At 44.7% G+C, this 1,153,433-nt stretch overlaps 10 protein-coding genes, 3 long non-coding RNA genes and 1 pseudogene across 51 annotated transcripts; 7 read left to right on the top strand and 7 right to left on the bottom strand.

Moving 5' to 3' along the window:
* Positions 1-14,104: 14,104 nt before the first annotated feature.
* LOC309830151 lies at positions 14,105-22,762 on the bottom strand. The gene is made up of 3 exons (XR_014297456.1): positions 22,577-22,762; positions 19,722-19,858; positions 14,105-14,245 (listed from the first exon to the last, which is right to left on the bottom strand). It is a non-coding gene; the product is annotated as an uncharacterized lncRNA (long non-coding RNA).
* Positions 22,763-71,971: 49,209 nt separating this feature from the next.
* Positions 71,972-104,561, top strand: IQSEC3 (IQ motif and Sec7 domain ArfGEF 3; the record flags this gene model as incomplete). The annotated part of the gene is made up of 11 exons (XM_082666516.1): positions 71,972-73,056; positions 75,221-75,382; positions 90,158-90,280; positions 90,717-90,883; positions 94,886-95,025; positions 96,128-96,253; positions 98,055-98,154; positions 98,286-98,447; positions 101,967-102,059; positions 104,355-104,404; positions 104,487-104,561. The coding sequence occupies 11 exons, from the start codon at positions 71,972-71,974 to the stop codon at positions 104,559-104,561; spliced, it is 2,283 nt and encodes a 760-aa protein (XP_082522642.1).
* An 18,140-nt stretch (positions 104,562-122,701) lies between these two features.
* Positions 122,702-144,326, bottom strand: SLC6A12 (solute carrier family 6 member 12). 3 transcript variants are annotated; one of them, XM_082666598.1, is made up of 17 exons: positions 143,883-144,016; positions 142,114-142,197; positions 140,219-140,394; positions 139,687-139,964; positions 136,120-136,254; positions 134,450-134,590; positions 133,616-133,703; positions 132,490-132,622; positions 130,970-131,104; positions 129,572-129,675; positions 129,208-129,332; positions 128,716-128,828; positions 128,164-128,301; positions 127,296-127,398; positions 125,492-125,592; positions 124,887-125,057; positions 122,702-123,708 (listed from the first exon to the last, which is right to left on the bottom strand). In XM_082666598.1, the coding sequence occupies exons 4-17, from the start codon at positions 139,907-139,909 to the stop codon at positions 123,565-123,567; spliced, it is 1,854 nt and encodes a 617-aa protein (XP_082522724.1). In that variant the 5' UTR covers positions 139,910-139,964; positions 140,219-140,394; positions 142,114-142,197; positions 143,883-144,016; the 3' UTR covers positions 122,702-123,564. The 3 variants fall into 3 exon arrangements, with proteins under 3 accessions (XP_082522724.1, XP_082522726.1, XP_082522725.1); XM_082666600.1 differs by lacking the exons at positions 140,219-140,394; positions 143,883-144,016 and adding an exon at positions 144,279-144,326; XM_082666599.1 differs by lacking the exon at positions 140,219-140,394.
* Positions 144,327-149,454: 5,128 nt separating this feature from the next.
* On the bottom strand, positions 149,455-178,141 carry SLC6A13 (solute carrier family 6 member 13). The gene is made up of 14 exons (XM_082666601.1): positions 178,000-178,141; positions 169,981-170,115; positions 166,969-167,109; positions 163,395-163,479; positions 162,668-162,800; positions 161,694-161,828; positions 155,691-155,794; positions 154,748-154,872; positions 153,093-153,205; positions 152,725-152,862; positions 151,945-152,047; positions 151,365-151,465; positions 150,135-150,305; positions 149,455-149,831 (listed from the first exon to the last, which is right to left on the bottom strand). The coding sequence occupies exons 1-14, from the start codon at positions 178,112-178,114 to the stop codon at positions 149,724-149,726; spliced, it is 1,707 nt and encodes a 568-aa protein (XP_082522727.1). The 5' UTR covers positions 178,115-178,141; the 3' UTR covers positions 149,455-149,723.
* Positions 178,142-204,842: 26,701 nt separating this feature from the next.
* KDM5A (lysine demethylase 5A) lies at positions 204,843-283,537 on the bottom strand. Its single transcript, XM_082665375.1, has 28 exons — positions 282,995-283,537; positions 280,435-280,512; positions 279,206-279,328; positions 271,522-271,692; positions 269,430-269,564; positions 263,091-263,196; positions 261,830-261,921; positions 261,060-261,218; positions 259,514-259,633; positions 258,651-258,809; positions 252,849-253,030; positions 251,239-251,401; positions 250,018-250,137; positions 246,472-246,666; positions 239,517-239,698; positions 239,005-239,129; positions 238,414-238,564; positions 236,975-237,089; positions 234,491-234,846; positions 230,755-230,893; positions 227,941-228,120; positions 226,242-226,403; positions 224,036-224,587; positions 223,506-223,649; positions 216,724-216,883; positions 215,638-215,858; positions 213,354-213,761; positions 204,843-206,137 (listed from the first exon to the last, which is right to left on the bottom strand). Exons 1-28 carry the CDS (start codon positions 283,157-283,159, stop codon positions 205,931-205,933), a joined length of 5,070 nt encoding a protein of 1,689 aa, XP_082521501.1. The 5' UTR covers positions 283,160-283,537; the 3' UTR covers positions 204,843-205,930.
* A 7,842-nt stretch (positions 283,538-291,379) lies between these two features.
* Positions 291,380-317,874, top strand: CCDC77 (coiled-coil domain containing 77). The gene is made up of 12 exons (XM_082666747.1): positions 291,380-291,437; positions 294,415-294,467; positions 296,079-296,322; positions 299,342-299,484; positions 306,710-306,806; positions 307,701-307,773; positions 309,574-309,665; positions 310,601-310,749; positions 314,115-314,331; positions 315,570-315,695; positions 315,794-315,946; positions 316,830-317,874. The coding sequence occupies exons 2-12, from the start codon at positions 294,430-294,432 to the stop codon at positions 316,974-316,976; spliced, it is 1,479 nt and encodes a 492-aa protein (XP_082522873.1). The 5' UTR covers positions 291,380-291,437; positions 294,415-294,429; the 3' UTR covers positions 316,977-317,874.
* Positions 317,875-333,517: 15,643 nt separating this feature from the next.
* B4GALNT3 (beta-1,4-N-acetyl-galactosaminyltransferase 3) lies at positions 333,518-424,065 on the top strand (the record flags this gene model as incomplete). 2 transcript variants are annotated; one of them, XM_082666435.1, is made up of 20 exons in its annotated part: positions 333,518-333,686; positions 402,341-402,444; positions 403,392-403,469; positions 410,326-410,421; positions 410,810-410,900; positions 411,271-411,371; positions 411,824-411,891; positions 412,942-413,020; positions 413,139-413,205; positions 414,740-414,883; positions 415,661-415,770; positions 416,484-416,584; positions 416,809-416,870; positions 417,389-418,184; positions 419,532-419,851; positions 420,552-420,705; positions 420,923-420,995; positions 421,358-421,511; positions 422,080-422,206; positions 423,878-424,065. In XM_082666435.1, 20 exons carry the CDS (start codon positions 333,518-333,520, stop codon positions 423,984-423,986), a joined length of 3,003 nt encoding a protein of 1,000 aa, XP_082522561.1. In that variant the 3' UTR covers positions 423,987-424,065. The 2 variants fall into 2 exon arrangements, with proteins under 2 accessions (XP_082522561.1, XP_082522560.1); XM_082666434.1 differs by having other exon boundaries at positions 417,386-418,184.
* Positions 424,066-427,839: 3,774 nt separating this feature from the next.
* Positions 427,840-428,770, bottom strand: NINJ2 (ninjurin 2; the record flags this gene model as incomplete). The annotated part of the gene is made up of 2 exons (XM_082666305.1): positions 428,539-428,770; positions 427,840-428,006 (listed from the first exon to the last, which is right to left on the bottom strand). Exons 1-2 carry the CDS (start codon positions 428,690-428,692, stop codon positions 427,840-427,842), a joined length of 321 nt encoding a protein of 106 aa, XP_082522431.1. The 5' UTR covers positions 428,693-428,770.
* A 2,529-nt stretch (positions 428,771-431,299) lies between these two features.
* Positions 431,300-546,016, top strand: LOC309829963. Of its 2 annotated transcripts, XR_014297447.1 has the most exons (8): positions 431,300-431,568; positions 432,151-432,228; positions 436,443-436,494; positions 487,226-487,362; positions 539,960-540,128; positions 540,787-540,852; positions 540,940-541,053; positions 545,754-546,016. It is a non-coding gene; the product is annotated as an uncharacterized lncRNA (long non-coding RNA). The 2 variants fall into 2 exon arrangements; XR_014297446.1 differs by lacking the exon at positions 540,787-540,852.
* Positions 546,017-561,369: 15,353 nt separating this feature from the next.
* Positions 561,370-697,303, top strand: WNK1 (WNK lysine deficient protein kinase 1). Of its 28 annotated transcripts, none has more exons than XM_082665248.1 (31): positions 561,373-562,205; positions 623,432-623,604; positions 630,131-630,351; positions 632,555-632,712; positions 649,159-649,247; positions 651,158-651,377; positions 652,736-653,069; positions 653,837-654,024; positions 662,072-662,155; positions 668,765-668,914; positions 670,241-670,328; positions 670,497-670,681; positions 671,415-671,693; positions 672,381-672,478; positions 672,588-672,750; positions 673,156-673,272; positions 673,598-673,771; positions 673,974-674,028; positions 674,163-674,285; positions 674,800-676,229; positions 677,367-677,450; positions 679,067-679,150; positions 679,703-679,763; positions 683,214-683,287; positions 684,492-685,123; positions 685,704-685,903; positions 687,297-687,491; positions 688,364-688,435; positions 690,927-690,968; positions 693,786-693,973; positions 694,395-697,303. In XM_082665248.1, exons 1-31 carry the CDS (start codon positions 561,441-561,443, stop codon positions 694,710-694,712), a joined length of 7,044 nt encoding a protein of 2,347 aa, XP_082521374.1. In that variant the 5' UTR covers positions 561,373-561,440; the 3' UTR covers positions 694,713-697,303. The 28 variants fall into 28 exon arrangements, with proteins under 28 accessions (XP_082521387.1, XP_082521374.1, XP_082521373.1 ...); XM_082665247.1 differs by having other exon boundaries at positions 670,494-670,681; XM_082665250.1 differs by lacking the exon at positions 668,765-668,914.
* Positions 697,304-698,453: 1,150 nt separating this feature from the next.
* RAD52 (RAD52 homolog, DNA repair protein) lies at positions 698,454-728,773 on the bottom strand. 6 transcript variants are annotated; one of them, XM_082665280.1, is made up of 13 exons: positions 728,641-728,719; positions 715,131-715,281; positions 714,702-714,800; positions 713,519-713,620; positions 712,601-712,694; positions 712,291-712,418; positions 710,658-710,776; positions 709,728-709,803; positions 701,494-701,717; positions 701,210-701,355; positions 699,745-699,816; positions 699,185-699,400; positions 698,454-698,737 (listed from the first exon to the last, which is right to left on the bottom strand). In XM_082665280.1, exons 3-13 carry the CDS (start codon positions 714,780-714,782, stop codon positions 698,676-698,678), a joined length of 1,320 nt encoding a protein of 439 aa, XP_082521406.1. In that variant the 5' UTR covers positions 714,783-714,800; positions 715,131-715,281; positions 728,641-728,719; the 3' UTR covers positions 698,454-698,675. The 6 variants fall into 6 exon arrangements, with proteins under 6 accessions (XP_082521406.1, XP_082521407.1, XP_082521405.1 ...); XM_082665281.1 differs by lacking the exon at positions 715,131-715,281 and adding an exon at positions 719,091-719,383 and having other exon boundaries at positions 728,637-728,701; XM_082665279.1 differs by lacking the exon at positions 715,131-715,281 and having other exon boundaries at positions 728,641-728,773.
* Positions 728,774-746,632: 17,859 nt separating this feature from the next.
* LOC309829409 lies at positions 746,633-756,302 on the bottom strand. Its single transcript, XR_014297405.1, has 3 exons — positions 756,035-756,302; positions 749,341-749,483; positions 746,633-747,839 (listed from the first exon to the last, which is right to left on the bottom strand). It is a non-coding gene; the product is annotated as an uncharacterized lncRNA (long non-coding RNA).
* Positions 756,303-756,668: 366 nt separating this feature from the next.
* Positions 756,669-1,150,777, top strand: ERC1 (ELKS/RAB6-interacting/CAST family member 1). 2 transcript variants are annotated; one of them, XM_082665274.1, is made up of 19 exons: positions 756,669-756,774; positions 790,377-791,201; positions 843,292-843,708; positions 853,852-853,926; positions 859,370-859,525; positions 860,758-860,841; positions 864,301-864,468; positions 877,809-877,976; positions 904,517-904,654; positions 905,915-906,055; positions 907,001-907,141; positions 913,098-913,291; positions 928,904-929,039; positions 947,820-947,951; positions 972,911-973,071; positions 1,063,581-1,063,725; positions 1,091,455-1,091,553; positions 1,117,248-1,117,436; positions 1,145,252-1,150,777. In XM_082665274.1, exons 2-19 carry the CDS (start codon positions 790,533-790,535, stop codon positions 1,145,387-1,145,389), a joined length of 3,351 nt encoding a protein of 1,116 aa, XP_082521400.1. In that variant the 5' UTR covers positions 756,669-756,774; positions 790,377-790,532; the 3' UTR covers positions 1,145,390-1,150,777. The 2 variants fall into 2 exon arrangements, with proteins under 2 accessions (XP_082521400.1, XP_082521401.1); XM_082665275.1 differs by lacking the exon at positions 947,820-947,951.
* On the top strand, positions 1,028,673-1,032,681 carry LOC309829331 (small ribosomal subunit protein uS13-like; annotated as a pseudogene). Its single transcript has 2 exons — positions 1,028,673-1,028,683; positions 1,032,192-1,032,681. The product of its transcript is annotated as a small ribosomal subunit protein uS13-like (transcript).
* Positions 1,150,778-1,153,433: the final 2,656 nt, after the last annotated feature.

Genomic DNA, 1,153,433 nt, shown 5'->3' with positions numbered 1-1,153,433 from the left:
CCTCCCTCCTCTATCACCTTGGAGATGCAACATAAATGTCAGAGGGGCACCCCTGCCTGGAATTGCCTGTCTGGGGAGAGATGCTTCCTCTCATGTTTCAGAGTGAGAGTGAGAGAGGAGGGGAGAGGGGGCGGAGAAAGGCTGATGGGTCTCCAGACTCGCCTGTCAATTAATCACTGCATTTTGCATGTACAGCATGTAACACCTTGTAGCCTGTGCTCTTAAGACCTGGCCTCTGTGTGAATTAAGCTTCACAGCTCACTGCCTTCACACACCTCCTCCCCACCTTTCAGCCTCCACCCTTACTCCAAGAGACCCAAAGTTGCTACTTCATCTGCACAGGACCTCTGGGAGTCAGCCTGGAGGGAACGGGGAGGAGAGCAGCTCAGCCGAGGTTAGACCTGCTGGCTGTTGGGTGATGCTGATTCCTTGTCTCTGGCTTTGACTTGGGTCCACAGCTCGGCTCGTGCAGAAAGATATTTGAGCATTGCAAAGGCCAGGAGACAGGAGACCTCAGCTCAAGATCTGGCTTTGTTCTACAGCACTCCATCGTGTGACCCTTCTCTAGGTCTCTGTCAAATGAGAAAATGAACTAGATAAGTGGTCTACAAGCAGTGTTCCCAGAACCTCCAATGTCTCAAGAATTACATTGGTTGGAGGAAGGGAGAGTCTCCCCACCTTCAGTCATTGATCATCATCACCATCATCATCACCATCATCACCACCACCATCATCAACACCACCATCACCACCACCATTATCATCACCACCATCACCACCACCACCATCATCACCACCACCACCACCATCACCACCACCACCATTATCATCACTACCATCACCACCACCACCATCATCACCATCACCACCACCACCATCATCACCATCAACACCACCACCACCATCACCACCACTGCCATCATCACCATCAACACCACCACCACCATCACCACCACCATCACCACCATCAACACCACCATCACCACCACCACCACCACCATTATCATCACTACCATCACCACCACCACCATCATCACCATCAACACCACCACCACCATCACCACCATCATCACCATCATCAACACCACCATCACCACCACCACCACCACCATTATCATCACCACCATCACCACCACCACCATCATCACCATCATCAACACCACCACCACCATCATCACCATCACCACCACCACCACCATCACCACCACCACCACCATCATCACCATCATCAACACCACCATCACCACCACCACCACCATATCATCATCATCACCATCATCATGGCAGACACTCACTGCTCCAGGGGTTATCTTAAGGCTTTAGATGCAGTAACTCACTTAGTAGTCACAATATTCCTATAAGATGGGTTTTAACCATTACGCCCATCTTCAGATGAGGAAGCTGAGGAGCTGAACGGTTAAGTGACTCGCTCCAGGTTGCACAGCTAGTAAGTGGCGGAGCAAGGACTTAAACCTTGTAGCCTGGCTCTACAGTACACCTGCGCAACCACACCACTCCCATGTCATCTAACTACCCGCCTCTCCATTCATCCACCCATCCGAGTTCCACGCAAGAGTCTATTGGATAAAGAAGAATTCTTCTGAAAAATTATTAAAAATGATAAAGAGGTGAAAACTACTAAATATTGTCATTCAAAATGGAGAAGCCCCAGGGGGTGGTGTGCTAGGATTGCTTCCCACTTCCTGGGTCATTCTCAGAGCAGCTTCTGTGGGTGGGGCGGGGGGGTGGTGAGGAAAAGTTGGCAGCAATCAGAAAAAGAGAATATTTCAAAACAATTTGTCAAATGTTACACCCACAGCTTCTGTGGAGACGATGCCATGTGAGAAAGTCAGGCAGTTTCGCTGTGGCTTCCTCCCTCCTCCCTCTCCCTCATCTCTCCCTATTCCTGGAAAGGCAGAGCTGCAAGGGGTTAAAAGGGATTGGCTGGTATAATGAGACTTCAGAGGGCTGAACTTGACCCATGGGAGAAAGGTCAAGGGAGGCAGATCACAGCTCAACGTAAGTAGCATCTTCCTAGCCATGCTGTCATCCTGAAATTAGACAACATCTTGTGATGCAGGGACTTGCTTGTCCTGGGAAATCTGGGGCAGAGCCTGGTGACTAGGGACGACACAGTGGGATGCTTGCATTTTGGGGGGAGGGTGTCCTCAGGTAGGTGAGCGCCCAGGCCGTTCTTTCTCCTGGATCCAGTGATTCCACCTCCACCCCGACTCCACAGCGGGACTCCTGAGGTCTGGAGAAAAGCAGACCTTGGCCCCAGCTCACAGGCTTGTCAGGGGCAAAGAGGAAGGATTTGAACCAGTAACCAGGGTTCTCAGACCTGTGGCTCCAGCTGAAACTTCTCAAATGTTCTCAGTGACACCGCACAGCACTCCCTCAAAGGAGGAGGACAGTTCTCTCCATGCCCTTCTCACTCCAGGGCTTTCTGGAGCATCTCTATGCATCTGCTGTGGAGGCTTATGACCCTCTCCAAATTCAAGGCAGGCCTTTTGTTGGGGCTGGAGATGGGGGGACAATGGCGGAGGGGGGTTCCCACCCTCAGCTGGGCCCACAGGTTCTGTTTGGATCTGGACTTCCTCCTAAAACAACGTATTCACCACTTGCCTGTTCACACAGGACATTCACAGATGTGAGCTCAGGGGATACCGCTACTGACCCCTTCACAGATGGAGGTGGGGATGCGCAGAGACAGTGACCATGACTCCGGGGAAACCTGTACTGCTCCTACTCCGGAAGCAGGCAGCGTGCACTCTACAGCAGGTACCGTGTAACCACAGCACCTGCATGAGGTTCACCGTACGGGTGAAGGAACGCAGACTCAGAGAACGTGAGTAATTTCCCCAAGGTCTTATGGGTGGAAAGGGCAGAGTGAGGGTTCAAACCCACAACTGCCTTTTCCAGAATCCATGTTCTTTTTCCATTCCTAAAACCAGAGGAGCCCCAAGGAAATGGTATCTTGGAAGAATGAGTGTGCAGCTCTCTTCAAGCCAGAAAGCCTGGGATGCCTTCGGAATGGCCCGGAACCTGGCAGGACTGGCCTGATCCATTGGGGGGCAATTAGGGTGACTAGAGCTTCCCCAGCTCAAACCCCAACTGCAGGATGACCTCGGAGGCTCCTTCTGAGGCCCATGCCATGAACCGCACACCCTCAACTGAACTACACTCTGTGAGACACAGAAATGCCAGCTCCTGGGCTGCATTTGAAAGAAGCCCTGTCTGAGGAGACCCAGGGCAGCCCGGCCTGAGGGGGGTCTCAGGCTCTGGTACCTACTAGCCTTGGGAAAGCCACATTATTCCCGTGTGCCCCTGCACCCTTTTCTGTAAAATCAGGTTAATACAGGTACTCCATGGGCTTTCTGTGAGGACTAAATGGCACTGTGTATCTGTGAAAGTGCTTTGTACATGGTATAGCATTACTATATTTATTTCTGTATTATATAAGCTTTATTAAAATAAAGCTGATTTTATTGGACACGTGCTCTGTGCCAGACATGGCTCTAAGTGCTTTGACGCTTCACCTCACTTAAGCACACATACAGGTATAAGGTCATTGCTGACCATCCCCTAAAGTATTCTCTCTATGTCCTATCAGGATGTCCGAATATGTGGTGCAGAGGAAAAGGAATAGGGGCTTAGAATAGGAGACCTGGGTTCCAGTCCTGGTTCTGCCATCATTGGCTGTGTAACGTCAGGAAAGCCACTCACCCTCTCTGAGCCTCACTTGCCACATCTGAAACATGTACTTGTCTTGCTAACCACTCGCTGAGAATCAAATAAAATGAATACGTGTGATTGCACATCTTACGCACTATTTATCCTTACAATATTCTTACAACCTATGATGGGGATTCAGTTATTATGCCCATTTTACAGTTAAGAAAACCCAGGCCCAGAGAGTGAAATACAAATTCTGGCTAGGACTATCGTCACGGTTATTATATAATAAGGCAAACACCTGTGAAAACAGACCCAAAAGGTCAATGGAAGTGGCTGTGTTTGCTTCACTTCCCTGTAGGCTGATAGCCTGATTTATTTCCAGTCCTGGCAACGAAATACACGAGAAGCATGTGTGAGCCCGAGTTCTGGTTTGCATGGAGCCCAGAGGCAGAGGGTTGGACGAAATGCTCCCGAATGCCCCCTCTAGTTGTCTGGCATCCATTGAACCTCGTGGGCCGGAGCAGACACCGCCACCGTTTCTTCCCCAGCCCCACCTGCCCATCTGGCGAGCTGTCCAGTCAGAGCTATGTGTGAAATCTGTGGGTCTTCTGTGCTGAAGTGAGAGGATTCCCACCCCACTCATCCCCCACCGTGCGAGGCATCGTGTGGACAGAGGTGGCAGCACCTTCTGATCTTGTCAGGTTGCTGAGGGAGAAGAAAGGCACAAATTCACACCCTGGGCCAGAAAAACTGAATCCCTTGCTGTCCATTGGGCATCAAAGCCCTCATCAGTATTCCTTCTGCTCTTACCAAGTTATCCTAGAATTATAATTTTACCAACATATATGTCATAGCTAAGAAGGAAGTCTTAAAACCCCACCTCCTTCAGGAAGTCTTCCTGAACTGATCTCAATGCTGAAACATTTTATTGTTGATTATGCATACATGTAGAAAAGTACACACACACAAAATTTAACCAAGTGTTCTACCATGTCATTTTAAAAGAGACATCGGAGGGACTTCCCTGGAGGTCCATGGTTAAGACTCTGCGCTTCCACTGCAGGGGGTGTGGGTTCAATCCCTGGTCTGGGAGCTAAGATCCCACATGCTGCACGGCATGGCCAAAAAATAAAACAATCAGTAAGAAAACAAAAGAGACATCGGAGGCTCAGGGGGTAAAGTGCCATTTCCTGTGGCTGGATTCCTCCCTAAGACTAAGCATAACGGCGCACTGTCCTCTCTCTCACCGCTCCCAACCACCACCTGATTCTTCCATTGAACACATATCACTGCAATATTGGCCCAAGGCCCTGGGATGAGGGCAGATCGGGTGTGGGGTGGGTGCCCAGATTTATAAGACGCTAATTCTTGCCCTGGAGGAGTCTGCAGTCTAGGAGGAGAAGACAGCTACACGAATAACCAGGTAACAGAGAGAGTGGTTAAGGTCAGAGAGAGAGAGACGTCAAGGTGCTATGAGAATCCAAAGAAAGAAGAGAGGATGCAAGATGCTCACGGTGTAAGGGGTCTTTATACTGGATCTTGATGGGATGGGATCTGGACACGCAGGGATTCAGAGTGAGGAAGAGCCCTTTACACAGAATAGAAAATACCAGGAAGATGGACTTCCCTGGCAGTCCAGTGGTTAGGACTCCGTGCTTTCACTGCCAACAGGTTCCAATGCCTGGTCGGGGAACTAAGGTTCCAATGTCTGGTCGGGGAACTAAGATCCTGCAAGCCGCATGGTGTGGCAAAAAAAAAAAAAAAAAAAAGTGTCCTGAAAGTGGAATAGTAATCTCTTCCCAGCCATCCTCAGAGGGTGGATTGAGGATGACATGATAACGAACATGAAGGTGTCTTGGGAACTGGAAAGGCATTCCCTTTATTGCTCTCCAGCCCAGGAGCTCTCCACGTTAAGGTGCATCAGAATCACCTGAGGTGCTCATTAAACATGTAGTTTTTGGCTTCCGGCCATAAAAAATTGGCCAGAAGCCAAGAACTGGGACTGCATTTGCCCTTCTATCGGCGGCTAGAAAATTGTTATATTCCAGTATACACATACATTTAAAAACCAATATTCAGACATTGGAAAACTAGCTGCACAAGGGCTATGGTTCCTGAGAAAAGGAATGCAAACTACATGAGCCCTGATCGCCCTGGCTTGCCACCCGGGAGATTGCTATGCAGGGAGGGGGACCACAGCAGAGCACGACAATCTCTCTGAGTTCAGGTCACAGACACTGGAGCTTGGGGAGGCTCAGGTGGCCGGAATTTACAGGGCAGAGTTAGAGAAGAAGGAGTCACGCGAAGAAAGAGCTCCAGGAATCCGCAGAGAGCCCCCTTGAGTCTGTTGCTAAACACTGAACTGTACACATCCAGGGTAAAACTCTACAAGACTCAGCAAATAATGACGGGGTTTAAGCTGAACAATTCTCAGGGCTCACACAGGCTGGAAGAGATTAGAGCTCTGACCAGCCAGACTGAAGAGACCTTGATGGTGTTCAATCAGATGACAGAGTGATCGCACCATAGCAGTAGGGATAGATTAGCCCTAGAATAATGATTACTCTAGACTGGCCCTTCAAAAAAGCCTGAAAAGTAGTCTTGAAAGGACCAAGTGGATCCACAGGTAACTTAACTACTTGCAAAAACAAAGCGCAACACTCTTTAAAGGAAAACAACAAAATCCAGCAGTCGACAAAGTCACATTCACAATGTCCAGCATAGCATAAAACAATTACTAGATATGTGAAGAAGCAGGAAAGTGAGACCCAAACTAGGAGAAAAACATAATGAGGTGAGAAATGTAAGATATAAACAAGAACTAAGTGGCACTTCTAGGGGTAAAACTCTCCTCACAAAGCTCAGAGGGAAAGAAAGACTGGGGAAAAAAAAATAGAGACTCAGTGACTTGTGGAATAATATCAATCGGTTTGGATAGTTTCTGTTGCTATATCTTTAAGTTTATTGATTTTTAAAATTCTGTAGTGTTTATCTGCTTTAATCCCATCCAGTAAAACTTTCATTTTAGATACTGTATTTTCACCACTAAATGCTATCTATAAGAAAAAAGACTTTAAATTTAAAGACACAGATAAATTTAAAGGATGGGAAAAATGTAACGTGCTGTATTAGTTTTCTGGGGCTGCCATAACAAATGATCACAAATGTTGTGGTTTAAGCCATTCAAATGTATTATCTTACAGCTCTGTAAGTTAGAAATCCAACATGGGTCTCACTGGGCTAAAATCAAGGCATTGGCAGGGCTGCATTCCTTTCTGAAAGCTCTAGGGGAAAATCAGTTACTCTGCCTTTTCTAGAGATGACCCACATTCCTTTGCTTATGGCCTCTTCCTCCATCTTCAAAGCAAATAAAGTAGGTCTAGTTCTTCTCACATCACACTACCCTGACCATTCTTTTGTTGTCATGTCTCCATGTGCCTACAGCCAGGAAAGGTTCTCTGCCTTTAAGGAATCAGGTGGTTAGATTTGGCACACCTGGATAATCCATGACAATCTTCCCACCTCAGGGTCTTAATTTCAATGGCATCTGCAAAGTCCCTTTTGCCATGTCAGGTAATATATTCATAGGTTCCCAGGGGTAGGATATGAACATTTTGGGGAGCTATTAGTCTGCCTATCACACATGCAAACATTAACAATGAGAAAGCTGGAGTGGCTACCAGACACTTGCACATGAAACGTTCATCAAAACAGGCTGTAGACTGGACCATATAAAAGGCCCAGAAGTTTCAATAAATGTAAAAAAGATTGAACTCACACAGAGTATGCTCTCTGACCACAAAGGAATTAAATTAGAAATCGGGAATAGAAAGATTTGGAAGTAACAAGGGAAATTACAAAATATTTTGCACTGAGTGAAAATGAAAACAAAATTTGTGGGATGCAGCAAAAACAGTGCTGGGTGGGAACTTTAGAGCTTTGAGTGCTTATATTAAAAAAGAAGAAAGGTCCAAAGTCAATAATCAAACCTTCTGGGACTTCCCTGGTGGCACAGTGGTTAAGAATCCGCCCACCAATGCAGGGGACACGGGTTCGAGCCCTGGTCCAGGAAGATCCCACGTGCCGCGGAGCAACTAAGCCCGTGCGCCACAACTACTGAGCCCGCATGCCACAACTACTGAAGCCCACGCGCCTAGATCCCGTGCTCCGCAACGAGAAACCACTGCAGTGAGAAGCCCATGCACCACAACGAAGAGTAGCTCCCTCTAGCGGCAACTAGAGAAAGCCTGTGTGCAGCCATGAAGACCCAACACAGCCAAAAATAAATAAATATATAAAATTTAAAAAAGATTTTTAAAACAGGCTAATAGGAAAGTATTATAAACAACTTCATGCCAATAAGTTTGACTCTTCAGATGAAATGGACACATTCTTAAAAGACACTTATATCTACTTCCTATTGCTGCTGTTTACCACAAAGATGATGACTTTTATTTTTGTCCGCGCCACACGCCTTGCAGGATCTTAGTTCCCCAGGGACTGAACCCAGGCCCACAGCAGTGAAAGTGCCAAATGCTAACCACTAGACCACCAGGGAATTCCCCCATTTAAAACAACACAAATTCACCGTCCACCTTAGAGTTCCGGAAGCCAGAAATCCAAAATGCATCTCACCTCGCTAAAGCCAAGGTATTGGCAGGACTGCGTTCCTTCTGGAGGCTCTGGAGGAGAATGTGTTTCCCTCCCTTTCCCAGCTTCTGCATTCCTTGCCCTCTGGCTTCCAGACAGCAATTGCCTCACTGTGACCTCTGCTTCTGTTGTCACATCTCCTCTCTGACACTCTTGCTTCCCTCTTACAAAGACCCTTGTGATTACACTGGACCCATCAGATCATCCAGAATAATCTTCCCAATTCAAGATCCTTCACTTTACCGCATACTTAAGGTTGCTTTTGCCATATAAGTTAACATAGTCACAGGTTTTGGCGACTAAGACAAAGGCATCCTGGGAGGTCATTCTGCCTACCAGAGATACAAATGGCCAAAATGGATACACAAAGAGAGAGAATGTTGAATAGCCCCATATCTACTAAAGATCTTCCCACAAAGAAGCCTCCAGGCTGGGATGGCTTCAGTGGTGAATTATGTCAAACAATTAAGGAAGAAATGGAATTTGACTCATCATACCAAACACAAAAATTAACCTGAAACGGATCATAGGCCTAAACATAAAAGCATAAACAATAAAACTTCTAGAAGAACACACAGAATATGTTTTTGGCCTTGGGACAGGCAAAGAATTTTTGATAGGACACAAAAAGCATGAACTATAAAAGAAAGTAAAAAATTTTTCCTTCATCAAAATAAAAACCTCATCAAAAGACAATGTTAAGAAAAAAAAAGGTAAGCCACAGACTGGAGAAAATATTTGCAGTGCATACATCTGGCCAAGACTACTTTCCATAATAAATAAAGAACTCTTACAACTCAAAAATAAGGCAAACAATTCACTAGAAACAGTGGGTGAGGAAGATAATGGCCAAATGGCCAAAAGCACATGAGAAGATACTCGACAGCATCACTCAATAGGGAAATACTTACTAAAGCCATATTAATATACTCCTGATTGATAAAGTAAAAAAAAAAAAGGCTAAAAATACCAAGCATTAGCAAGGATGCAAAACATCTGAACCTCTCACATACTGCTGGTCAGAATAAAAAATTGTACAACCACTTTGGAAAACAATCTGACAGTTTCTTATTAAGTTAAATATATATATATATATATATATATATATATTTAGTATATGACTTGGCAACTCCAATTCTAGATTTTTCCTTCTGATAAGACACATGTAACATAAAACATGAAACATATGAAAACATATGTCTACACAAAAACTTGTCCTTTAATGATCATAGCAGCTTTTTTCAAGATAACCAAAACCTGGAAACAACTAAAATGTCCATTAATAGGTGAGTAGAAAAATTATGGTTTACCCATACCATAGAAGACTACTCAGAAATAAAAAGGAACAAACTATTGATACCTATAAGAGAATAGATGAACCTCAAAAATATTATGCTGTGGGAAAAAAAAGAAGACACACAAGAGTATATACTCTATGATTGCCATTTACATGAAATTCTAGAACAGGCAAAACTAATCTGTCTTGACAGGAAGCAGATCAGTGGTTGACTGGGGATGAGGATGACGGCAACGGACTGCAAAGGGGCATGAGGTAGTAACCTCATTTTTTGCAGTGATGGAAATTTTGATTAGAAGGTGTAATATATTTGTCAAAATTCATTGAACCGTGCACTCAAAGTGGGTATGTATTATTACATGTGAGTTGTAACCCAATAAAGTTTTTTTCAAATGAAACAAAAAAAGTTAAAAATATGAAAACACTTGGGCCCCATTCCAAGCGATTCCAACACAGCAGGACTAATACGGGGCCCAGAAATCTGCGTTTTAAACCAGCTCCATAGAGAATTATGCTGCAGGCTGTTTTGCTTATAGAAACGGTATTGGTTTCTATGAACACCCAACTCATATTTAGACAACAAATCAACTAGGCAAGCAAAGAAAATTCAGAAGAAAAGTGTTTGAGTTTTTGTGGGCCCTCATCCCACCGCTCAACCTCCATTCCTCAGCTGGAATACTGGTCACTACCAAAGCATCCGCCTGGAAGCTGGCTCAGCTGTGGCTAAGCTCCCTTCACGCATTCTTTACAAAAGGAAGTCTGCGAGGAAAATGGATGGGAGGAAAGCACAGTAAAAACGCAAGTGCAGAGAAACCAATATATTTATTTGCAGAGCACAGATCCTTTCCTATAATGTCATTCAAGTCTGGCACCAGACGGGCTTGGCTGGCCCAGCTCACGGGACACGTGGTACCAACAGATATGCCTACTCTGGGGGGGAACAGCAGGTCCATAGGGAGGCTGGTGGCCCACCTCGGTGCAAGATACAACAGTACAACAGATATGCTAAGGGTACTCATAGCCCAGAGGAAAGGGTCATTTTTTTGCCAGATTGGATTGAACGGAGGTGCTCTATTTCCATTCCTTAGTCTTTTCCTGCTGCCTGACATATCTCCCCTGTCTTCCTCTGTTCTACTTGTTGAAACACTTCGCATCCCTCAAGGCCCAGCTTGAATAACACCTCCGCCTTATCAGATCACCATAGTCAAACACAACTTCCCACTCCCCCCAACTCCTGCGGCACTTGGCTTGAAGAGCCCTTACAGAAATTTTGATTGGTATTTTAGATATTCATGTGTGTGCTGTATCTACTAGGCTGTAATCTTGATTATAGAAACTATAACTTATGGTCCATGCTAGGGCTAAACTACATAGTTCCTAGTACGTTACTTGGCACTTAGTGTGTGTTTTATGTACGTGTATTGTAGAAAGTAATGAATGATTCAGTCCATGCGGATTCCTATCTCTGAGCTTTTGCTTATGCTCTTCCCCCTTTCTAGAAAATCCTTCCCACTTCAAGTGTTATTCCCTCCAAGGAGCCTTCCCAAATCCCCAAGCTGTTGGGCTCCTATAGCGCTCTGGGCAATCTCTATCTTATCACTTACAACAACCACCTTCTATTGAAATTAAATATTTATTACCTGTTTCTCCTACTTAATCAGAAGCGTCAAGAAGCCAAAGAGTCCGTCCTAGTCATCCTTATCTTACCACCACCTAGCACAGTGTTCGGTGTAGTATGCATTTCATAAATATTTTTCAAACAGAATGCTCTCTTAAGAAGTTTCTGGAAGCATTAGCCCTGTGACACAGAGGGCCCGGTTTATTTAGTCTGTGTTCCCATTAGAGTGGCCCAAACTGTCCTGAGGTCTCATTCCCAGACAAAATCCAGCGGAAACAGCCTTCCCACCCGAACTTTCTCCTTGGCTGGAGGGGTAGGACCGGATGTTCTCTGGGGTCCCTTACTGTCCTCTGATCCCCCCGATCCAGGGAAGCCCCCAGCAGAACAGACCGCCGAGCGTGTGGCCTCTCCTCACAAGGTCTTTAAGGTGGACCCTCGTCCTCTGGGATGACTGGACATAGGAAAAAGAACCCGTGACCTTTCAGACCACTTCTCTCTCCTTTCACCACCTTTCCTTTCTGCGCTTCCTCGTTCTCCCAGCCGCTCTCCTCCTCCTCTTTCCGCATCTGCTTCTGCTCTCCTACCGGTCCCACCGCACTCTCCCCGTGCCGCTGCTTCCGCCTGGCCGGCTTTCCCTTTCTCGCCAGTTGCCGCTCATCCATCCCGGGTCCCTTCGTTTATCCTGCTCCTCCGCCAGCCCTGCAGGAAGCCGAGACTCCTCACGAAGCTTAGAGGTGGGAGGTGGAGGGGAGGGGTGGGCCCTGGCGCCGCGGTCCCGCCCCTTGTGCGTGTGTGAATGTCTGTGTGGCGGTGACGCGGCGCCGGCGGAGAGCGAGGCGAGCGGATCGCCGGGGCTGCTCGGCTCCTGCGCGCCCTCGCGCTCCCCGCCGCCCGCCCAGGCGCAGGCAGGGCGCAGGCGGCGGCGGGCGGCATGGAGAGCTTGCTGGAGAACCCGGTGCGCGCCGTGCTCTACCTCAAGGAGCTCACGGCCATCGTGCAGAACCAGCAGAGCCTCATCCACACGCAGCGCCAGCGCATCGACGAGCTGGAGCGGCGGCTGGACGAGCTAAGCGCCGAGAACCGCAGCCTGTGGGAGCACCAGCAGCTGCTGCAAGCCGTGCCTCCGCCCGGGCTCGTCCCCCCGTCACCAGCCCCGCTGCCGGCCACCCCGGCCACCGCCGCCTCCGGGGCCCAGGAACAGCTCCGGGACCACGGACAGCTCCCGCCCACCACGCCCGAGAAGCCCCCGCTTCAGCACCACGGACAGCTCCTGGCGCAGCCCCAGCCGGGCCCCAGCGGCAGGGCTCACGCATCCCAGCCGCCCCACCACCACCCGGCGGGGCCAGGGGCCGTCGCCGACAAGGAGAAGGAGCGTCCCCCGAGCTGTTGCGCCGCTGCTGGAACCCTCCTTCAGCACAAATCCCCCGCCGCCCTCGGCAAGGGCGTCCTGAGCAGGAGACCCGAGTGAGTGGGGAAGGCGGCACGGGGACCAACGTGCCGGGAGGAAGGGAAGCAAACGGGCGTGAGGAGGGGACAAGGGGGAAGTGGGGTGCACCCGAGACTGAAGGACTAGGGCCTTCAGTGTGCTTGCGGGGAGAAGTGTGTCAAGGAGGCTTGGGGGAAAGGAGGGAATGAGATCAGTGTCTGAGAGGGCTTGGGAGGTGTTGGAGCAAACGGGAGTATCCCAACCATCACTGGGGGCAAAGGAGGAAAGAAATGAGGGTTATTGGAAACTGGCAGATTTTAAAGGGGACAAGACTGGGGGGCAGATTAAACTGAAGGAAAGAGAACAGTTAAAGAATCTTTTCAAGTTAGGAAAAATCTGGATGGGAGTTTGGGTAGTAAAATTATTCGAATGGAGAGTGAGCTATGAAAAAGACAGAGGCTTGGCAAAGAGACGTGTTGAGAGCTTTGAAAAGGGCAGGGTCCAGGAACAGCAGACCTGGGGTCTGAGGGGATTCAGAAGGCAGAGCACAAGGCTGAGAGGCAGGATGATGTGAGAAGGCGGGGGGCTGGAGACAGAGGAAGAGGAAGGGTGGGAGAAAGCGTTTCCCAGAGGAACGAGGTGGCTGTTTAAGTGATGCAGTGGGAGTCCAAGCCAGCAGTGGCTCATTTGGACACGCTTACTCTGCTCTGACCTGAGTGGGCACCTTTCTTCTGAATGCCCACAGACCCAGAGGGGTGCAAGGTAACAACCCACCAGGGCCATAGAGGGTCCCTTTATAGTGTCCGGATTCAGTCTGGTTACAGCTTTTTCCTCTGACTCAAGGAGGATTTCTGTGCTGGGTGTTAGCAATCGTGGAAAGGGGATAATGATGAGAGAGACAGTTGGCTTGCGGAGATGGTATTTGGGTGGAATTCCTGTTTAAATCTCTGTTGTGGCTGGTGACTGCAAACCTTGCTTCCCCTTGGTTATTTGGTGATGACTGGAATCCCATGTTAGGTCCAGAGAGAAATATGCTCATTAGCCCCTGATGAGAAACTCTAGGACTTCAAGCTCTTTCTTTATGCCCAATGTCCATGAACTAGAGATATGGGGAGAAGAGATGAAAGAGGATTGGAATATTCTCTCCTCTGTATTGGGAAGGCTGTGACCAAGTCAGCTTCCTTTCTCTCATTAGACAGGTGATAGAAGAACACCTCACGGGAAATCAGAACCTAGTCAGCGCCTGCCCCTGACGATGGGGATGCTAAGGGAGTTGGGGGAGGGGGTGGGAAGGGTGGAGAGCCAAGAATCATCTTCAGCAGCCTTGGCGTGCTTTAGTCTAAGGCTACTTGTGAAGACTTGATGTAGACTCATTTTCTCCTCGCATCTACTGCAGAGTTAGACAAGTTGGGTCAGGACACAGGGTAGATTTGACCAGAACTTCGGGTCCTTAGGCAGAAGATCCAGGATGATCTCGTAGCATTTGATGCAAGTCCCAAGAAGATGTGGTTTTCCTTCCTACCTTCCTCAATGGCCCATTTGCCCTTCCTTCAGTTTAATGGTTTTCTTTCCTTATCTGGCAGAAAAAGCAGAAAGTCAGTTTTCCCTCAGTGCCCATGGCTCAGTAAGAGGCAAAAGGCAAAAAAAAAAAAAAAAAAAAAAAGGAAAAAAAATCCAAGATATTATGTGGCTTTTTCCCCAAATACGGGCAGCTATTCCATTCCATTTCCCGGGGGTAGCCACGGCTTCGTGGGAATTGTGCTTCTTCACCTGATTCCGCTCCTCACGCCCTTTGGTGTCTCCCTCCTCCTCCACCACGTCCCCACATTCTTCGCATCCCTTCAGGGGACTGTGTGGGCAAGACCGGTTGAGGAAAGATCATTTTTCTTGGATAAGGACTTTGCTGTGGCCCCCAAGGTGGCTTAAAGAGCCCAAACTCTCCTGCTCAGGTGCTCTTGCTGGGAATCCAGGGATTTTAGGAATCACCTGGATTCCTACCCATCCTCACATGTCAAAACTGGAGAGAAACCGTCATGTCCTCATCTTTCCTTCTCCCTTGTCCTGCTTTTGCTTCCCAAGGGAGCAGAACAAAAATAAGTAGTTAAGATGGTGGAAGAGAGTGGAAGTTTTGGAAATCTTTCACGCGGGAAGTTGTGCCAGGCACCAAGAGGTTAAACCCAGCAGTAACTCCTTCCTTTCTCCAGATCCTCCAGCTTTTCCCCCCTGCTCCCCAAGCCCGGACACCCAGAGACTTAGGGAGCTCAGACACGCATGCCTCCTCACTCTTCCTGCAGCTCCCTCCCCACTCGCATGGGAAATCATGAACATCAAGACGGATTGAATGCCCTTTGGACCACCCATTTCTTCCCACTGTTTTGCTTAACTTCAGTCCAAGTTCCCCCCCCCCAGAATCTCAGGAAGGAATCATCTTTGCTGACTAGGTGTTTAGCCCCACCCTGCTCTCCACCCACGACCCCAATTTTGCACGTCTTGTCCTCCTCTGCCCAGCCTCTCAGTGGTGTAGGGCTAGATGCAGGCGGCCGGCAGGGGCACCTCTCCATGGATCGGGTGACATGGGGAGAGGGAGAGCTGAGCCAGCAGCCCTCTCCCTGGGGCCTCTCCTGGGGATCTCCCTGATGAATCAGTTCTCTACTGGGCATGCTGACGTAGGAGGAAGAGCCAGCGGAGGGGGTCCCTGGGTCATAATTTTGCTGAAATCCGTTCTCATTTCTTACTTCCCCTTCTCTGGACTCATCAGGTTGAGAATGCAGCTCTGGTGAGGTTGCCGAGGGGTGGGTGAGGGTTACCAGGGGCCAGGCAGCGTGAGATGCCTCACCGCACGGCTTATCTCTTAGCCCCAGAACTCATCTTCCTCCCCAAATCCAGGAGAGGCAGGAGCCCTGGGGACCCTGGGGCTGGGAAATAATAGATTGTTTAGCTGTCATCAGATCTGCATTAACAGGCAACCTGGCCTCTCTCCCTCCTTCAGCTGAGGGAGCTACTGAAGGTGATGGCCTTGGACGTCGGGCCAAGGAAGCAACAACACGGGTGTGGGTGAGCTCAAAGGCATGACGGAAGAACAACACCCGAGGGGTTAAAATTCTTTCTCTGCTGCTTCCTGGCTCTCGCTAAACTCCAGCCCCCACTGCCTTTGCCTCTTAATGAGAGCAGCAATCTAGCTTCCTCCTCTTTATTTCTTCAATCAAGGCTCACAGCATCTACAGAATTGATTATCCCTTTCCTGGCTGGAGCCAGAGCCTCAGCTTGACCTGGCAAAATTCCCCTCCGCGTCGTGGAAGCACACGACCTGACCTGAAGCTCCTGGCTTCAGTGTGGCCACAACTTCTCTGTCTGAGCACATGTTGGTCCACCCACCCGGCCGTGCATTTAGAGCCAGTGGATCCCAGTGTCTGCCCAAGTCCCCAAGCCCACAGGCAGAGGATTACCAGAGGGTGGCAAAGATTCTTGCCTTATAATTCAAATTCAGCACCTACCCTGGGCTCCCTACCTCCAAGGCACCATGAAGTCCGAATAGCTCCCGTGTTCTCCTCTTCCTCCCTTGTCTTTCTTTACAGCCTTCCTCTTCCTCCCTACTTTCCCCCTTCTCCTTTTTCTTCCTTTGCTCTTACCCTCCTTCCCTCCCCTCAAATATGTTCCCTCTCCTGTATTTTCTTCCTTCCATCCTTTGCTTCCATTTAAGCTGCGTAGGGAAGTCTCCTCCTCTCTGCTCCCATCCTAAGCATAAACTGAATCTTGAGTCATCTTTTGAGCACCACGGTCTCATGCTACCTGGAGGCCGGGGCACGGCTGGAAGACCACTGGACGTGCTTTTTAGCCTGTTGTCTGAGATGCTGATTGGAGCCGGCATCTCTGCTCCTACTGAGTCAGGGTTGTCTGCCTGGAGGTGGCAGACAGCCAAGACTGGCCCCTCCTGGGAGCTATTAAGAGAGCATGACGGTCTGTCTGTCAGTCAACTCTACTGTATCAAGCGTCTGGTCCGTTCAAAATCCTGCACTCTGTGCTGCAAAAAGACAGGAAAGATGCCGACAGTCCTTGCTCAACACACTCGAGACACAGATCTAGAAACATCTAAATAAGTGGAAGCAGACTGCAGGTGCCCAGAGCCATCCTCTATCAGAACAGAATGGGGTTAAGAGGGTGAGCATACAAAGCATGTTCAGAGCCCAGAGAGAAGGTTTCCTTGGTTGGCGTCAAGGGCTTATGTCAAGAATAGCGAGAACCAAGGAGAGCTGGAAGGGGGACGGAGCCGGGAGGAGCCGATCCACAGAGATGTCTGTGCTACGCACGCTCACCATCCCACCCTCTGACCTACAGCCCCTCCCCCCATCATCCCTCCCCTGACCAGGCTAAACCCATCAACGTGGGACAGAGATCTGGTGCCGGGGTCCTTTCTGCCTTGCGGCCAAAAGCCCTTCTTGCTGAGGAAGCAACGTTACTGCCTGGCTCCCCGGCCTGCCTGTCCTCCTTCTCTTTCCTGTCTCAGCGAGGAGAGAACTTCGGGCTGCTCACCTGGAAAAGGGGGCCGAATGAAGGCTCACTGAGAGGAGGGCGTGGGTGTCTTCTGCTCACTCAGCAGCTGGTACGGAGCAGGCACTGGTGACGATCTGCTGTCCCCTGCCTCTCCGAGGGCCTGGACCAGCGTTCTTCCCTCCCTCTCATCCAAAAAGAGACCAGTCACCCCAGCCTCAGGAAAACCTGACGGCCTCCCTGCTGCTCAGCAGCCCGTGTGCCTCACTCCCCAGCCACCTCCTTCCTAGCGGAGCCCTTCCTGGGCCCACACAGGCAGCACCAGAGGCCTTTGCACAGGCATTTGGCGCGTCTTCCTCTTGGCCTGAAAGCCAGTGGGAGGAGCAGCAGTTGGTCCTGCTGATTCAGCAAATATCTATGCGGCCTGAGTTTCAAAGATCACTTATGAAAAACGGCAGATGGGGGTCAGGTCTGGTGGGGGGAGAGTGAATGAAAGGGAGGGTGACATGAAAAAGTGGGGAGAGCCAGGACAAGCAGCTAGACCCTGGTCTGGAAAGAGGCCTGGATCTTGGATTGAAATCCCACGTAAGGGGTTTCTTAGTAAGAGGTCCTGGGGATGCTTTCATTGCATCTGGCAGATCCCCAAATGCAAGGCCATCTGGCAGGATCTCCGAGGCTTGGGCCACTGCAGCGCCTTCCTCCTCTGCTTCTAAAGCACAAAGCGCGGGTTCCCACACGGGCTGCTAAGGGTTTTGTTTTCACGCAGGAATGGAGTGGTCCTCTCCATTTCAGGCAATGAGGGCATTAAGCAGCAGAAAGGGGCAGGAGTAGAGCGAGGGAGAACTTAGGCTGTTCAGGCCAAGAGGAACTTAAGGAAACCACAGAATCACAGAATTTTCAAGATCTAGGTGGTTCAGAACATGGGCTTTGGAGGTAGGCATACCTGGGTATGAATCCTGCTCTACCACCTACCAGCTGGGACACCTTACATTCATGGTGTACCTTCTTTGAGCTGTGGTTTTTTCATTTATCATATGAAGAACAATATCTACTTTAAAGGGATGTTTTAAACTTTTTTTTTTTTTTTTTTTTTTACTGTTTCAGGCACAAAGTAAGTGCTCAATATATTGTAACATTTCTATGGATAAAGAAACCAGGGCCCAAGGCTCATCCAGAGTTAGACCATAGCTATCGAGGAGAACACAGGTTCAGCATTCCTTCAGGAATTCTTCCAGGCCACCTATCTAGAGTGACCTTTCCTCAACCACTCCCCTACCTCTGGACAGCGTGCACCCAAGCTATTCCAGATATGTGAACGGGCGCTTGCCTTCAAATGCAGCTAGGCAGGATCACCGCCCCTTAGTGATCTATAACGAGGTCTCACAACTGTAGAGCTGGGAAATGCTTCCTTAAGCCCAACCTAAATTTCTTCGGTTGCATTTTCAGATTGTTTGCACTTCTCTTAAGGACACTGAAGGGATCTGAGTTACCACCCAACACCCCGTGGGGATGAGAATGACCTCATCCATTTTCTAAATGGGGAAACTACAGTCTCATCTAGTACGCAGACGTGACAAGGACAAAAGTGGAGAGTGGGGGACTGGAGTCTGAACCAGGAGATTGCCTCCCATTTGCTGGAATGAGAGCTAAATCCATGGCTCCAAATTCTTCCATCCCGGGAATGGAAAGGACAAGGTAGAACCGCACTTTGCAGGACTCCGAGGTCAGAAAGTGAGACAGAACAGCAGGGAGGGGCCGGGAAAAGGGGAGGCCTGACCCGACGTGGGGTTCTGGTGGAGGCTGGGGGGGAGGGTGGCTGGAAGAGGACTCTGATTTTCCTGGTCAAGCCCAGAGGGTAAAGGAGTTTCTTCTCGTAAGGGCTCTGTTAGATGAAATACCTTCTAGAAAACACAAAACAAACGGAAAAGAAAGGGTGGCAAGGTGGTCGTGGCTGTGTGTGTGTGTGTGTGTGTGTGTGTGTGTGTGTGTGTGTGTGTGTGTGTGTGTGTGTGTGTGTGTGTGTGCGTGCTGAGACACGGCGTGGGGCAAAGGCTGTCGTGCTGTTGCTGTTTGGAATATCCCATCTGGAGGGTTATGTAACTCTGTGATGTTAATGCCTGGGCTGTGCTGAGCGCTCCCTTTCCTTGCCAGCTGGGGCCCGGGCTCTGTGGACAGGGGGCCTGCAGGCCTGTCCAAGTCCAGAGATGTGCCCCCCTGCCCCACACCCTCACGCTGTACGGTGGCAGGTCATTTCCTCCGGGCCACAGCTGCAGGGGCTGGAGGGCCTTAGGAGCTGGACCAGGGTCCCCCAGCCCCTCTGGGGAGTCAGGGGAATGTCAGAGCTGGAAAGGTCCTGTTAGGTCATTTGGACCGAACTTCTCATTTGGCAAACGAGAAAACTATGGCCCAAGACAGAAGTGACTAGTGCTTCCAAACTGGTTAGTGGCCGAACTAGGTATAGAACTCAGCTTCTCTAAACTCTTCATCCAGTACTCTCGTCAATATAGTGGGGGAACAAGAGGACCAGTCAAGACTGCTCCGTGGGTGTGCGTGGCCAAACTTACCGCGAGTTATGGGGGCTTCAGGCATTCCACGGGGGTCTCGCTGCCTTCCAGAATATCTCGCCTATGCCAGCAATTCTACACGTAGAGATTCCTTTGGGTACTTCAAGGTTATCCCCCTTGTTAAAATGCAAATTCTCCTAGGACAGGAGAAAAACCAACACATTTATTAGATTTATTAGACATTATTAGACTATTAGACTGTTGCACTTCAGCATGAGAGAGTTCATCTGAGCAGTTTCTGAAGGGCGGGTTTGATAAGGGAGGAGGATGCCTGGCGGCCAGGGCAGCAGGCTTATAAGGCATTGAAGGGCTCATGGGGGACGCTGTTGACAGTCTAAACGGTCTTCACCTCCACTGTATTTTGCAGAGAATTAGCACTGCCTTGCCTGGGCCTGGTAAGCAAAGGGCAGGGACCCAGGGCACTCACTCCCACACTGGCTTGTCTTGAAAAAGTAATTATCTGGGCTGGAGAAGGAATACTTCCCCAAGGAGCTTCATGTGTAAAAGTCATAACGCAGGAATTTAAGGAGCATCCTGGTGCTTGGTAAGCACTTTTGATCCTTTCTAGGCTCTTAAAATAATTTTTTTTTTTTTTTTTTTTTTTTGTGGTACGCGGGCCTCTCACTGTTGTGGCCTCTCCCGCTGAGGAACACAGGCTCCGGACGCGCAGGCTCAGCGGCCATGGCTCATGGGCCCAGCCGCTCCGCGGCATGTGGGATCTTCCTGGACCGGGGCACGAACCCGTGTCCCCTGCATCGGCAGGCGGACTCTCAACCACTGCGCCACCAGGGAAGCCCTTAAAATAATTTTTTGGGTGGCAACATTTCACACAGCTCTATTGGGGTTTGTCATGGTGGGGATGAACAGCATGGGGGATGGAGGCCAACTCAACACCCAGTAGGTGTGTGATGAGTAATGCTGGAAGGAATAAACTCTCAGTGCGTAGGGCACAGGCAGGCCCATCCACGCTTGAGTGGAGGGAGCGGGTATGGAGTCAGGGCCGAAGAAGGTCTCAGCTGGAGGGAGTCCCACCAGGGGGTGGGCTGTGCTCTGGCCCACGAGCACAGTTTCTGCAGCTGAGCACCTGGGAAATGCTGGATCAGAGGCTTAGCTCTTAAGGCCATCTGGGGAGTGAGGGGGACCTGGGTGCCCATTGCAGCTAACAGATCCCACCTCAATTCTACCGGTGAGCATGGAGAGCCCTCCTCCCGCTCTGCCCCCAGCCTCTGCCCAGTCCAGTCTTTACCCTGGGGAGCGGCATTAAGAATGAAGCATGAGGGACCTCCCTGGCGGTCCAGTGGTTAAGACTCCGCACTTCCACTGCAGGAGGTGCAGGTTAGATCCCTGGCTGGGGAACGAAGATCCCGCCACGGCCAAACAAAAGAATGAAGCATGAGAAAGCCCTTGGAGTGTTTCACCTCAGACACCCACACACACGGCCTGTCAGCAGGTTGAACCAGAAATGGAAAATGGACCTATGAGGATGGGAGGGAGAGGAAGCCGGAATCACGGCCATGTCTCCAGGTAGAAAGAGACAAAGGAGAGCTGGATTCTGGGGTCCCACTCTGGCCTGGGAGAAGCAACAGGAAGCAGCAGCAGGCTCCAGGCCTCTCCTCTTTCTCTGCCAGGCAGTGGCGTCAGCTCTGGTCAGGGAGACGTTAGGACCCTGCCGGGAGGCGACTACATGTGAGTCCAGCGTGGCTGCGTTTGTGGGACTGAGGGGGTGCGTCTGAGTGTGGGTGAGCGTTTTCCTGACTTGGGCTGGGGGACAGGGGTGAGGATCCCACCACACAGCACAGGCCTTCTCCCTGTCTCCCCACCCCCGGGGCTCATCTCCCTGTCAGGACTCTGGGTTCCTTCTCCTTTTCTCTGCGTGCTTGTTTCTCTCTTCTGGCCAGCCAGTTCCTCCCGTCTGTAAAGTGGGGCGAGTCTACAGTGCCCCCATGCCCCATTTTCTACCCCTCACTCTGCCTCGAGCGTGAAGGAGACCTGGCCTCTGGAGACTGTGAGCTCCTGGGAAAAAGGCTGCCCGGACGGTGGGCGGCGTAGGGGCGAGACATCTGGGGGTCTGGTGACGCATTTTGTTTGGAAGGTCAGGTACCAGCAGCAGCAAGATGCATGCCTAGCTGCAGCGTGATCTTCCCTGCACCCGACTTGGCCTAGCTGTGGCCAGGGACTGGCGCCCATGACCTCTCTGGGCTGGACAAGTCAGGTCAAACCAGCTGTCCCCCTGCCTCCAGTCAGGAATGCACTCCCCATCCCAGCAGAGAGGCAAGGGAATTCCACCATTTCTTCTGTGATAAATGATTCCAAACGACCACAATTTTCATTCAACACATCAATCCAACACAATGATTATTTAAAACAGCAACAGCAACAGAACTCTGCAGAGCAGTTGGGAATCTCTTGCCTATGTCTAGTTTCAGCGTTTCCAGTGCACAGTCTGGTCTTTACAGACGGAGATGCCCTGGTGCTTCCAAACCGGCTGGTTGGGCATCTTGGACATTCCTGGAGCTACTCAACTCATAAGAGCCCGTGGGTGAGGGCCAAAGGGAATTCCAGAGGCAGGTGAAGGCACCGTGCTGCACAGCACTGGATCGGGGTGGGGAGGGAGCCCAGAAGCTAGACTGAGGCCAGAAGCCAGGACTCCCGAGCTCCGATTGCTGTGCCCACCCTCACAGACCCCAAGTGTGAGCTTGCAGCAAACCGCTCCCCCGTCCCTGGACCTCGGTGTCCCCTCTGCCCAAAGGGGACAATCAGTCTTTGCCCGCCTTTGGGCCCCTCTCTGTCCTCAGTTCACTGAGTCTGTGGCAAAGCAGGGCTGTTCAGAGGCTGCTGCAGCAGAAAGCACTTACCTTAGATGGGCAAAGTGACTTCCAAATGGTAAGAGCCTTAGGAAGGGAGCTCAGAATCCACTCTCCATTTCGAGAAAACAAAGGAGACAGACCCTGGGGCCGGGTGTAGGGCGGCCAGGCCCCGCAGGTCGGGGAGGGCGGGGTGAATTCTGCGGGGGCTTCCCGCTCCAGCCCCCCAGGAATTTCCACGGGGCCCCCTCTGGACATTGGCGCATCAACAGCTGGAGGGGAGCGCAAAGGATGCAGCCCCCTCCTCCCCCCGACTCGCCGGGAGCCTGGGGAAGCCCTTCCGCGGGCGGCGCATCCCATGGGCTCCGCGGGGGCGGACCCAACGAGCCGGGCTCGCGGCTGCGTGGGCGGCCTGGCGAGCGGCGGGCGGGCGGGCGGCGCGGGATTTACCCGCCCACGCGCCCCTCGGCGCTTCCCAGCGGGGGCGGCAGAGTGAGACCCACCCCCGCGCCCGGAAGCCGCGCGCCCGGCGCCCATCCCGGCGTGGCGGCTGCTGAGTCACGCGCCCGGGAAGCGCGGCCGCTGCCCCCCCATCCCCCACTGCGCGCCCGGGCCCCGTGGGAGTGGGGAGGGGCGCGTCTCGCGGGTCCGCTGCTCCCCTCCCCCCACCCCCGCGGCCCTCCCCCCTAGCCTGGCGAGCCGCCCGCCCACGTAGCCTGGGAGCATCCCAGCCGCGTGCCTCCCGGGGGAGGAGCTTCCGGGCTGCGACCCCGCCCCACACCCGACAGGCCGGGCCGCTGCCCGAGGGTGCGGGCGCTGCGGGCGGGACGTGCGCTCCTGTCCCGGCCTCCGTGGATGGCTGGGGGGAGGGCCATCGCCTTGCTGGGGGAAGCCGCGGGGGCGGCTGAGAGGTTCGGGATCAGGGTGGTGTCACGGAGGTCCAGTTCCACCTCCCTAGCCTTCCTTGTACCCGAGTCACCTTGGCCAGAGAATCCCAGCTCCGTCTTAGCCCACCATATCTATATTTGTATTTTGTACAAGTACAAATCTTCGAGTTCTGGCCCAGCCTGTGATAACCATAGTAGCTCAGAAGGTGACCTGGGGTTTGAACCCTGATTCGGTCGTGTACTAACTGTGATCCTCAGCAGTGACAGCCTTGGCTTCCTTGTCTGTAAACTGGCGGTAGGATTAGTGATAACCTCCCAGGACCGCTGTGAAAATTCAGAGTTGATGCCAATACAGCACTGAGCAAACCAGGCGCAGTGGGAACTCGAAGGACAGCAGTTATTTGGGGACCCCTCTGGCAGGAACTGGGCCAGAAAGTGATTTTTGAAGGTGGAGGCTTCCCGAGGGCTCCAAACAGGGCTCCTCCTTCCCTCCCTGACAGCCTCTCAAATATTTGAAGACAGTCATTCCCCCTCCCTGGCCTCCTGGACCGCTCCCTCCAGCCGCCTCCTTTTCTTTCTCCTTTTCTTTCCGGTGAGCACACTGACGCCTACACTTTCTGCTCCACGTGGGTCTGGGGGTGTCTCTGCCCACCTGGTCACTGGCTTCTAGCTCCCAGAACACAGCACCTGGAGACAGCCCTGTGGCCCGGGAGGTGTGGCCCAGCCAGCGTGGGGGCAAGGAGAGTCCCTACCTCCCCTCCCCTCCCCTCCCCTCCCCCTCCCTTCCCCTCCCCTCCCCTCCCCCCCTCCCCCTCCCCTCCCCTCCCCTCCCCTCCCCCTCCCCTCCCCTCCCCTCCCCCTCCCCCTCCCCTCCCCCCTCCCCCTCCCCTGCCCCTCCCACCAGCATTGCAGGTTCTGGACCCTGCCTGGCTCTGGATGGCACCTAGGAACCGACTGGCTTTCTCGACCCCGGGCCACACAGATGGGACCTGGCAAACGAGGTCAATGAAAGTCCCTGGGCTCTTTCTGCTGTCTTCCGCTTCTGGCCACCTGTACTTCTGCAAGTGGCTTTCATTTTAACACCCAAAGAGCTGAACTTTTCACATGGCTCCGTTGGTTTTCATTTTGTTAATCCGGTTGTGTTCTTTTTAAAAGTTAATTTACTCTTTTCAAACAGGTAATACTTCGACATAGTCCAAATTTTGAAAGATGCAAGTGTTTTCAGTGAAAAGTGTCTCCCTGCCCTTGTTTCCCATCCACTCACCCACAACCCTACCCCCATCCGCTGTCCCCAGCAACTACTGTTAGAAATTTCTTGGGCATCCTTCCAGGGGTAGTCTATGTATATTCAAGCAAATATACATATATATATATACTTGTTTAGATATGTGTATGTTCCTTTTTACACAAATGGTAGTATACTATATGCCACTCTGCATCGTGTTTCCCCCCCCCCAATAATAATCTATCCTGGTGATCCTTCCATATTCAGTATAAAAAGAGCTGTCTCATTCCTTTCAATAGCTGTAAAGTATTCCATTGTGTGGCTGTCCTTTCTTCTCTTCTGCTGAGCGTGTAGAAGGCAAGCTCTGGGTAGCCTGCCTCTGTGTAATCATTTGGGGTGGGCTTTTCTGAGGGTGGGGTGGGTGGTGGATGGGTAGGCAGACATTACCCAGGGGCTCCATTTGAACTTGGCCCTCCAGCTCCATTGGCGCGGACCTGCTGCTGGAGCCCCCTACAGACATTGGTAAATCGTGGTAGAAGTAAGGTTAAGGGAGCGGGCTTCCCTGCCTGAAAACGCCTCACCACCCTTCCAACTTGGAAGAGTTGTCTGCGGTCCTCAGGGCTGGGGGAGCTCCAGGATATTATAATCTGGTTCAAAATGAGCTGAAAGTGAGTCCGACAGCCCCACCTCCTTCAGGAAGTCTTCCTTAACTGATCTAATAAACAGAGTTTCTCATCGCCTCTTCCCCTACTTCCCACCCCGGGCTGAGCACACTCCAGTTCTTGCTAATGATGAAGTTACTTCTTCATTCCTGTGGCTTAAAAGTGCTTGTTTTCTTCTCTCCATAAGCATATGCTTACGGCATCTGTATTCTTTCTTTCACTTAACAAATATTTATCGATTATCTGCTGTGTGCAGTTACTGTGCCAGGTACCAGGGTACAGCAGTGAGCAAAAATCCCCACATCCCTTCAGGAAGCTTATAGACAAAAAATAAACTAGATTAAGAATGAAAACAGAGTACGTCTGATGGGATAAGTGCTCTGAGGAGAAATAAAACAGAGCAAGGGGGCCTGGGAATAAAGGGATTTGCAATTTCAGACAGGGTGCCCTGGGCAGGCCTCCTGGAGAGCTAAGAGAGCACCTGAGAGATGCCCTGGAGGAGGGGTTCTGTGCCAGCTGGGGGAGGACCTTTCCTGGCGAGGCGGGCGCAGCACAGAGGTGAGTGAGGGAGCCTGTCTAGTTGTTCAGGTAAGACAGGGGCAGAGCGAGCGCAGGGAGAGTGGTCTGAGGTGAGTCAGAGACTTTGGTGGGGTGGAGGGAGGCTGGGAGCGTGCAGGGCTGCAGCAGATCCTGTAAGAGGTTCTCACCTGGTATTTCCAAATCCACCGGGCAGTGTTTGGAAGCGCGTGGGGACGTTTTAGCTGTCGCAGTGGCTGGCAGGGTTAAGGGGGGCGAAGCATTGCTCTGCTGGCATTTAGTGGGCAAAGGCCACAGCGAACGCCCTCTAGTGCTCAGGACCATTCCCACAAGGAAGAGTCTTCCTGCCCCAATGCCAGCGTTTCTTGTTGAGAAGCACTGATAGGGCCTTGGAACCTATGGTGAAGAGTTTGGCTTCCACATTAAGAAAAACTGGAAGCCAGTGGACGGTTTTAAGCAGAGAATGCTTCAAAGGGACCTCGGCTGCTGGGTTGAGAATAGACTTGAGGAAGAAGAAAGCCAGCCGGCAGCAGGGAGATAAGGTAGGAAGTGGTTGCGGAGTCCAGGTACGAGACGGAAGTAGCTTGGACGAGAGGCCGTGGTAGCAAGTGGGGATAAGCAGTGAAACCAGCAGGACTTCCTGCGGGGTTAATGTGGGTATGAGAGGAACAGGAGTAGAGGATGAGTCCAAGAGTTTGCACTGAAGTTACTGGAAGGATGAGACGGGGACATCTGAGGGGGTAGCGTTTTAGCCACGCTAAGTTGGGGATGCCTGTTGTGAGATGCGCACTGGAGAGGGCTGGCAGGTCTTTGGATGGACTGGAGATAAAAATTTGGGAGGGCTTTTAAACCCTCAAGGCTGGATGACACCACCAATGAGTGAGGAGAGAAGACCACAGAGGGCTGGTACGGAGCCTTGGAGCACGCCGGTGTCAAGAGGTGGGGATGGGAGCAGAGAAAGAGTGTCCAGAGGGAGCAGCAGGCAGCTGGAGAACCACGTGGTGTCCCAGCGAAGAGGGGTCTCAGTGAGGACGGTGCAGCAGTCACCTCCTGGAGAGGGTGAGCAGGGAGGAGAGTCCATCGTGCAGCACGGAGGTCATCGGTGACCCTGAAAAGCACAGCTTGGGTAGAGCAAGGGGCAGGGTGGAAGCTTGATTGGTGTGGGTTTAAGAGAGAAGGGAAAAGAGATTTAGACAAATCAACCCCGGGTAAAGTGTGGACCTTGACTAGGTCCTAATTCAAGTGAAGCAACTGTAAAAAGACATGTTTAAGGCCATCGGGGAAATTTGAACACAGATATTGGAAGTATTGTTACTTCAGTTAGCTATAATAATGATACTGTGATATCTTTTCAAAGTTCTTACCTGTTTAGAGATACATTCTGGGTGAAATGGTAGTATTTCTGGGGTACACTTTAAAATACTCCAGCAAAAAAGATGGGGGTAGAAGACTGGCAAAAATGTATGTTTGAAATTTCTGTAAAAGGAAGTTTAGAAGGTGACAGAATGGGAGGGGCTGCAGAAAGTGAGTATAGAAAACTCTTCGGTGAATTTTGCTAGAATGAAGAGTAAAGAAATGGGGTGGTTCCTGGAGGGGGAAGAGGGTTCAAGACAGAAGATTGTTCTTGAAGGTGGGAGCAACGGTGGCATGTTTGTCTCAGCCAACTGCGGGGACTGGCCGTCCACAGGAAAGGCCCCACACTGGACGCTGCAGGGAGACTAAGGAACACGGCCTCACTGCCTGGAGGAAAGTAATACTAATTTAATGAAAGCTAATTTTTTATCTTGCACTCACTGTGGCCTGGGCATTGTGTTATGTGCCTGACAAACTTTATCTCAATATGTCTCAATAACTTCTTTTTTTTTTTAAATTTTATTGGAGTATAGTTGCTTTACAATGTTGTGTTAGTTTCTGCTGTACAGCAAAGTGAAACAGTTCTACGTATACATATATCCCCTCTTTTTTGGATTTCCTTCCCATTTAGGTCACCACAGAGCACTGAGTGGAGTTCCCTGTGCTCTCCAGTAGGTTCTCATTAGTTATCTGTTTTATACATAGTATCAATAGATATATGTCAATCCCAATCTCCCAGTTCATCCCACCCTGCCCCTTTCTCCCCTTGGTATCCATGTGTTTGTTCTCTATGTCTGTGTCTCTATTTCTGCTTTGTAAATAAGATCGTCTATACCAATTTTTCAGATTCCACATACACGTGTTAATATACGATATTTGTTTTTCTCTTTCTGACTTACTTCACTCTGTATGACACTCTGTCTCAATAACTTCTACACCTGGGGAGTGAGGCACAAGAGGGTCAGGAACTGCCGCCTCCCTCCACCTCGTTCAAGCAACCACCGTGAGGCAGCGTCCAGATTCAAACCCAGGGGTGTGATTCTGGGGTCATTGCTCTCAGCCTCTCTCCTCCTGCAGACGATTGCAGGAACGATTGCAGGAACATGCATTCAAACGGCCTCTGCCCTGGAGACTGTCATTCAGGAGGAGGTTAGGGGAAGGAGGGCAGCCAAGTCTACTCTAAAGGAAGCTCTCAGGATTCCGATGCAGCTCCCCACTCAAGAGCCATCCGAATAGATCAGCCTGAATCGGCCAGCTGGGGGCTGGGGAAATAATGAAAATGTGTCGAGATGATGAGCTGAGTCCTATCTGTACATCCATTTAACAAGTAGCTATTGAGCACCTACTGCATGTCAGGCTCTGCTGTAGGTGCTGGGGAGTCACAGCGAACGAGTCAAAGACTCGGCCATCATGGAGCTCACATTCGAGAGAAGAAGACAGATGGTAAACCAGAAAAGTGACTCCGGGATATATACACTCATGAGGACTCTAAGGAAGAATAAGGGGCTGACTGGGAGGAGGGAGCTTGATAGGCAAGACCTCACTTAGGCGGTGACATCTGAGCAGAAAAATAAAGTGAAGGACAGAGTCGTGGGAAGACCTGAGGGAAAAACATTCTGTGCAAATGCCCTGGGGCTGGAAGAAACACGTGTTCAAAGAACAGGAGGGAAAGGTGGAGGGAGAGAAAGAGAGAGAGAGAGAGGGTTGGAGGGGTCCTCCAGAGGGGTTTGTGGGGTGGAAGTTGTTTGGGTGGCGGTTTTGAGCAGGGAGCAACGTGATCCACCCCTGCAGGAAAGTCAGGGGGCTCAAGGGGCAGAAAAGGGAGAGCAGCTTGCAGAGAGAGCCCCGCAGTGCAGCCCGCAACCCGCAATCTTCACTCATTTATTCAGTCTTTCTTTCAACATCCACGTACTAATTTCTGCCATGCGCTAGGCATTTATGTACGTCTTCTAATCTCGTTTTCTCCGTACAATCCTAATGGGAAGGTATTATTATCCCCATTTCACAGATGTGATAAGTGAGGTCCAGAAAGGTGAAGGTGACCCACCGAGGTCACACAGCTACAGTGGTGTCTTCAAGATTCACACACAAGCTTTAGCCTCGTACACCCTGACGTAGCTATCCCTGCCCTAGGGGAGTCCCCTGCGTTGGGGACGTGCCTCCCAAGTCAAGGCCTGATTGGGAACTTGGCTCAGTGCTCAGGGACCCAGAGGCTGGTGGCTCCACGTGACACACCCATGCGACAGTTGTTCGTGCTGCTGAGCTTAGCCTTTGGCCCACTCACCTCTGTCTTGCCGTGAGGACTGGGCTAGAGGACAGGCAGAGTGTCACCCACGTGTAGCCATGGATGGATGATTTGCAAGTCCCCATAGGACATCGTATCCCTCCATGGCCCACGTGGTCAGGAGGGTTCAAGGAGGGTTCACATAAGGGATGAAACATTCCTGGTCTCAGTCCTCTGTGTGTGTGTGTGTGTGTGTGTGTGTGTCTGTGCACGTGCGTGCATGTGCGTGCGCGCATCTGCACCCGCAGGGTTGCATGTGAAAATATGTATATGTGCGTGTGTGTGTCTACACAACGAAGAGTGAGTGCATGTGCCTCCGTCACATGTGTGTGCAGGATTGTGCGTGCATAGGTTTGGGGTGTCCACAGCCACACCAGTGGGGAGGCAGGGATCGAATGCTGCTGTTCCCAAACCTACAGCTTGCGGGCTCTTCGGGAAGCGAGCTACCCCTGCAGTTGGAGAAGGGGCCTTGTGGACTCCGCCCCAGAGCACCCGTGGCTTCCTGGCTGCTCCGTGGGGCGCACTCGTAGGATGAGAGGAACTTGGCTTACTGTCCACCCCTAAACAGCTGTGTGACCTTGGGAAAACCAGACCACTTCTCTGTTCCTTACCTGCAAATGGGAATAACTAGATCTGACCCATATACAAAGATTAAAAGATGTGTGAGAAGATGCTGTATAAACGGTGAGGTGGTGGATGGAAGGGAAGAGACGGCAGCCTCATGTGTCCAGCATGGTGCCAAGTGTGATAAGGAACACACTGGCCACAAAAGCGAAAAGAAACAAGTGGGAGGCTATCAAACTAAAAACCTTCTGCACAGCATGGAAACCATCAACAAAATGAAAAGGCAACATTCCGAATGGGAGAAAATATTGGCAAATCATATACTGGTAAGAGGTTAATATTCAAAATACGTAAAGAACTCATACAACCCAATAGCAAAAAGTAAACAATCTGATTAAAAAATGGGCAGAAGGGACTTCCCTGGTGGTCCAGTGGTAAAGAATTCGCCTTCCAGTGCAGGGGATGCGGGTTTGACCCCTGGTCGGCGAACTAAGATCCCACATGCTGCGGGGCAACTAAGCCTGCCTGACACAACTACTGAGCTCACATGCCTCAACTAGAGAGGCTGCATGCCGCAAACTACAGAGCCCACGTACTGTGGAACCCGTGCGCCACAACTAGAGAGAAGCCCGCACACCGCGACGAAGAGCCCACACTCCACAACGATAAAATGATCCCGCGTGCCTCAACGAAGGTCCAGGGTGCCACAGCTAAGACCCGACGCACCAAAAGAAAAAAAAAAAAAAGGCAGAAGACCTGAATAGACATTTTTCCAAAGAAGACAGACTGACCAATAGACACATGAGAAGATGCCCAACATCACTGATCATCAGGGAAATGAAAATCAAAACCACAATGAGATGCCACCTCACACCTGTTAAAATGACCTTCATCAAAAGGGCAAGAAATAAGTGCTGGTGAGGGTGTGGAGAAAAGGGGACCCTCTTGCACTGTTGGTGGGAAGGTAAACTGGTGCAGCCACTATGGAGAACAGTGCGGAGGTTCCTCAGAAAATTAAAGATACAGCTACCATATGATTGAGTAATTCCACTTTGGAGTATTTAGTCAAAGGAAGCGAAAGCAGGATCTGGAAGAGATATCTGCCCTCCCATGTTCATTGCAGCACTGTTTACAATAGCCAAGTTATGGAAACAACCTAAATGTCCATCAATGGGTGAATGGATAAAGAAGATGTGAGATATATATATTCCACACAGTGGAATATTATTCAGCCACGAGAAAGAAGGAAATCCTGCCTTTTGTGGCAACATGGACAGACTTGAGGGCATTATGCTAACGAAATAAGTCAGACAGAGAAAGACAATACTGCATGGTATTACTTGTATGTGACTCTTAAAAAGAAAAAAAGTCAAACTCATAGAAACAGAATGTAGAAAAGTGGTTGCCAGGGACGGGGGGTGGGATGGGAGAAATAGTGAGAGGCTGGTGAAAGGGTACAAACTTTCAGCTGTGAGATGAATAAGGTCTGAGGAGCCGATGTAAGGCATAGTTAATAACGTTGTGTTGCATAATTGAAAAAAAAAAAAAAGAAGACTGCACTAGACCCAGGCAGACTCTGCCCTCAGCCCAGCAAACATTGAACAAGTAATCAGTGGCCAGCCCGGTGCATGGGATGGGGATGCAGATACCCAAGATGTGGAGTTTGCCGTTTGATTGGGAAATAGAGCATCTCGTTCAAGAATGGAGCGACCTCTAGTTACTAGGACGGTGGGCTGTGAGCTGAACATCTTCTCGTTTAGCTAACTCTAAAGGCACTCAGGCTTCCTGTTCGGTCCACCGCATGCCCCAGCCTCTGCTGTGGCAGCAGTATACCCTGGGGCTGGGCCCAGGCCTCTGCCTTACCTGTGAAATGGGGGGCAGCATCTCTGCCTCTCCAGTCCGTCGTGTTGTGTGTGTGGCCGTGGGTTCCTGGCAGGCAGTGTGGACATGATGCGTAGACAGGCAGGCAGGCCGTTGTGGAGTGTCCGCTGTCTTCTGGGCTCCACGGCGACTCTGAGTGCGGAGGAGACGGTTTTCCTGTTGGGGATGGGATGCCTTGATGCCCTCTTCAGGAAGCGTGAAAAGGAGATGGGGCTGCTCTTTGCAGTTTGAATTGGGTGGAAACTTTGCAAAACCCGCACAGGAGTGAGTCCAAGCCGCTTCCTCTCTCTCCGCAGAGGCCCCTCGTCTGTGCCGTGTAAGGGCCGTGAGAGTGTCCACCTGGCAGGGGTACTGGGTGTGGAAAAGCTGTGGTCATTCCACTGAAATCAGATTCAGAGACTGGTCTCTCCCTGAAGCGCTTACAGTCTAGTGAGGAGGGAGAAACCCACAGTCCCCAGGTGAGAGCTGTTATGAACCAGCCCAAGACCTGGCGCCTGAAAAGCACCCCGGGTCCGGAAGCAGCAACAGCATCTGTGTGCGCAGAAATCTCTTGCCGGGGCGGCTCTCCTGCGCGTGGCGGTGGTTGGCCGGGCCTGACTGCCCCGGAAAGCTCACTTTCAGGGTGCTCACGAGCACTGCCTGGCCGGCTGCTGTTGGCGCTGGCCCCGTTCCTCTCCATGGATTCCTCCCCGCAGGGTTCCTTCGATCACCACGAAAACCACCGGGCAGACCACTTCCCTGGAAGCCAGCGGCTGGGGTGTTTCAAGAAGGAAGGTTGGGCTGGGAAAAGTTGAGTCAATGAGGAACTGAGAAGGTCCCGCTGGATTGGCAACCAGATCTCTGGGGGACTCCCTGGGGGGCTCCCTGGGGAAAGCTCTGCTAGGGCTCCGGGGAGGAAGCGCGTCCCAGCTGGTTGGCAGAAGATCAAGGTGAAAGGAAGCACCTGCAAGCAGACAGCTCTTCCTGGGAGGCAGTAGAAGATGGGGGGGAGGCAGTTGTAGGGAAAAATAGTGTTTCTGTGATGAGAGATTTGATGAGCAAAAGCCTGTGCCAATGACAGCATTGAAGACCAGCGGGGGAGGAGAGGGCCTGATGACGGGGCTTGGAGAGGAGGGAGCACCCCTCTCCTGAGATGGAAGGGAGAGAGGCAAGGGTGGCAGAGGGGGACATTAATAACAGCTGACACAGGGACTTCACTCCCAATGCAGGGGGCCTGGGTTCGATCCCTGGTCAGGGAACTAGATCCCGAAACTAAGAGTCCACATGCCACAACTAAAAAGGATCCTGCATGCCGCAGCTAAGAACCGGCACAACCAAAATAAATAAATTTTTTTTTTTTTTTTGGTACGCGGGCCTCTCACTGTTGTGGCCTCTCCTGTTGCAGAGCACAGGCTCCGGATGCGCAGGCTCAGCGGCCATGGCTCACGGGCCCAGCCGCTCTGCGGCATGTGGGATCCTCCCGGACCAGGGCACGAACCCGCATCCCCTGCATCGGCAGGCGGACTCTCAACCACTGCACCACCAGGGAAGCCCATAAATATTTTTAAAAAAGGAAAAAAAACCAGCTGACACTTATTAAGCACTTATTGTGTGCCAAGTTCTATTGTAAGTGCTTTGCGTGTCTTAACTCGTTTCACCCTCAAAACGCTTTAGAGAAGTTCTATTGTTAACCCCATTTATAGATGAGGAAACCAAGGCAAGGCTGTACCGAGGAGTTAGGCAGGATGACGCAAGGAGTCTTACTCCAGGAAGTGAGAAAAGGAGGGCCGGGGTGGGCCACCGCTGGGAGGGCGGCCAGCAGCTCCTCTCAAGACCACTGCAATGATCGGAGAGATAGAGCAGCCTTAGTAATCGCAGGAGGAGGGCTTTTGCTTAGAAGAATACTTTCCCAGTTGTTGCTTTTTTTATAAATTTATTTATTTTTGGCTGCATTGGGTCTTTGTTGCCGCGCGTGGGCTTTCTCTAGTTGCCGTGAGCGGGGGCTACTCTTTGTTGTGGTGCGCGGGCTTCTCATCGCGGTGGCTTCCGTTGTTGCTAAGCCTGGGCTCTAGGCGCATGGGCTTCAGTAGTTGTGGCTCGTGGGCTCAGTAGTTGTGGCTTGCGGGCTTAGTGGCTCCGCGGCATGTGGGATCTTCCCGGACCAGGGCTCAAACCCGTGTCCCCTGCATCGGCAGGCGGATTCTTAACCACTGCACCACCACGGAAGTCCCTCCCAGTTGTTCTTTAAAACAAGGAAACTTATTCCCCCAGCCCCCAAATCAAACCCAATGGGCGTCTCTAACACATAATCTGACCAAATCAGAGCTGCCCTGGTTGAAGTGGAAGGTCCATGCCCTGCCTTCTCCACTTGCCTCCTGACCTCAGGGGGGGTCCTGGGGCAGCCGGGGGTGCCCTGAGTTTCCTCAGGGCACAGGAGAGAAGCACAGCGTTTCCGTAAGACCAGACTTGTTCATATGAACGTTCAAAGAGCCAGCAGCGTGTTTTCAGGGGAAACCTCTCTGAAAAGGAGAGGCAGGCAGTTCTTTTCCCAGTCTCTGTGACCCCTATTCCTTGGCGGCGGAGTTGTGGACTAGATGACCTTTAGAGCTCCCCCAGAGGAGACTGAGCAGAGAAGGAAGGAGAAGCAAAGCCTGGTGAGAGGGAGGCCCATGCGAGCTTTCAGCCTTGCTCGGGGCACTGGAGCCCGAGGGCCTACCAGACCAGGGTGACATTTCTGTAGCTTTTTGCCCCTGGCTGCTGGGACATCCGTCATCACCTGCCTTATTAAGACCTTTCCAAAGCTTTCTGAGGAGGACTGTGCAGTTGCCCACGGCACCAAGGAGCAAGGGAAGTCCACCCCTTCCTCTGTGCCCCGGGGGCCTGCAGGAGGAGTGGGGGGCCGGGAGGAGGGAGGGGGGATGGTGCCTGGTAGGTCTCTGATGGCAGCAGAGCTGGGGCTGCGGAGCCCCTCGTTGGCTCACACCGGTATCAGTAATAGTCATTATAAGATTGTGCATCTGTGCAGGGCTTATTAGGTTTCTCCCAAGGCAGTTTCACATTCAAAGTCTTACCAAATCCCCATAACTCAGTGAGATAAATAGGACATGGATAAGAGCCTTGTTTAGGGTGACTTGACCTTCCCCAGGGCCAGCGGCGTGGAGAGGGGGCTGGGTCTCCAACGCCAGCTCCACACTGTTGCTACTGCCTTCCCGGAACCCTCAGCCCCAGGCCCGGGGCCAGCATTTCCCCAGCTCTCCCACCCCACCCCCAACTTTCTCATTGTCCTGCTTTCTGGCCCCCTGGACTCCTTTGGCTCAGTTACGAGCCATCTGGTCTCTGAAAATCCGAGCTAGCAGTTGAAGGGAAGGAAAGGAAAAAGCTGGTGTTTTTTCCTGCTGCTTGGAGGGGGTTAATAATTAGGTGATCGGGGGCAATGGGAGGAGGGAAGTTAGAAATTATTCTCAAGACTCTTGATGAAGTATCAAGAAGTGAGAAGGGGGAGAAAATATTTTGGTCTTACAAAAATCAGCCATATTGGGCTTCCCTGGTGGCGCGGTGCTTGAGAGTCCGCCTGCCGATGCAGGGGACATGGGTTCGTGCCCCGGTCCGGGAAGATCCCACATGCCGCGGAGCGGCTGGGCCCGTGAGCCATGTCCGCTGAGCCTGCACGTCCGGAGCCTGTGCTCCGCAACGGGAGAGGCCACAACAGTGAGAGGCCCGTGTACCGCAAAAAAAAAAAAAAAAATCAGCCATATTAAGGTGCAATTACACACTAAAATTCTTCCATTTTAAGCGTGTAGTTTGATGATTTTTGTCAAACGTCTATAGTTGTGTAGCTACTTCTCAAGCTATGGAACATTTCCATCACCCCGATGACCCCTCGCTCCGTTTTCACTTTAATGTCTCCCCTCCCGTATCACTGAAACTGATCTGCCTTCTGTCACTATTGTTGTGCCTTTTCTAGAGTCTCTACAATGGGATCATACATTGTGCGGATTTTCGTATCCTTCACTTAATATAAGGCTTTTTTGAAATTCATCCACGTTGGTACATACATGAGTAAGCCGTTCCTTTTCGTTGCTGAGCAGTATTCCATTGTATGGCTACACTACAACTTGTTTATCCATGGGTGTTTAGGGGTGCTGGGTTTTTTTTTTTAACATGAATCTTTAATTTTTTTGTAATAAGTGCCTCTACGTGACTAGTGATATCACTAGTATATTTTCTTTGGTGAAGTATCTGTTCAAATCTTTTGTGCATTTTCCTATAAAGCTGTTCATCTTTTAATTATGAGTTGAAAGAATTGTTCATTTTTCTTAACAGTATCTTTCAAAGAGAAAATTTCTTTTTATTTTGATGAAGTCTAATTCATCAACTTTTTTCTTTTATGGTTTGTGTTTTTGTGTCATATCTAGGAAATCTCTGTGTCCTCTAAGTCGCGGATTTTCTCCTATGTTTTCTTTGAGAAGTTTTATACTTTTGTCTGTTACTTCAGGTGTATGATCTATTTTGTATTAATTTTTATATATGGTGCAAGTTATGAATTGAAGTCCATTTTTTGCATGTGGATATTCAATTGTTTCAGCGCCATCTGTTAAAAAAATTAGTATCCCTCATTGAATTATCTTGGTACTTTTACCACAAATCAATTTACCAAGAATCAACTGATATTTGAATCTATTTCTAGCGTCTCTGTTCAGTTCAGTCCATCTGTATGTCTCTCCTTATGCCAACATCAAATTCTCTTAATTTGGGCAAGTCTTGAAAGCACACAGTGTATGTCCTATAACTTGTTCTTGTTTCTCAGAGTTGTTGTGACCATTCAACGTCTCCCACCCCCCATGAATAGGAGTGACTTCTGAGAAAATAAGGTCATCTTTTCCTCCTATTACCATGTTTAGATAGAGAAGGCTTCCTGGAGGAGGTGATAAAGTTAAGAAAAGGGGGAGGTGGGAGGAGCCCAGTCTCCAGGCTCTACCGGCACTGGTGACGGTGGCACCAGGACGGGTCGGGGCGATGAAGGTGCCGGGAATGACTTTATGATTTCTCCCTTTTCCTGAAGCTCAAGACAGCTCCGTCGGAGAGGTTCCCTGGCTGTTTCCTTCCAGAGGCTGGGGGTTAGAGCTGCTGTCTTCAGCCTGGTGAAGGGGAGGGGGGCCTCCTTCAAAGCTGTGCCACAGGGGTCCTGGCTTTTCCTCCTCAGTTCTCCTGCTGGGCGTCCCCTCCCGCATCCTCCGCCACTTCACCCACCGCATCACCGCACGTCTCATCAGTTCCTCTCAACTACTCGGCTGTGTGGATGGCCAAGCAGTGGAATCCTGAGTCTCAAACTAGAGACGCGGGAAATTGTAGGTGCACAGCCTCCCGTGGCTCGGAGCCTGGCCTGGCTACAACCTCATTAGCTCCTGGCAGCTCTGGGTGTTTCTTCCCCCTCCAGCCAGCTGGCCTCTGAGGTCTCTGCCCTTCCCCAGGCAGCACCACCACTCTCTTCTCCGCTTCCTGGCTCTTTCAGAGTAAGAAACAGGGTCCTCTTCCAGAGGAACCCCAGCTCCTCCTCTTCCTTCAGGTCCACGCTGACTCCTTGGAAGACCCTTAACCCCCATCTTGCTCGGGTGATGCCCTGAAATGCCCCGATGGCCCGCTCCTCTCATCCCCTGAGAACTCCATGCTCCTTCCCAGCCCAGCGTGGCAGCAAGACCAGGGACAAGCCACACACTCAAACCCTCATTCTGGGTCCGGACCGCCCCGCTCTAGGGTCAGCACATCCACCCACAATCCAGCCACCCCATCAACACTCATCGACTTGGGCCACCTGGGGCATTCTGGGTCCGGACTGCCCCGCTCTAGGGTCAGCACGTCCACCCACAAGCCAGCCACCCCATCATCACTCATCGACTTGGGCCACCTGGGGCCGCTAAAGCCAGGGAGGACTGAGTTCTGCCTAAAGTCAGGGGCCCTGGGATCACGAACCCGGGAAATAAGCTTTCAGCCTGGATACCGTACGCCTCCCTCCTTTGGAATTCCAAGAGCCCAGGACCCAGAATGGGTTGTGCTCTTTTTTCAGAGGGGCCCCCTTCCATTGCCAACGTGCTGGGGCCGCTCAGTTCCAGATCTCCGAGGGCCACCGCCTTGGGCTGCGAACTGCACAGACTGCGAGGTGAACGATGCAGCGTGGCAGCTCCGGGAAAGCCCCTCCCGGGCTCCTGCCCTGGGCCGGGTTGGGGGCTGTAGGATTCCAAGGTTCCTGGTGCACCTTGAAGGGTCCCCCTCACCCCAAAGCGCAGCGGTTGCCCTGAGGCCTGTGAGCACGGGCTTTCCTCCTTCCTTTACCTCCCCAGCAGCAAGGGGAGACAGGCCCGCCTCTAGGTCCTCCACCTAAATGCCCAGCATCTTCGGGATTCGCTCCACCTGCGGAGCCTGTTTCCACCACAATGAAATGGGGATGCAGCGATGTTGCAGGTTGCCATCTGCCCTGTTTGATGAATTAGGTACCAAGGGCAGAGGTCTGAGAAGCAAGTTCTGAGAGCAGCAGGTTCTTGCTACGTGGAGGGGACGTTTTCTGCCTCTCGGTGCTCACAAAATGCAGCACCTGCTGACTTCAGGCATTCAGAGAGCACCCTTCGTGGAAGAAAAATTCTTCCTTTCTTTCTGGCATTTGAGCTGATGAAATTAAAGCCTGGGTCAGAAAAGTGAATGAATAAAACGTTCGCTCGTATGACCCTTACCTTTATGATGTGTTTGTGCATTCACGTTGTATCTGCTCGCCTAAACACCCTGCCAAGTGAAGGATTTACTGTTATCCTACTGGTGAGAAAACTGAGGCTTCGGGAGATAAAGGACTTGACGAACCTACACAGGGGTTGTGATCCGCTTGTGGAGGGCTGGTGAACCCAGCACAGATCCCAGCACCTTACTGGGGCTGGGTTGGGGACAAGGCCTCAGGCCAGCTGTCCTGGGTTCTGTGGACAGGCCCCCCGCCTCACATCTGCACAGGCTGTGATGGGTGGTGCCGCCCCGGGGACCCTGTCTCGTCCCTCCTGTCCCCCACTTCCCTTCTCAGCCTCTGGTGCCTGGTGGTCTGGTGTCTCTGGTATGAGGGCAGTGCTCCCAGGGAAGGCGGGAAGAGAGGGAGGCAGAGAGGAGGGGCTGTGACCTGCAGGCCAGGGATTCAGGGATCAGCTCAAGCGCGATGGCAGGACAGGCCTCGGACTCGGGCAGCGATGGACAAACAAGGCGACGATCCCCCGCCCGTGTTCTCATTACGGCTGGAGAAAGTTCCAGCTTCAGTCAAACAGGAACTTCATCGTTGGTCGATGTGGCTGCTCTCCTGGCGGGTGGACTCCCTGAGGCGTGGGATGCTTGTTTGCACGCTCATGCACTGGGTACCAGCAGTGTGTACCCGGCACTGGGCTAAGCAGCAGGGACCCCCGTCCAGGGCGTGGGGCCTGGACGTGAGTGTCCACTGGCCATAAACCTTACAAAGTAGAATAATGGACACAATCCTTGAAACCTGCCTGCCTGGGCTTTAGGCTCTCCTGCTAACTAGCTGTGTGACCTTGGACAAGTCACTTACATCCTCTGAGCGTTGGTTTTCTCATTTGTATAAAAGAGGCTGATAACACAGACCATAACGAGTTGTCATGAGAAACGAGGCATGTGTTGAACGCCTGAGAGTTCACCTGTGGTTCACAGACTCCCCCGGCCTCCGCTTCCTCATCTGGAGACTGAGGAGGAAGTTTTGTTGGATGCTGTTTTGCGAGTTTTAACAAAGTGACACATGGAAGGTGCTTAGAACAGTACATGCCACATAGTAAACACTATGAAGTGCTGAAATATGATTATTAGTATCTTGCGGCCCCGATTTTGTCTTCTATCGTCTGTCTGTTTATCCGTCTATCCATCCATCCATCTATCTATCTATATCTATCCATCCATCCATCCATCCGTCCATCTATATTTATCTAGCCGTCCATCCATCCGTCCATCTATATCTATCTAGCCGTCCATCCATCCGTCCATCTATATTTATCTAGCCGTCCATCCATCCGTCCATCTATATCTATCCATCCATCCATCCATCCGTCCATCTATATCTATCTAGCCGTCCATCCATCCGTCCATCTATATTTATCTATCCATCCATCCATCCATCCATCTATATTTATCTAGCCGTCCATCCATCCGTCCATCTATATCTATCTAGCCGTCCATCCATCCGTCCATCTATATTTATCTAGCCGTCCATCCATCCGTCCATCTATATCTATCCATCCATCCATCCATCCGTCCATCTATATCTATCTAGCCGTCCATCCATCCGTCCATCTATATCTATCCATCCATCCATCCATCCGTCCATCTATATTTATCCATCCATCCATCCATCCGTCCATCTATATTTATCTAGCCATCCATCCATCTATCTATCTATATCTATCTAGCCATCCATCCATCCGTCCATCTATATTTATCCATCCATCCATCCATCCGTCCATCTATATCTATCTAGCCGTCCATCCATCCGTCCATCTATATTTATCCATCCATCCATCCATCCATCCGTCCATCTATATCTATCTAGCCGTCCATCCATCCGTCCATCTATATCTATCTAGCCGTCCATCCATCCGTCCATCTATATCTATCTAGCCGTCCATCCATCCGTCCATCTATATCTATCTAGCCGTCCATCCATCCGTCCATCTCTATCTATCTAGCCGTCCATCCATCCGTCCATCTCTATCTATCCATCTCTAGCCCTTACTTGTACTTTACTAGCTTTCCCACTAACATCCTCTTTTTGTCCCAGGATCCCCCCAAGTGCACCACATGGCGGTTAGTTATCACGTCTCAGTTTTCTCTGGTCTGTGACAGTTTCTGTCTCTTTGTGGATTTCAAGACCGTGACAGTTTTGAGGAGGACTGGTCAGATATTTTGTAGAATGTCCTCGATTTGGGTCTGTCTGACGCTCTCCCACGTTTGGAATGGGTTATAGGTTTGGGGGAAGGATACCACAGAGGTGACGTGCCTTCCCATCACTTCTCCACTTTTTTCTTCCAATTTTGTCTCTAATGAGAATCAATTCTTGGGGTTCCTCTGTGTGGGTTCTCCTCTGAGGTGGAGGGAAGGGAGGTCTGGGGCTGACTTAAGCTAAGACCTGCCCAGATGAGGCACTTGGATGGTGACCTCGGGCAGGGCAGGGGGCCAGGGTGGTTAGAGGTGGGTAGCATGAAATTAATCCCAGAAGGAGGCGCCCAAGGGGGTGTCTATTGGGAAGCCCCTGGCCCAGGCTGAGAAGGCCCATGGGCAGGAGGTGGATAGAGAAGAAACAGGGGAGGGGCTGAAGGCAAACTCCTCCTCCCAGCTGGACTGTCCTTAGGGACCCCATCAGTAGGAACCCCAAAAGAGACTGCGACCCCCAGTACACTGCCAGCCCGAGCCTGAGGTGTGGAAGGACTTGGAGGTTTATGTCTCCCATTGCACATGCCAATGCATCCGCGTCTGGAGACCTGGGAGGACCACGTGGAACCTGCCTCAATGCTGCTCAGGGGAGCGGCTCCCAGCCCTGGGAGGTTGATCAGAACAGAGCCCTTTCGGGTCTGACTTTCTCTGACTTCATGATGGTGACTGCGTGCCAAAGGGGAGAAGGCAGGAGGTCAGCATAACTTTATCCAAAAGTAATTTCAGGGGAGTTCCCTGGCGGTCGGTGGTTAGGACTCGGTGCTCTCACTGCCATGGCCCGGGTTCAATCCCTGAGTGGGGGACTAAGATTCCACGAGTCGCACAGCACAGCCAAAAAAACAAAAACAAAACAACAACAACAAAAATAATTTCAGCGTTAAGTCTCAAGGTGGCTCAAGACAGGTATTAGAATCCCAGCCTCGCAGCAACGGAAGGACCTTGGAAATTGTGTAGTCGAATGGCTCTCAATTCTGGCTGCCCTTAGAAAATCACCTGGGAGCTTAGAAAATGTCCTGCTGCCCCTGACCCTGGCCAGCCCAAGTGAATCCGTAATTTAAAAAATCTCCTGGAGAGATTAGTAAGCAGCTGGGGCTGGGAACCGCTCCCGTGGTTCATTAGTAAATAAGCTGAAATGCAGGACAGGTGAACCAGGTATCACAACGCCAGCCACCTGTCGCGGTGGCCCCAGAGCCCGGATCTCCACCTTCCGGTCAGTTTTTTCACCCACGTCGGACAAATCTCTCATCAAGCCGTCAACCCTAAGCCCTCTACGGGTGTTTTGCATATGATCAGCTTACAAATGTTCACTGCATGCAATTCTGTGCATCTTGGATGAACAGATCTAGTTCTGCCTCGCTGGTTGGACCTTAGTGGGGGAAAGGGTTATAGAGGGCTAACCATGATCATGACAAAAGATACAGTCAAATAAATGTTATGTCACATGGAGGAGCCTACGGCAGGGATCGGGGCGCAGAAGTAGAAGAGGTCAGGGGCTGCAAACAGGAGGCAGTGTTTGCGTTGACTCCGTGCTGCACGTTCTCCCCTGGGTAGTGTTTGGGACCTTGGTGTTACCCAGGGGCAAGGTGTTGAGGCAGGAGCACCTTGGGTCAGAGGGCGCTGACCTTCTTCCTCTGCTCTGCCCTCAGGAATGAGACCGTGCTGCACCAGTTCTGCTGCCCAGCCGCCGACGCCGAGCAGAAGCCCGCCTGCTCTGACCTGGCCTCCCAAAGGTGGGAATAATCGCTGGACGGTCCTCCCTTCCCCACCCCCACTGTCCTTCCCCCTCCAAGCAGAGCGCACACCAGGGCCCTACTTGGCCTCTTCCTCCCGAGTCTTGTGGGATTTTTGTTTGTTTTTAGCTCCTCCCTCATATTTCCACCTCTCCGTCCTTCCTCTGGACCCCAGATGAGCAGTTCCCAATTTTTAGGTCATGATACCCTGCTGTGCAAATCCCAAACCTACGCTCCTTCCCACTAACCAGCCTGTAAAAAGTTCACCTTTTTAAACGTCAGGGAAAATTAGCTTGATTATATCTATACGTCTCACGTGGCACCCGAAGGTGCCCCACCAATAATAGTACCCATCCTGCCTCTCATATCCAAGATTTGCATTTTTCTCTCTAATCTTTCTCCTTCCACAAAGGAGCCAAGGTAACTTCGATTTGAAGGTTTATCATACTGCGCTGGGTTTGCCGACCACCTGGGAAGGGAGGGGGCCCACTGAGAAGTCAGGTCTGGAGTCCCGTCCCAGGCTCTCTTCCCTGCCCTGCTCTGCATCGTTCGCTGGCCCTCTCTTTTCCCCGCAGGCTCTCTCCATCGCTTTCGTTCTTCCCCTCCCCTCCATCGTCCACCGCCTCTGACCCTCCGCCTCTCCTCCTCCCCTGCGTCAGTGTCCTCTCCCCCCGGCTCGACCTGGAGCTGCCCCCTCTGTACTGGTCACACTTTGTCCTCTTCTCTTTCCCCCAAGTTTTCCATCTCAGTTCAGTGCATTTCTCTTTTCTTTCCTTGTTTTTACTTCCCCGGGGGTCAGGATACTCGGATTCCAGCCTGAAACGCACCCCATCTGCAGTCTCCTCTTGTTGGAATGAACTTGGGCAAGTTCCTGGATTCCCCTGGACCCCACCTTCCCCGTCTGTACGATGAAGGGGCTGGTCTATGTAGGGAACAGCATGACTTCTCATCTCACCGAGGCTTCTGGGCTGCTCAGGGCCTGGACAGGCTTTAGGACCTGTCTCATGGGAGGGCAGCAGAAGGTTCAGAGCCGCGAGCACCCTGGCCCAGACCTGCTGCACTAAGGGCTGCCTCCAGGTTGAAGCCTCAGTGATTCCATGATCCCTTCATTCCTTGGGAAGTAACTGGGCAGTCATCAGAGATGGCAGCCGGTGGGCTTGGGGATGGAAAACCTCCCCCGAAAGGTGTTACTGCTTGTTTTCCCTCAAAGGGAGTCCGAGCGGGCTGGGAGAGGCAGGACCCTGGGGAGGCAATGGTGGGAGTTGAGCCATAATAAGGGGCCCACCCTGGGGATCCAGGACTGCAGGAGGCACGACCACACCGGGGGACAGAGACGAGGGGAGGCCAGAGCTGTGCCGATGCCCAAAGGTCTCGGGGCCGAGCTCTGTGCCCAGGACCTAAGGAGAGTGAGGCCACCTGGATCTCGAGGGGCTCCCCATCCAGGGGGCATGCGATGCCCCCAAGTTGAAAATGGCCCTCCTGGAAACTGGAAGGAAGAAGAGAAACGGGAGAAAGAGATGGTGGGAGAGGAAAGGAAAGGGGGCAGAGAGTGAGTGGCCCAGAGTGATGGACAGCAAGGAGGGAGGGTGATGGACAGCAAGGAGGGTGATGGACAGCAAGGCCACCTCCCTCCTCTGTACCTGGCCGACAGCAAGGAGGGTGATGGACAGCAAGGAGGGAGATGGACAGCAAGGAGTGGGAGGGCCTAGCTCCATCCCCTGGGCGGTCACTCTCAGACACAGGAGAGGCTTCTTCCTAGACATGTACTCCTTGGCAGGGAGGAGCTGTCTGCTCTGTCTCCTGCCCAGCAGGCCACCTCAGTCCCGTCCACCTCCATTGCTGCCACCCAAGCACCGGCATCAGGTGAGGGTGGATAACAGGGCGCCCCCAAGATGCTCGTGCCCGGCAGGCGCTGGGGACGGAAATCCTCCCTTGGGTCTCCCACGCCCCTTCCTCTCTCTCCCGCTCACCCCTCCGTCTTTTTCTCCAACTGCCTGGCCTCCTACCCCGAAGCCCTGAGTCCTGGTCGGAGGCGGTGGGAGGACCTGGTACGGGAGACAGAGGCGGTATACTGGGGCGGGGCGGGGTGCTGCCCCTTCATGGGGGCCGGGCGCCAGGGGAGCAGGCTTCTTATACATCTATTATCAGTTTCCCATGGTGGGGCAGTGATGCTGGGAGGGAAGGTGGGAGGTGGGAGATTCTCTTGGTCCCCGAGGGCCTGTGACACTGCCCACTGCCGCCCTCCGTCTACACGGTCCAGATCCTCGATCGCTGTCTGCTTCTGTTCCCAGTTATCCCAAGTCGTCCCATCTGTCTGGCCTGTAGTTTCCTGGAGTGTGTTTCTGTCTGTTTGTCTGTCCGTCTGTCTGATGTCAGCATCTCAGCTTCTCTGGGAGGAGCCCCCTGGGTGCCTTCAGACGTCCAGTAGTCTGCGTGTCAGTCAGTCTGTCTGTTCTTGGCTTCCTGGGGGAATTCCACCCCCAGATACGTTTTCTCCCATCAGACTCCCAACATCCCTGTTCCCAGCCTTATCCGTGACCTTCCCAGCCCCTCCCTTCCCTTTGACCAGGCATCCCCGCCCCCAGAGAGCATACCCAATCCCTCCCCCACCCTGCCCCCGAGTCACTCTAAGGAGGTGCCCAGGTCAGAGGCCTTGTGTGCTGTGAGAGCACACGGGTTCCCACCGGCTCAGCAGGGCCCCGGCCGAGACGGCCTCCTCTGGGGTTTCCAGGGATAAGCCAGGTGGTCTCTACAGGGGGCCCAGTAAGGACTCCACGCCATCAGTCAGAGCTCAGGGTCAGGGTCTTTGGTGTGTGAGAGCAGGGCTGGCCACCTCCCTCCTCTGTACCTGGCCAACAGTGACCCAGGTCAGCAGAGCCTGAGGTGCCACGCCCTCCCTGTCCCCACCCAAGCTGTGGGGCTGAGCGAGAGTCCCCTTCCTGAGCCGCTGGCCTCATCCCCGGCGAGTGGCGGCCCATCACCCCTAGCGCCTCTGATCAGACGCACAGAGACCAGCTGCTGCAGCCTGAGGAAAACCCTCGGCCAAGGGAGACCTGGGGGTCCAGGAGAGACCCTTGCCCCTCCCAAAGCCCCAGTCCTCGGGGTGTGTGTGTGGGAGGGGCTAGGACGGCCTTCCCCAGCTACCCAAAGGGCAGCCCTGGGGGATGGGGTCAGGAGAAACTCTGTCTTGGGACACGGAGCCTGGGGGGAGCGAGGGATGGGCACAGTGGGCCAGGGGACGGGGTGCAGTGGCGTGGTTATGGGGTTGGCGAGGTCTCTGAGGCTGGACCACCCGTGCATCGCCCCAGGCACACAATTCATGCTCCCCCCACCCCCCCCCACCCCCCCGCTGCCACTAATGACAGGGCTTTATTCCGGGCCACTGAATAGGCCAGTAATCACAGCCCTGCTTTCCATCCATGGGCTCTCCTCCCTCTGGGGCTCTCAGTGACGTCAGGAACAGTGACCCTGGAGCTGGCCGCTGCGTCCTGCATCTAGAGAAATAGTGGCCCATTTGTCTCCGTGGGTGGCAGTGGGGCCCGAGAGGAGGAAGGCTCGCTTCTGTTAGAGTAATGACAGGAGGTGGCGGGGGAGGAGGGGTCAGGAGGGGGCCACTGGGCAGGAAACAGAACCACCCCCAGCCCTGGGGAGAGGGAGGGTCTGGGGGGGCACGCTGCGTGTTGGATCCTTCCGCTAGGATGGAAGAGGCCTAATATTACGGAACATGCCGGGGCCGTGTCACTAAGCACTCAGTACTTTATCTCGCTTCATTCCGTGTGACAGCGCTGTGGCCATTTGCAGATAAGGACTGGACGGTGGAGAGAAGTTTGGGGTCTTGACAGAGGGACCCCTGCCAGCTAGTTTTGGAGCCGGAAGGTCAGCCCAGGCAGAACTCCGACGGGCAGCCGCTTTCCACGGAGCTGCCGCTAGGATTTTCTTTAGGAGCATAGGAGCAATGCTTCCAGCCATTCCATTTGATCCTAAATAACATCTATTTTCTCTGATTATAAGTTATGCTGCTCGTTGCTGGAAATGTGGTAAATGTAGAAGTATAAAGAAGAAACTAAAAACGGAAGGCGGTCATATAGAGTGAGCCGCCGCTAATACAGTAGTGTGCAACCTGCCAACCAGCCAGGCCGGGGGCCCTGCTTGGGGCCCCTGAGGAGGGGACACCCAGCCAGGAGCGGTGTTGCAGGGAGAGCCCTGCGTCAGCAACCACCGCATCTTGTCTCCCCACAGCGGCCGGAGGCCTGATCAATGGACCAGCCAGAATTTACTCAGGGATCACAGAGCAATTAAATTCTCAAATCGATACAGTTTAGGCTTCAAACAGCTGGGCTCGGGGGCCACTGAGTCCTTTCCGGCTGCATTAGTCGCATCCAGGCTCCAAGGCTGCTGGGAACCCTGCCCCACCCCCCGAGGAAGTGGGGGGGGTCATTCTGGGGCTGCAGAACTGCATGCTCTTCCCCAGAGAAGCACAGAAAGGCCTCAGCTTCCCTCGTGGCCCTGGGTGGAGGCAGCGCAGGGGTGGACGCAGGCCCACCCGGCCTGCCCGGCCACCAATCTCTGGGGTCCTCGCATCTTCACGTGAGGAGGGCCACGGGCAGCAGAAAGGCCAGGGGGGAGCTGTCCCATCTCCGAGGAGACCAGAGATTCTTTTCCAGAGGTCTTTGCAGGGGTTGGGGTCCTGCACCCTGAGCCAGGGCTGTGAAGACCCCCAGAGTGCGCTGCCCTGGAGTGGAGCCCAGGAGGGAGCCCTGGGGGTTGAGGACCTCCGTCCATGGTGGGCGCGGCAGACTGCCTTCAGCGCAGAGCAGCGGGCGTGGGGAGGGGCTGCTCCTCCATCTTTGCGCTTTGTGAGCAGATGTGCCCCCTGTCCTCTGAGGGTCCCCGTGTCGTCACAGCAGAGTCCAGCCCGGCTGGCTCCATACCAGAGGGTGACCTCAACGGAGGTGGCAGAGGAATTTGGTCCTGGAGCCAGGGAAGTCTGTCCCCTGTCACTTTACCCCTCTGTGCTCTTTGCCTCACCTGTGTCTTCCCTGCCAGACCCTGGAGACACAGAAGACAAAACAGATGCTGTCTGGGTGGGGACGTCCCCCTAACTCAACGGACAGCAGGAAAGCTCTGTCCTGAGCTGCTGTCTGCCGTTCTGCTCTGTGGGACGTGGGACTCATGTCTGGAACGATCTCCTGTGTGCCTTTCCTCCCAGGCCTGGCCATCCTCCGAGGTGGTCTCTCCCAGGACCTAGGTGGTCACCAGAGGTACTCAGGAAACGCACCTGCCCAGGGGGCGGTGCCTGGGCCGCCATGTGAGCCAGGCCAGGCTGGGCCCGCCTCCAGACAGCCCGCTTCCCGTCAGTCAGCAGCATGTTTGGAGCAGGTTAGAGAATCCCTCCTCCCTCGGTGTTTCTATTACGTGTCCCTGCACCCGCCAAAGGGAAGGAGAATGCTAGCTGCCATGTGCTGAGCGCTTGCTGTGTACCATAGACACGGGTATTATTTAATTCTCACTGAAAACTCATAAAATGTTGTTATTCCATGTTACACACACGGAAGCTGGGGCTCAGAGGTGATGAATGACTTGTCCACGGGCCGTAAACCCGGAAAACGGCACAGCTGGGACTTGAACCGCGTCTGTTACGGCTTCTATCACCGGAGACAAAAGAAGGGAGGGGTTCGCTGGTGCAGGAAGTGAGGTGTGGCCGCCACCCTGCACAGCCCCTCCCGGAGAACCTGGCTCTTGGTCCAGGGACCGAGCAGTCGGGGCCTTTCCCTGCCACGCCCCTCCCAGCAGGAGACTCAGGCAGCCTTAGGTAACTACATCAGCACAACCGGACCGAACAGAGAAATGACCAAGAGAATATTTTTAGAGGAGAAAAGCTCTAGGCTTTATTATTTAAAGAAATAAACATGGGAGTTCCCTGGTGGTTTAGTGGTTAGGATTCTGGGCTCTCACTGCCGTGGCCCGGGTTCAGTCCCTGGTCGGGGAACTGAGATCCCACAAAAAGAGAGAGAGAGAGAGAGAAATAAACATAACCAAGATAATACTTCCAGAATAACAAAATGAAAGCTATCACAAGGATTGGTGTTTATTAACGCAGAGCGTTGTCCAGTTTGGGGGGAAACAAGTTCTCGTTCCATTTGCTGAAAGCTTCTTGCTTGAATCTTTTGGATACTCTCGTTTCATTCCCAGAAAGCGTGGCCTCTCTTCGCAGGCCTAGAGACTCTTCTAACCTCACTGCTTCCTGTGCTGTCTTGTTTTCTCCTCTGAAAGGTCACCTTTACCTGTTCATTTATCTTGTAACCGGTAGCACAACTATGAAAATGACATAATTCCAATAAGCATTTCTGATGGATGACAGAAAGAGTTTTAAATGCATTTCCTCAGACCCCCAATGAGGAAATAGTCTATCGCAGGAGGGATTGCATGAGATCAGGCATTCTTCAAGAATTTACTGCCTTTGAGAGGCATTGGAATGGTTTAAGAAAGGAGATTTTTAGAGATAACTTTTGTGACGATTAAAAAACAAAACAAAACAGGAAAGACAGCTGTTGGTGAAGGAAGACGTGTTTTTCTGTCTGGAGCCAGGAGAAGTGTGGCGGAGCACAGAGAAGGGGTCCACGGACTTGGAACCACAGGCCGTCAAGGCGGCAGAGGACCAGGAAGCCTTGGCCCTTTACTGCTCAGACAGGAGACCCAGGAGAGGAAGTGCCTCACCCCAGGTCTCCCGCTGGTGATGCTGGGGTCACGCGGAACAGGGAGGGCTCAGGCCACCCGACAGCGCTGGTGCCCCCCCCCCCCCCCCCGCCGCTGCTCTAGGCCTCAGTGGCCTCAGCTATCACATGGGTGGTGGCCGGTCTAATCCCCCCAGTGATTCTATAGGACGGCAAGGAGCTGCCCTGGCCGGATGAGGCATCCACATCTGGCCAAGGGACCAGGAGCGTTTGCAAAGCAGGATGAAGCAAAGTGCTGTGACCTGAACAGGAGCGCCTGGGCGGAGGCTCGTGGGGAGGAAGCAATGGAACCTGAGTCAGAGGAGGGCTGGGAGGGTGGCTGGCCACGGGATTTCTTTCTCCATTTCACTTACTGTGAAAACACAAAAGGCAGTTTTAAAGGAGACCAGCCTCACCCCACAAGCATGATCCCACTGCCCTCGCATGACCACCTGTCTCGTTTCCATCCCCGTTGCCTCCCCAGGGCGCGGCCTGGGAGCTGGACTGGGCCCCCGGCAACAAGGAAGCGTTGGGTGGCAAGCCAGCCTCAGCCTCAGCTCACTGTATGCAGCGTCCGCCAGGTGACAGGCTCCTTCCCACCCTCCACTCCACCGATCCTCCCCACAAACCTTCAAAGTCACGAGGGCGAGAATCCCTGCGTCCAGTTGTCAGCCGAGGAAATGCTCAGGGAAGAGCAGCAACTTGCTCAGGTTCTGGAGGTGAAGACAGAGCCCGTACAGACAGAGGAGTGGCGGGGCGCCTCTTTCTTGTCACTGTTTGACGGGCCTGGGGCCCCCTCATCCTGCCCCCCACCCCCCGCAGGCTGGCGGGAACTGGTGTGGGCACCGGGCTCTAAGTCTAGGCTGTAGCCTTGCAGGTTTGGAGAATCAATTAGGTGTCCCTGTGGTTCTTGGATTCCAGGGGGACTGACTCACCAGAAACAAATTCATGAGAGACTGATGTATCACATTAGTATGAATTTACTAATTCGTAACAAGAAACGATTCTGGTAAACAGGAGACTCTTAATTACTGACCAACGAAGAACTCTGCAATACAAGGGAATACAGAGAATTTCCTTTCTTCTCTGAGGGCGGAGAGATGAGCACCAGATTCTGTGGATTCCCTTCTAGGTCGGAAAGGAGGAGGGTGACGAGGTGGGATAGGAGTGCCTGGGCTGGAAGGTGAGCTCAGGAAGCCTTCAAGGAAGCACGAGGATGCAGCGCAGCTGAGAGCATGGACAGAGTAACTCACATCCAGGTTCAAGTTCTGGCTTGGCTGCTTACAAACTCTGTGACCTTGGTGCAGTTACTGAAGCTTTCGAATCCGCGATTTTCTTATCTGTCCAATGGGGACAACAGGGTGATTGCGAGGATTCAACAACATGACGTGTGCAGAGGTGTCTGGTATATAGTAGGCACTCAATAAATGCTAGCTGCTTTAAAGCTGGATTTTTCAAGAGCACAGAGGGAAACATCAGTTAAGATCCAGGAGTCCCAGGAGAAGGGGTCTAGAAACTCAGGTGTGACCGAGAAATACTTAGAAAGAGTGGGCCGACTCCTTCAGGGGATGGGGTCCCAGCAGGAGCCCCTAGTATGGTAAGCAGGAGGGGACCCACTACCCTGCAACTTGCTCAGGGTCGTTGAGCTGTGCCCTTCAGGGAGAGGGTCCAGTCCCTCCTTTGGACAGCAGGCGATGGCATGGGGGAGGGGGCCGCTTTCAGATGTTTCTACTCAAGCCTAGCCTGTGACACACAGAGTTGGCTGGAGAGAGAACGAGAGCGAGAAGCAGGGCGGGGTGGGGGGGGGTGACTCAAGAACTGAGGGACCAATTTGGGGAAGAGATCAAAGAAGCTAAGAGCCCCGATGAATGACAGTCAAGCAGGGCCAACAGGCCTGGAGAGGAGATTTTCTAGACGTCAGGGCCGGGGAGGAAATCATTTAACCCAGCACTGGGCTGTCACAGGGCAGCGAGGATGCGATTAAGGGCAGAGACATTTTATCAGGAACACCTTCTAGCCAGACGACAGCTTGGCTTCCTCTTAAGAGGAGGAGACAGTTTAGCCCCCGCAGGGAAAGGTTTATGGCCTGGCACTGACCACTGCCCTGCCTGGAAGGGGTGGCTCCCCGTGCTGGGAGCTCTGGAGCTTCTCCCCAAAGCCATTGTGTCCTGCATTGCTGGCCCTTCCTCCCAAACACTTTTGGAGATGACCCGTGAAACCCACAGGCATGTGCGAAATTGCCTGGCCATTCTGATACTGTGAGCTTGGAGTGGTTTCTACTGAAGCAAGAAAGATTGAAGCTAGACATTAGGAAGGACTTCCAGGAGGAAAGGTGAAGATAAGGAAGGTGACCATAAAGAAACAGGCAAGGAATCTTGCTCCATAGTAACCTGGCAGATGTCTAGAGCAATGTCCTACCCGGCTGGTGATTCTGCCATTTCCATCTCTTGTGTCACAAGACTCCTGGTTTTTGGCAAGCACACACCTGACTGACACAGGCACCTGTAGGCCATCAGAGACCTTTCCCCCGATGTGGGGTGGAATGCGAGGAGGTGGGAGGATAGCCTTCCCTGAAAATGGCTCAGGACCAAGGAAACGTAGGAAACATCTCTGCTGGGTGAGGTAGGGCTGGTTTGGGTGGACCTGGAGGAGGGAAATGGAGAGATGTGGTCTCATGCCCCGCCTCTGGGATGGGCTGTCCACACATGGTTTGTGTGGGCCACCGTCATAGGGCTGTTGGAGGGATCCAAGAAGGACCAGATGAGGTCTTCGCTCTCCGGGGAGAGCACAGCAGCCCAGAAGCCAGGGAAGCACAACAGGCCCAGATTAGGGGAGGAAACCTGCATTTACCGAGCATCAGATAGGTGCCGAGGCTTTATGGTCATTGTTTTATTAACTCTCCCAGCAACATAGGTATCCCCACCTTACACAGGACGAAACGAGCTCAGCGGAGTTAAGGAACTAGCCCAGCTCCACACAGCTAGTGAGAGGTGGGATTTTAACCACAGCCGTCTGTCTGGTTCTTTTATTTTTTTATATAAATTAATTATTAAAAATTAAATTATTATTACAAATTTATTTATTTTTGGCTGTGTTGGGTCTTCGTTGCTGTGCACGGGCTTTCTCTAGTTGCATCAAGCTGGGGCTACTCTTAATTGCGGCGTGCGGGCTTCTCATTGCGGTGGCTTCTCTTGTTGCGGAGCACGGGCTGTAGGCATGCGGGCTTCAGTAGTTGCAGCACGTGGGCTCAGTAGTTGTGGCTCACAGGCTCAGTAGTTGTGGCTCGCAGGCTCTAGAGTGCAGGCTCAGTAGTTGTGGCGCACGGGCTTGGTTGCTCCGTGGCACGTGGGATCTTCCCAGGCCAGGGCTCGAACCCGTGTCTCCCGCATTGGCAGGTGGATTCGTAACCACTGCACCACCAGGGAAGCCGGTGCTTTTGCTTTTTATCTTACTTGACAAAATAACATGTTGTAAATCCTGAAAAGGAAAACGATGGTTGCTACTTATATAGGGCTGAGAGCATCTCATATACATTACTGCTGCAATCCTTTCCTAGAGAGGAAAGTAAGGCCCAAGGAGGTTAGGAGACTTGCCCAAGGCCACACGCAGGTGCATGGCAGAGCCTGGCCGCCTGGCGCTGGGTCTGCGTTTGTAACTTCTACCGTGCTGTGCTGACACCGCCTCGCGCGCTCCCTCCTCTCAGAGACCCCAAAGGCACTCACACCCTTGACCTGGCTGCCAGCGGCTCACAGGCTGATGCTTCTTCCGAGTCCATCTCTGCCAGCCTCACCTGGCATTTCCATGGGCTATTTCTGCATGGCTCCGGACGGTCCCCATGGTGCCTTTGGAAATCGTTACCCATCTGGCCACACGGGGCCAGAAGCAGGGTTCCTTAGGGAGCAAGTCCATTATCTCACTCGAAAGCCCTCCTTGCTGCAGGAACGGGCACAGCCTGGCTGCGTCAGAGCCCTGCCATCTTTCCAGTCCGGCCTGGAGCTGGGGGCTGGGGGCCGTCCCCCGGGAGGGCCTCCTGCCCCTTCCTGGGCTCTGCTAGACCCTGAGAGCTCCCGAGCCGCCCCCGCCAGCACGAGGCGCACTTGGCAGTGCCCCTGCCCAGCAGCCAGTGCTGCTTATGCAACATGACAGGAGGAGATTCGCCCCTAAGGAGAAGCTGGGGACGATAAACACAGATCCAGGGCAGGCATTCCTCCGAGGAGAGAAGGAGGAACCCGCGGGTACGGATGGGCTGTTTCCTGAGCTGGGTGAAGCAAAGGTTTTTCTCTGAACCTCGCGTGCACGTTATTCGTATTTGCATGTATCAGATAGTTCATAATAAAAGGAAAACGTGGACGACAAGCCAGAGCTCACTAGCTGTAACCATTCAGTGCAGCTGTGAGGTGACCGTGGGGTATGTCAGGGACAGATTACAGGCCACACTTCTGCAGCTGCAGCCTCAGGGTGGGTGAGATGGGAATGTGGGCAGACACGGGAGGTGAGAAAGCCCGAGGCGTATTCAGGGGCTCAGAGGGGCATGCACTTGGGAGCTGTGTGCGGTGTGTCAGGCAGCGAGCGGGGCGGGCGTCCTTACAGCCTGATTTTGCTTCCAGATCCACGTCTACTGGGAGGAAAACAAACGCTCAAAAATATTAGGCTTCCAGGGGCAATAAGATGGCGTTAGTCCGTGTGGCCCAGCTTGTGAGTCTGTGAGGGAGGCGTCCTGAGGAAGCTTCTAGGTGAGGCCTCCCTGGTGCTGGCGTCCCGCCGAGGAGTGGGCTACGCAGGGGCTGCTTCCACGTTGGACTCTGGGGCCCCACCGTGACTGGGCCTGGGTCTGGGGAGGGCACAGGCCCGGAGGAGGAGTGTGATGCCTTCAGCAAGAAACCCCCCCAGACAAAGCAACCCAGCCAGCACCTTCTGGAGCAGCCGTTTAGTCAAAGCCTGGAGTCTCCCAGGAGCCGCCGGTACAGACAATAACTCACTCTCTCGGGGCCTTGGGATGTGTCACAGCCAATGAAGGCAGGGCGGCCTCCGCAAGCGGACAGCAGGGAAGACACGGCCGCCCTCCTCCAGGGCATCCTACCGTGAACTGTGGCGTCCAGCTTGGATAACGCGGGGTCAGGGAGGCGGCGAGGATTCTGTTGTGGCCCTGCGTGTGGTGTGAACAGGAAGGTGCAGGGCGGCCGGCATCTCCTAGCCTGTGCTTGGAATGGGCGGCGAGTGAATTTGTTCCTTACGCTGGCCCTCTGTTCACTGCAACCTCTCCCCAGTAGCATCTGGGACACCCAAGGACACTTGACTCCCCTTGCTTGGCCTTTATTCTGACCACCTGAGATCACTTTATCGATTCAGGAGAGGGAGAGACAGGAGTGTTTTAGTAAAGGCTGAAAAATCTTGAGATGTGAGGCTTTTTGTTAGCTTTTGTCTGGAAAATGCCTAGTTTCTTTGTCCCAGAAGCGCTTTAAGAAAGGCTGGCAGAGACCGAGATAATCTAGTGCAATTGGTCAGGCCCTCTGGGGGAATCTTCTAGCCCAAGGAGTCCTCCAGCCTTCAAAACACTCCTGGCTGCGTCTCTGGTAATTGCTGCTCCGGCCTTTGCAGGGAGGGGAAAGCGGCCCTGCCTCCCCGCCCATCACCCGCACCAACCAGCCGCAGGGGCTGGGCCTCCAGGCTCCTCCTCCTGCCTTTCTCTGCCTTCGTGCCAGGACCTGGGGGCCCCCTCCCCTGAAGTCTTCCCCTCCCCAGGCATAGCACCCCCCTCCCTGGCCCTCACAGGCTCTGCAGTAGCTCCTGTCCCCTCAGCTCCTGGCACCGGGAAGGGTCTGCCTGGGAGCCCGGGGAGGACACCTCTGCCGGGACCAGCTCCCTGCCGGGGGCTGCACAGCTGCCCTTCCTTCTCCCTCATCCTTCCTAGGGACGGATGTTCCACGGTGGCCAGCACACCAGCCTAGGAGGTCACTTCGTCTTCCTCACTCTCTTGGAAAGGAGATATTCACACCCCCATTTCGCAAATGAGAAAACCGAGGTGCAGAAAAGTGAAGTGTTTCGCTCGAAATCACCTGACTAGTGAGTCGTAGGACCAGGGGCTCCCTCCACTCAAGCTCTCTTACCCGTGAGCGAGGGTCCGTCGGTTTTGAGGGAGCAGTGCCGGTGTCTGAAAGCCCTCATGTTTCCTCTGGATGACCAGAGCTGCCTGCAGCGCTTGGCGCAGCTCTCAGCATATGGACAAAATCCATGATCATCCCTCCAGGAGAGCGTCTTCAGCCCGATCCGCGGAGTCTGTAAAGCCTCTGAAAGTGGAGGTAAAGCTTGGCGTGTATGAAATCACATGCATTTTCTGGGAAGAGAGTCCAGAGTCTTTATCAAAGACATCCGGAGCCCAGAAAGGCTTTGCAGGTCTGGGGGCAGGGAGACCAGGGTAATCCTGGCTGACAAGGAAAAGGAAGGAAAAAGAAAAGCTGGGTCTCCATCGCTGACTGGTGCCTCTGGGAAGGAGATTCTGAGTTCAGGGTGCTGGACGCTTGCTGGAGGGTGTTTGGGATCAACACCCATGGAAGGGAGGGCAGGAGCACGGCGTGGGGCAGAGAGAGAAGTCAACCCGTGTTGCAGGTCCACCAGGAGCCTCGGCTAATCCCACGGGGGCTCTGGAGGGAGAGTGACCTAGCCAACCCATGTTGGGTCATACGGCTGAGCCTTTATGTCCCCTCTTTGTCAGCTGTTGGATGCAGATAGCCCTGGGGAGGATTTGACTTTGGCCCAGTAGCTCACTGCAGTTCCTGAAGGAACTGGGGTGGGGGGCAGCTGACAGATGAAGGCCATCTTCAACAGCACCTCCAGAGCTGGGCAAGCAGTCCTTGAAGCAGGGTCTGGGTGGTACACCACCAAGCTCACCGCAGTATCTCTGCCCTTGGGAAAGTGTAAAAGGTCAAATGCCATCCACCCATCCATTCCTCCCTCCCTCCCTCCATCCCTCCACCCATCCATTCATCCATCCACCCATCCATTCCTCCCTCCCTCCCTCCCTCCATCCACCCATCCCTCCATCCATCCACCCATCCATTCCTCCCTCCCTCCCTCCATCCCTCCACCCATCCCTCCATCCATCCACCCATCCATTCCTCCCTCCCTCCCTCCCTCCCTCCACCCATCCATTCCTCCCTCCCTCCCTCCATCCCTCCACCCATCCATTCACCCATCCACCCATCCATTCCTCCCTCCCTCCCTCCATCCATCCGCCCATCCATTCACCCATCCACCCATCCATTCCTCCCTCCCTCCCTCCTTCCATCCACCCATCCATTCATCCATCCACCCATCCATTCCTCCCTCCCTCCCTCCATCCGCCCATCCATTCATCCATCCACCCATCCATTCCTCCCTCCCTCCCTCCATCCATCTGCCCATCCATTCACCCATCCACCCATCCATTCCTCCCTCCCTCCCTCCTTCCATCCACCCATCCATTCATCCATCCACCCATCCATTCCTCCCTCCCTCCCTCCCTCCCTCCCTCCCTCCACCCATCCATTCATCCATCCACCCATCCATTCCTCCCTCCCTCCCTCCATCCACCCACCCATCCCTCCATCCATTTAACATTTATTAAACATGACTTAAAAGCCAGCCCACTGTGATAAGCACCTGTGACAAAAAGGTGTACATAGCACCGTCTGGTGGAAGACAGAGACATATCAATGAATACTTAGGGCACAAGGTGGTCATCGCTAAAACAGAGGCAAGTGCCAAAGATTACTGGAGCATATTGTGGGGTGGACTCTTCCTGGGGCAATGAGTGAGTCCTGAAAGAGTTGACAAGGCAGAGAAAGAATGGATGGGAGGGTTAGGGGCATGAGGCCTTTCAGGCGGGAGGAAATCACGGGAGAGGCATGGTGGTCTGAGGGTGTGTGGCAGATCTGGGGAGAGTTTCAGCGTGGACAGAGTGGCTAGGTCACTCCTGGAGATGAGGCTGGAAAAGGAGATTGGGGTGAGATCATGACCGCTCTTGAGTACCACACGGACATGAGTGGAACAATGAACTGTATCCGGCATTACTGGAAGGTCACTGCTGGGTTTTGAGCAGAGGATTGGCGTTAACACATCGCATTTTAGGAAGTCAATTCTGATAGCAGAGATGAGAGACAGGCTGGGTGGTCACTGGAACCTCAGGGGAGTCCTATATGTGCCAGGACCAGGCTTGCTCAGCGGGTACCTGGAATCCCACTGCGCACAAGCCAGTGTCCCACATGAGTGACCCTCCCCTGATGATGCTGAGTTTCAACACAGATCATTCTGGTCCTGTGTGCATGTAGTATCCTCTGAGAAACTGCTTGTTCCTCCAAGTTCTCAAAGACTTTCATTTCCCATACTCACGCCGTGTTCTCATGCGTGGCATAACCTCCGTGGATGGCCTAGGCCCCTGTACGTGTATCAGCCTAATGTCATGTGGGTGTAACCAAAGCCTTCTAAGAACCTCTCATTCTGATGACACCCACGTTCTACTTTTCCTTTTTCAAATGGGTGCCCCAACCCAGGCAAGACTCTTGTGACTAGCATCTCCCATATGTCAGCAGCGACCTTAAGCTGCCCCAGGCTAGGGGACTACCATTCAAGGAGTCTGTTTCTGCAGCTGGAGATGAAGCCCAGGACAGCGAAGTTCATCAGGATTCCTCTCCAGAAGCTCAAGCCAGGGGCTTAAAAGAAGCTCTGCTTGTCACAGAGTTAATCCCATTCACATGATTCCTGTCCACGCGCCAGGCTGCCTGAAATTGGACCCACTAGGGATGCCGGCTTTATGATGTGAGGTCAGCCTGGCAAATTCTGGAAACTTAAGGGACACAGCTGGTGTCTTGGGAGGAGTGATGCTCTGGGCACTGGAACAATGGACTTCCAGTTCCGTAAGAGACTGTGGATTGAGAGAGATGGTCCTTCCAGCTATGACACCCTGGGCTGAAGATCTGAGCTTTCCCTGTGCCCGAAGCACAAATCCATACCACCAGCACTGGACAGACGTCCACCTCGGGCGCGCCCCACACCGTGGTGGGCCCCACCAGGGCGTGAATACACACAGGTTCCTCAGAGGCCACGGATCCCATGACTTGGTAACTCCCAAGACCAAGGCTCTTCATCGTGTTCTTTCTCCAGTGGGTGGAGAACAGTGGTGGGAGCCAGTCCATCTTCACTTCTCTCCCTAAAGACCCTGGGAGTTAGTCGGGGGTCTGGGAAAGGCCACGCGGAACGAGGAAAAACCCTATTATTTCAATTTTGTGAAGGTTGACAGGAAGGCTAACTATTGAGAACCTCTTCCACTTAGGAATGCTCCGTGCTATTTTTCTGGGCATTCTTGTGGGACTCCATGCTATAGGGTTTCAGCTCAGAATACAACCACCATTGCTATCAACTACCGTGTGCCAGGCAGTGTACTGGGGCTGTGCCAGCTGTCTTTATTCCTCACAGCAACGTTGTAAAGGCATTACAAGGATGCCTGTTTTGCAGATGAAGAAATAGAGCCACAAGGAGATTATGTAATTTGCCCAAGGCCACATCATAAGTAGCAGAACCAGGATTCTAACCCAGGTCTGCCTTCCATATTCTTTGTCCTCCACTGACAAGCCTAAACCTTGCCATATTGATGACAGTAGTCTTGGGTTTCCATCACCACCTCCTACCACACAAGTCTGTGGAGTATTAGAAGGAAGGACGACAAGGATGGGCTCCCCTTTCCAAAACTTTTCATCCTATACCTTGGGGGGCACAGTCTCTCAGGTCCTTGTGCACATAGGTGGGCAAAGACAGAGTTGGTTCCACCAGCCAGAGAGCCTGGAACCTTGGGGCTGGTGGGCCTTGGTGGTCTGGCCTCAGCACTGGAATCCAAGCTCCCAGAACGTCCAAGCTGGAGGGTCCCTGGAGATGAGTAAGCTCCTGCGAGGTGGCAGGTAAAGACACTGACTCAGGAGGACGCGAGCTACCCGAAGCCGCAGCGCTAGTTAGAACGCTGTGTGTGTGTGTGAGTGTGTGTGTGTGTGAGTGTGCGTGCACGTGCACGTGCACATGCTGGAGATGACAGTGGGGGCCTCCTGTCTCCCAGACCCTACGGACGAGCTCAGGTGAGAAGGCCTTGGAGCCGTCGTCCATATCCAGAGTGGTGGCCCACGAAAAAGGTTATTTTAAAAATGTGTTTTGTTTTAACGTAAGTAGTGTCTTTGGGACCAGGTGACCGCAAGAAGTGTCAACAGGAGAGTGGCGGATGAGACACAAAAGAGCAGGAAGCCAATGTAGGTTCATTAATGATCAGGTCACTGCTTTGGGCAACTGGGGTTCAATCCCATGGGGCACGTCTGGGAGACGGTGTGAAACGTGTCTCAGAGCTGTCCTGCCCCAGAGACAAGGACGCTGGGGTATTTGTCCACCAGCCTCCACTATCATTGGTGGAGCACTGCTACTGAGGGGCACCAACTCCTTAGAACCTCTCGCCAAGCATCCTCCAGCAGCACAAAGAGAGCAAAGGGCTATCTTTAAAGGTGTTTGGTCTCTAAAGAGTCTTGAAAACCTTTTAGGGTTAAGAAGCCTTGGGCATCAGTACCAAGGACAGTGCAGAGAAGAGATGGGCGAGACCCAATGCTGTCCCCAGGAGGCAAGCTGTGCTGGGAGTGGGAAAGGGCTACTTCCATAGGCTCTGCGGGAAGAATGGCCATGTCCTATCACAAGAGGAGCTGAAGTTAGATCTTAAAAAGAACTTCCTGGTGATACTAGTGAAAAAGCCACGTACTTAGAGCTCATCCAACTCTACAGCTTGATTGATGGCCACAGAAGAAATGACCAAGCAAAATGCAGTGGCAAGGAGCTTGAGGCTGCTCGTCGCTAGGGCTGGCCAGTGAGCTCTTCTTTATCTATGTTTGGTGGGGTGCGGGGGAGTGCTGGGGAGGACAGAAGAAGTTGAATGAAGAGAGGATTCTTCACTCCACCCTTGCTTATTCTAGCACCAGGAGGCTCCAAAGTTTGGGTGGAAACAAGAGCTTGAAGAGGTCCCTTCTCTGGCACGATTGGGGGCATCTTACGTGGGACAAAGCCGTGGAAGAAATAAGCCCTAAGGTTGACTGGCCCTCAACCAGAGCCAGCCCACCTCCCTGGGCCCCCACTCCTCATATGCGAAAAAGGGAGATGGGAAGGATGAACTAGATAACCTTAGAGACTCTGTCCACTGCTGAGGCCATGCCAGTAGCCTTGGGTTCTCTTCAATTCATCCTTCAACAAGTGTTTATGGAGCCTTCGTTGTTTGCTCAGCACTAACTGGGGAGAAGGGATTCACATAGAATACAAGCGCCGGCCTCTGGTGGGGGCGGGGAAGGGAGATGGGGGAAATAAGAGTCAAGGTTTACGGAGCATTTAGTCTGTGCCGGGCACGGTGCTAAACACCTCACATACGCTGACTCCCTTACGCCTTGCATGAGCCCGTAGGGCAGGTACTAGTGCCTCCTCTATACTGATGAGGAAACCAGGGGTCAGGGAAAAAGCCGCTTGACCAAAGCCACACAGTAGTGGGGCTGCCCTGGAGCCCACACCGTGAGCCGAGATGCTTCTCCTCTGTGAAGGAGGCGGTGACTCTCTGCTGTTCTAGCAGATGGAGCCTGAAAGCTGGAAACACCGGAACGTCTTCATGCAGGAGATGGCTCAGCACTGGGCCTTGGGGACGGGCAGAATTCAGAGGCTGGCCGGGGAGGGGAGCAACCTGAGTGTAGCAGCCCCCCGGGCAGCCAGAGTGTCGTCTTGGAGGAGGCGGGTGGGCAACAGCTATGGCAAGCCTGCTGCTGGCTCCACAGGAAGAGAGTAGGGGCTGGGGAAGAACAGATACTTCATAACCCAAGCCAGGATTATAAGCACCACTCCTCCCCCAGCCCCTTTGGGCAGTCTACAGAGGGAGCTGGCTCAGCGAGGATCAGCTTCCTCCCAGCTACTTCAGCCACTGGCCAGAAAGCCAGGCCATTGGTAATTACGGTAGTTAACACACATAGAGCAGGGACCAGGGGCCAGGCCATGGGTAATTACGGTAGTTAACACACATAGAGCAGGGACCATGGGCCAGGCACGGCTTTAAGAACTTTAACTAGCTTAAGCCTTCCAGCATCCTTATGAGGTAGGCACTAGTATTATTCCTGCCTTATAGATGGGGAAACAGAGGAAACGTGAGGTTACGTAACCTGCTCAGGGCCCCAGAGACAGTAAGAGGCAGGGCCCAGCCTGGAACTCAGGTAGTTTACCCTTAAGCACCTGCTCTACCGATTCTAAGCAGGTTCCTGAGCTGCGGCCAGTGCCAGCCACTCCCTCCCTCTGCCCCCCGGGGACCCTCCACAAGTTCAGGCTCTCCTCCAGGGCTGGGGCCCTTCCCTAATGGGGACCGCAGGAGGCCCCCACCAGCCCCTCCGCTGGTGAGGCCCGTCGCTGCCAGAGGGCCCCAGCCCCCCTCCCCCGCACTCACATGCACCCCGCCCCTACCCCCAACCGAGCACAGTTGCCTTTCGTTCACAGTGACGGCTCCTGCGCCCAGGCCGGTGCGGGCACGGAGGACTCCGTGGCGGCGGCGGCGGCGGCGGCGGCCGGCAGACCCAGTGCCCACGCCCCGAAGGCTCAAGCCCAGGAGCTGCAGGAGGAGGAGAAGCGGCCGGGGGCGGGGGGCGCCTCCCCGCGGGCCGGCCTCCACTGCGCGGCCTCCCCAAGCAGGCAGCAGCCTGTCCCGGCAGCTGCGCTCTGCGCCCGCGCCCCTGCCGCCTCCGATTACGAACTCTCCCTTGACCTAAAGAATAAACAGGTACCCAGGGCCTCCGAGGGGGGTGGGAAGGGTGGTGGAGGGCCCTGTCTCGGGCGCTGTCCAGGATACCAGGGATGCCCCTGTCTAGGCCGCCTCTGCTGCAGGCAGACCTCTTTGCTTCTAGTTCTCCCAAACTGGACCAAGTGACTGCCCTTCCCTGCAGCCCAGTTCCTCAGGCAACCAGCCTTCCATGGCAGGGGTCACCCTTGTAATGCCAGGCCCACAGGCAGCATGTTCAGGGCTCTGCCCCTCTTACCACTGCAGGAAGACCAGCTGCTGACACAATTCCCACCCCAGAAGAGACGGCCCAGCTTACCTGCCCACCCAAGGGGCCAGCCCCCTGCTCAGCACACACAGGCTCACATGAGGTTTGAAGACGGTGGTCTCCTCCAGGTAGACTGAGGCGTCCCAAGATCAGCCCAGACTGGGGGAGTTCAAAGACCCCCTTATTGGAGAACAAATTGCACTGAGGAGTTCTGAGCCTCCAGCTTCCATTCTGCGAAGCAGGAGGAGAGAAAGTAGTCAGTCCCTGGGTCCCAGCTGCACCCTCCAAAATGATAACGGCATGGCTTGTATGCGTGGGAAATTAAGAGACCTGAAGGAAGATCTGTGTGTGTGTGCGCGAACGCATTTAGAGAAAGAAGTTATGACTTAATATTGCTAAGAAAGAGCATTGAGCGTGGAGCACAGATGTGGGATCCAATCCTTGTTCTTATTCTAGTTCCTCTGTGACTTGGGAAAATGCCAGTTAAGCATTCTGGGCTTTGGTTTCCTCATCAGCAAAATTGGGAATTAGATCTTGAATCATCTCTGAGGTCCCTTCTAGCTCTAAAAGGTGTAGGTTCTAAAGAACCATGCTTTAACCCAACGGACTGTGAGTTTTCGAAGCGAAGCTAATAGAAAAGTCACTAAGACTGAGTCAAGCCCAACCAGTCTTTTCTTCCTTTCAGCATAGATGTGGGGCTATTATCCAAGGTCAGGGGCTGCAGGCGGTGCACCAGGTTTCAGTAAAGTATTTGACAAAATCTCCCGTGATATCTACGTGGACAGGATAGGAAGTGGGTTAGTTGACAATATAGTCGGGTGGGCTGTTCTCAAACGGAATTGTCAAAAAACACTGATTTTTCTATCAGTGCCAATGCCAGGGTCATTGAGTGGGGCACTGTCCTTGGTCCTGCCCCGGTCAACCATTTCAAAAAAGGACTGATGCAAAGCTGAAAGGGAAAAGCTAATACCTTGATGACAGAATCCCAGATTTGAAAAAAAGAAAAGAACTCATTAGGAAATATTGTTTAAGTGGAAAAAAATCAGATGAAAGAGGGAAAAATCTAAAGTTCTGTTCTTAGCTTTGAAAATCCCACAGCACTACTATAAGATGAGCAGGCTTGGTCGTGGGTGAGAGGCCTTCGGGATTCAGTTGACTATAAGCTCAAGATGCGTCAATAGCCCATGAAGCAGTTGCCAATGATATGGGTCCAGCAGCCTTCACAGATGGGTGGATAAAACCCCCCGTGTAAGGGGGCAGCTGCCTGGAGCCCCACACTAGTTACTGGTCAGGCTGTCTGGTTCTAGGGGTTTCATTTAAGAGGGAAAAAGAGAATCTTGAGGTTCTAAGGTTCTTCTAAGAAAGAAAACAACTGGCTGGGGTCATACAGGGAAACTGTAGACATGAAAACCAGTTTTAGACATGGAAGAGCTGAATGTGAATTGGCTGGATTAGATTATTTTCTATCATTCCAGGTAAAAATAGTGGTACTAATGCATGAAACTTGTAGGAGAGGAAGGGGTTTGTTTTTAGCTCCGTTAACAATTAGAGCTGTTAAAAATGTAGACTGTCCCGCTTCTGAGGTAGAGAAGGCCCATGCCGGGGCTGGGAGGCAGTCCATCTGGAACCGCATGCTGTGATGTGGGCGGTCAGCTGGCACAGATGAGAACGTCCTCTCAGTTCCACTCGGCTCCGCCCCTTGAGGACAGAGACCATGTCCTATTCATCCCATCCCCTGGCATCCAGCAGAGTGCCTCGGGCAGAGTAAGAGCTCAGCGAGTGAATATTTTTTGAATAACTGCGATGCGTAAAGCAATGAGGGAGTGGGGTACCAAAAAGAAAAAAAACATGGTCCCTACCTGCTCCCCAAAGAGAATACAGTTCAATTTAAGGAGTATCCTGTTAGTAACACCAAAGGAAACTGGTGCTTCTGCTTGGGCAGGGAATTAGTTTAATTCTAACTGATTAGTGGGATAGGGAGCGTTGTGCAGGGTTCTGACGGGCACTGTGGACCTTTCTCATGCTGGGCATAATTCTAGTAGATACAGAGGGCACGCATGTGATTTCCAAATTCAAGTTCTCTAGGGAGTTTGTGTCCTATTCTCTGCGCCTGTCGGGTAGCACCCACTGGAGCCCATCTGGGATGTCCAAACTGCATAGGTCTCTGTGTTGTCCAAGCCCGGCGGCCGTGGAGCTGTGTTCACAGCATCCAGGCCCCGCTCCTGAGTCAGGGTCCTGGGTGGCAGCCGCTCTCTGTCTGGAGAGCAGATCTCCTGGACCCCAAGCCTCAGGGTCCAGCCTCACCATGGGGTGCCTCTCAAGGCGAGAAGTGGTGGCCATGTTTCCAGGTCACCGTCCCTCTCTGGGCCTCAGTTTGCTCACTTGTGTCTGAGGCTCTGTCCCGCTCTGAAGGTGAGAGCGCTACCGCGGGCGTGAGGGCTGCAGTGGACCAGCCTGCCGAGGGTGGCGGTGAAGGCAAGATGCGCCAGGGTGCTGCTCTGCTCCGTGGTCTCAGTTCGGGGACGGCGGTGCACAGCTGCTGTGCTGGGCCCCGTGCGAGGCCTGGGGCACCGCGATGCACAAGACGCAGTCCTGGGTCTCAGGGAGCTCCGGTGCCAGTGGTGGGCGCTGACACAGGACGGCACAGGCGACACTAACAGCACTGCAGCACTTTCTGTGCGCCATCTCCCCCCCCCCCCATCTGCACAATGTCCCCGCGGCCTGAGACTCTCACTGTCCCCATCTTAGGAATGAGAAGACCGAGGCTTAGTGATGTTAAGTGACTTGCCTAAGGACACATTCCTAGGTATGCACCCCGGTGCAACCAGAACAGACCCCACAGTCCACGATTTTAACCCAGCGCCCTCCCCATCTGCTGCCACCGCGGTGAAGGGGTAGGTTCTGCGGAAGCGGTGTGCAGGGCACTGCGGGATCCTGGCACAGGGCAAGTAGCCCGACCAGGGTTCAGAGCAGGCTTCCTGGAGCAGCCCCACCCGAGGGAGTATCTGGCTCAGGGAGCAGCTGAGCCGTGGCTCTTCCCCAGAGCCCCTACCTGGCTGCATCGGGAGAGGGTCCCAGGGCAGCCCTGCTCCCCAGCAGGCCTCTGTGCCCCTTGCCATGCTGAACACTTTCTGTGTTTTGGACGGTGGGCAGGGAGGTGGGCACACAGAGAAGAACAACCCTGCTCAGTGCAGGCCACCTGTCCTGCGGGCTCCTCTCTCCTCCCCAGACTCTGCCCGGGAGCCTCAGGTGAGGTGTGAGGTTCGCCTCGCCAAGGTCTGCAGACTCACACCACGTACTGCGTTAATCTTCTTAACTGAGAAATCCTGGCGCACGTGGGACCCGTCCCCGCCCCCTCACCCGGGCCTGGTGCCCCAACGTCTCTCAGAGGCCCCGTCGGGCTCAGCCATGCAGCCGCTTGGAAGAGGGAACCTGTTCTGATGAACACTGAAGGCTCGTTAGCGAGACAGCCGCCAGCCCCGCCCACTGCCTCCCCAGCAGGAGCCGAGGGATGGCTCTCCTGGGAGGAGGGAGGCCACAGTTACCCAGGACTCACGGGTATTCGAGAGAAGTGGGCGGAGCTGCTCCTTGGCCGGTGGCCCCAGGGACCCCTCCCTCCCACGAGCTGGTCCCTCAGCTCTCTGGCCTGGCCCTGCTAAGAACAGGGTCAGGGAGGTGAGAGGGGCCTGGCTGGGGCGGATGGAGCTGACCCGAGGAACCACCGATTCCCCAAGGCCTGTGACCATGGGGGGAGGGGAATGCACATGGGGGGCGGGGCCGGTGGTACAGCCTTTGGCTCCAAGCCCAGACCCAGAAGACAGCCTGGACTGCATTTCCCCTGGTGCAGAGGAGAGAGTTCAGTTTAGTTCACGACCGCAAACATTGATTAAGCCCCAAACACGGGTCTGGCTCAGCGCTGGGCACGGGGGACGCAGAGGCGGATTACGCTGTGCCGCCTGTGACGCACCGTCTGGGGTGCTGAGATGCGAAGGAAGCGGTGGGGACACTGGGGGCAGCAGGCACGAGGCCAGGATGAGTGGCAGCCAGCTGTGTTAGACGATGGGGACAAACGGTGACGATCCCTCAGCTGAATTCAGAGACCGTCCTGAGCTGTGGCTTCGGGCCAGGCTCTGGGCTGAGGCCGTCCGTGCACCAGACGATGCGAAGGCCACATCCGGGGCCTCCAATAACTTACGCTTAATGGAGTCTTGGGGAGGGGAGAGGGGAGGGAAGCCTAAGTTAGATGAATACCACCAAGATTAGCAGGGGAAACTGAGTGTCAAAGAGAAGCACGAAACAACCTTCTGGGGGGGGGGCGTGGTTCAGGGCAGGGAGACCCCGTTCTGGTTGGGGGAACTGGGAGGCTTCGTGGAGGAGGCACATTTGAAGAAAGGGGAAAGGGCATGAGAGTGGGAGGTGAGGCTGGGGCGGACAAAGCCGGCTTCGGGGAGGCTGAGCGGGGAGATCCGCGGAGCAGGCAAGCCTAGTTGGGGGAGGGGGGGAGCAGGAGGCGGGGCTGGCGCGTGACTGTGGACTCCGCGTAGTAGGAGGGGCTGGGGGGGTAGGCGGGGCCGGGCTGCTCAGCGCCAGACCCCCAGGAGATGGTGTTTACACTTGTTTAGGGCAATGGTCTCAAGCGCCGAAGTCCTGTGTTTACACCCGCTCTCTGAGGATACTGATCAGGGGAATATAGAGCAAGGTGGATGGGGGGTTGCCAGAGCGGTCCAAATGGGGGGTCCAGGAGAGCCCCACGTGGTGACAGTCTGGTGGAAAGTTCAGGATGACTGCGAAAGGCGTGGAGGGGGCGCTATAGGACTTTCAGCCTGACAAATGCAGAGGATAAGGCAAAGGCCGACCCAGGGACAAAAGCGAGGTCCCCAAACTGGATGACCTTGTAGCCAGGGTGCTGTTAGGTGAATAAGGACGTCATCCAGAGCTGGTTTGGGTGAGCCGGGGCAGACGATGGGCTCTTGGAAATGTAGGTCTAGGATGGAGTCCAGGGATGGAGAGTTGGGAGTCCCAGAATCATCACTGTCAGCATCAAACTGCTACCAGTTATTGAGCACCTACTGTGTGTCAGGTGCTACGGGAAATAATTTAATTCTCACAACAAGCTACAGAGTCAGCAGGATTAGCTTCATTTAACAGATAAGAAAACTGAGGTTCAGAGACGTTAAGAAACTTGCCCAAGGTCAACCATCAGGGAAGAGGCAGATCTGGGCCCGGGTATTTCCCCTGTGGGCTTGCTCATCCACCTGTCAGAGTGAATGGAAGACGAGTTTCTCAGACAAGAGGTGAGAAGACATTAGCCCGCGGGACACCTTTAGAGTCGCCACGAAGGCTCTGCATGAGCTAGTTCTCCTTTCATCAGCTGTTAGTTATCAGCTACCAGGGGGCTGCTCTAAAGACTTCCAACATAGAAGTCAAGGAAGACGTCCAGAAATGCACAGGAAAATCATTAAAATGTGTCTGGAGAATGGAAGAGAGCACGCATATGACTCGTAACTAGCACAGTTAGGGACCTTGCGGTCAGAATATAGGCTCAAGGAGCTGTATGGAGACAGGAAATCCAAGACAGACTGGGTCATGAGAGCGGAGGACAAAGTTTCAAGGTGATAAAGTATCAAAGCTGCAGAAAGGATGGGGAGGAAGGCTGAGGATGGGATTTAGTGATTGAAGGTCATCAGTACCTTCCTGAGAGTCATTTCATTAGTCTGGTGGTAGCAGGAGGCAGCTGCAAGCAGTCAGGGCACACGGGGCGGGCCAGTGGTTCGGCATGTGCTCACGGACCGGGGCGGGCCAGTGGTTTGGCACGTGCTCACGGACCGGGGCGGGCCAGTGGTTCGGCACGTGCTCACGGACCGGGGTGGGCCAGTGGTTCGGCATGTGCTCACGGACCGGGGCGGGCCAGTGGTTCGGCATGTGCTCACGGACCGGGGCGGGCCAGTGGTTCGGCACGTGCTCACGGACTGAGGCAGAGCGGGCAGACTGGTCCTCCTATAGGTTTGGTGGAAAAATACAGAGATTGGGCTAGTGGCCCAGAGCAGGGGAGTCAAGCAGGGTCATGTTTCAGCCTGGGACATTAAGGAGGGTCTGTAGGCTGGTGGAAAGGAGTCAAAACCAGGGTAGAGGCTGGAAATGCAAGTAGGAGAGACTAGGGGATGAAGTAAACTTACAAAGGAGGCCAGAGAGGGTGAAATCATCAGCCCGGGAGAGAAAAGTTACGGTCAGATTAGGAAGGTTTTAAGTTATTCAATAAATATTCATTGAAGATCTACTATGTACTCTAAGCACTGGGGATAGAGCAGTGAGCATGGCAGGCAAAGCCTACCTTCATGCGGCTCACAGTCCAGTGGAGGACCCGATGCAACAGACTCAGGAATTTAAAATCTGCTTTTCTTCTCTCCTTGGGTGAAGCGTGGACACTGGCTGGTAGAAGTCTCCTCAGTTATCTCAGCCAGCCTGTGCCTCTAGGTGGGATGACACCATGCCAGGGGGTGGACCTTTCACCATTCTGGAAACACTTCAGGCAATGGGATTTCATACCTTCCCTCTATTGCCAGTAGCATCTCATAATCTGAAGAGAAGCTCTTGGGCCAGGGGTTTCCCTAGACCTATGAGCAGGCCAGGGAGGAAGGAGATGTGAATTCCTGTCTGGGGTCAGCTGCTCATGGTGCTTGGGGAGGGGTAAATGGGAGGTGGAACTGGCAAGAAGGAGGCAGGTGAGCAGTCAGTTCCCCTCCCTCCCTACTCTTCCCCTTGGAGGACTTTCCTGCCAAGGCCGATTCTGGGCCTCAGGAGCTACCATGCTCTCTTCCTTCTGGTGTGATTTCTGCAGAAGCAGGAGGAGAAGGCATCAGAGGCAGATACCTGTGTTTCTCTGGGGCCCCTGGGTACATGAGGCCATACCTAGATAAAAGCCCACAGGCAACTGTCCAGTTGGTATGGCAGGCAGCATTCTAAGAGGGCCCCAGAGATGCCTGATCCCGGTGGACATGCCTATATAATCCCCTCCCCTGGAGTGTGGGCGGGACTAGTGTATATGATGGGTGTCACCACTACGATTAAGTTACCAATCAGTTGACATTGAGTTAGTCAAAAGGGAGGTCATCCCGGGTGGCCTGAATGAATCAGGTGGACCCTTTACAGGCAGTGAGGCCTCACACAGAGGCTCTCTTGTTGGCCTTGAAGGAGTAAACGACCACGCTGTGAAGGGGACCAGGTGGCAGAGAACAGCTTCTGGTAATTGAGGCCTCAGTCTTAAATCTCCGGGAGCTGAAATCTGCCAACAGGAGTGAGCTTGAAAGAGGACCCCGACCCGCAGATGGGCCTGCAGTCCTAGCTGACACCTTGATTCCAGCCTGGTGAGAACCCAGCTGAGCTGTGCCCAGACTGCTGGCCTCCAGAACTGCGAGGAAATAAACGGTGTTGTTTTAAGCGGCTACCTTTGTGGTAATTTGTTCTGCAGCAGGAGATAACTAACACACTTGGCATGCTTTAGAAGAGCGCCTTGGATGTCCCTGCAACACCAGGGCCGTGAGTCCCAGGAGAGCTTCCTGCCTCCTGCTTAAGGCCTTGCACCTTGTGAACTGCAAGTGCTTCTGGGAGGAGTCCTATAGGAAGACTCAGTGGCCTTCTAAACCTTAATATGAATACGTTTTCCAAGTCTCTTCAGAGGGAAGCATTGGATGTGGGGAGAGAGGCAGCATAATGCCACTAGGCTTGGGGATGGGAAAGGGCATTGGATGGTGAGACAGGAAGAGCCCAGGACACACACTGAGGAGGTCCCGTTTACCTGGGCTTGTCCCTGGGCATTGGGATTGTATCTATGAGGTCTCCTGGGCTAGGAGGGTGTCTCTGCTGGTCCAGCTGTGGGGCACCCACAGGGAAGGGACAGAGGGGGCTGCCAGGGTAGTTGGGAAGTAGTCACTCCAGCTGCAGTCCCTGGGGGAGCGGGAAGCGCGGTGAAGTGTTTCTTGCATTGGGGGATGAAATTTGGCCTTTGTATCTGTACCCCTCCCCCATGATCCTGGGGGAGGATGGAGGAGTGACGTTGTTCTTGCCTTGAGTATTAATTTCAGCCACCTGTCCCGATTCTTAGTGCAGGAAGGCTGCTCTGTGTAAGTGGAGTGTACGGCTGGGAATACATAGTTTCAGGGCCCAGGAATACGTTCTCCCTTCCCAGGCTTCCCTAAGGACTATGGAACCCACCACAGTGCTACCATTTTGTCCATCCCCTTCACACAGGCTTTGTCTGTTATTTAAGTGCAAAAATCTCTAGGAAGGAGCACTGCTAACTGTTACTGGTCATTCACACCTCGGGGGAATGTCTTTCTAGTCCTTTCCTGAGAGGTTTTTGATTAGAGAGAAAAAGTGAGAGCTTAGCAACCCAAGGAGGAGAAAAGACCACAGATGGGGGACAGAGCTGAGAGGAGGGGAGGAAGGGCCTTGAAGGCAGACTGGCCAGTGCCAGAAGTTTTCCTGTGTTCACATCTGCCCAGATGAGGCAGTGCCGTCCCCACCCCGGGCCCTGCCAACCAGCCCCACCAAGCCCTGCCCTGGTTGTAACAGCTCCCATTGCTGGAAACAGAGGTGACTGGAATTGTGGAGCAGGGTAGCCTGGAGGGACTCCCCTTATTGAAACATCCATCCATCATCCATCTGTCTTTTTATGAAATTCACATTTATTGAGCTCTACCCTGTGCCAGTCCTTGGGCCGGATGCTGGGAACACAGAGATGATCCAACCCCAGTCCCAACCCTTATGAGGCTCCCAGGAACAGGAAACTACCCCAATGCATGACACGAATGCTGAGAAAGAAAGCAGGTGTACAGGAGTAGCAGCGATGTTTTTTAGCCTTTCTATTTAATTTTCAATTTTCTATTATTTAAAATACACACAAGGGCTTCCCTGGTGGCGCAGTGCTTGAGGGTCCGCCTGCCGATGCAGGGGACATGGGTTCGTGCCCCGGTCCGGGAAGATCCCACAGGCCGCGGAGCGGCTGGGCCCGTGAGCCATGGCCGCTGGGCCTGCGCGTCTGGAGCCTGTGCTCCGCGGCGGGAGAGGCCACGGCAGTGAGAGCCCCGCGTACAGCAAAACAAAACAAAACAAAACAAAAAACCCCCACAAAAGTAGAAAGAATAGTGTAATAAACTCCCATTTAACCACCACCCAGCCCTAACAAGTTTTATTAATAATTTCACCTAGCCCTCCCACTTCTTTTGATGGAGTATTTTAATACAAATTCAGGATGTCATGCATTTCAGCCATGAACTCCACCGTATGCATCTCTGATACGAACATTTGGAAATAACCGCCCCCTACCATTCGCACCTCGTCCGTCCCCTGCCCCTGGCATCACCAATCCCGGAATCCAGTCCTACATCCCACACCTCTGGGAGCCCTGGCATCTCAGGCCATGGCGTGCTAGGGTTTTCAGACATGAGCCCCTCAGTGCCCCGAAGCTGTGCCTTCCCGCGCCCCCGCCGAAGTTTAGCAGCTCAACCCCCTGCCCCAGTCGACAGCCGCCGCCACCGTCTTTCTCAAGGACTGTCACACCCCTTCCCTAACTGCGCTCGCGCCTCTTTGTCTTCGCTGCAGATTGAAATGCTAGAACACAAGTACGGGGGCCACCTGGTGTCCCGGCGCGCCGCTTGCACCATCCAAACCGCCTTCCGCCAGTACCAGCTCAGCAAGAACTTCGAAAAGATCCGCAACTCTCTCCTGGAGAGCCGCCTGCCGCGGCGCATCTCCCTGCGCAAGGCGCGCGCGCCCACGGCCGAGAGCCTGGCGGCCGAGAGGGCGCTCCTGGAGGGCTGCGGCCTCTCGGGGCTGCCGCTGGCGCGCTCGCCCTCCCTGCCTCCCACCATCGCGGGCACACTCACCGAACTGGAGGACTCCTTCACCGAGCAGGTGCAGTCCCTGGCCAAGTCCATCGACGACGCCCTCAGCACCTGGAGCCTCAAGACCGTGTGCTCCCTGCAGGAGAGCGGCGCTTACCAGGTCCACAGGGCCCTGCGCGCGGGCACGGGGCCGCCGGGCCTGGAGACCGAGGCGCGGGAGCCCGAGGGCGCCCACTCGGGGGACTGGGCCGAGCCCACCGAGCCCGCCGGCCCGCCCCAGGGCCACGGCAGCACCCTCATGATGGCCTTCCGGGACGTCACCGTGCAGATCGCCAGCCGGAACATCTCCGTCTCCTCCTCCACGGCTCTGTCCGTGGCCAACTGCCTGGGTGCGCCGACGGCCTCAGCCCCTGCAGAGTCCGCGGCGGGCAAGGCCGAGAAGGACGAGGCCGGCGGGCAGGAGGCCCTGGAGGGCCCCAGCGCCGGCCAGGAGGACGTGCCCGCCGAGGGCGCGAGCGTAGAGGCGGGTGCCGACGGGGCCCTGCGCGCCAGCCCGCCGGGGGCCGCGGTGCCGGCGGCGGAGGAGGAGGAAGACGGAGAGGAGGAGGCCGAGGAGGCGGGGAAGGGGGCGGAGGCCGAGGCCGGAGACAGCTCGGAGCAGCTGAGCAGCAGCAGCGCGTCCACCAAATCGGCAGCGTCGGCCTCGGCCTCCAAGGAGGCCCTGCAGGCCATGATCCTGAGCCTGCCGCGCTACCACTGCGAGAACCCGGCCAGCTGCAAGTCTCCCACGCTCTCCACCGACACCCTGCGCAAGCGGCTCTACCGCATCGGCCTCAACCTCTTCAACATGTAAGTTCCAGGAGGTGCGGGGCAGGGGCTGCACTTACGGGTGAGCAGCGGGCCCGGGAATGGACCGAATCGTCCCAGGGTCCTCCCAGATGGCCTCTGGGCCACGCCTGATCCTTGAGATAGTGTGGGAATACTCATTTTATTTTTATTTATTTATTTATTTTTGCGGTACACGGGCCTCTCACTGTTGTGGCCTCTCCCGTTGTGGAGCAGAGGCTCCGGACGCGCAGGCTCAGCGGCCATGGCTCACGGGCAAAGCCGCTCTGCGGCACGTGGGATCTTCCCGGACCGGGGCACGAACCCACGTCCCCTGCATCAGCAGGCGGACTCTCAACCACTGCGCCACCAGGGAAGCCCCTCATTTTATTTTTAATTGATAAGAATTTATGTTAAAGATTAGGGTTAAAACACCTCAAACCTATGCTTTAACCACTAGTACTGCTAGATGAAGCTAGGCTTTGAAAAGTGAGAAAATTTCAGAGAAAATGCACTATTAAGTAAATAATAGTACAAGTAGTATAAGGCTTGGGCAGAAAGCATTCGGGTAGGACATGAAGTTAAGAAAACAGGGAGTATCAATCTCATGGGGTTGATGACACGGAGAGAAGAGGCAGTGACCAAAGCAGGAAAGGGTGGGGGGAGCAGAGACCTGGCGCAAGGAATGGGGGTGCGGGGGGCGGATAGGAGGGGAGTGTCAAGCAAGCAGAGGTGAAGCAGAAGAGAACAGGGGCGTGGGAGCGGAGAAATGAACAACCACCATAGCTCAGAGCCCCCAGCCAGAACTTCCTTGCAACCAAGAGGTATACAGCTGGTGGCAAGCAGAGGAAACACACCTGCCCGTCCTGTGGAGATTTCAAGTACATGAGGCACTCGTCTCCACCCTCCACTCACCCCTTCCTTCATAGCCCTGAGGCGGGAAACACGGCGTCCCTCCTGCCTAATCAATGAGGACTGAGCAGAAACCATTCACCTGTGTGTTCATTTACTCATTCAGAAGTTATGTTTGGAGTGCTTGGCACGGAAACCACGAAGATGAGGAAGACACATCCGCCGGTCTCAAGCGGCTTCTATTCTAGGGGGAATAGCTACCGTTCATAGCGCACCTGACGTAAAACACTTGCAGATTCCCTAACAAGTTCTAGAGAGAGCATCATTGTGCCATTTTACAGACCAGGAAACAGGCTCACACAGGTGAGCTGAGCCCTGTGAAACAGCTAGTAAGCGGCAGAGCTGGGTGAAGTCAGACCTGTGTGACTCCCATCACTCCTTCGTGTACCTCAGGCTGCCACCCTGGTGAGCACGGCCCTACCCTCGCTTCTGCACACACACACGTACCTGGATCCCACAAGACAGTGGTTCTCAAATTATCTATAGTGAAGGACCAGTTTGGGTTTTTATCCAATATGTTGTGGGCTGACACTTCTGTAAAATACAATTAAAATGAGTTGCTAGAAAAACAGTCACATGCTTGGTTGTCCTGCAAATGTCAACGTGCTATAAAAGGGTCTAAAGGCTTAGCCTCTATTTCTGTACTTATCTTCTCCTGGACCGGTAAGCTTCAGCTCAGGGAGCAGCATGGATTTGCAGACCAAGCTGGGAGCACATGGGCCTTAAGACACAGCACTCACACCCACACCCACACACAGACTCAAGCCTGGGAAGTCAACCCTGAAGAGCAGGGTCTTTCTTGTGTCTGCCACACACAGGGAAGAGGGGTGTGGTAGGAGATCCCACCTCCATTTCCCAGTCTCCTCTGCCCTCCCGGTTCGAGCGTGGGTCCTGAGTGTAGACAGCAGGATACAGGTGGGAGGAAGGGCTGGGGGATCTCAGGGTCAGATCCAGTGGGACTGAGGCAGGAAGACGGAAGGGACACCTCTCCACCTGCTCTGGAATCTACTTGGCCAGACCTCCCCAGTCCCGCACCATCTTCACTCCTGTGCAGGGAGGTTCAGGAGAACGTGGCGAGAGGGGCTTTTTAAGGGGAGCCCCTCTGCAGTGGAAGGAATGCTGACATTTCCTGGGAATTCTGCCCAAGGACCTCCAGGCACTTTTGTGGGTTCCCTAGGCAGGAAGAAAGGGAGGAAAGGCGTCATGGGGAGACTTGCCTCACTCTCTACCCCTCCTCCCCTCCCCACCCCTCCTCCCCTCCCCACCCCACCCCCAGAAACCCGGACAAGGGCATCCAGTTCCTGATCTCTCGAGGCTTCATCCCCGACACCCCCATCGGAGTGGCCCATTTCCTGCTCCAGCGTAAGGGCCTGAGCCGCCAGATGATCGGAGAGTTCCTGGGCAACAGCAAGAAGCAGTTCAACCGCGACGTGCTCGAGTGAGTGCCCCGCTCGGGCTCCTCCCCGCCCTCCTGGCCCACCCTCCCGGATCTCCTGGGCGGCCTGGGACCTCAGCGGGGGAAGGCCACGGGGAGGACAGGACCTCTAAAGTCTGGGTGGATTCCCAGAAGTCCTGGCTCCAGTCCTGGTGGCTTCCTGATTGGTCCAGGAGCCAGCATCCCCATGGTCCTTAGCCAATCACCTGCCTCCCCTCCAGTCATTAGGCCGCTTACTGAGCCAAGGTGCTCCTCCGCGTAGGCATTGTAGGCGCTGTGGATGGGGACGCGGCTGGCGCTGGGGACGCGCGCGGCTGGGGCTGGCACAGAAATGGTCAAGGGAGACCAAAAGGCATGTGAGTGAACCTGAAAAAAGAAGGCCGTCAGCTCTGGGGCCATCTCCGCCTGGGGGACCGGCCCTTCAGCACCCTCTCCTGCCACCCGTCCAGCCCCCAGCCCCTGAGTGTCCGCTTTATATCGTGGGGGAAACATGAGGCAGAAAAAGAAGGGGTTAGACTGAGGGGTTTTAGAGCCAGAAAGTACTATGATTCCATAAAGGTAGACTGAGCACCAAGGTTGAAGTCCAGGAGGTGGGGGATTTGGCGGTGAGGGGGCCGCTTTTGCTATAGCGCCCTGCTTCTTGGGTGTGGCGCTGTGGATAGGTAGGCGAGCCCCAGGGCAAGGGGAGCATTCCCTGGGGTGGAGGGGCAGGGCCTTGGAGCCCCCTCTCCTCTGGCAGAGAGGGGGCGAGGCTCCGTGAAGTCTGCTCTGCACCGTCTCTCCCCACGCCTCTCCCGATGCCCCTCTTCTCTTCTGCTGGGCCCCCGCCCCACGCTCACTTCCTTCTCGAAGGTCACCATTCTGTAAGGAGCCCTCCCCACTTCTCTCCCCACCCCCTTCTCCTTGGGTACAGTCTGCAGGAGTCCTGGGAGAACCTCGTCCTTTTGTACTTGCTCTTGAAGCAGCCAGGGCTACAGAGGGCTGGGGGCTCCTGCTTCAGGGCGTAGAAGCGCGGAGTCCCTGTCAGTGTCCCCTGGGTGGGACTCAGACACCTGGCTTCTCTATATGGAGCCGCCCCGCTGCTGTGTCTGCTCTCCCGGCCTGCATTTCCGTGCCTGCAGGTGGGAGGGGCTGGGTTAGGAGGGGAGATCTGCTGTGCTCGGGAATCCCTGTCACATTCCTAAATTCATGACGGGATAGCTGTTACCTGAGTGCAGTCAGAAGAGAGGGGGCTTGGACCCATTCAAGGGACCGTGAAATCCCTGATGGCCCTTAGCTGACAGAAGCCAGCTCCTGCCTCTGACTCTTGGTGGCTTTGGGCAATCAGCTGCTCCCCCCAGAGCTGGTGTTCTGAGTGCCTAAACCCCTAAATGGACAGCATTTCTCTACCTTCCCCCTCTCCCTCTGGCTCCCCTTCCCCATCACACCACCCCTGCTGTGTGGGTGCCCCGAGGGGATGTCTTGAGGAAATGGCAGAAGAGGAGAAAGATCAAGTATTCCGTCTCCTTCCTTTCCTGTTTTCCTCTATCTGGTTCATCTGTCCAGCATGAACTTTTCATTTGCCTTTGTCCCGTTTCCACTGGCGAAGGAGTACAGTTGCTGCGCCCGATGGCTTCATTCCTTCCTGCTGCCCCACACCCCCTGGGTGACCCGGCTTTGTCCGTCTGCTCTGGGGCAGGGGTGACTGCTTCACTCCCAGGCCCTGACTGCCTCGTCTGTTCTCTTCTGCCTTTCCAGACCCCATGTGGCCTGGCCCCGGAATCCTGACCTGCTAGGCCCCTGTTGATCTGTAGCTCTGGGAACACACGGTGTTTCTGCAGCCCGGGGTGTGCTGAGCAGCACAATGGAGGCTAATTTCCACATCCTGCCTGGGCGATCGTGTGGGCTGGAGATGCAGACCGGCCGCTGCCGCCTGTGCCGAGAGGGGAGGTGGGCTGGGGTCTAGGGCTCGCGGCTGAGTGGGCTCAGGCTTGGATGAGAAGGCAGTGTGGGGGCAGGAGAGGTGGCTGGACCCGAGAGTCCGGCTCTGGCCCCTGCTCTGCTCCTGACACGCTCTGGAGCGTTTGCAAGTCACTTCTCCAGGCTTCCTCATCTGCAAAGAGAGAGGGTTGAGCTATGTGATCTCAGAGGTCCCTCCAGAGCCAGTGAATGTATCGTCTTTCCTAATCCTTAGTGCGTTTGTAGCACCCTGGCGTCATGCAAAATCATTTGCCCTGAACAAGCTTTGTCATCCTGCCAGAGCTGCCCAGAGCAGCCCTCAGGCTCCAGGACGAGGCTGGGGTGCCAGCGTTCACGGGGGAACGAGATGGCCATTCACCACTCATTCAGCAAATATTGAGTGCCTACTGTATGCTGGGAATAGGGCTGCACTGGGCATCCCATGTGTGTACGTGTCGGGGCGGGGTGCGCGGGGAGAGGAACAGGCCTGGCTCGTGGCCTCAGGGAAGTTATAGACCCAGGGCTCAACGGGGAGAGATGCGAGGAGGAACGTGGAAAGAGAGTGAGGGGCCCTCGAGCCTCCAGTGGGCACTGTGGGCTTAGGGGGCGTCGAGTACAGAGCTGAGCCCCAATTCTGCCACAGTGAACGCCTCAGTCCCTCGTGCTGTGTTCTGCAGCCGTGCAGGCCCTGGGCTCTGAGGCCCCAGCGGACGGCCTGCGCGTGGCAGCTCCACGGAAAGGAGCCCTCCTCCCCCAGGTCTGCAGCGCGCCGACGGCCTGGTCTGTCTGCTGCGAGGTGCCTGGAGAGGATGAAGAAGCAGGAAGAGACAGGCACTGGCAGGGCAGCAAGACGCTGGGGTTTTTGGTATCTCCCTGCCACTCAAGCCAGCTCTCTCGGAACCTTTCAGGATCCACTGCCTCTTCCTAACTCCCACCAGAGAAAACACACAGTGACAGTCACCCAGTGCCGTGTGTCCAGGCCGGGAAGGCTTCACTGGGATTCTGCACGCGCCCCCGCCCCTGCCGTTGACATTCAGCCTGTCGTATCCATTCTGTACAAAGCTGTTTGCTGAATAAAAGACATAAATCACCCATCCCCTTGGAGACCGAGACAGCCCAAGCCACCGCTCTCTCCATGATGCAGCCAGATGGGAAGGGGAGAGGCTGAAAGTCTCTGGGAGGGGAAGGGATGGGGCCCTCCCCCCACTCCTGGGCCTGGGGGGACAGGAAGAGCGGAGGAGCTGGGCCAAGCAGAATCTGTCCCAGCCACTGATTCGCCTCTGAGCATCACAGATGCGGTGATGACATTTGCCTCCGGGGTCAGGCCCTCGGTGCTCTGGGAAGCTGACCCTCCATCCCTTTGTGTCCTGGTTCCATGGATGCCCCATTCCAAGGAAGAATGTATCCAACCAGGCTTTATCAAATAATAATATGAGGCATTCTGAGCTCAAAGGGCCATGTCCATTCCAGTGTTGACCTGGGAAGGTGTTGTGTTTTGGTCGTTGGCATTTGTTTTTTTGTTTTTTTTAGGAGAAACCAGCCTCAATTTCCTCATTTGTCAAATGGGGATAATAGACCCAGTCATAGGAATTAACTTTTTTTAAGTGCATATAAAGTGCTTAACTCAGTGCTTGAGGCTTAGTACATTCTTTTAAAATGTCAGCTATTTCTATTATTATTTCTCCCACTTAAAAGCACAGGGCATTAGACCCCTCCCGCCTCTCCTTCCCCTCGGCTCCCTCCCCCAACACAGGGAAACCTCCCACTCCTCAGGGCTGGTCTGAGACAGAGTTCCGGGGAAGGGAGGGGACCACCTCGAGCTTGGAGGAAGTCCTCCCCTGGTGCTGAGGGGGAAGGGCAGTGGGAGACAAAGGGCAGCGGAGATCAGGATTCTCTGGGGCTGCGAGCGTCTCGCTCTGTTTTCACGTGGCTGGGAAATTTGCCTCTGCTCCATTTCCTTTCTGAAATGCACGCTTCAGGAGGTTTGAAGGCCAGCGGATGGGGAAACGTTGTGTGCTGGCTGTGAGCAGTCTCTTTCCCGTCCCGGGTGATCTTCACACCCGCGGAGGGCATCTGTCGTGTTTCCAAGGAAACGCAGGAAGGGCAGCTTTGGGGTTGAGTAGCCAGAAGAAAGTTTCCCCGGGCGTTCCTTCTCTCACTGTGTCTGCCCCGTTCTTTGTTAGATATTAGAGTCTGACGTTGTAGTCGGATTTCATCATTTCATTTCCATGGAAATGTTCTGGCCAGAGTGCAGCAGATTGGCTCTTCTTAGGGGACATTGAGAAATGAAGACAGATTGTCTGTCAAACTCCGCCGGCTGGAAGGCTCTGGCCTCACCTCGCTAGGAAGGAATGGTTTGAGCAGGTCCTGCGTGTCGTCTGTGTGTAGCCTCGGAAGGGTTGCCTTGCTCCTGAGGAGATCCACGGGGCAGGGGAGAGCGGGCTGGGGCCCAGGCCCACTCTGACGGGTCTGGAGAGAGGCTGAGGCAGGCAGGGATAGAAGACTTTGGGGGCTATTTCCACTGTTCTGAAAACTTGATGCTGCCGCCCACTCAGAGGAATGGAAGGAGGGGGTCTCTTCTAACTGTGGTGTCTTTGGGTTTTATGACCTTGACCCCTCACCTCTCCAGTGCCCTTTCCCCTATCCCCACCACCGCGCGCGCGCACACACACACACACACACACATGCGCGCGTGCTCACACACACAGAGATGAGAGATTCTACGTAACAGGAGAGAGTCACTGGCATTTAAAAGAATCATTTGCTCCTGTATGTGGAGATCTTGGAACCCCAGAGTGGGGTGAAAAACTCCAGAGTTGAGACTCTCTTGGCTTCGTCACAGCTGCATAGAAATTGGACTTTTACACAAAAATGAACATACCCACCACCCATTCCCCTCCTGAGTACCCAGGGCCCGGCTCTGGAGAGGTCTCTCTGGATCCTGTGTGATGTTCAGGTGTGGCTGAGACTGGCCGCTCTTTGCCGTGGGACTTCCTGGGAGTCACTCCCCGCGGGTTTCTCAGGAGGGCCATCTGTGAGCGAGCAGGCAGCTCACACACATCCAGCGTGTATCGTGTGCCAGCAGGAACGGTTCTAAGAGCCTTACGTGCAAAGCCGCATACCATCTTGCCAGCAGCGCTGTGAGGCCAGTGCTGGGAGTCTGCACCAAATAAAGGAAACAGAGGAACAGAGCGGGTGGGGCGCTTGCCACAGTCCAGGGCTGAGCAGCGGCTGAGACCTGAAGCCTGGCAGAGAGGTCCATAACCTGAGCCCTAAACGCCACACCATCCTACCTTGTGCCTCATCCCGACAGATGTGTGTCTGAATGCCTTTACAGTGCTTGTCAGAGCCCAGCTGCGAATCGTGGTGCTGAGAAATGCTCTAGACGGTCAGCTAGTCCAGCTCTCTCATTCTACCCGGCCAGGGACTGAGGCCCAGAGAGAAGAAATGGCTAGTGCCCAGGCCAGGGGCAGGGTAACTGAACTGAACCAGATGCTATCCCATCCCTGACTCACCTTTATTTGCTGGGCCCCAACCCTCTCATCTGGGAAGAAAACAGAGCTGAGAAACTGATCCACAAATCTGCATTGATCTGAGCTACCTCAGTTTCCTCTCTCTGATAGATGTATGTTTTAAACAGTTGACGGGTCTGATGATGAAATTTCAGGCGAGTTCACTGGCGATGAAGGAAAGAGTCTTCACACCTGCGCTAGAGGGATCTACAGATCTACTCACGGGGCACGTGAGCTCCGATTCGGTCCCTAATGGGAACACTCGTTTCTTTTTTTCTTAATATATATTTTTTAATTGAAGTATGTTGATTTACAATATTGTGCCAATCTCTGCGGTACAGCACAGTGACTCAGTTATACACATGTAGACTTTCTTTTTTTAATATTCTTTTCCATTATGGTTTGTTGCAGGATATTGAGTATAGTTCCCTGTGCAAGGTGCATTAGGACCTTGTTTATCCATTCTAAATGTAATAATTTGCATCTACCAACCTCAAACTCCCAAACCATCCCTCTCCCTCCCCCGCCTTGGCAACCACAAGTCTGGAGAACCTCATTTCTTTCTTTCTTTTTTTTTTTTTTTTGCGGTATGTGGGCCTCTCACCGTTGTGGCCTCTCCCGTTGCGGAGCACAGGCTCCGGACGTGCAGGCTCAGTGGCCATGGCTCACGGGCCCAGCCGCTCCACGGCATGTGGGATCTTCCCGGACCGGGGCACGAACCCGCGTCCCTTGCATCAGCAGGCGGACTCTCAACCACTGCGCCACCAGGGAAGCCCTGGAGAACCTCATTTCTTAAGCTCTGTTATAAACTGGGAGCTTTACATACATTGTCTCTTCTAAAACCCATACCACCCCACCCCACCCGCCCACTGGACGTTTTAGGTGTTAGCTCCATTCTAGAGATGGGGAAAATGAGGCACAGTGAGGCTGAGTGACTTGAACTGAAGACCTATATGGTGGAGACAAGATTCAAACCCAAGGGTGCCTGACACCAAAGGCCTGACTTCTTCCCGTCCTACCCCTGTCACTGGCACAGAGCGTGGGTCTCAAAGCCTGGTCCCCCAAACAGGAGCAGCGCCCAGGAGCTCGTTAGCAACGTCGATCCTCGGACTCCAGCCCAGACGCCTGGATTCAGAAACCCTGGAGTGGTGCCTAGCTCCGTGCAGTTGATCAGCCAGCTGGGTGGTTCTGGTGCGCCCTCAGGTTTGAGAACCACGGGCGAACAGGGGGCTGCCGGGCCCAGCAGAAGGGTAGTAGCCTCCGCGTCCACACGGACTCCCGATGTGTGGGGGCGGTTTCAAGGTGCACCAGCCACCATCCCTTCTGAGGACTTCAAACAAGATTTTCTTTGTCCCCGTGTTGTCACCAGGGACTCTGGCAGGTCCTCCTGCTCTAGTTTCTTGGCCACGTTGCACTCTTCCAGAAAGCCTCGACCTTCGTCTGGCTCGTTATGAGTTCCGACTAACAAAAATAACTCCCTAGCGGGTGGGGACATTTTTAATTGAATCGGATGAGACAAGAACGGCAGAAGTAACACCCGGGTTCCTCCAGCTCGTGGCGGTGGGCAGCTTCGTTTTCCATCCTAATCCTGAAAGCTGGCCCCGGCTCCGCCTGGAGCAGAGACCCACATGGGCACCGCACACACCTCTTCCCGGCCTTGGCCTGTACCTCACCTTCCAGGTCTTTGCTGTCTCTTCCAGACAATTAAAAATCCCTGCTGCTATCACTACCTATTTTCAGCTCCCAACCAGTTCCTTTGTCTGCCAGACACTGTCTTGCTATCGTTAAAAAAAAAAATAGTGGCAATGACGAAATTCATTTCGATCACAGTTGTATGCACCGCTTCTTCTCCCTGCAACACAGACTGACGCCACACACGGATGTGTTACCGAGCAACTTCCTGCAAGGTTGTACCTGTTTATACAGATGCGGGGAACAGCTGTGCTTGCGCTTCCCCAGCCCTTGGGAGGGACTTGCCACAGAAACCCACAGAAAGGAGAAGCCCCCCACCCCAGCAAGAGCACCTCCGCTCTCACCCCCAGTCAGCGGCCCCTCCGAGGCAGGTGCAGACAGCACGTCGGGAGCTGCCTCTCAGGGCCAGGTCGCCGGGTTCGCAGCACTCACTGGCCTGCGTCGTTGGCTGAAGGAAATGGGAAACGCGTGCACTCCAGGCCGTCTCGCTGCCCGTGGTCTGGAGTCCACGGGGCCCTTCCCTCGGCAGCCGTGTCCAGGGGTCAGGTCCAGCTGATCAGGGCCACCAGGCAGAGCTTCCAAAGGCGCCGGCCGCAGGGCTCCTTCCCCAGCTGACCGTGTGCTCACAGCCCCGTTCACTCTTGAGTTTGGTCTGTCACTCACTCATTCATCCACCCCAGGAATGTTTACTGAGTTTATACATACGCCAGGGATGCAGAGACCGACTCCAGGCGTCGGGGAGCGCGTGGCACGGTGGGAGGACAGGCAGATGCTCGGGTGACACGGGAGACACAGCAGAGGCACCGCGGAGGTCAAGGAAGATTCCAGAGAGATGGAAGGCAGACCTGGAGGTTGGGGGTGGGCGGCAGGAAGGAAGAGCAGTGTGTGCAAACCTGGGGCCGTGGGAGAGCCAGGCTGCAGGGCTGGAGTCAGAACGTGGAAGGGGCAGGAGATTCTGGGAGCAACCAGGGCCGTGCTTTGCTGGGGAGCTCAGGCTTCATATGAGGGGTGTGGGAAACCTCGAAAAAGTATAAGCAGAGGAGTGAGTGACGGGGCCAAATGGTCATCCTAGAAGTGTTGTTCCGGAAGATGGTTTGGAGGCAGGGAGGCTGGTTCGGAGGCTATTGAAGGACCGGTTGTGGCGCTTACCCTCAGCAGAGGCTGCAGGGAGGGTAGAGGCGGGTGGAGCCCAGAGGCAGCGAGAGGCAGCAGGGCCTGGTGACTGGGGTGGGCGGAGAACAGAGGTGGCCGGTCACAGCGAACAGCCTCCTGGGCTGCTGAGGATTCAGAACACTAGGTCTTTGTGTGTGAATATGTCTTTGCCACAGGCCCACCGGAGTAATCTGTACAGATTATACCAAATAAACACATATATATTTTTAGCTTTGAGGGGAGAGCGATGCTGGGTGTGGTGACATTTCATCTGAAGAATTCCTCAAACTAGACATTATCAAATATTTACTCAGAGCAAGTTAAAATATTAAATAAAACATAAAATATGTCCACCCTGACTTTCCTGCGAGAGATGCCAGCACAACCTGTGGCCTTGTGAAGATTGCCCAAGGACTGACCTTTGCACTCAGCAGCCCTCATCCACGCTTAGTAGCACCATTACTTAAGGGGGTCTCTTGTGAACACTGTAGGTTAACAACAACAACAACAAAAATTAACTAGTTAGTGACTAATGGTAAAATAATAAGGGTGAACTCACGGCTACACTTAAGAGTTGTAGTGCGCGGTGGCATTCAGAGCCATAGGAATGGGTGAGGCCCCTAGGAAGAGGTTGTAAAGTGGGGGAAGGGACCTGGTGGGCAGCCCTGAGTTAGAGGCCAGGGGGAGGAGGGCCTGCGATGGAGGAGGGGTGCCTCCGGAGAGGAGAGAGTCAACCTAGGGGAGGGCAATGGGATGGAAATAAGAGAGAGGAGTGTTCCAAGGAGGGAGTCTTTAACTGCGTTGACTCTGCCAGGAGGCCGGTGTGATGAGGACAGACGTTGGCGCCACTGGACTTGGCAACATGGCGGCCATTGGTGGCCTTGACAAGAGTTTTAATGGAATGCTGGGGTAGATGCTTGGCTGGAGCGGGTTGAAAAGTGAATGGGATTGAGCAGGTGGAAATAGCATGAGTAGGGATGACTTCTAGAAGTTTGGCTCCAAAGAGGAGTAGAGGGACTTTCCCAGTGGTGCAGTGGCTGAGAATCCACCTGCCAATGCAGGAGACACAGGTTCAAGCCCTGGTCCAGGAAGATCCCACATGCCGCGGAGCAACTAATCCCGTGCGCCACAACTACTGAGGCTGCGCTCTAGAGCCCGCGAGCCGCAACTACTGAAGTCCACGCGCCTAGAGCCTGTGCTCTGTAACAAGAGAAGCCACTGCAATGAGAAGCCCGTGCACCGCAACAAAGAGTAGCCCCCGCTAGCCTCAACTAGAGAAAGCCCGTGCGCAGAAACGAAGACCCAACGCAGCCAAAAATAAATAAATAAATAAATAAATATTTTAAAAAAGAGGCGTAGAGAAAAGAATTAGTGACTACAGAGCAAAGAAGGGTTGAGGCTGGGTTTTAATTTGTAAAATAGAAAAGGCAAGACTTTGGGTGCTAATGACGATGATTGAGTAGATACTAAACTGATATGAAAGAACATCTCCAACTTCACGTGTCCAAAACTGAAGTCTCGATCTCTCCAGCATGTATGTCCACCCATCTCAAAACCTAGTACCACCAGGCCCCCAGGTGTTCATGCCCGAGCTCTGAGACTCACCGCGGCTCCTTTTCCCTACCGCCCACATTCCTTCCATCACCTTGTCCCATCAGTTCTCCCTCCAGGATGTCTCTCAGATTCTGAGCTGGCCTGGTCTGTTCAGGTCTGTTCAGGTCCATTCAATTTGTTCCACCTTAGCCAAGGCTCGTCGTCTCTAGCCTGAACCTCTGTAGGTGCATCCTGATGGCCCCCTGCTTCTCTCTTGCTCCTGCCCTTCCTTTTTCATTCATTCTCGCCCAACACCAGAGAAATCATCTTAAAACAAACTGGATCTTATCATGTCTCCCCCACCCCTCCCCCTCCCTTAATCAGATCCTACTCATCTTTTAGGTCTCTGCTCAAATGTCACATCCCCAAAGAGGCGTTTCTGGACACACCAATAAAAAGTACATCTCCTTTGTCCCCTCACAAAACCCTGTCTTTTCCCTACACAGAACTTGTCACGATTATAATGAAATAATTATTATTATTAATTTATTTTTTTAATAAGATTTTTTTTTTAGATGTTGGTAGGAGTTTATTAATTAATTTATTTATTTTTGCTGTGTTGGGTCTTCGTTTCTGTGCGAGGGCTTCCTCTAGTTGTGGCAAGTGGGGGCCGCTCTTCATCGCGGTGCGTGGGCCTCTTACTATCGCGGCCTCTCGTTGTGTAGCACAGGCTCCAGACGCGCAGGCTCAGCGGCCATGGCTCACGGGCCTAGTTGCTCCGCGGCATGTGGGATCTTCCCAGACCAGGGCTCGAACCCGTGTCCCCTGCATTAGCAGGCAGATTCTCAACCACTGCGCCACCAGGGAAGCCCAAAATAATTATTTTTGACTCTGCGCTTAATGCCTGTCTCTCTCACTGGGACAGGATCTGTGTTTGTGTTGTTTGCCACTTATTCCAGGTCCCTAGCACAGTGCTGCATATGCAGAGGTGCTCAATGCATGCGGGGGGGGTGGGGGGTGGGGGGGGAGGGGGAGGGCAGGTTAGCTACTGGGGGTCAGAGAAAGCCCCAGGAGGCAGAAGGTAGGGGGTCAGGGGTTTGGTCCGCTGCTGTGGGCTCCGTGTCCCAGGCCAGCTCAGAAACTGCAGGGTGGCCACATGGCCTCATGTGACTGCTGACAGTGGAGTGGCCTTCACCCGTGACTCTGTGATGTGTCCAACTGCCCCTCCTTGGGCCCTCACAGGTCCCACCAGGCATCTGGGTGAGAGAGCAGCCCCCCGCGAGAGATGCATTAGCAACAGCCCCCGGGACGGAACATGCCAGGAGTGCGATGTGTGCAGTGCCCCCTGCAAGGTCAGCTCTCTCGTGAGCTTTGGTTTCCTCATACAGTAAAAAATAACAGGATGATGCTTAATATCCCACCGGACTGAGGAGATGAAGTCATTGCCCGCTTAGTGAAGCACTGAAAAAAATACTCAGTGAAGGAGGTGCAGAGGGAGCTGCCCACTGGCGTAGATTGGGGAGGGTCTCCCTAGCAGAGGGAACACCAAGCAAGCCCCTTTGCAGTCTCAGTTTTACCTTCTGTAAAATAGGGAGATTATACACCAGAAACGACCACCCAGAAACGTGTGATTTTTTTCACCTTAAAGGTGATCAGAGAGGAGAGGGCTGTTGGCTGTGCTGGTGGAGGTGGCAGAGGATCTGGAGAACTGCCAGAAGTCTGCTCCCAGCAGGATTTCAGGGTGATGAAGAAGAAGACGGACAGGAGGGGAGGTTTTAGGTGCAAGTGATCTGCAGAACACGGGAAGAACGGGAGACGGGGAGAGGAGAGGAGAGAGAGCCAAGGTCAGGTGCAGGCTGGCACCTTAGGGAGGGAAAGGAGAGCCACGCTGTGCAGAGGGGCGAGGACCGTGGGGAGTGATTCCTGGATGACGGAGCCCCCGTTACAAGGTGAGGGTCCACCAGGGCATGGCCTCGGCCCGGCCACCTGCCCCAGGAGGGCACTGGTTCCCTGGGAGGCGGGGAGAAGCAGCCAGTCGTGTGAGCTGTATTCCAAAGCCAGCCAGAAACGACGCTGCCCTCGCCTGCTGCCTGCAAGCATCCGCGGAGCCTCCAGAGGCTGCCTGTGGGCCGGCTCTGGGTCTGGGTCCTCATCAGAGAATGTCACAGTGGGGCAAGGGGTCACCTGGCCCAACCCCCAGCTCTACAGACAGGAAACGACTTGCAGGCAGTAGTGTCTTTCCGCCTCTCAAGACAGCTTCTGGGAGTTTTGCAGAAAACGTCTAGATTTTTTCTCAAAGATCTGACAACCCCAGACCACCTGCCCATCAAACAGTGATGCCTGTGGTGGCAACTGCAGGGAGCAAGGCAGGAAATCAGTGTGTGTGTGTGCGTGTGCGCGCCTGCGCGCGCATACGTGTGTGTATGCGCGCATACGTGTGTGTATGCGCACGTGCCGTGGAGAAGGGGTGGGGCTGTCTGTCTCTCCCTCCCGCGCTCCCTCCCTCACCACCCCACCACAAAAGCAGCCCCTGAGAGCCGAGAGGACACGCGTGCTCCCGTGAGCTCCCAGGCTCTCATTTTAAAAGCATCCCCCCGACCTTGCGCTCGGCTCAGCCATTCGTTTTCAGTTTCTGAGGATCGGCTGGCGAGTTTGAGGGATGCTGGTTCCCAGGCACTGCTCTCAATCGTCTAGTTGGTAAATCCGGGGTAGGGCCGGGGCCCTGCATTTTAACCGGCTGCCTGAAGGCTCTGCCATGGGGTCCTGCAAGAGGTGGGCTGTAGGGCCTCCCCAGCCCCTGGCACAGGTGTCCGCCCGCAGAGGCCTGCACAGCCCGCGCCGTGGGTGGTGTAGCCTGCTGCCTGCTCTGCGGGCTGGCGTTTCCATCCAGCTGAGTCTCCTGCCCTGGCCCTTGACTCTCCGGCTTGTTACTGGAGCGGCCAGCAGCAGTCACCGGAGTGAAGGGCTGGAAAGCCGGCCGCCGTGCTTGGCTGGGCACGTCTGCCAGCTCCCGGCTGCTCTGCGGCCACCTCCCGCCGCTTCCCTCGGTGCCCATCGTGGGGTCCGCCCTGGTCCAGAGCATGGGGGACAGTCCATGGACAGAGGTTCTGGGAGGGACACCACTGAGGGCCACAGGGTGCCGGGACCGTGGGGTTCAGAGTCGTGCAGGGGGGCCAGGTCGGGGGTGGGATGGATGGACTGACAGGGGCAAGTCCTGGACCCCAGACCGGGGGGACCAGGGCCGTTCTGGGGTCCTCCGGGCAGCCGGCCTGTGTGTCAGGGGTGGCCAGGCTGGGGCCCGTTGCCTGGGCCTGGGCCTTGCAGGAGTCGGCGGGGCCCGAGGACGAGAGGCTGCAGTGTGGCTGCCCGCTGCTGCACACCAGGCCTGCCCCGCCCAGCCGGCCGAGCCTCGTCCCCCTCGTCTGCTCTGCCTTCTCCCTTCTGTCTGGTTTCCCTCTTTCTCCTCTTGTCTCTGTTTTACTCTTGCTCTCTGTCTCTGTCTCTCCCTCCGTGTCTCTCTCACTTGACTCTCTACCCCCGTATCTTTCGCTGTCTCTGTGTCTCTGGCTCCCTCCCCGGCTCCCGCTCATGGCCCTCCTGCCGCACCGGTTCGCCCCCTCCGACCGGCATCCTGTCTGGCTCAGTCATGCTCGATGCGTCCCTCCTGGCCTGGCTGGGCTGGGCTGGGGGACACGCAGCTGTGGACCCTGTGATGCTGCCCTGAGTTCACCTTCCCTCACCTGGGGATGGCCCAGGGAAGAGGTGACAGGAGCTGCCCTCTCGCCTGCTGGACCTGCTGTCTGTCTCAGGTGCCGAGACGCAGCCCATTCCCATCCTTGGGCCAAGTCCTTGCCTCCCATCTCCCAGTCCCTGCCCCACCCTCTACTAAGGCCGCCAAGCCTGAGAGAAGCCCGGGCTTTACCAAGCTGAGTGTGGCTCCCAGCCTGCAGACAGCCGTCTGCCCTGTCCTGGGGGATCCCCCAAGAGGAGTGGGGGGAGGCGGGGCCGCCGACCACCAGGGCCCTGACTGCCGCCACGGGGGCTCCTTGCTTTCTCCTAAAAACTGACAGCAGAGCCAGGGTCAAGCGGGGCCCCCAAGTCTCCCAGGCCGCAGGCAGCCCCAGAGCTGATCACGGAGGAGTTGGGGCCTGCTCAGGGTGGGACAGGTGGGCAGTGGTGTCCAGGGCTGTGACGCTGGTGGCGTCCACCACGGGCTGTGGGAACAGAGAAAGGGCAGGGTGGGGCAGGTGTACGATGACCAGGACAGAGGAGCGCAGTGCAGCGCGTGGGTGCAGAAGGCGACATGTCCGCTGCCCGGGGGGGGCTGTGGCCCTCAGGGGCACGGGGCCCGCTGCTCACGGCGCTGGAAGCGGTGCTCCCCGGGGAGGGGAAGCGTGGATACGCCGGCGGCTGGGAGGGCCTCAGGAGGGAGGCCCAGGAGTCTGCAGACGCTCCGACCTGGGAGGGTGCTGGTGTAAGAGGAGGTTCCCAAACGGGGCGGAACCAGGGAGAAAGGCCCCGAGAGGCCTTGGAGAGGACAGAAGAGAAAGCACTGTTCACCGTTTGAACCCCTGACTCTGGGCACCCTGGGGCTGAGAGGAAAGGACCTGCTTTCGGAGGCAGCAGGCTCAGCCTCCTGGCCCTGGGGCCTCGGACAGCTGGCTGCAGCCCCGGACCCCAGGGTCCGGAGGTGGGAGGGAGGCCCTCAGGCGGTCCCTCGCAGGGCCGTCGGGTGGGAGGAGGTGTAACGAGGGTCCTCGCGGGCGGTGGAAGGAGACCCTGGGGGTGGGTAGGGTAAGTCCCCCCTTGTTGGTCACAGACACCAAGTCCCCCCTCCCCACCAGGGTGGGGCTTCCAGCCGGCGGGTGGCCCAGCCCTCCTCCCAGCTCTGGTGGGTGGAGCGAGGTTCGGGGCCCCCGCCCCTCACGACCCCCTCCCCTCCCGGCCTCAGCTGCGTGGTGGACGAGATGGACTTCTCTGCCATGGAGCTGGACGAGGCCCTGCGCAAGTTCCAGGCGCACATCCGCGTGCAGGGCGAGGCCCAGAAGGTGGAACGGCTCATAGAGACCTTCAGGTGGGACTCTTCCCCAGCCCCACTCCCCTCGCACACACCCGGGACTTGGGCGGGGGAGAAGTAGAGTGGCTGTAAGCCTGGGGGCCAGGAGTCCCTGGAGGGCCGGGAGGGAAGTAAAGATGCGGGACAGACCCCTCGGGCTCTCCCTGCAGTCACCTCACCGTCCCCATCGACCAGCACATCTTTCCTGAGTGTCTGTGTGAGGCTGGAACGGGGCCGGGAGTGGGGTTCCGGGGGTCTCTGGGTGTGTGACAGCTGCCCCGTCCCCTCGGAGGGGATGGGGACCGAGGTATGGGGCAGACGGCAGTCAGCGGCAGGAGGGGGAGCCTCCCTGGGCTTAAGCCCTCGGAGGGCTGGACACGTTCCCAGGTCCCCCCGTCGCTGGAGCTCAGGGAGGGTGTGGGCCCTCAGCACCCTCACGTGTCTCCCCGCACAGCCAGCGCTACTGCATGTGCAACCCCGAGGTGGTGCGGCAGTTCCACAACCCGGACACCGTCTTCATCCTGGCCTTCGCCGTCATCCTCCTCAACACCGACATGTATAGCCCCAACATTAAGCCCGACCGGAAGATGATGCTGGAGGACTTCATCCGAAACCTGCGAGGTAGAGGGGCGGCGGCGGGAGGAGCGGGGACGCTGCCTGGGTCGTTCCAGGAGCCTCAGCCCCGATGCTAGGTCGTCACCCCGGTGGCCAAGGGCACTGCATGCCGCTCTCTGGGCCCGGTCTCGCCGAGCGGCCCTGGGGAAGTTGCTAGCATGCCAGGCATCGGGGGAGTTTCCAGGAGCTGCTGCCACTGTCCTGCGGCAAGCGGCAAGGGCCCCTGGGCGATGCCCCTTGCCCTCTGTGGAACGTCGTCCATTGGGTGACCTCCGGGCCCCAGGCACCACGGCTGCTGTCTGGGTGGTACTGGCCCTTTCGTGCTCCACGACTTAGGAGAGAAGAGCCGTGAGCAGGGCCTTGAGATAAGCTTTATGGCGTTTACCAGCCAAGTCGTCTCCTAACTGACGTGTGTTGGATTCAGGTTTCCTGGGTTTCATCGCTTCCTCGTTTTTAGTTCACTTCCAGGGAAAAGGTACACTGGAGACAAACTTTTTAAGAGTTTGCATGTCTGGATGTGTCTTTTTCTATCCTCAGTCTTGATTGAAACTTTGGCTGGGAGCAGAATTCCCGGTTGGAAACACTGAACTCAGAATTTGGGAGGCATTGCTCCGTTGATTTTTAGGTGTCAGTGCTGCCACTGTTACAATCCCTGACCTCTTGCTTATGTTTTTTTCACTCTCCCTGAACATTTTTAGGTTCCTCTGTTTGTCTTTTGTGTTCTGAATTTTCACCATGATGTGCCCTGTTATGGTCCTCCTTTCATCCATTGTGCTGGGTACTGCGTTCTTCCTGTTAGTCTAGAAACACATGCCTCTGATTGTGGGAACTTTTTTTTTTTTTCATAGAAAGGAAAGATGCTTTATTCAGAAAAGCCGGCAATCTGGGGAGAAGGTGGACTTCTGTCCAGAGACCAACTCTGAAGATTCTGCTCAACCATGACAATTTTTAAAGGGAAAAAGGGGAAACGATCTCAGTTAATCATTAAAGCAGGAGGTCAGATTCTTTGTCGTTCTTCCATTGCATGCAGACCTGCTGACTTCTCCTGATTTTCCTTGGGACGCTGTGTTGCTCAGGCGGTCTGTCTGCAATTGGATTCTTTGACCCACGTGGTCCGCCTGTGCCCTCGGGGTCCACCTGCAAATTTACTAAGGCGGACCTAGGGGTAGAGAGTTAGTCATTCTTTAACTGCTTAATCCTTCATTCTTACTCCTTCTAACCCAGGAAAGGGATCAACAGGTTAAGAGCAAGGCATTTTGTACATTTAGTAAAGCAGAAATCAGGGACTAGATTGAATGTGGCTTAGTGATCTCATCTTTAGGATGAAGGTCTGAGGAATACAGGGATGAACAAACAGAAGAGGGGCAAAGGAGCTGCTTACAGTTTCATCATCTATGTAAGTCAAATCATTGAGCTGTATACCTTAAACTTACACAGTACTGTATATCAATTATATAGCAATAAAACTGGAAGAAACAGAAAAGAAAATCCGTTGGTACTTTCAGCTGTATCCAGTTGTTGGTTAACTCACAGATAGACCTGATGATTTAATATTCACAAAATATTTAACCTCAAATAGTAATTGCAGATCACATTATTTGTACAGACTCCTTGGCGTCCCTACTGGTAAAGTTTTAAAAATTCTGTAAAGTGTAAAGGTTCTGCCCCATCTGGCAACTGCCTGGACATCGTCGCATACGCTCATATTATTTTGGAAAACTGCGTACATATACTCCAATATACAATATCTCTAATTAGAATTTATCTTCAGGTGGGAACTCCTCTTAAATATTGTATCTGATCGTTTTCCCTCTCCATTTTCCATACTCTCCTCTGGAACTCCTAGTATTCAGGTGGTAGAACTCCCAGTTTGAGCCTCTGATCGTCAGAGCTCTCTATCTGCCATCTTCTCTTTTGACTTTCCTGAAGATGTCGCTCAGCTTTATCTTTCAAATCTCCTACTAAGTTTTCGTTTCTGCTATCTTATTTTTCACTTTCAATAACTCTTTTTTGCTAAGTGCTCCTCTTCTATAGCATTTTGTTCCTGTTTTGTAGATGCAGTATCTTCTTACGCATCTCTGAAGGTATGATGTTTTTTCTGATGAAACCTGGTTGTCCGTCCAGATTTAACAGTGAGCCACTAACAGGCTGATTAAAACTCTGAGCGTGTATGGGGCTGCTGACTGATGGACATGCTCACAGCAAGATTTAGTTGAGCTGTTTCACTGGGAGACCTGACTGCAGATTCTTTAGATATTTTCTCTTGTGCTGGTTGCTTCTTCAAACGAGAAATGTCCAGTCTGTTGCGCAGAGGGTATGAGTCTGTCTGCCAGTATTCCGAGATCTTTGTGGGAAATGGGTTGAGAGGGTCTCCTAATACGTAGATATCATCTCCATCCCCCAGTTTTCAGCACAGACTCCCACCCTTGGCTGGGCTTGGGGTCCCCCAGCCCAGAGTTCCTGGTTCATCCCTTCCAGAGGATGAAGCCTCCATCAGAAGACTGGGGTGGAGGAAGGGGCGGGGATGTCTAACTGCCTTTTAAACTGATTTTCAACCGGCTTTCCTGTTTCGAGCCCAACCTCACCTCCACCTCCAGGGGCTGCACCAACTCCAGAGCGCTTGGTGCTTCTGAGCCTCCTAACCTCTCTGCTGGCTTCTGTGTCTTCTTTCCCAGGTTTGCTGATCCATGTACTCATTCACCCACTTCCAGGTACCCTGGTGCCACTGCCTCTTCCCCCGTCTCTGCCTTTAAAAAAAAAAAATTCCCTTTTCTAGGGCATTCAGAAGGAGCAGAGGGGGTGCAACCTGCCGTCTTTACCTGGGAGCCCCGTGTGCTCAGTCCCTGGCCTGCTCTTTCTTGCCCCCAGCCTGGCTTCTTCCAGGCCCCTGGGTGCCCGACTTTCAGAACCAAACTCAGATGTGGGAGAAACAGAGTCAATACAGAGGGCCGCTCACAGAAGGTGTAATGTCCTCTCGGCACTTAGGAAAACTCCTTGGAGAGCACTTGCCCAAGATGTTTTATTTTATTTTTATTTATTTATTTTTTGCGGTACGCGGGCCTCTCACTGTTGTGGCCTCTCCCATTGCGGAGCACAGGCTCCGGACGCGCAGGCTCAGCGGCCATGGCTCACGGGCCCAGCCGCTCCGTGGTATGTGGGATCTTCCCAGACCGGGGCATGAACCCGTGTCCCCTGCATTGGCGGGCGGACTCTCAACCACTGCGCCACCAGGGAAGCCCAAGATGTTTTATTTTTAATTTTTCCCTCTTAAAAAAAAGGAGTGTATAATCATTAAAGAAAGATTTAGAAAAAGTAGAAAGAAGACTTTTTTTTTTTATTGCCTCTGTTTCTACCTTCTGGGGAAAGTTGTTTTCGTGTTGGTATATTTCCTGCTGGTATTTCTTGCTACCAGAGTCTGAAGGTCACTGTGAAGTGCGAGATGGGTGGCGGTCTCCTCACAGCACCACCACGGGGGCTTCCCTCCTCTCCTTCACTTAATGTCTCACTACCCACCCACCACCGCCACCCCGTGCTCCCAGCGAGGGGAGAATCTTGTCACCACTCAACAACTAATCGCTGAGCTCCATGCTCCCTACCGGAGGGGAGGGGAGGGCCTGAAGACCGACACAGCGATGCTTGGCGATGCTCCTGGCGGGGCTGGGGTGGAGGTTGTTAAGACGGGAGAACCGGGGGAGCAAAGGCAGGACCACGGAGGCCGCGTTCAGAGATGGGGAAGGAGGCCTGGGAGGGGGGAGCGGAAGCTCTGGCTATGGAACAGCAGGAGGGGGCGCTGGGGGCATGTGCTGGGCCCTAGTGTAGTAGCTCCGGTGCCTGGTGAAGGAGTTCATCCCTACTTTAGCGGGTATGGGGAGCCAGCCACTGAAGGCTTCGGAGCGGGGACAGGACAGAATCAAGGCCATTCTTCGGGAGCGGCAGTCAGGTAGGGGGCGCCCCCTCTCTGGCTCCAGGCCCCTGACACCCCTCCCCTTCCCCGTTCCATGGCCGTAGGTGTGGATGACGGGGCTGACATCCCCAGGGAGCTGGTGGTCGGCATCTACGAAAGGATTCAGCAGAAGGAGCTCAAGTCGAACGAGGACCACGTCACGTATGTCACCAAGGTGGAGAAGTCCATCGTGGGCATGAAGACAGTAAGTGCCCACCACAGAGCGGCGCTCCCTGCGGGGCATCATCTCCCCTCCCGGGGCCGCAGAGGCCCTGTCTCCATCTCCTTCCCTTTCCTTCTTCCTGGCATCCCTCCGCATCTTTCAGAAACGTGTTCCCCTTCTTCGCTCACTTGTAGTTACTGTATCCAGTGCCTCCGTGTGCTCTGCGGGGCACCCTCTTCCTTCCACCTGCCCGATTTCCTCATCGCTCCCTGCGACCGGCTCCTGCGGCGGGAGAGATTGGAGTGAAATACTGAGAAAGGCTGCCGGGTGCTCTAGGGTCGAAGCATCTGGATGGCCAGATGGGGAGGTTTGGGGTGGTACGGGTGCTGGACATCCTGGATGGTCCTACTGAGTAGGAGGCAGGAGATGGGCTAGAGCAGGCTCTAGACGTGGGTTCTCAAGTCCTTGGGGTGGCCCCTGAGTTGTAGCCCGTGGGGCAGTTTGCAGCGTTTACCAAGTTTGCAATGATTTTTAAGGGAGCATCCTCTGTAGACGGCAGCAGGGGCTCTGTATACTGTAGACATAAAGGTCCTGGCCTCCATCGCCCTAACCCTAACCTCCCCAAATTCTTGGCTCAGGGAGCAGTTTGGGGACCTCGTCTGAGGCTCTGTGCTGGACGCTTCCGCCCAGTCGTGCGGGGCTGGCCTTTTCTGGCTGGAGCCTGCTGTGCTGAGGTCAGAGCCTCTGTCAGGTTTGCGGACGCCCCCTGAGGGGGCTGTTTCACACACAGGAGCAGATTTGCGGTGTCCCCGGGACCCCTCCCTCTTGCACACTGGTGCTTGGGTGTGCAGCAGAGGAGAGGCACAGCCCGAAGGCCTCGGAGGGACGGAGCGCACAGCCCGAAGGCTCTTTTCGATTTCTTTTCCCTGCCTTTTATCTGCTCACTGCGTCCAGCACTGTGAAGCCCTCTGGCCCAGCCCTGCTCCCTAAGGAGGCTGAGGAAGGGGAGAGAGCCCGGGGGAGGAAAGAGGGAGGTCAGGGCCAACCTGGGCCTGCATCTGCTCTTCTGCAAAGTGGGCGGTGGGGGCAGGAGGGCTGCGACCTCGGCGGCTCCCCCGGCTGTGAGCACTGTGCCCCGGCCCAGGTGCTGTCAGAGCCCCATCGCCGCCTGGTCTGCTGCAGCCGGCTCTTCGAGGTGACGGATGTGAACAAGCTGCAGAAGCAGGCCGCACACCAGAGGGAAGTGTTCCTCTTCAACGACCTGCTGGTGGTGAGTGGGGACCCCCAGAGGCCCCGAGGGCACCCTGCCCCCCAGGATGCCACGATGCTGCATACCCAGTGGCTGATTTTCCATGTGGGTGTGAGGCAGCGCAGGCAGATACGATCCTTCCTCCTTTGTTAGTTATGAAGCCGAGGCACAGAGAGGTTCATGGTTCCCGGGTCCTGGTGCGAATGGATTAGGTCCCAGAGCCTCTGCATCCCCCTCATTGTGGGGAACCTGGGGCTGGAGGGTACAGGGCTGCACATCCGTCCCACAGCCTGGGAAGTGCAGGAGGCCTGAGGGGGCCCACACTGTCCCTGGGCCCAGGGGGGATGCTGGTGTGCGTGTGGGCGTGTGTGTGTGTGTGGGCGTGTGTGTGTGTGCGCACGTGCACGTCTGTGGGGTGCTCGGCCTTTGCTCTTTGAACACAGGTATCCATATAACAAATATTTAATGAGTACCAACTATGTCCCAGGCAGTGTTCTAAGTGCTGGGAAGCAGAGTGAACAGGGTCTGGCTTCCGTCTTTTCCTCAAACCCCATACCTTCTCCATCCACAAGTCATAATGGCACTACCTCGAAAATTGTCCCAAATCCAACGCTCCCCGCCTGAGGTCCACCTCCGCGGAGTAAGCATCGCCAGCTCCCAGACCTCACCTCCCTCCACGCCTCTCCTCTGCCGCCCGCCCCCTGCCCCACCAGCTGCCTCCCCAGGCCAACTCGGGGCTCCGTCCGTCTCAGGCCTTAATCTTGTGGCTCCATCGTCTGCTTGAAAAGCTCCCCAGACCTTGCACGACCCCCTGCCTCTCCTCATTCGGTGCAGATGCTCTCCCCCCACCTCACAGGTGGCCTGCCCACCCACCGCCTTGTCCTGACCCTACTTCTTCTTCAAAACACCTACCAGTTTCTGCAGTTACCCTATGTATCCGTGTCTCCACGTTGCTTTTTGGCTTACTATGCGACGGTGGATTGATCCATTGATTGATTTGTGGACCCTGAGGGTCCTCCTCCCCGGAGGGAGGCACCCTGAGGCCGGGCTCCCCCGTCCTCTCCTGTGTCTCAGGGCCCAGCTCAGAAGGTGCTGAAGAAACATTTGTACACCAAGCAACTGCCACCTCAGCTTGCGTTTCAGGAGACAAGGGAGGTAGAAAATAATTAAGAAGACAAACAAGATGATATCAGACCGGCGGAAGGTGCCATGAAGACGACAAAGCCGGGTGATAGGTTGGAGTAGCTGGTGCTAAGGTGGATCTTGTTTTCCTCTTCTTTTGTTTTTGTTTGTTGTAAAGGCTGGTCAGGGAAGGAATCTCTAAGGAGGCAGCATTTGAGTTAAGATCTAAGTAATGAGAGTAACCCAACCACGCAAGAAGCTGCAGGGCGAGTTGTGGAAGGAAATAGCAGGTGCAAAGGCCCTGTGGTAGGACTGAGCCTGCCCCGTTCAAGCTACAGAAAGGGCAGCACGGACTGAACACAAAGCCAGAGTAAGGCAGGGACCAGACTAGGTGGGGCTTACAAACCAGGGCACGAAGCGTGGACTGGCCTCTAAGTGCTGTGGGAATGGCCACTGGAGCATTTTGTGCAGTGAAGACTGTATTTTGATACTGTGTCTGTACATATGTATGTGTGTGTACACGTGTGTATATGTGTGTGAATGTATCCTAAGTGCGTAAGTGGGCATGTGTGTGCATGTCTCTTTTTGGGTGTTTACTTGTGTTCACAACAGCCCTGGGTGTTCACTCATCCAGGTGTGTAAGGCACGTTTATACACATGCACACCTGTCAGTGCACGGCTGTTCCCCTGTCTTGGACAGATTCTCAAACTCTGCCCCAAGAAGAAGAGCTCCTCCACGTATACCTTCTGCAAGTCCGTGGGCCTCCTGGGCATGCAGTTCCACCTCTTTGAGAACGAGTGTAAGTCTCGGTCACCCGTGGATGTGGCAGAGGACGGGGGGTGCAGGGGAGGGGGAGGGGCAGGCGCTCCAGAGGCCCCCTCCTCACCTGCAGCTGCTCACGGCCTGTGGGGCCTGGGGTCTGGTTTCCAGATTACTCTCACGGCATCACACTGGTGACCCCGCTCTCGGGCTCCGAGAAGAAGCAGGTGCTGCACTTCTGCGCCCTGGGTTTGGACGAAATGCGGAAGTTTGTGGAGGACCTGAAGGAGTCCATTGCGGAGGTGACGGAGCTGGAGCAGATCCGGATAGAGTGTAAGGACGCGGTGACCCCAGAGCCTCCGTGCGGCTGGGCTCCGGTCAGCGGGAGCAGGGTTGCTTGCAGACAGACACTCCCTGCACCCCTGTGGAGGGTGTGTGGGCGAGCCAGGCCCCTCCTGCCCTCCAGAGCCCTCCCTGCCTCAGCCCCACGGCACCATCATGGCTGATGGACACCTCACAGCTAAGGCGAGGTACCTGAGCGTGTACACATGCGTGTGCACATGTAGCCAGGCCGTGGGGCGGCGTGTGGGCCCCTCGGAACGGAGAACTCTACTGGGTTTGACCAGGACCAGCGAGCCAGCCGGCCCTAAAGGCGGGCTTGCAAACCGAGGAGGTCCGGGCCTGGAGCACTTCTTCCCACCCAACCTCCCTGGCAGCCTCCTCCCCTGACCCAGTCCAGATTCACACGTCACACCCGGTTGTTTCATGGTTTTCATCTCTTCTAACCTAGAATAGCCCCCCACTTAATTTTTTCATAACGTCATCTCCTTGAAGAGTCCAGTCTGGCTTTCTGACTGTCCCTCATCTTGGAGTTGTCTTTCTGGCCTCCAAGGAGAGCCTCGGTTCCCGATTTCTCCCGTTCAGGTACTGTAGACAATCTCTGCGCCTCTTCATCTGTCCCGGTGGTTTACTGGTCACCTCTTGGTTCAAGAAAAGAGCAGTGACGCCCTGTGGTCTCTGCCCACCTGCAAGCTTTCCTGGTGAAGTACTGCAGTGGCTTCAAAGAGCCTTTACAGGAAAATTAAGTAAGAATGGATTCAGAAACTAAAACAGAAAATAAAGACAGACTCCAGGTCTGCCTTACATGGCCACTTAGTTGAAAAGTATTTCTAAATTGGTATAAAGCCCTTGGGCAGGAGGAAAGGCGGTGGGAGTTTCTGAGCACGGGCCGACGCGCCAGGGCGGTGCTATTTCATCAGCATCTTTGGCGCACCTACTGTGTGTCAGGTGGTTTGTTGAAGTGTTCACGGGGAGGCTGCAAGGCAGGTGTTGGCCCCCACTTCACGGATGGGACTCAGAGCGGTTAAGGGATGCGTCTAAGGTGCATGTTAGAAGCGGAGGATCTGGCCGTTGCAGTGACGTCTGATTCTAAGGTTCATGTACTTTCCACCCTGAATATGAGAGGGCAGCTTCTGTTATAATTTCCTAAGGAAACAACGAAATCAGGTTAAAACAAAAACTCACCAGGGACTTCCCTGGTGGCGCAGTGGTTGAGAATCCACCTGTCAATGCAGGGGACACGGGTTCGAACCCTGGTCTGGAAGGATCCCACATGCTGAGGAGCAACTAAGCCCGTGCGCCACAACTACTGAGGCTACGCTCTAGAGCCCGCGAGCCACAACTACTGAAGCTCGCATGCCTAGAGCCCGTGCTCTGCAACAAGAGAAGCCACCGCAATGAGAAGCCCGTGCACTGCAACGAAGAGTAGCCCCCGTTCGCCGCAACTAGAGGAAGCCTGCGCGCAGCAACGAAGACCCAATGCAGCCAAAAATAAATAAATTAAATTAAAAAAAAACCACCTCACCAGACCAGACTGTGAAACTAACTCAGTATCACCTGGTACAGGGAGGGTGTAAATTCCCCTTCTGCTCTCCGTTGGCGATGTGAGTTCAGGGGTGTAACAGACAGACTCTTTTCAATGCCACCTTTGCTGTTGATCTAGAACATTCTCAGAGACACACCCTCTTGTCAGTATGTCCTAGATGGGTCCGCAGAGCCGCGGAGCACAGAGCCCATGGGTGGGCACCAGCATGGCTGCCAGAAGTCCCTTTCCCCATCAGCCTGGGAGCAGCACGTCCTGCCCCTCCAAGTACTAAGGAGGAGATGTCGCCAAGATCCGTGTGCTGAGGGCAGAAGAGCAGGGACCAGGCTCATGTCTGGAGAGAAAGGGAAGAAAGCTGAGGAAAGAGGAAGGGCTGCTCAGAGAGGCAGCGAAAAAGGAAGTAGAAAACAGGAAAAAGTAGCCACAGCTCCCGTTTCTCGAGCACCTACTACGTGCCCACACTGGGCTGAATGCCGAGCCTATTGTATGAACTGTTGCTACATCTTTCCAGGAGGTGAGAATTATTATCTTCATGTTGCAAATAAGGAAACTGAGTCTAACAGAACTTCAGGAAGTTGTCCAAATTCACGCAGTCATTGACAGGACAAGACTGGCACCCAGGTTCCTCGGATGCCCTGCTTGTAATTACAGCGCTAACTTCTCCAAAGCCAAGACAGCCCCTCTGGGGAGAGAGAGCCACTCTCACTTCAGTAAAAATATTGAGTATTGCTTGATGGTGTGACTCGGGCAATCGGCACAAATGGTTCTGGTTTGGGGTTTGCAGGCCGGTGCCCCCAGATTACAGACGACTAGACAGGCAGAAAATGGGACCCACGAGAGTAGCTTTAATACAAGGAACTTGAGTGATGTCTCCTGGAAAAGAGGAACGGAGGAGAGATTTAATAACGGCTGTCAAATCTCCGAGGAGGGTAACTGGCCGTTCTCCAGCACCACCGAGAAAAGACAGAAGGAACAGGTTTACGGTCTAGAGAGAGGAGTTAAAGCCGAGTAGCCAGACAGACCTCTGCCGGGGCCCCTGGGCGACTGGGGCCTCCTCCTCGGGGGAGCTCAACCAGCTGGCTGGACGGCACCAGCGGTGCTGAGGCTGCTACACCACGTGAGCCTTTGATGTCGTCACAGGAGCTGATATTTACTGAGCCCTGCAGCATCCAGGCCTTGTTCTAAGTGCCTTAATGTCTTTCCTCCTGTGATCCTCTTTTTTTTTTTAATACATTTATTTATTTATCTTTTATTTTTGTCTGCGTTGTGTCTTCGTTGCTGCGCATGGGCTTTCTTCTAGTTGCGGCGAGCGGGGGCTACTCTTCGTTGCGGCGCACGAGCTTCTCATTGCGGAGCACAGGCTCTCAGCACGCAGGCTTCAGTAGTTGCAGCATACGGGCTCAGTAGTTGTGGCGCATGGGCTCAGTTGCTCCGTGGCATGTGGGATCTTCCCGGACCAGGGCTCGAACCCTGTCCCCTGCATCAGCAAGCAGATTCTCAACCACTGTGCCACCAGGGAAGTCCCCTCCTGTGATGCTCTTAATGACACTCTGAAGTGGACACTGCAGTCCTCTTAAAGGAGGCACAGAGAGGATAAGTAACCTGCCTGAAGCCACACAGCCAGGCAGCATCAGAGCCAGGATGCAGCCCCAGGCTGTCGCCTCCCTCTTATCAACCTCTTGCACCTCCTCTCTGGCTGCCAGAACAGGCGCTGCCAGCCCCGGCACTGAGGCTGACGTGGCGTGGCTGCCGCGTGTTTGGGAGCCCCTCGTCCTCCTCCTGCCCTTGTCTCACGTCTCCTCCCCCCTCTGTGTGCTGGAGGTCGGTCCTCCTCCTGCCCTTGTCTCACGTCTCCTCTCCCCTCTGTGTGCTGGAGGTCGGTCCTCCTCCTGCCCTTGTCTCACGTCTCCTCCCCCCTGTGTGCTGGAGGTCAGGGTTTCTGTCCATTCACGAGCCTCTCGGTTCCCCAGGGGAGCTGGAGAAGCAGCAAGGAACGAAGACCCTCTCGTTCAAGGCCGGGGGAGCCCAGGGGGAGCCACGGTCGAAGCAGGGATCGCCCACAGGTGAGCTCCAGACCTGCGGCCCTGGTCCACGTGCAGGCCACTCAGCGACCCTGGCCTTGGGGTCCTGGGGATTCGGGTGAGGGAAAGGCTCGGTTCCGTGGCCTCATCTGCTGGGTCTTTGGCAGTGAGACTGAGGAGGAAGGTGAGAGAGAAACGTGTCCACTTAGAAAGGTCACTGTTCCCCCGGAGGCATCAGGCTCAGGGCCCCAGTGCCCACCTGTTCCCTCCGCACACCGGGGGTTAGGGCTGTGGGAAAGGGAAGCCACGTGAGGAAAAAGTGCCGTGTCTGTGGCTGGGAGCAGGTGAGAAGGCAGGTGGCCAGAAGGGTCTGGAAATCTTGATCTGCCCCATCAAGACCTTCCCCTAATGAGCCAACATCACTCTCTAATCCCAGGCCCGAGTCAGCACCCCGAAACCCAGATGAACCCTCAAACCCAATTTCTCAAATGATTTCTTCAAGTTGAATTTTCACTCCAGAGAAGTCAAGCCAGCTTCAGATTTTGTATCACCTTTGGCCACGTTCTCTAGACCCGCTCCCACTGCCCCCTCCTACCTTCCCCCCTCCCCCCAACCTGCAGGGAGACAGGAAGAGTTGTCTCCACCCCTCACCGCCCCACCCCTGCTCCATCTGCCCCAAACAGAAAAGAATTAGGAGAGGTGGCATGAGAATTAAATCCCATCCCAGCAAACCCCAGCGAACCATCCAGAGCTGTTCACTAATTAATTCAGTCGTTTATTCCTACATTTAATGAACACTTACTGAGTGCCTGCTGTGCGCCTCGTGCTAAGCCCTGGAAAGCCAGGGTCCCAGCAAGACATCAGCTTGCGCTGAGACACTCCAGTGGGCTCCATGCTGGTTCCAAACCCCCGTTACGGCCGTGGCGCCGAGATGCTGTATCAGCATCACAGGACTGGTCACGCCAGCTGGCAGAGGAGATTTGTTTTCCAAGCAAGACTCGGGGCTCTTTTAGCTCATGGAGACCCTCGCTGTGGTGTCTCCTCGGTGTATGGGTCTGACCTGCCACCATGTGTTCGTAATTCTCCACCTGCCCTGGTTTTCAGCTGGCCCTTCATTTCTTTCTTTCCTTTCTTTCTTTTCTTTCTTTCTTCCTTCCTTTCTTTTTCTTTCTTCCTTTCCTCCTTCCTTCCTTCTTTCTTTCCTTCTTTCCTTCTTCCTTCCTTTCTTTATAAATTTATATTATTTATTTATTTTGGGCTGCGTTGGGTCTTCTTGCTGCATGCGGGCTTTCTCTAGTTGCAGCAAGCGGGGGCTACTCTTTGCTGCGGTGCGCGGGCTTCTCATTGCGGTGGCTTCTCTTGTTGCGGAGCACGGGCTCTAGGCGCGTGGGCTTCAGTAGTTGTGGCACACGGGCTTAGTTGCTCCGTGGCATGTGGGATCTTCCTGGACCAGGGCTCGAACCCGTGTCCCCTGCATTGGCAGGCGGATTCTTAACCGCTACACCACCAAGGAAGTCCTGGCCCTTTATTTCTACAAGGTCAGAGTACACGCTTGTTTTCACAGCTGTGTAATAGAGTCAAACCTCAGCTGTGATTGATTCCCGGACACCCTGCCCCACTCCACTCTCTGCAGCCCAGCCTGCCTCTTTGGGAAGCTGCAGCCCCCGGCCAGGCCCTGATGTGTATCTCCGGGGCCTTGTCCATCAGTTCCCTCCCCAGCTTCCTCTTGTGCTACAGAAAGCAGAGGGATGTGCACAGCAAGGGAACTAGCACCCTCCCCAGGGGTGTGAGAAATCAGAGGGGCCCCGGCCGAGGGCTCTGGAGTGCCTGCTGGGGGTAGGGGTGGGAGTCAGGGGTGACTGAGCCAGAAGAAATCATCACGCTGTCCCCGGGTGTCTGCAGGGCCCCTGGTGCTGTGCCAGGCCCATCAGGAGGCCCTGGTAGCCGTCAGAGCCATTAGCAGCTCTTCGTGCCAGGCCCTGCCCTGCGGCTCGTGCATGTGAACCCTCACCGCTCAGCTAAGGAGCAGGAACAGGAAAGGAACGCGGCCCCTCCCTCTCGAAGCCTGTGCCACAGACACAGAGGAGCCCCCTTTTGCTCTGGGAACCGAGAACCAAGGCCTCCTCACAACCAACCTGCACAGTCCGTATGGGGCGCTCTGACTATGGGTAAAGGAGACTCCACAATACCCAGCAGGGAAAAACGTCAGAGACCTTCTAGTCCATGAGGGCCCAGAGAGGTGTAGCATCTTGCCCTGTCTCCGGGGCGGCGGAGACAGGGCTTTGTGCGGGGACGGGGCCAGGTGGAGAGTGAGCCCTGTGCTCTTTGCATTCAAAGCCAAAAGGGAAGCGGCACCGGCAGAGAAGGCGGCGGAGAGCACGGCGGAGGTGAGTGGAGGCCTGGTTGCCCAGGTGAGTGAGTCTGTGCCCCCTGCCCTCCTCTCACTGTCTCTGTTGTTTCTCTTCTCAGGTTTTAATCAATGCCTCCCCAGCCCGACTCACCATTTTACCAATTTCAAGAGATACAATTAAAAGTTACTGCTAGCATGGGTAATACCACTCTTCCAGCACCTAATCAAGCCACAGTGCCCCCTCCCATTCCCCAGCCCGCCCTCCCCGCCGAGCCCCCCAGGCCGAGCTCCCACACTAATGCGTGCAGATAAAGTCCCCAATGCCCCCATCGCATCCCTCCCGCAGTCCCCCGAATCTGCCGCCCCACACACTGCCGTGGTCCTGATGCTCCCGTTATCAGAGACCAAGGTTCCCTCCTCCACATCTTGCCAGCCTCTATAGCAGGGAGCTTGGCCCCTTCGAGAATCACCCCTTAGGTCTGTTGCCCGAGTGAGCACGGCGGGGCAGACCCTGCCCTCCTGGATGCCTCTGGGGAAAGTGGAGGCGGCTGGGAGGGTACAGTTTCCTCCCAGAACAGCTGGTCCATCTGGAAAGCTGGCCACGGGGTGGGATGTGCAGGAGGAGGTGAGGCGAGGTGGGGGTGGGGTTGTCTTAGGGCTTCTCCTGGAGCAGGGCGGGTGGCTGCTGCATCTGAAGACTGTCCACGTTGGAGGGAGGGGACTGGAGAAGTAGCAGCAGCAGCTGGTGCCCGCCAGGCCCCCGGCGGCCACCTGGGACGGGGCATGCAGTTGCCCCACAGGCCTGCTGGGCCCCAGCCCTCCCCACTGGCTCCCCTCGGACCCTGGTGAGCCCCTCACTCCTTTCTGCCAGGCCTCCAGGGACCCTCACTGCTCACACAGACCCTCACTCCAAGCTGGAGGAGCCCCAACTTCGGGCTCTGAGGGAGGAGCCCTGCCCCCAGCCTAAGCTTGGGGAAGCCCCAGGACACCCCAGAAAACCGCAGCTTCTCCCCCCCCGCCCCACACCTGTGTCTGGAGGAGGCACCTTCGCACGGAGGAGCTTCCTGCCCCAGCAGCTGACAAGCCCCCAGGGTGGGTATTCCATCCCCTGCCCCTCCTCTGCCCATCATGCTGCAGCTGCCCGTTCTTCAGCCTTGCAGATAAACACACGAGGTTACCAGCCCTTCCCTTCGGTTTGTTCTACCAGCCCTGCCTGTGGCTTAGCACCGCCTGCCCAGGGAGGGCCGCGATCTGGGGACCATTATCCCCTCCTCCCTGGCCCAGAGGGCCACGTGGCTATCTGCAAGGCTGCCAGCCCGGCTAGTCCCGGGGCTCTGACAGCCTCTGCTCCCCTGCACAGAGGCGGCCTCACCGCCGGCCTCGGCTGGACCCTGCGCTCCCGCGTCCTCCACCCGCTCTGTCCTTGCCTGGCCGCCCGCCGGCAGGCCCTTCTCCAGCCTGTCCGAGCTGTCAGGCCTGCCACCCATGTTCCAGCTTCTCTCCCTCTCTCTCCCTCTTCTTTCATCAGCAGGGAGGTGGGAAGGGGGTCAGAATGAGGGAATGTTTTGCTGTCACTTCCTGTTTTTCACTTACTGACCGGAGGGAGGTGCAGACAGTGGAGGGGGAGGGGGGAAGGGGAGGCAAAGAGGAGGTGCAGGGTGAGGCCAGGGCTGCGGCCACAGCGGGGCTCGGAGGGTCTGGACTGGGGCGGCCAGGCGTTTGCCTGGGGAAGGGCAGCTGTAAGGTCTGGGGGCGGAGAGCAGAAGGCCTGCCCCGCTGTCTCAGGCCACTTTCTCCCAGGGAATAGCTCAGAAGACAAGCAGGTGGGGAATGGAGCCGCACCCACCCATCCCCAGCAGCAGTGGACAGAGGCCTTCTGTCCCAGTGAGGACCACAGAGGGCTCCCCGAGAGGGAGGTGGACGCAGCCCTGCTCTCGGCCCAGCCCAGGGCTTGGCAGGGCACTGAGGGGCTCCGGGGCTCCTTTGATTGACTGGGAGGTGGGGGAAGCTCAGGCTTAGAACACACTGCTGAGGCTGGAGGCTGAGAATGGAGAGTAGAGCCTGCAGCCTGCGGAGCTTGGCGGTGGGGGCCTGTGAAAACCCAAGGGCAGAGGAACGGGGCTGGAGAGCCGAGCAGCCCACCAGGGCAGTGCCTGGACCCAGGAGGGGGCGTTCCTGAAACTGCACCTTTTGCCAGTAAATAGGGTCAGGCTTAGGGCTCTGAGATGGTTTAGGGCAGGGCCCTCCTGGTCTAGACCTGGCCATAGGATCCCCTCCCCTGCAGCCTCGGTTTCCGCCCCCCGTGCACTGAGCAGCGGGCCTGGGTCATGGTACCCAAGGGCATCCTCAGAGAGAAGGGTCTCAGCCACTCCCTGAAGGGTCCAGGTGTCGGAAGGGGATCGTGTGTCGTACCTACAGGCTGGTGAGCTGGAGGGATGAGGAATTAAACCCCTCTCCTTCCAGAATCCTATTTCTTCCACCTCCCCTGCTAGCAAGAGGAGGCCAGGCTAGTTCCCAGTGCCTTCCATGGGCCACCCCCTCATGCCCCGCCCAAGGGGGAAAGATTAGAGCCCTTTCTGGGTTCCCCCTCCTGCAGCGGGACGTATTTCTCCAGGGCCCAGGTTGGGCCAGAAGGGCAGCTGGGGACCTGGCTCTGGCCCTGGCCGCTCTCGAATGTGTGGGCACAGCCCTGGGGAGTCTGGGAGGATGGGGCAGGTCCACACCACCCCTCGGGGTCCCTGGCATTCCAGGGTCTGGACACCTTTGTGATTCACAGTGATGAGAAGGCCTCCCTTAAAAAGCTGGTGGGAGGGTTAGGGGCTTGCAAAGCTCCAAGCCACCTGACTCCGGACCCTGTCCCCATGTCCGCCACACACCCCTGGGAGGCAGGGCACAGGCAGATACCCCTGCTTTCCCAGCTCGAGGTTGGTGGGAAGGCGGGTGGGCGCCCACCTGGGGCCCAGGGCCACCCAGCAGGACCTGAGTCCATCGGTCCAGCCGCCCATCCCACAGAAGGAGCCAGGCCGCTCAGGCCGGGTAGAGCACAGCGTCTCTGGACTCCACCCAGGCTCAGCGCCTCTGCCTGCCAGCTGGGTGCCCTCTGGGTGGCGGAGAGATGGGCAGCGGGCCGAGGTGAGGGCTGCGAGCCCCTGGTGGGCACAGGGGCCGGGGAAGGGGGGAAGGGAGGCCCAGGGTGGCCAGTCCTAGCAGCTGGGACTTAGTCTTGTAACATTTCACGCTTCTCTGGCTGTTTCTAAACTAGGTGTCAATTCACAACAGGCTTCAAACGTCCCAGCACTACTCCGGGCTGGGGGCCGCGAGGGGAGCGCCAGTGCCAGACCTGCAGCCTAGCCCCTCGAGGGAGCGGGCCCCTCTGCTGCCACCACCGCCGCCCACAGCCCCCGGGACCCTGGTGCAGTGCCAGCAGATTGTCAAGGTCATCGTCCTGGACCAGCCCTGCTTGGCCCGCATGGAGCCCCTGCTGAGCCAGGCCCTATCCTGCTACACCGCGTCCTCCTCCACGGCCCTGGGCAGCCCGGGCTCCCCCGTCAAGGCGGCCCACCAGCCGCCCCTGCCCCCCGCCCCGCCCCCCTACAACCACCCGCACCAGTTCTGCCCGCCTGGCTCCCTGCTGCACCGGCGCCTGGTGTAGACTCGGCAACCCCCCTACGCTGCTGTCCCGGGGGGCTGCGTCGGGGCCCCCGCTGCCCCTTCACCCGCTGCTCCCCACGCCTGGTGCGCTGCCTTCCTGGCCACTCACCACTGTCGTTTCAGAGAGAGAATCCCAGTCCCTGGCACCTGGTTTGCTTGGCCCAAGCTTCCCTTGCTCAGTTGAGCGACCCTCCCCCAAAATCTGCAGACACCCCCTCACTCTCCTGGGGCCCAACACAGCCAGGCACAGCCAGGCCTCCTCTCCCCCCACCATTACTCCGGCCACTTGGAACAGGGACTGAGGGCCTCTCCGGCTTCCAGGCCAAGTCGGCCAGGCGTGAGGGCTGGGTGGCCAGCACCCAAGCCTTAGAAGGTGGTCTGGCTCACCGCCCCAGCGCTGGGTGCCACGCTGGGTGGTGGACAGTCGGCCCTGGGTCCCTGCAGCGGCCAGGTCCGGGGGAGGCATGAGGAGGGGGCTTTCTCTGCTGGCCCCCGCCCCGCCAAGCCCGGCAGTCTGCGCCCAGGGATGTTGGCTGTCCTGGCCACAGACTCCCCTCCTCCCAGGGCCTCTCCTGCTTTCTCAGGGGCTGGGGTGCTGCCTGCCCAGGGCTGCCGAGACTTCAGGAGAGCCCTGGGAAAGGGGGGATGGGAGGGGGCACCCATCTCAGCTCTCTCTTGGTCAGTTCAACAGAGCCAGGGAATCAAGTCACGTATCTGCAAAATGCACCTTTTAAAGAGTTTCTTGTTCTCTAGCCCCAAGTCATGCCCAGCCAGTGCGCCCAGGGCATAAACACATACATAGGAGATCCAGGTATCGGAGCAGAAACGGGGAGGGGCAGGGGTGGGCCCAGGGGTGAAGGCAGCCAGCAGAGGCAGGATTCCGGCCCAGGGCCAGGCACCCTCCTGAATGACTTCCGTGGCCTCCACGAGGGACGTGGACGCAGAAGTGGGCGAGAGCGGCAGGTGCTCCAGAGGCCTGGCATGTCCCCTGCTGCCGTCCCAAACTAGCCCTTTAAGCCCCGCCCCCGCCACACCCCAGAAGGCAGCAGGCCCGCCTGCAGCAGCGGGGAAGAGTCCCTACACCTTCAAAATAGCCAAGGAGAGCCAAGAGGGCTCGCGGCCCAACCCAGAGCCCAGCAGGATCAGAGCCAACTTCTGTGCAGCCCCACAGGGCTCAGGCAGCCCCGCCTCAAAGATCCTGGGGTGGGTACCCTTCCAGGGACTGTCGGTCCCGAGCCAGGCCAGACCCTCCTCTGGTCCTGAGCCGACAGCTCACTGCTGTCCTTCGTTAAGGTCCCCTCCCTCTCGGAGCCCAGGTCCAAGACATCCCGAGAGGTGGAGGTGAATACTGATCTAGAGTGCATTTGCTTCTCCCCAACCCCTACCCCACAGCCCAGCTGCGGGCCCCCGGGCCACTAGGAGCCGGACTCCCCTGCTCTCAGAGATCCTAGGTGACCTAGTTGCGTGTGTCTGTGTGTGATCGCCAGGCATCACTATGCTGTCCCCTAGCGAGTGTATTCTGGCCCTGTCTCCGTCAGCCGGGTGTCCATAACGTGTGACCGCTTGCTGTCTCCTCCCCCCCCGCCCCGCCCCCGTCCTTGTTGTCCCAGCCCCTCTCCTGTGTCTTTTCTGTCACACGGTCGCTCCAATCACAGCCTTTCAGGGCAGAGCAGCTGACTGATGGGGCGCATGGTTCACACACCCGGTGCCCGAGGCCTGGGCGGCAGGGGTGTGGGTTCAGAAGAAGAGGAGTTACGAGTGGCTGGATATGTTTATGGGGTGGGAGCCATGGGGGTACAGTCCCAGCTCCCGGGCCCCTTGTCACCTGCTCACCCGGTGCCCCCCTCCCACTCTGCTGACGCCCAGACTTTCCAGATTGGGACCTGCAGGCGCCTCAGGGCTGGCACGTCCGTGGAGCATCTCCCTGGGGGCCCAGATGCTCCGGTATCTCTGTGCCCTCCCCTGGGTAGGGGCTCCCCGCCGGCCCCGGTCGCTGCGGTGGCTGCCTTGGGCCCCACCAGCGGCACTGGGCGTCCTGGCCGAGGAAGCACGCCAGCCTGTGGTCAGCAGCGTGTGCAGCGAATTCTGAGCGGCGAGGGGCTTGAATGCCCGAAGGCCTGGGGCAGGGTGCGGCGGGGCCGACTCACAGTCGGGGAAGCAAGGGTTCCCGGCCTCGGTGACTCCCCTCCCCTGACCAGCCAGCAGGCTGACGTTGGGACCCGTCTGCGTGCCTGTCCCCAGAGCTGAGCCCCCAGACAGCTGTGACAAGCCTCGTGTCCTCCCCGTGGCTGCGGCCACGTCAGGGCCTCCATCCTCCCGGAGGGCCCAGCTGGAAATGCTCTCGGGCCGCCCGCTCACCCCCAGGCCAGGGGAACCGTGGGGTGCTGACTGGGCTCCCAGACACAGCCTCCTGGGCACACGCGCAAGGACCCCAAGGTAGACCCGCGATATCGACACTCGAGGCCTTACTTTGGGGACCGGGCCCCCTCCCGGTTTTATCTATTTAGCCCCAACTCCAGAATCAGGAGCAGGAGGTGAAACTAGCTCTCCCACCCGCGTTGGGGCCAGCCCACTCCAGAGCTGGAGCATGTCCTGGAAGCCTGGCTGCCTACGTGCAAAGGCACCTACGCGATCAGCCCCAGGCCCCTGGCCCCCGCCCCACCTGTCCCCCCAACCGCCTGCCAGACGTCTCTCTTTGCCAATAGGTTTCCCCGATAACCGTCGGTCCGTCTGTCCCCGTGTCCTGCTGTACATACATCCTTGCCGCACCCCTCCCCCTGCACACACCCTTCCCGCCCCCCGTCAGAGAGCAGCCTCTCTAGGGAAAGAAAGGCAGGGCGGCTGCACCCAGCAACTAATCCAAATGGCAAATATTTTGTAACAAAATAGCCCAGAGGTATTTTATCTGTTCAATTCATAGAGTTTTAGAGATTATATTGAAATATGTCACTTGAGCAAACTGTGTCGGTTCTGTTTCTTTCATTCTCCAAGAGGGGGCTGCACCTCAGATCACATCTTGGCGGCATCGCAAGGGCCCAGGGCAGCAGCTACGCCTCCTCTGGCCACAGGGGTGTCACCCCTTCCATGCTACCCTGTGACACGGTTAGGGAACCCCTTCCTAAACAAATGGGGCTAGGTGCCAAGAGCCATCTGATGGGCGGGCAGGCCAGAGAGTGACCCCCACCAACACACACACACACACACACACACACACACACACACACACACACACACACACGAGGAAGCACCACGACGGCCAACGTGCACCCCAGCAGAGTGGGAGTCCAGCGGGCTAGGACTCCATCTGCCCCGCTCGGCTTTCCATGACAGAGGCTGAGGGTATGCTGGGTGGCAGGGTCCTACTGACCACATTTGGTCATCAGCCTCGGGTGATGTTCACCAGATGTCAGCTCTGAAGCCCGACCTTCTGATCACACGGTCTGGCTTGAGAAGCCCCAGGGTATACCCTCCCTGAAGTGGAGGGGAACAGGCCCAGGTGAAAGGATTGGCGGAACATTGTTGGGAAAAGTCACAGAGCCACAGAGTGGAGTGGAGCAAACATTTATGGAGCCCGAGGTGTGCCGGGTCCCCTGCTGGAGCTGGAAGGGATGCCAAGATCCTACAGAGGCGTGGGTGACTGTGATGCAGGAGAGAAGACTGAGATCCGGGCTGGAGAGAGGCGCAGGGTGCTTGGCCGGCACTCACACCACGTGCAAGGCGCAGATCAGGCTCCACGGCAGGGGCCTGCCCCAGAGTCATGTCTCCTGGCAGCAGGGAGAGGAGAAGCCTTGCAGCAAAGCTGAGGCACCGAGGGAGAGAATCAACTGGGCGGGATGGCTGGTCCGGGGACACCTGCAAAAAGGGTGTCCAGCTCTCCTGGTGACCAGACCTCTGAACAGAAATCCAGACAGCACCCCAGGCTGGGCCCCATTACCCCATTAAAGTGAAAAGGAACATGACCTCACCCTCCTTCCAAGAAACGGGAAATTCCAGGAGAAGCCTGGAGCTGGCTTTGACCTGTCCCATCCTGAGAACTTTCTGACCCAGGAAGCTGAGGCCTGGTCCCTCGAGAGCACCCCTGAGGGGACCCGGCTCAGCCCAAGCCTGGGAGAGGGCCTAGGGCCAAATGGGACTGCTGCTGTCTGTGTGGGGACATGGGGCATGGACATGGGAAGGGGCACCGTTCTCCAAGTCTTCTGGCCTCGAGGCCATCTAGGAGGAGGGGCCAGCCCTCCGGTAGAAAGGCAGACAGCCTCTGGTGCCCCAGGCCCTCTGGGTCCACCCGCCATACGGATGGAGAGCTATGGTCAGTGCCTCTTTCTTGTAGTGACCCTTTAGACGGGGGAACCTCAGACTCATCAGCCACTGACTTAGAATGCTTCCAACAAGGGGGCCCAGGCTTCACAGGTTTCTGGCTGAGAGCAATGGGTCAGAAGATGCCAGCGCTAGAAGAGGGAAAATCCAACAAGCTTAGCAACATCTGGTGCTTGGCACGCGCCCGGCACTGGTCCAGGGGTGGGGGATGCGCGGTGATGGGCTGAGCAAAGTGCCTGCTCTCCAGGGGCTCATGTTGGGTGGCGCCGTCCAAAATACACAAATGGACCAATCTTCTCACACAGTGGATGGTGGTGCGATAGAGGTGATGGGCGGGGCTGGTTAGAGCAAACAGTCAAGGAAAGCCTCTGTGAGGCAGCAAATTCAACAAGGTCAAGGTTGGGTCTGGGGGCAGGTGAGCAGCTCAGAGACCACCTCTAGGTGTGGAATGAGGCAGAAACCAGGACAGTCTGCCATATATTTCCTGATATATAAATATACTTACTTACTAAATCTTAAATGCATTTTAAAACCACCTGGACTTCCCTGGTGGTCCAGTGGTTGAGACTTCGCCTTCCAGTACAGGGGGTGTGGGTTCAATCCCTGGTCGGGGAGCTAAGATCCCATATGCCTCGTGGCCAAAAAACCAAAAAACATGAAACAGAAGCAATATTGTAACAAATTCAATAAAGACTTTAAAAATGGTCCACATCAAAAAAAAAAAAAAAAACTTGAAAAAAAAATAAATAAAACCACCTTAACTGAGGAAATGATAAAATGGGCCTCTCCTAGGAAACCCAGGACAGACGGTCACCGGGCTCTCGGGAAAGGAAGGGAGGGTGAGCGGACGGTCGGGCGGCCCCAGCAGGCTGGGTGGCGGCAGCAACGCGAAGGGCCCGCGGCAGTAGAGGGCCCGGGAGACCAGCCCAGCAGCAAGGAAGGCTGCCCCGGCAGCCGGCAGCTGCGGCCCAGAGCGGCTTCTGCCAGAAGGATCCCAGCCCCGGCCTGCCTGGCCTGCAGGCCGCGCTGTCCACCTATTCCCAAGTGGACTCACAGACTCCCGCTGGCCATCCAGAAAAATAACAGGATGGACTCCGTGGCCTATCAGCCCCTGGTCCTGGGGTTGACGGCCTTTCTCATCTCAGCATGAACTAGGTGAGGCCTTCGTAGGTTGACTCTCCTACAGCAGGGCTGGCAGACACACCCCTTTCCCCGCCTTCACAGACGCGGCTGACTGATCACTGCTTTCCAGGAGTCACCACCAATCACCGTACGTGGACACCCAGGATGGAATTAACGCTGACCCACCTCGAGGGAAGGCATTTGGATGGGGCTGGTTTAGAGCGGGAGGTGCAGGCTAGGCCTGGCTGAGACTCCGGGGAGAGAGGCCCTTGGAGGAATCACCCAGGGCCGCTCACGCAGGCCCATCGTTCTCTGACCGCTCGTGGACGCGGCTCTGCAGGGACGTCAGCTCTGTCCCTGGCTCCCCACCGCCCTGACCCTCGGGCTGCTTCCTTTTAGGGCTCCACATGGCCCTGGCAACCCGGCAGCTGCCTGACAGCGGGTCCCCTCACTTGCTCCACCCACCTCCCGCCTGCTCCATCTCCTTGGACCCCAGAGCGAGCCACTGAGAAGAACACGGCCACTGGGCCAGATGCCGACTGGGACGCCAGGGGGAGCCCCCTATCCCAGGGCAAAGCCTGGCCTGGAGAGGCCCCAGCCAGCACTGCTGGCCTTGGGAGAGACCCTTCCCGAGGCAAGTGGCCTGGAATTGCAGGCTGCGTTCTCATCTGCTCCCCTCCCCTTCCCAGGAAGGCCTCCGGGCCCAGTATCAGCCCCAGGCCCCAGCCTGGAGTCAGAATTGGTCCCGCCAGGAAAATTCCATTCCGGAGGAGGCCAAAGAATGAGGGATGGGAACTCTCTCCTCACCCCCTCCTCCCCTCTCCCCTGCAGGTCTGGTGGCTTCTTTCCCTAGAGAACCAGGCGCCCTCACCCCACTAGCCAGCCCCTAGCACCTCAGTGCTTCCTGCTCCCATGACCCTAAAACCTCAGGGCAAACTCTGGAAAAACTGTGGGAACTGGCCACAGGCAAGGAGAGCACCAGGGGAGCTGGCTCATGTTCCCACATTCCCAAAGCCCCTGGACAGACCTGCTGCCCTCCCAGGAACACCCAGTCCTTCCTCCTCCCAAGACAGCTGGGTAGGAAGCAGCCTCCCTCCCCCACAGGGAGTCACAGAGTCCCGAATGTCAGACCTGGAGGCAAACAGGTTATGAGTCAGGCTGGGATGGGGGACGTGGGACCCTTCACTGCAGTGCTTGCACCTGGACAAACGTCTGCTCTCTTCGAGCAACAGAATACAAAGAAACTATAAGGAACTAAACTAACTGGGTGCCTGCACAGTTGGGGCAAATCATGAACAATAAGATACAAAAAGGCCAAAACCCACCTGCCACGATCCCTGCACACAGCACCACCAGGGGGGTGGGCAGACCCCCTAAGCCACGCCTCCGGCAGATCCACCCATCCATCCATACCCTCCCCCCAGTTAAGGGGCCAGCTTCCCCTACTCCCCCCTACCCCCGCCGAGGGAAGCTGTCACTTGTTTTCAGCTCATGCTGCTGCAGCATGAGCCCCAATAAAGCCTTGCCTGAATTTGCTGTCTGGCCTCTTAACAATTTCTATTGATTAAAGAATCCAAGAACCCAGGTCGGCGGTAACAACCTAGCTGCTTCCTTTTACGGATAAGGGGACTGTTTAGGAACCATAATTCAAAAAGACACATGCAGGGCTTCCCTGGTGGTGCAGTGGTGAAGAATCCGCCTCCCAATACAGGGGACACAGGTTAGAGCCCTGGTCCAGGAAGATCCCACATGCCGCGGAGCAACTAAGTCCGTGCACCACAACTACTGAGCCTGCGCTCTAGAGCCCGCGAGCCACAACTACTGAGCCCATGTGCCACAACTGCTGAGCCCGTGAGCCACAACTACTAAAGCCTGCGCGCCTAGAGCCCCTGCTCCACAAGAGAAGCCACCGCAATGAGAAGTCTGCGCACCGCAACAAAGAGTAGCCCCTGCTCGCCACAACTAGAGAAAGCCCGTGCGCAGCAATGAAGACCCAACGCAGCCAAAAATAAATTGAATAAAATTTTTAAAATCCCACAGTACTAAAAAAAAAACCAAAAGAACCCCCCCACACACAGAAAAAGACACATGCGCCCCAATGCTCACTGCAGCACTGTTTACAATAGCCAGGTCATGGAAACAACCTAAATGCCCATCGACAGATGAATGGATAAAGAAGATGTGGTCCATATATACAATGGAGTATTACTCAGCCATAAAAAAGAACGAAATTGGGTCATTTATAGAGATGTAGATGGATCAAGAGACTGTCATACAGAGTGAAGTAAGTCAGAAAGGGAAAAATACGGTATATTAACGCATATATGTGGAATCTAGAAAAATGGTACAGATGAACCTATTTGTAGAGCAGGAATAGAGATGCAGATGTAGAGAATGGACACAGCGGGGGAAGGGGAGGGTGGGACAAATTGGGAGATTAGGTTTGACATAAATACACTACCGTGTGTAAAACAGTGGGCACCTGCTGTATAGCACCGGTAGCTCAGCTTAGTGCTCTGTGGTGACCTAGATGGGTGGGATGGGCGGCGGGGAGGTGGGAGGGAGGTCCAAGAGGGAGGGGATATATGTATACCTACAGTTGATTCACTTCACTGTACAGCAGAAACTAACATACCACTGTAAAGCAATTATACTCCAATAAAAAAATTAATTTTAAAAAAGTTACAAAAAGGACAACAGGATAATCGCAAAGTAAGCAAAAGGAAGGAAGGAAATAATAAAAACAAGAGCAGAAATAATGAAACAGAAAATACATATACGATAAAAAGGCTTAACAAAGCCAAAATTTAGTTCTAGGTCATGACTAATAAAATTGACAAACCTCTGGTAAGACGATCATGAGAGAGTCGGCCCAGAGAAAAGACTTGAGGGTGAAGAAGTGGGACTGTTGTCCCACAGAGATTTTCTTATGAATAGAGACAATACTACAAATAAACTATAAACTCTGACAGTAAGTTTGAAAACCTTCACAGAATGAACATTATTCTAGAAAATATCTCACCAAAACTCGTTCAGGAACAAGTAGAACATCGGAGATGGATAACCCTTAAAGAAATTTGAATATGTAGTTTAAAATCTATTTACCATCCTCCCTAAAAAGCAGCACCAGGCCAGATGATTTTTTAAATAAATTTATTTATTTATTTACTTTTGGCTGTGTTGGGTCTTCGTTGCTGTGCGCGGGCTTTCTCTAGTTGTGGCGAGTGGGGGGCTTCTCTTCGTTGCAGTGCGCAGGCATCCCATTGCGGTGGCTTCTCTTGTTGCGGAGCACCAGCTCTAGGTGCGCGGGCTTCCGTAGTTGTGGCACGTGGGCTCAGTAGTTGTGGCTCGTGGGCTCTAGAGCGCTGGCTCAGTAGTCGTGGTGCACAGGTTTAGTTGCTCCGCAGCATGTGGGATCTTCCCGGACCAGGGCTCGAACCCGTATCCCCTGCATTGGCAGGTGGATTCTTAACCACTGTGCCATCAGGGAAGCCCCAGGACAGATGATTTTATAAAATTCTACTATACATTCAAGGAACAGACAGTTCTGATGTCTTGTTAACTCTTTCAGAGAAGAGAAAAAGAAGAGAAAATTCCCAAATGCCTTTTTATGAGTCTAGTGTAACCTTAAAAACAAAAACTAAACCAGACAAAGACAATATGAGAAAGGAAAACTCTAGGCCACTCTTGCTTGTGAGCATAAATGCCAAATTCTGAACAAAATATTAACAAACTGAATCTAGCATTGAATTACAAAACTACCATACACAATGACCAAATTAAGGTTTGTCCCAGGAATTAAAAGATGGTTAAATGTTTTAAAAATCCATCAATATCATTCACCACATTAAAGACTAAAGGATAAAAACAATATGATCCTCTCAAAAGATGTAGAAAAAGCAATCGCTAAAAATCAACACTTATTCTTGATTTTTTTAAAAAAACAGCAACCTTGGAAGAAAACTTCATAGCCAAATAAATAGTATCTATCAAAAATCTACAACAACGATCCTACTCAGTGGTGCAACGTTAGAATTCCTTTCAAACTGGGAAAGAGGCAAGGACGCCTGCTACCACCACTTCTAGTTACCAAGTGAAGGAAGACGAGAAAAAAAAATGAAAGCAGTGAGGATCGGAGAAATAAAGTATCAGTATTTCCTGACAGTCTGATTATCTATGTAAAAACCCTACAGCATCAAGAGGGGGAGATTTAGAATTAATTCAGAGGAAAAGCCTGCAGCTGGTGAGGGGCCCTTCCTCCTCTGGCCCACTGGCCTGCTCTAGCCACCCTCTGTCCCTGTCCCCACCCTCCTCCTGGAGCCTCCTCAGGACGACAGACCCAGATCCAAATGCACTGCTGAGGCTGGACCGGCCACCTGCACTTGCGCCTGCAGCTGGGAGTCTATGTCTTGCTGGGAGGGGCTCGTCCACTGCTGGTGACTGTGGATCGTGGGAGTTCTGGCCTCAGGGCCAGGCCCTTTCGGTGAGACGGTGTGGGCAGCAAAGCCTCAGAATGCGGCTGCGTCAGGAGTTCGGCTGGATTCTTGCTACAGCAGTGGGGTTGGGCACTGACCCTGCGGAGGGACCCCTGCCATCGAGGGCTCCCCTCTCTCTCTGTGGCATCACCTGGCAATTCTGTGCTCACCTCCTGGACCCCTTGCATGACAGTAGGGCCCTTCAGACCACAAGAGCGAGTGACCTGGCCGTGCTGGCTGGCAGTCCGATTGGAAGCAGAAAGTACTAGAATGCAGGGCCCCGGGGCCTGGGCACCAGCCGGCCTCAGCCGCACTGTCTTCCTGATGGGTGATTAACAAGCTTTTCACCCCTGTCGGGTCCAGTCAGCTCTTGTCACTTCGCTGAGCAGCTAACCCTGCAGGGAAGCCAGGCACACTGGGTCGTCAGGGAGTGGGCATGTGAGGCTGAGGGCAGCAGGCCCTCACCGGCCCCAGAGCAGACAGAACAGGGCAAGGCCAGGGTCAGGGAGGGCTCTGTGTGGTTCAGGAGTGGTGAGGTTGTAGAGGAAGACAAAGGACTCAGGCAGGAAGAACAGCAGCAAGGCTGCCCCTTCCCAGACCCTCAAAGAGGGTGCTTCATGTAGCCGGGGAAGCCGGGAGGCTGTATCAGCTATCGAAGCTGTCTAACAAGTTACTCCAAAACTCAGTGGCTAAAACAACAATACGGTTCACTCTCTCTCACTTGGGTCAGGAATTCAGGACCCACCTGGCAGGGCGTTTCCGGCTCAGGGGCCCCTCATGAGGTCGCAGCCTTTGTCGGCCAGGCCCATAGTCGTCGGCGGGCTCGCTGGGGCTGCGGGACCCACTTCCACATGGCTCACTCACTGGCGGATCCTCGGGGGTGGCTCCGTGGGGGCCTCTCTATTGGGCGGCTTGAGTGTCCACACAGCATGGCAACTGGCTTTTCCCAGGGTGAGTGATTGGAGAGATCAAGGTGGATGCCTCAGTGGCTTCTAGACCCACTGCAGAAGTCACCCACCTGCAGTCCATCCACATCCCTGAGGGTCACCGGGCCGTCTTGGAGGCTGGCTACCAGGCCTGAGGGGCCAGCAGGTGGAGGGGCTGCAACGTTTCCCAGGGAGCTCCTTCTGCACCCCTGGCCACTGGAGGATGAGGTGCAGGCCTTTCCAGGGAGCTGAGCTCTAGCCCTGTGATTATGCGATTATATTTCCCCACACCTCTCTCCTCCAGGCCTCCTAGTCTGTGTCACGCTGCCTCCCCGCTGCCCCGCCGAGATGTGATCCCGTTCCTTTCTCCTGCCCCCAATCCCATTCCCAAGCCCAGTCCCCTCACCTCGGCAGCTGAGGCCCTACAAGGCTCACAGGCTGAACGGCCTGCATTCTCCCTCCCTGACTGGGGGGAGGGGAGGTCCTGACCTGAGGCCCAAGAGCCTGCATCCCTGGGCAGCACGGACACAGAGCGGGAGGGCACAGCTGATGTTTCTGTCCCCAGGGGGGCAGAGCAGCATGAGGCCCCGACCAGAAGTTAAGGGTCTGCCGCAAGGTGGCCTGGACCTGGAGGGTGGTTTGGGGAGCTGGAGGGGGAGCCCAGGCCATTCCTCTCTCGTGGCGCTCTGTGTGGAGTGGGTGGGAAAAGCTGTGAAAGGGCGATGGCAGGCTGGGTAGGGGGGCAATTTGCCCTGGTCAGGTGCCCTTCCGGCCTCACACACACAGACCACAACCTTGCAAATGCAGAGTGCACTTACGAAGGGTTAGGGGCCCCAGTCTCAGCAGAGCTCAAGGCCCTCCTCAGCTCCCAGAGCTCTCCCAGCCCGGGGGCAGGGGGTGCGGGGCCGAGCACACCTGAGCTCACTCCTGCACAGCACAACCCGCACTTGGACAGAGGGAGGGGCTCTCAGCTGAGACAGGAGGGGAGAGTCCAAGCCCAGCCAGCACCAAGGCTCAGCCTCGGCAAGGCGGACATACGGGAGGACCGAGGTGAGCGCAGGGGACACCATCGGTGGCCCTGGAGAGCCAGCTCGGCAGGAAGCCCAGCCTGGGGAGGATGTGGGTGGTGGCGGATTCCCAGGAGGAGCTCCAGGCACCAGGAAAGCGGGGACACAGAGAGGAGGAGCGCCTGTCAGGTAAAGATGCGCCTGCCTAAAATCAGGGAGAAGGGGGATGATTACTGAGCACGTCTGGATGGACTGATGGGGTCAGAGACAGAGGTGACCCCAATCTGCAGAAAGTCCAGCCGAGTTCTTCTGGGCTTTGGCGTCCACTCTGCCATGGCGCGGGGTTGGGGTTGGGGGGTGGGGCTCTGTGGCCTGACACTTCAGATCTAGTTTGTAAATAAACTTAGCCAGCACCCTTCTTTGGGAAAGGGAAGGGCCTGGTGGGAGGGGGACTGACCCGGGATTAATAAACAGCATGAAAGGGTCTACTGAATGGGAGTCCACACGTGAACAAGCTGGGGTTGGTGGCTGTCTGACAACTACCCGCTTCCGAGGCACCGGGGCTCCGGAGACCGCTGGCTTGTGCTTCCCGCTTCTGCTCAAGCAAGGTTTCTGGGTTGTTCCACCAGGGCACGGGTTACGAATGTGTGAGAAGGTTGGATAAGGGTAATGGGGAGTGGTGGAGCCTGTGGCTAAATGGACAGGGCCTAAGGCATTTACTTTAGATTTTTTTTTAAATGCCGCACTGGCCAAACAAATCACAGCTGCCCGCTCAGGCCATCAGTTTAAAACTCAGCGCCAGAGATGAGACGAAAACACCCGAAGTTATAAGCTGCACTTGCTCCGTATGCACACGAGCATGTACACGCACGCGTGCGCGCGCGCACACACACACACCCTCACACCCCTGAATCAGTGCTCTGGGCACTTTAAAGAGTTGAAACAGTTGCTCCCTGCCCATGCCATGGACCTGATACGAGTGGGTTCCCATGAGCTGTGCAGTGGCCTGAAGTCCCTTCCCTTGCTCTGTTCCCTCCAGCCCACACCCACCCATCCTGACGCCTTTGGACTCACGGGTCAGAGGCTGTACTGAGTGCCAGGACAGGAAAGCAGTCAGAGGGAGGGATGTTACAGACACAGGCCTTCAGCAGTCCCCATGCCAGAGCAGAGAGGCTGTGAGTGTAAAGTGGGGATCAGGGCCGCTGAGAGAGCAGGTGAATTATGGGGGGGGGGCTGTGAACAGTGTTCAGAGACATGAGGCCCGGGGCCCAGCGAGCTGGAGAGAGCCTGTGCGCCACCCACGCACAGAGCTGCCCAACTGCCTGTAGCAGGCGACGTGGCGCCCTGGCTGCTCGGCACGCAGCACTCGGGGCAGGTGGCCGGTGGCCGAGAAGCCTGCTGGCCCTCACCCCACGTCCCTGGCAGCTGGGCTGCCCCAAAGGCAGCCGACTCTCTTGGGCACACCCGTCGGGGCCACGGGGAGGGGGTGTAGGAAGCTTTCATTTCCGGAGGTGACAGCTTGCACGCGGAGGGGGAAACGCTCAGTCTGTCCATCTGTCCAGCGAGGGCATTGGGGAAGGGGCTCAGGAGGTGGGAGGCAGGGCTGGGGAGGCGGCACTGTTCCCTTATGCCACTAGGCGGCAGCAGAGGGCACCATGCCTGCCCCACTCAGGTCCCCAGTTTGGTAAATGAGGGCGATCTGGCTGGGGCAGACTTCCTCTCCATCCCCTTCTGCTGGACCTCCTTCTTTACCCACTGACTCGCCAATAAAAGTGAGTACCAGGGACTTCCCTGGTGGCGTGGTGGTTAAGAATCCGCCTGCCAATGCAGGGGACACGGGTTCGAGCCCTGGTCCGGGAAGATCCCACATGCTGCGGAGCAACTAAGCCCGTGTGCCACAACTACTGAGCCTGCGAGCCACAACAACTGAGCCCACGCGCCACAACTACTGAAGCCCGCGCGCCTAGAGCCTGTGCTCTGCAACAAGAGAAGCCACCGCAGTGAGAAGCCCACGCACCGCAACGAAGAGTAGCCCCTGCTCGCCACAACTGGAGAAAGCCCACACGCAGCAACGAAGTCCCAACGCAGCCAAAAATGAACAAATAAGTAAATAATAAATTAAAAAAAAAAAAAAGTGAGTACCAGTGCGCGAGCAGTCCGAGGCAGAAGGGAATGTCCAGAACCCAGGGGTCTGAACGTCTGCTTGTGCCCAGGGTGCCAGCATCCCTATTCTCACAAGCTGAGAAGCCCTTGCAGATCTGGGCAAAGGATGGCGGATGATCTGAGGATGCCTGGGGCTGTCAGGCTGGAGCTCACCCTGGCTGGACCACAGATTTTTCCTCCAGTCACCAGGCAGTGATTTTTCCTACCTTCGCATCACTGCAGGCGGTGGCCCTTCTTCCAGACCCCAGGTTCTCCCCAGGACACTGTCCAGAAGTGGCCTACCCCCCACAGACCCCCCCCCCACCTTGCCGTTGGAACACAAGACCACAGAGCCTCCTCCAGGAAGCCTTCCCCAGCCAGGGAAGGGTCTGGCGCCGTTTGGCAGGGGCCTGGGGAGAGAAGCACCCCACACCTCTCTCCGTGGGAGTCAGGGGGTGGCTCTCCCAGATGCCCAGGCAAACCCTGAGGGAGGGGAAGTGGAAAGTGGGACGAAGACCAAAGTCCAGGGAGGAAATCCGGTCAGAGGGGTATGGGCTAGTGGAGGAGCTGCCAGGGTAGGGCTGCCAGTCTGGGTGGGCTGCTCACATCCCCCCCCGCCCGAGGGGGACTCTCTCCCTCCCACCCCAAGAACCACAATGAACAGAAAGGAGGCTGGCACACACGGCAGGTGACCCACGGGTGCTTGTTAACAAGGCAGGAGGGGGCAGTGGGAGGGACACCGGCCTGAGAGCAGGACACCCGGCTTTAGTCGTGTCTCTGGCCCTGAGGAGCTTCTTGAACTTGAAAAATCATTTTGTCCCTTGGGTTCCTCAGTTTCCTCATCCATGAAGTCGGGGTCGGGAGCTGCCGGGGGCACTGTCTCTGGAGGGCATCAGCTGGGACAGAACGTGCGGCCGACTAGCCATGTCTGTCCTGGGTGCAGGCCCACGGTCGTGCCTATTTGCCAAGTGTGGGGGCCCTCCTGAGCCCCCACCACCCCAATGCTCTGTGCGTTAAGGACACCGCTGCAAGGCGGGCGTGGAACTAGGGCTGGAGCTGGGGACACCTTGTGACACCGCCTCCGGGAAAATGCAAGACAACGGTGGCCGTTTCTCTGGTTCCTTCCCGCGAGCTCCAGGACACTAAGCCAGGTGAGGAAGCCCTCCAGTGGAGCGTCAGGACCCAGCGTGGGGTGTTCAGTTGTCACATGCAACATGGCGTGTATCTCTAGGGGCGCTACCCTCCCCAGGCACAGAGATCCTAAGTGCTAAGAGGAAGCCTCCCTACAGTGGGTGATCCGCTGTTGCACACTGCAGTTGTTCTAACCAGACGGTGGGCTCCGGAAAGACCACCTCCTTCACAGATAAGACGGGGTGTTCCAACAGGCAAGGCAGGCTCCGGCGGCACCCTCTCTAGCCCACCGGGAGGGGATGCCCACGGACATCACAGAGCTTCTCGGCAGGGCTGCAGGAGGGGGCAGAGGTGAAGGCTGTCCGCCGGGGGCACGGGGGCCCTGACCCAGCTTCCTGGCTCAGTAGTCACCTGGTTTCCAGCCACATCCTACAAGTGCGTCTCCTTCTCCCCGGCCATGAGACCCGCCTTCGTTGGGGAGGGCCCGCAGTCCTGGCTGCTGCCACCGTCCAGACACAGGTGTCGCTTGGGCTGTGGCAGGCTGGGGTCAGGGGTGACGAGCTGCCGCAGGCGCTGCGGGGAGAAGAGGAGTCAGTGGTGCTGGTGGCAAGAGAGGCAAAGACGTGTCCTCGTGTCTGTGTCCCCAGGGCCCAGCACACAGCTCAGCGTGAGTGAGTGAAAGGGCACAGAGCTTGAGAAGCGAGAAGAGGCAGTAACGTGTGACTGAGCGTGTGAACCGCCTGGCTCCCGTCCTGGCTCTGTTACTGACGCCTGCGCGGTCGTAGGCACCCCACTGAACCACACTGTGACTCGTCTGTAAGGTGACAGTACGCACCTCAGAGAACAGTGCCCGGCACAGGGTTAAGTGATCAGCGAGCGTCTATTTTGTTCTTGTTACTGTTCTTACTGCTGCTATTATCACACGCTCAGTAAGTGTCTATCATTGCTCCTCCTAGTAGCAGTCCTACGATTACCGCTGTTACTGGTGCCACCTCCTTCTTGCTTTGAATGCAGACGTGATAACTGGAATCAGGACAACCTTCTTGTGACCATGCGGTGATAAGCATGATGATGAAAAGACAACATGCCCAGGATGGAAGTCCAGGAATAGAGGAAGCGTCTGGTCCCTAACGGCCTCTTTAAGCAGCTGGACCAAACGCCAGGAGCCCCCGTCTCTGGTCCTCTTCATATGTAAGAAGAAACCAAGCCCGTTTGCTTATTGCACGTTGGGTTTTCTGTGACTTGTGGGCGAGACAGATTTCCACAAATGTAATGTCTTTGTGGGACACTGGCTCTATCCCTTCCAGGAAGACATGTCCCAAAGCCTAAACAGGGAGCCTTTTGCATATGGTTCACAGGTAGGGCTGAGAGGAGGAGAGAAGCCGGGAGCCTGTGTGGATGAACCATGGCTGCTGGTCCCAGTTTCCAAGAGCAGGAATCTGTGCTCTATGACCCTCTGCGTCTGGCACCTTGTGTTCTTATTTGTGACTTACTTTCCCCCTTAACCCCTTGACAGCTGCCCTTGGTCAACCTGCCCAGATGATCTGCTGGAGGTCAGATGCTGAAGGTCTAGGACTCTAGGACTCTTGAACATTTCTGAAAATGAAGCCCTTCTTCAAAGGTCCTTCTCCTTAAAATTCCCTTAGACCGAAGGGCAGCCCGGCACTCAGAGCTGGCCCGGCCGTGGTGTCCTGCCCAGAGTCCAGCCCCTTCGGTGCCCTCCTTTGATGCGCCACTTCCCCAGCCCCTACCTTCCTGAAGGAACCCTGGGTCTTCAGGAGGGCGACGACGACGAAGAGTGGGACGCAGCTCATGGAGGAGCCAGCCAGGAGCCAGCCGATGAAGTAGCCCCAGGCCGGGTACACGTAGACGTTGTTGTATCTGAGAGGTGTGTACTTGCTCAAGGAGAAGAGGAAAGTGGCCTAGAAAGACAGCGGGAGGACGCAGATGCAGGAGGAGCCCGGGAAACCCTCTCCTCGGGACGGAGCAGTTAAACACCAACACACTGGCGCCTCTAGAGATGGAGAGCAGAGGCTCCCTCTACAAGTGCGTCACAGACCGCGGGCTCAGAGGCAGGGAGGGGAGACCAACAGCTGGGAAATCACGCAGGCAGACAGACAGACGGAGGTGCGAGGGAGGGAGGGATGGAGCAGGAACTAGACCAGATGGTAGTGCTGGTAAAGCAAAGAGACGGGTGAGAAAAGGGGGGCGGGGAACCAGCACATAAGAGGGCACGAAGCAGCCCCTGCAGGTAACTGCGCAGGCGCAGGAGGGAAGGAGCCCCAGAACTCTGCCCGTGCCCCGAGATGGCTAGAGGCAGGAGGAGATGGGGGTGGTGGTGCTGGAGGGCACATACCAGGCAAAGGCCCGGGGTCAGGAAGAGCCAGGAGATCTTCACTAGGGGCCACGGCCGGTAGCCAATCATGTCCTCCACGTTGTCATAGAAACGGTCGGCCCCTGACCAGGTGGGTGGGGGGAGAATGTGAGGACAGGAAGGGGACGGCGGGTGGGCTCGGGGAAGGACTCACCTGCTTCCTCCGCCTCCCCGCACCGTGGTGGGGAACCTGGATCTGGACGCGTGAGTGACACTGGAGGCGGGGAGGCGGCCACCAACCGAGAGCCCCTAACCTCCCAGTGTCTCTCTGCTCTCAGGTCTGCGGATGAAGACCCCAGTCCTAACACAGAGGAGGGTGTGAGCCCAAACGGGGCTCAGCGGCTATACACATGCTTATTGCGTCGCAGAGGTGAACTCGGCTTCAAATAAAAATAGCAAAACACCAAGGGAGCCGATGATGCTCGAGCCCAGCGCTGAGCCCTGTAGGGTGGGGGCGGCACCTGCACCCCAGACTCCAGGGGGCCCCTCTGTGCTCCCAGTGAAGCACAGAAGGGGGCTGGGCTGTGGCCATGGAAACACTGCCTCCCGCACTTGGTTTCATGTCCTTAGGTTTCCACATTTGCTCCACCTTCTAAGAAGTAAAGAGCCACTGACTGGGAAAGGCCTGGGAGCCCTCTAGCCACCCCCTCACCACCACAAAAGGAACACTGCGAAATGCCACCGTTAGACAGCCGACCCTTTGGCTTCTTAACCTCCCCCCAGGTGAAAAGCAGATACCGCTGCTGTAGGTGTGACATATTATCAGCCGTTTACACCTCGCTGTGATCGAGTTTGTCAGATCCTCTCTGAGAACAAGTGTCGAAAAGCAGTGGGGAAATCAGAGCGAAAAGGTAGGAGACACGTGGGGTGGGAAGGACGCCAACGAGGAAGGCCTAGGGTAGCAAGATAAAACCCTTCCTATTCGGGGCTCGTCCTGAGGCCCTGCTGCATGGCACCCACGCACCCTCTCTGCCCTGAGCTTTGGCACACTGACAATCCGTTCCCCCAGCTGGTGCGGTGAGCCAGAGGGACCTGCGGCATGATGACGGCTCCTCCACCTGCCTGCTGTGTGAGCACAGGCAAGGGACCCAACCTCTCTGAGCCTCGGTTTCCCCTGTGAAGGGCTGTGGTGCAGATTACGAGACAGCACTCGGCACTCGGCAGTGCAGTGCTCGGAACATAAAGGCTTCTCCTCTAACCTCACCCCAGGCCGCCGCCGCCGTCATCAGGAACGATAACAGCCTGGATACCATGTGGTCAGCACCGCTGGCTGACTTCCTCCGTGCCGAGGGGGCGGGGCTGTTGGTGGGAGTCAGTGGAAGCCAGAATTCACCAAAGTATCAGAAAGAAATGCACGACCACCACAACAGAAAAGGCTACGTCAAAAACACGGGGATGAGCTTCCTGTCCATGGAAGTGTTCAAGCAAAGCCTGGGTGATGACTTTGAAAGCGCATGTGGGAATCTCTGAAGGATCAGACTAAGTGGCCCTGGAGGTCCCTTTTGACTAGGATTCCCACGGGAGAAGGCCTCCAACAGCCTCTGCATCCAGAAAGCTGTGCACGGTTATTTATAATCATTCTCACTCTTCAAAGAACTCCGTGGTCATTAGCCCAGCTCCACTGCCGTAATGAGAAACACCTGGGTTCCCAGCAACGGCTAAACTCCTCAAGTAAAAAGGACCAGGACAGCAGCACAAAGACCCGCAGAGACCGGCGGGCCCGTCCTCACCCTGGGCACATCCTGCCCTTCGCATGGCCCCAAGCCTCCCCCACCCACCCACTTACCGTACACCCAGCCGATGCAGATCACTTCAAACACGGAAAGGAACAGCAGGCACGTGCCACTGCAGGCGTAATAATCAAACAGCTGGAAGATGTACATCCCGCCCTGTGGGGCAAGAGGCAGAGTGAGACCTCGGCCGGGGGGCAGGGGACATGCCCCAGCCCACACGAGATGACAGGAGCCCATCTGGGAGGCCACCCTGCCCGGTCCAGGGAATTCATCCCTTGCAGCCAAAAAGAGTTTGCCCCGCCTGTCCCTGACTCCCAGCCTCCCTGCCCTCATCTGACAACATCTCTGACATCTGCGAGGACCCCGGGGACTGTGGTGCACATACACTGCGCTGTCTATCCAGCATCCCACCTTCCGGAAGTTGCCGAGTTACGGCCACCTCACTCTGAGTGTGCGCCCCTCCCTGCTCCAGGCCTAAAGAAGAGCAATGGCCAATTCTCAGGGAAAGAGCCCTATCCCCCCAGGGGTTGGCTGGTGGCAGAAGGGAACCCTGAAGCTGCCCAGAGCTGTCTGTAACATCCCAGGAGGGAAATCTGCCCAAGAATGACATCACCAGAGGAAAGGGAAGCCAGGAGATAGAGGGGAGCATCCCTGAGGATGCCATTGGAGCTGCTGGATCCAACCGTGCCTGAAACCGAACATCTCTAGACTTTTCTGTTTCCTAACCAAAAAAATTCACCTTCCTGCTTAAGCCAGCTTGTTTGATTTCTGTCACCTGAAACCAAAGGAGAGGGAACCAACACAGGAAGTTTCCGCCATGTGGTCCCTCCAACCTCGCAGTGAAGGGCCGGGCAGGCGAGGGGAATGTGGCTCTGAGGGTGTCAGGGGGTCGCCAGCCTGCAGGCCGCCCCCGCCACTCACCTCGGTGACCAGGAAGAGCCCGATCAGGTAGCACAGGACCACGATGGCAAGGATCAGGAGCTCCCGCCGCCCGCTCTTCCGGAGCTGCCTGGGGAACATGTCCACGGAGGCTGTCACCAGGCACTCCACACAGACAAACTGTGGGCCGGAGGAGGCTGGTAAGAGGGGCCGCTGCCTCCTCGCTCCCCAACCCCACGCTGGCCCACAGAGTGCATGGGGCCAGAACCGGGGTGAGGCCAACCCTGCCTCAGCCTCGTCTCCACCACGGAAGGTGCCAGCCGCGAGGGTTGGCTGGGCGGGGCTGGGTGGCCCGAAGGTTTGGGAGGGCGCGTCCACATCTGCGCGCGGAAGGGTCGGGCCTGGGGGAGCAAAGCAGGTGGCCCCTCCCGGAAAAGGAGGCCGGGCGTCCCCCGACCAGCCTCAAGGACAGGCCCCGGATGCCGGGGCCAGGGCTGGGAAGTCCGGTCGGGGGCCAGCGAGGTCGGGGAGGTTATGGCGGCGGACGCAGAAGCTAGTAAGGGGGTCGCAGGGCGGGCGGGGGCGGGGGCGAACCTGGCTGTCCAGCCCGAGGAAGATGAGCATGATGAAGAAGAGGCAGGACCACAGCTGGGACAGGGGCATCATGCTCACAGCCTTGGGGAAGGCAATGAAGGCCAGACCGGGGCCTGCCGGGTACAGACGCCATCAGGAGCCCGCCCCGGTGTTCGCGCGCATGTGCGCGCGCCTGCGTGCGTGCCTGCGTGCGTGCGTCTGCGTGCGTGCGTGCGTGCCTGCGTGTGCGCGCGCCTGCGTACGTGCGTGCGCTGGTTCCCGAGGGCCGGCTGGCTCTTCTACTGCTCTGGGGAGCACGCTTTCCACTCGTGCGTCCGTCCTCCCACCCGTCCCCGTCTCCCTCCTCCCTCCCCTGGTTTTGGGGTTCTTCTCTGTGCCTAGCACGGCCGCCTGATGTTGAAAGGTTCCTACAGTACGCAGCTTCTGGGACCCCTGGCCTCCTGTCCCCTGCCCCTCCTTCTCCCCGGCCCCAGGCAGCAAAGCAGCGCCCACCTGACTCGGCCACCTCAGAGATGGGCACCCCCTGCTCCTGGGACATGAAGCCCAGGATGGAGAAGACCACAAACCCGGCCACGAAGCTGGTGGCGCTGTTCAGGAAGCAGAGGGCGATGCTGTCCCTGCAGAAAATGGGAAGGAAAAGGGAGAAAGAAACCCATCGTGGGGGGGACATCCAAAGACGGTGAGCGGTAAAGAGGACAGAGGAAAGGAGGTGGGGGAAAGGAGCCCAAGACCAGGTACCAGAAGGTGAAGAGAAGAAAGGGAGGGAGAAAGACCAGGTCTGGAAAGGGGACCACAGCTTCGGGCCCCTGCTCACAACGGAGGAAGGCCCCCTCCCAGGACCTGGCGCCCCGCTCACCTGTAGCAGTTGTTGTGGTACTTGTTGTAGCTGCCCAGGGCCGTCAGGCACCCCTGGCAGATGGCGAAGGAGAAGAAGATCTGGGTGCCTGCGTCCATCCACACCTGCAGGAGACCCCGAGGAAGCGGTGGGAAGATGGGGGGAGCCCGCCAGGGCCTGGAGCAGTGACCGCCCCGCACCTCCACAACCAGCGGCCCCTCCGTCCCCGCAGAGCCCACGTTACAGCCTACGCCCACTAACGCATCCTCTTCCCCTGGGCACTGAGCACGCACCACGTCGGTGCGCGTGACTGTAACTTCTAGTTGGTTCACCACAGACGGTGAACCAGAGAAGGAGACCTGTCTGCAGGGCGGAGCTGAGGACCTGGCCGCCCTCAACCTGCAGGTGCCCCCAGGCAGCCATGTGGGCAGAGGCCACGGCCTTCAAATACAGAGAGAAGACACCAAGACTCCACGGGGAGGGGGGGGAGTGGGAGGGGCAAAGAATGTGCTCAGACAAGTCCAGAGGGGCAAAATGTCCAACAACGCACTAGTAAAAAAAAAAATGAAAATGGCAACATGCTACTACTTTTACCTATCAAAGGTCAAAATTAATTCTACTTCAGTCTTCATGGGCCACAGAAGGAAGGGTACCCACCAACACGGACGGTCAAAGTCCACAGCACACGTCAAGAGCCTTAAAAGGTGCGTGCTCCCTGACTTTAATCCCACCTCTACGTCTGACTACTGTCAGGAAATAATCAGAGATGTGGTCAGAGATTTAAACACAAGGTGTTCCTCGCAGCTGTCTGTACAATCATAAAAAAAAAAAAATACATGACCTAAATGTGCAGGAACGGGGAAGAACTGAGTAAGAGCCGACACCTGCCCTAGGTGTGGATGCCCAGAGGTCATATGTCCGGGTCTGTCCGCCCGCTGCCCACACCAGCTCTAGAGAGGTACCTGGACTTATGGGACCGCAGTACATCCTGGCTGGATGAGTGAGCGGATGGATGGGGGACGGAGGAAACATTTTGCAAATGATAAAATGACATTTACAAATGGGTTTAATAACAAGGAAGATGCTTACACTATAATTTAAGTGAAAATATATTTATCTCCATGAATAATTGTCTCAACTACGTGAAAACACACACACACACACACACACACACACACCAGATAGAAAAAAATATTGGAAGGAAATATACTAAAATGCTAACAGAGGTTATAGCTGAGTGGTGGGGTTATGAGAGGTTTTTAGTTCCTTTTTCATAATTGTCTTCTCTATTATCTACTTTTGCCTCCAGTGGGCACAGATTGCCTCTAAACAGCGAAAAGCAATCAAAGGTTTTCAAAACTCCAGATCTGGTTTGGGGCGGGAGATGCCTGGGGAAACAGTCCCCAGTGAGGTTCCTACCTGGGGGTCCTTGAGCCGAAGCAAATCTGGTTTTAGATAGTAGATGATGCCCTCGTAGGCTCCGGGCAGGGTGATGCCCCGGATCAGTAGGATGACCAGCATCAGGTAGGGGAACGTCGCTGTGAAGTAGACAACCTGCAGGGGAGAAGACCAAGGTCACCCTTCCCCAGGCAGCGCAAGCCGCCTCGGAGGAGGGGTGAGCACAGGAAACTTCCCACCCCTTCCTTTACATATTCTGGGGTGTCTGGGGCTCCCCAGCAGAGGATGAGACACACATCAGCGAGGCAAAGGGACAGGAGGAAGGACAGGGAGGGGTATGAGTTTCCACCCGTAACATTTCAAGAACTCTTTTTTTTTTTTTTTTTGCGGTACGCGGGCCTCTCACTGTTGTGGCCTCTCCCGTTGCAGAGCACAGGCTCCGGACGCGCAGGCGCAGCGGCCATGGCTCACGGGCCCAGCCGCTCCGCGGCATGTGGGATCTTCCTGGATCGGGGCACGAACCTGTGTCCCCTGCATCGGCAGGTGGACTCTCAACCACTGCGCCACCAGGGAAGCCCTCAAGAACTCTTTTTGAATCCAGATTCTGGTCTCTCTTAATCCCTTATCCCGGCTGTTCGCCCGCCCCTTGCCCCATTGAAGAGGGTGGGACTCCCCTGCCCAGGGGGAAGGTGAGCAGGTTTGTACAGTGATCAGTGGGGAAATTTAGACTGAACTTTTCCAGGCTTAAGGCTGGGGGAGCAGCATTGGCCTGAGCTCTGGGGGACGGGAGACACACGGGGGGCTCCACTCTGCCCCTTCCCCGGGAGGGCGGCACTGTCCATGTCGTTATTACTACTATTTTTATGTTATCATTATTACAACAATCCGTGGAAGGGGGAGGCTGCTTTGGGAGGGGCTAATCAGGGAAGGTGGGGCCCTGTCTGTTCCCGGGGGTAACAAGCGTGGAGCACCAATGTCAGACTCCCTGGGTTGGAAATGATGCTCCAGTGTGAACTCCGTACACACAACAGGCCACTGTGTCCACCCTCAGCCTGAGCTCCTTCAGAGGTTGGAAACCCGCCACCTCAAAGACTGTTCTGTTTGCCACTTCATCCTAGACGTGGTCTTGGTGTGTTGTTAAACGAGACAAGCACGTCGTACGAGTGTGTGATCCTGATTGTGCGATATTCACACAACACACACACATGCGTATAAAGGAAGCTAGAAGCCGACCAGCAAAACGCTGACAGGGATGAGCAGACACCCCTCCAGCCCGCTGGTGGCTCAGCTCTGACACTGGGACTTTCATGGTTCTTATTTTGCTCTGCACGTCACTTACGTAAACAGGCCTTTGAAAGTCATACCGAAAAAGAAAGCCTTCCCTTGTGTTGAGCTACACCCTGCCTTCCCGCGACGTCCCCTGTTCTCAGCAGGCCTCTCCCTTTCACTGCTTTCTCTTTCAGGTCTCCAGAGGCGTGCCATGTGTGTCCCCATGGACCCTGGGGGCCACAGAGAGTGGTCCTGGAGCCAGGACCCCTTACCTTGCCCGTGGACTTGACCCCCTTCCAGATGCAGAAGTAGCAGACGACCCAGGCAAGCAGGAGGCAGAGGGCCAGCTCCCAGCGCAGGGCCCCCAGGTCGTGGATGCCGGAGCTGATGCCCAGAACACGTCTCCTGCGGACGGGGAGACACACAACCAGGTGAGGCCGAGGGGACGGTGGCCTCCGCCATCAGGTGTCCTCATCCTCAGAGCTGACCCCATGGGTCTCAGAGTCCACGCCTCCCTGCCCCCACCCCTCCCCTGCCCCATGGCCAGCACGTTCCCACCTGTGGTCTCTAAGCCCCTGGCCATTAGACGGCCACGTAATCCCATAGATATCTGTCTAACTCATTCAGCTTTCTCTGTTGTCAGAGAGATAGAGACAGAGAGTGAGGGCAGTAAGCGTCCGAGCGAGCTCGAGCCCGTGGGGAGCAGAGACCCATACGGGCAGTTGATGAGCAGGTGCTCGGGAAGCAGACAGAGGGGCTGGATGGGCGTCAGCATCTGAAGAGTGACTGGGGTGATGGGAACACGTGTGTGCCGGGGTCGGTGGGCATGAGGGCGGCGTGGATGCCGGGAGGGCGCCCCGGGGAGAGTGTCGGTGAGTACCTGTGGGCCAAGGTAAGTGTGAGGGCAGACTTGTATAAGCGCAAGGGTGGACACGTGTGGACGCTGGGGTGCAAGTGCTCGTGTGGAGGGTGCAGGCGTGAGTGTAGAAATTTGCCAGCTCCTGTGGTGTAAATACTCCCACGTCGGCCAATTTCAAGCCACCACCAGGACATCAGGGCACACGGAGCTGGCGCAGACATTCCCAGCTCGCGCTGGCCGTCGGCCGTGGCTGTCTACGTGCAGGCGGGCGTGTGGGTGCGGGTGGGTGACTGTAAGAAGGCATGTGTGCGATGCAAGTCACGTGGACGCGCGCGTGAGTCCAGGTGGACACAGGTGGATGCGGGGCGAGCGTGAGGGTGTGGACGGTAGGTGTGGAGGGTCCCTCATCTCCTAGTGACGTGAGTGCTGGAAAGCATGCACAGAGAGGTGTACACCTGCACCCCCAGTCCCGGGCCCCAGACATCCAAATTCCCTCCGCCTGGGGCCCCCGGGAGGCGGCCTCCAGGCCGGGCACCTACTCCCAGAATTCCATGACGGGGGAGGTGAAGTTCACGGGCGGGGCCGCCGCGCCAGCTGCTGAGCGGTTCGGGAAGTCCATGCAGTGCTCTGCAGGGGACAAGAGGGGCGTCAGCAGCGGGCCAGGCGGGCAGAGGCGCCCTCACACCCCGTCCACCCCCCTCTGGCTTCGCATTCCCGGTCCCCAGAGCTTCATCTGGAGCCCCCGCTTTCCAGCATCAGGAGTCCCGGCTCGGGTGGCTCGGGTGACCAGCCCCCGTCCCTGTGCGCCTCACACTGCTCTCGTCCTGGTGAAGCTGGCTGCTCCTCTGGCCATGCTGCCAGCCACCTCTGACCCTGTCCAGACCTCAGGCCAGGCCCCCATGCCCACGTGTGCACCTCACTCCCCAGCGATGGGGGGATGGGCTCGCGGGACGGCCCCGCCGGGAGTGGTCCCCATGCAGGCCCCTTCCCGTCCTTCCGTGGTCACCCGTCGAAATCTGCCACTGTTCTGTCCGCTCGTCTGTTCCCAGCGCTTGACTGTCCCTGGTGCGGGCTGGGCCGGATCAACCGGGCCCACCGCCGGGTCTTGAAGGTCTGGCACACAGTAGGCCCGCAGTGAACACTGGCTCGGTGGGTGGACGTTGGGGGGTGTTAGCGCCTGGCAGCCGCTTGTCACCCACTGTCCCACCGGGTTGTCGGCTGTCCTGGCGGCTGGTTGGAGATCCCACACGGGGTCGGCCAGCAGAGTGGCCACCTGTGCCCGCCCAGCTCGGCTTGGGGGCTGTTCTGCCAGGAGCTCCATCACTGTTCGCCCGGCCCCAGCTGCCCCATCCCAGGGCCGACACGACAAGTACCTGTGTTCCAGGAGTGGGTGCAGGCAGTCCAGGGCAGCTCGGAGGTAAAGGAGCTGAACAGGTAGAAGAGGGCCCAGGAGAGGATGATGATGTAGTAGACGTTCAGATAGGCCTCGATGACCACAGACGCCAGGCCAATGCCTTGTGGGGGGAGGGAAGTAACAAGGGGGTCCCAGAGACCAGCGTCAGCCTGGGGGCCGCCCACCGTGCTGGAAGGACGGGGGCCACAGAGACCCCGCGGGGCTCATTCAGGGCCTGAGAGGCCCTTTACTCCTTATCTTTCTAAGTAAGAAAAGCAGGTGACAGAGCACCACCCTAGGCATTCTCCCAGTTTTATGATGTATATCTGAACGCATTTGTTTTTTCATGAGAGAATCTCCGGAAGGAGCATCGTCCAGAGGTTAACAGGTGGGTCTCTGGGTGACAGATTTCAGTTCACTTTTAAAAGTTCTTTTCTTTCTCTGGTTTTTCTAGTTTTTCTGTGACAATCAGCATCACTTGTGAAGTCGCAAGGGACGGGAGGAACAGAGGCACGAGGCCAGAGGCAGGAGGTTCCTGAGTTCGGGTCTCACTAGCCATCCGAGCCTCTGGAGGGTGGAGGGAACCCACGCGTGTGTGGGCATCAGGCAAGGACCCGGGCAGCCTCGGTGGGGCCGTGGACCCCAGGGAGCAAGCCGAGGACAGACTCCACGTGGACCACACACAGCCCACACGGACCCCCAAGGATCCGAGGAAATCGTCCCAGAGACCCCACAGGGACCCCCCAAATCACCACATGGACCCCCAAGGACCCCACAAAACCATCTGACTCCCCAAGAGGGGTAAGCACCAGGCGAGCCATGCCCCGCCGCCCAGCCCCTGGTCAGGCTCCCCGTCTGCTCAGGAGCCAGCGTGCTTCCACCACGTCCACGCCGTCCAGCGGAGGCTTGGCGGCCCCCAGACAGGCCTGTCCCGGGCCCGGCCCCTTAGGGCCTGGCGTCCGAGGCAGAGTCCTCCCTCCCCCGCAACCCTGCGAGGAGCCGCTCGGGGACCAGAAGGCCCCTGGGTTTCCCACTGGCCGCCAGGGCGCCATCAGCTGAACAGAGGGTGGAAGAGGACATCCCCACTGCTCACATCAGTGCCAGCAGAGCCCCAGAGGGAGGGCGGGGGCTGGGACCAGCTTAGTCCCTAACCCAGGACACAGCACAAACCCACGGAGACCTGCGTTAGCGAATGGCCTCATTTTCTCATCTTACGAGGGTAACGCAGACGCTCCTGGAGGGCTAGGTGAGGACGCAAACGCGTGTGACGTGCTGACGTGAGCCCTGGCACCTCATCACCGTCATCACCATGACTATACCCCGCGGAGGCGTGTCTGGGACCAGGCCACGCGCTCGCGAGCACGTTTCCTGCGAAGCTGTGAAGACTCAGCTTCAGGGTTCCTCACTGGCAAGGACTCCTCCCAAGACTCTGCACCTCATGTTGTGCCCAGTTATAATTTTGTATCGTCCTTCCTGGAGACTGCTTCCACCCAGGTTCTAGAAGCTTCGGGCCCCAGGAAGCCTGATGACACGTCCTAGCTCCTCTGCAGCCCTCAGCACAGGGTGGATGAAGGAAGCAGGGAGGGTGATGGCCGGGGGGTGGGGGGGTGGGGGGGGTGGGGGGGTGGGGTGTGGCTGGAACGCACTCACCCTGGAGGAGGGGGCAGATCTTCCTCCAGGCTGTGACGCTGCCCTGGCTGGTGTACTGGCCCAACGCCACTTCCAGAAAGAACACTGGGATGCCGCAGGTGAAGAAGAAGATGAAGTAGGGGAAGAAGAAGGCTCCTGCCGAGAAGGGGGAAGGGGGCTGAGCTGGCAGCCAACCCCTCAGCCGCCCCCCGCAGCCCCCAGGGGCCCAAGACAGCAGCTTCCTCCTGTCTGTGAGCAGGGCCCGGCGGAAAGTTTCCAGTCCGCGCCCCACCCGGCATAGGAAAGACCTTCGAAGGGAAATGAATGATAATGTAGATGGAGACCCTAATATATGCCCTACGTATTTTCTCAGTGTGCTTCACAGATCTAGTCCATTTATTCTTTTTGGAACCGAAAACGTGTTCTGTATAATTTGATATGCTTATTAAATCATCGAGTTTATTACGTTTTCGAGAGAAACCAACAAACAAAAACACCTTGGGAAAACGATTTTCCCTGTAATCGTTTTCAGAGGGCATTTCCCCTCCCTCAGGCTCTGGTCTGAACTGGGCCCCCTGCAGACAAGGCCGCTCCTCTGCTAGCCTGCTGCGGTGAGGACCGTTGCCCACATTCTCGTGCACTTGTCTACTCTGCTCCTTAGTTTAAACTTCCAGCAGAGGAACTGCTGAGTCAGAGGGCAAGAGAAATGGACCTTTTTTTTTTTTTGCTTTTTCTGTCATAAAATGTACGTAACATAACTTTTACTATTTTAACCATTTTTAAGTGTACAGCTCAGCAGCTTTCAGTTCATTCACACTGTTGTGCAACCATCACCGCCGTCCGTCTCTAGAGTTTTCTCATCCTCCCAAACTGAAACTCTGTCCCTTTCAACACTCACTCCCCTGCCCCTCCCCCAGCCCCGGCACCCACCCTTCCTCTTTCTGTCTTTACAAACTTGATCATTCTAGGCACCTCATGGAATCCTACAGTATTTATTCTTTCGTGACTGACTTATTTAGCATAATGTCTTCAAGTTTCATCCGTGTTGCAGCATGTATCAGAATTTCCTTCCTTTCCAAGGCTAAATAACTACCCAGTGTCACTATAGGTCACATTTTGTTTATCCATTCATCCACTGATGGACGTTTGGGTTGTTTCCACCTTTTCAGAATAAACTTTTTTTTTTTTTTGGCCATGCCACGAGGCATGCGGGATCTTAGTTCCCCGGCCAGGGATGGAACCTGGGCCCATGGCAGTGGAAGCGCCACAGAGTCCTAACCACTGGACCTCCAGGGAAGTCCCAGGGATGAACATTTTTAAGGTCTTTGACCGGCATTTCCAAATTGCCCTCCCAAACTCTTGTACCATCTGCCCTCCCAATAGCAACATGTGAGAGCAAAGACGGATTGGTGAGTCTGCCCAGGCCTGCTGCTGCCAACCAGCTCCGTGGTCCCAGGCAAGTGGTTGAGGTCTCTGGGCCCCTGTCCTCCTCTGTGGAACAAGGGCTCTGACGAGATCATCTTTGGTCATAGCCACCTGTATGTCCGTGACACTGCGGCCGGGGCAAGAATAAGCCACCACGTCCTCCCCCAGCGTTAGTTCTCACCCCAGCCCTGGCCTGCCTGGGAAGTCCCATTTCTATTTCTTTGGAGTCATCGGTTTAGGCAATTTGCAGTAAGAACTATAAGTTTTAAAACAGAGAGCAAGGGACTTCCCTGGTGGTCAGTGGTTAACACTTTGCCTTCCAATGCAGGGGGTGCAGGTTCGATCCCTGGTCAGGGAACTAAGATCCCACATGTGGCCAAAAAACAAAACGTAAAATAAAAGAAGCAATATTGTAACAAATTCAATAAAGACTTTTAAAAAATGGTCCTCATCAAATAAATGAATAAAAGGGGCTTCCCTGGTGGCGCGGTGGTTAAGAATCCGCCTGCCAATGCAGGGGACACGGGTTCGAGCCCTGGTCCGGGAAGATCCCACATGCCGCGGAGCAACTAAGCCCGTGTGCACCACAACTACTGAACCTGTGCTCTAGGGCCCACGAGCCACAACTACTGAGCCCACATGCTGCAACTACTGAAGCCCACGCGCCTAGAGCCCGTGCTCCGCAACGAGAGAAGCCACGCAATGAGAAGCCCGCGCACCGCAACGAAGAGTAGCCCCTGCTCGCCGCAACTAGAGAAAGCCCGCGCACGGCAACGAAGACCCAACGCAGCCGAAAATAAAATACATAAATAATTTTTTTAAAATAAATAAATAAAACAGAGAGCAAGACACGTGGTAGATGTTCACTAAATATTTGTCAAATTAAATAGAAACAGTGTTTAGAAGGATTTTCTAAACTGGTTATTTTTAAACAGGAATGTTCCTTCTTTTTTACCTTTCTGGAATGTTTCTAATATCCACATATATCATTTCCACAAGAGGAATACAGTTATTTTCAAAAGGCAAAAATGAATCTGGCCAGTCACACATAAACTCATCTAAATGAATTCTTCCATTTATGTGAAACATTCCAAATAGGTTAAATCCACAGCCACAGGAAGTAGATGAGTGGTTGCCCAGGGCTGGTGGAGAGAGGGCTCGGGGGTGACTTCTAACAGGTACAGGGCTTCTCTGGGGGTGATGGAAATTTTCTAGAATCAGTCGTGGTAATGGTTGCACGAGTCTGTGAACATACTAAAACCACTTAATTGTACACTTACAAAGGTGACTCTGATCCCTCCCCACCGTGCCCCTGCTCATTTTTACTACCAGTGCTGAAAAATATAAAATTGTTTCTTGAATTAAAAAAAAAAATCATAGGGCTTCCCTGGTGGCGCAGTGGTTGAGAGTCCGCCTGCCGATGCAGGGGACACGGGTTCGTGCCCCGGTCCGGGGGGATCCCGCGTGCCGTGGAGCGGCTGGGCCCGTGAGCCATGGCCACTGGGCCTGCGCGTCCGGAGCCCGTGCTCCACGACGGGAGAGGCCACAACAGTGAGAGGCCCGCGTATTGCAAAAAAAAAAAAAAAAAATCATAGACAAGATAATGTCATTTCTTTGATCAACATTCCTCAGTGGCTCCCATGTCACTAGAGCAGGGCCCGGAGGGACTGAGTCCCGACCTCTGGCTCCTCTCCCGCCTGTCATTGTCCCCTTGCCATCCCCTGCGTTTGGAATGTTCTTCACTTGAACTGCATCCTTGAGACTGGCTCCTTCACCTCCTTCAAGTCTGGGCTCAAAGGCCACCTCCCGGACGGACCCTTTCCTGTCCCCTCGCTTCCCATCTCACGCCCCTCCCCGCCCCTCCTCCCTGCTCTGCTTCTGGCCCGTCCGCTCCCCACCATGTGACAGACCACAGTGGACGTATCTGTCTGTGGTCTGCTGCCCTTTGCTGGAGTGTAACCCGGAGTGTGTTGTGCTTTGTATCGAGCACGGTGCCTGGCAAGGGTGGCCCAGAGTGTGAGCTGCGAGGAGCTCACCGTGAGGAAGCGTCCCCATTTCACAGCGGGGGGATGCTGGAGTCAAGCTCCCTGCCAGCCTCCCTCCACTGCCCAGGCAGGAGGTGCCCAGGTGGGCGCTGCTCTCCCCACCTCAGAGTGAACTCACCTCCCCCGTTTTTGTAGCAGAGGTAGGGAAACCTCCAGACGTTGCCCAGCCCAATAATCTCCCCGGCCACGGACAGCACGAACTCCATCTTGTTGCTCCACTGGCCCCGATCCTTCACCTGGTCCTTGCCTTCCTGGTCCAACTTCTCTCCCTCCTCAGGGACCCAGGAGACCACAGAAGGCCCATCCTTGGGGACTGCCACTTTTCTGTCGTCTGCAGCCATGGACGGGCTGGGAGGCCACAGAGGGGAGTGGGCAGGACGGCAGGAGAGGCGCGGCCTGCGGGGACAAGAAGGAATGAGCTGGGCAGCCCCAAGGACACCCGTCACCCCCGCTCTCTCCATCCTAACCTTTCATTATTGCTGGAATGCTGTCGAATAGTGTCAGACTATTGATTTTCCTCCCAAATTCTTGATATTTACACCTAAAGTTACACTTTGCTCTCACAGCTCTGAGAACAAACAGGGAGCAGTTCTTAGTTTGCCCATTTTGCAGATGGAAAAATCCAGGCCTTGACAGGTGAAGTGACTTGCCTGAGACCATTCAGGACCAGATTGGGATTGAAACCCAAGCTCGGGGACTCTTATTCCAAGTCTCTTCTGATCTTCACAGTCAGCTGCCGTCCCCGCTGGCCCTTCTGCCCGGCTGCTCAGTGTCAGTGGGTGTCACCCGCCCAGCCTCCGGCCTCCAGGCCAGAAGGGATCAAAGGCTGTCGGGGGTAACAGGAGGTCAAAGGGCAGGTGTGGCCCGGTAACTGCATGGTCTTCCCTGGGCCAGCTGTGTGCTCGTAGCTGTGCCAGCGTGATCGATTGCCTCTGGGTAAACATGGGAGCCTGCTAACTCCGGGCATCTGATTGGGAGGGCAGAGGAGGGTGGGGCACAAGGCCAGGTCGGGACAGGAGCGGCCTTCGAGGGGACCCTGGTTCTTGAACCTCTGTCCTGAGAGCAGGCGGGGTTCTGGTGGCAGAAGTGGCCACCGGAGGGACCCTCACTTGGGCGCTCACCTCCGGATCCGAGCGGTCCCCTCAAGGGAGACCCAGAAGCGACTGCTCACCACGGCAGGTCACTGCCCTTCCCACCTCCCTGCCCTGCTAAAGAGCAGCTACTCTCTGCTCTACCCTGTCCCTCTCGGGGGCTGTTTATCTGCTGCCAGGAGACAGACCGATGCGTGCTCTATCCAGAATCCTTGCTGGCCTTCCCTCCCCACACTCCGCCACCTCCACTCTTGTTTCTGCCCGGAAGACGTGCCGGGCTGCTGAAGGGTCCTCTCCCCCAGGCCCCCCGCTTCTGCCTCCAAGGGGCAGTGGGGAACCAAAGTGACCAGGAGCTACCAAGGGCTCTGCTCCTCCAAGTTTCTAGAGAAACACAAGGGATTCTTTTTATTAAAAGAAGAGTCTGTGTTTACTTGTTGGTCCTTTTAACCCAGGCAGCAGCCCAAGCCCGAGTCAGTTAGAAAGGTGTGGCAGGGCCATCCGAGGTCATGGAAATTTTTGAAGGTGACTTGGAGAGTGCAGGTTATCCCAGGAATGGGAAAGAATGTCGGGGTGAAACCCTGGTACTGGGACCTACTCGGAGGCTTCCGTGGCAAGGTCAGCCCAGGAGGGCAGGCGCGGAGAGAGGCACCCCGTGGAATCAAAGGCCTCACCCTCTGATGTAAAGGAAGGGGCGGGGGAGGAAGGGAAGGAAAGAGAGCTCCAGGTTCAGAGAGATCAGCCACACCCCAGGGGCTTTGAGAACCAAGCCTCAGGTGGAAAGAACGGGGCGGTTTGGCCCCTGGGGCACCTGAACCAACTGTGGATACTGCTACAGAATTGCGGCTGGGGGACTCTGAGGACTGACCCCTGAATCATTATCCAATGAATGAATGGACTCAGAAACATGGATGAAGAAGCATCCAACAGGAGACCCAAGGTCTGGTCCAGACCTGGCTGGTAATAGTAGAAGTTAACGGGGGACCTCCCTGGTGGTCCAGAGGTTGAGACTCCGCGCTTCCACTGCAGCGGGCACGGGTTCGATCCCTGGCTGGGGAACTAAGATCCCGCGTGCTGCACAGCACGGCCAAAAAACCCCAAACAACAACAACAACAAAAAACTTGACTCCATTTCTTGTCCAACACCTGTTCCCCTCAAGATTGAGGGGTATCAGAGAAAAGGGAGGACTGAAACAGCATACCAGCCCCTGTGTCCCTGTCCTTTGAAGTAAAAGGGTTAAAAAAAAAAAAAGAAGTTGACATTTGAGTCAGCACTGTGCTGAAAACATACACATCCTCACATGCATTATTAAGTTTCATCTTCATAAAAATATTTGAAGAATTACTATTAACTCCGTTTTATAAATGAGGAAATGAAGCCCAGAGAGATTAGGGAACAGGCCCTGACACCCCCAGGTGCTCAGTAAACCATTTTTGAATGGTTTGAACAAACTTACCAGTACAGTAACTGGGGAGCTGAGCGGCCACGTTGCTGTGTGACCTTAGGCAAATCACACCTCCTCTCTGGGCTTTAAGTCTCCCTGAAAGAGAGAATGACCCCTACTCAACTGTGGTGTTGGGAGGGCAGGGTATACGCATGAGATCCGTAAAAGACAAGGAGAGATACTGCCTTTGCTCGCCAAGCCATCGCGTAGCCCAGCTCGGGGTCCGAGCATAGGGTCACCAACGGGGTGGCCAGGAGACAAGCCTCACTGTCCCCAGACCAGAGGCAGCTGTTTCAGGGCCAAGTTGTCCTCAACAGCTGGAGGTGGGGGAGACCCACCTGGGAAAGGAGTAAATGAAGGGAAAGCCAGAGGGGAACACAGGCTGAGGAAGCAAAGTCCAGAGCCCAGGGTGGGCGCAGGATTTGGGAGAAGAGAACGCAGATGAGCTGACCTTCACGTGACAAGTTTGTTCTTTTTCAAAAAGGCTGTTGAGAGGAGCATGATTTATGGGTAAGAGTGAAAAACCGGAATGGCAGAATGAAAGCAAGAGCATGTGAAAAGGGAAGCTGGCCCAGGGCCATGGCAAGTCAAGGGGAAATAGGCTTACCTTACAGCAAGCAGGACTCAAGTTAGACTCAAGGAAGAACTTTCCAGGAGGACGTTAGACATAAAAGCTGTACTGAGCTCTCCCTTTAGGGATTAAAGGCCAAAGGAGAGCACCCCACCCTCCTGCCCCCCTCCCTGCCCCCCTCTACTGTGCCCTTCTACCCCCGGCCCGTTTGCCAGGAATGCTTAAACACAGTGTTATCCTCAGTCACGATGACTTTCAGAAGTCTCCACCGTCCCGAGGGTTCACGCCAGCTCTCTCACCTCTCCAACCCCTAGCACCAGCTGCCCTGCTGCCCATCTGCTCTGCTAAGCTGGGGCAGGATGTGGGGCAGCCTGGACCTCACCACACGCCAGTGCTCTCCAGAAGCAGAGGAAACCTTCAGGAGGCTGACAAGCCCCAAATTCACTGTTTTCAGGGTCTGGACAGGTAGGCGGAGGAGCGGACACAGGTGGAAATGCTGCTGCCCTCCACGCGCCCCCGGGGGCAGCAGCCCAGGCCCTGGATGTCCCAGCCCCACTTCAGCCCACACCCACATACCAGCTCCCCGTTCAGCACACACGCTGTTGCCGCTCCCGTCACGTCCCCTTGCACACACATACCTGTGTGCACAGCACCAAAACATGACCCCCGTTGAGTCCTTCACACCCCGTGGGCCGCCTGCACCCCCGATGCCCCCCGGGGCACAGGCCGCCCTGCCGTCTGCACCCCTGTGTGGAGCCCGCGGGGAGGCTGACGGGTCTGGCCCCTCTGCTGGCCGCTTCCTTCTCAGCTGCGGGGCGCCGTCTGTCTCCCCCTCCTCTCGCTCTCTGGCCCGGGTCGCTCCTCTCTCCCCTGCTCCCTGGAGTCAGCCCCCTCCCCGTCTCAGGACTTTCCGCCAGCCAGGCTTGTCCCTGAGCAGCTCAGATGCTGCAGAGGGTGCAAAGGAGCTGGGGTGACCCCCTTGTCCCAGGATTCCCCAACACCAGACTTCCCTCTGGCCCCGCTCACGGCATGGACACACACTGCCACCCAGTCCCCCTCCCAGGTGTCGCCCCACCCACCTACCCCGCACCCTCTGCGAGGAGCTCACCTCCTCCCGTCTGGCTCCCCGGGTCCCGCAAGCCTCGCGGCCCCAACAGAGTCCCAGGGAAGCCGCTAGGAGACCCGATCTGAAAGGGAAACTGTCCCCCACCTTCGCTCCTTCTCTGCCTCCCAGCTCAGAATCCCATCCAGTCGTGGTCCTGGGACCCCCAGACAGAAAGCGACTCTGTGTGTGTGTGTGTGTGTGTGTGTGTGTGTGTGCGCGCGCGCACACACTCGAGTGTGAGCTGGTGTACTGGGAAGTGGAGGGGCAGAGAAATACCACAGCAGCAGGAGGGACTGAGGCCAAAAGTTTGTGAGCCAGGATTACAACACCCAAGCTCAGAAAGTCAAGTCCTCTGTCCCCAGCCCCTCCCCACCTCCCTCCCGGCCAGAGCTCCCCCACGGGCGGGCGCTGTCCCAAGACGACCCCCCCAGAGCTGGGCTCGGAGACTCACGCCCCCCTCGTCTCCCCACCTTTGCCCCTTGTCCCTCCCCCCCATCTCACCGTGCCCCCTCTGGCGCTGGCTCCTTCTCCTCCGGTGGGCACAGCCCTCTCTCACCGGGGTGGTAGGATGGGCACCACCAACAGCCAGGCTGGAAGCTGAGATCTCGGGAGGGGAACTGGCCTCGCTGACGAGGGGGTGGGAGGAGGTGACTCACTGCTGGACTTTTCCACCAAGTACCTGCCCTCTGTGGTTTCAGAGCAAGGCTCTGGACCTTCACAGCCACAACCCTCTTCCTTGGGATTTTCCTAGAGAAGGTGCCAGAACACCTCAAGAACCTAGAAAGGACCCAGGTTTGCAGGTAGACAGGCCTGGGTTTGACGCCTCCTTTGTCTGTCGGCCAGACAAGCATCTGAGCCTCTGTCTACCGACCCATCAAGGGTGCGTGACAACACCTACTTCACAGAGTTGCTGGGAGGGCGAAAGGCAGTCTGGGAGACTGCTTAGCGTGTTGTCGGTGCTTCAGGGCACTTGGTGATGTTTGCTGAAGGGTCGTCTGGAAGCAGGGGCTGGGATGCTGGAGCGTCCCAGGCAGCAGTGACGATGCTCTGGGGACCTCCGGGCACTCAGCACACAGCTGGGACTTGTCTGATTGCCTGACGGCCATCAGTGGTGAACTGGTACTTGTTGAATAAATATCTGTGTCCCCACGACGTGCCCGGTGAGCTTCTCCAGAACGGGGTCCTCATCGCTGTTTCTGAGATGTCCTCGCGGTGCTCATACAGGACCGTCCGGGGCCATTCACTCAGGACAGACAGTGCCCCCTTCCGGATAATAAAGACACTTCTTCGGGCCCAGGTGGTGGGGGGAGGAGAAGCTGTGAGGAGAAAGGGAAATTTCCCTTTGCCTGTTCCTCCCCTGTGTGTCCTAGAACTTCCCCGCAGGGCTGGGGTGTGGAGCGCGGGTCTCAGTCTGTAGTTTTCCATCGAGCACCCCCCGCTCAGTGTCTCAGGCCCCTCTCAGCATCTCCCTGAGGCTCCCCGTGGAGAGCAAGCCAGGCGGGCTGGGGCGGAGAAGGGCCGTGGCCCCGGCCGAATTCTCACGGTTTCCCCTGTGCTCGGCGGGCCCGGAGTGATCGAGCTGCTGCAATGCCCTGTCCCCGTCCCCACCGTGTGTCAACTGCACAGCTCGCTGCAGAGGGGTACCAAAGTCCGTGTGATTACCTGGCCGCAGCCACTCGGAACAGAAGACCCAGCCTCTCCGGGAAGGGGCGCCAGAGGGAGGAAAACCAGGCTGGGCAGAGGGTGAATTTCCTAGCTCTGTCATTCAGTCAAAAGTGTTACTTCACGCCTACAGTATGTGGGGCTTTTCTGCGAGGACCTGGGGATACACATGTCACCTCCCCTCCACCTCACGAGAGAAGAGCTGCCGTGTTTGACCTCGCCTCCCTCTAACACCCGAACTCCCTCACTCAAGCCCACCCAACCCCGCAGCTTCAGCCCCCACTGGGCATTCAGAACAACTGGTGAACTCCTGGGGGCAGGAGACCCCATTTTACAACAGGTAGGGCTCCCTAAGTTACCTGGAAAGCCTACCTAAGACAGGCCTGTTTCCATACTGGGGAGGGCCCAGAGTCGAGATGAAATAATGAATCCGTTATCTTGCTGCAGTGAAACCCGTCGAATGTTCTCCTCACCACAGTCATCTTCTAACCCGTGCACACTTTTGGAAGTCCTGGCGTGGAAGGAACCTAGTTCCTGAGCACCTAACTCAGCCTAGGTGCTTTACATGTCACCCCATTTTGTCCTCACAAGAACCTCGAAATGTAGGAATTATTAGCCCATTTTACAGATGAGAAAACTGGGGCAACTAGAAGCTAAATGATGTGTCCTAAGGCTTCATTTACTGGTGGTAAATGAGGGAGCTGGGATTTGAAGCTGGGCCTCTTGGCTCCAAAAATCTTTGCTTGTTCCACTGCAGCAAACTGTTTCCCAGACCAGGAGTATCTAGAGGGCAGGGGTCACTTTTCATAATTCTTTGTTTCTGCCTCTAGCATTTAATATAGTGCTGGCTCAGAGTAGGCATTTGGATGGATGATGGAGGGATGGAGGGATGGAGGGATGGAAGGAAGGATGGATGGATGGATGGATGCAACTTGAGGGAAATTTTGATTTCAGTCTTCCCTCTTCTGAAAGGGCATTGCTCTCCCAGAAACAGGGGACAGACTAGGGCTTGGAAGGACTCAGGTCTTGCTTTTCTTGGACAAAACTGCTGGTGCTGAGCAGGACTCTCAGGCCACAGGATGCAGGTTCTTTTAGCTCCGCCTCTCTCCTGCCTCCTGGCAAAAATGCTTAGTTAATAAACGTGTAGCCTTTCTGGGGCCCTAGTGCAACCTGACGCCTGTGGCTGGGGAGTCCAGGGGGCAGCAAGGATGTCACTGAGCTCTTTCTGGGCTTTTCTGTTTCATTGACAGCCCAATGCAGAGGTGGGGGGAGGGTGGAATCATGGAAAATAGGATGGATTTGCTTGAAATATGTCCCCAAGGCAGCTGTCCCTACACCCTCCACTGGACTCTAACAACACAATGATGTAAATACTACTATTCCCATTTTATAGAGGAGCAAATTAAGGATCGGAGCGATGAACTTGCCCAAGGTCACAGAGCACACAGACCTAAACCAGGCCTGCCAGCCTCCGTAAAGGGGTACGCCTGGCAGACTGTGGTGTCTGGGTCTATGCACATTCATCTGAGGAGAGTGAGGCACTGTGTGTGCGCACGTGTGGATCTGAGACCTGGGTGTGATCTGAACACGGTCTGAGGTCTGAGGCTCCACGGCAGCCTGACGGGTTCAGTGCCCCCTCCGTGGCTCCCCAGTCCCCACGGGCTCCAGTCCTAACTCTCCGGGTACCGCTGCGCTCCTCTCTCCTTCCAGCTATCGCTTGACCTGAGGCTCTATGCCTGCCTCACAAGAACCTTGAAGTGTAGGAGTTGTTAGCCCATTTTACAGATGAGAAAATTCGGGTGAATAGAAGCTAAATGATGTGTCCTAAGGTCTTCTTCTCTGACAGGTGTGGCCTCTAGACAAAGGGCTCCCCTTCCTTTTCTGTCTTCTTCCTCTGGGACCTGCAGGATCTGAATCTGCCCTTCCAAGCAGAGCTCCAGTAGAGGGGACAGAAAGCAGCCCCGCCCCCACTACCCCTTTGAGGGGGCAAAGCCACGTCTGGGTATTCCTGCTGCCGTTCCCTGACGTGACCCCTGGCTTTTAGAGCAGGTCCCGATCAGCCCTCCCCCCACTGGTCTCATGACCTCACCATTGGGCTCTCACACCCGTGACCCCATCCAGCCCTACAACAAACCCGTGTGTGGGCGGGGTGCCCAGTGTTACCTCCATCTGCAAAAAAGGAAGACCTGAATTCCACCAAGAAACACAGCAGGTCCGAGGCCGCTGACGACTAGAAGCCGTGTCTCCTGACCCCGGTGCCAGCGGGTTACTTTCACACTGTATCGCACCGTCAACCAAGCTCCGAAATAGGGTTCAAACCACCGTGACTGAACTGCTCACCCCCCTCCCTGGGCCTAGCAGATCCCTGCAACTTTGCTAGGATGGAGAGAGAGACATACCTCAGCCTCAGAACAGCCTTCCCAGACCCCCAACCCTAGACCCTCAGGATCCTTCCCACGCCCACTTATTCCTTCTGAGACCTTGCTTCTCTTCCACAGCGTTTGTCATCCTTTGTCCTTCAAGAGATGTATCTGTCTTTGCTCCTCGTGAATCCTGAGCACAGCACCATGCAGTAGGTGTCCTGGAAATGTCCTCAGACGGGTGGAGATGCCAGGTGTGGGACCTCGAGGCCCACACGTTTCTCTAGCAGACTTATTTCTTCCATCTTAGGACTGCCTTGCTCCTGGCACACTGGGGGGTGCCCAGCCACTGTCCAGGAAGGAACCACCAAGGCCAACACACAGCAGGGCTGCTGTCACCGATTTTAATAAACTCTCCCAACGGCGAAGAATCAAAACCTGAAGACCTCGGTGCATTTTCCCATTAACTGACTCGTAAGAAAATCGCCCAGGAAATGCCCTGCACCTCCCAGGAACAGCTCGGGAAGAAGAGCTACATGAACAGAGGTGGGGACACAGGAAGACATGCGGGGGGAAGGGCTGCTGTGTGTCCCCGCTCCCCCGTGGGCCCCGGACACACGCGCCCGCTCCAGCTCCAGGCACCTGCCCAGAGCCAGGCTGCGGCGCACGCCTGTGGGAGCCGGGGGCGGGGGGCGGGGGCGCCAAGGCCAGACCCGCTGACCCCGACGTCGCACAGGCTCTGCCTCCCACCTGGCTCCTCTCTGGGCGCATCTGCGCGCTCAGGCCCCGCAGCCGAGCGGAGGTCCCCGCGGTGCGCCGCCATCGTGGCCGCGCCGGGGCTGCCGCATCCGCATCTATCCATGTTCCTTCCGAGCGGAGCAACGTGGTGGTCCCGAGGCAGCGGCTCCCTCTTCTGGCCCAGCCGGGTAGTGCCCTGCTCCGCCCGCGGTCCCTGCTGTCCCGCTCTCGTACCCCTGACACCAAGCCCCTGGCGGGCGCACACAGTTTGGACAGGCGAGGTCAAGGCAAGGAGACGGCAGGGGAAATCGGGCAGGAAGAAGCCCAGCCGCTCTCCTCCTCCTTCCTCCAGCGGGGGCTCAGGTGCCTCCTCCTTCTCCCCTCCATCGCCTTTTTTTTTTTTTTAATTAACTGATTTATTTATTTTTGGCTGTGTTGGGTCTTCGTTGCTGTGCACGGGCTTTCTCTAGTTGTGGCGAGCGGGGGCTACTCTTTGCTGTGGTGCACGGGCTTCTCGTTGCTGAGCACAGGCTCTAGGCGCGTGGGCTTCAGTAGCTGTGGCACGAGGGCTCAGTAGTTGTGGCTCACAGGGTCTAGAGCGCAGGCTCAGTAGTTGTGGCTCGCGGTTTCTAGAGCGCAGGCTCAGTATTTGTGGTGCACGGGCTTAGTTGCTCCGCGGCATGTGGGATCTTCCCGGACCAGGGCTCGAAGCCGTGTCCCCTGCATCGGCAGGCGGACTCTTAACCACTGCGCCACCAGGGAAGTCCCTAAAAGCCCCACTTTAAAGTGAGGAGGTGGGTAAGGCAGCAAGGCGGGGGTGGGTCGGGGCAGAAACCAAGCGGAACTGCTAGCAGCTGGTGGGAAGAACGTGGATTTAATGGAATGAAGGGCGCCAAACAGAGCTCTCCCGCCCCGCCCCCGCCTGCAGCCTCACCCCACCTCCCAAGGCCCCTCTCAAAGGGGATGCTCTTGATCCTGGCCTTTCACACCTGTCCAGCCACCCCTGGAGCAGGGAAGTTGGGGTGGGAGATGCCCAGCTCAGAGGTGGATTCCAGCATGTCCCCTCTTATCTTGTCTACCCCGGGTGGTGCGGGGCAGAGAAGCACAGCAGGGCTGCTTCTGTGCCTTCCTTCTGCAACTGTCCCCACAGCCAGGCTCACTGGCCCCTTGTCCCAGGGCCTGCCCCCTAGCAGTGAGACTCCAGTTCCGACGTCCTGGGCGTGGCCGGGGCAGAGGGTTCCGCTCGGGCCCACTGGGGCAGGTCCTCAGCTGGGCACATGAGCTGGCGAACTCTCTGCAAGCAGAGTGGAGGGGTCCGTCATGAGCCGGAGAGGGGGCAAGTCTGCCAGCGTCCCTCATCACTGCCTCCCCAGAGGTGCCAAACCTGCTCTCCAGGTGCCAACACCCTAACCACAGCAGTGTCTTGGAGGCATCCTGTCTCTTCCTGGGACTGCTCAGCACTCCCTCTGTCCCTCTGACCCCACACCAGGGTCCCTGGCCCTCCTGTGTGCCAGCTGCTACCCAGGCAGGCAGCCACCTGCCAGCAAGGGGACCCCAGCTCATCCTCTGACTGCTTTCCTCCCCACCAGCTCCCTACCTCTCTGAAAGAGCCCTTGAGGGTGCTGAGTTTGTAGCAGCTCCAGGCGGGAATGCAGATCATGGAGGAGAGAGCCAGGAGCCAGCCCAGGGCATCGCCCCACCACGGGTACAGGTACTTCTTGTTGTAGGTCAGTGGGGTGTACTTGATCAGGGAGGACAGGAAGGTGGCCTGAGGGTGAGAGGAGAAGAGACGCGGCTGGGGGAGCATGGGTCCCCCCGACCAGCTGGGCCAGTCTGCCTCCGAACTCCATCCACATCTGCTCAAAATCCACACCCCCAGGAGGTACTTCCGGGGCACCCACCCTGTCCCTCCAGGGTCCCCGTGCCCCTGGGCATCCTCAACTGGGACATGGCTCTGTGCCTGGCCGTGAGCACCTGGAGGGCAGGGGTCATGCCTGGGCCGCCCCGGCCTCATCATACTTGGCACACAGTGGGTGCTGCTGACACAGGTAAAGCCAGAGCAGCAGCGCTTAGTGGCTCAGGCCCAGACTCCGGAGCCAAGCTGCCTGGGCTTGAGCCCCAGCTCTCGGCCACCTTCCAGCTTGGGCGAACTGCTTAACCTCTGGGGCTTCCGTTTCACCTGAAAAGTGAATATAAGGGTAATTCTTACTTCGTGGGGTTCTTGTGAGGATTGACTGGGTTAAACGCGTAAAGCATTTGGTACCCGGCAGGAAGTAAGTGCTCTGGAACTGCTGCTGTTATCTCGGTGCTTATCGGTATTGTTCTCAGCAGCCCGATGCACCTGCCACATTAGACTCACACCGTGGGGTTGAGTCTGACAGCTCTGGCCCTCAGTTGATCCTTCTGTGAAACGGAAAGGAAGAATCTATCCTGCCGGCATTTTCTAGAACCCAACAGGAGGATGAATGAAACTTTTAAATGATTTTCAATGCCCACGGGTAAGTACCTTCTAGGGCTACGGCCCGTCTACCCTTCTGCTCTACCATCTCTCTCCCTTCATCTGGCTTTCCTCCCGGAGGTCATCGTTTTTTTGTTTTTTTCTTTCTTTTTTTTTTTTTGCGGTACACGGGCCTCTCACTGTCGTGGCCTCTCCCGCTGCGGAGCACAGGCCCCGGACGCGCAGGCTCAGCGGCCATGGCTCACGGGCCCAGCCACTCCGCGGCACGCGGGATCTTCCCGGACCGGGGCACGAACCCGCGTCCCCTGCATCGGCAGGTGGACTCTCAACCAGTGCGCCACCAGGGAAGCCCCCCGGAGGTTATCTTACTGTGCACACAGCCGGTGTGAGGAAGAGCCAACAGTATTTGATAAGGGGCCACGGCCTGTACCCAATCATGTCTTCAATGTTGTCATAGAAGCGCCCGGCACCTGCCACGAAGAAGAGAAGGAAGGGGGAGAAAGGACATCCTTTCGCATCCAAAGCATCAGGATGGGGACCACACCAACCAGGAAGGGCAAGGGCAGTCTGTAAAAGACATCGTGGCTGTCTTCTCCAATCCCTGCTGGGAGCAGAGCCTTCCCCGGATGGAATTCGTAGGCATAAACAGCAGTGGGAAGAACCTGGCTTAGGCAAAGGCAGGAACTTTCTGGTGATCAAGGTTGTTAAAGGCTAAAAAGCTCTGGGTAGGATGGGACACGGGCCCACCTGGGTGGCCCGGGAGCAGCCAGCACCAGGAGGGTGGACAAGGCCGCCTCTGGAGGGCTTTTCCAATGGTAGCAATGTAGGTAGGATTCTTGAGATGTTTGAGGTTGGGAGGGAGAGAAGTCTGAGGAGAAGGTGGGTGTGAGCAGTGAGGTCTCTCTTTTGTCCAAGGGCCCTGGGCAGGACCACGGGAAGAGTCACTCACCGTAGGCCCACGCCACACAGAGGGACTCAAAGATGGCCACGAACAGGAGGCACGTGCCACTGGCTGCGTAGTAGTCAAAGAGCTGAAACACGTACATACCGCCCTGCCCGGGAGGAGAGAGACAGAACTTTAGCCAGAGGAAACAGGCACCCTCGGGGCACGGAGTAGAGGTGGGGAGGGTCACAGGAGACAGAGACTAAGGGACAGTGTAGTTTGTAAGCTGTAAAGCACTCGGCAGACATGGGACAATAATAATGTTGGATTATTGTTTTTGGAAGGAAGATGCATGAGAGAGCCCTTGTTAGCTCACCCCTGAGAACACGCAGGGGGGGACCCAAAAGTCCAGGACAACGTGCATTTTGGGCAGAGGGTCAGAATAGGGGCCGCCACGGGTGTCATCAGGCTGATGAGCTCCATCCCCCTCCTCCCCTGAGACATCACTCAGAATGTCACCCACCCCAGGGCTCCCTTTCTGCCTTTGAAGTCTGTCCCTGGAACGTGGGTCAGCTGCCTGGGAACTCATGGGATCTTGCTGGAGAGGCGATTCTTCCCAGCCCAACATGTCTATACCTCTCAGCTTCCGTGGAGGCAAAGCACCCCTCCGCCACGCCCAGAGCCAGGTGCTCAGTGCTTCCTGGGGTGGGAAGGGGCCCCCGGGCCCCAAAGCCCAGAAGGCGGTGACCTGAAACTACAGCAGCCTGCCCCCCCCACCAGGTGGCAGTCACCCACCTGGGCTCTCCCCCTCGCCGGGCCCCACCTGCAAGCCGCCCAGCCCCTCACCTCTGTGAGCATGACGAGCCCGACGAGGAAGGAGGTGACAGACACCCCCAGGATGAGGACCTCCCTCCGGTTCTTCTTGCGGAATACACCGGGGTACATGTCCACCAGCGCCGTCACCAGGCTTTCCACGCACACGAACTGGACGAGAGGGCGAAGAACTGGAGGACAAGAGCCCTCACGAGAGGCTCCGTCAACCAGCTGGCACCTCGCTCCCGGGGCAGCCCTGCCAGCCTCCTGCCAGCCCAGGAGCGGACCCCCCTCCAAAGCTCCCTTTGTTCCCCAGCAGGGCATCCGCGCCTGACACTCGCCCAGCCCCCAGCCCACACACACCACCGTCCCTCGGGCTCTGAGCGGCCACCTCTCGATACCTGGCTATCCAGTCCCAGGAGGACGACCATGAAGAAGAAGCAGCAGGCCCAGAGGGGCGAGAAAGGCAGCATCACCACAGCCCGGGGGTAGGCGATGAAGGCCAGACCAGGGCCTGCGGCGGGGAGAGAGGGACACGGCCCAGTGCCACCCCAAGGTGGGCTTCCCAGTGTGGGACACGGGACAGCGGAAGCCCAGAGCTACTCCCCTGCACCGTCCCCACCCAGGAGAAGCCACCCAACCCTGACCCGGTCCCCAGTCTCCAGCGCATCGCCCACTGTTTTCTCACTGGCAGCAACAGAACCTGAAGGCTGTGAGCATTCTACGGGATATGCAAAGAGAAGAGGACGGGGTCCGTCACCTGCATTTCTGTAAGTTCTGCCTCACATCCTGAGGGCTCACTCTCCAGACCTATTGCCCCCAAACCAGAGCTGTCAAACTTACAAAGAGCTTGGGGGCCAGGCAGGCCGCGGACGCCTGTGAAGCTGCCCCAGTGTAAAAGGACGGAGCGGCGGACCTGGAGCCGTCCTGCCCCCTAAGGCAAGCGCTGTGTGGTTTCCGTAAAGTTCCAAAGAAAATACCTCCAAGACTAGACTGGGTCTGGGGCCACCGCTGGCCACCGCTGCTCCCCGAGCCTTTTCTGTCGCCCCACAGCAAGTGAGCTGGCATGAGTTTCAGAATACCCACGACACACATCCTCTCAAACACACTGCTGCCCTCAGCTGGCTCAAACGGCAGGAACAGGTCACACGCCAGTGCCGGGTCCTCGATAGGAAGCTTCGTTTGAAAGGAAGGGTATGACCGAGGGGCCCGGGACAGTGGTCAGCTCCTCCGCCCATCTCCCAGCTGCTGGGACCCGCCCCACGCACCAGCGGACACACGGCACAGAGCCTGGCACAGGGCTGTGCTTCGTAAAAGAGAAACACGATCGTTCTTAACGAGAACCAGCGATGCCAGCTTCCCCTTGCTCGGCACCCGGTGTGACGGGGGGAGCTCGTGAACCCCACGATCAAAATCATCTTGTTACAGGTGCAAGTGGGTGGTCCACAGGTGTGGGGGGCGAGCAAGGCAAACACCGGCCGCTTACCCAGACGGGGGATCCGTCTGTGATTTTATTTAAAAGCAAGAGCAGCACCGCGTGGTGGGAAGGCAGGCACTTAGAGGAGGAGACTCCACGTGCCGGGAGTTAACTTACCTCTGAGACACACGCTAAGGGGAACGAGACACGGCAGGATGCATGACAATGTATACAGCACGTTATCACTTGGTTGTTACGAGGTGTAAGAGACAGAAACAGTAATACGGACGCGTGTTTGAACGTGTACGTACAGATGTGTGTGTATTCTTTTTCTCATAAAAGCCTAAACTACTTCTGGAAGTAAAACCATGAACCTGGTAACACTGGTTGCTTCCAGGGTGAGGAGCTGGAGGCCAGGGTGCAGGGGACAGTGTTCTCTGCACACCCGTTCGCCTTTTGAAGCTGGAATTGCTGTTTAAGTCCATCCCAGGTCTCCCCAGGACGCAGCCACTGAGAGGTCACCCCCAGTGTAGGTGACAATAGGAATGCCTGCAGATCCAGGCGGGCTGGTGAAGGTTCAAACCAAGCTCACAGAGTCCCCTGTCTTAGGCCCCCCGCACCCCCCAAAACACCACCCACCTGACTCGGCCACCTCAGAGATGGGCACCCCCTGCTCCTGGGACATGAAGCCCAGGATGGAGAAGATGGCAAACCCGGCCACGAAGCTGGTGCCGCTGTTGAGGAAGCAGAGGGCGATGCAGTCCCTGCAGGCGGGGCGGGGAGGTGGGGACAGGAGGGTCAGAGGGGCAGCCAGCGCCTCAGGCCGGGACGCAGGAACCCCAGGTGACGCCGCCGGCCTGGCAGGGGCAGAGGGAACCCAAGGGGCTGGTTCTGTCCCCCCAACTCCATGGGCTCAGACTTGGACTAAACCCATGGTCATCCTGCAAGAATGAGACCCTAAGGAAGTAACAGAATCTAAACATTACCCATGGCCACACAGCTCCCCTTTCCCGTCATGCTGCCACTGTGCCTCCTGGGACACTACCCCTGTGACCCCGCGCATGCCGGTATGTTAATGGAGAGGAGAGGGGCACGGAGAACCCAAGCAACAGGTGCTCTGTACTCACCTAAATTCAATTTTGAAATGCATGATGTGATTTTGTTTAGCTAATACTAAAACTGGCTTAAATTCTCTGACGTGAGCCAGGTGGGCCCGAGGGAACCACAGGGAGGGGATTCAGTGTTTGCTGGGGCGCAGGTACGGAGCACACAGGACCAGGCCCTGTATGACGTCACTCCCGAGCTGGGTTGCTTGCACACCTGTGCCCACTGCCCTCTACATTAGCCCCAGGCTGGGCCCTGCTGGGGGTTCCCGGCCACCCATCACCGTCCCGTCCTGGGGGAAGCAATCCCTCGCCCGTGCTGCCACTGGCTCCTCTCACCACCTGGCAGCCCTGGGGGTTGGAAAATGGCGTGAAGGCAGGTGGGGCGTAGGGAAATCCACGAGCTGGTGCACCCTCCACATCTCCCCTGCTCTAGCACACCTGGAGGGACAGGCGCTCAGGCCCTGCCCCCCGCTCACCTGTAGCAGTTGTTGTGGTACTTGTTGTAGCTGCCCAGGGCCGTCAGGCACCCTAGGCAGATGGCAAAGGAGAAGAAGATCTGGGTGCCTGCGTCCATCCACACCTATGCAGGGAAAAGACGAGAAAGCTGTGCCTCAGGGGAGCCAGGCTGTCTGGGCTCCACGGACCACACAGGCCTACAGCCAAGCCAGGCACAGGATGGCAGGCCCCTGCCCTCAGCCCGCGCGGGCAGCCCCGCGGCCATGCTATTCCGATGCGCTCGGCTTCCCGGGCCCCTAGACGGAGTTTCTCGGGCACCCCCGGGATGGCACGGGCATCAGGCATTGGAGAAAGACTAAAGGACCCACGATGAAGGCCGACGAGCTGGTGCTCTAGAACCGAGTGGGGCCTGGCCCGTCTTTTCTATAATGGAAACACAGCCCAGGGCTCTACCTCCACGTCCCCCACCCCAGGTCCCCCGGCAGTGTGCCGAGATTGGAAGGATCCCAGCGACAGGCTTTGCGGGGATGCGGGTCCTTTGCGTCAGCGCCTTCACGGGCACGTAGCTTTGCCCCTTGCGCCTCAACATCCTCTGCAAAACAGGAAGAGCGAGCCCCAGGTCATGAGGCGTCAAGAGGATGGACAGAAGTCATCTGTGAAGAGCTTTGTACTCCCTGGGGGAAGATAGCTCTCCAGCTAAACATAGGGTATGGCTGTGCTTGTTATTATCTCAGCTGGCTGGCCCAGCCTGTGCATGTTATGATTTAGATTTAACAGCTAGAATAACATCCCAAAGGGAAAGAAGATCAAGGAGAACGGGACTTGCGGCGCTGCAGACCCACAGGAGGCGGGGTCCTGCGGCCACAGACCCTCCCCGGGCACCTCCTGCCTTCAGGGGACCTGAGCACCAAACCGTGGCCGCGGACATCGCCAGGCTGGTGTCCTAACACTTCTGGGTCCGCGTTTCTTGTCTCATGTCCGCCCTCCTCGTGAGCCCCCAAACAGGCCCCCGCTCTTCCACTAAAATCGGGCTCGCAGGGCCCACGGGCACCAAAGCCTCAGCTGCTTCTGTGTACAGCTCCTCGGCCCCTACCTGTTCCCTCCCCACACCCCTAACCGTCGTGACCACCCCTAACCTCCCTCCTCTCTCACCACTCAGCCCCCCAAATGCCCACTCTCCTCGGCATTGCGGTGCGTCTGAGGGAACCCGTGCCAGCCGACAGCATCAGAACGCAGACTCCTCAGCCAGCATCCCCGGGTGAGACCCTGAACTAGGCCTAGAGGAGAACCCGGAAACCTGTATTGTTTCAAAGCTTCCTGGGCGACCCTAATGACCAGTCAGATGTGGGGATCCCTGCCTTCCAGCCCCTGAGAACTGGCATCCACCCGGGCACTCGTTCCTCCTGCTCTCCCTCCACTTCTGCAGGGATGGGGACAGAGCGGGAAAGAGGGTGAGGACAGGGGGAGACTGTCTCTAACCTTCTGCCCCTCCTGCCCATGGGGACCCCCATCCCCAGGCTATGAGGGAGGCAGGAGCTGCCACCAGGGACAGGGTGTCCGGGGCAGGAAGCACAGAGGAAGACCCCAAGGGAGGAGCCAGGGCCAGCAAGGAAATAGGCAAGGTCGAAAACACCAAGGGGAGCTTCTTTAAACCTCAGGAAAAATGATCATGGGGAAAGAAGAGGGGGTCTCGGAAGCTGGAGAAAGAAAGGGCAGGAATGAAAGGAGAGAAGCTGAGGACAGGCCACAAAACTCCGAGGACGCCCCGGACCGAGGACGTGCCTCGGGGAGCCTGGTTGTTCCTTTGCAACGTCTCAAATCCTTTCCTCTTCTAAATCTGCCCCAGACTCTGCGAGGAGAGTCCTCCCAGGAAGACCCAGTGGCCTCTGGTCTGAAGGTCACTGTTCCTTTTTGTTCATTATCGCAGCCCCAAGTGCGGGTTGCTGTGGCAAGAGGTTCTAAGGTTGTACAGGAAGGATCCCACCAGGCTGGGATGGAGGGCCGGGGAGGTGTCTCCAGGCCGGTTATCCAGGACGCAGCCCCGGACCTGCCCAGCCTCGGGCCCCCGAGGCCTACTCCCCGTGCCTGGCGGGGCCCAGGCTACAGCCTGACCCGCCGTCCACGCAGGAAACTCTGTTTCCTCGGAGATGTTCCGTGGCTGCGCACGTGCAGATCCCACGGTTAGGAAGTGTTGCAGACTTGGGCTTGGGAAGCAGAAACAAGAAAAACTGTGACTTGGCAAGTCACCTCGCCCAGAGGGGGAGAGACTAAGACCGAGTTGGGAGGAGAGGTTGAGGAGAACGGAGGAAAAGGCAGCAGGAGGCCTGAGAGCTCAGAGTGCGGGGCTCAGACTGGCTGGAGGCTAGCGAGCCGGCTCCTCGCAGCTGCTCCTGGCCAGCCTGCTGGGGCGGGAGAGCCGCGGGGCCGCGGGAAGGGCCGGAGGACAGCAGGGCAAGCCATTCTCTACCCCCCACAGGCGACCTGCCACGTGCCCCGTCCGCGAGCCCTGGTTTCGGGAACAAAGCTCCAAGGTGTGTCTGGCTGGCGCAGAAGACTGCCCAACAGTACAAGCGAAAAGCGCTTCAGGGAGTGTGGGCTAAAGAGAGGTCTTGGAGGGGCGACAGAGGAAGAGAGGATTTCTAGAAGGTCCAGGAAAGATGTTTTCAACCTGAGTCCAACCCCAAGGACTATTACATTTTCTATTTTCAGGAAGGCAATCGTATGTAAGCCTGGGCTTTGGAGTCAAACTGAACTGAGTTCAGTTCCTAACTCTGTTAATAACTAGCTGTGTGATCTTAGGCAAATCACTTAACCTCTCTGAACCTCACTTTTCTCATCAGGAAAATGGGTATAATAACAAGTAAAATAACAAATGGGTATATTAAGAAATAGAATGGGTAAAATAACAAATAAAAATAATGTATGTAAAATGCCTAACACATAAAGAAATATTAGTTCCCTATCCCACTTCAGAATTAATTCTAGAATAATAAAAATCAACTCTTAAAACTAATCATTCATATTCTTTGGGAAATGTATATCATGGTGATTAAGGCAGAAGACGACTTGGGATGAAACCCAAGCTCCCCCTCCATGCTTGTTTCGTAGTTTGGGGCAAATTTCTTAACTTTTCTAAGCTCCAACTTCTTCATCTGTAAAATGAGGCTACACCTAACTCGTGGGATTAGTGTGAGGACTAAACTGTCTTGTGCTCTTAGGGAAGGGCCTAGCAGACAGTAAGCACATAATACACGTGTCAGCTATTGGCCTATTTGTCGTTGCTGTTATTTTAAAGAAGCAACTCACCTTCCAGTAATAATAAGGTCCCATAGGTTTCAATGCACGACATCAAAATGAAAAGACTCGTTCTAATCAATGGCTCCAACCTCCTTCCCTAAATAAACCCTTCCTTAGAGAGCTTAAGGTAGAGGTTTCAGGTGTTCAACAAGGACTCTCTGGACACCTCGTCCCCAGCCCCTGTCCTTATCGATCTACCAAAGTGCAGTGGAACAAAGGGTCAGGGTGAGGGAAAGAAAAAGCGCCAGGACCCAGCACACGCTGCACCAGCGGAGTCTCCCGGGGCCACTCCGCAGTGGGAAAGAGACGGCGCTGGGGGCGCCGGGTGAGGCAGCAATCCCCCAGCGCACAGCAGCCTGGCCAACGAGATAAACTCAGCAGTGTCTCCGCCTGGCTTCCGCTCCAGACGGAGAGCTTGGCCGAGAAAGGCACTCTGGTCTTTGTGCTGCAGGAATTTTGCAGCTTTCTCAAGTGCGAGGCAAATGAAGGTTGGCATTGGCACACTTCCTGGGGAGCGCCAGCTACTTCCCATTAGGGCTCTGGCGGGGGGCATCCCGCCCTGCAGAGGCTGCTCTGCTCACCGACAGAAAGGTGGGCTTCAGCAGGAGGCCAGGACCAGCCGTTAGTAAGTCTGCTCGCAAGCTCAGGACCAAGCCTGGCTCTTGGAACGTCTCCCTCCCTGGGCTCAGAGGATTCTGAAGGCATCGCTGCCTGCACAGCCTGCAGCTGCCCAGGTTGGAAGGATGGTGTCCTGGAGAGAAGCCTGAAAGAGGTCTTATTCCCTGCAGTAACCCAGACACAGAATTACGGCCTTTTAACTCTCAGAGTTGAAGGCGCTCTGGTCCACCTTCTTCATATTTGCCGGCAGCTATTACGTAGCAAACGTTACACCTAGAACATACCTGGCACAAAATGGACGCTCAATAAATCTTTGCTGAATGAATGGGCTGCGAGAGAAACAAAGACGAGCAGACAGGACCGTAAAACCTGTGGGACTTGTCACCATGCAGACCTGGATTCCAGGTGCAGGTGTGCGGATGGAAAGTTCTTTAAGCTCTCTAGGCCTTAATTTCCTGTCTATAAGATGGGGATACCTCATTGGTCAGCGGTGAGGATTAGTGAAATAATGCATGTGCCCCTCTTAACGATGCCAGGGCCATAGCGGGCGCTCAGCAGTTGTTAGCTAAAAAGCTGGTCAGGACAAACAGAGCGTCGATCACAGAAGCCATAGGTCAGTTCCAGAGACGCTGGACCCTCTCTCCCTTTCTTCTTTCATTCTACCTGCCTGTCTCCCAGCCTGATCTCCAGGAGAAGGCGGCTTGCGGCTCAGCCACCGGTTCACACTGCTGCCCCAGAACCGCAGCGGCTCCCTCCGGCGTGAGGGATCCAAGCCGAACCCACCCCCGGCCTCCGAGGCCTCGCCCAGCTCTGCTGCCCCGCAACCTCCTGCTTGCTGCCTGCCTTCCACCACGGCACTCTGGGTCCCGGCCTGCCGTTCCTTCCACGTGACCTTGGGCCCTGTCTGCTCATCTGTGCAGCGAGAAGTTTGCAGAGATGACGTTGGGGTTTTCTAGCTTCAGCAGCTGGGGTTCTACAGTTTGGCTCCAAGGCCCGACTGCAGCCCTTGGGTCCACGGGGAGACGAGGTGGCTGCCCCTGTGTCTCTATCTGTCTCAGAAACGGGGACGGGAGGGTGAGCTCCCATCCCACCGGATGTCGTGGGGAAAGAGCCCGGGCCGAGGCTGGGGAGGCTTCCGGGCTCGAGTGGTCTGCTGCTTCTGGGAGCCCTGGCAGCCGCAGGACTCAGGATGGAAGAGCTCGTAATTCATCCGGGGGTGCTGGGAGGCTTGAGAAGAGCCACCCCAAATTCTGCACAAGGGGAGCCACTGCCTTCGTGGGAACGGTCCCCGCCTCGGAGGGAGCTGGGGGGCTGTTGCCTCCTCTGTTGCCCCTCTCACCTCTCAGCAGTGACAGTGCCGCTGCCTTACTATAGAAACGTACGAAAAGCCGTTCGATTTCTGGTTTGCTCTGAGCTGGGCGTCCCTTTCAGGGGCACAGCCCTTCCAGCCCAGGAGGAGGCCCCGGGAGGTGACCTCTGTCAGGGAAGCGGGCTCAGGCCACAGCCGGGCCGGGCGGGGCTCTGGGCTGTGCTCACCCGCGGCCTCTCTACCCCCGGCCCCCTCCTGGCTTTGCTGGCCTTCAGAACGGCTGCCAAAGAGAAGACGAGACCCCGGCAGAGGCTTCTCAGTACAGGCCCTGCTGTCCAGACCCTCGTCAGCAGACAGCCCCCTCCCGGAGGGTGGACCCTGAAGGAAGGGCCGGGGGCCTCTGGACAGCACACAGGAAACTCAGCACCACCAGCCAGCTGGCCCTGGGAGGCGCTGGGGGCCGTGGCCAGGAGCGGGCCTTGTGGGCAGAGGGCGGGCCAGAGGGGCCAGTGGAGGGTCAGGAGAGAGAGAGGCTGCTCGAAATGAAAGGAGACACCCAGAGGGGATGGGAGGTAGTGGAAGGGGAGAGCCTGGGGGAAAGGCTGTTAGGATGCATTTACAGCCCCCCAGAAACACTACAAAACACCACGAGGGCCTCAGGGCCCCTGGGTTCCCTGGCAGCTGTGAACCCAGAAGGGGGAGATGCGTGGAGACACCCCCCTCAGCGTGGATGCCTGGGGTTGTCCAGGAGCAGAGATGCCCAGCTGAGCACAGGGACGGCCCCATCTGTGCGTCTTACCTGGGGGTCCCACAGACGCGTGAGGTTTGGGTACAGGTAAAACTGAATTCCTTGGGCGGCCCCAGGCAGCGTCACCCCTCGAATCAACAGGACCACCAGCATGAGGTAAGGGAAGGTGGCTGTGAAGTACACCACCTGGCCAAGGGGCAGAGGAGAAGGTAAGGAACTGGGGCAGCCAGCAGCGGGGGGACGGGGAGGGGGCAGGCGGAGGAGCCGCCAAGCCCACGGCAGAGGTCACCCCTTCTGCGCCCTCCCGCTCCCCCCGCAGCTGCTCAGCACTCAGCCTTCAGCCCTCCCCCCTCCCTCTGTCTCCCTGACACACACCCAGCAAATATCTGCTGAGTGACTGAGCGAACTTAGGCACGCTCCCAGCAAGAAGCTTAGAACAGTGGCAAGGGTCGTCAGGGACAAGAAGCTCTGTCACACATGACCCCTGTCCCCACAGAGCTCACAAGCTTAGCACAACCGGGCAGCCAGCTTAGGAGGGAAGCCTGGTCAGAGGCCGCCAGGGCAGGAGTCCAGGAGAACTCGGGATGCCCTCATGCACTCCAGGGCAACGAGTCTCCCCAGGGTCTCGGGGTGGCTGACAGTCATGTTGAGATTAATAGTCATGACGGAATTGCTTTCCCAAAGAACAGCTGTATGAAACGGGGAGCCGTGAACCGTGTTCAGTGTGCGGTGTGCCCACACGCATGGTGCATTCCAAGATCAGATTCCTCCCCACGTGTCCCTCCTGCCTCCCTCTCTCTGTCCTCTCTCTCTCTCCCCTATTCTAGTTCCCCAAATACCAGAAGGACATACCATTGAATCCAGGAAAGGCACAGAATCAAGGAAGAGAGACATGTGAACTCCTCGTGGGGTCATTCCCTCCCATCCCCGACTAGGTACAACTTGGGGAACCCCTGGGTGGCTGAGCCCCCGGGGGAGCAGGGTGGCCCAGGGAAGGGAGGGGCCTGGGGCCCTCGAACACAGACCTTGCCCGTGGACTTGACCCCCTTCCAGATGCAGAAGTAGCAGATGACCCAGGCAAGCAGGAGGCACAGGGCCAGCTCCCAGCGCAGGGCCCCCAGGTGCTGGATGCCGTCCGAGATCTTCAGGACCCGCCTCCTGGGGAGAGAAGGGTGAGTGACTGCACCTGTGCCGCCGGCCTCAGCTCGGGCAGCGGAGCCGGGCCTCCGGCTCTGGTCCGAAGGCTTGTCGGCTCCTTCACTCTGATCCGTGAGGCTCTGCTTTGCCCAGAGATGGGAGGAGACAGAGAGGAGGCAAAGACAAACTGTTCCCAGGCGGGTTTGCTCTGGCAGGCTGAGGACCAGTTTAACCCGGAGAAGGGGGTGCGAACACGTATTTTCTCAAGCGGAGGGTTAGGACGCTTTGATATGAGGAGCCATGTCTTCGGTGAACGCCAATATTTCGGGGAGGGTCAGTAGAAGCAACACACATGCAGCCGCAGGGGAGGGCGGACCCACATGGCGGGCGGGGTGGGGGGGGGGCGGGGAGCGACGCAGGCCCAGCGCGAGGAGAGCCTCGGAAGAGTCCTGCCCTAACCACAAATACAGGCACGGTGGGAAAAAGCCACTCGGGTGACGGCGCCACCAAAGGAGGAGGCAGAAACTCGTCCCCTGCAGCCCGTGGGGTCCCCAGCCCCGCGCCCGTCTATGGGACACGCCACCCACACTGCGATGGCGCAGGGGCCTCACTTACTCCCAGAACTCGATGACGGGAGAGGTGGCGTTCTCAGAGCTCACGTTCACGGAGCTGCTGGCCCTCTGGAACTCCACGCAGTGCTCTGCCGGGGGTCCAGGGCGGGGCGGGGAGCGAGAGAAACATCACTGGCCAGTATGTAACATGAGCAGAGAGTGGGGCGAAATTTCAGGAGACTGGGAAGCACGGTATCTGGGCTGAAGGTGCCTAAACAAAACAGCCTCATAATAAAACACAAAACGAAACACATAATGACCTCAACAAAGCCACTGCACCCTCTCCCACTTCTCCGGGGTGGAGCCGGGGCGGGGGTGGGTGGGTGTAGCACCTTCTCATTAAAGCGCCATCAGGCGGCCTCAGGAAAGATGCTTTGCACGCCATCAGCTTCAAACATACGAACATTTCTGGGCCACTGTCCTGTAGAGAGTGGCCTTTGAGGAACAATAAGGATGCCTTCTGGGGAAGTGATGCAGCTGAGGGCTAAGAGCACAGGTACAGATCAGAAGACTCTGGCTTGAATCCCTGCCCCCCTCCGGTTATTCGCTGTGTGGCTTTCTAACTCACTTCCGGGGTCTCTAAATGTACACGAGGGGGCTTCCCTGGTGGCGCAGTGATTGGGAGTCCGCCTGCCGATGCAGGGACATGGGTGCGATCCCCGGTCTGGGAAGATCCCACATGCCGTGGAGCAACTAAGCCCGTGCGCCACAACTAATGAGCCTGCGCTCTAGAGCCCGCGAGCCACAACTACTGAGCCCACGCACCTAGAGCCTGTGCTCTGCAACAAGAGAAGCCACCGCAATGAGAAGCCCGAGCACCGAAACGACAACCCAACGTAGCCAAAAATAAATAAATAAATAAATTTAAATAAATAAATGTACATGAGACGATCCCAGTGTAGGACTGATAAGCGGAGACTGCCCGGCACTCCATAAATAGTGGCTTTTAATTACCCGTCTACGACTAGGGACTTTTCACAGTGTTCACACTCTTCTTTACGTTTTATTAGGACAGTAATCCTGGGAAATATGAATAAAGACAGAGAGCGTTTCCCCACTGTGCACACACGAAAGCTGATCTTCTTAGAAATGGCCCGGCATCGCTTGTCTGTGATGACGTGAAGGCTGGGATCCAGCTCAGCAAATTGTGTATGTTCCACCTTCAGAAAATCTGGGATCTGACTCTTCCCGTTACAGGTATGAGCACCAGTCTGGTGCAGGTCACCACGGCTCCCGGCTCCCTGATGGGCCCAGTTTCTGCTCTTGCCTCCAGAGTCAAATCTCCAGAGAGTAGCCAGAGAGGCTTTGCTCAAACTTCAGTCATGCCATGGCTCTGTCATGTCCCAGTTCAGAAACCTCCAAAGGGTTTCCCATCACACTCAGAGAAAGAAGCCCAAACCTCATCGTCGCCTCCAAGGCCCCATTCCATCCACCCCTCTCCTACTGCCCCGCCCCCGCTCACCTGCTCCGGCCACACCTGCCCTGCTGCCCCCTGGATGCCACCCCACTTCTGCACTGCTGCTTCTCCTACCTAGTGTCTGCCTCCACACGCCCTCCTCCTTCAGAGCATGACCCAGCGTCACCTTCTTAGAGATGCCTTCCCCGATGACCCAATTTAAAATCACACCCCACCCCTAAGATTCCCAGTCTCTCTTCCCCGTTTAGTTTTCTGCACAGCAGTGCCTCTAGCATGCCACATGGGATGCACTGATTTTGTTTCTGGTCTGTCTTCTGCCGCTAGAATGAAAGCCACAAGGGTAGGAGCTCTGTTTCTGCACCTTGCATGTCCCCGGTACTTGGAACAGAGCCTGGGGTAGAGCCAGGGCTCCACACACATCTGCCGAACCACGGGATATTAGCAGAGCCCCCTCTCCTCCAAACCGAGTCACTTTCCTTGAAGCCTCAGCACAGCCAAAAGGGCTGTTCCTCTGGACAGGATGGGATGCCCTGTGCTACTCAAGACGCTAGGCTCCGAGGACTCCAGACTCACCAGGAGAAATGCCCCAAAATGTCACGGAGCCAAAGCCCTGGGTATTGAGTTTGCCTCAGAGATGCTCCCCCTGCCAAGTCAGCCGGAAGCACACAGGCCTGATGATGGCCTGAGGCCAAGCCCCCGGGCACCAGAAAGGCAGAAACTTTCTACAAGAGGAACTGCACTGAGACCTGGATAAAATCCCCATCTGAGAAGCTGGCAGGGCGGATTTTAGTGCAGAGAGAGAGAGAGAGAGAGAGAGAGAGACGAGGGAGGGAGGGAAGAAGGAAGGAAGGGAGGAAGGAAAGAAGGCGGAAGGAAGAAAAAACACATAATAAAGAAAATATTAGAATAAAACAGATTTTAAAAACTTGATTCATTCCATGAATATTTTTTGAGAGCTCATGATGCTAAGTGCAAAAGGTGTGTAGAGATGAAGACACCATTTTTGCCCTCAAGATCTTGCAACAAACAGAGGAAAAGCGGGGTGAGTGCCACAGTCAAGGGCCGGGGCCAGTGTAGGCACTAGCAGACACACTTGAGAAGAACCTAGCAGATCTTGGGGTGTCAGGGGCGGTACCTCCAAGATTTGACTTTTCACTTGACAAGTAGTGGGCCAAAGTGGTGACAAGGGAATGAAAGCCTGGAGAGACAGCATCAAATATGAGGGCGAGGGGGCCTTGAACACCAGGATAAACGTGCAAAACCACTTCCCTGGCAAGCAAATAAAAGATTCACACTCTAGCTCAGAACTGAGTAACTTATCTGAACAAGAAAAAGTTCATCATGGCACAGGTAGGGCCTCACTGACAGGCACGAGAGGTGTCTGGACATTGGGAGCAGGACAGTGTCCACCTGCGCGGTCCAGTAGGGCAGTGACCAGCCCCGTGTGGCTATTTACATTAAATTAATTTAAATTAAATAAAAACTTTAAAATTCAGGTCCTCACACGCACTAGCCATGTTTCAAGTACTCGATAGCACATGTAGCCAGTGGCTACCGTGTCAGAGTACAAAGCACATTTCATCACCACAGATGGTTCTTTTGGAAAGCACTACCCTAGAAATTTTTAATTTGTATTTTTAATTGAACATTTTCTTTCAATTCATTAGACTTAGTAGTTCTATCGCCATCGAGGCTCTTGTCTTAAAAGAAAATCACGGGAGAAAATTAATTGCTATGGTAAATTATATTGATGCCATACAAAACAGCTTATCCCTGGTTAAATCCCCATGACTTGGGAGTTGGAAAGGCCTAAAATAGTATCAGAAAGAAGACATGAAGAATAAATAAATGAGAAAATAATATATCCATATATCAAACTAACCACGTTTCAAATCAAATCCATAAAGGGCTAAACTGCACAAAAAGAAGTCAGTTCTATCTTCATAATAACATTGATTCAACACATGAATTTTTTGAAAAAGTCTGTGGTATTTTTCCTGTGATGCTGGTGGACTCTCGCTCTTATCTTTGACATAAGACCTCTGTCACCTCCTTGGCAGATTTCTAGCATGTCCCAGGTGAAGGATGGGGCCTGGGGACCAGGATATGGGGACAATCCCTCTCCTGGTCACCGCAGCAGAGCAGGTGGAGGTGACCTCACCTGTGTTCCAGTCGTGGCGGCAGCTCCCCCAGGGCAGGTCGATGGTTAAGCTGCTGAAGAGGTAGAAGAGGGCCCAGGCCAGGACGATGATGTAGTAGATGTTGAGGAGGATGACGATGGTCTGGGAGGCATAGCCGATACCTGGGCGGAGACACACGGGGCTGGGGACACGGGGCAGGTTTCTGGCTCCGCCCACCCCTGCTCAGGAGAGGGTCTGTGCTCCCCTGTGAGTGTCCTGAGACACGGGGTATGGGGTCTGGGCTCCTGGCTCGCTGCCCCCTCCCGTCGTGCAGCACCCCCAGGCCAGGCCGGGCTTCCTCCCGTCTCCTGCTGCCCTGCCCCGCTGCCTGTACACTCTCATCTGTATGCTGCAAGTTCACTGATTCTAAGCTATCTTACAAATGTGCAAGGCTAACTCCGAGATTCCAACAGCTAATGTTCCCTGGAATTCTATATTTCTGAAATGTAAAAACACGCGTTAAGGGACTTCCCTGGTGGCGCAGTGGTTAAGAATCCGCCTGCCAACGCAGGGGACACGGGTGTGAGCCCTGGTCCGGGAAGATCCCACATGCTGTGGAGCAACTAAGCCCATGCGCCACAACTACTGAGCCTACGCTCTAGAGCCCGCAAACTACAACTGAGCCCGCGAACCACAACTACTGAAGCCCACGCGCCTAGGGCCCGTGCTCCACAACAAGAGAAGCCACTGCAATGAGAAGCCCGTGCACCGCAACGAGGAGTAGTCCCCACTCGCTGCAACTAGAGAAAGCCTGCACACAGCAACGGAGACCCAATGCAACCAAAAAATAAAACTAAAAAAAAAACACGCGTTAAAAGCAGGAAGAGACAGTTCACAGAGGAGCACACACACACAGGCAATGAACATCCTCACAACACACTCATCCTCCCTAATAATCGTAGGTGTGCAAAATGAAAAATGATGAGCTACCATTCTGCACCTGCAACACTAGTGAACATGTTTACAAACGATATAACTCAGTGATTTCCAAACTTGTCCACATAGTAGTAGAATTAATTACCTGGGAATATTTTAAAAATTCCAAAGCCCAGACCAGACCCCAGACCAATTTAATAACAATCTCTGGGGGTGGGGTACAGGCCTCAGGATGTTTGGAAGGTCCTGGGGTGATTCCAGTGTGCAGACAAGTTTGGGAACCAGGGATATAACTCAGAGCTGTTAAAGATACGGAGGAAAGACGCTTACTCAAGTCTGGTGATGTGTACGTCAGCATAACACTTCCATAGAACAACTTAATAAGCATGGTCAAGGGACATCAACTTGGTTGTCCATTTGATCCAGTGATCCTAATCCTGAGAATTTATCCCAAGGAAATAACTCCAAAAACGGGGGGTAAAGGCTACCTCTACGAAGATACATGATAGCAGAATATCCATTTATCAGTGATTGAAAATAAGCAAAAAGCCCAGAACAGAGAATTGTTAAGCAAATTATGATATATCCCCTTGACGGAAGTTTATGCAATCACATGATTGTTGTGTAAAAAATGGAAAATAACACTAACTAAAAAACAGAGGGACTTCCCTGGCTGTCCAGTGATTAAGACTCCGAGCTCCCAGTGCTGGGGAGGGTTCAATCCCTGGTCGGGGAACTAAGATCCCACTTGCCACACAGCGTGGCCCAAAAAAACACAAAAATGACAGAAACTGTGTATATTTCATATTAATAGATATGTAAACTTTATATAGAGAGAAAGAAATAATGAAGTAAATCTCTCCAAACTGGAAACAACCCAAATGTTCTTCAGTGGGTGAATGGTTAAATAAACCATAGGACAACCATTGACACCATGGAATACTGCTCAGTAATGAAAAGGAATGAACTACTGATACAAGAGCAAGCTGGGTGGATCTGAAGGGCATCATGCCGAGTGAAAAAGCCAGTCTCAAAAGGTCACACACTGTATGATTCCATTTATGTAACATTCCCCAAATGACAAAATTATAGAGATAGAGAGCAAGTTAGTGGCTGTCAGAGGTTATAGGGGTGGGGAGGGGAAGGGTTAGTGTGACTATGAAGGGGCAGCAGGATGGAGATCTCCGTGGTCATGGAACAGCGGTGGTGTTTGCACGAATCAATACAAGTGATAGAATTACACAGAATTATACACACACACATACACACACACACACACACACACACACACACACAGCAAGTGCATGGAAATGGGTGCGATCTGAGTAAGGTCTGCGGATTGTACCAATGTCCATTCCCAGGTTTTGATATTGTTCTATATAAGATTTTTACCATTGAGGAAAATGAAAATGTCACTGGGTGAAATGTACACGTGACCTCTCTGGGCTACTTTTGCAACTTTCTGTGAACATATAATTGTTTCAAAATGGAATCTTAAAGAAAATCCTATATAGAGAGAAATGTTGAAATAAAACATCCTAAGTTTTAAATAGCTATTGGGTCAAGATGGTAGAATTAAAAAAATTTTTTTAACATCTTTATTGGAGTATAATTGCTTGACAATGGTATGTTAGTTTCTGCTTTATAACAAGTTAAATCAGCTATACGTATACATATATCCCCATATCTCCACTCTCTTGTGTCTCCTTCCCACCCTCCCTATCCCACCCCTCTAGGTGGTCACAAAGCACCGAGCTAATCTCCCTGTGCTATGTAAACATTTTATCTATTTATTTGGCCACGCCACGCAGCTTGTGGGATCTTAGTTCCTCCACCAGGGATTGAACCTGGGCCCCTGACAGCGAAAGCACAGAGTCCTAACCAGTGGACCGCCAGAGAATTCCAAAGATGGTAGAATTATTATTTTTTTCTCATTAAAATTCTCTTTTTAGGGAATTCCCTGGCAGTAATTCAGTCTTGGGCCCACGGTGGAAGGTTTAACATAAAGACACAGAGTCTTATCTGTATCAGCACTGCTGATACACCACCCAGTTATTCCAAACAAGGTTTATAACCACTAGTGCAGAGACTGTGGAGTCGGGCGCAGAGCTACTCACCCTCAAAGATGGGGCAGATCTTCCTCCAGGCTGTGATGCCCCCCTGGCTGGTGTACTGGCCTAGTGCTGTCTCCAGGAGAAAGACAGGAATGCCACAGGTAAAGAGGAAGATGAGGTAGGGGATGAAAAAGGCACCTGCGGGTGGGAAACAGGCTGTCCATTACGTGGCACTAGCCTCCTTGTGGTCCACGGTCATCTCCCCCCGTTACCACCCCATGCTTCCAGTCAGAATCCCGGGGATGGGGACTGTGCAAAATGGTGGGGACATCTGTCTAGACGTCTGGAACCACGGCAGAGATCAGGTGTCACCAAGTTACTTAGGACCTAGCCAGTCACTTCCTTCACTCTGAAGTTTCCATCTATACCTTCCAAGGTTTGCTCCCCATCAACTTCAGTTGCTGCCCAAATAACACATAGCTTGTGGTCATAGAAGAAGCTCACCGAGTCACAGATATCCAGGAGCATTCCCACAGCCCACAGTCTATAATTTTTGTCAAGGAAATGATTGCTCTCAATGTTAGAGAGGGGCTTTTAGCGGACTGAAATCAGATTTCCCTTAGTAATCCTCTCTGCTTCTGTTTTCACAGTCACTGCCTGAGACAAGTCTACTGATGCCAGAAATGCTGGCATTTGCTCCACCATAGACCTCTATCTGCTGGCAACTGGGCAGGGGAGTTCACAGGAGAGAGTCTCAGGGGGAGAGACGTGCACAGAGAGACCCAAGTGCCTGCAGAGCGTCCCCTATGAGCTTGAGTGCTGGTCAGCACATGCGTGTGAGGACACTACCCAAGGAGAGGAAAGAATCCCTCAAGAAGATAGAGCCTGGTGGTACTCACGCAAGGCTGGGGACATTCCAAAGACTTAAGGAAGAAATGACACCAATTCTATACAAACCCTTGCAGAAAATTTAGAAGCAATTCTTTCCAACTCATTCTACGAAGCTAGCATTACTCTGATAACAAAAGTAGATAAAGACAAGAAAAGAAAACTATAGATCAAACTTTCATGAACATAGATGCAAAATTCTAAACAAAATTTTAGATATCCAACAATATATATAAAAAAAGTAATACATAGTGGAGTTTATCCCTGGAATACAAAGTTGTTTTAACATTCAAAAAAAAATCAGTGGATCATATTAATAAATTTAAAAAGAAAAACCATATAATCATTTCAATAAATGCAGAAAAGTATTTGACCAAATCTAACAGCCATTTCTGATTAAAAAAAAAAAAACTCTCAGCAAGTGATGAATAGAAGGGAATAAAGGGCATCTACAAAACACCTACAGATAACATCATACTTAATGGTGAAAGACTGCTTAACCCCTAAGGTCGAGAGTAAGACAAGGGTGTCCAGTCTTACTATTTACCACTTCTATTCAACATTGGTTCCATCAATATTGATTCTAGTCAAGGCAAGAAGGCAATAAAAGGAATTAAAAGTTATTCCAAATAAAAGTTATTCAGATTAGAAAAGAAGAAATAAAACTGCTTTACTTGCAAATGACATGATTGCCTATGTAGAAAATCCGTTGGAATTTAAAATAGTCAGACTCATAGAATCAGAAAGTAGAATGGTGATTACCAGGGTCTGAGGAAGGGGGAAACAGGGTGATGCTGGCCAAAGGGTATAAAGTTTCAGTTTTGCAAAATGAATGAATCCTAGATATCCACTTTAACCATAGTGCCCACAGTGAACAATATTGAATTGTTTTCTTAAAATTGTGCTAAGAAGGTAAATCTTATGTTGTGTTCTTATCACACACAAAAAATTAAAATGAAAAAAAGAGGACAGAAGGAAACTTTTGGACGTGATGGATATGTTTATGACATTGATTGTGGTGATGGTTTCACAAGTATATGTTTACCTCCAAACTCATCAAGTGGCATACATTAAATGTGTACAGCTTTTTGCACATTAGTCATACCTCAATGAAGTGTATTTAAAAAGAAAAGAAAGAAAATCCTTCGGAATGTACCAAAGAGCTGCTAGAATAAATAAGTTAATTTAGTGAGGTTACAAGATATAAGATCAGCATAAAAAATCAATTGCATTTCTTCTACTAGCGCAAGCAATTATAAATTACAATTTAACAAATAATACCATTATAACAGCATCAAAGAGATGAACTATTTAGGAATAAATTTGACAAAAGATGTGTACACTCATAACTGCAAAACATTGCTGAGAGGAATGAAAGAAGACCGAAATAAATGGTGAGGCATACCATGTTCATGGGTCAGAAGACTCAATATTATTAAGATGTCAGTTCTTCCCAGATTAATCAATAGATTCACTGTAATCCCAATCAAAATCCCAGCAGACTTTTTCGTAGAAACTGACAAACGGATTCTAAAGTTCATATGAAAATGCAAAGAACCTAAAATAGCCAAATGACTTTGAAAAAGAAGAACTAAGTTTTAGGCTTACCTCTACCTTATTTTCATATTATTATAAAGATACAGTAATTAAAACAGTGTGGTTTTGGTGTCAAAATAAACAAACAGATCGACAGAACAGAATAGAGTCCAGCAACAGGGCCATGCACATTTGGACAACTGATTTTTGACAAAGGTGTAAAGGCAATTCATTGGAGAAAGGATAGTCTTTTTAATAAATGATGCTAGAACAAGTAGATATACATACACACAAAAAATGAATTTCAATCCATACCTTCATTTTATACAAATATTAACCCAAAATGGATGGTAGACCTAAGTGTGAAACCTAAAACTATAAAACTTCTAGAAGAAAATATATGAGACCTTGGGTTAAGCAAAGATTTCTTTCATGTGACATCAAAAACATGAGTCATAAAAGAATAAATTCATAAACTGCACTTCATCAGAATTTGAAACTTCTGCTTTTCAAAAGACATTGTCAAGCAAAGGAAAAATATAAGACAGAATGAGAAAAAAAATTGCAAAATGCATATCTGATAAAAGACTTGTATCCAGAATATATGAAGAAGTAGCAAAATTCAATAGTAAGAAAACAAACGACCTTTTTTTTTTTTTTTTTTTTTTGCGGTACGCGGGCCTCTCACTCTCATGGCCTCTCCCGCTGCGGAGCACAGGCTCCGGACTCCGGACGCGCAGACTCAGCAGCCATGGCTCACGGGCCCAGCCGCTCCACGGCATGTGAGATCTTCCCGGACCGGGGCACAAACCCGTGTCCCCTGCAACGGCAGGCGGACTCTCAACCACTGTGCCACCAGGGAAGCCCTATTTTTTTTAATGGTCAAAAGATTTGAACAGGTTTTCACCAAAAAAGATATGTGGGCTACAAATAAGCACATGAAATGATGTTCAACATCATTAGTCAATATAAATTTAAGTGACAATGAGGTAATGTTTGCACCAATTAGAAAAGTTAAAATTAAAAAGACAGACCAAGTATCGGTAAAGTTGTGGAAAAGCTGGCACTCAGATACGCTGCTGGCAGGAAGGTAAAAATGGTACAGCCATGTTGGAAAAGTGTTCCACAGTTTCTTAAAAAGTTAAAGGTGCCGCTATCATATAATCCCGCCATTCCACACTTCAGTGTTCCCTCAAAGGAGATGAAAGCACATGTTTATACAAAGGTTTGTACACAAAAGTTCTTAGCAGTTTCATCTGTAATAGCTAAAGCCTGGAAACAACCCAAATGTCCATCAACAGGCGAAGAGATAAATTGTAGTACATCCATATAATGGACTACTACCCAGTAATAACAAGAAAGGAACTACTGAGACATGAAAAAGATGGATGAATCTCAAAGTAATTATGCTGAGGGATAGAAGCCAAGTAAAGTATATACTGCATGATTCCATTTATAGAAAATTATAAGAAATGCAAACTACTATATAGTTTGGAAACAACCTGGAAAACTAGGCCTGGAAACGACCTAAGCGTCCCTCAACAGATGCATGGATAAAGAAAATGCTATATGTGTAATGGAATATTATCCGGCCATAAGAAAAGAAGAAATTCTGCGTTTTGCAGCCACATGGATGGACCTCGAGGGTATTAGGCTAAGTGAAATAAGTCACAGAGAGAAAGTACATACTGCACGTCCTCTCCTATGTGTGGAATTCATAGAGGCAGAGAGCAGAATGGTGATTACCAGAGGCTGGGGGTGTGAGGAATGCAGACATGTTGGTCAAACTTCGTTATAAGATAAACAATTTCTGGGGATGTAACATACAGCATGGTGGTTGCAGTGAACTATACTGTCTTATATAGTTGAAAGTTCTTAAGAGAGTAGATCTTAAGTGTTATCACCACCAAAAAAAAAGGTAATTATATGAAGGAATGAAGGTGTTAACTAACCTTACTGTGGTAATCATTTTGCAATACATACATGTATTAAATCATCATGTTCTACACCTAAACTTACTATCCATAATATATCAATAAAGCTGGAAAATAGTTATATTTTTAAAAAACAAAACAGGTTTTTGGTTGCATTGGGATGGGGTAGCAGAGGTCAGGGGTGGGAGAGAGGGAAGGAGGAAATTTGGGGGAGTGATGGATACCTTCATTATCTTGATAGTGGTGATGGTTTCAAGGGCGTGTACCTATGTCGAAACTTATCCAACTGTACACTTCAAATGTGTGCAAGTTGTTGTAAGCCAATTATACCGTCATAAAATTGCTAAAACAAAAGTTAGTGGGGAATAGGCTTCTCCAGCTCTTTGCCTCTAGTCCACGCATCCGTAATTCAGGCACTGAAGGAAACGCTTGGTGACCACAAGGGCAAAGAAATATCGTAAACAATTCAGGCACGTGAGTAGATAAATCAGCCCAAGGCTTGCTGGGCAGGAAGGGGCAATTAGGGAAGAGAGAACCCAGTAGCTGATATGAACAGTCCTGCTGGGAGCTGGAAACATCGCAGAGAGAGAGAGAGAGAAGACAGGGGGCAGGGGGGAGAGTTTTCAGCCTGGCTCAAGCCCCTCATCCCCATCTTTGTGCCACCTGCTCTTCCCCAGTGAACCGAGCCAATGTTTAACCGCACTGGGTCCAGTGGTCAGTCTGCGCCCCTCCCCCTCTGCCTCCTTGAGCTCCTGGGCAGCTGGCCAGAGGGGACAAGGTCCACACCCGCCAGGCCGAGTCACTGGCCCCAAACCGGGGAGGGAGTTAGGGACGAGATAAAGCCCAGGTGCCCACCAGGGAGTCCTGGGGCACTGCCTCTTTCCCCACCCAAGCCCCAGTCACCACCACTCAAAGATGGAGCCACTCCTGGAGACGGAGGATGGAGTCAGTTATCTGCTCCCCAAATCCCCCGTTTAGTCTCCTTGCCCAAATTCTAAAATGTCCTGGCATTTTTCCCCATGGGATGGGAGAGACCACATGCCCATCCTGGAAAGGAATCATTCTGCTGGACACCCTTCTCGATAGGAACACATTCTGTGGCGTCACCTGTAAGGCTCCAGGTGACATTTTTTTAGGACAAACTGACGATATGCCACATGAGCAGCACAGCAGTGAACATGCATGACTATTACGAGCTGTAATCAACACTGCTGGACCAATACTTGCCATTGCTTCATTAACTAAAAGTGGTGACCAGTTGTCACGTACTCATAAAACAACTGCGACTCTTACATGAAGAAAAACGCTCCTTGTTTCTCTTCGTTCTTTAGTATATCTACGGACAACCTCAGGGCAAACGGGGGCCATCTAATGCCCTTGACATTGGTGTCCCCATGCTCCCTCTCCCTGACATCCAGAGGTGGGCTTTACTTGGCTATGGCCCTTCCCTCTAAGATCCCGGCTTTGAGAGGTCCAGCTGTAGCCTCACGTGGGTCTCCAGCCCCAGGCAGCCTGGGTGTTGGGCAACTCAGTCTGCCGGTAGCCGGGGTCCAGGGAGCTGGAGGGCTTCCGGCTGAAGGCCCAGGTTCCGAAGCAGCCAGGACGTGGGTATTTGGGCAGAGCCACCAGTTATGTGAGGAAGAAGGACATCAAGGAGACTCCAAGCTTCTTAGCCTTGTAACCAGTCTGCTTCCCCCCTTAGTCCCCTGCAATCAGTTCTCAACACAGCAGCCAGACAGTGTACAAGTGTAAGATTGGCCCCTCTGCTCAAACCCCTGGCCCGCCTCCCCATCACTGGAGGGAAAGCCAGAGTCTCACAGTGGCTGACAAGCCCTGGGTGACCTGCCCCCCCAAAATGACTCCCCTCCAGTGGCTCCCCAAACACGCCAGCCAACCTCCTGCTTTAGGGCCATTAACACCTGTTTCCTCTGCCTGGAGCACTTTCCCCCTAATATCCACGTGGCCGGCTCTCACTCACCGGCAAGACTTCACTCTAACGTTCTCGGTGTGGTGGCCCGCAGCCCCCCTCCTGTGGCACTCAGGAACTTCTGATATGCTATGTAATTTTCTTGTTTACTGTGTTTATTGTTTATAAACAATAGGAGTGTAAGCCCCACAAGGACAGGGAAGGGGTCTGTTCTGTTTATAGATTATCACAACAACTCGGAATAATTCCTGGCAGGTGGTGGGTCCACAGTAAGTCACTGTCGTTGGGTGACACAGTCCGGGCTTGGTTGGCCTGACTGTCGAAAGCCATGGGGAGGGGGGTGGGCAGGTGCTCGGGGTAGACTGGCCACAAGGCCTGGACGGCAGGGAGGGCGTTTATCTAGGAGGTGGCTGAGGCGGGCGCCCCCTGCACCCGTCTCCTGATGGACGCTGATTTTAGACAGGCTTCTTGGTACCATTTTCTCAGCATCTCTGGTTTTCGACTACAGTGTTTCACCGTTTCCCTGTTCTTCTATCATATGCTTGCCTCAGCCTTTTCCCTGCTCCGGGACTCACTTCTATTAGGATTTACCAAACGTTAAAGCTGGAAGGAACCGCAGAAGATATCACTTATATTTTTAGATTGGAACTGAAATTACGCTTTGGGGACGTTTTCCTCCCTGACTTCCCCACCAAACAAACATTAATGATAATAAAGTCCCGAGTTTATCCCCCCAGCCAAGCACAAAAGTGGCTACTTACAGCTATGAAGTTCAAGGAAGGGCCCAGAAAAAAGCAGGCTGATGACACCCGTGACCCCAGCACCCTCCTGCAGAAGCTGCTCAGAACGTCCCTCTCGCCCCCAGGAGTCCAAGCCCCAATCTGAGAACCACGGGTTTAAACAAAATCACTAAAGCAGGAGGATGGGGTCAAACCAACCTAGACGGTCTCCGTCCTCCCCACCCCCTTCCCCATGTCGGCAGTGAAGGGTCCTGTCATAAGGAGGCCTCCGTCCCCTCTCGACAAAGAGACGAGAAGGTGACGAGATGAAGTGTGGGACCCGTGCTCTGGGGGGAGGGGACGAGGGGTAAAGGGGACAGAAAGGTTGAGCCTCTGGGAACACCAAAACCCGGAAAAGCGGGCCTGTCTGGGCCCCTCTACAGGCCACACGGGTCCCGGGTTTGTCCCCTTCACACTGGCAGGGGCGCCTCCCGCGTGTCCACCCGGTGGCCCTGGCTGACTCATGCCCTTCAGAGCAAACCCGGGCATCGGCCTCGGGCCCGGCCCCAGAGCCCCTCCGAGCACTTCCTCCAGCTGCTGTTGTCCATCAAGGAGAGAGAAGAGGAAGCCTGAGGCCTTGTGCCCTATCGGGGAAGAGACCGGGGTGCTGGCCTAAGGATTCCGCGGACCGTTCCGTGAGCCCCGAAACGGCTCGTGGGGACCGGCGTGCTGGAGGGCAGGCTCTTCCCGGCACGAGGTGGCCACCCTCCTGCCTCTGGTCCCCCCGAAGCACCCACGTGAGGAACCAGGGGCCGTGGACACGCTTGCTCCCGGCCTGCCTTTCCCCCGAGACACGGCCACACCTCCCTGGGCCGCACAAGCCTACACAGAGCCCCGGGGCGGAGCTCAGACGTAGGCCTCCCCTCGACAGGATGACCCCGTGTGCCCTGCCCAGGCCCTCCTCAGCCCAGTGGTTGGCACCAAGCCTGGGACCCCTCTCCCACCTCTTCGTGCCACTCCTGCTAATTCCCCAGCCACCCTCACCCAATTCCTGAGAGGCTTGGGGAAAGCGGCTCACCTCCCGACCTTCCTGCCGCGTGAGGAGCTAAGCTGGTTACCGGGTTCCAGACACGGAGCCCCAAGGCCCGGCTTAGCCCCCAGACTCCTTCTCCTGCCTGAACGACAAGCCCCATCCCTCCGCCCTCGGGCCTAAATGTCTGAACAAGCCGGCGGAGGGTCCAGGGCTGGGTCGGGACCTCCCTCCTTCCCTCGCAACGTCAGCCGAGCAAAGTCCTGCGGCTTCAGGCTGCCGGCCAGGAAGTCTTGTGGAGAGGGAACACATCAGCCCATTCCCACCCCTCTGGAAAAATACAAGTTAGCCTCCAACCCCACGGCCAATCCCCGGTTGCCACAATCCTGAAAGTAAGATTATGGGCTCAGAGCACCTGTGTGTCACCCCCTTCCCATGCTCCCTCTTCCACCCCGCATCCTGGGCTTTATCTCCCCAAAACCACTGAGACTGGCTCACACACGGAGGCCCCCACACCCCACAAAGGGGTAGGTGTGGCATTAGGGTTCCCTCCAGGCCTCGTGGCCCACAGAACTCCCACCCCCTCGGCCTGCCCCCGTGACCCACCTTGGCGTTTCCCCTCCTCTAGCGCAGGCTGCAGCCTCCCATAAAACCAGCCCTGGGAGCCCAGCCCCGCTAAGCTCTACCCACCAACGAGGGGACCTTCCGAGCCCACTGCTCGGCCAGAGCACTTCAGCACCCGGCAAATCCCTCTGGGGCTCCCCAGAGGCCCAGGAGTGCCTGAAGGAGAGTCCCCGGTGGGAAAGTGACCAGCAACAGGGGCAGCGGAGTGGCTGCAGCGCCTGGAATGGCGGAGAATGAGAGGCAGGAGAGACGCAGGAAAGAGTTAGAGTTCATGCTCCCCCCACACACATTTCAGTGGGAAAATCTTAAAGGAAGAGCCACTGGTATCAAAGGTGACACATGGGGGGACACATGTCACAGAGCAGGGGGAGGACAGGAAGTCACGGCTACGGAGTCTCGAGACCTCATGGGACAGTTGGGTGCCGACATCCTCTTCAGCATAGCTACCGTTCGTTAGGCCCTTTGCACACGTGACCTCTACGCGTTACAACAGCCTTGAAGGGCAGGTAGAACTATCTCCGTTGACAGCATTTACCTGAGCTCCCAAGGTAAGGCTTGCCTGAGATTACAGGGCGTAAGTAGCAGAGGCAGAACCCAAACTCCCATCCGTCTGGTTCCCAGCCTATACCCGTGTTTCTCTGAAGCCACAATAGGGACCCCCCAGGAAGTCACCCCTCTGTCTAGGTGTCTCTCCTGCAGTGCCCTGATGGCCTTTCCAACTCCATTATCCTCTGCGTCCATGGGACTCCCCAGAGGGCAGTAAGTGCGTGAGATGGAGACAGCCTTGGGGTGGGGGGGGCGAGGGTGACGCAGTGGGTCTCACCTCCCCCGTTTTTGTAGCAGAGGTAGGGAAACCTCCAGACGTTGCCCAGCCCGATGATCTCCCCGGCCACAGACAGCACGAACTCCATCTTGTTGTTCCAGTGCCCCCGCTGCAGGCCGCCAGCCTCCTCCGCCTTTTCCATGCCTGGGCACACTGGTTTTGTCTCTCCATTACTGGTTGTGCTCGAGACCCTGCTATCCATTCCACCTGGAAAACAAGCAGGGCGCTCCGTTACTGCTGGGAAGCCTGGAAGGAAAGCTGCCCCCTTCCTTCGCCAGGAACTTCCCGAGGGAATAGAGCCCTGGAAGAGATGAATCCTACTCCTGTCCGCAGATCCACGTCCTCCTTAGCATCTCTTGCTGGGAAAGGCTGGGTAACAGCTGCTGAGAGTATATATCCCTTTCATGTGTCAGGAAGAAAGTGTTGATCCTGAGCCACAGACACTTCTCCCCTAGAAGGTTCCTTGGGTGGGGCTTGTGGACATGGGGTGTTCATGTGCCCCAGGTTGTCGGAGTTCTCCCTTCCACCCTACAGCCAGCTTCGTCTGCATTAGCATGTGCCTCAGTTTCTCCATTCCATGTATGGGGACAGTCACAAGGATAGGAGTTGAATGTATCCTCAAAGTCACCAATTTCCCTTTTGGGAATTTACCCTAAAGAAATAATTGCGGTGGTTGGTAAAGATTCAGCACTGAGGAAGTCCACTGTTTATAACAGCCAAATATTGGAAAGTATATAAATGTTCAGAAACAGTAAATAGGTTAATAAATTAAGGCACGTACGATGGACTACTATAGAATCATGAAAAAATGTGTTACAGAAGAAAGTGTAGTGAAATGAAAAGTTGTTCACAATGTGTGAAGTGAAAAGTTAGGACATAGCACACATGACACGATTTTGCTGGGAAGATACCTTATAAAGCATTTGTATGCATGAAGATTAGGATATCCGCCAGTGGATGGGCTATAGGCATGTTTTCCTTATCTATATTTTCTACATTTTCATCGAAGAACATGTTTTATTTTGTAATAGGAAAATAAATGTCAGTATTTTTGGATCCCTGCAAGGGGGTGAGGTGAGAGTGGTTGAGCGGGACCAAGCACTCTGCGTAAGATGAGCTAACTTTTGGCCGCACATACGGCATGGGGGATCTCAGTTCCACGACCAGGGATCGAACCCGTGCCCCCGTCCCCGACTGGGAGCACAGAGTCTTAACCGCTGGACCACCAGGGAAGTCCCGAACTCTGGGCTCTTTTTCTTTTTTGGTGGTGGCCGGTGCACGACTCTATTAAGTAGAGAAGGCAACATAAAATGAATACAGAGCCGTAGTGCTGCACCCTTCCTGGCCCTTTCCTAGACTCGTACTGGGATTGAGGATGCGACTGGATGTGGCCCACGTTCAGTGAACAGCTACTGTAGACTAAGTGCTTTACATATAGTTATCTCGTTCAATCCACACAGCTCTGAGACGTGAGCAGTATTCCCTCTGCTTTGTAAGCAGGAAGCTGCGGTTCAGAGAGGCTGGGTGACACGGGTGCGGCCGTGTGGCACAGCCGGGACCTGAGCCCACGCTGCCTTGCTTGTTCACTTATCTCCCGCAGTCATACTGGCTGGTGGGTCTAGCGTAAGCATCCCCGACTGTATACGGCGGCCCCCTCTCTGGAGAAGTGGGTACACGCACTTCTTTCTACTCCCCGAGAAACGTTCGCATGAACACAATTTTCTCACAGGAGCCCCAACTGGCCACAGATTCTCCTGTGGCTCTGCCTTCCCAGCGGGGCTTCCCCGAGGGATCCAGAAAGTCAGAGGGAGGTCAGGAACATATTGCGTATTTGATAAATGAATGGGCTTCAAAGACTGTGGGTTAAGAAGGAGAAACCCAAGCAGCTGGCCCTCAGAAGCTTCCCCAGTCCTTTTGAGAAGGTCTCCTCATGTCTTGTGCAGGTTCTGGGGCTGATGGATGTCTTCCAATGATAAAGCACCATCTCCCTCACTTCTCCATTTCCCCAGACCCTAGAAGAACAGACCCCTAGGGGCCCCTGGGTCCCTTAGCCGCGCTGGGTACCAGTCCTCAGAGCAGCATCGTGCGACTGAAGGACAAGCCTGGGTTCAAATCATAGCTCTGCACCAGAGACCACACGACTTCAAGGAAGTGAATTAATTACTCTGAGCCTCAGTTTGTGCGTCTGTAAAAGCGAGGGTGACGGGATACACTTAGCCATGAAGATTAAATGAGGATATATATATATATATATATATATATATATGCACTTCATAGTATAACAGGCACTCAAATTTTTATTTTCTTTTAATCCTGTCAAAAGTTTTATGTTCTTTCAACTTTCAATCTTGTCTCAGAAAAGAGAGCCTTGATTTTCTTAGAAGTAAACCCAAATGTCTTTCCTCTCCGTCTGGTCTCTTTCTCCAAATCACATTGGCCCTTAAATCAGCGGCCACTGAAGTTCCAGAAAGTCAAGACAATAGCATATAGTCTTTGCACATGACACATAAATGTCATAGTTTCCAGGAGAGGATCCCAGAACCCTTTGGCTGTAGGTCCCGTGAATCCTACCCACCTACAGTCTGAGACCCAGAAGCAGGAGCAAAAGAGAAGAAAACAGCACCAACCTCAGCGCAGCTGCCACCAGAGGTCCTGTCAGAGGGGAGAAGAGCTGTCCAGGGGGAAAGGGAGGTGCTGCCTATTTAAAGTGTGGCTCCCACTCCTCGGGCACTTGTAATTCTAAACTTGACCCCGCCCACATTCCGCCCTCCGTCCCCTGCTCCCCCCCCCTCCGCTCCGCTCCGCACACTCAGACACACACACACACACACACACACACACAGAGACACACATAGACAGACACACACACACACACGCACGCACGCACGCACAGAGACACACATAGACAGACAGACACGCACGCACGCACACGTGCACACACGTGCACAAGCGCGCTTGCACTTACCTGCATATAGAAAAGTCTGAAGAAGTGTTCGCCGAACGGTTATTAGTGGCTACGTTTGGAGAGTGGGGTTGGGGTCAGGAGAGGAAGTAAAGCTTTTTAAGCTTTAGTATTATTTGAAGTTTTAAATAATGTGCTAGAATTGATTTTTTAAATAATTGTCTCCACCAACACAGAAAAGGAAGTGTCAAGGTTCACAGCAAAGTGAAGTCCTACCCCCATCAGGGCACAAGAGCTGACAGATGGGGAAGAGGATGGCGGAGGGTGGAGTCATCGGAGCCCCAGCCCCACCAGGGCGGATGTGCAGAGTGCGTGGAGGCTGCTCGGGCTCCAAGGCCCCGTGGTCCAGGGTCTGGGTCCTGCTCCTACCCCTTCCCAGGCTGAGGCCGTCAACAAGGTGTCCAGCTTCCAAGAGTCCTATTTTCTCACCTATAGAAAGAGGAGAAGCGAATGGACCTGGAGATGATCATACTAAGTGAAGTAAGTCAGACAGAGAAAGACAAGTACCGTAGGATATCACTTACATCCTAAATCTAAAATATGATACAAATGAACTTACCTACAAAACAGAAACAGACTCACAGACACAGAGAACAAACTTACAGTTACCAAAGGGGAAAGGGGAGAGGGAGGGATAAATTAGGAGTTTGGGATTAACAGATATACATACTATATATAAAATAGATAACCAACAAGGACCTACTGCATAGCACAGGAAGCTATACTCAATATCTTTTTTTTAAGTGTTCTTTTTTAAAAATTTTAATTAATTAATTAGGTTGCGCCGGGTCTTAGTTGCGGCAGAGGGCTCCTTAATTGTGGCACATGGGCTCCTTAGTTATGGCATGCAAACTCTTAGTTGCGGCATGCATGTGGGATCTAGTTCCCTGACCAGGGATCAAACCCAGGACCCCTGCATTGGGAGCCTGGAGTCTTAACCACTGCGCCACAAGAGAAGTCCCTCAATGTCTTGTAATAACCTATAATGGAAAAGGATCTGGAAAAGAATAGATGCATATGTGTATGTATAGCCGAATTGCTTTGCTGTATATCTGAAATATTGTAAATCAACTATACTTCAATAAAAAATAAAAATTAAAACAAAGAAAGAGGAGAATATTCCTTACCTTGCAAAGTTGTGGGAGGTTTCAGGAGATCTGAGTAAAGGGCCTAACACACAGCAAGCCCTGATTTACCCTTAAGAAAGTATTCACGGTGAGCGAGGAAGTTTCCTGAAGGGGACGGGATTGAGAGACCCCTGAGCAAAGCCGGCTCCTGCCAGACAGAAGGAATGACTCAGGGGGTATGAGGGGTGACTGAGTGGGATCGTACAGATGTGCCAGTGAGGAGGGTAAATCAGAGACTCTAAGGCAGTTTCTATCCCTCTCATCCCCCATCCCCCATCTAGGGCGCAGAAGCACATCCTGAAAACACCCAAGGAGCCTCGTGGAGATGATTATTCTTAACGTTTCTGCCGCCCCTTCCCTCTCACCACCACCATCCATCCGTCTAATTTAAGTGTGTAAAGCAATAGACAGCAAGGGTTTCCTGAGAAAGGCTGCAAACTCATGCAAAAAAGCCCATCTTCAAAAGCAATTAACTTCCATCCTTACTTATCAGCGAGCCGTACTCACTAATGACCTGGCACTTGTAATCTAAAGTCACCGGATAACTGAGGTTTACCGAGGTCTTCTGAGAAGCCGGATGCCGCGCAGCTGTTGGCGATGCTTCTCAGCCCTCCTGTGTCCTGACGCGGGGGAGCCTCTGGGATCCCAGCGTCCAGGATCAGTGGGGTAAGTCTGAGTCAGTTCTGAGTTGCTGCTCCTGTACTAGGCAACGTCTGGTTTTTCTTGTTGATCCTATTATTTTTGCATAACTGCTGCCATGTTACCATGTCGATTGCTACTTCGTTCCTCTCCAAGGCTTTATTCCTCTCCAATTTCTTTTTCTCTATAAAGCAGGAGCGATGCGGTAGGTCTTTTGCCCTGCCTAGGCTGACTAAGTTTAAAGAAGTGTGAGAACACTGATAGATGAGCGCGCACGACAGCTCCTCACAACTCCATCTGGGGTCGAGCACAAGTCCGGCAGGACAAGCCTTGTCTCCCTCGGGTCACCAGCATCTTTGGGTCTCCTGGGTGCAGGGTCCGGGAACTGGAAACAGTGCTAGAATCAGCGTTCAAGGCTCCCTTCTCAAGAGGCTGCTAAGTTTCAAGACGCACTTGAGATCGTTAGTGAGGGTGACTGGAGTCTGTCCTCCCAGAGCCGTATCTACGAAACAAGGCAGACCCTGGAGAAGCAGACTAGGAGGCCTTGGTTTCTATCAAATTGACCCTGGGTTGTTTTTGTTCTTGTTTTTGTTTGTGTGTTTGGGTTTTTTTTTTTGCGGTACACGGGCCTCTCACTGTTGTGGCCTCTCCCGCTGCGGAGCTCAGCGGCCATGGCTCACGGGCCCAGCTGCTCCACGGCATGTGGGATCTTCCTGGACCGGGGCACGAACCCACGTCCCCTGCATCGGCAGGCGGACTCTCAACCACTGCGCCACCAGGGAAGCCCGACCCTGGGTTTTTTAGATGCCAACATGCCATGATCTAGTCTCCCAACAATTTTTTGGGGTCTCTCCTAGGAGTGAAACAAGAGCAAATAAATTTTCAAAGGAGCTTGATTCGTTTCAGAAAGGATATTTCCGAGCAGCACTGGTTTCAATATTGGAATGGGTTGGCCAAGGGAGTGGCCTGTGGGGGCGGTCTTCTCCTCGGGAGATCCTGTAAATTAATGGGCATAGTTTCGTTTAACCACAGGGGTGAGGGACCTTTCTGATCCCTGTTGACCTTTTTAATCTCTTTTCAAAGATCACACCAAAAAGGAAGAAAGGAGCAAGTGGAATGAACTAAACAACAACAAATCACGGTTTGCTAAAACTGGAACAATTTGAGCAAAAAAGTGAATGACGATGGTCTTGAATTATAACCCCAAAGAATAAAATACATTCACGAGTTCACACTAACATAACTAAATAATCCATTAAATAAATAAATGGGGGAGGAAGGCCAGCCCTTCCGTACAGTGGAATTCCAACTAATAAATGCATGAAGGAAAGAGAGAGATTGAAAATCAGCCCTAGACAAATATCACCATGATAACTGTTGTAGACAAGACCCACCAATGAATGCTAAAATCAGTGGGTGAAAGTTCGAGAGGGACAGAGTTTACGCAGTTCCAAAGTATTTTCCCCAAGATATTTATTAACTACAAGGGAAGATAGGAACTTCACAGGAGAGCAAGCAGAACGCAGTAGAGGTGGCAGAAGCCACCTGAACTGAGTGACCGAGGTAACAAGACATCAGTATCCACATCCTGAACCGTGTGAGACAATTACTAAGAAGGACACAACGTTTCTGTGGCATTCTTGCCAAAAATGTACTTCACTCATGAGAAAACATAAGACAAACCCAAAGTGAGGGACATTGGGCAAAACAACTGACCACGAACTCTTCAGGACAGGGGACTAAGGGGAAATTACAGCTGAGTGCAGCGTGGGTCCTGGGTGGAGTCCTGGATGGGATGCCAGAACAGAGAGGGATGTCGACGTAAAGCGGTCTTACGTTTAGTTGAATCGTACTCTACCGGTGGTAATATCCTGACAAACGATGCAATAGTTACATGATTTGTTAACACGGGGGGAAGATGGGTGGTGGGTGTATGGAAACTCTCTGTACTATTTTTGCAACGTTTCTGTAAGTCCGGAATTAACTGAAAAGAAAACTTTTTAAAAAAGATGATGTGGTCCTGACTGTTGTCGTGCCAAGTCCTTGCCTCTGCTGTGAAAAGCTTTGATGTCACGCTCGGGAACCATGGCTGTTACTGTGATGTGTTCTCTTGTGCTGTGTTTGATTCCAGATAGGACAATTAGCCTAAAGTCTATAAGCCCAAGTCATAAATAAAACTCATGACACCGAACATTAATAACATCAATCGTCACCATGATTAATGTCTCCTGAGCACCTCTGAGGTGCCAGGCACTGTGCCCAGTGCTACGTACCCACGCATCATCCCATCTTATCCTCAGAACAAGCCTGTGAAACAGGGATCGCCACTATGACCATCTTAAAGATGAGAAAACATAGGCTTAGAGAGAATTAAATGACTTGCCGAGGGTCACGCAACTTAGAAAACGGTAGAGCCAGAGTTTGCACTCAGGCTTGTAGGATTCTGAGGTCCATTACTTCTACCTACCATGCTCCACGCTACACTTTAACCCCAGGGGGAGAAAGACAAGAATAAAGGTTAAGAAGAACAGCTCCGGCAGTGTGTTTTTTTGGCCTATGGCTGCCCCCTGGGATTAAACGTACTTTCTTAGGATAGAAGTGAATAATGAAATGACAAGAAAAATGTTGTTTTCACTGAAAACTTCATCAGATCTGAAGAATATTCTTAAAATCTAATGAGAAGACTCATTCCAATCCCAATGTGTTCTGCAATCTTCCCCCACCACTCCACCCTCCTATCGAGGGAAGGAAATCATACCTTTTCTCTTTAACTCCAGAAAATTAATTGTAGTTCTTTTCCAATTGTATCCAGTTTCTTCTGATCCTGTTACCCTGATTTCTTGCCTGATTCTCAGAGCACAGAGAGAGGAGAGTTTGCAACGTTTATGTCACGAATCCCGGCAGGAAGCTTGAGGCTGATGAACGGTTGGCCATCAGGGTAAATGGGGTCTACAAGCCCAGAGCTCTGGTGAGGGATTAGGGCCAGGGGACAGCATGTTAAGATTCATGCTTGAAAACATCAATGGTTGGGGGTCTTTTATCCTAAACATTTTTAAACACCACTGCAGGCGTTCGCGATGGGCAAGACATATGTTGATGCCTGATCACTTAGCTGATGGGTGTCTCTCGTCTCTCCCTGCTGATGACTCTTCTCAGTCCAGAGAGGGGAGGCAAAGGGGGCCATGACCACAGAGCTCTCTCCGTCCTGGTTTCCCTGAACAAAAAAACCACAGGGCCCCTTCAAACGTGCCGTGTCAGCAACCTCCAGCCAAGGCCCACCAGGAACACACCTGTGGTTTACTAGTCACAGATGAAGGGAGGATGCCCACCACGTGTGTCCGTGAGGGGCCGTCAAGGAAGGGTCTACTGTGAGATCAGTGTGTCAGGTGGCTGTGAGGAGGGATCAGGGAGCAGAGCATGGCTCTGGACTTGCACGCTATCTGGAAGCCGCACCGCCGGGCATGTGGGATCTTAGCTCCCCAGCCAGGGATCGAACCCACGGCCCATGCGTTGGAAGATGGATTCTTTACCACCGGACCTCCAGGGAAGTCCCTGGAAGCAGGGATATTTTATGATTGGATTTCTTAATGAATCTTGTCTAAAAAGCAGGAGGAATGAAGTGAAGCTAAAACCTGGAATCGGTAAGGAAGCAGCAGTCACCCACGTGAGCCAGCATGGGGTGCCGGCTCGTTTTGGGGGTTTGGACCACGTTCACGTTTCTGTCTTTGTTCCATCTTTGATCACTGACTGGGCTTCTTTTTTTCTTGATCCACCACAACCACGTGGCCTTGTCTGGTGCTGACGTGGAACCAGGCCCGGCTTCTGGCAGCACCAAGGCCTGGCTGGCAGGGCCCGACCCATCTCCAGCTGTCAGGGGCCCCTTTTCTTCCCTCAGCCACAGCGGCCATGCACTCAGAGGGCTGAGCTGAGCGGGTGGGAGGTGGTGACTCGTGGGGGAGGGGGATTCCACGTTTCTGCTCAAGGCCTTGGCCACAGGCCTTCTCTTCTCTCTTCCTGTATCCTCCAGCCTTCAGACTAAGCCCAGTGTCATCCTTCTTCACTCTTATTATTGCCTGCTGCTGAGACACACTGGGACCTGGCACCTGGGACCCTCTGCTGCAGTGCTTGCACCTGGAGAGACGTCTCCTCCAGCAACAAAGAAACTATGAGGGACTAAAAATACCTGCGTGCCTGCAGAGCTGGGGCAAATTATGGACAACACGATACAAAAAGACCAAAAAAACCCAACTGCCACTTCTGAAGGGCGAGAGCAAAAGCAGGGTACTGGGCATGCCCCCTGCTCTCAACACCAGAAAGGGGTGGGCAAAACACCTAAGCCGCCCGTCCAGCCCGACCCCTGGACACACCCCTACCTTCACCCCATATAAGGAACCAGCTCGCCTTGCCCCTACACCCCCCAGGGAGTGAGCAAGGGAACCTGTTGTTCTCACTCTCTCTGCCGCAGCAGGGGCCCCAGTAAAGCCTTGCCTGAATTTCTTGTCTGGCCTCTTGTCAATTTCTATTGACTGGGGAAGGCCAAGAACGCGCGCTGATCGGTAACACCGCTACACCCTCCGTTAAAAAAATTTTTTTAGAGTAGATGGACGTCACTGGGCCATTTTCCTCTTGATTCTTCCACAAGATTAAAATGTAAGCTTTTCGGGATCGGAAATGGCAGAGCACTGATGGGAAGTCTGGTGGAGCCTGGTTTTAGTGGCCTCGTATCAACTAGGAGGGAAGGACGGTAACAGGACAGGCTCCTTGGCGTTGCTGACGCCCCTTTTCACTAGCATCCCACCTGCTCCAGGGGTCACCTGCTTTGTTAAGGGTCCTTACGTCATGGCTGATGGCCACACACGTGGTAATCTGGTCCCACCCACCCCAGTTCCCCCTCTAGTAAAACCCTTTTCCTCGACGTACCCCGTTTGCTCCTGTCTCGCGGGCCTCCCTCCTCCAACCCCCTCCTGGCGCTTCAAGACCCAGCTCACACCCCACACCCTCCACGCAGCTCTCAGCTGCCCCCCCTCTCAGCCAGCCTTCTGTGCATTTAATTCAGCCCTTAGTCCTTCCTGTGTTGCTCTCTAACTGGTTCCATTGCGGGAGTTTGTGAACTCCTTAAGGGAGAAAGCTTAGTTTTCTCTATTCCAAGGAACACCATGGTGCTGGACACACCTACTGATTGATCCATGTCAGGCTCCCACCCCGGGGTGGGATATGCATGTGAAAACTGAGGAAGGGGGAGGCGGGGGTGAGCATGCACTTCTCCCCAGGCATCACGCAGCTCATGCCATCACACGTGCAGTGCCTTTCACAGAGCGCCTGCCGACGGAAGGGACAGCTAACCCAGGAGCACGTGATCCTTCCCTGGAAAGTGATTCCCAGCACGGACCGCAGCAAAATCACTGCAGAGCTGGAGAATTTAGAGAGAGCCGAGTGTAACTACCTATACACAGCTGTCTAGCTAGCTGGCTACGTATACATATTGTCCATAACTTATGGATAATGTATAGCCTGGGCCCAGCCTGAGAGCTTCTGAGCCAGTACCTCCAGGCTGGGGTCCAGATCCCTCGTACTTTCTGAGGTGCTGTTAATGCACAACCAGGGTTGGAGCTACTGCATCTGAAGAAGTTCCCACGTCGAAACCTGGCTCTCAGACGAGCTAAGAGTCTAGTATCCGCTGACGTCATTTGCAAGGAGGAAGGTCAGATCACACACCCCACTCCATGTCCCCCTCCCAAATCCCATGATCCTTAGCAGTTAGGAGTTTTACCGTCACCCTTAGCCTATGTTCGCAGCCGTGGCTGCCCGCTGTAATCACCGGCGAAGCATGAAAAGGTGACTGCTGCCTGGCTCCCAACCCTTAAGATTGGGAGCCAGAGCCTGAGGTGTAGCTTGGACACTGAGGTTTTTTAAGGCTCTTTGAATGACTCCACTGGGCGTGGAGTTGGAACTAAAGTCAGAAATCTCTGTAGCCTAAATCCTCTGACTGCTGTTCCCTATTTCTCATTCTGTCCTCAGGGAAGATGTACTACAGCTGGTCTTATATTTCAAACTCTTTTTGAAACCCACTCTCAGCTTTTTCCTCTCCAAGATAAATAATCACAAACCCTTTCATCTTTCCTAAGAGGCCTTATTTCTTACCCCACCCACTGTTCCCTTCTCTCTTCTCTGGACGCTCTCCAGGCGCTAAACATCCCCGTCAGGCTGCAGCATCCAGGACGTCCTCCTGACTCCCCCAAGCCGCGTCCTGCTGACGCGCTGGGCTGTGCTCGCTCCAGCGGTGGCTCTGAGTTGCTGACTCAGTTCTTGGTTTCCAGCAATGACGATTTCAGCAATTGAGGAACCCTCTGTACACACCAGCGGACTACCAGGCAGAAGTCTGAAGAAGTGACTATTGGAACAGGGCAGTGAGCTCTGCAAGGCGACCAATGTGGGGGGAAAGGCAGAAATAAAGGGCATAAATGGAAAATGAGGCAAGAGCACATTTCCGTGTGATGAAAACAGTGGATATCCTAGAGGCAGAAGCCACCATTCAGTCCTGGGTCTGACGACCTTGGGCCATCCACTCCACCCCTCAGGCCCCCCGTTTTTCACACGTGGGATAAGAGAGTGAGACTGGGTCATCTCTTGGTTTCCCTTCAGCTCTGAATCTTCCACAGCTGAGCTCAGGCTGTGATAGAAAAGAGACGGTCTGCTCATTCCGCGTCTCCCTGACCTGCCCGAAGTCTGTCTCCCAGTAACTCCAGTCATTCCAACAGTTATCACTGTCCCAGTTCTGAGAAGCAGGGAGTAAAGTCCAGACCTAGCACCACTAGAATGAGCTTCTGTAAGACAGTACACCACGCCCTCCCGGACACAGAAAAGTCTCAGAGCACTCAGGCCATTCAGCAGGTACTTGAAACATTTGAATGAACTGAAGATATTTTTCTCAGTCTCCAAGAATTAGCGCTGTAGATAATGACTACAGTAATCAGTGTTCACCTCTTCATCAACAGCTATACCCACCGAAACGCAGCACCATAGAAAGCCATCCATATTGCAGTGATGGCCACTGCTGGGCACTTCAACCTACTTTTTCCTTAGTCTTTATTGACAACCCAGGAGGACTGGCGTCATCCCTGAATTATAGGTAAGAAACCGAACTTCCGAAAGGAGAACCAAATTGCCCAAGGTTCCAAACCTACTAAGATACACAGTTAGGATTTGAGCTCAGGTCTCGCGCAGACCCTCCTGCTTCACCCAGCAGAGGCAGATATGCCGTTAACGAAAGTTAGTAAAGTTAATAAAGCTTGAGCTTTACGGCCCCTCCCTTGCATAGGGTGCCTTCCAATCCCGTGGCTAATTTTGAATTCTTAATTATGCACCATTTTGCATAAGGAGGGCCTCCACAATTGACTAAACTTCAGGTCCTAGAAAACCTAGATCTACCCCTGCACGCAGCTTCCCGAGTTCACAAAAACACCATCTTGTGTAGTAATTTCAGGCTAAGGGCATTTTTAAAACATGAATTCAAGAAGAATCGTGCTGGCTTTCTGCTCTGTGAGCGATGCTGGTACTTTAACGAAGCAACAGAGTGAGAATTCCCCTTGTACCATTTGAACGTGGGTCATTCACTACTCATTCTTTTCCCACCCTTCCTTGGTACCCATGGGATGCTTCCCCCATGACAGCTGTGGGTTTCTTTCCTGTCTCCCTGGGGCAGGCCTGCTGGAAGGAGTTTCACCCCATGGGCTCTCCACCCTGGTTTTCACAGCCCCCTTATTCTACCCCAGAGCCGGGCTAAGGACTCGGCTCTGCCCCTCCTGCCGCCTTGTTCTCACAGTCTGCTCTTTGGACCAGAGCCTGCGGCTGATGGGGACTGAGCCTCAGCTGCTTTTAGTAACCATCAAGGCACTGCCTGTCAGTCACTTGGAAAGGAATGACTTGAAAAAAGAGGAGAAAAGAGAAAGCATTCTATACCTCAATTTCTGTTACATGGGCCCAGAATTTTTCACATTTCATTCCACCTTCTTCTCTAACCCCATCAAAATGTTCTTGTTTTTGGCCGCGTTGGGTCTTCGTTGCTGCGCGCAGGCTTTCTCTAGTTGGCGAGCGGGGGCCACTCTTTGCTGTGGTGCGTGGACTTCTCATTGTGGTGGCTTCACTTGTTGCAGAGCATGGGCTCTAGGCGAGTGGGCTTCAGTAGTTGCAGAATGCGGGCTCAGCAGTTGTGGCTCGTGAGCTCTAGAGCACAGGCTCAGTAGTTGCGGCACACGGGCTTAGTTGCTCCGCGGCATGTGGGATCTTCCTGGACCAGGGCTCGAACCCGTGTCCCCTGCATTGGCAGGTGGATTCTTAACCACTGTGCCACCAGGGAAGTCCTCCCCCCCATCAAAATATTTTAACACTACTTTTTATCTAGGGTTCCCTTCATCTAGACCTTAGTTAACAGATCCCTCTTCTTTAGATTAAAACAAATTTTCCCTCTTTCCTCCCCTCTCTGCAAACCAGCGAGTGCAGATACAACTTTGGAAAAATACAGCTTAGAAAAGAAATACCTTGGAAACTGGGGATTTTGTGTGAACTCAGAACACCACCTGCTTCTCCCCCCACCCGTCCACTCACTGTCTCCATAGCCTCGATACCCCTGCACAATGGCAGCCATCTCATAAATCAGAAAAATCTTAGAAAGAGAGAACTTAGCTATTCACACATAATATTTCCCAGACACATTTTTCACACAAAGATTAGCCATCTTTGAGGAATAATTTAGATACTGGGTTGGCCACAAAGTTCATTTGGGTTTTTCCATACCATCTTATGGAAAACCCAAACAAACTTTTTGGCTAACCCAATCCTATCCTACTGGCAGCAGAAGCATGGAAAAACTGATACGAGGATGCCTGGAAATCTTAAGACTATATAATACTAAGACGTGATTTAGTACATCTATCTAGATCTAGATAGACAGGTAGATAGATAGATAGTTAGATATCCATAGATCCTAGAACAGTAGGGGACTTCCCTGGTGGTCCAGTGGTTAAGAATCTGCCTTCCAATGCAGGGGACGCAGGGTTTGGTCCCTGGTCAGGGAACTAGATCCCGCATGCCCCAACTAAGGTCCTGCATGCCGCAACTAAAAGATCCTGCACGCCTCAATGAAGATCTCACACGTGTCAACGAAGATCCCACATGTCGCAACTAAGACCCGGCACGGCCAAATACATAAATAAATATTAAATTTAAAAAAAAGAAGAAATGCAAAGCAAGCACACACAGCTAGCCCTGACACACTCTCTGTTGAGGGGAAAAGTTGCCACGGTCAAGTGAATGTACAGGAATTGCCTGTCAGTAGCAGAGATGACAGTCTTATCACCTTGGAAAGGCATTATTACTTATTAGTTTACAAACCTGGGATGAGATGCTTTCAAACTCTGAATTCTGCCTCCAGTCTCCTCTCTCGCCTTATCCTTTCTTACCACATACCAAGAAATCAATTTATTAAGCTGCCTTACCCATCCCTAGGACCTAAAAAATAGGAACTCTCAGGATGAACGGGAAAGATAAGAAGAGTCATTTCCGTGATGAGGGAATCCTCCCATTTCCGTATCTGTGAATGGAGCTCGGGAATGGAAAATAGAACAATTTTTGCTGACAGCCTCCAAAACGATGAGGCTACAGAAGAAAAAAGAAAAACGTGCAGAGAGGAAACAAATTTGCAAAGCCTCTTAATTACACATACTGTGAGTCTTATGAATTAAAAAATTCAAGGAAATCTGATTCCTTCATCCAGAATTGTGACTTAAAGATTAAAAGAACACTTTGCATAGACATTAAATGGAATATGAACAATTTGGAGTGTGTTCAGAAGAGAACTACCAGTAAGATCAGGGAACTCAGAACACTAGAAATAGACTTGATGAGATCTGGAGGTTTCTGTTTCTCTAAGAAGAGAAAATGTTTGTTCTAGTGAATGCCAAAGAGCAGTTATGATTATCCCAAATTGCGGCGGTCGTATAAACGTTCAGCCCAAGTGAAAAAAGTTACCGCTTTTCTTCTCATGAACGTGAGAGAAGCAAAGCCGCCGTACTTTTCCTTTTCATCTAACGTGAACAGTGAGCTTCGTTGCGCTTCCTTTCTCGGGCACTGCAGTGTGCATCTGATGCGTCTGGCTCACAGGGACTGTGTGAGGTAGGCAGACAGATCCTGGGGACCCCTGCCTCCTGGGGTTCACGGCTTCTGGGACCTCCTCCCCTGAAGTGTGGGCAGGGCCTGTGACTTCGAACCAGGAGAATGTGGCACAGGTGACAGGCCGTATGTGATCGCGTGTATGTGACCGTGTTATACACGACTGTGACGTCTATTTTGCTGGTCACCCCCTGCCTTGCTGGCATTGAGGAAACAAGTGGCCCCGTTGGGGAAGCGCATGAGCCCAGGAGCTGAGGATGCAGCCCACGGGACACGGAGGCCCTCAGTCCGACAGCCTACAAGGAGCTAAATGTGATAACCACCACGTGGGCTTGGAAGCGATCCCTCCCCAGCCAACATCCAACAGCACCTTGACGACAGCCCGGGAGACCCCGAAGCAGAAGTCAGAGCCCAGCCCTGACTCCCGACCCACAGAAACTGTGCGGTAATAATTGTGCTGTTTTATGCTGAGACGTTTGTGGTAATATCGTTACACAGCAACAGAGAGCCAACGCAGTGGGTACGTTGAGTGTAAACACACACACACAGAGCAGGTAGAAGTTTGGGGATGACCACATTTACACACGCGGAGACATGCTAGGTAGACGCTCAAATACTTTGAAGAGGGGCTTCCCTGGTGGTGCAGTGGTTAAGAGTCCGCCTGCCGATGCAGGGGACACGGGTTCGAGCCCCGGTCCGGGAAGATCCCACATGCCGCGGAGCGGCTCGGCCCGTGGAGCCTGTGCTCCGCAACGGGAGAGGCCACAACGGTGAGAGGCCCGCCTACCGCAAAAACAAAACAAAACAAAACAAAAACTTTGAAGAGTGAATGCAGACGCTGTAGACACCTGAGAAACGTAGCCAAGAGAGGAATAATCTAAAGAAACGTGTCATTCTTCACATCGATTAATGCAAGATGGAACAAAAATTTAGTGTAGACAATAAAACTATAAAAAGTACTAAACAAAATCGTGGAGGTATTTTTATTATCTTGTAGAAGAGAAAGTCATTCTAAGCATGTCAGGAAAATTAGGAATTATAAAATTAAAGAGGTTAAGTTTACAGCATGAGATTTAATAACGTCTATAAAGAAAAAATATAAATAAGGTTAAAAGACTAATAAGGTGGTCAAAATTTTGCAACACAAGACAAAGAAATAATGTCCTCAATATACATAACTCTTAAAAATCATTAAGATTCCATTGAATGCAAAACTATACAGCCATTAAAAACAATACAAATCTATATTTATTGTCATATACAAATGTTGACATTAAGTAAAGGAAGCAAGTTACAAAGCGGTACATTCATGTAAAGGTGTACATATCTGTAGATACGCATACCTAAATATACAAAGGGAGCTGTCTGAAAGTAACTTTGCTTAAATCTTAATGTGGTCATTTTTGGGTGGAGGATGACTTTTCATTTACTTCTTTTTTTTTAATATTTCTGAAACAAATGTTCATGTACTGTTTATTTAAAAAACAAGAAATATATTTCCCCCCCAATTTTTAGAAATATTAGCGTATTTACAAAGAAAAAAGTCTACATTTGGCAGAGAAGTTAGTCAGACAGCAAAACATCTGATAAAGAAACACCAATGTGAAAGATTCCTAAAGGAAAGTAACTTTATGCATGGGATCGACGCAGGTACTTCGCAAGCATCTGTGGAGACATCATCATCTCAGGGAGAATGCTCTAAGAGAACTTCCGTCGCTGTTAATTCATGAACCAAAGGAGAAAAAGCAGACTAGAGATGTTTTTAAATAGCCTGGGGAGAGCATGGGAGGCAATTTTGAATTTGATACTACAAGGTATAAAGGGAAAATAATAGAATGGCCCATCAACTCCCATTATCAAGTTAATGATCTTATACTAGTAATGGTTACATGTGCCGGCTAAGAGGGAGACAAAAATGTGAAAATGTGTGAAATACCCTCCTTACACACAGTTCTGAAAAAACCACTGATTCCTTATCATGCATTTAGTGCTGCGATTCTCAACCCTGGCTGCATTTTTAAAATCACCTGGAAGCTTTTTTAAAAATCCTAATGCTTGGGTCTAGAAAAGGTAAATCTATAGAAACGTAAGTAGATTCGTGGCTGCCTGGGGCTGGGGAGTGGAAACAGGGAGTGATATGAATGGGCATGAAGTTTCTTTTTGGGGTGAGGGAAACATTGTAAAGTTAGACTGGAGTGACGGTTGCACAATTCTGTAAATTTACTGAAAATCCCTGACTTGTACATAAGACAGTTTCATGGTACTATACCTCAATAAAGCTGGTCCAAAACATACTCTTGCTTGGGCTCTACTCTGAGGTACTGTGATTCAATTGGTCTGGGGCGAGAGTGGCAGGAATGGTTTTTAAAAGTTCTCCAGACGATTCAAGTGTGCCACCACGGCTGAGAACCACCAATGCAGTGATATGAAACCACTTTATAAAATGACTTGCAGGATACCACGGCCGGGTTCTCTGAGATGGAGCATATACAGAGCTTTGGACCACCCTTGGTTTCCACTGTCCATCCCCAACTCTACAACGGGACCTTGTCATGGTCATCGCGAATGCCACCGTGTTGGGGTGACTATACAGACATATGGCTCCACTTTTAGAACTGTAGCTTGAAAGCTAAAAGGATGCTCTGAATATATATGCTTAAGGTGGGTATGAAGTACGTTGGCGTTTGTTCAGATAAATCCAATGAGTTTGAATTTGAAGGCACTCAGTCACAGCACATGAGAAAGAATATTAAACGGGAAGATTGAGGATGAAGGTCGGGAAGTAGAAATAATGGCTATCCTTAAACACTGAAAGGCTACCAAACAAGGGCAGTTGAACTAGTTTTCAGATTCTCTAAAGAATCAGGATTGCCGTGGAAGGCCACAGGAGGATGGATTTCAGTTCTCTGCAAGGAAGATCTTTACAATAATCTTGTTCTAGGCATTGTGCTAATCCTGGAGATACAAATGCAGTGACTGAGTGGTTCTCCAATGCCAGCAGGCACTGCAGTCACCTGGAGGGCTTGTTCAAACGCAGGTTGTCGGCCCCGCCCCTGGAGTTTCTGACTCGGAAGGTCTGGGGTAAGGTCCAAGAATCTGCATTTCTAACAAACTCCCAGGTGATGCTGATGCTACGGATCCGGGGACCACACCTGGAGAAGCTGTAAATCTAAATGTTATCAGAGCTCCATGAAAGGCCATCTAAACCAGATTGGGAGGAGAGGAGTGATGTGAAAAGACTTCTCAGCAGAGGTTTGGGGTGTGCTGAACTTTGAAGAAAGAGAAAGTACGAAGGCACAGAGTAATGTACAGGGTGAGCGAGAGTGAAGGTACAGCGAGGAACACAGGCACAAACCAGCAGCCTCTCAAGTTATTTACTGGATGTTTATTCTACACAGGGTATTGTTCTAGGTGCTGGGTATGGAGATAAAGGGAACAAAGCCCCTGCTCTCACGGAATTTATAAACAATCATGTCGCATGCTGCAAAGTCCCATGAAGGAGCAGAACAAGCTGTTGTGAGAGAACAGGGGCCTCTGAAGAGGTGGCATTTAAGCCCGCACCTCAAAAATGAGACAGAAGCCTGGCGTGTTTAGGAAATGAAAATCCACGTGTCGGAAGTACAGCGGCTGAGAGTGTGTGGAAGCAGATGCATGTAGAAAGATAAACACGAGCAGATTCCGTAGAACAACGCACTGAACATATCAGCTCTTTAGACGGTTTATTCTGTAGAAATTTGGAAGATCAACTGGAGATCGACCAGACTAAAGACTAGTCCGAAAAAACAGGCAAGAGTGGTGAGAACTTGAAGTGATGCATCACAACAGGAACGGAAGACACGGAGATGAAGATGGGAGTGAACCTAAAGGACTTAGTGACCACCTCGTTGCTCACGGGAAGCGAGCGGTCAGCAAGGACTTAGGATGGCTTGCAGAATTCTGGCTTGGGCACCTAGCTGTGCTTTCGGTTAGGGTATAGAGAGGAACTGGTTTGGGGGTGAGAAGGTGGTAAGTTCAGGTTTTGACACAAAGAGTTTGGAGTGATTAAAACAAATACAAGTGGAAATGTTTACCAGCTGATTGAAGAGCAGAGTAAGCCAGCCTGGGCAGGTGATTTTGGTTTGGGAAACAGCTGACTTAAAGTGTTAGCTGGCGGGGGCGGGGAACGAGGGCACCCGAGAAGGAGATACAGGATGAGCCTCTGATGACACTGTTCGAAGGGTAAACAGAAAAGAAGACTAACGAGCAGCTGCAGAGAAGAAAAATTAGGAAAATGTAGTGGCCAAGAAGCCAATGGAGGTCTCTCACCAAGGGAGTGGACAAGTGTCAGATGTCATATACGAAGTGGAGTGCCCACTAGACTTGGCAACATGTGGTCAGTTATGGCCTCCGTGAGAGCAGCCTCAGTGGGATGTGGAGAGGAGGGTCCAGGTTACCGTAGATTGAGGGATCTTAAAGTGAGGTGTGGGGACAAACGGGGCTTGGCTACAAAGGAAGGACCAAGAGAGCAGGAGAGGGAGCCAAGGTCAGGAGCACGTCAGAGGGAGAGACCTGAGCTCATGCGCTGAGGGAGGGTGCGAGGTCTCTGAGGAGGTGACGTGGGATGGGACTCACGGCTCGCCCGTTTGCCTACGGTCTGTGTTGGCCAGAGGACAGACACCTGTTCTGACACAGATGTGGCTGCCGAGCCCCCCTGCTGGCTTCAGTTTCCTCCGTGTTACAGGGGAGGCCTCTGCTGAAGGAAGAGAGGTGGTGGGATGGGGACTGGACAAGAGACCAAGGTCTGAAGTGTCTTTAAGAATGGAAGGGTTAGGGAGTCCGCCTGCCGATGCAGGGGACACGGGTTTGAGCCCCGGTCCGGGAGGATCCCACATGCCGCGGAGCGGCTGGGCCCGTGAGCCACGGTCGCTGAGCCTGCGCGTCCGGAGCCTGTGCTCTGCAGCGGGAGAGGCCACAGCAGTGAGAGGCCCGCGTACCGCAAAAAAAAAAAAAAAAAGAATGTAAGGGGTTGCTGGACCTTCAGGGCTGCTGCCCTGCTCTGAGAGCCGGCCTCCTTGAGTCAGTTAGTAGAGCTACCCATCAAGGGCGTGTACTCGGCAGTATTTAGCAGCGACGACATCGGATGGCGGAACCGACCGGGGACGAGCTCCTGCAGGGCCAGAGTGACGGAGAAACAACCGACCACAAAGCTTAGTGCCAAGTAGAAAGAATGGCAGGGTTCAGTCAGGAGACTAAAGCCACCAGGGCCCGGGCGGCCTACTGGTCTCAGCAGAAAGGGGCCCAGAATGAGGAGGGCAGGGGCCGATGCTTTGGCGGGCAGGGGGCGGGGGGGGGGGGGGGCGGGCGCGCGAATTTCTCACTAAGACCAGGTAGCTACCAACTCAGGAGGAGGGAGGGGCACGGTTAGGTCTGTCGGAAAGTGTCTGATACACTCGTCTTACTGAATAGCACAGCAAGATACTGGTCTTGGGGCACACGTCAAAGTGCCTGATGAACTCCGCAAAATTCAGACCCAAGTGGAGACCACGGGTGTGCTCTAATATGAACGTTAGTGACCGAGACTTACATTTTCTAACAACAGAATATTCAGTAGAGCCTGCGCGTTCCCTCCTCAGGAGTACGGATTGGGAATTTGGACTACATGTCCAAAACCTCTCTACTATCCTCCCTTCTCAATTCCATCAAAGTTTTTGTAAGAAACATCCTTAGAAACGTCTGCCTTATCCTCCTTCAAGGAGAAGGGCTGTAACTTCAATGTCTTTGTATCCACAAGAACTAACCCACACATGGTAGGAAACAGATTCCAAAAAGGGAAGCAACAGAACGTCATACAAAGAGCTAATACCCACATCAGTGCATTCCTAAATCCAACATTCTTTCTTATGTAACCCTGAAGTCCTCACCTGGGCTTCTGAAGTTTTTGTTTGTTTTGAGGGGGTGTTGTTTTTGAACTACATTAGATTCTGAGCTCACCGCTATGTCCCTGGCAACTCATCAGAGTTCCTTACTACAAGGTTCACCAGCTGGAACCACCAAACCATCTTTAAGGCTGTCTGTGGCATCTTTATTTTGCATTAACAAAGATACATCCTGGCTCCACAGACGAGCTTAGAGAAAATCCTTGCCTAGTAAAGAAATTTCATGGGACTTCGTCACATGGAAACATTAAATCATCTTTCTGCCTACTAAAAGCAGGGCAGAAACACACTTTAAAGAGCAAATAGGTGAGAAGAGTCAAGAAATTCCAAATTGTATTGTCACAGCATACAGTCCCCGAGTGTGTTCTTCTGTACTGTTCGCTCGTCGTGTTATCTGAGACTTCCCAATGCAAGGCTGAGCTTCCCATGAAGAGATTCTGGATCTTCGATGTACTGGTATCAACCACAATGCCAAGGCCCCAAGAAATACGTGGTCTAAGCTGGGTGGATTCCACACAACTTTTAAAAAGAAAAGAATTGGGCTTCCCTGGTGGCGCAGTGGTTGAGAGTCCGCCTGCCGATGCAGGGGACACGGGTTTGCGCCCCGGTCCGGGAAGATCCCACATGCCGCAGAGCGGCTGGGTCCGTGAGCCATGGCCGCTGAGCCTGCGCGTCCGGAGCGGCGGGAGAGGCCACAGCGGTGAGAGGCCCGCGTACCACAAAAAAAAAAAAAAAGAATTTGTCAATCTTACGAAATTTCATCGTTTTTTTGTTGTTGTTGGCAAGAAAATTCCTTTCCAAGTTCAGATAACCAGTTTTTTCTTCCTCCTTCTTCCCACTTATTCTCCTCCCTAACACATATATACACAATCAAACACTTCATGTTTGAGGCCAATTTCACTGCAGGCAGAACCTTAACATTTTCAGCAATGATCTGTCCCTCACCTGCATGACCTGATAACCTTGGCAATGAGCAAAAAGGGCCATTTACTTCTCTGAAGTGTAAGGTGCAGTTTGAGCTAGTTTTAAGTACTAGGAGGCCAAAGGAAAAAGGAAGTATTTCTTCATCTTTCCTGCTTTTATCACTGGTTCGCTACAAAGGGATAAACAGCTTAAGAAATCAACGGTGGGGAAAATGTCTGTTGGCCATCGCTGGACTCTTGCTGAAAACAGAGAAACGTGAAATCTGCAGGAATCACTTCTCCTACTTCACGCTTTCTGCAAACACTATTCTCAGCAATGTAACAGGCTAATCACACCACTGGTGAAGTTATTTGAGGCCAGTTCTTTGTTTTATAGAGAGCAAATGCACATTAGAAACTGTTCTGCAACAGGTTAAAAGTGGCTCTCAGATCAATTACCAAAATCTACCTTTACTTGGTTACCACTTAGAGTTGCCACCAATGTGAATGACAGGGTAGGGGGGACCTGAGCACACACACAATTTTTAAAAATTTTTTAGGTGTAATGCAAATAACTATACCTAACATTCTTTCAGAAAACAAAAGAAATGCAAAACATGCTCAGAAAACAAGAAATCAAGTTATACTTTTCATAAGGCACCACCAAAATCCCTGGTAAATTAGAGTCCATATTATATTTAAGTGTCTCACTAACAGGTAAATAAACATGTAAGAGAATAATCAATAGGTCTTGAGGCTTACAAAAGACATTCCTGTTTAGACATCTTGGAGTATTGCAAAAGTAAGAATAAGCAGGACACATCTTTAAAAACCCGTCACATCCTTTCCCAGTGCACATCATTCGTTGCATAGTGGTGACTGGATACGATCCAGACCAAGAGAAGACTAGAATTCCAAAATATATTAATATCCATTCTTTCCTTCTCATGCTGTAAATACTAAATGCCACGGCACATCCACATCCAAAGTAATGATATGCCTTAATTAAAAGCAAACAAAAAAGTGGGATTTCAAAAGGTAAAAGGCAAACCAATTGCCGGCTTTTAAAAATTTATACTTAAGGACGTACTGCAAAAGCAACTTTTTACACACATATGAAGCTAGTTCATATGTATACCTTTACTGAACCTGGTTACGTGTGGGTCTTTGCTTAATTTTCCCACAATTTTCAAATCCCCCTTCAAATTGCCACTTTCTCCTTAAAAAGTGGATAATCCCTCCCTCTGAAAGAAGGGCTTTCTCAGTTTTCCGTTTCACCCTCCTACTTTAAGCACTGGCTGATATTCACACAAATGTACTGTAGAATTAAAATATTGCCAAGTAGGGAGTTTCTCTTATACCCACTGAATTGCATCAGAATCTAAAAATTAAGAGAAACAAACAAACTGACATTTCTTGGACGCGTGTCAAAGACAAAAGTAGAGAAGTGAAGCACAGGTGAAATCGTTCTCATCTCACAGGTCAGCCCTCGCTGGGGTTTTGATTATTCAAGTACATGGCGGGCGACCCAGGTTTCACATCTGCCGTTTCAATTATCTGAAGCGTGACTTGCAGTAGCTGTTGTTCCATGATGCCCACGTGTGAGTCAGGAAGAGCTGGGAGGCAGCAGCTCGGGAAGGAGCCTGGCCCTGCGTCTCCACACATCTCTGCAGGGTCACTACAGGCAGCGAGGCCAACCCCGGCTGGAGGGACCACAAGAGAGCTGTCGTTGCACTTGCGCGGTTCCAAGGACCTACTCTTGACCTACCAGTTTTCATCTTCCTTCCTATAACCTTTGCCAAAATGGTTTATAATGAATGTGGTGAGAAATACCTTTGAAAGAATTAACGAATAAGTTAAAGAACGAGTGGTGCAGAACTGCGACTCTGAGGAGATAGGAAGGGTAAAGAAACATTTTAAATCAAGTTTTCATATGAAATGGTACAACACCGCAGAATGGAGTTACTTTGTAAAATAAGTACTTTCCTCTAAGTGAAAAAACATCGTCATTTCTTTAACAGATGAATCTTAGTTCACTAATTACAAAATTACACATTTCTATATTTTTCTTTTCTCTTTCTTTTTTTAAACTGTCTCTCATCTGTTCTCAACCTTTGGTCTAAATGGTCAAAAGTCAGACCAAATCCTCTGTGACTTTCAAATAAATACAGAAAATCCCACAGTATCAATTAAATGATATATTTGAGTTTCAAAATGTCAGAAGATAAACAGGGAGCTATTCGTGGTTGGAGAAGATAAACAGGGAGCTATTCATGGTTGGAGACTGCCTTGCGTTTTTCTCTCAGTCAAGTATGCAGGCAAATACCTATTATGAACATAAATTATTCCCTAAACAGCCCTCTATCCATCCACCACACTCCAAGCAGCAGAGCACCTTAGCTGTCTTTCTCAGCACCTCATGCCCCTCCACTGATAGCTGAGGAATGAAGGAAAAACAAGATATTTTAAAATGTATTCCGGGCAGCCATCACTTAAGACTGCATTCAATTTTTAACCCACAAGCACTTGAAGACTTTTACAGAGAAGACCAAACGGCAAAAAACATTGTGCTTTCTTCTATAATATCAACCAGATGAAATTCTTAACTAAGTAGTAATATCTTTATGTATTGAGAGACTGGCAAAATGATAACTTATGAAACTGATTACTTAGTTACCTTGTACTTTCCATTGAAATCTTAAATCATACACACACTTGAGATGAGATTTTAAGACCCATGCACACCAACACTTATGAACCTCTTAACAGGTCAAGACACTCAAAACGTTATATGATATTAAGGAAGAAATGACTAAAAAATAGGTAGTAGAACCGTAGAGAAAGCATTTCCAGAAACTAGATTTTATAGGAAAGGTTTTGCTTTTTTTAGTAAGATGCCTTTTGAGTTAAATCTCATACCCACGCAAACTGTGACTGGACAGTACATTTCACTTCTAGTTACTAGAAGACATTTCTTTAAAAGAGATCGGGGCACAAAGGGAAGACAAGACTAAAAGCTGCTCTCTGGGCCCACCCTGCTCCCCCCTTTTAAAAGGAAAACTGATGAATTTAAGTCAAACCACAGATCTTTAAACCAAAATAAAGGGACACAGGATAGTGAAGACAAAACACCATTTTTAGTTTGTTTGGTGGGTTTTTGGGGTTTTTTGTCCCCCCCCAAAAAAAATTAGTCCCCTTCTAATAAGAGTTTCCATACAGCTTACCTAACACCTTCACAAGAACACAGAACACAACAGGAGGGAGGAGAACACAGCACCGTAGTTCCAAACTTTCACGTACAAAACAGAACTACCATCACAGATACAGTATGACCAGGTTTCCCCACAGAAAGGGACAAGTCCCAACACACAAACGAAATATAATTACCTATTTGAACAAAACCAAGATGGAAGATCTGGTCAGGCTAGGATGGAGAAGGAAGTGCTAACTCCTTGTACTACAAGGAAGGAATGGGATTCCTTTATTAAAAAGCAAGACGAGAAAGCAAGCCCCCAAATGGATTTTTGATGCTGAAACTCTGTCATAAGCTGCTGGTAACAGTGTGTGTGTGTGTGTGTGTGTGTGTGTGTGTGTGTGTGTATATATATATATATATATATATATATATATATATATATATATATTCATATATGTATATTAAAAAAGGAAAAATAATCTATTTATAGAACAGTCAGTAGTCAGAGACATTTAGAAAAAAGTAAAAACAAGTCCTTTTTTCTTTTTTTAAAAAATGGATTTACTAAAACAACTTTGTCACCCAGATGTACTCTAAGCCCACGTCCTCTGATGAAGCCACGTGCTGTGCGACAGCATCTGCCGCGGGCCACGGTCAGAAACGGCCAGTCCTGGAAACCACAGCCAGTGGGGGCCGGGCTGCAAGGCAAGAGTTGTTATTTGCTGGTCTTGCTCGGGGCCATGCCTGAAGCCTGGTGGCACCTGGTGCACTTGTGAATGAAGGGTTCCCCGAAAAGCAGGCACCGCTGTGGCTCAGTAAAACGTTCTGACTTGTCTTCTTTGCTACCGCAGAAGCCTGGATCCACGTACCTGCTCTTCTTTAAAATGCAGACCCAAGGCAGCAAGACTTCTCAAAGCCAAAAAAAGGCTCCTTGCCTTGAAATAAAATCTCTTCTTCCCAGAATCCAATCTAGTCAGACTTCTGAACTAGATGCCATCCTCCTCCTTAGGAAGATGAGGTGATCTGCCTCTCAACTGGGGTTTTCTTCTTGGTACAGACAAGCACATGGAGCTGAGGTCTACGGGCTGTGCCACCACCCATGGCCTCTAACAGGACTAACTTCAGCCCTGGCCCTCTCCTAGCTGGATGTGTAGGGCGTCAAATGCCAGGGCAGAGTGGAAGGAAACTGCTACTCTACTCCTCCCCCACTGGCCTAACTAAGGAGATCCAAGGGATCAGCACCTCTGGGTGGCGCTGGCTGCAAACCTCTAACTAGTACCAACTGGCCAGAAGCCGCGGCCTACATGCCCTGCCAGCACACCAACGCATTAATGCCAACCAGCCACCCTAGCGCTCAAATGTCTGGCCTTAATGTGACAAGCAATCTCAGAGGAGACACGAACTGAAACACTGGCTGCTGGACCAAAGCAGACACCCTCGGCACAGATGTGCTGACAGAGAACGCAGATCCCACGTCCATGCAAAGAGGAAGTCGGCTGGGAGGACTTGCTCAGAAGGCCATTCGTCTTTGGAAGCAACATTCTGAGTGGATGTAAACCACTCTACTGACTACGGTCTCTGTGTGGTCCGTTTTCCCCCATGTCCCAAGCTAACCCAGCACCTGCTAACTGGTCTCTTTAAGGTCCTCCACTGGTAGCTTGTAGCTCATTATGAAAGAAGGAGGTGCTGCTGGACCTGGGCTATCTGGCCCCTGCTTCTTTGCACAGTTTGTACAGATGTAATCTTCATTTTCAGCCATTTCTGGAGATACACCCACACAAACTTGGTGAAACCATTCATCACAGCCACCATCACATTGCACCCAGTCTACCTGTTGGAGACAAGATCAGGGAATGTTTAGGTTACATACACATTAAGCCTGGAATACAAGCAAACCAAAGAGCTTTCTTGGCTTAAATGATAGCAAATAATTGGGATGCCCAGAGATAGACAATGACTTCTTACGGGGTTATTTTTTAAAGAAAGAAGCTGGGAAGTTAATACCCCCAAATTATTTTTTCCATAATATGTCCACAAAATTAGGCCTCTTAGGTACTCCATTACCTCATAAATACCTGGGGCTCCTAGTGAGGCAGAAACATGTTTGAGAAAATCTGACAAAAAAGGAACTTCTAATAGAGCAGCCAAGTAGTTTTAGCTAATATTAACAATCTCTAGGCTCTAAGACAATGCAAGTATCAATCAAGAAGAGTACAACAATGTGAAGGCAATCCTGTGTATTAGCTTTATTTCAAAGAGATAAGCCAAAGTACTAAGAGCATTAAATACCTTTTTAGAAAAGCAGTCACATAGGCCACTTTTTAAACTAATATTTTTTATTCTTCTCTTCTTCCGTTACAAATACAACTCCCTATAAAAAGTTAGCAAATATCAGAGGTCAAATCTTACAAATTAGCCAATTAAAACAGTCAAAGACACAGGTCAACAGATCACTCTGAGGTTTCAAATTAAAGTCTGGGTAACTGACAGGTCGGTGGCAGCTCGGACCCTCCAGAGAACACTGTGATTACAGGAGGCTAGAAAAGGACTGTTGTTTGCTGACTTTAAGCCTGGGGCACACAGTTAACAGTGAGGTGAGCTGGGGCTTTCCTATTTGGCAGCTGACTGGAGTCGTTTTTACAGCTACGCCACTGCGGATTAGGACCTTTAAGATCAAAGAGCTGCTTGCCCTTCTCTCCCCAGTGCAGAAGTTGATAACTTCACTAGCAACGAAGTCACTTACAACAACGAGCTTTGCCAGAAAACAGGGCAAAGTATGGAGTATGAAGGGATCAATTAAGTACTTCAGTACAGCTTATGGGAAAGAACAGAGGAAGGAGGTTTGGGCTATAGGGAAATGAGTCTCAGGAAAAGTGAGGAGTTTTCAAAATCTGTCCGTATACTATAAAACTTATCAAAAGTGTGATACTCCTGGTTAGTAGTTTCCCGGTTTTTAGTAAAGGGTGGGAGAAATCATCTGTCAAAATAATCTTTTTGCTTTCACCGTTCCTAGAGTTCTTTTGTAAAATTTGAGGCAAGTCACTTAATCTCCCTAAGGCCCCATTTCTCCATCTGTAAAATGGAGATCAAATCTTGCTCACAGGATTATTTAGAGGATCAGGTAAAATAATGTCTGGCAAGACACCTGGTCCCCAGCCTGGGACACTGAAGGCACTTTTTAAGATCACAGTCTCCTGGCTCCACTCACTGTCCTACCTTCCACAAAACATTCTGCACCTTCAAGTAACTGCCTGCGGCACTACTTGCGTCAGAATCACCTGTTGCGTCTGTTAAACGTGTAGCTGAAACCCAGCCCAAACCCACAGACTCAGAATATCTTGGGGGACAAACCAGAATCCTGCACTGTGACCAGCTCCCAGGTGATTCTTAAATATTCTAAATTTGACCATCGCTGGCACTACGTGGTCCTGCTTTCTGTAAGTTCGGAGTGACTTAATTACTTCCTGACATAAATTGTGGTTTTGTTCTGCAATTGTTTGTGTGATATTTAGCTTCTGAAGTCTGTGCAGTGAAGAAAACAACTGATCTAAATGTCCCTGCTGTGGCAAACTGTCCTGGAGACAGAAAAGGGAGACAATGACTCAAAAATACAGATGCTACCAGCAGATGAAGATTTATAAAGTGCTAATCTGACAGGGGGTGAGCTCAGCCCAACTGTCCGGCTATTTGGAGCTGATCAGCGGAACTGGGAGAGCTGTGCTTCTCTGGGCCACCCAACCTGGAGGTGCCAACCTGGTTATGACAACCCTGAGTCAACAGGTAACTACTCCTGCCTCCAGTTATCTAACCCAGTCCAGCCCCCACCGGGTAAGAGGTTACCAATTCACCACTATTTGCTGCCGAGAAAAGCGGCCCCATGTCTTTTAGAATCTAATTGTGCACTACACGCCCTGGCTTCCGGTCTCCCAAAATCATATCTATTGCTGTCTTTCAAATAAGGAAGACAACATTTCCTTTTGTGATTTTGGCTAGAGGTCCATTCCTAAGCCCAGCTCTCCCACCATCCCAAAAAAGTATATAACTTTTCTTGAGATGCTATCCCAGCCTACCTGTTACACAACAATTTACCCTAATAATCTAGCAGGGAAAAAATAGCCCTCTTGGACTTCCCTGGTGGTGCAGTGGTTAAGAATCTGCCTGCCAATGCAGGGGACACGGGTTCAAGCCCTGGTCCGGGAAGATCCCACGTGCCGCAGAGCAAATAAGCCCGTGCGCCACAACTACTGAGCCTGCGCTCTGGAGCCCGCGAGCCGCAACTACTGAAGCCCATGCGCCACAACTACTGAAGCCCGTGCGCCTAGAGCCCGTGCTCCATAACATGAGAAGCCACCGCAATGAGAAGCCCACACACCGCAACGAAGAGTAGCCCCCGCTCGCCACAACTAGAGAAAGCCCACACGCAGCAACGAAGATCCAACGCAGCCAAAACTGAATAAATAAATTTAAAAAATTATTTTTAAAAAATAGCCCTCTTTACGAATATCTTCCTATCATGTTCATCTACTTACAATCAAAATCCAGTTCTACTTTTGTCCGGAATGTCAACTGAACCTGCAGACTATGCAGTAGACTGAACACTCAAGAACAAAGAATTTGGCTAACCGCATAGTAAGTTCTAATAGTCATTTCCCCTTTCAGTATTTCTGGGAGATATACTTATCAAATCAAAAAGAAGTAATTCCTGGAAAGCTTCACAGCAATGAGCTGTTCAGATATTAACTGATAAGACATTTAACTATAGTAAAAATAGCTTACTGGGTTTGGATTGGGGGAAATGTGTGCTTCAATGAGAAATATAATGTTAGTTTGGCATTTCATGTTTTGCTATATGGTTTCATATTTACACGTAAGAAAAAATATTTGGCACATTACATTTTTTGTTCATTTCTTAGCACATATTACTGCACTGGGAAAAAAGAAAGCCTCGTGATTTAGTGACAGTCTTAGCTTAGTTACCCACCTGAGCTCTTTTTATTTTGGCATTCAATCTCTTTTGCACCGAAGTTTCTTGCAAAAGCCAGATTTCAAAATTAAAACAATTTAATCAAGTATGACATATGTTCACAATCCCTGTGTATGTTTTTTTGGTGATCTTAACAGTAAGTAACCAACCCTCCCAGTCTGCCTAAGATTAACAGGTTTCCCAAAACACAGGAATTGCGGTGCTAAAACCAGGAAAGTCGCAGGCAAGTTGGGACAGTTGGTTACCCTATCATAACATCACCAGTTTGTGTGTGTCTCTCATTCAGGTAATCCAACCTTTGATTACCTATGCCAAAAGGAGATATGAATGATAAAGCCACTGATAACGCAAACACTTTTGCTGAGACAACTCTCCACAAAAATCTTTTAAAATCAGAGCGGCTGGGACTTCCCTGGTGGTGCAGTGGTTAAGAATATCCACCTTCCAATGCAAGGGACACGGGTTTGAGTCCTGGTCCGGGAAGATCCCACATGCCGCGGAGCAACTAAGCCCTTGTACCACAACTACTGAGCCTGCGCTCTACAGCCCGTGAGCTACAACTACTAAGCCCATGCGCCACAACTACTGAAGCCTGCACACCTAGAGCCCATGAGCCACAACTACTGAGCCCACGCGCCACAACTACTGAAGCCTGCGCGCCTAGAGCCCACGAGCCACAACTACTGAGCCCACGCGCCACAACTACTGAAGCCTGCATGCCTAGAGCCCATGTGCCACAACTACTGAAGCCCGTGCGCCTAGAGCCCACTCTCTGCAACGAGAAGCCACCGAAATGAGAAGCCCGTGCACCGCAACGAAGAGCAGCCCCCGCACCACAACGAAGAGCAGCCCCCACTCGCCACAACTAGAGAAAGCCCGTGCGCAGCAACGAACACCCAATGCAGCCAAAAATAAATAAATAAAATTTATTTATTTTTTAAAAAATCAGAGTGGCTAACGAATAGTAAAAGTGAGAGACAGAAGTTTATAAACATAGTTTCTCTTTATTTATTGTGCCAAACTTCTTAGGGAGGTAGTAATGGGTAAGGAAAAAGCCCATAGTAAGAAGGTTAAAAAAAAAGTAAAGAGAAAAAAAATCTATTTTCATAAGTAAGATTAAATATTTATTTCAATGCAGAAAAAATGTTACTTAAATATTAGCTTGAAAGAATTTGCTCCTTCAAATTAACTCGTTTTACTCTTGGTACCAATGAGATTGAATGAAAGTGGCAAAATTCACGGAGAAAAAGATTCTGAACCTTAAAACTAATTTTTTGAAAACAGTTCTTCATTGTTATTTTTAAAATTAATTTCAACTTGAATTTGATAATGATGGAAGAGATAGTTTGGGGTTTTTTTTAAACCTTTTACATTTTCTGATAATATTTTTCTTTTTTCTTTTTAAAACATCTTGAAATTGAAGCTAGGTACATTTAAGTAATCCTTCAAAGTTTTCTCAATCTGCACATTTTTAGGTAAAAATAATAGTAATTACTAGTTAGAATACATTTACCTAAATATAAATGAACCCAAGAAGTTGTGTGGGTTTTTTGCTACATGATATTTAAAGAACACAGACTTCCTTAAAAAACATTCTTTTCTTGTCATCCTTTTGCTCTGAAGATGCGTACCATGCATTAATTTGTTTTCCTTAGAGAAACACTATACTTCAAATTGAGAAAGCTGTAAAATTCTTTACCAAGTTTCTAAAGAAACACACCTTCCATTTAGTAAAACTGGTGTCAGAAACAGACTTGGAGAACCATAAAAATTGCAAAACAGAAATGATGGGCAAAATGTTTATAATCTGAAATAATTTGTTTAAAATTGAACACATTATAGAAATACATCATTCATATAAGTGTCTTTCATGTAGCTATTGACAGGTTAAGGCACACCTGCTCACCTGTGTATGTGTTCTGACAATTTTTGTACTAATCTTAACAAATTAATGTGTACAAATCTTTGTACGTTTTAAACAATAGACATTTTCTCTAAATATTCAGCTAAATCTACTTTTGCTCCATCAAAATGTAGATAACTTTCCAGACTCTTTTTTTCTTGGCCACGCCACGTGGCATGCAGGATCTTAGTTCCCCAACCAGGGACTGAACCCAGGGCCCCTGCAGTGGAAGCGCTGTGGAGTCCTAACCACTGGACTTCCAGGGGATTCCCCTTTCTAGATTTTTTTTTTTAAATACCTATAATGTTAGAAGTAAATCCCAGGGTTCATCTAAAAATAATGATCACATCTTAACACCTAAGTTGCATTTTTGGTTAACTAGTGCTTTCACATACAGATGATCTCACCTTACTCCTTGACCACGCTGAGAGGAAGCAGGACATGTGTTAACAATTTTATGGCAGATGAGAAAAAAACTGCCTGTAGCGTTTATATGCTACAGGAAAAGAACAGGGATAGTAGATGAACTGAACTGTATTTTAAATGCTGAACAGAGGAGAGGCGAGAGGTTATTAAGTGAAAAGGAGAAAAAAAGAGAAAGGTTCATGATGGATATAAACACTGTAGGAAGGATGATAGGAAAGCTTGAAAAAGAAACATATCCTGTTGCCAGTCCTCCAACTGCCATACAATTAGTTAAAGGAGGAAGAAAAGGGAGAAGGTCCTGCCAACACTAAGCTGCTAATACTTCAGACCCAAGGAGAAACTGCTAACCTGTCATCAGCCTCTTTAATAAACAGATTCAGATGAGAATAAATTCAAATGAAAGATAAAAATAATACACGCACATATAATGCATCTACCAAAATGCTTTAAAATATTTATAATATAGAAAAATACTTACGAAACTAAAGCAGATACAAAAGTGGACAGTATGACACGATATAAAACAAACTATACAGGAAAATAATTGGAAGGGAACACACTAAAATATTTACAGCTGTGGTCCTCAGAAAGCTGGACTATGGGATATAAATTTTACTATATATTCATTTTCCAAAAGTGAGTAGAAAACCTTTAATAAGTATAATTTAAATACGAGTCATTTAGTTTTGCACTGTGTTTTTGTACTTGCATCTCAGTTACCGGAGGGGTGGGGATATTAGCGGAGAGGACCTGGTCTGGGAGCCAGGGTTCTACTTTCGGTTTTGCCACTAATGAGCTCTGTGACTTTGGTCACATCATTTACCTTCACTCAGTCCTGGCTTCATCATTTGTGAAATGAAGAGGCTGGACAAGGTGACCTCTTCAAGCTCTAACAAGTATTTAACTGAGGAGGGAAGTAAGGGAATAGTGATGCAGCTGTGTTTATTCTGTTGATATATTCAAATTGAGGAGCTATAAAAATTCTAAACATCAAGTGGTATATGGAGATTATAAAATTAAAACCATGAATTTACTAATAATCTTGATGGGAACACTATAATAGATACCTTCAGCCATTTAATGAACTAGGATTTTTCATGAAGTCCATCCGTCTTTCTCAGAAGTTTATAACATCAATTATTACCTTAAGAAAGACCATCATATCCTTGCTAATATTTAGAATTCAGGGCTGACATTTCAAAAATAATACCTTTAAAGGTCTTTATTTTTTGCAAGAGATGTGAAAACAATCATATTCTATTTAGGAGAGTACACATAGGGCTGGGTGTGGATAAGACGCAGACCAAAAGGGAAGATTTAACCTCCTAGTTTTAGGTCTTCAGAACTGATCTCAATGCAATTTGCCACAGCTCTTAGGATACCGGCCCAGGACTTTTCGGGCCACTGTGGCTAACTGACAAGATGTCTAGTCCCCCGAGGCACCCTGCAGGGAAGGGACACAACTGCTCTGAGCCCTGCTGTGCCCACGCACGAGACACACCGCTCCTGGTACCACACAGCTTCTCTCTGCTCGGTCAGGACGATCACCACGTATACGATTTCTAAAACACAACATTTCTTCTACTAAGAGCCTCATAACTGAAAATGTTTCTAGAAACTGAATTAAACATGTGACGTCACAAGGCCAAACAGACCATCATTACCTCAAACCCAGGTGTGCCCGGCCGCTGCTCCACGTCCCCGCGCATACTTGGCGGGTACAGCTAGACTCACCTTGTCCTTGCAGGGCCTCTGGCAGTTCTGGGCGGCACACACAGCGTTCTCGTCGTCAGACTCCTCTGCTCCTGACCAGTCATATTTGGAGGGGATGTCCAGCACCTTCTTCTCTCTCTTCTTCTCCGAGCTCTCCTTCACAAGTTCAACTTTGGCTGCAGCAGCCTTCTCCTTCTTTTTCTTCCTCTCTTCTTCTTTTGCTAGTTTCTTGGCCAGTTTGTTCAGCTCTTTTGATTTTTCCGCACTTAATTTTAATTTCTTCTTTTTAGGTTTATCCATTTTCTTTAGCTCCTTGGACTTCTGTTTTCCTTCGCCAAAAAGCTGTTCTTTTTCTAGCTTCCGTTTCCGTTTCTTCTCTGAAGAGTCCTTTCCTTTTATTTTTAATGGTTTCTCTTCCATGCTGTCATCCTTCATAAGTATAAAATTAGAAACAATTTTAAAGCAAGACATTTAAAAACTGTTTTATCCTCTTACATGAGGTATCAGGAATAGGCAATTTCATAGAGACAGGAAATAGAATATGAGTTACTGGGGCTGGGGGGAGGGAAATGGGATTATTTAATGGTACAGAGTTTCTGTTAGGAATAATTTTAAAGTTCTGGAAATGGATAGTGGTAATAGTTGTATAATATTATAAATGTAATTAAAACAACTGAATTGTATATTTAAAAACAGTTGAAATGATAAATTTTATGCTGTGTACATTATACCACAATAAATATTCTGAAGCTATTTTAAGAAGGCAAATATAATATTCAAAGAAGATAACAGTAGAAAATAATGCCAAGCCCTAAATAAAATATCTGACTTATTTTTAGCTTATCAGAGGGAAAAAAAAGGCAAAAAAAAAGTGTCTGCATATATTAGTATAGTCTGTAGCACCTCTACGTAACTGAGATGAAAACATACACAGAAAGCTAAATGTATACTAAATAATTATGTAATAACTCTTTGGGTCTCCATTTACCAGTACTAAAGTTCTTTATTAACTCAGTAAATCCTTGGTGGTTAAGAAGTTATCAAAACTGTCAGCAAAACACAAAATTTTATCCATGATCTCATTACAAAGGGTATGTAGTGACTTTCACAAGAAAACAGTTGCTGTCACGAAGCAAAAACACTTGCCTTTTTTTTCTCAACTGTCTAATATTGTTGCTATTTATGTGCCAAGGTAGTAAACATTAAAGATTTTAATAGTAAAAGTGTGTCCAGTAACAGAAAGAACAAGGGGTAAGGTAGAAAAAGAAATACTGAAAAACATAAGCTTGATAATTACTTAAGAAATAACACTTGAGAATTTATTTTCCCACAGATGTGATACTGGAATATCTTTGACAGGAACCTCAGAATCTGCAGATTCGTAAAGAACACTGGGTTACAAGTGTCTTAAGTCTATCACATCTTGAATAAGATATTTAACTTCTCAACACTTTGTGTTTCCTTATATGTGAAATAAAGATCAGATGAGATAACGGATGTGAAGAAAATGCTCTGCGACTGGAAAATACTATCTAAGTCAGGCACCCTCAATCTGACTTCCAAACCAAAGACAAACCACAGTGCACCAGGCGTATCCGTGTCAACTGCTGCTGACAGTGTACCTTCCGCCTCATGGAAACAGTCATGGAAAAGAATAATGAAAAGGATACTGGAGTCTAATGCCAGAGAGAGAACCCAGGTCTCTGTTTTTACTCCACGTGTGACCTCAGGCACGTTTCTCCGTCTCTGACCCTTACTTTCGTCACAGGCAGAATGAGCTAAATACTCGCCATGTCTATCCTTTCCCCCTCCCCCTCAGGACTACGGTGAGGATGAATGAGATCATGGATAGAACAACATGTACAAACTGTATAAATGAGAAACTGTGTGATTTATAATTGTATACAAGTGTGTAAATTGTATAAATGTATGTGGACTCCCCCTCCCACCCAAGCCACTTCTATTTAACCATTCCCTTGCTTCCTGTTTTCAACCACTATATTGCCCCCTGCCTAACTTTTGGGCCTTTCACCAGTGTGAGTCTGGGCTAAGGAAGTTGTTCTCAACTTGTGAATTACAGTACCTCCCTTTCTTTTCGGCAGAAATGGCCTTTTAAAAAACTGAATATTACATAAAATCTCAATAAAGAAAACCACAAAGCAGAACTACTTTGGCGTAATGAGAAAGTAGGACAATCAGAGTCCTACCCACCCAGCCACCCCTTGTGGCAATCTGTGGTACCTCCAAGGAACCTGGGCGTTCTAAGTGGTTTTAAAACCACTGTAAGTAAGCTTCAGATCCATACCTCCATGATGTGCAGGAATCTGTCTTCAGAGGGTGGGTGTGTGGCCTGCAAAATCCGCCATATGTGTTGAGTCTCATCCAGAGACACCTCCAGGAGATCTCCAATCATCATAAGTTCTTCCAGCTGGGCTTTAGCTCCAGGCGATAACTCTAGCACCGGAGGCTCCAAACTACGGGGCACCAGAGGGCTCTTCCGAGGTTGTTTCCTTGTGGTGCTAGAACCTTGCCCCCAAAATATAAGACAAAATAATGAAAACTATTGAAAAAATGTAATGTTTTGAAAGTAAATATTTAGAAGAATGGTCCCTCCTCCTCCAACATTTAATTTAGAAGTTTGGGTTCACTGCATCAGTATGAAAGTGAAAATAAAATTTTTAAAAATACAGAACAGAAAGACCTAGAATTCTAATGACCGCTCTAAAGAACTGGTTTAGAGTTAAAAAAAAAAAAAAACAGGTTCCTTATTGATTCTTTACCTTGTGACTGGAGGGGAAGGGGAATGGGAGAGAATCTCCTACCCCGCGCTCTCTCCATTTCAGAGAATACCAAACAACTAAGCATATAACTGCCCCATATGAATGATACACGCTGCTCCATAAAATCCTGAATTTCACTGTGAAGAGAGAAATACTCTCCCTTTTCCAGAGGTGTGACCTAAAGCAGTCGGACTCACTTTCACTAGGGACAAAGAAAGTGAACATAACAGAGAAATTACTTACCAAGGGATGAAAAACTAACAAAGCTTTCCAAAACCAGAATGAATATTCTTAAAAAGCAGCAAGTTCCTCAACAACCGGTGATAAACAAATAGAGGATAAATAACTACCTATCGGGGATTTGATCAAAATAAAATGGGACTAGAATGGGACCAGAGGGCCTCTAAAGTCCGTCTAATTAGGATTCAATAATGCTATGGAAATGTTCAGGTTATGACCTAATGACAGAAAAATGCTAACAGAGACTGGCTTTTCCAAAGTTGCATTTTTTCAGGTTCTATCGCATTTCACTGCCAGGGTTTGTACTGAAAGAGAGATTCAGTATGGTTTCAGGCTTCTCTTCTCCATGCCGCTACCAAGGGCCGTAATACCTTGAGAACAGCTCTTAGAAGCAGACGAATAAGCATGCTCAGCACAGAAGGAGGGTGCCGTCCACATGTGCGTGACCACCTCCTCGGACTTGATGGGAATCTCCTCATCACAAAATAGGCTGGGCTCCAGACTGCTGGAGGATTTCACACTGGCTGTGTCCTGTAGAAGAAACGAAGCAGGTATGGAGAATTGGAAACAACTTATCCTGTGACAAGAATCTAAATACAGGCTTTCACGTTAACGTTTCTAATATAACACAGTATATATATTAAAAAAACAAATAAATAAAAGATCTTAAAATTAAATATATGGTATTTAGTAAGACAGAAAATGTCCATTGGGGAAAAAAACAGAAATCACCAGAGTTTCAAGCCAAAAGGGAAAGAGTAAAGCTCAAAAGTAATCCTCAGGGCTTCCCTGGTGGCACAGTGGTTGGGAGTCCGCCTGCCGATGCAGGGGACATGGGTTCGTGCCCCGGTCCGGGAAGATCCCACATGCCGCGGAGCGGCTGGGCCCATGAGCCATGGCCGCTGAGCCTGCGCGTCCGGAGCCTGTGCTCCGCAGCGGAAGAGGCCACAACAGTGAGAGGCCCGCGTACCGCAAAAAAAAAAAAAAAAGTAATCCTCAGAGATAATAAACCTACAAGAAAATTACGATTACGTAATCAACTTTCTACAGTCTAAAACTCATAAAAACTCCTGTAGTCACAAGTTAAGGAACTTTGACCCTTTAAGAAAAATAAAATGGACTTACGAGGGGAATAAACGTCTAGATGTGACAACTTAAGGACACAAATTATTTAATCCTCTCTAAAGGTTTTTAAACCTAGATGCTTACCAACTGCTCTTAATATAATAAACAGCCTGACAGTATTCGAGCTATACAACTGTGACAAGTCTAATTAGGGCTCAGACGATCCTCCCCTGTAGTTAGGGGAGAATAACCCACAAGTACAGCTTCAACGGTCACAGTGCAATCAGGGAGACAGAAATCACAAAAAGTTCAACAAGGAGAATTTAATAAAGTGAACTCGTTAAATGTACATTAAAGTCTTGAAAAGGCAAAACAGAAACACCAAAGTAACACTAAGACAACTGCAAGAAAAGAGTTGCCATCCCTAAGGGTTGAGCTAACAGAGAAAAGAAGTGGGGTTATTAGAACCAAGAAGCTCAGAGAAGGGGCCTGCAGAGTTGGGACCCAGACCTCTGAGGAGGAAGTGCTGGTTCTGCTATCCCTAATAGAATACAATGTGGCTGGCTTCTGGAGTGTGAAAAAAACATCAACTAGAAATTGGAACCAGTTGCCACTGCCAGGGTAAAAAAACAAAAACAAAAAATCAAACAAAAGCCCCCCCAAAACGAAAAACAATTGTAGTTCAATGATGACAGGAATGGAGAATAAAACAGGGGAAGGATCAACTCCCTTCTCACTGCACAGGCCTTTTAATTTTCTCTAATGCCCTGTGCTGGCGGGGGGAGGGGGAGGGCAGCAGGCAAAGGGTTAATGTGTAGAGCAGGGGTTGGCAAACCACAGTCTTCGGGCCAACCCCAGCTGGCTGCCTAGTTTTTTGTTTGGAGCGTGAGCTAAGAATAGTTTTTACATTTTTAAAGAGTTGTTATTTAAAAAAAAAAAAAGAGGAAGGAGGAGAAGGTGTAACAGAGACCAAATATGGCTTGCAAAACCCCAAATATTTACTTTACATAATATGCCTAGAGAATATCACTACATATAATGTATGCTAACATATACATATATTATTTTACAGAAAAAGTTTACCAAGCCCTGGTGTAGAGTCCCAGACCTAGCATCACCAAGCAGAGTATAAAAGAGTAGCTTAGGAGACGAGAGACAACAGCTCAATGACTAATGCAACACCTGATTTTCTTTGTAGGGTGCATGAGAGGAAGGTCTATTGTTATCACGAGCCTATCCTTAATTAAACAGGATACTTAAAAGGTTTCATAAGATTCTGGAAGACAGTGTCACTCACTGAAAATTCAGGAACAGCACAGTTCGTGTAAGTCTTATTTCCTATTGAAGAATTTAAGTTTTAAAAGGCAACAGATAGGAGAGTACTTTAGTACTCGCCTACTGCAGTCCCCAGATGCGTCATCTCACTGACTGCAATTTTTTTTTCTAACCTTGACTCTACTCATTTCACTGTAACTCATGCAGGAAACTTTGTTAAGCTTCCAAACTAGGAAGGAAAGTGATCAGAAAATAATGATTGAGGATTTCCCTGGTGGTGCAGTGGTTAAGAATCCGTCTGCCAATGCAGGGGACACAGGTTTGAGCCCTGGTCCAGGAAGATCCCACATGCCACGGAGCAACTAAGCCCGTGCGCCACAAGTACTCAGCCTGCACTCTAGAGCCCGCACCACAACTACTGAAGCCCGTGCACCTAGAGCCCGTGCTTCGCAACGAAGAGAAGCCACCACAATGAGAAGCCCATGCACTGCAACGAAGAGTAGCCCCCGCTCGCTGCAACTAGAGAAAGTCCGCATGCAGCAACGAAGACCCAAGGCAGCCATATATAAATAGATAGATACACAGAAAATAATGATGGAAAGTAAAGATAGGTAAAGATAAATTTAAAAAAAATTACTTCCCCAGGGTGAAGTATGAAATATGAAGAAGTACTCACTGACTTTGGTAAGTTAAAGGGCATTGTTAGCCCCAGAGCAATCACTGAAAAAAATAAACAATAAAAAGGGGTATAGGTAAGAAGCCAATAAAGGAAATAAAATGAAACCTTAAAAAAATTGTCAATTAACCCAAAAGAAGGCAGGAAAAAGCAACAGAGGAACAAAAACAGAAAAAAATGAAAAATAAAGATGGTCAACTTAAATCCAACCATGTCAACAATTACATTAAATGTAAATGAACACCCCCAATTAAATGACAGAGATTGTAATACTGCCTAAAAACCAAGATTTAACTATATATTCTACAAACGCATATATATGCAGAATGACACACCAAAAAGAACCCTACCACATGTGCTGTCTACAAAAGACACATTTTAAATATAAAGACACAGATAGGCTGAAGGTAAAACAACTGATAACAGCAAGCTTAAACAAATTACTCTTCCTAAGAAGGAAAATTACAGTTCAGTTGCACTAAGGGCAAATATGCAAGAAAGGAGGAATGGCTTCTCAGTGAGAAATGTGTTTCACACACAGATCTGTCACTCCACCTTATCTGATATTAGCAGGACTAAAGTCTCAGACAAAATCTACTCTACAGTAAGTCCCCTACATACGAACGAGTTCTGTTCCGAGAGCACCTTCCTAAGTCCAACAAAGTTAGCCTAGGTACCCAACTAACACAATCGGCTATACAGTACTGTACTGTAATAGGTTTATAATACTTTTCACACAGATACATAAAAAACAAACGAACACACACAAAAAAACATTTTTAATCTTACAGTACCTTTTTAAAATACAGTACCTTGAGAAGTACAGTAGTACCAGCTTCTACACTTGCTTCTGGACATGCTGGGCTTGAAATAAAGACACTGTACTACTTTACTCTATACAGTACTATAGAGTAAAGTACACAAAAGCACAACCACTTGTAGATCCCACATGCCGCGAAGCAACTAAGCCCATGCGCGGACTTAGCTGTCATACACGTGACAATGTACGCCAGACACGTGAACAAACTTAGGTGACTGGATACGCAAATGCACGTTCACATCTTTCAAAGTTTGCAACTTGAAGGTTCGTATATAGCAGACTTTATTTCCACCAAAGCTCAAGCCACCCAAGTGTTAACAAGCATAGAGAAGAAAAAAAAAAATGAAAGAATCCAACTGCTTAACTTGCCTTTCTGTAAATTAAGAAATTACCGGTAGGGAGGGTGGGAGGGAGGGAGACGCAAGAGGGAAGACATATGGGAACATATGTTTATGTATGACTGATTCACTTTGTTATAAAGCAGAAACTAACACACCATTGTAAAGCAATTATACCCCAATAAAGATGTTAAAAAAAAAAAAAAAGAAAGAAATTACCGGGATAAAAAGAAGAACTTCCTGGGAGATAATACCTACACTATTTTATACCCTCCTTTCTGGTGTGTAATTGTACACGTATGCATTTGAAAAATATAAACTGTAATATGGACAGACAGTTCCAGTAAAGGTAAACACTATGCCTTAAAAGGAAATAATCATATGAATATCTGAAAGGTTATCCCAGACACAATCACAAGACATCTGTGACAGACTTTGTTTCATATAGATTTTCCTAACTAACGAGTTTTTTGAATTGCTTGCTCCGATTATTTTAGTGATCACAGGGTATCACATGCAAAATGAAGTCATCAAACAATGCAAAGCACACACTGTCTGTTTTAAACATTTCAATGCTACGATAACTAGGATCAATGACTGATTTTATTTTTCTTTATAATTACCTACTCTTCTTCCTAAACCGGCAGAGGTCTTCATCCTAGCAAAGACACTAAATTTGAACTATTTTAAGGATGATTTCATGGTCACAAGCAGGGGAGATCATATAAAGGGAAAAATCACCAAGCCAACTCCAAATAAACTGGCAAATAAGATTTTCATTACACAATCGGTGCTTGCGCTATAGGAAAATCCTCAAGAGTATAATTTTTTTAGTGCAAAGATACCGCCATCAAGGTAAATTTGACCTTGAATTACCATGTCTTGCCACCATTCTTCCACTGTCCTAAGCTGTCAAATACACTGCTAACATTATAAAATCCATAATCTTATCTTTCTACCCTGCAAACACCCTCTCCTCAGACTGTAAGCTAAGACCCCCATATATATTTTGCAAACAGAGGACTACTCCATACAACCGAATCAACCACTGCTCTGATCCCTAGCCCTGAAATCAGGTAATACCTGGGATGTTTTGCTTTCATAGGTTACCAATCTGCCTCCAAGCGAAATCCATCCTGTTTAGCAATTCTAGAGTGCTGGTTGATACCTAATGTGCTAGAAAGATAACCGAATTACTGAGGGCCTCTAAGCCATGGCAAACAGGCAATTCTAGTACTGGCTAACTTATGCGTGGCGTGGGCAGCATTCCCTTTCAGCTGCTCCTGGTCATTCTACCAACTTTATAAATAAAGCTGGTCATTAACCACAAGGATAACAAGGTGCTTAGGAACCTTATCATTATACTTTTAATTAATTAATTAATTAATTTCATTTTCGGCTGCGTTGGGTCTTCGTTGCTGTGCACGGGCTTTCTCTAGTTGCTGCGAGCGGGGGCTACCCTTTCTTGCCGTGCGCAGGCTTCTCATTGCAGTGGCTTCTCTCTGTTGCAGAGCACGGGCCCTGGAGTGCACAGGCTTCAGTAATTGTGGCACGTGGGCTCAGTAGCTGTGGCTCACAGGCTCTAGAGCACAGGCTCAGTAGTTCTGGCACATGGGCTTAGTTGCTCTGCAGCATGTGGGATCTTCCCAGACCAGGGCTCGAACCCGTGTCCCCTGCATTGGCAGGTGGATTCTTAACCACTGCGCCACCAGGGAAGTCACTTAGAACCTTTTTTTTTAATTTTTTTTGCGGAACGCGGGCCTCTCACTGTTGTGGTGTCTCCCGTTGCGGAGCATGGGCTCCGGACGCGCAGGCTCAGCGGCCATGGCTCACAGGCCCAGCCGCTCCGCGGCATGTGGGATCTTCCCAGACCGGGGCACGAACCTGTGTCCCCTGCATCGGCAGGCAGACTCTCAACCACTGCGCCACCAGGGAAGCCCTAGAACCTTATTTTAAATGCTAATTCAAGTTTCAACTTTTCTCGTCTTTAATTCATGTAATTTTTAAAAATTCCCTCATTAAAACATCCCCTTGATCCATTTTTATCTTGATAAAAACATTTTCCAGTGGGTAATTTACAAGCATCTATGATAGATGGTTTAACTTTATATCCTGGGAGTTCTAATGCCGATGGTATTCATGCTCTAAGAATGAGCTTACCTAGTATGCTGAAAAGACAAAGGAAAAGACACTGAACAGACTGGGAAGAGAAGGCACCCTAGTTTTTTCATACATCAGAGTACGAACTCCCCGGTTACTGGCATAGATGCTGAACAGTAGCTCAACAAAGAATAATACAAAACAGATCAAGAGATTAACTGTAAGCTGGCAGAGTGTCTGCCTAGATCATGATGTTATTACTAGACAAAAGACAAAGGTCTTGGGCATGACACAAAACAACAATAAAAGGTCAAAAGGATCCAACACAAAACCTTGCCAAAACCTTCCCTTCATCCCAGTGTGGTGTCACTATGAAAACAATCATATTGAGGGTAAATACTTTGTTCTAACTGTGACTGTAACTCCACAAATTCGAACCATGGGCCCAAGTATAACCCATCCCTGAATATGACATGCTGTCTAGCACCATTCAGATCGGAGATCAGAGAAAAAGACTCGAAGCAAAGCTAGAATGGGATTCTTAAAACTACAGAGACTTTAACAACCCAAAGGAAAAAACAATGAAATCAGCCACGAAAGTTTTCAATAACTTAAATGTATGATTTTTCTAGTCCCTCTAAGCCTCAGGGTGAGGAAAATAAATACAGATTTTAAAAAATTCCATCCTTTAAAAAAAAATTAAGTTTCATCAATCTATACAGTTTTTGGAGCACTGAAAAAATGCTATCACCATCAACTAGGATAGAGAGATGACTAGCTTTCTCTTCCACTTTCAGGCTTCAAATACCAGTGTTCAACAGCTTTTTTGAACAAACTCAGTGATCAGGTATGTGCCCACACGGCCTGCCCTGTACTTACCTTCGTGTCACAGCCATATGTCTCCCGAATGTCTTCATCAGAATCCGTCTCTTCATCATCATAGTCCACCGTTTGCCGAGGGGAAGAAGATACACTGCTCACCACCCGGTTAAAAGCAGACTGCTGGAAACTAGGCAAGTGTCCCTAAACAACAAGCAATCCCAAGATGAGCAGAGAGACACACTACAAAAACATGCGTAATTCATGTATGCTTAAGACCACCAAAACCTAACAAACCTGCAAACTGGCTAACAGAATTCAACAGTTAGTACAGATCAAATTATTTGATTATAACGCTAAGGTCCACCTGAATGATATTTCCAGGTAATACTTCACTGAAACGACCTTACGTATATACCCAAAGAAAATCCTATGGGCGTACGTGCAAAGAGGAAATTATGCGTAATATAGTTGCTAGCAACTTACTGTTATTTTCCTAATCTACTGGTAAGATAGATTTGATTTACTACTTACACACTGACAAATATTATCCCCATGAAACAGGAAAAAAAAGAAAATTCTAAACTTGCCTGTAAGTCTGGATTGGCAGCGGCTTTCTGGAGCTCTGCGCTGATGATCTTTTCAGTTTTCTCCCGAGCTGCCTGCTCCACCATCCTCTGGCTCAACACAGAGAGCTTGGCCAGGGCAGAGGACAGCTCATCTGTGGCCAGGGCTTGCCGGGCCCTGTCCTGCCAACTCATTGCACGTTCTGTCAAACACTGAAGGGCCTCTCCTTCAGGCAGCCGTACAGGCAACTTCTGAAGGGATACCAGGAGGGACAGAATGGTCTCTAGCCTAGGTCTTCGAGACCGCATACAGAGAGGGCAAAGGAACTTTACTTCTTTAGCCTGCCAGCTAGACCCTTTCTTCTGGGAACTTGACTTAGGAAGAGGAACACAGCTGTTATGAAACCAGTCTTTGCAGAGCTCACACTGGAGCATAAACCCACTCGCTGTCTTGCGGCAAATGCAAAATTTTACTTCTTCTATGCGGTCTACCATTGACATCTTGGCTAGGTTGGCTGCTCTGAGGGAATGCATGGCTTCAATCTCTTTTTGCTCCCGTTCTTTGAAAACTGCCACCTGTGTACAAAAAACATTTAAGTGAAGGGAGTCACTGCAAAATACCCCAAAAGTACCAAATCTTCAAGGCTAAGGGATCACCTCCATGTTGTAGCCTCACGGTGACAGAGCACTGTCTTTTTTTTTGGCCACACCGCACAGCATGTGGGATCTTAGTTCCCTGACCAGGGATCGAACCCGCCCCCCTGCACTGGATACACAGAGTCTTAACCACTGGACTGCCAGGGAAGTCCAAAGCATTGTCCTTTTTAAAAAACAAAAAATCAGTAATTTCTTAGAATTTGGGGCAGCATGACAGTTTCTGTGCAAACATTCCTCATCTGCAAAATTCACAAGTACTCACAATTCGCATCAGTAGAGTACTTTTTAATTCTTCTATAGGGTGCAGTAGAAAGACGGTATGCCTTGAAATCAAGCAGCCTTGGTATGAGGCCTGGCTCTTGCACTTAACAGACTCCTGATCCGGGTTACAAGTTTTCTGAATCTCAGTCTTCCGAAAAATGAGAACACTACTAACCTCTTTTTGCTGTTTTAAGGATTAAATAAGATAACGTATGGAAGTGCCTAACTTGGTGCCCGGCACAAGATAAACATTCAATCAATACTGACTCCTCACCCCCTTGTAATTCATTCTCTGGGGGAAGTTTGATACAAACCGATTTTTATTTCTTTCTAGGACTTTCCAACTTATGTAGAAGGATAACAAAGCCCGATGGCTAATCACAACAAGGTTTTACGTAACTCATTTCAGAGAAGTATATACAAACAAAATTTAATTATTATGAATACTGTCAGGGCATTTTCTTTTTAAACTCCGGTAGCTTTGAAGCCGTTCTGAAATAACTTCCAGTGCTATTTTTCTGGCGAGACTAACTTATTGGGCAGGCTCTCTAACAAGAAATTATTTCCACCGGCCTCCAAACAGGATCATTTAGGCAGAAAGAGCCATATGAACTCACTTAGTATATGCGATTCACTACTACTACATATTGCCCAAACTCATTTTATTTTCTACTTCCTCAGTCTCCTTGTAATTGTAACATATTCCTCCTACTCTCCAATAAAACCCATAATTTTAATTAGCTACAAACATCTTATTGCACACTCACTATACTACTGAATGCTGCTAAAAGAGGTAGACACTGCAAATTGCAGCTGCTGTCAGTCAGCTGGTAGAAGTCCTTTGAAAAGCACAACAGCACTAAGCACCAAATGCTCTGAAATTCTAGCCCAGTAAATCCCATTCCTAAGAGTCAAGTGCAGGAAAATGATGTGAAGAAAGGACAAGGCTATACAAAGCAGTTCACTTTGCTATTATCCATAACAGTGAACTCCTAGTAACAACAAAAATGGTCAATATCAGAAAAGTGTTCAGCAAGTTATGGATAATTTGATGGAATATTAGATGACTACTAAAATAACAATAAAGAAGAGAGATGGAAAAGACAATGTTAGGGAGAGAGAAGAGTAAACTTTTTATATTCTTTGATTCCAAATATTAAAAAAGATGTGAAATATGTATAACCATAAAGCCAAAGATAAAGTACACAAAAACAAAAATAGTTAAGAACATAAAAAACAGTGATTCTGCTAATACCGTCACAGAATTCTGTATTCACCAAGCAAATTCAAGATGCACTACATAATTTCTTACCACTGTGGCTGTATCTCTGGTTTCCTCCAATCCCTCCTCCAGATCACTCAGAGGTTCAAGGTCCAGATCCTTTTCTTTTTCTTTTTCTATTAGTTCTTTTACTTTTTTCCTTCTATTTTTTCCACTCCCATAAATACCAATGTCAGTTCGGGGACTAAGCACCTACAAAAATAAAACCAAATATGGAGCTCTGGTTTAAAAAAAAAAATCTCAAAACTGAAAATAAAATGAACCATTTACTGACCACTCACACGTCTTAGACACGTTCTTATGAACTTCATATGCATTATCTAATTCAAAACTGCCAACAAGCCTCTGATGTAGGTGGTATTATTGGCACTGTACAAACGAGGGAAACCAGAAAGGCTCAACTTGCCCACAGACACAGGGTTAGCACTAGGAAGCCAGTCCTCAAACATGAAAATATCTTACTCCAAAGTCTATGCTCTTAACTACTATGTTCAACTGTTCAATATGAAAAGGGTAATGAGTATTGAAGTTTGTGCTTCTCACTATTCACAATAGCCAAGACATGGAAGCAACCTAAGTGTCATCAACAGGAGTGGGTGAAGAAGATGTGGCACATATATACAGTGGAATATTACTCAGCCATAAAAAAGAATGAAGTAATGCCATTTGCTGCAACACAGATGGACCTAGAGATTATCATACTAAGTGAAGAAAAACAGAGAAAGACAAATATTATGATATCTATGTGGAATCTAAAAAAAATGATACAAATGAACGTATTTACAAGACAGACACAGAGTCACAAACATAGAAAACAAACCTATGGTTACCAAAGGGAAAAGATGGGGAGAGGGATAAACTAGGAGCTTGGGATTAACAGATACATACTACCTATATATAAAATAGATAAACAACAAGGTCCTACTGTATAGCACAGGGAACTATATTCAGCATCTTGTAATAAGCTATAATGGAAAAGAATCTGAAAAAGAATATATACTTGTGGGACTTCCCTGGTGGCGCACTGGTTAAGAATCTGCCTGCCAATGCAGGGGACACAGGTTTGATTCCTGGTCCGGGAAGATCCCACATGCTGCAGAGCAACTAAGCTCATGCACCACAACTACTGAGCTTGCGCTCTAGAGCCCACGAGCCACAACTACTGAGCCTGTGAGCCACAACTACTGAAGCCTGCGTGCCTAGAGCCTGTGCTCCGCAACAAGAGAAGCCACCACAATGAGAAGCCAGTGCACCACAGTGAAGAGTAGCCCCCGCTCGCCACAACTAGAGAAAAGCCCACGCACAGCAACGAAGACCCAATGCAGCCATCCATCAATCAATCAATAAATTTAGAATATATATGTATAACTGAATCACTTTGCTATACACCAGAAACTAACCCAACACTGTTAATCAACTATACTTCAATTAAAAAAGATTTTTTTTAAATTTGTGCCTCTGAGAAATAAGATCTTTCAGTGACAGAGTCCATTATAACAGCAGAGATAAGATCAGGCTGACTTCTTTTTCTAGACATAGTAGTAGATGAACTGGAAACAAGTCTGCCCAAGGCTCCAGATTACTGGTCAACATCTGATATTACCCAAAACGGAATCACCTGTGTAACCACGACCGGATAAACTGAAAACAACCCTCACCTCAGGTATTACATTAGCAACTTCTGATGAGGGTGCTGAAGTGCACACACATAAAGTAAACCGCCCCTCACCTGGAGCAGCGTGTGGCTGGAATTCTTCTTAAGAAAGGTCCTCCCAGTCCGTTCTCTCCAGGCCCGTGCTGCCGCCACTTGTGACTCCACCTGGGGCAACGCATCAAGACGCACAGGGAGAGGGCGGCCTTTGGCAGATAAGCTTTCCAGCTGCTCCAAGTAAGCATAATTGCTGCCACTCTGGAGAACAAAGGGCATCCTTACACAATTTGCAATCTCTTAGAAAGTCTGGCAATATATTGTTGGTAGACCTCACAAAGACTTTAGCGTTAATTTTTTCATTAAATATTATTCTTTGAACCTAACTGTATCAATATCTCTTGAATTAACAGAGCCTTCCAACGTCCTTTAAAAAAAGTTTGCGTAAATTCACACTGTCAGAGATTTTTGTTTTATTAATAACAAGGGACCCAGTGAGATGTAAAAACTAGTTCAAAGGACAATCTAAAAACAAACGTACATAAATGCAATTAGGAATGAGGAAAGGAATTTGCTAGTAGATGGAAACAGGTATTTAATATCATACCCATCAATGGAATCATCTTTTCTACAGTGTGGAAAATCATTTGTTCCTTACAAATTTAATTACTTTTCTACAGACTAATTCATTCACATTACTATCATTTTTAAACAACTGAGAGAGTTGTAAAATAGCTTGGTCAAAGAAAGTCTAAGGCATACACTCCTAGAATCAAATCATCCTGGATGGTTCGCTAAACGACATCCACCGTTCTACAGAAAGGACATAAGTAATCTCTTCTGCCTGTTTCAAAGTCTTTCACAATTTTTCCAACTACTACAGAGCAGTATTTTAGTTCTGGTAACCACCTCCATTTTATGTCCTACAAACACAAACAAGAATGGATATTTTCCTTCTAAGTCACAATGTTTCAATATTTCCACATAATGAAGTAAGTATTGTTTTTCGAATTTATATGGCTTTAAATTTACTAAATAACTGAATCATTACAGGAAGTGAGAGTTAACGAGTAATCCATTCCAGGGACTCGGCAAGAATATCAGAAGTAGTAGGTTGGCAGCCTGTAGACAATAATTCAGCGCGACACCTCAGAGTGCATCAATCCCCCAGCAGACAGAACACATAACCTTTCCTATAAGAAACTGTGTATATCCCCATAACATTCATCACTACTCAGAAGCTATGAAGGAAAGGCATAGTGTTTCGTGCTAAACTGACATTCCAATAGTTACTTCCCACGTATTACCTGACATATTTGCCTATATATCCATTTTAGAAGTTACAATGAAACAGAAAGACAAGAAATTTCAGTCCAATTTTTAAAAAGAATGAGAAGGTTCTAGCCGTAAGAGATATTATAATGGTATCATTATATCACTATGGTACTAGGATAAGAATAGACAAAGAAGAGAATAATTGAAAGAGAAAAGAAAGCTCAGATACAGACAGGCTCAAGAAATATATTTACTGCTACTCCCTTTCGTGCCCAACTACAGCCATCTGACTATAGAATACCTTCTGGCTAAGCCCAGACATAGACAGCCTCTCCCAGGCGACGTACCCTAAAGGGCAGCAGAAGCTGTCCACTCTCTTAGAGCTGACAAGCCAGTCCTCCCACTGAAGGGAAGCGTTTGGTGAGGAACAGTCCTCTATAATCACACAGGAAAACCATGACAGCTACCTCTACCTGCAGGCTCGGTCCTTCAATCAGAAGCAGCCAACTAAGGATTCTCAGTCATCTGCGAACAACCAACTGCCTGAAATAGGTCGAAGATGAAACAAACAGAGGAGCTGTCCTGATGAAAATAGATAATTTTAGAAAACAGAACAGAAAGAGTAGCAGTTAAGCAGGTCTCAGAAAAAGTCGACTGAAAAGAAAGTAACAGAGAAGTCATTAGAACTTGACACTTGGAATACTCTTTCTAAGGGCACCAGCTTAGGGGGAGAGGTGGCTTCCTTTTTCTTTCAGTGTAGTTCTACGATAAACAGTATTTACATACTCAATACGGTAAATGCTGCTTAACGGTTTTGTAATTCAGAAGAAAAATTATGTATTCAAGCACACTTTCATCTCTATCTAACGCTTAGCTCATTGTCTTGAACTACAGATGTATGATATATGTCTCGCCAACTAGAATACGCAATGTTGAGGTCCAGGGTTCTATCTTTACACCCTTCCCTTACGTTTCTGCTCCCAAACAACCAGAATAGTACCAAGAGTATTGTGGGGTTCAGTAAATGTTGATTTCAGTTTCTTTTTCTGCCACTTATTTTAAAAGTAGTTGGGGGACAGCAGGGCGGAGTGGGGGGAATAAATTAGGAGTTTGGAATTAACATATACACACTACTATATATAAAATAAGTAAACAACAAGGACCTACTCTATAGCATAGGCAACTATACTCAATATCTTGTACTAACCTATAATGGAAAAGAATCTGAGAAAGAATACAAATATATGTATAACTGAATCACTTTGCTGTACACTTGAAACTAGCACAACGCTGTAAATTAACTATACTACAATTAAAGAAAAAAGTAATTGGTGTACATGGCAAAAAAGTCAAAGAACACAGCAGGAAATACACTCCTACTGCTAAGCACTAACTAAATGGCTAATTCTGTCATCTTTCATAGCAGGGAGTCAACAGAAACAAGTAAAGTTTAAAAAGGTAATATACATTTTGAAATAAAAATCACATGGAAAAACAAGTGAATTTTAAGTACATAATTATTTTAGTCCAGTTATTCTATTCTAAAGAATTAAAGGCTTAAAGGATTCATCTATGAGACAGCATTACCTGAATGGTAGGACAATTCAAAAGGCTCTTTACCTGAATAGCTTCCACTTTAGTTGTCCATTCTCGAGCCTTTTGTAAGGCTTCTTTCAGGGACAACACATTGGGTAGAAAGGCTGGAATATTCTTAGCTTCATTCACGATGCTTTCTAAACTTGCCACACTGTGCCGTGGTCTTAAAAAACACAAAAATAGGGTGGATGCATGAGGAAAAGTCAAAATACTACTACCAACACTTAAATAACATTTTAGAATGTGTAATGAACTTTCATACACATGACTTCACTTAATTCTTACCATAATCCTATAAGGGAGGCAAAACAGGTATTACCTCTATTTCTATTTTACAGACAAGAAAAGTTTAAGTCAAAGTAGATTATTTTCCCCAAAGTCATTTAAAGTAGTAAATGGCACACACGAAACACTGACTCAGAATGAATCTCAGATCCCATGCTCTTTTTTTCACTACACTAAATTACTTCTACTTTAGTTCTTCACAATATCTGAAATTGTCAGAGATGCACATTAAACAGCTATGTAGAAAGCAGTAGTCTAGAAATCCATTAACGCTGACCAAGTATATTTAATTCAACTACTTTCATTAACACCTTGTTACACAAAGATGAATAAAACATAGACCTTATCCTCAACTCATCAAAATACAAGGTAAGAATGATACTTGTACTGGGAACTAAGAACAAATTACTATAGGTTCACTACCACCGGAAGCAGTGATTAATTCTGCCTGGGGGAGTTGAGAAGGGTTTTGAATTAGGCCTTAAAGAAGAAGTACAATTTGGTCAAGTGAAGGGTTAAAGGAAAAACAACAGGAATATAATGAACAAAGACATAGAGAAAAATTTAAAAATAAGTTAAAAATAAGTTTAAGATGGGGAATGGTGAGAATGGGAGGTGGGGCAGGAGTAAAAGCAAGAAGCAGGGGAACTTGGCAGGAAAGAAAGACGCAGATTGAGAGGTCTTGAGAGACATGAATTTTCCTATGTGAGCAACAGGAAGCTACTGAGCGTGGAAACAGTTTGACCATCCATGAATCCTGCTATGTGCTGGGCATTGTGCTAGGTCCTAGAGATGATGAATGCACAAGACTGACAGAGTCCTTGCCTTAGAAACTCTTTCATCTGGGGGGAGGTGATTATTAATAAAAAGTTACAATACGCTGTAAGTGCAATCCTAAAGGAAAGTAAAGATGCTATCAGAATATACAGTACGGGAACTTAACTGACTTGGCAGTGAAGGAAGAATTCCCAGAAGTGACCTCTAAGCTCGCTTACCCTTTCTGAATAGGAACTAGTCAGGAAACCTGGGACCAGACACTGGGTAGGGGTGGTGGAGGTGCGCCACAGGGGGTGGGCAGAGGGCAAGAGTGTTCCACAGGGGAATAAAATAAACATGTGCAAAGGTTCAGAGATAAGACAGAACACGGCAGGTCTGAAGAACCAGGGGGAGGAATCACTATGTTTAGAACACAGAATGCAAGAGGGAGGATGGCAAGGGGTGAGGGTAGATATTTAAGCAAAGGGCTAGATTACAGATGGCCTTATAAGTCAGGTTAAGGAAATGTGAACTTCATCCCAAGGGGAATGGGAAACAGTGAAGGGCTTTAAGCAAGGGAGTCAAACAGTCACAGCTGTATTTTAGGAAAATACTAGTTTCAGTGCGGACAATGGCTTACTGAGGGGTGAGGTCATAGACAGAACCTGGTGCTGTGATCCAAGTCATCCGTAACAACAGTCCAGAGAAAAAGAATGAAAGTGAAAAACACTGAGGAAATATCATCAGCATGACTTGGTAGCTAACTGAGTCTGACGGCAAAGAAACAGAAGGGTGGGGTCAAAGTTAATTTCCAAAGTTCTGGCTTGTTCAAATGAGTGAAAGAGGGTGTAAGTCAAAGAAAACAGGAACAAAGGGAAAGAGCATGGGAAGGAGTTAACAAGGGTAATTTTGAATATGGGGAATTTGAGGTACTGATGGGACATCCTATGGAATTATCTAACAGGCAGACGGTATCTATAAAAAAAAATCTATGTTACAGATGAGAATTTGACATTAATCAGTATAAAGGTGGTAAATGGAGACAAGAAATTAAGATGAAATTTCCAAGGAGGTGTAAAGAGTGAGAAGTGGTCTAGGCCAGAATCTTGAGGAAAGCCGTTCTGAAAGAGGCACAGAGAGATGGTCAAAGACAAAGGAGGCAGATAGCCAGAAACGAACGGTGACAGTGAACCAATGCTAAGAGATGAAGAATACAAAGTATGCGTTTCAGAAAGACAACTCAGCAGGAGCTAGAAAAGGGAGGATTCACCTTCCCACTATCCCCACCAACCCCATCAGTCCTCTCTTTACCAACTTTATTCCCTTCACGACACTATCTGAAATTCACACACTCATTCACTTATTCACCTGACTCTCCCCACTATGTCGGCTCTATTTTAGAGCAGGGACCTTGTGTCTTTTCCCTATGGCCTCCACTTAGAAACAGCACCTGGCGTGTAGTAGGTACTCCATAAATACTCACTGAATTGCAACGATCGAGGGAAAATGTAACAGTTATGAAACTAGGTCAGTGACAGTGGAGTTGAAGAAGAGAGATTCAAAAGGCATTCTGGAGGCAAAAATCACTAAAACTGGTTAAATGTAGGAAAATGGGAAAAAGAAAATTTTCAAGTATTACTAGCAATAAAATTTCACTCAGCAGACTACTGTCAGTTGTATCAGGTGTACCAAATCACGGTCCGCACTCCAACGTTATTTAACTTTTCCCATTTAATATGCTCCCACCTCCTAGAACCACCATGAATCTGAAGACATAGAGTGATCTGAATGCTTCAGATAGGAAAAGCTATAAACTTCATTATATATTCTCAGTGGCATCTGGCATCCAGCACGTGTGGAGCCTTCTCCTGGCTGAACAGAACCGTGTTGATCAAATCATCTGAGGGAAAGCCTATCAAATGCATGCAAACTACGTGACTGGCGAAGCAGTTAAGTACATGGAGACGCTGGAGTGAAGCGGAAAAGGCTTACGCTTGTGCTGTTATTTGACAGCTACATGATCTCTGTAAGCGTCCCGGCTTCCTCATCCTCACAAAGGAAATTACACACACACTAATCTTAAGTGCTGAAAAAACACTTTCATAAAGAGCATTACCGTCAAACTGATGGGCGCTGTACTTCCATCCCACCAGTCCAACGGGTGCCGATGCTAACCCCTCACGCTCTCCTGCCTGATTGCCGTATCTCCCTCTACCTTCCTGCATGAATCCCCCCTCATGTGAAGACCACTTCACTTTTGTCACCTGAGCACATCCTACACATTCCTTAAGCTTAGCTTAGGATATTTCTCTTACCTCCCCTTCCACTTCAATCCCACTCATTCTTCCAGGCTCTATGTAAGTTCTTACCTTTCTCTCAAGCGTCTCTTCTGACCACCTAGGCTAGTAATGACCTCTCCTCCTCTGAATCCCTCTAGGATTTTTCTGGACCTCTCAGTTAACAACATATTGCAACACAGCTTTATATTTCTTAGCTCCTAACTAGAGCATCAGTAATGGAAGGGCTCTTATTAAAACAAGTACTCTGCACACAGTGTGCACACAATACTTGAAACTGTCTGTAAACAGCCCAATCTGGTAACTTAGTGACCAGTCAGGGAAGGCACAAAACATTTAATTAAGACCCTCATGTTCCTCCTCCCTTTCCACTCTCTAATCTAGTTATTAAAGACGTGACAGTCCCCAACGTATGTGTTCACCTTGCCTGCAGGCAGACCTTGGCCTTTTCCTCCCATCGCTCAGAGACCGTGAGGAGCTCCTGAAGCTCAGCCATCGCTTTCTCCACCGCATGGTGGGGCGCCAACCCCACCCCAGAGTCTATCAATTTCTTCATGACATCCAAAGTGACCTGTTGTGGATCTGACAGGGTCAGTCGTACTTCGTCCAACCATCGAGCCTGCTGTAGCTCTTGCTTTAGTCGGGCTAATTCAGGTAGCTCCACGTAGAGACCAGAGCCCATATCTATCAACATCTGCAGTTTGGAAGAATCTGGGGTTTCATCCATCATGGCCTCCTGAGCACGTTCATGAAACTCTTCCACATCATCCAGTAGATTCTGAAAAGATCAAAAAATAAAAATAAAAAACAAACTTAAAAGACACAAAATGAGTATGGAATACATACAGTTCAGGCAAACTACCAAATTCTAGACTATCTAATAATCTCAGCATCATAGCACCAAACAGATATGATAAAGGCAAAAATATGTTTCTCTGTAATTACATACTCCTACTTTTAAATATGATTAATTCACTCAAAAAATATTTAATGACTGCTGACTTAGTTACAGGCACTATTCTAGGCATACAGCATTAAACAAAAATACAAAGCCTTTGTCTTCAAGGAACACGTATTTTAATGTAAGTGGCCAGACAGTGAAGACATGAATAAAATGTTTCGGTTAGTTTTTTTTTTTTTTTTTTTTTTTTTTTGCGGTACGCGGGCCTCTCACTGCTGTGGCCTCTCCCGTTGCGGAGCACAGGCTCCGGACGCGCAGGCTCAGCGGCCATGGCTCACGGGCCTAGCCGCTCCGCCGCATGTGGGATCTTCCCAGACCGGGGCACGAACCCGTGTCCCCTGCATCGGCAGGCGGACTCTCAACCACTGCGCCACCAGGGAAGCCCTCGGTTAGTTTTAAGTGCTATGAAAATCAAATGGGGCAATACAATACGATATAATACAAAAGTGATCAGAGGGAATGGGGGGGAGGGGCATATTACTTTGCAATGATGGTCACAAAAGACAGATGAGCCAAAACTAAAATGAGGAGGTAGAGGAGGAAACCGCATGGAGACCTGGAAGAGAGTAGTTCAGGCAGGGCAAATAATCACTGCAAAAGCTTTTAAAGAGGAATGAGCTTGTGTCTTGCTCCTAAGTGGCTGATGGGGAGCGAAGTGGAAGCAGGAGAAAGTAGTTAAGGAATAAGCAGAGGTCAGATTACATAGCGCCTTATAGATTAATTGCAATGAGTTTGCATTTCATTTGAATGGCTTTGGGGAACCACTGGGAGGATTTTAACCACATGGTAGTGGTATGATTTTATTCCTATTTTATTACATAATCACTCTGGCTACTGAATAAAAAATAAACTTTCGGGGACAAGAACAGAGACCAGTTAAGAAGTTGTTGCAGTAACCTAAGTGGCAGATTCCAGTGGTTCAGAGCCTAACTGAAGCAGTGGAGGTGATGACTAGTTCACTCTGGGAGACGTTTTAGAAAGAATACAATAGGAACACCTGTTTAGAGATGGAATGTGGTGCATAAGGGAAACAAAGGAATCAAGAATTTTGATTCATTAGAAGGCTTTTAAGATGTCTTTTAGTCTGCCAAAGGCAAATGCAGAGTATGCAACTGGATGTACGAGTCTGCAGAAAAGAAGAAAGGCAGAGCTGGGAATCAGCTGGACATAGGTGATATTTAACGTCACCAAAGAAGATATTAAAGAAAGGGCCAAGACTCCCAATATACTCCAAACTTAGAAGCCAAGCCAAGGAGAAATCAAAAAGCTTCCCTAAAGAGAAGGAACTGGGAATTGTGAGTCTAAGAAAAACAGAGAGTATGGTGTCAGATGCTTAGAAAAGAAAGTCTCTCAGGAAGGAAAGCATGGTCAACCAGCAAAACGCTCTTATGACATGGGCTTAAGACAACACAACTGATACTGGATTTCATGGTTGATAATCTTGGTAAAAAACATTTTAGATACACAGCCATCGCCAAATCACAAAAACACACCACAAACTATCAGAAGATTACTAACTATGCAGATTCATGTATTTGATACTTTTGAGATTTTACATATTCATTAAACCATGAGGACCCTGGTAATTTCAGAGTTCTGCATTTTTAAAAGTTCATGAACTAGTAATCACTGATACATTCAGATTCCTTTAACTAATTTTTTACATTTCAATTACATCTAAATTAAACGGAGGGTCTGGCTTAAAATTAATATAGAAAAAAATATTCTAAACTAGGCTTAGTTCCAGAATTCTAAAGGGGGAATCAAAGACTAAGAATGAAGCCAAGAGTTCTTATTGCCTACTAAAAATCCTTAAATAGCAGCACTTATTTGAGAAAAGAAACAAACAGAACAAAAAAACGAATCTCGACACACTATTCTCTTTACCCAAAACAGGAGCCCATACTACAAAGGATATTACCCAGAAAAGAATGTGATACTCCACCTTTACTTGTCGAGCTTGGCTGATGACACATGGAAGACTAAAAAGCTGTTGGACAAAGGCCTTCAACTCTTCCACTGTCAGTTTGGTCCGAGTCCTCCCACTATCTGGGCTCTGCCTGATGTGAAATAATATTGAGACGTAAGTAAGAAAAATTCACAGTCATTCCCATATCAAAGGGGTTTCTAGTCTCTTTAGAATTCTAACCCAAGAAATCCCAGAATACTAGTGTTTGAGGGATTTCACTGCAATGGTGATCACTTCCAAATTAAGTGTTCAGCTCTTCGGGTAATGACTCAAAGATTCAACTCTCCAAGTTACAGTTCCTCCAATCTCACAAGTATTAAACATTTCAAACATTTAATAAATTCCTCACAGTAAAATGTTAAGTTCACTGATAAAACTAAATCTTCTACCTCAAGAAACTTAAGATATAGAACAAAGACCTTTAAAACCTGGCTTAGGAGACTATAAACCCTCAGAAACTGATTCAAAACTATGTCAGTATGTGCATTTTTCTAAGAAAAGGGTCTTTAAGCTTTCGCCAGATCCTCCAAGGGGGTCAGTGACCCAATGACAGGTGAAGAGTCACTGATCGATGTTGCTAAGAAAAGTTCTCTGATAAAACAGAATATAAAAAAACATATAAAGTAATTAGAGACCCAATGTGAACTGCTATAGAAGAAGGCATTCAGATACAAGAAACGTGCTGGAATTACTAAGAAACAATACCACAGGGAATTAAACACACGTGAATTACATGAAATTAAGGGCACATACTTCCAGCTCTGTAACAACAGCCTCCCCGGCACCCAGGTTACTCTTTGCTGCCACCTGCCTTCAGCCTGGAGTATCGTTTATTTACAAATGCTTAGTGCACACCTACGCAGTGCTAGGCATTCTTCAAAGCACAGCAATAAGAAAAAGGATGAAAATCCCCAACATTCTATTCTAGCATACCTTCTAGTGGGGCTGGGAAAGGAAGAAGGAGATAAGATAATAGATAAGTAAATTCGTCTATCAGGAGGTGACAGGGACAGAAGAAAAACAAAGCAGGAAAGAAGAATAAAAGGCTGCAATTTTACAGGGGTTATCAGAGAAGGCCTCTCCAAGAATGCAACATCTGTAAAAGACATGAAAGAAGTGAGGGAATAAGCCACCTGGGTATCAGGGGAAGAGAACTCCAAGCAGAGCCAAGAGCAAGCATGAAGGCCTTAAGCAGGAAGACACTGGTGTGTATGAAGAACAGAGGGAGAGGGTTCAGGGTGGAGCAAGAAAGAAGGGAGAGCAGGAGACATAGTTAGGGCATTACTGGGGGAGGGAAAACACGGCCTCAAAAGACAGGGCAGGGCCTCACAGGCCAGTTAAGACTTTGCCTTTATTCTGGTCAAAACAAAACAAAACAGAAAACCACTGGAGAACTCAGCTCTTCTTAGTCTTACCTGTGCTTCTGCTTTTTGCTCAGAAGCAGCTGAGCCACAGAAGCACAGGTCTCAGCTTCTTTTACAGCATCCCTGAGTTTTCGAAAGAGATCATTTTCTGGATATTTCCTATCCTCAGCATCTTCCAGCATTACTCGTAATTCAATCAAATCTGTAAAAATAAATTAAAAGCCATATACCATGACCACAGAAAATAAAAAACCATTCACCAACCAATTAGCAGAAACACACCACAGCTGTGAAAATCTCACCAATACATAATACTTTTGCTTATGACCAGGTGCTCATTTCTAATCCTTATAGACAATTTCTCTTTCTCAATAAGCCTTTAATGTTAGTCCACTGGTAACAATGGGGTTCCCAAAAATATATGATACATCTACTGCAAGTTAGCTATTTGTCCCATTTTACATCAACTTTTTCACTTAAAAGAAGATTCTCAAACAGGAAATTAATTCTGTAGTGAACCAACCCATTAGTCTCAAATCTCATATGAAGCCTAGGATTTTTCCTTCCTGGAGGAAAACAAAACAACGCCTCTTGCAAAGTGACAACCATTTCAGTGTGTGCTTAGAAAGGAAGAAACGTAACCTTTCTTGTGGTTGAAGTTGGCAGCTAATGCTTCTGTAACACGACTGACCCAAGTGTCATACGACTGTGCCCTGACTTTCACACCATACAGCAGAGAAGGGAGGTCCTCTAATGGGTAGCGATATCTGAAAAAAAAAAAAAACACCACACAAGAAAATAAAAACTTCCAAAAACCAACAACTTTAAAATAAATTAAAATTGACATACAATCAGCTTAAGGAAAGTAAAATGGCCAGGGGAATGGGGTTTTGGTATATTACATAAAGAGAAAATCTAAGAAGCCCACAGAGTTTTAATTCAGGGAGAGACAAGGAACATGTGAAATCAACTTGATAAAACAACTAACTTTAGGTGCCAAGTTTAGGGCCAACTTTAATGGGCTGGTCCTCAAGCAAGGAGGCAAACAGACAAGAGGTTACCAGTCCAAACACAGGGAAGGGCTTTACAAAGGACAGTACTGACATTAATTTTAAAAGACGGTAACAGAAGTTTTACAAGAAGCTTCTGGATACCTAAGACATTTTTTCTGCATGGGGCAGGGGCACAGATCAGTTGGATGGTAGAGACACACAAGCCGCTCAGGATTACAGGAACACGTGAGAGCAGAGAGAAAACAGGTGGTTCTGCATGCTGAACACTGTCGCTCATCATCGGGAACAAGTTCAAACACCTCTTCTTCCGACATCAGGACGCCCTGAAATACAATTGATGTCACTACATCAAGTCTTTCCAGTCTTTCGAGCATCAGAGAACTTCAGTTGTTAAATTTTTTTCTACTCTGACAATATAAACATGGGAGGTACAATGGCACATCATCAAAATACTTTCTAAAAACACCACCAATTTTTTTTTTATGAGCAAGACTAAACCTTGGTGTCTAAGAATGCACATGTGACTGAGGAAACATTTTTAAATGCAAGAAATGATTACTACAAATGTTAAAAATCATTTTTTGAGGGAAGGAAAGGAATCTATAATTGGGAGGTACTTTGAAGATGGCTGACAGATTTTTTTTGCACAGTAAGCCAATATTTTTGTATTTACTAGTATTATTGTCTAATATGTTTTGCCCTAAAGGCCTTTTTGTATATACAATTTTTAAAGGTTACACTCTATTTATAGTTATTACAAAATATTGGCTAGCTGATAAAAGTTCTATTTCCTGACCATACTGTGATGACAACAAAGTTTACTACATAATAATTCACGAAGTTCTTGTTTGTCTTATGTGGTTTTGTTTCCTATATAAAATAAGAAAAAGATCAATCGAAAATAAAAATTACTGTCCCCAGGGACAATATACCCTTGAACCAGAAATATTAGTAATCTATAATCTAAAAATAACACTGATCAAACATATGCAAGGATAAAGAAATGTAAAATTAAACTATGCAAATCTAAATATAATCTACTTCAAAAAGGCATCGAAAAGAAAGCTAATCTTTTTTAACAAATTTTATTCTATTTTTTTTTTTGGCCGCCCTACTGCAGCTTGCAGGATCTTAGTTCCCCGACCAGGGATTGAACTCTGGGGCCTCAGCAGTGAGAGTGCGAAGTCCTATCACTGGACCACCAGGGAATTCCCAAGAAAGTTAATCTTTTCTATACAGAATGGATAAACAACAAGATCCTACTGTATAGAACAAAGAACTATATTCAATATCCTGTGATAAACCATAATGTAAAAAAGTATATATGTAAAACTGAATCACTCTGCCATATAGCAGAAATTAACAACATTGTAAATCAACTATATGTCAATAAATAAATATCAAAGTTGAAAAAAAAAGCTTATCAAATTCAGCATGCCACTTTAAGAAAGTAAAGGCACTGAAGTGCATTTTACAAAGACTTCCACTTAATAGACAAGGGGTTCCGTTTACAGTTTCTACTTACTTGAGCGAGGTACTTACACACCAGTAAATAAAGAAGTAAATCTGGCGGAAGGTAAATGCTGTGTATCATATCCCTTCCAACTTAAGAGCTTAACAAATACCAGCATATTAACAGATCAGAGACGTTTTACAGTAAAGAATTCCAGTCATTGTGCTTCCCTGGTGGCGCAGTGGTTGAGAGTCCGCCTGCCGATGCAGGGGACACGGGCTCGTGCCCCGGTCCGGGAGGATCCCACATGCCGCGGAGCGGCTGGGCCCGTGAGCCATGGCCGCTAAGCCTGCGCGTCCGGAGCCTGTGCTCCACAACGGGAGAGGCCACGACAGTGAGAGGCCCGTGTAACGCAAAAAAAAAAAAAAAGAATTCCATTCATTTTATCTTGGTTCTTTGAAAAATTCAATAAAATTGATAAGCCTCTAGCCAGGCTAACTAATAAAAGAGAACATCACAGATGCCATGGACATTAAAAGGATAATAAAGGAATACTAAGAACAACTCTATGCCCACCAATTCCTTGAAAGACACAAGCTGTCAAAACCTACACAAGAAGAAATAGACAACCTGAATAGGTCTGTATCTAGAAAGAAATTCAAACAATAATTAATAACCTCCAAAAACAGAAAGCACTGGACCCAGACAGGTTCACTGGTGAATTCTACCAAAGATTTATGGAAGAAATTATACCAATTCTCTATAATCTCTTTCAGAGGATGGAAGAAGAGGGACTATTTCTTAACTCATTCTCTGAGGCCAAGCATTACCTTAATACCAAAACCAGACAAAAACATCACAAGTAAAGAAAACTACAGGCCAATATCTCTTGTGAACACAGATGCAAAAATGCTCAATAAAATGTACGCAAATTGAATCCAACACTGTATATACACCACAATCAAGTGGGATTCACCCCAGGTATGCAACACTGGTTCAACGTTCAAAAATCAATTAAAGTAATCCTACTGATAGGCTTCAGAAGAAAAATCACTTGATCACATCAATAAATGCAGAAAAAACATTTAACAAAACCCAACTCCTATAGCTGGTAAAAACTCTCAATAAACTAGAAATAGAGTGGAACTTCTTCAACCTGATAAAGAGTATCTATTAAAAAAAACCTATAGGGCTTCCCTGGTGGCACAGTGGTTGAGAGTCCGCCTGCCGATGCAGGGGACACGGGTTCGTGCCCTGGTCTGGGAAGATCCCACATGCCGCGGAGCAGCTGGGCCCGTGAGCCATGGCCACTGAGCCTGCGCGTCTGGAGCCTGTGCTCCGCAATGGGAGAGGCCACAACAGTGAGAGGCCCGCATACCACAAAAACAAAACAAAACAAAACAAAAAAAACCTGTAGTTAACATTATATTTAACGAGAAACTTTCCCACTAACATCAGGTACAAGGCAAGGACGTCCTCTCCCATCACTCCTTTTTAACATCGTTCTGGAAGTCTTAGCTAAGCAATAAGACAAGGAAAGGAAATAAAAGGTATACAGATTGGGAAGAAAGAAACAAAACCATCTTTGTTCACAGATGACAAAATCATCTATGTAGAAAGTCTGAAAGTATCAACAAAAACACTCTTAATATAAACAATTACAGCTAGGTTACAGGATAAAGGTTAATATACAAAAGTCAATTTCTGGGCTTCCCTGGTGGCGCAGTGGTTGAGAGTCCGCCTGCCAATGCAGGGGACACGGGTTCGTGCCCCGGTCCGGGAAGATCCCATATGCTGCGGAGCGGCTGAGCCCGTGAGCCATGGCCGCTGAGCCTGCGCGTCCGGAGCCTGTGCTCCGCAACGGGAGAGGCCACAGCAGTGAGAGGCCCGTGTACCGCAAAAAAAAAAAAAAAAAAAAAAAGTCAGTTTCTTTCCTATATACCAGCAATGAACAAGTGGAATGTGAAATTAAAAACATAATGCCATTTACATTAGCACCCCTAAAAATGAAATACAGTTGATCCTTGGACAACACAGGTTTGAACTCTGTGGATCCACTTACATTCGGATTTTTTTTCAATAGTAAATACTACAGTACTGTACAGTCTGTGGTTGGCTAAATCTACAGATGCAGAACCATGTGTGCAAAAGAACAGCATATACAGAGGGCTGACCATAAATTTTTTTAAGTTATTTTATTTTATTTATTTATCTTTTGGCTGCATTGGGTCTTCATTGCTGTGCGTGGGATTTCTCTCTAGTTGTGGCAAGTGGGGGCCACTCTTTGTTGCAGTGCGTGGGCTTCTCATTGCGGTGGCTTCTCTTGTTGTGGAGCATAGGCTCTAGGCACGCAGGCTTCAGTAGCTACAGCACGTGGGCTCAGTAGTTGCAACACGCAGGCCCTAGAGTGCGCAGGCTTCAGTAGTTGTGGCTCACGGTCTCAGTAGTTGTGGCTCGCAGGCTCTTGGGTGTGCGGGCTTCGGTAGTTGTGGCATGCGGGCTCAGTAGTTGTGCCTTGCAGGCTCTAGGGTGAGCGGGCTTCAGTAGTTGTGGTGCAAAGGCTTAGTTGCTCTGTGGCATGTGGGATCTTCCCGGACGAGGGCTCAAACCCATGTCCCCGCATTGGCAGGCAGATTCTTAACCACTGCGCCACCAGGGAAGGCCCTGACTATAAATTCTATGTGGATTTTCAATTCAGTGGAGGGTTGCCACCCCTAACCCCCACATTGTTCAAGGTTTAACTGTACTAAGGTATTGAACAAAATATGTACAAGGAAGAAAACTACAAAACTAATGAATGAAATCAAAGAACTAAGTAAATGGAGAGATATTCCACGTTCACAGATAGAGAAACTCAATACTGTCAAGATGTCACTTATTCCCAACTTAAATCTGTAGATTCAGTGCAATCCCAATCAAAATTCCAGCAAGTTATTTTATGGATATTGACAAACTAATTCTAAAATTTATATAGAAAGGCAAAAGACCCATAATATCCAACTCAACACTGAAGAAGAACAAAGCTGGAGGACTGACACTACTCAACTTCAAGACTTACTATAAAAACTACAGTAGTAACCAAGACAATGTGGTGGTATTAATGAAAAAATAGACAAATAGATCAATGGAACAGAATAGAGAGCCCACAAACAGTTGAAAGATTACGTCCACACAATAACCTGCACACACATGTTTACAGCAGCTTTATTCATATTACCAAAACGTGGAGGCAATCGATGTCCTTCAGTAGGTGAATGGTTAAATAAACCACCCAGACAACGAATTATTATTCAGTGCCAAAAAGAAATGAGGTATTGAGCCATGAAAAGACACAGAAGAACCTTAAACACATATTACTAAGTGAAAGAAGGCATTCAGAAAAGGCGACATACTGTATATCAACTATATGACAATCTGGAAAAGGCAAAACTATAGATAGTGAAAAGATCAGTGTTTGCCAGGGGTCTGGGGGGCAGAGAAGATAAACAGGGAAGTGAAAATACTCTGTATGATACCTTAATGATGGATACATGTCATTATATATTCATCCAAAGCCATAAAATACACAACACTAAGAGTGAACCATAATATAAACTATGGATTTGGGGTGATTATGATGCGTCAGTGTAGGTTCATCAATTATAAAAAACGTCCCTCTCTGGTGGGGGATACAGGTAACACAGGAGGCTGTGCATGGGTGGGGCAGGGGATAAATGGGAACTCTCCGGACCTTCTCTCTCTTTGTTATAAACTTAAAACACTCTAAAAAAAAAAGTCTTGTTAAAACAAATAATAAAATACAAAAGGTTAATAAAAAAACATGATCAGGGCTTTCCTGGTGGCACAGTGGTTAAGAATCTGCCTGCCAGTGCAGGGGACACAGGTTCAAGCCCTGGCCCAGGAGGATCCCACATGCCGCGGAGCAACTAGGCCTGTGCGCCACAACTACAGAGCCTGAGCTCTAGAGCCCGCGAAACACAACTACCGAGCCCGTGTGCCACAACTACTGAGCCTGCGCTCTAGAGCCCGCAAGCCACAACTACTGAGCCCGCGTGACACAACTACTGAAGCTTGCACGCCTGGAGCCCGTGCTCCACAACAAGAGAGGCCATGACAGTGAGAAGCCCTCGCACTGCAACGAAGAGTGGCCCCTGCTCACCGCAACTGGAGAAAGCCTGCGCACAGCACCGAAGACCCAACACAGACAAAAATAAATAAATAATTTATTTAAAACAAATAAATAAATGAACATAATCAAAACAAGGCTTTAAGAATACAGGTATAAAGTGAGAATAGTAACTATCAGGCATATGTTAACATATCCCCAAAATGTAAAAAAAAAATGTTTTAAGAAGATGCATTTGCATCTTACTCTTGTTTCTTTCCCAGGTAATTCAAGTAAATAGAAAAAGAAAGCTAACCATTTAGCAAGTATTCTTATTTCTAAGTCAACTTAAATTCTTAAAAATAACCAGCATTTAAATATTTTGTAATAATAGTATTTATATCATTTCTAAAATGTATAGTTTTATATTTTCTTTTATAGATTTTTCCCCCCATTTGTGCCAATGAGCAGAGTAGTTAAATTGCATCAGCTTTACTTTTCAGATCCAAATTGCTAGTCCACTGTATTCTTCCTTAGCTTAACACTATTTTCACTGTCTTAAGACTCTTCAGGTCTAGGGCTTCCCTGGTGGTGCAGTGGTTAAGAATCTGCCTGCCAATGCAGGGGACACGGGTTCGAGCCCTGGTCCAGGAAGATCCCACATGCCACGGAGCAACTAAGCCCGTGCTCCACAATTACTGAGCCTGTGCTCTAGAGCCCGCGAGCCACAACTACTGAGCCTACGCACCTAGAGCCCGTGCTCTGCAACAAGAGAAGCCACCGCAATGAGAAGCCCATGCACCATAAGGAAGAGTAGCCACCACTCGCTGCAACTAGAGAAAGCCCGTGCACAGCAACGAAGACCCAACGCAGCCAAAAATAAATAAATTTATTTAAAAAAAAAAGAAAGAAAGAAAGTGGACTCTACGAGAGCAGGAGGAAGCATGGTACAAACCCAGCGAGGCTACCTATGTAGGGAGGGTTAGGGAAAATGGGCCTAGATGTGGCTGAAGACACAGATTTTCTCATTTACTACCCATTTCAATATGATCAATGTTTAGTTTATTCTAAGCATTCAAAATCCCAACACTGGGTTATTCGGTCCTTCTTATAGTCATTAAAAACTTAGAATGCAGGTAAACACAGATTGATTAACTCTGACAGTCTGCAATCACCAGAAACATAATTTTTATTCAATTACAAAGCTGAGAGAGAAAAAAATTTTTGAATTTTCTTGCTTAAAGAAGTAATACTATATGTAGGAGATTTTAAAAAATACATACATACCTAAGAAATTCTACCTGATAGGACTGCATTTTTAAAACTCTGGAGATGAAGACATCAAGATTCCTAAAACTTTTTCAACTTAAAGAAACCAAAACGGCAAGTACAGAAGTGGGAAATCTTCTCCAAACCAGTAATTTTTGCGTTCAACTTCTAAAGGGATCAAAGATGAAAATGGATTCTTTCCACTGGTTTAAATTTTGGTATATCCCGTGAGCAGTATCAACTACAGGAAACGTACTCAGCAAACTCACCATCTGCATAACAGACTCCCTTAACCGTGTCTCCTCTTCAGTCAGGAGAGTCAACTCCTTGCACACCATGGCGGCAAGCCCCACGTCCAAGCATTCCGGATCTGCTGCCATCTTGAAAATTAGTTCCTCGTGCGAGAAGACACAATGGCGCCTCAGCCTACGGTAATGACTGACACACTGACGGCCAATGGGCAACTGAAAACAAGATTCTCAAATTAAATTACTTGCTTATAACACATTCCAGAACAGAACCACTACTTGCCCCCCAGATCCTCTCTTTTATTATAAAGAACAGAGAATAACAACGTCCATTTGAACATAAGAGGTAACTGTAAGTATTAAACCCTTACCGCCCAGCAAGAATTTCAAAGGCCTTCCCACAGGAAATTCCCATAATGTGAGATGTTGAGCTTCTGGCCTAAGCTGATTTTCTACTCATTATGTACCTCAAGAAGTATGAGTTCCTTGATATATAAATGAGGCAGCAAACTCTTTTAGACCAGTCTAGTATGAGACCACTCTTATAGGAAAAAGAAAAAAATTTTTCAGGCTATCAAGGGATAACTGGACATATTCAGCATTGATGTTTCCACAGAACAAACAACAGATGCTACTATCAATACAAGGTAGGGAGGGAGGGAGGGGAAGAAAGCACTACTTAAGCAGTTCACATGGACTAACTTTATTTTTTATAAGGACCAAAGCAAAAGACAATTTAGATTTCAGCATCTAGAGATTATTTTTAAAACTACCAGTCTGGCCTAAAGAGAATTCAAAGTGAAACCATGAGATTATATACTTTAATTTTCCTAAGTGAAATAAATCACTAAATGATCACTGTTCATAAATCAACAGCAACACTTTTTAAGATAACTTCTGAAAATCTATCAAGCTTTAAAACAAATTGATACTAGCTATGCTACACAAACTCTCTCTCTCCAGCTTCTTTCCTTCCCTCAAGTGGAAAAACCCGGGTGTCTGAAGTTTTGGTTTGTATTTGAAAACCATAATATAAAACAGAAAAAATTAGAAAGTGGACCTTTAAGAACACCTTTTAGAGCTCGCCTCCATTCTGAGAAAGGCAGAAGGGAATCACAGGAATCAGAGTTCCAGAGTACAAGACTATCTCTGAATCAAGCATTATTTCCGGACTCTTCCGAAGAAACAATCTTTCCCAAGAAAATATATATACTGAGCCTATGATTGGCGACTATCTTGTCTAATAACAATATACAATTCTTTCATTTCTTAATTCTCAGAAATTTACTCTTTAAACATTTCTCAAATACTTAAAACAAGAGCAAGAAGAAAAACAAAACTGTAGGATTTGCAGTTTTTAATTATTATTGATACAATATACAAGGAAGCCACATAAAATACAACTGATTGTCCATTGTGGCTTATAAAAATCAGTACCATCACTTCATTCCAGATACAAAGCTGCTTTTACTTTTCATTTATATCACCCTTCTCTCACAAATATCATCTCACTTGTTTGAGGTTAAGTGAACCTTAGCATCTTTACACAGTAGGTAAAAAAAAATTAGGACCAGTGAAACTGAAAGTGCTGTCCCGGGACTTCCCTGGTGACGAAGTGGTTAAGAATCCACCTGCCAAGGCAGGGGACACGGGTTCAAGCCCTCGTCCGGGAAGATCCCACATGCCGTGGAGCAACTAAGCCCATGCACCACAACTACTGAGCCTGTGCTCTAGAGCCCGCAAGCCACGACTACTGAGCCTGTGCACCTAGAGCCCATGCTCCGCAACAAGAAGCCTGCGCACCACAACCAAGAGTAGCCCCCGCTCGCCACAACTAGAGAAAGCCTGCGTGCGGCAACAAAGACCCAACAGAGCCAAAAAAATCCACAAAAAACAAAAAAACAAGAAGTGCTGCCCGGGCTTCCCTGGTGGCACAGTGGTTGAGAGTCCGCCTGCTGATGCAGGGGACACGGGCTCGTGCCCCGGTCCGGGAAGATCCCACGTGCCGCGGAGCGGCTGGGCCCGTGAGCCATGGCCGCTGAGCCTGCGCGTCCGGAGCCTGTGCTCCGCAACGGGAGAGGCCACAACAGTGAGAGGCCCACGTACAGCAAAAAAAAAAAAAAAAAAAAAAAAAAAAAAGTGCTGCCCAAGGGACTTTCCTGGTGGTCAAGTGGTTAGGACTCCATGCTTCCACGGCAGGGGCTGCGGGTTCGATTCCTGGTTGGGGCACTAAGAGCCCACATGCCACGTGGCACAGCCAAAAAAAAAAAAGTGCTGTCCAAGATCAAACATCAATAATAGTGATCACATTAAAGGCAGAAATCATCTCTAACTCATCTCTGAATCACCTCCATTTCCCACCCTACACCTACCTAGCCAAGGAACACCTAAATCATAAATACATAATACATGTTAGCTGAGGTTTTAAAATAGAGTTCAAGTCCAAGGCAAAGTCCTAACCTCAGTCTTGCTCCTGTTGCTTTCTAACAAGAAGTTTAGAATTACTAGGTCATGTAAGATTGTTCATTATACAATTTCATTCATTAGCCAAGGAAACAATATTGTTAATCATGAAATTTAACAAATTAAGGTGCCCACAGAAAATATAAGATCCAATATTACTAAAAAATATCCCCCCAAATGTCAGGAGAGGTGACAAAAAACAGCTTCACTGAAAGAAAAATAGAGTCAAAGAGTGTATGCTAGGGCTTCCCTGGTGGCGCAGTGGTTGAGAGTCCGCCTGCTCATGCAGGGGACACGGGTTCGTGCCCCGGTCCGGGAGGATCCCACATGCCGCGGAGCGGCTGGGCCCGTGAGCCATGGCCGCTGAGCCTGTGCGTCTGGAGCCTGTGCTCCGCGACAGGAGAAGCCACAACAGTGAGAGGCCCGCGTACCACAAAAAAAAAAAAAAAAAGAGTGTATGATAGGTTTGCAGTCTTTTCCCCACCGACATGACATAAAAATAACTAATTACTTTTTGATATCTACCTCATTTAAAAGCAAAATAGCAATCAATGGCAATACCATTTACACAAAAGTGCAGCCCACAGAGATCTCAATATTATAGCTGCCCTTTAAAATAAATTTTTTTAAAAGAATATAGAAAACATAAAATAGCAGGAAGAATAAAATCACCTAATTATCAGAAGGAAAAAAATAAAGGAATATTTTAACATAAATATCAGAACTGGATATTTTAAGATAAAAATCAGAGCTAGATATTTGTAAACGTGGTACAATTAATTCTTGAAAAGATGTGGTCACCCTTCTAAAATCCAAAAGCGCTCAGAGAAAACAAAGACTAGAGGAATTACATTCTCAGAAAAAGATTCAGAAAACATCAACTGCCCATTTAAAATTCAAATAAAATGAGAAAGTAGCAAATGAGAAGTAACGAACTATAAAATCTTCCAAATAAAAACTACCTGGAACTCTGTAAATGGCAAGAGACATTCCAGTTTCCACTGAAATATCCGTGGGCCCTCCCCTCCCCAGCTAAGCAAGCACAGCAATTAAGATGCATTTTCCGGGGCTGTAGACACAACAGCTACTTGCTATCGAACAGACCCAGTCAGCAGTACAGAAGTTCACAGCCTCAGCGAAGTTGTAGCCTTGATTAAATCCAGAGTGATAGGCCCGAGGAAACGTCACAACAAACTCGCCAGCACACTGATTCGTCCTATACACCTAAATGCAAATTGGGAACAGGGTACAAAAACAAAACAGAAGAAAAACAACAAAAAAGGGAAACATTTTATGTCAATTTCAGAAGCATTTTTCAAACTTTAAAACAATAAAGCATTAACCTACACAGACCAGAAAACAGTATCAGGCTTGAAGCAGTAGTCAGTTTCACCTTCTTAAAATAGTCACTGTAAATTATAGTAATTCATGACAAGAGTTTACAGCCTAAAGAAATTTTCAAGGAGAAAATGCTGCTCTCATGAGCTACTAGTTTCCCAACCTAATAAAATTTTTACAGTTAAGAGAATTTTTCTTTTATTCCTTTCATTCCCGTGTTGTAAACAGTGGGAAAGGATGTAATTTCATCCTACTTTTGGATAATTTTTTCTGGAAACTAATTGATTAGCTCATATGTCATATGGAGAGACCCCCCAAATCAGTTTTCCTGAATCTCTTTGTTTTATGACAATACTATGTCTTCTGAAAAGTCCCAGATTCTGCATAAATTTACTCTTTAAAGACAGAGTGACATTACTACTATCACTCGATCTACTTTCTTAATAAGGTTATGATGACTACTTGACTACATGTAGCAAACATTAAATTTATACTTTATCAGGTATTCGTAGCTTAAATTTAATAATCATTTTCAAACCTAAAAGTTTAAAAGCAGAAACGGTATTCATTGTATATTTTTACTTCATTATCTCATGTGAAAAAGAGGCTATGAAATCTTTATACGAAATATGGGAATATGATCTCCACAAGGATAAGCATTAGTTATTAGAACAACCACTTAAAATACTTATACTTTGGTTAAATGGGGATAATAAAGAATATGAGATTTTTATTAAAAGCAGGATATACTGAAAACATGGCTATTCTGATAGGTTGCTATACATAAGGTAAATGTGATTCATACTTTACAACACCCCATTCTTAATCAAATAAATGTTGTTCCCTTCAGAGTATCAATTCTAATTTGGCTTGAAGATGATGTGATCTTTTATTTCCCATTACAAAACAAGCATATACTGTGACTCTAATCAAAAGCGTACATAACTTTAAATTTAAAATACTGAAGGGAGATGCAAAAAGACTCACAGGCACACCATGCTCCATTAGCACATTGGGGTTCATGATGGTGACTAACTGATGTAGGAGATCAGGCTGGGATTCAAATAACTCAGGGGCCAGCTCCCTCATCACCTCCTCCAGTTGTTCTGCAGCATGAGATGGCACACCATACCATGTCTTTGGCTCCCCCCTAGCAAAAGAAATAACTGTTTATCTAGGTAGAGCATGGTGCCAATGAGGCCAGGGTCTCTGATTCAAATCCACTAAATTATAATTAACTTTGTCTTGTTCCATGGCCATAGATTATATGCCCTGAATCCTAGCAACCATCTCAAAAATCTGTGCTATTATTCATAATAGGGGGGTAAGGCAAGAGTATATGGATAGGTAGGTACGTACTTATCACTACAGAAAAGTAATTCAAAGTATATAAACTCTTTAAGGTAGATCACTAAACAGCATCTTCAAATAGGAAAGATGCTATATGAAAAGCAAGCATTGTTCCAAAGGATACTGACATACTGCCTGATTCACAGGTCCACTGGACATTCCAATTATCCCCACAATGATCAAAGTAAAAGTCACTGCCCTTTAGAGTACTTTTACGTAACTTCATTGAGTTCAATTTTACTATCCAAGGAAATAAGCCAAGGCGAGAAATTGTTGAAACCCTGAATATAGTTCTGTCTATGAATCTTAAGACCAAACACTTGGCATCATTAATACACTAGACTTTAGTGGACTAGAGTTTTATTTATAATACTAAGTTGAACTTTAAGGAACTGGATTTAATTAGTCATGCTATCTACAGAATAGCTGAATTTCTTAACCCTCATACAATTAACCGTGCTGTCTCTACAGAAACTTACTGAGATGACTGAAAATGTTCTGCATCGATGCTGGGTAATACAGGAGCCACTAGTCACAAGTGACGATAAAGCACTTAAAATGCGGTTAGTGCAACTGAGGAAGTAAACTTTAATTTTACTTAATCTTAACTAATTTAAATAGCCACATGTGGCTAGAAGCTATCATATTACACAGTACAGCGATGAAGCAGAGAAAGAAAATCATTAGCTTTCCAATGCATAGTGTGATCTGAGCAGTATCTTTCAAATGGAGAGGAATACATCATTTGGTTAAGATGAGAATACTGGACAAGGAACTGGGTAAGTAAATAAAAGCTGTGGGTGTGAAACAAAAAAACCAGCGAAAAAATTTAATGAATACACATGTAACATAGGCATTTTTAGAGAAAATGTTATTAAAAAGGAAAAACAAAAATTTCAATTTGAAATTTTTCAAATTTCAACCTTAAATACTGAAGGTTAGTCAGATCTTAATTATATAAACTTTAAAAAATATCCTGCCTTGCATTTCAAAAGTTATACCAGAGAAATTTTCATGTGCGCTAAATGTAGCATAGTTGGGTCCGAAACTCGAGGCTCTGCTGCATGCACATACTTGAAGAGGGAAAGTGTCTGACATGTTGTACCCTGAGACCTCTACACAGCACATTATCCAACTTTGCGGTACAAAATACTTTCAAGTAAGCTCTCCCTAACACATCATCTAACACTGTTACACCTTTAGAAAGGTCACTAAGTATGTGTGCTGTTAACAAAGACTGTACATACCAGTGCAAGTAGTTGATGGAATAGCTCCAGTGATCTTCGATGTGCCAGCAAAAGGAAGAGAAGCACATTCCCACATAGAGCCATGGCACCTTCATGCCAGAGATGTCCACATTGATATGTGCAAGAACAGACTGCTCCAGAACAGGCATGTTATTCAAGTTCCAACCAGAAAGCGCATATTCCTACAAAAGGAAAAAAATGTAAATAAGAGATCAGAAATGACAAGTGCCCAACAGAAACCTCAAGGGAGTCTTCAAAAACAAAAGTAAAAATTTTATAATAATTACAATAATCTAGTCCATAGAATCTATGCTCTTTGCTCTCTACATGTAACTCATATTCCTAAATATTCAATCCTATCTCCTGTTATTTATATTTCCCTTTAATTATCTCAGATATCTCTGGTTTACTCTGAAGCATATAAGGCTTTTTATTACTCCCCACCTGCCCCCATAGCTCACCAGTAAAATACTCTAAGACTCATTTTAATAGGTCGCTATTATATTTCGACTTTATCCCCGGTAACATAACTTCCCAAAATGTTTACCACTATATTTACAGAATGGTGCCAGATACTGCGAAGACAAAACATAATAAGATACAGAATCCGGAATCTGTGGCAACACTGAAGACCAAGATGGTGCAGAAAGCACCCCCAACTCCCACAAACACATCTATTTACAACATCAAAAAAAATTTTGCTTCATAGATGAACTCAAGAGAAAAAAGAATTCGCAGTTTCCAAAAACAAAGAAAGAAAGCACAGGCAGAATGAACAGGGAAAGCTGTTGTCTGAGTTTTCACAGAGGTTTCTAACTGGACATAAGCTCCAGACATGGGTTTCAGACAGCCACCTCTGAAGCGGTATGCGGTACAGACTCAAAGTGCTATTATCCTTGTGCAGAGCAGTCCTCAAAGTGGGGTCTAAGGAACCCAAGCCTATTTCAGGGGACCTGCAAAGTCAAGCTACATTCATAATAATTCTAAGATGTTATTTGCCTTTTTCACTCTCATTCTTGCAGAAATGTAGTGTGAGTTTTCCAGAGGATATGTGATGTGATATTGCAACAGACTGAATGCAAAAACAGGTAAGAGAATCCGCCTTCTATTAGAAGGCTGATAACTGTTGAACCTGGATGCCAGGTAGGGAGGGAGGGAAGTGCATTACTATGTTTAGTTTTATACATTTGAAAGTTTCGATAATACAGAGTTAAAAATAAAACCCTCAAATTAAGAGGCTAAATAGCCAGTGACAAAGCTGAAGGGAGAATCTGTGAACCAGAAGACTGATTTGAGGAGATCATCCATAATGCGGCACAGAGATAAGGAAATTATAAAAGTGTAGCTAAGAGTTACAGAGGATAGAAGAAATTCCAACAAAGGCTTAACTAGGAATCCCAATACGGAATAATAAAGAGATATGATTCCTACCCTCAATAGGCTTTAAAAAAAAAAAAAAAGCAGTTTTCAAAAATACTACTCAATATATTTTTTAGTTGGCTGAACAAATACTGAAACTAGGTGAAGAGACCAGGCCTACATACAAACAGTTCCAAGATGAGACAATATATATTAAACTCCAAACACAGATAAACTAGTAAATTATATAGTTCTTCAGAGGACAACAAAATAGTCATCATCATGAGTCTGGATCAATAAGAAAACTTGGTGGAAAAGGAAAAACCTGGGTTGATCTTGGAAGACTAGGTAAGATTTGAAGGTAAATGACAAGAGACAGAATATCCTGGTCTGGCTGGTAAAGAGGCAGAGTGGAATGGTCATACTCAGAAAAGCAGGAAATAAGACCAGAAGAGAAGACTGGATCTTTAATCTTAAATTTCAGACTAAGAAGCTTGGATGATATCCTATATTCAAAAGGGAAATAAAACAGATTCTGAAAAGTGAAACAATATGATAAACATCTTAAATATTTTTATATTTATCTTAAAATTTTTGATTATGGAAAATTTCAAACTTAAATAGACAGAACTGCAAAATGAACTCCCCAAGACCCACCGATCTTAAAATTTTAACCGAAAGCCACGTATGAGAGAGACTGCAGAGAGTGGCAGTGCTCAGAAGAGCTACTTCAACAGAGCAAGCCTCAGACAGCCACCCTTCACAAGGCCCGCTGCGGGGCTTCCCTGGTGGCGCAGTGGTTAAGAATCCGCCTGCCAATGCAGGGGACACGGGTTCAAGCCCTGGTCCAGGAAGATCCCACATGCCGCGGAGCAACTAAGCCCGTGCACCACAACTACTGAAGCCCGCGCACCTAGAGCCTGTGCTCCCAACAAGCAAAGCCACCACAATGAGAAGCCTGCATGCCACGACGAAGGTAGCCCCCACTCGCTGCAACCAGAGAAAAGCCCACGTGCCGCAACGATGACCCAACGCAGCCAAAAATAAAAAATAAATAAATTTATTAAAAAAAAAAAAAAAAGGCCCGCTTCAAGTTCGGCCCCTGGCTGGCATCTGGAAAGCTGCACGGTAAACAGTTCGTGACACTAACACAGGGTGGCTCGCAGTGCTGCACAGTGTGGTTTATGCACGCCCGATCTCCTTCTGGGGGTCTGGAATTTTGCTATGTGTTAGGCAGAAGGTGCCTATGTCACCAGCCGCTTATAAGAACCCTGAGCTCTGGGTCTCTAATGAGCCTTCCTGGTGGGCGATGCTTCACACATGGTGTCAGTCTGATGCTGGAGTACCTAAGTGCATCCTGTGTGACTCCAGGGAGAGAGGGCTCTTGAATGCTTCCAACTGGCTACCTCCAGACTTTGACCACACATCTTGTTTTCCCTTTGCTGATTTTACTTTATATCCTTTCACTGTAATAAGTCACAGTCATGAGTTCTCAGCGAACCTGAGAAGCTCTGGGGAACCCCCAACACAAGTGATCATTATGTAAGACCACGGCAGTTATCCCAACATGACATGACAGGACGGAGACAAGGACGGTGGTAGTGGGATTGAAAAGAGGCCAATCCCACAGAAAATAATGAAAAATAAATTAACAGGATTTATTCAGTGATTTACGACACAGAGAGGATAAGATGAAAAAAATGTTTCCAAGGTTTCAAGTTCTATGCCTATTTTTATTCCTCAGAAGCCCTGTTTGCAGAGCACTTGTATTTATAAGACAAATGTATTAACTTCAGAAGTACTTTTCCACTAAACTATGATACCAGAGAAGCATGCTGTCAGATGCCAAGAAGCTAACTCATACAGAAGTTCAACATACATGCACAGTTCCTGGGGAAGAGACGGCAGGTATCTACTTTTCTAAGAGTAACTTCCAGAGAAGAGTAACAAACTGACAGAAAATATAAGTATAAAAAATACAGAGATTTTATATACACTGTCTAATTAGTCCTTAAAATCCTTTTGCATAAATGGGTTCTCTCACTCCATCTTACAACATAAAAACAGAATCCTGAGTAAAACGTTATTGCTTATGAAACAAATAGCAAATCGATGACCCAGACTAGAAAAAAGAGCTGTATCTCTGTCTCTTCATGCTATGCTGATGTCTTTAAAGCCCAAATTTTTCCACATTTTTTTTTTTTTTTTCCTGTACGCGGACCTCTCACTGTTGTGGCCTCTCCCACTGCGGAGCACAGGCTCCGGACGCGCAGGCTCAGGGGCCATGGCTCACGGGCACAGCCTCTCTGCGACATGTGGGATCCTCCCGGACCGGAGCACGAACCCGCGTCCCCTGCATCGGCAGGCAGACTCTAAACCACTGCACCACCAGGGAAGCCCTCCACGTTCTTATATAAAGGTGAATGGAGCAAAAGCAAAAACAGATGAATATTCATACAGAATTCAAACATTTAGAAGGATTAATATCTATATTGTTTACTTAGGGTTGACATTTAACCACATTTAAAGTAATCTTTAAAAACTCTGTGACCAGGCTTCCCTGGTGGCGCAGTGGTTGAGAGTCCGCCTGCCGATGCAGGGGACATGGGTTCGTGTCCCAGTCCGGGAAGATCCCACATGCCGCGGAGCGGCTGCGCCAGTGAGCCACGGCCGCCGAGCCTGCGCGTCCAGAGCCTGTGTTCCGCAACGGGAGAGGCCACAACAGTAAGAGGCCCGCGTACCACAAAAATATATATATAAAAAATAAAAAAAATTAAAAAATAAAAACTCTGTGACCTTATCTCTTAAGATTAGAAGATATAAATATCTGTTAAAGAGCAACTTAAAAATTCAAAACCAAAATGAAATTCAGAAAAAGTTAAAAGCTGTAAAACAAAGCCTCTTCCCAATAAGTAGGTAATTGCCTACCATTTGCCAATGGAAGGGTATGAAGAAACTAAGGTTGACGCATTTCTTTATACTTCTACAAAGCAGGTTTTAATTCAGTGACATTGAACATGTACACATTTCAACACTGAACTGTTCCTATAAGATATATCTGTATAGGGTTTCCCTGGTAGCACAGTGGTTAAGAATCCACCTGCCAGTGCAGGGGACACGGATTTGAGCCCTGGTCCAGGAAGATCCCACAGGCCACAGGGCAACTAAGCCCACGTGCCACAACTACTGAGCCTGTGTCCTAGAGCCCTCAAGCTGTACTACTGAGCCCAAGTGCTGCAACTACTGAAGCCCACACGCCTAGAGCCCATACTCTGCAACAAGAGAAGGCACCGCAATGAGAAGCCGGCGCACTGCAACAAAGAGTAGCCCCAGCAACCAGAAAAGCCCACGCGGAGCAACAAAGACCCAACGCAGCTAACTAGCTAGCTAGTTAGCTAGCTAGCTAGCTAGATAAATAGGCAGACAGACAGACAAATAAATAAATAAATAAGTCAACCTTCAGACTAGATTTTTAAAAAAGCAAGATTCAAGCATATGCTGCCTATAAGAGACACACACCAGATTCCAAAATACAAACAGCTTCAAAGTAAAAGAATGGAAAAGATATGCCATGTCAATGGTAGCCCTAAGAGACCTAGTGTGGCCATATTTTTAATTGTATATCCTTCTCCACTATGTAACTTTTTTTTTTGACCATGTGTTAACTCTTTTAATAGGAGATAAAACTCTCAATTACTGCCAATTACAAAGGTAAAGAAAAGGTGACAAGGACCAAAGTAAAGAGAAAAAGAAATAAATGATCATCTTAATTCAGGTTTACACACAGAGGTCATCTCCTAGGTGACAGTACTTCATTATCTGTTACAGTTTAAATGCATATTTGAAAACCTACCTGCCCAGGTGTTAAAGGAAAATTAATTGTGGATCTACCAGTAAAATGTAATTTTTTAAAAAAATCTTGTCACTTGCTAGATTTCCAAACAGAAAGAGCTAGGCAAAATCTTAACTAAAGTTAAAGTTTTAAACCAATTTAACTGGTTTTAAAATGCAAAGTTAAGGGCTTCCCTGGTGGCACAGTGGTTTAGAGTCCACCTCCCCACCTGCAAGGGACGCAGGTTCGTGCCCCGGTCCGGGGGGATCCCACATGCCGCGGAGTGGCTGGATCCGTGAGCCATGGCCGCTGAGCCTGCACGTCCGGAGCCTGTGCTCCATGATGGGAGAGGTCACAACAAGTGAGAGAGGCCCACGTATGGCCAAAAAAAAAAAAAAATATATTGATAAAATGCAAAGTTAAATAATATTTAATGGTACTTTGAATTTATTGTTTTCAAAACTGAAGATTATTTTTACTGTCCAAATTCTACATATTTAATATTTTAAATGAACGTGGTCGCTTAAGATTAAAGAAAGGCAGTTTTCTACTATGTAAAGGCTGAATCAGCTTCAGGGTAAGAAATCTGGATACTACTATGTGCTCTGCACCTCTTCTTCTGGCAGCATCTTTCTCCGACCATCCTTTACAGGAAATCCACTTCCAAAGTCTTTTGAGGAGATGTCAGCTCCATACTCTACGATAACATCTTCTTCAATGCTGCTCACCAGCCGCCAGAATTCCTTCTCCACTAGTTCTGTGGGAACCATCTACACAGGGAAAACAAAGATTACAGATTACCAACTCTCTATAACCATAACCCACTATGACATAATACACAGGCCAAGTGAACAAAAAGCCCATGAAAAAACAGAAAACCTTCTCAATTCCCAGAGCTGAAAAGACTGCAGTCCTAGCTTTTCTGACTGACGATGGGAAAAAGCTAAAGACAACTTAGATGTTCAGAAAAACATAATGAATTTGAACTGCCTTCTTCTGCAAGCTGCTTTCCAACTAAGAAGGATAAAGATGACCCAGGACATAAGGAAGGAAAAGGAAATACAAAAATCAAGGCTGAATTTTAACAGCTTTGGCAAATTATTTCGAAAGGGATTTTTTTAAAGTCCAAGATCCCCCAGGGAAAGAAGCAAACCTCATACTACAAATAACTAAACCAAAGCAGCAACTGCCGCATCCTCCGTGCCTGTCTGTAAAGGACAGCGCTCCCAGAGCACTAAAGAACAAGCGGAAGGTCGAAGTCAGTTTCTCTACAGTGCACACTGCCACGGCAGAGGGTAAAAGAAACAAAAACAGATCCCAGGCCCCTAATCTTCAGATCTGGTGTTCTATCATCTTCTTTATGCTGTCCCTGCTTTCTACAAAATAATGAAAGTTTTTAAAAAGCAACGCTAAAGCTTTGGAATCAGATAAATTTTTATACTTTCCCAAAGTGACCTTAAAGATAGATACTCACATGAACTGGCATATTGAAATAGTCAGACTTAAAATTATCTGCCATCTCTCCAAAGCTCTGAAGTGTATACTCTCGTACAGCTTGTTCAAATCCAAAGGCTTCTCTAGGTTTATTACATTCCTGGGAAGAAAAAAAATCTAAGATTAACTTACTGAAACTGAACTGAAGTACGCATTAAGGCCCTCAGGTACTACCTTCTTTGATCATTTCCCTAGGGGAAGCAAATCCAGTCAACTCTAGACCACAAAACAAGTATTAATGTGGAATCAGGAAATAATGTTCTTAAACTTCAACTGCATTTTCACACCTTCCAGTAGGAAGGTGGCAATGAGACAGCTTTGGGCTTTGGAGTTGTCATTAAGCTTTGGCACCAAGACAAACACCTGGAGGACTACCAACCTGGAATCAAGCCCAGGGATGTCTATTATCCTCAGTGGAAAAAATAAATGTTCATGGAGGGAGAAAAGGTAAAGGACAAAGGGATATTCACCGGGTTGCTAGGATAATTAGCTAGAAAAATGATTTTTTTTCATACTACCAACCACCATGACCAATTTCTTAACACAAATACTGACTTCGAGTAGGACTGAATCATCTAACCTTGAGAATAATAAATTAAAAAATAATTCAAGGGACTTCCCTGGTAGCAGAAGTGGTTAAGAATCTGCCTGCCAATACAGGGAACATGGGTTCGATCCCTGGTCCGGGAAGATCCCACATGCCACATGGCAACTAAGCCTGTGCGCCACAACTATTGAGCCTGCACTCTAGAGCCCACGAGCCACAACTGCTGAGCCCACGAGCCACAACTACTGAAGCCCGTGCGCCTAGAGCCCGTGCTCCACAACAAGAGAAGCCACCGCAATGAGAAGGCTGCACACCACAATGAAGAGTAGCCCCCGCTCGCCGCAACTAGAGAAAAGCCCACGCACAGCAACGAAGACCCAACACAGCCATAAATAAATAAATAATTCAAAGGCCATAAATATCCATCTTTGACTACATCTAGATATACCATCACTTTCCCTTCAACATCCTATCACATTTTGTTAAAATAAGTAAACAGACCAGACATTTCATGATAATGACATCATTATAATCTTTCAATAACAATTTAGTACAATCAAGTCAAAATTTAAACAAGTTAATAGATACCACCAATTTATTTGGTAGCATGAAAACTGGATGCATGAATCCTAAGTTCTAGAGCTTCATGTCTGATTTTTACTTTTTTAAAAAAAGAAAAAACAAATAACCTACAGACTTTCTTCATTTTTATTGTTTTCCAAGAATATGAATATTCTGAGCAAAGTCTGCAGCAATAAACAGAATTATCTAACCAACAGTCAGAAAAAGACTCTTTAAAAAACAAACTGCCACAGTAGAACTGTTACATTTCCAGTCACTATCACTCTTCAAAAATCCTGGCGATTTCAAACACTGAAGAACAAAGAGAGAGGAGAAGAAGCTTCACGGAGTGTGTTCACTGTGCACGCGTACGTGTGTGTTACTGTTCTTAATCCCAAAGGTAAGGTTAGGCTTATACCTCAGCGACACATTTAGGGCACCTCCAGTCTCCTTTGGGCACATCAGGTAGTGGGGGAATTAAACAAAATGTATGATAGCTGTCATCACATCCATCACACAACAGCAATTTATCTTCATTATTTCCCCGACCACAAAACATACAAACGTAAAGATCAACCTGTTAAAAAAACAAAATAAAATAAAAGTTTATTTTCTGTAATAAGCAATATTAAATTTTTACCACGAACACCTTAATTGAAACAAACAAAATAATGTACACTAAAAAGTAAACATAACTTAAATCCTTAATATTTATTTTAAATAACTGTATTTAAATACTTTGCATAAAACTTCCTAAATTTCCTCAGAGCTTCTACAAGCAAATTAATAAAAGCATATCAAGGTATGAGAATAAAGGAAGACTACAAATCTAGGGTACTTGAAAGTCAATTTATATAAATAAAATATACCACATCACCCTTTCTATACACAAATACTCTTTATTGGTAGAGGGCTGAATACCGAGCATTAATACAGCTAAGGATTTACAGTTTCACTTCATCCTCTCACTCACTCACTTACAAGGTGTAAGACTCAGGGAACAGTCTGTGTATATGGGACAAAGCAAAGTTAGTATTATATAAACCAAAGCGGCAAGTTCAGATGCACCATCAAGTCTTACAACTAAATAAACTAACTAGATAACATACTAAGATATAGCAAGGTAAAAAGTGCAAAACTAAAATAAAAATAAATCCTTTCCCTCCTGACACATCTCAGAACACTTACAAAGTTAACAGAGAGAGTTCCTTTCCGTTGTCTCATTTGCATGTTAAATGCGTCTGACCTGTTGGTAACTTTTCGTCTTCGGGAGACCTCATCTTGAAATAAAAATAGTTATATAATAATAATAGTAAAAACTAATGTTGAGAGCTTACCATGGACCAGACACTATTTTAGATTATTTAAATTAGTTAAAATCTCACAACACTATGAGGCAGATAAACTATTATCCCCCCACTGAAGATAAAGAATCTGAAGCACAGAGAAGCTAGATAACTTGACCAAAATCACACAGCCAGTCAGCGGCAGACTTGGGACTCTAGTCCAGGCAATCAAGCTCCAGAGAGCGTAACTACTAATTCTACACTTGCCCATATGTAGTACTTATCAGGGACTAATCTGGGACTAGCTTTGAGATCACTGCCAGCTAATACAATTACAAACAGAAAAAAGATAAAGTCCTTAATCTTTTAAAAGAGCAATAGTAAACATTATAATGTATCTAGAAGTCCTATCACACTGAATGCTTTGCAAGTGATGGAAGAATATTACCTGATTATCCAGAGTTCAACCCACAATCTGAATAAAGACTTAGTCATATCATAAAATGCACAGTAATCAATATGACTTGTGATTATAGCAATTCATTAAATTCTTACACAGTAAAAACATATCCAACACAATCTTTGTTAAATTGAGCTTTAAAACTAACATGCACATAGAACTGTGAAACTTGATCTCCGCATTAGCAATTTTACTCACAAGTTTCTAACATGCTAAGCTGAGAGTACTAGGCATTCTTTAAACAGGTTACTTAAATGAAGTAGCATAATATGCAAAGGCAATTAAAGAAAAATATCAAAATTATGGTTAGAATCTAAATCATTAGCTCTCCCCAGTATATTTTGATACTAAAGGTCAGAGAAATCCTCTATTTCTCTTTAAGTTTAAAAATAATAAGCTTTAGATCACCAGGTGAGAACCATTAATTTTGCAATTCTCTTATAAACTAGCCTTTAGAAACTACAATTTCTGTGTCATGTGTTAGACATGGAGGAGGAACTTTCTCTCTTCCAAAATATTACAAAAATTCAACACAATATGGCTCCTCACACCTTAAGATTATCTGCCACTAAAAAGGTGATCTGTCTAGGAACTATGCTGCCTAAGAAAATCCCAAGGCAGACTACGATCGAGTATCATATGAATCTTGTTAAAACCATATTGTTGTACCTTATTTCTTTTCGTGACCAAATAACAGATTTACCTTCTTTATCTTTTACTCCCATTGCCAAGCCCACAACCTTAGGCCCAGCCCCAAAAATCCGAAGTTTCTTCAGTTCCGTGTTTCTATTCACTTCTCCAGATTCTGACTAAAAAAAAATAAACTCACATTAGTCTAATTATTGTGATTCATAAATTTATTTTCTTACCCAAGAAAAGTCTCAAGATGCAATTCAAAATGAAGGAAAATTTTAATTTTTCTAAACCCACTTGCTGCCTCATTGCTGAAGTCACCAAAGCGCTCTGCAACACCCAGATTCCTTTCCACAAAAGAAAATCTACCTTTCATAAAAGCATAGTTGTCAATTAGGTTCTGTCCAGAGACAGACACTACTGGTAATTACTGGTGTAACAGTGGTAATAACTCGATAGAAATGCCCACTTCTAACTTGCTAATGGACACCCATCTTTGATTAGGGCAATTATGCCCATCCTAGGAGATGAATAATGACTGTCCTAAGTCAATCATGCCAATGCCATTTCTCTTTGTTGGCGATCACCTAGCTAAGGGTGGGAATGCTATCGTGTTCTAGCCAGTGAGACATAAGGAAGGTCTACTGCAAACCTCTGGGAAAGATTTTCATCTTCTATTAAAAGAGAAAGCATCTCAAAGAGTAAGTCCTTTTGACCCAACTTCCTTCCCCACTGCTACAAGATTCAGTCTGATGGAAGCACAGCGCTGGACGCTACAGCAGCCACAATGCAATTAAGAGGAGATATATGTATCACCCATACACTGAAGAAGGCCAGGCAGGAAGATGGAAAGAGCTTAGCCCTTGATGACAATGTGAAGTTGCTATACGAATCCTAGAACTACTTATCTCTGAAAATCTAATGTGGAAAATGTGTCCGCATGTGAAAACTGTGTTGTCAATGTTTAAGCTACTGTCATTTGGCATTCTAGTACTTGAGGATTAAAGCATCATGACAGACACCAGTGTTACACCTTGAATTTAGATAATCTCTGAATGCAGGGTAATAACCAAAATTTACTTAAAATATACTTAGTCGATAAGAATAAAAATAAACCAGGATAAAATAGACTACTTTATAAGTCTATGGCGACCTAACAGCAGACAGACACAGGCAGCCTGGACTACTAAAAGAGCATATAAGAACCAAACCAACCAAAATGGCTTTTCAAAACGTATCTTTAAACTCTGGTAGGCTGACTTGGTTATATTAACCTATAGTCAGTCCAATGAAAAACATTAACATTACACATTCCCTTTTTTCTTTTTTTGCAGTACACGGGTGTCTCACTGCTGTGGCCTCTCCTGCTGCGGAGCACAGGCTCCAGACACGCATGCTCAGCGGCCATGGCTCACGGGCCCAGCCGCTCCACGGCATGTGGGACCCCCCCCAGATCGGGGCACGAACCCGCGTCCCCTGCATCGGCAGGCGGACTCCCAACCACTGCGCCACCAGGGAAGCCCCTAACACTACACATTCTTTACCACTGTTAAAGTAAAGTACATAGTAATAAAAGCTAACATAGTGAGTATATAGTATATGCCATATCAAAGTATTCTAGTCAATTAATCCTTACAACCACCTTTTCAGACAGACAATAAAGTCCCCAAAAGTGGAAATAATATGACAACATTCTCTGATCTTACTGGCATAAAGCTAGAAATAACATCAAAAATCAAAAGGCCCGGGCTTCCCTGGTGGTGCAGTGGTTGAGAGTCCGCCTGCCGATGCAGGGGACGCGGGTTCGTGCCCCGGTCCGGGAGGATCCCACATGCCGCGGAGCGGCTGGGCCTGTGAGCCATGGCCGCTGAGCCTGCGCGTCCGGAGCCTGTGCTCCGCAACGGGAGAGGCCACAACAGTGAGAGGCCCGCGTACCGCAAAAAAAAACAAAAAAAAAACAAAATCAAAAGGCCCTTCCACCTGGAATTTTTTCTCTGTATATACATGTATCACATATATCATATATCAGAATCTCTGGAACAAAGGAAAGAAATAATCACAGGAAATTCTATAGTCTTAAACACAGCAATCAAAGCAAAAGAGCAGGAATAAATGAATTAAGTTCCCAACTCAAAATGCTAAGAAAACAATTACAACATAAACCAAAAGAACTTTGTGATGCTAGATTAGGACTAGAATTATCAGTATGAGCTGAAAATATAAAGTCACAATTTTTAAAAATTGATTTCCCAGCCCTGGCCACCAGAAGGGGCTACAAGCAATGGTATCCCAGTAGGAACAAGCACACCTTGTGCTCAAATCTTGGCTTCTAAATACCATTTCCCACTGAAGTGAACCAGGATTCCTTGGAGAAATGGCTGATTCCAGGTCTAAGTCACGGCAAGAAGACAATGGGATTCTTTGTGCTAGAAAGTAAGTGCTCAAAAACTGATGGAGAGGGCTTCCCTGGTGGTGCAGTGGTTAAGAATCCGCCTGCCAATGCAGGGGACACGGGTTTGAGCCCTGGTCTGGGAAGATCCCACATGCCGTGGAGCAACTAAGCCCGTGAGCCGCAACTACTGAGCCTGCGCGTCTAGAGTCTGTGCTCCGCAACGGGAGAGGCCACGGCAGTGAGAAGCCCGCACACTGCGATGAATAGTGGCCCCAGCTCGCCGCAACCAGAGAAAGCCTGCGCACAGCAACGAAGACCCAACACAGCCAAAAATAAATAAATTAATTAATTAATTAAAAAACAAAAAAAAACTGATGGAGACTTGTCAAAGAACATATGAACCTCTTGAAGGGGCTCCCGCAGGCCAAATTTGGAACAATTCGAGTATCAAAAAGGAATAAAAAGTAGTAATAGGTTATAAGACATTTATCAAAAAAGTCATGCTCTATAGTGAGACTATAAAAGGAGGAGGGACACTCAAGGTTGGTTCCATAGGTATACACATTCATCAAAATTCATCAAGCTGTACACTTAAGACATACACATTTTACTGTAGGAAAAATACTCAAGCGTGGGAGTAGAGGTTTTTAAAGAAAAATGCTAACTAATAAACGTAGAAGAAATGACAGAACCAGAAAATCACCTGGTTTGCAACCACCAACATAATTAACTGAGGCAAGGATTATCAATGAATGTTAAAACTATTGGGTAAAACAAGTTAATGGAATAATGGAAATATTGTTATTGAAAAATAATGGAAAGTTAATGGAAAACAAGTTATTCCCACAGTCTTTTTTTTTTATATTTTATTTTATTTTTTTTTTAACATCTTTATTGGAGTATAATTGCTTTACAATGGTATATTAGTTTCAGCTTCACAACAAAATGAATCAGTTATATATATACATATATTCCCATATCTCTTCCCGCATATTCCCATATCTCTTCCCGCTATTCCCACAGTCTTATAGTTTACTCTGATTACTTTTATTACAAGGAGAATAGTACATTATAATGAAGAAATGCTGGCTCAAACTTAGTGTCACCAAAAATGGGACATACTGGCATTCTAATGTATAAGTGTTAAGGGTTTGGTCATTCTTGATATAAACAAACTGCAATCTCAGCTTTCAAGGAACTCATTCTAGTGAGGTCACAGAAAAAAACAATTAAAGCAGAGTATATCAAGCGATGTGATAGAGATGGGAAAGGGAAGTAGGATAACTTTCTTAACTTCTATTTCTTGTTTGGGAAACTATTCGATGGCTGTGCTTGTCACTATCACCAAGCTAGAAAATATTTTTTAAGAAAACAGATTTAGAAAAGGTGATAATGTTTGCGACATACTGAGTTTAGCTGTGTGTGGCCACCAAGGCATACATATACACACATGCACTCAAGACCCCTGGTGAACAGGGAAGAAGCACGGATGTCATGACTTATTTAGGAGTCCTGAGAGATAGGTAGTAACAAATCACAGGGTGGAAGAGACAGCTGGGTAGAGTGAAGATAAGGAAGACTGAGAGCACTACATGCAGGGCAGAGAGAAGAGATAACAAAGATTACTGAGGAGTGGTCAGAGAGTGACCAGGGAAACGAGAAGAGAGGTGTCACAGAAGCCAAAGAAAAAGCAAATTTCAAGAAATGCAAACATGATCAGAGATGAAGTAGGTTAAGAAATGAAAAAGGGGTCTCAGCATCTGACAATTATTAACTCTGTGGTAACCTGAATAGTGTAGTTTCAAGGAAATTATTTAGCTCAAAGTCCGATTACAGGGTTTAAAAACTAAACAGATACTGAGGAAACTGAGAAAATATAGATGATTTTCCAGGGAACTTCTTCATGAAAAGAGGCAAGGAGTAAGGAACTATCTAGGAAGAGGGCTTCTGTTTTTAAAGCCGGGAAGGATGGGAGTAGAAGGATTACCCTTGGAGAAAAAGGCACACTCTGCCCACAGAGATAGGTAGAGATTAAGAATGAACACCAGATAGTTTCATGTATGGGGCAAGAGGTTGAAGTTCTACCAGAAAGCCTTTACTGTCTTTCTGAAATAGAAGACTAGGAATGAGGCAGACTGGCAACATTAATTAAGGACAAACTGCAAGGTGAAGAAATTCTTAATTGCAAATCCTCAAATGGTTCCAATATCAATCCAATATCAATCAATCTGACTACAGCAACAATTACTGCAATGGGTAAAAGTATTCTGTGTAGTCCCTATTGTTACGTAATGAATGGCAATCATTATATAATCTGATGAAAGGCAATCAGAAATAAGCAGGACTTTTTTTTCATGGTTTCAGAAGGAACATCAAGGGATTTCACCACAAGCTGGCAACTGATTAAATGGGCCCACCTGGGGCAACTCTTCAAAGTTGAGTCACCATGTCAAAGAGACTAGTCTTCAAGTATTTCAGGTCTTAAGACAGAATCTTCACTATATACCCAAAGACGATCAGAACTTCTGAGATCAACCATGGTAATAAAAATCACTTAACAACCAAACCAGAGTTTACTAATTTAAAATAGAGCTATTGGGACTTCCCTGGTGGTGCAGTGGTTAAGAATCCACCTGCCAATTCAGGGGACACGGGTTCGAGCCCTAGTCTGGGAAGATCCCATATGCCACAGAGCAGCTAAGCCAGTGTGCCACCGCTACTGAGCCTGCACTCTAGAGCCCGCGAGCCACAACTACTGAAACCCGCACACCCCAGAGCCCACACGCCGCAACTACTGAAGCCCGCATGCTCTAGGGCCTGCGTGCTGCAACTACTGAGCCCAAGTGCTGCAACTACTGAAGCCCACGCGCCTAGAGCCCGTGCTCTGCAACCACAGAAGCCACCACAACGAGAAGCCCGTGTACCACAACGAAGAGTAGCCCCTGCTCGCTGCAATTAGAGAAAGCCCGCGCACAGCAATGAAGACCCGATGCAGTCAAAAAAAATAAATAAATTTAAAAATTAAAAAAATAAAATAGAGCTATCATTTTCCAAAAATTTCCATTAAATTCACATGCCCCATTCAAGACACCTACCTTTCTGCTATCAGAGTACCTAAGAAGCTAAATTATTAATCAGGAGGTTATTTAGCAAGCATAAACTCAGAACAAGGAAAGTAGACATGGCATGAAAGAGACATATCCCCTGAGCTACAGAAAAGCAAGATGAAGTATCATTAGCCTGCCTCTACAGTGACAGGACTCCTCACAACCCCAGATCCAGTATCTCTTGTTAATAGTGAACCCACTTTCCATGTGAACCACTTCCATCCTTAAATGTGTTTAGGACCCAGAAAAGCTGCTGTCCCAGTTCACCCATATGTTAATTTAAATGGGCCACATCTCAAGAGTCCTAAGGGCACCTCACTCTCCCCAGCCTACAGATTGTCTTTACCAAAAACCTTTAGAAACACAACTTCGAGGACCACAAAGAAATGAGAATAGGAAAAAGGTGGAGGGGAAGAGGGGCAGACAAAAAGAAATTAGGGCATTTTTCTTCCGACGTATTCATCAGGCTTTAAAATTATTCCAGGTCACAAGAACACTGTAGAAATTACACTGGAATGGTTCGGAGACTAAGAAACTTACCCACTGGTTTTTAAAGGAATGATGAGTAAAGATAAAACCACTCTTTCCTATTCTTCTCACTTATACTAACCACGAAAATAAAATATACTAGAATTCATCAGCATGTCTATGAAATTGGCCCTACAGTATCCAGAGTCACTCTCTGAACCGCCACCCCTGTCATAGCTGTTCAAAATTAACAAAGAACTCTCTAAATCAAATCAGACTGAAGTTTACAATCCCTTCCTCGTTCATCTCAAAGGTATATGGAAACGCGTCTCCGAGTTTTAAAGAACGACAGCACGTGAATGACCTCCCAGAGCCAAGTAAGTGTTCTGCACAGTCAACACTCTAGAAACGCCTGTCAAAAGCGGCCCATGGAAACTGATACCTGAGACTTGACACGCCTTGTTCTCTTCGGCAGAATGTTCACTCTTGTGCCCGGCTCTGGGGGAGTTTGGACATCAGTGCCAAGAACCTCAGGCTCCACTTTTTCCTTAAGATCTAAATTAGGCATTTGTACACCCTAAAGAATTGAGAGCACAGGAAGAGGGCAGATTCACTTGTAAGAAATCAGATTTGAGAATAAGGAGAAAAATAATAAATTTCTAAAAAATCCCTAAAACTACATGAAACCAGATGACAATTCTCCCACCAAACTGATCTATAGATTCAAGACAATCCCTATCAAAATCCTAGCAGGCTTCTGTTGTAGAAATTGAGAAGTGGATCCCAAAATTTATGTGGAAATGCAAATTGTTTGGAAATTTTGAAAAAAGAACCAAGCTGGAGGACTTACACTACCAGATATCTAAACTTACTATAAAGCTATGGTACTCAAGACAGCATAGTATTGGTGTTAGGGTAAAACATACAGATCAAACAAAGAACAAAACAGACTAGAAATAAACCCACATATTTATAGTCAACTGATTCTCAACAAAGGTGCCAAGGTAAATCACCTTGGTAAGGTAAATGGGAGAAGGGTAGTCTTTTAACAAATGGTGCTGGAACAACTGGATATTCCTATACCCCCTCTCCGCTGCCCCCAAAATGAACTTATACCTTTAACTCAGACTATACACAAAAAAACGACTCAAAATGGGTCACAGACCTAAACATAAAAGCTAAAACTATAAAAAAAAAAACACCTTGGCCTTAGGTGAAGAAAAGATTTTCTTAGATATGATAACAGAAGCACAATCCATAAAAAGGGAGAAAATCAATAGATTACTCTTCAAACAGACACCATTATAAAAATGAAAAGACAAACCACAAACTAAAGGAAAATATTTATAAAATCATACATCTGATAAAGGACTTATATCCAGACTACTTAGCAAAATCTTAAAACAAGTATAAAATGACTGACAACCCAATAAAAAAAAGATTTGAGCAGACAGTTCATCAAGGAAGATATACAAATGGCTAATATACACATGAAAAGATACACAACACCATTAGTCATTAGGGAAATAAAATTAAAACCACAATGAGATACCACTACACACCCACTAGAATGGCTGTAAGCAAAAAAACTGACAATACCAAGTGTTGGCAAAGATGTGCAGAAACTGGAAGCCTCTACATTACTGGCGGGAATGTAAAATGGTTCAGCCACTTTGGAATACAGTTTGGCAGTTTCTTAAAAAGTTAAACATAAACTTACCGTATAACCCAGCAATTCCACTCCTAGGTATCTACCCAAGAGAAATGAAAACGTATGTCCACACAAAGACTAGTACATGAATATTCATAGCATTATTCATAACAGCCATAAACTGGAAACAATCCAAATGTCCATAAGTGATAAATGAATAAACAAATGTGGTATATCCGTACAATAGAGTATTATTCAGCCATAAAGAGGAATGAAGTACGAATACTAAAACATAGATGAACCTTAAAAACATTAGGCTAAGTGAAAAAAGCCATACACAAAATCATACTGTATGATTCCATGTACATGAAATTTCTAGAGAAGGCAAAACTATAGAGCCAGAAAGCAGATCAGGAGTTGTCCAGGTTTGAGGTAGAAGAACCAGCTATAAACAAACACAAAGGAATTTTGGGGGCTGATGGAAGTGCTCTAAAACTGGATGGTGATGATAGTTGCATAAATGTATAATTTACTAAAGCTTATTGACCGTGTACCTATAATGGGTGAATTCTGTAGTATGTAAATTATACCTCAATAAAGCTGTTCAAAAAAAAATACATAAAACCAAGTGGAGGAATTTTTTTAAAAGCGTAAGTCTTGCATAAGCTTACACATTTTAATAAGAAAACTTTCTTCATTCCCATTAGCCTTTATCTTGTAAACCACCAAAAACAGCTGTGATTTTTAAACTACACCTTGCTCCCCCCAAATTTCAGTACCTGGTGAAATCATAGCCAATTGCTATCTTGTTATAGTAAACAATCTAAAGTTTATGTATGGCAGAGTGGATTTATCCACCCCTAAAAAAAGTGATGCATCTCACCATAAGGCTGACACCAGACTGGAAAAGCTCATATGGGTAGAGAATTCTTTCATAATGTGACTTCAAAAGAGACCCAGTTCCTTTTCCTGGCAGATATCCCAAGCGGCTACCCACTTTAGACCATTTCTTCTCTTTGGTGACCATTTCAAAACCACCTTTGCTGGCAACAATCTGAAAAGAAAGTAAAAATTATTTAGGGAAAGAGGTAGATTCATGTATTCTGACTCTACATCTTGTCTGCTAAATGGAAAAATTATTCTGGGCCTAGATTTTATATTTCCTTTCAAGAAATATGTGACAAAATTGAAACTCATCAACATTTAAAGTATGGAAAAGAGACAATAACTTTTGGAAGTTTTAAACTCTGTTACTGGTCACTGTGCGTACCTTCAATGAACCAAGCATTCAAAAATATTTAATGAATTTATGCTTTGCACACTATGCACCTTGAGAAAATTAAATACATATATGTACTCTATATCCACGTGGAATTCAAAATATAAATAAAAATTAAAAACAGACCAAGTATAGACATGTGAATGTTATTATATAATATAAAGTGAATGTAAATCCCGATACTAGAAAATATAGCAACTAACTTACAGGATTTAACAAAAATGTCAAACAAACAGTGGATTCAGAGGATACTTTGAAAAAGAGGCTATAATTTTTCAAAAAGAGAAAGGCTTTACACAGAATATTATAAAGAAATGATGGGGAAAAATAAATTCCGGAGATGTACTAGAACATAGCACAGAATGTATTAAGGTAGGAAGTAATGGGATAAATTGGCCAATTTTTGCTGAATGCTCACATCAAACCAGCCACAGTATAGAGCAGACATGTACCCAGGCCCCCATCTTTCAGAAACTGATATGTACATCTCTCACATTCTAAAATATAGGCAGTTTTCAGTTTCACTGATGACAGAATAGAGAGTGTGATTAAGTTATTTGAATTCAAAACAATTTTCCTCTTTGAGTGTACACTACTGTATTCTACTATATCAAAAAGTTAAGAGAAAAATTAAACAGAATTACCATATGACCCAGCAATTCCACCTCTAGGGAGACAGCCAAAAGAACTGACAGCAGGGATTCAAACAGTACTTGCATACCAGTGTTCACAGGAGCATTATTCACAACAGCCAAAAGGTAGAAACAACCCAAATATCCATCAAGAGATGAACGGATAAAAAAAAATGTGGTAAAGGCGTACGTGGAATATTATTCAGCCTCAAAAATGGATGAAACTCTGATACATGTGACAACATGGATGAACCCTGAAAACATTCTGCTAAGTGAAATAACACAAACACAAAAAGATGAATATTGTATGATCCCATTTAAATGAGATAACCTAGCATAAGTGAATTCATAGAAAGTATGATAATGGTTTTACCAGGTGCTACAGGGAGGGGAAAGTTCTGGAAATGGACAGTAGTGATGGTCGTACAACACTTTGAAAATATCTAAGGCCATAAGATTGTACACTGAAAAGCAGTAAACAGTTATGTACGTTTCACCACAACTTTTTTTTAAAGGCTAAGAGCATGGACTCCAGAGCCAGATTACCAGAGTTCAAATCCCAGCTCTGCTAACTCAGTAGCTGTATGACCTTGGGTAAGTTACATAATTTGCATCTCAGACTCCTCACCATTATTAAAAGAGTAATAATAACAGTATCTATTCCTTATTATGAGGCTGCTGTGAAGACAAATTAAAACATGAAAAGCACCAGAACAGGGACTTCCCTAGTGGTGCAGTGGTTAAGACTCCACGCTCCCAATGCAGGGGGCCCGGGTTCGATTCCTGGTCGGGGAACTAGATCCCACATGCATGCCACAACTAAGAGTTCGCATGCCGCGACAAAGATTCCACGTGCAGCAACGAAGATCCCGTGTGCGGCAACTAAGACACAGCGCAGCCAAAATGAATGAATGAATGGATGGCACCGGGACACAGTAAACACTGTATCAATGTTGGCTGTATTATAAATGTCTGTGTGGGGGGCAAGTTGGGGGTTGGGGGGAGAATATACATGCTATAAATAAGTAAAGGATACGTTTTCTACTATTGTGCTTAGGATTTTATTATAGCAAAGATGAAACTATAGCCAAAGGAAAATTCTCCTCTAGTGAAGTATCTGAAAGCTTGATAGAAACACAGAAGTTCATGTGCACAGGAGTGGAACCCATCTTCAATTCTTTAGCTTTTCTTATCACATCCTCAAAGAAGCTCCCTCTTTTAATGAGAGCCAACCAGGGAAAAATCATGTAGAGAAAAAAATTTATTTTTCAGGGCTTCCCTGGTGGCGCAGTGGTTGGGAGTCCGCCTGCCGATACAGGGGACGCGGGTTCGTGCCCCGGTCCGGGAAGATCCCACATGCCGTGGAGCGGCTGGGCCCGTGAGCCATGGCCACTGAGTCTGCGCGTCCGGAGCCTGTGCTCCGCAACGGGAGAGGCCACAACAGTGAGAGGCCCGCGTACCACAAAAAAAAAAAAATTATTTTTCAAATTTTGTAGTGTAGAGGAAGACACATTAAGGGTGGCTTGGATAGAGGGCTGTCTGGAAGCAAATGCATGAGTGAGAATGCCTTTCATTCATAGCTTCCCAGGGTTTCTACTCTGTCAGCTACAGTTCTAGGTGCTGGAGATACAGCTATGAATAAAATAAAGATCTTTGCCCTGTTGGAGCTTACAGCCTAGTGGAAGACTAAACATAACATGTCAATTTTGAAGTGACAAATGCTGTGAAAAAAATTTTAAAGAGTAATTTAAAAGCCTCCCAAGTAGGAGAATGAGGGTAAATTAAAGCATCAAACAGTCACAAAAGGCCTCATTATGAAGGTGAAACTTGAGCAAAGACTTGAAGGAGGTGAAGCAGTTACCCAAGCAGATATACAGGGCAGGGAACAGCCAGAGTAAAGGCCCCATGAGGAGCCTGCCTAGCATGTTGAGGAGCAATAAGGAAACCACTGTGGCTGAAGCAAGTGGGGAGGAGCAGTAAAAGTCTAAGAGAGGAAACAGGAGCCCTCTCAGTAATCTGCGTTTCCCAACACAATTACATAATAATCTGCTTCCGTCAGTAATGATATAGCTGCACGGATCCAGTCATGCTTCCCACCCAGCTCTGACCATTTCTGGCACACAGCTGTGACAATGACAGCACCATAATCGGGGATGGCCAAGGGTAGGACAAAACTAACAAAGAAATCAAAGCCATGACTTTGGCTTCATGTTTAGACACTCTATAACAATCTAACCGGGCCTAATACTATAAAAACACACAAAACCTTAATACTTGCTTTTCTTCAGCTGAGAGATTCAAGGATTACCATGCATAATTTCAAAATATAAACCATTTATTCCAAACATTTGCCATGCACTATATCACACCACTGTCATTAGAAAAACATCACATGACCCATGCCCCCTATAAAGAAATACACGGCATGCACTTAAACTGAACACAATGAAGACAGCCCCTTAATTAAAACTTAACAAAAGAGTAATGCCACTCAAGGCCAAAATTTCAGTCCAATGAAAAACTAAGTCCAGTTAGCAAGAGACAACTTTAACAGACAAAAAACAGCAGCAGTCTTCTACTTAAAAGCTCCCTCTCAAAGCTCCACTAAAAAGGAAGGGACAAAAAGGCATACTCCCAAGAGGACAAAAAGACCAAGAGAAAAGCAGATGTAGGAATGATCATCTAGCAAGCAAAAACAAAAAAACAGACGAAAAAGCCCCAAGCACTTGCAACAGAAGAAAGCTAACAAGAAGCTTTCGCAACATAGGACCTGTAAAGGCTTAAGAAATGGAAGCAGCAGTACCTTTAAAATTAAATTTAAAAAGAACAGTGTTGACTGAAAACCTGTATAAAAGCAATCAGACCTCCCCCGGTTAGCACGCCAGGCAACCATCCCTCTCCAACAACAGCAGAAGCCTGGAGATTTATTTACTCTCAGGAGAGTTTGAAAAGAAGGGACTCTTAACCTAAGAAAGAAACAGGTAAGTAAAGTAGAGGATCGGTCTAACAGTCTCACATCCAACCAATAAGAGTTCAAAAAGAAAGAAAAAGTAAGTGGAACAAACCGTCAAAGAGTTAACACAAGAAAAGTTACAAGAACTCAAAGAGGTGAGTTCAGATTAAAAAGGCCATCAAGTGCAATCAACATATTCAATGAAAATTAACACATACCACCACATATCCACTGTGAAATCTCAAAACACTGGGAATAAAGATTAGACCCTGTGTCTTCAAGAAAAAGTCACAAGAATTAATATAGCATCATTCTTCTCAACAGCAACACTGGAAGCTAGAAGACTATGAAGTAAAGCTTTCAAAATACAATTCTGAAGTAAAATGATTTGCAGTCTAGACTCTAAACCCACCAAACTACCAATAAAGTTTAAGAGCAGAACACTTTCAGACAAGCAAAAAGTTTACATTCCATTTTTCTTCTTGCTCATCAAACTAGCAGAAGAAATGTTTTACTAAAATAGGAATAAACCAAGTAATAGGAAGACTTAAAACAAAGAGAAAGACAAAGGGAATTCCCAGAATGATAATAGCGAAAGAAGTTCTAAGCTGAGAGTTGACCTTAAAAAAAAAAAAAAAAAACTAGTCTGGACTGGAGCGGGAAAGAGAACTCCAGAGGAAGGGATCCAAGAAGGAAAGGAAACTGGCAGATTTTCTGATGGGTGAGAGCACACTGAGAGATTTATACTTCTGGAAAATCTGAAAATAAAGTTTTAATAGTCACAAGGAAAACTTACAAAATGAAGAAAGGCAACGGGACTCTTAAGTCCAAGGAAAATAAAAACTGGTAACATAATTATAGCACACTATTAACATGAGACATAATCATAGCACACCATTAAGCACAGGTACAAATAAATTTGTATTTATACAGTCACAGCAATAATTTCTGATTAATAAAAAATTGACCTAACTACACTATAAGGGAATAGGGTACCTGAAGTACATAAGAATTTAATTTTTATACCCATTGCCAATCTCTAATAGTAGGCAATCAGTACGTATATGATATTTAACACTTAAAAATGAAGAAATAGCATAATGAGCATGTTTTTTTGAAATATGGAGATCAAAATCAAACAGCTAAAAGAAATGAAAGTGATTAGCTCTAAGAAGTAGTAAAGAGAGTGGAGAGATGAAGAAGGGAGATTGCTGGTTTTTATTTTAAGCTTTATTTCTTTTTTAATGTATTACTTTGACAAAAATTTCTTTTAAAAATGGCTAGAATAAATGTTCCTTGCTGCACTGATTATAAACAGTAATTGTTAATGCAGAATTCCACTAAATTACAGACATTCCAAGTAACACTTTTTACCATCAAAAATAATAACCAGGGAGAAAGACAAAGTGACTTAATCAAAACAGGAAACAATCACATTGATAATTTAATGACTCAGGAGATTGAAAATCTGCTTCCCGCTAAAAAGTAGTGGAAATCAAAGTGTGTCAAAATCACGTCTAAGGGCTTCCCCGGTGGCGCAGTGGTTGAGAGTCTGCCTGGCGATGCAGGGAACACGGGTTCATGCCCTGGTACAGGAAGATCCCACATGCCGCGCAGCGGCTGGGCCCGTGAGCCGTGGCAGCTAAGCCTGCGCATCCGGAGCCTGTGCTCCGCAGCGGGAGAGGCCACAGCAGTGAGCGGCCCGCGTACCGCAAAAAAAGAATCCACCTGCCAATGCAGGGGACACGGGTTGGAGCCCTGGTCCGGGAAGATCCCACATGCCGCGTAGCAACTAAGCCCGCGAGCCACAACTACTGAAGCCTGCGCGCCTAGAGCCCGTGCTCCACAAGAGAAGCCACCGCAATGAGGAGCCCACGCACAACAATGAAGAGTAGCCCCCGCTTGCAGCAATCAGAGAAAAGCCCGCGCGCAGCAATGAAGACCCAATGCAGCCAAAAAAAAGAAAAGCTAGTAGTTAAGTTTTCACTGAACAGAAATGTCAAAAAAGAGAATTCTCAAAACAAATTTTTTATCCTAATGGTTTCCTACAAGACAAAAACCTATCCCTCAAATTCACTATAATTTGCCCGTTGGTATCATAGTTTTTTTGTTTGTTTGTTTTGGTACGCGGGCCTCTCACCGCAGTGACCTCTTCCCATTGCGGAGCACAGGCTCCGGACGCACAGGCTCAGCGGCCATGGCTCACAGGCCCAGCCGCTCCGCGGCATGTGGGATCCTCCCAGACCGGGGCACGAACCCGTGTCCCCTGCATCGCCAGGCAGACTCTCAACCACTGCGCCACCAGGGAAGCCCCAGTATCATAGTTTTTTTATACAACTGCATGAGATGATTTTCACAGTCCCTAATTACTGATATCATTACCTTACTGATAAAATAAGCCTAGCACTGCTATTTTAGCGTAAGACTATACTTTCCAAAATGCTTAGTACTACATAAAAGAAAAATCCTAGAGAATTCTGACCTGACATTAATTTATAAATGTACCATAAAAAATAATTTAAATATAATTATTCTAGCATCTTTTTTTTCCTTGAAAGTGGAAGCTTCCTAAAGTGAGAATAAATTTTTACTTCAAAACAGCCTATCAATCATAGCATATGAAAGGCCACAAAAATAAGTTGTTTTGGGACATCCCTGGTAGCACAGTGGTTAAGAATCTGCCTGCCAATGCAAGGTACACGGGTTCGAGCCCTGGTCCAGGAAGATTCCACATGCCACGGAGCAACTAAGCCCGTGTGCCACAACTACTGAGCCTACGCTCTAGAGCCCGTGCGCCACAACTACTGAGCCTGCGCACCACAACTACTGAAGCCTGTGCTCTAGAGCCCACAAGCCGCAACTACTGAGCCCGCCAGGTACAACTACTGAAGCCCACGCGCCTAGAGCCCATGCTCTGCAACAAGAGAAGCCACCGCAATGAGGAGCCCATGCACCGCAACGAAGAGTAGCCCCCGCTCGCCCCAACTAGAGAAAGCCCACGCGCAGCAACAAAGACCCAACGCAGCCATAAATAAATAAATACGTACATAAAAAAATACATAAAAAATAAATTGTTCTGCAAAATTCCTCAGATAATCAAGCTATCTTCATTCACAAGTCAGAGCAGTCATAGATTTTTCTTATTGTATTAACAAAATATGTTGTCAAGGTCATCGTTACAAACCCTGTTGCAGGTCAGTTAGTTTTTTTCACATTAGGGAACGTAACATTACAAAGTTAATATTCATCCTACTGGATAATGCTGCCCTCAGTTAACCACTAACACTACTTACAGGTGTTAATACAACTGGTATGTACCACACATGAGAATGCTGAGTGACATTAATCTCTTTAATATACCAAACTTTCAATTAAGAAACAGAAAAAAAGCTGACAAGCTCAATATAGGACATTGTTCATTTCATACAAAATAATATTAGGATGTCTCTGTCATTTCTTTTGCATACTGTGTAAACAGAACCTACTAATCTGAGTAGCTATTAAATATTAATCTCATAACAAACTATAAAATAGATTTTAAAAATAACTTGGAAATCTATCATTTCCATTTACTCATGCTTGCATTTCATTGTCAAACAAATCCTACATAGGAAGCGATGTTTTCCATCAAGTATATCTGAAATTCCTAATTTCATAAATTCACCAGCCCCTGCTCAATTTCTTAACAAAGTACAAGCCTCACCTTGCTTAAAGCATAGAGATCCAGAATTTTTCTCTCCACCACAGGGATCTTGAGGGTAGACCCCTGAAGCTCCCAAAATTTTGCTAGTTGATCCAAGAAGTCCAATCTCACTCTGGTCATTGCCTGAGATTATTAAAATACAGAAATGAGAGATAGGAATTAAGTTTTGGTGAAAGTAAATGAATTTTACTTAACAAAGGTACTCATTTCTTTAAAGAAATTCAGACTTCTCACTACTGCTTAGTCCAACCTTATAAGTCAATAAAAAAGAAGCAAAATACTTCTATTAAACTTTACTAAGACAAAAGTTACTCTAATATATGTGAAAAGTTCTCATATTATCAACCAAAGCAATTTTTTGTAAAAGTTAACTTTAAGCTAATCAGAAAATTTAGTAAATCGAATTATTTTTTCTAAGCATTCTAAACCTGTCATTTCATCTAGAGATAATATGCATATTTCAAGTACACCAACTCTCCACCTCACTGATATTAAGATCCTCCATCAAGTATCTTATAAGAGACTAAAGGAAAAAAAAAGGTATTAAAATCTCAAAAAATAAATGTTTTAGGAGCAGCAAGGAAAAAAAACAAACTCAGCATGACACATTAAGCCCTAACTGTCTAAGATTTCTCTTTTGTACTCTGGAAGTTTTTTACCACATTGAAGAATCTTCTGAAAATCTCAAAAACAGGAAGAACAACTATCTGAACAGATTTCAACTTAGAAATTTAAGAGACATTCAAAATGTTTAAAGGGAGATCTTAATAAATCAGATTAAGAGGCCTAGAAAAGTTTTGTTAGAGCAAAAAACCAAACAAACATACAAAAAACACCTTGAAAAACTAGGTTTTTTTAATAGAAGAATTTTTAAAACTGTTTTCCAAAAACTACAAGATACAGAATCCTCCAACATTAACAAAAGAAAAATTTATTAGAATAATTAGCACTGAAGAAAGTAGAATTTAAGAATTCCAGTTCTCTAAAGCTAAATACTGGATATTTCCACCATGAAAAACATGGCTAGAGATAGTGTCCCAAAATCCCAGTTAAGCAGAAGAAACTGTAATTACTATAAACAATTTTTTTTAATCGGAAACTTCCTTCCATTCAGTCCCAATTAACATTAATTTTGAGCCCTGGTACATGAGCTTCTTAAAGTTCTCTACCTGGAGTCCTGATATAAAGAATAGATCAGGAGACAGAAACGGTGATGTAACAACACTCACCTCAAGTTCATTCAGACGCTGGACTCTGGGAGTAAAACGGAAGCTTTTTACTTCACATGCAAATGGAGGCTGCCAATCCTAAATAGAAAAAATTTCTTCACCATATTGGTTAATAAGCAAGGAATGCACTATTCATTCCCTTAATTTAAGGGGTGAGTTGCCACAAATCATGTTGACAACAGATCAACTTACAAGTCTTCTTTAGTTAGAGACTGAAAGAATAATATTTTTTAGATAAAATAATTTATTATTACTTATCTCTAACATTCTGATACTAAGCTTATTTTATCAATTTTCTCCTCAAATCTCACAGTCCCATTATTTATATCTGACAATTACGCTTTCCCCAATTACTCAAGTGGAATGCAATAAGCTCATCTCAATACAGCATCTAGTAAACATCCAAGTTTATCAAAATAAAAAGAAAATAGAATTTGAAAGAAACAAAAAAAGGTAAAATTAAAGACCAAAAGGTAATGTTTTAAAAGTACTTATGTAATTGGACAATGTGTTTTTTCATTCATGTGGAATGTGACACAGCACTTTAAAGTCTATGTTATGTAAATGTTTTGTTCAAAGCCCAGCTTCTGGGCACCCAAATTTTTTTTTCAATATTAAAATTTTTTAAAAAATAGCAAACCCACAGAACAAGGACAATTTCCAGATTGGAGATGTGGTATAACTGAAATGAGACAGCACATTTCAAGTAGAGTTCCAGAGACCATAGTTTGATTTAGCCTAAATAGTAATCTGTTTAAAAATGTGAAAAGTAGTAAAAAATTTTTATCTTACCTTGGAAACTAAAGAAATCCACCAACATTGAAATTAAATTCTGCTTGTAAACAACATTTATTTTCAATAATAATATTGTGACACAAAGAAAAGGTATATTATTTCAACATTTTGTAAGTAACAAAAAACTATACGTATATATATATTTTTTAAACTAAAAGGAACCTTGTATAGAATTTCTAATTCATTAAAGCAACAGAATAAATGAAAATATGGTTTAGGAAAAGCCTCAGTGCTTAAGGTTTTGTCAATATCAGGTAATCTTGATAGAAAAAGAATTAAGTGAAAATAAATTTTTCATAAAAGAGTTAACTGAACTTTGGGGAGGATGCCAATACACGTACCACCACTCATCATAGCAATTATTTGTTAATCCTTTGCTTGCAACTGATAGTCTATAATCTTAATCAAATTCAATGAGCATAAGGGAAGTAGCTTACCTAAGTTTTAGAAACAAATAGATTGATCTAGATTCAAAATCTACTTTGCCATTGCCCAAGATCACACATCTGATAAGTTATTTAACTTATCCAGACTTGTCTCATCTGTAAAATGACCTTATTTACTTACTGAGGCTTCAAAGAATATTAAATGAAAACATCTGTAAATGCTACACTAACTGCTCCTCCTCCCCCCTCCATCTAAGCTCTTTTTATTCACTGTGGTAGTTTGCACACTTCTGTGCTAGTTTGCGGTGAGAGAAGCTTTTTAAAATGCAACAAGGTGTAAAAAGACTGGATTTTATTTTATTACTAGTAGACAAAAAATAAAGCAAGATATCCCTTTAAGGAGCACTAAGACATGGTTCACAAACTTTAATGTTCATTAAGAATCAGGAGAGTACTTGCTAGAAAAGCAGTTTCTAGAACTTCCATATCCCGAAACTGATTCCAGTCTGGGAATGAGGCCTAGGGATCTGCATTTTCACAAGCATCCGGTCGACCCTAGTGCAGGTGGACCAGGAACATCATTTGGAAAGCACTGGACCTAACGGGTAGAGAAAAAACCTTTGACCTTGAGCAAACCCTCAACCTCTTGGGGCACTAATCCCCGCAAAACAAAGAGTAGTATCAGCTTTCCTCACCGTAAAGACAGGATCCTAACTAACCTAGAGGCAAACCCAGTTACGTGCAATAACTGCGATTCTTATGTTTTTAAGATTTCAACGTTTTCTTCCACCTCCATTATTGACAAATTTTTTCTAAACCTCTGAATGTTTAAAATAATTGCTGCTTTTTCCTTCTCCTCCCCCGGGAAGACTTTTTTTCACTGCCGCAGTAATCAGTCTGGGGTGCTTGTTTGGGGATACCACCTCAAGGGACAACTAGAGCTCAGATTACCATTTAAGAAACCTTAGCCCTGAGATGAGGCCTGCAGATACTTAATAAATCAAGCGTCAGCAGGGCTAGGAGGAAGCAAGAGCCGACGGAACGGCAATTTTTCCTATCACACTGTAACGAGAATTATACGCGAGGGTAGGGCTGTCACGTCACGATACTTCAGTCACCTTACGGCCAAAGAAAGGCCGAAAGCCTTTGTTACCCTTGCCCACAACCCAAGAGGGGAAGAAAAGTATCAGTTCCCAAGCTCTTGGCGGACAGGCCCCGGGACACGACTCTCGCGTCCAGACGTGCCTACCGAAAACCCCAAAGAAACCAAAGCGGAAACACGGAGAAACTTAAAAGTCCAGGTGTCGAGACGCCAGTGCGAGCGAACGCGAAAGGGCAGCGGACCGGGAAGTCGAGCTAAGCCGATCAGACTCCAGTACCTTGGGCGGTCGGATTTTGCAGATGCCGGTTTTCTCCGCCAGGGGCCGGATGCGGCCGATGAAGCTGAGCGGGTCTGTGAACTCCTCCCAGCTGGGCTCAAAGACCGGGCACTCCGGAGGCGGCACGAACTCCGCCGCGTAGCCCCCCGGCCCCACGGCCGCCATGGTGGCACCGGGGGCCCACGGGGAGAAACGCTGGCTGGGGCCCAGCGATTGCGCTCACGTCCCCTGACAGGGGCCGAAGCTCATCTTCTCGGGCGAGATCCGCTCAACACACGAACCCCAAAACCGCTTCCTCCTGCGTTTGTTATTGTTTCCTTCGGGGCTTTTCCTCTCGGATCGGGGCTCACCGGAAGTCGGCGTGCGACCAAATCCCTCCGCCAACAGAAACAGGATCCCTCCGCAGCGACGTGTCGCTCCGCTACGCGACCTTCCTTCCCCCTCCCTCTCCCGGCAACGCAGGTCGCTTCTTGGCTCCTCGTGCGCCGAAGTTCCACGCTGCCGACGACTCCCAGCTGCACAGCCCGGCGGCCCAGCCGCCCCTCCTACTGGGCTGTGGGGGAAGCGGCCGGACCGAGCGGGGCGCTCTTCCGGCGCGGAGGATGCGTAATGCGCCGGGGGCAGAGGTTCTACTTCCGGCGAGCGGAGCCCGGTCCCTCTTTGTGTACAAATGGACCGGAACACAGGCGACCGGACCTCGCAGGGCTGCCTGTTTCAACCTCCGTGTCTCTCTGTTTCCAGATAACTACCTTTTCCGGCATCGCCCTTTTTTTAGTCCTTTCACCTTTGGTGTCCCTTTCGAATAATCTCGTTCGGCCACTTTAATCCGCCCCATCTCCATAGCAACAAGTTCGGGTCCAGCCCACCCTCCCGAATCTCCCCGTGGGCCGGCCTCCGCCACCATCCGGGAATTGATTTCGTCCTCCGAGAAGCAACGGCTGTTGACCTTGTTTTTCCAACCGTTGGAGCCTTTCTCAGTTTTCTGTAACAGCTACGGCAGCTGTTCTGGCCCTGCTTGTCGAACATCTCTGTGCCGGCGGGCATAGACGCTTCCTCCAAGTTGCTGAGAATGACGCAGAAAGTACTAAAGAAGAAACCGTGAAACGGTAGTTCTTGTATTATCTATTGGAAGGAAGACTTACTTCCCAGGGCTTGATCTCATGTTCCCTGTTCAATTTAAGCTTCCCCCAGGACCTAAATTGCCAGCTATGGCTAATGACTACCGAATCTGTACTTGCAGCTTGGACTCTCCCCTGAGTTACAAGCCAGTACATCTAGCTACCTACTGGACAACTACACTTTGGTAAACTCAATGTGTCTTGAACTCATAGTTCCCTACTGTTTTTTCAGTGTTTCCAGTTTCCACGGGTGACTTCATTCATCTATTCAGTTGCCTGATCCAGAAATCCAGAAATAATCCTTAACTCTTGCTCTCTCACTACCCACATACAACCCTGTGTCAAGTCTGGAGATTCTATCACCTAAAAACCTTAAATCCACCCATGTCTCCATCCAAATTATCACGATCCTAATTTAAATTCTCTCTCCCCTGGACTGTGATAACAGCTCAGTTCTTGCCCCCTGTCACATCTCTTTCCTCTCATTTATCAGGTTGCTTGGTCTAAAGTCCAGAATTCACCTCGTCACTTTTCATCTCCAAACTCAACTCCAGGGACTTCCCTGGCGGTCCAGTGGTTAAGACTCCGTGCTCGCAATGCAGGGGACATGGGTTTGATCCCTGGTCGGGGAACTAAGATCCCTGCAAGCCACATGGCAGGGCCAAAAACAAACCAAAAACCAAAACAAAAAAAACAAACTCGACAACTCCAAACTCCTTTATTGTTTGCTGTCTTACCCCCAAGCTTCCTCTCTTATGCTTCTCCATGCAGTACACAGAAACTTTTGTGGTGACTTCAATGCACCATGCTTTCTCACCGCTGAGCCTTCACAGATAATGTTTCCCCACCCCCACAGTTTCCTATATCCCTTTTCTGGCTAAATTCCTACTCATTCTTTATCAGATGAAGTTTGAAGGCAGTTTGCAGGAGAATTCCATCTTGCTTGAGGAGGCTGGCTTTTCGTTCTAGTCAAGCCTTCAACTGATTGGATGAGGCCCACCCACATTATGGAGGGCAATCTGCTATACTTAAAAGTTCATTGATTAGATGTTAATCTCATCCAAAAAAACACCCTCTGAGTTAACACATCACACCGTTAACATAAATATATTTGATGAGTAATAACAATATTTTCCAAAAGAAATTTAGTGAAAAGGGTGGCATTGGTTTACAGTTTTTGAAATTTTTAAAAAACTATTTAGCTTAGTGGCATCCAGCTAGATTCTCATATCTATTTCTGCCCTCAATCTGTTGTGATATGTTGTTTGGGTTAAAATATATGAAGAAAATCCAACACCACACATATGTGAATGGAAAAGGGACAAGTATTTTTTAAAATTTTAGCCTTTTCAAATCATTGTAATTTCTTTGAGGCTAGCAATGTGGAATCTAAAATTTTATCAATGAACCTTTTGTACTCTGTTGTATTAAAATGGTAGTCAACATTTGTCCTTGAATGGACTTTTTACCCAGTCATTTTGTAACATCATGCATTGATCATTTCAAAAATGTTGGTTCACTGAGTTATACAGATCTTCCAAATGTTGATGCATATCATATATTATTTTTTAAAAATACACACAAAAATATTACCATTGATCTTATCAAAAAATTAGGAAGCTGTCAAACTCATACTGACAGAAACAAGTTTTCCAAAATTACAATTTTTACTTGAAAAGCTCAAATATTCATTATCAACAAATACCATCCATTGTTTCCACTGAAGAGACGGGCTCACATTGTTCATCTTCAAGAAAATGTCTGTCAGAAACCTAGATCTGAATAACTATAGTTTGTCTATTAGGCCTTCTGGTGTTCCATGGAAAAAATGGCTCGTTTAGCTTGTGTTTTCCCTTGAGCAGACACTCCCACTTGGTGCAGAAGTACACCACGTGTACTTCCCATTTCATCACAGACTATTAAAAAAGACATGTATTAAAGAGTCAAGGTTTATTAAAATGAATATTTTTACTGCTTCATCTGGTATTCTTAAGTAAAGCTGGCTTTTTTTAAACCATGAGTGCATGTGATGAAGACCACTTCTACAGTGTGTTGGTGCCACTGTGATGTGTGTGTGCTACAGGACCAGCAATTTCACCCACCATTGCCTTTGCACCATTGGGGCAAATATCATTGGTGAAAAAGGAAAATAGCATCTTAGTATTAGTATGAAAATACTTTTGACTGCAAGACCTTCAGAAAGTATCTCAGGGACCAAAGGGGTCTGGGGACAAATAGGAGCCTGTAGACCACACTTTGAGAACTGCTGGTTTATCCTATAATTTGAGTTAACATAATAAAGGAGAAAGGACTGGAAAAGACCTGCTTTAAAAAGAGGAAAGAGGGACTTCCCTGGTGGCGCAGTGGTTGAGAGTCCGCCTGCTGATGCAGGGGACACGGGTTCGTGCCCCGGTCCTGGAAGATCCCACATGTCGTGGAGCAGCTAAGCCCATGCGCCACAACTACTGAGCCTGCGCTCTAGAGCCCACAAGCTACAACTACTGAAGCCCGCATGCCTAGAGCCTGTGCTCTGCAAAAGGAGAAGCCACCACAATGAGAAGCCCGCACACCGCAACGAAGACTCAACGCAGCCAATAAATAAATAAATAACTTTTTTAAAAATAGAGGAAAGAAAAGTAAATAACCTATTAGAGCAACAGTCTCAACAACAGATCTTTGATTCTTAAATATTTAAACATTTAAGTTTTTACACTGTATATGTCACTAGGTTCTTCTAAAATACAATAAAATGGGTTCCCTGACATACTTTAACATTACAAGGAATCAAGTATAATTAACAAACCCTTAAATTCATTTAGGCCAAAATAATGACAGTTCATTTTGTATCTGGTGGTCTGTGATTGAATTCAATTATGTTCAATTCAATCAACATTTCTCTTAACATTTGGTTCCCACCCAATGCTATGTTTGATCACTTACTCCAGTGCTTCTTAACGTGTGTCAGAATGGAGTCTGGGGAAGGCATGTATATGGACCTAGCAAAACCAGACTTAGTATTTAGAAAAGAGACAAAAATTGTTATTTGTACTACAAAGTAGAGAAAGTAAAAGCCAACAGAGTCAATTAATAGGAATACATATACTATATACTTAAGACACATTTTTAAGTGGGGTTTGGGAAGACAGACTCCAAGTACTTCATAGGGGACAAATTGGAATAGGAGGGAGAAATTCAATTTTTATGAACTATACAGGTTGAAAAGCTATGGCTTAAAATATCCCTTCTTCCTTTATCATGATGTTTTTTGTTTGTTTGTTTTTATTTGGCTGCTCTGGGTCCTCGCTGCCACACACGGGATCTTCGTTGTCCCATGCGAGATCTTCATTGTGGTATGCGGGATCTTTAGCTGCAGCATGCAGGATCTAGTTCCCTGACCAGGGATCGAACCCGGACCCCCTGCATTGGGAGCGTGGAGTCTTAACCCCTGGACCGCCAGGGAAGTCCCTATCATGATGTTTATAAGGAAATAAGTTGACCCTCGAACAACACAGGGATTAAGGGCACCAACCCTCCATGCAATCAAAAATCCACTATGATTTCCAGACCACTGTGTCCATGGTGCCTCAGTATCTGCAGTTTCTCCTTATCCACAATTCCACATCCATGGATTCAGCCAATCTGAGGTCATGGAGTTCTGTAGTATCTACTATTGAAAAAAAATCCATGTATAAATGGACCCATGCAGTTCAAACCTGTGCTTTTCAAGGATCAACTGTAATCATCACTTGAAATATTGCCTTAAAAAAATCTTCAGATCACGTTCCTACCAGAGCCATTAAATATGATGTAGGCCTGACACTTACAAGCGATCTCCAAATTCTTATGAACTGCTGCTGTGCAATACTGAATTAATCCCTTCCTTTATAACTTCCTTTTCTGTATCTTAATGTTTAAATGAAAGATCACTATGTTAAAAACTCTGGGGACTTCCGTGGCAGTCGAGCGCTTAAGACTCTGCACTTCCACTGCAGGGGGCATGGGTTCGATCCCTGGTTGGGAAACTTAAGATCCCACATGCCATGTGGCATGGCCAAAACAACAACAACAACAACAACTCTGATATAAATGTATTTTCTTAACCAAAGCTCCTCTATATTTGTCTTCTCTTTCTTCTCCTGGAATACTATGCTGTACTAACTGAACTTATTATTGGCTTCAACATTGCCTTAAAATTCCACAATTTTTGAAAAAAATTTAAACCTTGACATATTCTTCATATCTAATTGATAGTTTTATTTTATCTCTTCTTCAAGACAATCAATGAAAATATTTGTACCTTAACTGAAGTCGACAGAAACTACTTGCAAATTATCACTTTTTATTGTCCTCCCTTAATTAAGGCATCAACAACTACTTTCAAATCATTCATATTTAAACACTCATATTTAATCTATGGCTACCTTCCCTCAAAGTGTCCACAGCTTATGCTTTACCCAAGATATAAGTATTAGTTACTTCACTATGATTTAATTTGTATGACCTTGAATGGATTCCTAATCACCTATGCTTTTCCACTGAGCAAATAAAGGATTGCTGTAAGGCGAGGAACATCATTATCGATGAATTTAGCGTGGTGCCAGGCAATCTTCTATGTGCTGGATATGTGGGCAATGAGCAACAACAAGGAGACAAAGTATGTCTCCTCACAGAACTTAGATTCTAGCGGTGAGGAGAGACAAAATCATGAGCACTCGCAAATATATACTATTCTAGGCAGTGATGAGGTCTTTTAAAAAGTAGAGAAGGGAGGGTGTGGAGGGTGTGAAGCGGGGGATAGGGTGGTCAGAGAAGGACTCAAGATTGATGACATCCGAATAGAAGCTGTGCTATAAAATATATAATGGGGCTTCCCTGGTGGCGCAGTGGTTGAGAGTCCGCCTGCCGATGCAGCGGACGCGGGTTCGTGCCCCAGTCCAGGAAGATCCCACATGCCACGGAGCGGCTGGGCCCGCCATGGCCAGTGAGCCTGCGCGTCCGGAGCCTGTGCTCCGCAACGGGAGAGGCCACAACAGTGAGAGGCCCGCGTACCGCAAAAACAAAACAACAAAACAAACAAACAAAAAATATATATATAATGACAACTTGCTACATGAATATCAAAGGGGAAGAATAACATCCAATTAAGGAGATGGTATTTGCATTGGCCTTGGTAGAAATTTATGAAGATTCATGGAAAGGGTCAATCCAGATAGAAGAGTGTGAGCCAAAGCTGGAAAGCACATGCTACATTCAAGAAATAACTAGTTAATTATTATAATGGAGAAAGTGTGGTCAGACTGTGGCAGTGTTTGAGTGCCCTATTATTATCTGGATTTCATTCTCTACTCTGTGGGGAGTCACCAGAAGTTATGAGCAGGAGTATTGAGACAGGCTGGGACCTGGGACCTGGGACCCTTTACTGCAGTGCTTGCAGCTGAACAAACATCTTCTCCTCCAGCAACAGAGCACAAAGAAACTATAAGGAACTAAAAATAACTGCATGCATCTGTGGTTGGGCAAATTATGAACAATAAGATACAAAAAGGCCGAAACCCACCTGCCACGATCCCTGCACACAGCACCACCAGGGGGGTGGGCAGACGCCCTAAGCCACCCCTCGGGCCGATCCACCGATCCATCCATACCCTCACCCCAGTTAAGGGATCATCTCACCACCCCCGCTTCGGGGAGCCAGCAAAGACACCTGTTTACTTGTTTTCACTCCTTCCTGCTGAAGCATGAGCTCCAATAGAGCCTTGCCTGAATTTCTCTTCTGGCCTCATCAATTTATAATGACTAAAGAGTCCAAGAACCCAGGTCGGTAACAGTATGACCTATCCAGAAGTGTGCTTTAAAAAAAAAAAAAAAAAAAAAAAAGCAGCTTTTAAGGAATGGATTGGAGAAGGGAAAAAAGAACCTGAGGCAAAAACACCAGTTAGAAACCTATTGAAGTAATCCAAGTTAATGGTAATGAGACACACAATGGAAATAAATAGTAAGATATAAATTTGAGAACTAGTAGGAAGGTAAGATCACCATGATTTGTTTTTTTAAAAAATGCAGGTGCCAAAAGAGAGACAAAAGTACTGAGCCAAGGTGTCTGGGAAAATCTTGATATAACTAACAGAAAATCACAAAAGGGGAAAAAAAGCAGATTTAGAAGATGGCAAGTTCCTTTTAGACTTCCTTAGGTCTCAGACCAGTGAAGAGTCCCAGCTTTTCCATACCAGTAGTGTTACCAACCAGGGTCCTTGGATTTTTCAATCAATAGAAATTGATAAGAGGCCAGATGAGGAATTCAGGCAAGTCTTTATTGGGACTCATTCTGCAGCAGGGAGGGAGTGAAAACAAGTAACAGGTGCCCTTGCTCAACCCCGGGCCGGAAGGGTGGCTTAGGGGGTCTGCCCACCCCTCCCCGGTAGTGCTGTGTGCAGGGATCGTGGCAGGTGGGTTTTGGCCTTGTTGTATCTTCCTGTTCCTGTTTTGCCCCAACTGTGCAGGCATGCAGTTATTTTTAGTCTCTCATAGTTTCTTTGTACTCTGTTGCTGGAGAAGACGTTTGTCCAGGTGCAAGCATTGCAGTAAAGGGTCCCACATCCCAGCCTGTCTCAGTAGCTGCAGCTCTGATATTAAAGTGCCTTTCCCCCTACACCCAACTCTTCTGCAGAGATGAGATCACAATTAGCTTTTGAACTAACATATATGATTAAAGACAATTTCTCACACCTCTCAGGAAAAGGAGGGTGTGTCTGCTACCTGATAAAAACAACATTTATATACATACTCCTCTGACTGTAGAAACTGATCCACAGGTCCTGTCTTGGCTCTACACCATCAGGTCATTGAAGAAGAAACTATCTTCTTAAGACTCTTCACCTCCTTGAGATAAACTCGTATATTCCAATTCATAATAATCCTGTGATTATGCACAGCATTTCTGCATCATCTTTCATGAAAACAAAGTAGTTGAGAAAGCCTAAACTGGGAGCCCTAAAGTGCGCCAGAACTAGGGCGTCAGACCCCAAACATCAACACCACCAGTACCGGGAGGCGCTGGGTTGCTCGCGTGCCACCTCCTCCATCCAGAGAGCTGTGTGCAGAAGGAAAACTACACTTCCCGGCGACCTCTGCGGGGCAAGGCGCGCGAGGGAGGGCGGGAAGGGGCGGGCCTCTGTGTGAACAGCTTTTCTATTGGTGCGCAATCCAGAGGGCTGTGTAAACCAGTGGGCGATTGGACGGGGTCTTGCACGTTCCGTGGCGCCGCGACGCCCGGTGGTTTGACTTGTTTTTCGGTTGGGCTCTCGGCGTCTGCGGCTCTGGGCGACGTGAGTGGAGTTCCGGGTTACGGAACGGGGGTCAGGGAAGGGGTCTGGGGAGGAAAAGGCGGGTTGCGGGGAAGAAGCTGCGGGAGTAGTGCGAAGGGGAGGGGTGTGAGTCTGAGAGGGCGCGTCGGGAGGCCGGAGGGAACCGTTAGCATCTGCCGGAGGACTGGTGGGGCGGGGGAGGGCGCTGGAGGATGGGAGGCTGTGGTCACCGGGGGTCAACACGGGGCGAAATGGAGAAAAGAGTACGGAATGTGGGCCCCTGGAATTCCCTCACTCCCCGCCGGTCTTAGCCTCACTTTCCTCACTTGTAAAGTTGAGGGGTAATAAAAATACTAAACAGAGTTGTGGAGTAAAGAAAATAATAAATGTTCAAGTGCTAAGCAGATGTTAATTGTAAATAGATAAGCTATAAATATATACACCTAAACAGGGGTGTCACAGGGATGGATAGAAGCTGGATGAAACTCAGTAGTTTGTCTATAAACAAGGGTATCGTTCTTTCGGGAGATAGAACCATGTTCTCACCTACAGGGAACGTACCCCGTCGTGGGAGAGGTGATAGCCACAAAGAACTCTACTGTGTTCAGTTTTAGACAATTACAAATGGGATTCTTTTGCAGTTAGTTCATTTTTGGATGGAGAGACGCAGAGAAGAGATGGAGGAGGTAGTATTTGAGTTTTCGTGCGGAGATGGGATTTCATTAAGTGAAATTATGAGAGTGGAGGGAAGTATTGGCCCGCTGGAGGGAGGCTCATGAACAAAGGCACGGAGGCAAGGTTATCTGGAAACCAAGGGCACGTTAGGGGAGTGGAGGGAAGTAAGGTAGGAGAGGTAGGTTTGGTCCTTAAATTTAAAAAGACATGACGTTTAGGCAGAGTTTGATTTAGTGCATTAGACTCTCAGGAGCCATGGATGAATGTTACGACTTATTAGAAGATGGTCCAGGAGAGGGGCGGGTGGTAGAAGAGTTAAGCCATTGTAGTAGGGTGGGGAAGAAGATGTGGAGATCCTGAGTTAACATGGCCATTGTCCGAATATACAGGAGTTTCATACGGTTGGATGAAAGGGTCAAGAGAAGGAGTATTGAAGTGATGAATTTAAATTTTCAAGTCCAACATAGAGTATGGATACCAAGGGGGAAAGCAGGGGTGGGATGAATTGGGAGATTGGGATTGACATATATGCACTATTGATGTTATGTAAAAAGATATCTAACGAGCACGTACTGTAGAGCACAGGGAACTCTACTCAGTGCTCTGTGGTGACCTAAATGGGAAGGAAATCCAAAAAAGAGGGGATATATGTATACGTAGAGCTGATTCACTTTGCTGTACAGTAGAAACTAACACAATATTGTAAAGCAACTATAATAAAAATTTAAAAAATAAAATTTCAAGTCCAGGTGGTTTGGAAGATGCTGAATTATTAACTAAAATATGAAAAAAGGAATATGTTTGGATGACAAAGATGCTGTATTTGGTTTGGGAAGTGTTAGCTTTGAGGTGCTAAAAAATATGTGACTTGAATGATTTTTTTTTTTTTAATATTAAGGAGTTTCATAGGTCAATTTTGACTAAATCTTTGGGTTCATGACCCAGGAGTGAGCTGCTTCAGTCTGGGATTTTTTTTTTTTTTTAAGTTAAACATTTCAAGCTCCAGTGGGACATGTAGGTGAAAATGTCTGTTACATAATTGGAAATTCAAGTCAGGAGATGAAAAGAGATGTCATTTATTCATTAAACAAGTACTTGTTAGTCACTCTTTGCCAGGTAGTGTTTTAGATGATACAGGTAATCATAAAAGCAGTGGGAATAATGATGTTCCTGAAGAAATGGATAGAGGAAGTAGTAAAGAAAGTTGAAGACAGAGCCTTTTTTTTTTTTTTTTTTTTAAATTTATTTGGCTCTGCCGGGTCTTAGTTGCGACATGCGGGATCTAGTTCCCTGACGAGAGATGGAACCAGGCCCCCTGCATTGGGAGCGTGGAGTCTTAACCACTGGACCACCAGGGAAGTCCCTGAAGACAGAACCTTTTGAACCAAGGGAGTAAAATTTTCAGTGAAAACAGCAGTCACCTGCATTTATTGAGTGCTTAAATGTGTTGGACACGTGCTCAGCCCTTTTGTTCATTTAATCCTTACACCAACCTATGACATAATGCTATTATTATCCCCATTTTCTAATAAGTAACTGAAGTTTAGAGAGGTTAAGTAAAAGCTTGCCTGAGGTCACACAACTAACAGGGGACAGAACCTTGACTCAAATCCAAGTCTGTCTGATTTCAGAGCTCTCAACGACAAAGCAATATTTTAGAAGGGAGATTAACACTGTCAAATGCAGGAGTGACTTGTTGAATGGAGGAGGATGGGAAATGATAGACACAGCTCACCAAATAAAGATAATATCAATGGCTTTGTATTTATCTTAAATTTAGCATGATGGGTCCTCTACCTTAATATCCACTTAATTTCTCTTGGTTATTAGAAACTTTTCGGCATCTCCCTCTCCTATAATTTCAGCAAAAGGATTGTAAATTTGTTTTGCATGTAAATTTGTTGCAGTAAACCTTCATACTAAGGCTGTTCTTTTGTCTGCTTGTCCATTGAAAAACTAAATGCCATTCTGATTTTATTTGAAAATAATAATAAGGAAGAATGCCTTCATAGAATTTCAGGATTTGGAACTACTTTAAAGAATACTACATTCTAAAACATCACATTCTGGGGTGTCCCCTGGTGGTCCAGTGGCTAAGACTCCACCTTCCAATGCAGGGGGCACGGGTTCGTTCCCTGGTCGGGGAACTAAGATCCCACGTGCCCAGCAGTGTGGCAAAAAAAATAAATAAATAAAAAATAAAACATCACATTCTGATGCTGTCAGAAGCACATCTGATGCTGGTGGGGAGGGACCTGTCTGTACGTCCTGTACTTTTTTTCTGTTCCTGACACCTCATTTTGAGTTTTTGTGTATTTGGCAGGTGGGAAAGGACAGCATGAACTTTACCCCGACGCAATCTCCTGTCTGCAGAAAGTAAGACATTTGCTTATTTTTGAGCTGTTGAAATAAAGAATCCAGACTTCTGTCACCTTAGTACACATTGGCTTAGGAACTAGAAGAGTTTTGGATTTGGACTATATTAGACCTCATTTCTCTAATTATGTGGAATTTAGATTAAAAACTAGGACATAGTAAATGTTAACACAAGAATACAGGCATTTTATGTGGGCCTCATATGGTGCCAGTGGACCCTTGGATTATAGAGGAAACAACCAATAGACAAACACAGGGGACTTCGGACTCTGCCTCTGTGTCAACCTGCATGATGCCTCATCTTCATCCTCATTGCCACACTCTCGTTTGCAGAATCTCAGAAATACCTCTTAGTTTATCTATTAACCTATATCCCAGAGTTATAAGGCAACACCTTTTCAAAACATGAAACTAAGTACAGTAATATTTCTGTTGTGAGCTTTTGATGATTGAGAAAATATTTGTTCTTCATGCTAGCTGAAAGTGGATTTTAATGTCTTTCCTGTACGTGCTCACTTATTAAAAGTGCTGCCCATAACCTTCATTAACTACAACTCGGGGCTTCTGGTATAAAATTTCTCTACTCTGTGCTCTATTTTGTTGTTGTATAATAAATTGCAGGCAGTTAGCCAAAGTGGATTAATTCTCACATGAGGATTTCTCCACTTACGTATCATTTGTTTTCTAACTTTCATTGTTTTCAGCTTAAGTCTCTTGTTTGCTAAAAGCAAACAAACAAAAAATCCCTCTGGTCCAGCCTTTGATTAGCCTTTGATCTTGGCTGGTCTTGGTCCATGTAATTCAAGTCTTTGATGCTAGAGACTAGGGTCTGATTGGTCGTGTGGTTACTGACTAGCCTGTATTTTCTAATCCTGAATCTTTATCATGCCCTTCCTTAAAAGTTTTCCCACTTATATATCTACCCCTAAAAATAAACTGTTTCATTATGCATGTTTTAATCTTAAATGGCAATATCGTCTGTATATGCATCTACATACATTTTTGCATTTAATGTTTGGATAATTCATTCATATTCATACATGTATCTAATTCATAGTTTCTATAACTTTGAGAATATTCCACTGTATGAATATACCATAGTTTATCCACTATCCTATCAAACAGACATTGGAAGCTTTACTGTTTTTGTTATCACAAATAATGTTATTATGAACATTTTTGTATGTGTTACCTCATATGTCTGTGCAGATAAAAGAAATTGCAATTTTACTAGATTGTGCCAATTTACTGTCTATAGTTTCACCAAATTATACTCCATCAACAGCACATAAGTTCCTATTGCTGTATGTCTTATAGTATCAAATTTTTGACTGTCACTATCTGGTCTTACCTAGTTGATATTCCTTTTTTTTTTTTTAATGATTTTTTTTTACTCTCTAACTTGTATTTTGAATCCAGCCTTAAACCTTTAATACCTGGAAAGCAGTTCATAAGATTATTCACAAACCTGTAACATCAGACTTTCAAGGTTTGTGAGCACCTTAATTATAAGCACTTTAAGGACATAAACCTGATTTTTAATTTAAGAAATTGTAACATCTCATAAATGTCCAGACAGTTTCTGAACGTGTCCTTCCTAATCTCACACAGGCTGACGGCTCTCCCCAAGCAGGAGGCTGCCGGTGGCTTCAGTGGCCCCACCAGGTGGAAGGGGGTGTCTTTCTCCGATTCCGTGCAGTCAACTCCCTTGCCTTCAGTGGAAGATCGTCTGGCCGTCCTCTGCCCTTCTCAGGAGCTTCTAGAATATTACCAGAAGATGATGTCTGAGTGTGAGGCAGAAAACGAGGGCCTGTTGAAGAAGCTGGAGCTGTACAGAGAGGCCTGCGAAGGGCAGGTGAGGAGGAGCCGGTGCCCCCTCGTGCACTCTGCGTGAGCCCGTCCCTTGCTGAGAAGGCCTTTGAGTGCCAGCTGGTGTCACAGTACACTTGTCAACATCCTCTTTCTTTTTTTTAATTAATTAATTTATTTATTTTTGGTTGCGTTGGGTCTTCGTTGCAGTGCGTGGGCTTCTTATCGCGGTGGCTTCTCTTGTTGCGGAGCACAGGCTCTAGGCTCGCGGGCTTCAGTAGTTGTGGCTCGTGGGCTCAATAGTTGTGGTTCGCGGGCTCTAGAGCGCAGGCTTAGTAGTTGTGGCGCACAGGCTTAGTTGCTCCGCGGCATGTGGGATCTTCCCGGACCAGGGCTCAAACCCATGTCCCCTGCATTGGCAGGCAGATTCTTAACCACTGCGCCACCAGCAAAGTCCTCAACATCCTCTTTTGATCCCCTCCACCCCAGCTGAGCTGCCCACCGTCTGGGTGCCCCGTTGGATCACGATGCCCTAAAGTGCTCCATCTCTAAAGTCTTCACTCTTTGTCTCAGCCTCTTGTGCACCTCTGGTTCTCTCTCCCTCACACCTGACCTCGCTTTGGTGTTGCCTGCACAGCTCCTGGCTTCTCAGTGTGCTCAGGGCAGCAGGGCAGCTTCTGGCCACCGTGTCCCGCTTCTAACCCGAAGCCCATGGGCTTCTCTCCAGTAGTCTAGTCGCTGTGCTGCCTGCACGCGGCCCTGCTCATCTGCACCCCTTGCCCGGCAGAAGCCCTCCCTGTGGCTTAACCCCATCCTCGACCACCTGTGTCCTGGAGCAGGGCTTCTCAGCCTTGGCCTTACCGACGTGAGGGCTGATGATTCTTTGTTGTGAGGACCGTCCTGTGTATGCAGGATGTGTAGCAGCATCCCAGGCCTCTACTCGCTGGATACCGGTAGCCCACCCCACCCCCAAGTTGTGACAGTCCAGAATGCCCCCAGATGTTGCCAGATTTCTCCTGGGGGCATAGGCAAAACCACCCCAGTTGAGAACCACTGTCCTAGAAAGGTCACAGGTCATTACAGGATAAATTCATGGTAAACAAATCATCTGTATCCTCAGTCACCACGCAGCAGTTTTCTTACCCATCAGTGGTCGGCTCCCCGTCCCTGCACGCCTGTGCCCTGCCTTCACTGCTCCCCTCCTGCCCGCAGGCTCCCTGTCTCCTCAGGCAGCCTTGCTTCCCAGTTCACAGAGGGAACACCAGCTTCCTGCCCATCCACACACAGTCACCTGCGTCCGTATCCATCTCCTCCTCCTTACTGATCCAGGGACCACAGTGAGCTGAATGATCCAGCACTTTCTCTGCTACCCAACCCCCTTTCTTTCCTAAGAAACCCTGCTTTGCTACCTCGCCTCTTTGTGGTTTTTTTTTTTTTTTTAATTTATTTTTTGGCCATGCTGCACGGCTTTCAGGATCTCAGTTCCCCGACCAGGGATTGAACCCAGGCCATGGCGGTGAAAGCCCCAAATCTTAACTATTAGGCCATCAGGGAACTCCCCTTTGTGTTCTGTTTTTAACCTCTTGCCTGACGTTGGCTTTTCCTCCTCAGTATATGGACAGATTCAAGTCTTTCCCAACAAAAGAGAAAGGCACCCCTCTAGCTGCACCCCCACCTACTCTCAGTGGGGAGGCGCCTTCTTTCCCAGCCACCCTTCCGGAATAGTTTGACTTCCTCACCCACTCGGCGACTCCTTGACTGTGGTTGGGTCCTGTCCTCGCTGCTCCACCTGTGGACTCCAGGACCTGCTGCCAAAATTACCTCATCTCTCTGTGCCCTTTGCAGTGTTTGTCACTGTCGACGTCTCCTTTCCCAAAACTCTGCTCCCGTCTTGATTCCGGTGTCATTTTTCTTTCCCAGTGTCTGTCGCCCTCTCTGACCGGTTCTCAGTGTCCGTTGACAGCTCTCCTTCCTTAGTCTTCCCAAGTTCTTCCCGACTCCACCGTAAATGATCTCATTTTATCCCTGCATTGTAGTTCTGCCTATGGGACTGTGACATCCAGGTAACTAGTGCTGACTCGTTCTCCTCCTGAGCTCCAGGGTGGTGTGTCTGTATCTGAACGAACCTCCTTTTCCTCTCCCTGCCCATGTGTGCGCATAGACCACTGCCATTTCCCTCCATTCACCCCTGTCTCTTAACTTTTCTTTATTCTGTGCCTTCGTGACTGGTGTCATTGCCTGCAGTTCTGCCCAGCCCTCCATTCAGTCATTCGCTAAGACCCACTGATTCTGCGTCCTGAATGTCGCTCAGTCCCTTCCGGCCACCTCATCACTGCTGCTGCCGCACTATTCAAACTCCAGTTTCATCTCACCTGAGCATCTTCCACGGTCCCAGCCTCCAGCGCCACACCACCCCGGCCGCCTCTCACTTTCCACTCCAGCGATGCTGAGGTCCTCGTGGTCGGCCAAGCATTTCCGGCTCTTTGCTGGTTTGTGCTGGTTTACCACGCTCTTTCCCGAGAGCACTGCCCTCTGCTTGTCTCTAACGGCCTTCCTTTCAGGCTTCAGCTTTCTGGTGGTGGACTCTGACTTCCCCCAACAGGCTCCAGATTCTTCTCCTGCCGTACCTTCCCCCTCTACCATTTTACCGTGCGTGCTTCTCCATTAAATAATTCTTGCATTTTAATTGTTGGCATGTCTGTCTCCCCACACAATTCCTCAGCTCTGTAGGCAAGAATCATACCTTTTCATCTTTGTTTTCCGGAATTTCATAACAATGCTTCTTACCTAGAAAGCATTAAAAGTGTGACTAGAACAGGTGGATCACGTGGCGTCCTGGGTTCTCTCGTCTGTAAAAGGAACCGTGAGAGCTCTGATGTTGAATGCAAACGTCACGCTCACTTTGTAGTTTTCAACTTGTCTGTACACAGCCTGTTGTTGTCATTTGGATCCTGTATTGATGAAACCATCTGCTTTGTAATATTTCTACGTGAACTGACTCTGCCGCATCCAACGAGAGATACTCCTATGAAGCCCAGTGTGTTTTCAACTAACTTTTTCCCCAGCATAAACTTGAATGGGATTTGCAGCAAAGGGAGGAAGAGATTGCTGAGCTGCGGAAAGCTCTAAGCGACGTGCAGGTCTGCCTCTTCCAGGAGCGGGAGCATGTCTTACGCCTCTACTCAGAAAACGACCGACTGAGAATCAGGTACCAAGTGAGAGAAGGGAAATGTTGGGGGTATATTTCTAAATCAAGCTCAACAAGATACATTTCTCTGTGGTCCTTCTCTTAGGTTGCATTCCCAGGGGACAGGCTCTGAGATGGAGATTTGCCGGCACGATGGTTAGCAGGGAGGCTCTTAGGAAGAACAGCTATGAGCAGATTTGGGTTGAGGGAGAATTTGAACTGTGGTAGAGTCCACCGAGGTAACAGAGGCCTTAGCCAACCCCACAGCGGGTGGTCAGTCATTGCATGCAGGCTGCCACCAGGGAGATAAGCTCGGGAGAGGCAGCCCCCTTCAGTCAAGGGCAGCTCCCGGGTTATGGGCATCTTGGTCCTGAGGGCAGCATCTGAGCAGTGTCCCATGGCATCCACTACAGTGCACTTTTTTTTTATTGTGGTAAAATATACTTAACCTAAAATGTACCATTTTAATCATTTTTAAGTGTAGAGTTCAATATCAGTAAGTACATTCACGTCATCGTGCAGCCATACCACCATCCACCTCCAGAACTTTTTCATCATCCCAAACACTAAACCCTAACTCCCCATTTCCCCTCCCCCAGCCGCTAGTAACCACTCTTCTATTTTCTGTCTCTATGTATTTGACTATTCTAGGCCTCATATAAGTGGAATCATACGGTATTTGTCCTTTTGTGTCTGGCTTATTTCACTTAGCATAATTTTTTCAGGGTTCATCCACATTGTACAACATGTGTGTCAGAATTTCATTCCTTTTTAAGGCCAAGTGATATTCCATTGTATGTATACACCACATTTTGTTTATCCATTCATGTGTTGATGGACATTTGAGTTGTTTGAACCTTCTAGCTGTTGTGAATAACCCTGCTCTGGACATGGGTGTACAAATACCCGTTCAAGTTCCTGCTTTCAGTTCTTTTGTGTATCTATCCAGAAGTGGAATTGTTGGATCAAATGCTAATTCTGTGTTTAATTATTTGTTTTGAAGAACCAGCATACTGTTTTCCACAGTGGCTGCACCATTTTACATTCCCACCAGCAGTGCACAAGGGTTCCAGTTTCTTCTAAAGCACGCCAGCACTTGTTTTCCATTTTTTAAAAAAATTTATTTATTTATTTATTTATTTTTGGCTGTGTTGGGTCTTCGTTGCTGCACACAGGCTTTCTCTAGTTGCGGTGAACGGGGGCTACTCTTTGCTGCGGTGCGCAGGCTTCTCATTGCAGTGGCTTCTCTTGTTGCGGAGCACAGGCTCTAGGCGCGCGAACTTCAGTGGTTGTGGCTCGCAGGCTCTAGAGCGCAGGCTCAATAGTTGTGGCGCACAGACTTAGTTGCTCCATGGCATGTGGGAATCTTCCCGGACTAGGGCTTGAACCCATGTCCCCTGCATCGGCAGGCGGATTCTTAACCACTGCGCCACTAGGGAAGTCCCTGTTTTCCATTTTTTAATAATAAGCCATCCTTATGGATGTCAAGTAGTATCTCGTTATTTTGATTTGCATTGCCCTAATGATTACTGATGATGAGCATTTTTTCCATTGCTTATTGGTCGTTTGTATATTTTCTTTAGAGAAATGTCTATTTCAGTCCTTTGCCCATTTTCGAATCGAGTTGCTTTTTGCTGTTATTTAGTCTTAGGAGTTCTCTATATATTCTGGATATTAATCCCTTATCAGATAAGTGATTTGCAAGTGTTCTCTCCCATTCTGACAGTTGCCGTTTTACGCTTTTAATAGTGTTCTTTGATGCAGTAAAGTTTTTAATGTTCATAAGGTCCAATTTGTATATTTTTCCTTTTATTGCTTCTGCTTTTGGTGTCAAATCCAAGAAATCATTGCCAAATCCAATATCACTATGGTTTTTTCCTAAGAGTTTTATAGTTTTCTTTTTTTTTTAATTTATTTATTTAATTTATTTATTTATTTTTGGCTGTGTTGGGTCTTCATTGCTGCACGCGGGCTTCTCACTGTGGTGGCTTCTCTTGTTGCGGAGCACAGGCTCCAGGTGCGTGGGCTTCAGTAGTTGTGGCACATGGGCTCAGTAGTTGTGTCTCACTGGCTCTAGAGCGCAGGCTCAGTAGTTGTGGCACACGGGCTTAGCTGCTCTGCGGTGTGTGGGATCTTCCCGGACCAGGACTCGAACCCGTGTCCCCTGCAATGGCAGGCGGATTCTTAACCACTGCGCCACCAGGGAAGCCCAGAGTTTTATAGTTTTCGATCTTACATTTAGATTTTTGATCCATTTTGAGTTAATTTTTGTATATGTATTAGGTAAGGGTCCAACTTCATTCTTTTGCACGTGGATACCTAGTTTTCCCAGGACCGTTTGTTGAAAAGACTTTTTCCCCATTGAAAGTTGAAAATCATTTGACCATCTATGCAGGACTTATTTATGGTCTCTCTATTGTATTTTGTTGGTCTATTTGTCCGTCATTATGCCAGTACCACACTGTTTTGTGTGTGTATATGTGTGTGTGTTGTTTTGTTTTGGCCACATTGCATGGCATGCACGATCTTAGTTCCCTGACCAGGGATCGAACCCGTGCCCCCTGCAGTGGAAGTGCGGAGTAGTAACTGCTGGATTGCCAGGGAATTCCCTTTGTTGTTGTTTGGAGTACCACACTGTTTTGATTACTGTAGTTTTGTACTAAAGTTTTGAAATCAAGCAGTGTGAGCCCTCCAACTTTGTTCTTTTTCAAGATTATTTTGACTATTTGGAGTCCCCTGAGGTTCCATATGAATTTTAGGGTAGATTTTTCTATTTCTGTAAAAAAATTTGGGATTTTTATAGGAATTGCACTGAATCTATAGATTGCTCTGAGTCATATTGACATCTTAATGTTACATCTTCCAATCCATGGACACAGAATGTCTTCCCACTTGTTTATTCTTTCATTTCTTTCAGCAGTGTTTTCGGTGTGTAAATCTTTCCCTTCCTTGGTTAATTCCTGCATGTTTTATTCTTTTTGATGCTATTGTATATCAAATTCTTTTCTTAATTTCCTTTTCGGATTGTTGACAGTGTATAGAAATGCATGTTGAATTTGTGTTATGCTCCTTTGCTGAATTCACTTACTAGTTCCAAGAGTTTTTTGCGGAACCCTTAGGGTTTTCTATGTATAAAATCGTGTCATCTGTGAACAAAGGTAATTTTATTTCTTGCTTTCCTATTTGGGTGTCTTTTCTTTCTTTTTCTTCTCTACTTGCTCTGGCTAGGACTTCCAATACTTTGTTAAATAGAAGTTGTAAAATGGGCATCCTTGTCTTGTTCTTGGTCTTAGAAGAGAATTTTCAGTCTTTCACCATTGAGTATGATGTTAGCTGTGGATTTTTCATATGTGGCTTTTATTGTGCAGAGGTTGTTTCCTTCCATCCCTAATTTGTTGAATGTTTTTGTCACAAAAGGGTGTTGAATGTTGTCAGATGCGTTTTCTGTATCAGATGATGATCGTATGTTTTCTTCCTTCACTCTGTTAATGTGCTGTATTACTTTGATCGATTTTCATATGTTGAACCATGCTTGCTTGCATTCCAGGAATGAATTCCACTTAACATATGGTGTATAATCCTTTTAATATGCTGCTGAATACCAGTTTGCTAATATTTTGTTGAGGATTTTTATATCAATGTTCATAAGGGATATTGGTCTGTAGTAGTTCTGTAATGTTTGTCTGGCTTTGGCATCAGGGCACTGCTGGCTTCATAGGAAGTGCTAGGAAGTGTCACCTTTTCTTCAATTTTTGGAAAAGTTTGAGAATGATTGGTGTTAGTCCTTTAAATGTTTAGTTGAATTCACCACTGAAGCCGTCAGGTCGAGGGTTTTTCTTTGTTGGGAGGTTTTTGATTTACTGATTTAATCTCCTTAATAGTTTCAGCCTTGACCTCATGCCTAGCTTCCCTGGGCCATACTGAAAGCTCACCTTCCACGTCACCTGATTTATGGGTCAGAGTAATGTTCCAAAGTATGGAAAAGTTGTCTCCAGAAGCTGAGGAGTTCTTCCTGCATTATGCTTCCTTCTTGGTGGTGGTCGGTGTGAGGTGCAGGGATTTGTCCCTGCCAGTATCCTGGCAAGCCTACATCAGACTCCTAAAACTTCACTCATGTGCCTCGTAGGGTTTACCTCTGACCCTTTAGAGCTCATGTAAGGTTCTAACACACTCGCCACTTCTTGTCTATCCAGTCTGATTTAATAGGACATCTCAGTAGTGAACTGATATGATGTGTGGAATGGCCAGATCCAGGTCCTTTTGGACAAATTTGATAGAGAGCAGAAGAGTTAACGAGGTCCTAGGGAAGCCTGTAAAAGTATACTGTTGTTCCCCTCACATGAATGAGAACTGCTCTGGTCCTGTTACGAGTGGGAAGGAATACATTTGCTTAATCAGTAGCCACATGCTGTGTACCTAAAACCAAGTTAATTTGCTCTAGCAAAAATACTGCTACATCTGGCAGTCACCGGAATTGGACCTACTTGGTAGTAGCCCACTGTTACTGTGTGGTTTTGCATGAGTCATACTTGTGAATGGATGGGGATTTGATGGGGACCTCCACCCCTGCATCCTTTAGGTCTTTATTTGCCATCGTGGCTGGGGTGGGGTGGGGCAGTTTCAGAGGCTGCCACTTGCTTTAGCACAGAAACCAAGAAAGCAGTTTGGAGGCTTTGCCAGCTACCAATTATGTCCATTCCAATTATACGTTTGGAGATGGGGGAAATGACCACTGACTGGGTCTGGATCCAGTGGACCCACTTTGAGCTTGAGCTGGACCTGGACCAAAATTCCATTTATTGCATGGTTCCCAAATGCCCTAGATAATGCTCACGTCACCAGGTGTCAGCTGAGACTCTGCATCCAGCAATCCTTGAAAGGTCTGGGTATTTCCTTTCCCACAGTGTACGATTACTTGAGTAAATGGCTTAAGCCCTTGGAGGTAATGAGGGAATCATTACAATGTACACTTGCTGTGGTATCACCAGGTCTTACTTCCTGGGAGATACAGCTTCTCCTTTAGGTAACAGTCTCTGGGTCTTAAAACTAGCAGAGGTATGGAAAATGGGTCAGAGATTGTGAGTTTGTATAGAATATACAGCCCCCAGCTCCGCCCCATTTTTTTTTTTCTCTCTTGGCTGTGCTGCGCAGCATGTGGGATCTTAGTTCCCCAACCAGGGATGGAACCCATGCCCCCTGCAGTGGAAGTGCGGTGTCCTAACCACTGGACGGCCAGGGAAGTCCCCCCCGCCATCTTTAATTTTATTTAATTGTTTAAGCTATACCCTGTTGATCACTCATCTGTCTTGCTCCTAAGAACACTGTGTTCTGTAACACATCGTATCACAGGCTCTGAAATGTCATTTTAAAATTTGCTTCCTTGGTCCATTTCTGGTATCAACTGTCTTTGGTTGGGTTCCCTGGAAAACAAACTCTGCAATGGAGATTTGCTTGCAGGAGGTGTGTTGGGGAGTGCTCTCAGGAATAAACCACCTGTGAGGGAGTAAGGGAAGTCTGAGTGGGCAGAAGTTGAACTGCGATTCAGTTACAGTAGGTCTCAGTCACTGCCATGGGATTGACATATATACACTAATATGTATAAAATAGATAACTAATAAGAACCTGCTGTATAAAAAAATAAAATTCAAAAAAATTTAGAGGTAAGGTCTAGATAAATCCTATTTAATTTAATTTAGTTAATTTTTTGGAGCCTGTTGCAGATGCTGACTCCTCTCTGTTGACCTTTTCTTTTTTAAATTTATTTTTGGCTGCATTGGGTCTTCGTTGCTGCGTGTGGGCTTTTCTCTAGTTGCGGCGAGCGGGGGCTACTCTTCGTTGCGGTGCGCGGGCTTCTCATTGCGGTGGCTTCTCTTGTTGCAGAGAACGGGCTCTAGGTTCGCGAGCTCAGTAGTTGTGACTTGCAAGCTCTAGAGCGCAGGCTCAGTAGTTGTGGCGCACGGGCTCTGGGCTCGTGGGCTCAGTAGTTGTGGCTTGCAGGCTCTAGAGCGCAGGCTCAGTAGTTGTGGTGCACAGGCTTAGTTGCTCTGCGGCATGTGGGATCTTCCCGGACCAGGGCTTGAACCCGTGTCCCCTGCACTGGCAGGCGATTCTTAATCACTGCGCCACCAGGGAAGCCCTGACTTTTTTTTAATTGATGTATAGTTCATTGACAATGTTTCAGGTGTACAGAAAAGTGGTTCATTTATACATATGTATATCTATATGTATGTATGTATGTATGTACACATATACATCTATTTTTCAGATTCTTATATAAGTTATTAAAGAATACTGAGTAGAGTTCCCTGTGCTATACAGTAGGTCCTTGTTGGATATCTATTTTATATATAGTGGTGTGTATCTGTTAATCCCAAACTCCTAATTTATCCCTCCACTGCTTCCCCTTCGGTAACTGTAAGTCTGTTTTCTATGTCTATGAGTCTATTTCTGTTTTGTAAACCGTAAGTTTGTTTTCTATGTCTATAAGTCTATTTCTGTTTTGTAAATAAGTTCATTTGTATAATTTTTTTTAGATTCCACATATAAGTGATATCGTATGATATTTGTCTTTCTCTGTCTGACTCACTTCACTTAGTATGATAATCTCTAGGTCCATCCATGTTGCTGCAAATGGCATTATTTCATTATTTTTATGGCTGAGTAATATTCCATTGTGTATATGTGTGTGTGTGTGTGTGTGTGTGTGTGTGTGTGTGTGTATGTACCACATCTTTATCCATTCCTCTGTTGATGGACACTTAGGTTGCTTCCACGTCTTGGCTATTATATTCAATAAACAGTGCTGCTGTGAACACTGGGGTGCATGTATCTTTTCAAATTAGATAGTTTTCATCTTTTCTAGATATATGCCCAGGAGTGGGATTGCTGGATCATATGGTAATTCTATTTTTAGTTTTTTAAGGAACCTCCATACTGATTTCCATAGTGGCTGCACCAATTTACATTCCCACCAACAGTGTAGGAGGGTTAATCCTATTTAATTTTAACTTGAGGTTATCATTGCTTTAAAAATAAATGAGGGACTTCCCTGACAGTCCAGTGGTTAAGACTCTGCGCTTCCATTGCAGGGAGCATGGGTTTGATCTCTGGTCGGAGAACTAAAGATCCTGCATGCCAAGTGGCATCACCAAAAAAAAAAAAAGAAAAAAAAGTCAGAAGGGAGAGCCTTTAAGCAAAAATTTACTTACTCTGGACACTGTTTGCTTATTCTCTATGAGAATTGCAGGGAGCTAGAAGACAAGAAGAAGATTCAGAATCTCTTGGCTCTTGTGGGAACAGACACTGGAGAAGTGACCTATTTTTATAAGGAGCCTCCCAACAAGGTAAGTAGTCCTTTGTATAGCAGGGTGGGCATGGCTTTTACAAAATACAAGCTGGGGTCCATAATCAGAATAATTTTGGTACTTGTTAAAGAAGCTAGAAGGAGAATTAGTTATGGTAGTCTCACATTTACCTAAGTTTTCAAAGCATTTTCTCTAATTACAAAGAGCTTTGTGAGTTTTTTTCAAAAACCTTGGAAGTAACATTGTTTACCCCGTTTCACCGTTTGGAAACCTAAAGCTCAGAGGAGATGTTTTGGATGAGATTAGAGAGAACAGCAGGAGCAGACTTAGTGTGGGAACAAGTTTCAGTACTAGTTTCTTTTTAAATCTTTGTTTATACTGATGACAAAATTCATGCATGGTCTTTGTTAAAATAACACACATATTTCAGGAATCTAATATAAAAGTGGCAGTCTCCCATAATTCTGTACCCCAGAGATAAAGCTCTTTTTCCATTCATATAGAAATATTTGTGTATTTGAGATTTTCCTTTTTTCACTTCTGTAAGCAGTTCTTCAATGAGCAGTTTTTGTACATATCTATATGTGCATACTTCTGTGTTTCTGTTACTTTCCTAAAGGACCTTGTCAAAGACTGCTTTTTTTTTTTTTGGCCAATATTACCAAATAACCCTGAAGTTTTATTTTTTCATTTATATCACCAACACTGGTTTTATCCAATTTATATTCAAAACACTGGGTTTTATCCAATTTGTTACTTTGTCCACTTTGGTCTCTCATATGCATGACATCCTCATATGATTGTATCGATTTTGACCAATTTAATTTACGAATAATGTTTAATCTGCAGAACTAAAGCTAAAAAGTGAAATATTGCATTTATAAGAAGGCTATTTCTGTACCTTTTTTTTTCTCTTTTTTTTTGATTCTTCAGGTCAGCATTTTCCAAAAGACTATCCAAGCTGTAGAAGTAAGTGAACAGAATGAATCTTCAGCTTTCAGAGCAGGTACCAACCACATTATTAGAAATTCTTATTGATGCAGGATTAAAAAGCACAGTACAAATAATTAGAAACTTTTTCATACCATATAGTGATAATGAATGTTCGTAATGATGCCTCTGGAGTCTAAGGCCTTATTGAGCTGCCTTTTTTTTAAACCTTTCCATGACGTTTTAATGAAGTAGAATAAAAAATATATAATTAACATGCTTATGGTGGTAAGTCATAAAACAGATTTGGACAACTTCTGGAATCCCAGACTATTAATTAGCCTCTCTAAGCCTCAGTCTCCTTATCCTTCTCTCTCTTTTTTTAATGGAAATCCCAATTTTATTTCTTTTTCTTTTTTTTAGTTGAGATATAATTGACATATAACATTAGTTTCTAGTGTACAACATAGTAATTTGATATTTGTATATATTACAAAATGTTCACCACAGCAAGTCTAGTTAACATGCATCACTACGCATGTGGTTACAAGTTGTTTTTTTGTGTGTGATGGGAGGTTTTAAGATCTAGTCTCTTACAAAGAAAATGAAAACTTTAATTTGAAAATGTATGTGCATCCCAATGTTCACAGCAGTATTATTTATAATGGCCAAGATATGGAAGCAACCCAAGTGTTCATCAATAGATGAATGGATAAAGAAGATGTGGTGTGTATATATACACACAGTGGAATACTACTCAGCCATAAAAAGGAATGGAGTCTTGGCATTTTCAGCAACATGGATGGATTTAGAGGGCATTATGCTAAGTGAAATAAGCCAGACAGAGAAAGACAATATCATATGTTATTACTTACATGTGGAAGCTAAAAAATAAAGCAAACTAGTGAGAATAACAAAACAGAAACTGACTCACAGATACAGAGAACAAACTAGTGGTTACCAGTCGGGAGAGGGAAGGGAGGAGAGGTGAAATAGGGGTAGGGGGTTAACAGGTACCAACCACTATGTATAAAATAAATAAGCTACAAGGCTATATTGTACAGCACAGGGAATACAGCCAATACTTCATAATAACTATAAATGGAGTATAATCTGTAAAAAATTTGAATCATTGTGTTGTACACCTGAAACTAATGTAAATTAACTATACCTCAATTTAAAAAAAGAAAAAAATAAATAAGCTTCTTTTTTTTTAATGTTTATTTATTTATTTTGGCTGTGCCGGATCTTAGTTGCGGCACGCAGGGTCTTCGCTGTGGCATGTTTACTTGCGGTATGCAGGATCTTTAGTTGTGGCATGCAGGCTTCTTAGTTGTGGCATGCACTTGTGATCTAGTTCTCTGACCAGGGATTGAACCCGGTCCCCCTGCATTGGGAGCACGGCGTCTTACCCACTGGACTACCAGGGAAGTCCCTAAATAAGCTTCTTGAATTATCTAAAGAATTAAATTATGTTTAGTGCAATGTTAGTGTTGCTTATTTTTAAAATCATCTTGTCCATTGAAAATTGGGTTATACATTATAACTAAAATGTTTGGACTTAGTATTTTTATTCATTACCCTTTCTAATTAAATAAGATTTTACAAAGAAAATAGACAACTCCAAACAAAATTGAGTAGTGTATTCTTCAGAAAGATGAATATTACTATCCAGATGATATCCTAGCAGAGTTCCCTTAAGAGATTCCTCTTTGAACAATTTACCACTATAGTTATTGTACATTGTCTTTTTTCTTCCTTTCCTTCCCTTACAGATAAAGGAAACCAAACTCCTCTGCAAAGGTAATGCTGATGCTTGAATAGCAGAAAGAAAAGCTAAGTAAAGGTCTCCCCTCACTTTTATGTTCTATTTTAGATTCTAAAGGCAGCAGGAGAAAACCAGCAGTGAGACGGAAGGAGGAGAGTGCCCAGCTGCACCAGAGGGACGTGGAGACCCTCATCCTGCAGGTACAGACCACAACCATTTCTGTCCACCAGCCTGGCTCGGGCGTCACATATGCCTAGTGCCTCCTTGCCCACATGGTCCATCCAGACGCCATGTGATTGGAAGGCTGAGGTTCTTAATTTCCCAGAGTTCTGTGTTACAACCGTTACCCTGTATTCCACCATTCTAGCAGTGCTTTTCTGAACCTGCAGTTCGTTCAGCTCGTAGGCCGAGCCCTCCCAACAAAGCCATCACAGTCAGAACTCCCTCTGGAGCTGGCGCCGAGACACACAGAGCTGCAGTTGTCTGTCCCGATACACTGACCTTCAGGGATGAGTCCATTTGTCTGGTGCGTGTGTTCTAAAGTCTAGGAAAGTAGCAAGTCGTCCTCTAACCACCTGGTCTCTCTATGTCACTTGCAACCGTGATTTTTCATCTAGTTGCACTCAGTTCCTGTCCTCGTCAGGGGGCGTATTGATTTGAATGGCTGTTTCCACCTGTGGCCAGTAGCTCCATGTGGGGTTGTGGCGGCCAGCCCCAGAGAAGGAAGTTACGTTATACACATTCTGCTCTACTTGTTAAACTTAACAGTGAAGAAACGGGCCATTCTCTCTCTGTGCAACTAGGCAGTCTTAAAAGGGAGACGGTCCTAGAAGTCCAGAAAGGGAGGTGGTGAGAAGATGAGAGTCCCAGGTAGGGGAGACTGGCTTTTCCAGCTTTCCTGGTGTGATGTAGGTGTTTTGCTCGGTGTGGACGGAGTCTGTTCTTGTGTCGCCTAAGCCCACTTGTAAGACAGTGAAGAGGAGTCCAGCTGAGATTTTTCTCCTGTTTGTTGTGTTGCTGTGCTTTTGTTCGTGGGGTTTTTGTTTTTAAACTTTTCTGGAGAAAGGCTCACTTAGAGGTGAGAAGTGAGTGGGGGAGGGCAGGAGTGGACACCTCGCCCCTTTGGCCCGTCCAGGTGGAAGCGCTGCAGGCCCAGCTGGAGGAGCGGAGCAGGCTCTCGCAGGAGCAGGTGGCGGGGCTCATGGAGGAGAGGCGGATCCGCATGGAGGAAGTGCAGGCTCACCAGCAGAGGGATCGGGAGAGAGTCGCAGAGCTCACCAGAAAGTGAGTGTTCAAGAGGGCCGCACCAGTGGGTTTAAGGCGTTTGCCGCTGGTTTAGAAGGTGGCAGTCCTGTCCGTTCGCAGCACGGGGTCCCGGCGCTGAGGACGTGTCTTGTCAGACGCCCGCCTCTCTCCAGGCTCCTGGGTGCGCTGATGCTTCTCCTAAAGGGCTGGGGGGATTCCACACACTCCCTTCAACCCATTTGCGGGTTTTAGCTTGATCTTATTGTCAAGAAATGTCCTTTTCTCCACTGATGTGTTACCTGACTCAGTATAACATACCTGCACAAGAAAATGGAAACTATCTGAACCTACTGTTTTGCCCCAGACCTGCCTGCCTGTCCCCCCGCTTTCTGCAGTCTGCTTTCGTCCCCCCATTTTACTAAGTGTGCCCTCTCTGACGTCATCACTGATTTCTTAATTTCTGTGACCAGTTACCTCTGCACAGTCCCAGCTGTAATGAGTGTCTCTCTATGTGTCTGGCCCCTCTGATCACCCCCTCTTTGAAATTAGTCTCCCTTGGTTCCTGCAGCACCTGTCTTTCCCTCCTGTCTAACCCTCCTCAGCCTTCTGTCCACTTCCAGTGGCCAGAGCTGGGCTGTAAAGGCATCTTCAGGCGAATATGTTTGAACACCTCAAATTTACTGTGATTGAAACTCAACTTTCTCTTTCCCAACGAGCACCCCTCCCCCACCTCAAACCTGCTACTTCATTCTTTTCCCATTTCTTTTTTTTTGTGTGTAATTTATTTTATTTTATTTATTTTATTTTTGGCTGCGTTAGGTCTTCATTCCTGCACACGGGCTTTCTCTAGTTGTGGCGAGTGGGGCTACTCTTCGTTGCAGTGCGCGGGCTTCTCATTGCAGTGGCTTTTCTCGTTGCGGAGCACGGGCTCTAGGCGCACGGGCTTCAGTAGTTGTGGCACATGGGCTCAGTAGTTGTGGCTCACGGGCTCTAGAGCACAGGCTCAGTAGTTGTGGCACACGGGCTTAGTTGCTCCGCGGCATGTGGGATCTTCCCAGACCAGGGGTGGGACCCATGTCCCTTGCATTGGCAGGTGGATTCTTAACCACTGCACCACCAGGGAAGCCCCCCATTTAGTTTAATGCTGTCACATCCACCTAGTTTACCAAGCTGGGAACCTCAGGATGATCTTCGACTCCTGGCTCTCCTGTTCCCTAATTCCAGACCCTGTCAGGTGTGAGCCTGAGAAACCTGTCCAGTCCATTCTCTGCCCTGTTTGTCGTACCACCTTGGCCCAGGCTGTGTTCTTGTTTAAATTGTTGCAGTAACTAACTGTGCTTCCTGGCACTGGTCCCCTTGTGCTCTGCAGACTTCCTCACTGCGTGTATCTTCTGATGGAGTCCTGCTGCCTCAGCCCTTAGGAGCCTCATCCCTCAGTCTCTGCTCCTCTGTGGCTGTAGTTCACCTCATTCTTCAGTCAGACCAGTAACACCATTGTTCACAGAGCACTTGCGGTGTAGCAGGCCCCTCACTATGCAGTGCCACCCCTTCTCTGACACCTTTCCCAAGCAGAGGTACACGTCTCCTCCCCCATTTCCTGTGATGACCAGCATGACTGCGTGGTGGGCCTTTTCACCTTCTGTTATAACTGTGTCTTTGTTCCCAGGGTCTGGCTGTAGCCTCTGCCCTGCTCCGTGTGCACAACAAATAATTCTGGAAGACTTGCTGATTTAGCTTACCTTCTCCTTTCTGCATTAAACTTCCTACATTTTAAAATAGTTTTTCACGTTGCCTTCTTCGTCCTGTTGTGTTTTTTATTTGTCTTCTCAGACTTTCTTTAGTGTCTCTTCCTCCATTTTAAAGTGTGGTCACTAGAATTGGAGGTGATACTCAAGTTGAGCTCTCTGATCAGTGCAGGTAGAAGGTGCCTCCCAGCCCTCGGCAGGCTCTGCTGCTTTTAACATAGTGTCATGTTTGCATTTGGCTGGTACTTCTCCGTTTTTATTGTTGGTATTTTGTGCTTAAGCATAGCAGCTCCACTCTTTGTTGGGTTTTAATTGTTTTTAAGGGAACAATATTTTTAAATTGTCATGGTAAATTGTAACTTTATATCTGTCTTCCAGATTATTAATAACCATCCTAGTTTAGCGCCATCTGCGTATCTGAGCACACAATCAGCTCCTTCCATTAGCTCATCATCCTGAGAGTATTGAATGGCATGAAATCCAAGGCTATTAATGGCTGCCCTTTAGGTGTCACTTTCAAACCATTTGTACGCTAACAAGATCATGCTTTCCCAGTTTGTAACTGAGACCATAACATAAGATAGAATAAAATAACTTGTTGAAAGCAAGAGCAGTGCTTGTGATAACTGAATCAATTTCTCCCTCTTTATACACGTGTGCACGTACCTAAATAAGGATATATATGTGTATTTTCTGTATATAATATATATATTCCTCTGGTGACAGTTACCTTTCTGGCATTATGTTATCATTTTCCCCTTATCTCTGTACTGTGTTACTCATGAAAAGAACTACATGGATCTGACATTTGTTCAGTGGAAAACTGCAGTGGTTGCCTCACGGTATTTAATACCTTTTGCAAGCAGTTTGATCATTTGATACAGTATTTTTCTAGCTGTTGATATTAAACTAATGAGTTCTAACTCTTAGGGATATTCTTTTCTGAAGATGGAAACATCATTTGCCTTTTCCTAAATCTCAGTCAGCAGGAATCTATATTTAGTACCTGTGTGTATCCAGCAGTTGGTACTGTCCTTGATGATCTAGTGGTATCGGGGCAAAAATAAATGATAAATAAGGTTAAGCGAGTGTCAAATTACAGCGCAGGGACGTAGATTTAAAGCGATGGGGAATTTCAGAGAATGAAGAGACTGCGTGGGCTGAAGTGGCTGAGGTGCCGCCATAGAGGAAGTTGATCTCGAAAAAAGGCCAGGATTTGATGTTGGGCAGCTTACACGTGGAGCACAGCACAGAAAAAAGCAAAGCTGTTTTGACATTTTAGAACTCGTGTTAACCTTCATTCAGAACACCATGGTTTAGTTCTTTATTGTAAAGTCTGATGCCTGGGAAAAGTCCATACTTAGGCTGTGTGTAAATATTTCTATAGTCCTTCTAATCATATAACCTGAAATCAGCCCTCGGGAGAATATCTGTAATGACCAGTGTGTGAACCAGTGTAGATGCTTATACTTTGTCCAGTAACATATATAAGATTGCCAGTGAACAGATGAAGCGTGTTTTTAAAACTGCTAATAATATTTTACAGAAGTTACATATTGTACCATCTTTGAGGACCTGTGTCTTTGCTTTGTTTGGAATAACTGTGTCACATGTGCTATAGAAGCATCCTCATGTCCACATTTGTACATTCTTTCCTAGTCTCCATCACGCCAAGGAACTGCTCTACGAGAGCACCAAAGACTTCTTGCAACTCAAATTTGAAAACCAAAGTAAGGAGAAGTCCTGGATGCTTGAAAAGGATCATTTGATGTCAAAGATTAAGCAATACAGGGTGCAGTGTAAGAAGAAAGAAGATAAAAGTGGAAAAGTTTGGCCAGTTCATGAGAGCCATTACAACCAAAATGAATACATTAAGGTAGTTTCCTCTTTTACAGAATTTTTTTTTTTCTTTCTGGAATTGTTGAAAGAACTCAGAGAATTTCAAAGAACCTAATAATTGTCAAATAAGATCTATTTAGTCCGGGAAGCTGTTGTAGCAGCAACCTCAAGAAGTAGGTTTCAAAGAGTAGCTCATCATTATAGTGTTTGCACATTCAGAAAATTAAAGTATGGCTCGATCGATAAATTCATTCAACAATTACTTGTCGCAGTCCTACGCTGAGCTAGGCTCTGGGGCAGTAAACAAGCTGTTACATTCTAATGGGTGAGAAACAACAGCAACATTAACAAATAACCAAGGAAACGATGGGTTATAAAAAAGTGGTACTGGGAGTTCCCTGGTGGCCAGTGGTTAGGATTCTGGGCTCTCACTGCCATGGGCCCGGTTCAGTCCCTGGTTGGGGAACTGAGATCACACAAGCCACGTAGCGCGGCCAAAAAAACACCCCAAAAAATTTAAATTAAAAAAAAATTAAGAAGTGGTACTAAGGAATAAAACGATTGTATGAAGATTATATATTGTTGTTGGAGGTGTACTTTCATAGAGAAGCACAGGGACACCGTCTTAAGTCTGGTGTTTTTGCTGAGACCTGAAAAACGGGACTGAGCTTGCCACACAGACCTCGGGGAAGAGCATGAGGCAGAGCGAAGAGCCGGTGTGAGGGAGGAGGTCGTCGTGGGCCTGGAGGAATGAGCTCGGAGGTTGGGGGGGCGGCCCTCACGTGGGGCCTTCCCGGTCCTGCTGAGAAGACGCAGCGCTCAGCTTTTCTATGTCTTTGAAGGATTGTGTGTAAGGAAGTGACTTCTGATTTGGGTTTTTTCAAGATCATTCTGGCTGCTCAATGGAACATGCGTATTTTAAGTGTTGTTGATGTTTTTTCCTTTTTAAAGAAGAACTTCAGAAATATGTCCCAAAACATATGTTGTAATGTCTTACTTGGTACAGTTCTGAACTCCATTATCTGACTCTTCCCAGAGCCAAAAATATTTGTTTTATTTTAAAGAATTTCTACTGTGTACACTTTAGGGAAAAAGCTAAGAGATTCCTCTAGAAATAGGTTTTCAAACATTCTCCAGAGTTCCTTGCTGGAGTCTTGTTGCTTAACTCATTCTGTACTTCTAGAAATCCTTTCTTTCCTTTCTTTACCTCAGTGCTATATGAGTAGTCTGAATTCCAGAACAGAGTATTAATTTCTTTTTCCTTTTGACCTACAGTCCCTGAAGGAAAAGATAGTACAAGAGAAAAAGCTGTCCAGCATGTACCAAGAGCAGTGCATTTCCCTAGAAGAAGAACTTGCCCAAATTCGTGAGGAGGAGGGAGTGAGGAGAGAGATCTTTAAGGTGTGAAGTTCTCTGCACTCGCGACGGGGTGGGCAGTGCAGCTGGCGCGGGGATGCTCCCTCAGCTCCACAAATGCCCTCCTGTGTCCCTGTGTTTAGGATCGCACCAACAAGATGGGGAGGCGTCTACAGGTCATGACGAAACGCTACGAGGCCTTGGAGAAACGACGTGTCTTGGAAGTAGAAGGCTTTAAGACAGATATTAAGGCTCTCAAGCAAAAACTGAAAGACTTGGAGCAGATGCTCTATAAGGTAATTGATCCTGAATTACCAAGAGGGAGAAAAGAGGTGCAGGTGAGCCGACGGGCACGAGGGCCCCTCAGAGGAAAGCTGGGCCGCATCCCCACCCTTTCACTCTCACAAAAATCAGTTTAAACAGTGCATGCCGGAGGGAGGACAGAATAGACTGAAGTAATTGAATGACGGCATCATCATGCTCCCACCTAAGCTAAACTCAACAGAAATGTTCATCCCGCCCAATTCGAGAAGTAGATTCAAGGAACTGTGTCTACGGGGAATTCCCTGGCGGTCCAGAGATTTGTACTCGGCGCTTTCACTGCCAGGGCCGGGGTTCAGTACCTGGTCGGGGAACTAAGATCCACGAGCTGCGCGGCGCGGCCGAAAGGAAACAAAGCACTGTGTCTGTTTCGCAGATGGGGAAAGTGAGTAGCTGAGCTAAAAAGCAATTTTTCCTGTCAGACCTGGCTTTGTGCAGAATCTGAGTTACCCTCAGTGCCTCCTTAGAGAGGTTTAACCGGTCATGCACACACCCGGAATGATCACTGTGCCACAAGCAGGTTAATGACAGAAAAGAAGAGATGCTTTCTTTCATTGTTTGGCAAATTTACTAATAAAGTTTATATCGGTCTCTTCCTTTTACTCATTGTTAATTGCTGATTGACCTCTATCTCAAGGCTCCTTTACTATTGTGTGGGAAAGCAAAGCGTCTCATGCCTTTTGTGCCTTAATTCCACTCCGTATTTTCCTTCTTTTAGCTAGTCACTAAACTAAGGATCGAAGCTGTCCTATGTACTAAAAGACTCATAGAAAGGAGCCAACAGAGCCTGGTCTTTATGACTGGTTTCTCTCTGGCATCTGCCGTAATCATTTCTTCTTCTTCTTTTCAAATCTCTAGGCAACACTTAACACCCGGGCAAACCAGGATCTTGCCATCCTGTGTGAGGTTCGTGACAGCAACAGACGGGCACATAGAATACAAGGAGAACTGAAGAACCTCAAGTCCAAAGTATTCAGCCTGGAGAACGAACTTAGACTCTGTTGATGTTTACTTTTTAGGACTGGCACACGTCTGGAGTAGGTCTGCTTCCTGAAATGTGAGGAAAAGGTCACCTTCTCCCAGAAACCGTAGGCACAGAGTTGTCTAGGGTAGTGGTACCCATTATTATAAAGGCAAGGTAAAGATGAGCTTTTTTTGCATCCTAAGCTTTATGATTTTTTGCTGTCCTGTTAACCTTTTCTGTGTTTTTTTTTTTGGGGGGGTGGGGCTGGGGGTGTGATTTGGTCTGGATTATAATCTGAATTATTTACAGACTTTCCCACATTATTTCTCCCATTTATAATGACAGGGTTGTTTTTGTTTTTGTTTTTTTTAAGAGACAATGACAAAAAAGAAAGCTTTTGTGCTGTGAGCTTGGCTGAGTGTTAGTGGGAGGAACGCCCACCCCAGGAGATAAAGACTCTGGTCTCAGTTTGCCTTTCTCCTGGGCAGAGGGCAAAGGCTGCAAATCACAGCCTGTCAAACGCGAATCGGCCGCAGTTCTGTCAGCCCTGAGCTGTAGGGCCTGAGTTCCTTTCTGGACACCCCATCTCAGGAAGTTTCACCAGAGGGCACCAGAGGCCCTACTCTTAAGCAAAATGTTTGTCTGGGAAACGAAAGGTGCCACTTTGGTAAGCATGAGTGAAACTTCAATGATCCTTGTATGAAAATTTCAGTGTTTTACCAGTACTATGGTTCTTTTTTTTCTTTTTCGTTACGCGGGCCTCTCACTGTTGTGGCCTCTCCCGTTGCGGAGCACAGGCTCCGGACACGCAGGCTCAGCGGCCATGGCTCATGGGCCCAGCTGCTCCGCGGCATGTGGGATCTTCCCGGTCTGGGGCACGAACCTGTGTCTCCTGCATCGGCAGGCGGACTCTCAACCACTGCACCACCAGGGAAGCCCCAGTACTATGGTTTTTTAAAAATAATGTATATATTTTAATTTAACTATTTTTCAATAAAATATATATTTGAAAATCTTCTATTTGAGTTTCCTATAATCGCTTGTTAAAACCACTTTTACACTTTATTGATGACTCAGTTTACTTACCTAGTCCATGGTTTCTACAGTGCTCTACAAGTATTAAAGTTCTCCTAAATGCATCCCTTGAAATCGTCTCGTTTTGGAGGTAGCAAAGATAGTGTAAGATGACGACACTAAAACCGTATCCATCTTTTCCATCTCTGTCCTTCTTCTAGGCAAATAGCTGTGCACTTGGGGCAGAGTCGTTGTGAATGTACCTGGACAGCCTCTGGGAATTCAGTTGGTCTTGGCTTAGTATAGCATCATTCTGTTGCCCACGACGAAGGAAAGAACTCAGCGTTTCATATTTGTGTTAAGGAAAAGTGGTGATTAAACTGTCAGTAGGAGATACTGCTTTTTCTTTTTCCCCAAAGCCTATGATAGCAGATCAAGCGCCTTTCGCTGATAAACAGACGGATTCCCAGAGGGACCAGTCCTGGGCTTCAGAGGCATGTACGTCAGTGGGCGGTGCTTCCTTTTGTCCTAATAACACTTGAGGCCTTAGCTATCCATCACTGTTGCTGTTTGATGCTGGGCAAAACAAAAAGGCTTATCAAATCACAGGATTTCAGAATAAGAAGGAAGCTTAGAGATTTTATTTCATATGCGACTTAGGCCTCCCCCCACTGGGTTCAGCAGTGAGTCAATAACGTTTCTAGCACCCCGGCCTCAATTCCAGCGACGTTCGTCGGTCTTCATATTAACCACACACTAGTGTAGCCGCTCTCTAAACCTCATTGTCAGTTAAAGCTACTCCGTCACCAAGAGGCAGTAAAGAGTAGTGGGAAGAGCACAGGCTTTGGAGACTCACAGATGTAGGTTCCGTCATGCCTCTCACTAGAATTCCAGGCTCCAGTCTCTACCTAAACAATGGAGATCAAGCTACCTGCTTAAGCAGCGTGACTGAGGATTAAGAAAGAGAAAATATAGTAGCGGGAGTATGTGAAGAATTCTTACAACTCAGCGATAGAAAACAACACAGAAAGTGGCCCAGGGATCCAAATAGGCATTTCTCCAAGAAAATATACAAGTGGACAACAAGCCCATGAAAAGATGCTCAACATTAGTTACTAAAGAAGTGGAATCAACAATGAGATGCCACTTCACACCAACCAGGATGGCTAGAAAAAACAAGACAGTACTGCCAGCAAGGGTGTGGAGAGACTGGAAGCCTCACGTATTGCTGGTGGGATTGTAAAATGGTGCTGCCACTTTGGAATGCAGTCTAGCAGTTACCATAAGTTAAACACGCACCAAACGGGAAGGGATGAGGAGGGATAAATTAGGAGTTTGGGATTAACATATACACACTACTATATATAAAATAGATAACCGGGATGTCCCTGGTGGTGCAGTGGTTAAAAATCCGCCTGCCAATGCAGGGGACACAGGTTCGAGCCCTGGTCCGGGAAGATCCCACATGCCGCGGAGCAACTAAGCCCTTGCGCCACAACTACTGAGTGCGCTCTAGAGCCCACGAGCCACAACTACTCACGAGCCTGTGTGCTACAACTACTGAAGCCCGCGCGCCTAGAGCCCGTGCTCCACAACAAGAGAAGCCACCGCAATGAGAAGCCCGCACACCGCAACGAAGAGTAGCCCCCGCTCGCCGCAACTAGATAAAGCCCGCGTGCAGCAACAAAGACCCAACGCAGCCAGATATAATAAATAAATAAATTAAAAAAAAATAAAATAGGTAACCAACAAGGACCTGTATAGCACAGGGAGCTATACTCAATATCTTGTGATAACCTATAAGGGAAAAGAATCTGAAAAAAATATATACATATTCTTACATATATATGTATGTATAACTGAATCACTGTGCTGTACACCCTGAAACTAACACAACATTGTAAATCAACTATACTTCAATAAAAAATGAGTTAAACACAGAGTTACCATGTGATCCTTCACTTTGACTCCTTAGGTGTGCACCCAAGATAAATGAAAATACATATCCACAAAAACTACGAAGTTGTTCAAAGCAGCATTATTCATAGTAGCTAAAGAAAAAAAAAAGTGGAAACAACCCAAACGTCCATCCACTGGTGAACAGGTAAACAAAATGTCATTCATCCCGACAATTGAATATCGTTCAGCCCTAGAAAGGAGTGAAGGCCTGACCTGTGCTGTAGCGTGGGTGAGCCTGGAAAACATGATGCTCCGTGAAAGAAGCCACACACGAAAGGCCACATGTTTAATGATCCGTATAAATGAAACATCACAGCAGGCAAATCCATAGAAAACGAAAGTAGTTCATTCCCAAGGAGAGGGAGGAATGAGTAGTGACTGCTAATGGGTTCAGAGTTTCTTTCAGGTGATGGTTTGCAAATCTGTGGATATATTAAAAGCCACCAAATTGCATACTTTAAAAGGGTGGATTTTGGACTTCTCTGGAGGTCCAGTGGTTAGTATTCTACGCTTCCACTGCAGGAGGGCACAGGTTCGATCCCTGATTGGGGAACTAAGAGTCCGCATGCTGCGTGGTGCAGCTGAAAAAAAAAAGGTGAATTTTATGTGGGTGGTTTATCAGTTTTTTTAAGTCTGTGAAATGGCTTCGTTGTGTGCCTCGCATACAGTGGGCACTCAATTACAGTTAACTATTTTCTATATTTTGGCTTCAACTGACTTCCTATCTATTTCCCAACATTGTCATTCAGAGTCCAAGATGTATTTAATACCATTCATTCCTTCATTCAGCGTTTTATTTTTATGTGCTTTGTACATCCTAGAAATTGTGCTGGATCTTACGTTTACAGAGAACACAAAAACAGTGTTCTTGCTCCAAAGGTTGGTGGGAAGATGAGCGCTGTGGGTGCAGAGGACAGAAAGCAGAAAAGGTGGCTTAAATGAGGTAATGTTTGAGCTGAACTTAGAGGTGATTTTGGAGTCAGAGGACTGGGCATTTCAGGTGGAAAAAGAACATGTGCAGGGCTTCCCTGGTGGCGCAGTGGTTGGGAGTCCGCCTGCCGATGTGGGGGACGCGGATTCGTGCCCCGGTCAGGGAGGATCCCGCGTGCCGCGGAGCGGCTGGGCCTGTGAGCCATGGCAGCTAAGCCTGCGGGTCCGGAGCCTGTGCTCCGCAACGGGAGAGGCCACAGCGGTGAGAGGCCCGCGTACCGCAAAAAAAAAGAACATGTGCAAAGGCAGGGAGAACGGAAAGTTTGGGGAAGTGTAGGATACAGGAGACAGTCCTAGAACATGGGGCATAAGAAATGGTATGAAATTTCACTTAACAGAATAATGTAAATCTGTTACGTATTTCAAGACCTTTGCAATAATTGAAAACATTTGGTTTTGCTTAAAAATGGAAAAAAAGACCCAATAACCAAAATCAGAAGCATCCTGGCAGTCTAGTGATTAAGCATCCGCCCTTCCACTGCATGGGGCGTGGGTTCCATCCCTGGTTGGGGAACTAAGTTCATGCATGCTGCGTGGTAGGGCCAAACAAAATTTTTGTTTTTAAAGATAATAAATAAAAATAAATTTAAAAAGAAGCATAGTGTTATCAATTCATGCATGAAGAAAGAATCTGAAATGCAAACTCACTTTCTTAAAAATTAGGGGTGAGAGTAAGCATGATGCAATAATAAATCTATGAAATGTTTATTTCTTGGGAAATCTTTGTACTGTGGATCAGGATATAAGGCGCAATCACTAAACACCAGGGCTTATTGCAGTATCTGCAGGAACCAAGCAAAGGATGGTCTCTTTTTTGTTTTTAATATTTATTATTTATTTATTTGGTTGTGCCGGGTCTTAATTGCAGCCGCCGTCTCCTTAGTTGTAGCATGTGGGCTCCTTAGATTCGGCAGGCAGGCTCCTTAGTTGTGGCTCCAGAGCTCCTTAGTTGAGGCATGCAAACTCTTAGTTGCGGCATGCATGTGGGATCTAATTCCCTGACCAGGGATTGAACCCGGACCCCCAGCACCGGGAGTGCGGAGTCTTATGCACTGCGCCACCAGGAGAGTCCCAAGGATGGTCTTTAGATCTTAAGAAAAGAGCCATTGGTGTCATCTGCTTTGCTTTTTAAATTTTCTCTTTTTAGGAGTTGCTTAGGAATAAATCACTTTTTATCCATGAAATTTATGTGATTTTTCACAACATAAAATCGCCTCTGGCCATGTTATTTTTGGTCCAGTCTTATGATTCCTACTGCGTCTCCACCCACACCACACTAGGTTGGCTACCAAGATTCCCTGTAATATTTGCAACATAGCAGACTATGCTGTCACCACTCACGGTACATGAGAACAGAAGAAAGGAGATGGCTACAGCCCTGATCCAGAAGAGAAATTCACGGCCTGAGCTAGAGGGAGACATCAGGAATAGAGAGGAGGGGACAAATCTGAGGAACACTCAGGAGTAGAAAGGACATCATTTCTTTTTTTTTTTTTTCTTGCGGTATGCGGGCCTCTCACTGTTGTGGCCTCTCCCGTCGCGGAGCACAGGCTCCGGATGCGCAGGCTCAGCGGCCATGGCACACGGGCCCAGCCGCTCCGCGGCATGTGGGATCTTCCCGGACCGGGGCACAAACCCATGTCCCCTGCATCGGCAGGCGGACTCTCAACCACTGTGCCACCAGGGAAGCCCAGGACATCATTTCTTTGTGATGGATGTGAGTGTTAGGAAAGAGTTAAGGGTAGTTCTCTAACTCCAGAGTTTCTGGCTTGGAGAACCATGTGTACAGTGACACCATTAACTGAGATTTAGCAGTGGGTTTCCAGTAAATTTGAGAATAGGGATATGGAGGTCCGAAGAGAAGTTGGGATTAAAGATAGAGATGGAGACTTACTAGCATAAAGAAGATAATTGAAATCGTGGATCCAAACTATGGATGTAGGTGAGGGGGAAACCTTAATGGTCAGAGAGATGGCTGGTAAGAAAGGAACGGTCGGAATAACGAGAAAACAGTGTTCTGGAAACCTAGGGGAACGAGAACTTCAAGAAGTGAGAGGTTGGCAGCATTGTCAAACACTGCAGAAAAATAAGCTAAACTGGAGTTGCGATATTGGATTTGGTGATTTAGTAGCAGGTGAATTTAAAGCAATTCCAGTGAAGTGGAGATGGAAGTGGGCCCCTATTCGGCTGAGGAGTGAGACAAGAAGGAAGATGGGAAGTAGCTTTAGAGACGATAAGACCAAGGAAAGCAGTTTTCCTTGGTTTCAGGTTGGGGAAGACGTGATCACATTTATAGACTGAAAGGAAAAAGCCAGAGGACGGTACTGAGGACAGAGGGATGAGGGGGTGTTTGTGAAGGAAGAAGCTGCAGGAGGGTGAGAGCCGGTGCTGATGGAGGCCAATCAGAGCAGAGAAGCAGGTAACTGTGGAAAGGTGGCTGCCTCATTTTTCATATAGAAAATAAAATCAAAGCCATCCACCGAAAGTGAGATGGGGCATTGATGTGAGTGGAGCTTGAGAAGAGTGGCAAGCCAGGAAAGAGTGATGAGGGGCAGGTGGTAGAATTGTTAAGAGTAGATCTTGGCGAAGGACACGGAGCTGAGTCGACCGCCGATGGAAAAACGCCTCCGACTGTAGCAAGCCAGTCTGCTTCACGCGCCCTCCCAGCGTCCCCAGGATAAGAGCACAGACCCCCAAAAGGATCGGAATAGGCAGACCAGGCAATTCCCTGGTGGTCCAGTGGTTAGGACTCTGCACTTTCACTGTGGAGGCCTGGGTTCGATCCCTGGTTGGGGAACTAAGATCCTGCAAGCCGTGTGGCGTAGCCAAAATTTTTTAAAAATAATAAGTAAAAAATGAAGTGTTTGGACCTAGCTGCTCAAAAAAAAAAAAAAGAGGGACTTCCCTGGTGGCACAGTCGATGAGACTCTGTGCTCCCAATGCAAGGGGCCTGGGTTCGATCCCTGGTCAGGGAACTAGATCCCACATGCATGCCACAACTAAGAGTTTGCATGCCACAAATAAGGAGCCCTGGAGCCACAACTAAGGAGCCCACCTGCCACAACTAAGGAGCCTGCCTGCCACAGCTAAGACACGACACAACCAAATAAATAAATTAGTATTTTTTTAAAAGAAAGGAATAGGCAGAGCAGCAGAACAAAAGGTGGAGCTGGAGGGAGGCTTGGCTGCCAAGCGAAAGGAGAGGCTCAGCAAAGAAAGTGTTTGGAAAGGGTTTTTTTAAGTCTCGCTATGAAAACATTGCTTGATGGTTCTGAGCTGTGAAGTCTCCCCCTCCTGCACTGGCTAGTAGCCTAGTTTCAAGTTAGCCCTACAAAACGCGGGTGTGGATACAGCCTGGACTTCTGGAGAATTACTTACCTCCTAAGGTGACAACGCAGTACACCCACGTCACTGTGTATAGAAGCCTATGCGCCACAACTACTGAGCCTGCGCTCTAGAGCCCGTGCGCCACAACTACTGAAGCCTGCATGCCTAGAGCCCATGCTCCACAAGAGAAGCCACCGCAATGAGAAGCCTGCACGCTGCAGCGAAGAGTAGCCCCCTCTCGCCGCAACTAGAGAAAGCCCGCGCGCAGCAACGAAGACCCAACGCGGCCAGAAATAAGTAAATAAAATAAATAAATTAAAAAAAACACAACCGTGTTGTATTGACACAGGAACAGACCAGCCAATGGCAAGGAATATGAGGTTGAGAAATACACCCAATTTACATCGGAATTTGGGTTATAGAGGCATTTCAAGTTGGCATGCTAAATATATATTTTTTTATTTTAGACAAATATTTATTATAAAATAATATGCTTGATACGTCAGCTTACCTCTACCTACCTACCTACCTATCTATCCATTTTAGATAATTGTAGATTTGCACATGGTGGTAAGAAAGAACACAGTGATCCTATGTACAGGATCCAGTCTCCCCCCATTTCCATGTGGACATGGTTAGTCTGCAGTTTTTGCATCTCAGTAACTCCAGATTGGATCACAATGTTGGGCCTTGTGCTGGTTTTGTGACATTTTCTTCTCCTTCTGGCTCCCAATTGTCTCAGATCCACTAAGCACTTTAGTATCTAGCAACGTCCGGGCTAATTTTAAATGAGCACAATTTTGATATTGCTCTGTTGACAGTTCCAGAGTCTCTTAATTGGCCACCTCAGCTTGACATTTGAACAGTGATCATTAAATATTAAATGACCTATATGGGAAAAGAATCTAAAAGAGAGTGGATATATGTATAACTGATTCACTTTGCTGTACAGCAGAAACTAACAGAACATTGTAAATCGATTCTACTCCAATAAAAATTAGTTTAAAAAATAAATATTAAATAGAGAGATCTAAAACCTGGATGAGCCTACTGTAGTAGTGCTGTCATGCAGATTGTTGTAAGATTTCCTTTGGCCCCAAGCTCAGTGATACATCAGGATTGAACTGGTCTGTCCAGGATTCTTTTACTTAGAGCAATTGCCCACCACAGCCCTGCTTTTCTTGTGTCGCTCCCCAGGTCCAGCCAGCACCTGATAAGCTTCTGCAGAAAATAGCTCTGCTCTCTGTGGGCAAATAGCTCTGTTCTCTTTCTCACTTCATGTCAAACCAACGAACACCAACCCCCCCAAAAAACCACCTTATCAAACTCTTCTTTCTCTGTATGTTCTCTGCTTAAATCCTCTCTAATATCTTTGGGATTCTGAGTGTCACCTCGGCTCAGTCTGACCCGACCCCTCTCAAATTCATCCCTCCGCGTCTCCTTGTGGTCAAAGCTGGTCCCCAGCTTCACCTCCCAAGTGCTGGCATTTGAGATGTGCCGCCCTGTCCCCACCTGCCCCGCCCCTGCCCTCTGCCCCTTCGAGCCCTGTTCTCGTCGGACTCCCGTGTCTGCTGGGCTGGCCCGCTCCTCACCTCTGACCCCTCTTCCGTGCATCCCATCAGTGTTGGTTCCCAGGGTTCGGACAGGCTCTCTTCACAGCCCCTCCCCCCGGTGTGAGCTCAAGTTTTTCCACAACTCCAACTACTAATGGTGGGGATGTGGGATTTCTTCTGGAGGTCTCTGAAAGCAGGGGTAATTGCCCCTGAGAACAGTATGGGATTTAAGGGAAATCACACCTGGAAGAAAAATATGCCACCTAGAAAGCCAAGATCACACTGGGATTGGAAAATGGATAGCAAAGGACAGCTGAGCAAGATGAGAAAAATAATTCAGAGATGGATTGGTTGTCTCTGAGGTCACCTCCTAAATACTCTAAAGGAAAACAGAGTGTGCAACGTCCCCTGGAAAGACCTGGGATGACAGAATAAAAGGTTTTCCACGTCTCTCAGTGACCTGCACTGACAGCCCTCTTTGCACGGTAAGAGGCCTGGATGAAAAGCAGAATCTTTGTCAAGGCAGAAGAATTTTTCATCAGCTCTGAAAGCTTAGGAAGAACTCAGCAGGTCACGTTCTCCAAAAGACGGGTCCTTACGTCGAACACCCTCCCCAATGGCCCTCCGTCACCACCACCTACACGTGGTGAACGTGGGCAGAACATGAGGGGCCAGGAAAACAGAACCTGCACCGCATCCCCTGAGTCGTTTCACTGACTGTCTCGTTCCAAGTCCTTAGACGGGGCTGGTCTCCTTTCTCCGGAGCTTGGCCAGAGGAGAATGTTCTATGTTAGTCGGTCCTCCTAAACGGACTTGAAATCAGTCTCCTGCCCTCAGCACTTTAGTACTGACCTGGAAAGAGACAGGAGCCTCGGCCCCTGCTGAGAGGGTCAGACCTCGCTCTTGGCCCTGCCCTAAGCCTTCCCAGTCCGAACAAGCCTCAGTTAATGGGGTTTGCTGCCTGCAGAGGGCCTGGACAGGAGAGCGATGTTGCTGTTAACTTTCCTTCTCCAGGGCCAAGCTAAATTCCGGAGAACCACATACAGTGGGGATTTGTGTTTTCTTTTTTCCATCCCCAGTCCGGGTGGCGGCCCAGCTCAAAGAGTAGTCTGTTCTGGGGAAAAGACAGCGTCTGCCTCTCTCCCAAACCAGCCCTGATCAAATCCCAAGCAGCCGGTCCTTAGATAACACAGCTGAGAAACCTGAAACCAACAGCTCAGCTCCATCGGTGCCCAGCATCACTGTCTGGAACCTGAGTCGGGCCGCTGAGATGCTGCAGTGATTGAACGCTAAGTGGAGTGACTGGGGTTCTCGCACAAGGGTTCATAGCCTGGACCTATGAACTCAGACAAAGAAGGTTTTCAGAAAGTCTGTCTGGGGCTTGAGCACTTGAGCTGTTTTGTGGCACTCGGCACATGTCCCGGGCTTTGGGATCATTGTTCTTCCCCAGCAAAGCCATTAGGTAGGTTGACATTGCCCTGCCGATCCCTTGCCTGGGCTGCCTGCAGCGCCCCCAGCAGAGGAGTGGATTCAGTGGTATTTGAGGCAAGGGAAGGGACAGCCATGCTCCCGTTTCTGCTTTATTAGAGGAAGGCGTCCTTACATGAATGGGCTTTAAAAGAGGCGGAACCTCCTATGAGCAGGGGTAAGACCATGTTCCGTGAGTACAAAGTGTTTATGGAATGACTTCTGGGCTGGACGCTTCAGAAGCAGTACAGACTATAGAACGTAGGACAGGTGTGGTCACCGACAAGCCCTGCTGGGGACAGGAGAAGTTGTGAAGTCAGGAGTGGGAGACGTACATGAAAGAGTTTCTTTTTCCAGGATCAAAGAAGAGAGGCAGGAAATCCAGCTTCGCTCAGAGGCCTGGAGACCTACAGCCTATTCAGCAAATGCTGAGAGAACACCCTCAGCGTTGCAGGAGGTGGTACCAGAGAGCTAAGGTGTGAGAGGAAGCTGCCACCTGTGCAGCCCCCAAAGGGGAGTGTGTGTACACCTGTGTGTCTGTACTCGTGGGGACCCGGTCTGTGGGATGTGCCCTTGGAAGAAAAGTCGGGAACCCCAAGCCTTCTCTCAGAGGTACGGGCGCTGTGGACCGTGGGCCTGGAGCCACTGTAAGTCACACAGCTTCTAGACGTCATACGTTTACTCAGAACCATGGGTCGTCATCCTTAGCTTCAGTGCAAAGCTCCTCGCCAGTGCCTGTAGTAGCAGGCTGGAAGATGCAGACAGGAGAGACCATCTTCCCAGAGAAGGTGAGAGAATACCTTTCCACTGCGTTTCGTGTCAGAGAGGCAGGAGGCGGAGCTTCAGGGAGAGCTGATTTAGCTTCTGTTTGAGCAACAGTGAATGAGCCACCAAGACTGCTGTTTACCCTTTCTCCCTGTAGGTTTCCCAGCAACCAAGCAGACCTGAGTGGAGGGGAATAATTGGTATTACTCAGGTGAAAACTGCACAAGTCAAAGTTAGTTTTTCAACCTGGATAATTGTCTGTTGACTTGCTGGGGAATCCTCTTTCCTGGGGGCAGAATGCTGGAAGAGAGCTTGTGCTGGTTTGGAGGCAATCACAGTGCAGGCTGGAAAGGGAAGCCAGACCCAGCCATAGATGCCAAAAAAGCTTCAAAGCGTAGAGTTCCGGTCTGGGTCACGCCTCGAGTTTGAGGACTGCATTCGAGACTCGTTTGCCTGGGAGGGAGATGAAGTTATATGCTCTGAGTATGTGAACTGCCTGGGATCTGACCCTTCAGCACAACATCTCTACCCTCTTCCTCTGGTTCCCTTGACTCTCTGTGATGTAGTCTTGCACAGATCCTTCTACAGGGATGGTAAATATACATCTGTTTCCCAGTCCAGTATGCGAAATGACTTAGGAACACAGATGGTGGAGCTAAGGCTAGGGGCTTGGCCCGGGCTCATACAATTCTATCAGCCAGACAGAAGGACTCAACTGCATTGGACATCAGGAGAAGTAGCCAATAAGAAGCATTCAGTGAGGGTCTCCACCTTCTCCTGGGGTTGACCTCTGCAGTAGCGAACTCTGCAGAAAGATTTGTGAAAGATGGACTCATGGAAGAAAGGGACAGGAAAAAAAAAAAGCCGTCTTTAGTGAAGAGCTGCCCAGGCAGCATGAATGAGGGTGGGGAGGAGAGGATGAGAAGAACGGTCACGTGGCTGAGTGGGTTACAGACGTGCTGAGAGTGAGCTCACAGTTTCCAGGGTGACTATATTTCTCCAGGGTAGCAATATGTGCAAAGGGAGAAAAGAAAAAAGTAGCAGGTCTGAACTTCGAAAGCCTGAGTTTGAGTCCCATGTGAGATAGGGTTACCTACATCGCCTTGAGTAAGTTATTTATCGTCTCTGAGCCCATTTCCTACGTGCAAAATGGAATCAGAGAAACCTACAGCTTTGGGTATGGATGAGTTACATGAGTTGACCGTGGCCCTTGGGGATCACTTCAGCACTGTTCATTTCTCTCTCAGGATTTCTCTCAAAGGATCTCAGGCCTCTGTGTCTCCGTCGAAGACACTGGCTTAGTGATGGCCCAGAGTTCCTCGCTGATTTATCCTTGGAGTTTCCAACCAAGGTATCTCCATGAAATACATTTGAATAGCAGGGAAGCTCCCGTAGTAAAAGAGAAGAGGAGGGTGAGGCTCTGTGTGGGTTGAAAGCAATAGGGAGGGTGGGGCGGGAGAGGTAGGACTTCCTGGGTGCAATGGGAAGAGCGCCAGAGGCTTAAGGTCTGGTTCTAGTCCTGATTCCAGCACTTACTGGTCATGTGAACTTGGTGCAGGTCACCTTCAAGAAACCGAAGCTTACTTGTGAAGTCTGTCTGTAAAATGGAGACTATCTCCCCTGTTAGTCTCCTGTGATGGTGAGAAATAAAACACACGTGCTGTAAGTTCAAAGGTGCTGCATTACTCTCATTATTATCCTTTTGGCCATGCCACATGGCTTGTGGGATTTTAGTTCCTTGACCAGGGATCGAACCCAGGCCCTCGGCAGTGAGAGCACAGAGTCCTAACCACTGGGCCACCAGGGAATTCCCCAAAGGTGCTGCATTATAACGTAGATATCAGGTTTTAGGAAAGGGGAAGGGTAACACTGGGGTTACGGGATCTAGTATATTCTGACATCCCCATCGTCTAGAGTAAGAATTGCTCTGGATACAAGAGTTCTGCTCACATACCTACAGGTCAGTGGACACCCCTCCCTTTTACAAGTCAGAATTTTCTGCTCCCTGTGCTAGCCTCAGCCCATTTTAGAAAGCTTAGGTTGACTTCTCTTAGAAAGCCTCTGTAATTTGGGAGAAGAACCTTTGTGGTTTGGCTGGACTCTGACATCCTTGCCGAGCCAAAGACAGAGTCTGTCCCATCAATACGACAGGTGACATGCTGGAACTTATTTTCTCCTTTCAGGTACAGTTTGTGTGTTATGGCCCTGGGCCATTCAGGGCAGGTGCCAGGGCTGAAGTGGGAGAGTGAAAGGATGGAGAAAATCATCAGAAGTACCAGCGAGCATCCAGTTAAATTGACACGATGAGCAGACCTCGGTGGCAATATTATGCCACCAAAAATTGTCACCACAAATACCTCTGGATCTGAGGGAGGATGACAGCAAGCTCAACCGATTGAGAAAGAATCCAGATCCTTCCCTGCTGTGATGTCACTAGGAGTCGAAAAGGGATTTGGAGCAAGTGGTCTGAAATCAGGGTCTGATGTGAGGCAACCACAGCAGGAAAGAGAACAGAAGAGGGAGGGAGAGTCCCAGGAGTCTCCTGGCCTCCTCACCCCTCCCCACCCCTGTGCCCTCTCACCATAAGCACAAAAGTAACCATCTGTTCAAGGTATAAGAACAGAGGAGGAGTGAGAAAAGGAGGGCACAGGACTGAGAGGTGCAGACTGATCTCTTTCCTTTTCTGAATTTCTTTGGAATTCACTATTTGGACCAGAAACTCTACCTTTAAAGTGTCACTTTTCTTTTTTAGTGGAATGTCTTTTTCCTCAACTAGATGGCATGCTCCATGTTTTATATCTCTCCCAGTTCCCACATAATAAACACTTCAAGGGTCTGGTAGATTGAAGTCTTTTTTGCGTTACGCGGGCCTCTCACTGTTGTGGCCTCTCCCGTCGCGCAGCACAGGCTCCGGACGCAGCACAGGCTCAGCGGCCATGGCTCACGGGCCCAGCCGCTCCGCGCCATGTGGGATCTTCCCGGACCGGGGCACGAACGCGTGTCCCCTGCATCAGCAGGCGGACTCTCAACCACTGAGCCACCAGGGAAGCCCCAGAGGGCCAGTCTTTAAGGAGAGAATCGTGGGGCTGCCACCAATTTTCATACAAAGTCCTGAAAGTGATTCAGCCTAACGTCCAGGGTGGTTGCCCCCCATGAGAGAGAGAGACTCCACGTGCAGGGGCCCTGGTCACCTCCCACCTGCCTTGGCCAAGCTTGTGCCCTCTGGCTGCTCCTGTCTTGGTCTTTGGGAGAGAAAGAAGGGGTGGGAAGTGCACACAGCTGTGGTTTGGACCTTCACAGAGACATTTCCCCAGGGCTATTAGTAGAGAACTGTCCTTCAGATTCACCTTTTGCTGAATAACTACACTGAGAATTCTGGGGGACGTTCCCTCCTGGGACTACCTCCCTCCTCAAAGGGTACCAAGTGACAAATGGACGCTATGCTGCATCCTGAGGGTGCACAGTTCCCCCCCCCCTTTTTTTAAATTAATTTTTATTGGAGTAGAGTTGCTTTATAACGTTGTGTTAGTTTCTACTGTACAACAAAGTGAATCATCTATTTGTACACGTATATCCCCTCTTTTTTTGGATTTCCTTCCCATTTAGGTCACCATGGAGCATTGAGTAGAGCTTCCTGTGCTATACAGTCAGTTCTCATTAGTTATCTATTTTATACATAGTATCAATAGTGTATATAGGTCAATCCCAATCTCCCAATTCACCCCCACCCCCCACCCCGCCCGACTTCCCCCTTGGTATCCATACGTTTGTTTGTTTATTCTCTACGTCTCTATTTCTGCTTTGCAAATAAGATCATCTATGCCATTTCTCTACATTCCACGTATATGCATTAATATGCGATATTTGTTTTTCAGTTCTCACTTTTGAAGCCTCACAGGGAAGTTGGGAGACTATACTCAAACTCAAAGTGAGTGTGCACCTACCAGTAGGTGGGTACACATCAGGCTGCCAGTTGTGCCAAAGCTCCAAGGAGGATGGGGTTGCTCAGTACTGGGCGGGTCCAAGAAAGCTTCACAGACCTGAAATGGACCTTGGAGGAGGGGTCAGACCTGACCAACTGGACCAACTGGAAAGGAAAATGTGTTGGAGGCGGTGAATCAACTCATTTCAGCTGCAGCAGCTTTCGCATGGCCACGTAAAGTTGGAAAAGGTTTCGGAAGGCCTTGAATGCCAGATTCACAGTTTGCACATTAACCAGTAAGCACATTTTCGAGCAGGTGTATGGAGGCATAGAGGATTTTATGAAGACGATCTGGCGGTAGTAGAGAAGATGGGGGGTGGTGGCAGGTGGGGAGCCTGGACTTGCGGGGCTAATTAGAAAAGTTCCAATAGTCCAGTAGGGCCTATGGGATGGTTGGACATCCAGCTACAGTGGTAGCAGAGGGGAGGGGAAACCACTCAGTTATGTGAACAGCTGTGTGTCAACAGTATTTGCATGCTGTTCATGTGGCTTTAAAATGTCCGGGAATGCTTTTGACCCCCTGCTTTCTCCATAGTCTCCTGAGCATTGTCCCCAGGAGAAAAAGCAAAAAAGAAAACTGCAGTGTTCCCCGATGAATGACCTTAGGCAGTCCACTGTGTTCCTCTGGACTTTAATTCTCTCATTTAAATCAGGTAATAATGTTTTACCTGCCTGAAGGCAGAGAACTGGAATGCAGAATATCTTGATGAACTTTTTTAACTCTAGGAGTGAGTTTGTGTTTTTGTTGTCGTTTTGTTGGTTTATTTTCTGATTTGTAATTTTTCCTCAGAACCCTCCAACATCCATTCTCCCCCCGGGCTCTGTCATCCTCGTCTGGGAGCAACTACTTGGGTTCACCCCGGGGGCCGTACAACTCTCCCAGGGTCTCTTGGAGATGTGGTTGGGAGAGGAGACCGCGGCTGAATTGAGACGCCAGGGTTCCCCAGCTCCGATGTCTACTCTAAGGCAGGGGTAGGGTCGCTGCGGGCCACGAAACGCCCCAAGCCGCAGCCTCCCCAACACTACCCCCGCCCCGCGCCCCGCGTCTACAAAGCTTCGACCTCACTCGTGCTTGGGGAGCAGAGTGCAGATCATACCTGCCCCACGCACCCCCGGCTGGCGGAGGCGCCGGGTATTGACCAGCGAGGCCCGAGCGGCCGTCCCCATCCCGGCTCCGCTCGGGGGCGGGGCCCACCTGTGCCGCGGGGGCAGGGCGGGCCCGGGGGCGGGGCAGGTGGGCGGCGGGCGGAGGCGCGGGAGGGGGCGGGGCGCGGGGCGCGGGGCGGGGCGGGGCGGGGCGGGGCGGCGCACCTGGGTAGCCTCCTCGTGGGCACCCCGAGAGCGGGCGGCGAGCGAGGAGCGGTGGGGCGGCCGGCAGCAAGCCCGCGTCCGGGCGTGGGCAGGAGCCGGCGGGGCCTCGGGAGGAGCATGAGCCGGCGCCCCGCGGCGGGGCGGCCTGGTCGGGCGGCCGGGGCGCGGCGCTGAGAGCCGGCCGGGGCCGGGCCGGGGCCAGGGGCTTAGGGCCATGGGGGGCCCCCGGGCCGCGCGGCTGCTGCTGCTGCTGCGCCCGGTCAAGCTGCTGCGGAGGCGCTTCCGGCTGCTGCTGCTGCTCGCCGTGGTGTCCGTGGGGCTCTGGACTCTTTATCTGGAATTGGCGGCGTCGGCCCAGGTCGGCGGGAACCCCCTGAACCGGAGTGAGTAGCGCCGGGGCCGCGGCAGGCGCGCAGCAGGGAGGGGGCAGGGCCGGCGGCTCCCGCCTCAGGGGGGACCCACCCCCCATTTGAGACCCGGTCTCCACCTCGCTGGGTCTCCAGGTGCCGGGCGCCCCGCGGGAGGGAAGCCGGGGGAGCCTCGGGGCCACCCCTGGCCGCACTCGGCTCGCAGACCCGGTACCAGAGAAACGCGTCGACGCGGGCTGAGGTCCGTGTCTGGGGCGCCTTCGGCCGCCTCCACCAGGCCGCTCGCTCCGGTCTGCGCGACCCAAACTTTGCTACCCGCCTTCTCCGTGGCTCGCTCCGTTTGCTCCCCTGCGGCGTTTTCGGGCGGGGGTCCTTTATTTTAACGATACCGTCGTGAGCCACTCGCCTCCCCCTCTTCCCACAGGCCACTCCCCTCCCAGCCCCTTCCTCTTCCTTCAAGTCTCCCACCTCCCTCGAGCGGTCCCCTCTCCTGGTCCTGGCCACCCTCCACCCCCAGCGGGTTGTCTGCAGCCCCCCTCGGGAACCCTGCGGAATGAGCTGAACCCCCATATCCTGCTCAGGGCAGCTCAGTGGACCGGGCAGTGGGTAGATTCCTGCTTCTCTTTTTCCACGGAGCCAGAGCCACTTAAAATTTCTGTCTCAGTTTCCTCCTAGGAAAACGGTGGGGATGCTCTCTTTCTCTTTTTACTTCAACAGGCATGCCTGTCCGAGGTGGTTTTCAGTTTACACTGACAGAGTGAAGTAAAACCTCCGAAGTGTCAGGCACTGTGTCAAAGGTCGCTGCAATAGTTGGAAAAAAGAGAAACTCCCAGAACTACTAGGTGCCCTTCCCAATCCTGAAGGGGGGAGGTTTATAATTCCAGACAACGTGTGGAATTACAAACATTCCCCCTTTCAGGAAAACTAAGGGACGACGGATGGAACTCTGGTGAGAAGATGCTCTAAGTTCTTGTGTCAGCTGTTCTGCCCAAGGCTGGGTGTGGTGCTTTGCCTCCTCTTGTGGCCAAAGACAGGGAATTACTAGGGTCAGTAATTGAGCTGGTTCAGGACAGAGATGGGTATTTATGGCGGAACCTCTCACTCTGTGGCTGCTGAAATATTTCTGGCTGTGTGTTTGGAGACTGGCCTTCCATTCCTGGTTCTGACGCTAACTAGTTGGGAAATCCAGGCACAAATGGCAGCTTCTCAGGTAGAAGGAGGGAGTTGGTCCCTTTCAATGTGAACACTACGATTGTGTGATCTCCCCGCCTGAGCATTTCCAGGGTCAGGGAGCCCAGCACACCACGAGGAAGGGACTTCCCAAGTCAGGTCCACAGGTCTCAAGTAGGAAGAGCTCTTCCTTCCGAAGACCAGTCTGCCTTCCCTCAGCTCCCCAGGCCTTGCTCACTCCTCTGAAAGACAGAGCGTATCTACTCTTCCATACCACGGCCACTCAGAGGGTCCCCTGTGGAGGAGCCCAGGTGGAGTGTGGGTGGGTGGGAGGCCCCGGGAGGGATCTCCCTTCTCTCCTCCTTGGCCACCATCTTGTTTACCTGGTAGCCAGTGGAGTCCACTGCACAGATTGAAACCAGAGAGGAGAGACTTCCCTGGCGGTCCAGTGGTTAGGACTCCACGTTTCCACTGCAGGGGGCACGGGTTCCATGCGTGGTCAGGAAACTAAGATCCCGCATGCTGCGGCATGGCCACACCCAGAGAGCAGAGCAGTTGCTTTGTGACCCTGAAATGAATGGCCTCCCATCCGCCTCCCTCACCCCCCAGCACATACTTTTCCTTTACCCCAAGTGAACTTTCTCCTCAGAGACCGGAAGCAGTTTGCCATAATTATCATCTCACACCTGGCTCCCAACCTCTGTCTCCTATTGGCTGTCTCATCCTTAGCCATCAATTCCTGGGTCAGTTTCTTTTCCCTTCTAGATGCATCTTCACTTTCTGACTGGGTTTCCTTATTCTTTGTTTCCTTTTCCAAAGGGACCCTTCTCCAGAAGAATGTTCTCAGCTTCCTAGTCCAGAACTGGCTTTCCGTTTCCCTAACTGTTGTTTTTAACGGGGGCCCAAGCCTGGGCACTGATGGATCCCTCGTACCTTCTTCTCAGCCTCCTAGAGCCCTGAAGCCCACCTGCTGGCAGGGTGGCTTGTCATGCCGGGCTGTCCCATCGTACTCTACTCTTTCCTTGATTTCCTTTTGGAATGAGATTTAGACAGTGGCTGTGCTTTCTGGCTCCTGGTCCCCCGTCCTTTGTTTTTAAGAAGCTCAGACGTCGTGCATCAAAGTCCTGTCTTGTCTTATAGGTCTTACTCCCAGCCATTCCTCTGGAGGGAGAGTGGGGAAGGAGGGATTAGAAAGCACAGCGGTAAGAAGAGGGTTGCTAGCCTTCCCTCGCGTACACCCTGGCATACAGCAGCAACCGGAGCCCCAGCCTGGTTCTGCTTCCCAGCAAGCCACCCTGCCTCTCTGTAGCAGCCCCTGCCAGCTCACTGCACCACCAGCCTTCCTGTCATCTGTAAGGCCAGCCTCCGTTACCAAGAACCTTTCATTTGCCTGTCCCTGTGTGACTGCCGCCCTGATCTGGTGCTGGGAGAAATGTATGGAGAGCTGGTAGTTACAAACTCCAGGGTGGTCAAGTAATGACAGGGAGCGCGCTTCTTGCTTCTTATGGAATAACCCCGTAGTTTGAGATGCGTGATATGCAGTTTGGGCTCCATCTGTAGAAAAAGATACAACCACATTTGGAGTAACTTCAGGGAGAAGCCACCGAAACTTCATGGATAGAAGAATGGGTCCCTTGGACAAAAGAATGAGAGCTGTTTACTCACTCACGCATTTATTTATTTATTATTATTTTTTATAAATTTATTTATTCATTTATTTAGTTTTGGCTGCGTTGGGTCTTTGTTGCTGCGTGTGGGCTTTCTCTAGTTGCGGTGCGCGGGCTTCTCATTGCGGTGGCTTCTCTTGCTGCAGAGCACGGGCTCTAGGTGCGCGGGCTTCATACTCACTCATTTAAACAAATATTTGTTTAGCACGTAGCTCGAGCAGGGCATTGTGCTCGGTCACTTAGATGTGGTGATGACTCTGTTATGGTTTCTGCCTCTCACAGCTTTCCCTCTAGGAGGGGAGTTCAGGTGCGTACATGAGAATGATCATAATAGGAGACAACCGTTAAGTTTTACAGAGGTAGAACCTACACGTTGCTGTGACACTTCTGGAAATGGGACACGGCTCTTTCAGCTAATATTTCATGGAAGTGGTGACATTTCAGGAGATCTTGAGGAGTTGGTAAGACTTTAGTGGATGCAGAAAGAGAAAGCTATTCCAGGCAGAGAGGGCAGCAGAAGCCAAGACCAATAGTCAAGGACAAGTTAGTGTTTGGAAATGTTGAGCGTCTGGGTTTGGTGAAGCAGAGGGTGTGAAGGAGGATAGGGGATGGTGCCACAGTATGAAAGACTCTGAGGAACAACCTCAAAGGGTGGTATTTATTCGTAGATAAGAGAAAGCAGTCGAAAGTTTTAGAATAAGGTGGTGTTGTAGAATGGATAGGGAAATAGTAAAACTGTTTAACCATACTGTACTTTGGTATGGATGGTGGTGCTGGGATGGGGCGGAAGGTTCCTTACTGTGGCTGGCATTAGTCTTTAGCTGCTGGGTCATGGAGCTCTCCTGAGGACAGGTCAGGGCTCTAGTGGGACATTCAGAGGGCCTGGGGCAGTCACTATATACCAACACGTTCATAAGTTCCAGTATTTTGAGAACTGGCACAGGTGTACCGGTGTGTACTGGCTGAGAGCAACCCCGGGCCCAGACTATTATTATTGGAAGTTAAAGACCCCGTCCTGGCAGCTTTTAATGAGCTATACCCATTTGTTCAGACTGGATTAGCTACGTCCTGCCTGAGGGCAGAGGTCTGGACTAAAATGGTTTCTAGGTTCTTTGCTCTATAATTGACCTGCTGCTGAGACCAACTCAGTGCTGGAACCAAGCGATCACAGCTGGCCACAGAGCCAGGGCCAAATGGTGGTGCACACCGGCCTCTTTCCACATCTCACAAGGCTGGGTCTGCAATGTCCCCATTTAAGTGTCCAGTGTACCTGCTAAACCCCAAGGTGTTTCCAAGCCTGAAACTTATAACACATCTGTCCGGCTGGCCCCCGCGATTCCTAAGTGACTCCGAGTGGGCTGCGGTGGCATAGCCACAGATGTCAGGCGGGCCCTGTGGCTCCCGGGGTCGCCACAGACATTCCGATTTGGAAGGGAGACAAACCCTCCAGTGACAGAGGTAGCTCAGGGCAGAACGGTAATCTGAGACGCAGGCCAGGAGAGAGGGAAAAACAGATGAGACAGATGTGTGGGCAGAGCGGGAAGGCTGTGGCTTAGAGCTGAGCCTCAGAGCAGAGGCAAGTGTGGAGGGAAGCACAGCTGCTTTGTGGGCCCCTTGGGCCCGGGACCCTGTTGCATGTCGCCCCGGCTGGGCTGCCCCTCTTTCCCATGGAGCCTCTGGCTCCCTTTCCTCCGTCCTGCTTACCTCTCTTTATGCTGCCATTCTGGCCACCCGGCCGCTGCCTGGAACTTCAAGTCAGTAATCAATTCAGGGCAGATACTGGGCACTCAAATACCTTCTGGTTATGGACGGTAAGCTCTGAATTTCCAAGCACCTGATATTTTCACTGGCAGATACTTGGCTTATCAGTGATGGATCCAAGAATAGAACCTAGGAATTCTTGTTCCTTGTACCATAATACGTACAAACAGCGATAGCCTTTACACACAAATGCAAAGGATAAGAATTAAGCCATCACTGCTTTTCCTGTTAAAAGTGTGTTTCCTTTGGACCAGCGCCGTCTGCACCAGGACCACAGGGTGTGAGGACAGGGGCCCTCACCCAGGCTTGGCCTCTCCTTTCCTGGTCTCTCTAGTCCTTTCTGACGTGGCCGCAGAATCCCAGCAGCACAGCCGGCCCTGCTGTCCTGCTGTCACCCAGGGACCCTCGTGTGGGCTGAGGCCCCGATCTCCTGCTCGGTGGTGATTGGGCTGCCGGCGGCGCCTGTCCTGGGAGGTGTCCAGATGCCCCGCACGGTTCTGACTGCTTTGCAGCACGAGGCCTTTGAAGCAGCCACTTCTGTGCTGGCTTTAGGAGTAGCTGGCGGCGCGCTGCAGTAGTTTTCCAGGCCCCAGAGCCTGGGCTGGGCTTTATGGAGCGGAGCAGGGCAGCCGCCAGAGCAGAGTTTGCTTTGGAAGGGGGCCTGGAGGCTGTTCTTGCAGTTGGCCGCTGACTGTCTGCTTCTCTACCGAGTTGCACCGCTCTCAAATCCTACCTTTTAATTTCCACGAGCACGCTTCCTTCTGTCCGAGGATGATGAGGTCTCAGCTAGGCCAAGCATACGTCCTGAGCTTTCAGATAACCCTCCTTTGACCTTGTGATCCACAATTAATAGATTTATATGTTACCTGATATAAAAAGTACTACTGGAAGGGGTGAGAGTAGTTTGGATGGGGTATATATAAAGGGTCCCGGGCTGGATATGTTATACATTTGAGCAAAGCATGACGGATAGATTAAATTTTTACAGACCCTTAGGTTCCAACAAGCACTGCTTTCAGTGTTAGAAGTATCCATATATATTTTTTAATCTCTGTGATGTTTTAGTATGTAATTTACTTCTTATGCTAAACTTTAAAATTTTTTTACCATTGACCAACTTTTGTAGAAAATAAGCATGCAAATTGTCCATGTGGTCCCTTTTTTTTTTGTTTTACTTTTCATGGAAGTACCTTTTTTTGTTTGTTGGGTTTTTTTGTTTGGCTTGGTTTCTTTTTTTTGGCCGCCCCACGTGGCTTGTGGGATCTTAGTTCCCTGACTAGGGATCGAACCTGGGCCCCTGGCATTGAAAGCCCGGAATCCTAACCACTGGACCACCAGGAAATTCCCATGGGAGTATGTTATATGTACAGAAAAGTGCACATGTGAGGGTACAGCTTGATGAATCTCCACAAACTGAGCATACCGTTGTAACGAACACCCCGATGAAGAAACAGAACGGTACCAGCGATTCCTGTCACTACCATAAGCATAGATTAATAGAGTCTCTTTCTATACTTTATGGAAATGGAATCACACAGTATGTGATTTATTTTAAAATAATATTTCTTTATGATTATGAAAACAACACATGTTCATTATACCAGATAATGGCTGTGTATCTGGACCACAGTAACCCCTATAAAATTACCTTTTTGTGCATGAGGCACCTAGTACAACTGATCCAATAACTTAAGGAGGGGCAAGACCCAGGACCTAAGTGCTATGAGATATAGCCCTGTGACATTCTCCAAGGATGGGATTGAGAGTCATTGCTTATCCTGTGTTTGAGAACCTTCCAGAAACGTTTCTTCTGGTCTTTATTTTTTGTTCCCAGTTTTAGAGATATAATTGACATATCGAAGTGTACGACATATCGAAGTGTACGACATAATGATGTGATATTTGTATACATTGCAAAATGATCACCACAGTAAGTTTAGTTCACATCCATCATCTCACATAATTACAATTTTTTTTCTTGTGATGAGAACTTTTCTTCTGATCTTGATATTAGAACTGGCTCTGCTCTCTTGAGCAGTCCGTTTGTTTTCATTTTTATTGGCCATGTAAATTATATAACCACACAGGTTTCTCCCTTTGTGTTGGTTACTAGAAAGCTTTAGAATTCAGTTTTTGGTTCATTTGGAAAAAAGTGTAAAAGATTTTACGATTTGCACTTTGGTACCAATTTTATTCCTCTATCTTTTTCTTTCTTTCCCACAACTACTATTAGTTTATGTCATCTTATATTCTGTGGTACTTGCAAGCCGCTTTAACTTTTTCTGGACCAAATCAAGGCATAAAGAAATAATAAAAGTGCTATGGTATATATAAAAGTATGAAGAAGAAACTGACAGTCACCTATAATCCCACTACTCTGACCTAGAGATTCTTGAAAAGAAAAAATAAAGTATAGGGGCTTCCCTGGTGGCGCAGTGGTTGAGAGTCCGCCTGCCGATGCAGGGGACATGGGTTCGTGCCCCGGTCCGGGAAGATCCCACATGCCGTGGAGCGGCTGGGCCCGTGAGCCATGGCTGCTGAGCCTGCACGTCCGGAGCCTGTGCTCCGCAACGGGAGAGGCCACAGCGGTGAGAGGCCCGCGTACCGCAAAAAAAATAAAATAAAATAAAGTATAATAGCTGTGATAACCAGATGCTGGATTCTGGAAAGAATTCTAGATTAAACACCCCCCCCAAAACATGAATTATTATTTTCCTGATGTTTTTGTTTTTAGTCTATTTAGGTATTGAAAAATTGAATGACATTCAAAAATAAATTCTCACCTCCTTATGTGTGAAGTGGACATCAAAAGCTTGGAATTTACTGACATGCTGGGGCCTGAGCCACTGTCATTGGAAACAATGACATAAATGTAAGGAAAATTTAATAAAGCTTGGGGCACCCCTGACAATACTAATAAAACAACCGAGGGGACTGGCCAGGAAGGCCAGGAACCTCAAGTTTGTCCTTTGGGCTTCTAACCTCCCCCCAGGCCAGTGGGGGGACCAGGAGCCTGAAGAGCTGTGGCTTCTGGGTGTAGAAAGTCACGAACATGAGCCGTCCAGCCCCTTTACTAACAGATGAGAAAACAGGCCAGGGGAAGAGGTGTTAGCTGCCTCCTACCCATTTCTTCTCTTCTTTTAAACTGTGTTTTTGGGAATTCCCTGGTTAGGACTCGGCGCTTTCACTGCCAGGGCCCAGGTTCGATCCCTGGTTGGGGAACTAAGATCCCATAAGCCATTGCAGGTGGAATTGCGCTTTATGGCACCAAGGCCTGGGAAGAGGGCCCAAGGTGGGAAAAGGAGAAGGAAAGGTGGCGGTGGGAATAGAGGAATGATATTCCAGACAAACCATGGAGTTTATAGAGGCAGACCTGGGAGACACTGTGGGTTCAGTTCCAGACCTCCACAATAAAGGGAATATTGCAAGAGGGTCACACAAATGTTTTGGTTTCCCAGTGCATATAACAGTTATGTTTACACTATACTGTAGTCAATTAAGTGTGCAGTAGCATTATGTCTAAAAAAAAAAAATCTACATACCTTCATTCAAAAATACTTTATTGGGGGCTTCCCTGGTGGCGCAGTGATTGAGAGTCCGCCTGCCGATGCAGGGACATGGGTTCGTGCCCCGGTCCAGGAAGATCCCACATGCTTGCGTACCGCAAAAACAAACAAACAAACAAACAAACAAACAAAAAAAACTTTATTGGTCGAATTCGGGGAGAAAACAATTTATTGGTTAAAAAAATGCTAACCATCATCTGAGCCTTCAGTGAGTCATAATCTTTTTGTAATAGTAACATCATTAAAAAAAGTAAGTAACATCAACGATCACAGATCACAGATCACCATAACAAAGAGAATAATAATGAAAAAATTTGAAATAGTGTGGGAATTACCAAAATGTGACACAGAGACACGAACTGAGCAAAGGCTGTTGGAAAAATGCTGCTGATAGACTTGCTCGACACTCAACGCAGGGTTGCCACAAACCTTCAATTTGTAAAAAATCCAGTATCTGAATTGGGCGATTGGTATTGACATGTATACACTGATGTGTATAAAATTGATGACTAATAAGAACCTGCTGTATAAAAAATAAATTTAAAAAGAAACTAATACTAAACTTTCATATGGAAATATGTTAATGTAAATGTTTCAGACATTACAGGAAATTCCTAAAAATCTTAGGTATAATGGTATATGGTATAATGTTATAAGTCATAATGTTATAATGTTATAAGTTATAAGCCTGGTATAATGTTATAAGTCATAATTCTAGTTATTATTTTAAAATGCATGTTATATATTATTTTAAAATGCATGTTATAAAATGCATGTTTAAAATGCATGTTATAAGTCATAATTCTAGTTATTATTTTAAAATGCATATCTCAGAAATAACTAAATTTCTTTGTCAATTGCATTATTATGAACTTTCATCAAATCTTTAACCGTGGTCATTTTTAAGTCTTTAGTCATTTACAGACAGTTCTGGGTGTACTCTGGTGCTTTTGCAAAAATGTGCCTATAAAAGGGTTTCACCTTCAAGGAATTCATGGAAAAGACTCTGACAAGCACAGGTTTCTGATAACTGACTATACTGCCGAACTGAATGAATAAGCATTTTCTGAACTCTAATGGAAAACTGATGAGTTCATAAAAGTGCTAACAAAAGATCAAGATGAAAAAAAAAAATTAATTACATGGGACTGAGTGAACTGGTGAGGATGATTATAATTTTTGTGACTTTCTGTTTGAATAAAAAAAAATCCAATATCTGCGAAGTGCAGTAAAGCCAGGAAATTGAGTGATGTGTAGTTTTCAGTTTTTTTTTATTTTGCAAATCTTGAATGGCTGCAGAGGTGATTTATTTTAAAACTTAAGTAAGATGTTTATGGAGCATTTACTTTTTTGTGGGGGACTGAGTGGGATAAAAAGCATTCATGATCCCTGGAAAAACGTATGGAATTTAAAGACAGGGCAGGGTTCAAATCCAAGCTTTATGTCTCACCAGCTGCAGGACTTTGTATAAAGTACTTATTCCTTTTCAAGCCTCAGATGCTTCATCTGGGTAATGGGGTTATATGACCTCCCTGTGGAGCTTTTCTTATGATTCGATTCGATAAGATTTAGCTAGCCTTGCACATGTGAAGTGCCCGGTTAGATTGAACATAAGCCTAGCACATGTCAGGAGCTAGGAGAGAGTTGGCTCCCATCTCTTCCCCTTCAGAGTTTACAATCTGGTAAGAATTAGAAAAAGGCTGGCAGGCAGGAGTGTGGAGATGCATTCCTCAGCTGGCCCTCTTGCCACTGTCTCTCCAGCTTCTTGGCCCGTGACACAGCTGTGCCCGGTCCCTCTGCCGTCTCCAGGCCATCCACGCCCGCACCTGCCACCACACGCGCATTCTGCCACAAGACTCTTTTCCATCCTCCATCTTTCTGTCTGCACCCCAGACACAGATCTGCACTGATGGGGAGGGGTGGGTTAGAAGTCAAGGGTTTTGTGGAGAATGAGAGCCATTTGGCAACGGACCAGGGCACCAAAGTTCAGCAGTTGGGCAACGTAGCCTGTCACTCTACTGCGTGTCCCTGAGTATGCTCGGAGGACTTTCGGGTCTCAGAGGCAGGAACACTGGGCTTTATCTCTGTTTTAATCTAAGCTCTGAAGCTGATTTATCGCGGGTGCTTGCACAGGTCCTGTTTCTTTTGAGGGCTTCAGTTTCGCAGTCTTCCATTCAATGGGATGCTTGTTTCCGGGTCTGGTTTGGAGCCACTACCGTGTCACAAAGGGGCCACGGGGCCAGTCCATCTTTGGACTTTGGGCTCCGGTCTTTCAAGACTCAGTTGCCTGGCGGAGGGGTGGCAGTTATCCCAGCGCTTCTGGCTATTTGGCCCCCAAGGTCATCCCTGACAATGTGGCCTCCATTCAGGCAGTTGCTTCAAAGATTAAAGGCCTCTCTGCTGAGATCTTCTTACAAATCCCTTGATCCTCTCCTTTCCACCCTTCCTGCCAACCGGGGTCCAAATGGATGTGTGCAGGCCTGTTCACATGCACAGCCCCCTCGCCGGCCAGCTGATCTCTGGACCTCTCACCACCACCTCTTAGCCAAAGATTCGGGGCAGGGGGGTGCGGTGAGGACTTGGGAGGCTTCCCCAGGAGCCAGGCACAGAGTGTCGGGGTGAATTCTCAGTTCCTGGTTCTGCTTCTTTATTTCAGCTGAGCAGAGGGCTGGGAAAAGGGAGAGGCTGAGAGCCCATCTCAGGTGAAGAACTTCCAGCAACAGAAGGCAGGCAAGCTGCATAGGCACAAAGAAGGGGTAGAAAATTAGGTAGGGACCTTGAGGCAGAGGCATCTGCCCCATTTTTTCTTTGGATTCAATGACTGTATTTTTCATATCTGTAAGTTTTACTTGGCTCTACTTCAGATTTGGTTCCTTTTTAAAAATTGTTCTGTTTTTAATACTCTAAAATTAATTTTGCCTAGTATGTTATCTAGAGCTGCACCAATGTTCACATCTTCATTTTTTGACTCCTGGAGATTGCCCTTACTTTATGGAGCCCTTAGCTATGTAAATAAGTTTGTCAAATTTTATGCAGCATTTCTTAGTGTTCTGCTGTATTTCCCCAAAAGAAGAGCTCTGGCTTGAAGTTTTTTATTTTTTATTTATTTTTTAACATCTTTATTGGAGTGTAATTGCTTTACAATGGTGTGTTAGTTTCTGCTTTATAATAAAGTGAATCAGCTATACATACACACATTATGGCTTCAGTTTTTTTTTTTTTTTTTTTTTTTTTTTTGGCTTCAGTTTTTAAGACCTCCTCCAGCTCCAAGATTCTGTTGTTATTGGGGTGTGTGTGTGTGTGTGTGTGTGTGTGTGTGTGTGCATGTGCGCGCGCGCGTGCGTGTGCCTAAGCAAAGGCGGCTATTTGGAGGGGGTGTCTAGCATAAGCTAACTATAAGTTTAGGGAACTCAGATCCTGAGGGCAGAGGCTCCCACAGTGTGAAGGAGATGACATCGGACGGGTGGTTGTGACGTGATTGCAGAGTCTCGAGTGCCAGGGTGCTCGCGTTTGGACTTGGTGGAGAGCAATATAGAATTTTTTTAATTTCTTTTTTTAATTGCAGTACAGTTGATGTACAATATTATATAAGTTACAGGTGTACGATATAATGATTCACAATTTTTTTAACTTTTTATTTCATATTGGAGTATAGTTGATTAACAATGTTGTATTAGTTTCAGGTGTACAACAAAGTGATTCAGTTATACATATACATGTATCTGTTCTTTTTCCGGTTCTTTTCCCAGTTAGGTTGTTACAGAATATTGAGCAGAGTCCCCTGTGCTCCACAGTAGGTCCCTGTTGGTTATCCATTTCAAATATAGCCTTGTGTACATGTCAATCCCGAACTTCCTAACTATCCCTCCGCCCCACCTTTTCCCCTCTGGTATCTTAAGTCTGTTCTCTAAGTCTGTGAGTCTGTTGTGATTCACAGTTCTTAAAGGCTATACTCCATTCATAGTTATTATAAAATATTGACTGTATTCCCCGTGTTGTTCAATATATCATTGTAGCTGATTTTTTTTTTTTTCTTTGCGGTATGCGGGCCTCTTACCGTTGTGGCCTCTCCCGCTGCAGAGCACAGGCTCTGGACGCGCAGGCTCAGCGGCCATGGCTCATGGGCTCAGCCGCTCCGCGGCATGTGGGATCTTCCTGGACCGGGGCACGAACCCGTGTCCCCTGCATTGGCAAGCGGACTCTCAACCACTGCGCCACCGGGGAAGCCCCTGATTTTTATTATACATAGTAGTTCGTATCTGTTAACCCCCTACCCCTTTATTGCCCCTCCCCCCTTCCCTCTCCCAACAGGTAGCCACTAGGTTGTTCTCTTTATCTGGGAGTCTATTTCTTTTTTGTTATATTCACTAGTTTGTTGTATTGCAACATAGATTTTTGAAAGCAGGGATTTTATATGATGAAGGCAGTGTTTCTTATTTTCATCCACGGATTCATGCTTTAATTCTTCAGACACTTACTGGACACCTTTTTTTTCTTTTTTTTTAAAGCAGTTCTTTATTTATTTTAAAATTTATTCTATTTACTTTTTTCGGCTGCGTCGGGTCTTTAGTTGTGGCTTGCGGGGTCTTCGTTGCAGCACCTGGGCTTCTCTCTTGTTGTGGCGCACGGGCTCCAGAGAGCGTGGGCTCTGTAGTTCGCGGCACGCGGGCTCTTGTGTGAGGTGCGCCAGCTCAGTAGTTGTGGCACATGGGCTTAGTGGCTCCGCGGCATGTGGGATCCTAGTTCCCCGACCAGGGATCGAGCCCACTTCCCCTGCGTTTTAAGGCGGATTCTTTACCACTGAACCAGCAGGGAAGTCTGTGGACACCTTTTATGTCCTAGGAACAGTGATTATTGGCAGATGAAGCTGCTGGAGGTTCGTAAGATGGTTTGGCGACAGAGGCCACCTAGGTGGTCACTGCAATGACCTAAGGTATGGGCGATGAGTGCCTAGCTGAGGAGGGTGACAGGAAAGCTGAGACCTGTCAGAGAAACACATGACACTTTGGCAGTATTGTTGATGCAGAAGGTGATAGGATACTAACGTTCTGAGCTTCACACGTGGCCCTCTGGCTACGCTCTGCCGTAATCATTTAAATTAAGGGCCGCCTTGCACACCCAGTATCTCAGAAGTGGTCTCTGGGGAAGAAAGTGCCTCTGTTTCTTCTTACACTTTCCTCTGGGACCTGGATGCCATGCTGGTCCTTCAAGAGAATACATACAAAGGGACAGGAGACAGACACTCATTCACCAAATATGTAGTGAGTGTGCGTACGTGCTAGGCAGTGTTGTAGGTATTAGGGATGGAGAAGGGAACCAGACATTTCAGGGCTCTGCTGTCATGGAGCTTACATTTCATGAGGACAAGACAGGTAATGAACACTTCAACAAAGAGATGAGAATTTCAGATGGCGGTCAGGTCTTGGGAGAGAATGAAACAGGTGATGGCACAAAGTTTTTGGACAAAGGGTGGGAGAATTGAGGCCGGGAGAGTGAGGGGCTCCCGAGGGTCAGTGCCACAAGCACCCCAGGAATTCAGAGGATGGGAGCTGGCAGAGTGGGGACGGGTGGACCAGGATCAGCGCTCGTTTTCAGGAAGGGTATCTTCCTGCCACCTCCCATAGTCCTGGAGCAGTGTCCTCCTTCCCCCTCCTTCTGGGGGGATAGGGTTGGCCTCACACTCTTGGTTTCCTGCTGGGAGTACCTGAGCCAGGGGCTCTGGCCAGGGGCTCTGTCTAGGCTTGGGGAGAAGTAATACAGTAAGTCCTCTACAAACGAACAAGTTCCGTAAGTCCGATTTGTTCCTAAGTCCAACAAAGTTAGCCTAGGTACCCAACTAACACAATCGGCTATATAGTGCTGTACTGTGATAGGTTTATAATACTTTTCACACAACTAATACATAAAAACAAATAAACCCCAAAATTAAAACATGTTTAATCTTACAGTACATTCCCTTGAAAGATACAGTAGTCCAGCACGACAGCTGGCACACAGGGGCTGGCATCGAGTGAACAGGCAGGAAGGGTTACTGACTGGAGGAGGGAGAGGAGGTGGGAGATGGTAGAGCTGAAGGGTCGCCAGCAACAGGAGACGGAGGAAGCTGCAATTTCACTCACACCTGACGTTGATGGACTGCACGTTTGTTATCTTTGAAATTTCGCAACTTGAAGGTTCATACGTAGGGGACTTACTGTAACGTCTGTTTTTCCTTCATTGCAAACTTGGATCCCAAAACTGGGGTGTGGGGAGCACATCCTGTGGGCATCCCCGTTGGAATGAACCTCTGCCCCCCTCCCTCACTCTGCTTTTTTGTACTCCGTTAGGGTACTTCTCAGAGGCTGCCTTGCCTGGGTTATTTCTGTTTGTCTGTCTTCCCCCAGGAGATTGCATTTCTTGAGTGCCGGACCTGGGCACTTCCCCCTTGGTCTCCCTGGTGCAGAGATTTTTAACCTTTTGTGGCTTGTGTACCCTTGTAAGAATCTGATGAGGAAACTGGCGACCCTCTCCCCAGAAATTTGCCTCCCCCCTCATATTTTGCATAATATTCTGGGGAGGTGCACAGGCCCTTGACACCCCTCCGTGGATCCCTAGTTGAGAACTCTGCCTGAGTGCCTTGCCCGATACCTGCACATGGTAAATTCTCAGAGTTTGGTTGACTTGGGGACATCCTCCCAGTTAAATCCCTCTACCCTAGTTGCGGTGGTGGGGAGGGGAACAAAGAGCGAGGAAGCAGTCCGGCTGCTAGGAGATGCAGAGGAGCGTGTATAAACTCTGGGAGTGACTATCCAGAGAGCAGTAGCTTCACCGTCGCTTCTCGCCATGGGGAGCCGGAGCTGGGGTCTCCTGTCCCTCGGGCTGGTCTTCCTCAAACTCTTCACCGCTGCTCTGCAGGCTCATGATACCCTTCTGCCTGCCGTTCACGCCCCTGCCCATCCTGTCGGCCTCATCCCTTTCCTGAAGCCTTCCTCGTTGCTTCTGTGCCAGCTGACCTCACCCTCTCTGGAACGTCTGTTGAACTATCTGAAACTCACAGCTGATATCTTCTTTGATGCCTCCTTCGTCTGGGTTGCTCTTGTGAACTCCAGCTTAGGTTGTCAGAGAAGCCAGAGGTGGCTCCCAAGTGTCCGGTCATGGCAGTTTGCTTCACCCTCCCCACGAGCACTCATGGAATTGATAGAATTCAACACTGATAGAATTCAGCCCGCACAGCCTTCGCTGGGCCTGCATTTCCCCTGTGTGGACACTGCCAGCCCTTCTGCCTTAACTTCTGAGGTTGCTGTGGTGTCCTCCACGCCACCTGCCAGTGTCTTTACTCTTCCCTTTCTCCCTCCCTCTCTTCCCTCCCTCCCTCTCTTCCCTCCCTCCCTTCCTTCCTTCCCTCCCTCCCTCCTTTCCCTCCTAGCTTGCTCAGAAGTCAGACTACCTGAGTTGAAATCTGTGAGCAGGTGACTAAGCATCAATGTGTCCTGTTCCTTACCTATAAAATGGAATTATTAATAGTGGTACCTACCTCACTGGGTTTCATCATGACAATTAAGTGAAGTAACACATATAAAGTACTTAGAACAGTTCCTGGTACAATTCTTGTTTAATAAATGTTAGCTATTATTATTATCACTTAATCAGCTTGTAAAGCCCCTTTGTCTCTCTTTTGATGGTTTTTTGGGGGCTTTCTCTCACATATCATAAAGAATCCTAGGATAGGAATGGAGCGCAGAGATTTTAAAATTCTGAGATGGAAAATACCTGCCTTTCTTATTCCAGGTCAGTGGCAGGCATCTCCAGTAGAACATGAAATTCTCTTCCTGAGCCCAGTTGCAGACTCAGAATTTTTCTCAACACAGCTCGCCGGGCTGTCGCTACAAGTCGACTGGAGTTGCCTCTTGAAGTGCAGTGTTTGCGCAGCCTTCTGATTTTACCAGTGAAGGATTTAAGGCCGAGAGTGTTTTCAGCACCTGCCCAGGGAGCGGTGCTGGGCCCAGGACTCCCAGTGCCCACGCAGTGCTCTCACCATCCCTTTCTGTTTGCTGAGAAGCTTCCTTTTAATGTCTGAGATTCACGTGGTCCTTTTTCCCTGATGTGTACTAAGTATGCATATGACTGGTTCTTAGATCTATTTATCTTGCCAGTTACCTAGCTGAAGTTATTGCCGTTTAGCTGGGGGTGGATCTTGTGTCCAACTCAGCTGCTGTTGGGCTGATCTGTGGGTTTTCTGAAATTTCTCCAGCGACGCTCTGCATTGATAGTGCACTGATAGCTGAAGGTCACCTGCAAGGAAGTTCTTATTGATGTTGAATTCTCATATTGCAAAGGGCGGCCAAGACGTGACAGTCCTCATCCAGCAGGTCCCTTTGTCCCTTGCACCCTCCCATCCTCAAAACAGAGCCCATTCTGGGCTTCCCTGGTGGCGCAGTGGTTGAGAGTCTGCCTGCTGATGCAGGGGACATGGGTTCGTGCCCCGGTCCGGGAAGATCCCACATGCCGTGGAGCGGCTGGGCCCGTGAGGCATGGCCGCTGAGCCTGCGCGTCTGGAGCCTGTGCTCCGCAACGTGAGAGGCCACAACAGTGAGAGGGCTGCGTACCGAAAAAAAAAAAAAACAAAAAACAGAGCCCATTCTGCTAAAGAAGCATAGACCTTAAAAAAAAAAAAAAAGCGCGTGGAGTTACGATTTCCTGTCTTACCTCCTTGAGTTGAGGAGGGATGGGGAATAGCAATAGACAAAGCTGATTGATTGATTGATTGATTGATTTACTCTTTATTGGAGTATAATTGCTTACAACCACTATGGAGAACAGTATGGAGGTTCCTTACACAACTAAAAATAGAACTACCATACGACCCAGCCATCCCACTACTGGGCACATACCCTGAGAAGAACCATCATTCAAAAAGAGACGTACCACAGTGTTCACTGCGACAAAGTTGATTTTAAATCAGAAGAATCCAGGAGCACGTGAATCATGAAACCCTTTGGTAGGAAAACATGTAACAAATTCTGAAAAATGTTATCTTCTCCTTTCTTCTCTGTAGAAGGATACAAGCGGATGAGGGCTGATGTTTTCATAATCCTAGTACTAGGATTATGGAAGTCTGTAAGAGGCAATTCTTTTTGGGGGTAAAAGATGAAATGGATGACAAGTTGAAGAAAAATTGCAGGTAGACAGCAATAAGTGGGTTCAGAACGTGTTTGGAAGAGTTCGGAGAGGAGGTGGAAAAAATAATATTAAAGTTTGACTTAGCATGTTGAATAAGAATTCAATTTTGCTCTGATGCATGAAAATTAGAAAAATATTTGCATAAGTAACATGCTACAATAGTGAAGCTTTAATTTTACTACTTAGGAAATACCACCTGTCTGTTGCAGGGAAACATTTACGGAAGCAGGAGCTATTAAATTGGAAGTTGATATTTACCGCTTTGAGAAAAAGAAATGGGTATAAACTGCCCAAGGTACTTGCTCATATAAAAATTAGGGGGGGTTCGATTTCTGGGAAATGAAAATGTACTGTAATATTTTTAGGGAAACAACTATGAAATACTTTTGGCACCCCTTACAGATCCAAAGTAGTTTTCTCTTAGTTTAGCAAGATAAACATATATTGTACATAACTTGGTTTGTACAATAAATGATTACGCTTGGTATATTTAGACGTCGGGAAGCCTGAAAGGCAGAAGAAAACCCCAAAGTTGTTTCTTCTAAAACCAAGAAAAAAAAATTCTCAAGAAGGAGTTGTTTTTCTATACTTTTCTGCTCCTTTATGTCTCTGGGAAGGTTTGGAAAGTCCCAGGGCGGTGAGCACTTTCCCCAGCTGGCAGGACTTTCGTGAACCAGTCACGTGAGGGACGCATGGATGCCTGGGGAGAACAGTGGCCCTTGTTTCACGTGGAACCTTCTTCCTGGGAACTTGGACCCAGTCAGGCTGCCGGCATACTTTGGGATTAGAGGCTGCTGCCCCTTTTCCCGAAGGAAGATTAGTCATTTCCACCTGTCTGGGAGGGTGTCCTCGGCCAGAGTCTATGGGTGGGGGACCATTTGCGTGCTGAACCCTGGAATTCACGGGGAAGACAGCAGCTAGGGCTGCTCCTTTATTAGAGAGGGCAGGCAAGAGGTGCCGGCATAGACAAACCCGTGAGACCCACTGGAGGGTTCCGACTCTCAGAACAGGAGAGAGATGCGGATGGCTCAGGAGCTCAGCGGGCTGCAGTCTGTGGTCCAGGCTCTCCCCTGGGCAGCTCAGCACCTGCGCAGGGTCTTTGGGTTCACGGCTGTGCCTTAAGGGTGTCACTGTCCTATCCTGCCCAGAGCCCTCCCCTCCACCAGCTGATGGATGTTCCCTGGGCTGCCAGAGCTGGAATGGGGGAGTGGGATGTGGAATCTGGTCTTCAGCAGAAGGGGCTGCACCTGCGGGGGCCTTTGGCTGTCCACAGCCAGCCAACGAGGGAGACAGAACGAACCGTGAAGGAAACGTGGAGGAGAAGTCGTGTTGCTAAGGAAGAGATGAGCAGCAGGATCAGGTGCGGGTGAGAGGTCCCGAAGGGAGGCCTGGCGTGCTTGGCCAAGCAGCAGGAGGTCACTGGTGAGCTGGCTGATCGACTGAGGCCTGTCCTAGCAGAAGGAGGAGAGGAGAAGCCATGTTACAGAACCGGAGCATCTGGGCTTTCTTTTCAGCGCAGTGTTAGGGGAAAGGACCCTGGGCTGGAGTCAGGGGACCTGGGTTCATCTTGGTTCTGATCTGAACTGGCTTTGTGACTTTGAGCAAGTCACTTCTGCCCTGTGGGCCTCAGCTTCCTTACTTGCAAATGGAGCAGGCTGCGCTCCTTGGTCCTTGAGGTGCTCTCTGGCTCTGACATTGTTCGCAGAGGAAGCGGTGTTTGCATCAGCACTGAGGATTCTGAGCTGGAGGTGGCTGGAGAAAGATTGGAAGCGAGAAGGTGCCGGGTTCAGAGCCCCTCTCTACTCCCTTCCTAGCCGTGTGACCCTGCCTTCCCAGGCAGGCAGAAGTGGGAGTCGGGCACTGGGTCCAGCTCTTACTGGCGAGACAGTGACCGTCCCCCACCTTCCCCTCCCCCACCCACCTGGGGATGGGAGGACAGGCTCCCCAGGTGGGGTCGGTGAGGGAGGGGTGAGGCTGGATGAGCCCTGGGTAATGGGCCTGGGGGCGATGGGCTCGGAAGCCTTTGGCTGGAGAGCCTCGGTGACCTTGTGGGCATTTCACAGCCCCTGGTGACCAGGTCATCTTCCTTGTAGCCCTCCGACTCCTCTGCACTTCTGAGCAGTCCCCGCCCCGGAGCCTCCCCGCCCTGCCCCTGGGCAGCCCTCTGTGTGCTCAGCCCCCAGAGGCAGGCCTGCTGCCCGGGATCGGCCTCTTATTTTTGCAGCTCCAGCCACAGGCTTCCTGACCAGACCGTCAGAAGCTGGGGGGCTTGGAGGTGGGGGTCAGGGAGCCACGGACTCGGGCTCTGCCTCAAAAGGTGCCCCTCCTGGAGGAGATGCCCCTCCCAAAGAAGGGGGCGGGCACTTTTGGATTCTCCCTCCCAGGGTCCCTGGCTCAGGTCAGCTGACTCGGCGAGCATCCCCATGCTCTCTGTGTGATGGGAATGATGGTCCTGACCCCACAAGGCCGTGGTGGCCATTGAGGCCCTGGCACATTTAAGCTCTCAGGAGAGGGTGTGTTCCTTTCCTTGCTGGACTTCGAGCTCAGAACAGGACAGCGTGTTCCCAGAGGTGCAGACGCGGAGGAGAAGCTGAGCTTCCACACACACATGCTTCTGTACCCGGTCCCCCAGCCCGAGGCTGACCCTGCGGGGGAAGCGGGACTCTGCTCTGTGCTGTGGTCCCTGCCCCCTTGCTGTCCTGAGGCTCCCATTACCTCACCGCAGGGCCCATCTGGCAGAGGGAGCGTGGAGCTGCCTGGGTGGAGAGCAGGAGGCTAATTTTAGACCTGGGGACTCCCTGCCAACAGCTGTGGCTGCCGGGCAGTGGGGCTGGGCTGCCCGCCGGGAGCCCTGGGCCCGGCCCTCCAGGTCTGCTTTCGGGAACACATTCCTGCCTCTGTCCCAGCTGCAGGGATGGCCTGGGGGGACAAGGGTTCCTCTGCACAGGGGGTGGGACCTTGAAGCCACTGCTCTCTCCAAGTCTTCCTTTCCCCTTCTTGCATGAAGATAGCTCATTCCTCCATCTCTTTCTAGATGGCTCTGTACCCCGGAAACTACTGATAGGGTACCTCCATCGTGGGGCAGCTGGGGCAACATGGAGAGGAGACAGAATCCCCAGACTGTCCTGGGTTTATGGGCTAAATCCAGCCTCCCGCTCACCACCAAGCTAAGTCTAATATCGTTTTTCTCAACCTTTTTCCTCTTGGCACACATCAAAAATGACGGAAGAAGATATTTGCATCACATATGGAGGTAAAGAGATAAGCATATTTGTGGTTGGAGACAGCCAGCCCTAGGGTTCTGCTGCGCCGAGAACTCAAGGGGTTGGTACTGGCACCTGTGTCACCCACGCGAAGCCCGCCAGGGGGTCAGGACACACCTGTTGGAGGCTGTGACATCATTCTCCAGCATGCCAGGTCCTAGCCCCAGGAGACAGCTCCTGGGTTAATCGTAGACGTGTGCTGGAAGGGGACCCAGGGATCATGGAAACTGTCCTCACTTTTACAGATGAGGAGACTGAAGACTAGAGAAGCTTGCCCAAGGTCAAGCAGATGAGAATTAAAAAAACCAGTTGTGGGCTTCCCTGCTGGCGCAGTGGTTGGGAGTCCGCCTGCCGATGCAGGGGACACGGGTTTGTGCCCCGGTCCGGGAAGATCCCACATGCCGCGGAGCGGCTGGGCCCATGAGCCATGGCCGCTGAGCCTGCGCGTCCAGAGCCTGTGCCCCACAACGGGAGAGGCCACAACAGTGAGAGGCCCGCATACCGCAAAAAAAAAAAACCAAACAAACAAACAAACAAAAAACCAGTTGTGGTTCTAGTTCTGCTAGGACATTTCTTCATTTATCCGATATTTATTGAATACTGTAAAGTTCAATATTCTGGGGATACAAAGATTAAAAATAGTTGCTGGGACTCAATCTGTTTTTGGTGAAAAGAAAATCAAGGAAAAAACAACAACAACAAAAAGATACCATTTTTCCCACCGTCATATTGGCAAAAATGAAAGATTTTGACCTTCAAAAAAAAGATCAAGGAAGCAGTTCAGGAAGGTGTTATTTTGGGGGAGAGAGATGGGAATGAGATTGGACAGAGACACAAGGGGCTTCAAAGGAATTGATTATGTCTACTTCTTAGGCAGACTGATGGGCACACAAGTGTTATTCTTTTTTAAAAAAAAATAAGTTTATTTGTTTATTTATTTTTGGCTGAGTTGGGTCTTCGCTGCTGTGTGCGGACTTTCTCTAGTTGCCGTGAGCGGAGGCTACTCTTGGTTGTGGTGCTCGGGCTTCTCATTGCGGTGGCTTCTCTTGTTGCGGAGCACGGGCTCTAGGCGCGTGGGCTTCAGTAGTTGTGGCACGTGGGCTCAGTAGTTGTGGCTCGTGGGCTCTAGAGTGCAGGCTCGGTAGTTGTGGCGCACGGGCTTAGTTGCTCCACGGCATGTGGGGCCTTCCCGGACCAGGGCTCGAACCCGTGTCCCCTGCATTGGCAGGCGGATTCTTAACCACTGTGCCACCAGGGAAGTCCAGGTGTTATTCTTTAAACCATTCATCTGTATCCTTTTATATGTATGATATAATTCTTTTAAAAAGTAATTTTAAAAATACAGCGAGTTTACAAACTACAGAAAAATGGCCTTTGGGGGGCTTAGGTAAGCAGAAGAGAGACAGGTCAATCAGGTATTACCTGGCAGGTGAGGGGTGCTAGTGCAGAGCTATTGTGATAATAGCCCACCGTGTGTACTTTGCAAGGAGCTCATTCAATCTTCACAATGGCTCTTGGGGGGATGGGAGCCTTTACATAGATGCCACTTTACGGGTGAGGAAACTAAAGTTCAGAGAGGTTACTTACCTTGTTCAGGGTTTTGTGGCGAGTCATCTTTGCAGTCAAGTTTGAGTGTGGACACCCTAGCCATTACATGGGTTGATTTCGCAGTCAGTTGGCCTATGGGGTTGGGTGGAGGATACAAAGGCAGGAAGGTTACTTAATCTCTGTAAACGTCTATTTCCAAATCTGATAAATGGAACTCATTTTACTTGGTGATCCTTCTTGTGCAAATCATTTGAATATAAAAGCACTGTATCAGTGTGAAAGCTGACACTTATTGAGAAATAATGCTGTGTCAGCTCCTTCTCAGGTGGTACCTCCTCTGATCTCCCCTCTGCCCCACCGAGAGCACCAGGCAGTCTGCCTTCTTGCTCTCAGCATTCCTCTGTTAATAAAACTCTCTTCTCCCTGCCTTCTCCAGGGGAGCTGGCTTCAACTTTGCCATGACGTCCATTCTGGAGCTGAGATGCTAGAGGTACAAAGTCCTGTCTTTAGCCCACCCCCAGCGTGAGCGATACTGTTCTGTTGGCCCAGGCCAAGTTCTGTGGTTATCTCTGGGGAGGCACCATCACCCTCAACTGAGAAGGGGAAGACTTTGAAATCCTTAGTCTGTCCCAGTAGTTCTCAATCTGGCTGCACATTTGAATCACCTGGGGAACTTGAAGGCCTGTCCTTACCAAGACCTCACCGCAAGTCAATCAGTTAGGTTGGGGGGTGGATGAGGGCTAAGCATCAGCTTTCCAGGTGATTCTAACGAGTAGCCAAGGTAGACCACCTTAGGGCTGTGGTTTCTCTCCGCATGGGATGAGCTAAGAAATAAACGGCCATGAAGAGGAAGGGAGTACACAGCTGAGCAATGACCAGGATGCCCCTGGGCCCCAGGCTGGTCCAGGATTAGGCCAGGGAACCCTGGAAATGGGACAAGGAACAGGGAAGGAAAGACAGTGAGCAGGAAAGGAAAGAGGAGAAAAAGAAAAAAAAAAGCTTAGTGTTGGAGGATGCTAAATTACCCCCTGTGATGACCCCATACCTGTCCAACAGTACCTGTTCTGTGAGTTCAGGTCCAGTCAATGAACATTTGGTAATTCGGTGTGTGAGAGCTGCAGCAGGTACAGAGAAGTGTGAACCCCGCCCTGTTGGTATTGCAGGAGCTATGGTGTTCTTGCACAGACAGGTGTGTACATCAGAAATAGTACATCCCCTTGGCTTGTTCTCCCCAGTGCCCAGAAACCCCCTCACCTTGGGTAAAGCTTATTACTTTTTTTTTTTTTTTGCGGTTCGCGGGCCTCTCACTGTTGTGGCCTCTCCCGTTGCGGAGCACAGGCTCCGGACGCGCAGGCTCAGAGGCCATGGCTCACGGGCCCAGCCGCTCCACGGCATGTGGGATCCTCCCGGACCGGGGCACGAACCCGTGTCCCCTGCATCGGCAGGCAGACTCTCAACCACTGCGCCACCAGGGAAGCCCCAGCTTATTACTTTTGTTTAGAGTCTGTCATGTGAGGGCAGGAACCATGTCTGTTTTGGGTCTTAGTTCTGGTATTGCCCAGAACCTAGCCTTATGCCGTCTTCAAAGAAAGCCCTCAGCTGATTCCATATTTGTTTAATTGAATTTGCTTGTTTGAAATAACTAGTACAAGGTGAGTGCTAAGGGAACCTGGAGCGTGATTATGTGCTCAAGTGCCTGGTACAGGTAAGAGAAAGAAAATCTAGCTGGGGGGGGAAGGCTTTGTGGTGGAGGTGGGATTTGAACTGGGACACAAATGATGCGGAGAACTTAGATAAATGGAGGTGAGGGACGATGAAGACAGAGGGCCAGGCCAGGCTCTTCCTCACGCCCTGATGGGAGCAGAGGTGGCTGCATTCCCCAGGGAAGATGGGCAGGGAGAGGAAAGAGGTCCTTACAGTCCAAGGGTGGCTAAAATCGAGAGATGCGGAGGGAGGAGCCAGCTATGGGAAATGGCTACAGGCTCAACAGATATGTGAGAGATAGCTGAGGTGACCATTTAAGGAAATTTTGTGTCCACTTTGAGCTGGATTCTATAATATCAGGAATCAGCAAATAGGTACTCTTGTGGTGGGTGGTGCTCACAGAGGTTCCATCCAGGAGCAAGAGATGTGAAGAAACCAAGACCCAGAAATAAGTGAATAACCTCAGAGTTGGGAGTCCCAAGCCCTTGGCTGACCACGGAGAATGACGGAGAAGTGGTTCTCAGCCCCAGCTGCATGCTAGACCATCCGGGAAGCTGAATAATCCAGGCAAAGGGGTGGAGGTTATACAGGCATGTATGTTTGTCAGCACTCATACAACTGTTTACTTAAAATGGATACATTTTATTGTATATAAATTATACTCAAATATAGTTAATTTAAAAACAAAACATAGTGGAGCCGCAAGCTCGGTAGGAACCAGTGCCAGGGTAGGAAAACCTAACCTGTAATTGACAAATTGCTGGAGGCTCGGCGTGGACAAGTCTGAGAGTTGAAAACTTCAGGGGGGAGAGCTAACACATAGCACAGTGATTATGGTCAACAATACTGAATTATAAACTTCCAAGTTGCTAAGAGACTCGATCATAATTGTTCCCACCACACGTATGTGACGTGATAGAGCTGTTAGCGAACACTACGGTGGTAATCATATTGCAACATATAAATGTATGAAATCAACATGTTGTACACTTTATGTCAATTAAGTCTCAATAAAAGAAATAAAAAAAACCCCAAACTTCACGGGTGCCCAGTCATGGGGGCGGGAGGTTACACTTCTGTGTTTTTACTTCCTGGAGCTCTACCAGGTCCTCATTCAACTACAGTGAACACTGGAGGAAAATACCCATATGCTTCCGGCAGGGGGAAGGGAAAGGACCACTTTGAAATGTGCCAGAGCGCCCTAAGGAGAAGGTATTTTACCAGAGCCTGACGTACCTGGGGGAAGGGAAATACCCAACTCCAGGCCATTCTAGCCATCCTGTATTAGACCAGGAATTTAAAAATCTACGATTAATATGCTAAGAGCTTTAATGGGAAAAGTAGACCATGCAAAAGCAGATGGGTGATGTAAGGAGAAAGATCTTAATTCTAAGAAAGAATGAAAAAGAAATGCTGGAGATCAAAACCACTGTAACAGAGATGAAGGATGCCTTTGATGGGCTCATGAATAGACTGGACATGCCAAGGAAAGGATCTCTGAGCTTGAGCATGTGATGATAGAAACTTCCAAAACTGAAAAGTAAAGAGAAAAAAGACTGAGGAAAACAAAACAAAACAGAACAGGATGGACTGTCCAAGAACTGCGGGACAACTATCAATACAAAATGTGTAACATGTGCAATGGGAATACCAGAGGAGAAGAGAGGAAGGAACAGGAGAAATATTTGAAGCAATAATGACTCAGAATTTCCCCAAGTTAATGTCAAACATCAAACTACAGATCCAGGAAGCTCAGAGAATACCAAGCAAGATAAATCCCTTCCCCCCAGTCATATTCAAACTTCAGAATATCAAAGATAAAGAAAAACATCCTGAAAGAAGTTGGGGGGTGGGTGGAACGCCTCACTTGTAGAGGAGCAAAGGTAAGAATTACATCTGACATCTCAGAAACCATGCAAGCAAGAAGAGAGTGCAGTGAAGTATCTAAAGTGTTGAGAGAAAAAAAACACCAACCTAGAACTCTGTACCCTGTGAAATTATCCTTCACAAGTGAAAGAGAAATACTTTCTCAGACAAACAAAAATTGGGGGAATTTATTGCCAGTACACCTGCTTTGCAAGAAATGTTAAAAGAAGTTCTTCAGAGGGAAGGAAAACTATATAGGTGAGAAACTCATCTATATAAAGAAAGGAAGAGCATTGGAGAATGAATACATGAAAGTAAAATAAAAAAAATTTTATGTTTCACAGATAACAGTTGTTCAAAATAATAATAGCAACAATGTATTTGATTATGTATGCTTTAAACATCAGTGGGTCTAAATACACCAGTTAAAAGACAGGTTGTCACATGGATCCAAAAATAAGATGCCACCTACATTGTCTACAGGAAACCAACTTTAAGTATAAAGATACATATAGATTAAAAATAAAAGGATGGAGAAAGATATACCATGCTAACATTAATCAAAGGAAAGCAGGAATAGCTATATTTCAGACAGAGCAGATTTCAGAGCACAGAAAGTTATCAGGGATAAAGAGGGGCATTAGATACTAATACAACAGGAAGACATAACAATCCTTAATGTGTATGTGACTAATAGCAAAGCATCAAAATATGTGAGGCAAAAAATGATGGAACTGCAAGGAGAAATCGATGAATCCACTAAGATAATTGGAGACTGTAATACCCCTCTATCAGAAGTGGCTGATCCAGCAGGCAGAAGGTCAGTAAGGACATAGTTGAACTCAACAGCATCATCGGTCAACTGGGTATAATTGACTTTTATAGACTACTTCACCCAACAACACCATATCACGCATTCTTCTTAAGCTCACACTGAGTATTCACCAAGATCACTTTCTGGGCCATAAAGCACACTTTAGCAAATTTAAAAAGAGTAGAAATCATACAGTGTCTGCTTTTGGACTGCAATGGAATTAAACTAGAAATAAATAACAAAAAGATTGCTGGAAAACTTCAAAGACTTGGAGATTAAACAACATACTTCTAAATAATGAGACAAAGAAGAAATTTCAAAAATATTTTGAACTAAATGAAAGAGAAAATACCGCTTATTAAAATTTGTGGGATACAGTGAAAGCAGTGTTTAGAGGGAAATTTATAGCATTGTTTTCATGTATATATAAGAAAAGAAAAAAGATCTGAAATCAATAACCTAAGCTTCCACCCTAGGATGCTAGAAAAAGAAGAGCCAATTAACTCCAAAGTAAGCAAGGAAAGAAATTTTAAAGATTAGATCAGAAATATAAGTGAAATTGAAAATAGGAAATCAGTAGAGAAAATCTATGAAACCAAGAGCTGGTGGTTCTTTGGAAAGATCAAGAAAGTTGGTAAGCCTCTAGCCAAGCTAAGAAAAAAAGAGAAGACACAAATTACTAGTATCAGAAATGAAAGAGGGGACATCACTGTAGATTCCATGGACATTAAGATGATAAAGGAATATTATGAACAGCCCTCTGCCTACAAATTTAATAACCTAGGTGAACTGGACCAATTCTTTGAGAGATCCAGTCTGCTAAAACTTACATAGGAAGAAATGGACAATCTGAATAGCTGTATATCTATTAAACAAATTCAATAAATGATTAATAACCTTCCAAAACAGAAAGCACAAAACTCAGGTGGGCTTACTGGTGAATTCTACTAAACATTTAATGAAGAAAGTATACCAATTCTCAACAGTCTCTTTCAGAGGATAAAAGCAGAGGGAATACAGTTGACCCTTGAACAATGCAGGGGTATAATTTATAGTTGGCCCTTAATATCTACGGTTCCTCTGCATCCATGGATTCAACCAACCACAGATTATGTGGTACCGTAGTATTTACTATTGAAAAATGTCCTTGTATAAGTGGATCCACAAAGCTCAAACTAGTGGTGTGCAAGGGTTAACTTTACTTACAGTTCATTCTATGAGGACAGCATTACCCTAATACTAGAACCAGGGGGGGAAAATTACAAGCAAAGAAAACTGCAGACAATTATCTCTCATGAACATAGCTGCAAAAATCCTCAACAAAATATTAGCAAACTGGGGGCTTCCCTGGTGGCGCAGTGGTTAAGAATCCGCCTGCCAATGCAGGGGACACGGGTTCGAGCCCTGATCCGGGAAGATCCCACATGCCGCGGAGCAACTAAGCCCATGCGCCACAACTACTGAGCCTGCGCTCTAGAGCCCATGAGCCACAACTACTGAAGCCTACACACCACAGCGACAGAAGCCTGCGCGCCTAGAGCCCGTGCTCCGCAACAAGAGAAGCCACTGCAGTGAGAAGCTCGCACACCGCAATGAAGAGTAGCCCCCGCTCGCCGCAACTAGAGAAGGCCTGCGCACAGCAACAAAGACCCAACACAGACAAAAATAATAAATAAAATAAATAAATTTATTAAAAAAATAAATAAAATAAACATTTAAAAAAATATTAGCAAACTGAATCCACAGTGTATAAAAATAATTATACACCACAGTCAAGTGGAATTTATCCCAGGTATGCAAGGCTGGTTCAGTATTCAAAAATCAGTTAATGTTATCCATCATATCAACAGGCTAAAGGAGAAAAATCACATGATCTTATGGATACATACAGGAAAAACACTTGACAAAATCCAACATGCATTCATGATAAAAAGTCTCAGCAAACTAGAAATAGAGGTGAACTTCCTCAACTTGACGAAGAACATCTACAAAAACACCTGCAGCTAATATTGTACTTAATGGTAAGAAGCTCAAAGCTTTTGTCAAGTTTAGAAACAAGGCAAGAATGTCCCCTCTTACCACTGTTTTTCATTATACTGGAAGTCCTAGCTAATGCAATAAGACAAGAAAAGGAAATAAAAGTACATAGGTTGGGAAGGAAGAAACAAAACCACCTTTGTTCACAGATGATATCGTCTATGCAGAAAATCTGAAAGAATCGACAAAAAACCCTCCAAAACCCCCCAAATTCCTGGAACTAATAAGCAAGTGTAGCAAGGTTGCAGGATACAAGATGAGTATACAAAAGTTAATCTCTTTCCCACACGCCAGTAATGAACAAGGAATTTGAAATTAAAAACACATTATCACTTACATTAGAACCACCCCCCCATGAAATACTTAGGTGTTTAGTAAAATATGTACAAGAGTTATGAGGAAAACTATAAACCTCTTATGAAAGATATCAAAGAAGAACTAAATAAATGGAAAGCTATTCTAAGTTCATAGATAGGAAGACTTAATATTGTCAAGATGTCAGTTCTTCCCAACTTGATATATAGATTCAATGCACTCCCAGTCAAAAACTCAGCAAGTTATTTTATGGATATATACAGTCTGATCTAAAGTTTATATGGTGAGGCAAAAGACCCATAATAACCAACTCACCGTTGAAGGAGAGGAACAAAATTGGAGGACTGATACCACTCAACTTCGAGACTTGCTATAACTCTACAGTAGTAATCAAGACAATGTGGTATTGACACAAAAAAAAGAAAAACCAAGTAGGTCAACAGGATGGAATAGAGAGCCCAGAAACAGACCCACATTTAGTCAACTGATCTTTGACAAAGGAGCAAAGGCAGTAAAATGGAGCAAAGATTGTCTTATCAATGAATGGTGCTGGAACAACTGGACGTCCACATGCAAAAAAATGAATCTAGGGCAGACCTTACACGTTTCACAAAACTCAGCTCAAAATGGATTACAGGGGCTTCCCTGGTGGCGCAGTGGTTGAGAGTCCGCCTGCCGACGCAGGGGACACGGGTTCGTGTCCCGGTCTGGGAAGATCCCACATACTGCGGAGCGGCTGGGCCCGTGAGCCATGGCTGCTGAGCCTGCGCGTCCGGAGCCTGTGCTCTGCAACGGGAGAGGCCACAACAGTGAGAGGCCCGCGTACCGCAAAAAAAAAAAAAAACTGGATTACAAGATCTAAAACACAAAACTATAAAACTCCTGGAAGTTAACAGGAGAAAACCATCTCATGTTAGGTATAACAAGGACTTCAGATACAACGCCAAAGGCACAATCCATGAAAGAAATAATTGGTAAACTGGATTTCATTGCAGTTAAAATCTTCTACTCTGCAAAAATCAGTGTCAATAGTATGGGAACACAAGCAACAGACTGGGAGAAATATTTGCAAAAGACACACGTGATACTGTTATCCAAAATATACAAAGAACTCTTTGTCCTGTAGCACCCAGACAGCCGTTCTGCTTTTCACTTTCAGTACAGTACCCAATAAATTACATGAGATAGTCAACACTTTATAATAAAATAGGCTTTGTGTGAGGTGATTTTGCCCAACTGTAAGTTGATATAAGTGTTCTGAGCATGTTTAAGCTAGGAGGGGTTAAGCTGTGATGGTTGGTAGGTTAGGTGTATTAAACGCATTTTCGATTTATGATGTTTTCAACTTATGATGGGTTTATTGGGACAGGACCCCGTCATAAGTCGAGGAAGATCCGTGTGTGAATGGAGTCGTGCAGTAATGGGCTCGTGTCTGGTACTTTCACTAGAAATGGTTTTGAGATTTGTCCATGTTGTTGTTTGCAACAGTTTTTTTTTTTTTTTAATTGATGAGGAGTATTCCTAATTTTGGCTAAACCACAGTTGGTTTATCCATTCTTCTCTTGATGGGGATTTGGGTTCTTTCCAGTTTGGGCTGTTGTAAATAAAACTACTATAAACTTTCTTATGCAAGACTTTGTGTAGACATATACTTTTATTTCTTTTGGGTATATAAGAGTAGAATTTCTGGGTCATAGGGTAGGTATATGTTTAATTTTTGTAAGAAACTGCTGAACTGTTTTCATAGTATCTGTATCATTTTATACTCTCACTACTAAGGTATAAGCATTACAGTTGGTGTACATCCTTACAACATTTGACAATATCAGTCTTTTAATTTTAGTAATTCAAGTGGTTTTGAGGTGGTATCTCATTATGGTTTTACTTTATATTTCCTAGTGGACCAGTGAGGTTGAGGACCTTGCCGTTTGCTTTTGGCTATTCCTGTATCTTTCACGAAGTATTTAAATCTTAGGTCATTTTTTAATTGAATTGTCTTATTGACTTGTAGGAGTTCTTTTTAATATTCTGGATATGAGTCCTTTGTCAGACACGTTTTACACATTTCCCCCTCACTTTCAGGCTTTTTCTTTGTCTTTTAATGAGCAGTTTTTAGTTTTGATGAGGTCCAGTTAATTTTCTTTTTGTCTTTTATCATTAGTGCCTTTTATATCCTGTGTAATAAATCTTTTCCTATCCCAAGGTTATTAAGCTATTATCTTTTAGATATATTTTCTTCAAGAAACTTAGCTTTTGACTTTAGTTCTGTGATCCATTTTGAATTAATTTTTCTGTATGGTGACAGATATGGATTAAGTTTAATTTTTTTCCATGCAGATATCTATATGTTCTAACTCTATTTTAAAATATTTTCCTGTTTTCCTTTCCCCATTGAACTGCATTGGAATCCTTATTGAAAATCAGGTGTGTTTGTGTGTGTGTATTTCTGGACTCTTCTATTGGACTATCCAACTTTGATACCCATATCATACTGTTTTAATTGTTGTCGATTTATTGTAAGTTATGAAATCTTATAGTATAAGTCATCCAACTTTGGTCTTTTTCTTTATGATTTTCCTATTCATGGTCCTTTAGCCTTCCTACAAATTTTAGAATCAGCTCATTATGAAGTTCTAGAAAAAGTCTGCTGGGATTTTGAATGGAATGAAATTGTGAGAGAATGGACATCTTAGTAATACTGAGTCTTCCAATTAATAAAAATGTAATATTTCTCTACTTATACAGGTTTTCTTTTTTTTATGGCATCTTTCTTTCTTTTCTTCCTTCCTTCCTTCCTTTCTTTCTTCCTTTCTTTCCCTCTCTCCCTCTCTCTTTCTTTCTTTCTTTTTGGCTGTGCCACACGGATTGTGGATTTAGTTCTCTGACCAGAGATTGAACCTGGGCCCTGGCAGTGAAAACCTGGACCACAAGGGAATTCCCTGCAGGTTTTCTTTAATTTCTCTGAACAATGGTTTGTAGTTTTCGATGTCAAGTTCATGCACATCTTTCACTAAATTTATTCCAATGTGTCTGATGTTTTATGATACTCTTGTAAATATTGTATTTTAAATTTCATTTTCAATCGTTTATTGATAGTATGTAGAAAATACAATTGACTTGTATATTGACCCTGTGTCTTGCAAGCCTGCTAATTAATTCATTAATTTTTTTAAACACTTTTTAAAAATATTTATTTATTTATTTTTGGCTGTGTTGGGTCTTCGTTGCTGCACGTGGGCTTTCTCTAGTTCCATCGAGCGGGGGCTATTCTTCGTTGTGGTGCGTGGCTTCTCATTGCAGTGGCTTCTCTTGTGGAGCACGGGCTCTAGGTGCGTGGGCTTCAGTAGTTGTGGCACGTGGGCTCAGTAGTTGTGGCTCGCGGGCTCTAGAGCGCAGACTCAGTAGTTGTGGAGCACGGGCTTAGTTGCTCCGCGGCATGTGGGATCTTCCCGGACCAGGGCTCGAACCCGTGTCCCCTGCCTTGGCAGGTGGATTCTCAACCGCTGCGCCACCAGGGAAGCCCCTAATTCATTAATTTTAATAGTTTCTCAGTTGCTTTGGGTTTTCTAAGTACATAATCTTTGGATTAAGAATAAATGCAATTTTATTCATTCCTTTCCTGTCACTATGCCTTTTATTTCTTTTTCTTGCCTTACTGTGGTGGCTAGTAAGTTCAGTGTTGAAATACAATGAATGTTGTTTTGATCTTAGAGGGAGAGCTTTCAGTAATTCACCATTATATCTATCAAGAGTTTAAAAACTGTCAGTATGTCAGCCACTTTCCTTAGTAGTTCCGACCTTTATCTACGAGCTTTTAACATGGCCTCAGATATATTTTCCATCTCATTTAAATGTGAATCGTCAAGATTTGGAGGTAGTTTAAAAAATTAATAGAAGTAACAGTAGCCATCGAGGTGGGTGGTGCGTTTTCTACATCACCTGGAACTGATGGCCCAGCAGCATCAGAGTCCATGCTGGGAGGCTGACCATGCTTCTGCATCGGTCTCTCAGCCTGAGGTCTTCTCAGGGTGGTTCTCATCCTCATGGGCATAGGTCACCTTTAGAAAAGGGCCTTATTGTCCATTCTGCAAAATGTACCATCAGTCAGAGAGTTCACGTTGCAAGCTCTGGCATTTCAAGCAGTATTCACGTATTTATTTATTTATTCATTCATTCATTCAGTTTTGGCTGCGTTGGGTCTCCGTTGCTGTGCTCAGGCTTTCTCCAGTTGTGGTGAGCGGGGGCTACTCTTGATTGTGGTGCGTGGGCTTCTCATTGTGGTGGCTTCTCTTGTTGTGGAGCACGGGCTCTAGGCGTGTGGGGTTTGGTAGTTGTAGCACGCGGGCTCAGTAGTTGTGACTCACGGGCTCAGTAGTTGTGGCTCACAGGCTCTAGAGTACAGGCTCAGTAGTTGTGGCACACAGGCTTAGTTGCTCCGTGGCATGTGGGATCTTCCCAGACCAGGGCTCAAACCTGTGTCCCCTGCATTGGCAGGCGGGTTCTTATCCACGGCACCAGCAGGGAAAGCCAGTGGCCCTTTACTTAAGCTGAACTCTGCTCACTTAGCCCTTGTGAATAGTGCTGAATTTAGGAGCCAGGAGGCCAGCAGGTGAGTCCTTGGGCCCTGAGTTTCTTCCCCCTCCTCCCCACTCTGTAGCAGCACTGCAGGATGGGAAGGGACCAGCTTAACGTGCAGGTGTAACTCGTATGGCTTGGGAGAACTTCCGGAGGGATATGACTTTCCTTGTCTCAGAGACCCGTGAGTAGTACTGGAAGCTGAGGCGTTAGGACAGGGATGAAGGAAGACCCACCGATCGGCCCCTGGTCACCAGCCATGGCACTGAGCAAGTGGCACGAGCACCAAAAGCTGGAGCACACAGGGCCCCGAGGGCAGTGGTGGGAGAGTGGAAGGCAGGCTGCCTGTCTGATGATGGGGGCCTGTGTTGTTTTTTTTTTTTTTGGCTGTGCCACGAGGCATGTGGGATCTTAGTTCCCCGACCAGCGGTCAAACCCATGCACCCTGCAGTGGAAGCGCAGAATCCTAACTGCTGGACTGCCAGGAAATTCCCTGGAGTGTCTTTTCCTTGGTAACCGAGAGTTGTTAACCAGAGCATTTACAGCGTTTAGGATCAGATGTCCCTTGTTATTTTGAGAAATACTGTGAGAGTCCCACCTGGCTCCTTTGGTTAGGAGTTAGAAATCTGGGGGTGTAAAGGGAGACCTAGAGTTTGTTAGCTTCAGACTCGCATAAACAGGTGCTGGAGGATTAGTAATAACTGGTATTTGTGGAGCACTTTCTGTGCAATAGCTCATTTAAATCTTTTTCTTGGGCTTCCCTGGTGGCACAGTGGTTGGGAGTCCGCCTGCCGATGCAGGGGACACGGGTTCGTGCCCCGGTCCGGGAAGATCCCACGTGCCGCAGAGCGGCTGGGTCCGTGAGCCATGGCCGCTGAGCCTGTGTGTCCGGAGCCTGTGCTCCGCAACGGGAGAGGCCACAACAGTGAGAGGCCCGCGTACCGCAAAAAAAAAAAAAAAAAAAAAAAACTTTTTCTTTTTTTTCCACTGTTCAGTCTTTTGTCTCTTGATGTCTAAGGCCTTTTTCAAAAATTGAGATATGGTTAATGTACAATATTATATGTTTCAGGTGTACAACCTAGTGATTCACAATTTTTAAAGGTTATACTTCATTTATAGTTATTATAAAATATTAGCTATATTCCCTGTTGTACTGTACACCCTTGTAACTTATTTATTTTATACATAGTAGTTTGTACCTCTTAATCTCCTACCCCATCTTGTCCCTCCCCTCATTTAAATCTTAAAAGCCCTCTTTCAAAGTAGGTATTATTTTTCTTTTACAGATAGGTAAACTGAGGCTCAGAAGGTTTAGCACAGGCCAACTGTAACAGAGTCAGGATTTCAGTCCAGGTCTGACTTCAGAATCCATGCTCCTAGCTACCTCAGTATACTGCTCTTCTCCAGTGCTTTTGGCTTAGTGGTTCACTTAACTGGGGGAGGCTTTCCAGTTGCCCTCTTCGAGGGTCCTCATTTTCTCTGGAATCCTTGGGACTTTCTCTTTCCCGTTTGTCACCTTGACTTTCATTGTAAGCCTTCATTCAGTTGACCAGTGCACCCTTCCCCAAATGCACCATCTGAAATAAGAAACTGAAGGGTTGCCTAGACCTCAAATATGCCATAGGTGAGATGTGATGATGTCTAAGTTTGCTTCCTATTTTCAGCACTTAGGAAGTATCCATTATATTTCCAACCTGTGCTCAGGGCTTGTGTGTACAGTTGTGCAGGTTGTATACTGCACAGATGCTCCCCTTCTGGGGAGTGTGTGGGGACAAAATCTAGCATGAGCTCCACTTACCAAGTTGCGTGCCCAGAGGAAGGGCACAAAGGTACCAGGTAGGTTAAGGGTAGTCCTGAGTATGCTGGAGCAGTTCAGGGTTACGTCTTGCCCTTGGAAGGCTTTCTTCTTTCTTTATTTTTTTTTTATCGGCGTAAAATTGCTCTACAATGTTGTGTTAGTTTCTCCTGTACAGTGATGTGAATCAGCTGTATGTATACACATATCCCCTCCCTCTTGAGCCTCGCGCCCCCCGCCCCCCACCATCCCATCCATCTAGGTCGTCACAGAGCACCAAGCTGCGCTCCCTGTGCTATACGGCAGGTTCCCCTAGCTATCTGTTTTACACGTGGTAGTGTATTTATGTCAATCCTAATCTCCCAAATTGTATCCCCATGAAATGATGGAAGCAGGGGCCAGGCGGTTGTGAAGAGAAGAATTACAAGAATATCAATGCTCATGGAGGATTTATATTTTAAAAGTATGTATACATTGTTATACTTGACTGGTAGTACATATTTTGTGTTCATATATGTATCTATAAAATAAAAGCGCTTTCATGTCCTTTTCCCTCACTTGTATTCCAATACGCTTTCTTGAGGTGTGGAGAAAAGGTTGAAATTCGTTAGCTCCTTGAGAGCTGCGAAGAGCCCCAGCTATGCCCAAGGATGTGCCGTGACAGGTCACCTGTCAAGGATTATGGCAGAGAAAAGGCTGAGAGCAGTGGACCTGGAGAGCAAGTGATGGTAACTCAATCCCTTGCCCACCTCTAGTCCCTGTTTTCTCTTTTGGCATCTTCTCAGCCTTGTTCCCTTACTGACTTTATTCATTCTTCTTCTTCTTCTTTTTTTTTTTGGCTGCATCGGGTCTTAGTTTCGGCGCGCAGGGTCTTCCTTGAGGCGTGCGGGATCTTTCATTGTGGCACGTGGGCTCTTTGTTGTGGCACGTGGGCTTCTCTCTAGTTGTGGCGGGCAGGTTTTCTCTCTCCAGTTGTGGTGTGCAGGCTCCAGGGCGCATGGGCTCTGTAGTTTGCGGCACGCAGGCTCTCTAGTTGAGACACACGAGCTCAGTAGTTGTGCTGCGTGGGCTTAGTTGCCCTGTGGCATGTGGGATCCCAGTTCCCCAACCAGGGATCAAGCCCGCGTCCCCTGCATTGGAAGGTGCATTCTTTACCACTGGACCAGCAGGGACGTCCTTTCTTTCTTTTTTTTATTGAAGGGAAATTCACGTAACATTGACCTTTTAAAGTGTACAGTTCAGTGGCATTTAGTACATCCGCTGTGTTGTACGACCATCACCTCTGCCCTGTTCCAAGATGTTTTCGTCACCCCCAAAGGAGATTCCGTACCCTTCAGGCAGTCACTCTCCATTCCTCTTACCCCAACCCTGCCAGCCTCTAATCCGCTTTCTGTCTCTGGATTTACCTGCTCTGGGTATTTTGTATAAACGAATTCGTAGAGCATGTGACCGTTTATGACTGGCTTCCTTCACTTAGCATAACGGTTTTAAGATTCATCCATACGGTAGCGTGTTATTAGTACTTTGTTCCTTTCTCCGGCTGAATAATATTCCGTTGTGTGGAACAGACCACATTTTGTTTATCCATTCATCCGTTGACGGACATTTGGGTTGCTTCCACCTTTGGCTGTTGTGAATAGTGCTAAACACTGGTGCACAAATATTTGTTTTGACACCTGTTTTCAAGCCTACTGGGTGTACACCTAGGAAGGGAATTGCTGGGTCACACGGTAACTCCTCTTCCTGAGGAACGGCCTTCGTTCATTCTCTCTGAGCACTTTGTGCCATGCTTGGCCTCCCTGTCTCCATCCTTCCACCTTCACCTCGTCTGCATGCCAGGATGTAGACATCCTGTCCTTGGTGAGGCCGGCTTGCCATCTCCCTGTTGCTACTCTCTTGTGCAGTAGGACAGCCATCCTCCGCGGTGTTTGGATTTCATGCCCTAAAGCACCTCCTAGCCTGTGATCCTTAAGACCCCTCCTGGGTACAATGCCCACTGGGTTTCTTAGTCCCTGCCCTCCCCTGCCCCCCGCCTTGGATGCCCATCCCAGATTTCCGGTGCAGTGACTAAACAATAAACAGACCTGCTTCTACTCCTCTGGCCTTATGCCCCTCCCCCACCCTGGCCACTTGCCAAGTCCTCTGTGCTTGCCCCTGGGCTTATTGATACCTTAGCAGTGCCCCGCGGTTGACCCGAAGAGAGATTGTTTTTCCCTCTTCCTGATTGGTGCTGCTTCTGATGAGTATCGTGAGGTTGGCCTTTGAACGAACGAGGTGCTGCCACGTCACCCCAGCTCCCACACCCCCGTTTCCACCCAAGTCCACTTGCCACCCACAACTAGACACTTTAGACCGCAGGTCACTACAGGGCCACGCTCTGCTGGCTCTGGATGCTTCAAACCAGTGCCCTGTATTATGTGCTGGAGGGATGCTGTCAGACCCACGATGATTTTTTTTTTTTTTTTTTTGCGGCACGCGGGCCTCTCACTGTCGTGGCCTCTCCCGCTGCGGAGCACAGGCCCCGGACGCGCAGGCTCAGCGGCCATGGCTCACGGGCCCAGCCGCTCTGCAGCATGTGGGATCTTCCCGGACCGGGGCACGAACCCATGTCCCCTGCATCGGCAGGCGGACTCTCAACCACTGCGCCACCAGGGAAGCCCCCATGATGAATTTTAATGGCTGCATCTGTGGGCCCATTTAACACTGACTTCCTGATTTTAGTTGGTTCTTGATCCATTCCTTGGTCTGTGGGTTTTTTTTTCTTTTTCGTTTTTTGGATCCACACCCGTGTTGGTTTTTGATAAGCTCTCAGGAGGCAAGGATTCCCGCATGTGTGGGATCATAGGTCGGGGTAGTGGGGAGAGGCAGGAATGGCTGGGTTGGTACCTATAAGAGAAGAAAATTTCCTGATTGCAACAGCAAACTGAGGGAAAGAAAACCCAGACAGCAGAGTCGGGGAGTTTGTGTTGATAAGGCAACATTGATAACTTTGTCTTCCTGGGTGTTCCCAAGCCCATCCTTAAAAAGGCTCCTTCCAGGAGGAGCTGGACAGCCAACGGGGCATCGGCCTGTCCTGAAAAGAATCTCAGTGACCGTATCTCTTCGACGGTGGAATTGGGAAATCCAATTAAATGGCGAGTTGGCGAATCTAGGGACCTGGCAATGGAGCTTTGGTGTGGCCGGAAGACGGAAAATCTGGTGGGGGTGATCTGGGTCAGAACCCAGGGAGCCCAGCAATGTAGAAGCTGTGGACGGACCTCTTTCAGAGGCCTGGGGAGGCTTCTAGGGACTGTTGTCCCCCTTCAGGAAGCTTGAGCTGGTTGGGTGTGGCATCATGGGAGTCGCCTGTCTGGCTGTGGTCATTCTGACCTTTGTACGTTTAGCTCGGGTTTGGGGTATCAACAAGTTAAGGTCCAAGCAGGTGACTTAGGTCAAGGAAGCAGGCCCTGTATGGGTGCAGACGCACGCCGGGTGGGGTGTGATGGCCAGAGGGCAGATGTGAACCAGAAGGAACTTCTCAGCCGGCTGGGGTGGGGCCTTCCCGGCCCCCCACCCCGTGTTGCTGCTTCCGTCACACATCTTGTCCCGCCCCCCGGGAGGGATCTAGGCCTCCCTTAAGGCCGAGAGCAAAGGCCAAGGGGAGGAGGGACCCGAGCCTCTTGGGCTTCAGGATAAACCAGACGCTCAAGGCGAGGACTGGGTGTCCTTCCGGGAGGGGAGATCCGGTCCAGGCAGACGAACTTGTTTATGGGTGGTTTCGCCATCACCGCCCTTCGGGCATGGGCCCAGTTGGCCGCCTGTGCAGGCCACCTGTTGACAGCGGCCCCAGCACCCCTGAGCTCTTGGCGGGGCTCTGCCTACAGCAGCTGTTGCCAGGGCCCTTCACCTGCCCGGGGCTGGGCCTCCCCCGACGGAAGCCATCGTCACAGCCTCGCGGGGTCGGCTCCCAGTGTCGATCAGGACCGTCAGGACGTGGAAGGTGGCACAGGGGACGTGGGGTGGAGACACAGTGCAGAGGGGTCAGAGGAGGGAGGAGAGACCAGTGGGAGGAGGGAGAGGAAGGGGCAGAAAAGCCTCAGGAAGAGAGGCCATGACAGGCCAGGCAAGGAGACGTTGAAGTCTGGGAAGGTGGGGAAGAGGTGGGGAGATGCCCAGCCCCGAAGCGGACAGTGTGGCAGCTCTTCCCATCTTTTCAGGACGGGTGACATCTTTCCTTTCTGTTTAAGCAAGTTCCCGAGTAGCAACTCCTAGGCAGGTGCAGTGGCTCAACAGAGGCAAGCGGGAGGCCGAGGCCGTTTGGGGTTTGCACCCGCTGTTCCCGGCATTGCCCAGGGTGAGATCTGGGTGCCGCGGCCTGGCCCACCTCTTCTCTCTCCTGCACCCCTGTCCTCCACCTACCCAGGGCCGCACCCCGTGATCCCACGTCCCAGCGGTGCCTCCCCACTCCACCAGGGCTGTGCCTGCAGCTCACACGCCCCTCCTGCAGCTCACACGCCCCCCTGCAGCTCACACGCCCCCCCCCCGCAGCTCACACGCCCCCCCTGCAGCTCACACGCCCCCCCAGCAGCTCACACGCCCCCCCCCCCGCCCCACAAGCCCACCTTTCCCGGGAGCCCCCAACATCGCTGCCATCGGGGGTCAACTCCTCCGCGGCTCTTGCACAAAGCGTTTCTCCTGTCTGTGTCTCAGATTTCTGATCGCTGCTAACCCTCCTTGCTGTGTGGAGCCCTGAATCCATGTCTTTAAGGAACTTGGGGCTTGTCAGATGAAAGATTGTCTGAAGTCGGCTTCTGTCCTCCCCCACCGCCCCCAGCAGCCCTGCCCTCACTTCTTTACCGTCTACCATGCAGACAAGCCCTGATTATCTGGGCAGGTCCCCCCAACCTGGGGTCCGGCAGACCCCACTTCTCCAGGCCTCATCCCGCCAGCCTCGGCGGCATCCGACGCCGCTGACCACCTGTGTCCTTCTTGTTAAAATTATACAAGTAATGCATGCCCGTTGTAAAAAAAAAAAAAAAAGAAAGAAAGAAAAAAATCCAACATTGTAGACTTGAATTTAAGTAAAATATAAAAATCACTCGTCCTCCCACCTCTCCCGTATAATCATGAAACGTGTCTCAAATCTAGCCCGCTCTGTCCATCCCCTTCTCTAAGCATTTACCAGATTCACATAGTTAAGTGTCTGTTAGCTCTTATTTGAGGTCAGGGACCGTTCATCTTTATCTGTGTCTTCAGTGCTGGGCACCATGCCTAGCGTATAGTCGGCCTTTGTTAGGTGTCCTTTGAAAGAATAAGTGAATGAAGGAATGAGTGAATAATAAGAAAGTTAGACTAGCATTCAAACCTCTGCTGCTTCCTTGTTGGGTGAACCTCAATTTCTTCACCCTTAACACTGGAATAATAATTCCTGTTCTTTTCAAGTTACATACGGTGCTAGTGATGGTACCAGCACGGTGCCCGGCACGGCACGAGCCTTCAGTAAGAATCCTGTTGAATCGAATTCTAAAGTGACCCAGTTGTCCTTCTCCCTCCACAAACCTGGACCTGCTCCCCTGCTGCTGAATGCCTCCCTCCCCACCCCGTGCAGGGCCTCTGCTGCCCGCTGTTGAGAAAGGGATAAGACGCTGCCAGCTGCCCTTGGGGAGCTTATGGTTGGACTGGGGAGGTGTAGGCGAGCCCCAGACAGTGTCTCGGAAGACAGATGCTGAGGCTGAGCCAGAGTCCCAGTGTGGCGGGAGGGCAAGGGAGTGCAGGGGAGCCTGTGTGTTGATGGGGCCGGGTTGTTTGAGAAGAATGAATGAACGAATGTCAGGCCAACGTTTACAGATTCAGACAGGGTATTCCATGTAGGGGATGCATGTGACATCACCTGCTAACTCTTCCCCAGATCTTAGCTGATCCTTCTGGGTCAGGGACTCAAACTTTTTTACCATGATCCACAAAATAGTGCCCTTTGCATTGCCAGTGCACACACACTTACCCCTACAGACGGAACCGGAACCATTGAACAACACAGTACTTCCTTCAGCTCGGGGTGACTGTGATGCTTTCCTTTCATTTTTTTTTTAAAGATACTGTTTGTGTCCCACTAAGTTGATTTCATGGACCACTGATGGGTGGTGGTCCTCAACTCAAAACACACCGCCCAGCTCAGTGATTCCATGTGAGGTTTTCTTTCAGTTCCGTTCTGTTGGAGCTCTTGAGGTCGTTTTCAGCGGAAAAGACCACAGCTCAGGGAGGGTCAGAATTTGCCCAAGGATGTTTACCAACTAAATGGCAAAGCCAGGAGTCAAACACATGTCTGTGTGACTCTGTGGCCCACCGCTGGGTCGGGTCCCTTTCTCTGACACTTTGCCTGGGGGTTCTGCCAGCCCCCTTCTGGGCCACGGATCAAGGAATGTTAAACGTGGCCCACTTCTTTGTAGTCTAGGATGCTTGGCCAGGGTGACAGCTAAGCCTGCCTTGTATTATCAAGTGCCACACAGCCTAAAGCTGAGCAATAAGCCCTCTGACACCGAGATTTTAGTATCAGCCAACCCCCGCCCACTGCTAATATGCAGAGTTTGTTATAGAGAGAAGGTACAGTAAGATTAACCTGCTGCTGGGACTTCGCTGGCGGTCCAGTGGTTAAGACTTCACCTTCCAATGCAGGGGGTGCGGGTTTGATCCCAGGTTGGGGAGCTAAGTTCCCACATGCCTTGTGGCCAGAACACCAAAATATAAAACAAAAGTAATATTGGAACAAATTCAATAAAGACGTTAAAAACAGTCCACACCAAAAAATCTTTAAAAAATTAACCTGCTGCCTGTCAGCCAAAGATAACAGGATAAAACCACGTCTTCACTGCCCACAGCACTGTCCTCAGACCTCCCCCTCCTTCCTTCGGAACCCCTAACTCAGAACTCCGGGGACGGTCTCCTGTGCTACCCCAGGGAAAGAAGGAAAGCTGAAGAAAGGCAATTAGAGAGGGAGGGATGAGTTGGGAAGGAAAACCAGGAGTACAGACGGAAGATGGGCCTTGGGCCTGTAGTGTCTGAAATCCTAGCGCTGCCAGGAGGCGGTGAGTTTTATAGGGAGGAGGGGATTAAAGGGGTTGTCCGGTCACAGTTATAAAATCATGGCGGGGAGAGGGACAGGGGTCTGGGTGCCCTGTTGAGATAAGGGTGACGTGAGTGAGACCGTGGGCAGAACTGGTGTCTAGCCACGCTGGTCTGTCTCCCTCTTTGTGCCAGGCAGTGTGGGTCATTGATCGAATTATCGTGCATGCTGACGGGCTCAGGCCAGAGGAAGTGTAGACCTCGTAACAAAGACCACTGTTCCATTCGGTTTGCCTTTGAAATCTCTTTTATTTCATATTGGAAACTAACACACAGAACTTGTTTGAATTGATCTTGGTGCTTTTTCCTTCCGTGGACTTCAGAGCACTCATTATATATATAATGGGATTTTTTTTGTTTTTTTCCTTGATTCTTGTAACATTCTGGAAAGGGCAGGGGTTGTTATTCTTTGACACAGGCTAAAACAGAAAATGGCCCACCACTGAAGAGTGGCAGCATGGCTGAGTGGCAGAACCAGGATGAAATCTAGGTCTGATTTCTAGGTCCAGAGTTCTATCTGCCTTGAGTGCCAGGGCTGCCACGGCCAGGGCAGGAGGGCCTAGGCTGGGCTTACACAGAGTTACCACTTCCGAGGCTAACTCCATGCACTTCTAATCACTCCATTATTCCATGCCCACTCATCAGTTTGTACTATATTAATATAGTTCAGTACTTACTAGTTTAAGATTTGAGCCAGTTACGCGTCAGCTTAATCCTTACTGGTTTGCACTGTGTTAATTTATATCTGTTGGCGCTTTTGTAAAAGACTCAGCTTTGCCCTTTGTATCCACCACAGGGTTTAGCAGGCTTCTACACTATGTAAGCGGTGAATTAGCGAGTTATCTGGTACCTCGGCTTTGACTCTCTTCCTAGAATAAATTAACATCAAGTGAAAGGGTAAAGACAGGGATGGGTGGCCACCATGCTGACTGCCCCCCCGGGAACAGCAGTACGGCGCCAGCGTCCTTTCCAACCCTGAGAGCCCAGCCGGGGAAGGGAAGGCACATCTATCTACACTGTCTCCCCGCCCCCATCCTTTTTGGATTGGAGAGTTTCTTTGGATAAACCCCAAATCGATTAAGAACTGGCTCTTGCTGAAATTTGCCAGGGGGAGAAATTTGTCCCCATCCTTGGGTTGCGCTTTTGCGATTTCTGGCCTTTCTCACGCTTTCTCGTCCCATTTTCGGAATGTTCCCACTGGATGTGATACTGTCTCCCCGCCACACTCCATTGTCGAGTGAAGACCCTCGTTTCACGTTAACCAGGCCCAGGATTGCTATCTGCAGAGAGATAGGGCTCTGAATAGGTCTGCCTCTCAAATCTCCTGGGCATCCGGAGTTGATAGGAGTTGGGGGCGGTGTGTGGGGAGCTGGAAACAAAGCTCTTCGGGCCGCCAAGGATTTCCAGCCCTCTCCCATGAAGAGCCCTAGTTTGGGGACAAGCGGGAGGACTGCCATTTGCAACTCCACCCATCCTTTTTGTCTTCTTTCATTTGCATAGATTTGAGCCAGTTAAGCATCAGCCAGCACTCTTCTTATAAATCAGACTGTAACCCAATTTCTCTCTCATTTTTCTAACCTCTAAAACTGCAGAGGTACAGTGTACCTGTAGACTTGTCCCTGAAAAATCCTGTGCAGTTCAGAAGTTTTTTTTACGGACTGAAATATTTTAAATGTATGGGGGAGGGGGTCTTTAATATTTAAAGAGGACCCATGATGGATCTGCCAGCAACATGCAGTTTTCATTTATGTGTGTTTATCATCAAATCGCAGAAGGTGACATTTGGAATATCCTTAAATGTCATCACTTGATAGGGAAGAAAACCAAGGGTCAGAGAGGTCCCAAAGCTAGTGAGAGGACAAGGACAAAACCCCGGCCTCCTGACCCCTGCCCCAGTGCCCTTCCTATTACAGGACAGTGGAATATTAGCACAGGTTTCAAATTTTGCTTCTCCTCTATTTTTATTTCCATCTCTTTCCTTCTACTTAAAAGCTATTTTTTATTTTATTTCATTTATTTTTGGCTGCATTGGGTCTTCGTTGCGGTGTGCAGGCTTCTCATTGTGGTGGCTTCTCTTGTTGCAGAGCACAGGCTCTAGGCATGCAGGATCAGTAGTTGTGCCGCATGGGCTCAGTAGTTGTGGCTTGCGGGCTCTAGAGCACAGGCTCAGTAGTTGTGGCGCACGGGCTTAGTTGCTCAGTGACATGTGGGATCTTCCCGGACTAGGGCTCGAACCCATGTCCCCTGCATTGGCAGGTGGATTCTTTTTTTTTTTCTTTTTTTTTTCTGTACGCGGGCCTCTCACTGTTGTGGCCTCTCCCGTTGCGGAGCACAGGCTCCGGACACTCAGGCTCAGCGGCCATGGCTCACGGGCCCAGCCGCTCTGGGGCATGTGGGATCTTCCCGGACCGGGGCACGAACTCGTGTCCCCTAGCGTCGGCAGGCGGACTCTCAACCACTGCGCCACCAGGGAAGCCCAGCATCTTATTTTTATATTTCACCTGTTTAACCCAGATCTGTTATCTGTAGTTGTCCCTTGGAACACCATAGCATCTGAGCTGCCTTAAACCCTCCCTACCATCCCAAGCCCCACGTCCACTGCCTCAGCCCTGGTCTTTTCCCTCTGACCTCTCCTTTACACAGGCCCCAATAGCAGAGCTCCAGGGCCCTTCTTCCCCCGGCCAGGGATTACAAACGGACTCCTTTTAGGCCTGACCTTCTCTGCCTTGGGACTTAGACAAACCAGAGTAAGGGAAGAAAGAGACAACCCTCTGTCTCCTTCCACAAAGACCCCAGCAGGCTTCCCACACTGCAAAATAGAATAAGTCCTTTCTCAGAAAAGGATCAGGGGAGCCGATGTCCTTTCCTCCCATGCAGCCCAGGGAGGCTGACCAGACAGTGTGTAACCCACGCCGGGCAGAGGTGCCAGGCTCCGCTGGGAAAGGTGGAGACCATACTGGCTTTTCTCACCCGACCGGGAGTCTCTGCCAGGCCCCAGCTGGTGTCTGAGGCCGACACGCTCCCGGGACGCTGCCTTTCTCATCACCGCCTGCTTTCCAGCCCCTCACGGATGATGGACGACTTGTCCTGAGGCCGATGGGGGCCGAGGACAGACATCTGTACCTACTGACCTTCCCTTGATCGTTGCGTCCCCTCCTTCTAAAACTCAGACCCCATTTAGGTGGGTGGATGGGCTCGTTGAGCAAAAGGCTGACAGCCTAGAAGGACTTTGCAAAATGCAGCTGCTTAACAATAAATGAGCATTAGAGGGTGGCCGGGGACTGCTGTGTTTTAAGCAACTCTGCACTGAGAGGACAGGAGACGGGGAGGTTCCCAGGGTAGAAGCTTGGGAGGCAGCACTGAATGGGGGAGGGGAGCCCTCCTGGGGGATTTGGATGGTACTGGAAGCCAGATACGGAATAGGAGGGAAAATACCAGCTTTACTCCCAGGAGTCTTTACCCTCCCAAATGCTGATTTCATCGACCCAAATCAGGTCTCTGCTCCTGTTTGCCGGGACCTATTTTAAGAGAGTCTTATAAATATACAAAGGCGGAAATTCCTGGTTGGGGGGGGTTGGCAGGAGAGGATGTGGTTCCACTCCAGGACAGGATCTGACTCAAATCACACCTCCCTCCCGGATTCCAAGCTGTCACAGGGGGCTGCCTCAGAGGTAGTGCTTGGAAGGAGATGCTGAGAGCAGATCAGGGTGGTTCTAACTGCGGCCTCCACCGTGTGCAGGGTGGGGTGTGGAAGCAGGGAGCAAAGGGGACCCGGGGCCCGCTTGTCCACACTCCCAGGGAGCCCCTGCACTGTCCCGAGAGCGTGTCCTTGGGGGTCAGCCCTCCCGTCCCCCGCTGTCTTCCCCGGGGATGGAGACCTTGTGACAGTTGTCCCCTCCAGGACCCGGTGAATTCAGTCAGTGTTCATGGAACTGAACAGTCACGAGTCTCAGAGCCTGGAGAAATGATCCAGACCCTGCCCCTCGTTTTTAGGTAAGATGAGTGAGGAGCTCCGCCTGCTTCAGCCAGTTAGCTGCAGGGCCTCTCCACGGCCTCCAAGCCGAGCACATCTTGACAGGGATGGAGCCTCGGAAGATGGGGCAGCGAGGTGCCCTCTGTGGGGCTAAGATGTGGCAGCAAAGGGTGCTAGATACCCTCCTGGCCGTTTTGCACAAGGACAGGTTTTGGGAGAACCAGGAATTCTACGAGCCTTTACACGGATGCTGGGCTGGTGGCCTGCTGGCTGTGTAAGCAGTGGAGATAAGGCTCTTTTTGTCAGCTCTTTGAGGGATCGGTGTGGGCGTCCTAGGGAGTGAGAAAGCACAGTGGGCGGGGGCAGCAAACCGCCCCCCCATCTCAGGCATCCTCCTGCAACCTGAGAAACGCTTTGTTGGGGGTGGGGGGTGGGCGGGGGGGGGGTGCCTGGTAAAGAGAGTCTGGGCTGAGAGGGAAGCAGGCCCTTTCCAGTCCAAGTCAGACTCCTTTGTGAGCTGTTTACCCGTCTCCTGCCCAAGGGTGCAGCGTGAGTCATTTAATCTAATTGGTTTAATAAGTAAACGATCTGGGTACAAAGTAGAGGGGGTTGGGTCTGAGCGGGGTGGGGGTGGGGCCGTGCTATCGACAAACCCTACCGGGCGGCTTTGAAAGGAAACCTGTTGCCAGCTCTCTCAGGATGAGGATTACTGAACTGGAGGTGGAGATGCTCGGGAAGGCGTGGGGAGTGGGGAGCCTCAGGTGTTCGGTGGAAAGAGAAGTAGAGGCCGTGTGGGTGTATTTGCTCATTAAAGTATACAATTCAGTGGTTTCAGTATATTCACGAGGTTGTGCAACCATCACCACTATCTAATTCCAGACAATTTTCATCGTTTTCAAAAGGCACCCAGCACGGCACAGCAGTCACTCCCTGTTCCCTTCCCCCAGAGCACTGGCGGCCTCTCATCTACTTTCTGTCTCTGTGGACTGGCCTCTTGTGGACTTTCACGTAAACGGGATCGTACGATACGTGGCCTTTTGCGCTGGCTTTTACTTAGCATCGTTCGAGGCCCCTCCATTTCGGAGCCTGGATCAGCATTTCATTTCTTTTTATGGCTGAATAATAATTCCATACTGCGGATATACTACTGCATTTCGTTAGTTGTTCATCACTGATGGACATTTGGGTGGTTTCCACTTTTCAGCTTTTGTGAATAGTGCTGTGGTGTTTTTGTTTCTCCTGGTGTACACCAAGGAGTAGAATCGTGGTATCTACGTTTAACCTTTGGAGGAACTGCCAGACTGTCTTGCGAAGTGACCGCCCCGTTTTGCATTCTCCCCAGCAGCATATGAGGGTTTCCATTTGTTCCACCTCCTCGCCAGCACTTGTTGTTTTCTGTCTTTTTGATGACCACTATCCCACTGGGTGTGAAGTGATTCTGTACTTGTTTTATTATAATTTCTACCTTCTCTTGCCAATTTCTACCTTCTCTTGCCATCTTTGCCCATAGATCAGCTGTCCCATGTGGGAAAGAAATGTGTTCCAGGACACAGAGGTGAACTGTATGAGGTAAACAGCAATGTTTACAACAATTGAAAAGATGTCCATGATACTGTCGTTGAGGGAAAAAAAGAGGCAAGTTGCAGGATAATATGTATAGTGTAAGTTCATCTGTGTTTTAAAAAACACATACTTCCATCAGATTGGCAAAAATTTTAAAGACGAACCTGTGGTGCTGATGAAGTTGCCTGGAAACAGATGCTTTTAAATCACGCTGTTGACAAGGTGGATTGTTTCCAAACCATTTTGAAAAGTAATATGTCAATTACTAAAAATATATTGTACCTCGACGTCTCACTTTGAAACTTGATTGTAGAGATCATAGCAGCCACACAAGCTGGAAGCATCGTTTGGAAACAAGTGAATGGCTGTCGGTAGGAAAACAGTCTGCTAACTTGTGCTATAGCCATACCATGAAATGTTATTGCAGCTATTTTTAAAAAATGGATTATGTTTTAACCAAGAGAAATGTCTACAATGTGAGTGAGGAAAGCAAGTTCCAGAGTAATATAAATATATCTTTTAAAACAAAAAAGTTAAGAATTCTGTTAGTGTGTAAACAAGTGCAAAGGTATGGAAGTTGGCCTGACTGTTACCATTAGTTGTGGTGAGGAGAGAAAGAAGGAGCAGAGATAACCTTAAAAATCACATGCAATTGACCCTTGAACGAGGTAGGGCTTATGGTGATGACTCCCCATACAGTCGAAAATCCGAGTATAACTTATAGTCAATCCTCCGTATCAGCGGTTCCTCCATCTCTGTGGTTCCTCTGTATCTGCAGCTCCATGTCCACAGATTCAACAAACTGCAGATCATGTAATACTGTTGAACTATTATTATTACAGTAGTACGAGTACTGTATTTACTATTGACAAAAATCTAATCTAAGTGGTCCCACACACCTCAAACCCATGTGGTTCAAGGGCTGACTGTATCTCTCTGTAGTTCACCGGTTGTGATGAACACTTGGAATTTTTAGAAAACAAAAGGAACCACACAAAGAAGAGTTTGTAATCAAAGCAGAAGAGTGGGTAAGAACAGATGCTGGAACCAGAGACCTTGGGATCAAATCCTGGCTCTGCCACTTACCAGCTGTGTGGCTTTGGGAAAGTTACTTAACCTCTTTGAATTTCAGTTTCCTCATCTGTAAAATGGAGATAATGACAGTACCTACCTCAAAGGGTTTCTATGAGCATTAAATGAGATAATATTTATAAAATGTTTAGTACACTGCCTGGCACATATTAAATGCTAAATGTTTTAATCCTTGTTTTTTCTATTATTATCTCCAGTATTATTGAGCACTTACTATATACCACTCTCATTTGATCCTCATAACCAGTAACCCCGTAAGGTGTAAATCCTACTAATATCATTACTTTAGAGAAGGGAACCAAGGCTTAGAGATTGAGATCATGTAGCTAGATACCATGGCATCTGACTCTGCAGCTCTTTTTTTTTTTTTTTTTGCGGTACGCGGGCCTCTCACTGTTGTGGCCTCTCCCATTGCGAAGCACAGGCTCCGGACGCGCAGGCTCAGCGGCCATGGCTCACGGGCCCAGCCGCTCCGGGGCATGTGGGATCTTCCCGGACCGGGGCACGAACCCGTGTTCCCTGCATCGGCAGGCGGACTCTCAACCACTGCGCCACCAGGGAAGCCCTGCAGCTCTTCCTTTTAACCGCTGTGTGGAGCTGGATGGATACTCTTAACAGTGACATCATTTCCTCAACAGGTGCCTACTGTGTGCTAGGCATAATAAACAAAATAGGTATGGGGAGAAGATAGATTTTAGACACACACGCACGTAACAAGTCAAGCGGTAATAAGCGCTATTAAGAAAAGTAACGGGGACTTCCCTGACGGTCCAGTGGTAAAGGCTCCGCGCTTCCACTGTAGGGGTTGCGGGTTCGATCCCTGGTCGGGGGGCTAAGATCCTGCCAGCCGCATGGCACGGCCAAAAAAAAAAAAAAAGAAAGAAAAATAACGCAGGGTAAGAGAGGGTGGTGACTGGGGGCAGAGAGAACTGTTGTAGATGGGATGACCAGGGAAGAGAGAAACAGCCATGTCCAAGTCTAGGGGTGCGAAGACCCTGAGGTACTGCATGCCTGGTGGTGGGAGGAACAGCAAGGAAACCAGAGCAGCTGGAGTGGAACAGTGATAAGGGGACGGGAGAGGAGATCGGGGCAGAGATTTAACATGAGGGGCATCTCCAGTCGAGGGACCCTATTGTCTGTGGGACACTTTTTAAAAATTTTATTTTATTGAAGTAGTGTTGATTTACAGTGTTGTGTTAATTTCTGCTGTACAGCAAGGTGATTCAGTTATACATACATATACATTCTTTTTCATATTCTTTTCCATGATGGTTTATCCTGGGATACTGAATAGAGTTCCCTGGGCTCTACAGTAAGACCTTGTTGTTTATCCATTCTCTATATAATAGTTTGCATCTGCTCATCCCAGACTCCCAGTCCAGCCCTCCCCGACCCCCCTCCCCCTTGGCAACCACAAGTCTGCTCTCTGTGTCTGTGAGTCTGTTTCTGTTTCATAGATCAGTTCATTTGGGTCATATTTTAGATTCCACATATAAGTGACATCATATGATATTTGTCTCCGTCTGACTTACTTCACTTAGTGTAATAATCTCTAGGTCCATCCATGGTGCTGCAAATGGCATCATTTCATTCTTTTTTATGGCTGAGTCATATTCCATTGTATATATGTACCACATCTCCTTTATCCATTCCTCTGTCGATGGGCGTTTAGGTTGTTTCCATGTCTTGGCTACTATAAATAGTGCTGCTGTGAACATTGGGGTGCATGTATCTTTTCGAATTACAGTTTTGTCTGCATACATGCCCAAGAGTAGGATTGCAGGATCATACGGCAGCTCTATTTTTAGTTTTTTGAGGAACCTCCGTACCATTCTCCATAGTGGCTGCACCAGTTTACATTCTGTGGGACACTTTTGATCGTGCAAGTGTGTGCTGATAATAAGGCTGCCGGAAGAAACAGTGTGACCTGGGTCTGCCCCCAGTAAGCCTCACTCATAAGATCCGAAGGACCTTGGATTGTATTCGGAATGAGCTGGGAAGGAACTGGAGCATTTGAGCAGGAGGTTGACGTGGCCTGCATTTTGGTGGGGTCACTCTGACTGCTGAACTGTAGGGGGTGAGGGTGGAGGCACAGGGACCAGACAAGAGATGGTGGCCGGGACAAGGTGGAGGAAGTAGAGGTGTCGGAAAAAGTCAGACTTCGGGTAGCTTTTGAAGGCGCAGATGACTGGACCTGCTGATGGACTATATGTGGGGAGAGGAATCAACAATGATTCAGAGATTTCTGACCCGGCACTTGGAAGGCTGGAGTTGCCGTTACTAAAATGGGGAGCACGGGGAGCAAGCACGTTTGGCAGGAAAAATCAAGAGTTTGGTTTCAGGCCTGTTGAGTTTGAGATGCCTCTCAGATCTCCAGGCAGGGGAGTGGGTTTGTACATCGGAGATACAGATGTGAATCTCGGGGGGCGGGCAGGGGGCAGCTGGGGAAGTCGTCCACGTGCAGACGGGATACCCAGGGACCAGAGAGTGGGGGCATAGACAGGGAAGAGGATAGTCCAGACTGAGCCCCCGGGTGGGTTATCCGGCTGTGAAGGTAGGCGTAATGGGGGCATTATTAGCAAGAGAACTGAGCGGTGGCCCGGAGCGGGGGCAGTGGGGCTTGCAGGGGTCATCGCTTTCTCTTGGTGAACCTCTGCACTCTGACACTGGGGGAGGGTGGTGTTCATAGGCTACTTTCATCTTGGTAAAAACTTCTGTGTTCCACGCGGGGAGCCAAGGTGGGTGCCTGGGTGGGGCTTGGAGATGGAAACAACCCAGGTTGCCCTGTAAAAACCATGACTCCTTAGGGGCGGCGACTTACTTCCATTCCCAGGCCCAGCAACTCTACCCGCTTCCCAGAGCACCTGCCCTGGACCTCCTTCACCACAACGTCTTCCCGGACCACCAGGGTCCTCCTCTCTGAATTCCAGGGGCCTCGCTGCGCCCTGCGTGTGTGAAGCAGACTTGTGTCGTGGAAGCACAGGAGGCATCAGACCTGTGCGTGGAAGCGGAGCCCTCTGTGCGTTAGCAGCACTGGCTGAGGCTCCTCCTTCCGACCTGGGCTGGGTCCTTTGCCTCCGTTCCCCCCACCCACCCCTCCGGCCACGGCTCCGTAGCCACTGCCGTCACCGGGCTGCTGGGAGGGTCGACCTGGCAGCGGTGGGACGACTGTGAACTTTGGAGCCAGACAGGTCTAGTTTGAATCCCAGTTTGGCCACTTATGGGATCCTGAGTAAATCATGTAGGCTCTTTATAAAGTTTTATTTTTATTTATTTATTTTATTTATTTTATTTGTTTATTATTTTTGGCTGTGTTGGGTCTTCGTTGCTGCGCACGGGCTTCTCTGGTTGCGGCGAGCGGGGGCTACTCTTCGTTGTGGTATGAAACGCACCAGACGCACGCAGAAACCACTGCGGTGGTTTCTCTTGTGGAGCACGGGCTCTAGGCGCATGGACTTCAGTAGTTGTGGCACACGGGCTCAGTAGTTGTGGCTCGCAGGCTTAGTTGCTCGCGGCACGTGGGATCTTCCCAGACCAGGGCTCGAACCCGTGTCCCCTGCATTGGCAGGCAGATTCTTAACCACTGCGCCACCAGGGAAGTCCCATGTGGACTCTTTAAACCTCAGTTTTATTACTGGGAGAATGGGGAGAGAAATATTTACCTTACAGGGTTAGTGTATGTTGGAAATTAATGAATGAAAAATGCCGGACGGGGTAAACAATTGGTAAATAGCAGTTGCTACCGTGATGCTGAGGAAGCTGCCCGTTACCCCGTCTGCAGGGAGCAAACGTTGGTTTAATTCATTCAAGGATCTAATTAATCTTCCTAAGGGAAAGGGGGGGTGGTGGCGAGCTGACTCAGCTGAGGCCCTGAGAGGTTAAGGAACTTGCCAGAGCTCACACAGCTGGAAGTGACAGGGCTGGGGCTCGATTCCAGATCTTCCTGGCTCCCAAACTGGCTCTTCACGCAGAGCCGGGCAGAGCGGCTACGGGTACGTACGAGATGCTCAATAAATCCAGCTAATTGACTGCCTGCAGCTTCCGCTTTAATTCCACGGGTCTCTCTTTTTTTTTTTGAGCTTCCTTCCCACTATGAACCATTTAGTGCAGCCCTCGCAACTCTAAGAAGCTGATCCAAGAAGCCACTTCAAAATAAATAAGAGACTGTGCCTTCTTTGTGCGAAGCCTGCATCTGTTTTTGTGTGCTGGTGAGCTCTGGGGAAACCTAGCGCAGTGCTCTGCCCACTCTGGGGAATATTTGCATCTTACTCTTCAAATTGCCTACAACAGGCTCTTTGAAAGACGGAAAACATATTCCCCTAAGACCTGGGAATGCTAAACAGTTAATAGATCCCCAAGGGTCTTCTGGATTACTAGGATACCGACCGCTATCACGGGTCATTAAATATCAAAGTTTATGCTCAGGAGGCCAAAAAATAATCTAAGTTCTCAGTGCCTCACTTGTCTTCACAAGTACCCCAGAAACCATTTAGGTATCACACAGGTAAAACGAGAATTGCTCGGACCAAAGGGTTGCGATCTCAAAGGTTGATCGCAGCGCGTGGCTCGGTGGTCGTGAGCCCCACCTGTGCGCCTTTGGAGCGTGCCTGTGGGCCTGGCTCCTTCTCCAAAGCTCTCTCTTTCACTTTCTCCTATTTTGGGAAGGATCAGCGCCGTCCGTCTGTCTGCTTTCGGGCACGAGTCCTTGAGTTCCTCTTTGGTTCCTGCTGGACCTTGATTTGTTGGTTCGCTGCGGTTCTTTAAGACACATCGGGCACACATGTTCGGGTTGGGTGACCGTGTTTCTTAGCAAAGTATCCTCAGCAAAAAGCGGGTAGAGTGGAGCCTCCCCTCACCTTCCGTAGTGCTCGTGGCCATCCTGGGGACGTTTACCCTGAAAGTCTTTTTTTTTTGATTTGCCAGGGGGGCCACTTAGACATCGTTGGCTTTCTACCCTTCCACGTGTCCTTGATGTGGGGGAATTCCAAAACATACCTGGCCTCGCAGTGATTCTGTGCTGCCCCCTCTTGTATGGTTTGGGCCGGCTGTCCCTGTCCAGCATGGCCTGTGCCTCAGGGGGAGGAGAGTGCTGGGGAGATGGTGGGGGGGAGGGTGAGGGCACAGCATGGGGTACAGGGTCTTGGAATGAACTTTATCCTCTCGAGCTATTTGTGCCTCTTTGGACAGATTCCTGTTAACGCAGCTATAGACAGGCTAGATCGAGTTGCATAGATCAGTCCTGTCTGGTCATTTCACCAGTGCGTTTAGCAGATTTGGTGAGGCTAAGACAATGGCGATCTGTGAAACCGATAATTTTGTGTCAAATAAACAATGTGACTGTTTGGCCTGGGTTTCCAGGAAAGATGAACTGTTGCAGATGTGCTCTTGCCTTGGTCAGACCACATAGCCGGACTTTGGGTTCAGGGAATGTGGTCACTGACACATCAAATAACCAGTTGACTTCATCAGATTTTCACTCTCCTGTTTATTGCCCTTTTCTCTGTAGACCTAGAGCTGGTGTTTGACTCTTAGGGATGTAAAGACCATATCCTAATAGTTTAATCAGCCGTCCTAGAGGGCAGTGTTTCATGGCATTTGTGTGCGTGTGTGGTTTTTTCTTTTCGGCTGCGCCACACGCCGTGTGGGATCTTAGTTCCCCGACCAGGGATCGAACCTGTGCCCCCTGCAGTGGAAACACAGAGTCCTAACCACTGGACTGCCAAGGAAGTCCTCATTGCATTTGTGAAGCTAAGAATAGCCCGGTAGAGATTCTCTTATGGTATTTAGCTCAGTAGCGTTGGCACTAACGGAGATATTTTAACAACTACACTGTAGTCCAATGAGCAGAGTCTTATTTGTGAAGGTAGGAAACAGACATCACATCAACCGAGCTGACCATCACTGCTCCTGCCTGGCTCCTTTCCTCCCTATTCTCAACTATACTTACCTTTGTTTGTTTATTTTAAAAAGTGGTCGTTAACCCAGAGAAGAGGGTATTTGTTCCCTTCCATGTAGAGTGTTGATAGATAACCTGGCAAAGGAGTATTTAATGTGCTTGTGGATACGTCTGTATACGTGGATTAAATATTTTTTAATAAAGGTGCTTAGAGGACAAACTGTGATAAAAACAATGAAAGTTATTTCCATGAAATCATTAGTTGTTCGTTGAACGTCATTTTTTTAATGCCATAAGTTTATTTACAAGCGTATCTAGTACAGTTGGATTTGTTCCTTAAAGTAGCTTTCTTTTGAACTTGACTACAGCCACTTTTTAGATCACATGCAGTAAGTCCTTCAAGTTGTGAACTTTCAAGTTCACATACGCACTTTCGAGTTGTGAACTGTCAAAGATGCAAACGTGCGTTCGCATGTCCAGTCACGTAAGTCAGTGCACGTGTCTGGCGTACGTTGTCACGTGTGTGCATCCCCTACAAGTGGCTGTGCTTTTGTGTACTTTACTGTACGGTACTGTATAGAGTACAGTAGTACAGTGTCTTTATTTCCAGCCCAGAACCCGCGCCATCAACGTCAGGCGTGAGTGAAACTGCAGCTTCCTCCGTCTCCTGTTGCTGACGACCCTTCAGCTCTACCATCTCCCACCTCCTCTCCCTCCTCCAGGCAGTAACTCTTCCTGCCTGTTCACTCGATGGCAGCCCCCGTGTGCCAGCTGTTGTGCTGGTGCTACTGTACTTTTCAAGGTACTGTACTGTAAGATTAAACATGTTTTCTTTATTTTCTGTTTGTTTTTTATGTATTACTTGTGTGAAAAGTGTTATAGACCTATCACAGTACAGTACTATATAACTGATTGGGTTAGTTGGGTACCTAGGCTAACTCTGTTGGACTTAGGAACGTGCTCTCAGGATGGATCTTGTTCATATGTAGGGGGCTTACTGTACTGGAAAACATTCCATACAGAAGTAAGCTTGAGTAAACATTTGAGTGTTACGCATTATAATATACCAAGTTTATTTTATCTTATTTATTTAAAAAATTTTAAAATATTTATTTGGCTGCACTGGATCTTAGTTGTGGCACGAAGGATCTTTGTTGCAGCATGCGAGCTCCTTAGTTGAGGCATGTGGACTCTTCGTTGCGGCACGCGGGCTCCTTAGTCGTGGCATGTGAACTCTTAGTTGCGGCATGCGGGATCTAGTTCCCCGACCAGGAATCGTACCTGGGCCCCCTTGCGTTGGGAGCACAGAGTCTTACCCACTGCACCACCAGGGAAGTCCCCTACCCAGCTTATTTTAAATGCAGATATTGCTTTAATGGAGTTGAGTATTTTAAACTGAAGTTTCCAGTTTGTGGGTCTCCCACCCGGCGGGTATGGGATTTGATTATATTGTGAAAGTGCCCCTCCTACCATCATCTCATTGTGGCTTCTTTGTTTTCGGATATAGAACATCTCTTTTGGTAGGTTCCAGTCTTTTTTGCCGATGGTTGTTCAGCAGTTATTTGTGATGTTTTGGTGTTTTCGTGAGAGGAGGTGAGCTCGGTGGGGTCCTTCTACTCCACCATCTCGTCTCAAAGGAAACCGAACATCTTCCTACTTAAAGCTGTGGCTGAGGGGGGTCGGAGGTGCATGTGGCACAGCTCTGCGTCTGAAGGGCTCTGAGGCCTGCCTTTATACACTCACAGCTTCTACATTGAGAACTGGCTGGACCCAAACGAGCAAGCTATCAGATACCCAGAGAAACGTGTTCTCCAGGCTGCTTTAGGTCATGGCCCTTTCCTCAGTTTTAGGATCACAGACCACAAAGTGCTGTCACCGCCCCCGATCCTCGCTCCAGGCTCATCACAGGGGACAACCAGATTCGTCCTGCAGTCTGGACGGAAGATCCTGATCCGGAAGAGAGGAGACCTGGGTTCTAGTGCCAGTTCTGCCTCGAACTTGCTTTGTGACCTCAGACAGTGACCTTGGTCTTCACGCGTCAGTTTTCTTTATGTAGCATGTAGGGGGCTGCAGTGACGATTTCTCAGCTCCCCTCGACTGCAGTGCTTACATTTTTTTTTTTTTAACCAAGGTTGAAATGAATTGATGAAGTGTTTGATGAATTGATGAATTGATGACGTGTTACTTTCAAAGGCTCTGACAGATGATGGTTTTACCTCTCTTCCCAAGAACTGTGTTGTGAACATTGTGTGTCTGGATGAGTCTGGAATTTACTTTTCCTGAGGATATACTAGATAATCAACTCTCCCATCTTCCCCTTATCTTGTAAAGTCTTTTAAGTATTATAGAACCAACTCTGTATGTCTGTGTCTTTCATACTTTCAGCTATATCTGCATTTTATGTGCCCTTGCTTAAAAAAGAGGGCTCTCAGACAAGTCCCACTTTTGTTTTAGGAATAATGGTCAATTATTGAGTTCAGCTGTTTTCACACGGAAGATTCAGAAAATCCCCATGATTTCCACATGGAGGGAGGGAGCAGGCTCCCTCCCCCGACCTGTTCTTCCAGAGGAGCTGCAGGGGTCTCAGCCCCACTGCCCACAGCACGTCCCCCTTCACCACTGGAGGGACACCCGGCCCAAGCTGGGGCCACTTGGACTCTTTCCTGGGAATTTGTATTCTGAGTAGAGACACACAGATATCTGCAGCATCATTGGCCGGCTGGTGGGGCCTCCATCACTGCCCTGGTTCTTGGCCTTTCTGGAGCCTGGTTGTGTGCTTCTCGCTGATTCTGTGAGCCACGCTGTAGTCTTTCCCCAAATTGCCTTTTGTCCAAATTAGGAAGGAGGAGAGGGAAAGGAAGGAAGACAGGCAGGCAGGCCCCTGATGCTAACCGAACAAACTATCTTGAGTGAAGGGCCGGTTTTTCTACTTCTTGATTTTGGCCCCCAACCTGTGACAAGGGTGGTCTCACTACACGTTACCAGTAAGTAGCTTGCAGCCCTCATGACTCACCGTGGGAGTTCGAGACATCCAGAGTGGTTCACACCGCACTGTCCTATGTTGGTGTTACAGAAATGTCAGCTCGCATCCACAGGTTCCCAATGGTTACTCTAAGCTCCCGTACCTGTCTCCTTGAGGACGGGTAGCCCCCAGTTTGTGGACCCGTGTTGGCACTGGGCTGGAGTTCTAGGGGCCCAGGTAACTTAGCCTGTCTCAGAAGCTGGGATGTGTTGAAACTGCTCATTTCCACAGAGGCTAGTAGACTAGGACGTTGCTGTCCACGCGGAGGGCCCCACCCTGGGCACCCTCGGAAGTTCTGCTCTCCCTCTTAACGTGTTGGCTGGGAGACTCCACCCTACTCCCACCCATGGTCCACAGACTTCCTGCATCCTCAGGTGGACACGAGGTTTCCCACCATGTCTCTGCCATGAGGGCAGCAGCCTGGCCCCCCTTGGCCTATCTCTGGAAGAATGGACAAAGTTTTTAGCAGTTTAAGAGAGAGCCCCTTCCCAAAAGAAGAGAAAGCAGGGATTCGAACAGACACTTGCCCACCCATGTTCACAGCGGTGTTATTCACAGTAGCCAAAGGTAGAAACAACCCAAGTGTCCATCGACAGATGAACGGAGGAACACAATGTGGTCCGTCCATATGATGGGATATGGTTCGGCCTGGAAAAGCAAGGAAATTCTGACACATGCTACCACACGGATGAACCTTGAAAACATTAAGTGAAGGAAGCCTGACCCAAAGGCCAGATATTGTATGATTCTCCTTATCTGAGGTGTCCAGTGGTCAGATTCACAGAGACAGGAAGTAGGACGGTGGTTCTAATTCCAGCTGATTTACACAGTGTGAATGTAATGACGAGACCTAGTTCCTGCCAGCGTGGTGCTAGTGCTCAACCTCTCCTAGACTGAGTCCAGCCAGGCTCCCTGTAGCCCACTGAACCCAGCAGCCACGGGTGAGCACGGTGCTGTGATGCTCTGAGCTCCAGGCCCAGAATCAAAGGCCTCGGCTCTAGTCCGGTCTTAACGCTGACTCCCCTTTGACGGTAGACAAGTCCGTTCACTTATCTGTGGGTCTCTGTATCCCCGTCAGCAAAATGGACATGACTCTAGGATTGGGATGAAAATATAAGAGAGAGCTTGGACATGAAGGCCTTGGATGGATGGACCGTGGTGGGATGCTGTTGACTCAGGGCTGGGGGCTAGCACAGGACGCCGGCCTCCATCCTAGGTGTGGTCTCGCCCTTGAGCTTCTGCTAGTGTGATATTCTGGAGGAATGCAGCGCCCAGGTCCTCGGCTGGAGACCAGAGCTACTACCGGGCATGCCTCCCGGTCTCACGCTTGGCCCTCCTTCCCCAGGACAGGTTACGACAACCTCAGCTTGGCTTTGGCACGTCAGCTCCATCAGACCTCACCAGCTAGCGGCTGGCAGCCTTCAGATCAGATCCTTCATCTTCCTTGTTCTCAAGGCTGATGGAGAAGAGAGAAGGGTTCAGCTTGAAAGAGTACATTGTTCTCAGCGGAGACATCAGGGGAGAGAGGCCTGGGGGTTGGTGGCTCTAGGTCCCAAACCTAGTCCCTGTGTGGCCCTAGAAAACTTTCTTGGCCTCGGGGTGCCTCTCTCTTCCTGCTCTCTTTGGATTCCATTGTTTCCTCACTCAACAAACAAAAAGGTCTGTATTAGATACCTGTTAAGAAATATTTTTTTGTCTTAAAAGAGTCAGATGATGGGACTTCCCTGGCGTGGAATGAGTCAGATGCCCTGGGTTTGAGAATCCCAGCTCTATTTTCTAAGGGTTCTGAGGTCTGGAGCAGAGTGTACTCTCCGAACTGCCCAGGGCCTCAGTATTCTCATCTGTGAAATAGGAAGCATATCAGCACCACCCTAAAAGGATTGTATGAAGATTAAACTAGACCACACCTGTCCAGTGCTTAGCACACACCAGCCTGGGCAGGTGCACACGTGTTAGCTGTGATGGTCACCCTGTCATGTGCACAGGGTACCAGCCGGCCGCTGGGTGGGGCGGGTTAGTGGGTGGAGGGGGGCTTTTTAAGCAGTGCTGCTACCCTACCGGTCCCCTCTGGCATTTCACTATGGTCTCCCCACGGTCTTCGTAGTTAACTTTGCTGTCTCATGTATCCCACTTCTCCCCTTCCGTGTCTCTCGTTAGTTGGCTGGGCGACGCTCTCTTCTTTTTTAAATTTTTAAAAATAATTTTATTTATTTATTTTTGGCTGTGTTGGGTCTTCGTTGCTGCGCCCGGGCTTTTCTCTAGTTGCAGCGAGCAGGGGCTACTCTTCATTGCGGTGCGCGGGCTTCTCATTGTGGTGGCTTCTCTTTGTTGCGGAGCATGGGCTCTAGGCGCACGGTCTCAGTAGTTGCAGCTCGCGGGCTCAGTAGTTGTGGCTCATGAGCTTAGTTGTCCTGTGGCATGTGGGATCTTCCCGGACCAGGGCTCGAACCCACGTCTCCTGCATTGGCAGGTGGATTCCTAACCACTGCGCCACCAGGGAAGTCCCTCTTTCTCTTTTTTTTTTTCTCCTTTTTTAAAGGCACATTCCTAGTGGAATCTCCACTCCCCCCTCCCCCAGCCTTTTTTCCAGCGTTCAGTTTAACTGTGGAAAGTACCCCTCCCACCTCCATCCAGTCGGGAAAGAGAGTTCTGGGATCTCGGGCCTCCACTTCTCCGTCCTTCTACCTGGAAAGGCGCGGGAGCGAGAGCATGGGCTTTGACTAGCTGCTGGGCCATGGTCCGCTGTGGCTCCAAACCCCAGAGCTTCTGTGGGCTGCGTCAGGTCTTCAGGTGGGTCCTGGTGACCTTTCTGCTGGGATGACTCCAGGGCCATCTTCTGCAACCAGGGTTTTCTGCTCTCTGTGTTGCTTCTCCAGAACTCTGGGATCTTGGAGACCCATTCTCTGGTCCCAGAAAATGTTAGCAGAGCACTTTGTCTGAGGTTCCTGCAAGTCTGGAAAATCATCACAGCATCACACCATCAGCATCTGGTGAGCTCAGCGGCCTGAGGTGTGGCTGTCTGTTGCCTAAAGCAGGAATGGCTTGTGCGTGCCCTGCATGGGGCGCGGCGTGGGTCCAGAGTACATGCACGGGGCCACAGTCACGTGGATCCCTTCATTTACCACGACACCCACCCCAGGTGTGCCAGGAGTGGATGGAGCTGAATGTCTCCTTTTGTACCTTTCTCCCCATTGCAGCAGTTAGCAGAGCACTGAGTATACAACAGGCGCTCAATAAGTGGCTGGGGATTGGTTGGTTCATTGATTCATGCATTCACTCTTCCCAGCCTGCCATTGCTTACCCTTGACCGCCACTGAACTTCCTCTTTGAAAGGCTCCTGGAGGGGAAAGCGTCGCCCCACTGCTTCTCCACGTTCCGAAACTTGTCTGTGTCCCAGTCCAGCGGGATGACTGGCCAAGAGAGTCTGACCCACGGGGTCCTTTACCAGGTCCACCCGAGGATTAAAGCACCTCTTCAGTGGGCATGGACCAGTTTTAGAAATCCTGGACCCTGTTACCTCTAGATTTTCCTGAAACCATCTCATTTCATCCGGGGTCTTCGTCAAAATTCCCCACAACAGAACTGTGTTTGTGGCTCTGACTGTCCTGTCATGACCCGGATGAGTAACATGGGGCCTGAAAGGTTGTGGGGTTTGTTTTGTTCTTTGTCACGATGTCCGCCCTGTACCTGTGCTACGAGGGAGCGTGAGACAGAGCTGGACCCACACTTAGGACCCTCCTTGGGGCCCACGCTGCTCCAGACCCACGGCTGCATGGTTCACCCTTGTGTCGAGAAGGAAGAGGCTCAGAGGCCGGGGCGAGGGCAGCAGGCCTGCTCGCAGGTGCTTCTGCCCAGCTCTCCAGCTGTTCGGGGGTGTTTGGGTCTCCATGCGCCCTCTTGCTCTTATTGGGCGTATATGGGGAGGTGTTATTGGCGTTACTGGCGTTAAAGGGAGTGGGGAGCTACTCTGTGGGGTGTCGGGGAGGGATGGGCCGGTGACTAAGGGGCCTGACACCAGGTGATGAGGTGGCATAGCTGGACCAGGTTCTCAAGTCTAAGAGGCATGGAATTCAGGACACAGCGTTCACATCTTCTGTCACTTACTATCTCTGGGACTTTCAGTGAGATTTTTATCCTCTAAGCCTTAGTTTCCTATAGGGTTTTTGTACTAAATAAAATCATCTATATTTCATTTACTATAAATATAAGTATATGCCCGACACATAAACGTTAAGGTTACATTAATAATAGTTCCTCTTGCATCACGTTCTCTGGGGTGTCACGGCTGGAAAGGAAAGGCCGTGTCTTTGCTGTCAGAGATTCTGGTTTGCCTTAGAGACTCTCTCCCAGGTGACAGTCCCTGGCTTCATCCCTGACTGTGCCACCTCGGGATTCTGGTGGCATCCAGGCCCTGCTGGCGTCCAGCCATGGCAGCTTTGCTCTGCGGAGCCCACATGACTGGCTCTCGGGTGCACTCCAAGGTCAGAGCCTTGCTTTTTCATCCCAGGACTCGGTGCTGGTTCCTGGCCTTTGTGGAGCCGTGCCCGGGTGTCATGACCTCCTGTTCCCTGGACAACCTGCTGTTCTCTAGTGGGACAAGGGCTCTGTCTCTGCTCAGCTCCTCTGGGGTTCACCACCTTTCTCTCTACAGACTCTGAGCTTCTTAGCAGATCGTCTGCTAAGGATCTGCAGATCTTTGGGTCCTTTACACCTATGGAGCCTGTGGGACCAGCCCTCCTGGCTCGTCCTTGAACCCCACCTTCCTACAGCCCTTGAGGGTGCAGGCCTTCCCCTCTTGCAAAGTGCGTCTTAGGGCAGGTGGGAGCCCTTTCCAGCAGAGCCCTGCCCAAGCTGGAGATGGAGCTTCAGAAACACCACATTCATTGCACCCCCTCCCCACCATGCCTCCACTTCTCTCTTGGGCATTACTCTCAGCCCGGCCTCTCCTCTGACACCCGTCCTCCCCATCTCAGTAAGCGCAACTCCAGCCTTCCAACGGCCAGGGCAGAAATCCTGAATCATTCTTGATTCCTCTCCCCATGTCCAGTCCCTCAGCTGAAACTTCACAATCTATCCAAAATCTGTCTGAGCAGCCAGGGGCTGCCTTTGCCCCTTGTGTGAATGTCCCTGTGGACCACGTGACACATCAGCAAGAGAATCAGACCAGAGATCAGGAGAAACGAATGCAAGTTTCACATCTGCAGTGCTGTGATGGATCATAAACTAATGAGCTGCAATGGGTTAATTGCTTGTTGTGTTCCAAGCACTAAGTCCTTAACATGGATTATCTTATTCACTGTGTGACTTCACTTCTCTGTTTCCTGATCTCTAAAGAAGAGGACAACAGTTCACAGGGAGTTGGTGAGGATGCAGGGAAATAATATAGGTGAGAGTTTAAAAAAAAAAAAAAAGCAGCAAGGGGGGCTTCCCTGGTGGCGCAGTGGTTAAGAACCCGCCTGCCAATGCAGGGGACACAGGTTCGAGCCCTGGTCCGGGAAGATCCCACATGCCGCGGAGCAACTAAGACCTTGCGCCACAACTACTGAGCCCATGTGCTACAACTCCTGAGCCCATGTGCCACAACTACTGAAGCCCACGTGCCTAGAGCCCGTGCTCCACAACAAGAGAAGCCACAGCAATGAGAAGCCCGTGCACTGCAACAAAGAGTAGCCCTCACTCGCCGCAACTAGAGAAAAGCCCGCGCAGCAGTGAAGACCCAACGCAGCCAAAAATAAAATAAATTAATTTAAAAAAAAGTATCATCGGGCTTCCCTGGTGGCGCAGTGGTTGAGAGTCCGCCTGCCGATGAAGGGGACACGGGTTCGTGCCCCGGTCCGGGAAGATCCCACATGCTGCGGAGCGGCTGGGCCCGTGAGCCATGGCCGCTGAGCCTGCGCGTCTGGAGCCTGTGCTCCGCAACGGGAGAGGCCGCGACAGAGAGAGGCCCGTGTACCGCAAAAAAAAAAAAAAAAAAAAAAGTATCATCTGAAATAAAAAAAAGAAAGCACCAAGGGCTGTACTTATGCTGTATTTTCACCAAAGAGCCAAAGAGATGCTCTCCAGGCCTTTGAAGAGTCCACATAGCACAGAGGAGAGATGTTGGCAGAGTTCCGGCTGATGGTGAATTTGATAACCCAGCTTTGTGAGGGCAGAACGTGAGGCCCACGGTGGTGCTTTATCTGTCACCTGAGATCGGGGTGTCTGTCTCCTGGCACAAATGTGACACCTGTTGCAGGAGAAAGGGGCCCTGGCAGCTGGCGCTCTGGCCAGGAGCAGGAGTTCACTTACCCGAGGGCAGGTGACAAGTGTCAATAGTTAAATCAGCACATTCTTTAGCTCCTGGTTCCCCCAGGGGGCTAAGTGGGGCCAGGGTACCTCTGGCAGGGTTAACACAGCGGAAAAGCTCCACACCGTGCCTGACGCCTGCTATGCACTCAGTGAATTTTAACGGGCTTGGGAGGATAGGTGGGTGACGGGAGGGGCGCAGAGAACAGCCGGGCAGCAGAGAGGAAGTGCTGTCTGTTACCCCCACCACTGAGTCGCTGCTGCCAATGGTCGTCTTGCTTCTCTGCCCAGAGGAGAGAGGCGGCGACTGGCCGTTTCCGGTTTTTATAAAATTCTCGAGGTGCTGGGACTCACATCTTCTGACGCCCAGGTCCAAAACCCTGAACTCAGACATTGTTGGGGGACGGGGTGCTAGTTGTGTCTGACACGCACAGTATTTAGTCCTCACGGCAGGGGCAGGGGTCTTATCTCCACCAGCCAGAGAGATAAGACCGGAGAGGTTCAGTTACTTGCTCAAGCGGTTACCATTTATAATGGTGGCCATCCATGGAGAGCTTCCTGACTCCAAGCCTTCTTGTCTTTTCCACGCTGTGAAGTCTGCCAAGGGCGTTTCCTGCTCCTTGAATTGCTAAAGGCTGGGCTGTTGACTGTCTCAGCTCCAAGTAATTTCAAAGCCATCCAGACGCACCTGTGACCTGGGCAGGGCCTGGTTAGGTTTAACCCCCGACATCCCCTCCGTTCCTTGGATTTGTCCTTGTTTACTGGCAGAGCCACCTGTTACCCTCTTTTAAAGAGAAATAGAGCCAGGCACAAGTTAAAGGTGATGGACAGGTTTGATTCGGTGCTACCACAGTGTGGGAAAGAGACTGAGGTATCGAGCTGAGCTCAGTTCCAAGGCAGCCAGGGATTCACAGCCCACAAGCAGCGCGATGGGTCAGTGGATGGAGAATTGCCAGGAGGAGACATCAGGGTGGGGGCTTCTTGCTAGCCCAGCCTAGCAGCATCCTGGCTACCTGATTGGGTTCAGGTATCAAGGGTGGAGGGTTTTGTAAACAGAGTTAACAGGATTCTTCCTAAAATCTGGGCTGGGCGGGCCAAGGACAGGGCCTAAGGACCACGGCCTAGTCGAAAAGAGTGCTCAGAGGAGCCCTTCCGAAGTTTGGTCCAGGAGACAGTGTTCCTTGTCACTTCCCAGTAAATGCAAGGACACGGCATAGTGAAGACCACGGGAAGAGTCCATTGACCTTGGGGTGACCTGTTTCACTTTCCAGGTGTCAAAGAATTTGGCTGGCACTGAAAACTAGTGTGTGGGAAAGAACGTGCCTGGGAGACACGCCGGAACTCTCTCAGATGTGGCAAATTGAATTTTTTTTTTTTTTTGCGGTACACAGGCCTCTCACTGTTGGGGCCTCTCCCGTTGCGGAGCACAGGCTCCGGACGCACAGGCTCAGCGGCCATGGCGCACGGGCCCGGCCGCTCCGCGGCACGTGGGATCTTCCCAGACTGGGGCACGAACCCGTGTCCCCCGCATCGGCAGGCGGACTCTCAACCACTGTGCCACCAGGGAAGCCCGGCGAATTGAATTTTTAGGGTTATATCCTCACAACCTTGTCTACAAGTAGGTCGTTTTCAGCCACAGAGCAAAGTCAAGGAAGAGGTGACCCAGTCGTTCTGAGGCAGAAGCAAGGCAGCGCCTCCCCTCCCCTCCCACGGTACGACTCACTTGTCCCCCAGGCCCCTGAGCCTCCAGCTACTAACCCACAGTCCCCGGGGCCTGGGCAGGGATGGGGCTCCTTTGTTAGCAGTGTCTTAGACTGGTTAGCGCAGGAACACCAGGCAGGAAGGTAGGGCTGGGTCTGGGAACATTCTTTCTCTTTCTGTCTCCCTCCCTCCCTCCCCCTCACGTCACCGTCACCGCACTGGCTCCTGGATCTTCTTCGCCAGAACATCTCTCTGCGTCGAACTAGTCTGACCTGTTTCTGCCTGCCCGCTGGCCAGCCATGGAAACAGCAGAGACCTTGATGGCAGCAGGATAAACCTGCGGAAGTCCCGATAAACATAACACGAGTGGACGGTTAATGTCTGCGCAGAAACCCGGGGGCACAGATCCCCAGCGGACGCTCTGCCCCCGGGTCTCCTCCAGGTCCACACCAAACAGCATCCACAGGAGAAAATGTAGGCGGGAAGAGGAAACGCTGGCTGGTGAGGCAGACAGGCTCTCTGTTCCGATGCCCGCTTTGGAACGGCGGACTCCGTGACCTTCAGCCCTGGGCTTCTCTTTCCCCATCTGGGAAGCGGGGGTAATCAGGCCTCGCCCAGATGGGATCGTGCCTGCGAGGTGCTGAGTAAACCCTGTGGAGCACCCAGCATGCAACTGGGTAAGAAAAGCTCCCCCGCCGCGCCCCACATTCCACCCACCTTCCTGGAGGTATTCACACACACACACTGGCAAAGCGCTGATGTCCGCCTTCTGTGGGCTGTGCTCTTTCCTCTGTGTCTGGTTGGCTGGCTGTGCCGCTACTGGTGCCCGCCTGGGGGTCCTAGGATGCTTCTGCTTCCAGGCATCTCTTGGCTCACGGTGGCCAGTGGTGCCAGTCTAACTGCCGGGCAGCGCCCACGGCAGTGTCCTGGGAGCATCTTGATGAAGCTGTTGGAGAGCTTTCTGCACTTTTCCAGTGGGTTCTATCTGAACTCTTGGGTTCTAGCCTTAGCTTTGTCACTACAGTGGTCCTACCTGAGCCATGATTTCACCTTCAATGGTTCCTGTTACCCAAGGTCAACCAGGGTCTGAAAATACTAAATGGGAAATTCTAGAAATAAACAATTCATAAGCTTTCAAGTGTGTGCCGGTCTGATCGGCGTGACAAAATTTCGCGCTGTCCTGCTCCCTCTTGCCCAGGAAGTGAGGCAGCCCCTTTCTCCAGCCCCTCCCACCGTTAGTCATTTAGTAGCTGTCTCGGTACCAGATGGACTGTCCTGGCATCGCAGTGCTTGTGTTCAAGGGACCCTTATTTTACTTAACACTGTCCCCACGGTGCAACGGCGGTGATGCTGGAAATTCACATTTGCCAAAGGAAAGCCATAAGGTGCTTCTTTTGAGTGAAAAGGTGAAACTTAAAGAAAGAAAAAAAACCGTATGCTAAGGTTGCTAAGATCTACGGCAAGAGCGAATCTTTTCTCCGTGAAATTGTGAAGAAGGGAAAAGAAATTTTTGCTGTTTTTGCTGTCGCACCTCAAACTGCAGAAGCTACAGCCACAGTGAATGATAAGTGCTCCATTAAGATGGCAGAGGCATTCAGTTTGTACAATAAAATATTTTGAGAGAGACTCATTCACATAACTTTTATTACAATATATTGTTATAACTGTTCTATTTGAGTTTTAGTTAACATTATTAATCTCTCACGGTGCCTAATTTGTAAATTAAACTTAATCATAAGTATGTATAGGAAAAAACATCGTATATATGGGGTTCGGTACTACGTGTGGTTTCAAGCATCCACTGGGGGTCTTGAGTGTATCCCCTGTGGACAAGGGGGTCAACTGTGTTTGCTAAGTGACTCCAGACAGCTGGGCTTCCATTTCCTTACCTGAAATGAGGACTAGGTGGTCTTGAAGGCCCCTCCCAGCTCTTGGTGGCCTGTAATTCTGCCTTACGGTTCCACAAAGTCTCCATCCTGCCCGAGCGTCCCCCTGACCTGTGGGCAGCCCCAGCCCCCAGTGGACAGCAGTGCTGACCACTGAGCTCTGATTCTCCCCCCCAAACCCTCGGCGGCTCCTTGCCCCTCTGCGTGGCTGTGAATGCACATGCGTCTCCCTCATTCTCACTGTGGTTTGGCTGTTACCTTCCCAGGTGTGTGAAAGCCGACCGGCTCCAGGGCCTCAGGGCACAGATGTCAGCCGTCACACACAGCCTCTAGATGCATCCAGGAGGAGCTGGGCCTCAAATCTCATATCTCCAGCTGTTTATAATTCTGAAAGGCAAACGCCAAGTCCTGGCCCACGGTCTCCTGGCGCCCCCAGCTCTGGGTCCATCCAGCAGCCCAGCGACTAACGGTGGGCAGGGGGAGGGCCCCCCGTCAGATAGCCCCACCGGCTCCCTGGCTCGGGGGCAGGGAGGTTGTGAGGGGAAAGCTCAGCTCGCCACCGTGCACCCAGTTCCCCTTTTGGGCGAAATTGGCCTCGACAGGCAGCCTGTGGTGGTCACATGGCAGGACAAAGCTCCGGGTTCACCTGACCTGGTTCCTCCTCTGAATTGGGAAAGACAGCGAGTCCTAACAGGAGATGAGCTCACGCCCTCGCTCTCTGCCGTGTTGACCTTGGCCGAGGTTGTAACTGTCCCCCTACACTCCACCCCACTTCATACCCACCCCAAGACGAGGGCTCAGGAGCCACAGAAGGTACACAATTACCTCTGTTATTACGCCCTGAATCTCGCGGATTTATGAGGTCTTCAGGTCGTGCTGACCTTGTTCCTTTCTTCTTCTTTCCCTTCCTCAGGGTATGGCAGCTGGAGAGAATTGGCCAAGGCTCTGGCCAGCAGGAACATTCCGGCTGTGGATCCAAATCTCCAGTTCTACCGTCCCCAGAGGCTGGGCCTCAAGGTACGTGGCAGGGTCAGCCCGTCCTCCCTGCTGGCGCGTTAACATGGGTCCTCGGCTTCCGCTGCCCACAGAGCCTTAAGGGCATCTTCACATCCTGTGTTAGGAGAGGGCAGAGCAGAGGGAGTCCCTGGATGGCAGGCTGGCCTCATGGGCTCTCCTAGCTTTGTGGGTAGAGACGTCCGTCGTGCCTTCCCCAAAGCCTTGTCGCATAGTTCAAGATGCCCAAGTCTGAGCCGTCCAGGCATGTGGCCTCCATCAGCAGTCTGAGCTGGACCAGCACCTCTCGCCTCTTGCCGGGATGAAGACTGGGCTGGTACTTTAGTGACAGTCCCAGTGCTTGCCGCTAAGAGTCAGAGATGATGCGGTAGAGACGGCCCCTCCCTGCAAATAGCTGGGGGACAGATTTGTACTGGAGTATTTTCCCTATGGTGTTTCTTGGGCTGATGGTCCCTAGAAGCTGCTCTGGGTGGGGATTAGGGAACTTGAGGTCCAGTTCAGCCTGGAGCCCTAAGGTTGAGCCTCTGAGCCTAGAACAGACATGGATCTCCAAGGCCGGACCAGGGCCAAACTGCACCCATGGACCTGCAGGGTAGGGAGGGGGTGGGGTGTCTCCTCCAAGGAGGCCCCCACTTGTTAGGACAGATGAGTCACAGGAGAGGGAGGCAAGGTCCCTGCCCTCAGGAGAGCCTGGTCTAATTAGAAAAAATTTTTCCATATGGGAAGACTGAGAAAAGTCAGGAAAGTAGAAGCACCTCAGGGTTATCCGTTGGAGGTATATTCCTGAGGGATATAGTGTGAGCCAGAAAGGGGAGTGTCCGTAAGTCGATAAGCCTCCGACAGCAGGGCTGGGTCTCCTGAGCCTCTGCTTCCACAGGCACTTTCAAGGGGCCCCGATCCTGCTGTCACCCTCATATTCCCACCAAGTTCATTCTTCTCTGTTCTGCCAGGACCAAGACTCTGCGAGAGGTGGCGGGGGGAACAGCAGCTACCTGAAGTGGAATAAGCCGGTCCCCTGGCTGTCAGAGGTGAGGCTGCTCTTGGAGAGGGTTAAAAAACAATGTTTATAGGGAATTCCAGAGGCTCCAGAAAATTTTCTTCTAGTGGTTGTTATTAAAATTTTTCATCTAATTTGAAGAAAAAAATGAAAGGGTTCCAGGCTCATTGAATTTTCTTCCTTTAGAGAAGGAATCCTAACATTTGCAGGGGGCCTACTGGGTGCCAGGCTTTGTGCATAATCTCCTGTCAGCTTTATGACCCTATAGGATAACACAATGTCCTCATTTTATGGGTGAGGAAAGCAAAGCTGAGGAGAGCTACAGGACTTTCATGTCCGTGTTAATCCCCAGTTATAAAATTCGGCTTCCCAAACTGTCTTTCATGGACCGTTAAATCCCATAAGATATTCCAGGCAGAATGGAATCCACTGTTAAATATGGTTTCAGATCTATAGACATCCACTCCCTGGAAGTACACATTAGCACATGAAAGGCTCTGAGTTCTGCGGTTGTCTGTTTGACTTGGTTTGTTAGCTCAGCACGTACCAAACTTATTTGCCTCCAGAATTACTGTTTCCCGTGAACCATTAATATTCTATGAAACCAGTGTTCTAAGGGACATGTACTAGGAAACTCCGCTTTAGAAAATTTTTTTTTTTTTTTTGCGGTACGCGGGCCTCTCACTGTTGTGGCCCCTCCCGTTGCGGAGCACAGGCTCCGGACACGCAGGCTCAGCGGCCATGGCTCACGGGCGCAGCCGCTCCGCGGCATGTGGGATCTTCCCGGACCGGGGCACGAACCCGCGTCCCCTGCATCGGCAGGCAGACTCTCAACCACTGCGCCACCTGGGAAGCCCTAGAAAATTTTTATAGGAAGCAGTTAAACGTGTGAATGAAAGTTGTCATAAGCATCATCATACCTTTCGTTACATAGGATTTGACAGATTCTTTTTCTTTCAGTGAAGAAGCAGAGGCTCAGGGGGTTAATCGCATGCACAAGATCACCTTGAGTAAAAGCTTGTGCAGACTCCAGAGCAGCGTGGTGCTTTGGGGGTGAACATCGTAAATTTAGGTTTTGTATCATGCAACGTGTCCAAGCCTTTCCTGGCTGGGTGCTGTCAGCCAGCCCGTCATCTCGTCCATACCTGTCACAGGTTGACCTCTTCCACCTGGGTGATTTTATTTCCAGTCCACCCATTTGCCGTGGGGCGGGCGTGAAGGATGCGGTGTCATACAAAATATGATGGTAGGTTATCTACACCGTGAAATTGCCTCTGTTTAAACCCTGAGAGAGGATGGATTACAACACCGGCACACCTGTACCCGGCGATATCATCAGGTAATTAGGCCCTGCCCTGCCCCACCTGGAGATGGCATTGCGAAAACCATTGGTCCAGTGATCCAGCCTTCTGTCCTTTGAGGCCAGTTGGATTATTTATTTATTTATTTTTGGCCTCGGCTCTCGGGATCTTAGTTCCCCAGGAATCAAACCTGTGCCCCCTGCAGTGGAAACGTGGAGTCCTAACCACTGGACCGCCAGGGAAGTCCCTGGATCATTTTTCTTAATGAACCAATGATTTTGAAAGATTATAACTACATAATAATCTGCATTTATTAGTCATTAGTTTTCTTACCTTTTTTGGCCAATCAAGGATGGAGATATATACGTATATATCTCCATGACAGCAGTGACAAATAGTAAATAGTGATTAAAATAGAATTGACTTTTTAAAGAAATAGTTGATCTTTTAGTAAGTGTGTTTAGCCTTTTGGTGGTAGATGCCTGATTTCCACTGACTTTGTCCTTTTACTATTAAAAGTGGCTTATAGGGAACTCCCTGGCGGCCCAGTGGGCCCTCACTGCCGAGGGCCGGGGTGCAATCCCTGGTCGGGGAACTAAGATTCCACAAGCCACGCGGCGTGGCCAAAAGAAAACAAAAAGTGGCTTATAAAATGCTCATTACAGTCTTCATGGATCTTCAGGGAATCACTGATCCAGTCTCCTTATCTTACCGGCAAGGATAGTTAGGCCCCGAATGTTTAAATAACTAGCATATGCCGTCTCCCAGCTGCAGTGGTGCCCTCTCCTCCAGCCCGTCGTGGGGACCTCGGTTCCCCTCTCCTTACCTGTCTCCTGCCTTTTGACATACGGTTTCAGCAGGAAGTGCTCAGGTGAAGGACACATGTCATTTATTGAACATCTGCTGGTTGTCACGGCTGTCAGGTTGCACTGTTGTTGCCCCTTTCCTGGCGATGGCTCCAGAGGGGTTGACTCAGTCACTCCCCCAAGGTGGCATAGCTATTGCAGCCCTGCCCTGCCGGTGAGCACGGACAGAACACGGGAAGGCTGCCCGTGATCTCTCCCTTGACCGTCTCCCCACCCCAGCCCTTGGCCGGCAGCTCAGGATCTCTGAGGCCAGCAGTCGCTCTCAAGCGCAGCAGGCTTAGTCCACTCCCTTGTGAGACCGGGAGTGGACGGCTGGTGGGCTGGGCTTCATGGGGTAACCGCTCTCAAAGACTTGTCCCTGCCAGCCCAGATCATAAGACACTGACTAGCAAACCCCACCAATTAACAAACCTCAGTGCCGGTATATTCACTTAGCAGTCAGTATATGGTCCACTGACCAGACACTGTCTGCTGCTCAGGCCGCTACCCCCAGAAAAGCAAAATAATTATAAGAAGGAAATTTGGTGAACGCAGAATCAGATCAAAGCAAGTCAGAGTCCGTGGGTGACGTCATGCGGGCTTGGCGAGGTGGCGTCTCTCTCCTGAGAGGAGGGCTGGGACCTTGATTCCCCTTCTCAGGCTCCCCCCGCTTTTTTCTCACAGTTTCATTGAGATATAGTTCATATACCATATAATTCACCCATTTAACGTGTACAATTCAGTAGCTTTTAGTATATTCATAGAGTTGTGCATCCCTCACTTTCAATTTAGAACATTTTCCTCACCACTAAGGAACCCGCTCACCTGTTAGCCACCACCCCTTCACTGCCCCCCAGCCCCCAGCCCCCAGCAAGCACGAATCTACCGTCTCTCTAGACCTGCCTGCTCCGGACACTTCATATAAAGGGAATCGTACACTCTGTGTGGCCTTTTGTGTCTGGCTTCTCTCGCTTGGCATTAAGTTTTCGAGGTCCATCCACATAGCAGCGTGTATATCAGAACTGTGTTCATTTTTTTGCTGAATAATCTTCCACTGTGTGGATGGACCACATTTCATTATCCTCGATAGATGGGTATTTGGGTTGTTTCTTCTTTCGGCTCTTGGGAATAAAGCTGCCGTGAACGTTTGTGTACGGGTTTCAGAGCGGATCAGGCTGCCCTTTATTCAGGGCCCTGAACCACCACCAACATACACGTTGTCACCGTGGGGAGACACAAGGGACACCACAGTTCAATTACAAACCATCTGTTCCAATGGGGACAATTCCCTCCAACAGAATTTCACCAGACGGGCCTCGGGCCCTGTCCTCCCAATCTAGAGCCACCTCTTACCCTCTTGGAGCTGGGACCCCCTGGATTCCCAGTGGGAGCTCCCTCGAGGGGCAGGTGTGAACAGGAATCGAGTGGCTCGGGTGGGCTTCCCTGGTGGCGCAGTGGTTGAGAATCCGCCTGCCAATTCAGGGGACACGGGTTCAAGCCCTGATCCGGGAAGATCCCACATGCCGCAGAGCAACTAAGCCCATGCGCCACAACTACTGAGCCTGCGCTCTAGGGCCTGCGAGCCACAACTACTGAGCCCATGTGCCACAACTACTGAAGCCTGCGGCGCCTAGAGCCTGTGCTCCACAACAAGAGAAGCTACCGCAATGAGCAGCCCCTGATTACCGCAACTAGAGAAAGCCCGTGTGCAGCAATGAAGACCCAACACAGCCAAAAATAAATAAATTTATTAAAAAAGAAAAAATAGTAGCTCGGGTGCTAGAAACTCTGAACGGGAGTCCGGTGTGTAGGAACTGGTGACCTCATTGTCCTGCTGGGTGGAAGTCACGTGGTCCAGCCAGGTGTGCTGGTCTCGGGCTGGCCAAGCAGCAGCATGGTCTGTGCTCACACCCGTGCTGGGCTGCTCACCCCTCCTGGAGGTGGACCTGGCCGCCCCGCCTTCGTACCCTCTGCATTTCAGCCTCTGCAGTAGCCGGCACAGGTGGCCCGTTTGTCTGCATGTCTCTCTCCTCTGAGGAACCCTTTTCATCTTTGCGTCATCACTGGTACAGAGCAGACACTTGGTGCTTATAGGATAAATGAAGGAACATATGGTTCCAGACTTAGCTTCTCCAAGCATTTGTTCACTCAGATCATTAAGATGTGCAGGGAACCCACAGGAGGGAGCTGGAACTCTGCCTGGGGAAGTTGCAGAAGCCTAGGGAGAGAGATTTGAAAAGAACCTTGAAGGGTGAGCTGGAGTTTGCCGGGTGGGGAAGAAAGGAAAGGGCCTTCCAAGCAGGAAACAGCATCTGCAAAGGCACAGAGGCGTGTGCGCGCTGGGGTGTAGGTATGACCGGGAGTGTGGCGAGGTGAGGCTGGGAAGGCAGGGTGAGGTTTTGTCCAGAAGCCTCTGGGAACCCTCGGAGGTGTGAAGTGGCAGAGTGGCGTGATCAGATCTGTCTTTAGAAAGACAGTTCTACAGGCAGTGTGAGGAGTCAGTGGTGGGAGATGCCTCCATCCGGTTGGGAGGCTCTGTGAGCCCAGCGAGGCCTGGCAGGGACCCTGTGGTGGGTGGAAGGCAGTGGACGTGGTGGGTGAGCACCCACCAGGCTGCATCCGTACTCCCAGAAGCCCTCCCCCTTCCACAGGGTTCATTGCTGTGTGTCCTTAGGGGCTCAGTTTACCTCTCTGGGCCTCAATATTCTCACCTCTAAAATGAGAGGGTTCAGGGGACTTCCCTGGTGGTCCCGTGGTTAGGACTCTGAGCTTCCACTGCATGGGGCGCAGGTTCGATCCCTGGTCGGGGAGCTAAGATCCCGCATGCCGTGTGGCGAGGCCAAAAAATAGAAAGAAATAAAATAAAAAATAAAATGAGAGGGTTCAACAGGTATTTTCTCCACTGCTTGTAGGCAGAGGTTTCCAATCCATCTTTGGCCGTGGGCGTGTTCTGGGCGTGGGAGTAACCAGTACTCTTCCCTGGACCTTAGCTCTGCTGGACGGTGGAGAGAGGGGGCAGAGGGCCGTGCTGACAAGCCAGAGTCCCATGTCCCTGCCTGACACGAAGTCTCCAAAGCTTGGAGGGACATGGGCCCCGGGGTGGGGGTGAGGGTCACCAGTCAGGGCCTGGGGAGGAAGAAGGTGCCCACTGGTCCCTCGGGGATGGTGTCCATCCCCTCCTACAGCCTGAGGGCAGGTGGAGCGTGGCTGGGGCGCTGGCTCTGTGCTGAGTCAGGGCCTAGCCCCCGGGGATGTGGACAGTGCTCCCCCTGCCTGGGTTTCCTCTGCTGCTACCTAAGCAGGGCCCTGAGGGGCCGTGGGGGGCTAGCCCAGCTCCTTCCTCCTTCCCCTGCCCAAGCCCTTGTAGCCTCTGGCCTCCTGGCTGAGCACAGCAGCCTTCTGGGGGCGAGTCTCCCGGGAGGGGCGTGGGGAAGACAACTGAGTCTTGTAAAAGGGACTTAGGAATTTCCCCAGAAGTAGCACAATGTCCCCATTCTTTCGTTCCAAGAAGCCCTAGCCCAACCCCCACCTACCCAGCCCACATTCTCTCTCCCACCCGTCCCAGCCCCCCACTCATATTCTGGGGAGCGACGGCTGCTACCTGCGGTCCCGGGAAGAACCAAGTTGCTGAGGGGACGGGGTGACGGGCTCTCCTCATGGGGAGGGGACAGTCCTGTCAGGGGGCCCTCCCCGGCCCCTCCTCTCCCCCATCATCCCTCCCTGCGGATCTCTTGCTGAAGCCCTTCTGTCTGGGCTTCCAGTCTGGGTGTCCCTTCCTCCTCTGTCTTCCTTAAGGGCGGCTCGGATTCTGATATCTGACGGCGGGAAGGGCAGGGCCTGTTTGTGTGGCCTGATTGGGGCCCACCTCCCACAACCTGGAGATTAAGCTGGGGAGGGGTGCAGGGAGTGGGGAAGGGCTGAGATGGGGTGATCTGAAGCCCTTTGTCAGGATAATTTGGGACCTTGTCCCCACCCCCCTCCCCTCTCCAACTCCCCACCCTTCCATCCACTCAGGGTCCAGTCTGCTGCCCTTGCCCTCCCCTCCCCTCCAAGGGGGGCCCTGTGCTCCAGGCCTCCAAGCTCAGTCCCGTGCCCACCAGCCCCACAGCCGAGGAGGGGAGGCAGGTACCTCCTTGCTCCTACCTTCCCAGGGCTGCCCCGAAGGCCCAGGCGCCTGGTGGGCATCCCAGCAGAGGCCTGGGCAGCATGAGGCTCTGAGCTCCCAGGAGAGCCGTCAGAGCCCTTCTGCCGATGGGGCCCCCAGACCTCCTGCAGCTTTGCCAGCTGCTTTCCCGTGAGGGCAGCCAGTAGCACGAAGACCACGGGTGGGTGAGGTTTCGCCCAGACAGCTGTGCGGGTGTCCTCTTACGAGGCGGTAGGGGAGGGAGAGCGGGTCCGGCTGAAGCCCCAGCCTGGCACCTCCCTCCTGCCATTCTGTCCTGGCTGTTACTCCCCCTGCCTGGGGGATGCAGACCAGCCCACTTCCTGCATGGAAAGAGCCGGGAGTGTGTATATGTGCGTGTACATGCATGTGGGCGTGTGGACACGTGCAAGGACAGAAAAACAGCCCCAGGCCTCAGGGCCAGGCCACGGGGATGAGGTTCCCCAGGCAGCTGCGGGTGCCGAGGATGGGAGCGGGACTGGGTGGACCATGACCTTCAACAGTGAGGAGCGCTCGGGCCGGGCCGGGGCTGCAGGCCGGCCCCATCTCACGCTCACACCCTGTCCCTGCCCCGTGCAGTTCCGGGGCCGCGTCAACCTGCACGTGTTTGAAGACTGGTGCGGCAGCTCCATGCAGCAGCTGCGGAGGGACCTCCACTTCCCCCTGTACCCACACGTGAGTGCCTCCTCCCCCGCTGCCCTCCTGCCCCGCTCCTGGCGCTCACGCCTGCACCCCGCTTCTGTCTTCCTCACTTTCCCTTGCTTTTGTTCTGGTTCGTTTCTTTTCCTTTATCCTGTGGACCCCCTTCTAATGCCCACAGTGTCTCCCTTGTTCCCTTCCCAGGGATTTCCCTGGCAATATAATTTACCCAGGAGGCCACCACATACAGTTGTGGGGCTGTGCACTGTTGCAGGTCACCTAGATAAAGAAGCAAGTGGGAGAGGGAGGTGGGTCCGCCCGCCTCCCGCCCTCCTCGTCCTCCCGCCAGCCCTGAGCAGACCAGCCTCTTCACTTCCCTCTTCCCTCTTCCGGGTAATGGTCCCCCTCTGGTTTCCCGGCACAGATCCGCACAACCCTGAGGAAGCTGGCCGTGTCCCCCAAGTGGACCAACTATGGCCTCCGCATCTTTGGCTACCTGCACCCCTTCAGCGACGGTGAGGCCAGCCCCGGATCCCGCTCTTCCCCTTCCTGCCCGAGTTCTCAGGGTGCCCGGAACACATCGCCTGCCCTGGGTCAGCTGGACCCTGTTAGCCCACCCTCAGGGGAGGGGTGGAGTTTGGCCGTGGTGAGGCCTCACGCAGGCCCCCAGGCGGCCACTTCACGCCCTGATTTGAAGGGTCTGGAACTAGCTGGTCCCTCCCTGTAAGTCTCCATCTCCACGGGGTCTCCCAGGGTGTAGAGACCCCCACTTTACAAAGAGGGGAGCCCAGCAGCAAGCCCCCAAAGAGGACTTAGCCTGAGACATGAGAACCCGCTATGTGGAGGCCCGTCCTGCTCTCACCTGGAAACCGCCCTCATGCCCAGGGGAGATCCAGTTTGCCATCGCCGCCGATGACAACGCAGAATTCTGGCTGAGCCGTGACGACCAGGTCTCAGGCCTGCAGCTGCTGGCCAGCGTCGGCAAGGTAGGGTCCCCACGGTCCCATGGGCCCTCCCACTGCCCCCAGGAGCCAGGTCACCTGCCTCCATCAGGACAGTCTGGTGTGACAGCCAGGGAAGAGGCATGAGAAGCTGCATTCTCCCCCGCTGCCTCCCATCTTACAGAGGGATGGACTGGGTGTGGCCGGGAACAGACCCCGGGAAGACTCAGGACTGGGCCACACCCATCCTGGGTGCTCTGGTCCTGATGCTGAGGCTTCACGCGGTGGGCGCCGGCTGCTGGGGGTGGGGCGTGCGGGGAAGGGGAGTTACTTCCCGAGTGGTCCCGTGTCCCTTCCCACCCTCCCCATCTCCCCTCCTCCCTCCTCCCACTTGCCTCCTCTCTCCTTCTGCCTGTGTCCCCTCACTCGCCACTTCCCACCCTCCATACTTTGCCTTTGTGTCCGCCCTTCTCTTCCCTTGCTCCCCACACCTCCAGACTGGAAAAGAGTGGACTGCCCCTGGAGAGTTCGGGAAATTTCGGAGTCAAATGTCCAGGCCAGTGAGGTGAGTAGGGAGTGTGGTGACAGGAACGGCAGAAGCCCCAGCCTCCGTGAGGTGCCGAGAGGCCGGCTCAGGGCTGGGGCCCGGGTCCGGGGTACACTTCCCCCCCGCCGCCCCATCACAGAGGTTCAGCGAGCCAGGGCCACGTGCATTCAGGTAAACCAGGTCTTTGATTAGAGACCACCTGGCCCATCCTTCCTCACTTTACAGATGAGGAACTGAGGCCCAGAGAGGGCTGTGACTTAATGAGGGTCACACAGCTGTTCAGACGCACTCAGGACTGGAAAACAGAATGGGTCTCCTTTCTTCCCGCCCTTGCTTGCCCGTTTTCTCCATCCCTGCAGGGTCCACAGTTGGACCGCCTCTGCTCTTTCTGAGCTGCAGAAAGTTCTGAATGGCGGGGAGCCCCTGGGCAGGCTGGAGGGAAGGCCTGGAGTGGCTGGGATGGGAACCATCCCAGCCCCAGAGCGCCACCTGGTGGCCCGCGCACACTGGCACGAACACGTGTTGGCTTGAAGGTGCCGGGTGCTGGTGTTGATGGTAGTGAGACAGTACAGCTTGCACAGAGCACTGACCGTGCCAGCCCCCGAGGTCACCACTTCCCGTGTGACTCAGCACAGCAGCCGAGGATGAGGGCTCTAAAGCCAGACTGCCTGGGTCCAAACCCCAACTGCACCCTTATTACCTGGGGACTTTGGGCAAATTACCCAAATTTTCTGCACCTCAGGGTTCTTACCTGCAAACAGGGATTACGTGAGTTCATGTGTATAAAGCACTGAGCACAGTGCCTCCACATAGGAACAGCTATCTGAGGGTTAACAGGGAGCTGAGTATCCAGGGAGGTTAGTGCTGTTGTTATCCCATCTCACGGGAGGGAAGACTGAGGCCGCCCTGTCAGTAAGCGGCGATGGGGGTTCTGACCCAGATGCTCGCCAGCAGGTCCCTGGGACCAGGAGAAGGGAGGGAGGGACGGGGCGTGTGTGGCGCTGGGAGGGGGCTCAGGCGGCGTGGGGGCCTGGGAGACAGCCCCCGTTCCCTGCCCTCTCCCGCCAGCCTGTCAGCCGCCCGCAGGTACTACTTCGAGGTGCTACACAAGCAGAACGACCAGGGCACCGACCACGTGGAAGTCGCGGTGAGCCCCCGAGGTCCCCTCTGCCTCTGTGCCTGGCCGCCCCTCTGCCCAGGCCCCTGAGCTCTGTTCCAAATCAGCCACCTCCAACCTGCCGCGTCCACCCTCTCTCCTCTCCCAGTGGCGACGGAATGACCCCGGGGCCAAGTTCAGCATCATTGACTCCGCTTCCCTGTCCCTCTTCACAAGTGAGTGTCCTGCCCCAGCCTGGGGACGGGCCGAGGTGGGGCTGGCTTGGCGGGGCTGGGAGGGCTGCCTTGAACGAGGTGTGGAGGGTCCGGACCAAGGAGCAGAGCCTGAAGGGCGCTATGGTCAGAGGTCCTTAGCTCCCGGGGGGTCGGTGACCTGTGAGCGCCTTCCGGAAACTCTCCGAGCCCTCGCCCCAGAGAAACACCCGTCCGCCTCCACATGGTGTTGTCTGTATGATTTCAAGGGGATCCAGAGACCAGGACGCTCACTCCAGATGAAAAGCCTCTGAGGGAGGCCAGTCCCTATTTTGCAGATGAGCCGCCATGGTTCTCGCACGGCTGTGGCCAGAGGAGAGGAAGCGTTCTCACCTCTCTCAGGCTGCAGTCAGTGGACTCCCCGAGTATACTTGTTGCTTATGATTTCTCCCTGCCTGGAGGCCCCACTGAGAAGTCACCACCGGCTGGTGGGCCGTGTGGGCCCAGGTATAGGAGGAGCTGGCAGAGCAGAAGCCCTGGCGAGGAAGGGAAGGTGGGTCTGGAGGAGACCGGGAGACGGTGGGAAGAGCGTTTGCACGGAGGGCAGGAGGGAGAGCGGAACGGAAGGTCTGGTTCACAGGAGAGGGTGGCAGTGAGGAAGGGGCGAGAGGGGTCGGGGGAGGCTGCCGGTGACCGAAGCAGGAGGTCAGGGCAGAAGGGCCAGTTGGTGCCAGAAGAGGAAGGGAGATTGGAATCCGTAGATTGAGTGTGAACCAAAAAAAAGGAAGCCCGAGGCCAATTCAGGTAAGAAGCCAGTGAGATGGGCCAGAGGTAACCGAGCTCTTATCTGGGGCCACGGCAGACGATCTCAGGAAGCAGGGAGCAGAGACAAGCAGCCAGCCCCCGGGGCTGCTCAGATAGGGGACAAGTAGTCTTGAACACCAGACCCCCAGAGGGAGGTGAGGGGTGGGTGTTGGAAGCCTAGGGGCTCCCTGCTTGCTGGGCCTGGGCTTGTCTGCTGGAGAGGCTGAGACACAGGCCTGGGTTCACTCAGCTTTTGTGTGATCTCAGGCACGTGACTTTGCTTCCCTTTGCCCAAGTTCCTTGTCTGTAAAGTGGGAATGATGGTAATAGTACGTAAGCCCCAGCAGCTCTGAGGATTCAATGCGTCGATATTTGTAGATGCTTGGATCGGCGCCTGGCTTATTATTTAGTAAGTGCCCTTCCTGCGTTTGTCAAATAAACAGACTTCTAATGATGAATTTCCAGCAGGTAGCAGGTAACACATTTTGAGGAAGAGGTGGCTTTTTCCAACTCACACGAAACTGTGGTGTGTGCTGGCCCTGGGGCTGGTGGAGGGGGTCCAAGGGAGACCACAGGTTGTGGAGGCAGGGTTGGGGCAAGCGGGATTGAGCGCGTCACATACTGTACCAGCCTGGGGATACGGAAGCCTTCAGTCGGCCCCTTCCTGGCCCCTCCAGGGGGCAGGGGCCTGGCTTCTGGGCTGACTTTCTCTGGGAGTCACAGCTGCCCTCTGTTCTTTCCTCCCTGGGCCCAGATGAGACAGTCCTGAGGATGGATGAGGTGGGCCACATCCCGCAGACAGCAGCCAGCCATGCAGGCTCCCCAGACCCTCTTCCCACTGATGAGCAGCCCCTGGCCGACATGCTGCGGCCCGACCCTCGGGACACCCTCTATCGAGGTACGACCTCACTGCGGACTTGACCTCCGGCTGGGGGACACGCTGCCAGGTCCGCGGATGTCGAGGAGGAGGCCTCTGTGCTACCGCAATATCCCCAAATCAGAGACTCTTTTCTTTTACTTGTATGAAATATAACATGCATACAGAAAGGTACAAAAAGACAGATGTACAGCTTTGCAATTGTGCAAATCATTACAGAGCAAACATTAAAGGACAAGAAATAGAGCCAGAACCCAGGTGTGCCCTCTGCAATCACGTATATCGGTTTCTTATTGGATTCTAGCTCTTGCTGTCCAGTGAGAGAAGTACGTCCCCACTAAGGTGTAGGAGTCTTAAGCTGTCCAGAGTGTTTACATTTTAAAAGACGACAAACTGTCCCCTTCCAGCCCTGTCCTCGCCATGACAGCCGGAAGGGAATTCAGTTACTGACACTGCCCTAGGGGGAGGCTTCTTGGCCTCACAGGGAGTTTCTAAACCTGTTTTGAGACTGGCCCTGTACAGCGATCCCAGCACCGTCCTGTGCCTCGAGTCAGGCACCGCGTGCGGGCTCTCTGCCTCCAGCTGCCCCTGGAATCCGCCCCTACCCCCAAGAGTGGTGGCAGCCTCCGCTTGGTGGCCTCAGCTGCCGGGCTGGATGCTGCCACGAGTGAAAACAGAAACGTGTGGGCTTGGGGCCGCAGATCCAGCCCTCGCCCCGCAGCCTGGAGGCTTTGTGGCTGTGAGCCAGCCTGTTTCAGGCTCCCTCACTCAACCTCACTTCGCCTCCTTCTGTCCCAGTGCCACTGATCCCCAGATCCCAGCTCCGCCGCGTCCTGCCCGACTGTCCCTACAAGCCCAGCTACCTGGTGGACGGGCTTCGTCTGCAGCGCTACCAGGGACTCCGGTTTGTAAGTCTCGGGCCAGGCGGCAGGGCCAGGCGTGGGAGGGGGCTCGCTGCCCATTGCCGGGACTGCAGAGGCTGGCCCCTCCTCCCCACTCCACACGCCAGCGGGTGGGATGCCTCCTGGGGCCCAGAGAACCGGCATTTCGCTGTGCCCGGCCGGATGGGCTGCCCTGCGGGGCCGGATGGGCTGCCCTGCGGGGCCCGGAGCCGTGCGGGGAGGGCTGGCTAAGGCCTCCCATCCTCCGCCCCGAGGGTGGCGGTATTTATTAAACTTATAGACAAGGCGCTGGTGAGGTGGAGCTCCGCCTTGGAGAACCCCTAGCCCGCACGGAAGCCCCAGGGGCAGGATCCTGCTGCGCCCCTGGGTCCAGAGGTGACGGCGGGAGAGGCTGGGGGCAGCCGTGGGGCAGGGCTGAGAAGGCTTTTGGTGGCCGAGGCCTCGAGCTATGTTGAAAGGGGGCAAAAGACAGTGCAGGGAGTAACAGGGGTTGTCTCGGGACTGTGGGAGGTGGCAGGAGAGGGCAAGGCCGCAGGAGGGGCGGGGTGGAGGGGTGGCCCCGGCTGCAGCTGCGGAGAACAAGCCAGGGCAGGAGGCTGGGATGTGCACACGGGGCGCTTGACCCAGGCACGTTCAGTCCAGAGCCCAGGGGAGGGCATGTCAGGGGTGGGGTGGAATCCCGATGCTGTGTCCACAACAGCCCTGCTCTCCGCCTCCAGGTTCACCTGTCCTTTGTTTACCCCAATGACTACACCCGCCTGAGCCACATGGAGACCCATAATAAGTGCTTCTACCAGGAAAACTCCTACTACCAGGACAGGTGAGACACTGATGGGGCAGGAGCCGGGAGGGCTGCCTGGACCAGAAGGGCCACAGAGACCCTCCACCAAGGAGCCTTGGCGCTTCCTGGGTGCTTCACACAAGCACACGTGCACACACGCAGCCTCCCCCCCTGCACCCCCCGCCGGGCGTGACCTCAGGCCGCCCCTTCCGCCCCCGCCATGGCCTGCAGGGTGCCCATGCCAGCCTCCCTCACTCCTGCAGGCTCAACTTTCAGGACTACATCAAGATTGACCAGCCTCCGAAGCAGGGGCCGGAGCAGCCAGGTACAGAGTGACAGCCGAGCCGCCCTCCGCCCGCAGGAGCTTAGAATGCAAACCCCACAGCCCTTCCCCCCAGCCCCAAGGGTGGGGGGAGGAGCCCTTCTCCCCCCTCTTCCTTTCCAAGGCACATGTAGAGGACGAAGGGCCATGGGGGACGCTACCTGAACTGTCCGAGGGCCTCGCTACCCCGGCCCATCATTAGGGAAGCTCTGCTGTGCAGAAGCACTGTCTTCCTGTGGCCTCTCTCCTTGCAGTGCTGGGGACTAAGTGGGGCTGTCTGCTGGGTCCCTGCATGTGCCAGGCCCCGGCTAGTGCTTTCTGTCCTTCGTGTCACTTACTCTTGACAACCCTATGGAAGAGGGAGACCCTGGCTTTAGCTGAGGTTGAGTAACTCACCCCGGGCCCAGTGCAGGCCCCGCCAGGGACCCCCGCTGGCTCACCCACTGGTCCTCAGCCGTCTCGTGGATCTTGTTGGGGAGAGGTTGAAACCCCACGCGAGGGATGGTTGTTGTTGACAGCAGGTTCCGAGGAAGGCCTTCTAGAAGAATCCCAGTACGGAGAAGCGGCAGAGGACACCCCTGCCCCTGACGGCCAGAACGCCAGGACACCGGAGGGGAAGCAAGGGCCCCCGACGGCCCCCGGGCAGGACGCCACCAACCGCCGCCTACGAAGCCTGCGGAGGCTTCTGGCTCGGCCGCAGGGGGGCCTGGTGGTGCCCCCTCCCACGCAGAACTCCACAGCCCCCTTCCCAGCAAGGACCAGCGCCATCCCGGCCCAGCCAGCAGAGAAGAAGGCCAGGAAGCCCAACCCCGAGCCCCACCAGGCTCCACGGCATCCTGACAAGTGGCCCCCGGGACGCCCAGCAGGGCACCCGCCTCCAGTGAAGAGGCCCAGACCCGCGGGTGGCAGCCCCGGGAAGACGCTGGGGCAGTCCCAGTGGCTGAGTCAAGTTGAGTCATACATTGCAAAGCAGAGAAGGGGCGACAGGACGGAGCCTCCGGACCCCAGGAGGGCTTGGCCTAAGGAGGCGGAGGAGGTGTTGGCCGCGGCTGGCGGCCAGGAAGGACGAGCGGAGGGAGAGGACGAGGGGGAAGAAGAGGAGGAGGAGGTGAGGGAGGTGTTGGAATACCTGTCCATGTTCGACCCGGTGGTGAACTGGGACCAGACCTTCAGTGCCGGCAACCTCGACTTCCAAGCCCTGCGGACCGACTGGATTGACCTGAGCTGTAACACGTCTGGCAACCTGCTGCTTCCCGAGCAGGAGGCGCTCGAGGTCACGCGGGTCTTCTTGAAGAAGCTTAACCAGCGCAGCCGGGGGTAAGGTAAAGGGCTCTCGTGGGCTGGGCAGGGGGGGGCCCTGGCCGCAGGCGCCTGGGAGGATGAGTGCCTGTCAGGTCTCGGTCCCACCATCAGGCAAGGTCTGAGATCCCTGGGGCCTGTCCCAGGACACAGGCTGAACACTGGGAAGGCTCTCAGGGAGGGAGCTGGTAAAGAGATGGGACAGGCAAAACTGGGGCTAAAAAGACACCTTGAGACCCAGATGTGGGCTAGAAGGGCGGGGGCAGAAGGCATGGATGAATGCTCTGTTCTTTCATTCATTCATTCAACCCACCAACATTTTTCTAGTTGAGATAAAAGGCACATACCGGGCTTCCCTGGTGGCGCAGTGGTTGAGAGTCCGCCTGCCGATGCAGGGGACGCGGGTTCGTGCCCCGGTCTGGGAAGATCCCACATGCCGCGGAGCGCCTGGGCCCGTGAGCCATGGCCGCTGAGCCTGTGCGTCCGGAGCCTGAGCTCCGCAACAGGAGAGGCCACAACAGTGAGAGGCCCACGTACCGCAAAAAAAAAAAAAAAAAAAAAAAAAGGCACGTACCATTCAGCCCACCGTTCTGGAGTGTGCGATTCAGTGGTTTTTAAGTGTATTCAGGATGTTGTGCAGCCACCACCACTACGTGATTCCAGAACATTTTTATCGCTTTTATTATTTTTTTTAATTAATTAATTAATTTTATTTTTGGCTGCGTTGGGTCTATTGCTGCGCGGGCTTTCTCTAGTTGCTGCGAGCGGGGGCTACTCTTCGTTGTGGTGCATGGGCTTCTCATTGCGGTGGCTTCTCTTGTTGCGGAGCACAGGGTCTAGGCACGCGGGCTTCAGTAGTTGTGGCTCACGGGCTTAATTGCTCCATGGCATGTGGGATCTTCCCGGACCAGGGCTTGAACCCGTGTCCCCTGCATTGGCAGGCGGATTCTCAACAACTGCGCCACCAGGGAAGCCCAATAGGTGCATTTTGTTTTGTTTTGTTTTTGTGGTACGCGGGCCTCTCACTGCTGTGGCCTCTCCCGTTGCGGAGCACAGGCTCCGGACGCGCAGGCTCAGCGGCCATGGCTCACGGGCCTAGCCGCTTCGCGGCGTGTGGGATCTTCCCGGACCGGGGCACGAACCCGTGTCCCCTGCATCGGCAGGCGGACTCTCAACCAGTTGCGCCACCAGGGAGGCCCCAATAGGTGCATTTTTAAAGATGGCAGCAGTGCTCACTGGAGCAGGTAAGCATCACGCAAGCATGTTAACCAACAGCAAAGCTGGGCGAAGACCAAGGTCTCCTGACGACTGGCCTCGCTCCCACATGCGGGAAGAGTGACCCAAGCCCCGCACCCTTTCCGCCAGGAGGTACCAGCTGCGGCGCATCGTGAACGTGGAGAAGCGTCAGGACCACCTCCGTGGGGGCCGCTACCTGCTGGAGCTTGAGCTGCTGGAACGAGGCCAGCACCTGGTGCGGCTCTCGGAGTTCGTGTCCACGCGTGGCAGGCAGGGCGTCGATGCCGCTGGTGGGGAAGAGGCCGAGGCCCGGAACCTGCAAGGCCTGGTGTGGAGCCCACACGACCGCCAGAGACACGTCCTGAGTGCCCGGGCCCCGGAGCCCAAGCTGTGCTGGCCCCAGGGCTTCTCCTGGAACCACCACGCCGTGGTCCACTTCGTTGTGCCGGGTGAGCCTCCTGCCACCTGGGCGCTGTCCGCGGAGCAGGGGCCTCACGTGATCACGAGCACCCGGTCTCTGCTCCCCGATGTGATTCCACAAGAACTTGTGGGAGAGGCCACTTCGGGAAACGGGCTCACAGGAGAAAAGTAACTAGTGTGAGGTCATGTGGGCAGTCGGGGCTGCAGCTGGGAAGGACGCTGACCCATAGGCCAGCGGCTCTTCTTACTGACCCAGCATTCAGGGTTGGACGTGAAAATCAGCTTGGGCTGCTGGCCTGGGGCAGTGCGACAGGGAGGGCAGACTGGCTGGTTTTTATAGCAAGAGGGGAGCCTGTCAAGGAGTGTAGCCGTGGGGTCGGACAGAACGTGAAGGATGACCGTAAGATGGACAGCTAGAGGGTTTGAGTGTGAGAGCCCAGGAGGGTTACCAGGATGAGCTGATGACAAGCCCCAGCCCTTCCCGCAGAGCCCTCCCTGGGAGGCTCTGCGGGGGGATGGTGGTGGTGGTGGTGTGGAGGCCCCTGTAACGGTGAGCTCTCCCTCTACCCTCCGTCCCCCGCTGCTCTGCTGACCTTTCCCGTAGCCGCATTACCCTCAGCAAAAGTCTGATGGGACTCCTGAGCACGCAGGAACCGGGAGTGGAGGTGCCCTCCTTTGCGTTACCTCTGCTTCTTTCTCCCCGCCCACCCCGCCTGCCCCACCGGGCAGTAAAGAACCAGGCGCGCTGGGTGCAGCAATTCATCAGAGACATGGAGACCCTGTTCGGTGTCACCGGCGACCCGCACTTCAACATCATCATCACCGACTACAGCAGCGAGGACATGGACGTCGAGATGGCCCTGCGAAGGTCCCGGCTGCGGAGGTGAGGGTGTTCTCGCCAGGGCACAGCCTGAGCCACTTCTTCCTGAAGCCCCGCCAGCTTCCCTGATTCCCAGCCTCTAGCTTTTCCCGGAGGCCGCACCCGCCTGCCCGTAGGCCCATCCCAGGTGCACGCACCACCTCTTCTCTGCCTGCCAGCTTCCACCTAGGACTGCCACAGCCAGGTTCTGAGGCTCAGCCCCTCTCTGCTCTCCCCGCAGCTACCAGTACATGAAGCTAAGTGGGAACTTCGAACGCTCAGCCGGGCTTCAGGCTGGCGTGGACCTGGTGAAGGTAAGCTGCCTGAGAGACGTGACTAAGGCTGCTGAAGAGACGCACAGACGGCCGGCTCCTCGGGGAGGCAGGGGCGAGGACACAGGGTCCTCTCTGCTGCGCCGCGGGGCCGGTACCAGGGTGGGAGCGTTCATGCGGGGTCCTCGGAGTCCGTGAAAGGTCAGGGAGGAGTTGAGATTCCCTCTCTGATGGTGAGAACTGCGCCCTGATGCCCAGTACCCTGGAAACCCATCCAACAATTTGTTTCACGCAAGTTTGTCAGTCATTGAAATGGGAAAGAGCCTGAGGATTGCCCTAGAGAGCGGCCTGGCCTCCTCGCCGTGGTCTGTAGGGGCTGCTGACCCTCCCACCTCTGTCCCCAGGACCCGCACAGCATCATCTTCCTCTGTGACCTCCACATCCACTTCCCAGCTGGAATCATCGATACCATCCGGAAGCACTGTGTGGAGGGCAAGATGGCCTTCGCCCCCATGGTCATGAGGCTGCACTGCGGCGCCACTCCCCAGTGGCCTGAGGGTGAGCCTGTCCTGGGCTGGGGAGGGTAGGAAAGGCCTCTCTGTCTTGCTTCTTAACCCAGAGCTGGAAATATTCGTGTCTACAATGGCAGCACCCCTCCCCCACCCTCCCCTTCCGCTCCTCTGCCCGCCCCCCCGCCCCCCCCCCCCCCCCCCCCGCTGGACAGACCGCAGAGAAGTGCCCCAGGGCTGAGCTGACGCAGCCGCAGCAGCGATGAACATTTCCCGCCTCATCTTCCCCTTCTTTTGTTCATCAGACCTTTATTAAGCACTTACTATGTGCCAGACGGCGTGCTGTGTGAGGATACAAAGATGGGAGGAAGATTCCCCACCCGGAGAGGGGGCGGCGCAAGGCTGTGCCCTCGGGGGCTGCTGCCGTCAGAGCCTCCTGTAGGGCTGTCACCGGCCCTTGGTCCCTCCCTGGTAGGACTGCTGCCTCCCCTGGACCCGGAACCTTAGCTCCGGGGGCTTCCCCCCGCACATAGGCGAGGGGCTCGTGCAGATGAGAGCTTTCAGCCTTCTCTGTCCTCCTGGCCCTGGGTCAGCTCATCTGGGGCGTCTGTCCACAGGCTACTGGGAGGTGAATGGCTTTGGGCTGCTCGGCATCTACAAGTCCGACCTGGACAGGATCGGGGGCATGAACACCAAGGAGTTCCGAGACCGCTGGGGTGGAGAGGACTGGGAGCTGTTGGACAGGTGAGTGGGGAGCGAGGGCACCTGAGAGGCCTGGGGGAGGGGCCCTGGGTGGGGGCAGGGCTAGAGCCCCCCAGGCCCAGCACCACCTCTTGGGGGTCAGATTCCTTCCCTCGCCGAGACTGGATCTATCGGAGGGGATACTGCCTCTGCCTGTGTCACAGGGCGGGCGTGGTGGGTGCCTGGCAGACTGTCGGGGGGAAGAACACAGGCTCCGAGCTGTGTGGATGCGAGTGGTACTGTTGTCGGCAAGGCTCCCACCTGCCCACTCGGGAAAACACGGCTGGGGAGGAGGCTGAGCTTGTGGCGGTGGATAAGAGACCCGGCAGAGGGTCAGGAAAAGAGCCAGTGTGGACCATTAAAGGGCAACAGGTATCCAGGAGGTTCTGGGTCCCTGGAACCTGGTAGAAGGGAGTTTGGGGGAGGAGGACAGGGTCTGTGGTACGTAAAGAAGAGGCAGGACCAGCCGGCGGCAGGGAGCGGTGGGAAGAAGGGTTGCAGCAGAGAGCAGGCTGGTGGGACCCCAGGGTGAGGGGATTTCAGAGCATGTGGGTGGTAAGGAAGTGGAAGCTTAGTCTGAGATTCCTCCTTCAAGAATTTATTGCCAAGAGAAGGGAAGGGGAGGCGGATGATCCCTTGAGATTTAAGCTTGAGGGGTGGGGGCAAAGGAGGGAGAGGGGAAAAATCCAAGAGAGAAAGGGTGTAATTGCTGGAACAGTGCCCAGAGGAGGTGGACAGGCAAGGTCAGGGGCTCCGGGAGAGAGGGGACCTTGACAGGGAAGATACATTCTTCTTCCTGAGAGACAGGGCACTTCCTCACCCACCAATCACTGGGCGCCTGTACTTGGCAGGTGATTTACATCCATCACCTCCTTTATTCCTCCCCAGACCTCTGTGAGGTAGGTGTGATTGTCTCCGTTCTCCAGATGAGAAAACTGAGCCTTGGGGAGAAGTTAACAACTTGCCCCAAATCTCACAGCTATGACTGTTGGAAGCTTAACAACCTGGTCTGTTTGTTTTTTCCCTAGAGAGCAGGCAGGAGGGAAGGTGACAAAACTAAGGGAATTTAAGGTGCAAAGGAGGGAGGGTGAGGGAGCTTGTATTAGATAACGCAGCTCCCGTAAAGCTCTGTCAGTCAGACCCCAAGGTGGACAGAAGCCTAGGCTGGTGTTACCCCCACCGCTGCGAAGAGGCAGACCTCAACCAGTTCTGGACCTCCTTGCCTCCTCTGAAGCCCGAGGAGAGAGAAACGGCTCCAAATTCCAGTTATTTCCACCTGCTGGAAGCTCAGGCCTCCCAACAGGCCATGTATATGGAAAGGGGGCGGGGAGGGATGGGTGAGGTCTGCTCTGTGGCCTCCACCCTCCACCCCCGACCCCCGCCTCCATCATCACTGGTCCTCGCCTCACCCTCGCCGTACCCAGCCCATCGCTATCCTTTGTAGAGGGAGAGGCTCTGAAAGATGCCGTGCCTCATAGATCCGGAGCTGGGCTTCCAGCCCAGGCCCTTTGGCTCTCTTTGCTTGCCCCACCCGCTCCCCTGCCCCGTGGGGAGTAGCCAGAGGGTGACAGGGACAGGGCCTGGCGGAGACGTGGAAGGCAGGCTCCTCGGGGGGCCCCCCTCCCCACCCCCGCCTCTGTGCACCTGTTGCTCATCCCGCCCCTTCCCACCCAGGATCCTCCAAGCAGGCCTGGAAGTGGAGCGTCTCTCCCTCCGGAATTTCTTCCATCACTTCCATTCCAAGCGAGGCATGTGGAACCGCCGCCAGATGAAGACGCCGTAACCCCGGGGGTGGCCCGCTGGACCCACCGCTTCCGGCCCCTGCACCACGGTGGCCTGGCCAGTGCCCACTTGCTGCCGGAGGGAAGGAGGGAGGGGAGCAGGGGCCGCGCTGGGCCCGAGGGGCCTCCGAGCCGACACCCCCTGCGCCGGCAGCCGTCCTCCATGGGAGGAGGCCAAGGCCTCTCCCCACCTCTGGGCCTCCGGGGCCAGAAGATGGGAAAGAGACGGGACAGCTCCTGGAACGGGCAGCGGAACCGGCTTGAGGAAGGAAAGCCCTACCTGGGCGACACCACCCTGACCGGGAGGTGCCTTCCAGCGTCCACCCTGGGCCCCTCAGGGGGCAGTGGCCGTGGACTGGGAAGCTCTCCTATTGGACGTATTTTATTGGGGTTTTTATTTTTTTAACAGAAAACCAAAACTATACCTGTCCAGATCCAGCATTGACTGTGAGGGGGCAGAGTCGTGCATTTAGGGGGGCCCCCGCATACCTCAGACCCACAGGTGCGTCGCTCGGTCCTTGACCAACAGCTGATTGGTAACCGAGGAGCTGGCCTCACGTGGAGTCGTTCTCAGCTCTCCCGCAGGCGTGTGGCTCCAGGACACACGTATCTCTCCCAGGTGGCCACCCGACAGCTGGCCACCAATTAGGGCATTAACCTTACCCTCCAGGTGGCACTAACTCCAGACTGCCATCCTCTTCCCGGTGCCACGGGGGGTTGGGAGCCGGGGAACCGATGGGCAGGGGGCTCCTGGCCCCCTGGTGTTGGGTGAATAGGCCGTGTATCATGGGCAAGGTGGGGAAGGCAGGGACGAGAAGCCCCTTTCTGTCCCAGCGGCCTGTGAGCTGGGCCTTGGGGACCATGTGAAGCAGAGCCGGGAGAGGAGGAGAGGAGGGGTGGGATCCAGCGGGAAGGGATGAGAAGGGAAGTGGGCAGCTTGAGTCCTCACAGCCCAGCTCCCTCTTGCAGAGAGGGCCCCAGGCCGGCCCGGTGGGGAAGACGAGGAGGAAGACACCCGGAACTAGGGAACAGGGACCCGGGGGGAAGGTCTGGGGAGGTGAGGGGATCGCTCTGAACTACTTCCTCACGTGGAAGGGAGCAGGGCCGGAGGATGAAAAGTGAAGCCGTTTCAGGGAACACAGCCCTTGACCTTCGTGGTCTGGGGCACCCTCTCTGTCACCTACGATCACAGACGTATCTTGCACTAATGATCCCAGACGCCTTCATGGCTGGGGATTTTTCTACTACTGCTGCCTCTGCCGCTACTCTGCTTCACCAACGGTCATCGGACACTGCATCTCGAAGCCCAGTGTCTGTGAGGAAGGGCGTAGGGGGAGGTGCAGCAGGGCCCAGGGGGGGTGTCAGCTGGGCCCAGGCTCTGTGCTGTGGCGGAGTCCAAGTCTACTCGGGTCTACTTGGTGGGCCCCGCATTCACCAAGAGCATGAACTTGGCGTATGGGAGAATGGAGCCCCTCGAGAACCTTCTGGAGGTTGAAGAGAATCCCTGCCTCCCTCTTAAGAAATCAGGAAGGACACAGACTTTTCAATTCATAGACTGTGGTTTACGGAGGCCGTATCTGCCCTCAGGCCGTGGCTTTTTATGGTCCCTGCTCAGGCTCCGTGCCTTGGGAAAAGGGCTGTAGGGAGTAGGCGAGAGCTGCAGTTGGCTGGCTGCGGTGCCAGCTTTCTTTCTGGGGCTGCTCGTATCCCTGGGCATCGCCCTGCAAGGTCCGAAGCTACCCAGACAGCCCTCCCGCTTCAGCCCTCCTGACGACGGGAGCCCGCCCAGCCTCCCCTGCCTGACCCGTCGCCCCCCCTGCCCCAGCCAGTGCCTTGTGTTTGATGTTTGTTACCTCCACACCGCCTGCCTTAATGGAGAGGGCCTGGCATGGCCCCTACTCTGTAGGGGAATGTGTAGGGTGGGGGGAGGGAAAGCATTGAATACAGCATCTTCTCAGAAAACAGAACGCTCTTGTGTTTTCCTCTGGCCCATCAGGGTGGGAGAGGGGTGGGCCCAGGGTTCACGTCGCCGTCCTGCAGCTGTCAAGCCTCTGACGGATGTGCCAGCGACCCTCCACCCTTCACCGCCTGGGGGGTGGGGTCAACCCTCCCTGGGCTGTGGTTTACTTGAAGGGGCGTACCTGGTTCCTGTCTGAGGAGCATTTTCTGAGCGCTAGATTCATGGAGGTTGGTGGTTTCAGTTGAGAAAGGATGGTGGACACAGGATGGCTGGGTAAACAGTGGAGAGAAACTGAGGTGTGGCTTATTCTAAAAGAGCAGATAGGGACTTCCTGGGTGGTCCAGTGGTTAAGAATCCACCTTGCAACGCAGGGGACGCGGGTTCGATCCCTGGTCGGGGAACTAAGATCCCACATGCCACGGGGCAACTAAGCCCACGTGCTGCAACTAGTCAGCCCACGGGCTCTGGAGCCCGCGTGCCACAACTAGAGAGCAGCCCGCGCGCCGCAATGAAGATCCTGCGTGCCGCAGCTAAGACCCGACGCAGCCAAATAAATAAATAAAATGTTAAAATAAATAAATAAAAATAAAAGAGCAGACAATCTAAAAGTCATTTCTGTTTGAGCTGGGGATGCCCTGTTGCTGCTTTACAGGTACAAAGGTACTGTCCTAGTCATATTTGGTCTAGGCAGAGATCAAAATTAGTTTGTATTCCTTAAACTCATGCCCAAGAGAAGATGCTGCTATGAAAGCTGGGGCAGCCTGTAGTAGGTTCTCAAAAAGCACCATGCGTACACACACCAATCCAGAAATGACTCGTCTGCCACTGACGCAGCAGATGGTAATTAGCCCAAGGCACTAGGCCGGGAAATTTGACTCAGCAGGACCCAGAGGAGAGGGAATGACTTAAAAGCCTCTTCTCCCTCCGGGCTAGGGCTTGCTCCTTTGAGCCGTTTCTAGGACACGGAGAGAGCAGCCCGGGTGCTCCAGCCTCCCCAACTGAAGACGTAAAAACTGACTCACAGTGGATTTGCAGAAACCTTTATGAAGAGAAATCATTCCATCCCACAGAAAGGGAAAACAGGCCTGGAGCAGAGCGGAGGAATGGGGTGGGGTCAGAACCAAAGTCCTTAAGCTGGGCAGGCCCAGCCTTCGGTATGCATGCCTGAGGTACAGGAGATGCTGCCAGGAGGAAGGTGGGTGGTACCCCAGTCCGAGCTCAGGACACCAGGCCGAGATGAGTTCACTTAAGCTGATAAAAGGGCCCATCTTTGTTCCAGGGCCGAGGGTAGGAAGCAAGGGTATCTACGTTGCCCTTCCAGGAGCTCTCCCAGGGGCTGTGGACTGTGCCCATCAGCCTGGCAGATCAGCGGGGGAGAGAGCAGGAAGCAGTGGCCGGCCCAGAACCTGTAGGGAAGCAGAGAGATGGTGAGGAGGGCAGGTCAGACCAGTGCCTCAGGCTTAAGTGTCCCACGATTGCCCTGGCAGGCTTCTCAGGACGCAGGTACGGGTTCAGATCTGAATCTGAAGCGGGGCCTGAGGCTCTGCACTGCCGGCCAGTTCCCAGTGGTTTTGTTGACGCTGCTGGCCCGTGGACCACGATTGGAGCTGTAGGGGCTGCTGGACGGTGCCAAAGAGAAAACCCACATCTCCCTCTTCCCCCCACTAACCACAGCCTCCACCCAGCCCAGGCTGGAGAGAAGCCCAGCCTAAGAAGAGAGAGCACAAGGGGACCTTGGGGAGTCCCAAGCCAAGCTCTTCTCCAAGAGCCCGTCCCTGCCCCAGGTCTTCCCCTTTTGCTTGGCAAGGCTCTCTCTCTCCCAGCCCAAAGCCCCAGAGGTGAGAAGCGCCACCTGGGGACCTCCCATCCTCCCTCACCTGCCTTCTAGGCTGTGTTCAGAGAGGGGTCCTTGAGGTCCTGGCAGCCAGGAACCCAGTCTTATGTGCCCCGAAGGCCTTGATGAAGACGTTGATGACGACGGTGATGGAGACCAAGGTGGCGGCTGCATTGTTGAGCTGGTTTAGTCGCCACTGCTTTTCTACCTCGTTGAGGTTCAGTCGAGCTGTGGAGAAGGGGGAGTGGCAGGTAAGTGTCTGCGGGGGGGCGGTGGCCACAGCGTGGAGCTTCCCCCACCACAGCTGCTAGAGTCCAGAGACAGTCTGGTCCCTCAGAGATCAAGGGAGGTGGCAGCCATTGTGCTGAGCTGCTTTCTCCCCAACTGACCAGTGTGGGCTATCCATGTGGTACTCAATAGAGCCGGGATTTGCAAAGTTATACTGGGTCTTCTAAGGGTAGGGATGCACGCTCGCACAAGAGGCTCAAAGGCACGCTGCTATGAGTTAGTGAGCACAGTCATTCAGCAGGTATTATGGAGTGGCCACTAGATGGGATACCAGGAGGTGGGACAGGGTGCCTGCCTGCACTGTGTGGTTGTTACTTGGGCATTTGAAGGTGCACAGGGCTAACAGCAGCTTATGGCTGAGAAGGTGGCCTGTGCAAATGCAGGGTGTGACAGGGAGGCACTTAGGCTTTTCTTCCCACCGGGGGGGGGCACCCCCCCACCCCGAGGCCAACTCTAGGCCTGGGCTCCTCACCAATGACCATGAGGAGGATTCCAATGACCACCTGCAGAAGCAGAGAGATGCTGATGAGGGTGACGAGGGTGGTGTAGTGATGAGAGGACGGCCCCTGCTCCAGCACCGCTTTCAGCTGCGTGGCGTTAGACACAAAGAGGGCCACGTCCAGCATGCTCTCTGCCACGCTCTTCTCGGTGGCATAGTGGTTCAGGTTGATGGGTGGGCTCCTCCTGGGGCTGGCGTTCCCAGGCTGTAGGGGACAAAACACAGGCTTACCTGGGAGGCTCCGGAAGGAAAGTGGTTGAGAGGCTGGGAAGAGGAGTGGAGTTTTAAAGGTCTCCCCTCACCAGGTGGGAAACGAGGGCAGGTAACCCCCTTCTCGGTGCTGTGGTCTGAGAGAATAAAGAGGTGGGCTAGAAAACCCTTATGTGCGTTTGAACTTGGAAATGATGCTGTGTTGTAATTTCTATTTCATGGAGGGTCACTCTGCCTCACACCTTCACACATCGAAAGGGAGGAGCCTGGGCTGCTTGTAAACGAGCAGTCCTCATTTTATTCGCCATCTTACCTGGGCCAGGCCTGGCCTTGGGCGGCTCTTTTCCCAAGAGGAAAGCGTCTCAGCTCGGAGGCCTGGCTGGAGAAGGAAAAGGCACCTCTTCTTCCAGAACGATGCGGCCCCGAGGTGGGGTGCAGAGCTTCACAAATGGAACAGGAGCTGCCTGTGGGTCCCACCCGGCCCTCGCGGGGAGCTCTGGAGCCGCAGCCCTGCTCGGGCACACGTCTGTGTGCCCACACGCACGCACACAGCAAAACATACTGGCCAAAGGCTCTTCGTTTGTTTTTGTATTACTTTTCGGTGAGAATTTATTGAAGCATAATTTACATTTGATTTGATTTTGAAGTATTAAAACGAAGCTCTTCTTGAGCAGTCGCTCACTCTGAAAGAGAGAGTCACGATGCAGTGCCTGTGGCGTGGGCCTCTGCGCTGGACCAAGAAATTCAGACTGGATGGTGTAGGCAACCCTGCCGTCACTCAAGAGAACCTGGGTAGGTTTCAGGGAGATTCATTTAGTATATGGCGCCTGGGATGCAGCGGCTCATGAGGGCCCAGAGACAGGGAGACCCGTTGAAAGGTTATGGTCTTGATTTAGGGTCAGGCTGTCAAGGAAATGAAGGAGAATGGGGGTGAGAAAGGAGAGGAAGGGAGGTCTCGGAGATGCTACAGCCTGGGTGGGATGTCTGTTGAGCGGGCGGGTGCGCGGGTGGTTGGATGGGGCAGGTCTCAGAGAGCTCTGGTTGCCCCTTTTGGATTCTGGGCTTGTCTGGAGCTGGCTGGCCTGGTTGGTTAGGGCCAGGGATCCCAAGGCCAATACCCGACGAAGCCCACACTGTCCCTGTCGGCCCTGAGGCTACAGCCTGTGGTCCTAGCTTACCTGGTAAATCTTTGTTCTGGGTATAAAATGCCCTCACAAGGAGAATGAGTCCACGGGGCAGCCCCCGGCTCTCTCCACGACGCAGAGGCCTCTGCCGGGCACAGCTCTGAGCTGGGGCTTCTTTGCCGCTGTTCCGCCCCCCACCTCCAGTTTGCCCATAGTGACGAGCTTTGCACTTTCTCCTCCTTCCCAACCCGGCTCTAAGTCCAAGACCTGATAAACTGTGAAATTACTAAGAAAGCTTCAGGGAGAGACCCCCTTCTCTGAAAAGTTGCATAGGAACAGTGGGCGAAACCATCAATCCCAACCTCTAGGGGTGTTTCGTTGTTTTGTTTTGTTTTTGAGCATCCAGCAGAGAGGGAGTGGAGGCAGGGGTAGCAGAGGTGGGTATCACGGGCACGGGTCTTCCAGAGCCTCAGCAACAACGGCTGTTCCTAGGTTTTAACAGACCTGATGGGCGTTGGTTGTTAAGTGATCTCAGGGCCATCGCTTCACAGAGGATGTGGGTTCCCAGGAGCACAGGAGGGGACAGGCCTCATCCTCTCCTCTTTAATTTAGGGCCTGCTTTTATTTTGATTTGCGCCAGTTCAGGCTGCTTTATAACTGAGAGTGGTGGCAGGAAGCTCTCAGGGGCCCCTGTAAGTCCCCCAGGGCACCGTTCTCCCGTGTCCGCGTGGTGGCGCTCAGGGCCCGTAGGAGCAACTTTGGTACCAGCAGCGCGGCGTTGGGGGGTGTAGTGGCGAGGGATCCTCGGACAGGACAGGACTGGTGTGAAACCTGGACCCCGTGGAGGCCCGGGACGGGAGCCCGTTCACAGGTCTGCACAGGCCGGCCTAAAACCCACCAAGCGTGTCAAATGAGGGTGCAAATGATCCAGTCCTGATATTGGGGACTGCGTGGGTGGGTCACCCTGCAGGGTGGGGACTTGGTTAGAAGACAGATGGCTGGGAGACCCTGGGAGACGCTGCCTAGAAAGGGGTCGCCCCGTGGCAGTATCTTTAAAAAGCAGGAAAAGGGTTTTCTTAATCCCCCTGAGCCACTTTAGGTGCAGCCCTGCCCTGAGGCAGAGGGATGATTGAAATGACCTGAGGGCCCTCCCTTATGGCCTGAGGATTCGATTGGATGAACCCCTGAATCCTGCAGGACGCCCCACTTTCTGCCGACAGCCCGGAGCCCAGGAGCGACCCCAGGAGGAGTGGGAGTGGGGGCGGAGGGAGGCCGCCGGGCGCGCTTCTGCCTCGGGCGCTGGCCCTTTAAGGTCGGCGTCCCGGGAACAAAGGCCCGGCCTGAGAACCGGCCTGAGTCACTTCAGTTCCTCCGCCCGCGCCCTCCCCACCCGGCCCCTTCCCACCCGGGACTACCGGCGGCTCCGCGGGGTCCGCCCCTTGCGCCCGGGGGTCTGCGGAGCGCGCGGGCCTCCCCAGACCCCTGTCGTCGTCTGACTCCTCCGGGCGTGGGCCGGGGGCTGGCGGCCGGGACCCCCGGCTCTGGGCCTCCCAGTTTGGGCCTCAGTTTCCACATCCACAAACCGGGGAGATCCCTTTCTGGAGGCCGAGTGAGCGGGCTCCTCCCCAAAGCAAAGAGAACTCCGAGCCTCGTACTCTTCCCGTCTGAAGTGCGTCTTGCCGTGACCCCTGACCCTCTGTGTCTACGTCTCAGGCCCCCACCCCCGCCCTGCACTGTTCCTCCAGGAGAGCGGGGCGCCAAGCCTGAGACGAGCCCCTGCTGGAGATGCGCGCGCCCCTCAACCTGCCCACCCGCGGCAGCTGAGCGCCTAGGCAGGGCCCTGCTGATAGGAAGTCCGGGCTCCGGGGTTCTGGGCGGCAAGAGCACCTGGGTTTGGAGATGGGGTGGGATGACACCACAGACCCCTCCCCGGGTCCCCCGAGTCGCCCCCCGCCTGGCCCTGCCCCAGCACAGCCGTTTCCCTCCCTTTTCCTCGCCCTGCCCTCCGTCCCGCTCAGACTTCCCTGTTCCCGGGCTCTGGCTTGCTTGCCAAGTCCCAGCTCCCAAGGCTGGTGTGGATTCCATCCCTTGAAGTCATGGATTGCTCCATTGTTCTGCCAGACAATTATTTATCCCTTAATCCTTGCTGGCCTATATTTTTGTTTCTTGACAAAACTTGAGTTGGATGGGAAAGGAATGCCTCTTTTAAGAGAAAAGTAAACACAGTTTTATATTGTTTATTGACCCTAAGGTCCGTGGGAACACCAGCTCCAACAGATCATTCTGCCCTTTCTTGGAAACAAGATTCCAGGGATGTTCTTCCAAAGGGGTAAGTAACTGTCCTACCAAAAAGCCATGGGATCCACTGCTCAGAGTGTTTAGGACCTGGAGCCCAAGGCAGGAGTGAGGGCGCTGTGGTTGGAAGGCCCAGGGGTGGGGATCTGCCGCAGCCCAGAGGGAACGACAGAAGTCACGGCAGGTACAGATCCTACTCCTGCAACCAGCTGGCTGTGTGCCTGTTCCCACCACCAGTTTCCCTTATCTGCGAGATGAGGGAGGTGGGATAAATGATTTCTTGGCTCCCTTCCAGCCCAGAGCGATCTAGGAGCGGGGAAGCCCCCTCCTCTGCCTGTAGTCTCAGGGGCCGAGGACATGGCTTCCGAGAGGCAGAGGCCATGAGTCACTTGCCCTCGGCAGCTCCAGTGCAGGGGTGACCCTCCAGTGAGTCATTCCTGTCAGCCCTGAGAAAAGCCATATGGCAGCTTCCCCGTGTATCAGCTCAGACTCAGGGCATTAGACAAAATAGGCCCAGAGGAGCCGTGGACTGTCAGGCCCTCTGTCAAAATGCCCGACTCCCCAGAAAAACCACCTGAAAGGAGACAGTGAAGAGCCGGCCTTTGGAGGGCTGGTTTCACAGACGGGAAGGGCAGATCCCAGCCCAGGAAGAGTGAGCGATTGGTTCAGATACATGGATTTGAGGGACCTACTGTGCCGATTTGCCTGAGATCCCTGATTCTCTGTCAGGATTAAGTGTGAAAGGGTGCCCGGGTCTGTCATGCTGCAGACACACACGGGCCCCAGAACACTGGGAACGACGGCAGTTCCCAGTTACAGATTACAGACCTTGTGCCTGACACACAGCTAAACACGGGACGTAAGTCATCTTATCCAGTCCCCACACAGCCCCGTGAAGTTGGTGAGGGCATCCTTATCGTAGCTGAAAAAACAGAGCCTCAGAGAGCCTAAGTAACTTGTCCCACAGCACAGTTTTTATCCCTGTTCTCTATATGCCAGAGCCTCTAATTTTAACCCCTACTCTATGACCTCCCAGAAGTTGAAGATAGACTCCCTGCCTTCAAGGAGTTTAGGCTCTAAAGATAGACTTATGTGGCCTCAGATGAAAGAAGACCAAATGGACACTTGTCAGAGGAGGTATAACACCCCTCCTGGGGTGGCACTTATGTTGGGCTTTCCTGAATCTACAGGGGGGCTGTGTCCTGAGCCCCTGCCCCACTGCGGCAGAAAGGGCCCTACACCCATAGTCAAAAGACTTGAGTTCAAACTGGTAAGAGGTGACCCGGGCAGCTGGAAGAATAGGGTTGACAGAGAAGCTTTCATCCGGACATTTTGAATTTTGACTCATGTAAATGTTTGAACTATCTAAAAATAAATAGTAAATAAATAAATAAATAAAACAGAAACGAATATGCACCCCAAAAGGCCAGTGGTTCCTATAAAGCAGAATTTATAACTTCAGCTCACCTAGGCCTTAGCTTCTCCATGTGTGAAATGGGAATAATATGCCCTGTTTAGCCCAAAGTGCGGTTAAAAAGATCAGCGAGGTGATGTGGGTGAATGTCCTGTGAAAGCTGTGAAGCCTTAGAACGAGGATGAGGTGAGAGAGAAAACTCTCCTACGCAGGACCACACTCCCACCTGTGGGCCTAGAGGCATTTAAGTACTAGGTGCTGACTCAGCCCAACCCAGCCCACATTCCGAAGGTTTGTCTTCTCAGCAGCACCCCTGGTCTTTGAAACCCTTCTCTACCCATCCGGGAACCTGTCTCTTCACCTGTCACCTGGGGGACGCTCCCCTTCAAGCTGCTGCAGGCCCATCTCCCAGGGAGGGAAGTTCTCAGACAAGCCCACCTACACTGGGTCCCCACGGTCCCTGCTGTGCAGACCCCCCGAGCTGGCTTTCACCTGCGTCTCCAGCTGGTGTCCTGCTCCTCTGCCCTCCCTGGAGGGGCTGAGGGCTCACCCTCCTTACGGGGCCGTACCGCCTGACTCACTGTTCCCTGAAGCCCCAGCCTTCCACCTGCTCCTGCCCCCTCCAGGACTAAAGGCCTTTCTTCCCCATGCCCCCTGGGAGGCCGGCCCTCCCTTCTAGACCCTGGGCTGTGTTCGGAGCCCTCCAGGTGGCCCCTCCAGCCACCTGCTTTCCTGTGGGGGATCCATCTTCCGTATTCCTGGGTCTCCACGGTGCCAGGCTCAGTGATTTGCCCACATTGAATGCCCAGTAAACGAGCACAGCATTGAATTTTTTATATGAAAGAGTTACTTCAAAGAGTTTTTTTGAAAAAGACCAAACAATGGATCTCTGAGGGTGGGATTTCAGGCCCAAGGACTGCTGGGTGAGGAGCGTGCTGTTTGGACAGTGAATCTGTGCCCCTGGTCCAGGGAGAGCCCTTTTTCCCCGGGTATCCTGCCTCGGAACCAGTGACTCAGGCCGGCTGCTGTCACTGGTCTTCAGGCCAAAGCCTGCCAAGGCCCGGACCCCTGAGGCACTCAGCCTGCAGCGTTCCCATGCCAAGAGCAATGGGTCTCGCCCTTAAATGTCAACAGGCTCTGATCCACCGCGGATGGGGTGTCTGCGTGCTGTTCCCGTCATAACACCAAACTGGCCCAGAAATCTCCTCTGAGCCCTGGGCGCAGTCTTGCGAGGCGCCAGCCCTGCCCCAGGAGCACACGGTTGCGTGGGCCCTGGGGCAGCCCGGCCTGGCCAGGGGCCCCAGGGATTTTGATCCCCCTGTGAGTCCAGAGGTGACAGGCTTTCTCTCTGACAAAAGGGGGCCGTGGACACGCGGGAGCAGAGTGGGCAGGCAGGGTCGGGAAGGCGCGGAGCCTGTGATAGGAACCCCGTGGGGCTGCTTCCTTTTTCTTAGGTTACCTTGTCAGCCATCTGGGTCAGGGTCCAAAGTTAATTGTGGATTTGCCACATAGAAACTTCCATAGAATTGGAAAACGAGTTCTTTCCGAATTAGCACATTGCTCTGGGGCTTCCAGATCCATCCGGCACTTTGCTCTGGGCTTTGGGGTTCTCAGCAGCGTCCCGCAAGCCCGCCTGACCCATCTCTGCTCATGGTAATCCTACCCATCCTTCAGGGGCCAACAAACTGAGCTAAATACTGAGAATGCTGTATGCCAGGCATGACCCCATGAAGTTGGTTTTTTTGTTTGTTTGGGGTTTTTTTTGGCCACACTGAGAAACTTGCAGGATCTTAGTTCCCCGACCAGGAATTGAACCCAGGCCCTCAGCAGTGAAAGCCCAGAGTCCTAACCGCTGGACCGCCAGGGAATTCCTGTGAAGTGGATATTAAGAGTCCCATTTTACAAGCAAAGACATTGAGGCTCGAAGAGATTAACTGCCCAAAGTCACCAGACACTGCGGGATGGTCCCAGCTCCCAAATCCTACGCCTGAGTTCTCCCTTCTCTAGACCAGTGGTTCTCAAAGTATGGTCCCTAAAGCAGCAACTGCAGCATCACCTGGGAACTTGTTGGAAATGCAGATTCTCAGATTCTACCCTAGACCTGCTGAATCAGAAACTCGGGGTGGTACCCAGCCCTCTGTGTTTTAACAAGCCTTCAGGGGAGTCTGATGCACCTCAAGTGTGAGGGCCATTGGTCTACATTGCACTGCCACACTGAGCTCGTCACCAACGCCTCACATGCTTACCATCTTCTAAGCTCCGTGCTAGACACTTCCATCGGCTGTCACTGAGTTCTTTTAACAACACCTGTTTTACAGATGAGAAGGTCAAGGCTTAGAACAGTTCAGTACTTTTGCCTGGGATCACCCAGCTGTTGTTAGAGTTGGGATTTGAACCCAGGCAGGTTCTGGAGCCTGTGTTTTTTGTTTTTTTTCTGGCCGTGCCACACAGTATATAGGATCTTAGTTCCCCAACCAGGGATCAAACCCGAACCCTCCGCAGTGGAAGCACAGTCTTAACCACTGGACCACCAGGGAAGTTCCAAAGAGCCTGTGTCCTTAACCACTACAGTCTTTAGTCCCTGGAAGCGTAGGTCCTGAAACCCCTCAGAGGTGGACCCTGAAGGATGCAGAGGGCATCTCTCCAGACCTCCCCACTGAATGGCGAATAAAACCAATTTATTCGTTTGGCCCCAGCCGCACATGCCAGCAGCTCCCGTCCCCAGTGCCGAGTCATGCCCACCGCGTGCCTTTTTACAGGTCCTGACACGTTTATCCTTAGACCCTCTTCGTGTCTTCACTCAAACATTTACTGAGCCTTCCTTGGTTTTGTAGAACCTTAGATTTTGCGGCGGAACCTGTGTCCAGATAGGAAGCCTACACATGGGTAAGTGAAAACGACGTGGAACAATTCATCGTAAAGCAAAATACCAACATTCTACGCGACGGTGCGTGTGAGTTTTGTACGTTCCCACGAGAGGATGTGTTTGCAAAAGGCGAGCGTTACTTCCTTGGAACCTCGGGCAATTAGAATGAGAAGCAGTGAGCGTTGTGCCGACAGTCCCTGGCTTCAGTCCAGGGGAGCACACCTCATCGGGAGATCACATCTGTCACGGAGATGGGAAAAGGGAAGGTGGTGAATTTCCCACCCCACCCAGCCGTGCGCAGACCTGCCAACATCCTATGTGTTCTCCGCTCCTAGCATGTGCTGGGCAGCGAGGATACCACGATCGCCGCCTTCCCGACACCCCTGTTCGCCTAATCCCCTAAAATGACAAGGATTAGTAGAGCATCAAGTGCATAAAGGGGGAAGCATAAGGGAGATAAAAAGACCTTTTCAGTCCCACCCCAGTAGATAAGCTTTACGGAAACAAGGACTTTATCCGTCTTGCTCATGGCTGTATCCCAGAGTCCGGCACCCAGCCTGACGAGCCAACGATGGCTCTGGCACCCCTGTATTCATTCACCATGGGCTGAGGAGGGAGGACCACTGTGAGCTGTGCTCCCTGGCTGGACCTCTTACATGGAGCCCTCTGTGGGTGCAGGAAAGGGCCTGTCTTCCATAGGTGCGTCCACTCCTGACACGGCCCTCCGTGCCGCATCACAGCCTCAGCGCGTGTGCATGTGTGTGTGCATGTGTGTCCACTGTCCCTGGGGTCGGCACTGCCAGGGGCCGGGCATAGACAGGCAGGCAGAGAGGATGGGGTATGCTGTTGTTCTCACCGGAAGAAGCCCAGCTGCATCTCCGGGCGGGTGGGATCAAGATGGTGAGGCGTCCCCAGGGCACTGGGTCCCAGATAGCAAAGCCAGGTGCAAACAGCCCTCAGGGTCGGCCAGCCCTGAGTCAGATGCCCTCTCGGCCCAGAGCCTGCCTGCCAGGATTGCTGCTGCCCCCGCCGCAGCCCCAGGAGTCAGCCGCTCTCCCGCCAGGCCCAGCAGACCCCTCTTCCCGCCCCAACTCCTGCACCCTGAGAGGCAGCTCTGGTGTCGTGGGCCAGGGTCTGGGGGAGATGAAGGTCAGCAGACGGGTGGCCCTGGGCTGGGAGCCGGCTGCCATTTCTTTCCCTGGTGACCTCGGGCAGCTCCCAGAACCCCACTGCTTCCCAGCCTCCTCTTTGGCAAAACGAGAGGATGCCGGCCCCTCCTTCACTGTGAGGGGCTAGCGTGTGGTGGAAGGGCTGAGCCGCTGCCAGGCTGCCAGACCGTGAAAGCCCCAGGCCCGTTCTCAGCCAGGCCCCACGGCATCCTCTGGAATGATCCAGCCGTGATGCTGACGCTGCTGGGCAGCCCGAGCTCCAGAATGCTTCCAAAGGTACAGCCTCTCTTTCCATAGCTGCGTTTATCCAGCCCTTACCAGGTTCCAGGCCTTCTTCTAAGTGTGTTTATGCACTATCTCATTTGCTTCTCATAGACCTTAAGAGGGGAAATGCAGGTTCAGAGAGATTAAGCAACTTGCCTGAGGTCACACAGCTAGAGACAGGGGAGTCAAGATTTGAACCTGGGTCTGTCTGAGGCCAGAGCTCTCGCTCTTGACCACTATTGTTCTGTAAGCCTCTGGTCAGCTCTCGTTCTTTTGCCACCTTCGTGGAAGGCCAGGGCCCTGAGGAAATCTTTCCTCTAGTGCCTAACTCAGTATTTGGCTAGAAGTGTGAGCTCAGAAGGAGGGAGGGAGGGGGGAGGGAAAGAAGGAAGGGAGGCGGCCAGTCCTGCCCTTAGCCACCAGCCTGGACTCAGGCTGGAAGCCCCTTTCCACTGCCCAGCGTGTTGCCCAGGCAGCGAGGCAGTTGCTGGGTCACTGCTGTGCCCTCACTTTTTCTAAAAATACAAACAGACAAGACCTCCAAGGCCACCAACAGATATCCAGTTGCTCTCTAGGGTCACTGCTGTGTGGCCCGATCCTGCCACCTGACACCTGCTCCCTCTGGGCCCCTGCCTGACAGCTGACCCCGTATCCCTGTGACTGTTTACTGCCAGGCAAAGTCCAGATTTGCAGAGGTGGGAACTCTGAGCCACCGGGCCTGGCCCGGCCCCGCCCGTGCTGAGCTGGGGGACACCCAGGCAGTTTCGGGGTGTTTTCCCTGAAGCCCAGTCCGAGCAAACCCTTCTTGGCTGGGGCTCCGTTCCCATGGCCATCAGCCCCTCCGGCCCCTGTGGAGTCTGAGTAGCAGCCGGGTTCAGGGATACAGACACCAGCATCAGAGTCAGGCCCCAGCACTACCCCTAGCAGCTGTATGACCTGCGACCTCTGTTAGCCTCCTGTAAACCTGGGAATAGTAAGATTACAAAGCAGTGACAGTGTTATCCTGTTTTGAAAGGTATATATTACGTACGGAGATAAATCTCATGAGATATGGACTAAAATGTTAACAGTGTCATCTCTAGGCCCTAGGATTTGAGGTGTCCTTGTTCTCTGGGCTTTAACTGCATTTCCTAATTTTTCCTCCAGGAATATACTCAGTGAAAGAAAAAATGTTAGAACAACAACCCACAGTTGGTATTTGGAGTATTCATCTTGACTTGCAAGACAGTTTGAGGAGAAAGTTAATGAAAGCGGGTTTTAAACTTTAAAGGGCTTTGCGAGTGTCGAGGGTTCTTAATACCATTTCCTGCAGGGCATTTTGGCACTGGAACCCCAGGGGTGGGTAGGGAATAGTCCTTCCACCTCCGTACCAGGCAACCCTGGCCTCTCCTTCCTTCCTCACCAGGTCGGAAGGGGAGAGAATGATGGTCCACGTGATGCCTTGGCTAAGAACAGGCACGGCCATGTGGTGCAGTGCCCCAGCCTGCTCTGTGCATGAGTCAGCAGCATTGATTGAGCACCCACTGTGTGCACTGCCCTGCACCCTGTTCTGAGAAGATAGCTCTGTTTGCTTTCCTCAGTCAACAGACGTTTATCGAGCATCCTCTGTTTTGAGGAAGTCAGAGTACAGAGGGCACAGCCCGGGGGTGAGGAGTCTGGGATGAGTTACAGAAAGAGGTGGGTGCCTTGTGAGAGAGACAGATGAAGTGGGAAACAGGAGACCACCCACTTGGGGAGTTTGGAGGAGAATTTGTGGGCTTGTATGCCGTCTCAGCTCATCTTGAGGGACTAGAAGAGTCCTTCAGGATGTCCTTCCTCTGGAGATCAGAGTCCTGCCTTGGGAACCAGTACCCTAATGGAGAGACGGGTGAAAGTTTCAAAGTGGGTGTTCATATAATACTTGGCAGGTCCAGTACAAAATGAACCTGAGGGCCCCTAGTTCAAACTGTATTAGGAGGGACTACCCTGGTGGTCCAGTGGTTAAGACTTCACGTTCCCAATCCAGGGGGCACGGGTTTGATCCCTGGTCGAGGAACTAAGATCCTGCATCCCGCACGGCAGCGGAAAAAAAAAAAAAGAAAAAAAAGTATGAAGAATTTTAAGATGGTAATGGCATTAAACCAAGCATGGGCCCTTTCTCGGTGCTGACCCTTCTGAGCAGGCCCCTTGAAGCCAGCCCAGTCTGCTAGTAAGTGCAGGGAAAAGGTTTAAGGATTTCTGTCACCAAGAGGACCACCGCCCTTGGGAAACGCAGTGACTCTTCACTGCATCTTGGGTTAAGGTTGGCCTCCAGAGGTGAGATAACCTGCCAGATCTGGTTCTGTACTTAGCTCTTCCTGTTGGTGGCCAGTGGCATTTTCTGCCTCTCTTAAATAATGGTGCCAGAAAGGCCAGAGGCTCCTAGCTCCTTTCCCAAGTGCCAGGACTGGGGAGCAGCAAAGAACACAAACACAGATGCCTTCCATGGTGGAAGTGGCAGGAAATTCTTCTCATGGGAAATGCCGGCCTCACTTTAAGGTGTTCAGCCCCAAACCAACCGTGCACACTTCTGTTTGCCAGCAGGGCATCAGTTTCAGCCCTGTGCCCGACCCTCTTTTTTACCAAAGAGGAAACCGAGAACCAGAGAAGGCAGGGGACCCGTCCAAGGTCACATGACCAGCCAGTGCTGAAACAGGAACCCAGGTTCCTGAACTCCCACCAAGTGCCCTTCCTGCAAAGGAGCCCTACACATTGGACTGTGGGTGCCAGGCTCAGGGGCTGCCCTCCGCAGTGGTCTTCAGACCTCCAGGACTCTGCTCTCCTGAGGCAACCCCTGCCGCCCACTGGAGGACGCTGTCGGCTGGGCTCTAGCGGTGTGGAGAGGAGTTGAGGTCCGGATGCTCGCTGCCCTTTCACCCTTAATCTGAGCAGATGGTGGAATTGCCGGGGATGGAGAGGGCCCACACTAGCGTCTGAGGAAAACAAGGCCAGAAGTGCCTGCGGGCAGTTTCTAACCTGCTACCGAAACCTGTCAGGGGAGGAGGCTCAGCCCCTTCACGTGTGGGAGCTGTGTCAGGGTTAAAGGGTGCCGGAGTAGAACCCTGATCTGGGTCAACAGCAGGACTAGGAGAGTCGGGTGGAGACGCCGGCGACCAGGAAGGGGTGCAAACGTGGAGGCCTGGGTCCCTGCGAAGCTGCCCCACTTCAGGGAGCAGGGCGGAGCCCCAGGGAAAGCAGCGGCCTAACCCACAGTGAAGCCCCCAGGCAGGAACAGCTGCAGTCACCAGTTAGCAGCAGAAAGTGCCCGAGGACCTCAGATGTTTACGTCGTACAGGACAGAATGTTTGTGCATGTGTCATCGCGTAGAACTTGCACGGCCTAAGGACACAAGCTGAGGCTGCATTTTAAGGATGAGCGAATGAGCACAGAGGAGTGAAGTCACTTCCTGAAGACCATCTGACAAGTTAAGTCCTGGAACTGAGAGAGAAGCCAGATTTCCTGTCTTAGTCTCGGCTCCTTGCTCTGGCCTCTGGCTGGTCTCCACCTCACCACCTCCTTCCAGCACCACACCCCGGGCCGCGGGCAGAGGCAGCGGGAGGGTCTGGCGTGTGTCTGCAGAGTCTTGATGGGACATCCTGTCCCTGTGTTGGGAACGTCCTCTGCACCCCTCCTTGCCGCCAACCTGTGAGTCTCCTCCCATCAGGGATGCTTTCGCCCCACGAGGCCTTCAGGCCTTCAGTGACACCTTCCGCCTGATGACTAGTCTGTTCTCATGTTGGACTATGAATTCCTTTAGGGTCAGAAACTTGGCATGAGGCTGCCACTTATGGACAAGCAGAAGTGGTTTAGTTAATGAAGCAGGGGTGACCTGCCCAGGCCCACCCTTTAGACATGAAACGGCAGCTACTGTCATCTGTTTCCCAAAGCACTGTGCCTTCTACCTTCCCTGGTCCTTGCACATGTTGGAAACACAGGCAGGCCTCCCCTTTAAAACCATCCCGAATTAACTTAGAAGGAGCACAGTGGGGGAGGGCTAGGGAGGGGAGATCCATTCTGCAAATGGACTCCCCACAGACTCCTTTAAATGGCGCGCTTGGTGGCTAGTTTTCTAATCTTAGACTGAGGAAAGTCTTTCTAAGCATGATGTGAAATCCAGAACTCGTAAAGGATCAGTGAATTTGATTTTGCATAAAAATGAAAGCTATTTGAATACAAGATAGTAACAACAACAGCATATACCCCCACAGCACTTTTTTCATGCTAAGCACTGTGCCGGACCCTTTCTACACGTTTAACTCATTTCATTCTCATAAAAGCCCGTGAACCCGAGGTTCAGTAACTGAATCTTGGTCACCGAGCTGGTAAATTAGAGACCAACGAGGATTACCTAGCCGTCTGCCTTCAGATTCTGTGCCGTAGCCACTCCCCACACTGCCACACAACGTCAAATGTCAGAGGACAAAGACAAGTGAGGAAAAATTGCAACACGTAGGGCAAAGGACTGATTTCCCTGCTTTACACAGAGGTCTTTAAAGAGAACCAATAGAAAAATAGAGAATATGGACAAACGAGCACTGAAGAATAATCACAAATAGCTGTATCGTGTGTGTGTGTGTGTGTGTGTGTGTGTGTGTGTGTGTGTGTGTGTGGTGTCCTTTTAGATTGGCAAAGATTTAAGAGACATCATTCTCAGTGTTGGTGAATGTGGATAAACAAGCATTTTCACACACTTGGTAGGAACGTAAATTATTACCCAAATTTACTACAGTCTTTTTTTGAAGCACAATTTGGCAATTATCTATTAAAATTTAAAATATTCTTATCCATTTACCTAATAAGTCCACTGCTAGGAGTTTCTCCCACAGAAAATGTTCCCCAAAGTGCAAAAAGACGAGATATTCACTGCATCATTGTTGGGAATGTAAAAAAATTGGAAATGACCCAACTTCTAACGCATGACATGTTAGCTGAATAAATCAGGCTACATCCACACAATGAAATACTATGTATGTCTTTAAAAAGATTGAGGTAGGACTTCCTTGGTGGCGCAGTGGTTAAGAATCCACCTGCCAATGCAGGGGACGCGGGTTCGAGCCCTGGTCCGGGAAGATCCCACATGCCACAGAGCAACTAAGCCCAAGCTCCACAACTAGTGAGCCTGTGCTCTGGAGCCCACAAGCCACAACTACTGAGCCTGTGAGCCACAACTACTGAAGCCCATGTGCCTAGAGCCCATGCTCAGCAACAAGAGAAGCCACCACAATGAGAAGCCTGTGCACCACAACGAACAGTATACCCCGCTTGCTGCAACTAGAGAAAGCCCGTGTGCAGCAACAAAGACCCCACACAGCCAAAAATAAATAAATAAATAAACAAACAAATAAATAAATGTATTTAAAAAAAAAGTTTAAAAAGATTGAGGTAGATGTGGGATCCCATGCATAGATGTGGGAAGATATAGACAATGTAATATGAAATGTATTTAAAGGGGAAAAGTCATTATGAATATAATATGATATTTTCAATTGAAGTATGGTTGACTTACAGTGTTGTGTTAGTTTCAGGTGTACAGCAAAACGATTCAGATAAATATAGATACACACACACACATTCTTTTTCAAATTCTTTGCCATTATAGGTTATTACAAGACACTGAGTATAGTTCCTTGTGCTATACAGTAGGTCCTTGTTGTTTATCTATTTTATATATAGTAGTGTGTATATGTTAATCCCAAATTCCTAATTTATCCCTCCCCCCCTCCCTTTTGGTAATCGTAAGTTTGTTCTCGGTGTCTGTGAGTCTATTTTTCTTTTGTAAATAAGTTCGTTTGTATCATATTTTAGATTCCACCTATAAGTTATATCATATGGTATTTGTCTTTGCCTGGCTTACTTCACTTAGTGTGATAATCTCTAGGTCCATCCATGTTGCTGCAAATGGCATTATTTCATTCTTTCTATGGATGAGTAGTATTACATTGTGTGTGTGTGTGTGTGTGTGTGTGTGTGTGTCTTTACACCTATATACCACATCTTCTTTATCCAGTCATCTGTTGATGGACATTTGGGTTGCTTCCGTGTCTTGGCTATTGTAAATAGTGCTGCTATGAACATTGGGGTGCATCTATCTTCTCAAATTAGAGTTTTCCTCTTTTCTGGATATATGCCCAGGAGTGGGATTGCTGGGTCATATGGTAGCTCTATTTTTAGTTTTTTAAGGAAGCTCCATACTGTTTTCCATAGTGGCTGCACCAACTTACGTTTCCACCAGCAGTGTTGGAGGGTTCTTTTTTCTCCACATTCTCACCAACACTTGTTATTTCTTGTCTTTTTGATGATGGCCATTCTAACAGGTATGAGGTAATACCTCATTGTAGTTTTGATTTGCATTTTTCTAATAAATAGTGATGTTGAGCATCTTTTCATGTGCCTGTTGGCCACCTGTATGTCTTCTTTGGAGAAATGTCTATTTAGATCTTCTGCCCATTTTTTGATTGGGTTGTTTTTTTGATATTGGGCCGTATGAGCTGTTTATAAGATATGATCTTTTTTTTTTTTTTTTTTTTTTTTTGCGGTATGCGGGCCTCTCACTGTTGTGGTCTCTCCCGTTGCGGAGCACAGGCTCCGGACGCGCAGGCTCAGCGGCCATGGCTCACGGGCCTAGTCGCTCTGCGGCAAGTGGGATCTTCCCAGACTGGGGCACGAACCCATGTCCCCTGCATCGGCAGGCGGACTCTCAACCACTGCGCCACGAGGGAAGCCCAAGATATGATCTTTATTATTTATTTTATTTATTTTTCTGGCTGCACCAAATGGCGTGCAGAACTTCCCCTACCAGGGATCGAACCCAGGCCCCCTGCATTGGGAGCGCGGAGTCTTACCCACTGGACCACCAGGGAAGTCCAAGATATGATCTTATATTGGTAAAAACTAAGCGAAATATGCAGAGTATCTATTTTATACTACTGTGCGTTAGTGTAAGCATAGTATAAAATATGGAAGGAATTTATCTCACAGTAAGGACTTTCCCTTTCTAAATTATATATTTTCTCAATTTCAATTTTTGACAACTAACACGTCTTTTTTTTTTTGTCTGTCATGCTTTATTTTAGATGAGCACAGAGAAAATAGGTAACAACTAGGCAAGGCAACTATAGTTATTATGGAGTAAAAAGTGGTTGATGAAGAAAATGGTTGAAATAACTAACTGTAGGGTACAGTGAAGATTTGACGTAGGTGTGCTAAAAACAGTAAAATAGGAAAACCTCATTCCTTTACGATCCCAATGCCAGACACTAAATGCAAACTGTGGTCATTCCAAGTAGCTACAGGAGCTTAACCTGGTGTTGATGACTGAATCTTACTTAAAATTTCTAAATTCTGTCTTAATAAGTGTGTAAATTATTGTTGCATTTCTGCTTAAGTTTGAGTGCAAGTGAGCTCTGTGGAATCAGCGGCATTATCTCCAACACAGAACTTAGGGTCTACGCTATGAACACAGCAGGTACTCAATAAATGCTTATTACTTTGTAGACAACGTACTTTCAGGGTGGTGAATTCACTCGTTTTTCTTTTCTCTGCCTGACTATGGAGCCTCCAGTAGCTCCTCAATAAAAGGGGAAGGAGCAATAGAATACCTGCACATCCTTCTTTTATAATCAGGAAAAACATAATGAAGATTAAGAATACAATAAATAAATAGCAGAACAACACCCTCTCCTGGATATTCATTTATTCTATAAGCAGGTTCCAGGTGCCCCGGCTGAGTCCCGGGCACTGATGCTAGATGTTGGGGCTGCAGAGACTGAGGAACACAGCTCCTGCCCTCAGGGAACTTCTTCTCTACTGGCGGAGACAGATGGAAGATCTAGGGGGAGCCCTCAGGCCTGGAAGGTGCCAGGGCGGGGAGAAGCGTGTTCCAGGCTTAGTTCTCCTGGGGTGGAGGAGGAGCCAGAATCTCAGGGAGGGAGCAGCGGGCTCAAGCTCAGGACCCGAGGGGTCCTTGGGCGTGGATGCAAGATGGCAGGTTGTAGGTGAGGCAGGAGAGGTGCGGGCGTGTGGGGCAGGCTGGGCGGTCCCATAAGGTCCTCAGACTTTATCCTGGAGCCCCGGGGAACAGTGAGAAGTGATAGCCTTACATTTTATTTTTCAATTAATTAATTTGTTTTTTACTTTTGGCTGCGTTGGGTCTTCGTTGCTGCGCACAGACTCTCTCTAGTTGCGGCGAGCGGGGGCTACTGTTGGTTGCGGTGTGCCGGCTCTAGGCGCGTGGGCTTCAGTAGTTGCGGCACGCAAGCTCAGTAGTTGTGGCGCATGGGCTTAGTTACTCCGCGGCACGTGGGATCTTCCCGGACCAGGGCTCGAACCAGTGTCCCCCTGCATTGGCAGGCAGATTCTTAACCACTGCGCCACCAGGGAAGCCCTCCTTACATTTTAGAAGGATCACCACGAAGGCAGCACCAGGTTGGACGGGAGGGCAGAGTCAGGAGTCCGGGAGACAGGGCGGGGCGGCGGGAATGGGAGTGGAATGCGGGAAGCTGCTGAATGATGGAGGCGGAGGGTGTGGGAAAGGGAGGGATAAGGATGACCCCTGGGTTTCTGGTTGAACCCGCAGTCTGGAATCTCACCTGCAGCAGTGCAGCCCTATAGGATTCAGCTCATGAACGGCTTTGCAGGAGCGCGGCTCTGCAGCAGGCGAGGGGCGCCTATCTGCCTGGTGCCGAGGACAGCGGTCTAGCAGGGTCACCGCGCCGGGGCATCTCGGAGTCCCCACCACCCAGGGCAGCACCACTTCCGATCAGGCGGCGAATTGTGCGTCGCGACCCAGAGCATGGGGGAGGCGTGATGGCCCCCGGGTCCTCTGGCTCTTGCCTGGATGTCAGGGCCCCGCTCCTTCCCATGGTTTTTGTGAACCAACAGCAGAGGCAGCTTTACGTCCTGCAGGCTGATGGGGCCCCAGCCCTCAGCAAGGTCCCAGCGGCACTGCGCCTAGATTTCACAACTCCCTGCAGCGTCACCCCTCACCTCCTGCCTGCTGACAGCACTCCGCTGGGGCAGAAACGGCCCTACACGTTCACCACGCCACCCCCGCACACGTCAGCCGTGTGAGGGCTGACTCTCCTGATGCAACGGTCCCTGCTCTCTCCCAGCCGCAGCTGCAGAGAACCCCCTGCCCAGGACTGAAGGCTGGCTCATCTGCTGCCTTGGCCAGAGGGTCGGGGGCAATTCTGTTTGCAGAAGCCTCTGGAAGGGCAGCGCTTATCAGAGCTCCGTAGAGCTGGTCTTAAACCAGAGGGCGCTGGGCTGAGCCCCGAGTCCCTGGAGGGATGGTGTCTGCTGTGGACAGACGTCACGGAGGGAGCAGTCGGGCGTCACCGGGCTGGCCTCTTTCCCCAGGTCCCTCCTCGTGTCTTATCTCATGGTGCGGCTGGGCTGGGGGCGCTGCCAGGCTTCGTGGGGGCAGGGCCTGGGCGTCATGTTAACGCAAGAGCTTTCTGAGAGCCGGAACCAGCTAACGGCAGGTGCGCTCTGTGAAATAAGCTGGCAGTTTTGAGCAGAGAGACCCCCCCATTTTGGCCAAGTCACCCCTCACTCCTCCTGCTCTACTCATCCCTCCAACTGTCTAAAATCTAGGCCAGGCTGTAGCCAAAATGCATATCTTGTTTGCATTCTTGTTGCGTTCTTGCAAGAATCTATAACAGATAAAAATGTGGACTTTGAACTCAGAGTGGGGTCAGGCCTGGCTTTCCTACTTGCCCGCCTGGTGACCTTGGACAAGCTGGGTTCCCTGAGCCTTAGTTTCCTGAAGATGGGGACAAATAATTGTCCCTACCTCACTGGACTGCTGTGCAGATGAAAAGGGAAAATACATGTAAAATAGTGCAGTACCTGTGGGATCATACAGAGATGTTACTACCAATGATAATTACTATCATTGCTGGAGGTATCCAGCTTTTTGGCTTTTTTCACCATTTCTAGAAACTCTATTTTGTTAGTTTGTTAATATTTCAAGTTTATTTTGATAGTCTCTGTTCTTCCTCTGTCCTTTCAATCTTCTTCTTTATGCCTTTAAGCATGTTAGTAATTCTAAGTCTGTACAATTCCGTGTGTGTTTTACACTTAGAGCACACCTCAACTGGATATTTATATGCAAAAAGCTGAACTTGGACCCTGGTCTCACATCATATACAGAAATTAACTCAAAATAGAATATAGACCTAAATTAAAGAATTAAAACTGTAAAACACTTAGAAGAAAATATAGGAGTAAATCTTTGTGACCTTGGGTTACAAGGTGTTTTTTATAGAAACGACACCAAAAACATAAGTGATAAGAGAAAAATTAATTGGACTTCATCAAAATTAAAAACTTTTGGGAATTCCCTGGTGGTCCAGTGGTTAGGACTCTGTGCTTCCACCGCAGGGGGCATGGGTTCAATCCCTGGTCGGGGAACTAAGATCCCAAATGCCTCACAGCGTGGTCAAAATAAATAAATAAATAAATAAATGAAGCATTAAAAATTTTTTTTGTTTGTTTCAAATGACACCATCAAGAAAATGAAAAGAGAACTCATGGAATGGGAGAAAATATTTACAAATCATATATCCGATAAGGGATTAATATCCAGAATATATAAAGGACTCTTATAACCCAATAAATAAGACAAAACCCCTAATTTAAAATGGCCGTTTTCTTTAAAAGCTACATGAACAGCTGATAAGCACATGAAAAGATGCTCAACATAATTAGTCATCATAAGTTATCACTGCAAATCAATGAGACACCATTTCACACCCACTAGAATGGCTACAATAAAAATGATTGAAATACCAACCGTTGATGAGGATGTGCAGAAACCGGAGCTCACACTGCTCGTGGGAATGTAAAATGGTGGAACCACTTCGGACTGCTTGGCAGTTCTCCAAAGCCTAAACAGAGAGCTACCATATAACCCAGCAATTCCACTCCTAGATGTCCACCCAAGAGAAATGAAAACATTTGTCCACATGCAAACTTGTACACAAATGTTCATAGCAGCACTGTGTTCATAATAGCTGTAGTAGAAACAACCCAGACGTCCATCAGTCAGGGAACAGATAAATCAGATGTAGAATGTACATACAAGGGAATGTTACTTGGCCATAAAAAGGAATGGGGTTCTGATACAGGCCATGACGTGATGAACCTTGAAAACATGCTAGGTGTAAGAAGCCAGACATAAAAGACCACGTATTACATCTTTCCATTTATATGAAATGTCTGGAATAGGCAAATCTATTGAGAGAGAAAGTAGAGCAATAGTTGCCAGGGTCGGGAGGAGGGAGGAGTGAGAGGTAAGTGACAACAGGTACAGGGTTTCTTTTAGGCTAACAGAAATGTTCTAAAATTAGGTTCTGGTGCTGGTTGTACAGCTCTCTAAACTGCACACTGTAAACAGGTGAATTTGATGGCATATAAATTATATTCCAAAAATGCTGTTTAAAAAAAGTCATTACAGCCTCTCTTGCCTTCCGAGATGGCCCACACTCTGTCTACAGAGTGTGTATCTCCCTGAATAAAACTTCCTTCTCTTTAAAAACAAAAATCATTTACAGACTCCTTAGCTAATTATGAGAATCAGAACATATTATGGAATGTAGTCAAAATTGTATTAAAGGTAAATGCTGCCAGTATAAGAAATGATGGGGCTTCCCTGGTGGCGCAGTGGTTGAGAGTCCGCCTGCTGCTGCAGGGGGCGCGGGTTCGTGCCCCGGTCTGGGAAGATCCCACATGCCGCGGAGCGGCTGGGCCCGTGAGCCATGGCCTCTGAGCCTGCGCATCCGGAGCCTGTGCTCCGCAACGGGAGAGGCCACAACAGTGAGAGGCCCGTGTACCGCAAAAAAAAAAAAAAAAGAAAGAAAGAAATGATGAAAATAAGCAAACTGAAATTCACCTCAGAAAAGTTATGAAAAGAACAGTTAAACACACATAAGGAAAATAGAAAAAAAGAACAAAATTAAGATGATTCCAGAAATTTGTGACATTACAGAGCATAGTGTCAATAGATTTAGTATATAAACCTCTGAGATTGATTTTTGTTTTTTGAAAGAGGAGTATATTGGGAATTCCCTGGCGGTCCAGTGGTTAGGACTCGGCGCTTTCACTGCTGTGGCCCAGGTTCAGTCTCTGGCCGGGGAACTAAGATCCTGCAAGCTATGCAGCATGGCCAAAGAAAAAGTATAATCAACCATTCTCTGTAAGTGTAATCAAGACAAAACAAACAGAAAATACAAGTAGACAAAAGGACAATTGAGAAAGATGTTACAAATGTGGTAGGAGATGATTTTTTTAATGGAAAAAATTAGAAATCTGAGTATCTTAAATATGGCAAATCTTATCAAGATAATTTGTCAGGTTTATTGCCAGCCAGCTTGATGTAACAATTCTATCGTTCATTTGGCAACATATTAAGGCAAACACTTAGAAAAAAAGACTGAAGAGGGAAGACTTGCCCTACAAAATAACATCTATTAAATAAACAGATCCGTCCACAGATCTTAAGGAAATATCAAAACTTACCCCAGGGAAAGGGATACACTATTCATCGAATAAATTTCAAATAGCTCAAATTGCTAAAGGTAAAAAAGAAACAATAAAACCAGAAGACAAGATAATGACTCTTTAATGGGGAAGGATTTTTTCAAACCTTAAAAAAAAAAATTACCTGTGACTTCATATGGCAGAAATCACAAAGAAAAAAATTAATAGATATCAAAAGGTTAAACTTTTCTGCCACATGAAGAACTTCTTAAAAGTAAAAGGCAAATATTACAAACTTATATCCTGAACAAAGAAAGACACAACACCTATTAAGTATATCTATGATCCCAATTTTCTGAAATAAAACAAAATGGTTTACATACACAGGTAAAAAGTGGACTGCTATACACTAAAATGTTAGCAGTTAGAAGTGGTGAGCTCTTGAGTACTGTCTGGTGCTATCACCTGTGTGACCTTGGGCGAGACAGTTAACCTCTCTGTGCCTCAGTTTTCTTACAGGTGAAATGAAAATAACAATAATGCCTTCCTGATAGGGTTGCTATGAGGACTAAATGGGTTAATGCACTTAAAGGACTCCCAGCAGCGCCTGGCACATAGTAACTGCTCAATGACCCTTAGAGTTGCTACTGTTACCATATGCTCTTTTACACACGGGCTTCTTTTTTGTTGACAGGGATGCTAAGGGTTGTACCGAGAACATGGTAACACATTGACGCTGACAGACTTACCAGTTATAAGAAATGGACAAGTGAAAATAGGTCAGACACATCAGGGAATAAAGGCAGCGCACATTATTCATGTTACATAAAGTCAAGGAGATGTTCTATACATATGATGAAGTGAAAAAGTCTCCAAAAAATTGTACCTTGAGACAGAATAGGGCCAAGTGCAATTCCCACTTCTTGTCGTTGGTCAAGAAGATGTCATAGAGGAGGAAGGGGCATTTCCTAATTGGAATTACCAGCAGCCGTTAGCACTAGGAGATGGCATAGGAACTGTAGCAGGAAAAGTGGAGGGAACTCTGAATGGAAGGCGAGGATGGACTGGGGTGAGGCTGGTCTGCAGGGATGTTGGACTGTTACAGGCCCGAAGGCTTTTGCCTGGCTGCACCTCTAGTATAATATTGAACCTTCCAGCATAAGGGACCTTTTATGATCACCAATAGGGTTTTTCTTTGTGACACTGGGCTCTTTTGTTTAGGTGGGAGGTTTCTTCCAGAGACAAGTTAGTCTCTCATATATAAACACATCTCACAAGTTTCTGCAGATAAGTTTTCTGTTGAGAAACGAGCATGTTGGTAGATGGGGGGTGGGGGTAGGGAGCTTGGTGGACAGAATCCAGGTGCTGATGCTGTGTGTGAGCCCACGGCTGTGAACCCCATGTGTGTGTGGATACGTACAGATAGTACTTTCCAGTGACCTGATTCTCATGTGCCCTAGGAGGATTCCAGACTTGGCCATATCACAGGGGCTTTCACTCACTGCCCCTGGGCAGCAAGGGGCTGAATGCCAGAACTTGCGTCCACCAGGTGAATGTCTTCTCTGCTCCGTTCTGGTGGCCCTTCCCTCCTCCTGTTCCCGGGGAGGGGACCGGCGGTGGATCCAGAGAGGGGCCGAGGTGGCCTCCTCAGCTTGTCTGTGTTGCCAGCTTGGCTTGAGCCAAGTATGCGGATGGCTCAGTCCTGGCCAGAGGCAACCTTCAAAGAAGGAGCTCTCTCATGACAGCCTGGGCTTGTGAGGAACGACGGAAAGCGGGGAGACGTTTAGAAAGTGGCCATCAGTTGAGTCCAACCACTTGGTGTCATGTGAGGTGCTCCTGATATCCACCAAACTGTTAGTAGCATTATCTCTGGACAGTAGAATTCAGGGAAATTTAAATCCTTTTTAATATATGTTTCTACAATTAAAAAAATTTTTTTGGACAAGAATGTATTTCTTTTATAAGTAGAAAAAGAGAGAAATGTTAAACAGATAAAACACAAACTTAAAAAGTATTTTCTTCCCAGTTAATTTGTGAGTGGGTCTCAAAAGCCTGACCTAGTAGTTCCATTTTAGAAATTTATCCTGGGAAAATAATTAGAAATGTGTGCAAGGATTTAGCTTTAAGAATGTTCATGATGGTACTGTTGGTAATAGTGAATACCAGACGTAACTAACAATACCGGATTGGTTAAGTCATTATGCTATAATCATTACTATGGGATATTAGTATCTTTAAATGCTAGTTATTTTAAATGCTTTTATATAAGTATTACAATGACATGGGTAATGTTCGAATAATGTCATTAGGATACAAAATAGGACGTAAAGATGTGTAATTTATCATACAATGCACATAGAGCAAATACTGGGAGACTACACATGAAAGTGTTAACTGGTTGTTTCTGAGTGGTCAGATTATAGATTATTTTGATTTTGTGTTGTTTTTTGAAAAATTTCAAAGATCTATAAGAGGATGTATTACTTTGTAGTCATATTGCAAAATAAGCCTTTTAACGTTAAAAAAATTCTACTCCCCGAGTGATGAGAATAACAAAGCAGACTCCTAGAAATTAGGAGGATCGCAGCCCCTGAGAATAGGGTAGGTGTCCTAGACACAGTGCAAGCCCCCATTCCTGAGAACCGAGGCCGTGCCAGACTTTACAGCACATCTCTGACCCTCAAACCTTCTGCAAGGCAGGGACTTGCCTCTGCAGAGCTGGGCACGGCAGCCCTCTGCCCGCCTCCTTTGGCCTCTGCTGCGTGGTTTCTGAGTTGTGCGGAATGCGCCCAGAAGTGAGCTGGAGCTGGGATTCACATTTACTCCTTTGGCCCCCTCCCCAGGCTCCTGAGCAACTGGGGAGTCCTGGCTGACACCAGGCTTCAACGCTTCAGGTCTGAAATTCTCAGTGAGTCTCAGGAGGTCCTTTGAACTGGGTCCTCCGAGAGACATGCAGCGAAGGTGGACAGAGCTCTCGGGGAGATGGAGCTGGAAGCTTTAAAAAGTGGGTGGAGAGGAAAAAAGTTTTGAAATTAGATTGACGGGGGAGGGCCAGGTGGCAGAATTGCTGTAAACTTCCTTTTTTCCATTTCTGTTAGTCTTATTCTAATATTTATGTAATTATAAAAACTCAACCTTGAGTTCTCAAACGGAAAAAAATAGATGGATAGACCTTTCTCTGAACATCTCGATAATTAAAACAGCACCAAGTCCTCTAGCAGGGATAACTCTGTCCTTTGACACTGACCTAAAGGCTTATTTATTTAGCTCTCTCCTTTCTATAATTTGCTCACCATTGCCTTCACGGAATCTGGTAGAGTAGCCAGTGCATAGTGAATGCTCGATAAATATTTGTTGATTAAATGAATGAACTGGATTTGTGTCCTCATTTAAGAATGCAATGCATTCCCAGGCTGGCAAGTAGGCAGGTGCTCTTTGTATTATTTGCTATTAATAAAAAGAGATCTCTTCTTCTTCTTTTTTTTTTTTTTTTTGCGGTACGCGGGCCTCTCACTGTTGTAACCTCTCCCGTTGCGGAGCACAGGCTCCGGACACGCAGGCCCAGCGGCCATGGCTCACAGGCCCAGCCGCTCCGCGGCATGTGGGATCTTCCCGGACCGGGGCACGAACCCATGTCGCCTACATCGGCAGGCGGACTCTCAACCACTGCGCCACCAGGGAAGCCCAGATCTCTTCTTTAAAAATAAAAGAAACCGTTTCCTATGTAATAAGAGAGTGAAGTCAGGCACAGTTGATTAATTTGTCTGACTCAGTAAACACCATTTTTAGGTACATCCCCTAATGAAGCCAATAGCAATCTGGTAAAGTACCATTAGGTTAAGAACAAACGTGTGACTTTGGATTTGATCCCCTAACGTGGTGATAACTGAGAAGCCCTGTACGTGAGACGTGCTGGAGCCGCCCACGGTCAAAGCTGATGGCACTGGAAACCTGCAGTCAGACCTGGTGGGCCAGATCCGTTACAACCACTTTATGGACATACCATACGTTTCACCTATTTAGAGTGCGATTCAGTAGCTTTTAGTATGGTCACAGAGTTGTGCAGCCATCGCCACAGTCCATCTTAGAACATTTTCGTCACCCCTAAAAGAAACCCTATACCATTTCCTCCCCTCCCAACAAGGCCCCAGGCTAGGCAACCACTAAGCTACTTTCTGTCTGTATAGATTTCCCTGTTCTGGACATTTTATGTAAATGGAATCATCCAGAAGTGATCCATTGTGACTTTCACTTAGCATAATGTTTTCAAAATTCATTCACGGTGTAGCAATGCTTTATTTCTTTTTCATTCTTGAAAAATAGTCCATTGTATGGCTGTACCACGTTTTATTTATCCATTCTTCAACTGACGGACGTTTGAGTTGTTTCCACATTTTAGCTATTATGAATAACGTTGCTTTCGACAGTTGTTCATTGCGTGAATATATACACCTAAGAGTGGAATTGCTGGGTTATATGGTCTATGTTTAACTTTTTGAGGAACCGCCAGACTGTTTTCCAAAGTGGCTGCACCATTTTACATTCCCACCAGTAATACGTGTGGTCCCAGTTTCTCCACATCCTTAACAACACTTGTTATTATCTGTCTTTTTGATAATACCCTCCCAGTGAGTATAAAGTGGTATTTCATTATGGTTTAAATTTGTATTTCCCTGATGGCTAATGACGTTGAGTATCTTTTCATGTGCTGTTGTATATCTTCTTTGGGAAAATGTCTATTTAGATCCTTTGTTCATTTAAATTTTGAGTCATTTGTCTTTTTATCATAGATTGTAAAAGGTTTTTTTAATATATTCTGCATACAAGTCTCTCATCAGATATATGATCTGCAAATATTTTCTCCCAATGTATAGGTTCTCCTTTCACTTTCTTGATGGTGTCATTTGAGACACAAAAGTTTTTAATTTTCCTGAGTCCAATTTATTTTCCCCTATGTTACTTGTACTTTCAGTATCATATCTGAGAAGGCTTTGCCTCATGAAGATTTACTCTTATATTTTCTTCTAAGAGTTTTTAAAATTTAGCTCTTACATTTAGGTCTGTGATTCATTTTGAGTTAGTTTTTGTGTACGGTGTGAGGTAGCTATTCAAGTTTTTGTGTACGGTGTGAGGTAGGTGTTCAACTCCATTCTTTTGCATGTGGATATCTAGTGTCTCAGCAACACTTGCTGAAAAGACTATTCCCCCACCCACCCCCGCATCAAATTGTCTTGGCACTGTTGTTGAAGATCAGTTGATCATAGAGCTGAGGGTTTATTTCTGAACTCTCAGTTCTATTCCACTGACCCATATGTCTATCCTTAGGCCACTATCACACTTGATTACTTGATTAATGTAGCTTTGTTGTAAGTTTTGAAGTTGGGAGATGTGAGTTCTCCAAACTTGTTGGTTTTTTTTTCAAGATGGTTTTGGCTATTCTGGGTCCCTTGAAATTCTATATGAATTTTAGGATCAACTCTGCAAAGAAATCAGCTGGGACTTTGATAGGGATTTCATTAAATCTGTACATCAATGTGGGGAGTATTGCCATCTTAACAACAATATATGTATTTTTAAAAGTGTAAACTGCGAGAGCAAAGAGGATGGGAACAGAAACAGGTAGAACGAGGAGGTGTACATGGCTCTGCTGAGCAGTAGATGCTGTGTCCTGATGCCTGCAGAAAGGACGTGAGCAGTTCAGGAAGGCACTAGATTTGGAAACGGTACCAAGGCGTGTGAGAGAAGTGCAGAGCTGAGGTGGGGGATGGCCCGAAAGCCTGTTTACAGAGCAGTTCCACCCTCCAGATTCCCCTCCCCCCGCGCCCCGCCAGCCTGGTGGCAGCTCCTCCTCAAGGCAAGAGTCTAGAGAGTTGTTCCTTTCTAGAGCAGTGCTCTCAGAGTGTCGCTGTGAACTGGTTTAGGTCCACGGGCTTCGTTACTAGCCCCAGGAAGATACAGAAGTACAAAAAGTAAGAGTGTTTAGAATTTTTATAGAAATCTGAAATGGCCTCAACGTTCAGGCGTATGCTCAGTGCCTTCTTTCTGAACAGGATACGGGCCAGTTTGATGTTTGACCCCCTACTGTGGGTCCCGTGTGGTGGGTCACGTGTACTGTCATGTGCAGTAGGACTATGTGTGGGTCCTGACAGATTGGGAGATTAATAACTGGTCCTTCAGCACAGATGGCTTGAGAAGCAGGTGCTAGAGGCCGACAGGTCGGTTGTATGTGTAGTTGGGAGAGGGTTGAGGTCCCTGGCTGAAAATCTGCATTCTGCACGGTGGGCTTTTCAGCCTGCCTTCCACCCTCGTTCAAGAAAACTGTCAGCCAGGTGGATACCCTCCCCCAACACCTATCCCCAGACGCAGGTCTAGAAGATTCTCATCAGAAAAGACTTGATGACCCAGAAAGAAGACTTTTAAACACTGACACTTAGAAGTCCCCTCTGTTTGTCTACAGTGAAGTTCTTCAATGGATGAGCTACACCCATGCACAGAAAGCTTAAAATAAACTTTAAAAACTTTTGTTTTTTGAATACACTTTCTGCTAATGTGGCTCAGAATTCAAAAGAATGAAAAGGGTACAATGAAAAGGTCTATCTGTCACTACTTAGTTCCCCTTCCAGTAAACTGTTTAGTGCCTCGCCCTTTAATATAAATAGAAAGTTACATGAAAGAGACCATAAGTAAGAAACCAGAAACTCAGAGAAAAGCATGTAGAGAGAAAAAACTTCAAAAAAGGAAAATAATAATATCCCTGGAGACAGTAGAGAAGCTATTACATCAATGAAATAAGAACAGTATTCCGTTAAAAGAAGGAATAGGGACTTCCCCAGTGGTCTGGTGGTAAAGAATCCGCCTTCCAATTCAGGGGAATTCAGGTTTGATCCCTGGTCGGGGAACTAAGATCCCACATGCCATGAAGCAACTAAGCCCGCGTGCCACAACTACTGAGCTCGTGTGCCTCAGTTAGAGCCCGCATGCTGCAAACTACAGAGTCCACATGCCCTGGAGCCCACGCACCACAACTAGAGAGAGAAAAACCTGCACACCACAACTAGAGAGAAGCCCGAGCGCCATAATGAAAGATCCCGCGTGCTGCAGCAAAGATCCTGCATGCTGCAAATAAGACACGGCGCAGCCAAAGAAATAAGGAAAATAAATAAATAAATATTTTTTAAAAAGGAAAAGAAGGGCTTCCCTGGTGGCGCAGTGGTTGAGAGTCCGCCTGCCGATGCAGGGGACACGGGTTTGTGCCCCGGTCCGGGAGGATCCCCCATGCCCCAGAGCGGCTGGGCCCGTGAGCCATGGCCGCTGAGCCTGCGCATCCAGAGCCTGTGCTCCGCAATGGGAGAGGCCACCACAGTGAGAGGCCCACATATCGCAAAAAAAAAAAAAAAAAAAAAAAAAAAAAAGGGAAAGAAGAGGAATATTCCGAGAATAACAACAAAAAAAGAACTCTTGGAAATTAAAAATATGAAATAAAAATATAAATTTTTTAAACTCAACTTGAAAAGTTAGAAAAAGAGGTTTGTGAAACCTCACAGAAATTAAAACAAAGAGATAGAGATGGACAATTAGATACAGAAGATAAGAAGATTAAAGGATCCTGTCAGGAGATCCAACATCCTAATAACGGGCTCTTGACCGATTGAACAAAGAAAAGTGAGGGAAAGAAATAACCAAATAAATAATAAAAAAATTTTTTTTCTAGAGCAGGAGGACAAAAGTTTCTGGGTCATAAGGACTCGTCAAGTGCCCAGTATAATGAACGAGGAAAGACCCATCCCAGGGCACACCACCGTGAAGCTTGAGAACACTGGAGAGCAGAGAGAAGAATCTAAAACTTTTCAGACACGAGGTACAAAGGATAGAGAATGGAAATGGCATCGGTTATCACAACAGCCACTCTGGAAGCTAAAACTCTATACTTGGGCAGATTGTCAATCAAGTGTAAAGATATTTTCAGTTATGTAAGTAGCAAAAATTTTGCTTCCCTTGCTCACTTTCTTAGGAAGTTACTGGAAGATATGCACAACCAAATCAAAGAGTAGATCGAGGAAGAAGACACAGAATCCACAGGCCTGTGGGGAGTGTTGCTTGGTACTAGCCAGAACAGAGTGGACGGAAGGAAGGGACAGAGGAAGAACAAAGCCATGAAGTGGGCGGAAGGAGAAAGCAGAGTCCGGAGGCCGCGAGAGTCCTCCCGGGCCCCAGCTCTTCCCGAGGCCCGGCTTTCGTGCTGTAGCTGGCCTTGTGAGACACTCGACATCCTCGTAATAAATTCATCTTCCTGCTTAAGCAGTTCACATTGGATTTCAGTCACTTGCAACCAAAATGTTCCGCCTGATACATTTGCTCCTCAAAGAGTTAGAACCAGCAGCATCAATGTCACCTGGGAGCTTGCTAGAAATGCAGGCTTTCAGGCCTCCCCGAGACCTGTTCAGCTGAATCTGCATTTTAACAAGATTCCCAGGTGCTTATATGCACATTCACGTCAGAGAAGCACTGTCCTAATAGATCAACCTTGCGAGGTTGGGTGCCGGGTGGATTAAAGATGCTGTCTAAAATACCTGGCCGCATAGCCAGTCCTCTGCAAGGTATTCTGCAGATGATGACGGGGAGGATGCTGGTGGAGCTGGGACTGCTTTGGGGCGACCATCTTGGGAAGCATTCCTGGGACCATGGCACATGGTGCTCGGGACCAAATTACAAAGACAGGCGCACAGCAGAGAAGGCAGAGAGCATGTTTATAGCAGGAAACAGGTGACGGCTCTACTCCAGGAACCTGTCAGGTTAGTCAGGCCAGGTGTTGACGTGGGAAACCATGAGGAACACCACCTCTCAGGTGTGGCTGTGAGTGAGGGAGCCTGGGATGATGCCTGGCAGGGTGGGCTGGGGAGGGGGCTGAGGCTGAACTAGGGCCACCTTCTCAGCAGAGCGGGTGTCCTGCCCAGCACTCGGGCGCAGGTAGGGTTGGAATCGCATCCCACTCTTGGCAGGAGCAGGGCTGCCTGCACCACAGTTTTCCTGGCTCTGGTCCTCTTGGCTTTCAGCCACCTTCTTTGTGCTGAGGGTTCCGTTGACTTTCCAACGCTGAACACATTTGAAGAAAAGCTGGGATTTTAAAGATTTTTAAAGGAAAAGGAGATGTGTCTGTAGGAAGCTGGTGTCCCATCTCAGCCCTCAGGTTGTGTGGATAGAGGACGTCCTCCCAGGTCTGTACCTCCCCAGGAGTTATTGGTCACTGTTTTCTAACCGTCCACCAACTGGATGGCCCTGTACTCAGTCCTTGACCGTCTCTACGGGAGAAGCGCCCAGTCCTCCAAGAGTTTGCAGAGCCCCCAGTCCTTTAAAACACCTGTGGGAATCTCGTCCCATCTGGAAACAACCAACTCCACCATCAGCAAAAGGCTGTCCTGTGAAGGCCAACTGTAGTCACCACCTCTGTAAAGCTCTGACACTTACGAGCCTCAAACAGCCGCAGACACTTAACTACGTAAACTCTGTGCGCCAGGACTTTCCTAAGCACAGCAGCCTTGTGACCTGAAATACCATCTCAATCCCCATTTTCCAGACGAGGAAGCTGAGGCATACAGGGATGAAATGAGGTCATGTAGCTCACGCGTGGCCGAACTGGGACTCCAACCCAGGCAGTCTGGCTCCAGAGCCCCTGCTACTCAGCCTCTGTACTTGAGCCCCGGGCACCGGTGCCCTGGTGGGCAGGGATCCGCGACAGCTCTCCTGCAGACCAGTCCCTTTCCGGCCTTTATGCTGTTAGCCAACCAAGCCAGGGACAGTGCAGTGAGGGGTGGGAGCAGAGGCACTGGAGGTGAAAGATCTGAATCCAACTTGGGCGCTGCCACTTGGAGAGGAAGGGCCCTGGTGCTGATGAGCAGAGGCCCGTCCTGACCGGGGCTCTCCAGGCCTGTTGTCCCCGCTGGCCCGTGTCACCTAGGCCAGTCTCCGTCCCTTGCTGGCTTTCAGTTTCCTTGCATGTAAATGGACCAGTCGATCCCAGGGGTTCGGTCCACACGGTGCGCACGGAGGGGTCACTACACACACGGAGGTGTGTCCAGGTGCAGTGCTGAAGGGCACGGAGACCAGTGAGCACAGACCTCACCTTTGCCGGTGCTCTTCATTGTGTAAATCCTTAGATTCAACAAGACAGTTATTATCTGGGGTTTTTGTTTGTTTGTTTGTTTTGTTTTATTTTATTTTATTTTTGGCTGTGTTGGGTCTTCGTTGCTGCACACGGACTTTCTCTAGTTGCGGCGAGCGAGGGCTACTCTTCGTTGCGGTGTGCGGGCTTCCCATTGCGGTGGCTTCTCTCGTTGCGGAGCACAGGCTCTAGAGCGTGCGGGCTTCAGTAGTTGTGGCACGTGGGCTCAGTAGTTGTGGCGCACGGGCTTCGTTGCTCCATGGCATGTGGGATCTTCCCGGACCAGGGCTTGAACGCATGTCCCCTGCATTGGCAGGCAGATTCTTAACCACTGCACCACCAGGAAAGTCCCTACCTGGTTTTTTACAACGAGGGAAATGATATTTGAACGTGGAAGGTCGCTCAGATCAGTTGGAGCCTCGTAGTGTTAGGCCTCAGGTGGACCCTGGCTCGGCTCTGTGCCGCTGGCTCTCCTCCCGCCCTGGACATTGCTGTGACCGAGAGCTGCGAGGTCCACCCCAGTTCCTGCTCCTTTATCCACCCCCCGCCTCCCCCATCCCAACACCCCACAGGCACAGAACCAGTGCTGCCCAGGGACGGGCATCGGCCCCTCTGGCATCTCCTCTCTGGCCCGAAGCGCAGTGCAGGGCATGACTGCTCAGCCGCAGAACTACCCCGTGCACCGTGACTCATGACCCATCCATTCGCTGACGCCAAGCCTCTCGCCCGTCAAGTAAGTACTGGTGAGCCGGAAGCTTGTGGCTGAAGAGAAGGTCAGGCTGGCGGCCAAGAGGAGGGACAGTGGGCTTAGCCTCCCCCCCCCCCCACGGGTCCCGCCCAGCAGCCAGCACCTGCCCTGCATGCAGTAGGAGCTCCGCACAGCCTCACTGCTGGATCAGCTGCTCCCAACACAGCCGAGGGACGTGGTTGCCCGGCAGGAACACAGCATGTGGGTCCAGTGCTTGCAGGAAGAGACTTCTGCTCCCCTAGGCAAGCAGCCCACGCTGGGGCTACAAGAACCGCAGCCCTGGAAACCGCCTCTTTACAGGACCCCGTGTTATCACCCTGACTTCCGCAACCTGGCCCAAGAACGTCCTGTTCTGCACCCTGAATGAGGGGAGGGGAAGAGGCACTTCCTCACCGTGGTGTAAGAGAGCAGAACGTCTAGACATCGCTGGTGTGAACTCGGCCAGCCCATCTTCCTTGGCAGGACCCACGTTGACGGTCTTCCCGTGCTGGCCACGCTCTTCCGTGGCATAACCTCCTCCCAAAGCCACAGTCAGGAGAGACAGACACCTCCTTGAGTTCCCAGGAACCAAGGCCATATTGCCCCATGTAGGACGTCGTCCCCAGCATCTACTTGACCTCACAGGTTGTTGACCAGGTGCAGGACCACCTAGTTGGTCATCCTTTCCCCATCTCTCTCTTGCACCGTGTCCACATTACCAAGTTCTGGCCATTGAGAAGTGAGCAGCAGTGACTGTGCCCTTAAAAGGAAGGCCTGTGCCTTCCCTCCCCGTCTTTCCTTGACCTTGTGGGGAGCCATGCTCACCCGTGTGCACAAGGCAGACGTCCTTAGGGAAGAACTACAAGCACGGGGAGCCTGGGTCCCCAACACCGCGGAACCACCGTATTATCCCTGGGCTGCTTGCACTGACACCGCTACACACGGAGAGAAATAAACTATCGTCTTGCCTAAGCCTCTATTCTCTGGGGTCTGGTTACAGCAGCCAAACATGTGTCCTGACTGACACAACCCCCGTTGGGCTGTCAGGCCAGTCACAACTTCCCCTGCTCTGAGATCGCCCCCCCCCCCGCCCCCCATCCGCTCACCAGGAGGCAGCCTAGTGAGATCGTATCTACAGGATTATCACAGTGGCCCCTGCGTGCCTGGGTCCTCTGACTGAGGCTGCATGGACTCAGCCTCCCACCAGGGCAGGGCCAATCAGATTCTCTCTCCCCTGCATGTGGCAATGAGATCACTGTTGCTATGCAGCCTGTGCTGATGACTGGAACCACGATGAGGCACAGGGAAGGAAGCCGCCGGGGGCGGCAGGTGTCCTCGTTTCTGCTTCCAGTGACAGGCCCCCCGATCACGCTGCCTGTGGTTTCTGGGAACGACCCCCTGCCGCCTGTAATAAATCCCCCTCCTGGTCTTCGACGCTTCAGGTGCGTTTCTCTCCCGTAACCAGAAGCGCCAGAGTCTCCTCTGCTCCTTATAAAGATCTGGGTATCCTTGTAAAAGGGGGGCCCCCGCCTCTGCAGCCCCCCTACTCCCCTCACTCGGGATGCTTTCATCATTGCGACGCTAGACGTGTCAGAGGTGAACTAAATGGATGGATAGATTGATCGCCTGATTGGCTAGCAGACCAGTCCACGGACTGTCCAAGGGATGCTGCTGGGAGGCCTCATGGAACCGCAGGATTGGGGTGAAAGGGACAAGAGGCACCAGGCAAAGTGTGGCCACGGAGGTGGTGATGCACCCAAAGCCACGCAGTCCAGTGGCTGAGCCTGGTGGGACCCTGGCCCTGGCCCCAGGGTTCCTCCTCACACCCCCTCCCCTGCCCCCCAGGCTGGCCTGCTTTGGGTGCTCTGAGCCACCCACCTGCTGATGAGCAAACCCCACGATGGCTGTGTCTAACCTGCCGTTTCTGCGGCTCCTAGGAAAGTGCGAACAGATCCTTTTCTCTTGTTTCTGGGTCATTCTCTCTACTTCTAAATCTCACCATGTAAGAGTAAATGGCTTTTCTTCCGACGAAGGAATAATGAGTGTCTCCACTGCGTGCCACGCGGCACTTTCCAAGGCGCTGTCTCATTTAAACCTTGCAAGTTGGGGGGAGGGATAAATTGGGAGTGTGGGATTAACACATACACACCACTATATATAAAACAGATAAAAAACAAGGACCTGTACAGCACAGGGAGCTCTGCTTAGTATCTTGTAATAACCTATAAGAGCAAAGAACCTGAGAAAGAATAGATATATAAATTGGAATCTCTTTGCCGTACACCTGAAACTAACACAATGTTATATATCGGCTATACTTCAATGAAAAAAAAACCCTACAAGAACCCATCTTCCAGAAGAGGAAAATGAGGTTGAGGGAGGAGAAGCAACTCGCCTGAGATGTGCGGCTGGGGAGATGGTACCAGGGAGGGAGTCGGTGGTCTAGCGGGAATGGCGGGTCTTTGATACCGGGTCGTACTCCTCCTGAAGGCCCATCCCTTCCGTCTTTCTGCCTTTGCTTTCCAGCCTTCTCCAGGGGCACCTGCTCAGCAGAGCTGGGCTGTGGGCCCCAGGGCGGGTGGGGGGGGGAGGTGTGCCTGTGTCCGCAGGAGCCTTGGCAGGTGGCCCTGTTCTCTGGCCACGTGCTGCCCTCTCACCTCCTCCCCCAGTCCTTGCCTCTGCCCGCGTTTCCCACTCGCCCACGGCCGCCCTCCCCCTGCATCCCCAGACGTTCTGTAACACCGGGGTCCTGACCGATTCCCACCTCCCTCTTATCCTCTACTCCCTACTCCGCAGGCGCCCGAGAGCTGCCTTCTTCTGAGAGGTCGTGAGTCAGCTCGCTTTTTCCTCAGACAAGGAGACGGAGGCCTCGGACCTCAGGGCAGAGCCTGCCTGCTCTTTTCGGGCTGAGTTTGCACCCAGAGCTGAGTCTATCTCTAGCTCAGGTTCCTCGGGGCCTGAGGGCAGGACTGTGTCTTCACACGCCGGGTGGCATGCAGTGTCAGCGCCCTGAGAACAGCACAGCTCTCAGGCAAAGATGAGGAAGCTGCCTAGCTCGGCAGGCTGTGGTCCAGCCCAAGGTCTTGACCTCTCCCGCTCACATGCTCACGCCCCTGACGTTACCACAGAGGCCAAGCAGGGACCCCAGGGAGGTTCTCTGAAGAATCGGGTGAGCAGTGGTGTGAACGTGCTAAAGGTGTGTGTGTGTGTGTGTGTGCACGCACGGAGGACCCCTTTCTGGTTTCGCTGTGATGGTAGAAATGACAATCTATAGTTCTCTCTCACTTTAGTGAGTGATTCTCAAAGGAGAGATGCAGGCCCCACTAGGAAGGCACATCGGAATCTCAGGTGATAGAGTGAACGTGGGAACTTATTATGTTTATCAAAAGGAGCGTGATTTTTTAAAAGGACTGATCCTGCCCTTTCAAAAGCTATACATGTCTCCTGTTCTTTTTTCTACTTGAAGAAACCCCACTTACCCTTCAGAGCCCAGCTCAACTGGGAGCCTTCCTCAGCCCCGTAGGCTAAATTTATCCCTCTTTCTCAATCCTCCCAAAGCATCAGGTTCATCCCCCAGGACAGCGTGTACCATGGGGTAGTGCCGAGGGCTACGTGTGAGACTCAGCCCGTGGGCTGCGTGCTCCTGGAACACAGGAAATGTGCCCCACACAGTTTCCTATACCTGCTTCAATACCCACGGATAGGCAACAGCAGGCCCGGTTGATTGGTGTGGGAGTGGGAAGCACAGGGAAGGACAGGGCTGAAAGGTGAGGACTGCTCTCTGAGACATGGGGTATCCATCCTAGCGGGCCCCATCTGGGGTGAAGGGCTACAGAGAGCTCTTCTAATGAGATGGGCTAGAGGTAAACTGGTTAAAAAAGCTGATGAGGGGGCTTCCCTGGTGGCACAGTAGTTGAGAGTCCGCCTGCCGATGCAGGGGACACGAGTTCGTGCCCCGGTCAGGGAAGATCCCACATGCCGTGGAGCGGCTGGGCCCGTGAGCCATGGCCGCTGAGCCTGCGCGTCCGGAGCCTGTGCTCCGCAACGGGAGAGGCCACAACAGAGGCCCGCGTAACGCAAAAGAAAAAAAAAGCTGATGAGAATTCCTGGGACAGAGGAAGTCCTCAGGAAGGTGAAGGACTGGTTCAAGGGGATTTCTGAATGTGGAAACCCAGGACCACACCACCATCCTGAGTGGCTGCCTGGCCGAGATTGAAGCAAAGTCCTACAGACAGAATAGTTCCAGGAGCAGACCTGGACTTCTCCAGGAGTCGGGGCCAGAGGAGAGAGGCAGGAAACAGAGGCAGTGATGATGACCTGGTCATTGGGGTTAACTGTGTCACGCTGCATTGAGCAACTGGGTAGTGTACCTAGAAATTACTAACCTCTCTCTGGTTTGTGCCTCAAGATGCCTTGCATTCTGCCGATTAATTATGGGTTGCACTGCAGAGAAAAGGAATATGTGTAGGTTCGAGGGCCTGATCTAGGGAGGACCCGTGTCTGGATCCTTGAAGGTAGCAGCACAGAGTTTTCAGGGATGGAATGTCGGAAAATCATCCGTATGCGTGCTCTCTTCAGGACAGTGGAAATGTATGCTCTGGTCCAGGGCAAATGACAGCGACAGTGTTACAGTTTCACCAGGAAACCCACCCCTGCCCTGTCCCCAAATAGGAAGGAGGTCAAGGTGCCAAGATCAGGGGCCTCTTAACTATGACGTGGGCCTATCTCCCAACTTCTAAATTCGAAGCAAGACTTACGAACGGTGCAAGGAAACTGCATGGTACTCTCCTTCCTCATACCTTTAAGATTTGTCCCAAATGGCACACTCTTCCATACAGCAGCCTCTTCTTCACCTAATCCTAGAGACAAGAATCCCTAGTTACGCCAATAAAGGATTAAAAACCCCCAGACGCTTGCCGTCCACACTGAAGGTGGCAAGTCTCTGGCGCCTGCAGTGCTCAAGCTGCCTGCATTTCATGAGGAGTTTGCTCACCCCTGCTCTTGTCCTGGGTCCCCTAACCTAGGAAAGTTGTTGTTGTGAAGCCTGGCACATGCCCAGATGGCATCAGAAGGAAGATGCTAGGGACCAGCGTGTGCCCCGCACAGGCTCCTCCCTTGAAGTCAGAGCCCCGGCTGAGCTGAGAAACCATGTCTAACACCTGCTCCCCAAAACCCACTGCCCAGCATCCCTCTACCTCCAGACCTGTCTTCACGACAGCTGCTGAGGCTCGTGTCCTGGCCAAAGCACAGTTCACCTCCCCTTCCCTCCTGGGCGTGTAATGAAGGGGTGTCTGTGAAGCCCTCAAGCTCTTCAGAATGAAAGGACCAGCCTGGCCCCTGTGCTTTTTCTCCCAGGTCCCGGAGTCTCCAAGGAGGTGACTGCAGGCGGAGGCTTGCAGGGTGTCCCTGCCCGCCCACGGTGTCGGCGTGTTCTCTGTCCCCTGCTCGCACCCCGGGATGTTCTGATTTCCTCACCCCAGCTCTCTGTTGAGCCGCAGAAGTTGGGCAACTGCCTTGGGTCCTCGGAACTGACTTCTGCTTCTCAAGTTGATCTGAAGCCACTGCTGTCCAGAGGCCTCAGTCCCTACCAAGCCTGGCTGTCCCTGACGGTGGCTTCTCCTCTGGGTGCCGCGGGTCAAAGACCCCCACGTGGAGACAGCGCCGTGCTCTGGGCAAGAGTGCAGGCTCCGGGTCACCCTTCCTGAGTGTAAACCTGGCTCTGCCGTGGGCTAGCGACCTTGACCTTTAGCCCCTGTAAAACGAGGTCCCAAAGATTCCTCTCTTACAGAGATGTTGGGAGGTTTAAATGAGATAATTTTAAAGTGTTTAGCCTTGAGTAAGTACGAGCGCAGTGGTTTTCTTTTCTAAGAAATGTTGTCAATTGTAGCTCTGCAGTCACCCTATGAATTCTGGTCAGCAAGTCTTACTGGGATGACCCAGATGAGCGGCTTTTCCTGCCTGACCCAGGGCCTTTCCTGCCGCAGAGCAGTTGACTTCCTTCCTGTCCTGGGGACAGTATATAAAGTTGTAGAAGAGCTGCCCCGAGGGCACCTGACTTGCCTCTCCAGATGGTACGTGATGTGGGTATAGAGGTCTTACGTCACCTTCTTAAGGGTCACCTCGTTTTCCTTTGCCCAGTTTAGGTGGTTGTATCGTTTAACTTGGTCACCATTTTCAAAGTCTTTCTGGAGAGAAGAATTAGACTCTGCCACATTTTAGCAGGAGGCTCGGTCCCAGCGGGGCCCGGCCCATGCGAGTCCGAGAACTGGGGTGCGTGGAGGGGTCGCAGCTGGAGCTCCCTCCCTCCCTCCCTGCCTTCCTGGGGTGAGGGCAGCTTCGTGAAGGACCCAGAGCCCGAGTCCGGTCCTCTTTTCCTGTCCAGCGCTGGGCAGAGCTGCAGGGTGCGGAGAGGAGCCACACGTAGCAGCTCTTTTCTCTTTTCTGTGCCCTTCACCGGCCCAGATCCCCGCTGCCCTTCCCACTCCCTCTCTCCCCCGACAAGAACTGTCAGGAGAGAGAACAAAGCAGGCTGGAAATGGCCCCACATCCGCTTCCTCACAGCCTCCTCGGCTTTCTCTGGCTCCCGCTTGTGGGAAGGGATTGAATAAGAGCTGCCGTGTCCCTTTGCAAGAGGCCTCCAAGCTCTTGGCTCAAAACCTCCAGAGCCACACTTACGTGTTATTTGCATATAATTTATATATTAGTGAGATTGTTCCTTCAAATGCTCCACTGACCTCTCCTGTGGTAACGTAAGGATCCTTAAAAGGGTGTGTATTTGCTCCTGGCTTCCAGGAACCTGTGGTTTCTATTGGGACATTCATTCTCAGCGCTGTCATTCTGGTTGGGTAACTGAGGTAAACCCGGCCATTCATCCGGTCTATAAAATGGGAATAATAATCCCTGTCTTCTACATAGGGTTGTCATGAGGATTTTTAAATTGAGTGAGTAGCTGTAAAATCATTTCATAAACTGTAAAGAAGAGGTCAAATTTTCAGATGTTATTGTTATTAAAATTATTCAGTGAATAATAGTACTGCCATAAAAGGTAACGTTTAGACTACCAAAAGGTAACTTTTCCAAAGGTAACTAGGGGAGAACCTGACTTACTGATTCAGCATCAAACTGAGTAAAGGCCCCTGTGTCCCCGCCACCACCGCGGCCCCCAGCTTTCTAGGGTGCTGGATGGCGGCACCCTATTCTGTCGACAGGCCTATCCCAGCGCATGGGAGCTCCTAGCTGTACGATGTCGAGGCTCTGCCCTGACTGTAGTGAGGTTAAAAGTCCTGGGGCAGTCGGTGTCGGGATGGGGGTAGCAGTGGGGGAGGTGTTGAGAAGGCCGTGTTATTTTAGGGCCCTAGAACATTACTGCAGGGAGGAATCTAGTGCTCAATGGTGCCCAACCCCTCCACTTTACAGATCAAGAAACTGAGGTTCAGAGAGGTGTGTGGCTGGCTCAGGACTCCCGCAGGCCTCGGTTAGCAGTCTGGGCTGACCCAGCGAAGGTCCAGGGGACAGCACCACGGCCAGGGTCCCACTCAGTCACAGTGCCAGAGAGCTGGGCTTGGGGGAGACAGGGGTGTCGGAGCAGAAGCTGAACTGCCTCTTACCCCGAGACGTCCCGTCTCAGTCTGCAGACAAAAAGAGGCTCTCAGCCTCCCAGGGTAGCAAAAGGCAAACACACTTGGTTCACAAGAGCCCTGGAGAAGTGACAGGAGTGGAGCTGACCACGCCTTCCTCGTCTCTGCCTCTGACCCACCGCCCTGGACTCCGGAGCCGCGGAGAAACAGGTCTCACGTCTTCCAGGCAGAGCCACGGGGGCCCCACAGACAAAAGGTCCTCGGAAAGGTCAGGCTTCTTTCTGAAAAGGGGCCCTAAACAAACCCCAGCAGGCTCATGAGCCTCACGGGGAGGGGGCCCGTAGCGTCCGGAGGGAGCAGTAGCCCAAATGGTATGTCCTTCTGGAGGGAGGACAGTTGTTCTCAGGACCATTGGATTTAATTCAGCAAGTTCTTATTTGCGGGCCACGGTGTGTCCAGCCCCGAGCCGGGAGCTTGGGCCTGGGGAGACAGAATAAGTCTAAGACTTGGTCCCTGCTTTCAAGGAGCTTGCTGGGGTGTAAGACTCTCACGCATGAGTCAGAAGAGACAAAAGGCAGACGGTGTGTTTAAGGCCAAAGAGAAGATGCTTCGGAAGGAATGAAAACTCAGTGTGGAAGCACGTGGTTCTGAAGGGCTTCCTGGGGAAGGGAAGCCTTTACCTGGGCCCATTCCCTTTAGTTAGTAAGCGAGTTGGGGAGGGGGCGTCTTAGGACGGAGAGCGGCCTGAGCAGAGGTGGGAGTGAGCAGAGGAGCTGACCCTCTCCAGCCTCCTTTGTATGTGACTTTGAAAGGCTCAGCGCCTCTGCCCTCCAGGGTGGAGTATCATCCCTGGAAGGTGTGGTGAAGATACCCCCTGGCTCCTGGAAGAGAGGGGCTTCTGCATTACTGCTAAGCTGCGACTGGGTTTAGAATGATTCCCTGAGCGCCGGGGTAGCAAAATAAGTTAGTCCTAAAGTGGGACCGAGAATCCGGAGCCCAGCCAGCCTCACGTGCCGTAACTTTGCAAAGCGGTCACCAGCTCGGGGTCTGGATTTAGACTTGGCTTTGAATCCTCTCTCTGAAGCCTTCAGTGACTGTGTGACCTTGTCATTACCTCTTTAAACGTCCGTCTCCTCCTCTGTAAAGTGAAGATGATAAAGATAATACTTAACTCTGTTGTGAGGACTGAAGGAGGTGGGCTTTCCCAGCCCATTCACCCTCAGCCCATGGCGGCCATCGTCAGGGCTTTGTGGTCTAGTTTGCTGCCAAGGCCTGGCATTACATGGTTGACTCTCTTCTCTGATCGTTTCCCAGACCCCGCAAGCCCTGAGGAGTCCTTCCTTCCCTCGGGTGCCCTTCAGAGGCGTCTTAGTGCGGGGAGCAGATGTGGGAGGGGGAGCAGTCCCAGGGCTAATGGGAGACTGGGTGCCCTAAGAGCATCCCACAAAGAGCCCAGGAGATAGTTAGGGGACCTGGGTTCTGTAATGAAGCGCTTCGTTTTCTAGACCACAGTTTCCTCAAGTGTGAAGTGAAGAGCTGAAATTAGACCAGTGATTCCCACTTTGTGAGATAGGGGAGGCTCCTCAGTTACAGTAGGGGCTCCTTGACACTACATGCACACTAAGCATTGCCTCTAGACCAAAGAAATCACCTTGCAAGTAGGTGCTGTGCTGTTTTCCAAGCACACAGAGATGCGGCTGTAATTTTAAAAGCACATATCAAAAGGATTATTGAATGCCCTGTAGCTTTCTATCAGCATGTAGCTTTTCATTCACGGACACTAAAAGTACGGTGACAGTTACTTGGAGGAATCCAGAGGAGTTTTTGAAGTGTTTAAGGGGTACAAGCTTGAGGAGTTTGGCTCCTATGGGATCAGATGAAGGGCGTGCTCAGCCTTTCCTGGACTGGCTCCTATTCCGGCCTGACAAACGAGCCCCCTCCCCTCCTGGCCTCGGTCCCCTTGCACAAGGAGCAGAGAGTGGAGTAGGCGGTCCTGTGGCGGTGAAGGCAAGATGGAGGGATGGGGACAGGTGAGAAGGGTGGTGTTACTGGAGGGGAGGAGGACAGCTTTTATAAGAAAACCCCGGAAAGCCTCAGGATGCTGCCCGTTTGAAGGTCTTTTTTAAAAGGTGACCTGTCACTTCCCTGCATTTGTCATTGTTTCCCACTGCACACATGTTTGCAGCACATGGGAAATGGGAGGAGTTGGAATGTCCTACAAATTCCCCTGACACCCAGTTCCCACCTTTATCCTCTAGAAAAATGCTTTGTGTTGTTTTGTTTAACTTTTCAGGAGGTCACAGACCTATTAAGAATCTGATAAAGGTTACAGACCCTTGTTCCAGAAACACTGCAGCCACACCTACCCGTACGTGGATGATTTTCACACACAGCTTCAGCGGGTTCACCACCCCATGAATTCCCCGGGGACCCCGGGTGAGGAGATCCTGCTCTCACGTGGGTTGCTTTCAATAAGTTTACATTTACCTTCTCCTCGTTTTCCACAAATCTAAGCCCCGAAGTCCCACAAGACTTTTAATGGGACCTCGAAGCGTCCCATTTCCCAACCTGCTATTACAGGCTCCTTAAGTTTGGAAAGACATGTGAGACTCAGGCTGCGTGCTCTAAGGTGGAGCATCGCATGTGCAGGCCTCACCTGGAGGCTGGGCTCTGTGGGCAGCAGGTGCAAGGTGAATGGAGCCGAGAAAGGGGCCTGGGAACAGAAACCACCCGAGAGGCAGGACCCCTCCCCCGACAGTGCTGTTTTTATACATTTCTACCCTCGAGACTGTGGGCCTGCAGCCCTGTCATCCCAGAAATGGAAAGCTGGTCTCATCTCTGGGAAGGATCCCCAGCTCCCAGGCCCCTCCCCCACCCCAGGTGCAGCTCCCCTTTCACCTTCAGATCCTGCGTAAAGGCGCCTGTTCTGGGGCTCATCCTCCTGCCGAGACAGCCCTCTCAGCATGCTCAGTGCTGGGAGACCCCGAATGAATGAGCTCAAGTCAGGGAGCGGCTTTTCCTATCCACACAAGACATCGCTCTGAATCTAAAGGCCCAGTGGTCATTTATCAACCCAGGCCCAAGCTCGACTGGCCCAAGAACATCCATCCTTAGACTTAGTTCACATCCGTCATGTGCCCTGGGATGCGTGAGGGGGCAGGAGGTCTGGAAGGGCTCAGAGGAAAACCAACCGGTCCACCAGGGAGAGTCTAGGCTGCCGGGCTTGGCGAGGGTGCCACAGTTCACACCGGACAAGGGAGGTGCATTCCCCAAATACCAGGATGTTAGACAATATTGCAAAGAATGAAATTCATTTCTATTACAGCCTTTCCTCTCCCCCACCCTAAGCTCTAGTCCCATCCTTTTCCTGAACAATGTGCTGTGCAGATGATGCATTGTTCTCCACAGTCTCACCCTGCTGGGTTCAATTCTGTCCCAGCTTTCTAGGACCCTAAACATATACTTGTCTAGATATCTTTGCAAGTTGTGTAATGGTAGGAGCCCCTCGAAGGCAGATTAGCAGGGGAGGGCCCTACACATTCAGATCCGCCCACTGAATTATTTTATTCTTTGATTTTAAAAATTAACTTATCCAATAAATATTTATGGAGTGCTAATCAGGTTAGGATGCTAGGATATGGAAGAACATAAAGATACTAGGATACAGGAAAAAAGAAGACCAAATGAGATGTGGATTCTTCTTTCAAAGAACTAGCTGTCCACTGGAGAAAATAAAATGCATAAATAAATACATGTTTTTAAAATATATAAATAAATATACTCTAGCTTAGTAATTGTCGGTCACATAGCAAGTGACATTTCAGCAGGACCTTGAAGGGTGGGTAAGAGTTGGAGAGACCAAGATGAGGAGGAGATTCTAGGTGGAAGGAGTGGCCTGAAGGTGATCAGAAGCGGTGGTGGTGATGGCACATGGAAGAGCAAACAGTTCTATTTGGCAAGGACGCGGGGGAGGGAGCAGAAAGGAGGCGGGAGAGCCTGGATGGACCTGGCCCTGGGGACCTTGAATGTCAGGCTTAAGAGTAGTTTGGGATTTTTAGGGGGATCACTGCAGGTTTCTGAGCAAAGGAGTTCATGATGATCATAGCTGTATCTTAGAGAGGTTAATTTGGTAGTTCTGTGGAGGCTAGCTTGGAGAAAAAGTTAAAAAAAAAAAAGAGAGAAGAAGAATTAAGAGTCATCTAGAAGAGACTTCTATGCATCCTCTTCCACCAAGATGCTCTGGTCAGCTAAGCCAAAAGTGACCTTGACCTCTGTTTTCATCGGTGCTCAGTCTGAACCTCTCAAGAGAACAGCAGACTCCAAGGTCCCACAAACCTGGGCTTGAATCGCTAACTCTGCTACAAATTAACTTCTCAGAGCTTTAACCACCGTGTGTGGAGTGGGGATAATTAGATCCAGATTTGTCATAAAGATTAAATGAGATAACCTCGATTAAAACATTTATTAGCACAGATGCAAAGGATAAGCAGTTAATGAATGGTTGCTAGGATAATCATTATCACACAACTCACGTTGTAGACACGTTTGTCTAGAGCTAGAATCGTCTCCCGTATGAGACTGTAAGCTGCTGGAGTGCGGGAAGCCAGGTTTTGTGTGTGTGTCTTTGGTGCTTACATAGCTTCTTATACTAAGCAGGCGATCAATGAATATGAAAGAAATAGATAACATGATGGGTGAGTAACTAGCACGTGAGCAAGGTTTTCATTAAGCTTCAGGGAATCCGTCCCATGAATGAGGACAGATATTTTCTTGCCTGAAGTGCTCTCTGTTCTCAGACGTTCAACCCCTGTAACTTGGCAGATACGGTAAGAAATCCCGAAGATGCTGGAGGCTGGTACATCTGCGGGGGGATGAGTCTGTCCTCAAGACGGAACACTCCTGGTTCCAGGCGCTGTTTGCGTCTCCCTGGTCCTGGTAAGCATTAACCTGAAGTCACTATGGCTTCTGGGCCTGTTCCCCGTGGGCCTACGTCACATAAGGCCTCCTAAGGCCTAGCTGGATGCCTGCCTGGTCTGGGCTGGGGGCAGGCACGGGGTTAGCAAGGAGGCAGTGTGAGCTAGAAGTCGGTACAGAGCAGTGTCTGGGCCCTGGCGTCCTGGACTCCTTTCTCTGTTGCCCCAGACCTAAGGACTCGTGGGCGACCCCTTCTCCTCTGTGCTGCTCAGCCTGTTGGCCACGGCCTCCCTGGACGCTAAGCGCTCACGACCTGCACACAGCCCCACCTGCAGAGGCGGCGACTCACCAAGGGCTGCAGGGCTGTGAGGAGGGATGAGACGAGGTGCCTGCCTCTGGGGGTTTCACTCTCGTTGGACAGAGAAGGCGAAACCCAGGGCAGATACGGCACAGAGGCTAAGCGCACAGCAGCCGAGTCCAGCAGCCTTGTTCACACACCGGCTCTCTCGCGAGCTGACGCTGGGCAATCTCTAACCTACCTTTCTGCATCTTAGTTTCCTTACCTGTAAAGTAGTAATGATAGCGCTTACCTTACAGGAGGACTATCGCAGGTCAAATAGTCCACGTAAAGTTCTTAGAACAGGACCAACACACAGCGAGTACCCCTCAATTGTTTATTATTACTATTACTGAGTTAAATAATACCATCAGACCTGAAAAGCAACATATGGCAGGAAGGAGTTTTCCAGGCCATTCCTTTAGAATCTAAGCTGCTGCTGCTTCTTTTTTTTTTTTTTTTTGGGCAGTACACAGGCCTCTCACTGTTGTGGCCTCTCCCGTTGCGGAGCACAGGCTCCAGACACACAGGCTCAGCGGCCATGGCTCACGGGCCCAGCCGCTCCGTGGCATGTGGGATCTTCCCCGACTGGGGCACGAACCCGTGTCCCCTGCATCGGCAGGTGGACTCTCAACCACTGCGCCACCAGGGAAGCCCGAATCTAAGCTTCTTGATAGAAGATGACCTTTCCTTCTAGAGATGTCCCTCAACATCTCCCCGCCAGTGCCTTGCAGTCAAACGAGTGCTCGAATATTGGGGGACGTATAATTAAGTAAATTCCTAATTTCCAAATGAATGGAACAGGTAACTAGGAAACTTAGGAGAGTGAGACTGGTGGTGTGAGTTGGGCAGGCAGGGAGGGCTTCATGGAGGAGGTGAGACTGACATGGACGTGACAGATTTAGGTAGGATTTGGATGGACAAAGTAAAGCAAGGACTCTGATTGTAAAATCCCAGGGTGGACTGGGGCTTCAAGAGAGGCAGGGGCAGACTTAGGGGACATGGCTGTGGCCCTCCACACACACAACAAGGACGGCACCAGTGAGCCCGGAGCCTGGGCTCTGAGTGCGGGGCCAGGGCCGGAGGTGGAGCCAGAGTCTCTGGGGTGGATTTCGGGCCCAGTGACAGGAGCCCATCAGCTAGCTGCTCGAGAGACCCTGTCCAGAATCTCTGTCACTCGGCAAGGCCAAGTTCCTTTTATTTTTTTTTTTACTCATTTAATATTGGTCTTCATATTTTATTTTTGAATTTTATTTATTTTTTTATACAGCAGGTTCTTATTAGTCATCTATTTTATACAAAGTAGGGTATATATGTCAATCCCAATCTCCCAGTACATCTCACCACCACCCCTGGGTGCCCATACGTTTGTTCTCTACGTCTGTGTCCCTCTTTCTGACCGTAAGGCCAAGTTCTGTCAGTCCTCCAGCTCCTCTTTCACACCCTGCGCCAGACAGGGGGCCGCCCAGTGCAAGGAGGCCCGCAGACCCCTCCACAGCTCCCTCCGACCCCGGGCTGAGCTGGCGTCCCACTCGGGGTGGGGAAGTGACCCCTGGGCCGGAGCCTGTGACAGGCTTCTGTGTCACGGCCCTTTCCACGAGGGAGAGTGGGGAGCGGGTTTCTCCCTTGTTGCATATTTTCTGGGAGTCTCTCTGGGTGTCTCGGGCCCTCCCAGAGGATGGGAGCCAGGCCCTTCCTTCCCTGCGCATCTCCTCCTGGCATCACCCACACACAGTGGACACGCTTGCTGTCCACCAGGCAGAAGGACCGGCACAGCAGTTAATAGCATTTCCTCAGTTTACAGACAAAGAAAGAGAACGTGTCATTATGGTGTTGCTTATGTGCTATAGGTCAGTGCCCGTCCTACACAGCTGTCTGGTAAGGTGGGTGCCACTGGTGAGGAACTTGCCCAAGTTCACACAGCTAGTAAGCAGTTCTCACAACCAGCAACGTGGGGTTTGAACCCAGGCCGTCCAGCTCCACTGGCCGCTGTGCCAGCTGGATGGAGAAAGCACAGGTCTGCAAAGCGGGCGGTAGCTCGCCTTCCTGGTCTGTCCATGCAGCGAACCGAGGCTCGCTGACCATCTGAGTGATGGACAGGCCCTCTCGGGCCCCTCAGAGAAATTGGACCAAACTCCTCCCAGGCTCCTTCCTCGGGAGACTGAGTGCTCTGGGGCCGCCTGCCTGTGAGGCTTTAAAGAAAATGGTAAACGCCTGAAAATAGAGCTTTGAGGGAAAATGGCTCTCCAGTCACAATTATAGCCCTCTGGCCTGTACTAGCAGGAAAGCCTGTTCTAAATAGAGCAGGACGCCGACCCTTCCCTTCGTGGGCGTCCTCACTCAGGGGCTGTGCGTCTGGGCCAAGGGCCCCCTTCCGAGAGACCCCAGCTCAGCCTCTCCCCCTCCCGGGTGGGAAGCAGCCAAGCCACCCACCCACGTGAGGGCGGGTGATGGACGGGGCTCGGCTTCACGCCCGACGTTCTGGACCTGCATCTGAAAACATTTAGACATGCCTCAGCAGTCGAGCGAGGAAGGGGTTAAGCCTGGGATCTCGACGAGGAGAGGCAAGTGCAAAGGGCGTGTGGGGAGGACTGGGCCATAGCTCCCGTCTCAGGCCGCCCACCGGGCCTTGAAGCTCAGTTTCTGTTTCTAACCCAGTGCCAGGCCCTTGAGCACGGCTGTACTCACCCTAGCAATCTGGCGACGGCCGTGGGTATGTATATAACAGAGCAGGATGCTCTCGGGACAAAAGTTCTAAAAGAAACCCCAGACGGAAGGCTGGACCCCCGCCCCCGCTGGGCAGTCTCTGATGACTGGGAATGCTCTGGACATGCGTGGGCATCTGCAAATTTACTTACCTGAGAGCTGCCTCTGCCTGCTGACCCCTGGGAGCAGAAGCAGGGAGGGTGAAGACGCCTTGTATTGTGTGTGCTGTTTTCTAGTCATTCTGGTTCACAGCCCCTTTTCATGCTCCTTACCCCATCTTCAGTTAGAGGGAAGAAGAGGTGAAAAATAGAACGCCAAAGCACAAAGCTTCCTAAGACATCTTGTCTGAAACTCCTGGAAGGCTGGAATTAGGTATGAATAGGGTAGAACTCCAGATTTCTGCAACACCCCTTAGGGGGCTGAGCTTACTGTATGCCCTTTAAAATTAGAGATTCCTCACCAATTCAGAATTATACCAGAAAGGCACGCAGATTTGAAGGTAACTACATTGTGAGGAACCCCAAAGTATCTGGTAAGGATGCTCAGGTTTGGGGAAGTTCAGCTGAAATAGTAATTTGTGGGTGAAATATTAGCCAGGAATTGGCTGCAGAATCACCCACAGACTGAAGGGACGTTGGGGGTGAAGGGGAAGGATGAAGTTTGTACCAGCCTCAGGATATGGAAAAGGATTCAGTAAAGCTAGGAGTCCAGTGTGCTCAGGGTTTAAAGTCCTAACCAGCCCCAGGGTGTCTGAGGCATGATTGGTAAATAGAATCAGAGATTCCATTCAGCAAAAGCAGACAGCAAAACAAACCCCTTCTCTTTGTTTGTCCTGGTTGAAAACCAAACACGGTAGCCATCTGAGGAGATGCCAGAGCCGGCAGTATTCAGTCAGGGAGGGGAGGGTAAAAATGCAGCTATAGCCTCTGACCACAGGGGATGCCAGCCTGATGGTTCCCACGGCGTCGTCCAGCGCTGAGCTCCAGAACGTTCACCCGTGTCCCTGCATCTCTCTGATTCTAGCCCACAGGACACTTCCTGCTTAGCTTCTGTTTTCCTGTGACCCCCAGAATGTCACCCGGCAAGGCTCAACATTCCTGCCTGGGACTGAGCGGCTTGAATCCCTTGTGTGTGTCACAGACAGTTTTCAGCTGTGGTGGGAAAGCACTGAGTGAAGAGGAAGTACCAGGTCCTGATGAGGCTCAGCATCTCGGGCAGGGAGCTGGGAGGAGAGGGGAGAAACGGCGAGAAGGCTGTAAAGGTCAGCTGCAGTGTCCCCCAGTTTTCCTGCACCTTCTCAACACAGACAGATTCCAGCTGACCCACTAATAGCTTTAGAAAACTCGACCTTCTGTAAAAATGAAGAAACTAAAATTGCAGCCCTGCCTGTAGCTTGGAAGCTGTGGAAGCATGACACCATGATGAGGCAGTCTGGGGAGGGCGCCAAAGCAAAACAGAACCGGCAGTGGAAATTTTACGCCACAAAAGGTTAGTGGGCTGGGTTGAATGTGGGTAAGATCTCATAGGATCTTAGATCCAGTGCATTTTCTAACAGCAGATTTCAGTAAGAAGGGTTGTCAGTACACCTCAGTCTGGAGTTGGACTTGGGGCAGAGAGCTACTACTTTTCTTTCCAGGGAAGCCCTCATGAGAAATGAATCAATTCCTCTTCTCCAATGATCTATCCCACATCCCCTCCTGGACCAACCTACCTAAAACAGGACCCCACTCCTCCATTCAGAAAACTAATCACATCATTTAAGAACTTTTAAGGGTGACCTACTGTGTAGTCAATCAGGTACACGTTCCTTTGCCCGGTTATTTAAAAATCCTACATAATTTAGCCGCACCCCACCCATCCACTGGTGCCCTCCCACACACATCTGCTAATCTAGTCGGGCTGCCCTTCTCACTGTCCCCAGAGAGCTTACTCATTGCTGCCTTTGTGTTTCCATACCCAGTATTCTTCACTTTCAACCCTGGATCTTAATGTACTCTTCCTCTTTAACAGTCCCCTGAAGACCCCACCTTCGGAGAGTTTGCCAACCATTTCGGTTTTCACCTCTCCCATCTCCAAGTACTCATCAAGTCACACATGTGTATATACACACTTTGCCTCTCCAACTACACTGTAAGCCACCATGAATATGAATTTTATGTTACAGTGCCCCACATAAAGTGTACTCAATAAATAACTGTTGTTTCATTGCAGACCTCCTTCTCCTGTGAGTTAAAAGCTAAACACACATACTACATCAATCTCATTCGCATTGTGTAGGATTTCAAAACAACATGGCTTGAAGCATATTTGAGTCCTCTAAGTTTGGTAACAGGGGAAAAAATGTAGAGAATGTTTGTGCCTTAGTCAGTGGATGGATTCAGATAGAATAAATAGCTTGCTCAACACCAACAATTTGAAGGCTTATCTGAAAACTGGGCACCTCAAGAAGGTTGCACTTATCCTGGCTTTCAAATCCAGATCCAGGGCCTCATAACATTAAATTCCTTTGTGGTTAAGACTTTTCCCCCTCATTCTCCTTCTCTTTGAGAGAGTGGATACAAGTATTAGGAGGAGGTTGGAAGAAGCCATATACGTCTTAAAATGGAACAGGGCAGGCATACAGACCAATGGAGTAGAGAACCCAGAAATAATTGATTTCTGACAAAGGTGCCAAGACCATTCAATGGGGGAAAGGTCAGTCTTTTCAGCAAACTGGAAAAACTGGATATTCCCACATGCAAAAGAATGAAATTGGACCCTTACCTTACACCATATACAAAAATTAGCTCAGAATGGATCAAAGACCTAAACTTAAGAGCTAAAACTATAGAACTCTTAGAAGAAAACATAGAGGAAGATCCTTGTGACACTGGATGAGGCAATGATTTCTAAGATAAGACACCAAAAGCACAAACAAAAGAACAATAGATAATTTCGACTTCATCAAAATTAAAACCTTTTGTGCATTAAAGGACACTATGAAGAGAGTGAAAAGATGACCCACAGAAAGGGAGTAAAATATTCGCAAATTATATATCTGATAAGGAATTAACACCCAGAATATGAAAAGAACTTCTATAACTTAAAGAAAAACAAACAACCCGAATAAAAAATGGATAAATGACTTGAATAGACATTTCTCCAAAGAAGATATACACGTGGCCAATAAGCACATAAAAAGACGATCAACGTTATTAGTCATTGAGGAGATGCGAATCAAAACCTTAATGAGATACTACCTCTTACCTTTAGGATGACTATTATGAAAAATAAATAAATACAAAAAAAAAAAAGGGTTGGCAAGGATTGGAGAAACTGGACGCCTCATGAGAATCAGAAGCTGGTGAGAATGTAAAATGATGCAGCCACTGTGGAAAACAGTCAGGCAGCTCCTCAAAAAGATAAACAGAGGCTTCTCTGGTGGCACAGTGGTTGAGAATCTGCCTGCCAATGCAGGGGACACGGGTTCGAGCCCTGGTCTAGGAAGATCCCACATGCCGCAGAGCAACTAGGCCCGTGAGCCACAACTACTGAGCCTGCGCATCTGGAGCTTGTGCTTTGCAACAAGAGAGGCCACGACAGTGAGAGGCCCGCGCACCGCAATGAAGAGCGGCCCCCACTCGCCTCAACTAGAGAAAGCCCACGCACAGAAACGAAGACCCAACACAGCCAAAAAAAAAAAAAAAAAGATACACAGAGTCACCATATGATCCAGCAATACCACTCCCAGGTATTTACCCCAAAGGAGCGAAAGCAGGGACTCAAACAGATACTTGTGCTCCACTGTTCATATCAACAGTATACACAGTAGCCAGAAGTTGGAGACAACCCAAGTTGTCTGTCCACAGATGAGTGGATAAACAAAATGTGGTACATACAATGGAATATTATTCAGCCTTAAAAAGGAAGGAGATTCTGACCCATGCTACAACAGGGGTGAACCTTGAAAACATTATGCTGTTAAATGTCAATCACAAAAGGACAAATATCATATGATTCTACTTATATGAGGTACCTAGAATAGGCAAGTTCATAGACACGGAAGGTATTAGAATAATGGTTGCCAGGAGCTGGGGGTTCAGGATATGGGGAGTTAGTGTTTAGTGGGTGTGGAATTTCTGAGATGATGAAAACATTCTGGAAATGGATAGTGGTGATGGTTGCACCATATTATGAATGGACTTATTGCCACTGAATTGTCACTTAACATGGCTAAAATGGTAAATTTCGTGGTACAGATGTTTCACCACCATAATTTTAAGAAAAAGAAATAGAACCTACTTTCAGTCATGAGAAAACAGACAAATCCAAATTGTGGGTCATTCTCCAAAATGACTGACCTGCACTCCTCAAAAATGTCAAGATGATGCAAGGGAAAAAAACGGGAGTAGGGTCCGGTTACAGATTAAAAGAGACTTGAGAAACAAGGCGCCCAAATGCAATGACTAATCCTTGATTCTATTTCAGTTTTTTTTTAAAAAGGCGAAAAGCTATAGAGGGCATTGTACGGACAATTGGGAAAAGTGACTGTGAACTGTGTATCAGTGTTCAGTTTCTTCAGAGTAACGTGATATTGGGGCTATGCAGGAGAATACTTTTTTTTTAGAAGATCTGTGCTGAAGTATTTAGGGATGGTGTCTGCAACTTACTTCCAAATGAGGGGGAAATGTGTAACTATAGAAAGAGATAAAGTAAATATGAGAGCATTGATGAATGTAGGTGAAGGGTTTAAGAATATTCATTGCACAAGCCTTTCCACTTTTTCAAAATTAGAGGAAAAGGTGGGGTAGTCATTCAAATGACTAGGGAAACACTGACTTTCTGTGACCCTGTGACCAGACTTGGATCTGTTTGCTATACTGGGTCATCCTGTCCTACTGAACTCACTCCCCAGAGATGCTGACGTGGATGCTTTGGGAGGTGAGAATAGATGCTTCTGTCAAGAGCATCTTGGTAGGGGCCCTCCACTCCCTTCCAGGTTGCTTCTCTGCTCTCCCACGCCACCAGCTGTGACCACTTGGGGACCTACTGTGTTGCGTTCCTCTGTGTATCAAGGCATTAAGCCCCTAAGGCAGGACCCTGTCTCTCTTTTCCTATAACCCTCCCTCCCCCCAAATCCCTAACCCCATGCTTTGTATGAAGCTAAATCCATAGGAAGTACCTAGTAAATATTTTTCTGTTCATTGACTGTTGACTTTGTCCATACAGAGGCATGTGTGGAAGCATAAGTGGTCAAGGATGAGGCCGAAAGGTTTACCCTCACTAAGGTATGAAAATGTTGCTGGGTAGGGCCTCGCGGAAGGAATGTCAAGTGTGGGCTTTGACACCACCTAATTCTCTGAGGCAGCCAAGTGTTACTGATTTAGGTAGTGACTCGTGCTCAGGGCTGGGGTAAAAGAAAGACAGCCTCAGCAAATGCTTCTGAGTACTTACGCACAGAATGTCCCCAGCCGGGCCTATGTGGCAACTGCTCTCACGACCCAGTGAATTCTTCCCAAGGAAGCAGAGCCAGACGGAGGACTGAGGACCTCAAAGAAGGGAGCTCTCATTCTGGCTCCTGGAACAGAGCTGCTGTGCCTGGAGGGGTCTGCACCACCTGGGATTCAGGGAGAGCAGCACGAGCCCTCGTCAGAAGGTGGAGGGGAGGACGAGCCCCTGCAGCGCGTTAGCAGGAAGGGGCTGCCCACCCGTAGCCAGCTGCAGGAGACACCAGGCCTGCAGCATTTCACCTCCAGCTGGGACACCAGTGCTGCTGTGTCGCACTGTTGTTAAGTGAGTGCAGGCTGGTGCTTCCTGTCTTGAGTAATTTTTCAATGAGGCTGGAAGAATTAATGGGTAAATTTCCTCTCTATCCCAGCCAGGGCTTCCAGGAGGCAGGCCCTCAGCTCCACTGTTGCAGTCTGTTGTTAGTCCTATTAAATCACTAGCATGGACACAAATTCAATTTGATACTTTATTACATGCTCTCTTGTACTTGTCTCTGATTATTTAATCTAAGTCCTGAATCCCCCCCACAAAATGACAAGCCTCTTGGGGAACATGCTGTATGCTGCTTTGCCACCTGTGCTCCCTTCCACATCCTGTATGGACACAGAAAACATTAGGTACACAAGAAATATATGGGAATAGGTAAAGCGTCTATTTATATCCATATTATGTAATACTGCACAGCAGTTAAAAAGAACGAGGTGGATCCACATGTTCTGACATGGAAAGATTTCCAATTCATATTACTGTGTCCAAAAAGCATCATCAGGCATAGTATGAAACCCTTTACATAGAAAGGACTAATAGAAGAAACAAGGCCTTGGTCCAGATATGTTTATTTCCTTTCTTATATATCCCCCCAGTCACAGACATTGTTATAACTAGTGTAGAACTCAGTAACTTCCTGTATTTTCCTTTTCAGAAGGAATTGTTGATAATGTTAACTAAATAATACGTGGAAGGCAGTTAGCACAGACTTGCCATGATAATAGTCACACTCATAGAGCACTTATATGGGGCAGGCATTGCTCTTGGTGCTTTACATCAATTAATTCATTTCACCCTCATAATAGTCCTGTAAGCAACTGAGGCACAGAGAGGTTAAGTAATTTGCCTTTGGTTAGACAGCCCAGCAAGAAAATTGAAGACCCAGGATTCAAGCCCAAGCAGTCTAGCTCCAGAGCCTGTTTTCTTAACCACTGTGCTGAAGGTGTTGAAAACTGTGCCCTTTCCCACCCCTTCTCTTCCTTCCCTCAGTGATGGCACTCAGAACATGGTGTGACAATTAACTGAAAAGAAAAGAGAATCCTGGGTCCCACCCTAACCTATGGCTTTATCTGTGGATTTGAAGGTTTGAGGTATACCTGTAAGGAGCTACTGATGCCTTCTGGAAACTATGTGTGGGTTGCTACTGAGAGATCATGACCATTTGCCATGATTGTGTGTAGTCACGGGATATACATAGATTCTCCGGCAAGCGCCTCCTGAGGACGATTTTAGTCCCAACTGTGGATCCTATTAAGTAGAACCTCAACTTAGCAGACAAGGCTGATGGTTAGGGGTGTAATGGCCCCCACCTGATGGAAGGAAGGGTCGGCCTGATAACTGTTTGAGGATCGTTGGTAGGCGAAAGCTCTTGGCACCTCCAAGCCCTGAGGCATGACAACCAATGCTACCTCAAAGTGAATCGGGAGGCTCTGCCCCAGGCCCAGGCCCCCAGTAGCCTGTTGGGTGTTGGGGACTGCATTGTGTTTCGTGCTGTTTCAGGTTAAACCAGCACGCCTCAAGTTTGCCAGACCTAGCACCCCAACAACATGTACCCCCAGCTCACACATGGAATGTTTGCTGTGTGGCAGCCAGGTGCACTTGGAACCGGCACGGATGATCTCATAAAGCAGGGAAGCTGAACAGTTAGTCAGATGATTAACACGTTGTTGAGATGGAGGAGGTGTGCGTCATTTAATGAAAATATCTGGACGCTGCAGAATCAGGAGTTTCCACATTGGGGGCAGCTTAGGAACCATCTTATCCGAAGTCCGTATTTTACAAATGTGGAAACTGAAGCTTTAAAAAAGGTTAACTATAAGGGCTTTCCACCTGATAACGTGTAGTTTTTTAAAATACAGTATACCTGGAGCCATGGCACTGTGGGCTGCTCAGACCTTCCCCTCCCTGGCTCCAGGGCCTTCAACTACAGTCATCAGTTCATCTCAGGTGCCTGGTAACTTGTTCCTCCTCCCCTTTTAACCGTATTTAAAATTTTTCATTGTTCTGTTCATATTGTGTTCACTCACACGTAGAAGGAGAATCATTCCCACCCCACCCCTCTGTGGCTGTATTACCGCAGACATCTCCCACCTTCACTACCAGGTGAATGGAGGGCTGTAGGTTGGACATGGGGTAAGAAGTGACCTTCATAAATTGTCTGCATCCCCTTTGTCGAGGGATCTTAAGGCATGGGTCCTCCAGGTGGTTTTCAGGCTTTTCTCTTATGTAGTTACGTTTACAAGGTGGAATTACTTGGCGATTGGCCTGTACTATTTTTATAATAAATAATAAAAGCCAGCCATGGCCTTACTGATGTCTCATCAAAACAAAAACCCTGTCTTCCACGTGTACAATGTGTCTGATTTTCAAAGCTGTCACTTACACTTTCTCACACAGTCCTCCCCTCTCACTGACAAGAGGTTTTCCTGGGGGTGTGAGATGTGTCTACTCCGTGGGGACAAGCGGGAGAAGACCTGGGAGACTTGTCCTTCTCAAGCACTCTGCCCACTGGAGGGGGACTGCCCAGAAGCGCCCCGTGCCTTACTTTCCCCTTCTCTGGGTTCATGATGTTTATGCTTGATCTGCAGATGAGTTCCCATTGGAGAGGCTTTGGACAAATGCGGTGCCTTGTTCGTTCTCTGCAGGGTCCAGAGGCGGGAAGGGGCATGAGGATGGGAGGCGGAATGTGCCCCGAGCCTGGGTGCTTCTCACAGGAAGCCAGGAAAGAATTCCAGATCACAAGCGTTGATTAGATCCCTGTGCTAAAAAAACAGGCTCTAGGGGAAATCTTTTCTAACAATTCCCTAGAGCTGGGTTATTTCCTAGCCTGGCCCCCCAAATGTGACTCCGGGACAGAATGGGGCTGACCACAACCATTCTTCAGCATGGTCCTGGCATGGCCTCACCCGGAGGGAGGGCAGGCAGGGGTAACGAGCACAGGCAGCGAGGAGGTGAATCCCAGCGGAACCACTCCTTAACTGTGACATTCAGCAAATTAAGTTCTCTGAACTGCATGTTTTCTCTTTTGTAAATGGGGGTTAGTGATTGCCGCACTGTTGCCCTGAAAAATCAGGCAAAGAAATACGCAGAGGGCCTGCTTGACGTAAAGTAAGCGCTCGGAGAGTGGTGTCTGGGGTCACTAACGGCCTAGGGGAAGCGCAGGGAAACCCAGCAGGAAGCCAAAGACTCGGGGCAGAGAAGGAACCGAAATAGCCCCGTAGGCCCCGCCCACGGTCAGCGCGTCCGCTCCGCGAGGCGCGGCGGGAAGAGGCCCCTCTGCCCTCGGGCCGGAGCCACGGGGTGGGGAGGGGGTGTTTTGCTTCAGCAAAGGGCGAGGGCTGGCCTCGGCCTTCTGCTGGGGAAGGAAGCAATAACAGCCACGTAACAAAAGCTCAAGGCCAAACCCACCACCCGCCCAGCGCCAGAACTCCGCTTCCTCTCCGCGGGCTCAACCCAGTCAGCTGACCTCGCTTTCGCTGGGCCGGGCCCGCGGAGTGGTCCAACGGGTCTCCTCGCAGCCAATCGGCGGTGGCCGGGCTTCCTCTCAGCCAATCGGCGACGGCCAGGGCTCCTCGCAGCCAATTGGCGGCTGCCCGGCCTCCTTGCGGCCAATCAAAGGCGGCCCGGCTCCTCGCAGCCAATCGGCGGCGGCCGGCGCGCGGCCTCCTGGCTCTGCGCCGGCCGGTCTCTCGTGGCGCGTGGGGCGGGAGAGGTCGGATGCAGTGGACGTCCTGTAGATTACGTGGTAACCTCCGTGTAAGGAGTCTTCTTGTTTGTAAAGAGTGTTCTCGTTTCCACGGGGCCCTTGCCAGCGGCTGCACTGGGCCGAGTCTGTTCTGGGGCCCTCAGAGCATCCGTTAGGGGCTGCCCCGGCCCGGGAAACAGCGCCTTCTCTTCGCTCCAGAAGCAGCCACTCGCGACCCCGGCTGACCCTAGCTGACCGCCCCGTATCTTGCTCGTTGACTGGCTGTTTCGGCCGCTCAGCCCCGCAGCCTGGGCTGGGGGGTGGTCTTTGCAAGTACCTTTCGGAAGAAATGCTTGCAGCGTCACAGGTCCAGCCTACGCGGGCCCAGATGCTGCTGCAGAGCCCAGAACCCGTGAACCCTTGCCTCTGCCCTGCTGTGTTCCTGGGACTGGACCTCCTGCCTTTCACTTAATTCTTACAGGAACCCTGTGTGGGCATATCATTTTCGTCCTGCAAATGAGGAAACCAAGGTGCCCAGCGTAACAGTTCTACAACTACTGAGGGTCAGTTGGCAACGTAGCCAAAATTTCTTTTAAGTGACTGGGCTTCGTACCAGGACACCACGTAGAGTCTAGACTCAAATCCCCATGGCTCCCTTGTCTGCCTGGGGGAGCAAACAGCAAGGCCAATCGATCTAGACCTACTTAGTAGATCTTTGCTCCCTAGAGCAAGGTTTAAGCCCTTTCCAACCCCTCTCACTGTGGGAGCAGTCAGTCCACCGTTTAAATAGGAACCACACTTTGGGGGTGAATCCTGAGTTATCGGCTCTTAGATTTAAATAACACTTTCCTTGACCCAGCAAGCCGGGGTCAGCTGCCTCTGAAGCACCTCTGCATCCTTTTCTTGGTAGCCGGTGTCACACCACCTACTGCAATTACCTCTTTCCTTCTGTCTCCTGCAGATGGAGGGAGGCTGCCTGAGTGCAGGAAACGAACACGTCTTGACTAACCTCAGCATTTAGCTGGGATGCGCCCAGGATGCCAGTGTTCCCCAGGAACTCCGTGTGAAAACCACTGAACTAGAGTTTGGAAGTTAAAAGTAAGTCAAGAGGGGAAACTGCAGACAGCTATGAAAGCGTGACCTTTAATAGTCATGACAATAGTAATCAACGCGGCTGTCATTTATTGAGTGTTTATTAAGTAACAGGTATTTTCATAAGTGCTTTAGGGCAGTGCTTCTCACACTTAAACGTGCCTTTGAATCACAGGGGGATCTTGTTCCGATTCCATCCATCTGGGGGGCAGGGCTGAGATTCTGCAGTTCTAACAAGCTTCCAGGTGATGGTTCATGAATCATACTTCATGTATTAACTTATCCTCTGAAAACGTATCCTATGACGTAGGTATCGCTATTATTCCTGTTTTATTAAAACGTATTTTACACACAAGGAAACTGAGAGGTTAAGTATCTATGACCTTAGGTCAAAATAAATAAACTGCAGGGCAATGAGGGAGGGGAGAATGGTGTGAGTACTTACAGCTGTAGAAGGAGAAACAAAATTCTAGGCAGAGTAAACACTATTCACAGAAGGGATGCAGGGGAGGTGGCCCCGGGCTACCCAGAGGGCTGTTTCACCCATTAGGGCACCATGTGCATAGTGCTTATAAGCTTTCCAAAGGCCCCAAATATTTGAGGCCTAAAAAAAAATGCATTGGCACCTACATATGAAAACTGAATATTTAAATTAATCATTTCAACGTTCAAATTATTAAAAGTCCTTTCAAATTTTTATACATGAAAAAATTCACGTTTAGTGAATGATATGGGTGTATTTTAGTATATTTTATAAAAAATGGGGTAGGGCCTGCCTACTAGGCCTAAGGTCTACTAAGGATAGGAGAGGCCCTGGCCACATTGGGTCTGGATGTAATCCTGAGGGCAACTGGGAGCAGGAAAATGTTCTCTGTGGCTACAGTGAGGAGAATGGCTTGGAGGGGGGCCAGGCTGGAGGCCCAGCAGCTCGAGACCAGATAGCCGTTTACAGCCTCCAGACTGCAGGACAGCTTCTGCTGAGTGCCAAGAGGACAAACGATGGCATTATAGAGCCCAGTTATTTTTTGATTCCTCCAGCCCCAATCTGACTCAGCATTCTAAATTTACTTAAGATTTGGGGACACAGCTTTTGCCAAATCCTTTCTCATTAAGGCCAGTGATGCTACAGTCCAGGGGAGGTGTTTAAGAGCACAGGCCTTGAGTGGACATCCATGAACGTGAAGCTCAGTTCTGTTCCTAGCTGCGTGACTTTGCATAAATGATTTAACTCCTCTGAGCCTCGGATTCCTTTTCGGGCATGTTACATTCCTCGCAGAATTAAGTGAGATAAACTACGTTTACAGCGTCTCCTGCAGAGTAGGTAGTGCTTAGAAGTAGTGGCTTTTATCCTACGGGTGCCATCGTTCTGAGACCTAGTCGAGTTTTCTTTAGGAGGGAACAGAGGGTGTGGTAAATAATCTTTTCATCAGTCTCCTGAGGTAGAAATTCTTATCCCCGTTTTGCAGATGAGGAAACTGGAGCTCAGAGATGAGATACCTCAGCTCAGTGGACTAGGGGCAGACAGTGGGGAAGCTGGCATCTTGTTTGGTTTTCCCTGTGTTTGTGCGCTCTCTCCAGCAGTTGGTATCTGCTGCTCCGCCACTCCTGCGCCCCATACCTCTTCCCCTTAGTCATGGCATGACTCGGGCCTGACGGCCAGCGGCCGCCGCTGAGCACTCTCCTCCAGTGGCACCCACCTCTATCCCCCTTCTTCCCAGCCTTGCCTGACCTCCCTACCACCTTGCCCCCCGATTTTACAGCTTCTGGATTTCCCTTATTAAAGAGCTCGTCTCTGAAACTCAGAACTGCCCTGGCCCGGGATGCCTTCCAGGGTCCCTCCCTTTAAAGGGTGTAGATAAGTAGGTCACATCAGGGTGGTGGGGGAGGACGCTGACTTCTTATGGGAGGAGGAAAAAATACTGCAGGTCCCATGGAGAATGGAAAACAAAATAACAGCGCTCCCTTCTGTCCCTGTCTCTCTGTCCCTCAGCCTCTCTGCGCCCCCCCCCCGTCTTTTTTTAACATCTTTATTGGAGTATAATTGCTTTACAACGGTGTGTTAGTTTCTGCTGTATAACAAAGTGAATCAGTTATACATATACATATGTTCCCATATCTCTTCCCTCTTGCGTCTCCCTCCTTCCCACCCTCCCTATCCCACCCCTCTAGGTGGTCACAAAGCACCCAGCTGATCTCCCTGTGCTACGCGGCTGCTTCCCACTAGCTATCTACCTTACGTTTGGTAGTGTATATATGTCCACGCCACTCTCTCACTTTGTTACAGCTTACGCTTCCCCCTCCCCATATCCTCAAGATCATTCTCTAGTAGGTCTGTGTCTTTACACCCCACCCCCACCCACCCCCGTCTTGCACAGTGACAGTCCCCTGCGGGCTGCTGTTACTGGGAAATGCATGTTGGGACAGTACAGGCGATCCTGAACTCTTGGGGTCTGGGGACACCAGTGGACGCTGCACTGAACAGAAGCTTGTCTAGCCCTTGCTCTCCTCCTTCCCCCCGCCTCCTCTTCCACCTCCCCGCACACCCGCTAGGCTGCTGAAGACAAGAGATCTCAGCTTTCACCCAGAGCCTGCAGCTTCTGCTCCTTGAGCGCGGCAGCCTGGAAGCCGCCTGGGGCCGGGAAGGCCCTGGCTGTCTGTCCGGCTCACAGAGGCTGCTATGGCAACCAGAGCAATGACGGGTTTGGCAAGATCTCCTGTTTCCCCACCCTACCCCTCCCCCTCCCGAAGGCTGCTCACAGCAGGGGGTGTGGATGAGCATTAAATCACGTAGGTTGCTGGGAAAACCAGGAAGGCAGAGGCAGAGACAGGGCGTGGCACTAAAGGTCCAGCACTGCCAGCCCCGCCCTGCCCTGCTATCCACAGGGACTGAGCGCTGTTTGAATCATAACACTGGGCGGCCACATTTCTAGGAAACTGCAGCTGAAGGGGAAAGGTCCCGGCTGCGTGAAGGAGAGCAGCCTGGCTGCGTACAGATTAGGACTGAAAACGTGTTCCCCTGGCACGAGGCAAGCACACAAAACAAAGAGCAAAGCCTGAGCCTCGCACCCGGGGGTGAACTGCCCTGGTTCCTGGACGGGGGCGGTGGAAGCAGGGAGGTCACCTCGGAGAGGCCCAGGGGTTTCCCATTTTCCTGGCTGGGGCCTGGCGAGCTCCCAGCTCCGAGGCTGGCCGTCCAGGACACGGCAGCCCTTTTGTAGTGACGCGCCGGATTGCATGACCCCACCTGGCTGGTGTTTGAGAACTGCCCCCGCCCTCCCTCCTCCTGTCCCCAAGGCCCTGTGCCTTTTTTTCTCCACCCCAAGAGAAAGTGAGCACCCCCGACCCGGGCGGCCGTGCGGGGTGCCCTGTGGGAAAGTCCCACTCTTGCCCGGAGTTGCCCTCCTCGCGTAGATGCAGGGCTGGGTGACGGGAGAGAGACATCCATCTTCACCGGTGCCCTTCATCATGCTTAATCTCCCTAGTGGGGTGGGCCTGTCTAAAACACCTGTTTCCCAGGCTGCAGTAACCCCAAACCATCTCTCATCAGAGTGGGTGTAAATCCCCACAGGTATGCGGCAGGCAGGTAGCAGCAGTGACAGTGTGGGGTGCCTGCATGAAAACGAGAAGTTTGGACTTAGGAGGCTCAGAGCCTTTGTGCTCTCAGAAAGTGACTGGCAGCCCCGCCTCCCTGGCATCTGCTCCAGCCTGGGCCCTTGCTTTGCCAGCCTCCCTGCCTGACCCTGGGTGGGCTGCCTTCCTCTAGGTCTGGTGCCAGTGCTATGCCTTGGCTTATCGATCTAGCATTACCTGGGAGAGACGGGGCCAGTCTTGGAGCCTCCATACTGCCCACTGTCCCAGCATCAATCAGCCGTGTCTCAGCAGTGGTTCTGAAACTTCATGTGCATCAGAATCACCAAGGGACATGTTAAGATACAGACTGCTGGGCCCGGTGCCCAGGGTTTCTGATCCTGCAGATCTGGAGTGGGGAGTGAGAATTTGCATTTCTAACAAGCTCCCAAGGGACGGGAAGCAGCTGCACCAGGACCACATCTGAAAACCACTGAGCCAGAGCAGAGCAAAAAGAAAACCTAGATTTGAGTCCTGCCCTGTCACTCACTGCCCTGATGCGGCGCGTGGCTTCCCTGAGTTTCAGTTTCTCCTCCATTAAAGGCAGAGTCGTGGCCACGGGGTGGGTGGGAGGATTATTTGCTTCTAGTATTCGAAAGACCCTTTCACTGCGCCTGGCAAATTGCCTGGCAAACTCCTCAGTAAATACCCACATACGTGGGTGAGTCAACAGATACAGTATTTACTGAGGAGTTTGCTGTCTAGATACGCGGCCCAGTGTGGTGGCTGATTTGGACAGGTCACTTGTGAGGATTCTGAAGGCCCAATTAAACATCACACATCTCTGGACCTCAGTTTTCTTCTGAAGGCCTTAGGTCTGCTAGGTCTGCCCCTCCAGGTCCCATTTCTAAGCCCAGCTCTGGGAGGGGGTTAGGTGTTGGGAGACACAGCCACTGTTTTCATTCCTTTCCCACCTCTTTCCAGGACCTCCATCTGAGAGCCCAGGTGATTCTGCAAAGCACAGAACATCCATCACCAGAGTCATTGGTCACTTCATCCCAGAGGAGGGTGACACGGCCTTCAGGGTCCATCATGGTCTGGTTCCAACCTACCTTTATAATCACATTTCTCGCTGTCTCTCCTCCATTTACCATGTAGTCTAGACGAACTGGGTTACTCATCCTTCCCCAAATATGCCCCATGATTTTCTGCCTTTGTTCACACTGCCCTCACGACTAGAATGTCCTCTGCTGCTCAGGGTCCTGTTCGTGCTTCCGAGTTCACCCAGTGACCACCTCCTCCAAGGAGGCACCCCAGATCTTTCTGTCATCAGTCTCTCTGTCTAGCTATCACCTCTGTATCTCTATTTAATACAAGTGATTTTTACATTTTTCTGTGGGTGGTAGCTGGACATGTTATTAGAATCGTCAGGTATAGAATGTAACTCAGGGATGCAGCCCGCCACTCTCCAACTCGTGTCTGATAGTGTCCCTCTGAAGGGGCTCAGTGGTCTGCAGGCTGTCCCTGGATTTCACATTTCTGAAGTCTATTTTTGGAGCACTCTCAGATGTGAAAAACAAGAGTTGCGATACTACGTAAAACTTTTAAAAAGTGGGACAACCGCTTAAAAGGAGAAGCCTACTTACATAAAAGATTAGTCAGCTGTTTATTTCTGTGGTAATCAGAGATGGGGAATTAATACATATGTGTATATATATCCGCTATGGCGCATGGTCACAAATCTTCTCATTTGCGTATAGGCACATCTGCTTCTTTGATTTTCTTTTTTAAACTGCAGGTTTTTTTCTCTTCTAAATATAATATACGGGTTGGTAGAAAACATGTAGAGGAAATAAAAAGTAAAAATATAATAAAAGTAAGAGAAGAAAATAAGTATTTATAATCCAGAAATAACCAATATTAACATTTTGGCGTGTTTCTTGTGAATAGTTTTCCTGCACGTATTTACTCTATATGATTTTTAAAGGAAATTGGGCTAAATGTTTATATACTTCTGTATAAACATTCTGTATATATTATCACTTTTTTGAATTAAGATATAATTAGAATTTTGGTATTACTTTAAATAGTCTTCCCAAACATTGAAAAAAAATATTCCACAATATCATTCACAGATGTACCAAAATTTACTTAACCATTCCTTCAATGTTGGACACTCCATTTTTGTTATGAATAATATTTCAGTGAACATCCTCACACCTCTGAACGTGTGTCTGATTATTAGGCTGATTCTAGAAGTGGGGTTACTGGGTCATTTTTAAGTCTCTTGGTACGTACTAACAAGTTGTTTTCTGGACTTCCATCTGAAAATATTTCCCGAGCACTTTGTCTACAGCCTCCTATTCATGAGTAGTTTTTTCTCCACTCCCATTGCATTCTATCCGTCTCTCTCATGCTGTACTTCACCCCTTCCACACTGCATTTGCATTTGGTATGTACGAGTCTTAGTTATTCTAGTAGGAGACCATCTCCGACCATCTTCCTGTCTGCTTCCACATCCAGCACAGGTGGGAAAAAGGGGGCGGAGGACTGAATCTATTTAGGGGAGTCTGCAAACAGGAGACGAGCTCAGTTTGGGAAGGCGCAGGGAGGGCAGCTTGGACTCCATGCTCTGGGTCGGGGTGCAACTCTGGCTGAAGGGGAAGAAAGGGATTGTCCTCACCCCTTCATACATCCAGACTCTGGGAGCTGGGGAAGGATGGAAAACGAGTCAAGTCCAGAGCCTGGGAGAGGGGCGGGTCCCGTCGTTCCCCGGGTAGAGGCAACCTGCTTTGAGGACTGTGTCACTCTTTCTCACTCGGAACTGTCCCACTACAGCCATACCAGGCTCACAGGTCCTGACCTGGGAAAGCACCTGCAGTGTTGATTGCAGAAACTTAAATTAATGCTTTTTAGATTGGAGTTTCCCAAACTTCAGCTGTACCTTGTTCGAGATTTCAGTGTTTTATTGAAAAGAAACCAGCAGTACGCACAGACACACACACACCCGTGATTCATATCATCTGAACCATCACACTTCTGAACAGATAGGACATAAAATTGTCCAAACATTCAGGGTGTGACCACGTGAGTCGCAAGGGCTGCCTAAGGTGTTAAAGTGTATCGTGCCACTTACTTTAGTGTCATCCTAAGCAGTAAAAATTTTGAAATCACAGGTTTAATGGCTTAGTTACACTTTTTGTAATATACACTAAAACTATAACGGTAATCATGACAATAAAAGATTGTCAGGGACTTCCCTGGTGGCACAGTGGATAAGAATCCGCCTGCCAATGCAGGGGACATGGGTTCGATCCCTCGTCCGGGAAGATCCCACATGCCGCGGAACAACTAAGCCAGCGTGCTACAACTACTGACCCTGCGTGCCACAACTACTGAAGCCCACACGCCTAAAGCCCGTGCTCCGCAACAAGAGAAGCCACTACAAGGAGAAGCCCGCGCACCATAACAAAGAGTAGCCCCCGCTCGCCGCAACTAGAGAAGGCCCACCTGCAGCAACGAAGACCCAATGCAGCCAAAAATAAATTAAAAAATTAAAATCTTAAAAAAAAAAATCTTTCCAAAGAAGTTGTCAGCCATTGGTAGTACCTTTTCTACCCATCGGTGGTAATTATAGTACATCTTTGGGAAACACTGTTTTAACTAAACAGTTTATATTATAGTTAATTGTGTATATTTCCTTCACTTAATTATAAGCTTTCTAAGGTCAGGTATCATGGTTTCTTTGGTGCTTGGAGTGCTGAAGCTCAATGAATATTTTTCTTCCTTTGGTTTGGTTTGTCTTGGTGATGGGGTACTAAGCAATAAGACTTAACCTATGTACTTAACATAAGTGAAGTCTCTAAGGTCAGGATTATAAAGGGGAGAACAATATTTATATGCTAAAGAAAGTTGCCTGGTTTAAAGACTGTGCTATCATTATTTGGACTGGGGTGATCAGGATGGAAAACAGTAAATCGTTCACATTCTAGCTGTCATTCTTGGAATAAATAACACATTTACAAGTTTAAGAATTGGTCTTGGGGTTATAGAACAGAGCAACATTATTTAGCTCATATAGAAATTCAACCCACTATATTGACCTCATGAAATAAGATAACTTTTCCATACCTAGCAAGCATAGAGTGAAGTATATTGTCATTCATTGATCAGAGGACACGAGTTGAATGAATGGATAAAATGCTGAGTTACAGTAACAGAGCTTTACCACCCGTGGGAAACCATCCCCCAAACAGAGCAGGAACTATTTATTCGGTCAGTAATATCCCAGGGTCTTTATACATGTCTCTCCTCCGGATTTCACGTGGCAGCTGCCATGTGAGGAGAGGGTGAAATCATGCCACGAGGTGACAGACACCTCCGCCTGTCCTTAACCGAAGCTCACCTTCTCAGATGACTGCAGTTTCCCCAAAAGGATCCAAGACTTAATGTGATCCAGAGGGCTGGTCGGGAAGTTGTGGAAACAATGGATAACCTTCTGACCAAGTAAACAAATGACCTAAGGGAGGTGTGAGTAAGATTCCAGAATAAGAGTATATTAGGGACTTCCCTGGTGGCGCAGTGGTTAAGAATCCGCCTGCCAATGCAGGGGACACGGGTTCGATCCCTGGTCCGGGAAGATCCCAAATGCCGCGGAGCAACCAAGCCCACGTGCCACAACTACTGAGCCTGTGCTCTAGAGCCCACGAACCACAACTGCTGAGCCTGCGTGCCACAACTACTGAAGTCCACGCACCTAGAGCCCGTGCTCCACAACAAGAGAAGCCACCGCAATGAGAAGCCCACGCACCGCAACAAGGAGTAGCCCCTGCTTGCCGCAACTAGGGAAGAAGCCCACGTGCAGTAACGAAGACCCAAAGCAGCCAAAAATAAATAAATAAATTTAAAAAAAAAGTATATTAAGAGAGAGAGAATAACTCTCCTTCTAGTGAAGAAGAAAAGGGCACCCTCACGGCAGCTACCTGCCAGAGGTAGAGATGTTTTTCAAGGTCTGGCTGGTCCTTCCTCCGCAGTCCTACCGACCTCTTTCTTTCTGAACCTTTCTTCCAAGTGCAGAGTCCTTAGCCTGTAACTTAGGATTGTTTAACCCATCCGCACGTAAGAAACTTGTTCTTCAGAGACTGAAAATGAACACTACTGTTTCCTTAGCTACTCAGGATCCAGTGGAAGCAAGAACCAGACGAAGTAAAAAGAGAAAACACCCCTGGTCAGAAACTTGGGTTGGAGTCCTGACTGACGACCTTATAGTTGACCCCCTCATGGTTTCCTTAACTCCTTCATTGAACAAATATTTTCTGAGCAACTGCTGTGTACCAAGTGCAGCCCTGGACACTAGGGATCCAGCAGTAAATAAACAGAGGAGGCCCTGCTCTCCTGGAGTTTATGTCCTAATGAGAGTGATTAGGTTGAATAAGTAAGCAATAAACAAATAGCATAACTGCACCTAGTGATGGATAAGGACAAACTGGGAGGAGGTTTCCTCTGAGGGGGGGAGGGAAGGTCTCCCCGAGGCAGTGGCATTCCAGCCAAGACCTGAAAGTGTTAGAGGAGACCAGGCAAGCAAAAAAGCATTCCAGGTGGAGGGACCAGCAAATGAGATGAGACCACGTTTGAGGCTGGTTGGCAAGGAAAGCCACACTGAGATGTGGTCATACTGCATCAATGGTTTGGACACAGGTCTCCAAGCAATCCTAGAACCTCCCTGGTTTTGTCCCAGGGGTGGAGGGGCTGAGGCGGAGGCTCCCACCACCCTGCCCCACATACCCAGCAGCTCCCCTTCGATCTGAAGCATGTATGGGGTGCTGCTTAAGATTGTGCTTGAAGAACAGATTCTGTGATCAAAAATGCTTGATCTCCAGAGTCCTTCTCCATCCTTCAACTGTTCGACTCTGAAAGTTTCTCATCAACCTCTGTGGTCTCTAAATTAGGAGGGTCGACCCTGTTCAGTAGACAGAGTCAGAAAGTACTGATCCCAGCGACTTGACCCTCTCCCACCAGAACCCTCCTCTGCCTCCTGCGATGCTGGACTGGACCTTCGGGTGCCGCCACACCTGTCCCAGGGAGGGGAGCACAGGTCTCTGCTTCCTCCTGGTCAATTACCCTGACGTCCTTCCCTTGCCCTGTTCAAATGAGACGCTCTGTCCTGTGGGGAGATTTGGGGAATGGCTCCAGTTTTTTCCAACCTGTGAAATGCAGAGCTGGCCAGCTGCCCCCTCCCTAACCCCAAACTCCTATCTTTCCCCCTCTCTGCAGAACTGCCTGGCAGCCCTCAAATAAGTCCTGGGGTTTGGGGAAAAGCACCCTTTGGACTGTGAAATGGTTTTCTGGTAATACCAGCGTAATTAACTCTTTGACAGGAGGAAGCAGAGGCCAAGAGGGATTTAAACAGTACATTTCTCACATATTTCAGAACAAGCAGAGAACCAGGCAGGGAAGCAGAGACAAAGGGAATGGGCGCAAGGGGAGAATATCGAGTGACCAAAACATTCATCCTTCCTCCCCAACTTCACCTCTGCTCCCCGTCTCCACTCCCCTTTCTCCCACAGAGAACTTACTTGAAGGTCGATGATTCCGCTTTCTGGTTCCATCCTGCTGCCTTCACAGGCCAGCGTTGGTCAGACTGCATGGGCTGCCCAGGCTCTGCCATCTGGTCTCTGCTGTTTTCTCTGGGTGGGAGAGAGCTCCCGGCTGGCGAGACAGACCTGCTATCCACCCATCTGATGTGGGATGCCGTCCTGGTCTCGGCCCCTGGGGAGTGTACACGTGCATACACGTGTGTGTATGTGTGTGTGTGCCCACGTGTGCACGCTCCAGGCAGTGGCATGTGGCACATTGACAGGTGGCCTTTTGAGTTGGTGGTGACAGCATTGTTTTTACCCCAGTGGCCCCAACGCCCCTCCTGCCCCAGAGGAGCCGTCTGAGGCCACCCAGTCTGCTTTGAGCTAGAGCTTTACTAAACCCTGTGGATTTATCCTGGAAATTGAGGAACAGCCTGAGGACACCGTCTGACTTCACGCTGGTGGAACTGAGTGGGGTCTCCAGTCACCAAGGGTGGGTGGCCTCCAGCGTATTCCCAAGACTGAAGCTTAGGGATTTCTGCTCTTTCCTTTGTTCCCTCTGTCCCTAAAAGTTAAAAAAAAAAAAAATTGTAGTTTACCTAATAGACCCAAAGCATAAGCCTTATTCTACGAAGTGAGTGAACAATACATTTTTATTGACAGGTTGGTTGTCATTTTCTCCCTTGATTAGCTAGAAAGAGAGCAGAAAAAAGTTGTGCTTTCAGATTCTGTTTATGCAAATTCTGTTATGCATTTTCCCTGCTTTTAAAATAAAGCTACCAGGAATGAGTCGTTTTTTTGGAAAGGTTTTCTTTCTCTTGTTTACCTTAGAGCCGAAAACTCCTCGGGCTTGTTCCTGAAGCTGGTTTTAGACACCAGCTTGTGCATGTGTGGGCGTAAGAGGAGACATTAAGCATGTAATCCAGTTTGAAGGTGGGGGGAGAGTGGCAGAGTCACAAATGTATTCCCGCCACCCTCAAATGTGCAACAATAAAAAGGGCAATTTCTTTACTTCTACTGAATGATCTAATATGTTTATAAAAGTCCCCATCCTGCTGGACAAGTGGTGAGAGGGAGGGCTGAACTGTGATATGAGGACTATATTTCAACTTAATGTAATAAACATACTTGGAATTTTTTTTAAAGAATTATATATTTATTTAATTTTTGGCTGCGTTGGGTCTTCGTAGCTGCGCGCGGGCTTTCTCTAGTTGTGGTGAGCGGGGGCTACTCTTGGTTGCTGTGCACGGGCTTCTCATTGCGGTGGCTTCTCTTGTTGCGGAGCACGGGCTTCAGTAGTTGCAGCACATGGGCTCAGTAGTTGTGGCTCGTGGGCTCTAGAGCACAGGCTCAGCAGTTGTGGTGCACGGGCTTAGCTGCTCTGTGGCATGTGGGATCTTCCCAGACCGGGGATCGAACCCGTGTCCCCTGCATTGGCAGGCGGATTCTTAACCACCGCGCCAGCAGGGAAGTCTGAACATACTTGGATTTAATTTAAATAGTAAACAGTTCAGATAGAATACACAGTCCTTCCAGTTTCCGCCCCTCTTCCCCACAGGAGAGGGGTGTGGTTTCCAAATGCTTGGTGGTGGCCTGTCCATCTTTGCTGGTTTCTACTCTGGAGTTGTTGGCAGGGGCCAGGCGCCCCCTGGCTTGGTGACTGCTGGGGTGAGGCTGGGCCTGCTCCTGGGCCTCCTGCTGGCGTCAGTGGCTGATGGCTGTGGCCAGGATAACCCATGGTCCTTCTCTCTTTGCTCTTAGGGACATGGTGGGCTCCCTTGCTGACTCTGCCCCATCTGGGCTCTGATGGTGACTGGACCATCTGAGACCTGCTATGACTCAGATGCCCTCCCAGTGGTCCCAGCTCAGTGGTCTCCTTGCCCCCACCCCCGCCCCAAGACGATTCCCTCTGGAAACCTTCCTACCAGGCACTCAGCTCTTGGTCCTGAGTCGCTGGAGAAGGACAAGCTCAGCCCCACTTCTGGAGAAGAATTTGCGTTCCTTCCAAGATCTACTGTAACATCCATCCCCTGCATCCTCCACCACAATGCCCCTAAGTAAACAAACACTATTCTAAGCTCTTCAACACTCACTCACTCTGTTCTCAGAACAATTCTGCAAGGAAGGTAATACCATTACCCCTGTTTTACAGATGAGGAAACAGAAACACAAAGAGGTTAAATTGCCCGGGGTTGAGCCAAGATTTTAACACAGGCAATCTGGATTCAGAGTCACGCTCTTACCCATGATTTTGGCTCAGAGAGGGGAGATTGACACCCGTGTCGGAACACCTGCTTCCTCTTCCTCTGCTTTCCTTCTTCCCACAATCCTCGTAACCTAGGATCAGAAAAGGTGGGCTTTGTCTTCTCTTTCTGTTTGGTTGGGACTTGCCTTATGTGGGACTCTTTGATAATAATTCAAAAAGGAAATAAAGAAATTGAGAAAATCCTCCTTCTCAACAAAACCGGGCTATCAAAAATATCGTCTTGCTGGAAAACCGTATTTGGGATGTCAGAAGCAAAATGTCAACTATTAATTTCTCCTTGCAGTTCTATCTGTAACAATCCCAATCATCCTGTAGACAGTATGGATGCATGTGGCTAAGTGGAGGGGAAACCAGAACGTGAAAATTCAAAAGAGAAAATCACCTGAATATGTCCCCCCCCCCCGAAAACCTTATTAATAAGCACATTGGTTTTAAAAGGAAACAGCTGTAATTGGCTGTAATAATGGTTTTAGTTTGGAAGATTTTTCCTGGATTTGGACCTTTCCCCACCTCATAAGCATCATTTGGAAGTAAATAGCAAGGAGGATTTAGAAAGTGGTTTATCTTCTGTGACTCTGGACCAGGGCTCGGCAAACTTTTTCTGTAAAGGGACAGAGAACAGACATTTTTTAGCCTTTTAGGCCATCTGGTTTCTGTTGCAACTACTCAACTCTGCTATTGCAGCCTGAAAGCAGCCATAGACAATATGTAAATAAGGGACTACTGCCATGTTTCAATAAAACTTTATTTACAAAAACAGATAGGGGGGGCTTCCCTGGTGGCACAGTGGTTGAGAATCTGCCTGCTAATGCAGGGGACACGGGTTCGAGCCCTGGTCTGAGAAGATCCCACATGCCGCAGAGCAACTGGGCCCGTGAGCCACAACTGCTGAGCCTGCGCATCTGGAGCCTGTGCTCCACAACAAGAGAGGCCGCGATAGTGGGAGGCCCGCGCACCGCGATGAAGAGTGGCCCCCGCTTGCCACAACTAGAGAAAGCCCTCACACAGAAACGAAGACCCAACACAGCAAAAATAAATAATAAATAAATTAATAAACTCCTACCCCCCCCCCCAAAAAAAAAAAACCAAACAGATAGTGGGCCCAGTTTGGCCCTACAGGTCATAGTCTGCTGACTTCTGTTTCTAAACAGAAAGAGGATCCAGAGTCTTCATTATCACAGCCATGTCCAAGCTCCCAGACCAGGTCCTTTTTTTTAAAATTTATCTTATTTTTTATAAGCTTTTTTTTTAAATTGAAGGATAGTTAATTTATAATGTGTGTTAGTTTCAGGTGTACAGCAAAGTGATTTAGTTATATGTGTGTGCATGTGTGTGTGCATATATTTACATATGTGTGTGTGTGTGTATATATATATATATATGTTCTTTTTCAGATTCTTTTCCATTATAGGTTATTACAAAATATTGAATATGGTTCCCTGTGCTATACAGCAGGTGCTTGTTTATCTATTTTATATATAGTAGTGTGTATATGTCAATCCCAAACTCCTAATTTATCCCCCCTGCTCCCCCCACCCCACTATCCCCATTGGTAATCGTAAGTTTGTTTTCTATGCCAGACCACGTCTTTCAAGTCTTATTCCCACTTGAGAGGTGACAGCTGAGCTCCCACTGCAAGGCCAATATGATATAAAATAAAAAATACATGCCCTTGTGAGACACATGCATGGAAAGTTAAGCTCTAGTGGAGAGTGCTTCTGACCTTTGGCTGTAATACTGAAACTATACCTACAAGGAGGCTCTTCAGTCTGTTTCTCTTTACTGCTAGGGTGACTTCTGCAGTGGGAAGCCCAAGGGACATTTTTAGGGAAACTGCCTCTTGGGAAGTATTTTTTTTTTTAATATGCTTGAACTTATAGATAAGTAAACACTCAGAGCAACTCAGAAAGTGGTCATGGAATAGGGGGCCTACTGTGAGACCTGAGGGCTGTCTTGCTATGTAGGGGGAGCAAAGAGCTGTCGGGTCCTACAGAAGCCAGCAGTAAGAAGACCCCTTAATGCTGAATTGTGAGAGAAGCCCTGGGGTGAAAACCGGGTGACCTGGGATCCTGTGTGTGCTGAGTCACTGTAGGTTCTCAGGCACATCACTGAACCTCTCTGGGTCTTATAGTCTCCTTCGTGAAAAGTGATGCTGTCAAAAAAGATGATTCCTAAATCCCTTCAGCTCTTAAATTCTGTTTCTAATGTGTGTTTATTATTAAACACTTCTTGTGTAACAGTATAAGATCTCAGATCCAGGTCTGAATTTTAGTAAGTAAAAGTTAAGGATTTCTCAAGGAGTCTTTATGTAATTAGACAAATTTTAGGAAAAATTACCCCCATCTGTTACCTCTGCTAGTGGAGACGGGGCAGACATACAACAAACAAGATACAGAAGTGAGAATAAAAGCAAACTTCAGAACATACTTACAAACTCATTTATGCTCACTTACACATTAATTCAGCCACTTCCAAAGTCACTGCTCCAGGAATCCTAGAGCTAGGATGGATGGGAAAGGGAAACTTTTGGGGGGGATCCTTGGAGAGAGCTGCCAGTGCAGGGACTGATATGGGGCCCAGTTGGCCAAAGGGATCATTAAGAATGAGGTTGGGTGACTCTGGCACTTTCCAACAGAACATTTCCATCTTCACTGTTTGGCAAAACAGCCATTAGTCACATGGAGGAACTGAGCACGTGAAATGTGGCTAGTGTGACAGAATCTGGATTTTAAATTTTATTTAATTTCAGTATGTTTACGTTTAAATAGCCAGTAGCTACCATATTGGACAGTGAAGTTCTAACCCAAAATTCGTATATTCAGAGCACTGCTGAGCAGTGACCACCACATATTAACCATTCCCACCATGGATGTGCATTGATGGATGTTCAGTAGGCAAGGCTGATGTGACATAAATAGGAGTTCAGGGCGCACAGCTCTCATGGGAATGCCCCACGGGGCCCAGGATGCTCTTGGTAGTGGTAAGTAAAATTCCCCTGTGTTCTTTTGCATTCAGAGTAGGGGGATTTTAACTGTGACTCACCGTTCACTGAATGATTAATAACAGGGCCTCCTTGTGTTGGTATGAAACACCTCTCACCTCTGATTAAAAGGTGCCTGGCACTCTCTTGGGGGCTTAAGGGAGAGTAATAGCTGACGTCTTCTTAGTAGTAGGAGAGAGAGACTGCAAACTTTTCAAAGCAAGGGAACCTTTCTTACATGAAATCTTGTACAGATATTACTATAAAGCAGGTTAAAGTGAGGCTGCTGGGACCCTGGAGTCACATCACTCCCGTCTCACCTGTCCCACCCTCTATTTCTCAAGTTACCCTTAAGGTGCCTCCTGGGAACCCCTCGAATTCTGAGCGGGTAGCGTGGCTCGTAAGCCTCTAAGGGCCTTTGGGTGTGTCGGCGCTGGGTGATCACAAGTCACACAAAATTGTGTGGAGTTTTTCAAGTCTTGAAATGACATATTAGGGGAAAAAAAAGAACAGGAAGAAGAACATTTTAAAAGCACAGTCAAAATTATGGCCGTTTACATGGGTGACTGCTTAACACACGCAGAGACACACCACTGTGATCTACAGTAGGATGTCTCACACACACACACACACACACACACACACACACACAAACACACGCTCTATCATTATTGCTACCTGTGCAGTAGAGGTTGGGTTTTTGAAGACAGTATCTCACCCTCACCTAAGGACACAGACCTAGTTTTAACCCCTGGTCCTGCTGTTTACTAGTTGCGTGTGTGTGTGTGTGTGTGTGTGTGTGTGTGTGTGATGGACTTTATTTCATAGAGCAGCTTTAGGCTCACGGCACAGTCGAGCACATAGCGCAGAGGGTCCCTGTAGACACCCCCTCCCCCCCCCCCCGCGTGCACAGTCTCCTCCACTGTCACATTCCCGCCACAGGTGTACCTTTGTTTCAGTCAGGAAACCTACATCACATGTCACGATCACCCAAAGTCCTAGGCGTACATTAGGGTTCGCTCTTGGTGTCATACGTTCTATGGGTTTTGACTAGCTGTGTTGAGCAAGTGACTTTGCTTCCTTTCCCCTGGTAAAAAAGGGGACCACAGTGCCTGATTTATCAAGATCATTGTGAGGATGAAACTAAATCCGATCATGGACGTAAAGCAAACTACCTGCCTGGCACGGAGTGAGAAGAACTCCATAATGGAGCTAACGATAATTTTCATGTGAGGATCACCGGCGTGAGCCTGGCTGATTAACTCTCCCGAGTGCTTCCCCTGTTTTCATCTCAGCCCAGAGCCTCGAGTCTGAGCCTAGAAAATTCTGCCCAAGATGAGTTCTAAAGGTCCTTAAAGACGCTGGTCTATGAAGGTCTGGTCCTTGGAGGAAGCAGTTTGGGTTAAGCGGGATAAAGCGTGCGGACCTCCATGGGACATCCGTGGTGGCATGGTCGGGGAACAGCGCCAAACGTTCGAATTTGGATGCTCAACCAAGAGAAGCAGGAGCGGAAGAGGAAGCGCAGGAGGGGAAGCCAGAGGGCGAGGCTGGCTGCTGCTCGGGCTCTGAGCGTGAAATAAAGAAACCTCGGTGGGATTTTGTCAGAGACCTTTAATGCCGCGAACTGTGGAAAATACAAACGGGATTATCCTGCGCGTTTATACCCCCCTCCTTCCCTCTGCTCACCTCTGGATACCTTTGCAGGGGGGAGCGGGGTGGGGGGCATTCAGAGGAGCCAACTCCAGCATCCCTCCTGTTTTCCTGGTGAGCAGCCCTACTGAAAAGGCTTTGTGCTAAAGGCTCTCAGATGCTCTTCTGACAGCCAGTTCCTCCCCCGCTGTTCTCGCAGCATCTAGAGTGCGCACGGCAGTATTTACTTCACCATCTTGTGTACGACTAGTCTGGAAACACTTCGAGAACGGGACCGTGGCTTCTGCTTCTGAAGCTCCCAGAGCAGTCAGCCCGAGTGTGTGCACCCAGGGCAGTGATCCCGGGCTTCCGACAGGTCCTTCTGCAGAGGGTGGTGCTGGTGCCCAAACCAAGTCAGAGGCCCAAAGAGACTCTTGTGGAAACACTGGGTAACTCAGACCTGAGAGAGGGGTGCAGAACTAGAACCCCAGTTTCCTACTCACATGTCAGAATGTGGCCTTAGGTGAGTCATTTCCTATCTGTTATCTTGGTTTTACTCATCTGCAAAATGGGGAGAACAATTTTATAAAGGAACATGTATTCATTTTTTTTCTTGATTAAAAAAGTAATATATGTTCATTACAGAAAATGTAGAATACACAGAAGGATAAACAATAAAATAAAAATCACCCAAAGATAAACTGTTAACATTTTGGTTTATTGCTTTTCAGTCTTTTCCGTGTGTGTGTGTGTGTGTGTGTGTGTGTGTGTGTGTGTGTTTTCCCACAACCAGCTCTCTAATTTGCAGGTCCCAGTGCAAAATGAAAATGAGGAGCCCCTTGTTAAAAAATTATTACAAATTTTAAGATGGCAGCAGCACAGCATTAAACCAAGTTCGGAGCCCTTCCAAGTGCCAGGCCCCATGTGGCCACAGTCATATGCCTATGAGGCTGGCTCTTTCTAGTCCCTCCTCAAAATAATGAGATCATTTATTGAGTGCTTTCTATGTGTCAAGTGTTTCACTTAAATTAGTTCTGATTTAATTCAACTTTCCTGAAATAAATGTTCTTCTTTCCCCACCCTCTCCATTTTGCAGATAAGACAACAGGGGAGCAGAGAGTTTATACAGGCAGTAAGCAGCGGAGGCCATATTCACACCTTAGTTTTTCTGACTGCAGGCCCATGCTTTCTCCAACTATGGTACACTGCCTCTCATACTAACTTATAAATCAGTAAAAAAAAATGTTCATAAAATCGAGATTATACTACATGTAAAACCTTGCATTCTTTCCATTTTATACCGTGAGTACTTTTTTCCTAACATGTCTTAGTCAGTTCAGAATGCTGTAAGAAAATACCACAGACTGGGTAGCTTATGAACAACAGAAATTTATGGCTCCCTGTTCTGGAGGCTGGAGGTCCGAGATCAGCTGCCAGTGTGGCTGGGTGAGGGCCGTCTTCCAGGCTACAGACCTCTCTTTGTAACCTCACGTGGTAGAAGGGGCCAGGGGCCTTTGTGCTTTTATAAGAGCACTAATCCCATTCAGAAGGGCTCCATCCTTGTGAACTAATCACATTCCAAGGCCCCGCTTAATAACATTACCTTTGGGGGTTAGGATTTCAGCGTGTGAATTTGGTAGGGGACAAAGACATTCAGACCATAGACTATGTCATTAAATACAGGAGAAAATTTGGAGTGGCTGTTTGTGACAAGTAGTGAAGTTCCAGATGCACAACACTGAGAATAATTCCACTGCAAGATGATATTAAATACAAAGCATGACTGATCCAAAGCAGGAATATGTAGCCAGTGGAGACTGAACCTACATCCCCCATCTGATAAGTAGACCATAAACATCTCACTCTCCCTGCTCAGAACGTCCTCCATATTAAGGAAGATATCTTTGCGTATACTCAGTAGCCAAGAAGATATTTGTCAAATTTTACTTTCTACAGTTTGCCAAAGGAAATCAATAGGGTTTGTTTTCCAGCCACACATAAAATTATTATATTGAATATAATTTCAGCCTTCCCCTTGGAGACGCACCTACACACGCACGCACGCAGGCACACATGCTCAAATATCCCTGTAGGAGGTGTGCACTTACCTTCTCCCCCTTGGCAATCACTGAGCTACATGTAAAAAGAACCAGTTCTGAAACTAATATTAAAAACCTTACCATACACCATTCCAGACTCTGGGAAGCGTAATCTCTCTAAGTCTCAGTAGCCACATCTGTAACATGGAGCCCGTAAGAGCTCCTCCAACAGTGTAATGAGGAAAGGTCCTAATAGGTAGGCCTTTCCCAAAGCTAGGGGTTTCTAAGCCAAGAGCCAAGCTTAAGTCACTGCAAATTAGAATTTCTTTGGAGGCCTTAGTTCCTCAGTGAAAACTGCCACCATATTTGTGGTCCCAGGGATCAGGAACTGGGGGCTGGGGGGCGGGGCGGGCCTGAAGTCCTCCTATAATCACACACGCCACGATTTTTTTTTTTTTTCTGGTGAACTGTGGTTTAAAGGAAGACAGTGTACAATTAACCTTTTAGGGGAAAGAAAAATTACGAAGTGCAGCCTTAGGGGTGCGTGAGGGAAAAAACACACATGTTGTGGCAGTTGTCACTCCCTGGAGTCAACCGAACCTTGGGAAGCTGAGGCAGCTGAGTCAGGGACACCAGCCGGAGGCCAGTTTCTTCGATAACAATATCCGGTGATGTCATCCCCTCCCCCCACCCCGAAGGTGAAGCGCACTGGGGTAGACCTAGATGGCGTGGAACCCTTTGCCGGCAAGCACTCGTAACCCGATGTTGTACAAGGAGATCTAATGAGGAATAGCATCATTAGACTTTAGATAGACACAATGCACGTACAACGTGTTCTTCCCCCAAATCGCCATGTCCTGAGCGTGCCCCCTGGAAGATGGCCCCAGATCAGTCACAGAAGAAGGCGGCGACAGGCATGGATTGGTCCCCGTGTTGTGTGCACCGCTCTCTGTCGTGGGCAACCTTCCCGCCCTGCCCCCGGCTTGGAGCTGTTTTTCTCTCCGCTGTTTGCAAAAGCACGGGCACCCTTTTCTCACTAGTAATAACTCACCTGAGTTATTAAAGGGAACTTCAGCGTTAACCAAGTGCTTTCACAGACGTTGTTGCCTGTGGGGCTCATGACAGCCCTGGGCGTGACCTGCATTTCACAGGCGAGGTTGAGTGACCTACCGACGGGCAGTCAGAGCCCCGGCTCACACTTTTTGTGCACCAGGTCTCCTGGTCTTCTTTCCCTGTACCTGCTGCCTTGCTAGCCAGGCGTGAAAACCTCTTCCAGGACCCCCTTGAACTTTGCCTCCTCGCTCCATTCAGGTCCTCCCCCTCCATCACAGCACTTTTTCTCGGCACCGTCAGTCACAGCATTTGGGCCACTTCCTCCCCCATCCTGGGTGAGCCTGCAGGTTTCTAGCACTTTCACATTGACTTTGAAAAACTTACGAATGGGAAAGGCCCTTATGCTTTTCTTTGATTTCTCCCTCCACTTGAAGTGAACGCCTAATTGAGAAACTGAGAATCCTTGTAATCGCAGTGGGTTACATTTTGGTTTTGTTTCTCGTTATGATTTCTGAATTATTAATATAGTATAAGTCTATTATAGGATGCTTGGGGACTAGAGAAAAAGAAAAAAATACCATAAAAACGTCATGATCCTAATACACTGCTGCACAGAATCAACTTTAATAATGACGAGGTTTTAGGAAAAATTTGAATCTCCGCTTACTGCTATAATCACCCAGTAATTTTGCCCTTAGAATGTCTTTTAAGCTAATGTTCCCCTTTCAAGACACTGTTGACAGTGCATGAGCACAGGGCACCGTTGACTGCTCTGCCTTGGTCTGTTAGAGAGTAACCACAAATCCAGTTTCATTTAAAGGACCCGTCAGCTTATTTTAAACAGTTCTTTTGCCCATGAGGTCAGAGAAGGCCTCTGTGAAGAGGGCCTTTGGACTGGCTGATCTTCAGGTAACAGTAACTGTATGTAACAAACACAGCTGTGTCCAGATCTGGCCGTACCAAAGTTCCTTGTAATTTAGGCAAATCCAGAATACGTCCTCTGTTCAGGGAAGAGGTTACTTAGGGGTAGAAGGAATATATAAAACGCATCTGTATATTTAGTAGAACTCTTTGTAGCTTGGTTTAAAATGTCCTTGGTTTGGGTGAATACATGTATCTGTATCAAGTCATGATATGGATACATAAAATGTTAGAGATTAAAATGACTTTAAAAAAAAAAAAAAGAGGAACTTCCCTGGTGGCGCAGTGGTTAAGAATCCGCCTGCCAATGCAGGTGACACGGGTTCGATCTCTGGTCCAGGAAGATCCCACATGCCTCAGAGCAACTAAGCCCGTGTGCCACAACTACTGAGCCCGTGCACACCACAACTACTGAACCTGTGTGCTGCAACTACTGAAGCCTGTGTGCCTAGAGCCCGTGCTCCGCAGCAAGAGAAGCCAGTGCAATGAGAAGCCCGTGCACCGCAACGAAGAGTAGCCCCTGCTCACCGCAACTAGAGGAAGCCCGCGTGCAGCAACGAAAACCCAACACAGCCAAAAAAAAAAAAAAAAAAGTAATGACTTTAGTGGCAGGTGATGTGTAGGTGGAGGAGGTACCAGAATCGCCTGGAGATGGCCACATAGTAACAGATAAATCATTAGATTCAAAATGTATAACAACTACTACAAATCCACAGGAAAAACATAAACAACCCAGAAGAGAAATGGGCAAGGAATTTGAACAGTGTTGCACAGAAAAAGAAATGCAACTGCTAACTATAAAAAAATGCTCATTTCACTGGTAATCAGGGGCACATGACCTAAAACAATGAGATGCTATTTCCCACTCATGGGATTGGCCACAGTAGAATATCTGACAATGGCAAGTGTTGACATATGATCCAGCATCCCACTCCTGGGTATATACCCAGACAAAACTAGATATGCACACCCCTATGTACATAGCGGCACTATTTACAGTAGCCAAGACAAACAACCTAAATGTCCATTGACAGATAAATGGATAAAGAAGATGAGGTATATATATACAATGGAATATTACTCAGCCATAAAAAAGAATGAAATAATGCCATTTGCAGCAACATGGATGGACCTAGAGATTATCATACTAAGTGAGGTAAGTCAGAAAGAGAAAGACAAATACCATGTGATATCACGTATATGTGGAATCTATAATACAACACAAATGAACTTATCTACGAAAGAGAAACAGACTCACAGACTTAGAGAACAGACTTGTGGTTACCAAGTGGGAGGGAGATGGGGGAGGGAAAGTTTGGGGGTTTGGGATTAGCAGATGCAAACTATTATATATAGGATGGATAAACAACAAGGTCCTACTGTATAACACAGGGAACTATGATCAGTATCCTGTGATAAACCATAATGGAAAAGAATATGAAAAAGAATATATATATGTAGGGCTTCCCTGGTGGCGCAGTGGTTGAGAGTCCACCTGTCGAGGCAGGGGACACAGGTTCGTGCCCCGGTCCGGGAGGATCCCACATGCCGCGGAGCGGCTGGGCCCGTGAGCCATGGCCGCTGAGCCTGCGCGTCCGGAGCCTGTGCTCCACAACGGGAGAGGCCACAACAGTGAGAGGCCCGCACCGCAAAAAAAAATAAAATAAAATACGGCATTGTTTCTCATCATCCAAAAAAAAAAATTAAAAAAAAAATATATGTATAACTGAGTCACTTTGCTGTACAGAAGAAATTAACACAACATTGTAAATCAACTATACTTCCGTAAAATTTTCTTTAAATTAAAAAAAAATAACAAGTGTTGGTAAAGGTGTCAGAAAAAGAGAACTCATTCACATCTGATGGGAATTACAATTTTTGGAGAACAATCTGGCAATACATAGAAAAGTTGAAAATGTCCATATTTTAAAACCTTGCCATCTACTTCTATGTTATACTCTCAGCAAATTCTCATATGGGTTCTTCATATGAACCATGGTACACAGACAATTATTTGAGTGACTACTTTCTCAACTCTCCCAAGGATCGTGCATACTGCTATTATTCTAGATGCTTAGGAGGGAAGTTAATTCATTACATACAGTGGTTGCATTTTGACATTTGTCTTGTTAAACCCAGCAGAGAAAGACTGCCAGGGGATACTCCCAAACATATTTACAATACACACTACCAGTAGTTATAAAAAGTTAGAAACAGTTTGTTCATCTGTAGGGGATGGATAAATAAGTCACAGTCTATTGATGGTATGGAATTCTATGCAGCAGATTAAATAAATGAGCCAGATCGATATGACTCAGCATAAATAAATCCTGAAAACAAAATGTTCATTTAAAAAATTGTAGGATAACATAAAAGTGTGATATCATTAACAAATGTTTTGTGAAACACACAAATTGATGGTATATATTATTTATAAATGCTGATTTGCAGTAAAAATATAAAATAGGGTCTAGATATGCACCTAGTTCATGGTAGTGGCTGGCTCTGAACAGAAAGGAAACTCTATCTGGGGAGAGAAGCACAGGGGACATCGTCGGGTCTGTTCACGAATATTCTGGCTTTTCTCAAAGGCGCGGTAGGACTGTACTTCCTCACGTTCTCAGCAGGTAGGAATGGCCCTATGACTTACCTCAGCCAGAAGAATGTGAGTAGAGGTGTTACTTCTGGGTGGAAGATTTAAGAAGCATGGGGAACTATATTCAATTTACTGTGATAAACCATAATGGAAAAGAATATTAAACATATATATATATATATATATATATATAAAACTGAATCACTTTGCCATACAGCAGAAACTAACACAACATTGTAAATCAACTATACTTCAATTTAAAAAATGTAAAGAAAAAATAAAAAGAACCACATGCACAATTTACTGTGCCTTTTTCCTTTTGCTGTAGTGACTAGCGATGTTTCAGGCTACTTCTTCAGCCTGGGTCCTGGAGTGAGGACAGCGCACAGCAAAGTCCCCAAATGCCCCACAGTGAACATGAAGCGTGATCAAGAAACAGACCTTTGCTGCTTTCAGCCCCTAAGATGATGGAACTCTATGTCTGTTACGGCAGTAGAGCCTAGCCCATCCTAACTGGTACAGGGACTTCATCTTTATCTGTAATGTTTTATTCCTTCTTTTTACTTTTAAGGTCTAAAAAACATACGACTAAATGTTAACAGTTGTTCATTTTAAGTGGAGAGTACATGAATGTTATGTTACCCTCATTACTGTTAAGTCATCTGGAATGATTTTTCACAAAGCATTTGATATGCAGGTGGTAGGGAAAATGTAAAAAACGTGTATTTTGAATAAACGCGCAGATGAATTTGATAGGTTTTCCTACCTCTTCTCTGATCTAAAAGGCAATTCCTTCATTTTATAGGAGAGGAAACTGAGGCCTAGAAGTAGTAAGTATCTTGCTCTTCAGCAGAGACCAGTCTGATGCTGTAGCTTGCTTACAGGAAACAAGCTGGATTGAAAATGTCTGCATTTATTGTAAAGCCACTGTCCAGGACATTGTCCATTATATTGCACAGTAGCCCCTAAAATAAGGTCTTAGGCGAAAAAATTTTTTTAAAGAATTTAGTTCCAGGAAAATCTTTTTCTATTGTGGATAATTGGTAGGCATCCACCTTTCTTTATAACATGTTTCCCTTTCTGTTGTGGTTGCCAGAAAGCTCAGGGACAAATGTATCCTCAGTACGTATGGTGGGCTTTCTGCTTTGCTTCCTCTTACTTTCAACCATCCTGATACTTCATGGAGTGCATGTCCTTTTTCAAGCTGTCTCAAACCTCTTCAGAAAACAGAAGTGCGTAGAGCATGAATCCTCTGTCACATGACCTCCTCTTCAGGCTCTGCCTGTTGACTGTGCCCCACTTCTCCTGCAGCAAGGGAGCCCCAGCTTCAGGGGTGGAAATGCTGCTCATCTATCCTTAGCATGACCACTAAACTAAGGAAGAGCCTGACATAGCCAAGGTGACTTTCTACCCGGGATTGGTTCTCAAATTCCTCGTCAGTGTAACAAGGGGGTTCCCCTGTGGAGATATATTTTTGGGTCCACTTTATATTTCTAAAGCAGATGTTTCCACGACTGTCTCTTCCTTCCCTCCCCACACAGTATTTCATGCTAAACATCCAAATGAGAAACACAGAGTCCGGATAATTCAAAGCGCTCAGTCATATGCCTAACCTGCACATTTAAGCCAAGGGATCACCTCAGCAGTGAAAACCGGCCTTGAGCCAGGAGACAGGATACTTCACTTCTGTTTCTAGGAGTGCTGTGGTCTTTTTAAAAAAAATTAATTTAAGTTAATTAATTTTGGGGCTGCATTGGGTTTTCGTTGCACGCAGGCTTTCTCTAGCTGCGGCGAGCGGGGGCTACTCTTGGTTGCTGTGCGCGGACTTCTCATTGTGGTGGCTTCTCTTGTTGCGGAGCACGGGCTCTAGGCGCGCGGGCTTCAGTAGTTGTGGCTCACGGGGTCTAGAGCACAGGCTCAGTAGTTGTGGCACACGGGCTTAGTTGCTCCGCGGTACGTGGAATCTTCCTGAACCAGGGCTCGAACCCATGTCCCCTGCATTGGCAGGCGGATTCTTAACCACTACACCACCAGGGAAGTCCCCTTTTTAATTTTAAAAAGGACCAGATAAAGAGCTGAAATATTGCACATTAGCAAGTGTGTGACCAAGGCAAGCCGTGGAGGGAATCAGCTCCCCGGGTGTGTAATGACTTGTGCTACAGGAATGAGATGTTAGTCTCCAGGGTGGGACCAGAGGGATGCGGGAGTGGAATAACTTCAGACATGGTTATTTTTCAGCATTCCAGGAGCAGCTTGAATTTATAATGGAAAGGAATCAGATGAGTAGAATTCCTACCAGTATCCTCAACTCAGGGCCTGCTTCTAAACTAGTGCTCTGAGGAAAGCTATCTTAAGAATTGCTAAGTAGATAGGGCTGTGGTCACATCTGCAAAAGTATTCTCTGTCTTTCTGTTGGTGAATCCTAGTGCACATTGGCATGTGAAAGGTTGAAGTGCTGCAGAAAAGAAGCCGGTCTTAACTGTGTTTAATCCCGCGTTGTTCCCATTTTATTTGAGCCGGAACACTCTAACTGCTCGCTTCTGGAAGACTCGCATGACATTTCACGTCACGTGGGACGTGGTGTGCTAAGGCAGTATTGTGGCCTCTGAACCGGGGGGCCTGGGCGCTTTTGTGCGGCTCTGTCACAGAGTTGCTGATAACCAGACCAGGCCTGTTAGGGTCTTGATTCCCCCACCTGAAAAACGAGGAAGATAACGCTGGTCCACCCTCAGTAGGGATGAGTTAGACAATGCCCGTGGGGCTTTGAACACCTTAGGAACTAGATTTTATGGAAACAATGTCATTGTCTCAGCCACTGCTGCAGACAGAGCAGTGAGTCACATCATTAGATACCACAGATCTGGACCAAGCAGAGGCTGCGCGCTTAGCTTCCTACCCTGGCCACTGAGGGATCTGTATAAATTCCACACACTTCGGTAAGCAAACCCATTTCATGCTGGTGCCTGTTTCAAACCTCAGCTGAGAAGAGGAGAAAGGAAATAGGAGTGAGCAAAGCGAAGGAGTAGAGGGTACAGTACCAACAGCAATGGTAGTTAACATCCACCGCGTATGTCCTGTGTGCTAGGCATTGTGCTACACAGATGAAATACGCTATATGTAACGTTCTCCCATTTAATCCTCACCAAAATCCCGAGGAAGACACTTCATGTGACAAAATTGAAGTTTAGAGAGATTAAGTGACTTGTCCAAGGTCATGCAGGTAGTAAGCGGCAGTGCTTAACCAGGCCTGACTCCAAAACCCACATTATACTAGTGTTCCCTGAGGTGGTGCACACACAGTGATCTTAGGTGGTAAAAAATATGTTTTTTTTTTTTTTGGTAATAGTTTTTCATTTTAATATTTGTTAGAAAAAATATAATATGCATTAAAGCCTATGGTTTCATTAGTGAATATTATAGGTTAGGAGAAACAAAATTTTAAAAATACATATTTTTTAAATAGTAAGAAAATTATATTACAGGGGGTATGTGGAAATGTCAGAAATCCTAAAAGCAGTGCTGGTGACTAAAGTTGGAGAATCTCTACTTCCCAACAGAGATTAGAGGCAAAAAGCCAAGACCAGTTGGATTCACTTTAATAAGGCTTTGAGCTTGTTTCTGTCCGCAACCAAACAAAAGTGTCCTCCAGGTGCTTCAGAAAGAAGTGCATGAGAGGCAGTTAAATTGTGGGAGTGCCGAAGGCTGGCAGCAGCTGCTGTGTTTACCTGGATGGGGGTGGGCCCAAGGGAAACACCCGTGCTTGAGAGCTCTGATGCACAGAAAACCACAGCCTGACCAGCACTACCACCTACGGAGAGGGAAACAATCACTGCCTTCCAGTCCTTGGCAAGCCTCTCCCCGACCTCCCAGCCAGGGGCAGCTGCCCCATTCACCTTTCAGCTCTGGGAAGAAGGGGAGGGTCTTACTTAAGACTTCCTGGTCGCAAAGGAAACCCACTCAACTCGTTCAGGCCAAAGGGAAAAAACGGAAGAAAGGGGAGTAGAGAGGGCTGAGTGGATTTATTGGGTTTCCTACAGACCACAAAGAGCTGGAACCAGGACCCAAGATCACTGTCTGTTTCTTTGAGTGTCTTAACCTCTGCTTCTCTGAGATTCTGCTTCATTCTCTCTTTCACAGCTTCATCAGGCATGGCCATCTGGACCCTAGGTTTACATCACTGCACAATTCTAGCCTCCACAGGACACACACCAGAGTGTTAGATCTCAGTTCTAAACTGCCATTAGAGAGTCGGATTGGCCCAGCTTGAGTCAGGAGTTCCTTGCTGCCAGTACATTGTAGCCAGGGTATAACAGGCTCTTCTGAAATCCAGCACCTTCACTCTAGTTGGTATCAGGTCCTGTGAGTCCTACTAGACAAGACTTGGGTCAACTTCCATGATATTATGTCCCATATGAGCGCCATCTATCAGGCTCTTTCAGTTCAGCAAGTTGTATTTTGATATTTGGTGTTTCAAATAAAGGAGTGGATTTCCTGCATCAGTAGCAGTGTGTCTTTCATTGTACCAACTCTGGTCTCCTTGAGTTTTGAGGGTGATGGACACTCATTGGGTGATAAAGCTGGAATCATTTGGGATATAAGGAAAAAGAGTTAAGGGGCTGGGCCATCGGTAATGGTTACAGCGTACGCACTGGCACCATGCAGGGTGCTCTGGGGAGCTTCTGAGTCGTGCTGTTGATTGACATTATGATAATGGTAATGGTGACAAAGGATATTAGAAGATGGGACCTCATGTAAAGACATAATATTGATTGAGAGAAGAAGCACAGATAGAGACTTCCATGCAGTAAAAACAGAAAATGTTGAACTACGGACTCAAAGACTTGAGTTCTGGACATGGCTTTGTTCCTTAACCAGTTTAGGGACCTCAGACAAATGACTTAGCTAGTTGGGGTCCTTATCTATAAACATTGGGATAATCCTCTAAGCCAGAAATGGCTATGGTCCTATGGTCTATAATTCTTTGCTTGAAAGAGAAAGAGGATCTCGTAGTAAATGGGGTGATCTGAGTCAGGTGAGGATCAGAAAGGTCTGATTTCTCAAAGAAGATGAATTTTCAGGAGACATTTGACAGGTTTGAGGGCAGGCTTTTGGTAGAAAGGAGAAAGCAAGGTTTGGAATTATAGGGAAGGCCTGAGATAATGGCTTAGGAGTCGGAAAGAGAGATGTGATGCTAGAGAAGGATCCCTGGACCCAAATGTGATCTGGGTCAATCACCTCTCTTTTCTGGGTCTCAGCTTCCTCCAGCTCTGTTTCCTAGAGAAGGAAATTGCATGGGGAAGGAGATGGTAATAGGTGTGTCCAGCTGAAGCAGAGTCTGAGTTGAAGCATAAAAAAATTAAGGTGAGGAAGGCTGGTGAGATATCTCGAAACCTGTATTAAGGAATTTCCCTGGCTCAGAACAGGCAGTTGGTTTTTACCATTAAATTCCTGTTGGTTTTTACCAGTAAAATTCCAAGACTGCAACCCTCTCTTCCTCACTGTAAATGTGGGTTAGCCTGCTGAGTGCTAACCGAGCATAATGCGTTACCAACGCTCGGGGGCAAGGAATCAAGACTGTGGCAAACTATTTTATACGCTGGCAGCAGTAGCAGGTCTACAGGAAGGTAGTGTCACTGCAGGCAGCCAAAGAAGATCAACTGCAGTCCTAGGAGGAACCAAAAAAGGCAATTTCCAATACACAGCATTACATTCTATGAACACAGCACCTTGCTGGGCTCTATTTGATTTTAGTGATGGTGTGGCTCAGGCTAAGGGCTGGCAAGTTGCAACCTGGATTCTCCCTCAGCTCCGTCTGGGGGATTGGTGGTGGGGGAGGCGCTGGCAGTAGACTGTACTGACCCATTTTTCAAATAAAGCCCTCAAGGATCCTCGCAAGCCAACTGCAAGGAATTCCTAATGCCTTAGGCTAAAGGAGAGCAGAATGAGAAGTTGCTGGGCAGAGGCAGAAGACAGAAGGGAAATAGGAACGTAAGGAGTCCAGGGACTTACTTTTTGACTGTTGATGAAGGTAAAGGAGCTCAGTGAAACAGTCTGAGTTCTCTTTAAAGGACATCAGTGTGTTTTCCCCCCTCTAGCTACAATGAGAGCAGAGTCTCAGCTTTCCTTACAAAGAGAGAGAGAGAGAGAGAGAGAGAGAGAGAGAAGGTGGGGGGAATGGAAGGGGAGGGAGAGAGTGATGAAAATAGTAATTGTTTTCTCTGAGATAAACCCCAAGCTCTGTTCTATTCTAAAGAAAGAACACTGTCTCTCTGGGGTTTTTTCCATCACCCATCATGTTTCATTCAGGAATGAATAATGAAAGGGAGGGAAATAAAAGAATGCTAACATTTCCTGAGGGCCTCTCGTCTACTATTTCTTTTAATCTCCACATTTTCACAGATGAGGAAACCGTGAGGTCAGAGTATCTCAGTCATTTAAGGTCTCCCCGTTACAAAAGGCAGAAGTGGGATTTGACCCCAATTCTGACTTTGAAGCCCTGGCTCCTTCCACAGGGAAGGACAGTGAAGCAGGCCCACCACAGGCAAGTAGCCACCAGGGGGACCAGCTGAGTTGCATGGCTTAGAGCAGTGTCGTCAAACTTGCGGGCACAGCACAATCTCCCAGAGGGCTTTTTAAAACCCAGATTGCTGGATCCATCACCAGAGATTCTGATCCTGTAGATCTGAGTAGGGCCCGAGAATTTACATTTCTTTTATTTTTTTAAATTGAAGTGTAGTTGACTTACAATGTTGTGTCAGTTTCAGGTGTACAGCACAGTGACTCAGTTGTACATATATATATACACACACACACACGTTCTTTTTCATATTCTCTTCCATTATGGTTTATCACAGGATATTGAATACAGTTCCCTGTGCTATAGAATGGGACCTTGTTGTTTACCCATTCTATATGTAATAGTTTGCATCTGCTAGAGAATTTGCATTTCTAACAGTTCCATCCAGGGCCATGCTTTGAGAAACGCTGGCTTCGAGCTAGTACATGGCCAATAACAGAAAACCATCTCCCAATACGTGGCCCAATGACGATGGAGTTAGGGAACGTGGCACTGTCACTTCTATGCACGAAGGCTAGTGCATCCCAAAGTGTACTTGGAATAGAATTCTCCACGTTCTGAAAGCTGAAGAACCACGTTTTCTTGATTTCTGGTTAATGCAAGATTTCACCCACAAAACATTCGCATTCTCTACTTTGTACAGTTACAGGATTCTGTATTTGTGAATTTGCCTACTTGCTAAAATGTATTTGTAACCCCAGAGTCGGAGCTGGCAGGGCTTCTGAGGACATGCAGACACGCGCAGAGCTGTCCAAGCGCCCGCGTGTTCCCAGCTCTGGTGGGTGGAAGCAATGATCTCCTTCTTGGTTCTGCTCCTTTTGGAAACAAGTGTCTTATTCACTCTTAAACAAGAGGTCCACGCTGTGCCACATTTTTGCAGTTCTGTGTTTTTTGTTGGCGTTTTTGCTGTAGACAATGGCCTCCGGGCACAGTGCTGAAGTGCTGCCTCGTGGTCTTAAGTGCAGAAGCCTGCGCTGTGCCTCACAGAGAAACCAGCGCTCCCGGTGAGCGCAAGTTATGGGCTGTGGGCCCTAAGTTCAGTGGTAATGACTTCAGTCAACGAAAATGTGGCCAGAGACGTGCAGGGCCCTAACCTGCAGCGACTTCAGAGAACATACCTACCCTGGAAAGTGCAAATTCACTGCATATCTAAAGAATCCGAGGGATGGCGGTGCAGGAAAGCACCATAAAAGTTAAGAAAAACTTGAAAATTGACTCAGAGGTTACATAAGGCTTGGCAGATGCAATATATTTACATAAATTAGGCAAAACTATGTTGTTTCTCTAGTTATTGCACATGCAGAATATAGGAAGATATTAGTGCTAACGGCTACTGTGACTTCTCAGCCTCCTCCTCCTGCTTCCTTGCAGGTGATATTTTGTGTGTAACGAGTGGTCTGATGTCCCCATCTCCATGAACTCTGTCTTTGGAGAGCTGTCAGAACCGGCTGTACCGAGGCGGGGCTTCTCACATTCCGCAGCTGGGCCTCCGAGGCAGAGGGGCAGGGGCCTCACAGCTGCTGTTTATCCCACTCGTGTTGCAGCCCGAGAACAATGCGTCCTGCTGACTGAGGGAGGAGAGTAATGCTCTGTTGTTGGCGCGGTGGCTAAAGGGGGGCTCTGAGCGTGGGGATCCCTGCATGCTCTCTCCTTTCGTCTGGAGTTTTCTCAGGGGCTTAGCCGCTTTTCTAAGATGTGCTGGGAAGTCGGGGGGAAATCCAGTATCCAATACAATGCCGAACACACACACACCAGAACTCAGACCACACTTAGCCCAGCCAGAGGAGGCCCTTCTCGCAGGTTTGGGTGGACTTAGCTCTGCAGACTCCTACGATCCTGGGCGAAGCAGGAGTAAGACGTCTGGGGGAGAGGTCCAACTCACGTGCATGGGGTGGTGCAGGACTCCACTCAAGTCAGAAAAATGAAAGATCATTTGTCAGTCAGGTGTATGAAGGCGCTCTCATTTTTTTTTCTTTTGTTTTGCTTTATGTTCTAGCTTGAAATATTTTGACTTTTATACACATTGTGTATCGGTCTTGTGTCATCTTCTTAACCTGCTTCATGGCAGCATCCACGTCCTGCTACATTTGTGCTTGTAGTAGATGTGCCTACAGGGGCAGTTCCTGGGATGGGTCACTAGGGGTTGAGTGTTGAGGAGGAAGATGAAAAGTATTGGGGCGACTGGAAAGAGGAAAGGGAGTGGGAGTCACAATTTTGCTACAAGTAACATCCTTTAAATATTCAGAGAACCAACTCCCTGTCGTGTTTTTGTTTTCAAATTGTTTAATTTGTTGCCCTTTGATTTTCAGGTTCACTTGGACAGTCTTTTCCCAGGCATTTTTGTTATTTTCTCTGTGTGTCTCATTTCTCATTAGTGCTGTGCTGCCTTGTTCATTTTTTAAAATTAATTAATTAATTTTTGGCTGCATTGGGTCTTTGTTGCTGCGCGCGGGCTTTCTCTAGTTGTGGTGAGCAGGGGTTACTCTTCATTGCAGTGCACAGGCTTCTCATTGTGGTGGCCTCTGGTTGCAGAGCACGGGCTCTAGGCGCACGGGCTTCAGTAGTTGTGGCACGTAGGCTTTAGTAGTTGTGGCTGGCGGGCTCTAGAGCGCAGGCTCAGTAGTTGTGGCTCTCGGGCTTAGTTGCTCCACGGCATGTGGGATCTTCCCGGACCACGGCTCGAACCTGTGTCCCCTGCAGTGGCAGGCAGATTCTTAACCACTGCACCACCAGGGAAGTCCCTGCCTTGTTCATTTTCATTGCTCACTTTGCACCTAGCTCTCTGAATCCTCACCTTCCTTCCAGTTTACCGCAGATTCTATAGGTTCTAAAGCCCCTATCTTCTTTCAGAGCTTTCATGAAACTCCGTATATCTGTGAAAACAGTTACACATACGGTGCTTGTTATGGGTGTGACACGATGGTAAGCGCTTATATGAGACAGATTCTAGTATGACCCCTCGTCACAGGAGGAAACTAAAGCACAGGGATGTTAATAACCTGACCAAGGTCACCCAGCTGGGAAGGACAGAACCAAGGATTCCCACCCAGGTGGTCTGTGCTCTTCACCACCACACACAGACCCTCCTACTCACAGCGAATGACCTGCTTTGTACTAACACGGCCACATTTTCAAAAATGTATTTTTATTGAAGCATAGTTGATTTACAATGTTGCATTAATTTCTTCTGCACAGCAGAGTGATTCAGTTATACATATATATATTCATTCTTTTTCATATTCTTTTCCATTATGGTTTATCACAGGATATTGAACATAGTTCCCTGTGCTATACAGTAAGACCTTGTTTTTTATCCATTCTATGTATAATAGTTTTCATCTGCTAATCCCAAACTCCCAATCCTTCCCTCCTCCAACCCCTTCACTCCCTGCTTGGCAAGCACAAGTCTGTTCTCTATGTCTGTGGGTCTGTTTTATAGATAAGTTCATTTGTGTCATATTTTAGATTCCACATATAAGTGATATCACATGGTAGCATGGCCACATTCCTGCTGGTGCCTGTGGACCATGACCTTCTGTACTTCTGAAGCTTTCCTCAGTGGTCTTTCCCAGAAACTGCTGTGGTGGACATGGTGATCTGCTGCACAACTCCCCTTCAAGGATGGACGTGTGGCCCCAGCTGCTGGAATGTGGCTGACAGCTGCTGGCTCCAGAATCCGTCTCAGCTGCAAAGGGTTCCCTAGCTCAACATTGTGTCCTCCCCAAGGCAGCCCATATTCAGTGACCAAGGAGGGATAAAGACTCCGCTGTTTCAGCCCAACACGGGATTACATGATGAGCCATTCTGGAGCCTGAGCTCCCTGTGGGGCTGGGTGAGGCTGCCGTCACACCGGCCATCACGCCTGCATGGCAGCTCAACTCCTCCTTCTACTCACTCCTCCTTCCTCCTCTGCTGTGGATCCCAAAGGCACTCTCCAACAAACTGAGACTGTTACCAGAGGCCTCGGGTACTCAGAGAACTGTACCATCTTCACTCCGTAGGCTAAAATGAAAGGCAAGAGACGGGTCTAAGGAAAAGCCAAGGACAAAGAAAATATTGATGATGAATTTTAAAGATGCCAAAGATATCATCTTGCATTACTTTAATCCAGTCTCCTCCATTGATCACTTCTGGGTGACTTTGTTATCCTCTAAAACTTTTATGTAACAGTATAGCAGTTCCTAAAAAAAATTAAAAATAGAATTACCATATGATCCAGCAATCCTGCTTCTGGGTATATACCCAAAAGCAATGAAAAGGATTTATACAACCGTGTTCATAGCAGCGTTGTTCATGACAGCCAAAAGGTGGAAACAACCCAAAATCCATCAACGGATGAATAGATAAGCAAAATGTGGTGTATATGCACAATGGAATATTATTCAGCCTTAAAAAGGAAGGAGATTCTTACACATGCTACAACGTGGATGAACCTCGAAAGCGTTATGCTAAATGAAATAAGCCAGACACCAAAAGACAAATATTGCACGATTCCACTTATATGAGGCACAGACTAGTCAGATTCACAGAGACTGAAAGTTAGAGTGGTGGTACCAGGGGCTGGGTGGAGGAGGGGGAAGAGGAGTTTCTGTTTAATTGGGACAGAGTTTCAGTTTTACAAGACGAAAAGGGTTCTGGGGGTTGGTTGCACAAAAATGTGAATATACTCAACACTACTGAACTGCACACTTAAAAATGCTTAAGATGGGGCTTCCCTGGTGGCGCAGTGGTTGAGAGTCCACCTGCCGATGCAGGGGACGGGTTCGTGCCCCGGTCTGGGAAGATCCCACATGCCACGGAGCGGCTGGGCCCATAAGCCATGGCCGCTGAGCCTACGCATCCGGAGCCTGTGCTCTGCAACGGGAGAGGCCACAACAGTGAGAGGCCCGCATACCGCAAAAACAAAAAAACAAAAACAAAAACAATGCTTAAGATGGTAAATTTTATGTTTGGTGTATTTTACCACAATTGGCAAAATGTCAAAATTAAATTTCATCAAGAGAGCATTTAAGAGAACGTTTCTCAGACTTTTTCCCATGTACACAGTTCTCTGAAAATAGTCATAGATCTGATGCTGCCCAGTGTAAGCCTTTGAAAGAGAGAGCTAAATCCCCCCACAGGATACGAAAGACAAAGCCTTGAAGGATCACGGAAGAGAGCGAGCAGGAAGTTCTCAGGGGAAATAGTGCCACATGCAGGAATGCCCACCACGGTGGCTGTGAGGACAGACACTTCTTGTGTCCAACAAAGAGAGTCTGAAGGCAGAATGCGGAAGAGCGTGGAGAGAACGCCTGGATTCCTGGCCGCACACCAGCTGGAGCAGGTCGTATGCCCCGGTCAAAGGAAACTGCAAGGAAGGCCCATTTGCTGTGACTCTCGGAGGGCAGTCACAACAGCAGGTGCGAAACAGGAAGAGCAAGAACAACGGTTCTGAAGCCCATTCAGCACCTCTGGCAAAAAGTGCCTAGAAGGGCTCAAAGACTGACGTTTTAAAAGCAAAGATAGCACAGCAGGATCAATCGCAGCGGGTGGCAGAAGCTGAAGAGACACTCCTGAATCCTGGCTGCCAGGCGGGGATCTGGCCTTGGTCTTGGCTCATTGCAACAAAAGAGCATCCAAACAGAGAGGCCACGAGGAAAGCTCCACCTCGAAGGGGTTCGATTTCAGAGTGACCCTAGCCAACCGCCCAACCTGAAGCTGCTTTTCTCAAAGCGTTGTCACTACCAGGCACGGCAGCTATAGATGCCCCACTTGACACATAGGTGACAGTCACCTGTCCTGCTCATCCAGTTTGCCTTATTGCCTATTCCAGAGGCCCCTAAAAATTGTTTTATTAATTTAAGACGTTACCAGTTTGCCCTGGATGTTGCTGAAGGGGTCCCTTTGAAGAACTTTCGACGTCATTCTGTTCCTTCCTCCCTCCCTCCCTCCCTCCCTCTCTTCCTTCCTTCCTTTTGGCACTTTTTTTTTATTGTGGTAAAATACACGTAATATAAAATTGACCATTTTAACCATTTTTAATGTGTAATTCAGTGGTAATGTTGTGCAACCATCACAGTGTTGTGCAACCATCACCAATATCTGTTTCCGAAACTTGTTTGTGACCCCGTGCAGAAACTCTGTACCCACTAAACAGTAACCACACACCTCCCGCCCCAGACCTTGGTAACCTTGGATCTGCTTTCTGTCCCTATGAATGTGCCTATTCTAGGTACCTCCTATAAGCAGAATCATACGGTATTTGTTCTTTTGTGTCTGTCTTAGGTCACATAGTATAATGTCTTCAAGGTGCATCCACGTTGTAGCGTGCGTCAGAATTTCCTTCCTTTTTAGGACTGAATAATATTCCAGTGCGTGGATGGACCACTTTTTTTTTATCCATTCATCCTTGGAACTTGTGGTTGTGTCTACCTTTTGACTGTGGTGAATGATTCTTCTATGGACATGGGTGTAAAATATCTCAGTTCCTGCTTTCAATTCCTTTGGGTATATACCCAGAAGCGGAATTGCTAGATCATACGGTAATACTATGTTTAGCTTTTGAGGAACTGTCAAACTGTTTTCCATAGTGGATGCACTATTTTACATTCCCATCAGCAGTGCACTAGGGTTTCAATTTCTCCACATCCTTACCAACATTTGTCACTTGCGTTTTTTAAAAAAAATATGTATAATAGCCATTCTAATGGATGTGAAATGGTATCTCATTGTGGTCGTGATTTGCTTTTTCCTAATGACTGGTGATGTTGAGCATCTTTTTATGTGCTTATTGCCCATCTGAATATCTGCTTTGAAGAGATGTCTATGCAAGTCTTTTGCCCAGTTTTGTATTGAGTAGTGTGTTTTTTTTGGTTATTGAAATGTAGGAATTCTTTGTACATTCTGGATACTAATTCCTTATCTGATATATGATTTGCAAATATTTTCCCCCATTCTATAAGCTGTCTTTTCACTCTCTTGGTAGTATTCTTGGATGCACAAATGTTTTGAATTTTGATCAAGTCCAATTTATTTACTTTTTCTTTTCTCGCCTGTACTTTTGTTGTCAGGTGCCAAATCATTGCTGAATCCAATGTCATGAAAAATTTCCCTGTGTTTTCTTCTAAGAGCATTATAGTTTTAGTACATATGTTTAGGTCTTTCATCCATTTCAAGTTAGTTTTTGTGTATGGTGTGAAGTAAGGATCCAACTTCATGCATGTGAATGTCTAGTTTTCCCAGCACCATTTGTTGAAAAGACTATCTTTCCCCAGTCTTATTTTCTTTTATGTTTACATGTTTTTAAGTTTCCTGCTAAGATAAGGAAAGTGAGAATTACTTAAATTGTAAGCAGTATATAAACAAAATGTATTTAAGTAAATACAATAATGAAACCAGATATTATATGGAGCTATGTTAATATTACAAGTCTAAGCTTTGCCTCTTTCATGATTCCCTACTTCTTCAGCCTGAAACAATTCCATCTTGTATTGATCTCTTAACTTTCATTGCCTATATTTTTTTTCACACATTTAAAAAAATTTTATTTATTCATTTTTGGCTGCGTTGGGTCTTCGTTGCTGTGCGCGGGCCTTCTCTAGTTGCGGCGAGCAGGGGCTACTCTTCGTTGTGGTGCGCGAGCTTCTCATTGCGGTGGCTTCTCTTGTTGCGGAGCATGGGCTCTAGGTGTGTGGGCTTCAGTAGTTGTGGCACGAGGGCTCAGTAGTTGTGGCTCCTGGGCTCTAGAGCACAGGCTCAGTAGTTGTGGCACACGGGCTTAGTTGCTCCACGGCATGTGGGACCCTCCTGGACCAGGGATCGAACCCGTGTCCCCTGCATTGGCAGGCGGATTCTTAACCACTGTGCCACCAGGGAAGTCCCTTTGTATGCATTTTTAAATTGAAATGTATTTGACATTAACACTGTGTGAAGTTAAGGTGTTATAATTTTTTAAAAATTATTAATTGTCTACCTTTTGCTCCAGCCTCCCAACTTTTTTTCTCACGGACTACATAAACTTATTTTTCACAGTGTTTGGTGAGGGCTTATTTCCTAGACTACACCTTCTCTGTAGCTACACCTTCTCAGAAAATTGGTACTGGCTGTTGGCAGGAAGCCTCAGATCTTCTTAGGTTTTCTCTGTAGGGCTGCTTGAGTGTCCTCACAACATGATACTTAGCTGTCCCCAGAGGAACAGTCTAGGAGACCAAGGAAGGGGCTCCTATGATCTCTCGGTAGCTGCACAGCTCATTATGACTCTCTTAATGTCAGGTTAAGCATCTACGTTAGGCATGATTTTACATGCATCCAATGTCCTCTAATGCAGTGTCAGGCTGAGAAGTCTCACAATCTGCTGTCAGCAAGATGGAGGCCATGGAGAGCTGGTGATGCAGCTCCAGTCCAAATCTGAAGTCCTGAGACCTAGGGGAGCCAATGGTGTAAGTCCCATGGAGAAACCACCAACTTTTCTTGGGTGCAGTTCTTGTATTCTGCCCCAGAACTCAGAGACTGAGGTGAGGGATACCTGCAGAATCCACTCAGCACTCACGCACTCACAACCCAGAAGTGCAGGGGAGTCAGTTTCCTGTGGGGAGAACCTTGGCCAATGGGATCAAGAACCAGTCCTTCCCGATCTAGGGTGGATAATTCTGAGGCCATTCAACATGGCTCCTCAGAAAGTCCTAAAGAGACGGAGACTCAGTTTCCTACAACAACCCTTATGAAAACACACCTTTGTACCGGTTTTCCCTCCTTTCTCCAGTTCCATGCGATTACTGCCCACCAGCCCCCACCAGCTCCAATGCTTTTACTCAAGCCTTGGTCGCAATCCTTGCTTTCCAGGAAGAACACAGGCTAATACAGCAACCTTAGTCTTTTGATATCTCTTCTTCTTCTTTTTTTTTTTTTTTAGTCAAAGATAACAAATGATTTCTTGTGACCAGCGATATAAGATAAGAAAATAAATGTTAAGAGTCAGCAAGGAAGGATTTGGCTATGTGGTTAAGATAGAAATACTTGGTTTCTGTATTAGGCTAAGCAAAAGCAATAGCCTGAAAACAGCCACCGTTATGGAATCAGCTATTCTGAAGTCACTTCCAGTTGACCGGAAGCTGTCATCTCTCCTGCCTGTCATTATAGCTCCTCACAGCGCATTGTTTTGTGCAGGGGACGCCAGTGTGATAGCTTCTCCTGTGTAGCTGGGTTACATGCCTTTCTTTTGCTTTTTAAATCAAAGGTTTATTTACTAATTTGTTTTTAAAGTGTACAATTCAGTGGTTTCAGTATAGTCACAAAGTTGTACAATCATCCCCACCATCTCACGCCCAAACCTTTTCATCACTCCAAACAGAAACCCGTATTCACTAACCGTCACTCCCCCCCTCCTCCACGTCCCCACGGACCACTATCTGCTTTCTGTCTCTAGAAACTGGCCCATTCTGGACATTTAATATTAATGGAATCATACAATATGTGACCTTTTGTGTCTGGATTCTTTCACTTAGCATAATGGCTTCAGGGTTCATCCATGTTGTAGCCTGTGTCAGTACTTCTGAGTTCTTTCTTCCTGACACCAGCCAATTCTTTGCCACCAGCTGGGTGCCCTACAATTCAATTCAGTTTTTCCGCTAACTCCTGGAGTTAGCCCCAGACCCCACAGATTAAGGGCTCAGTCCCACAAGACTGCTCCCACTTCAGACACCAACTGCAAATGGGGTGCTCAGGCTACCCACATTTCTGCCCAGGAAACTACAAATTCAGGGGTTCCCATGACCACTCCCCCCTTAAGTTTGATAATTCGCTAGAATGACTCCGACTCACAGAACTGAGGAAAGCACTTCACTTAGAGTAACCAGTTTATTATAAAGGCTCCAGCTCAGGACCAGGCAACGGAAGAGGTGCATGGGGCCAAGCATGGTGAGGGGAGGCCCAGAGCCTGAAGGCTTCTCAGGGCACACCACCCTCCCAGCACTTTGATGTGTTCACCAACCCAGAAGCTCTCTAAGCCCCGTTATTTAGGGGGTTTTATGGAGTTTCATTACATGGTTGATTAAATCTATAGCCATTGGTGATTGAACTCAATCTCCTGCCCCTCTTCCCTCTCTGGATGTTGGGGATGGAGCTGAAAGGTCCAACTTTCTAATCATGGATTGGTCTTTCTTGCAACCAGCTCCCAACCTGAAGCCTTCTAGGGGCCCACCAAGAGTCAACTCATTAGCATAAACTCAGGTGTGGTTGAAAGGGGCTTGTTATGCATAACAAAAGACTCTCCTATTAGAAAATTCCAAGGGTTTTAGGAGCTGTGTGCCAGGAACCAGGGACAGAGACTAGATATATATTTTTCATTGTTCCATAATACTTTATTCCTTGTTATGGCTGAATAGTATTCCATTGTATGGATATACCACATTTTGTTTATCCATTCCTCAGTTGAGAGACATTTGGGTTGTTTCTACCTTTTGCCTATTGTGAATAGTACTGATGTGAACAGAACATTCATATACAAGTTTTGTGTGGACAAAACTTGGGTATATACCTAGGAGTAGAATCAAATGGTAACTCCATGTTTAACTGTTTTAGGCACTGCCAAACTGTTTCCCAAACGCTTGTATTTTTTTTAAACTTTCTATATACACTATTTAGGCTTTATCTCCCCATTAACTTTATAAACTCTTTGAAGGAAGGACCAGTGTTTTCCACTCCCTGAACCGGCCACAGTATTTATCCTAATGCCTTACACCTAGTAGGAACTCAGTAAGTATTTGTGTGTGATCATGTCATTACGACAATACGCCCTTTACCCTGGGAGTCAGTAGCAAAAACAGTCTTACTGTCAGTTGGTTGGTGGACATATATATGGCTTTCTTTGCTTCTTTGCTCTCCACACTGGAGAATTTCAGGCAGTGGTTGGTGTGTGTATGTTGTGGGAACGGACAGAGTGTGGTGATGGCAGTTGGGTGGTAGTTAAGAGGAGTGGAGTTAGAAGGAGTGGCTTCTTCTGGTCACATGCTTATACAGATCCCCAGAGAATGTTGATCGGTTCTTGTTCAAAGTGATGTGTCTAGGGCTTCCCTGGTGGCGCAGTGGTTGGGAGTCCGCCTGCCGATACGGGGGACGTGGGTTCGTGCCCCGGTCCGGGAAGATCCCACATGCCGCGGAGCGGCTGGGCCCGTGAGCCATGGCCGCAGGGCCTGCGCGTCCGGAGCCTGTGCTCCGCAACGGGAGAGGCCACAACAGTGAGAGGCCCGCGTACCGCAAAAAAAAAAAAAAAAAAAAAAACACACACACACACACAAAGTGATGTGTCTAGTTTATGCCACACTCACATTTGGAAGGGTCGTCCCTGTGCCAGCAACTCATGTCAGCTCTCCAGCCGCGCTCGTTACAGAGCCTTGCTCCAGGCATTAGTTGGGACGCTTTCATCCCCAAGTGACAGAAAACCAATTTAAACTTACTCGTGGGAAAAAAAAAAAAAAGCAGAGAAGCAGTTTCTTGGCCTATAGCCAAGTTGGTCAAGTTCTCATCTTTGGCAAGGCTGGGTCCCCCGTCATCAGATGGGTTGCTCACGTCTGCTGTCTCCCTGAGTCTGTGGACTCCGTTTTCTTCTGTCTTGTCTTTGTTCTCAGGAAGGTTCTTTCCACCTGGCAGCTCCGCCTGCTGCTCATTATCTCTCTGACATAAATGCTGGAAAGCAAGCCAGCTACCAGGTGCTCGGCTAAATTCCGTTTACCGTCGTGCTGGTGACCGTGGTGGCCTCACATCAGGCTGAAGCTTATCCTTCTCGGGGGGGAGACCTCAGACATCCATCCGAGGTCTGCTCTCCTCACCACGACTTCCTGTGGACATCCGCGTCTAGCCCCTCCACTCCTGCACCTCCTGTGTGAGAGCAAGCACCTCATCCTGTTCTTGTCAAGGACACAGGCTGAGATCAGCTGCGGAAAGGCTGGAAAACACGGCGTCTGGGGACCTGTCCTTCAAGACCTCCTGCTGCGCCTTTCCTTCTCTACGTGCACCTCTGCTGTGCTCATCAAGCCCATGGGAAGGCACCTGGTACTGCCGGGCAGTCATTCACAGAGAGGACCTTGAGAGGCTGGGGAGCGAACCCCAAGGTGTGCAGGGCGCGGGTGACGGCGTGAACCTGAGCACTGTCCTCAGCTGACCCCAGCTTTCCTGCATCTTCCCCGATACTGAGGACTGAATCCCCATCATGATCATAAAACCAGGACGTGCTCACAGCCCAGCTTGGCTCAAGGGCAAGATTTGGAAGTTCTCTGTCCCCAGTGCCTTCTGTCCCTCTGTGGCTACTGCTCCATCGCCTCCAAAACGTTTTCAGCCACGAATGGGGAGAGACGTGGAGCGGACTGGAGGCCGGCTCACTTCACACTGTCACGTTCCAGCAAAAACTCCAAATTTAAACCAAGCCAGCGTTATGAAAATATGTTTGTCAAAGTAGAAGGATATAAGATTTTAACAGTTTGTTAGCCTAAATTTTAAACTTTAAATGTTAACTCTGTAGTGTGTTTCTTTGTCTGTATTTGTGCCTTGAGCCCCGCAAACGCCAGAAACAGACCTGCCTCTCTTTTTCCTTCCCTCGCTAACTGCCGATCTGTTGTCTCAGGCCCCCTCATAGAGAAAGGGGACGGAAAGCACTAGCTCTGCCCAGTCCAGTCCTGCGTCTGCATCTGCTTGTACCTCTTGCATGGGGCAGTCACTGATGGACCCGAGCCCTAGCAGAGACAGCTTGGGAGAGAGAAGGATGCGATCGATGTATTTAACCCTCATTTGGAAAAGGCTGTTGGTGGAAAAACGAAGAAAAAAATCCTATCGGTGGGGTTGAGAACAGAAAGCCTCAGCTGCGGGAAACCAGGGCACGCTGAGCAGTGATGCCCCAGACGCAGCCGAGGGCTTACTCTGTGGGAAGAGTCACCTGGTCGGAGGAGCCCACGGAGCCCACATTCATTGTCCCATCACCCACCTCAGAGGGCGTTCATCCCGGTGACTTGAAGATGAGGAAACGGAGGTACCACTGGGTCAGGGATTACAGCATGTGAATTGTATCCCAATTTTCAAAAAGTCAAGTATCAACCTTTGGCCGGGCCCCGTGCATAACGTGCAGGGCCCAGTACAGAGTGAAGTGTGCAGCCCCTTGTTCAGATACCATGAGGAACTTGAAGGTGGTGACAGCAGGCCGCTACGCCGAGCCGGGGTCCTTCTGAGCCTCTGAGGCCACGCAGGCCACACTCCGTGAAGCCAGCCTGGCCTCGGGTTCCCGTCCCGAGTCCGGTGAGTGAACGCCTCCAGCACGTCAGTGACTCTCAAGCTGGGGACCCAAATTCCTGGGTCCCTCTGACAAAATGTTTCATGTCTTGAGGCTTTTTTCATTTATTGTCATCACTGAAGTTCGAGAAACCCTGGGCCGTCTCTCCTCTTATCAAGTCAGTCCCTGCGTGCTGGGGGCGGGGCTGTAGAGGAGCCAGGTTTTGCGCAGCCCGCAGTCTATGTAGCTTGGGGGCCCTCTTTAAGAAAAAGAACACAAAATTACAAATCGAAACCAGGCCTTGAAAGCGCCGCAGGCAGGGAGGAGCCCTGAGGCTGGAGCTTCCTGCCCCCGTGGCCCATCTCCTCTCCTCCACCACTGGAGGGCTATGTCCCTTTGCTCATGCCTGTCCCGGCCCGTGTCCTTAATCCCACCCGGCTATCACCGTCCCCGCACTCTTCTTCTCTCTCCGGGTGCCCTCCGCGACCCAAACCTCTTGGGAGGGTTAAGTCTTCACCGCGGACTGCCCCTCCGTCTGCCACCATCTCCCTCCCTTCCTGCGCCGACAAGTGGCTCGTCGGGTTCAGCGCTGGATCCGGCCCCACGTAGCCGGGACCTGTGGACTCTGCCGGTGCTTCTCCGTTGGACTCTCCGGCTAGTTCTCAGCGCTGGGAACGCTCTTTCTCAGACTGCTCCCTTTGTTCGGTGGCACCACGACTCCCCTGTGTCCCTCTTAGGTTTCTGTTCCTTTGCTCCCTTTGGGGGCCCTTGTCTTTATGGCGCATGAACTAACTGGCCCACCGGGGTCCCGTGCTCCAGCCCTCTTCTCTTTTTCGCTACACCATCTTCCTAACCCCACGTACCTCTTATGTGCTCAAAATTTTCTCTGTAGTCTAGTCCAAACCTCTCCTCTGAGCTCCGGCCTCAGAGCTGCCAGCTTGACACCTCCTTTGGGAGGGGCTATCCCAGTATGTCCAACACTGGGCTTGGGATTCCCTTCCCACCCCTCTGCTGGTTTTACTCATCCCAGTAACAGCACTTCCATGTAACCTGCTGCTCAAGTCAGAAATGTGGGAGTCATCCTTGATTCATCAGTAAATCCTACAGATCCACCCCCCATCACCACCAAAAAGCAGACCTCAAATGTATTTATTGATACTTCTCTCCATTTTCCATGCTAACACCCTCGCCGTCATGATAACTAGTCCATCGTTTCTAAATTCCAGCAAGAGCCTCATCACTGGTCATCTCACTTCCCCCATTGCTCCCTCGCAAATCTGCTTTTCTTTTTCTCTTTGTCCACACCGCACAGCTTGCGGGATCTCAGTTCCCCCACCAGGGATTGAACCCGGACCACAGCCGTGAACGCACCAAATCCTAACCACCAGACCACTAGGGAAGTCCCTCAAATCTGTTTTTCGTAAACAGCAAGAGCAGCAGTGTCCACAGAAATAGAATATGACCACGTGTGTAATCAAAATTTTTCCAGTAGCCACTTTAAACTAAAACAAAACAAAACTGGTGGAATTAATTTAAATCATACATTCTGTTAACCTAATATATTCAAAATATCATTTCAATGTGTAATCAATATAAAAATTATTAGTGAGGTACGTTACATTTTTAATGTCGTTTAAATACACCAGACCATGTATACTGTACACTCACAGTGCACCTCAGCTCTGATGTGCCGTGTTTCAAGTGCTCCGTGGCTGCATTGGCTGGTAGCTGCCACACTCATACAAGAGTCAGCGTGAGTTTGTAACGAAGCAAGTTGGATTAGGTCATCACCCGCTTAATAACTCCTCCGTGGTTGCACGGTGCACAGAGACCTGCAAGGGGATCCGCGGTCTGGCCTCATCTTGCCAACATCCTCAACATCCTCGAGGCCTTCTTCTTGTCGTTTGCTTTGCTCCAGCTGCCTCGGCCTCCCGTCAGCTCTGAGAACACACCAGATCTCCGTGTCCGCGTGTGCCATGGCTGACTCTTCTCACCCTCAAATTTCAGCTTAAATACTTTCTCCTCAGACGGGCCTTCCTTCCCCGTATCGAAGAGGGTCCATCTCCATTATCATCTGTCACAGTATTGTCTCTGTTACCTTCATAGTTCTTTTTCCAGTTTGTAACTGTATGTTTACTAGTCAGTTTATTGTGTGTCTCCCCAGGAGACCATGAGCTTCATGAAGGCGGGAGTTATCTCCAGCGCCGTATAAGATCCTGGCTCTAGTTGGCACTCAGTAAATGAATATCTGAGCACCCTCTCTCCCCTGACTGAGGGAACTAGAAAACAGATTTATTTCAGTAAAGCTATGCCTCAAATTACAATAAATGCACAATGAATAAATGCATCGTGCCCGGCAGAGCTTCCTTCCTATTAAACAAGGAAGGTTGGACTATAGGCAAAATTAGATTTGGTTTATCTTTGAAGAGATCTTAATTATTCATTCTGCAAACAAGGCAGTTTCCTTGAAAAACTAAGGGGAGCTGTGTCTCTAGGTGTCCCAGATCTCAGTCGAATGGCTCCATGAAAATGAAGCTCTTACTCTGTGAGCCAGAGCCAGGGACTCCAAAGCCTGGGTGGCTCTGGGGAGATGGGAGATGGTGGATCTCCTTGATGCCAGCCCAGAGGGATTCGTCACCGGTTCATTCATTCAGCAGATGTCTGTGAGCCTGTGAACACCTTTACAGCAGGCACTGTGCTAGGCTCTGGGACTACAGCGCTCAACCAAACAGGCGAAGATCCCTGCCTACACTCTAGTGAGGGGAGACGGATGCTAATTAAGAAACTTAAGTATGCTGTTGTTTCTGGCAAGGAAAATAAAGTCAGGAACGGGGGTGGGGAGCACAGGGCTTACAGTGTTAGGTAGGGTGACCAGAAAACACCTCCCTGAGACAGTGACATTTGCGTAAAGATCTGAAGGAGGTGCGGGACTGGCCCGTGGGGCCGTCTGAGGTGAGGGGGCTCCGGGCGCTAAGGGGACAGCGAGGAGGCCAGTGTGGCTGGAGGAGAGTGAAGAGCAGGGAGTGCAGCTGGAGGCGAGGTCACAGGCATTGGGGTGGGCGGGCGCATCACGTGGAGCCAGAAGTCGGCCACTGTGAGGACTCGGTTCTCACTCTGGGCGAGGGTGCAGGTCAGCGGAGGGCTGTGAGCACAGGAGTGACACGGTGCTGACTTGCATTTCAAAAGGATCCTCCCACACATGTGCGGAACGGGAATGCACGAAGCAAGGAAGAAAAGGGGAGAGCTAGCAGGCCTTCGCTTGGCACCCAAGCAACAACGCTGGAAACGGCCTCTTCAGAAGCGTGGCCCCGGATTCACCTTCTCCCTGCGCTATAGGCCGGGGCGCTGGCGCACGGGGCCTGGACTGTGCGCCGGTAGGGCAGGCAGGACGCTGGAGCTCGTGTGACAAGAGCAGCTGATCGCTGGTGAGGCAGCAGGAGGTCCTGGAGCAGCTTCTTTGTCGCTGGGAAGCTGACCCTCCTGGGTGTGGTCACACAGTGATGGCCGTGGCCGGGGAAGGTTGGGGAAACCAGCTACGTCTACCGTCAGCCTCTCTCAGCCTGGACAACCTTTGAGAGAGGCGCGTCTCTTTTGAATTTGCACAGATGAGATGGGGCAGAGGGGAGAACTAACATTTCTCATTGGTACAGCGTGCAGACTGTGTCAAAATGCGTTACTGATTCTAGTTTGCTCCAACCGTGAGAAAGCAAGACTTACCGTAAACAGAAGATGTAATTGTGGGGTTGAGAATTTAAGGAGCTCCAAAATGGCTCCTTTAGATAAATTTATCTCTGCTAATCGCTGTTTACCTCTGCTGCATTCTTTTACTTTTTCTGTTTTTTATTTGAATGGAAAGACGCTTTTGCCTGGTCTCAAAAAATAAGACATGTACATGGTTAAAAAGTCAAACAGTACAAAAGGGTAAACAATGCTAAGAAATGATATTGACATGTAGAGTCCCAATTATACAAACATGTGAAGTCTTCTTAAATTCATCTATATATTTGACCTCCAAAAAATGCCATCAGAACTTTTCTAGAGCTAGACAAGGCAATGCTAAAGTAAATGCTGAAAGGTAAGCGTGCAGAAATTGTGATAAAATTCTGAAAAGGAAAAATAACAGGGTAAGATTAGCCCTAGAGTATTGAAATATATTATAAAATTACCATAATTAAAAGTTTGCCAGTGGCACAGGAATTGACAGATTAGTGGTATAAGATAGTATCCAGAAATAGACCCAAATATACATGAGAAATGTGTATAAGAAAAAGGTACAGGGCTTCCCTGCTGGCGCAGTGGTTAAGAATCCGCCTGCCAAGGCAGGGGACACAGGTTCAATCCCTGGTCCGGGAAGATCCCACATGCCACAGAGCAACTAAGCCCGTGCGCCACAACTACTGAGCCTGTGCTCTAGAGCCTGTGGGCCACAACTGCTGAGCCCACGTGCCTAGAGCCCGTGCTCCACAACAAGAGAAGCCACTGCAATGAGAAGCCCGCGCACCGCAACGAAGAGTAGCCCCCGCTTGCCGCAACTAGAGAAACCCCGCGCACAGCAACAGAGACCCAATGCAGCCAAAAATAAAATAAATAAATTTTAAAAAATAAAAAAAAAGAAAAAGGTAGAATGTCAAGATTTTGGGGGTAAAATTATTAATAAATGGAGTTGAAACGTTTAACTTACTATCTAGAAAAAAATTAGATCCCTACCTCATTTCTTATACCAAAACAAATTCCAGATGGATCAAATATTTGGATGTTAAAAATAAAACCATAAAAGTAAAACAGTTGGACAATTTAGGGAAATAATCTTGGATGATGTTAGGGGCTGAATTATGTTCCCTCAAAATTCATATGTTGAAGTCCTAACCCCCAGTATCTCAGAATGTGACTGTTTTTGGAGATAGGGAAGGTAATTAAATTTAAAATAAGGTCATAGCAGTGGGCCCTAATCCGATATGACTGGTGTCCATGTAAGAAGAGATTAGGACACAGACAGGCACAGAGAGAAGACACAGGGAGAAGACAGCTGTCTAAAGCCAAGGAGAGAGGCCTCAGAAGAAACCAACCCTGACGACACCTTGATTTGGACCTCCAGCCTCCAGAACTGAGAGGAAATAAATTTCTGTTGTTTAAGCCACCCTGTCTGTGGTACTCTGTTATGGCAGGTTTTCAAGCTCATACAGGTGACTAAAACCTTTCTGAGCAAGATACGAAATTCAGAAGTCATAGAAGAAATGATTGATAAATTTGACTACATAATTTAAAATTCCTGCACAGAAATAAAAACAAATGACAATTAAAAGCCCCCCAAAATTAAAAAGACAGCACACCAGGAAAAAATATGACACCCAAAGGGCTAATTTCCTTAATTAAAAAAAAAGAGCCCTTGATTATCAGACCTTCCTTCCCTCCTTCCCTCCTTCCTTCCCTCCCTTCTTTCTTTCTTTCTCTTTCTCTTTCTTTCAATAAAAGCTGAAAATCCAAAAAACATATATACGGTATTTCCTGATGGTTTCCCGTTGAATGCTAATTTCAGTTGTAAGCGCAGTACCATCCGACACTGCGTGGGGCTCCTGGCTGAGGACCTGTAGTCTAGACGCCCACCACAGGGGGCCTTGCCTTAAGCAGGTCCGCTCAAAGTGGGCCTGCGTCCTTTTAAGCTCTCACTGCCCTTGAGAGATGCAGAATTAGGGTTTCTTCCTAGTCATCCAGAATCACACACAAGCACACTCACGCACACACACACGACTAATATTAACTCTCCAGTACGGTGCTCTCCGGAGCAGCCTTATAGAAGAAACCATTTCCCCATAAACAACACGATGCTTTCTGACCCAAGTGGGAATAGCCTTAGAGTTTTGGTGCAGAACTGTGGCAGCCACTTCCTTTGTCCTCACCTTACAAGAGGCCCATCTGCCTGGGAATCATCCTCCACAGAGCTGTCGTTGATCGATGGCTACATTGAGAGCCTGAAGAGGCTTAAAAAAACCCTTCTCTGTGCTTTAAGCCAAATCACATTCCCAGGCAGACATCTCCAGAAGGGAAAGAGGAAACGGGAGGATTTATGATCCCCAGGAACCCCCTCCCATGAGCAAGTGTGAGGTGAGGGTAGGGACAGTGTGCTGTCTGCAAGGGTGGGGAGGACGGGCTGGAAAACTTCACACTTCACGCTGTTAACTGTGGTTAATCTCGGGTAATGAGATTTGGAATGGTTTTGCTTTTCTTCTATTTAATTTTCTAAATTTTCTGCAGTGAAATTGTATTGCTTTTCTAAACAGGAGAAAGAACAATAAATGTTATAAAAACCATTTTGTATGTTAATCTTATCTTCCTAACTAGACCATATAAACTCCCTGAAACAGAGGTCACATATTTTTCTTTTCCTCCTTCTTCTTCTCCTTCTTCTCTTTCTCTCTCTCTCTCTTTTTAAAAATTTTTTTAAAAAATTTATTTATTTTATTTTATTTATTTATTTTTGGCTGCTTTGGGTCTTTGTTGCTGCACACAGGCTTTCTCTAGTTGTGGCGAGCAGGGGCTACTCTTCGTTGTGGTGCACAGGCTTCTCATTGCAGTGGCTTCTCTTGTTGCAGAGCACGGGCTCTAGGCATGCGGGCTTCCATAGTTGTGGCACGTGGGCTCAGTCGTTGTGGCTCATGGGCTTAGTTGCTCTGCGGCATGTGGGATCTTCCCGGACCAGGGCTTGAACCTGTGTCCCCTGCGTTGGCAGGAGGATTCTTAACCACTGCGCCACCAGGGAAGCCCCCCTCTCTCTCTCTTTTTGATATCCTTTCCCATACCTTTGTTCAGGTCTCATGGTGTGTGCTTTATAAACTCTTGCCAACAGTCATTAATTTGGAGTGTTTCCCAGACTAAAGTCACCTGGGCAGGAGAAACCTTGCCTGGGTCAGAATGACCCTGTGGAGCCGCCTGCAAAGCAGAACCTGTGGGTTGGACATGTGTTACCCTCTCCTGATCTCATAGGCACATCATCATCCCCACTGGGCACCCAGCCTCATGATGCTGTATTCCAGGGCTCGGTTACTTGGTGCTTTTTTTAAAAATGAAGTTTTTTTTTTTTTGCTGTGTTGGGTCTTCATTGCTGCACGTGGGCTTTCTCTAGTTGAGGCGAGCGGGGGCTACTCTTCATTGCGGTGCGCAGGCTTCTCATTGCAGTGGCTTCTCTTGTTGCAGAGCACGGGCTCTAGGCATGCAGGCTTCAGTAGTTGTGGTGTGTGGGCTCAGTAGTTGTGGCGCATGGGCTTAGTTGCTCCGCGGCATGTGGGATCTTCCTGGACCAGGGCTCGAACCCGTGTCCCCTGCATTGGCAGGTGGATTCTTAACCACTGTGCCACCAGGGAAGTCCCTTGGTGCTGTTTTAAACTTTAGATGGTACTTACTGGTTGACAAGAGGGTTGCCACTTACAGGTTTACTACTGGTCAGTGTGAATATCATCAACTTGAATGCTATTTTTTTTTTTTTTTTTTTTTTGCGGTACGCAGGCTTCTCACTGTTGTGGCCTCTCCCATTGCGGAGCACAGGCTCCGGACACGCAGGATCAGCGGCCATGGCCCACGGGCCCAGCCGCTCCGTGGCATGTGGGATCCTCCCAGACCGGGGCACGAACCCGTGTCCCCTGCATCGGCAGGCGGACTCTCAACCACTGTGCCACCAGGGAAGCCCCTTGAATGCTATTTTATGCAAGAAGTCTTCTCTGATTTCCTCACCTAGGAGTAATCTTTCCTTCCTCTAAATTTCACCATGCATGATTTCTACCATCATGGCGTCCATCACTTTCTAAATGTATGTTGTTATTTACACACACATCTTACCTCCCCTCCCGAACCATGTGTTTCCTGAATCTGGATCCTGACGGTTTTTACACAGACAATCCTATTTAAACCTCACAACTACCCACCACCCCATGACATAGGTGCTTTATCTCTACTTTACAAGTGAAAAACCTGAGGACCCAAGAGGTTAGCAATATCTAGTATAGTAGATTAATATCTAGTATCTAGTATAGTAGATCCTCAATAGGTCACGCTGCTCCTAAGTGATGGAGCCTGGATTCACACTCAAGCAGTCTGACCCGAGTCCATGCTCTTCGTTCCTGGGCCTCAGCGTCCCCCAGCCACGCTTCCTGCACATGGTAGGCAGTAACAGTGCAGTAAATACTCGTTAAATGAGTTCATTAGTCCGTTATATGCAAGGAGGTTGGTCAGCTGGTAGGAGGTTCTCCCAGTTTCTGATGCCTCCTCCGACCTACAGCATTAGGACAGTTTAGACTGTAAAGGATTTAGGAGTAAAATTAGGGATTATTGAAGGGCTAGATCTGCCTCCAGACCACTGTCAGACCAAGTCTGACCAATACGGACATAAGTTGCATTAGAATTAGCCTAGGACGCTGCTTCACAATCATACGGAAACCTAGCTAAGACTGATAACTTCCTAAAGAGGAGAGGTTACACATCTTAAAGAACTAAATTATGTAACTCTTTGAACCTTGGTGTTGTGTGTGTTTGGAGGGTGGGGGAAGAGCATATATATTGTATGTGTAATATACATACACACATATATATACATATACACACACACACACACACACATATATATTATATATCTTCCAGGTTTATTGTGAGGTTTAGTGAGATAATGTGAAGTGCCCAGCACAGTGCTTGGTACACAGTAGGAGCCCCCGCCCTTCACTCCACCCTCGTTTCCCACTTTGCAGCTAAGCCGAAAGAAGGCACAAAGCCAGAGGAAAGATGAATGGGTGACAGCTGGCAATAAGAGACATGTTGGTCAAATTCCACAGGAGAAATTGGCTGTGAATCAGAAGTGGTAAAGTCCACTTCCAAGACTCCAAAGAGCAGCTTTTATTCTTGCAAGAAAAGTTAGTCAGGAGAGGGACAAGTGAGAAGTCTCCTGGAAGAAAGAGGAGGTAGTTATTCCCAGCAGAGCGTGAAATTGGCTCTTGGGAGGCCTTCCCTGTAATAAGTGACTATTTTGCTGGGCAGGATTGGATTAGCTCAGGGGTATTTAGCAATCTATGTATCTCGCTGGGTCCTGGCACTTTACTGAGGGATAGGAAGATTAATTGCAGGCACCTGTCTGCTCGTCCCATGTAATATAACCAACACTGGAAGGTTCCTCTCATTCCAGAAACTGCTCAGCCTCCCGCCTCTGCGAAGTTTGCCCATCTGTCTGGAAAAAGGCAGTTCAGGCCATGTTTTTCCCAAGCAATAGAAAAAGCCAGTCTCAACAAAGCGAGAAGTTTGTCCTAAGAAGCTGGAAGTTTACTTAAGAGATATTTCAACAACCTATGTCTTCGGTAAGTCTCCCCTGAAACAGACTCCTAGATGGAGACATGCATGCAGGGTGTTGGGGTTATTTTGTTTTTGTGTTTGTGTTTTTTGGAGGTGGAGTGTATTCTTAGGAATGACACGTGTACGGCAGTAAGGGAAGCAGAATTGGGCAGAGGGAGGTGAACTTCGATGCTGTGGCACCAGGGGCCTCAGCTGAGCCCGTGGAGGCTGGATAACGGTGCAGAGTTGTCCCCAATAAAACGAGGTGTGGCCTCACATCCCCAGTGACCAGCCATTTGATGCTGGTGGCCCCAGGGAGGGGTGGAACCTTGGCCAAGGCAGCTCCCTCGCCAAGGGCCCTTCAGAGGGAGCTCAGCTGTGAACCACCAACAGCCAACACTGCAGCTGCTATAACCTGCCGTGCAGCTGTGAGCCACATTCAGCGTTCAAAATCTAGGGAAAATGTTGAACTGTCATGATGTCAGACATGACAGATTTCAGACGGACAACTGTCCTAGATTTCCTCTAGGAGCTGAGATTTGGGGAGGGGAGGAGAAAGGGCCATCGCGTGACTGTCAGTTTTCCGCAGTGGAGATGGGCCAGAGCCAGGCCTAGATGGCCTGATACAAGCCAGCTATGCCTGTGGCTTGACGGAAAAGTCTGTGTTTTTCTTCTCGACTGCAGAAATTAAGGAAGTAGAATAACTGGACTGCTACACCTGGAAACTTAACTCCATAGCCCAGAATCAGAGTAGGTACTCTACACGTCTTTTTGCATTGAATAGCATTTCACTGGTTTGGCGTTTCTGACTGAGGGATCCATTGGCTCTCTTTGCAGAAAGTGGGGGAATTTTTCTTGGAGTATACCTGCACCAGTATGCCCACCTTGACTTAATCGTATGGGGGTCTACAAGTCTTGTTCATAAAATGTGTCGAGCTCGAGGAAGAAAAGGTAAGAAGATGAGTTTATTAGACCTTGGCAAAACAAAACAAACAAAACGCCACAACCGAGCAAACAACCTCATCCACCTGTGGGTCCTCCGTGGCTGACACTTCACATTCCCATAGCATTTTCCTTGTATATATCACTTAGCATCTATCTTTTGTTAAAGGGCTTCTTGATTTTGTTTGTTTTTAAAGCTGTTGTTCTATCAGGTTGTAAATGCCTGGAGAGGAGGATCTCCAGACATCCTGCCTTGTTTTCTTCACAGTCAGGGATGATATTCAAGATAGTTAACACCCAGTACAGAACAGGAACCAACCAAATCAAATGGACACTGGTCTCAGCAATTTGTACAGCCATACTGGTATATACAGCTGAGTATGTTTTCTGCACATAGAAGGCTTCCAATAAACGATTGTTGGATTGAATTTCATTGGTTTGGTGTCCTGGCCCTGGCATCTAATGGCTTTCTTTCAGAATTCAGGCTACTTTTTCTTGCCAAGATATGACCATAACCATTTTTCCTCCTTGATTTAATCCTGCAAGAGTCTTTGAGTAGTTGTGAAGAACTTTGTGAGTTCTTCAAACCTGCACTGTCCAATATGGTAGACACTAGCCACATATATAAGGTTGCTAGATAAAATATAGGACACCTAGTTAAATTTGAATTTCAGATAAATAAAGAATAAATTTGTAGTGTAAATGTGTCCCATGCAATATTTGGGATATACTTAAACTACAAAATTATCTGCTGCTTATCTGAAATTAATAATTAACTGAGCATCCTATATATTTATTTGCTAAATCTGGTAACCCTACACACGTGGCTATCTAAACTTAAATTAATTGAAATGTAATAAAAAATTTAAAATTTATTTTCTCAGCCTCACTGGCCACATTTCAAGAGCTCTGTAGCCACATATGTGGCTAATGGTTCCCATCTTGAACAGCACAGATATAGAACATTTCTATCATTGCAGAAAGTTTTACTGGACACTAACTTTGCCAAGCAAACGATAGCAGGAAAGTTTTGTGTATTTTACACACAAAATATATATATATTTGGAGCCTAGAAGACCCCTTCTAACATAGCCAAGAAGCCACATTCTTCATGTTTCGGTTTGTTACTTTCACTGAATATGCAGGATATTTGTTCCAGATAAATGAGCCTGTATGAGAGAAGCAGCTCCTGCAAACCTACGTTTTTGGACGCTGTTGTCCTGCTTTTCTCCTGGGACTACCAGGAAATGTCAGCTGTCAGATCAGAGCAAATCAAAATTTAAAGAGTCCTAAATGAAAAATAAATGTGTTGTTATTTGACTTAATAGTCTCATTATTCATAGATTTTCGTAAATTGATAAGCAGATAATATTATCACCTAGAATATTTGTTTTATAACCCAAGTCTGTGATGAACCTGGTAAACACGGCATAAGTCTTCCCTCTCTTAATTAGCCTTTTGGGAGAAAACCTGTTTTGAATCACTGCCTGCAGCCCCGGGAGTCTTATAAGGAGCAAGAGTAGATTAAGCTCCGGGAGGGGCACATGCCGAGAGCTGATTTTTACATATGACTTGGTGAATCTCAAACAGAAACTGGCTAACATGCCAGATGGGACCAGCGTAAAAGTGACAAGACTACATCAATGTCAAGGGCAGGGATCTAAAGGATTTGACATATTAAACAGTTGTACACCAAAATATTATAAGAAACAAAATTAAAGACAAATGACTTAAGTTTTAAAATTTTGCTATGTGTGTGACAGAGTTGATGCCATCTGTACGTAAGAAATTCTCACAGATCAATAAGAAAAAGACAAAAGCCTCCGTAGAAAAATGACCAAATAATAGGAAAGTCACAAAATAAAAAATACAAAAGGCTAATATACCTTTAGTGTCTAGAATAGTGACTGTCACATAGCGGGCACTCAGTAAATACCCACTGTCTGAATGAATGTCTACGAAAAACATTTGATTTCAGGAATAATAAAGAACTGCAAATTAAAATAACAGTGAAATAAATTGTTTTCACCGGCCAGCTTTGTAACACTGAAAAAAAAAAAAGTACCTGGTGTTGGTAATGGTGAGGGGAAATGTACCAATTACCCACTGTGGGTGGGAGGGTAAAGTGGTATCAACTTTTCAGTGGAACAGTTGACAATATGCAAAAAGCTTTGTCTAAAACCTTTGACACAGCAATTTACAGGAAGTTATTATGAGAAAATACTTACAAATGCCCAAACCTACGTGTACAATAGTAGGGTAGGTGATATACATTTTTGATTGTTGCTTCTTGGGTCAGTCTTTTAACATACCCTAGGGCTTAGTGGTTGGTGCATAGACATGGGTTACATCCAAGTCAGGCCCCTCCTTCCACCGCATTATCCAAGTGGGAGATGGAAAAGGAGTTCTGTCTTTGTCCTTGGCATGCTGGCTGTCAGGGTGGGCTCTAGAGCTGACAGCGGCTGTGACCTCCACTGGAATGTGGCCAAAATATAGAAGTAGAAATGAGACAGACAGACAGAGGGAGAGAGAAAGAGAAAGTGTTCTGGTGAAACTTGAGTCAATAAATCCAGTCAACTTTAAGGCCAGTATACTTTCTTCCTTTCTGTGGTTTTGTGAACCAGTTAATTCTACTTTTTTGCTAAATTTAGCATGAGCTTGGACTTCCACTTCCTATCAAGATGGAGTAAAAGGGGCCAAATTTACCCACCCACCAGAAACAACTAAAAATCTAGACAAAATATTTTTTTTAAATAGCCATTTTCGAGATATTGGACATCAGGCCTGATGAAATGGGGAACAAATGAGGTAAGCCCTGTGAGTGCCCAGCCTACTGCCTTGAGAGATTTTCCAGATGGTGGCATGGAAAGGTGGAATCTGGGTAGAGCCTCGAAGATTCCCTGAGGTGAGGAGCTGAAGCTAGAGTCCAGAGAGACCAAGACAGCTAGAGTTTGCAAGACAGAATACCAGATAGGAGAGAGCTACACAGAGACAGAAAAATGACAACAACAAAAATCTAGAGATCTTCAGAGGGTCCCCCTCACCAGCACATGAATGTGAGGAAACTGTTCGAGGTCAGGGAAAGAGCCACCTGCAAGTATTACGTGAACAGTAACAAGAACTCATACAGGGCCTGAATAGTGCCTGTTCCCGCTAGCCAGATTGGAAATCTTATAATTCACAAGTCATTAGGCAAAGTACTCAGAAGGATTTTGCCTCAGTTGTGGGGCAAAATTGGCTCTCGACTAAATGCTGCCCTGGTCCTGCCTAACAAATTAAAAAAAAAAAAAAAAAAAAAAAGACTTGAAAGGATCAAATTGTTTCCAAACAACTGTGCCCCAGAACAAACTCGAGAATTGGGACTACAAAAATATCCAGCACTCAGCAAGGCAAATTCACAGTGAATGCAATCAATGAAAATTTACTGGGCTTACTGGGAAATATGACCCGTAATGAGGAAAGTAAACAAACTGACTCAGAACTGACGCAGATATTAGAATTAGCAGGCAAAGACATTAAAACAGCTATTATAACTGTTCCCTAGCTTCAGAGGCTCAAGGAAGGATTGACTACATTAAGTAGAGATGTGGAAGATATTTTTAAAAGACCCAAAATCAACTTCTAGAAATAAAAACTGTAATGTCTGAGATAATGAGTATACTGGATGGGATTAACAGCAGATTATTCACAGTGTTTTCAAAGTCCATCCATGTTGTAGCATGTGTTAGTACTTCATTCATTTTCATGCCCGAATTATATTCCATTGTATGGATATACCACAATTTATTTATCCATTCATTGGTTGATGGACATTTGAGTTGTTTCCACTTTTTGGCTATTATGAATAATGCTGCTATGAACATTCATGTACAATTTTTTGTTTGGACATATTTTATTTCTCTTGGGTATGTACTTTGGAGTGGAATTTTCCTAAGCTTTTTTATCCTCTTATCTCCATTTATCAAATATATAAATAGCATAATTCCAGCTGGATTTGCTGGAATTGCATGGTAATCCTGTGTTTAACCTTTTGAGGAAGTGCCAGACTGTTTTCCAAAGCAGCTGCACTGCTTTACATTCCTAACAACAGTGAAGTCCAGTGAATCTATTTTTTGTTGTTGTTGCTTGTGCTTTTGGTGTCATATCTAAGAAACCATAGCCTAGCTAAAGCTCACAAAGATTCACTCCTAGGTTTTCTTCTAGGTGTTTTATAGGTTTTGCCCTTACATTTGGATCTATGATTCATTTTGAGTTAATTTTTGTGTATGGTATGAAGTACGTATTCACTTTCTTTTTTTTTGTCTGTGGCTATCCAGTTGTCCCAGCACCATTTGCTGAAAAGACTATTTTTTTCCATGGAGTGGTCTTGGCATTCTTGTTGTCAACTTATCACAAATGTGAGGGATTATTTCTAGACTCTCAATTCTATTCCATTGATCTGTTTATCTGTTTATCTGTATCCCAGTACCACCTTACCTTGATTGCTGTAGCTTTGTAGTATGTTTTTGAAATCAAAAAGTGTGAGTGCTTATATTAATTCTTGATTACATTAATTGCATTAATTCTTGCTTACATTAAGCTAAAATATGTCTCCTTGTAACTTCTCCCAGTCTGCCCTTTGGAGACACCCAGTTAGTTTGTCTAGAGAATACATGTGCTTATACAGCTTTGTGTTTTAAAAATCCCAAATTCTTGGACTTCCCTGGCAGCGCAGTGGTTAAGAATCCACCTGTCAATGCAGGGGACATGGGCTCGATCCCTGGTCCGGGAAGATCCGACATGCTACGGAGCGGCTGGGCCTGTGTGCCCCAACTACTGAGCCCATGTGCCACAACTACTGAAGCCCGTGCACCTAGAGCCCGTGCTCCCCAACAGGAGAGGCCACTGCAGTGAGAGGCCAGCACACCGCAACGAAGAGTAGCCCCCGCTCGCCTCAACGAGAGAAAGCCTACACACAGCAACAAAGACCCAATGCAGCCAAAAATAAAAAAATAAATAAATAAATAAAATATATCCCAAATTCAGTGTAAGGAAAACTCTTGGATCGTCATCTGCAAATTTAGTTTCCTCTCTCAGGATTTCTGCCCTGGTTCCAGATTGCATATCTGGAACATGAAGAGAACGAAAGAGCACCCTTAGCACTCGCTATTTGCCCAGAAAGGTATACTTTCAGATAGGAAATTTCTTTCTCACCAGCAAATACGAGGGGGAAGACATCCGTAAGATCCAATGCCTTGGTCTAGCTGGACATTATACTTTGGATGTAAGAGAACCCACTGGTCTAGTTTAGTCACTGGCTGGGTGACCAGGGCCACACGCTTCCCTTTCTGTGTCTTTGTTTTCCCACCTGTTTTATCCCATCCCCCTCCCTTCCTCAGAGGGAGTGTGGGAAAATGAAAATAAGGGTACGACTATGTGAAAAGCTTTTAGTTTGAAAGATACTAGGAAAATACAGGATGCTATTAGAGTGGATCTGTCGTGAACAATAACCATTAAAGACCAATGAACACATTTTAAGAATTAAAACTACAGTAAAATAACCAGGTTGAGTACGTCATTGCATCACCTTTCAAACACAGACATGCAAACCCAGCTAGAAAACTGTTTAATCCTAAGTTAAATGTGAGCATTAGGACTGCTGGCCTCGTTTAGATTCAGTCACTCAAATTGCCACTGCGAGTTCGGCGACTACTGTCAATTTTTAACTGTGCAGTGGACTCTTGTCAGGATTAAGCAGGTCAGACTTTATTCGACACAACATTGACTGTCCCTGGTGCCTTATTTTTACCTGAAAAAAAAAATAAAGAAAGGCCTTTAAAAAAAAAAAACTCTGGTTAATAATAAATACTAAAAGATTATAGTGTGTTAGAAACTGACAGGTATCGTAATATCTAAATGGATTTATTGACCTTTAAATGGAGCTTGGCTCTCATGTCTATTTGTCACGATTTCCTACTTATTTCCTTCCCCACTTTTTCCCCATTGTCAACTCTTGTTATTCTCAGTGATCACAGGAAAAAAAAAATGTTAGTTTGAGGGACTTAACCTGCCAGTCTGTGTTGTTTTTGTCACATTATCTCTCCTCCTTTACTGAAATATCTCTCTTCTTCCTTGTTCTTTTTTAGTTAAGGTATAATTGACATACAACATTATATCAGTTTCAGGTGTCCAACGTAGTGATTTGGTATTTGTATATATTTCAAAATGATCACGGAAATAAGTCGAGTTAACATCTCTTAACTGAACTGCTTCTAATCGGGCTCATTACAGAGCCTCTAACAGTAAGAATTAAAGGCTCTAATACAAGCTTGTACCGACAAACAGAATCTCATTAAGAAGTTCGTTTTGGTCCTCCCCCCAGCTCCTCAAGAGAACGCGCTGGTGATAATATCCAGTCTAACTGTGTATTTTCTACATGTGATTACAACGCAGCAGGACTATCGGACTGCATAAAGTTTGAAGTGTTCTTCTCATGAAGTGAACTATCATTAGTATTAGTGAAGACAGAAACCAATTTTTGGAAAGGAGGAATGAATATAAAGATGAGTTAGGGCAAATTGGATGACTGGGTGAGCCACGCTGGGATGCAGAGGTAAAGAAATTGAAGCTCTATGTCCTATATTTAGTATTTAAATAATGATAATTTAAAAGATCTTTCTTAAGGGAAGTCTGTTGATGTGCTAGGCTTGGAAGAGAAGAAGGATGTCTCTGTCATAGTGGAGTCAGCTCACATTTTTACCCTTTCTCTATTCCCCACTGCACATAACTTCCACTCATAGACCTGGGGATAGCGACAGATCTTCCACAAGCATCTTGTATCTAGTAGTGAAATATTAGTAACAACTTAAAAGTCCCAACTGAAGTAGTGTTTAAATAAGTTTTAGTTCAGCCATGTGATGAAAGATTATGCTGTCACTTAAAATAATATTGTATATTTAAAAATTAGTGATAATTTTGATGGAAATATGATTATAGTGTTAGGTTAAAAAATAAAACATGAAGTAAAAAAAAGAAAGGAAGTAAAAAAAAGAAAGGAAGAAACGTACATAAAAGTAAAAGCGGGGCTTCCCCGGTGGCGCAGTGGTTGAGAATCTGCCTGCCAATGCAGGGGACACCAGTTCGAGCCCTGGTCTGGGAAGATCCCACATGCCGCGGAGCAACTGGGCCCGTGAGCCACGACTACTGAGCCTGCGCGTCTGGAGCCTGTGCTCCGCGACGAGAGGCCGCGATAGTGAGAGGCCCGCGCACCGCGATGAAGAGTGGCCCCCGCCTGCCGCAACTAGAGAAAGCCCTCGCACAGAAACGAAGACCCAACACAGCAAAAATAAATAAATAAATTACTAAAAACTCCTACCCCCAACATCTTCTTAAAAAAAAATGTAAAAGCATAGAAAAATATCGGAAGGAAATATATCAAAATGTTAATGAGGTTATCTCTCTGTGGTAGAATTATGAGTGGTTTTTACACATTATTTTTTTTTTTTTTTGCCTATCTCTATTTTGTAAATTTTCTAAAAATAAAATGTATACTCCTGGAAGAATAAAACAATGAAGGTTAGTTTTTAAAGAGTTAACAAATATAATGGTTTTCTGGCCTTTATAGAGATAAAATAATGTAATTTTTTTCTTTTTTTTTGCAGTACGCGGGCCTTTCTCACTGTTGTGGCCTCTCCCGTTGTGGAGCACAGGCTCCAGACGCGCAGGCTCAGCGGCCATGGCTCACGGGCCCAGCCGCTCCGCGGCATGTGGGATCTTCCCAGACCGGGGCATGAACCCATGTCCCCTGCATCGGCAGGCGGACTCTCAACCACTGCGCCCCCAGGGAAGCCCAAAATAATGTAACTTTTAAAGTATGTCTTTTGCTGTTCTGATGAGCAGAATTTATTATAGACCTAGTTTGTTGTGTGTGTGTATGAATGTGTGTGTGTGTGTGGTGGGGGGGTGGTGATCTTGGATACACAGAGTTAAATTTAACGTTTTAAATTAATCACATGGTTGACATCTGCTATGACCAGGGCCCCTTCCCAGGTATTGCAGAGGACACAGTTGTTATGAGGCACAGACCTTGTTTACAGAAGGCCTACATCAGATGTGGAAAAAAGGCTTAAACATGTGGAAAAGTCAATAACAATCCCCATAGGAAGCTGACAGGTTTTTCCAGAAGTCCTTACATGATGTTCCGTTCATGTAATTTGATGACCAGAAGATGCTTCTTGAGAGGACCTGTCCACTTGAAAACATCTTAGTCAGTCTTTTTTGGGATGTTGTCTGTCTTTAGGTAATAACCGTGTGTCACAGGAATCTGCAGAGGTAAGATTTTCTTCCCATTTATTAAAAAAATTGAACCAAAGTTTATTTGGCAATAAGATAGGGGCTAAGTCTCTACAAGGGCTTTAAATTTCTCTTTGGGCAGGGTTCAGCCTTTTGGGCCCCTTCTGATGACTACCTGTGACTATTTTTTCTAACCAAGGTCTAGCCCTTACGTCCTGATTCTTGGGTAGCTGATCCAGCACTGCAATCTGTCCTGGTTTGTTACAGGCAGAGATAAGCGATAAGATTCCCCAATCCTATTCTGTCATAGCTTAATACCTCTGTTGAAGCTCGGGGATATGAGCTGCAGAGATGCATGGATGGAGAGCTGACGTCAGCCTGGCAGTTGGAAAGGCCTACTGTGACAAGCTGCTCCCAAGGTGCACTAAGCTGTGAGGCAGCACCGCCTTGTCTTTCTGTAGGGAACCCCTGCGTTCCAGACCTAGATTCCGCACGCACATCCCTAACCTGGCTCTTATTAGCATCGTGACTTGTGTTAGTGTTTAGCACTCTTATTCAAGAATTAAAATCATACTGCATATAAAATGTGAAATCAGACATGCTTCCTCTCCAGTGGTCTAGAGAGTCACACAAAAGAAATTGAGAAGTATTTTAGGAGAGGGTGAAAGTAGTGGAGGGGGAAAGAAGTAATCAGTTCAGGATTTTCCTAGAGAAATTATAAAGGAACCACCAGAAGTCCCAAAGGGAGTAGGTTGAAGTAACTTGCCACTCTGACAAAGGAAAACCAACCGATTATGAATTCAGTTCAGCGAAGGGCCCGGCTCTGCTAGTCTCATCACTACAGCCCTAGATGGCCCGGGTTCCTCTTCCTTCATCACCTGCCCCGATTGTTTCCTTGTATTGTGTATAATTTTATGAGCTTTGTGATTAAGTTGGAGAAAAATGAGACTACTATTTAAGGACTCTTAGTATTGTCTTAAAATAATGTATACTTCTGTCTACTCTAGATCACTACTCAGTGTAGAACTTGGAGCTCTTTACCTAATTCTCAGCTATTCTAAGACAGCAAATTTACAATGTCTTCAATTGGTCTAAACACATACGGACATTTGGAAGATGAAATATTATTGCTGCTGTTACTGCTGTTGCTGAATACTCTTTCTAGTTACAGAGTAAATCTGACTGTGGAGATTAATTAAGCAACATATGTTCAGTAAAATCATCATCTTAAGAGTCAGAAAGTTAACACTACATATAAAATTATGAATGTTAAAGTAGCACATATAATTTTCCTTGATCATAAATGACTAATTTTGGTAGAATTATATGCCATTTTAAAAATCTGCTTTATTGCAATGTAATCTATGTACAATTAAAATTCACCCATTTAAAGTGTACTGTTCAATGAGTTTTGAATGAATACAGTCACGTAACCACAACTAAAATCAAGACAGAAAACATTTCCTTCACTCAAAATGTTCCCTCAAGGGACTTCCCTGGCGGCCCAGCAGTTAAGACTCTGTGCTTCCACTGCAGGGGGCACGGGTTCCATCCCTGGTCGGGGAGCTAAGATCCAGAATGCCCCACAGTGCAGCCAAAAAGAAAAAAAAGAAAGAAAAAAAGTTCCCTCGTGCTCCTTTGCAGTCAATCCCCATCCCTCCTCCCACCCCCCCAACCCAGGAACAGATCTGTTTCTATAATTTTGCCTTTTCTAGATTGACATATAAATGAAATCTGTACTCTTTTGTGTCTGGCTTCTTTCAGCTAGCATAATGCTCTTGAGATTCATCCATATTATTGTACATATCAGTAGTTTGTTTCTTTGTATTGTTCAGTAGCATTCCATTACATGGAAATACCACAGTTTACTTACCCATTCATTACCTTTTGACAGGTATTTGGTATAGTTCCAGTTTTTGGCTATCACAAATAAAATTACTCTGAAATGTCTTTGTGTGGACATACATTTCCATTTCTCTTGGGAAATACCTAGCAGTGGATTTGTTGGATTATATGGTAAGTGTATGTTCAACTTTATTAGAAAGTCACACTATTTTCCAAACTGGCTGTACCACTGTATTCCCATCAGCAACGTGTGATAGAACCAGGTGCTCTGCATCCTTGTCAACACTTGGTATTCTCTGTCTCCTTTAGTCATTCTAGTAAGTATGTGGTAATATTACACTGTGGTTTTAATTTTCACTACATCAATGACTAATTATGATGCAATACATCTGTTCATGTGCCTATTTGTCATCCATTTATCTTCTTTGGTAAAGTATCTGTTCAAATCTTTTGCACACTTTTTAAAAATTGCACTATTTATCTTAATGTTGAGTTGTAAGAGTTCCCTACATATTTTGTTTACAAATATTTTTCCAGATATTTGTTTTGCAATATTTATTCTGTGGCCTTTTCATTTTTATAACATTTCTTTTAAAAAACAAATTAAAAAAATTTTTATGAAGTCCAGTTTAATAATTTTTTCTTTATGTGCATTTTGTGTCCAAAAATTCTTTGCCTAACCCAAGATCACAATGATTTTCTCCTACGTTTTCTTCTGGAAGTTTTACAGTTTTAACTCTTATATTTAAGTGTATGACCCAACTCAAGTAAAGTTTTATGTACTATATGAGGAAAGGACTTGCCACCCAATTGTTCCAGCATTATTTGTTGTAAAGGCTACCCTTTCTCCTTTGAATTACCTTGGCACCTTTGTCTATTTGTATTTTGGCACTCACTATTCTGATCAGCTGATCATTTGTCAATCTTTAAGTCAGGACCACACTGTTTTGATGACTGCAGCTTTACAGTGAGTCTTGAAATCAGGTAGTATAAGTCTTTCAACTTTGTTCTTTTTCAAAATTGTTTCTGCTATATCAGGTCCTTTTATTTCTGTGTAAATTTAGAATCAGTCTGTCAATTTTTTTTTTTTTAGACTCCTCCATTATATACTGTCTTTTTTTTTTTTTTTGGCGGTATGCGGGCCTCTCACTGTTGTGGCCTCCGGACGCGCAGGCCCAGCGACCATGGCTCATGGGCCCAGCCGCTCCGCGGCATGTGGGATCTTCCTGGACCGGGGCACGAACCCGTGTCCCCTGCATCAGCAGGCAGGCTCTCAACCACTGTGCCACCAGGGAAGTCCCATTATATACTGTCTTAAAGTATTACGGTGGCTGTATTTTCCTAGTCTCTTTTACACGTAGGTATTGAAAAAATCAGAGCAGTTTTCTTTTCTTTTTTGGCTGCGTTGGGTCTTAGTTGCGGCACGCGGGGTCTTTCGTTGCGGCCATGGGCCGTTTTGTGGCATGCTGGCTTCTCTCTAGTTGTGGCGCAGGCTCCAGAGCACACGGGCTCTGTAGTTTGCAGCATGCAGGCTCTCTTGTTGAGGCACATGAGCTCAGTAGTTGTGGCGTGTGGGCTTACTTGCCCCACGGCATGTGGGATCTTAGTTCCCCACCAGGGATTGAACCTGCGTCCCCTGCATTGGAAGGCAGATTCTTTACTGCTGGACCACCAGGGAAGTCCCTGTCAATTTTCATTTTTAAAAAGTCTGCTGGGATTTTGATTGAGGTTGCATTGAATCTACAGATCAATTTTGGGAGAACTGACATCTTAACACTATTGAGTGTTCTGATCGAAAACAGGATATATCTTCCCATTTATTTGTCTTTAATTTCTCTCAGTAATATTTTGTGGCTTTTAGTATATAAATCTTGTGCATAGTTTGCTAAATTTATTCCTAAGTATAGTATGTTCTTGACACTATTTTAATTAACATTAAATTTATTTATATTTTTAAAAATAAAAATTGTATATATTTTTGATGATTTGATATATATATCCATAATGAAATTATTAGTATAGTAAAGCTAATTAACATATCATCTTCTCAGATAATTACATTTTTGGATGTGATGAGTTTGCCTGAAATCTACTCTCTTAGCATATTTTCAGTGTTCAATACAGTATTATTAGGTATAGTCATCATGCCTATAATTAGATCTCTGGACTTAATCATCCTACATAACTGCAGTTTTGTACCCTTTGACCAACATCTCCTTGTTTCCCCCACTGCCACTGTCCCCCCATTCTTATTCTTTGCTTCTATGAATTCAATCATTTTTTTTTCCCCCAGATTCCATATGTAAGTGAGATCATATAGTATTTGTCTTTCTCTGTGTGGCTTATTTCACTTAGCATAATGTTTTCAAGGTTCATCCATGTTGCCACAAATGGCAGGATTTTCTTTTACCTCATGGCTGAATAATATTCCATTTTGTACATATACCTCATCTTCTTTATCCATTCATCCATTGATGGACACTTAGGTTGCTTCCATGTCTTGGCTACTGTAAATAATGCTACTACGAACATGGGAGTGCACATATCTTTCCGAGTTAGTGTTTTCATTTCCTTCAAATAAATACCCAGAGGTAGAACTGCTGGATCATATAGTAGTTCTATTTTTACTTTCTTGAGGAACCTCCATGCTGTTTTCCATAGTGGCTGCACTAAGTGACGTTCCCACCAACAATGCACAAGGGTCCCCTTTTCTCCACATCCTTGCCAACACTTATTTCTTGTCTTTTTGGTGACAGTCATTCTAACTGGTGTGAGGTGTTATCTCACTGAGGTTTTGACTTGCATTTCCTTGATGATTAGTGACACAGCACTTTTTCATATACCTGTTGGCCATTTAGATGTCTTCTTCTGAAAAATATCTATTCAGGTCCTTTGCTCATTCTTAAATCAGGTTATTTGTTTTTTTGCTGTCGAGTTGTATGAGTTCCTTACATATTTTAGATATTAATTCCTTATCAGCTCTATGGTTTGCAAAAATTTTCTCCCATTCTGTAGGTTGCCTTTTCATTTTTTTGATTATTTTCTTTGCATTGCGGAAGCTTCTTAGTTTGATGTAGCCCCACTTGTTTATTTTTGCTTTTGTTGCTTGTGCTTTTGGTGTCATACCCAGGAAATCACTAGTTTCATTTAGTTGTTTGTATTTTCTTGTCTTTCACTGAATTTAAGAGGATTATTCTCAATTTTGGGTCGAACCGTTCATAGATCTCCGTTACTTTGGGATCAGTCATTGGAGCTCTATTATTTTCCTGTGGTGCTAGCATGTTTACTTGATTATTTGTGATCCTTGTGGCCTCGTGTTGATGTATGTACACCTGAAGAAGCAGGCACCTCTTCTAGTCTTTACAGACTGATTTCGACAGGGAAAGCCCTTCACCAGGCAGCCCATCCAGGGATTCTGGATTGCACATCTGTTGGTTATCTCCAGGCTTGCTCTGGAGCCCTTCAGCAAGCAAGTCTGGTGCCTGGGTCAACAGGTGGGCAGGCCTAGTGCCTCAGTCCATCATGGGGTGGGCCTGAAGCCTAAGTCCACTGGGTTGAGCTTGGCACTTGGATCTGTGGGGCGGGTCTGGTACCTAAGGCTGTGGTGGTAGGCTGAAGACCTGAGTCCACAGAGGCAGGCCTGGTATCTAGGACTGTAATATTAGGCATCAAGCCTGGCCCCATGGGGGCTGGCCCAGTGCTGAGGTCTGCTGGGGCAGGCTGGGGCTCTGGTTCTGCTGGAGCTTGGGGCCACAGGGGTCGGTCTGGCATTGGGGTAGGCCTGGTCCTGGGGCTTTAGTAAGCTCAAGTGTTCATTTCATTCTCTTTCTCCCACTGGGAGGGTGTCTCTCTTCACACTGGGCTGCCTGGGGTTGGGGAAGGGGTGACAGAGATAATGTGAAACTGTCTTTCCTTCCCTCCTCAATGCATCTTTTCTTACTTCTTGCTCCACCCAGGTGCTCTAATCCCCACCTGGAATCCTTAGCTCTTGTGAAGGTATTTTTGCATGCGGATATTCGTTCAAATTGATGTTTCTGTGAGGGGACAGTCACTGGAAACTTGCTGAAGTCTGAAAGCCAAGCGATATATTTAAAAATTTTTAATTTTAGATTGTCCATTGCTTGTATGTAGAAATGCAGTTGATTTTTGTATATTGACCTTGTATCCAGTGTCCTTGTTAAATCACTTCCTAGTTCTAGCAGTGCTATTTTTTTTTTGGCTATCTGTGAATAAAGGCACTTTTACTTCTTTCTTCATAGTCTGCATGCCTCTCATCTTTTATCCTCTCTTGTTACATTGAGCAGGACAGCCAGTACCGTGTTATATAAAGTAGTGGGAGTGAATATTCTTACTTGTCTGCCATCTTAGAGAGAAAGCATTTGCTTTCCACCATTTAGCATGATGTTAGCTCTAGGTTTCTTGCAGATGAACTTTATCACACTGAAAAAGTTCCCTTTTATTTATAGTCAGTGGAAGGAGTTTTTAAATAATGAATAATTGTTGAGTTTTGTCAAGTGATCTTTATGCATCTATTGAGATGATCATATGATCTTTTTGTTTGTTTGCTGATACGGCCAATCACACTGATTATTTTTGTATTAATATTATGTTTATTATTATATCTTGAGATAAACCCAACTTGAACATGATATATTATCCTTTTTAAAAAAATATCACTGGTTTTTATTTACTAAAATTTTGTTCAGGATGTTTGTATCATGTTCATGAGAGATAGTACACTGTAATTTTTTCTTTTTTTTTTTTTGGGCGGTACGCAGGCCTCTCACTGTTGTGGCCTCTCCCGTTGCGGAGCACAGGCTGAGTGGCCATGGCTCACGGGCCCAGCTGCTCTGCGGCATACGGGATCTTCCCGGACCGGGGCACGAACCCGCGCCCCCTGCATTGGCAGGCGGACTCTCAACCACTGTGTCACCAGGGAAGCCCTTTTTTCTGCCTTCTTTTGATTTAAGTATCTTTTAATGATTCAATTTTATCTCTACTATTGGCTTATTAATTATAACTTTGTTTTATAATTTTAGTGATTTAGTGTTTACTGTATATATTTTTAACTTATTATAATTTACCCTTAAATAATATTATGCCATTTCACATATAGTGTTAAGAACTTTATAATAATATTCTTCCATTACCCCATCTGTCCTTTGTGCTGTAACTGTTATCCATTTTCTTTTATATATAAAAGTAACTTATAAATTTATAAAGGTAAATTATATACAATACGTTATTATTATATTTTCTTTAAATTGATATTTATATTTTAATGTGATTTAAAAGAATGCTTTTCTATTTCCCAACAAATTTATTTTTTCCAGTGTTTCTCATTCCCTATTGAAATCCTAATTTACTAATCCATCTACTAACATTTTCTTTTCCTAAAGAACTTAAAAAACGACTTTTATTGTAGTGCAGGTCTGCTTGCAATGAATTCTTTCACCAAAAACACACCCAGGTTGGGTGGGGTGGTGGTGGTGAAACGCTCCAGCAGGTGTGTTTTGTAACAGCTTCCTAGGTAATGCTGATCACTCTCTTCTTGTGAGAACTTGTTACGGCCTGGAAGATGGTATGGATTCCCATATCATTTTGGTGGGTATTGCCCAGGCTTTTTCTCTGTGCATTTAAATACATATAGAAACATAATGTAAAAATATAACATATGATCTAATACCTATTATTCTGCAACTTGAGTTTTTTTACTATTTTTATGTGACCACATATATATTTACTTCCTGCTCTTCTACTGCTGCGTGGTGTTGTCAAAATTAAGTATACCATAGTTTATTTTCTTATCAACATACATGCAGATTGTTTCACTTTTTGGTTACAAAGCTGTAGTGGACCTTCTCATTTTTCGTGCACATGCGCAAGTATTTCTCTCAGGTAGGTACCAGAAAGGGAGACTGCTGGATCAATGGCTATGCACATTGTACATTTTAACTAAGAAACTGCCCTCAGAAAAGGTGGTACTAATTTATGTTATCATTAATAGCACGAGCTTCTCCACACCCTTGCCAACACTTGATATTATAAACCCTTAAAAATTTTGCTAATTTTTTTGAAGAAAAAATATATATCTTATTTTAGCTTGCACTTCTCTAGTTACTGGATTCCAGAATTTTTTCAGTCATTTGCATTTCCCACTGTCTCAATTGTCTTTTCCTGTCTTCTCCCCCCTTTTCTATACAGGTGTCTTTTTCTCTGTGGTTTAAGGTGTTATCTATGTATTTTGGTTATTAGCCTTTTGTTATATAGGTTCTAAGTTTTTCTGCCAGCTCATCATTTGTGCTTTATTGACCAGAATTGTCAACTTTGATAATAGTCAAATGTTTTTCTTTATGACTCTTGGATTGTTCTTTGAAGTCCTTTCCTATCCCATGTTCCCCTATATTTTAAAAATTCTTACAGCTCTTTTTAAAAAAAATAGCTCTTTAAACTGTGTGGATATTAATTTTGTAAATGGTGTGAGGTAGACATCTAACCTAATTTGTTTTTCAAACTAATAACTAATTGATCAAGCACTGTTTATTAATCTTTACCCCACTGACTTGAAACGCCGCCTTTATTGTTTATGGGATGCTCATACACACATAGAACTCTAAATACACATGTTTCCGTATTCTCTCCATTATCTATGCTTATCTCAATACCATACAGATTTAATCCTATGGTTTTCCAATTTGCTTTGGTATAGGGCAAGTCTCATCCCCCTTTATTTCATTTATAATTAAAAAAGGTTTAAAAATCTATTCTTCATTGTTTAACTGTCTGCTTCTCCCTTCTTCCTTGAGTTGCAAATAACAAGGAGGTAAAATAAGAAGTATCACAGACAAGACAAAAGAGCATGAGAAGTGAGGGAAAAGAGACGAAAAAGGAGGGATTCTCTTACGATGGTATTGTTTTTCTCTACACTGCAAGGTGCTACCCTATAAACGATGCCACATACAAAATAAAATAGATTTTGTGTATTCATCCACTGTCTAAATCAAAGGTATCTCTGGCTTTCATTGCTGGCCAGTTACCAATGGCAGGGACCGTGTAGACATAAAATGTGAATGGATGGGAACGAGAAAGAAATATGAATCAACGTGATAAAATGAATAAGGACCAAAGTGAATTAAGAACATGGTGAGAGAGAATAAAATACTTGTATTCTTAGTATGGACCTACCCACCAGGAAGTCAAATCTCTGAGCTTAGTGCATCCATGGTGTCCTGGGTTCTTTCTCCTACCTCTTGATGTCTTATATGGGTTACAGAGAGGTCAATTCTTTACTTGATAATTGAAGTGACAGAGAAAGGAAAAGAACTATTAGGGATATAATAGTAATGAGTAATAGAAAATACCATGCTAACTGCAAGTGGGTAAGTGTTGAAAAGGGAGCTGAACAAATAAGTGTCCATAGTAAAATATTCACATAAACAGTTTAAGCTTTAAATCTAACATTGTACCTGTTTTCCTGGTGAAGCTAACATAACCCAAGTAGGAAAAGCTGTCACATGGGCAAGCCTAGTGTTAAGTCAACAGTTAATTCAATTATTTACAATGAATTTAGTTGTTCCCTGCTGAAATAACATGTCAATAGGGCATGGTGGTTGTCATGGGACTTGTGTCCAATGCAGTGTGGCCAAAGGTTCATGGCCCAGTAAGCAGGGCCAGGTAGTAATAAAGGCTTTTAATGACCATTCACACAGAAATACTCTCATTTTTTTTATGGTGGCAAAACACGAACATTGTGATTTACTGATCTCCCTTTAACTCATCAATTTATAATTAGTTGTCTCATGTTTTAAAGTAGACTGCTTTTCCTAGTAAAGCAACAATTGCGCAAGTTCTGAGAAGCTGCCTCAAGAAGTACCATACAAATGTATTTTAAAGTCATTTCTCCCCTTGCTTTGCACCGAGTTTACGGTTGAGACAAACCACTTAATACATATACCATAATGATATTTGCCGTTACCATAGCAAACGAGTGAAGGGGATATTCTTTAAAACAATGGAACTCTAATATTTGAAGACTCTAGTGGCCCCTACTAAACTCGCATTTTAAAATGTTTCATAATCTTCCACCTTCATAAAACCTGACAGCCATCGGTTTTAAAGCAAACTGTTTTTGTATACCTCAAAGGGTAGCTTTTGATAAACAAAAAATTGAGAAGTAGTGTAACTATTCCACGTATCAGATGAATTGCTATGAATTGCAGAGACAAACTTCTCCAAGTGGAGCTCATGCAGCCCGTTTGGGCATTTGCTAGGAAACTAAGCGCTAAAGAATCTTACGTCCGCCTGCTTCCAACCGCTGTCCTCCCTGTGCGGCCGCACGGGCCGTGCGCTCCCGAGCGGGTGCCCAGCGGGCTCGGGGGCCCGAGACTGAGCGGAGCGCGCGCGCTCGGCGCGGTTGCGCACGTTTTAGCACTTCCCGCTCCTATCGTTGGGCTAGACTTTCAACCGCCATCTGGGTTTGGCTTCCTCCTCCGTCGGGCGCCCCCTGGTGCTCATCACCTGCACCATCTTGAGTGGCTGCGAGGAGCAAAGGTCCCGGGAGCCCAAGGATGCTTTCGAGAAAGCCGCACGTCCAAAGCCGTGGTGTCAATCACACGGGTACATGCAGGCACCTCTAGAGGAAGCTGGATGCTGTTTTACTAAGCACCAAGCAAACAGGCGGACATTAAGTTTCATCCGAGTCAACTCGGCCCTCAAGTTTGTGGTAAAAGACGCAAAGATACGTTAGACCCCGTCTCTTCTTGAATCCGCCCCCTCCCGCGCGTGCTGCGCGCTTTTTCCGGGCGGAGTTCGCTGTGACCCTTGACTGCAGTGGGGCGGCCCGTTTCTTGAGAGCCAGAATATCTGTCCTGGGCTGGAGCCGAGGATGCGGCCTTAAGTGCCATGGAAGGGAGGTTCCCTAACCTATCCAATCAATGTTATGCACAAAGTCTGTCGCCCCAGGAAAGGGGTCCAGCTCCCCCGGCTCTCTGCCCACGCCCCGGCCCCAACGCCACTCCACATTAAACAGGAACAGCAGCTCTTTTTCCATCCATGGCAACCCCAAGAGCTCGCTCTCGCCTCGGCACAGCATGGTGGGAGCCTCTCCCCTTGTCCTGCCTCCCTCTCCTTTTCTTCTCCCTTCCTTCCTAACACAATTAATGCCTAAGTCATGATTTTCCTAGCTAGCGCCCACTGAAGGATGGGGCTTAGCGACTCACGGTGACGCTCCCATCCGCCTTCCAGAAGGGGAGGTTTCAGAGAGAACTACAGCTCCCGTCAGGCATCAGCCTAAGCCATCGCAGGGCATCACGGGAGTTGTAGGCGCCTTCCTCCTCTGTCCCATTCATTCCTCAAGGCGCCAACTACAAGTCCCAGTGGGTCTCGGGGCGGGCACGCCTGCGCGAGAGCCCCGCGAGCGGGGTGGGGGGTGGGGTGCCCTGTGCAGCGGGGGGCGGGGCTCGAGCGGGCTGTGTGGAGGCTTCAGACTCCCGGCGCCATTTAGCGCCGAGTTTCGCCCGCGGACGCCGCGTTTCTGTCGCGGCGTCTCTGCACCCGTCTTCGTGACAGAAGGTGCCCAACCGGGTGACTGCCCTTCTTCTCCCGGCCCTCCTCGGCCCGGAGGAGCAGCAGGCTCGGGCCCTCCCACGCCAGCCCTCCCTCCGTCAGCCCCCGGCCCCGGCCCAGAGAGGACGGGGTCCGCCCGGCCCGGGGCGGGCGGCGAGGCCCGGGGCCGGGGGCCGCTCCTCCGCGTCGCGCGTCGGCCCCTCGCGTCGGGCGATGGGCGGCCTGTGAGGCCGTCCAGCAGGGCGGGGAGGAGGAGCGGCCACCCGCCTGGCCGCGAGCCCCGGCGCGGCCTCCCCTGCTTCCGCGCCGAGCAGCCGCCGCTCGGGGGTCCGCGCGCGCCGCCGCCTCAAGGCCCAGCCCGCCCCGTGCCGCGGCGGCGGCGGGCAGCCGGGCCGCCTCCGTCTGGACTCGGTGCGGGCCGCCGCGCCGCCCCCATGACCGCGCGCCCCCGCCGCTCCAGCCCGCCCGGCAGCCGCTTGCCGCACGATGGCTGCGGGCCGTGAGGCGCCAGCCCCCGTGCCTCCGCCCCGCCGCCGCCCCCGACCAGCGCGCCTCGAGAGCCGCAGCGGCCGCCGCAACCGGGCCCGCGGCCCCGCCTCCCGCTCGGGCCGCCGAGTCAGTGCTGAGTGAGGGGCCGTCGGCCCGCAGCCTCGCCGCCCCGGGCCGGCCCACTTCTTCTGCGAATTCGAGCCGCCCGCCTCGCTCCCGCTCCCACCATGTCTGGCGGCGCCGCCGACCAGCAGAGCAGCGCGCCGGGCTCCCTGTTCCTCTCGCCGCCGGCGCCTCCCCCCAAGAATGGCTCCAGTTCGGACTCCTCGGTGGGAGAGAAACTGGGCGCCGCGGCGGCCGACGCCGGAGCCGGCAGGACGGAGGAGTACCGGCGTCGCCGCCACACCATGGACAAGGACAGCCGGGGGGCGGCCGCGACCACCACCACCGAGCACCGCTTCTTCCGCCGCAGCGTTATCTGCGACTCCAACGCCACGGCGCTGGAGCTGCCCGGCCTCCCGCTCCCGCTGCCCCAGACGAGCGCGGCCGCGGTGGTCCCGCAACGGAGCCCCCCGGAGCCCCAGCGCGAGGAGACCCTGACCCCCGCTGCCGCCCATGTGGCCCAGCAGCCGCCCGCCGCCGCCGCCGCCGCCGCCGCCCCCGGGGAGCCGGTCGCCGCGGGCCCAGCCGCCGCCTCGGCCCCGGGCAGCGCTGGCAGAGACCGCCAGGTTGCCCAGCCCGGCCACGCGGGGAGCAAAGAGGAGCCCCCGTCGTCGAGAAGTGGCAGCGGCGGCGGCAGCGCCAAGGAACCCCAGGAGGAACGGAGCCAGCAGCAGGATGACATCGAAGAGCTGGAGACCAAGGCCGTGGGAATGTCCAATGATGGCCGCTTTCTCAAGTTTGACATCGAGATCGGCAGGGGCTCCTTTAAGACGGTCTACAAAGGTCTGGACACCGAAACCACCGTGGAGGTCGCCTGGTGTGAACTGCAGGTATGCCCCACCTACTTCTTTATTTCTCGGTGGTTTGGATCCCCGATTTGGCTCGGTTTGGCCAGTTTGCCGAGTTCGCCCTTTGCATGTCTTTCTCTGATTGTTTGCTCCGAAATGGGGGGAGCCCAGCTTTTGGAAGAGAAGCCAGAATTTGGGGCATGCACCTAGGTGTTTGGATAGGATAGGAGTTAGTATTGGTAGCCAAAGAGATGTGCTCCTAGGGAGGAGTGATGAAAGTCATCCTGATACAAACGCATTGCCTATTCGTCATTGTTTTACTCGTCTGGCAGGAAACGGAATTAGTGGGGAAGTTTTTGAGTTAGGAAAGTACAGTCTTCTTGCCTTGTGCTCCTCAGGGGGTCTGCAGTGATGAGCTGCTGGTGTGTTAGATGCGTGTTTCCGTTCCTGAGATCAGGCTGTCCTTTTAGATTAAGAACGACCTTGTTCCTGACTGACTTTCCTTTGGATATATCTTAGTTGGTGATCACACAAGCATTTAATAAACTATAAGAAAGGCTTCCTTCTCTGGATAGTTTGGGACTAGAAAGTTATAGTAAGTGGTTGATACAGTTTCACCTAATGGTGCATAAACCTTGTGATAGCTAGCAGTGATCTGACGTTGTTAATTAAAACTAGTATGTCTTCAGCCCATTCACTATACTGTGGGTGGTACAGGAGCTTATGTAAAATTGTATATGTGCTTTGAGAGTCGTAATGTCATTATCGTTGTTTTAACTTTGTTGTAAAAAGTTTTTAAGCCAGACTTTCCCAGGAGTACAAAGGAGCCACAAAGCTTCCTTTTTCACCTCTCTGGGAGGTTTTCATGGTGTAAATGAAATGATTTTCATGGTGTGTCATCCTGGTTGACAAGGATATTCTAGGTTTAAGTAGCTGGGTTTGGGCTACTTGTTGCTTGACCTGTAGCAGCTTGATTGAATGTTGTCCTCACCTGGAAGTGAACATACATAGATTATTGGAAGAAGCAGAGTTGAACTGAATGAAAAAGCCACTTACATTATACATGAAAAATGCCAGTATCCATATTCTTCTTGCCAAGAAAATGGACCAAGCTGAATTAGGGTATGAAAGTACCTGAGTGATCTGGGAATTTATCTATTATCCATGAACTAATATGTTAACACTTAACCCTTTGAATGTCACTTTCCAAATGACCAAGGCCATATCAAGTGTGAAGGGAAATTAACATGTGGAAGGAAGTAAACTTCAAAACTGACAGGTTTTTTTGGAATGTAATTTCTTAAGTTTTATAGTTAGTGATATAGAACTTCTAAGGCACTGTGAAATAAAACCTACTCAATTTTATAGTGTTTTAGAGTTGGGAAGGTGGCAGACCTTTTTTTAAAAAAAATTGTGAAACTATAACTTTATTCTGGTTGGTCAGTCATACTCAAAAACTTATGTCTGATTTCTTTTGGTTTACAGGCGGACACCTGTTTCTTTTTTGTACCTCAGGTGCTTATTGCTACTGATCCTGGATTTTATTCTTCTATAGTTTCATGTTTGAATAGGTGCTTTTTAACAGTTTTTTTTTCCCCTTAATTAGTTACCTTACTCTCTTAAGACTAGACCCAAGTAAATGTTGAGCACCTTATGGATGCAATGTGTGTGTTTTCCTTTTTTGTCACTTGGAATTTTCTGATAGTTTATTATCCTGAAACTAATGATACAGTGGGGAAGAAAACCTCAATTTGTCTAATGTCAGAATAAGAATTTTGTCTAAGCTTCTCAGTTTTTCCTAGAACTGATGACTTTTTAGATTTTTGTTCTCTACCTAGGCATGGTCATGGTTAAACGAAAGAATATCTGCTATCCTTACATATAATAATGTCGCCATATTATTTTTACGTTAGTTCAGGGTTTGGCTGGAGAACCAAATGAATCCTAGTTCATTTGTTTGGTACCCTGGTTTGGAACCTTCCATATATGTCATTTGACCCTACTTCTACAATTTTTCATTTTGGTTTTTAAAATGTGATTATCTTAGCCCCAGGATCCTTTATAGCAGTAGTTGGACAGTGTTTATGATTTTTTGGCCAGAGCTTTTGCCTAATAACCTATTCAGTAGGTTAATGTTTGGGTTTTTGTCTTTGGATCTAAACTGAAGGACAAGCCAAGGGATTACTAAATCACTGGGAAAAAAGGAAAGCTTTTTTTCACTAAATGTATATTTATTAATATGCATATTTTTCTGTAGGAGGACTGGAGAAATATTGTGTTCAGTTGTCGAGTTAAAAATCTTGTGTATTAAAACTGGAAGAGATCTTAGGTTATTCTGCCCAGCTGCTTATTTGATAAATAAAGAACCTGAAGTCATAGAGCAGGTAAATGACTTGCTTGGGTTGATAAAGAACGGAAATTAAACTGGTTGGGATTCTAATAATTTGAGAAATGTTAAAGCATTTGTAATACAGTAGATGGTTAATTAGTAAATCTCAAATGAAGCTGTTCTGTTTTGGCGTGGAAGTTACTGTCAGATTTTTGGAGAAATCCTATCCTGTAACCATGGCAAATTCCAGACTTCTGATTTGGGTGTTGATTTTATCACTTCAAATGGAGAAATAAATAGGCTTTTTGGGGTGGAGAATGGGTGAGTGTGGTATACAAGTCAAATTTGTTTCAATCAAGCTTATTTTTAGAGTCACAATATGCATAGTTACTTAGTAAAACAAATATTGACTCTTAATAAATAATATGTAGGTAATACTTTGATACCACAGGATTTTAAGAGATAACAGATCTTTTAAGATGAAAATTTCTTTACCTGGTTTTATTAGGTAGGCTGTGCTTTAATTTTACTTCTCTGTTGGCTTGGTCAGAAAATGTTATTGCTGGACTTTGCAGAATTTACGTTGCATTTTTAGGAAGGGTTCTTCTTTGCTTTTTGTTTTAAAGAAACATAGCATAGTTTGCTTGAAGAAAACATGGAAATTCAAGAATGGTTGCTCTACTCTAAGCACTTTTCTCCCCATGCTACTTCTAAATACTGAGTTCACTTGATATATTGATGAGATTGTTTCCAGACCTACCTGAAAGGAGAGGTCAAATCATAAATTTTGATTAAGCTCCAAAATACTTATAGTCTATTTTTCTCTGGCTTTTTGCAAGTTAAGACTCATATCTCATCATGAGTATATGATATTAATGTTTTATGAAAAGTTTGTCAGTGCTGCAGAAATTGGATGTGGTTCTGTGGTTAAGAAACCATAACATTTCTTTGCTATAGTTCTTAAAATAATTCATTGAACTGTATCTTCCCATTTGAACATTGAGGATTTTTCTTACCTGTATTTTTTAAATTTGTGCCACATTTCTTGTTTTTTAGGAACCTGCAGTAACTCTTAGTTTCAGGAACTGAATTTCAGGGAATAGTCTTTGGAGTTTTTCTTGTTTGTTTTTAAATTCTCCGAGTCACTGATTTTTGGAGTATGGGCAGAATTCAGGTAACTCAAGGGTAGCTGCTGTGCAAATTAAAGAATGATTGGTGACTTGTTTGAAGTAATCCTTTGTCCCTTCTAAACAGGACCGAATAGAATTAAGGACAGGATAATTTTGGGTAGGTAAGATTTAATTTAAAATATATGTAGATTTATTGCATATATTTTAAATTATTATTATGATTTATTGAAAAAGAATTACATTTAGGTTTTTTTTTTTAATGATATAGTTAGTTCTTAAGTCTTAAGAGCTTAAATGTTTTCCTTTTCTCTTATTTACCTTTAATATCACAGTTGTTTCTAGTGTAAGAACTTGGAAAGAGAGATTTTCTTTTGGGTTTTTTTTTTTTTTTTTTTTTTTTTTGCGTTACGCCGGCCTCTCACTGTTGTGGCCTCTCCCATTGCGGATCACAGGCTCCAGATGCGCAGGCTCAGTGGCCATGGCTCACGGGCCCAGCCGCTCCGCGGCATGTGGGATCTTCCCGGACCGGGGCACGAACTCGTGTCCCCTGCATCGGCAGGCGGACTCTCAACCACTGTGCCACAAGGGAAGCCCTTTTGATTTGTTTTTGATGACCATTTTTTAAATATAGATTGATTGATTGATTGATTGATGGCTGCGTTGGGTTTTCATTGCTACACATTGGCTTTCTCTGGTTGCAGTGATCGGGGACTGCTCTTTGTTTTGGTGCGGTGGCTTCTCTTGTTGCAGAGCACGGGCTCTAGGCACGTGGGCTTCAGTAGTTGTGGCTCACAGGCTCAGTAGTTGTGGTTCATGGGCTCTAGAGCACCGGCTCAGTAGTTGTGGCTCATGGGCTCTAGAGCGCAGGCTCAGTAGTTGTGGCATACGGGCTTAGCTGCTCTGTGGCATATGGGATCTTCCCAGACCAGGGCTTGAACCTGAGTCCCCTGCATTGGCAGGCAGATTCTTAACCACTGCGCCACCAGGGATGCCCAAGAGATTGTTTTTGTGTAAAACAAATTGGGAATCTTTTGTTGCCTGGTGACTCAGTTCACTCTTTGACATTTGGATGCTAGTGCAAGATCCTGGTCATTTGAAAGTCACCCTAGTTATTAATCCCTGTGGAAACGTTCATCTAAAACGGGGCTCTCATTTTCAGAAGTCATCTTAAACCTGTTATTTGTGTTTTCTGGTAACTTCTAAATTTTTTAGATAAAGCTGTAAAAACAGCAAGAGTGGTTATGTTCAAATTAAAATTTCTGAAAATGTTCATATACTAGGGAAAAATTCACTATAATTAGTTATCAGGTTTTGCTGTACCAGTTCTTTATATTTACTTATTGTTAGCATCTTGCATTTTGCTTGGTCCCGTGTTTAAAATAAGTCAATCAAGTGTGCAGGAATAGGTGAGACTTAGCATGACCTGAATTTGGAGAAGGCACTATTTTTCTGCAGTATAACACAGTGATTAAGAACTTAAAATGCCTGACTTTCAATTCAGATCCTGGCTCAGTTAATGATTGTGTAACCTTGGGTAAACTTCTGTGCTAGTTTATTATCTGTAAAATGGAATGTAATAAGAGCACTTATTTTACAGAGTTGTTGTGATGATTAAATGAATTAGTATATATAAAAAACATTTAGGACAGAGCCTGGCACATAAATATTAACTGTGATGATGCAGCATCTTTTTTAGGCTATCTTTGAGGGTACTGATGAAAATTTTGATTTGTTTACATTTATGCTTGAAAAATGTAGCAGAACTCTTACTTTGGCTACCATACTTATCGGAGAAATGTTGGAGTTGAACATGGTGTCATCAGTGTTTTCAAATTCCTTAGCTTTAGCTGTCCTCTGACTAACTTTCTAATTTCATGACCTGTCACCTTCCCAAATGGCAGCCTTTCTGAATTACTAGTTTCCCGAATTTACTAGGATCTTTCCTCTTGGGATCATTCTTATACTTTTCTTCACATTGATTAAAAATCATGTACATTCTTTGTCTACTCCACTAATCTTTGGGATTTTTTGAAGATATAAGTATCGATAGATGCTCAATATACTTTGATAAATATTAAGTTTTTTCTGTTATTAGAAATAGTTGTAGATCTCGGGGTTGTTTCATCCATATTCCTTGCCTTTCATTGGTCCACAGCAGATTTTCTAATCTTGTATTTGGAGATTGACTCTGGTATAATACAACACTGTATAACGGAAACCGACTCAAAGGCAGAAAACTTTGTTACCCAATTACCTGACCCTGAGTAAGGAACTTAATCTGTAACACTGATTTATTAGTAACATGTCTTACTGACTTCACAGGATTGTTGAGAAGCAACTGAAATACTATGTGAAGGTACTTTGAAAAATGTAAACGATGATTCTTTAAAAAAAATCCATTTGAAGGCTCTAAGTTATCATTTGTTACAAATTAATTATTTTAAACTTCTTAGTTAAAGTTGGGTTTTAGGAGCTTTTTGTTCTGTCAGTTTAGGGATTTTATTATATCTTAAGGAGGGGAATAGTTTTTCAGACTGAAGAGAAATTGCCAGAAGCTTTTCTTAAGAGTGTTTTTATTTGGAAGAGGACTATGCCTTTGACAGGTGGCAGGCTTAATTTTGTGTGTGGCTTTAAAAAGATTGGTTATTGGGCTTCCCTGATGGCGCAGTGGTTGGGAGTCCGCCTGCCGATGCAGGGGACACGGGTTCGTGCCCTGGTCTGGGAGGATCCCACATGCCGCGGAGCGGCTGGGCCCGTGGGCCATGGCCGCTGAGCCTGTGCGTCTGGAGCCTGTGCTCCGCAATGGGAGAGGCCACGGCAGTGAGGGGCCCTCGTACCGCAAAAAAAAAAAAAAAAAAAAAAGATTGGTTATTGATATGTTCTGCAGAAGAGGAGAAACTTTAGTATTTGCTTGGTTTTGTGGTTGACTTAATTGATTGTATAATGTCCACCTTAATTTGTATTAATTTAGACTTTTCAGGTGGGCGTTCATAAAGAATTTAGTTTTTGATGTTGTGACTTGAGTCTTGGCATTACAAGATTGACATATTAAATGTGCTGTGCTACATTAATTGCTTAATGATTTTTAGAAAAGAATCATCAGATAAGCTGTTTGTCACCACAAGCAAATACAGTTTTCCCTGGAATTTAAGAAATCTTAAGAAACGTAAGAGTTTAAGAATAATTTAAGAAAGTGTTTGGAAATCTACTTGGTATAATCGTCATATTCGGGTTAGTTAAGTAAAACCACTGTTTCTGTAGATGCCTTTTGTGCAGGCAGGGTTCAGCTTCTCAGTGACAGATGATCTGTGTTTTGGTCATTATGTACATGGTGAATGGTTTTGTGTTAATCAAACACTAATATATAAACCAAACAGTGAGAGGTGAAGCAAATTAGTGAATCAAATAATTATTGATGTACACATTTCCTCTATTAGTCAATAGAAGTAAACAGGTTGTTTGGGATAATGATAGGATCATCTTCATGGCTAATAGTTTTGAGCTAAATAACATGATATGCAGTCGCCCTCCATATCTGCAGGTTCCGCATCCACAGGTTCAACCAACTGTAGATAGAAAATATTCAGGAAAAAGAAATGCCAGAAAGTTCCAAAAAGCAAAAGTTGAATTTGCTGCACTTGTAGCAACTGTGTGCATAGCACTTACATCGTGTTCACAACTATTTATATTAGCATTCACATTGTGTTAGGTATTATAAATAATCTAGAGATGATTTAAAGTATACAGGAGGATGTGTATAAGTTATATGCAAACACAGCACTGTTTTATAGAAGGGACTTGAGCGTCCGTGGATTTTGGTATCCATGGGGTGGGGGTTGGAGAGCATCCCTGGAACTAGTCCCTGGTGGACACTGAGGGATGACTGTATTCATCTCTTTGTGGATATCCTTTTTACTTGGACTGGTAGATCATTGTGGATTAAGGTAAGTTTGGGAAATACAGCATATCATCTCTTTAACATGCTGAAGAGTTCCTAGACATTATCATATTTACATGCTCTTCCAACTGTCCTCACACCCTTCCCACACAAATGCTCAACTGTAGGTGGTGGAGAGAATTTTAAGCAGAGAAGTTAATTGGCAGATTTGCGTAGTAGTAATTGTGGAGAATGGATTTAAGGAGTACGAGGGATGTGTAGAGTTTAGTTTTATGTGTGGGTATGAGATTTCTAGGGCCTGAACTAGCACAGTAATAGAGGAGTGGAATCTTTAAATATTTAGTAGATAAAAATATGCAGAGTTTAGTGATTAAGTGGAGTTTGGAGGAAAAATGAAGCATGGGTAAGAGGATGGGTGGGGATAGTGATGGTTCTGTCAGCTGAGGGAGGGCATAAGAAAGGAGTTTTGTTTTTTTGAGAGGGGAAGGGGTATGAAGATGTATTCAGTTTGACATGTTGACTTTGAGATACTTGTGAAACCTCCAGGAAGTTCAGCCAGGCTGTTGGATACATTCATGAAGCTCAAATAATGGGTCTGAGGTAGAAATAGAGGCTGTTTATATTAGTCATAGCTGAAATAATGGAAGTAAATGGAATCATCTAAGGAGAGGATGTATATGAAGAGAGAAGTAGAGGAAGAGACAGGGGAGAATAATGGGCCTAGGGCAAAATGGGAATAATTGATGGATGGGCAAAGGAAAAAGGAGCCCAGGGGTTAGGCTAAGTAGAACACTAGGAGAATGGTAATATCAAGGGAATAAAATTCCAGGAAGGAATATAGCAGAGAAGTCCAATTGGCATAGTAGTAGTTGTGGATAATGGATGTTAGAAGGCATAGAAAAAAAGTGTAGAGATTAGTTTAGGCAGTTGAAGTTGTTTATTGCATTTGGCTATTAAGTCATTAACCAGCAACATTCAAGATTATCTACATGAGAGGGGAGGTTGCATAAGGGAGGAGCACATAAGTAGATGTATAAGTCTCTGCTAATATCCTAGATTTCTGGGCTGGTCACTGTCACTAAATTTCTCTATCTATAAAGCCTTAGGTGGCTATTTAAATTTAAATTAATTAAAATGAAATAAAAACTTTAAACTTAATCCTTCAGTTGTACTGGCCACATTTCAAGTGGTCAGAAGCCATGTGTGGCTACCATACTGGATGGCACATATAGAACATTTCCATCATGGCAGAAGGTTCTGTTGGAATGTGCTGTATCTAGATCGTGTGTTAAGTTGTGCTTTAAAAAAGAAATAGCTTTATTGAGATATAATTCACACCACAAAGAACATACAGAGTGGTGGTGCTTTTATAACTGAAGTGTTAAATATTTTTTAAAAATGTATTCTCTATTAATAATAAAATAGTACTTCCTTTTTTGGAAAAGATATACAAAGGATGTTATCACAAACTCACATATACATGCAGAATTAACAAAAATTAACATTATGTCACATTTGCTCCAGATATTTGGTGATCTTAACAGTTTCAGAAGAGTGGAAACTTTGCAGTGGGTTTAAAGAGTGGCGGAGGGAGGTTAAGAATTAGAGACAAAAATAGTAGGCCATTTCTTTAGACAAGTTTGAACAAATACGGGGCAAGAAAGATTAGGTAAGTAGAAGGCGTGATCAAGGATGACGTGGATAGATAGATGATCAAGGAAAGGTCTAAAAAGTTGAAGCATTGAAATATAGTATTTTGTCTGCTTTCTCTGCTTCAGTATCTATCGTAAGTGTCTGTTCTAAGCCAGTTACTGTTTTAGTTTTGGTTATTCTTTATGAATGGTTAAATTCAATCTAAAGAGTTTTCATACTTCATATGCCATTTATCAACTAGTTTCCAGAATACTCAGTCGTTGGGAGTGATGTGCTGATTCTTAAACAGTTTGTTTCTCTCCTGGCATTAATGCTACCTTTGCGTATTAGTCCTGTGATACATACTTTATTAGTGGAGCATCTAAAATGACAATCTTTGTGTGTCACTTGAGGAAACAGATCTCCATTACGAGAAAGATTCTTAATTATTATGCTGTTTCTAGGATGTGGTCAAAGTGGACTTGTTTTACAACAAAAAGCCTAAAAACTGCATATACTTTCTTCAGCCCTTGTCTTTTTTTTTAAATTTGTTTATTTTATTTATTTATTATTTTTGGCTGCGTTGGTTCTTCGTTGCTGCGCGCAGGCTGTCTCTAGTTGAGGCGAGTGGGGACTGCTCTTCGTTGCGTTGCGCGGGCTTCTCATTGCAGTGGCTTCTCTTGTTGCGGAGCACGGGCTCTAGGCACACGGGCTTCAGCAGTTGTGGCTCGCGGGCTTCAGTGGTTGTGGCTCGCGGGCTCTAAAGCGCAGGCTCAGTAGTTGTGGCACACAGGCTTACTTGCTCCACGGCATGTGGGATCTTCCTGGACCAGGGCTTGAACCCATGTCCCCTGCAATGGCAGGCGGATTCTTAACCACTGCGCCACCAGGGAAGCCCTAGCCCTTGTCTTTTTGAAGAGTGTTCCTTGCTAATTAATCTGAAAAGTATTAATAATTACTAATACTTACTTACCTAATAGGACTTTTTTTTTCTTGTGACAGGCACAGTACTATGCCCATATCATATTTTTTGTTATTTTCACAACAACAGTACAAGGCAGATATGTTCTTACTTTTTATTTGGGGAAGCTAACTCAGGTTTAATAACTTGTTTAAGATCACATGGCCTATCTGAGTCCTTGTTTTTTCCACTGCAAAATACTTCAGTTAAACCAGGAAGAAGTTTGAGTTCTAGTGGAATTCTAAGTCCTTTTGCTCTGTTTAGCAATTATAATTTGTCGTTGAGCAACATGTACCTTTTATACTTTGAGTTCATGAAATAACTCTCCACTTCAGTGGCCTTTTAGCTAGTGTACATATATAGATGCTATAAGGAGGGAGATGGCGTGTTTGTTTTATTAACTTCTTGGTGTGTCCAAGGTTTTTTAGATGCTATTTACATTGGTTATTTACATTGGATATAGAATGTTCAGTTTATTTATTTTTATTAGTTTTATTTATTTGGCCACTCAACATGCGGGATCCTAGTTCCCAGACCAGGGATGGAACCCGCGCCCCCTGCAGTGGAAGCATGAAGTCTTAACCACTGGACCACCAGGGAGGTCCCTAGAATGTTCTGTTCAGACTTAAATCTTTAAGGAGAAGGAATATTATTTCTAGTGTTCTATGTGTATCAAATTTCTACCTAATAGAGACAAATTGAATGGTTATAGTGTTAGTGGGATTTTGGTCAGTGGTCTTTAGATGACTTCTGTGTATACAGATTGTTCATATTCAAGTTTTACATTGTTAGTAATAATTAATTGGACTTACAAATTCCTAAAATTGTATCAATGCTACCTTTTACTCACCAGGAAAGCAGACTTAAGGATATTGGATCTACAATGAATAGATCAACATGTTAATTGCTATAATTTCCATAGGACTTAGTTTTATTTACTTTGGAGATTGAGGTTATAGTTTGTAGCTTTAGTTCTTTTTTTTTTTTTGTAGCTTTAGTTCTTGATACTGACAGTATGAATTGACTTTTTTCCCTGATTTTTTTTTTTTAATCTTACCTCTTTTTCCTTCTCTTCACTGTTTACTTTGACATTTTATATATACTATTGGGAAGTATTTGCCTCTCTTGTTTCTATGAACTCCAAATAGAAATCTTGTATAAATTACATAATTATGTTTTGAAATCCTCTGGAATGTTTAATTTATTCAGCATTGTTATGGAAATAAGATGTTACCTCATCTCCAGTAAGATTTCCTGGTAAGTTAAATTTTCTTCTCCAAGTAACAAGACTTTGTATTAAGTTTGGTAATACTCTTAAAGTGCATTAGTGGTATTTGCTTATATACCTACCCACCAGCACAGAATAATAAGCATATCAACCCATAGGCCTGGATTCCTGGATATTCTTTAGGCTAAAATGGTTCTTTGAAGTCAGACAATCCTATACCATTACACCAGGGGTAACCATACTTAAGGCACACAAGATGTCACCTCAAAATATGACAGATTTACAGAATATTACTGTTGTGGTTAGAGTAGCTGGGCCTCTAAGGGTTTTCAGCTTCAGCTACACACTGTGCAAATCACCCCTCCCTCTTTCATCCCCAGGCATAGGGTTAGATTTTCATTCTCCTTTATTTCAGGGTAAGTTGCGTCATTGTGTATGTATAACATGGGGGAAACTTTGCTGCCAGTGGACCTCATTCAGGGCCATTTAAGTGAATCAGAGAATTTCTAATAACAGTACACTTAAAAGGGAACGCCTTGGAGTCTTAGTTGCTTACCAGAACACTTTCTGGCCTTTTCTTGCATACTTTCTACACACTTTATCTTATTTCAGGACTATTTAATATTACTCATAGGGATAGCTTTTATCAAGTCAGAATAGAGTCTACTGTGCACCCTTTCTCTTGGTCCAGAGAATTTGCTTCAGTTACCAACTGAGAAGGTCCACTCAAGTGGTTCTTTCAGAAAAATGATGATGACTCCAAGGTACCTTGCTCTTTTTTGCCTGGACCAAAAAAAAAAAAAAAAAAAACACCAGAAATTTTTAAACATTAGACTCTCAATTTAAATATTGGTTCTGCCTAACCAAGCACTCTACTACATAGAGGTGCTAGTTTAGATTTTACTTTTCGTGAACAAACTGTGTTGCATTTGTACCAGTAGTTTCTTATGTCTCTACAGATTTTTTTTTTCTCTTGGACATAAGTGGAGAGGGGAGCGTTAGTGATATGTTGCTGGTGAGCATCTTATGGCTAAAGCATAGCTTTGATTTCTGTGCTGAGAATCTTGACTGTTTTCCATTCCTCTTATAAGGACAGAAGTGAAACTGCCATACTTCCCAATAATACCACCCTTCCAGGCTTTCATAGATCTTACTGAGTATTCACTTGGTTTGAATACCTTATTAGTTTAGTATTTTAAACATCTGTCATCCTTACCCTCTACAGTGACTAAAGATGACTTCTTTAACAACCAGTACTTAACTAAATGTTACACAATATAATTTTTTCCCTCTTCACATGATGGACAGATATAGTAATACTTTTAAAAAAAACTTTTTACTGTGAAATACATCCAGACATAGCAATTGTCCCACATCTGGCCAGAAGCTGCTTCCTGTGTCCTTTTAATTAACATGATCTTATCATTTTTTGATAATAATCTTACTTTTTGTACAAGATATTCCAGGTTCTTCTTCCTCTTTGTGCATCCCAGCAGTGGACCAGCCATTTCTCCAAGGAGCCTGGTTCCTTTTATGGTAGAACAGAATTCAGAAAATGAGATCTGGGGGTCAAGTGTGCACAAGGCTCCTGGGGCATCACTGTTTCCAGACTCTTCTAGTGAAGAGTTAGGAAATATTTATGTGTATGCATGTGTTTTTGCCTCTGTGTGTGTGTATACATCTATATCTATTGAAAACCATGAGTTCACGTTGATATCTCTAATGCTCATTCAACACAGAGTTCATTCTAGCTTTCCCCTTTTCCATATATGTACACCTCACTTCTCTGAGAGTGACAGACTTGCTTCTCATTATCCTAAATGTATGTATGAATTGGCATAGTCTAGAAATAATTTATGTGATTTTTACCCCTGATTCCTGGCAGAGCTCCTAAATGCCTTGGAAGTTCCAGAGGGATGGGAGTATCTTTTGCTCTAATGAGGTGACTCTTGACTGGCTGGCCCTTAGATGGCTTCAGGGTAGGGGCTGGTCACCAGAAAGACCCTGCCATGATTAGAGGGTTGGAGCTTTCAGCATTATTCCCGCCTCCACCTCTGTGGGAGGAGGGGAAGAGGAGCTGGAGATTGAGCTACTCACTGATGGCCAGTGATTTACGCAACCAAGCGTATGTAGTAAAACCTCCATAAAACCCCCTAATCAACAGGGTTTAGAGAGCTTCTGGGTTCATGAACACTTCAAGGTGCTAGGAGGGGGTACATCAGAGGGGAAGGGCATGGAAGCTCTGTGGCCCTCCTCCTCCTATACCTTGCCCTATGCATCTCTTCCATTTGGCTGTTCCTGAGTTCTTTGAGCCACTCTGGCAAGTTGTCAAACCTGAGGAGGGGGTCATGGAAACCCCGGATTTATTGTTCGTTGGTCAGAAGTATAGGTGGCAACCTGGGACTTGCAAGCATCTGAAGTGGAGACACTGTTGTAGGACTGAGCCCTTAATCTGCGGAGTCCATGCTTACTCCAGGTGGTTAGTGTCAGAAATGAATTGAATCCGTAGGACACCCAGTTGGGGACCAGAGAGCTGAAAAATTTGTTGGTGGCATGAAAAACACCATGCCATTGGTGTCAGGGTGTTGAGAGTACAAACAGTTCAGAGTAGCCATTCTCTTAGCTCCTCTGGGCTGGTGTCCCTCAGGCACCCTTCTCACTGCAGTGGGGCTACCATCCCTTCTCCCTCTAACATCTTCTCTGGCGGCAGTAATCTTTTTTTTTTTTTTTGAATTTTATTAAATTATTTTTTATACAGCAGGTTCTTACTAGTCATCTATTTTATACATATTAGCGTATATATGTCAATCCCAATCTCCCAGTTCATCCCACCCCCACCACTTTCCCCCCTTGGTGTCCATACATTTGTTCTCTACATCTTGGCAGCATTACTCTTTTAAAATTAATTTACTTTCTGTCTTTTTACATTCTCTCTGCTGCTGCTTTTGGGGATATGATGCAGCTTTTGTTTTTTTTTTTAAAGCCTTACAAGAAAACAGGTGACATGAACTGCCATGAATTTACTGTAAATACAAATAACTTCTATGAATCTTAGTATCAAAATTATTCATAATTAGTGTTTTCTAAGTTTTTTCTGATGGAAATTTAGCATCCAGATTAAGACACACTGTGTATAAAAAAGACACATTGGATTTTAGTATTTTTTTAAAGTTAAAATATTCCAATTAAAAAATTGATTACATGTTAAAATGATAATGTTTGGATGTATTGGGTAAATAAATATATTATTAATTTCATCTGTTTCTTTTTACTTTATTTAACGTGGCTGCCTGAAAATTTAAAATTGCATGTGTGGTTCACATTATGTTTCTGTTGGCCACCACTGACCTAGACTATTCTGTTAAAATAAAATGTTGTAAGAGAGCTGATGCTGCAGTAAATTAAGTTTACTACTTCCTTTTAAAAAATATCTTAACACCTTCCTTTTTGTGGTTTATTTCATTAGCACCCTTTGCAAACCATAATTCTTTTGCTGTCGCTGGACATAGAAATTTGGTGTTTCATTCTTTTTCTTTTTTTGTTTATTTATTTAGGCTGCCCTGGGTCTTAGTTGTGGCATGCATGCGGGATCTAGTTCCTTGACCAGGGATTGGACCCGGGCCCCCTGCATTGGGAGCCTGGAGTCTCACACACTGGACCACCAGGGAAGTACTGAAATTTGGGTTTTTTAAGTCTTTTCTTTTTGGTTTGTGGTGCTTTTAATACCTGATTATTATGAAAATTGGCATCCAGTTCTTTAAAATTTTATCTTTTGTTGTTTTCCAGCATGTCTGTATCAGAAATATTTCTTATGGTCTTATTCTTTGGGTACTTTAGTTGTTGCCAAGAGAATGTTAGAAGTCAGTTTTTTGACAAATATCTTGAAATACTTGTAAACACTTTTGTCTATTTCAAATAAACTGCTAATGCATGTTTGGATGTATATCGAACGTGTAAACTTGCTGCTTTATTTATATTCTTTGATCATTTCTGGCCACTGTGGCTCCTTAACCTGGTTGACCAATTTAGTGCCCATATTCCTGTTTTCATGATGTCGAGAAATAGTTTTCATTGATTTTTGGTGTCTTTTGCTCCTAAAAAGAGACATTATTTATAGGTCAAGAGACATTATTTATAGGTCAACAACTTATTTGCGTTATTTTCCCAAAATAGTTAATTTTTTGACTAGCTGTTCCTGTACAATAAATAAGGATGAAAAGATTACTGAAAATGTAGCTAACTGCTTTAATAAAGTTGTAAAATATTTGAGATGCCAAGACAATGCTTTTCAAACTCTTATATGGTCATTTAATGGCCCCAGAAACCTATTTTCCTTTTGTATAAGGAGCTTTTGATAGTCTTTTTTTTTTTTTTTTTTTTTCTTTTTTTGCGGTATGCGGGCCTCTTACTGTTGTGGCCTCTCCCGTTGCGGAGCACAGGCTCCGGACGCGCAGGCTCAGCGGCCACGGCGCACGGGCCCAGCCGCTCCGCGGCATGTGGGATCTTCCCAGACCAGGGCACAAACCCGTGTCCCCCGCATCGGCAGGCGGACTCTCAACCACTGCACCACCAGGGAAGCCCTTTTGATAGTCATTTTTTAGAGCTACATGTTAATTTGATTTTGACTCAATTATCTGAATTATAAGCTTCATTTATTTCTACCATAGTTTTTATAATCACACACAAAAAATATTTATAAGAAAATTTTATAAAAGTAACACATTCTCATTATAAAAATTAGTAAATTAGAGGGAAAAAGGAAATAAAAATTACCTGGAATGTATCTCTTCATCTAGAGGTAAGCATTGTTAACATAATTTCTGTGTGTTTTTCTTTTTATGGTTGTGATTATACTGTATGGTGGTACAGTTTCCCTGTTTTACTGCATAGCAAAAACATTTTCCCATTTAAAAATTTGAGGTTTTTACAGAATCCAACAACACATTAAAAGGATCATACACCATGAACAAATGGGATTTATCTTGGGGATGCAAGGATTCTTCAATATATGCAAGTCAATCAATGTGATATACCATATTAACAAATTGAAGAAGAAAAACCATATGATCATCTCAATAGATGCAGAAAAAGCTTTTGGCAAAATTCAACACCGATTTATGATAAAAAACTCCTCAGAAAGTGAGCATAGAGGGAGCCTACCTCAACATAATAAAGGCCATATATGACAAACCCACAGCAAACATCATTCTCAATGGTGAAAAACTGAAAGCATTTCCTCTAACATCAGGAACAAGACAAGGATGTCCACTCTTGCCACTATTATTCAACATAGATTTGGAAGTCCTAGCCACGGCAATCAGAGAAGAAAAAGAAACAAAAGGAATACAAATTGGAAAAGAAGAAGTAAAACTGTCACTGTTTGCAGATGACATGATACTATACATAGAGAATCCTAAAGATGCCACCAGAAAACTACTAGAGCTAATCAATGGATTTGGTAAAGTTGCAGGATACAAAATTAATGCACAGAAATCTCTTGCATTCCTATACACTAATGATGAAAAATCTGAAAGTGAAATTAAGAAAACATTCCCATTTACCATTGTGACACAAAGAATAAAATACCTAGGAATAAACCTACCTGAGGAGGTAAAAGATCTGTACTCAGAAAACTATAAGACACTGATGAAAGAAATCAATGATGACACAAACAGATGGAGAAATATACCATGTTCTTGAATTAGAAGAATCAATATTGTAAAGATGACTATACTACCCAAAGCAATCTACAGATTCAGTGCAGTCCCTGTCAAATTACCAGTGGCATTTTTTACAGAACTAGAACAAAAAATCTTAAAGTTTGTATGGAGACAAAAGACCCCGAATAGCCAAGGCAATCTTGAGGGGAAAAAACGGAGCTGGCGGAATCAGACTCGCTGACTTCAGACTATACTACAAAACGACAGTAATCAAGGCAATATGGTACTGGCACAAAAACAGAAATATAGATCAATGGAACAGGATAGAAAGTCCAGAGATAAACCCACACACCTATGGTCAACTAATCTGTGACAAAAGAGGCAAGGATATACAATGGGAAAAAGACAGTCTCTTCAATAAGTAGTGCTGGGAAAACTGGACAGCTCCATGTAAAAGAATGAAATTAGAACACTCCCTAACACCATACACAAAAATAAACTCAAAGTAGATTAGAGACCTAAATGTAAGACCAGATACTGTAAAACTCTTAGAGGAAAACATAGGAAGAGCACTCTTTGACATAAATCACAGCAAGATCCTTTTTGACCCACCTCCTAGAGTAAGGGAAAGAAAAACAAAAATAAACAAATGGGACTTAATGAAACTTAAAAGCTTTTGCAAAGCAAAGGAGACTACAAACAAGACGAAAAGACAACCCTCAGAATGGGAGAAAATATTTGCAAACGAATCAACAAAGTAACATTCTCCAATATATATAAACAGCTCATGCAGCTCAATATTAAAAAAAACAAACAACCCACTCAAAAAACGGCAGAAGACCTAAATAGAGATTTCTCCAAAGAAGACACACAGATGGCCAAGAGGCACATGAAAAGCGGCTCAGCATCACTAATTACTAGAGAAATGCAAATCAAAACTACAGTGAGGTATCACCTCACACCAGTTAGAATGAGCATCATCAGAAAATCTACAAACAACAAATGCTGGAGAGGGTGCAGAGAAAAGGGAACCCTCTTGCACTGTTGATGGGAATGTAAATTGATGCAGCCACTATGGAGAACAGTATGGAGGTTCCTTAAAAAACTAAAAATAGAATTACCATATGACCCAGCAATCCCACTACTGGGCATATACCCAGAGAAAACCGTAATTCAAAAAGACACATGTACCTCAGTGTTCATTGAAGCACTGTTTACAATAGCCAGGTCATGGAAGCAACCTAAATGCCCATCGACAGATGAATGGATAAAGAAGATGTGGTACATATATACAATGGAATATTACTCAGCCATAAAAAGGAACGAAATTGGGTCATTTGTAGAGACGTGGATGCATCTAGAGACTGTCATACAGAGTGAAGTAAGTCAGAGAAAAACAAATATCGTATATTAACGCATATACGTGGAATCTAGAAAAATGGTACAGACAAACCTGTTTGCAGGGCAGAAATAGAGACACAGATGTAGAGAACAAACATGGACACCAAGGGGGGAAAGTGGTGATGGGGTTTGAGGGGGGATGAATTGGGAGATTGGGATTGACATATGTACACTAATATGTATAAAATAGATAACTAGTAAGAACCTGCTATATAAAAAATAAATAAAATAAAATGCAAAAAATAAATTAAAAAAATTTTTGAGGTTTTTAGATCAAAACCAACAAATACTGTTTATAGTCATAATTGGTGTGTGTGTGTTAATATAGCTGTGATTATGCTATTAAGGTGGCATAATTTGCTTGACTTATCTCATAGAAAAAGGCATTTCTCATGTTAAAAATTAGAAATTTTAGATAAAGTACTAAGTATTTAGATAAAAATAAGTATTTGTGCACTGTTATAATTGGTTTTGACTTTTTGCCACTGCACATGCAGTTATGACATCAGTTTCAGGACTAACATTTTGCTCTTAAGTTAGTATGTACAACACTTGAATTCCTACTTGAGTATGTATTATTTTTTTTTAATTCTCAGTAAGAGAAAATCAGTTAGAATGTTTGGCTCACAAATGCCAACATTTACTTTCAGCTAAATCTTGGAAACTGATCATTGATGCATTTGATCACTCTGAACAGAAGTTTAAAAGTCATGGTTGGTATATTGCAAAGCTGATTAGTTTTTTCACTTTCAGCCTTTGTTGAGAGATTAGCAGAGAGTTCATTCACTGCCTCTTATGATTTTGGGCATGGTCAGAATATTTTAAATCAGTAGTTTGCTTCTAGAACAGTTACTGTGGTTGAAAAGTTTATAAAAGTTGAGTATTAGGGGCTTTGATAATGGTACATTAAAAGTTCTTTGAGGAAGTTTAGTTTTGTATATTGACTAAACTACAACGGGAAAAAAGCCTTAGTGTGCTTTTTCTACTTCCTACCCACTCCAGATAACTTAAATCTGCTTCCTTTATTTAAATTTTCAGCTAAGTGTACTCTAGAGCTGCTGTAGAACTCTACAGAGATGTTTTGAAAATATAGGAAATTCTTAATGCATTTAAAGTGGACTGCTTCCTAATTGTTTTTTTCCATTATAGAAGGTATGTAGATGCAGAGACATCTTAGAGGACAGGGAAAAATAGAAACCAAAACGACCCCTCTAAATTTCCATCACTAAAAGACAATGCTGATGTATCATTTTGGAATATTTTCCTTTTGTTTCTCCCTACCCCTCAAGGTGGGTTTTATACTTACTCAGCAAATATTTATTGAACTCCTATGTGCCAGGTACTTAGTTGGCAAATAGAGGAAAAACCCTGCCCTCATGGAACTCACGTACTACTGGAATCATAGGTATGTGTGTATGTGATCATATATATTTAGATTTTAAAAAAGGTGTTGTTTGTGCACTATTATAATTGTTTTTGTTACTTAGTACTACTGCACATGCAGTTGTGATCAGTTTCAGAACTGGCATTTTGATCTTAAGTTAGTATGTACAACACTTGAATTCCTATTTGAGTATGTATTATTTCTTTTAAATTCTCAATAAGAGAAAATCAATTAGAATGTTTGGCCCACTAATTTTACACTATGATAATTTCGTAATTCATTGTAACATAAGAGTATAAATATTTTTAACAGCTGTATGATAGTTCCTTATGTGGAAACAGCATAGTTTACCCCCAGGGTTATTATATTTTTGATTATAAATATAGTAGGCATGAGTCTTATTTTATAAGTTGTATCTATGAAATACCATATTGCTATTTTACTAAAATTAATCTGTGTTGTGTCCTCACCTAATTTAGTCGGTTGTTATTCTGCTGTATACCTCCTCCTCCCCCCAGTCCTTGGATAACTTCATATAATCCAGAACCTTATCAGAAAAGTCCTTTCTAGTCTTCTGCCTACACTGCTTGTCATTGACATGCTTGTTTATGTTAAGCCTGGAAGGTTCTTTTGAAGGCCAAGTTAGAGAGACTATTGGGTAATAGGCTCTTCTCTAGAACTTTCTAAAACAAAGTTCTTACCGTCATTGTCTCTCCATTACCTGGTCACCTCCCTATGGGGCTGAGGGTATTGATCTTGGTCTGGGTGAATCCTCTAATCCCCTTCTTTCCCTCCAGTTTCCTCCTGCTCAAACTCCTTCTCATTCCTTTCATCCCCGCTCTCTCTGGTTACTCTCTTTGGGCATGGGCTTTCTCAAACAGAAGCCAGCTGAGGGGATTGTCTTCTAGTTGCTGGTTCTAAAAATAACCCAAAAGACCCTGAGGCTAAGGACTTCAAAGGCTTGGAATAGGGGAAAGGAATTCACCTATTGCCTTGTGAACAAAACACAAATTAATACCTCTGATTTCACAGTTGAGAACTATTTTCTTAGTGGTAAATTCAGAAATGGAATTATTGTTTCTAAGAGTATGAACAAATAAGTACTGTCTACATATTGTGAGATTGTTTTCCAGAATAGATACGGTGACCCAAGTGAGAGTTCTTATTTTCACTGCCCATTTATCAATATATTATCTTAAAACTTTCTCATTGCTTTATATTTTATGTCTTCAGGACTTGTCCCCATATGCTTGATAACAAATTGTATTCCCTCTTTTGTCTTTTGATATATTTTGTCTACTTTCCAGTGCTTTTCTCTCTTAATCAATTTTCATAAATTCTTCAAATCAATATTATTAAAATTAATATTAATTAGATTTTCAGCAAATCTTTTCCAGTGCTGGGAACTGAGTGTCAACGGTACAATATTCTTTTTTTTTTTCTTCATAAGACTTATTTTTATAGAGCAGTTTTAGGTTTACAGCAAAACTTGAGAGGGAGATAGAGATTTCTCAATATACCCTTTTCCCCCACACATACATACCCTCTCCTGTTACCAACATCAGTCACCAGAATGCAGAATGGTACTTTTTTTTTTTTTTAAACCAAGGACAAACCTGCACATCATAATCACAGTTTTGGTGTTATATATTCTATGGATCTGGATGAATGTATAATTACATATTATATTATATCATACAGAGTATTTTCACTTCCTAAAAATCTTCTGTGCTCTGTCTATTCATCTCTTTCCCATCCTCACCTCTGGCAACCAGTAATCTTTTTACTGTCTTCATAGTTTTCCATTTTCCAGAAAATCATGTAGTCAGAATCATGCAGTACACGCAGCCTTTTCAGATTGGCATTTTTCACCTAGTAATATGCATGTAAGATTCCTCTGTCTTTTCATGGCTTGATAGCACATTTCTTTTTAGTGCTGAATAATATTCCATTGTTTGTATATACCAGTTTGTTTATCTATTCACCTCTAAAGGGCATCTCCGTTGCTTCCAAGTTTTGGCAGTTACGAATAAACTGCTGTGAACACCTCTATGCAGGTTTTTATGTAGATCGAAGTTTTCAACTCCTTTGGGTAAATACCAAGTAGCATGATTGCTGGATTGTATGGTAAGAAATGTTTAGTTTTGTTATGAAACTGCCAAATTGTCTTCCAAAGTACCATTTTACATTCTTACTAGTAATGAATGAGAGTTCCTGTTGCCCCACGTCCTGATCAGCATTTGTGTTGTTGGTGATCCAGGTTTTGGCCATAGGTGTGTAGTGGTATCTCATTATTTTTTTAATTTTCATTTCCCTGATGACATATGTGGGTTTTTCATGTGCTTATTTGCCAGTTGTTTATCGTCTTTGATGATGTGTCTGTTAAGTCTTTGGCCCATTTTTATATCAGATTGTTTGTTTTCTTATTGTTGAGTTTTTTAAGAGTTTGTGTATTTTGGATAACAGTTTATTTCTTGCTAATTTTTTTTTTTGTAATCTGTGGCTTTTTTCTAATTCTTTCATATTGTCTTTGATTCTGTTTTCTTCATTACTTTTTCGTTATAGTGAGTCTTCCCTCTAAAGTTGATAAGTAAGATTCTTATTTTTCTGATCTTGGTGTTAAAAAATTGTTTTGTCGTTGTGGACTTATTTATGCTATAGTATTAAGATTCAAATTTTAACTCTATATACAGAAACAGATTTTTAACGAATGTACAGCTTCTCATCAGTGTTTAAAATTTTACTTTTACAGTCACATTAGTCGTTATTCCCTCATTTCTATTTTCCTTATTAGCATTTAGAGAGTAAATTAAGACATTACTTAATGTGATGAGGTAGACGGCACATCAAGTAACACTGTTTTTTGTGACACAATGATTTTTCATTCAGTTTGCTTTAAATTTCTGTCTTATTATGACAACTTGTGTTTTCATTAGCAACTCCTTCTAGGGTCTAATGTGAAATCTGATAGAAAGTTTGAAGTGTATGTTTCTGTTTAAGGGACTTGGGAGAAGGGTGAGGATTTGGTACTGTTTATGGACCAGGCACTGTGTTTTACATACATTCTCATTTAATTCTTGTGACACAGAGATCAATCACCATTTTACACGTGAAGAGGCTGAAATTAAATGATTTGCCCAGATCACAACTAGCAAATGGTAGAGGTGGGAGTTGAGCTCAAATCATTCTTGTTTCTTTCTATTTTTTGCCTTTTCATTCTTGTTTTATGGTTTTTGTTTGTTTTTGGCCGGGCTGCGCAGCATGTGGCATCTTAGTTCCTGGACCAGGGATCAACCCCATGCCCCTTGCAGTGGAAGTGCAGAGTCTTAACCACTGGACCGCCAGGGAAGTCCCAAGTTCTTCTTTTTTTTTTTTTTTTTTTTTTTTTTGCGGTACATGGGCCTCTCACTGTTGTGGCCTTTCCCGTTGCGGAGCACAGGCTCCGGACGCGCAGGCTCAGCGGCCACGGCTCACGGGCGCAGCCGCTCCGTGGCATGTGGGATCTTCCCAGACCGGGGCACGAACCCGTGTCCCCTGCATCGGCAGGCAGACTCTCAACCACTGCGCCACCAGGGAAGCCCCCAAGTTCTTCTTTTAAAAGCCAGCATGCTTCTTTTCAAACTTTATAATTACCTAGTAGTGTACATTAAAATGAATAGTTTAGGTTGTCTGTGTGTGACCCAAAGACCAAATTGGTAATATTTCAGTTTTTAATCTGGCATTTGATGTTGTCTTAAGTACATGAAGTTAAAATTGAATCTCAGTGTGTTCTTCTTTGTATGGCATTTGTAACGGGGCTGGTGCTTTTGGAGAGAAGCTACTTGGTTTTCCAAGGACTTCTAAGAGGCAGTTAAAAAAAAAGGGATTTAGAAAGGAATATGAACTATAGAAAATTGGTCAGTAATCCTCTATTTGAGTTGTAATTGTTGACTAGAATGTTTACAAAGACCTATTCACAGAAGTAGGTGCTCATCCAGAAGAAGTTTGGTAGATAAAGGACTGGACTTCATGACCATAGTCCCTTTTATTGCTACTGTGGAATTCTCAGTTCTCTTTTTTTTTCAGTTGACACTACTGTTCTGTGATTTATTGAGAGTTATTTGCATATGTTAAACCCCTTCCATGATGTACATTGTTACTTTTGGTCACTGTTTTCATTGGATAAAATCAGTCAGTATCTGTGCTTTTCATTTACTGTTTTTAAATAGCTAAAGAGTTAGATTCTGTGTGAAATCAAGATTTTGTCATAGAGTTAGATGCTTGTGTTACTTTGGGACAAATGTAGTCTGCTAGAATTTTGACATAGAGCTAGATATGGTCTACTGTGGAACTTTTACCGAGCTGCGTAACTTCTCAAGTATTGTGATACTACGGGATGCATTCGAAGAGAGGGAAAGCAAAGCTTGCTATAAGTGTGCTATTTCTTTTTTTTTTAAATAGATCTTTATTGGAGAATAATTGCTTCACAGTGCTGTGTTAGTTTCTGTTGTACGCCAAAGTGAATCAGCCATATGCATACACATGTCCCCATATCCCCTCCCTCTGGAGCCTCTCTCCCATCCTCTCTATCCCTTCCCTCTAGGTCATCGTAAAGGACGGAGCTGATCTCCCTGTGCTATGCTGCTGCTTCCCAGTAGCTTACTATTTTACATTCGGTAGTGTATATATGTCGATGCTACTCTCACTTCGCCCCAGCTTCCCCTTCCCACCCCGTGTCCTCACGTCCATTCTCTACGTCTGTGTCTTTATTTCTGCCCTGCAACTGGGTTCATCAGTACCTTTTTTTTTTTTTTTAGATGCCATGTATATGCGTTAGCATATGGTATTTGTTTTTCTCTTTCTGACTTACTTCACTCTGTATGACAGACTCTAGGTCCATCCACCTCACGACAAATAACTCAGTTTCGTTTCTTTTTATGTTTTCTTTTGTATATATGTGACACATCTTCTTTATCCATTCATCTGTCGATGGACATTTAGGTTGCTTCCATGTCCTGGCTATTGTAAATAGTGCTGCAGTGAACATTGTGGTACGTGTCTCTTTTTGAATTATGGTTTTCTTAGGGTTTCTTTTGAAATGACAGATAGTATCAAACATTTAGTATCAAAGTTCACTGTAGTTGCTCAGTGAAACAAATATTAATATTACATGGTAGCTATTTTAAACAACAATTTACCACAGGTTCAGGAAACTTTAGAATGATTGGCATCCAAAAATTTACAATATTTTTCATCTGTCTTTGTGTCCTGTTGAGATATGGCAGAATTGTACTGTTAAAGTTAAGCTTTGAGTGGTATTTAATTTTGAATTGTAGCCACAGGGAAATGTGACTGAAACATAATTCAGAACTTTTGGCGATGGATACCTTGTTAGTGGCTATAGATGGATTTCAAGCCTCACTTCTTATTTAGTGCCCAGCTTAGAAATCTGTAAGTAGTAGTAGCTGGCTCCTGGTTTCTTAATGATTTCAAATGTAATATTTTCACCTAAGGGGAATTATCTTCCAACCTAAGTGATTTCACATCTTTGCTTATAATTAAGGCTAAATTTTGTTTAAACTGTTTACTTAACCTGTGAGAAACCAGAAGAGAGCTGTTGTCTTATAGTATTTAATATTTAGATTTTTCATACCTGTGATTATGATTTGGTGCTTGAGTTTTTAAAAAAATTTATAAAGCCATTAAAATTTGTGTAGAAATGCTAATGGTAAGATATTTTAATGAAATATAAATATAATATAAACCTAGAAAAGTTGACATATTGTGACTACTTGATTATCATACTAGGTGAGTAATTTGTTATTAATGAGTGAGTTGTGGAAATTGGAAGGAAACACTCATGGTGCTAATGTTCATTGTGATTAGGGCTTAAGATTATGAATGACTTAATAATATAGGACAGGACATATCAACTTTGCAAAGAGATTAACATAACCAAGCTATGGAAAAATGAAAGATTTTAAGAAAAAACCACTAGGAATATGTATTTTAAACTGTAGAACAAAAATGTTAAATTCTTCTTAGTAATACTGGTAGTAGTCTAGTAATAGGTATGACTTCTCCCTGGAAACATGGTGAACCCCACCACAGGGCCAGGGTGGGGTTCTAAAAATATTATTATCAAAATCACATATTGCCAGGAAGCTCAATTTTAAGAAAATCTTGGAACTGAAGGAGGAATAAACATGGGAGGAATAAGCAACTATGGGGAATGTTGTTGGAGGAATGGGAGTTTGCAGTTTTGCGTATTTTACTACTCTAAAATGGAAAATGGATTGTCTGAGGGTTTTTTTCCCTTACACATTCAGGAGGATAGCATTCTCTTCTGTTAAAACTGCCACTGATTATGTATTTCTCCTAACAGTGATGATCATATTGTCTACTCTCTCAAAAGAGTTGAATAAAATATTTATTTTTGTTATATTTTAGAAAAATGAGTGAGTGAACTTTGGCAGCTCATCTGCTGGCATGTGAGTGGTACTTGCTTTCAGATTTAGAATTCCCTGCTGGGAAAATAATCTAAGATATGTTGCTGTGAGTATATCTTTAAAATATACACATACACACATACATTTATATAAATTCCCTTTCCTTTAATCTTCTAAGAGAAAAATTCATATACAGTCTTGTGAATTGACTGGACTGGAATAAAAATACTGGTTTTTAAAAAATATCTCTTGGGCTTCCTTGGTGGCTCAGTGGTTGAGAGTCCGCCTGCCGATGCGGGGGACACGGGTTCGTGCCCCGGTCCGGGAAGATCCCACATGCCGCAGAGCGGCTGGGCCCGTGAGCCATGGCCGCTGAGCCTGCGCATCCGGAGCCTGTGCTCCGCAACGGGAGAGGCCACAGCAGTGAGAGGCCCGCGTACCGCAAAAAAAAAAAATCTCTCCCACTATACTGGAGGTTTGAGAAATAAAGAATAGCTAAGACATTTTCTTTTGTTTGGGTGTGAAGGACACCACCTCAGTCAGCTTCCATTTCCTCTTCCGTAAATTTGTTTGAAATTTCTGTGTACTACCTTGGTTTGACTACTCAGCATAAGGCTCAGAAGTCAGAAGAAATAACTTCGTATCTCGACCATTCCCAGTGTTTAGCAATTTTTTAAATCTGGAATTTTGTTGGTAATCATTAACAGTTGTTTAAGGGTGAACAATTAAAGTTCTTTATAGAAATAATTTGAGGCATCTTTTTTGGGAGTTCTTTGCAAATAATACTATGACTTTATTATGGATATTAGGAGAAAGGATATAGAAATAAACCATTGCTTGTAGAATGGAATGGTGATAATCTGCCCACCACTTGCAGTGTTTAATCTTTCTTGCTCTTTGTAGAGAGATCACCTCTCTTTAGACTTCAATCATTACATGTTTCTTTTCTTTTCTTACTGACTCAGTTATTGGTGAAAATTTGTCAGGAGATGAGAATGAAGCATTTTGCATATATACCGAGGTTTATTGTTGTGAATGAGATCACTTAAAATATTTATAATGTTTCATTCTGAGTGAGGTACACAGAGTACCAAAAAAACCCATCTGATTTAATTACATTTTGTAGCACTTTGCTTCTAAAATTTGGACAGAATATAGCTTAGGAAATTTTCATTTATATTGTGGCCCTGGCCATGCATTTTCAAAAGCAGTGTGTTGCATTCCTAAACTTGGTGTGTTGCATGCACTACTGAGCATAATGGGAAAAGAAAAGTGCCATAAAAAGCTAAGTACCAAGTAACTAGCTGGGAAAAGCTTTTAATGGGCGAGCTGGTGTGGTCATTAATCTAGTAGAAGAGTACTTGAGGAAATGGTTGCATGTTAAACTGCGATTTCTTTTGGTTATTAGAAACCAAAATAGGAAATTCAGAATTATCCCTTAAATGCTGATAATGTTTTTTAAAGTGGCTTTTTGCAGCCTAATTTAGTGCAGAGAGAATTAAAATGGAAACTTGGTTCTAATGCTAACTGTAGAAGAATGACCTTGGCTAGGTTTGTTGTCTTATTGATAAAATGAGTGATAGAATCTGTTTAAGGATCCTTTCAACTTTAGTCTGTTGCCTTAAATTTGCTTTGTGTCCTCTTGAACAATCAAAAAGGAAGATTTTTACTTTGATTCAGCCTGATTTCCCCAACACTTCTCCAGTTACTTAACATATAGTAGCTTTGCTATAGACAGACTACTTTTCAGTGGCTTTCAAACCTTTTTAACTGAGCCTCATTCTAAGAAATACATTTTACGTTACGACCTAGCACATACACATTTTAAATGACAGAAGTTTCACAGAATACTTACCTTAGTAGTGATGAGTTATGTTTTCTATTTCATTTTTTTTTTTACAAGGTGATTTACAATCTACTCTTTGAAAAACCCTCCATTTAGAGTATAAACTTGAAGCTGGGTCCTTTTTTTTTTTTTTTAACTTAACTAGTTAAATCAAGCAGTAAGTTGTTGATAAGTATTTTCCACAAGGTGAACATGTAGTGGCTATATGAATTTTAGCTCCTGCCATTGTTTGTTAACAATGTCAACAAGAACACAAGCTCTGAACATGGTGTTCATTCTCAGGAAGGAACAAATGATAATGATTTTTCGTAACAGCCGAAGTTAGGCATATGCTTAGTCTTCAATGTAGATAATTTAATGATCTGTTAGTTTTATTTCTGCTTTTTATTTCATCCCGTATTAATAGACACGATACTGGCATTAGCTATGACACAAACCGGTGGCACAAAAAATCTTCAGCACCTTTTTGGATTTGAGTTTTTAAAGGTATTTTGTAGAAAACACAGATTTAATTTTAAGGCATACATGTGCTGTTATTTTAAATAAGTTCTTTGCTTTTGTGTTCTAATCAAGAGATACATAGATATATCTATATATATATATATATGGAGAGAAAGAGATATTTAACTCAAACTTGTCAATCTTTTAGTTCTATCAGATTCCTTTATCTCCCCACAGGCCTCCCCTGCCCCCAGGTTTGAGTTCTTATGGAATTTGTAGATTACTTTTTAAATGTAAGGATTAAAATAAAGTTTTCTTGGAATAATACTTAATATTTGTGACCCTGGACCTCTCACTCCCTTAAATTTTAAGCCTTTTTCCTCATCTCAAAACTATAGTTTATGTATTTGACTGGATTATTTTAAATACATAAATAAATTTATTTAAAGAAATAATCCAAAATGCAGTATACTCACAGTACAGTGTGAAATTTTATGTAATTATAAGTCATTATCATAGTCTTTGCATATTAACTTCTGGAGGTTTTTGGCCTGAAGTGACCCTGAAAGTTCACGACCTAATTTTCATTTCATTGAGTCTTGAATTTGAATCCTGAATTCTGAGAGAAAGTTGTATAGTAGCAGTTAACATTAGCTGACTATTTAATACCATAGCTGACTATTTAATCTAGTAAGTCTATAACAGTGCCATTTACTTGTCCTATAGTACATCATTTCATTCAGTTCTCTCAGTAACCCTGCATATAGTATGTTGTCATCCCTATTTTATAGGTGAGAAAACCAAGGGAACTATTTGGTGGAATAATGTTTCTAAAATTGAGGATCCTCCTGTGGGGCTTTGTTGTAAATATATCATTGAATATATCACTATGGGGTTCCTAAGTCAATGAAATTGATTAGAATTTAGAAATCTAAGTGAAATTCAAGGAAAACAAGGTGGAAATAAAATTGTAGTGAGAGACTTCATGACTAATTAAGTAGGTTTAAAAAATTAATGCCGTGGGGCTTCCCTGGTGGCGCAGTGGTCGAGAGTCCGCCTGCCAATGCAGGGGACACGGGTTCATGCCCCGGTCTGGGAAGATCCCACATGCCGCGGAGCAGCTGGGCCCGTGAGCCATGGCCGCTGAGCCTGCGCGTCCGGAGCCTGTGCTCCGCAACGGGAGAGGCCACAACAGTGAGAGGCCCGCGTACTGCAAAAAAAAAAAAAAAAAAAAAATTCCCTAAATTAGCACTGTCCAATAGAAATATAATGAGTACCACATATGTAGTTTAAATTTTCTGGTAGCCATGTTAAAAGAAGATAAGAAAGAGGTAGAATTAATTTTAATAATATATTTTATATAACCCAGTATATCTAAATGTCATTATAACATGTAGTCTATAAAAGTTATAAAGATACTTTATGTTCCTTTTTTCTATTAAATCTTCAAAATCCAGTATATATTTTACACTTAACATATCTCAATTCACACTAGCAACATTTCTTTTTTTTTTTAACATCTTTATTGGAGTATAATTGCTTTACAATGGTGTGTTAGTTTCTGCTTTATAACAAAGTGAATCAGCTATACATATACATATATCCCTATATCTCCTCCCTCTTGCGTCTCCCTCCCACCCTGCCTACCCCACCCCTCTAGGTGGTCACAAAGCACCGAGCTGATCTCCCTGTGCTATGTGGCTGCTTCCCACTAGCTATCTGTTTTACATTTGGTAGTGTATATATGTCCATGCCACTCTCTCACTTTGTCCCAGCTTACCCTTCCCCCTCCCTGTGTCCTCAAGTCCATTCTCTACATCTGCGTCTTTATTTCTGTCCTGCCCCTAGGTTCTTCAGAACCATGTTTGGTTTTTGTTTTTTTTTAGATTACATATATATGTGTTAGCATACTGTAGTTTTCTCTTTCTGACTTACTTCACTCTGTATGACAGTCTCTAGGTCCATCCACCTCAGTACAAATAACTCAGTTTCGTTTCTTTTTATGGCTGAGTAATATTCCATTGTACATTTGTGCCATATCTTCTTTATCCAGTCATCTGTCGATGGACGCTTAGGTTGCTTCCATGTCCTGGCTATTGTAAATAGAGCCGCAGTGAACATTGTGCTACTTGGCTCTTTTTGAATTATGGTTTTCTCAGGGTATATGCCCAGTAGTGGGATTGCTGGGTCATGTGGTAGTTCTATTTTTAGTTTTTTAAGGAACATTTCTTTTTAAAAAAATTTTAATTGAAATATAGTTGATTTACAGTGTTGTTAGTTTCAGATGTACAGCAAAGTGATTCAGTTATACATATATCTATATATCTAAGTATATTCTTTTTTTACATTCTCTTCCATTATAGGTTATTACAAGATATTGATTATAGTTCCCTCCCAGCAACATTTCAAAGAAGTATTTTACTAGCCATATTTATCTAGTGGCTACCATCACTGGATAACTCAGTTTTGAGGTTTCCAATTTTTTTTATTCCTGAATCCTAAGGACCTCTTGTTAAACTGTTCTTGAGCAAACTTATCCCACCATCTCAAGAAGTTGGTAATAAAAGTTTTAGATTATGCTGTATCAGTAGTGAGGCTATGGTTGCAGGCATAGGTGAAATCTGATTCTCCTGAGTTCTCCTCAGTTTCAAGTTGAAGAAAACGTATTTATTTTAAATATTTTCATTATTAGAATATTAATACTCTCTCGGTATGCACATTTTGGAAGATCTAGAGGTGAAAAGAAAAACTACCTGTGTTACTTATGAACAATGAAATATTCAGCCATGAAAAAGAATGAAATCTTGACATTTGTGACACCATGGATGGACCTTGCAGGCATTATGCTAAATGTAATAAATAAAAGACAGAAAGTCAGATACCATATGATCTCATTTATATGTAAGGTCTTAAAAACAACAACAACAGCAGCAGAAATTGAGCTCATAGATAGAACAGATTGGTAGTTGTCAGAGTCAGGGTGGGGCGAGGGGGCGAAACAGATACAGGGGGTCAAAAGGTACTGACTTCCAGTTATAAAAAAGTAATGAGATTTAATGTACAGCATGGTGACCGTAGTTAATAATACTGCATTGCATATTTGAATATTACTAAGAGAGTAGATCTTAAAAGTTCTCATCACCAGAAAAAAAGGTTTTTGTAACTGTGTATGGTGATGGGTATTAACTAGACTTACTGTGGTGATCATTTCTCAGTATATACAATCAAATCATTATGTTGTATACCTGAAACTGATGTGGTGTTATATGCCAGTTTTAACTCACCTGAGTTTCAGCCATCCAGAAATAATACTGGTAATATTGTAGTGAATTTTCATATGCTATGTTGTGTACGTTTTTCTTATGGTTTTGTTTATTTTTGGTTTTCATGTGATTATGAGTGTCTTCATAATTCAGCTTTTAACATGAATATTTCTGTTGCAATGTTTTTATTTTGTATTATTTTTAAAATTTATTTATTTATTTTTGGCTGCATTGGGTCTTGGTTGCTGCATGCAGGCTTTCTCTAGTTGTGGTGAGCAAGGGCTACCGTTCGTTGCAATGTGCAGCTTCATATTGCGGTGGCTTCTCTTGTTGCGGAACACAGGGTCTAGGCACGCGGCTTCAGTAATTGTGGCACGCGGGCTCAGTAGTTGTGGCGCATGGGCTTAGTTGCTCCGTGGCATGTGGGATCTTCCCGGACCAGGGCTCGAACCCGTGTCCCCTGCATTGGCAGGGGGATTCTTAACCACTGCGCCACCAGGGAAGCCCAAGATGTGCTTCTTATAAACAACATTTAGGTAGATTTGTTTTGTAAGCGCCTGTCCCAAAGGTCTCTCTTAATTTAAAAAAATATATATATTTTTAATTTATTTATGTGGCTGTGCTGTGTCTTAGTTGCGGCACGCGAGATCTTTAGTTGCGGCATGCAAAGTCTTAGTCGCGGCATGTGGGATCTAGTTCCCTGACAGAGATAGAACCCGGGTCCCCTGCCTTGGGAGTGTGGAGTCTTAGCCACTGGACCACCAGGGAAGTCCCGCCAAAGGTCTCTCTTAAAATAGAGAACTTTAACTTATTCACATTTATAGTGGTAATTGATATGTTTGGAGTTGGTCTTCTTCCTGCCTTCTGTGCATTTTATTTCTGCCTTTCCTTTTTTTTTTTTTTTTTTGCGGTATGCGGGCCTCTCACTGTTGTGGCCTCTCCTGTTGCGGAGCACAGGCTCCAGACGCACAGGCTCAGCAGCCATGGCTCACGGGCCCAGCGGCTCCATGGCATGTGGGATCTTCCCAAACTGGGGCAGGAACCCGTGTCCCCTGCATCGGCAGGCGGACTCTCAACCACTGCGCCACCAGGGAAGCCACTGCCTTTCCTTTCTTTAGCCTGATTTTCTTTGATGCATTTTTATCCCTCGTGGTCTATATGTTTTATATATTTTCATTATTCAACTGATAACCCTAAAATTTGTGTTGAAATATAACATTTTAGTACTAATTTCTATTTTTTTTTAAATGATACTATTTCTCTTATTCCTTGGGTATAACGAAAAAATGCACAGCCTCTAGATCAAGACAGCTTGTGTTTGGATCTTGGCTTGGCTTTGCTACTTTTTGACTGTGACCCATTTGTGCCTCCATTTCTCCATTCTTAGAGAATAATAACAGTACATACCTCACTGGGACGTTGCTAAGTTTAAATGTGTTAATATATATAAAACACAGAACAGGGCCTGGCATATTGTAAGGACTCGATAACTGTTAGTTATTATCATTATTAGATGTCAGTTATTAACAAAAGCTTGAAACTATGTTAATTAGCATAGTTCTCGTGGGTCCCATTTGTTGATGCATACCTGGTCCTTAATCCGTATTTGCTTTCTGTATGTTTTAAGAAATTCATCTTCATGCTTTTTACAATTCCATGTTTATTATTCTGTATTGTGTGTTGGGTGCTCTCTAGTAAAGACTCACGTCTGTCTTCTGTTCAGTTGAGTTTTCTACTTTTATTTATTTTTTTATTTTGGCCACTATCTGTTATTCCCTCTCTTTCTCCCTTTATCCCCTCTTCCACCTTCTGGATAGGTTCGACCAAAAATACTAACATCTTGGATGGTGTCATGGGTATCTAAATGCTTTAATTACATAGTGTGTGTGTGTTTGTGTGTGTGTAAGTGTACTTTGGGTGTGAGAGGTAGTGTATCAGTCAGAGTTCTCCAGAGAAATAGAACTAATAGATTATTTACTGTGTGTGTTTTTCCCACACTGCCAAGCAATTCTTCAACACCAGTTGGGTGTCCCACAAATTTAACTCAATTCAGATACTGTCTACCTGACGGTAGTGTCAGGTCCCACAGGTTAAGGACTCAGTCCCACAAGACTGCTCCCATTCCAGGGTTGTTACCTTTGCTTTTCTGACCAGCTGGCTGTAAATCAGAGGTTCCAACAACCCCCTCCCCCAGTTCAATTAATCTGCCAGAGCAGTTCACAGAACTTAAGAAAACATTTTGGTTACTACATTGCTGGTTTATTATCTGGTTTATTATAAAAGGATATAACTTAGGAGCAGCCAGATGGAAGAGGTGCATAGGGCAAGGTATATGGGAAGGGGCATGGATCTTCCATGCCCTCTCCAAGCATGCCACTCTCTCCAGATCGCTACATGTTTACACACTCAGAAGCTTTGCAACCCTGTCCTTTTGGGGGCTTATGGAGGCTCTGTTATCAATACATAGGCATGATTGATTAAATCTTTGGCCACTGGTGATTAATCTTAATCTCCTGCCCCTGTCTCCTCCCCAGGAGGTCAGGGGTGGCACTGAAAGTTCCAGCCTTCTAATCACATGGGTGGTTCCCCTAGCAGTCAGCCCCCATCCTTAGGTTGCCCAAAGGCTTTCTAAACATCACTTTTTTAACATAACAAAAGACGCTTTAAAAATTACTTTGGAGGGGCTTCCCTGGTGGCCCAGTGGTTGAGAGTCTGCCTGCTGATGCAGGGACGCCGGTTCCTGCCCTGGTCCAGGAAGATCCCACATGCCGCAGAGCGCTGGGCCCATGAGCCATGGCCGCTGAGCCTGCGCGTCCGGAGCCTGTGCTCCGCAATGGGAGAGGCCACAACAGTGAGAGGCCGCGTACCGCAAAAAAAAAAAAAAAAAAAATTACTTTGGAAATTCCAAGGCTTTTAGGAGCTCTGTGCCAGGAATAGGGATGAAGACCAAATGTATATTAATATAAATCACAATATCACATATTATAGGTTTATTTCATTTCAAGGAATTAGCTTATATGATTGTTGGAGCTGGCAAGTCTGAAATCCACAGGGCAGGGCAGGCCACCAAGTTGGAAGCTCTTGGAGAACCTGGTTCTGCAGTCTTGAGGCGGAATTTCTTCTTCCTCAGGAAATACTAGTTTTGTTCTTACTACCTTTCAAATGATGGGATAAGACCCATTCACATTATTGAGGATAGTTTCCTTTACTTAAAGTTAACTGATTTTAGGTATTAAGTACGTCTACGAAATACCTTTACAGCAACACCTAGATTAGTGTTCATTTGAATAAGTGGGGACTGTAGCCAAGTCAACACATTAAACCATCATAGACGGACATATAGTTTCAGGATAGATTGTCCTTGCCCATCAGCCTCTTGAAATTAAAAAAGAAAAAAGTTACTATATGTAATACTACATGGAAATTAATAATTATCCAGATATTTAGTAAAATATAATTTTAGAGGTATACAGTGCTAACATGAGGTCAGCTTATGCATATATAGATCATACTCTAAAAGTTTATGGGTCATTTGTTGACTTTTAAGTGAAAAAGGCCTGTAATGCCAGTACTAGAAATGATTGTTCCTGGAATAGCCAGCAAAAACTGATAGCCACACATTGTCTGAAATATGTTACGTATGCAAGAGAAACCTATTTAAAAATGGAAGAGAACAACATTAAATGCTATCCATTTATCTGCTTGGTTACCAGTAACTTTAAAAGTTGTTTAGACTTTAACCTCTGTTTATCACACTTTTTGTGAAATACTTAATAGTTTAATGCTCAGATATGAAGACCACATGCTCACTTCAACTAAGGCATTAATGAAAGAGGATACCGAGCTTACATTACATCTTTGTTGGTGAAACCGGGGGGTGAAGGAAAAGGTAGGGACTGGAATAGAAATAGATTGGTAGGTGAGGCGGTAAGATTCATAAGCAGCCTATCACTACGGGAGAGGGTCCTTTTGTGTTGATGGCACCAAACAGGGCTGCCGTTTTATAATAAGAATCATAAATCGGAAAAACGATGTAGCACAAAATCCCAATGGTTTTTCATTGTAGTTATTGAGAAGCATGACAGTGTACTATATATAGACAGTTAATATTAAAGAATAAAATAAAAAGCCACAGAATGTTTTGCTATTAAAATTAAAGCATAACTTTTAACCAGGATAGTATGGTGTGGTAAATAATGCGCCCTACTAGTCAAAAAATTTAGATTCTGTCCCCAATTTTGCTACCTATATTAGCCCTTCTTTCTCTTTTCAGGGCTCAGGTTAATTGTGTCACATTTCCTGAGGTAGAAACTGTGTGGTTATATTTCAACTCTTGTTTCTTCCCATTTAATTAAACCCTACCTATTCTCTCTTTTCTGTTCTCTTTTCCCCTCTCCATTGCCTTAATTTAGGCCATCATCTCGTCCTGATGTTTTGATAATCTAGTCAGCATTCAGCTGCATCACCCCTTGCATGTACCCACCATACTACCCCACCCAATCATAAATAAAAATCTTCTGTTTCTACGCTGCCACCAGACTTGTTTTTACGAAACAAACTTGATGTTTCATGTTACTTTCCATTGCCTAAAATTGCTTTGTCCTAACATTTGGGGGTTAAGAGTGCATGTTGCGTATTGTAGATTCAGAAGAAGTCCTGCATTAAAGAAACCTGTTTAACTTAGGTTTACCAACATTTCCCAAATGCATTTGGTACTCTTTCTTGGTATGTCTTGTAATGTGTCAGAACAGTGTTCTATGTGACACCATTTCGGGAAATCATGGACTTTTACAAGATAAGTTTAAATTCCTTAGCTTGGTCAGGTTTTTGCTGCAACCGACATTTTTAGCTTCATCTCCTTCCCACCTTATACACGTACACCAGCACAGTCATTCGCGGGACACGTATTGAGGATATACTCTCAGCCCAGACGCTGCAAAGATCAAGGAGCCATTCTAAGTTGCAAATAGTCTTTATGAAAAGTCCTGTGATAGTATTTTTAGATACATCTACTTTGATAAAGTGTCTTCTGAAAACGCTGAGAGTTTTCAGGATGTTTCTGGTTGCAAGTAGCAGAAAGGCCTACTTTAGTGAATAAAGATTTATAATCTTTCATAAGAGGTAGGGCATTTCCAGGTCGGTTGATTCAGTTATGTCATCAAAGATCTCTTTGCAACTCTCAGACCAGTGCCCCTTATGGCCCCAGTCTCGAGCATCACATGCGTCCTGGCCAGTATTCAGCAGCAGAAGAAACAGTTTCTTTCTTTCTTTCTTTCTTTTTTTTTAAAAGATTTATTTAGGCTGCACTGGGTCTTAGTTGAAGCACGCAGGATCTTCGTTGCGGCATGTGGGATCTAGTTTCCCCACCAGGGATTGAACCTGGGCCCCCTGCATTGGGAGAGTGGAGTCTTACCCACTGGACCACCAGGGAAGTCCCAGAAACAGTTTCTTTCAGATTGTCTAATGTTTCACTGGCCAGAGTTGTGGTCACACGCCCATGCCTAAATCAGGTACTGGAAATGGGACCTCTGAGATTGGTTTAGGCCAACCATGATTCATTCCCTTGGACTGGAGATAGGCCTACTTTTCTTCTATCACAGGATAGATACTTGAACCAAATAAGTGAATATTGTTAGCAAGAAGAAGGGAGTTTGGGAATGGCTGGTAGACAGCAGACAATACCTGCTACTTAACTCAGTCTTGAGTGATGGGGAGGAAGTTAGAGTAGAAGGAAACCACTTTTGGATAAAGTGGTTTCTAAACTGAGTTTTGTGGATAGGGGGAGATTAGTAGGAAGACTTTCCCTTATCCTTCTAAGCTATCCTCATTGCTGCTTGTCCTTTCTTTTTTTAAGAATAGTAAACATGGGCTTCCCTGGTGGCGCAGTGGTTGAGAGTCCGCCTACCGATGCAACGGATGTGGGTTTGTGCCCTGGTCTGGGAAGATCCCACATGCTGCGGAGCGGCTAGACCCGTGAGCCATGGCCTGGAGCCTGTGCTCCGCAACGGGAGAGGGTACAACAGTGAGAGGCCCGCGTACCGCAAAAAAAAAAAAGAAAAAAAGAATAGTAAACATGTTTAACATATTTCCCTAGGAATTTGTCTTCACCTTCTATTAAAAGGAACATGTAGCAACTGGTTTAGTTGAATGAAACGTGTTCTGTGAGATAAAGGCCGTGTAGGAAACTGCTAATCACTGTTTTAAAATGACAAACATCTTTTGATGTCCCATACTTCAGTATTAACTTTTTTTTTAACTTTGGAAGATACAGTTTACAGCCTAAATGATACTTTTGTCTCTCCCTTCCCTCCCTCACTCCCCTTTCCTTCTTTCTTTTCCCTTATCTTTTCTTCCTCTCTCTCTCTCTCTCTCTCTCTCTTTCTTTTTGGAATGGAACTTAAGTACATCTTTTGGTTCTGCCTTATCTTGTCCTTCTGATTTTAGAGGTGAAGATGTAGAAGTCCAAAAAGGTTAAATGATGTGCTTGATATTATTTGGCCTGTAGAGCTAGGTTTAGAATTGGGGTTGTTTAGGGAAATGAGTTGCAGCTGTAGTGGAAAACCAAGGAAAATGTGCTGTTAAGATGCTGGAGACAATTGTCTTTGATCTTTTTAAACCCTAGAGAGCCTGATATGTTTAGAAGGGATTAAAATTGTTTCTGTTAGGGTTAGTGGGTTATTATAAATTTTGTGGATGTCATAAGTAGCACAGTATATAGTAATTAAGTGTCAAACTTGGAAAAGAAATCTAGAAATGTCAGTAATAGAATTTTACTATGTTTTAAAAAAATTATGAACATATAAAAAAGGTCTTTCTTGTATCTGAGAGAAAAAGAGACAATTACTGCATGAATAGTGAGGCCCATCTGGAAATTTTTATGTGTATATACAAAATTTTAGCAATACCAGGATGCTCATATAAATATTGGTTCTTTGTAACGCTTATGTGATAAGAACTTCTTGTACAACACAGTCCTTAATTTACCTGAAACCTAGATCTGTGCTTTTCTGTAGTTCCTGGTTTAAGTTTATATTTGGCCAAGCAAGTAAACTCTCAAGCAAGAGTTTATATTTGCTTGAGAGGGCTTCTTCTTCTTCTTTTTTTTTTTAAAAAAAGGTACATTTCATGCATAACCTGCCATAAAATGGTGAGCCATTTTAGTTTGTCAGGTATTTATTAATGATTTACTTTGTGAAAGATATTGAGGAGGGCAGATAAAAGTGTCTGTTTTTGTAGTTTATTTAGCACAGAGCATTGTACTTAAGTATATAACATTAACTATTAATATGATTGATATGTCCTTTCCTGATAATTTTCTCTCCATTTATAATTTTAAATTGGGAGAATGTTTGTTGTTTTCAGTCTTTGTATTTTTTATACATATGGCAATACATGAGTCAATTATTAGTCCAGGTTTAAATATACATCATAATATCCCATTTCGGGGCTTCAGTGAGGAATAGCAGTTTCATTCTGCTCAGGACTTTAAGCCAGACTGAGCACAACAGAAGAGAAGAATTATGGGATTTCCCATTACACGAAACTGTCTGTCTGCTTTTTCGCCACTGAGGCCTAAGGACAGGAACTTCCTTAACTATCTCGGTAATACTGAAACACTGCTACTTCCTACCCCCCAAAAGTGGGAGACTTTGTCAAGGAAGTTTTCTGGAGGAAGAAATTAGCCACATGAAGCCCAGGAGGGAAAAACGCAGGTTATAGGCTGAGGAAGAGCAAAGATCTAAAGGTCAAAGAGCTTGGTGCAAAACTATAGTAGTCTTAGTTCTAGTTAATAAAACTCTTTTTTTCTATTTTTGTAATTTTGTTACTCTTGTAAGAAAAAAACATACAAATAGGAGTACATTTACATTGTTTAATATTAAAGCTATATGTAAATGTTTACAGCAGAACCTGAAAGTTTCTTCTTGCCCCTGCCTTCCTGATTTCACTCCTTTGCCCAGAGGCAACTATTTCATATATTTTCATGTGCTTCCAGTTCTCCATGCCTTTACACAAATATATATTCACATTTATTTAATTAATTAATTTATTTATTTTTGCGATACGCGGGCCTCTCACTGCTGTGGCCTCTCCCGTTGCGGAGCACAGGCTCCGGATGCGCAGACTCAGCGGCCATGGCTCACGGGCCCAGCCGCTCTGCGGCATGTGGGATCTTCCCGGACCGGGGCACGAACCCGTGTCCCCTGCATCGGCAGGCGGACTCTCAACCACTGCGCCGCCAGGGAAGCCTCTATATTCACATTTTTTTAAAAAATTGTAAACATATTGTTCTGTGACTTGCTTTTTTATCCTTAACTTTAACTCGTGGAGGTTCTGTGGAACTCTGAGGAAAAGAGACACAGTTTGGATTCAACTGCCAGCTAAGCCATTAAAGCCTCTGTTTTCTTCATTTGTTAAGATGAGGATAATGATAGCATGTACCTTTTAGGGTTATTACAAATACTAAATGAGACTACATATGGCCTCTCTAGCATGGTAACTAGTTCTTCGTATACTAACATATAGTAGCTACTATTATTAAGAAATAAGGCCAGGACACTTCTGTATCATCCTTTTATAGCTAAGAAGTAAACTTGTAGCAGTAGAGCACAGTCAGCCCTCTACATCTAAAGAATAAAATCTCTAGGGGGTCTAGCAATGATGGCTGTTGCCAAATGGTTAAAGAGCTGTGTCATGAAGAATGAATGAGACCTTTTCTTTGTGGTTTTTAGAATCATTGTGATACCAAATTGTTAGCTGTCTATGGAAGAACTTTATAAAGCAGATCTTGCCAAAGTTGGATGACCTGAAGAGTCTATATAAAATTATGAGGGAGAATATATTATTATATTGGTCTTCCTGTCATCTATTAAAATGACACATGCACAAAAGAACTAAATAGTAAACTTAGGATAAAAATAAGGATAGTATTTCTTTGTTCAGTGGCTAGTAAACATTGGAACTAATTATTGCAAGTACAAAGAGAGGCTGATAACAGTTCTTTAAAGGATTTAGATGAGTGATAGTATGGCTTTAGAACTCTCTCCATAATCTTTTCTAAAGGAAATGGACCATTTCTTCTTACTATGTATATGGTTTGTTGTTGTTTGTTGGCACTGTCAGAGACAGAGCACTGGATTAGACAGACCATAGGTTTGACTACATATGGCAGTTTTTAAATCCATTTGATGATGGTTTGTGTTATTTTATTAACTTGCCATCTGCATTTTTTAAAAACAGCTTTGAGATAACTCACGTACCATCCAATTCACCCATTTAAAGTATAAAATCAAGTGGTTTTTAATATATTCACAGAATTGTGCAACCATCATAACAGTCAATTTTCGAACATTTTCATCACCCCCAAAAGAAACCTCTTTTCTCTCCAACCCTCCAGCTGTGGGCAACTACTAACCTACTTTCTATCTCCAGAGATTTGCCTGTTCTGGACATTTTATATAAATGAAATAATACAATATGTGGCCTTTTGTGACTGGCTTCTACTTAGCATAATGTTTTCAATCCATGTTGTATGGATGAATCAGTACTTCACGTATCAGTATGTCATTCTTTTTTATGTAATATCCATACAATGAGTAATATTTCAAAATATGCGACATTTTGTTTATCCATTCATCATTGATATTTGTATTGTTTCCACTTTTTTGGTTATTATGAATAATGTGGCTATGAACATTAATGCCACTAGTTTTTGTATGGACATATACTTTGTTTCTCTTGGGCTCATACTGAAGATTGGAATTGCTAGGTCATAAAGTAACTCAATATTGAATCTTTTGAGGAACTGTCAGTCCGTTTTCCGAAGTGGTAGCACCATTTTACATTCTTATCAGCAGTGGATTAGGGTTCCACTTTCTCTGTGTCTTTGTCAACATTTGTTCTTGTGTATCTTTTTTATTTTAGCCTTGAATGGATGTGCAAACTTCAGATCACTGGATTTTATTCAGAGTAGTAATATAAGTTTTCTTTTAACCATAAATTTAAGTTTTATAAGAAGATGGATTTTTGAGGAAACATTAGGTTAAAAGAAAAAAAGTTCCTGATATTATTGCAGCAGCCCTAATGGTGGTATGGAAATGATCAGAGTTTAAATGGTTTCAGTGGCAACTTTAGATAATCTACCTATATGCCACACGCTTAGTTATTGTCCCATCAAAGGCAGTTTCTATTTCTACTTTGTAAGATGAAGATAATACCACCCGTACCATCTTCTCTTCAATTCTACTATCCAACCTTTATTATATGTATTTTAAATTATCAAGATGAGTAATATTAACCTTCTGTCTCTGCTTTAAAAATGTCTAAAAGTGAAAATCAAGTATTTATGACCGTCCATATCTCTCTCTGAGCCATGTAGTATGGATACAGTTCCTTTTTGTACTAATGTGTACTGCTTTGTTTTTCATGTAGTTTCCAGTTGCCTTGATGTTTTTCTTAGCACATTTTCAAAGTCTTCTTTACATTGTCCTACCTGATATATTGAGTCTTCCTTTCAGAGTTTTCTATACCCCTGCTCTGGACTTGGTGCTCTCTAAGTATGCTGCACAACTGTGTGTGGCTTTTGTTTGTTTTCCTTAATGGATTGAATATGTTTCCTGAATCCCTTGTGTTCCTCTCTCTTTTTTTAAAATTTGTCAGTATAAGACAAATAGAAGAAAGTATGGTAATAAGTTTGCTAATAAGAAAGTATGCATTATGGTAAACTTCGAATTCTGGGTTTGTTTAGGATTCTGTTAATATCGTTTTTTTCTCCTTGCTACTGCTGATATTCCTCCCCACCCTCTGGATATTGTTTGGTTTTGTAAACTTACAGGAATGGGTGTCCTTTCTGTTAGTTTTGTTTTTACTTTTTCTCACCATCCATTGTGTTGGGTTGTTTGTTAATGGACCCTTGAAATGTTTCTCTGCTTTGGGGAATGTTCTAATTTCTACTCCTATTTTTCCCTGTTCTCTTTTTTCTGGGGCATATTTATTTGTATGTTGAAACTCATGTTATGACTCTGCTCCTCCCCCACCCCCACCTCCTTATCTCTGCCACCAACCCCTTATCTGCTTTTTTTTTTTTTTGGCTGGGTCTTAGTTGCGGCACATGGGATCTTCGTTGCCGCGCAGCACGTGGGATCTTATTTCCCCGACCAGGGATCAAACCCATATCCCCTGTGTTGGAAGGCGGAGTCTTAACCAGTGGACCACCAGAGAAGTCCCCCTTGTCTGCTTTTTTTTTTTTTTTTTTTTTTTGCAGCACGTGGGCCTCTCACTGTTGTGACCTCTCCCGTTGCGGAGCACAGGCTCTGGAGGCGCAGGCTCAGCGGCCAGGGCTCACGGGCCTAGCCGCTGCATGGCATGTGGGATTTTCCTGGACCGGGGCTCGAACCCGTGTCCCCTGCATCGGCAGGCGGACTCCCAACCACTGCGCCACCAGGGAAGCCCCTGTCTGCTATTTTGATTTGGCATTTATTTTTGCAAGAGTTCATTGAATTTTTATTTTGATGAGCATATCTTTAATTTCTAAGAGTTACTTCTAGTTCCCTGCCCTTTCATTTACAGTTTTACTGTTTTATAGTCACAGTATTTGTTAATGTACTCTAAAAAATTTTTTTAAAAGAAATTATGAAAATATATATTTACATGAAATGAGAGAAGAAATCACAAGTTACAAACTTAAAAGATCTAATTACCAAAAATTATCACAAAATCCAGGGGAAAAATTTTTTATTAACTATCTGACATAGTTTTAAATCCTTCCCGCCCTGCATTTTTGGCTTCATCTTCTTCGATCACCTTTTCATTTGGCAATGAATTTGTGGTATTGTATGGAGAGAGAGTAATAAAATCATTCAGCTTTTCTCTAGCATTCAGATTTCTTGCTGGGTGGCTGTCAATTTTCCTACCCAGTCACCTGCCTCCCACATGTGTGGCATGCAGTGGGGCTATAAACACAAGTTTGGAAGATCTATCCTTGTTCAAGAAAGAGCCAAAAGAAAAAAAGCATGGGTGTAAGAAGAGAATCCAGAAGAACCATGCAGGATCCAAAAGTATAAGTTAAAATGCCAACATATTCAGTAAGATACATGGAGACTTGGCTTTTGGCACGAGAGAAAGAAAATCAGTATTTTAAGAAGGGCTGGAGAAAGCAATTCAAGAAAACAAGAGCAGAATATAAAACCACGTTGAACTTGGTAAAAAAAAAAAACAAAAAACTGATGCCATGGAAAATCAAATTAGTGACAAGGAGGTTGCTTTCAGAATGCAGATGAAATAAGAAAGACAAAAATAATGAGAAGTGAATTCAGAGAAGAGAGAAAGAATTTATGGATAATTGAGATTTCTAAGAGACCAATAACTGATAGACTACAAGGCTGAGTTAAAAACAAAAAAGTTATTTGTATACAGACAGATAGAACTTACTTCATTCTAGTAAAAAACCAAGAAGAGACCCACATCTTACACAAAGAATCTAGCAAAATAATTGAACTTTAAAGATTGGGAGAAGGGCAGTTTATAAATATCCATGTAGAGAAATACTGTTACTAAAGATCTAAAATCAGACTCTTCACTCCAATATTAGATGCCAGAAGACGATGGCATGTTCTGTGTTTAAAGGAACTGGAGTATTGAAACAAGAATTAAGGCATCAAGGGCTTCCCTGGTGGCGCAGTGGTTGAGAGTCCGCCTGCCGATGCAGGGGACACGGGTTCGTTCCCTGGTCTGGGAAGATCCCACGTGCGGCGGAGCCTGTGCGTCCAGAGCCTGTGCTCCGCAACAGGAGAGGCCTCAACAGTGAGAGGCCCGCGTACCGCAAAAAAAAGGCATCAAGAATTGAAGCCATTTTATTTATAATGACTGACAATATATATGAAATTGTTAAAAATGTAAGCATGGCTGTAAGGGGAATTTATGATGAACAATCTCTGAAATCAAAAAGCAAGCAATGATCAATCTCCAGATAACTTCAGCAAGAAGTAGGTAAGGAAGGTGGTAAACACCTTCAATCATAAGGCACTCCAAAGATCCTGAGTCGAGATATAAGTTAAAGAATGTTGTTGGGCAACTAAAAGTAAGCACCGATAGAATTAAATAAGGGTATCTTCCAAACCACTGGGAGAAGAAATGAAAGGAAAATAATTCAGTCATGTGTTGGGTTGAATCATTGGTCTATATTCAGTCATTATGACTGACAAACATGACAGTTTTATTTGGTTCAGTCTTATTATATGGTTAATTGTATTCAGCATTTTTTTTTTATCCTGGAGCACACAGTCCCCACTCTCATCCCCCTTTAAGTTTCTCAAGTGCAGGTGCCTCCCCTTCTTATACTTTGGATTGTTTGTGCTTTAGCACAGTACTTAATAACCCTGTATATAATTTCAGTAAGAATTGGATTTTGCAGAGCTGACATTAGGATGAATAACATATTGGTTGATACTAGAGTTCCATTATGATTGATTATAGAGATGCCTTTAACATGTTGCTAAAGCCATGATATGAAACAAATCTGATTTTTTTTCAAATTTTTTTTTTTTTAGAAATAAAAGAAGGCAATGGTAAAAACCCTTTACTTAATTTTCAGTTACTCTTTGAATATAAGTCTGGACATGTAGGGGATTGGAACTGATCTCTCATGTCAGAGTTTAAAGATTAAGACTGAGGAATTATATTTGTTTTTAAATGAAAGTATTATGTTTCTACATAAACTAAAACTTCATTGTCAAGGTGGGTAGTAAATAAGAAGATAGTTTTAAAGCAGCAACTAATTTCTTTTTTGCCAGAAAAACTTTCAAGCCAGCTGAAGGCCAAATATAAAATGCAGTCAGATCTAACTTTTAAAGTTAGGTGGATATGTTCAATAAATAAGATCTGTCTTCCATAGTATCCATATTTTGAAAATTATGAACAAGATTTAGCTAAAAGGAAACATGCATATTCTTTTCCCTCTGATTAAGGAGCAGCTTCTAAAAGCATGCTAATTCAAAGGTTAGTTTTCTGTATTGCAAACTATAGTTAGATACATAATGCTTACTTTGAAAATCCATAGTTATTGCTACTAATTTGACAAAGGGTATGTGTTTTATTTAGTCAGGTACACTCTGTTGGGATAGGAAATTAGTTCATTTTAAAAGATCATCAGCATAAAAAAGTAAGATTTAGAAAAGGTTCAGAGGTAGTAACATTTATATAAAAATCAAGGGACTTCCCTGGCGGTCCAGTGGTTGGGACTCCGCGCCTCCAGTGCACAGGACGTGGCTTCGATCTCTGGTCAGGGAACTAAGATCCCGCATGCTGCCAAAAAAAAAAAAAAAAAAAATCAGAATATATAAAACAGTACAGTATATCATTCATGAATGTGTACATATGTTGTAAAACTATAAAAATATACATTGGCATGATAAATGCCATATTCCAGACAGTGGCTAGCTATGTAGAGGGGGAAGGAAGAACAGTATTTTTATTTCTTACAAGATAATCTAAAGCAAATATGGCAAAACATTAAGATGTGACAAGTACAGAAGGTGCATACATAGATATATGTATATTTTACATTTCTGTATTCTTTTAAAAGTTTATGTAAAGTTTTAAAATATTTACATTCCCTGTATACCCACTGATCATGTTGTTAACAGTGATTTTTTAAAAAAGAGATACATTAAAATCAATTCATTGGGTGAAATGACAGTTGGATTAGGTTATAATAATAATAATATTAATGCAAAAACTAGTCTAGTTCCTAGTTAAACTTATGAAGAGATCGGTATTGAGGTAGAATTATTTACTTGCCTTGAAAATAAGAAAATGTGAAACTTACAACTTATTTTTTTCTCTTATTTAGGGAGTTGATAAAGGTGATCAGTAGACATTATTTTTCTCTTAAGTGTAAAAGAACTATATACACTATCTCATATATTTCAACATATACATCAAGTACTTACCTAGTATAGGAAGTAGAAACATGGTTTATACTTTTTGAAGTTCTCAGTGGGCTTCTCCCCAGTAGCCATCCCCCTGCCTCTCCCCTACCTTGAATTGAATTTTGTACTTCATTTTCTTAAGTGTCAAGAACAGGGTTCCACAAAAATCCAGTAATGTTTAGACTTGTAGGGGGTTGGATATAGACAGCATCAGTTTACTAAAATGTACCATTTTGTAAGTGTATATACAGTTGTTAAGTTCGTTAACAGTGTGTTGTGCAATCATCACCACCATCTATATTCAGAACTTTTTCATCCTCCCAGACTGCGAGTCTGAACTTACTAAGTACTTACCTCCCCATTCTCCCCTCCCTCCAGCCTTTGATGACCTCTTTCCTACTTTCTGTCTCTGAATTTGCCTGTTCTAGGAATCTCATATAAGTGGAGTCATGTATTTGTCCTTTTGTGTCTGTATTGTTTCACTTAGCATAATGTCCTCATGTTTCATCCGTATTATAGCATGTATCAGAACTTCTTTTTTAAGGTAGAATAATATTCATTTTACATATTTACCAGGTTTTATTTTCCATTCATCTGCTGATGGGCAGTTGGGCTGTTTCCACCCTTTGGCCACTGTGAATACTGTTGCAATGAACATTGGTGTACAAGTTATCTGTTTTAGTCTCTGCTTCGGTTCCTTTGGGTATAAACCTAGGGGTGGAATTGCTGGGTTATATGGTAATTCTGTGTTTAGCTTTTTGAGTAAATGCCAAACTTTTCCACAGTGGCTGCACCATTTTATATTCCTACCAATAATGCACAAGGGTTCTAGTTTCTCTGTATCTTTGCTAACACTTGTTAGTCTCTAAGTTTTTTTGTTTTTGTTTTTAACAGTAGCCTCCTAATGGATTTGAAGTTCTATCTCGTTGTTAGACATGTTTTAAAGGAAAAAACATGATGACAGTTAGCGTGACTTAAATTATTAAAATATTACTTGCATAGGTAGAAGAAGACTTCAGGTAGTCTGTTCCCCTGCAGCGTAAAAACGGCCAAATGTGACTTATATTCGGGAGTGAGTATAGAGGAATAAATCGCTATGAATGGAGTATCTGACATAAAAATTATGTTCTTTGTACAATTATTTTCACAGTTTTAAAAGCTCACATGCAGTATGTTGAATCCTGAAAATAACTCTTAGCTAGTCAAGAAAGATGGTGTTTCCATTTTACAACAAGGAGAAACTTACGTCAGTTTCTTTAGTTATAGGCATGTAGAAGAAGAGATGAGTATGCCATGATAGGGTTCCCTCCTGCCTGTGGTGGGTTGTTTTGGAAAGCGTTGAAAAAGAAGGTGGATCTGAGTGGCTTTGGAATATGGATTTGATGTAATAGAGGATTTCCCAAACTTACTGGTCATAACCAGTTCTTTCTCCTGTTGATTGATTCACTAGGTAATGCCCTAGAATCCTTGGTTAACGAGCGCCCCTGAAGATTCTTGTAATTGGGAGAAATTGATTGGCTAATTTTACACTCACTATTTCAGAGCAGGGGACTTGGTGTGATTATAAAGTGTTTTGGGGGGCTTCCCTGGTGGCACAGTGGTTGAGAGTCCGCCTGCCGATGCAGGGGACGCGGGTTCGTGCCCCGGTCCGGGAGGATCCCACGTGCCGCGGAGCGGCTGGGCCCGTGAGCCATGGCCGCTGAGCCTGCGCATCCAGAGCCTGTGCTCCGCAACGGGAGAGGCCACAACAGTGAGAGGCCCGCGTACCGCAAAAAAATAAAATAAAATAAAGTGTTTTGGAGATCATCTGCATCTAAGAGATAGATTGAAGCAGGAAAAAAGTATTTAGGCAATAGTTATTTTGATAGGAGGTAGTTGTACCTTTTACTAGGTTGCAGTAATGTAAATGAGATGTGGAAAATGATGGAATTTCAGAGATTAAAAGAGATTCCAACTTTACTGCTTGGGAAGACAAAGAGAAACAGGGAAATTGAAGTGGATAAGCTGATTTGTGGAAGAAACTTTGTAGGGTTGGAGGTATATTGAGTCTTTGGTCGTAAAATGTGCAGTAGACGTCTGTAAATACTAATTTGAACTCCAGAATTAGTAAAACATTACAGTAAGATAGTCCGACCTTGGTAAGCATGAGGATATCAAGTATTTATTCTCAATATAAAACTCTGTTAGGGCAGATGTGCTTGTGCAAATCAGGCTTTCAGGGTTTTTTTTGTTTGTTTGTTGTTTTTTTCCTTACTCTTCAAATCTTACTGCTCTCTGCACTTCTGGGTTTCCTTGGAAATCTGAAATATTTATTCCATGCCCTTCAAGTGGTATGGTAAAGAGAGAGAGGTTAAGACTGAGTTGATGAGAGGGTTCTAGAAGAAAAGATAACATAGGAGTATTTAAAGTTACATGAACAGGTATGTTAAGGAGTCCTCCCTCCTTTTTTTTTCTAATTAAAAAAATTTTTTTGCGTTCTTATTTTCTTAGATGAATATTTTGTCATGCACACTGAAAAGCTAATACATTGTGTTCTTATATACTGGACTTTATTTTATTGATTTCTTTCCTGAACAAAATGAAACAAGTTTGGATATCAGGCTCTGAATTCTGTGATGAGATTTTTGCTGTTTTTGTGATGTGTGCCCACCACGTTTGCTTTCCTATGGTGGCAGATTCTTAACAGGATGCCCACTAAGTTTTTGCTTTCTTGGTCTCCCCCTTTGGCAACCCTTCATTACCCCATTCAAAAAAACTTTGGACACTGTTTTCTATATCCATTGCAGAGTAACATTTGTCTCTGAAGTGTAAAATTTTTCTTCCTGTAATAAGCAAGAATTTTTGGATCTTTGTGCCCACATTCATCTCCCCTTCTTGTCCCCTCCTTGGCCTTTTTGTTTTCTTTAGAAAGTTTAGTATAAGGTCCTACCTATAACAATTGAAATTTAGCCCTGTCAGTTAATTGCCTTTACATTCAAATGAATCTAATTTCTCTCAATAAAACCTTTTAAAATTTATGAGAATGGCTAGGGGTAGTGTTCTGAATTTTGCTGTATTATATACAATGGATATTTTAAGTCATTTAGTGAAAATAGTTTGCTGTTTTCTAATAGGACTAAATGTGTTTACATTTTTGTGGTTCAGGTGTTAAAAGTATCTGCTATATTTTTAGCATTAACATAAAACTTTCTATATGTGCCAGGCTCTAGATATTTTTGAGTTCCATTTGGTGTTTTTTTTTTTTTTTTTTTTGCGGTACGCGGGCCTCTCACTGCTGTGGCCCCTCCCGTTGCAGAGCACAGGCTCCGGACGCGCAGGCCCAGCGGCCATGGCCCACGGGCCCAGCCGCTCCGCGGCATGTGGGATCTTCCTGGACCGGGGCACGAACCCGTGTCCCCTGCATTGGCAGGCAGACTCTCAACCACTGCGCCACCAGGGAAGCCCCCATTTGGTTTTTGTGCCCCTGAAAAGAGAGGGGTGAAGAGAATCTCAGGCCCCAGATTTATATATTTGTGGCCAAGGTTTGGGGGTGAAGTACAGGATGCTTAGTGGTAGAACTGTATAAATTGGCACACATCTGGTTTGAGAAAGCACTGTAGATTTTCTTGTGTAAGTAATTATTTTTTCGTCCTGCTTTGATACAGAGAACCTTTTTATAAATAAATTTTTAAAAATGAAAATAAAGATGAGCCAGAGGAAGAAGGGATCAGTGGAGGAGGAGTTAGATAGAACAGCCAGGTTCTTTTTTGCTTTTCTTTTGATGACTTTTTTTCTGTCTTTATGAAACTGGGACTATTTCAGAATAGTTTTTAGAGGATGCTAGGGAGAAGCAAGGGACACAGTGTCATTTTTTAAATGTCCATCTACTCCCTGCCCCTGCCCCGTAATTATCATATCTGTTGACCTATTGAGGAAAATTCAAATAGACTCTCTTCCCTATGGGATAGACCCTGTTCCTCTTTAAGGGTATCAGACTGGAAGGTCATAATGAAATTTGTAGTAGGAGTTTACTCTGTAGATTTGGCTACATAAAATCCAGGTTTAATTTTCATATTGTATTTCAAAACATCTTAAAAGCCTTATTAATCTTTGTCGTTGTTGTTAACAGTTAAGAGTTTTTGCATGAGCATCATTATTCTGCTTCTATGAGTTATTTTTCCCACCTTTCCCCAGGCCTTCAGTGTCTAATTATTTGGGAGTTTTCAAGAAGAATAGGGCAAAGTATTTAGTAGATAGAAGTATTTAGAGTACAAAATCCTTTTCTGCAGTGTTTGAATTGTTACTAGACCATGTAGGCCTATGAGAGAGAGGTATGCCAGACTAAATAGTCATTTATGTGATTCCTTCTTTCAAAATACAGAATAATTTTTAAAATTTTTGGTAAATGTTAACTGGAACCCATGCTGCATTGGAAAGCAATATTTCAAACTGCTGTTCTCTCTGCCTGAAGACATGTTTTTATTTCCACATTCCAACACCCAACAATTAGTATCACTTTAAAAAATGGAATAGATGCCTAGGTCTTTGCTAAGTCAGTGTGGTGCAGAAAATGATAAGTAGGGAGGACTCCAATATTGACCTAAAATATTCTAATCAAGGAATTCCAGATACTTCTCTCCACCCATGTTGTGATATGTAGACTTACAACATGTGGTCTTAATTTAGTAGTAAAACTTTGAATATTGCTAAAAATAAAATGCAATAGAAGTTTAAATGTTAATAAGTCTAGAGGGTCAAATTTTCTGGGGGTACAGATATTAGCTAATAAAGTGAATATTTCTGGTTTAATTTAATGAAAATCAAGCTCACTGTTTCAGTTGCATAATTTATTTGGAAGGTTTGCTTCTGGGGCTGATAAAATAAGCAATAGGAAGGCATAGGATTGCTACTTCAGAAAATACCGAAATTTAGGAATAAAGAGAAGATGCCTGTAGAGGATATTTAAAATAAAATAACTTTGTACAAAGCAAGGAACCAAAGATGTAAAATTGCTGTAAGGCCATTGTACCAAATATTAACATTGTGTTTCTCACTCACCCAAGAAGAAATTGCATCAGCAAATAATCTACTGAGCACTGTTATTTGGATGGTACTGAGATGAACAATTGTTTCAGTTGTTGCTGGGCCCCCACCTCCACCCCTCAGCCTCCGGGAGCTGTGCATGTTATGGGAGGTCATGTGACAGTGATCCTTGGTTTTGTTCATTTAGCCTGTCAAAACAATTTTATGTAGGTGGAAAGAAATGAATGAAATGAATAGAGCGGGTTAGCTGCATCAGCTCTCGTTTGCACTGAAGGTAATGAATGTTGCAATTGGGATAGTATATCAAGCCCCCAGGAATATCCAGTTTGATAATGCTGGAGAGAAGGCACCAAAAAGCAGCAGTTGTGCTAATCTGTTCTAAATCTCATTTGATACTTAAAATAAAAAATAAGTTTTATCATTCTCTTCACGATAATTTAACACTTGGTAATGCATTGTCTTCACGATAATTTAACACTTGGTAATGCTTTTTTAAGTGTTGAAGTCTTTAAGTTTTGTTTTGTTTTGTTTTTTGCGGTATGCGGGCCTCTCCCGTTGCGGAGCACAGGCTCAGCAGCCAGGGCTCACGGGCCCAGCCGCTCCGTGGCATGTGGGATCTTCCCAGACCGGGGCACGAACCCGTGTCCCCTGCATCGGCAGGCGGACTCTCAACCACTGCGCCACCAGGGAAGCCCAAGTTTTAATTTTTGATACAGTTTTTTAAAGGTTACAGTACATTTACAGTTGTTACAAAATATTGGCTGTATTTCCTATGTTGTACAATACATCCTTGTAGCCTATGGTACATCCAGTAGTTTGTACCTCCCACTCCCCCATCCCCTAGATTGGCCCCCTCCTCCACTGGTAACCACTAGTGTGTTCTCTATATATCTGTGAGTCTGCTTTTTTGTTTGTATTTGACAGTTGATATAGTTTAAACAATATATACTCCTCTTATTTTACCTTCAACTATAACTTATAATTTAGTAAAGTGCCTAGTTCTTTTCAGTGATCCCTGGTTAATAGCAGAAATATCAACGTGGCTTTTCTGAAAAATGTTTTAGAAGAAATTAAATATGTTTGTCTAGTATAGTGAATGGAACATGAGCTATGAATCAAATTTTCAGTTAATTCATGGTTCTGCTTTTCATTGTGAATTGGAGGAAGATATTAAATTTCTCTGAGTCTGTTCATCTGTTAAAATAAAGTAATATTTCCTAATATCTCACAAGGGTTTTCTGAGAATGAGAACAGAAATAAAACAACCAGTTAGTGTAAATAGCAAACACCCAACAAATATTATTTTTAAAACCCCAGCTGTTCTTACAGGTATTTTTGCTTATGTTAGTTTTGATCTGGTTTACTTTGTCTTAACAAATTCTTTTGGATGCTAAAATAGTATAGTTCTCTGAGATATGAAATGATCCTAGATTTAAAAAATAGAAGGCTTATAGATAGAACAAGTTGACAGATTATTGAAAGAAGCACCAAATTATTTGTTTGGTTTTTTTCCCTACTTAGAATCTGTACTCATATTTCTTTCTTTTTTTTAAAAAAATTTATTTTTGGCTGCGTTGGGTCTTCCTTGCTGCGCATGGGCTTTCTCTAGTTGCAGCAAGCGGGGGCTACTCTTTCGTTGCAGTGCGCAGGCTTCTCATTGCCATGGCTTCTCGTTGCAGAGCACAGGCTCTAGGCGCACGGGCTTCAGTAGTTGTGGCACACGGGCTCAGTAGTTGTGGCTCACAGGCTTAGTTGCTCCGCGGCATGTGGGATCTTCCCGGACCAGGGTTCGAACCTGTGTCCCCTGCATTGTCAGGTGGATTCTTAACCACTGTGCTACCAGGGAAGTCCCTGTAGTCATATTTCTGCTGTTAAAGGTTTAAAGTGAGGTTCTCACTTTAAACAGTGGCTTTCAGGGAGGTTAAAAATCATCAGTAGCTTTCAGGGAAGTTAAAAATCTATAATAGACATATAAAATAGCCTCTGTTTACAGTATAGATGACTTCTAGGCAAAATTAGATAAAAGTTAAACATAGAATTTTAAGGTTGCCATTCAGTGTATTTATTCTTAAGAAGAAAATTGATTGTAGGTTTTTGGAAGAAGGAAGAAGTCCCTGTTTGGTCCCCCCGCCCACCTTTATTTATACTTTGCTATAAATAACTAGTTGGCAGATTTTTTTTTTTTTTTTTTTTTTTTTGTGGTACGCGGGCCTCTCACTGTTGTGTCCTCTCACGTTGCGCAGCACAGGCTCCGGACGCGCAGGCTCAGTGGCCATGGCTCATGGGCCCAGCCGCTCTGCAGCATGTGGGATCTTCCCGTGCCGGGGCACGAACCCGTATCCCCTGCATCGGCAGGCGGACTCTCAACCACTGCGCCACCAGGGAAGCCCCAGTTGGCAGATTTTTTACAATGGCTTTTAACAAATACTTTTTAAAATCAGAATGGTGGCAGCATTGACCATTGCAGGTTGGTCATAGTGTTTGAGTTGTGTTAAGTTACTGAGTCTCAGAGGCCCAATTTCAATCCTCACCTTGCTTTTAAGTCATAGGAATTTCTTCTATTCCTAGGGAAATGCTAACTACTTGTGAAAAATGTACACACACAATTTTTTTTGGAAAGTACATTCATGGATTCATTCAACACATGGCAATTGAACAATGCTAGGTTGTCAGTTGCTAAAGATAGAACACTGAAAAAGGCATTTTGTCATTGCTTTTAGAGTAAGTCTCAGTATACTACTTGTGATTAAGAGCTCTGAAAGAGGCATGTACATAGTTCATGAAACTATACATGTATATGGCAGGGGGTGATTTAACCTAGAGTGAGGGGCAGCCAAGGAAGGTATCCCCGTGGAAATGACAGATCTTTGAAGAATGGCTGGGCATTAACCAGGGAAAAAAGGTTGATGAAAGGGCATCCTGTATGGAGGGAACAGCGTGTGTGAAGGACCTGAGTTGGAAGAAGCATGACATGTCTGAGAAAGGCACATGAGAGTGACAAGAAATTAGGCTCGAAAAGTGGGCAAGGATTGCATTGTGTGGGACCTCGTTGGTCACAATGATTTTCCACCTTTATCCTAACAGGATTAGGACATACAGTACTTCACTGAGTCTAAGAGTTCAATTATGTGATACATTCTAATTTCAGAGATGTTTAAAAATGTGGAAAACAATATTTCTAAGAATTAATAAAGTACGCATACTGCAGAATTGATTAAGTTGACCTTAAAATATTCTGGTTGTATTTGGACAGAGTGGAAAAACACATTGTACAGGGAGAAGTTTAGCCGTGTGGAAACAGCTAGTAGGTTATTGCAGAAATCCAGAGGAGACCGTGATGGCTTGAAATAGGGTGGTGGTAGTAGAGACAGACAAGAGTGAATTACTTTGGTTTGAGTTTCTGCAGAAAGGGTTTACAAGCTCACTGTTATTAAGGTTTTGAGTCTCCTTGCCTCCAGTCTATCCTGCATTTCGAAGTTTGCCTTTAGCACTTTTTACAGACTCTTGTGGTCTTAAACATTTCAAGTATTGTAAAACTAGAACTCTGGGTACTTTCATGCTCATGATCTCAACCCTTAAGGTAACCTGCTGATATGGGGGCTAACACTAGCTTGTGCACACAGAATTGGGTCTTTTATGATATGCTCTCAAAGCACTCAGTTTTTTCTCTTTATAATACCTGATAAAATTAATGCCTCTGCCTCTTACATTGTAAGGTCTAGAATAGCAGGAACCTTGTCTCTAATGTTTGTCCTATCCTGTTGTCTGACACAGGGTACTCAAGCATTTGTTAAAATTTAATTAAACATATATGAATATATACATTAATCGCTAAAACTGAAATGAATGTTGCATGTTACAGAAAATAAGAGTAGTTATCAAGACAATCAGGTAGACTATATATTAAAATATAAAAATTAAATATTCACTTAATGGTAGGTAGAATATTATAATTCATTTGGCTCGTGATTACTGTCTTCTGATTGCTTTGAGAATAGCTTAACTTTTCACAATTTCTTTAAGCTTTTGTAATTCAACAGTAATGTATAAGAGTCAGCAAGTGATCTAGATTTTCCTTCATGTTTTGAATAAGGTTCCCTTAAATGAGGAACACTTAAGAATATATGGTAAACAATATTTTTTAAAAAACATATATTGGGGAACCCTATTGTCAGTAAATAGAAAACCAAACAAGCTGAAAACTCTTCCCACTGTAAAATACCAGACATTTTGAAAATTTTGATGAGAGGAACTACAGAAACCTATCCTTTTAAATGCATAGCTGAGCTTATAAGGCTGTCAGGATAATTTCCAAGGTCTAGAAACTAAGAAGAAACTAGAAACCAGAGTAGGAAAAGTGTGAATTGACACTAGGGTTCTTCTTGGGACAGTTGCCAATCTTGTTAACTAAGACGCATGGTTTTACTGTCTCCCCAAGGATAGATGAAGTCTTAAGCCCGAGCAGATATTGGAACTGAGATCCAATAAACTTGTTCCTTAAAAGGGAACAAAACCTTTAATATAAAGAGAGACTAGAGAAAATTTCAGTTTCTGAGTCAGGGAAAAGACAGTTTTTCTCAAGTCAGCTGAAAAAAGTTTACCCTGAGTATACATAATCAGGGACCTGTATTCATAAAAGTATGAGATTCAGATTTGAACGGATTACATGCAGGCATCACCGAGACTAGTAATATCCCTGCCGCACTAGGCATAAATAAACTCAGAGCCTGTCCACAGCAATACACCCACAACTGAGGATATTCCAACAGACAAATCACAGTTTAAGATAACCATATTATCCACTATTGTTAATCATGAGGGGAAACAAACCACCATGAATGAATGTCAGCAGCCAAAACACTAGGCAAAATTCGATCCCCAGTAACTCAGATAAAAGTGTTATTGAATTGAGCCCCTAAAGCACATTATTTTAAAAGAAATAAAGGATTAAAAACTAAAACCACAAAAACATCAAGATGGTATTGGAGTGAGCAGTGAATGACTGATTTGATAAAGATCCAAAAAGAGCTTCAAGAAATGAAAATGTATTGCAATTAAAAAGTAAGTAACAAGTGCCACTTTCCTCAGTCATCTGGCCCCAGATACTTCGACTTGTCCTTTGGCCCTTTGGCCGTCTCTTCTCTGGGAAAGAAATGGTTTAGGAAGATAGCCCAAGATGAAACAGCTATGGATCTGAGTCTCAGTGGACAGGGTATGTGACTTTGTGGATGGTTGCAGCTTCAGGTTAGGAGTGGGAATAAAAGTGATATTGGGCTGTGCAAGTGGGCTTTTATAGAACTTTGAGAGAAGGCAATCTTGCAGTGATGATTTGGAGATGGAAATAATTTTGGAGATGAACCCTGAGAGGGAGGAAATTCCAAGGAGGATGCTGGGAAAACTTGTCTGTTCATGAAGCAGGGATGGGGTGGAGGTTGGTGGGGATCATTGCAAATTGAGCCGCCAGTTATCATTTCTCATTCAAAACCCCATGTGTGGGGTTACCACTGAGTGGGGACAAATCCCTCCCCCAGACATTGGGCCTAGAGAAGTGGCAGGAGAATTCCTTCTCCACTGAAGTCTTTAGTTAGTGCCCAACTTTTTTTCTTTTTTCCCCCTTTTTTCCCACCTTGCTTTGTTTTTGATGCTAGCTGGGAAAGTAGGGACTGAAGTAGTGACTGAATTCCCTTTATCAGACCCTCCGGTGGGTACTTTTGGTGACAGACTGACTGCTTGACCTCGTTTTATTTTCTGTATGGATGTCCAAATACATGTCTGACTCACCAGTATACCCAGCCCTTGAAGACTTGTATGGCTAGTTGCAAGTGTCTAGTTTGTGTTCATCTCTTATTTCTGGAGCAGGGACTGAGACCTTGCCACATGTCCTTTGCATCTCTGCCTCCTTTAGACTTTAAAGTTTGATTAATTAAAACAAATTTTAAGGTAATAAGCAGGTTAGACGTGATAATAACTTGAGAGAATTCATGAACAAGAAGGTAGATCTGAGAACACTGCCCAGAAGGCAGCAGAGAGAAAGAAATGGAAAATGAGAGAGAAGTTAAAAGATATGAAGGATCGAGTAAGGTTCCACACACACACACCCTTACACATAACACATACAGACATACATAGAAAATCTTAGAAGAGAATGGAGAATGGAAGGAGGCAGTAATCAAAAAGGTAATCGTTGAGAATTTTCCTGATGCGAAGACAAATACCTGAAACTTTGGGCTTAAAAAGCACAATTAGCCCCATTATGTATAAAATAAAACTTAGATGCATGGTAGTGAATGAGCAGAGCACAATTTTCTTTTAAAGCCTTTAGAGTAACCAGAGAGAAAATACAGATAACCTACAAAGGAGGACATGTATACTGAGGGCTACAGTAGACGCCAGAGTACCATGAAACAGTATCTTGAAAGTGCTGAAAGAACACCAACCTAGAATTCTACACCCATCTAAACTATCATGCAAGAGTGATAGCAATTAAGAAAGTGAGGTATTAGCGCAGGACTAGACAGACCGTGGAATAGAGTGTAGAATCCAGAGACAGAACTGTACTTCTCTGGAAGGGATGGATTGTTCATTAAATGATATTGGGGCCATTGGCTGATACAGAACAGAAATAACAGTCAGCCCTTCTTTTACCCAACCAAATAAATTCCTCAACAATTCCCAGATGTGGCAAAGAAAACAAATTTATATTTTAAAAAGGAAAAGAAAAATATTTATGACCTTAGTGTCTGGAAAAATTACTGAAGACATAAAATCCACCTACCATAAAGTAAAAGATAGATGAATTGAAATACAGTGAAATAAAAACATCTGTAAATCAAGATATCATAAACAAGGTGAAAATACAAACCACAAATTGAGAAAAGGTATTTGTAACTCATAAAACCCAAAAAAGGATTAGCATCCATAATCCATTAAGAACTGCTACAAGTAAGATAAAGCATCAGTTCCTTGCAGAAGAGGGGTCTTAAGTAGTCTGCAAAGAAAACAAAGTTTCTCACACTTTTTAGTGACTCTGAAAATGTAAATTAAACTATAGAACATGACTTACACCCATCAAATTGACAAAAGTTAATGTCTGATAATACCAGTTGCTAGTGACCATGTACTCTAGTGGGAACCTTCATACAAAGCTGTTGGGAAACTCAGTTGGCACAGTCCCTTTGAAAAGCAATTTGTTGATACCTATGAAGACTGAAGATGCCTATTCCCTATGCACTTCTACCGCTAGCTATATATCCTAGTAGGTGTACTTCCTCTTTTTTTTGTGCCCCAGAAGGCTAGTGAAGGCTAGAAAAATGTTTTGTTTTAAGTCCATATAGTAAAATACATAGGATTATATTGGAAACAAATTATATTAAAATAGTTATCAAAACTTTAAAATTTGTGATATAGTATGCATTATTAATGTATATTAATAAGATCTACTGGAAGATCTAATAGCTATCATAATTTCAAAGTAATGCCTAGTGTGGTATTTTGAGATAATCTGCAACCACTGTTACGTGATCTGAAAATACCTAGGTCTGTTGGTGACAAATCACAGGTACTGCTGAATGCTATTAGGTACGTACATTCATTCAAGGAAATATTAAGTTTCAATTCAAGGTTAATGAAAAATAAAGATATATTTGTTTTCACACAGGTTCACAAACCTGCCTTAAAGGGGTTTATAGACTCCAAGATAAGAGCCTGCATCCTAGAGATTAACACTGCAAAACCTTTGCCATATTGTAATAGCAAAAAAAATGGGGAAGCGCCTAAAGATTGATCAGTAGGAGATTATATATAAATTGTGGTGTATTCAGTCAGTGGATAACTGCATACCAGTGATAATGAATGGAGTTACAGTAATATGGTAGATATCTTGTAATGTCTCCTTGTACCATCATGGGTGAGCTCAAACAATGTTGAGTGGAAAATAGCCACCTTCCAGATAGTACATGCTCTGTAACTTCTTTTTATGAAATCTTAACATTTCACCTAAAGTGTAAAAACCCATATGGGAATGGTATATCTGATCAGGGTAGTGGTTGTTATTCAAGGGTGAGGAGTAGTGATGGGAAAGGCCATCTAGTTACATAGGAAGGTTTAAATTATGTCTTTAATGTTTAATTATTTGACTGTATCATAGACACATTATGTTATTGTATGCCTGGCCTATTTCGTTAAAATACGTATTATGTGCTTTGATAGAGTATTACATGACAGTTTCAATTTTAATTTACAGGACAGTACAGAGTTTGTGTGTATGGGACTCTGTTAAGGGAAGAAGAGCAGATTAAGTGCTTTTGTCCAGTTATCTCAGATAAGAAGTGAATTAACTTATGAAGTGCCAGGCACTTTAAATAAATCTACCTAGTAGACTAAATTAAATTAAATCTACCTAGTAGATTATTTAATTCTTACAAGAGTCCTATGAGGTGAAGGTATACACAGTCATCCCTCAATATCCTGGGGGGTGGTGGGAATTGGTTCCAGGACCCCACCCTCCACCCCTGTGGGTGCTCAAGTCCCTTTTATAAAATGGCACAGTATTTGCATATCTTCCCATATACTTTTAAATCATCTCTAGATTACTTATAATAGCTAATACAATGTAAATGCTATGTAAATAGTAGCCAGCATGTGGGCAAACTATTCAAGTTTTGCTTTTTGGAATTTTCTGATCCCCCCCAACACACACACACACACACACACACCCCGCCCATTTTTTACTTGCAGTTGGCTGAATCTGGGTATGTGAACTCATGAATACGGAGGACTTGACTTTATTCATGAAGGAAATTTTAGTTGAAGCCAAGACAGGATTTATATTTAGATCTCACCACTTCCAAAACCCATACTTGTTCCATTATTAAATTGCATATCTCTGTCAATAGGTGACTTATTTTGGAAGTGGTAAATTAACTGCATCTAAAACGTGTACCTGAAGCACATATTAACAGTAAAAATACTAAAATAATCTCAAGCATGACTTTATTTTATTAAGTAATTGATTTATTTATTTTTTGGCTGCATTAGGTCTTCGTTGTGGTGCACGTGCTTCTCAGGGCTTCTCATTGCGGTGGCTTCTCTTGTTGCAGAACACGGGCTCCAGGTGTGCGGGCTTCAGTAGTGGTGGCCTGCGGGCTAGTAGCTGTGGCGCACAGGCTTAGTCGCTCCACAGCATATGGGATCTTCCCGGACCAGGGCTCGAACCCGTGTCCCCTGCATTGGCAGGTGGATTCTTAACCGCTACGCCACCAGGGAAATCCCTCAAGCATGACTTTATAATCAAGAGTTTTCTTAAATACACTTTAGCCTGTTCTCACACTCATATAACAGGCTGATGAAATTATTAATTATTAGTAACTTCAGTGTTAGGATGTTTTATTTCAACAGTATTGGTCATTATAATTTTGTACATGTTTAGCATCTAAGTGTAACTATGTGACTTGGTGTTTTATTATCTTAAAAGCATATTCTGTTTGTTTTTTCCTTTGTTTTTGTTTTAGGTGTACAACACAGTGATTCAGTTATACATATACATGTATCTATTCTTTTTCAAATTCTTTTCCCTTTTAGGTTATTACACAATATTGAGCAAGAGTTCCCTGTGCTGTACAGTAGGTCCTTGTTGGTTATCTGTCTTAAATATAGTAGTGTGTACATGTCAATCCCAAACTCCCAATCTTGAACTGTATTCTGTCTTGCTTTTTGATTTTAGGATCGAAAGTTAACAAAGTCTGAGAGGCAGAGATTTAAAGAAGAGGCTGAAATGTTAAAGGGTCTTCAGCATCCCAATATTGTCCGATTCTATGATTCCTGGGAATCCACAGTAAAGGGAAAGAAGTGCATCGTTTTGGTGACTGAACTTATGACATCTGGAACACTTAAAACGTAAGTTCATCAATATTGTAAAAGCTGACCAAGAAGTATGAGAGAACTTGAATTTTCTTATTTCAGGCCTTATCAGTTCTTCTGTTGTTGCCCAGTATACTAAGGAGGGAATGAATAGTTGCTCCAAATGTTAGTATATGAGCACATTTTCCTGCCCACAAGGTCCTCTGGTATATAAAGTGGTTTGATAATTATGTATTGGTAAGTATTTAAATGAGAAGTTGTTGCAGAATAAACCTAGTTGCTTTAAGTTATGGTGATTGGCATTTCTAAAATTGAGTGGCTAAGAGATCAGAAATCAAATGACAAGGTAGCCCTCTAGTGGTTAAAATGAAATTGAAGCTTATTGACAAGCTTTACCCATTTATTTTATCACCTCATATTGGGCAGTTTTTGCTACAACTATGCACATATTGTATCAAATACAAATTGTATTGTGACATTTATCACTAGATAATTTCATTTCCCAAAGCATCAGAAATTGAAGCCAAAACATCTAGACCTATCATCCCTTTCAGGAATATGGATAGGTCAAATGCAGAAATTCCCTGTATGCCTTTGGAGTCCCGTGTCTCTTAGAGTATCTATTTGTACTCAGAGAGGAAACTAGAGTAACTTCTATGGTGTAAATTTTTTGTGGAAGAATTGGATTGTGAAAAATTGTCTCTGTATTTATTCTTTATAACCTTCTGTAGTTAATGCTACTGAGCTGATTAATCTCAGATCTTTGAAACATAGTCTTGTATTTCCTGGATGTAGAAAATCCCGGATGCTCTTGGATGCTCAAAATTAACATGTTGAAAAGCCAACAGATTATTTCCCTCCTCCACATTCTAATTTTCCCATCCAACTTTTCTAATATTTATGGCAGCATCTTTATGCTAGTCGTCCACGCTTCTTGTTATTCACATGCCTGTTTCTTTTCCTAGACTGTGCTCCCTAGCACTGTGCCTGAAACTTGATAAATATTTGAATGAATTAAGGAAAATTCTGTGGTAGTAGTTGTTTGTATATCTGCATCTTGATATTCTTTTTCTGGTTTGAATACTTGGTGGGTTGTCAGTAGTCTGTCAGTAGATAGAAATAAAGTTAGTTTTTTTTTTAAGTTTTGATGAAATTCATATAACATAAAATTAACCTTTTTAAAGTGTACAGTTCAGTGACATTTATTACATTTACAATGTTGTGTAACCACATCTGTCAAGTTCGTAAACATTTTCGTCACCTTAAAAGAACACCCCATACCCATTAAGCAGTTACTCCCCATTACCCTTCCCACGTAGTATATTTTCTCTTTAATTGCACATGATCTAAGTTTCTAACCATTTTCTTTTAAGTTTAAAGTTCTTTTTTCCCCATCATTGTCTGTTTCAGTTTCTGAGCCTCAAAGCAAAAGCAGCAAGAGGTAAAGTAGAAAGCACTAGACTTAGAGTAGGAGTCTGCTCTCTGCTCTGACTTTGACCAGCTGTGATTTAGGGCAAGTAGATCCCCTTCTCTGGCCCTCAGTTCTCCATGTGTAAAATAAGTGGACTAGCTGATCTCTAGGATTTATAGATGGGCATTTTTTTTTTACTCTGGTAAAAACATATAAAATTTACCATCTTAATCATTTTAAAAAAATTTGTTTTATTTATTCTTATTTTTGGCTGTGTTGGGTCTTTGTTGCTGCGTGCGGGCTTTCTCTAGTTGTAGCGAGTGAGGGCTACTCTTCTTTGCGGTGTGCGGACTTCTCATTGCCATGGCTTCTCTTGTTGCGGAGCACCAGCTCTAGGCGCGCGGGCTTCAGTAGCTGTGGCACGCAGGCTCAGTAGTTGTGGCACACGGGCTTAGTTGCTCCGCAGCGTGTGGGATCATCCCAGACCAGGGCTCGAACCCGTGTCCCCTGCATTGGCAGGCGGATTCTTAACCACTGTGCCACCAGGGAAGCCCTTTATCATTTTTAAGTGTATAGTTTAGTTAAATATATTCATGTTGCTGTGTAACCAATCTTGAGAATTCTTCATCTTGCAAAACTAAAACCCATTAAACAATTCCCCTTTCTTCCTTTGCACCAGCCTTTGGCAACCACCAACTATTTTCTGTCTCTAAGGATTTATCTGATCAAGGTATTTCATATAAATGGAATATAAAATACATGTTTGTGTTTGGCTACTTTCACTTACCATGTTTTCAAGGTTCATGTTGTAGCATGTATCAGTACTTCATTCCTTTTTATGACTAAATAATATTTCGTGGATATACCACAATTTGTTTATCCACTCACTTATTGATAGACATTTGGGCTGTTTCCACATGAACATTTGTGTACAAGTGCTTATTTGAGTACCCGTTTTCATGCCTTTTAGATACGTATATACCTTTGAGTAGAATTGCTGAGTCATATGGTAATTCTGTGTTTAACTTTTTGAGGAACCACCAAACTGTTTTCCACAATGGCTGAACCATTTTACATTCCCACTAGCAATGAATAAGGGTTCCAATTTTTCCATATTCTTGCCAACACTTGGTTTTTTTGTTTGTTTGTTTTTGGTTTTTTAATAGTCATCTTGCTGGCTGTGACATGGTATCTCATTTGATTTGCATTTCCCTAGAGAGTAATGATGTTGAGCATCTTATCATGTGCATGTTGTACATCTTTGGAGAAATGTCTGTTCAACTCTTTGCCCACTTTGTCCATTTTTAAATTGGGTTGTTTGTCTTTTTGTTGAGTTGTAAGAGTTCTTTATATATTCTGTAAGCTAAACCCTTATCAGGTACATGATTTGTAAATATATTTTCCCATTCTATATATTCTTTTCACTCCTTAATGACGTCATGTGATGCACAAAGTTTTAAATTTTGATTAAGTCCAGTTTATCTGTTTTTTTTTCCCTAGTTGCTTGTGCCTTTAGGGTTATATCTAAGAATCCATTGCCAAAACCAAGGCCATGCAGTTTTACCCCTATTTTTTCTTCTAAGAGTTTTATAGGCTTAGCTCTTTTATTTAGATCGTTCCAGTTTTTGAGTTAACATTTGTGTATGTGTGAGGTGTGGGATCCAACTCCATTCTGTTGCATGTGGATATCCAGTTGTCCCAGCACCATTTGTTGAAGAGACTATTCTTTCCCTGTTGAATGATCTTGACACCCCTGTCAAAAATCATTTAACCATAGATGCATGGGTTTATTTCTGGACCCTCCATATTATTCCACTGTTCTATGTATCTATCCTTATGCTAGTACCACACTGTTTTAATACTACAAAACCTAGCTTTGTGATATGTTTTGAAATTGGAAAAAGTGAGTTCTCCAATTTTGTTCTTCTTTTTTGATATTGTTTTGGCTATTTGGGGCCCCTTGTAATTCCGTATGAACCTGAGGATTAGCTTTCCATTTCTGCAAAAAGTCTGCTAGAATTTTGATTGCATCTGTAGATATAATCAAATCTATCCATAGATATATCGAATCTGTGGGTCACTGTGGCTAATATTGCCATCTTCACTATATTGTTTTCCAATCCATGAACCCATCTCTCCATTTTATTTAGGTGTCCTTTAATTTCTTTCAACAGTGTTTTCTAGTTTTTGGTGTATAAATCTTTCACTTCCTTGGTTAAATTTATTCCTAAGTATTTTATTCTTTTGGATGTTGTTGCAAATGGAATTGTTTTCTTGCTTTCCTTTTCAGGTTGTTAATTGTTGGGGTGTACAACACAACTCATTTGTGCGTGTTGATCTTGTACGCTGGCAATTTTGCTGAATTCGTTTATTAACTCTAGTTGTGTGTGCATGTCTGTATGTATTCTTTAGAATTTTCTATATATAGGATCTTGTTATCTGCAAATAGAGGGAGTTTTACTTCTTCCTTTCCAATTTGGGTACCTTTCTTTTTCTTGCCTAATTAATCTGGCTAGAGTTTCTAGTACAACACTGAAGAGCAGTGGTTATTCTTGTCTTATTCCCAGTCTTAATGGGAAAGCTTTCAGTGTTTCACCACTGTAGTATAGCTGTGGGTTTTTCATAAATGCTCTTTATCATGTTGAATATATTCTCTACTATTCTTAGTTTGAGTATTTTTTTTTATCATGGGAAGGTGTTGGATTTTGTCTGATGCCTTTTCTGCATGAATTGAAATGATCATGTTGTTTTCCCCTTTGTCCTATTAATGTGATACCTCACTCGTGTAATTGAAACCGTTAAGATATAGAACATTTCCATCATCTCAATACATGCCCTTAAACCTCTTCCTAGGCAGCCCTTTCCAGGCAGCCCTTTCCTCACCCTCCAGAAGTAACTCTGTTTTTATATATATTTTTTAAACCATAAAACCAACTTTCACCATTAGTTTTCTTTAATTACCTCATATCCCACCCAAGTGAAGCAGAATTTCATTTTTTAATTTATTTTTAAGGTTTTGTATTAGTTTCTGTATTAGCTTTTTGGTTAAACTCCACTTGTGTGTGTGTGTGTGTGTGTGTGTGTGCATTTGAAATATCTTTTTTAGTGGCTGCTTTAGATACTGCATTTATATCTTTAACTTTTCACAACATGCTTGATACTGTACAATTTCATGTAAAATAAAGGAAACTTGCAAAAATATAGGCCCATGTATTTCTAGTACTTATACTTTATGCTATAATTTTCATATGTTACGTTTATTGTTTAGATCCTGTAATACAATGTTATAGATTTTCCTTTAAGTAGTCATATGTAACATAAAGATAGTAATAGGAAAATGTAGTCTTTTATATTTACCATCAGTGCTCTTCATTTTTTCCCTGAATATTTCCAGATAAAATAGCGTCAGAACTCAGTTAATCAGAAATCTCTGTCCTGTTCTTTTAACATTAGCTGGGCTGCTTGGACTCTGCTACACACACACATATTTCAGAGGTCAGCCAGAGATTTAGGCAGAGTGAATATACAGAATTTGGAGATGCCCTTCTATACCCCCCTTTTTTTTTTTTGCGGTACGCGGGCCTCTCACTGTTACGGCCTCTCTCGTTGCGGAGCACAGGCTCCGGACGCACAGGCTCAGCGGCCATGGCTCACGGGCCCAGCCGCTCTGCGGCATGTGGGATCTTCCCGGACCGGGGCACGAACCCATGTCCCCTGCATCGGCAGGCGGACTCTCAACCACTGCACCACCAGGGAAGCCCTATACCTCCTTTTTAAAAAAAAATTTATTTATCTTTTGGCTGCATTGGGTCTTCATTGCTGCACATGGGCTTTCTCTAGTTGCAGCGAGCGGGGGCTACTCTTTGTTGCGGTGCACGGACTTCTCATTGCAGCAGCTTCTTTTGTTGCGGAACACCAGCTCTAGACACTAGGGCTTCAGTAGTTACGGTGCGTGGGCTCAGTAGTTGTGGCTCACGGACTCTAGAGCACAGGCTCAGTAGTTGTGGCGCATGGGCTTAGTTGCTCGCGGCATGTGGGATCTTCCCGGACCAGGGCTTGAACTGTGTCCCCTGCATTGGCAGGCGGATTCTTAACCACTGCGCCACCAGGGAAGCCCCTGTACCTCCTTTCTGGGATTACACACCACCCCCAACCTCCAGCCCCCCGCCCTGCCTCCTTCACTCTTTAGATCTCTGCTGTCCAACAGAACTTTCTGTGGTGATGGAAATGTTCTGTAATCTGCACCATCCAAAATGGTAGCCACTTGCTACAATGCAGTTGTTGAGCACTTGAAATGTGACTAGTGCAGCTGGGAAATGAAAATTTTTTATTTTAATTAATTCATTTAAATATGAATATTCTTGGGCTTCCCTGGTGGTGCAGTGGTTGAGAGTCTGCCTGCCGATGCAGGGGACACGGGTTCGTGCCCCGGTCTGGGAGGATCCCACATGCCGCGGAGTGGCTGGGCCCGTGAGCCATGGCCGCTGAGCCTGTGCGTCCAGAGCCTGTGCTCCGCAATGGGAGAGGCCCGCATACCGAAAAAAAAAAAAAAAAGAATATTCTTATTTGTCTAGTGAATATTGTATTGGACAGACTGTCATTGTAGAAAGTTCTGTTGAATAGCATTGTTCTAGACCCTGAGGTAATCTTGAACTCTATCCTCGTATTCATTCCTCAGCCAGTAATGCTCCAGGTTTCAGTCCAGGTTTGAGCGACCCCCACAGACTAGTGCTTTCCCTTTTCCCTCGTGTGTACTCCCTTCCAGTTTATGCCTGATTTTGATTCCTCCAGAGCTTTCGAGTAGTTGTGTGTGTGTGTATTTACTAGAGTTTATAATTATATCTGCATCCAATAAGAGTTGCTTCACCATTACCAGAAGTCGAACTCTGCCTCTTAACTTTTAAATCATTTTAGCAGTGATCTAATTTTAAGGAATTTATTTTTTGTGCTTTGTTATCAGAATTTGCTTGCCAACTACTTATTATCCTATCCCCTTTAACCTTACTAAAAGTAGCACTAACCTAAGCTTACTGAATCTTAATATTCTGAACTTGATATTCCCATCTCAGATATGCTAGAATTTAATGGAATTCTTCAAAGTAATAAATGCATATCATTGATAACCTGTTTGGTGTACCTTGCCTTTTCTAGGTACCTGAAAAGGTTTAAGGTGATGAAGATCAAAGTTCTGAGAAGCTGGTGCCGTCAGATTCTTAAAGGACTTCAGTTTCTTCATACTCGAACTCCACCTATTATTCACCGGGATCTTAAGTGTGACAACATCTTTATCACTGGCCCTACAGGCTCAGTCAAGATTGGAGACCTAGGTCTGGCAACCCTGAAGCGGGCTTCTTTTGCCAAGAGTGTGATAGGTATGTTTCAGGTGTACCTTGCAGTCTCACTGGCTTTCTGACATTCCTTTTATTTAGAAACCTGACCTTGTCAGAGCTTTTATTATGTGAAATAAACCTTCAGAAATTCAGAGCTTGAACCCAGGAAGTGATGTGGAGTTCTCTATTTCTTTGCCTCTAGAATCATCTTGAAGACCATTGTTGTTTTGTAAAGTTATATGAAGAGAAGTAAGGTGAACTTTGCCTACAAAACATTATGTAATAATTGTTAACCTTACTGAGTCATTTCATTGATACTTAGTATCATATACTTACTTATATAACAGATAAAGTATGTTACTTTCCCCATAAAAGAAATTGAATTTATATATAATTTAGTTTCTGAAGAAGTCTGTTGGATAGATGTATATTCAAAAATATCTGCCTATTAAAACTTTATTTTAAAATGTGAAAATATGATGGTTCATTATCAACTTTTTTTCAACTCCTACTCTTCAGAAGATATACCTGAAACAGTTTTCAGCCTCAGTACTATTGACACTTCGGGTTGGCCAGCTCTTTGTTGTAAGGACTGACCTGTTCATTGTAAGATGATTTAGCAGCATCCCTGGTCCTACTCACTGGATGCCAGTAGCATGCCCCCTTGCCCACTTCCCCCCGGTTGTTACAACCAAAAATGTCTCTGGACATTGCTAGATGTCCCCTATAGGGCAAATCATCATTCTTGAGAATCACCGATCTATACAACATTTCTGTCCTTTCAGCCTTTAACTGTTATGTTAGAGAGTTGTAGCTGGAAAAATAATTTAATGCTGATTATTTTATAAGCTTTCACTTTCTGAGGAGGGTATGACAATTTGAAAACTTGAAATCTTCACAAACACTCTACTCTCCCCAAAGGTGATGACAATAACAACAGCAAGAAAGCCATTCTTTTTTTTTTTTTTGTGGTACGCGGGCCTCTCACTGTTACGGCCTCTCCCGTTGCGGAGCACAGGCTCCGGACGCGCAGGCTCAGCGGCCATGGCTCACGGGCCCAGCCACTCCGCAGCATGTGGGATCCTTCCGGACCGGGGCACGAACCCGTGTCCCCTGCATCGGCAGGCAGACTCTCAACCACTGCGCCACCAGGGAATCCCAAGCCATTCATTTTTAAGTGGGCTAGAATCCTATGTTTTAGTAAGAAAAACATTGAACACCAGTAATTTGCACATCCTTACAAAATAGTGTTCCTGGGAAGAGTTATTTAAAGATGAATTTCCTTTTTGCCCTCCTTATAGGAAACAGTTCTTTTATTGTCTTTGGCATCTTAATGTCTGTCCCAAGAGGGTTTTTTCTTATTTCTTTTTTTGTTTAAACCATAGTGTGCAAGCCTGTTCTTAGAAATGTCCTATAATTTGAGGTATTCGGGCTTAATTTCTTTGGAAACATTGGAAACCTGGTGTGTGGAATCATACACTCACTCTATGCTCATAATTCAGTCTGAGAACTCAAGTGCAGACCGAATTATTTGTGTGTGTGTCTGTAGGATGTGCTTCACTACACTTCTTACATCTGCAGTAGGTTTGTGTACTGCGGGGCGGGTGGTAAGTGTGTGAAGAAAAGGGCTCTGGTGAGTGGCCTTTATAGACAATTACAGTTTATTTTACCGTTTTAAAAATGTATTGAATATCTGTTTTTTACTGAAAAGCCGCCTTAAAAGTGAAACTGATCAGATGGAATGTTAATGGCAAGAGACTAGCTGTTATATGAATGTTAACCTTACAGCTACCATACAGTAGGGGGCAGACAAGGATTTTGATCTTTTTTAACCCATCATCCTATCTTACAGGTAGATGGCATTATATCTACTTTATTCCTCAGTAGTCTCTTACCTTTTCCTTCCGTTTGTTTTCAATATATCAGTTTATCTTTTATGCAAGGCTCTATTTTGACATTGTATAACACTAATCCATTTGAAACAGTAAATCAATAGACACTTGATCCTATGCCAGCTTTTATAAAGGAGTTGTAGTGTAAGATCTATAACATATTTGATGGAACAGACTAAGACGATTTCTTTCCTCTCCCCCCACCACCTACCTACCTTTCTTTCTTTTTCCTCCCTCACCTCTTACCCCCCTTCCACTTTCTTCTCTCTCACAGGTCAACCCCTCTGCTGTTGCCCTCCCCATGAATCGCAGCTTCTCCTCACACTGAGTCTGAATCATTCTTTTAATTTAAGGTACCCCAGAGTTCATGGCCCCTGAGATGTATGAAGAGAAATATGATGAATCCGTTGACGTTTATGCTTTTGGGATGTGCATGCTTGAGATGGCCACATCTGAATACCCTTACTCCGAGTGCCAAAATGCTGCACAGATCTACCGTCGAGTGACCAGTGTAAGTCTTGTCCTAACTGACTGGTGATCTTAGGCTAAGAAGCTGTATAACATCAAACCGTGCAAAAGGGAACAACACTAGAAAGCATCACATGGAGTTCACCGCTCATCTGTGTCTCGTGTCTCCTCTTCTTATAAGGACTGGTCAGATTGAGCTGTGGCCACCCAGCTCCGGGTTGACCTCATTCTAACTAATTATACCTGCAGCGATCCTATTTCCAAATAAGGTCACATTCTGAGAAACTGAGGATCAGAATTTTAACATATCTTTTGTGGGGGGGGCGGGCGGGGGACGCAGTTCAACCCGTAACAGTTCATGGGTTCATCCAACAAATATTTAAGTCTCTATTATGTTCCAGACTTCTTTCTAGATCCTAGGTATTGAATATTATAGTTAAGTAAAACACAAACCTGTCTCTCAAGAGCTTATTACTAGGCAAAGGAGAACAAACAAGTAAACCAGACAGTTACCATAGTGTATAAAAGCAGTTATTCTAGGGATAGGTATGTAACAGAAGCACATAGAAGTAGTGCCTAATTGAGTTTGGACAGGTTAGGAAAATTATGTAAATAAATAGGGAAAGACTAAGAGTTGCATGTGAAAAATCTTTGTATGTCTACAGTTTGAAAACAGGAAAAAGAAGAGACAAGGGATAAGGGAGGAAAGTGAAAGTTTAGACTATACTTGAGCACTGGGGGAACCATTGCAGCCGCTATAAGACTTGGTAGGTGTCGTAGGAATTCCCTGGCGGTCCAGTGGTTAGGACTTCGTGCCTTCACTGCCAAGGGCCTGAGTTCAATACCTGGTCGGGGAGCTAAGATCCCACAGGCCACGAGGTGCAGCCCCCGCCCCCTGTCCCCCCCAAAAAAAAGACTTGGTAGGTGTCATAAGATCAGACTTAAATTTTTAAAAGAGTTTTCTGGCTGCAGAGTGGAGGATGGATTTATGAGGAAACACTAAAAAGCTGAAAACCCAGTTAAGTGGCTATTGCACTAATCTGAAGGAATAACCGATAGACTGAAATAAGGAGTTAAAGTAGAGATGGCCAAAGTGGATGGACAAGAGATTGATTTTCTTTATGAATTTGAATTCAATTAAGCTAACGTGTTCTTTTCCACCTAATATTTATGAAAACAATAATAATGTGAAAATACCCTTTGTAAATACATATCTTCTTAAGGAGATCAAACTGAATATTAAACCTGATTAAGAGGTTAAATACATTAAATTTTAGGACTATAAAATATACAGTTTGTACGTAAAATGGTTTGTGTAATTTATTTACTAACTTACTGTCTATAACTTCTTCACTCCATCACACTCTAAACCAGGGATTAGCAAACTATGATCCATGGGCCAAATCCAGCCTCCTACCCATTTTTGTACAGCCATGAGCTAAGAATTCTTTTCACATTCCTAAATGGTTGAGGGGGAAACCAAAAGAAGAATAATATGTGATGACCTATGAAAATTATATGAAATTCAAATTTCAGTGTCCATGAAGAAAGTAATGACACAGCCACTTATTTGTTTCTGTATTATCTATGTCTGTTTTCACATATTACAGTGGCAGAGTTGAGTAATTGCAACAGGCTCTGTGGTTCAAAAATCCTAAATTATGTACTGTTTGGCTCTTAACGGAGAATGTTGCTGACTCCGATTCTAAACACATGACACCAGAAAGAGAAAAACAAATATCGTATATTAACACATATATGTGGAACCTAGAAAAATGGCACAGATGAACCGGTTTGCAGGACAGAAATAGAGACACAGATGTAGAGAGCAAACGTATGGACACCAAGGGGGGAAAGTGGCAGGGTGGGGTGGGATGAATTGGGAGATTGGGATTGACATATATACACTAATATGTATAAAATGGGCAACTAATAAGAACCTGCTGTATAAAAAAATAAATAAATTTCAAAAATTCAAGAAAAAATCAAACACATGACACCAGAACTTCTTAAAAAATTCTCCTCTGAAGAGTTCTGTAACTAATTTCTAATCTGCAAAAGTGGTGATAATGTTCTACTAGAATGCTATTAGCCTCTGTACTTGGAGTAGGCAGGAGAATCTCAGTGTGAGCAAGTAGTTACTTAAATTATTAGCTCTGATAATTTGTGGGCAGTCTTTTCTCTCTGTTAAGAGTAGAACTATCACTTTAATTCTGTGACGAAAACATAACAGGTTTTAATGTAACACCCATTTTTCACTGGCCATATTTATTCTTTCTATTGCCTAAGAATAAATAGCATCTTAAACCCAGTACTACTGCTTGAGGTGATCATTCTGGATTTTAAACACAAAGACTTATTAACAAATATCTTTTATTTACCTCCCAGCAGTACTGAATGTTTTGATAGTGAATAGACCAGAAGAATGAAGTATCCATCAGATAGCCATATATTTAAACATTCTCTACTGTCTCTCAGCCACCAGCCTCCTTTGTGGGTCTTGCAATATTTCTACTTTGAAACTTGGTAGATTTTGTTGTGAACCATCAGACAGTGCTTTGCTGTTAGAGACACTGCCTAGGCATTACCGGGTTGTCTAGTGATAGGTGTCTCTAATTAATCTTGTGAATTCAATTCCTGACTATTTCTCTAAACAAATAAAGGTTTTTACTTAAAATATCTCGAGGGATCATGGAATTTTAGTTTCTTTATGTAAAATGAAGTCTAAAAAATAACTCTACTATTTAAAGAAATAAAGTTATAAATTATATGGTAGGACTGTTTTTTTTTTTGGCTGTACGCGGGCCTCTCACTGTTGTGGCCTCTCCCGTTGCGGAGCACAGGCTCCGGACACGCAGGCCCAGCGGCCACGGGTCACGGGACCAGCCGCTTCGCGGCATGTGGGGTCTTCCCGGACCGGGTCACGAACCCACGTCCCCTGCATCAGCAGGCGAACTCTCAACCACTGCGCCACCAGGGAAGCCCTGTTTTGTTTTTTAATGCAGAATTTATGGGTGACCTGTATTAAATTTTACCTTGTTTTATACCTTACCCACCAAATATGTTTAACTGGTTAAATATAATGACTGTATAGGATGAGTAGGTGAAAAATAGTGTAAACCCTATTGATTAAATCTACTCACCGGAGGCTCAGGGCTAAAAGCAGTGTTCTTTGGCTTCAGACTGTCAGACACAGCACTGCCATAAAATCAGATAAAAGTTTATATAAGCAATAATTTGATAAAAGTAAAGAAAACAAATTAATTTGATTTTTAAGATAATGCATTTGAGATACTGTCTAATCAACAAATGAATCTTTATTTGCAAACACAAACTCCAGCTCACTTGAGAAGAAAATCCCCTTCTCAAATGAAAAAAGTGTTTGGCGTTAGTTTAATAGACCCTAGAAAGACCAATATCACTGTTTCCATAGTCTTAGTTAGTATTTACCCTTTTTTCAGTTTGTCAATGGGTTGTGTTTTTTTTCTTTTTTAAGATAAAGTTCACATACCATGAAATTCTCCATTTAAATCATTTGAAGGTGTAAAATTCAGTGGGTTTTAGTGTATTTACAGTGTTCTGCGATCGACACCACTAATGCCACTCCATCACCCCAAAAAAGAAACCGCACACCTGTTAGCAGTCACTCCACATTCCTCTTCCACCCAGCCCCTGGCAAGCACTAATCTACTTTCTGTCTTTATGGATTTGATTTGCCTGTTGTGGACATTTCATACGAATAGAATCATAAAATATGTGGCCTTTTGTGTTACACTTTGTTTCTGTGTTATGCTTTGATTTAGCGTAACCATTTTTAAGGTTTATCCATGTTTTAGCATGAATCAGTACTTCAGTCCTTTTTGTAGCTGAATAATATTGCATTGTATGAATGTAGCACATTTTTAATGTTCAACAGGTTTTAGTTCTTTCTATTTCTGTAGTTTCTTCCTCCTTTTCTCATTGTTTAAACTGTTTGAACCTATAGCCACCCTCACCTCTGGAGAGGAATTGGGAACAGGAAGGATGAAATATACAGTGTTTTAAAAGGTATTGTCCTAGAGCCCGACTTATTAAATCTTTGTTTATAGTTTTGTGTTTGTAGCATAGCATATGGCACATTGTAGGCACTCAGTGATACTTTGAAGAATAAATGATTCAATTAAAGGAATCCCAGATATAGTCAAGTTAGACACTATGTCAATTTGGGACAGTTGAGTTTACCCTGCAAAATAAGGTCACCTTAGAAATACTAAAATTATCCTACTAACGTGGAATTGAATAGTAGCAAGTAGAAACTGATACAGTTTATATATGTACATATACAATATATTTTTGTAGAATGGGAAAAGCTGTTTGGTACAACTAGAGCAGAAAACAATAACTTTAATAGAGTCAAAATTCCAGGACTAGAAAGGCATTTGAAAAAGTCATCTATTCACATGCTCTTCCATCAGTTCTCAAATCACTATTGAGATCTTTGCTGTGCAAAGTGCAGTCCCCACAACCAGCAAAATTGGCATCCTAGGACACTTGTTATTATAAAAATGTAAAATTTTGGCTGCGTCCCAGACGGATTGAGTCAAAACCAGCATTTTACAAGATCCAAAGATGATTTGTGTGTACATTAAAGTTTGAGAAGTGTGAGCTACAACAGTGATCACCTCAGGTCCCTTCCAGTTCTGTATACCTTATTTTTGGTTAAATTAAAAAAAAAAAAAGGCTAAATATTGTATATCAAGCATTATTTGAATAAATTTTTGTTCCATTGTTCATGGAACCTTTTTACTAGCAACCAAGTTGACTTAGAAATCTAACCCTATTTAATTGCATTTTTTTCTGCCTATTCAAGAGTTGCTTTTTAAAAACGCAAAATAGTAAGTCAAGCCGTGGAAAAGCTGGAATAAAAAGCTTGAGGAGTTAAGTCAGTTGGAACTTTTGGAACCCTTGGTCTCTGAGGATACTGCAGGCATTTACTTGTTCTTTGTTTTTCCTCTCAGCTGTGAAAACTGAGCTCTGTATTATCTACAGTCCGTTATTCTGTACTTCAGTTATTATATTTCTTATCTGGGAAACTCTGTCTTGGTTTCACTAACCTCCATTCCCATCTTCTGGCTTCCAGTGAAGAATAAAAAGGGCTATGTCCTTTTTTAATTTTCTGAAGTTTTTCTCATGTTTTGGGTGCTGAGATAAATGTGTGGGGAGTTTACCTTGATTATACAATGATTTATATGATTGTATAAGCATTAGTGGTGACTCTATTGAAATACACCTTGAAGTATTGTACTTTCCCTTAAGTTTGCTTTGGGTGTAAATTGAACTAATTTTTTAAAGGATATGTCAGCATTGGTCTGCCTAACGATTGCATATTTATTAAGGAAACATGTTTGGTTATCCATCGAGAGATCATCAAACTCCCTAATGCAGACTGCCCCCTGCCACTCCAGATTCCTGGTTTCCATCCCAGATCTACTATGCTCCGCCTGTTTACCAATAGTAGTCAGTGAACTGCCCCCTCCTAAACTCACAAGGCCTCCTATGGGTTTGGCACTATCTTAGAAATGGGATACAAAGAAGAGTGTTTAACAGTCTAGGATTACTTTTTCAGGTTTGAAGATCACAGAACTCTAGTCAGTTGAATCATAAACTCTAGTTCTCAGTTTCTTTTCAATTTATTTTAACGATTATTCACTTACTTAACAGCCATTAGTTAGGTGTCTTCTGTGTGCCAGGTTGAGGATACAGCAGTGAACAAGATATATGCTTCAGTGTTCTTTCACCTTCTTGTAGGGAAGGTAAACATTGAAGTAGTAAATATAATAAAGCACGTGGATTTTATAGACATAATGAGGTACAGGGTTTTGATCTCATTGAGAGAGTCAGAGACAGTATTCCTGAGAAAGTTGGTTTAAATTGAGAGCTTTATTGGCCTGTGTCAGGGATGCTAAGGCAGATCTGTATGAAGGAATGAGCCAGTAACCCCGGTCATCTGGAGCTCTTTACCAGAAATATTTCTAGGGTTTTTTTTTTTTTTTGGCTGTGTTGGGTCTTCGTTGGTGCACATGGGCTTTCTCTAGTTGTGGCGAGCAGGGGTTACTGTTTGCTGCGCTGTGCGGGCTTCTCATTGTGGTGGCTTCTTTTATTGCAGAGCATGGGCTTTAGTAGTTCCAGTGTGCAGGCTCTAGGGAGCGTGGGCTTCAGTAGTTGTGGTGCGCAGGCTCAGGAGCCGTGGCACATGGGCTTAGTTGCTCCACGGCATGTGGGATCTTCCCGGACCAGGGATCAAATCCATGTCCCCTGCATTGTCAGGCGGATTCTTAACCACTGCACCACCAGGGAAGTCCTAGGATTCTTGAAAAAAGTCATGCCAATATTGTTGCCCCTTCAGTATTTCCATCATACTCAACCTCTGTCTTATTAATATACTATAATGATAACTATATTGATATTAACTGTTGTCCCCCCCCCCCCATGAGAACTGAGCGTCTCAAGGACAGGGGTTTTTTTCCTCTGTAGACCAGTTCACTACTACATGTCTGGCCTTGCAGTGGTACAACTGCCATGTAAATAGCAGATGATAGCAGTGTAAATATTAACACATATACATCCTATGTCTCAGACATTGCATTAAACACTTTGCATTATTATGTAATTTAATTCTTCCAACAAACCTCATTGGGGGTGGTTTACTACTACTGCTGTCTACACTTTAAAATAAAAATCTGAAGCCCAGGATGGCTAGCCCATGATTACATATCTAGAAAATAACAGAGTTATTCTGTTATTCTGATTCCAGGTCCCCTGCTCATGTCAAAATTCTGTACTGAATTCATAAATGTCTAGTACAGTGTCAGTCTGTGACCTGAGGGCATTTAAACCTGTCTGTGTAAGTGCCAATGTGAAGGGGTAAATGGGTAATGTACCGGCTTAATAACTATATTCTATGGTGCACTGATAAAGAACTGTTGTGTGTCATTGTTCTGCACATGCATTTCATTCAGGTCTCAGAGAGGCCTTTCCTGCCCATCCATCTAAAACAGTCTTAGGTGTGCACACACTTTACTTCTATCCCCTATGGTTTTATTTTTCTTCATGGCTTTTATCACAGCCTAACAGTGTTTATCTAAAGCCCCAATTAGAATATAAATTCTGTGGGTTGTGGGGGTTTTATTTGAGTTGTTCTTGGCTGTTTTCCTAGTGCTTAGAGCCTGGCAGGTAATAGGCACTCAGTCAGTGTTTGCGAGATGAATACACGAATACAGAACTATAGGGAGTGAAACACAATGTTGCCTGTGGAGGAAATGGGCTCTGGAGTTGGGTCTGCTTGAGTTCAGATCCCAGCAATGTCATTTCCTAGCTGAAACCTTGGGCAAGTTAATTAACTTCTCTGAGCCTAAGCTGGTAATGAGGATTAAATGAGAAAAGTGCCTAAATCAGTTAGCAGTCAGTACTTATTAGGCATTGCCATTATTACCATTAACATCATTATGACATGCTTAGTAGTGAAATAAGTTGTCTCTTGTTCTATTCTTTTACCTAGCAACATTCAACAAATAGCAGTGTTTAAAATGTGTTTAATGAACTTAAAATAAAGCCGTTTTAAATGAGTGAAAATGAGCTCACATTTATTTATCATCTTGCTTCTTGCCAATCACCTTGCAAAGTGCTTTACATATACTATCTTATTTTAATCTTTTGTATTTTGATAAGTAGATAATACCTTCATTTTACAGGTGGGAAGACAGATTCAGAGGTTAAGCATTTTGCCCAAGGACATGAAGGAGAAATACTAATAGTAGGGTCAGAAATCAAGCATCTCTAACATAACACTAATACAAACCTTAAAATGTTTTCCTTTTCCTGTTTCTGTTTTGTAAACTTTTTTCCCTAGATTTCAAGGGAAAAGAAATTTAGGGTACGTGGGTAGCATAAGTCTAAGATTGGTGTCACAGGTTTGAGCCCCTGTTTAACAGGGTTCATGATCCCTGTTCAAAAGAGAAAAACTTATCTTGAAGTTTTCTGCCATTGGCAATGAAAAGATCCAAATAAGAGTAGTAATGTACTTAGCACAATTTTTGTCTGCTATTAAAAGAATAGAAACTATGGTAAGCAGTGGCATCAGTTTTTTATATGGAGGATAGTGCATTTGAGATTGGAGCAGTACACAAGCTTTCATGTATCCAGAGAGTAATGAGCCTTGGGGAGTCATGAGGTCAGCTAATTTCCTTGGATAGAGCTAGTTGGATTTGGTAGGGAGTTTGAAGAGGCTTGTTTTCCAATGGGATCATAAGGTATGTTCAAATTCCTGTAAACTAATGGTTCATACCAGTAAGAATCTGGCTGAATCCAGCCTCATAACAACCAAGTTAGAAATAATGGGGATTTTTAATTACTTTGTTTGTGTAATTTGACTTTGTCACTGATTCCATTAGCCTTTGGATTGCAAGGTTTGAACATTCTGTCTGGGAAAAACAGAATCAAAGCAGTTGGGGTGAAATTCCTTTTGGCTTTTATATAACAGATTGCATTTCGCCCTACTTTTTTACAGAAACAAGTGAAGCTGATTCCTAATTATAGATAGGGTTTGAAAAGTTGGGAAAAACTTCGTATTTTTTTCTTTAGCAGTTGGATTTTTTTTGTGTGTGTGATATCCCAGAGATCTAAATCCACTGGAATTAGCTGAAATGATTCCTTTATAAATTTTATTCCTACTTCCATCCAACAAATTTAAATTATACACATAAGAGAAAACTTGGTGTATCATAGGGTGTATCTTAGGAACATTTTGCATGATTTTCAAAGTCATTCTATTACTGTCCTGTGATTTGATTAATATTAAAGGGTCTTAATCAGACCATTAATCTTAAACCAAACAGTTGGGTATCATTCCCAACATTTTCGGTGCTAAAAAACAATTGTGAAATCCCTATTTCAGAATTTCACAGAAAAGCTAGTTTTACTTATCCCAACTGAATGTTGATCTATAATTCACACAGCATTAGACTACAGAATAAAAACTGATAGGATATAGAGAGATGGTTTCTGCTGTGCTTAAGTAAATTATAATAGTATTGAGTTTCTTGGTATCTTGTAAATAATTTATATGCCAGAAGATTCATACAGATACTTTGTAGTTGCCACCTTCTCTCTATGTGTGATTTGAGGTATACCTTGAAAGAAGGGTAGGACTCAGTTGACTGAAAAAGGGAGCAGTAGAAAGAATATTCTTGTGAAAATGTGCATTAAGTATTCAGTGAAAAAGTAACTAATTTGGCTGGACTTATTTGGGGGGGATAGGAGCAGAGAAGTAGGTAGAAGTTGACTTGTGAGGGCTTCTCACCCCAGATTAAGGAAATCAAAAGCACTATAATGTGGGCTAGAAGTAACACTGAACTAGACATTGTTGAATCTGGATTCTAGTTTTTGCTTTACCATTGACTAGGCCCTTACCCACTAGAATATAGGCTCTATTTGTTGTATTCTAGGTGCTGAAGGTAATGCAGTAAATCTAGTAGGTGTCTTATACATACTAGACTAGACTGGACATGACACCTTGTAGATGCCAGTGAATTAATGAATTAATTCCATCTTTGACATGGCATTAATCTCTTTGATCTACAGTTTTCTCATTTGAACAAGTTGGGACTCTAACTCAGATTCTTTCTAGATCTGTGATCCTGTGGTCATCTTGTAGGTGTGGAGAACTGTTAACCATATTTGAGTAATGTGTTGTGAGTTAAATGATGTCAGATGATTGGAAATGGTTAAATGTCAGATGATTAGATGAAGCCAGATGATTGAGCTGGCCACAATGTAAAATACAAATTGGAGAGAATAGAAACAGTGAGACCCATCTTAAATTGGTCTAAGTTTAAAGAGGTGAGGTGTTGATAATCTGGATTTTGGTGGTCACAGTTGTTATGCAGAAGAAGCAATGATTTTGAGAAGTAACAAGCCAGTAAAAATCTCATTTTGTCCAACCAGAGATCTTTGGCTTTTGGAGGGGCAGTAGGAGTACTAGCAGCAGAACTATATATGAGCTGTTTTAAACATTTCTCATTGTTTAAAGAGCTCCTAGAGAATAATAGTACTTAAATATTGTGGGAGAAGAAGCATCCAAGAAGACTAAGGTTTCTATTCTGGAAATAATGATACCGTTGAAAGAAATGGAGGAGATCCAGAGAAAGGCACTGACTTGAAGAGAAGGAAGAAGTAGAGTTTAGACATATAAACTGTTAACATGTATGTGAATGGTATTTTTATTGTATACATTGAAAACTTTTCTTTTGATATATAAAAAAAGGCTCATCTTCATAGATCTAGATATTTGTGCCTACATTATACCACTGTCCAAAAAAAGCTACCTCATTTTTGGTTTTGTTTGTTGCACAGTAAAGTTTAAAAACCTACTCATGTGTTTATGTCTGATGAACCTCTGAAGCAGGGAGCGTGGTGCCCGTTTCCTGGCTCTTCTGTTTTCATTTAGCTTAGCATAGTCCTAAGCAGCTTTGGTCAGACACTTAAGTCAGAGGCATTGGTGGACCGCATTGCTGTATTTATGAGCAATAGCTGGCATCCTACACTGCCTACTTAGTGTACTTTGTAGTGACAAATTGTGTTGAGCAAGAGATCTGTGGCAACTACTTTGAGACAGCTTGTTAGAAATAATAGTCATTTCTAGCCTTTAGAGTAGAAATAATCCTACCAAATAACTTCTAAGCCCTTATCCTCCTGTTACTGAGTAATTAAAGCCTTAGTACCCACTGTCTTGATGGGGATTCAGGCTTACCAAATTACAAGGGATAGCACTTTGTTATGTTATCCATTATAATATTGCAGTGAACAGTGCTTTTTCTACCATCTTTGTTAATGGCATGAAGAAAAACCTTTCCTTAATCACTAAAATCAAAGTAGTAGTCATTTGGCTCCATGAGATCTTCCTGGCAAATAGAAATGTCTTTAGGTAGATCTTCATATTGAGGCTTTTAATAATAGGAGGGAACGGAGAAGGATAAATTCTTATCACTTCTGGGTGATAAGAAGCTGTTCACAGCTATTTAATTTTTTTTTAACGTACCATGAGACAGTGGTAAGGCAGTTTACCTTAATGTCACCACTTTTTAAATTAGGTTAACAAGAACTATTATGCTCACTTTTCAAGTGAGTTTAAGGAATATGGCCCAGGTCACACAAACTTGGTGCATGAGAGGTTGAACTAGGAACTCATTCCCAGTATTGGGATTTCCTTGTCCAGTGTTCTTTTGGCTGTATATTCTTAGTTTACATTTTGGTCATTGAATTCGTTCCCCATTTTCTTTTAAAGCATAGTTTCAACATGATTAAGGGGAAGGGGGTGTTTAGATAAACAGATTTCTGGTGTAGGTTTTGATGTCAAGGAGGCAGAACCTGTGGACATAATGGGTGGAGCTTTGAGCAAGTAAAAAAAATCTTATTTTGCTTGTTTAGGGATCTGCTGCTGTTGGAGGAGAAGCAGGAGGAGGAGTAGCAGACGAAGTTTCCTTGCTGTTTGGCATGTAGTTTTGTTTAAAGGGCCGATCTAGAATAAGTACATTGTTGGCTCAGAGGAAACTTATGTCTGAGAGTTGGGGAAGCATGGCTAGTGTTAAACAAGAAACGAAACTTCAGCCTGATTTTGATGTCTGCCTTGCTTATGCTGTGGGCTAAGTTACTCTGTCAATTTACATCTTATATATTTCCCCCCTCATTTTCCTCTAACTATAACAAGTCTATTTTGCCTTTTCTGATGGATTTTACAAAGAGAGATTTTTGTTCAGTGTTTGTCATCGTAAATTCTCATTGCTGCTGCTGTCCTCAAAAGGATTGTGTAAATGAGGTGGGTAAGAATATCCAGTGTATACAAAAGGTATGTTGTAGCCATTTGATGATATGTGTGGAAAGTTTCAGTTAAAGTATTGAGAGTGTTTAGTTCAGAATGCTTTTTAAAATAAGTTAGTTTTGTAGTTTAGTTAACTTACACAACATTTTGTATGAGGAGGAAGGAGACTTTTCTCAATTCTGAATGGTTAGGAAAAGTTTTGCTCTTATGAAAAGGAAAATGTTACCTTAACACATTTGAAACGTAAGTTTTTAAGAAGCAAGTGCTGACACTCTTTAAGAGGTAGAAGATTGAACCAGAGAATACTATATTATGACTCACTTATATTTTTATTATGACTCACTTTTATTATTCCAGCAGATTAGTTGCAAACTATAAGTATATAGAATTGACAGAAAAACTTAGTCTGTAAGATGCATGTATGTGTTTGGGATTTTTCTTAGTTTAAATAAAGCAACATATTTTATAAACATTTTTATCAACTCTTTTTTTTAAAAAAATATCAACTCTCGGTGTGCCCTTGGAGAGTCACAATTGTTGTTATTGTTTTCTTTTTGTACTCCATTTAAGACTGCACAAGAGTCACCTTTGTTTTTTTGTTTAAGAGAATATATAATTTTATATAATCGCAGAAGTGTCTTAAATGAATGTACGTTAGCTGTTCAAGAAGTTCTTTTGTTTAATGCAGAGAAACATGTTACTGTCCCATGTCAAAACACATAATATGGCACTGCTGCCTAAAGAGAGATCCTGTGAATTACAACAGTAAGGAAGAATATTTCTAGAGCTGGCAGGTTGCTAGCTCTGGAAGGATGGAGTGACAGGGTACGTGTCTTTAACTAACTTAATTTTTCTTATATGTAAAACATTAGCCCAATTTATCTGCCTTAGCACTTTTCTGTTTTGTATTTTTGAACCTCATTCAGAATAGGTGAGCAAAACTTGGCTTCTGCTGGTCAGAACAGGACTAGAATAGGACTCTCTGGGGCTAAATCAGACAGTATAGAAAAGAGGTGACATTTGAAGGATTTTCAGACTCTAAGTTGATTATCTTTGTTGAAATACATAAATTAAAAGGAAAAAAGATGAAAATATTATCATTAAAACATTTTCTCATCATTATTTTGTTCTGTCTGGTGCTTAAATCGTGTTTTAGAATAATCTTAAACCAACTTTTTAATTTTAAAAAATTATCAATTATAAAAAAATAGAGTTCTCTTATCTCTCTTTTAATTTTTGAATTTTATTTTATTTTTTTATACAGCGGGTTCTTATTAGTTATCCATTTTATACATATTAGAGTTCTCTTATCTCTTAAGAACAAGAAGCCTCTAAGTATGATGAGTGCTGTGTATTGAAACGTGTGCTTGTTTATTTTAAGCAGCTTTCCATCATGTGTCCCAGATGCGTTTTCTGTAGGTCACTTTCAGGGTCATTGACGTTTCATGCTCATTGTTACTTTTTTTTTTTTTTTTTTGGTCATTTTTAGGATATAATCCCTAGATATTCTTGCTTCTTTGCAAATGATTCAGAATACTTCTGTTAGATATTTTGATAATTCTGGTTTCTTGATGGTTGCTGAGATTTCTTCTTGTCTTTTTCATTATCTCAGTGGGTAATGTTTTAATACCAGCTGCTGGACTGTCTCCGTTTTATTGGCTGTCTTGGCACCTGCAACATTTTTTAAGGCAGCAGTGGCATCTGAATATGTTGTGTAGCATTGGTATGGAATTTTCTGTACCTAAATCTTGGCTATATGTTGAGAAAGCAGCTTAACCTAGCAGAGTCAACATGTTATATGATGCGTAGTTGCTGGTTTTGTCATTATGACCTTATATCTCATTTGTTCAACTAGCATTTCTACTTGTAAATAGGAATTCCTGTTTGTAAAGTCATGAATGTATGTATGTCTGCATAGGTAGGATTAACAAGAGGGTTATTTTTAAGGATAACCAAGGATGAAAGCAGGTTCACTGTGGATCTTAGTGATTATTTTTCGAAGAGAATCCTTTGCTTCCTTTTAACTGTAAGCTTTATTATCTTTGGTGATGGCCTTTGAAGTCAGAGGTGTGCCTTAGGTCAGCAAACTTAATAATTCAAAGAGATGTCAACCTAGATAATCACATATGATTCTAGTTCCCATTAATATAGTTGGACAGGTATTATCCCCATTTGCTAGAGAGGGACTCTGAAGCTCAGAGCTGCTTCTGCTTGTCCAGTTCACAGTGATTTCAAGTCTTCTGTTACATCCTTTGATCTTTCCAATATGCCTATGCTAAATTGAAACAGAAGAGTCTTTTAATATAGTCAGTATAGGTGTGATTTATTAACTCAGTATGTAGAATTTTATTGCCAGAAGGCTAAACTACATTCCTCTAAAGTGTATGTGTTTATGGAAGTAGGAACATTTTTTCTAATCATAGTCTATATCCTCTTTTAACTACTTCCCTGTAACATATGGAATGTCTTTACATGCAAAGGCCAACTGTGTATTAATGTCCAATTTTAGCAAAGAACAGTCCTTCAGATAATTTTCTGCCAATAGTGAATGTTCTAAGAACTTAATATATGGTATTCTAGATTGTTTTTCCCATTATATTCATAAATAGCATCTTAAAAGTTTGCTTTTATATACTTTTACATGTTTATTGTAGAAAAACAAATATAAAACAAAATTCCCAGTGTTTCTACTACCAGAGAACTTTTAGTGAGTATCATCCTTTTTTTCCTTAAAACAGTTCCTGTTTTCTTTAGCTTTAATTTGAAATACCATACCAGCTTGCTCAGTTAAAGCATTCTTCTGCTTCAGCAGCATTATTTTTTGTTTTCACTAGAATGATTATGTGAAGACAAAGACTAGTTGGAAAACTTAGCTGGCCTTGAAAAATAAAAAGATTGAGGAAAATACAAATACTTATCTTTGTAGTCATTACTTAGAAACAAACATTTTAAATACATGGATTTTTAACTTTAGGGTCAGCCTTATTAGACAGTTTCGTGTTGTGGAAAGTTAGCCCTAGAGGGAGACTCCTCCAAATCAGGACTTTTTTAAAAAAAATGATTGATTAATTGATTGATTATTTTTGGCTGTGTTGGGTCTTTGTTGCTGTGTGCAGGCTTTCTCTAGTTGTGGCGAGTGGGGGCTACTCTTCGTTGCAGTGCGTGGGCTTCTCATTGTGGTGGCTTCTCGTTGCAGAGCACGGGCTGTAGGCGCGCGGGCTCTGTAGTTGTGGCTCGCGGGCTCTAGAGCGCAGGCTCAGTAGTTGTGGCACATGGGCTTAGTTACTCCGCAGCATGTGGGATCTTCCCGGACCAGGGCTCGAACCCGTGTCTCCTGCATTGGCAGGCCAATTCTTAACCGCTGCGCCACCAGGGAAGTCTCTTCCCCTTTTTAAATTAATTAATTGATTGATTGATTTATCTTTAGAACTTTTGAATAATGTAGTGAGTAATTGATGAGAATTATCCCACCACAACCCTAGTATTTAAAGACTTTAGAGCTAACCATTTGATATATTTCATTTCAATCTGTGAGAGATTACACACATTTCTGTGATTTATCAAATTATATCACTAATTCTAATATATATCATCACTGAGACAGTAGCTTGTTATAATTTATAATATATTCTAACTTTTCTAGTCCTGTCTCCTGTTTCCTACTCCCTGTGTGTTATGTGGTTATAGACTTACCGTGCCACTTGCACAGTATATCGGTGTTGCTACTTCAAATCAATCCATGTGGTTACTTAGATGAGGCAAGAATAGATAATGAGATGTTTTTCTCCATACCACCTCTCAGACAGGAGTAGTTTGTTATTCTTCTTTCTTATATATATTTTCCACACACTGTTGAAATTTTATTTGCAAAAAATTTACACTTTGTGAAGATTCTAAAATACTACTGTGATACTGTTTAGTATTGAATTTTCTTCGGAGATTAATTGGAGAGCTTGTCTTTCGTATGGGTCTGATGTATCACTTGTGATTTTATGTTTCATATGTACAAGACAGTTTGCTCTTCAGTTATCCAGTTATGCCAAACCAATCCAAATTCTTCTGGTTGAGGTTGTTAAGGTATAACATAGACATATAATATATAGAATACATATATATAACATATAATAATAGAATTATTATATAACATGACATATATAATATAACATATAATAATAGAATACTAGAATACTTGCCAAAATAGAATAATAGAATACTTGCCAAACTGAGCATGCGAATTCATGCCCATAAATGTTATGCTGATTAATGTGTTAGGGAACGAGGTTGAACAGAAGATCTTCTAACCAATTAGAACATTTGGCCTTCTTTTTAGCCAGTAACTTCCATTACCTGAAACACAGCAAAAGATGTTAACAACAGCCTAAATTTTTCGCTAGCCATATGAAGCCATGGAAGTGAGTGACTCCACTACCTTAACTATTCCCTATTGTTATCTCGAAGGGGCTAAATTGCCATTTCCGAGCTCTAACCCTGCATGGACTAGATCCTGCAGGCAAATCAGAAAAAGGCCAGGATGGTAAGAAGGAATCTAGTAGAACCTTAAGAGGCAAGTAAAAATAAAGTTCAAAGTCCCTGTCTTTGTTAACCTGTTTCTGTCGCTATTTTTATGATTTTCAGGGGGTGAAGCCAGCCAGTTTTGACAAAGTAGCAATTCCTGAAGTGAAGGAAATTATTGAAGGATGCATACGGCAAAACAAAGATGAAAGGTAAGTTGTCTCTTTTGACCTGGGTATTGCTTAAACAAAAACTTCAAGTGTAATAGGCTCTCAATAGAACACTCAATCTAAGGTGTATTTAATACTTTACTTGTGATTAGTTTCTCTGTTTATGTCTTGTAATATCTTTTTTTTTTCTTTTTTTTTTTTTGCGGTACACGGGCCTCTCACTGTTGTGGCCTCTCCCGTTGCGGAGCACAGGCTCCGGACGCGCAGGCTCAGCGGCCATGGCTCATGGGCCCAGCTGCTCCGCGGCATGTGGGTTCTTCCCGGACCGGGGCACAAACCCGTGTCCCCTGCATTGGCAGGTGGACTCTCAACCACTGCGCCACCAGGGAAGCCCTGTCTTGTAATATCTTTAAAAGTAGAGTTCTGTCCATTGAAGGTAGTATTCACATTTGGTATACTGAAATGTTGTAAGAATGTGGTTTGGTAGAGTTTAATTAAACCAAAACCACCTTAAACATAGCTGCTGTATTCAGTAAGAACTACTTACAGCATCAGCATGATTTGTAAAACTCAGTAGGGTTCTGTCCTTAATGCAGCAGATCTGTTCCTTAGTCCTTTACCCATTGAATTCTAAAAGATGAAATAAAACATTGGCTCTTTAAAATCAACTCAGCTATGCAGGTCTTGATTTGCTGTTACTATGCCAGAACTGAAGAAGAGCAAAATGTCAAAATTCCTTTGAGTAAAAAGAGACGACTTCACCCAGAGCTTGGGAGGAGATCTGGCTTAGTCATTTATGCTTACAGAGGACTTTTCTCAGAGGAGGGGCAAGTATCTGATCTGCCATATAGCTGATTCATCACCCGTTAGGCATGGCAAAGGTCCAGTGTCTGTTTTTGAAAAATAATCTACTTTCACCATCCCCCCTCACCCTCCAAAGAAGAAAAAGTAGACCAGGTAGTGCAGATAGAAATTGTAAATTGAGCATAATCTACCTCCTGAAGAATGCGAGTGATCAGGTACATCAGCCAAATTAAAGAATTCCATATCTTCACTTCTCCAGTCTCATATTCTTTCCACAACTTTGTTATTTGGAAGAACTTAACATCATGATCTTTAAGGCTTTTTAGTAGAAATTTAGTTGGGTTTCTATTTTCATATACACTGATTAAAAAGGAGAGTCTTTAATCTCTTTAAGAACTTTTTTTAAAAACTATAAATAAAGGAATATTTGTCTCCAGTCTTAGAGTGTGTTACTCTTGTTTCTTTACTGGATGGAACAGTTTACTAGATTACTGGTATTTTGAGACCATTTATCTAGAGAAAATTGTTCCACAATCAGACTTCTGCTTGCCTAGTACACAAGGTGTTGAACAAAGAATTGAGAGGATATATTGGAGTAAATAAAGGTTGCTGTAGTAGAAGTTAATGTACTAGAAATAAAAAGATTTTCGAGTTTTGATTCCACCATTTATGACTTTTATAACTGTGAGCAAGATTGTCAGTCTCTCTGAGGATCCATTTCCTAATAATCAGGAAATGATATTTAATTGGATGTTGGTCAAGGATCAGATGAGATCATGCATACGAGATTTTTTGTTAACTATAAGCACTATGTAAATGATTATGTGATATTTTGAAGCTATGATATTCTATGTATTACTCGCTATTATTAGTACAGTATTAACTAAGATGAGATTAGATTATTAGATTTTAAAAGTATCACTTTGAGCTCTTATTCATAAATGAGATTGTTCTGATGTTCTGTAACTTGAATAAAACTATAATCACTGTTCAAATGGAGCAATGTAGAATGAGTTACAGAATTTCCCTTGTTCTTCTTTTTGCAGTCTGTTTTCATTATTCCAATAACAATAATCAGCCATACTTGAAAAGTATCTTTTAAATCTAATGGTATTTTGTTTTTTGTTTCTTTCCCCTCTCTTTTGAAGATACTCTATCAAAGACCTTTTGAACCATGCCTTCTTCCAGGAGGAAACAGGGGTACGGGTAGAATTAGCAGAAGAAGATGATGGCGAAAAGATAGCCATTAAATTATGGCTACGTATTGAAGATATTAAGAAATTAAAGGGGAAATACAAAGACAATGAAGCTATTGAGTTTTCCTTTGACTTGGAGAGAGATGTGCCAGAAGAGGTTGCTCAAGAAATGGTAAATTAACACTAATCAGCCATTTAAAAATTGATGTAGACTTATATACATTGATACTGTTGAGCAGAAAAGCAGTTTATGAAGCAGTGTGTATGGCATATTCCACTGATATAAAATTGTGTTGATTAATGGCCCTAAAAGCTATTTTTATTTTAAGAGACATGTATAGACATAGATACGTGTATATTAGGAGATGTATATAGACATAGATACGTATAAGGATGGATGGACGGACAGACAGGCAGGCAGGCAGACAGACATACAGAAAGAGAGAGAACAAACCAGAAAGCATTCTGAAGTAATTTTGAAAGTCTGTAAGGTTGACTGACTCCTAATTAGTATAACCTATTTAGTTAGAATGACAAGGTATGTTTTCTAAATACTGATACAGTAGCCTTTGATCAGTCATCTGGATAAACCCTATAAATAGATCACACATTGTTTTTACTTCAAAGGGAGTTTTCAAGATCAATTATTAGTAGGCAGCCCTTGGTGAATCATTTTTGAAGTATGTCTAAAAGATCACTGTTCAGAAAGGAAACTCTTCACCCATCTTAGGCTTGCCATGGTGACTAAATAGCCATTTACTGTGCAAAGATACTCACAGACGGTCTCTGCTAGAATGTGTTAGAACCATTCAGTACTACTTACTTCTGAGAAGGGGTCAGGTATGAAAGAGGTACTTATTTTTAATTGTCAGGTTTTTATTTTTAACCTTCATATATTTACCACAGTTGTCTTATCTGGTTAAGTGGTTGTCTAGTGAAAGGAAGTAAAAGCAACACAGGTTAATATTAATATTAATATTGATGGTTACATGTGAGCGGGAAATAGAGTGAATATAATAGAATGAGCCTTTTGGTTTAAAAACTTTGATGTTGGGACTTCCCTGGTGGTGCAGTGGTTAAGAATCTGCCCTCCAATGCAGGGGACTCGGGTTCGATCCCTGGTCAGGGAACTAGATCCCACATGCATACCACAACTAAAGAGCACCCATGCTGCAACTAAGACCTGGTGCAACCAAGATAAATTAAATAAAAATTTAAAATAAAAATAAATAAATAAAAACTTTGGTGTTTAGGTTGGTTCCCCATTGTTTTGTTGTTATAGTTAGTGAAGGTACATGTACCCCATAAGTTTCTACAAAGATAATAGCACCTACCCCGTGAGTATCTCAGAATATGGTGGTGAAGTGCATAATGCAGACCAGTAGTTTCACAGTTTGGTTAAGACCAGTCCTTAGAGAGTTCCTTCTTCCCCTTCTTCTCTACTTTTCTCCCCAAAAGTACCTTTTTTTGTGTTTGGTTTGTTTTCTTTTGATATCCTGTTGCTTCCTAATGTACCCTTTTATCCTTCAGGTAGACTCTGGGTATGTCTGTGAAGGTGATCACAAGACCATGGCAAAAGCCATCAAAGATAGAGTGTCATTAATTAAGAGAAAGCGAGAACAGCGTCAGTTGGTGCGGGAGGAGCAAGAAAAAAGAAAGCAGGAAGAGAGCAGCCTCAAACAGCAGGGGGAGCAGCAGTCCAGTGCTTCTCAGGCAGGAGCCCAGCAGCCCCCTTCGACGTGCACTGGTGGACCTGCGGCCTCTACCACTTCAGCTTCTGTTTCCACACAAGTAGAGCCGGAGGAGCCCGAGGCAGATCAGCACCAACAGCTGCAGCACCAGCCACCTGGTGTGTCTGTGTTGTGTGAGTCCTGGGGGAAGCGCGCAGGGTTGCTAAAGAGACTCCTAGTTGACTTTTTATCTTCGCAGTCATCATTTCGCACTGACCTCTTGGTATTGAAGTAGAAATCTAATGTGTCAATAAGAAGTTTGAAATGGTTGCCATCTACCTTTCTTACGTCCATAGCTAATAGAATATGGATGGGACAGTGAGGAAATAGGATTAGGATATAAAACAATTCTACAGGTTCCAACATCTTGAAAGTTCTAATTTGTAGATCTCTACTTCTTATAATTCCTTAAAATATAATTAGTAGTGAAAAATAACAAGTTTATCTTAGCTGCTTATTTTTGAACCCACTAATCCGGTTCAGCTCTTTTAGCAAAGCTGAATAACGTATAAACTAGAAACTAATGAGACTGCTAGTTAGTATTTTCAACTACCTTCTTAATACTAAGGACCCACTGGTCTCCACAGTTAAGACTTCGGAAGCTGTCAAACTTCAGGCTGACTAATAACATTCTGTTTTATTCCCCTTGTTCTTCAGGTGGGCAAATACTGCGATAGGGAATTTTTTTTTTTTAAGACAGAACTTTTTTCTGTATGGATCCCTCATTTAAACATGGAAATCTACTTAGTAAAATTAGTATTTATTTTTTATTTAGTTCAGGTCTGTGCAAAGAAAAAAACCAATTAACCGTAAAATCAGGGGTTTGTGATGGGAAAATGTGAACCTTCTTTTCATGATTTGTCTCTTTGTCTTGTTTTTTGGCAATTTATTTCTCCTTCAGCTGACGGGACGGTTGACAGTGGTCAGGGATCTTCTGTCTTCACAGAGTCTCGAGTGAGCAGCCAACAGACAGTTTCGTATGGTTCCCAGCATGAGCAGGCACATTCCACTGGCACCCTCCCAGGGCACACAGCGTCTGTTGTCCAAGCACAGGCTCAGCCCCATGGGGTATATCCACCCTCAAGTATGGTGAGTAGCTGTGCAAGAGAGTGTAAGCCTATAATGTGTTCAGTTCAGACTCTTCTGCCAAATTAGTAACAGCATGAGTCCAGAGTAAAAAATACAAATGGCGCATTACCAAAGGAGGCAGGTTTATCACAGAGTATAATCGGAGTCATTCAGGCAGGGGAGGATACCTACATTAATGTGTGAAGACACTGTTTACAAGATTTAAACCAATCTGCGTTTGATTAAAGATAATGCTCTCTTTAGCCCTTCAGTGTTGAAACTGTTCCAAGCAGTGTAAGACGGGCACACAAGTGGTTTGGGGGCGGGGGCAAGGAGAGTTTTTCAGAAGTTACTTAAAAGAATTACTGAGTGTTTTCTGTAAGGTGTCTTAATGTATAAAACACAGGTAAGACTTTAGGCCATGATAGAATGCTGCATGTGAGTACTCTATAGTGAAGGAATGACCATTTAATTTAGCGCTTGTGTTCAGTCATCAGTTGCTGTGCGTGTTCTTGCCTTAAAGTCTGTGTTGGACGTGAGTTCCTTCCCCAGTATATGTTCATTTGCTTTTTCCCTTTATTTTGGTATCTGTTTTATGACTGATTTATTTTCAGCATCAACTTATAGAAATTATATCCTGAAATATTTTATACATTTATATCTATGCATATATACACACACATACACACATATTATTACCCATGTTTTACATTAGCCACTCTTGCTTCTCATATAGAGAATGTTCAAATAGATCATTAGATAATACCCCATTTCTTACATTGACCCTCCGTGAAGTCTTCAGAGGTGAATAAGATGCATTTTCTGCCTCAGGAAGGAACTGAGAATTACTGGTCACTGTAGGGCCCTTGTTTAGTGAGATCTTTAGGCAGATACATTGTCCCTCTTTCTCAGAAAGCTTTTAATCTGAATTCGTGGAACTCTTGCTCTTCATTAAATGAAACTCTGTCTTTTTCTGGTAAGAAAATACTTCTGCTTGTTGTGGTCTCTTATCCTACAGCTTGGAATAAAAGATGTTTGGCTAGGTCTCAAGGTGGATGGCCACAGTAACAGAAAGAAAACTTCCAATGTACTAATGTTCTAACAACCTACTTCTCTAACCTTTAAGATAAGTAGGTAGGGTAGAAGAGCTTTATACAGACTGTACAGGTGTATTTCTGTGATCTAACAAATATTATTTGTCAGCATTTCTTGTCACTTTCTACTCTTGTTGATTTCTTCTGGATCATCATAACTATAGATTTTTTTAAAACTATTTTTAATCTCTTGGCTTCCCTCATGACAGGGTTTATGAACTTTGGGTCTCTGTTTTAGAAAAGGAAATGGACTGATCATTTATGAAGATGTTAAATATTTGCGCCACAAATATAGCTACATTTGATGCTCTAAAAGCAGACTTTAATGAAATATGACAGTCTTCTTGCCTTTTAATGACAATATTCTGTGGAAGTATTATGAAGAGTTATTAAATATTGAGGATTTTTCAAAACTTTTATAATTATTCCTTTCTAATTCCAGAAAGAATTTACTGTGGCTTGCAACAGTATGTATCAATTATAAGTGGAATTAAGAATAAAAGAGAAGCAAGAGTGGGAAAAAAAGAAAATGTAATCAGTTACACAGTTCACAATATCTGAAAGGAAATAACAAATTTGCTCAGGACAGCCTTGCAGCGTTAGATTTACTGCTTTGTAGCTATATTAAAACCTTTATGTTAAGGTGCTTCAGACTTTCTAACTTTGTAAACCAAAGTTGAACCTCTGATGTGGCTGAAAAAAATTTAACGTTACTCTTTAGAGATTCACATTTCAGTTATTTTTCCATTGACTACTTTAATAAAAATACAGAATGTTTCCTGTATCTATTACGAATTATGTATAGAAAGCTAATGCTCTTCCTAGTAGGAAATGACTTTTTAACTTATAAAGATAGGCAAGTGTAATAAGTACAATACTGTGAGCCAACAACTTTTTTGTCTAATGCCTTCTAAAATAGAACTGAGAAATCTTTTATGTCTGAGGTTTCCAGAGCTCCTGCAAAGCGATCCAGGCTTAAAATCTTCTACATCTTATAATGTACGTGAAACTAATAGAATTCATTCTTGTTTAATCTTAATAAGTTTGCAGAAACTGCAAGCCACCATTCATCATTTTCCCTGTCTGTTCTGCTGCCTCAGTCAGTCAGTCATTCTTACTCGCACACTCATAACAATTAATGTTATTGCAGAATGTTTAGGAAGATACCTGGTCATTGTTGTGGTTGTTCATACGTGACCAACAGTGCAGAGACAATAGTTACGATCTGCCAACTGTGCTTTGCGGGATTCCGTCTCTCCTCAAAACATGGCTTTGTGGAATTGAGGAGGATGGAACATTTCTTTATGTCAAGTATGCCCTGTTACCATTGTACCTTTGGTTATCCTGTTTTCAGAGTGCTATGTTTTTCATGTGTGTGTTTGTTTTCTGTTTAGCCTCGTCGTGGCCGTAGCATGTCAGTTTGTGTCCCCCATCTTTCTGCTGTTCCCTCTCTGTCCCGCCTCTCTCCCAGTGCTCCTTCCACCCCACCACCAGTGCTGTCTGCACCTCCTTCTCCTTCCCTCCTTCGGACTGCCCCCGAGGACACCTCTGCCGAAAAGCTTTCTAAAGCATTGGAGAGTGTCCTGCCTATGCACTCTGCCTTTCAGCGCAAGCACCGACGCTCCAGCCTGCCTTCCCTCTTTGTCAGTACTGTATGTAACATAAACTTCCTGACAAAACTTATTACCAGTGAATACATCCAGGCATCAAGAATTTTAATACAAATTAAGTAAAGAACAGGGCTAGACTTACTAATATATTATGCTTTTACGTTACCAGTTTTTCCTATGGTTTCCCATAACTTTTTGTTATGTAAGGCTTTAAGGGGGACAAAAGCAAGGGGGTCATGAGAGAGAATGCTTCTAACACCCTTGGCATCTATCAGCGGGGAGCCATAAAATTGAGCTTTTGTTATATTCTCCTGTCCCCCACCAACGTATTTAGATCCTTGCATTTTCATATCTTAGCAAAGAATGTGTGTATTATTTAATTTTAAACTCGTTGGCTTAATAAAAGCAAATTTTCTCTTTATCAGACATTACCCAAACATGTTTTCTTCTCACTTTATTCCAAAGAGACACTAATGACAATGGATGAGTCCATTTTTTTCCAATAGTGAGTGAAGAATAATTGAAGAGGGAAAGTTGCTTTTAATTTGTTAGCTGTTTAAAATGAGGTGTCAACAAACTAAAAGCCCCCACATAATGTTCCCTCTTGGGAATTTTTTTTCTTTGAATAAGGTGGGATCTTGACTCTAATGGAACACATTAGATACGTATATAGTACATGTGATTTTCTTTGGCCCCATTACTGTCTGTGGAAGGTCTATCTTTCAGAGTTGTTTTAAACACTGTGGTACTTTGCTGCTGCTTTTCCAGATAGAGAATTTAGTTAACATTCTGATCTAGCAACCCCCAAATCTTGAGATTTTTACCTAGGAGAATGATTAACTGTATAGTGTTTTATGGCTTTGGGATACTCTTTGAATAAACAACAGTAAGATGGAGCATTCTGAGTCAAAACAGAAACCTCCTTTTAGCTGTTGTGAAGAAGTAACAGTGGAGCCATTTTGCCTATTTGATAGGGGTCTTCCCTATTGAAAGAATGAAACTGATCTACCCTTTTAAAAAAAGAGTCCGTGAAAGTGAATTATTACAGTGTGCAATTATCCTTTTCACCTGTTTTGAACACCAAATTAGTCAACACAACTAGAATCAGAAAAGTGGACATTCAATGATTTGGCATCTGTAACATGTTTCATGTAGTAAAATTAACTGCATTTGGTTCGGGGCAGACAGGGGAAAGACATGACAGTCACTGGCCAAGTGGTGTATATTTTACTGTACACCAAAAATCTCTTCTGATTTCTAGTCAGAAGACATACTGTTAGTTGATCAGAAATGAACCCTTGAAGCCTCTAACACACCAGCAGACAATAAGGCTTCAGAGTAGGAAGACTTGGTACAGTTATAAGTGAACATACAAATTGTAGGTAAATTCAGAATAATCACTTAGAAGGTTAAATTCTTCCATTTCCTTTGAGAGGGGAAAGTTGTGGAAAAGCAGCTCTTATCTAATGCAAAGAGTCCCACAGAATAATTTTATTGACCCTGGATGTATTTAATGGATTTTTACTATGCACATAATTTCCAAAAGCATTGTTATTTCTTTATTAATTATAAATTTGGTGTAACCGTTTCATAGCATTACACAGAGTTACCCAATTGTGCATGTCAATGTAATTTCACATATGAATGTATGAATTACTTGTCTTATTCATGTTGATACAGCCTCAGTCCATGGCGCATCCGTGTGGGGGGACCCCAACATACCCAGAATCACAGATATTTTTCCCAACTATTCATGAACGTCCAGTTTCTTTTTCACCACCTCCCACCTGTCCACCGAAGGTGGCCATTTCCCAGCGGCGTAAGAGCACCTCCTTCCTGGAAGCCCAAACTCACCACTTCCAACCCCTGCTGAGGACTGTTGGCCAAAATCTTCTTCCACCTGGTGGCAGCCCAACTAACTGGACACCAGAGGCTGTAGTTATGTTGGGTACTGCAGCCAGTAGAGTCACTGGAGAGCCATGTGAGATACAGGTCCAACCTATGTTTGAACCAACTCAAGTTTACAGTGACTATAGACCTGGACTAGTACTTCCGGAAGAAGCTCACTACTTTGTTCCTCAGGAAGCAGTGTATCTAGCTGGGGTACAATACCAGGCCCAGGTGGCAGAACAGTTTGAGGGCATTCCATACAACTCACCAGTCCTGTCAAGTCCTATGAGACAGACACCTGAACAGAAGCCAGGGCAAGGGGGCCCTACCTCAAGTTCTGTCTTTGAATTTCCATCCGGACAGGCTTTCGTGGTAGGACACCTCCAGAATTTAAGATTAGATTCTGGACTGAGCCCAGGATCTCCCCTCTCTAGCATTTCTGCACCTATCAGTACAGATGCTACAGGCTTGAAATTTCACCCTGTCTTTTTTCCTCATTCTGCACCTGCTGTGTTAACTCATAACAATGAGAGCAGAAGCAATTGTGTATTTGAGTTTCACGCTCGTACTCCATGCTCCTCTTCAGGAGAAGGAGGAGGAGGAGTTTTGCCTCAGCGCATTTACCGAAATCGACAGGTTGCTGTGGACTTGAATCAGGAAGAACCACCTCCTCAATCCACAGGATTACACGGCCGCCTGCAGCCTGTGACTGAAGAACAGCATGATTTCCAGGCCCCAGAACTGACCGTCTCTGTGGTAGAGCCCACCGGACAGAGCTGGCCCATAGGAAGCCCAGAATATTCCAGTGATTCCTCACAAATCACTTCTTCAGACCCCAGTGATTTTCAATCACCTCCCCCTACAGGGGGAGCAGCTGCATCTTTTGGCTCTGACGTCTCATTACCCTTTATCCGTCTGCCTCAGACAGTGTTACAAGAATCCCCACTTTTCTTCTGTTTCCCCCAAGGAGCCACATCTCCGCAGGTTTTATCTGCCTCATTTTCTTCAGGAGGATCTGCACTCCATCCACAGGTTATAGGAAAACTTCCACGGTTCTTTTACACTACCCTACTGTGCACCATTACGTTTAAGGTTTCTATCCCTCCTTTCCATTCATGAGGGTTATTGTTTAATTTTATTATGGAGTTTCTCCATTGCGGGGGGGTGATTTTAAACTACTTGTATTTAAGAGCAAAATATGAGACCGAAGCGGCCCGATTTACCAATAACATGTGTACACCCTTGGAAAAGAGAGCACACAAACTAGAATTTTAGTTACTCATCAAAATCAGCTACTTCTGTCCATATGTAGAGTGGACAGAGTTTTCAGCTATTAGTGAACACATAAATGTCGGTAAAGTTGACTGAGCATTGATTATTTACAAATATTAATGTGCAGTATTTCTTTCTCCCTAGAAACAAACATGGCTAGTTTTTAAAAAAAAATAGAGAAGATAACATTTCTTTTCCTGTAAAATGCAAAGAATGAAAAATAAGAAATCTTTTTTTTTTTTTAAGTAGTGTTAGGAATATACAGAGTTTTCATTAGTATGGAAGGATCTTAAAAGACAGAGAGGAAACATCTTAGGAATTTGTCTTAACAAATGAGGATGCCTTTTAAAAATGGCATTAGTCAGGGCTTCCCTGGTGGCGCAGTGGTTGAGAGTCTGCCTGCCGATGCAGGGGACACGAGTTCGTGCCCCGGTCCGGGAAGATCCCACATGCCGCACCGCGGCTGGGCCCGTGAGCCATGGCTGCTCAGCCTGCGCGTCCAGAGCCTCTGCTCCGCAACGGGAGAGGCCACAACAGTGAGAGGCCCGTGTACCGCAAAAAAAAAAAAAAAAAAAAGGCATTAGTCAAACAGGTCACTGTGTATCATTTGTTCAAATAAAATGTTAATCCACAAAATTGACTGATTCTAATTTTTAGCAACTAAGTTAGAATCTAGTGTGGGTGACGGGGGTTTTTTTGTTTTTGTTTTAGGGATTTGTGGTACATGTTGCAAGGTAAAGACCATTAGATACCTCAGTTCTTAGATTTTTCCTCAACAAATTTAGATTTTGTTGCTTATGAATATGAGCATATGCACACTCTTGCAAATAAAGACAAAGTGATGGACGTAATAGCATTCAAGAAGTGGAGTCAGTATTGACTATTTCATATATTATTCCTTTGATATATTTTGTCAAATGTATAAGTCTTATAAAATTTATGTAGGAGACTATGCAGTTAAATAGGAAACTTGGCAATTATATATTCAAGATATCATTTAGATGTTTTAAATATCCCACTCTTTTATAAAGAACTATATGTTCTTCTTTGACTTTCTTCCTATGTTCTTCCCCCATCAGGGGCATAAATAACCCCAAAAATATACATAAAGTATCAGTTACTTAGAGCAGTACTAAGAAGCAAAAAGATCTAGAAACTTGAACTGTGTGTACACGCGGTATGGTACGCTCACATTAACACACTGGTTGCCAGCCCATACTGTGAACGTGTATGCACTGCCAGCCTTGCTCCTTTAAACTTTCCAAAATGAAATTTCAAACATCAGGTAGTTTACAGAAAAGGTGCAGAAAGAATGTATACTCACAGTGGTTAAGATGCAGTAGAATGTGATGTTCTATCCAAGTAAGCTTCAGAGAAGCCCCTCTAAACTGAAATGAAACAGCAAAGTTGGGCCTTTTCATTTTCTTAGCTCACCTATTATCAAGTCCTGCATTCAGTTCTCACCTTCTAATTTATTTTAACTTAAGATCTCTTCTGGGTGAGGGTTTCTCAAATTCCAACCGTATGGACATTTTAGGTGAGATCGCTGTTTGCTGTGAGGGCTGCCCTGTGCATTTGTAGAGTGTTTAGCAGCATCCCTGGCCTCCCCCCACCAAGTACCAGTAGCAGTTGTGACAACCAAAACTAGCCCCAGGCACTGCCATACATCTTTGGGAAGGGGCATGGGGTTCGCAAAGTGCCCCTGGTTGAGAGCCATTGCTCTAGGTACTTGGCAGGTAATGATGATAATTATTTTTACGTTTTTGACAAAAGTCGCTATAGCACTACAAGAAATAGCAAAAGGAACCAAATAGCATTATTAAATACCCTTTTTTCTTTAATCGTTTGGATAGTTTTTTCACATTGATAGTCTTATTATTTTTCCTGATTATTTTCAATAATAATTTTATTTTGAATCTTACTATTTTGGCAAAAAATATAGCCTGAGCAGCGGGGTAGGTTAGGTTTTAACCATCAGTGGTTTTTGCATGGAATCAGAGTATGTTCTGTAATATGATCCTTCTCTAACCTTCTCTTTAAAAACATGCCCCAGTGGTCTCTCCCTACATACTTAATCAAGCGAATGTTTCATCTTGCTCAGGCAGACTCTCAGGAGCTCACATATTTATTGCAAAATCCTGACCTCTGTATAAACGTACCTTTGGGCTGCTCTAATTTTTTGTATTCACTTCTCTCCTTCAGGCACAGGGGCAGAGCCAGGGTCAGCAATCTTCAAGTAGTTTAACAGGGGTTTCATCCTCCCAACCCATACAACATTCTCAGCAGGTGAGAGCAACTCATTGCTACGTTTTATGGATTAGCAATAGCCAAAACACTGGTTTACGTCTTTCATGAATTGGATTCCTGATGTAAATGGCTTGCTAAGTTTTTTGAAAGGAAAATCTAGAGGCATAACATTTCCTGTCTTCAGTAACATTTTAGAAAATCTTTTGTTTAATGTATTTTTGAATGGTCTATTAGATTAGACATACATTGAAATTCAAAAGAATTATCTTTACTGACATACTTTATGTGCCTTCTTAAACAGATGATTCTACGCTATTTTAACAATACGGTTGACCCTTGAACAGCACAGGGGGTTAGGGGCACAGGCCTTCTGCACAGTCAGAGATATGTGCATAACTTTATAGTGGGTCCTCCCTCTCTGAAGTTACACATCGACAGCTTAAACCAATCTTGGATCGCATAGTACTGAAGTATGTATTTACTGAAAAAAATTAACATATAAGTGAACCCATGCCATTCAAACCCGTGTTATTCGAGGATCAACTGTACAAAGAATGTCATTTTTGTGTGTATGTATTTCACGATTTGTCCTTTTGTGAGCATTTTACCATTGCTTTCACTGTGCTTGACTCTAGTAATGCTCCACTCCTTTTTAATTATTTCTAATCTTTGGGGTGGGGCATCAGATTTTATGCTAAAATGAATGAAAGCCTAAGAACAACGACTTCAGGAACTTTAAAAAAATGATTTGGGGAATTTGTTCCCAAAGGTTCAGAGAACTCAAGGGATTAGTATAATGCTGATGTATTCAACAGCAAAACTGGTAATTGTAAAATTAAATATCTGTAGTGCATCACTGATATTAGTTAACAGTAGTTATTTACATGGAAATAATGCTTTGGGGGCACAATCGAATATTTATTATCTGTTTCAAATAAAATTTATAGCCACTACATGTGTCATAAAAACTTCCCAGTGAACTATTTTGTTGATAGTTCCCTATGCAGTGTGTTTTCAAACCACCAAATTCTAAATTGGCTTGTTTCTATCAGTTTTTGAAACTAAGTTTTCAGTTCTCCTTACAAATGGCCTGCTCACAGTCCAGCATGTGATCATGTGGTCGTTTGATGCTGGTTTAAGATTAGATGTTCCTTGTACAAGATTAGCTTGGTTATACAGGCAAACCTTGTTTTACTTTGCTTTGCTTTCTTGTGCTTCGTAGGTACTACATTTCTTCTTCTTTTTTTTTTTTTTTAACAAGCTGAAGATTTGTATTAACCCTGCTTCAAGCAAGTCTGTCAGCACCATTTTTCCAACAGCATTTGCTCATTTCGTGTCTCTGTGTCACGTTTTGCTAATTCCCACACTTATTTCAAACATCTTCATTACTATTATATTTGTTACGGTGATCTGTGATCAGTGATCTTTGATGTTACTACTGCAAAAGGATTATGACTTGCTGAAGGCTCAGGTGATGGTTAGCATCTATTAATAAAGCATTTTTTAAATTAAGGTACGCACATTGTCTTTTTAGTCATGATGCTGTTTCACACTTAATAGACTACAGTGAGGTATATGCACTAGGAAACAAAAAAATTCACGTGACTTGGATTATTGCAATATTCACTTTATTGCAATGATCTGAACCAAACCTGTAATATTTCCGAGATGCCTGTATATACATTTTCTCTGTGGCCAACACCTCTATCTTATAGAATAGAAGGGCTGGGAATTACACGTTTTGTCTTGCTCGTGCCCTTTCTTCCAGACAAGTATCTGAATCTATATATATTTATAGTTACGTTCAAGTAGTCACATTTTTGCCAAGCTTAACAGGTTTAATTATATTAACAACCCCTGATAAGAATACAAAATAAAAGTTACATAAAGCTGAGTGAGGACAGAAACGCTATCATGGATACAAGTCTCCTAATTCGCTTATCATTGGACACAGGCCAATACCAATAAAATGTGCAGATTTAAGTGTATGGTCTCTTTTTCCTTTTCCAAAGGAATTTGTTATGAAGCAGTGAAATAAGCCATTGAGTTTAATGGTGATGAAAGTATGCACAGTCGGGGGGCAGGGGGCAGCTCCACAAATGTCAGGTTAAAAGAATCAGGTGCTTGACTCTTCTGGGAAAAGATCTGACTAAATGGCTATCTCTACAGTACAAACAAAAATTCCCGTTTCAGTGATGCTTTTTTCAGATATTTTTATTTTGTGAGTTATTTTAAATATAGGATGAGTTAAATAGAATCATAAAATTGAGCCCTCAATCTAAATAAGTGTATGCAGTCTAGAATATTTAACTTTTCCAGGGTTGCATAGCCAATAGATAGAACTAAACATTACAAACCATAATCCAAGATTTCTACAGTAGTTTTCTTTTTTCTTCATTAAAGTTCTACGGGGATTCATGATTCTGCAAAGGTGCCCAAGGAGCTGTATTTTTTTGTTTTATCTTCTGGGGTTCCATATATAGAAAAGGAAGATTGTAAACTTTCTGTACTGTACAGTTAGAGTCTGTTTTTAGATCTGATTTTCGTTTTGCATACCGTCACGTCCCAACACCACCGTAGGAAACAATCTCTCTAATTTTACTAATGTGAGGAAAGAGATGAACTTTAGCTGAAATTTACTTTATTTCTTGTGTTTCTGAAATATACTGAATAAAGGATTGCTTCTTTTCACGTTTTTATCAAGAATCTCTTCTAGTGGTATATCGTGTCTTAATGAGGTACCAGAAATAACTTTCTCCTACCGGAAATCTGAGTATTTTGCTGCCACGAAAGGTCATGAGCTACCCTGCTTCCTTAATAATTTCATCCATAGGGCACATGTAGAGTCTGTAGGTATCTCTTACTTTTTGTTCAACTGAGGCTCATGAACATTTTTTTCAAGCACCTTTGTCCAACAGATAGTACACGGTCACAGGCTGTTTTCAAGAGGCAGTTTTATGCAAAGCATGATGCCAAGTTGCTATGCTAAACAGTACTTGTTTGGCTAAAGTGTTGATTATTAGCCAGTGTGATTGTGCAAAAATAAAAAAAACCATATACTCCTGTCCTATCCAGAGGTGCCACTTCTCTATAAATGCTTTAATGTATAACTGGCATACATGCCTCTCAATTATTCTAAGCAAGGAGTGAGGGTATATGTTTATAATAAACTGCTCGTTTTTGACAGTACACACACACACACACACACACACACAATTATTCTAAGCAAGGAGTGAGGGTATATGTTTATAAAACTGCTCATTTTTGACAGTACACACACACACACACACACACACACACACACACACACACACAACACTAATTAAACAGTTTTTTCCTAACTGAGTTCATGCTCTGAAGGACCATGTGCTAGGCACTGATGGACTACCAAGATGGATCATATAAGGCTACTTTCAGGGAGCCTGAATAATCTGGTAACAATATACGTCAACTCCTACAAAACGAGTAAGCATAATAGCTAACATATATAGTGTGCAAAGCAATCTACCTGTGTTTTTATTCAATCCTTCTATGAATCATATAAAATATAGGTACTATCATTATTTCCATTGTACAGATGGGAAAGCTGAAACGAGATCTGGAGACGCTAAGTACTTTACCCAAACTTCTAAAAGACAGAAAGAATTTAAATCCAAGTAGTCTGACTCCATGAAAGGAGGAGACTATATCTCTTCTGAGCAGGGAGGGGGATATCAGTAGGTTTATGAAAGAGCATTTGAACTGGACTCTGATTATGAGTTAGATTCAGATGAAGGATAAGGAATATTCTAGGCCCAAAGAAAAGGGCAGGGGGGCAGTATAAGCAAGGTAGAAAGCTGTGAGACAGAAACAAATAAACCTTGGGTTCAGTGTAGCTAGAATACAGATAAGTCAGGACTTTTGGTTAGGACTCCGTGCTCCCAATGCAGGGGGCACTAGTTTGATCCCTGGTCAGGGAACTAAGATCCCACATGCCACGTGGCACGGCCTAAAACAAAAAACAAATAAGTGAAGGTGTGAGTTCAGGAAAGAGCTGATTGAGTCCAAATTGTGATGTAAGCAAGGGTCTGCGTTGAAGGGGGTGCGGGAGAGAGGTAATTTTGCGCCCAAATATAAGGGGCAGGGGATTTGCTCAGATTGAACCTTTACGAAGAAGGGAGATCACCACTTAGTCAAACTCTCATCAGGCTCACATCACGGGGCTCTTACTGGTCTTTGCTTTGAACAATAACACAAAAAAATATTAATGGAATAAAGTGAAACTGTTGAGAACAAGTGTGCCTGTAAGGACCTTAAAGGGTGTATGTAGTTGGAAATGTTTATAGGCAATATCTGACAGAATTGGTTTTATATATGCCAAGACATTAAACATAGATTTTGTCCTTAGGGGAACAACTTCACTGTTCCAGTTTCATTGTTAATAACATTTAAAGATCACTTAAAGGTTACATGAATATACACCTGTAAGACAATTGCAAAAACAATAGAACTGTCCTAATACTAATAATCAAGCAGATGGTTGTCACTGCAGATTTTATCTCAAGACACAACTTAAAGAACAAGTACTATGTTATGCGCCAGAAAAGCGAGATCATTCATAGTGTAGCTTCCCTGAAGATAAAAATGCTGATGTATAATTACATGTGAAGATTTTGAATGAGGCAAGGGGAGCAACATTTCTGAATTAGTATATTTATATAAAAGACAATCTTATTTAGGTATGAAAATTAATGACTTAGATAACTGTAGATAGTTCACGGTGAATTCCTTAAAGTTTAAATATATTCAAGTTAACCAAAAAGGTTTTCTACTTTCTTGGTTCTTGTTTCTTAGTGGGAAAATGGGCAAAATTGTCTTATATTCAGAGCTGCCTTATAGTTGGATACATACGATATATCTTAGTTGCTGAAAATAAATTTTATATAATTCAGCCATTTGTTCTAATTTTTTTAAGTTAAGAATACATTATCAGAGCTAAATAAGGATAAAACAAACATGACTACTGTCACTATTACATTTCAGGATTCTTTTGATGGTTTTAATTCGTATAATAAGAAAGAAATGAGGAATAAATATCAGGAAAGTAAAAATATTATTTGCAGATTATCACCTAACAAAATCTAGGATGCTTGTTAAGGTGGGTAGATGCATAATAGATATAAAAACAAAAATAAATAAGTCTTGGGGATGCAATGCACAGCATAGTGACTGTAGTTGATAATATACTGAATTACATGTTTGCAGGCTGCTAAGGCTGCTAAAGGCTACCATTGGTTGTAGCATTATTTCAAGTAACAAAAAATTCAACCAACCAAAGTGTTCATCATTAGGATATCAGTGCCGTTGATAAATAAAATGAAAATGGCATGTCAGAGAACAGTATTTATAAAACGGGTGTGTTTTTGTTTTGTTTTTAAAAACAAAATCAACTTGTGTGTAAATGACCACTTATGCATAGAAGAAAATTCATAAAGTCGATGCACCAAACCCCTAATTGTGATTGCCTGTGGAGAAATGAGGTTGGGTATTTTCATTTAACTCTATTAATCTAATATATTGCTTAAAATTTTTATTACAAACAGGTATTGTTTTTGTATTTAAAAATTAAAAATTTGGGCTTCCCTGGTGGCGCAGTGGTTGGGAGTCTGCCTGCCGATGCAGGGGACCACGGGTTCGTGCCCCGGTCCAGGAAGATCCCACATGCCTCGGAGTGGCTGGGCCCGTGAGCCATGGCCGCTGAGCCTGCACGTCCGGAGCCTGTGCTCCGCAATGGGAGAGGCCACAACAGTGAGAGGCCCGCATACCGCAAAAAAAAAAAAAAAAATTAAAAATTTTAAATTAGTTATAGGTATTAAAGAGGCTTGAAAGTCAGCTATGAAGTTCAGATTTTTGTTAGGCTAGAGGGGGCCATTAATTTTGCAAAATTTAGTGTTTGGGTACAATTACATGCCATTTATCAAGTTTAGGTGTATTATACCAGAGTGCCTAGCACATGCTTGATTTCCAGATGACATTCCCTTTGCCGTACGTTGAGTTGAGTGATAGTGTCCTTGTTTTCAAAGAAGGAAACCTCATTTTGGCAGTAAAATGAGCAATCTCTAAGGTATCACAGCTAGTAAATGGTAAAGCTGACGTTCAAAATTCAATGCTTTTCTCCCATTTTGTAGCCGTTATCAAAGCTATTCTTTAAGCAAATTAATTACACAGTTGATGAAATATTGATAGATGAAGGGAAAGAGATTAAAGGAAGAGATTGGATTAGTTTAATATAGGACCAAAGTGAGAGCTGCTATCAAGAAATGGGAACAAAGAGGGAGGAATTTGGAGAAGAGAGGGTCTGTTTGGACATGGTGTCTGAAGGTGTTTATAAATACCTGAGCTGCTACTGGGGCAGGGAGCCTATTAGGTGAAGAACCAGTGGTGACTCAAACTTTGAAACATGGGTTAGTTCTTGGTTGTACCATCACAAATAAAGAACACCAGATGAAAAAGAAAGATGTGTAAAAAGGGGAATTGGTGAATTTGGGTTTGTGCATGTCTTGATTACTAAAATTGCCATCTTTTACAGACACTGATAGGCAAACATACTTCCTTAGAAACATGCTGTTAATGACTTGAAATAAAACTGAGTGATGGTTTTCTTCTCAGCAGCAAGGAGTGCAGCAGACAACCCCCTCTCAGCAGACAGCGCAGTATTCACTTCCCCAGATGTCAGCCTCCAGCGAGGCCATGACTGCACAGCCCACAAGTCAGCCTCAACCTCCACAGTCCTTTTCGCATGTGTCAGCAGGAAAACAGGTGAACGCTTAACTTCTAGAAAGGAGTGCCACATGACTTCTACCTTCCCTAATGGTGAAAATTGGTTATTTTCACTGCAGAAATGAAGTGAAAATTGCTTCTTTTGTGTATATGCATTGGTTAATATAAATGTGTATATACAGCAGCAGTAATCCAAAAATGTTTAACTTTTAGGTTTATCAGCCTAAAATCAGTTTGACAGGTATAGAACTGATAAAGGTGCTGTAGTAATTGAACCTATGACATTTTCTAGCATTGTCAGTTGTACCTATCATTCTAGGTTTGCAGTTAATGCTGTGTTTTCATGTAGATTTATGCATTGTTTCCTTCCTTCATTGCCTTCTGAAGTCATAAAAAACCCTTATATGGAATGATTTTTTTTCCTAAGTTATCCTTCTAGTCACTTGAAAAGTAACTCTGGGGACTTCCCTGGTGGTCCAGTGGCTAAGACTCCGTGCTCCCAATGCAGGGGGCCCAGGTTCGATCCCTGGTCAGGGAACTAGATCCCGCATGCTGCAACTAAAGATCCTGTGTGTTGCAACTAAGACCCGGCACAGCCAAATAAATAATAAATAAATATTAAAAAAAAAAAAAGAAAAGTAACCCTGTAGAAGATAAGCTCTTCTGAATGACCTTTTTTCAGCTTTAACATCGGGGCAGCTTGTGCTTGTATTGTTTTTGTCATATTTCATCACATCTGAGATACTGTCAATTGTAAAATGCACCATTATTTTATGTAACACTGAGAACTGACATACCATTAATTGTAAGATATATCTTAATGTCATAAACATTAAAATGACCAGGTGGTGGAAAGGGATGATTGCATCGTACAATCAGTGAAATATAGTAATTAGACCTACTTTTACAGGCCTGTGTTAGACTTAAGAATTGTGGAAGCACTATGGATGAGCTCTAACTCCACTGGGAAGGAAGTCCTTTGAATTTCAGTCATCACTGTAGTATCAGTTGTAGATTTAGTGACAGCAAACATACCACTGGATTATGGTATGTGAAACATATCTCAGCCAGGCTGTAAAGAAAACAACCTTTCATATGGAAGGGTTCTCTTTGTTGTTGAACGATGAAGCATGAGCAAAATTTCCTGCCACAAAAGATTTGAAACAGCAGCCAGTCTGTCAGCCTCCCTGTCTCCTGTTGTCCTCTCCCTGCTCTTATGTGGCACATTAACTTACACTAATGTATGCAAGGGTTTGGTGTTTGTTTTAATTTTCTTTCTTTTTGGCTAATACATAAGTCTTGCTTTTGGCAGCCTTGCTTTTTTTTTTTAAAGTCTGTCTGTTTTGTTTTTCTTTACCTTCCCAGCTTCCAGTTTCCCAGCCAGTACCAACTATCCAAGGCGAACCTCAGATCCCAGTTGCGACACAGCCCTCAGTCGTTCCAGTCCATTCTGGTGCTCACTTCCTCCCTGTGGGACAGCCACTCCCGCCTTCCTCACTCCCCCAGTACTCTGTTTCTCAGATCCCCTCAGCTCCTCAGCCAGCTTTCTCCCCGCTTCCTGTCACCATGGCAGCTGGCATTAATCAGCCTCTGCTTACCTTGGCTTCCTCTGCTCCAGCAGCTGCAGTCCCAGGGGGACCCGCTGTGGTCCCTAGTCAGCTTCCCACCCTCCTGCAGCCTGTGACTCAGCTGCCAAGTCAGGCTCACCCGCAGCTCCTGCAGCCAGCAGTTCAGTCCATGGGGATAGCCGCTAACCTCGGGCAGACTGCTGAGGCTCCACTCCCCTCTGGAGATGTTCTCTACCAGGTACCGTGTTGGCTGGTGAGAAGGAGGGCACCAGAGGGTTTGGTTCTAATGATAGAACATCAAGGACTTAAAAACCTAATAACTGAATATCAGAATAACTAACAATAACAAAAGTTGCTGATCTCAACCAGAGATGCTAAAATAGTAAATTCTGAGAAAGGACAGGGCGATGATGTCTGATGACTCATTCCCATTTTTCCCAAGACATCTCTTGGGAGAAAAATGGTTCTCTCAATATTCAGTGTAAGCTGATTGAAAGCTAGATATGGCTAATAATAGAATATATCAGGCTTTTTTTTATGGGAAGAGTAAATATGGGTAGCCGACATGGTATCAGTAAAAAGTTTCAGGGTTTAGATTTAGAATATTAGCAAGTCATTATATGACTGGAATGACTGATACCTTGAAGAGTTTTTGCATTCTCCTGTTTGATCGGGTAGAAAGTAGGTATTTTCTAGAAGGAATTATGTCTATTCCTCCTATTTAAATAGTCTCCAGGAGGGGAAAAAATAGCAACTTAGAAGTATAGTTGTGTACAGTCCTGTCCCCTAAATTGAAATCAGTTAACCATTTCATTTCAAGAATCTTCTTTAAATTATTAGAAAAAGATCAGGCTACTTTTCTTCACTATGTTCCCTTTTTTTTTTTTCTTTTTTTTTTCTTGCTTGTCTTGCTGTTTTACTCATTTGATGACCCAACCTGCACTAATTCCCCTTCCTCGTTTCTGTCACAGGGCTTCCCACCTCGACTGCCACCACAGTACCCAGGAGACTCAAATCTTGCTCCCTCTTCCAGCGTGGCTTCTGTGTGCATTCCTTCTACAGTCCTGTCCCCTCCCATGCCGGCAGAAGCACTGGCTGCACCAGGTTACTTTCCTACAGTGGTGCAGCCTTATGTGGAATCAAGCCTTTTGGTTCCTGTGGGCAGTATAGGAGGACAGGTTCAAGTGTCCCAGCCAGCAGTGAGTTTAGCACAAGCCCCCACTACATCCTCCCAGCAAGCAGCTCTGGAGGTAAATGGAATTCCTGCATGTTTATGTCTAAACTATATGTATAATGGGATAAAAATGACAAAGGAGAAATACAGTTTCCCCTGGTTTAGAATGCACTTGGAAACTATTGCGAACTAACTTCTGAATGACTTCTTCTTGCAGCCGAGTGAAATGCCAGTGTGGGGCCTTGTTGCCACTGGCTGTTCTGTTGGGAAGTGAGTGTGCCTTGGAGGAGATAACGCTGCTAGCACTTCACTTCTTTAGCTAGCCCTTCAGCCATTGTTCTTATCCTTTCACAAACTCCTGCCATTGGCAAGTCACCAGAATACCTTACCCTGCTGTGCTCCCGGTGATCATTTTTGCCCCTCTTGGAGAAAGCTCTGAGCTGTCTTTGCACTTTGCTCTGCCTGCCCTGTTGCACATTCTGGTGAGATGCTGGCTGCACGGCAGGTTGTAGTTTCTCACTAACTAGCAGCTGTTTTGGCTGATGACACACTGTGCAGTCTGTACCAGAGACTAGCTTTAGAAATTTCCTTTGCAATTTTAAGATGACTGTCTGCAGATGCTGAATATTAAGAATTATTAGTAAATGTAGTGCTTCTAGGACTTAGGGGAGGGATAAGGAAAGGAAGAGTAGCGTATTGGGGATGGTCGACAATAAATAAAGTATATTACTGCCAAGGTGTGAATTATCCTTTCTGTTTACAGAGCACTCAGGGCGTCTCTCAGGTGGCTCCTCCAGAGCCAGTTCCAGTGGCTCAGCCACAACCTACCCAGCCTGCTACGTTGGTCTCTTCTGTAGACAGGTATGTGACAGTACAGTTCTCCTTTCTTGACTGGTAGATAGGATGGTAGGAAACTTTAAAATGTCTCGCCTTTAAATCTCATCGTAAACTGAACTTTTTTTTTCCGAAGTGCACATTCAGATGTTGCTTCAGGTATGAGTGATGGCAATGAGAATGTCCCATCATCCAGTGGAAGGCATGAAGGGAGAACTACCAAACGGCATTATCGCAAATCTGTAAGAAGTCGCTCTCGTCATGAAAAGACTTCACGCCCAAAATTGAGAATTTTGAATGTAAGTATTGCTGACTTCTGGGTTTCATATAGTTAGTTCATACCATTTAAATATTTCTAAGGCTTGGGTGTATTGATGAAAGTTTAGGATCTTGTATCACCCAAATGATACTGTTAAATTCCATATTTCTAAAAAAAAAAAATACAGAGAGTTTTTATTTGTAAAACAAAGATCTTACATTCTTACCAGACCCTTCAGTGGAAGATGTGTAAATAGCTGAAAGGCTGATATTTTCTTAAGGTTTTCTTGCTCCTAGTTTAAGAGGCAAAGTAGCAGTGCTTCAAGGAATAGTGGTAACATGCGGCTTAAGTTCAAGTGACAACCTGTGTTACTTTGTCACATTCAGTAACAGATCTGAGCATGGTTCTTCTGAGACATGAAGTACCTTTTCTTTTTTCTTTTCAGGTTTCAAATAAAGGAGACCGGGTAGTAGAATGTCAATTAGAGACTCACAATCGGAAAATGGTTACATTCAAATTTGATTTAGATGGTGACAACCCTGAGGAGATAGCAACAATTATGGTATGTCTGTTTTTGGAGTTCCGAATTTTTCCTTCATACTTTATCTTCATATCCACTGCCCTAGGCAAATATGCAATATTTTGTAAACTATTTTGACAGTTAAATATTTATTTCAGTGTGACTATAACTAGCACACCAAACCTGTGATTTAGAGGTGCTTTTGTGTAGGGCATGTCTAACTAGGTATTGAAGAACTAACTTACATATTAACTAAATAATAATACAGGTGGTGTGCAGATAGGACAGAAGTCATGGAAGTGGTGATTGAATGACCTAAAGCTTGGGGAACACTGCTAATTAAGCTGATGTCACATTTCTTTGACAGGTGAACAATGACTTTATTCTGGCAATGGAGAGAGAGGCATTTGTGGAACAAGTGCGGGATATTATTGAAAAAGCTGATGAAATGCTCAGTGAGGACGTCAGTGTGGAGCCAGAGGGTGACCAGGGATTGGAGAGTCTCCAGGGAAAGGATGACTATGGCTTTGCAGGCTCTCAAGTAGGTTCACCGTTCCTGTAGTGAAGCTTCGTTTATGTTAAATATTTGCTAAATTTGCCTTGCACGATGTCCAGCGGTACCACATTACACCTGTAACTGAGATTATCAACATTTATGTTCTTTTTGCATGTGGCGATTTGCTTAGTGCCTGCTCATTAAGATTGAGTGAGAGAATGAATTTAATCACTTTTGTTTGTTGTAGAAATTGGAAGAGTTCAAACAACCAATTCCTGCATCTTCCATGCCACAGCAAATAGGTGATTTTTTCTTTCCATTGTTTGTTCTTACCTTTGACCTAAGAAGTTATGTGCTAATAATGGAATCTTGAAGCTTTGTGTGAGTGACAATGTATATAATAATAATGCAATTAAATGGTTTGTTTCTTTTTAAGCAGGCCTTCCTACCAGTTCTTTAACTCAAGTTGTTCATTCTGCCGGAAGACGGTTTATAGTAAGTCCTGTGCCAGAAAGTCGATTACGAGAATCAAAAATTTTCAGTGATGTATCAGATACAGGTAAGGAATTGCTTCTACCACATACATATATAAATCCTGTGTCTCTCCTTTATTGGAAGCTTGGTCATCAAGCAGTAGTTCAAATGATGACATAGACAATAAAGAATAGTAGAAAATTGAGACTGACCAACAGATAAACATTTGGAGACAGGGAAATAGGTGATGAATAGAGAGGATTTGAGCAAAAGGGCACAGAAGGGTGGCCATACTAGTTACAGCCTGTGTGACTGATACTGTGTAGGTTCAGCACTGTGTGTTTGTATCTCCATTTAGCGCTGCTGTATATCGTTTGAGGTTACTCCGTGTTTTTTCAGAAATAGATATTCATACAAGATCATTTCTTTTGCTGGAACTGCTATATCACTTAGCCGTTTTAGAGCCTATCATGTCCTTGGGGGAGGTTTTTTACCTTGTTGGTATGTGGCATTGTTGGGAATCCCAAAAGTAGATTGTTCAGTCTTTTGAACCCCCTTTTTAAAAAGAACTGATTCTGAGTTTTTATTTTCCTTTGCAGTTGCTGCTTCTACATCTGCTGGTGCTGGAATGAGCTTGTCTCACTCTGCTTCATCCCTTAGTCTACAGCAGGCCTTTTCTGAACTTAGACATACGCAAATGGCAGAAGGGCCGAGCACAGCACCTGCCAACTTCCGTCCGACGGGGCCAGCGTTCCCAGCAGTGCCCCCTTCCGTGATCAGCCCTGCTGGAGCTCCAGCCACAGCGGCAGCCGTACCCTCAGCGTCAGCCCCTGCCACGGGCTGCCCTCTTAGTGACGCTTCCACATCAGCCGTTCAGTCTGAGGTTGCAGTGCCCACTGAAAAGGGGATTGCTGGAGTTGCCACCTGCACAGGTGTAATACCCTCCAGTGGTCTCCCTGTACCACCTGCATCTGAATCCCCGATACTTTCCAGTGTGGTGTCAAGCATCACAGTGCCTGCAGTCATCTCAGTATCAGCGACATCCCAGTCAGTTCAGGCTCCCACACCTGGGAGCGTTGTTTCCGGTACAGGCACATTCCCCTCTGTACCAGTCTCAGTGACGGCAGCCTCTGCAGTGAGCAGTGCTGCTGCCCCAGGCGCTAAGCCTTCACCTGTATCGTCGCAGCAGGTGGCAGGCAGCATGGCTGGGACAGCCACGCTAACATCCGTGTCGGCAACCGCTCCAGTCCCGAGTCTAGCTGCACAGCCGTCCCTTCCACCCAGCAGCAGCACCTCTGCTCTTACTCGAGCTGAGACTGTAGTGGTTAGTGCGCACGCACTGGATAAGATATCTCATAGCAGCATGACCGGATTGGCTTTGTCCCTCCCCGCGTCATCTTCCTCTCCCTCCTCCCTGGGGGCAGGGTTATCTAGTGCTGTTTCTCAGCCTGGTGTGGCTCATCCTTTGGTCATCCCATCAGCTGTGGCTTCTACTCCTGCCCTTTCCCAGGCAGGACCTACTTCCACACCTTTACTACCCCAAGCTAGTATCCCACCTTTGGTACAACCTGTTGCCAATGTGCCTGCTGTACAGCAGACACTAATTCATAGTCAACCTCAACCAGCTTTGCTTCCCAACCAGCCCCATACTCACTGTCCTGAAATAGATGCTGATACTCAACCCAAAGCTCCTGGGATTGATGACATAAAGACTTTAGAGGAAAAACTGCGGTCTCTCTTTAGTGAGCACAGCTCATCTGGAGCTCAGCATGCTTCTGTCTCGCTGGACACGTCACTCGTCATGGAGACCACTGTCACACCAGGCCTCCCAACCACTGCCGTTGCACCAAGCAAACTCATGACTTCCACTACGAGTACTTGCTTACCACCAACCAGTTTGCCCTTAGGAACAACTGGTTCGTCAGTTATACCAGCGGTCGCTCCTGGGCAAGTTTCCACCCCAGTCAGCGCTGTACCAGGAGTGAAACCTGGAACTGCTGCACCAAAGCCACCTTTAACTAAGCCTCCAGTAAGCTTCTTGTTTTGAAATAGTTTGAAAAATAAGATCACTCTTCTCCCCCTCCCCCAAAAGTACACTTTTAACAATACAGCCTTGTAGTATAGTTATAAAGATGCCTAGCTTGTGGTAGGTACTCAGTATTTATTAAATAACTTGATTGAAGGTGATTTTAGGATGTATGTACGTGAACATGAGGTTTTTTTTTTTTTATGAAATATGGCAGGATTGGGGGTTAATTATGTTGTAAGATTTTCTAAGAGTGTATATAACAGTTAGGTAAAATACAAGCATTATTTCTGAATTGGTACAGACTGAAGAAATCCGTTTCCCAAAAGGGAGCTGAGTGTTTCTGCTGGCGATTGTACATAGTAACAGCAGTTCACAGTTTTTGTTTCCATGAGAATGAAGCAAATTTTCTGCCTTGCTCAGATTCCATAGATGTACAATTTGAGGTTTATAAAAAGTTGGAAGTTGGTGATGACTTCGATGTGGTGGAGGAGAAATTAATCTAATGCTAGGGATAAAATAACTAGAAAGTGTTTTTTGGTTCTGCTATGGTGGCTTCCTCTCATTCTGCCATATTCAGTCTCTCATCTCCAAATAACAAGGCTGTGTTTCTCCTACTGTATTGTATGCTTTGCCCATCTTTCTGCATTGCCATGGATGTGAGATTCTTTTTACAGCAGAGTAATATAGAGGCTTCACTCAGACAAAATACAGATTACTTGATAGTATTAGATTTCTGATGCCTTTTGTTATCAGACCTGCCCCATGGTTATTTCTGAACTGTTTTGTTTTCCCAGGAAAGCCTGATAATACTGTACCAAATAAGAGGCTCAGGAGTATCTGGACTGTGCCTCTTGTGTCTAAACAGCCTTTGTTCTCTCTGCTTTCACTAGGGGATCGCCTTCTACTAAACTTTTCTGTTCGTTTTATTGGTATGTCATAGTAACCCCTGTAATAGTATCATGATTATAATGTCCTTTATTTAAGGTAGATACCAGAGTGTAACCCAGGTGAGAAGCTTGCCTTAACTAGATACATTTTATTCTTATGCTTCTGCATTTGAATTAGTTGGTTTGCTCTCCAGTATGCAGTCTTTACTCTTAGTGTCTCATGGACTTGAATTTCCCTTCGTGTCTGTAGGTGTTGCCAGTGGGTACTGAACTTCCAGCTGGTACTCCACCCAGCGAGCAGCTGCCACCTTTTCCAGGACCTTCACTAACGCAGGTGCCCCAAGACTTGGCAGATTTCTTTTTGTGCCTCTGCTTTCTTTCACAAGCTCATTTAAATTCTCCATTGCACGATCTTGCCTTCTGGCTCCTATTTGATTTTGACTTAGTAAAAACTTTCTTTTAAAACACCATAGCTGATGATACAGGCCCTACTTAAAGTAAGAAGCAAATCATCTAAAAATCATTTGATATTAATATTTTTTCATATCTTACGAAAAAAGAAGATAGCAAATGTGACAGTTTGCCAAAAGAAATATAATTCCTCTGTCATTCATACCTTTGTAGAGCAGTGAAAGATTAGACCATTGTGGAAGTAAAAAAATTATATGTCATCAAAATTAACTGTGAAAGTTCCTGAGGAAAGGCTACCACCCTGATAACTGGTAACACCCTTTTTCTCCGAGTTCAGTACAACCTGTTTTTTCTTGAATGTTTGACATTTTTTTTCAGTGACCACCTAATGAAGTAATTGGATGTAAGGGTCATGTTTATAAAAAACAGGTATTATATCTTAAAGTACAAAAACCACACAGCTCAGCTAACGTGAGACTGCTCCGAGAAGAACTGAGACCGGTGACGTGAATGTGAGATTCCCATCTCACACTCAGTTCTGCTCACTACGGGTCAGAATTGCCTGCACTATTTAAATTATTATTTCCCTTTCCCACCCTACCCCCGACCCTACACATTAGTTGAATTCCCATAAATAAAGTACTTGGTATGATCCCATTGTAACTATGGAAAAACTTCTGACATGGGGCAGGCTAGTAAACATTGAAAATAAGTTAGGAATTTATTTTAGAATAAGATATAAGAAAAACATGGTAAATTGCTAACTTGAAGTCTGAATTTATCCTACTTCTTTAATCCCAGATGTACAGTAAAACGTAATTTAAGGAACTTGCCATAATAAAGTAATAACTCCAATAGAGAACCCATTCCATCGGCTGCTGAATTTTGAAAAAAAAATGCATTGTGAAAGTCTTGAACCTATTTTCTCATTAAAAACATGTATTCCAGTTCCTAAGAGGGCCCAAAATGTGATGAGAAACTGCAAATTATATATGTAGTGGGTGAGGATAAGTGGATGCTGCTGCATATAGAGGGAGAAGCACAGATGAAGGCTGGAGAGGCAGAGGTAGATAGAAGCCAAGATAGTGACAGAGTATGGTGATGCCATCTTTTATTCATAAGGACAGGCTCTCAGAAAGATGTGCCCAACTGAAAAAGAAAATAGGGAACAATACAGTTAATCTACCAATCAATCTTGATACATTTTTCAGAATATATTTTTAAGGAGAGGACAAATAGTTAACTTTTCTATCTCTAAGTAACATCAAACATAGAAGGTAAGAAAGAAGACTTCAAAACTGTAAAAACATAAATGTAACTGAATTTTTCTGTGGCTTGAGAACTTGACAGTAAAATTTTGAGAGCTTGGTAATTCATTCAAGCAGTTACAACTAAGTTGAACTTAGGATATTTTTGAGTTTAATGTTGAGTGAGCAGACGCGTGTTATGTTGTGTGGCCCCGAAGCAGGAAGCAGTGTGTCCTGTGTAAGCTGGCTCTGGCTGTGCCCGAGGCTGTGCTCACTGTGTTGTGTCCTTCAGCCCCAGCAGCCCCTGGGAGATCTGGATGCTCAGCTGAGAAGAACGCTCAGTCCAGAGACCGTTGTGCTGACGTCTGCAGTTGGTGTGAGTTCTGATAAAATCTCCCCACAACCCTAATATATTATATTTCTGGAATATAAGCTGTAACCTAGACCATTATTAATACCTTTAACACCTAATCAGAGTCTTTGCTTGTTCCAGTCGACAGAAATGAGACGATGAATGAAAGAGTAACACTGACCCAGTAGTGTAACTATGGAAAAAATTTGATTTGGGAGACACTTTTCTTGTCTTACCTGTGGTTACAATCATACCACCGATCAGTTCTATGGACTTTGTGTTTATGCTTTGGAGGAGGCTATACTTTAAGTTCGAAGTCTTAACTTCTTCCTTTTAGGCTTGTGACACAATAATGTTCTGATTAAAACTACTTTTTCTATGAATATCCAAGTTATACTTTTGAGCATTCCATGAGAAAAATTAAAAAAGCAGTTTGGAGAGGTTAAGACTCAAAATTTCTTTTAAAAATCTATAAAATGCCTGTCTTTCTTTACCTCAGACTTATTTTTAGGTTATAAAGTCACTCTTTTTAAGTCACTGATGCTAAAGATGTTGTGTATCTGTGTGTGTTTGCAGCCCGTGTCCGTGGTGGCTCCAACAGCAGTTGTGGAAGCAGGAGCCCAGCTTCAGAAGGATGGTGAGAAGCATCCTTCTTCCTCTGTATTCCCACTTCCAGACCTTCCTGTAATTGATGGTAGAGGTTACTATGTCAAAGACACATTCTCGAGAGTTCGTAGGTGTACTTGAGACCGTGTTGAACAACATTTTTATGTATTTCATGATTGAGGAGCATTGATACTAATATTGAGAGCATGTAGTATCAGCAAAGTTGTGAATTTTTTACTTTTTTTTTTGAGGGGTAGCATGCCAGGGAGTAATGATAGTTTCTTAGCATAAGACCCTTTGTTATTATTAGCTCAGCCAAATCCTTGGTAAGAGATACAAGGAAATTCAAGCATATTTATAAAAGTTAATTCATTGGCCACCTCTTGGCTTTTGAGATGTATAGAAGTATAGATAAGTTTGAACAGCATGGATGGTAGAAATACAGATGCAAGATTTCACATCATCAGTTTAAACATTATTATTTTTTTTTTGGCTGTGTTGTGTCTTCATTGCTGTGTGTGGGCTTTCTAGTTGCGGTGAGCGGGGGCTACTCTTTGTTGTGGTGCGCGGGCTTCTCATTGCGGTGGCTTCTCTTGTTGCAGAGCATGGGCTCTAGGCGTGCGGGCTTCAGTAGTTGTGGCACACAGGCTCAGTAGTTGTGGCTCATGGGCTGTAGAGCACAGGCTTCAGTAGTTATGGCGCATGGGCTTGGTTGCTCCGCGGCATGTGGGATCTTCACAGACCAGGGCTCGAACCCGTGTCCCCTGCATTGGCAGGCGGATTCTTAACCACTGTGCCACCAGGGAAGCCCCCAAACATTTTAATCTATTTCTGGAGTCTCTAGAATTGGTCTGTCCATAAATATCTCTTTTTTAAAAAAGGCACATTTCCAACTTAATTTTGTAAAAATTGTCCATACCAACAACTTAAATGTTTTCTTAGAACTTTTATCACCGTGTGCTTAGTCATAAGTTCATTATCAACTACTAGCGCTGTAAAGTTTTGTTGTAAATCTCTTTTCACCATCAGTCCCACAGAACCTGGGAAATGTAACACTTATTTTTTGTTGCCTTTTCCTTCAGAATCATTTATAATCAAAAGTGAAATAATTGAGATATGCTTAATGTAATTTTATATAGCACGTGCTTAATAATATTTTTCCCTTTTTATTATATCCATTCTCCTCAACACCACCTGACATAAATGTAATTCCCTGAGCAACTATTAATAAGATTACCTGAATGTTCTTCTTCCTGTCTTCCTTAAGTGCTAAATTTCACTTAAAACCTTTCTAAAGTAAATTATTTTCAAGGCAGTCACAATCTGAATTGGCTCTCATTTTAAAAGAAGTGACTTGAAAGTCAGTGGAACAGATTAGAAAGTCTAGAAATGGACAAACTAAAATGTAATGTAGAAAATGAAAAAGGTGACCTTTCAAATCAGTGAGAAAAGGGGATATTTCAGTAAATGGTTTGGGACAACTGGACAGCCATTTGGAAAAAAGTAAAGATAGATCACTAGCCTAGGCCAAAGTAAATTCAAAATGGAACGAAGATGGAAAATGAGCTCATAAAATAGGACTGTACAAAAACAAAAGGAATCTTTTTTTTTTTTTCAATTGTCTAGAGCAGGGTTGACAGACTTGTTCTGTAAAAGGCCAGGAAGGGAATATTTTAGGTTTTGCTGGTCATACAGTCTCTGTCATAGCTACTCAAGTATCCAACATATTGTAGCCTAAAAGGAGTAATAGATAATAAATAAAGGAAGGAGTTTAACTGTGTTCCAATAAAATTTATTTATAAAAACAAGCAGTGGGCTAAATTAGGTCCACAGATCATAGTTTGCTGCTCCCTGATATAGAGAAAGATGTTATTATTACATTTAATCCCCAACCCAGAAGCATTAATAGATTTTAAATTTCTGCATGGGGAGAAAAAGTACTGTTATGTCCAAAGATAAATGGAAAACTGGGAAATGTGTGTGTTGTATATTCGTATCACAAAAAGGACTAGTTTTGTTAATATAAAGAATTTCTGTAAATTTGGCATGGACCAAGAAATAATCAAAAGATACAGAAAAAAAGAAACTTAGACATGAAGATACTTAACTTCCTTCATGAAACAGAAATGCAGAATAAAACTACAAGTGATTGTATTTCTCACCTGTCCTTGGTAAATTCAGAAGTTTAAAAGCCACTGGTGACTTGGTACAGCCTTTTTGGAGATCAGTTTATGTCTGTCAGTGTTTTAAATGACAGCGATTCAGTATTGGGTTGGCCAAAAAGTTTGTTTGGGTTCCTAAATGAACTTTTTGGCCAACCCAATACTTCTATTTTTAGGTATTTATTTCACAGATCTATAAGAATATACATATTAGAGCACTTTTATAGTAACAAGAAGTTCAGAATAAGTTAAATTTCCATCAGTAGAAGCCTGGATAAAATATGGTACATTTTTTAATTTTTCATATGTATATACGTACACTACAACACTATGCAGCCATTAAAAAGAATGAGACTGATATGGAAAGATCTCTTAAGTTACATCATTAAATGAAAATATCAAAATCAATATTCTACTAGTTGTATAAAATAAAGAAAATGCTGATATATATTAATTATCTCTAGAAAGAAACTCAGACAAGTGATTGTCCCTAAAGAGGAGGACCTCGGTGGCTTTAAAGTGGCTCAAAACTACTTACCAGTGATTCTGCCGCTTACACTGTCTTGCTCCAGGATTTTGCTTAAGTGTTGCCTAAACCAGTTTGTCATAGCTGGTTTTCATTTAAAAATGGGTCTTTAGTATCCTAGGTAAAAATCTTACTGTTTGCTTCATTTATTTCTGCCTTTGAATCATAGGATGAAATTGTAGTGTCATTTCCTGTTAGCCTTAGTTTATTTTGTTGTTTTTTGTCTTTTTTTTTTTGTGGTACGCGGGCCTCTCACTGTTGTGGCCTCTCCCGTTGCAGAGCACAGGCTCTGGATGTGCAGGCTCAGCGGCCATGGCTCACGGGCCCAGCCGCTCCGCGGCATGTGGGATCTTCCCGGACCAGGGCACGCACCCGTGTCCCCCACATTGGCAGGCGGACTCTCAACCACTGCGCCACCAGGGAAGCCCAGCCTTAGTTTTTATAGTATCTCTTCATGTTTGAGTTAAGCCGTGAAGCCGCCTTGCTGCTGTGTGATTTTTATTCCTCCAAACAGTGCCATGTCCTCTGTGCGAGTGTACAAGGGAAGGTAGAGGGTTTCACAGCGATACAGTCTTTCACACTCAAGGTGTCTAGTAGGAAAGCAAACAGTAACTGTTTCCCCTTGTTGGACAGGGTCAGGGAAAGGGGGGTAAGGAAATCTCCCTTACCTGTAACAACTTTCTTCTTCTGATATGTAGTCTCATTTTGCTGTGTTTCTGGCTGAAGCAAAAAGAAGCCAACTAAAAAAAGATGCTGATTTAAGTTCTTTTCCTCCTCCATGTACTTGTTTCAGTGTCTCAAGTCACAGAAGGTCCTATCCTAGCACCCACTTCAGGGACTGGTGTTTTTAAGATGGGGCGATTTCAGGTAAGACAGTCACTGCTGGGGGATTGTGTATATAATAAAAAAGGGATTCCCAGTTTGGGGGGAGTGTGTATATAATAAAATTATTATCTACCTTTTAGGACCGAATTGCCATCAATGATATATTTCTTTTATATAAAGCAGTTTTTAGCTCTTTATCATTTTCCCCTCTTAAAAATAATACATGCTAATTAAAGAAAATAAAGAATATTTAGAACAGTAGAGAAAACAGTAGATAGTCACACTGTCTGCCCATCCTTCCACCCCACCCCCCTGGGATTACTTTTTGGGGTGTGTTTCTTTCTATTCCTTTTGCTCTGTACATGTGTATATCTAAAATTGGCCCTGTTTCTCCTCTGAATGATATTGATACTTTGTAGCTTTTTCCCATCTAGTAGTAGGTATATCTAACCATTTTCCTATTGTCAGTCATTAGGTGGTTTCTGATTTTTCCAACACAGTAAGTAAAGTAACAGTGAACGTCTTTGTATATAAAAACATTTTCCATGTTTAGGATAATTTTCTTAGGATTAATTTCCAAAGTGAAAATACTGAGTCATCATCAAATAATACCATCTAATTGTATTTTCCCAGTTGGGAAACAAGTGAACATTTTCTGGCTTAGTACATAGGGCTATACAAGCTTTGAAAATCTTTTTTTTTCTTTTTCTGTTTTCACACCTGCTTTCTTATTATTCTCATGATAGCAATTGAAGTTGGGGATATTAGGTCATGTTTTTCTCATTTGTAAACTGAGTTTCTCAGAGTTTGTCGCCGCCCTGAGTTTGTATTTATAATACATTGTCGAACTAGGACAACGATCTATATCCTTCTTTTAGCACCAGCTAGTTGTGCTGATTCTTGAAGCTTAGCTGGCATTTAACATTTATTGGATTTAATCTTTGTAGTTTTTCTTGTTCACAAGCAACCTTCAGTATTCCATGACCTGTTGTTATTTATATTTTCATTAAGATGTAATCTGAGTCCTGTGCACAACATGAGATATGAAAGTAAATAATTTACTTACTTAGCTTAGCCAGCCACTCAGAATCTACATCTCATCTGTACATCTCAGTATAGATATGTCATGCTCTACAGTGAATGGTATTCAGTTTATTTTCACAGTCAGAGATGGAGGGGCTATGCAAACAATCAGCCTACTCAGACTGGGAAATAAAGTGATTCACTTTTGGTCTCTTTCCATCAGGTTTCAGTTGCAATGGATGATCCCCAGAAAGAGGGTAAAAATAAGTCAGAAGATGTAAAGTCTGTTCATTTTGAATCCAGTACTTCAGAGTCCTCAGTGCTGTCAAGCAGTAGTCCAGAGAGTACCCTGGTGAGGCCAGAGCCCAATGGGATAGCCGTCCGTGGCGTCTCTTCAGATATGCCAGATAGTAGCGCCCGTAAAACTCCTGAAACTGGGCAGCCAACCAAGGTTGGACGTTTTCAGGTGACAACTACAGCAAGCAAAGTCGGTCGTTTCTCTGTTTCAAGAACCGAAGACGAGATTACTGAGGCAAAGAAGGAGGGACCAGTGGTATCTCCTCCTTTTCTGGATTTGGGACATGACGTTCTTCCTGCTGTGATACCAAAGAAAGAGAAGCCCGAACTGTCAGAGGCTTCACATCTGAACGGGCCGTCCTCTGACCTGGAGGCTGCCTTCCTCGCTCGGGATGTGGACGATGGCTCAGGGAGTCCGCACTCCCCGCAGCTGAGCTCAAAGAGCCTCCCTGTCCAGGGCCTGAGTCATTCCTTCAACTCCTCTTACATGAGCAGCGACAATGAATCAGATATTGAAGATGAGGACTTGAAGTTAGAGCTGCGGCGGCTACGAGAAAAGTACGTGCGTTTCTCCTGTGAAAGGGTACCAGCAGAGCCGTATGAAGAGCTGGCTCCCAGAGCTAGAGGGTGGGGTGTACAAGAGCTGGCTGTCTGAAGGTAGTTCTTACAGAACTGCTTCAGCACCTTGGCATTACTCGTAGCATGTTATTGTTGTCAGTGGCTCTTTTGCGTTGTGAACCTCATCTTAGCTATTATTGGTCTACCAGATGAATCTGGTAATGACACTGGGATATGGATTACGATAGCAGGTTTTCTTGGTCACGTTTGATGAACTGGGTCCGGTTCGCAAGTTCAGTGTTCCTGTGTAGAGCTTCCAAGTCAGGAAATCTCTTTCTCCTAACACATCACCAACCATTTGTGGTTGGCTAGGAGCTTGCTGGAATTTGGCTTGGGTAACGGAGGCCAGCAAGAGGAGCTGACACACTTGAATCACAAGGTGACAGCAGTTAGATTCAGTACATTTGGGGGAAGGATCCACTGGTGAGTAAATACGTGAATGGAGGTTAAATAATGTTGTTAATTCTTGTTTGAACAAAGGTGGTTATATTTTTGAATTATGCTTGGTTATCTTTCATAGACATCTTAAAGAGATTCAAGACCTGCAGAGTCGCCAGAAGCATGAAATTGAATCTTTGTATACCAAACTGGGCAAGGTTCCTCCTGCTGTCATCATTCCCCCAGCTGCCCCCCTTGCAGGGAGAAGAAGGCGACCCACCAAAAGCAAAGGCAACAAGTCTAGTCGCAGCAGTTCCTTGGGGAATAAAAGCCCTGGACCAGGTCAGCCATGGGTGTCCCATCTTATGTTTTTGTCTCCAAATGTGTATATAACCTACGGAACATTTGTTAAATTTCGAAGGCGTTTGACTTCCCTAATACGCTTGCTTCCTTGCCTTGTCTACTCCCCGTATTTATAGAACGTCTTTTGAGTTTATGGAAGACAGGTCAGTGCTATGACCTATTCCTTTGTAATCCATTTTGCCTCCGTTTATAGTTGTTGATGAGGATAAAACACTTAGCTTTGCCTGCTAACTCGTGGAGCTCACATTTCACCAAGCTCGTAGGCAGTTGAGAGAAAATTCATTGTTCTTGTTAGTAAAGTCCAGGTAGATTCTTCCTTTTTAATGAATGAATTGGTCATAATTACAACAGGGATGAATGTAAATTTCATGTAAGTATTTGGGTATGTCATATGATAATTTCCTTGGCTAAAGTTTTTGTTTTATTTATCTGTATTGGAATAAAGAACTTGCTAGTGTTTATAATCAAAAAAATAGTTAAATCATAATCTCTGGAAATGAATTGTAGTTTGCCTATTTTTTATTATGATAGCGAGTTTTTACCATTTGGTGAAATTATGGTAATGTTAACAGATAACTAGTTGAAAAGTAAAAGCAGCTAAAAAAAGTTTATACCTCATACTTGCTCTTCAGTTCTAATATAAATATGTTGGAAAGCAGTTGTAAACTTAACAGCTTTCCATTCTCTGGAAGCTTTCAGAAACCCCAAGCTTTTCTCTAGCACATGAGAACCAGTTTGTTAGGAGACATGTGATGATAAGCTATAGCAGCTAATTCAGGTTCTGATCCCAATTTTGACCACCTTTTTGCGTGGACTTCTAGCCACTAGCTACTAAGGAATAGAGAAGTTAGTCCATTTCAGGCCACCTGGCTAATGATTGAAAGCCACCTTTTAAGAATAATTTTAAATATGCATTACTCTCCAATCCCTACATCATTTTCGACATCTCTTTTGTACTTGATCTGACACATGTACAGGAAAGACTAAGCAGAGACTGTCTCTGGAACCAATTTGTATCATGATCCAACTCAGTGTTTATAAGAGGGTAAAAAAGGCAATGCTGAGATTGCAAAGTGGAATTCTCTCATGTCCACTGCACATGCTAGTCTTCTTACTCAGCTTAGACTTGGAATCATCCAAGTTGTCTATGGCTCAGCATCTTCAGGGATGGGGTCCTGTAGCCCTGTTGCCTGTTGAGTCTCCTGCTACATCTCACTTCCCCTCCTGTCAGTGAGACCCTTGCTCTTTGATCTCCTATAGTTTTTGGCCCATTATTAATCCGTCAGTGGGACACATTGGAGGAAAGACAGTGCCTGTCAGGTGCGGTTGGAAGGCTGTGCACGTTCCCTCATGCCGCTGTGTCTTTTGGCAGGTAACCTGTCTGGCCAGAGTGCAGCTTCAGTCTTGCACCCGCAGCAGACCCTCCCCGCTCCTGGCAACATCCCAGAGACGGGGCAGAATCAGCTGTTACAGCCCCTTAAGCCGTCTCCCTCCAGTGACAACCTGTATTCAGCCTTCACCAGTGATGGTGCCATTTCAGTACCAAGCCTTTCTGCTCCAGGTCAAGGTAAGAAATCAGAGCAGCCAGCATCTTCCAAGAACATTAAAATGGACATATTGCCATATGTGGGACAAAAGCCTGGTGAGGAACCTGTTCAGGTGGGTTGGAGGAGCAGCTGACCAGGAACCAGCCGCACGGTACCCACATGGTTCTTTGGGCTGTAAGGGGAGTGGGTGGGATCACTGCTCCCATCGGGTGGAAATAGGTTTTTTCAAGGGACTACAGTAAAAAGTGACACCTGTGCCCTGTGAAGCCTCAGTGAGATGAGTGACTCCTTCGGGATCTGGGGCTTATGCTTTAGGACTAGACTGGGATTTCCTGGACCACATTCTAAGGAGTTTCAGCCATTTCTGAAAGTTAATGCATTTGATTAGCCAGCGTAGACTTCTAAAATTTCTAAGTATGAGAGACACATACTAAAATGAATTGAAGTCCATTCAAGTTTTTACCCATAATCTACTTCCCAAATAGAGGTTAATAAACAAATGTTTAATAAAATGATCACTCAGAACATTCCTGTAGAGGAAAGACCTTCTGGTAACATTAGATCTAGAAGCTGAAAGGAGTTGGGCATGTGGGTGGAGAAGAGTGAAATCAGGAATCTAGATAGTGAAGTAGGTGCTTTCGCCACAGCGCCACAGAAGTTAGGCATTAGGCCGCCTCCCAGCAGGATGAGTGTCCTTGGGGGAGGCGCTCGGTCTAGGCAGGTGGCGGGACTGCGGCCTGACCCTCCTGCCCCACGTCCAGGCCTGTCCTGGAAGCTCGTTCCTCTGTGTGCTGTCCTAGCGCATCTCACTCTCCAGCCTCGGGTTCTAACGTCTCGTAGCTGTGTTCTGTCTCTTCTCTCCCCATTCTTCCCTGTTCTTCCCCTCTCACAGGCTGTGCGAAGTTTAACTGTGCGTCTGAGCAGGTGACGTTCAAACCTGGTGGCAGGAGGACCCGATTTCTGAGTACGCCCTGCTTGGCTCTTTGTGTGTAACACCTTTACTCCTTCCTTGTCCTTGTGTTTCTGCCGCTTGGATCTGTTGTTTCACGCAGTCCATGTGCATTTGTCTTGGCTGAACTACTATTACCCTCAGAAGTTTGGGTCTCCGTTAATTATGATAAAAGATGTAGAAATAACAATAGGTTTCTGTAAACATCAAAATAAGTTTCTGGAAGAATTGCCTCTTCCTAGGCCCATGACAGAGGGCACGGGGTCGCTCAGCATAGCGAAATCTGGGCTCACAGTCCTGCTCAGCACTGCCCCCTGCTGTGGCATTAGAAGCCACAGAAAGCATCTTGGCCACTGGTACCGGGGAAAAGTTACACCCTATTTTTCTCTTCTTCTGCAGAGTAGGTTGGAATCTTTTTTTTTTTTCCCCTCAATTAAGCATAACCATCTATCAATTGAGAAGATGCTAGAATCTCTTTATTGGATGTTTTCACCACCACTACCCTGTAACTCCGTGAAATCAGAATTTCAGAAAGGGTTTCAGTGTAGTTCTTCTTATAAGGCTTACTAAAGACTGAAGGGCCAGCACCTGCAAGCAAAAATGGGCTTTTTAACAAGAATGCTGGGATTTCTCAGCTTTCTTCCCCTGAACAGGGCACAATAGCAAGTCACCCAACCTCTCCAGCCCATCTCCCCATGTGTGGAATGCAGGTGGTCCTTCACAAATCAGATAAGATCACAGGCACAAGACATTATTTCTCTCTGATTAAACCACACCTACCTGGCACGTAGCAGGTAGTCGGTAAACGTATGTTGAAATAAAAATTTTTTAAACAAAAATAAGGCTCAAGTAGAAAACCTTTGTTAGAGTTCAGGTAAAGATCTTCTCTGTTAAGGCCTCAAACTTCTGATGTGGTTACTGAAGTGCTTTTTAAATGCATGTGCTCGGACCATCGTTGTTTCTGAGTATGGTTCAGAGGTCCTTGGGCACTGGTCTAGGGCTGTTTAACAAAGAGGGAGGTGGAAGGCTTACCCAATTTAGTAGGGTTTTTTTTTGCGGTACGCGGGCCTCTCACTGTTGTGGCCTCTCCCGTTGCGGAGCATAGGCTCCGGATGCGCAGGCTCAGCGGCCATGGCTCATGGGCCCAGCCGCTCCGCGGCATGTGGGATCTTCCCGGACCGGGGCACAAACCCGTGTCCCCTGCAAAGGCAGGCGGACTCTCAACCACTGCGCCACCAGGGAAGCCCCAATTTGGTAGGTTTTTGAGCACTGAGATCAGTAGCTTTTCTGGCAAGGCTAAGCTGGACCAAGAATATTAGCTCCTTGACACTTAAGTAAGCATTTTATTTATATGTCCAGCTAGAAAGAGGAAAAGACATTAACAGTAGGAGACAAGTGTTTTGAAATAAAGTGTGATGTGTCAGGCCTGTGTTATGTAGCCTGAAATGTCTAAGAGGGAAGAAAGAGAACCAAGGCTTTTTTGTGAAGGAAGTGTAGTGGTGACAGGTACCACTTCAGATTAAATAATTCAGTAAATTCTCATCACACTCTTAAAGGTAGGTGGTATTACACTGTTGTTCAGGTGAAAGTGATTAGAAGTATTAAATTTTATCACTTCCTTTTGGGTCTTAAAATTAGAGGCCCTACCTCTGTTGAAGGCATGTCAGTGTACATCACGTAAGCCTTGATGAACAAATCACAAGAGGCAGGTTTAAAGCAAATATGGAGGGCCCATGGTTAGGACTCGGTGATTTCACTGCCGTGGCCCCAGGTTCAATCCCTGGTCAGGGAACTAAGATCCCATCCTGGAAGCCGTGCAACGAGGCCAAAAAAAAAAAAAAGCAAATATGGAAAGAGAACCGGGGCTCGCAGGCATGGGGTCTTAACTAGTCTCCGACGCTTTACTCTATGCTTTCAAAATAGATAATGGTTTGGAAGCACGGCTTGGCTTAATGCTTTATTTATGTTCAAAAGTTGCTTGTTTTCCACATATTTTTAAAGATTTTTCTAGGAGGGAAAGGGTTATTATTGTATGTCTAGGATGTGGAAATAGAGTGTTAGCCAATTTAAATTAAAACTGTAACAATGGTACCATCTGTCAGCCTCCTGTGGTAGAATTGTTAATGCATTTAATTGAGTGCTTTGTTAACAACCCGGCAAGAGAAGCAGGAGCGGGGGACAGGGTCGGTGGAGAGACTGCTTGGGTGTTTGAAATTCAAGCAGTGAGACCCAGAGAGAGACTGGGGTTCATCCCGAACCTTGGTGCAGGGCATCGCTCTTCTAGGTACAAAGACTGGGTATGGAAACTCACTTCTGCCAGCCGGGAACCAGCAGCCAGGAGGGTCCATCATACAGAGTGGCATCTGTGGCAGGGCTCCTGGGTCCCTCCAGTCCGTCTCCCCTCCTGCTTTCTCTTGCTGGGACTTTGTGTGCTGTTTGGAGATTCTAAATATTTTACACTGATGTTTCCTTATCTTTAACACATTGCTCTCTCTTTGTGCTTCAGGGAAGATGGTGAAAAAAGTCTGTCCTTGCAACCAGCTCTGTAGTAATTATCCTTTCTTTCTGTTACTTCCGGCCCTTGATTGCAAAGCCTGTTGCGCTTGAGGTCTTTGAATCCCGAAGCCTCATGACTCTCGGACTCCCAGCTCCCGTCCGGCTAGTCCTGCACCCTTTTCTGGTGTCGTCTTTAACATGCTCAGTTGCTGCCACTGGCTGTCCTTCCAGATTCAAGGTCGCCTCACAGTGCTTTCATTGATGGCCCCGTGCCCTGGCTCTGTGACAGCTGTGGGTGGAGGCGCCTGCAGATGTGCGTAGGGGCCTCAGGGAGGCCTGGCTCCTTGGGAGAGAGTCCTGTAGTCAAAAACGTGCACCCGGCGCTGTGCGCCCACGGGGGTTCGGCTGGGACCGTGGCCTGCGAGAGCCTGGGCCCTCACATCGCAGTGGGAGCGGCTGCTGGGCTGCTGAGGGCAGGGACACTCCGTGTAGACAGGAGGCTTCTCGTGAGAGCGAGGACAGTTCAGCAGCCCAGCAGCCACCGAGAGGCCCCTCCAGAAAACTCTGTGCTTGGGAGACTGGGCAGTAAGCTGTGGCTCGTAGGGTTGTTACTAGGATCCGGCGGTGGGGTGGGGGCATGTATTACGGCAGGAGAACGTCAGAAAGTGAACTTCTGGTGGTAGAGGATGCACGACTTTTAGAGCTTTCAGCAGAACTGAAGAAGGTTCAAAGGAGAGTCATATCCTCTCAGGAAGGCAAGCAGCATTCTCAGAAATACCTGCTTTACCAGTGCTCTTCAGCACTCTAGTGCTACAGTGGGCCAGACGCACTCCCCGTTCTCCTGGGCTTTATTAGCCAAGTCAGCTCTTCCTGGGAGTTAACTCCTGGTCAGAAAGGGGATGTGTGTGTTCGTCTGTGTCCTTTAATGGGAAAGCTATTTTCAGAAGCCAGAATGAGAAGGTGAACTGTGAGGCTGACTCTCCCCCGTGGTGTAAACCCCACATTCAGAATCCAGTGTCGTGTAACAAGATGAGGCCATAAAGGGGCCTCAGCATCAGCGGCGACTGGCATGAGACCAGAGGGTGTGGTTCTAGCACGAGCAGTTTGTGGCCAGCAGTGCTCAGCTCCGCAAGCTTCTGAATTTGGCTTTTGACAGCTCTGCTCACTTGTGATTATGTTTTGTTTTCATCGTCTCGCTCACCATCAAGCTCGCGAAGCAGCTGTCATTCAAGGAGGATGGCGGTCCTCATGCATGTGATGTGCTTGCTCTCGGGATCCGCCATTAGCACGACCGCCATCCTCGCTGCCTGCGCTTCCCGCCCCAGCGCTGTCTCACTGCTGCTGTTCGAGGAACGCTGTCTCCTGTGCTTTTCCACTTTGCACCTGGGCCTCCTGTTCCACAGGGAGCTTACTCTTCCCTTTACACGGTGTGTGTGATAGCAGCCCCCGTGGCTCTGGCGGGCACTGAGAGAGTGAGCTGACAACACGTGCAGTCGGCCCGGCTTGTCTTGCCTTGGTGATAAGAAGCACGTGCCCCTCGCACTCTGCAGCTTCACGTCAGAATAGCTGTTCCTCTAGGACACATGTGCTCGGGTGTGCCGTTCCTGGGTGGCAGGGTGCGAACCGGCCTCGAGAGCAGCAGTGGATTACAGGGGGCTTCTACATGGCAGAGTTGCTTCCAGTGTGCTGCTGTGCTCTGGTGCTGCTTGGATCTTGAAAGCAGGAAGATGCATGCATTTAAATATCTAGCCCTGGCAGTAGTTGGGGATCTTAAGTCCTAATGGCTCACAGCCTACCCCAACAGCTTTCATTTATTCTGCAGCAAATGTGAGATCTGGTAAGAAAGTGGGGGGTGACGGGAAAACACAAGACGTGACTTTTCTTTCCCTCTTCCCTAAAACTCGCCTCTTCGAATAATCGCCAGTGTGCCCTCCAGCAGAGCCGAAATCAGGCAGGACACAGACTCCTTTCTTTCTCATCAAACCATAGAAATAGAGTTCCTTCATCACAGCCCCAAAGCGTCCTCCCCCTCCGCACCCCTGCCTCAGCCGGGCGCGCATGAGAGTGCTTGCTCTTCTAGGGAGTGGGGGCCGTAGAGGCCTTGAAGCAGCGGAACTGAGGTCATCTTTGGGAAGCCACGCCTTCCTGGAGCTGAAAGACTCAGGCACACCGTAGAGAGCCTTCCTCCTGAGCGCTCCTGGTTCTTTACGCAAAGGAAATGGGGAGACGTTGAAGCCTTAACTCTCGCAAGTTTGCGTTTGCAGTTCATGTTTATGGGTCCCGGTGAAAAAGGTTTCCGACCAGAGCACGCTTTCTCTTGTCGCCCCTTTCTGTGAAAGAATGGCTGAAGACCATGATGGTCCCACGTGGTTTGGGAGCCCATCTTTCCTGGCGCTTGTCTTTGCGTTCCTTTAACTCCTCCATGAACCCTGCCCAGTGCTCCAGGGATCCCCTTCTCTTGCCCTGTTCTGCAGCATTCTAGAGCAGCCAGCCTCACTGGCCACACCGCACAGCTCTCCTCTCCCCCAGGTGATGCTGGGCATAGAGGCCCAGCAGCGAGTGTCTGCGCTCCAGGATGCCATGAGAATGGGCAGGAGGAGGTCCCCGCCCTCTGTGCCTTTCCTCATCCGGAGTTGCTCAGCCTCGTCTGGAGCTCCTGAAGAGAACCTGTTTCCATTACCCTGTGATGCCAGAGCATTTGGCTACATAAGAAAGAACCTTGGAACCTTCCTTTTCTTGCATGGCTTCCCACTTCACCCTCCCCATTCCGTGGTTTGCCATTCATCATCCTCGGAAGTTTTTCCTCTCCCTGAAATTACAACCCAAGCCTCTTTTAATGGTTGTACTCTGTTTCTTCTTCTGACTTTAGGGACCAGCAGCACAAACACCGTTGGGGGAACAGTGAACAGTCAGGCCGCCCAGGCTCAGCCTCCTGCCATGACGTCCAGCAGGAAGGGCACGTTCACAGATGACCTGCACAAGTTGGTGGACAACTGGGCCCGAGACGCCATGAATCTCTCAGGCAGGAGAGGAAGCAAAGGACACATGAGTTACGAGGTCAGTCTGCCCCTTTTGCCATTTTCCGGATCCATCAGAGTATCAGTGAGCACGTGTCTCGCTCATATGAGGGACCTTCTTCAGTAGCTCATGAGTTTTAACACTTTTAAGAAAACAAGACAAAAATCACCCAGGTTCCCTTTTAGTTTTCCTGCCCTGAATCCCGAGCTCTGTATCGGTCAGCTCAGTTTTTTCTTCCCTTTTCCTTTCACACTCTGAACTACACACACACGACACCACCCACCTCCAGTCAGAACAAGTATTTGATAAATATAAAGAGCCAATAATTATGATGGAAGGTTGTCTGGGTGTTGTTTTCAGTGTCCCCTGCAAGATGAGAGCAGCCCGCTTCTGGAATTCTGTCTCAGTTCCACCCATTTCACACCCACACCAGCTTCACACGGCGTTGTTCTCTCCTCAGGGCCCTGGCATGGCGAGGAAGTTCTCTGCACCTGGTCAGCTGTGCGTCTCCATGACCTCAACCCTGGGTGGCTCCGCCCCCATCTCTGCAGCATCAGCTACCTCTCTAGGCCACTTCCCCAAGCCCATGTGCCCCCCGCAGCAGTACGGTTTCCCAACCCCCCCCTTTGGCACGCAGTGGAGCGGCACGGGCGGCCCAGCAACACAGCCACTTAGCCAGTTCCAACCTGTGGGAACTGCCTCCTTACAGAACTTCAACATCAGCAACTTGCAGAAGTCCATCAGCAACCCTCCAGGTTCCAACCTGAGGACCACTTAGACCTAGAGGCGTTGACGGAGTAGATTGGGGGCAGGAGGTGGAGTGGTGAGGGGCAGGTGGAAGGGGGATGGGAAAGGAGCCTACCTACTAACTACTAGCGCTGCATTTAACTGGTTATTTCTTGCCAGACAGGAATGTGTTTAATACCGCTTAGAGCCCTCAGAGTGGAGAATCTCCCTGTGCTTTCACCGTTTATTGGAGTGGGATGAGAAGGAAAGAAAGAGCAGGTTTCTTGTGTATGCTTTGTTATCTCTCCCCAGCAGTGAGCGCTCGGAAAGAGAATCGTGTTGATCAGAAAGCTTCTAGAGCGCTCAGTGGAAAAGCAAAGCCCACCTGTGTTCTCAAGTAGTGGGGCTCTTCATCCTGGCACCCACTGCAAGTCCCTCATCCCCTCAAGAACATAAACCGCAAGACAAAAACCAAACTATTGGGCTCTCTCCTACCCTGTCCCCACCCCAGCCAGTCTTTAGAACCCAGTGAAAACAGCAGGGGACGGAGGTTCCAACCCTCTCTTACGATAGGTCATTAGTGCTTTAAGCAGATGGTATTCGCAGCTTTGACTGCAGCATTAGCCATTAGGAAAACAAAAGTAAGTTCCCTGCGGACATGTAACTTTGCCATCAGTTTTGATGTGGAAACACTGTGATATATAAATGTTGTTGGACAACAGTAGTTTTAAAAGTAAGATATGAAAGGTTTAAAAAGTTGAAAAAAGCTAGTTCTGTCCTTTACCTATTGAGACTTTACTTTCTCCTTTGTATTTCCATTGTATTAGATAAATAAATGTGAATGTAAAATTGTATAAATTACTGTACTTGAATACTTCTGTTCTCCCAGTATTGCTTGCTGGATGTTTTAGTGCCTTGGACTTCTATTGCTTCTGCCGTTAACATCAACTTCTCATCAGACCCCAGTCAGCAAAAGGGCGTATGGAAGGAAACCTTGGGTCCATGTGACCCAGCAGTGGATTATGCAATAAGGAAATTGAAGGAGTATTTTTTTTCAAGTCATTCAACAATTTTGTCTAGAGCAGGTGTAAGATGAGCAGGTGAGAAGTTGACAGTAGTGGTTAAAAGCAGAAAACTCTGTTTCAGGACAGGTGAGGAGGGGTGTTGTCACAAAATCGGGCAATTTACAAGATTGAGCGTGGTATGCGATAAGTGATGAAAGAAAAAGAAAGACTACGGGATGGGAGAACAGACTTGTTTTGAAGATAGGTGATGCTTGGCCAGTGGCTGCCATAAGCCTTACTTACCTGAGCTGGGCTTGAGCAGAGGAGACCTGGAAGAAATGGCTGAATATAAAGGGAAGGGCACGGGGTGGGGTTGGGGGGGGTGGGCGCTAGTTTTTAAGCTAGGAAATGTGATAGTGAAATGTCACAGATGGAGAAAGTTGTTCTAAGAAAAATCATTTGGATTGCTTCCCTCTTGGTGCAAATGTCCCGTGTATTTCTCAGCTTGGGGTACGGTAGTTTGTGGAAAGTGGACCCACATCTGAATTAAGCATTGTAGGAAAGAATGCTTATTCCTACCCGCTTCCTATATAATGTCCAAATGGTTGCAGGATCATAATCTCTTGCACCACCTTATTTCTAGAATTAACAGCTGATATTCTCACGTTCTCTGTAAACAGATATTCCCCTGAAGTAATAACTGCAACCAACCAGTATTATTTAGTGCTGTGCCTAGTTGTAATGGGCACTTCTGTTACTTTCAGAACTTTCAGGAAATACTCTCCTCATTGCCTGAGTTTGGGATCTCTGTTCTCCCAGAAGGTGGGGAAAGAAGCCAGGACTCTTAATTTTGGGGTGCTTCTTGTCTTGACTCTTGAGCTGGGAAACTGACCTATTCCAACCTCTTACCCACCTCAGTGGCACATCCCAGGAATCCCCATGACAGGAAGAGCCTGGATGGCTGTCCTGTCCTCCGGTGGTCATTTTCTTTAAGTTAGCCAAGACCCCAAAGATGCAAATGAGAGCTGAAGGTTGTAGGAAGGTAGAAATGAAAAGGGCAGGCGTTCCAAGCTTTGCTTCGAAACTGTTTACTTACTTTTTCTCTGCTTATAATCCTCGGGAGATGACAAGAGTAAGGACGGAACAAGAAGCGCCAAGGAAGTGGGGAACGGACCCCGGGCAAGGAGGCAGGGCTTTGCAGCAGAGGAAGGAGGAGCCAGAGTGCAGCACGTGACTATTTTGTTTCTTGGGTTTAATCATTTTGAGATCTCTTCACTCACAGGTGGAAAGTAAGAACTGCTTTTATTTACTGTTTTTTTCCCCTCCTGTGGATGAAATAACTGAAGCCTAGAGGAATGAACCTAGTGCTACTGAACTGTTTAAATTATTTTTGTGTTAATAGTACACTTTGAGTATCTTTTTCCACATTAAAAAAATTCTTTCTGAATTATAAGTGTTTTCCTTACATTATTTAACAATGTACACTGTTTAAAAAAACAGACTAAATTCAAACCTTGGGGGTTCTCGGCAGCCCGTCAACCCGTGCGTTTGGGATAAACCCCGGGGGACACGCTTTCTGTTTCCGTTTGTTACCTTTGTAGATGAAACCATTCAAATAAACCAAACTTGCTTTTCTTGAGCTGTGGGGTTTCATTTTCAGCGCATGTCTTTTTCGTGATCTCATTAGCTCTGATTTGACTTGTGTGCAATTTATAACTGGATTCCTATCTCCAGGACCTTTTTTTTTAACAGCAGTTCTGACCTGAACTAAGATGCTGCAGACAGGCAAGATATATTTTCTGAAGACCATGGTAAGGATATGAAAATCAGAAGATGAACCTACGCCCAAAGCTGTGCAGCTCAGGTGAGGTGGCGGGAGGTCAGGGAAAGCCCCGTGCTCCTCTTCCAGAGGCGCGGCGGTGGCCTAGGGGCACAGCTTCCCAGATGGGCCTGTGCTCCAACAAACTCAAGACTGGGTACAAGGCCCAACCCAAAATGCCCTTAAAAAGTAAAACTGCACACTCATTAGTTGGGGGAAAGGATTATGAAACATCTAAACACTAAAAGAATTTGTTAAGGTGGGTGATAATCGCACATCCGAAATAGCTAAACAGCTGCTTATGTCACGCAGATTTTTGTGGTTTTCTAGTACATATAAACGTTGTTTACACTATAGCCTGTTACGTCTGCAATAGCATTATATCTAAAACAATATATACCTTTTTTTTAAGAATATATTTTAAAAAAATATTTATTTACTTGGCTGCACCAGGTCTTAGTGGTGGCATGTGGGATCTAGTTCCCTGACCAGGGATCGAACCCGGGACCCCTGCCTTGGGAGTGTGGAGTCTTAGCCACTGGACCACCAGGGAAGTAAGTCCCTAAAACAATATATACTTTAAAATGCTGTTGGGAAAACGCTCAACACAGGATTGCCAAAAAACTTCAATTTGTTTGTTTAAAAAAAAAAATCTGCGAAGTGCAATAAAAAGAGGTATGCCTGTTATTTATTTTGTTACAAAGTAGGATTTTATTTTGCTTTCTTAAAATGCCTTTTCTTTGGTCTTAGATTATTTCCTTATTAGGAAAAAATGGAGGTAGTTTCATGATGCGCCTATAAGTGACAGATGGTTGTAGATGAGTGGCAGCGAAAGGGGTCAGAGGTCACATAGTGACATACCGCAGGCCGCTGTCGAGGTTGGTGCGTGGGGAAAGTGGCCACTGAGATTCCTAGAATTTCTGCCTTTATTAACATGAAAGCTTAGGAATAAATAGTGAAGAGCCAAAGAAAAGGTGTGTGTTTGTTTAATCTCCACAGGGCTTCCCAACCTGCCCAGCTTGATCTGCGTCAGGTTCCAATAGTGAAATCCTCTGGTGAAGTTGAGCATGAAGCAAGGTAAATCCCCGGAGGTAAAGCTCATTCCCTAGGAATGATGAGTCATTTCATGACCAACAAGCAGTTTTTGAAAGTCCCTTTGTGACAGAATCCAGTGAGGTGAACGGAGCCTTGGTCAAGATGAATCCAATTTCCTTTTCTTCGTGTCCTGGTTCTTCCTATATGAATCATAGTCTCCTGTGGAAGAGAAAATTGTTCACATACAGCTGCCATGATGTAAAAATAAGGAATAAACTGACAGCTAAAAACTTTTGAATCGTATTAGTTACTGTCCTACTTTAAAGGCCAAGAATGAAAATTGTTATGAGGGGGACAGGTCGCTCTGTTTAACACTAGACCAAGCTGCAGGAGAGATCATGACAGGCCTGCTTTTAAGAGGAATGCAGCCATGCTTCATTGTCCCACTTCTATCAATCAGCTAGAAAGAGCTGCACCTCAGGTCAGGACTCCAAGGAAGACTTGCGGCTCTTAATCCAGTTACACTCCATTTTCTTAGACTGCTACTGGTCTGGCATGAGTCCCCTCCAACTTCTTAAAATGGAATGTCATTCTTTCTTTAAGATTCATAGAATTATATATACCCAGGTTCTCCCTTCCATTTCTGCTCCTAAAACACTTTGCTACCTGTTATGTGTTGGTTAAGGTTGTAAGTTTGAAGGTGCCAGGGTCCAGATTTTGCCTGTGGATTCTGGTGGCAAAGGCTCTGTGGGGTCCTGTTCCAGGTCTCCATCTCGTTCTGCAGGACGGAGGTGGCAGGGGCCTGTGGCGGTTCTGGTTTAGACAAGGGCTTGACCACACTGTCCCCTGCATCTAGAGCCATGTCCCACATCTCAAGACTGTCTGCAAGGACAGAGGTCACAAGCAAATGCAGCATCAACAAACGAGGTGCTGGAAAAATAACAGGTCGTGAGAAATGCTGTATCATGAATGCTCTATACGATGACGTTTGGAATTTCTCTTTCCCCGACCCATGAAAGTACACCAAAGCCTCTCGCAGGTCCGGACAGTAGAGGAGCTGCATGTGTGCTATCAGCACTTTCTACAAAACCAATGGAAAATGAAGATACCTTATGCCTCTTTTGAAATGTATTTGTGAGGACGGAAAGTATGCAGCACAGTAACTTACAGACACTTGATAGGTATTTACTGATTAGGACTGAAGCCATTCCTTTAGCCCTCCTGACCTGGAAGCACGTCTGTCTGGGTGAGCGGCTCTGAAGCAGCAGTTCCGGCAGGTGGCACCGGTGGCAGCGCTGCTGCAGAGAAAGGACAAAACCACGTAACCAAGCTGGGCTGCGGGCGGCCTTGGAAGTGCGTGCAAAGCCGCCTGGGGTTACACTCGTCGGCGCGGCAGGCAGAACTCGGGACCTTGCATCCTGGTCCTACCTACAGATCTATATAAAATAGGACTGACGATACTATATTCTTTCTTCTCATCAAACTGCGAAAAAAACGCTGAGAAGTTTGTTTCTCCTTTAGCAGAAACGGAAGAGTTATTGTAAGCCGTTTTGTCCAGTTTTTACTATTTGAAGCTATAACCCTTGTTCAAACAAAATCTTAAGCAGAAATGAATATGTAAAACCAAGATGATGACTGTGTGATTTGGGGTGGGGGAGGTCCTGGAGATGACTCCTCCTCCACCCCTGACCCCCAGAGCTTCCGCAATGGTTTGGAAGCTGAAGATCTAGAATAATAATTCTTATTAAGAACATCCCCAGCACAGTAAGTTTTTTGGTTTTTTTTCCCCTACATTAACCTCAGCCTGCCAGTACTGCTGAGGGGAATTATAAAGAACTAAACATGAAGCAAGTCCTCGGAACCTTCTTTGTAATTTTTAGGGAGAAGCTGGGCAAAAATCCACTTGGTCTTTCTTTGTTTCTAGTCTCTGAGAAAGACTCCAAGAAAATCTGTATCTACTACTCCCACTGAAGCTGGACTCTGAAATAAAAAGTTCAGGGATAAAGAATTGCCAAAAACCCATTCTCTTCAAACCCAACTTTGCTTTATGTTCAGAGACAGCTCAGGGGCTTCCCTGGTGGTGCAGTGGTTAAGAATCCACCTGCCAGTGGAAGGGACATGGGTTCAAGTCCGGTCCAGGAAGATCCCACGTGCCACAGAGCAACAATGCCTGTGCACCACAACTACTGAGCATGCGCTCTAGAGCCCGCGAGCCATAACTACTGAGCCCACATGCCACAACTACAGCCCACGTGCCACAACGACTGAAGCCCGTGCTCTGCAACAAGAGAAGCCACTGCAATGAGCCCGCACACCGCAACGAAGAGTAGCCCCCACTCACCACAACTAGAGAAAGCCCCCGTGCACAGCAACAAAGACCCAACACACCCAAAAGTTAAAAAAATAAGTAAATAATTAAAAAAAATAAAAGCTCAGAAAGGCTTTCTCGTGTACACGTGGCCAAAGTAACTGAGGCGAAAAGAAGCTCTGTCCCCTGAGACAAATAGTTCCAGGTTATGTCAGGGCCCGTCTCCTTCGCCCAGAAGACCAGTGTCTTCCTTCAGTCACGGGGAATGGCGAGGCAGGACGTGACGGTTTGAGCCCGTGGCCGCCTCTGTGCTGTGTGTGGACCCGACCTGCTGCAGAGTGGGGAGAGCAGTCACCCCCAGAGCCCATGCTCCGTCCTCTCACCAGGACCCTGCTTCTCGGCAGGTGGGCCAGACGGGGGTTCCTGCTGCTGTTTCTCCATCTGCTCCCGGAACCGCTGCTGCAGCTGTCTTTGCCGGAGCTTCCGCTGGTACGTGGCATCGCTCTCTGTGGCAGCGGAGGTCGGGCTTCTGCATCAGGAGAGCAACAGGGAGGTGAGTTCCTGAGTTAACTGGTGAGCAGCAACACACAGTTCCCAAGGGAGCACACGGGCCAGCCAGTGTGCTGGCTCTGAAGTGAAGGCAGGAGTGGGAGGCAGGGGGAGACACCTGGGAAGGAGCAGGGGCGGGGAGGGCACGCAGCCCGCACCCGGAGCCGCTGTCCTCATCCCCTGCATCACAACGTGGTGGCTTGGTCTGCAAGGAGACGTCACCTCCTGTGGTCTGGGGGGTCCCAGAGTCGGGTTCCGTCGGCAGCTGCTGTATCTGGCTTGTTCCACACATGGTTCAAAGTCTTGTCTCTTTGCTTTAGTTAAATCCACTTCAAGAGGCAGCTAATGAGGGAAAAAAGGGGAGAAAACTTCTTCCAACTGCTCTTCCCCTTCCTCAAGGATCTAGATACCTGAAAAATGGCATTTCACGATCCTCTATCCATCATTCCTTCTAGGTCCTAAGAAGCTGGGACAAGGGATCCATAAGTTCAAGTCATTTTCATTATATGAGGAATAAAACAATTTCATTTTCCACCTATGCCATTATGTATTAATGAAGTTTTGATAAGGAATCATACTTCAGTTTTTATTGAGGGCAAATGCTCTGTAAAATCTAATTTGAATCTTTTCTTGGCAACCAGATCTGATGCTGTCTACTATTTTTTTAATGGAAATGATCACACATCATCACACTACAGAAACCCAGAGATTTTTCACTTGGGAGAACTTCTCTCTCAATAATATGATGCTGATAGAATAAAGGAATATGAGTGATTGAGATGACTACATTTTGGATAAAGATAACATGAAAATGAAAATTATACTGTGAGATTTCGTACTGACATTGAGAAGTAAATAAGTTAAACAGGGCTTCCCTGGTGGCGCAGTGGTTGAGAATCCACCTGCCAATGCAGGGGCACGGCTTTGAGCCCTGGTCCGGGAAGATCCCACATGCTGCAGAACAACTAAGCCCGTGCGCCACAACTACTGAGCCTGCACTCTAGAGCCTGTGTGCCACAACTACTGAAGCCCATGAGCCTAGAGCCCATGCTCTGCAACAAGAGAAGCCACTGCAATGAGAAGCCCACGCAGCGCAACAAAGAGTAGCTCCCGCTCGCTGCAACTAGAGACAGCCCGTGCGCAGCAACGAAGACCCAACACAGCCAAAAATAAATAAATTTATTAAAACAAAAACAAAAGAACTGGACAGTCACATGCAAAAGAATTAAACTGGATCACTTACACCATACACAAAAATTAACACTGGATTAAAGACCTGAAACCGTAAAACTCCTGGAAGAAAATATAGGCAATAAGCTCCTTGACGTTGGTCTTGATGGTAATTTTTTTGTATTTGACACCAAAGAGCGAAAACAACAAAAGCAAAAATAAACAAGTGGGACTATATCAAACTAAAAAGCTTCTGACAGCAAAGGAAACAATTAACAAAGTGAAAAGGCAACCTACTAAATGGGAGAAAAAGTTTACAAATGATGTAACTGCTAAAGCATTAACATTCAAAACGTATAAAGAACTCACAACTCAAAAGCAAAACCAAAACAAAACAATCCAATGAAAAAATGGGCAGAAGATCTGCATAGATATGCTTTCAAAGAAGACCTACAGATGCCCAACAGGTACATAAAAAGATACTCAACATCACTCACCATCAGGGAAATGAAAATCAAAACCACAATAAGATAGCACCTCACATTTGTCAGAATGGCTATTATCAAAAAGACAAGAGACAACAAGTGCTGGTGAGAATGTGGAGAAAAGGGAACCCTTGTGCACTGCTGGTGGGACTGTAAACTGGCATAGCCACTACGGGAAAAACTATGGAAAACAGTTTCCTGAATAAATTAGAAACTAGAAATAATAATAATTATAATAATAAATTAGAAAATAGAACTACCATATGATGCAGCAATTTCACTTCTGGGTATTTATCCAAAAAAAAGAAAAAGAGTAACCCAGAAAGATATGCTCCCCCATTTTCACTGCAGCATTATTTACAACAGCCAAGACATGGAAGCAACCTAAATGCCCACCGATAAAGAATGTAGTATATATATCTACAACGGAACATTATTCAGGCATAAAGAAGAAAATTTTGCCACTTGCAATAACATGGATGGATCCTGAGGACAGTGTGCTAAGTGAAATAATTCAGAGAGAAAAATAAATACCATATGATCTCACTTATATGTGGAATCTAAACAAACAGACAAAAACTGAGCTCATAGATGAAGAGAACAGGGGTTGCCAGGGGTCGGGGGTGGACGAAATGGGTGAAGGGAGTCAAAAGGTACAAACGTCCTGTTATAAAATAAATAAGCTCTGGGGATGTAATATACAGCATGGTGACTATAGTCAGTAACACTGTATTGTATATTTGAATGTTGCTAAAAGAATAGATCTTAACAGTTCTCATCAAAAAAAACTGCATCTACGTGTGGTGATGGATGTTAACTACACTTATTGTGGTGATCATCTTGCAATATATAAAAATACTGAATCATTATGTTGTACAACTGAAACTAATATACAGGCATACCTCAGAGATATTGCAGGTTTGGTTCCAGACCTCCACAATAAAGCAAATATAGAAATAAAGCAAGTCGCACAATTTTTTTGGTTTCTTAGTGCGTATAACAGTTGTGTTAACACTATACTGTAGTATGTTAAGTGCGCAACAGCATTATGTCAAAAAAAAGCAATGTACGTACCTTAATCAAAAAATAATTTATTGCTAAAAAATGCCAACCATCACCTGACAATGCAGCTGCCACAGACCTTCAATTTGTAAAAAATGCAATTATCTGTGAAGTGCAATAAAATGAAGCACTATAAAACAAGGTATGCCTGTAATGTTGTATGTCAGTTATATCTCAGTTAAAAAAAAAAGTCAAAGACAGAGAAATCTTGAAGACAGCAAGAGAAGAGCAAATCATCACATACTGGAGTGCCTGCCTAAGATTATCAGATTTCTCAGCACAACTCTTACAGGCCAAAATGGAGTGGGATGATATATTCAAAGTCCTGAAAGAAAAAACTTAGCCAAGAATAGTGTATCCAGCAAAAGTATCCTTCAAAAATGGAGAAACTAAGATATTTTCTTCAAATAAACAAAAGCAGAGCGAGTTCATTACCACTAGACTTGCTCTACAACAAATGCTAAAGGGAATCCTTCAAACTGAAACAAAAGGATGCCGGGCAGCAACATGAAAATAAAAAGTTCTCCAGTAAAGGTAAATACACGGACAAAAACAGTAACCTGTATCATCATAATTTTGGTACATGGAATTTAAATGAAGAAAAACATTAAAATTGTATAATGAATACAGATATTAAATGTAAAAACCATTAAAACTTTTATAACAATCTATGTTAATAGACATACAATAATATGAAGATGTAATCTGTAACATCAATAACATAAAGTGGTGTTGTAAAGGACTAGAGTTTTTGTATGCAATTCAAGTTATCAGTTTAAAATAGAATGTTATAACTTTAAAATGTTTCATATAATTGCAATGGTAACCACAAAGGAAATATCTATAGGATATACACAAAAGTAAACAAGAAGGGAATCAAATCATGTTACTACCAAAAGAATCAACACAACACAAAGGACAGCAGTAAGAGAGGAAAGAAGGGACAAAAAAAAAAATCTAAGCTACAGGACATACAGAAAATGATTAACAAAATAATAAATACTAAGCCCTTCCCTATCAATAATAAATGTAAATGGATCAAACTTCCCAACCAAAGCCATAGATTGGCTGGATGGATTCAAAAACCAAGATACAACTACATACTTCCTACATTAGACTCACTTCAGATCTAAAGACATAACACAGGCTGAAGGTGAAAGGATAGAAAGAGATACTCCATGTAAATGGTAACCAAAAGGGAGCAGGGGAGGCTATACTAATATAAGAAAAAATAGACTTTAAGTCAAAAACTGTTACAAGAGACAAAAGAGGACATTCTATAATAATAAAAGGGTCAATTAACTGTGAAGCTATAACAATTACAAATACTTATATACCAAACATCAGAGCTCCTAAATATGTAAAGCAAACTTTGACAGATTTGAAAGGAGAAATACACAGCAAGACAGTAATAGCGGAAGACTTCAGTACCCTACTTTCAATAATGGATAGAACCAAACAGAAGGTCAATAAGGAAACAGAAGATTTGAACACTACAGACCATATGGACCTAAGACATATAGAGAATATTCCACCCAACAACAGCAGAATATACATTCTCCTCAGTACAAATGGAACATTCTCCAGGAGAGACCCCATGTTAGGCTACAAAACAAGTCTTAAATTGAAGACGACATAAATTATACAAAAAAAATCTCTGCTGATCACAATGGAATGAAACTGGAAATCAATGGCAGAAGGAAAAATGAAAAATTCACAAACGTGGAAATTAGTACTTTCTTAAGACAACCAATGGGTCAAATAAATCACAAGGGAAATTAGAAAATATCTTGAGACAAATGAAAATGTTGAAAACACAGCACACCAAAACTTACATATGCAGCAAAAGCAGTACTAACAGGGAAGTTTCTAGCTGACACAAGCTAGGAGAAGACAGGAAATAAAGCTTAGGGCAGGGCTTTCCTGGTGGCGCAGTGGTTGAGAGTCCGCCTGCTGATGCAGGGGACATGGGTTCACGCCCCGGTCCAAGAAGATCCCACATGCCGCGGAGCGGCTGGGCCCGTGAGCCGTGGCTGCTGAGCCTGCACGTCTGGAGCCTGTGCCCCGCAACAGGAGAGGCTGCAACAGTGAGAGGCCCACGTACCGGAAAAAAAAAAAAAAATTATGAGAATACTATGAACAACTGTACACCAACAAATCAGATAGCCTAGAAGAAATGGATACATTCCTAAAACACACAACCGACCAAGACTGAATCATGAAGAAACAGAAATAGACCAGTAACTAGTAGAAGAGTGTATTAGTAAACAAAAACCTAACAACAACAACAACGAAAAAAAAGCCCAGGACTAAATGGCTTCATTGGAAAATTCTACCAAACATTTAAAGAATTAACACCAACCGTCAAACCCTTCCAAAAAACTGAAAAGGAGGGAACACTTCCAAGTTCATTCTACGAGGCCAGCATTATTCTGATACCAAAGCCAGGCAAAAACACTATAAGAGGAGGGTGGATAAAAAGACACTACAAGAAAACTATAGACCAATATCCCTGATGCATATTGATGCAAAAATCCTCAATGAAATACCGGCTCACCAAATTTAACAGCACATTAAAAGTATTATACACCATGACCAAGAGAGGTTTATTCTTGAAATGCAAAGATGATTCGATATACACAAATCAATCAATGTGATCCATGAACAAAACCACCTGTTCATCTAAACTGATGCAAAAAAAAAAAAGTCTGACAAGATTCAATAATTTTTTCATGATAAAAACATTCAACAAATTAGGAATAGAAGGAAACAACCTCAACATAATAAAGGCCATATATGAAAAGCCTACAGTTAACATCATACTCAATGGTGAAGACTGAAAGCTTTTCCTGGAAGATCAGGAATAAGGCAAGGATGCCCACTCTCACTACTTCTTAACATATTGGAAGTCCTAGCCAGAGCAATTAAGCAAGGAAAAGAAATAAAAGGAATCCAAATTGGAAAGGAAGAAGTAAAATTATCTCTGGTTGCAGATTACTTGATCTTCTATGTAGAAAACCCTAAAGACTCAACAAAAAAAACTGTCAATTAATAAACAAATTCAGCAAAGTTTCAGGATACAAAATCCACATAAATAACAGTTGTGTCTCTACACACTAATAATGAACAATCAAAAAGTTGAGACAACAATTCCATTTACAATAGCATCAGAAAGAATAAAATACTTAGGAATAAACCTAACCAAGGTGAAAGACGTGTACACTGAAAACTATGAAACACTGCTGAAAGAAATTAAAGAAGGCACAAATAGATGGAAAGACTTACCATGTTCATGAACTGGAAGACTTAATATTGTTAAGATATGCATACTACCAAAGTGATGTACAGATTCAGTGTAATCTCTATCAAAATTCCAATGACATTTTTTGCATAAATAAAAAAATTCACCTTAAAATTTATAAAGAATCTCAAGGGACCTCAAATAGCAAAAATAATTTTGAAAAAAAAAAAATTGGAGGATCTCCTGATTTCCAAACATATTACAAAGCTTCAATAATCAAAACAGTATGATACTGCCATAAAGACAGGTCCATAGGTCAATGTAATAATACAGAAAGCCCAGAGATGAATCCTCATGTATGGCCAAATGATCTTCAGCAAGTGTGCCAAGACTACACAATGGGGAAAGGAGTCTCTTCAACAAATGATGTTGGAAAAACTGAATATCCACATGCAAAAGAATGAAGTTAGACCTGTATCTTACATCATATACAAAAATAAATTCAAGATAGATTAAATACCTAAATATAAGACCCAAAACTATAAAACTCAAAGAAGGGGGCTTCCCTGGTGGCGCAGTGGTTGGGAGTCCGCCTGCCAATGCAGGGGACGCGGGTTCGTGCCCCGGTCCGGGAAGATCCCACATGCCGCGGAGTGGCTGGGCCCGTGAGCCATGGCCGCTGAGCCTGCGCGTCCGGAGCCTGTGCTCCGCAACGGGAGAGGCCACAACAGTGACAGGCCCACGTACCGCAAAAAAAAAAAAAAAAAAAAAAACTCAAAGAAGAAAACACAGCGGAAAAACTTCATGACATTGAATTTGGCAATGATTTCTTGGATGTGACACCAAAGTACAGGCAACAAAAAAAGCAAAAATATACAAATGGAGCTATATCAAACTTAAAAGGCAAGCTATGGAATGGGAAAAAACTTTGCAATCATATCTCTGATAAGGAGTTAATAGCCAGAATATATAAAGAACTCCTACAGCTTGACAACAAATAAATCAAATAGCCCAATTAAAAAATGGGCAAAGAACCTGAGTAGACATTTCTCCAAAGATGATACACAAATGGGCAATAAGCACATGAAAAGATGTTCAACATCACTAATCATCAGAAAAATTCAAATCACACCCATTAGGATGGCTACTATCAAAAAAACAGAAAATATGGGCTTCCCTGGTGGCGCAGTGGTTGAGAGTCCGCCTGCTGATGCAGGGGACGCAGGTTCGTGCCCCGGTCCGGGAAGATCCCACATGCTGCGGAGCAGCTAGGCCCGTGAGCCATGGCCACTGAGCCTGCGCATCTGGAGCCTGTGCTCCGCAATGGGAGAGGCCATCAGTGAGAGGCCCGCGTACCACAAAAAAAAAAAAAAAAAAAGGTTAAAATGGTAAATTTCATGTTATGTGTTTTTTACCACAATGTTTTAAAAACAGAAAAAATTACAATATCCCTCATAAATATAGATGCAGAAATCCTTAACAAAATATTAGCAAACTGAGTCCAATTATATGTAAAAAGGATTTAGAAAAAGGACAGAAATGGAGTTTTTTTGTTTTTTGCAGGACGCGGGCTTCTCACTGTTGTGGCCTCTCGCGTTGCGGAGCACAGGCTCTGGACGCGCAAGCTCAGCGGCCATGGCTCACGGGCCCCGCTCCGCGGCATGTGGGATCTTCCCGGACCGGGGCACAAACCTGTGTCCCCTGTATCGGCAGGCAGACTCTCAACCACTGCACCACCAGGGAAGCCCCAAGAAATGGAGTTTTGACAGCTGCCAATTGACACACACCTCTATTACGGGCAGCACAAGAAAAAGAACCCCTCAAGTACCAGAGAGGGAAGGCTGCCCAGGGTGGCGGCACTGCAGGGACCCAAAGAACCACAGGTGAAGCAGCCACACTCCACCAGGCAACAGGAATGCTCCAGAGCCTGACTGGCCCAGGCATGCTAAACTCCAGACCCCATTCTCCAAAGGCAAACGCGCAGATCACGTGACACGCAACTACAGAAACAAGGGAGATCTAAACCTTAAAGACACCCGAGCTAAGGAAGAGCAGGAAGGTTGAACGCGTGAGACTCTGAGTGTTTGTAAGAAATGGCAGTGCTGCAAGGGATCTGTGCTCCTTCTGTCTCACAGACCACTGCCAAGCACGGTTCTCTCTACATAAGAGACAAGTAACACAAATGCTCCAGGCTTCAATTTCCTCATTGGTACATTAAGGTAATTGGTTCCTGCTGGCTCTTATGTTCAAAGACGTCTGAAATACATTCCAGACCCTTTAAATAGCCAAGTCTTCACTTTTTCTCTCTCCATCACCAAATACTCACTCATGACACAAAAGCATCATCAGTTGCACCTTTACTGCGACGCATTCCACCCCCCACTTGTAACATACCTGGTGTGGGAGCTTGTTTAGCGACCTCAGGTAGTCTTTGTCCAGAATACAATTCCCAAGTGCATTCCCGAAACTTCTACGGGTAAGAAAAGGGGAACGGGGTTGAGAACGTTATATGTGAATATCAGAGAACAGAGCTACAGCCTTTGTACAAGCTGCTTCTCAACACAGCAGAGGAGATGGGCTCTGATAAGCATTCAGAAATGTTCATTACGCATCTGCATTAGGCGCTGAGAATACAGCAGTGAGCACAGCAGCCACAAACCCGCCCGCAGGAGGGGCAGTGGGCACAGAAAGCCTGAGCAAGCGCTCACAAAATCGCACCAGCTATACCTCCCAACGCAGAACACGAATTCCACAGCAGAGAATGTTTCCCAAGGACTGCTCCAACTCCCCAGTAATGGTGAGCATGCGCACTTTAGGGGCACAGACCTCCATGACCAAAGTTCTTTACTTGGGACATCTGGATTCCCCCCCCACAGGTCATGGTATTGCAAATCTTTAGTGCATGTTTTACATGTATTTTTCTGGTAATTCAATTCTCAAAGGCATCTATGACCCCAAAAAAGGTTAAAAACCCTGCTCTATGAAACTAAGTTAACTATGTTACATACACATAACGAAGAACTGTGTAGGTGTATTAAAGAGAATGAGGAAACAATGTATGTGCTGTGTGGACAGGTCTCCAAGACACACTGCTGATGAGTGGGGTGGGGAAGGCAAGGTCAAGTACAGAACAGAGAACACAGGATTCTACTACTTATTCCCCAAAAAGTGGGCCCTCAGCATAAAGAAGCACTGGGGAAAGACAGAAGAGAGCAGGAAAACAGGCTGCACAGGGTCAAGGGTGGGAGGAAGACTTATGTTATTTCGACTTCTGAACCACGTGGGTGTTATAACCCAGAGCTGAGAAGAACAGGATCTGCCTACCTCAGTGCTCGCTTCAGCCCATCGGTCACTGCCTCCTTCCTCGCCTTCTCCAAAGACAAGGCTTTGGACTTGAGGCCCTCGCTAACACCATAGCCCACGTCCTCATGATACGAACCATCCTGTGGACAGAAAAGGAGTTCAGGGTCCAACGTGAGGAGCTGCAGCCCCGTCCCTGGCTGCAGAGCTCTCCTCTTCCTCAAGCATCAGTGTTCAGACTGGTTGGACAGAGCCCAGGGCCTGGAACACAGGCGGAGTTGCCAGAGTCCATTTCCAGGGCTACTTCCTGGACCGGATCTGCCTAGAGATGTGCCTGTGCTCCAAGTGCAAGACAATTCTCCTTCCTCTTCACATAACTAGGCACACACCTGACCCGCCCCACATCTTACTAAGACACATCACCCACACTATGAAAACCTCTGGGGCACCAAACCAAAAATTTGAAATATTATATTTAACAGATTCTAATGACTGCATAGCAGATCCTCTCACAAGTCAGGTGGTACCTGTTTCTCGGCTTCTACCAAAAGTAAAGGTGGGCCTGATCAAGCTGTTAGCTGACAGAGAGCTGACTATAATGTTTGATGATAGCATTGTGATTTCTGATATATAACTCACAAGTAGTCAAAGAAATGAATGACACTGTAACAAAACTCGTTCATTCTCAGTTTGTTTATGTGAATAAGGTTTTCGGTAGTATTTATAAAAATAAGTCAGAATAGAATTAATGCTAAATGTTTAGTCTAGGAATAAGTAATATTAACTGTGGATATACAAACTAACTGAATAGAAAAAAACAGCTCATCCATCTTATCAAGAAATGCATTTTCCATAAAATTTTATTAAATATAAATATTTTGATGTAGTTATGTTGTCTCTTCAACATAAACACAACTGACTAAATTGTGTATTAACAGCACCTGTAATATCAATAGTAACTCAATCCAGAAGAAATTTCTCAATAGTTAGAGCCTTAAGATCACTGGAAATTTATCCCCTAAAATTTTTACACACACAAGTATAATAGGGTTATCATTAATAAAAGATTTTCAATCATATAGCAGGATAAAAGCCAGAGGGGAAATGGAATGGAAATACGTGTTCAAGAAGAAACAACGTAAGATATCTGATGACCGAAGAATAACTTGCTCAAAAAAAAGAAAAACAGGGACTTCCCTGGTGGTCCAGTGGTTAAGGCTCCATGCTCCCAATGCAGGGGGCCCAAGTTCAGTCCCTGGTTGGGGAACTAGATCCTGCATGCCACAGCTAAAGACCCTGCACACCACAACTAAGACCCAGTGCAACCAAATAAATAAATAAATATTTAAAAAGAAAGAAAGAAAAAGAAAAATAGCTTGCGCATGTATTTTTTTTTAAATGGATGACAGCATTTAATCCTCTATGGTATTTAGAATACATTGGTACGTGTTAAAAAGATGTAACAGATTTATTTTAGAATGTAAAATTTTACAATATGCCAAAAAATACACCCTTACAACTGTTTATATATATGGTGAAAACTGAGTCAACTTAAAAACGTGCAAGAGAACAGAGTTCCTCAAAATTCTCTTAGGGGCACATGAGGGAGGATGTCTGAACAACCCCACCCCCTCTCTGGGCCCCGAGGCCTCCGTACCTGCTCACTCTCCCACCTGCCCCGTGCCTGCAGGCAGCATGTCCCCTCCATCACCCTCACCTTCAGCTGGACTCTCACAAACGCACAGACGCCCACGTAGAACTTGCCATTGTTAAGGTCAACAAAATCTAGGAGTGGGAAAGAGAACCAGCTGAAGAGGATACTGATCGCTGTGCCTCACCTGTATTCCTCCTGCTGGCGACTGAGCACGCCTTCCCTAGGTCCTTGTCTACAAAACACTCCTGCCAGAAGTCAGCCAATGCCGAGGAAGGGAAACGAAGAAGCAGGCACTGCCAGGAAGCATACTCACCCACGTTCTGCTGTGTGATAGAGTGTGCCCAGCCATTGTAGCCAAACATCTCATTGGCCAGATTAATTACCCTGTGACCCTCGATGTAACACACCTGGAAAAAAAATTTAAAGAAGAAAAAAAAGCTTGTTAAAATTCCTTGCCATACTTAAATGTGGATCAAAATTTACTTAATCTGGGCTTCCCTGGTGGCGCAGTGGTTGAGAGTCCGCCTGCCGATGCAGGGGACGCAGGTTTGTGCCCCGGTCTGGGAAGATCCCACATGCCGCGGAGCGGCTGGGCCCGTGAGCCTTGGCCGCTGAGTCTGCGCATCTGGAGCCTGTGCTCCACAATGGGAGAGGCCACCACAGTGAGAGGCCCGCGTACCACTAAATAAATAAATAAATAAATTTACTTAATCTGGGCTTCCCTGGTGGCGCAGTGGTTGAGAGTCCGCCTGCCGATGCAGGGGACGCGGGTTTGTGCCCCGGTCTGGGAAGATCCCACGTGCCGCGGAGCGGCTGGGCCCATGAGCCATGGCCACTGAGCCTGCACGTCCGGAGCCTGTGCTCCGCAACGGGAGAGGCCACAGCAGTGAGAGGCCCACGTACCGCAAAAAAAAAAAAAAAAAAAAAAATTTATTCCTTACCAGCTCTTTTGGCAAAACCACCCTTAAACATTCCAGAGAATTTCTCAGTGAACTTAATTCAAAGATCTTCCAGAGGAGCCAGTTAGAACTAGTGTCTTGGGCCAGGCCATGCTTGGGCCACTGCAGATAACAGTGAAGGCTGGAACCCATCCCCGCCCAAAGACACAAACGTCCACTAACAGTGAATGAGAGACCTTCTGAATCCATGAGGAAAAGAGAGGGAGTTGGCAAGTTCATGGGAATAGTCGGCGTTGTGGGCACCCACTTTTCAAGCACGTAAACTCTCTCACCTTCTGGCCTCCTCCAGCCATGCGGCTACTTATGTATTCTGGGCCCAGCCTCTGCCTCAGAGCATTCTGGATGGCCTGGTACTCTTGTGCTGTGTATTGGTACTGTAATCCACAAAGGGAAAATTAAACTGACATTTCCATCATTCGTTATCAGCAAGTCCCCAACTTTTTGGTCTCCAGACCCCTTAACACTCTTCAAAAGTACTGAGGATCCTATGAGCTTTTGTTTATGTGGGTTATATCTATCAATACTAGGAATTAAAAATGAGAAACTCTGCAGGCACACATTCCAGTAACCATCAGAGCAATGATATCAGCACATGCTATATGGTCTCTGGAAAACACCCTCCCTCATGAGAGAATGAGAGTGAAAAAGGCAGAGAGTATTTTAGTATTATTATGAAAATAATTTTGATTTCACAGACTCTGAAAGGTCTTGTGGACCCCCAGGGGTCACTGGACCACATTGTGAAAACCACTGCCTTAGATGTTACTAATATGTTACCATCCCTACAAAACTTTCTGGAGCCAGAACTGGGAAACTGAAACTTCCCTCCTTGGAGTCTATATGACATGTATGTAGGCAAGGGAGCAGGAGAGGAGAAAACATGACAGGAAGCCCTGCTTCCATTTGTCCTCTTCTCTAGTTCAACAATTTCCCATCCTACACATAGAGAAATACACTCCTACTTGTTTAGATTTTCATCCCCTCAATACTTTTCCCCTTGCCCTGAATAAATACACACAAATAGATTTCTGGTAAGACAAAGATAGAATTTGGGGGGACAAAGCAAGAATCTCCCTTATATGCACAGAATATCTCCACAAAGAGTACAACACCAGAAACTTTGGATGCCTCCAAAAAAGAGATCTGGGTGACATGTGGACAAGAGTGATAGGAAACAGTGAGACTTTTTACATACAGTCTGTTTCATTTTGAATGTTACAGCATATGAAAATGTAATCTATCCAAAAAATAAATAAAATTTAAATCTAAATGTAACCCCCAGTGCTGCTAAATTTCGAAAATGCCCTCAGAGCTTGTCAAAGACTCCCAAATGATGCACTTAAATGAAAAAAAAAAAAAACAGTTTACATGTATATGATGGTGCTCTACCAATGGCTTCCCCATACCTTTTTCACTTAACCTCATTCCTTCCACGTATGAAAAAAACACACGTACCTGACCAAAGCATAATACAGAGTTGCCACCAGCAGGATGGCTGTCACGGCCGCTAAGAATTGCTTCTTCAGTCCCAGACATGTTGATTCAGGTTGACCTCTAAATAAAAAGAAGACTAAAAAAATGATCTCAAAGAATGCTAGTGGTAAAAGGCAAGAGCCTCTACTAAAAATCAAATGAAGTAACTTTCCTTGCATACTTTAAACACTGACCCAGTCAAGGGCCAAGTTCCTCAGTGCTTAGCTATCACCTAACAAACCACTTAAAATCCTTTAGGGTCTGCTTCTACCTTTCTGCTAAAATTTTGCTAGCGTGGTGGTGCTATTAAAGGTGATTTTTACAATAAGAATGTATTGTATGTTATAATTACAATGTTCGTAATTGAAAAAGTCAGAATTACAAAAGCGTGCTAGGGGAGATTATGATCACCTGCTATATGGGCATCATGACCCTGACCTCTGTGGGGTTGAAGAGGAAACATAGGCCACGGTAGCGGAACTGCTGTCGCGGAGCCAACACGCCAGCAGGGGGGAGTGTAACAGACATGACGCAATGGAAGAGCCAGATGGCACAGAAGACCCTGTGTTCAGAAAGGGCACAGCATTAAACCACTAGTAGTCCCTGCAGTTTATCGCCTGGGACCTTGTTACAAATGCATATTCTCAGGCCCCACCTCAGACCCACTGAATCCAAAACCAGAGGTGAGGCCCATGTATGAGTGCTGGACCAAGCCCAACCCGTGGTTCTGACACAAGCTCCAGTTTGAGAGCCACTGCATTAGACTGAGACCACGCAAGTGTGCAGTCTATTAGAAAAGAGAATTACCCTCAGAAAAAGCAGCTGCAGATGGCTGACCCGCTACCTGAGTGCCCCACCCGCTGCAGATCCAACAAAGTTGGGCCTCAGCACATCTGCATGCTATAAATCTTCAGACTGTTCACCCACAGTAGGACCACAGATCTATGAACGTCAACCAGTATGATTCCCCACGCAGTGTTCCAAGATGGTGTTTAAGAGCTGACATTGCAAGTGGTGATTTCTGGCTCCATCACCCACGAGGCCTTGACCAAGAGAAAAATCACATAATCTCTCTAAATGACGTTTCATCATCTAGAAAATGGAGATAATAGTATCTACATTTCCTAGGGGTTCTGTAAAGATTAAATGAGAAACTGCATAAAAACTGCATTAATGCAACTAGAGATTATCATACTAAATGAAATTAAGTCAGAAAGAGAAAAATAAATATCATATGGTATCACTTATCTGTAGAATCTAAAATATGACACAAATGAACCTATCTACAAAACAGAAACAGAAACACAGACATAGAGAACAGACTGGTGGTTGCCAAGGGGGAGAAGCTTGGGGGAGGGATGGAATGGGAGGTTGGGGTGAGCAGATGTAGGCTTTTATATATAGAACGGATCAACAACAAGGGCCTACTGTACAGCAGAGAACTACATTCAATATCCTATGATAAACCATAATGGAAAAGAATATAAAAAAAAAGAATGTGTGTGTGTGTGTGTGTATATATATAAAACTGAATCACCTTGCTGTACAGCAGTAATTAACACAACATTGTAAATCAACTATACTTCAACTTAAAAAAAAACTACATCAGAAGGGTGCCTGGCACATGTGAAATACTAAATAAATGTTAGTTATTGCTAAGTTCTTGTTAATTTTCTTACATACATTATGATGAAAATGCAGAAAACTAAATGATCATAAAACATTACCTTTCAGCTAAGAATTGGTAAATTTATTTATAATCTTGCACTAAAAAGTAGGATAGTGGCCTATACTAGGTTAGTCAATAGTTAGTGTCTAAAATTGTTAAATCAAGAAATAGTGGAATGAGGATATTACTTAGAACTATAAATGCCAGAAAAGACAAGTAAAAGAAAGAAACATCTCTTAGGAGTGATGCTGGTGTGAAGAACAGTGCAGCAGGGCTCGCCTTTTTAAAAATAAAACTTTTAGTGCTATTTCCTTTTCAAATATGTGCATGTATTATTTTAATAAAAATAAAAACTTAAATACCTGTTCCATAAAGCAGGGGTCAGCAAACTTTTTCCATAAAGGGCCAGAGAGTAAATATGTTAGGTGTTGCAGGTTATATGGTCTCTGTCACTACTTCACTTTGGCATTTTAGCGTGAAAGTAGCCATAGACAATACATAAATGAATGGGCGTGGTTGTGTCCCAATAAAACTTTATTACACAAATGAACTTATTTACAAAACAGAAAGAGACTCACAGACTTAGAAAACAAACTTATGGTTACCAGGGAGGAAGGCCGGCGGGGAGGGATAGATTGGGAGTTTGGGACTGACATATACACACGGCTATATTTAAAATGGATAACCAACAACGACCTAAAGTATAGCACAGGGAACACTGCGCAATACTCAGTAATAACCTAAATGGGAAAAGAAATTGAAAAAGAATAAATACATGTATAACTGAATCACTTTGCTGTACACCTGAAACTAACACAACATTGTTCATCAACTATACTCCAATATAAAATAAAAATTTAGGGACTTCCCTGATGGTCCAGTGGTTAAGACTAGGTGCTTCCACTACAGGGGACATGGGTTCAATCCCTGGTCAGGGAACTAAGATCCTGCATGCCACATGGCATGGCCAAAAATAAATAAATAAAATAAAAACTAAGAAACAAACAAAAACTTTATTACAAAAAGAGGTGGCAGATTTGGCCCACAGGTCACGGAGTGGGATACTAAAAAGCTGTAGGTGAACAGGATGTTCACAAAGTCAAATGAGAGCCTATCTGGTTATCTGTTAAAAACAAGGGTATACACTGCAAATGTACTAATGCCACTGAACTGCATGCTTAAAAATGGTTAAAATGATAAATTTTACATTATGTACATTTTACCACAATTTTAAAAAAGGAGGGGAATAGCTTAACACAGAAAAGATTTCTATCTCACTCATGAAAGATTTAATACAGTCTGGCGGCCCTGTCCATCCTATAGCCATGCCGTCTGGCATGTGTGACTCCTGAGGTCAGCACTGCAGGGGTAGGCAGAGCTGGAGCAGTCATACCAGCTCAGAGCTGCCTTAGCTGTGACATGCATCACTCTGGTCACAGTTCCCCAGACAGAACTAGTCACACGGCCCCAGAGGCTGGGAAATGTAAGAAGGCATTTAAATATTTGGTGAGTACTGTCTCTACCGCATCCATTTCTCCCCACTCCAGTAAGAACCCCTAGAAGGTGGGGGGTTCTTCCTGACTCTCTGTGGCACCCCCAGGGCCTAGCATAGTACCTTGCTCATAGTAGGCGGTCAGGAAGGGAAGTGTCTGAATATTAAATGAACGGATACACCAGTGAATGAAAGAAATACATAATGCAGGATATATAGACAAAGTATTTTTAATTCTAGAAGCTAATTTTATAAGGCAGCAGTTACACTTCTCACATTTAAAAAGCAATTTGTTTCTACTTTTCTAAACAATCTTATAAGATTCAATATATTGAAACTAGTCTCTATCTATAGACTAAAACATGAAATTATTTTTTTAAAAATATTTATTTATTTATTTTTGGCCACGTTGGGTCTTTGTTGCTGCACGAGAGCTTTTCTCTAGCTGCAGCGAGCGGGGGCTACTCTTCGTTGCGGTGTGCGGGCTTCTCATTGCGGGGGCTTCTCATTGCGGTGGCTTCTCTTGTTGTGGAGCACGGGCTCTAGGCACGCAGGTTTCAGTAGTTGTGACTCGCAGGCTCTAGAGCGCAGGCTCAGTAGTTGTGGCGCATGGGCTTAGTCGCTCCATGGCATGTGGGATCTTCCTGGACCAGGGCTTGAACCCATGTCCCCTGCACTGGCAGGTGGATTCTTAACCACTGCGCCACCAGGGAAGCCCTGGAATTATTCTTTTTGCCAGTTTTAACTTTGGAAAAAACGCTTACTGTTCCGCCTCCCTTTCTAAAACTGTCCACAAACCATTTTCCTGTTATAAAATTAAAATGTCTTATTGTAGAAAGCTTTAAACATATCAAAAATATGGGAAGAAGTAAAATGTGGCTGGATTCCCACCAGCAACAGATAGCTGTTACCTTCTTCACATATGACTGTGCTTGTGTATGTACATGCGTACCTGTTAAACCAAAGTAGATTCCCAATGTATCAGGCATATCTTACGCAGGACCTCAAGTCTTGGCCCTGCCTGTCTCTGAGGCCTCAGACCACTGTCTCCACCCTGGCTGCCATCAGGAGGACCACATACGTGAGGGTCCCGACCAGCAGCACACGGGCACAACCCTACGGCCCCTACTTCCTGCTCCCAGGGATGCCTCTTACCTCCCACCCTTGGCCTCGCTCCTGCATTTGAGGTGTGAGAACCCGTGGGACCCACCTGATGCCCACACGTGCACAATCGGCACATCTGGTGGAGCTGACGTACACGGGGCAAACCTTTCACCAGGGAGACAAAGGCGCTGAGGAGTAGATCCTCTCCTCTCCTCATTTAGGTGGCTGTCCTGGGGTGTGGCACCTTACACCTCCTCCAGGGAGACAGCTTAAGGAAACCAAGCAATCAGCTGTCCTTGTTACCAAGGGGTGGCCAGCCTGGAAATGCACGCTTGAACTGACTTCGTCTCCATCTCTCCTCAATCCCCTTTTCCTTCACTTCTGCTTCCTGGAATTGCACTTCCTAAAAAAATAATACCACATAAGCTTTTGCCTCAAGCTCTAGGTCCCGGGGTCCCCAGGCCTAGCAGACATTAGGGGTGCTGTGCTAACTATCTCATCAGCTCTCACCGCAACAGCACACGCCCAGCCTAACTTCCACACGCCAACACCTGCACCTCTACCTGGGGGCTTGCTTGGCATGGGGCCCATTCTGCACCTGTTCAGGGTAAGCCGCAAGTACCAGAGAACGGATGCCCCTGGGAGCAGCCCTCAGTGACTGACAGGAGCTGGCTAAAGTTTAAAGACCCTAGATTTCTCACCCCTTCTGTGGGATAAGCTAAGCCGTGAGTTCTGCGCTGGCTCCAGGCTCCTGGTGGAATCAGCTTGGGTTGCACCCTTTGTTGACTGCCTTTTCTGTCCCTTCTCACTGCCTCTCTGTTCTCCCAGTATGTCCTGAGGTCAGTCCCCAAATAATCTACTTGCACTTGGAGAAAAAATGGAGGGGGGCAAAAGACACCGTCACAATGGAGAAATCTGGCAGCCACCTTAACCAAGCAGTCAAACATAATAATATCACCAACATCTCTACCAATCTAATCACGACTCTAATCATGAGGAAATCATCAGACAAGTTGAAACCTACCAGGCCTGAACTCTTCAAAAATATCAGTGCCTCAAAAAACAAAACAAAGCAAAACAAAAAGGACAGTGAACTCTTCTAGATTCAAGGAGACTAAAGAGACAGGACAACACACTGTGTGACCCTTTATAGGATTTTAGATCAGAAAAAATAAAATCTGTAAAGGATATGACTAAGGCAATGGGGGAAATCTGACGATGAACTGCATTGTGGACAATGGTTCTGTATCACTGTTACAGATGCTGAGTGTGATAACTCTATCATGGTCATATAGGAGAATGAACTTGTTACTAGGAGATACATGATAAAGTATTAGAATAAACTGTCATGTTTTCTGCAACTTACTCTCAAATCATTCAACTAATAAAATGTGTGCATGTGTAAAGACAGAGAGAGAGAGAGAAAGTAACAAAGCTATGAATCTAGGTGAAGGATATGCAGGCATTCATTGTATAACTTTCCCAGAGGCTTCAAATTTTCCAAAATAAAATGTTAGGAAAGAAAAAAAAAAATGTTAGGAAAGACTTCCTGATAGCCAAAGTTACGGCAGCTCCATAAATCTAAATATCTCAATACATCTGCCAGAAACTATACGCGCCAACAGAAGGAACAGATAAAACCACAAACACCCTGTACCTCCTAACATAATGAGAAGACTGAAAGTGGAAGTTTCAAACTGCCTAGAAGTAAAGAAATATATATATCAATTTCTGGTGGAGATAGTTCTTGAACTCTCACCTCGACTTTTTGAGGAGAGCAAGGTGGGACCCAGATGGGAAGAGAAATGCATAGAAGGGAGAAGAGGAGGATGGAGAGCCCAAGATAGAACTAAAATCACTCCCGGAAAATGAAGACCCACACTAAGTATGAAGATACCGACGAAACATTCTGGGAGATGAGTGCAGCCTATGGAGAAAGAGACAAGTGTTATGTACAACTCGGTGAGGCAGAACTGGCAAGGCGGGGCTTCTGAGAAGAAGGAAAAAGGAATGACGGATGCCCTCTGAGACTGTCCTGTGAAGGGCAAAAAGGGGGAAATTTAGGATCCTATAAGACAAGAGAACATTTAAAAGTCAAAGGATATATAACCATCTCCCCCCAAATGCCTTCTAATAAAGAAACATACTCACTACACTTACAAAAGAATAAGGGGACTTCCCTGGTGGCTCAGTGGTTAAGAATCCGCCTGCCAATGCAGGGGACATGGGTTCGATCTCTGGTCCGGGAAGATCACACATGCCGCGGAGCAACTAAGCCCATGCTCCACAACTACTGAGCCTGCGCTCTAGAGCCCGCGAGCTGTAACTATTGAAGCCCAAGCGCCTAGAGTCCGTGCTCCACAAAAAGAGAAGCCACCGCAAAGAGAAGCCCGCGCACCACAACGAAGAGTAGCCCCTGCTTGCCACCACTAGAGAGGAAGCCAGGGCCCAGCAACGAAAACCCAACGCAGCCAAAAAATAAATAAATAATAAAATTACTAAAAGAATAGGAAATACTCGAAGTAGGAATCTTGTAAATCACCCCAAACTGTCAATCCTGTTCACAAAATGCAAAATTAAATATAAAAAAGAACTTAAGATAGTTCAATAGTGAACTTAAGATACTTCAAAAGACCCTAACACCATACACAAAAATAAGCTCAAAATGGATTAAAGACCTAAATGTAAGGCCAGAAACTATCAAACTCTTAGAGGAAAACATAGGCAGAACACTGTATGACATAAATCACAGCAAGATCCTTTTTGACCCACCTCCTAGAGAAATGGAAATAAAAACAAAAATAAACAAATGGGACCTAATGAAACTTCAAAGCTTTTGCACAGCAAAGGAAACCATAAACAAGACCAAAAGACAACCCTCAGAATGGGAGAAAATATTTGCAAATGAAGCAACTGACAAAGGATTAATCTCCAAAATTTATAAGCAGCTCATGCAGCTCAATAACAAAAAAACAAAAACCCAATCCAAAAATGGGCAGAAGACCTAAATAGACATTTCTCCAAAGAAGATATACAGACTGCCAACAAACACATGAAAGAATGTTCAACATCATTAATTATTAGAGAAATGCAAATTAAAACTACAATGAGATATCATCTCACACCAGTCAGAATGGCCATCATCAAAAAGTCTAGAAACAATAAATGCTGGAGAGGGTGTGGAGAAAAGGGAACACTCTTGCACTGCTGGTTGGAATGTGAATTGGTTCAGCCACTATGGAGAACAGTATGGAGGTTCCTTAAAAAACTACAAATAGAACTACCATATGACCCAGCAATCCCACTACTAGGCATATACCCTGAGAAAACCAAAATTCAAAAAGAGTCATGTACCAAAATGTTCATTGCAGCTCTATTTACAATAGCCCGGAGATGGAAACAACCTAAGTGCCCATCATCGGATGAATGGATAAAGAAGATGTGGCACATATATACAATGGAATATTACTCAGCCATAAAAAGAAACGAAATTGAGCTATTTGTAATGAGGTGGATAGACCTAGAGTCTGTCATACAGAATGAAGTCAGAAAGAAAAAGACAAATACCGTATGCTAACACGTATATATGGAATTTAAGAAAAAAAAATGTCATGAAGAACCTAGGGGTAACACAGGAATAAAGACACAGACCTACTGGAGAACAGACTTGAGGATATGGGGATGGGGAAGGGTGAGCTGTGACAGGGCGAGAGAGAGGCATGGACATATATACACTACCAAACTTAAGGTAGATAGCTAGTGGGAAGCAGCCGGATATTCGGTGCTTTGTGACCGCCTGGAGGGGTGGGATAGGGAGGGTGGGAGGGAGGGAGACGCAAGAGGGAAGAGATATGGGAACATATGTATATGTATAACTGATTCACTTTGCTATAAAGCAGAAACTAACACACCATTGTAAAGCAATTATACCCCAATAAAGATGTTAAAAAAAAAAAGATACTTCAAAAGAAATTAAATAATCTGAAGAAGAAGAAAAAAAAAAAGATTGAAAATAACAAAGGAGCCTCAGGGTCCTGGGGGAAAACATCAAAATGGCTAACACATATAATCAAAGTCCCAAACGAAAAGGTTAAAGAGAACAGGGATAAAATTTTTTTTTAAAATAATGGCTCAAATTTTCCCAAATTGGGTGAAAGGCATAAGTTTATAGATTTAGGAAGATCTGCAAATCTCAAAGCAGGATAAACACAAAGGAAATCACACTTAGATACACCGTAGGCAAAATGCTAAAAACCAAAAATAAAGAGAAAACCCTATAAGCAGTCAGAAAAAAATGGCACACTGTCTACAGAGTAACACTGTGAACGATGGCTCCACTGTGAGTTAAAAAAACATACTTAGGGGCTTCCCTGGTGGTGCAGTGGTTGAGAGTCTGCCTGCCGATGCAGGGGACACGGGTTCATGCCCCGGTCCGGGAAGATCCCACATGCCGCGGAACGGCTGGGCCCGTGAGCCATGGCCGCTGAGCCTGCGCGTCCGGAGCCTGTGCTCCGCAATGGGAGAGGCCACAGCAGTGAAAGGCCCGCGTACCGCAAAAAAAAAAAAAAAAAAAAAATACTTAGGAGTAATTTTAATGAACAATGCATAAGACCGCTTCAAACTATAAAATAGTACCAGAAGAAATTAAAGACCTAAATTAAACAGGAAATGCACCACGTTCATACATTTGAAGACTCTATACTGTTAATATGTAAATTCTTCCCAAATTGATCTGAAGATTCAATGCCATTGCAATCATAATCCCACGAGACTTTTTTTAGTAACTGGTAAGATGATGATTCTAACATTTATGTGGAAAATGCAAAGGATCTAAACTAACAAAATCAAACTTGAAAAACAACAAAGTTGTTGACCTACACTGCACAACTTCAAGACTTACTATAGGGCTTCCCTGGTGGCGCAGTGGTTAAGAATCCACCTGCCAATGCAGGGGACACGGGTTCGAGCCCTGGTCCAGGAAGATCCTACATGCCTCGGAGCAACTAAGCCCATGCACCATAACTACTGAGGCTGTGCTCTAGAGCCCCCGAGCCACAACTACTGAAGCCCCCGCACCTAGAGACCACGCTCCGCAACAAGCCACTGCAATGAGAACCCAGTGCACCACAACAAAGAGTAGCCCCCACTCGCCACAATTGGAGAAAGCCCGCACACAGCAACGAAGACCCAACGCAGACAAAAATAAATAAATAAATGAATAAATGTATTTATTTATTTATTTTTTAAAAAAAGATCTACTATAATTAAAACAGGGTGGTACTGACATAAGGAGTGACCAATGGAACAGAAGAGTCCAGAAATCAACTGCCATGTATACAGTCATCTGAATTTCAACAAAGGTACCAATGCAGTACAACGGCATTTTCAACAAATGATACTGGAACAACTGGATATCTGTATGGGAAGAACATTTAATATTCTTCACAAAATAATTTTCACACCATTCACAAAAACTAGAGATGGATCATAGGCCTAAACATAAAAGCTAAAACTATAAAATTCTTACAAGAAAATACATAAGTATACCTTCACAACCTGGAGGTAACCAAGATTTCTTACTTAGGACTCAGAAAGCAATAATTATAAAAGAAAAAATGACAAATATGACTACATCAAAATGTAAAACTTTGCTTATCAAAAACAGCTCTAAGGGGCTTCCCTGGTGGCGCAGTGGTTGAGAGTCCGCCTGCCGATGCAGGGCACATGGGTTCGTGCCCCAGTCCGGGAAGATCCCACATGCCGCGGAGCGGCTGGGCCCGTGAGCCATGGCTGCTGAGCCTGTGCTCCGCAATGGGAGAGGCCACAACAGTGAGAGGCCCGCTTACCGCAAAAAAAAAAAAAACAAAAACAGCTCTAAGAAAATGAATAGGCAACCACAAAGACTGATATCCAGGATATAAAAAAGACATACAAAGAATTCCTACAACTCAATAATAAAAAGACAATTAACCCAATTTTAAATGGGCAGAAGATTTGAGCAGGCACTTCACAAAGGAAGATATAAAAATGTCAATAAACACAGGAAAAAGTGCTCAACATCATTAGTAGTCAAGGACTAAAATTAAAACCAACCATAATGACATACCACTCTACACCCACTAGAATGGCTAAAAATAAAGACTGACAATACTAAAAGTTGGCAAGGATGTGAAGCAACCAGAATGCTCATACACTGTTGGCAGGAAACAGGCTGATAAAACTACTCAGCTATAAACACATGGTACCCTTCATGAAAAAAGAATGACTTGAAGATGAAGCCAGCATTCCAGAGTTTAGAGCAGCAGGCCACAGAGGATTAGTCCCAGGCCTCGAACCCTAATGGTTCTTTATATACCTTGGATATCAGTTCCTTGTCAAACAGGTGTCAGCGCTTGTCTATTCATTTTCTTAGAGTTACCTTAAATAAGAAGTTTTCAATTTTAATGTAATCCAATTTATCTTTTTTACTCCCCCAGTGGTTATTGCTTTCTGAGTCTTGTCTAAGAAACCTTTGCACACCTCCAGATCATGACGATATTCTTCCGTATTTTCTTCTAGAAGCTTTATGGTTTTATAATTTTTGAAACAAATCTGACAATTTCTTTAGAAATTAAACATGCATTTGCCATATGACCCAAGAACTCTTCTGATAGGTATTTTTCCAAAGAAATAAAAACATATGACCAAAAAAAAAAGACCTTTGGGGGGGTGAGGGGTAAGAGCCTTAGCCAAGATAGTGGCTGTAATCACGAAACTGATGAATTCAAGATATTAAGATTGGCAAAAATGTTTTTTATTCTCATCTATTTCCTTATCACCTAAAAGCATTTCTAATTATATATGGAGGGACAGAGAAAGGAAGGAAGGAGTAAAGAGGAAAGAAGGCACGCTACATAAGGAGAGTTTCCTCTTTTGTATGACCTCATCTTTATTAAAGACAGGGCAGGGCATTATCATGAAGGGTTAAATAAGCCACCTTTAAAAGCGTAAAACTTTAGTTTGTAAACATGGGAGAGCAATGGAAATTTCAGGCTGAGAATTAAAGGTCTGTGTCAGCAGCGAATAACTGATGGAGAGAGCAGCCGGAGTCTACGTTACAACAGTCCAGAGAGGAAATGACAGAGGCTCAACCAAGAAAACAGCCACGGAGAGAAGGGGTGGACTCTGGATTTGCATCACAGGCAGAAGTGACCCAGCTCAGTGCGCGGTGAAGTTCTGACTGTGCAGATCAAGAAGAACAGGACTGGGTATCAAAATTCTTTATTTTCATTTATGTACATGCTACTCTCATGTTCGTAAGACTTCTTTCAAAATTTAGCAACAGAGCAGAAAAAGAATTATTTAAGTAAAAAGAAGGAAACATCTCAAAATGTCATCTCTTCCTTGAAGCCTTACACACCTCAGTACACTCTCAACAGAATTAACCCTATGTTCCCATAGCATTTACACATTTATCACAGCACACCATAACCCACACTCTGCCGCTGGAGAACAGCGGGGCCGTATACTAACTACCGGATCTCCAGGACTGAGCAGAGTCCCTACCCAGCTTGCAGAATAAACAGCATTTTAGCTTTATTTTAGCTCCTCTCCGCTTCAAAACTGCCAGAACGTTATTAAAAATGAATACCTCGAGTGGAAAAATGTTAAAAGTCACAGAAGTTGAATCAACATCCCCACTAGGCGTTCTGCCCTTGAATAACTAAATTGGTTACATAGTCCATTCTCACTATTCATGATACTCATGTTCTACAGTTACCACGAACACTCAATAATCCAACACCGAGCCACTGCTCCTAGCAGAAATACAGGCCTAGGTTCCTGCGAGCCTCCAGTCACTACGTTTTCATCGACCAGTCAATACAAAAGCTTGCTCTGCCTGTTTCTGTCTATTAAAGGCACCCTATTTAGTATGTATTGTTGATGCATAACTACTGAAATCACAGCCAACAGCACATAACTCAGGCCCGAACAAAGCTCATCTAAGAGAAGCTTGCCGTGCATGTCTCTGTAAGGCACATCACAGCCACCCTGCACTTCGAACACCAGACAGCACTTCAGCACTAAGCTTGGAGAACATTCTAAACCGTGAAATCACAGCAACACGGATGGACTTGGAGGGCACTGTGCTAAGTGAAATAAGTCAGAGAGACAAAGACAGATACTGCATGATATCACTTATATGTGGAATCTAAAAAACACAACAAACTAGTGAACAAAACAAAAAAGAAGCAGACTTACAAATATAGAGAACAAACCAGTGGTTATCAGTGGGGAGAGGGAAGAAGGGAGGGGCAAGGGCGGGGCAGTGGTACTTCTGAAAGTTGTAAAGAACTATAGAATTTAAAGAATCCCTCATTCAATTTTTTTAAAATGCGTTAAAGGAAGAAAATGGAATCACTAACGAAAAGCATAAAACTGTGGCACTAAACATGCCACAACAAGGACGCAGGTTTACAGTGTGAGCGGAGACAAGAAGGCAGGGGCACGCCTTGCTGGACCTGAGCTGGGGACGGGCGCGTTGGCCCTGCTATCTACTTGGAGGCTCCCGAGGAGTTTTAGCCGGGCCGTGCATCCGCAAATAACGGAGATGAACTGGGCGTGCTCGGAGGTCAGACGTCTCCCACAGCTCTCAGCCACCTTCTTCATGCGCTCATCTCCGAGTCCACCCAGTTCCTATCACGCGTCAACAGGTCTTGGCGGCATCGCTGATGACACCCGCACACCGACGCTTCTCTGCCTGTGACCACCACAGCCGACGGCCCAGCAAGTGCTGAGCCGAGGACAGAAACCCTGTCAAACTTTCCTGCAAAACAGCGGACCCGACGCCACTGGAACACTACCAGCTCCGATCCCAGAGTTCAATGTTGGCAGAAGGGTTTTAAGTTGACTGTGCCTCCGACTGTGAGTTCCGTGGAGGAACAGAGCTCAAAAGGTCTCGGAAGCCAAAAGGTGCAAAAACCCAAATGCCCATCGACTGACAGAGAAACACAACATGGTCTCTCCCTACGCTGAACTATTATCATTCGGCCGTAAAAAGGGGCAAGTGCCGACCACTGCTACAGCGCGGACGAACCCCGAGGACCTGTGCCGCGCGCAAGGAGCCGCCCACGAGAGGACAAACGCCGTCTGACTGCAGTGAGGTGAACTATCCTGGCCCCGCAAACTCAGGGATAGAAAGCGGCCTGGTGGGGCTGGGCAGCGGGACAGGAGAAGCGTCTACTACGAGCTCGGGATTTCCTTCCGGGGCGATGAAACGCTCTGCAATTGGACAGCGGTGATGGCGGCCCAATCCCCTGACTATACTAAAAACCACTCAACTGGTCTCTTTAGAAGGATGAATTTAGTCGTATGTTAATTCTCTCTCAATTTTTAAAGAAAGGTCTAGAAAGGCTGAAGACGCGCTCACCTGTCAAATCCCTCCTAAACGGTTAACTCCTTCCCCGCCGCCTCTCCCGCCCGGCGGCCCAGCCGCGTACACCCTCCGTCCCCGCCCGCGGGCACCAATTACCCCGCGGCCCAGTCCCGGCCCCGCCCGTTCCGGCGCCCTCGGGCCGCAGCGCCCTCGCGGTTCAGCACACGCTGCTGGGCCTGGGACCACTAAGCCGGGACTCGCAAGACGAGCTCCCCACCCGGCGGAGACCCCACTCACGCGCCTCGGCCACGCAGCGCGCACGAAGCTCCGTCCTGACTGAACGCGAGCAAGGGCGCTCGGGCACGGCCGCTCGGGCACGGCCGCACAGAGGACGCTGGGAAGAAGGTCCGGGAGGGAGAGCGCGCCCGGCTGCGGTGGGCGGAACGCGGAGAAGGGCGCTCCGGCGCGACGGCGCAGAGGACGCTGGGGAAAAGGTCCGGGCCAATCTGCCCCGGGCCATAACTGCGTGAACGCACATAAGGGTCCGCGGAAGAAGGTCAGACCGAAAACGTGCTGGGCCACTGCCGGGTACAGGAAGAGGAGCCGCAAGTCAAGTCGGAGCGGGAGCAGAGCCGTCTGTCGAGAGCCGCAAAAGCAAGCTAACAGCGTGAACCTGACCTCCGTGCCGCCGCTCACTCCGCTTGGCTTCCGCGGACCCTGCGCCGCCGGGATCTCTGCTGCCCCCTGGCGGCCGGCGAGCTCGCCTGGCCTCGTGGCGCCGCCCTCAGCTCTCCCAGCCAGGCAGCCCGAGCCCGACGAGCGGCGGCAGGACGGCTCGGCGCCGCCCAGTGCCCCTAGGCTGCTGCGGGAGAGGACCGTTCTCCTGCATCCTGCTAAGGCCGGTCGTCAGAGCGCGGCCTGGATCGCAGGCCGAGGAGCCCTCCGGCCCAGGCCGCGCCCGCTCCCGCCCGGCACACGCCCGTCACCGCCCAGCACACATCCCCGTCTCCGTCCCGGCTCCACACGCCCACCTCCCCGCACTCCCCCCCCACCCCCGCCCCCGGGTCTGCAGGACTCCCAGGCGCTCGCGTCGAGAGAGACGCTGCGTGGCGACCTGCGCTCGGGACGTCTTACAGCACCGAGCAAAGCAAGATTAAAAAGTTGTCATCGCGACTCCGAGCTGATTGCGGAAAACTCCAACAAAATCAGTCTCTGCGTTTTCCAGCTGTTGCCCAGGAGCCCTTCCAGCCGCGCTGACCCCGATGTGAGCAGCAAAGCCCCGGGCGAGTCACCTCCAGCTGAGCTGACTGCTCACTCCTCCCGGGAGCACCCCCCGTCCCCCCACCCCCAGTGCATTTGGTAAAGAAAGGAATGTTGGCTTCCAAATGGTGCTGAGACAGTTACTGTTTGGAGTTATATTCCTTATCAAAATATGCACTGAAATAAATTACAGCTGAATTCAAGGGTGAAATGTTAAATACACGCAGATACACATAAAACAAAGTAAAAAAAATATGCAGATGAATATCCGACCTCAGCATGCAGAAAAAAGCTGTCTAACTATAAAAGCTGATAAAGTAATCATGAAGTAAAAGATGGATAAATGTAGCTACCTACATTCAACTTTTTTAGCTTCTGGAAGTAGAAAATAAACAAGAAAGAGGGGGAGATATTATTGACATGTATGGTGAAGAGAATTCATATATAAAAACTTCTAACAACTCAGGAAATACAAATGAAGTGAGTGGATATTTCACAAAAGGAGAAAGATAATAAAGAGGAAAAAAGGTTTAACTTTAATTAAACCAAAAAGCATACATATTAAAATAAGTATATAAATATAGATGCAAAAATCCTCAACAAAATACTGGCAAACAGAATCCAACAACATATTAAAAGGATCATACACCATGATCAAGTGGGATTCATCCCAGAGATGCAAGAATTCTTCAATATACGCAAATCAATCAATGTGATACATCATATTAACAAATTGAAGAATAAAAACCATATGATCATCTCAATAGATGCAGAAAAAGCTTTTGACAAAATTCAACACCCATTTATGATAAAAACTCTCCAGAAAGTGGGCATAGAGGGAACCTACTTCAACATAATAAAGGCCATATACGACAAACCCACAGCAAACATCATTCTCAGTGGTGAAAAACTGAAAGCATTACCTCTAAGTTCAGGAACAAGACAAGGATGTCCACTCTCACCACTATTTTCAACATAGATTTGGAAGTCCTAGCCATGGCAATCAGAGAAGAAAAAGAAATGAAAGGAATACAAATTGGAAAAGAAGAAGTAAAACTGTCACTGTTTGCAGATGACATGATACTATACATAGAGAATCCTAAAGATGCCACCAGAAAACTGCTACAGCTAATCAATGAATCTGGTAAAGTTGCAGGATACAAAATTAATGCACAGAAATCTCTTGCATTCCTACACACGAATGATGAAAAATCTCAAAGAGAAATTAAGGAAACACTCCCATTACCATTGCAACAAAAAGAATAAAATACCTAGGAATAAACCTACCTAGGGAGACAAAAGACCTGTATGCAGAAAACTATAAGACACTGATGAAAGAAATTAAAGATGATACAAACAGACGGAGAGATATACCATGTTCTTGGATTGGAAGAATCAATATTGTGAAAATGATTATACTACCCAAAGCAATCTACAGATTCAATGCAATTCCTATCAAATTACCAATGGCATTTTTTACAGAACTAGAACAAAAAATCTTAAAATTTGTATGGAGATAAAAAAGACCTCGAATAGCCAAAGCAGTCTTGAGGGAAAAAAACGGAGCTGGAGGAATCAGACTCCCTGACTTCAGACTATACTACAAAGCTACAGTAATCAAGACAATATGGTACTGGCACAAAAAAAGAAATATAGATCAATGGAACAGGATAGAAAGCCCAGAGATAAACCCACACACCTATGGTCAACTAATCTGTGACAAAAGAGGCAAGGATATACAGTGGGAAAAAGACAGTCTCTTCAATAAGTGGTGCTGGGAAAACTGGACAGCTACATGTAAAACAATGAAATTTGAACACTCCCTAACACCATGCACAAAAATAAACTCAAAATGGATTAGAGACCTAAATGTAAGACCAGACACTGTAAAACTCTTAGAGGAAAACATAGGAAGAACACTCTTTGACATAAATCACAGCAAGATCTTTTTTGATCCACCTCCTAGAGTAATGGAAATAAAACCAAAAATAAACAAATAGGACCTAATGAAACTTAAATCTTTTGCACAACAAAGGAAACCATAAACAAGACAAAAAGACAACCCTCAGAATGGGAGAAAATATTTGCAAATGAGTCGTCAGACAAAGGATTAATCTCAAAAATATATATACAGCTCATGCAGCTCAATATTAAAAAACCAAACAACCCAATCCAAAAATGGGCAGAAGACCTAAGTAGACATTTCTTTTTTTTTTTTTTTTTGCGGTACGCAAGCCTCTCACTGTTGTGGCCTCTCCTGTTGTGGAGCACAGGCTCCGGACGCGCAGGCTCAGCAGCCATGGCCCACGGGCCCAGCTGCTACGCGGCATGTGGGATCTTCCCGGACCGGGGCATGAACCCATGTCCCCTGCATCGGCAGGCGGACTCTCAACCACTGCGCCACCAGGGAAGCCCCCTAAGCAGACATTTCTCCAAAGAAGACATACAGATGGCCAAGAAGCACATAAAAAGCTGCTCAACATCACTAATTATTAGAGAAATGCAAATCAAAACTACAATGAGGTATCACCTCACACCAGTCAGAATGGGCATCATCAGAAAGTCTACAAACAACAAATGCTGGAGAGGGTGTGGAGAAAAGGGAACCCTCTTGCACTGTTAGTGGGAATGTAAATTGATACAGCTACTATGGAGAACAGTATGGAGCTTCCTTAAAAAACTAAAAATAGAACTACCATATGACCCAGCAATCCACTACTGGGCATATACCCTGAGAAAACCATAATTCAAAAGGACACATGCACCCCAATGTTCATTGCAGCATTATTTACAATAGCCAAGTCATGGAAGCAACCTAAATGCCCATCGACAGATGAATGGATAAACAAGATGTGGTACATATATACAATGGAATATTACTCAGCCATAAAAAGAACAAAGACGTGGATGCATCTAGAGACTGTCATACAGAGTGAGGTAAGTCAGAAAGAAGAAAACAAATATCGTATATTAACGCATATATGTGGAACCTAGAAAATGGTACAGATGAACAGGCTTGCAGGGCAGAAATTGAGACACAGATGTAGAGAAAAAGCGTATGGACACCAAGGGGGGGGGGGACGCGGCAGGGGTGGTGTGCTGAATTGGGCGATTGGGATTGACATGTATACACTGATGTGTATAAAATTGATGACTAATAAGAAACTGCTTTATAAAAAAAAATAATAAAATTAAATCAAAGAAATTTTTAAAAAATAAAGAAGGTAAAATTCAAGGTTTCTTGCACTGCTTACGTGGCACTGCTCTCAGAAAAAGTTATGAGAAAATTTCATATTAGAGTTACACGATCTTGTCATTCAGAAGTAGATAATTTGAGTAAATAAATAAATAAATATTTTTAAGAAATAAAATAAGTATATAATTTCAACCATTTCCGTTTTGTTAGGAAATTGAAATATTTATTTTTATATAATTATTACATATGTTCTTACTGAAAAATACAAACAATAAAAATTAATCTAGCATTTTACATAACCATTCATATGTCAAAACCAGAACTATTCTCAGAGTTGACCACTGTTATCTGTTGATGTATATAGTCTTACTGACCTTGTATTTATGATCTTACATTGAAATAATTTTGTCTGATAATATTCAGTGTGGATGATACTTTCATACTGTTGGTAGGAATATAAACTGATGCAACCTTTCAGGAAAGCAATCTGGGACTATATATCAAAAACATATATCCTCTGATACAAGAATTCAACCTGTAGGACCTTAGCAACTAAGAAAAATATCAGGGATGTACACAAAGATTTCTTTATAAGGATATTCTGCACAACATTATTTATACCCTGAAAAATTACTGAAAATGAATTAAAATGTTACATTATGGAATCTGTTAAATAGTACAGCCATTAAAAATCATGTTTAAAAAAATGCCTATTGAGGGGACTTCCCTGGTAGTTCAGTGGTTAAGACTCCACACTCCCAATGCAGGGGGCCCAGGTTCGATCCCTGGTTGGCCCGCATGCCGCATGGCCTAAAAATAAAACAAACAAACAAAAACTACTGACGTGGAAAAAAGAATTTTCAAGATCATTTTCTGTGGAAAAAGCAGGGCCCAAAACTATACACTTAAAACAGCTTACCCACACTCATTAGGATGACTACTGTTTAAAAACAGAAAATACCAAATGTTGACAAAGATGTATAAAAATTGGAATAATGTGCGCTACAGATAGGAATGTAAAATGGTGCACATACAATTGTGGGCCTTCAAAAAAATTAAAAATAGAATTACCATATGATTCAACAATTCCATTTCTAGTTATATACCTAAAAGAATTGAAAGCAGAGTCTTTACAGACACCCATGTCCATAGCACACCCATATTTGCACACCCACAGATATTTGCACACCCATGTCCATAGCAGCATTATCTGCAATAGCCAAAAGGCGGAAGCAACCCCAGTGTCCACTGACAGATGATGGACAAACAAAATGTGGTGTGTCCACACAATGGACTATGATTCAGCCTTAAAAAGGAAATAAATTCTGATACCTGGGACAATATGGATGAAGCTTGAGGACATTACGAAGCCTGTCCGAAAAGATAAACACAGTATGACTCTACTTATAGGAGATTCCTAAAGTAGTCAAATTCATAAAGACAGAAAGTAGAAGAGTGGTTGCCAGGGGCTGGAGGGAGGGGGAAATGGACAGTTGTTTTTTAATGAATATTGAATTTCAATTTTGCAAAAGGAAAAGAGCTGGAGGTTGGCTGTACAACAATGTGAATGTCCTTAACACTACTGAGATGTACACTTAAATGTACGCTTGAAAATTATTATGATGGTAAATATTATGTGTATCTTACTGCAATTTCAAATTTTTTAATTAAAATAAAATAATTTTTAAAAGCTTGCCTACAATGAGGCAAATCAGAGAACTTCCATACGCTCAGAAAGCTTCCAATGAGATGACTAATACCTCATTCTTAAATATGAAGACAGTAAAGGATCACAGGGAATATCTTTGAGATAAAAGCTATTAAAGCAAATGTAAAAGGAACCCAAGAGAGAAGGCAAACAGAAAAACATTTTTCCAAAGAAAACATAAATAACATTCTAGGATAAGAAGATATATGTATTCTGTTCACAAAACAGTATACTCTAAGAAAAAAGAAAAAAATGTATTAGATAAAGAAAGCAATTAGAAATTTAAAATATGATACCTAACATAAAAATTTCACTAATAAGTTTGGAAGATAAGGTTAAAAAAAATCTCTCAGAAAGTTGGTCAAAGAGATGGATAATAAAAGAGAAACAATATGAAAATTAAAGCATCGGTCAAGTCCAACATCTGACAAATAGGTATTCCAGAAAGAGAGAATAAGAAAACACCTGGAAGAAATTAACACAGAGAAAACACAAAAAAACTCTTCAGACCTGAAAGACATAGGTCTTCATATTGAAAGGTCCCACCCCAGACCTCAGAATGATGAATTAAAAAGGAGCTACACTGAGAAATTTTATACCATAAGAGGTAGAGGAAATATTTTAAATGAAAATATCCAGAATGAAAACCAAAAAAGTATGTTACATACAAAGTATCAGGTTACATCAAAAGTATCAGGAATCAGACTGCATTTGGATTTCCTCCGTGCAGCAACAGAAGCTAAAAGACACTAAAGATTCCAAGGGAAAATAACTTCTAACCTAGAATTCAATACCCAAATTATAAGTAAAGTGAATGAATAAGTAAAGATATTTTTAGACACACATATGCTCAAAAAAAATTAACTTGTTGCCTACCTTTTCTCAGAAAGCTAGAGAAGAATGTCTCTTCTCTTCAAAACATAAAAGGAAACTAAGAAAGAGGAAGGCACAGGACTCAGGAAACAGGATCCAACACAGAAAAAAGGCCATGAAATTCCTTAGATGATAAGAAGTGAAAATCTCAGGAAGGCAGCTATGCAGCAGCCAGGGGACCACGAGTCTGAAGTGGAGGAGAGGACGAAGAGCTCCAGATGGAATGTGTACAGGGGGAAAAACGGTGCTGAGAGATTATCTGACGTTTTGGATATGTGGAAAGTTGTACTGAGAAGAATTGATGAGTCCTTCCCAATTAAAAAAAAATAGCAGAATGACAAGGGTCAACTGGCAAATGTTGAGGAGGTGCTGGAGTTGGAAAATTATCATTTGGCAACTGTCGTGGTAAAGATTGAATCAGGCAAGCATCATCAATGGATGTTAAATCTGAGGGGAAATTTGGATGAGGAGAATACTGGCATGATCCTAAACTGTCTCCCCATAGACATAAACTGCAAAGGAGGAAGGAAAAAAAAAAACAAAACACAGTAATAGTACGGTGGAGAAATTGAGCAAACCTTGACTAGGTAATCAAATTAACATCACCAGTGAGGATAACTGGACATTGTCTCCAGATGCGATACCCTGAGGAGGACACAGCATCCCCTCGCCGTGTTACAACAGAGAATGTATAACGTCAGTCTAATCACAAAAAACATCAGACAAATGCAGAATGAGGAACGTTCAGTTACAAGAGAAAAAGTGTGTGTTAGGCGCAGGGGTGGTAGACACTGCCTTCTTCAAAATGTCAGTGTCAGAAAAGATAAAGGCTATGAAAATGTCCCAGGATCAGGGAGGGTAAAGAGATTTGACAAACAAATGTAGTACCCGACCCTAGGCTGGATCCTGTGCTGGAGGGGGAAAATGCCATAAACGACGTTTTTGGCTCAGTTGATCACATTGGAATACGGATGATAGGTTAAATCCTGAAATCAAGGTAATCTTATGAATTTATAAAGCTGACAACTATGGTTATGTTAGAGGAGAAAGACCCTTATCCTTAGGAAATACACACTGAAGTATTTAGGGCTAAAGAGCCACGATGTATGAAACTCACCCTTTAATTATAGATGGATGGATAGATAGGCAGATAGGTAGGTAGATAGAACACAGATAAAGCAAATGGAGTAAAGTGTTAACTATAAGGCATATCTGGGTAAAGGGTATACAGGTATTCCTTGTCCTATTTTTTTTTAATAGATTTATTTATTTATTTTTGGCTGCATTGGGTCTTCGTTGCTGCGCGGGCTTTCTCTAGTTGCGGTAAGCGGGGGCTACTCTTCATTGTGGTGTGCGGGCTTCTCATTGCAGTGGCTTCTCTTGTTGAAGAGCACGGGCTCTAGGCGCACGGGCTTCAGTAGTTGCGGCACACGGGCTCAGTAGCTGTGGCTTGCGGGCTCTAGAGCGCAGGCTCAGTAGTTGTGGCGCATGGGCTTAGTTGCTCCGCGGCATGTAGGATCTTCCTGGGTCAGGGCTCGAACCCGTGTCCCCTGCGTTGGCAGGCGGATTCTTAACCACTGCCCCACCAGGGAAGTCCTCATTGTGGTTTTGATTTGCATTTCTCTAATAATTAGCAATGTTGAGCATCTTTTCATGTGCCTGTTAGCCATCTGTATGTCTTCTTTGCAAAAATGTCTATTTAGCTCTTCTGCCCATTTTTTTGATTGGGTTGTTTATTTTTTCGATATTGAGTTATATGAGCTGTTTGTATATTTTGGATATTAACCCCTTGTCAGTCACATCATTTGCCAATATTTTCTCCCATTCCACATGTTGTCTTTTCATTTTGTTGATGGTTTTCCTTTGCTGGGCATAGAAGAACAATTTTTTAAAAGGAAAGTGTTCATTTATGTTGTTAAAATGGTCTTAAGCTTCCATGTGAGATACGTGGCTTTCCTCTGTTTTGTGTAGAGTGCTGTATAACATGTCACTTCAAAATATTTTACCAGTTAAGGGTTCCCATAGTATAGTAAATGGTTAGTATTTCTCATTCATTCATTTATTCATCTTTCATCAAATAAATATGTATTAAGCCATTCCTGTGTGAAAGACACCAATGCAGGCACTGAGGAGGGAGCAAAGAACAAAGTCCAGGATCCCATGGAGCTTGTATCCTAGAAGGCAGAGAAAGGGTGAGCAAGCAAACAACTATACGGTATGGCTGGTAGAAGGAAGGGCTACGACGAAGACTGAGGCAGGAGCTAGCATGATGAGAACGGCGGCGCTGTTTAGATGGAGGGATGATTTGGGGAAGGCGTCTCGGATGAGGTGACTTTGCAAAGAACGAAATGAAATGAGTGAGAAGCTATAAGGGAAAAACTACCCTCTTCCTCCTGTGTATTTCTCCTTTACTCTCATAATATTGACACACTCACTCTTCCAACACCAAATGTGTGGGTTTTGCACATATGCAATTCTCTACAACACCAGCTGGCCGTCCTACAACGCCATTCAGTTCTGACACTAACTGGAGATAGGCAGACTCCACGGGTTAAGGGTTCACTCGCACAAGACTGCCCCTCACTTCAAACGCCATTTGCAAATAATAGGTCCCCAAGCTATCCACCAATTCTGTCTGAGTTGTCTACAAATCAGAGGTTCCCCCTACTGGCCTTTTTGGACTTGATCATTTGCTAGAAGAGGTCACAAAACTCAGGGAAACACTTACTTAGGTCGACCAGTTTATTATGTAACAAAGGATATGATAAAGGATACAAGATGAATAGCCAGATGAGGAGATATGTAGGAAGTGGGTCGGGAGGGTCCCAAGCGCAGGAGCTTCTGTCCCCATGGAGTTGGGGTGTGCCACCCTCCCAATACATGGATATGTTCACCAAGCATAAGCTCTCCAAACCCCAATTTTGGGATTTTTATGGAGACTTCATCACATAGGCATGATCGATCATTAGCTCAGTCTCCAGCCCCTCTCGCCTTCTCAGAGGATGGGGGGGGGGTGTGGTCTAAATGTTCCAACCTTCTAATCATGGCTTGGTCTTTCTGGTGACCAGCACCTCCCCTGCCCCCCTCCTGAAGTTATTTAGAAGCCCACCCAGAGTCACCTCATTAGAACAAAAGACACTCCTATCATGCAGGAAATGTCAAAGGATTCCTAAAGCTCTGTGTCACCGAACCAGGGTCAACGACCAAATGTTAGAACAAAAGATGCTCTTAGCACTCTTATCATTTAGGAAGATACAAGAGTTTTAGGAGCTCTGTGCCGGGAAGCAGGGACAGAGACCAATATATATTTACACATTTTTCTTTTTTTTCCTTTATTACATTATGTAAGTTTAAGGTGTATAATATGATGATTTGATATACATATGTACTGTGAAATGATTACCAGAAAAAGGTTAGTTAACCCATCCATCACCTCACATTGTTACCTTTGTGTGTTTGTGTGTGGTGAAAATTTTTAGTATGTACTCTCTTAGCAACTTGAAGTATACAATGCAGTATTAACCAGCCGCCATGCTGTACGTACATCCCCAGAACTTATTCATCTTACTACTAGAAGTTGGTACCCTTTGACCATTTTCAGACTTCCTTCCCCACCCCCACTCCCTAACCACCAATCTACTCTCTGTTTCCATGAGTTTGAGGGTTTTGTTAGATTCTACATGTAAGTGAGATCATACAGTATTTCTCTTTCTCTGCCTGACTTATTTCACTTAGCATAATGCCCTCAAGGTCCATCTATGTTGCCACAAATGGCAAGGTTTCATTAATTTTTTTATGGCTGAGTAATATACCATTGTGTATATATGTACCACATCTTCTTTATCCATTTATCCGTCCATGGACACTTAGGTTGCTTCCAAATCTTGGTTATTGTAAATAATGCTGCGATGAACATGGGGGTGCAGATATCTTTTCAAGTTAGTGTTTTTGTTTCCTTTGGATAAATACCTAGAAGTGGAATTGCTGGATCATATAGTAGTTCTATTTTTAATTTTTTTCCATAGTGGCTGTAGCAATTTACATTCTCCACATCCTTGCCAACTGTGTTATTTCTTGTCTTCTTGATAATATCTATTCTAACAGTTGTAAGGCAATATCTCGTGGCTTTGAATTACAGTTCCCTGATGAACATCTTTTCATGTACCTGTTGGCCATTTGTATGTCTTCTTTAGAAAAATGTCTATTTAGCTCCTTTCTCTAATTTTTAATCAGATTGTTTTTTTCCTACTGAGCTGTAGGAGTTCCTGATATATTTTGGATATTAGTGCCCTTACCAGATATGTGGTTTGCAAATATTTTCTCCCATTCTATAGGTTGTCTTTTCATTTTTTGGATTGTTTCTTTTGTTGTTCAGAGCTTTTTAGTTTGTCATAGTCCCACTGATTTTTTTTTTTTTTTTTTACATGCCACACAGCTTGTGGGATCTTAGTTCCCTGACCAGGGATTGAACCCGGGCCATGGCAGTGAAAACACTGAGTTCTAACCACTGGACTGCCAGGGAGCTCCCAGTTATAGTCCCACTTATTTTTTTATTTTTTATTTTTTTGTGGTACGTGGGCCTCTCCGCAGCATGTAGGATCCTCCTGGACCGGGGCACGAACCTGTGTCCCCTGCATCGGCAGGTGGACTCTCAACCACTGCGCCACCAGGGAAGCCCTATAGTCCCACTTATTGATTTTTGCTTTGTTGCTTGTGTTTCAAAAAATTGTTGCCAAGACCAACGTCAAGAAGCTTTTACCCTACATTTTCTTCTATGAGTTTTCCTGTTTCTGGTCTTACATTTAAGTCTTTAATCCACTCTGAGTTAATTTTTGTGAGTGGTGTAAGATAGGGATACACTTTCATTTATTTGCATGTGAATATCCAGTTTTTCCGGCACTGTTTATTGAAGAAACTATCTTTTCCCTGTTGAGTATTCTTGGCTCCCTAGTCAAATATTAGTTGACTGTATATGTTTATTTCTGGGCTCCAAATTCTATTCCATTGGTCTATGTGCCTGTCTTAAAGCCAATACCATACTGTTTTGATTACTATAGCTTTGTAATATAGTTATAGTATAACTATCTTAATAGTAAATACTGGTAATATACTAGTAATACTAGTAATATAGTACCCCTATAGGGATACAAGCTCAGTGGGGGCAGAGAGTTTGTCCACTATATCCTCACTATCATGAACTATACTTTGCACACAGCAGAAATTCAATAAATAGTTGTTGAACAAATGAAGAATTAGTGAGTTTTGTAGGAAAAAAAATACATGCTTTTTTTGGGTTTTTTTTTTTTTTTTTTTTTTTGCATCCCAGGAACACCAAAGAATCATTTAACTTTCCAACAATGAGAATTGATTCATACCAAAAGTAAAATGGTCGGGCTTCCCTGGTGGCGCAGTGGTTGAGAGTCCGCCTGCCAATGCAGGGGACACAGGTTCGTGCCCCGGTCCGGGAAGATCCCACATGCCGCGGAGCGGCTGGGCCCGTGAGCCATGGCCGCTGAGCCTGCGCGTCCGGAGCCTGTGCTCCGCAACGGGAGAGTCCACAACAGTGAGAGGCCCGTGTACAGCAAAAAAAAAAAAAGTAAAATTGTCAATAATTTTATTTAAATGAGAATTTGGTGGGATTGTGCTAATTGAATTATGTATGTCAAATGTTAGATAAAACATGAAAATATTCACTTATGTATATTCACAACTGAACATGTTATTTGCATTACAGGAATGCAAACAACAAGTACGTTTTTACAATATTAAGTGTGAAGTACAAAATCTAGAAGGGGCAAAATGAAGAAACTATGTAGAAAGGTTTATTAGGCACAATATCTAACTATCTATCTATCTATCTGTCTATAGATGATAATTTAGGAACTGTTACCTCCATTCTATTGACTTAAATGTCACATCAGTGAGCACTGAGAAAGGTCTTCATACATCCCACCTACACTTCCAGTGATACAACTGCAATTTAGTCTTGGTTTCCAGAGTCACAATCATTTTGCTGATTAGTGTGGTCACTGGATTCTTATTTAGCACAATCTAATACAGTCATGAAGCTTTCCATAGTTTAAAATAAAAAGCAAGGCATTTGTAACCAAAAATGAGGGAATATTTAACCAAATGACTTCCTGAAAGCCTTGCAGTTTGAAAGTTTGGCCTATGAGGAATGGTGGTTGACAAAGATAATTAGCTCTCAGATTAAAATGACAACTAGAAAGAACAGCAACAAAGCAGGAACTGTGAAATGTTGAATTAGAAAGGCAGCTGGGAGTGGGCATTGTGAGAAGTGACTGCAAATGGTAATTTAGAATAACATCTGGGAGTAGGTGGCTCATGAGACAAGGTGGTATCTGAAGAAAGTGAACTAACAACTGAGTTATTTTGGATGGGGTATCAGAGTAATTTGAATGTTCTATTAGCTACATTTCTCATCGATAACCAAAGCCAGGTACATCCCTTGCTGAGATCTTGAAACACAAAAAATACATGTGTGATTATATATAACTACTCTCATTCTATGTAAATATTTACAGCTGTATAAAGTATACTCAAGTGTGCATATATAAGCTATACTTGTGTTCATATTATTAGAGGATAAAGAACGTATTGCGGGCAGAGGCATGGTATTTTTAAAAAGGGCATATAGTCATGGAGGCAGAGAAAACAGCCTTTCCCTCCAGCATGAGAATCTATAACCACGATAAAAGCTAATAAACAGGACTTAGAATCCAGAACTTGTGAGGCTGGTATGACACTTAGTGGAGGAACATAGGAAGCATTGTCTAAAGTAGGTTACTAAGTTCACCTTTAATTAAGGTCAGCTAAGGATAGGTCAGAACCAAAAAGGTGAAAGAACCTGAGAAAGCCTGTGGGTGAGATTTTAATTTTTTAAAGTAATATTTATATTACATTAATTAATTTATTTAAAAATACATTGATCTTCTCATCAAAAGGAAAAAAATTTTCTTTTTCTTTAATTTTTGTATCTACATATGGTGATGGATGTTCACTAAACTTATTGTGATAATCATTTCACGATGTATGTAAGTCAAATCATTATGCTGTACACTTTAAACTTATACAGTGCTGTATGTCAATTATATCTCAATAAAACTGAAAAGAAAAAAGTAACAGTACTATTGATGGTTATAAATAAATATGGAAAAATAATCAAATTTTCTAGTCTTTCCTATAAAATTTATGGAAAAGTTTAAACGTAGAATGCCTAGCAGGACCATCATATAACTGGTGCCCTCTACATAACTGGTTTAAATATTTTGGAAAACAATTTGATTATTTTTATTAAAAGCCAAAAAATGCCTTTACCTTCCTATTCCATAATCTCATTTTGAAAATTATTCATAAAAGAATTATTTTTATTAAAAGCCAAAAAATGCCTTTACCTTCCTATTCCATAATCTCATTTTGAGAATTATTCATTATTATTCATAATAATATTATTCATTATTCATTAATCATAAAACACGGAAAGAAAATGCACAAAGCCTTGTACACACAAAGCTTGAAGCAACTTGAATGTTCAATATTGTTTGCTGGGACTTCCCTGGTGGTCCCGTGGTTAAGAATCCACCTTCCAATGGAGGGGACATGGGTTCGATCCCTGGTCGGGGAACTAAGATCCCACACGCAGCAGGGCAACTAACTCTGCATGCCGCAACTACTGAAGCCGCGCACTCTGGAACCCGTGTGCCACAACTAGAGAGAAGCCCATGCGCTGCAAAGAAAGATCCCGCATGCTGCAACTAAAACCCAACGCAGCCAAAAATAAATAAAATAAATAAATACATAAATAAAATGGTTTCTGTTAAAAGAAAAGATGGAGCAGTTTGTGTCACGGCTGCAGTCTGGTCATCAGGCAGTTAGCTTTTTTTTTTTTTTAAATAATATTGTTCGCTCATTCATTTACTCATTCAGCATTTTTTCCCCCAAGTGTCTAATAGGTTCCAAGCACTAGGGGTAAAACAGGGAAAAAAAGAAAGTCCCTTCCCTCACAGAACTTACAGTTCTGAGGGGAGACAGAAAATAAATAAAGAAGCATGTACATCCATATATATAAATACACATATATAGCATGTGAGATGGAGAAAACTAAAACAGTGAGGGGGCAGGGAGTACCGAGAGGGGCAGGGATGACTTCAGGGTGGCGACATCGGGGACTTGAAGGAAGTGAGGAATCAAGCCTGGAAGCTCTGTGGCAGAAGACTGTGCCCATCAGAAGGGTCTTGAGGTGGGAGCATGCTTGGCATGACTAAAGAACAGCAAGTAGGTCAGTGCAGCTGGGGCAGCCTGAGCTAGAGGGCAAGTAGCAGGCAAGGGCAGAGTCGGAGAGGACCAAATCTCTTAGAGGGGTTACAGGCCATGAGAAGAAACTGGGTTTTACTCTGAGACTGGAGGGTTTTGAGCAAGAAGGTGACATAATTATGATCTAGCTTTTAAAAGGATGGTGGGGGAGAAAGCGGAGAGCGGTCAGGAAACTACTGAAATAATACAGGCAAGAAACGATGGTGGGTTGGGTCAGCATGGTGATGACAGGGGTGATGAAAGTGGTTGGATTCTGGACAGAATCTGAAGGTAGATCTGACAGGATTAATTAACTACAGTGTAACTGAATGTGATGTGTAAGACAGAGGACTTAAGGACTCCAGCATTTGGTCTGAGTAACAGGATGGATGGAGTTGCCACCTACTGAGATGGGGAACATGTGGGAAGAGCAGGTTTGGGGGTAGAAATTAGAAGTGTGTTCTTTTAAAAAAAAAATAAATTTATTTATTTATTTTTGTTGCGTTGGGTCTTCGTTGCTGTGCAGGCTTTCTCTAGTTGCGGCGAGTGGAGGCTACTCTTCCTTGCCGGGCGCGGACTTCTCACTGCGGTGGCTTCTCTTGTTGCAGAGCTTGGGCTCTAGGCACGTGGGCTCAGTAGTTGTGGCTCGCGGGCTCTAGAGCACAGGCTCAGTAGTTGTTGTGCACAGGCTCCGCAGCATGTGGGATCTTTCCAGACCAGGGCTCAAACCCGTGTCCCCTGCGTTAGCAGGCAGATTCTCAACCACTGAGCCACCAGGGAAGCCCTAGAAGTGTGTTCTTCAATGTGTAAGATTTTAGATGCCCTTTATTAAAAAATTTTTTCTTCCATTATGGTTTGTTATAGGATATTGAATATAGTTCCCTGTGCTATACAGTTGGACCTTGTTGTTTACCTATTTTATATATAGTAGTGTGTATCTGCTAATCCCAAACTCCCAATCCATCCCTCCCCCAACCCCTCCCTCTTGACAACCACAAGTCTGTTCTCTATGTCTGTGAGTCTGTTTCTGTTCTGTAGATAAATTCATTTGTCATATTTTAGATTCCACATATAAGTGATATCATATAGTATTTGTCTTTCTCTGTCTGACTTACTTCACTTAGTGTGATAATCTCTCGGTCCATCGATGTTGCTGAAATGGCATTATTTCAATCTTTTTTACGGCTGAGCAGTATTCCAGGTATATATGTACCACATCAGATGCCCTTTAGACAGCTGTAGCAGCAAGCTGGTGCCTCGCCCATCCGTGCCCCTCACGTGGACCACATCAGTGCACTTAGGACTGCCTGACCACCAAAAGCCAGCACCTCCATTTATTGGCCAGAGGGCTTTCTCAAACAAAGACAATCTTGAAGAACACAACACAACACAACACACAGAGTGGTGGTTTCCTCCCTAAAAAGAGAAAGGCGCAGGGGCAGAAATTCTGTTTCCTTGCCTCCTGCTTTCTGCCTTTGAATGCCTTTGTTTGACAATGTGGTGATTGGTGATGGTGTAATCGTGAGGGAAAGTCCAAGGGAACTGAAGTGAGGCCAAGCCCTGGCATTGTAGAAATGAGCAAATTTTAGCAGCCACCTATCTTCAGGGTGCCTGCTGTGTGAGCAGAACAAACCCTTCTCATTTAAGCCACTGTAAGTCAGGTCTTCTCTTACTGACAGTTGATTCACTGCTTAGTAATAACACTAGTTAATTTTATCAAGGACTTACTATATACTTAGTGTTTACTAGTTTAAGCACTTTACATGTATTTCCCCATTTAATCCTTATAATACCTTTACAATTATTATCTCCAGTTTAGATAAGGAAATAGGGCCTGGATAGGTTAAGCCAGAATATGAACCCAGGCAGTCTGATTCCAGAGCCCTTGCGCCTGAGACTCTGCTAGACTGCCCTCTAGTATTTGTGGTTATATAATTTGACATAAAACTATAACTATAAACCTTACTGTGGTAAATTCTTTTTCACCCTCACATAAATATGGACATTAATCAGGTATAAAAAACTTCAAATATAAGAGGTAAAGTTAGATAATATTGTGTATGGTGAAATAATGATTAAAAAACTATTCTCATACTCCTCTCTGCAATTTTGGAGTTAAAATGCTGTAGGAGATACTTAACACTTAATACGTAAGTCTAGTTATCTTCTCATTATGCAAATAAAACAGGTAATAAAGGGGGAATCCCAAACTATTATACCAGCCAGTATGCCTCCACGTACAAGTATCCCAAACCAGAAGTGGATGACGTCAGGTGGAATTTGGGAATAGGAGAAAGGTACATGGGAAAATAATGTTGACCTCATATTTCCCCACTCCTGTTTATAACAGAAATTCTCTAAAGAACTGCTAATACTCACAACTTGTACTTCCACCCATCCCATTCTCTCTTGAACCAATTAATCAACTTTCAACTCAACCACCTGAATAAACTGCTCTTGTCATGGTCCCCAGTGACGCTGTGTGGCTGAACCTCACTGAATCTATTTTGTCAGCCCTGTCTTAGGCCCGCAGTCCTACCCTCCCCTTTCTGCATGACTGAGCGTTAGCCCACTCACAGGAATGCACCCAAGTCACGTAAGTTTCCCATCAACTTTTACCCTTGCCTCCATCTGATATGAAAGCTGGAAGACTGCCTTTTGCCGACACAGATGGTTAATCATCATGAGACCCCCAGGGGGAAGAAAAACCCTGGGTTCCTATCAGTGTGGACATGCTTCCCACTTGGTGGTCAGATTCTGTTTTTAGCTTTGGCCCTTTTAAGTCCCCCTGTACCCCTTTTGGTGGCACAGACTGCAGCTGTGTATGCCTCTGGATCCTCATCTGCAGGATTATTTTCCTTTGAAGTATCATTTAGATGTTCCTTTAATGAAGATCAATTGGTAATAAACCATGCGCTTTTGTTTACTTGAAAATGTCTTTATTTTGTCCTTGATCTTATAAATTAGTGTTACTGAGTACACAATTCTGAGATGACAGTTATTGTCTCTCAGCACCTGGAGAGATTATTCTGTCTTCCAGCTTCCCTTGTGTGTTCATAGGTTTGTCGTCAGCCAATTACTGTTCCTTTGTAAGTAAGCTGGTATTTATTTGTCTCATGTTATGGGTTGAATTGTATTCCTCAGAAAGATAGGTTAAAGCCCTAATCCCCAGTGCCTAAGAACGTGACCTTATTTTGAAAGAGCGTCATTGTGGACACCATTAGTTAAGATAAGGCCATATTGGAGAAGGGTGGGCCCTTAATCCAATATAACTGGGTGCCTTATCAGAAGAGGAAGAGAGACACAGACGCTCAAAAGGGGAATGCCATGTGACGGGGAGGCAGGCACTGAAGGGCTGCAGATGCAAGCTAAGGAATGCCGAGGATTGCCGCAAATCACCAGAAACTAGGGAGGGGAGGGAAGGGTTCTCCCCTCCCCTGCACAGGACCAAGGCCCTGCTGACACCTGGAGCTTGGACTTCCAGCCTCTAGAACTATGAGACTATATAAATTCCTGTGATGTTAAGCCATTCAGTTTGTGGCACTTTGTTACAGCAGACATGGGAAACTAATGCAACTGACTTTAAGATGTGTTGTCTTTTATGTTCTCGGTTTCGCTACACTGCATCTAGATTGGATTTCTTTTTAGTCCTGTTCTTAGTGATTCCTGCTCTATAGATTTATGTCTCTTATTGGTTTGGAAAGTCCTCACCCATTATATGAACCCATTATATGAACAGATGCTTACCTCCTTTCTCTAGATTCTCCTTAAGGGACTCTAAGTAGATTTAAAGTAGGAGATTGCCTTTTCTATCCTCCCTGTCTTCATTTATTTATAAATTTATTTATTTCATTTATTTATTTTTGGGTGCGTTGGGTCTTCATTGCTGCGCACGGGTTTTCTCTAGTTGCGGTGAGCAGGGGCTACTCTTTGTTGCGGTGCGCGGGTTTTTCATTGTGGTGGCTTCTCTTGCTGCAGAACACAGGCTCTAGGCACGCAGGCTTCAGTAGTTGTGGCACGTGGGCTCAGTAGTTGTGGCTCACAGGCTTCGTTGCTCCTCGGCATGTGGGATCTTCCCGGACCAGGGCTCGAACCCGTGCCCCCTGCATTGGCAGGCAGGTTCTTAACCACTGCGTCACCAGGGCAGTCCCTATTAAGTTTTTAAATATCAGTTAATTGTTTTAGAAGTTTGTGGCAGATTGATAGCTTTTCTCAATAGTCATTTTCTCCTTATTTTAGTAATATAACTTCTTAATTTTAACTGGGTACATGACCATCCACAATAAAGTCTATATTTCCAATTTGCCCTTCAGCAAGGAATGACCATGAACTAAGCTCTTACCATGGGATATAAAAAGAAGTGGTGTGCACAATTTTTTAGGAAGTTTTCTTAAAGGGAAAGGCATGTCTTTTTCCTTCCCTTTTTTCTTCCTTTCCTCTACTCCGTGAAAGGAGTATACTTTCCCACACCATTATGTTGGACCTGGCTGCGTGGCTTGCTTTGGTTAATGAAGTGTGAGCACACAGGACATATGACACACTTGAGCAGAAGCTTCAAGTGATTCTGTGGTTTAGCCTCTTGTATGCTTGTTTGCCATCATGAGGAAAATACAACCCAGGTGACTACTGCTCCTTTAGTCTGGTTCCTTGAATGGGAGATGTGTGGAACTGATTCGTACCTCGAGCACAGCACAGCAGCTGACCGCCCCTCCCTCCAGCTGTCAAATCCCAACTAACTTAAAAATAAATATTTGCAGTTTATAAGCCACTGAGTCTTTGGGGGCAATTCTTTTACTTTCTTGCAGGTCAGCAATTTGTTAAAAATTATTATTATTTTTGAATTGATTCATGATTTGGTTTCCACTGTCCAGCTACTATGAATAATGCTGCTATAATATTCATACACAAAAGTTTGTGGTTTTGTGTGGATATCTTAAACTCTTTTAGGTATACAGCTAGGAGTAGAATTGCTGGGTCTTATGGTAACTCTATATGCAACATTTCAAGGAACTGTCAGGCATTTACACCATTTTACATTTCCACCAGGTGTGTATGAGGGTTCTGATTTCTCTAAGTCCTCACTAACAGTTACACTCTTTTTGATTCTGGCCATCCTAGTGGGTGTGGTTTCTCACTGTGGTTTCAATTTGCATTTCCCTAATGACTGATGATGGTGAACATCTTTTCATGTACTTATTGGCTATTTATATATCTTCTTTGGAGAAATATCTATTCAAATCCTGGACCCATTTTTTAATGGGTTGTCTTTTTATTGTTGAGTTTTAAGAATTATTTACATATTCTGGATATAATATCAAATATGTGGTTGCAAATTTTTTTCCCATTCTGTGTATCGTCTTCTCACTTTCCTGGTGGTGTCTGAATTAGTCTACTAGGGCTGCCATAACAAAATACCACAGACTGTATATGACCTCATTTAACCGTAACCAGCTCTTTAAAAGCCCTGTCTCCAAATATAGTCACATTGTGGGTTAGGGCTTCCACACATAAATTTTGGGAGAATGCAGCTCAGTCCAAAACATTCTGCCCTCTGGATACCCAAAATTCTTGTCCTTCTCACAGGCAAACACATTCACCCCATCCCAAAGTCTTAACCCATTCCAGCATCAACTCTAAGTGCAAAGTCTCACCTGAATGTCATCAGGTATGGTTGAGACTTGAGATATGATTCACTCGAAGGCAAAATTCCTTGCCAGCTGTGAGCCTGCAACATCAGACAAGTTATGTGGTTCCAAAATACACTGGTGAGACAGGCATAGAGAGATATTCTATTCTGAAAGAGAGAAATCAGGAAGAAGAAAGGGAAATGGGTCCAAAGCGAGTACAAAACCCAGCAAGGCAAATTTCATTAGATTTTAAGGCTCAAGAGTAATCCTTTTGGGCTCAATGCTCTGCCTTCCAGGCCCACTGGGGTGGCAACCTCATCCCCTTGGCCCTGGGTGGTGGCTCCAGCCCCTCAGCCCTGGGCATCAGCTTTATTCCTGAGGCACTGGTTGGTAGCAGGCTCCACTGAAACCAAGGAGACAGCTTGCCCCCCAGACCTGTACTCTCTGGGCTGGTGGCTGGAGTAGCAGCCCTGTTGATCTCTGAATCACTTTTGGTGTCATTTCTCGCTTTTCTTGAAGGGTGATGTGAATTGGCAGCCAGGTAGCTCTATTGTCCTATCCTGTAGACTCCCAGAAGTCTGACAGTATTCCTCCATTTTGTTGTCTCTATGCCCCTTAGTTCAAACTGGCAGTGTTTCTACTGGTATAATCTTATTTCTATTCCTGGTTACTTATGAGATGACTGATTAAATCCATGAGTTGCACCCATGACCTCTTTATCAAATGACTATCCAGCTACACCCTTGATGTATTCTCCAGAACATACTTCTTTTATCGTAATATGGATAGTAATTGGGTTCTACACCTAATTCCAACATGTGAGGAGTTGGGGTGGTTTCCCAACACCACCAAGGAGCAAGTCTCTGGGTACCAGCTGGGTCTCCTGCACCTCAGCTCAATTCTGACACTATTTACCCAGAGACAGCATCAGGTTCTGCAGGTTAAATGCTCAGTCCCACAAGACCGCTGTACACCCCTCTTGCCCTCTCAGGATGCCAGATGCAAGCAAGGTTGTTACCTGTGCTTCTGACCAACTGGCCACAAACTGGAGGTTCCAACAATCTCTCCCAGCTCAGGATGCCAACTGCAAGTCCAGCTTGTGGACTGTACTTCTGACTGATGGCTATAAATCAAAGGTTCTTATGACCCCTTTCTTGGGTTTGATTAATTTGCCAGAGTGGCTCATAGAACTCAGAGAAACATTTTTACATACTGGATGACTGGTTTGTTATCAAAGGATATTATAAAAGGAAGAGCCAGATGGAACAGACGCATAGGGCAAGGTATGGGGAAAGGGCGCAGAGCTTCCACGCCCTCTCCTGGTGTGTCACTCTCCCCACTTATCCAGGTATTCACCAACCAGAAGCTCTCTGAGCCTTGTCCTTTTGAGTGTTGTGGAGTCTTCATTACATAGACTTGATTGATCAAATCATTGGTCATTGGCAACTGATTCAACCTCTAGCCTCTCTTCCCTCCCTGGAGGTCAGGGGGTGGGACTGAAAGTTCCAATCCTGTATTCATGGTTGGCTTCTTTGCTGACAAGTCCCCATACTTAGGGCTTTCCAAAAGTCACCTCATTAACATAAATCCTGTTGTGGTAGAAAGGGGCTTGTTACAAATAACAAGACATCCATTTTACCTTTATGACTCTGAAAGTGATTTCAGGAACTGAGGAGTAGAGACCAAACATTATGACAAGAGAAGTTCCCGTTGCTCTTATCCCTCAGGAAATTCCAAGGGTTTTGGGAGCTGTGAGTCAAGAACCTTGGATGAAGACCAAATATGAGATATATTTTGGTCATATGAATGACCAAATGTATATTTCTTTTTTTTTTTAATTGAAGTATAGTTGATGTATTGTATTATATGTACATGTTAGTTTCAGGTGTACAACATAGTGATTTGACATTTAAGCATATTACAAAATGCTCACCAGTATATATTTCTTGCAAGTTACAATATTGTAGATAGGCTAAGAATTTTCCAAATCTTTAGGTTCTGGTTCCTTTTTGCTTAACAACGCCTTTAATTTATCTCTCACCTCCTGTATACTTTAAGCAGTAAGAAGAAATCAGGCCGCACCACCAACACTTTGCTTAGAAATCTCTGCAGCTAAATATCACAGTTTATCACTTTTAATTTCTACCTTCCACAGAACACTAGGAAACAGTTTGGCCAAGTTCTTTGCCACTTTATAATAAGGGTCACCTTTCCTCCAGTTTCCAATAACATGCGCCTCTTTTCTGAGATCTCACTACAGTCACCTTTTAACGTTTACATTTCTACCAAGAGTCTCTCTTCAAGGCAATCTAGGCTTTTCCTAACATGCACCTCAAATATCTTCCAGCCTCCACTCATTACCCACTTCCAAAGCCCCTTCCACATTTTTAAGGTATTTGTTACAGTAGTACCCCACTTCTCAGTACCAAAATCTGTATTAGTCTGGTGAGGATGCCGTAACAAAATATCACAGACTGGGCAGCATAAACAACAGAAATTTATTTCACACATTTCTGGAGGCTGGACATCCAATATCAAGGTGTTGGCAGGTTTGGTTGGCTTGCAAATGCCCATCTGCCTTCCCCCAACCCCTGGCAACCACCCTTCTGCTTTCTGTCTCTATGAATTTTACTATTCTAAGTACCTCATATAAATGAAATCATACAATATACAGTCCTTTTGTGATTGGCTTATTTCATTTGGTATAATGTCTTCAAGGCTCACCATACTTTTTAAAGCTGAATATACAAAAGTTTTCTATATTCCATTTTGATGGAGTCCAATTTTAAAATTTTGTCACTTACGGTTTTGGTTTCATAGCTAAGAAACTATTGCCTAATCAAAGGTCATGAAGGTTTACACCAGTTTTTTTCTAAGAGTATTATAGTTTTAGCATTTATATTTAGGTCTATGATCCATTTTGAATTAAGTTTTTAAAAATTTAATTAATTAATTAATTTTGGCTGCGTTGGGTCTTCACTGCTGCGTGTGGGCTTTCTCTAGTTGAGGTGAGTGGGGGTACTCTTCGTTGCGGTGTATGGGCTTCTCAATGTGGTGGCTTCTCTTGTTGTGGAGCATGGGCTCTAGGCACATGGGCTTCAGTAGTTGTGGCACGTGGGATCAGTAGTTGTGGCTCGTGGGCTCTAGAGTGCAGGCTCAATAGTTGTGGTGCACGGGCTTAGTTGCTCTGTGGCATGTGGGATCTTCCTGGACCATCGGTCGAACCCATGTCCCTTCCCTTGGCGCGGATTCCCTGCGCCACCAGGGAAGTTCCTTTAATTAATTGTTGCGTAAGTGAGGTAGGGGTCCAATTTCATTGTTTTGCATGTGGTTATACAACTATTCCAGCACCCTTTGTTGAGAAGACTATTTTCCCAGTGAATCAACTGTCCACAAATGTGTGGGTTATTTCTGAAGTCTCAATTCTTTTCCATGATATATACGTCTATCATTATTCTGGTACAACACACTATCTTGATTATTGTAGTTTTGCAGTCAGTTTTGAAAGCAGGAAGAATGAGTGTTTCAACTTTTTTTTTTTTTTTTCAAGATTCTTTTGGCTATTCTGAGTCCCTTGCATTGCCATGTGAATTTTAGGATCTGCTTGTCAATTTCTAGGAAAAAAAAAAAAAGGCAGCTGGGATTTTTGATAGGACTGCATAGAATGTGCAGAACAAATGGAGGAGTACTGCTTATTTTAACGATATTAAGTCTTCTATTATTTCTTGATGACAATTTAGCTTAATTATAAACTCTGTACCTCGTTTCTTCCTATCCTCTCAGTAAGCCTAATAATTCCTTGCTCCTCCACTGGTCACTTTTCCTACTTCTAACAGTACACTTTAGCAACTGCTTCTTATTCTGCCAACTATACACATCGTCTCTTGAGTGCTTTTCCCTTTACCTCTACCTTTCCTATGTTTACATCTTAAACTGCCAGCTGTATTTTTACCTTTATGTTGTCAACATTGGTATAAACTATGCTTCAACTACAGCAAGATTATAATTTATTAACAGGTTTGGTCTAAAAGTTGAACATCAGAAACCAGCATTTTCTAAGCTTTCTATCATAGTAATTATTCAGTTGAATCCTCTCCCAGAACTCCTATCCTTCCATCCCAATCTAGCCTAGCTCTTAGGATTTCCCTTTACTATTGAATTAGATCTAGTGAATCCTGGATAGTGATGCTGTCAGAAACCTCATTTCTATCTCATCTTTAAATTTTGAAAAAAAGCCTATGTGGGAGTTTGAGTTTATGAGTCTCTGCATATCTGAAAATGTTTTCATTTTGCTCTCTTAATGATAATTCAGCTAGGAATAGAGTTTTTTTCTTAATAAAAAAATTCTTAGAATTTGAAGTTAAAGAAATATTTCCCTCAGAAACTTGAAGGTCATTGTTATCTTCTCATATCTAGTGTTGCTGGTAAGAATTCTAATCGCAGTGTGAGTCTTACTCTTTTACGGGTCACTTTTAAAAATTATTATTATTTATTTATTTATTTTTGGCTGCGTCGGGTCTTAGGTGCGGCACTCGGGATCTTTCCTTTAGGTGTGTGGGCTTCTCTCCAGTTGTGGCATGCAGGTTCTCTCTCTCTAGTTGTGGTGCATGGGTTCCAGAGCGTGGGCTCTGTAGTTTGTGGCATGTGGGCTCTAGCTGAGGCACATTGGCTTAGTTGCTCCACGGCATGTGGGATCTTAGTTCCCCGACCAGGGATCGAACCTGCGTCCCCTGCACTGGAAGGCAGATTCTTTACCACTGGACCACTAGGGAGGTCCCTATGGGTCACATTTTTCCTTTGGAAATTCAGGCTCTTCTCTTTATCTTTAGAGTTTTAACATTTCACAAAGTTGTTTTTGTTCTCCACTAATGGACATTTTCAGCTCTGGGAAATTTTGTTCCATTATTTTTGGGGTAACTTTCCATCTTTTATTTACTCTCTTTTCTCTTTCTCTTGTGGTATTAGTCCCGTTGGATAGACTTTTTATTTTTCTTATATTTTCTCTTGCAATTTCCATCTCTTTGCGTATTTCTTCTATTCTTCTTAAAATTGCACGGACTTTACCTTTCAACACTTCCAGTGAATTTATAATTTTGGCAATTTCCTATTTCTAATTTCAAGACTTACTTTTTGTTCTTGGATTGTTACTTATCTGAGTACATTATCCTTGTTTCATACCTGTAATAAAAGTTTGTGAGCATATTTTTAAGTTCTCTGAAGTTTCTTTTTCCTCTGTGGTCACATTTTCTCCTTATCCTCTCCCTCCCTTCCCCAGCCCCAAGTTACAGACTTCCCTTGAACACCTAACAGTCCCTGGTTGTCCATTCATATTTAAGATGAAGTAGTTGGATGCTGATGACGCATCTTTAGAACTTGGGAGGGTCTTGCCAACTTGCACAACTTCCCTCTAGGGTGAGTGGGTAGGAAACCGGCTATTGTCAGAATAAAGAATGCTCTACTCTTAGTCATTAAATGCTCCCCAGAGATGATGAGAAACCTTGACTTTTAGCCTGGGATAAATTCCTAGCTATTGTATCTGAGGTATAGGGAGGGTTCTGCTGTTCTACATAGAGAACTTTATTTCGTGTCCTTGTTTTCAGCCCTGCTTCTCACTCTTGCTCTGTCTTGTCAGTGTCTCCAAATTTCAGCTTCTCTAAATCACTTCTGGCAGGTAGGCCTCCTTCTTCAGCTGCAGCACCCCCCCCCCACGCCTATTCCACATTATGGTTTCTTCCATTTTGTTTAATCAGACCTCACCCACTTTCTGTGTGTAAAATTAGAAAAAAAAAATCTCTTGGTGGCTCCCTTCCCATTTTCTGTTTTGTACGGGTTTCTATCATTTTTCATTCCTTTCTTAGCATTTTAATGGGGTTCCAGGAAGAACAGGCAACGAATGCATGCACTCAGCCAGCTTTAATTAAAAAAAAAAAAATCCTAAGTGTAGGTTTAAAAAAAGATATGTGGGGCAGAGTAGTAAATAAGAAAAAAGAACAATGGAATGACAAAAAAGAAACCAAAAAAATTTCTGTGTCTGTGATATTGACAGTACTCCCGTGCATGAATAACAATGCTTAGCATCTCACACTCTTCAGATCCCCACATTTCAGGGATGGGATAGATCTGAGACATCTCGTTCACACCCCCTTTTACAGTTACAAAAAGCAGGACCCAGGAGTAACGGGATTTTCCCAAGGTCACACATGTAGACACTGGCAGAATGGAAACTAGAAAGATAAGATGAGTCCACTTTGCTTTCCCTTCATCTCACCACACCGCTGGGGAGCAGCAGGACGAGCGGATCAGCAGTCAGATAAGAAGGATCGTGAGAACCAGTCAAAGGAAGTTGGTTTATTCCTGAGTGAAGTCGGGTGCTCGAGAAAATGAAACACTTGAGGATGCTTCATTTGGCAGGACCGAGCATCCCCCGGCAGCGGTTCTGACAGCGGCGGCCGCGTACGGACCCTCCGGAAGGGGGCGACTGTACAGCAGGCCGGGGGACGCTGGGCGGGATGGGGATGCGATGACGAATGAAGGGACGAGAACCCCGACGAGGGACGGGAAAGTGACAGTGGGGCCACGAGGGTGTGGACGCTGGCGGTGACTCAGCTGCTCTCAGGGGCGTTTAGAGTTACTGATAAAACAATCGCCAGCCGGGAAAAAACACGATTCAAATCACTCTTACTTTCTTAGTGCAACGATAGCTTACTTACGGCCTTACATTAACGGTGCGTGGCTCCGATAAGGAAACCGTCTGCGCTTCGGTACCAGAAACTGGGGAGCCCGACGCCAGGCCAGCTGCCGCCCGCGAGGACTGGGACGGCCGTCCGCCCCGCCCTCCCTCCCCGGCCGCCGAGACGAACCGCGAAAAGGCCGTTGGCGGTGTCTCCCGGGCCGTGCGGGCAGCCCGAGGGCCTCCGTGCGGGAAGCCCACCTGGCCTCGGGGCGGCTAGCCCAGGGTTCTGCGTGACTGGCCCCCTGAGGCAGCGGCGGAGGCGGCGGCCCACTGTCCGCGCCGCACCGCCTCCTACGGCAAGCGGGAGGAGACAGACCCGCCCGACCCGCGGCTGCCGTGTGCGCTTGTGCGCCCCCGTCTGCCGGCAGCCCAGAGCCCCCGCCCGCCAGACCCCGGAAAGCGCCCGAGGCCCGCGCGCGCCCGAGTCGCGCTCCCGGGAGGCTGCGGGACGCCGCGGGACGCCGCGGGACGCCGACCGGGCGCGGTCGGGCGGGGGCGGGGCTCGCGCTGACGTCAGCCAGGGGCGGGGCTGGGGAAATCGCGCAGGGGGCGGGGCGCGGTGACGTCGGGCGCCCGGGCCGAGCTGTGGCTGTGGTGGTGGCGGCGGTGGCGGCGGCGGCGGCGGTGGCGGCGGCGGCGGTGGTAGTGGTGGCGGCGGCGTTGGGGGCGGCGACGGCGCCCGGGCAGCAGCGGCAGCGGCACCGGCACCGGCAGCACTGAGCAGGGTGAGACGGCCGCGGTGGCGGCAGCTCGGGATCGGGCGGCGCCTGGAGCTTCCCGCCCGTTGCTGGCGCTAGGCCCCTCGGCTCTCCTCCGCCCGCTCCTCCTCACGGCCCTGGCTGGGTCCCGGCAGCGCGCCCCCGGGGAGGGCGGAGCCGTAGGTGAGGCGCGGGGACCCCTCCCCCTCCGCGCTCTGCGGGGGGGATGGGACGTCCGGGAGGGCGGCCCCACCCAGCCCACCGACGAGATCGGGGGCGGCGGCGGCGGCTGCGGGCGCCCGGCTTCTGAGGCGTGGTGTTGCGGGCGAGGTGGGGAGGTGTACGTCTCGCGGAGCCCCGAGAGGCTGGGGTGCGGTCGGCTGGGTCTGGGGTTTGAGTATTGATGTACAGCGTTGAAAGAGACGAGGATTCTGGTTTTTTTCCTGCTATGAAGTGGTCAGGTAGGAGATGGAGGCTTGGCTTCCAGAAGGAAGATGAGCTGTGGATGTTGCCTTTGAGGCAGTTCGAGAAGCTATTGCACTAGGTCTCGCACCTCTACTTTAGGATTTGGGGTCTTTTTTTCCTCCAGGCGGAGCGGGTGGGGCGTCGAGGGCGGGGAGAATCCCTCTGCTTTTGGCTCGGGGTGTGAGCGTGGATGGGTTTGGAGTTCTACACCGTTCAAGAAGAGCGAGATCTTGGGTTAGACAACTTCCTTCTGGCAGCAACATTGGGGAATAGGTCCCAGTACACTTAGTTCCTTAAAGGCGTTATCTTCCAGTCTTTCTTCTGTGCCTGAACGATCTCTATGCCACCTCGTTTTCAGAGCTCTATCCTGGCCCCTTAAGAGAGGGCCTGAGGATCAGGTGGTTGCTTTGGAAGACACGTTTCTGAGGAGTAGTCGCACGTGGTTCTGGTTGACTGCTTTGGATGGATACAATGAACAATTTGAATAGTTCTGTTGGCGCTAATTATGCGAAACATGCTTAAATGTTTTGAAGCACAACTGTCTTTATAACTCATGTGTTAGTAAACCTTGACAGCTATTTTGTGTTTAATTGTTGTAAAGTTACACTTAATTAACACTTAATTATTGGAGATTTCTAAAATTTATCAATTGCACATGTCTTTATTAGACACTTTAAAAGTGAAGTGGAATAATTTTTTTTTTTGGTAGGTCCCTCAATTTCTCAGAAACGTTCTTGGAGTCAGGTGCTTTTAAAATGCTCTTTAGTAACATTTTGGGGGGCATGTGTCTGTCGTATAGGGAGATGTTACTAAGAGTAAACAATGTTCAACGTTCTTTGCTTCAGTGTTTCACAACCTAGAACATTGAATCAGAATCTTCTTTTCTGGATTCCTGCTCCCTATTAGATTACAGTATTCACTGGCCTTACCTATCAGTTAATATCATTTAAGCTATTTCTTCCTCGGAAAACAGGCCCTGAGATTGACATTTGTTATATAATGGATGGAAGTAGGCATGACTCTCAGTAATTCATTTATGGAGGAAGGGAAACCGTCATGAAATGGAGTTTAAGCAGTGACTTTCCAAAGGCTTACTCAATTTATTTGGGAACTTAGCCAGGGAAGTGCTTTCCCATAACCTGAGAGAGAAATATACAGAGTGAGTGTCAGTAGGTGCCTTTTTTTAACATGCCTACTTAATGAGCAGATTATTCTAGCAAATATTTCTGCTTGACAAAATTTGTAGGAAACAGATGATATAATAGCTATTAAGTGAGAAAGGGTGTGGTCCAATTTGTAATTATAAACTAAAGATTTAATTGTATTCCGACAGGTCAAATTATAAGTTGGTATAATAATAGTTTTGATATTGGATTAGTCACTTAGAAGGAAAGATTAAAATTCACGTAATCTGGTTTTGGCTTATAAATTATACTTTGATTTAATGGGGTACACATGGGGACAAATGTGAACTAAAATAGCGGTGAAACTTTGTATAGTGCTAAAATGACATTTCCATGGCTGACAGTGGGATGTGATTCTTCTTGTTGGAATGCAATCATATGATTTGGGGAAAATGTAGGGTAGAAGTGTTCTATTTCTCTTTAGAATTTCTTAAGACTGAGAAAACTGGTATGTTTTATTTTTCAAGAAATGTGGCTTGCTAGTCATTACTGTGATATCTTAGTTAAGTCTACTGGGGTGTCCCCCCCTTTTTTTAATTACTAAAGTCAGATAAGTATGTCATTGTGTTAATTCAACGTTAGTACTAGAAACAAAAGTGAAAATTCCCATAGCAACAACTGCTCTTTTTCTATGCTATGTTTATGCTTTTAGAAGTAGTATGAGAGCTGTTAAATGTGCGTTTTGCACATTCTGTGTAAAACACATTGATGGAGGAAGAGCAGGGAATGAAGTATTTTGGCTAATCCAATAATAAACAATTTTAATAAACAATTTTCAGAGAAATATAATGTAATAAAGTAAATTAAGCATAAAGGTTATGTGGAATATAGTTTACTTCTATGGCTTTTCAAAATGTGAGCCTGGAGGTGCTGATTCATTCATGTATTCATTCAACAGTTATTTATTGAGTATGGTTCTGGGTACTTTTTTTAGCCTTTGGGAATACAGTAGTGAACAAAGCTGACAAAAATTCCCACCTTCATGGAACTTACCTTCTGGACACCTTCTTGGGAAATGAAGAGGAATTCAGCAAAGGAGATTAATAAGAGGTTATTGAGGAAGGAGGAAAGCCAGGAGAGTGTGATGTACTACAAATGAAGGAAAGGAAGTTTTCAAGGAGGAGGGAATGGTCAACTGTGTCATTGCTTAAAGATGTGTCAGGCTGTTGGGTAAGAAAGAATTCTGCCTGATTATAATGTCTAATAACAGAGAAATGACTAAATGCTTTTTAGTGTGAGATGAGACAAATGTAAGAATCTTTCAGTTTTTTACTTCCTTCGACTGATTTTTAAAAACATATATATTTCATTCTTTATTCTTTTCAGAACAAAATATGCAACCTGGGAGTTTATACTTGTACTAAGGAGAAGTATGACACTGTTGTTACTAATTATATGGACACTTATTTTTTTAATACATGTATCAAATCAGAAGTTATAAAAGCATACAGGGAAAAAAATAAGTCTCTTCTGTCCCATCCAGTTACTCCTGAAGGCAGACACTGTTTCCAGTTTCTTGTTTTTCCTAACCAGTGAAATTTTGTGCAATAACACGGCATTTAGCTATTTTAAAAGTGAAATTTTGTGCAATAACACGGCATTTAGTATTTTTATCCCCTATGTATTTTTTTTTGCAGGCTTAATATTTGTTTTTATAATTTAAGTCTAGCTATCTGCAGACCTTTTTTTTTTTTTTTAAATAACAGCTTTATTGAGAGACAATCCACATACCATACGATTCACCCATTAAAGTGTACAATTAAATTCTTTTGGTACATTCATCACCACGATCAATTTTAGAACATTTTCATCCTCCCAGAAAGAAGCCCCAAACTCATTAGCAGTCATTCCCCTGACCTTTGGTTTTAAAGCTCTCTTTTTAAAAAAAAAATTAATTTATTTTTGGCTGCGTTGGGTCTTCGTTGCTGCGCGTGGACTTTCTCTAGTTGCGGCGAGCGGGGGCTATTCTTTGTTGTGGTGTGTGGGCTCTAGGTGTGCAGGCTGAGCAGTTGTGGCTCGTGGGCTCTAGAGCGCAGGCTCAGTAGTTGTGGTGCACGGGCTTAGTTGCTCCGTGGCATGTGGGGTCTTCCCAGACCAAGGCTTGAACCCATGTCTCCTGCATTGGCAGGTGGATTCTTAACCACTGCACCACCAGGGAGGCCCTGACCTTTGGTTTTAAGTAAAGTATTGTTTTGTGTATTATGTGGGGAAAACGTTTGTGAATTACTTTGTTTCCAGTTAAATGGTAGTGAAGCCATTTAGTGTTACTTTTAATATTCTCTGATTGAATAGAAGCATAGGTTTGTGTAAAAGTCAAATTAGTTAGTGGTTTATTTAGTTGCATGAATGGGCTCATAGGATGGATTGTAGGAAGATCTGAGATGAGATCTTAAGGATAAGTAGTATTTGGCCAGATGAAAAGGATGCAAGCAGAGGGAACAGCATGTGCAGGACCCAAAGGCAAGAAAGCTGTAGGGCAAGTAGAGTGATCTGAAGATAGTTTGGTCTGGCTGGAATGTTGAGTGCTAGTGTGAGGTGTGGGCATCACTTCTCCTTTCTGTGAAAAAGTGTGTTGTCTTAAAAAGGCAAAATAATTACATGATTAATTTGCTTAAACTGTTTGTGGATTGCTGTCACTTCCTAGCTGTATAACTTTGGATGAGAAACTTTATTGTCTAAAACTCAGTTAAACTCTCATTAGATGAGAATAATAGTCCTATCTGATGTGATTGTTGTGAAGAATAAATGAGCTAATGCTCATAAAGCTTTTAATAAGATGCTTGGAATACAGTAAGTACTCAATAAAAATCAGCTGCCCTGAGGATGACATTGTGGTGGTGGTGATTTTGATCATGGTGACTTTGATGATGGTGATAATGATCGTGAAGTATGGAATTCCTTAGGATATTTTGGAGCCCCAGAGAGTGCTCGGGAGACTGGAAAAGGATCTGTCATTTTAACTTTTTCCGGGGAAGAAGGAAGTGAATACCAAAAACTTTAGACCAGCACTGTTTAATAGAACTTTGTGTGATGATAGAAATGTTCTATCTTTGACCATCAGATACAGTAGCCACTAGTTACATGTGCTTTTTGAGCACTTGAAATGTGGCCAGTGTGACTGAGAAACTGTATTGTTAATTTTATTGCAATTAATTTAAATAGCCACTGTGACTAGTGGCTACTGTTTAGGGCAGCACAGTTACACACTTACAGATTGAGGAATCTAATTCAATTATGGCAATATTTTAGAACAGATTATTTAAAAAGTTAAAAAGTAGTTTTAGAAGCCTTGTCAGGGGAAAGGTGATTGCTGGGATACAGCATGGATTCACTAGGTGACATCAGACAATAATTCTAGTTTTCTAGAACTGACATGGTTCCCAGACTGATAAATAAAGGAAATGTAGTAGTTGTAATGTGTCTAGACTTCAGTTAGATCTTTTTATGCTGTCTTTGTGGAAAATATGAAAAATTATGTCCTAGATTTCATGAGAACAGGGACTGTCATTTGTTCTCTACTAAGCAAATAACAGATACTTACTAAATATTTGATGACTGAATGGAGAATGGTACAATTAAGTGAAGTCACAACTAGTTGTAAATGGCTAGACGCAGAGAATGGAGATCTGCTTACTGCAGAAGATGGGTTAGGGCAGGGGTCCCCAACCCCTGGGCTGCACGGCAGGAGGAGGTGAGAGGCGAGCGAGCGAAGTGTAATCTGCCGCTCCCCACTGCTTGCATCACCACCTGAACCATCCACCAGCCCCCCGACCCCCACCCCGGCCGTGGGAGAATTGTCTTCCATGAAACCAGTCCCTGGTGCCAAAAGGTTGGGGACCTCTGGGTTAGAGGAACTGGTGTTAGCTGCCTCATCCAGGTTTATAGTATTGGAAAGATCCAGGAGTGGTGGCGTAGAAGATAGTGGCGATGTAAGCTAGCTGCCAGCATATCCTCGCTGAGTGTGGAGGGTGTCCAGGTCATCACTAGCTGATAGTGAAGAGGTGGAGGTAGAAGACTGTGTTACTGAGTAGCATGAAAATCAGAGTAACAAGGATTTTATATGAGGTTCAGGAATAGTGGTCTGGAGGTGGCAGTGGAAGAAAGAAGGGTAACTGCCTCGTTTCCCAATATTGGGTGTGCCACGTGAGAGACTTCATAGCCTCCACCTGAAAGGGCTGCATGGGAAGAGGCATCCTGGGAAAGCCAGCTATCAGTGAAGGCAGAGAGGTACTGAGAACTTTTAGAGGAGTTTCTTAGTAATGGAATGAAGTTCCTTGAGGGTGTATTTCCCCACCCAACTGGCTGCTTCTTTTTTTTTTTTAATATTTATTTACTTATTTGGCCGCGTCAGGTCTTAGTTGTGGCATGCGGGATCTAGTTCCCTGACAAGGGATCGAACTGGGACCCCCTGCATTGGGAGCACGGAGTCTTAACCACTGGACCACCAGGGAAGTGCCCCAACTGGCTTGTTTTTATCATCACTTAAACTTTGAGAAAAGTCTCTCATTTTTGACAACAGATTCTTCTCCAACTTCCTACTTTCTCTGCCTTTTGCTGTAAGTTGCTTTGCTCTTTGCTTTACAGCCAGAATTTGTTGAGGGAGTTGTCTACGTTTGCTTTATGTTTCCCTTTCTTCACCTGTAATTTTCTTCTCAATCTATTTGTCTTGTTTCTGTTGCCACAATTCCACTGAAATGTTTGCTGGGATTACTAATGGCTTTCTTTAAATACACTGGCTATTTTTCTATCCATTTATTTAACCTCTTAGCATCTGTACTAGTTGTCTATTGCTATGTAACAAATTACCCCCAAACTTAACTTAAAACAACAAACATTTATTGTTTCACAGTTTCTTTGGCAGGTATCTGGATTTGGTGTGTGAGATTCAGGGTCACTCATAAGGCTGCATTCAGATGTTGACTAGGACTGGTCATCTCAAAGCTCAGCTCGGGGAGGGTCTGAGTCCGGCTCAGTCATGTGGCTCGTGGCAGGCCTGAGGTCCTTGCTGGCTGTTTGATGGAGAAATCAGTCTCTTTGCCATTTGGGTCTCTGCACAGGATTACTCACAACATGGGTCGAGCCCTATATCAAGGAGATTGAGGAGGGGAGTTACTAGCCAGTCTTTTTGTGACCTAACCTCAGAAGTGACAGTCTGTCACTTTTGCTGTATCCTGTTCATTTGAAGGGGGTCACTTGGTCCGGCACAGGCAAGAGAGGATTCCACAAGAGCATGGATACTCAGAGGTAGACATCATTCAGAGCCATTTTTAAGATTGCCCACTACAGCTGTGTTTGACACAGTAGATTTCTCCTTCCTTTGTAAAACTCTCGCTTCTTTTGGGATCTTTAGATTATGCTTCTGTTCTCCTTCCTGGTTCTCTGGACTCTCTTTCCAGTCACCTTTGTTGAATATTTTTCTACCATTCATTAAATGTTTGAATTTCTCTGGCTCATCTCATTTTCCTTCTTTTTTTTTTTTTAGTACAAACCTTTTATTTTTATTTTTTTTACATCTTTATTGGAGTATAATTGCTTTACAATGGTGTGTTAGTTGCTGCTTTGTAACAAAGTGAATCAGCTATACATATACATATATCCCCATATCCCCTCCTTCTTGCATCTCCCTCCCACCCTCCCTATCCCACCCCGCTAGGTGGTCACAAAGCACCGAGCTGATCTCCCTGTGCTATGCAGCTGCTTCCCACTAGCTATCTGTTTTACATTCGGTAGTGTATATATGTCCATGCCACTCTCTCATTTCGTCCCAGCTTACTCTTCCCCCTCCCCGTGTCCTCAAGTCCATTCTCTACGTCTGTGTCTTTATTCCTGTCCTGTCCCTAGGTTCTTCAGAACCTTTTTTTTTTTAGATTCCATATATATGTTAGCATACTGTATTTGTTTTTCTCTTTCTGACTTGACTTCACTCTGTATGATAGTCTCTAGGTCCATCCACCTCACTACAAATAACTCAATTTCGTTCTTTTTTTATCGCTGAGTAATATATTCCATTGTATATATGTGCCACACCTTCTTTATCCATTCATCTGTCGATGGGCATTTAGGTTGCTTCCATGACCTGGCTATTGTAAACAGTGCTTCAGTGAACATTGTGGTACATGACTCTTTTTGAATTATGGCTTTCTCAGGGTATATGCACAGTAGTGGGATTGCTAGGTCATATTCTATTTCATTTTTCATCTGTATGCTGAGTATTCATTTTCCTGTCTTCAGCTTTTACCTCTTTTGTGTCTAAGGGCTATTGTTTTCCAGGATTTCCACTTGGATGCCCCTTACACTCAGCACATCCAAAACTAAATGTATGATTCCTCTCTTTTCTGATGTTCCTTAATTTGTTAAATGACACTACCAGTTGTTCAAGCCAGAAATACATGTAGTGTTCTTGATTTTCCCTCTCCTGCAACCTTCCATTTTACTATTCCCTATGGACTTTGTAAGTCATTGCTGTCCAGTGATGGTGTGAATGTTTTTATGAGGTACTGCATCCCCTGTTGTGTTCCAGGCATTGAATGAGTAATTTTTAAGGTTCCTTCCAATCTTGAGATGCTGTGTTGCTAGCTATTGAAGGTTTTTAATTAGGAGACACATGATCAGAGCTGTGCTTGAGAGATACAGCAACTCTTGAACACTTTAAAGAGTTTATTTTTTAGAGCAGCTTTAGGTTTTCAGCAAAATTGAGTGGAGGTAGAGATTTCCCATAGAATCCCTGCCCCCATCCATGCATAGCCTCCCCCATTATCAGTCTCCCACCAGAGTGGGACATTTATTATAACTGGTGAACTTTCATTAACACATCACTGTCACCTGAAGTCCATATGAACTCTCATTTTTAGTGGTTCACCCAGAATGAAGCTAAACCTTGTATTCCTTTTAGCTTTCTTTAATATGGTGTGCTGCGAGATGAATAGACGATGGTTTCCATCTGACAGCCCCTTTATGTGTGTGTATATATATTCTTTTCATTTTTTCCTTCTTTTTTGTTTAAAAGCCCTTTTCATGGAAATTAGGTAACTCATTGTCTGAACTTCAGTTAAACATCTCTGAAATTGTGAAAACATTTCACGAAGTAGAAGTTCTTGAAACATAAACATTCCCTTAAACATAATTTTATTATGGGAATATAACTTATCAATTGAAGGAATTAATTCCCTCTTGAAGCCCTTCTTGAATGTAACGCACATTGAGAAAAGTGTATAAAACAAATGTATAGTTTGAAAACTTATGGAATAAACACTGGTATAACCATCATCTAGGTCAAACATTAGGACCTTGCCAGCGTTCTAAAAACTTTCTTTGCCTCTTACCAATCACAACCCATTCCTTCCCCTATAAAGGTAACTACTGTCCTGACTTTCACGGGAATCATTTTCTTGCTTTTCTTCATATAATTCTATTATTTAGTTTTATCTGTTTTCCAACTTTATATACATAGAATCATGTTGTATATATTCTTTTATGTCTGGCTTCTTTGACTCAACATTTTGTGAGATTTAGATTTGTTGTGTGTAGCAGTGGTTTAGTCATTTTCATTGCCAAATAGTATTCTGTTCATCACAACTTATTCATTATTTTAATGATGGATATTTAGGTTGTTTCCAGTTTGGGGGCATTATGAATTATGCCACTATGACTGTTATTACACAAGTCTTTTGGTGCATGTATTTTTGATGCTTTCATAGCCAGGAATAAAAGTGCTCAGTGATAGGGGGCTTCCCTGGTGGCGCAGTGGTTGAGAGTCTGCCTGCCGATGCAGGGCACACGAGTTCGTGCCCCGGTCCGGGAAGATCCCACATGCCGCGGAGCGGCAGGGCCCGTGAGCCATGGCCGCTGAGCCTGCGCATCTGGAGCCTGTGCTCCGCAACGGGAGAGGCCACGACAGTGAGAGGCCTGCGTACCGCAAAAAAAAAAAAAAAAAAGTGCTCAGGGATAGAGTATGCATATGTGCAGTTTTACTAGATAAGTGCCAACTATTCCTATGTAGTTGTACAAACTTACATGCCCTGAAGCAGTATTTGAGAGTTTCTTTTTGTTCTCCATCCTTGCCATTATTGTCAGTGTTATTAATTTCAGCCATTCTGGTGGATTGATTTATAGTGGTATCTTATAGTTTTAATTTGCATTTCATCAGTTACAAATGAGGTTAAATACCTTTCTGTCTTTTGGTCATTTGGAGAACCTTTCGTGAAGTGCTTATTCAGATATCTTGCTCAGTTTTCTGTTGGATTTTCTTTCTTTTTCTAATTAATTTATAGGAGTTATGTATTTTGGAAATGAGCCCTTCTTTGGTTATTTGTGTCGCGAATATTTCCACTCTGCTCTATGGTTTGCTGTTTTGTTCTCTTAATGGTGTCTTTTGAAGAACTGGATTCTTAATTTTAGTGTAGTCCAGTTAATATTTTCCTTTATATGGTTAGTGCTTTTTATGTCCTGTTTAAGAAATCTTTTCCTACTCTAAGGTCATGAAGTTACTCTTTTGTTATTTTCTGGAAGTTACCTTTCTCATATAGCAGCATGATCTGCCTATAATTGATTTTTGCATATGCTGTGAGGTTTATTTTTTTCCCATTTGGTTCCTGATTTTCTCAGCATCATTTATTGACAGTTCCTTCCTTTTTCAACTGCTTTGTAATAAATTGAGGCTCTCTGTTATGTTTTACTGATTTCTCTATCTTGGTCCAGTGCCAGTCTGTCTTAGTTACTATAGCTTTATAATAAGTCTTCATACCTGGTAGAGTAAGTGCTCCCACCTTGTTTTTTTCCAGGAATGTCTTGACATTAATTGTCGGTCAGCGACTGTCATGGTCAGTAACAGGAGTGGTATCAGCATAGAGACATATAGACATCAATGGAATTAAGTAGAGAGTCCAGATATAAACACACATATATGGTTAATTAATTTTCAACAAACGTGGGAGGGTAATTCAGTGCAAGCAAGGATAGACTTTTCAACAAAGGGTACTACAACAGTTAGATCTCAGTATGCAAAAAAAAATGAACCTCAAGCCTCACCGCATAGGAGAGTCTTTGAGACCTTGGGTTAGATATGACACCAAAAACATGACTCATAAAAGAAAAATATTGATAAATTGGCTTTTATCAAAATTAGAAAATTTTGCTTTTCAAAAGAATTCATTAAGAAAATACAAAAGACAAATCAGGAGAGGATAGTTGCAAATCATATACCTGGTAAAGGACTTAACATTCAGAATATCTAAAGAACTCTTACAAAAAAAAAAAGATAAACATCACCCCCCCAAAATGGGCAAAAGATTTGAATAGGCACTTTACCAAAGAAGATATATTGATGGCAGTAAGCACTTGAAAAAGATGCTCACCATCATTATACATTAGGAAAATGCAAATTAAAACCACAGTATGATGCCACTGCATACCCACTAGAATGGTAAAGTCAAAAGATTGAAGTACCAAGTATTAGCAAGGATGTGGAGAAACTGAGATTCTTATACATTGTTGGTAGAAATGTTAAATATTACACTCATTTTGGAAGACAGTTTGGTAATTTCTTAAATTAAACATGTATTTACTATATGTCCTCAACCATTCGACTCAGGTATCTAGCCAAGAGAAATGAAAACATATGTCCACACAAAGACTTGTGTGCAGATATTCATAGCAGCATTCTTCTTTTTTTTTTTTTGCATTATTCTTAATAGCAAATCTCAGAAGCCATCCAAATGTCCATCAACTGATGAGTTGATAAGCAAAATACAGTATATTCATATAATGGAATACTACTGAGTAATAAGAAGGAACAACTACTGATACATTTAGCAACATAAATGAACCTCAAAAATGTTTTGCTCAGGGAAAAAACTGCCATTTATAATTTTATTTACATGAAGTTTCTAGAAAAGGCAAATCAGTGGTTGCTGGGGCAGCTAATTCTTCGCTGTGAAGTATGGTGTTGTCAGGCACACACACACGACAAGGCAAGGCCAAGGCCAAGACCAAGGCCTGACTGATTTGACTGGTATAGATACAATGAACGCTTCCAGGTTAGACAGTTTATCACTTACATGGGCAGTGGAGCCAAAGGTGCCAGCTCTTTATGACTCTTGTCCCATAGGCCAAAAAGGCTGACACCAAAACAAAACCATTGCTGATGACTACAGTGAGCTGTGGGGTGCCCTATCGCTAAGGAGCCCATTCTAATTTGCCCCTATGTGGTTTCATATTCTACAGCTCTGTTCTGAGATGTGTAGGGCTGAAAGTCTCCTGCCTCATCAGACTCCAGGCAGCAATGAGAAACTCTCTCATGACAGCCTCCAAGGGAGAAAGGGGAACTGTGGGAGGTGGCCCGGTAGCTGCCTCTTGTAGGCCTCCCGTCCTCTCCTGTTGTGGGCGGTGGGGCGGGGGTGGGAGTGGTGCATGGGGGGCAGGAGGAGGTCAGAAGCGTTCTGCCTAGACTCAGAATGCTACAGGTCACCAGACATGCAGCAGCAGAGGTGCCTGTTCCCCTACAGACACTTATTTGCCTTTGCACCTATCCTTTGTTAGATTGAGATAGTTTCCTTCTCTTCCTAATTTGTTAATATTTTTAATCATTAATAAATGTTAAAATCTACCTGATACATTTTCATATCTATTGAGACAGTCTTTTTTTCTTTTAACCTGTTAATGTGGTTGATTACACAGGTTTTAAAATTCATTTCTACCTGACTTTTTCCCCTTGTGTTATGTATATGTATGATTTTTCTCCTCATACATATAGAATTTACTGTTGCTGACCTTTTCTTTCAAGGAAGAAAGACTAAGTTGAACTTATGATGGATCAGTAAGAAGTTATTAAAGATCCGAGAGGCTCAGGATTTCTTCTGAAACAAAAAGTAGCTGTGTTTTGCAACAGTCTTTTTGCGTACATCCCTTCAGATCTTTCAGGACCCATCCCTTCAGATGCCACACAGGTGACTTTCTACCCTCATGGCAGTATTCACTTCGCTTTCATTAGTGGCAGATAATTTCGAATATTTCAGATAGTTTTGCATCCCTTTCTAAACTGCTGTATCAAATTTAGGCTGAATTTTGCTTGATACTTTTCTCCCATGCATAAGTAGAAAGTTATAAAGTAGAAGAAGTTATTGAAAGTGGTGTTATTGGACATTTCACTTGATTTTTCTGGTGGTTTTTCTAGTGGTTTGCTGTTAATTTTCTAGTATTGCCAAGTTTCTGAATCCATTCTGAAATAATTGGAGTACTGCTTAGGCTTAGTATTTCTTGATTTTAATAGAGCAGCAATTTCTATCTATATTCCTGGTTATTGAAAATAAGTTAATTGAATATGGATATAGGGACTTCCCTGGTGGTACAGTGGATAAGACTCCACCCTCCCAGTGCAGGGGGCCTGGGTTTGATCCCTGGTCAGGGAACTAGATCTCACAACCAAGAGTTCGCATGACACAACTAAGGAGCCGGTGAGCTGCAACTAAGGAGCATGCCTGCCGCAACTAAGACCCAGCGCAACCAAATAAATAAATAAAAGTAAATATTAAAAAAGAAAAAAAAATGGATATAAATTATTCTTTAGGTTTAAACTCACAAATGCAGATAATATAGTATGTATTTCTACATAGCAAGTTTTTTATATGCCTTTCTTAAAAGCACCAATCAGGATTTCCTTGAAATTAGGGGTTGATTCTTTACTTAAATTCATATTAAAATTCTTCTAAATAATATAGCAAAAATATCTGCTTTACAAATTTTTTATTTTCATAGTTGTCCCAGAGTACACATCTGTTTCCTTTTTTTCTTTTTTCCCTTTTCTTCCCTCATTCAAAAAATATTTATAGAAACTCTAGTATGCTTCATTTGTGTACTGTGTATTGTGCTCTGTCTTAGCAATATAATTTTTGAAACAGTCTCTCTGCTCTCAGGATGCTAGAGACATTGAAGGAGACAAGTACACAGGCAGTTTTAATAGAGCATGATGAGGGTTAATGATATGAGCAAGAATTGGGAGGTGGACGGGAGTGGTGAAAGATGAGGCTGGAAATGGGGCTTGGATCATGGAGGGCTTTGTCGATCATGTTAGAGTCTAGAGTTTTACCTTGGGGCAATGCCAAGACTTTGGAGACTTTCGTGTAAAGGAAATAACAAATTTTATTTACATTTTACAGGGAGTGGGTAGGAGGAGGCTAAGTGAGGAGGCCAACTAGGAGGCTGTGGCCTTAATCTTGTTAAAAGACTGAAAAAGAAAGTAGTGACAGTGGGGATAGAGAAGCATACCGAAATGAAAGCTTTAAAGAACACAGGGCTGGCTAATTGAATATCTGTCTCTGTGTATGTGTGTATGTGTGTGTGTGTGTACTTTCGTGGGAGAAGGGGCAGTTGGTGGTGAGGCAGGAGACTAAGGTGACTTCCAGACGTACAGATGGAGCAGGTAGGTTAGAAGCAGTGCTGCCTAATACAGTAGCCATTATATATGGGTATTTAAATTTAAACTGATTTAAATGAATTAAGATTTAAAGATTTAAAATTTAGTTCTTCAGGTGCACTAGCCGTATTTCATGTACTCAGTAGCCAAATGGGACTCGTGGCGTCTGTATCGGATGGTGCAGATATAGAACATTGTCATTGTCACAGAAAGTTTTGCTGCTTAACCCTGGTCTGCAATTTTTGGTACTGACTACCTCTTCCCCCAGAGGAAAGTCAAAATAATAGGTGGTATTCTCCAGTCTCCTAAGAACTCTGTCTCCACAATAACCTAGGGATTCTGTGAGTCAGAAACAATTATCACCACCACCATCCAGTCATCATCAGATATGCAACACTTTCATGAACAGAGAAGATTCTGTAGGACAGCACTGCCCTAGAGGGATGGTGATGCCATTCATTGAGCTATTGATGGCTGTGGTGAGGGCAACAGGAATCTCTAGGAAGGGTACTGTCCAGTAGACATGTAGTATGAGCCACTTACGTAATGAAAATTTGAGTGGCCACATTATAGAGTAAGAAGAAATGGTTAGATTTCATAATTTTATAATATATTTTATTTAACCCAGTGCATCCAGAATGTCATTTTCAACATGTTGAAACATGTCATTTAAAAAATTATTAATGAGCCATTTTACATTATTTCTTCATGCTAAGTATTTAAAATCAATTGTATACTTTTATAGCATATCTTAATTCAGATGCAAAGATTGTATCAGAAATACTTGATCTGTAGAGTTCATAAAAATTTACAGTTGAAAAAATAGATTCACATATCCAGCTTGTTTCAAACATGCTTAAAATTTTCAGTAACTGAATTACCAGTTTTTACATTTAACTTTTGATTACAATAAAATAATATTAAAAATTCAGCTCCTCAGTCTCACGAGCACGTTTCAAGTGCTCAACAGCCGCATGTGGCTAGTGGCTACCATTGGACAGTGCAGCTCTGGAATAATCAGTTGCATTCACTTGATAGTTGGGAATTCAGGTCTGGAGCTCAGGTAAGAGGTGTAGGAATAGACAGGTAGATGGTGGGGACTGTGAGGAATGTGGAGATAAAAAAACAAGCTTGATTTAGGACAGCCCAATATTAAGTTCTCCGTGCTCCACTAAAAAAAGAAATCTGGGGCTTCCCCGGTGGCGCAGTGGTTTGGAGTCTGCCTGCCGATGCAGGGGACACGGGTTCGTGCCCCGGTCCGGGAAGATCCCACATGCCGCGGAGAGGCTGGGCCCCTGAGCCATGGCCGCTGAGCCTGCGCGTCCGGAGCCTCTGCTCCGCAACGGGAGAGGCCACAGCAGTGAGAGGCCCGCGTACCGCAAAAAAAAAAAAAAAGCTGTAAATCTATCTGGTGAGAGTAAAATAGTAAATGAGAATGCAGCATATTGCAGTGGTTGAGAGTCTGAGTTTAGAGTCAGATGTGTGATCTTGGGCAACTTACTGAGCCTTTCTAAGCCATAGTCTCCTCATCTAGAAGTGGGATGATAAAGTCTCTCTCCTGAAAGGTTTGCCAGAAAGGTTAAAGGAAGTATTCATGGCAAGTATTTACCATGTATAGTGCCTGTCTCCTCATTTCTTAGTTGCCATTTTTTGTGGAGTGTACCATCAATTTAATAATTTATTCTTTTTTTAGGGAAAAAACCCTATTTTAATTTTACATGTTGTTATGAGCTGAATCCCAATTTCTGAAACTTTAAATTATGAGGAAAAGTGTATCTTAAAATAGAGGAAATACACGTATTATTCATACTGATGACTGCTCATTATGGTCCATACACTATGTTAAATGCCTTATACAATGATATTTTGTTTTTTTTAATGTGCAGTGTAACATGGTATTTCTTTTGTAAAGTTTCACTTAAGTGGACTTTGTAGTAGAAAAACTGTTTTAATTCTGGAACCTTGAAATGTATTATATGGTCACATTCTTTCTCTTGGTTATTCCAGGAACTGGTGAATTCTGCTTGAATTGCTTTGGATACTTTTAAATTTATGATTTCATTGTATTCTGGGCTAAATCTATAGAATTTAAGAGTCTATAATTCAAAAAAAAAAGAGTCTATAATTCTACATTTGGGTACAAACATGTAAGGGATTATGATGAAAAAAACCCCTTGGTAATTCATGGTATTCAGGGAAGCATGGTAACAAAGAGGAGAAAAATGGACTCTACTAGGTCAAAGAGGAAGGAATTGTGACTTTTTTAAAAAAGTAAATTTGTTTATTTAATTTATTTATTTTTGGCTGCGTTGGGTCTTTGTTGCTGCACGCGGGCTTTCACAGAAGTGCTGTGCTGGGCAGGTTTTTTGACACCAGGTCCAAAAGGAAGAAATGCTCACCTTAATTTACAGTGGCTTAAATATTGTTTCTTTTTAAACATTCTTTTCTTTCCTTTTGGAAAATTTTGGCAACTGTTAAGAAGAAAGTAAACAGATTTCCTACCATTCTTTTTGCTATGCTTATATGTATACAGTTGATCCTTGAACCAGTGGGGGCCTCTGACCCTCCCTGCAGGCGAAAATCTGTGTATAACTTACAGTTGGCCCTCCATGACAGGGATTCCTCCACGTCCGCAGATTTAGCCATCAATGTGTTGTGTAATACTGTAGTATTTACTGTTGAAAAAAAAAAATCCATATGTAAGTGGACCCGTGAGGTTTAAACCTGTGTTGTTCACGGGTCAACTGTATTTTCAAAATTGAGAGTATGCTGTATGTCAAAATGTGTGTCCACTTTCACTTACCGTATTATAAACTTTTTATGACAGACGTTGGTTATAAATGTTTTTTGTAGATGGCATGTTAAATCATAAAGATTTCACTTAAACATTTTCCAACTGAATGAGTACTAGTAAAGCTTGTATATCATAAGTCATAATGTAGCTGGTTTTCTCTACATTTTGGGTCATTTAAATAGATGGGTTTCCTGTTTTTGGAATTATTGGATCAAAAGATATGAATGTTTTTAAGACCCTTAACCATTTTCAAACTTGCTGCTTCCCAAATGCTCTTATTTTTTTAAGGATGAAAATAAACACTTTCGATACAAATGCTTTTATTATTTTAAGGAAGAAAATAAAACATTGGGTACTTATAATTTTTCACTTAAACTTTTAAATTTATGAAATGTTTCAGACATGCAAAAAGATAGAATTGTCTAATTAATAAATATCTGTGTACTCACTACCTAGTTTAATAAATAATTGTAGAGTTAAAAACGTTTTGCATAGCTTTCGCTGGTTATAAATGTCTTTACCAACAGTGATGTGAATGTTTACTCTTATCCAATAACACAGGTCTGTATCCAGGATATTTTGGGCCAGAATTCAGAATTTCTCAGATTTTAGAAAGGTGATGTGATGCATATACTATGTATTATCTAACTTTCCAAGCAAGGTGGGGGGCACCCTCCAATTCCTTCATCAAACACATTGGTATTTCAGTATGAGTTCAGATGTGATGTTGTCACCAAATTATTTACAAAATTTTGGGGTTTTCAGAGATTTTTAGAATTGAGATACGTGGTTGGGAACATGTGTGTCTATTCAGTGTATTTGTTCAGTTTAATCAGTCTGGTAGGATTTGTTGAATTGATCGTAATGTAGTATGAGATGTGGTATAAAATGGAAGACAATGTAACTACCTCCAAACAATTTAATATTTTAGAATTTTTAGAAATCAGATAGCAGTGAGGACTGGAGTCATTGGGGAAGGCTACACAACCTAGAACTTGGCTCTTTTGAACTAAGTAGCTCAAGTTGCTGATATAAGTAGAGAACAACTGTGATTAATAAATAACCTTGTGTTTGCTTTAAGTATCTGCTTGACAAGATATTTGTCATGGTGAGAACTTTGATAGACCTTACAATTAACTTGATTAAATGATTGATAACAATTATTAAAAACCACAATTACCTTGATTGTAACTGAGTTACTCAACCTTCTCACCCTTCCCTAAAAAAGAATGAAACAGCAGCTGTGACAGGTGTGTCATGGCTGCTCCTTGCAGAGGTGCTCTTTCTTGTTGGTATGTCATCAAAACTGTGCTGCTTTAGCCTCACAGTTCTATACTTTTTGGTCTTCAGGAGAATCAGATTAAGATCGTACAACCTGATGTCTGGTGTTAACAAAACTGATACGCTACATGCTGAGGGTGGAAGCAGAGACATCTGTGCCTCCTTTAACTTGTAGGGTTGTTTTTAACCTCCTAGTAAGGGGCCTAGCCCATTCATTACCATATTATAGTGTTGAATGGTTGAGGGGCTTATTGAAGCCCTTAGTTGTAGGGAGACTTTGTGTGTGAGTAAAAGTAATACATGCTCACTGTTAAAACAATTGAAAAATAAAAGAAAAAAAGAAGTACCTATATATACAAGGGAAAAAGTAGCTCTATCTGACCTTTCAGAAATAGCTTCTTGCTATCCAAATCATTTCTGTGTGTTTGCCAACATACATGTCTATACTTTTGTCTACTGATGAGCTTGTATTATACAGTTCTTCTGTAACTTGCTTTCTTTCCCACCTCACAGTATGTCATAGATGTCTTTATAGAGATTGTCAGATATAGAGATTTACTTAAAACTTTTGTTCACAGCTGTGTTCTGTTTTATAGTGTGGAGATATGATAATTTATCTAACCAGTCTCTTGGTGGAAATCTAAGTTGTCTCTTTTTTGCTGGCACAAAATAATACAATAATTGAAGTCATTGCACATATATCTTTAAACTTGTGAAATATGTCTCACAGAGAATAATTTTAAAAGTGAGACTTCTAGGTCAGAGGGTATACGCATGTAAAATTTGATAGATTTTGCAAAATTTTACTTGAATTGGATTAGAAAATTTTGGTCTATTGTTAATCTTTTCATAGAGGACTTAAGATAGCAGCACATTTCTTGTCCCTAGTGACATATTTAACCCTTTAACAAAATGAACAGAATCTTAAAAATGTTGGGGGGGAGGAATAAATTAGGAGTTTGGGATTAACACGTGCACACTACTGTATATAAAATAGATAACCAACAAGGACCTGCTGTATAGCATAGGGAACGCCACTCAGTATTTTGTAATAACCTATACAGGAAAAGAATCTGAAAAAGAATATGTATATATGTATGTATATATAAACTGAAGCACTGTGCTGTACAGCCGAAACTAACACAATATTGTAAATCAACTGTACTTCAATAAAAAATGTTGAAATACAGTGTTTTAAAATATTCAACTCAATTCAAAGAAAAAGCACTTTTCTTATAGCAGTTAAGATTGAAGTTTTTCAGAAGGAACTTTACTGAAGAACTAAGGGAGAAAAACTCAAAATCCCCCCCTCCTTCCTGCCCCCATGTATAGAAGGGTTTTAAAAATAGGAGAAATGAGTTAGTAAAAGCAATAAAAATTTTATAATTACAGAAACAGGATACCACTTTTTAAAAAATTCTAACTTAATGTTTAGTTGACATTTGCTTGACTGATAGATCTCATAGGGTATGTAGATTCATTTCCTTCCACTTTAACTCTGTCTCAGGTTGATGCTGGAGGATGGTTGTTGTATAAAGATACTTAATGTCTAAAGTAGATTGGCTTTGGTATCCTTGATGATCTGACCTTCCCTCTTCTTTTCTCCCCTCCCCTTCCTTCCACAAATCTATTCATCTGTTTACAAACATGTACTTATTGAATGCATACTGTGTGCCAGGTATAGTAGTAAGGGCTGTGCGTGATACAGTAATGAACAAGGGTGTGTGTGTGTATAAAAATCCTATTTTCATAGACTATGATGTAATAAGAAATATAGACAACATGTAAAGAGGGTAATTGTAAATTGTAGTAAATCCTTGGAAGGGAACAAATGGAATTGTGTGTTCTCTGTAGTTCCAGTTGCTACTTGGTTCTGCAGTGAGTGTTGTTTATGTTATCATCATATTGTAAACTGTTTATTGGCTTTCTGTCTTCAGATTTGATTTGTAGACAAAGAAAAGACAGTTATAGATCAGAAAATAAATGTCACATACCTATACAATGTAACAGTAACGGTGTAGGTCATAAATGTGAGGTAGCTGGGTGTATTGGAACCCTCTGTTCCTCATCATATACTGAGATGGTGGTGGGAGGTTAAGAGTTTAAATTTTATGGAGGAAAGTTAAGGTATATTAGTTAAAATTATAAAGATAACCATTAGAAAACTAAAAGTAAACTATAATTCAACAAAAATTGGGAAAAAAAGAGGGTTATGAACAAAATTCTTCACCTTTTATGGAGAGAGACTCAAGAAAATGTATTTAAAGATTTAGATAAATCAAGAAGTAGATACTTATTCCTTAATTTAATATAAATGTATTGACTACCCTTTATGTGCCAGGCCCCATTCTAGGTGCTGAGGTGCAGCAGTGAGCAGAAAAGGGAACAGTCACTGTCCTCGTGGGGCTTTCACTCTAGTGAAGGAGACTGACAATAAACAGAGAAGTGGAAGAAATTGTGTATTATATGGTAATAAATGTTATGAAGAAATAAGTTATGGAGATTAAATTTAGTGATCAGGAGTCAAACAATTTAGAGTTATGGAGGTAACCACTAGAATTAAAAGCAGAATGGTCAAAAGTAGTTATCTCTAATGAGGAGAACTCACTGGGGAGAGACTTACTTTTTATTGTTTGAATTTTAATTTCTACATACATCATTTAATAGTAACATTTAATGTCATAGGTTAAATACATTAATAACACATAATACCAAAAAGTGTACCAAAAAGTACACCAAATGACTCCAAATATGCTTGTGATTTTTTAAAGATTATTATTTAAATGAAAAGTCATAACATCAAGACCACAATAAAATAACACTTCATATTCAGTAGGATGACTGTAATAAAAAAGACGTATAGTAACAGGTATTGGTGAGGATGTGGAGAAATTGGGCTCCTCATAGGTTGCTGCTAAGAATGTGAAATGTTGCAGATGCTTTGGAAAACAGTTTGATATTTCTTAAAAAGTTAAAACAGTTTTTTTTTTTTTTTTGCGGTATGCGGGCCTCTCACTGCTGTGGCCTCTCCCGTTGCAGAGCACAGGCTCCGGACGCGCAGGCTCAGTGGCCATGGCTCACGGGACCAGCCGCTCCGCGGCACGTGGGATCTTCCCGGACCGGGGCACGAACCCGTGTCCCCTGCATCGGCAGGCGGACTCTCAACCACTGCGCCACCAGGGAAGCCCAAAACAGAGTTTTTTTGTTTGTTTTTTAATTTATTAATTTATTTATTTTTGGCTGCGTTGGGTCTTTGTTGCTGCACGCGGGCTTTCTCTAGTTGTGGCGAGTGGGGGCTACTCTTCGTTGCGGTGCACAGGTTTCTTATTGTGGTGGCTCCTCTTGTTGCGGAGTACGGGCTCCAGGCGTACGGGCTTTAGTAGGTGTGGCACACAGTCTCAGTAGTTGTGGCTCGCGGGCTCTAGAGCGCAGGCTCAGTTGCTCCACGGCATGTGGGATCTTCCCGAACCAGGACTTGAACCCGTGTTCCCTGCATTGGCAGGCGGATTCTTAACCACTGAGCCACCAGGGAAGCCCAAAACAGAGTTTTTGTTTTTGTTTTTTTTTGGCCGCACCGTGTGGCTTGCAGGATCTCAGTTCCCTAACCAGGGATTGAACCGGGGCCAGGGCAGTGAAAGCGCCAAATCCTAAGCACTAGATCACAAGGGAATTCCCTAAACAGAGCTTTTATATTGCCCAAACAATTGCACTCTTAGGTATATACCCAAGAGAATTGCAGACTTTTGTCCACACAGAAACTTGTACACGAATGTCTGTAGTAGGATTATTCATAATATCAACAACCCAAATGTCCATCAGCTGATGAATGGATAAGCAAAATGTAGAATATCCATACAGTGAAATACTGTTCAGCATAAAACGGAATGAAGTACTGATACGTGCTACAAAATAAAGGAACCATGAAAACATTATGCTAAATGAAAGAAACCAGACACAAAAGGCCTCATATAGTATTTATATGAAATGTCCAGAGTAGGATATTAGAGTATGGAGCTCTTATCAAATGAAAAATAACCCTCTGACCTCATGTTCCTCCACCCTCAATTTGAGAATGTCTATCAAAGTGAACTGCTCTTATTGATGATGATAATGTGTCATATCCCTTAAATATGTTGGGTTGAGAAAATAAAATTAAGGATCATCAGTAGACTGGAAAGAGGCAAGACTGTATAGGCAAGGAGACTGTTTTCAGAGATTGTTGTGATAGTACTGGCCACACAGGATGAGTCAGCAGAGATAGAAAGGAAATATATTAGAAAGATAAGCTTGATGGAAAGGAAGTATATTAGAAAGATAAGCTTGATGGTGCACAGTGATTGATTAGTTAATGGGAAGCTGAATAGAGGAGTGAAAAGGGGGAGTCAAAATGAATTCTATCAAAATAGGGAACATAGGAGGAGAGGAGCATATTTAGGGAAAATATATGTTCAGTTAGAGCCGTTGAGTTACCTATGGGAAATCTTGGCAGATATGTACAGTAAGTAGTTGATCACGTAAGTCTGCAGCCCAAGGGAGAAGCCAGAGTTGGGACTATTGAGATAACCTAAATTAAAATAAGTACCTACTTAAAATAGGTAATAATTGAAACTAGTTGAAACAGTGGCTGTGGATGAGATTGCCCAGGAACATGTTTGAGGACAGTGCTCTAAGGCATACACCAGTGTTTTATCCGTATTTTTTAAAATTGAAGTATAGTTGATTTACAGTGTTCTGTTAATTTCCATTATGGTTTACCACAGGATATAGAATGCAGTTCTCTGTGCTATACAGTAGGACCTTGTTGTTTATTCGTTCCATATATAAAAGTCTACATCTGCTAATCCCAACCTCCCATTCCATCCCTCCCCCAACCCCCTCCGCCTTGGCAACCACCAGTGTGTACTCTATGTCCATGATTCTGTTTCTGTTTCGTATATAGGTGCATTTGTGTCTTATCTTAGATTCCACATATAAGTGATATCATATGCATATACTAGTGTTTTAAAGGTAGGCGGAGGAAGAGGAGCCAATAAAATGTAGTAGAAAAGAATTGTCCTGGGGAGATAATAGGAGTAGCAGAAGAGTATTAGACAGACCCAGGTAAGAGTTTCAAGGTAGAAGTGTTCAGTAGTGGGACTTCCCTGGTGGCGCAGTGGTTGAGAGTCTGCCTGCCATTGCCGGGGACACGGGTTTGAGCCCTGGTCCGGGAGGATCCCACATGCTGCGGAGCAACTAGGCCCGTGCGACACGGCTGCTGAGCCTGCGCTCTACAGCCCGTGAGCCACAGCTGCTGAGCCCACGTGCCACAACTACTGAAGCCCGAGCACCTGGAGCTCGTGCTCCGCACTGGGAGAGGCCACCACAGTGAGAAGCCCGGGCACCGTGGTGAAGAGTGGCCCCTGCTCACCGCAACTAGAGAAAGCCCGCATACGAACGAAGACCCAACGCAGCCAAAAATAAATAAACAAATAAATAAATTTATTAAAAAAATAAAAAGAAGTGTTCAGTAGCATCAAATGCAGTAGAAGTGAAGAGAATCCATTGAATTTGGCTATAAGGAAATCATTCTGGCTTTATTCTAGAAGTGGTAGTGGGAGTTTTTAGTACCTAGAGCCTTATCTATACCATTTCTGTTGGATATCTTTACACTACCCTTCCCAAAATTGGTTTATTGTTTTGTCCTGATTATAAAAATAGTATGTCTTCATAGAAGAAAATTTATGGCTTGGAGAGGAAGTGAGATCATCACCCCCAAATCTTACTACCCAGAATCGTGTATCCTGCTGTAACATTAAAAACACAAACTCAGGTGGAATCTGTGTGTATAACTTTTTCTTTTTTCTGCTTGGTTTGACAATAGATCACAAATACCTTTCTCTGTTGTTAAGTATAGAGTGACATCATCATTCGTAATGACATGGTGTATTTTCTAGGTCTTCTGTAGCAAATTACCAGAAACTTGGTGGCATAGAACAATAGACATTTATTCTCTCATAATTCTGGAGGCTAGAAGTCCAAAATCAGTGTAGGCAGCGCCTTGCTCCCTCTCGAGCCTCTAGAGAGGACCCCTCGTTGCCTCTTCCTGGCTTCTGGTGGCTCCTGGCAATCCTTGGTGTTCCTTAGCTTGTAACCGCATCACTCCAATCTCAGCCTCCCTTCTTGCTTGGTCTTATTGTGCGTCTCTGTGACTGAATCTCTCTCTTTCCTCATAGAAAGACACCAGTTGGATTTAGAACCTAACATAATCCAGTATAAACTCATCTTAACTTGGTTACATCTGCAAAGACTTGATTTCCAAATAAGGTTACATTCTGGCGTTTCTAGTGGACGTGAATTTTGGGGGGATGCTATTCAACTCATTATAGATAGTAACCCATCTTATAGTTGTACCTTAACTTACATAGCCAGTACCCCATTGTTGGACATTGAGATCGTAACTTTTCACTATTGTGACCATAATGGGGGCAGGGATAATGCATGTAGTAGAACCGAGGTGATCCAGCTGGACACCTTTTGGTACCCCCTTGCCCCATCTTAACTGTGAACGGACATGTGAAGCAGCCCTGGCCTGAGAAGGACATGCCGAGGGCCTATTAGGAAGGAGTGTTTGGATTGCCATCAGGTAAGCCACTAAGCCTTGCTGGGTGCAAACTGAGGCTGGGTGCCGTTTAGGGTAGTGGAGGAGGGAGAGATGAGACCATTTGTGCTCCTGAGACCAGCGGCAGCTCTAGTTTCTTCCAGTAACCTTCCTCTTCTCTGATCCCCTCAAGAACAGAGGCCTGTGAGAATCCTGGAGAAGCTGCTTCCCGTCCCTGTGTGCAGAAGTGACTGCAGGGTGAGGGGTGGACTGTGGCAACCATGGAGGTGTGCGTTCAGGTCTCCTTCCATTGGAGCCCCACTGCCTCACTTTCTCCACTGTATCGCCTCTGCACTTCTGTCACAAATGAGTTGTCCATATATGTATGGGTCTATAATTACTCTTTTGTTTTTTTTTTGTGGTACGCGGGCGTCTCACTGTTGTGGTCTCTCCCGTTGCGGAGCACAGGTTCCGGATGCGCAGGTCCAGCGGCCACGGCTCATGGGCCCAGCCGCTCTGCGGCATGTGGGAATCTTCCCGGACCAGGGCACGAACCCGCGTCCCCTGCATTGGCAGGCGGACTCTCAACCACTGCGCCACCAGGGAAGCTCTATAATTACTTTTTAAATCATAAAAGTAATTCATATTCATGTTAAAACCTCAGTGCAGAAAAGAAAAATGTGAAAACCCACTTTTCCCCACGAATTCTTGTATTCTTTTTATAAATTTAAAAATGTATGGTACTGGCACAAAAACAGAAGTATAGATCAATGCAACAGGATAGAAAGCCCAGAGATAAACCCACGCACATATGGTCACCTTATCTTTGATAAAGGAGGCAAGAATATACAATGGAGAAAAGACAGCCTCTTCAATAAGTGGTGCTGGGAAAACTGGACAGCTACAGGTAAAAGAATGAAATTAGAACACTCCCTAACACGGTACACAAAAATAAACTCAGAATGGATTAAAGACCTAAATGTAAGGCCAGACGCTATAAAACTCTTAGAGGAAAACAGAGACAGAACACTTTATGACATAAATCACAGCAAGATCCTTTTTGACCCACCTCCTAGAGAAATGGAAATTAAAACAAAAATAAACAAATGGGACCTAATGAAACCTAAAAGCTTTTGCACAGCAAAGGAAACGACAAAAAAGACAAAAAGACAAAAAGACAACCCTCAGAATGGGAGAAAATATTTGCAAACGAAGCAACTGACAAGGGATTAATCTGCAAAATATACAAGCAGCTCATGCAACTCAATATCAAAAAAACACCCTAATCCAAAAATGGGCAGAAGACCTAAACAGACATTTCTTCAAAGAAGGTATACAGATTGTCAACAAACACATGAAAGGCTGCTTAACATCACTATTCTTTAGAGAAATGCAAATCAAAACCACAGTGAGGTATCACCTCACACCAGCCAGAATGGCCATCATCAAAAAATCTACAAACAGTAAATGCTGCAGAGGGTGTGGAGAAAAGGGAACCCTCTTGCACTGTTGGTGGGAATGTAAACTGATACAGCCACTATGGAGAACAGTATGGAGGTTCCTTAAAAAACTAAAAATAGAACTACCATATGACCCAGCAATCCCACTACTGGGCATATACCCTGAGAAAACCATAATTCAAAAAGAGTCATGTACCACAGTGTTCATTGCAGCACTATTTACAATAGCCAGGACATGGAAGCAACCTAAGTGTCCATCGACAGATGAATGGGTAAAGAAGATGTGGCTCATATATACAGTGGAATATTAGCCATAAAAAGAAACGAAATTGAGTTATTTGTAGTGAGGTGGATGGACCTAGAGTCTGTCATACAGAGTGAAGTAAGTCAGAAAGAAAAACAAATACCGTATGCTAACATATGTGTGTGTGTGTATATATATATATATATATATATAATCTAAAAAAAAAAGGTTCTGATGACTCTAGGGGCAGGACAGGAATAAAGAAAGACACAAGACGTAGAGAATGGACTTGAGGACATGGGGAGGGGGAAGGGTAAGCTGGGAGGAAGTGAGAGAGTAACATTGACATATATACACTACCAAATGTAAAATGCATGGCTAGTGGGAAGCAGCTGCATAGCACAGGGAGATCAACTTGGTGCTTTGCAGCCACCTAGAGGGGTGGAATAGGAAGGGTGGGAGGGAGACACAAGAGGGAGGGGATATGGGGATATATGTATACATATAGCTAATTCACTTTGTTATACAGCAGAAACTAACACAACATTGTAAAGCAATTATACTCCAATAAAGATGTTAAAAAATGTATCTTGTATATCTTGTATCTCTTTTCTTATCACTACTTGCAGACTTAACCTTATTCTTTTTAATAGCTGCACAGTATTCCCGTAATTATATAGACTATTAACCAGAGTCTTGTTACTTCAAAGAAGTCTGCAGTTTATTTTTACTCAGTTTTCCCACTTGTGTGAAAATATGTGTAAGATAAATTCCTAGACATGCAATGACTAACATTTATTGAAAACCTACCAGGAACCAGATATTTTATACTCACTCACTAATTTGATCTTTTTAGCTATCCTTTGAGAAAGATGATATGCCCATTTAATAGATGATACTGCGGCACTGTGAGATTTATTTATTCGTTGAAAGCTACAATGTTTAAATGGTGGAGCTGAACCAGCCCAAGCCTTCCCTTCTAGTTGCTACACAACTAAGCCTCAGGAGCACGATAAGAATTACTTCACAGGGCGCTTGTTAGGGTGAAATGTAAATATTTAAGGTCTATGCATTGCATTTTGTTTTGTACATTTTTATACTTACCCTGTAGAAAAGATTTCAGGTTACATTTTTGGTTTCATACTTAAGCAGAGTGTTACTAATATGCTTTAATACAGAGGGCAGCAGTGTTAATTAAGGAGGAAAATATAAAAACTACCATGTCCATGTATCCTGAGCACTGTTGCTTCATGATTTGGAATAGTATTTTTAACTTTTGCCATTCCACTTCATTTGGGTAAGTTTAAAAAAAGTGACTTCATTGTTTTAAGAATTAACCTAGGGGGCTTCCCTGGTGGTGCAGTGGTTGAGAGTCCGCCTGCTGATGCAGGGGACACGGCTTTGTGCCCCAGTCCGGGAAGATCCCACATGCCGCGGAGCGGCTGGGCCCATGAGCCATGGCCGCTGAGCCTGTGCGTCTGGAGACTGCTCTGCAACGGGAGAGGCCACAACAGTGAGAGGCCCGTGTACCGCAAAAAAAAAAAAAAAAAAAAAATTAACCTAATCTTTTTGAATGTTGACTGTCTTGTATATCTTAGAAAAAAATCTTTGCTTATAGGTGTATGTCACCAGAACTGAATTCTTTTTAGTTTTTTTGACTTTCTTTTCTGAGAAACAATTGTGCCTTCTCTTGATAGGCGGCCCCAGTATTTTAAGGCTTTCATGTTGTTTTAGAGTTAAGAATGCTTCTTTGGTGAACTTGAAGAGCTCTAAAAATTGTAAATTTTTTATGGGAATATGGAAGTAGGAATTGATGGTGGAACTATGTTGTTAATAAACACCAAATTTAAGATAAACCAAATTTCTGGTAATGTTCTTATCAGAATTAGATTTTAGGATCTTTCTAAAAAACCTAAATCTGGGCAGACTTGCAGAGATTTAAATGCTGTGCTGGTGTTTTAGGTATTTTTTAAAACTCAAAATATAGGATAAAACAACTCATTTTAGGTAGTTGATAAATCTGGCTATGATACTAACTTGACAGAGATTTTTCAGTATTGAGAACAGATACGTACACATAGGCATGATATTTTCTGCATGATTGCTGTGTGTGTTTGTGTGTATGAATTAAAAAATTTTCTTAGAAGATGAGGGGTATTAGTCTGTTCTTGTTGAGCTTATGCTGTTTTCTTGGAATTAAGATTTAGGTACAGAATTCCCTATTCTTTTTTTTTTTGCGGTACGCGGGCCTCTCACTGTTGTGGCCTCTCCCGTTGCGGAGCACAGGCTCCGGACGCGCAGGCTCAGCGGCATGGTAGCTAACTCCCCCACAGCGAGTGACCCAAGAGAGTGACCAAGACTTAAGTCCCAGTGTCTTTATGAGTTAGTCTTGGAAGTGATACATCATCAGAAGCAAATCCTTTAAGTCTAGTACACATTCAAAGGGAGGGGAATTTTGCTTCCCCTCTTGAAGGGAGGAGTATCAAAGAATTTATTCAGGTACCTTAAAACTACCACAACTACTTGTCGGGAGAGTGAGTCCTCCATGGGTCTCTTCTTTCCTGCATGTCCTGAATGCGAGGGCCTGACTGCTCTTAACGTGGGTCGTTTCTCAGGATTGTGTTTGCAGCGAGCCACCTTGAGGGATGAGGTAACGTCTCCCGTTGGGGAAGACCAGGCTTACTTACTGCTTGCTGTAAAAGTGGTGGATTTCCTAAACTCAGCGTTCCTCTGTAAATCCACTGCATGTGTAGCATCTGTCTGGGGCCCCTTGTGTCACCTTGTGGGACTTGGGGGTAACAGGATGCTTATACTGCTGGCTGTGCTGTGAGTAATAAAGTTCTTTGTCTCTGACTCAGGAGACTCATGTGTTCTGTCTGATAAGTAGAAGGAGAAGGTTTGAAGTAACCACAACAGATACTAGATAGGGAGCTAACAAAATATTGGATAGGAAGCAAACTAAGGGACTTGTCGGACTCTGGGGCCAACACTATGGGCCCAAACTGAACAGATGCATGATTTTTTCCAGCAGCAGTCAGGACTCCAGGTAGGTAATTGGTGAAGGTGTTTCTTTTGGATTAATCAAGGGCAGGGGAGTTTGGAATGTGAAATTATTTTTTTCAAACTTTTGTGGTATAATTTATGTACAATAAACTGAACATATTTAAAGTCTGTAGTTCAATGAGTTTTGACCTGTATATGCCTGGGAAGCCTCACCCCAGTCAAGATAGTGAACATTTTCATCACTCCAAAAATTTCCTCCTACCCCTTCACGATCCGTGCATCCCTCAGCCCCAGTCCCAGGCACATACTGATGTACTTTCTGTCATAATGGAGTCCTTCTAGAATTTTATATAAATGAAATCACATGGCTTAACTTTTTTTATTTTCTGGTCGGAATTATTTTTTGTTAGCTGTTTAAAGTGCAAGAATTATTATCTTGTGGTGATGGATCTGGCAGATTTTTAAAAGTAATTAAACATTTTGAAGCCCAGTCTTCCCTGAAGCTCATATTAGAAAGCCAGAATGAGGGCTTTAGACAGAGCTGGTGAATTCTCTTCTTTTGTTGTAGAAATGAATATAGTTCTGATAGCAACAAAAGACTCCACATGCAAATGGCATTTTGGGTCTGAAAGTGGCTTGAATGTTAGAGTGCACCCGCTAAAGTTGAAAACTCGATGTGGATTTTTGTTGCTGGATCTTAGCCTGTTTAATAGTGTGGCTTAGTTACTTGACTACAGGAAAATAGAGTTTTGCACAAAAGCACAGTTGGGAATTTTTTTCTTGACTGTGGCACTTTAAAGTTCTGATGGCATGATTCCTGAGACTCTGAATTATTATTCTTTATTTTGTTAGTTTTCCTTATTTTGTTCTTTTTGCCCACCATCTTTTAAAAAAGACTTTCTCCTTAATAGAAAGATAAATGTGATTATTGAAGCATTACACCATGGAAAACCTAAGGTGTGCCTTAAAGTTTAGGTTTAGAGTCCTAGATTAGCAGGACACCCTGCCTTAAAACTGGAGGCCTTTAATATCCTACGGACAATTGAGGTGTTAACATCAGCAGATGATGGTGGATAAGCATAGTAGTTAAGGGTTTCCAGGGCTCTGGAATTAGGGCACCCTACCACTTAATAGCTAAGTCACTTAACACCTATAGGCCTCACTTTCTTCATCTGTAAAGTGGAGCTAACGACAATGCCTGTGTTGTAGGCGGCTTATAAATATTAAATTAAATCTTATAAAATTCTTAGCACAGGGCCTGACATATGGTAAACACTTACTGTATGTTAGCTTCTGTTATCATTCAAGGGATTCTGGGTAATGAATAGCTCTCTTATTTTAAGCAATATTCAGATGACTTAAAAAAAATAAAAAACTTTGCATCCCTCTTTGGTCTTGAAATAGAGTTCACTTGAACAGTAGTGTGTCACCTACCTTACAGTCCAGATTAATCATGAAAAGGAATGTTTACTTTCTGAGGTAGGTTAGTCCTGGGAAGGAATTTCCTAACATTACTAGTAGAATATTGCAATATCTGAACTTGGTGTACTATTGCTATTTCTGAGACGGAAGGTTCAGACTCTGTGTTTTTCCTGTCCTGCTTGTTGTTACCTTAGGTCTATCTTTAGTGGTCTATCTTTACTGGATCACTAGAGACGAGACTGCCAGTATATTCATATTTCTGAAGATCTTTAACTTGTTTGAGTTTGGTTCAAACATACAGACCCTTTAAAATCTTTTGACCATGTGATTTACTTGGATTGCACTCTCAATTGCATATTAAAATATTATTTAATATGTTGAAATCTGTTTCTTGACCTAAGCCAATTCTTTGGTAGAATGATATTAGGAAATCACAGAGACCTAGTTTAGATCTGTACTGATTTATGTTTGAGAGGAGTGTAGAAAGTAGATAGCTATGATATGTGTTTTTAAAATGTCTTAATTACTGTACTTGTAGAATATGAACATATTTTCCTATTAAAAGATTGAAGCATTTGAGTGCTGTGAGTCTAAAGCTTTACAAGTGAAGCTAAAGCCTCCACACACATTTCCCCCCAAGCTCAGAAGGCAAATTCCCTTCCCATCTAACCGCTGCTGTTTCAAATTCGGCGTTTCTCATGTAGGAATTCTTTATATATTTTGTATACAAATCTTTATACATATGTTAGATATTTTTTCACCAAGAGTTTGGTTTTTCTTTTAATTTTTGGTGTATTTTGTCATTTTGACATGATTGAATATTAGTCATTTTTCTTTGTTTTTTTGCCTTTTGTTTCTTATTTAAGAAGCCCTACCTTAACTCAAGTTCACAAGGATATTCACCTACGTTTTCTTCTAGTACTTTTTAAAAAATTTTTTTTATTTTTATTTTTTTGAGGTACGCGGGCCTCTCACTGCTGCGGCCCCTCCCGTTGCGGAGCACAGGCTCTGGACGCGCAGGCTCAGCGGCCGTGGCTCACGGGCGTAGCCGCTCCGCGGCATGTGGGATCTTCCCGGACCGGGGCACGAACCGGTGTCCCCTGCATCGGCAGGCGGACTCTCAACCACTGCGCCACCAGGGAAAACCCTTCTAGTACTTTTTAAAAAAATTTATTTATTTATTTACTTATTTTTGGCTGCGTTGGGTCTTCGTTGCTGCGCGCGGGCTTTCTGTAGTTGTGGCAAGCGGGGGCTACTCTTTGTTGCGGTGCGCGGGCTTCTCACTGCGGTGGCTTCTCGTTGCGGGGCGTGGGCTCTAGGCACACGGGCTCAGTAGTTGTGGCTTGCGGATTCTAGACCGCAGGCTCAGTAGTTGTGGTACACGGGCTTAGTTGCTCGCAGCATGTGGGATCCTCCTGGACCAGGGATCAAACCTGTGTCCCCTGCGTTGACAGGCCGATTCTTAACCACAGTGCCATCAGGGAAGTCCCTCTTCTAGTACTTTTAATAGTTTTAAAATTTGTATCTTTAATGTACATAGAATTTATTTCTGTGTACTGTGTGAAGTAGGGATGTAATTTATTTTTTTCCAAGAGCACCAGTTGTTGGAACTCCATTTATTGAATGATTTGTCCTTTTCTCACTGTTTTGAAATGTTAACTTTTAGCATCTACTAAATTCACATATATAATTTAGAGCCTATTCTTGGCCATTTCTGTGCAGTTTTAATCACTATAGCTTTAAAAGGCTCCGAGTCCTTATGAGAAATCCTAGGGGTCAGATATGGTTTTGGAGTCCAGGTTTTTTCCCCATAATGCCCAGTGGGCGTTATGCAGTATCCTGTAATCATACACATTGTTTTCCCAGTGACGTGTACGAATAATCACACTAGGTGAGATACGTATAAACAGTAAGTGACCTCATATCAAATCCTGCCAGGTTTTACCACTAAATAAGTTAAAAAGAAAAAAAACCCCTTACTTTCAGAGTTTTAAAACACTTCTGCATTGCAAATAAAGGATCATGGACCTATAATGTGTCTTGCTATTTAGGGGACATCTTCCTTTGTTCTTCTGTTTCAGATTATTTTGGTTATTGTAGTACCTTTACTCCTCCATTTGCATTTTGGAGTCAGCTTGTTGGGTTATGTGAGGAATCCTGTAGAGATTTTCATTGGCATGTGGAGTAGCTGGGGAAGAATGGACACCTTTACAATGTTTGTCTTCTCCTCCGTGAACATGGATAACTTTCCTTTTGTTCAGGAGTGTTTTGTAGTTTTTCCAAAAATTCTTACACATTTTTGTTATATTTATATAGCAAAGTGTCTTTATGGTTTTGTTGCTCTTGTGAATGGGATCTTTTTTTAATTGCATTTTCCAGTTGTTATTACTAGTGCACAGAAAAGTACTGATATGTATATATTGATCTGTGCCTAAGCAGTTTGTTGAGTGAGTTCTCTTATTGGTTCTCGTAGTTGTCAGCTGATGATCTTGGATTTTCCAGTTAGAAAAATCATATATTCAAGCACTGAGTTTTATCCTTTTCTTGCCAATGTTTACAGTCTTATCTCTTCTTCTTTTCCCTTTGCTTGGTATGGTTTCAGTATTCAGTTTCGAGACATGTTGAGTGTTTTTACAATGATGTTTACTGAGAAATAAGTTACGCTGTAGACAGGGGCAGGAGTAAATAGATGATCGAAGGGGAGGTCTTGCTCAAGGGGGGCAATGAAAAGTGTCTGAGAGGGGAAATGTTTCTTTTTGGAGGAGTTAATGTGTGATCTTTTCATTACAGATATGGTGTAAGCTATTTCTTCAAGATTGGGCAGCTGAGGACCTGGTATTTCTGATTAGCCTTCAGCAGACTTATAGCCATAGAGAAACCTCACAGAGTTCCGTATTTTGTTTTCTGCTTTACACCTTTCCTGGCACCTGAATTCATCTTGCAACCATGTATGGAAGTGCTCGCTCAGTTGGGAAGGTGGAACCAAGCAACCAGAGCCCTGGGCGATCACCTCGGCTTCCACGTTCCCCTCGCTTGGGTCATCGTCGAACCAATAGTACAGGAGGGAGTTCTGGGAGCAGTGTCGGAGGTGGCAGTGGGAAAACCCTTTCAATGGAGAATATCCAGTCCTTAAACGCTGCCTATGCCACTTCTGGCCCTATGTACCTAAGTGACCATGAAAATGTGGGTTCGGAAACACCTAAAAGCACCATGACCCTTGGCCGTTCTGGAGGACGTCTGCCTTATGGTGTGAGGATGACTGCTATGGGCAGTAGCCCCAATATAGCTAGCAGTGGGGTTGCTAGTGACACCATAGCATTTGGAGAGCATCACCTCCCTCCTGTGAGCATGGCATCCACCGTTCCTCACTCTCTTCGTCAAGCAAGAGATAACACAATCATGGATCTGCAGACACAGCTGAAGGAAGTATTAAGGGAAAATGATCTCTTGCGAAAGGATGTGGAAGTAAAGGAGAGCAAATTAAGTTCTTCAATGAATAGCATCAAGACCTTCTGGAGCCCAGAGCTGAAGAAAGAACGAGCCCTGAGAAAAGATGAAGCTTCCAAAATCACTATTTGGAAGGAACAGTATAGAGTTGTGCAGGAGGAAAACCAGGTTAGTTATATATATATGTTTGCCTTTCTGTATTCTGTATTTATGAAACAATTCATGTACATAAATGAAATGAGCCATTCTTTCTCTTTTCTTTCTTAGGTCTTTCCCTTCTTGGTTCATTTATTTTCCTTCTTCCTGTTTTTCTTAGTATTTTGTGCTCTCCATTTCTTCGCCTTTTCCAGATTGGTCCTGTGCTTTAATTTTTTTCTGGCTGCCATGTCTGCTTGCTCACCATTCTTGCTTGTTTCTTTTCCCTAGCTTCTCTTTCTCTTCCTCTTTTCTTTCAGCATACATTATCTTTTTTCACTTCTTAAGAGAATGTAATTTTGCCACATGCTCTAAGATCCATTATCAAAATTGTTCAGGCTGTGTAACTTAAGTGGGGTATAGCGTTAAGATTTACCATAGTAAATGTTAAAAAAGTCAATCTTAAAAAAAATACCTATCACAAGGCCAATCAATATCTTGACAGTACAGAACAGAAATTAATTTTAAACAGTTAACATGGACATTGTACATACTTATTAAGTACCAACAGTGAGTAGCAGCTCTTTCTCTTGACATTTAGGAAAGTTTAACTTCAGGATCCTTTTTTAAAACAATTCTTTAATTCTTCAAATTTGAGGATTTAAGGTGGAAGAAAGGCAACTTGCTGTGATTGGTTATATATAAAATATAAATTAGATTTTGGTAGAAGTTGAATGTTAAATTGAGGTTATTGAATTTATCATTGAATTAGCTAGCCAGTGTACCTTTTTGATGGTGCTGAAAATATGCCTGTCACCAAGACGGTTTTAATTATCCAGCGACCTGGAAATTTCCAGTCCATTTTAACGAGAAAAAAAATTATTGGCTTACTTCTTTATTTTCAAATAATTCAGGCAGCTAATTATGCTTATACTTTAAAAGCTGTGTGGATAAAAAGCAGTGACAATAACCTTTCTAATTATCAAGCTACATTCAAAGGCAAATATTTGAATCTTCTGAAAAGACTATGGTGGGAACTCAGCACTTTAGTCCGGTGGAAGTGAAACAGTCCACAGAGCTCTGATGCCAAAAAAACCATATGTGCTGAAGGAGGGTGAACAATGCCTTATCGAGATTCCGCCCCCTGCCCTAATTACACACCAGTGCTGGCAGGAGTGTATTCTTCCTGCACCCACTATAATTACCACACAATCCTAAAATTGTATAACTTTGGTCCAAAAAATGAAGGGTGCAATTTTAAAGTAAAGTGAGACACTGCAATGAGATACAGAGAACTGAGAATGCTAATTAATAGATTATAGTGAGCCGGCAGTGGGCCCTAATTAAACTCTGCATTCATTACACCCTCCATAGCCCTCAGAGGTTGGACATTTTCCACTTTACAAAGAAGATTGGTTTAATAGGATTTACAGTAATTAAACAAATTTCCCCATTTCAGTTTGAGATTGGGGATTTAGACACATTCTAAATGTTTGATCTGATTGGACCACAGAGATCTTGGTCTAGAATCCTATCAAATGAAAAAACACATTTGCTTAGAATTGCCTAATGTGTATGGTTCATTATTAGGAAGTCCTTTTAGAAGATTGTTTCAAAAATAAATATCCAGCTGTTTTTGTTACTGAACTTTCAAGTACTGGTGTTGGAGAAATGGAACAATATATGTTTTAACAGGAAAAGGCTTTTCTTTTTCTTTTTTAAAATTGAGAATGAGAAAGTCTTTTTTTTTTTTTTTTTTTTGTGGTACGCCCACTGTTGTGGCCTCTCCCGTTGCGGAGCAACAGGCTCCGGACGCGCAGGCTCCGCGGCCATAGCTCACGGGCGCAGCCGCTCCGCGGCATGTGGGATCTTCCCGGACCGGGGCACGAAGCCTGTCCCCTGCATCGGCAGGCGGACTCTCAACCACTGCGCCACCAGGGAAGCCCGAGGAAGGCTTTTGGTGTGTTTACTTGATGAAGAATAAAAGTCCAGCTGTGAGCTTGGTTATTTGCAAAGCAAAGGCTTTGGATGATTTATATTTTTAAATTTTATTCTAACCGGCATCTAGTAAAGATACTGTCATACTTCTTTTTGGTTATTATGCCTTGTAATATTCCTGTATGTTTAGTTGGAAGCTTATTTTTAAAATAATTATTTTAAACCACTTTCATTGGAATTTTGTGTGATCAGAGTACCTTTAAAAAACTATTACAGTATGGCAAGTGAGTTTAATGTTTTGCTTTTTGTATTTTTTTGCTCTTGGAGTTTGATTTTATTTAGGATTCTGATTTTTTGATTTTATTTATTTAGGGATCAAGAGAATTTGAAGTTCAGAAATTAAAAAAGAGACTTGCTCTCTGTAAATCTTTGTTTTGTCATTTGTTCTCACTGTTTGGACACTCGTGACTGTTAACATTTTAATAATTTTAGGTTGTACCTTGATTTGTTACATGGTGAAAGCCATTATTATTTGAATTTAAATAAACTTTTTCATGAGGTTGCTAATTGTTTCACTGTCATTTAGCGTCTGATTTCAAAATCTGGGATCTCTGTCTTGGACTATTTGTTTAACTTTTCTTTTTGATAATCCCGTTTTAACACAGAGATGAATTATGAATGATTATTCAGAGTATTGTGGATAAATCGGTATTCTAGTCTCTTTTCCAGATAGATTTGATCTTTTCTGGCGTTCCAGAAATGGCATGTGTTAGAGGCACTGTGGAGAATGTCCTGAGAAAATTAAGTCAAATGTGAGATAGATATGCTCCTTTTGGGGAGTTAACAGTCATTTTGAGAAGCAAAATTTGTTCATGTGTGGCTTATAGAAATATAAGCTACCCGTCCATTGGATTTTTCATGTGCGAAGGTATATAAATGCATGTGGGAAATTGGCTTCTTGTAGAGCTGGTAAATTTGCTTACCTGGGATGTAGTGGAGTATTATGGAAAATGATCCAGTGAATCTAATAAAAACTGTTGTACAAATACCTGACAGGGCTTATTTGTGAGGAAATAAGAGAAGTTGCCAGAGGATTGCAGTCTCTTTTTCCCCTCTGTTACATTTTGCAGTGTGGTCTAGTGTGTGATTTCATCTCAGTGATAGAATTGGTTTTATGGGTTTGCTAATTTACAGAATCTAAGAAGATAGCAGCTTAGATATGAGTTGGGAAACCCATTTTTTATTCTTTCGTGCAAAAGAAACCAGAAAATGAACTTGCTTTTTTTAGTTACACTAATATTGATCAAGGGAGGTCATAGTTCCATTTTACTTTTTAAAATCATGCTGCCCCTGGAACTTGCTATCATGTACCAGTGCTCTATTTGCCCGGAAGAGTATTGGAGGGGCCTGGAAACCATGCTTTATAACAAGTGGTTGTGGGGACTCTAAAGGAGAGACGTGTGGCATTTTAGTTATACTCGTGTTTTGACGGGCAGCCATGAAGAGGAAAGTTTTTTCCCTTTCTTTCTTCTTTGGTATTTTTTTTGGAAAGCCAGTACTGGAAAAATGAGTACAGATATGAAGGTTTTACGTTCTGGCTCCATGGAGGAATGTATTTTCTAACAAAGCTATATCCGTTTGATGCAAGAGTCAGTTTCACAGTCCAGTGCTTGACCGTCACTGGAATTGGTTCCTGGGAGGCCCGATGCCTCAGACAGCTGTGTGGGTGCTCCTGGCCTTTCAGCTCTGCAGGGTGCCTGCAGTGACTTCTCCGGCAGCCATTTAAAGAGTTCCCCCTCCTCTCACCTTCTTTTGCCGCTCCTGGCCTAGCTTCCTCCCTCTCTCCCTTTATGACAACTTTATTGAGGTATAATTTAATTCATCCTTTAAAAGTGTGTAACTTTTTTCTTCCTTAATCTGACTTATTCAAAGAAGAATTTGAAGAAAGTAACAGGAAGTTAGTTGCCCTAGGGTGTTCTCGAACAAGGGAATGAATGACATAACCAAAAAAATTGTTTAGGAGCAGCTTTTATTGCTCGTCTGCAGAGCAGATTGAAGGAAGGCAGGCAGGGAAAGCGAATGAGTTCGTTGCAGGAGGCCTGGATTTATTTGGGTAAAAGGAATGGGGAAGGAGGTGCACATCCACGAAGTATTTTCAAAGAGATATTTGGATATAGACTGTGATGGCAAGAGAGAAGACTGATGAACTGTGATACTGAGACTGAGGAAATGTTTTTGCCATTGATGATAAATGGTTAGAGATTAGAAGGTAGAACTAGATTAAGGGTAAGAAATGGTGAATTTAGTTTTCATTATTTGAGGAGAAGTTTTTCGTAAGCATTTGCAGATAAGAGACTAGTGACTGTGACCTCAGGTACAGGCACAGGGATGTTGTTATATGTTTGCTTGTTAATGTTGGAAATTGTACTGATCTAGTTAGTTCAGTCCCCAAGCTGAATGTCCCGGCTTGTGGGAGTTAGGAGTGGAGAGGAAGAGAGAAGCCATTTAACGGCACATGTTTTATGTATGGTTTCTCACCCGCTGTGTCTGTGTCTTGGTCTCCTGTCTTTCTTGTGGTATTTCTCTTTGACGGTAGATAACTTGAGTGACTCTCTCGATTACTGAAAGTCACTCTTCATTTAGAAAGGTGAATGTTTATATTCCTGTCATGACGAACTTTTGCTAATAGACGTCCTTTATTTTGTTTTAGTTAACAAGTTCATTGAAATCAGGTACCTCTGCATGATGAATTTGGAGTAAATTCGTCAAAAAGAGAAGTACTGTGGAAATGTGCTTTCAGCAAGAAAATGATTAACTTCATATTGAAAGTGTTCTGTTCTTCCCTAAGGACAAGATTAGAAATCTTTTATGAACTGTTTCTTCTCACTTTTTGTGCTGCCATGTGCATCTCCAAAAACATTTATTTTTCCTTCTGGAGTTGGAAAGCTAGTCTTTAACATAAATGTGTTCCTTTTATTTTTCCATATTATCAGCAGTAATGCTTACTGAAACTACCTCCCTTTCTGTTTGTTCTGGCAGTCTTTCCTACCTAATAGGCTCATGGTAAGTTCTGTTGCATTTTGACAATTGGTGGAGAATACTTGGTTGAAATGACACCTGTCCAGCTTAATTTCATCTGTGGACCTTGTAGATTGAGAAGGTGAGAAACAATTCAGCCTTGATGCGCATACTGTACCATCCCTAGCTGTGGCTAGTGGCTCATATACTTCCAGAGCATGTGATATGCGGGACCTATTTTGCTTTGAAACCACCCTTGGAACTGTTCTGATTTTGGAGGAGCCCTCAGGCACTCAGGTATGGTCCCCTTTAGCATCAGTTCTCAAACTGGCCTCAGGATGCGGTACACTTGTAAAAATTATTAAGCAACCTCAAGTAGCTTTTGTTGATGTAGGTGTTTATCTATCAGTATTTGCCATATTGGAGACTAAAATAGAAATTCAAAAAATATTTACTGATATATTTTAAAATAATGAACACATTAAATGTTAACATAAATAACATTTTTAATGAAAAATAGCTTTGCAAGTCTAATGTCTGGCTTAATAGATGACAGCTAACTGTCATATCTGTTTCTGCTTTCAGTGGTCTGTTGCAGTTTGTTGTTTGGATTGAAGTATATGAAGAAACTCAGGCTTCATATAAATTAGTTGGAAAAGGCAGGGGTATTTTATTTTATTATTTATTTATAATATTTATTTATTTATTTTTGGCTGCGTTGGGTCATCGTTGCTGCGCGGGCTTTCTCTAGTGGTGGCGAGCGGGGGCTGCTCTTCGTTGTGGTGTGCGGGCATCGCATTGCGGTGGCTTCTCATTGCAGTGGCTTCTCTTGTTGTGGAGCACAGGCTCTAGGCCCGTGGGCTTCAGTAGTTGTGGCTCACGGGCTCCAGAGCGCAGGCTCAGTAGTTGTGATGCACGGGCTTACTTGTTCCATGGCATGTGGGATCTTCCCGGGCCAGGGCTCGAACCTGTGTCCCCTGCATTGGCAGTCGGATTCTTAACCACTGTGCCACCAGGAAAGCCCCGGCAAGAGTATTTTAAAAGCCTTTTCAGATAATTGTGGATATATATATATATTTTTAAATTTATTTTTGGCTGCATTGGGTCTTCGTTGCTGCACGTGGGCTTTCTCTAGTTGTGGCGAGCAGGGGCTGCTCTTCGTTGCAGTGTGCGGGCTTCTGTTGTGGTGGCTTCTCTTGTTGCAGAGCACGGGCTCTAGGCACACAGGCTACAGTAGTTGCGGCACGTGGGCTTCAGTAGTTGTGGCTCGCGGGCTCTAGAGTGCAGGCTCAGTGCAGGCTCAACTAGGCACACAGGCTTAGTTGCTCCGTGGCATGTGGGATCTTCCTGGACCAGGGCTCGAACCTGTGTCCCCTGCATCGGCAGGCAGATTCTTAACCACTGTGCCACCAGGGAAGCCTGTGGATATGTTTTGAAACCACGCCAAAATTTGACAAGTGGTAGTTTTTATTTTTAACGCTTTATTGAGGTATGATTTACGTGCCATAAGGTTCATCCATTTTAAGTGTACAATTCAATTAATTTTTTTAGTAAATTTACTGCAAGGTGTGCAATCAAAACCATAATGTAATTTTAGAACATTTTCATCAGTGAGTGGTAGTTTCTTACAGTTAGTGCAGTGTGGAATCTGAAATCCTATCAGTGACTTTTCCATACTTTGTTACATTAAAATAAATTGGTCTGTCTTGCGCTTTGAACAGATCTTTTACATGTAGAGGACATACATGAATAATACATGTGCCTTCTCCCGCTTTTGTAACACTGTGTATTGGTCATTTGGAAAATATTGGTTCATTGAGTTATGTAGGTCTTCCAAATGTCGACACATTTCATTAGACAGATTAAAAAAATTCTTTCGTTAATAACACTTCTTATTTCATCAGAAGAGTCTTCCAGTATTGGTAAGCTCACCAGGCAGGAGATACAAGTTTTCCAAAATTCTGAGTTTTCCTTGAAACTCGGATTTTATCATTGGCAAGAAGTATTGCCAGTTATTGTCTTTGAGTTGACAGGTTAGTTTAAATTTTGAGAAAAATTTATCCGTATACCTGAGTCTGAATAATCATTGGTTTTGAGTTCAGTCTTTTAAAATGGTGCTCATTGAGACAGCCATTGTATTTCAGTGTGCAGCAGAAGTGCTTTATGCCTCTGAGAAAGAGAGACCTGAATGATGTGACTCTTGGGGGTGAAATGTTCCAGGCAGAAGGGACTACAAGTCTAAAGGCCTTACTGGGGTCTTCTGACTCTGGTAAGAGGTTGCCACTAAGGGTCTTGATTAGTTTATTCTTTAGCTATAATACCCCTCTTCTCTTATCTGTTGTGTTGTAATAAAACGTCGTGGTCTTTGACATCAGCAAGGCTTTTGCTTCTTCGCCATGGTTTAGGAAATTTTATTATTTCTTCAGTAATAGTAAATAATGGGAAAAGACTGGATAAAACCTAATACCAAAATTCAGCCCAGACAGTATTAAATAATAGAAAGCTTTGCTGTTTTAGAAAGCTGGAAAAGTGCTTCTTCAAAGTTTTGGAATGAATTTATCCATGTGCATTGAATGAAACTTCCTGCTTTGAGATCTATCCTTAATCGTTTTGATTGTGCGTTCTCAGATATAAACTGTGGTTAGAGATGCCACCCTTTTTCTGGCAAGTTTGTGAAAGTGTTCATCTGTTTTTATTTTATTTTATTTTATTTTATTTTTTTTGCGGTATGCGGGCCTCTCACTGTTGTGGCCTCTCCCGTTGCGGCCATGGCTCACGGGCCCAGCCGCTCCGCGGCATGTGGGATCTTCCCAGACCGGGGCATGAACCGGCGTCCCCTGCATCGGCAGGCAGACTCTCAACCACTGCGCCACCAGGGAAGGCCCCATCTGTTTTTAAATACTAGTTTTAATGTTTAATATTTAATATTGTTGACTTAACAAATATTGAACACCCCCTTTGTATTATTGTATTTTTCTGCTGAACTGACCTTAAACTAGAAATAAAGCTGAAAGCAATGTGAAAACTATTAAGGTGGTAAATTGCTTTCCTGAATTTTTGGACTCCTGAATTAACATTCACATTAAAGTGTCTTAGTGATTTAGAGGATCTATGTAAAGAATACTTACATTTTCTCTTGGATTGTTCTTTTCACACTGTATCTTATTTTGTAGGGTATAATGAATAGGAGGATAATAGACTTCTAGAAATACGTAGTGTACCCCTTAGTAGAAACATCAGTGAAAGGAATAGCAACAAGTTGAAAAAGGTCAAAAGATCCAATGTTTTCTTCTTGTTGCTGCTTGTTAATGGCATATATTTTTCTGTCATTAGAGAGGTGCCTTGGGTGGGCTGTCTTAGCCAGTAGTTATAGTTGTCTAAGCAGTAAATATTCTCCTTATGGAATGCTTTGCAGTAAGGATTCCTCTTTGTCTCATCAGTTACCCAGTTTTTACTGTGAAGAAACTAAAAAAAGGAAAAGGATATATCGATCAATTTTTGGTTTTAATTGTGATTTTTAAATTTGTTCACTCTCTGGGATCCATTTAATATCCATAACCTTAAATAAAGGAGGACTTAAATTCTTCAAGAACTACTGCATACTTTAAAAATTGACTTGTGAGCAGTGCTTGAACATTATAATTTGTTGCCCTGAAAATGAGAGCAAATCATCAAGAATTCCTTGACAGTGGGAATCTGTATTACTGTTGCTTAACTATTAGAAAGTATTGTAAAATTCTGAAGGAGAGCTCAATTTTAAAGACTAAGAATATTGGCAGGCAGTGCATTTTAAGCCATTCTCATGGAAAATTTTATGTAACTTTTTAATTACCTAGTTTGTGCTTGAGGAATACCCATTAAACTTAAAATAGGGAGCTGCTGTTGAGTGCAGAGCCCACGATATGTGCTGGTTTCTGCTAAAGTTACCTTGTGAATGTTTAGGCCTATTATTTTGTATGTTTCATCTTGATTTGGTTTTTAAATTCTCTGAACGGTAAAAGAAAAGAGAAAATATGTATTTTTATTTTCTGATACTGCAGCATAAGATATGATGAGAGGTTGTCACCCACTGGTTTATCACACAATACATTTTTTGCCTTTTTTGCCTTTTGTGATGAAGAACTGTGTCCTTAAAAGCATAACTGAGAAATATTTTTTTCAGGTTAAGTTTCTTTTTTTTTTTTTTTTTTTTTTGCGGTACGCGGGCCTCTCACTGTTGTGGCCTCTCCCGTTGTGGAGCACAGGCTCCGGACACGCAGGCTCAGTGGCTGCTCCTCGGCATGTGGGATCTTCCCGGACCGGGGCACGAACCCGTGTTTCCTGCATCGGCAGGCGGACTCTCAACCACTGCGCCACCAGGGAAGCCCCAGTTTCTTCATTATTTATATTGAGTTCTCCTTCTGTGTTTTGTGAAATCTGGGAAGAGATATGTGTCTGTAATTCAGGTATTTTCATTGTCAAAAAAAGATAAATAATGGTATGTTATAGATGACTTACATACCATCTGTAAAGACTTTTGGACTGGTATTTATATATATTATTCTTTGTACACCAGTATCATTCCTGTTGTTGGTCTGAGATAATGGTATTAAAATGAAAGCAAATCTGCTTTGATTAGCTGTTCACAGATACATCTTTGTTTAAGCGTAGTATTTTTGTTTATTTATTTTTACACAGCTGCTCTGTTTACATTATAAATGTCCTACAGCATTCACTCTATTTCAAAGAAAAACATTTTTTGGGGAGCTAAGTGAAAACTTGTTGTGTAGGGCATAAAATCTACTGAGAAAGTAGAAGACTATATTCAGAAAACGTTCTTAGTTTTAATTATCTTTCATAGATTTGATAATCTGAGTAATGGGTAATTTATTCTATGAGCCACATGGCTCTTCATGGGCATAGGCACTTAGCATAGGTGCCATATTCTTAGGAGAGAAGCATACTTAATGAGTTCCAACCTTTCCTATCCTGTAATTTCATGAGGTATATTTCTTGTTTCTCTGAGAAAACATGCTACCCATGGTACAGAGCATTTTCAAGAAACGAAGCAGTCAAAAGAGAATCTACTTAAATGGTAGTGGCTAGATTCCTGACTTTCTCTTGGTATTTTTGGTGATAGGTACTTGTTGTTCTCAGTTATTGGAAAGTTTTGGGAACATTGGCAGGAAGCATAATTTGGATGCAGAAGGCAGTTTTTGGATTTAGGGTAGAGAAGGCCCAGGATTCCTAGATACCCTGAAATGCTTAGGATAGCCCTGCATTGAAAAATTCTCCCTTATTCCATATGATTTTCAAACGTCTTGCCAAAAATTTGTATAGATGAGAAATCTGTTTATAATGACCTGAGCCTAGATCCTAACTATATACATAAATCTGCATGAATACATTAGCATCGTTTTGAATAGCTGTAGTGTACATTGAATTTTCTAGCATTGGGACTACTGTGTAAGTTGATGGAAGATCGTAACTTTGTTTTGTTTGGAACTTTATGTAGAGTTTTTATTATTTTAGAGAATGACGTAAGCAGCAACATTGCATTGTTGACCAATGCATCCACCAAACAGCCTCTCTCTGCACATGCCCATGTCAGCATTTCACATGTTAAAATACATGTTATTTTATTATAAAACTCCTTATCTTTCTTTCACAGAGCATTATATTAATATTTTTGGATTTCATGTGAGGGTAGGCTTATTATCTATGAATTTTAAGATAGTAAAGGGCACATTACAAAATACTTGTTATAAGAAGGGGAAGGGTGGCCTTGGGTCTGATGAGCTTGGGAGTCACTGGTGTAGTGGATAGGACACTGATTCTAAAAAAGGAGACTTGCATTCTCATTTTGATCCTGGCTCTGCCAGTCAGTAGTAACTAGGTGTGTGACCATGGGTACATGGTTTAATCTTTTTGGACCCGTTTTCTCATCTGTAAACCCTAGAGGGTTGGACAAGGTGGTCTCTAGAGATTCTTTCTTACTTCTACAGTTTTTTGATTTAAAAAAAAAACTTATTTATTTGGCTGTGCCGGGTCTTGGTTGCGGCACGTGGGATCTTCGTTGTGGCATGTGGGATCTTCAGTTGCGGCATGCGGGATCTAGTTCCCTGACCAGGGATGGAACCCAGGCCCCCTGCATTGGGAGTGCAGAGTCTTAACTGCTGGACCACCAGGGAAGTCCCACCAGTTATCTGATTTGTTTTTGTCAGTTTTCCTAATGGAATTCTCTCTAAGAATCTCTTCACTGTGATTTAATGCCCTGGTTCAAGACTGATTCACATAACCAAGGTAGGCCCTTCTGGGAATGAGAAATACTTGACTATTGATGTCCTTTCCAAGGTAGGCAGCATAAAATCAGTGCTTGCATATAAAGAGCAAAGAGCTTTCTTGTGAGTTTCATCAGTTGTCACATGGAGAAAATGCTTTTTTGATTGTTGATAATTAAATGAGATTAAGGGAGATAATATGTATAAAATTATGGACAAGACTGAATGCCATAATAGGTATACAGAGCAATCAGTGTCAATTGGAACCAAGTCTCGTATTTCATAAATACAAAGCATGTTGTAGAACATGTTTTGAAGTGTGAGATGTATCTTATAATCTGCCGTGAGGAGGGAAGCAGTAGCATGGGACCTATACAGTTTTTCTAGAAAGTGGGTCACAATGGATAATAAGTTTCATTTGGATAACTAATTATTACCAGTGTAGCCTTAATATTCCTGAAGGAGTTACCAGGACCTTTGAGTAGGGTAATTAGCTCTCAGGATTTTCAGTTACAGTCTTACCCATTATTTAACATTTTTATTTCCACAATGACTCATCCATGAATTATAGAGTGCTTTCCCAAAAGGAATGTAATATTGCTGGAAATGGTTTTTTTACTGCTCTGTTTTATCTCTGTGGTAAGGAGTTTCTGGCTAGTTAGTTGGACCCAAAACTCTCTGTAAATAATTTAAACTATGTGACTGTATAAAGAAGACTTAACCTTTACAAAACAGTGGAGAATTCTTGAGGATGGACAACACAGAATATATATATTTACTTGTGTTTATTTAAAACTATTTATTCCTGCGTTACTTTTTTCTAGCTGAAATTTTTATATAAATATTAATATATGTCACTAAAAAGTGCTCTTTGCTCACATTATCTCTTATTACTTCACTGCCATTAAAAATGTAGCGTTACATGTGGTGTTCTCTTTGGTTTTTATATATCATCTACTGTACCTTTAAAAATAGTGTAGTAGATTTGTCAGTGAAAATTAAGTCTTACAGTGACACTGTTGTCAAATACATCTCTGAGTACCTCCTGTAGAAACCCAAAGAACATGTTAATAACTACTTTTATAGAGCATTTACAAATGCCATACTAGATTCTTTCATATGTTATTTTCTAATTCTAACAAAAATCCTGTAGGGAAGTGATACTGTCCTCATTTATAGGTGAAGAAACTAAAAATCAAGAGAGTGATCTGTTCACATCTCGTATCTGGGAAGTGACAGATCTTGGTCTTTCTGGTTACAAAGCCAAATAAAATGTCATTGTGGCATTTTCAACTAAGAACAACTGAGTGAAATGCAGATACTTGTTTAAAATATTTATTGAAAAATTAACATGTACATAGTCATTTATTAAATGTGAATATTTTAGTTGGAGGAGGAAATACAAGAAGGGGAAGTATCATAGGATCCAAATGCTTCTGGGAAGGAGTCAACGTTAAGTTAAGAGAAAGGGCCGAGAAAAGAGATTCAGGTGAACAGCTTAGCAGATGGTAAAGTTGTAATTTGGTTAGTTTAACTATCAGCAGGTGTCAGTGACACATATCACTACTTCTCTTTGTTTTGATTAGGCAGAAAGCTTTAGGTTAATGATTCCTAGACTTGGAGTTCACACACCAGTAAAATAAGAAATAAACAACAACCACCCCCCCATGCCCCCCAAAAAAGTAGGGGGGTGGACCTGGCATGGGATTGTCAAGTAAAGACAATTAAAAAAGATAAATGACCTCATACTCTTAGTATCATTTTATAAGAGGAAAAACACTGTAACACCAAAGGAGTTGGAATCGTATAATTACAGAGTAAAGAACAGTCCTTACCAAGAAAATGTAGCTTTTAAGTTTACAGTGACGATTTTATTAAGGATTGGTGGAAACTTGGTCACGGACTGGCATTTAAGATGCATTGATTTACAACAGGGGTTTTATGTTACAGTCTGTGGGCCAAATCATGTCCAGAGGATTCATACATCCCCTGCAAGCTAAGAATGGTTTTACCTTTTTAAATGATTGAAAAAAAATGAAAAGAAGAGTAGTTTTTGTGAATGTGACAATTACATGAAATCCAAACTTCAGCGTCCATACATAAAGTTTGATTGGAACATAGGCATGCTTATTTATTTGTGTATTGTCTATGTCTGCTTTCCCACTGCAACAGTATAGTTAAGTATTTGTGACAGAGTCCATATGGTCCTTTAAACCTGAAATATTTAATCTGGCCCTTTACAGAGAAAGTTTGCTGACATCTGGTTTAGACAACAGAATAAGTAGTGATAACTAACGTCTACTACTACTCAAAGCAGTAATAGCTTGTATAGTGTTTGCTAAGAAGCAGGCCCCATTTTATGTGCTCTGCCTATATTATTAATCATCATAACGATCTTATGGAGGTAGGTACTGTTATTTTTATTTTACTGATATGGAAACAGAGGCTTAGAGAGAATACGTAACTTGCCCGAGGTCACAGAGCAGGTAAGTGGCAGAGGCAGGATTCAAGCCCAGAAGTTGAGCTCCACGTCTGTGCTCCTTCCTACTGTACTAGATGGTCAGGAAGAAGAAACAAATAGGACACTGCAGGACACTAAGTGCATTCTTCACATTCTTCCCAAAAGAGGGAAGTAGCCTTATGCTGTAGTCGCTCAAAATGTTATGAGGGATCCCACATGCCGTGGAGCGGCTGGGCCCGTGCGCCGTGGCCGCTGAGCCTCCGCGTCCGGAGCCTGTGCTCCGCAACGGGAGAGGCCACAACAGTGAGAGGCCCGCGTACCGCAAAAAAAAAAAAAAACATGTTATGAGGAGTAGAATGAAGAAATCAACATTGATTGCTTCATGATTCCTGAACTTTTTTGTTCGTTGGACTCTGTAGATTTTTCCCAGAGGTTTGTTGATTGAGATTATCTACTCTTGATGTCCTCCTATTGAACTTTTGAGATAGTGAAGGCCATTCCTGGACCGTATTGTCGAATTTCTGGTATAATTAGAATAATAGCCATTACCTTGGTAGAGCGCAACTGTGTTCTTCGCCGACATCATAAACATTTATTATTTTGTTCTTAAGGAGCAGAAGGTATACCTCCCAAGTCGATTATATTAAAAACTGAACTTTTGTTGACGCAAACAGATGAGTTTTAATTAGAAAATGTAATGGCGTTTTAAAGGAAAGAATAAATGTGGCTTTGTATGCCAAAGTCTGAAAAAAATTGAATCACCAGCAGTTGGATATTTAGCTGAATCTATTCTAGAGGAAATCACTGTCTTCCTTTTAGGGAAGAAGGCTCTGAGGGGAGGAAGTGAGGTTTCAAAAACCACTAGAATGAGGGAAGGAATGTTAGCAAGTGAGGGACTAAACTGGACTTAGTGTGACCAATTATAATTTCACAAATATTGTATCGTATTCAGAAACAGCTTTTATACATTCTGACGACAGTATAAAATGCAGCTTTCAGTAAATAGAGGCCTAGTGGCTACACTTTATCTGAATTAAACATCACCTGTATTTTGAGATTTAAAAATGATGGTAACTGATACTCACTGTTGGGATCCTTTGAAGCCTAGAAGCCTACTGTATCTGAAACCAATTTTAGTGGGTTTAGGACCGTAGAGAAGATAGGCCTGACACTTCAGTAAGGTTATTTTTTTGAATCTTTGAAGTTGCCCAAAGAGTTTACCTTTTTTTTTTTTTTTTTTGTGGTATGCGGGCCTCTCACTGTTGTGGCCTCTCCCGTTGCGGAGCACAGGCTCAGCGGCCATGGCTCATGGGCCCAGCCGCTCCGCAGCATATGGGATCTTCCCGGACCGGGGCATGAACCCGTGTCCCCTGCATCGGCAGGCGGACTCTCAACCACTGCACCACCAGGGAAGCCCAGAGTTTACCTTTTTAAAGGTGGAGCCCAAAGCAGGAGCTCCAGTGTTCTGCAGGGCTTGGGCGTGGCTAGGGTGGCTGGAGGGCTAGGTGAAGGGTGGGGCAGTGGCAAAGGTGATTTTTGACTTGGGTTCACTTTTACTCTCCTGTTCGGAAAGTTGCTCTCCTTTTTCATGTTGGGCCAGTGTTTATAGGCTAGAAATACAGCGCGGATAAAACTGCCAGTCCTTTTTATACTAGAGCAAATGGAAGTTGTCCAGGTGTTGACTTGTTCTGATTTTTACGTGTGTGTGATTTCCATCTACTATGTTGTTGCTCTTCCTCATAGCAAGGCAAGAGTTAACAATGTTGGTAGAATTGAACTGTGTTGGTAGATTTTTCTTCTTCTTACCCATTCCATCCATAATTTGACACTAATAATTTTGAAAACTGTTGCTTATTACAAGAGTTAGCTGGAATTAAAATCTAAGACTTGACCCTGCCCCGGTTTAGGTGGCATGTTTTAGTCCTTGATAGCTACTGCCACCTCCTTCTCTTGTGACAGATGGCTTTCCCTCCTGGCTGTAATCCACTGCTGACTTTTTTTCAAAGAATGAATGCCATGTGTTTCCCATTTTGGCTATGATTTTTTTCTGCCCACTCACTGGCTTCAGAGGAACTTGAAATTGGATGTACTTGCTGTTGGCATTTATGGCAGGAAGTGGATACAACTGTGACTCTCTTTACCAGGTTTTCATTTATTAGAAGAATTGTAGCTTCCTAAAATTAAACATCATTTCTTTGTCACACCAAGAGTAAAATGAATGTTATTACTTTTTTTAAGAGTATACTTTTCACTTGATGTTGTATAGTAAATATTTTTGTGGCATATTTATTACAAAATAGGTTTTAAAATCTGAGTTCCACATACTCAAAAGATTTACAGTATATTAGACTGCAGTCTGTCCAGGATGTTGAATTAATAGATCTAATTTTACTGAGTATAATGAAGATGGAAGGGATTTGTATCACAGATACTCCAAAAATAATTGAAATTGTTTGTGCTGTATGGTATTGAACTTGTATTTAAATATGCTTTGAACTTATATTTAAATATTTGTGTTGGGACTTGGAATTTTTGTCCTCAGAAGTCTCTGTCGTGTCAGTCTCCTGTATCTGGCTAAGTGAATCTCACGCAGTAATGGCAAGAGCGTTGCCCACCCATGGCAGACAGCTTCTAAGCCTGTCCTGGTAGCCTTGCTAGCTGAACCCAGCTCCGTGGTTCTCAACCTTGGCTGCATGTTGGCATCACCTGAGAAGCCTAAGGGGGTGGGGGAGAGATGCCTGGTCTCACCCTCGCCCCCGGAGATTCTGATTTAATTGGGGCTGGGGTGCGGCCTCCATGTGGGGAGTTTTAAAAGACCCCCAGGTAATGCTAATGTGCTGTCAAGGTGGAGAACCACTGGCTACTACTAATGGATAAGAGTTGCTAGGTGAACTGAAACCTGTTCTCAGTCCTCTGTCTAGTGGGGTGACTTGTTTCCAAGCTACAATAAACAAGTAGTTAAAAACAACTTCAATTTGAATGGATAGAGAATGCTTATCATTGGAAACTGAGAGCACAAATATAACCTGGGGCGATTAGATTATGTCAATATTTTGTGACATTTCAAAAGCGTTAGCTTCACAGGGTAGCTGGAGAGTTGAATGAGCGCGGGACGAGAGGTAGTCTGTTGGAGTGGCAATGCTCAAGGCATAGGGCTGTTGCTGAGGAGGATGTACAGGTGAGAAGAAGAGAGCAAAATTAGAATGAGCTCTGGCTTCCGAGAGACTTGCAGTAAAGGGACGGAATGGGAAGTCAGGATGGCTCTTCACCTAGGGACTGCTTCTTCCTCACCCGGCAGGTGTAGCTGGGCTCATCCTGTGAGACCAGGAAGTGGTGGTAGTGAAATGAATGGAATGAGAGGGTTCCCTTTGACATCCAAACTTGTTCTCTGCCTAGTGGCAAAAGGCTGAAATACCTCTTACTAGTGAATAAGAATAAAATACCTCTTTAGTGAATAAGAATCACCTGGGAGCACTTGATAAAAATGTAAAATTCCGGACCCCACTCCCAGGTTTCTGGTTTAGGACTGTGGGGTAGGCCTCAGGAATCTGTATCTTTAACAAGCACTTTGGTCAAGGTTAGCCAAACTTTTTTGTTCCCTTAGCCTCTTTGCAATGTTTGCCCCATCCCTGGTGCTATTCTCTTATTTAGTATTTTTAAAAAGTTGGCACACTTTAAAAAAATGTAAGCATTTTAAAATGAAATTCTCACTGCCATATGTGGAAATCATATCACTTGCAAAAAAAAAACAAACCTGTAAAAGTAAATACATAGCTATTTTTTAAAAAGGTCATATGTATGTATCATTGAAGATTATCTTAACTATCATTTTGAGAAATGTGCCCCTGGTGATTCTGATACAAGTACTTTCCTCATCATACTTGGAAATATATTAAATAGAGACAAAAACTTTCATTTAGACTGAGTGGTTTTCTGCTGATTGCACACTAGAATTGCCTGGGGAGCTTTTAAATACTTTTGGCCAGTCCCCAGCCCCAGAAAATCTGATTTAATTGGTATGGGATACGACCTGGGTATCAGTTTTGTTTGTTTTTTAAATAAACAACAGACATTTACTTCTCCCAGTTCTGGAGGTTGGAGGTTGTAGATCAGGGTGTCACATGGCAGGGTCGGTTCTGGCGAGGACCCCCTTCCGGGTTGCTGCCTTCTCTTCGCGTGTCCTCATATGGTGGAAGCAGTGGGCATCAGTATTTTTAAAACATTCTCCCAGGTAATTGTAATGTATATTTTGAGCTGAGAATTTAGAGATTTAAAAAAAAAGTACAATGTAAACAGACTAAGAAGCATAAGTTCATGAGTGCTAAATAAATTTATCTGGGAGAGTTAGAAAGCAGACAGTGGCCACCTAGGGGTGTGGCAGGAAGGAGGGAAAAGAAGGTAAGTTGGTAAAGCACGAAGGCTCTTTATTTATCCTGATTATCTTCTCTGCCCCAGCCTGCTTCTCTTGTTTTCTGTTCGGGGTGAATGGTAAGATCTTCTACGTAGTCAGATGGTGCTGACTTACGTGTGCATCAGAATTACCTAGAGGGTTTGTTGAAACACAAATTGCTGGGCCTCACCCTGAGAGTTTCTGATTGAGTGGGCCTGGGGCGGGGCCCAAGAACTTATGCTTTTAACAGTTTCCCAGGTGATGCTTTGCTGCTGCTCCAGCATCACACTTGAAGAAACACTAATCTAGTCAACCCAGCTAGAAACCTTGAGCATTAGACGTAGATTTGTTTTCTCTATGTATATCCAGAAAATTTAAAAATAATAGAACAAGCACAAACCCAAGTATACATTACCTAGAATTAGCAAATGTTAGCAGTGTGTAGAGAAATATTCCTTATGAATTAGTATTCCCGTTTTGGTCTTAATAGGCTGCTGTATCTTATTTCACACTTTTCCAATGTATTTCACAATTTCAACTTATTTCACAATTTTACAAGGCCTGAAGTATGGCAACTTCTCGGGACTTGAGATCAGTGCTCTTTGGGGTGAACTACCATAATCTCGAAGAGGTAACTGTATTCTGTTAACTTGTTTGATCAGTCTTTTAGGCAACAAAGTGAAATAAGGCCAGAAGAAAAAGTACAATCCTGATTATATGCTCAATCTGAGAAGAACATCAAAAAGTATTATATATTTAAAAGTGAGATTGTCATATGCAATCACAGTACCCTGTTTTATGTTTAAGTAATTTGTTTATTTGAATAGTTGACAGAATTAATAAGCGGAGTTCATTTGTGTGTCGACATCTGGGAGGAGAAAGGGTAAGCTGCTCTGTACAGTGGTGTAAAAATGTGACAGCTGTGAAAACATAGGAACCTAGAACCTGAAGGGATAACTGTACCATTTGTTCAGTTCTAAAACAATTTGTTTTTCCTTAAATATAACTGACATTTTGTACAAAATGAGGAAAAAACACTGAGTTCATAATTAGTGCTGTCAACTTGATTCTGGAACAGGGAAAGCGGTTTTGATTAGTCTAGCCTAGCTTTTTCTCCTGCTTTAAATAGATGGCTCATTTTGGTAGAGACACCCCCCCCCCAGCCAAGTTAGTTTCGTGGGATTGAAATTACGCTGTTTTTATATTCTTCTGAAGGGCATTATTAATCATTTCTATATATTTTTTAATCTTGAAGCTAATAACAGGATTCCCTGAACTTGCTAGATTCTGTGAGTTTTCCTCACCATTCTCTGAAGTGAGGATTTGTATGTGGCTTTGCAAAGTATGGACTGTTTGATGAAAAGCTTTGTAGAGCTTCAATTCGTCTTCCTCCTTCACTCCCTCCTTCCCTCCCTCCTTCCCATCCACCCACCTATCTATTCATTTGTTCTAAATATCACATATTTCCTGTAAATTATCCTCTTGACACACTTGTTTCTTTCTACTTTCTTCCAGACTCTTTCTGTTTGTTTTCCTTCCTGGATTATTTGTTCCCTCTTGTTACAAGTCTTTATCTTCACTCACAAAGTAGACCTTAGGAGAATAATCCTCTCTGTTTTTGTTTTAACAAGCAGGCAAGCTCACATTTGGAGCCCTCATACTAAGTATATGTAGAAGACAAAAGTAGAGACTTTGCACATTACTGAGGTGTCTGCTTCAGTTATCATACAGTCTGGGAATTTGGTCTCTTTTCTTGGAAACCACCTTTATTTCCCTTACAAATGGGAGTGTGGTCTTCAAGCTCCCCTGCCTTTCTAGGCAGTATTTGCTCATGTTTCAAGTGTTTCCAGTAATTTGCATGTCAAAGTATAGTACCTTTGTTATCTCTAGTGCCCTGGCCTTCTAGATTCAGAAAAAATATATAGGTTACTATTTTTTAAACTGAATTCCCTTTATTCATGGATAAGGATCTGAAAATTCACAAAGAATATTACTTGAATGTTATATGCTATAAAAATTCTGTATTCAAAGTTTGAACCATCATGATTCTCAATCCACGAGGATTAGCCAGACTTTGAAATCTGAGGCTCATGGGGAGCTGCCTTCCCTCTTTGCAGGGGGCTGCTCTAAGGCCAAATGCCCAGGACCTGGGCACGCCCTGTGGTGTGACACACATCACAGAGCACTTGGAATTGGCTAGGACTGCGTGTAGCAAGCCCTTTAGGATTTTTGTTTTTGCCTGTCATTTGTGTGTTACTGGGATTCTCACCTCACCCCACTTTAAAAAAAATTCTCTTGGTTTGTACCTTGCCTGTTTGTGTATTTATTGACCTCAGTGCAGTCAAAGTCCAGCATTTACGCAGAGTGGCAGCGTTAGCTGTTTCTCTAGTGGTGTGTCACTGCGCATTATCTGGATGGACTGCTTTGGGGGATCCATGTGGTTTCCTGATGAGAGAAAGGAGGTCCAGCTGCATTCACTCTCACAAGATGACCATTGTTTCTGCATGATCTCTATCCAACATAGCATTGTCTAGCCAGTCTATCAATAAATATTTATTGAGTGCCTACTATGAACGCCCAGTAATATGCTGGGTGCTTTGAGGGATTTTTTTTAAGAAAGGGGAGCGAGGAGAAAGAGAAAGAAATGGTGACAGGTATTTGAGGAGTTTAAAAGCGTGTTATCATGAAATAGATATGCTCTGGAGTTTCTTAAAGATGAATTTTTGTAGGGGTGGAATTCTAGAGTATTTTGGCCTAGACTAGCTTCAAGAATTGGATTATTCATAAGAACAGAATATTAATGTTAAGGATTTCTTCAAATTTGATATTTTATATATAGCTTTAAAAAATCAGTATATCAAAATATGTAGTATATGTCCCACAATTTCAGGATTTTAAGAAAGTCATTGGAATGGAAAGATATTCATAATATACTAGGGGATTACAAATGGTATATAGGTATACAATGGTCAATTTTTTTGGAGGCGGTATAGAGTCATTATAATATAGTATTAAAAGCACAGGACTTCCCTGGTGGCACAGTGGTTAAGAATCCGCCTGCCAATGTAGGGGACACGGGCTTGAGCCCTGGTCCAGGAAGATCCCACATGCTGCAGAGCAGCTAAGCCCATGCGCCACAACTACTGAACCTGCGCTCTAGGGCCCGTGAGCCACAACTACTGAGCCCACGAGCCACAACCACTGGGCCCGCGTGCTGCAGCTACCGAAGCCCGCGTGCCTAGAGCCTGTGCTCTGCAACAAGAGAAGCCACCGCAATGAGAAGGCCGCGCACCACAATGAAGAGTAGCCCCCGCTCGCCGCAACTAGAGAAAGCCCATGCGCAGCAACGAAGACCCAATGCAGCCAAAAATAACCCCCCCCCCAAAACCCCTGCAAAAAAACCGCACAAAACTATGGGGTCAGACTGCTGGGTGGTTCTGCCACTTATGATCCAAGTGACCTAGGGCAGGTTAATTTTGTTCTGTGTGTCTTGGTTTCCTTATTTGTAAAATGAAAATAATAATAGTGCATCATGGGGGAGATGTGAGGGTTATATTAGTTAAAATACATAGTGCATTTAGAATAGGGACTGGTATGTGGTAAGCATTATAATCTTTGTTTTTTTTTTCTTTAAAGGTGAATTTCAGCATAGGAAAAAATGTTTTCAAGGATACCCACCAAAACATTTTCAGTGGTTTTCCTCAGTTGGAGTATAATGGATTTTTTTCTTACTGTTTTTTTTTAAAAATAATAATTTATTTATTTATTTTTAAATTTAAGTCATTTATTTGACTGCCTTGGGCCTTCATTGCTGCGCACAGGCTTTCTCTAGTTGCAGTGAGCAGGGGCTAACTCTTCGTTGTGGTGCGCGGGCTTCTCATTGCGGTGGCTTCTCTTGTTGCAGAGCACGGGCTCTAGGCACGTGAGCTTCAGTACTTGTGGCTCGCGAGCTCTAGAGCACAGTCTCAGTAGTTGTGGCACACGGGCTTAGTTGCTCCGCAGCATGTGGGATCTTCCTAGACCAGGGCTCGAACCCATGTCCCCTGCATTGGTTCAGGGCACTGTGGTTCAGGCACTGTGGAAAACAGTTTGGCAGTTCCTCAAAAAAGCTAAACATAAAATTACCATATAACTTTGCAGTTTCACTCCTAAGTGTATACTCAAAAGAACTGAGAACCGACACTCAAAACAAGTACATGTATATGCATGTTTATAGAAAAAATTCACAATAACCAAAAGTTGGAAGTAGTTCACATGTTCATCATGGATGAATGGATAAATAAAATGGGTATATGCATAAACAGAATGTTATTCAGGCATAAAAAGGGATTCAGTTCTGATACACACTGTGATGTGGGTATAACTCCAAAATATTATATTAAGTGAAAGAAACCAGATACAGAAGGTCATATATTGTATGATTGCATTTATATGAAATATTTACAATAGATTTATCTAGAGAGATAGAACACCAGTTAGTGGTTACCAGGGGGTGAGAGCATGGTGAAGTGGGGAGAAACTACTTAATGGGTAAGGAAGGAGTTTTACTTTGGAGTGATGGAAATATTTTGGAACTAGATGAAGGTGGTGGTTGCACAACATTGCAGGTATACTAAATGCCACTGAACTGTTCTCTTTAAAATGGTTAATTTGGGGACTTCTCTGGTGGCGCAGTGGTTAAGAATCCACTTGCCAATGCAGGGGACATGGGTTTGAGCCCTGGTCTGGGAAGATCCCACATGCCACGGAGCAACTAAGCCTGTGCGCCACAGCTACTGAGACTGTGCTCTAGAGCCCGTGAGCCACAACTGCTGAACCCGTGTGTCACAACTACTGAACCCCACGCGCCTAGAGCCCATACTCCACAACAAGAGAAGCCACTGCAGTGAGAAGCTTGTGCACCACAACGACGAGTAGCCCCCGCTCGCCGCAACTAGAGAAAGCCTGCGCACAACAACAGAGACCCAACGCAGCCAAAAGTAAATAAATAAATAAAAAGGTTAATTTTATGTTATGTGAATTTCATCTCAATAAATTATAAATTTTAAAGTTTATGAGCAGCCATCATCATCTTACGAAGATGATGATTATAGCTGTCACTTATTGAGTATTTACTATAGGCTGGAGACTTCACATGTATTTATTCTAATCCTTATGGCAGCATTGCAAGATAGGTATTAGGAACAAGAAAAACAAAGAACTGTATTAGTGGGCTTAAAAAATTCTTCAAGATACTGACCTGAATCACTTTAAACCTAGTTTATCAATCAAATTAAGAGTGAGCTGTTGAAATCTAATCAAAGACTGGCTAGTAGGGAACACTCTTGTTCTTTACCTTGCTCTGGTTATGTTTAGAGCATCTTAAGTCATAAATTTAGCTTTGTTGTATTAATCTGATACTTTGGAAACTGCCAGTTTGAATCATCTGATTATGAACTTGCACTTTTTTGAATTCTTTTTTTAATCTTACAGTTTTCTGTATTGTAGTTGAAAAGATTTTCTTTTCCCTTACAGAAGAAGTGTTTGTATTTGCAACCTCATGTATTTAAGTTTGATATTTTTTTGGCCGCGCTGCACAGCTTGCGAGATCTTAGTTCCCCAAGCAGGGATCAAACCCGGGCCCCCTGCAGTGGAAGCTCAGAGTCCTAACCACTGGACCGCCAGGGAGTTCCCTAAGTTTTATATTTTTGATTTAAAAGAAACGATGAAAATTATACTTAAAAATTTAACGAAAATATGTATGTTGTATGAAATAGTTTAAATGTGATTGTTAAAAAAGAAATAGTAAATTAATTTTTTTAACTCGGAAAGGAATTTCTGTTTTGATAGTTTATTTTCTTTTTCCCTTTTTCTTTTTTCTTTTTTGGTGCCTAGTTCTAAATCCTGGTTAAATATACTCTTTTTGGAGTTTGTTAGATATAGCTGTTTTAGGCATGACTGGTCCGTTGAGAACATTATATCAGTGGTCCCCAACCTTTTTGACACCAGGGACCGGTTTTGTGGAAGACAGTTTTTCCATGGCCGGCAGAGGGGCGGTGGGGGGGGATGGTTTGGGGATGATTCAAGCGCATTACATTTATTGTGCACTTTATTTCTATTATGATTACATTGTACTGTATAATGAAATAATTATGCAACTCTCCATAACGCAGAGTCAGTGGGAGCTTGTTTTCACTTGCCACTCACTGATAGGATTTTGAAATGAGTCTGCAAGCAATTGATTTATTATGGTCTCTGTGCAGTCAAACCTCTGCTAATGATGATCTGCATTTGCAGCTGCTCCCCAGTGCTAGCATCAGCGCCTCAGCTCCACCTCAGGTCATCAGGCATTAGATTCTCATAAGGAGCACGCAACCTAGATCCCTCGCATGCGCAGTTCACAGTAGGGTTCGCGCTCCTATGAGAATCTAATGCCGCAGCTGATCTGACAGGAGGTGGAGCTCAGGTGGTAATGCGAGCGATGGGGAGCGGCTGTAAATATAGATGAAGCTTCGCTCCCTGGCCGCTCACCTCCTGCTGTGTGGCCCAGCTCCTGACAGGCCATGTCTGGTAGTGGTCTGTGGCCTGGAGGTCGGGGACCCCCGCGTTATGTGAATGAATGTTTGCCTCCTTCAGTAGCACTTCCAGTTTAAACAGTGGTGATCATTTAATGAAAATTTTTGTTTTTGTTTTTTTAATGTAAGTTTTAGCAGGGGACAAAGATGGATTTTTTTTTTTAAATATTTATTTATTTAGTTGCTCCGGGTCTTAGTTGCGGCACATGGGATCTTCGTTGTGGCATGTGGGATCTTTTAGTTGCGGCATGCGAGCTCTTAGTTGTGGCATGTGGGATCTAGTTCCCTGACCAGGGATCGAACCCGGGCGCCCTACATTGGGAGGGCAGAGTCTTCACCGCTGGACCACCAGGGAAGTCCCTAATGAAAACTTAGTAACATTTAGTAGTTAATCAATATTTCTTTTTAAGCTATTTAGTTACAGCTAATTTATTTTTTTTAATTTATTTTTTGGCCGTGCCATGTGTGCGGGATCTTAGTTCCCTGACCAGGGATTGAACCCGGGCCACTGCAGTGAAAGCGCCGAGTCTTAACCACTGGAACGCCAGGGAATTCCCTCTCTAATATTTTGAATTGTTTTAGTGATATATATTTAGCATACACTAAGCACTATTTTGATCATAATCCATTGTAGAAGTATATGTTATATCATGTAATATATAGAATATATATATATGCCTAAATAATCAAAGCATAAGCTTCATGATAAAACATTTGCTCTCTCTATGTGAGATGTACTTAGATATTTTAAATTTTACTGTTTTACTAAAAAATATGTAGGTTGTCAACCACTAGATGGACTTTTGAAAAGTTGGTAGTGTCTATGAAAGTTTGCTGTAGGAAAGTAGTTAATGTTTGGGGGAGACTCCTCAAAAATCGGTGCAACTTTGTAACCAGAACAGTTAAAAGAAATAGTAAATGGTACCTCAGGAGATAACTTGGATAGCCCCAGGACTGCAGGTCATTGTGGCTGGAGGCTGCTCCAGCGGGTATTGAAAACTCATAAAAATAATCCAGTAGAGATGCTTGCTTGCAGTGCTGAGACAATGCAGATGGAGGTGGATCTCTGAGCACAAGACCAAGTGCAGCCTGCCTTGAACTGAGAGCTGTGAGCGCTTCAGGGTGCACTCCTGTAAGAAGGGAGCCCTGCTGCAGGTGCTCATTTTTAATTGTCCTGAAATAAAGCTGAAAGGATTCCTGTTTATGCAGCAGCCAGGCTGAGGGCATTCTCCTTTCCTGCCGATGGGTATAATTCTGCATCTGCCCTCTGTTGTTCCTTTGCTTTGGAAAAATTGCTTATGAACCAATAGAGCTTTGATGTAATGATTAGTCCTCTGTTTATCATGATCCTGTGTGAGCTAATTCGTGATATTAAAAGCACACTTTATAGCAAAACAGACTGTGTGTGTGTCCTTTGGAGTTTGCCACTTTGACTGTATTCCATTTTAGCTACTGCTTTATAGAGTAATTTCCATAGCTGTTAGTGTCAGCCTGACATTTAGATTTCAAAGATCCTGTTATAGTCTTGTTCCAAATGTCAAACAGTGACTTCAGAGTTTCTGAATGATAGGCATAAACTCTTACTAGTGCTTTTGTTAGAAGCATAAGATGATTTTACAGTTTCTTTGTTACTGTCTGTGTCTGTAAACTCTGTGTGTTGCTTAAATGAGACTTTCTCTTGAGTATACAGATCATATTTATATTGCCTAATGAAGCTTTTGTATGTTGATTTCATGTTATTTGCTGCCTAAGTTTTACAATTCTGTGAACTTTGAACTTGATTAGAACCTTGATGACAGTGGGGAAGGAATTTTCGTAACAGGCAGATTTTACATATAGGAAGGAAAGCAAGGAAAACTATTGCTTAATAGCTTCTAAATGTCCCTCATTAGTGTATATTTGAAGGGTCAGCGAATTTCATAGTTTATGTGGTTGTAATCAGAGTTTCTTGACTGGAGACTAACTTTACTCCTAGAAGACTGACTTTGAAATATGGGTAAGGGCCTGTTATCGGAGTAGCGCTGCTAAGAATATTGTTCTGTGTGTTCTTTAATTCAGTCCCTTTTATTTTAGGAAACACAATTATGTTGTCTTTAGGAAGCAGATATTGTATTTTAGCAATGTTGCTTCTTTCTCCAAACACAGGGTAGATAATATAGTAACTAATAGAGTCATTTTTAGAACGTTTTTTTCCTCATTACAAAATAATAAATAAATATGGTAAAACATTTTAAGAATACATAAATGTATGTAGGAAAAAAACTCTCCTGTAATCACATTTGTCATAGACATACCCAGTTGGGATTGTATTTGTGTGTCTATTTGCCTGTGTGTGTGTACACACACACTATCTCTCTTTCTCTTTGTATTATTTTTTAAATTTAATATGAGGAAAGCATTTCTCCTATCTTAGTACATATTCTTCAGGAGCATTATTTTAAATGACTACATAAAATTGCCATATTTTTAGCTGTTCTATTGTAAGACATTTAGGACTTTTCATTTTCTTTTTTTTTTAACATCTTTATTGGAGTATAATTGCTTTACAATGGTGTGTTAGTTTCTGCTTTATAACAAAGTGAGTCAGCTATACATATACATACGTCCCCATATCTCCTCCCTCTTGCGTCTCCCTCCCACCCTCCCTATCCCACCCCTCTAGGTGGTCACAAAGCACCGAGCTGATCTCCCCGTGCTATGCAGCTGCTTCCCACTAGCTATCTGTTTTATGTTTGGTAGTGTATATATGTCCATGCCACTTCGTCCCAGCTTACTCTTCCCCCTCCCTGTGTCCTCAAGTCCATTCTCTACGTCTGCGTCTTTATTCCTGTCCTGCCCCTATGTTCTTCATAACCTTTTTTTTTTTTTTTAGATTCCATATATATGTGTTAGCATACCGTATTTGTTTTTCTCTTTTTGACTTACTTCACTCTGTATGACAGACTTCTACGTCCATCCACCTCACTACAAATAACTCAATTTCATTTCTTTTTATGGCTGAGTAATATTCCATTGTATATATGTGCCACATCTTCTTCATCCATTCATCTGTCGATGGACACTTAGGTTGCTTCCATGTCCTGGCTATTGTAAATAGTGCTGCAGTGAACATTGTGGTACATGACTCTTTTTTGAATTATGGTTTTCTCAGGGTATATGCCCAGTAGTGGGATTGCTGGGTCATATGGTAGTTCTATTTTTAGTTTTTTAAGGAACTTCCATATTGTTCTCCATAGTGGCTGTATCAATTTACATTCCCACCAACAGTGCAAGAGAGTTCCCTTTCCTCCACACCCTCTCCAGCATTCACTGTTTGTAGATTTTGTTTTGTTTTGTTTTCTTGCGGTACGTGGGCCTCTCACTGTTGTGGCCTCCCCCATTGTGGAGCACAGGCTCCGGACGCGCAGGCTCAGTGGCCATGGCTCACGGGCCCAGCCGCTCTGTGGCATGTGGGATCTTCCCAGACCGGGGCACGAACCCGCGTCCCCTGCATCGGCAGGCGGACTCTCAACCACTGCGCCACCTGGGAAGCCCCTGTTTGTAGATTTTTTGATGATGGCCATTCTGACTGGTGTGAGGTGATACCTCATTATAGTTTTGATTTGCATTTCTCTAATGATTAGTGATGTTGAGCATCCTTTCATGTGTTTGTTGACAATCTGTATGTCTTCTTTGGAGAAATGTCTATTTAGGTCTTCTGCCCATTTTTGCATTGGGTTGTTTGTTTTTTTGATATTGAGCTGCATGAGCTGCTTTTATATTTTAGAGATTAACCTTCGTCAGTTGCTTCATTTGCAAATATTTTCTCCCATTCTGAGGGTTGTCTTTTCATCTTGCTAATGGTTTCCTTTGCTGTGCAAAAGCTTCTAAGTTTCATTAGGTCCCATTTGTTTATTTTTGTTTTTATTTCCCTTTCTCTAGGAGGTGGGTCAAAAAGGATCTTACTGTGTCATGTTAGGGAGTGTTCTAATTTCATTCTTTTACCTGTAGCTGTCCAGTTTTCCCAGCACCACTTATTGAAGAGGCTGTCTTTTCTCCATTGTATATTCTTGCCTCCTTTATCAAAAATAAGGTGACCATATGTGCGTGGGTTTATCTCTGGGCTTTCTATCCTGTTGCATTGATCTATATTTCTGTTTTTGTGACAGTACCATACTGTCTTGATTAGTGTAGCTTCGTAGTATAGACTGAAGTCAGGGAGCCTGATTCCGCCAGCTCCGTTTTTCTTTCTCAAGATTACTTTGGCTATTCAGGGTCTTTTGTGTTTCCATGCAAATTGTGAAATTTTTTATTGTACTTCTGTGCAAAATGCCATTGGTAGTTTGATAGGGATTGCACTGAATCTGTAGATTGCTTTGGGTAGTAGAGTCATTTTCACAATGTTGATTCTTCCAATCCAAGAACATGGTTTATCTCTCCGTCTGTTTGTATCATCTTTAATTTCTTTCATCAGTGTCTTATAGTTTTCTGCATACAGGTCTTTTGTCTCCTTGGGTAGGTTTATTCCTAGGTATTTTATTCTTTTTGTTGCAGTGGTAAATGGGAGTGTTTCCTTAATTTCTCTTTCATATTTTTCATCATTAGTGTATAGGAATGCAAGAGATTTCTGTGCATTAATTTTGTATCCTGCTACTTTACTGAATTCATTGATTAGCTCTCGTAGTTTTCTGATAGCATCTTTAGGATTCTCTATCTATAGTATCATGTCACATGCAAATAGTGACAGCTCTACTTCTTGTTTTCTGATTTGGATTCCTTTTATTTCTTTTTCTTCTCTGATTGCTGTGGCGAAAACTTCCAAAACTGTGTTGAATAATAGTGGTGAGAGTGGGCAACCTTGTCTTGTTCCTGATCTCAGTGGAAATGGTTTCAGGTTTTCACCATTGAGAACGATGTTGGCTGTGGGTTTGTCATATATGGCCTCTATTCTGTTGAGATAAGTTCTCTCTATGCCTACTTTCTGGAGGGTTTTTATCATAAATGGGTGTTGAATTTTGTCGAAAGCTTTTTCTGCATCTATTGAGATGATCATATGGTTTTTAGTCTTCAATTTGTTAATATGGTGTATCACATTGATTGATTTGTGTATATGGAAGAATCCTTGCATTCCTGGGATAAACCCCACTTGATCATGGTGTATGATCCTTTTAATGTGCTGTTGGATTCTGTTTGCTAGTATTTTGTTGAGGATTTTTGCATCTATGTTCATCAGTGATATTGGCCTGTAGTTTTCTTTCTTTGTCTGGTTTTGGTATCAGGGTGATGGTGGCCTTGTAGAATGAGTTTGGGAGTGTTCCTCCCTCTGCTGTATTTTGGAAGAGTTTGAGAAGAATAGGTGTTAGCTCTTCTCTAAATGTTTGGTAGAATTCGCCTGTGAAGCCATCTGGTTCTGGGCTTTTTTCTGTTGGAAGATTTTTAATCACAGTCTTAATTTCAGTCCTTGTCATTGGTCTGTTTATATTTTCTGTTTCTTCCTGGTTCAGTCTCGGAAGGTTGTGCTTTTCTAAGAATTTGTCCATTTCTTCCAGGTTGTCCATTTTATTGGCGTATGGTTGCTGTAGTAATCTCCCATGATCCTTTGTATTTCTGTAGTGTCAGTTGTTACTTCTCCTTTTTCATTTCTAATTCTGTTGATTTGAGTCTTCTCCCTGTTTTTCTTGATGAGTTTGGCTAATGGTTTATCAATTTTATCTTCTCAAAGAACCAGCTTTTAGTTCTATTGATCTTTGCTATTTTTTCCTTCATTTCTTTTTCATTTATTTCTGATCTGATCTTTATGATTTCTTTCCTTCTGCTAACTTTGGGGTATTTTTGTTCTTCTTTTCTCTGATTGCTTTAGGTGTAAGGTTAGGTTGTTTATTTGAGATGTTTCTTGTTTCTTGAGGGAGGATCGTATTGCTATAAACTTCCCTCTTACAGCTGCTTTTGCTGCATCCCATAGGTTTTGGGTCGTCGTGTTTTTGTTGTCATTTGTTTCTAGGTATTTTTTGATTTCCTGTTTGATTTCTTCAGTGACCTCTTGGTTATTAAATAGTGTATTGTTAGCCTCCATGTGTTTGTATTTTTTATAGATTTTTTCCTGTAATTGATATCTAGTCTCATAACATTGTGGTCGGAAAAGATACTTGATACAATTTCAATTTTCTTAAATTTATCATGGCTTGCTTTGTGACCCAAGATATGATCTATCCTGGAGAATGTTCCATGAGCACTTGAGAAGAAAATGTATTCTGTTGTTTTGGATGGAATGTCCTGTAAATATCAATTAAGTCAGTCTTGTTTAATGTATCATTTAAAGCCTGTGTTTCCTTATTTATTTTCATTTTGGATGATCTGTCCATTGGTGAAAGTGGGGTGTTAAAAGTCCCCTACTATGATCATATTACTGTTGATTTCCCCTTTTATGGCTGTTAGCATTTGCCTTATGTATTGAGGTGCTCCTATGTTGGGTGCATAAGTATTTACAGTTGTTATATTCTTCTTGGATTGATCCCTTGATCATTATGTAGTGTCCTTCCTTGTCTCTTGTAACATTCTTTATTGTAAAGTCTATTTTGTCTGATATGAGAATTGCTACTCCAGCTTTCTTTTGATTTCTATTTGCATGGAATATCTTTTTCCATCCCCTCACTTTCAGTTTGTATGTGCCCCTAGGTCTGAAGTAGGTCTCTTGTAGACAGCATATATACGGGTCTTGGTTTTGTATCCATTCAGCAGTTTATGTATCTTGGTTGGAGCATTTAATCCATTTACATTTAAGGTAATTATTGATATGTATGTTCCTATTACCATTTTCTTTCTTTCTTTCTTTTTTTTTTTTTTTTGCGGTACACGGGCCTTTCACTGTTGTGGCCTTTCCCGTTGCAGAGCACAGGCTCCGGACGCGCAGGCTCAGCGGCCATGGTTCACGGGCCTAGCCACTCTGCGGCATGTGGGGTCTTCCCGGACTGGGGCACAAACCCGTGTCCCCTGCATCGGCAGGTGGACTCTCAACCACTGCGCCACCAGGGAAGCCCTATTATCATTTTCTTAATTGTTTTGGGTTTGTTATTGTAGGTCTTTTCCTTCTCTTGTGTTTCCTGACTAGAGAAGTTCCTTTAACATTTGTTGTAAAGCTGGTTTGGTGGTGCTGAATTGTCTTAGCTTTTGCTTGTCTGTAAAGGTTTTAATTTCTCCATAGAATCTGAATGAGATCCTTGCTGGGTAGAGTAATCTTGGTTGTAGGTTTTTCCCTTTCGTCATTTTAAATATGTCCCGTCCCTCCCTTCTGGCTTGCAGAGTTTCTGCTGAAAGATCAGCTGTTAACCTTATGGGGATTCCCTTGTATGTTATTTGTTGCTTTTCCCTTGCTGCTTTTTGTTTTTCTTTTGCGGTACGTGGGCTTCTCACCGTTGCGGCCTCTCCTGTTGTGGAGCACAGGCTCCGGACACGCAGGCTCAGCGGCCATGGCTCATGGGCCCGGCCACTCCGTGGCATGCGGGATCTTCCTGGACCCGGGCATGAACCCGCGTCCCCTGCATCGGCAGGCGGACTCTCAACCACTGCGCCACCAGGGAAGCCCCCTTGCTGCTTTTAGTATCTTTTCTTTGTATTTAATTTTTGATAGTTTGATTAATATGTGTCTTGGCGTGTTTCTCCTTGGATTTATCCTGCCTGGGACTCTCTGTGCTTCCTGGACTTGATTGACTATTTCCTTTCCCATATTAGGGAAGTTTTCAACTATAATCTCTTCAAATATTTTCTCAGTCTCTTTCTTTTTGTCTTCTTCTTTTGGGACCCCTATAATTTGAATCTTGGTGCGTTTAATGTTGTCCCAGAGGTCTCTGAGACTGTCCTTCATTCTTTTCATTCTTTTTTCTTTATTCTGCTCTGCAGTAGTTATTTCCACTATTTTATCTTCCAGGTCACTTATCCGTTCTTCTGCCTCAGTTATTCTGCTACTGATTCCTTCTAGAGAATTTTTTATTTCATTTATTGTGTTGTTCATCATTGTTGTTTACGCTTTAGTTCTTCTAGGTCCTTGTTAAACATTTCTTGTATTTTCTCCATTCTACTTTCAAGATTTTGGATCATCTTTAGTATCATTACTCTGAATTCTTTTTCAGGTGGACTGCCTATTTCCTCTTCATTTATTTGGTCTGGTGGGTTCTTACTTTGCTCCTTCATCTGCTGTGTGTTTCTCTGTCTTCTCATTTTGCTTAACATACTGTGTTTGGGGTCTCCTTTTTGCAGGCTGCAGGTTCGTGGTTCCCGTTGTTTTTGGTGTCTGCCCCCAGTGGCTAAGGTTGGTTCAGTGGGTTGTGTAGGCTTCCTGGTAGAGGGGACTGGTGCCTGTGTTCTGGTGGATGAGGCTGGATCTTGTCTTTCTGGTGGGCAGGTCCGCATCTGGTGGTGTGTCTGGCGTGTCATTGACCTTGTTATGATTTCAGGCAGCCTCTCTGCTAATGGGTGGGGTTGTGTTCCTGTCTTGCTAGTTTTTTGGAATAGTGTGTCCAGCACTGTAGCTTGCTGGTCGTTGAGTGGAGCTGGATCTTAGCGTTGAGACGGAGATCTCTGGGAGAGCTTTCACCATTTGATATTACGTTGAGGTGGGAGGTCTCTGGTGGACCCATGTCCTGAACTTGGCTCTTCCACCTCAGAGATGCAGGCCTGACACCCAGCTGGAGCACCAAGACCCTGTCAGCCGCATGGCTCAGAAGAAAAGGGAGAAAAAAAAAGAGAGAGAGAAAAAAGAAAATAAAGTTATTAAATAAAAAATAATTATTGAAAATAAAAAAATTAAAAAGTAATTTAAAAAAAAAGAAAGAGGAGAGCAACCAAACCAAAAAAAAAAATCCACCAATGATAACAAGTGCTAAAAACTACAACCCCCCCCCCCAAAAAACGGACAGAACCCTAGGACAGTTGGTAAAAGCAAAGCTGTACAGACAAAATCACACGAAGTCCACCACCTCAATTTTGGGATGATTTGTTGTCTACTCAGGTATTCCAGAGATGCAGGATACATCAAGTTGATTGTGGAGATTTAATCTGCTGCTCCTGAGGCTGCTGGAAGAGATTCCCTGTTCTCTTCTTTGTTCGCACAGCTCCTGGGGTTCACCTTTGGATTTGGACCCGCCTCTGCATGTAGGTCGCCTGATGGTGTCTGTTCCTGCCCAGACAGAATGGGGTTAAAGAGCTGCTGATTCAGGGGCTCTGGCTCACTCAGGCTGGGGGGAGGGAGGGGTACAGAGTGCGTGGTGAGCTTGTGGTGGCGGAGGCTGGCGTGATGTTGCACCAGCCTGAGGTGTGCCATACTGTTATGGCCATCTTTATTAATACATTTTCACATTTCTGATTATTTTCCTATGATAGGTTGTTTAAAAAATTGAATCTATTCATCAGAGGGGATCAAAGGAATTATAGAGTTTTTCCCATATAAATTTATGTATTCTTAAAATGTTTAACATGTATATTTATTACTTTGTAATGAGATAATGTTACAAAAATGATCCTATAAATTACTATATTATCTACCTTATATTTGGAGAGAAAAGCAACATTGCTAGAAGATAGTTTCTGCTTCCTAAGGATGATACAGTTGTGCTTATAAAAGAGATGAATATACTTATTGACACACTGTTTTCTAGAAGGACTGGACCACTTTAGGTGATCAGGCATATAAGAACGCGCATGTATCACCTTACCTGTTCATATAATGTTTAAAAATCTTTTGCCTGAAAAAAACCTTTTACCTCTTTCATAGGTTAAAAAGTTTTGTCTTACCTTGTTTACATTTGCAATTCTTTGTTTACATTTCATGTGTTTATTGACAATTTGCATATTGTCTGTGATTGGTCTATTCCTATTTGTTAATTTCTCTTGGGTACAGGAAGGTCTTAGTATTTCATTGACTTATACAGGCTTTTTCAATAGTGAGGATAAAGTTCTTTCACAGTTATGAATAATTTTTAGTTTTTGTCATTTGCTCATTAGTTGTTGACTTTTTTTTTTTTTTCTGGTGCCATCAGTTTATTTATGGGAATGGGATTTTTTCAGTGTTTTGATGTATAAATTGGAAAAATAAGAATAGAGTTGATGCTGAGCCTTGTGGACATAGGAACTAACTGAAGAAAACAGATTAGCCCTCTCCATCTATTAAATTTTACTTTTTATGTTTAGTAATTATTTACCATAACTGTAATATCCTTGTGTCATTTTGATTACTTGCATACCAATAATAATTGTACCGATTTCTCAATCCAGAAGATTATTATTATTATTATTATTTGCGGTATGCGACCCTCTCACTGTCGTGGCCTCTACCGTTGCAGAGCACAGGCTCCGCGCGTGCAGGCTCAGCGGCCAGAAGATTATTATTTTTGAACACTTAGAGCCTTGTGGTCAATTCTGGAGCACATTTCTATTGCAGGGATGCATGATCGGGGGTCTATAAAATAGTTCCAAGCATAAAATACATTAGATATGTGGGGGGAATGGAGCGGGAATAGGGATTCACAGAGAGGAGTGTGGGGTGGTGGGCAGCATCCAGTCGTGGACAGAGTACTGGATGGTACCCGACAGTCCCCTTATTTGCCTTTTCATGGCTCTGTCGTGATGCTCTGGGGGTGCGGGTTCGCAGACAGGCACATGTGTCCAGAGCTGCGGCCGTGGCCTCGCCATCCTCCTCCTCTGTCTCTTGTACCAGAAGGCGTCGATGTGTCTGGGGGAGGAGAAGCTGGCAGGCCACAGCACCCCCTAGTTGTTGACTTTTGATGTATATAATTCTAGATTTCTAAGCAGTAAAATGTACTATACTTTTCTTACATCTGTAATTTGTTATTTCTTACATTTCTTTTTTTGTTTAGAAAGTCCTTCCCTATCTGAATATCATTAAATATGTTTATATTTTTTTTATTTTCTAATTAATTAGCATTTTATACCTACTTCTTTAATCTTCCTGGAACTTATTTTAAATTTTGTGTGGGGAGAACACATTTATTTTGATGTTTTCCTAATAATTGAAAAGCTTTCTAAATACTGTGATCAGTCTCTTTTCTTTTGGTTTGTGGCATTTCCTTTTTCTTTCTTTCTTTTTCTTTTTCTTTTTTTTTTTTTTTTTTTGCGGTACATAGGCCTCTCACTGCTGTGGCCTCTCCTGTTGTGGAGCACAGGCTCCGGCTGCACAGGCTCAGCGGCCATGGCTCACGGGCTCAGCCACGGATCTTCCCGGATCGGGACACGAACCCGTGTCCCCTGCATCAGCAGGCGGACTCTCAACCACTACACCACCAGGGAAGCCCTCCTTTTTCTTTCTTAAGTGCTTAATTATTGTGAGATTTGTTCCATTGATCTCTTTGTTGATATTCTTTTTCCAGGACTACATTGATTTGATTATAACAGGCTTGCAATTTGTATTAATGGCCAATTGGGCATTGAAAAAAATTTCCTTCAAATATATATATATACACACATACATATACACATATACATATATATATATTTGCCATTCTTATGTGCTGCCAGACATTCTTACCCCACTCTTCTTATATGCTGGCTGCCTCAGGTGTCCGCTTAAATGGTACTTCTTCAGAGAGACCTTCCCTAACCATCCTGCCTAAAGTAGGACAGTCTGTGCCAGTATCAGCACAAATAAATCAGTCAGCCTTTCAGAAGTCATTTCCTTTCACACCAAATCTTCCAGATGCAGTTCTCATGTTCCTCATTATTGGGTGAGCTGTTAGAATGAAGACAGCTATTGATCCACCGTCAGCTCCTATTTAATTGCTTAAAATTTCCAGCAGTTAAATAGGAGGAAATTCTGTCATTTAAGAGAACTGACTTAGTATTTAAGAGTATAAATTCTAAAGTTGTAGTTACAAAACTTATACAGTACACTTTTTAAAATACAGTACATTTTTGATTATGTCCTAGATGAAAACGACAGCCAGTGTCTGGGACAGAAGATCAGCAAGGCTCTGTAAAACCTTTGCCCCATTTTAAAATGAAGTATTAGGACATCTGTGCCATAGAGATTCAAGCTAGTGTCCCTGAGAATTTTCAGCTGCCCCAGAATGGTGATTGCTCAATAGACTAAACTGGAGAGTGTGGGATGATTATCGCAAGAGGACCACACACAATGATGACGTGGAAAGTGATTCGTTACAATCAATAGCATAAGAAAAGGATATTAAAAGAAAGTTTTTAGAGGTACTGATTTCAATGAGAAAAGGCTGGTGAGATATTTTGATTCTTTACTAATTGGTTTTCTTCATGCAGGGCTTTCAAAAAGAAAACAAGTAATTTGAGCACACTAACCAGCTTTATTCTTCATGAAAAAAGAAAGCCCTTTGTGATTTTAATGCTGCTTAACTCCTTTCTTCACTGCTCATGGGGTTATAATCTTAAGCAAACAAACAAAAAATTGCTGATTATAGGGCTGTGGTGCTTCAATGGCAGTAATGGCACTGACCCTAGTACTATTTTCAGTAGATAAACAGAGCTAATTGATTTATAACCATTATTCTAATTAAATAATAATAAGGTTCTTGTTAGGGATTATGTTATCAAGTGTGTTGTTTTGTCCTTATTTCTCACATGTTTTACTTTGGTGAAGAATTACGAGCTGTAAATGGTACAGATGAACTGGTTTGCAGGGCAGAAATAGAGACACAGATGTAGAGAACAAACGTATGGGCACCAAGGGGGGAAAGTGGCGGGGGGGTGGGTGGCGGTGGGATGAACTGGCAGATTGGGATTGACATATATACGCTAATATGTATAAAATAGATAACTAATAAGAACCTGCTGTGTAAAAAAATAAATAAAATAAACTTCAAACATTCAAAAAAAGAAAAAAAAAAAAAGAACTACGAGCTGTAATCCAAATGAATTGAAGGGACTATTGAGATGATCCAGTCATTGCTTTTTGAAAAGCACTTTAAGCTGCAGACCCCTTTTTTCAAATGAATATTATTCAGATATGAAAATAAAACTTATTTTTAAAAATTTATTTATTTTTGGCTGTGTTGGGTCTTCGTTGCTGTGCACAGGCTTTCTCTAGTTGCGGCGAGCGGTGTGGGGCCATTGCGGTGGGCTCTCTTGTTGTGGAGCACAGGCTCTGGGCGTGTGGGCTCTAGAGCGCAGGCTCAGTAGTTGTGGCGCACAGGCTTAGTTGCTCTGCGGCATGTGGGATCTCCCGGACCAGGGCTCGAGCCCGTGTCCCCTGCATTGGCAGGTGGATTCCCAGCCACTGTGCCACCAGGCAAGTCCCTAAAACTTATTTTAAGAAGTAAAATGAAAAAGAAGGCAAAGCTGTTCTGATTGAGGCAGGACTGGGGAGCCCAGATGCCCCAGTGTGGCCCTGCCAGGCATTCCCTGAAGATGTTCTTTAGAACCCCTAGGGCTTCCCAGGGCTGGGTTCAATAAGCCACTAACCAAACCTTTTGATTTTACAAACAGCAGCAACAACAGTAGCTGCTATTTATTGATCATTTACAGTGTGATAGGTGTTCTGTCTTACTGCTAATTATTATAATAACCCTGTAGATTAAATTTCATAATGTTCATAGTATAGATTAATAAATTAAGGCTCAGGGTGTTTAGTTAACTTCACTGAAGTCATCCTGAGGGAACCAGGCATTGAACCCAGAGCCAGATCTTTCTTGGCCTGTGTTCTCCCCTTAGAGGGAGGGTCCTTATCAACTTCTTTCAGTTTCTGTGACACTGCTTTCCTGATTTCTACCCACTTCTCTGACTGCTCCCCTTGTCTCCTCTGCCTGCCATCTAATGTGGAATCAGTCCTAGGACTATCTCCTCTTGCTGTGTTTTCTTTTCCTAGGGAGGCTCATTCACTACCTTGGCCTCAGTTAACATCTGTGTACGAGAGCTTCCACACTTACATCTTTAGCTCATATCATTCCTCTAAGCTCCAGACCCACATGCCCAGTTGCTCCCTCAAACCTGTTCTCAGCATCTCAAAAGCACATTCCTTTCAGCTCAAGATTTCCCCTCAATTCTGGTCCTTCCTTATTTTTTCCCATTTTTGTTTATGGTGCCACCAGCTTGTCCATGGTGTTTAAGTCAGAAACTTCAGAATTTTCCTTGATTGCTTCACTCCCTCATTTCCCACCCTGCCAGTCAAATCCTGGTGGTCTTTTTTCTCTGAAGTATTTCTCGAAGCCATCCGTTTTCCCACCCCACAGCCACTGTCATAGTTTGGTCATGTCGCTGTTGGCTGACATTATTGCAGTGGTCTCCCAGTTTCCCCCAGTCTTTCTCTTTCCCCCTCATGTGCAGCCTCATTGCAGCCAGTCTGGGTTTTGTTTTTTTGCGGTATGCAGGCCTCTCACTGCCGTGGCCTCTCCCGTTGCGGAGCACAGGCTCCGGACGCGCAGGCTCAGCGGCCATGGCTCACGGGCCCAGCCGCTCCGCGGCATGTGGGATCTTCCCGGACCGGGGCACAAACCCGTGTCCCCTGCATCGGCAGGCGGACTCTCAACCACTGCGCCACCAGGGAAGCCCAGTCTGAGCTTTTGAAAGTGCCCATGTGATGTTTGAATCCTGGCTCCACCACTCACTAGTTATGTGAGCTTGGCAGGCTGCTAAGTCTTTCCAAACCTTAGTTTCCTCATCTGTATAATGGTTATATAATTCTTACCTCATGTACTTGTTCTAAGAATTAAATGTGGTAATATGTGCCTGGCATCACTATTAGTGATGATGGTAGAGATGATCATACTCTGCTCAAAACTTTTCCAGGGCTTCCTGTTGCCCTTAAAGTCCATTAAAACTCTTGTCACACTTCCTTGGTGCTCAGGATCCTTAATCCCTCAAATGTGCTTTGCCCCCTCCTTCTTGAGGGTCTTCACCTAAGTAGTCTTCTCCTCACAGTAGAAGTGTTGTGTCTTTAAACAGTTAGTGGACGTTAACTCATTCTTCAGATCTCACCCAGCCCCCAGATCTTCTCATCTGTTGCTACCTTGATTTATAGCTTTTATCCCTGTTTGCAGTTATAATTGTGTATTTTTGTTGCTGTTGGGATTAATGACTCTCTTATCCACCGTTATCTGTCTTACCTACCTTTATGTGGAGACAGACCATGTTTATTATACCCACCTGCCACTGTATCTCTGTCAGGGAGCATAATGCCTGCTACTAACTAAAGATCTTTCTTCCGTCAGTGAGGGATTATACTTCAGTATTTTTTTTCTGTTCTCCAATGTTTGGTTAAGTTTATTTTTCAACAGCACTGCCTCCTTTGTGGGCAGAATTGTCTGAAATGGACTCTTTCATGTTAATTACTAGTTCTTGTTCTTGGTGGAGAGAACTCCCAAGGTAGCCAGAGCCCTCTCAGAATCTTATCATTCTTCTGGTATTGAAGTAGGCTAGGGGTTCGTTTTTCCACCTAGGATAAAGTGCTGTTCTTGTGTTCCTGTAGGTTTTGTGTTTTTGTGGCACTTGTCTATACGTTGGGATTCATATTTTCTTTTGCTTAAGTCTGTATTAGAAATATGAAATATTTTAGGTTCACTAACATCATCAGATGTTCCTTTGTGAACCTCTCATTTAAGTTTTCTTGTTTTTGTTTAGGTACCTTGGGTTAAGCAAGTAGCTTTATTTAAAAAGCCAATTTTCCTTATAATATGGGGATCAAAGAATGTGTTCTTAAAAGCTGTGAGAAAAAAAGAATTATATAAGCATCTATCCCAATTCATAAATTTAGTTTAAAAATATTTTAAACATTAGTAATGAATCAGGTATCCCTGTATTACTTTTTTGTTTCTCAGATACCTGATAGAAAAAAGAAGTCTGCTTATTTATTTTTCCAATAAATATAATAAATATGAAAGGGATAGAAAGGAAATTCTTGAAACTGTTGATTATTGTTGTTTTCAGATTTTCAGTGTCCTTATCTCTAACATCATTTTTATAGGACTCTTTGACATCAAAATTTTGGTACTGAGATTAAAGTAGTTTTATTTTGTGGGGATTCTCAGGGAAAGATGCCATTTCAGGAAGTAGGGTGAGCAGAGAGAAATTAGGGTTCTTTCCAATCTTTTCTTCTCTAATTCCTTCTTTCAGAGAGAAAAGATCCTATGGGTAGAAGTTTTTCTTTTTAAAAAATATTCTCATGCCTTACAGTGATACTAGGGCTCTGCTAATTAAAGTAGCTTCATGAGTAACCACTTTCTTTGAAAACACTCTGTCTTTATTCCTTATGGATGGAATTGAATGCACAATCATTTAGCTTTTTTTTTTTAAGTAGCAGCCCAATCCATTTCCACCAAAAATTTCCTTCTAGGAAAGTGGTTTTATGATTGATGGAAAGTGTTGTATGATTAATGATTCTGTAGATATGAAAGTTATAGGCTGGATATCTGCTCCCTTTTATCATCTGTGTCATGCATCTTGTTTATAGTAAATTGAAAAAGGTACGTTTACACGACCAGTAAGGTTGAAGACATGCTCTACTACCGGGCAGTTTCATTCCTGTGTGTCTCCTTGAGAGAAACTTTTGCACATGTGCACAAGGAGACAGGTAGATGTACATGTGCTTGTTGTAACAGTGAAAAAAGTGGAAAAACATCTAACTGTTCCTCAGTAGGTGAGTGGATAAGTTGATATTTATTCACAAAATGGAATATGAGTACACAGTCCTTTCCTCCAAAATACTTAGATTTTGAAAGGTAATCCAGTATATAAACTGCATATTGTGTAATGCTCCCATTGGAATCTGGACAATACCCAGTAATCAAACATATTAAATCTGTAGCAAAACATAGGAATATTCATATTAAATTGGATAAATAAATGGTAAATAGCCTCGTAGCAGTTGAGTCAGGTTTTTCCATTAAGCTTGGAGAAAAATTTAGTCTTTTTAAAGCTCTTTGGATTTTAGAATATTGGATAAGGAATTGTGAAACCTGTATTATACAGTTCATAAAAGTGAATGAATTAGAGTTATGTATATCAGCGTGGATAAATCTCAAACACGTTTTTAGAAAATTGAAGTACTGTTGACATATAACATTATATTAGTTTCAATATTTTGCTGTTGGGTTACAGTACAAAATGATCAACACACTGGGTCTGGTTAACATCCATCACCACACATAGTTACAAAGAACTTTTTTGGGAGATGAGAACTTTTAAGATCTACTCTTTTAGCAACTTTCAAATATGTAATACAGTGTTATTAACTATAGTCACCATGCTGTACATTATGTTCCCAGGACTTATTTATTTTTATAACTGGAAGTTTGTACCTTTTGACTCCCTTTACCCATTTCACCCACTCCCTGTCTCCCACCTCTGGCAACCACCAATCTGTTCTCTATCTGTGAGCTTGTGGTCCGCCCCCCCCCCGAAATGGTAAGATCTTATTTTTTTTTTAATGGCTGAATAATAATATATACACATATGTGTATAGATATACACACCACATTTTCTTTATCCATTCATCCATTGATGGACACTTAGGTTGTTAACGTATCTTGGGTATTATAAATAATGCTGCAGTGAACATGGGGGTGCAGATATCTTTTTGAGTTAGTATTTTTGTTTTCTTTGGATAAAATCTCAGAAGTGGAATTGCTAGATCTAATGGCAGTTCTATTTTTAATTTTTTGAGGAACCTCCATTACTGTTTCCCATAGTGGCTATACCAGTTTACATTCTCAGGCACATTATGTGAGTAACATAAGCAATTTGCAGAGACAATCAAGAACAGATGACATCACTTATGTGAATTTTAAATAAGCAACAGTGAGGGGTGGGGGAGAGAGAGAGATATTTGAAGCAAATAAGGCAAATTGTTAATGGTGATTTCCATGCGTTGTTGTATATTTGAATGAGTCTCTGTAGGCCCCAGCTTCTGCTTTCTTCTCTAACCTTTTTAAGAATGCAGGGTTACAATTGAATTAGGTGATAGAGCATAATACATGTTGGAACTGGAAGTGTTCTTAAAAATCAACTAAATTATCCTTTCTTTTAAGTGAAGTCATTCCTACTTGTTAAGAAGTTTTCTTGAATATTTATTTACTTTTCCCTTTTCAGACCTATACCTGTTACTTTTTTCTGTTTTAATTAATTAATTTATTTTAAATTTATTTTTATTTTTTATTTATTTATTTTTTTTGCGGTACGTGGGCCTCTCACTGTTGTGGCCTCTCCCGTTGCGGAGCAGAGGCTCCGGACGCGCAGGCTCAGCGGCCATGGCTCACAGGCCCAGCCGCTCCGCGGCATGTGGGATCTTCCCGGACCGGGGCATGAACCCGTGTCCCCTGCATCGGCAGGCAGACCCTCAACCACTGCACCACCAGGGAAGTCCTAATATATTTATTTTTTGTTGGAGTATAGTTTACATACAGCAAAATACATGGATCTTCAGTATCGTAGTTCCATGAGTTTTGACAAATGCCAGTAGTCATATAATGCAGTCTTATGAAGATATAGAACATTTCCATCATCCCATAAGGTCCCCTTGAGCTCCTTCCCAATCAGTATTTTCCCTGCCCTCAACACATAGATGGTGTTCTAATTCCTTTCACTTTAGATTAGTTTTGCCTGCTCTAGAACCTCCTATACATAGAACCATATAGTCTGTACTCTGTTGTGTTTGGCTTCTTTTGCTCGGCGTACTATTTTTTTTTAAGTTTATTCGTGTTGTTGCATGTATCCATAGTCATCCTAATATTGAGTAGTTTTCATTGCATGGATATTGCATAATCAGTTTATCCATTCTCCTGTTGATGGGGTTGTTTCCAGTTTTGGCTCTTATGAATAAAGCGGTTGTAAACATTTTTATACAGATGTGTTGGTGGCCATGTTTTTATTTCTCTTGCGGAAATATCTAGAAGTGGAATCGCTGGGTCATAGGGTAAGTGCATGTTTAACTTTCCCCTAGAAGTATGCAGCCAGCTGAAGTGAAGTGAAAGATTTTGTGGTCATAGACCTAAGTATTCAAATTGAAAATATAACGTGATGAGTAAATATGGATATAGGAGATAAATGAAAATAATGGTAACACATGTATTTACTGGAGTTTATGTGATAAAATTGGTGAGAGTCAAGAAAACAAATGTATTTTCCTTTTAAATACCCCATGAAGATACCATATGGTTTTATTTCCTCTCAACATGCTGCTAAAACATGAAACAATCTTTTGTATTGTCTGTTTAGTACCTAAATTGATTTTCAAAAAAATTTTATTAATTTTTAAAGATTTCTTTTATCTACTTAACATTTTTACAGAAGCATGTGCAAAAGAGTCTTAGATATGCCTTATTTGATGGTTGCCATGGAAAATTTAAGGGATTGTATACAAAAAAAATATATTTATACCTTGGTGTTTTGCTTTCGAAACAATTATGATTTTCTCCATAATAGTTTGACTTTTTATTGTTATTTTATCCCCAGATGCTTCTTTGGTTTTATTTATCAAGATTCTCTTTCTCTCTCTTTTTAATTACACTTTTTAAAGATTTGTTCCTTGTAGAGAAATGCAGTTAAATTTTATGTGTTGATCTTATATGCGCCAGGCTTGCTAAACTCTTTTTTAAAAAAATATTTATTTATTTATTTATTTCATTTTTGGCTGTGTCAGGTCTTAGTTGCTGCACACGGGATATTCCTCGCGGCATGCAGGATCTTTCGTTGCGGTGCACGGGCTCCAGAGCATGTGGGCTCTGGTGGGTTCTGTAGTTGTGGCACGTGCTGAGTTGCCCCGTGGCATGTGGGATGCAGAACCCGCATCCTCTGCATTAGAAGGTGGATTCCTAACCACTGGACCACCAGGGAAGTCCCTTGCTGGACTCTTAATGATACAGATATTTTGTCTGTAATTTCTTCTGAGTTTTCATCCTGTATAATGACTGTTTCTTGTTTTCTAATTCTTATACCTTTGATTTCCTTCTCTTGTCTTACTGCACTTGGTCTTAGTATCTCTAGAACAAAATATAACAGTGGACTATTGTAGTCTATCAGTTGCCTAGTGTAGATTTGATTTTTACAAGAAAGCCCATTATTAAAGATGTAAGTCTTGAAAAAAAATGTGAGTAATTTGGTTGGTTTATTCTGGTTAGCTGATGTTCTTTGTATATGTTCTATGCTATTTTCTCCTCAAGACAGAATTATTTATGTAAATAATTTTGGTGGGCTTCATTTCAGTTTAACACAGTTTAGTGATAGTGTGTGTGAAAGCATCTTAAACAATGGCAGTGTACACGAGTGCTTTTCTGTAAGACTGTAAGGTCATGATCTCTTTGTACTCTCCCTCAATATCAGTCTTCCTTGCCTCTTCTCTTTCTCTGGAGGAAAAGGAGGGGAAAAAAAGGAGAAGGGAATTCTATAGCTTCTGGAAAGCTTTGGGCACACAGTGACTTCAGTGTTGACATAGCTCTGTGAGACACAGACATTAGCCCCTGTTAGCTTTATGCCATGTGCTGCAGCTGAATGTCAGCAGGGACTGCCCCCCGCCCCCAACAGCCAAGCTGCTGCCTCCAGTGTGTGTTTATTCAGCTGAATCCACTCCGAGTTGCAGCATTGCCAGGGTTAGCTCTTCACATGTTCACAGCTGATTGGTATCGCTTAACTCTTCTTTCTTTACCCTTATTTCTTCTTGATTTATATACTAGTATTTCAGGGACTAAATCTGGGAATTTTGTTAGCCTCATTGACGTCTGTTGCAGGTGCTTGAAACTTTTGGGTTGTAGAGCATGAAGAAAGAAGTGAGCTTGATACTTAAAATGCTGCTAGACTGAACAGTACCTTTATGGTCCCTTGTATTTAATTCTGCCATTGCTTTGTTAGTACTGAGCATTCTCAAGTAAACACTATGGAAATGGTTACTATAGGATCCCTCTGCTGGTTGATTTTACTTTTAAGGTTAAAAAAAATTTTTATTTTGATGTTATTTTTTAATGGAATGACGTCTTCAACCCTGACATTGCTTAGTGTGATATTTTTACTATTGTAATATCTGGTTTGGGATATTATCTTTTCTTCTTTCTATACTTTTCTTCCTCCACCCATTCCTTCCTCTCTATTTTTGCCTTTTGTTCAGTTTGAGAGTCAGACAGGCTTTCTAGAGGAGATAATGCCTGATCTAAGTAAGGATGAAAGGACAGGTAGGATTTAGCTGGGAGTGAAAGTGAGGGAATGGGTAGAGGATACTCTTTAAGTAGAGGCTAAGGGGTAAGTAAATGGTATGGGAGTTTGGGTAACTGAAAGCTATTTGGCATTTCTAGAACTTGTACTAAAATCAGTTTATTGTCACTTGAGTTGTCTTTATGAGCACACAATAATAGAATGTATTAATGACCTTGGGACTTGCCCATTTTGATAGTATTTTCATTTATTCTTTAATTTCTCTTCTGGGTTATGCTGGCATAAAGGCAGATGTTCTTTTTTCTCTCCTGGATTCAGTAGCAGAGAGTAACTGCTAGGAATCTGGAATAATTGCTTGTTCATTTTCTTGACTCTGACATCTTTTTTAGAGGAGAATAAGCTCAAAGTAGCATTCATTTAAACAATTTAATCTATCCATTTGAATTCTGGTGTGGTTGTTTCTTGCATTGCAGTATGTCTCTTGCTTGTGTTTAGATCAGTCTGAGAACTTGGTTTTGGTTTAATATTTGAGAGTTTACAGTGTGCTTTGCTGCACAGAAAATAAATCCTTGTCATCAACTGAAAGAATCAACGGAAAGAATACTAGACGAATGATCAGATGAAATGAATTACCTTAGAGGCTCTTCCTTTGTCTCAGTCTTGGAGATTCAGACTCATTAAAAAACTTTGAGCTTCTTCTAAAATGATAGAAATTAGAATACTTTCTTTTCATATTAAAGATTCATGAATCCAAATCGTAGTGATCTTATAGAATCTAAACTTCATTTGAGTATGTTGCATATATAATAAGTGCTTTTATATGTCCCATTTCTCCTTCTTGAATATTCTTAATTTAAATTTATAATAAGGTGTAGTGCTGGTGTGTGAGTGTGTATAGAGCTATTAAGTTTTACCACTTTGTACGCTCTGTTTTTGGACAAGAACTCTATCCTACACTTTTTGTGTATGTTGTATAGTATTAAAAGTATAAAAGATACTTGTTGACAGTTTATTATTTGAAAATGCTTCTCTTCACTTCAGATCAAACACAAATAAATCCAGAGTGTATAATTAACATTTTTTTTTAAAAATTAGGATTGCATTTAGTATTTTGGCCAGTTTGTATTTGAGATAGAATTTTTTTTGTGTTAGCTGGTAAGGAACTAATTGTTACAGAATGAGAGTAATTCTCTCTGTTATAGGGGAAAGATATAATTTTCCAGGGACTTGATTTGCATCTACTATCTAGTAGCCATTTACTTTCAAAATAATGCGTGACAATTTGTTTTTGTCAGTCTTTCATCAAAAATTTATTGAGCACTTATTATACCAAACACTGTGCCGTGCCCCTGAGTAAAAAGATGAAAGTCCCAAGTTCTAGAAAGTTTTTCTTGAAGACAGATACAAAGAAATAAATTGCAGATTGGGCTGGTAAGTGCTCTTCTTAGGGACACATACGGTACAGCACAGATCAGAACATCACAGGGCCTGAGGATCGACTTGGGTGATGTTAGTAAGAATTATTATAAACTCTTTTGCATTTTGCATTGATAAAGTTTACTCAATGTATGTATTTACATGTTTCAGGAAAAAAATCGGTCTTAATTTAACATAATAGGATGCAGTACTGGTATTTTTTCTAATGGTTATCTTGACAAATAGTGCATTGAACTCTCTGGGATGCAGTATAATGTTTGTGATGATGACCATTTTCATGTATCCATAATATTCTTTTTCTGTAACTAAAAATAGCTCTAGACTCCAAGGTTCTGTCATTTTAGAAATCAGGATAAACTGGATCAAAGTGTTCTCTTCAGAGAAACTAATGGAAGTTTTGCCTCAGAAGAGCTTCTGATATTTGTCTAAAATATATGAAGCATTGTTGTGATCTTTTGTTGTTTTTGAGATGTATTTTTCTAAAAAAAAGATCATAAACCCTATCAGAGATTTAAGAATTTTCATTATTGTTGTTCACAACATCCTGCCATTTCATTGAGATACAGCTTGGTGTAATTTTAGCACAATCCTTGAACTAAATTTTAAGCTGTTATTTTTCCAGTCTTCCAGCTCAAGCTGAGTGTTAGAGTGAGCAGAAGTAGACTAGTGAGTGTTGGTGTACAATTTGGAATGTGAGAAGTGTGAGATCATTTTGGAGAGTGTCATGAGCAGAATTCCCAAATAGAAATTTTCCTAATATCTGACAACTGAGATCGTCCTACTAAATTCAGCATGTCTGTTTTTGGTCGATCATGGTAAATGTCTGTGATATGTGCGGATATGCTCACTTTATCTTCAGTACGAATGTGCTAGAGAAAGGGCAGGCTGGCTTATTGCCTGCTGCTTCTTTCTTCTCCCAAGGGAGTTGGCAGGAATTTTTATAAAGTGAATCTAGCTTGAATGTAGCCTAAAGAAGGGGTGCTGATTCCCATTACGACGGAGAAAATTGCTGTGTAGCTTTCTCGGCTACCAGTCAGAGCATCATTTTAATTCTATATTCTAGTAAAATGAGTGCAAGCAGAGCTGGAGAAGCAGGGCACATTAGTCGTTGTATTTTCTTTCTTCACCAAAACAGTGCTTGCCATACTAGTATCATCACAAGTGCTAAAGTGTATGTGAGACTGTTAGCTGTCGTCAACATCTGTTTCTCTTGATTTGAATGAATTTGGTGATGAGCGTCCAGAAAAGGAGGGACGGTTGTACCTAGAAATCAGTTTCACTGTTGAATTTAACTTCTGATATTTCCCTGTGGGATAAACTTGCTCAGGATTTATTTGGATTTTTTGACTTCCAAAGGTAAAGAATGAAACTGGGGGTTGATTATAGGCTTCAGAGAGTTAGCATTTTGACACATCTTTTTATTAAGGATTTTGAACTCCAGCAACTGTTGAGAATCTTTGCAGCATGATGCGGGTAGTTAAATTTCTTTAAAGAATCATATTCATGAATTCAAATACCTGATAATTTTATTGTAAATTTATTTTTCGTAAGAAAAAGCCAGTGCTTTTCGAGAGTTTGAAGACTGCCATAATTGGAAGTTCACTACTTGCTAAGCATAATACCAAAACCAGAAACTATAAAAGAAGAGGTTCTTATCTTTGCACTAAAAAAATTCTCTATTTAAGTTGCCATAAACTATGTTAAAAGAAAAATGACAGATTTGGAAATATATTTGTAACATGCACAGCAGGCAAAAGGTTGTTTTCCAAATATAAAAAGATATTAAAGTGGATTAGGAGAAAGGTTAAATGTCCCCAAAACAAAATGAACAAAGAACAAGGACAGATGAGTCACAAAGGAAGGAATACAAAGCACCTATAGATATGTGAATAGATATTCAGTCTTACTTGTAATCAAGGAAAAGCCCAAAAAAGAAAGAGAAGAAAGAAAATACCCAATTGTCAAAGGTATAGGAAAGTGCTCAGACATCATTTGGTGGAAGTTTAAATCTGTACAGACCCTTTTAGAGGTAATTTGTTGTGTGTATTAAAATCATAACTGCATACCCTCTGATCCAGGAATTTCACCTTTCAGAATTTATCTCCAGGAAAAATTTGGATAGATGTGCAGAAATATACATGTGAAGGTGCCCGTTATAATAGTGGAAAATGAGAACCAAACTAAATATTTATCAATAGTTATAAGTAAATTATTTAATATCAACACATTGGAATTCTATGGCAGGCTTATTTTTTCCCCAGTGTTTAAAATTGTTGTAAAATACAGCTTACATTCACCGTGTTAAATTTACCATCTTAACCAATTTTCAGGTGTACAGTTCATAAGGTACATTCATATTGTTTTGCAGCCATCACCACCATCCATCTCCACAACTCTTTTCATCCTGTAAAACTGAATCTCTGCACCCATCAAACAATCACTCCCCATCTCCCGTCTCCCCAGCCCCTGGCAACCACTCTTGTGCTTCCTGTCTCTGTGAGGTAGACTGCTCTAGGGACCCTCATGTAAGTGGACTCGTGTAATATTTGTCTTTTGTGACGGGCTTATTTCATTTGGCATAGTGTCCATCCATGTTGCAGCGTGTGTCAGCATTTCCTTCCTTTTTGAGGCTGAAAAATATCATTAGGCATTTTTTAAAATTTAATTTTTGAGTGGGTAGTACATACATTTAGTTCAAATTCAAGAGGAGGGTTAGGAGGAGAGAAAGATGGGAAGTGGCTGGGAAGTGACTGCAGATGTATATGGGATTTCTCTTAAGGGGTGATGGCAGTGTTCTAGAATTAGATAGTAGTGATCGATGCATGACTTTTTTTATTTTTTTGAACATTTACACATGAGTTTATTTCAATCTTTCTTTTTGCATAACTTTTAATATGCTGAAAACTGCTGACTTACACACTTTAAACCGGCAAACTTTATGGTATATGTGAATTATGTCTCAATAAAGCTATTATTAAAAAATTTTCAATGTCAGTTACACCAATTTTTTTAAAAAAATTTTTATGTGGAATAGAATAAAGTTTTCTTACATGTTGTCCCTCAGTGATTCCAGTCCGTTCCTCCCTTCCTCCCTTCTTGCCTTCCTCCGTTCCCCCGAATTAATTATTTCTTGTGTAACATTACAGAAGTATTTTTATTTCTTATGATATTTTTTATTTATAGTAAATAGTAAATATTTATTGTTCCCTCCCTTTTAACCAAAGTGGTAGCAAATTGAACACAGCCAAGCAGGCATCTCTGAAGTCTTTTCTCTTATTTTTAAAGGTAAAAATGTCTCTTTTTATTGATTACTTGCTTACTGTAGGGGATTTAGATAGTAGAAAAAAGTATGAAGAAAAATGTAAAATCTACCCATACCCAGACACTGGTAATTGTTTGCATCCTTTTAGACTTTTCTCTGCATGTATATACTTTTTTTTTTAATTAATTTATTTTATTTTTGGCTGTGTTGGGTCTACATGTATATACTTTTTAAAAATTAGAATCGCGATCATCCTATACTTGCTATTATATATCTGCTTCTTTACACTTAATATGTTGTAACTGTAGTTTTTATCAGTAAATATAAATCTACATTTAAAAAAATTGATGCATAGTATTAAACTGGGTGGACATTTCTCATTTACTTAACTCATCACCTATTAATATCCATTTAGGTTTTCTAATTTTGTCACTGGTATAAACAACAATGAGCGTCTTTGTACACTTGCCAGATCGTTTCCTTGAGATATTTACTGCTGTTTTGCAGTTTGCCAAAAGTTTTAAACAATGTATGTTTTAACATATATGCCACAAAGATTTCAATGATACTATTAGCTCTTTGAAAAGATGGTGCAGGCATTTATATCCTCATTTTAAATATGAGGAACCTGAAACCCAGAAAGAAGGCGATGTGTTCCAAATCAGGTTGCTCTTCAGTGTGAGAGCTGGAACTAAAACTCATGTCTTCTGACTGTGGGTTAGTTTCCTTCCACTGCGGCACACTGCCAGACCTTGAATACCTTGAATACAAAGAGTGATTTTCTATTGTTGCTTCTTCATTTCTAAAAACATGATTCTTGATGTAACTTCCTTTTAGGTTCTTTGTATAATGTTCTAGAATTTATCCATTCAGATTAAAGGTTCGTATACCTTCGTTAGGGATACAGGCTAAAGATATACCGTCTGAAACATTTTACTAGCTTATCTGCACTAACATTTTCATTTAATTACTCAAATTACTCACTTATATTGTTATCTTCTGTATAAATAGCTCACACAGCCTCAGTTTTTTGTGTTTTGTTTTTAAAGCTTCAAGTTATCTTATTACCTTTGGGTACTAGCTTCAGTGGGCTGCGAGAATTGCTTTAATTCGAATGCCAGCTCTGTTACTTACTGTGTGATCTTGGGGTGAGTTATTTAAGTCTCTGCATGCATGGTGTCATCATCAATAAAATTCGAATAATAGTACATGTGTTATAGTGAGGATTAAATGAATTAACACATAAGGAGTGCAAAGCACGTTCTGGCATGCACTCATATGTTTATTATTTAATGTGCTAACTTAATTGTAAAACACTTAAAAGTCATTTTGTATTTTGACATCCTTTGTTTTTTGGTGAAATTTTTTGTATGATGTGTCCATATTCCTATAGATTTTCCCTCTCCTCACCTTCAGTTCCATGTAATACCTTCTGTTAATCTCGAACAGTGTCTTTATTTAGTCAAGCAAAGTGAGGAGCTGCCAGACTTACCTTGTTTCCCGTTGGTAATAAACACAAATTAAATTACTGACATTTTACAGATTATCTCAATCATTTTTAAAGACAGTGTAAAACAGAATAATGTGACTCCTCATTTGCTAAATGCAGGGTTCTGAGAGCTGTGGTAGCGGCTTTCTCACTCCCCGTAATCTGCTTTGTTTCTGCTACTTGAGGAGGAAAGCTCATTTGGGTTTTCCTTTTTGTCTTTATACCAGCACATGCAAATGACAATCCAGGCTCTCCAGGATGAATTGCGGATCCAGAGGGACCTGAACCAGCTGTTTCAACAGGATAGTAACAGTAGGACTGGTGAGCCTTGTGTGACAGAGCTGACGGAGGAGAACTTTCAGAGGCTGCACACTGAGCACGAGCGGCAGGCCAAGGAGCTGTTCCTCCTTCGAAAGACTCTGGAGGAGATGGAGCTGCGGATCGAGACTCAGAAGCAAACCCTGAACGCTCGGGACGAATCCATCAAGAAGCTTCTGGAGATGTTGCAGAGCAAGGGGCTTTCTGCTAAGGCTACTGAGGAGGACCATGAGAGAACAAGGAGACTGGCAGAGGCAGAGATGCACGTCCACCACCTCGAAAGCCTTTTGGAGCAGAAGGAAAAAGAGAACGCTCTGTTGAGAGAGGTGAGTGGCCACTTTCTCAGTTGTTACGACTGTCTTTTTTTCCTAATTAGTCAGCATTTTGACCTAGATAAATTTATATGCTCTCCTGAACTAGTGCAAGGGAATTTCTTCTTTCTTACCTAAATTCGGCACTGATTTCTGTTCTGATTTGCTGTCTTGTACGAGATGACATTGGCTGGCATGTATACTGGCTTAATACCTTTCTTGGTTTTTTTTTCCCCCCTCCTGATTTCTGTAGACTCATTTTGTTGCTAGAGGGGCACAGAATTTTCTTGATTTGTTTTTCATCTCTTGATTTGTTCATAGAGACACACACAACAAAACCAGAATTAGAGTAGCTAATTACTGCTCAATTTTAAAATATTAATAATTGAAAGTAAACGATTCCCTCATTTTCGGTGTGCTTATAAAGTCCTAGGCAGCAGTACTGGATGTTTGCCCTGTGGTTTCCATGGAAACTGTTGTCTTGCTGTAAAAGATACGTGATAGAAATTATTTGCTGGGCTTCCCTGGTGGCATGGTGGTTAAGAATCCGCCTGCCAATGCAGGGGACATGGGTTCGAGGCCTGGTCCAGGAAGATCCCACATGCCGCGGAGCAACTAAGCCTGTGCACCACAACTGCTGAGCCTGTGCTCTAGAGCCCCGAGCCACAGCTACTGAGCCCATGTGCCTGGAGCCCGTGCTCCGCAACAAGAGAGGCCACCACAATGAGAGGCCCGCACACCGCAATGAAGAGTAGTCCCCGCTCGCCGCAACTAGAGAAAGCCCGCATGTAGCAACGAAGACCCAATGCAGCCAAAATTAAATAAATAAAATAAAAAATATATATATATTTGCTGCCCTGGAGGCACAGCTAGAGGGAATGATACAGAGGTATGCTGTCACTTATTTTTAGAGAGGAACCTCAGACTTCAGCTGACCACTGTGACTACTGATAATTTTTCACTTTTCTATGTAATGCTTCATTTTAAGAAAGCTTAAGTGAAGAATTCATCTTACATTGAATTAAAAAAATGACATCTCTACTTCCCTATATGAGGTCAGAGTCTTCAGATAATTTTCACATTTGGATAGGGGGAAAATAAAATCTCAGAGCTATTTTAGTGCCAGTCTGAATAATCCCTTTTTAAATGAAGTGTGAGGAAGGCAGTTAAAAGCAGCAAAGCAGCAACTTCCCCGATGGTGGAAGCGGTCTGTATCTGCTCTCTGCAATATGGTAAACAGCAACTTCCCCTGATGATGGAAGTGGTCTGTATCTGCTCTCTGCAATGTGGTAGCCACTGGCTACATGTGACTGTTGAGTAGTGGAAATGTGGTTAGTGTGACTGAGGAACTGAATTTTAAATTTTCTTTAAATATAACTAATTTAAAATTAAATTTAATTAATCAAATTTAAATTTAAGTATCTCTGTGTAGGTAGTGGCTACTGTATTAGGCAGTGCAGCGATGCATAATGTAATGTTACCCGCTTTTCTTAATAATTTGTCTTGACCATCTTTCTTTCTTTGTCAGTACATGTAGAGTTTTGTAATTTCAATTGAATTTATAACGTTCTGTTGCAGTTATTTATATTTCTTACTGAAAATTTAGACTACTGTTAATTTTTCATTATTATAAAACTGTGCTGCAGTGAATATCCCTAGCCATATATCCCTGTACATTAATTTTTTTCTTTAGCATAAATTTCCAGAAATGAATCTGCTCAGCGTGTGTACGTTTTCAAAACTCTGAATATCAGTCTTGTCTCCCAGAGTGATTGGACCAGTTTATCCTCCCAGGAGCATATACTGTATTTTTACGGTTAATCTGCAGCTATGTATGTTACAATCTTCAAATTACTGGACTGTATTGTTTTAGAAAATTTTCTATCAACAACTACTGTGTTGTAGGCACTATCCTGAGTTTCTTTCAGTTTACTTTAGAGTTTATATTTTAATAAGGTAACCTGGAGCCAGGCCATAGAACATTGTTAGAGAAGGTGTGATCATCTCAAATCAAACAGCATGCAGCAGGAAAACCCTACCAGCATCGTGATGAACTTTGAATGTTATGTTTTTACTCCTTCTGTTCTGAATATTTCAACTTCTGCCCATTTATTTTTGAGTTTTAGAGTTAATAAATAGTGAATAGTTAAGGATTATGAAAAGCCACAGTGTTATTCTGGCAGAGAACAACCAGAAATATGGTGAATTTGAACAAGTAGTAGGAAAAAAAATGAATTTAAGACTAATTTTGAAGTAACAAGCTCTACAAATATTAAGTCCCACTTCTGAACATAATGTGGAAAGAAATGTAGGCCTTGTCAGTTGTATCAATACACAATTCCAGTTGCCGTTAGTAATGTAGCGTCATCTTACAGGAAGCACAGTCCTATGGATTAAAATTGTCTAAGAGCAAGTAGAAGTGATTGCTTCAGGAACACATGTTCAGAATGCTGGTTCCCCTTTCTTTTTCTCCTACTTGCCTTCAAGACTTAGGTCAAATTTCAGTTCTTCTGTGAATTCTTCCTTGTGCAGCTCTATACATCTAGGTAGATGAGCCAGTAATATTATAGTATACTTCCGTGTGTGTTTCTTCATTGTTCACTTAATTTTTTGCACCAAGGATGTGGAGATATATATATATATATGAAATTATATACATATGAAATTTTATATATATATATATATGTATGAAATTTTATCTTGTCAGTGTCTAACAAATGCACAGTGGGTACTCAAGAAATGCTGGTTGAATAAGTTGAAATGTAGGGAAAGAAGTTTACGCCTGGAGCTTACAGAAAGGACAGCTTTTCCAATTCTTTTTTCTCCAGTGTGACCACTGGGTACTCAAACCTAACGAAGGTTAGAAAACAAACTAAAACCCCAAACCAGTTTTGCTTATGAGTTTAGATGTAGAAGTTATAAATAAGATATTGGCAGATAAAATCAGCATTATGATAAAAGGGTAATATTCTGACCCAAAGGAGTTTATTCCAGGAATCCAGAACGGCTCAATATGGCATTCACAGTTATGATTTGTAAGAGGTGAAAGGAAAAGACAACCTTGTAGTGTTTGATAGCTGTCTCAAAGACATTAGATAGAATGTTACAGACACTTTGAAAACTAAACCAAGTGAACTAAAAATAAGAATTGAGTGACACTTTTATAGCATGATTTAAATAAAACAACTCAGTAAATGTGTATTATAAACATATTTTAAACTAGTAGCCAGAATTGTGCTTACTCTGACGTACACTAAGACGCATCCATTAAAGTTAGGGAGAGGCAAAGACAGCTGTGTTCATCAGTATTTACATTATTCTGGAAGTGTTAGGCAGTGCCGTTAGATAAGGAAAACGAAATAAATAATATCAGTACCGGTAATGGAAAGGATAGGGCTAAATTTTCATTACAATGTAGATGGGAACATTAATATAAAGATTCTGCTTTCCCCCAACTCTGTGAATTTAATGTAATCCCGATAGGAATATTCTTGACACGTGCCCAAATGATGTTGCAGTTTCTTTGCAAGAAGAACAGTGCGGGGACACTTGTTTAAGCAGCTCATGATATATGTGTTTTAAACCCAGTGATATTAAAATGTGTGGTACTGGCACAGTAATAGATGGATAGATTGATGAGACGGAATAGAACCCAGAAATAATAGAGTTTTAAGCATCTGATGCATGTTTGGGGATAATCGCCATCTATTTGGAAAACAGTACATAGTTACATCAAGCGAAGTTCTAGGTGAAATAAAGAGCTACTTCTTAAAAAATAACAACACTAGAAGAGAATGTAAGAAAAAGGTTTTAATACAATCTTGAGACAGGAAAGAATCTTTTATTGCCATAGCAAGAGCCTTAAACAATTAAATTTGTGTATGTTAGAAAATACAGGTAACAGAAGCTAAAATGGTAATTTGGAGTAAAGCTTTGTAACATTGTGGCTCGATGTTTCGTTTCCAGAGTGACAAGGTGCTAGAGGCACTCGGCACAGCCTTTCTTTGCTCATTACTCAACAAACATCCATTGAGCTTCTAGAATGTATGTGACCTTGGGTTACACGCTGGGTATACATTTTTCATGTCAGAACACATGGTCTGTGCCCTCCTAGAACTTAAAAATCTGGTGAGAGACAATAAACTGATAATTATGAGAGGAAATAAATTAGTTGAGTCTAATTATGTTGGGAGAGGGGATAAACAGGGTAAGCATCTTTGAGGAGGTGCCCTTTAAGGGAGATCTGAAGAAAGTTGAAACAGTCTTGCTGAGCATTTGGGTAAAATCATTTCATGAAGAAGGTTAACAGTTTCAAAGGCCTGATGAGAAGTTTTCAGGAGACAGTAAGGAGACTAGAGGACAAAAGCATATTGTTTAAGGGGAAGACAGGCATGAGATGAGCGGTTAAAGAGGTAGCGAGGGCCAGAGTCACTCATTCCATTCATCAGATATTTATTGGGCACTAACCCATGTGCAGAGCACAGAAATACAGTAGCAGTGAACAAAACAAAAATCCATGCCCTCTAGGAGACAAAGCACTTGCTTCAGGATCCCTGCAGGTAATGCAACAATTTTATTCAAAGTACAAGAGAAAACTGCGCCAATGTTTAATCAAGGGAGTGATCTAGTATAGCTTTTAAAATTTACTCTGGCTGTGTTGAGAATAAATGGGGGAGGGAGAATTACGAGTGAACAAGGAAGTCTAATAAAGAACTTAACAACTGTAGGTTGGGTGAGTGGTGACTTGAAATGGCTATTGTACATTATATCACTCGTGTGTCAAGAAAGGCAGAAAGAATTGAGAGCTGGCAACACTGGGATATCCATAGGTTTTATTATTATTGGATTATTGTCCATCTTTTAAAAAAGCGGGTTTTCGTCAATTCCAAGGCTCATAGCTTTTCCCATCTCAACAGTATGAAATTGAGTTAACAAGTCTTATCCTTGATGGCATCTTAAAATCTCTGTCATCAAGACTGCAGTCCTGCTCTATTTGTTTGCCTGTGTACTCACAAACAGTTAACAGCTGCTCATTTTAGTCAATGTTGTGAGCATTTTTGCTATTTCTCATGTTAACTTTAGCTGTTGTTCATTATGTCTTCAGTAATATTATGCTGTGAATCAGCATTGAAACAAACAGTTATTGGTATGGAGAAAGTTATAAGACAGTTCAAAATGATATATGATTAAACTTTATGGTTAAATAAGTAAAAAAGGGTCTTGCAATCAGTATAAAATAAAAATTCTGAATGATAGAAGCTTGGGTCATGGTTTATTTGGAGGCATTTCCTTCTTTTCTTTCCAGCACATTAAACAGTGGTTTGCCTTACAATCAGTGGCATCTTAGATTTGATGAAATACAGTAACATTAAAATGGCATTCATATCCAGGAACATTTGTGATTAGTTTTCCATTTTGTTTATGAACATGATTCTGTAGCTAGCAGGTAAATAATTCCCCCAAATAAAAGCCAAAGAAGAGAAACAAAAATTAAATTAAGCATTGTATTTTCTGTTTGTACTGAAATTACATTGTTACGTGACTTAGTGTTAGATTTTGTATTGTTTACTGGAGTGCCTTTCCTTTGATGGATAGAAGCGTGAAGACATCTATTGGACACATACTGAACTACAGTCAAGACGTGGTTAGTGCCTGGGGCCAGGCGTATGGAGTTTTAACAGGCTTTACAGGTGATTCTGTGATACACCAAAGTTCTCAGTCTGTTGGCAGAACATACCTGAACTGGCTATGGAATTTTTGGATCGGCTATCCATGTGCATACCAAGCATTGTCTATAGGCTGAATAAATATTTCAGTTCTATATGTGCTCCTGTTTTTTTGAAATGTAGCTCCTAGTGTGATGAATAAAATACTAATTTGTTGGGCATTCCCTAGCGGTCCAGTCGTTAGGACTCTGCGCTTCCGTTGCAGGGGCCATGGGTTCGATTCCTGGTCGGGGAACTAAGATCCGCATGATGCACAACACGGCCAAAAAAAAAAAAAAAAAAGAAATTAAAATACTAATTTGTTTTAAAACATTTACACATATGTTAATTTTTGTCTCTATAATATTTCAGTCAACAAACCTTGTTTAGTACAACTGCTCTCATGATAAGATTTGCAGCAGTGTTTGAGGTTTAAAAGCCCTCTTTAACTAGGTTCTAGGCTAGGAATTCTGGCTCTAACATGTCTGAGGAATGCCTGTCTGTATCTTTGGCAGTTGTAAGGTAAAAGCAGAGGAGGTTAGAGGGAAAAAAAGAGAAATAAACATATATAGAAAAAAAATAGAAACCTTGGACAAAAGAGTAGGAAGAATTAAAAAAGAAAGAGGGTCCCTAGTTAGTTTGCCCTTTCCTAGTGATTTTGGAAAGTGTGAACAGTTGCATCGCATAACTTGATTCAGGTTATCCTTCCTCACCTTTTTTTTCGTGTGTCATTTGTACCTCATTTCCATTTTGACAGGAAGATAGGTTTTCTCAGAAGCATGCCGTTACTTGAGATGGTAAAGGGTCAAAGTGCAGTGCTGTCTTACAACGGCGGAGTTGAGGTACAGGAAGAGTAGAGAGGGTTCCTTCTGCACTTCTCCGTGTGGAGTACAGTAAAGCCAGAACTTGTGTGGAGGATTGAAATCCGCTGAAGGGACGTCTGCCCTTGAACCAAGGGTGTGCTGGAGGCTAACACCTGAAACTTGAAAGAAAGAAAGTTCAGACATAAGGACTACTTTACAGTCGCAAATGCTCCTTTCTCTCAGTTGTGTAAGTAAATGTTGACTTACTTTTCAAAAGAAAGAAACTAACAACGGATAAATTTTGTTCCTAACTTGTTTGTTTTCTTTCTCTAGTCATTATTCTTTAGTAAGTCAGTGAGAGGAACTGAACACACTTTCTGCCGTGTACCACAGTTGACAGTATAACAAGATCCAGATAATTCTGCCTGTACTTTACTTTAATTTCTGTGCAGTGCAAATTTTCAGGCTAAAAAGAGGGAAATAAAGCAAGCACTAGCACATTCGACTTCTTACATTTGTCTGAATGCTACATTCTTTTTTATTCCCAGAGTCCTCTCCCTTTATTAACAGTGCAGGAGTCAGAGGCTCGATGTGCTCTCTGGGAAAGGGGAGTTGGTCAGCCCACTGACTGCAGGATGTGTTCATAATGAGCTTTAATGCGCAGGCCTTTGAATGGAAATCTGTTACGACTGATAGGTTTTACAAGATCTTAACTGGAACGCTTTATGCCTGCGAATGGTTTAAAGTGCACCCTAGTTCCTTAGCAGAGGAGGATTTTTTTTATTCAAATGGATTTCTTTCCTTATATATTGCTGATATGCTTGCTAGAGTTTAAAATGAAATTGTAATAGTTTCACTGTAAAGCATTTGGAAATTTCCCTAATTTGGAAGTAGGTAATGGGAAAGGCGTCAGATGAAATTAGTTCAGGGTCTGAATTGTGAGATATTTCAGAGAAATGCAGTTTTAGTATTTCAAGTAGTTGCAGAAATATTAAGTGAAAACTGTGAAGTGTAGGATAGAGGACTTTATTAAGAGGTGATGATTATTTACAATTAGCAGGATTCATTTTATTTTTGTTACATTTTAAAGTTTGCAGTCATTTATTAAACATATTATTAAATATCTGTGTGCCCAATTTGTCACCTGTTTACAGTGTAGGGAGTAGATTCAGTGTGGACAAACTAGAGGCTGGGGGGTTAACTGATGAATTTGTTGTTTTAATGCAGGTGAGAGGTGATTATGGCCTGAACTAATGTGTTCAGATTTTGTCCTGGATTAATGTGTTCTGCATTTTACTGTCTTAATGAAGTGTTTTATCTTGCAGGGGTTAATTGTGGATTAACTCGATCCTTAAGGAGACTTGCTTTTACACTCTGTTGGCTCTAGTCTAGGTAGCCTCCCCTCCAGGGCTAGACTGTCTCTACTCCTAAGATGTGGCCTTCCTGGTGTCTCTGCTCAGTGCCTCTGATGTTCTCTCCACTCTGGCTCTCTGGAGCTTGAATTCTTCCCAGCCCCATGTGAGTTCAGGTAGTTGCTCGACTCGTAGCTCTCTGGTAGTTGTTCTGTCCCCAGTAGTTGTTCTTTGACACTGTGGAGTCTTTCCCTGTACATGCAGGCTTAGTATTTGGTCAAAGACTCCAGGGGACCCCTGTCAGATCAGACACTGCTGCTTTTCTGGCTAGCGTCTTCCTCTGTGTCATTCTGCTCTGCACATTTCTATTGTCTTTGGGACTCTTACTCACTGATCTGTCTTCTGAGCTCTGCGGGACTGCTGTTTTCCATTTGGTCTTCCTGTCCCTGCGTCACATATTGGATAGCAAGTCCGGACCATAACCTTGTTAGTTTCTCTTCTCTCAAGGATCATAGTCCTGTGCTGCTTGTTTTCCAGTGTCTGAAAACAGTTGCTTTATGCATTTTTGTCTAATTTTAACATAGTTATGACAGGAGGGCTAGTCTTCTGTCTGTTACGATCAGATTGTGTTGACCTGGTAGAGGGTGAGAAGTAAATAGGAAACTCGTTGAAGGATTGAAAACAGACTATTGCCATGATTTGTTGATGCCTTATCTAGAGTACACCATTGCTTTCTTTAAAATGGACAGAGGAAATGAAAGGAAACTTAACTCGAGGCTGTTGTACTAATCTAGGCTTAAACTGGACTGGAAGTGGAGTGAAATGATAAATTCAAGAACTCTTTTGAAGCTGGAACAATTAGGACCTGCTCTAGAAGGTGGTAGGAAGTGAAGGTGTGTGAGGAATGAAAGGAGACACTGCTGTTTGGCTTGAACCTCCGGCAGGGCAATGCCGTTTAAGGAGATGGGCAAGACTCATCAATCTTCAGAGGAGGGGCTAGGTTAAAGAGGAGAAAATCACGAGTTTTGTTTTGAATGACATACGTTTGGGTGACCTAGTAAACATCTATATACATGTCAGATGGGCAGAGCAAGGGCAGGGCTAGAGTTTCACCAGCACTGTTCAGATGGGAAGTCTCCATCTGTATTCTCTGCCATCACTAGGGGCTGTACCGGGGTACTCTGGTACTGGCTGACTCAGAGACATCGACAGAATCTGACAAGAAGATAGCCTGAGGAGGTCTGGTAACTTCAGGGGGATCCTTGAAGACCCCAACTGTGATATTCTACCATCTCCTCCTTTCCTTTCTGATCCTGAACGCACTGACATTTGGATTGAAAAAAATAGCTATGTTTTTCTGCTATTTGCCACAGGTAGACTGTTTAGGAAACTTGTTCGGCAGTCTTACCTTCTTTTTCTTTCTGATCGTAGCCCCTCTAGAGAGAGATTTCCATCGTAGGTAGCCCGGTGGTTGTTGCTCTGGGGGAGGATGCTATGCAAAGGAGGTCGTCAACACAAATGCTTTCAGTTGTTTTGTGCAGTGTGGACTGTGGCTACTTTGATTTCTCCTTTTCTTTTTTTTTTTAAATAAATTTATTTATTTTTGGCTGTGTTGGGTCTTTGTTGCTGCGCGCGGGCTTTCTCCAGTTACGGTGAGCAGGGGCTACTCTTCATTGCGGTGCACGGCTTCTCATTGCGGTGGCCTCTCGTTGCGGAGCACAGGCTCTAGGCGCACGGGCTTCAGTAGTTGTGGCTCATGGGCTGTAGAGCGCAGGCTCAGTAGTTGTGGTGCACGGGCTTAGTTGCTCTGCGGCATGTGGGATCTTCCCGGACCAGGGCTCAAACCCGTGTCCCCTGCATCGGCAGGCAGATTCCTAACCACTGCGCCACCAGGGAAGTCCTGATTTCTCCTTTTAAAAAGGGACTATTTCTAATCCCCTTTTTGGATTGTTTGGAGTTCTGATAATATGTCTCAGAGTCCTGTGGAAGAGTGACACACAACATGGGGATGTGCCGGAGCTTCACCTCTTGTGGTGGCTGGGGTCTGTGTGACTTACCGTGTATAACCAGGTGTGCAGAGATGGGGACCCTCCTGTGCCCCTTAGCCTGAATGCAGTCTGTGTGCTCCCTGGTCCACAGGGAAAGGTCAGGAAGACAGAAAGTGGATCAGAGTATCTTACAAGGCCAGGGTAGTCATCTTTGCATGTAACTACTACTCACTTGCCTCTCCACTCTCCTGTTGAAAAAATGAGAGTGAAAAGGAGGACACTTACTCTCTTTTTTGCTTCTCTTGTATAGGAGATGCATCGGAGATTTGAGAATGCCCCCGATTCTGCCAAAACTAAAGCTCTGCAAACTGTTATCGAAATGAAGGTAAGTGAGAACTTCCTAAGGAATCTTATGTGTCATTTCACACTTTCAAGTGATCACACTTTCATGTGTGAGTTTAAGAAAGTGGTATGTAATAATAGTTCACTCGTTTTGTAGGCTGAGAAGGAATAGTAAGACTTAATGAAAACGACACATTAAATGAACTTCAGTTTCGTTTCCTCCAGCATTTCTTGGAGTCAGCTGTTCTCAAAGCTTTTGATATCAGGGCCCCTTATTCTCTTAAAATGACTCATTTCATTTGTTTTTAAGAAAATGTCTGCCAAATACCAAGTTTGTGCGTCAGTTCTTCTCTCGAGTAAGAATAGGGTTCCGTGAAAAAAGTACCTGATTCAGCTTGCAGCTCACAGAGCACCCAGTGCTGTCCTGGGAGCAGCATCACACCCAGGACGCAGCAGCCGGGCCTCCCCTTCCTATTTCATCACACAGAATGGTACAAAGATACATACTCAAGGGTTGAGCATATGAAAAGTCACCAGGGACATTCCTAAGTGAGCCAGTGTTTTAAAAATGTTCTTTCTTATTTTTCTTTTTTGTCTGAGAGCGCTGACACTGAAGAATACACTGACCGCTAGTATGGTTTGACGCTGTTGTCCAGAGGCAACGAATGCTTTTGCCTGTCCTTTATACCTTTAGTGCATGTGTCAACACAGTGGAAAAGGCACATAAAGTCGTAGTATTATTATGAAAATAGTTTTGCCTTCTCAAAAGGGCTAGGAGGCACCCCCAGGTTTTCACGGACTATACTTTGAGAGTCTCTGCTTTAGGTTACTGAGTAGTTAGAAATCTTTAGGCTGAACGTTATGGTGATTGGTGACTAAGCACTCGCCTTCTATGTTAAATTCCCTGGATTCAAAATCTGGCTTTATTTAACCAGTTGTATGACATAGAACAAGTAACCTAACCTCTCCATGCCTTAATTTCTTTATTGATAAATGGCGATAACAATAGTACCTATCCCATGGGTTCTTTTGTGGTTTAAATTAGTTAAAACAAGTAAAACACTTTAAACAGGACCTGGCACATAGTAAACATTCAGTCAGTGTTAGCTGCTATGCTATTATTATTTTTATTAAAAACATATTCTTTCTTGCAAGAGCTAGAAGACTCTTACAGATAGGGACCCCTCCCTCTACCCCTCCTTCCCTCTCTGTCTCTTTTTTTAACTTCTTTGTATCCCCTGAAAAGTTTGACACGGTGTTTTGCATCATGTGCCTTCATTTAATGTTTGTTGATGTGACAAGAATCTTTAGTTTTTGGTATATAAATAGTTTTATGAAAATAGATGCTTCTCAAGTACAGTTATCAGAATGGTTCTCTTAATTTAGATGATTTCCTCTTAAAACTATGTTTTTATTGTTGTATACATCTTTATTCTCACTGGGGAAAGGGTTTACTAAACAAATAGCAAATTAGTGGATTCTGGGTTCTTTATAGTTAGACAATTCATAGTCTTGAACGTAATCTTGTAAACAGCCTCTAGAAAGGTTTAATTACATGTTCACATTTCCCACAAGTTTATTTGTACATGTTATTTCCTGATCCCTGTTGGAACCTAAAAACACACGAGTGTACCTATGTTCACAGAATTATTTTGCTTGCCTTTTGATGGCATAGGGAAGTGTACTGGTTTTAACTGGCAGTAGATCTATTTTAAGTTGTGTTAACCTCCAGCCATTCTGCTAAGAAGCAAGAGACTGAGATTCTGGTGGCCCAGTGGGGTCAGGTGGATGTTATGTTGAAATTGCAGATGAAGTAGCTGAGATGCTGAGAGTGTGGCATGAGCTTGAGAGGATCATGAAGGTCTAGACTGGTCTTTGGGGGAAATGGGAAAGGAGGTGATGGTGGACTATAAAAGAGCCCAGCTGTCTTCAAGGTGACGTAACATTCTTTTCTCTCTCCTCCTCCTCTCCCTCCTCCTTTCTCCCACTTTCTTCCCTCTGCTTCCTTCTCCCTTCTCTAACTTTTTCTTTTCCCTTTAGCAGTGGAGGAGCAGGGAGGAATTACTGGACTGCTCTAGGGTTAGAGTTTTGCTGGGTAGATACAGCAGTATTACTGGGATGCAAGTGAATTGAGGGTGGAGGTGAAGGAGTAGTTGGGATGATCCGTCCAGGAATGTAGCCTGGATAGGAAGGAAGAGAATTCAGAATGGATGGGCAGGTTGGGAGAAAACGTAGAAGTTAGGGAGGTGGAGGACTCAGTGAGATGCAAGAGCAGCAGTTAATGTGAGTGACAGTGTGTCAGGCCTGGGAGGAGAGTCCTGGGTGATGTGGTCTTGTAAACTGGATAGCTAAAATGGACCGGAGGATGCGGGCGTTGGAGTTACGGACGTCAAGGAAGTCGGACATTGAAATCCTAGGATTATGGCAAGAGTGGCATTTGAAGGAGAGATCTATTGTCAGCCGGGTGCTGAAGACTTCTTCAGTGGGCGGGAGTGGCGGGGGAGCCCCTAGATGGCAGCCGTGCGGAGGGAGAGTGAAGAGGAGTGTGAGTTTTAAATGGGAGCAGCGGGCTTCCCTGGTGGCGCAGTGGTTGAGAGTCCGCCTGCCGATGCAGGGGACACGGGTTCGTGCCCCGGTCCGGCAAGGTCCCACATGCTGCGGAGCGGCTGGGCCCCTGAGCCATGGCCGCTGAGCCTGCACGTCCGGAGCCTGTGCTCCGCAACGGGAGAGGCCACAGCAGTGGGAGGCTCGTGTACCGCAAAATAAATAAATAAATGGGAGCAGCATCGAGGAACCTGGAGGTGCCCACACTTCTCCCTGCCACTCTGTGATGCTGGGGGATTAGTGGACTTCTCTGGAGAGCGTTCGGGGAAATTCTATCCTTTGGGAAAGCCTGGGTTTACTTAGAGCAGGGAGACAACTTTTGAAAAAAAAGTTGAGGATTTGGGAAATTTAACAAGGAGCAGAGGATTTCAGTGGACTCAGTGGGGTTGGTTGATTAATGATGGGAGACCCAGGGCTGGGCAAGTATAGAGTAGTAAGATGATAAAAACTTTATTTAGTTAGTTATTATACATTCTAGGAGTAAGAAACCTCCTTGGAAAGGGCTGTCCTCAAATAAACCCAGCCTGAGTACTGGTCGGTGCCACAGCTAGTCCAACGTGTCAGGCATTAATTTTCTGGCCTCATCCCAGAAAGTAGCCTGGAAGGTTCTTTTTCTGCCTCATGGCGTTCAGAGCTGCAGTTATGGTCCCTTTTTAGGTGCAGATTTTATGGTGCGTGATTTGATAGTGCGTGTCTGATTTGGTCAAGAGCTGCCTCTCTGTCTGTGCTGGGATTTTCAGATAGTGCATTTGAAGTCGTTTATTCATCCTTTATGGACCAGGATAGTTTTAAACGAGTAAATCAAAATCCTGGTTTAGGTTTAGAATGTTTCTGATTGTGTTAATTTAATATGTTTAATTTTGAACTAAATGTAAGTTGCATTTGAATAGATTTGTAAAAGAAAATTTTTGTTGTGTTATTTTTAAAGGTAATGCAATGCAAGTCAGAGGAGCACAGCCGTCGCTTCTCCCCCCAAACCTAAAACTAGCTAGTTGTGATTGTCTCATGATAAGTCCTTTAACTCTTACCGGCACACTCTCAGATAGCAAGGAAAGTCGGTCAAGGCAGGCTTGAGGTAAAGTGAAAAGAGGAAGTCAGTCTCCAAATTTCTTCCTAAAGGAATGGTTTCTATAAAATTCCAAATAACATAAAGCTATACTGCATTTATGCTCTTTGAGGTCTTTACTTCTTAGGTGAATAAGCATATGCAGCTATAAAGTATCTATTCTGTGTAGGAGTTTTTCTGTAATTGATGACATCTAAAGTAATCTGGGGATAAACTAGATACTGTGACAGACAAAACCAAGAAAATGAGTGTAGATGGTTGTTGTACTAGGAGGTGATATTCGTGGTGATGCTGATTTATAAGGACAGTGATGTTTCTTTTTAGAAATCATTATGAGATACGTCACATGCATGGTGAAGTATAGTGAATAAGTAAGATTACTAATGCAGTAAGTAACCTCCCCTTATCTGCAGGGGATAGGTTCCACCACCCTCAGTGGACTGAAACCACAGATGGTACCGAACCCTATATATACTGTGTTTTTTCTTATACATACCTATGATTAATTTTATAAATTAGGCACAGTGTGTAAGGGATTAACAACAGTAATTAATAATAAAATAGAACAGTTATAACAGTATGCTGTAATGGAAGTTATGTGAATAGGTCTCATTCTCTCTCTCTCTCTCAGTATCTTACTGCACAAATCTAATGCCTTCTTCATCTAAACTAAGCACTTGTCATGCACTGTAGTCGTAACTTTTGCAGTTTGAGGTGCAGCAGCAAAACTGGCACAAATTTCTCTTTCCTTCATCCCAATTTCACTCCTGGAAGATTCGTTCTTACTGTAGATCATAGCAACCTCAGCATATGATTTTTTCTCTTAGTGAGAACTGCCACCTTTTCACTTAAAAGAAGCACCTTACAGCTTCTCTTTGTCAAAACTGAATTGCCAGCATCACTACTCTTGTGCTTTGGGGACGGTATTAAATAAAATATTGTCACATAAAAACAGTCACTTGAACACAAGCACTGTGATGCCAGGACTGCCCATCTGATAACCGAGGTGGCTGCTGTGAGTGACTAACGGGCAGGGGTGCACTGGACAAAGGGATGATTCACGTTCCGGTGGGACAGAATGGGATGGTGTGAGATTTCATCATATTGATTGGAACAGCGGTGCACAGTTTAAAACTTCTGAATTGTTTTTTTCTGGAATTTTCCATTTGATATTTTCTGACCGCAGTTGACCTCAGGTAACTGAAACCACAGAGAGCAGAACCACGGAAAGTAAAACTGTGGATAAGTCGGGACCACTGTGTGATAAAATGTAACTGTTAGCATAATTATTCATCCCTTTGCTTTTCTACAGTGGGAGGTTATCAGATCTTTATTATTGTAGATAGGGTTATACGAATTATTGTGTAAGTCTTTGAAACCTTCTTACTCTTTTCCCCACTCCTTTGGGAGCATAAGTAAGCCTTTTAGAGGTCATCAAGTAAAACGATAAAATATTATAGCTAGAAAAGGTTTTACTGTTAATATTACAAATGTTTTCACTAGAAGTTCGTTGACCATAAAGTACTAAGAAACTTTAACTAGTTTTCCATTGCTTCTACTTCTTCAGTTAATACTCTCAACTTTAATCAAAAGGGTGCAGAGGAAAGGCTAGAGGAAAAAATCATAGTATAGATCTCAGTCCTCCTCCTCTCCACCATATGGCCATGAAGGATATATTTTAGAAGCAAGGCACCAGTTGCAATATTTCTACATATTTGTTTATCTTTATTAAATTTCACATCTGTAAAGACAGGCTTGTGCAACCTCTCTGACTTTTTGCGAATACTTTAATGTCTAAATCTTCCTTTGTCCTCAGGATTCAAAAATTTCCTCTATGGAGCGTGGGCTCCGAGACTTGGAAGAGGAGATTCAGATGCTGAAATCGAACGGGGCTTTGAGTACTGAAGAACGAGAGGAAGAAATGAAGCAAATGGAAGTCTATCGGAGCCATTCTAAATTTATGAAAAACAAGGTAATGGTGTGTGATACTGTAATTTTTAAATGGGGTTTGAAAAATTGATGCATGTTCCTACTTCTGTAGTGATGGACTTCATGCTGTTTTATCAGGCTTCAGGGAAGAATACTTGTACCGTAATTCTTTCAGATAGAACTTTCCAGAATTAAAGTCAATTACTGATGTTGCATGGTTATTTCAAATTTCACTTAAAAGAAAAATTACTTGTGTGAGGCTAAGTGTGTATTATCACGGTTTAACATTTCATGTCTACCAGTACTTCTGAGGCGATTAGTAGGATTACATCCAGATGAGTTTTTCTCACTCTATGAAACATCATGTTCTTGATGTCTTGTGAACAAATTTAGAAGTGAAATGCAGCCTAAGAGACTGAATCCACCTCCCCTTTTTTTTTCCTGAAATGGCTTAAATAAAACCGTGTTTTCCCTTCAAACACAGTTCCCTAAAGGAAACCCCTTTGTGCTCTCCCTTGGAGAAGACCCATGTGTATCAGGTTTATTGTTTCCCACGTGCACTTGGGGTGTATGTACAGTAGGATAAGCATTGCTGAGACATATCAGTCTGTATTATAACCTCAGTCACAGTATTCCTTCCTTAGAGCCAAAGGCATTTATTTTGTTTCTATAAACTATTTTAGGTAAATTGGAGGATTTAGTTTATTACAGTTATCAGTTTATCAGGTCTGTGGTGTTTTAAAGATCATAATTTCAATTGTAAAATATTAGCTAGAAAGTAAGTGTTCCTTCCCCTCCCCCTGCCCCCCATATCCCAATTGTGTTAGTTCCCTAATTTCTCAGAAGTGAAAACTGTTCCTTTAATGATGCAGTTTCTGGCTTCTTTCTGTGATACCCATACCTGCATATAAATCAGTAGAATATTCCTCTATTATTTTAAGAATCTGTTACCAATGACTATGGCCAATTTCATGTAACTTTTAGAACTTAAAACTTCACGTATCCAACTTTCTGTTAGTTTTGACTTATCATTCTAACTTGAGAACAAAATAAAATATTGTCTCTGCTTCCCATTTGCTGATTAGCACATTTCAGTCCATTACCCTATGGGAATAGTGAGCCCATCTAGGGTCCTTTGAAGAGGAAATTAGGGGAACAGATTTGATTGTGTTATATGAGTTATTGTTATTTCCAGTTACTGCTCTGGCTCAAAAGCAGATAATAAAAAGACCTAAGTTGACACATGAGTGAAAAAGAATAACAATGTCGTGACAGGTAGAGCAACTGAAGGAGGAGCTAAATTCGAAAGAGGCTCAAGGGGAGGAGCTGAAAAAGAGAGCAGCTGGTCTTCAGGCCGAGGTCTTTGCCGTAAGATTTACCCTTTGCGTGCAGTGGCCCCACAGTGGGGCCCTGCTGCTCTGGCTCTGGGTGCTCACACTTTCACTCTGTGGTCGGCAGCTTTGCCCGGTACTAGCACTAACCAGCCTGCTCTGCTCTTTAACTGACTCCTGTTCACCCGTTTGACCCACGTGCCGCCCTGTGTGCAGCGAGCCCTCATGTGCTCTGGAAGCCCTGTCCCTGGTTTTTTACTGTTGCTTTGCCACTGTGTGGATGGTGCTTCAAAGCTGTTTTTTCTCGACTCCTTTCCTGTTACCAGAAACTTGTTGATTTATGTGAATGGTCTCTTTTCTCTTCTTAGGTACAAAGAATGTGCAGATGTTCTAGGTCCATCACCCAGGGTTTATTTCAATCTGATTTCTTGAGTGAAGTGCTTTACCTTCATATGTAGGCATCATCTTTAAGTCCCCGATAGGTGATTTTGCAACAAATTTTACTTTCTTTGGAACGAACAGATGTATTGAAGTGATTAGCTCATTTAGTTATCTAGTAAATTAGAAGTAGCATGAAACTTAAAGTCTCTAAATCTATTCAGTAGCTCAATCATCTGTCTAGAGAACTTGAAATTCCATTTCAAACTGTGATAAAATGATTATAATAAAATAGCTAACACTTGAGTACTTATTACAAGCATTTTATAACCTACTAAGGTAGGTATATTCTCAACCCAATTTATGTATAAGGAAGCTGAGGTAACACAGTGGTGCTCAGGAAACACAGTTAGTAAGAGGCAGAGTTTGAGTTTTACACAAGCCATTTGGTTCCAGAACCTGTGCTGGTAAGCTCTGCACTCCACTGGCCTATACTAGGCTGTGCACACATTTGTCTCACAAGTGTCAGGAAAATAACTGCTTCTGAAAATTACGGTAGGATAAGACTGGAATGCAGCATTAAAAGAAAAAAAAAACCACTTGTGCTAATTTAGTGTTTGCTATTTATGGACCATTTTATAGTATAGATAGAAAAGTGAGATATTTTGTCTAAAAGGGTCCAGTTTGGTTTGTTGTAACCATGTATTGTCTAGAGGAGAAGTTGATCTATAACTTTTTTTCCCTCAGCTAGTATTACTAATTTCTTTTTGTGTCGAACAACAGGCTAAACAGTCTATACATTTTTTTAGTTTAATCTGTATGCAATACAGTGGCACTGGTTTGCTTTCTCCATCTTACTGATTAGGAAACCAAGGCTTAGAGAGGTAGTTACCCAAGAAGACACACTCATTCGTTCTCACGTGGGATTGACTGCAAAAGCCTTATGCTCCTAATTTTTTTTTTTTTTTTTTTGCGTTACGCAGGCCTCTCACTGCTGTGGCCTCTCCCATTGCGGAGCACAGGCTCCGGACGTGCAGGCTCATTGGCCATGGCTCACGGGCCCAGCCGCTCCACGGCATACGGGATCTTCCCAGTCCGGGGCACGAACCCGCGTCCCCTGCATCAGCAGGTGGACTCTCAACCACTGCGCCACCAGGGAAGCCCTATGCTGCTAACTTTTAAGGGAAATTTGTGCTTCTAAACTCTTCTATTTAGGATATTTTCTTCAGTTTTCTCAGTCTTTATGGTCAGTATAGCATTATTTCAGGATTATTTAGTAATGCAGATGATGAGGAAACTGAGATTTTATAGTTATTTTTGATCACATGGTCCAGAGGTAGCTGGAAATTTGAGTAATCTTTAAGCCATAGTTCTTTAGATGATGAGGTGAGAACATTTTGAACGTTTCTCCTGACTATTTATTCATACCACAAGTGCGTTTTTAGTGCATTCTGTTTGTTAGGGGTGGGACGTTGGTAAAGGGATGTCATGAAAGATGCTACACCATTACAGTATGTGGCAGCTCCTGGGTACATATCTGTGTTACAGGATGGAAGTAGCTGCTGTTTACAGCTATCTTCCACTGATGTCCTTACCAGCTGCAAGTATTTTGCATACAGTGAGCACACAAAAATGTTTGTTGAATGAATGAATATTATATTTGCAAGTAGAGATTTCATGCATATGAGAAAAATGCTTGTCTTCCTGCTGAAACAGAATAGTAAATTATAAGTTTATTTTTAGTGCTCCTTAAAAGTAATTTTAATTACAGTAAAATTTATTTCATACTTTCTCATGGGAAATTATTCACAAAAACTTTGTCCCTTATGCCTAAGATTATTACAGTCAAAATACTTTAGATACATTCAACTTCTTAAAAAGTATTTTTTGTTTCATCAGTGATACTGAGATTACTGACTTCTTGTCAAATTTATACTTCCAAGAGTCTATATTTTAGTGTATAGCTAGCTACTTTGCTTAGGCAGTAGATATAATATAAAAACAGATAAGATTTCTGTTAATTTGGCTTACATTTAGAATAAAAGAGTAAGGGCTTCCCTGGTGGCGCAGTGGTTGAGAGTCCGCCTGCCGATGCAGGGGGCACGGGTTCGTGCCCCGGTCCGGGAAGATCCCACATGCCGCGGAGTGGCTGGGCCCGTGAGCCATGGCCGCTGAGCCTGCGCGTCCAGAGCCTGTGCTCCGCAACGGGAGAGGCCACAACAATGAGGCCCGCGTACCGAAAAAAAAAAAGAAGAATAAAAGAGTAAAAATTCTTAGAAACAGTAGAAATATAAAGGAGATGTTTGATGTTAAACGTTTTCTAAGTTAAGATGAGAAAAATTTATGGGAGAGTGAGTGGCACCTATCGATTTATGGATTGCTCTGTCAGAGTAATTCAAATCTGATTACACATGTAGATTCTTACAGAATGAGATTTTATGCGTTCTTTATTTAGGTTATATACTTTTATCCATTTAGTTGATATGACATGTTGTAGGTAATATAACTTTGTAGGTGGAATCTTTTTTTTAGGTCAGTACTCCTAACTCCTCAAAATTACATAATTTTTAGAAAGCACATGTTTATAATGCCTTATAACACTAAAGTGGCTTTTTAAGAAGGACTTTATGTACACTTTCATTTGAGAATGAAAAAAAACAATGAAAAAATAAATGTGCAGCTTTTGAGTTTAAATAGCAATAGTAGGAAGTTTCTTTTTTCTTTCTGTATTCCATCTACACTAATCCTGCTGTATGATTTGAAGTTTCTTATGACTTAATAAGATGAAAACTGCTTTAGTCATGTTCAGATGCTTACTACTGTCTCATAGTCATCTAAGTGAATTGGGATTTTTCTTCTTCCATTCCTTTTCTAACGGATTTCAAAAGTTTAGGGGAGACAATAAATGAAAACTGGAAATTTTGCTATTAGTTGAATAAGCTTTGTTTTTTTGGGGGGGGGTCAGCTAAGATTAGATGATGCAAAAAGATGAATTGTGTCCTGTCATAAAGTTAATGCTGTATATCTTGACGTGGATCTGTCAAAGACCCAGATCAGAGGTGGTGGTTTTATTTCTTTTTTCCTTATACTGCTTTTTCTTCTTCTCTAGATTGGTCAGGTGAAGCAGGAGCTGTCCAGAAAGGACACAGAACTACTAGCCCTACAGACAAAGCTAGAAACACTCACCAACCAGTTCTCAGACAGCAAGCAACACATTGAAGTGCTGAAGGAGTCCTTGACTGCTAAGGAGCAGAGGGCTGCCATCCTGCAGACCGAGGTAAAAGGAGTTGTGGGATTTGCACGGAGCCCATTCCTTGGCACCTTTTCTTGTGTATTACCTGTGCACTTCTTGTTGTGTTGAGATACGGGAGCTATGAATAATATTATGATGGATTCTTTAGCGATGTGGTCAGTTATAGTACTAAACTATAGCCATCTTGTTTCTATTGTTCTTGTATCTAACAAATTAAACCAGTGCAGTTAATATATGTTTTTGATACTTCAGACTTTGACTAAGTCTGTGCTTCTAAGTAGACTTTAAACTAATGATATGAAATGAAAAGATAGTTGTAAAAGCATTTGTCCTCACCTGTGGTAAATCTTTCAGTCATGAATGGGAGTGAGCTTGGTCAGCCTGTGTTGGGTTATTAAGTGTCCTTAATTTTTGGTATTATGAATAGCTTTAAGTAAGCAAACTGTGGAATCTAGAAATGTTTGAGATAAATCTTGTTTTGAACTGCAGATTATTAGACACGTGCCTTCATGTCCTGTTTGAAAATAAAGTTAGCATTTTTAGAAATATTAGAAGATTATCTAGTCTGCCAGCCTTGATTAGAGGTAGGAACACACTAAATAATTCCAGACAGATGAGAATCTATCATATTTGCAATGAGAAGGAATTGATGATGCTATTTGGATTTGCTGTCTTAAGGAAAATATTTTCTAAAGATCTCAGTGAAATAGAGAATTTAGGTAGGAATAGGTAAGCAGTTCTGCTGTATAGAAGAAAAATAAAGCATACAGTATGGATTAATTTTTTCTTTTCTTTTAAAGAACAAGATAATAGGTAAATAAAGGCATAGTGTAATGAAAAAAGGAATGGGTAGTAAAAAGAATGCATAAAAACATCTCAGACCCAGAAGTTCAGAATCTTCAAGCGAGGAGGAATGGGAAAATGACCAAAATGTTTCATATAGTATTTTATTTTTTTACAGTTTGGGATTTTGTTGAAAATGAGAGATTTGGATGATATATTTATAATTTTCCTTACAAATTATACTTTTTCTATTTTGATCACGTTTCATTTTATCGTGATACCTCAGAGGGCTATTTTGGGATAAATAAGGCTCTGGCCCCACAGTTACTGAGTGAACTTCAGTTTTACCACTTGCTACCAGGTGCAGGGTCCTGGGCACATTACTTAAGTTCATTGCGCCTTGTTTTACATCTATAAGATGAAGAGGAGTTCCTGCCTCATTAGGTTGTTAGCATTAAACGAATTTATTCACTCCTAGTGCCTGGCACATAGTAAGGTCTTTGTCAGTTATTGGCATCATTCTAATTCTTGTAATACTATCAGCTGATATATGTAAACTGTTAAAACAGTAAGAGATTCTTATTGCTTTTCTTTTCATTGGCATAAATTTTATGTAGAAGGTCTGCTATTTAATATTTTTATCAAGCTAAATTAAGGTTTATTCAGGGAGTTGCAAATATAAAATTATCTGAAAAATGTTACCTGCAAATTTATTAATTTGTGGCTTTATTAGAGTTTTTCACATCAATGCCTGGTATGCGTGCAGTACTACAAAAGGGTCAAAAGAGGGCACCAGTGTTTTGGAGGTGAGCCTGTTGCCAAGTTTGCTGCTGTGATAGTTTTGGATGGAGGTGGCAGGTGTGGGAACCAGGGGACCAGGCAGTTGGTTAATGATAATGCAAACACTTAAAAGCTTGTCACAGTCTAATAGATGACTTCTTCCCCTTGGCAGTCCATCCTTCTCTTTGTACCACCCTCTGAAATAGTGTTCTTATTAGCTAGGTCTCACACAGATGGGCTTGTGATTGGTTTCTTGTACCACAGAGAACAAAGACTGTATTTGTGGTCATTCTTGGATGGTTTTTATATTTGTTTTTAGGACTAACTGAGTTTCAGTAATTACCCTTGTAAGTTTTTAGGACAACTGCTCCAATATAAGGGTCTCATTCTAAAAGATAACAGTAGAAAAGCTAACTTCCTTTGAATTGGGGGTGACTCTATGAATGTTATGTGCCTGTCTATCAGGATCTGCTTTTTCTTCTTAAATTACTCTGGGGACACTTGGCAAGGCTCACTTTCTCCAAAGCAGCTTTCTCCTGTTGGATCCCATAAAAGACAGTTCGAACCAGCTCTCTGAAAGTTCTCACCTTTTTCTATAATTGCTATATTTCTGTTCCTATAATTGCTCTTTTTTTAAAAAAATAAATTTATTTTATTTATTTATTTTTGGCTGCATTAGGTCTTCGTTGCTGCGCGCGGGCCTTCTCTAGTTGGCGGCGAGCGGAGGCTACTCTTTGTTGTGGTGCACGGGCTTCTCACTGCAGTGGCTTCTCTTGTTTCAGAGCACAGGCTCTAGGCTTGCAGGCTTCAGTAGTTGTGGCACGTGGGCTCATTAGTTGTGGCTCACAGGCTCTAGAATGCAGGCTCAGTAGTTGTGGCACACGGGCTTAGTTGCTCCGCGGCGTGTGGGATCTTCCCGGACCAGGGCTTGATCCTGTGTCCGCTGCATTGGCAGGCGAATTCTTAACCACTGCGCCACCAGGGAAGCCCCCTATAATTGCTCTTAATTGGTCTCATCCTCCTCTCTGAAGCTACCCTAGACTTTCATCCAGCTCTCAAATCACTAAATTAAGCACATATGAAAAAGAACATGGATTCAGGAGTTTTTTTTTTTTTTTAATTTTAAAATTCTTTAAGGAAAAACAGGATGTGGGAAAAGGCCTGTTTTTTTTCCTGTTCAGGGTCCATGGTATGAGGTCCTTTTGTGTTGGGCAGTATACAGTATCTATGGAATTGCTCCTGTTTTATGAACATCTCCTTTAATCTGTTGACCTTCACAGAGGTAGTCTGGATTTAGTAGCACTGTGGTCAAAGCATGGGCTTTGGAGTCAGACCTAGGCTTGAAATAGCCTTCTACATTTATTAGTTATGTGACCTTGGATGAGTTATTTTACATCTGTAATCCTCCATTTTCTCATCTGTCACTGAGAATAATAATAATACCAACTTCCTAAGGTTAGAATAGATGTTTAATGTGGCTAGATTAGAGTTTTTAATTATGAAGTTCTTATCTGAATTTGGAGGTGAATATTAAATATCAATGGGTTTAAAATATCACCACTGGTTTTTTTAGATGATAACTTTGTAGCCCCCCTCCCTTTGTACAGATAAACTGTGCACTGTTGAATGACACATCTCTGCCTGTGGCCTTTTGCAAGTTTCTCTGAGCTCTTCAACCTTTTGTTGGAATGTCAAACAGAACTCAGTGCAGTTTGTTGAAATAGCCTTTTAAAAAAGTCTGCTTGTGTACACTCTCAGTCTCATGACCCAACGCCCTTCATTCGTCCTCCTTTCTAGATGGGAACAGTGGGAGATGTGTTGATAGGAAATTATACTTAGTGATCTTGGGCAAGTCACTTAGTTTTGGCTTTGATTTCCTCAGTTTTAAAATTAGGAGTAGTTTAGATTATTTAATTTTTTAAAAATTTATGGGGACTTCCCTGGTGGCGCAGTGGTTAAGAATCCGCCTGCCAAATCAGGGGACACAGGTTCGAGCCCTGGTCTAGGAAGATCCCACATGCCGCAGAGCAGCTAAACCCGTGCGCCACAGCTACTGAGCCTGTGCTCTAGAGCCTGCGAGCCACAGCTACTGAGCCCATGTGCCACAACTACTGAAGCCCGTGCGCCTAGAGCCCATGCTTTGCAACAAGAGAAGCCACCGCAATGAGAAGCCCGCGTACCGCAACTAAGAGTAACCCCAGCTCACCACAACTAAAAAAAGCCCACACGCAGCAACGAAGACCCAACACAGCCAAATAAATAAATACATAAATTTTAAAAAAAATTTATGAAATACAGGAAAAATGCAGAAAATAATATAATAGACAGTACTCAGATTTAACTTACATTTATGTTTGACCACATTAGGTGATCTTTAAAGGTCCTTAAAAAGGAAAGATTTTTTTTAAAAAAACTCATTCTAAACTAGATATTCAGTGAAAGCAGAAAATTTTATTAGAATCTCAGGTTTTTAGAACTGGTTGGGGCTAGGAACAGGCTAGGAATAAATATTCGGAAGCTGTCATTATGGGGGTAGTGGCTAAAGCCTTAGGGATGAATTGGTTTCTCCAGAGGAAGGTTGTATAGAGTGAGATGTAAAGAGGGGGAAATGACAGAGGATCCAGTGAAGAAAACTGAAGCGGTGTGGTCAGAGAGTTAGAAAGGCAGTGAGTCATATAATTGCAAAAGAGGAATTATAGGAAACATGCCATTGTTACTGGCATGCAGTTACTAGTGCTAATGTGCTCTTAGGTAGATCTGTTTATTGATGTAAAACAAAAGAAGGTTAAGGTGGGTTGAGATAACTAATACTTTTGTGATCAGAGGTAAAAGGCCAAAACAGCAATGTAGCCATTTTTCTGTTCACGTCATTGGTAGAGAAAGTCTTGTGGAGGAAAAACCTTCTGATTTTGTTGAAGTTGGCATAACCTGTTTGCCACAGACCTTGGTGCTTGGCAAGCTGGTTAGATGCTGTGCCTCCAGCTCAGTTGATGTGAATAAACAAAGTCTTATTCCTCCTGCCAAGAATGGTGTTAGGGTGATGACTGTGTGTCCTACTAGTCTCTGAGGGGTTTTCCTGAATACGTTTTTTGTGGTTTGCAAAATACAGACCTCACACAAAATTATACTCTGAATTTAGTTCACACCAAACCAAAAGATCAGTGTAGAATTCAGAGCAGTTAATCTAGTAGTAGCAAAGTGGTTTTTGTGGTTATTTTTATCTCAGATCTCCAGACCAGCCCATTTAAATTCTGCATTGCATGAAAAAGCAGACCAAGAAAAAGTGTACACAGGTGATTTGAATTGAAAAGATCACTTAGTAGGGCTTCCCTGGTGGCACAGTGGTTAAGAATCCGCCTGCCAATGCAGGGGACATGGGTTCGAGGCCTGGTCCGGGAAGATCCCACATGCCACGGAGCAACTAAGCCCATGGGCCACAATTACTGAGCCTGCGCTCTAGAGCCCACGAGCCACAAGTACTGAAGCCCACGCACCTAGAGCCCGAGCTGCACAACGAAGAGTAGCCCCCGCTTGACGCGACTAGAGAAAGCCGCACAGCAACAAAGACCCGATGCAGCCAAAAGTAAATAATAAATAAATTTATATAAAAAAAGAAAAGATCACTTAGTAATTAGGCTGTGGGCTTGGGTAGTTTCTGTGGCTAATATTTGTGATATGAAATATTTTTAATGTCAACACCTGCATTTCCCACTGCAATAACACCAAAGGTTTGTATGTTTATAACAAGAGTTTTTATTCTTTACCTTTTTCAGTCATCAATTCTTGTGGGTCTCATACCTGACATTCCCTCAAATCGGCATGCGGGTATTTATGAGTGGTTGGTGCAGGCCCATTTCCAGGTCACTTAGCAGAGTCAGGGATCTAACGTAAAAGTGCAGCTGGGGCATCTGGGTACTTTTGGTAAGGAAGCAACAAATATGAGGCCTCACAGTTATCCTGAGACATTGGTCCCATCAGAATGAGCAACATTTAGAAGCGATGAGGGACGCTTTCCTGCTGTATTCTGATTCCTGACCCACAGATGGAAAGCCTTTCATTTTTCTGAAATTAATGCTGAGAAGAACTGAGAGACAAGGCAGTTCAGGCTTATCTACAGGTTTAAATGTCTGGGCTTTTGACTTCTGCAATAAGAATTTAATAGTGTATTTCAGGGGTATTGGGTAAAATGTTTTTAAGGTGAGTTGCTTTGTTTTTTTTGCTTGTGGTTATTGGAATATATAGAATACATATTAGAGGTGGAATATATAGTACAGAACACAAATTAGAATGTAGGAATTAGGTAGAAATGACTTGGCATGAGGTTTATTTATTTTTAGATTTCTGGCATGTGTACTTTCTAAGACTTTGACCTCTTTAACTGTGCAGCGGGTCAGAGGGTTGTTCAAGGAGCTCCCTCTTGACTTGCCCTGACTGATGGATGCCCTGTAATGGGTTCACTAATAGGAACCACATCTGTTACTGTCAGATGGGACTAGTAGCCATGTAGGCGGGCTGGAGCTGAGCCTCAACAAACGCCAGGTGGATAAGGGTTAGTGAGTTCTTCTGGCATCTCGACAGCCTGGTCGTTGAATTTCCTATTCACAAGCATCTTCACTCTGTGGTGGCAGCTCTCTTCTCCCTGTTGAATAAATATTCAGTCTGTTCTGACATTTCCCTTCTGGACCTTTTTTCCTTCTTTGCATAGTGGAGTGTTTCTGATTTTCATAGGTAGATGAAGGAAAACTGGGGGTAACTTAAGGAATTTTGTCACCTTGCACTTTAGAAAGGACCACTGGAGAACTCAGTGGTGATCATGTATTCCATCTTTGTTCTGCATTGGATTTTGATTCTTGCTCTGAGCTCTCTAGTGCTGACTTCAGGCACCAGAACTGGAAATTTGTAATGTAACATCTTTTGGATTCTCTGGGCTTGGCTTATTGTAGTTCTACTGTTTGTCAGTAAAACACTTTTTTTTTTTTTGTCACTGCTGAATAATCTTTTCTTTTTCCTCATCTTTGAGGAAAAATTTAAGTAGGTTGGCTATCTTTACACATGTCAAGTTTCCATTTCATATACTATTCATGGGAAGAACTCATTTAGATCTTCTTCAGTGGCTCTCATTAGCCGTTTGTAATTTTCAGCATACAGAGCCTATACATGCTTTGTTAGATTTATACCTAGGTATTTAATTTTTTTGGAGTGATTGTAAATGGTCATACATTTTGAAAATTGCAGTTCAGTATTGCATCATATTTAATTCTGACCAGTTGACAAAATATCAACATTTTAAAAAGCTAGTGTAGGGACTTCCCTGGTGGCGCAGTGGTTAAGAATCCGCCTGCCGATACAGGGGACACGGGTTCGATCCCTGGTCCAGGAAGATCCCACATGCCATGGAGCAACAAAGTCCGTGCACCACAACTACTGAGCCTGCGCTCTAGAGCTCGCGAGCCACAGCTCCTGAGCCTGTGTGCCAAAACTGCTGAATCCCGTGCGCCTGGAGCCCATGCTCTGCAACAAGAGAAGCCACTACAATGAAAAGCCCGCACACTGCAACAAAGAGTAGCCCCTGCTCACTGTAACTATAGAAAGCCCATGCACAACAGTGAAGACCCAACACAGCCAAAAATAAAAATAAATAAAATAAAATAAATTAAAAAATTAAAAAGCTAGTATAAATATGCCTCTATTTTCCTTAGTAGTATTTTTACTAAGAACCATTTCAGGCACTTAAAATATAGGTAAAATACTAAAACATTTTAATATGGTAAATGACGTGTAGGAGTTTTTAATTTTAACGTAGTTGGCCTTACCAGTATTTTTTCTTTATGATGTATCCTTTCTGGGTCTTAAAAAAAAAAAAAAAAAAATCCTTCCATGCTGCCCTGTCTTAAAAGATACTTAAAAAGTATCTTTCTTTCTAAAAGTTTTAAAGATTTGCGTTTTATATATAAAGCTTTGATTCATCGAGAAATCATTTTTGTGTATGATGTGAGTCAGGGTTCTTCCCTCCTCCCTCAGCATGGGTAGCCAGTTGTCTAAAAACAGTTTATCGGATACTCTGTCCTTTCCTCACTGGTTACAGTGTCACCTCTGTTTATACGTGTATGGGTCACTACATGGTGTGAGTGTGTGTGTCTGGGCTCGCATTTCTGTGGCAAACGTCTGTTGGTTTATTCCTGTTCTAATACCGTGCTTTCTAATTTTGCTTACTTTAAAAAATCAAATTTATTGACATCCAATAAACTGCATATATTCAAAATGTACAATTTGGTAAGTTTTGACACACACCTCTGAAACCAATGGCACAGTCAAGATAAAGAACACTGTCCCCAGAGTTTTCTTGTACCTCTTTGTAACCCCTTTCTTCTGCCTCTCCCTGATATTCTTCACTCCTGCCCACTTCCTCCCTCATATCCAGGCAACCCTTGGTCTGCTTTCTGTTACTGAAATTAGTTTGCATTTTGTAGAATTTTACATATATGAAATCTTACAGAATTAGTGGTTAAGAGCTTAGGATCTGAAGACAGACCATTTAATCTTAAATCCATGCTCTATCACTTATTTTTAGCTTTGAGATCTTCGGTCTGCTTTCTTCTCAAAGTACCAGTTTTGCCAGTTACCATGGGAAATTGAAATTTTCCACAGGGAAAATACAAGGGAAGGAAATACGATGCTTGAGAATAGAATTCTGAGGACTTCTGATATACTGTGTATGTGGTTGGCAAGCATATGCATGACCACGTGCAGGAAGGTTCAGAAGTCTGAGGGTAGAATGAAGAAAACTGTTTAATACAGAAGTAACGGTTTGTAAAAATAAACATGACTGGAAAAAAAAAGATGATGTGAGGCTGTATTTGAAATGATTGTTCAGGCTGGGAGAAAAACAAAACCAGAATGGAGGTGAATAACAAAAAGTTAGGGATGATAGATCAGAGGTTATACTTTGGACAAAGAGTAGATTTAGTAGGCATAGAAGAAAGGAAAGAACCGTGTTTCAGAAATAAGATTTTCAGAGTTTGAAAGTTCTTAGGTGGACCTTTCCAGAACGTAATAAGGTGTACCCTGTATCATTAATTAAAGTAGAATAGAGGAAAATTAGAGGTGCAAGAGTGTTTATTGAGGGGGCAGTGGAACTTGTGCTGACGAATTATAAATGGGACCTGAAAAGACGGCTTCCCCAATTTCTGGCTTGGTGAGACTGGTGGCATTGAAGTGGTTGAGAGAAATACAGTTTAGCAGAATGAAATGTTGTTTATTTACATGTTTTTCCTCTCCAGCATGGTCCAACGTAATTTGTAAGTACATGATGGCTTATCTGTATCAGTCTCAAATGAGACTGGTCTCCTAGGAAATTTTCCACAATACTTAGTGAGCAGTAAGTGCCACTGAACATACAGTACTGGTTCTCAGATACCTTATTGTTTTGATATAATATAGTTTCAATATGTTATTGATGTAATAATACAGTTATGATATAATGTAATAATAATATTTCCTGATGCTTTGGTATTCTCTCTGTGAGTCATTACCCATATTACCTATTTTTTAAATTAATTAATTAATTACTTGTTGGGCTGCGTTGGGGCTTCGTTGCGCGCGGGCTTTCTCTAGTTGTGGCGAGCGGGGGCTACTTTGTTGTGGCGCGCGGGCTTCTTATTGCAGTGGCTTCTCGTTGCGGACCACGGGCTCTAGGCACACAGGCTTCAGTAGTTGTGGCACACGGGCTCAGTAGCTGTGGCTTGCAGGCTCTAGAGCGCAGGCTCAGTAGTTGTGGCACACGGGCTTAGTTGCTCTGCGGCATGTGGGAATTTCCTGGACCAGGGCTCGAGCCCATGTCCCCTGCATTGGCAGGCGGATTCTTAACCACTGTGCCACCAGGGAAGTCCGACCTATTTTTTCTTTGTGGGTTATTCTACATTCAGACAGGAAAAATAATATAGTACAAGTTCAAGATTAAAGATATTTTGTAGAAACATACTTGTTATCTTAGATGTGCGCTGTCAGTGTGGTAGCCACCAGCCACACGTGGCTGTTGAGCACTTGAAACATGGCAAGTCCAAATTGAGATGTGACACAAGTGTCAATTACAGTATGCATTGGGCTTTGAAGACTTAGTACAAAACAAATGTAAAATAGCTTATTAATAGTTTTTTATATAGACTATAGGTTTGAAATGAAAATAATGTGTATATATATTAGATTAAGTAAAATATATTATTAAAATTAATTTTACCTCTTCCTTTATCACTTTTTAATATGGCTGCTAGAAAATTAAAAATTCACAAGTGGCTTGCATGTATGACTCATGTTATATTTTTGTTGAGCAGAAAGAAACCCACCTCCCTGTTTTTCTGTAATCAAATGTGTAACTATTTGCTGAATTATAAATCCTTAGTGGGAAAGCAAAAAAACAAAAGAATTTGGTGTGTGAGTATGTTTAATGAAATTTGCTGTGAATAGATTTTAAAATAAGTACAAAATGCCAATGGCATTCTTTATAGAACTAGAATAATTCTAAAGTTTGTATGGAAACGCAGAAGGCCCTAAATAGCCAAACAGTCTTGAGAGAAGAACAAAGCTGGAGGTATCATGCTCCCTGATTTCAAACTATATTATAAAGCTACAGTAATCAAAACAGTATGGTACTGGCACAAAAATGGATACATGGATCAATGGCATATAATAGAGAGCCCAGAAACGCATCCACATTTCTATGGGCAATTAATCTATGACAAAGGGCCAAGAATATACAGTGGGGAAAAGACAGCTTCTTCAACAAACGGTGTTGGGAAAACTGGGCGGCTACATGAAAAATAATGAAACTGGACTGCTCTCTCACACCATGCACAAAAACAAGTTCAAAATGGATTAAAAGGACTTTCTTGGTGGCACAGTGGTTAAGAATCCACCTGCCAATGCAGGGGACACGGGTTTGAGCCTTGGTCCAGGAAGATCCCACATGCCACAGAGCAACTAAGCCCGTGCACCACAACTACTGAGCCTGCGCTCTAGAGCCCGCTTGCCACAACTGCTGAAGCCTGTGTGCCTAGAGTGCGTGCTCCACAACAAGAGAAGCTACCACAATAAGAAACCCGCACACCACAACAAAGAGTAGCCCTCGCTCGCCGCAACTAGAGAAAGCCCACGTGCAGCAACGAAGACCCAACGCAGTCAAAAATAAATAAATTAATTAAAAAAATAACCGAAAAACCAAAATGTATTAAAGACTTAAATGTGAGACCTGAAACCATAAAACTTCTAGAAGAAAATATAGGCAGTACCCTCTTCAACATCGGTCTTAGTAATTTTCTTTGGATATGTCTCCTCAGGCAAGGGAAGCAGGCAAAACTAAACAAGTGGGACCACATCAAACTACAAAGTTTTTGCATAGCAAAGGAAACTATTAACAAACAAAAAGACCACCTACTGAATTGGAGAAGATATTTGCAGATAATATATTCAGTAAGCGGTTAACATCCAAAATATACAAAGAACTCATATAGTTCAACATAAAAAAAAAACAACTTGATTAAAGAATGTGCAGAGGATCTGAGTAGACATTTTTCCAAAGAAGACACACAGATGGCCAACAGGCACATGAAAAGATGCTCAACATCACTAATCATCAGGGAAATGCAAATCAAAACTACAATGAGATATCACTTCACACCTGTCAGAGTGGCTATTATCCAAAAGACCACAAATAACAAGTGTTGGTGAGCCTGTGGTCTGTGGAGAAAAGGGAATCCTTGTGCACTGTTGGTAGGAATGTGAGTTGGTGGAGCCACTATGGAAAACAGTATGTAGATTCCTCAAAAAATTAAAAGTAGAACTGCTGTATGATCCAGCAGTTCACTCTGGGGTATTTATCTGAAGAAAACAAAAACACTAATTATAAGAGATACATACACCCCTATGTTCATTACAGCATTAATGAACCAAGGTATGCAAGCAACCTAAGTGTCCATCAGTGGATGAATGGATAAAGAAGATGTTGTCTGTGTATGTGTATATTATTATTCAGCCATGAGAAAGAAGGAAATCCTGCTGTTTGTGACAACATGGATGGGCCTTGAGGACATTGTGCTAAGTGAAGTAAGCCAGACAGAGAAAGCCAAATACTGTGTGATTTCGCATATATGTGGGATCTAAAAAAGCAAATGAACAAACATAGCAAAACTGAAACAGAATTATAGATATAGAGAACAGGTAGTTGCCAGAGGAGAGGAGGATGGGGAGAGGAAAGAAATAGGTGAGGGAGATTAAGAGGGACAGACTTACAGTTACAAAATAAATGAGTCAAGGGGATGGAATGTACAGTGTGGGGAATACAGTCAGTAACTGTGGAATATTATTGTGTGGTGACATATTGTAATAGACTTTTTGAGGTGTATAGTAACATCAACTTACACTGCTGTGTTTCAGGAAGTAACATAGGGCTGTAGGTCAGTTATACTTGAAAAACAAACAAACAGACTCAGAACAAGAGACCAGATATGTGGTTACCAGAGGTGAGGAATCAGGGGAGGGAAGATTGGATGAAGACAGTCAAAAGGTACAAACGTCCAGATATCAGGTAAATAAGTACTAGGGGGCTTCCCTGGTGGCGCAGTGGTTGAGAGTCCGCCTGCCAATGCAGGGGACACGGGTTCATGCCCCGGTCCGGGAGGATCCCGCGTGCCGTGGAGCGGCCGGGCCCGTGAGCCGTGGCCGCTGAGGCTGCACATCCGGAGCCTGTGCTCCACGACGACGGGAGAGGCCACAGCAGCGAGAGGCCCGCATACCGCACACACACACACACACACACACACACACACACAAAAGTACTAGGGGTGCGGTGCACAACAGGATAAAGATAATAAGCACGGCTGTGTGTTGTATGTGAAAGTCATTAAGGGAGAAAATCCTAAGAGTTCTCGTCATGAGGAAAAGGTTGTTTTCTATTTCTTTAATTTTGTATCTGTATGAGACAATGGATGTTCACAAAACTTACTGTGATAATCACTTCATGATGCCTGGAAGTCAAATAATTATGCTGTACACTTTAAACTTACACAGTGCTGTATGTCAGTTATATCTCAAAACTGGAAGAAAAAATAAGTACTTATATTAGATTTCTGATTATTTTAAAGTTCTATCTAATGGATGGTATTAAACTTTGGTGGTAAAGGTACCTGGATACCAAGCTTTAGCTGACTAGTCTTGACATCTGAAAGTAGACCTTGCTTTGCCTTACAGATCTCTAAGTGCATTATGGGATTGTCAGCTGCAGCTAGATTGTATTCTCTGATACAGCAGGTGTCATGTTTGGTGACACTTACGGTTTTCTTTCTAATTTTGGATTTTCTAAAGTAGCGTAACATCACTTGGGAACTTGTTAGAAATACTGATTCTTGAGCCCCAACCCTGCCAAATTAGAAACTTGTGGCTTGGCCTGGCATTCTGTTTAAATCCTCCATGTGATTCTAAAATTTGAGAAACACAATAGATTATACCACTTTTATAGAAGTAGCAAAGCTCAACCCCTTCATATAAATTCTCCAATTTTGTCCCCTTTATTCAGATCTATTTATTTTGATTACACCTTAAGTTAACGGATGTAAATTTTATTTTATTATGGAAGTGCTCACAAAATTTTAGGGTTTCATTTCTAAATAGTCACAGTTGTATTTAGAGTGGTATTTTATTTGATTCTAATGAAAGTTTACTATAAAAGTATCATTTAGGCAACTGTACTCATCTGTTTGGAAGGAATTACGTTCCTTTTCAATTAATCATTTGTAAAAATGTTATATTAGGTGGATGCTCTGCGGTTGCGTTTGGAAGAGAAGGAAACCATGCTGAATAAGAAGACAAAACAAATCCAGGACATGGCTGAGGAGAAGGGGACACAAGCTGGAGAGATCCATGACCTCAAGGACATGCTGGATGTGAAGGAGCGGAAAGTTAATGTCCTTCAGAAGAAGGTGAGGTGCAGGTGTTCTGAGCCCAGGGCCCCGCATCAGACCCACGTCCTCATTCCTACCACTGAGTTGTACCTAAGTGCTGTCAGAGTTTCTCTCTCATTCCTCTGTTTATATTTTTGCAGGTCGTAATTGAAACCATTGCTGCAGGAGGTAGATTGTGAAAACTGTTCTGTATGTTCAGTTTTTAAACTTTCGAAGTAAACACTGTTTGGTATCTTCAGTAGTATTTTCCATGCTGCTGTCTCTGAAGAGTGCCTTGTGAATTGCCAGAGTATTTGCATGGGCATTCTTCTGCCTCTCCGAATCTTCTGTCTCGTACGGCAGCTGTAGGGCCATGAATTAGTGTAGCATGTGGGCCGGGATTCTTGCAAGACTGCAATTTTGAATAGAAACACATGCTACTATAATGACATCTAATCTACATATGTCAAGGAAAGGAAGACTTTCTTTCCTATTTTACCTTAATCATAACTGGAAAGAGGCTAACACTGTAATAAGTAAGGGAAGTACTAATAATTGTCTTCCCCTCCCCCTTCTAGCTAAATTAAAGGGTACCTTTGAGATAATAGTTATAGTAGACACTGGTATTTATTGTTCTTCTCCACTGAGGGGATAGATCAGAAATATTTGACATTGTCCCAGTTTATTTTTAACCTCTAACAATAGCCCAGGAATAAAACTCTCTTTGCTAAACCTCAAATTCAGCTTTTCTTTTGTGTACAGAGGACCATGTTCAATAGTTGTCCTCTATTAATTTGGTTTTCATTTGCTTTCAATGAGTAAACATAAAAATTTGATCACTCTAGATAAGTGACTGTAGTATGTTGTTAGTGGATGCTACTTTGTTTTACATTTTTATACATATGTTCTTCTCACCTTACCCCCCACTGCTCACTTCCCCTTACCGGTTTCTTGTATACACTTCCAGGCACAGTTTACATATACACAGGCAGATACGTATTCTGTTTTTTTCTGTTTACCTCTTTCTGTGTTCTTCCCATGAACATTTTATGCACAGTCCATATAAAGCAAAAATGTTTCTCTAAACACAGATGTTACCATTCCTTTATTTCCCTTTGCTTTCCTTTTTTTCCCATTAATGTATTTTGAAACTTCTTCCGGGGCTTCTTCATTGTTACCAACAGCACTGTGCGGATGTGCTATGGTTTATTACAAGGTTTCCACTGGTGGACAGTCTGCTCAAAGTTTCTGCTGTTATGTAAAATGACGCTGCGTTTTAAAAATGGGCATGTTTGGTTTATTCATAAGTGAAGTATATTTCTAGGTAAATTACCTAAAGTAGCATTGCTGGGTGAAAGGATGTGCGTTTGTATGTTGGTGGATTTTGCCAAGTCACAAGTACATTGGTTAGAACCCAGAGGTTGTTTGAAAGTAATGCACATCTTATTTTTAACTAGATAAACATTAAAGAAAGTTTTTCATAACTGTGAACAGGGGTTTGAAGTTAGAAATAACACCTCATCATCCTGGAATAATCATAGTTTGTAAAAATAGTGTGGCAGCACTTATGTTAGCCCCTTTATATCTGTAATCTTGTTTAATCCTTGCAACTTTCTGCTAGTGGATTTTAGATCTTGATTGCTCTGTTATAACCAGTGGCTAAATTTTTAGGCCATGACACATAATAAGAAATATATTTTACATTAATCTGTATCAACGTATGGTATACATGCTTAGAGATACAGCTAAAACAGAATTTTCACAAAATATACTCTGAACTATCTTCTCCCATTTCTTAAAGGAAATAGAAAAGTGTTAGTCCCAATCCATTAAGTTATTTCAATACTCACTAATAAAACACTTTTACACCTTGGTATCCGTTCTCGCATGCTCCCCTTTCCTGCCCCCAAAACAAAAACAAGCCCCAAACCAACAAAGTCCCAGACATATTACATAATAAGGGAGGTTCAAATCTGTACAAATCGGTTTAGCTAAAAAAGTGGTAGCTTCAGGTTTTGTCACAAGGTTGGTCTTATTCCAAAATGCAGCTTTTCCCATGACAACAACTTCCCTGTTGGGAGGATTAGACAGTGGTATGTGTTCAAGCTTTGTGACACTACAGGACATCATGTAAATATAACATGTATTATGCTTTGTCTAGTCTCTTTGCCTTTCGCTGTGGAAGGCCAGTGGAGTAGGCTCTAGAGGGCCGGTAATTGTGCTCTTTTTAGTACACTAGCTGCCTCACTAATTTGTCATGTTATAGACTTTGATTTGTCTTAAAACAGTTATCAAATAGGTAGCACAGTTACTTTCAAAACTGGTTTAGATTATTACTGCTTCTTTTAAGATAATGCCTCTAGAACTGTCATTTTCAGTGCTTAGAGCCTTTATGTTCTGCCTGCTTATTTTGTTGTAGAAGTTACTGTACTAACATCATTAGACTCAATGTTCGTGATGTGTTTCCTGGACCATTGTTTGCTGATAAAATAGAAATAACTTTAATTTTTGGATCCACATAAAATAAACAAAAAGACACAGTAAGTTTAGAGGCAGTTAAAGGTTCTCAAGAGAGCTATAATTATTCGTATTACGGCTTTCCTTTCTTGAGGTGCAGACATCCTCGTGCTCCAGGATTCTATGAGCAAAAGCTTGATTTTCAGGTGGTTGACAGAGGGGAGCTGGCTGAGTGCGAGACTGGGGGTTGAGGGAGTAGAGTGAACTCTGATGAGCTGGGCTGTGGTGATATGGTGGCTTCAGGAGGCCGTGTGAAAGGTGATGAGCCACACGGACAGGATGTAGAAGGCACCATCTGTGGAGTAGATCAGGTAGGAGATCTGGGAGAAGAGCGACAGGATGGAGATGAAATGGCCCAGACGATGGTGACTGTGGAGGCCGCGTATCTGGCGTTCAGTGTACTACAGGATGTTGGTGATGGCCAGTACCCGTCCACAGCAGTGATGCAGAGATGCACACAGCACGTGATTCCAAAGGACAGCCAGATGTCACATAGGATGTGGCCAAAGTTCCAGGTGTGGGTGATGGTATATGTGATGCAGATGGCTATGACCAAGATGAAAGCCAAGAAGATTGGTCTTGGCCAGGGAGCCAGTGAGATAGTTGGTTGGCGTGTGGAGCTTCTTGGTAAGGAAGACAGTGAGAAGCACAAAGGCTTTGGTGAAGACTTTGGTCCATGTGATGATGGAAAGGACCTCAGCAAGAGAGATCTTGAGTTCCTGGAAGGTCTCAGATCCCAAGCCTCTGGGGTTTCTGCAGCATTCAGGGTCTCTTAGAGGCCCCCAGGAAGAGGCCTTCTGCTGACGGGTTTGGAGGGGGCATTCTAGGTGGCTCTCTCCGTACTCATAGCTCCTTCTTCCACAGTTGTCTTCCCCACAGAACAAGGGCATCCTTCCATTTCACACTGGAGGGCGACATATATCACATGAATAGACACAGTGAAAAGACCCCAGGTCTTACTTGTATTAAGAACACGGAGGTCACTCAGCTGTAATCAAAGGTTGTTCTAACTCAGACGAATCCCAGGGTTTCTCACTCTTCTGGAACTCTGGTAGACACATGCTGAATTTGTTAGATAATCATCAGGTTACCCACCAGTGTGGACAGAGCTCTACAGGTCTTGCTTTTGGCCTTTGGGCTCTTTCCAAAGGCTTGAGGCTCTTACTGTTTGATGATGTATTCAGAATTTCCCCCACTCTTTTCTGTTCTGAGAAGATTCTGGATTTCAGGTTGTCTCCTGGGAACTTTTAAAGCTAGAGCACCAGCCGATTAAGAGAAGCAGTTCAGTCAACAGCCCACAGTTTTCCCAGGTTAATCTTGACACATAATGAGGTACTTGTTTTGGTTCCTTTTCCACTGATCATTTCTGAGCCGGGAGAGAGAAATGTTCCAGTTACCAAGACTTGAAGAATGCGTGAGTGTGGAGAACACAAACAAATGGCTCGCTGTGAGTTCCCCAAGAGGAGCATGGGACCAGCAGCCCCTCCCTGGCCACACGAGTGCTCTGTGTGCCGTGGTGCGGCCCTTCCCCCTTCCTCCTTGCTGGTCACCTGGTTTTGTCCCACGTTAACTACAACCCCCAGCCGAGCACCTTCCGCTGGGCTCTTCCCTTCCCTATGCCTTTGAGATGCCCTCTATTGCTTTCTTCTTCTTCTTCTTAAGTTAACAGGCTTTATTTTTAGGGCATTTTCCCATTTATTCCCTGCCCACAGTTTCCCCTTATTAACATCTTGCATTGGTGTGGTACATTTGTTAAAATTGATGAACCGATATTGGTACATTATTATTAACTAAAGTCTGTAGCTTGCAGTAGGTTTCACTCTTTGTCTTGTACAGTTCTGTGGGTTTTGCCGAATGTATAATGACATGGCTCCACCATTACAGAGTCATACAGAGTATCGTCACTGCCCTAAAGATCTCTGTGTTCTACCTGTTCACCTCTCTCCCAGCTCGCTACCACGGATGTTTTTACTGGTTATAGTTTTGCCTTTTCCAGAATGTCATGTATTTGGAATCATACAGTATGCACCCTTTCCAGGACTTGTTTCTTTTACTTACTATATGCATTTAAAATTCCTCCATTTCATTTCATGGCTTGATAACTCACTTCTTTTTATCGCTGAATAATATTCTGCTGTCTGATGTACTGCAGTTTGTTTATGTAATTACCCGCAGAAGGACATCTCGGTTGCTTCCAATTTTTATCAATTATGAATAAAGCTGCTATGAACATTCACATACAGGTTTTGTGTGGGCACAAGTTTTTAACTCATTCGGGTAAATACCTAGGAGCATGGTGGCTGGATATATGGTTAGACTATGTTTAGCTTGTAGAAACTTCCCCTATATTGCTTTTTGTTTGTTCGTTTGTTTTTGACTGCGTCAGGTCTTAGTTGCAGCATAGGGGACCTTTTGTCGTGGCTCACAAGCTTTTTGTTGCGGCGCGCGGGCTTCCCTCTAGTTGTGGCATGTGGGTTTTCTCTCTCTAGTTGTGGCGCGTAGGCTCCAGAGCACATGGGCTCTGTAGTTTGCAGCACATGGGCTCTCTAGTTGAGGCGCGTGGGCTTAGTTGCCCCCTGGCATGTGGGATCTTATTCCCCTGACCAGGGATTGAACCCGTGTACCCTGCACTGGAAGGCGGACTCTCAACCACTGCGCCACCAGGGAAGCCCCCTTATATTGCTTTTTAATTGGGAACTTTGAAACACATTAGCTTTGCAAAACTTGTTATACACTTGAGTACTCTTTTTTTTTTCTTGGTCGATGTGTATTAATGTTTTGGCTTGCTATAAATCCCTGGGTTATTCCCACTGTAGATTGTTGCTGTAACTTTGCTACTAACTTCTAGTGTGCCCACAATTATTTTTTTAATAGAAAAAATAATTCTGAAGTATACTTTGGGGGAGAGAGTTGTACAATCATTGTAAAAGTTTAGCCTCTGAAACTTTTTTTGTCTAATTTTTATGCATAATGTAGAATCACTAGTATATTTGAAATATATTCGTTTTGAAATATTTGAAATATTGAGTAAATGTACTCAACTGTTTTAAAACCTAGATTTTAATGCACTAAGAAGGGGGTCAAAGGGTGCAAACTTGCAGTTATAAAATAAATAAGTCCTGGTGATGTTACGTATGGCATGGTGACTAAATATAGTTAACAGTACTGTACTGCATGTTTGAAAGTTGCTAAGAGAGTGGATCTTAGAAGTTCTCACCACAGGAAAAGAAATTTCATAACGATATATGGTAACAGATGTTAACTAGACTTAATTGTGGTGATATTTTGCAGTATATACAAATACTGAATCATTATGTTGTACACCTGAAACTACACAATGTTACATGTCAGTTATACCTCAGTTAAAGACACTAAGAAATGACAATGTGGATTAAAAAATTAGCTAGTTTTAAATTATGAAAGTAATATATGTTCAAAGTAAAAAAAAATTCAAGAAGTACAAAAACATATGAAATGAACTTATCTTTTCTCATCCTTTGACCCTCTCAGTGCAGCTTCTTAGAGATGTAACTTGTTAATAGTTATTTGTATACTCTTCTATAAAATATCTGTGCATATATAGGCATACGTATATTACACACCTTTTTAAAAACAGACAAGTGGGATCATACTTTTTTATTCGTTTAAAAATAAACATATTTTTGTGTCTTTTTATACGTAGCTTTATCTCATTGTTTTTAACGTCTGCATGGTTTTCGGTGTCTCACTTGCACCATAATTAACTGATGTCCTATAGCTGTATAAGTAGATATTTATAGGTTTTTTTTCTTGTTTATATATTTGTTATAGTAGCATAACAATTAATGACATAAACATACCTCATTCATGAATTGATATTGTATGCATCTAAAAAAAATTGATGGATGCCCAGTTCTCTAAAAAGCTTGTGCTTTTACATATTAAGATGAGTTTCTGCACAGCTTCATCAGACGTTTGTTGCCAAACCTTTAAAAATTTCCACTGACCTGGTAGATAATTTAAAAATATCTTCTTTCTTCCTTCCTTCCTTCCTTCCTCTCTCTCTCCCCCCCCGCCCCCCATTTATTTATTTATTTATTTATTTATTTATTTATTTATTTATGGCTGCGTTGGGTCTTTGTTGCTGTGCTTGGGTTTTCTCTAGTTGCAGCACGTGGGTTTTCTCTAGTTGCAGCGAGCAGGGGCTACTCTTCGTTGAGGTGCACAGGCTTCTCATTGCGGTGGCTTCTCTTGTTGCGGAGCACAGGCTCTAGGCGCGCAGCCTCAGTAGTTGTGGCTTGTGGGCTCTAGAGCGCAGGCTCAGTCGTTGTGGCACACAGGCTTAGTTGCTCTGCGGCATGTGGGATCTTCCCAGAACAGGGCTCGAACCCGTGTCTCCTGCATTGGCAGGTGGATTCTTAAACACTGTGCCACCAGGGAAGTTCCAAAAATATCTACTTTCTTGCTTAGTATTTATTTAAATTTGAGTGCATGTTGAGCATTTTTTCATAGGGTTTTCTTCGTTTTGAAGCTACACATTCATGTCATTTCTGCATTTTTCTATTAGATGGTTTATTTTTTTCCCTTATTGATTTATAGGGGTTCCCTAGTAAGTGCATTGGCCTCTTTCCTCATGTTTTACAAATATATTTTCTTGTTTGTCATTTTCTTTTTTACTTCCTTTATGGTATTTGTTTTAGAATTTATGTGTCAAATTTAGTTGTCCTTTCCCCTGTGTCCTCTCAGTTTTCGGTCATGCTCAGAAAGTCCTTATGCCCACCAAGGTTTTTAAGTAATTCACGGATGCTTTCTTCTGGTACATTTAAAGTTTCTTTTTTCTTTATACCTAAAAATTGTTTTATAAAATTTATATATTGGCTTTAATGATTCAGCTTTTTCTTCTTATATGTGGCCAGTCATCATTATAATATTTATTAAATAATCTACCTTTTTCCTCCTGATTTGAAATGCCAAAAATAAATTGTTTAAATCTGGGCCTGTTTCTGGTGTGTTTCGCTTATCTGCCTCTGTTTCTTTGACTGCTTTTTATGAAAAATACTTAGTTTGTTTATAACCCCCCTTCCTGATTTTTGTTGGTAAGCTTTGTTGTCTTTTGCTGAGTCCACAATACTTTTCATATTTACATTGTGTTGGTTTTTGAAGGGGAAAAAGTCTTTTCTGTAATCGTGACTCAGATTGTTTAGCCTTTATTTCTGTGTTTAAGTGAATTTAATGTTTACCACTGTTTGTAGCACCATGGCTTACCTGTTCCCAAGGTTTACATTTCATTTAGTTCTTGGTTCCCCAAGAACTCCTTTGAACACTTTTTCAAGAGTGGTCCTGGGTGCTTGCTTGTTTGTTTTTTTTTTTAAGTGTACCTTTTTATTTAAGATTTTTGTTTTTGGTGTGGACCATTTTTAAAGTCTTTATTGAATTTGTTACAGTATTGCTTCTGTTTGATGTTTTGGTTTTTTGGCCGTGAGGCATGTGGGATTTTAGCTCTCTGACCAGGGATTGAACCTGTACCTCCTGCATTGGAAAGCATAGTCTTAACCACTGGACAGCCAGGGAAGTCTGCTGGGTGCTTGCTTGTTGACCATGCATTTATATTATCTTTTTACATTTTATAATTTAATTATTTGTGAGATTCAAAAAGCATAGAGAATAACATAATAAGTAATAGTAATTACTCAACTTGGGAAGTAAAATTTCAAACAGAGTCAGAGTTCTTTGGCATGTCTTTTCTTGAGAGTATTCCCCTCCATTCTCTCCCAGAAATAAACGCTTGCTTTGGTGTTTATGCATGCACCCGTATCTTAGGTCAGGATGCGTGTTTTTGTACAACCTGTGTATGTGTTAATAAAACTTACATAAGAGGAAACACACATGGCAAATAAATATGAAAAGGTATGTACCCTCACTGTAATCAGTGGAATGTAAAATAAGACCCGATTAAGAAACCGTTTTATACTTACTGTTGTAAGCTGTGTTGGCAAAAGTTAAGTCTCACAGTATCAGGTGTTGGTAAATATGGCAACTGAATTTCTCACACAGTGCTGTTGGGTTTTTAAATAGGTCCAACTATTTTGGAAAGCGCTTACTAAGCATGAGGGTACCCTGCCAGATGCATGCACTGTAGATGAACCCCAGGCTGTATGTGAGAACGCCCATAGTAGCCTTGTTTGGATTAAGGAAAAGCCAAAACAGAACTGAGGAAGCACTTTGCATATGTTTATTGCCAGAACGATTGGGTTAGTAATTTGTGGTATAGTCACACAGTGGAATATATTATTCTTTTCGTTTTAGGGCAAGGGAATATTTAGGATAAAAATTCAGCACAGTTATTTCTTCTGGAGGTAGGGAAGGGAAGAGGGTTGGGATAAGGAAGAATATATGAGTATCTTTAGGTAATTCTCATTCTTACGATGGGTAATGCGTTTGTGTGTAATTTAACATACTTCATAACATATAGGTATATATTTATATTTGAAATATATTTAAAATACCTGGAGGCAGATTTACTTCTGTTTAATTTGCATTGCTGGTACATGGGTGCTTATTATATACTTTATGTGTTTCCTTTTGTTTGAATATGAATAATAAAAATGCCTAGAAAAAACCTTCTCTGTACCTACATATCTATCTTCATTGAGAAAGAATTTTTCCTATGTTTTACTTTAAATTTATTCCTAATTTTATAGTTGTGAAATTAGAACCACCTTTCTCTAGAAGTTTATTTGTATATTTTGAAACAATGTCTGGTGCAGATGTAGAGTCTCATTTGATAAAGCCCAGCTGTTGGTTTGATTAAAATTTCCTACAGAGTCTGGCAAATGGATTTATTCAGCTTATGGTCAGATATGTCCAATTAAGATGAATGAATGGCTTGGACAGTTTTGACCCTCTTTCCTTGAACCAGAATTTGGCTACTTATTGTGTTTGCTGGTTAAGATTAACTTGGGCCGTACTGAACAAGTGTAATCCTCCTTCAGCGGGATGATTTTTAGATATTGGGAGCCTATATTTGACAGCCCCCATCATTCTTACTTGCGCTGATTAAGTTTTCTGACGGCAGTTGTTTTTCTACACTCCTTTTTCCTCCATGCTTGTACTCTTTGGATTTCTGAATCTAGTTGCAAGAGAGATGATTAGAAGGTGATTAATGTTCTGTTCTTGGCCCTCCCTGAAATGTGGTATTGGGAAAACTCACTAACCCTCAGTTTCCTCATCTGTAGACAGGGTATAATAGTTACTTTGGGGGGGTTGTTAAATGATGTAATGTGTATAAAAGCACCTTGGAACCCATGAAGTGTTATATAGCATGCATATATTAATAGGTGTTAATATTGTTTATTCTTATTACATTTTACTTTGCTCAATTCAGCCAATGATTCTAATCTTTGAGAATCTTTTGAAACTTGATTTATTTAGTCTGTTTATCTCCTTCAGTTTTATGCCTTCAACCCTTATGAATATATTCTTTTTTTTAAAAAAAGTAAATTTATTTATTTATTTTTGGCTGTGTTGGGTCTCTGTTGCTGCGTGTGGGCTTTCTCTAGTTGCGGCTAGCGGGGGCTACTCTTTGTTGCTGTGCACAGGCTTCTCATTGCAGTGGCTTCTCTTGTTGTGGAGCACGGGCTCTAGGTGCACGGGCTTCAGTAGTTGTGGCGTGCGGGCTTTAGTAGTTGCAGCATGCGGGCTCAGTAGTTGTGGCTCGCAGGCTGTAGAGCGTGGGCTCAGTAGTTGTGGCTCACGGGCTCTAGAGCGCAGGCTCAGTAGTTGTGGCGCACAGGCTTAGTTGCTCCGCGGCATGTGGGATCTTCCCGGACCAGGGCTCAAACCCGTGTCCCCTGCATTAGCAGGTGGATTCTTAACCACTGCGCCACCAGGGATGCCCATGAATATATTCTTTATGCATCCATGTAGGTGATAAAATGTTGCATAGGCCCAGAAAAGACTTTTGTGGTATATTGTAAGAAAACTCTATCAGATTGATATGTTTATCCAAACAATTCTTAGACCTCCTTTTGTTGTCTGTAGGAATTTTTTTTTTTTTTTTTTTTTTTTGGTAATCCCAGTTTGTTGGCAGGTCTAATTTATTTTTTATTTTTAAAAAATTTTTATTTTATATTGAAGTATAGTTGATTTACAATGTTGTGTTAGTTTCAGGTGTACAGCGAAGTGATTCAGTTATACATTTACATGTAACTATTCTTTTTCAAGTTCTTTTCCCATTTCGGTTATTACAGAATCTCGAGCAGTTCCCTGTGCTATACAGTACAGTTCCTTTGTAAATCCATTTTCTCCTCTGTTCTTCATCCAGAAGAAATCTGTCTTGAAAATCTGAGTCCATTGGACTCATTGTCGTTCTGTGTAATTCCTTCTTGGAGTGATGTGAGCCACTTGGTCATGTGCATGTTGGCCTAGCTTTCTAAGCAGTGTGTCTGTTTGTATACACTGGAATCGTCGTGGCTTCTCTCCTTTCCCCCTTTACTGAGTACATTTATAGTTTCACCGTCACTTTATGTTCCTGTGGGCGTCCCAGTCTTCCCAGGCGTCCTCAGCTGTCTCATTCATGCAGTCAACATTGCCTTCTGCTGTGCACCTGGCACTGTGCTAAGTACACAGACAGGATCGTTTCTGCTCTCAGAGTCTCAGGGTTGTAGCAGTTAAAGAAGTTAACATACAAATGGTGTACAGTGGGCACAAAGCAAGACATTCCAGATTCGACTTTGTGTGAAAGGAGTCTAAGAGAGGTCTTAGCAGTCGAGTCTTGAAAGGTGTGTGAAAGTTTGCTAGACAGATGGGGAAGGGGTAAGACGTCCCAAGCTGAGAGAGCGGTGTGAATGAAAAAGGGGAATAGTGTCCTTTCCAGAGGGTCACACCCTGGAATTTCACCTCTGGACTTCATACATTTGTAATATGGATTCCTAAAAATTTCTGGTAGAGCTCTGTCTCTCACTGCCTTTTCTTTCTTACTATGATCTCTCATATTACCTGGTCTCTGGGAAAATTATTCCCATTTCTTACATAATGAGAAGGTTTTCAGAGAATGTACTCATCTTTATTGTCCTATTAGTTTATTTAGGAAACTAATAAATAGAATTCAATATTTCTTTCCCCTGGCCCTGAAGATTTTCCATCGGAAACTTTAGAAATTTACCTGCAGTGGTATACTGAAGTATAACCTTACAGGTGGAACTTGAGATTTTCCTGGAGACATGTCTTTTTATTTTTTAATTAATTAATTAAATTTACTTTTGGCTGCATCAGGTCTTAGGTGCAGCATGCGGGATCTTCATTGAGGCACGCAGGGTCTTTCGTTGCAGCGCGTGGGCTTCTCTGTAGCTGTAGCGGCAGGTTTTCTCTTCTCTAGCTGTGGTGTGCAGGCTCCAGGGCGCATGGGCTCTGTAGTTGTGGTGCGCAGGTTCCAGAGCTCGTGGGCTCTATAGTTTGTGGCACGCGGGCTCAGCAGTTGTGGTGCATGGGCTTAGTTGCCCCTGCGGCATGTGGGATCTTAGTTCCCTGACCAGGGATCGACCCAGCATCCCCTGCATTATAAGGCGGATTCTTTACCACTGGACCACGAGGGAAGTCCCTAGAGACAGGTCTTAATTCTATGCAACACTTAACCTACTTTGCTTCTTCTTTTTTTTAAAATTTATTTATTTTTGGCTGCGTTGGGTCTTCATTGCTACGTGCAGGCTTTCTCTAGTTGCAGCGAGCGGGGACTACTGTTCATTGCGGTACGCGGGCTTCTCATTGCAGTGGCTTCTCTCGTTGCGGAGCATGGGCTCTAGGCTCGTGGGCTTCAGTAGTTGTGGCATGCAGGCTCAGTAGTTGTGGTGCATGGGCTTATTTGCTCCACGGCACGTGGGATCTTCCTGGGGCTTGAACCCTTGTCCTCTGCATTGGCAGGCGGATTCTTAACCACTACACCACCAGGGAGGTCCCTATTTTGCTTCTTGATTTAGACACTTATTCCATAAGGAAGAGCAGATGGTAACTCTGCTTTCATCCTTTCCTTGTTCTTGGCATCTGCATTCTCTATCATTTTTCTCACAAATAATACTTATAATTGTAAATTTAAGTAATATTTAACTATTTTAGTGTTTAAGGAGAATACCAGGAAACAATGTATTACTTTGGCATATTAAATATGCATTAAAAGTCCTTGTTTTCTGAAAATAGTAGCAGCTTTGATAATGGCTGGATTGTGAATCACATACTCTGGACCGATTTTGGCTCTGACTGGGCCACCGCTGCCTGCCCATAGCCTTCCAGCTTTCTAGGTAGTATACGTATTTGTACGCACAGGGGTAGCCCTGTGCTCAGAGAATGAAATGAGACAATAGCAGATGGCCAAGCATGCAGTACAATGGGATTAGCAGTGGCCTCTCCTTTCCCGGGCTCTCCCCTATGGTTTAAAGTAGTTTTGTGTTACAGTAAATTTCTTATCTTTATAATAAATCACTGACCTGGAAAATGTAATTGAGCATTTGAATCTGAGCAGCATTCAAAATCTGTGTTAAAATTGTACAGCTTCTTGCTTGATTGATTATAAATGGTAATGTAGCTTGGAGTTTAATTTGCTGACGCAGACGTTATCATCTTCCCCTTCTATGCCTCTGTAACTTCTCTTTATTTCACCTTGCCTGCATCTCCAGTTTCCTAGGTTTTGGTATTTAGAGTTTAGATTTATCAGTAGCAGAAGCTAACTGATAATTGAATTGGGAAGTTTTCCCTTTTTGTGGTCCTGGATTGGTTCTTTAAGTCTCCTGTTACTTTGTTTTCCGTAGGAAGTCAGAAAGAGTAGCTTCTTTATATACTCTATTTGTTTGCTGTAGAGTCTTGACTTAAGGACATGTTCATTTCTTCACTTTTTCCATATCATAAAATGGAAAGAATATATTTTATCATTGAAAACAATATTTACTAATTTATTCTGAGAAAATTAATATTTTAAAAATTGTGCTTTTATTTTTAATAAGGATTAATTGTAATGTTCTCTAAATATTATTTTTAAATCACAAGCCAGCTGCTAATGAAGCTAAGTTGAAAGAAGAGCAGGTCAGGCCCTAATTGGATTTTAAGTTGGAAACTTAATATACTTAGGCATTAGAATTGTCCCTTTTCTTTCTTTCTTTATTATTTTTTAATAGAACTCAGTTTAATTAAAAATTTTTGTCCTCAGTGGAAAATATGTATAGCTAAATTCTTGAAATATTTTATTGAAAAAACAATGCATAGTAAATGAAGTCTGATTGATGATAACATTTCTGCTGGGGAATATGCTCCATGTGGATTTACTTTGCTTCATATAACTTTTTTCCCCTCACTTTTTCAAGTAAACCTTAAGGAGGGTAGATAGTTGAACTTGCAAAGTCTGATTTAACTTCCATTTGTCAGTAGATAACTGTTTTTAACTGATTCTGGTCTTATACAAGTGACATCTTACAATGATTGAAGAATTATTCCCTAAAAAAGGGAGGATCTTAGTTCACTTTGTTACAAAATATCTTTTCATTATATATCTTTTCATATTATGTTCCTCCTCACCATCTCTCCTCTTCCAGAACACCCCTCTCCAAAAAATAAAAACAATAAAAGAAAACACAACATGCCTCATCCCTATCTTCTGATAATCTAGAAACAATACACTTTCGATATCAGTGATTAGAACAGAAAGAGCAATAGCATTGTAAAGATAGACAGGGGGAGGAAGACCTCTCGCTGCATAATAAACTGTTACTGAAGCTTAGTGGAGTAAACAGGCATTTTATTTGTGAATCAGGAATTCAGGAAGGGCTCTCTTCCATAGTTTGTCCCTGATTTGTTTGGTGACAGCTGCGGGTGTCTGCAGCTGAGTGACCCACTACCAGGATGGTTGCTTCATTTGCCTACATCCTGCCTGGGTATTCCTTGGCCTCTGGCTACGTGTCTACGTGGCCAGTTAAGGGTTACGCTAGGAGTTGGTTTGGAAGCAGCAGGGGATTCCTTTTGTCTGTACTCTTCTGGTCACAGTAGTCACAGGACCTAACTTGATTTGGTGGCGGGAGCGTCAAGAAAAATACTCCACGTCTTACTGGAGGAGTGGCAAAGCCACTTACAGAAGAGCCGTAAAGTCGGAGACATTGTTGCGGCCGTCTGTGCAAAATATCTGCTCCAGTTGAATTAAAATGTTGGATAAAGGATTGAGAATATGAGGGCGAGATTTTGTTTGTGCGGTATGGTAATAAAGCTCTCACTTTCTTTTCTGTTGTCGTATGACTTTTTTGTGTATTTCCATGTTCTGCTCAGTGTTTTTTTGTTTGTTTGTTTTTTTGCTCAGTGTTTTAATCTCTTATTCATAGGACGTCTACTATCATCCATTGCTGTCAACAGAAGTCACTTCAAACCAGAAGGAATTCTAAACAGTTTTAAATTGTTTTACCCAGTTGAGGCATTATCACTGGGTATGAAAATAATTGATAGGAAAAGGGTACAGAGGAATAAGGTGTGCAGAAAGGGCAGGCTGACAGCAGAAGGTGAATTAATGCTATGTATTTAATTTGGAGATCATCATAGGTGAGCAGCACAACTGTCTAGATGAAAACTTTTGCGTATGAGTGATCTAACGTGGAAGAGACGCCATCTAGATGTGCGTCAGACTATGTGCATGGATGACACAGTGATTGCAAGAGAATTTTTAAGTCCATTAAGAACAGAGAAACTTGACTAAACTGTTATCTGTATTTGTGTTATTTGGGGAATAACGCCAGATAAATCTCAGTACTAGAGTAGTTTCACGCTTCGTTGATGGATATTGGGAACCTTGACTTTTTTTTTTCTATTTTCTTATTCTGTCACAGAAACTATGCTTTTTAAAGATTGACACTTCAAATGAATAGATTACAGTTTCATTCCATTTATATCAGTGTTTCTTAACTGGGACGGGAGGGACAGTTTTGTCTCAAAAGGGGCATTGTACAAGATCTAGAAACATTTTTTGGTTGTAAAAACCCCTGGGTGGAGGGGGGGAGGGGGGAACCTTGACTTTTAAAGCTAGCACCATGGGATTAATTGGATTGATGCTTTTTTTCCTCCCTAATTGAGATATAATTCACATACTGTAAACTTTACCAATTTAAACTATATAATTCAGTTGTTTTTGGTATATTTACAAGGTTGTGCAACCATCACTTTTGTCCAGTTCCAGAACATTTTCATGACCCTAAAAAGAAACCCATACCTGTCACAACCCCTACCTGTGTCTGCAACCACTACCTACTTTTTGTTTTTATCAATTTGCCTATTCTAGATATAAATGTAATCATATAATATGTAGCTTTTTATGTCTTGCTTCTTTAACTTAATGTTTTCAAGGTTTATTATGTTGTAGCAAGTGTCAGTACTTTATTCCTTTTTATGGCTGAATAATATTCCATTGTAATGAATATAGCACATTTTTTTTATCCATTCATCAGTTTCTGGACGTTTGGGTGGTTTCCACTTGAATAATGATTGTGTTACATCTATGTACAAGTTTTTGTATGAACATATGTTTTTCATTTCTCTGGAGTTTATATCTTGGAATGGAATTGACGTTAACTTTACCTGTAACTTTTTGAGGAACCGCCAAACTGTTTCTAAAGCGGCTGAACCGTTTTACGTTTCTGCCAACACTAGTTATTTTTCTTTTTCAAATAGCCATTCTAATGGGTGTGCAGTGGTATGTTGTTGTGGTTTTGACTTGTATTTCCATAATGACTAATGATGTTGAATGTCTTTTCATGTAATTGCTGGCCATCTGTGTATCTTCTTTGGAGAAATGTCTATTCAGATCCTTTGCCCATTTTTAAATTGAGTTATTTGTCTTTTTATTGTTGAGTTCTAGAAAGTCTTTATTTGGGAGATTCCATCCATACCAGATAAGTGATTTGCAAATATTTCTCCCATTCTCTGGGTTATCTCTTCACTGTCTTGATAGCATCCTTTGATGCACAAAAGTTTTAAATTTGATGAAGTCCAGTTTATCTGTTTTTTCCTTAGTTGCTTATGTTTTTGACATCATATCTAAGAAACCATTGCCTAATTGAAGGTCACAAAGATTTCCTCCTGTGTTTTCTTCTAAGAGTTTTATAGTTTTAGCTTTTACATTTAGGTCTTTGGTCCATTCCTAGTTAATTTTTGTATATGGTGTAAGGTAGGGATCCAACTTCATTATTTTGCATGTGGATATCCATTTGTCCCAGCACCATTTGTTGAAAGACTGTTCTTTTTCCACTGAATGGTCTTGGGACCATTGCTAAAAATCAGTTGTACATAGACACACATGTTCATTTCTGAACTTTAAGTTCTGTTCCATCAATTTATGTGTCTGTCTTGGTTACTGTAGCTTTGTAATAGGTTTTGATATTGGACACTGTGAATCCTCTACCTTTGTTCCTTTTCAAGATCGTTTTGGCTTTTGGGAGTCCAAAAAAAGAAGTAAGCGCCCCCAACATCAGGTCTTTCAGTTGATCAACACAGGATGTCTTTTAACTTATTTAGGTTGTTTTTAGTTTCTTTCATTGATGTTTTGTAGTTTTCAGTTTACAAGCCTTGCACTTCTTTAAATTTATTCCTAAATATGTTATTATTTTTGATGCTGTTGTAAATGGAATTTTCTTTACTTCATTTTTAGATTATTTAGTTTTAGTGTAAAGACATACAAGTGATTTTTGTTTATTGGTCTTGGGTTTTGAAATTTGGCTAAATTGGTTTATTATCTTTAATGGTGTTTTAGTGGATTCTTTAGTATTTTCTATGTATAAGATAATGCCATCTGCAAATAGAGGTAGCTGTACCTTTTCTTTCCAATGTGGCTGCCTTTTATTTCTTTTTCTTCCCTAATTGCCCTTCCCTAATTGTCCAGTGTAATGATGAATAGAAGTGGTGAGAGTGGACATCCTTGTCTTGTTCTTTATCTTAGGGGAAAGGTTTTCATTTGTCACCTTGAGTATGATGTTAACTGGGATTCTTACAGATGCCTTTTATCCAGTTGAGGAAGTTCCCTTCTGTTCCTAGTTTATTGAGTGTTTTTTTATCATGAAGAGGTGTTGGATTTTGTCAGATGCTTTTTCTGTAGCTATTGGGATGATCATGTGGTTTCTGTTCTTTGTTAATATGGTACATTATATTGATTGATTTTTGTATGGTGGATCAACCTGGCATTCCTGGGATAAGAGTGGATGTGTTTTTAAAGAGCCTTGTATTTTTCACCTGGAGAGATGTAGAAACTTGTTCTACCACCATTATCATGGAGGCAATAGGAATGGACCTGAGAGAACATAGCCTTTGGATAAATGCTTTATTTTCAAGTGCTAGGGTATACTATAAACAAGAAGCATTCAAAGGCTTATAGTGTAATGCTTTGTACAACACAGAAATAATTTTGACTCTTATTAAAACATCATTTCTTTGGACTTTTAAGTAGCTTCATGAATAATTTGAGGATTTATGTAATGTGTCCATTTTCTGTTGATCGTATGCCATATTAATATTCTCAGAGTCTTGCAAGCTCTAGTTTGGAGTGCCCTGACTTCTGTTTTGACTGAAAACATATTTTAAACTTGAAAAATAGTAATTAACAAGTCATATGGAAGGGTCATCCTTTTGGGACAAAGGTTGTTCTTAGTAGTCTCTCAGGAGACCGTGTAGTAGGAACTTGTCACAGTATAGATATTACATAGATAAGTATCTAGAAAGGGGCAAAGGATTTGGGAAAAAAATGCTTGATCAAAGTTTTGAAGCACAGTTAATATTTTCTTCTGCTTAAAACTGCTTATAATTTGGCATGAATTAACTTGCATTGCATTCTCACCTGTGGGAATGCCTGTTTGGATAGATGCCTAGGTGCCTGTCAACTCTAGTTGAGAAGTTGAAATAATTAACCTCCTGAAGAAGTTATTAAATCAAACTTTGATGAAGTAGCTTTTTGTGCTCTTCCTTCTCTCTGCCATACCGATGTGTACACCCTCACCAGAAAATAGCTTCCAGCATCAGACATGTATTTTGTCCTTTATCTATTTTATCTTCCTGTAATTGCCAGACCTCCTTACTTTTTTCTCCTGACACTTTTTTTTTCCTACAGGGGTTTTTCAGATTAGACAAATCATTCAAGTTGACCAAGGAGAATTTACTAAATTTAATAAGATTCTTGGGCTTCCATTGCATTTAGGTGAGGAACTGTTGTTTGGATCTATTCTCCCTGCATCCCAACCAGACCAAACTCTTACACAGCAAATTTGGTAACACAGTATCTTTGTAAAACAGCTAAGCAAGCAATTTTAAGTGAAGTGGCTATTCGTTTTAGAAAATGTTGTGGGTATTTGAAAAGAATGCCACTAATTAATGATTTTTTACTTTTCTCCTACCCTTTTGACAATCTGATGAAAGCTGCGGGTGCTCTTCATGTAAAAATGCACATGGCTCATTTGTGTGGACTGGGATGTCAGACACACCTTAAAGGCCATCCCCGAACTCCTGCTTCAAAATGCCCACCATTGGTGAAACAATCTAGTTGCGATAGAAGGGTCTCTAGGTTTTACAAAGCCATAAAATTACGTATATGGTTCAAATATAGCATAAATTGAGGGCAATTACAATTTCATGTTAAATGTTATTTAACTAGAAAGAGCACATACATAGCTGCTGGGTATAATGGATGCTGTGATGAGTGACCCAGATCCCCCCTTGAAGGTTGAAGGATGTATTCCCCCAGGTGCTGGAAGTATCCCCTGTGGAGATTGCCTTGGCTAAAGAGACCTACCTTGTACAAGGCCACACCCCTCCCCATTGGTTTCCAGTGATTGATCCTTGTAGGGTACAAGGGCTTGAATCCATTGCCCTGACTTGGGGCAACTCTGAAAGGTCATCACAGATTCAGAGCTCCCCATGGGGTTGTCTGAATCCTTTGGGACTTCATGGAAGCCCTAATTTCTCCCTCTGCACCATCATGCTCCCCCCTGCTCCACTTCCTTTCCACTGGTATTGATCCCAAGAGCACCCTCTAATTTCTTGAACAGTAAAATCTGTCTCAAGGTCTGCTTCTTGGGAAACCCAGCCTTGTCACACTAGGATTGACTTTTAGTACAAGTTAGCTTACTTCAGGCCATAAAAGTAGGCCTGGCTAAAATAAAAATTTAGTGAGATGAACTTGAATTTAGACTTAAACTATGTGAAGCATCCTATTGCTGTGTCCTTTGGACCTTGTATTTCAAATAGGTTTCGAAAGTCTTGTTTGCTCTGGTTTCGTCATCTCTCAGTCTTGCTTTGGCATTGCGGAAAACCCCCCAAGTCTCTGACAGCTTGGCTTGGTCCCACAGTATGCACCGGTGGAAGGTGTGGGTTAGATAGAAATGCTCACATGTCCCACAGAAACCCCTAGAGATTTCCCATGTTGGTAAGTGCGTATGTTAGGAGAATCTCTCTTATCATGATCCTAATCATATTTCTTGTTAAATCCTAAGATTTCGCGGATAGGAGTTAGAAAATTATTGCTTTTGTCATTATCATTGAAATGATATATGTCCATTCTGAATATTTGAAAAATGTGGAAAAGGTATAACAAGGAAAATTCTATGTAAAAATAAACTTTTCCTTCAAATTGGGATAATGTACATTTTGATAACTTTTCATTTTCATGTAATATTATATAATAAAGAAGTTTGCATATCCTTAATTAATCATCAATATATGAATTGCAATGGTTGATAGAGCATATTTAATTTAGCTAGCCTTCTATTGTTATGTACTTGATTTTTCCCAACTTTGTTATTGGTAATAAGTAATACAAAGAACAGTGGTTCTTTGTGGGGGGATAGGCAGAAACTAAGCCTAGTGTTTCTGCTTTAATTAGTTACTTAAAAATACTGAGTTCTTTCATCACTAAAATGTAGTGAACTATTAGATCTAAGAGCGTTCTATCTATTGTTATTGTACAACTTCAAGGGATGCCATTTGTATAGATGTGAATTGAGGTCCTAAGTACAGTCTCATCATTGCTGCCGCTTCAAAAGCGTAGCCACTATAGATTTATGGATCCTCTTTTTTTTTTAAGCAATTTTAGCATATGAATATCCGTCAAATTTTTATATATGCCTGCCAGATATAAAAAGAGGTATTTGAGCCATTTCCTTAATTGTCTACCAAGCAGATCTTGACTGGCAGTGACCTTTGGTCTCACCAGCTTTTGCTTCATATTATCCAGTTATTTTAATTCAAGAGGTCCCTAGTTCCATTATCTGTACCATGAGCAAGTCTATCAAGGAACTTACTTTCCCTCCCAACAATTAATAAAATCTAACCAGAGCAATGGACTCTGTATTTTCCTAAAGGTCATACCTATACTTCCTGTATAGTTCTATTTGAACAGTTTTTAAGATAAAATACAGTAGTACTCTGCTGAAGTTTATTACTTTTTAAATGTTCTTGTCTTTCCCATCATAAGAATACAGTTGTATTTTAGAATTGAAAGGAATATTAGTGGTCTTTGTCTTGTAGGTAAGTAATTAGAAGGAACAAGTAACTTGCCCTGTGGGACATAGCTAGCTATTTATTCATCACGGTAATCCGTCCATTACTTATGTGATGAGAGAATAGCACAATTGGGAGGGAAACTCAACCAAAGAAATAATTGGTGGTCAGCCAAAATCTTTGCTGGGCTTATTAAAGACCCTAAAGAGTAATTGAGAATATAGATATGGGAGTTTTAACAACCTAAATTGTGTTTAAAACACTGCTTAGAGTTCCACATGACTTTGTTAACTCTTGTATCCTCTAATCATTGGAAACACATAACTGGACAAGTAAAATTTAGAGGCCTGTACAGTCTGGCAAACCCTGATCATTTTGGTAAAGTATAGTTGTGCCTTGTTAGTACATTTCACAGGCCTGCAGGATGGTAGACAAACTATTGCGTAGATCAGGGGACTTAGTGAATTTTTCCTTTTTAGATCCCATTGAGTACTGTAGATCTCTTTTGCCAGCTGATTATGACCAGTTCATCCAGCCTGTACTTTTACCACTGATACTGAGAGGTATTATTAACCAAGAAGGTAAAGGTCAGAGCCTTTCTGAGTAACTTGCTTTCCACAATACATTTGACACTGATGGCTGCTTAGAACAAGTGTTGGAGGCATCATCAAAAAAATTCTTTCCTTTAAATGATGTTCCAAGTAGCTAGGCGACTGCAAGAAGTATTTTGGGATTTCTTGTCCTTAGAACTACGTCCTATAGGAAGCCCCTTCTACGTTTGCTCAGTGATTAGGGCCTCAGCAGCAGAGTAATCAGTTCCACTTGACTAGGAATAAATCACCCACGTTGAACCATGATAGTTTCTGACAACTGGCAATGCTGATAAAAAACAAAACAAAAGATGTTAAGAAATCCGTGCCAGTGTGGAGCTGGTGTGCAGATTTGATGGATTCGCGTGCAGCATGCATTCTGCATTAGTCTTCCTTTCATCAGTTTTTCTCTCTTTGTAAAATAAAAATTGTACGAGGAGAAGAAAGGCTCTATTTAATGTAATAATTATTTCTATTTTCTTTCTAGCCCAGTTAACAGAGTTATACTCTAATTAGAGAGGTTATTTTAAGGAAAACGCCTTCTTTCTCTAAATAGTTATTTAAAAAGTGTTTCCTTCTTGAATTCTTCACTCTTAAGTTCTTCTCTATGATTTTAGGCTGTATGTGTAAACCTGATTGACCCTCCCCCTCCCTATTTATCGCCAGGGACACATATATAGAATAAACACCAATTCCTTCGATCTCTACACAATTTTACTCATGCAGAAATTGAATACATGTTAATAGCTGCTTAATGATTTCTTCTTAATACAGATCGGTTATGCATAAAGTAGGAAGAGCCCATAGAATTATAAAATACGTCATTTTCTGCAACAATTTTTTATTTTCAATATTATTAAGTATAAGTTATTAAAGTAAAAGAAGAAAAGCTTTTTTAGCTATTGTTAAGTGCTCCTTAGTCCGTGTGTATAAATAAACTAGCCTCCTTCTACCCCTTGAAAGGCTAAACAGACTGTCCTAATACTATCATGACACTGATCCTGATATCAAGTGCCTTTGGTTCTGCCCACCAGCTTTACTGTGTTATGTGTGACTGTACACGGAAGTACATGGAAGATGCTCCACGCTTCCACCTTTGCTTCTGTAGGGGAGAGTATTTTCATATGTGACCGTAGTAATAACATTGTGTTTATTGATAAACACTACTTAATAACGAGGAATCGTTTATGGAAAGATGCTTGAGACATCTTTGTGTGATTCTTCTTTTCTTTCTTTTTTTCCCCCCCATCATAGAACATATTATTTATAGCACAGTGATTAAGAGTACAATTCTGGAGCTAGATTGCCTAATAATTATAGTCTTGTGGTGGAGCTTCAATAGCTGTTATACATAAATTTCTGAAAACAGTGCCTGACACATACCACACTCTCTGTTAGTGTTAGTGGCCCCTCATGTCGCCACTGCCTCTGCCTCCTCCACCACCCCGATCACGAGTAATTTCTTGTTGTTTTTATCATATTGCCATTCTAGAGATTCTGTGGTTTCTGTTTCTACAAAATGGAAAGTTTTCCTCTTTTTTGGGGGTACATATTCTGAGCATATTTAAAGGAGTATTTTTCCACTTAGCATGATTCTGAAACAGTCATCTTTATCATTAATAGTCAAGTATGTGCATAACTGATCCAGTTTTTCTCTTAGCTGTTAGATTCAAAGCTTTTGTAAATAGTATATTTTAGATCCTGTGGATAATTGAACTTGGTATAGAATGGGATTTCCACTATATATTTTATAGAAATTGCATAGTAAATACTGAAATGGTGTGATATGGGACTATTAGGGTGAACAGTTTTCACAGCCTCTATATTGGATTAGTTAAAAGAAGAGAATAATGGCAAGATTAATATGATAGCATTCATACACCCCTTGGTTAGCAACGTGTCTGAACCCAGAGAGCCTTGATCACAAAATCACGATTTTGAGTCACAACCAAAGTGAGGATATATAAAAGGAGTTTTCAGTAGGATTCAGCTGCTGTCCATCATGATGCTGGGTAAATGGAAAGTACTTTGTACACACCCATCCTACCACTCACCACACAGAGCCTCTTTTGGGTTAATGCTCTTGCAGCTGGTTTGCACACATCTGCATCTACTGCAAGTCTTCCTTGCCGATAGCAGCTTGCCCAAAGGAGACAGCTCTAGTGAGCGCTGCCCTTTCTTCGCCGTGGAATGGCTATTTCTGCTCTCCAGGAATAGGCATCGTCTTCCTCCCCTCCAACTCAACAGTTTAGACAGCTGGGTAATTGGATAAGAAAGTAGCTTAGGGAGAACTTGTTAATGGGGATTTTACCTGGTTTAGCAGCTTCTGCACCTGAGTATATCAGGAAAAGTCTTTTTGTTTGTTGGTTTGTTTGTTTTTTTTTGTTTTTGCTGGCAAAGAATAATGGATCCCTTTAAGAGTTGGACTACATACAAATTATACAAGTGGAATTGTTAACAGTTAACATCTTAATTTTTTCATAGATGCTGATGATGGAGGAGAAAGAAGGGTATAATCCTTATTATGCATGTAAGGGCTGTTTGTATACTAGGTGGGCTCATAAAACAAATCTCTGTTTTCTTGTATGTAAAACTTGATTGGTTCTATGAAATTTTATTTTTTAAAAAAGGTGGTTGTACTGCTCTTTCTTGGTAAAAAAAAAGTCTAATCAACAAAATGATATATTTTTTTTTTGTATAAGGTTTATATGTCAGCAACTAAGGTGACCCGCACAGCTGGTTACACATGTAAACACCAGGGCATTGGCTTCTGTATGTTATGGAGTACTCGACTTTTAAGTGGCAAAATCTCTTTAGTGGTTGTGAATTTACATAAGTATTGATCCATATGAGATTCCAATAGGAGTGTCTGATTAAACTAAAGGAAACTAATGCTTCCCATATGTGATGGTCTTTTCTCTCACAGTATGCTTTGGACTTTATTGGCATAGAAAAGACTGGAGCCAATTTCAGTGGTTCACCTGTAGGATTCTTCCTTTGTTAAAGAGTGAAAATCCAAGCCTTACAGTACTCATGGTTCCCTATTCTGAGTTCGCTGCATCTTTTCGCTTAGCTTATTTGTTCTGCTGTGGAATTCTCATGGACTGTAGAGAGGGACCTTTTTTTCTTCCCCTTGGAAGGGTCTGCTTGGAATGAAGCAGACCCTTAAAGAGCTTATATTAAATGGATTGATGCAGGAATTATGAAGGTTGGATTTAGGTTCTTTTGTAGTTCTTTTCTTGGCAGAAGTTTATGTGTGTGCCTAAATACAGTTTATAAAAGTCCAGGCTTATGTATTATTACCGACTAATGAACCAATATTTATTATAGACCTGATGTGTGCCAGATATGAAGATACAAAGCTGGGGTAGAGGAGTAAGATCCAGTCTATTTGTGGAGATGTGTATAGAATGAGTAATAACAATATGGTTGGAGATTCATGCTATAATGTATAGATAGATGGAAGAATGGAGACAAATGTATAGATAGAGAAAAGAATGGGAGATGTGTATATGTATGATATAGATCAATACTTTGTTCATGTGTGATGGCATACAGACTGTGGCCATCTTATTGTCATGGAGGTAAGAGCAAGAAAGTCGTCCCAAAGCAGATAACATTTACGTTGCTTTTTGAAAGCCATGTGAAATAAACCAGCTAGTTCAAGAGTAGTTGATGATATAATATTCTCCTGCTTCATTTTTCTCCGTAGGACTTAGCACCATCCTACATACTATGTTCATTTCATTCATTCATTCCTTGTCTACCGTATTAGGGTTAAGCTCTTTGAGGGTAGGGATTTTTGTCTGTTTGGATTAATTCTGTATCCTCAACACCTAGAAAACTGCCTAGCACGTAGCTGAATGAAAGAATGAAGTTTGTGAGTTTTAGAATAGTTGTCTTATTTTCCTTTTGCTTATTAAGAATATCTCTCTACAGTTCCTCCATATTTTTGCTTACTATTTTTCATTGTGTGTACGGGAGTCTCCCTAGTGATAAAATGCTGTTTCCACACTGTTTCACAAACCCATCCCCTGTTTTCCATCTCTCTTAGCTCATTTAGTTTCCAAACTCTCTTACCTGAATTGATACGATCTCCTAGCAGTTTCCATGTCTCTACGTAACTCCCCATAGATATTGAATATCTTCTCCACAGCTGTCAGAATTATCAGTCTGAAATACAGAACTGACCGGACCATTTCTTTGCTTAAAAGTCCCTAATAGTTCGCATCTGTCTAGAGTAAAATGTGTGCTCGTTAGGATGGCATGGAAGGCCATCCATAGCTTGGATTCAGCTGCATAAAGTCCCCTTCCCATCTTGTAATGAAAATGGGTCTGTTCATTTTCTTTTGTGTCACTAGTGCCTGGCATAGAATAGAGAATTCACCAATAGTTTTTCGAGTAAATGAATGCGTACTAGTGTATATAAAGGAATGAATAACTATAATAATAAATTTCATTGAAAATGCTTGCTGTTCAAATAAAAGATGATATAAAAACCTAACTTGAACACTAGCATTTAAGAACAGTTTTTCCTTTTTACAGCTGATTTGTTTTTCTTAGCGTACAGCTGTTCAATTTGCTGTCCTCCCTCAGCATTTTTTAAAGGAATCTCTCTGGGCATTTGCACTGTTGGTTTGGAAGTAATCCAGTTTCTCATGGCTTTCCTCTCTGTAGGTCTTAAGACCCTTTATCCCCATCCCTATATGTTGGGTCTTTTCTCCCTAGCTACTTCCCTTATTTCTTTATAGAGATTTATGACTCTGCATGTATGACCATACCCATGTGTATGTCTTTTCTTTCTTCTGGCTATAAATTCTCAGTTTAAAGCTTTGCATGAAGTTCTAAGACCCTTAGGGTTAAATTATTTCTACAGAGCACACACTGACAACCCTGATCTACCTGTTTCCAACTTAAAATGATTTTTATTGTGACTGTTTGTATTTCTCTTAATTTCCTTTTTTTCCCCCCCTTAAATGTGTGTACACAACTCAGATTGAAAATCTCCAAGAGCAACTTAGAGATAAGGAAAAGCAGATGAGCAGCTTGAAGGAGCGAGTCAGATCCTTGCAGGCTGACACCACCAACACTGACACCGCCTTGACTACCTTGGAGGAGGCCCTTGCCGAGAAGGTGGGTGACTGGCCCAGACTCCTCACAGACACATTGCTTCTGCTTTCCCATTAATCTGAAAGTCACTTTAGTGATGAGACTTGATAGAGAAGACAGAAGAAGTCGCGTTGGCAAAAGGGAAAAGAGCTGCCTGTACTGTTGCTGACGTACCCAGTGTAAGGGAAAGAAGATGCGTTTTGTTGTTGCCAATTTAAGCATCTGTTGCTAGGCAGGATGGATTCCGTACTGGAGGGCAGTGGCTGAAGTTTCTAAAGAATCAGCCATGTGCTCCCTGTTTACTATCTTCTTTTTATGTGTATGGTCAGCTAGAATTCAGTGATGTGGGAATGTCAGACACTGACCATCAGGAGGCAACATTAGTTCTCGTTTACTGTGCTGCATTGGGATCTAATATATTCGTGGGTTTTAGTTATTAATACAGTGTACTTGGTGTTTTTCTAGTCGTGGCCTTGCCACTTCATTTTGCCTTCATGAGCAAACCTAGTTTTTTTCAGGAATGGTTGACTAAATAAGAAGTGGCCCAACATGACAAGTGTTAATGTCTTGGAGGAGGTTTAAGGACTCTTGGTGGGGCATTTTAATTGGATTGTTCTTCTTATTATTTTTTCTTTAGGGAATAGGGTTACTGTTCCTTAAGCCTCTTGAACTCAGAATGTTTCAGGCTTCCTGCCCAGGGATCAAGGCTTGATCCCCAAATATATTCAGAAATAATACCCATAAATATACTTAAATTGCTTCAACTTTCAAACTTCCTGAGTATCTGTTGATAGAAGTTTTAATGGTTTCTCTTTTCTTTATCCTTCTTTATGCTTTAAGCTCAACAAATCATAATCTCTCCAACCTCCTCCTTTTTGCTGTGTGAGTTGTGAGTTGTTTCCATTGCTTTGTAGGCAACATGTGAATTATATATAGAAAAGAAATATTTGCTACTTATTGTCCTTAGGGTATATGTATAAGCTTTTTGTTGCTTGGGATTTGAATAAATGAGATTATTCCAAAAGAATACTCTAGGGACATCTAATACTAATTAAGGTTATAGGAAAAGAAACCTAGGGGAATCAAAAGAACAAAACCAGATGTATGTTAGGGCAAGATAGGTTGGAAGGTTGAATTCTTTAAAAGGTAAATTATTAACAACCTTTCACTGTCTTTTGAATGGAGGATGGAAGTGTGAAATTTTATCAGCTAGAAGCTGAATTGCAGTCATATGATAGAAGTATGAAAAGAATTTTCTCATGTATTGATGTGCTCTCTTATCAGGAGCGGACAATCGAACGCTTAAAGGACCAGCGGGACCGAGATGAGCGAGAAAAGCAGGAGGAAATTGATAACTACAAAAAAGATCTTAAAGACCTGAAAGAAAAAGTCAGCCTATTGCAAGGCGACCTCTCAGAGAAAGAGGTCAAGATCACCAAAATGGAATTATTTGGTTTGCTTAGCCAGTGCATTATGTGTATATGTTGTTGGTGTTTACAGAATGCATATAAAAAAACGATCTGTTGGAAAATTTAAAGAATCTTCTTGTAGCAGGGATTATTTCAGGAAGCTTTGCAGAGATATAGTAGATTGAATCATTTATTTCCTAAGTCTTACCTCTTACCTCTTCCACCTGTTATGAGTTGGCTTCTTACTTGTTAATGACATTTTACAGATCCTAAAATAACAGTATTTCTCCAGTTACATTTGGAGAAATATTGTGCTCATGGTGAGGAAGCTGATAGACGAACGGAATATGAACAAGGAGGACAGTCTATTTACATCAGCTCTTAACGATCACCTCAACATTGGCAGAGAAATCTTAAACGATTGTTGACCAATTAGGTGACTTAATATACTTTGATTTTGCTTTTGAAGAACTTTGTTGATGTCACCTAAATAGCAAAAATGCCTAATGCCTTGTGATCAGATAATCATGAGCTTTAGGGGCATTCTCAGGGTTTTCTTTCTAATATCTTTAGGAAAATTTATGGGAATTTAAGTTTCTAATAGAATGTTTCTTCCAAAATTAGAAGAGAAGAAAAAAGTCAGTGTAGCTACTAAGGTTGACTGCCTACATTCACAAAGCTTGACCTACTTCCATTTATTTTGTGGGAATGGATATGTACTGGTAGAGCTCTTTAAATCACTATTCAGTGAGTATTTCTTGGGAATTCATTTTGTTTTAGTTAGGACTTGAAAGCCAGAGCTAATGTTTTTGTTCTGTATTTCATGTTCTTGAAATGGAAATATGTCAGTATATGCTAATGGAAAGAAACTAAAAAACCACCAGGAAAATAAATTTAAGAATTTAAATCTCCATTTCGTTAATAAATAGTATTTATTCTAGATGTATGTTGCTTCTTTCAGGCTTCACTCTTGGATCTGAAAGAGCATGCTTCTTCCCTGGCTTCCGCAGGACTGAAAAAGGACTCACGGCTTAAGACACTAGAAATTGCTTTGGAGCAGAAGAAGGAAGAGTGTCTGAAGATGGACTCGCAGTTGAAAAAGGTTAAAGAAAACTTTTCCAATTTCTTGCTTTGCTTTATTTATTTATTTAAAGTTTCTGCTTTAAAACAAAGTGAATCAGCTATACATATACATATATCCCCATATCCCCTCCCTCTTGCATCTTCCTCCCACCCTCCCTATCCCACCCCTCTAGGGGGTCACAAAAAACCGAGCTGATCTCCCTGTGCTGTGCCGCTGCTTCCCACTAGCTATCTATTTTACATTTGGTAGTGTGTATATGTCCATGCCACTCTCTCACTTTGTCCCAGCTTACCCTTCCCCACCCCCCGTGTCCTCAAGCCCATTCTCTACATCTGCGTCTTTATTCCTGTCTTGCCCCTAGGTTCTTCATAACCTTTTTTTTGTTTTTTTTTTAGATTCCATATATATGTGTTAGCATACGGTATTTGTTTTTCTCTTTCTGACTTACTTCACTCTGTATGACAGACTCTAGGTCCATCCACCTCACTACAAATAACTCAATTTCATTTCTTTTTATGGCTGAGTAATATTCCACTGTATATATGAGCCACATCTTCTTCATCCATTCATCTGTCGATGGACACTTAGGTTGCTTCCATGTCCTGGCTATTGTAAATAGTGCTGCAATGAACATTGTGGTACATGACTCTTTTTTGAATTATGGTTTTCTCAGGGTATATGCCCAGTAGTGGGATTGCTGGGTCATATGGTAGTTCTATTTGTAGTTTTTTAAAGAACCTCCATACTGTTCTCCATAGTGGCTGTACCAGTTCCCATTGCCACCAGCAGTGCAAGAGGGTTCCCTTTTCTCCACACCCTCTGCAGCATTTATTGTTTGTAGAGTTTTTGATGATGGCCCTTCTGACCGGTGTGACGTGACACCTCATCGTAGTTTGGATTTGCATTTCTCGAATGATTAGTGGTGTTGAGCATCCTTTCATGTGTTTGTTGACCATCTGTATGTCTTCTTTGGAGAAATGTCTGTTTAGGTCTTCTGCCCATTTTTGGGTTGGGTTGTTTGTTTTTTTGATATTGAGCTGCATGAGCTGCTTGTATATTTTGGAGATTAATCCTTTGTCAGTTGCTTCATTTGCAAATATTTTCTCCCATTCTGAGGGTTGTCTTTTCGTCTTTTTTATGGTTTCCCTTGCTGTGCAAAAGCTTCTAAGTTTCTAGGTCCCATTTGTTTATTTTTGTTTTTATTTCCATTTCTCTAGGAGGTGGGTCAAAAAGGATCTTGCTGTGATTTATGTCATAGAGTGTTCTGCCTATGTTTTCCTCTAAGAGTTTGATCGTTTCTGGCCTTACATTTAGGTCTTTAACCCATTTTGAGTTTATTTTTGTATATGGTGTTAAGGAGTGTTCTGATTTCATTCTTTTACATGTACCTGTCCAGTTTTCCCAGCACCACTTATCGAAGAGGCTGTGTTTTCTCCACTGTATTCTTGCCTCCTTTGTCAAGAATAAGGTGACCATATGTGCGTGGGTTTATCTCTGGGCTTTTTATCCTTTTCCATTGATCTGTATTTCTGTTTTTGTGCCAGTACCATACTGTCTTGATTACTGTTCCTTCTTTGCTTTAAATAACAGCATAGTAGAAAACTCTATAGTGTCCATATGGAATAACTTACCAGTGGAGTAATAATCTCCTAAAATTCAAAATACCATTTATCCCTTGATTAATTCTCTTGGCGTTCTTGTCCGATTTTACTCTACTCCTGAGAGTTCCCGAACTCTTAGAAAATTGGCAATTCAGAGTAAGATTAAAATATGCAACTCCTTTATAGATGAAATGTAAGACAACAATGTAAAAATCTCAATTATCTGATATTTTTCTTCTACTAGCATTAGGCTTCCTGGAAAGAGCTAATTTAACAGTGATAGTCACCATACCAGTGAATATTAGAATTTGGTGCAGGTGTTTACTATCCACTTCATTGATTTATTCCTCTCTAATCTTTACATGGCAGTTGGTAGTTTTCAAAGCACTTTCATGCTTATTATCTCTGAGTTACCAACTCTGATTAACTGGGTCCAGTTCATGTGGTTACTGATGAAAAGGGGGCCCAGCCTAGTCTTGAGACTTGGTGCTGTTCTTTTTCCATACATTGGGTGTGTTCAGCATGAACACCTCGTGATGAATCATTATTTAGGGTATGCCAGAAATGAAGTCGTATTCTTAAGCTAAGGAAAGGAAGAAAATCCAGTAGCTTAAAGTTACTTTTGAATAAGTAGGAAAATACTTTTTTTGAGATTAACTAATTCAGATTTGGTAATTGACTTTTTTCCCCCGCACTAAATAAGTGGAAGTAATTTTCTATTTAATACTGGAATATTGAAGATAAGACGTTAGATGTATTTAGGATTATGAAACTGAGCAGTAACTGTCAAGAGTAATAAATGTTATTCACTAATATTCCAAACTCACCTATTTATGACAATCCCACATTTTCTCTGTTTATTTTATTTTTAAATTTTTTTTTGTGGTACGCGGGCCTCTCACTGTTGTGGCCTCTCCCGTGGTGGAGCACAGGCTTTGGACGCGCAGGCCCAGCGGCCACGGCTCACGGGCCCAGACGCTCTGCGGCATGTGGAATCTTCCCGGACCAGGGCACGAACCCGTGTCCCCTGCATAGGCAGGCAGACTCTCAACCACTGGGCCACCAGGGAAGCCCCTCTTTGTTTATTTTTAATCTCCTTGTTATCATGATACTTCTATAGCTGGTCATTTTTATGATCTCTTAAACTTTATGTTTAGGTTCATGAGAAAAAATCAAGTTACCTTTGGGTAGAGGACTTGGTGGCTTCCCCCTACTCTGATTTATTACTTGTTTTTCTACTAATTGCCATTTTACTTTTCATATTTTCCCTTCTTTCATTCTGGAAGACTGTAACTTTTCATTTTAATTAATTAGTGATGTTTTCCTATTATACTGTTCCCACAATGCCCTCCTCCAACCTAAATATACGTTGCTCTAGAGTTTGCAATATACATTTTCACTCTTTTCTTTTTCCTCAGCTTTTTCAATGCCAGAAATTGTATATATTTAAGGTGTGCAACATGATGCTTTAATCTGTGTATGCATTGTGAAATGGTTACCACAATCAAGCTAATTAACACATTCATCAACCTTAAATAGTTACCTTCTTTCCTGTGTGTGGTGAGAACACTTTTTAAAAATTGTAGTATAATTGACATATAACATTTTATTAGTTTCTGGTGTACAACGTAACAACTCAATATTTGTATATATTGCAAAATCATCACCACAGTAAATCTATTGAACATCCATCAATATACATAGTTATAATTTTTTTTCTTGTGATGAGAACTTTTTTTTTTTTTTTTGTGGTATGCGGGCCTCTCACTGTTGTGGCCTCTCCCGTTGCGGAGCACAGGCTCCGGACGCGCAGGCTCATTGGCCATGGCTCACGGGCCCAGCCGCTCCGCGGTGTGTGGGATCCTCCTGGACCGGGGCACGAACCCGTCTCCCCTGCATCAGCAGGCAGACTCTCAACCACTGCGCCACCAGGGAAGCCCGTGAGAACTTTTAAGATTTATTCTCTTAGCAACTTTCACATGTGCAGCACGTATTTATAGTCACCATGCTGTACATCACATCCCCAGGACTTACTGTTTTGTAACTGGAAATGTGTACCTTCTGGTCACCTTCACCCATGTCGTCCACCTCTGACTCCCCACTTCTGGCAGGCTACCGGTCTTTTCTCCGTATCTATGAGCTTGGTCTTTTTGTTTTTGTTTTAGATTCCATATATAAGTGCAATCATAATGATATTTATCTACTCTGTCTGACTTCTCTCACTTAGCATGTTCTCAGGTTCATCCATATTGCGGCAAATGAAAAGACTTTCCCCCTTTTTATGGCTGAGTAATATTCCTGTGTGTGTATACATACATACATATGTACATACCACATTTTCGTATCCATTCATCCACTGATGGACACTTAGGTTGTTGACAACACTTCTTAAGTTGTATTAGCAAATTTCAAGTATGCAACACAGCATTGTTAACTAGAGTCAATATCCTATATGTTAGATCCCCAGGACTTATTCATCTTATAACTGAAAGTTTGTGCACTTTGACCAACATCTTCCCATTTCCCCCACCCCCAGCCCCTGGCAACCACCCTTCTACGCTCTGCTTTTATGAGTTCACCGTTTTTAGATTCTACATTATAAGCAAGATCTTACAGGTTTTTAATATGTGGCATTTCCTTCTCATTCTTCCTTGGAGTGTCCATTTCTCTGCTTACATTGCGTCTCTATTCTTGGGTGTTGTCTCCTTTTCCCCTTAGTGCCTTTAACTATTTTTAAAAAATATTTTATTTATTTATTTATTTGGCTGAGTTGGGTCTTACTTGTGGCGCGCGGGATCTTCATTGTGTTGCGTGGGCTCTCTAGTTGTGGCGCATGGGCTCCAGAGCACATGGGCTCTGTTGTTTGTGGTATGCAGGCTCTCTAGCTGAGGCGCGGAGGCTCAGTAGTTGCGGTGCACGGGCTTAGTTGCCCTGTGGCATGTGGGATCTTAGTTCCCTGACCAGGGATCAAACCCGTGTCCCCTGCACTGGAAGGCGGATTCTTAACCACTGGACCATCAGGGAAGTCCTGTGCCTTTAGCTATTTATCGTAGTTACTTTAAATTCCCTGTCTGATAATTCCAACATCTGTGTCAAATATATGAGTCTTATTTTTTACTAGCAGGGGCTAGAGTGGGAGAAATGCCCTTTCCCTAGGTGGGATAAAGCTCTGTTAAAATTTTTACTCCTGAGGGTCTGTCTTTGGATACAGTATGCTTTGGGCATATTTCACAGTTGTTACTCTTCCCCTCCTGCAGCCAGAACCACAAGGGGATTTTTGTTGGCTCTTCACTGTGAGACCCTGGTGTGGTTCCTGGATTAAAGCGCATGAAAGTATGGGCCCCCCTAAAACCGCCGGCCCTGGGACTTTTCTCACTCGTTTGCTTGTACGTCCACACTCAGCCCCCAGCAGTTCCTTAAAATTACCACTTAAGTGTTTCTGCTCACAGCTTCTGCTCCAGGTGAGCAGATCTCAGCTTCAGCTCTGTGGGTTTGCCAGTGTCTCTTGATGTTGGAGGGGTAATTTTTCCTGTGACCTCAGTTCTCTGATAGGTCCTAGAAAAGTCATTGATTTTCTGTTTTTCAACTTTTTCTTGTAAGAATGGTAGTGATGACTTCTGAGTTTTTTACATGTTGGAACTGAAGTTACAGTAGTTTCCCGTATGGAACAGGCCTACTCATTCTTGTTTTATGAAGGTATTTGTATGAATTTTGCTGTTTAGAATAAAATCTAAAATAATAATAGAATAAAAACAATGTATTAATTATATTTGGGAATCAGCTTTAGTTTTATTCATTAACACGTAACTGTTTATGGAATCAATAAGTTACCTATGCCCAGGAATTTGAAAGTAGATCACAGAGATCTTAATTAACAATATACCTGTCTTATACAGCTTTTTTAGTTCTGCTAGATGTTGAATGAATTTGACTATTTTATCATGTCTGTCTCTAAAGCAGGGCAGTGAAATAAGTCAGACAGAGAAAGACAGATACTGTATGATCTCACTTATATGTGGAATGTAAAAACCAAAAACCAACCAAACACTGAACTCATAGATAGAGACCAGATTGGTAGTTGTCAGAAATGGAGGGCTGTGTGTGTGTGTGTGTGTGTGTGTGTGTGTGTGTTCGTATGATGGGTGGAGGTGGTCAAAAGGTACAAACTTCCAGTTATTAAAAAAAAAAGTAACTGTGTAGTGATATTTTGTCTATGTAATATTTAAGCAGAGAAGAACCTTATAAATTGGAGACTAGCTATTAGATGTTTGATAATACCCTGTTGAAATTGGAGTATAGGTGGCTTTTGGGGACATGGTTTGCCCACTGCCACTGTACGTATATCTGATAGAATGTGGACATTTTCTTTGTAGGCACACGAGGCAGCACTGGAAGCCAGAGCCAGTCCAGAGATGAGTGATCGAATACAGCAATTAGAGAGAGAGATTGCCAGGTACAAAGATGACTCTAGCAAGGCCCAGGCAGAAGTTGACCGCCTCTTGGAAATCTTGAAGGAGGTGGAAAATGAGAAGAATGACAAAGATAAGAAGATTGCTGAGTTGGAAAGGTAAGGAAAGGGAAGCTGAAGAGGCACTCTCTATGTTAGAAAGGTTGAAGGATGGTTTTAAAACTATGTACTTTTCAGGACATATTTTTCCAATATATCTGCCTCTCTGAATTGACTTTATTACCTACCTTTTATTCTAAGTCAGTGTAACTTCATTGTTGCAGTCTCTGAACGGCAACACAGAGTGGGAATAGACTGGGAAAGCCATGGACTTCAGCATCATTGATTGGAAAGAGAAAGTATTCATTGATTAAGAAATTAAAGTTTTCTACTGGTTAATCAAGAGAGTGCAGATAGCCACTTGCTCTCTAATTATTTATTTATCTGTTTAAGGAACAAATGAACCTCAAGTTCAAGGAGTTAAAATTTTTAATTGGTTTAGACCTTTTATGTTGAGCTGTTGCTCTTTTGGGCTGTGAATTTTTAGACTCTGTATTGTGGAGAAGCAAGCTATTACATTGGTACATAGGTCAAATTTAGAAGGAGGGACATTTTGAGGACAATTTAGGAGACTTGGATGTGATTTTTTTTTTGATCTCTGACTTTGACTTCTTCAAAATGAGCTTTGTTTAAACAGAACCAGCCAGATAGCTCTCTTGGAATTTTCTTTGCCTTTTTTTCTTGTTAGGGTATTTTGTACTAAAGATAAAGCGTATGCCTCTTGGCCTCTTTCTTTACACCATGTATTTAACATAAATTCACAAGTGCATAGAAATAGTTCTTCCAGTAGAACTGCATTAATCACTGTATTCTGAACAGTCAGAGAGACTGGCAGTGACAGAATGAAGTCATTAATCCGTGTGACTCCTTTGAGCCTGATTCATAGAAGTATTTTATTTTCATACTCTTGAATGTTGGGAGGTAGTAGAATACTTTCATAAGTTGTTTACTAAGTTTTAAATTTTTAGGATATTGGTAGACTTGATATTTTCCCCTAGAAGTAATTTTTTCCTCTTGTTCTGTAACCATAGAATTTTGATTTTCAAAAAACGAAAAGGATAAAGTCCAACGCTCACAATTCTTCTTCACTAAGTTGAAAGTATGAATAAATGAGCTGATCACCTACTCATTTGTTTCCTCTTATTTTGGTCTTAACTCTATTCATGTTTTCTGGTCTGGTTCTGGATAAGATGGGTGGATAAAGTTCTTTAAATCAGAATTAACAAGTTATCAGAGTCTCAAGATTAGATTATGTATGGTTTTTGTACGTCTTCCCTGTTTGCACTGCATCTTTAACCCCCGCACACGTGTGTATGCACACACACACACACACACACACACACACACTCTCTCCTTACATACTTATATGAGTACATGCCTTTCTTTGCTTTTGTGTCACCCTGAAATCAACAGCAGTATTTCATAGATTTTATTTATTTTTATATTTTTAATGTTTTTTGAAATCAGACTTTTATTCAAATCTTAATTCCATAGATTTTAAAATACGATACTTCTGATGGATTAGTGACTTCCCACTAAATGTATTTCAGTATTTCAGAAAAGAAATTTCTTGATAAAGTTTTATTTTTCAGTTTGATTTTTTTTATTAGAGCTCTGCATTGAAATTATTGCTTGCTATTACAGATACCTTGCTTGAAAAATGTTTCAATTCATTTTTGGACCCAATACTGATTTGGGGAGATGGACGTGATTTGAACGAGAGTAAGAAATAGAATTAAATCTGTATTTGTATCCAAAGCACACCAGATAGCTTTTATTAGCCATTATATTTCTCACATTTTGGGAAAGAGTTGTAAATGATCTGTTCTTTCCACAGAATATTACTTATAAATTTGAAAAAGTACTATAGAATTTTGTCCTCTGGTCATGTAACATTGTAATCTTATTTTAAGATTCGACACAATTTCTTGGCTACCAAGAAAAGAAACAGTTTTAAAAACTCAATTGCTACTGGCTTTGTAATTTGTTATTGAGCAGCATAGTTTAAGATGGGAATAAAAGATGATTGGAATTATTTTATGCCTTTTCTTCCCAGATTTTTAGTACTGAGCTGCGTATGTGTGGCTGCTGTGTTTCTTACTAACCATTTGCTTCTTATGTTGCTATTCCACTGTTTCCTGTGTGTGGGTGTCTGTCTCCCTGTCATTTATCATCTGAGTTTCTTCACCTTTCTTTTGGCTTGTCTTATCCTGGTTCTATTCCATTGGGGTTTTGGTCTCTGTGTCTGTCTGTGTTCATATCCCTCTTGGCCATGCTGTTCCTCAGAAAGCCAGCCTCCCGCACTTTGTACCTTCCACGCCACGTTTCTGTCCCTGAACTGTCAGGGGGATTTGTTTGGGACTTCCTGGGCAAGTGAGTGTTAAGTAAGGCTACAGTTCTGTACTAGAGGAGTTGCTGCTGCCACTCCTGCTGCTGCTGGGGCTTGCTGGGGGTTTTGCTTGATCAGAATTAAAGACCAGCCGGTTATATATCCAGTTGAACAGTACCTCTTAGGTCCATTGCTTGTGGGTAAAGTATGTGTTCTCTCTGGTAAGATTCTGATATTGTTGGATATAATTGTCTTATTCTTGATGTCTAGCCCATCTCTTGTGTGGTGGTTCTTTTGCTGGGGTGCCCTTTAAGCAGTAGCCTCTCGGGCGATGCAGCTGTGGTGCCACACCCTAATTCAGGAAGTAGCATGCATTTTTACCGCGTGTTCAGCAACCTTCTAAGTGCAAAAATGACAGCAGAATGTTATCATTGGGCTAAAGAAAATTCTATTATTCTTTTAAAATTTCCTAGTACTTATGTAAGATTCTCCAATATTAATAGGTTTAGATTAAATCATGAAGAATTCCCAGACTTATTCTTTGTGGTCTTGAGAAAAACAAATAGTCCCTTACACTGCTCTTACAGAACAATAGTAGTTCCTGTCAGATGATTTAGTGTTGTACCAGTGTCTTGAGCTACTGCAATTTTAAAACGAGGATTATGTAGGCCTACCCATACATCTGAAAATACAAAATGTTTTTCCCAATTAAATCTAAGAAGTACTATTTCTAAATTTATATTCCATACTATGGTGTGTATCAGTTGGAGTTCAACCAGAGAGGCAGAACCGGTAGGAGAGATACATACATATATTTATATATATGTGATATATATATATCAGATTTATTACGAGGAATTGTCTTGCGTGATTGTCAGCAGCTGGCTAAGCAAGTCTGAAATGTGTATGGGAAAGCTGTCAGGAGGAGATCACCTGCAGGATAGAACTCCCGTGAGCGTGGGCCAGAACTGTGGTCCACAGGCAGCATTTCTTTTCTTTCCTTGGGAAGCCTGCTTTTAGGGCCTTCCAAAGAATTGAGGTATGCCCACTTCGATCATCTGGGATAGTAATTGCCTTTACTTAAATGGATTATAGGCGTTACTTAATGTCTGCAAAATACCTTCATAGCAACATCTAGATTAGTGTTGGATTAAGTCAACTGGGTGCTGTAGCCTACCCAGGTTGACACTTCCAGAAAGTCATCACCTGGTGGTTCTGGATAGTCTCCACAGATGATTTTAAGGGAGAAAATAATAGTAAAAACAAACCTAAAGATTGACATGCTATATAAGTAGATTGATTTAGATTAGCATGAGGAACCCAAAATGTAAATTGAATATTTCTCTTCTAAAGTGAGCATGTTATAGTTTCTATTTAGATGCATGATGAATAGCCTTTTCTTTGGCATAATGTTTAAAATGTTTAGTAATGTAGGCTGATGAAATTCTGATAGTAGTATCTTTTCAGACTCCTGAAAGAATTGCTTCTTGTCTGCTCTTTCACTCGTGTCCCTTTAGCTAAACACCCATGCCATGGCAGATACTGGGAGCATTATCCCCCGTGCATAATTTTGCTTCTGTATTTGCTTTATTACATTTTTTTTCTGATACAGAAGCACTAATAAATCTGCAGAGTTTGGTGTTTGCATTAGAAATCCTCAATTTACTCTAATGTGAGGTTTATTTAAATTAGATTCAGCATCCCACTTAGAAACTTTTATGTTTGGAGAATGACACCCATCTTCTGATTTTTCACATAATTTAGGTATCAAGGATTGCCTTTGGTTTATGAAAGTTAGGAATTTTCAGTGATGTAAAGAATAATATTGTATAACCTAAATAATTTATAAGAAATTTGGGTTTACTATATTTCCTGATTTGTGGGAATATAAAAACTGGAATTTTAATGGATATAGATTTCATTTGGGGTTGTGTTTTGAAATTTATAAGAGGGATTAAAAGATGAGAAGAAAGGACATGTTTTCTTAGACATGTTTAATCTTTGAAAGTCCTAAAGTTCTTTTTATTCCTTATTCCTTTTACCTGGTTACTCTCCCTTTAAATATGCATCTCTAAAAACACAACTGTTAGTAAGATTTGTAGTTATCAAGACCTTGAGAATAGTAGCCAATCTGTGAGTTTAGTTTTTCTCTCCATAACTCACTCTTCTCTTTGCCACAAAATATACCCTTTCCTTCTTCATTAATTAATGAATTAATTTTTCTACTTATGAAGGCTCTTATTTGCTGGTCACTGTTCTGGGCTCTGGGGACACAACAGGGAGCAAAACAAACAAAATCTCTGCCTTCAAGGGAGTTTATCATCTAACCTCAGAAGACCAGAGCTCCAGCAAGGAGCGGACTTTTCCTCTGCAGGCTGGCAGAGGCGTTCTTCCACAGCTTGCCGGGACCTAGAAATTTCAGTGAGGACGTTTCCATTTGCGGTCTGGTTGAGCTCTCCTGGGAAGTAATACTTAACATACTCAATTAATGTGTGCCCCAGGATACAGAATTATTATAGAAGAGGGGCTTCTTGTTGAACTTCAGACTCTTAGGTCTGGTCTTCTAATTTTTGTGACGAGTATTAATGATAATGGCTTGAGAGGCTGTTTGGATAGAAGGCTAGCAGGTTGTTTTGGATCCTAGGCTCCTAATTTTAGGTCCTAGAACTGTAGCGTAGATGGAGATGTGAAATGGAGAGGGAAGGCCAGCATAGTGTGCTGCTATTGGTACTATTCTGACAAAGGCAAGAGAACCAGGAACAGTGTTGTTATTTACACACACACACACACACACACACACACACACACACACACACACACACACACACACACATATGTATAGGTACATAAACACATTTGGAGGCCAGTCTTGTAAGTAGTTATAATATTAGGAGGAAACTTAGTTTTTCTGCCTTGTGATGGTCGCTTTCATTTTCTTTGCTGTCTTCTCCAGACCTCATCTAGAACTATTAGTTCTAGGCTTTTACATCATGATTAAACTTAAATTTTGTGGGCTAGCAAGAAAACGTAACCTGTATTTACAATGCTTCCAAGGGAACTACATTCTGATTTGTAAACAACTGGCTCTGTTAAAAAACTGGCATATGATCTATTCTAAGATTTGGAGCTGCTTGATTTGTTTTTTTTAAAGTAAGGGTGTCCCCAGTTTGCTCAGAATTCAGGCTCAAGGTAGTTAGCCCCTGAATTAACTGTCTAAATTGCTAAAGCAGTAACTGTTAACCTCATTTTGGTAAGTGAGAGGAATCTATACTTCTGTAGTTCAAGATCAAAATAATGAACTGAGCTTGAACACAAAGAATGGGGTCGTTTTCCCATTATGCCAGGAGTGAGATTTAGTCTGTGGTGTTATTTGCACGTGTGCATGTGTAAGAGAAAGTACTTCTCTGGTGGTATTTGGAGAATTTAGGGAAGATAGTTGCTAGGCTTAAATCCTCATGGCTCAAGGATGTGACCTTTTAAGTTTTTTTATTTGCTTTTAAAGCTTACTACTATCTGAAATTTTATGTAATGAAAATGGAGTTATTTTTATTTTTTATAAATCTTTCAAAATGTGTTGGCAAGCTTAGAGTTTACAGGATATTTCCAACTTTTGGTCTGATATTAGTAGATTTAACTCTTTGTTTTCTTTAAAACTGGGCTTTAGAATTAGGAGATGAATGCTTTTTTGTTATCTGCTTTTTCTGAGTATTTTCTCTTTGACCAAAATTTTCTTTCCCCTTATTCATTTGGGGGAATTTGACCCCTTTTAATTGTTATCTTTTTTTGGGGAAAAAAAAACTTTACTGACCTCTCTTAGGTAGTAATTTCTCTGTCCTTTTTATTTTTTTTTTTTGTGCTTTTGTTATAGTATCTATCACATTCTGTCCTAAGACTGTACATTGTTGTGGGCCCAATAAATACATACGTTAAAACATAGGGACACAGCTCGTTTCTCATTTTACTGTCTAATCATCCCACATTTCTTCCCTTTTTATCTTCCCATCCCCCGCACATTCAGACCTTTCATCAAACAGATGGAGATTTAATAGTCCCTTATACCCTTGTTTGTGATATTGAATATATTTTTATATTTGTTTCTTCTATATGTTTGTAATATGTTTACCATTGCACATATGCTTTTCTTTCAGTAAAAATATAAGTAAATGCATATGCATTAAGTATTCTTATTTAATATAATTCAATAGGATTACTTTTCTATCTGCAGGTTAAACAAAAGTATAGATAACCTCTCTCCTCTTCTGTCACAGTGAAATACCAATTCTAACTTGTATTTTTACATTTTAACATCACTGAAACTGGGATACGTGAATAAATAATGGCGTGATTTAATTGGTATATATTTTTTTATTTCTTAGTAACATATAAAGTAATGGCTCATCTTCTTCCTTTGGTGAATTGATATTGAAGATGTGCGCAAAGAGAGTGAATAAAATTATTTCAGTGACTGGGGGTGGAAGGAAGTATTTCCAAATTAACGTTATCTTCTCATGTATTCCATTTAAAATGTGTGTAACCAGATGAATATGTTTACTATTATAATTAGATATTTGACTGTTTTAACTGCATCCTGAAAGTTTATTTGCTTAGGTTGACCTAAAATTTTTTTTGACATTTTCATTGGGAAAGAGGGTTTTATGTTTGTGATTTTATGTTGATATCACAGTATATTCAGGCATCTATGGCACAGTAAAACCTGAGAATATAAACCTACATATTTAATCTTCATATTTGTAAATATTTTTTCTGTAAAGAAATCCTGAATTGATCATTCAGCTTAATGTCTTCAGAAATCTCCCATAGGGAAACTAATATTAAGCTGTATGTAGATTTGGTGTAAACTAGTATACAATTCATGAGTAAAATGGTTCCTTAAAGCATTTCCTTACTTTTATTTATTATTTTTTTTATTTTTGCGGTACGTGGGCCTCTCACCATTGTGGCCTCTCCCGTTGCGGAGCACAGGCTCCGGACGGGCAGGCTCAGTGGCCATGGCTCACGGGCCCAGCCGCTCCACGGCATGTGGGATCTTCCCGGACCGGGGCACGAACCCGCGTCCCCTGCATCGGCAGGCGGACTCTCAACCGCTGCGCCACCAGGGAAGCCCCATTTCCTTACTTTTAAATTTATAGTCATATATCTTTGATCCACGAAGGACAGTGTCGGTGAATGTGGTCTTGACGTAGTTGGAACAGAGGAGAAATGAGTGTGGTGATTGTGTGTGCTTTCTTGAGGGAGAATGGGTTGTGTTTAAAAAAATGAAAAGAAAAAGGGAAAACGAGATGCTGCGAGTGTTATAACGGAAGGTGAATGGTTCTTTATCTGATCCTGCTGGCTTCAGCTTGCTTTCCTGGGGGGGCCGCTTGTTTCTTTCTTCTTCCTCCTAGATGAATTTCACTGATTTCATTTAAAAGTAGAATAAATCACACAGCTTTACATAGTCAATTCTATTAGGCCATCTTCCTAAAGTTTCTTGTGGGCACAGCACCTTATAATTTATTACAGTCTTGATAGAAATTTTGATGGTTACCTCAAGTTTTTACTTTACACTGGAAACATTAGAATTATATATAGTTATTCTATATGCAGATTTTTTTTCTCCTAAATTTATTTCCCAAGAGCTAAAGTTTGATGCCAAAGTGAAATAAGACTCCTGAACTGTAAATTAGTTAAAAAGATCCTTAAGGTTGCTCACTCTTCACAGGAATAAGCTTCATTTTTCTTTTTTCAGGGATTTTCTCGTGTCTCATATAAAGCTTTGCATCTATATGAGATTTCAGTGAGTGTCATTGTTGATCTAAAATTATTCTAACGTAATGTGTCATAACCAACAAAAATAAAAAAGAGCATTGTGAATAGTCATTTAGGTAAAAAGTTGGCCTCTCTTTGACTTTGAACATTGTCTGCGTTCTGCACTGTTTTCCAAATGCCAAAGACCCATGGATTTTTGTAGATCCCTTCAGGAATCTGTAAGCATCATAGGACATATAAAGTATGCCCAGGAGGTGTGTCAGCAGACCTGCATTCTTCTCACGGATCCACCGTGTATTCGCTGTGTGGTTGTGAGGAGTTTTGTCCGTCATTTGTTTCTCTGTTTTTCATCTATTTATCTTATATAATGGCGATCATAAATCTTGTTATCCTTGCCTTTCATTATTCTGAAAATGAGTTTTAAAAAACTCTTATTTTGGTACTGAAATATTAGAAAACATTAAAGTGCAAGTTGAAATGGTGCTTGCATTCAAGAAATAACCTTCTTGTTTTAGATTCTTAAAGTAACATTTAGATCCTGAAGGTAAGCTGGATGGCGCTGGCTCTTAGAAGTCTTAAGTATTTGGAGGATATAATATCGACACTACTTTCAATGAAACTGATTAATTTTTAAAAAGGGAAAACTGCTTGTTATGAAAAGCAGTAATGAACCTCAGGGGCTTCGTGCCACGGTAGGAATATGAAGCATGGCTACTTTGCACCGCTTTCTGCTGAGCAGTATTGGACATGAAGTGAGGTTTATAGAGCCATACATTCTTCATTATTGCTTTTAGATTGCACCACTGGGGGTGGATTTGATAGATTTGGAATGAGAAATAATGGGTGTAATTAGGAAAACATTATTTTCACATTTGAGAAAATTATTTCAAAATTTTCCAAATGCATCAGAGTTCTGTATTCTACAGAATAATTGAAGCTGTCAGTGTTTTTCTGCTTTTGCTCCTGGATAACTTGGGTCTAAGAAATGGACTGGGGTGGGTAAAGGAGTTGTCAGTTCTAAGATAGGTGTGTGTAGAACTAAGCTGACTGACGCTGTAGGATCACAGTTAGCTACTTAAACGAGAAGGGGAGCAGCTAGCCTTCTTTTCTTTTCCTTTGTGTTTAAGAAACTACTTTTTTTCCTGCCCTAGGAAATGGTAAATTTTAGACAAAATTTGTTCCTTTAGAAACTTACATTAAGGTACAGTGGTGTAATCTAATATGAAAATACACTTGTTGAAAATCTGAAATTACTAATTTTTGTTGCCAGTGCAGAATCCGTGTGACTCCTTTCCCTTCTCTAATCCTGTGCTTTATATTTGTCTATGTCCGTGAATAATATTGTTTCTGAATATTGCCCTCACTAATTGTTTCTAACTTTCTCTTTCACACTTTCTTCCTGGATTTGCCGTTTCCTTCAGTCTCACCTCAAGGTCAGTATGCTTGTCCTAAAACAAAGATATGCAACAGAACATTGTATACTAACGTTGCCTTGAATTCCTATAAGCAACTGAAATGATGGAACTTATCCCAGGAACGAGATGTCTAGAAATTCAGTTATGAGTGCAGAAAATGTCATGAATCTTAGATTTATCGGAAGAGTGGATTCATGGTTCTGTGCTTCAAAAGATAGAGTGGTCAGAAAGCGAGAATCAGACTGACCAGGTTTGGACGGAGAGAGAAACGAGGATGAAAGGAAGCCACTAGAGGAATGAGGAGGTGAAAATTATTGCCTTAATTTTATTATATTTTCATCCAGAGACATTCTGGCTGTTATATTTGCAGGCAAAGTGCAGCATGAAGGAGGGAGGGAACATTGCCACAGTCTGTGGATTTTTATAAGAACCTTTGAATTATTTCACGTACACAAACCTACACATACCCTTTCAGTTTGGGGTTTGTTTTGTGACTCTGCTGAATGGTAGAACTGGTGGTGACGAAAACAACCACCAGTCCTGCTGTTCATGTGTCAGAGGCTCAGTGGGAGAAGCTTTACAGGTTTTATTTCAGTCGATCTTCCCAGCAAGTATGTAGAGAGGTTCGTGAATTTCCACTTTTTAGGCAAGTAACACAAGTACAGAGTCCATTAAGTAACTCTAACTCATCTATCTTCATTAGTAAGTAAATTAGTAACGGAAGCTGGCAGAAAACAATCAGAAACATGCATTTTAAATGTTATTTATTTTGCATATGAGCCATGGCAATGTAAATTAAGGTGTGAGAATTTCTGATAGGGTTCAGAAAGTATTGTTAATACCACATGCGTTTTACCTACCAGCTATTTTCTAATAATAACAACATCATATATGTTTACTGTTTATAAAAGTACTTGTCAGCATGTGGGTTACACAGGACAGATTGTTATTCTGCTGAGGGTCTGAGATTAGGGAACGTGATTTCTACATCTAGGGAGAACCAACTAGTTAGTGGTGGTACTTAGATTTGAAGCCAGGTATTCTCGTTTCAGCCTCAGGGCTTTTTATATGATATGCCCTCTAGCCTAGGAATCAGAGTCCCAGATTGCTCAGGTGTTCTTAGGTAGATTTCTCATCTGTCATTTTCCCATCTGTAAAATTGGAGTAGTTCTCTAATATCTGAAGGGTTGTCGTAAACTTTGAATGAGTTAATGCAGATAGCACTTGGAACAGCGTCTGGCACTAGGTGAGCAGTCAGTAAATGGAGCTGTTACGATTACTCCTTTTTGCTTTTTTCATGGAGTCCTGTTCGGTCCAGGATACCATAGTACGGTGCCATACGTTTCAGGGTCTTTAAAACACTACACTGTGCTCTTGACTCCTGCCACTATTAATAGAAAGTGGAAAGCTGTGTATGTTATGTGTAGAAGATGATAAAAGAAGCCGTGTCCCTTCTGTAATGACATTTTCAGACTCTATTTTTCAGGTGCTGAAACTTCTATTCTAGGTAGAAAGATGAAGTTGAGGCTTTTTTTGGGAAAAACGTTCTCTTTCCCAAATCTCTCTCCCTGATATTTCTTCTCAGTGCTTGACGAAATTTCTGAAAAAGTCTTCTTACCTTTGACTCTTTAAAAATAAGCAGTTTGTTTGGGGTGTATGTTAAAAAAATAAACTTTTGTTTCATAATTACTTATACGAATCTAATTCATGAAGGGGTTCTTAACCATCCTCTTCCTTCTCTCTACGTATCAGAATGTCTCTCTTCGCTCATCCTTACCTTACATTTGTCAGTGGGACAAATGTCCCAGCTCTGTTCCAAGGCTAAACTTCCTGTTCATTCCTTCCCTCTGACTAGTTTTCAAAACCTTGTTCCATAAATTGAATCCTCCTTCTCCTTATTTCCCTGTTTCTCTTCGCTTTCTTCCCACTGACTCTCCCAAACATAAAACATATCCTGGTTTTCCCCATCCTTAAAAAGACATGGAAGCAATCCTTCCAGTGTCTTTTCGTTGGTTTCAATTCACTACAGTATCTTACTTTTACCTTTTCTTTTCTATTTATTTGCACAGTTTTTGAAAGAATCATTTATGCTTGATGCCTCCACGTTCACACTTCCCATTTATTTTCCAAAGCAATATAATTTGGAATCCTCTCTCAGTGCTGTGCTAAAATTGCCTCACTGGTGCTCTGCCAAGTTTAGTGGACTTGTCTGTCTCGGGCCTACCGGCCTTTCTGGGGTGTTAGAATTTTGACTCTCTCTCTTCTTTTTGGAGCTCTGCTTTTTAATAGTTTATGTGACATTGTTTTCTGCTAGCTCTCTTACCACCTTGTTGACAGTTTTTGGCCTGTTTTGCTTTTCTTCTTTTACATGTTTCTTAATTCTTGATGTTTCTCACGTTCTTTTAAAAAATGCCTTTTTCATCTCCTTGTTACTACCAAAGACTCAGTTTTGTTTTGTTTTTTAAACATTTTATGGCACTCTACTTTGAATAGACCATATTCATTATGGAAGAAATCTTAACAGTATTTGCAATAAAAGTAGCAAGCAAGCATTTTAAAAGTGATTTTCCAATTTTCTACTCTAAATATTTTCTCCACATTGTAGTAAAACTGTTAGGGTACCACTTAAGTAATTCCACGTCTGACCACAATTCAGCTTTAGGAGAAAAATATCATGAAGGCTTTTGCCTTGTATTTGGAGGACTTTCCTCTCTAACTTAAGCTTCGAGGGCTCTCATAGTTTTACTGGGAAGTTTTATCACTTTGTTCTGTATTTTGATTTTTGCATGACAGATTTTGATCTAAATGTCTCCAAACAAAACCTTATGAAAGGCTCCAGAAGAATTTGTCCATGGAAGTCATTGGTGTAGACATAATTCTCTGAGTTACAAGTTAGGTTAATTATAATATTCTTAGCTGATTCCTTTTTAGTTAACAGTAAATGCCATTAAACTGTACTTATTTCTAAATAAGTTTATTTTTCAAGTAATAAAAAATATAACAAGTTTTGTTTTTCCAGTGGCAAGGATCATTTTGGCTGTAATATATAAAAAACCCTCTTGTCATTCCAGATTGGAATTTAGTACTTTTTTTTTTTAATATAGAAGCATTTCACCATTTTAATTACAGTTTTGCCAAGTCCAGTTGAATAACTCATCAAGAGAATATAATTTATTGATGGTTTGAGATTGAATTGGACGTTTAGACTACTTCACTGTGTGACTTCGGGCAAGGTGCTTATTCATTCAGTGTTTGTTTTAGCCTATTTTGTGTTAATAGTGACAGTTACCTGCAGTGTTGTATTTTCGTGTCTCCACTGAGCTTTTCCATTCTGAATGGATTTGTTTCTGCTCTTCCTCCCCTGCCCTCCTCTGTCCGTCTTTCCGTTCAGTACAGAGCAGAGATTTTTATTTAGAGTGACGATGACTAAAGAGTCTCACTCTGTATCCTTAAACACACATCTCTTTAGTTCCTGTTCAGTGACATTAGCCCCAGAGAATGAATACAAAGAACGAATTCCATGTTTAGATGAAAAGACATGATTCAGTCCATAATTCATCTTTGCTTTTTATTATATAGCAGCACCTTTGGCTAAAGGCAAGACATTCAGGAAGTTAGGCCTATAAATGTCATCTCTTTCACTCTTAGATGTAAACAGATTAAGCGCAATATTATTATTACCCATGTTTTATTTAGCAGTGGCCTTTGCAGACCTGTCTTCATGACAAATGTTTGGAATCTGTGGGATGCTTCCTACTAATCGTGTTAAGACCAGAGTCCCTGTATTGTTATGTAATAAAATTGAAATACTTTATGACTTGCTCAAGTACATTCCTGTTGTTATAGTCTGTTTCATCTAGTTTGTTGAAAGAGTTCTACATTGATTTCTAAAATCAAACTAGGTCATACAACCATTTCTCTGCACATTTTAGAAAACTTTTTTCATTATTGACTGATGCTAGTCACTAAAACCTCATAAGATGTCATTCACAAAAAGAAGTCTAGTAGAATTGTGAGGGCTTAGTTATTTTCTTACTTTTCAGCCAAAGTGTTCAGGGCTCTATAGGCCAAGAGCATTTCTGACCCTGTGGGATCTATTTACAAGGAGTTCGACGTATGGGCAAGAGTTTATCGTCTGAGAGAATGATCTGTTGTTAATTGCATTTTTTGCTTCCATTTGTCATTCTTTTGGCGTTCTTAAATACCTTTGTTGTTCAAGAGTATATTTCCTAATTTATTTTCCTCTCAAGCAATCATATTGCCTGGAGTTTTTTGTAGTAGGCCACATAAGCACAGTGTAGCCACACCTCTGTTAACTAACTTCTCCTAAAATAAAATAGTGTTACTGTTTTGGATGATTCATCGATAGAAGTAAGTGTGTGAACACAGGCTTGTGCTGATCTACCTAACTCTTCCACTGAAGAGTATTGAATTCCACGCCATTATGCGTTGAGAAGTGGTAAATGTTGCTTTTCTAGATAGCAGTCGTAGGTAACTACCTGGTATTCTGTAGATGAGCTAAAGATGGCAAATTCAACAGAGAAGGGAGGAAAGCCTCATGTTACAATTAGTCAAGGTTTGAGCTTCTGTGGGGTTGTCAGATTTAGCAAATAAAAATATGAGATGCCCAGTTAAAATTGAACTTCAGATATACACTGAGTATTTTTTGTATTAATATGTCATAAATATTGGGACATACTTATACTAAAACATTATTTGTCGTTTATCTGAAATATGAATTTGACTGGATAGCCTGTATTTTATCTGACAAACCATGATGATGTAGTTTGGAGATAAAGCAACTTTTATAGAATGTGTTGAGAGGAGACCTCACCACAGGCTGTCATTACCTGATTTAAAGGATGTTAATTAAATATAGACCATGGTGGCTTGTATGGTCTCATTATTAGTTCGGTTTATTGATGCAACTCTAAGGCAGAGTTGAATGAATTCTAACTGTTGCATCCTCCCTTCGATTTGTTTCCAAAAGTTTGGAAATCTGATCATATCATCTCCCTACATAAAGTCTTACACACTTAGGATAAACTGCACCTTCCTTGCTCAGCACGATATAATTATGTGGCTTTCGTTTACCTTTGGCTTCCTTTTCCTTTGTTCTGCTGCTCCAGCTTTAAGCTGCAGTCATAGTGAATGTGGCTTCTCCCAACGGGACACGTTCTCCTTTTATCAGGGCTTTAGTCCTGCTGTTCTCTCACCTAGTCGCCTTTGGAAAGTTCAGAGGTAGATCGTTTTCCAGGAAGCTTTTCCCGATCATCACGACCACCCCTGACCCCTTTTCTGGGCACTTTCTTATAGCACTTAGTATACCCTGTATGTGCTTGGATGCCTGGGAGGTGTTTGAGAGCAGGAACTGTTTTTATTCATGGATTGATATTTCTCATGCCTGGTACATGAGAGAGGCGTTTAACCAAATACTTGTCTACCTGATGAGTAAGGAGCATGTAAAGAGCTTCACAGACTGTCAAAGCATAAACAAATGTAGATCCTTGTGCATTCCAGAGCCCATGTTCTCCTGGGCAATGCCTTAAACATAGTTTTTGATTGGTAATCATGATTCCAGTCTGGTGAAATGAGTCTTCTTTACCTGTGACCTAGCACTTGGTCTAGTTTTCTTATCTTAGCGTGGAGGCAGTGGAGCTGGATAGGGAGAAGTAGATAGGATGATCTGTTGCTTAAGCTGGGGCCCTGGATCTTTATGTGACTGTTTTATACACATATATATAGCTTTTTGAAAGTTTCAAAAATTTAATAACGGTAAAATTAGAGTTGTATTACAAATCTTTCTTAAATAGCCATTCTGCAGTTTCATAGCATTGATGTCAAGAGGCTGTTTTCATATTTCCAGCAAAAATCTCTGAATTTTATTTCCTTTTTCTGCCATTTCACACTATCCCACGCCTTCTTTTGGTTTGTTTTGTGATTTCGTTGTCCTCCATAAAGTACACGCTTAAATACGTGCTCCCAAAGCACCCTGGTTAACAGCTTGCTGCCATTGATGGGAAGAGCACTGCAGTGTTGGGGGGATTGTTTTGCAGCAGGAACTCTTGCTGGTTCTCAGGTGTTTTTGGAGGTCAGTGAATAAACATTCTTTCCTGTGCGTATATATGACGAGCTTGATTTTTCCCCCCTTATCCACAGGCAAGTGAAAGACCAGAATAAGAAGGTAGCAAACCTGAAGCACAAGGAGCAGGTGGAGAAGAAGAAAAGCGCGCAGATGCTGGAGGAGGCCCGGCGCAGGGAGGACACCCTCAGCGACAGCTCCCAGCAGCTGCAGGTGGGCAGGGGGCCGGGCCCTGGGCGAGCAGGTTCCCTCCCCGCTTGCACGTGGCTCACTCTCCATCCTCTTCTTCCTCTCTTTCTAACCCTGCCCGCTGCCTTCCTCTCAGACCAGCTGTTTAGCAGTAAAGGGATGGCCTTAAATAGAAAAGGCAAGTTTTATTCCACAGCTTTGTTTGGAGACCTCAGCAAAGAAGAAAGTCTGTCTCCTCAAGGGGATCCCGCCTCCTTGGTAAGTTCAGCGTCCGTGTGATGAGTGGGTCTGTTGAGCTTCAGGTGGTCAGCGTAGCGATGGGCCCTTTTCCTTCATTGAAGTGCGTTGCCGGTCTTGGTTTGTGCCTGGCTTCCTTCTTTGTTCCATCTTCCTTTCCTCTCTCCCCCCACCTTTCCTACCTTTTCCCCCCCTCCCTCTTTCTTTCTTTACTTTTAAAAAGTTTAGTTTAGAGAGTGTATTTCAGTCATACAGGATGTATTAAAACATACTTTTTTACTTCACTGGAGACATAATCGATGTTTGGACCTAATTATTCACAAGACTAAGTTAAACCAGACTCCGTAACAAGAGTAGCAGTGACCATGTAAGTGCCAGCTGTGTGCCCAGTGCTTGAAACCAGGGCCTGGTCGTTCACTGTTTCTAACCTTCACTAGTCCAGAGGGGCAGATGCGTTTTGCACATTTTACAGATGAGGAAATGGTCTCAGAAATACTGAATTACTTATACCTACATGCACACAGCTTTCGTAGTGGCTCGGCTGTGATTTTAACTGAGACTCCCTGGATCTCTCGCCTGTCTGAATGAAAGTTTAAGTTTAGAGAATGCCATAGACGTGGTGGAAATCTCTAAAACTCCTGCCAAGACTGCTAGCCACTGCCAGGTTGTTTTTCTCTCGTTATAGTTTCTAATTGGTATGATAGTGTTTATGCCACATTGCATAGCCACAGAAATCTTTACTGGAGAGATTTGGAGGAGTTATCTGTTACGTAGAAACCATTTTTAGGCTTTATAACAAATTCATTTCTGACCTGAAAACCTGACTTTTTAATTCCGTTTTTCATTCCTCTTGTATATAACTTTGATTATAAAATACATACTCTATAGAAACAGTATAAATTTCCTCAAATACACCAACTTTTGAAAAAGCATCATACCAGTTTTCCCTCACCCTTGCCAATAACAGTTGATACTATAAGTTTTCTTCCTCCGTTTTTATTTTTTAGTGCCAATCTGATGGGTGGAAAATATTTAATTTTTGTTTTAATTTATATTTCTCTGATTACCAGTAAGGAAGAGTATTTTTTCATGTCTTACGTTTTCATTTGTTTATTAATGTACTTAAATCTGTCTCTATCTTCCATGGTGACTTTTTCCCTGTAGATTTTTTGCTTAGTTTATCCCCATTTTGAGAACATATAAATATTTACCTATAAATATTTTTAAGTTGTTTTGGGCTTTCATTTTTAACCTTTACTTTTTTTTTTTTTTTTTGGCGGTACATGGGCCTCTCACTGTTGTGGCCTCTCGCGTTGCGGAGCACAGGCTCTGGACGCGCAGGCTCAGTGGCCATGGCTCACGAGCCCAGCCGCTCCGCGGCATGTGGGATCTTCCCGGACCGGGGCACGAACCCGTGTCCCCTGCACTGGCAGGCGGACTCTCAACCACTGCGCCACCAGGGAAGCCCTACTTTTTAATTTAAATAATTTTAGGGTAGTTTGTGTTGTGAGGGTCTTATTTTTTTCTTCATTGCTAACAATTTCACTAGAGTATTTATAGAAAATTATTTCACTGCTCATAAGTTTGAATTGACATCTTTATGGTTTATGAAATTGTTTAATAATTAGGCTGTTTCTAGGATTTCAGTTCAACCTGCTTTCTGGACTAGGATCACATTGTTTTTAATTATAGAGAATATTTATTTGTTTTATAAGACAAGCCCTTCTTTATGGCAGCGCCTTACCCGTTTCATCTGTCTCATTCCCCCCACCCCCGCCAGGTAATGGTTTCTGCTACCAGTCTGTCTTTGTAAACCGAAGCGTGCCCTTTTAATCTTCTCTCAGGTGTTACAGTAACACCAAAAGTGCTTTCATAGGTCATCTCTTGTTTCCTCTTTATATAACCTGACAGATAAGTGAATCAGATTATTTGTTTATATATTACATATAGACAGAACGAATTTAGAGTGGATGAGTGACTTTTCCAAGGTGTCTCAGTAAGTGACAGATATTCAAGTTATGAAAAATGATAGCTGATGGCCATATGCAAGATACACATGGATGCACTTCATTCAGATATGTAAAAAGAGCACTGGACTACAAGCGGGACACTTTGCATCTGATCTCAGCTCTTTTACTCACTAGCTCTGCTACTTGTTTCTTAACTGTGTCATTGCAAATGACAACCCAGTGGTGGTGAGTATCCCTAGGACCCTATTGTGATCTCTAAATATGAGTCCCCACTGAAAGACACTAGGGATTCTTGGAGAAATGGCTAATGGTAGAATCCATGGGGGAGTACGGGAGTAGAAAAGCAATTGTTTGAGGATTTGTATTTTTAAAAGTTCTCATTACCTGAATTTGTTTTTGTTTTAAATTTCTGAATGTACATATGGGTCCATTACTGATGTTTTCATGAAATAGGTGAAGTGAAGGGAAGGAATTATTGTAGTATTTCCAGTATGGGCATAATAGTAATTCAAGGATTAAAAAATATTTTTTATCATGTTAAAAAGAAACGCTTTATAACTAATGTTTTGAACTTTGATGAGTAATGAATATTTAATCTTTATCAGATGCCACCTTGGCTCCCAAAGATTAATTATGCTTATCATGTTAATAAACACACAGTGTATTTTCATTTATTTGTGAAGAGTAAAGCTTGGTTTAAACTAGAAGGTTCGTTTTTGCCTTTCGTTATTCAGTGACTACCAGTTATGGTGTTAAGTTCATTGGTGACCTCACTCTTACTGGTTACAGTTTGTCAGAAAGCAGTGGTATTACTTTTTCATTTAACTTTCTTTATTCTGAAGAATAATACACATTTTAAAAAGTACATAAAGCACACACACACACACACTCACATGCACAGTGTGAATAATACATGTAAAGTGATTGTCTCAAGGAATTGGAATACTGCTGGCATCCCAGAAATCATTTATGTATTCCTTCCCAATCATCATTTCTTCCCTTCCTTCATTATTGTGACTTTTATTGTTCTTTGCTTTTCTTTACAACCTGTGTATATATTTTTAAAAAGTATAGATTCGTTTTACATATTTTTGCTTTACGTAAATAGAGTGATCATATTTATTCTTCTATGGCTTCTTTTGTTCAACATCATGTGTGAGGCTTATCCTTGATAGTTGTGCATAGCATTTGCACATTCGTTGTCCTTGCTCTTCTGTGTGTTTTTTCTTTAATTCAAAATTCCATGTTTTAGTTTGAAAGTGTTCTGAAAAGGTATCTTCATTTTGTTCTAATTTTCCATTTTTAAAAATACTTCAGGTGGAAATAAAAGTATTTCTTTTTGGCATAAAGTGAGTTTCGAGATAAGTTGTTACTTTGTTCTTGGCTCAACGTATTAAAAGTGTCCTGAAGAGACTAAAGAGATACCTTACATATGAAATGAAAATGCTACCTGAGAATAGAGGGAATCGCGGGATCTCACAGGCTCTAAGCACTGCTGCTGTTTAGCATGGCCTTAGTTGTGAAGGCACTCGACTGCATCCTGTTTGTACTTTCGTGATTTGAACAGTTATTACTATGATCTACATTAACTAGTCTCAAACTTTTTGGTTTTAGAAGCCCTTTTGTGCTCTTAATAATTTGTAAAGTCCCCAGAGCAATTTTTTTATGTGGGTTGTAATTCTCATATACATATGCAGGTACTCACTGCCCCAGCTCTCCAATATCTCGATGTATCTAAAGACACATCTCCAACAGTGTAAAGATACATATACAGCTGACCCTTTAACAGCACAGTTTTGAACTCGAGGACCCACTTATACCCCGACAGTTTTCCGTAGTAAATACTACAGTACCACATGGTCTGTGGTTTGAAGCCACGGGTGCAGAGGAACCTCATATGCGGAGGGCTGACTGTAATTATACTCAAATTAAGCCCCGTGTTGTTCACAGGTCAGGTACGCAAGGTTATTTGCAGTATTGTACTAATTGCAAAGTATTGCAGACAACGTAATTGCTTACAGATAGGAGAGTGCTTGAATCCACTGTGGTGCATCCGCATTGGAGACTGGCAGCTCCAAAAAGGAATGAGGGAGATCTCTAACGAACTGATGTGGAGTGATTTCCAGGACATCTTGTCAAGCCGCGGCGGGGGGGTACACGAAAGACTGTCTGTAGTATGCTGCTCATTATGAGAGAACACACATATACCTGATCCTTTTTGCCAAAGAAAACAGGAACAGTAAGCTAGAGACCAGTTATCTAAGGGAGTGGTTGGGAGGGGATTAGTAGAAAGAAGGGGAAGGGGATGGGGGTGGTAGGTTTGAGCAGAAAGTGACACTTCTCTTCACCCTTCCCAAAAACTAGATAAAACCAGTCAAGGTGTGGGGTTGGGGGAACCCCAGAAGGAGTACAAACCCTAACAGATGAAATCCAGTTTTATAAATGAGTAACATAACTGCCCTCCAAGGGGTGGGGAAGAAGGGAACGGACCTAAGGAGGTTTGGAAGCCATTTTCTTGAATACTGTGAAGCTAAAGACAGAAGAACTGTACATAAATGTTGTAATAATAAAGAAATATATTGTAGGTAATGAAGGCTGAGTCTTTTCATTATTCAAGGAAGAATAATGAAAAAGCACCTGGGGTGCTAGACTGGAATCAGAAATACTAGTAAGAACTCATGGTGTTCAATTTATATGCAGACAGGGAGGTACAGAGATGCTGATGTGTGTCTGCAAAATGCATGACCTCATGCCCATCATGAGAAAATACCAGGCAGATCCAAATTCTGGGACGTTTACAAAATAACTGGGCAGTATATTTAAAAATGTCAAGCCTTGGAAAGACAGGGAAGGACAGACTGAACACTGTTTTAGATGGATTGGAGGACACTTAGAAGAAATGTCAACTAAATAACTAAATGAAATGTGGGATCCTGGGTTAAATCCTGGAACAGATAAAGGACATTAGGGAAAAACTGATGAAATTAGAATAAGATCTTTTTTTTTTTTTTTTTAATGCGGTACGCGGGCCTCTCACTGTTGTGGCCTCTCCCGTTGCAGAGCACAGGCTCAGCGGCCATGGCTCACGGGCCCAGCCGCTCCGCGGCATGTGGGATCTTCCCAGACCGGGGCACGAACCCGCGTCCCCTGCATCGGCAGGCGGACCCTCAACCACTGCGCCACCAGGGAAGCCCAGAATAAGATCTTTAGTTTGGTTAATAATATTGTGCCAGTCTGAATTTCCTAGTTTTGATCATTGTGCTGTGGTTATGTAAACTCTTTACAGGAGGCTAGGTGAGGAGTGTATGGGAACTCTGTACTATTTTTGCAACTTTTCTGTATGTCTGTAAATAGTTCAGAATTAAAATTTTATTAAAAATAGTCATTGACTCTATATTTCCTCAGCACTTATAATCACCCACTTCACTTTCCCATCTCCTTTAAACAAGTGAGTTATGAATTTCAGAAACATCTTACCACCAAACGTAATGATACAAGATAGATATCTTGGGCTTTTTTCATATACCATTTCTAAATTTGCAGTGCAGATATTACTGTGTTCTCCATATTGTTTGACATCCTAAAGCTGTCATTTAATTTAGAATTAGTTTAGCAAGTTGACTATTCCAAAGATTTGACCCAAATCTTAAAGCCATGATGATATCGATAATAAACCGTTATTATCAGAGTTGATATGTCTTGACAAGTCTCTATCCCTCCAAGATGTTAGGTTTAATTTTGCTCATTTTCTTTAGACATACTTGACGTCTTGCATTTATTCAATATACATTTATTGAATGCTCTCTAAGTGTAGAACTCTGTTGCTAAACTTTGGTTGTGCAGTTACGAAGAGGCATGTTCCCTACCCTCTGGAGCATATTGTCTCATGGAGGAGAGTGTAATGATAAAACTAAGTGGACAAGTAAGTAGAAATTATGGTAAGTGCTGTAAGGAAATAAACCGGGCGCGTGAAAGATAGTGGGGGAGGGAACGATGGTGGGCAGCAAATTTAGGTAGAGCCATCAGAGATGTCCCTTCTGAGGGTATGACATGAAGATGAGGTCTTAAAAAGCAAAGCAGAGGAAACAGTGTTTAAAGTGGAGGGAATCCCTAAGGTAAGAAAAACCTTACCTTAGGTTGTTCGAGGACCAGAGTGTGGTGAGTGAGGCAGAACACAGGCACCCGTGTGTGTTAGTAACGCTGGACCTTGTAGGCCATGTATGAAGTTTAAATTTTATAAGTAGCGAAACACCTTAAGTAAAGATGGACAGGATTTGATTTGCATTTTGAGAGTACTGGTTTTTTTTGCAGTATTTGGACAACGGATTAGAATGGGATAAGAGTGGTTATGAAGAAAGTGTATGTCAGTAAATATGTCTTGCACACCTGCTTTGTGTAAATAGTGATGATGAACAACGTCCCTCTCCAAAGGAGCTCAGATCGTAGTAGGAGGCCCTGTAGTAATAATGAAGATGAGAGGTGATGATAGAGCTTTTTGGAGGCTCAGAAGAGAAAAAAGGAGAGAGGGTGGATTTGAGATTTGTTACATTTAGGTAGAACAGGCCAGAATTTCTCGTGGGTTGGAATGTGGGCACTAAAGGAGAGGAAGGAAGGGGCATGGCTGCTAGGTTTCCTGGCACGGGGAACAGGGTGTGTGGCGATGCTCAGTGATGAGATGGGCAAACCCTGAGGGTGAGTTCAACAGGTTTCCAGGGAAAGGGAACAAGTCCATTTCCAACATGTGACTGTATCTGAGAGATATCCTGATGAAGATGTCAAGCCAGCAGTTGGAAGTGTAGATTTGAAGTTTAGAGAAGTCTGGTATGGTTAAATTAATTTTGGAGACTTGCGCTTAAATATCATATTTTAACCCATAAGAATCAGATACCGTCTAGAGATAAAATATTGACAGAAGAAAATGTAGTTAGAGCTGAACCCTTAGGATCCTCACCGTTGAGAGCTGGGACAGACTCGGAGAGGGTGGTGCTCGGAAGGAAGCTAAAATGAAGAGGCCAGTTGAAGCGGGAGAGAAAAAGAGTATAGCATCACTGAAGGCAGGAGAGGATTGTTAATGCTGCTGAGAGGCTGCGAAAGAGGACAGCATCCGTGTGTGGTCTGATCCAGTGTGTCCAGGATGGTCAAGAGAGAAAGTACCCAGCGATCCCCCTGGCCTGGGGAAAGGGGTGCCTCACATTCTGCCCTGTTGACCTTGGGCGTAGTAGATGATCCCACCTCAATCCAGGTACTTACCTTGCCAGTATTTCTGTCACACGCTCACCAAAATTCACTGCCCCTCGCAAGATCCTTGGAATATCTTAGGTATATGTGTGACTGTTCTAAGACATTGCTATACAATGGGTATTTAAAGAGTTTCTGCCACGGTCCTTGCATACTAACATTTAAACTATTTTACAATTCCAGTTGATATTCACAAATAAAGGACATGAATGATAAAAGCAATGAGGCACAGATTGGTGACAGGCCTTTCCTACTATCATGTTTTTCCTACTATCATGTTTTTCGATGATAGCGGCTCTTCTGTTGACAGTCTGCGTCGAATCTTGCCAGGCTTTCTGTTTCCACTACTCAAGAGCTTAGCTCTGTATTAGTTACATTTAGATCTGAGTTGTTTCATTCACATTTTCTGTAAGCCATGTTCCACTGCAGTTGGCTACGTCAGATTTCAGAATAATCCGTGGTTATCCTCAGTAAACATTTATTGAGTGCCCGTTGTGGAATTGTCATTGCGCTGAGTGCTGTGAGGATATAGAGATAAATAAGAATTTTTTCCCCCTTTGAACATTAGATATGCTTATTAAAACTTTTTTTTGTGCTGGATATGTGAAAAGATGTGCTGTGGTGGAATTCATAAGTAATTGCTGTGTGAAGAGCTGGAATTAGGTAAATCCCAGCAACAAGAGCCTCCCAAATAAGCGTTATATGGAAGCATGATCTTAGCTGATTTGACTGATGGTCATTTTGGGATTAGAAAAGCTTTGTACTGAAAGCCTACCCATCCTTTAAGGTTCAGATCAAATGTTCCCTCCCTTGTAAAGCCTGCATAAATCCTTGCAGTGGGAATTAATCACACTCCATGTTGCAGTTCCATTACAGCTTGTTTCTGCTTTGATTTCAAGGCTTCTTTTCTTACCTTGTATTATATGCTGTTAGTTTGTGTGTTGTTTCCCCGTATATTTGAGTTTGGGAACCCTGTCTTGGTACTTTGCCCATTGTTGGTTCTCTATAAAATTGTTTATTGATGTCAGTTGCATCAGTGGATGTCAAGACCTCTCATTCACAAGCATCTTAGCCTGCCCTTGGGAGCTTCCTGTCAACCGAATCCTTTAAGAATTTCTAGCCTCATTTTTAGGTGAGATACTCACTAGCATTGCTACTCTATTCTGTACAGCCTGATAGTGTTGGTGTTCCTTAAGCATAGTTTCTTGGTTTTCTAACTTACGCTCTTCTGCTCATGCAGTCTTCTTCCTGTGGATGTCCAGCTTTACTGCCTGAAGATTCTGGCTTAAAATTAACTTTTGTTGATGAACTCTACCCTGTTCTTGTTATTGTCTCATCTGTTGTTCCTCAGCCTGTATGTTTAATTATATTTTATTGTTTTATATTTTTCAATACATTGTTTTAGAATTGTTCCTGTGTGATTTAATCATTCTTCTCCGTCCCCACCCCCCGACTAATTTATATCTGCCTTAGGTTAAGGGCTGTTTTTAAAATTTCTTCTTAGCCTTTCTTAATCTTTTACAGAGGCAGCTGTTCATTAATTACAGCTACAATTATTGTTATAAGTAATAAAAATTTAGTTACAAATTTTAAAAATTTTGTATAATGATATTATATTTAGCACCCTAATATTCTTTAAAATTTCACAGGTTACCCTCTAAGGGCCTCGCATATTTTAACAAAGGAAATGCCATCTTCCCTTGGTTCAGGATGTCTACCTTTCATGTTTTTATTCTTTCAGCAGTGACACTTTGTCTTTTGACAGAACTGCAGGTTCTAATACGGCAAAGCAGACTGAACTGGGGGTAGTGGCTCATATCAGTAGTGGTTTGGTGCTTTGTTTTTATGACAAAGATAAGTATCTGAATTTAACCTTGAGAGAGAGGACTGTCAGGGAGATTAATGGGACTGCTGAAAGAACATTGTGAGCCAGCTCTCCTGAGACCAATGACTATTAAGAATAAAGTTCAAAGAAAGTGAAAACAATAGAAATAGAGATAGGAGAATGCAGCTTTACATGTATTTAGGCATAGTCTCCTCTTAGATGCAGAATCAGTGAAACATTTGTGTTTTTCTTTACAGTTGTATTTTATTTGCTCTACCTACAAAAATTTGTTTTCTTCCATTTTGGTAAGAGATTTTTTTTTTCTTTCTTTCTGAAATGAAGACCACTTATCCTTGCTTTTTATTGACCATGGGGATAATGGTTTAAGATAACCTTTTAAAAAATTGATTATCTGACATCCTTCCAGAAATAGTATGTGATGTGTCACATGCAAGATACCTCTGATGTATTAATGTTCTTCTTGTTTTTGTAAAAATAAATTTTGGTTTCTTCTTAACAGACCTTCTTGACCTATTTAAAGATTTAATTCTATATCCTTTGTTCCCTTTGGATTAGTTTTTTTCTTAGGGCTTTTTCTATCTGGAATATGAGCATAAGTGGGTTTTTATGGAGTTCTCAACAAATATTAAATGGAGTTAGGGATTATATAGGAAAGTGTACATACAAATCAGCATCTGTTTTTACAACCCTGTGGATAGTTGCTGAAATTAACTTGAAAATTGTGTTTTCCTGCAGGTAAAGCACCTACTTATATTGTTGGCACATGTGCAAATTTTTAAAGCTTTTAGCTCAAACTGTGCCACTTCTTACCATTTAGGAAAAAAGCAAAACAAGTCTCAAAATGACTTTAAGAAATTCTGCCACGTTTGAAATGTCCTCAGTAGACATGTTTTCCTCTGGACAAAATTCAGTTCCATTTGATAGCCAATGAAATTTACTGAAAGAATGTCTATTGATAGTATGATTGTGTAGCCTACTAAGCTATTTCCTGCAGTTAAGTTTAGCCCTCTTCTATGGGAACTTTTAATCACATCATTTGAGCTTATTTCAGGAATGCTCCCCATAAATCAGTAAGTGGTTAAAGTTACATTTGTCATGAAATTTCTCACAAGTACTAGGGTCTCACTTCAGTGAAACATATGGTTTAATCCTTTCCTTTGTGTTATTGTGGAAACTCCTCCTTTACATTTGGAAAGTTGAATCTCCAAAGAGATTCCTTTTATTTTTAAGAGAGAGCAGAAACAGGTGTATATATAGCACCTTTGCCAAGACCTCAAAGGCAAGAGAGACAGCCTCTTATGGACCACATCAGTTGTTTATTATATTACGTAAAAGACTGTCTTTGGGGTTTTGGGGGAAGACTTTGAAAATTTGTGCTTTTTCTTTTTAATAAGCATTAGTGATCAGAGGAGACGTGTCCTACGATTAGGTAAACCCCATGTCCTTGCCTGAACTTCTGTTACCAGCTACCAGAATTTTCAAGATGAGCACCTGGCCAATCTATGTGGGATATTTGTACTCGGTGCTCCATAAAAGTTATTTATATAAAGCATTATTTTATATGTATATGTTTCCATTTCCTTAATGAAATGCATCTGCTTTTGTTTTGACTTTGATTTTTAACAGTTTGAACTGTGGGAGATACTTGAGGGACTTTAAAGGGAACAGGGGGAGAAAATATCTTTACATTTGAACCCAAAGCATTTCCTTAAACCAAAAAGTGGTTGGTGTGTAACCAAATTCTGTCTCTGTGTTAGGCTAGCTTTCTTTTCTTAAAATTGACTTCATCAATGCATCTGGCTTCAACTTTCTCCCCCCACTAAGCATCTGAGCAGTTGGTAATTGAATTCTGACCTGTTGAATGATTTTAATGAACTCTTCCACATGTGTATTTATGTTTGGGGGATGGGGAGGAGGTATAGCAGTGGGGTTGAGGGTGATGGAGAAGGAAGCATGGTCTCTTCACAGTAAGGAGAATGGATAGCAGTTAACATTAATATCTTTCAGAGCATGTTAAACTCTCTGGTAAGTGGTGTTTACCCCAGAGGAAGTGGCTCTTAATGTTAAGCTGAGGGAATGACCTCCACTGGCAGGGCCAGGGCAGGGGGATGAGTGGACGTGGGGGGCTGTTCCCTCAGATATTCATGAAATCTGCAGTGACCTTCCTTCTGCTGCTGAGAAAAGCTTAATGAGATTTGTCCGTATCAAGTGATTTCTTTTTATGTTACTGTATAGTGAGCCTTGTTTTTTCTTTTAATTTTGAGGGAGCTGTTTGAAGAGAACAAAACATTAATTTCTGATTGCTCTTGTTCCTTGTTTCCTCTTGCCTTTGCTTTCCTTAGTGAACGTTTGATCTGAAGGCAAGGCAGTGGGGAGTAGAGTCTTACAGCTGGTTTATAGCTGATGTTGACAGAGCTGATGTCAAGAAGTAAAGTTCAGAGGAGTGTTTTAGGGGAGTGGGATTATGGGATTTGCTAAAGGGTCTGGTCCAGTCTTCTTCAGTTGCCTAAGTTACAGCTGTCACAGCTTTTGCCCTAATCTCGTTTGAGTATAGGAGGCTTCTTGTTTAAAGATATGAGAAATTCTTTGGTAGCTTCCCCTTTCCTCTCGTTCTCCCTCTACCATGCCCCCAGAACTAGTCACAAAAACCACCTGCGTTGAACCCTTTCCTCTGTGAATGAAGTGGTCTCATTGGACCCCAGCTAATAAGTAGAGTTGGCGGAAAGACTAGACTTAATTATCATCAAAATCCATGAGGGATCAGGAGTTTATAGAGGGCTTTACTCAGTGGGAGCCAGCAAGACTCTGAATATTTCATTCTCATATTTTCTTAAAAAACTGGCTTAATTCCCCCCAAATGTGGAGGCTAAACATATTAATAAACCTCTGTTGTATAGATAGCTCTCCAAACATTGACCCAGGAGTTTGTTTTCAGTTGAACTGTGACTGACTGGCATGTTGTTGTGTGTTCTTAGGACTGAACTGTCATTGAATTCAGTTGGATTACTCTAATGTTTACCATAATCCCAAGAAAACATCTCTCCTTACAACTCAATCCAGTTGCAGACTTTCTTCTAAATAATTCCTGACAGAATGCATATTTTGCTGATCTCATATCCAATGATACGCTGATCCATAACCCAATTTTGTGATGTCTTCTGAATGTCTGCCTTTTACATTTTAGGTATGTTTGGATTTCATTTTAATTTGGTATCATTTGGGTTCCACTTTAATATAATCTCATAACAAAAGCTGTGTCTTTGTAGTAAAGGCTCTCTTATCCTAACAGTTATTTTTCTCTCAGAAGCAGTTCTGTTAATCACTGTTTTCATTCTTCATTGCTTCATTGATCATCCAGTTTTCTTGTACTGGAGCTATATCCTCGGGTACTATGAAAACCATCTTCCAAGATGGCCCCAGAGCATCCTTACCTCTTGGTATTTGTGGCCTTGTGCAGTCTTGTGGCAGGGTTAGTCTTTGTGCACAGGAGAAAGTGTCAGATGTGATGATGTGTGACTTCTGAAGCTGGAACACAAGAGACATGGATGCCCTGCCTTGCTCTCCAGGGTCACCTGCTCTGAGGAATGCCAGGTGCCATGTGGAGAGGAGCAGAGGCCCCTTGCCAGTGGTCATCACCAACTCGCCAACCATGTAAGAGGAAGCAGAGGACTGAATCCTGGCAGACATCTCAGCTGTCCCCCAGTGAGAGAACCTGGAACCAGACTGTTAGGTTAAGCTGCTCTTGAGTTTCTGACCCACAGAAACTGTGTGAGACAAAAAATGTTCACTGTTCTTTTAAGCTGCTAAGTATTGAGGTAACATGTTAAATTGATATAATTAATAGCTAACATAGGCACTTTATATCCTAGGTACTAAAGTGATCTGCCACATGCCTGAACTTTTCTTTTTCCTTTCAATTCACAGTTTGGTTTTCTCTGTTGATAGAACAGTAAGTGCTATTTGAATTTCTGTTACTCATGTTATCACTGCAGTAATTTTCAGTCACTTGTTAGAGCTTTTGACAGTGTTTTCCGTAAGGATTCTCACCTAGTACCTCATATTTATGTGCTAACAGGCTATGAACTAAGAGAAGAGTTACGAATTTATGTAAAACATGGTGTGTTGTATAGCCTTTTATAGATGCATTTCGTATGTAAAAACTTGAGCGGTGTCCAGTAGAAATACAACGTGAGCACACGTATAATTTTGCACTTTCTAATAGCATCACAAAAAAAACTAAAAGGAAACAGATGACTTTAATAATGTACTTTACTTAATCCAGTATATCCAAAATATTGCCATTTCAGTACATAATCAATGTGAGGATTATTAATGAACCATTTTACATTCCTTTTTTGGGGAGGCAGTAAGTCTTTAGAATTTATAGCACATCTTAGTCTGGACACATTTTAAGTGCTCATTGGCTACATGTGGCTAGTGGCTGTGTTGCATTGGACAAGACAAATGAGGAGTTACGATTTTATTCCAGGCTAGCTGCAAATCAATGATGCGTATGAACAACAGGAATGAAGTTCTCAAGCTTAACTTTAATCTCTATCTACATTTAGTTCCAGTAAGCCATCTTTCTGCTCTCTGGGTGCCTCAGAGCCTTCGAGCCTGTGGAGTGTCCCAGGGATAGAAGGGATTAGGGGGCTCGGAGCCTCTGTGCAGATTTCTCCAGGATTACAGACTTGAGTGGTGTGGCTGCCTCGTGATTTGTGTTGAAGATGGGTGAATGTGGACTTTTTGAAAGAGAAAGTCTAGCTAAGGCTGTAAAGCACATTCAGGGCCTTAGGCTGTACTTGGTACAATCACTCTCAGAGCCACCAAGGAGTGCTCTCCGGGGGCTCAGCACATCCCTACTTCCTCGAGCCTGGGCCCGAGAGTGTACCGAGTCTGTTGTGTTTCACAGTTTCTGAAGTCCACCACTTTACCAAGTGACATTTTATTGCGTCACACATATTCAGAGAAGCTGGTGGTCACTGTCACTTCTGCTCAACGTTACGGCAGTGAACAGATGAGAGACTTTTCTCTTCAAACCAAAACGCACTGTTAAGTATAGTGTAGACAAGCAGCTTTATCACCAGAATTCTGTGTCAAACTCTATCCCGAAATCTACTCACTGCTGTTTTTATAGGGGTGTGTGTGTGTGTGTGTGTGTGTGTGTGTGTGTGTGTGTGTGTGTATGCAACCATTTGCACAGAACAGGGGATGGGGGACAGTTTTGAAAGCTCTTGGCTTGGCGCCTCAGACCTCGGCTGTTGAGATGTTTAAGCTTTAGATACCTTCAGAATCTTTGGGTTAATAGCAGAACTTATGGCAACATTATCATTCCTTTAAAAAATGTTATTATTTGGAGTATCCCACAGTTACCTAAAGACTGGAAAGGAATTTATCATCATCATTTTGACCCACTCATGCAAATTATTGGCATGAAGAAATTCACAGGACTTTTTAATAATTGTATTTTATTCAAGTCTAGTTGATTTACAATGTGTCAGTTTCTGCTGTACAACAGTGACTCAGTTATACATGTACATTCTCTTTCGTATTCTTTTCCATTATGGTTTATCAGAGGACATTGAATATAGTTCCCTGTGCTGTACATAGGAGCTTATTGTTTATCCATTCTGTGTATAATGGTTTGCATCTGCTCATCCCAAACTCCCCATCCCTCCATCTCCCGTCCCCCCACCGCCTTGGCAACCACAAGTCTGTTCCCTGTGTCTTCACAGGACTTTTGAAGAGAAAACTGAAGAGTACAGTGGCTTAAAATTCATACATGTTGTTTTCTTAAACTTTTATTCCTTTTTGCCGTTAGCACTGAGTTGTGACACATTTGTCCAGTCAGCTCTTCTCTTTCCATAATAAATAGTTAGTATGTTTAGAGTATCAGTATCTGAAATAGTCACCACATTTATAACTATTTCCAAAAATTCTCTATATTCTTATTAATTTACTTGGCAGTGTGCACTATTCTTTTAACATTTTTAATTTCATTTTGATTTTTTTCAGAACAATATATATTTATATTGTATACAAAGCAAGGCAGTACTGTACGGCTCATCTGCCTCGTTCTTGTCTAACCTTGATTCCTGCCCCTCGGAGATGACCACTTTCACCTCTTTGGGCTGTTTCTTCTGTTGTTTACTTCCACTTTTTTATCGTTATTTGATTATTTTTCTCATTGGACATTAGTTATGTATTGAGTTCTTATCCTGAGTGATGAGGAATTGGCTTTTTTACACAAGTCGCCCCACACTCTTCCCTCTCTGTCTTTCCAGTATAATTATATCAAGTTTTGCATTATTGTGACCAAGGCACGTAGTGTATTATGACTTCATTTCCTTTATTGGACTTGTAGTTTTTCCTGGTGGTGGTAATTGGTTTGTTTGTTTGTTTGATTAGTTATTTGTATACATATCACCAGTTTATTCCCAAATTCCTTTTTCCAACCATGACATTCCTCCCAATATTGTTACTGTTGTAAAATACATCATCCCTTATTAATTAACCTCAGGTAATCTCTACATGCACTTTTTCGTTGGAAACATCTTTCCTGGAGTTTTCTGTCCTCTACTCCAAACTGTACTTATTCTCCAGGCTGGTTGTCACCTCCACAGTTCCCTTCACCATGCATTTGAGACAGAGCACAGACCTGGTAGCTCTCTGAGGGTCTGTGATGTGAGGTAAAGTTTTTCAGACTTTGCATTCCACCCTCACATTAGATTGATAGTTTGGATGTAGAATTCTATATCAGAAGTCATCTTTCCCTCGGAGTTTTAAAGGCATCGCCTCAATCGTCTTCTAGTTTTCTGTGTTGCCATTAAAAATTCCACTGCCTTCCATTTTTTTATTCTTTATGGGTGATCATTTTTGCCCTTTCTAAACTTTTTAAGATCTTTTCTTTTTTCTAGTATTCTAAACGTTACAAAAAAGTACCCATGTTATAATCTAAGTGCAGAAAAATGTATTTAACCTTGAAGAAACAGTGAGGACAAGAAAGAATAATTATAAATATGACCTAGCAGTGTGGTTAGGGCTCCAATATTTGTAGAACTAGAAGGTTCTATTTATTTCTGGCATTGGCTCAATATTTTATTAAATGAAATAGATTCAAGGTTTTGTTCAGTACAAAGGAAGCTTCCTTGGTTTGCCTTAGCAGATATCTGTTAAGATTCCAAAAACAAAACTAGAGCCAAACTTTATTCACTGTATGGTTTCAGTAGTTGGACTTTGTTAAAGATGGTGGGGGGGTATTTGATTTGCTATCTTCATTTTTCTCGTTATTGCCCTGGTTTAATATGAGTTCCTTAGAGCAGATGGTCCCATACCTAGTTTTATACTGAGATGTAACATGACTTACAGTATCTCATAAAAATGATTCAACAGTCTCTTCTCCTTTTCTTTTTATTTGTGGTTTCACTTGGCTTCTGTTTTTCGTTTTTGTCATGGAGAAAGATTTTGCACCAGGCTTTGCCATTAGGTCCAGAAAACTTTTAAATAAATGACCTTGCACACACAGCTCATCTTGTAGACTCTGGTTTTAACACTGGTTTCAGGGAAACTTTCAGTATGACAAATTACTAATTATCCTCGCTCTAAAAAAAAGTTTTATTGATAAAGCCTCAAAGCTGTTTTTTGGCCCATGCAGAAGAGCAAGTAAATCTGTTTGCTTGAAATTGGGTTCCTGGGAATTTATTTGGAATAACCCTCATTTTAGGTTAGGTTACCAGAAGCCTCTCAGGAGATCTCCAGAAGACAGTTTAAGGGTGAAGGATGCAATAGGCTGGACATAAACATAACACTGAGCTATTCACAGCTAATTGATAACGGGAACCATTTGTGTTTCTATTTGCTTACAGGAATCTGTAATTCAGAATCCCCATGTTACTACAGATGTAGTCATTCATTAGAGGATTTGACAGGACTGCACAGATCATTGCATCCATTCCTTTCCACTTAATCCTTCTGTTACATTTCATTTTCTTTGAATCAAGAGAAACTGTGTTGGACTTTGTTTTCAAGGGAGTCATTCCTTGTCTCTCTCTGCTTGGCCTCATTGTAGAAACGCTTATTGTACTCCGCTGTTAATGGCAAGCAAACTGGAAGCATTTAGATTTCAACAAAGAGCATTTTTTTGTTGTAGCTAAACTGCCCTGCATAAAACAGAACCTTACTTAGGGACTAAATCAGAGTATTTTATAACATTATCTCCAAGAAGAATGAATACTTAAAAAAAAAATGAACATACATCATCAAAATGTGAATATTCTTTTTCCTAAACCTTTTTTTTAAATTGAGAAAAATGGGAGAGAGCAAAAGATATAACAACTTTTTATTAGGAAGGATGTTAAATAATAGATGCCATTCCATCAAAGTTGGGAGAAAAATCTGACTTAGAGATTTCAGTTCGAGAGATTTCAGTTCTAGATTTCAGTTCTAGATTTCTGAAGACAGAGTTGTTGAAAAAGGACTTTCTTGTACTTTGTACTTATGAAAACTGAACTACAATAAGATCAAATAAGAGTTGCATAGATAAAAGACAAAATCCTTTGGTATCTTTTGCTGATGTGAGTGTTCAGCAAGTTGGAGAATGAATGGACAAACCTTGTTCTTTGTTTCATCTGTTAATAAAAGGCAGCACTTTATTCTTAGTCTTCTGGTTCTATTTAAAGAAGAAATGCTTAGAATAATCTGATGGATCCAGTTGTTCATACTACTTGAAAACTGTTTCATTTATTCTTCTTTTAAGATCGTCTATCTTACATGATTTTAAAGTCCTGTAGGATGTTGTTTGTCTTTCTGGTAGAAATCCATATTTACCTCCCCGAAAGTTACTTCTTAGACATGTGAAGAATGTTAGGCCTAGTGGGTTTTGGTTGTCTAACCAAATTACTCATCCTTAGCCAGACCAGTTACTTATCACCAGTTATTTTTAGTTTTCTTATATGAGATTGAGAGAAAACTTTACTCTCTTGAATTCATGAGGAGAAATCTTTTGCATTTCTTTTTTAAAAAATGAATTTGCCAACAATTGTCTATATGTAGCATATAATCCGACTGATCATGCTGTTTACTTTTTCATCTGGGCTTAACTTTGCAGGGAGAGAATGTTTAGCTCTTGAGTCTTGTGACTTAGGCTTCATCAAAGCTGGCTATAAGCCCAGTTTAGAGAGTAGCTCAGAAACGGCTTTGCATTTTTAGATAATCAGGCCCCTGCCGCCCATCTGCCTAACACTAACAGTTTTCTTCGGTGTGTTACGGAGGAAGTCCATCACAGGTTTCTCTTGCTTAACTAACTTGACCCTTTGCTCTTAACAATATACTTACTTCTTCAACCTCTTTATGTCTTTCTTCCCCTGTTTTATTCTTTCCTTTGTGTCCATATCTTTTTGGCCTAGATGTACTTCTGAAGGGAAGAACATTTTATAAGCACATAGCCCTTCCTTGATAAATGGGCTCTCCTTGAGTTAATTAGTCTCCTTCACCTGGTCTTCCGTCGTTTTCCAGGACAGTCTCCGTAAGAAGGATGACAGGATTGAAGAGCTGGAAGAAGCACTAAGAGAAAGTGTACAGATAACTGCAGAGCGAGAGATGGTGCTGGCACAGGAGGAGTCAGCCAGGACCAGTGCTGAAAAACAGGTCTGCGATTTTTTACAGTTACGGCAGTGCTGCTGGTTAAAGGAGGGTGAAGCCCAGCCAGTATGGCTTAGGTGAACAGTACATAATGTATGTTTGCAGGGTTTCAAAGCACTTCACTGAGTGTAAGTATTTAGAGTTAAATAAGAATTAAAACATAGCCGTATTAAGAATTGATTCATGTTAATGCAGTCATCTGTGCGTTACATATTTGGGGCTGACTTGTATGTATTGATGTTGTGTATGCTGACACATCTGATGAGATGAAATTTAACTTGCCTGTCTGTCACCAGACTGAGCACAGCCCTGCTTTTAAATTGAATGGGAAAACACAAACACTTCTGAGTCAAAGCTGTTGATTTAAATAGCAAAACGTTTATTTATTTTATAGCCTGTCTTGTTCACAAGAGCCGTTAAAGTTATAACAAGTTGAGGTTGGTAACAGGTATGAAGGACGTGGATGTCATGACACCTGGGAGTCCCAGATCAGCATCTCAACCCGGAGGTGACTTGTTAAAGAACTCTGCTGTTTCTGTTTGTTTTCTATGTTTTTATATGTCTTTTTAGATTCTCTGCCCTTGCTTTAAACTTTTTATTAGGAAGAATAAAGGTGGGAGGTCTGAATGGAAGAAATCGTTTTAACAAGTGAAGGCTCTAATCTCAGTTCCCATTATAAGAGTGTCTCTTTTCCAGTGTTGTTTCCATCTCTTTGTTGGAGAAACATAAGTGCCAAACTATTGGTAAAAAGTGTTCAGTGAGAGGGTGACATGAATCTTTTGGGGAGCCCTTTGATCAGACCACCAGAGCTCTTGTGAGCTAGGGTAGCGCCATAGCAAGGAAGAAGGGTACCTTCCAAGCAGACGTGTCATGGTATGTACTACAGGGAGTCCCCTCATAACTTAGATACAAGGATCTGGTTTCTTTAGTGTCAAGTGTAGAAAGACAAACTGACATTTATTAGCAAAGCTGAAGGAAAATTGATCTTTCCAGAATGAGTTTCTTTCAGTGCCCTATTCTTAGATAAATGTCTCGGTCCACTTTCTATTTGAATATTTATTAATGTACAGTTAAACAGAGCTTGGGTAGTGGAGAGCCTCAGAGAAGGGGTAGTGTCAACCATTGTTCCAGGGTAAGGAAGGATTTTTTTGTATCTTGATTTTATCTTTTTTACATTCTTCCCTCTATTTTCAAAATGTTCCCCATTTTGTCTTTCTGTAAAGATGTTTTTCTGCTTTGGGATCATTGTTTAGTGACAAGTCTTACATACCAGAGATCATGTAGAAATTTTGGCAATTAATAATAAATCATGTCATGGTATATAGACTGCTGTTACATGTTCTTTTTTAAGCTATTGTGTGAACTGTTTATAATTTGCTTTCTGGGGCAGATTGATTGATATTAATAGGCTTTTTTTTTTTTTTTTTTTTGGCGGTACGTGGGCCTCTCACTGTTGTGGCCTCTCCCGTTGCGGAGCACAGGCTCCAGACGTGCAGGCCCAGCGGCCATGGCTCACGGGCCCAGCCGCTCCGCGGCATATGGGATCTTCCCGGACCGGGGCACGAACCCGTGTCTCCCTGCGTCGGCAGGCGGACTCCCAACCACTGCGCCACCAGGGAAGCCCAATAGGCTATTTTTATTTTATTTATTTTTCTTGTACTTTCTTTTTTTCTTTTTTCTCACACACACACACACACACGCACACTGTATTTCATTTTTACAAGAGATAAATAGACTGACACCAAGCATTGTAAATGGGTGACCACAACAAAAGCAACAATGATTGCAATTACCAAACACGAAACACACTCATACTATGTCGTAATATTGACATTCAGTGCAGGAATCCTCCACTGTAACAGCTCCTTTACTTTGCAGAGAAAATTGATTTGTATATTTTTTGCCTCTGAGTCCTTGTGGGATTTTTTTTTTTTAATTCAAACAGAAAGTCACAAAAATTATAACCACCCCCATCAGTTCACTCAGTCCCATGTAATTAATTTTTTTTATCTTGATCTTTTGTTAGCACTTTTATGAGTTCATCAGTTTTCCATTAGAGTTCTGAAAATGCTTATTCATTCAGTTCAGCAGTACAGTCAGTTACCAGAAACCTGTACTCGTCAGAGTCTTTTCCATGAATTCCCTGAAGATGAAACCCTTTTATAGGAACGTATTTGCAAAAGCATCAGAGTGCACCCAGCACTATCTGTAAATGACAAAAGTCTTAAAAATGACCACGGTTAAAGATTTGATGAAAGTTCATTATAATGCAATTGACAAGGAAATTTAGTTATTTGAGATATACATTTTAAAGTAATAACTAGAATTTATGACTTATAACATTATACCAGAACATATAAGATTTTTAGGAATTTCATATAATGTCTGAAACATTTATATTAACATATTTCCATACAAATAACCCAAAGAAAGTTTAGTATTAGTTGTTTTGTTTGTTTGTTTGCTTTTTATACTGCAGGTTCTTATTAGTCATCAGTTTTATACACATCAGTGTATACATGTCAATCCCAATCGCCCAATTCAGCACACCACCATCCCCACCCCCCCGCTGCTTTACCACCTTGGTGTCCATATGTTTGTTCTCTACATCTGTGTCTCAACTTCTGCCCTGCAAACTGGTTCATCTGTACCATTTTTCTAGGTTCCACATACATGCGTTAATATACAATATTTGTTTTTCTCTTTCTGACTTACTGCACTCTGTATGACAGTCTCTAGATCCGTCCACGTCTCAACAAATGACTCAATTTCGTTCCTTTTTATGGCTGAGTAATGTTCCATTGGATATATGTGCCACAACTTCTTTATTCATTCGTCTGTTGATGGGCATTTAGGTTGCTTCCATGACCTGGTTATTGTAAATAGTGCTGCGGTGAACATTGGGGTGCACGTGTCTTTTTGAATTATGGTTTTCTCAGGGTATATGCCCAGTAGTGGGATTGCTGGATCATATGGTAATTCTGTTTTTAGTTTTTTAAAGAACCTCCAGACTGTTCTCCGTAGTGGCTGGATCATTTTACATTCCCACCAACAGTGCAGGAGGGTTCCCTTTTCTCCACACCCTCTCCAGCATTTGTTGTTTGTAGATTTTCTGATGATGCCCATTCTAACTGGTGTGAGGTGATACCTCATTGTAGTTTTGATTTGCATTTCTCTAATAATTAGTGATGTTGAGCAGCTTTTCATGTGCTTCTTGGCCATCTGTATGTCTTCTTTGGAGAAATGTCTATTTAGGTCTTCTGCCCATTTTTGCATTGGGTTGTTTGTTTTTTTGATATTGAGCTGCATGAGCTGCTTGTATATTTTGGAGATTAATCCTTTGTCAGTTGCTTCATTTGCAAATATTTTCTCCCATTCTGAGGGTTGTCTTTTCATCTTGTTTATGGTCTCCTTTGCTGTGCAAAAGCTTCTAAGTTTCATTAGGTCCCATTTGTTTATTTTTGTTTTTATTTCCATTTCTCTAGGAGGTGAGTCAAAAAGGATCTTGCTGTGATTTATGTCACAGAGTGTTCTGCCTCTGTTTTCCTCTGAGAGTTTTATAGTGTCTGGCCTTACGTTTAGGTCTTTAATCCATTTTGAGTTTATTTTTGTGTATGGTGTTAGGGAGTGTTCTAATTTCATTCTCTTACACAGAGCTGTACAGTTTTCCCAGCACCACTTATGGAAGAGACTGTCTTTTCTCCACTTTATATTCTGGCCTCCTTCATCAAAGATAAGGTGACCATATGTGCACGGGCTTTCTATCCTGTTCCGTTGATCTACATTTCTGTTTTTGTGCCAGTACCGTACTGTCTTGATTACTGTAGCTTTGTAGCATAGTCTGAAGTCTGGGAGCCTGATTCCTCCAGCTCTGTTTTTCTTTCTCAAGATTGCTTTGGCTTTTCGGGGTCTTTTGTGTTTCCATACAAATTGTGAAATTCTTTTGTTCTACTTCTGTGAAAAATGCCATTGGTAGTTTGATAGGGATTGCACTGAATCTGTAGATTGCTTTGGGTAGTATAGTCACTTTCACAATGTTGATTCTTCCAGTCCAAGAACATGGTATATCTCTCCATCTGTTTGTATCGCCTTAATTTCTTTCATCAGTGTCTTATAGTTTTCTGCATACAGGTCTTTTGTCTCCTTAGGTAGGTTTATTCCTAGGTGGGTTTTTTTTTTGTTTTTTTTTTTTTGCAGTACGCGGGCCTCTCACTGTTGTGGCCTCTTCCGTTGCGGAGCACAGGCTCCGGATGCGCAGGCTCAGCGGCCATGGCTCACGGGCCCAGCCTCTCTGCGGCATGTGGGATCTTCCCGGACCGGGGCACAAACCCGTGTCCCCTGCATCGGCAGGCGGACTCTCAACCACTGCACCACCAGGGAAGCCCGTATTCCTAGTTGTTTTATTCTTTTTGTTGCAATGGTAAATGGGAGTGTTTCCTTAACTTCTCTTTCAGATTTTTAATCATTAGTGTATAGGAATGCAACAGATATCTGTGCATTAATTTTGTATCCTGCTACTTTACCAAATTCATTGATTAGCTCTAGTAGTTTTCTGGTAGTATCTTTAGGATCCTCTATGTATAGTATCATGTCACCTGCAAACAGTGACAGTTTTACTTCTTCTTTTCTGATTTGGATTCCTTTTCTTCTTCTTCTCTGACTACTGTGGCTAAAACTTCCAAAACTATGTTGGGCAATAGTGGTGAGAGTGGGCAACCTTGTCTTGTTCCTGATCTTAGTGGAAATGGTTTCAGGTTTCCACCATGGAGAACGATGCTGGCTGTGGATTTGTCATATATGGCCTTTATTATGTTGATTTAAATTCCCTCGATGCCTACCAATCCTTTAACTTATGATGCGATACCAACTCTTTAACTTATGATGCCAAAAAATCATATATCAAGTTAAGATCCTAGTTATATAAACTCTTTAAGAGGTATACAAGCACAGTCGTTGTGGAAGACTCCTGGTCTAGGGGCGGGCGGGCAGATTAGGCTGAGTACCTCATATACTGGCAGTGGAGGTGGAGAAGAGTGAGCAGGTTTAGAATGGAAACAGAGCTAAAAAGATTTGATGAATTGCATGTATGGGTAAGGGTGAAAAAGAAACAAAAGTGATCCTCCGATTTCTGACAGGACGCCTGAGAGGTGGTGGTTCCGTTTTCTGAGATGAGAATGCCCTAGCAAGAAACTTGTTCAGGGTAAGAACTAAGAAATTGTGCTGAAGAGTGTTAGCTGTATTAGTAGGAGAAGTAGAATTGCTACCACGTCAGGTTTGTACTTTCAGCCCAGTTCTCTCTTCTGAGATCCAAGCTAAGTCTACTTCCTATCTACTTTGTATCTTTACTCCAGCATTTCATTGAAATCTCAACCTGAAACCATCCAAATTCAGAACTCTTTATTTCTTAGCCTCAAACCAGTTTTTCCCTCAGGCTTTTTCATCTCACCTGAGAAAACACTCTTATCCTACAAAGCTGAAATTAGCATCCTCAGTTAGGAGAATCAAGTCCAAGAAAGGCAGAAGTGATATGTTAGGTACAGAGATTTTATACTGTGCCTCTCTAGTTCAGAAGGCCACTGCAGAACTTTAGGGAAACTATAGTACCTGGTGGCTAGAAAAGTGGGTTCTCAAGTTGGAAGCCTTCGTTGGAATTATGGTTCCATCACTTACAAATTGTGATCTTGGGCGAGTTATTTCTGTGTCAGTTCTTGAGCTGTCAAAGAAACTTGGTACTGGTATATAGTGCTATAAAGGTGCTGGCCTAATCTGGTATATCTACCGCATGAAGAGAGGTTGTTGTATGTGTAAAGAGAGTAGTCAGTCAACATTAGCTACTACTGATACTTCTCTTGCTACCACCACTGCCCTCGATAGCTCCAAGGGGAGGACTGATCCAACCTGGCTAGGCTCCAGAGAAACTTACTATCTATAGACCCTACCTGGTTGATTCGGTACCAGTGATGACATGCTTATTGTTAAAAGTTCCCGGTTACATATATATGAAGTTTGAATTCCTGTGAATTGAGGAAATCCTTGTCCTCTCCCCTTGCCTGGCCTAGAATTTTGTAGTATCTACATCAGCTGAGGATGCCACAGCCAGCTAACAGGTTGCTCAGGTGGGCATGGTTTTGCTCATTGGGTTGTTCGTTCTGTGAGTGTGTCTTAGGCCAGTGCAGGATCGTAGTCTGTGCATTATTTTCCAGTTTACTTTTAGGTTTTCCTCATGAAGAGAGTATGGGTAGCTTTAGTAAAGGACTACAAATGTGTACTGTGAACTCCTATCCTAATGCTAAATATTTTTCAGTTTTACAAAGTCGTGTATTCTGTGGGTTTCTTTAGGAAGGAGAAAGGGAAAGAAAAGAATACTTTTTTAGCACTATCTGAAGCAAAATATGGATTTTAGAACATTATGCTTATACCTTATTCCTAGAAATAAGAAGATACAAAATATTTAGGATTTTAAAAATTTGTGTTTGATCCTCATAACCTTAAATTACAATTGGAAATATCTGTTTGAATTTTCATGACTTTTTTTCCCCCTTAAACACATAGATGTACACACACACACTTCCTGTGTACTGAAAGTACCTAGAAAACAGATTTTTTTCAGTAGCAGTGTACACTCTTGGTGCTCACATGTGGTATCCAAATCCCATTCCCTATTAAAAGGATTTGAATTCTAAACAGAGGTTACTTTTTCACTCTTGACATAAATTCTGTGGATATACACTTTTCGTTACAAGTGCTTGATGGTTACTGGAGCCTCCGAAGTCTATAGGAGCGCTGTCCAGGAGGACCTGGAGACGCTGGGCGTGTCTTACAAGATGTGAGCGAGATGACAGCCCAGCCCCACGTTCCAGCTGAATACCTCAACTGTGCCTAGAGCCCCGGCAGGACTGAGTTTTTATATTTATTTAATCTGTCCAGTGGTCAGTGTATCAGACAGCTGGATTCTCTCATGTGTTAGATGGATGGATAAATACATAGACACACATGTACTTAGCAGCTACTACTCAGTTTTTTTCTCCTGAGCCTGTCAGAGTTGTAGAAATGAAATATACAAGTACATGCACTTTTTTTGCTTGTCCTTGGTCCCTTTTTCACTTTTGTTTTTGGGAAAACATCCGTGGTCTACATGTTAGTCAAAAGTAATTTTTCCTTTAAGAAATAATGGGGAAATATGAGATGTCATAATCATGTGTGTTTCCCCATATTCATATAACTAGACACTTAAATTTATAGCATGAGCATTGGAGTTAGTGTCAGAAAAAGGAGTAGAATAGTTATACAAGTGAGAAGGAGATGTCTGTCCCCCAGGAGTATGTGCCACCCCAGCATTGTTAAGAGTTTAATGGCCTCAGAGATATCACCTATTTCATTTATTCCATTGTTCATTTAATTAATTTTATTGAGAGGCTGCTGTGTTCTAGAAGCTGTGACTATTTTTGTGAGCCAGACAAAATGGTCCCTTCTCCTAACGGCGTTTATATGTTAGGGAGATCGGTGATCACAGATTTAAACATATTCTTTAAAGTTGTGCCACAGACAAATCAAGTCCTGTATAGTGTTTTATGAAAGAGCAGAACAAGAGAATGAATGGTCAGGGAAGGCATCACAAAGGCATTGATGCTTAAACTGAGACGTGGAAAAGTATACAGGACTTAGTGAGATTAAGAATGGCCAGAGGTTTACCTCCGGGGGAACCACGGTGTGTGGACCCCCTGATGGAAGAACGAGGCGCAATCAGAGAACCGAAGGAAAACCGGTTAGTGGAGAGGAGTGAGTAGAAGCGAGCTGGTGGCTGAGCGCGTAGGTAGGCGAGTGGGTAAATAAACAAGTGAGAACAGATGGTCTGACATGAAACTGGAGAGGTAGGAAGAAACCAGATTGTGGTGTAAATCGTTTCAAACAGAAGAGTGATGAAAATCCATTTTAGGTTTTGAGAGCCTATTCTGGCAGTTATCTGAAGAATAAATAGAGAGAGAGCACGGGTAGGAGGGCCGTACCTGTCAGGAAGATGCGGCATGATGCAAGGGCGGGGGAGGGTGTTGGCTGCTTGGAGGTGGGACGAGCAGGGTCTGCTGCTGGTCTGCGTGGGGAAGGTTAGGGAGGAGGATGTGGGGGGGCCGATGCCCACCTTTTCCGCCATGACGGTGTAAGTGGAGGGTGGTGGTGTTTATTCAACTCTGCAGAAGCTGGAGGAGGGGGAGTTTAAGGTAGGGGGTCAGCTTTGTACATGTCAAATTGGAGGTGCCTGTGTCCTGTTTCTCATGATGTCAAGTAGGCAGTTGGATATACACGTTTAGCTCAGAAGAGTGCTCTGAGCTCAGAATATAAAGTCGGGAGATGAGGTGTGGCTGGCTTTTTTTCTTCACTTTAGCTTTGTGTTTGCCATTCACAGCATACACGCCTCTTCCAGTTAACCTCAAATGCACGTAAACTGAGAGAGTACCTGTTTACTCTGTATATTTCTGCAAAGTAAGCTTTTGATGAGTCCATAAATATGTGCCTGGCTTATTACCAGAAGATGTGGCCCACAGGACACGTACATAGCATCTTTCTCTTAATACAACGACTGCTCGAGGTACTGCCTTTACTGATTACCTGTTAGCTGCCAGTCTCCACGATAACGCTTTCTCAGTAGTCTTGTTTAATCATTTCGATAGTAAAGTCTTGGATGTATTTAATATTTCTTGGATAGAAAAAGAGCACCAGTGCTCACTGGGTCCTTTTTCAGAAGGGTGCAGACTGGTTTGCATTTATGAAACTGCATTTCCCTCTGTATGAAGCAGTGTCTTCATCTTTGCCCTTTTCTCTTGTCTGCATAAATCCCACTTCTCCTTCCATACATTCCTCTCTGACCTTCCAAGTCTGAGTTGCGTGTCTCCCCCATGTTTTGCAGCAGCATCCTGTACTGTTTGTTTTACTGTGTTGTTATGACTTATTTACTGTCACTGAAGAGACGCTCTGTCTTCTCTAGTAGAATGAAAGCTCCGTGAGGGCCAGGCTGTGTCTTGTTTACTGCTGTATCTTTGATACCTACCGTCACGTCTGATACACAGTGGCAATCAATGAATATTTTTTGAGTGCATGAGTGAATGAATGAAATTTAATTCTGACCACCTGAGTGTCTGTACCCCTAATAGCAGCAGCATCACTTTATTTACTAAACAATTTAAAGTTTCATGGTAAGTTTATGATTTTTACAGACCTTACCAAACATTTTTTTAAATTGATACATGTTTTTATTCTTTGCTGCCGTTCCTTTCCATGGGATTTAATGAAGCGCTTTGTCATCTGATCAGAAAAACTCAAAAGATTTCAGAATTGTAGATTTAAAGACTTAGAATAGATATCATTATTTGAGCGTAATTTACCCTTTTTTTTGTTGCTTGAGTTTAAAGCATGGTAGCCAGAATGGAAAAGTAAAATTTAGGAATCATTGGGATTCCTGTGACCTATTCTTCAGTGGGAAGTAGAGGACTTGTGTTTCCTGGGACGAACGTGCAGCACTAACCACACTGAGGCTGGCCTGAGAGCCCCTGGGAGCTAAACGTCTTGTGTACATCTGGTCTTCTGCTCTGATAGCAGCAAGCCATGTTCATAAAAACATCTGAAAGCTCAAAACGTTCTACATAACAGACATAAACTATGGTCAGATTAGTATGAAAATCTTTTTGTTCCTACCCTGTTTTCCTTCCAGTGGAATTAATACTTCTGATCATCATTGGTAAATTTAACATTTGATTTTTCAAGATTGGTGTCATCTCTCCCCACCTTAAAAATAGATTTGTAATATTATTAAGATTGTTTCCTTTTATATAGTGCTATCATGGGCTATATTTATAGCTTATGGAAGTTTCTTAACACATGTTAAATTGTTTTTCTTTACTTATCCTTTTAAGTCTTAAACTGATTTCTGTGTCAGGAGTGGTGGGGATTTTTGACTTGAGTAGCTGAGCAGTCTAAAAGCGTTACAAATGCAAACATTTGTCTCAGAACTATAGAGAATCATTGTCTTATATAAGAAAGTCTAGTCGTAAGTTAGCAATGTAAACTGTGCTTTTAAAGCAGTTTACTGATTTCTGCAGAAGTCATCATTTCTCATCAGTGCAAAGATTGAAGATACTGTTGTTATGAAACATTTTATTGATAAACATATGGAAAGTACATTTTTAATATTCAAGGATCCGAGGAGATGTGACAGTTAACTTCACAGCCGTCATCTCTTTGCCATTGTGTAATCACTTGAGTATTTAAATCAGGCTCTGTCAAGAGGAACCTAGTAAGTTTCACTGTGGACTCTTGCTCTCATGTCAGTGAGTTTGAATCTCCTTTGTTATGGTGACTGGTTATGAAATCAGTCACTTGACAGACCCTGAAGTGAGACTGCTGGAAATACGTCATGTCTGCCTTCACGGTGACAGCTGGCTACAAAACAAACCCCACCAGAGCCTTTCTGCAATTGACAAGGGACTTCAAAGGCCAACAGGGCTGCCACTTCAAAGAGAGTTCTGCCATCTCTGACTTGTTGAAAGAAGAAGTTAAATGGCTGTACCCGGCCATAGCAGAAATCTCCATGTTTAGACTTCTCCTCCTTTTGATCTTAGAGAGATGTATGAAATGGGCTTCAAGTTAAAGGAATGATACAGTCTGCGGTAATGGCGACCCAATATTATTCTGCATTTCAATCCACTTATTAATGGAAATTACCCAAATATGTTCAAATAACAGCATGTCTAAAAATTCAAATGTCTCAGACAGTGAATGTTCAAAAGAAGAGCTGAAACTGTGTGAATCTTGTAGCCACCTTCACAAGTGCGGAATAAGTCAGATGGTGAATTAAAATGAAACTCTCAGTGTTTTAAAAGCGCTCCTTCAGTTTCTGCTTGTAATTTTTACCCCGTTTAGTAAAATCAAGCTCTGAATGTTGATAGTAAGAATGAGAGACAACTAAAGCCTATCATCTCAAGGCTGATTTTCATGGTTTAAACTGACATTTCTCTGTTTTTAATAACGCTTTACTTAAAAATTTAAACAGCTCTGTACTATTCAAAATCTTATTCATCCAGTTATGCTGGATACACTTTTGAATTAATTACTTCATCTTTGTATTAAACAAGCAAGCAGAAATCTCAGAGTTTAAATACAACTTTTAATAGATCAGAATATTAAACAAGCATCTTCAAGAATAACAAGGAAAAGGCAGCAACATGAATTCCTTCAGTTAGAATGGCATGACCTTTTCTTAATTACATGGTTTTCCTCTTATCCTATGTATTACAGAAGGATGAAGCTAAAAATCCTTAAAATTCTTTCACCCTGAACTTCTACTTTCTTATTTCCTTCTTACATAAAATAAAAAAAGTTTGACTTGCCAGAAGCTTGGGCCAATATAACTTCCTCTATAATTTTGCCAGATGGGGTCACTAGACAACAGCTAAAGAAAGTCTGAAAGAAAACTGAAGCCTCCAGGAAGTAACCACATGCAATGGTTATGGCAAAACAAAACAAAACAAACCCCTGTATTCATCAGTAGTTCGTAGAGTAGTTCTTACAGTAGTACACTTCTGGTTGTCTTTTTGGTTAGTTTCTTACTTTTGAAAAGTTTTGAAAAAATAGTACATGATTATGTTATCCTGGAACTTCAGGAAATATCTGTGTCTCTGAATTTCAGGTTGATTTTTTCTTTTTATTCAACAAAAGGACCACATCTGTGTTTTCAAAAGTTAAAATCAGATGAAAAAATTAACTGCAGTGGAGAAGAAATAAAACCTTGGCATACTCCAAAATGAACCACACAGTTGAGTGCGGGAGTCTGTAGATGCTGGTTTTCAAAGTAGGTGTGTTTTTATACTTGTGTCTAAACTGTGTAACCACTGCCACACTGGGAAGTGCTTTTGGAATCTTTGTGGCAGATCTGTAACAGATGATGTTTAGTTTGCTTGTAATGGTTCTTGGGGTGTCTGGCCCTTATTCTGTTACCTCCTGCTGTGCAGTTTGAGAAACCAAGTTATTGATGACAGAGGCAGTCATCCAGGATATGGCTGAAGGTGAAATCGTGGGAGCCAGATGGCTTCCTGCTGATCTTTATATGCAGTTTATGTTCTCCTTGGCTGTGCCTTCCTGGATGTTTTCAGTGAAACATGTTTTCCTAGAGAAATCTGCACAGCGGCACTTATCCTACACAGCAGATAGTTCTCGTGTGCGGCATGGCCCCGAGCTCTGCGTCAGTGCTCCTGTGTCCCTTCCTCTGACGTCCACCCTCTTTAGTGAATTAACGAAGAGGCAGCGAGGGTGGGTGTGAAGGGCTTTGAGCCAGCATCAGGTGACGTGGGTTCGGTTTCTTCTGTTTATTAACTGTGACGTAGGGCGAGTTTCATAGTCTTTCCAGGGCTCTGTACTCTCACCTGTGTGGAGTAACTTATTCCCCCACAAGTGTTTTGGTCGCCTCTAAAGGCAGGACACAAATGTTGAGCCTCATTTATTATGGCCAGACCAGAATAATCGTGTGTGTGTGTGTGTGTGTGTGTGTGTGTGTGTGTGTGTGTGTGTGTGTGTGTGTGTGTGTGTGTGAGATACTTATGAGTTCCCTCTTGGCATCCTTGGGTTGCCAGACGTTAAATCCCACACTTTTACTTTACTCCTTTGGCTAATCATATACTTTTGATAAGGTCAAATAACTGTCATTGGTCAATATTTTCTTTGTAACCATTTTTCAGGGGTTATATTGAAATATGTTTTCCCCACAAAATGTATCTCTAATTAATAAAATGTCACTTTTTTACTTCTAGGTAGCTATTTGATTTTTTTTTAGCAATGCAAATGAGCATTAACATTTCCAGTTAAAATGCCAGTAAGTTTTTGGTTTCATTGTTGAAAACTTAAGGAAACAGTCTGAAGCTGATTTATTCAAATTGTTTATTTGACCTTAGAGGAAGGGCTTGAGCCCTAAATGCTCTCTTCCCTGTTGGCGACTTCATGCTAGCGAGAGGACTGCTGTTTTCTGTAATAAAGGTGAATTAAGGTTTTCTCCATGTGAAATAACCAAATACATAATTTTAACTCAGGAAATTTCTTTCCAAAGCCTATAGGCAACGTATACAGCCCTCCTGTCATGTACTGTATCCTGTTACCTTGACTTCCCAGCAATGCAGAAACAATTGTTTTTCAGGAGAGAACTTACCAGAGCTCGAAGTTCAAGGGAAAGTCTTGTCATTCCTCCTCTTTTTGTATTTCTTTTCCTGAGTTACCCAGATGCAGAAAAGTGCAAAATGATAGTTGTCCCATCTTCTTCGCCGGAGACAGAAAGTGTGATGCTATCTAGATTATTTCTGTCCTTCTTTCTTACGGGCATAGAATAGGAGCCGTGGAGTTTATGTGGACCTGGGAAACTATTAAGTTTATATTTTACTTGATTCTGGTGCAACCTGTTTGTTGCTAAGATAAGCAAGTTATAGGAGACATTAATCAAGTAACAGTCTCCGGAAAAAATAGTTTTCAGTGCTTAATTCAGATTTTTACCTTTTAGTTTTGATGCTGTGTTACCAAGAAATCACCTAAGGAGAGTTGGCAGTGAGATAAACACTGGCCCTTTCAAAGCCTTTTTCCACCCTCAGTCACTCAGATGATGAGAGTCCTACCAGTAGGGGGACATTTGCTTTGCTTTGAAAATGCACCCACATTTTACTGATGTCTGATTTTTCAAGCTCCACTTTGGAGTGATGAGTGCTTATTTTAGGATTTATCTACCCAAGCCCTCTGCGCTGTTTTTAAAAAAAAAAAAAAGGAAAATTGAGATGGCTTGAAAAAGAAGCATTTCCTTCACATTGTTGTGTTTCCACTCTTTTAAAATTGACTTCAGTTGAAGATTTGTTACCACAGCACAATGTTACTGGAAACCTAAAGGCAGCTGCCAGTGAAGGAATGCAGCCAGTCAGTGTGAACTTAGCTCCCCTGCATGTCAGCCTCAGCTGTGCGGGTGCGTGTGAGCCACATGCATTGCTAAGCATTATTAAGTGTCCTAAGGGAATGTGAAGCATATTTTGAGGGACAGTAAAAACACGTTGTAAGTTCTTCACCCATGGAGCACGTTAATTACCAAAAGTGTCATTCGCTGATTTCACCTGGCATTGTCGAATATTGGAGAAATCCAACTATATATAAAAAGTCAAGAAATCTAGTGGCTCCCAAAGTTGAACTGTGGCTTCTGTGGTTTTTCTTCAGTGCTGTTATCTGTGACTTCTACCCATGTTTGGGTTCTTTATAAAGTCCGGAATAAAAGGTAGTAGTAATGCCTGACAGTCCCTAAGTCTAACATTCTGCTGAATTCAGTGGCACCTGTTACCGTTAGGTTACCTCAAGAATCACTTATATCTTATTTTCAATAAACAGAATAGAGAGTTGTAATCAACACTATCATATGTCATATGCATTCAAATGGGGACTAAAAAAGCCAAAATATTTAAATTCTTATTTTAGGGGCCTCTGATTCATTTTGAAGTGCCCACTCTCTTCAGCGAACCTATTGGAGTTAATTTTGCTGTGCCTCTCATCCTGCATTTCAGCAGATGTTGCTCCCCACCCCCAAAAGCCCCCGAGCATCTGTGCTCTGCACCTTCGTCCCCATATTGTTCAGTGCCTTCTTGCCCTAACCCAGCTCTTCCACTCTTCTCATCCCTTTTACATTTCCTGCTAGGTCACCAGAATTCACAGATTCATCTGTCTTCACTTATTCACCCATTCAACAAATACTCATTGAGTATCTGCTCTGTGCCTGGCCCTGGCACAAACACTCTTATTTTACTTCTTGGACCACGTTCACCTTCTTTGCCCGAAGTGTAATCTGGCCTCTCCGCTGCAAACTCCCCACAGCCCTTCCTGGTGGTCAGTAAATGTGAATTCCGTCTTGCTTCCTGTTACCCTTCAGACCTCTGGTCCATCACACCCATCCAAAGAGCCTCTGCTTCCTCAGGGCTCATGCTGTTCAGCTGTAGTGTGAAGCTTCTCACTGCAGGCTTTTGCTGCCTCACCAGCTTCAGCATCTGTGTGGATAACCCACTTGTCTGTCCTCTCTGCTTCCTGGCCCGAGAGGTCGCCGCCTTTCTTCATTCCATATCTGGCATCCTAGACCTTGCTAACGCAGTCCACCTCCAGCCCACTCATTATAGCGTCCTCCTCTCAGATCACACTTTGCTGTCATTTCAGCTTTCAGGTTTCCACTGCAACTATGTTTCTTGAGTTTCTTTGTCTCTTTTTGCTTTATACCAATCCACTGGCCCTGGCTTGGCGTCCCTCTCTGTTCAGCTTAGATTCCTTGGGCCATTATTTTAGTCATTCTGATTTTAACATTCTAAATCATCTCGCTCCTCTGTTTGGTCACATCCTTTGGTACCTCTGTTGCTCTGGGGGGAAAAGCCAAAAGCCCCTCGTATGGCCTGCACAGCGCTGCATCTGCCCGCTTCCTCCTTTCCTGCCACGTGTGCACCCTTCTTCCTCTTGCTCTCAGGGCTTGCGATGCTTTCATCTTCTCTTGTAGGTATATGCATTCCCGCTTCAGGGTTTCTAAACTTGCTGGGCGCTGGAGCTGGAATGCTCTTTTCCTCCCCATCTGCTCCTTGACTTTCTTGGGGAAACTTTCTCTAGGCCCACAAAACATGGATCAAAGTCTCATGTTACTTTTTTTTTTTTTTTGAGGTACGCGGGCCTCTCACTGCTGTGGCCTCTCCCGTTGCGGAGCACAGGCTCCGGACGCGCAGGCTCAGGGGCCCAGCCGCTCCGCGGCATGTGGTATCCTCCCGGACCGGGGCACGAACCCGTGTCCCCTGCATCGGCAGGTGGACTCTCAACCACTGCGCCACCAGGGAAGCCCTCATGTTACTTATTCTCATGGCGTCTTGTTCTTCCTTACATAAAACTATTCATGATTTATGATTATACATTTACAAATACTATTAGTTAATGACTGTATCTCTACATGGAGCACTAGGGAAGCACGTGTATTTCTATTAAGCCCTGGTGGTATAATGCACAGTGCCTGGCACATGGAGGGAGTTAAGTACCTGGGGGCGTGGGGAGCGGATGGGAGAGAAGGGAGAGAAAGGACGGATAGAAAGATGCAAAAGTGGGCACAGGCACACTCCCCAGAGGGATTCCTTAGGTACAGTTGTGGGAGGCTGTTTTAGGACTTTTTGAACACTGATACATTGTAGCAAAGCAGCATTAACTGTGAACAGCAGTGGAGTCTGACCGCCTTCTGACCGCCTGGGTTGGAACCCTAGCTCTGCCTCCTCCGGCTGTGTGACCTGGGGTTAGGCACTTAAACTCTGAACCTGCTTCCTCTTCTGTAAAACTGATGCTAACAATAATGCCACCTCATAGGATCCTCGTGAGGATGATGAGGCAACATATGTAAAAGGCTTAGCGCATTCAAAGTATTCAGATAATGTAAGTTGCTCTTATTATTATTGTAATAGCTATAGGTATTCCATATTCATAAAATACCGCACTATTGGTATATACCTGGTCAAAGAATTACCATGCTTTGACAAAGAGAACATATGGGGATAAAGAGACGATTTCTAATATAAATACTAGCATAAATCTCTTGGGAATTCTGTGAATTCAAATTCTCATTAGTAGTGGTTGTGAGGTACCTAAAGCAGTTTGTTAGGAGAAGGTAGGGGAATGTATGTATGTAGTTATGTATATAAGTTCTCATTAATACTTCAAACATGCTTCTCAACTCAAGAGCTAGATAACTTTTTTTGGGGGGGGGCTTGTATAACAGAGTGGGTCTTAATCTAGAATTTCATTGAAATCAGGAAAACTAGGGGACTTATACGAAAATCTGACTTACAGAATTACATTAATGTAAATGTAATGTAAATTACATTTACATTAATGAATGCTTAACCTCTAGATAATCTTCTTTTTATATCCCTCCTTTTTTCTTCTAATCATTTCTTTCTCCTTTGGAGACTTATGCCTCTTATCTTCCCAAGAAACTGTAACAAGATTTTCCATAAGCATCTTGGAAACTACAAAAAGTATTTTGCTCTTCGTTGTGGAACAGAAGAAGGAGGGAAACTTGAAGATGCAGTCTCTGCCAGCACCTACCTGAAGCGCCCAGTTGCTTTGCTCTCTTAGGGAAAATGGGTCTGTGGTAAAGCCATGATTTGTTCCCTTCTTATTCTGAGTAAAAGTTTATTAGCTTGTGATTTAAGCAAACCATCTGGTCCTGCTGGCACTGCACACTGTCAGCCTTGAACTTTCTCCTTAATATTTTAGTGGAGGCAGTTAGGTTACATACTTGAATCCCAGCTCTGTTTTTTTTTAAGTGTCTCATAGCGTGTGCTTTCGAGAATCATACTGTGACCTGGAGCACATTTTAAAATTGTGGAGAATTTCTTCATTGTTCGGTGTGGTATGTATCTCCTCTTCTACTCGGCTTTCATTACCTTCGTTTCTCAGTGTCTGTACCCAAAACTACACAACAACTGCTGTGTGGTGGGCACAGAGCGGGGTGGGTGTCCAAGTGGAGACAGCTGAATGTGTTCTCTGGGACTGTGGGAAAGTAACAGAAAGTGCAGAATTTCCATCTGGCTTTGAAGCTGTTTCCCTGGCTTGGAACCAGAGCACAAATCAGGTGATTAGCTGGAAATCCTGGTTCATGGCACCGTTCTTGCATTGAATGCTAAAGTGCTTTAAAGCTTATTTGGATGTATGTATGATCTGAGGTGGAAATACCTTGACACCTTGACCTGGCACTCAAATGGGTGGGAAAATTAAGCAATCTTTAAGAAAATTATGTTTTACTAACAAGGAAATTCTATAAGTTCAAGTTTGGAATGAAAGATAAAACATATCTGTAACCATGGCAGACTAGATGCTGGGAAAATAACTTCCACAGAAACAATTGAAGATGGCTGATAAAATATGCATTCATAAGTTGTCAAGAATGTAGAAAATTCTCAGGCCAGGGGATGAACAGAGAGGGAATTCAAAGATAAGTACTTGGTAAGCTGTTGAACTTGAACGTTGGTTTTTGTATCTTGGCAGGACAAAAGAAAATGTCCATGGCAGCCCACGGTAGAGAGTCTAAGAGACAAACCTCCCCCCTTTTTATAAAAAGGGTCCATAACACCCAGAATTGGTCCTTTGAAAACACTGAGAAATTTGACTGGCCTTGGGTGAGACTAAAAGAGAAAAAGAAAGAAGGCACAGTGAGCAAGCAACTTTTGGAATGATAAAGGGCTCCTAACTCCAAGTCCTGCCAGTATTGAAAAGATACAAGGATATCTTTGCCAGTACATTTGAAGATTTAGACTAAGTGAGCAAATGCCAAGGAAAATGAAACTCAGCAAAGCTAGCTAAATATGAAAAAGAAAACCTGAAAGAAAAAAAAAGAGTTGGTAATAAAATTTTTTCCCACAAATTTCAAGCCCAGAGAGTTATATTGGTGATTTTTAATAAACATACAAGGAACAAATCATTTCAATCTTATAGAAACAATTCCAGAAAAATAAAAAAGAGGGACATATTTTATAAGGCCAGCATAACTTCATATCAAAACTTGACAGAGTTAATACAGGAAAGTAAAAGTTTAGGCCTGTCTCAAGCACGAACATAAATACAGAAATTCCTGAACAAAATATCGCTGGAGTCCAAGGTGAGTGTGTGTGAAGAGGAAAGATATGCTTGAAGGAGTGAGGTTCATTCCAGGATTTTAATAGTGGTTTCATTAGAAGACTACTTACTGTAGTCTACCACATTGAAATGTGATAGGAGAAAAGTCATATAATCCTCTCAAGAAATGCAGAAACTTTATATTAATTTATAATTTAAAAAAATTCTTAACTAGCTAGTAGTAGACGGGAATTTCCTTAACCTGTCAAAGGACAGCTATTAAAAATTATACTACTTACTTATGGATAAAACTTTTAAAGTATTCTATTTATGATCACAAATGAGACAGAGTACGTGCTGTCAACATCTTTGTAGACTTTCTGGGCTCTGCAGTAAGGCAAGTAAAAGAAATAAATACTATAAGGATTGGAAGGTAAGCGAGAAAACTACCATTAAGATATGAATGTTTGTCTACATAGTAGAGAAAAAGTCCATAAAGACTATTTAAGTAGACACTAGATACAGTGTAAGTTTATAGAAATCAGTGGCATTTCTATAGCCTGCACCAAAATGAAAATTACATTTTTAAAAAAAGATAATATTTAATATAGCATTTAAAAAAGTATAAAGTTCCAAGGAATAAGTATTATTAGAATGTTCAAGATCATTATGGGGGAAATTATAAATCTTTTCTGAAAGATATTAAAGTCCTAAATATACATCTCTTCCATATATCTCTTCCATGAACTGTTGTAGAACAGTGCCCGGATTATGCTAGACTCAGGAAATATTTTTTGCAGAAATTCAAAAATAGCTAAGATGCTCTTGAAAAGAGAACACCATTTCTCTTAGATGTCAAACCTTATAAAGCTATAATAATTAAAATAATGTGGTTTTGGTGTAGGAATAGGCAAACCAGTGGATCATAATAGAAAGCATAGAAACATATCCATGTTTACGGGGATACTGGATGGATGTCAAAGGTGAAGATAGAATGGATTTTTCAATAAATGGTTCTGAGACACTGATCAGTGTTATTGCTAAAAGTGAGACAGTCATTATGTGATATAATATGATGTACACACCTTGCCTATGGAGTACTGTTATCAGAAAGACCAAACAAACCCAAATCTCATGAAGCCTTTACCTGTTACTTTCAGTTTACAAGAAACATGAGGACCAGAGGAACACCATAAATAGTATCATTAAAAAAAACAGTCAACTGAATCCAAAATGTGGGTCATTCTATAAGACAAGTGACTCATTTTCGCTAAGAAGTTAATGGCATGGGAACTTTAAAATGTAAAGCAATAGGCCAGTTGTCCAAGCACCTTTCAATCAAAAGAATATTCTTCCCTCATTGAATTGCCTTGACACTCTTGTGTCAAAAATTAGTTTACCATAAAAGTTAGGGTTTATCTCTGGATTCTCAGTTCTTTTCCATTGGTCTCTTTGTCCATCCTTATGCCAGTACCATCCTGAAACTCTGTAGTAAGTTTTGAAGTCAAGAAGTATGAGTCCTCTTTCCCCCCACCCCCAGATTACTTATTTTAGCTGTCTTTCATTTCCATATGAGTTTTAGGGTCAGCTTGTCAGTTTCTGGGAAAAAGAGAGCTTTTATAGGGATTTTGTTGAACCTGTAGATCAGTTTGGAGAGTATTGCCATCTTAATATTACATCTTTCAATCCATGAACATGTTGTCTTTCTATTTATTTAAATCTTTAATTTCTTTTAGCAACCTTTTATAGTTTTCAACAGAAACCTTGCTCTTTTTTTTTTTGCTAAATTTATACCTAGGTGTTTCCTTCTTTTTTATGCTATATTAAATGGAATCGTCTTCTTACTTTCATTTTTGGAATGTTCATTGTCTGTGTATCGATATACAGTTGATTTTTGTGTATTGATCTTGTATCCTGTAACCTTTGTATACTTATTTGTTTACTTTTTTAAAAATTTATTGGGCTTCCCTGGTGGCGCAGTGGTTGAGTGTCCGCCTGCCGATGCAGGGGACATGGGTTCGTGCCCTGGTCCGCGAAGATCCCACATGCCACGGAGCGGCTGGGCCCGTGAGCCATGGCCGCTGAGCCTGCGCGTCCGGAGCCTGTGCTCTGCAACGGGAGAGGCCACAACAGTGAGAGGCCCGCGTACTACACACACACACACAAAATTATTTATTTTTGGCTGTGTTGGGTCTTTGTTGCTGCGCATGGGCTTTCTGTAGTTGCAGCGAGTGGGGGCTACTCTTTGTTGTGGTGCACGGCCGTCTCATTGCGGTGGCTTTTCTTGTGGAGCATGGGCTCTAGGCATGTGGGCTTCAGTAATTGCAGCACACGGGCTCAGTAGTTGTGACTCGCGGGCTCTAGAGTGCAGGCTCAGTATTTGTGACGCACGGGCTTAGTTGCTCCGCGGCATGTGGGATCTTCCCGGACCAGGGCTCGAACCCATGTCCCCTGCGTTGGCAGGTGGATTCTCAACTACTGCACCACCAGGGAAGCCCCTATTTGTTTACTTTTTAAGACGGATTCCTTAGGATTATTCTCTTTATAAGATTATATCATCTTCAGCTAGAGAAAATTGTATGTCTTCCTTTCCAATATGGATGCCTTTAAATTTTTTGCAGCTTACTTTTTACTGGCTATCATCTCTAGTACAATATTAAACAGAAGTGGTGAGAACAGACATCCTGGTCTTGTTCTTGGTCTTAGAGGGAAAGCATGCAGTCTTTCATCACTAAAAGTTTTTCATAGATGCCATTTATTGGCTTGAGGAAGTTCTCCTCTATTCCTAGTTTCTTGAATATTTTTATCATGAAAGGGTTTTGGAAATTGTCAGATGCTTTTTCTATATCTTTTGAAATGATCATGTGGTTTTTGCCATGTATTTTATTAATATGATTTATTACATTTATTTTATATGTTAAACCAACCTTGCATTCTTGGGATAAATCTCAATTTTTATATCTTGCTGGCTTTGATTTTATAGTATTTTTTGCATCTATAGCCATAAGGGGTATTCCTCTAAGCTTTCTTTTTTTCTTTCTTCGGCTGTGTTTTTTCTGATTTTATCAGAGTTTCTGTGTCATGATCCTTATTTTCTCTTGTTTTTTTGGCACTGCATGTGCAAAGTCCATCTTCTGTATATTTCTGCCTCCTAATCTGGAATCAGTAATTTTTCCAAGGAGCCCATTCAGTTTAGTGAGAAACCGTAACCTTAGAGCTGTGGTCCTCAGTGCTGTTGACTGTCATTGCTTTTACCTCTGGAGTGGTGAGGACGTAGGTGTGCGTTTTGCTCTTAGATCCGGGTTATACTCCTATGGTGGGCCCTTCTTTTATATGCATGAGTAAACATAATTTTGGATGAAATAAAGTCAGTAATACCATTTTTTCAGTGTTCATAAACTGATAAAACTGAGTAGTGATTTATTTTGGAATATATGCATCAGAGGTAAAAATAAAGAAATGCAAGGAAATAAGTACACAAATTAAGAATAGCGATTACCTATCACAGGAGAGTCAGAGAATACAGTTGGATAATTGCACTTAACAAAAGCTACTGGGTCGTGAGTATGTAAGTGTGTGTTTTGCTCTTAGCTCTAGAATATATACATACACCTTTTATCAGTGCATATGATATTTCAGATGGATCATTTATGAAATTTAAAGGTGGTTATGTGCAATATAAAACATTGTTAAATTATTTTTCCTATAATTTATAAGTTGTCTTTAAGTAATTTCTGATCTTTTGCCAAGTAGGCCCAAAGTACCTTCCTACCATGACTGTGAAGTCCTTCTACCGTTCTCAGTGCTGAGCCTATTGGATATCCATGTTGATAAAAATGAGTCTGACCATTACACCATATTAAAAAATCAGTTGCATATACGTTATATATTTAAATGTGAATGTATAGTCCAAGAAAGGATTTCGAAGAAAGGATAATATCCTCGTGACCTTGAGGTTGACAAAATTGTCATGTTCATTATACAAAAAGCTCTGAACATAAACATGTATAAAGGAAAGATTTTGTTAAATGCCATTAAAATGTAAAACGTCTGTTTATCAAAAGTGCTTTCAGTAAATTTTGCTCTTTTTGCACAGTGGACTATCATAGTTACGAGAATTACGGAGCTGCGGCCTTTCCCAGCAACGTAGATGAAGGTCACAGCTATAACACCGGGGCCTGTGCTTCAAATTCTGTGTAATTGCATTTGTACAAGGTTAAAACAGACAGACAAAGCTAATCTGGACTGGTAGAATAGTGGTCACTCTTAGTCTAGAAAAGGGGTATGGGGGGTTGGGGTGATGGTAATGTTCTGGTTATTGGTCTGTGCTCTTTATATGGGTTTGTTCACTTAGAATTCTTTAGGTTATACATTTATAACTTTTGTATATTTTTCTTTATTTACGCTGTATTTCAATAAATATTTACTAAAAACTTTAGATGCATAAGAGTATGTATAGCGTGGGCTTACCTTTGTATAGGAAAAGGAGGAATAGTTTATACATGCTTGCTTGTGTATGTATAAGATATCTCTTCAAGTTATGTAAGAAACTGACACCGTTGCTTGCCTGGAGCAGTGAAGGACAGGATGGGAGGGAGATGTTGTGAGATACGCTTAAGTTCATAAAAGGTGGACACATCTCACTATTTATTAGACCTTCTATAAATGATGCTGTTGATGGCTGATTTTGTGTTGTAAGAGTATACCTTGGGGCATAATTTAATCTAGTTTTTGCTAAGATTTTATATGAATTAAACTGATAACGTAGAATCATCCTTATTGACAGTTTTCAAAAAGGCAGGCAGTTGTATGTTCTTGTAAAGCTTGCTGATATGTGAATACATATCCAAAGAGATCTGCATAATAAGAAAAAATCTCACAGCAACTGGGACTGTCAGGAGGCTGTTTAGCTGAGAGCATTAACTTGATCACTTCCGAGAAGATATCCAAAGTAAAATAATTCAGGTGCCAAAAAACTAAGTGTAACTTTTTAACAGCTGTTACCAGTCCATCTACCTACACTCACCTCTACCTCTGGAAAGGATTATAACCAAGATTATTTCTTGTCAAGTAGCGAACTGACTGTAAACTCTTGTGATTGGTATACTTGGCTGTTTGATTTTCTGGTTGAGGTTGTTTTTAGGTAATAACAGATATTTTGGCAACATCTTTTCGCCTCTGAATTAAGATGAACGTGTTCATTTAAATCTGATTTTGGAACCACCCGGAGTAAGTGGAAATAACTGATAAAGTACAGAACTTGCTCTCTTAGTTTCTTGTGTTTTAGCATTCTGTCTTCTTTCTCTCATGTTTTTACAGGTCTTTTATTTTATTTAGTTATTTTAAAATAAATTTATTTATTTATTTATTTATATTTTTTGTCTGTGTTGGGTCTTCATTGCTACACGTGGGCTTTTTCTATTTGTGGTGAGTGGGGGCTACCCGTCGTTGCGGTGCGCGGGCTTCTCATTGCAGTGGCTTTTCTTGTTGTGGAGCATGGGCTCTAGGCCCGTGGGATTCAGTAGTTGTGGCACGTGGGCTCAGTAGTTGTGGCTCACAGGCTCTAGAGTACAGGCTCAGTAGTTGTGGTGCATGGGCTTAGTTGCCCCACGGCATGTGGGATCTTCCCAGACCAGGGCCCGAACCTGTGTCCCCTGCATTGGCAGGCAGATTCTTAACCACTGCGCCACCACGGAAGTCCTTTACAGGTCTTTTAAAAGCATTCTGTCTCTTCTCTATCTGGTCATATATTTTTTTTCTTCCTGCCTTCCTCAAAAAATCTCTACCTACCTAGCTTTAGAGCAGGAAATTATCCGATTGAATTCTAGCTGTTTCTTTAACAAGAAATTCTTTGTAATGGTATAAACAGAAGAATCTTAGTTTGAACGAATAAAAATGACTCATTTATGTTTATTCTGCATCTGGTATTAGTCAAGTTTATGGCTTTTATTTCCTAAAATCCTTCTAGAAATATTTATTATGATTTTGTTCCTTATATTTTTATCTGCATTATATTGTTATTTCCATGGAAGTTTCTGGACTGTTTCCAAATAAATTCCTTAGAAGGGATTGTTTCTGGCACAGTGTTACTTCTGATGCCCTTACATTTGTCAAAAAGAAAATGAGGGTTTTTTGGACCTAAACTGAGAAGAATTATAGTGGAGGGAAGATGAAAGATGTATTTCTTTAACTGCCATTTATGTCTGATCCTGCGAGAGTACAGAATTTTTGATGGGTGTGTCTTCAATTTTGTGGACCCAGGCGTTGCCCACTGCCCAGCTCCTCTGACTATACCTGGCCCAGATGCTCAGTTTCTGACCTTTGTGTGTTGATCGTAGGTGGAGGAGTTGCTGATGGCCATGGAGAAGGTAAAGCAGGAGCTGGAGTCCATGAAGGCGAAGCTGTCCTGCACTCAGCAGTCGCTGGCAGAGAAGGAGACTCATTTGACCAACCTTCGGGCCGAGAGAAGAAAACACTTAGAGGAAGTTCTGGAGATGAAGTAAGTTCTATAATATTGGTCTTCAGGCGTATGCTTAGTAGAAATACTTGTCCTCATCGCTTTCATCTTCTGGCCCTGTTTGTCACGCCTGACCCACTTAGCCTAATTTTAATGCTCACTTGTGTTTCTCACTCCTTAGAACAAATTTGGGACAAATCCTGGTCAAATGGAAACTTTTTTTGCCTCCCTGTCACTGAATTTTGCAGTCCTCTAGAGTGTATGTATCCGTATGCAACTGTGTCTCTGAAATTCCTAAAACCTTCTGGAAAGTTCTGGCAAGTTGTTGAGCTTTCTGAGGAAGATAACCATTGCTCCTGAGGACACACGATGGCTAGGCAATTTTTAAAAACATGTTTTATTATAAACATTTCCAAAGGTACACAAAAGTAGAGAATAGTATAATGAACCTCCTCATACCCATCCCCCATATTTAACCATTAATATTTGCCACGCTCTCCAGTCAGCTTTTACAGAATTGTCACTTTTAGCAGAACCTTTCTTTACATCATTTTCCTACTTCCCAGGCATCTTGCAGCTTCCTTGAGATAGTCTGTTGTGAAGGCTGTATATATCTGCTCTGCATAATACAGCTGTTTCTTTTTCTCCTCTGTGACTTTGAAAAGTTCTGGTTTCCTTCTCTTCATAACAAGTATGTCTCTTTTTTAAGTCCCTTAGTACTTTCTCCATCACTCCGATCCCCACCCCTATGTAATTGTCCTGCTCTCATTTTCCTGAAACCAAGTCTATGCTGGGACCCCTCGGTTACCTTCATCACCTCAGCAGTTACCTGTGTTTTTGTCGTCTTCTCTTCTGACTCAGAGGAGATACCGTCTCTCCTTCACCAAGCTCCCTTCTTGTTTCTATCACAGATTTAAGCTCTGGTTCCCTCCTCTGCAATCTGTCTCCATTAATTTTCTTTCACATAATCTTTGCTCACTTTCTGTTAGTTCCTTCTTCTCTGCAATAAATACGCACTCTCTCTGACCTAAAGTAAACAGTCTTTCTGAGCCCAGCCAGTGCTTGAAGCTAACATCCCCTCTCCTGCTACTTTGAACTATCAATAAATGTTGAATATGAGAATTACAAAGTAGCAGAGGATCTTGCCATGACACCTCGGCATGAATTTTCATGGGGCATGATTGTTTTGTTATCATGACGGCAGCCCAGGAGTTGAGGAAACAAATGTCGGGGTGTCCCCTGTGCTTATGGACTGTTAGGACACAGTGGGAGGTTAAGAGAGCCTGATCTTTTAGAAAAGTATTACAGGTGATGTGCTCTCAGAAGTGACAGATAACTGGAGCCAGAAATAGGTTGATACGCAGGGAGAACGGGGAGAATTTAGGGTTCTGAGTATCATGATGAGAAAGTTTGCTTCTTACGACCAGGTTAGTAGAAGCAGTTTAAGACAAGGTTTTATCACTGATGATAAGAACATAGAAGAAGGATGGATATAATATTCGGGAATACAAGGTATCGATGCGATACTCCTAAGCACAAACAGGCCCTGCTAAAGCAACGGGATAGGAGTATTGTTTCGTTTTCTCTGTGTACCAGTATCTTGACTCGACTTGTCAGATCTTTCCCACTCAGTTCAAGTGTCCATAGCAAAACTGTGGTGGATTTGTAAAGGAATTTTCCTTTATTATTAGGACTTTGAAAAGATATGAAAGAACTTTTTAAAGAATGCTTGACTTTAAACCATTAAAAGGGGATTGCGTGTGATTTTTTTGTTTTATTATTACTATTTTTGGAACCACAGTGCTAAACTTTCTTATGGACTTCCCTTGCCAACCCAGGTTAGAGACTACATTTCAGAAAAATACTGTGATTTGCAAAACTGTTTTTGGTAAGATCAAGCACTCACACACTAAAGCACGGGATAAGTAATTAAAGTATTCAGAGAATTTACAAGTGGTATAGAAATTTGATGAATAAACATTGAATAAAAGTTCTAGAAATAAGGTGTTAAAACCTGGCTCTGACAGGTGACCTGTGTCTTAAATCACCTTCCTCATCTGCTCCGGAGATACTACTACAGCATCATGCTGTTCTTAGATTTTCTACAAGATTTTTGTCCTGCAGATTTACTGACTTAGTTTTTAAAGTAGTCCTTGCTTTAATTTGCACTTAAATTTCTCCTTGTCGTTGCCTCTCATTTTCATATCTTAATAAAATGGTTGTTTAATACCTTTCTTTTAACAAATTAAGCACTTCAGGCCAAATCGTCTATCCAAACATGCTGTTGAGAGTGGTGGCTAATCCCAAACTCCTAATGTATCCCTCCTCCACTCTCTTTTCTCCTTTGGTAACCATAAGTTTGTTTTCTATGTCTGTGGGTCTATTTCTGTTTTGTATATAAGTTCATTTGTATCTTTTTTTTTTTTTTTTTTTTTTTTTTAGGTTCCACATGTAAGTGATATCATGATATTTGTCTTTCTCTGTCCGGATTACTTCACTTAGTATGATTATCTCTAGGTCCATGCATGTTGCTGCAAATGGCATTATTTCATTCCTTTTTATGGCTGAATAATATTCCAGTGTGTGTGAGTGTGTGTGTGTGTGTATACATATATATGTATAAATATATAAAACATATCTTCTTTATCCATTCATCTGTTGATGGACATTTAGGTTACTTCCATGTCTTGGCTATTGTAATAGAGCTGCAATGAACACTGAGTTGCATGTATCTTTTTGAATTATGGTTTTCTCTGGATATATGCCCAGGAGTGGGATTGCTGGACTATATGGTAACTCTATTTTTAGTTTCTTAAGGAACCTCCATACTGTTCTCCATAGTGGCTGTATCAGTTTACATTCCCACCATCAGTGTAAGAAGGTTCCCTTTTCTCCACGCCCTCTTCAGCATTTATTGTTTGTAGATTTTTTTTGATGATGGCCATTCTTACTGATGTGAGGTGATATCTCATTGTTGTTTTGATTTGCATTTCTCTAATAATTAGCGATGTTGAGCATTTTGTCATGTGCCTTTTGGCCATCTGTGTGTCTTCTTTGGAGAAATGTCTATTTAGATCTTCTGCCCATTTTTTGATTGGGTGGTTTGTTTTTTGATATTGAGCTGTATGAGCTGTTTGTATATTTTGGAGATTAGCTACAGCAATTAATTGTACAGCACAGGGAAATATAGCCATTATTTTGTGAAAATTTTAAACGAAGTATAATGTATGAAAATATTGAATCATGGGCTTCCCTGGTGGTGCAGTGGTTGAGAGTCCACCTGCCGATGCAGGGGACACGAGTTTGTGCCCCGGTCCGGGAAGATCCCACATGCTGTGGAGCGGCTGGGCCCGTGAGCCATGGCCGCTGAGCCTGCACGTTCGGAGCCTGTGCTCCACAACGGGAGAGACCACAACAGTGAGAGGCCCGTGTACTGCAAAAACAAAAACTCAAAACAAACAAACAAAAATATTGAATCACTATGCTGTACACTGGAAACTAACATAATATTGTAAATCAACTATAGTTTAATTTTTTAAAGTTTGGCATACAAATATTAAGTAATAATTCATAAAACCTCAATCAAAAGCTGTACAATTGGGCTTCCCTGGTGGCACAGTGGATGGGAGTCCGCCTGCCGGTGCGGGGGGTGCAGGTTTGTGCCCTGGTCCGGGAGGATCCCGCGTGCCACGGAGCGGCTAGTCCCGTGGGCCATGGCTGCTGGGCCTGCGCGTCCGGAGCCTATGCTCCACGGCAGGAGGGGCCACGGCAGTGAGAGGCCCGCGTACCACAAAAAAAAACAACAACAGCTGTACAATTAACCTAAGCATAATTATACACAAAACACTATGAATGACATATTGCGGGTTCTGATACAGTAAACTTTTGATTCCTTTTCGCTGCATAGCTGACCAAGGGAATAGACTTTCTTCTGCTATGTTCTGGACTCCTCGCCATATGTTGAACAGTTTCTGCTAATCATCTGTCCTGGGTTGGGAGTGTCTCAGTTCTACAACTTTGCTCAGAATTTGCTTCGTTCATTGTCAGTTTGCAAGGAGTTCACTCCCCCCAAGGAGTTCTGCATGGTATCTGCATCTAATTACTTGTGGCAAATAGTGAGAGCATACTTCCTGGAATGAGAGAGCCTGAATCTGGAGTCTAACTCTGCCCCTCATGAGCTCTGTGTCTTCAGCAAGTTCTTTAGTCTTCTTGTGCTTCAGTCTCCTTATTTGTAAAATGGCAATGATGATTGTCCCAGCTTCATAGCATCTTCATCACAGTAGGATAAGAAATGGTTGCTATACGGGACTGAGAGCAGTGCCTGGCATAGGAAGCCCTTAGTAGTGGGTATTGTTAGCTTGCTGCGTGTACTTACTGGCAACAGTTTGCAGGAAATCAGAAAAGTATTTGAGCAAAATGTAAAAGAAGAAAGGTAATATCCTATCTGTGGCTGTTGGCAATGACAAAAAGATTCTTCCTTCTGTAGTTATGGCAGGACCCACCATATTTTACATGTGTTCATTGTTTTGTTAATAATAACTGAACAAGTTAAAAGGACTTGTTTACTATAACCAGAGAATTTGAAATGCAGAAGAAGTATGAAGGGAATGCAGTGTGCACAAGAGCCTGAAACATGTGTGGCTGAATCTGGAATAAGAAAAGTCTTCCCTGAAGGAAGGATGGCTGGCCTATTTGTAGAGACAGTCCTTCAGCAAAGCACCAGGATAGTCTAGTTTTCTGGAATAATCCTGAACTAGTCAAGCCAAAAGGAGTGCCCTGATAGTTCTCTTCTAACCCTAGTATTTATAATTGTAATTTCTGAGTGTCTGTTACAGACAGACGGCCATGAGTCTGGGGAGATGTGGAGCTGTTCACCTGGTAACCTGCCAGTGTCTCAGAAGAAGCACTCGAGTTGCTTGGCTGGCCCTGGGGAGAAGGGACATTTTCATTGGCAGATCTCATGTTGGTTCTTCTCCTCGTGCTGTGGTTTTGTTAATCACTGTTTTTTTACTTCACTTTTATGTTAACCTCTTTGACTAAGAAAGAAGGGATGAACGGGAGAGGGAGGAAAGTAATAAAATAACAACCTTAATAAATTCTGAGTATCAGTTCAGGTCACGAGCTTCACTATCAGGATTTCTAGATGAGCTGATTCATTCTCCACTGCCCTGCATTCAGAGTCCTACTGCAGCCTCGCCCTGTGTTCGCACTATGAATACAGCTCAAAAGACTCACGTTTCATTTTGAGTAAACTTTGATCAAACTATGCAGTTGACTATACTGAGAATCGGTTTGTTTCGGAAGGTGGTGGTGGAATCGCTGTTTGGTTTCTTTGAGAATCTAGAGCTGTGTGATAAATAGCGTCCCATTAATAAAGTTGCCAGAGAAGTCCAAAGCGCTGTGGGCCACGTTATATACTCGTGAGATGACTTCTGGCTACAGAAAGATCTGACTTCCCACCCACGTAAAATAAATTTTCATATGTACCTAAGAAGAGTTCAGTAATGTAATCTGAATTCTGGCGTTTAAAAAATACTTGCCTTTTAATTTGAGAGAAAAATGCAGTATGCTTGGAATTAAGGAAGCTGTAGAGAATGGTTACTGGGAAAAGTTCAGGCTACTTGGGGTTAGTATAGTTAGGTGATCAATATGATTTACTTTGAATAATTAAAATGAGACTGTATTTTAAATTATTTTATCTCCCAATATTCTGTAGAATTTCATTTAAAAATTTATTGTAGATTTGCTGACATTAAAAAATAAAATCCCACTTGGGTATCTATGACAGGCTTCCAAATTAACCACAAAATTGATAATAGTTGTGCAAATTATATGCTAGTGACAAATTGAAATGCCTTTTAAGATACGTAAGAACTAGAACATGTATACATTTTGCAAAGCCACACTTATGTCTACTTCCACCAAGTGCCTTTGTTTGAGTCATTGGACATATGACAAAGGACTTTTAGTGGAGTTGGAAGCATTTTTCACAGTGGCCTGAAATACTGCGCTTTAAATATTTTGTGGGAAATCACATAAATTCTTATGAAAATTTCCTACACTTGAGTTGAAAAAGAAAGCAAAGTATGCTGTATAGTATAGCAATAAATAACACTAGTGGGACTGGTCCTAATTAAAATTATAAAGAAAAGTTTCTAACTCTTGACTTGGGGACTTCCTTCCTAGCCTTGGTTAACTCTTTAATTCTGTCCCCTCTTTTTCTACCCTCACATCCAGCTCTCTCATGAGTCCTACTTCACAGAATGTGTGGTATCAACTGTCAAACATCTTTTCTCATCAGAACTAAGAGTTTAGGTGGGGCTCTGAGTTGTTATGGACAGTGATGGAGATGGGTTAATTAAGTACAGTAATTACAGTATTTACAGTACAGTATTTGAGTTCCTTACCTCTCCCTGCTCCTAAATGGTGACCGTGATGCTCAGCTTCTCACGAGATGAGGCACGAATATTTCAAATGTTTTTCTCAAATCGTTTTATTTTCTTGTGACCTGAATTAGAATCATTTACAAACAACCCTAATATCCCTCGCCCGTTCTCCTCCCTTAATCCTAAATCCATTCTACCTTTTAGCCATTTAAGGCCAGATGTAAATTCCAAACAGAAAAACCACTTTCCTGAAGAAATCATGCTTCCTAATCATTTTTTTCATTTAAAATGTCTTAAATGGCTGTGGTAATCTCTAAGTAAAGAGCTGAACTTTTCAGATAAAGGCCCCAAAGTCCCTCTCTTTTCCAGTTTTTACAATTCTGTCTTTCCCCCCTCAGTATATGGTTTGTGTGCAAGAATGTCCTCGCTTGTGCAGGGATGAAATTAAGAATATAGGTCATCCTCTTTTTCCTAAAGGGGAAAGGAGTGGGATTATTGTCCTACTTCTTACTTATCTTTTTATTTTTTTCTCTACTGGAGGTGTAGGATGAACCCTAGTCCCTTTGTTTTAATACAATTGAAACAGTTAAAGGGACAACTATTCCAGGTAGGTAACCTAATGCCTTAAGCTAATTGCAATACTCATTTTAAGAAAATTTTTTACATAATATACCATTATGAGAGGGTTTTTCAGTTTGGGATTAAAAAAAAAAATCTTTTCCTTTCAGGATCTTCATTCTCTGTGTCCCTCAGAGTACCATAAAGGTATTTACTCATTCTGTAAATGGATAAAACTTCCCTCAAACTTTGTATGTGGAAATAGTAATCCATTTACTTAATCATAAGCTTTTCCTGGCTGAAGATTCTGAGTAAAAGGGTATTATAAGATGCTCTTTGTAGCAAAGAATGTGTTCACATTTTGAGCTAGTTGTAAACCGGGTTAATAATACTTTGACCTACCTCATGAGGTCGTTGTGAGGATTAAATGAGATAACGTGATAAAAACACTTTGAAATTGGTCAAACTGAATATTTGCAAAGCATGATACAACTGAAAATTGTTAAGTTTGCACTTAACTTTTCCGGTTGGCAGTTTTCTCATTCTGAAATGAAAGGGTTTCCTTCATCTCTAAGATTCCTGTCGTTTTAAAAATCATATGATTCTTTGACTAGGTGACCTTCTGACATCCTTGATTCTATAGTTGCAAATGCTCTGAGTAAATCAGAGAAGTAATTTATATATAAACAGTATACTGAGCAGAAGTTGGGGGTCAGATGTCCATAATTCCTTGGCTGAGGACTAAGCCTCACGTTCACTGGATCAGACTACCCAAGGCCTACCAGAGATAAGCTGCTCTGGGGATGGAAGTGGAATTGTGATGCTAGAGTTAGAGCAGCAGTGCTGGGGAAGTTTCAGTTCCAACCCAGTCACAGTGGCAAAAGTCTTGTTAAAACTTAAGGCATCTTGCTGAGATAACAGAAAGTCTGGACTTTAGGAGTAGGGATCATGACCTACAATAAAGCTAACTATAGATGTAGTGTAACAAAACTGAAAGCCCCAAGGCAGTCTACAGGGACAGTAGAATTTGGAGGATGAGTCCCATCAGGATAGAGAGGTTTGGGAAATACCCTGAGCTTTCAACAGATCAGCCCAACAAAGGATAAATCCAAGCCTCTACAAGGTCAAGGAAATCAGCTATTAACTGAATTATCTACTAGAATAAAAATCATTGCTTTTCAGAAGGAAATAACAGACTCCAGAGTCTTTGTAGTGTATCATCTACAGTATTCTATATTCAATTAAAAAATATCACCAGACATTCAAAGAACAGTAACATGTAACCCATAGTGAACAAAAACATGCAGTAGAAAGCAAGTCAGAGAAGTCCTAGATATTGGAATTAACAGTGATTTTAAAGTCACTCCTAGAAGTGTGCTTTAAAGTCTTCAAGAAAATGTAATGTTGATGATAGAACAGATAGGAAATCTCAGCTGAGAAAGGAAAACATTTTAAAAATGGAAATTTGAAAACTGAAATTTAAATGAAAAAATTCAGTGGATGGCCTTAATGACAGATTAGAGCTTTCAAAAGAAGGAGTCCATAAATTTTAAAACAGATCAATAGAAATTATCCAGTGTGAACAACTGTGAGAAAAAGGGTTTTTACAGAATGAGTAGAGCCTCCATGACACGTTGGACATTATCAGATGGGCTAATATACATGTAACTGGAATTCCAGCAGGGTAAAAGAGTGAGAAGGGGGTAGAAACAAGTCTGTAAAAATAATGGCTGAAATATTTCTTTGATTTAAAATACACTGATTTATGAAGGTGTATGGGAAATCTCTGTGCATCCCTCTCAATTTTTCTGTTAACCTAAAAGTGCTCTAAAAAATAGTCTTTTTAAAAAGTGTGTATATTTACAGATCCTAGAAACTTAGTGAAACCAATCTGGGTAAATACAAAGAAAACCACACCTATAAACATTATAATATAATTGCTAGAAACAAAATATAAAGAGAAAAACAGAGGCAGCAAGGGAAGAAGAAGACACAGTATGTAAAGGGAAACTGTGATAGCTGAGTTCTTATCCAAAACATTGGAGATCAGAATAAAATGGAACTTCTTCTAAAGTACTGTAAGAAAATTTGTCAGCCTAGAATTCTAGGACCAAAAAACAAACAAACAAACTCCAAAAACTAGGGTTAAATATAGACATTTTTCAGATAAATAAATATGCAAAGAATGCATCCCTAAGTGGAGGTATGTCTGCATGATGGCTGATTCGCTTTGCTGTATAGCAGAAACTAACACAACATTGTAAATCAACTATACTCCAATTAAAAAATTAATTTAAAAAATTAAAAGAAAGAAAAATACAGTAAGCTACGGAGATATATATTGTACAGCACAGGATATATACCCAATATTTTATAATAACTATAAATGGAGTATAACCTTTAAAAATTGTGAATCACTATATTGTACACCTGTAACTAATATAATATTGTATATCAACTATACTTCAATTAAAAAATATTCATTTCTAAAAAAACACATTCTGTAAGAAATGCTAAAGGATGTTCTTCCAGCTGAAAGGAAATGAAACCAGATGGAAGCATGAATCTACAGGAAGGAATGAAGAACACACATGGTAAATAAGCTGATAAGTATAGACAACTGACTCTGAAGCAAAAATAATATCATTGTATGGTGGAGTTTATAATAGGAGTAAAATTGAAAGCTATGACAACAATAGCACAAAAGATTGGGGAGGGTAGAAACATATGGTTGTCAGGTTGTTAACTTTGTGAACTAGAAAATACAAACTATCAGTTTCGATTTTTTTAAGTCTTTTTTTTTAAATATTTATTTATTTGGCTGCATTTGGTCTTAGTTGCGGCATGTGGGATCTTTATTGCAGTGTACAGGCTCTCTAGTTGTGGTATGCGGGCTCTAGAGTGCGCGGGCTTAGTTGCCCTGTAGCATGTGGGATCTTAGTGCCCTGACCTAAGATATGGGATTGAACCCGTACCCCCTGCATTGGAAGGTGGATTCTTAACCACTGGACCACCAGGGACGTCCCAAAGTTTTATAATTTCTAATCTAGATAGACTTTGATAAGTTAAAGGTGCATATTGTTAGCTGTAGAGCAACTACCAAAAGCAAAAGCAAAAACAAAAAGCTCAAAATCCAATAGAGGAAATAAAATACACTAAAAATTACTTCATTTACCCAGAAGAAAAAGGACAGCAAAGGAACAAGAGAGGAGTGAAGCAGAGAGGGGTAAATGGATGATAGATATAAATTCAGCATATCAGTAGTTAGGTCAAAATCAAATGGACTAAACACTCTACTTAATGGACAGAGATTATTAGAATTGATTAAAAAAGAAACAATGCTGTCTATAAGACATACAGTGTGATAAACACAAGTAGGTTGAAATTTAAAGAATGTACGAAGATAGTCCTTGTAAATAGTCATCATGAGAAATCTGGTATGGCTATATTAGTATCAGGTAAAAGAGACTTCCAGAGAGTATTCCTGGAGATAAAGAAGTACATGTCATAATGATGAAGCAGATAATTAACCAGAAAGACATAACAATCCTTCATATGCATGCACCTAGTACAGAGCTTCAAAATTCATGAAGAGCCAACTGACAACTAAAGGGAAGATCAGACAGATCCATACTCATCAGTCATTGCTGGAGCTTATAACCCCGATTTCTCAGAAAGTGATAGAATAAGTGAACCAAAAACAAGCAGTAAAAATATAGAAGCTCTGAGGACTGTCAACTTGATCTATTTAATATTTATAGAGTAGTACACCCAACAACTGAAGAATATATATGTTTTTCAAATATGTATGGAATGTTCACCAATGAGGACCATATGCTGGGCCATAAAAATAAATCTTAATAAGTTTCAGAAGACTAAAATATGTCAGAATTGTTCTCTTACCACAGTGGGATTAAATTAGAAGGTAATAATAAGATTTTTGGAAAAATCCCCCAATGTTCGGAAATTAAATAATACAATTCTAAATACCATGGCTCAGAGAAGAAGTCATAAGGAATATGAGAAGTCATTTTGAACTGAATGAAAATGAAAATACAAATGTGAAATTTTGTGTCATGCAGCTCAAGTAGTGCTTAGAGTGAAATTTATACCTTTAAATGCCTATATTACAAAATAAGAAAGATGAATTCAGTGAACTGTTTCCACACTAAGAAAATTTAAAAAGACGAGTAAAGTAAATGAAAGTAAATAGAATGAAGGAAATAATATAGATAAGAGCAGAAATCAAGGAAATAGAAAGCTAACAACACAGAAAATTTACAGTCAACCATGGGTTCTGCAAAGAAGCAATGGAATTGGTAGGCCCCTTGCAAGACTGATCAAGGGAAAAATGAAGACTCATAAATTACCAAATTTTTGTAATGGAAGAGGGCAAGAGTGGATATCACTTGAGGTTCTAATGGCATTTATATATATATTTTTTAAGTAGAATCATTTTTTAAAATATTTATTTAGGCTGTGCTGGGTCTTAGCTGCAGCATGCGGGCTTCTTAGTTGTGGCATGGGGACTCTCAGTTGCGGCATGCATGTGGGATCTGGTTCCCCAACCAGGGATCAGACCCAGGCCCCTGCATTGGGAGCACAGATTCTTACTCACTGGACCACCAGGGAAGTCCCTCTAATGGCATTTAAAAAGAGAATATTTTGAACAACTTTATGCCAATAAATTTGATATTTTAGATATAATAGACAAATTCCTTGAAAAATACGGTGTATCAAAACTGGATCAAAAAAGGAATAGAAAGTTGACCAGGCTGTATCTATTAAAGGAAATGAATTTGTAATCAAAAATATTTCCACAAGGAAAACTCCAGGCAAAGGTTAGTTTACTGGTGAATTCTACTAAACATCTAAATATGAAATAATACCAACATTACTGAAACTCTTTCAGAAAATAGAGAAGAAGGAAATACTTCCTAATTCATCTTATGAGGCTAGAATTACTCTCACACTTAAACCTGAAAAACACATTATATAAAGAGAAACTCCCTTATGAACATTGACATAAAATTCCCACAAAAAGTCTTAGCAAATTAAATAAGAAACTAATATGTCATTACCAAGTTAGGCTTATTTCTGGAATGTAAGGCTTTTTCACTATTCAAAAATGAATTAGCTAATTTCAGCTACATTAACAATAAAGAAAAAATCATATTATTATCTCACATATTCAGAAAATGTTTTTAACATCCATTCATTATAATAACTCTTAGCTGACTAGGAAGAGAAGGCAATTTCTTCAGCTCAAAAAAGAGCACCTATGAAAAGTTTACAGGTAAGGTCATACCAAATGATGAAAGTTGAACACTTTTCCCATGAGATTGCAAAGGACACAAAGACATCCACTTCAACCCCTTGATCATTATTATACTTGGAGGTCCTAGTTACGCAATATGTCAAGAGATAATAAAATTGAAAAGGAAGTAGTAGCATTGTCTTTACTCATAGACAGTATGATTGTCTAAGTAGGGCAACACATAAAAATCAGTTGTAGTTCTATATGTTGACAACAAGCAAATGGAAACTGAAATTTTAGAAAATATTATTTACAGTGGCATCAAAATGCATAAAGTACTTCAGAATAAGTTTAACAAAAATTGTACAAGATCTCTACACAGAAAACCATACTACTGAGAGAAAACAAAAAATATCTAAACAAAAATAGGGATATATCTAGTTCATGATTTGATTATTCAAACTTAAAGCTGACCATTTCCCCCAAATTCAGTTATTATTGCAACACAATCCCAGCCAAAATCACAGGGAGCTTCTTGTAGAAACTTATACTTGGAATTTTAAATTTACATTGAATTTCAGTGGACCTAGCAGAGTTAAACCATTTTGAAAAAGAGCAGAGGAGAGCAAGATGGTGGAGGAGAAGGAAGTGTGCTCACTCCCCCTTGCGAGAGCACCGGAATCACAACTAACAGTCATTAACAGGAAGACACTGGAACTCACCGAAAAAGATACCCCAAATCCAAAGACAAAGGAGAAACCACAATGAGACAGTAGGAGGGGCACAATCACAATAAAATCAAATCCCATAACTGCTGGGTGGGTGACTCACAAACTGGAGAACACTTATACCACAGAAGTCCACTCACTGGAGTGAAGGTTCTGAGCCCCACATCAGACTTCCCAACCTGGGGGTCTGGCAATGGGAGGAGGAATTCCTAGAGAATCAGACTTTGAAGTCTAGCAGGATTTGATTGTAGGACTTTGACAGGACTGGGGGAAGCAGAGACTCCACTCTTGGAGGGCACACACAAAGTAGTGTGCGCATCAGGATCCACGGGAGGGAGCAGTGACCCCATAGGAGACTGAGCCAGACCTACCTGCTAGTGTTGGAGGATCTCCTGCAGAGGCAGGGCGTGGCTGTGGCTTGGCGCAGGGACAAGGACACTGGCAGCAGAAGTTCTGGGAAATATTCCTTGGCATGAGCCCTCCCAGTGTCTGCCCTTAGCCCCACCAAAGAGCCAGGTAGGCTCCAGTGCTGGGTTGCCTCAGGCCAAACAACCAACAGGGAGGGAACCCAGTCCCACCCATCAGCAGACAAGCAGATTCAAGTTTTACTGAGCTCTGCCCACCAGAGCAACAGCCAGCTCTACCCACCAGCAGTCTCTCCCATCAGGAAGCTTGCACAAGCCTCTTAGCTTCATCCACCAGAGGGCAGACACCAGAAGCAAGAACTACAGTTCTGCAGCCTGTGGAACAAAAACCACATTTACAGAAAGACAGACAAAATGAAAAGGCAGAGGACTATGTACCAGATGAAGGAACAAGATAAAACCCCAGGAAAAGCAACTAAATAAAGTGGAGATAGGCAACCTTTCCGAAAAAGAATTCAGAATAATGATAGTGAAGATGATCCAGGACCTTGGAAAAAGAATGGAGGCAAAGATCAAGAAGATGCAAGAAATGTTTAACAAAGACCTAGAAGAATTAAAGAACAAACAGCTAGAAGAATTAAAGAACAAACAAACAGAGACAAGCAATACAATAACTGAAATGAAGACTACACTAGAAGGAATCAATAGCAGAATAACTGAGGCAGAAGAACGGATAAGTGACCTGGAAGACAGAATGGTGGAATTCACTGCCACGGAACAGAATAAAGAAAAAAGAATGGAAAGAAATGAAGACAGCCTATGGGACAACATTAAACGCACCAACATTCGCATTATAGGGGTCCCAGAAGGAGAAGAGAGAGAGAAAGGACCTGAGAAAATATTTGAAGAGATTATAGTCGAAAACTTCCCTAACGTGGGAAAGGAAATAGTCACCCAAGTCCAGTAAGTGCAGAGAGTGCAAGGCAGGGTAAACCCAAGGAGAACCATGCCGAGACACATAGTAATTAAATTGACAAAAATTAAAGACAAAGAAAAATTACTGAAAGCAACAAGGGGAAAACGACAAATAACATCCAAGGGAACTTCCATAAAGTTAACAGCTGATTTCTCAGCAGAAACTCTACAAGCCAGAGGGAGTGGCATGACATATTTAAAGTGATGAAAGGGAAAAACCAACAACCAAGATTACTCTACCCAGCAAGGATCTCATTCAGATTCGATGGAGAAATCAAAAGCCTTACAGCCAAGCAAAAGCTAAGAGAACTCAGCACCACCAAACCAGCTCTACAACAAATGCTAAAGGAACTTCTCTAAGTGGGAAACACAAGAGAAGAAAAGGACCTACAAAAACAAACCCATAACAATTAAGAAAATGGTAATAGGAACATACATATCGATAATTACCTTAAATGTGAATGGATTAAATGCTCCAACCAAAAGACCCAGGCTCACTGAATGGATACAAAAACAAGACCCATATATATGCTGTCTACAAGAGACCCACTTCAAACCTACGGACACATACAGACTGAAAGTGAGGGGATGGAATAATATATTCCATGCAAATAGAAATCAAAAGAAAGCTGGAGTAGCAGTACTCATATCAGGTAAAAAAGACTTTAAAGAATGTTACAAGAGACACTACCTAATGGACACTGTCCTAAAGGAAGGACACTACCTAATGATCAAGGGTTCAATCCAAGAAGAAGATGTAACAATTATAAATATACATGCACCCAACATAGGAGCACCTCAATACATAAGGCAACTGCTAACAGCTATAAAAGAGGAAGTCGACAGTAACACAATAATAGTGGGGGACTTTAACACCTCACTTACACCAGTGGACAGATCATCCAAACAGAAAATTAATAAGGAAACACAAGCTTTAAATGACACAGTAGACCAGATAGATTTAATTGATATTTATAGGACATTCCATCCGAAAACAGTGTGTTACACTTTCTTCTCAAGTGCACACGGAACATTCTCCAGGATAGATCACACCTTGGCTCACAAATCAAGCCTCGGTAAATTTAAGAAAATTGAAATCATATCAAGTATCTTTTCTGACCACAACACTATGAGATTAGAAATAAATTACAGGGAATAAAATGTAAAAAACAAAACACATGGAGGCTAAACAATATGTTGCTAAATAACCAAAAGATTACTGAAGAAATCAGAAAATCCCTAGAGACAAATGACAACAAAAACACGACAATGCAAAACCTATGGGATGCAGCAAAAGTAGTTTTAAGAGGGAAGTTTATAGCAATACAGTCCTACCTCAAGAAACAAGAAAAATCTCAAATAAACAGTCTAACCTGGGACTTCCCTGGTGGCGCTGTGGTTAAGAATTTGCCTGCCTATGCATGGGACACAGGTTCAAGCCCTGCTGTAGGAAGATCCCACATGTCATGGAGCAACTAAGCCTGTGCACCACAACTACTGAGCCTGCGCTCTAGAACCCACAAGCCACAGCTACTGAAGCCCGTGTGCCTAGAGCCCATGCTCTGCAACAAGAGAAGCCACCACAATGAGAAGCCTGCGCAGCGCAACAAAAAGCAACCCCTGCTTGCCACAACTAGAGAAAGCCTGCGTGCGTCAACAAAAACCCAATGCAGCCAAAATAAATAAATAAATTTAAAAAACCAATCTAACCTTACACCTAAAGCAACTATAGAAGGAAGAGCAAACAAAATTCAAAGTCAGTAGAAGGAAAGAAATATAAAGAGCAGAGCAGAAATAAATGAAACAGAAACAAAGAAAATAGTAGTAAAGATCGATAAAACTAAATGCTGGTTCTTTGAGAACATAAACAAAATTGGTAGACCTCTAGCCAGAATCATCAAGGAAACGAGGGAGAGGACTCAAATCAATAAAGTTAGAAGTGAAAAAGGAGAAGTTACAATGGACACCACAGAAATACAAAGCATCCTAAGAGACTACTGCAAGCAACTCTGTGCCAATAAAATGGACAACCTGGAAGAAATGGACAAATTCTTAGAAAGGTACAACCTTTCAAGACTGAACCAGGAAGAAATAGAAAATATGAAAAGACCAATCACAAGTTATGAAATTGAAATAGTTATTAAAAATCTTCCAACAAACAAAAGTCCAGGACTGTGAAGTACAGCCTCTGAAGATGGCTTCACAGGTGAATTCTATCAAACATTTAAAGAAGAGCTAAAACCCATGCTTCTCAAACTCTTCCAAAAAATTGCAGAGGAAGGAACACTCCCAAACTTATTCTACGAGGCCACCATCACCCTGATACAAAAACCAGACAGAAATACTACTAAAAAAGAAAATTACAGATCAATATCACTGATGAATATAGATGCAAAAATCCTCAACAAAATACTAGGAAACAGAATCCAACAACACATTAAAAGGATCATACACCATGTTCAAGTGGGATTTATCCCAGGGATGCAAGGATTCTTCACTATATGCAAATCAATCAGTGTGATACACCATATTAACAAGTTGAAGGATAAAAACCATATGATCATCTCAATAGATGCAGGAAAAGCTTTTGACAAAATTCAACACCGATTTATTATAAAAACTCTCCAGAAAGTGGGCATAGAGGGAACCTACTTCAACATAATAAAGGCCATATACGACAAACCCACAGCAAACATCATTCTCAATGGTGAAAAACTGAAAGCATTTCCTCTAAGATCAGGAACAAGACAAGGATGTCCACTCTCACCACTATTATTCAACATAGTTTTGGAAGTTTTAGCCACAGCAATCAGAGAAGAAAAAGAAATAAAAGGAATACAAATTGGGAAAGAAGAAGTCAAACTGTCACTCTTTGCAGATGACATGATACTATACATAGAGAATCCTAAAGATGCCACCAGAAAACTACTAGAGCTAATCAATGAATTTGGTAAAGTTGCAGGATACAGAACTAATGCACAGGGCTTCCCTGGTGGCGCAGTGGTCGAGAGTCCACCTGCCAATGCAGGGGACGCGGGTTCGTGCCCTGGTCCGGGAAGATCCCACATGCCACAGAGCGGCTGGGCCCATGAGCCATGGCCGCTGAGCCTGTGCATCTGGAGCCGGTACTCCGCAACGGGAGAGGCCACAGCAGTGAGAAGCCCGTGTACTGCAAAAAAAACCCCAAAACTAATGCACAGAAATCTCTTCATTCCTATACACTAACAATGAAAGATCAGAAAGAGAAATTAAGGAAACAATCCCATTCACCATTGCAACAAAAAGAATATAATATCTAGGAATAAACCTACCTAAGGAGGTCAAAGACCTGTATTCAGAAAACTATAAGACACTGATGAAAGAAATCAAAGATGACACAAACAGATGGAGAGATAGACCATGTTCTTGGATTGGAAGAATCAATATTGTGAAAATGACTATACTACCCAAAGCAATCTACAGATTCAGTGCACTACCTATCAAACTACCAATGGCCTTTTTTAGAGAACTAGAACAAAAACTCTGAAAATTTGTATGGAGACACAAAACACCCCACATAGCCAAAGCAATCTTAAGGGAAAAAAACGGAGCTGGAAGAATCAGACTCCCTGACTTCATACTATACTACAAAGCTGCAGTAATCAAGACAATATGGTAGAGACACAAAAACAGAATTATCAATCAATGGAACAGGATAGAAAGCCCAGAGGTAAACCCACACACCTGTGGTCAACTCATCTATAAGAAAGGAGGCAAGGATTTACAGTGAAGAAGACAGTCTCTTCAATAAGTGGTGCTGGGGGGACTTCCCTGGTGGCACAGTGGTTGAGAATCCGCCTGCCAATGCAGGGGACATGGGTTCAAGCCCTGGTCTGGGAAGATCCCACATGCCACAGAGCAACTAAGCCCGGGCTCCACAACTACTGAGCCCACATGCCACAACTACAGAAGCCTGTGCGCCTAGAGCCCAGGCTCCGCAACAGGAGAGGCCACCGCATTGAGAAGCCCATGCACCACAACAAAGAGTAGCCCCTGCTCACCACAACTAGAGAAAGCCCGCACACAGCAATGAAGACCCAATGCAGCCAAAAATAAATAAAATTTTAAAATAATAATAATAATAAGTGGTTCTGGGAAAACTGGACAGCTACATGTAAAAGAATGAAATTAGAACATTTCCTAATACCACACACAAAAATAAACTCAAAATGGATTAAAGACCTAAATGTAAGACCGGCCACTATAAAACTCTTTGAGGAAAACATAGGAAGAACACTCTGACATAAATCACAGCAAGATCTTGTTTGACTCACCTCCTAGAGTAATGGAAATAAAAACAAAAGTAAACAAATGGAACCTAATTACACTTAAAAGCTTTTGCACGGTGAAGGAAACCTGTATAAGACAAAAAGACAACCCTCAGAATGGGAGAAAATACTTGCAAACGAATCAACAGACAAAGGATTAATCTCCAAAATTTATAAACAGCTCATGCAGCTCAATATTAAAAAAACAAATAGCCCAATCAAAAAATGGGCAGAAGACCTAAATAGACATTTCTCCAAAGAAGACATACAGATGGCCAAGAGGCACATGAAAAGCTGCTCAACATCACTAATTAGAATGGGCTCAACAGTTGGAATGGGCATGATCACAAAATCTACAAACAACAAATGCTAGAGAGGGTGAGGAGAAAAGGGAACCCTCTTGCACTGTTGGTGGGAATGTAAATCTATACATCCACTATGGACAACAGTATGGAGGTTCCTTAAAAAACTAAAAATAGAACTACTATATAACCCAGCAATCCCACTACTGGGCATATACCTAGAGAAAACCATAGTTCAAGAAGACACATGCACCCCAATGTTCATTGCAGCACTATTTACAAAGCCACATCATGGAAGCAACGTAAATGCCCATCAACAGACGAATGGATAAAGAAAATGTGGTACCTATATGCAATGGAATATTAGCCATAAAAAGGAACGAAATTGGGTCATTTGTAGAGACGTGGATGGACCTAGAGACTGTCATGCTGAGTGAAGTAAGTCAGAAAGAGAAAAACAAATATTGTATATTAATGCATGTATGTGGAATATAGAAAAATGGTACAGATGAACTGGTTTGTAAGGCAGAAATAGATACAGATGTAAAGAACAAACATATGGACACCATGAAGGGAAAGTGTAGGGGAGGATGAATTGGGAGATTGGGATTGACATATATACACTAATATGCATAAAGTAGATAACTAATAAGAACCTGCTATATAAAAATTAAATTAAATTTTAAAAAAGAAAGAAAGAAAAAGCAGAGTCAGAAGACTCTCACTACCAGATGTGTAGTCTTGGTATGCAACGACAGTAATTAAAAGTATGGTTAGGTCATGAACACTGGCATGTAGAATAATGGAACAGAATGAAGAGTACCGAATAGACCCACAGATACACGGTCACAGGCACTAGTGTAATTTAATGGGGAAACACTTGTGTTTTCAATAAATGATGCAGCTACAACTGGATGTCTGTAGGGTAAAGTGTGAGGTAGGGACCTCATACTATATGCAGAAATTAGTTCAAAGTGGATCATAGACCTAAGCATAAAAGGAAAACCATAAACTTCTGGGAGAAAGTGGGAAACTTTGGAATAAGCAAAGATTATTTTAGTACACATAATATACTAACCATAAAAGAAAAAATTGATAAATTGTACTTCATCAAAATTAAAGGCTTTTCTTCAAAAGACACCATTAAGAAAATGAAAAGAATTGAATGATAAAGGTGAAAGATATTTATGTGTAAAGGATTTTTGTATATAACTTTGCAGATGACAGTTAAATCTCTATTATGTCTGTTTCTATACGATTTACCCCATCGTGTTACAGTCATTTATTTGCAAGCTTTATCATCTTCCTCCAGACTCCTGACATTCAGAAGTGTTCCTCTCTTGAATCCTGAAAAGCAAGCACAGTACCCAACACATTGGCACTCAGGAAATATTCTTTGAATTGTACTGAATTATTTTCACATTAAGTGTTCTAAGAGGATGTATAACCAAATTACTGATGGTTTTTAAACAGCCTTTATGTTGTTTGTCATTTCTACAAGTTAGATCTTCAAGACAGATTGAACGTTGTTCAGATCCAGAGTTCTTCTTTTCTCTGTGGTTTAATATTCTAGGAAGCTATTTGGTTAGGATGCCTGTTTGTTTAGGAATATTTGCTAAGGGAAATATCTGTGATGCGCACATCAGTTTTATACAGGAGTCACTGTCGGGGGGAAACAGACGAACCCCTCCTTTTAGCAGAGAATGTCTTTGCTATGCATGTGAAAGAAATTATGACTGGATTTATTCTTTTTCTTCATTGCCTTTTCTTCCACATAATGACATTCTTACAGCATCCATGGACATTGGTATAATTTTCCACCCAGAATTAAGTTATTTCTTCTTAGTGTTTGTGGCCATGCATTTTCTGTTAGAGATACTGTTGCTTTTTAGAGCAAGGTGGTTACTACCTAGCAGAGATAGCAAACAGTTTGATCTTGAAATTAAGCTTAGTTTCACAGGGGGGCAATGTACACATCTGGAGTGAACCTATCAGAATACATCTGCCCTCCTGGGCTCTGGCCTCACATTGGTGGTGTCTCTCAAGCTCACAGTATGCCAGACATATAGTCATCCAGTTGGTGTTCCTTTATCTTCAGCCACATCTACCCTGCAATCTTCGTTTTCTTTCATCATTTCTTGTTTTTACCATACTGTCTTGCTTGTTTATATTTTCTTTTTGCTTACATTTTCTTAGCTCATTTATAAAGCATTCATAATTTGCGAATGTGTCTAATTGCCTTTATCCAGTGCTCAAAATCTGGAGTTGAGGGTTAACATTATAAAAAGAGACAGTAAAAATAGGGTAGTTCTCTCATAAAAGTGTGATTGATTCATTCAAAGAATATCTAACAAATTGGGGAAACATTTATGATACAATGTTAAGTGAGAAGAAAAAGCATAAAACTGACTTTTCTGTGTGTATATATAGATGCATTTTTTAACAAAAAAATTAAAGCTGGGAAGAATAATCACCAAAATGTTAAAAGTACTTATCTTTGGATGGTGGAAAAATGGGTGTTTTTTTTCTTTCTCATACTTGTTGCATTTTCTAATTTTCCATAATGAGGGTGTATTACTCTTAGAGTTAGATAAAGTAAAGGCTGTACATTGGAAGGGGGGGAGTGTGATTGATTCAGACATGTGCATGGATATTATTCATTAACTTTTAAAAAAAAGAATCAAGACCTCTTCACTGTCTCTTTTTTCTTTTGTGAAAGGCAGATATTAGAAGTACTCATTTCATATCATCGTTCTCTCTCCCATCACATGAAGTATAGTAAAGTCTTATATTACTGTTTTCATTTGCTTTTAGTTTCTATTTTTAATCTTTGGGCAGTGTAGTCCACATCACTGAGTTGAATATGAACTGGATAAAAGTAGTCATGACCTTTCTGATATATAGGAGTATATTCAAAGCATTTTTTTTCTAACCAGTTGCTCAATGGAACTAAGAAGTTTCTTACTTTCACTGGGAACATAAATCTAATGATGTTGCACTGACGTTTACAAACCTTCAGAAGCTCCCTATTTCAGTCAACTCTCCATAATTTTGTCCCTTGGAGCGTTTCTGGCTTTATTTCCCTCTATGGTTCTTATCTCCATTATCCCAAATCTATTCAAACTTACATTCTCCCTCCTTAATGCTTTTGCTAAAACCATTCTTCTGTCTTAAATGCTTTCTCCATATTCTGCCTTTTATGGTTCCACCCTTTTCTCAAGGCTGACACCAAATCACATTGCCTGTAAAGAAACCAGCTTAGATCTTCCCAGTCAACACTGGTGCCCCCATCACTTTGCTCTTTGTTTTGTTTCTTAGAGCATTTTTACACCATTTACACCTTGTTTCTAGACTATGTGCTCCAAAACTGTGCTAAGCACTGTGGATAAAATATTCACTGAGATGAGGTATTTTTTCCTCACATCACAGAGCTCATAGACTTATGCACACACGATTTCTGTGGGTGAAGATAAACATAAACGGCCACATGAGAGGGGTGCATCGTTTGATAAAACATCCTGTAATGGGTGTTATATTTTTTACAGAATGTTTTTATGTGTGTAAAGTTTTGTTTCCACATGTAAGTCCTTAAGATACCTGAAATGTATTGTGTGAGGAAAGTTTTTTATTCTAGTTTTTCTCTATGGAAAGCCAGTTGTAATATCCCCTATATAATATGGTAAGTGCCCATATGTGCCTGAGTCTGTTCCTGGGCTCTGTTCAGTTTTCCATTTACCTGTTATGGCCGTGCTAGATTGTTACTGTTTTATATACTGTTCTACTTTTAAGTTCTGGTATATGGCAGGACAGAAGTCTCCTCAGTGTGCTTCAGTCAGAATCACCTGGAACTTCACTCTTTCATAGAAATTTTATAATGATGTTGACTAGGTTCTTAAAAAAAAAAAAAAAAAAACCCTTTTGGGACTTTGATAAGAAATTGCATTTATTAATAGACTAGGCAAAATTAGATATTTATTATAAACAGTACGTCTTGTCATCCACTTACGTAGCCTGTTTATCCATTTAAGTTTTCTTTTATGACTTTCATTAGTATTTTGTGCATTTTCTCAGCAAAATTCTCACACATCTACGTTAGATTTATTTCTAGATACCTCATTTGCTGCTATCATGAATGATATATTTTTTCAATTAAATTCTCTACCTTTTTATTCCTGGTATGTAAAAAGCTATCTTTAAAAAAATACTGGTGTTCTATATATATCCTGTTACCCCTTATTAGCTTTGTTAGCTAGAGTAGCACAACCTGCTGAAAACTTTCTGTGACTTAACACAGTAAAAGTTTATTTCTCAGTGGATCTAATAGGCCAATGCTATTATTTCTGATTGGTGGTGCTTTTTAAATCTATACTGTATATATGCCCTGTTTAATTCATATGCTTTGTGACTTTTGTATTCTTTTTTTTCTTGTTTAGTGTTACTAGAAGTTTGTGTACTTTATTCTTTTCTTTCAGGAGCTAGATTGGGATTTTGTTCACCTCTATTTTATGTTTGTTTTCACTCTACTAGTTTCTGGTCTATTATCATTTCCTTCTATTTTCCTTACATTTACCATGTTTACTTTTTTCCAAATTACTTGAATATTGTCAGTTATGATGGAAGGCTATAAATTTTTCTCTAAGCCTCCCGTTAGCTATATCCAAATTTTGATATGTAGAAATTTCTCCTTGTGTATTTTAGGTCTTTTGGTTTCCTGAGCTTTCCCCGTTGATTCATGTTTTATCCAGGGTGTGGTGGTTTAATTTCATAAAATTAGGGGGGGAGTATTCAGTGTTGATTTCACAATATTATTATTGAATACATTGTAGTGAGAAAAAATAGTCTATAAAAGGTAAGCAAAAGAGGCATAAATACAGCTACAGTAGAAATGTTTAAAATTATCTATTGACCAGGTATCCTGGCATTAGACGGTATGTTGATTTTACCCTCAGGCTGGAATCAGGATGATGACATCATTTCCAGGTATTCCTAGGTCTCTTTCTTACATGTAAGAAAAACTTTCCCAGAAGTCCTTCACAGCCTCCTTCCACAGCAGACTAACCTTCCTCGTCCGTTTGGCCAGACTGAGTCACATGCCAAGTCACTGGGAAGGGAAAAGTGCACCTTTTCTGTCTTACTCTATTAGTACCTACCTCTGCGGTCTAGAAAGAGGGTGTTTATCTTTGAGTCATGCTGAAGAAGGGGTGGATCCATGAACAAAGTTGGAAGGCGGCCGGATACAGTCTTCTGCAGTTGCCTCCTAGATGCCCTTTGTCAATATGCCTTGGACATCAGTGAATTTATCGGAAGGGAGAAAGGATACTGATTAATCTAGAGAGCCTGATACATGGCGTTCTGTTAGGAGAGCTTCTCATATCTATTTAAATGCCCTTTAACACAGTTCAGTTATTTCTGGTTTTTACAGTGTGAAGTCTCTTGTAACTTAACTTTCCTCATGAGGATTTGTTTTCTTATATGGTTTGTAATCTTTGACTATGAGCTCATCTTCTGTGGGGTTACTGACCTTGGGAGTCTTATTCCTTCAGATCAGCTTTGAGTTTGTCTGAGACAGTGAGTTTCACTGTTTCTGGACCAGTTTCTATGTGAGTTTCTGTGCTTGGAATTTTGTGTATCTCGTTTACCAGCGATTTCTCATGGGTGATTCTTTTCACACCCAAAGCTCTGGACTCTTCACTGCCCCGCTGGGCTGGTAGGCGGCATTTTTCTGGCCCCTATTTTACAGATGGAGCCAACCTTTGTGACTTTCTTTAGCTGTAATGCACAGGTTATTTCTGTCTCCTGTGGAGCCTGCATTCAGGAACCTCTCCCCTAGCCCTTAGTTATTAAGGCCTATAGCCCAGTGTTTACCCCTTATGAGCCGTTTCTACTTGATCTCTCATCAGTGCTTTGACTTTGAGTTCTATCTTCATTATTGGCGCTTCCAGTTTAGTTTACCTCATGCTTGATACCTCATGGTTATTTTCTATTTTATGCAGTGTTTTCATGAGTTTGGAGCAGGAGGGAAGGGTCCTTGTATGTTGGTTTAGTTCATAATGTTTATCAGAAGTGTAAGTTTCCATTTAAACCAAATTGGTTTTCAGAATTTAGTTTTTTTCCCTTCTCTTAATTTATTTTTTGGCCTTTATTTTTATATGCATACTTTGCCTTCTTGAAGTCTTCAAAATGCATAACTAGGATTTTGATTGAGACTTTTCAGACAGAACATCTGTTGCAAAATTTTTGCCATTTCTTGTGGGATGGGGTAAATTACAACTCTGCTGAACCAAAATTTTATGTGGAAAGGTAGCAAGAAGCAACGATGAAAGATGTGCTGGCCCTACTTGGTTTCTGAAATGTTATTTTGTTCTTTTAAGTTTCTGTAAGGTGGAGAGTTACTTCTGCTTAAAGATTTTCATCTTCACCCAAACTTTGTGTCTTATGGAACAGTTTATTTTTCCAATCTACTTTAAAGAAGAAAACCTTTCTGCTCTCAGCCTGCTCACGATATCCATCTCCTGTTGCTTTGGCTCAGACTCCCATTCTACTTCATGATAAACACCTTCGTATCTCATTGTATCTTCAACTCTGAGCTCTGGGAGCAGGCTCACAGAGGAAACTCACTGTGCTATCTAAATGAGCCTTGACAGGCATGGGAGTGGAATTTACTGCTGGGAGGTAGACCAGGTGGTATTCAGGGGGCTTGTTCCATGTGGTAATTGCAGAACCCATTAGTATTGAAGTAGAAACTGGAGGAGTGAAGCTCTTTGGCTACTAATTTCCTGGAGAGATAAGACAGCCACACGTGCTTGTGTTTTTCCATTTCTCCAAAATTGTGCTTCCTCGAGGACATTTCTTATTATTTCTCCCTCTGATATTTTATTTGTTTTATTTTTATTTTATAGGAGGGCTTAATGTGACTAAACCCCTCAGTATGAAAATTCTGAGACACCAGGATTAAGTTGTTGTGTCATTCAGTGGATCCTCCAGCCCTTCTTTCTGGGGATGAAGCCCTACTGCGATGAAGTGTAATAAGGCTCAAAGCTGTCAGTGCTTCCAGATGTGGAAGAGGGCCTCATCAGAGGGTTTCTTTACCAGGACAGATGTGCATATCTTGGGCCTGTGCTAATTAAGAGAGTGTTTTCCTCTCATTTTATTGTTGTTACTCCATCTGTTAGAAAGTATCCAGATAATTGCACAACACATATAAATGATGATGTATCCATCACATGCAAACAATAGAAATACTTTAGCATAGTTGTTTTCAGGAAGGTTCATTTGGGGACAGCGGGCAGACCCGTCCTTCTTCCCAGTCACCATTCTGGGAAGTGCTGATGGACCCCAGAGCAGGAACGGCCCCAGAGCCCACCCATTACCTGCCAGTGCTCATTCGAATCCCACTTCTTTTGTCACTAAGATGGGGGCTATTTTAGCAAATGTCAGCTGTTGTTAGTGTCTTTGAATTGAAAATGAAGATAAACTAAATTTGTTTTTTTTCCCTAAAGATAGTTAATCATGTCACTTAAGTTTGGGCCAATAAAGAAAGAAGGAATAGTTCAGTTTAATCAGTGGTGCATAAAATGAGACCCCACCCTGCCCCACCTCCATACCTCTGCTCTGCAGTTTTGAACAGATGCTTTAGTAAGTCCGCAGGCTCTGGAATCACGTTAGGTAGAGTGCTGGTCGTTACTTAGAGCTCCACATTGAGTAGAAATTGCGCATTGAATTTTGAATGAATTGACTCTTCCCTTCAGTTCACCCTGGGGTGTCGTTAGTGTGGAGGCATTTCTCCGCCATAGCAGCTTCCTCTCATCCTACCTCTTTTTAGCTTTGGGTGCTTCCCTATCCCATCTTTGTTTTCACATTTAAAGCATAACAAGACTCAAGAGCTGTATTTTGTTTTTTACTTTAAACTAAGACCAGAGCAGTGTTTTAGTCCCAATCACTGTTAAGTTGATGATTCCTTTATGCTACCCAAGAGTTTGTATTTAAACTTGGGCATTTTTACTTGCTCTTTAGGTCAGAGGGATCATATCCTGTGTGGTATTCCTCCTCCATCTCAGCTACTTAAAGAAGTGCTGTAAATAGAGGCTTTCAGCTTAGAAAGCACTGCACATTTCCTGGGCTCAAACTGAGCTGAACTGTGGGCTAATAAAAAGTTCCAGATGAAAGTATTGTGGTGTCTTGTTGTGTTTTAGTGTAGCTGTGATGCAGTGTGAACAGTGGTGGCTGTGGTCCACTCTACATCCCATTTGGATACTGACAACATGGTTCAAAACATCAGGAGTTAAGTCCCAAAGCCCATGTTTGTGTGAACACTCACCATGCATAAGGAAGACCTTATTTCATTATTTAAAATAGCAGAATTGCTTGTCAGGTAGGGCAGAGCCCTAGCTCTGCCAGGGACAGGGATAAGATGAGAGGTGAATGGCTGCTGAATTATCATATTTTTACAGTTGATATTTTTTAGCAGTAAATTTTTTGCATGAATAATAGTGATGACTCCACAGGCACTTTTCTGTTGGATCCCAGAGTATTGCAGCAGATTAGAAGCAGAGAAAGACCTGAGAGCTCATATTCAGTTATATTAAATGAGGACTCTTTAATGAAAAACAAAAGCCATTTATGTTGTTCCCCATGCACAGAATGAAGGAGTACTTGAAATTCCTTCCGACTTAAATGCTAGACTTTATCTTACAGCTTCTTAAGGGGAGCTTTTATTTATCATAGGGCAGAGGTCCCCCACATTTTCTTGGTCTCAGTGCAGTCAGTCAACTTTTCATGGCCTCCAGGCCAAAATAAATACCTAACGGTTCTTAATAATAATTATGCTTGTACATTGTAAATATTTATGTCCTAATGATCTGCTGATCGCTTCAAAAATCATATATAAATTGAAAGACAAAATATTTTAGTTTTGTTCTCTAATCACCACAGTAACTCACTACTGGAGTGTGTGCTTACTGGGCACTGCACAGGTCTTGGGATCGGACTGGCCACTGCCACCTTCATTTCTTGTTCTACGTTGATTTCTGTGCATTACTGTGCTGGGCTCTTCATCACAGCAAACATCGGAACTCAGGTTCACAGACGGAGACTGTCTCGACATATGTATCTGTGTGTGATGCAAGTGCTGAAACCACCTCAAGCTCGTGATTCATATGTTGTCTAACAGATGTCACTGTTTCTGCCCCAAATTGAAAATATTCTTCGGTGCCCCTTTGAGTTCCCTGGGGCAGGGTGGGAGCCGTCGTAGTATTGTGGAATGATATTAGCTAATAAGACTCGATGGTACCCTGGTTCAGGAAAAATGGCTGCCATGCCAGACTGTTAGGGGAAGAGGGTAAAGTGTGTCCCAGGCTGTTACCAGAGGACCCAGGACTCTTCACCGGCCTGCGGGGAGACAGCGGGCATCTTAATTAGGAACAGAGACTCTGACCCCAGGAGGAAGAGCTTTTTACATCTCCTCTCTCTCTTGCTCTCTCTCCCCCTCCCCTCTTTTGTCCTGTCTCTCTTTCACTCATATACACGCAAACACACACAAATAACTGAAACAAGTACCAAACAAAACAGGACTTCTACTTGCTGTGCACTGATATTTTCTGTTCCTTTTTATTCTTGTTTACTTTGTTTTTATTTTATTTTTATTTATTTATTATTATTTTTTTTTGCAGTACGCGGGCCTCTCACTGTTGTGGCCTCTCCCGTTCCGGAGCACAGGCTCCGGATGCGCAGGCTCAGCGGCCATGGCTCACGGGCCCAGCCGCTCCGCGGCATGTGGGATCTTCCTGGACCAGGACATGAACCCGTGTCCCCTGCATCGGCAGGCGGACACTCAACCACTGCACCACCAGGGAAGCCCTTACTTTGTTTTTAAAACAAAGTAAAGACCCTCAAGAGCCACTAAACTGAGGAAGACTAGTTAAGGGCATAGACTCTGGGGCCCAATTTGGTTTTAACATAGCCATCACCATTTCCTATCTGTGACCACATGCAAGATTATTTAACCTCTCAGTTACTCAGTTTCCTCATCTGTCAAATGGAGATTAATAATAATACATGGTGTTGAGGGGAATAAATAAGTTACTACATGTGAAACACTTAAAACAGTCCTTGGCTGTTAATTACTGCTGTATTACTTATTAGAACCTTAATGAATAATCAGAGGTTAGAACATTTGGGGATTGGAAAGAAACAACAGTTTAAACCTCTAAAAGTGCTACTATATATAGTAAAAAGGATGCATTTTCTTCTGGATTTTTACTCCTGGGCAGGTATGTTTTGTATCCCTTGCCAAAGATTTTCTGGATAAACAGAGGAGTCGGAAAAAGGGAGATAAAAGTATTATTAGCTTTATACTGATAAAGCTGATTAAAGTACACGGCTTTATATTTGCAGCCAAGTAGCCTTCCTACTATTTCACTCGTGAATTAGAGCACAGCTAGATAACTGCAGGCATTTTACTACATGCAGAGAGCAGAACAGGGTGTAAATTCTGCATAGACAGACGAATCCGAAGACAGGAGAGCAGAAGGGCTAAAATGAGCATGTTTATCTTTTTCTTCAAAACTTGCCAATCAGATAACTCTCCAGGGAGTGAGACTGGGAACAGAGGCATAGAAATGTGGAGACTGAGGAATGTTAACCTAGGAGTGGGAACATTTCTCAGGAATACAGGAGGCCTGTAATCAAGTTCGTGTTTCATAACTTGCAGCAGTTAGCTGTCTTTTCTGGTATGAACTTTAAGGATAGACATACCGGGATCTGAATCCTGCCTGTCTTACTTAACTGCGCTCACTAGGGCAACCTAGAATTTCCAGAAGCCCTAAAGCAGACACAACTACATTCCAAGAAAAAGGGACCACTAGCTTCTCTTCCCTGTTCCATTCGTACAGTGTTAAATGTATTAGTGTTTGCTTTTATCAAATGGCAGTAGAGTTAGAAGCATGAGACTTACCTTGGTTGACCAGTAGTTATTCTAATAGCATGTTTCCATCAGTCTGTCTCTACGTTTAATTCTAGTTGATGATTTCTGTGAACTTGTAGCTGGTAGAGTAGTATATAGGGCTTGGTCCAGGTTATTAAATTATGCTATGTTAATATATATGCAGCCCATCTTTTTCATTACAAAAAGTGGTGCAATATCTTGGCTTATTTTTTATAAACATACTCAACATTGGGAAAGTTTTCCCAGTAAGTGTTTCAGTTGGCTCCCACTTCTCTCATCCTCTACTCTTCCCCCGTCTCCATTCTTCCTTCCTATTCTTTGTTTCTTTTTTCTGTCTTTTAATAAATGTCTGTAATAGTACCTGTGTTTCAGGAACTGTACTGAACATTAATGTGATTTTGAACAAGATGTATTCAGTCCCTTTATCTAATAGTCTAGTGATAAGATGACATGTTAAGCAAATAATAATTCAGTTATGATTATAATGTCTAATTAACAAAAAGTATAGTAGTAAATTAAAATTTATAATAAGGAGTCTGAGCTAATGTGCAATGATCTTCCATATGAGGTGGCATTTAAGACCTGAGGAGTGAGAGTGATGTCAGCAAAATGGTGGCATAGGGCTCCCTAGCACTCTTGCCCCTGCCAGAAACATCTGTTGGAACAGCTGTCCCTGCACAAAAGTACCTTTATAAGAGCCAAGGATTCATGTGAGGGATTCCAACCCTGCATGAAGCACAGAAGTAAAGGTACATTGAGGAGGGTAGGAAAGGTAGATGTACACTATTCCTATTACCTTTCGCCCAAGCCCAGACAGCATCGTGCAAACACCCACCCCATGGGGAAAGGAAAGTGACCAGCTTTACCGTGGACCCCCAGAGTTGGCCCCCCCTGGCACCAGGCCAACTCCTGCAGCCTTGCGTGGCTCCGTGTGTTCCTGCAAAGCCAGGTCCCGGCGCCTGCTGGCTCCTGCTGCTGCCCTAGGCACCTCCCGTGGCCCCAGGCTCCTTTCCGGCTCCAGTGAGCCTGGGTCCCCAGCACATCCTAGCACCAGGTTGCTCCTGAAGCCTTGGGTGGTTCCTGTGGCCCCAGGCTTACAACCATCCCTCTTAAACCTAGGTTCCAGGTGGGCACCTGCATACCCAGGTCCTAGCTAGACCTAGTGCCAGGCCAACTACCACAGACCCCCTGCTTTTGACCCACCCCAGCACCAGGCCGGCTCCCATGGCTCCAGACCCCCAGCTACTCCAGTGCCAGGCTGGTCTCTGTGGTTCTAGACTCCAGACCAGCTCCTGAATACACAGGTTCCCAGCTCATTCCAGGACCAAGACGGACCCCCTGCTACCACAGCTGCCTCATCTTCGAGGCCGATTCCCACGGATCCAGGCTCCCACATGGGCCCCTATAGACCTAATCTACAGCCAGCTCCTGTGGCCACAGCTTTCAGGTTGGCTCCTGTAAAGCCAGACTCTTGGCCCTTCCCAGCACTGGGCTGGCTCCTGTAGATGCCAATACCTGCAGACCCAAATACCAGGTCCACCCCAGTGGAACCAGGATCCAGATCTTCCCATGCAGATGCAGGTCCCAGCCCATCAGCACAGACTCAAGCACCAGGCTCATGTCCACTGACCCGGGTGCCTGATCTGTTTGTTCAGGGACTCCACCAGCCAGCCTGCCTGCAGATACCCCTGGGCGGCCTCTACCCAGAGCCTCTGGAGGGGCTGACCCATGAAGGGCTTTGCTTGCCAAGCCAGCCTGCAAACACTGGAAGAAGTGCCTACTTTCTCAAGTGCACCAAAGCAAGGCCAGAAGGATCCCGAATAATCGAGGAAGCGTGATTCCACCAAAGAAAACTAATACTCGGATGATCGACCCTAAGGAAGTGGAGATCTGTGGATTGTCTGGGAAAGAATTTAGAATAACAGTCCTCTTTAAAAAATTCAGTGAACTACAAAAAACCCCATAGTTTGAAAATATACAGGCACCCTAATGTTCATTGCAGCACTGTTTACAATAGCTAAGGCATGGAAGCAACCTAAATGTCCACTGATAGATGAATGGATAAAGAAGGCGTGGTACATATATACAGTGGAATATTACTCAGCCATAAAAAAGAATGAAATAATGCCATTTGCAGCAACATGGATGGACCTAGAGATTATCATACTAAGTGAAGTAAGCCAGACAGAAAAAGATAAAATATCATATGATATCGCTTATATGTGGAATCTTAAAAAAAAAAAAAGATACAGCCAAACTTGCATACGAAACAGAAATAGACCCACAGACATAGAAAACAAACTTATGTTTACCAAAGGGGAAAGAGGAGGAGGGATAAATTAGGAGTTTGGGATTAACAAATATATAAATTTTATTATATGTAATATAGATATCCAACAGGGACCTACTGTATAGCACAGGGAACTATACTCAATATTTTGTAATAACCTATAAGAGAAAAGAATCTGAAAAAGAATATATATATTCACACACACACAGAAAGAGAGAATGTATATATATGAATTATATATATAAAGAATATATATATCTAAATTGCTGTACACCTGAAACTAACACAGCATTGGAAATCGATTATACTTCAATTAAAAAGAAGCATCTGGACAACTAAATGAAATTAAGAAAACAATGCATGAACAAATGAGAAGTTCAGTAAAGAAAGAGAAACCACTGAAGAAAACCAAACAGAAATCCTAGAGTTGAAAAATATATTGATTGAACTGAAGAATTTACTAGAGAGCTTCAATAGCAGACCTGACCAAGCAGAAGAAAGAATTAGTTAACCAGAACACAGGTCACTTGAAATCATCCAGTCAGAGGAGCAAAAGGAATAAAAAGGAGTGAAGAAAGCCAACATGAATTATGAGATACCATGAAAAGAGGCAAGCTGTGCATCACTGTGTATCAGATCATCACGTGGTGCACCTTGAACTTGTGTATGTTATACATCAGGAATGTCTCAATAGGCTGAAACAAAATACTGGAAGTATTTAAAGATTTAGATAGAAAAAAGACCTGAGGAATGAGGAGGAGTGCCATCTGATTGAGAAGCCAGTAAGGAACTAGAGGAAGAGCAGAACATTCCAGGCAGAGGAATTAGCATAAAGGGAGGTCCAGTGATGGGAAGGGCTTAGGGTGTTCAAGGATCTGAAGGAAAGCTAGTGTGGTCAAGTGTAGAAAGTGGGGGATAGGTATTCAGAACGCGTGAAAAGGACAAGATTTACATCACGCAGGGCCTTTGAGTCCATGTCACGGACTTTATACATAAATCCTGAGATAATTTGCTGGAATTTTAATCTTCTCCATCTTTCATGTAGAACTTTTTAATTATGATCTAATATAATGTATTGACTGACATGGATATACTGTTTTTGAATGTCTTCTTATTTCCTTTTCCATTTTCCCATTGAGACTTTGTTCTTTAAGAAACACAATGCAAAGTCTTTGGTTTCATTTGTAATGAACCAGATTCTTAAGGTTACTGCTTTAGTTACATAATGTGGAGTAGGTTGATAAGTGTCATTAAAAATCTAATGTGGCGGTGGTTGTTGGTTAATAGAATCAATTGCAAAAACCTAAAATGGTAGAACTGGGGTGATCAAGTGTAAGGAATTTTTTTCTGGTAGCAAGATACGAAAGGCCTTATGAACTTAGAGAACAAGAGAGAGAGATGTGCCTTTGGTGTTTCTACATGTGTCTAGGAAAATAATTTATCAATGCAATTTTTATTGTCACCTCTAACCTAGATCCATTGTTGCTTTATTGGCTGCAAGCATCACAGTCAGAATTTTTTTTCTGTATAGGTTCTGGGTTTACCAGGACTTAACTTGTACAACTTATTTTAGACTAGAAATTTCTTGGAGTGGAACTTTATAAGCACTATTCTATTTTTTTGCTCAAAAAAAAGAGCAGTTGCTTTATTACATAGAGTTATCAATTATCTTTCTGGCTGTTTCTCCTGAACTAGTCATGCTTTTCTTTCTTCCTGTGGAGATACATTATATAGCCCAAAATAAGTGTTTTCAACACATTCAACAGCTGAATGGAATGGAACTTGATTAAGTTTGAGTAATATAAAAACTTTTCCATTGGCTTTCTATGATTGAATTTGTAGTATGGAAAACTAAACCAATTCTTGTTTATGCTCTCCAGGGTTACATAATTGCATTGTTTGAAAACAGTGTAACTCCCGTTTCCCCCAAGAGCATCACTTTGTCTTTTGCGTCTCAGTTTGGGGGTTGGATAGCATAATTTCTTCCCTTAACAGTGCCTTTTCTCCTGCTCGTGGCTACTGTTTGTATGATTTCCTCAATAATGGGAATAAGTGGGGCTGTTTCTCTGTGATAGGGGTGTGGTTGCATACACCATTAGAGCTTTTGTTCTGAATTTAGTACTGCTGAATGCCCCTTCAGCACCGTTAGCTTGACCTCTGGTCTTAAGCATGAAGGGTGATAGACAGAAACAAGTAGAAGAGGGTAGTATGTTTGCTTGTGACCTCTTAACCCATTGAGGGTGATTCTAAAATGCATTTGCTTCTCAGAAAAGAAAAGCAGTTGTTTTTAAAATATATTTTAATATACTTAAATATATAATTTAATATATTAACTTTGGTTGATTCTTCCCTTACTCCTAAAAAATAAGACCATTCTCTGTTAAATCACGTTGACTTTTAGGCTTGAATCATCCACCCTATTTGTGAGTTGGTCCATTCTTTCACACAAATTGAGTTTGATTTTAAACATTTTACTTGTACCGTCCCATTCACAATCCAGGTCCTGAAATATACCCCCCGCATCTCAGTTAACGTGTTGAGTGATTACTGAAAGTTAGTTATGTTTTTTTCCACACTTGTTTATTCCAGTTATTCAGGATATTGTAATTATATGTTTTTATCTTATATGGAACCAATGACATACTTGTAAGAAAAAAAATATTTCTGTGAAACTAAAGCTGAATGTTTTGGAAAGAAGATAAAAGCAAAAATCATTGTTTAAAAATCATTTTTGAATTAGGTAAAAGTGAGGTAATTGTTGAGTATGGGGGGAAATTTCTTTAATCTAAAAGTGTTTTAAACTGAAATTACTTTCAAATGTCTTTAAGTAGTAGCCCTACTTTAACAAAACTGGAACTTGAGGGGTCCTTTTTGTACAATGCAGAATTTAAGGCATTGGATCACATGGTGAGCTTTGGACCTCTCCTGCATCAAAAATTGGTGAAGCAGTGTACATTTATATGTATAATTTCTCCCTTCTTTTTTTTTTCCATTCTTTAATGAACTTTTTTTTAGTTAATCTATAGCAGAATTGAGTATCACAGAAAGGGGCATATTCTACAGTTTCTTATAAAGAATTTGTTGATTCTGGGAGCTCCAAAAGGTAACACTTTTATGTAGAATGTTGTGTATTATAAATTATTTATAAAAACATTATAAATAGCTGATTCTCAAATAGTAAATAATGAAAAACTGCAGCAACTTTTCCACGGTGTGATATCTTTAAGATTTAACACAAACTAGGATAAATTTAGTCATATAAATTCGGTTTAATGCCAAAGACAAATTTCTTAAAGAATATTGTAATCGTTTGCAATCCAAAAAGTCAGATTTTTTCCCCACCCGTTCTCGAAAACTATTAATAATTCCAAGCCTCAGGAAGTCAGGACAGCTACATCATGATATGACTTGCCTGAGTTTGATAATTTACTGAGGTAACTGCCAATTGCAATTAGGACCCTATGAGCTTAACCAGGATAGACTTAATTATTGGCTTACTATATTTAAATCAGAAAGAAAAGCTCATACAGAATTTTGTACCCATACCCTGAAAAAATGTGAAGCTGTTTTGGACTACAGTTTCATAGCTTTTGTGGCTAATGAGGCGTGAAGTAAATTGGCAGGCTCACACTGCCCCGAGTACAGTGGTGCAGTGTGCATTTTCTAATTCCCAGCCCTTGGGATTCCAGCAAAGGTCACAAATTGAACAAAGTCAGGATTAATCAAAACTACAATCAAATAAAACCCAATCATTAATCCTCTTCTGAGTTACAGAGGACTGATTGTGTCATTGTGTGAGAAACACTGAAGAGGGCTCTTTTGTAGTTTGCAGGAAAATCAACAGTAGGTGTCAAACAGAAAGATGAAGCCGTGTAGGTGAAGCTGTCTCTGGAGCCAAGACACACTGACAAGTTATGCAGAGTTGCAAGTGAGCCTTTGGAGGGTTGAAAGGGGTGTTGGCACGAGCTGTAGAACACGCGGGGCTCTCGGTGGGGCCCTCCACAGAGATGAGTTCACGGGCCACAGCAGCCCTGTTCGCTGGGAAGCTTAATGTTTGGGGGTAGCAGCTCCAAGCAACGGTCTCGCCCAGGTTAACTGCCAAAAATTTACTGTGTGATTCTCAGCTCTTTGTAATTGTGAAGAAGAGTTTCTAGAAAAGCATTTCCTCTGTAGGAGTAATTAAGTGTTAGAATATGTCATACCCAACAAAAAGAGGGAAGAGTTCCCAAAGAAGAGAACTTTCGGCCCATATTTCTTCCGTGCTCCTGACTTTTGACCTTACTGATGCTTGCTTGATGGTGGCTCTTGTTATTTCTGCTACGTTATAGTCCACAGTGATCATTTCTTCATTCTTCATTCCTTCGTGTCAAGGCACTGTCAGCTTTATTGCCCAGTTGTGCTGAGAGTGTAACTTAAGAATCAGTTTTGACGTTTAATTCACCCTTACTGTTGATGTTGTGCGTGGTATGTCTGTGCACGTGTGGTTTAAGGCTAGCACTGTTGTGCGTGGTATGTCTGTGCACATGTGGTTTAAGGCTAGCACTGTTGTGCGTGGTATGTCTGTGCACGTGTGGTTTAAGGCTAGCACTGTTGTGCGTGGTATGTCTGTGCACGTGTGGTTTAAGGCTAGCACTGTTGTGCGTGGTATGTCTGTGCACGTGTGGTTTAAGGCTAGCACTGTTGTGCGTGGTATGTCTGTGCACGTGTGGTTTAAGGCTAGCACTGTTGTGCGTGGTATGTCTGTGCACGTGTGGTTTAGGGCTAGCACTGTTGTGCGTGGTATGTCTGTGCACGTGTGGTTTAAGGCTAGCACTGTTGTGCGTGGTATGTCTGTGCACGTGTGGTTTAAGGCTAGCACTTGCCTCTGTTGATTAGCTTTGCTCACATAGCAAATAGAAAAACTCTTAATCCTTTGCCCCATCTCGGATTTGGTAACTGATTTGAAAGCCCCCAAACAGGTGATTGTTGTAATCACGACTCATTGAGTTTCTGTTCCTCACGTTGCTTTTTGCTGTTGATGTGCTAAGCCCTCTGGATACAGAGCAGTGTCTGGTGTCCATGCACACATTGCTGGTCAGTCCCATAAACTGCGTTGCTAAAAATGTCGCTTGGGTTGACGGCAGGACTTCATTGTGATGAGGTATCACTTCAGACTTTGTCTTTCCATTTAGGTTCCTCTATATTACCTTTTGGTATCATTGCCAAAGCATCGTGAGTTGAGTTTATCGTTAGAAGTTTTCATAATTTGACTTATGTTTTCACACTTGTGGCCATCACAGGGGTGTAACTGGCATGTTTAAATCCTGGATTTCTTTACTTAACCTGTAATAAGGTTTAATTTTCAGAGTGCCTAAAACTCTGGTAGGACTGGGAAAGCATAGAGAACACTTGCGCAACTCTCGTGTGTTTGTGGTGGGAGGAGGCCTCTCGGTTCATTTTCTTTGACATATCGTCTTTCTGACTTTCCATATGTAAACAGAATGTTAGACTCATTGTTCTGCAGTTAGTATTTTAACTGAAAAGTGTCGTGTGTACTTATTAATGTCAACATAAAGATCTGCATATTCTGTTGAACAACTGCTTGGTGTTCCCTCGTATAGATGTCCCATTGTTTTTTCTATCACTTTTCTGCTCAAGGTCATACAGATTTTTTTCCAGTTTTGCAGAATTACAAACAGTACTGCAAAGAACATTGTTATACTTGCGTCTTCTCACATATTTAAGCATATTCTCTGGGAGAGATTCATTAGTGGGATTACTGAGTCAAAACGTGAAGCAAATTTTATTTTGATTCCCGTTGCTAAACTCCTCTTAACAGAAGGCTCTACCCCAGACTCCTGTCCACAGGCTCCTGCGTGTACTGTGTATTATCTGGCTTTTAAGGTTTGCTGACCCACTTCTATATTTGGGATGCCTTCCGTTACTCCCTCTCGTCCCCCTTCAGCAGTGTGGTATTCCACAGTACTGTACTTACTTAGCCCTCCACCGATGGCCATTCAAGTTACTCCTGACACTTAGCCATTTTACACACACTGCTGCAAAATAGTATCACGTTCGTAAGAAGACAGAATTTTCATAAATATAAGAATAACTTGTATAAAAGGCATTTCAACCGATGTGCGAGTATTTCTGTAGCATAAAACCCCAGCAGTGGAATTGTAGAGTAAGACAGCATATGCATCTGTAATTCTAGCTAATATTGTTGAATGAAAAAGCAGGGCGGAAAGCAGTGTGCAAAGTGTTTTCAAGGGGGAGGCAAAAGCATATGTGTATGCAGGCGCACGCATGCTTATGTGTTATCCTCTAGGTCAGTGGGAGGGAAGATGACAGACAAAGGTCAGACAAGCACACACACGCATAAATATATAATTTTCAGTCGTTTAAAAATTTTTAACCATGTGAATGTATTGCCTATGTAATATTTTAAATATTTCTTTAACATAGTAGTAAAAGCATGAGCTTTCAAATTGGAACTAAATTTAAATGTATACTGTGTGACCTTCAGCATAAACATTTAATTTCCTCTCAATCTCTGTTTTCTCACGTATGTAAATGAAACTAGTAGATGCTTGTCTTGAGAGTTGCATAATTCAGTGAGAAGCTGTGGCAAAGTGGGTAGCACAGTGGCCAGCTCATGCTGCACTGGAGCAGAGAGTCAGTTCTTTTGGATTCCTTCCATTCTTTCAGCCAAAGATATTTCTGTAATATGAAATCCTGAGAGGTAGTATTTGGAGGGATAAAACTGAATCAGAGAATGTCTGTTGTCTGTTGCACTCTACTTAAACGTGAATGTAGAGGCAGAATTGAACCATTTGTTTTACTCAGAAGAAGACCATTACCCAGGCTTGATCTTTGTGACGGTGACTTCTTTTATGTTACCAGACAATGGAAAAATGAATACGAGTGGGAAACTAATATATATTTATTACTTTTATATATATACACACACACGCAGAGAGAATAGAGCTGTTACAGTGAGTAAAACATTTATTCAGAAGCTGACATGAGCAACCCTTAAGCCAGGCTCATATGTTATCAGGCACGTATGTTGTAGTCTTGTATTGATGTGTGTGTGTGTGTGTGTGTGTGTGTGTGTGTGTAAACTGGATCTACTTATAAGCCGCTATAATTTAGCCAGTGATAGCTTCTGGGTAATTCCTGCAAAGAAATAAATTTTGAATTAGTGTTGTGTATGTACGCATAGCGGAAGAATATCAGCTTTTGAAAATAACAAGTATATGTTATCACTACAATATATTAAAATGTCTTGTGTTTCTTCCAAAGTTACTCCATTAGTTTTCCCTCCCAAGTCATTTGTACCTCAAGGACTTCATAAAACTTTCCTTGTCAAGAATATCAAATTAGAAAATACTCTTGGCAAGTTTCTATAAAACTTTCTAGAAACCAGTGGTTTCTATAAACATCCAAGCTGCCTTGAGTATTGGTCTCCAACTCCAAAGAACCGAAGAGATCCTAAGTGCAATTCTTTTTGTTTTGTTTTGTTTCTTTTTTGTTTTATTCTCTCCCCAAAATTTTGCATCTTGCATGTGACTTTTATCCTTTCTCTCTGCATCAGTTTGCTTGGGAGTGGTTCAGATTACCCACTCCAATCTCTTTGCCACTTCAGATGGTCAGCAATTATAAAAGATAAGGTGCAGCTGTGAAAGTCCTTCTTTTTATATTTACTACTTCAGAGAACAGACAGTGATTTTAGGTATTTAAATTGACTTCATAGGATATTAATCTAATTACTGTCCAGACTTTCTTCTGAAATGTTACAAGAATTCCTATTCAGAAGCATACTCAACTGCTGTAACTCATTCTTATGTCAATACACTATCTACTTCTTTCCCTGTAAGTCTTTGGATGACCTCTGCTTAAATTCACTAAAATATGTGAATTTAAGTAATATGTGTATATGTGAATATGTGTATATGTGTATATGTGAATATGGTAATATGTATACACACACATACTGCATTCTGTGTTACTGTAGGAAGTTTCACTTAATAATACTTTCCTGTTTACATGTAGAACATTTTGATATTTTATGCCGTTTCACTTATTTCAGTACAGTTAGAACAGCACTAAAATAACGGATACTGCTGTGTTCTTTACTTTGTTTATCAAGAGTTCTGGTGTCCACCATTTCTAACTCTTTGAAGATGTTGCAAAACCTCAAGGTTTTCACATATTTTCCTCAGAAGGTCAGCTTCCACATGGCCTACCTTATCTATAAACATTACAGTTTCTACGTGTGGACTACAACATACACAGTTATGCAGCAGGTCTGCAGTTCGTATTCTATTCTGCCTATATAATATAGAATATCCAGTGTATACAACATTCAAAAATATCTTGGGGGGTAGCTTTTGCAATTTCCATTTTAGAATTTTTTTCTGTGGCCGCAAAGCTTAGCTAACCCTTAAAGAGTCTTATTATTACAAAAAATATTGAAGAGAAAAGAAATGCCACGTGGTCCTTCTAGAATGATTCTGGGACTCCTCTGACTCTCCTGCTCACTAACATTTTGTTTCTAAATACTTGATTTCTCTTGTCCTCTCTGTACCCTAATTTGTACCTCCATGGTGATTTTTGCTTGGATTTCCTTAATTGCCTCCTAAGTGGTCTTCTGGTCTCATTGTAACGCCTGCTTCACACTGCCTGACATAATGATTGGTATAAAATTCAGAGCTGCTGAATCTTCTCCTTAACATTTTTCAACGTCGCTGTCTCCGACCCTTTACATCCTGCACAAGAACACTTCTTTTTCTTAGTGTGGTATGTGTGGCTCTCCGTGATCTCTGTCCTGCTTTCTGCTACCCCTACGTGTGGTTGTAGTTCACTTATCCTTGTGGCTGTGTAGTAGTCCAGTCTATGACTGTACCTTAGTTTATTTATCCATTCAGCTGTAGGTAAAAATTTGTTTGGATATCTTTCAGTTTGGATATCTTACAGAAAGACCACACTAGATTTTATTTACCTCTTTACTTATAGTCTCTTCCAATAGGTTCACTATTTATTGAGGCCAGATTGTTTTCGTCTTTTACCTTCTAGTACATTACATGGCCTGTGAGTGTTTTTTGAAAGAATGGAGAGAGGGAGGAGGAAGGTTATTCTATTATTGTAGAACAAATTAGACAACATCCATCGCCATTCTTAGAATGGTACTTTTTTTCTTTATAAATTTATTTATATTTGGCTGCGTTGGGTCTTCGTTGCTGCGCACAGTCTTTCTCTAGTTGCTGCAAGCGGGGGCTACTCTTTGTTTGTGCGGGCTTCTCATTGCGGAGCACAGGCTCTAGGCGTGTGGGCTTCAGTAGTTGTGGCTCATGGACTCTGTAGTTGTGGCTCACGGGCTGTAGAGCACAGGCCTCAGTAGTTGTGGTGCACGGGCTTAGTTGCTCCGCGGCATGTGGGATCTTCCCAGACCAGGGCTCAAACCCATGTCCCCTGCATTGGCAGGTGGATTCTTAACCACTGCGCCACCAGGGAAGCCCTAGAATGGTCCTTAAAAAAACAAAATCTGCCCTAGATTTCTCAGGCTGCTTCCTGCAGCTCTGTTCACTCGTAGGCCTTTGTAATGGAAAAGTGAATTCTCAGCACCTCTTTTTAAAATGTAGGGATGTATTGAGCTGCGACTTTCCCATTATCTCTACTTAGTAAATTCTTCCTCTTCCCTGACTAGGGAGCACATATTTATTTCTCTTAGAAACAAAGTTGTCTACATGAAATCAGTGGCGGAGTGTTCATATACAGAATTAAGCTCTCACAGTTGGTGGAAGGATACTGATGTCAGATGGAATCAGACCTGTACCTCTCTGAACCTTTCCATGCCAGGAATCCACTAGGAATGAGATTAACCCTAGAATTTGAAAAAGGGAATCCTTATCATGTAAGGTGTAATCTGAGGAGATACAGAATTAAGAGTTCCAGTCTGTTTTCAGATGCATTCATAAACTCAGTCTTTACTGAGTTCACCCACAATTTTCCTTACATGTTTTTATTCAAGAAGTTACAATGCTGTGATTGAAGCATAGGGAATCCCTCAGGATTTTGTCCTGGATTTAACTTAGTTTCTTGATATGCATCTACATTGTGTCTTTTCTAAACTGGAAGCAAAACTGATGCAAATAGAGGTGGCCCTGGTCAGTTCACAGTCACTCTAATAGGAAGCAGGATTGACTGATGGGGTGGAAAATAAAGGTTTGTTTTCTTTTAATACATTTGAGAGAGAAGTAAAGTCACCCCTCATTATTTGTGGGTTCCGTATATACCAATTCACCTGCTGCTAACACTTATTTGTGACTCCAAACGCAGCACTCAGACACTCTCACAGCCATTCGTGGACGTGGGCAGAGTGACCGGGCTTTGTGACCCACCTCCGTGCACATCCCGCTGGGGCTGAGCCGCGTGCTGTCTGCCTTCTCATCTGGCTCTCACACTCCACACAGGGTCCTCTTCACGGTCTGTGGAGGCCACTTGTTTCCCCTCTTTGCACGAAGGGCTGCCTGGTGTACCTCTGATGTGCCTTACGGAGGAAACACGTGTGCTGGTGAAGCTCCATTCAGGCGTGAGCAGTAAGTCGTGTCCTTGGCCTGGAGTCCAGTGTAATGAGTCAACAGTGTATGTTAAATATGTGTCTTTAACAAAAACACGCATAGAACACGGTTAGGTATTGACTAGTTGTGTACACGTTGTACCCAGAAGCTCACAGGAACCTCGTCCTGTATTTCCCTTAGGAGCAGCAGGTCAGGATTTGTGAATTCAGTGTTCACAGCTACTTTACAGAGCGCCACTGCCACGAGTAAGGGGCGTCGTCTGTACTTGATCGCCTTTTACTCCTGCTGTTAACAAGCTGGATTTACTCCTATTTTCTCAGTCTTTTCCCTCCTATTACAAATCAATTGACCTTCACTTTGCTACACATATTTGTAACTTTATCTCAGGATTAAATTGTTTTTACTGCATATTCTCATGAGACACAAGTACCTCTTGTGGAAGTGGCGGTTGCCTGCTGCTCATACACCGTGGAGCCTGACGGTCAATGCTGTTTTTAAGTCATCAATTGTACTTTGAATTATCAGCATAGAAAATGTAGCTTCTGCTTTGAATTATCTCTTTTACTTCGGAGTGTAATTGAAAGGCAAGCTAGGCTTCATTCCTAGAAACTTGAGACTTTTAAAGTTTGTTCTACTCCTGATGAAGATTCTCTATGGGCACTTCAGATGGAGTATCTTTTACCCGTGGTTTTAGGTACTGTCCTGGGAAAGCAGGCAGTTGGTTTAGAAATCTTTATAAATAACACTTGGGTGTTTATAGAATAAGTGTTGTCTTCCTTTACTGTTTCCTGCTTCCATAAGTTTATTGAATTCATTGTACCCAACTACACAGTGTGGAGCATTTCTCGCCTTTCATGCTAATAAAGTTAAGTAAATACGTAATCGCTCCCATGTTAATAGCATATTCCTAGAAATAAGGAATTACTTCTTTCCATGCCAGTCCTTTTAGAACCAGTGATCAGATCATTTTCTGTGTTTTAATGCTTTGAGGAGTAGTCAGTCATATGCTTGCAAGTTTGTAATCGATTGAATAAATGTCCTTGTGCTCATATAGGACTATATACTTAAACTGATATCTACCTACTTGATACGGTAAGGGACTTAGATCCCGCATTGTTAAAGTATTCGACATTGAATTAGTCTTATACCGTGTTTAGAACTATGGGAATTTCTAATCTACACCTGGGGCAAAATACCTAATTGGAGACACCGCCTTTTTCAATATGAAATTTCAGAATTTATTTACTTAACAAAAGTTAAGAAGCAAACTGTTATCTTTTCTGTCCTCATTGTATGTGGATGCTCTATAATATTTTGTACCCTACTAGTTAACCCTCTCCTTTTTTTTTCCCTCGAGACTGTTTCTTCCCTTTGACTCTGTGGTACCTTTTTCTCATACTTCTTATTTATCTCTAGTAATGACCTTTTTTTTTGGTTTTGAACCGTAATTCTGTATTTTAGTTATTTGTTTGTAGATCCGTGTTCCCTACTTCACTATGAATCGTTTCTCACTTCTCTCTCTCCATCGCAGTACCTAGCACGCGTTCATTATTATAATATATAGTAGATAGTAAGTAATTATGGATGTGAACTGTTTGCACTACTTGAGCATTGGTGCTCCCTTCGGCCTGAGCTTGCCTGTCTGCCATCCGCACTCACTCTGGGCAGGTTTCCCTCCCTTTACTACTGAGAGGTTATGTTGAAGAAGGGGAGCTCTGGAACCAGACTGCCTCCTGAGTCCTCTGTCTTCAGCCTGTTTTCACCTTTGAATTCGACTTCACTCGCTGCTAAACAGCTTTTCACACAGTAAATACGGCAGTGTCGTTTCCCAACTTAAAATTCTTTCAGTAGCACCCATCTCCTGGAGGATAAACCTCAACTTCTTACTTAGAGAGCCCTGCGCAGTCTAGTCTGAGCTGTCTTCCTAGCTCCTTCTTCTGCCCTCTCTTCTCTCCTCTTCTCCTGCCCCTTACTTACCCTTGCACCATACACGCAAACACCCTAAACACAATGAGTTTTGACCTCTTGTGGTTTGATGGTTTGCTGGAAATGGGGCCACTGCAGTGTCCATGAGGAAGCAGTGATGTTTACTTTTGAGTAAGGCATTCCCCTCTTCAGATTTATTAATTCATTTAACAAACTTAAATTATTAAGTCTGGTCATTATTATTGGCCAGACACTGATAGGTGATGGGGGGGGGCAATAATACAAAGGTAAATAAAACCCCGGGAGCTCACAATAGAGAAGACAGGCTCAAAACGAATGTAAGATGGTATCTGGTAAAGGTATGGAAGCTCAAAGGAAGAACCAGCTCACAGGGAATTTGATGGGGAGGAGATCACAGAGGAGATGATGACCAGTGAGTTATGGTTTAAAGGTTAAGATTTCCGCCACAGAGGGAAGGAGGAGCGGGGGGGAGACTCATTCTGGGCTGGGCAGCGCTGGAGCTGCGTGGATGGAGGAGCTGCTCAGTAGGGACAGACTGTACTTGAAGGCTGGGGAGGTCTTCTGTGCGGATGAAAGGAAGAGTGACCCCCGTCAGTCTGCAGCACTGAAGGCATGGCTTGTTCGGGCAGCAGCAGGCAGAAAGCTGGGAGCGCGCTATGAGGACATCAGTGTGTGTTTCCCAAGCTTTGGGCATTTTTCCTGTAGTTTGAACCTTTATTGTAAGGATATAAAAATAACAAGTTTGGGGCTTCCCTGGTGGCGCAGTAGTTGAGAGTCCGCCTGCCGATGCAGGGGACATGGGTTCGTGCCCTGGTCCGGGAAGAGCCCACATGCCGCGGAGCGGCTGGGTCCATGAGCCATGGCCGCTGAGCCTGCGCGTCCGGAGCCTGTGCTCCACAACGGGAGAGGCCACAACAGTGAGAGGCCCACGTACCGCAAAAAACAACAACAACAAGTTTGTATCTCTTAGGAATACCCTGTGGTCACCATGTGGGCAGGAGATGAGGTTGGGGAACAGGCAACGAGAGCCTGTCGGGAGGGGGTGCGGGAGCCCGAAGAAGCGACTTCAGTCAGGAAATGACAGAAAGGGTGGCGAGGCTCTCAAGGGTAAAACAGAGAGAATTCAGGTCACTGGTCCTTTCTGAGACTCCTGAGAGGCAGTACAGTTTTTTTTACATTACAGACTTCAGAGTCAAACAGGGCTGGACACAAATCCTGTCTCTGCTGCCTACGCTGTAGGTGTGACCTTGGGCAAGTTAGCCTCTGTGAACCAACTTCCATCACTTATAAGAATGAGCAGAGCAGTCACTACCCACAGGGTTGCTGTCAGCATCTTGCCGTGAGAAGAGAGCATGGTGTGGACCAGCTCCCGGCGCACGTCGGTCTCCTTCCTTCCTTTCCGTTCTCTTACTTTACATGTAAGGGAACTGGCATTCGAGTGGCCAAGTGATTCGTGCACAGTCAGAAGCCAACTTAGTGACAGAACTGGTGCCAGACCCCACTTTGATTGCCACTGGATTCTTTCCACTATTCCAAGAAACATCCGTATTCACTTAATTCTCATGTGTACAGTTTTCAATGAGAAAAAAAAAACTATTGGTTCATCTTTTTTTTCTATCTTGATAAGATCTGGGGCTTATAGAAATTGCTGTGAATTAAGCATTCATACACTGACCCCATTCCAGAAAGGCGGGTGTTGGATTCCAGCATATGAACATCTTCAGTGATGATAATTCCACAGTTCTCAGCAGTTTCTTTTAGGTCCACCTCTTCTCACCTGGTACAGTTCTCCAATTCTGAACTTCTGTCTTTATTGAAAATTGCTGTAACTTGCCTCAGTAGTCATTTTCCCATTTTGAGCCTGTTTGTATTTTCTAAACTTTTATTTCCGACTTGCTTTTCCAGTTTGCCAACCTCAATTTGTCCATTTTAGGTTTTGTTGGATTAATTCAATCCCTTCTGACTTTCTTTTCCACATGTGATTTTCGTTACTCTTGCTGATTAAAAATGGGTAAGAGTTTGTGTGCCTCAACAGTGGATTAATAAAGAGAATTCTACTCTAGGAATTGAGAAACCTGATTTTTCTTCCATCTATCTCTCTTTTTATTGCTAGGCTTCTTCAACATCACAATAGGAAAAATTACATTTGTAAAGTAATCTTATATCTTAAAAAAGAGGGTCCAAGTTGGTATACAGTATATTTTGTGAGGAATGTGAATATTCTATATGCTTTTGACAATAAAGTTGGGCATGAGTATGTAGTGTCTGAAACCTGAATAATATTAAAGCCTGAGTGTGGGCAGAAAGAATAGTACATCAGTTGCAGAGAAATTGTGTGGCCACGTTTTACCCAGAGAAAAATTAAAGACTTAAACCCACATTCCAAAATAGAAAAGACGTTGGGAAAATATTTTGCTTAGAAGGAATGATTGCTTTTTGTTTTTGTCTGCTTCAAAAAACAAAACAAGAAACCGGAAAACCCCACGTGTTTCTTCTCTTAAATGTGCAACGCGGAAGTACTTCTTGAGACGATCGCCAGCTGTTTCTCCTCCCACTGTGCTTCTCTCTCTACCGGGATTTCAGTTCTGCCGTGGTACCTTCTAAGCTCTGCGTCTCAGTCAGACTTGAGCCCACATTGTTAGGGTCATATCAGAGGTGAGTCAGTGCTCCTGTCTCCCCCGAACTCACATGTCCACTTTCCCACCCTTAGTCCTGATAATAGGGTATTCGAATGGTGGCCATGAAATGGCAAATCCAGTGTTAGGCATTTCCTACTCTGAGCTAATCGATCCAGTAAATTAAAGTGGATAAATGGGTGCAGTAGGTTGAAAACATAACCTGTCTGTTATGGATTTGCTCTTACTTTAGAGAAGTCAGAAAGTCCAGGACGCCTTAAGAGGCCCAGTCTTCTCTCACCCTTGGCACCTGACAGGCATACTGTTGAGGTGATAATGAACCTGAAAGTCTGCCCTCCTGGCCGAGTGGGAGGGGAACCCAGACAGCGCACTCGCCTCACTCTGGAGCCTGCCAAGCTTTTTACTTCTTCCTAGAACGCATCTCAAGAAGATTAACTGGTGGACTTTCCAGGGTACCTGTCACTCATGGAGACCAAAGAAGAATATACATCGTGTTACTCTCAGCAGAGCAAGTCAGAGGTTATAGTCCCGGTCACTGTAATCCAGGCAAAGAGGAAACATTGGAAGGACTGTGTGTGTGTGTGTCTGTGTGTGTGAGTGTGTGTGTGAGGGGGGGGCAGAGAGAAAGAGAGAGAGAGAGAATGAAAATGAATTATGTGCAGAGAAGTAACTGTGGCCACATTTTACCCAGGGTGAGGGTGAGGGAGATACATATATTTAAGAACTATCTGATACTGCATATAGTAGGCCAAATTAGTCATCCCAGAATTACTAGCTACACCTGTTTCTTTGATTTCTGGGAATGTTTTCGAACCATCTCAAACTCAATTGAAAACAATGTCAGTACTTAAAGTAAACCTTCCAGTGTTGTTTTCAGTCTCAGATGCTGGTGAATCTCTCGTCATTCTAAATGGAGATTATGCTTCCGCTGACCATTGTTCTCCAGGTCTCACAGCAGCAGCGAAGCATTTGCTCCCTCTTCCGTCTGTCCACCCCTCCCCACCTCACATACTGCACCCCTGCGGGCAGCGGCACTTCGCGCACACACTCTGCCCCACACAGTGGCAGCTCAGTGTGAACACGCAAACATTGTTTAATTAATGAATGTTCACTAAACATGGAATATTGCTGGCGTTTGAAAGTCTCTAAAATTTAAAAATAATTATATGTAGCAAAAAAATTTATTACTTTTGTAATGTATGATACCCTCTGCATTGCTCAATGTTCCTTTTATAAACACTCCTGTAACCAAAAATCTTTACTTGTGAACAACAAACCTTTACATGATGAGTTGGAATGTCACTGTGTACTTACTGGGTGAGAAGAGCTGTGCGCCTCTTCCTTTACTTTGGCAACTCGTTGTTTTGTGTCTTGTGATTTCTCTTTTTTAATAAGTCAATCAAATGCAATAAGATATTTTTTCAGTTTCTGATACTCAGTCAGTAATTCAAGTAATAACATTTTGTGTGATTCCAGTGTTCAAGACATGGGGTGTTTTTTTTTATGGAAAATTTTAAACATATTTAAAAATAGAACAAGTAGAACAGTGAACTTTGGTGTTTGTCATTCATCTTTAACAGTGATCAACTTATGACTAATTTTATTTTATCTGTATTCTTACTTCCCCCATTCTGTTTTATTTTGAAGCAAATTGTAGACATCATATTAGTTTATCCTAAGTCATTCAGTATATATTTCTAAAAGATGAGAGTTCTGTTTAAAACATGGCAACAGTACCATTATCACAGCTGAAAAAACTTAACAGTAATTCTTTATTTTCATCAAAGTTAGTGTTAGCATTTACCAGGCTGTTTCTAAACGGTTTGTACTTTCAATTATTTGTAGCTTGTGCAACTCAGCATCCAAACCAATGTCTATGTTGAGGCTGCTTTGTGTGTCTCTTAAGTCTGTTTTAAGTTCCCTTCCATCTCGTTTACCCCTTTCAGTGTATTTGTTGAAAAAAACCAAGTTCTTAGCCCTGCATTCTGGGTTTTGCTAATTGCATCGCTATGGAGACGTTTAACATTTTTCCATTAATAGAATTTTTTATTATAAATTGCCTCTTAGATTTACAGGCTTGTCAGATTACAGTATTTTCAGTAATCATCTTCTTGTTGGTAATGTTGCTATTTAATCATATAGGTCAAAATTAGAGTTAGAATCTCAGCCATTTTTTAGCTGTGTGAATTCAAATAAGTTAATTAATTTATCTGTGTCTCTCCCATCTCTGAAATGAAAATAATTATAGCGCCTCTTTAGGTTGTTGTGATAATTAAATTAAATCAACATTGTTATCAGTCATGGTTGTGATCATAGTAATCAAAAGGTGTATCAATGGCTTAAAATTGGTCCTCTGATTTCAGGAAATATTTGATAGGTCATTTCCTACTTATTATGTGATGAAACACTTGTCTTTTTGATATTCATAGAGAGGCTCCTTCTCCTTCCTTTCTTGGTCTCAGGCAGAATATGAACTTAGGGAAGTTTTTTTTATTTATGTAGTGTCAATTCTTTTACTTTTTTTATTTTTTAAATGTTTTTTAACATCTTATTGGAGTATAATTGCTTCACAACGTTGTGCTAGTTTGCGCTGCACAACAGAGTGAATCAGTCATATGTATACGTATATCCCCATATCCCCTCTTCTTACCTCTCCCTCCCTCCCACCCTCCCTACCCCACCCCGCTAGGTGGTCACAAAGCACCGAGCTGATCTCCGTGTGCTATGCAGCTGCTTCCCACTAGCTGTCTGTTATACATTTGGTAGTGTGTATATGTCCATGCCACTCTCTCATTTCATCCCAGCTTACCCTCAAGTGTCCTCAAGTCCATTCTCTACGTCTGTGTCTTTATTCCTGTCCTGCCCGTAGGGTCATCAGAACCATTTTATTTTTTGATTCTGTATATATGTGTTACCATGCAGTATTTGTCTTTCTCTTTCTGACTGACTTCACTCTGTAGGACAGACTCTAGGTCCACCCACCTCACTACAAATAACTCAGTTTCATTTCTGTTTCTGGCTGAATAATATTCCATTGTATATAATGTGCCGCATCTTCTTTATCCAGTCATCTGTCGATGGACACTTAGGTTGCTTCCATGTCCTGGCTATTGTAAATAGTGCTGCAGTGAACACTGTGGTACGTGACTCTTTTTGAATGATGGTTTTCTCAGGGTATATGCCCAGTAGTGGGATTGCTGGGTCATATGTTAATTCTATTTTTAGTTTTTTAAGGAACCTCCATACTGTTCTCCATAGCGGCTATATCAATTTACATTCCCAGCAACAGTGCAAGAGGGTTCCCTTTTCTCCACACCCTCTCCAGTATTTATCGTTTGTAGATTTTTTGATAATGGCCTTTCCTTCATTTTTAACTGGTCTCACCTTTTAAAACCTCTAGTAGTTGGATTTGGGACCTTCCTAGATTAATCCTCAATTTCTCTTATATTTTTAACTCTTTGGGTTTTATTTCTTCAGTTTCCGGGGTATTTTCTTGACTTTCTTTCAGTCCTTTTGAATTTTTTTTATTTTGGTAATGAGTGTTTTAACTGTCTTATAATCTGAATGTTCTTTTTTCATGACCTCCTAGATTTTGTTTTGTAGCTTTAATATCTTCTTGAATTTCTCTGAGAAAAGTAATTAGACCTTTTTAAGAACTTTCATCTGTTTCCTGAGTGGTATTTCCTTCTACCTCAGTTATTATTTATTTTCTCTTTCATTTTGGAGGTTTTCCACATACGTCTGATGATCCTTAATGGTCCATTCATATTTAGGAACTGAGTTGATTGCAGTAGGTGGCTGCATTGAGATTCCTTTAGTGGTGTTTATAGGTTTACTGTCCTGCTAGGCCTCTCCTCTGAATGAGGCAGCTGGCAAGTAGTTTTATTTACATAAACAGAACTTGTTAACTGTCAGACATCTCGCTGGGATGGATGGGCATAGATCCAGGTTGGAGGGCCCCCAGTCTAGAATGAAGAATTTACTCGGGGGCGCCGATTCTGACATAAGAGCTTTACATCTCCCTAAATAGTTTATTTGGTATCATAGAGGACCCCGTCATATTTCTTTGCTTGCTCGCTTGTTATAGCTGGGGAAAATAGTAAGCCGTGTGTCCTGTATAAGAAGACAGGAAAGTGAGGAGGGACAGCTGCTGCAGTGAGTTAGTAGTTAGAGTTTGAATGAATTCCCTTATTTTGGGCTCCTCCTTTCTGTCCCGCCCACAGGCTTGTTTGAGTCCTGAATTTCTTTGGAGTCTTTCAGGGAGGACTTGCTCCCATCTCACCGTTAGCCTCCTACTGCATTTCCCTGGACTGCGGGATACTCCTCCAGTCCTGTTCATCTGGCAGCACACTTGCTTCTTTTTATCTCTTTTAGAAATTCTTTGAATGCTCCCATCTGATATTGATACTAAAGAGATACAAATAGGAAATAAACCCATAACAGAAGTTATTTCCTTTTTATCTTTCTTCAGTATCATTTTAATGGTCTCCATTGGATTGGAGGAGCTTTCAGACACCAAGCTGAAAGGGATAACGGGAAGTTCATATCGCTACTGACAAATGACACAGTTATTGAAGATCAGTTCATTCATTCATTCACCAGACATTGATTAAGTAGCATTATGTGCTAGAAAGTACTCTAATATCAAGAGATATACAAGTGATCAAGACAGATAAGAGCTCTGCCTTTATGGAGGTGGAGGATAGGATACATTTTAGTGTATTTTAGACATAAAATAAGTAAACAAATAAGATAGTTTCAGACAAGGATTAAGTAACGGGAAGAAAATATAAGAGATCTTTCATAGAAATTGACTGCTGGAGGGATCTTATAGTATGTTGGGGTTGGGGAAAATTTTAGATCAGGGGGTCTAAGAATGCTTCTTTTAGGTCTTCCTTGAACTTTATCTCCTTAATGTTGTAAAGAAGTTAGCCATGTGACTGTCTGGTGTATGAGCATTCCAGGCATAAATCGGTGCAAATATAGAGGCCCTGATGCAGGATTGAACTTGGTCTGTTAGAAAAACAGAAACAAAACCACTGAGTATAATAAATGAGGGGATTCATAGGAAATGTGCCCAAAGATGTAGGCAAGACCCAGGTCATTTAAGGTCTTAAAGGAGTTTGAATTTTATTCTAAATAGAGTGGGAAACCGTCAGGGAATTTTGACCAGGGTGGTGGCATGGTGTAATTCATGTTTTTAATGTTTATAGATCTATAATATATTTTGTAAGTTGAGCCTTTGGCATTCTGATGGTTTGGACTTTGGGGATGAAGGAAATGGAGGAAGATTGCTCATTTCGTTTTGGCTTGAATAATTGATCCCACATAGTTCTGTGGATAGTTTTATTCTGCTCTGGTGATGTGCCCTGGGTGGCCCAGATTTCAGCACTGGCCACAGTGGTGACCCTTACTTAGGTTGCAAGATTTCTAGTTCACACTCAAGTGCTCAGACATTTATTCAGCATAGCCAGGATGGATGGAGCCAGAGGGACTTCCAGGCTTAGCAGTATACTGTGCTGGAAGTAGTCCTCTCCCACCAAACTGTCATGCTTCTGAATTTGAGATGACTCTAAGTTTTAAAACAGCCACCTGAATGTGAGGAGTACACTGTTCAATTTACGTAAGTGAGAAGGTTCTGCCATGGTTGCTTGGTCCAGTTTTTCAATCGTAAAAGCCTGTAGTAGCAAATTCAGATGTATTCAGGGGCTAAGCAGATAACGTAAATTATTGAAATGGAAAATAATATAAACGATTAAAGTGAGACAGTGTCAAAGCATTCATGTTCACTTAAAAACAAAATACCATGCAGATGAAACACTTGTGTAAACCATATATAGACTGCGGGAAGCAATTTCTGGCATCTCTCTAATCTTGTCAACAGTGCTTTGTGGGGGAGCAGTAAATTTTTATTTTTCAAAGTGGAAAGACAAGTGGCATCAGCATTGTGGAGGCATAAGATGTTTCCTCCCACCTGCACCCCCCCCCAAATATCCAGCATCCATCTAGGAATAAAAGTGTCTTCGTGGGAGCTGTAGGATCTGTCATCATACACAGAGATCTGGAAGGAACATCGCCCACCCATGCATTGTGTGTGTAATAGGCAGACAGACCTCATTCCCTGCTGTAGACCCTGAAGTGACTCGTGAACCAGCTCCAGGTCCTCTTGACTGAGGTCTGGGAGCCCCTGGAGAACACTGACTTAAACAGTCACCCACAGAGAAGAGAGCCTTTGTGGAAGTCCAGGTGTACAGAAGATCTAGCACTCCACTGGAGTAAAAAAAGTGAGTTTGGATGCACTGAAGCAGGCAGTTAGGAAAGCCTGGTGGTGGCTGCCCCTTCAAACGTGAAGGCAGCAATCAAAACTCAAAGGAACCTCGAAAATCAAGGAAGCACGACACCACTGAGGGATCACAGTAACCTTCCGTACTGAGCCTGAAGATGTGGAGATCCATGATTTACTCAGTAAAGAATTCAGAATACCTGTTTCAAGGAAACTCAGTGAACTGCAGGAAAACAGAAAGACAATTTGGTGAAATCAGGAAAATAATATAGGGACAAAATGAGAAGTTTAGTGAGATAAGAAATCATGAAAAAGAACCAAACAGAAATTCCTCTCTCTCCCCTTCTCTAACTGAAGGATTCCTTGTGTGTGGGCTCTTGGCCTCCTGGAAGTTATCGTGTCTCTTGCATCATGAAGGGAGAAAGGTTGAGATGCAGACTTAGGCTAAGAGAGGCCAGATCGATCCATTTGAGGATCAGTGGATTTCATTCATTTCATTGAGTGTAATGAGAAGTCTGCTGCATCAACAGCAGACTTGGTCAAGCAGAGTAAAGAATCGTGAGAATGAAGACATGAGCTTTGAAATTACCCAGTCAGAGGAGAACAACGATAACACAAGAGTGAGGAACACCCAAATGATCTGTGGGTACCATCAGGAGAACCAAGTTGTGAATTATTGGGGTTCCAAAAGGAGAAGAGGGTGAGAAGGGGGCAGAAAGCTTAGTTAAAGAAATAATAACTGAGAACTTGCCAAATCTGGGGAGAGATTTGGATATTGAAGTACATGAACCTCATAAGTCACCAAACAAAACAGCTTAAAGAAATCCTCTCCTTCCTATCCAGCATGGTACTGATACTCCTTGCCAGCACAGTTAAACAAGGCATAGAAATAAAAGGCATCAGGGGTGAAAAGGAAGAAGTAAAATTGTCTCTATTTGTACATAACATGATTTTATATATAGAAAATCCTAAAGATATGACCAAAAAACTTAGATCTAATTAACAAAGTCAGTAAAGTTGCAGGACAGAATCAACATACAAAAATCAGTTGCATTTCTATACACTGACAACAAATTATCTGAAAAAGAAATAAAGAAAATGTTCCTATTTATAATAATATCAAAACAATAAAATACTAAAAATAAATTGAACCGAGGAGGTAAAAGATCTATATATGGAAAACTCTAAGACTTTGATGAAAGAAATTGAAGAAGACACAAATAAATGGAAAGATATCCTGTGTTTATGGATTAGAAGAATTAATATTCAATATTAATTAACATATAGACATTATGTTAAATGTCTGTACTATCCAAAGCTATCTATAGACACCTTATCTCTCCTAAGATTCCAATGGCATTTCTTACGGAAGTAGAAAAAACAATCGTAAAATTTGTATGGAGCCACAGAAGACCTCAAGTAGCCAAAGCAATCCTGAGAAAGAAGAACAAAGCTGGAGGCATCACTCTTCCTGATTTCAAACTATATATAAAGCTATAGTGATCAGAAGACTATGGTGCTGGCATAAAAACAGACACATAGACCAATGGAACATAATTGAAAGCCCTGAAAGAAATCCATACGTACATGGTCAATTAGTTTATGACAAAAAGAGCCAAGAATACTCAGTGGGAAAAGGAAAGTCTCTCAATAAATGATGTTGGGAAAACTGGACCACTACATGCAAAAGAATGAAACTGGACCCCTGTCTTACACCATACACAAAAAATCAACTCAAAATAGATTAAAGACTTGAACGTAAAACCTGAAACCATAAAGCTCCTAGAAGAAAACATAGGGTTAAGCTCTTGATATTGGTCTTGGCAATGATTTTTTGGATTTGATGCCAAAAGTAAAGGCAACAAAAGCAAAAACCAACATGCGGGGCTACATCAAACTGAAAAACTTCTGCACGGCAAAGGTAACCATCAAGAAAATGAAAAGGCAATCTACCAAACGGGAGAAGATATTTGCAAGTCATGTCTGATAAGGGGTTGATACCAATATATATGAACTCATACAACTCAGTGGCAAAGAAAACTAAATAATCCAATTAAAAATGGACAAAGTACCTGAATAGTCATTTTTCCAAAGAAGATACTCACATGGCCAACAGGTATGTGGGAAGGTGTTCAGCATGACTAATCATCAGGGAAATGCAAATGCAAACCACAATATGAGATATCACCTCCCACCTGTTAGAATGACTATCATAAAAAAAAACAGGAAGTAACAAGTGTTTGTGAGGATGTGGAGAAAAGGGAACCCTTGTGCACTGTTGGTGGGAATGTAAATTGGTACAACCACCATGGAAGACAGAGTTTCCTCAAAAAATTAAAAATAGAACTATCATATGATCCAACAACCCCACTTCTGGGTACATACTGTAAGAAAATAAAATCACTATCTCGAAAAGATATCTGCTGCATCCCCATGTTCATTGCAGCATTATTTACAATAACCAAGACATGGAAACAACCTAAGTGTCCATCAACAGATGAATGGTTAAAGAAAATGTCTCACACAAGAATATTATTCAGCCATGAAAAAGGAAGGAAATCTTGTCATTTGCAATACATGGGATAGACTTAGAGGACATTATGCTAAGTAAAGTAAGTCAAAGAAAGACAAATATTGAAAGATCTTAACGTGTGGAATCTGCAAAAAAAAAAACCATCAAAAAGAGGTTAGATATGTGGTTACTGGAGGTGGGCAGTGGGGGAGTTGGGTGAGGGTGGTCAAGATGTACAAACTTCCTGTTATAAGATTAATAAGCACCACAGGTGTAATGTACAGCATGGAGTCTACAGTTAACACTGATCTGTGGTATAGTTGAAAGCTGCCAAGAGAGTAAACCCTGAGTTCTCATCACGAGGGGAAAAAATGTTTGGTACTATGTGAGGTGATGGATGTTAACTAGACTTATATGTGGTAATCGTTTCTCTATATGTCATTATGTCATGTACCTTAAACTTATACAGTGTTCTATGTTGATTCTGTTTCCATAAAACTGATAAAGATAAAAGAAATCTCTCCAAGAAACTTCGTAATAAAGTTGTCAAAAACCAAAGACAAGGAGAGAATCTTAAAAGCAGGAGAGAAAAAAGCTTAAATGACTTACAAGGGAATCCCTATAAGGCTGTCGTTGCTTTATCAGCAGAAACCTTACTCCCAGGGGAGAGTGGGATGATACATTCAAGCCGCTGAAAGAATAAAACTGCCAACCAAGAATACTTTACCTGGCAAAGCTGTCCTTGAGAAACTGAAGGAGAGATTAAGAGTTTCCCAGACAGACAAAAGCTGAGGGAGCTCATCATCACTGGACCTGCCTTACCAGAAATGCTGAAAGGAGTTTTTCAAGCTGAAGTGAAAGGTCGCTAATTAGTGACTTCAAGTCACTTAACACACTGGTAAAGGGAAGTATATAATCAAATTCAGAATATTCTAATACAGTAATATAGTGGCGTTTTAACACTGATATAAAACAAGAGTTTTAAAATTCTGGAGTTAGGGCTTCCCTGGTGGCAGTGGTTGAGAGTCCGCCTGCCGATGCAGGGGACACAGGTTCGTGCCCCGGTCCGGGAAGATCCCACATGCCGTGGAGCGGCTGGGCCCGTGAGCCATGACCGCTGAGCCTGCGCATCCAGAGCCTGTGCTCCGCAGCGGGAGAGGCCACAGCAGTGAGAGGCCCGCATACCGCAAAAAAAAAACCCAAAACAAAAACAAAATAAAATTCTGGAGTTAAAGGATAAGGGTATTAAAAATAACTGTAACTGCTGTAATTTGTTAATTAATACACAGTATTAAAAGAGATAAAATATGACTTCAAAACCATAAAAGGGAGTGGGTAAAGGGGTAGACTTTTTATGTATGATCTAAGTTGCTACTACCTTGAAATAGACTATTGGAGCTATAAAATGTTTTATTTCAGCCTCATGGTAACCACAAAGCAGAAACCTACAGCAGATTCACAGAAGACAAAGAGAAGGGAATCAAAGCATAGCACTGTGGGAAATCACCATTTCACAAAGGAAGGCAGGAAGAGAGGAAGAAAGAAACAAGGGAACTAGAAAACAGCCAGAAAACTATGAATAAGATGGCATATTAGGAAGTGCTTACCTTCAGTAATTGCTCTAAATGTAAACGGGTTGAATTCTCTTATCAAAACACATAGATTAGCTGTATGGATAAAATAACAAGACCCAACCATATGCTGCCTACGAGAGACTCACTGTGGCTTTAAAGAGACACATAGGCTCAAAGTGAAAGAATGGAGAAGGATATTCCCTGAAAGTAAAAACAAAACGAGAGCCGGTGTAGTTACACTAGACAAAATGGACTTTAAGCCAAAAACAGTAACTAGAGACAAAAAGATCATTATGTAATGATTAAGGGGTCAGTTCATCAAGAAGACAGAATAGTCATAATTTTATATGTTCCCAACATTGGAACACCTGAAAATGTTAAGCAAATACAAACAGATCTGAAGGCAGCAGTAGAGAATACAGTAAAAGCAGGTACTTCAGCACCCCACTTTAAACAGTGGATGAGTCTTCTAGACAGAAAATCAACAAGGAAACACTGGACTTGAATCAGAGTGGAATGGTTTTATTTTTTTCTTGTTATAAAAGAGTACATGCTAATGTGTTTAAATCCAGTTATTTCATAAACATTTAGAAAGGGAAATTAAAATCACTTGCAATCCTACCCTAGAGCTAACTAATTATTTGTTGTATGACTATTCTTCATTCTGTTTGTATCTCCATATAAAGATTTTTACCACCTAGCAATAAATATGAACATCTTTCTAAATCAGTTAATGATGTATATCATTATTTTAAATATCATAATATTCCACTGAATGATATACCACAAGCTATTTTTCTGGTCTCCTTTTGTTAAAGTGTTTTCCAGTTCCTGTTATTTTAACTCTAAGTGGTATATTGCCACTTCATTCCACCTCTGTTTTTACTGTTCTTCCAGAGAAACAAATACTGATTTAAAACATTGGATATTAACATTTCTATTTTCCCATGAAATTCCATTCATTCTATACTATAGGAAATACGTGACAGAATTGGGGGATTAAATGAGGTTTCCCAGAGATATAAATTATATCCCACAAATACATATCATCTACTAGAGAAATTTAGTTACTTAACATATTCAGTCATGAAAACTGTTGTGTGTCTACCATGTGTTTAGGCATTGCTCTAGAATAGGCTTTCCTAGGTGTTGTAGTTATGTTTTTTAACTTGCAGTTGCCTTTCTTTAATTCAAATTTTAAAAATTAATTTATTTATTTGGCTGCATCGGGTCTTAGTTGTGGCACATGGGATCTTTGTTGCAGCATGCAGGATCTTTTGTTGCAGTGTGCGGGCTTCTCTAGTTGTGGTGCACAGGCTCCAGAGTGCGTGGGCTCAGTAGTTGTGGCGCATGGGCTCCAGAGCCTGTGAGCTCTGTAGCTGCAGCACGCAGGCTTAGTTGCTCCGCAGTACGTGGGATCTTAGTTCCCCGACCAGGGATCAAACCCGCGTCCCCTGCAGTGGAAGGTGGATTCTTAACCACTGGACCACCAGGGTAGTCCCTAATTCAAATTTTTTATTGAAATAAAAAAAACATAGCTCTTTCACTGGAGACTCGCACGCCACCACTGAGGCCGCCACCGTTTCCCTAGCGATCCCTGAGAAAGTCCACCATATTCGCGAGCACTCAGCACCCACATCGGTGGGCGATGGAAGATTGCCTTTGCCGTCGCTGCAATTAAGGGTGTGGGGTGAAGATCCGCCCTTGTGGTGTTGAGGAAAGCCGACGTGGACCTGACCAGGACAGCCCACTGAGGATGAGGTGCAACGTGTGGTCACCATCCTGCAGAATCCACGCCAGTACAGGACCCCAGACTGGTTCTTAGACAGACAGAGGACCTGAAGGATGGAAAACACAGCCAGGTCCTGGCCAAGGGTCTGGACAACAAGCTCCGGGAAGACCTGGAGCGACCGGAGCAGACTTGGACCCACATAGGCTGTGCCACTTCTGGGGACTTGGTGTCCAGGCCAGCACACCAAGACCACGGGCCGCCATGGCTGTACTGCAAGTGTGCCCAAGAAGAAATAAATTTGTGGGCGTTGTCTGTTAATAAGTAGTTTATACAGTTAAAGAAAACACATAACATAAAATTTACCATCTTAATCATTTTTAAATGCAGTTCCATAGTGTTAACCAATCTCCAGAACATTGCATCTTGCATTAAAGAGCTCGTCCTTTCCCCTTGCCCCAGCCCCTGGTCACCAGCATCCTACTTTATGTTGCTATGAATTTGACGAATTTAGATAAGTCTTCTAAGTGGAATCATACAGTATGTCTTTTTTTGACTGGCTTTTATCACATAGCATGATGAACTCAGGTTTCATCCACGTTGTAGCATGTGTCAGGATTAATTTGAGGCTCCAAGATCAGCCTGGCATACTTAAGGTAATTCTGTGGACAGGTTTGTTTCTGAATCACTGAGTGGATATTCACATCTTTGTTTGAACTTTGGAAAAATATTTATCAGAATTTCTTCTTGTATTTCATAGAGAGATAAACAGTTGGTGCCGGTTGCTGGTCTGTCTTGGGAATTCATGAAGGCAGGAAATCATAACATACTGTGTTGATGGATATAAAAGACATACAAGCTGGGTTCAGCGGGAGCTTGAAGCAAGCGAGGGACTCAAGTCTACCTGGGATGGTTAAGGCAGGCGTCACAGACCCCCTAGCTGTCTCTTAGGAGGAATAAGAGAAGAGAGCTTTGAAAGTATTAATAGACCAAATAAAGTAGAAAATGAAAAGTCATAGAGGTATGAAATACTAAGGTGTATTTGAGGAACCATCAGAAATTTAGTATTGCTGGAGCAAAGAATATTTGAGGCAAATTCTGAAGGAAGATGCTGGAAGGGCCTTGTATGCTATGCCACTAATTAAAATGTTTGTTCTGTGGACATAGGGAACAGGGAAGTGACACCGTCCGATCCATATTTTAGGTTAATAGTGCTGGTTCTGTTAAGGATGGATTGGAATGGGGAGAGAGCGGAGCAGAAGACCAGTAAGGAATCCGTTGGATGAGTCCAGACAGGAATACTCTCTAAATTTAAGAATTAAGCACACTCGAAGATTAATGAGATTAAATACCTAGGTGATCTTTTTGCCTGTCACTCATGCTGTCCACAACTCCTGACAGCCCCTGAACTGACCAGTCCTGGCACTCGGCAGCTTTGAAGTGTTTATTCAGAAACGTCCCTGTTTGTACAGACAGGTGTAGGAGTTCCTGGGCTTAAAGCAGATGTTGCAGCTCTTCTGGGGTTTCTTGTGTCGGCACCATGAGACCAGCAGAGCCCTGTGCAGACAAGCTTCCGAAGCAAAGGACCGTTTTTTTCCATTATAGACTCCATCACGCCAAGGAGAGTACCATTTGTTGCAACTAGTTAACCCGTATCATTGATTTTAAAATATTTCATGGCACATTCAAATGATAGCAGTTTTGGTATTAATCTTTGTAATTTACAGTTTGGGAACTCTGCTTCTCATTATTTTGGCATGAAAACATTCCATTCAGTCATCATGCTACTTTTATTTTTTTATTATCTACCTACCTACTTACTAACTTATTTATTTATGGCTGTGTTGGGTCTTCATTGCTGCACACGGGCTTTCTCTAATTGCGGCGAGCGGGGGCTACTCTTCGTTGCAGTGCGCGGGCTCCTCATTGCAGTGGCTTCTCTTGTTGTGGAGCACGGGCTCTCGGCGCGCGGGCTCAGTAGTTGTGGCTCATGGGCTCTAGTGCGCAGGCTCAGTAGTTGTGGCGCACGGGCTTAGTTGCTCCACTGCACGTGGGATCTTCCCAGACCAGGGCTTGAACCCGTGTCCCCTGCATTGGCAGGCAGATTCTTAACCACTGCACCACCAGGGAAGTCCCCACGCTACTTTTAATGTAAAAGGTTTCTGTAAGCTACATCAGGAAAGCTATATCTACTATAGAAACTATGTGTCTGTTCTTCCTTGAAGAAGATGGTGTTGTCACTTTGGAGTTTAGTTATGTTGGTATTGATATGGATCCATTTTTAAAGGAAGTTACGTAGCTGTTACTAACTCATCCCTCAGTCACTTAACTACCCTTTCTACCCTCTGACCATGTGTGTCATGAATCTTCTTGGCTCTTTCCCTCCTGTCTTGGGTCTCAGCTGCTTTCCTTTCCTTCCGCACAGCCCTGCTTCCCGTTTAGTGCTGGGCCTCCCTGTCCTAGTGCTTCCGAGCTACGTGCTGATGTGCTGAAATGAGCTGTGGTGAGAGGCTTCTCTTTTAAATTACGGACTTCATGTGTTAAACCATTTTCATCTTTATCTATAAATAAAACATCTAACTATGTTAAAATCGTTTTATGGGCCTGAAGAGGAGGGGGATTGGCCCTTTTGGGGAGGAGCTTTTTTTTTTTTTTTTAAGATAACTTGATCAGTTTTGTGGTACTTGTTTTTCTTTGCTAATCGTGACCTTTGCTCTCGGAATTCAGTAGATTCTGTCAAAATCTCAGTGGAGGAAAAGATATTTTTAATGCACTTTAAAGGTGATATTCTCTTTGCATTGAGTCCAGAAGAGACTGATTTCTCAAGAGGAGGAAAGGAAAGACTCGGGAACCACATGGAAGTTTATATTGAAAACTCCTTCTGGTACATTTTCATCATCATGTTGTAACAAAACTAACAGCCCTTAGGCACACTAATCTTGGGATATAAAACTCATATCCAGGGCTTTCCTGGTGGTACAGTGGTAGAGAATCCGCCTGCCAATGCAGGGGACACGGGTTCGATCCCTGGTCTGGGAAGATCCCACATGCCACGGAGCAACTAAGCCCATGCACCACAACTACTGAGCCTGTGCTCTACAGCCCGTGAGCCACACCTACTGAGCCCATGTGCCACAACTACTGAAGCCCACACGCCTAGAGCCCGTGCTCCACAGTGAGAGAAGCCACTGCAATGAGAAGCCTGCGCACTGCAATGAAGACCAAACACAGCCAAAAATAAATAAATAAAAATAACAAGTAAATTAAAAAAATAAAACCTCATATCCATTTGACTATTGACTAAAGGTTAAAAGATATAATTGGAGAGAAATATAAGACCAAGAGTATAAGTGGGTTTCTTCTTTCTACTTCTGTTGTCGCAACCTGAGCTCTCTAGGAAAACTAAAATTTGTTAAGTGCCTTCCTCGTGCCAGATTCACAGCTATAATAGAGGTGTCGTATTTTAAATGGTCAAAATCTTAACAGCTACTCTGGGAAATTTAGGCATTTGTATTACCATTTCATGGATAGGAAAATGAGCTTCAAGAAATTACTTGTCTCAAATCACACAGCAAGCATAAGGCAGAGCTGAAGTCCACACACATGCTTTTTCCTGTGTCACAGTGGCCTCAAGTCAGGTTTTTAATTATGTATTTACTTATTTTTTTTTAATTTAAGCAATAGCAAAAGTAGAAATAAGAAAGAAAAAAAATAACCCCAAAACCAACTGTTTGGGAAGTAATCATTTGTAGTAAGTAAGTATTGATTCCTGTCATATTTCTAAAGCACATATACAGAAGGAAAAATAGGGGGGAAATTAATGGGATCGTAGAAACATGCCATTTTGAATAAAAACTGAATTTCATTTTACCTGATTGTAACAGAATGAGCAAATGGAGTTTCAACTGAGTGTTTCTTTACTGTTCAGCAGAAGAATTCCTAAGACATCTTTCCAAGGATAGGAAAAGACTAAAAGATTAGGTCATGTTTTTCAGCAACATTTAATCATGCTCTAAAAAATGAAGTTTTCACTTCTCACCAGTATTTAAAGATATGCTTTATTGATAATCTCAGCTTCGCCAAGGTTTACAATATTTACATTTGATTTTATAACTATAATTTCCAAATTAACTCAGTGTAGGTTCCACGTCTAAATTCTGTGCTTTGTCACCTGCTCTTTTCTGAATCTCCTCTTTACTTTTCCTGAATTCTTTGATTTTTTTGTTTTGTTTAGTTTATTGAATCTTATCTTTAATTGGTTTTTTAAGCAAAGACATGGATATTGATTTCTTCTTTTCATTTTTTGTTTTTGCATGCCGGATAATATTTATTTTGCCATTATACTTGAAGATTCAGTTGGTTATGAAATTCTTGGACCTGTGTCTTCTAATGTAGAGTGGGCAGCTGTCCCCTGATATCTTTCCTGCCCCCACCTTATCTGAAACCTCATAGGTTCCTCCTCTGAGAGTAAGTGTGAGGGGCTGGGAGTTGACTTCAGTCTGCTTCTGGTCTGAGGGTGTGGGGAGAAGGAACAGTGCCTCAGCTAGGGCCATGCACAGTCTTTGTCGGAAGACCTGGTCTCTGTCTTTTCCTTCTGAAGTTTTGATAAATGTCCTATGTTCATCTTGGTAGAAGTGAGTAGCGTTCAGATGCTTTGCTAAATTCTGCAGTGTTTCCTAGAAAACGGCATATCCTGGTAGTTTCTCTTGCCTGTACTGAGACTTCTAGAGATAAGTGTTCCTCCTGACTTCCATTTCTTGAACTGTCAGTTTACCCTTTCAGTCTTTTTTCCTCCAAATGTGAGGTTATTCCTGGGAATGCTCACGATCTTTTCCCCTCACTTCTGGCCTTGGATTGCTTCTGGACTTAGAATACAGTCAAGGACTTGTCCATCCCCACCAGAGGCTTTGTTTCATTTCCTTTCCCGTAGCTAAAGTTAAGATTGTGACCATTGTCTTGTTTGGTTCCTGTGGCTTTTGCAGTGTTTTGATTATTTTTCCTAAGTCCTGGGTGGGGAGTTGGATTCTGAAATCTGCCACCTTTAGGCAAATTTGCCGTATTTAGTTTTAAAGGCGATCTGAGAGAATACTGTGTATGTGACCCAGGAAGCTGCGTTCCACTGCAGCGTCCCGGACAGGCATCAGCACTGAACCAAGAGCAGCCTCGGCCTTTCACATCAGTTTTCTATACAAATATCACTTTCCATGTGTCGCATGATGTGAAAAGGGACCTCAAATTTACATGTTTTGTTTTATTAACAACAAAACATTTTTCTGTTTTGGATATGGGTTGCCTAGGATACGTTCACTACATCTCTATAGTCTGTTCCTTTTCTGTGGGTGAAAAGTTTGTGTCGCGAGTTAGGATTAAAAATAGGAAATGAAAATTTTAATTGCAAGTTCTGCACAATTCTTCTTCTTTAAAGTTGTCTATTTTAAGTGTTTGTGTAATACGATTATACTGAAAATTTAACACAAGTCTGTTCATTCAACAAGGGCTTATTGAATACCTATTTTAGGTGCTAAGGAAAGATATATAAGCAGACATACTAAAGCATGATCGGGTTAAAAAATGGGAGCATATACATAAAGCTACTGTGTGTGTGGACACACTGTGCCGTTCACATGCTGATCACATCGCCAGTTGTGCTGTGCACTGGCCCTGGGGGTTCCGTGTGTGAAGGTAGCACAGAGTTCTGGCAGTGCTCCAGTTATGTGAGGCGTAAAGGGAGATGGGAGTTGATGATCAGGGACAGCTTCTAGGTGGTGGTGGTATCAGAGCAGGATTGTAAAAGCTGGGAAGCAGTTGATAAGACACGGAGAATTACAAGTACTTCAGCAATATTGGAGCATAAATTATAATGCATGACGGGAGCAAGAGAGGCGTTATTAACGCTCACCAAGGGCCTTCTGTTCCATTCCAAGGAATTTGGCCTTTATCCTGTGTGTTAGTCAACAAATTATCCCAAACTTCGTGGCTTAAAACAATGATTGTCTCAGTTCCTGATGGTCAGGCGTTCGGGAGCCACTTAGTTGTGTGCTTCTGGCCCCAGCCTCTCGTGAAGGGGCAGCCGAGGGGCCATCTTGGGCCGAAGTCCTCTGAAGCTTCACTGTGGCCGCCCCACATGCTTGTCGAGAAGAGTCCTCACTCCCTCACCAGCTGTCTGCAGGAGACCTCGTTGCCTCTCTGTGGGGCAGCTCACAGAGCAAGTGGTCCAGGAGTGAGAGGGCACACGGTCTCTTTTGTAACCTCATCGTGGAAGAGACAAGCATCACCTCTGCCATCTTCTGTGGGTCCCAGATCAGCACTGGTGTTACGCAGAACAGGCTGCAGAAGGGTGTGAATGCCTGGCTGCGGAATCATCCGGGGGTCGTTCTGGAGGCTGGCTGCCCCGTCCTGGGGGCAGTGAACGGCTACTGAGTGTCTTGAACATGTAAGTGATGTTCGTATTTGCGTTTCACATATGTGACTCTGCTGTGGAGAGTGAGGTGTAGAGGACAAGATTTAAGTCATGGAAACACTGTAGGAATCTAGAGTTGTTGAGATCCTGACATAAAGCAGTGCTTATGAGGTTTAAGAGATTTTTGAGAAATTGAATTCCAAAGACAGAAGAGGCGTAACACGTCGGTCATTGGTTGGACGTGGTGGGTTAAGAGATAGAGGAGCTCAGGACGACAGGTGTCGGTCGGAGTGAGACACAGGTGGATGTAGATGTGGTCCACTGCGATACAGGACATTGTTAGAACTGTCCAGTAGACAGCTGGGTATCTGTAGGTTTGGAGCTCAAACAAAAGGAATGAGCAGTGAGTATAAAATGAAAGGGGGGCCTAAGCTGGAACACTAGGGAACTTACCATGTGGGGGAGGGGAAGAAATGATATGAGTTAGATAGTAAACCAGTTAAGTGTGACTTCTCAAAAGCCAAGGGAGAACACAGTGTCGAGAAAATGAGGAACTGTAGTTAACCTGTAATCATAAAGTGTAAAGCTCAGTCTCGCTCTGAAGCCTCCTTTGAAAAGCGCTCAGCAGATGCTTTAATGTAGTGGGTTAGCATGGTGACCCTCACCTCAGCATCAAAACAGAATATGGATGATTTTTTCCAAGGTAGTATTGTTAGGACCTAATGTTCCCCTTCCCATTGCCCCCTTCAGAACACACACACACACAGAGGCCTCCTAACTTTATAAGACAAAATCAGCTGCTTCTCCACCCCTTCTACATCTCACTGTAATGCACTATAACAAGAGTCAGCAGACGTTTTGCTGTAAAGGTCCAGATAGAATACGTGGTAGGCTTTGTAGGACACGTGGTCTCTTTCACAACTGCTCACTCTCCATTGAGGTGTAAAAGCAACCGTAGCCAGCATGTTAATAAATAAATGCGGCTGTGCTCCTGTACAACTGTATTTACGAATGCAAGTGGCACAGTGTTTCCATTCCTAGGTATATGCCCCAAAGAATTGAAAACAAACACTCAAACAGATACTTGTACACATATGTTCACAGCAGCACAGTTCACAGTAGCCAAAGGGCGGAAGCAGCTCAGGTGTTGTTGGTTGAATCCTGAGATGCGGAGCCGGGAGATGGGGGCCCGACTGCATTGCACCATTTTATGTGCGGGACTTGAGCGTCTCTGGATTTGGTGTCCACATGGGTCCTGGATGGGTTAACTGTACTATACCTAGTTACTGTAGTGTCTGGGAAACCGTGTTGTGACGTGTGTTTATTTAATCTTGAGGTTTTTTTGTTTTTGGGGGGTGGTTAGACTTGGGGCTAGGATCCATTGACGATGGTATTTTGTAGCGCAGTGTTTAAATAGTAATAGAAATGAGACAAACAGTTATTCATCTTTGTCAAGACTTACTGTTTGCAGTTTTCAAATGTATCTTCTTGAAATATGTCATCAAAATACTAAGATGCATTTTAATGCCAGGAACTTTTTTCCTTTTTCAAAGTGTGCTTAACTTACTAGTCAGTTTAAAATGCACCCAGATAAAAATTAATTGCTTTGAAGAGGGAAGTTGAGATAATGTAGTAATTGCTATGTAGAGAAATTATATACAACTTAAACCTATCTACTGACATTTTGATGGTCCTTAAGACATTATTTCCTACAAACTACTAGATGAATTTTGTAATTGGTATCAATTTTCACACATGCCACAAAAATCATCCTTTTTGCTTCCAGGTTAAGAATTCAAGGCTTATCTAGAAGTGAACGTTATTTTTTTAAACGCCAGTTTCTCATGTATCTCTCCAGTTAGTTGATCCTCTAGAGTGCGATTCATTTTGCAGTGTGTTTTACGCTGCCTGGTGGGCTGCAAAGGCGTGCGGCTCTTCCTAGTGAGGAACACTCCATGACCAGGGCAGATGACCTGCCCCTGCCTCTTCCAGGTTTGGATGTCTTCTTTAGCAGGACACAGCCAGAGGTCATTAAGAAGGAAATGTCTGTGTCTCTTGTTTCAACAGTTTTAGTATTCATTAATTAAAGAACTTCCATTACTGAGTTCTTTTTAGGAAACTTGTTGGACTGTGTGGTCAATGGTGAAGAATCAGCTTAAGGGAAAAAAATGTATAATATTTTACAATATAACGTGACAAGACTTCCTATCAGGACTTATGAAGACCTTGTCCCTTGAGATATGAGCAATCACATTGCCATCAAAATGTCATTTCTTTTCTCTCTTTTTGATTCACTGGAAAGCCTTGAGCCTTGATACGTTTGCAATTTAATTGTTGTGGTTTCCCTGGGCCTCCAGTTTCATGCTAAGGGTTTGAACACCTGAGGCATGTGTACAGTCCAGTCATCTCCGTGACGGGATGGTGTGGCGGAGCTCATGAGCCAGACTCCATGTTTTCACTCGGCCTGTCTCTTACTGTTTTGTACCTGTGGTTCCCAAATATATACAATCAAGTAGGTCTTTACTGAATTAAAGTAAGTTTGTCTCAGTGTACCCCCAAAGGATCGGGGCATTGGAGTCAGCTCTATGGTCATGATACAGGGTTTGTACAAGGGGAAGCATAAGTTAATATTAGTATGTGACTGGCCTTTGGCTTGGAGGCTTCAGTAAATCTGTAAAGCGAGATTGATTCGGATCAGTAGTTTTTTTGTCTAGCTAAACACTGTTTGGCATCTTGGCTTAAAAGTAGTTCTTTTTGATAACTAGGAATGTGGTTTTTGTTTGTCTTAGTGGCGTTAAGCATTTTATTCAAACAGTTGAGAACATAAAAGATAGCTTGGTGATTATCTTAGAGCTTACTGTCAAAAGCCCTTTTCAACAAACACATAACCTTTACAGCTGGTTATATTTCCTGTTCTCCTTGACAAGAGGTTGGCCCTATTGCCAGTCCTGGTTTGGAGTATCTATACTGTCTGCACAGGTCGTGCTGATGGCAGTGCCGGTCTAGACCCAAGCCCAGCCGACGGACGCCCTGGCAGGTCTGTCCCCAGCATTACTCCAGCTCGTGCTCTTTATTGCCTTATGTAGGGGGAACCAGGCTCACGATCCCTTGCTTTTTTATTTTAAGCACCGAAAGGCAGCCTTCTTGGTTTATGAGTTTTAAAGTCTGGGAAAAGGCTCAAGAGGGAAATTTGACTTGGGGAATGTTATTTTCTTGAATGGGTAAATAAAGTCAGGGAAAAACGGAGGACAAAGGAAAGGAGATCCGAGGATGGGATGCATTTAGGTTTGTTCAATAGTTCTGTCACCATAATAATTCACTCAGAAAGGATTCATTTTGAATAGCGTTAAAAGCAACTGGCCTGGGGCGAGTGCAGGCCAGCACTGAGGAACTGTGGTGGACTGAGACCTATTGTATTTTTTAAATGATTCCAGGGCTGCCCAGGTGTCCTGATTTAAAGGCTGCTTCTTGAGTCCGGAAGTCGTATCTTGTTCCGAGGTTTACTGTGATAAAGCACATAGCCCTAGGGACGGTACTGCTGACTCCTTGAGTCACTTTCCAGGCTGGCTGTACTGACCCAACCCCGTGATTTATTTATGCCGTACCATAGTAGGAATGACAGTCGTATAAGCCACACATGGTTTCTGGGATGGGTATTTGACTGGGGAAGTGTCATAAATCCATGAAGCGAGATAGGGCAGAGCCAGCCGCAGCTCGTGTCATGTCCAAGAGCTCTCTTCCTGTTTCATAGGGATGTACAGTCCAGAACTGGTTAAGCTCAGCATCCTCCTCGGAACGTGTCCTCGGGCTTTTTGTGTGCCGTTTCAGTCTACCCAATCTTTGATTTTTTGCTTACAGACCTAAAAAATAGCTCTGAGATGTACTTGTCACTAATATTTTCTCTTGAATTTACCTCTATAAAGTAGAACTGACTTGAATATTTTAGATTGTCGCTCATAGGCTTTTCAAGAAACTTTTGTTTGGAAGATTCTTCACTGGACTGCTAAGCCACGATCAGTCATCCTCTTGATTGCCGGTGTTGCAATAAGCTCAGAGTTCTGCCTGGCTTTTGGAGCTTCATGTGATTCCCCAGCTCTGATAAAGAGAATCTGTTAGAATTGCACTTAGGATTTATATGGGTAGCCAAACACGGACAGCATGATATTTTTTCATTTTAACCTGAATGAAATAGTCTTGTTGTTTTCGTTAAACTGTTTATTTTGAGATTATTGTAGATTCACATGCATTTGTAAGAAATAATACAGAGAGATCCCCTGTCCTCTTCAGGTAGTTTCCCCAATGGTAACGTCTTGCAAAACCACGATGTGATGTTGTGCACAGTATCACAGCCACAGCCGCTGATGTCATCAGATACACCACGGAGATTCCCTTTTATAACCACACCCACTTCCCTCTCATCCCTGCCCCCTCCTCATCTCTTGGCAGACGCTGATCTGTTTTCTATTTCCATAATTCTGTCATTTCAAGAATGTCATCTAAATGGAACCATACTGCACGTAACCGTCTCGGATTTTTTTCACTCTGCATGATTATCTGGAGATTCATCGAGACTGCTGTGTCTACAGCAGTCCCTCCCTTTTTATTACCGAGTGATACTGCACAGTGTGGGTGTAACAGTTTGTTTAATTTTCCTGGGTTGTTTCCAGTTTGGGCCATCATGAATAAACCTGCTATAAGTATTTGTGTACAGATTTTTGTGTGAACTCAAGTTTTCACTTTTCTGGAATAAATGCCCAGGTATACAGTTGCTGGATCATACGGTAGTTGCCCGTTTAATATTTTAGGAGATTGCTGAACAGTTTTCCAGACTGGCAGTGCCATATTCTGTTCTCAGCAGCACTGGACAAATGATCCTGTTTTTCTCCATCTTCACCAGCATTTGCCGTTGTCTCTATTCTTATTTTAGCAAGTTTGATAGTTGTATAGTGATATCTCATTGTGTTTTGTTTTTTTATATATAAATTTATTTATTTGTTTTTACATTTGGCTGCGTTGGGTCTTCGTAGCTGTGCGCGGGCTTTCTCTAGTTGCGGTGCGCGGGGGCTACTCTTTGTTGCGGTGCGCGGGCTTCTCATTGTCGTGGCTTACTCTTGTTGCAGAGCACGGGCTCTAGGCACACGGGCTTCAGTAGTTGTGGCTGGCGGGCTCTAGAGTGCAGGGTCAGTAGTTGTGGCGCACGGGCTTAACTGCTCTGGGGCATGTGGGATCTTCCCGGACCAGGGCTCGAACCCGTGTCCCCTGCATTGGCAGGCGGATTCTTAACCACTGTGCTACCAGGGAAGCCCTCTCACTGTGGTTTTAATTTGCATTTCCCTAAAGGAGAATGATGTTGAATATCTTTTTCATGTGCTTATTTGCCCTCTATATGCTTCTCAGCCTTCTCCCCATTTTCTAATGAGATTTTTTTTTTTTACTGTTGAGTTTTGAGAGTTCTTTATTCTGAATAGTAGTCTTCTGTCAGATATGTGGTTTGCAAATATTTTCTCCCAGTCTGTACCTTATCTTTTCATCCTCTCAACAGAGACTTTTAACTAACTCTGGCTTTAGTTATTTAATAAACTTTATTTTTTAGGTTCACAGCAAAATTGGGCAGAAGGACACAGAGTTCCCATTCCTCCCATCCCGTACACTCACAGTCTCCCCCAGTGACAGCTGCGGGCACATTTATCATAATCAGTGACCCTACATTGGTGCATCACTGTCACCCGAAGTCCATAGTTTACATTAGGGTCCGCTCATAGTTTTGCATGTTCTGTGGGTTTTGACAGATGTACGGTGACATGTACTCACCATTGGAGTATCATACAGAGTATTTTGGCTGCCCCAGGAGTCCTCTGTGCTCTCCTTATTATCTCCTTATCCCTCCCTCCCCCCAACCCCTGGCAACCACTAATCTTCTCACAGTCTCCATAATTTTGCCTTTTCCAAAATGTCATATAGTTGGAATTGTATAGTATGTAGCCTTGTCAAATGGCCTCTTTCACTTAGTAATATGAATTTAAGTTCCTTTCATGTCTTTTTCATGGCTTTATAGCTCATTTCTTTTTAGCACCAAATAATATTTTATTGTCTGGATGTGCCACAGTTGACCCACTCACCCACTGAAGGGTTTTCTGAGTTTCGGCAGTTATGAATAAGGCTGCTGTAGACATCCCTGTCTGGGTTTCTGTGTGAGATAGTTTTTAGTTCACTTGGGTAAATACAAAGCAGTGTGTTTTCTGGATCATGTGGTCAGAGTAGGGCTAGTTTTGTGAGTACGAAACTGCCTAACTGTCTTCCAAAGTGGCCGTACGTTTTTGCGTTTCCACCAGCAGTGAACGCGAGTCCCTGTTTCTCCATATCCTCACCAGCATTGGTGTTGTTAGTGTTCAGATTTTGGCCCTTTTAATAGGTGTGTAGTGGTGTCTCATCATTTCAGTTTGCATATCCCTGACGACACGGAGCATCTTTCATGGGTGCATCGTCTTTGGCGATGTGCCCGGGAGTTCTGCCCATTTTTTAATCAGGTTCTCATTGTTGAGTCTTAAGAACTGTTTGCATATTTTGGATAACAGTCCTTTATCAGATGTGTCTTTTGCAAATATTTTCTCCCAGTCTGTGACTGGACTTCTCAGTCTCTTGGTATTTGAAATTTTTAAACATGTTTTTTTTAAAATAAAATAACAGTACATGCTTCTCAACAAAAGTATCCGGAATATAAAGACTTATATGCTTAAAGAATTTAAGATTCTCTTATTTTAATGCAGAGACATTATTAATGAAATGCAGGGGGAAATAATTTCTAGATGTATGTGATTAACCAGTCAAATTGGAAAGGGTTTATTTTCCAGTTTTACAAGTGTCATTTACAAATAACTTTTTAGAAGAAAACAACCAGTTCCTTTTCTCATATGGTTAAACAGTTGGCAAATAAATCCCTACTTAGTGTATACTGCCTCAAAAGGCCCGAAGATCCACTCGGCCTCCTTTCCATCCGACACAATATATGGAAATCCCCTGCTTTCCCAGGAGCTTCCGAAGGCCTAAGGCTTCACCCACCTCCTTGCTTCCCGGGGCTCTTAGGGGTCACCGGACTCCATCCACCCAAGGCTGCATCATGCCTCCCCACTCCACTCACCTAGACGGTTTCTCAGGATAACACCTTAGGATTGAGTTCTTATCTTGGCTCAATGCTTAGTGTGACCTTGTTACATAGAAGACGTTTAGTAAACGTGTACTGAACTGACCTGAACCAGCAGAGGCAAGAGGGATTAGAAGCCTGCATTTTAAGTGGAAAGAATTTAAAAGGCACTAAGAAAGGGAAGCATATATTTGGGGAACATAAGAATTTTCCAAATATTCAAGCATCAGGCTGGGAAAATTGGTTGGGAGCCAAACTGCAAATGGTTTGAATGTTATCATGTGTAGTTTGTGAATTTGTATAATTATCTCTTACATAGAATGGTGAATTTTTGTGGCTAGAATGTTCTTCGAATTCATAATCTTAATCCAGAAAACATCAAATTGAGATCTGTCAGTAGATCCTCAGATAATCTCTCGTTGCCGGCGCCTTTGGTCTTAGGCTCTTAAAGCAGTTACCCTCAAGTATGATGGGACATGCACAGAGTAGTCATAGAAGTTTGTGAAAATTAAAATAATACACAAGTAGAGGTTATCTGGGGAGTTTTGCTTTTACTTTCTGTTGCTCTCTCTCTTTCGGTTTCTTTCAAAGTATGTACAAATAAATCTTATATTCATGATCTCCTGTGTAAGACAATGCATATTTACTCTAGAACAGGACTACTTTGTTTGAAATACCTTTTTTCTTTTTAAAATGTTGTCTTGTATGCCATCTAAGCATGTGTACTCAACCCGATCTCTTAGTTCTCATTGTGATAAAATTCTAGGGTATGAGAAGCAATGAGTCATCTCACCCAGAGGTGTATTTGGGTAAATCAAATAATGAACTTCATAAACTAAGATATAATGTTATGTTGTTGTTTTTTCTTTGCAAACGTCTTTTAATTTTCTTAACTTCCTAGGGTAGTTGCAGAGATATGGTACATTAAGGATTCCTGCTCTGCAGAGATTGCTGTAGAAACTAACATAGAGAAGATATCTGAACCCTTAGCCAATCAGTAAAAGATAATAAGGCCCTTCGTCAACTTTGATACAGTTCACAGGAGGTCATTTTCATTTTGCCTCATATGACTCAAGCAGGAACATTCCCCAGTAATGTTGTATTTTAATCCCTATAAAATTTCCTAATATCAGTCTGGTCATGAAAGAGCCATTGAAAATCCACATTTTATTTGTACTCTTTATACTAATTTCTTTTTCTAATTTAATTTTTATTTTATATTGGAGTATAGTTGATTTACAATGTGTTAGTTTCAGGTGTACAGCAAAGTGATTCAGTTATACATACATATGTGTATATATATTCTTTTTCAGATTCTTTTCCCAATATTAGGTTATTACAGAATATAGGTAATAACAGGAATATAGGTAATATAGGTTATTACAGAATATTGAGTAGAGTTCCCTGTACAGTAGGTCCTTGTTGATTATCTATTTTATATATAGTAGTGTGTATATATTAATCCTAAACTCCTAAATTATCCCTCCCCCCAACCTTTCCCCTTTGGTAACCATGAGTTTGTTTTCGAAGTCTGTGAGTCTGTTTCTACTTTGTAAGTAAGTTCATTTGTATCATTTTTTTTAGATTCCACATGTAAGTGATATCATATGGTATTTGTCTTTCTTTTTCTGACTTATTTCACTTAGTATGGTAATCTCTAGGTCCATCCACATTGCTGCAGATGGCATTGTTTCATTCTTTTTTATGGCTGAGTAATATTCCATTTGTGTGTGTGTGTGTGTGCGCACGCACGCACATGTATGTATACATATACACATTGTGTGTGCGCATGTGTGTGTATATATATACAGCACATCTTCCATATTTATCTGTTGAGGGACATTTTGGTTGCTTCCATGTCTTGGCTATTGTAAATAGTGCTGCCATGAACAAAGTGGGGGAGTGCATGTATCTTTTTGAATGGTTTTCTCCAGTTATAAGTCTTACTTTGTTCTCCAAGATAATTGAGGAAAGAGATCCAACATTTATCAGCTCTTTGCGTAACTGAGATTTAAGGAGTAGACTTTACACGATACAGCTTACAGATTGCTTTAAATAAAATATCTAGACATATTTGCTCATCTTAGAAATTCAGCAGCCAGTTAGCCCATCAAATGCCAGTTCATACGGATCACCTGGCTCCGTAAGACTTGTATTCAGTGCACTTGGGCTTAAGGAAGAGCAAAATCAGGCCACGGCACCTTGGACAAACTTTTGGCAAGCAATTGTTTAGCACTGAGGAGAAAGAATAGCATTTCTAAATATTAAAAAGACAGTTAGGTGGAAGAATGATTAAATTTCTTTAATGTGGCCTAAAGGGATAGAATTAAGGAATTTAGAAGAGAAGCTTTCAGGATTGATTTTATAAAGTCATTTCTAAGCGCGGGGTTATCACAGGTAGTGTAGGCCACTTTGGGATAGCTAGAATTCCATGTCTTTAAATGTGTCTAAGCGTAAGCTGGAGGGTTACTTGACAGGAATGTAATGGAACAAAATCAAGCAATCATTTTCGTGGATGGATTTGGTGGTCTGTAAGGTCTTTTGCTGTTCTAAGAGTCTGTGATTCTAGTTTTGCTCTCTGTGATCTTGAAAGGCTAATTTATGGTCTCTTTCCACTTCTTTCCTGCTGTTTACTCCTCAACCCTGTTCAATGTGGCTTCTGCTCCCAGCACTGAAACTGCTTTCCAAACTAACCAGTAGCATTCTAAAAGCTAAATCCAAAGGAGATTTTGCATTCTTTGTCTTGACTTGTCCATAAACACTTTAAAGTGTTTGATCACTTCTTATTTCTTGAAACTTTCTCTGGCTTCCAAGATACCACTGACCCACACCTTGTTTTCTACTAAGACTTTTGCCCTCAGTTCTTTACAGGCTTTTCTTCCACCAGCGCTATGTGCCCCTCCTGATCTTGGTGGACCCGTGTATTATTTCAGCTACCTTCTATGCTGACCATTTCCACACCCATCTTTAACTCAGGCCCATCAGTACAACTGCCTACTAGATGTCTCCTCTCTCAAGTTCATAGGGTAGTTGTAAGGATTTATTACTTAATCCATGTAAAGTGCTTAGCAAAGCATCTAGCTGTGTAGTAATCATGACAGTGTTGATCATGGTAAATTTTTACCCAGTTCATTAAGACTCTTTATTCTCTTGGGGAACCATTGGCTTATCCTTAAATCACCACTTTCCAAACTGTTTTCTTGGAATACTACGTCTCAAGGTGTTACTTGAGACATGGAAGGAAGGAAGGAATTGGGGTTCCATTCAAGTAAGTTTGGAAATGGTCTGTAATAGGATTGGCAAACCTTTTCTAAATATATTGGATTTTAAGGGCCATTTGGTCTCTGTCAAACCACCCAGATTTCCTGTTGTAGTGCTGAAGCAGCCATAGAAAATACATAAACAAATGAGTATGTTTGCGTTCCATTAAAATTTTATTTATAGACACTGAAACTTGAATTTCACATCATTTTCACAAAATATTATTTTATATTATATCACAAAAATATTCTTTTCCTTAAATTTTCAACCATATTGAAGTGTAAAAGCCATTCTTCGTTCATGGACTGTGCATAAACAAGTGGTGGACAGACTTGGCCTGTGGGCAGCAATTGGGGGAACCCTGCTTTAAAACATGGCCTCCTATTAAAGATATGTAACTTACATCATAAAAAACTCTTCTAAGGTCTGCACCAGTGCCCTGTTAGGTCGTGTTTCTCCTGTTTATTTGACTATGGAAATCTTTTTTCACGGGACATTTGTTAGTATCTCTTGCCTTACTTCTGTGGAATACATTTTTGAGAAATGTGTGCTAGAGGTAAAAATTTTGGTTGTGGAACAGACCGGAAATAAGAGAAAGTATCTTGTCTTTATTACTCTTTCTCTGATCAGCTGAGCTAACTAGTCACAGAGTGACTAGTAAAATGGAATTACCCCTGCGAGGAAGGTACCAGTTAGGCACTCACTACACCTGGTTCAAAGATTGGCTGAGTTGAAGTGGACGTGGTAAATTTCATGTCATTGATCAGCTTTCAGAAGTGGGAAAAGTGTATATGTTGCTATAACATAAGGCAAACAGAGGTGCTGTAAGAGAGAAAATACTCAGTTGAGGAGGAAGAGAGCCGGAGGCCATAACAAAATTCGAGCAGTAATAGTTGTCATTTTCCATAGTTTTAAAATCTTTACTACTCTTGTTAAATAAGCAAACATTTTAAAGTTTAAAAACTTTTTTAGTTTTTAAACTTTAAAAAGTTTAATGTTGAATCATTAATCATACCGTAAATTCTAAAACTTATTTTGAAATAATATTTTCAGTTGTCCTTTTCCTATATCTTTGAGAAGTAAAGCGATGGTTATTGCTTTACTATTTTTGAACATATTTTCCCTATTAAAAATAATACAATTGCTAATGCAGAAAAACTTCAAAATTAAAAAAAAAAACACTTTTATCAGAAGATTCTACATCTCCCCTCCTTGTATGCCTACCATCACCATGTGCCTCTTATATGTAAAATGGAAAAACAGGTGTAGAGGCCCTGCTTTCTAATTTATGTCTATCACTTGACAAGCAGCTGGAACCTCAGGGAGGATGCAGAGAACACGGGATCCCAGCCGACAATAGTAACAATTCATCTGCCGAATGCAAGCATAGTCACTTGTGTATTCCTGTAGAATTTCCCCACCAGATGTTTCGTTGGAGACCTGTGTAGGAGAGGAGTTGTTCTTATAATTTTTGCCAACAAACTGATAGGAGGTGAATGATGGAATTGTTGAATCACTAATCCATTGCAGAGTTTGCTTTCAGCTGTTTTGTCCAGCAAGTACCTTGGTGACCTTCAGCCTCTCAGCAGCCCAGCATCTTCAGGCCCCTCCCAGCGCCCCAGGAGTCATGCATATATATCCCTACAGCTCTCATAGGGCTTCATAGACAGCTTGCAGAATATCTGGGATATTTACTCATTGGAACTGTTCCTACTTTTTATTTCAGGCAGTGTACCACAAATCCAGACATTGGATGTTCTGTATAATGTTGGCTATTTTGTGAAATCAAGGCACACTGAGCTCTTGATTGTGCTAGAAGGTGGAGAATGAGTGCCATGATACACTGGCATTCTTCTAGCAGATGTCATAGCAAGCAGACTCGGAATGCAGTGCAAGCTAAAGGCAAGGCAGACGGCCGCCATGGTAGCACCATGGGGGCAGCTGGTGTGGACATGTTATCTATCTACAGCTGGAAAAGGTTAAGTCAACAGTGGGACCGTGACAAAGTGCAGAGATTAATTGCTTAAAGCATTCAATGATTCTTAAAGCAGACATCTAAATAAATGGAGGGATTCTGGTGTTTGAGTTCTGAGAAACATTGTAAGAAGACTTTATTTTCCTTTGGAAACAGAAACTTACTAAGAAAAGAAGACACAGTAAATGATACAGCCTGAAGTGTGAATATAACAATAACCAGCAGACCATTATTTTGAAGGGACTGTATCTTTATAAGGGAAGTTCATATTCTGAAGTGTTCTTTTCATATTATACTATCAAACATGAGGCATAAAGGACATACTATTATGAAATAGTAAAGACAAAATGAAAGAAAAGGCCGTATAAATCTTTCTGTACACATCATCCCCAGATGTTACTGTGAACCCACTACTTAACTTCATCTCTTGAGGCTCATGCTAAGCGGTTTTTACCCCCCGGATTTCCAACACAAATCATTGGGTTTAAGACATAATTCACTAGGGATTTTGGTAGGATTTGAGTAAATCCCCAACAAAAACTCCCTTGGCTTGCCAGCTCTTTTTAAAGGCAGAATTTAGAAAGCAGAAGATCCTACATTCACCTGTCTATCTTGTGATGGCCCTTGCCATGAAGATAGGAGGAAATTTGCCTATAAATACATCATGAAATGCTCGCCTTTCAGACACTCTGTTGGGTAGAACCACAGCACATGAGTCATCTCTGCGTGATATCTCTAAGTTCAGTGATGGTCAGTCTCATGAGTATCTGCAGTATCATCAGAATTTAAGAGTTTGAAAAGCTGATCATTTTACAGTGGAACTGGAAGATTTTGTATGTGCTTAGTGAATTTGGAAAAATAAATACAAATATTAAAAACCCAGTCTTGGCAAGGATGTGGGGAATCAAGGAAACCTAACACCTTACTGTTGGTCTTTTAAATCAGTTGTTTTGGACTTCCCTGGTGGTGCAGTGGTTAAGAATCCACCTGCCAGTGCAGGGGGACACGGGTTTGAGCCCTGGTCTGGGAAGATCCCACATGCTGCGGAGCAACTAAGCGCGTGCGCCACAACTACTGAGCCTGCACTCCAGACCCTGCGTGCCACAACTACTGAGCCCGTGCGCCACAACTACTGAGCCTGCACTCTGGAGCCTGTGCGCCTAGAGCCCATGCTCAGCAACAGGAGAAGCCACCTCAATGAGAAGCCCGCACACTGCAACAAAGAGTAGCCCCCGCTTGCCGCAACAAGAGAAAGCCCACGTGCAGCAACAAGACCCAACACAGCCAAAAATAAATAAATAAATAAATTTATTAAAATATCAATCAATCAATCGTTTCTGTAAAGTAGTGGGTTCCAAAAGTACCTGCAAAACTTCTTAAAAGTATAGGTGGGGATTCCCTGATGGCACAGTGGTTGAGAGTCCGCCTGCCGATGCAGGGGACACGGGTTTGTGCCCCGGTCCGGGAGGATCCCACATGCCGCGGAGCGGCTGGTCCTGTGAGCCATGGCCGCTGAGCCTGCGCGTCCGGAGCCTGTGCTCCGCAACGGGAGAGGCCACAACAGTGAGAGGCCCGCGTACCGCAAAAAAAAAAAAAAAAAAAATGTATAGGTGGCTTGGCTGTCCCCTGAAATTCAGATTCGGTAGGTCAGGAGTAGAGAACAGCCTTCCATTTGTAATAATTTCTGTTATGTTTGAGAATCACTGCTTGTAAAGCAAGTCTGCTATACTTCTTTGAGTTACACACCTTTCCATAGTGGTGGACTTAGCATTCTTGAGCTCTTCTTGGTTCTGCAGGTAAGTCTACTTCCCTCTCATAAGTCTTGCCCTCTGTAGGCACTTTGGGTTGACTTTCTTGTGCTAAGAATTTCCATGTCCATTTTCTCTTTATATATTACACTTCAGCATCACATCAATCTTGTATCTTCAAAGATAGGGCTTGTTTCTGGTTTTTGCTGTTCTGGTGTTTGGGGTTGATTTTCCAGAGGAAATGGGAGCAGCTAGGTCTTTGTTCTGCCATCTTGAAATCAGGAATCCAATAGTGTATTGGAGTGCCAAAATTTTTGACCAGAAGGCATAGCAGCTTTAGGGGAAAGTAAGTCAAGGGAGGCTTTTTTCCTTTTAAGACGAGCATCAGTAATTGTGGTATGAACAATAAATCATTTTAGATCAAATAAAACACGTTCTTCCTTTTTATGAGTTCTCTCTGGAAACAGATGGACATTAGGTAGAATTCAGTAATGACTTCGACACTGAACCAGAGATAGAGACAAATCACTAGTGAGCTGTGATTGTATAGAGAACAAAGCCCGAGACACTCGTCTGAATGATACTGTTTTCCTTCCTGGTGTAATGTTTCACCATAAATTATAATTCCTGCTTAACATATTGAAGGGACTGTTGGTCTCCACATCTTTGGGTATCACAAAAGATATATCATCAACTGAATCCTCTAACATGGAGAATGTAGATATACATTTTACATATAATTTGATAGTTGACTAATTTTATAGTTCTAGATTTGTTTTAAAGAAAGGTACTGTGTGCCAATATTTTCCAACTGACTTTGGATCCTCTAAATTTTTAGTGGATCTTATTCTAATCAGTAAGTAAAATGACATATTAAATGAACAGACGTTGTCTTCACAAGGTATGCCTTTCTCTTCTAGCTTTTTTTTTTTTAAAGAATGTATTCTGCGGTTAATTCCTATCTCAATTTCTCTTCTAATTTTTAGATTCCAGTTATATTGTCATTTTACTATTTGTAGACTTTTCATAGATTTTCCCTCTTGTATACAAAATGCTAAGTGGATTTAAAACATTTAATTAAAACTAGTTAGGACATATGTTTAACCTGCTCCGACAAAAATAACAGAGCAAACTGTATACAAATGTATGTGTCTTTCTTGTCAAAGTCCGAACTGGTATATTAACTCTGCTCTATAAAGTTGTCATGAGTTCAAAGTCATCCTTTCTTGTTTCTCCACCATTCCTGTGGTTCTACCCCCATTCACGTAATCCGGTGGCTCACTGACGCATGGCACCCCAGAAGCAGGAGTGGGGAGGGGAGGGCACACTGAGCTACAAAAGGAACAAGCTACTTTGATTAAGTATAATTCAAAAGTAAAGGAACTTAGAGTATCAAAAACAAGAGTCTGGAAGTCATACTCAGCAGAAGGGGATCTCTAGATCCAATATTGTTTAGAGGAGATTGTGTTGTCCTGATCTATCATGAAGATAAGGTTTGTCTATGAAGTGGTAAGGATTTTTTTTTAAATAACGAGTGTAGGAACTGAGGATCCGACTGGTCTCAAAACAGTCACCTAGACAGCTTTCCACTTACTCCCTTGGTGCTGCCATTGCTAAGAATATGTCTGTAACCCTTTTCTTGGCGGTTGCTTCCAGAGCTGGTTAACGAGGTGCCCCTGAAAATAAATATATTCTTATCCTCACTGTGGTCCTAAAACATATCATCTTGACTGGTTGTCTAACTTCAGTGTCCAGACTTGATGTCAGAACTTAAATTCAGTTTAATAAAAAGGATGTTTGTCATAATTCCAAATACATAAATAATGTAATAGATTTTGAAGTCAGTTTTTTTTTTTTTTTTTTTTTGCGGTACGTGGGCCTCTCACTGTTGTGGCCTCTCCCGTTGAGGAGCACAGGCTCCGGACGCGCAGGCTCAGCGACCATGGCTCACGGGTCCAGCCGCTCCGCGGCATGTGGGATCTTCCCGAACCGGGGCACGAACCTGTGTCCCCTGCATCGGCAGGCGGACTCTCAACCACTGTGCCACCAGGGAAGCCCTGAAGTCAGTTTTAAAGATAAATTTGGCAGCATTATTGAATAAATGTTTTTATGTAACTTCCTAAAATGAATTCTTTGAAGAACTTATCTTTCATTTAAAGTGTAAGTACAGGTATATTTTATGAGGGAAGCAACTGGATGTTTGCTATATTTTAAGGAAACATAGGATAAGAAGAATCATCTTTATGTACTGGTAATATTAAACTTTCAGTAGTCCCAAGGGAGCTGGAATCGCGGACATTTACTTTGGGGCAAGCCGATTTAATCATGGAATGTAGTTTATGCCGTATTTATGGTGCCCATGTGCACAGTATGGTGAGCTCGGACAACTGTATACACTTGTAATTGCCACCATAGTCAAGCTATAATCCACTTCCAGAAGCTCTCGTGGGCCTTTCTAGTTATTGTGCAGCCCCGTCCCCGGTCCCGGGCAGACACCGATCTGCTTTATATCTCTCTGTGGACTAGATTACAATTTTTATATTTAAACAAATGGAAAAGATATAGGCTCTCTTTTTTTTTTCCTGACACATGGAATACAGTCATCAAGTTTTTGCCTGTCTGAGAAGCAGGCAGAAGCTTTATAGCAGAAGTATCAATATCACAGTAAAACTCCGTTTTCCAAACTTGTCATAACTTGTGGGTTGGATATATCAAAATGCTCATTTTTCAGAAAAAGTGAGGAGAAAAACTGAATACAGCTTTTCTGCACAAAATTTTGTTCAATCAGCCTCCTTTACTGAGCTGTAACTACCAGCAATTTCTGCCTTTATGTTAATTTTGATTCTTTTCAAGGACTTCTGAAATATAGAAGTTCGTCCATAGCGGGGTAACTTCTCTACCCATTCTCTTGCCAGTGTGTCTGTTTCCCCTGTTTCAGGAGGTGGAACAGGGCTGGCCCCTTGCCGTGAGACGGTCACATGAGGGAGGACCCCAGCTCGTGCTGCTGGATCAAATGCCCTCAGAGAGTCTATGTTTGGTGACGTTTGAAAGTTTCTTTCCAGCATCAAAACATATGTCCAACACTGATTGTGTGTTTCGTATTCTTTGAATAGTATAGCGATTTATCACAACCCTCCTGTGACTCAGGAATCCAGAGTCAGACAGCAGCAGCATTCTATTCTTACTTCTTTAAAAACATTTTTTGTAATGTAAGAATTCTGCTCATAATACATCTCTAGCAGGAGCCTCCTGACCCTTCTGCTTCCGGAATCACTTCGTCTCTCCTCTTTGCCTCTAAGTCAGTCTTTCTAAGACCTTGCTTTACTTTTCTGGAACTTTTGATGCTTCTATATTATACTCAAAATTAAATCATTCCTTATTCAGCATTTTGAGTACCCTCTGTCTGCCGGGTTCAGGTTAGAACCCTCAAGGGTGTCACAGTCTGTGTTTACTCCTTCCTGCCATTCCAGACCATCCGTGCTCCGATTCAAAGCTACCTTTTCAGCATCCCCCTCACTCTGTCCTTTCCCTATAGAAACCCTCCAATCCAGTCATGCCGTGTGTCCTCACACGACCTGTGCTTTTATACACATCACTTTCTCTGTCTTTCTTATTATCTCTGTCAAGATAAGGCCCACTGACTTCCCGTGTCCTCGGCCCCAGGTGATTTTCTTTGTCTGCGGTGTCACTTACTTCAGCACGTATGGCCCATACAATTTATTGGCACTTAGTTAGCATTTTTGTTTCATCTCATGCGCTCTGCTGGAATCTTACAGTTAAAAAGGACAGACTTACCACTCAAAGCAAAATCATTTGTACAGTACCTCTGATAACCTCTTTACACACCTAGTCAGGAGAAGCCCTGTCATTTTTTAGGCCTCCCAGTTCTACTTATTAACAGGAGATAATACGTTAGATGATCACTGTATAAACTGAAATATGTATCTTTGTGACTGTCCTCCCTTTAGTGTCATATGTGCTTTCTAGAGAGACACAGATTAAAATCCTATTTCTGCCTTTCCTGTTTCTGCTCTTCTAGTATCAGTCATGCTCTGTGGGTAAATCTTTTTGGATTAATATGCCCTTGTATAACCCCATCCTGTCACCTTCCTTTGGATCACTCTACTTTTAATTGCCTCTTGAATAATGGCCTCCAGGATTGAACCTACTTCTCCAGTTGTCCTCTGTCTAGTTAGAGAAAAGCAAAACTCTTCTTTTAATGAAATGTGAATTGACCGGAGCTAGTGGTCTCTTTCTAGTCTTGGTTTTTATCATGTTTTCAAATTTTGATAGCCCCTACTCTAACCCTCTGCTCAGTTGCTTTCCATGCTGCTGGACTGAAAGAAAAAAAAAAAGCCTTAAAAATACAGTGGGACTTCCCTGGTGGCGCAGTGGTTGAGAATCTGCCTGCTAATGCAGGGGACACGGGTTCAAGCCCTGGTCTGGGAAGATCCCACATGCCGCGGAGCAACTGGGCCTGTGAGCCACTGCTGAGCCTGCGTGTCTGGAGCCTGTGCTCCGCAACAGGAGAGGCCGCGACAGTGAGAGGCCCGCGCAGCGCAATGAAGAGTGGCCCCCACTTGCCACAACTAGAGAAAGCCCTCGCACAGAAACGAAGACCCAACACAGCCATAAATAAATAAAAAAGCCAAGCATTTGAAGCCCTTTTAAAAATAAATAAACAAATAAAATGCAGCGAAGCCCAGCTTCAGAATAAGTGAAAACGTTGGAGCAGTTGGGAACCACTATGGCAGATGGGAATGGAGTCAGAACTGGAGGAGCTGTTGGTTCAGGGTGCATGTATGAAGTGCCTGCTGGTGCCAGGAGCCGTTCTTGGCACTTGGGACACACAACACAATAGACAGACACCCTGCCTTCGTGGAGCTTGTATTCCAGCTGTTTCTGAGCAAAGACTTTAGGCCAAAAAAAAAAAAAAAAAGACTGGCAGATAATATCAGAGTATAGAGTAACTGAAGCCAAAAGAAAAGAAGAGAAAAAAGTGTAAATGGTTCAGGCACATGCAATGTAGAAAATTAACAGTATGTGCAAGCTTTTGGTATTCACAGTCGGGAACCACACCTCTAGAAGGAAAATAATACATTTTAAAAATTAAAGATAGGAGCATTCACAATAGCCAAAAGGTGGAAGCAACCCCAATGTCCATCGACTGATGAATGGACAAAGCGTGACGGCTGCGTACAGTGGCATACTATTCAGCTTTGAAACAAAGGGAGATTCTGACACATGCTGCCACAGGGATGAACCTTGAGGACTTTATGTTCAGTGACGTAAGCCAGTCACAGAAGGACAAATACTGTGTGGCTGCCTTTACGTGAGGCTCTAGAGTAGCCTGATTCATAGAGACAAGGCGAGGGTGGTTTGCCAGGGGCTTCGGGAGGAGGCTGGGGATCGTTTAATACATAGTTTAAGCTGTGCAAGACAAAGCGTTCTGGAGACGGTTGCACTGCAGTATGAATGTCCTTGACACTGCGGCACTGTACCCTTAAACACGGTTAAGATGGTAAATGTTATGTGTATTTTTTTTTTTAATCTGTGAAAACCTTTTCATTTCTAGTTGTCACAAAATAGTTCTGTCATTGTGACTGGTAAGGGGGTCCTTTTTTAGAGTAAGCAAAATGAAAACAAACATTTTTTTACAGGTGTTTAAACCCTGGAAAATCTGTGTCAGGTCCCTGGGGACCCACAGACCCCTGGCAGGGAATCCTAGCTGCAGCCTCTGGTCAGCCAGCTTGGGAAACAGCATTTGGAACCCTGTGCCACTGGCCAGCGTGGCCCCTGTGGCCAAGCTCTTGGCTCAGGGAAAATGGATGGTGCTTAAGCAGATGGGACCTGGGCTGTAACCTGGCCACTGGGAGCCCAGGGAGCACTTTGCAGCAAGGCAGCGGGCGGCAGGGGCCTGGCACCACTCGCTTTCCCCGTCCTGGGGGCACGCCCACCCCCCCCTTCAGGTGACAGCCTCCTGTCCCTGGTCTTGGTTTAAAAGCGGTTAAGATGGTAAATTTTATGTGTATTTTACCACAATTAAGAAGAAAAAAAGTTTAAAAATTAGCAAAGCAACAAATTGAAAGACCAAGAAACTCAACATTAAAAGAAAACTTTAAAGACATAAGCCATAAGCCTAGTATAGTTGGGGAAGCAGACCATGTAGAAGCATTGAAGGGCCTTCACAGAGCAGATGCCTATTAATCTAAGCTGTGAAAGTGCTGGAAGGGCGTGCTGAGCAGAGGGAAGTTAGCAGCCGGTGAGGAGAAAGCTCAGGCCTTTCAGGTGGAGCGTGGGGCATAAAACTAAGTGAAAACAAGTCATGTCTCAGTGACACACAGTCCTTGGAAGACAGTGAGGAAGGAGTAGATAGAAAATTGTAGCTGGTCAGATATTAGGCCCAAGTGTTTAATACATTAAGAAACCTGATGAAAGTGATGCTAGAAGCAGAACAGTGAGAACAGCAGTGAGGTCAGAGAAGGCGTTTTAAGAATCATGCAGGCCTGTGATAAAAGGATGCTGGGGACCATGATAGTGAACATGCAGGTACAAAGTGGTGGGTTCATTAAAAACTATTAGAAAGGAAGAGTCCACAGAACTTGCATACCGGTTCTGGGGAACAAAGAGGAAATCAAATTTTTTCAGTGTTCTCAGGCTGTGGGCCTAGAAGTGTGGTGATTCAGTTAACGTTGAATGGGAGATTCGTTGTGACGGATGGAAGACCTGACTTAGTGTAGACATTTTATATTAAAGGTAATGCTGAGTATCTAAGTAGAGGCTCCCTAGAGAGGACATAAGGAGATGTTCAGGGACCAGATTTGGAAGTTCAGGTATTTCAGCCAGGCTTGCCCACTGAGCTTTCGTAAGGTGGCGTATCGGCCACACCCTCTGAGGCCTCCGTGAGGGAGGCTGGAGGACCTCCTCGCCAAGGGAAATGAAGGGGTGAAAGAGATTTCACCCCGGATAGTTAACCGGTTAAATTACAAGTAAAGGAGGCATCAGTAAGAGAATCTGGATTTCAGATTCATCTTAAAATTGGAGTAAGCTGTGCCTACATGTCTTTGACAGTAATACGTCCAAAGCTACTGATCTCACTGTTGCTTTCATCTGCTCTCTTCCCTCGTGTTTTCTGGATTATGAAACTTATGAAACACGATTATTTAATCGTTCCATTTGGAATACCCAGTTGGAGGAAGAGGGAAAAATAAACTGTTATAATATCCCTTCACTCATACTCCTTTTCTGTCTTGCATTTCTGTTAAACACACGCTTACCTAGGACTCACTCTTAAATTGCTAACCACCGTCGTTTACTAGTAAGAGAGGGCTCGTGTGTTGTCCTTAAGGATTCAGGAGGTACCAGCAGGATTTTGAGCTCCACTTGCCTTGGGTATTTGCCTCTTGTTTCTGAAATTTGCTGGAAGGGGGAGGGGGACAGAGAAGGTGGTCTTACCATTTCTTGAAGCTCAAATGCCACAGCAGAACTTTTAGAGACATCTTGATTCTATTAGAATTTGCAGGTCAAAGGGCAGGTTCAACTGTTCTGGTAGTTTACAGCACCAGGGATGGTGTGACTAGACTAATGACTTAAAGTTGGATTTCTGTTACTACCTACTCATTATGCAAGTCAGGGGGCCTGTTAGTCATGCAGTAGGGAATTGCTAATCACTTTGAAAGGTCCTATGTCCACATTTTCATTTTTTTGTATTTTTAACTGAGGAAAACCCACTAAGAGAACAAGGAGAGTGATTTGGCAGGAAGAGCATCTTAGTTCTTCTTTTGTCTGGGCTTGTGGCCTATGTATGTTCCCTTTTGTGTTTCATGTGCTTGTGTTACTCCCTATGGGCTTATGGGAAATGAAGTCAGGAAGTGTTCCACCAGCAAGTGTTCCTTTTCTGTGGAGAGCCTTGGATTAGTGAAGCTTTTGAAGTTGATTATTAATCCCCAGGAAGGTTCATTCTCTTTGAAACAGCCGTATTAGTGTTAGAGTAGCTGCCTTTCAGCTCTCAAGTAATTGACTCTGATTAGAAAGGAATTATTGCAGGTATTTTTATTTCCTTCTTCACAGTTTTCTGTATCTTGCCATTTTTCAGCAATGAATGAACATTACTTTGTTATCAGAAAATACCTGTTTTTCAAAGAAGCAGTTGTATTAAGAATAGGTGGCTACTAAAATAAAATCCTTTTTGCTATTTGCTTTTTTGCTCCAAATTCCACTCCCTCTGAAAGGCAGGGTATTCTTAGAATTTCTTAGCTTAGACACTTGAATGTTCTTTGTAAAGCTTAACCACGTAAGCTCAAATACAAATATGGTCTTTCCTATCACATGTATTGAGGGAACAAGAGTTTTTCTTATTCCCCATAAATTAGACGGCTGTTACTACTTACCAGCTTTATTTTTGTTCCTGTCCTCCAAACTGTTTTCAAGAAGTTGTTCTTCCCATGGTGTCCGTTTCAAATTTACCAAAATTATAGGGAAAACAGTACAATCTCTGTCCCCTTCCAAAAACAAGAGAAAAACCTGAAAGCTAATAAACCCACAAAAGATACTAACATTACCCAGAGTTTACATGATCATATGTGCAATATGTAATCAAGACATTTCATTCTCTTGACTGTGAATTGCCCTTTATAGGCTCATACACATGTAGAAGTCAATATCGAGAGTATAGTTTTAAAATGGAAAGGACAGTGTTATGTTAATCCGCTAGGGAATTTTTAGAGGGTGAGAGCCTTGGGTGTGGGAGAGAAAATTTGATTCTGTGCAGTTCATAATATATTATCAGTGCTCAATAAAAAGTAAATAGCATCAGTGACATAATAAAATTTCTATTTGAATCGTACAGAAAAAGAAAAAAAGACTTCAAAATATATATCTTATTAAAAAAGGCACCATTCCAATGGCTCAGACTCCAGTGCCACATCCTTTATTTTAAAATTTAGAATATGAATTGGCACCTGTTATATCATATTGCATTTGGGGAATGTGACATTTTACCCCAGAGATTAACTGTACCACACTAGCTGGCCAAGCATATCATTTATAAAAGAATTTGGAATTCAGTCAAGATGTTTCAACAGTATAGGATCATTTTTACCATTTCGTATTATGACGCTTCTTTCCTTAAGTACAGAATGGAACTCAGATCCTATCGCCTTTTATCTTGCATTCGGCAGAAGTTCTCATGACTCGGTCTAACTGGACAGAGTAATTTATCTTTCATTCGTCGTCTGTTATTTGCCTGCCGCTAAATGTGTCATTCTGACTATTGATGCACAGAAATGCAGCCCCCTTATTGAGAAGGCACATTTCTCGTCCCAGCTTGTCAGTCTCTGGGCTCCCCAAAAGGGAACAGATGACAGCAATTAACAGGAAACCGCAGAGTGAGACCATCTTGAACTCCTTCACCTTTAAGCTCATTTCACCACTTAACATATTTTTTTCAAGTGGTCAGTGGATATATTTAGACTGTCGTTATCCCTTTGGTGTTGACTTCATGGGATAAGCCATCTGCCATTTCTTAGACTCATGTAGAGTGAGGACAGTGGAAAGTTATACTGAGGTCAACGAATCTTCCCTTCCAACAGCGAAGACTAGTTAAACAAATCCTCATTTCCATGATGTAAACTGATCTACGTCTTCCATTTGTTAGCACTGCTTGTTCAGGGTTCCCCAGACCTACCCATCTGAGTATGGAATCTCCTTGTCAGAATGTGCAAAAGATAGTCTTCCAGTTTGTGGCTAAACTAAAACTCTTCCATATGACTGCTGTTGAAGCGTAATTATCTTAACAAGAGACAGAAGCAAGGTTAAACTTGGGCAGTGCGTTCTCAGATCCAGCATTTCCTCAGGTCAAAAGCTCAGGCCACTTTTATAGTTCCTGTAAATCAGATCTGTCTTCTTCCAGATGACTTATTACATAAAAGATGAGCTATAGAGGAATGCATTTGGACTATGAGACTAATTGTTCACCAACTTCATTCTGACTATTTTGTCAATTTCTCAGTTCAACGCCCCTCCCCTAAAATCCCACCTTCTTTTCCTTCTGGATATGAACCCAAAAATAGCTGTTAGGTAAACCACAAGGAATCAGTGAAGTTTAAATTGTTGTTTCGAAATGTGCAGATCATTGCCAAGGAAAGCCTTGACTGGAAACGTATTTGCATTGATGAGATAAAAAGATTCATAGATGTTCAGAGTGCCCCGGGAGCCGCTGGCTGATCTCCTGAATCCTATTTACTAACGTTTGCAGTTCGTTACACATTCTGTACATAAAAGTGTTTTCAGTTTTAGTGGTGCCTCGTTTGCCTGGAAACCACAGAATACTTATCAAAAGAATGAGTCAAATGGGTAAAATGTATAGATGACAGGATAATTCTTACTTTAAAAAAAAAGTCATTAACTTCGTTTACTGTCCAAGTTTAACTACAACTAGATCTAGGAACTCTTCATTAAGATGTCAGTATAACAACCTGATAAAGACATTTAGAGTCAAGAAGCCCTGAATGGGATTCCTGCCCGGACCGTTTGCTTCAAGTGTGAACTTGGGCAGCTGCATACGCTCTCTAAGCCTTAGTTTCACCACCCATAAAATGGAGGTAATGGTACTAGTAACTTGAGGATTGCTGTGAGGACTAGATGGAAATCGGGATGTTTTCTTTCGTTTGCAGGCAGGAAGCCCTTCTGGCCGCCATCAGTGAAAAAGATGCCAATATAGCTCTTTTGGAGCTTTCATCCTCGAAGAAAAAGACCCAGGAAGAAGTGGCTGCCCTGAAGCGGGAGAAGGACCGGCTCGTGCAGCAGCTCAAGCAGCAGGTATGACTGGTGGGGCTGGGGGGAGGCTGCCCGCGGCTCATGCACTCAGGTCTCCCACCTCGGGCCAGATGTCTGGTCTTTATCTAATTGATCTTCACCAGCAGAGACTTCAGCCTTCAAATCTCTGCTTTGTCTAGGAAGCACAGAGCATTCTTGGTCAGAGGACTGGTTTAGAAGGTGTCACACGTCTTAGGAGAACTTTTTTAACTTTTGCAATGGCTGGATGAAATTAGTGAAATTCTGCCCATTTGAAATGAAAAACGTTTTCTTGGGGGGGGGGGGTTTGCATGTCTCTTGGGGTCAGGCCGCAGGGGTCGTCCACAGCACTGACAACTGCGTGGTCCTTGGCAAGTGCTGTGGGGTATCTGCAAGGGCTGTTGGGGTCCTCAGTGGTACCTCCAGGGGCAGAGGCCGCATGTAAGGGCAGGCAGCAGTGGTGTGGAGCTGGTGGTGGTGTGCCCATAGCACCAGCGGGTGAAAAGTCTTATCCCTTACGTCCAGTCAGATTCCCGCTACAGAAGGCACTAAGGGTATTTTCATTTAAGTGATTTCCTGTTATTCAAGGCTGGGTAAGCTCTGATGGTAAGAGCAAAGTTTTGCCCTTTTCTTTTCCACCCAAAACCTTCCCCAAATTTAATGCTTAATACTAACGTGAGGCCTTTCATCTGTGAAAATAAAAGCTAGAAATTTCCTCATTGATGATGGTTGCACAACAATGTAAATATACTTAATGGACAGAACTGCACACTTAAAAATGGTTAAAATGGTAAATTTTATGTTGTGTATACTTTGCCACAATTTTAAAACTGGGGCAGATCTTTTTCCCCTTTGAAGATAAGGAGGAAGCTGAATTTCAGAGTCTGCGTCCTCTCCATCTTCAGTGCTGTTCCCGGCATTCCTGTTCTATACGAGTGTCCACCTCCTGCCTTCCGGGTCATCCCCTTCATCCTCCGCCACTTTTCTGTACGTTTGGGCTGCCCACATTCTCCCTTCTGCCCGAAGTAATCAGAGTAGGAAAGTTTTCAAGTGAAGGAATTTCTTTTTTTCTACTTTAGAGGATCAGTCATCAATTGATAGCATCATTTTTCATTTATTTATTTTTGGCTGCGTTGGGTCTTTGTTGCTGTGCGCAGGCTTTCTCTAGTTGCGGCGAGGGGGGGGCTACTCTTCGTTGCGGTGCGGTGGCTTCTCTTGTTGCGGAGCACCAGCTCTAGGCATGAGGGCTCAATAGTTGTGGCGCATGAACTTAGTTGCTCCACAGCATGTGGGATCCTCCCGCACCAGGGATGGAACCCATGTCCCCTGCATTGGCAGGCGGATTCTTAACTGCTGCGCCACCAGGGAAGTCTTAGCATCATATTTAACGTTCAAATAAACAAGAATCACTATTTACACAATAAAGATATTTTCTCTATTTTAAAGACTAATAAAACTGCTTATAAATAGACTTTATGTGGCTGACTTTGATGAGAAAACACCAGAAGATGTTCCCTACTGCAAGATAGATAGATGACCAGCAAAAAACAACCCAGTGCTCATTTGCAAGTGAAAGAAAACTTTTACCCACTTAAGCTCTGGTACCCCTGGACGTTCATCCCTTTAAGAGATGGAATTCACTATGAGCTTTCACCCTCTCCTGGGTGCCGGTGACACAAGGGAAAGCAAAACAAAGGTGCTCTGGGGGCCTCCCTTTATTGCAAGTTCAACCACTTTATCCATCATTTGTGGGAATTCTGCCACATAAACATTTTCAGGTCACCTAGCTTGACAAAAAAAAAGAAAGAGAGAGAGAGATAGACTTCTTTCATATCACAGAAGAAAACGGAGCAAAAAAATTGATCAGCGGTTTGTCACCCAGCTCACATTGCTCAACCTGTCTCATTTTAAGAGCTGTAACTGATTCTAATTGGTCCTCATTTCCCATTTTCTGAACAGATTATCAGTTTCCGTTATGTTCAGCAGGAGAATTATGAATGGATAAGGCTAGCTCAGCGGACTGAGGAGGCTGGAGGGGTCGTAAACGATGCATCTGTGCTTGTGTCGTGGGTGCAGAAAACTCGGGTGGGCTGCCTGGGTCTGCACGTCATCCTCCCAGCTAGGAGGTGGGTGCCATCTCCTGTTCCATTAGGGAGCAGTTAGTGAGAATCAGTCAGTGTCTTCAGACAGGACCCAGATCTTGAGACGAGCAGTGTGTCCGTGCAGAACTGTGTCATGAGCTGAGGTCTCCTGGTGCATGTTCTGTGGAAACGTGTCTGTCACTGGGGAAGTGAGCTGATTGTCAGACAGACGTGCTGTCACCTGCTCACCTGGCCGAGCCTGCTCACAGGGTCTCTGGCCTTCTGTTTCACTGTCCCAGACCAAACATGCCCTCCTGTCCCTGCAGTCTTTTCCCAGCGGTCCCCGCTCTCCTTCCTTGCGTGACCCCCGGGTGGTCCTGGCGGCAGTGGGGGGATCCTGTCCTCTTCAGACAAGCATTTGCACAGACTTGCTTCGTTTTCTGTTGTGTTTTCTGTATTTTACTTCTTTAGCCTCATAAGACCGCTTAATTTCCCTAATCCCTAAGTCCCTGATGGAAAAGGGGGGACTTCACTGCTGTCCCAAGTATTTCAGTAGGTCCGGTATGAAAAAATATCTGAATTAAGTGAATCTTGCTTTCAGTGATTGTCTTTTACTACGTTCTGCCCGCTCTCCTGTTACCAGTTGGTTAGTCTCCAGGGAGCTGCCTGTGACACACAGGTTGCCTGCGTGATACTTCTCCCCGACTTGTTGCTTCATCAGGTGGAACTAAGGGTTCTGACAGCCGCTGAGCAGGCCCAGGACACCAGCCCAAGCTGGTCGTTCTCGCTCAGGTCCCCATGAGTTTGCAGTCAGGCTCCTGGCCAGGCCTGCAGTTACCTGACGCTTGGCCGGGGCAACAGGGCTCACTCACATGGCCCGGGGCTCTGTACCTTTTAGGCTTCTCCATGGGGTTACTTAGGACATGGGGCTGGTTTCCCCTAAGCACATGATCCAGGGGAGGGGAAGAGAGCAGCCAAGATGGAAGCCACGATGTCCTTATAACCTGTCTCGGAAGGGGCACACCATCACTTCCCCTTGTCCTGTTGCACGTGCACCAGCCACCTACAACGTGGGGGGACCAGTGCAGGCGGCCTGGAAGGCTGGCTGCTATGAGAAGTGAGTGAACAAGCAAACAGTGGTGTCCTCCTGTGGTGAGACACTGTTCAGATGTAGAGGAGTACGTGCTGTGTGATTCCATGTGTATGTTCAGCTCTAGAAAAGACCACTTTACTCTCTGACCTCAGAAGGCAGATGAGGCATCAGAGCAGAACTCGCTTCATCTTCTCTTGCCTGCCTCCGCCCCCAAGAGGGGCCTGCAGCAGGAAGGGACAGGTTCTGTCCTCTTCATGCCTTTCTCCCTCTTCCTTTGGCCTTGGGGTCCTCTGATGCCATTGCAGCCCTTTGATGCTGCTTCTCTGGCCAGCGTTGACCCCCGAGGGGTGAGCAGTGCCCGGAAGACTCAGACCTGGCTGCTCCTTGCTGGGCTGAAGAGAGCGTGTCGGCTGCCACGTGCTCCTCTGTCCATCCTGCTCTCTGTCTCTAGGTGTCCTTTCTCCTCCTCAGATAAGCACAAGGCAAACCAACAAGTCCGATGCCTGAGTAGGTACCAAACAAAGGAAGGAGAAGCCTGTTTCCTTTTCTTCTACTCAAACCCCGTCTTCAAGATTGAAGACTCTAGGATTTAGGGCTGAATCCTCTTTGAGCCTCTCTCACTGAGCACAGGGGCCCCCCTTGTGCATGACTGTCTGCTCCCCGTGACGTCAAGACTCCTTCTGCCAGACTTAGCATCACCGCACACCAGTCGCAACCCAGAAAAGGCATGAGCTGTGAGGGGCTGGCCTGGTGGACGGTGGTGCCTTTTCTGCCCCCCCCACCCCCCTTGTGGGCTCTCTAGAATGTGACCTGCTGAGCTCTCCTTTGTCCCCGGCGTTGGGCCTGGGCCACCAGTTCTGGAGCAGCTGGGAAAACCCATTCATCATAGTATTAAAACTAGTTTAAAAGTGACATCTAACATTGGAGAGAGAACAACAAAACGATTTTACATTCTGTGGAAAGAGAACAGCAATAGGGTGAAGGTACAGAGAGCTCCCGAGCTGTCAGTGAACAAAGGAAAAAATAGACAGCAAATGCTGAGGTAGCGGGAGTGCGGCAGAGGCTGCACGTGGGGGGCAGAGCCAGAGGCGTCTGGCCGCCTCGCCAAGCGCCGGCGTTCTTGGTGATGAGGCCAGCCTCCGCGCACCCGCGATGCCAGGTGCTGGGACGCAGCAGGCATCTCTCAGAGGACACACGGGCGTCTGGCCTGCCTGCTCTGTCCTGTACTTGCCGTGTCCACGAGCCAGCCTCTCAGCCATCTGTGCGACGTTATCCCCTGAAGGTGACTGGTACGTGGTGATCAGAGAGAGTGAAAACCTTCTGCTGGTTAGAATATCCGATATCCAGAAGTTGACAGAGTAGACGATTACAGTTCAATCCTTATTTCATGATTCAACAGCCCGTATTGACTTGGTCAGATAAACGTGCTCATCTCGTTTTAATTATCCTATCTCCCTTCAGTTCTAGATTCTTACATATTAAGTACTCAGTATACATACTTCTTCCTCTAAACCACTACAAACATTAGGATCAGCTACATGTTTCCTGCCACTGGTATCCAGATTTATTTGAAAGGAACTGGATGCAAAGCATTTTCCGTTCACTGCCCTCATCTCTGGAATTGCCTTCTACTTCCTCAGCTTAATCTCTGCTTTAATCTTCACTTCAAGACTCATCTTTGTAGTTTGGAATTTCCTAGCCACGGAATTGGTTTTTTTCCTTACATTAGCAAAGCCATTCTTTGCTTTTCTTCATTCACACATTCGTCCTCCTTTGGGCAGAAGCTAAAATGCGAGAGGGAGGAGGAAAGAAGCAGCAGCACTGTTCACTTGCTGTCCTACGAGTTGTTGCGTTTACTCTGAGCCACAGTGTCCTCTTCAAATGTAGGAATCCCCACCGGTAACTGTTGCTCCAGCTCCAGACCTCAGCTCCAGCTCCAACTCTGTTGATAAACTAAGTGTATCATCTGGAGCAGTAATACCCCATCAACTGATACACAGCACTTCACAACCTACAGCGTACTATTCAGATGCCTTATAGCCCCAAGCCTGAGGGCTGTGTGGGCCAGGCAGATGCCATAACTCAAGAGGGGAGGGACGCATGTAAGACGAGAGGAGAGACCATGATGAACTGGGGGCCACGTGCTTTGTCCAGAGAGGCCGCCGCTTTTAATTCCAGCTTGTTGTGACCCTGCAAGACGAGAGCCCTGTGTTATCCAGTCATCCATACCGCCCCCACACACAGAGAATCCATATATATAAACCTCTCTTTTTTGATCGAGGTGTAGTTGACATACAGCATTATATTAGTTTTAGATGTGCAACATAATGATGTGATATGTGTGTATATTGTGAAACGATCACCACAGTAAGGTTAGTTTACATCCATCACCACACAGTTACATTTTTTTTTCTTGTGATGAAAACTTTTAAGATCTTGACTCTCAGTAACCTTCAAATGTACAACACAGTATTGTTCACTCTCATCACCATGCTGTACATCGCATTCCCAGGACTTAATCTTATAACTGGAAGTTTATACTTTCTGACCCCCTTCACTTACAAATCTCTTGAAATGTAAGTGTTGGCCACTAATTTATTCTTTCGGTTTTTTTAATGAATCAAGTCACAAGCTTCCTAACTTACCTCTCTGGTCTTATCTTCCTCATCTATAATATTACATGGATAGATAAAATTAATTTTGAGGTCTAAAGTTATGTATTTTCCAATTTTTGACAAGTCGATATATTTACTTATAGCTATATTACCTGCTAATTGCTGACATTGGGAACAGTTTTAAAAGAAGGAATTGTAAAGCATAAGAAAACACATATGTAAGGATTGTTTAAATCTGTCTATAGGAATTTCCTTACTTTATGAAAGTAGTAAGTATTGCATTTTAAAGTTAAAAAAGAAATCCTGGTTACTCACTATCCCCTTGAAACCTTTTTTGTATCCTACAAAGAAATAGATCATATTTTGATGAGTTCTGCTTGCTTGGAGTTAAGTGAAGTCCAGAGGCTGGGAGATGTGGGGAAATCTGGAATCCTCCCAGCCTCCTTTCTTACATCTCTTCCATCTTTTTTGTCATCAATTCCAGATGTAGAAAGATTCTTCACAAAACTTTGATAAGACCCTTCCCTTCTTTTCTAGCGTCAAATCTAGCTTGCCCTTCCTATTGTCAGACCGCTGCCTTTTATGATGCCACAGGGAATTTATAAACCTTCTGAGTCTCCTGATCCCTCTTGAATTGTCTCAATGCAAATAAATCAACCTAGATTTCCTGTCCCAGTGCACGTGCCCCTCCTATTCCTTCTCCCGTCAGGTGGCATGATTTATAACTGTTTCCTGTGCTCCTTGACCTTGGTCTGAGGATCTCATTAAACATGAGTAAAAAGAAGGCTGGTTTAGGGTGGTTCCCCTTTCCCCCACTAAACTTCTCTTGGCAGGAGTCAGTTCAGACCAGTGTACTCCACAGAATCTATTCCTACCGCCTCTTTTGGTCCCTTTTGAACCAGTGTGGATACTTATTAAAAGTGAATATGGAATTAAATGATATTTGTATTCAAGGACGAGAGGAGTGATATAAAACTATAACATTACCTGTTACAGAATGCCCTTCCCGTGGACAATGTACATGACCAAATTAAATCACCCGTACTATCTGGCTTTCTTGAAAACATTATTCAAGATAAGAATATCTAAAATTTATTGAGCTAACTCTTGTTTTGAGTGCTTCACATGAATTAACTCATATACTCTTCACAACAACCCTGTGAAGTACAGTTATCCTCATTGTACAGAGGAGATGCTAAGAGAGAGACAGTGAGTAATTTGCCCAAAGTCACATAGCTAGTAAGCGATGGAGCTGGGATTCAGAACAAATCATGTCCCTCCGTTGCCAACACTGCTGATCACTACACTGAAATGTGTTGCCATCATTGTGGGCTTTTGGTTAGAGATTTCAGTAGCCTTTAGCTGTATTATTAATGACCCAGTAATTCTCTCGTGATAAATAGTACTTTAATAAGCTCTTTTCTAAATTACAGTGAAAATAAATTACCATAATGGACTGTGCTCAGTTTAAAAAGTCAGAATCTTGACAGGCCAAAATCTATTCCCGATCTTACGTCAACAGATACCTTCTCATTTTCAACAATTATCTTAGAAATTGTTGACTGAATTAATGAGAGTTAGAGAATTCTGATTGAGAACTCAGAGAGCATCTGAAATCAGATAGACCGATTTTTAAGCAGCCAAGTTTGAAAACATGTATGGTCGTAATCCTAAATTACCATCACAAATGATTCGAGTGTGAAAATACTGTTACTGTCATATATGTACATGGGCAGATATATGGAAATCTGGCCCCAAAATATTACACATCATTTATTAAGATATCTTTTGAACAGCAGAATTTAAGAATCAGTAAATTTGCATTCTTAAGAAGAGCAAATAGAGATTGAAAAGCTGTTAAAAGCTCCTAGAAAATAGTGACTGCCAAAGAATGAACATCTGTTATAGCTGAGGTTCAAGAGCTTTTCCCCCTGTATTTCAAAGATTTTATACAGTGTAAGAATTTAATTAACTAAATAAATTGATGCGCTTTAGTGCTAAAACAGGGTTTGCGGTAGCTGTTTTTCAAGGTAGAGAATGTGCTTAACATAAAGTTTGTGGTGTTGCCGGTGGTGCGCCTCAATATGGCACTCCGGATTGGGTATCATGTTTCTCCTGGCCTTGTGTGAGATTGCAGCCTAATAGTAGTCAACTCTAAAATTAGGTGCCTCTGAAGATGGTTTTGAACATGCGCCTTTCAGGCCTCCCTAGCACTTTAATGAGCCAGGTCACCAGAAATATCCAAAGAGATCGAACTATGTTTAGATATATATGTGCTCTTCGCAAATGTATCCACCTTGCAGGCCTGAAACCAATACCTAGCTGTATATTAAGACTCACGTTAAACACGTGTAAGAGCCTGGTTGACTTCTCCATCGGCCCTCAGTCACTGGCCCGGATCCAGAGAAAGGACGCACTGTGTGCTGTCCCTCTAGTCAGCTCTGTCCCAGTCTCTGCTAAATGGAAGACTCGTAAGGACAAGTTATCTCTGCAACAGTTTTCCTCACGGTTGCCTCCCTATCTACCTTATTGTTTAGAAAAAATAACCAGGCAGAGCTATACGCTACAGGAAAGCAGTTTTGAAGGCTGGTTCTAATTCAGCTGATTGCCATCTTTAACTGTATTTAGACATTCACTGTTTATAACAGTATTTCCTAATCCTGGATTATCTTCCTGAATGGTAATGATATTACTAGCCACTGGCTTACAACTGTTCTTATGGCCATGCACTGAAATAACTATGTCTCTTACTATATAATATTAAAATAGCTAAATTGTATCTTTTAATACTCTGAGACTAAAATAGGTCTCTCACTTTTATGTCAGCTGGTAGGAGCAGCCATAACTTAACATCTTCTTTTCATTACCATAATGTTTTAACTGTAGAAAATGGCAAAACATGAGCTAAATTAAAGGAAATAACTCTCTCTGTCTAGAGATAATTTCCTCTATTGCTGAAATCTTCTTGTTCTACAACCTTTTTTTAAAAAATCTTTTTTATTGAAATATACACACAGAAAAGTACACATCTAAGCATACATGTCAGTGAATGTTCACAAGGAAATACTCTCATGTAACCAGCATACATATCCAAGAAGCAGATCATTACCAGCACCCCAGAACCAGGCGCTCGTGCTCCCTTTCAGGCTCTGTACCCGGCTCAGTCCTGCACGTGACTGCTTGCCTGAATTCTGATAGTATTGATTAGTTTTACCTTAAAATCAAGACTTTAAAGTTAAGATTTTGTGTCAGCGGAGCTGCTGGGGGCCCAGAGGCAGAGGCCAGTGAAGCCACCACGTGGCCAGAGGGCACAACCTTGAGCCACAGAGGCCTTGTTCGCAGGCCTTGAAGCCTAATGGAATGTGTTCTGCTGGATTTCAAACTTGCTTGGAACTGACAACCCCTTTACTCCTTCCAACTTCTCCCTTTTGGAATGAGGATGTCAAGAAAATGATATGTGGCTAAATGGAAATATCAGTAAAGGGACATAAAACCTAAAAAGAAACTAAAAAGAAATTCTGGAACTGAAAAGTGCATTAACTGAAATGAAATCCCTCACTTAGAGGGATTCAGAGGCAGCTTTGAGCAGGCAGGAGAAAGAATCGGTGCACATGAGGATAGGATAAGGGAAATTATCAAGGCTGAGGAACAGAAAGAAAAATGATTTAAGAAAAGTGAACAGAGCCTAGGGACCTATGGGACAGCATTAAGTGGACCAACATACACATCATGGGAATCCCAGAAGAAGAGAAAGGGAAGGGGGCAGGGAGAATATCTGAAGAAATAAGGGTGAAAACTTCCCAAATTTGCTGAAAGACATAAATATAAACATTCATGAATCTCAACAAACTCTAAGTAAGATGAATTCAAAGTGAGACACATTATAATCAAACTTTCAAAAGATGAAGAGAGAGTCATCATATACAAGGATCCTCAGTCGGATTTTCAGCAGGTTTCTTATTGGAATCTTTGGAGGCCAGAAGACTTTTTTGGGGAGGCTGATATATTCAAAGAGCTAAAAGAAAAAAACAAGAATCCTATATCCAGTAAAACTCTCCTTGAAAAATGAGGGAGAAATTAAGACAGTCTGAGTTAAACAGAAGCTGCAGGAGATCATGACCACTAGATCTGCCCTGCAAGAAATGCTCACAGGAGTCCTGCAGGGTGAAATGAAAGGACAACACTAGACAGTAGCATGAAGCTGCATGGAGAAATAAAGATCTCAATAAAGGTAAATACATGGGCAATTATAAAAGCTAGTATTATTGTAACAATGGTTTGTAACTGTAGTTTTTGTTTTATGCATCATTTAAGAGACTAATAGATTTAAGGGAAAAAAATTATGTGTAAAAGCTCATATTACTGTAACTTTGGTATGTAGCTCCACGTCTTGTTTTCTACGTAATTTAGGAGACTGGCGCATTAAGAAGAATTACTTTTATGTTTTGGGTTACACATTGTATAAGCATGTAGTTTTGTGACATCAACAGCTAGAAAGGGTGGGGACAGAGCTGTAAAGGAGCAGAGTTTTTATATGTTATTGAAGTTAAGCTGGTGTAAATTCAGATTAGACAGTTATAACTTTAGGATGTTAGATATAATCCCCACGGTAGCCACAAAGAAAATAGATATAGCATATACACAAAAGGAAGTAAGAAAGGAATTTAAACATTTTGCTACAAAAAAAAAAATCAACTAAATACAAGAGAAGGCAGTAATGCAGGAAGTGAGGGACAAAAAAACTATAGGGCATGTAGAAAATAAATAGCACGATGGCAGAAGTAAGCCCCTCCTTATGAGTAATTACTTTAAATGTAAATTGGTTAAACTCTCCAATCAAAAGACAGAGATTGACAGATTGGATAAAAACAGATAAACCAACTACATGCTGTCATCAGGAGGCCCACTTGATGTCCAGAGACATAAAAAAGTTTAAAAATGAAAGGATGGAAAAAGATACTCCATGCAAATAGTGACCATAAGAGAGCATAAGTGGCTCTACTAATATAAGAAAACAGACTTTAAATTGAAAAAGTTTACAAAAGACAAAGAAGGATGTTATGTATTAATGAAAAGTTCAATACAGCAGGACAGTGAAACAGATATAAACATTTACACATCAATGGACAGACCATCAAAATATATGAAGCAAAACCTGACATAATTGAAGGAACAAGTAGACAGTTCTACAGTAACAGTTGGAGACTTCATTACCCCATTCACAGTAATGGATAGAACAATCAGAACATAAGTAAGGAAATAACAGATTTAAACAGCACAGTAAACCAACTAAACATTACAGACATATACAAAACACTCCACCCAGCAGTAACAGCAGACAGGCATGCCTCATTTTACTGCACTTCATTTTGTTGTGCTTCACAGATACTATGTTTTGTTGTTGTTGTTGGGGTTTTTTGGTTTGTTTTTTTTTTACAGATTGAAGGTTTGTGACGACCTTGCATCAAGCAAGTCTGTAGGTGACGCTTTTCAGACACCATTTGCTCACTTTGTGTCTCTATGTCACATTTTGGTAATTCTCACAATATTTCAGACTTTTCCATTATTATCATATTTGTTACAGTGATCTGTGATCAGTGATCTTTGATTTTACTACTACAACTCATTGAAGGCTCAGATGATAGTTAGCAGTTTTTAGCAATGTTTTTTAATTAAAGTCTGTAATTTTTTATTACACATTTAATAGGCTACAGTATAGTGTAAACATAACTTTTTATGCACTGGGAAAGAAAAAAATTCACGTGACTCACTTATTGCAATATTTGCTTTATCACATGGATCTGGAACTGACGCTCAGTATCTCCAAGGTATGCCTGTACACAGTCTTCTCACACGCACGTGGGGTGTTTTCCAGGATGGACCATATGTTAGACCACAATAGATTTTAAAAGATAGATATCATACAAAGTATCTTCTCTGACCACAACAGGACGAAGTTAGAAATTGGTAACGAAAGTGAAATTGAAAAATTTACAAAGTTGTGGAAATTGAACAATACACCTTTAAACAACCAATAGATCAAAGAAGAAATCACTAGGGAAATTAGAAAATACTTGGAGGTGAATGAAAACACAACTTACCAAAACTTCTGGGACATAGTGAAAGCAGTGCTGTGGGAAATTTGTAGCTGCAAATGCTTACATTAAAAAACAAGAAAGATCTCAAATCAACAATATAACTTTATAATTTATGGAAGTAGAAGAAGGAAAGCAAACTAACCCAAAGCCAGCAGAAGAAAGGAAATAATAAAGATTTAAGCAGAGAATCAATAAAACAGAGAAAAGAAAAACAGGAGAGAAAAATCAGAAAAACCAATGAAGCTTTTGCTTTGAAAAAGTCAACAAAATTGATAAACTTTTAGCTATATGGACTAAGGAAGAAAAAGAAGTCTCAGTTACTAAAATCAGAAATGAAAATGGGGACATTACTACTGATTCTCCACAAATAAAAAGGATTATAAGAGTGTACTGTGAACAACTGTAAGCCAAAAAATGGGATAACCTAGATGAAACAAATTCCCAGAAGCGAAAAAACTACCAAGACTAAATCATGAAGAAATAGAAAATCTGAGTTAGACCTAGTAAGGAGATTGAGTCAGTAATCAAAAGTCTCCCAACAAAGAAAAGCCCTAGACCTGATGACTTCATCCCTGAATTCTTTAAAGAAGAACATTTAAAGAAGAACTAATACCTCTCCTCCTCCGATGTTTCCCAAAAATTGAAGGCAAAGGAATACTTCCTAATTCATTCTGTGAGGGCAGCATTACCCTGAAAACAAAGCCAGGCAAAGAGACTACAAAAAAACAAAACTACAAACCAGTATCCTTTATGAACATTGTTGCAGAAATCCTCAGCAAAATACCAGCATACAGAATTCAACAGCATATTAAAACATCATATATCATGACTAAGAGGGATTTATTCCCGGAATGCAAGGCTGGTTCAACATACAAAAATTAATCAATGTAATAAACCACATCTGCAGAATAAAGGGGAAAAAAATCACATGATCATCTCAATTGATTTGACAAAATTCAACACCCTTTTATGATAAAAACACTCAATTACCTCCACATAATAAAATCCATATATGAAAATCCCACAGCAAGCATCATTCTCAATAGTGAAAGACTGAAATGAAACCTTTTCCTCTGAGATCAGGAACAAGGCAAGAGTACCTGCTTTCACCACTTCTTTGCCTTTTTTTTTTTTAAGATTTTTTTTTTTTATGTGGACCATTTTTAAAGTCTTCATTGAATTTGTTACAGTGTTGCTTCTTCAAGCTTTGGTTTTTTCACAGCAAGGCATGTGGGATCTTAGCTCCCCAACCAGGGATCGAAACCACACCCCCTGCATTGGAAGGCAAAGTCTCAACCACTGGACCACCAGGGAAGTCCCTCACCATTTCTTTTCAACATAGTACTGGAAGTTCTATCCAGAGCAGTTAGGCAAAAATAAATAAATAAATAAAAGAACTCCAATTTGGAAAGGAAGAAGCAGAATTATCTCTGTTTGCAGGTGGTATGAGCTTATATGTAGAAAACCCTAAGGATTTCTCACAGAGAAAAAAGCTGTTAGAACTAGTAAATGAATTCAGCAAAGTAGGATGCAAAGAGTCAACATACAAAACTTCCCTGGTGGTCCAGTGGTTAAGAATCTGTCTTGCAGTGCAGGGGACACTGGTTCGATCCCTGGTTGGGGAACTAAGCTCCCACATGCAATGGGGCAAGTAAGCCCGCACACTGCAGCTACTGAGCTCGCATGCCACAACTAGAGAGTCTGTGTGCCACAACTACAGAACCCATGTACTCTGAAGCCTGCATGCCACAACAACAGAGCCCACACACTTTGGAGCGCTCATGCTGCAACTACTGAGCCCACACGCCCTGGAGCCTACATGCCACAACTAGAGAGCCTGCGTGCCGCAACTGATGAGCCCACACGCCACAGTTAGAGAGAAGCCTGCCCGCAACGAAGAGCCCGTGTGCCGCAATGAAAGATCCCACATAACACAGCTAAGACCCAATGCAGCCAATAAATAAATAAAATAGAATAATAGTAATCTTCAAAAAAAAAATTTTTTTAAGTCAACATATAAAAATTTGTTTGCGTTTTTATACACAAACAATGAACAAACTGAGAAAGAAATTACAAAAGCAATTTCACACACAATAGCATTAAAAAGATTAAAATACTGAGGAATTAACTTAACCAAGGAGGTGATAGACTTGTACAATGAAAAATACAAAACATTGCTGAAAGAATTTAAAGAAGACATAGATTAATGGAAAAATATTCCTGGTTCATGGTTTTGGAAGACTTAAAATTGTTAAAATATCACTACTACCCAAAGCAATCTGCAGATTCATGCAGTCACATATAAATTCCAGAGATGCTTTTTTTCAGAAATAGAAAACCCATCCTAATATTTATATGGAATCAATCTCAAGGGACCCTGAATAAGCCAGAACAATCTTGAAAAAAAACAAAACTGGAGAACTCACAGTTCCTGATTTCAAAACTTACTATAAATCTAAAAGCATCAAAACAATGTGCTATTAGCATAAAGACAGATGTACAGACCAGTGGAATAGAGAGCCCAGAAATAAGCCCTTACATACATGGTCAGATGATTTTTTTTTTGCGGTGCGTGGGCCTCTCACTGCTGTGGCCTCTCCCATTGCGGAGCACAGGCTCCGGACGCACAGGCTCAGTGGCCATGGCTCACGGGCCCAGCCGCTCCGCGGCATGTGGGATCCTCCCGGACCGGGGCACCAACCCGTGTCCCCTGCATCGGCAGGTGGACTCTCAACCACTGCGCCACCTGGGAAGCCCTCAGATGATTTTTGACGAGGGTGCCAGTACCATTCAATGGGAAAAGGACAGTCAATTCAACAAATGGTGCTGGGAAAACTGGATATCCACATGCTAAAGAATGAGTTTGGACCCTTACCTAACACCATATACAAAAATTAAATCCAGTTGAATCAAGGACCAGAGCATGAGACCTAAAACAATAACATTTTTAGAAGAAAGCAGTATAAAAATTTCATGAGAGCTAGAAATACTGATTTCTGGAGTCATCAAAATAGAAGTACCAGTTAAAGCCATGAAAAATGTATTTGCTTACTCAAGAGAGAATATAGGCGTTATGTTTACTTTTTACTGTTTTCTGACACTTGTGTGAAAATATTAACACAAGCCATTCTTTTAATCCTTACATAATATAACTCAGCAAACAGATGCCCTCTGTACACCACCCCATTGTTAAGAGTTCAGAATCGGCTTTATTGGATGAGAACTGCTGGAAGTTTTTTATAAGGTTTCAGGGCTTTTAAGATCTTTTTTCCATGATTTGCATGTGTTGAGAATGCTTTAAGCATTTATGGCACAGTGTATCACAGGTAATTGTGATATTATGTACCCCACAGGCTTTTTGCTGTTTTGACATTTTAAATTAAAGATCTGTTCCTGGAAACAAGGAGGATGGGAGTTAAAAATTCTACAGCCGTATTTTGAAGAGGTAAAATAAATGTAGGGTAAAAAAATTCCTTACCGAAAACAATTCAGTCTAAATGCTATCGATTTCAGGTTATTTTCTCTATTTTCCTTAAAGAACCTAAAGTTTTCAATCTTTCTGCATTTGATCCCTTAGCAAAAATATCTAGTACCTTTTCTTTTTTTAACTCTTGGTTAAGTTAACCTATTCACGTTAAGTGCCACAGTTATTTCATGAACTAGTCTTTCATATAGTCGGGTAATAAATTGTACTTCACATCTTGATATAGTTAGAACTGATCCTTAGCCAGTAAATTGCTGTGTATTTCTAGGAGAGTATAATCCTCAGTAACATAAATTAAGAACTTTTAAACATCAATTATATTATAAACATCAGCTGTCCATTAATATTGATTAATAAATCAATAAGTTTCAAAATTAATAATTTTCAAATCAATAAAAGTAAAAATATATTGATAGCTTCTGAGTTGATAAAATTAATATTTACTATTATTATTTATCTAAATGGAAGGAGCTACATGTGTGAGAAAGAAGGAATTTTTCTTAACCTAAAAACAGGGAGGCTAGTCAAAAGGACCTACCTGCACATGCCTAGGAAGTGCAGGGGTGCTGTTGGTTCTTGGGGCTGGGGTGTCCTTACCACCAAAATAAAGCTGTAGTTTTGGGTGATTAGATGAACCCAGTTGCAGACTAACTGTGGTCAGATGGCTACAGAGACCTGGACTGGATAGGCTCTCCTGACCTAGAAGTTTCCCGGAAGCGGCTGCTAAGAGTTAGGTCTACTGCAGACACAGCAGCCCCCGCTGCCTGCCTCCCCGACCTGTCCCAGGGTTGGGCGGAGGTGAACCAAGGCTTGCTGGGGAGGGCGGTGCTCTGTGGACAGGCCTTCGGGGCAGCTGCTGGCTGCTTCCGGCCCCTCACAGTCCCACTGTGGTAGCTAATCAGCTGCTGCCCAAATACCTAAGTCTGTTGTCGAGAAGAAGGTTTTCGCTTCCCCTGTGCCTTTAACCATAGTTGTCTTTTTTCATTCAGTTGGCGATCTTCCTGGCTCTCAGTATGAGGAGTGATTTTTCATCGGTGCCTGGACATTTGGGGTCTGGGGCACGCCCTGTGACTCTGGATCTTATTTAAACCGTCTCTGCCAGCTGGTTTTCGTTGGCACACTCCAGAGAGGAGAGGGTGGTGAGGCCTCATTACTGCCCAGTGGAGGCAAATCCAGGCTCCCCTCTGCCTCTGTTGACACCCAGGGAGTGGGGCTCCCCATCACTCCGGGCAGCGGTATGAATTGTACCCCTGCTAGGCCTCCCCGGACTTATTCCTGCCAGGATGTGTAGGACTCCCTCCGTAAGCACTGCAGGGTGGCCTGCTTCCTGCTGTGCAGCACTGGGCCTCCTCTGACACTTCCCAGGGTGGGACTCACCGCTCCGCCCGCCTGTCCCCGGTGCCACGGGGGGGGCTTGGTTACTGCCCCTTCCCTGGCTTCCTCTGACACCTGCCCGGGGGGAGGAGAGGCTGTGGGGTACAGGCCCCAGCTCACCATTTAGCTTTGCTGCCATGGGCGGCAGTTTTTCCTGTGACCTTTTGAGTAGAGTGATTATAGTCTAAAATGTTTTTATCTTGCTAGGCTGCCCCTTTCCCCTCTAGGCCTCCTGGGCTAGAGAGCTCAGGCTTTTGTTGTCTGTGACTGTTGGTGCTTCCAGGTCGCTGGTTTCCAGCTCCAGGTCTGATATATGAGGCAAGAAGAAAATCCAGGGAACTTACCACCTGTGACATTCTTTGGGTCCCAGTGTCCTTAACCAGTCTGTCTTCCCTCCACCTTTTTATGTTGGTGTGGCTGTAGTTTTACATTTGTATGTATAGCTTACAGTTACTTTTTAGTTTTACTTTTGTACTTATCAGAGGTATGGGGAAAAGTATGTCTGCTCCATCTTCTAGAAGCAGCAAGTTAAAGCTAACCTTTATTTCTGAAGGAAGACTTAGGCAAAACTACCTTTTCTCTTTAGTAAGACAATAGTTATGTTCTAGATTTAGATATCTAAGTGACCCCAGTAGAGTTTGAACTTTAGTGCCAGTATTCAGATAACCCAGTTTTTTTGAAATCACAATCTTCATCACTACCCGCCAGCCCCAGTCACTTATTGATATGTTTTAGAAAATGATACCTCTAGTACCAGACAAGTTTTGCTGTCTGGTTTCACTAATTTATTCAGCCACTGATGCCTTTTAAATGATCCTTAATGGGTATTCATTCCTTATTAGAACCTATCTATGCCTGATGCTTCTTGTTTATTTCTAGAAATCAGAGTTTTTCAAATACTTGAGTTTATTGAAATGATCAGTGAAGTATTTCCACAACCGTAAATATATGAGATCGTTTAAGATACTTTTTTTTTTTTTTTTTTTTTTTTGCTGTACACGGGCCTCTCACCGCTGTGGCCTCTCCCGTTGCGGAGCACAGGCTCCAGACGCGCAGGCTTAGAGGCCATGGCTCACGGGCCCAGCCGCTCCGCGGCATGTGGGATCTTCCCAGACCGGGGCACGAACCCACGTCCCCTGCACTGGCAGGCGGACTCCCAACCACCAGGGAAGCCCTAAGATACTTTTTTAAATTTAATCTTTTTTTTTGTTTTGTTTTAGAAAGGTCTGATTCTAATAAATGTCGGGGTTTTTTTCCTTTACACAAAAGACTGAAAGCCATTTAGCTCAATTTCACAAAAAAAGAAGTAACTTTGGAAACTAGAGAAGACGCCTAGAACGCATTGGTCGTTTTTTGCTGATTTTACCAGCATAACCACATATGAAGGTTTGTGAAAGCACATATGTACAGAGAAATCCTTTTATAATGAAGTCTCACAGAACAGGTGGTATTGCAGAGTCTGGCCTTCTGTCAGTTGCTCTCTGTATGGATGGTTTCCAGTAAGAACCCAAATGGCTCTCACATCACTGGGTTTGTTTAAAGATACTTCAGTGTACGTGCTCATGAGTGTACAATTTATAGTTAACTTTATTTTGAGTCAATTCCATTCATTCCTTTTCCACACATGGACCATGATTTTGTAAAAGGAAAGCATAAAATTCCCTCAAAACTTCTTACTTTAAGAATTTTGATCCTTCTTATCTAAAAGGCATCTTTTTTCTGTGTGTGTGTGCTTAAAAGTGCTTCAAATTCTTGAAGATTACCCCATTGCCTGCTCAGCTATTCCTCAAACAGGGGGAAACGTTTTTACTTTTTTTTATATAAAAAGCATCAAATAAATTAAAGTTAATTTCTGTGTATTTACTAAGGAAAGGGTGTCCTGTTTGAAGCAAGAGTACTAAACTTTCCTGCTTTGCAGCACTAAATTGTTGGGTTGGGACGCATTGTAATAGATACCTATCGTTTGTGCTGCCACCCTTGAGAAAATGATTTTTTTTAATTTGTGTTTAACACAGTCTAAGATTTTTTTAAAATGGAGGGGTCGGTCTTTTCTGTTACATGTGAAGGAATTTAGTGTCACTTCTCTTTTTCGTGGCCTCTGTATCTGTAACATTTTAACTGTATACTTAGCCACCCAGATCGCGTAATCCATAAACAAAGCTGCGGTAAATGCTCTCGGATACTGACCTTTGTTCACTGGTTTCTAGAATAACATAAAACATCTACCTACATTTTGTTCTTTTCTTAGATATGATGGTGAGTCTCACTGGATCCAGCTAATATTCCCCCTAAACATTCTGGTTATTTTGCAGAATGTAGTGCTTCTGTTGCTTTGAGAACAAATACAACTGGAAGAAATGATCCTTATAACATTAAAACTGGGTTTACTGCAAGTAAAAAAGTAAACCTAAAGGGTTACTTTAGGTTTATTGCAAGGATGAGAAGTATGTGCTAGAAAGTTGAGGCAGTGATCAGGAATAAAGTTTCAATCGCACTTTGTTTTAAACAGTCTCATTTCAGACACTGGTTTGGGTCAGTATAAACAAGATGGCCTACGGGTATTTCATTCCTGTAACTTTATGGATCTGGCTCTGATTTTTCACCCCAGTATACTGCAGATACACACCACGGGCCTGCCAGAAACAGGACAGCTCTCAAAATTTAGAAATAGAATAGAAATTCTTATAAAGTATTTTAAGTATTTTTTAGTTTTAAAACACTGAATATGTCTTTGTTCTCATGTTAGTATTTGTTGAAAGAGAGAAAGAATAAGCTTCCGTCCTTCAGGGTTCAAAGTTACAGTCTGCATGGCATATAAGAAAGTGTTAGACATACATAATAATCAGGACTAAGCATTAAGATTAATAAATACTTTCTGGAGGCTGAGAAGGAAGGAATATGTGCGTCTCTGAGTTAGGGAAGCAAGGAATCCCACACAAACCTTTCTAAGAACTAAGGAATGATTATAATAGATGGAAAAACGTAGGCTCCTTTAAAAGAAAAATCAGAAAGTTTGCTGGTGTTTGTTTTCTTTGCTTTCTACCAAGAGGGGAAAAAACAGTAGAGTTTTGCTAGGAAATACAGAATATGTAGAAAGAACAGATATCCTATGAGCTTAATGCCATAAATGGTGATGTATTCAAGTATATCCTTTTAGATAAGAGAAGATTACATGAAACCTTAAGAAAAAAAAATCCACTGAGTAACAAAATAAATACCTGAATATCTATAGTCAGAAGTTCTCCTTTTCACACATAAATCAATTTGTATATGAGGAAATCAAAGAAAAGAACCTTATACGTGCTTATAAATCAGAGTGCCTGGGTGCTGGGGTCCTTTCTGAACCTATTCTAAGTAACAGCAGTTGTTTTTATTTGAGATAAAACTCTGCTAGTTAGTTAAAATGTCTATTTTCTTTTCTTTTGGCTGAGATAACTCATTGTGGTAATGCTGGATTTTTCATAGTTATGAGCAATTGTGTTTGGTAAGTGTATCTATTTTTAATTAATACAAATGGAAAAGAGCATTATTTAATAAAGGTAATTTCATAGAAAAAGCTTTCAAAATATGAAGCTCATTGCTGGAACAATAATAAAATATAATCCCAAATGTAACAACCATGGAAAATAGATTCTTGAATTTGACAAACGTATGTTAAGGAATATATATATATATGTATACATATATGTATGTATGTATGTGCGTATATATGTGTGTGTATATGTGTGTGTATATATATGTGTGTGTATATATGTATGTGTGTTTGTATATGCGTGTGTGTATATATGTGTGTGTGTATGTGTATGTGTGTATATATGTATTGTGTGTATATATATGTATGTATGTATGTGTATATGTGTGTGTATATGTATGTGTGTATATATATGTATGTGTGTATATATGTGTGTGTATATGTATATATGTATGTGTGTGTGTGTATATATGTGTGTGTGTGTATATGTGTGTGTGTGTATATGTATGTGTGTGTATATATATATGTATGTATACTGGCAAGTTTACTAGTTACTAGGTTGCTACACGGGTGAGTGAGTCTTTGTCCCAGCCCTCACAGACTCACAAACCATGGGAAGAAAAGACATGTAGACAGATTATTAGACTCTGACAGAGGTTCCAGATGACACTGAAATCCTTTTGTTCCAAACCTGAAGATACTGGATAAGCGTTAATCCCCTCTCAGAATTTGTGATGCATGATTGAGCTCAATTGACAGAAAAAATCTGCAGGTGTCAGAAGCAAAGAGGGGTGTGAACTGAAGCAGCAGCAGCCCTGGGCATTATGACCAGTCTGACCAGTTAGGGCTGGGGCTGGGTTTTAGTGCCCGCACAGGGAAAGAAGGCGAGACTTTAGGATGACATGAACTGGGGACCTGGAACTGAACTTCTGCTGCGAGATGGGACAGTCAGATGAGTGCCATTCAAGGGAAAGGAAATAAGACTAATTGAGTCAAACCTTTACCACCGGTAGATGAGAAAAGCTTTTCTCTGCCATGACCTTGGGAAGGAACCCCAGGTCCCTTATAAGATGTCAGAATTCTGAAGCCTGTATCTCCAGCAGATTTAGAGTATAAATTGATACTGCCACTGGGCGTGGGAAGCTCCTACCTGAAATATTAGAATAAAAATGTATGCCCCATTAGAGCCTAGCAGAAGCAATTACAGTATCACTGCTGGGATCCTTCAACAGCCCAGACATCACAATATTCCCATGGAAAAAAACAGGTGACCCTTAGGGTGAGCTCACAGTCAGTCCACAACGAGGAGGATGTAACAGAGGAGATTACTTCTCTGAAGACTTAAGATCCTAGACGGGCAATATTTTCTTGAAGTTTTTAAAATAACTAAAGAGAGGAAGTATAAGGATCAGAAGGAAGAACAGTGGATACAGACAGGATAGTGTCATAGTTGAGAGTGTGGGGTCTGAAAATTAAGACAGGTGTCAGACTTCAGAAGAGAAATTGCAGCTTACATCACCAAGAGCTAATATCCCAAAAAAGAGCATTCCTAAAAATGGAGAAGAAGATAACAACTTAATGGGGGGTGGGGGGAATAGTCAAAACGGAAGATCATGGGGAAGAAATGTAGATAGTCTCTAAACATGAATCCATGCCCGACCGCACTCATATTAAGGTAAAGTCAAACTGAGGTGCTGTTTGGCCAAAATCAAGGAAGGGTTTAACAGCATATTCAGTTGACAGGGCTGCGCGTGTCACACACTCGTAAAACTCTACTGGTGGGAGCGCAAAATGCACACCTCCTGTGGAGGGAACTTGGCAACGTGTAATAACATTACTTATCTGTGTTTTCACTTTTTGACCCAGAAGTGAAGCTTCTAGGAAGCTGTCCCAAAGACACATTTTCAAAATTACAAAATAACACATATACAAGGTAATTCCGTGTGTGCTACTATAGTGTTTGCTACGATATTTGTAGTAGCAGTAGGTTAGAAATAACTCAGATACCCAACAGTGGGATACTGGTTGAATCAATTATAATACATCCAATGGAGTAGAGTACTGTGCAGCTGTAGAAGGGAATGGGAAACATCTCTATTGTTATGAAGTGACTACTTGAATATGTTGTTAAATGAAAAAGCAAGATGCAGAATAGTGTATTTAATATTCTACTTCTTATGTGAGAAAAGTGGGTAAATTCATAAATGTTTGTGAGAGTGTATGCTTGCTTACAGTTACATAAAGAACAATTTAAAGGTAAATTTAAAATTTACACCCAAAATTTCCTATGAAAAGAGGAAGGGAATAGGATAGAGAAGGCAGGATTGAAAGCAAGTCTTCTCTGAAAGTACCTCGTTATACCTCGTTATATAGTTTTGACTCTAGAATCATACGGATGTTTTACATAATCAAAAATAAAATTACATCAGAAAGAGGGGAAAGCAATTCCTGAATTTTGTAAACAAACTGAAACAAATGAATCTAGTTGTTTATTAAATTGTTGCATAGTCACATGCAGCAGAGAATTAGTTCAACTAACCTTATATATTACAGATTTTTCTCTGTACATTCTCAATAAGATATACTCCAATGAGAAGAAAATATAATGCAGAGAAATTTTAAAGTTCATTCTGAAGGCATATTGATAGTGATTACGTTGGTATTGGTATTTTCAAAGAATTAAATTGATGGATAAAGCAAATAAAAAGTAATTTATGTCATTATTGTTAGGAACCAAGGTTTTTCAGCATAAGAGGAAAAAAGATATATAAAGTATAAAATCAAAGAAGTTAAGTAAGAACTTATTCTTTAAGATGCAGACCTAGAATCTTAAATCTAAATTGAAAATATCACTGTTAATTTATAATTTTCTCCCTCTTAATAAGAAAGAAAGTTTTTCCTACCTCTCAGCTGAAACAACCAGAAAGCAGTAATCCAGCAGCACTGAGCACCCAGCACCCGCTCCTGTCCCACTGAATGAATGAGCTCTTTGGTAAACCAGCCGATTCCAGATCTGGGGCAAGAAATGTACAAGACGAGCTTAGCGCATGTTTGCCGGAACGCAAGAGTAACGTCATGTCAGAAGGACACAGAAAGTCTTCTACCGTACACAGAATGCACAGGATGGTTATTCCTTCCACATTTTGGTCCTAATCAGGACCAAAATTAAACTATCTAACTGATTTCTTTAAAAAGCAAAACAAAGTCAGTAGGAAGCACACTTTTCTATTAGACCTTGCACTCCAGCTGAGAAAATAAATAGGATGTGAAGGTAGTCTGACCTGACTGCTGTCGGGCTAAATTCAGCACAGTTGTCTCCTCTAATCTAGTTGCCATCCCCTGCCTACCACACTGCTTCACGGGAGTCCCCCCAAAGCTGTCCAACCAGTGGAAAAGGAGCTTTCCCAGCTAGAAGGATAATCTTCAGTCAAGTGTGTATAAAATGAACAACTCAAGAATAATTAATGGGGCTCCCCTGGTGGCGCAGTGGTTGAGAGTCCGCCTGCCGATGCAGGGGACACGGGTTCGTGCCCCGGTCCGGGAAGATCCCACATGCCGTGGAGCGGCTGGGCCCGTGAGCCATGGCCGCTGAGCCTGCGCATCCGGAGCCTGTGCTCCACAACGGGAGAGGCCACAACGGTGAGAGGCCCACGTTCCGCAAAAAAAAAAAAAAAAAAAAAAAAAAAAAAACTAAAAAATAGAATAATTAATGACTACTTATACTTTTTCATGAAATGAAGTTTAAAATAAAGCTCATAGGTAATTTGTTGAAATTTTGCTAAGTTTATAACCAACAGAGTCCAACCCACCTGAAAACGGTGAAGATCATGCTTTTCTCATTTTGTATATCAAATACCAAAATAGCAAATTAAAGTTTAATTAAAATTCACTATAGTAAAATGATTTCTAAAGTTTAACAAATGTAGGCAGAAATAATTTTAATGCTTTTTTTTTTTTTTTTTTTTTTTTTTGCGGTACGCGGGCCTCTCACTGCTGTGGCCACTCCCGTTGCGGAGCACAGGCTCCGGATGCGCAGGCTCAGCGGCCATGGCTCACGGGCCCAGCCGCTCTGCGGCATGTGGGATCTTCCCGGACCGGGGCACGAACCCGTGTCCCCTGCATCGGCAGGCGGACTCTCAACCACTGCGCCACCAGGGAAGCCCTTAATGCTTTCTTAAAGATAATTATAATTGGAAATAATGCTAGTTAGGTTAAGACTTATTTATGATATGTTTTCTAAAATATCTCAGAATATTTCTAAGTAGTAGTTTTTCTAAAACTCATTTAGGTAGGTTAATAGCGTTATCAGAAACCAGAAAGGAAAGATTAGTGAACAACCAGGTAACTCTGATCAGAATTCCAACCTTTTAATACCTGGGTTTGAATAACCAACATGTACTGTTTCTTAGCCTAACTATTTTTCTGTGAAACATATAGTTTCTGTACCACCTTTTTTGAGCATTGACATCTTAGTCCTAAAAGAAAAGATTAACAGAATAAACGATGAACCTTTCCTCTGGGAGGGTATGTATACCTATATACACAGATATGCGTTTACAGCTTAAAAAGTTTATCTCAGCAAGTTTCCTCCTGTCCTTTTTTTTTTTCTCCTTCCTTCCTTCAAACAACTTTATTCTTCATGTCGTGGGACCATGGGAGTTCGGCTCTCTGCACATGCACGTGGCATGGTTCAAGAGCGAAAATATTTGGATATAAAGTACCTTCCATGCTTGCTGGTCTTAGTCTTAAGAAGAGCGTAGAACAAGAGATTCTTGAGCAGAGTGTCGTTTATATGGTCTGTATAATATCTACTGCGCTGCGAGCTGTCCGATACTTAGTGCTCAACTTCTGACTGTGCAGGAAACAGACTTCACACCAAATCAATGAATATTTGACCTGGGAACACTAGTTAACTTTGATAAACCTCATGTCTTTCAGAAATGGAGACCCTCTTAGGGCTATTTCTTCATTCGCTTACATGGATCAAATAAGTAACCTGTGGTCTTATCTGTCTCCTGTGATCAGTTCTTGTGCGAGGCCTTCATTCTCATTCCTGAGGAATACTTGAGATACATCCTGCCTTGAAAGTGGATTTGCATGTGCTTTATTAGTTCTTCTCTAAGATTTTAAACTCACACTCGGTATCAGGCGTTAAGACTGCGTGTCATGCTCTAAGATAATAACTATCCACGTGTACTTTTGCTGCAGGGTCCTGTTAAAGTCCCCGGGGAAGTGTTTCTTACCCACGTGAAAGTGAGTGAGGTGCAGCATGTTGTCACTTTCCGGTGCGCCCCTTTGCCCTTTGCTCTCTCCCTCATGCTTCCCCAGAGCTGCCTTGCAGATGACTCTCCATTTGTCATAAGTACGGCTCGGCATAAGGAAGAGTGCCCTACATATTTTCAAGGTCCCTGTAAGTCATCTCAGAAAAGAGGAATTTGATATCACAGACAATTTCTTGATAAGTGTTTCTTCTGCTGTCTTTATATCCTGGAGGGAGGAACTGGCTTAGAGATGTTCATATGTTACTAGGTGACAATGTAAAGAGCCCAAACGCCCGGCAGTGTGGGACTTGTTAAACATCCATTCAGCTGAATACCATGCAGCCAGTTAGAGTTAGGTTTTAGAGCGATACGTAATGCCATGAAAAGAAATGTTCAGAACGATGGTGACAGCTGAAATTTATTGGGTGTCGATTGTATGCCACGCGCCTTTCTAAGAGCTTGTATTAACTCGTTTAATCCTAACAACAGTCTTATGGGGAGAAGGTATTGCTATTCTCATTTTAAAGGTGAGGAAACTGAGGCTCCGAGTAGCTTGCCCCAGCTGAGCTAGCTGGTAAGAGGCAGAACTAGAATTCGGGCCCAGGCACTTTGGCCCTACCCTTGCTCAGGCATCATTATGTGAAAAAATACCGAAGAAAAATCTCTAAACTTTTTTATGGATCTAGACAAAATGTTTTAAATTCATCTAGAGAAGAAAATGTGTCAATCAGATTTTGACAAAGCAGAATTGGTAGAGAAGGACAACATGTCCTACCAGATATCAAAATATACCATAAGATATAGCAATTTAAAAAATACCATATCATAGCAGAAATAGAGAATAAATCGGAAAAGCATGCTACTTTTTATGTTCATAGGGAAGAGGCTGAACAGGTGCACCTAAATATTAACAATGATTATCACTGGTTAGAGGGATTTACAGGTAGTTTTTCTTTTTTTGTGTTTTTAGATTATCTACAGTGAACATTTTTGAATCATATGATGTTAACAAATGTATACTTAATGCTTTTAAAACTTCAGGTTTTAACAATATTGCTGTTTGATTTTATGCATAGTGTTTGTACCGTGCATTTTCTGAATTGCTTGCTTTGCAAAGGGAATCCTCTAAAATGTTTTATGCATATATATATATTACATTCACCTGGGTTTTAAATTAACCAAGCACACAGGATTACCAATCCAGCCCTCCATTTTGGTGAACATGGAGAAGAGGCAGTGGGATAATAATCCTCTTCTGGTCCAGGGCTGAAAAGAAGGGTTTCAGAATCTTCCGTTCATTTCCAAAACCTGAATTGCTTATTGGTGGTGGAAAGAAAAGCTGTTGAATTTTAATATATAGCTTCTGTCTGATCACCTTGCTGAACTTTATTGTAAATTGTAATCATTTTTCAATTGATTCTCTTGGATTTTCTAGCTATATAATGATTTCATTTACAGATAATGATAACTTTTCCCCCAATATTTATGGTCTGTATGTTATATAACATCGCCCCCCCAAATGGAATAGTTGTTAAAAAAGGTGAGTAATTTTATGGTAACCTGGAAAGATGGGTCCTATATATTGATACCATGAAGTGAAAAAATAGAGTTAGCAGAGTTCTATCCTATATGTAGTATAATCCAATCCTTATTTTAAAAAATAAAAACAAGCACTGCAATAAAGTGCTTAATTTAGGGAGGTTACTCCTCCCTCCAGAATTCCTGTGGAAATTTAGGTGCTTGTCTTAGCCTGCTCGGGCTGCCATAACAAAGTACCATAGACTGAGTGACTTAAACAACAGAAATTTATTTTCTCACCATTCCGGAGGCTGGGAAGTCCCAGATCAAGGTGCCAGCTGCCTTGGTTCCTGGAAGAGCCCTCTTCCTGGCTCACGGAGGCCTCCTCCTCACCGTGTCCCCACGCGGCAGGGGGACTCATCTCCCGCTTCCTCTTCTTACAGGACCGCAGTCCCATCAGATTAGGGCCCCACCTTATGACCTCGCTGAACCCTAATTTATCTCCTAAAGGCTGTCTGCAGACACAGTCGGCTTGGGGGTCAGGGCCTCAACATGAATTTTGAGGGGACCCAGTTCAGTCCATAATAGTGTCTAAACTTTCTTCCCCCAATATCCTCAGAAATCCTATGTTTAACTTATTTTATTTCGGACAGCATTCGTTTTATCCTTTCTTAGGACGTTCTTAAGGCACTTGTTACTTTGCAGTGTGTCACAGAAATTTTACCGAGATTTAACCTTATGCCTCATTTCCTCTTAGACACAAAATCGGATGAAGCTCATGGCCGACAATCATGAGGACGACCACTTCAGGCCCTCCCACTCCAGTCAGACCAATCGTAAACCCTCCCCAGACCAGGTAAGACTGCTTCTGATTGTCTTGTGAAAACCAGTATGCTTGTATTTTGATATATTTTGTACTAGCACATTACAGATTCTGGGGTACAAGTTAGAAAAATAAAAATAATCAGTTTCTGAAAACTTTTTTTTTTTTTTTTAACACAGAGTCAGTTTCTGTAGAGGAAGGTGGTACATGATTCTCATATTTTAAGAGGAGATACTCAGCAGATTTGAGGACACTAAAGAATCCTTGAGATGAGAAAAAAATTTAATCTTCTCAGAGATACTCACTAATTTGTAACTGTCCTGCTTTTCTTATTTAAGAAACTGTCCTGCCTCAGTAGAAAAACAAAACTCTCCTTGTAAGCTCAGTGAGGCACACACAGTGCAATGTAACGGTAATAACTATTGAATATTAACTGCAAATTTTAAGATCTCTGCTCATCACCTAGTAGACGTGAAGATTGAAACTTAGTTTCTTCGCTCCCATTTCCTTGGTGGATCCCTCCATCTATGTCATTCTTAAATTGTTGCCTTCAATTTCTCATCAATGCAAAAGAGGCAGTGATGAGTCAGCCTGAAGGGGAACCATATTCAATGCCAGTTTTTTTGGAAGAAGGAAACTCTCCCAAGATCTTGAATATGATGGATGGGGGAGAGTAGTGAACAGATTACCTCATATCCCATTGCCAAAAGTCAGATTTCAACATCTCCATCACACTCAATCTTAAAATATACGGCTGAGGGAGAAAAATAATAGTTAAGTAATTACATCCATATGACTGAAGAGTCAAGGAAAACTCCCCCACTGAGCGTCTCCTCCAAACGATAGCATAGCTTTGTCTTAGGAGAAGAAAAAGAAATATTGCAGGTGAAAGCAGCAATAATATCGAAAATGCAATTTTGTTCTAAGTTCGGAAGGTATAGTCATGGTTTGATGACATTTCCTAGCCAGTTGCGGCAGGCCTTATATTTTAGAGGGAAAGCAGTACAATCTTTGATGCAGGCAGAATGGAGAGCCGTCTGCCTGATGTCAGCAGTCTGTCCCTCTGCCAGACATCACTTTGCTTGTTCTGCCTGCTTCTTGATACCTGGCATTAAGTTTATGCCAGTGTGTGTAAGACGAGTACTAGATCCTTTCCTTGAAACAGGTTTCGCTCATACATACAAGGAATTGGATACCTCACAGTAGTGGGAGGCAAACAGGAATGGGGAAAGGTTGAGGAAAAGGCAAAAAATAAAGAAAAGCCTCTCACTTGATAATGTTGCCCAGATCCAGCAGTGGATAGAGAGAGCGTCTCGGAGAGGTCGGAAGGCTGGAAGTACAGTGACAAACTAATTACGAGTCAGAGCCTCATGTAAAAAGGGTCAGGAGGTTAGAGACTGTTTGCTGCTGCTACAGTGTGCTTGTGTCTCTGTTTTGAATACTAACCAGCTCTTTTCGTTCCCACGCTGCTCTGGGGTCTCTGCCGTCCCGTAGGACGAGGAGGAGGGCATATGGGCATAGCCGTCCACGTGCTCCTAGGGCAGCCATTTGTTCAGCACGGTGAGAAAGGCTCTCCTTAACTACAGACATGCGTGCTGTTTGTTTGCCGTCACTTTTTTTCACACGATCATCTCACGCTTGTTTCTCTTTAACTCACTAAATCCTTGGTTGCTCTCTGCCTTCTCATTTCACCTGATTCCCGTGTGTATTGCTATGCTTCTGACATAGTGGGCTTTGGGGTTTTGGCTTTTTTTTCTTGTTGTGTGTTAATAGTCACTTTTATAATTTCTTTTATGCATTTTTGGGAGAACTTCCAGGGCATGTAACTATTGATAAATTTCTCCTGTCGTTATTTTATTTATAAACTACTCTGTCTAGCATGATATTACAGTGTCCTGGTAAGGTTTATAGTGACTTACATCAAACTGGAAATAGAAAATTGATCAGATACTCTGCCAGTAGGTTTGGGATATACTTATATGATAAGTTAAAGTATATAGTCTTAAAAAAAAAAAAAAAAAAAACCTGTACTGTGGACTAAAACCTTTAGTTTCTGTCTATAGAAGAATGCTCTGCATTCTCAGGGTCAGTAATTCTTCCAGAGTGCCTACCCTGGACAACCCCTAGAGCTTGGATATTACCCCCAAACTGTCCTTATAAATAAAGAGAAATAAAGAAGCAAAAGAAGGCTTTTTGAAAAGTCGGTCTACAGAGTTCTTTTTCCCTCTTTTATGGACTGCTGCCGTGTTAAACGGTTGCCAGGACACTGTCTAGATTCTCCCTTCCAGGCCAATTGGCTAGAAAATATAGTCCAGCTGTGTCAGTATCTCTCTTTGATCCCATGCCCTGGAGGTTTGACTGAGGAAATCCTTTTCTTAGAAAAAATAATAATTATGATGAGTAAGTTCACACGTATTGGTGGCCTTGCACCCCTGGATTCACTGCCCGTGCTTATTGGCGATCTCACTCTTCTGGAGTTGTTTCTTCCTGAAGAGTCTGTGTCTTGGTGTCACCCTCCTTAAAATGATGAGGGTCGTGTAGACCTCTCGCTGCAAACACAGCCGAGGAGAACAATGAGGTAAGTTGTGGAAAGAGGCGTGCACTGTGAAGACGGGAAACTTTCCATGTGGCTTTATCCCGAGCCTGTGAAAGGAGCTGAGATGCGTGCTGCCAACCACAGAGCTCTTTGGGTCTCTGTTCCTGCCCTGCAGAGAGGTTCATCCGTACCATTTTTCTAGATTCCACATACGTGCATTAATATACAGTATTTGCTTTTCTCTTTCTGACTTACTTCACTCTGTATGACAGACTCTAGGTCCATCTGCACAGAAGTAGAGGACGGGCGTGTGGACACAGGGGGTGGGGAAAGGGGTGTGGGATGAATTGGGAGATTAGGTTTGACATAAATGCACTACCATGTGTAAAACAGGTAGCCAGTGGGAACCTGCCGTATAGCACAGGGAGCGCAGCTTGGTGCTCACTGGGGACCTAGATGGGTGGGATGGCGGGCGTGGGAGGGAGGCCCAAGGGGGAGGGGATATGTGTCTACCTAAAGCTGATTCACTTCGCTGTGTGGCAGAAACTAACGCAACCTTGTAAAGCAATTATGCTCCAATTTAAAAAAAAGCTCTTTGAACCCCGCATGCCAGACAGAGCTGCAGCTGAGCAAGTCCGTGTGCTGTTCTCTTTATCTACACTACACGCTAGGGGGGGGCGGTGGAGCTGGGCATCGTGCAGCCTGTTGGGGCCGCGCAGGAGCTGAATGCAGTTCAGCAGGCTCCTCCGCCAGTGTGAAGCTGCCTTGTCTGTTCTAGCAGAACACAGGAGCTTCTGTGCAGGCCTCAGCAGGAAGCCCAGCCCCGCTGGTGTCATAGGAAACACGGCCCATAGGTAACCTCACCAGGAGACTGAGAAATGAGCCACCTTCACATGACCTTGTTCCTGAGTCTCCGTTCTCCTCTCTCTTCTCCCACAATAGAATCTAACTCCTAACAAGTGTTCAGATGCTACCAATTTTTTTTTAATTATTGCACTATTGATCTTACTGCACTAAAATATTAACAGTCGTTGGTTTAACAAAGTGCAGTTGCAATTAGCTGGCCACAGCTGGAGTTTCTGTGGTAGAGTATTTCAAGTTTTCTAAAATGTGCTGTGAATATAATTATATTATAAAGGTTTTACCTAAAGAAATGCATGAGTGATCCCTAAACATTGCCCAAGTCTTGACTTGCTAATCCACTTTACTTGCTAATTCTACAGAGAACAGATTTTCTTAACAAAATTTCAAGCTTTTGAAGTTGATGATTTGCCTTATCAAACTTAAGAACATAAATAATGTTTTTTGTGTAAAAATTTTTGAAAACACCATGTGTACCAGCAAAGTGTGAGCCTTACTAGATGTAACCATTTCTCAGACTTATGCTTTATGGCCCAGAAAATGATCATCTTGGTGAACTTACCATGAGCTCTTGAAAAGAATGATATTCTTTAGTTATTGCACACAGTCTTCTGTAAATATTGATAGGTCCAGGTGGCTGACAGGGTTGTTCAGATCTCCTATGACTTTACTAAAAATTGGCAGGGGGGTGGGGGGCAGTCTATTAAATGCTGAGAGAGGAGTATTAAAATCTCCAGGTATAATTGGAATTATTCTATTTGTCCTTTGAATTCTCAATTTTTGCTTCATGTATTTTGAAGCTCTGTTATTATTTGCACACCCATTTTTGATTGTTGTATACTCTTGATAAACTGACCTCCCTGTCATTATGAGATATCCCTCTTTATTTTCCAGGAATATTCTTTGTCTTCAAATCTACTTTATTAGTCTTAAGTCAACAAGGAGCAGTGTAAACTAACACGAAAAGTCGCTCTGTCTTGTCTGGCAATAACAGGCATTCAATTAATACTTATTGAATATTGACTTTCTAGAGTTTTCTGGAGAGCAGATTGCCAGATAACATCATTTCCTTTATAGATAAAAGAATATGTTTCTTTTTTATGCTGTTATTTTAGACATCTCGCAGAGCAGCGGTCCCCAACCTTTTTGGCACCAGGGACCGGTTTTGTGGAAGGAAGTTTTTCCCCGGACCGGGGGTTGGGGAGTGGGGGGATGGTTTCGGGATGATTCAAGCACAGTACATTTATTGTGCATTTTATTATTATTTCTATTATTTATTTCTACTTTATTGTTATTTCTGTTATTATTACATTGTGATATATAATGAAATAATTATACAACTCACCATAATGCAGAGTCAGTGGGAGCTTGTTTTCACTTGCCACTCACTGATAGGGTTTTGAAATGAGTCTGCAAGCAATTGATTTATTATGGTCTCTGTGCAGTCAAACCTCTGCTAATGATGATCTGCATTTGCAGCCGCTCCCCAGCGCTAGCATCAGCACCTCAGCTCCGCCTCAGGTCATCAGGCATTAGATTCTCATAAGGAGCACGCAACCTAGGTCCCTCGCATGCGCAGTTCACAGTAGGGTTCGCGCTCCTATGAGAATCTAATGCCGCAGCTGATCTGACAGGAGGCGGAGCTCAGGCGGTAATGCGAGCGATGGGGAGCGGCTGTAAATATAGATGAAGCTTCGCTCCCTGGCCGCTCACCTCCTGCTATGCGGCGCGGTTCCTAACAGGCCATGACCAGTAGCGGTCCGTGGCCCAGGGGTTGGGGATCCCTGTCATAGAGGATGAGATGCTATGGATAAAAAGGTATTTACTTTAGGAAGTTAGTAACCTCCCAGGTTAACTGTGCATTGGCCCTAGGCTTGTGATATTTAACACTGAAGGAAGAAAAAGAAAAAGAACCTTATAATAATATAGTGAGGAGGTACTCCAAGTTAAATCATAAGAGAAAATAATCATCTGGTTGCACACACAGTGTAGAATGGTTTCGGTAGAGAGGTAATAGAAGAATGGCAGCTTTACAAGCACCTGACTTCAATGATCTTTGCCTACATTTTGACTATTGTCCTGACGTTTATTTAAACCAAAGCTCATTCTCTATGTGGCAACCCCCTCCCCCCCCATTTCTTGAGATATAAGTGATAAATAGCATTGTATTAATCCAAGATGCACAACATAATGATTTGGTATGTGTATATATTGCCAAATGATCACCACAGTGAGTTTCGTTAACATCTGTCACCTCACATAATTACAGTTTCTTTTCTTGTGATGAGAACTTTAAGGTCTACTCTTTTAATAACTTTCAGATATACAATAGACGCCGTGCCTTCTGTCCCCAGGGCGTGTTTACCATATAACTGGAAGTTTACACCTTTTGACCCCCTCAACCGTTTTACCCACCCCCAAACCCCACCACGGACAACTGCCAGATGTGTTCCCTGTATCTATGAGTTTGGTTTTTCTAGGTTCCACGTGTAAGTGAGATTGTAGAGTATTTGTCTTTTTCTTTGTCTGACTTATTTCACTAAGCATAATACCCTCAAGGTCCATCCATGTTGTCACAAATGGCAGGATTTTCTTCTTTTTTATTGGCTGAATAATATTACTCTGTGTGTGTGTGTGTGTGTGTGTGTGTGTGTGTGTGTGTGTACAGTTGGCCCTTCAACAACACAGGTTTGAACTGCACAGGTCCACTTATACATAGATTTTTTTTTTGGGCAATAGTAAATAGTATAGTCCTACACAATGGGCAGTGGGTTGAATCTGCAGTTATGGAACGATGGATACAGAGGCACCACAGAACAAAAGGCCAACTATAAGTTATACACAGATTTTTGGCTCTTCAGAGGGTCAGTGCCCCTAACCCCTGCATTTTTCAAGGGTAACTGTATATACACCACATTTTTCTTTATCCATCAGTGGACAGTTAGGTTGTCTGTGTGTCTTCGCTGTTATAAATAACACTGCAAGGAACACAGGCGTGCAGATATCTTTTCAAGATAGTGATTTTATTTCCTTTGGATATATACTCAGAAGTGGAATTACAGGATCATATGGTAGTTCTATTTTGAATTTTTGAGGAATCTCCATGCTGTTTTCCATAGTGGCTGCATCAATTTACATTCCCACCAACAGTGCACAAGAGTTCCCTTTTCTCCACATCCTCACCATCACTTATCACTTGTCTTTTTGGTAATAACCAACAAGTGTGAGGTGATTTCATTGTGGTTTTGATTTGCATTTCCCTCATGATTAGTTATGTTGAGTGCCTTTTCATGTACCTGTTGGCCATCTGTATGTCTTTTTGGAAAAATGTCTATTTAGATCTTCTGCCCACTTTTAGTTGAATTTTTTGCTATTGAGTTGTATGACTTCTTTATAAATTTTGGATATTAGCCCCTTATCAGATATATGATTTGCAAATATTTTCTCCCATTCACTAGGTTGTCTTCATTTTGTTGATGGTTTCCTTTGCTGTGAAGAAGCTTTTTAGTTTGATGTAGTCCCACTAGTTTATTTTTGCTTTTGTTGCTTGTGCTTTTGGTGTCAGATTCAAAAATTCATCCCCAAGATCTATGTCAAGGAGCTTACCACCTATGTTTTCTTATAGGAGTTTTATGGTTTCAGGTCTCACATTCAAGGCTTTCATCCTTTTTGAGTTAATTTTTGTGTATGGTGTAAGATTTTGGTCCAGTTTTATTCTTTTGCATGTAACTGTCCAGTTTTCCAGTACCATTTATTGAAAAGACTGTCCTTTCTCCATTGTATATTCTTGGCTCCTTTGTCATAAATTAATTGACCAATATATCCATGGGTTTATTTCTGGGCTGTCTATTCTGTTCCATTGATCTATATGTCTCTTTTTATGCCAGTACCGTACTGTTTTAATTACTATAGCTTTGAAATATATTTGAAATCAGGGAGCATAATGCCTCGAGTTTCGTTCTTCTTTCTCAAGATTTCTTTGGCTATTTGGGGGTCTTTTATGGTTTCATACAAATTTTACGATTCTTTGTTCTATTTCTGTGAAAAATGCCATTGGAATTTTGATAGGGATTGCATTGAATCTGTATATTTCTTTGGGTAGTATGAACATTTTAACAGTATTAATTCCTTAGATCCATGAGCACAGGCTATCTTTCCATTTATTTGTGTCTTCTTCAATTTCTTTTATCAATGTCTTACCGTTTTCAAGGAACAGGTCTTTTACCTCCTTGGTTACATTTATTCCTAGGTATTTTATTCTTTCTGATACAATTGTAAATGAGATTGTTTTCTTAATTTCTCTTTTTGATACTGTGTTATTAGTGTATAGAAATGCAACTGATTTTGTGTATTAATTTTGTATTCTGCAATATTACTGAATTCTTTTATAAGTTCTAACAGTTTTTTGACAGAGTCTTTATGGTTTTCTGCATATAATATCATGTCATCTGAAAACAGTGATAGTTTTACTTCTTCCATTTCTATGTGGCTGCCTTTTATTTCTTTTTCTTGTCTAACTGCTCTGGCTAGGACTCCCAATACCATGTTGAATAAGAATGGTGAGAGTGGACATCTTTGTCTTGTTCCTGATCTTAGAGGAAAAGCCCTCAGCTTTTCACCATTGAGTATTATGTTAGCTGTGGACTTGTCATTATATTGCCTTTTTTATGTTGAGGAATGTTCCCTCTGTTACTGCTTTGTTGAGTTTTTTTTCTTTAATAAGTGGATGTTAAATTTTGTCAGATGCTTTTTCTGCACCTATTGAGATGACTATGTGATTTTTGTCCTTCATTTTGTTAATGTGGTATGTCCCATTGATTGATTTGCAGATGTTGAACCATCCTTGCATCTCTGGAATAAACCCCACTTGATCATGGTATATAATCCTTTTAATGTATTGTTGAATTTGGTTTGCTAATATTTTGTTGAGAATTTTTCCGTCTATGTTCATCAGAGATACTGGCATGTAATTTTCTTTTCTTGTGGCATCTTTTTCTGGTTTTGATATCAGGTAATGCTGGCATTGTAAAATGAACTTGGAAGAGTTCTCTCCTCTTACACTTTTTTGGAAGAGTTTTTAAAAGATTGGTGTTAATTCTTTAAATATTTGGTAGAATTCACTGATGAAACCAGCTGGTCCTCAGCTTTTCTTTCTTGGGAGGTTTTTAATTACTGATTCAGTTCCCTTACTTGTTATTGGTCTGTTCAAATTTTCTGTTTCTTCATGATTCAGTCTTGGTAGGTTGTATGTTTCTAGGAATTAATCCAGTTCTTCTAGGCTGTCCAAATTGTTGGCATATAACTGTTCGTAGTAGCCTCATGATTCTTTGTATTGGTCTGGTATCAGTTGTAACGTCTCCTCTTTGGTTTCTGATTTTATTTATCCTGTCTCTTTTATTTTCTCCTATCACGTCCTGCCTGTGAAACTGACAAAGCATGTTTTCTCCTGTGTCCCCTATACGGCAGTTATATTACTTTATGGCCATTTAGTTTGGTGGTAAATAGCATGCTTTGGCTCCAGATGTGATTTGAGTCCAGCTCGGTAGCTGTGTAATTTCCCACAAGTCACTCGACCTGTTCTCTAAGCATCAGGTTCCTCGTTTGTTAAATGGCAGTAATAAAACCTATAGTGAAGGTTCTTGGGAGGATTACATGTACTAATGTATTCAGTGCACTTAGCCCTCTGCCTGGCACACAGGAAATGCTCAGTAAAGGACTGTGTGACATTGGTAGTGATTGTGGTAAAAATCCTTGAATATTTACAAGATCCTTTGATGCTCCTCTTCACTTTATAGATTTCTCCTCTCTCCTAATATAGTAACATTCCTCCCATTGCACAAGTAACCCACAATCCTAGTAATTAATTTTTCCTGCAGCAAAAGAAATGTCTTCTTTACTGAATCATCAATGATGTCACCAGTACTGCCTGAGCAACAGTGTAGACACCTCTCCCAGGTATCTGTGCGGGAGGTCAGCCACAGACGTTGTCAGACCTAATCACCTTTAAGAAGCACCCTTGGCGGCAGGTGACACTTTCTTCTGAAGTTTTCTAACCTGAGGGTTATTTTCAGGCCGTAGAAAGAAGCAGGAGCACCACCCCTGCACGGTGGCTGTAAGTGATTCTTGACAGGCTTGGTGATCACACGAGCTCAGTGAGGCAAGGACCTCTTCTTAGGCCACGTGAGTGGGTTGTGAGTAATCTGGGGGAGAGGCCTTTCTCTCAGTGTTTTTTTTTTGTTGTTGTTTTGTTTTGTTTTTTGCAGTACGCGGGCCTCTCACTGCCGTGGCCTCTCCCGTTGCGGAGCACAGGCTCCGGACGCACAGGCTCAGCGGCCATGGCTCACGGGCCCAGCCGCTCCGCGGCACGTGGGATCTTCCCGGACCGGGGCACGAACCCGCGTCCCCTGCATCGGCAGGCGGACTCTCAACCACTGCGCCACCAGGGAAGCCCCTCTCAGTGTATTTTTAAGACAGAGTTAACAGTGTTCCACAGGTACATCCTACATTTTTGTAGTTTCTGCTGAATGATTTAAGGTGACATTGTCCTGTGACTCACTTGATGTATTTCTTAGACTGAAAATTGCAGTGTTTTAGACATCTCTGGAACATAAGCTCTCAGAGGCATGGGTTCTTACCTTAACAATTACCAGCATTTGACTAATAAGGAAGTGCGGGCTTCCTCCTGTGTGTCGTATCGCTCGTGACTCAGACATTCCTCCTGGACAATAAAAATATCCTTGTACTTCATGCAAAATAAAACTCTTCACATCCTAATTGTTTTTCACAGTCCCTGAAAATGGGGGGACCCTACGGAGCCCAATAAATCGTTTTCGAAATAAAAACTGGTGAACTTTTACCCTAAAGGAAAGTTGCATGTATTTTATGCATTCGTAGTAGATATTTTCATCTTTTAATCTACCCTGTACCCTAACAGGTTATCCTGTAACCTGACACGGTTATGGCATGGACTGCCGGCTTCCCAGTCCACCTTCTAGAATACATTGTCAGGTTTACCAGCCACCCCTCGGTTAACATGTGGTGGGACCCCTTTTAATACCAGTTTTGGAAGATAGGCCTAACACTTGCCTACTGTATCACATTTTTATTCTATAGAGTTATGTTTTGGAGGATATGATTTGACTCACATTTTATCTGAACTATTTAACAACAGTCTTGTTACAATAGGGTTCTGCAGTATTTCTTTCATTAACTTGTCCTCAGCTTCTCCCTAATTTGTTATTTTCTATACATTCTCTCTGTCTTTAGGGTTACTGTCTGTTTTGGGTTAAAGGAATATTTTCTGGGACACAAAAATGCATCATCAACCAAAACAAAAAGCTATTCTCCCTTGATGTGTCTGCCTCCTTCTTCCTGATCCTGGGATGACGAGACTACAGTTTCCAGCTGGATCTGTCAGTCAGCGTTTCTGGGATAAATTAAGTGCGCACACTTGATTGAGGTGTAGCTGGACTGTATCACTGTCTTCCTGTTATCCTAGGAGATCAAAGCGGAGCACAAATAGAGGCTTAGTCTTTATAATATTCAAAACAGATGGCTGGTTCTTTGCGGTGAAAATTCAGGTTTTAAGGCAAACCACTTGTTAGCAAGACTTCATTTCTTTTCATTGAAAGATAGTCAACACTGAACATATACCTCTCTCTCTTCTTCAAGACTAGAATCACAGACTTCCTGCATGAGGAGGGATTTGGCAAACCCCAAAAGCTGTTACACTGTCTGGGCTCCTTTTCACGTGAATATAAAATAAGTTATTCAGATTTCTCTTTTGGCATTTTGGGTATTAAATGAAAAAATCGTAAATGTTCAGATTCTCACAGTCATTTTGTTGATGGGTCACTATTTGAAATCTAGTATTCACACTGTTACATCCTCCAGAATTGAACCAGAGTGTTTATCCCTGACTTCATATTTTTACAAACTAAAATGCACATTCTCTGCAGTCCATTACTGACACCTGGGTCCTGAGGTCATACAGAATAAGTCCGTAAGTGCAGTTTGAAGTTTTTATTGTTTGGTTTAAAACTGACTGAAATGAGAAAATTAACTCAAAAATATTTATTGGGAGTCTACTATGTACCTACACTGCACTAGGTACCTGGGTTGAAATACATGTTTCAAGACTATAAAACAAATACTAAAGGACAGATTTTCTCCAACAGAAAAAAGAATACAAGGTGCCATAGGAAAACCCAGGTCTGCACCGGAGGCTCAAGGGCTCACAGAGGAGGTTACATTGTGCCGCATCTTGAAGGAGCAGTAGGCGATTGCCAAGCAGATATACTGTAAATCTGTTGAACTCTCAGTAGCTCCCTGTGGATACTGCTTAGAGTGTGAATTAATTCTCTATTTCTGCATAACACATTACCCCAAAGCTTGGCAGCGTTGAAAGCAATACACCCCTGTTAGGTCAGTGGTTTCTGCAGGTCATGAATTCGGAAGCAGCTTGGCTGGGTAGCTCTTGCGTGAGTGTCTCCGCGGTTGCAGTGAGGATGTCAGCTGGGTCTGTAGTTGTCCAAAGCTTGGTGGGGACGGAGCGTCCATTCCAGGATGCTCACCCACAGCTCATACTGGCAGGAACCTTCAGTTCCTCACCATCCGGACCCAAAATGGGTGATTCAAGAGAAGGGAGCAAGGAGGAAGCCACAGTGACTTTTATGACCCATTATCGGAAGTCACACACCACCACCTCTACTGTGTTCTGTTCCTTCAGCGCGAGGCACTGAGCCCGTCTGTGCGGAACGGACCAGAGCATCTTAGGCTTTACTTTTTGAGGGGAGGCATGTCAAAGCACATGTGGACTTACTGCCAACCTCCACAGGTGTTGGGGCAGGGTGACAAGCCACACGGCTGGTGCCGCCAGCGTGGGTGGATCACGATGACCTTCGTGTGCCGTGGCGACCTGTGGAGGGTGGGCGGGAGGGATGTCAGAGCTTCTGGCTCTGTCCTGGAGGAGGCCATGTGGCCTGGATGCCACGGCGGTGGACGGGATGGAGGAGGATCGCCAGTGTGCTCATCACCGGGAAGCTTGGTTCTCAGAAACGTCCCAGGCAGAGAACGCAGCCCGGAAGCCCCACTGTGATTCAGAACGGTAACTTGCCTACAGGCACTGTTCACATAAACAGCCCTGCACGAGCCCATGTGTTCCATGGTGGCTATGACACTTGGACGCCGAGTGACTTCGGTCCAGCCACATTCACGGCCCGGGTCACCTCCCCGGGCGTTGAATTTTTCGTTTAGAAAGTGGGGCAAGGAGGCAGGTGTCGATGACCTCGATGATCACTAAAATAACTTCCTCTGTGCTCAGAATGATATACTTAGTGTTTTATCCTTGTTTAACCTTGAGAATATTTGACTCAGTAGAAACATTTGATCTGTTCACAAACATCTAAATCAGGTTATTACCAACGTCAAGGGATTTTCACTGAATATTTGCTGGAACTGAAACTAAGTTAATTCAGTTTCTTTATCAGTTTTCCAGGCGTGAGGTTGAAAATGTCCATCTTTTTCCATATTATTTTACTGAATCATTTTAGTATCAATTCTTTTCCATATTTAAACTTTATAATGACTTTATTTATCAATCAAGGATTTTGTCCAGATCAAATTTTACCAATTAGAACGTCCTGCAACTGTGAATTTTCTTTTTATGCCCATTGCCAAATCCAGTTTTCTATTTAGCCAATGTTTTGTTTTGTGTTGATATTACTATTAATACAAGTACTATTCGTTGTGAATTGAATTTTTTAACAGTAATTATTATTTATTTCTTAAGTAATCTGTAAGAAAATTATAAGCATCTCCTCCCTAATAGTATAGTTACCCTGTTATCTGGAATAGGTCCACTGTAGAGATTGGCAGACCTTTTTTATAAAGGTCCAGATAGTAAATGTTTTATACTTTGTGAACTTTACTCTTTGTCAAAACTATTCAGCTCTGCTCTGCAGTGGGAAAGCAGCCTCAGACAATATGTAAATGAGTGAAGGTTAATATGACTATGATTGATATAACTTTATTTATGGGCACTGAAATTTGATTTTCAGATAATCTCCACATGTCACCAAATACCCTTTTGATTTTTTTTCCAACCATTTGAAAAACCATTCTTAGTGATGGACTGTACAAAAACAGGCAGTGATGCCGGATTTGGTCCATGGACTGTCGTTTATTTACTGACCTCTGGTCTGTTGTGTTGCTTTTCCAGTTCTTCTTTGTGCTTCTCATCTCTTCATGTGCCATTTTGTAGCCATCCGGTCATTGGTGGAGCTCAGTGCAAATGATGGGGGTAAGGTGTCCTCGGGGTCAGAATGTCAGCTGGGGTTATCAAGAGCACCTTGCGTTTTACATGTGCTCAAATCCTCGCACGGATGAGAATGGTCATTCCCATTTTACAGATGGCAAAACAGGTTCTTGGAAATAACGATGGTCACTAATTACTGAAGAAGCTTACCGTGTGATGGACACGTGGGTTATTACAGTCTCATAAGGTATACTGTCCTCAGAGTAATTTGTCCCAGGTCTCATAGCTAGAAGGTTGCAGGCCCCAGAGGTAAGCCAGTCTGTCTCCAGAGCCCATGCTGTTAACTGCTTTGTGGCTTTGCAGTGTTGCACAGTCATCAATGCAGTGCAAAGATATTGTAGCACACAACATGACTGATACAAATCTGTCTCTGTTAAGGGTAGCCTCTGGGTAAAAAAGCCTTTTTTCACCACAGTTTCTGAAGCCAGATGCCCAGTAGTTAACATAATCACCAGCCAAGGGCCTGCATGCATATGGCTGCGGTGTTTGAATGATCATGTTAGTGGCCGTGGCCGTGGCCCTGGCCACAGCCAGTCACATGGCCTTCCCTGGCACTAAAGAAGGACACCACTGTGTCTGCTTAACATGTGGTGCTATAAGGTGTGAGATGCCACAGCTGCTCTTGCCAGAGAAGTGTTCAAGTAGATAAAATTCCTAGTTAAGATCATGAGATGCTGAGGACCACCTCAGTGAATTCCGTGGCTAACTAACAAAAATTTTCCATGAGGGAAGCAACTAACCTAATCATAGGTAAGACAAGCAGCTGGGCAAACAACCGTGCTTCCCTGGAACGTACAAGTTGTCGTTGATGCAAGAGATGCTAAGATGCAGGAGTTCCAGTTCAGAGGAGCCTGGGCCCTCCCAGTCAGACCACATTCCGTTTGTGTGTGTGTGTGCGCGCGTTCACATAAACGTACGAGTGTGTCTTAACACGTGAACCTGTTGCTTTATTCTCGTGCACAGAAATGTATGATCATTGAGACAGGCAAGGTAATGGAGTCAGGGAGAGCTGAAAACCTCCAGGTGCATAGAACGTGCCTCACCGGACTCACAGGATAGTCTGAAACACACGTGCCCCCTATAGGATGACTCTGCACTGTGCTTTGAAATGGCACATCTGGGGAATGATATGTGGATGGCTTGCTAGACAAATGACAGAAACATATCAGACCAAGTGTCATGAGCTGTTACTGCTTAGATGAATAAGATGGCAGAGACTTTGCTCCCCATGTTTCTATTTCTTGTCAGCAGTAGCATCTCATGTATAAGAAGGTCATAGCTGCTAGAGCCCACAAGGCAACTGAGTATGAAGAGCCCCCCAACCTGTGTGATGCGCACATTTGGGCAGTTTGCCTAAAGCACAGAGAGCGCTTTTCCTCCTGTTCGTTGCTGTTCAAGTCCACAACACCAAAAGTATGCTCCCTGGAGGGAACCAGGGAAAGCACTAATAACAGGGACAGATTACCGTGGGGAAGAAAGGTGTTTCTACGTTCTCCTCTCCCTTTTCTTCTTTGCTTGCTTTCTAGAGTTGGGAGTTTCTGTGTCACTTGTCCGTTGTTTTCCGTTTTCTAAACACCCATAAAGTGTTAGGTCCTCTGATTCTATCAGAAACATGGTCTCTATCCTTTGTATTCCCTCACTGAAATTGCTACGAAATTTGGATGTGGGTCCATGTGCATGACAGGTCTCTTATGAGTACTGAAAGGTGGGACTAGAGCCTGGTAGATCAAACCAATACGAAGATTCTGCACAAACTTAACTTTCCCGCTGTCAGGTCACTTTACAGCTGTACCAGAAGCTGCTCATTCTTTGTTACATCAGGTAGCCTCACGTGCTTCCGTCTAGATGTACCCCCATTTCTGGTTCCTTGGAACTTTCCCCTTGGACTGCCCCGCACCCCATTTTTTCCTTGCCGTACTCTGCAGTTTTTCCCTCGGTCTCTCGGCTCAATCGGAATGTGTGGGTTTGCTCATTCTCAGCGTTCTGTATCTCGCATCCCAGTGGGACCGCCCTGCTCTGACCCTACACTTCAGAATTGATCTTCAGTCAGCACTTACTGAGCCCTGTGTTGGATCAGGGGGATCGGGGAATCAGGGCACAGGGGCCCTTCTTCCGGAGAAGGGCTTGGTGGGCCCCAGATTATTGAATCTTGAATTACCCTGGCTGGTTACCCTATATAATATCAGCCACAGTTTGTAGGACTTCTGGTATTCCTGAGCTGAACTCTTTTGTCATAGTCACTGTTGTATCCTCCGATAGTAAACCTTTGCTTAAACCCCAGCAGCTAGAAACATTGAAATGGTGATGTCTATCAGAGTTTGTGCCACGCTAAGGAATTTTAACTTCCAGAAGTAGGGGGAAGAGAGATTAGTTCAGTGATTGTGTGAAGGTTTTATTCCCAAATAAAGAAAATGGGTAGAGAAAAACAGTCTTCCTAATTTTTGTTTTTCCCAAATCTTTTTCTTCCACCCAAAGCCTGGATTACTCCCAAGGTGGAAGGGGTGATGTCTGGAAATCGTTAATCCATGGGTTTTGTTCATGGTGTATAAAATTTTCAGAAAGAATTTGCTTTTGCAATATGATTTCCTGATTGACTGTGGCAGACATGAATCCAGCAAGGACAGCTCTGTCAGAGCACCCAAGATCCCTCTTAGATTCTTAGATATACGACAGTTCTGGTGTGAGTGTGGAGTGGAAATGAAGATTCTTCATGTGGGTGGGTCAGGAGGAGAGATGGAGAAGGGGGGGCGTGGGCACAAGAAGAGCAGCGGGTGGAGGTGGGGCGCACCAGGCCAGCCCCCAGAAGGCAGCACGAGTTCAGCCCGGAGTGAGTGAAGGAGATGCCCTTGGTGCCCCCTGCCCTGGTACTGGTTTCTGTTCTTGAAGGGCTCTTTTATGATATTCTGAAACATTTCCATCCTCCCAGTTAAGCAGAGTGCTAAGCTATCCTGAAGCTGAATTGCGGGCTAAGGGCCATTCTGCACAGATCTTTCTTCCCACCCTGCCGGCCCCCTCTCGCCACTGCAGGCGTATACATGGGCCTCCTTATACACACTCACAGGTGTTTCAGCCTGTCACAGGTCGTGTTCTGTTTCCTACATCAGCATTAAGAGATTCAATTCCTGTGTGTAGCCTTTCTCTAGTAGCACAGATACCCGTCTCTGATGTGTACACACAGCTACGGGTACATGTCTATCTTGCCCTGCCTTCCAGGTGATAGGGAACCCCTCCCTCCCACCTGCACCCCCAAGGCCAGGTGCCTGTGAAGCACTGTGTGATGAGAAGCCAAAGCCTGTGGACACACAGTGACTGGAGCTGCAGCCGTTGCAAGTTTCAGCTGGAGATGCTGCGTGTCTGCAGTCTGTGCTGTGGGATGTGATGCTGGAGCTGCAGTCATGATGTGACTAGTGGCCAGTTGCCCGTGTCTGCTCCTCCAGCTTCTCTGTGTGTACACGCACACACACCTGCTCTTAACCCAGCCTTGAAATGACTGCCAATCACAGGGGAGTCTCCCCCAGAGCCTGGCCTCCGCTTGGGAGCCCTTGTACAGATAAGCTGTCGAATCTCCTGGTCACCAGATAAGCGTACTCGGCTCCTTGCTCCTCTGTCGTCCTGTGGCCTGCAAGGCGGAGCGATTGGGTGGGCTCCCTGTGATCTAGACTGGCATCCTTGGTTACTTACCGAGATCCTGGCCAGGTCAGGAGGTTCCTTTTGTGCACCCGGCACAGCTCGGGCTGGCCTTCCTTCTACTCCCAGTGGCTAGAGAGAGGAGAAAATGAACCGTCCTGATAAGGTCATTACTGTGTTCCACACGGCAGGCAACAAGCGTGTTGCTGCTTTTCACATCCATCCCTCTGTCTTGTGAAGGTGTAACAGTGCTGAGAAGTGCTTGGCTGCAGCCCTAACGCAGCCCGAGCACTTCAGGTGCCAGAGCTCAGAGGACTGGGCGGAGCAGGTGTCGTCAGCCGCAGCGTGTGTGTGTGTACGGGCACGGCAGGGTGGAGGCCACCGTCTTCTCGCTGTGGCCAACTGCCTACCTGGTTTTCCTTTGAAATTCAGCATCTGCCTTCAGTTGCCTGGCCTGTTCAAAGAGTGTGAACCTCTCTTCTCCCTCTTTTGCCTTATTTTCTTTCCCATGCCCAGACTTTCTTCCTCATAATTTGTAATTCATCAGTGTATAGCCCCGGAGCTTCACTGTGGGGAAGTCCTGTAAAATATATACACACACAAATATTTAACCCACTGCATGGTTTGCTAAAATACAGTAAATGGTTTATTGTGGAAAGGCAAGCCTCAAGCCAAGAACTAAATCGAAGGTGCTTTCTCATCTATTGAAAGAGCAAGGAAGAAGAGCTGCGGGACACGTGCCACTGGCTACCTCCCTGTGCCTCGTCCGCCCGTCCCCGCAGGGTGCACGCTATGCGTCCCCTCCTGTCCCCTCCACTCGTCAGCGCGTGATGGCTTCGGCGCCTCATGCAGCGTTTTCTCCGCTTACTGCCCATTGATGTGCACTGTCTTCGTCTGTACTCACTTGTCTGCCTTCTTGTTGGTGAATGACCTTATTTTCCTCGATTTTACAAGTTTCCAGATACTGAAGCAGGTCCTTGCAATACCTCCAGCCTTAAGCTGCTCTCATGGCCGTGAAGAGGTGGGCTCAGCAGGAGGTTTCTTCCCTCAGTGGCGGGGCCCACACACTCTGCTCTCTATTCGAGTAGGATTCCTTGTACCGAATACAATAGGATAGGTTTTAACTGAATAAGGAGTAAATAGGCAAAATGCAGTTAGCAGCTCTGTAGTTCAGATTTCAAGATTCATTTTATTCTAAACTCTGTTTCCTATCTCCTTACAACTTTGAGTACAGAATATTTGTCTCCATATCTGGGTCAAGAGATAGGAGATGTTTTGTTTTGCTGGAGTGGTAATGCATGCTTAAAGGAAAATTGACAACAGATTTCTGAGTTGTAAAACTAAGAGGAAATGATCACATTTTATTTTTTAAATGATTCCCACTGTTTTTTTCATGTTTCAAACCTTTTGCCGTTTTCAAAGACACATCTAACTTTAACAAACCGTAAAGCTCTTTAAATCTGAAACCTTTGGAGAGAGTTTTTACTTTTAGAACCCAGCATTTCTCTATGTGGTAAGATTTCTGATTAATGTTTATTGATCTCATTCACCTAGTGTCACCACACCAAACTTGGATCTGCTCACCCACTCGCAGCGAAGCCCATCTGCTGACACCGGGTTGTGGTGAAGGAAAGTGCAGCGTTTATTGCAGGGCCAGGCAGGGAGAACGGGCAGCTCGTGCTGAAAACCCACACTCCCCGACGGCTTTCAGGGAGGGGGTTTAAAGGCAGAGTGTGTGAGGGAGAGGGTCGCAGGACGCATGATCAGCTCGTACGCAGTTCTCAGACTGGTTGGCAGCAAGGTGAAGTTTCGAGCATCACCAGTCTTCCAGTTTCAACCGGCCTGGGGCCTACGTTCTCTGATGGTCAGTAGTTTTCATCTGTGGGGGTCTGCTTCCTCTAGAAACAGCTTAGGAACGTGTGTCAGGCCTTCATCCGTATCTTCCAGGGAACGGGGAGTTCGGTGGCTCTGCTGTGTGGCTGGTGCAGTCTGAATTGTTGCCAGGTTCCTGACCCAGAGCTCTTCTTTGCTTCTGCGTCGTCACATTTCCTGGTCATTCCCTCTGGAGTCAGCCTCCTGAGACTCGAGAGGGGGCTGAGCGACTAAAGCAAAAGGCTTTTGCTTCGAGGGATGTAGGCACAGGGGCTTGCACATGGTTTCAGTCCCCCCTTTTCTTTGGTGCCCCTCACTCTCAGGGGAACAGGTTCAGGACGAGAAATGGAATAAAGTTTCCCCTGGAGAGGTTAATCACAAACTGTCGGCAGAGGAGGTCAGTTTTAGGGGGACTCGGTTTCACTAGTGGCCCTGGACGTGAACTCCTAGTGGTACTTACTCACTTGTTAAAGAACAGTGAGGCAGACTTCATTCAGGACCATCGTGATGGGTTTAGGGGCCACTGCAGTGGGGTTTTGCAGTGAGGGAGAGAGAGACAGTGCCCAATTCTGAATACAACAAGGAAAAGTGGGAATTTACAGCCAAGGAGCAGGTGGGGGTCAGTGGATGGACACTTCCTAAGGAGGAAACATCAGGGATAGGGGGAGATGCTGGCTAAACCACCCTAACTGGATTCTTGCCTAAGGCAGGCAGAGTGATCAGACATCGCCCCGGGGATAGTGGGCGATGAGGGACCCCGTCAGACACAAACCAACTTAGAATTCCTGGGGGAATTGGACAATATAGAGATGAACATGAACGCCCAAAAGTCAGGGCCCAGTTGAGAAGAGAGGTCAGGGGAGCCTGACCCACATTTGGTCAATGAGAAGACCTCTGTCCCCAGGATGTAGATGAGGGGAATGAGAAGGTTAATTGAACCTCAGGGATTGCCTGGTTAGTTATTCCATCAGCTAAACAAGTGGTAATAGTAGGTCATCTGTAAGAGATGCTGAGGAAGGAACCCTGCTTAGTACAGAACCAGTATTCTAAGTACTTAGTAAATATTTATAGCATAAGAAATGTCATTCTGGGTTTTGTATTTGTCGTGACTTTTTGTTTTGGAAGATAAATGTGAGACAGTCCCATTCTATAAAGTTTGTTTGAGGAGTCAAACAGACACACGTGAAAAATGGTTATGAAGTGGGGGTCAGGATTTGGAGCTCTGAACTTTCTTGCCTTTAGCTTTAGGTTATCTTTTTAACTTTTCATGAGACTTTAGAAATTGACTTCCCCCTAAAAGAGATTTTTTTTTTTCAGAGACTGTAGCCCTCTCACTAAGCACAAACTCAGGCTAAAGCTGCTGAAACTTTCCAGATTCCCATTGTTCACAGTAAGGTTTGTTTTCTGATGAAGGTCGTGCAGGTGTATCTCACGAACCCTTCTGTAGCCCGGCTTTATATCAGTTATTATGAGGGTGTGACCTGAGAGGCGTATGTTTGTCCAGTGTCTCTCTTGCAGGGGAAGTATAAGATAGAGGGGTATTCTCGAAGGCATGTTTGTTTTCAGCTTGCTAGGATTACAGATGAGTAAGGACCATAACACCAAAAACATTTAGGGGGTCCATTGAGTACCCTTCTGTTTGTGCTCCACATGGGAAGGCTAAATTAAAAGCTTGGATCTCAGAGACCACTAAGAATAAACAAGTTGTTGAATTTTATAACCTTGTATGTGAAGACTACGTCACACTAGGCCTCAAATCAAGGTGAAGAGGTTGATTTAGCAATTTAAGGGTCTGCCTAAAGTAAACTTCAAAACTAAAGTTAAAACAAAGATAAATCCTGAATATACGCCTTTTACTTCTTATATACACTCAACACATTAGTTCCATTATTTCGTGATTTTTTTTTAATGCAAAACAGGACCACATCTCGTTCTTAATATTCCTGCCAGCAAAAGCTGGCTGTGGCGTGGCACAAAGGCATCCACTGAATGTTTGTTAAGCGAATTACATAATGTTCTTAGTGTCAATATGTGTGATTTGATACGCAGTATATCTAGTTAATGTAGCAAAAATATCATGAGAGTTTACTATCTTTGTTCAAAGAACCACATTCTTGCACAAAGTAGCTGCATTTAAGTGAGAAAGCAACACAAAGGTCCAAAACTTTGTGAAGAGACCCAGTACCGTCCTTCATCTTCCTCATCCTCACGCATACTGCAACCAGGAAGGTAAAGTGAGTTCTTGAGAGAAAGGACTTTGAGGCTAGACCATTGAATTTTATTCCCTTGCTTCCTTTTTTACTTTTCAGAGTGTAGCTCTCTGCTGGGGCCTCTGGACGAGAAAGTCATTAAAAGAATAATGTTTCTGGGAAGTTAATACGTTAGTTGTTCCAGGACTTCTTTGGTGAACCTACACTGGGGGACAATGGTGTAATGATGACCCAGTGAGAAGTCAGAACTGCTACTGGCATTTATGCAGTAATCCAGGGACAGCTGAACCTGCCTCCGAGGACTTCCGCAGATAGACAGAAGAGTAAGAGGATTTTGTAGCGACAGAGGAACCATAGTAAATATAAAAATAATTTGCCAGGAACACAGTAAACGATCAATAAATGTTAGCTTGAAAAACAGTGGCATCTTCCAAACAATAAAATATTAGTACTGCAAGGGCAAATGCCTTAAGTCCCAAGTGATATTCAGTTCAAGGTATACCTTTCCTCTCAGAATGAGCTCCCAGAATGTGCCGTAACCAACCCACCTATACTTAGATTAAAGATCTAGTACAGAAACAGTGGAGTGGGGAGAAGGGGGCAGACCATGGAATTGACTGGAGGGGCCTTTCACTGAACGTCCCATCCTGGTCCAAGAACACGTGTTCCCATGTCTTAGGTAAATGGGTTGCAGAAACGGGATGCTGTAGAATTTTCAGTTGCAGTCTGTATCGAACAATAGAGGAGCAGCTGGTCTGTCTTCCAGAAGATCTCTAGCCATCTAACCTGCTCAAGTGGAAGGGAGGTTAAAATAAACACCTTCCGGAGGTCACTGTCTTCCATCACCATGTGTCATCAAATGCTGGCCTCTGAAGCCAATTTGAGGGGCTGATACATAAATAAATCCTTGCAAGAAGAAACAGAGCTTTCAGTAAGTCAACCAGAAAGCTCTCATTCCCCTTCATAATTTAAATTATTTTCCTTAACAGCTCCGTAAATGTAGGATTGGGGGGATATTGACATTTTGGCGTTATATTTGATAAAAGCAGAGGTTATCTTGACAAGTTCATTTTTTAACTTCTTTATGCCGAGAAAAAGATAGGTAATTCTAATTCTGCATAGCTGTAGGACTGATGTGGTCTGACCGCATTACTGACAGCTTTGGGTAGGACTTCTTGCCAATGTACTGAGGTTGTATGTGGACAAAAGACATAACCTCTGGATCCTGTAAGGCATCCTCTTCCTACTTGGCAAGTGTCCCTCTTCCCTCTTGAGATTAGGCAGTGGCAGTTCTACCTTGTGGGAAATGCAGTTTCTTTTCTGAGTGGCCTGCCCAAGTTAGATGGGGAGAAGGAAGAGATAAGGACATTTCCCACATGATTGACATGGTTGAATGTGTCCCAGAGAGGCCACGGTGACTTTTTTTTTTTTTTTTTCCCCTTGATGGATAGATTTGAGAACTGTGCTGGTCGGGCAGTTTCATACACTTTCACCGAGTAAGCTCTATAGTTTTTTTGTTTTGTTTTAAAAAAGCGACTCCTTTTGACATGAGAAGAAAGGGCATCTTGGTCATTGCATGGAATGAATTTTTATCCTCGAAAAATTTTTCAGATTCCATCATTTTTTACCTTTTCAATTGGACTTTGAAAACTTTCAGAGTGCAAAACACTACATATTTTGTAATCTGTCAGCACCTCAGCATGAAATACATTTAAATCAGTTTGAGATTCATCTCTGATTAAGAACAGGGACCTTAAAAAGTCCACTTTTTCATTCCCAGTCCTACAGCAGTGAGCTAGTATCTTTCCAGATTCCATTTTACTGTGAAAAATTTGACCTCTCCACTACCACCATTTATCACATTGTCTTCTTCCTCAGAGCTCGTGCTTTTTTATGTCAGTTTTCCAACTCAAACAGTAATTACCTAAGATACCAGCTTTCAGCCTTGCAGCCCAGATGTGATGGCAACTATACACAGACACACACACACAAAGAATGGGAGTAAGTTGCACAAATCCAATGAAAATCCCCAAAGTGATTTTTTTAAATCAATGTGTCCATGAAAGAAGCTAGAGGAGGCCAAGCTAAAAACACGGGAAATGAAATAGGGCTGCAGTGCGCGGAGGCGTGAGGGGTGTGGTAGGAGAGCCGTGGCTACACAGTTGGGATATTGACAGTGCAAGGTGAACATGCATTTAAAGGAGTTGCCTTGAACTTGCCTTTAAAGATTCTGCTTTGGAACTCTTTCTAAATCTTCTACACTGTGAATGTGCATTTGTGGCCAGGAATAAAATACAAGTCTTTTTTGAGAGATTAGTGTTGTTTGTAGAAAGCTATCCAACTTCCCCAGTCTCCAAATCCGCTGCAAAACAGTCTCGTCCTTCTGTGGTTGGCAGTGTTGATACCACGGGTAACACAGGACTCGTACCACGAGCCTGCTGATTAGGGGTCCCTTACAGAGCCCAGAGCCTTCCACCCCAGCCCCTGAATGTGTAACCTTTATCCTTAGAGAATTGTGTGTGTGTGTGTGTGTGTGTGTGTGTGTGTGTGTGTGTGTGTGTGTGTGTGTTTTAAAAGCAATAATAATGCTGAATGTGTTCACTTTCTCTGGTTTGTCTAGACAGGCTTCAATTTCTGTATTGTATTATACCACGTAGGCCTAAACTCTGAACTCTGATCTCTCTAGTAAGTTAAAGATCGTTTTAGACACTAAGCCCTGGCTGTTCCCTCTCTTAACTGTTTTATGGAAATAGTATTAGAAACAGGGGAAATGTGATATATTTATAAAGCAACCGTTAAAAATCATGTTTTCCAGGAATACGTAATGTGAATAGCACTCACAATATTAACACTAAATGGATAAACAGGGTACTAAGCAAAACGTGAAGTATGATACTGTTAAAAGTTGATTTATGTAAGTTTATAAAAAGACTTGGAAGAAAATCAGCAAAATGTTGCAAGTGGTATTCTTGATGGAATACCTATAGGCTATTTATTATTTCTTTTATATTTTCTCCCATACTTTTCAGAGTAAAATATGCATTGATTTCACAATAAAAAACATAAAACTTTATTTTAGAAACTCTTAAAAGGAAAGCAGCAGGGGAGTCCTCTGAGGCCAGGAAGAAATCAGTGTCACTGCTGAAAGTAATACCAGGCCTTGTTTCTGTTGACTTGAAGATGAGTGAGCTCCTTGTCCATTAGGTGGGTCAGAGGTGTCCTGCTGGTGTAAAGTGCCGGCCCGGTGACACACAGCAGGTGCAGACTCTGCCTGTGAGCCCTGGGAACGTCTGGGGCCTGCCAGCATCTGGTGGGTTGGCGGCTCCCCCAGCTGCTGTGTGTCAGGCAGACGCTGTGCCAGCGTTTCAGCGTTGGAGAGCCGGCCCAGCTCTGCCTCAGCCCCTCAGGCTTGCCAGTACCGAGTGTCATCGGGCCCGAGAGCTGCCCGATGAAGTCATCTGTCCTTTGATGTGCTTTCAGAGGGAGCCGAGGTGATAGTTATTCATCCAGGGTAAAGGGGACACAAAACAGAGTTAGCGCAGGACTGCTACTCAAGAGAAGAGACCCAGCGTCACACTGGGCCCGGGCTCAGGCTCAGGGGTCTGGCGTTGTGTAAGGATTTATCTGTCACCCATTAAAAGGAGGATCGATGGCCTCGGCCCAGTGAACGAGGGAGCTCCAGCCAGGAGGCAGATCTAGTCATGAGTTCACTCACCACATCTCGTGGCTGAGAAAAACACGCATTTTCTCCAGAGGCAGAACCTTCCTTCCATTGTAGGAGGTGAAGGAACACACGTAGCATGTGGCATCAGGCTTTCAGATGAGCACGTTTCACTAGGAGTTTTGGCGTTTTTTTTTTTTTTAACATCTTTTTTAGAGTATAATTGCTTTACAATGGTGTGTTAGTTTCTGCTTCATAACAAAGTGAATCACTAGCAGTTTTTTGTAACCTCCTTGTAAATATATGGGATGAGCAATTGTGAAGTAACTGGAGTCTTTCTGTATCAGGAATGCCACCTCTGCAAAAACAAGCTCACCCTGTGCTTGATCTCCAGCCCAAAGTCAGAACTGCATCTCGCGTTGATGTCCATGCCAGCGGTCCCCACGCAGCCCCCAGAACGGTGGGTGGGTGTGACCGTGTACACGTGCAGGTGTATGGACCTGGTTCTCTCTACAGTCCCGAAGACTGCGGTAGTGATTACAAGAGCTCTAGTCTTGCTCCGTTTCTTTGCCTTGGGAGGCATAAAGAGACTGGAACTTCTTATTTCAGATTGACCTTGACTTTCCTCATTTTTTTTCACCTCAGATCATCCAGCCCCTCTTAGAACTTGACCAAAACAGAAGCAAACTAAAGTTGTACATTGGACACCTGACAGCCCTCTGCCATGACCGAGACCCCCTGATTCTTCAAGGACTCACTCCACCAGCTTCCTATAACTTGGACGATGACCAGGCAGCATGGGAGAATGAGCTGCAGAAGATGACCCAGGAACAGGTAAGCCTCTCACCTGAGCTCTGGCGACACCCTCACAAAATTCAGCTGCTCTGTAGGTTGGCGCAGTAGAAGCTGCCTTGGAGTATGCGGGGTTCAGAGTCAAGATTCTTAACGGTGGTTGGCTCTTCAGTAGGTATTAGGAGCTACCATTTGAAGTAAGCCCCACTTTATTCTTCCCTCAGTGTAACTTGCCAAAGAATCAGAAAGGGCTGGTTCGGAAGGGAGAGGGTTAAGGGGAATCTGTTATTTCACAGAACTGATGGCCACTCGTGACTGTGACCACGGAAAGGAAGTCTGAGTGGGGATATTTGGATGAGGATCCTTGACAAGTCAGCTCTCTCTAGGGAACTGTGGGTCACAACCTACTAAGTTTTTCAATAAAAGGGCCATTAGATGAATTAGTTTAGGTTACCCCCTTCTGCTCCACTTTCTGTTTACTGTCACCTGTAAAATCCATTGGTTCTCTTTTTTCCATGTCGTGATTTTTTTAGTTCAGTAGAGAAAATGAGAAGGCTAGAAGGAGGCAAAAACCATGAATAAAAGAAACAAGGAGAAAACGGGGTGAGGGCAGACATGGAAAGTAAAAGAAAGAAAAATGGAATAAACACTGAGGAATAAAAATAGAAAAGAAGAAATCGAGCAGCTTTAGAGCAGTAATCCTAAGCTGCTTTTGTTCCCGGCCACAGAGTGGGGTTGACGGTGTCCCAGCCCCTTGTAGATGTGATCGTGCCATCAGTCTGCTGGAGCTCTGCACCAGCGTGTCGAAGCTGTGCACCGTCTTCCAGCTGAACGCCTCCTGTCTGTTCACCCACAACGCGTGAGCGGAGGCTGTGTCGCATAGGGCACATCCTGTGGTGTGAGGTTGCAGGGAGCAGTGACGGCCGCGGGTCGAGAACTGCACGCTGGGGTCAGGGCAGGACTGACTCCCGGGTGTGGACATTGCCTAAAAACAGACCCATTTAACGGCCTGTCGGTCACCCACCTGATTTGTGTGATGGAAAAGGCAAGGCCGACCTCTCAGATTTAGCGTGTTGCCATGGAAATTTTAATTTCTTTCTTCTCAAAAGAGGGAGAAATTTAAAGGACAGAATTAAATCGAATTTCTAGTAGCTCCTTTTGATATTAATCACCATGAAGTTAACATGCCACTGGAAGCCCGCTGGAAACAGAGCACACAGCCAGTTAATTTTAGAAACTCCACTCCAAAATTTTGCAGAGAGACAGGGCATCTTAAAGCACGAACAGTGATGTATCAAAGTTTAACTGGCACTAAATTATTTCTTTGTGAAACAACTTGTCTTTGAAATGAAAAAAAGTATTTTGGCTCAGTCCTGTTTTCCAAATATGCCTGAATGGACGTAATCAGTCTTTCTAAGGGGAAAAAAAATACCTTCAGGGTGAGGCCAAGGTAGAAAATCTCAAGCTAAGAGTTTTCCAGAAAGTTTTGAGTGAAAAACCAGGAATTCAATAGAAGGCATGCCATCCCACATGTTATCATCCAGACCGCTTTGCTCACATACATGAATCATGTTAATATTGTCACGTTTCCCCTTGGCTGAGAACCTGCTTCAGTTACTGAAGTTGTTGCATGAGGCGTGTGAAACTGTATCTTCAGCAGCAGCCCTGGAAAACCTGGGGAGCAGGTGACTAGGGTCATCTGTAAAGGGGCACAGCAACTAACCACACCTTCCATCAGCCTCTCCAGAGCAGCTCGAGTTTGGTGGAGAAACCGACCCATTTTCTGCCACCTCTCTCCAAGTAAGATTTTAAGGGAGTGGTGCAGGCTGTCGAGAAAGATGACCTGTGATAATACAAAATGACTTGCCTATTGTGAGCAAGGTTTGACTTTCCTTTTTGAAGCCCAAGAAACATTAGGTAGAGATCACCGCTAAATATGCACGTTGGTTTATTTTGCGTGTGTGTTTTCTTCGGGGAGATAGAGCCTTCTGCACTTGACGTTTGTGTTACTCCACTCTGTATGTCCCATGCGTTTCACTGCCACCGTGCTCCCCTCGGTCACACACCCCCGTGAGGACAGGACAAGAGCCTTGTCTGTCTTTTTCAGCACTGTTGTCTGTACGAAGAATAATGCCTAGCACATAGCATCTGCTCAGTAAAGGTTTGTTTAAGGAATGAGAGAAAGGGAAGGAGAAAGGCAGGCAGGATACAGTCCGTGCTTCTTATCAAAGCACACAAGGCCTCCTTCCGTTTGGCCTGGTTCTTAAATGCACACCTCCCCTCACCCTGTCCCCGAAGCACACAACCACTGACAGTCTTTCAAACTGTTAACTGACTTACAGTTTTCACATTTGTGTCCCTCTGCCTGCTCTGCCCTTTCCTGCCTTGTGTCCCTGGGGAATATCTAAATAGGAATCTGAGTTTTTAAACTCAGCTCAGGCATCATTTCTTTTTTGAGTTCTTTCCTGAAACCCCAGGCCCAATGTGCCGCTCCCTCCTTAGGGCTTCTGTATGACCTGTGACACTCGTACTTACTAGTTTTCATATCTGTCTTCCCGTTAGTCTAGGCTTTCTGTCAGCTGAGGACATGAACCATATCATTTTCATCTTAAAACTCGCACCACGTCAGGTACTTGGTACTTGCTTACTAACTCAGATGAGTGAGTGAATTCTAGTGAGTTCTGCTTAGTTTATTACTTTGTATTTCATAGTTATGATTCTTACTCCCTAACTAGATGAGTTTCTTCACTGCCAGAACCATGTCTTGTATTTCTAAAGTGCCTGGCACAGTACTGTACGTGTAAAGAATGCTTATTAGTATATACCTTGCTGATGGTTTATTTGGTGACCCAAGACAGTTTCCTCAGTGCCATCCGGTAGCTTTGGATAATCTGACGTTGATGTCAGGAGAACCACTCAGACTCCATCCTGAGTTATGACCCTATTATCTGCAACTGCCTGGCCTACAGAAATATTACTTTACATCTGAAGATGTCCCAGAATTGTTTTGTTTCCTTTGCCCTCTTAGAGGCTGGCTATCTTACCAACTAAATTTATGGGTTTGTTTATTTTTCTTACCTTATCGGCTTTTGCTTTATGTATCTTGAAGCTCTGTTGTTGAGTGCATACACATTAAAGATTGCTATATCTCCTTGATGACTTGACTCTTTTATCATGATGTAATATCTCTTTTCAAAGCTGGTAATACTCCATGCTCTGAAGTCTGCTTTATCTAACATTAACGTAACCATTCCAGCTTTCTTTAGAATTGTGAGTGCACGATAAACCTTTTTTCATATATTTGCCTTTAAGCTGTCGATGTCTTTATAGCTACAGTGAGTTTCTTGTTGACAACATATGTTCACCAGCCTAGAGGACACAGGCCTAGGGGGCAAGGCTGTCTCTTCCTCCTTGATTTCAATAGGCCAGGCTGCCACCCAGGGCCAGAGGGCTGGAGCTGCCACCCCAGTGGGCCTGGAGGACAGCATCCAGCCAAAGAGCCTTATTCTCAAGCCTTAAAATCTGATGAGGGACTTCCCTGGTGGTCCAGTGGCAAAGAATATGCCTTCCAATGCAGGGGACGTGGGTTCGATCCCTGGTCGGGGAGCTAAGATCCCACATGCTGCAGGGCAACTAAGCCCGCACGCTGCAACTACTGAGCTCGCGCACCTCAACAAGAGAGCCCGCGTGCCGCAAACTGCAGAGCCCACGCTCTCTGGAGCCCGCGCGCCACAACTAGAGAAGAGAAAACCTGCACGCCCCAAGTAGAGAGAAGCCCGCGAGCCACAATGAGCGCTGCAGCAAAAGATCCCGCCTGCCGCAGTGAAGACCCAACACAGCCAAATAAATAAGTAAATATATATTTTTTAATCTAATGGAATTTGACCTGCTAGGTTTTGGACTTGTTTGGGACCCATGACCCCTTTCTCTTCTTTCCAGGGTCTCCCTTTTGGAATGGGAATGTCTAGCCTATGCCTGTCCCACCACTGTATTTTAGAGCAGCTAACTTGTCTGGGTTCAGCAGGTCCACATTGAAATTTTGCCTCGGGATGAATCATGTTTTTTAAGTCTCAACCACACTTGATTTAGATGATATTTACGTGAGATTTGGGATTTAGAGTTGATGCTGCAGCGGGTTAAGACTCTTGGGCTGCTGGGATGGGGGTGAATGTGTTTTGTGTGTGGGAAGAACGTGAGTTTGGGGAGTAGAGAAGGCAGGGTGTTATGGGCTGAATTGTGTCCCCTGCAAAGTTTATATTCTTGAATCCCTGACTCCAAGAATGTGACTACATTTGGAGATAGAGCCTTTAAAGGTAATTAAGTTAAGAAGAGGCTGATAGGTGGGCCTTAATCCAATCTGACTGGTGTCCCTGTAAAAAGAGGAGATTGGGACATACAGAGGCACCAGGGCTGTGTGCTCACAGAGGAAAAAAAAAAAACGTGAGGACACAGCAAGAACGCAACCATCTGTAAGATAAGGAGAGGCCTTAAAAAAAAACAACCCTGCCAACACCTTGCTCTTGGACATCTAGCCTCCAGAACTGTGAGAAATAAATTTCTGTTGTTAAGCCACCCAGTCTGTGCTATTTTCTTATGGCAGCCCATGCAAGCTAATACCTTGTTTTTGAAAGATACTCTTCTCTGGGTATAGAATTCTAGGTTGACTTTTACAGATGCTGTTCCATTCTCTTCTGGCTTCCATAGTTGCTATTGAAAAGTCGGCTGTATTTATGTGTGCTCCACCCCCACCCTCTCATGTTTCTTTTTTCTCTGACTGCTTTCAAGATTTTTTTTTTAACTTTTGTTTTCAACCATTTGAAAATAATGTGCCTATTTGTAGTTTACGTTATGTTTCCTGTCTGTGCTAAAACCTTTTTGAGATCTCCGTGTCCCTTGGGCTTATGTTTTGTTGTCTTTCATTAATTTTGGAAGATTCTTGGCCCTTATCTCTTCAGATATGTCTTTCGTCCCTTTCTCTCTTCCCTTTCTATATCTACAGTTATGTATTTGTTAGACCATCTGATATTGTTCCACATCTCTTCAATGTCTGGGGGCTTTTGTTTGTTTATTTGGGGGATTTTTTTCATGTTATGTTTGGAGATTCCTATTATCTGTTTGGATAATTTCTATCAATATGTCTTTAAGTTCATTTGCTTTTTTTGTGTCTCATTTTTTATTAAGTGGTAAATATTATATGTAAAAGAAGAGTAGAAACTGAGATTAATAACATTTATGTCTAGAAATAGGCAACTCCTCTTCTTCTGTCAGACCATTAGCATTTGGGAACTGAGTCAAGTCTGTAATTGAGCTGGGTTTGAGTTGCTTTCATCGCTCCACAGGCTTTAAATTTTCCAGTGGTGATTGTGCATTTAGTGCAAAGTCTTGAGTGCTGACTTTTCCTGGATTTCAGTAGCTCCTTCATTGCCTGCACCGCAGGGCTCCCCCTTCACACTCTTGTCCTCTCCCAGTGCAGGCTGCTCTTACCTGTTAACGCTAAATATAGTTAAAGTCTTCTTTGTACCCAGTTGCATTTTTCTTTTTTCATCTGCAGTGGCAACCAGTGTCCTAAACTGGTTTGCATTTTTACCGTCCACGTTTTTACCTTTTTAATATACATATTTGTTTACACGAACAATGTGCAGTATTGTTCAGTGTGATATAAATTTGAAATAAATGACATCATACTACTCAGGCTATATCTCTGTTCAGTAGTGTTTACTGAACCTGAGCCTTCTAGTCACTTGCTATTGGAAGAAAAGATGTTGCTGAAATTTTTCAGATAACTGTAAGTCTCATACCATTTTAAGTATGGCTCTGGAGCCCTAGAGAAACTTTCTTTGAAAAAGTAGATTGAGGTCGTGTCACAGTAGAATGCTGTAGTGGTACAAGGTGGCTAGAATGAAGAAAAAGGTTTCATTAGGTTCAGTTTTAGATTTAAACATCTTCTCTGTTGATTCTAGGACAGCCCCATATTTGACCACTGTCTGTTATCTTCCAGAATCACATCTCATAATTGAAATTCCAGGTCCACGTTTCCCACACCACACACCTTCTACAGAAGGTGTCTTCTTTTCTTTGCCAGGCCTTCTTGCCAGCTCCTGGGCAGGAAACCTTGTTAGTGTTTCCATAAATCTGGCACTGACACTGGCCTATATATTTGGTGGGACCAAAGATTCTGGTGTGTTTGCCAGGCTTGGATCAAGGATTCGGCCCACGTGGCCAGCATTTTTGGCAGGGCCAGGGCTGAGGATTCAGCTGGCATGGTGGCATTTGGAGGCAAGGACCAAGATGATGGTGCAGATGGTTGGGAGACTGGCTACATACAAGGAGACTGAACGAATGAGTAAGTATATTGAAGCTCATGGGAGCAGGCTTGTTACTCCAGGAGGAGGAAGTAACAAATACAGAAGGGTGAAGGCAAGTCCGGTGGCGTTCAGCTGCTGTTGCAGGTGTCCGTATGGACTCAGGGTTTTTGACAGACAATAGATTTAGCTTTCTCTGTGTGTACATTTGTGTGCTCATCTACATGGATACATGTGTGTATTTCCTAGTTTTATCTGCTGAAGCACCTAGAAGCAGTGATACACCAGTAACAAGGAGCTCACCTAGCTCCCAGCTCCTGGTTTATAGATGCCTTTTTTCACCAAAAGGAACCAGGGCTCCTTGGAGACATGGCTCAGCCTAGGACTGTGTGTGGCAAAGTACAACATAAATCCAGAGCATCTTATACCAGAAAGTAACGGAGTGTTCCAGGAGTGGTGGGGGGGTGTCAGAAGGACATGGAGGGGGGACTTCCCTGGTGGCGCAGTGGTTAAGAATCCGCCTGCCAATGCAGGGGACATGGGTTCGAGTGCTGGTTCAGGAAGATCCCACATGCCACGGAGCAACTAAGCCTGTGCACCACAACTACTGAGCCCGCATGCCACAACTACTGAAACCCACGTGTCTAGAGCCCGTGCTCCACAACAAGAGAAGCCACTGCAATGAGAAGCCCCCGCACCGCAACGAAGATTAGCTCCCGCTCACCGCAATTAGAGAAAGCCCGCACACAGCAACAAAGACCCAACACAGCCAAATAAATAAATAAACAAATAAATAATTTTTTAAAAAAAAGAAGAAGGACATGGGGGGCTCCCAATAGCAAAATCTTCAGGAATTTGAGCAGCAAAATTAATAATAGTAACAAATTACAGCCCACTGAGTAGAACAGGAATCTGTGAGTCTGTACTAGTGTAGAGAAACAGTAAGCAAATACATGGTGGGGCAGGGGCCATGCCCTGTAGTAGCATGCCAGCTAATACATGGAGAAAGAGTGGCGGAGTTAGAGAATCACCACTTGGCAACCATCACAGTAATAACTGATTTGAACTGGAATCATCAATGAACGTGAAAACCAGTGGGTGAAAGTTGGTTGAGGAACAGGATATTTGCGTAGTCTAAAAGTGTCTCTTCACACACGCACACAAAAAGTTATTTCAGTCAATTAGCACAAAATCCTTTTAGTTGATTTACGTTGGAAAAACTTGGCGACACCATCTAAACCCAAATGACTGAAGGTAACGTCACCTGTAGTGGGATAAATGAACGTTATGTCTTAATTCTAGGTATTAGCCAAATGGCACATATGTTGCTGAAACTTCCCCCAATTCAGCAAGCACAGAGACATTAAACGTGAGAGGAAAAAATGAAAAATTGTACTTTATCAAAACTTTAGTTCATCAGAAGACTGGAAATATTCACAATGTATATATTGAGCAAAGGACTTCTATTGAGAAGATATTTTTAAAATCAGAAACAAAAAGACAAAACAACATAATTTTAAAATGGGCAGAAGACTTGAACCAGACAGTTCACAAGAGAAAATACACAAACCAAGCACACGAAAACAGTGCTCACATAAACGAAAGCCACAGTGAGATAGCAGGGCAATTCCAAGAAAATGGCTAAAATTCACCAAATGTGAATTTTACACGTCCACCAAATGTCCATGAGGGTGTGGAGCAGCTGGAACTCTCCGTGCAGTGGTGAGGATGGTCCAAGGCTTTGAAAAGCTGTTAGGCATTTTCTTATTAAATTAGATACACACCTGTCCTGTAACCCAACAATCCCACTCTTATTTACTCAAGAAAAATGAAAACACGCCCACAAAAAGATGTGCACAAAATTGTTCAGAGCAGCTGTATTCGTAAAAGCACCAAACTGGAAACAACCCAGATGTTCATTAACAGAAGAGGTTTTTTTAAATTATCGTATATCATATAATGGCGTACTACTCAGCAACAAAAAGGAACGCACTCTAATACAAGCAACTTGATGAATGAATCTCAAAAACACTGTTAAGCAAAAGAAGCCAGATGCAATAGAGTATCTGATTAATGTCTGATTCCCTTTGTATGGCATTTCCAGAGCAGGAAGAACTCATCTGTGGTGATGGAAACTAGAACACTGGGCGCCTGTGGGAACTGACTGAAAGGGGTCCCGGGAATCTTTCTGGGACGATGGAGACGTTCTGTGTTTCGGTTGGTGAGATGGTCATGTGGGCGTGTATACTGATCAGAATTCATCAGATTGTACACCCTGATGTACAGAGATCTGTGCATCTTGCTGTATGTCAATGGTAGTTTAATTCAAAACAAAAACAGAAAAGTCACACCCCATTTCCAGTCTCCTCTCGAACTTTTTGAAGCAGGTCGACTGATAGGCAGATTCTGCTGAAAAGCTGAAAGTGGAATCTCCCCCTGGAGCACACGTCCTTTTTCCACCACGAAGGCCAGCCCCCTGACGGCCGACTACGCTGGAACGAGCCCTCACTGGCCAGCTCGCTCCGCAGGTCACGGCTGTGGACTCCAGCCCCTTTCCCAGCACCCAGTCCAGTTTTGACCTTCAAGGAAGTATCGTTGCACAACTTGGCTCGGACCTCGTCGTCTCCTCGGAGCCCGTCTTCCATTTGTCTTCTCGATTTTGATCAGTGGCTGCTTGGCTTGTCCCCTCTCTCTTCAGGGCGGTGAGTCTGGGATGGTTGATGCTGGGGTGGCACTGGGCCCTCACTCCGGGAGCTCGTGGGTCATCAGTCACGACGTGACACTCTTCTCTCGTGAATGCATCTGCACAGATCGTCGTAGCCCCCAAGTGGGCCACGTGGACACGGGAGCTTTTGGGGGCAACGGGGAGAGAAAACGAGAGAGAGAAAAGAGAAGAATGGGTTCTTTATGGGCAGCAAACTCTGTCTTGGTTCCCAGCCTGCATGTTTCCGATCTGGTTTTCTTCTCTTTGCGATGTTTGCACTGTTTCCTCGGCTCCGACGTTGAACTCTTGTCCAAAAAGACTAAGAGCGGCAGAGCATGAGAGGCTGAGCGAGGCGACCAGCGATCCAGCAGCAAGAGCTGCAGGCCCTGAGGACAGGCGGGATCTGTGCCTGACTGGGCTTGGGGATGGAGTGTGTGTGTGTCTGTCTGTCTGTCTGTCTCATGTTTATGAGAAAACCCTATGGGGCAGCCTCACTCTTCCTCTCCCCTCTGCTCTCACGGTCTGGCACTCTCCCCTCCTGACAGTTTCCATTAACCTTTTCATGCAAAGAGCAGAGGATCCTGCCAGCTGGATGTTGAAAATCTGGCAGACAAGAGATTGTTCTAAAAAGGAAAAAAAAAGAAAAAAAAAAAGAGGTAGAAGCGCTGGAAGACCCCATGAGAGAGGACAGGGCCTGGCCAGCTGCTGGCTTGGGCCCTGAGACCCTGAGCCTGCTGCCTGACTTCCGATAAAATCCCCTAAAACAAGGTTGCGGGGAGGAAGAGGAAGAGAGGCTTTGAATGTAGAGGAGGTGAGGACCTCGCTCACACAGTAGAAATGACACAGACATAATCCTCCTTTGCAAATCACTCCCGGCCTGAGGGCCGCTGAATGGTGGACACAGGAAAGGCTACACCTAAGCAGGAGCTCACTTAAAGGCTTGGGGCTGAACGTGCTGCGTCATCTTGTTTGTGGAGAGACAATACTGCATTAAGAGACTCAGCTAGACCAGAACTGTTTTGATACAAAAGATCCCTCCAGACCATCTCCTCCCTTCACTTATCTCAGAGAAGGGGATTCTGCTGTTTCTCTCTTGTCCACAGTCTCTCCCTCCCCATCCCGATCCTTGTCGCCAGGGCCTCTGCCCACAGCGGGCCGGGGCTAAATAAAAATGAACATGGGGCTTCCCTGGTGGCGCAGTGGTTGAGAGTCCGCCTGCCGATGCAGGGGACACGGGTTCGTGCCCTGGTCTGGGAAGATCCCACATGCCGCGGAGCGGCTGGGCCCGTGAGCCATGGCCGCTGAGCCTGTGCGTCCGGAGCCTGTGCTCCCCAACGGGAGAGGCCTGCGTACCGCAAAAAAAAAGAACGTGAAACACGTAGTCTGAATTCAGGTCTCCTGTGCCCTCAGCTTGGCAGCAAAGAGGGCAGGAACCTTTAATTTTGTTTCCATTAGCTTGATCTTGCACTGGGCCCTTTAGAGCTCTGAAATGGGAATATGGAACATTTTTTAATTATGAAGCTCTGTATTTATAGAGCTCTTAGTATCTTTTAGCTGCCCTGTGTTTTTTCCTTTGTGTTGAGAGTATTCCCACGGAAGGAGGAGGTCAGCGCTTGTGATTCCCCGGAGCTGCCGCAGGAGCAACTAGTTACCATCTTGGAGTTTTCATGAGTCTTGACAACTCCTACAGTCCAACACATTGACTTACAGAGATAATGCAGGGAAATTTACCCCTGCGAATGTCCAGAAACTGGCCCGGGGCAGGCACTGCCACCCCGAAGCCCGTGGAGCGGAGAAGCCTTGGAGACGGCAGTTTTCCCATCTAGTCAGAGCTTTGAAATAAATTGTCCTTAGCTTTCCTCAAACCACTATTTAATTCTTTACCAAAGATTTGGTGGGACAGTCTAGAAACAGAAGTCACTTAAACGTCTAGTGGGCAGCGTCCAGCATGGTCCCAGCCACATCTCTTCCCCAGTGTACCTGCACAATACCAAGCTCCATTGTCACGCTGGCCGTATGTATGTACAGCAGAATTCTTGGGGAAAACCTGTGTGAACTTCAAAACAGGAAAAGGTGTTGGGCCACAGCCCTCTCCCAGTTTACAGACAGTGTTGCTGTTCCCCACTAGACTCCCTGTGCCCCCTGACCTAAAGCGTTGCTTCCCCCAGAGAGGGGGGAAATACTGCCACAGCCTCCCTCCTGGTGTCCCCTCTTCCCAGTGACCCAGTCCCCACTTGCTGCTGTTCTGACTGTTGTCCCTATTACTCGCTGAGCCTCTAAGCAACTCTCCTGCACCTCTTGTAAGAACATCAGGGCGGCTGGATCAGTGAGGTTTTTCTCCCTGAACCCCTTCTAGTGCTAAGTGGGAAAGATGGGACCAGGCCACACTCAACTTGCCACTGGGGCAAGTGAAGATGTGTTTCTGATGCAGGAGTTGGGATGCAGAAGGCATCTTCCAATATATAAAATGTTACAAGTGATGGTTAGGTTTTTTGATGGTTAGGTGACACTGCTCACCAACAATACTGTATTAGTTTGTAAGGCCGCCACAACAAAGTACCACAGACTGGGTAACTTAAACAACAGAAGGTAGAAGTTAGAATCCAAGATCAAGGTGTCAGCAGGGTTGGTTTCTCCCGAGGCCTCTCTCCTTGGCTTGCAGACAGCCGCCTTCTTCCTGTGTCCTCACATCGTCCTTCTTCCGTGCAGGTACATCCCCGGTGTCTCTGTATGTGTCCAAGTTTCCTCTTTTTCACAAGGACACCAGTAAGATTGGAGTGGGACCCACCCTAACAGCCTTATCTGAACTTAACCACTTTAAATCACTTCTCCAAATACAGTCGCATTCTAAGGTTTGGGGGTGAGAGCTTCAACATGTGAGTTGGGGGAGGGCACATGACTCAGCCCATAACATTATGGCCAGTAGCCCATGGGGCCTCCTGGGGCCCTAACTACCACTTAAGTAATTGTTTCAGTGTTTCCAACGACCAACTTCCAAGCAAGCTCTGGAAAGGGCCTTCCACATAAATCCCAGGGGCCGCCTATCAAGAGGCAGGGCGTGCTGGAGAGCCTTGCTCACAGCCACTAATTACAGAATCCTCCCTCGGGTGGGGGGAGGTGGGGATGTAGGGCTGCTGGTGATGTCAGTCCAGAGTGCCCTGTGACACAACTTAGAAACTGGACCTTTCTTTAAAAGCTGTGTAACAGACACAAAGGCGTAAAGTAGGAAGCAGATGCTTGCTTAGTGAACGAATGAAATCAGGAACTATCTGGAGGTGAGCTAGTGGCATTCTTCTGCACCGTATAAATGCTATCTTACTGCTTTGTCTACCTCTTTTTAAAGACCACTTTGGCACAAGAGAAAATGCCCCACCTAGCGTGTGCTCCTGGTGAAAGGGAGCCTGTAATTTTAACACTGAAGATAACAGATCTTGCCGTAAATTGAAGAGATACTCAAGTCACCCTAAAAATCAGGTTTTGACAGACGGGATTTTTCATGGGGTTCTTTTTAAAGATAAATAGTCGTTTTAATGTTATCAAACTAAAAAAAAAAAAAAAAAACTTTTTCTAATAGAAACTCTCAGCCAAACTTCAATGCTAGGATCTCACTGCCATCCTAACAGAAGAGCAGGCTGTGGGCAGCTTAAGGCGGGGGTGGGGTGTTTGATGGGGCCCCTGCCTGACGGTCACTGGTTCCGTTTATTCCTTTGAATCAAGCATCTCTCCCAGGTTAGTACCTTTCTAAATGCAGGCGTTTCTAGGAAGGGCAGCATGGTGTCTCCCATGTTAGCCTGCCCAAGGCTCCTGAACGTTAGGATGATAGGAACGGTGAGTGGCTGAGAAGAGGCGAGTTGAGAAGGGAACAACGCTGCCACGTTAAAAACCAGCTTAGTCTCCACTGTGACCCGGGCCTGGTGATCAAGCATCATCGTCCTTAGGGTTCGCTGATGTCGGCCTGTCGCACAGCTGAAGTCCACAGCAGCCCTCTGCAAGTGTTTAGCCTAAATTTGAGTCCACAGATATTTACTCATAAGATTAAGTTTAGCACACGTGGGCGTCAGGATGCACCTCGTGGGAAGGCGGGGAGTCACCGAAAAGACAGGGTGTCGAGTTTTCTGGAGCGTCCTGTGATGAGAGCCAGACAAGGAGCCAGGAGAGGAGACCCTTCCGACCCTCCGGCCTCGGGAGCTCAGCTGGGTCCCGTGTTGTTCCGTCAGGGGCAGCTGCGTTTACTCAGCCTCATCCCTGCCCCTGGCGCTTTGCATGGGAGGGAGCTGAGGCGGGCACGACGGGACTTGCCTGGGAAGACGAAGCCGAGTGGCCAGATGGGGCCTGGACGTTTCCCTCCATCCCAGACCTGGCCCCACCACATCCCCCTGTAGTCCCCGGGAGAGAAAACCCCCTCCGCCTGTCAGAGGACGCCCCCGAGACAGGCGCGTTCTCGGTGGTCGCGTTAAAGGGCTGCCGGGCGTCGCCGTCGGGCTCAGGCCGCGTGTGTGGAGGGATGGATGCCTGTCTGTCCCGGGCCCCGTGTGCCGACCAAGTACTGGGACTTTCTTCGGGGAGGAAAGTGAGTAGGAGGTCATTAAAATGCCTGTCCGGAGATTTCTTTGGCCTCTCTGGGGCCTGTGGCTTTGCCAGCCCCGGCCTGCTCCCCGCGCGGTCGGCTCCTGAGCTCTGTCCTGTCTGGTGACACGGGCCGCGGGGTGGCCGGAGAGCCGCACGCAGGGGCTGCTGGGCCGTGTGCCGGGGGTGGTCCGCGCCCCACCCCGTCACCCCCCGTCTCCTCTTACCCGCGCAGAGCATCCTTGCTCACTGGGCCGCTGCTGAAGGTTGAGCCCGCCTCCCTCTCCAGCTGCTGCTTCGCGAAGCTCGGGGACCCCCCTCTGCAGGGGCTGGGAGGAGCCTCCCGGGAGTACTGTGCACTTCCCTTCTCACCGCGGCCGTTACTGCCGCGTGGAAACCACGCTGTGGGAGGCCGCTCGGGCCCTGCGGCACCGTGGCTTCGCCCACGCTTTCCAGGGGACTGTGCTCCCCGTGTGCTGCGCCTTGAGCGTCCGCTGAGCCAGACGGGACTGGAAGGTCCCTGGGTCTCTCCTCTCACCCTTCTTCACCTAAGGAAACACGACTGCAGAAGTCCCGAGCTTTAGGGGGCCGAGGGAATATTTTTCTTTCCAATCCAGCTTTGCCCAGGAGCTTTCAAATCACATCCTCTTCCCTTTTGCACCCAAAATTAACCGTCCAGGCCCCGCCCCACAAGCCTTCTCCACGTCAGCACAGGTGCCTGTCCTCGCGTTGTGCCCGTACATGGTCCTCCAGACGATGGTCGTGTGCACCCGGGGGTCACTCAGAACAGCCCACACGGCCCCGGAGCCTTAAGCGGTAGTGGCACCCCTTCCCTGGCCCTTCTGCGTCGCTGGGCCAGGAGCTTGTAAAAGGTCATTTTGTCATCTCACCACCCAGGGAACGTCAGGTTGGCACTAAAAAAAAAGCAAAAACAAGATCCATGGTTCCCTGAGGGAGCCTTGCCAGTCTCTCCCGTCACGCCGGCCCTAGAATCGGGTGCCACATGCTAGACATGGAACGTGCACTGCGCACGTGCCGCTGCAGCGGACCTGCTCAGCCGGGGATTCATAGGCGTGGATTGGCTGTGTGCTGGTTTAGCGCTTAAATCTCAGATACAGCAGAGCCTTGTTCTTGTCGTCCTGATGGCCTCAGCATTAGATTTCTTAGTTGTTTGGGTGGTTTGTTTTCTGTTTTTGATCCTCTCCGTTTGACACGTTTCGTTTCTGAAAGCCAAACCGAACATGCTGGCCTGGCTGGCCTGGCCTGGCCGTGTCCGAGATTCTCAGAACCCTGCTGCTGCTCTGATGGTCCCTTTGACAGAGAGGGACATTCTTCCCCGTGTGGATAACTACAGGCTCTTAAAGTGAATGTCTTTACTCACGTCAGTTAACGGGTTTGTAAGAGGTGGTGTGAGGTGTTACCAATGAAAATTCTGCGTGGCAGGAATTCTGCTTCCCCATTTAAACCTCCGTACTTTCTCCAGCCTCCAGTGCTGTCCCAGCAAGTCTGGACTGGGGATTGGTCCGTCTCTGCCTCAGGACGCACTGCATCTAAACGCCCCACGCACGTGGGTACCTGGCTTGCTCCTTTCAGCTTTATTGGGATACGACTGACAGATAAAATTGTAAGATGTTCAAAGTGGCAGTGTGATGATTGCTATGCGTATACATTGTGAAAGGGTTCCCCTCATCGAGTTAATTAACACATTGATCATCTCGCGTTACTTACCTTTTATAAGTTCTACTTAGCACATTTCAGTTACACAATACCGTGTTACCAACTGTAGTCACAACTGGTTTGTTGTTTGAACGGGATGATACGTCAGATTCCTTTGGTGTTCTGCAAGGTTTTTACACAAGAGAGGATGCCCCGTTCTTTTTTTCCCCCCCACCATTCTCTTGATTCTTGAAATTCAATGTATAGGAGGCCAATCAGCCCAATGTAAACCTCCTACTGGGTTTGGGGGGGGGTCTCTTCCCACTTTTATCTTTTGTAGCCATGTCTTCTGTCTCCTCCTCTGTTCACTCCCTTCCCTAACTCGTTCAGAGAAGGTATAACACCTATATCAAGACAGAACCTTTCTGGAAAGAGAGTAACCTGGGAGGTTGAATATCACAAAGAAGAGCTCAGATTATCTCAGCCAGGGAAGAATACTTCAGGCAGGAACGCATCCAGCATTTTGGAAGTGTCTAGACCTAAGTAGGTTAGAAATTAAGACAGTATGTTAGTGACACCTGCAAGTACAAAACAGAATTATCAGCAAGCAGAAGTTTGTGCTGGTTTACGTACAGATGACTGTCTAAACCTGGACTGTGGCATCACGGTGCCTGGTTCCAGCGCCTGCTGTATCCGGGTGTTAGCAACCTGTGTTTTGGTCCCTAGATCCGTTGACCCCAGTTCACCTGGGTTCACTCCAGGTTGTTGACTCTCACAGAACCGTGACCGACACTAATCTTCAAAAGATGATAAGCGGCAGTGACATGCCGGCTCTAAGAGGGCCGGTGGTTAGCCAGCAAGACCAGCCTTCTTGTAAAACTTGCCTCTGAGGCAGGAGAGATAGCCTCTTTTTCTCTCTGGAGCACTTGTGCATCTGGAGACAGCAGTTTGGTCCCTGACCGCTTGCTGTCAGGGCGTGAAGGACGAGCCCCAGGTTTCCTGGGGTGCACGCTCCATCAGCCTAAACTGCACCAGGCCCGTCACCTCGCCTCACTTTAAGGTTGGAGAGTTGAACTCCGGGTTCTGTTAGCTCCCTTCCAGGCTTTTGGTTCTCAGTTTTGGAATCGGCCTGCTTTTAGGTCTGGTAGTTCCGCTGTTTGATATTTTGTAGGGGAGGGGGTTCGTGTAGAAACTAAATCGTGTGCTTTGTACTAGTACAGAGTCACGAAAAACCCCCTCTGCCTTATTTCCTTCGGGGCTAGGGGGTGGCCAGTACCACACTGCAGGACTTCCCTGCCGCAGCCGGGAAGCAGAGAAGCTCTTGGTTTGTTTTTATCTTTGTTTAGTTCTTAACCATTGAAAAATCTAGCTCCCCCAGGGCACATGGCAAGCATTCATTCAGTAACTGTTTAGGGAGCACCCCCTGCGTGCCAGGCTTAACGTGCTCTTGGCACTACTGGGGAGTCAGTTATGATTTTCACGCTTCGGGAGGCTTTAGTGCCGGGGTTTTCCTCCTGCCTTGCTACCTGTCGCGAGGTGAGGGAAGGAGAGGAGGAAGTTCCTTTATTTCACCAATTGAATCTTGAGGAAATCGCCGTGCAGAGGCCTGTTGCCATCAGTGGAACTGACTGTGGATCCCCTTGGTGGAATGGACTCTGGTTTTTATTGCATCGTTTTGTTCCAGATTCGTCATGGAGGAGCAATGGCACCTTGTTTACTTTTGGCCTAAGCAACGACAGTGTTCCCCTCTTTAGGAAGACAAATCCAGACCCTGCCGGGCAGAGGGGTTCATTGCCAGGCAGGGAAGGGGGAGGGGAAGGCCCAGCAGCAACTTCACCGTCACCACCGCATCCGGTCATCTTGCAGAGTCCGGGCAGGGTGGCAGCTGCTTCAGGCTCTTAACAGTAGGCAGCTGGGGTGGGGGGAGACCTTGGGAAGGAAACTGGGAGATTCAAGCTGCAAGCTCGGACTTGAAATACAAGGAAGGGAGGGCCTTGGAGTTTTTCAAGGGCAACTTTCATTTTCCCTGTTACTAAATGCTAGAGGGATTCTACAGAGCAAAAAAGTGACCCAATTCCTGTAGAAAAGGAAATGAAATATTTACTGCCTGGGCATGAAATCTCCACCGTGCTGTCAGGTCCCTCTGACCATGTAAGTTTTATGTTTTATTCAGCAGATAATTATGACAAAATACATTGCAATTTATTCTAGTTGTTCGAAAATCCAAACTCGGGGTGTTTCATGTCTTCATATCTCCTGGGTACATGTAGTTAAGCAGCCTGCTAACTGGGGCTGGGGACTGTAGCCCGGATCCGGCCAGGATAGAGGACCGCTTTGACTTCACTGTCACTTCTGGAAGGCTCCAGTCATCATGTCCATTTACAGCTCAGACCTCATGGCCTCTGCGTCCTGGGACCTAGCTGTCAAAAACGTCAAGTTCAGATTCGTGTCTGATTAAACCAAACTGAGCATCTGTTGTGTAATTCCCCACCCACCACCAAACCAGCTGCAGAAACGAATTAATCTGAGTCACTACCAAGCACGACTGAGTCTGTTCAGTCAGGTTTCTTGTAACCATCCCTCCTTTAAACCCATCCCTCCATCCTCCTCTCTCACCTCATCCTGTGTCTGTGAATAGAGAACTATTTGCCTTGAAATAAGGCTTTTTCTCTCCTTTAAGCCTGCCCTTTTTCACGGGTTTCTGTTCGCTCTCCCTTGGCCTTGACTCGGCTGTGGAGAGAGGCCGCCCCTGCCCTGAAACCCTGACTTGTGCTGGCGGTGGCTGTTCTGGGCAGTTTCAGGTCTGCCAGCCCGTCCTCCGCTCTACCTCTGCCCCTCCGTCCCGCCCGGCTGTGTCCGGATCATCCTGCCACTGTCAGCTCTGCTCTCTGACAGCTGTCCTGACGTGGAAAGCAGGAAGGGAGCTGGAGTGGTCTCTCTCACAGTCAGCCTTTCATGACGTGTTTTTGTGGAGTGTGGAGGTTGTGAGGTATCCTCTCTGAAATGCCTTCTTCCCTGGGCAGCGGTGGAGGCTGACATGCCCCCCCCTTTCTGCCACACACCCTCCCCATGTGTGTTGCTTTGAGCGTCCAGATTGGGTTGCTGTTGCATTTGTGATTCTTGGCTGGGGTCCCTCTAGAAATCATATTACTACTCTGAGGGCTGGAATAGCTACTAAGAGCAGAATACATTATCATAACATTCAGCAGACAAAGCCAGAAAGTTCCTGCCAGAGGCCACCTTGGTATCCTGTGCCTGTGCCATACTCTGTCCTTTGAGAACGTCAGCCACGTGGGTGTTAGCACGGGTGCTACAAGCCCTGCACCAGCAGACGGTCTGGGTGTGCAGATCCTTCAGATTTGCCTTCAAAAGCTCTTGGGAAGTTATGGGTGTTTCCCCAGGATTAGCATCTTTTCCTTTAGTTCATTCTCCAGTTGTTGTTCGATTGTCTGCTATGTGCAGGTTGTTCTGCTAGGCAGCCTTGGTATGTAAAAAAGAATGCATTGAGGAGCTTGCTGAAGAGTTGGGGAATTGAACATGTAGCGAACTCTTGAAACAGGAGACAAAATGAATACTTCAGCAGTGCTCACCTCTGAAAAGGGATGTCTCCACAGACAAAAGGGGCGAATGATCTCCACCAGGAAGAATAAGTTAGCTGGGGAAGAGGGAGGTGTAGGAGGTAAGACTGTCCTCACCCCAGGGTGAGGGAACCTCATCAGAGTGAAAGCAAAGGCAGAGGGTGGCACGGACATACCAGGAGATGAAACTGGAAAAGTAGGATGGGGCTGGAGGGTGGCTGCCATGCCAAAGAGATTGGACTCTGTTGTAGGTAGGAAATCACTTAAGATCTTGGAAGAGGAGTGAACCTAATCCAACCTGTTTTAGAAAGATTACTCCTACAAACCAAGGTTGAAATGACTGTGAAGCTATTGCAATAAGCAAAAGATGCTGAGATATGAGAGCCTGTTAGGGCTGTGACCAGGAGATCAGCAAGGAAGAAACTAAACCGAAAGAAACATGGCCTGGAAAGGGCGTTAACAGGAATTTCACAGAAGATGAAAGGACCAGTAAATATATTTTTAAATGTGTCGCCTCTATTTTTGGCTTCACCACAAATGAAAAGAACTACAAAGAACTGCAAACGAAAGCAGCCCTGTCATATTGGCAAGGTTGGGGTGTGTGTGTGACCCCAGTGGACCGGGAGGCTGGGAAATGGTCACCCTTATTTGTTGACTGAAAATTAGTACAACTGTCCTGAACAGTTTGGTAACATGTCAGAAACTTTAAAAAGGTGTATACCCTTTGACCCAGGAATTCTAAGAAAACAGTCATAGATATGCAAAGATTTATGTACAGAAAATTTCAACACATTAATATTTATAGTAGTGAAAAGCTGAAAACAAACTACATTTCTAATAATGGAATTAGTTAAATAAATTATAATACATCCATTAAAAGGATTACAGTGGGGCTTCCCTGGTGGCGCAGTGGTTGGGAGTCCGCCTGCCGATGCAGGGGACGCGGGTTCGTGCCCCGGTCCGGAAGGATCCCACATGCCGCAGAACAACTAAGCCCACGCACAAGGACTACTGAGCCTGCGCGTCCGGAGCCTGTGCTCCGCAATGGGAGAGGCCACGACAGTGAGAGGCCCGCGTGCCGAAAAAGAAAAAAAAAAAAAAAGAAAGAAAGGATTACAGTGCAGCCCATTTAAAAATTAGGTTTTAGAAGAATACTTAGTCACATGAAAAACTATTTTTAGTCATTATTAAGTGAAAAGGACAGTTTATTAAACAGTATGAACACTATGAATTGATGTATAAGTGAAACATTCACAAGAAAGTGTTTATCAGGCATTTGCATGTTAGTCTGAAGCTCGGGAGAAAGAAGGGAGCTACACTTATACATACCTTGAAAATGGTTAAATTTAGGTCATATGAGGGTTATTATACTGTTTGGTTTTGTATATGTGTGCAGTTCTCTGCTAAATAAAAAAGTCTTACAAAACCCACCTGAAAAGAAATAATTAAGTTGGCAAAGAAAGTAGATTAACTGTGCTGGTTCACTAAAGCACGTAGAGCAGACCCGGCCGGGATCCATGTCCAGTAGGTTAGTTGCTATGATTATTGAACTTCATGGAGCGAGGATGGACAGGGTGACCCAAGGCAACAGAGGACAGTCTCCGTAGGCCTCAGAGAACACCTGCGTGTCGGGCAGGAAGCAGAAAGGGGAGGAACAGCCGCAGGACAGGGAAGAAACACAGATGGACTAACAGACAGGTAGAGGAGAGCCAGGAAGCCCGGGAGGGAGAGTCCGGAGCAGGTGTCCCCAGGGCCACGTGTCCAGGGGGGCTTGTGTTGGACGAAGACCAGGGACCGACAGGTTGTGCTGTTAGGGGATCCCTGAGGTTCGGTTTGGTTTGGAGTCTTAGGTTTGGAGGTGTGACACCTACACAGCATGCTACATGAGTCATATGTGTACAAGCCTGTGAGTTTACACGCCCGTGGAACGAGCACCGGGCACGAGAGGCAGAGCTGCTTTCCGGCCACAACTGCAGCCTCCCAGAGCAGCCCGCCTGCAGCACCACAGGCTGATTTTGCCCGTTTCTAAGCTTTATATGCCCAGACTCACCCAGCCTGAACGCTGCTGTCCGGCTTCCGTTCAGCACCACGTTGTGCGTGGGTGTGGTTCATCCGTTCTCACCGCTGACACTCCGCTGCGTGAATATCCAGTTTATCATTCGGTTGTTGAGGGACGTTCGGGTCACTCCCAGGACTGGGTTTGTCCTCTGTTCTGTTCCTGTGGTCTCTGTGTCTGTTCTTGTGCCAGTCGCAAGCTGTGTTAGTGACGGGAGCTTTGTGTTGTAGCGAGATTTCTCCACGATCGTTCTCCAGGATCGCTCGGGCTGCTCTGGGCTCTGCATTTCCTCTCACACTCTGAGTCAGCGTGTCAGTTACACACACACACCTGCCGCGGTTGTGATTTGAATTACGCTGAATCCATGGGTAGTTTGGGCAGAACTAACAGTTTTACGATACTGAGTCTTCCAATCTGTCATCACGTCTCCCTCCATTTAAGAGCTGTGTTACTTCTCCAAATAATGTCGTGTGGTTTTCAGCGTAGAAGTCTTAGTTTAGCAGACTTTGGAGAGAGCAGTTTTGGTGAAATGGCAAAAACTAAATTCTGAGATGTTAAGGAGGGAAATGAGAAACAGAGGTAGCAAATGTAGACTGTTCTTTGAGATGTTTGATGGTGAAAGAAAGGAAAATTGGTCTAGCCTGTGAGATGCAGACTCAGAAAGTTTGGGGTGAGAGTGCCCTCTGAGGCTGTGGTCGAAGATCGGGGAGCGCAGAGGTTGGAAACAGAGTTAGTTGACGGCACAGAGACGTGGGAGGTGGTCAGGGTAGCCTGGAGAAGGAGGCAGAACAGCAGTGTCGTGGGGTCGTTTTGAGGTAGGCTGTGTCAGGCCTGCGTTACCCTAGTAATGAGTCCTCAGGCTCGCGGCTGCTGGCACCGGGAACCGTCCTGAGCCGTGCCCTTTGCCACTGACAGCAGCAGGCCCACGTGCAGGACGCTGCCCTCCCGGTCATCCTGACCCACACGTCCAAGCCCCTGTTTCTTTTAGCAGAGGCTGTATTCTGTTTTCTCTATTGGAGGCACATACTTGTACATCTCTTACTACAAGAGTCCGTTCCTCCAGAGCATCTTAGTTCACTTAAGGTTGAATAGAAAGAGGCCCAAGACACTTGAGGAAGGTTTTGTGTTAGATATTCTGTATATGGAGGAAACGGAGATGCTGAGGTCTGGGATTTAATGCTTACATAACAGAAGGAGCTTGCGGGATTCGTGGGAACAAGTTTGTTTTGAAGTTTAGTGGAAATTAATTTACTTGGAGATGTTCTTAGGGTTGTTGTTGTTTGTCTTTAGATGCAAAGCTTTCAGTACATACAGGGAAAATTGCATCTGTATCTAGCAGGGAGATTGTGTAAACCTACATGCTACGTATAATTATAATGTTTTTAAGAAAGTAAACAAGAAGACAGTGTTTTTCACTGTAGTACTTACGGTGGTGGAACTGACCTGCCAGTATTAGAAAGCAGAGAGTAGGATACGGAAGATCTCGTTGGATTACTCAGTCATATTTATATCCACCAAATTTGGATTTGTAGCTTTAACAAGGAAGGGAAGAGGGACAGAGGAGGATATAATTCATTGTGGCTAAGATGTAATAAGCATTTTCATTAAATCCCGGATATCACATGTGTGCGCGTTTTGGGAAATTCTTTCCTGGTGTCAAGTCCAAGGGGCCCTTTCTTTGGGGGGGGGGGTGAGGGATGGATAGGCAGACCTGAGGGTGGGAGCAGGGGTGGGGACAGGAATATCTTGAGTGAGATCTGAGAAATTAAGTTTCAGAAGCTGGAATATACCTTTCCCAGTTCATCCATGGGACCTGCCACGTCTGAAACCATGCAGAAGCTTCCGTTTTTACACGCGCTGCGCATGCTAATGAAACATTTTAAAATCACGAGGTACTCATCCATCTCAAGATTTGTTTTCCCACCTGTGCTGTGTAATACAGCTGTCCAGAGCTGCTCCTTTGGTTTCTTCACATAGCCTTTCTTTCCTAAGTTGTCTGAAGGTTTAACCACATGTTCCCGACGCATTCTGTGCCCCTCGGACTTCAGGAACACTAAAGCTTTGCATTTCAAAGTCAAAACAAAAATCCTCCTTTAAAAAGTAATTCCAGTTTCACAAGAAAGGCTGATCTTTGAGAGTTCTTTTCAAGACAGGAACTTTTCGCATATAATGGATCAAGTGCCAGTGAGGTCTCTCCCTGCTCAGCCGTGCCCACGTTTAATGCTGCTTCCAGATAAAGTGCAAACCAGCCGTAACCCCTGGAGACAGGAAGGCCTGCGGGATGGAGAGCAGCTCCCACCAATGAAGGAACACTGCCTTCTCCAAACTTTTGATTCTTCTGACCCTCTCTGTGTTTAAACACCTTTTCCCAGGCAGACCATTCATTAGATGTTGGAAAAACCATAGCCTTATGGTCGACCTCTGCTTTTTTCCCCCTGGTCTTCTTCCATCACTTCTGGCTCTGCGTCCTCCTCCAGTGCCGTCACCCTTCCCACTTCTGCTTAACCCCTTATGTTTGTGGGTCATAATCACATTCCCGCTCTACGTCTCCGCTCCTCCAAGTCTCCTGTTTATTTCCTCTAACCCTGCGTCTTAGCTGTACCTGCCATCGTTCTCTTAACTTACGCCAGTTTGTCTCCGCTGTTCTGGTAAAGAGGTGCTCACCTCACTGAGAGCGTGGAGTGGCCTGGGGGGTCCTGGGGGCAGTGCCTGCACCTGGCCAGCCTGGGGACACCTGGCGTTGCTTCTGCAGAGACCCAAACCTCGGGGACCAGCCAAGCGCATCTCCTCCTCCGTGCCTGGTCAGCTCTTACTGTTTGTCTGTTTGGAATGACCCTTTTTCTGTCTTCTAACATCTACTGCCAACTCCCCTTTCTACCCAAGCTGAAGGCTGTAGCGCTCATTCATTCCTCTCTGTGGCCTTTACAGCACTTCGCATGCAGGACTCAGGCAGTATGCTTTTAGAGTTTTTTTGAGGTATAATTCACACATCATACAATCCACCCGTTTACAGCGTACAATGTAATAGGGTTAGTGTGTCCTCAGAATTGTGCGACCATTACCACAATCAGCTTTCTAACATTTTCATCATTCCCTCTGATCACCCCGTCCCACCCCAGCCCTGGGCAACCACTGATCCGCCTTCTGACTCTGGATTTGCCTTGTCTGGACATTTCATAAAAATGGAGTCGTACAGTGTGGTCTTCCGTGACTGTCTTCTTTCAGTCCAGATAATGTGTTCATGGTTCATGTTGTAGCATGTATCAGAACTGCCTTCCTTTTCATGGGCGAATCAATCAATACTTTTTGAATGAATGTTTTTACATTTCTATTTTTTATATAAATTTATTTTATTTATTTATGTATTTATTTTTGGCTGTGCTGGGTCTTCGTTTCTGCGCACGGGCTTTCTCTAGTTGCGGTGAGCGGGGCCTACTCTTTGTTGTGGTGCGCGGGTTTCTTGTTGCGGTGACTTCTCTTGTTGCGGAGCACGGGCTCTAGGCGTGTGGGCTCAGTAGTTGTGGCTCGCGGGCTCTAGAGCGCAGGCTCAGTAGTTGTGGCGCACAGGCTTAGCTGCTCCGCGGCATGTGGGATCTTCCTGGACCAGGGCTCGAACCCATGTCCCCTGCATTGGCAGGCAGATCCTTAACCACTGCGCCACCAGCGAAGCCCCAGTATAATTTTTAAATTTAGATCTTTAGCCAGTTTTAAATTTATGTTTACGTATGACATGAGTAGGAATCTAACCACAGCTGGGCCCAGTTTTCCTAATACAATTCATTGGTTTCAAATGCATCTTGATCATATTCTAAATCCCACTGATCTAATTGTATCAATGCAATGCTCTTCTAATTAGTGTGCTTCTATACTGTTTTATAATCTGGTAGGGCAAGTCCTACACCATTTTTCTTCCTTTAAAATGTTTTCTTGGCTCTTTTTATATATTTACACTTGAGGATAAATTGTAGAATCAGTTACCAAGGTTCAATAAGAGCCTTTGGGATTTGGTTTGGAAATGTATTTAGAGTATATTTTTAGGTGAAAACAAAATCAGCTTATATATAGTCTATATAATATCATTGCCATTTTGTTTCTAAAATTACATGTATGTATAATAAAACAAAGTCTCAAGGAATATATGACTATATATAGAAGTGGTTATCTCCTGATGCTAATATTATAGGTGATTTTGGGGGGGGGGGTGCCTTTTTTTTCTAAATTTTCTACAATGCATGTGTAATACTTTTTAAATCAGAAAAATAAAACCCTTGAAAAAATGTTGTTAAACTAAAATATATTCATTAGTAACTTCATGATTATCAACTTAACAGAACCCAAATTAGAATAAAAAATATTTCATGGGCAATAGTTACATGACTTGTGAAGATTCCTGGCTCAGAATATAAACCAAAGTTGTCCAGAGAATTCCTGGGAAGGATTAAGGTAAGAAACTGAAGCAGTACAACCTCATAACCTCCTCACTTACTTCAGCTGGTTGAAGAGACCTGAGAGCTGCAGCATTTTCACCGAGCAGTATTTCTGGGTTACGGCCTATGCGGCCGTGTTCATAAGGCCCCTTGCCTCTCTGGTTTCCCCGTTTCAGAGACTCTTATTCCTATGATGCAGCCAGAGCTTGAGGTACACCAAGACTTCGTGTGGTCTGAATCTGGCCCTTGCACGTCCTGGTCTTTTAGCAACGTTTAGCAGAAAGAAGATTGCCAAATCTGTTCCCAGCTCTTTGCTATATTGATGTTTGAAAAAGCAGCATAGTCATTCTTGGCTCAGAGCATCTAGGTTCTGTCAACAGTGTAATTGAAACTTGGATTCTTTTTGCATTTTAATCTACATGCTCTTTTCTGGGTAATCTTATCTGTTTAATAAAAACAATGGTAATAATAATGACAACAACATCTAACATTTCCCAAGCATTTTCTGTGTGTCTGGCATTGTACTGTACTTTATATGAATATCTCATTTTTTAATATATATATATATTTTAGTTTTGGCTGTGTTGGGTCTTCGTTGCTGCGTGTGGGCTTTCTCTAGTTGCAGCGAGCGGGGGCTACTCTTTGTTGCGGTGTGCGGGCTTCTCACTGCGGTGGCTTCTTTTGTTGGCAGAGCGCGGGCTCTAGGTGCGTGGGCTTCAGTAATTGTGGCTCACGGGCTCAGTAGTTGTGGCTCGCGGGCTTAATTGTTCCGCAGCATGTGGGATCTTCCCGGACCAGGACTCGAACCAGCGCCCCCAGGGAAGCCCCTAAACTCAATTTTTAATTTACTTCCTCTCCTAAAACCTGCTCTGCCTCCTGTATTTTCAGTCTTGTTTGTCTGACTCTCTGTTCTCTCTCACATAACCCTGCCTCCTGCCAGTCCTGCCTTTGGAGAATCTCCCACCCACTTGGTCCCCCCCTGTTCCTAGGCCCACCTTAGGTTTAGTCCTGCTTCACTCTACCCGGGTTCGTGACAGCAACCTCCCTCGACGTGTCCCTCCTTCCACTCAGGCTGACATGCTTTATCTTCCCAGTGTCTTCTGAGAAAATGAAGGTGATCGCGTCACTCTTCTGTCTTAAAGGTCTAGGACTTGCTGCTGTTGTCGTCCTTGTTGTTCTAACCAGATGAAATCCGAACCCCACAGCTCTGTGTATGCTGCCTGGCCCCAGTCTGGCCCTTCAGCTTCACCTCTGTCGTTCTGCACCCAGCCCCCTACCTGATGCGTCAGCTGCAGGGGAGGCTCACTCTCCCGAGGTCTGCACCAAGCCCCAAGGTGGCTCTGCGCGTCTGCACTTGCTTTATTGCTCGACCGCCTCTTCTGTCTCTGATCACCTGGACACACTCCTGTTCGGGAACATCTCAGCTTCCTCCAGGGTGAAGCGGACATCCTCCTGTCTCCCCCGAAGCGTGTTCAGGCCTCGGTCATGGCCCTTTCCCTGCTGGGTCATAATCGTCTGTGTACGTGCAGATCCGTTCATCTTTCAGCACCTAGCACACAGTAGGCCCTCAGTACATGCTGGTTCGGTGCCTCAAGGAATGTCAGAGAGAGTATTTAAAGCAATAGGAAATATACTTGTAAACAAACAGAGGACTAGACGCGTCTCTCTTTGGCTCAGTCAGCAAGGGAGTGGCACATGGCCGGTGGAGAAGCCTCCCTCAGGCAGGGACCAGGGTGCAAGACGAAGATCCTGCCTGATCACGCGTGTACCCCTCCCTGTCCTGGGCCTGTGAGTGATGGTGTCGCCCAGTGGGAGAATACTCGCAGAGTATGAGCCCTGGGGTGGGAGCGCAGCTCTGCAGGTCACCCTCTCAGGGCCTTGGACCAGTCACTAACCTTCGTTTTCAGGAAGAGACATTTGATATTTACTTTTACACTTTCCTGATTGTTAGTTTTGACACAGGAAGACTTCACATAGAAACTGCCTCTTTTTTGTCATTTCTCTTTTCTTTTTTAGCTTTATTGAGCTAAGATTGACGAAATTGTAATATATTCAAGGTATACACCCTGATGGTGTGATGTACACAGACGTCATGAAGGGATTCTCCATCCTTTCGGTCGAGTTATCAACACATACATCATCTCACGATTTCCTTTTTTCCGTATGAGAACACTTAAGTCCTGCTCTCTTAGCGGATTTCAAGTCTGCAACACAGTGTTGTGGAGTCTAGTCATTGTGTTGTACCTTAGACCTCAGACCTCATTCATCTCATAACTGAAAGTCTGTCCCTTTCCCCACCCACTGCCGTTTCCACACCCCCAGCCCCTGGCAGCTACCGTTCTATTCTCTGTGTCTCTGAATTTGATTTGACTTTTTTTCCCCAGATTCCACATATAAGTGACACCACGCAGTATGTACCTTTCTCTGTCTGGTTTATCTCACTGAGCACAGTGCCCTCCAGTTTCATCCACATTGTTGCAAATGTCATCTCTTTGTTGGTGAACAACAGTTCTTAACTCAGTGCCAGTAGGGTTGTTTTATTTTTCCTGAATCCGTCTCTCCTTGCAGCTTCAGAACGAGTTAGAGAAGGGTGAGCGCGACAACTCAGAGCTACAGGAGTTCGCCAACGCCGTCCTGCAGCAGATAGCAGACCGCTGCCCCGACATCCTGGAGCAGGTGGTCAGCGCCCTGGAAGAGTCATCGTGACCGTCTCCGTGGGGAGCGGCCAGCCCAGTACCGTAGCCCGCTCGATGAGCCCAGGAGCCGAGGAGGGAGAAGCACGAGGAGGGAGCGCTCAGACGGCTCTTGGCAGCAGGCACACACTCCAGACTCTGCCCTGTCTCGGTTAGTCCCGCGAGTGTGGCTCCAGCACCGTTTCTGCGTCTGTCCTCCTGTCTTCCACTGTTGTCTCTGCGCGAATTGTCCTGCTGTCCAGGGCGGGTGAGTGGCCGAGCCTCCGTGGAGAGCTGCCATCCAGCCATCGGCAGCGACACCGTGGACGCGGGCGGCAGTGCCCTGACAGAGGGACACGGGGCAGAGCCCTCCTCCCTTCTGTCCGTGGCGTGAGAACTAGGTCTGGACTCTGCAGAGCTCAGCTCACCGAGAGACGCCTTCCCTGCAGACCAGGGCGCCGCGTGTTCTAATGTCACAACAGGTGCTTTCTCGTAAAAGGGTAAAAAAGACAAAAAACAATCTCAAAAAGAGTATTAACAAAGGAGACGGCGGGGAGAGAGAACAGGGACAGAGAGCCGACCGGCTCTTCTCTTTCCCATCCGTCCTGGTTACTCTCCACCAGGGCCGTCTGTGCGGGACTGCGGGCAGGCTGCGCCGGGGCTTGGAGATCCTGGCCTCCGTGCCGCACTGGTGCCTGCGCTTCTCCTAGCCTCTGGGGCGAGCCCCTCTTGTTGAGGACCTTGGTGTGTCAGATCACATCTGTCACTGAAAGAGAAGAGGGCAATGTGGTCACCCCCGCAGCTCTGCTTCTGTGGAAGGCGACCGGTCCTCGGGGTCAGGCCGGCTTCTCCCAGACACCTCCCTCGTCAGCAGTCTAGGCCCCAAAGCGTGCTTCTGCCTCACCCCACCGCCCGTGCTCCACACTCAGGCGGCCCAGCCTCCCCCCTTCAGCTTTCCTGCTGAACCAGAGCTTCTGCTTCGGATGAGTGTTTCTCTTCCCACGCGCATCCCTTCCCCCTTTCTTGCATTCGGATAATCGCGATGAAGTGCCTACTGTGTGCAAGCCGCTGTCGGGCACCCATCCTGGAAGAAAGCCTGTCTGTGGGGAGCGAGGGCAGTCGAGGTTTCTGTGAGACCCACGTGGTCCAGTCAGAGGGGCACCCATCCTGGAAGAAAGCCTGTCTGTGGGGAGCGAGGGCAGTCGAGGATTCTGTGAGACCCACCTGGTCCAGTCAGAGGGGCACCCATCCTGGAAGAAAGCCTGTCTGCGGGGAGCGAGGGCAGTCGAGGATTCTGTGAGACCCACCTGGTCCAGTCAGAGGGGCACCCATCCTGGAAGAAAGCCTGTCTGCGGGGAGCGAGGGCAGTCGAGGATTCTGTGAGACCCACCTGGTCCAGTCAGAGGGGCACCCATCCTGGAAGAAAGCCTGTCTGCGGGGAGCGAGGGCAGTCGAGGATTCTGTGAGACCCACCTGGTCCAGTCAGAGCAGTAAGAGGCACACTCTTCCCCTTCCCCACCTTAATAGAAGGTATCTCTTCCAGAAAAATCTTCCACAAATCAGCATTTCTCGTTATAATGGAATTTATGGGTCTTGGGGGGCAGAGAGCTGAGTCACCTACTCGCCTGCAGAATCCCATCTGGTGACTTGGGGTTCGGGGTTTTGTCCCCCTGAGAGAGTGTACTGTTTAATGGGCTGCAACGGTGGATGGTGTTTTCTCTAGACATCCAGGTGCACCTTGTCGAACTCAGCCAGGTCCATGTTGCAGAACAGAAAATTGACCCCAAAGTTGCAAATCCCGTGGAAGGTATGGACGTCTTCCCCAGGCGTAGATAATGGCAGCCTTAAACGTCAGGCAGCAGGAAGTAGATCACTTCACCCAGCTCTGTAGCCCCTTGACCACCTCTCTGGCCAGACACCCACCAGACGCTCACATCCTGGTAAGAGTTGCTGGGCTTGATGGGTCTGTCTTGCGTTTTCTCCTTTCTCCTCCCCAAGTTCTCCGATGCTGCCTGTTAGGTCCTCACAGCCATCAGTCCTGTATCTTCCCGCCAGCAGCCTGTGACTGTACCATCAACTTATATGGTCACATCTCCAGCTGCCCCGACTCCCTGCCGTAAAACAAGCTCTCCCTGTGAGAAGCTGTCGAGTACTCCTTACCGAAGGTTTAAATGGACTCTGCTCATAAATTTCTTACTGAGATGCTTCCTGATAGCCAGGCTGCCTGGAGAGGGGGTGCAGCGGAGGTTAGACAGCAAGTGGTGACCGTTTGTGGTCAATTACCTCAGTCCTGTTTGTTTACGGCACTGCCCATAAATCATGTAGAAAGCCCCCAGGATTTTAGGGCTGGAGTCCGGGAATCTCACACTGTCCACCACAGAGCAAGAACTGCGGTAGAAAGACACCCTCCCCGGGACCACAGCAAACAGGGAACAGGACCCAGAGGCCACGTGCAGAGCAGCGGCGGGCCTGGCCGGCTTCTCTCTAGCTGGTCTCCCGGGTCCCGCTGATTCCACGTCACCCATCAGATTCCACCCCTGCCACCTGCCCTCCTGCCTGCTCTCCTTCCTGTGGCTTCCCCTCCAGGGCCTTATGGGATTCCTCTGGGCAAGTGCTTCTGAGAAGAGCAGTTTCTGGGCAGACGCCATCTGTCTGTCTCTGAAGCGTAGCGGGACTCTCCTCGGTGCTTCCTGGGTGGTTGTCCTAGCATCTCAGATGGTTCTAGGGGCTGTTGGGTCCTGGATGAAAGTCGGCTCCGGCTAAAGTTTAATAGTGAACAAGGACCTGCCTTTATACCACAGGCAAAGTTAACATAGTTTTTAGCATTTAGAGTGTCTTACAAAGTTTAGGTCATTCACTGAGCCAACATTTGCTAAATGCACAATTCCCATCACACGGGATCTGTCGTTCCGTGACCTCTTCTGATATTCATGGTTTCACAAGTTCATGCAGCTGCTGCCGAGGATCTGTAACCTTGAAAACTCACTGCGGGTTACCTGTGATGTTCACCAAACTCCGCCATCCCATTGGCAAGTCTCGTTCCCCTTAGCACCTGCAGCTCTGTACCCAGATCAAAGTCATCATGAAGGGGGAAGCAAGAGGGAGAGTGGGTGGCATCCGCCCTGGGGCTCAGGACAGAAGAAGGACAATGCGACCGTGTCCTCTTCCCATGTACCTCCATCCCAAGCATTCACTGAGCTCTTGATGCAGTGTCTGGACTGAGATTTGCAAGGACTTGGATACCGTTTGAAATGGAAAAGATTTTAAGTGGGCTTTAACATGTGAAGAAATGGGAACGGGAATCCCCAAATCCATCTTGGCTCTAACCTTGACCGTGTACCTTACCATCCGAAGGCGCCTCTCTTCCTGACACTTGGGCTTTAGAAATACTAGTGAAGCAGACGGGACCCGAGGCACCTCCAGGGTGGTTGGAGGCGACGGGGCTCGGCCCTGTGTGTCCATAAAGGCCTGTGGGGTTTTCCGCAGGAGCCACCGGCTCACCCGCTCCTCAGAGGGAGAGGAGAAGAGGAGGTCGTCTCCAAGTTTTGGCCGATGGCTGGTGGTCAGGATCGGCGTTGGGATTGGCTGCTGGAGTCCTGCTGATCCCGCCCCCGCGCCCTCCTGTGGAGCCCACTGTGTAAGCACAGGCCCATGGGTGGCCTCGGGGCCGTTGAGGCAAGAGCAGCGGAGGAGGGCGTGGCCATGCAGACGTGGCCCTCGAGTGGTTTTTCCCGAGTCCCCACGGACCCTGCGTCCCGCCCCCGCAGCTTCGTCTCCCACCGGCGGGAGCCCAGGGCTGCGGGAGGGGAGGGGAGGGCGTGGGGGGCCGCGGGAGCGGGCAGCTGGGCCGAGCAGACCTGGGCCCACCCGCACTGCCGGCCCCGGCTTCTTGGCAGGGACGCACTGTCAGATAAGTGTCTTCAGAGGAATCTGGTGTTTCCCCCACGTGAACTAAGGGAACATTTGGGCAAGAAGAAGACATCCAGGGGAATCCTTCTGAACAAAATGGCTGTCTTACTCTTTTTAAGCAAAAACTTTCCAAACTTTTTAGTGTCAAAACTGTAACCAAGTGTCTCCTGGGTTTTTCCAACGTGTTTGGCGAGTGCTGTGACCCTGTTGTAGGTATTTCTCCTCCTGACTCTTGGGGGAGAGGTGGTTTTAGGGATTGATTTGGGGGGAGTGGTTTTTTGTCCCACACCCACCTCCTCTTTTGTTTCTCTGCTTGTCGATGTTGTCTGTGTGGTTCAGAGAATTGGGGCGGTTACCTTGTGTCCACTGTTGAGATTATTAAGATATTACAAAGTAGTTGTAGGACTGAAAAATTAAAGAGCTGTGTTTTAAAAAATCCCTCCAATATCATGTTAATAGAGGAATTCAAGCTATGGGGCAGCCAGGCTCCTTCCATCCCCCCGAGTTGGCTGGGATGGCAGCTGAGCTGGCCTCTGGGGAAACACGGTGGCCATGGTCCAGGCAGGCGACCACCCAGGGAAGGAGGCAACCACTGAGTTAGGGGAACAGGCTCCTGGGCCCCAGTTTGCCCGTCCACCTTCAGGACCTCTGCGGGGTGTTTCCAGATCTGTGAGCCCACACTGGCCGCAGCCCCGTGTGCCGGATGCTGTGTGGTCACTTGGGCCTGGCGCCGGACCTCTTCCTGCCCACTTGGTGCTATATCATCCCGTGGCCCATCCAAGACGGGCCGAGCCCCAGCCAGCCTGGAGCCTATGATCTGGATGGGGGAGTCCTCCTCAGAGCCCAGTTCCTTTGGCTTCAGTTCCTGGATCCTTTCCCTGAAAGCTTTTTAGAGCCCAGGTCTCCCAGGCCCAGGCCATCCGTCTGGGCCCTAGCAGTGGCCTGGCCAGGAAAGGAGGTGGCCCCTGCCAAAGCCAGAGAGCCCCCCCGGGCTGGGGCAGCCCCCCACCCTCCCACAGCAGTATTGTGCTCTCCACCTCGGCACGGTGGACCCCTGGGGGCGGCCCGGGGCCTTCGAGCCCAGTGGGTGTGCAGCGGGCTCCCGCTGCTCCAGAGGGAGAGCTGCCCTTTGATGAGGCCCCAGGGCGCCGGGCACTGACCCCCTGTAGCTTGAGTTCCTTCTGGCAGCAGTAGCTGCTGAGGGGTGGGGTCTGTGAGCGAACGCACCGCTGCCTCCAGCTGTGCACCTGCCCCGTCGTGCGGCTGACACGATCGTGACGTTGCAGAGAAACTGAGTTAGAGTCGGATTTGCCTTGATAATTATTGTAAACACTTTGTTCGTTTTTTTTTCTTTTTTATTCACAAACTAAATCCATCAGGAAATTATAAAGTTATTTAAAAATCATGTGCTGTGTCTTTCTTTGAGCCTCATGCAGTCTGCTCATCCAAGTGGAATGTGTCCTCAGATGCTTTGCAAAGCAGGAGAGGCCCGCGGTCCCCACGAGGTCAGCCCCACTCGGGGTACCAGGGATGCAGGGATGCCCGGGTCAGGGGAGGGAGGAAGAGTGGACAGCACCCTGGCCCTGACGCGGAGAAGGGGGCGCCCCTCTGGGTGCCCACCTGGACTCCAGCGTGGCAACCCCCTCGCTGTGTTTCACAGTCCGCACACCAAGGCCCAAGCCCCTGTCCCGATTCAGCTCTAACGGTTCCAGGGCTTAGAACAAGTGCCCACGGGGCGGGCGCGGCTTCAGAGGGTCTGGTTCAGGGGGTGCTGGAGCTCCCCTGGGACGTGCACCCACGTGTAGACTCAGAGGTGTGAGCTGCGTCAGCCGACAGAAGGCGGGTACCAGGAGGACCGGGCCGCCGAGCCGTCTGCTCGGGAAATCTCCAGCCCTGGCGTTTGTCTTGGGCCTGGTGCGCAGGGAGAAATTACTCTGGGCGCTCTGGTGAGAGCTGGGTTTCTGCTTCACTTGTTTCTGTCTCCCACGCGGGGCTGGCCTGCTCTCATGCGGGTCCTGCTGGCCCCCGACCCGGGCGTTGGCACTGAGGGCCAAGGGCCGCCACCCCGTAGCCCTGCCACACCCGGCTCTGCCCGGCCTCACCCGCTCCAGCCTGGGACGCGGCGCTGCTCACAGGGCTGAAGACCCGCTGCTGCCCGTCCTTCCCTTGTAAAGCGGGAACAGTTTCGCTGGCAGGATGTGGATTTTGCTGCACGTAATCACCAGCATGAGCAGGTGTGTCCACAGCCAGCCGTCAGGTGGCAGTGGTCGCTGTCCCAGGGTTTTCCATTCATCCTGTCTCACTGCTTGTTGTTGCACCCCGTGGTCACCAGCTCAGCTGCAGACAGAGGGATGCAGAGACCCCGAGGTTTAAGGAAAATACGTGAGAGGAGACGTTTCAGTGGAGAATTCCGTCCATTCACTTGGTTTCTCTCTGGATCCGGAGAAGATTGCGATTGTTTGGAGCATCTCGGGCTGACCCAAGACAGTTAGGGGCTGGTTAGACCCTGGGTGAGGGGCCATTCTGAGGACGCTGGCTTGAGATCCACACGCTTTCCCAGGTGTCCGGGGGGGACCCTGGACTCGCAGCCCGGAGCCTCGGCCGCCCTCGACCTCATCTCCCAACCTTCTCTAGGTCACAAGCTGTAACGGGGATAATGATGATCCTGTTTCACCTGTTTGAAAGCTGCTTTAAGAGTGTGAAGCATAGAATTGCTTTCTTCACGTCTGCGATTTGCTTTAAGATCCTCCAGCCCGTGTGCCGCGGAGGCAGTGGCGAGCAAGATGTGGACACGGGGAGACTGGCTGTGAGCCATTGTCCAAGCCGGGCGTTGGGCACCCAGCTCCTCACACTGCTCCGTCCACCGTGTGTGTCTTCTTAAACATTCACACCCTGCAGCGGTGCTTGCGGGGATCCCACACGGACCTTCCCCCAAGACCCCCGGATCCCTCACCCACGCTCAGCGGCTCAGCGTTGGGCTCCCGGGACCGTGGCCTGGGCGCCAGTTCAGGACTCGGCGCATCACGTGTTTGTCTCGTGGCACCTTCGTGGCCGTCGCGTGCGGTAGGTCCTCTTGCCCCGTTTCACAGGTGAGCCCAGGGCGGCCACACAGCTTTCCCAGGGCCGTGCCCTCGTCCACAGCGGGGCTCTGTCTCCAGAGCTGTGCTCTCCACCCCCGTCAGTGGCCGCCTCTCTGGGCGTGCGGGGCCCACGGGGGTGGGGTGGGGAGGGGAGGTGGGCAGAGGAGGGCAGGCCATGCTCTCCACAGGCCTCAAGTTTGACCTTGGAAGACAGTTTTGCCAGCAGAGGGGTTCAAGGATGAGGGGGAGGCAGGAAGGGACACGGGCGAGTGGTCTGGTGTCCCCAGGGCAAGGTTACTCGCTCTGCTGGAGGGCACAGCAGGGCCCAAGGTCAGTGCCCGGAGGCCTGCGATGCCCTGGAGAGGAAGACCTGCTAGGGAGCGTGGCACACGCGCCCAGGTCCCCCCTGCAGCCACCGCAGGGAGCTGACCGGGGAAAGGCAGCTGGGTGTCCGGGCTGGGAGGGAGCGGTCGCCAGCCCGAGGCTGTGGGACGTGCTAGGAGGAGGCTGGGCCTGGGTCCCGGTTACACAGAGGGAGTGAGGGGCCTAGGGGTTGACCCCTGTCGGTGTCCCCAGCCTCCCTCCCTGTTCTCTGAGTGGCTCATGGCCAGTCCAGGGCTCAGAGCCAGGGAGGGGCTGAGGATGTGGGGACACCTCCCCTGGCCGGAGGGTTTGGGGCATCGAGGCCAGTGGGGGTTCAGAGGGTAGAGGGGAGCCACGCTCTCACCAGCAGGAACCAGGCGGGGGGCCCCCCGGGGGCCTGGGCCAGGAGGGACGCCCTGCCTTCCCGCCGCCATCCATACGGCACCTGGCACCCGCTGCCTGTCCTGGGCGTCCCCAGGCTGCCTGTGCCTGAAGGGACGTGCTCTGCGGTCCCGGGAGGGCGAGGACAGCATCCACCCATGAATTTATTTCTCAGGATTCCCGTCGGGCTTTGGCGGGAAGCTGCGGCATCCCTGCCTGGAGCTTGGGTGGGCAGCGGGCGGCCTCCTGAGCACGACGGCAGGGCTTCCACGCCCGGACAGCTCGCGGAGGAGGGCGGCTGGAGGGCTCGGTCAGGCTCTCCTTGGGTTGTCACCATAGTGTGGA

This window comes from Grampus griseus, assembly GCF_964374135.1.
Source record: "Grampus griseus genome assembly, chromosome: 11".
NCBI classification, from domain to species: Eukaryota; Metazoa; Chordata; class Mammalia; order Artiodactyla; family Delphinidae; genus Grampus; species Grampus griseus.
This window is presented reverse-complemented; position numbering and strand designations above follow the sequence as displayed.

Excerpts from the sequence above, each read along its gene's own strand:
- SLC6A12 (XM_082666600.1), bottom strand. The coding sequence starts at position 139,909 with ATGGCTGCAGACGACAGAAAAGTGGCAGTCCCCAAGGATGGGCCTTCT. Across the intron at positions 128,829-129,207 it reads CTCTGAGGTGGCCGAGTCAG|GCCCCGGTCTGGCCTTCATT; the intron begins GTGGGCGCTGCT and ends TGTACCCGGCAG. Across the intron at positions 127,399-128,163 it reads GGCTCTTCCTGGTCACCGAG|GGCGGGATGTACATCTTCCA; the intron begins GTGAGTGGCGGG and ends CTTGCCCCACAG.
- SLC6A13 (XM_082666601.1), bottom strand. The coding sequence starts at position 178,114 with ATGGGGCTTGTCGTTCAGGCAGGAGAAGGAGTCTGGGGGCTAAGCCGG. Across the intron at positions 162,801-163,394 it reads CCCGTCATCGAGTTCTGGGA|GAGGCGGGTCCTGAAGATCT; the intron begins GTAAGTGAGGCC and ends TTCTCTCCCCAG. Across the intron at positions 155,795-161,693 it reads CGCGTCTGTGGGACCCCCAG|GTGTGGATGGACGCAGGCAC; the intron begins GTAAGACGCACA and ends TTCCCTGCATAG.
- KDM5A (XM_082665375.1), bottom strand. The coding sequence starts at position 283,159 with ATGGCGGCCGTGGGGCCGGGGGGCTACGCGGCGGAGTTCGTGCCGCCT. Across the intron at positions 258,810-259,513 it reads ATTTCAATATGCCAGTTCAT|ATGGTTCCCACAGAACTAGT; the intron begins GTGAGTATCTAT and ends TTCCCTGTGTAG. Across the intron at positions 239,130-239,516 it reads ATGCAGAAAAAATGTCTTAG|ATATCGCTACCCATTAGAGG; the intron begins GTATCCAGAAGC and ends TTTTTTTTTCAG.
- CCDC77 (XM_082666747.1), top strand. The coding sequence starts at position 294,430 with ATGAACTTTACCCCGACGCAATCTCCTGTCTGCAGAAA. Across the intron at positions 315,696-315,793 it reads TGAGGAGAGAGATCTTTAAG|GATCGCACCAACAAGATGGG; the intron begins GTGTGAAGTTCT and ends CCCTGTGTTTAG. Across the intron at positions 315,947-316,829 it reads TGGAGCAGATGCTCTATAAG|GCAACACTTAACACCCGGGC; the intron begins GTAATTGATCCT and ends TCAAATCTCTAG.
- WNK1 (XM_082665261.1), top strand. The coding sequence starts at position 561,441 with ATGTCTGGCGGCGCCGCCGACCAGCAGAGCAGCGCGCCGGGCTCCCTG. Across the intron at positions 651,378-652,735 it reads AAGAGGTTGCTCAAGAAATG|GTAGACTCTGGGTATGTCTG; the intron begins GTAAATTAACAC and ends TTTATCCTTCAG. Across the intron at positions 679,151-679,702 it reads TGCTGACGTCTGCAGTTGGT|CCCGTGTCCGTGGTGGCTCC; the intron begins GTGAGTTCTGAT and ends GTGTGTTTGCAG.
- RAD52 (XM_082665279.1), bottom strand. The coding sequence starts at position 714,782 with ATGTCTGGGACTGAAGAAGCAATTCTTAGCGGCCGTGACAGCCATCCT. Across the intron at positions 710,777-712,290 it reads GCAGGTGGGAGAGTGAGCAG|GATGGTTCGTATCATGAGGA; the intron begins GTACGGAGGCCT and ends TTCTGTCCACAG. Across the intron at positions 709,804-710,657 it reads GGGCTGAAGCGAGCACTGAG|AAGTTTCGGGAATGCACTTG; the intron begins GTAGGCAGATCC and ends TCTTACCCGTAG.
- ERC1 (XM_082665274.1), top strand. The coding sequence starts at position 790,533 with ATGTATGGAAGTGCTCGCTCAGTTGGGAAGGTGGAACCAAGCAACCAG. Across the intron at positions 853,927-859,369 it reads AAACTGTTATCGAAATGAAG|GATTCAAAAATTTCCTCTAT; the intron begins GTAAGTGAGAAC and ends CTTTGTCCTCAG. Across the intron at positions 947,952-972,910 it reads GGACCAGTGCTGAAAAACAG|GTGGAGGAGTTGCTGATGGC; the intron begins GTCTGCGATTTT and ends TGTTGATCGTAG.